General features: G+C 36.6%; 49 protein-coding genes, 5 long non-coding RNA genes and 1 other non-coding gene across 126 annotated transcripts; 28 read left to right on the top strand and 27 right to left on the bottom strand.

Annotated features, from left to right (window-relative positions):
• Positions 1-22330: 22330 nt before the first annotated feature.
• On the top strand, positions 22331-23764 carry LOC132202573 (uncharacterized). Of its 2 annotated transcripts, none has more exons than XM_059629557.1 (6): positions 22331-22473; positions 22525-22580; positions 22634-22746; positions 22913-23126; positions 23180-23290; positions 23344-23764. In XM_059629557.1, the coding sequence occupies exons 1-6, from the start codon at positions 22407-22409 to the stop codon at positions 23524-23526; spliced, it is 744 nt and encodes a 247-aa protein (XP_059485540.1). In that variant the 5' UTR covers positions 22331-22406; the 3' UTR covers positions 23527-23764. The 2 variants fall into 2 exon arrangements, with proteins under 2 accessions (XP_059485540.1, XP_059485541.1); XM_059629558.1 differs by having other exon boundaries at positions 22331-22470.
• Positions 23765-28862: 5098 nt separating this feature from the next.
• Positions 28863-31092, top strand: LOC132202234 (cytochrome P450 6j1-like). Its single transcript, XM_059629022.1, has 7 exons — positions 28863-29255; positions 29312-29515; positions 29567-29734; positions 29826-30048; positions 30098-30319; positions 30383-30634; positions 30705-31092. Exons 1-7 carry the CDS (start codon positions 28917-28919, stop codon positions 30875-30877), a joined length of 1581 nt encoding a protein of 526 aa, XP_059485005.1. The 5' UTR covers positions 28863-28916; the 3' UTR covers positions 30878-31092.
• A 55203-nt stretch (positions 31093-86295) lies between these two features.
• On the bottom strand, positions 86296-88731 carry LOC132202623 (cilia- and flagella-associated protein 206-like). The gene is made up of 3 exons (XM_059629637.1): positions 88240-88731; positions 87501-88189; positions 86296-86941 (listed from the first exon to the last, which is right to left on the bottom strand). Exons 1-3 carry the CDS (start codon positions 88729-88731, stop codon positions 86296-86298), a joined length of 1827 nt encoding a protein of 608 aa, XP_059485620.1.
• A 35443-nt stretch (positions 88732-124174) lies between these two features.
• Positions 124175-126273, top strand: LOC132202215 (cytochrome P450 9e2-like). The gene is made up of 7 exons (XM_059628989.1): positions 124175-124557; positions 124614-124817; positions 124882-125049; positions 125107-125341; positions 125408-125629; positions 125690-125941; positions 125998-126273. The coding sequence occupies exons 1-7, from the start codon at positions 124219-124221 to the stop codon at positions 126168-126170; spliced, it is 1593 nt and encodes a 530-aa protein (XP_059484972.1). The 5' UTR covers positions 124175-124218; the 3' UTR covers positions 126171-126273.
• A 46335-nt stretch (positions 126274-172608) lies between these two features.
• Positions 172609-246151, top strand: LOC132202851 (sal-like protein 1). Of its 10 annotated transcripts, none has more exons than XM_059630102.1 (10): positions 172609-173639; positions 204349-204378; positions 237434-239668; positions 240368-240652; positions 241886-242037; positions 242400-242648; positions 243306-243660; positions 244362-244507; positions 244762-244947; positions 245689-246151. In XM_059630102.1, exons 1-10 carry the CDS (start codon positions 173558-173560, stop codon positions 246064-246066), a joined length of 4098 nt encoding a protein of 1365 aa, XP_059486085.1. In that variant the 5' UTR covers positions 172609-173557; the 3' UTR covers positions 246067-246151. The 10 variants fall into 10 exon arrangements, with proteins under 10 accessions (XP_059486085.1, XP_059486086.1, XP_059486087.1 ...); XM_059630103.1 differs by having other exon boundaries at positions 244774-244947; XM_059630104.1 differs by having other exon boundaries at positions 241904-242037.
• Positions 246152-247501: 1350 nt separating this feature from the next.
• On the bottom strand, positions 247502-268220 carry LOC132202850 (titin-like). Of its 2 annotated transcripts, XM_059630100.1 has the most exons (15): positions 267792-268219; positions 266117-266249; positions 255959-257046; positions 251397-254759; positions 250975-251308; positions 250416-250614; positions 250058-250296; positions 249736-249994; positions 249512-249678; positions 249302-249459; positions 248888-249178; positions 248640-248819; positions 248376-248474; positions 248044-248187; positions 247502-247960 (listed from the first exon to the last, which is right to left on the bottom strand). In XM_059630100.1, the coding sequence occupies exons 1-15, from the start codon at positions 267945-267947 to the stop codon at positions 247880-247882; spliced, it is 6891 nt and encodes a 2296-aa protein (XP_059486083.1). In that variant the 5' UTR covers positions 267948-268219; the 3' UTR covers positions 247502-247879. The 2 variants fall into 2 exon arrangements, with proteins under 2 accessions (XP_059486083.1, XP_059486084.1); XM_059630101.1 differs by lacking the exon at positions 247502-247960 and having other exon boundaries at positions 248081-248220; positions 267792-268220.
• Positions 268221-268870: 650 nt separating this feature from the next.
• On the bottom strand, positions 268871-315538 carry LOC132202855 (E3 ubiquitin-protein ligase RNF13). Of its 4 annotated transcripts, none has more exons than XM_059630121.1 (9): positions 315378-315538; positions 272480-272690; positions 271731-271923; positions 271569-271671; positions 271185-271293; positions 270954-271128; positions 270679-270875; positions 270472-270622; positions 268871-270335 (listed from the first exon to the last, which is right to left on the bottom strand). In XM_059630121.1, exons 2-9 carry the CDS (start codon positions 272681-272683, stop codon positions 270133-270135), a joined length of 1335 nt encoding a protein of 444 aa, XP_059486104.1. In that variant the 5' UTR covers positions 272684-272690; positions 315378-315538; the 3' UTR covers positions 268871-270132. The 4 variants fall into 4 exon arrangements, with proteins under 4 accessions (XP_059486104.1, XP_059486103.1, XP_059486106.1 ...); XM_059630120.1 differs by lacking the exon at positions 315378-315538 and adding an exon at positions 274458-274685 and having other exon boundaries at positions 272480-272684; XM_059630123.1 differs by lacking the exon at positions 315378-315538 and adding an exon at positions 274458-274685 and having other exon boundaries at positions 268871-270305.
• On the top strand, positions 277445-289902 carry LOC132202854 (uncharacterized). The gene is made up of 9 exons (XM_059630118.1): positions 277445-277573; positions 281948-282511; positions 282907-283224; positions 283877-284299; positions 285452-285566; positions 286379-286494; positions 286944-287307; positions 288236-288469; positions 289083-289902. The coding sequence occupies exons 1-9, from the start codon at positions 277493-277495 to the stop codon at positions 289169-289171; spliced, it is 2304 nt and encodes a 767-aa protein (XP_059486101.1). The 5' UTR covers positions 277445-277492; the 3' UTR covers positions 289172-289902.
• LOC132202624 (uncharacterized) lies at positions 291065-293775 on the bottom strand. The gene is made up of 4 exons (XM_059629638.1): positions 293739-293775; positions 293197-293634; positions 292273-293052; positions 291065-291597 (listed from the first exon to the last, which is right to left on the bottom strand). Exons 1-4 carry the CDS (start codon positions 293773-293775, stop codon positions 291065-291067), a joined length of 1788 nt encoding a protein of 595 aa, XP_059485621.1.
• Positions 315539-316307: 769 nt separating the features above from the next.
• Positions 316308-379378, bottom strand: LOC132202852 (breast cancer anti-estrogen resistance protein 3 homolog). 5 transcript variants are annotated; one of them, XM_059630113.1, is made up of 11 exons: positions 378826-379378; positions 374567-374814; positions 341525-341694; positions 338974-339085; positions 334258-334345; positions 324104-324161; positions 321863-322105; positions 320455-320904; positions 318511-319241; positions 317765-317933; positions 316308-317314 (listed from the first exon to the last, which is right to left on the bottom strand). In XM_059630113.1, the coding sequence occupies exons 2-11, from the start codon at positions 374733-374735 to the stop codon at positions 316742-316744; spliced, it is 2763 nt and encodes a 920-aa protein (XP_059486096.1). In that variant the 5' UTR covers positions 374736-374814; positions 378826-379378; the 3' UTR covers positions 316308-316741. The 5 variants fall into 5 exon arrangements, with proteins under 5 accessions (XP_059486096.1, XP_059486097.1, XP_059486100.1 ...); XM_059630114.1 differs by lacking the exon at positions 378826-379378 and adding an exon at positions 376393-376482; XM_059630116.1 differs by lacking the exons at positions 374567-374814; positions 378826-379378 and adding an exon at positions 351920-352245 and having other exon boundaries at positions 316313-317314.
• LOC132202401 (C-type lectin domain family 4 member F-like) lies at positions 360735-362546 on the bottom strand. Its single transcript, XM_059629295.1, has 10 exons — positions 362401-362546; positions 362256-362335; positions 362114-362207; positions 361952-362023; positions 361835-361897; positions 361641-361757; positions 361533-361587; positions 361350-361414; positions 361174-361291; positions 360735-361116 (listed from the first exon to the last, which is right to left on the bottom strand). The coding sequence occupies exons 1-10, from the start codon at positions 362470-362472 to the stop codon at positions 360890-360892; spliced, it is 963 nt and encodes a 320-aa protein (XP_059485278.1). The 5' UTR covers positions 362473-362546; the 3' UTR covers positions 360735-360889.
• LOC132202274 (C-type lectin domain family 4 member F-like) lies at positions 363085-365239 on the bottom strand. 6 transcript variants are annotated; one of them, XM_059629085.1, is made up of 10 exons: positions 365085-365239; positions 364940-365019; positions 364639-364732; positions 364465-364536; positions 364335-364397; positions 364121-364237; positions 364016-364058; positions 363664-363737; positions 363489-363606; positions 363085-363430 (listed from the first exon to the last, which is right to left on the bottom strand). In XM_059629085.1, the coding sequence occupies exons 1-10, from the start codon at positions 365154-365156 to the stop codon at positions 363201-363203; spliced, it is 963 nt and encodes a 320-aa protein (XP_059485068.1). In that variant the 5' UTR covers positions 365157-365239; the 3' UTR covers positions 363085-363200. The 6 variants fall into 6 exon arrangements, with proteins under 6 accessions (XP_059485068.1, XP_059485066.1, XP_059485071.1 ...); XM_059629083.1 differs by having other exon boundaries at positions 363085-363433; positions 365085-365238; XM_059629088.1 differs by having other exon boundaries at positions 363085-363433; positions 364940-365012; positions 365085-365236.
• A 738-nt stretch (positions 379379-380116) lies between the features above and the next one.
• Positions 380117-382296, bottom strand: LOC132202330 (bromodomain-containing protein DDB_G0280777-like). Its single transcript, XM_059629175.1, has 3 exons — positions 382059-382296; positions 381651-381866; positions 380117-381267 (listed from the first exon to the last, which is right to left on the bottom strand). Exons 1-3 carry the CDS (start codon positions 382059-382061, stop codon positions 380365-380367), a joined length of 1122 nt encoding a protein of 373 aa, XP_059485158.1. The 5' UTR covers positions 382062-382296; the 3' UTR covers positions 380117-380364.
• A 449-nt stretch (positions 382297-382745) lies between these two features.
• On the bottom strand, positions 382746-384623 carry LOC132202530 (uncharacterized). The gene is made up of 3 exons (XM_059629495.1): positions 384463-384623; positions 383863-384351; positions 382746-383460 (listed from the first exon to the last, which is right to left on the bottom strand). Exons 1-3 carry the CDS (start codon positions 384463-384465, stop codon positions 383200-383202), a joined length of 753 nt encoding a protein of 250 aa, XP_059485478.1. The 5' UTR covers positions 384466-384623; the 3' UTR covers positions 382746-383199.
• A 207-nt stretch (positions 384624-384830) lies between these two features.
• On the top strand, positions 384831-386901 carry LOC132202529 (small ribosomal subunit protein uS9m). Its single transcript, XM_059629493.1, has 11 exons — positions 384831-384978; positions 385062-385218; positions 385409-385512; positions 385575-385748; positions 385802-385887; positions 385942-386017; positions 386072-386197; positions 386248-386290; positions 386346-386461; positions 386520-386682; positions 386736-386901. The coding sequence occupies exons 1-11, from the start codon at positions 384883-384885 to the stop codon at positions 386825-386827; spliced, it is 1233 nt and encodes a 410-aa protein (XP_059485476.1). The 5' UTR covers positions 384831-384882; the 3' UTR covers positions 386828-386901.
• Positions 386902-387063: 162 nt separating this feature from the next.
• Positions 387064-394201, bottom strand: LOC132202528 (transient receptor potential channel pyrexia). Of its 2 annotated transcripts, none has more exons than XM_059629491.1 (3): positions 393934-394201; positions 390530-390727; positions 387064-390141 (listed from the first exon to the last, which is right to left on the bottom strand). In XM_059629491.1, exons 1-3 carry the CDS (start codon positions 393972-393974, stop codon positions 387192-387194), a joined length of 3189 nt encoding a protein of 1062 aa, XP_059485474.1. In that variant the 5' UTR covers positions 393975-394201; the 3' UTR covers positions 387064-387191. The 2 variants fall into 2 exon arrangements, with proteins under 2 accessions (XP_059485474.1, XP_059485475.1); XM_059629492.1 differs by lacking the exon at positions 393934-394201 and adding an exon at positions 390848-390978.
• A 190-nt stretch (positions 394202-394391) lies between these two features.
• Positions 394392-414435, bottom strand: LOC132202531 (bridge-like lipid transfer protein family member 1). 2 transcript variants are annotated; one of them, XM_059629497.1, is made up of 57 exons: positions 414214-414435; positions 413872-414152; positions 413666-413809; positions 413345-413610; positions 413141-413287; positions 412876-413088; positions 412477-412821; positions 412268-412418; positions 412058-412213; positions 411756-412002; positions 411511-411700; positions 411255-411449; positions 411090-411197; positions 410844-411030; positions 410663-410790; positions 410531-410607; positions 410282-410477; positions 409939-410216; positions 409681-409884; positions 409455-409628; positions 408956-409407; positions 408710-408905; positions 408512-408656; positions 408301-408459; positions 408033-408248; positions 407798-407982; positions 407603-407738; positions 407411-407542; positions 405738-407353; positions 405418-405649; positions 405184-405358; positions 404187-405129; positions 404009-404124; positions 403725-403956; positions 403485-403668; positions 402894-403430; positions 400178-401159; positions 399949-400121; positions 399757-399897; positions 399432-399702; positions 399142-399379; positions 398909-399089; positions 398660-398848; positions 398177-398602; positions 397784-397985; positions 397529-397729; positions 397249-397471; positions 396927-397178; positions 396717-396874; positions 396468-396663; positions 396188-396414; positions 395865-396137; positions 395611-395805; positions 395386-395556; positions 395191-395324; positions 394975-395129; positions 394392-394883 (listed from the first exon to the last, which is right to left on the bottom strand). In XM_059629497.1, the coding sequence occupies exons 2-57, from the start codon at positions 414134-414136 to the stop codon at positions 394655-394657; spliced, it is 14544 nt and encodes a 4847-aa protein (XP_059485480.1). In that variant the 5' UTR covers positions 414137-414152; positions 414214-414435; the 3' UTR covers positions 394392-394654. The 2 variants fall into 2 exon arrangements, with proteins under 2 accessions (XP_059485480.1, XP_059485479.1); XM_059629496.1 differs by having other exon boundaries at positions 411090-411449.
• Positions 414436-414762: 327 nt separating this feature from the next.
• Positions 414763-422771, bottom strand: LOC132202405 (uncharacterized). Of its 4 annotated transcripts, none has more exons than XM_059629299.1 (11): positions 422535-422771; positions 418622-418767; positions 418403-418548; positions 418280-418344; positions 417916-418048; positions 417677-417848; positions 417162-417513; positions 416115-416163; positions 415531-415796; positions 415346-415474; positions 414763-415265 (listed from the first exon to the last, which is right to left on the bottom strand). In XM_059629299.1, exons 7-11 carry the CDS (start codon positions 417265-417267, stop codon positions 415213-415215), a joined length of 603 nt encoding a protein of 200 aa, XP_059485282.1. In that variant the 5' UTR covers positions 417268-417513; positions 417677-417848; positions 417916-418048; positions 418280-418344; positions 418403-418548; positions 418622-418767; positions 422535-422771; the 3' UTR covers positions 414763-415212. The 4 variants fall into 4 exon arrangements, 3 of the variants coding, with proteins under 3 accessions (XP_059485282.1, XP_059485284.1, XP_059485283.1); XM_059629301.1 differs by having other exon boundaries at positions 417677-417780; positions 417831-417848; positions 417916-418344; XM_059629300.1 differs by having other exon boundaries at positions 417916-418344; positions 418622-418790.
• Positions 422772-422941: 170 nt separating this feature from the next.
• Positions 422942-429098, top strand: LOC132202417 (SET and MYND domain-containing protein 4-like). Its single transcript, XM_059629325.1, has 7 exons — positions 422942-422992; positions 424744-425052; positions 425142-425319; positions 425557-425794; positions 425850-425971; positions 426137-426897; positions 428093-429098. Exons 2-7 carry the CDS (start codon positions 424760-424762, stop codon positions 428445-428447), a joined length of 1947 nt encoding a protein of 648 aa, XP_059485308.1. The 5' UTR covers positions 422942-422992; positions 424744-424759; the 3' UTR covers positions 428448-429098.
• A 138-nt stretch (positions 429099-429236) lies between these two features.
• On the bottom strand, positions 429237-557117 carry LOC132202737 (microtubule-actin cross-linking factor 1). Of its 26 annotated transcripts, XM_059629862.1 has the most exons (63): positions 530289-531081; positions 518592-518653; positions 496577-496633; positions 495381-495470; positions 493713-493790; positions 491737-491829; positions 471062-471225; positions 469837-469952; positions 468124-468227; positions 467485-468045; positions 466421-466672; positions 465994-466362; positions 465454-465695; positions 465163-465391; positions 464735-465004; positions 464493-464667; positions 463896-464329; positions 463458-463669; positions 463245-463395; positions 463037-463120; positions 462205-462432; positions 461089-461189; positions 451859-460997; positions 450623-450769; positions 449521-450521; positions 449191-449391; positions 448835-449132; positions 448571-448777; positions 448248-448450; positions 447917-448193; positions 447686-447855; positions 446824-447622; positions 446533-446733; positions 446164-446449; positions 445062-446053; positions 444725-444895; positions 444340-444666; positions 443922-444248; positions 442804-443796; positions 442128-442563; positions 441615-442066; positions 441398-441552; positions 441262-441273; positions 439362-440949; positions 439087-439284; positions 438742-439035; positions 438384-438688; positions 438143-438214; positions 438007-438060; positions 437631-437705; positions 437210-437378; positions 437035-437152; positions 436695-436924; positions 436521-436638; positions 435152-435324; positions 433355-433601; positions 432688-432856; positions 432235-432303; positions 431981-432061; positions 431775-431828; positions 431543-431587; positions 431078-431131; positions 429237-430753 (listed from the first exon to the last, which is right to left on the bottom strand). In XM_059629862.1, exons 1-63 carry the CDS (start codon positions 530428-530430, stop codon positions 430591-430593), a joined length of 25284 nt encoding a protein of 8427 aa, XP_059485845.1. In that variant the 5' UTR covers positions 530431-531081; the 3' UTR covers positions 429237-430590. The 26 variants fall into 26 exon arrangements, with proteins under 26 accessions (XP_059485845.1, XP_059485843.1, XP_059485842.1 ...); XM_059629860.1 differs by lacking the exon at positions 530289-531081 and adding an exon at positions 556700-557115 and having other exon boundaries at positions 447917-448450; XM_059629859.1 differs by having other exon boundaries at positions 447917-448450; positions 530319-531081.
• A 2552-nt stretch (positions 557118-559669) lies between these two features.
• On the top strand, positions 559670-561463 carry LOC132202428 (pseudouridylate synthase 1 homolog). The gene is made up of 8 exons (XM_059629343.1): positions 559670-559832; positions 559927-560060; positions 560118-560334; positions 560395-560665; positions 560726-560861; positions 560924-561043; positions 561104-561249; positions 561311-561463. Exons 1-8 carry the CDS (start codon positions 559808-559810, stop codon positions 561393-561395), a joined length of 1134 nt encoding a protein of 377 aa, XP_059485326.1. The 5' UTR covers positions 559670-559807; the 3' UTR covers positions 561396-561463.
• A 358-nt stretch (positions 561464-561821) lies between these two features.
• On the top strand, positions 561822-563711 carry LOC132202572 (pseudouridylate synthase 1 homolog). Its single transcript, XM_059629556.1, has 8 exons — positions 561822-561972; positions 562113-562253; positions 562307-562523; positions 562583-562850; positions 562912-563047; positions 563111-563230; positions 563281-563426; positions 563482-563711. The coding sequence occupies exons 2-8, from the start codon at positions 562164-562166 to the stop codon at positions 563588-563590; spliced, it is 1086 nt and encodes a 361-aa protein (XP_059485539.1). The 5' UTR covers positions 561822-561972; positions 562113-562163; the 3' UTR covers positions 563591-563711.
• A 150-nt stretch (positions 563712-563861) lies between these two features.
• Positions 563862-567749, top strand: LOC132202571 (transmembrane protein 87A). The gene is made up of 14 exons (XM_059629555.1): positions 563862-564127; positions 564812-564872; positions 564937-565034; positions 565091-565171; positions 565259-565309; positions 565369-565434; positions 565488-565646; positions 565798-566081; positions 566137-566352; positions 566412-566529; positions 566585-566688; positions 566826-566964; positions 567016-567068; positions 567125-567749. Exons 1-14 carry the CDS (start codon positions 564008-564010, stop codon positions 567192-567194), a joined length of 1620 nt encoding a protein of 539 aa, XP_059485538.1. The 5' UTR covers positions 563862-564007; the 3' UTR covers positions 567195-567749.
• A 2945-nt stretch (positions 567750-570694) lies between these two features.
• Positions 570695-636970, top strand: LOC132202559 (uncharacterized). Of its 2 annotated transcripts, none has more exons than XM_059629535.1 (9): positions 570695-570783; positions 580625-580777; positions 616260-616483; positions 617941-618085; positions 631822-631944; positions 633105-633284; positions 633928-634227; positions 634595-634637; positions 634698-636970. In XM_059629535.1, exons 2-9 carry the CDS (start codon positions 580663-580665, stop codon positions 634708-634710), a joined length of 1143 nt encoding a protein of 380 aa, XP_059485518.1. In that variant the 5' UTR covers positions 570695-570783; positions 580625-580662; the 3' UTR covers positions 634711-636970. The 2 variants fall into 2 exon arrangements, with proteins under 2 accessions (XP_059485518.1, XP_059485519.1); XM_059629536.1 differs by having other exon boundaries at positions 633936-634227.
• A 2308-nt stretch (positions 636971-639278) lies between these two features.
• LOC132202836 (laminin subunit alpha-1) lies at positions 639279-681823 on the top strand. The gene is made up of 50 exons (XM_059630075.1): positions 639279-639541; positions 643498-643856; positions 660819-661061; positions 661552-661857; positions 662001-662237; positions 663120-663287; positions 663350-663508; positions 663635-663854; positions 663907-664315; positions 664377-664599; positions 664656-664890; positions 665005-665202; positions 665364-665470; positions 665530-665707; positions 671422-671528; positions 671595-671778; positions 671879-672018; positions 672079-672309; positions 672378-672518; positions 672577-672690; positions 672746-672928; positions 672988-673298; positions 673351-673624; positions 673684-673874; positions 673925-674118; positions 674169-674410; positions 674475-674586; positions 674645-674795; positions 674850-675006; positions 675063-675227; positions 675278-675435; positions 675489-675627; positions 677177-677414; positions 677475-677648; positions 677706-677872; positions 677930-678044; positions 678103-678448; positions 678514-678817; positions 678883-679048; positions 679103-679356; positions 679408-679551; positions 679606-679757; positions 679805-680002; positions 680058-680379; positions 680445-680579; positions 680640-680795; positions 680844-681000; positions 681055-681188; positions 681247-681475; positions 681535-681823. Exons 1-50 carry the CDS (start codon positions 639466-639468, stop codon positions 681681-681683), a joined length of 9852 nt encoding a protein of 3283 aa, XP_059486058.1. The 5' UTR covers positions 639279-639465; the 3' UTR covers positions 681684-681823.
• Trnat-agu (transfer RNA threonine (anticodon AGU)) lies at positions 662367-662440 on the bottom strand. Its single transcript has one exon. It is a non-coding gene; the product is annotated as a tRNA-Thr (tRNA).
• LOC132202840 (ORM1-like protein 3) lies at positions 681772-683774 on the bottom strand. 2 transcript variants are annotated; one of them, XM_059630079.1, is made up of 4 exons: positions 683573-683774; positions 683268-683442; positions 683048-683199; positions 681772-682871 (listed from the first exon to the last, which is right to left on the bottom strand). In XM_059630079.1, the coding sequence occupies exons 2-4, from the start codon at positions 683436-683438 to the stop codon at positions 682736-682738; spliced, it is 459 nt and encodes a 152-aa protein (XP_059486062.1). In that variant the 5' UTR covers positions 683439-683442; positions 683573-683774; the 3' UTR covers positions 681772-682735. The 2 variants fall into 2 exon arrangements, with proteins under 2 accessions (XP_059486062.1, XP_059486061.1); XM_059630078.1 differs by having other exon boundaries at positions 683268-683439; positions 683573-683773.
• Positions 683775-684040: 266 nt separating this feature from the next.
• LOC132202839 (transcription factor GAGA) lies at positions 684041-686302 on the top strand. Its single transcript, XM_059630077.1, has 6 exons — positions 684041-684338; positions 684439-684635; positions 684724-684906; positions 684959-685058; positions 685349-685471; positions 685522-686302. Exons 1-6 carry the CDS (start codon positions 684326-684328, stop codon positions 685971-685973), a joined length of 1068 nt encoding a protein of 355 aa, XP_059486060.1. The 5' UTR covers positions 684041-684325; the 3' UTR covers positions 685974-686302.
• Positions 686303-686360: 58 nt separating this feature from the next.
• On the bottom strand, positions 686361-688963 carry LOC132202838 (large ribosomal subunit protein mL38). The gene is made up of 8 exons (XM_059630076.1): positions 688629-688963; positions 687719-687877; positions 687449-687657; positions 687275-687393; positions 687065-687223; positions 686865-687001; positions 686727-686814; positions 686361-686669 (listed from the first exon to the last, which is right to left on the bottom strand). The coding sequence occupies exons 1-8, from the start codon at positions 688759-688761 to the stop codon at positions 686411-686413; spliced, it is 1263 nt and encodes a 420-aa protein (XP_059486059.1). The 5' UTR covers positions 688762-688963; the 3' UTR covers positions 686361-686410.
• A 1679-nt stretch (positions 688964-690642) lies between these two features.
• On the top strand, positions 690643-695791 carry LOC132202859 (zinc finger protein Xfin-like). Its single transcript, XM_059630130.1, has 6 exons — positions 690643-690911; positions 690976-691134; positions 691317-691482; positions 691665-692573; positions 692627-692838; positions 692955-695791. Exons 2-6 carry the CDS (start codon positions 691024-691026, stop codon positions 695649-695651), a joined length of 4095 nt encoding a protein of 1364 aa, XP_059486113.1. The 5' UTR covers positions 690643-690911; positions 690976-691023; the 3' UTR covers positions 695652-695791.
• An 885-nt stretch (positions 695792-696676) lies between these two features.
• LOC132202860 (uncharacterized) lies at positions 696677-715922 on the bottom strand. The gene is made up of 13 exons (XM_059630132.1): positions 715867-715922; positions 705990-706368; positions 704778-704955; positions 704586-704718; positions 704303-704445; positions 699224-699435; positions 698894-699071; positions 698475-698638; positions 698248-698421; positions 698033-698180; positions 697869-697978; positions 697428-697722; positions 696677-697268 (listed from the first exon to the last, which is right to left on the bottom strand). Exons 2-13 carry the CDS (start codon positions 706362-706364, stop codon positions 697153-697155), a joined length of 2226 nt encoding a protein of 741 aa, XP_059486115.1. The 5' UTR covers positions 706365-706368; positions 715867-715922; the 3' UTR covers positions 696677-697152.
• LOC132202183 (zinc finger protein 585A-like) lies at positions 700055-704122 on the top strand. The gene is made up of 5 exons (XM_059628935.1): positions 700055-700193; positions 700257-700430; positions 700531-700714; positions 700875-702001; positions 702165-704122. Exons 1-5 carry the CDS (start codon positions 700170-700172, stop codon positions 703959-703961), a joined length of 3306 nt encoding a protein of 1101 aa, XP_059484918.1. The 5' UTR covers positions 700055-700169; the 3' UTR covers positions 703962-704122.
• On the top strand, positions 708833-814671 carry LOC132202858 (thrombospondin type-1 domain-containing protein 7B-like). Of its 2 annotated transcripts, none has more exons than XM_059630128.1 (32): positions 708833-709074; positions 709207-709308; positions 741879-742107; positions 760616-760667; positions 785613-785664; positions 803789-803973; positions 804437-804604; positions 805136-805310; positions 805406-805592; positions 805662-805787; positions 805861-806150; positions 806217-806352; positions 806408-806538; positions 806597-806788; positions 806869-807184; positions 807242-807437; positions 807494-807755; positions 807814-807929; positions 807996-808220; positions 808277-808471; positions 808538-808784; positions 808844-808985; positions 809034-809209; positions 809316-809562; positions 809646-809803; positions 809868-810141; positions 810356-810523; positions 810583-810700; positions 811532-811708; positions 812260-812496; positions 812807-812897; positions 813765-814671. In XM_059630128.1, the coding sequence occupies exons 6-32, from the start codon at positions 803835-803837 to the stop codon at positions 813871-813873; spliced, it is 4998 nt and encodes a 1665-aa protein (XP_059486111.1). In that variant the 5' UTR covers positions 708833-709074; positions 709207-709308; positions 741879-742107; positions 760616-760667; positions 785613-785664; positions 803789-803834; the 3' UTR covers positions 813874-814671. The 2 variants fall into 2 exon arrangements, with proteins under 2 accessions (XP_059486111.1, XP_059486112.1); XM_059630129.1 differs by having other exon boundaries at positions 708834-709074; positions 805424-805592.
• Positions 776625-779184, bottom strand: LOC132202313 (transmembrane reductase CYB561D2-like). Of its 2 annotated transcripts, none has more exons than XM_059629157.1 (4): positions 778808-779184; positions 777773-778041; positions 777291-777563; positions 776625-777239 (listed from the first exon to the last, which is right to left on the bottom strand). In XM_059629157.1, exons 1-3 carry the CDS (start codon positions 779057-779059, stop codon positions 777320-777322), a joined length of 765 nt encoding a protein of 254 aa, XP_059485140.1. In that variant the 5' UTR covers positions 779060-779184; the 3' UTR covers positions 776625-777239; positions 777291-777319. The 2 variants fall into 2 exon arrangements, with proteins under 2 accessions (XP_059485140.1, XP_059485139.1); XM_059629156.1 differs by having other exon boundaries at positions 776626-777228.
• On the bottom strand, positions 813156-818484 carry LOC132202861 (uncharacterized). Its single transcript, XM_059630133.1, has 2 exons — positions 818230-818484; positions 813156-815790 (listed from the first exon to the last, which is right to left on the bottom strand). The coding sequence occupies exons 1-2, from the start codon at positions 818471-818473 to the stop codon at positions 815081-815083; spliced, it is 954 nt and encodes a 317-aa protein (XP_059486116.1). The 5' UTR covers positions 818474-818484; the 3' UTR covers positions 813156-815080.
• An 802-nt stretch (positions 818485-819286) lies between these two features.
• LOC132202519 (uncharacterized) lies at positions 819287-823362 on the bottom strand. The gene is made up of 4 exons (XM_059629475.1): positions 823187-823362; positions 821897-822634; positions 820806-821386; positions 819287-819811 (listed from the first exon to the last, which is right to left on the bottom strand). Exons 1-3 carry the CDS (start codon positions 823359-823361, stop codon positions 821268-821270), a joined length of 1032 nt encoding a protein of 343 aa, XP_059485458.1. The 5' UTR covers position 823362; the 3' UTR covers positions 819287-819811; positions 820806-821267.
• Positions 823363-823835: 473 nt separating this feature from the next.
• Positions 823836-825190, bottom strand: LOC132202510 (uncharacterized). Its single transcript, XM_059629466.1, has 4 exons — positions 824938-825190; positions 824349-824456; positions 824123-824241; positions 823836-823994 (listed from the first exon to the last, which is right to left on the bottom strand). The coding sequence occupies exons 1-4, from the start codon at positions 825144-825146 to the stop codon at positions 823864-823866; spliced, it is 567 nt and encodes a 188-aa protein (XP_059485449.1). The 5' UTR covers positions 825147-825190; the 3' UTR covers positions 823836-823863.
• A 1708-nt stretch (positions 825191-826898) lies between these two features.
• On the bottom strand, positions 826899-827971 carry LOC132202485 (uncharacterized). Its single transcript, XR_009442382.1, has 2 exons — positions 827461-827971; positions 826899-827090 (listed from the first exon to the last, which is right to left on the bottom strand). It is a non-coding gene; the product is annotated as an uncharacterized LOC132202485 (long non-coding RNA).
• A 667-nt stretch (positions 827972-828638) lies between these two features.
• LOC132202553 (uncharacterized) lies at positions 828639-830126 on the bottom strand. The gene is made up of 3 exons (XM_059629527.1): positions 829788-830126; positions 828955-829071; positions 828639-828863 (listed from the first exon to the last, which is right to left on the bottom strand). Exons 1-3 carry the CDS (start codon positions 829909-829911, stop codon positions 828712-828714), a joined length of 393 nt encoding a protein of 130 aa, XP_059485510.1. The 5' UTR covers positions 829912-830126; the 3' UTR covers positions 828639-828711.
• Positions 830127-834378: 4252 nt separating this feature from the next.
• On the top strand, positions 834379-835694 carry LOC132202438 (uncharacterized). 4 transcript variants are annotated; one of them, XM_059629359.1, is made up of 6 exons: positions 834379-834439; positions 834558-834700; positions 834827-834887; positions 834948-835045; positions 835102-835234; positions 835300-835694. In XM_059629359.1, exons 2-6 carry the CDS (start codon positions 834596-834598, stop codon positions 835353-835355), a joined length of 453 nt encoding a protein of 150 aa, XP_059485342.1. In that variant the 5' UTR covers positions 834379-834439; positions 834558-834595; the 3' UTR covers positions 835356-835694. The 4 variants fall into 4 exon arrangements, with proteins under 4 accessions (XP_059485342.1, XP_059485341.1, XP_059485339.1 ...); XM_059629358.1 differs by having other exon boundaries at positions 834402-834489; positions 834548-834700; XM_059629356.1 differs by having other exon boundaries at positions 834405-834439; positions 834548-834700.
• Positions 835695-836389: 695 nt separating this feature from the next.
• LOC132202437 (papilin-like) lies at positions 836390-858652 on the bottom strand. Of its 4 annotated transcripts, none has more exons than XM_059629355.1 (22): positions 858583-858652; positions 857686-858514; positions 856901-857100; positions 856592-856771; positions 856196-856372; positions 855688-855918; positions 855189-855389; positions 854676-854864; positions 854394-854582; positions 854237-854311; positions 853286-853395; positions 853089-853227; positions 851789-852193; positions 842942-843051; positions 842744-842882; positions 841418-841822; positions 839959-840068; positions 839761-839899; positions 838448-838852; positions 837606-837764; positions 837156-837269; positions 836390-837083 (listed from the first exon to the last, which is right to left on the bottom strand). In XM_059629355.1, exons 2-22 carry the CDS (start codon positions 857748-857750, stop codon positions 836911-836913), a joined length of 3915 nt encoding a protein of 1304 aa, XP_059485338.1. In that variant the 5' UTR covers positions 857751-858514; positions 858583-858652; the 3' UTR covers positions 836390-836910. The 4 variants fall into 4 exon arrangements, with proteins under 4 accessions (XP_059485338.1, XP_059485335.1, XP_059485336.1 ...); XM_059629352.1 differs by having other exon boundaries at positions 854078-854311; XM_059629353.1 differs by having other exon boundaries at positions 854078-854311; positions 858419-858514; positions 858583-858651.
• On the top strand, positions 846698-847828 carry LOC132202439 (uncharacterized). Its single transcript, XR_009442376.1, has 5 exons — positions 846698-846791; positions 846964-847024; positions 847085-847181; positions 847241-847373; positions 847439-847828. It is a non-coding gene; the product is annotated as an uncharacterized LOC132202439 (long non-coding RNA).
• Positions 858087-859052, top strand: LOC132202440 (uncharacterized). Its single transcript, XR_009442377.1, has 5 exons — positions 858087-858139; positions 858311-858371; positions 858432-858528; positions 858588-858720; positions 858786-859052. It is a non-coding gene; the product is annotated as an uncharacterized LOC132202440 (long non-coding RNA).
• A 693-nt stretch (positions 859053-859745) lies between these two features.
• On the bottom strand, positions 859746-875250 carry LOC132202650 (uncharacterized). Its single transcript, XM_059629689.1, has 20 exons — positions 874944-875250; positions 874636-874848; positions 874445-874567; positions 873760-873922; positions 872503-872544; positions 872402-872446; positions 871912-871953; positions 871807-871854; positions 870721-870762; positions 870616-870663; positions 868356-868391; positions 868255-868299; positions 867709-867753; positions 865672-865719; positions 865541-865605; positions 862690-862805; positions 862493-862621; positions 861749-862427; positions 861498-861687; positions 859746-861332 (listed from the first exon to the last, which is right to left on the bottom strand). Exons 4-18 carry the CDS (start codon positions 873919-873921, stop codon positions 861946-861948), a joined length of 1395 nt encoding a protein of 464 aa, XP_059485672.1. The 5' UTR covers position 873922; positions 874445-874567; positions 874636-874848; positions 874944-875250; the 3' UTR covers positions 859746-861332; positions 861498-861687; positions 861749-861945.
• Positions 875251-875793: 543 nt separating this feature from the next.
• On the top strand, positions 875794-880005 carry LOC132202372 (nuclear exosome regulator NRDE2). The gene is made up of 12 exons (XM_059629241.1): positions 875794-876077; positions 876199-876460; positions 876525-876620; positions 876679-876867; positions 876923-877123; positions 877234-877469; positions 877586-877759; positions 877820-878166; positions 878218-878456; positions 878624-878775; positions 878855-879081; positions 879195-880005. The coding sequence occupies exons 1-12, from the start codon at positions 876020-876022 to the stop codon at positions 879957-879959; spliced, it is 2946 nt and encodes a 981-aa protein (XP_059485224.1). The 5' UTR covers positions 875794-876019; the 3' UTR covers positions 879960-880005.
• A 2178-nt stretch (positions 880006-882183) lies between these two features.
• LOC132202373 (solute carrier family 22 member 1-like) lies at positions 882184-892507 on the bottom strand. Of its 3 annotated transcripts, none has more exons than XM_059629242.1 (12): positions 892367-892507; positions 885908-886082; positions 885206-885377; positions 885037-885141; positions 884652-884777; positions 884442-884574; positions 884030-884201; positions 883734-883970; positions 883458-883672; positions 883211-883392; positions 882875-883065; positions 882184-882823 (listed from the first exon to the last, which is right to left on the bottom strand). In XM_059629242.1, the coding sequence occupies exons 1-12, from the start codon at positions 892404-892406 to the stop codon at positions 882664-882666; spliced, it is 1908 nt and encodes a 635-aa protein (XP_059485225.1). In that variant the 5' UTR covers positions 892407-892507; the 3' UTR covers positions 882184-882663. The 3 variants fall into 3 exon arrangements, with proteins under 3 accessions (XP_059485225.1, XP_059485227.1, XP_059485228.1); XM_059629244.1 differs by lacking the exon at positions 892367-892507 and adding an exon at positions 888729-888952; XM_059629245.1 differs by lacking the exons at positions 885908-886082; positions 892367-892507 and adding an exon at positions 885522-885637.
• LOC132202374 (uncharacterized) lies at positions 889015-894416 on the top strand. The gene is made up of 3 exons (XM_059629246.1): positions 889015-890178; positions 890493-890566; positions 893950-894416. Exons 2-3 carry the CDS (start codon positions 890536-890538, stop codon positions 894300-894302), a joined length of 384 nt encoding a protein of 127 aa, XP_059485229.1. The 5' UTR covers positions 889015-890178; positions 890493-890535; the 3' UTR covers positions 894303-894416.
• A 1869-nt stretch (positions 894417-896285) lies between these two features.
• Positions 896286-900313, top strand: LOC132202191 (serine/threonine-protein phosphatase 2A 65 kDa regulatory subunit A alpha isoform). Its single transcript, XM_059628951.1, has 14 exons — positions 896286-896421; positions 896521-896621; positions 896808-896999; positions 897249-897468; positions 897940-898100; positions 898155-898310; positions 898374-898481; positions 898532-898695; positions 898749-899032; positions 899085-899239; positions 899302-899444; positions 899500-899600; positions 899664-899720; positions 899839-900313. Exons 2-13 carry the CDS (start codon positions 896541-896543, stop codon positions 899672-899674), a joined length of 1776 nt encoding a protein of 591 aa, XP_059484934.1. The 5' UTR covers positions 896286-896421; positions 896521-896540; the 3' UTR covers positions 899675-899720; positions 899839-900313.
• Positions 900314-901812: 1499 nt separating this feature from the next.
• Positions 901813-905086, bottom strand: LOC132202350 (legumain-like). 2 transcript variants are annotated; one of them, XM_059629202.1, is made up of 12 exons: positions 904984-905086; positions 904769-904930; positions 904573-904670; positions 904270-904351; positions 904130-904215; positions 903853-903991; positions 903301-903370; positions 903124-903242; positions 902896-903069; positions 902711-902824; positions 902195-902359; positions 901813-902036 (listed from the first exon to the last, which is right to left on the bottom strand). In XM_059629202.1, the coding sequence occupies exons 1-12, from the start codon at positions 904999-905001 to the stop codon at positions 901896-901898; spliced, it is 1368 nt and encodes a 455-aa protein (XP_059485185.1). In that variant the 5' UTR covers positions 905002-905086; the 3' UTR covers positions 901813-901895. The 2 variants fall into 2 exon arrangements, with proteins under 2 accessions (XP_059485185.1, XP_059485186.1); XM_059629203.1 differs by having other exon boundaries at positions 904988-905073.
• A 7370-nt stretch (positions 905087-912456) lies between these two features.
• LOC132202651 (uncharacterized) lies at positions 912457-913709 on the top strand. Its single transcript, XR_009442390.1, has 3 exons — positions 912457-912510; positions 913348-913480; positions 913537-913709. It is a non-coding gene; the product is annotated as an uncharacterized LOC132202651 (long non-coding RNA).
• A 184-nt stretch (positions 913710-913893) lies between these two features.
• On the top strand, positions 913894-916327 carry LOC132202424 (axoneme-associated protein mst101(2)-like). Its single transcript, XM_059629334.1, has 8 exons — positions 913894-914322; positions 914389-914546; positions 914609-914809; positions 914866-914901; positions 914969-915092; positions 915148-915239; positions 915303-915318; positions 915381-916327. The coding sequence occupies exons 3-8, from the start codon at positions 914612-914614 to the stop codon at positions 916211-916213; spliced, it is 1299 nt and encodes a 432-aa protein (XP_059485317.1). The 5' UTR covers positions 913894-914322; positions 914389-914546; positions 914609-914611; the 3' UTR covers positions 916214-916327.
• Positions 916328-921462: 5135 nt separating this feature from the next.
• On the top strand, positions 921463-924671 carry LOC132202646 (uncharacterized). Of its 2 annotated transcripts, none has more exons than XM_059629679.1 (2): positions 921463-921585; positions 923823-924671. In XM_059629679.1, the coding sequence occupies exon 2, from the start codon at positions 924059-924061 to the stop codon at positions 924482-924484; it is 426 nt and encodes a 141-aa protein (XP_059485662.1). In that variant the 5' UTR covers positions 921463-921585; positions 923823-924058; the 3' UTR covers positions 924485-924671. The 2 variants fall into 2 exon arrangements, with proteins under 2 accessions (XP_059485662.1, XP_059485661.1); XM_059629678.1 differs by lacking the exon at positions 921463-921585 and adding an exon at positions 923439-923516 and having other exon boundaries at positions 923820-924671.
• An 8951-nt stretch (positions 924672-933622) lies between these two features.
• On the top strand, positions 933623-936628 carry LOC132202496 (transmembrane protease serine 11D-like). The gene is made up of 7 exons (XM_059629447.1): positions 933623-933912; positions 934303-935033; positions 935214-935314; positions 935360-935504; positions 935865-935981; positions 936070-936213; positions 936329-936628. Exons 1-7 carry the CDS (start codon positions 933831-933833, stop codon positions 936503-936505), a joined length of 1497 nt encoding a protein of 498 aa, XP_059485430.1. The 5' UTR covers positions 933623-933830; the 3' UTR covers positions 936506-936628.
• A 2980-nt stretch (positions 936629-939608) lies between these two features.
• On the top strand, positions 939609-1010019 carry LOC132202264 (zinc finger protein Gfi-1b-like). The gene is made up of 6 exons (XM_059629064.1): positions 939609-939946; positions 980674-980812; positions 981666-981821; positions 983810-984076; positions 984222-984391; positions 1009274-1010019. The coding sequence occupies exons 1-6, from the start codon at positions 939743-939745 to the stop codon at positions 1009541-1009543; spliced, it is 1206 nt and encodes a 401-aa protein (XP_059485047.1). The 5' UTR covers positions 939609-939742; the 3' UTR covers positions 1009544-1010019.
• Positions 985093-995335, top strand: LOC132202265 (uncharacterized). 5 transcript variants are annotated; one of them, XR_009442356.1, is made up of 6 exons: positions 985093-991815; positions 991874-992100; positions 992163-992414; positions 992474-992680; positions 992751-992906; positions 993116-995335. It is a non-coding gene; the product is annotated as an uncharacterized LOC132202265 (long non-coding RNA). The 5 variants fall into 5 exon arrangements; XR_009442357.1 differs by having other exon boundaries at positions 985095-991815; positions 991874-992091; positions 992477-992680; positions 993116-995332; XR_009442358.1 differs by having other exon boundaries at positions 985095-991810; positions 992477-992680; positions 993116-995331.
• Positions 1010020-1046106: the final 36087 nt, after the last annotated feature.

Raw genomic sequence — 1046106 nt, forward strand, 5'->3', positions numbered from 1 at the left:
CCGGCCCCAGTTATGGAAATATGAACTTATGATTGGAAGCCGCCCTCTGCGGGGGATGAAATGCGAAATTATTTATTGCCTGGCGCCGGGTGCTGAGTGGCGATTATCATCATCTCGCGCGATTCTGCGCCCTCATACAGCATTTCCATAACGGCAATGATGCAGGCAGCAAGATCGAGCGCCGAGCCGGAATGCCAAAACTTTTCCGAGTCACCGTGCGACTTCAAAAGAGTTCGCACTGCGCGTTTTGGCTTTCCATATCCTTTTACTCGTGCTGGTGGATTAGCAGATTTAGCGGAAAAATAATTTATTTACTGTACTTGAAAATCCGGAAAAATAATTTGTTTACTTTACTTTAAAATCTTGTTTTTCAAACTAAAATTACTCTGGTTTTCAGTTGGTTTATGTTTATATTTTAACACAAGAAAACAAAACCATGATCATTTACATAAAAATACTTCCTGAGCAGATCAATTGAAATATTACTTTCTTATCCATTTGTAACACCTGGCAATTATTCAAAATAATAAAATTGCGTTTTTTTTCTTAAAGCAATGAAAACTACACTAGAATTAAATAACAGCTAATATTGTATTAAGATTTCAAGTAATTGATTGATTGAGAGTTTCCTGATTAAAAATGTCTTTATAATCTAAATATAAATTAGTATTTTATGTGAAATAGCAATAATCAGTAAGAATGAAGAATTTTCAGAAAATCTTTGCAAGAAATATTTAAAAATTTGCCTCTAGGCTTGGATTGTAGATTTTTTATACGTTGTATAGAGAGAAAATATCAATTTAAATTTAATTATTTTGAAGCTAGAATAAATCTTGTTCAAGATAAAAAAAAAATCGCCAGTCACTGAGAAGTAAAAATTCCATTTCCGATCAAAGGAGACCGGAGCTCACCCTCTCCATATTTGCCTTCGAAGACGCATTCATTTACAGCTTGAAAGGCCATGGGCATTTCGTATGTGCGTATTCTCAAACACGAGGACAGTGTATTTGATCAGTAGATTGTGTCCGATATGTACTTTCTCTCTCTCTCTCCGCTCTTAAATAAAAAACGAGAACGGCACCGACAGACGGCAGTGCGCGGAAAAAAGTAATAATCTATACAATACACTGTCGCTCTCTCTCTCGTTCCTCTCTCCTTGTGCTGTGGGCCAGTGCGAATCTTATGTGTGCGTCCACCGTGCAAACAAACACACAAGAAAGCTCTTAAAATCGGATCTTCGAGGATTGTAAAGCTTTTTCCTATTTTATGTATTGCTCCGGTATTGTGCGTGGTGGCCCTTCGGAAAAAAAAAGAAAGGGAGCAAAGCAGGTGGGACGCCCTCGGCACACACGTCGAATACCGGGAATCTGCAACTATTCTCGTCCGCACGTATACATGATGGTCAAACTTGGAGACGAATTTTGTGTGGCGGCAAAAAAACGGACACGTCCGTATATAAGAAAGGGAGGAAAAGCAGTAACGGCAGCTTTCAACTTTTCCTCCTCCCCCAGCAGCCTGTACTCGAGGCAAATACTAATCCTAACTGACCCTTGGCCATTTCCCCGATGGCCGCCCGAGACCAACTTTTCATCCCGGCAACGCCCGCCGCCCTCTTTCTCTCTCTCTTTTTATTTTTTTTTTCCATTTTGCACATTTGTGCGAGTGCGGCGTTAGCTCTGGGCTGTCTTTCTCTCTGAGGAATACCAACATTCCAATAATACTTACCTTTTACGACCAAGTAACGTATTATTCTTTATTCAGCAGCGCCGCCGCCGCAGCTATTCTCTATCCATATAATATGATACCTCCGCTCTTTTTCGCCCCGTAAATATTTGATTCGCACCCTTTTTTACATTTCCAAATCCCATTAGAACGGCGTTAATATTTTCGCAGCACGATCTTCTCTCGCTCTCGCAATCTTCGATTCACGGCGCGCGCACTTATCTTTCATTGATATGCTCATGTTTTAGCAACGAATTTAAAGTTTAACCGGCGCAAATGTTCGAGCCGAGCTCAAGTGAACGCGCGCGCTATATAGTCAGCGACTCATCACTAATTCAGCGTTACTGTTATTGCAGCAATTCTGCCAGACATGCATCTATCGCGCACCCTTTGCCATACAAGTATTGCTCTCTGGCTCGCCCACCCGCCCGCCCGCCAGCGCTGCCGGCCTGGATTTCTTCATAACAATTATACCCCACTAATCAATACAAATGCACGAAGCACAAAGTAATAAATGTGCCGCTTTATGGTCGGCGGGGCTTCCAGTTTGATTACGAGTCGGAATAACGTTTTGCGCTGCCAACGAAAGGCACCTTGCCGAAATGAACATAGCTTAGAATTAATGACTTTTCGAGCTTATTGTATTTTGGCTATTATCTTTTATATAAAAAAAATAATGAATGTTAAAACCAATTTTGAGTAAAATAAGATAATATATTAGTTTCATGTTAAATCTTTTAAATATAATAATTGTTGGAAAATTGTGAGTTATTATAAAGATCAGCGCATTAGAGTTAGTATCAGACTTGAAATGTGCAGAAGTGATTACAAAATTATAATTCATAATCTAAATTTAATACAAAATAAATGAACCTATTAAAAAAAAAATCAATTTACCAAACTCCACTGGCTAGAACAGCTGTTTTGATTAATTCCTATCTCATCAGCTAGCCCAAGTGTTGTGAGGCGAGGAAAATTTTTTAAGTAAAAATTATACATTTTTTTTTATTTTCAATAATTTAATTAATAATAGAGTTTGCTGTCGTTAACAAATATTCAGTTTTTTATAAATAAAAAAAAGGAAAATTACAGAAATATGATGATAACCATTGCTTATTATTTCTATTTTATTATCCGAACAATTTTTGAGATGATTCATTAATATGGTTTTTTCTATATACATTTCATTCGGAAAGCAAAGGATTTTTATTTTCATGTTTAAAACCTGCCCCGGCTTTTAACAAGCAATTAAGTCAGAACCAAAATGCTTCACGTCTCTAGAATTGGTAATTTTTTTTCCTTGCACCCTCTCATTCTCATTTCGGTGGCGGGGCGAAATATTGCCGGTCGGCGAATTAATCACCGTCGCGACGCTGCTATGTCGCTTTGTCAAATTAGTCGGCCGGCGGGGTGGCCGAGTGGGCGCGCAATTTGTGACAACTTGACAGATTGACCGTCAGAGCGGCGCTTGCATCGTCAGCATCAAGCGAAGGCATGCACGCTGGGGGGTGAGTTAAGGGATGCAATGTAGCAGATTCAGCAGAAATATCGGCGGAGGGTGGCGGCGGCGTCGGCGGTGGTGGTAGTGGTGGTGATCAGTGCTATCAGAGAGGGGAGGCCCGGTTTTGATATTAATATCACACAGGAGGTGGAGTCCTCTATATCGCGGAGAAAATTACCGACTGTATGTGTGTGTGTGTGCCCTGCCGCCGCCTGTACTGAAGAGAGAGGAGCGGCAGGGGTAGTTTTCCACGCTATAAGAGGGTGAACTTGTATGGCTGCGGTCCGCATTGCGCCAGTCACCGAGGTGCAACCTGACGACCAATGGCGAACCTCCTTACAAACACCTTTTGCTTCGGACCCTGCCAGATACATACAGCACCAGAGATGATGATGAATTTATGGTGCTCATAAAACGCGCCTTCCCCATTGGCCCTTTTTCGACTTTAGTGCTTCTGCTGGCAGCGCGCGAGCGAAAGAGCTCGCAGGGAAATAAAGTAGCAAAAAGTGGCCCCGTACATCACAGTCGTATGAATTGCTGCTGCTATACCAAACACACACACGCTGTCTTTATGGGCGTTATTGCAAAAAGTGGCCCCGGCCGCCGCTCGGATATAAAATGACTTTGTTGCGAAGCGCTTTGCTGCCGCTGCGCGAAGATATCGTTAAATTGTTTTATGAGCGTCATACCCCTGCGCCCATTGTTCTGTGCCGAGCTTTTCTATTCGTTTTGCAGTTGACTTTTTCGACAGTCCACACTAAATTCAATGTGATCAGACGATGGAAACAGAAATAATATTGTTCTATTTGAAAAGCTAAGTCATGTTTGAGTAATTGCTTGGCAATGACATTCATATTAATTTAACTTCTTTACAAATAAAAAAAGTAATTTAAAAATAGAAATAGGCAACATGTGATTATCTAATAAAGTTGCATATAATTATATTCAATGCTCAATTAGAGGTATCTTATTAAAATAATGAGTAATTATAAGTGAAAATAAAAAATATATATTAAGTGCAATTAATTTTTTTTACTAATTATTGGTTATATATTACATTTGTATATTAAATTTTTTCCACAATAAGTTAAATTTTTATTTTTTAATTAAAAAAACTCAAATGCAATTGTATAAGTAAAAACCCTTATTTTTTTTGTAATTTGTAGCGGAAAAGTGAAATATATAAATAGTAAACAATATTTATATTAATAGCGATCATGGCAACACTATATACATTTATGTTTTACAATGATTGATAAGGTATCTTTCCCTTTTCTTATAGAACCTACAATAGTAGGTTATTGATGTTAATAAATAATAAATTATTATATTACTTTCATTCATTGCGGTGGGGGATCGATTAGATGGTTTCATTAGAGATCAATATCGTGGACGATAAAATGCTTTTTGATCACACGCTTCAGTGCTGAAGAATGAAGATTAAATATTAAAGTATGAGCATTTAAAAACAAAATTTAGTTTTTCAGAGAGGTAATAAAGTATTTTTAATCGAAAATTTACAATGCAAGAAATAAAGGAATATTAGTTTCAAAATTATGTTTATTGGGTTCGACAAAGGGCATCTTTGCCACAACATGAACTCATCCAAATTAATTGACGAAATAAAAATTTAAAATAGGAGAGAAAGAGAAAATTAATATTTATCAATAATTTGCTGCTTTAGCGTTGCTTTGAAAAAAATTGACATTTTCATTCAAACACAAACTTGTTGGTAATAAATTCCAAAGCCTATAGCTCTGTATGTACTTGAAAATAATTTTCAGGCACATCAACACTAACAAATGGTGCAAGCAATTTCATACGGTGAGCTCTGGTGCGCCTTAGCAAGTTCACGTCATACATGTTACAAATTTACTCAAATAGTCCGGACAGTTTTTATAAAAAATTTTGTGCGTTTGCGTCAAGATTTTTTAATTGATATATATCAGCAATTTTTAAAATCTCACATTTTTTAAATAACGGAGATTAATATTTCGTATTATATACTTTTGTTGTTGAAAAGAAAACGCTTTCGCTTTCATTGCCAAAGTCACTTGTGAAATAATTAAATCTCGGCAACGTGGAATTCGCTTAAGAATTGCGACTTTTTCCTATTCCAATTTCTTCTCACTTTCTCTTTCTCTCCCTACTTTGGGAAGGAGCAGAGAACGCGCGAACAATAATAAATCAGGGCGCGCGTCTGGATTTATGGCGGTGTACACAATGATTAAGTAAAATTGCCCGCATAAAAACGCCATCTGAAATGGAAACACATCCGAAAAATTTCCACAATCTGCGTCTTGGAGTCGTCCGCAGTGCAAAACTCCGCCGACGTCACGGACCGCAAGATAAATGGCCTCATTTGAATGTGCGGCCGCGAATAAGAGGGAAATTATTATTACGCCGTGCGCCACTTTTCAAAAGGTCTGCGGCTGCGAACCGCCGCCGCTTTTGAACAAAAAGCAAATTTCCTCGACGTTAATTTTATGCGGCGGGGGAGAAACGGCGCGGCGCATGTAAAACTCGTTTAATATTTTATTCAACACGGTCCCTTTTGTGTCTGATTGCGATTTCTGCACAGAATCAGGAATCGGGTGTGCGGAAATATTAAACCGACTGGAGAGAGAGAGAGGAAAGCGGCCGTCGTCGCCTCGCCACCAGGGATCAATAATCAATATGAGAGATGTAAAAAAGGCCGCGCGTCGGAGAGTGCCGTGTCGGTGCGGTTTGCGAACATAATGTGCCACCGCAAGGCATGTGTGTAGTAAACTATAAGAATAAGGAATGACAAGCACAGATGTGGTCAAAAAGGCGATGCGTGGGCAACCGAGTGGAAAATGAACTGGCTTTTCCTGCCACTGCTGTCTTCGGCCCGAACAAGAGTGAGCTAACGTTTTTGAGATGGGCGTGGGTTCCTCCGCCGAGGCCCAAGTACATTCCTGAGGCCGTCAGACCACCCCCGCACACCCTTCTTATCAGATATCAGCCGCAGATGCTTCACAGCGAGATTAAAAATAAAACAACAGCTGCCTGTCAAAAACACTTTTTTTTTAGCATAAAAAGGAAAAGAGTTTTGTTGAATGTCTTTGTATTTCTTTTCAATTATGCTAGAAAAATTGGTGAATTTTTTTAACGTGTTTTAATAAAATATTTTTGCTAATTTTTATAATTTTTTTTCTATTCCTAATTTTTTGTTTACTTTAGTAAATTAAAAAAACATTAGATGAAACAAAATAAGTTATTGTGAACAAAATTTTAGTAAGAAAAATGGTATTTTAAACGGCTTTCCTTAATTTAATTGGATTTCATTCAGAAAAATTTTCAGAAAAATTGAGTGGACGCCTATCAATATAAATATTAAAGATTCTTGGCGATTAATTTACCCTATTAATTAAAAATTCATCTAATGACTGGAGTGCGACCACTGATTTTATTAGTTCATGTTTGGTATACAAGTGTAGTAAGATTGATCGTATCCGTAAAATTTTTTAGCAAAGAAAAATATAATGCATATTTAGTCAATATCAAAAGTTGCCATGTGCGCCATTATAATAACCCGAGGTAAGACAACAACAAAATTTATGCTAACATTGTCGATAAATCATAAAATGTTTAGATGTACAAATATATTAATATATTTATTTAAATTGATATAAATTGTTTTTAACTTTAATAAAATAACGTGGTTAAATCCGAGTTTTACTAAATGAAATTTTTTTAAATTGATTATTTCTAAAATAATGTTAAAAAAAGTTAAATGTGAATTATAGAATAAAGGAAAAACATATTTTAAATTAAATAACTATTTAACTTTTTAACAAAAACTAAATTGTAAAATGGAATTTGTTATTCCTAATCCCAGCAGCTGACTAATCCTGTAACCTTTCTAACTTTGTTATTAAATCACACCGTATAAAATCACGTGGTGTGCAATTTGCAGTTTCCGCCGCCGTTTCCAGCAACTCGCAATTCTAACTGCGAAGCAACTCTCCCCGGGCTGAGGGCTGAATCTCTGTCTCATATATATACACCGGGAATTGTTATCTGCCATTAAGCTTTATTGTCTTTTCCTTTAAAAATCCAATCTATAGACAGGCCGAGGAGAAATGGAACAAAACACGGCGGAGTTAGCAAAGGGTCCGGCCGGCCGCCGAGACTCTCTCTCTCTACGTGCTTTTATCTGATGGCGGGATTTTGTGATGTCCAAGCAGGTTTCTCGAATCCTTTAGTCAATACACATACACAATAGCGAGAGAAAGAGATGCCCTGTCCAGTGCTTTGAGGCACGTTCGTGCCTGCCGGCGACTCATCCTCGGGAAAGATGCAGAAGCCGCGCCGCTGCTAGATTATTTAGAAAAGACCGTCTCTCTCTCGTGAGATACACACAGAATCGCCAAATCTCCATTCGTCGATCCATCTATAATGTTTTACTTTCCACCGGTCACTCCTATTCTCCTCCTCCTGACAGCAACTTTGTGCCGAGAGCAAAAAAGTATCGCTCAAGTATCAGGCAAAAGGGCGCATAATAAACAGAACGACGACAATACAATACCGGCTGGGAGATTTATGGTGCGCGCCCTGTCTGCTCAATAATGCACCATCATCTATCAATAAAACACGAGCCAACTTTTTTCCTCCCAACAGCGGCTAGTTTGCTTTCTTGCTTTCGCCCCGCGCTAGAAAATGATGTATGTGTTTTGTTCTCATAAATATTTAACGTGCTCATAGTCGCCGAACCAACTTTCTTCTCTCTCCATCCATCCTCCCTGCCCAAGTGCTCACGCACCCACTACTTTTTTTCCAAACTGCTGCAAAGGCGGTTCCTTTTTTCTTTGGAAATTTCCTCCCTCAAATTGATGCGTAGTGGACTCGCGAGTCTTATGTTTGCACTGGCGTCAGGGGATCGTGCGATGATGGAACAGATTTTTTTTTCAATTTCACGAGTAGCTTAGATGAATGAACTAATTAGAAATTGAATGTTAGACTTTAATTAAATGGCTCATTTAACAAAATTATTGACATTCAGAAAATTTTATTTTTTGAAATTTTCAACATTTCCATAATTTTAATAGATCCTTTACCCAATTGATTGTTTTAAATTTATTGCTAGTACCATTTCGAGATTTAATAAAAGTTAATTCCGATTGATTCAATGCTTTGATCGATTTTAATTTCAAAGTTAAATTTCAAGTACGTACAACTCCTGGAAAAAAGGAATTTTTAAATGATAATATAATTAAAACCTGTTGTGCCAGTATTTATATTATAATTTTATCTTTTTATTGTATTGAAATTTAATAAATATTATTCTTTAAATTACATCACAACATAATTTTTAAATAGTTAAAAATAAATAAATAATGAATATATAAATAATTAATTTAAAATTATAATAGTAATAAAAATATATAATGTAAATTTTAATTATTAAATTTATTTATATAAAACGTAAACGGTGTTAAACTTTATGTTGTATAATAAGCATTGCATTAAGTAAATATATATTAAAAAGAATATACATATTTGAAATATTATTATTTATTATAATTTACTTTGGTGTTACATAGTAATATTTCATCCTTCTCCATTTTGGCGCAATTTCATTGATCAAACAAAAAATTCTGAATAATTAATTATACACAGACAATAATTCTAAAAATATTGTAAAACTAATTGTAAGTAAAAAGCGTAAAAAGCTTCTGAAAGACAAATATAGGCAACATGGTGCATGCGCGCGTAAAGCCGGTTGCATACCTAGAAAACCATTTCCTCTTTCTTCCTTTCCTTCGGCAGCAAAATAAAATTGCAGATGTGTTATCTATGCTAAGTGAGCGATTGGACAAAGATGTTGCCGTTTTCAAACTTCTCTTCTATCAGACACGCAGCGAGCACTCCCGATCGAGGGATGTGTTTTGCATTCGGCGGCAGCCCCTTGTCGGCCAGACGGATCGACTCCCACGGGGATTACGGACGAGGCGCGAGGCGTGAGTGTCCGGCCGCCCACCCTCAAGTGACAACATTATGTGATTAAATTGGCGCCGCTCGCCACCTCCGATGAGCCGCTCAGACCGAAATTTGCCATTCAAGCCAGAGCTCCAAGGCCCGCCTGGAAAAATAATGTTCGGCCCTGCGGTGAAATTTTTACTCCGGCTCTACAAAATCTGACCTGAAGAGAGTAATCCGAAGAGATAGGGAAGGAAAAATACTCTCTCGCACCTCTTGGTAATCCGATTTTAAAACTTACTTTTAAAGTTTTACGTTTCAAATCATGTTTCGTCTCAGTAAAATAATTATTTTGATTAAATTTCCGCGATTCAAAACTTCATAAGTATTTAGTTCAATTCACTTCTTTTTCTCAATTTTAAATAAACTCATTCTAATGTTTTATAAATTAATGTTTTTAAAACAAAAATTAATATATTATTATATTTATTTTTTAATATTGCCTTCAAATGGAATGATGAAGTTTCTTGCGATGAAAGAAAATAAAGCCGGGCTTGTTTTTAAGCATCAATCACGCAGTAGTTTGATTTCACGGGCGGAAAGTCAAAGAAAATGGCAGGGCGCAGAACATTGGGCGGACGGGTAACTTTTCCTCCGGAATTTATTAACTTCGATGCAGATTGATACGCGGGCTACAATGATAAATTTCGGCAGGCGGCAGCTTCAAATGCGTGTATGTATAATAAACAGAGAGCAGGGCCGTCCGTCGTTCGCTGGTTGGTTCTCGCCGAAGAGGGAAAAAAGAAAGCGCAAAAAAAGAAGAAGCAGTGGAGAGCCGAATTCCTCTAGAGATACAAACGTGATACGAAAAGCCATATATATTTTTGGAATTTTATTTCTCTCTCGCTCTTCTTAGCCGTTCTGCTGGCAGTTGGAGCGCTGCTGTATTTCTATAGATTTATATTTATTTCCCCCGGGATGAGGAGGCGAGCGGCAGCACAAATGGACGTGGAGAGCTTCGCAGAACGTTATTGACGAAATGGTCAAACGTCGTCTTTTTTCTCTCGCTGGATGGAAAAGTGGTGGTGGGAGTCGAGTTTTCTATGGCCATTTCTGCCCGGATGAGCCGGCGAGATAGAGAGCGGCTCTTTCGCACACACAGTCGTTCGCTCTCTTTCTGGTATTGTGTGTTGCGGGTGTATGCAATTTCCCAGCACCATATAATAAAACACACGCCGGCAAAAAGGAAGAAGAAATGACGCCATCTTTTTATTGTCCGGCTCGATTTTATTGGGCTGAGCCGCATTAAGCGAAAGAGAGCGAGCGAGCGAGCGAGCGAGGGTGCAGCAGCCGGGCCTGGCCAGGACGTGCCTCTTATTTCTCTCTCTTTTTTCTGCAGCTCGCCATCTCTCGCTGACCACCAAACGAGGCAAATGACATTTCCAGCAATTTCAGCACGATTATTGTCCCCTCCGACGGCCAACGAACGATATTTATTGTGTATTGGATCGTTATGTCTGAATTGGAATTCTTTATTGAAAGCAGTTGTGACCATTCTATTTTATACTGCAGTTCTCTTTTCATTTATTTTTTTTTCTCGTAAATTTGAATTCATTTTTTTGCAGGATAAAAAAAACCAACAATAAACGTCTCAAAATACCCATTGAGGAAAATGTGAATTTAAATTTAAACACCACGAAATGAACCAATCAATCAACCTTCCATCTTGAAATTTTTCTAAAATTTGCAATTATCAAGCCAGAGTCAGTTTAACCCTCATTTTCTTTTAAACCATAACTAAATAGTCAATATTGGACTGAAATTTAAAAAAAAATTAGGTTTAATTTATGAATAACAAAATCGCGCCGCATTAAATTTGTGTTTCAACTCATAATTTGTAAAATAAAATTAATATACAGTTTTAGAATTTAGAGTTTGCTCAAATTTTCTATTGTGTTTTGCTTGACGAAACAAGTTAATTTCAACATTTGAAGCAATATAATTTTTAAATAGCCAACATCTCTGCAGAGCGTGTAGGAATTTAAAAAAAACATAATTTTATAAAGAATAAAAAAATTGTGAGTAGCACGTTTGGTAAAAAATAATTACATAATTATTTCATAAAAGGAGTGAAGAAATTTACTTTTTGCAATTTAATTGGCTCTTTTGATTAAAAAACCCAAAACAATAATTTTACAATCTAAATTTGCGACCACTAAAAAGAGTAAGTTGAGAATATTTAGTAAATCTTGATTAGAGTTTAAAAACTGAAATTGTCGCACAATGTGGTTTAAAAAAAGTAAGATCATCCCTTTTGCAATTCTCTCAGTCGAAAGCAGTCGATTTTGCAGTAGTTGGATAAGCACGGTGGTTGGCGGCGGTGGAGAGATGTGTCACTCTAGCTACTTTATGTTGCAATTTTACTGCATTTTTTACGATCATGCAGTGGAATAATAAACAAATGGCCGGTGCGCGCGGGTTGGGTGGTGTTTTTTTTTATTGCATTAAGGAGAATTATCATTGGGCCGACATTAGGGTGTGAATAAGTGATGAGGCGCCGCCGTGGCCGACCTATGCGCCGCCGGACGACACACTCGCTGCTCCCGCTCGCGATTATTTATTTACATAACGAGCGGCACACAATAAGGCGGATTGTAGCGTGATTGTACACTTCAAACTCGATTTAATCTTTTATCATGCCGGCTCTAGCGGTGCATTCTGGCCTCTTCCGCACCATCCGAAAATAAACAAAACGGAGCGACGGCTTTTATTGGTGCGCAGCATCAGGTGTCCACCTCAAAGATTGCCGCCGAATCATTGCCACATTCCATCCGACCTCCATCCATTATTAATTTTTAATAACAAACTCGATCCGTCGGCGCTTGCAGGGTGGAAAACGGTGCGCACTTATATTATAGCAGACGCAATTCCTCACCACGAAACAAGCACAGATTGCTTTTCTAAATATTCAATTTTCAACGTTTGGTTATTTTTAATTTAAAATTGGTGCTTCGTTTCTGATTAAAAGTATTTTCTTATAATTCATTAGATAAATTGTTTGCAATTATATTATACTCATAATTAAACTAAAATAACATAATCCAAACGTTGATGCAACTACTACATGTTATGCATATAAATATATAATAAGATGAGATGAAGTAACATTAAAATAAATTAGATTTTAAAAGTTTCTCGACTTAATACACAATTACGATTTTGATATAAAATAGAAAAGTAAATTATGATAAAATTATTGTTTTGCTGATGCAATAAACTTTATTTATTTTAATTTAATTTGATTAAAATATTAAAATTGCTGTAACTACTTTTAAATAAAAACAATTTAAAATAATTAAATGTTATTAAACTAATAAATTATTATAACAAGTATTAACTTGTATCTGCTCAAAGTAGCAGCTAGTTTGGCCCCTGCCCAGATGTGTCCTGTGGCACAATAGCTCGAGCTGACGTTGAAGCGTGCGAGCTAAGATCTCATTTCACTGGAGCCTGCTGCGCTTTCTCGCTCACTAATAAATGAGGCGAGCTCCTCTTTTAACAATTTATATCACGACTGAATTAATGCCGGTCCAATAACAAATGAAAATTGCACGCTCACCTCTGCCTGCTGCTCGCTGCAGGAGAAAAAGAGAGGAAAGGGCTCGTGTGCACGTCTCATCTCATCGCAGCCAGCCCAGCTCGCTCTCGGGCGCAGATATAAAAACCAATTTTATTGGATTCTTTAATAAATGACGCTGAATTTATTACTTCTTCGCATACAACGCGAACGAGCGAGCGAGAGTACCGACGAACGAGCACATTTCTCAGGAGTATTTTATTTGATTTTTGTAGCGTTCGCAGGCAGTAAATCTCAAAGGATATGGAGAGAATTTTGGAGTGTATGGGAACGAGGGCAACCCGCTTCCAATTCGCCCATTTGGCATCATGTGTTTGAAATTGTTAGAAGGAATAAAGTGAAATTAATCATTCATAGCATAAACAATTTTATTGTAGCCACTGGACCGGATTTTCTGCAATTTTTAATATAATTTGAATTGGAAACTTTATATCAAAGCGCTCTAAACAAATTCATAACTAAGCTAATGAGTTAATCTTCTTTTTATAAAACCTTATTCAAACAAAATATTCCCCATTTTGAATTGCTTTTTTTTAATGATGGTTTTAGATTAATTTTTTATATGTGAAATCATGAATTTTGAATTTTATACAATATCCTGAGCAAAAATTGAGGATTCAGCCAAAAAGTGTATTATTTATAAATTGAGCTCAAATAACAGTTAACTTTGGCAGAAGAAATAGGTGCTTCGTAGCCAGCTTTTAAATTATAAGCGCAATTTCGACCCCCGCTGCCTTCAGGCTTAATTTAACCGAAACAAGCCATTTCTCTGGTGTACGCTCTGCTGCTCCTAGGTGGATTTGCCGCATCTCATATACCGCAAGGCCGATGCATCAACTGCAAAACTAATAATAGACCCACCCTGCAAGCAATATCCGCCGTTAATTGCTTTTTATGTGTACCAAAGATAATTATTTTGTTTCCTTATATTTTCGTGCTTGCAAATTAAGCTGAGGTGGCAAGCCAAGCCAAACTGAACTGACTGAAAGCAAATTCATGGTTATTATATTACTATATTAGCATTAATAGTTTGATCAGTTTAATTTTCAATTTTAAATAAAAGAATCAAAATAATGATTTAAGTAATATACTGGTCGCTCCCGAATCTATGAACTTTCGCAACTAAACACCGATAGGTAATTGCCATCAAAATCTATAAGCATATTAACTTGTACAAACAATAATAAATATAATTAAATATTTTTTAATAAAAAATATAATTTTAATTAATTTAACATTGTAAAATAAAATTTTGTATAAAAATTACAATTGAAAATAAATAAGAATTACTAAAATAGAAAAATTATATTAAAATAAAATTTATTCATGCATATAAATAATTTTTAAATTACAGCTGTGAATTGTAATTTTATAAAAAAAATTACATTGAATTAAAATAATTGCAATATATTGAGTTAAAAACGATTAAAATACAATAAAAAAAATTAATTAGATATGAAACCACTATTCCATGAAGGGCTTATCTACTTTTGGGATTTTGGATTATCAGTTTAACTCCAAGATTGTCTCCCTTTGCAAAGAGCACCAGACCATATCATCCAAAGGATGGATAGTCCCGTCGAAAGCGCGAAACCTGAGAATTTGTCTCACATAATCGAGTCCCCGAAAGTGAAGCGGCCCGAAAATCGTCGCCCTCAATCACGCAGCAAAGACTGCTGATAAAATTAACTGGCACCGAGAGCCTCACCTGACGTCGAATACACATTTGGGACTTTGGCTCTATAGATTTATGGCAAGGGTTAAACTCGCTCGCAGGTCATTTAGTAATGGAGAGCAGCTGCAGATGAGTACCGTTAATAACAGGGTCTCTCTCGGGGGATGAGCCGCATTAATTCTCTGTCCTCAAGATACACACACACACACGCTCCAACTTCTCTCTTTACATGCGCCAGAAAGCCAGATTGCGATATTCGTAACGTTTTATACACGCGGCGGGAGCCCATTGTGTACACAGCAAGGCGGAGAGTTAAATTATGCTGGGAGGTATTATATCATTCCAACTTTATACACACACTCGTCCCATTAAATTTTGCTCGGCAGCGTCGCGCGACGCAGATGATAACTCAGCTTTCGTGCTTTAGCGACGAATTTAATGCTCTTCAAGCATCTCGGCGTTTCGTGTTTGTAATGCAATCTCAGCAGTCCTTACTGCTACAGGAGTTTTGCCGGTTTGTGCAAATAATAATTTTACTGCAATTGCAGCAATTTCTGGACAACAATATTTCGTTCTAATATACATATTATAGATTTTTTTAATTTCAATCAATTCATTGCAATTTACAATGAGTTTTTAAATCAGTTTGTTTTTTAATCGATTAAACGCCGCAGGTGTGCAAATATCTAAACTTAAATCAAGTAAAATGCAACATCCTTATTAAAATTAATTTTAACATGCTTGATATAACTGCATAATTATGAACTAATTAACCTGTGATGGCGAGCTCGGCAGAGAATATCATTGAATAATATTTTTAATAATTTCCATAATAATAATCACATTATAAAAGCACTACTTTGATGTATGGCATCTACTAGACTTATAACCTACTTCATTGATACTAATTTTGAAAGGAATTAAATTTTTTTTTTTTAATAATTTATTTTGCATTCATTTCCAAGACATATCAGTGATTTGATAGATAATTGCCTTAAATTGGACTTTAGAGAGCTTACTATTTTATGTTAAAATAAAATAAAATGATTTTAATTAAAAAAAATTAGCTAATTGAAAAAGTAAAATAAAATAAATTAATAAAAATAAGATATATAAACAAAACTACTATGTTTTAATTACACTAAGCTAATGTGAGCTTAAATTGATAATATTTCATTTTGTGTCGGTGAATATTTAGATTACCCATGAAAATGGTAAAGTCATGTCTCATAATAAAAAATAAGCATTTTACAAAAACTAATCAGTGTTAAATGGGGGTAGCCATCGTAGATTTTAATTGAGTCGGCAAGTTTCTCACGCAAAGCTGTGGCTGAAAGTTATAATTTTATTGCTTCTCCATGTCAACACTTTTGCTTAATCGGGCACGTGTCTGATTCGATTGTTTTGGTTGATGGAGTAGCAGCACGATAGGTGGCTGACGCTAATATAATAATTGCTTCCGCTCATGCACGAGTCTGAAAGCAGGTCGTTGATTTTTTGATGGGGAAGTTTTTTAGATCAAATTTATTAAATTTTCCGACTCTTTTAATTTGGAATTGACAGGCAATAAAATGTAGCGTTGTTGCCTGGAAGTGGAAATGAATGGTTTCCACCCCTATTGTAAACCAAGGGCTAAGCAGTGCGTAATAATTTTGCAAAACAGCCGCGTAAAACGGAGGCTGCGTCGAGAATAATAAGAAAGGCCCGAGTGAAAGTGTGGTGCGGCACAGCTAGGCGAGCAATTCATACGCTCTCATAAATATAGCGGCGCGGCGGGTTCAGCTCTTTCTCTCGGCAGCTACTTTACTTCAGCCCCGTGAATTTGTTTAGACGAGCTGGGGTGAAAACGAGAGAGAACATCGCGTGCAAACAAAATTGTAAATTTTTCACCTTCACCGCTGCTGCAGAACTCAACGTGGGTTTAATTATTTCGCTGCGTTGCTCTCCAGAGGGTTTTCGGAATGAGAGGGAAAATTATTACAACTGCATTGAAAAGGGTTTATAAAATTAAATAAAAATGTAAAATGAGTTAAAAAAAAATTAATAAAAAATAAATATATTGTTAGCAAATAGGAAATTAAGTGTGTAATGATATCATGAGATTTTTATTACAGATTTCAAGGAGTATAATTAATAAAGAATTTTTCCATCTTAAATTGGATGAGTAATCTTGTTTTACATAGAATAAACACAAAAATTACTATGATTTTTACTGGATTGGAAATTCGACTAAAAACAACTTAAAAACTTTCATTCTGTATTTAATACAACTTAATAATAAATTAGTTTTCACTATTTAAGGAAACAGATTAAAATCTTTCGTAATACCTAAAAGACAAAATTGTGAAGCTTATAATTATTGACAGATTTTATTGATTATAAATTCAAAAAATAATTAATACTTAATTTTCATTCAATATTTTGACAGGGGTGAAATGTATAATTTCATATCGGAATATCTGGAAGTGTTACAAGTCTGATGGCCTTATTAAGTTCTGCAAGTGTGGGCGAGCCCGGCGTTTCGAATTATTTTATTTTCTGTTTGGGTCCCTCGCGCACACTGCTCGCCATTCTGCAATGTGAAATATAACGTAGAGTCCGGGGCGATGCCATTTCTTCTTTTTCTCGCCAAAGAAAAGCAGTTTCATAAATCTCGAAAGCGAGGCGGAGAGCGAGAGATATACGCGCACACAATTTCCGGGGGAGGACCATTAACTTTCAAAACTAGCCTTTCCATCTTTCTGCCGTGCTCACACCCGGCAGCAGCCCCCGCCCGAAACAAAATATCGCCCTCCGTTGATGATGCTCACATATAAGAAAATTATCTCGCTCATTCTTTTATATCTTGATTACTTTCTTCTATTCTGCGCTGAGCTTTTCCCTCCTCCCGCATTCCGCTCCCCCGAAATAAATTTCCTTTTCTTTATTTCTTTCCTTCTTTCTTCCTCTTGTGTTTTTGTCTTTTTTTTTTTTAATATATAAGAAATGCTTTTAAATTCTTATCTCTCCCCGGCGCGTACAATAACACGGAGAGACGGAAACTCATTAAAAAAGAAATAAATATTATATTCTCCTCTTCTCGCTCGCCTCCCCCAAAGGCGGCGTATTTACATACTTTTTGCCACCTTCGCCGCCCCTGCCACATTATATTCATCCCTTATGCAGGTGGGAAATTTATTCGCCCTTTTATCTCGCACGCTCGCGCTCTGAAAAAGCTTTTAACTCGCGCCAATTATACGGCAGGTGGATTTATTAAAATTCCTCAAGAACTCGCAGTACACCGAGCGACGCGCGTTTTTCATCTGCTTATGCAACCAGAGAAACATTATTTCGCTGCAAAGTGACAACGAAATTCAAGATTTTTTATTTTTTATTTTACATTACCTGAGGGTATTTATTAAAATTGCTCAAACAATTTCTTTATTTGAATTGAATTTCCCATTAAGTACCAAATTATTTTACGCTACCAAATGATCTACGAAAAAAGTAGGACATTATCCTTTTAGTTGAAATGATCAAAGAACAATTTTGTATTTATTTATTTTTTCTTTATTAAAATAGCTTGTAGTTATAAATAAAACTAGGTCTTCTTTTGTAAAAATTTTATTATATTGCGTTTAATGATTAATTTAAAAAAATGTTTTAAATTATTTATTTGGTTATTTGAACATATTATTTTATTTACTTTAATAAATAATCTGATACAAACAGTACAATAATAAATAGTGTATATATTTGTAAACAGCTACAGCTTTATTAATTTCTTATTTATTAAAAAAAATTATTTTATCCAGGTGGCTGGGTTATTATAAAATGCTCATTTTAAAAATCAATAAAAACTCCCAAATTCTGACATTTCTTCTTATATTCCCACATATATAAAACTCAATATTTAAGTTAAATGCTAAATCAATCACAATGAAATTTCATTTGTCTGGAAAATGCATTAGAGGAAAATTTATAATCTATTTATTTAATAGTCCTTGTATTTTAACTCAATAATTTACATCGCAGTTTTAAACCAAACTCCCTTCATTGGTGCAAATTTGTGTGACAAGCAAGTGAGCAGAACGACTTCAACAAATTTAATTAAAACTCATCTTGTTAAATAATTAACTGTTTGCAGAGCTCCTGCCATGGAAGCTAAAGCGGAGCGTGCAATTTTTCAATCCATACAGACTAATTAGTCGTCGGTGGGCAAATAATGCGCGCATAGATTGGACGGCGTGCCTCGGTGCGCAAACATAGCGAACAAACGCATAGAACCAATATCAGCCATTATAGCCTTTGACAAAGGTGGGTGATTTGGTGCATGTGGCTGAAACACAGCAGTATGTGTAAATAATTATATTGGCAACAGAGAGGAGGCGGGTCGGCGTCATGATGACGACGGCCGCCATCGACACGCTTCGCAAATTAGGCGCAAATTAAATTTTAATGCACGCTTTCGTGGATGATATAATTTATGGGAGCGGATTGTGCCGTAGTTTAGCAAAGGGCACCGCGCGCCAGCCATATTGATTGGCTGACAGCGATGATTATTCAAAGCGACCGGCAAAGCGCGCGTGCAAATAAATACGGTGTGCTGTGTGCGCTCGGCTGCTGATAAACAAATACACACACACTGAGCCAGCCGATCGACGCTGGATACATAATTGCGAGCGCACCGCATTTGCCGCTTCCTCGCACACACGACGCATCCGAACTACGCGATGAGCACATCAAACTAGCGAACGTTTATTGATTGTAAATATAACATTAATACCGAGGGGAATTATAAGTAGAAAATTAAACGGCAAAAAAGGAATTGTTCAAAGTCAAAATTCAATTTGGAATGATATGATATATCATATTATTGAATTGGTTGAAATTTAAAAGTTTGCATGCTAAATAAATGGAGTTGATCTTGGATCTTGATTTAGGTTTTTGTCATTAATCTGTTAATTTTTCAATAATTTCTTCTAAATTTTTTATTGTTGTTTACAATTTTATCCACCATCTGTCTCAAATTGTATCTATTATTATCATTTATTGTCTTGAGAAAAAAAAATCAAGATAATAATTCTTCTTAACATTTTGTTGGTATAACGAAAGTGGCTGAAGTGCGCATTGAAAATAAAATAATATTATGAGGAAAGTAATCTATTTAAAAAGCATCAAAACTCACTGCAGCGGATGGGGTCTTTCTTATATTGGAAGTTTAAGCAAAATTCTTGCTAGTGGTGGTGCCTTTTTATCAAACAATTCCTTTTTTTAAATAATTTGTCTTCAAGAATTGAATGCAAAGAATGTATTTATGTATTTTAACAATAATAAATAAAATAAATGAAATAAATAAACAATAATAAAAAAGTTAAAACTTAAGGAGACGTTAATGAGATGAGCTTAGAATGTGACCTGAACTTTTGGAAAACATTTTTTCCATATTTTATTTTTCAATCAAGATAAATATACGAATTATTTTTCCTTGCTCAAGATTGATTTGAATGAAATATATTTTGACAAATAATCCTCTCGCTGGCTTTGGGGCACACACGACACTTGAGTAAAGCAACAACATTTATCGTAGATTCAATCCGACTGCGAGCTGCAATCACCGAGTGGCAGTGGCTCTCTTGAAAGGGGTGCGTTTTATCTTGGCAGACGTGTTGTGCGCCACCACTTCTTGCAAAAGGAGCCCATCTTGCATAGTGTGCGCGGCGCCGGCGAAACCGCAAGAGTTGCTTAGGGGGAATATGAGGGGCTGCGAGTGCAACCGCAGACACTCGGCCCACTGCAGCCCACCTAGGCACACATTAATTGGGTCACTTTTGACGAACTACCGACATGTTCCATTCACCGAAGAAATTTATTGATCGCGATGTGTAAATACAAAAATTAGTTTAATCAAAATAAAATTAGAAAGTTTTTTTTTTTTTTAAAAGATCCATTACATTAAGATTGAAGATAAAATAGGAATTAAAACTGAATTCAAATAAAGAAATTAATTTTTTTTAATAATTCTAAATTATTTCATTTTGTAAAAAAAATTATTTGATTGTGAGTAAAAAGAAGGTGAACTTAAAATTAATTTTATTATTGTTAATGAGTTTTCTAAGAATTGACCAAAAGCTTATTTTTTTTTCATTGGAAAAAAGAAATTATGCATTCATACAAACTGTTTTAATAACTTGGTATGCAGCAAAGTTCCTCTTTCGTTTTAGTGACACTCGGCGCTCATTGTCACCAGAGCGTCGGCCAACTGCAGGCAGACATAAAACGGTGGATTATTTAAAACACATTCTGCGAGGCAGAAATGTTGAGCACGCAGAAAGAACAACTTTTTGGACTGTGACAGTGTCAGAAATCCAGCAAAAGTAATTCATTTTTAAACTTCAAAGCGCTCTCCGAGGGCTGCAGAAAGCAAACTTTGGCGTCGCTAATTTAAATTTTGGCTCGGCCGCCTATGTATGAATATCTGCGCGTCGAGATTGGCTTTTTCTCCTCTTGTTCTCTCTTTGTGCGGCGCCAAATTAAAATTTCCGGGTGCTGGCGAATGAATGAATTAATTCTGGCGCGCGTGTAATATTCCATCAGTAGCGGCGGCGGCTGATTGAAACGACGCCGGGACTTTGTAAGACCCCGCAAACTTGCACACAATTCACCCCAACTTGATGTTCTCTCGCTCGCTCCATCATCCTTTTTGCGCCCTCCACCCAGAATTAATCCTTTCTGCAGGAGAGCTCGCGCTTCTTGCGAGCGGAATTAAAATGACGACCAGGAATTATAATGAATTTATCATTGTAGACGACGGCGCAAGAAAGCGTCTGCCAGTTTCATGCTTACTGCTGTGTTTCGCGAGCAGGGATTCATACGACTGTCTAAACACGATGCATTATTTAGTACGTTGGCACAAAATTTCTACAACGACAGAGGGAGGTAAATTGTAAATGTCTCTTGCTTGCCTTTCCACGCAAGGGGAGCGAAACAAAGCGACGGGGTTTTGTTCAAAATTAATGCACTTATGGGAATGATTTAAAAAAATCCTATTTCACGATAATAAGCTTATAAAATTAAGTAAAAAATTAAATTCTTCTAAATTGTACTATCCGATATTTCACTGAAAACCAGAAATTAAAATACTATTTTTTTATGTGGAGATTGAAAGCAAGTTTTAACTAAGATTTTCTAAATATAATTATACTTAAAAATAAAATAATTTTAATTTGTCATCAGAGTCCAGCTAAAATAAATAAAATTAAGCATGTACCAAGATAAAATCAAAACTTGAATTATGATCTGCTCTGCTTCTTTTATGCGCACTACAATTTTCACAAAGTGAAAAAAGCTTTAGAAATTTACAACACCTGTTGGGAACCTAATTTAATTTTTATTATAATGGTAGTACCAGACTGCAGTGCATAATTAGTGTCATTAAAATGATTACTCATAATTCATATATGTTATCGTCTGTGGCGTTTGTGCACGCGAATAAAACCAGTAGCCTGGAATGTAGATGACTTTCGAAAACATTTTTCCAACCTCAAAATTGTTAACATTAAATCACAATTATTATTACTCATTCTAAATAAAAATCTTGTTTTCATAAATATTAATACTTTCAAATATATATTTTAAAAATTTACTAAAACGTTGAGGAAACACTTATTGACATTTGAACCTTCTTGGTTAGTTTTTTTTCCTGACAAGGAAAATTAGAGTTCATATAGAGCGTTGAACTTTATGTTCTTATTCGGAGGAAAACTATCTTTACAAGCAAGGAAAGTCATATCTGTGGTGACAGCATAATTATGCCTGTCAAGAACACTTGACGTTTCGCAATCAAGCGTTGCACTTTTGTCAGCGGTGGAACTGCAACAGCGCGGTCTACATTTGTTCAAAGCCAAGAGTGAAGCTTGTTCTTTACCATTCTCGCAACAAAACTGACAATGAGAGCGGTTCGATCAAAAGAGGTTTTTATTGCAGCCGTAATTAGTCTTCTCGCTCAACCAGGTGGTTCGAATATAATTTAACAACATAAAAGGGTTTAATATAATATTATTTCAGTTTGGGCTGTTGACGGTCCCCATATTCTTCAAAATGCGACCGAATTCCCTTATATGGCAAGTAAAAATGTAAATCTGAATTTCAGAATAAAATTACTATCTGTGTTTAGGTATTGGTACAAATTGCTCCAGATCCTGATACAACAAGTGAGGTCAATCAAATTGTACCTGGAATGTTCCTATCAAGACACACTATTTTAACCTACGGAGATGGTGATTTTGTGTAGGATTAACTTTTTTTCTTATTTTAGCCTGATCATTTTTTGCGAGTGAAAATTAAATTACTTTGACTTTCTGCAAAGAATTTCTCTTTAAAATGTCTTTTTATGTTCATTTCAAGGCTGATTATTAATATTTTTTCACCACAAATTTTCAATTGAATTTTTTAGCAATGCCGATCTTAATAGATTTTCACTGCGTCTTCCCGACGGAACCACAGAATTAGTTAACAAAAGAAACGTGGTTGAAGGTTTGTTGCAAATGACGGTGCTCAAGACATGTTACAAATACAAGGGCCCTGTAATGCCATTGACCCCAACTTCATATCCTGATTTCAACACCACAGCGGAGGGTCGCATATTATGGTACAAAGGTTCAACTGGGGTTCGTTTGCTTTCAAATTTTTATTATTATTACTAATTATTATTTACTTTAAGGAGTTGTTTGGCCATACTACACAGGTGGAGGCAGCATCGTCATGCACTGATCCGAATTTGGACGCAGCCACGCAGACATGCAATGTTTTTGATAGTACTTCATCATGTTCTGTAATCTAATTTTTTCCCTTTCACTCAAAAAATTTATTCCTCGTTTCTTAAAGTATTACGAAGGTGATCCAATTTATCAACAAGTTCCAGTGCTAGCGATGAACTCGCTTGTCGTTGCCATGGTGGATAGTGTGACTTGCAGCCTTGAAGAATTTTATGAATCGTCGCTCACCTTTGTAGGCGTCAAGCCTTTCTACACTGACATTTTAAGCATAGCAATGGATGCTGTTCAGTAATTTCTTATTTAATATCATTTCACTGCTATAAGAATTAAATTCCGGTTGGATTGCGAGTATTATATTTTTTTTTAAATATTTGTTTTGTGAAGTATTGCACATTTCATTTGATCTGTGAAATGATTATTTAATTTTGCTATAGTAAAGAAAAGAGTCTGCAGAAGTAAAAATTTTAATAGGAACATACATTTATAAATCATAATAAATAAGTAAGTTAACAATGTGATTTGACAATTTGGACAAATAAACAATAATAATTTAATCAAATTAGCCAAGAAAGTTAAGGTTTAATGTACTTTTAAAATGGTGATAGTATTTATTTGAAAGAGTTAGTACATAAATTATATAATCAATTACCACAAAAATCATAAAAAAATAACAGCTATATGTAATTGATTTAGGTTTATTTCTAAAAAGCACTTAACGTCAGCTCAATTGCATCAATTAACCAAACTGAACTGATGAGATTTTCATTTTTAAAAACGTGCCCATCACAAAGAGTCAAAAAAATAAAACGCTCGCCACCGCATTTTATGTGTTTGCTTTTTGCTCTCGCGAGTTATTGAAAACGCAGCCATGTGTGGGTGGGTGGTGGGTCGGTCTGTCCGTGTGTCGGGCTGGTTGATGTTTTTGCATGGCGGATCAGCCGGCACTGATCGCACTCGCACGCACGCAGAGCAACATGCAAAATTTACGTGTATGTGCCGCATGTACCGAGAGAGCGAGGGAGGGCGATGGGAGGGTATTGAACGCAGCCGACGGTACATGCGGCCGACCGACAGGGTACGTAATAAAGCAGGCGAGCGAAAGCATCGTCATCAAAATGATCATCATATATATTGAATCGATATTGAACTCTGGAAAGCAATTTTGTGTTGGGTAAACATTACATGAAGCAGCAGAGAGAACCACGGCGGCTGTGCACATAGTAGCAATAAAGCTGACTGATCTGTATTGGAATACAAGCAAGGTCTATATAGTCTCTACATGCATCTCCCTCGGCCGCGTGTGTGTATTTCGAAATTGCACCAATGATCGGCGGTGGTAATGAGGATGCTGCGTCAAAACATTTCGCTCCGACGACAAAAACACACTCGCAAATTTAATTGTAATTCAATCAGCGCTGATGTAATCAAGCTAATAACGATCAAAGCGGATGACGTCAGACCGCGAGAAATTCGTCGAATTTCGATTTGGATTGTTTTTGTTTCATTTGGAAAATTAAAGCGCTCTAATGAGAGTGAAGACGAGATGGAGAGGAGGGGAAAAGGACCAATCTCTGCACTGTGCTGCCACCGAATCTAGAAAAGGATTTCTTTGATTTGCAACATGAAACGAGAGAATAATTTAATTTGTTGACTTATTTTTTTTTATCAATTATGTTGAGTTGTTTATTTATTTATCAACGAAGTACATTCTCTGTCAAAATTAATTTGCATAAATTCTGTATCAAAAAGTTTAAGTTTTTATTTAATATATTTAGTAACAATATAAAAAGTTATGTAGCAAATTATTAATTAAAATTAAAACATGCACAAGGAATACATTTAATACGCATTGTTTATTTACTTTTAAAAATAATTTTTTTACTTTAATATATTACTTTTTTAAACTGTAATATACTAATTATTATTTTGAATTTTTATGCAAAATGAATAAAAAAAAAACGTTAAAAAAGCAGAAATGTATGTATATAAAAATGAAAGGCTGACAGTGGCTTTCAGTGAATGTTAAGAACATCAAAATGTATGAAAATGAAATCTGCTTCTTCGACCTTCTTTCTGCCTTAAATAATATTATAAATATTGCATAATTCTTAAAATCTGTACAAAATGCATTCGGTTAGTGCATGTAGCAGGTATGTTAATGAACTAGTGAAAGTAAATCTTGTTTATCTCTACAAAGTTCGAAAAAAGTTTCTAAATTAGGGGAAAAATAAACAAATTTATTTAATCATCACCAACAATGCAACAAAATGAAGGGAAAAAATAAGAATTTTGTTATATCAGATGCAATAAATTTAAAATTTGGCAAGGCTTTTCATGAACAAAGAGGGAAAACTGGCCACCCTAAACCCATATGGCAGTAAAAATGAAGCGAAAACTGCAATGGCCGGCGGTGGATGGTTTTATGTGAAATGCGCGAGCAAGGGAGGGCGAGGGTGGCGGTGCGGTCAGTTGTTGCCTGGGTGAGTGCTGCGTGTGCCCCTCTCATCTTTCTGTATCTCGCTGTACAGCTCTCGCACCACGCAGATATTCTCCCCTTTTGTTCATCTCCAAGCCATCTTTCTTGTCCGGCGGCGGCGGCAAGGCTTTATTGATCTGCGAAGAGGAGCGCAAGCAGCCTCCGCCAGATGACCAGCCAGAAATAATACAAAACAACTGGGCTGCTGCGCTTCCTCTCTCGCGCTCAAATATTGCGCGCAAATGATAATTTATAGCCGGCAGTTGTGATGGCTTTCTTTGTTAATTTATTGCCATGCACAATTGTAAATACATACAAACACGGAAAAGCGGCACGTGGTGCACACAACGAAAATGACTTTCTGCTATTAGGGAGTTTTGGATCTCAGCAAGATGTTCCCTTATTGAGGAAAATGATTTTGTTCCTACTCCTCTGAGCCTATACATTGATTGAGAGAATTTTTCATTAAATTTATGAATAGCTTTAAAAATTAAAAAAAAAAAATATATTGTTTCCCAAATGCAGATTATTAAAGATTAAGAAGTTTTATAGTATTGATTAAAAAAACGGCAGAAAATAAATCCATTAAATTTTTTTAGCAGATTTCAGTGTTGTTTTATTAAATTGTTTTGTAAATTTATCATTTCAAAAGAATTACTGTCCTTACAATCCGAATCGCTGTTTGCATTAGTAAAAAGTCAATCAACCGGTTGTACGGCAGTATTAAATCAAAAAGTGGTGTAACGTAAGTGTGTGCTAGACACGTGCCCTCCTAAATGCTTAAACAGGGCACGCATGTAAATAACAACTCCGTGGGGCCCGAGTTGCAGCGCCAATAAAAGAGCCTCTTGTTATTTGTTGCAGGCGGAGGAAGTAAAGAAGAAAGGATTGGAGCACCACCATATAGGAGCTCTCTTAAACATGCATCAACAGGTGAGGTGGAAGGAAAGGGTGGTGCGCCCCAACGGTCGCTCGCTTGGCATCGGCAACAGACCAAACGGCCAAGGAATGAACGGACTGCTGTAGTTGGATGAACAAGACCGCCTAAGAGACCGCGAACGGCATTTCAAGTGGCTCCTAAATTTCTAGATAATTTCTTCGAATTCAATCCAACGAAACTTGCTTGATCAATGATTTATTTCAACCAAAGATAATAAACTTTTGTCCCTAATTTTAAAATAAATTATACCGAATTCAAATAAGAAATAAAAACTGAAGTTAGGCATTTCGCTATGCAAAGATGTCGGGCAAGTTGCATAGTTGGAAATAAAACAAGAATGGAATTATTAAAATAATTAGCTTCATAATTATTGTTTACTCTCTATTGTTCAAAATTTCTTATTTTGTACAAAATAACTTTTTAATTGAACCCAATTTTCAAATTAATTTCTCGTCAAACGTGTGATAAAGTATATATAGTATAAATATATTGAAAACGCTTATATTCAAATGTACCCTCTTTTAATTCCGCCTCATTCTATATTCCCTTTTCTCTTTTTGTCCTCTGAATATTATCTCTTCAGCCGCTCTTTTTTTTATTTCACTGCCGAACAAAGGCCTCCAACTCGTGGGTCACTATGCTGTAAATGAGAAATGAAGAAAACACAGGGAGCGCGGCCGACCGAGCGAGCAAGAGAGGAAAAGGCAAAATAAGAGGGTGCTTTGTGCTGAAAAATTCTGCGTGCTCTTTATTTTCCACCTCTGCAATATCAACATCGCCGCCGTCGGAATTCTTTTGAAATGTGTTATTTGAGGGACTACTACTTTTTTATTCCAAGAAAAATAATGACTGAAAAGGACGGCGGCTGCGCTGGGGTGACGGCACGCAGTTGTTTTGCCTGCTTGAGCAATTATCTCGTGGAATAAAAGCGGCTCCCCCTGCTACTTTCCTGTTCGCCCGCTTTTTTTTACCGGGGGCTCCAAATTCGCGTGCTGAGCTGTCAGAAGCGTGCAAATTTGTTTTGCCACCCGGCCGAGCAGGTGGAGAGGCAATTTATCATTGATTTGGTCTCTAGGTCACATCATTTAGGAAAACGACACGACGACGAAGATTGATGGAGGCCCCCGAAGGACAGCCACGATGTTTTTGTTTCGCCTCATCTCGTCAACGCAGCGGCCGCGAATCTCGCCAAGTTTCCATCCAAAATCCAAAATGAACATTATACATATTAATCATTTGAAACGTTCATTCAACAACACCAACAACAAAACTTGCATTTATTAATAATTATTTTAACATTTTAAAATTATTTGAACCGTTCATGAGCAAAGATTCATTTTATTATTTAGTACATTAGCCTAATTTTACAGTCATCAAATTTTTTAGATCAATCTCATCGGCATAGATTTTTTTTTAATTAAAAAAAAAATCTTAATGAAATTTTTGATTAAACAATTGCATAAGTAAACTATATTAAAATCAGTAAAAAAATTAAATACTAGTTTCGCAAAAAATATTAGTTAGCTGCAAATTAAAGAAATATTTAAAGAGATAATTAAAAACACGTGGACTGCAATGCAGATTGGCCTTTTAATATAATTCAGGATATTCAAAAAAACATAATTCGGTAAATCTTCTGTAGCTCAGGAATATTACTTAATTCAATTCGAATTTACATTCAGCATTTTTGTGATATTAACGTTTGCTGATTGAGGATCATAAATAATTTTTTCTCATAATTAGTTAGAAATTTGTTTAAGGTTATGTTATGAAAAAAATCAGATATCCAGATAATGCTCTTTCAAAATGCAAGCATTTTTAGGTTTTAATTGCCGAAATTTTAGAAATTGATAATGTTTTGAGAGTTGAGAAACAAATTATAGACATTATAGTTTAATAAAGCATGTTACTTATCTCAAGAAGTTAGAATGATGCAGCTGTAATTATATAAGTGTTTTCACCAAATGTTGGCTTTTATAATTGAAATCTTAATTTTAAGCGATATCAGGCGATGACGCAATAATATTATCAATAAAAATGCAGTTACGTGTTATTAAAAATATATGGTACACTCTATTGATAACAAGATCCTCAAAAGTCCGAGTATGTACAAAGTGATCAAAGAATTATATGATGCAATCTTTTTTAAGTTATCACGTGAATATAATTGTTATCTTGGGTTTTGCACTGAATATAAGGAGCAAAACGCGACTCACGTAGACCATTATTTCATTTCTGTGCATCCTGATTGTTCCAAAGCATCACAATGTGGTGGCTACTTCCACTTTGGCTAAATGTGCTTCTGGGCTTGTCGGTCACTTTGCTGGGGCTGGCCTACTACTTCCTGACCATGGAGTTTGACCACTGGAAAAAGATGGGTGTCAAGCATGTGAAGGGAGTACCAATTTTTGGGTCCTTTAAACGGTCGATGACTATGAAAGAGCACTTTATTCTTGACCTTGACCACATCTATAAGCAATTTAGTGGCGAAAAGTTCGTTGGATTCTTCCAGGGCCGAAGGGCTTCCCTTTTAATAACAGACCCTGAACTCATCAAGACCATCGTTGTAAAGGATTTTGCTCATTTTTACGATCGTGGCATGCAGGTATATTAATATAAACTCGTTGGTGTAAATAATATTTCGAAAATAATGAAACTTAGATGCATGAAGAGGCTAACTGGATAGTGTCAAAAAATCTGTTTAGCCTTGCATCTGAAAAATGGAAAAACATGAGGAGCAAATTGTCACCAACGTTCACCTCTGGAAAAATAAAAATGATGACACCGCTAATTGAGGAAGTTGGCCAAAATTTGCAAGCGCATTTAAAACTACAGGCAAAACAGGGGAACTCTGTTGACGCAAAGGTTGCGATTTTGCATTAATTAAAACTGTAAATGAGAATCTGCTTGTTTTAGGACTTGGCCTCGAGATTTACCACAGACGTTATTGCCAGTTGCGTTTTCGGGGTTGAATGCAATTCAATTGACGAACCAAATACCGAATTTAGAAAAATGGGAAGGAAAGTGGCTGAGCCAGATTTTTGGACGGCAGTAAAAAACTTTATTGCTGTATTTTTGCCAGAGGTAAGAAAATAAAAATTAAAAATCAGCATACATATGTATATGAAATTATTGAGATTTCAATTAAAAAATTGAATGCAATACATGATTTCAGATTGGCACGTCTCTCCCACTGACTCTTGTTAGCCACGAGGTGACAAAATTCTTCTCCAAGCTGGTACCAGACGTAATGGAGTTGAGAAAAAAGACAGGACAAATTCGCAAAGATTTCATGCAGCTGCTCATAGAGTTGAAAGAAAAAGGATCAGTTTCAATTGACAACGCTGAAGATGAAAAGGAAATCAATGGTTATGGAGTTCAAAAAATGGACACAATAAGTATGATTTAAAAAAAAAATATATCTTCTTCCTTAATGTGTTTCATTAGAACTCACGCAAGATGACCTCACCGCACAGGCCGTTGTGTTTTTCTTTGCTGGGTTTGAGACTTCCTCAACTTTGATTTCGTTCGCGAGCTTGGAACTTGCCGCAAACCCAGACGCCCAGTTGAAACTTCAGGCTGACATCGACCAGGCTTTGAGCAACCACGGAGGAAAACTCACATATGATGCATTGAAAGAGATGAAATATCTAGACGCTGTTGTTCAAGGTATACATTTTAGACTCTTTTTTAATATTTCTCACATAACTAAAAGAAAATATTAATTTTTAGAAACCTTGCGTAAATATCCATCAGTGATTACGATCTTTCGAGTCTGTACCAAAAACTACACAATTCCTGGGACAAAAATTCATATCAAAGAAGGAACTCCAGTGATGATTCCAATCTACTCTCTTCAAAATGATCCCAAATACTTCCCCAATCCAGAGTTGTTTGACCCAGAGCGTTTTATGGACGAAAACGCTCTGCACAAATATCAATACATCCACATGCCGTTTGGAGAAGGCCCTCGACAGTGCATAGGTTTGTATAAAGATAATATTTTCTAGGTATCAGATCAATCAGAGCTGATATTTCTAATTAATTTTCGCAGGGAATCGATTAGCTCTGGTTCAGTCCAAAATGGGCATTGCGTCGATCTTTAGCAAATTTGACGTGACCTTAGCGGGAAAAACGCAATACCCACCCACGATAGATCCCAGCGATTTTAATCTCAGGGCAAAAGGTGGAATTCAATTGAATGTGACACCTCGCAGTGAGGAATAATTTTGTTACATGACAAATTACTCCAACAACCCTGACGACCATGCAAATAAATATAAATTGAGCATTCCAAAAATGAAGGTATTGTTTGTTTTAATTGTTAATTTTAGGGAAAAAAATCAATATTTTTTCTTTGTATTAGATATATTGTGTGTGCAGACTGTAATTAAAAAAGAGTGTATTTATTTTAAATAATTAAAAAAAATTTATCATCAAGATATTTTGTAAGGCTTTTTCAAATTTATTTTTGTTAAGCATTAATCGCAAGAAGAAAAAAGAAACGATCATGGAGCCAGCGTTTGGCTTATCTTGGCTAGCTGGTGATATTGTAAGTAGCGAATAAATTGGAACTGCGTTCGTCCAGCGTCGTAAATATAACAGGCTTATACATTTGCAGGGGCACCACTTTTTGCCATTAAATGTACATACAACGCGGCAGCTTTTCCGTCCATAACTTTTCCACCCGCCCCTTTTCTAATCTTCGGAAAGTGGTATTGTTGTGCGCTGCTCGGCAGGCAAACGCACACACACACGTGTACGTGAGCACAACACACACATGTATGTACATATACGGCGAGATAACTTCAAGTAGTAGCCATAGTATGGCATAGTCTTCTGCTCCGCGTGTGTGCTTCTCCTCGGCCGTACCACATTAATCTTATTTATGGTGGCTACAAAGCTTTCTCAATGGTTACTGGCCATTCCCTCGGCTATATTGCGCCGGTGGTGCACAAATGGCCGCCCCAGCCTTGCCTCCACCTATATTGTGCCGGCCTCCCTAAAAGTTATAACTCAGGGTTGGCCGTGCTGTATTTTTATAACTAAACAGCAGCAGCAGCAGCAAAACCTCGCTGCCTCATACATTTTTATACAAGCAGCAGCTGCCCGAACGAAATTGCCACTGTTGCCGGGTGGAAAAGACTCACTTGTGCGTCTTTATTTTATTGCTGTTTGCAATTCCACTCGGACAGAGTGCACTACGAATGAATTCGCGTCATAAACTTGGATTACAGGTTTAAGGTATATTTTTCAGGAAAATATTGCATAATAATTAGAAGTTCAGAAGATATTCTTCTTATTTTACCCAATTTTTATAATGGAATGATTTAAATTATTTAAATTTGGATTTAATAAGAAAATCAATTGATATATTTTAAGTAATTTTGAAGTTATTTGATTTGTGTTATAAAATTTTGATATTTTTCATTACTCTTTTGATATTATTGGTAAAACTACATAAATGCATGCAAATTATTTTGCAATTCATTTCCAAAACTTTTGAATGCCCCACTTATTCATTTTCTTTCTTAAACTTGGAGCTCAGACAGGCTCAAGTTGAGAAATTCGAGAGTCTGGCAAAAGTTGTTGCGAAACGCAAGCGTGAGAGTGCTTATGTGTCCGTCGGTCCATCCGTCGTCCTTCGCATACAACTCGGCTGGCGTGTGCACGGCGTATTTTGTGTCTGTCGACGGCGGCGAGAGGGAGAGGATGGAAAAGTTATTTGCGAGCAAGGAAAAGGACACACACACAAGAGAAATGGCAAAAAGTGGGAGAGGACGCCGGCACACGATGTATGGATCTATTAAATCGCACTGGACATTCCGCGCCGATGGTCATTTTTAAAACTGCCCGGCCGTCTTGCCCATAAAATGACCTCTAATTATGAAGGGTGATTTATTGCGATCGCTAACAGGCTCCGAGTGCTATTAATTTTGGATGGGGTGGCTAAAATAAATGGTCCAAAAAGTAATTGAATGAGAAAATTGAGCTCTGCGCGGCTGCGTCTAACTTGAAGTGATCGAGGTAAATATTAAAACAGAAAATTACAAACTTTGTCAAAAAAATTACGACAAAATATTATGCATATTATTTCATTTTATAATATATAAAGTTTAATGTAATTATTTGGTCCATTAAAAAAAATCAATCAATACAACTTTGAATTACAAAATTATCTTGAGAGAAAAAAGCAGACTTCCTGCTTTTCTTGAGCGTCAGGCAGGTTGCCTAATTCCATTTCTCAATATTTCTTGAGGGCTGATTTATTTCGCAGACTGAACAACGTTGCGATAAAAAGAACTTGTTCAATTATCATATAAAGATTTTTATTTTCTTTCTGTGTGGTAGAGATTTGTTTAAACAAGAATTAGAATTCAATTAAGACAGAATCGCCTGAGGCTCCTGGGAGTAAAAAGCGAGTCAACCAGTTGAAAACAGATGCAAGCGAGCTTTCCTCCGCTATGCTGACAAACACAGGCTTCTCGTTTGAGAAAAACCGAGTAATTTCATCTCCAGGGATGCAGCAGCGGAGCGCCAGAGGAGGAGGAGGAGGAGAATTTTCGCTGTCTCGAAAATAAAACGGAAGGAAAATAATAAAAAGAGATGGCTAGTGGCCTATAACGTGCGCGAAAAAAGTTGCGCGGATCCGTGAGGAAAATATAAGAAGAGAAAAAAGGAAAGGAGCCGTCGCTGTATGGGAAGGGGGAAATATAGACTGACCACTCCCTTCTGCCTTTTTTTAAGCACCGCCTCGTTATTGACTCGACTCTTCCTTCAATTTTTTAACAAATGTTGTAAAACTGTCTCTGCAGAGGGTCTTTTCGGCAGAAGCTTCATAGTACCTGCGGAATCTTTGTGTGCTTAAAAATTATGGAAAAAACGTCATATTAACAAGGACTTAATTAAAAAACAGACTTTGCTTGTAAAGGAAAAAGGAAATAATCATTTGATCAAGAAGAGTGGCAATATTTTGCTGACAAACAATTTTGACCTTGTATGCATTGGCTCTTTTTATCAAACTTTGGACACGAAAATTAAGTTGCATTTTCTTCGAAAACATTGAAATACACAAATGTAATCTGTATAACAATTTATAATATTATTTTTGTATAGTTTATAGTTTATTAATCTAGTTTTAACTCTCGTATATTTAAATGCACGAAATAAAAGGAGAATGTCTCACCTTAGGACTTCAGTTTCAAATACAATAATTACTATAGCAATCTACAATCTTACTAACAGTGATGGCAGGATAGCCTATTCCAAAATATATCTCGCAGGAATCATCTGAGTAATTGTGTAATATGGGTGATGCAATAAAACATAAATATTTAATTCATTACTATATGAACGATGAATTTTGAAATTTTATGTTCAAAGAGAGTATTGAATTAGATGTTTTTATTAAAACATAATAAATGAATTTATTAAAATTAATAATTTTAAAAAGATAAACAAACAAAAAATAGTAAATAAAATTATATATTAATTTAAAAATCAGTTAAATAAAATGTTTAATTTTTAAATAGTTATGTTACAGTTCGCTGCTTATTGACAAGTTTTGAATTCAAGTTTTTCAGCCTTCCGTCTGTTGCTGCTACTCTACATGGCGTTTGCACTATTTGTGAAATATGATCCGCAATTAGAGCGACATTTTCCGGCTGGTGCTCTCACCGTGAGGAAGCTGAGCATAATTGAGTTTATTAGCCGCAATCGCGATGATACATATTATGCCCCTATGGCACTGCCTGCCGGCGGATTAGCATGACAAGGCGCAGAGACACCCCATCCTATGCAGTTCTTCGCGGGTGAATTTGTACATATTGGCGATGAGTCACTTGTTGGAAAAAGAGAAGGAGGATGATCTGTGATTGCTGGCAGATGGCTCGGCTGCGCGTTAATTTGTTTTATGACGGCGACGCTTCATCTTTTGCGCGTTGATCATACGCAAATACACGGCGGCGGCGGCGAGCAATGAATAAATAGGATCTGGTTACAAAACGGGTAAATAAAGCGGCCGCGCGTCTCCCCATTAATTGAATTCGGTGCGCTAAAAATATCACACACTCGTACGAAAGCCGAGAGTGCATGCGGCGAGAGAGAAGCCCATTTGTTTGGTGATTTATTCTGCTCTCGCCGCCTCATGGTCTTTGTTAAAATGAATGTCATGTTTACCGCTTACGAAATTTGATTAGATTTTATCGACATGAACTAACAATGAAAAAAATTTACTGATAAACATGCTCTATTTTCTATCTTAAAAAACATACACATTATTTTTTTTTTATAAATATTGTATTGTTACCAAAATCATTTTTAACAAGTTAATTATAAACGTTTAATGACTGAGATCGGTAATTATTTAATTTAATTATTTATTATTGTGATCATTAATATAAAATTATTCATTTTTTACCTGTTTCTATTTTAAATCTGGAATAAATCATAAAATTGTAACTAATCAATGTCAATAAAATATTTTCATATTTTCCTTTTCAAAACTTTTTACGGTGTTTGCTGTTGATACAGGTGCATATTAGTCTTGAGTCTTGAGCAAAAGTTGTGTTAAAAAATATTATATCCGAAACATTATAAATTAAACTAAAATTAAATTAAACTTTATTATAATGGATTGATAATAAATTAAGATGGCATAATGAGTATTTTTATAATTAAATGAACTCCTGAAATTTATTCCTTACCTAAATTGGACAGAAAATTACGAGCTGGTGCCAAGCAAATTTTTACTTCCGCAGGGAAATTTAAAAAAAGGATGACTGAGGAGCAAGGGAGGAAAAGAAAGAAGTCTAATTCTTTCAACACAGCTTCTCAAATAATACGGTTGGTTCTACACAACGGGCGACTGTTGTAAATTACATTATTCCACTTCTTTTATTCTCCCAGGATTTTTCACTCGCGCGCCGAAAAAAATTAGACGCTCGTCGCTCTTCCTTTTCCATTCTCTCGGCCACGCCAGCCCTTTCTTTCCGTGGCTGGCTAAATAAACATAAAAATGTAGAAGGGACAAAGTGGCTGGGGACCCGGCCGCCGCCTCAATTTCCATACAAAACACGAAATTTCTTTTTATTCTAGAAAAATTAGCCCGTCGCAGAGTGGCAACGACGCGGCGCAATTTTAATTAGTATCGGGTTCTTGGGGAATAACGAAGCTCGACGCAGACTTTTTAAACGGCGCTTCTGGGTAATAAGAATAAAAATTAAAACAACCGTTCCTTGTCTCTCTTGCTTGGCTCGCGGTTTTACAAGCTCCCGCCACCAGAAATTATACATGCAAGTACGCGTTTTGAGGGTTCATTTCGGCCGCTCTTTTTCCTTCCTCCGCGTTCATATTAACTTTAGGGATGGCTCCCTTGGTCTCTGCAGGGGTGACCACAACTTTTAATATCTTTTCGGCGCGCTGCCGTGCCTCCTTGCCGCACTATAAACTTAATTATTCGCCCAAATGGGCATTGCATAACCAAAATTATACCAACTTGCACCATTTCTGCGCTCGGGAAGATTTTCCTTTTGTTGCCAAGTAGCGTAAAAACCGCACACAATAATGTTTATTTTGCTGCCAATTAGTTCAATCAATTTAGTTTTACTTCTTTAAAAAACAATTAATAATACCATAATTGACATTGGCCATGACGAAAAAAAAAACAGAACGTGGACATTAGGAAAAATAGAAAACAATTTTCACAAAAAAAAAATGTGTTGATTTATATAGATTAATAATTATTGATTGAATTAAACATATAATCTATAAAAAATAACTTGCTTTTATTTTCCAATTATAAATTTTGGCCCTTGTATTACTCTGATCCTTACATTTATTGAAAGCGCTAATGAATAACTTGAATTGGAGCTGAATCTAAAGCTAAAGTATTTTGAAAAGCAAGCAAATTTTTAGTTGCGAAGGAAATTTTTTATTCCTGATGAGAAAAACTCTAAGGTAAATGTGTATTTTAATGTTAGTGAAAGATCTTGAAATTTGTTATCAAATCAAATATTTAAATGAAATTTGTAAAGTTAAAAAAAAAATTATTTTAATATCTGCACCAAAATAGTAGAAAACTAATATTAATATTTAATTTACTTAGATGAAAAGTGATCAAATAAATTTACTTACAAAACCAAGCTGCTGAATGTTCGGATCTCTTGCGGTTTCTATCGAATCTGGAAAATAATAAAAAAAAGCGTCATGAAAGCGAATCCAATCAAGTTCCCGCAGCCCTCGCTCGCACTTTATTTATCAACAAATTGTGCGCGTGTAATTCTGCGGATTACCATGCTGTGCGTTCGCTCATCCCCGCTTTATGACCAAATTCATACAATAAATGCGTCGTGTCATAAGGTTAATCGCCGCGAGCTGTGCGGAGGAGAGCGGGTGTGTCGGTGCGCGTCCGTTATTTACACCGATATCATCCCTTGCGTGATATATGATGTAATATAATATCGTCCCCTATGCTGTTTCTGCGATGTGCGCACTCTCGACTCATTTATAAGATTTATCCGCTCGCCGTATAATTCGGCACTTTATCAGCCATCCGAAATCAGAAAACAACACTCATCCTCAAGTTGTGAGGGAGGATCTCACTGAGATTTTGCTTTACCAAAAGATTAATTATAAAGACTGCGTTCCTAAAAGCAAAATAGAAAGATAGAGAAAATCTAAAATAAATAAAGAGTAAAAACCAAACCATCTTGCATACATCATTAATTACTTTTGTGTGACTAAAATCAAATATGAATTGGCAAAAATTTAATTGTATATTAACTTGAGTCAACCGGGAATAAATAAAAGTATGCCTTACATTAGAGCAAAATAGATTCTTGATCCTTTTGTTCTGGTTGTGAGAAATAATAACCTAATTTTTATTGACTCTTTAATACATAGTTCAAAGTTCATGTTGAATTAAAAATCACACAATTGCTATATTGCACAGTAAATATCACAATCACACTCGACATAAAATTTTTCTTACAATTATTACATGCCTACTAATAAGTTTACATTGAGCCATGATAATACAAATAATAAAACTGTAATATAAAATAAAACATGACTCTAATTTGTAGGTTTTTAAACCAAATATAAATAAATAATAAATAAATTTGGGTTTAAAACAAAAATAATATAATAATTATGTTAAAAACAACCAAATGCTTAAAAATATTTACTATAAAAGTTATAATTGAAATGTAAAATCTAATTTTTAGTTAATATTTAAAAACTGTAAATTATGGCATTCAATTAACATATAAATTGCTTAGCACAAAAATAATTACTAAACTTTTTTACAAAAGCAAATTGAATAAGTTAGAAATCCGCGAAACTCTTTCCAAATATTGCGTTTTGCCATGTCGGATCTCTCATCAATTAAAGCAGTTTTAATTAGCTCAAGAAAATCATGACTTCATTATTGAGATTCTGTTATTGTTATTATTAAATATTTAAAAAAAAAATGACGTAAATTTAGCTGCGAGAAAAAAAGTAAAGAATGATGTGTCAGAGAGTGTCTATTTGATCAACCAAACCGACGATAGCACTTGTGCTGGCGTTTATGAATAAATCAGCCGAATTTTGCGTGTTGTGTCTCCCCGCGTCACTCCGCCACCCTTGGATGCCCCAACAGCTCTGCTAATAATGAGGTAATTTTATGCATGAAAAATCTTGCAGCCTCGCATGACATTTTGCGCGCCAAAAGAGAGGGTGAATGGAACAAAGCGGCGGTGGCGCATTTCATTTCAATCGCGTTTCATCCGCCCTAGTGTATTTTTTTTTTATTTCAGAATAATTTCCTTTTCTCCCTCATTTTCCGATATAAATTTTTTCTCAACCAGAGTTTCAAATCAGCGGGGAAAATCTATAACCGAACAGGAACGAACTCCTCCCTTGATTTGGTGTATAAAATTTGAGACAGAAAGAGAGAGAGGCGGAGGAAATAAATGGGCGCCTCTGCAGAGAGGAAGAAGAATGGAGATGATGAAAACTGACTTGGTTCCTTTCTCCGCCCGCCCGCTCGTTCACCCGCCAGCGTGTATGATAATACGCATAAAAGATTCCAGCCCCATCCATATTCCACCCCCTTGCCGGGGCGTACAATGGATTGAAAGCAGTTTGCCAAGATAAACGTTACCAGCGTTATTCGAGATATATCCTTCCTCGCTGGGGAGAAATGACGAGAAGCGAATGTGCTCTGCACTGCAGCCTCTGCCGTCGCCAATATAAGATGGAATAATAATATGGAAGATTTGGAATAATATAATAAAATGGAAGCAGCAGAGACGATCTCCTCGGCTGTACAGATACATAAAATCGAGGAGAGAAAGACGCTCAGCTCTGCTGAAATGCGTTGAGCGCGGTTGCATAAGTAGCAGGGATTTCAGGCTATAAACGCCGATTGATAACTCGCTTGGGGAATAAAAGATGATTGCTTTCGAGCGACCCTGGGAGAATCGCTTTTTGGCAACATGATTGCTCCCGTCAATTAAATGTCATAAGAAGTTTGTAGCAAACGAAGAGTAAAATTTTTTTAATTAATTATTTGTTAGTATTTATCAAAATTCTGTGCAAAGATTATAATGTGACTATGATTTAAATAAAATGAACATTTGTGTTTTTTCACAAACTTTTTAGGATTATCTCAATTTATCTTTTAGGAAGATTGGAGTTTTTGTAGAAATTAAAACATTTTCCTAATAATTGTCAATAAAAATCCCAAACTCTTTTTTCACTTGGTAGGTTTGTGTTTTAACATAGTTACCCCACTATTCATCTTAATTAATTATTGATTTAATACTCGTTCAGTAATTTGAATTATTAAGATTATGGTTTGCCGTGAGCACCAGTTTTGTTAAAAAATTTAGTTTTGATTTAAAAAAAGTTTTGATTTTGTTTAGAGAAAATAAACAAATTGAATTGTTCATTTAATTTAAGATGCTATGTTTAAAAAAATGTATCGTAATGTTTAGCAAATTTACGATGACAACAATCACTTATTATTTATTACTAATTGATATAAAAAGTGTGAACAAAAGAGCAACAATAATAACAAGGACAAAATTAAATACAGTTTTATTGAACAAGTGAATTGGGAGGTTATATTGTTAGAATTAATTCGTGGCACGCCTACGGCGTTCATTTCAATAAGTTTTATTGCACATTTTTCTTAATCACATGATGCACGTTTCCCTTCTATTAAAATAATGTTCTAATAATTAGATTAATCCACTTTTGCATTCGCAAAAAGAGCGAGAAAGCATTTTCATTACTGCAAACAACGCGAAATTTCACGCACGGCAATAAAGTCAAAATACGCGGCGCAGACGACGGTGGCGAGAGAGCAAAAAAGCAGCCACGCCAAGCAAGCAGCAATAATTGGCTACTTTGAGGAAAGCAGCAGACTGCGAATGAGAATTTTCCGGCCGGCGTCTAGCTTGAAATCAGCATGAAAATAAGCCCATGAATATTTAGTGGCTAATTCTTACGGCGGGCGGCGGCATTTGTGATTACACACGATTACAGAAGCTGCTGTGCCGGTTGCCTCTCAGCAGGCGCTCGCGCCAAACAGGCCGGCAGACAATCTGCGAACAATAACATTCACAAGCACGATTATCGCACTTGCACCAGCCGAGCATCTATTTGGAGGCAGACACAAAACATACGTGTGCTATTTCGGTCCATCTAAATGCATCGAGGCAGGTATCTGAATTGTGCAATTTGAACTTGTGTCTTATTGCCAGTCATAATTTACCTCTGCGTCCGAGAAACTGTATTGTCAAATTAAAAAAAAAAGTATAATTAATTAATTTTGTTAATTTCCTTTTTTCATTGTAATATTTATATAATATTTTATGCCGCTTAAAAATTGCATAAGAATAATTTATCTAAATGGCTCATTATCAAGATAGCAAAGAAGGATCAAATGAACCCAGTTGAGTTAATTTTTTTTTTACTTATTAATGTATGTACTAAATGTCTGCATCCAAATTTAATTTTTTTAATTGTTATTTTAATCAATATATTTTGTCACAAATTAAAAAACAAATACATTTTTGTTAAAAAAAATATTTAAATTTTACAAATTAATAAATTTTTATTAAATAATATATTATATAAATTATCAATTTTAAAAATACTGTAAAAATAATAATAATAGCTTAAATTATAAAGATAACAATAATATTGCTTGATTTAAATTTATTACATAATTTTTATTAAATTTACATATTTTATATTTGCATACAAGCAATAAATGTAGATTTACTTAGGGACATTTTCTTTAGAAGCTCTCCTGAGAACGCCGTGTTGAAAAAGCTTTATGGGAATAAATTAATTAAATTAAATCAGGTTAAACAATAATAATTTCAGTTTGAACTAAATGATGGTTGAAGTTCTGGCAAAATCATTTGTAATCAAAGCAAAAGTCATCCATGTGAGCACCCAACTGCGCATTAACTCAGACAGCCAAAGGCGTGACGAGCTGCAAGTTTGGCAGGCAGGCGAATCAGTTCGGAGCAAATTTCAGATTCCCCCAGTGTGTGTGTGATGGATGCAATGGGTGATATTGGTGTTGTTGGATTATTTGCCGCCGAAGTTTGTGCTCGGCACGTACGTTCATTTAGGCGGGCGCAGATAACGCGGCACGCATTAAAACCAGCACCCTTCCAATACACACACACCGACTGCGTATACAATGCGAATCCATTTGTATGCATATATATTCGTGGAGCGCGGGTGCGAGGGCTAAATAACCAGCAGCATCAGCAGTCAAACTTTAATCCAGCAAACGCCAAAAGCTATGGCCATCATTAAACTGTCGAAAAGTGCCAGCGTGCGTGGTATTAGTTATAAATACGGCGGCGACTTTAATGAATTAAAAAAGTACTACAAGTTGAGCGTGGGTTCGGCGTCAGGGAGGGTTTCAGAAAATTAACAAAGGCAGACATGCAGAAGAGCCAGAAAATCAATAAATTATTAAGATTTTCCATTTATTAAAAAAATTAAAATTATCAAAAACAAAAAGCACTTTATAAATAAATATTTAAATTTTATAAAGGAAGGATCAACAATTATTAGAGACTTGATGAATATTGATTTGAATTTATTTTCCTTTCAACAGACACCAAGATTAGTGTGATTTTAATTCGAAAATTTCCTTTGCAATCAGAGCAAATCATAAAAATTGCATTTAAAGACAAAAATAATTAAATGTTTTGGGCAAGTAAGTTTTCAACTGGAAATTTTTCCTTGATTATAATATTCAGGCACTCGCCGATCACTCAGCCAGACTTTTATGTTTTCCTAAGACCCATGCAGTGAAAATACGGATGCATTATCAAACCTTCAAATTTTCAGCTATTTCTATAGTTTTTCTGTATAGTTTTTATTTTGCTGTATTCATGACTCATGACTTTATCGAATGGGGAATAAATATATAAATAAATAAACTTCTGGCAGTGGATGCGGCTTAAAATTTTTTTAAGGACATTAACCCTTACGTTCAAGACACATCAACATCTCTTTTCATTGTTTGTCTAAAAATAATTTATTTGGCAAATAATGAGCAATTCTTGGAACACTCGAACTAAATAACAAAATCTATTGTACTTTTAATTATTTATTTATTTTTTTTTTAATTTAATTTTTCGACATTTTAAGCCAGCATTTAATGAGAGGTTATTGTTGGACTAAATGCTGCTGCGCGAATGGAGCAAGTGCACTTGAGTCAAGGATATTTGGTGTGCTGAGTGGTTGCATCATAATTCATCTCTCTGGGGCGTGGTTTGATATCGAGCAAGTTTTGCTGCGCCATTGGTTGCGCCTCGCCGCCGCCCGACAAATATAAATACAAAAAACGCTCAATGAAAATTATATAATATTTTAGCATCCAAAGAGCCTCCTTTCACGTGGCGCCAACGAAAGTTCAATTTTTGTTGATTGAAGGTGTAATTTTTGTTACGATGAATTAATATCTTATACTCATCTAAAGTCGCACCCTCGCACGTCTTTTATCCAGTTTCATGAATCGGATCCTGCATTTCACGCACATATTCTCTCTCATCTGCGTATTTTCTCTTTTTATCGGTTTCGTAGAGCGGGTGCGCCGCCCCCCTCAAACTGCATAATGTGTGTTTTGGCGTGCACACGTGCAGGTCGTTCAAAGGGATGGGGACGCGATGGGGTTGTCGCGCTTGACTATATTATGATATGAGGGGCGTGCTGATTTTGATCTAGAAAGACATACAAAATATGTAACGGACTTTGTTGTGCTGACGCGTGAAAACGATGACGAGTAATTACCCAAATGTTGAGATCTTAATCTGCCGTTGATGTTTGCACAACGACTGGCTTCCTGCGTCATATCTATTTCCATTAATCTTTCTTTTTGGCTTTTTATTATTAAGTATCTGAATTTTTAGATTTTATTAAAAGTTGATAATATGACAAGGATTTGGATTTAATTGATGTTCCTATTTATGTTATTAAAAGAAAACTAATTGTCCGCATCATGGAAATGGCTATTTTTAACTTTCCAAGTAAAATTTGAATTTATTATATTTCCTTGAAACAGTAGATTGATAATATTTTTAATCAATTATAATTATAAACTTCACTTACTTACGAGACAAATAAAATAATATTTGAATTAAGTTCAGTAAAATATCTTTTCAAACATCAAACAATAATAATGAGTATTGGTATCTGAAAATAATAATTTGTTGTCTTTATGAGATAAAATAAAAAATTATGAGGCTAAAAATACACATTTCAATTATCATTGTTTATTTTTACTTCATGGTTTTAAATAAAATAAACAATATAAACGAATTTATGTTTTCTAAAGACCGAGGGTCAAAAAAGAATGCTTAAGCAACGTAACATAAGAATTCTCATTTCATGCCTAAAAATTTATTAATAAGTTTAAATGTAATTATAATGATTGTATTAGTTATGTAATGCTTTTTAAATTTTATTTCCTTAATTAAATAAAAACTCATAGAAAACATATGAAAAAAAAAAAATTATTAAAAAAAATAATTTGTTTTAGGAAATTATTTAAAAATATTTTAATATTATAAAGTATGTAAAAGTTTTAAAATTTTATTATATGCTTCTAAATAAAAATGGTATTTTCTGATTCTCAAATTTTTGAGGCGGCAGTTGTGCATAATGAGGGTTTAAAGGCTTATTCCGGCTGGTTATCTGTGCGCCACGTCGGGAACAAAGCGTGCGCCCACGCGTAGGCGTTACATGCGGCATTGCATGTAAAGATAATGCAGCGTGCATTATCTACGCAGGTCCTGCACGTCGCAATAATCCGCGAATAATAAGCCCGGCGGCGCGTGCTCGGCCGGATGATGAGACAGGCTATCTCTGGCTCGCTCATATTTCATCTCATTGGCGCTGATTAGTATCACGTTCACACTCCATTGTTCGGCACGCGCGTGCCTCGCAACAGCCCCGGCGACACGGATTACCCGCTGTTGGCACAATAATTCATAAAAATCTCTGCAGCCATTTATCAGTAGCCTTTTAACACTGCTTTAATTCATCTGAAAAAAATCTAATAATTTTTAAGTATTTATTATTTTTAATATAAATATATTTATTATCCACTCAATTATATTTAACATTACAGAACGTCTTACCAGCGTCTTTTATCAAAATTTAATTTAAAAAAAATTAATTTTCAACTCATTGAAATAGATTTTTTTTTTAATAATCGTACTAAAAAAATTTAAATAAATCGGTGAACTTAAAAAAAAGGTAAACATTTCCTCACTTATTGTCTTCTAATTTTTTTTCTAATGTTTTTCTTGTAAAATATAAAAAATTTCAGGCTTTCAGCAATATAATTTTAGTTCCAACCCTCTTTGTGGCGCAGACCCTCGTGCAGTTCTGTTTGGCTAATTAAAAAAATCGTCTTGTCCGAGACCGCGAAGAGGTCGGTGGACGCGGCAAGTGCTCGTCGGCGTGTTTTTAAAAGCGGCCGAGTGTTTAAACACAACTTACAATACCACATCAATGCGGCTTTGCTCTCGAGCGGGCGCTGCTTTGCTCCGAATATACACAACGGTGGCGGCGCTAAGTATCTTTTTGCGGCTTGTTCCTCACTCTCTGTGTCTGCGTCGACTGCTTGTTTCTTGCGGTTTTGCATTTTCATTTCGTTCTCAGCTTTTTTGCATGCTGCGTCAAAGATGGCCTCCCGACACAAACAAAGATGATTAAAATTTTGCATAATTGAAGAGTGATTTAAATTCAAAGAGATTTTACGGCACCGTGAGATTGATTTGCATATTGTTCTGTTAAATATCTTAAAAATGTTATAAATTTGTGCAACTTCTCTTTTTTATAATTATTGAAAAATAGTTTTTTTGGAAAAATTATTGCACTTAATCATGTAAAATTCTAATCTAAGCTTAAAAACACTTAACACTATAACAAGCATGAGAGAAATATCTATTTGGAAAAAAAATTACAGTATATACAGGAGATTTCTTTTTTTCTACCACTTGACGTCTCTTAAAATTACATAATATTTTTCATATTTATATTTCATTATTTTACTTAAATTCCATTTATTTTAATGGACTGAAAATTCACAGACAATAATATTCCTATGAAGTATTTTATAAATTCCAATATCTGTAGCAAACAATCCATATTATTTGTCATTATGTGCTCGGGACAGAGGCAAAAAATTCCGAAGAGGATGATGACAGGCTTGTTTTTCTCGCGACATCTTTTCCCAGAGCTATTTGATGTATCCTCGCAAGAATTCAAGTCTCCAAAGAGATCGCCTGTTTTGTCATCGAGCAGCGCATCTTTCTATTATCGAGGGCAGAAAGGAGATCATTTTCTACATCTTGTGTTATTTGTCAAAAGGTTCCATATCTAATGGGCCAGAACATCTGTCCAACAAGAACGGTTGATATTTCATTTATTCGGTTCTTTTATTTCGTGACAATCATCATCGAGCGACCGCTGCCTTGACAAATAAAATATAATACTTTTTATATGTACGGCTCTTATTATTATCCATCTGCGTCGTGAGATACTTTTATATTATGGGATGAGAGACATGAAAATTTTGAGGGACATTCCGGACGCAGGCAGGCATGATAAGAGGAGGGAGATGATGGCGACGAATTACTGTCATTAAGCGGAAAAAATTGATACCCTCCACGAATGATCCAATTGAATTTCTGGGAAATATAAAGTATTGCAATCATTTATTCTTTCTTTGTTAGTATTTTATTATATCTTAAAATTATAAAGCTTGTTTTGATGTTGTTTTACTTGCTAATTCAAAATATTATAAAAATAGAAATAAATAAATATTGTTGTTTTATTTTAATATGTATAATATATTTGAGCTTTAAACACTAGACCAAGATGTTTAATTGCTATTACATTGGAAAGAAAAATGATAAAAAAAATAGTAAATTTACGAATTTGCTATTCATTTAAATCTTATATTTGATGTAACACGTTATGTGTTTTCCAAGAGATTATCAATTTTGCTTTGAGCAAGGTAGAACTACATGTATTGTCAAATCAAATAATATGGAAGCACATTTATACAATTCTGCAGAAAAGAAACGCTTCTGCGGCTGCGAAATGAATGAAATTTTAATCTGGGGTTGCACATACCTGCTGCGCCCCGATTCCCTCCACCGGAGCGTGTCAAATTGAAAAAGACATGCAAACTGCAGAGATTATTTTTCGGATTCACGCACTGTTCGAATTTCGCCAGCTGCGCCGCCGAGCTTTATATGTATTTATGAAATAGTAATGCCATCTCGGTCATCCGAGCAGAAAGTGCTGCTGCGACCACAGTTATGACAGCCAAGCGTTACAAAGTGAACACTTTAGCGAGCAAAATAAATCGCGTTCCAGCAACATGACATGTCCACTTCAAATGAACGTTTACTTGAATAATTAAATTATCAACATTTTATTATTTCTAATTAGAAATATTTTATTTAATCTCATTTACAGGACAAAATTCTTTACTGACTTCAATGCTTTTCAAAGCAATTTATGGCCTTTGCGCCGAAGAGGAATTTACAATAAATAAAAATAATAATTTGATATTATGTACTTACTTTAAGTCAATTCATCTTACAATTAATATTTTGTTAAAATAAAATATATTAAATGCAATAAAAAATAAACAAAAATAATAAATTTTAAAACAAAATTAACACAAAAATTGTAAAAATCATACTGTATAACTTTTTTGCCTATATGCATATAAAAATTAAAAGGTGCAACCTAAAAAGCTGCAGAGTGAACTGCAAGCTCCTCTAATTAAAATTTCAATCAAAGAAAATGTTGTTTAAAAATCTGATTTTATTTAGCTTTTATGCATCGGACTGGAAAAAATTATGTATCCCATTAATAATGTTTTCTCAAGAAAACTTATTTTTAGGTAGCTTCACTCATAAGAGTTTTACCACTTGCTCTGCATATTGAAAAACTTGAATGATTATTGATATTATTTTTGTGCGCATATTCATTATTTTAAGGATAAAAAGATTTGATAGAGTGTAAAAATGTAAATTTTCAATTTTAAATAAAAGTTCTATATTTTCCTTTTTCTTTTGATTTAAACAAATTATATTAGATCACACCAACTGGTTCAAAGCTTTCCATAAAAAAATGCACTTCTGGGAGCTCAATGGCCCCGCGACGTGAACAGTTGTTGTGCGTGTCACTGGGAGGAAATTTGTCGAATCGCCGCCGCATAGAAAATATAATCTCCGTTAATAATGATTGCATGAAATAAATAGGCTGCATTCATCTCTGGTCGCGCATCCACCAGCAGAGCGCAGAGACATATGGACAAACTACTTTTTTTAACAACGCTAATGGATATTATATGGTGCGGTCCTGGGGGACAAATAATACACTCTGCTGATAAACGCGCCATCCATCTTTTTATGAACGCGCGGCGCGAAATTGCGCTGTGAGATGACAGAATGTTACATGAAATGTTTTCCCTTCGGGGCGAGTCGCGCGCGTTTATCGCCACTCGGATGCACAAACACAAGCGAACCGCTACCCCGACGCATTTGCAGCGCAGCCGTGCACTTTTTCATCGACAAATGAAATTACTCGAGCTGCCGAACTACTCGAGAATTTAATAAATTGACACTCAAAAATCACTTTTCGACCGACGCTCTTGCTTTTATCTTGAGCATTCGGGGGATTTGTATATATTTTAAGCGCGAATCTGTTCTGCCACCGCGCGCGTTTGATCCTCAAGAGCAAAGGTGTTTTTCAGGCGCAGTCATGCCGAAAGATATTTTACTCGAGCCCAAAAGGGGTTGTATCGTGTGGCACAAATAATAGTACAGAGGGAAAATATCGCTTTCAGAAATGACCGGGATTTTGGAAGATAGAATTTGATACGTGGTCATTTGAAAGGGACGACACAATGTCTGCATGAATGAATTGTCATTTTCAATTCTTAATGTTCAGGAAACAGCTTGCTTCACGATTTCAAAATAATTGCTAGAAGTGCGGAAAAATAAAAAATAAAACATGTAAGTATAACGATAAACAATTTTTAACATTAAAACAAATACATTTAATTTTTTTATGTAGCATATTTATTTTTGCAATAATATATAATAATTTTAATTTATTGATTTTTTATATATATCTTTTTAATTTAATATATCTTTGGATTTTTAAACTCCATTTCTAGAATGAATAAATCAAACACTAGATTAAAAAAGTTTTTCAAATATATTTAAATTCAAGCGTTACATCAGAGTTTTTATACAAAAAATAAATATATTTTTGCCACCATGGTTTGTGTTTTGTATTTTTTATTGTTATTTATATCATTAACTGATATAAACTATAGATTTGAAATTGATATTATCTATTATCGTATATTATGAAACATGTGAAATGAATGAGGATTTATGTGAATAAATTATTGAAACGGTTACCCGTACATTTCCTCCGATAGAACTGGCATACTATTTGAGCATTATTGTGATTTATTTTATTTTTAAATTACCTGAAAATTAAGAGATCAGTTATCGTTGTTTATTTTTCCACATTATTAAAAAACATCGTTTACATGCAATCTGCATGCAATTGTTGACAACAATAGTTTATTTAAATTTATTTATTGACAAAAATTGAATGTAAACAATGTATTTGTAACAATGTGGACAAATAAACAACAATAATATTATTATTTTTAACTACCTTTATTGAATATTTGGTGATTTCCATTTAATAAATATCTCTGCTGGGAGCTCATTTCAATTTAGAATTTTAATTTAATCAAATGAGGTGTGAAATGGAAAGCGACACTCCCCCTGCCAAAAGCATGTCATCTGTCGCAACAGCGTTACTGTGTACATACTTTGCATGGCTTGCACAGCGGCCACAAAGGAAAAACGTGGCGGATCATCTCTCTGGCGCACCGTGCGTGCAATCAAAAAAATGTTAACGAAAGGGGTTTTCGTTTCATCCGACCGCGAAAACGGTCTCTCTCTCTCGCTTATGTCAACAATCAACCCTCGGCAAATGAAAAATAAAATTAGTATAAATGACATCTGCAGTGGTGAATGATTTACCTTTGGGAGGAGATGGGGTGCCTTTTCTTTTGGAAGAATCCCTCATCTGTGATGCACGCGCCGGCTGGATTTTTGCTCCCCTTGCTGGTGTACCGGTTCGAGCAGATATTTATGTTTTATACAAAGTGCCTCGGCCGAAATTTACCTTTATGGCCCTTGAGCACAATTGCTGTTGGCTATCTTTGCCGCTGAGCCAACATTGCCACCGACGCTTTTTATGCTATATAAGTGCCCGCTGCAGTTTTCGCTCTCCTTTTCTTTTATCTCGCCCACTGTTGCGAAACAAACGTCCTGTGCGATATTTACTAAAAAAAAAGTGGAGAGGAAAGCGGAGAGGGAAAGAAAAAGAAAAATGTGCCACAGAGATAACGCAAAATTGCATTTGTGGAAATGCGGGGCTTTGGAACACCCTCGCAGATTGCAAAAAGAATTATCAAATTTTGTGGACGCTCAAGGGGAATTTAAATAATAAATTACGTTGAATGAAATGTAAATCTAAAGTTGCATTTATTGCTGTTCATCTTGCTACTAATTAATGATTTTAATAATTCTTAATGACATTGAAGCACAATTTCATTTGCAAAATTTAATTTTTGATGGTGTCCAGAGTCATCCAGAATGGGCAAAATTTAATAACTTAAATTGAAATAATTATCCATTTATATAAAATTCAATCAATATATCTACCAATTACTGACCAAAGAATGTTATAGCACCAAAATTTAGTCAATTTCAATGCCCACATAAGATGATTCGTTCGCTTCTGCTGAACGTCTTCGCGCTCCAACAACTCAGGATCAAATATCAAAGTTTTGCCCTCCATCCATCTCAGCATTGGTACATATAAGACCAGGCAGCGCAAACATAACGAATAAACAAAGCAGACGCCGGCAGCAGCAAGAGCGAAACTCATAATTGTACGTCTCCCGCCAGCAGCAGCCCAAGTTGCTACAGAAACAACAACAAAACAACAATAATAAGATTAAATCTCATCTTAAGCAATCAGACTTTGCGGATCTTAATCCCAACGGTGGCGGCGGCGGGCGCCTCCAAAAACCACCCCCTTGAGCAGAGCCGCCTCTAACTTGCATATCACGATTGTTAGCTTTTAGTACGGGTTGTAGTACACGCCTGAGCCGTGCTAATGATACCTAACCGAGACGCAAATAAGAAGGGGTTACTTACACGGGATACGTCTTAACCGGGTATAAATATGCAACCCGCCTCGAATGCGTCCCCAAGTTTGTGTGTGTGTTTGCTGTCTCCGGTACGTGCATGTAATTTTTAAACGATAAGACGCAACTTAATAAACAAGAGCCAAATGATTCTAGGTGGAGCTTCAAAATTATAAAAAATAAATGTTATAACAATAACTTTAACAATCTTAAATAATCTCTTTTAAATTTCTGATTGGAAATAAATCGTTAAGATAATAAAACATAAAAATAGTTGTATTTCAAAAAGATCAAGAATTATAAATTTTTGTTTGTTTGATTAATTAATTTGATTTTGTGAAGGGTTGGATTTACATATTTGAATTTCTTAAGTTGAAGGTGCTGGACTTTGTAAAATTTACAACTTTTGAAATAATAAAATTGACAAATGACGAAAGTATTTGAATGTTTCATTATTTTTTATTATTAATATACGCCCAAGCAAGGATAGAAAATGTCTTTTTTAGGGTCCAATTTTTTTACTTTTAAAATACATATATATTTTTTTTTTTTTCAAAATTATCACCTAAATAAGGATTAAAACGGAACTCATTCATTTTCTCCGCCTCAACAAATGTTAGAAGGAAATTGAATTTATCTTTTTCATAATACATTTTGTGACTTATACACTAAAAGATTTCACACTCGGCTCCTATGCTCGGCTCACAATCAACCACCCCTGTGAAAGGCGCGGCTCAATACTTTTTGCCGCCAAGAAAGCGCCGGCGGCATTTGCCTAACAGCAACAGCAAACTACCCCAGTTAAATTTTATTACAACTTTTGTCTAATGCGCGCCCCATTCGCCGCCGCTTGCACACATAGGTGTGCGCGAATGTGCTTAAACGTGGGTTGCTCTCGCTCTTCCGCTGCTATTCGGATATGTAAACAGCGCCGACGCCTTTCTGGAAATGTAATGCCGACTCTTTTAACTCGTTTGGCAAAAAGAAGAGCAAATAATTCGCGAGCTTTTTATCTCCTTCCTGGTGGCTCTTGTAGCAGCAAGGGTTGAATGGGGATTAAAAAGTTTTTTGTTTACCAGTGCAAAGTTAGCAACCACTTGAATAAACAATTTAAATGCAAACATTTTTCAGTTACACCCTGTATAATGCTCTTAATTTTTGAAAAGGATGAGTGATGAAAGGATGGTGTGATATTATAATTCATAACTTTTTCTTCAAGTAATTTTTCAATTTAAATTAGAAATAATACAACAAAATAAGTTAATTCCTAATTAGAGAAAAAAAACTCAAGTTTTAATACAATAATTAAAAGTTCGTTCTGATTCATATGCATGAATAATATTTGCAACTATTCCTACTGTCCTTTAAAGTTATTTTTTGAGAAATATAGATTTAATGTTCATGTTTTGCTTAATATTTTCAATGCTACAATTTGCAATCTGACATATTCAGTTTTTAAGCAGGTTGTATATCCTTTCTATAACTCAAACTGGCATACTGATGCTACAATTATGTATTATAATTAAATTTGTAAAACCAAATTTCTCTAAACACACTGAAAATATGATTCAAAGTTAATGTAATTTTTAATAATAGATGGAAATCGACGAGTAAAAATGTAATTTCTATGAACTTGTTTTAATAAAAAAACTCCAAATCTGTCATATTTGAAAGATATGGAATCTGAGTGAGCGGAGACAAAGTGGAATTATTTGCTGCAACGCATGAAAGGCAACAACGCGGGGGCAGCAGTCAATCGAACTGCTGACCAGGAAGAGTCGGGAAAGGAGGCGCGCACGAAATAATATTATTGCAATGCTTTATTGATCGGACGCGCGTGTCAGAGAAAAGCAGCGGCGGCGTCGGTGGAGAGAGAAAAGCGGCGGACGAGCATCAAGTGTATTGGAAACAGAAATTGCATACATACAGCACTGTACGTTAGGTGCTGTGGAGCGACGTGCACATATTATTCCCCTTTTTATATCTCCGGCTGCAGAGTCGGTGCTGACCCCTTGTGCGAACTTGGTCTGGACGTTTAATACCCGGGATGTGACCAATGGAATATACAGCAAGGAGGATACACCTCTGGCCATAACACACAACAATCCATACTGGCGACTCGCCTCCCATTGGTTCTTTATATTACTCCGACTCGCTCTGCTCACTCGGCCCTTGCACTTAAACGCAGACAAAGCCACGTATATTGGTATTCTCATTGTGCAGGCGCAATTTTCATGTACCCTGGACGCGTAAAAATACATATGTACTTAAATTTTGTAATAAAAAATTTAAACAGTCTTTTTTAACAGAATATATTTTAATTTAACAAATTACTGGGAATAGAATAAATAAATTTTTTCAATGATTTATTTAATATATTATTTTATGTTTCCTTAATATTTTTGTTTAACATCTCAAGTATATTATGGGTAATCAACTGTAAAAATAGATGTTAATTTTTTTAAGTTTTAGTTAAATTATATTACATGTGTGTATGTTATGTGCAATGTGCATCTTTCAATTGAATTAAAATTAAATCAACTTTGTAGAAGTGTTTCTAAACACGGCAATCAGTGATTAATAATTTATAACATGAAATTAACAAGGGATAAAAGGAACCTAAATTAAAAATGTGACCTGCGTTTGGTTGGTATTTAAATTTTTTTCTTGCGTCCAAGCTAAATATGAAGGCGAGATTTAAAATGTGATTTATGTAACAATAAAATAGCAAATTTTTAATATAAATTTTCAGATATTCATCTAAAAAACTTTCAAATAAAATTTTTCATGTATAATTTTAGTGATACAAAATTGAATTATTCAATAGTGGCGGAGTCCATTTTCTTGTCATTTTCAGGCCTTCTAAAAAACATCTACCTCAATTAACAAACAAAAACACCATCCTATTTCACTCGTTTCTCCAATATACGAGGCCGCAAAACCATCAAAACAAAAAGTGAGAGAGAAGAGAGTAAGGGCCGGCCAAATATAAACGAGACCCCTGCAGAGCCCACAGGCCAAATGCAATTTTTCTGCTGTTTGTGTGCGCAAATACTTCAAAACCCGCTCTTGATGGTATTTTTCTTTTCCACCCTACCGTGTGCGCTGGCCGAAGCTGGAGAGAACGAAAATAGTGGAGCGCGCTCAGGTTGCTCGTTGAGAGAGAGGAAAGCAAGAAAAAGTGGTGATAAAGAAGCAGAGATAAATAATGCTGCAGCTTTTTCCAACTGCTCCTCCTCTTCAGAGTTATTTACACTTCCAGAGATATTTATTGTGCGATATTCGCAGGTTTAATTAATCTCGGGATTCCCAGGGAAAAAGGGGAGCAAAGAAAATAAATAAAATTCTCTCCAATGCATTACAATCTTGAATTGCAGTTTATGAGAATTTTTCATTAATCTTTGTTTTTATTACAAATATAAAATTATAAACCTCATAGTAGTTTATTTCCTTGGAATAAAAAGTTAATTACATTATTCAATTTTAAAGTCACTGATTTTTACTATAATTAAATTAAATATTATGATAACAAATTTTAAATGTTGAATCTCTTGTACTCTTATTTATTGGTTACAAATAAAAATAAATTAGTGAAATTTAACTGTATTTTTTTATATTTGGAAAATATCTCAAAAACTCCTGTTTTTTCCCCCCCAACAAGTCAAAGAACTGTAGTAAAAAGTGGTGTGCAATAAATTTGTGGAGTGCAATGTAATTTTTCTTCCGGCACCCTCTCTCACTCCGGCACGCCAGATTTGAATACGCATCGGGAGTAAATAATTATTATTGTTATTGTAGCATGATTGCGTGTGTTTAGAGGGTAAACTCGCTCCCGTGCATTTGTTGTGCGAGGGTGGCGTGCCAACGCTATTATTTTATTACGTTGTGGGCGTGAGGGGAAGAAAAATGTTATTAAAATTTGAAGCTCGTCGCTGCGCATAATAAAATTTTAAATGGCCTGCGTAGTTGTTTCCAAGTGAGCGAGCAACCGTCGTTTTCTCTCTCTCGAAACGAACCCTCGAGCTGCAAAGTAATCATTTGTCATCATCATGTGTTTGTTTCAATATTGTTCCGCGCGTTCATTCTGCATGCCATAGTGCTCGGCGCGTGATTTGAATAAAATGAAAATGCCCCTGCCTCGGAGAATGATGCAAATTAATGTGCATTTCCTTTTAACAGCGCGCACTCCTCCCGAAAGGTCTTGCTTGCTTTTATTATCCATTAGCAGACGAAAGCGATTAATTTTCTTTGCAGCTAAAGCTATATGAATGGAGAAGAAGTATTCATTAATTTAAAGTTGTATAAAAGTTATCGATTTGTCAATTCAAGTTTAAACTTGCAGACCTTAAAAGAAAATAGGATAATGAAGCAAAGCTTAACTCCTGGTTTTATAAATTCATAATAGGCATCCCTTTGAAAATAATATCAAGATGATTAATTTCTTTGTGGGATTAAAACTTAAGAACTGAGAAAATAACTTCAATTGAAATAAATTATACACTTTATTAACACTCACTTGACCCATGGCTCATATTTTCTTGATGCATTTTTACTGATTTTATTTTCCATTTTGGTTTTTCTACCAGTAATATATAATTAAAAATGGTCAGTTAATAAAAACAAGTATTTTGAAATTCCAAATATTACATAACTTGTAAAAAAAAATTAAAAATGGAGGTGGAATATTTTGATTAAAAGACGAGATCAGCTTAGCCAGCTGGTCAAGCGAAAAGCACAGAAAAATCCCTGATAAGAGCGCCACCGGTGGCACATCTTTGGAACTTCTGATAACAACACCAGAAAACCAAATTTTCATCCTGCCTATTTTGAAGTTATGCAGCCGGCGTAGCTCAAAAGTCAAGCAGTTAGCATAACACCTGCCTTCGCGGTAAAAAAATAGAAAGGTTTTCAACTTGCTAGACTTCATTAATTCTCTCTCCTAAAGGATGAAATTACGAATCAAAAGAAAATTCAATCTTCAGAGATTTTCGTCGTTGCAGAGTGGAAAAGGAGAAAGTCAATCTAGCGGTATTTGGTTGAGAGAAGGCGTTCCATCAGATGGGACGTGGCTGACGGAAATCAAATCAGGCAAATGCTGAAAATTGATTGCCGCATAATGAAGGCAGATTAGAGTTGGAGGCGGCCGTGATATTAAATGGCGTGTATTATTTAAGAGGCGGAGGCGTCGAGAAGGCGAGAGAGCGCGGGCGAGAAGAAAGATCTTTCTCTCCGCCGCTCTGCACAAAGTCAAAATGATAAATGACGGGGATTGCGATGAAATATTCCCTGGTGGCAGCCCGCCCGCCCGTTCGCCTCTCCGCCTTTGTGAAATTGCACGCTTTCATTTGAATTCTGACTTAAAGGCCAATAATGTCTACTAATATCAATGTCAATGTTCTGCCGCTGAATATGAATGTGCGTGTACTTGCGACTTGAGTGGAGCCATTTATTATGTGTGCGAGAAAAACGACGCCAAGAGAGCATAGAGGATTGGTGTATGCAAAACGACGAGAGAAGCCTCCCTCCTGTCAGAATCGTGCTTTCGTAGCTGAGAAATTTCAATTGTTGAAGCAATATAAAAATTTTGGGAAAATAATTAAATTAGAAATTTTTATATTTCAATTTCAATTGTGAGGGTGTTTAAATGAATAATTAACCACATTAATTAATATAATAAACAGCACTCACTTTAAAAACGTTTAAATTATGGTATAAAACCGCAATCACATAGATTTGCTGGATAATAATTATTCTTAAACTTGCTTCAGCAAGCGAGGATTTACTAGTTGTTTGATAAATAATTAAAAAACTAATATTAAAGTTTTATGTACAATATAATATATTATTATTTCCTTTTTAAATTAGAATTTTTAATATTTTAAAATAAGTTTTTCCTAGAACATTCAAGTAAATATGATTATAAATGCATAAATATAATATTAATTGAAAAAAGTTTAATTAACTTAAAATTTTACCATTTTAAAACTTTTGTTAATTGTTTACCGAATAATGTCATGTTGTGCAATCGACAATTTATTGATTGCTAACAGAATATTTTGCAGGCTGACAAGCACGTAACCGCGGAGGCAGCGAATTATCTTCCAACACAATACACACGTTGCAAATGCACCGGCCTATGGACTGGGTATGCAACCGGCGAGCAAGCGAGAGACAATTTGTGCTAATGATGTGGTGGATATTGCTCGGCGGTCATAAGCGCTTATGATGTAGCCATTAGGCCTCTCGGCGCAGAGGTGCCCATGGCCATTAGGAAGGTGCTAATACACAAACTCGCTGCCTGGCCATCATCATCAGCAGCAAAGTGTGAAATATAGCATGTGTGCGACGAGGTGCCACACAAACACACATGCACTCTGTGTGCAGCCACCACAACATCACACGGTCCCAATCGCTGTGCAGAATTTCTTAATCTCTCAACTGAATTTGTCATGCAATTGAACTGAACTATTTTTACTGATGTTTACTTTAAAGAAAAAATTTCAATCGTCTATGTAAGATTTGTTACTTAAATTAATCAATTTTCAAGCAGCAGTAAAAATTTCAAGGACATTCGCATAATATATTAAAATGTATTTCCTATTATTCCATGTCATGATTAATAAATTGTGCAATAAATCCATTATTGTTATTATCATAAATAAGTACACCGAACAAAAATATTTTTTTTACAAAAAAATCACTTATTACAAAAAGAAATTGTCGTTTATGCAGCAATAATTTTTAGCACAATTTTAAAAATTAATAATTGATTATAATTATTGTAATTAGTGTTAAATTATTCATACACTGCCTATATAATTTCCATATCAAAAGATATTAGAAGTGTGATTAATTTATTTTCATTGTGGTTTAAAATAGTGGCATAAATTAGGTTTTGAACACGTCATTGAATAAGAGCAAAGCTCCTAGTACAGTGCTGCAGAAGGCAATAAATCGGACGATTGAATTTCTAATCAAATAAATATATGGCGGCAAAGCCGTAGTTCTGTGAAGCGCGCCGAGGATATTGCTTCGCGTTTTATAGATTGGTTAGTGCGATAAAGTCAAGATAATGACAGCGCGCGGGAGAGATTCGCCGGCTGGAAAATCAGCCTTTCCCGACGAGCGATCCAGCCGTGTTTTATTTTAAAACATAAACCATTCGTCGGAAATAATAAAATAAAAGCCTGGGGGAGAGAGAGAGAAAAACGCAATTGATGGCGAATTACCAAAAGGAAAGCGAGAGCCGATTTTTTATTAGCCTCTCTTTCTGTGTGGGTGAGACGAAAGAAAAAAAAATCGAACCTGATGAAAATGCAAATATCCGTTTTAATTCTAATGTCGCCGGGAGAAATTCAAAATTGGCCTGGGGAGTCGCGCGAGTTCATTTTACACGCGGCGACGACGACTTTCCATAACGATCAAAGTGCGTCAATGAATAATAATCAGCTTGAGCTGCTGAAAAAAAACGGCGTCTCCTCCCAAAGAGCCGCGCGAAAAAACCATAAAAGACGCCCGTCTGGGCCACCTTTGAGCCGCCAGTGAATAAAATTTGATCCTGTTCCATATTTGCATCCGATATTGGCCCCGTAAACAAGTTTACGACCGCGTTTGTTATTTGTGACTTTTCTGCTGCTTTGCATTTTAAACTCTACACGAACTTGCCTCAGCGTTTTCCAATAAAAAGGGAAAACAACATTAAAACAATGTTTATTTTATTAGAGTTTTAATTTTGTCTCAGAGAGAGCCTTTGAAAAGAATGCAATATTTCCACATATACAAATAATTGAAAAGCCGTTGTGCAATTTTTGGGGTAAAATTAATTATTATTAGAATATCTCATTTACAAAACCAATAAATTTTTAAGAGAATAGATCAATTCATCACACATTATAGAAAAACTTCAACCAACACACATTATATTCATTCATTTTAGTTTATTAATATAATTAATTTGTAAATATTATTTTATTATCTAATTATATCATCTATCTTCAAACTTACAACTTACAATTGAATTGAAATAAATTAAATTTCACGATTTCAACTAATCAATGATGTTCATTTGTTTTGTGCTGGCGAGATGCGAATTTCGATGATATTGAGTTTTATCAATATACGTTCGTGTAATCACGCGGCAGCAGCAGAAAGGGCTGGCGGCGCACATAAGCTTTGCTGCAGTGCGCCGTATTGGCTGCCAAAGATAGATTAGCTTTTTCATTAAAACTTTGCTTAATTGCTTTTATTCCCCTTGAAGTGTAAATATCGCGCAAGATTGGATGAAACTGTAGCATGCAAATACCATATAAATTTACATGCGATTCAGCACAAGCCGGCCCGTTTTCTCTCTCGCGCGCGCTATCGAATATTATGGTTGGGAGCGCCGCGTGTATGCCAGCCGAAGCCCTGTTTCATGCAAAACACCACTTAATTAATGCGCTGCAGAGACCGGTCGCTGGATTGCACATTAAAATTCTCACCCTTATAATAAAGGGAATAAGCCAATCTGAAGCTTATTTTTGACAAGTGAAAATCGTTAAATTTGTCGTTTATTTAACTCAAAAGTTTAATTACTATTTATTATTATTGTTTATTCCTCACAAAAGAGTCATAAATAAGAATAAGAACTTTACCAGACCGTTTTTACAAAAAAAGTTTTTATAATTTATTTTTCTGAATGTAAGGAATCTCCGAATTAAAAACAAACAATTTTATGAATTAATGTATCCTTTGGGTTTTGAATTTTTATAACATTGAATTAAAATTTAAAATTTAAAAAAAAATGTGTAAATTTGTATTGTAAAATATTAAAGATTGTAAGATTACTGTACTGGAAATAATTAAAAAGAGACTCTCTTTGGAAAACTGATATACTATAAATTTTGGCAGCAGTGAACTGCGAACCAAATTCAATTCGAGGTTATTCCAGGCTTTAATTAATGATACTACTTTTTTTTTACTAAAGAAATATTATGCTACTGCATAATTGCTTGTCAGTGCAAGTGTTATATTTTTAATAATAGCCAAGAGGCGAAGTTGAAAAAGGGTTAAATTATTTTCTTTGTGGTTCCCATGCCCATCAAATCACAGCATCATTTTCTGAAGTTGCCTCAATTTACCTGTCAAGCTTTGGACCATAATTTGAAGAAAGGTCTTTAAAAAGAGAAGATTTGTTTCGAATGCTATGAAAATTACACCAGGAAAAAAGTGAATTTATATTATGTCCTTCCTTTATAAAAAAAACTTTAGCAGAAGACTAATTTTTTTGTCTCTCATGCATGTTTTTGATACAGGAACTTGATTAGTTATTCAGACCTCATGCATTGCTGATGATTACAAAAGCCAAATCCGATTTCAATTTTCTTTTACAGCCGCTCTTCCGTTTTTTCCTCTTTTTTATGGTAAACGGCGACATTACCCCAGCATTAAAATTCACAAATATCAGCACCAGCCATTTTCCGAGGGCGGCTGCAAGCAACGAAAACAAACCAATATCGCCCCTTCCCTTTCCGCAGTGCACAAAAAACTTCTTATACATTTTCTTTTCGGGCGGCACAGCCACCCATAATATGCAAAAACACGTTACTTTTCCAATATCATGAGAAGGAGGAGAGGAAACGATCGACTTTTTATTTTCATTCGGCAGACGTGTATCATTTTGGCCCCCTAGCTCTGCAGCACTCTGCAGAAAGATACACTTTTTCTCTTCCAAACTTCTCTCTCTTTTTTTAATTCGGAACGCTGTGAAAAATAAACTGCCTGTGAATGATCCTCGCGGAGGGTGTAAAAACCATCATTCTTTTGACTTCAATAAAGAAAGTAGCAGTATCGCTCGCTCGCTCGCTCGCTGCGAGACGACCCGCGATGCATAATAATGTTGGAAAAGGGATGATTTATCAAAACGCACGCCGCCGAGAGACGCAATGTCACACACGCGCCGCCCTTCTCTTGCTATTTATTGCTGCCGCGAACCAAAAGAACTAACTGCACAGGGACGCACGCTTTTTGTGCTGGAAATTTAATTTTTCATGCATCATTTCTCATTAGGACCAGAATTTAAAAGACAGGAAAAAGTTTTGACAGGGGCAACGACGGGACTAATTAGGAAGAGTAATGATTTTTTTGTCTAAAATTTTGTATTTTTGAAGTTCTTCTTAACTTAAATAGTATTTTTGATGATCTATATTTTTGTTTCACTGAATACTGAATATTAAATTAGTGACTGAAAGCAAACATATAAGTTTAATCATAATTAATATGCTACAGGACAGGCATCCTTAAAAGTATTCCACGATTGCTTAAATATAGTGAAATTAATGATGAATTATGATGCTATAATTATATTTATTTGTTATAAATTGTGCAGAATTTATTACAAATTATCTTTATCATGCAAATCAGACGCCAGTCTTGCAATTTAAAATATATAATTATTTTATTTAAAATAAAAAATTTATATTATTGTCTTTATTTGTGCCATTGAAACAAAATATAAATTATCAAAATAATTCTTCATTATATCTTACACTAAAATTATTGTGTTTAAAATATTTATATTAATAATGCTATAGTTCTTCATAGAGAATAGCTTTCACAGTTAATAAACCAATTTTTTTTTATCGCCTATTTGATTCTAGTAAACGTTTATTTGATTAATAATTGTAAAAATAAAATTTTCTATTGATGATATTTTTGTCAGCCAATGCGCAATTGATTCACAGCATTATCTTGTTACAATTTTTATCAATAAGTATTACAATAAATCATAAAATGCAAGCCAATGTAAAAATCAAACAAAATCTTTAGTTGCCGCCGCGGATTATTGTAATTCGAATGCCGCCTTTGCCGAGAGACGGGAATAATAATTATAAAATTAACTCCCTCGCTGCCGGATGATCTCGATGCGCAGAAGGATCTGCTCGATATAAAAAGCAGCCGAGAACATAAACACAAAAGGGCAGAGCAAAGCGCAGGTTGCGTGCGCGCTCACAACAATTATTATGCCCCGGAATCAAATTCATATGATTTTCCCGTCATATGCCTACAGGATAATTGGCGACGAGGCTCATCAAAGGCATCGTGGGATCTCTCGGATGAAATTCATCGTTGCGTGTACACGTCAAAAATCAAAGTCGCGGCGCGCGCTTCAGCAGGCGGAACTCACTCGATTTGTGTATATTATAATTTCAGTATAAACACACTCGGCGTATTATTTCTCAACGAGATGATTTTTTACATACGATTTATGTAGAGTTTATTCGCCCGCGGTGTGTTATTAGAATAGCTGATTGACAGAGAGAAAGAAGAGAGAGGTGAAGAGGTCGCACAAAAACTTCTTCCATCTTCTTTTTATGTTACATGTAAATGCATCACCCGCGCTCATTCGCTCTCAAATTATGTATTCCCGAGCGCTATCTCCGGAGTTTTGTTTGACACGTGAGATCGGCCTGCTTTCGCAACAGCTGCTTGCAAAGTGAACTGTTTGACTGTTTTGCTGCCGATGGTCAATGGTATACATTTGAAATTATATCTTGAATTTGGAGATCTCAAAGATTATTAAATTATATAACAAAAAAGACACTATGCTTAAAAATTATAATTTTTGACAATATTCAATAATTACAAAAATTTCATCGCATGTGACTGTATATTTTTGTATATTTAAATACGCGTGTTCTCTTTATCACTTTTAGTTGTTGCATAAAAAAATATAGGATTATTATTGATATTTAATTAGAAGCAAATTTCTTACCTTTTTTGTCAACTGCATTGAGGATGACGTGGCCCACTCGTCTGCTGAAAATAATTTACTTATTACTTACAGTCTCCATTCATGGTAAACAGCTTGTATTAAGTACAGTCATATTTTTGATGATCAAAAGATGCTTTTCCTGATTATTGACTAACGACTGGGAATGACACACTGATCCCTAAGAAGGTGAAGACCGTGTAGAAAATTGGGGAAAAATCCATCACAATGTCATGCTCTTCATACCAAATGCAACAGAGCACCATCAGATTTCAAAAAGGAACTAATTAAATGAATTTTGAATGGAAAAGGAGGGAGGATGAAATCCCACATTTTCCTATCTATTTTAAGATTTATTGTGGCGATTGTTAAAAAGTTTGTTTTAAAGTTTTAGTTTTTATTTTTAAAAATACTTAATTGTTTCTTTGATTTCATTATTAAAGAAACTAAAATATTTTTACGTATTTTAAAAAAAATGTAATTTCACATAAAAAAAAAGGTTTTTTAACTTATTTTATAAAAACCCTTATTTATTGTTTAACTTTAAATAATAATTATTTTTAATTTTAAAATAAAAATATTATAAATATTTTCAATATTTTATGGAGGAAGCCGTACGATGTTAAAATTTGGACACATCAATTTTAAGATCCGGTCTGTATTGCCGTTTAGGGAAAATTATGAGATTTCAATAAGTTTATGAAATATGTAATAAATGGTAGGGGAAACGCACTCGTTTGCGTTTGCCGTACAAAAATAAATTAGTGACAGCTGAAAGGAGAATCACGGGGCGCACAGGAAGAGTTGATTACACACTATTTTTCTGGTCACAGGCGCGTACGGAGTGCAAAATGTCATTACTGTTTACGCTGTAGTGATTCGGTTGCATGTCAATATGATATTATAATACGAAACGACCTTATTATTTATGATGCAGCGTGCGGAAGGAAACGCAGCGCCGTCGGCCGCCAGTAGGAAAAGCATTCGATACTTCCTGCGACGAACGCCGCACTTAAGTTGGCTTAATATTCGGGGCGGCTCGACTCCCATTCAATTCAATTGCACTCGCCGCTGTCATTAGGGGTGGATGCCTTCTCAAATCGGCCGGGGGACGCTAATTTGGCATCATTTGCAGCGACGAGATCGCCAAAATATGACCCCGATTCAGCGTCATTAGCACAACAAACGCAGCCTTCCCCGAACTTGAGATGATGACGAGGAGAAATTCGCAGCTTGTCTCGTTTTTATATAATTGCACCTCTGTTGATTGGATGTAGATTTTATGTGGAGCTAAATTAATATTTTAGGTGTCTTATGTTATAATGGTACATATTAATAAAGAAAAGAAAAAATTACTAAAATTCTCAATCGATAAATTCTAGTTCTAAATATATAATTTTTAACCAAGATTATAATACGCGAATTTTCCATAAAATAATTAGCTATTCTCCTAGCAAATTTTGATCACAATTCGATAGTTCTGACCACTTCGGGGGGAAATAAACAAAATGATAGAAATAGTACACCATGATTTGAACACTAGATTTAGTTTTGAAGAATACGAAGGAAAAAGACTAGTCAGTAAAATTTATAATTTACATTAATTAAAATTTTGTTTTATTATTCTAGAAAGGTAAACTTTTGGCATTCTTAATTATTTTACTATTTACTCCGTTTTCTTATCTAGTTAATTGAAAAAATACTCATATTATAAAATAAAATTATAATAATCTTCTAATCTTATTGAAAATCTTTTAAAATTTCTTAATAAATTTTTATTGTTTTATTTGTTAGTTTTGTAAAAAAAAAAATAGTAATGAATAATTGTTTTAATTCACATTCCTCCCTTCAATGATTCAAATTGATAATTTTTTTAATGTGTGTTTTGTCTATTTGAACAGTAATTGCCTGATGATAATTCAAGATATAAACTTTTCAACAGAATCCCTCATAAAATAAAATTGTAAATCAAGGCAATATCAAAGCGGAAATTTAATTTACAAAAATTGTTACCTTACAAAAGTAGATCAATATTATTCTTGCGATTTCCCATGTGAATCTCATTTATAGTTTTCAATAAAGCAACAGATTTCTGAAGCAGATGCGCACGCTGGTGAAAACGAATGTAAATTCATTCAAGAGTGCATAATTAATGCGCATCGCGGCAGATTGGAGGGAAAATCGAGGATTGACCCTTAAAATTGGACCGGTTGGGGTGAATCAGCTGCACTGCAGGTTATTGCGATTTTCACTCGTGCAATCGTAATATCTGGCCGATCCCCAGCGGTTTGAATTTATTGCGCGCACATGCATTTTACATATTAGACCGGCGGGCACTTGACTGTAATGGTCAAATTGATTGCATCAGAGCGGAATACAATTGCACTCGCGCGTCGGCCTGCAGAAATGATGACCAATCTATCAATCAATCATGCATGACCCCTGCTGTTGTTGTAACAGGGGGCCAACGGCGCGCATTTTCACAAGACCTTCCTCTCTCCGGCGGCGGCGGCGTCTCGCTCTGTTATTATTATTTGACCCCCTCGCGTTTCCGCCTGTTGTTGCATTTTGGCACTCTCTTTTTCTCTCACTGCACGTCGATTTATGTCATGTGGGTGCGTGTGTTTCTATTTATGGAACTGCTCCGAGTGCTCCCGTGTGTCATTTTCGACGCATTTATCGCACAGGCTGAATAGTTAGAGGCAGCAGGGGAGAGTGCTTTTGTGGAAACTTGTATAATTTGAAACACTGCATGTAATTGAAAAATATTCATGCTCTAAGCTAAGCATTGCTGGGAGTTAATTGGATGATTTAATGAATTTAAATAAATATATTTATGAACATCTCATTCATAGCTAAAAACCTGAGCGAAATAGAATTCTAGAAGTCCTAATGAATATAGGTGGAAAAATTTAATGATTTTTTGTAATAAATACAATTTTAAATATTAAAAATTGCTACATTTAAGGCATGAGATTTTTTTTTTTTTATTTGATAAAATCTCCTTAAAAAATGTAGACTTCATTGTACTCACCTTAAATTTTTTTTAAAGTAGAATAGGAATTTAAAAAAAAATTCAGAGGAAATAGTTAGAATGTAATTTGTATGGTATAAAAGCTGCCTTTTTTTATACTTCAAATTGTTCTTCCAATTTTTAATTTTGGAATTTTTTAATTTTGAAAAAATTTGTTTATCTTTACATTATTTCAATTTTCTTATGTTGAGGTCCGTTGGGAATATTGTAATTGTTATTTGTTGCAAAGTTTCTTATGGTTTCGTTCATGTTATGACAGTTGATTTATTTAAACTATAAAATTATAGATTTCTCCACCATCATCCAGGAGTGAATTTTGATGATATTTTAATTTCATTTTATATCAACAATAAGTCATAGCAAGGACTATATAATATCAAATAATTTTTTTGTTTAATCCGTACTAAATCATTTAAACATATTACGTGAACATGTCACAACCTCTCCAGCTTATGAAAACGATGAGTTATGAGTGTGTTTATGTCTGTGTGAAAGCTTTGCCTTTTATTCGTCCTGCGTAACAAACAAGAAAATCTGGTCCACCGCATTGAGCCACTCCACATGAAATAATTCAGACGTGCTGATGACTCGTAACCACCGGATTATGTCTTTTTAACTCTCCTTCCTTTTCTCCAAAATTCAAAGGCGATCCAGCAATATTTCATAAGCACAGATTTGCTTTTCAAAGAAACCATTCCCCTCGTAAATCAAATGAAAATTTTTCTTTCATGTTATTTTATACAATAAAAATTTCGTGTGCTTCCATTTTTGGCTCAGATGGAGACATTAATTAAGCGTGATTTCCATACGCATTTGCTTAAACACGTCCGAGGGGATTAAAAATGCTCCGGCGAGCACAAATAATTCCGTCCACGTTGCCCTCTCGCGTATAATCATAATGAAGCCCGAGAATTTTTTATCTCTCGCGCGACGGCGGACGCGAAACTCTCCGAAATTTGTGCCGCTGCCTCCCTTCTGCTCTTTCCTTGCTTTTGCTCGCCCGGCTACTTTTTTTCTTGCGCCGGTAATTTTATTTCTCTTGTATATTTTATTCTTGTCTTCTCTCATTAATTAAAACAGGCCTTCTTGTTCCCCCGTTTCGCGCTGCTCACGCTCCTACTTTTTCTCTCATTCCCCCTGCTCTTTTTCTCTCTCTCTAATTTTATTCTTTTTTTTATTTTAAAATTTTTAACTTATTTTCACGACTGCAAAAGGCATTAATTAGTTTACCTTGGACAAAAAATACTCTCGAGCTGCCTCCGCCGCCGACGCTTTATAACTACGCTGCTTTTTTTTAGGCAGCGAAAAGGAAAAGTGTATTATTACACTCTACAAAAGCTCTCAAAAGAATCATGAGGGAGATGGGGAAACTTTTTTATATGTGTATAGCTTGAAAATGAGGAAGTTTGTTCGTATTTCTCTTCTTTGAGTAGAGAATTAATAATGAAAAAGTATAAAATAATTTACACAAATTAAAAGTTTGGATTAGTTGTGATTTGTAAAAATTTTCACTTGAATAAAATTTTCAAAACATTCATCCCGATCCAATCGACATACTTAAGTATTTCATTGATATATTACGAGTCATGTTTTAAAAAGAAGTTAATTACAAAATTGGCTTTACTAAAATTAAAAGTAAAAATTAAAATCTTTACATAAAATAATCAAATAAAAATAATTATTCATTGACTTTGCTGCATTATCAGTGTTAAAAGCATAAAATTCAAACAAGTTGAGCGAACGGCGAGTTATCGATTGATTTCCGAAGGGTTTTTGATGCTACTAGTAGGTGGCGACTGTTGTTTTGCTCTCTGCTCTCACTTGGCTGCCTCGTCGCGGAGGCGTCTTTTGTCCTCTCTTCCTAGAACAGGCTCAACTTTTCTATCTCCACTGAGTTGCAAGGAAAGATTTGTTTGTCTTCTCGATACATGTATGGAAATATAACTTGAGATATTAAATTTCCCACATTTCATTTACTTAATTTTTCAAATCTGTTACAAAATATAAAATCTGCAAATAAATTGTAATTAAAAATAATATTAATACAATTATTATATTTTTGTATTTTTTTATCTTGGCATCCACCCAAAACGTCACGCTCTATAATAATCAAATATTTGAAGTTCTAATTGATTATTCCATGCTTGTCGTCACTTTTCTATTTTTAATATTGTTGATTTTCATAACTTATTTATTAAAAGTAAACAGACTCGCATATCGTCGGCTACGCGGCCAAATGGCCGATCTGGTAAATACCCCTGTGGGGAAAATGGCTAGTGGCCACTTTCCCCGTTGGGGAAAATGGCAGATGAGCATTTCCGGACAAATTTTTTTTATTGTTCCAATGCATTCAGTGTAAAAATCTGCATCAGAAATAACCATAAAAGTATCAACTTTCTCGGTAGATGTCTCACTATCGCGAGTTTGGGGAGCAAAAGTAAGGCAGTGCCACGCCCCCTTACCAAGTTCCACAGCAAGCAGGCAGCATTCCCGCTTGCTGAATAATGCCAAAATTGTTTTAAATGCAATAAATGTTAAAAATAATGAAAATATCGAAAATACAAAAAATAAAAAAATTAAATTTTAATAAATTTAATAAAATACCTAACATTAAGTATGAAGTAAAATATCAGAATAAGCTGTAGTTTCGTCAATATTGTATTCCAAAGTGACAGCTTTTTCATGCATTTTGCATGATAATGCAAATAATTCTTTAAAATAGATATAATTTTAAAATCAAATAAATAGTAAAATATAGATTTTTTTATTAAAATATTTGACATGCAACCAGAAGCTTTATGTTGTATCCGAGCTAGATTTTACTTTACTAATTATTGCAATTTATCGTAAGTATTAGTCAACCTATTCATGAGATTATAATTAGAAGTGACGCCGGGTCATGTGAAATAAGAAAAAAATGTTTTTAATGCCAAAATTGTTTACTATTGTGCAAATAAAAGAATAAAATTTAAATTAATTTAAATAAAATAAAATAATAAAAATATTATAAAATACGATGAATTAAAATAAAATTATATTATAAAATATTATTATCAAGTTAAATTGAACAAAGAAAAGCAGGAAATAATCGCATAAGTGGTTTAATTTCGATTGGATTGTACGTTTTACTCTTTCAGTGTGGAATTAATTCCCTTCAAATTTCTTACAACAGTTGTATATTAAGGTTTAAAAGAAAATTAAGTCTACCAAATTATCTGCAATAACATGCTGAACTTTGGTTCAAATTTTGAAATCTGAACATAGAAAATTGGAGCAGATAATCAGTTTTTTGCTTCTCCTGTAAAATTTAAAAAAAGGCTCATCTGCCATTTTCCCCAACGGGGAAAGTGGCCACTAGCCATTTTCCCCACAGGGGTAATTACCAGATCGGCCATTTGGCCGCGTAGCCGACGATATATTAACGGCCGATTCAACACGCTCGTCGCACAAATTTATTCGTGTAAAGTCTCTTTTCCTTTTTTCTTTGTCTCGCGCACTAACCGATTTGACCCGTGAAGTGACATGAAGAGCAATTATGTGCCACGCGAGAGGGTGAGATTGGGGGGACGAATGTCACCCACCCCGTATGTATATACGGCTGCTGCCGGCTCTCACACGTTTGTGCATTTTTATTCCACCCCGAGTTCGCGTCGAGAATAGAACACAGCATCCCAGTGGACTTTCATGAGCAGCTCTCATTCTATGACTAACGTATCTGACAGGGTGTTATTTCCAAATAATCGCACCATCAAAGCATGCCGAACTTAAAGCAACAATGCTCATCGATTCAATAATGAATTCCTATTGTTATTTGTTAAGATTAAAAAAGTACAAAATTGTGAATAAACTTTATTTCCAGTAAATTATTTTTCATACATACACAATTTTCAACAGTGCCAATCATGAGCGCAATTCGCATTGAAATGTAAATAAATTTTAGGCATAAATTTTATACTTTCAGAAGTTAAAATTGGTAACATTAACTCAACAACACACGCAACAACAACTTCCACTGAAAATTTTATCTTCAGTTGTATATTTCTTATCAATGCGATGAAATTGGAATTTCAAAATTTAATAAAAGCACTGAACCAGCTAAAGAATTGATCATTTTGATGGCTCTGTTGCGTTCAGTGTTCCATAATAATAATACAAAAATTCAAATAAATAAAAAAAACCTTCCAACAATATTTGAAAGAAAATTTGAGTGTTTTTAATTTTCTATCTAGAACAGTAAAAACAATAATTTAAATAAAATAATTAATTTATCTAATATTTTCTTAGGGAAATCAATAAAAATAATTTTATACTTAAATTATAACAAAAAATTATGTTTAATATGTTACTTATAAGTAGAGTAGAAAAACAATGTCAAACAACTCGGATAAAACAAAATCAGCGTTCCGAGGTCGCCGCTCTTTGGATGGTATAAAAATAAATTATATCTCGGGTGCAGATCCGACCGTGCAGAAAAATATACGCTGATGCCGGTGCTTCTTCTTTCTCATTTGCCCCCGCACTTCTCAGCCGCTGATATATGTTGCGGTGTTATATAAAATAAATAAACGCGCGGGCGCAAGATATCTGATCTTAATTGACAACTGCGGAAAAGTAATTGACACCTGAACATACCAAAATCAGCGCCAAGATTTCCCACAGATAGACAGTCGAGTTGCATCTCCTATACAAGTAAAGACTTTTCGATTCTCGAGAGCAGAAAGAGATATAAATAAAACGCATATCACGCAGAAAACACACGAGAGAGATAATATACGAAGAACTGCACTTATCTCAAGGGTGAGTCAAGCACGCCGAACTTGATATAAATTAATATCCGTCACGTCTTTTTACATCGATCTGATGATGCCGATGCGGGTGAAAGGCATTAATTAATTAATTTGCACGCTCTGATATCAAGTATCTATGAAAGTATCTTCTTTCCCTCGTTTCACGACGTTTAACCTCATGTACGGACTGTACTTTGATTTACAATAATTCTCAATTTTAATTTTTTCTTCAGTGAATGAAGTTTTTAAATTCCATAAAACTTTCACAATTGTTGTAGATAAGCAAAACAGATTTTCAAATCGATTTAAAAAAAAATTATAAAGCATTAAGCATTAATTATTAGAGCAAATTTTTTTTAAATATAAAAATGTACGGTGACTATATGATATGATATTCTGTTTTTAAGTATTTCAGTTATAGAATATATCAAAAGTAAAGATTATTTGCTTCATCTGTAATTTTTTATTTATTTTACTCTTGTTTCTTTGGCAAAATAGATGAAGTGCAATAAAATTTAGTGTAAATAATTTTTATTTTTAAATATTTTTTTTCCGCACTCCGTCCCTACTTTTGATTCGGTGTGCAGGTTGTGCGTCTCCTGGAGCGTAAAAAGTGAGTGCTGATGACCCGACGAGTCACAAAACATGCATCCTCTCAGTCAATACAGAATGAAGTGATAATCACGATTTCCAAGCAAAAAGCGTCGGTAGCACGATTTTCAGGCCAATTGTCTCAAAAGCGGTGAGAACGAGAGCGCTTCCTCTCAAGCGTCCAACTGCAGGGCAAAATTCATCGCGCTCCATGCATTCACTCAACGGCCGGCGATTCCATTCACCCGCACAGGTGAAAAAGTGCCGAAAAGTATTCTATTGCTTTGTGGCTGGTTAATGCAGTTTTTGCCCTGCTCTCTTCTTTGACCCACGCCGCTTTGTTACGTCCATTTGGGTACCTAATTGAGACAACAATGCTTCTTTATTGCGGTGCACAATTGCAAAAGGTTAAAAAGTTTGCACTTCACAGTTCCTCCCTTTAATCAGAGTTTATATTATCCTAATTCAAGAACTGTGACTTTAAGTAAAAAGAAATGCGACGACTAAAACAAAATAGTCCAAGCTAAGTATTTTTTTGTAATTAACTGTGTTCTTGCATTTGTAATTCTACTCCATTGAATTTCTACTTCATTCACTTTTTTTTACTTTTAAATCGGTTCTTGTTACCTTCGAGAAAATTTATGTCACGGGTCGTAATCGGAGATTTCGGCGCCTCTCATTTTTCTCAGCACATCACGAAACTGATAAAATCAATTGAGGTTTAACAAACATGTTTCGGAAATGGTGGAGCATCAAACCAACCCAGCCGGCAATATTATTTAAACAGACCTAATACCCGCCGCTTGACAACTCAACCTTGCTATATTTTTGAATGAAATAACGCCAGGGCTGGGAGAGATAAATAGACTTCACCCTTTGCTTTTACGACCGCGCGCAGATGGAAATCGCACTAATGAGAAGGTTATCGTCCAAACCAGATCGGGCTCGACCTTTTTGCACCGCGCGAGCAAAAGATAAATTTCATTTTCCCATTTTCTTTCAATATTTTAATCAGAACGATATAAATGGACGCAGTCACCTGCTTCCTTTCTTTTTTATATAAATTTTTGTTTATTTATTTGAGGTGCTGCCTGGGATCAGAGCAGGTTTGTCAAATTATTAAGCAGCTTTTTCCCATCCCAAAGGTGCTCGTCCTCAGTAATGATGACATTTTTCATTTCTCTTATGGGCAAGACGTTGTGGACAGTTAATTAATTTCTGATTTATTCTCTCCCTCTGGACAGAATCTTTTTCTTATTCCATTTCGAAAGAGTTATTCACTGGCAATGGCCAATAAATAAATTAAATTAGGAATTTCCACGGCGGCAGTCACACTTGTTAGAAAAGAAGCAGAAGAAGTTAATATCAAATAACCATCTCGTCATCCTCTCCGAGTTTAATTCAGGGCTGCGTGGAAATGAGAAACTCGTTCATTTCATTTCGAGAGTTAATTTTCGAGCGCGGGCAGAATGTATACATTTATTTCCATCTCCGGCGTTTTGTGTTATTTTCTGACTATCATCACTCACTCACATAATAAATAATGCAACTCGACAATGTGAGCAGTCTGTTTGTTAATTTTCTCACAGTTTGTCGAACGTCAATTTTTTTCATGGCGTGTCTTGAGATTTTCATTGTGCGCTGCGCTCGAGTTAGAGAATCAACCACCCAGATAGTTTTCACGAGTAGCCATGCAGTCTCTGCAGCCAGAATAAGAGAGACACGCCACTTTTGAATGTAATGAAGAGGCAAATACCTCAATTTACACGTGTACATCGGTAGCAGCAGCAGCCGAAGATGACGATTTTTTCTCTATTTTTCTCATGCAGCAGCGGAGGCGGACAAAGGAAAGAGCTCAGCCCAGCAGAACGGAGATAAGGGGGATTTTTTTTCTCTTATTTTTATTTTGACTCGCGGCGAGAGAGAAGTCTGGAAAATAAATGTATGAGCGCGACGCGCCGTTCTATAAAAATAATAAAAATTTGCCGACTCACGTAACCGGAGTTAATCGCTATTGAAAAATGGTACAAAGTGCGAGTTTTTCCCTGTATTTGGCTGATTATTATTGTTATGATACATATGTACCCACACAACATTTCATTACATGCCGTGCTTCTTTTTTCGTCGTTTGATGATTCTCAGCTGCGCGGAGTTCCTTCTTTTTCTTGATCCGCCTTTGTGCCGCGTTTCTTCTTGTCTTCCTCGCGATTGACGCGCGGCCACGTCGTTCATGCTTGGTAATTAATAATTTAATGAACGAAACCAAGAACGAGAGGAATAGGAACACTTCCCGCGGTTTGCCGAGAAAGAAAGAACAGCGATTCATTCTAATGGTTGAGTGCGAAATGAGCGAGATTCAGAGAGACTTGCCGGCTGCGGCGCTTGCTGAATAATTATATATGATGCAAACACGCCGCTAATTTCACTGCACGCTGCGTGAATCTGCGGCTTTGATGCGCTGAACACCTGGTTGAAATACAATTATTTTAGTTTCTAAGAGTATAATTTAATATTGAATAATGTATTACGTTTATTCTATTCCTGAACATAATCAATTATTTAAAAAACAATCATTTCTTCTCTTTGAATATGGTTGAAACGCTCAGATCATAATTTAATCGATTAATAAATATCACTCATCAACTTCCTTATAGGGGAGAAATAGTTGAACGAATTATTAAAATAAGTATAACAATATTAATAATAGTAATGCTAGAACTATTTTTCAACAAAAGCCGAATGTAGTTCATTACTCTGAATTTGTTTGAAGAAGTTGACACTCGAGGAGATGATCATGGAAATGAAGATTCGGGCTTTTCCTCGTTGCAAAAAATTGTTTTTTATTCAAAAACAAACGGCTCTACCAGTTTCGGTCACGGTCTGCGACCCTATTTCATGAGCAAGAAAAAATACAAAAAATCAGCAAAATTTAAAAAACCACATTTTAACATAAAAATAAAAATCTTAAAACTAACAAATTCAAGTACCAACCTATTTCATGAGCAAACGCGCTGCTCGCTGACTAATACAAGAATGAGCTAGCTAAAGACAGATTGATTGGGGGAGGTGATCTTTATTGGGTGATTAGCGCGCGGCGCGGCCGACCACGGGGGCGCCGAATGACGTCGGGCACATTATGCGTTTTCGAGAAAAAGCTGTTTGCTTCCTCTCTCAAAAAGGACATCCACCTTTGATCGAATTGGTGGCTCGGTTGGCTTATTACATTATTACCCTTGCTCATGAAATAGGGTCGCAGACCGTGACCGAAACTGGTAGAGCCGTTTGTTTTTGAATAAAAAACAATTTTTTGCAACGAGGAAAAGCCCGAATCTTCATTTCCATTACTCTGAATACTCACATTAATATAATAATGTCATTGTCAAAATCCGTGATGGATAAAATAACATAGTGAATATAACTAACATAATTACACGCTTCAACACTAAATGTTATCCTAGCCAGTCCATTCTACAAAACCGCTTTTCAACTAACTTAACAACATAAAGTGTAAAGGTATGTTTATATTTATTTAAATAACAAATTGTTATTATATTATTTTTTATGCACTCGCTGTTGTGATTGAAATTTATTATCAATAATATTTTACTTAAAAACAAATTTAATATAAATAATTAAGAAAATTAAAAAAAAATGTGCAGGCATCAAAATAAACTAGTAATATTCTTGCAAAAAAATTACTGTGCTGCTAATAAAATTAAAGAAAATAATTATAAAAAAATTAGCATTGTAGTGGTATACACTGCGTTCACAATAAATAAATATCAGCATCAGTAAGTTGCAGCGGTAGCAATTCTCGGAATGTTTTAATTAGTTTGCCAGCAATCGATTCCTTTTATTCAGCGGAGAGGGCCTGATCATAACCTTGACGCCATTTATCTGCACAGGCACTTTAGGCGCTGTTTTTGCTGCTCCGGTCGTCGCAGCCGCCGCCGCATGTATTCGGCTCGGCGTATATAACTTATTGACGCAGCCATTTTTTCTCAGCCCCTTTTCAATTTAATATATTCCTCTACAAGCAGCACACCTACATATTAAAACGAATAATAATTTAATTGACCAAAAGCTCGAGAGCGACACGACGGGCTCTTTCTCTCTCCGCTCGTTCCAAAGAGACTGACCGATGTTATTTTTTTATTTTTCCTTCGCAGGTTGTAATAATGTGTGTGTGCGCGCCAGGCCGGACACACTCGCACACCAAGGCACGGCCGGGATAATATATATTTTTGATTGCGTGCCGTGTAATAATATGCATGCACAACTCAATGATATGCAGAATAAACCTGTCTCCTTATCACTGTAATGGCTAAGTGCTTTGCCTGTTTAGCTTTGCCATAAGTTCCATCAACTGCTCTTGCAGATGAAAATCAATTTTATATAAATAAGCACGCAGCGAAGTTTTTTAATAAAATTTGCTAATTATAATTTAAATTTAAATTTTTATAATTTCCCTAAATTTATATTCAGTTTTAGTATTAATTTGATTAAAAAATATACATAGTAATTAAAAATATTTTTGTTTAAATATATTTTTAAAAATCAAGAATTTGATCTCGTCATTTTTATTTTAACATTTTAAAATAACTTTATTTTCTTTGATAGATCATAAATTTCATATAATAAAAGAGAATTGAAGTAAAGGTATCAAAATACAAAAATGTGTTTCAGTTGTGTTGTAATTATTGCAGTCTACAATGTCGCTTCAAATAAAAATCATAAGTTCATTTTCATGTATGGCTTAATTTATTGTCAATGAAATTAAAGTTAACTTTAATAACTCTTTAATTATAAGCAATACTGGACTAAGTTGATTAAACCCTTATAGAAATTTGCTATATATTTCATGTATTTGACCCTGCTGTGAGAATTGGGAAAATTTTTATATTCTGTCATGCTTTAGGAGACAAATTCGTGGAATTGCTGCTCATGTTAGATGGTGACAGGTGCGCTCGATTTTCTTATGTTTCGTCTAGTTTCAACCTTCCTTCGTCACTCACTCACCGCTATATGAATTTATGGTGCGGAATCGTCGACAGCGAATGTCATGATACACTGACAAAAAATAGAGGAGCTAAATTGTGTTTGATGAAATGTGTTTTACACGCTGTCTGTGTGAGTCTTGGCTTTCCAAGTGTGAAATAGACTCTTCGACTTCACGCTTTTGATTCGGCCTCCATAATGATAATATATGATTTATCTATACCTGAGCCGTAGATTTCGGGACCTCCTTCAACACGGGCTATCTGAAAATGTGTCAAAGGCCTAAAAGAAAAAGTTGTGAAAATTTAATAAAAGCGATTTATTGTTTTAAATATTTTCTTGAGCATATTTTCAAGGTTTTTTAATTAAACTTCGTGTGATTGTAAAATTTGGATGGATAAAAAAAATACATTAAGCAGATTAAACAATTTACCCCAATTTATTTCTTAATGCTCCTTATTACTCTTTTATTTTTATAAAAACATAATGGTCAGCAGTTAGAAATTAATAATAATCAAATCATGATTAACAAATCTTATCTTCCTTCCTGTTAATAGCAGTTATTAGATTATTTTTTAAATGCAATTTTATTTAAAATTAAGTAATTAAATCAGCAAATTTTTAATGCGAGTCCTTTTTGGCGTTAAACAAATTGACTGCTAAAAGAATGAGGCCCGAGCAAAAGCTTGAAGGTGGTCTGCGCTGCTCGTGAAGCGAAGAATACGTTATAAGACGCCTCCGCTCTCGGTCCGCGGAACATCAATTTATCATCATAACAACGTGCGGTTTGCACCGTTGAGCCGAATAAAGATGATCCGACACAATGGAGTCCTGCCTCCAAACAGCGAAAATGGCTCCTGCTTCAAATTACAGAGCCCGCCTCCGCGCGAAATTTGCGCCGTAAATTATCTGAGCAAATTCGGTGCCGAGCTCGAGTTGCGCCTGGCCCGAAATTATTTTTATCGCGTCCACGAAATCAAATTTCACACGTTATAAATCGCGGCTCTTTATTATATGAGGATGTGAGCGTGGTGCGAGTCCAATGTGTATTTCTGGTGATTTAAGGAGCTGTAAATAATTCTACACCTCCTTGTGATATTATAACACATAAAAATTTATTTTGCAAAGCGCCATAACCTGGGTGACAAGGCACCTTTATACTTATTCACGCCACGTGTGTTACCTGATACACCTAGTCCCAAAGAGAGACATAGACCTGCTCAAAATTTGTGGCCCTCTAAATTATTTCTTAAAAGGACACGGTGATTTACACTTGTAGTGTTTTGGTGACAAAATCAAATTTGGGCGCAGCCTTGGACGCACAGTTTCTTCCCCCTTCTCTCACAAAAGGAAATGTTTTTCATTTGCCTGTATCTATAATGCAGGCGGTGAAAAATTATAGAAATGAATAAAGAATTATGAAATCTAAGAAGATATGATTTTTTTATGGTGAAACGCAAAAACTGAAAGTTTGATTAGCATTATAATTCTGTGGCCTCGGACCATACAAAAATTTTAAAATAGAGTCAACTTCCATTAACTTTGTTATTAATTAAAAGAAATAATTTATTACTATTAGCTTTTGTCAATGAATGTAGCAGGAACGAAGCAGGCACGTCATATACATTAATATTAAGAACAATCTGTTTGTCAATCGCTGTGTTATATAACATTAAAAAAAAATCGCTACGCTCATGATTAAATGAGTTGGCCGGTGTTTAAAAGAAGAATTTTAAAACGTATTTCATATTTAAAAATTTTTCATTTAAAAAACATTTAAAACTGTTAGAAATGGTTAGAAATATATATAAAAGAGTTTAAAAATATATATTTGCATTAAACTTCTTTTTTATTATTTAAAATAAGACTAAATATAATAACAATAAGTAATTTACAGTCAATTGTTCTCCTTCAAACAAATCATGGCAGTCAATTGCCTAGAAGTCCTAGAACTGGCCTAGAAGAAAAGTAGGTACAGGGTGCTGGTTTACAACTACTATAGCTCTTAATTTGATGTAGAAGAAATAAATATTATTATTGTTAAATAGAATAATATTTACCATTTGATAATTTAAAAAACTTCAGGCCTCTCTTTTTCCAAACACGTTAATAAAAGAGTGAAAGCAGCGATCTACGCCTCAGCCACTTACAACGCTCTGCCAAAGTCCTCGCTCGACACTGCTCTAAAACTATTTGAACTTGCCATTGAGCCAATAGCAACTTACGGGATCGAGGCAATTTGGCCTTACTTAACTCTAAATGATTTGAACACACTTGAAAAAGCTAAGTCTCGATTCCTGAAGAGAGCCTTGCAAGTGTCGAAACTCACCAAGTCCATAGATTGGTCTATGAGCTAGCCGACTCAAATTTTTTGGTGTCGGATTTAATTAAGAAATTTGAGCTCCCTGAGACCGAGAGTTATCAAAAGTTTTTAGAAAATCAAATTTCCAAAATTTCTGAAATTGATCCTAAATTCTATGACACACCCGCAATGAATAACCCGAGTTGGAAGCAAACATGTTTTACTAATAGACACGCATTTACAAGGTATGCCTGTCACGGGTTCCACTTCATTTATTGTAAAAATAAAAACTACCACACAATAACAAATAACGAATGTATATGTGAAAAATGCGGATGCAAAGTCGGTTTGTACCACTTGTTTGAATGTAGTAAAAATAAAATAAGTCTCTTAGAAGTTGCTCGGAAAAATTATAAAAAGTAAATTTTGTAAACATTGTAAATTGTATTACCATTTTTGTATGTCGTACACACATGTGTTTAATAAATATTTTGATGATGATAATTTAAAAAATAAAATTTACTGAAGCTGAAACTAAAAAAAAACACGAAGGAAATTTTGTTGTCAAATTTTCAATAAATGCCAATTTCAATGTAAATAATGATGTAACAATTGAAATTCTATTGCTTGACTTATTTCAATTAATCAAAATTTATTTGTATGCAATAAATTTATTTCATTCTGAAACGAAACCTGGAGGTTGGTAATGTATTTAATTTTTTTTTTCATTTCTCACGACTTTCACGAGGAAAATTCCATCTCGCGTTGATATGCTCCAATAGTTTCCTTGCAAATAATTTCGGCATTGAATGCCTTTCTATGAAATTATGAATGCTTTTTATGAGAATTAAACGCTCTTTGCCCTGCATGCTCCACCCGCTTTTCTGCCTCGATGCAGTCGCTTTTTGTCGCAAATTATATCAATCTGTAATGGTGACAAGCGAAATTCATTCTTTCACGACACAGGATGTGAGACTCTTTTTCATCCAACTCGCGGACAAAAACTAAGGGGATCAATGAAAAGAGGAGTGCCTTTTCATGAATGAAAGGAAAAAAAGATGATCTCTAGTTAGCTTCAATGATAAATGCAAAATATTTTAATATATTTTTATTATTTTGCTAATATTTTAATTTATATTAAATAATTTAAAAACCGCAACTTACTTCACAATCGCTCAAATGAATTGAACGCATACTCGGAAAACATTCTGTGACTATCTTAAACATTTTGCAATTTATTATTTAAAATAAGTAAAATAACTTTTTTTTAAGATATTTATTTTTTTAGACCCACATCCAAGGCAAAATTTCTGACATAAAAGTTTCAAAAAATCAATACTCTAACACTTAAGATTCTGTTATTAAATATTTATAAATTATTTATGAACTCTTTTCGGACATTCTAATTTTGAAAAAATTGCAAACTTATAAATTCTCTACTACCTTGAAGGAATTTTTAAGGCATATTGAAGCGTGTTTTCATTGAGAAAAGTGCGTTAGTCTCTTTTTGGAGATGATGATGAAACAAGTCGCTTGCTAAGAAACCCTAGCTCGAACTCTCACCGCTTTTTATTGCCGCCGCTATGATGTTTAACCCTACCTCAACCTTTTTCATTTCTCTTTCATTTCATTCAGTGCGGTGGGTGCAGCATAGATAATCTCCCTCAAGCGCAGGTCGAAAATATAATACACTCACTTTTTAATAGCGCCCTACAGCCAAGAGTTTATATATAATTTTGACACTTTAAGAAACGGCCCGAAAAGTGATACCTTTCTGATATAGTCGGCCAGATTTCAACGCCCTTTGTTTCCGTGTGAGAAAATTATACAGGCGCATTTGTCATCGTGAAAAAAGAACAACGTTTACAACTCTGGGGGTTGACATTAAAAAGCTGGCCAGGCTCAGAAAAAAATAACACACGCTCTCTTCCTCTCTCTCCGGTGCGATGAAGTATATTAGATAAGGCGCCAGTTTTATGAGCTTTTATTAAAAAATCCTTGTGTCCTATCTGGCGCTCGCCTCTCTCGCGCGCGCTAAGTTATTATTTTTATACGCTTAAGAGTTTATAGATTTTAATTTTTATTACAAAAGGGGCTGGCGACACTCTCAAGGAAGGCCTTTGTTTTATTGTCAAGAACTCGTCTTGGGTCACAAAGTGATATAAAAAATCGGGATGAGATATAAAAATTCTTTGGCATTGGGTCAATTTTAATGGACGTTTAAAGAATAAGGAAAATGACTCGTCCACTATTCAGCTCAGGAATGGTAATTTATAAGTATATAATTTGATGATAAACTCACAAGATTGACAAAAAGGACCGGCTATAAGGAAAGTCTCGGGTAAAAGATTTAAATTTTTAATCCATTTTAGTGTTTTCTATACTATTTAATAGTAAATAAAAGATATTCGTATAACGATAATGAAAACTTAAGGGATTCCAAATCAGTTACATTTTGAATTTGAAGAAAAGGAAAATAAACTTTGTGCAAGTTGAAAAAATTGTAAATAAATAAATTTTCACAAGGAAAAAGCCCTGAACTATTTTCGTATATGAAACTCAAAATTGAAGATTGAAGAAAATCCAAATCTTATTGCTCACAAATAATTGTAAACATTGAAGCCCTCTTGAATTTGAAAATTGAACTTGTGAAATATTTTTATGTCCGAAAATAGTATGAAAGTATTAAAGCTTTCTGAATACTTTGATGAAGTAAGAATTATTTTAAAATATTCTAAACGCTAAAAGATCCACACCAAATTTAATACTCTTTAGAGAAAGAATGGCATCTCAATTTAATATAGATGGGATAAATATAAAGCGTTCGCCGCCAAGAGATGCGGTTTCCTCTCGCGGTGAATTCCTCGACACCATTCGCTCCTCGAGCTGTTGATGTGAGAGAGGAGCTTCGCAGCTTCCGATGCGCGCATGAGAAATACGAGATTTTACTGCTCACTAATGTTCCGAATGCCATCGCGGGAATTTCATGCTACAAACACGCGCATACTCTGGGTATTTTGTGCTGAATGAACGCATTTGAAAGGGGCGAGTTAAAAATAAATGGAGAAAAATACCTGCGACAGATATTATACGCGCGCAGCAAGACATGCGGCTTTGAGAGTTGTAAATGGTTCCTGTCTTGAATTCCAAACACACCACGATTTTAAATCCCTGTGTAAGTTTTGAATTTACTTTTTGTAAATGTGAAGTATTTAAAGGAACTTGGATTTAAGTTTTATTTCCTTACATTAACGAGTTGAGCAGGCTAGAAATTATGACAAGAATAAATTTTTAAGTAAATTTTGGGCAATTTATCTATTTATTTAAATTAATATAATGGAATGAGTCATATTATAAATTAGTGGGATTTTTTTATTTTTTTTTTCAAATTGCGATTTATTATTTCAATTGATTGAAAATTAAAACAAAGAAATGTTTATAAAAGTAAAAATTAAATTTCATAAACTAAAAAAAAAACATAAATCTAATAAACTTTTTACTAGAAAATTGATTTAATTATTTAAATATGCGTGACAGTCTATTAAATTAAGGCAACTTTTTTAAAGCACGAATTCCGCTTATTGCCACCCGCAAAAAGCAAACTAACATATAAGCACCAGCAAAAACGAAGAGCCGTTCTCGAGTGCGGAAATTAGCGTGCTGACGGTGTTCGTTGCAATTCTCGGGATGTGCGCCACTAACTGTGTTATGAGCCACACAGAGCTAGCGAGAGATCATCATGCGCGCAATAAAAAGTTGAGCGCGAATATAAACACCACGCGCGCGACCAGCAGACCAAACAAATTGTTTTTTGGAAAAGTTTTCGAGAAACTTTACCAAGAGTCGTGCTGCCCGTCGGTTTTTCCGCCGAGCACATATCCCGCAGGCAGCTCTCGTTTTATTTAATCTACGCACATCGCCGGAGGTTCACTACAAACATAACTTGCTCGTCGTTCCTGTGTGCTTTTCTTACACTTCTGTTTGCTTTCGCCGCCGACCGTCTGAATATGAAACGGCCAGGGTGCTGGAGAAAAGCAAAAATCGTTGCTTTAACTCACTGCATAATTGAAGCAGTTACATAGAAAAAGCAAAATTAATCTAAAAATATGTCATATGTCTTTTATGCATGTTCACCCTTTATTACTTATGTTTATCAATCATTTATTAATTAAGGAAAATTTTTAAATAAGATAAAGAGAAGAAGTTTACCACTGGCATATGTGTGCTAATTTATATTATAACAAAATAAAAATTATATTTAAATCCCTACAGTCAGGCTAAATTGAATATACAGTTTATATTGACGCATTCATCCACTTGATGCACAATAACTATTTATAATTCCAAAATTCAATAATATATGAAGCTTACTTATATAAATATAACAAATAAAAAAAAACATTTTAATTCAGATTTTACGTTATAAATATCTTAAAACTTTTTATATAAACAAAAATAATATTATTTTAATAATGGAATACAAAATTACAATGTTTTATTTACTCAATTATTATTAATTAATAAATTATTAAAATTTATTTATTAAACTCATACTTATATCCACATGTATTATTTATGAGGTGACAGGAGCCTCAATGGCGGATAAATAAACTTAATTTATTTGGCAAATATTAAGAAAATAAATGCATTGAAAGTTCATATTTGGAGCAACTTTCTATATATTTGTGGGATGAGAATAAATCTTGAATTGAAACACAGTCAAATTTTCCGTCCAATTAGCCACAAAATTTATTCACTGATTCTAACCCCCCCTACTAAAAAATTACCACTTTCATAGGTGATTATAGAGATAAATGCTCTTGAGCAATCTCCTCCGTCGTATTTGCTCAGCACTACATGGAGCGCTCTCAAAATTGATTATCTAATAATAGTTATACATATATAATAGCAGCTCAGCGCTTTGAAATCAAATTCTTGTGCCAACCATAATGGAGACGCGCCGTGTGGCGGCAGCAGACACTGTGTCACTCTGTAGTGCGGCGCAGTATGAATGTTTAATGTTATTATCCTGAACCCTCCTCCACATTTCAAACCAACGTGCAGCTTTGCCGAGCGAGCGCGCACATTATAATGCAGAGCGAGACGAGAGCGATAGAGCAGGGTAAATGTAAATTTCACCTCAATATAAATTGAAATATACCAAAATATACATGGCGCGCAGATGAGATGGCATTTTGAGTGCCAACCTCCTGAAATATGCAAGTGCCAAAACGCGGTGGCGCCACGACTCACTCGCTTGATTCAGTTCCGCAATTCTGAGGAATGGTTTCAGAAATGAATTAAACTTTTAATAAAAGATACAATTTGAAATGAATGAAATGAAAGTATTTATTGTACACAGCTGGATGTGATACTATACAAAGATACAAAATTAAACAAATCAAGAAAAGAATTAAATAAAATTAATAAACGAGAAAAAGAGGCAAAGTATTCTTTTTTCAGTGCTTTTGAAGCTTTAGTTAGATTCAGATGTTTCTTTAAACAGTCAAAGAAGTGATAGAGTCGCATGTTCAACAATTTGCTTTCTTATTATTTTGTTGAAAAACTTCATTAGCTCGTTCAATCTTCACTTTCAAAATAAGAGATGTGAACAAAAATTATTGTTGATTGTTATTGTAAAAAGCAAAATAGTTTTTATTTAAAGACTTTTAAAAAAATTCTGCTAGGAAATTTTTTGGATCGCATAAAAATAAATAATTAGTTTTTTTTAAAACTTGTATAAATCAACCAATTTCCAAGATTTCAACACAGTTGGAAGTGGAATATTGATTTTTGTTGAAAAAGCAATAAAGTTACCATTTAAAAATAAATTCGTCTATATCTCGTGGCCGATACCATTTCGTGAGCTTTCCTGCATGTTCTGCGTTACAGGTTGAGAGTATCATATGAAATAAGCAAACAGATAGGAGGTGATGAAGATGACTGCACAGAGGGAGGTATTTGAATTATGAAACGATATGAAGTGGCATGCTTAACGTCTGCGCGCCATCAGCAGCCATCACCGCCCGACAAGAGACAATTTGCATTATTCAGGGGCTCCACTGCGCCGCGCGCGAAATTATTTCCAACTCAATTTACGAGACGACCGAGTAAGCGAGCAGTTGGTAGAAACGGAGCGAGCAAGAGATATAGAGAGACCTCGAGAGAAATTCATTTTTGGCCAAAAACAATGGCCTATTATTCATTTGTCAGCTGCATTCTTCGCGAAATTATTTACGAGCTGCGTGTCTGTCTGTGTGTGATCATATTTGGAATTTATCATTTACATTGCTGCTCTGCGAGCGGAGAATGCCGGCGGTCGTCGAAAAGGCAAAATATGTGCACATTTTCATGATATATTCCACATTTTGGCCGGAGAAAAATTTCGCAACGACTCTGAAATCGGCGCTCGGCGGCCTCTTTGGAAAGGACTCATTTCCATAAGAGACGCGGTGACACTTTCTTGAATATACGTACGCGTATTATTTATTGCACTTGCCGCGTATGATAAATACACACGCAAACTCGCATACGGTAAACGTGCTGCACAAAGGAATCCTCCGTCTCTCTTTTCATCGTCATAACATGCTCGGCGGTGATGTGTGTAAAAATGTAACTCGTGTCCTCTGCATACTAAAACAATGAGCGGTGGACGCAGAGGTGCCCTTTCGCTGATGCTCGGCCTGGGAATGCGCGCGATTGTGGCAATTTATGTCTCTTGATTTCAAAAATAAGCGATACTTGATGCATTTCGCAGTGTGTATGGAAAAATAATTCACATAACTCTGGCGTGATGCACTCTCGATCAAAATAAGATTGGAATTTAAATTTTATGCTTCCCAGAGAACGCCAACAGAGACCTGCATATCAATTTTTCATGTCCGCCTCTGAAAATAATACTAACAAATAGTGTTGAACAATATTTTTATAAAAAATTTAAATAAAATATCACTGTGATTTCAAGTATTCAATCTTTTCATAATAAATAATAAAATATACAAAATATCTATCAATGTAAGTTTTTCCCTGGTAATAAAAGACACATTTTTCTTCATTGAATCATTTCCAAAAAGTGCAAAATTAATAAGAAGACAATATTTTATGTACAGATTACTTTAAAAATTTGAATTGTTTTGTTATGTACAAATTTATTACCTAATAATGAATTGTTCTAATTATTTCAATTGTCAGCTTTATAGTTAAATTATTCTTGCGGAATAAAATAAATTTATACTAAGATAATAAAAAATAACAAACCCTACTTAATTGCATTCAAATTCGGTTCTCGATTTCAAAAAAGAAAATAACCTTCATCTGCAACTGCAGAATCAAAATTTCGTTTAAAATTACAGAAGCACGTGACAATGAGAATTCCAGCAATTCCATTGCGCGCCGCACAATCGCCATGTACAACGCGGCGAGAGATAAGATCTGCGCGAGCCGATCGATCGTTTATAAATTCACCCGCTAATTATTTAATTCAGCCTGCAAATAAATTTCAGCGTGCGCGCACACATGCAAATGTATAATTCGAAGAAGAAACAACTTTTGTACGGACGGAATAATATAATGTGAAAAATCTGCCGGCCGAACGCGGCGGACACTTTTAATTGTGTTTATTAAAGAAATTTGCATTGCGCGGCGCCTTGTTTAAATAAATAACAACCCCGACTTTTGCTGCTTTTTATTTACACAATGGTCAAGTGGCCGCGTGCACGTAGAGGTGCCTCGATCTCTTGGCTGTCGCAAAAAAAAAGGAAAGCTCGCGGAGAAATATTGCTTCGCGAGCGCGACATGACATGTATGTTTGTATTATTATTCTCTGCGTGCCCAAAAATTCTCGGTGCGTGTGTAATTTTGCCTAATGTATAAAAATGCTCGGGCCAAAAACAAAAGAGACACCGCTGGGGAAAAAATTAAAACGTCTGAAGACATTACCTTGCGTGTGTGATCCCTTCATAAATGATAAACAGCGCGGCCAGTTTCCTATTTTAAAATGTCATTTTTCTTCTCGTTACATAAATATTTCGGCGCGCGGCAGCAAAAAGTGACACCGGACAATGCTTCATCCGCGGGCCACTTTTTTCTCTCCTTAATATGCGCCTTTTATGGAGATATTAACAACAATGGTAGTTATGAGAGAGTTGATTTCTATCATTCGAATAAAAAGTTTTTGCAATAATTTCTCCGCGACTTATAAAAATATCTCTGCGGAACCATAAAGACGGCTGCTGCTTTTTTGCTCCGTCGGCCCATTTCTGATGAAGCCCTCTCGTTAATGAGCCCTGATGCCAAAGCAGTTTGACAAGTGATCATAATCAAGATGCCTCTCGGAATTATTTAATTGTGGCGAAAACGATAAAGAATTTATTTCAATTCGCCGTCATCATATTTCATTCTTCAAAGTGTCGTTTAATCCCAAACTCCTCCTCAACTTCCTCTTTTAAATCCTCAAAACTGGCCTCTTCCTTGGAGGATTTGGCAACGTGGCTGACCAGTCTCGGTAGCGGGACAGCTGGACGGTCAGTGTTAACGCAGACGTCACTCATCGTCTGGGCTTCAGAGTCTACCCTAGGTGCACACTGCGTCTCCCTGTCCCTCTGGATGTTCGACGGGTGAGCCCCGATGTTCTTCGTCTCGTACTGCGTATCCAGAACATGAGGTTTGTCCCACTCGCTCCAGGCGTCGTTCCACTCCTCCTTCATAGGCAGTCGTTCGGCTCTTGCCCTGCTCGCTTTTTCGCTGGTCATCATGTGGATGGGGCGCCGTAGTGTCTTCAGCCTCTCCAGGGCGGGAAACTGATCCTGCATGTCCAGCAGGAGAATCAGCTCTGGACGTTTGTGTCCAGCACGGTGGACCACATCTGCGTACTTGCGAGGGTTCTTGCCAAATTCATCCATGGCCTCAGGTGAGCTCAGGGTGTAGAATTGGTCCCTCCACTTGCAGAGGCCCAGGGACAGGTCACCCTTCTTGATGTACGAGTGCTTGTCCAGCACTGAAACCACGCAGATGCCGTTCAATGCCAAGGGTAATTCTGGACTGAAAATAAGTTTTTTAGAATAAAATGCTAAAATCTAAATTAACCTTTTTTTTCAAATAAAATCTACGAAAAAAAATCAAATAATTTTTTTATGAAATAAAATCCGGCTACGAGAAAAGAGTTTTCACACATTTAACAATTTTGTCAGTTTGTTGAATTTGGTTGAAATTTATTTTTAAAATAGAATTAATTCTAATAATCTGTATTAAAAAATTAATGAGAAAATACTGTAATTTATTTTTAAAATTTTTTGAATATAATTCGATTGTTAATTTTTAAAATGCAATTAAAATTGGTTTAATGTCATCAGCTTAATTCATTTCAACAGCTCACGAATTAGGGTTGCAACCCGAAAACGAAAACTAAAGTAGAGCAGGGATTTTCTATATCATGCAGAAACAATCAAATTGCTCATCTCCACCGAGGAAGCCAGATTTTATTTCATCTAAAAATGAACAAGTTGAGTGCCAAAAGGTTCCACAACAACTACAAGACCTATGTAGAGACTTAAATTTTACTCTTTCAAGAATTAAAATGAAATTTAAATAATTTTCTTACTTGACGGGCACCCATTCAGCGTCATAAATAGCAGCAATCAGTGGCGACTGACACGTTTTGGGACTCGCAATGCACGATTGGCATTCGTCAGTCAGAGGCGTCTCTGGGTATTTTTCGAAAATCTGCGAAAAAGTCTCCTCGTGCAGAGAGTTGAAAATTTGTTCGCCAATTTTTTTAAGTCTCTCGTAGACGCAGTTGATGTTGCTCAGGGCCAGGTACTCGCAGTAAATGTCGGTGAAAGCTTGTCCCAGTTCGTGCAGATTGACCAACATGCTGTCGGGTGCGTCTCCAGTCGCGTGATGTGACTGGTCGAGCACGAGCTCACTTCTTACAGTGTCGACCCTGAACTCAAGAATTTCCAGCCTGGCCTTGGAACAAAGAATCTTCCTGAGCATCTGACCGAGGATGATTTCCATCTGAAGGTGATAGGTGAGGAGGGCGTGCGATTGTGCAAAGACCGAGTCAAAGGCACCGGACAGTTGGTGACCATCGAGCAAGGCTTGGATAAGTTTGATGTAGATTCCTGAATCATCCAGGTCGCTCTCCAACTCCGCCGTCAGCAGCACCTGAAGGTCATACAAGGCCAGGTACATACCGGTCAGTTCAGCAGCCACTCGACCTTCAGGGTTGAAAAGCAAAATGCTTCCAAGGGCGCGTTTGAACAGGGCCTTCACTGTGTCAAGCTGCTCCTAATTTTTATTTTTTAATTGAAGAATTTTTACTATTTAAAATTAAATACTTCAATCTCGAGCCGGAAAAACTTTTTCAGGTCAGTCCGGGGCATCAGAGTCTCAAGGGATGTCCGTACCTCATCAAAAACGTAGTTTTTCAACGTGAAAGTATGCAGGAAAATGTCAGCCAAGGTGCAATAGAAGGCCTTATTTTCATGACGATCTTTGTCCTCTGCCAGTTGTTCCAAGAGGTTCCGCAGCATCCTCTCCAACTCGCCATTCAGCCACCCTGTGATTTCCTTCTGGCTCTTCAGAACGTGCATTTGGTACTCCGCCTGCGTTTTCATGGCTAGCATGTTGATTTTCTTGGAGCTGATCACGTCCAAGTGCACCGTGTGAGCCAAATCTTCGTCGGAAAGCAAGGTGGAGAGCGGATTCAATCCCGAGTATTGCATGTCCAGCCGCACCAGAAACTCGACCTCGTTGGGTGACAACTTTGGTTCTTTCATTATTACGTAGTTGATTACTTCCTGAATCTTTTCCTCTGGAGAAGACGACATTTCTCTTGAAACAGACATTTTAAATTTTATATGTTACTGTTCAAATTACAACAATATGAATATTTTGAGTTATTCTTTTTAATTGTTGAAATATAATTATTTGTTTTTGGAGATGCTTTATTTTAAAAGTGTTTGCATTGTTGTTACCCTATTCCAATTATTGGTACTTAAAAAAATAATTATGCATAATAGTACCAAAAATATTAAAAGTGTTTAAATATTTTACAATTTTCTTTAATTAAATTTTATATTTTAGTTACATCAAAAACTTTATGATATGATTGCTACTTATTTTAAATTAATATTTTACAAATGAAAATAATTATAAAATATTTATAATTTAACATATTATCTTTGTTTTCATCGGTATTAACTTCTAAATAAAAAATATTTTGAGAATTTTTTGCACCAGTTAATTTTTAGTAAACACTAATTTTAATATATCGAATACTGCAAAACAAGATTGAAATTTGTAATCGCATTAAATATTTCGGAAGAAATATCTATTTTGCCTCTGTCAGCCTTTGTAAATAAAAGATTTAATTGAGATTGTAGAGAATCGAACATAAATTAATTGAATTAAAATTGAAACATACAATGTTTTTTATAATGAATAAAAATTATATTTCAGGCTGATTATTTATTTCTTTACATTGCAATTTTGAAAATTTTTTGTGGATATTATTGATTTTTTTTTTCTTTCCACGTTTGCTCGGCTATAGATCACACACTAGCGGCGGCAATTTAAAGTGACGGAACAGCCACCGGTCGGCATTAAAATTTCGACTTGGATATTGATAGCTCTCGGTCCCTAACACAATGGCCTCGTTTTCTGCCGCGTTACTTTTTAGCTATGTGTGCGCTTTGACGTGCTCCTTTTAAAATAAAACAAAAAGAGAAGAAGCAGAAAATATCTGAAGCGACCGAAAGACAGAGAGAGCGCACTGGTTTTATCCAAACGATTGAGGATAAATAAATAATACAAAGGCTGAACAGATCGGCGGCGGCATTTCAGGCATTGCTAGGAGAAGAGCGGCCAATTATGAACAATGGTGCTCCTGAGATGAATTTTTAAACCATCTTTAAACGCGCTCTTGGCGTGCGTCTCGAAAGGCACTTTTGCTCGCGCCGCGTGTGCATCTCGTGGAAAAAAGAAATTGAACTCGCTTCCAGGAACAAAATATGAAATTAAACACTTTTTGCCCCCGGAGGCGACCAAGCATGAAAAATTCCGTGTCATAATTTTTGTGATGCAGAAAAATGGCTTTGTTATATACACGGCGAGGTCGATCGGACACGCTTATGAGAGGTGATATAAATTTCTCGGCTTTTTTATCCCACTGCATGACTGGACGAAAAAAGGGGCAGCTACCGTTGTTAATAAAGTGCTGGCTGACAATGGCATTTCTCGTTACTCCGAATCTCTTGTTCGGATCATATCAATGAGAGACTGCCAAGTTCGGAATCGGCCGTGTGTGAGGTCGGAAAGTAAAATTTCGGCTGCTTACGACGCGGAATTTCATTCAGGTGGCTGAGGTTTCGGACAATTAAGAGGATGCGATTCGGACGCGATAAATAGCCGGAAAGCAGAGGCAGAGAAGATCTAGAGAAACAAAGCGGCTGTTTTGGGGCGCCCTGCTGCGCCGCTACCCGTCTTACACCTGGTGCTCATTGTGGGCGACTTCAATGAGCGGTCACGAATTTGGCCGCCGTGCATTTCCCGCCTCGGGCTCCGATTTGCTCATTTAACTTGTGATTGATATCGAGTGGCGATTGTGATTAGAATTGAATGAGAAAAACATGCTCTATAAGCCGGCATGCTTTTTAGCACCACTATTATTTTTATTTATAAACTAAAACATTCAGTGGACAAATATAATGACTTTTGTTTCAAGGTCCATTCTGTGACGGTGACAATATTGAGCGAGACCAAAACGCAACCAAACGGATTCAGTAGCTTCTCTTTATATTATTCTTTTCAGAAATAATCGAGCCGGGCGCAAACATTCAGCTGGTTTTGTTCGTGCCCGTTCAGAGAGCCTTTTGTAATTTACACCCACGTTCACCGACAAAAATAAATCTATGGAGTGCCAACTGCCAGCGAGCACACGCATTTCGGAATAATAATTAACTCGGTACACGTTGAATCGACCTTGCATAATTAAAACGGCGACTAAGGTCGCGCCGGTTGAAATTTACAAACAAGAGACAAAGGAGCCAATTATAAAAAAAATCAACTGTCTGACAGCGTTCTTTGCAAATTTCCATTTAAGAATTACTGTCAATGAAGTATGTAGTGCTGAAAATTAGAATTATGTTTTTATTTCATTCTTAATTCATTATATTTAAAAAATATAAAATGAAGTCCTAGTGTGTTCAAATAGATAATTAAATAATTTATTGTCCCAGTAATAGTGCTGGTTGTAATTTTTCTTTTAAAACAATATTAGATGATACAAGCGCATAATTAAGTGTAAAGCTGTTTCCATACAGGCTTAATTTTTTTGATAGTTTGTGTTTGTACGTAATTAAATTGAAACTATCTGAGAGAAAAGGCCAGTTCTGTTGCCTAATTTTTTCATTGTTTAATTCGGGTTTAAATTTTTTGAGGATGTAAACAATCTTATTGGTAATTGAAGAGTTACTGCACGTATATAAAAAACAATTTTTTTCGCACAGTTTGAGCAAAAACAAAAAAAATTATATTATTTTAAAACTTGGAAGTAAATATAAAAAAAAATAAATAAAATAAAACAAATTGAAGGAAAAAAATTTGCTCCAGCAATTCCAGATTAGTTTCTCACACTCGTGACTTCTGCGGGACCATTAATTGGAAATGGGTGTAAAAAACCATAACATACAAATAGACAAGCATCACCGGCGTAAAATGATCTCGTGGCACGTCTCTCGTTCTGCTGAGAGGTTTAACTTTTCAACGCGTACGTATGTGTTGCATGGCTGGCTATCATTTCGACATCCCAAAATAAATTACAAGCATGATTCAGCCATAAATGATATTGCGCCGGGCACGGTATTAATTATAACGCGTCGTTCGGCAACAATGACGAAAAATAATCCGGTAGCATCTCACTCTCGCCTCGCGTGTTCAAACAGCCCTGCTGCCACAGCTAATTTTGATGATACACAGGCAGGTATAAGTGCCATGTGTTGATGTTATTAATAAAATAATAAATGATGGTCAACAACAGCTCGTCCCTCTCTCTCATTTCTCACGCCCAATCCGTCGTTTTGATTTATTTACAGCCGGCAGCGAATTTTTCCTCTCTTATTTGTCCTGCACAATGCGAGTTTAGATTAGACGCTCGGCAAGGATGACTTTTTGACTCGATACGTGCAATTGTGAGCGATTCTCCACGCAACTCAAACTGCAAATTAGAGCCTGCTGCTTGCAATTATGTAATTGGGACCCTTACCCTGCGCTTGTTAGTTGAGCTATGAGATGATAAAAAAAAATGATTGGCTCTTGCTTTCTATCAGAAAATTCAAACTATCCAAATATAATTTTATTTTAATTTTAATAATTTTATCTTCAAATAACATGTATTTCAAATTGCGTTCTTAATTAGATTTTGATGTATTGATTTGATGCAAAATGGTTCTTCCAATGTATCGGAAACGGAGAATACATCAATAAATTTTTGAACCAATTCTTCAATGAAAAATGTTAATTCCAGCCTCCCTTTAAAGCGACCCTCATCATCCCTTTTCTAAACCCCCCTTTAAATGACATTTTTTTTTTTAATTTACCACGTGCACTCTGACTAATTGCATAATTTTCGTCTCGCACTAGCCAAAATGAAAAAGATTAATTTTTATTTATACTGGTGAAGTTCAGATTTTTTTTGAAGGGGTGTATAAAGGCGCCGATCAGCATTAGATGTATTTATAAATAAAATATCAAGGCAGTACACATGGAATTAATTTGCAACCGTGAAATTTTTAATAAAATATTCACCCCCTCCTCATGTCTCAGCAAAAAAGGGGATGAAAATTCACCCTTGGATTCTTTAAATGTCCCTGTAATAAAAGATTAATTGATACAATGATATCCTATAAATTACTTTGTTTGACTTTTTCTTTTCACAACTTTAAAATCAATTAAGTTAACAGTGAGAGAAAGCAAATTTGAACTTACTTAATTGTAAAATACAAAATAGAAAAAGTTTAAAAGCTGCTTACTTATGAAAAATAAATTTTTTATTTTTTTATCACAACTTTCGTTAGACAACGCAATTCGCAAGAGTCACTACAATTATAAATTTATATATTGAGCAAATGTAATTTACCGTTCATTTTATTGTATTGCGCTTTCTGAGAATTGTGTCTGCCACTGGCTCTCATTTATGTTATATTTGTACAGTATCATTTGAGTGCGTCGTCGTCGTCGTCGTCGGCGATTGTTTTGATTATTATTTTATTGTGCCACACTGTATCGTGGCCTTTTGTCCGCCCGACGACGTAAAAGGCAAAACGGGCATAACGCTCTTCGATATATAATAACTGTCAGCCGCGGCTGATGGAATAAATGATTCAGAAAAGAGCAATATCTGGATGTCGTCTGACGAGCAGCTCGTCATTTCACGGAGAGCAGGTTCAATCGAGCAAAAAGTGTACATTTTAATTCGGGCCAATTTGCCTTTGAAATAAGTCGGAGAGACTAAATTTCATTCGGTCGGATGGATCTGAGTTATGGCCCCTGTTTGCTTTGCATGCATTTCGATTTCACGCCGTAATTTCTCGCCGCCATGAGTTTGTTCCGATTTGAATAATGCAGCGTATTAATTCTCGCGCGCTCCCAATTGAAGCAATATGCAAATCGGTGGCGCGAGAGGCCCCGGGCTCGCGTGTGGAGGAGAGATGGGTGCTGGGAGGTTATGATGATGATGTGTCGCGGGATTATCCTCGCCCCGTGACATCTGCCCTGCTTCTCAGTGAGCAAACGGAAAGCAAACTTGCAGGGGCCGATCTGCATAATAATATTCCTCCGGTCTAATCGCAAGTGCGTAAACTCAATTTGAATAACTATCTTGCTTTTATTGATTAATTTGATCTTCAAAGAATCATAGAGAACACTTAATTTACTATATAAATCAAATAATTACATTTTCAACCCATAAAATCTAATGTACAAAATTAAACACTATTTATTAGAATATTGAAAACTAATTTAAATTAAAGTAAATAAATAAAATAAAGTAAATTAGTATGATGATCATTCACATTTTGCAGTGTTTCATTTTATGTAAACTATAAGTTAAAATAAGGTTGAACAAAATATTTGTTTGAAGAAGTTGACACTCGAGGAGAAGATCACGGAAATGAAGCAATCGGGCTTTTCCTCTTTGCAGAAAATTAACATTTTTATTCAAAATTGAGCCATTTATTTGAATAAAAACAATTTTCTGCAACGAGGAAAAGCCCGATCGCTTCATTTCCTTGAACAAAATATTTAATTTTTTATGTTTGTTTTACGAAAAAAGTTGTTTAAATAATGAATAATGATATTAACCATTAAAATCATTTTCTTCTTTTATTTCTAAAGGATACTTTCTTTGGTATTTTTTTTTAAGATGCTTAGATTAAAATCCCTATCGTGCCATATGATTCATATAATTGGCCTGTGCTGTAAAAGAAGTTGTAAAAAGTACTGCTCTGCAATTTTAAGTGCCCGCAAATTCTCAGAAATCGTTTGCCTACTCATTGTCCGATTAGATTATTTTCGCTCCCCGCGTTTGTATTTTTTTTCTTGCTCTCTCCTCCCCAAGAATACACCATGCATTAAAGGTAAACGCCACTTTGTGTAATATAAATAGATATCGCTGTTGTGAGCGCATGTGTGTGACAAAGAGAAAGAATATACTCTGAAATTTATATAAATCCACTGGCTGACTGACTGACTGGTTGTTTTAATTTCGCTTTTGTCTCCGTGAGAGGGATAAGAAGGAGCAGTCGGGACAGTTTATTTTCTGGCACGCTACCCCCTTATTATTATATGCGAGAGCATTTCAGAAAGGGGCGGGGGAGGAATTTTAAAACTGTCGTAAAAAATAGAAGACAAACAAAAGAAGAGTCATCTCGAGGGTCGTCGCTGCTCTAATATTACCTCTGCTGGCAAGGCATGGCAATTAATCCGCCACATCGGCCGATGAAAATTAACCGCGTCTATTTTACTCTCTCATAGTCGGCGCTTGTTCTGTTTGTTTCAGTGAGGCATTTCCTACTTTTTTATTGCGTTTCTTTTAAACTCTCTGATGGTTTTGAGTGAAAATGCCACAAATTAGATTGGGAGGAGCGTCGCCCAGAGACACTCTTTGGGATCCCAAGGGATTATATTTATTTTGAAGTTATTCAAATTAGAGCGTCGGGCACAATAATAGGAATGGGCTCATCTGACTTTATCTTTGATTGTCTTAAGATATTTTGGAATGAAACCAAGTGATTTGGGCAAACAAAAATAACTGCCTTCTGTCATTGTCACACTCTATCTAAGGGAAATATTAGGTATAAGTTGATTAATGTAATATTTAGTTTTGTTTCTTTATTTTCTATTTATTTACTGGTTTTTTTTTTAAGATTTGTAAAGTTTAAAAGTTTGGCATTAGATATCTTTAATCATGCTGACTCATTTTCAATATTCGATATTTAATTTTTTCATTATCATTTCAGCTAATTGTAAGTTGAATGAACATATTATTGTGTGTTAATGTAAAGTAGCTTATTTTATTATGAACATACAATTTATAGATTCAGTATACTGTGGAAATTATTTGTGGTTGCTCTTTGAACAAATAATCACCAAGAATTTCTCATAATTTCTTTACCATCAGCAGATTGAAAAATAAATCATAATATAGTCCATAAAGGAAAAGCTGAGTAAATATTGTTTGCAATTTGCTAATTCCCTATGAAGGCTAAGAGATTTTGTTTTATTTAATTTTTAATTTCGATCCACTATTTATTGTAATAATTTATAATTTTAACATAATTCAAAATATTATATAAAAATTTAAAAATATTTAATGAATAATATAAAATTTTATTATAAATAATTAAAATATTCAATAATTACATTTTATTTATCTTAAATGTATTAATCTGTATAAAATTATAAAATTATAAGTATTATTTAATTATTAATAATTTTTTTGTAGCACTTTGCTGTAAGTATTAAATTGGCAAGTGTGTTATTTAAATTGATTACAACCCTTTCGCGACCCCAGCTGCTCATGATCGTTCGCCATCAACGGCAGGAGGAATTTGCTGCACGCATTAAATATACAAATTGTTGAGCGCTTGCAACGCGCGTTTAGGTGTAATTTAGCATGTGATATTTTTATCCTTTGGCTCAGCCATGCGTGCGGCGCCTATTAAAAAGACTAATTACAATTTGAGGCAATTAGAGCAATTTGAAATTAGAGTGCACACTCGAGTGCGTCGCCGGTCTCGCATCTCATCTCTGCGCTACCCCAGCAGCAGCCAAAGTAATTCATATTTGCGGGGGTTCCTTCAAGAACTTCTCTCTCGCAGCAAGGCTGGGGTGTTTTGACATTGATTACACCCTGCCCTGTGCTGCTACCCCAAACAGGACGAACAGAGAGAGCGGCCTTATCGCCCCGCCAAGTCATTTTCCCCATCACTTGCCACAGATGCATCCCCTTAATGCGAGCCAGCAAATGACCCCTTTAACCCTCCACTCCGGACATTGTCATCATTCACTGACCCTAAAATTTGAAACAAATGATGTTATAGATTTTGACAATTTGAAGCAAACTTTCCATTGCTTCCTTCCTTTTTAAAAACAGGTTTAAGTTATGTAATGAATTATTTGCAAACGAATAAATTAATTGCTTGAAGCGATCAATTGATTTGAAAGAATGGAATGGCAAATAAAACTTAATTGCTTAAATTACTTTTGATCTATAAGGAATAAATATTGTCTGCACAAGTAAATTTTTGTCTAAATATCAAATAATTAATTTGAAACAATTTGAAATAAATGAAATGCGGTAGAAAAATTACAAGAGCCAATAATCAGTTACTTCTTCTTCTATTACCATTGAAATTTTTATTGTAAAAATTACAAAAAGAAAATATTACATGAATTATTAAAATTAATTGTAACAAATTTTGAATACATTATGAGTTTGACACTTGTAGTATTCATAAAATAGAAATAAGCAAGGGGCATTGCCTCTAGCAAAGTGTAATGTGTACAAACACGACCTTGCCTCACATTACCATTTTGAGCAATTGCGCATTCACGACGTGAGCACATTTTTATGATAAATGAATGTTGCCGTGTCGCGGATCGATCGGCCGAGTGCCAGCAAAACAAACACATTCTTGTTTCACACGTTGTCCACCCATCTATTTATAATTCCGCTCGTCGCGCGTTTCAGTCTTTAACCCTTTCCATGGGTGCTGGAATGCCATTAGCTCGAATCAAGTTTTTCGCTCTTTTCTGGTGTGCCTCGATAGTTCTTGCACTAATTGTAAATCACGGAAATCTATATCACCAAAAAAATGCGTTCAGCATTCTTCTAATTGATGTATTAATTACATAAAAGCTAAATATTAAATTAAATTTTGAATTGAAGTAGATTTTAAGTTAAATTAACTAAACTATTTAAAATAAAATGATTCTTTTAAATAAATAATAATCGAAAAATTTTCCGGATATTAGTAAACTGTGCGTTTTGCTGTAACAGGGAAATTAAATTTGAAGCCATTGAGATATCTCAATTCAAGAATTTTATGTCTGATGCTATTATATTTAAGTATTCACTCGTCATGTTTGCAGATTGAGCCAAATGTTAGACGATGTGTGAGCTGAATTTCAAATATTATCTATTTTGATTTATTTAAATTCGACATGTTTGACAAATACTTATTCAATCAGTCATGCATATTAAAAAGTTCAAGGCATAATTTTACTTCTCTCAATCCCTTATGATTGAATATTTAAGCGTAAAATCTAATTTCAAGTAAGTACTTTAGAGGAATAATTAAAAAGCAAAGAAATAAAATTGAATTTCATTATGTCGAATTCGTCCCTATTAAGTAATGAAATTCATCTGATTTTATCAGAAAATTTAATTCCCCTCCAAAAAATTGCTTTTTTGTAAAATTTTTTTTTTTGTAATTTTACAAATAAACAACAATTAAAATAAAAATTTTGTTGAATAGCAGAAAATTGTCATAACTTGTCCTTTTTTTAAATTGTTAGTTTGGTTGGGTCATATCGAAAATTATGAATTTGAGGTATTTAATAATCCTATTTCCACTGTAATGCTGTGCATCAATTTTATACTTTCCTTCAATTTACTTTATTACTTTTTTTCTTTTGGCACTGGCCATAAATAAAAAAAAGAGTGTTCCATGTTTTTCTGGCGGGCACGCTCATTAAACAAGTTGATCCAACGTAATTTTAATGATTCGAGGCATCACGCTCAGCAAACAAAATGTGCTAATTGCCGGCAGGCCGCAGGACTGTTTATTCGATTACTAGGCTGCCACCGCCAACACCGGCGGAACAATAAAATAGTCTCGCTCGAATATAAATTTGAGCGGAATGAAATTTGCGGGCGAAAAAATACACACGCCAGAGCCAAGAGAAGGAAAATAAATAAATTTATAATTAAAACCGGGCGGCCCGAGGCGCTTATTAAAAATGTCCACGAAGAGAGAAAGCACAAAGACCTGACACAACAAAGAAAGCGCGCGCGGCCAATTCGTCAAACGGTTGGGCAAAAATTAATGATTTGCTCGGCCGCCGCTCGTTTATAAGTTTAATTTCGAGCACTCATATCTTTCAGCTGGGCTTAATTTGAATTTATGCGCCGGTGGTGCGCGCGCGAGGCCCAGTGTAAATCATCGACTATTTTTTCCTCACGGCTAATCCACCGTGCGAGGCCAGGACAAATTATTATGGTTGCCGCCGCGCTGCGTCTTTTGTCAGTTGTTAGTTAGTCGCCGGGATTGTCTCGAGGTGGCACACAATAAAAGTTGATGCTTTATTATTTTTGTCATCTCAAAATAGACGCGCTCCGCGGCTGCTTATTGTTAGTTATGTGTAACGGAGAGCGGACGCGGGCGAGATTCTCTCAGCCACTTAAACGCTCACTTTTACCCTGGGCCATTATTTTTTATTGCTTTCACGCCTCATCTTTGATATTTTTTTCATTCCTTGCATTTATCGTTTCTTTTTCCACTCTTTCCACAGAAATGTCACTTAAATTTTGATTAATTTTATATGACAAAATGCCCGAATAAGTTGCCTGCTTGCGAATTCATTATTTAAAAATGAATATTTAATTTAATGTATTTTATGACGTCAATAATAACAGTAACACCGAATTACACAAATGAATTAATTACCAATTAATCTTTAAAATTGTGAACCATAACCAATAAGGGAATCTACAAGCTAAAAATAATTTATAATTTTAAATTCAATTCAATTTTGTAGAGGACAAAACTTATGATTTTATTAATTTGTAACATCAATAATAAACCAAAATATGCTTTTTTTCAATTAAAATGTTGAAATCAATATTAAATATTACTAAACTACAGTAATAATGCATGGTTAATAAAAAAATGTTTTTAAATTTGTTAAACTTAAATTTTTTTGTATATATTTATAAAATTACACAATTTTGGTGTGCCTGTCCAATATGCATGCAGATTTGCAAATGAGTTCATCTGCACGGCAATTACGCACTGAATACAAGGCCCACGCGTATTTGCGTACATTTAATGCTCGCCCCCCGGTATTTGAGAGAGACCGAGTGTGCAATAAATACCAGCCAGCCCGAGAGTGAGTGTATTATTCGGATGAAGCATGGGCAGAAAACATGCATATTCAGCAGCAGTTAGTCGAATGCCGCATTCGCCAACGAAACGGACCGACGAGGCAGAATTTATTCATTTCCAACGCACCATCCGTCATCAATGGATAGCAATTTTCATATTAAACTTTTTGCCGTTGCTCGACTGCCGCTCACTCGCTCGCTCTCGTTCCGACGGAATGTTTTGTGTTTATTGAAATTATGTGGAGCAGTCGGGGCAGTGTTCGTTCACTCATCATCCACCAGCTCTCACACATTTTCTTTAGGGTAAGATTACCCTCATTCATAAACGATTATTAAAAAACTGCAAAATTAAAAAAAAAAATAATAAACTTCAGCCAAGATCTTTTGGAAATTAAATTTTTTTTTTCTCTCTGATAAAAAGAAATTAATTATATTAATAGATATTTATGGACGTTGAAAGTAAATATTCATTTAATTATTATTGTAATTTTTTGCTTTTTCCATTATGTGAAGTGACAAAAGCATTTGATTAATTCAGAAGCAGAACTTTTCCTCATTCATAAAATTTAAAATTTTCAGCGAGTACGAACACAGGCCCCGTGACCTTACGCCACTGTTTTGTGTGTGGAGCTGCTGCTGCATCACTTCTTCCAACAAATTTAACAATCAGAGCTTCCGATATCAAATCATGCTCTCCACCCTCAACATTTGCTGCCGAGCGCCCTTCGCGTCGCTGCCTGGCACAAAATGCATAATCTAGCGCCGGCAGCCGAGGGCAAAGAGCAAAAGCCGACGCACAACAATGGATTTGCAGAAGAATGAGAACACAACAGACGCGGCGCAATCCGCCTACCCGCCCTCACGCATTTTGAGCATTTCCCGATATTGTTCACGTTATGAATGGGATAATAGGGGCTGCGAGATGAGCGGAGAAGAAGGGACGTACTTTAATGAATGCGCACTTGATCAGTCTTGATATTTAAAAATAATTACAAAATTGCGTTTAAAGTGAGTGTACATTTAAGTCAAACAATATTAATTACATTGAAATTTAATTTGTGCGCAAAAATAAATTTGAAGTTCATATTTAATTTAATATTTAAAGACTACTTTTCCTTGCCATATTATTATGCAGTGAGATGTTTGTTAAAAAAAAAATTGCTAGAAGACCCATTAAAATTGAATTAAATTTTATATAATTTGCTACATTCTTTAATTTTAAAAACAAGATAAAACAACGACTTTGTGAAGTCCTCAATAAAGTGAGATTCGTCTGAATGTGTTGAGAGTTTCAAAATTCCATATATCGAAAGGGGGATCCACACGAGACCATGAATGGCATAGACACCATTTAATTCAGTTTCCATATCAGCTGATGAGACATTTGTGTTGATTAGTCAGTTTTGAACTATTTGATATATAATTAATTGTGCTATTTATTTTAATTGTGAAACAATCAATGGACTTTTGATGAGTGGGCTCGCTGCTTTCAGGCTTTCAAAAAAGGTTAGAAAATGTTCTACCAATTTAATATTCTGGTACATATTTTTTTTTTAATTAAGCGTCAGGAACTGAACAATATAGAATTTGATCTCATTTAAATGTTGACAAACATTTATACCGGCCAAAGAGATTTTCTCAGCTAGATTATTTTTCCGCACGGTTAATTCTCTGGGGTCAGCCGGCAAGGAGCAGATTGCGTTCTGGGCTCCCCCAGTTGGTTTTTATTTATAGAAAAATTTCCTGCTGCTTTTCCATTTCTGCCTATTTCGCGTGTCACGCGGATTGAAATGTATGGTTTTCACTCTCTTCGGTCAAATAGCAAAGTCTCTCGCTTTCGGGTCGCGAGGGTATTCGCCGGCGAGAGAGAGAGAGAGAAATTTTGTGCCCTCGATTCTCTCTGTGCTGTGTGCGCGGCGAGCGTGGAGATATAAAAAAGTGTGGGCCTATTCTCGGGGGTCACATCAGTTTTGCAGTGTCCTTTGCCGGACCTTTGTACCCGTTGCTTGCACCCTCTTTTTATACTTATTTCTTCGCCACCATACTTCAATTCAGCACGCCAACTTTTTCCATTCTTTCCTCGCCCTGCACTCTTTTATTTCTTTTCTCTCCGGCGGCCAACACCGCTGCCTTGTATTTGCGCCGTTTTTATATATATTTTTATGCATAGATATACGCGCGACCAGGGAAACAAAAACGAAAAACCTCCGCTCGGTTTGCTCTGCGCTGTGTTTTATATGACTGGGTGGGTCCCTCGAGGAACTCGGTCCGATGGATGCGCCGCTTCGATATATACTCTTGTGTGTTTCTGCAAAATCGCGTTTGTGATGCGGAATTTATTGATGTAGCGCTGACCATTGATTAGTTTGCTTCGGTCCCCGTGCTAGTGAGGGGAGCAAAACACGGAATTTTAACACAAATATTTTGCTATGGAATATTAATTTGTAAATAAAATTGCTGTTTTAAATGTGCTAAATTGAATCAATTGTTAATAAAATAAGATAAAATTGCTTATTTGAATTCATAATTGCATAAATTATTTTTAATAAATTAATTACATACATATAGCTTTCTTACGCAAGATTTTTTCATACACAATTTTTTTGAGAAATTAAAAAACATTGATTTAAAATTGAATTATGATATTTAGAATTAAAGGAAGATGTAAATTAATACATAAATTTTGATGTCAATCTTAGTAGCACTTTGATACCTCCAAAGACCTTCTCACTTTTTATTACAGCTAGAATAAATCTTGCTGTCCCTGCTATTATAGCTAATATCCACACGTGATGTATCACTTCCTCGGCACAAAAGTCTTTTCGTGGAGAAAAGCGATTTTTTGCTCTCCTTTCTTTTTTACTCCGCTGGGAATATTTGGGTCTTGCTGAGCGCTGACAGATATTGCATCTATGATATTTTTCTTCTTGTCTCTCTCGGAGAGCACAAAGCCGCGTTCTCGCAGCCGGATTTTTTATTGCGGCGGTCGCATGTCGCTCTTGATATGAGGGAAAATTAATATCGGCGACAGGCGCGCGTCCTGATTTCGCGGGGTCCATTTCTTTTCATTGTTATCGAAAAAGCCGCAGCAGTAAAAGATATTTTTCAAGAGTTACTGCATGAGTAGAGGAAGGAAAAAAGATGTGATAAATATTCCAATATTGGAGTTTTATTACAAAAATTTGTAATATGCACATAAAAAAGTGCATAAAGGTTTTAAAAGTTTACAAATTATGAAGTCATTAATGAAATTTTTACTCAAAAAAGTTATTTTTACAATTCAAGATTTTATTATTTTTATTGATTGTCAATTTTAATCGTATAATTTTCTATTCTTTTTCTTTTATTCTTTGAGAAAACTGTGTCCGCAGGATACAATGATAATTAATTTATGAGGTGGTGTGTTTGGATTATTTGTTGCATGGTGTGTCACCTCATCACTTGACGGACCACACTGATTGCCCGTGTAAAAAGTCGCGCTTGTTCGTCGCCGGCGAGCGAGAGGAAAGGTTCTACACCACAACACGCACACTTATAAATTTCCAGCTCCGAGTCTCCTTTCGCTCTCGCCTCTCGCAGAATCCACAATTCGAAGAGAAAAAAAAAATTGGAGCTGCCGATGTGGAATGCACTCGCATATTTCCGCGCGCGATTCGTGCAGATTAAGGCACATTTTGCGGAGGTAATTACAAAAAAGCGAACCGACGACTGGCTGAGCATGCATAATTTATTCCGATGGCATTTTGTAGCACTCATAGACGGAGAGAGAAACGACGAGTTTTGGACACTTCTGATTACGTGCGTCTGGGCACGCAGTTCACGAGTTCGCGCAGCAAACTCGTTGGCTCGAATAATTTGCGACACCACAAGGTTCATTAGGTAGAGAATCGATTGCGAATTAATGAATTCGCAAGCCGTCAAGAATATTTTCAAATTAAATTGGAGCAACTGAATGAATTTAGAGAAGGTCTTAAAACAAGATCAGAGTACCGGACGAGTTTTTTGTTTACAATAAGTATTTAATTTTAATGTTTAAACCATGTATTATGATAAATAATTGATAAAAGTTAAAATTATTGAAATGAAGAGATCGAGCTTTTCACTTGTTGCAGAAAATTATTATTATTATTATTTTTTTTTATTCAAAAACAAATAGCTCTACCAGTTTCGGTCACGGTCTAGTCAGCAAGCAGAGCGTTTGCTCAATGAAATAGGGTCGCACACCGTGACCGAAACTGGTAGAGCCAATTGTTTACGAATAAAAAATAAAAAAATCTGCAACGAGGAAAAAGCCCGATCTCTTCATTCCCATCATATCATCTCCTCGAGTGTCAACTTCTTCAAACAAAATTGAAATTATTAAAATTTAAAATACATATAATTGACAAGACTTGCTTTTGGAAAGCTCAAGGTTCTAGTTAGCTATTGATAACCTTTTTAAATTGAAGATAATAAATAAAATTTTACAAAAAATATGGTCTCTTCGTGAAATCCATACAAATTCTAACCTTTCAAATTCACCCTTCGCCCATCGAAGGAATTTGCACTTCTCTCCCTGACCGTCTTCCCAACCAATAAGTAGACGCCTCTCGCCATTATTTCCTGATTTCCTCTGTATTTCCACACAATGCAATGTGGCTTGGAATTGTGTGCGGTATCTCATTTGATATTCACGCGTGCCACTCGCCGCGATTGCCAACCGACAACCCAAGGGAGATCATTGAAAACTGAAGACGACTCCGGACTGCTGAAATACACACATGCCAGTATATTTCATCAGAGCATGTTTTCAAATGGGAATTACTTGAGAGCTGCTGCGTCCACCCCTGTACATGGATCGTAAGGAACTCGCACACATATTCGCAACGACAAATTGGAGCAGTAGGAAATGACAAGAAGTAATACGACATAAATATGCTCAAATAATTGACAAGGAAAATAATCAAGGAATTAAAAATCAGCTAATTTGTTTGATACATTCTATCCAAACTTAAAACCTAAAATTAAATTTTTACTAAAATATATACCTTTAAAAGTTTAAAAAATTTATGTTGCTTAAAGTGTATTATAAATAAATATTTAATTTGGCAAATTTCATTTTATTTATACAAAACAGAGACATTAAACGACTTTAAAAATCTCATGTTTATTGAAGTAAAATGCGATTTTAATATAATTTTATAAGATATTTAAATTTGAATTTTAATTTTTTCCTCTGCCACTGCGCACGTCATTGAAGTATCATCACATTAAGACTTGTTTTCAGATACTTCTAATAAATAATGTAAATTTAGTACAATAATTTTTGTTTTGCGATAAAATTATAAATAGAATTAACTAAATTCAAATCAAAGAAAATGTCAATCTCAAACTCAATTTTTTTTCTTTTTGCACAGTTCAGTGTGAAGACTGAAGACTATAAAATATATAATATTAAATTCAATCCGTCTAGCAGAGTGTTCATATCGAATGCACTTATATTTATCCACATAGGAATTGGCCACCGTTGCTTGGAAAAGCCTCTCTGGCGTAGGTGTTTTGTGTTGGCGAGAGTGTATGTCTCTACGGAGCGGGAAGCTGTTAGTGCGCGGCTCTAGAATGTCTCTTGTCCGGGGGTGGCTTTCAAGTAAGGGCTCCCCTCGGCATTTTCGCTCTCTTCGGCTGACCAGGACGCCGAATTTTAATATTTGATTGATCCTCAATACCGATATGGTCGTGTAAAGCACGCACCTAATGCACTGCGAGCCCTAAATATTTTATTGTGCTGCCGAGGAATAAAAAAGCAGCGCACCCCTGTATGTATTCATGACAGTTTTTTGCCACAGCCCCCGGGGAGCGCGAAATATGCGCGTGTCCGGCACGCAAAAGTGTATGATTGATTCGCAATCAATAAATTACTCTCCCGGGAAGCGGCAGATTTTGCGCTGAATTGGATTATATGTATTTGGATGAGTGTATATATTTTTGTGCCGATGGATGGAATTTTATGAGGAGAGTAAGCAGAATTGCGTTTGATGTTGTATAGGCGGCGTTTAATAGAGCATAAGGCGCACTTTTCGCTCGGCAGGAGCAATCTGTCTGATTATCTTCGCTTTATTTCTCGTGAACGAATCAATTATTCCGTTTGAGCTTCATCTTTGCAAACAGAGAGAACTGAGATTAAAAAAGAAAGATAAATTGTAGTACTTCAAGGGATCAAAATTTTGAATTTTTTGTATTATTAGATAATATTTTATTTAGGTTACAAATTCGATGGAATTAGATTATATTTGAAATAATCATATGCATAATTTTAAATTTAATTTTGATATAAAATTTATTAATAATTAAGGAACTCGCATCAAAGCAATAAGATATAGAGATAGAATTTATTTTATCAGAACGTGCCAATCAAGTTACATTATTGTTATACCCTCTTAAATTAATTTTTCCGACTTTTCATATCATGGTAACACATTGTGATGTTTGAAAGCCTTAAACCTCAGCTTAGCAATAATTAAATAATATTATTTATAGTAAAATATTTAAAATATTCCTAACCAAAATAAATTGTAATAAAATTTAAATGTAAGTATAATAATAGCTTCTAGGAACAAAATAATTTATTATGTTTAAATTTTATTTAATAAAAAATTTTATTTTAATACCTGTGATTGTTTTTTTTTATAATTTACATTGTTATGATCTTAATAAAAACACACATATTTAATTACTCAGTCAACTTTGACTGCTTATATAATATTAATTATATTTAATCCATTCACACAAATCTCTCTTGAGACAAAATAATTAAAATTAGGTAAATAGAAAGATTTTTTTATATTAAATATTTTAATTATCGAATAATTAGTAATATTGAAACTTGGAACCAACACATAAAGAATGTTGTGTCAATGCATTTTCTACAACGTAGATCTAAGTTATATATTGGTTCATTTTAATATTATTAAAAAGTAAAGAATTTCTGCTTCTAAATTCATCATTTTTGTTATATTTAAGTGCGAGTGCAAACTGTGCAAAACCAGTGATTCCAGCTTATCCAAGTGAAGATCAAAGCCGTTTATTTATGCGCATATGCCAAAAGTTAAAAACCATAAAAACCGACAAAACGCTCCTTTTTCATCACGGCGGTTTCACCTGCGCGCACGTTTGGATTCGCATGCACAAAATCATCGCGCAAAACGATTCGTTTGGACGTCGGTCGGCAAACAGCCCGCAAAGATCCCTTGCTTTTGTACAACAGAGCAGCTAAATGTGTATGAGGAGTCGGATGGAAACACTGAGCTGTTTATGCTGCTGGAATAAAATACCGCGGCCGGTCGCTCGCTTTGATCATTTGATGGTACGTATACGTACGTACGGTTTGCATGAAAAGGCAAAGGTAACAACAAACCTGGTATGGCTGACTCGCCGTAGTTATGAATAATAAATTGGCCGACGACGACGGCAGCGAAAGAGCGGTAGCTCACTACTTCTCTCTTATAAATAAATGTTTGCCGCCGCCGCCGCTAGTCCCATTGTCTTTGATCTCGGCAGGAATTGAAAAATATTTTTGAATTATGCCCGCATGCTATTTAGGGTATGACAGCGACCGCGAGCATATCGATTCCGATTTATAAATAATTCTCCTCTCACCACCGAGCGGCAACACAAACACTGCAGATATTTATTTATTTATTTATTTTCCTTCACGTGTTGGCCTTTGAGAAGGAGCAAACAGTGGCCGAGAGCGCGCAATAAACCTCGGCCATTATTCAAATTATTGACGATGCGGAGCAGCCGAGAGTTGCTACTTTTTCTTTTCTTGCCATTTATCTGCCACTGCTGGCTGCACTGCAGTGTGTCGCGAACTTGTGCGTGATTAATAGCTTTAATTTTCTACTCTGCTCCGAACTCGCATATAGATCAATCATTGCCCTGCAAAGTTTACAGTTACATCCAGCCGATCGGGTTTAAAGCAGACAGACATATGCACACGATATTGATTCATGACTCCTCTTTTCATTTTTCCCTCGCTTCTGTATGAACTCTTTTCTCTTTGAAAATTTTCAACTCGGTTTAACGTGGATATCAATAATGTGTTGATTTCGGCTGAAAATTAAACCCTGTTCTTATTATTGTTTCCTTATTTAATTAACCATGCACAAAAAATTATTATTTTAATGTTAAAGGATATTAAATGAATACCATTTTTAAATTTAATTGTTATTATTTTAATTTTTATAAGTCCTATCATAAATAAATAAATTAACTAGATTCATTTTTTATTGAAAGCACAAAACCTCGTAAATCCTTATGAGAATTGTTGCTTTTGCTTTCTTTATGTGTATCATTTTTACTTCTTTACCAATGTCATTTCCTGTATTGGACGTATTTTACTATATACATGATTTGATAAGATAAAAACGTTAATAATATCTGATATGTGCTAAAAATTGCATGCGGACAAAGCTGGCTGTCCATATATTTGTTGATAATTTCAACTTCATAGAACTCATAGAAGTTTTCAACTGTTGCAAAATTATACTACAACACAAAGGCAAGAGCAGTTAATTTGCTATCGTTTCTCATTACCGCTCATTACTCATTACAAACAAAAATTGCTTAAAAAAATTCTAGTTAAAATTGCTTCTTTGAAACATACTATGTTAAAAAATAAATCTTCAAAAAAATTTCTGTTTTAACAATCTGAAAGTTAATTCATGTACTTAGTCTTTGCCAAAATAATTCAAAACTCAGAAATTATAGCTGCAGCCCGGAGCCAAAAATTTAGCTTTTTCGGTTCAAGCAATAAAGTTATTGAGGACTAGCCGATTTTAAATTCAAATATTTACCTTAAATATATAATTATTTTGCAAGAAACCAAAACGGGTATTATCATTCCTATTTACAAAAAAAAATGAGTTACTTAGTTTGGAAAATGCCTCTCATCGATCCAAATGAGGAAAAGTGGCGAATCGTTCCATTCTGACAGCCACGCAGAACCGCGTCATTAAGGCGGGATGGAAAGGGGCGCTTGTGGGGTGCAGCACAGGGTTGGACTGGCGCAAATTTCGGCGGACGGAGGGACGCCGAAATTAATCAGACTGATAAGTGAAAAAATGTCAAAGTGTCATTGGCAGGGACGAGACGAGAGAGGCGCGCAGTGGCAAAGCGGCGCGCATTTATCTCCAAGGGTTATTTCGCTTCTCTTTTGCGCGCGCCCGCGGCGGCTTCGCGCTGTTTTCATTTCGGGCTGCATAACACGCAGGCGGCGGAAAAAAACATACGCACAAAATAGCAGAGCCGCGTCATCCATCTATATTCGCAAAGCCGAGCCATAACTCTCAAAGCTGCGCCGGGGGTTTATGCAGCCCGGCCGGCGTCCCCCGAGATAGTAAGTCTTTCTCCGCGTGTCATATCGATACACGCAGCCAGTATAACACGCGACATTATCCGGCGAAAAAGTGCTCTCTCGCGAGCGAGCACCCGTCTCCCAGTTATAAAATAGTGTGGCACATGCAGAGGATGCTCTCTATTCATGTGAACACTAAAATATGTTCCATGTATACATACGACCGTGTCTTTTTATATCAAAATAATGTAGTTCCGATGCGGCACGCTGGCACTGCACAATAAAAATAACGCCTTTCTACTGGCACTACACCATGACACTGTACGGTAAATTTCAATTTTTTTTTTTCACTATAAAGTGAAATTATTGAATTTCTGAGATATTCCAAGAAAAATATTATCTAGTTTAAGTTTTGCTGTAGTGACTTTATATAAGTTGTAACTATTGTATTTCATGAATATAAAATCTTTCTATTTGCATTGGTAATTGACTTAAGATATAATTTAATTTTTTTTCAAATTTGCACAATTATTAGACTGTTGATTTAAAAAAAAATTATTTGAAAAAAATTAAGCATTAATTATATTTATTTTGAAAATATTTTTTTTATTATATATTTATTTAAATTTTTTTAATATGAACTATTATTGTTTTTATTTTAATTATAAGCATATTTAAAACATAAAAAAAAATATATATATATATATAAATATTGTCAATTTGGTCACTTAGAAATTAATTTACATTTACATGGCGTAATCTATTATCTTTTTTATGAATCTTATTGAGATAACACAAACTCATCTATCAGTACAACATTTGTTATGAGAAAATTAAAACAAGGTATAGTATAAATATAAGCGAAAAAAATATATGATACTGTAAAATATGTTAGTGATTGTCAGTACTTTATATAGCTAAAATCGGAATGTTGATGTTATGAAATTGTCTATTTTCATTATTTTCTACAGTGCAAACTGCGAAAAAGAAATGCAAAACGCCTGCTTGAAAAATGAGACGACGCGGCGCAGAGGAAAAGATGATTTTCCATGTGGTTTGGCGCGCGGCAGGAGCGGTGGAGAGCGAGCGCGCGTTGGCTTTGATATAATCCCTCGGCGGTGGCAATTTTAAAACTATTTGGGAACACGCACTTCTCACTTCATATCTCGTCTATCATGCCGCTCTCGAGGGACTCGAACGAGGGATGCTCGATAGGGATGAAAAAACGGCGCTCTCACATGCAGAGCTCTCGAAATCCATCCTTATAAAATGTGAAAAATATGGGGCATATCGGGTTGCCTACATTACCAGGCGCGCACGCTGAAAGCATCAATCAGGCTCTAGCAGGAAGCACACCGCAGAGCGAGTGTAGAACCGTGGTGTGTCTGCCACCCTACCTCTCGGAATGCTCACTTGATTTTTTTTCTTCGATTAAAACCGGTTGCGGAAGAGGAACTTGGAAATTTGATATCAGTGTTGATGATTTTTATTTTAAAGTTAATTATTTTAAAAGTTATTTATTTATATATATTTACTTATTTATTTATTTATTGATTGATTACGCTTCTTAAACAACTTAAGTCTTGAAAATATTGATTGTCCGTCATTTCATAATTTATTTGGTAAATTTATTTCAGGTTTTCTTGAATAATTTATGCAAGTTCACGGAATTGAAATTTATAATCTTTTGAATTTTTAATTGCCCCTGCAAATCAGATTTTCAGCAAATAGAGAGGTTCATGTAGGCAATACTACCCGCAGCGATGTCATGCAGGTTGCGTTTTCCGCCAGAAACATTTGGCGTGATGTCCTCTGTTGTTTGGTTTTGGACATTGTGTGTTCTGTAGACTGACCGATGTAAATTAAAGATCTGTTGGTCATCGTTTTCCATGTTTTGAAATGCAGAAAAATTTAATTTAATGTATTGCTATTTCTTACAAAAAAATTTAATAATCAACTATCTACAATTTTCAATTATGCAAATTATTTCAAGTGAACCAAAGCGAAAGGAAGAATTTTAGAGTTGAACATAAATTTTTTTTATTTTTTATTATCGAGTTTAAACAACATTGAATGTTATGTGAATAAAGGAGCCAATTTTCTTGACAAACTTTCAATAAATTTTGGAAAATAAATTAATTTTCAGTGCATTACTTCGTTTTTTCCCTTTTTCACAGTTTGTAACTGCATCCCAAATTTATTTTAACATCAGTTGTAATAATTAAAAAGGCAATTTTGAATTTGATGTTCATTTTCAAAATATTTCTACCGTTTCTCCATTTTTGATTGAGCGATTTTTATAAACGTGCCAACTCTTGGCGCATTTTTTCCACTTTATGTCGCGCCCGCCGGACGTGAACTTATAAAAAGTGGCATAAAGCGTAATTACACTTTAATGGACAAAAGAGCAAACTCGTGTTAGGCATTATTGCTCATTTTATGTCTCCGTCAGTGCCGTAAAATCTTCGCGTGCGTGCCATCAAAAAGCAAAGAATTGCCGAAACCTGCTGAAAGTCATCTCGCCGTTTGATATCAAAAATTTCCAAAGACTTCCAGAGAGAATTAAAGATAATTGAAAATTTTTTGATTCTACGACAGACAAATTGAGGTCGTCGGCACTGGAATATTTTAAAACTCTGCATTTTTCTTCAGCTCGTCCACAGCAAGCGCGCGGCGTTAATTGGTATTCCGAGTAAATAGTCTCTTCACCATTATTCAAGCTTACATATTAGGACGCAATTAGTGACATGCTGCTCAACATTTATTATTGCGGCTCCGCGTCAGCAATAATAATGAAAAACAAACGAAAAAAAAATACACACACACACACGCCGGCAGAAATAGCCGTACTGGTGAAATCGCACCTGCGTTTGACCTCCTCGCCGCTGTTTAGATAATCTGCTTCTGACTATAGGCGTGCACCTGTGTGCATTTGTTGCAGACTGTTGAATAAACGAGAAATTAATTCAAAGTGCACGCTGGCCGTGATGAGAATTAATCACTATCAAAACTTTTGATCTGATGGGAAACCCACTTAAGAGGTGTTTCGTCTCCTTGGAAAACATGCTTGATTAAAGCGAGCCCGTATATCCTTTTGGTGACTTGTTGGAGGAAGAGAGAAATTACTTTAGTGTTTGGCCACATTCGCCCTTTTGCCTCGCTTAGTTGTCAAAACAATAAAAAGAAATCGACGTGTTTAAATACGAGACCGGAAAAGGTGGCCTTTGCGTGTAGAAAAATACAGCCTTGTTTTGAAAATTATTCCTCTGCCATAACTCAAATTTCATATAACACGTCCACCCGCATGCTGTTTTCAAGTTTTTAATTATTTTTTTCCAACGAACTGTGATAAGATATGTATGCGCCAGTTCTCATTTCCCTTTAAACAATTTTCCACTGTTTCTTTGTTTCAAAAAATTATAATCTAAAGCGACGTCCTTAACATATAATTGCAGAGGACGCTGTCAATTTCAAACAAGGAAAACGCTGAATTTTTTTTAAATGATTCCAATGTAAAAACTCACGAGCTCTTTTGATTTTAAATACAGGTCATATGATTTCCACGCGCCGAGCCATAAATTGCACTCTCATATAACGAAATCAGATAAATTCGGCCGTCGCTTTTTAGGCCAGCCGCGGCTACCTGCTACGCGACTTTTCAATTTACAAGACTTGACTCATTGTTTTCTGCTGCAGCAACACACACGTGAATATTAAGCATTTGTCCGGTAAACACTTCACAAACACATTATGAGGGCATTAGGAATTAAAAAAGGCTCTAGAGTCGTATGATTATGACGCTCGGCAATTTCATTTCCTTTACTAAAGAATGCACTCAGCCGACACAACAGCAAAAGATAAAATAAATATGCTTCCCCGCCGAAAAACACGAACAATTTTCCCCATTAACACACCATCACGCTGCACTTCTTGCAATACTCTCATTTTAATATAAAAATCAGTGCTTCACGGCGCACTTTACTTCCTTAAATTGCTCATCAGAAGGATTTTCAGGGGATTTTTCTTTCATTATATATTTCATTTCCATGGAGTGGATATAAATAAAAAGTTAAAATGAACAATTTAAAATAATTTAATATACCCTAAATAATATAAAAAGGCAGGTATTCAAAATTTATTCAATAATCCATTACATTGATTGAGCATATTTTGAGAAAAGATTTTTAATTGAATGATACGTATACAATAAGGAAGACAAACACCCCATTAAGCGAATTATGCTCATTTTACTCAACATTTTCACTGCATTGTGCGTAGATAATGTTTTCAGTTAATTCATTCTCATTTCACAAACACAGCTCAATATAGGGAGTCGCGATCAAGTAAGCAGAGCACACACAATGGGGCAATTACGCGCTGTTATAAACGTCCTCTCGTAATAAAAGTGCGCACAATTATAATCCGACGAATGTGCTTGACCCTTTGCAGACGCTCAGCAGCCAATCAGCACGGTCCACTGTGTATTAAAAAGTTATTATTGTCTCCCGTCGCCACAGATATATTTAAGTCTCGCGCCTTGTTTCTGTGTGTGTCCGACCGGCGTGGCAGGTGAATTGACTTTAATGCTTGTCGGCTGCTTTATTACTATTCCTGTCGCGATGCTTTATTCCTTGCTGCATGTTTGCAACCATTACAAATATTATACACATTTTAATGTTGAACAGGGCTCTAAAAATTTAAGGAAATATCTAGTTAAAATTATAACCATACATTTGCTTCATCATTAATTATTTAAATTTAGATTTTATAATGCACGGATATTTTAAATTATTAAAAAATTTAATTTTCTTTAACATAATTATATTTTTAATATCCTTAGTTAACAGTGATGAAAGTTCCATTTCTTAATGGTAATTTGTGAATGTATGTTTTTTAATTATAGTAATAATTAAAATGCAAACTTCCTCTGGTATTTGCCAAATGAAAATTTAATTCTGAATAATAATTATACCTCTCATCATATTTATGCAGATTATAAATATTAATAATTTAAATCTTGTTTCTGAGAGTGACTGACAGAAGCTGTGCCTAATTTAGCTTAATTGCTAAACAGGTGAGTGCACGAATGAAATTCCACGCCGCGGAGGTCTGGCGGTGAATTTCTGTTCGACACCGGGCACGTTCAATGTAAAAGTGTTCTTATAGCGGGTACATTACAAGGGCTAAGTGCTGGCCGAGCGACCGAGCGACCGGCCGCTGTGCAGAGTGAGTTCAGCAGGTAGAGCACGCACCGACTGCACGCTGCCATAACTGGCGTGGACGACGTGTGTGCCGCCGGACGCCGCGGTTCATAGCGAGACCACAAAAAACTGGAGCGACCGGCACATTTATTCCTATCCATATTACTCAAATATTCCGCCAAGGTGCCTCGCCGGCAGATCGCAATCGCATTCGGTCTCTTTGATTTCCGATTCTGGGCAATATGAGAGACCAACAACTACTATAGAGACTTTTTAGTCTCATAAATACACCTCCCTATTTGTCCAATGCCCAACAGTTTGTCTAAACAAACGGATAAACAACGCTGATCCATTTTCACATTAAAAAGATGAAATTAAGAGCATGTTAAGAATAAAAATAAGCAATTTAAAATAATATATATTTATTATATAGGCTCAAAACTTGATAAATGTGAAGAAAATTGACGAAACTTTTCCTTGGAATTCAAAATTTTCCCATTTGAAATATTTATGTATTTTAAATATTTTAATCAACCTCTTTTATATCAAATCTTTTTTGAATTATTGATATATTTCATTAAAATTTAATAGACATTAATTTGCTGAAAATTATTCTCCTGTGTTGTTTTTTTACAACAGCCACTTTTTGACGACCGTATATACTGATAAAGCTTCTCGGAACAATACCTGAGCTCCGACTTGTCCTTCACGATCCTCCGTGCACTTGCTGGTCATTCTTGCAGGAGCACACCTGCGACACATTAAATTAGTTCTGCACTTCCTGTGCCTCGTCGACAATGACAGCCATATTTGGTGGTCTATTATTTTAATGCGCAAGCAAGCCAGAGGGGACTTTTTTATCACCGTCAACGTGATATGATGCGAGTAAATAATTAGACCTTGCTTACTAAACACGGAAAGAATTTGTTGACGTTATTTTCTGTTTTAACCTCGGCCACACATTTTTTTATACAAATTTTGCAGAAGTAGCGAAAAGTGGGATTTATGAAAAAAAAAAATTATATAAAGAAACTTTTTGTAAATATAAATACTATATTTTAATTTTACAGTTATGCTCTTTGATGAAAGCCTTGAAATAATTCAAAAATTTATGATTTTATAATAACTGATATTTGCAGCAAAATTAAGCGCGGATGCCGGAGTGGAAAATTTAATGCTTTTAAATATTGGAAAAAGTGGATCAAAAATAATATTTTTACTTTTTATGCAGAAATTTTAATCAAACTTATTCACATAGCTCAAATATTTTTTGAAATAATTTAAATATATATATATATATATAATATTTTTTTATTTTTCATTTATACAAATCACATGAGTTGAATTCAATCCTGCTGCATTTTACTCCAAACATCAAAATGCGTCTGAATTGTGAATTTAGCGCATTAGAAAAAGATTAAAATTGTCCGCATTGCATTATACTCCCATTTAATTCTTGTATTGCAAAAAGAGAAGCACACAAATGCCGCAGTAGTAGTAATTGAAATTTCCAAGAAAATTTCCACAGCAAAGTTGGCGAGTGCTGCGAATAAAAGGAAATGTCATCTTTTTACCCTGCGAGTTCGTAATCAAAGTCTCGTTCATCAAAATGTGTATAGCACGCGGCGTTCTATGCTTTTTCCTCTCTTTTCATCGCGGCGGCTCCGATGGTACATAGTGTACCATCAGTCAAAAGCACACACGCTTATACAGATTTACATACAAAAACTTTGTAAATATATATATGATGGAGAGAGAGTCGGAGCGTGCAGAGCGGCAACACTTCAGTCGAACACGCAAATGAATGAAAATGAGTACGCGGGCGCAGCAAAAAGATAAATTGAAATAAGTTTTAACGAGAAGTGAGAGGAAAATGATGAAAAACGAAATGAGAAATTTATCAGAGGGGATGTTTCCTGCCAGGCAGAGTCGGAATGAGAAAGAGAGGGAATTTTGGCGGCGCCCTTCTCTCTTTTCTCTCTGCTCCGATTTTAATACAACGTCATTCTGGGGCGCTTATTGAAATTTTCCGACTTGTGCGTGTATACCTGATAAACTAATCCTTTCTCTTTTATTCCCAGAGTTGGAGCAGAGAGAACTTCTCCTTCTTCCGCTTTCTCTCATTTTCTCAGCAGCGCCTTCCTTCTTAATATATAGAAAATGATGAAATGGCTTTTGCGAGAGCAGAGTCTTCAGCCGAAAAGCTGCTTAATCTTGTTACAGATGTATAAAGACGTCTGTAAAACACTGGCAGAGAGCGCAGATTTTCTCGGTTCCAAAAGGTAACTTTGATCAAGGCTTTTATTTCACTTCAGCTTAATACAATCTTTCACTCTATTTAAATCTAAATTTTACATTAACCTTCTCCTAATTTTTATGTTGATATTGAATTCATTCAATTCATTTCATTTATTCTCTCGCAACAAGTCAAACAGAAAATTAAAAAATCACATTGGGAGAGAATTGGCAGCCAGCTCTAGTAAACAACTTACTAAAACTCATAGGCTCAATTTGGAAGCAAAAGTGTTTCCAACTTAAACCTACTCGCCGAACTGGAGCCGTAAGTGGGGAAAAAAAATTCAAAGGGTTACATATATTTTGCATGCAATTTTAAACTCAGGAACCGTACAATTTTTTAACGCAGAAGGCAGGGAATTCCACTGATCCGCGACTCGGAAAGAAAAACTTTGTCGACCGAGCTCTGTGCGCACTTTTGGGAGAATTAAACGGTGCTCGCCGCCACTATTTCTCATCACTCGGCCGGTGGTGATTCTCGCCTTTGAATAATTTAATTCAAATAAAATTTAAGTTTCTATTAAAATGATTTATTTCTCAGCACATATTTAACAAAGCTTTTTGAAAACTTATTTTTGTAAAAGAAGCAAAAAAAAACTGATTATGTGGGATTCAAGCAAATTTTCTTGTCACATTCAATTACCTGTTTGTAAAATTCCTTTTTTCCGTTAAAAAATATCCATGATATTGACAAACTCAAAATCCTCCTTTATTATTTTTTTTTCTTACTGATTAACAAAAGTTTATAAATAAGGGAATTATGTGCAAAATTTCTATTAAAATCTCACATATTTACCGTAGCTCTGATTTTGTCCACAACAAGGGCAGCACATAATGAAATTTGCACTTGTAGCTGCAGTTGAGTGCAAGAGGATGGTGAGTGCAAACTCCCCAGGGAGATGCTAATCCTCTCCGGGTGTGACTGCTTCTCTCATTGAAAAGCCGCTTTCTCGCCGCCGGCTCCTGTTTGGCCATAATATGAATATGGACCCCCATCGCTCTTTTTATTATTAATGCATTAGCATCTATAAAAAAGTCGGCTGGGGGTCCACACCATGATTGTGTTGTGCGCAGCGCCGGGAGACTTGCTACTGCTGCTGGGGCGGCTCAAACAAAATGATTGAATTACAAAATTGAGAGGTGTCGAGTTATAATTAAGTGATTGCCCCTGAATGGATTCAACTTCCAAGGGAGTTAGACTATCGGTCGTCAAATGGAAAATACGCCCCTGCAGTTGGATCATCTGGGACATAATTAATCCATTCAGCCTTTTTCCTTCAATTTGTCGCTAATTTCATACTTAATAGTTCACCCCTTAAAAATGTATAAGAGGACGAATTAATTATTCATAGAAAATTACGCAAATTTTACTTCAATCAAAAAACACAATAATTTTATCAAAATAATATTTAAAAAAAAAATTAGATTTTTGTTTGAATAAAGTATTTTTTTTAATCCATAAAAATCTATTTGACATAAAGATTTGATCGAATGAAATTAACCTTGACCCAAAAATATTGTGAACTATTCATTTTATTTTTCTTTCTATTTTTCAATCATATAATTCTAAGCTTGTCCAAGTGTTTTGATTTAATTCCACCCCGCCTGCCTTCTGCAAAAAGAATTCATCCCGGAGCAGATTCCTGAAATGCTTTTTCTGCGCTTGTCATGCACATGTCATGCCAGTGCCATTATGCAACCCCCTAGACAATACACCCTCCCTTATGAAGCGCGAGAGAAAAATGTGCATAAATCTCACCCCCTAGGCATGCTCGACCCGCGTGTTACATTTTTTGAGTTGCGTTTTATTCTTGTCGCCGTGCGTGGAGGCGTATTAAGATTCTGAGCAAACACATTTCACGCTTAAAGGCTTAGCATGTAATTAATATATATGAAAGTGCATTATATATTGAATGGTAACTTTGAGCACATGCTATATTCACACTTGCAAAGCGAGAGAGGGTCGTCGGCTGATTCACTTCTCTCTGCGCCGCTGTGTAAACATTTATTTCAATATTGAGTGAAAATTATCACGTGTTGAGCGATAAAAAGTCAAACAATATCGTCGAGAGCAAACAGAAAGGGGCTTTTGATGACGAGAAATCAAAAGGGATGATGGTTGCTGGGAAGTGAGAGCAGCGCGAGGGGATGATCTGCCAACGAGATGGAGTTGTCAAAAGGAAAACTCTGCTTTTTTTTAATTTTCAACTTTTAAACTAACTGTGTGACCTTTTAAATTATAATTCATCATTATTTTAAAATATTTTTAATAAATTATTGATTTATAATTTATGTTATTTGCTAAATTAAATTTGATTATTGAATAAAATTATACAAACAATGAATGTTTTCTAAATTTCATATGTAATACTCCAAACGAAATCTTGAGGAAAAATAAATAATGCATGTTGAGTAAAACTTTGCATTTATAAGATCAACAGAATTTTCATTTAGAAAGTAATTGTATAATAATCTGAAATAACCAAGCAATATTATATATTTAACAGACTTGAATTTTAACATAATCCGTTATTTTTTTAAACAAATTATCAAATTTACATCGTATTTATATATAAATTAAATAAATCACAAGGAATAAGGAGCAAAATTGAGAGAAATATCAAATTTATAAAATATTTAACATAATTTCTGTAAATTTACTTCTTGACTGGCTAAAATAGTTTACCAGTTATTCTGTCACCACGACAGGTGTAAAGCGCATTCTTTCGCCGTAGGAGCATCATCCCTTACACTGACAGGCAAAAATCCATAAAGTCCATCAATGGCACAAGAAAGAATGCACGTTAGTAAAAGGGAGCGATTACACCATGTGTGGGGGTTAAACGCACACGTAGATCAATTATAAAAATGAGAAGGAAATTCCTCGCACGCTTTCTCATATCTTTCTATACGTTCAAAGCTCCAGACGAAGGAAAAATTTTCTCAACCGTCGCCGAGTGGAGACAAAAACGACCCGAAAATAAACATACTCTGTCGCGATTGTCTCCGAGGCGCATCTTTTTATTGACGGCAGCCGCCGGAGGGAGGAATAAAAATTTTGAGCTGCTTTTTCAGCGGCAGTTTTGAAAACAATCGCCGGCTCGTGCGCCACACCGAGAAGATTATATTAATGCATGTTGTGTTTTTTTTTCGGCTTTATAATGGTGGAATTCTATTTCGAGCGTCTCGCGTTCTTAATTCTCTATCCGTCTTTTGCTCTTTTGTCTGCCGGATTAAAATAACGCGCACATAAAATAGAGTTATAGGCGAAGATGTTTCTCATAATGAAGACAGACGGAGCAACGCGGAGAGCGAGACGGGCATACCTGATATGCATGCGTGCCCCATTGTTTTTCGAAACGCGGGGAAACGCGTGGAAAGTCATCTTCTAAATTTAATGTATTTATCTTCGGGGGCGCCGCCACGCGTGCTCGCTTCTAATATAATGTCGCCGGCGAAGTGGTGCGCGCTTTGGATATATTCATTTTAATTGTTTTCATCGGCACAGCTGCAGACGACAAATAATCACGTCTCTGAAGACAAGATAGAAATTTTTCAAAATCTCTGGAATTTCCTGAGCCAGTACAACATTCAGAACTCTGTCTCCTCCTTTTAATTATGAGAGTCTTTATTGTTTTGTTACCAGAATAAATTTGATCTGCTAATTCTCTTGAAATATAGAAAAAAATTTGAAGTCAGGATGGAACGAAAAAAAATAATAATCATCAATTTTAACGATCATGGGTTGGAATTAGGGAGAAAAATTTAACAATTTGATTTTATTTAAAAATTAAATTATAAATTGTTAATTAATTTCTTTTTCCTGTCAAAATCATTACTCAACGTTCAGAAATTTGAATGAGCTAGTCATCTTATTCGAATCTTCAATTATTTAATTTTGCTTAATCCCCTTTAAAATTTAATAGTCTTGCACCCCTTAAATGAACCCTCAAATTGAACGAAATGGCAATACACGCCCGTGTCATCATCCTCTGATTCAAATTAAATTGCTCCGGCGAAATATAATCTATTTATTAATCAACCCCCAGCGCCGTGTCCGCCTTCCTGCAACGATGTAACGGCAACACACACTCAGATGTGTAGTCATATTCAATTCCCTTAAGAGCGGCGCATGGGGGTGCGTCTGGCATGCAAAGCGGAAAATAAAAGTTTAATGATTTTAACACTTCCCTTGGCGACACCCCCGCTCGGCTCTTGAACACATAATTCGCGTATAAAGAGAATAAGCGCGCTGAATATAATGCATGGGTGTGTGAGATTGCACTGGAGAGATATAGAGTGTATTGCATTGTAAAGAGCTGAGCTCTGCTTAATTCCCTATTGCAGGGAAATGGGCGGAAAATTGTTTTCGGTCACACGAGGGATGATGGATAATGCCATGAGTGGGTGGGAAATGCGAAGTGCTGAAAAAGGACACGGACTTTTATCTTGGTCTTGCTCCGAACATGGCAAATGATAATCTAAATGATCGTCAGATGTGTTCACTACTATAGAGTGGCAATTTTTCCACGAGAAAAGAGAGAAAATACAAAATAATAATGGAAAAATTCCCCTACCTTTGGCGAGCTGATGAGTGCGGTGACACTTCCGAGAGGTCGGCGAGGCGAGGAAATCCACTGTTCTGGCAAGACACGGATTTGATTGCTGATAATTTTACACGATTCACCGTTTTGTTTACTTCTCACAAGGAACTGAAGGAACGATGAAGTTTCTGGAGAATCTGGAGACTCTGGCGCTTGGGCAGCCAACGAAAGAAAAGGAAATGAGGGAGGGTTGGGAGGGAGCGCCATCATACCTGCATCCATCGGAATGTGTTAACCCATTTGCAATTTTACTCCCTCTTTCTCTTTACACAGTTTTCACTCGCTCTTGTGCCAAACGCGTCCTTGAAAGAAAGAATGTTGACTGTTGAGAAATATGAAACTTTTCATGAAATCTCAACAAATTGAGGCTGACAGAGAATTTTCTCAGCCAGCCGACCATGAATTACTGCACTCATAACCTACTCCCAGGTATGTGATTTTTTTTCTAATTGCAAGTAAAATAAATACTTTTTGCCAATATTATTTTATCCTTCTTTTTTCGCACACTAGAAGGTTAAGAAAATTTCTCTTGATCAAGATCCCATTTATAATAATGAAAGTCAAAGTTTTTTTTTTTAACGAGGAAAAAAATCATGGTGAAATTTGTTAGATTTCCAATTTTAAATCATTATTATGCTGTAAAAATTTTAATGGGCTGTAATTTAAAGCATTTAAATTCTTTCTCAAATAATGCATTTTAAGAAATTAATGACATTCAATCAAGGTTGTCTTTTCCTTATAACAACTTAAAAAAATTGATTTAAACCCTATACCTCATGATGCGTGTTTTAAAGTGATAAAAATTATTGATATAAAACTCTTAAAATAAACTCAAAACAATTGCATTCTTAATGTAAAGACCAATCAACTTGAAATCAAAAGATATTGATTATAAAGTAACATTATTTTAATTTATTAATTACAAATTTTTTTTCATGTATGACTTTAGTAGAATAAACAACAATAGTAATAAAAAAATATAATTTGGAAAACATTGTTTTCATTATTATAAAACTGATTTACAATGTTAATTTAAAAATAAATAATTTTCTGTAATTTTGCTAAATTTATTTATTTATTTTTTTTTAGCTAAAATTCAGTTGAGATTTAGATAACTTCTAGCTAGAAATTTTTCTTACATTTTATAACAATTACATAAATTGTGGAAAAATATGTACATATAACATAATCCAAGATGCGAATCTCAATATGATAAATAATCTATAAAAATAAACTAGATACAAAAAAAATCAGTCAATTAACTTTAAAAAAAATTTAAAAAAAACTTTTTACTTATATTCAGCCAAATATAATTATTTAATTATTGCTTCCTTCAAAATACAATTTATTAACAATGTAAGTTTGAAAATTACAACAATTTTTTATTTTATAAAATTTGGTTAGTGAATTGATCTTATAGTGGAGGTTATAGCTAATTTCTAGTTAAAGTGATTTTTTTAAATAATTTTTATAACAAGAAACTGATGGAAGCAAAACATGGGCACATAAAAAATATTTTTGACTTCAATAATTTATTTTTAATTACAATCTTAGCAAAACATTTTATTTTTTTAAATCATTTCCTGCTTATTTCTTAAATGTTTTAATGATTTTATCTGAAGCAAAATTGCAAATTTCATGCAAGCAGTCGTCACACACAGATGCATCTGCTAATTAACGACGGGATGCATGGGCTGCTCTGGCTCATATAACGCGAATCCATTGGTTTTCCTATTAATGCAAAACCACCCAGCTCGCACGAATATCTCATCACTTGCCTGCCCGCGCCGTCTATTTGCATTCGCCGCTTTAATTAAGCACAATGCGCTGTTTGCCGATAGAAACTCGGGCTGTCTATCTAGAGCGGGCCATCTTTGGTCTCCTCCACCTTGTACCATTCAACGCAGACATATCCGCGTCGATGATGATGACGATGATGGAGGCTCTGAATGATTCAAAGTAAGGATGTACATTCAGTACAGAGCCGCCGTGTTTGCGAGCTGGCATGGTTTGATGAGTTATGTATGCTTGATAAATCAAAGGCCCACCCAGCCATCTATATCCATCCATCCGCAGCCGCCGCCGCACCCGCGCGTGTGTTGCAATATGATGGATTCGCCCAGCAAAGGGATTAATATCGGCTACGCTCTCTCTCTCTCTATATATGTATATTCCATTGGCAGAGAGATTTGTATGTAAATGTGCGCGCGAATACATATTAGACGGGTATAGTGGGTGTTTGGTTGGCGCTTCATCTCCTTTTGCTTTGTGCACAGGTGCCGATATTAATGCTGGTGACATAAACAGCACAGCACCCCTTCGTGTTTGCAGCCTATGGCATCAGGCTTGAATTATATGGCTGGATCGGAGCGACCCTTCGGCGACCGATTATTCATCGAGCGCAGAATCTCATTTGCAGATTAATGAGAACGCGCTCGCCGGCTTAATCGCAGTGTTAATTGCGAGTGCCTTTGCATGCATGCCTTTCTGCTTCAGTTCAATTTTCGTTAATCAAATCTGCAATCGATAAACCAACATGAATATTTTTTTTATAAAATCAAATAGGAAATTTTCAGTTAAAATTTTTATTTTTATTAACACAGTGCAAAATGTGTAATTTTTAAATTAAAAATTAAAATGTACTTATTGGTTTTGCCGGGTTTTGAAAAAAAAAAACAAACAAACCATCTTATCAATTTTGTAATATATTAAATTTTTAAACGAGGAAAAACCATCAACCGCATTCAAAATATCGCAATAAGAAATTTAAAAAATATCAGATTCTATATTTTGTTGCTAATTTTAATATTTAATTGCGCCCTGGTTTATCAAAGGTGCATAATTATGATTCAATTTCATTCATAAGAATTAACACTCAAAGACAATAATGTTCAACAATGACATTGCGATCCTTAAATTGTTATTTTTAAATGGTATTGGTACTTCATATAATAGGTTCAATGCCTGTTAGCATTGTCGCTTATGAAAACAAAGTTAAAGTGCGTCGACCAACGCTGCGTCGCACGGACACAATCAAAAAGGTGACGTGTGCAAAAAATCATAACTCATATTTGGCTGCACGACCGTGAGTGTGCACTTGTGAAGAAGCGACGCAATTCTTTTTAAGATTAACGCATCCCACTATCGCGAATGGCAAGGTCAAATTATTTCGCGAGCGGATCTGCAGCCATTAGTGCTGATTGTGCCGCGGCATCGAGATGTGGTGGCTCCTTCCGCTCTGGCTGAACGTCGTTTTGGGCCTTCTGGGCACCTTCCTGGGCGTAGCTTATTACTTCCTGACCAGCGACTTTGACCACTGGAAGAAGAAGGGTGTCAAGTATGCCAAAGCTGTGCCCTTCTTTGGATCCCTCGTCCGGTCAATGACTCTGCAGGACCACCTTGTGAATGACCTGGATCGTATTTACAAGGATTTCCAGGGTGAAAACTTTGTCGGTTTTTTCCAGGGCCGAACAGCATCCATTCTAGTTAGAGACCCCGAGCTTATCAAGGAAATTCTTGTTAAGGACTTTTCGCACTTTTACAACCACGGATTCAAGGCGAGCATTATTTTTATTATACAATTAATATTCAATTAATTGATTTTATGGAAAAGATCCACGAGGAAGCAGACCCCATGCAGGCTAAGAGCCTCTTTAACCTGAATGATCATAAGTGGAAAGAAATGAGGAGCAAATTGTCCCCTACATTTACCTCGGGAAAAATTAAAATGATGACTCCTTTAATGGAGGAAGTCAGCCAGAATTTCATAGCTCATTTGGATAAAATATCAAAATCAGGGAAACCATTTGAAACAAAGGTTATATTATATTAAAATTTAAAATATTTGCGTCTTTTATATATTTAAGTGCATTTTATTGTAGGATCTGGTGTCTCGGTTCACGACCGATATCATATCAAGTTGTGCGTTTGGAGTGAAAAGCAATGCAATTGATGATCCCAACACTGAGTTCAGGGTCATGGGCAGAAAGCTGGTTGAGATGGATTTTTTCAAAGCTCTCAAGACCTTTGTTATTTTGTTTTTGCCAGAAGTAATATGATTGTTAATTAGTTTTTTTTAGAGAACCGTCCATTATTAACAATTTCAGGTTGGTATGTCACTTAGGCTAGCATTTACGGAAAAAGTTGTGGCCGACTTCTTCCGAAAATTGGTTCACGATGTGATGGAAGTAAGAAAGAAGACGAATTTAGTTCGGAAAGATTTTATGCACCTGCTAATCGAACTGAAAGATAAGGGATCGATTGCGAGTGAGGGCGCTGAGGACGAGAAAGAAATTAAGGAGTTAAATGGGTTTGGAACAACGATATCAACCAACACAATAAGTAACAAATATTTATTAATTGAAGATTGGTATAAATAATAACTATGTAAATTTTATTCAAATTTAGAGCTAACGCATGACGATCTGACAGCTCAAGCTTCAATATTTTTCTTTGCTGGCTTTGAAACTTCGTCGACTTTAATTTCGTTTGCTAGTTTGGAGCTTTCCGTGAACAAAGAGGCGCAAAAGAAACTTCAGGCTGACATTGATCAGGCCTTAAAAAATCACGGAGGAAAACTCTGTTATGATGCTTTGAAAGACATGAAATACTTAGATGCCGTCGTTCAAGGTAAAATATAATTAATTTTTTTTACCAGAATTTTATAGGTATTTAAAAACAAAATTACAGAAACTTTGCGCAAATATCCACCTGCAGTTAATATAATGCGAATCTGCACCAAAAACTACATCATACCGGGCACCAAAGTGCAAATTGATGAGGGAACGCCACTGATCATTCCAGCTTTTTCTTTGCAAAATGACCCAAAATACTTCCCGAACCCTGAGATGTTTGACCCTGAACGTTTTATGGACGAAGACGCGTTGCACAAGTATCAGTATTTGCACATGCCCTTTGGAGAGGGTCCCCGTATGTGTATTGGTAACGTTGAATTAAAATTTTATATACTATTTTATCTTATTTTTTTTTTACATAAGGCAATCGCTTTGCACTGGTCCAGTCAAAAATGGGAATCGCTTCTATTTTCAGCAAGTTTGACGTTTCTATAGCAAGCAAGACGAAATATCCACCGACTTTTGACAAGCAGTTGTTCATTTTAGCAGCTGAAGGTGGAATTTGGTTGAACGTGAATCCACGCAGGGAAGAATAGACTTCAGTGTATGGAGCAAAAAGCAGCATTCAAATAAATAAAAATTGTCATTTTGATGCAATATTAAAAATTGATTATTAATATATTTTAATTTCAAAGCAAAGATTTTTTATTTTCATTAATTTCAGTCCACTATTTCACTAATTAGAATCAATAATTTAAGTAATTAAATTATAAATAATTTAACATTTAAATCTTATAATTAGCAAAAAAAAAAAAAAAAAAATACAAGGTTAATATAAAGTCTATATAAGCACGCATCGAATCCACTTTTTGCTGGATAGATTGTGGAATTTCATTTGCGATTGATGGCCTCTCCAAAAGTTATAGCTCCACATTATGATAAAGTGCCGCCCTTTGCACGGAAAAAAGCTTTTCCAGGCGCAGTATATATTGCGGTAGCAAGGTGTGCGAGCCTTTTTATAAATAGGGCATCATCAGACCCTCAAGTGCGATATTTAAGTGGATGATCCAAATAGTTTTGATAAGCCCATCACGTTCCTATCATACGCCAATATCGCGCCCCTACTGCAGCTCGCTTTTCCCAGCAGGAGTGGAAAAATATACAGCCCTCGTAAGATGATATAGATTTTTGGGCCATCAGAAAATATCTAGAGCGCTCAGAGCCGCGTGCTATAAAATAATCATGTGCTTGCTGCTCATAACCTTTTGATTTATCGTGTACTCAACTTAATTGAACCTCCCTTGAGTTCAGTGTGTTGGAGAAGTGTTTGGATCAAGGTGATTATTTTATTAAATTTTAGATCAAACTCATTTAGTCACAAAAGTGGAAATTTACTGTGTTGAAAAAATTTACAGAGTTATAGTTACTGCATTTAATTTTATTTATAAATTATTCTAAAACCGTTATTTTTATTTTAAAATAAGGAAGAAAAATAATTATGGAAAATTTTATAGAGGAAAAATTTTTTACTTGTTATTAAAATGAAGCTCAGTTTTATATACCTTGTATTGATTTAATACAAAAATTAAAAAAAAAAATTAATAAATAAATAAATAGCAGTTCTTATTGACAAAAGATCCAATCACACTCAACCGGAGTTTTAATTAGCGTTCTATTTTTTTAATAGTCGTATTTTTTGCTAAAAATTTTTATTGACCTGTAGACCGCCAGCTAATTAATCCAGAAATTTCAGGACTCATTAGCTGGCGTTCTATTTTTTTTAATAGTCGTATTTTTTGCTAAAAATTTTTATTGACCTGTAGACCGCCAGCTAATTAATCCAGAAATTTCAGGACTCATTAGCTGGCGTTCTATTTTTTTTAATAGTCGTATTTTTTGCTAAAAATTTTTATTGACCTGTAGACCGCCAGCTATTTAATCCAGAAATTTCAGGACTCATTAGCTGGCGCTCTATATTTGGTATAGTCGTATTTTTTGGTCCAATTCTTTCTGTTCTCACATACCCCGCCCCAAGTTGAAGATATCAATATGAGATTTGCACCACTTGATCATCTTAGTTTCAAGGCAAGTCTCCTAAATTTTTATCAAAAAATTTTCAAAATTGCGGGTTTTATGGGACATTTTGAAAAAATCAAAAAACGCAATTATCTCGGCTTCTAGTGGTCGTAGAACAATTTTCCGGATATGGTTGAGCTCGTCTCAGCAAGTTCTACAACTTTTCTATAAAAAGCAAAATTGTAGGTCAAAGGTCAAGGTCAATTTTTGTGAGCGTAAATTTTCAAACTCAAAATTGAAAACCAGCCGACCATTTTAAATTAATTTTGAGATAGCCAAACGATTCCTCGTGAAATTTTACGTAATATATGTCGAAACTGCGATGAGGTTATTTTTTGTTAAATTTAAAAATAAATAAGAATATTAAAAAACATGGTTTTTTGCAACTCCGAAGGCAGGGTCAACATTATAATCACTTTTAACTTCGTCCCTGATGATTTTAGGTAAAAATAGATAATGACCAAAGTTGATCCCCACGTCAAGACCAATCGAATGATGTATATTTCAATGACCTTTGGTGACCTTCAGGCCAAAGGTCACCCAGGTCGGTGACCTGAGGTCACCTGACCTAGATTTATGATATGTTTTTGAAAAGGTCCTGTTGAGAAGATAATTTTGGTTACCACTTTTTGGTCTGTACCTTGACTACAAACCAAATGATTGTACTTTTGTTTAATTAAATGCACAATTTTTTGAGCAGTGAATTTGAAAAGTACAATTATTCGGCTTGTAGGCGAGGTAAAGACCAAATTATGGTAACTTAAATTATCTTCTTAACAAGACCTTTTCAAAAACATATCATACATCTAGGTCAGGTGACCTCAGGTCACCGACCTGGGTGACCTTTGACCTGAAGGTCATTAAAGGTCAATGACATATACATCATTCGATTGGTCTTGACGTGGGGATCAACTTTGGTCATTATCACTTCTTACCTAAAATCATCAGGGATGAAGTTAAAAGCGACTATAATGTTGACCATGCCTTCGGAGTTGCAAAAAACCATATTTTTTAATATTCTTATTTATTTTTAAATTTAACAAAAAATAACCTCATCTCAGTTTTGACATATATTACATAAAATTTCACGAGGAATCGTTTGGTAATCTCAAAATTAATTTAAAATGGTCGGCTGGTTTTCAATTTTGAACTTTAAAATTTGAAGGTCACCAAAGGTCATTGACCTATACATCATTCGATTGGTCTTGACGTGGGGATCAACTTTGGTCATTATCTATTTTTACCTAAAATCATCAGGGACGAAGTTAAAAGTGATTATAATGTTGACCCTGCCTTCGGAGTTGCAAAAAACCATGTTTTTTAATATTCTTATTTATTTTTAAATTTAACAAAAAATAACCTCATCGCAGTTTCGACATAAATTACGTAAAATTTCACGAGGAATCGTTTGGCTATCTCAAAATTAATTTAAAATGGTCGGCTGGTTTTCAATTTTGAGTTTGAAAATTTACGCTCACAAAAATTGACCTTGACCTTTGACCTACAATTTTGCTTTTTGTAGAAAAGTTGTAGAACTAGTTGAGACGAGCTCAACCATACCCGGAAAATTGTTCTACGACCACTAGAAGCCGAGATAATTGCGTTTTTTGATTTTTTCAAAATGTCCCATAAAACCCGCAATTTTGAAAATTTTTTGATAAAAATTTAGGAAACTTGCTTTGGAACTAAGATGATCAAGTGGTGTAAATCTCATATTGATATATTCAACTTGGGGCGGGGTATGTGAGAACAGAAAGAATTGGACTTTGCTAAAATTTTTTATTGACCTGTAGACCGCCAGCTAATTAATCCAGAAATATCAGGACTCTTTAGCTGGCGCTCTATATTTTTTGTAGTCGTAGCTGGTGCTCTAGTCCTTTGGTCTGAAAGCAATCCCAAAAGTAGTTTAACACTTTGGGAAAAACAGCAATCAGAATTATATCGTTTCCGCTTTTATCAGAATTCACCACTTGTGTGGCCAACTACTGACCCACAGAGCAGCAATCAAATATCGATATTGAGCTCCTTTTGCGAGAGGGAGAGAGATTCAGTCCTCTTGGCTTGGCTGAGCCGCAATATTGCCAGTGGCGAGATATAAAAGTCCGGTGGTGGCTTTTGAGTTCGCAACAGCGCTGCACGAGATCTGTAGCAATAATACACCCTAATTCCTACAAAGACGCTGGCCTGCGCCGCTGCCCAGCGTTGGTTTATCTTTTGTTGCCACAAAAGAACAAATCTGAGCCTGGGGATTATTTTTTATTTCAGAAATGAAAGGCAATTATATTGTATCAAAATCCTGCGGCAATAAAACTGATTTATCAGCGCAGACTTAGAGCCAACAAGGGTTGCAGCTTTCAGAAGAGAGGAGATCTGTTGGCTTTCCTTGAGTACTTGCGGAGTAAAAAAGGCTTTCCTTCGACTTTCTATTTCAGGATTAAATAACGTCTCCAGCGGTTACGTTCAAACTCAAACAATTTGTCTGATGCGTCATTGTTTCAAATAAACAAAACTCTTTTCTCTCATATTAAGAACAGAAAAAAATAAAGTACAGTTTAAAATAATTCATTTGATGCACAAGCTTAAAAATAATTTTTGTACATCTCTATTTTCTTTGCAAACGATTTTTGTCTAAATTCACCAGGATTTCAATCAGCAACAAAAAACGCAAGGCTCCCTTTTCCTGCTGTTTCCCTTTCAAATTTTCAGCAAATCTCATTCAATTTTCTCGGGGCAGCAGCAATGACCTTTTGCATTTATCAGATTGTATCTCTCCGCTGGCTGCACTGCATCTCATGGCGCGCCTTTGACATTTCATATACGTGCAGGGAGAAAAACGAGAAGGCGCGACACGCAGGAGAAAAAGCGAGCGAGAAGGAAAGAATATGGGCTAGGCTGGGTATGAATGTCGATAAATCACCGATCCCATTCTCCCCCTTTTGATATATTCTGATATATTTTGATATGAGAGAAAAAGTATAAGGGCGGCGGTGCTGGAAAAGTAGCTCTACTTCTCTTTTATCCCCGTCTAGAAACGGCGACGGGTGGAAAGAAAGTTTACCTTCTCTCTTCGTGCAGCGCGCCGTGCGAGTTATGCATCCCTCTTTGCACACACCAAAGAATCAACAAGGAAAATTGAATTGCTTTTCATTATTATCATCAAACGGAATCTCTGCCGTCGGATCAAATCTGTTTCCTACTTCGGCACAAAAAATATAGGCATGAATAAGGAACGTCATAATAACGAGGTTGAACCATGAGATATATATGTGATAAAATCTCGCCTCTTTCTTGTTTACTTGCCTTATGTTTTGGATAAAAAGAGGGTGGAATCGAGAGGGAGAATGAAATTTGGTTATTTTCGTATTTTACAGTTTTACAAGGAATACAGCAATATTGTGAATCTATTGTGAAAGAATTAGATCAAATTAATAATAAAAACAAAATTCATTTATTGTAATCAATTCCATCATCATTTATGTGTAGAAACACACACTAATTAAATCTTTATATACAAGAATTCAACAATAATTATTAAAAGTTGGATTTAAATTTAGATTTAAATGCACTCTAATGCTTTAATAATGAACTAATACACTGTTGCACTATTTTTATAAATTTTTTCAGTCTAAAAAATAAAATAAAAATTATGATAATTTAAATTACGAAAGATTAAAAATATATTTAAAGCATGATTTCATTATATATAAACGTTAGATAGTATAGCATATTATGTGACCTGAATCTGAGTCAGCATTCCTTTATAAAGTATCAGGTCATAAAGTTTAAACGTTAAGAACTTTTCAAAGTTTACGTGACTCAGAGATGAAAACTAATACTGTAAATGGCTACGGCGACGTCCCCATAAGATATGAATAAGGCAGGGCGCATCATCGTCTGATCTGCTGAGCGCATGCAGATTCAATATTAACAAAGTAGCAAAGTTTGCACTGCCGCAGCAGCAGCGGAATGAAGCCATAAAATATGCTGTAAAACTTTTCCATGCATAAAGAAGTTTGACGTTAACTTTGTTCTGCTTTTCTTCTTTGGGTATAACATCATAATAAAATCATCTTTTTTTCCAAGAGCTCAAGTGCAAATAAGCAGAAGGAGAGATAAAAAGTTTCGCATATCCTATTGATTTTTGGCCATGTCCAGCTCAAGCAGATTTTTTCGGCCAATTTGCTTTCAAAAATAATATCAAGCGTCTAGATTGCGTATCCTGCAGATTTTTCTTTATTTAAATAGGGGTCCGTCGTGAGAATCCTGCTTGAGTTGAAATTTGTCCATCGCGATGACAGGCCTTGGCATATTATAAAAGAGCTCAAGTCAAAAAGAAAAGTGGACTGATGCTTTTTACTTTGGCCGGCGAATCTGCATGTTGCGTAAAACGGCAGGCATAGAGTTTTGCCAGAGCAGAGTGTGCGGCGTCCGGGAGAAGTGATGGATGTCACATAAATCCCAGAGCTGTCTTTCTAGCTCTGAAGCCTCTTCTTCGCAACAACGGCGCGGCTCTCCCCTGCTCTCGCTCTCTTGGGGATGACGACGATGATGATAATGCCCATGATGATGACGTTGATTTGGAAATTCAGCGAGGACTACTTTATTGATTGTGTACAACCAGAGCAAAGAGAAACAATTTCCTAATTAAACTAAAATATTATTAATTTAAAAATGATTCAAATGTAATATTTTATTTTTCAAAATGTTCAAATAACTCGATCTCTAAAATTAAAGGGGAAAAAACGTTTCGCTCAAATACAAATCCCAGCTAATGAGTCCTGAAATTTCTGGATTATTTAGCTGGCGGTGTACAGGTCAATAAAAATTTTTAGCAAAATATACGACTATTAAAAAAAAATAGAACGCCAGCTAATGAGTCCTGAAATTTCTGGATTAATTAGCTGGTGGTCTACAGGTCAATAAAAATTTTTTGCAAAAAATACGACTATTAAAAAAAATAGAACGCCAGCTAATGAGTCCTGAAATTTCTGGATTAATTAGCTGGCGGTCTACAGGTCAATAAAAATTTTTAGCAAAAAATACGACTATTAAAAAAAAATAGAACGCCAGCTAATGAGTCCTGAAAATTCTGGATTAATTAGCTGGCGGTCTACAGGTCAATAAAAATTTTTAGCAAAAAATACGACTATTAAAAAAAATAGAACGCCAGCTAATGAGTCCTGAAATTTCTGGATTAATTAGCTGGCGGTCTACAGGTCAATAAAAATTTTTAGCAAAAAATACGACTATTAAAAAAAATAGAACGCCAGCTAATGAGTCCTGAAATTTCTGGATTAATTAGCTGGCGGTCTACAGGTCAATAAAAATTTTTAGCAAAAAATACGACTATTAAAAAAATAGAACGCCAGCTAATGAGTCCTGAAATTTCTGGATTAATAAGCTGGCGGTCTACAGGTCAATAAAAATTTTTAGCAAAAAATACGACAATTAAAAAAATAGAACGCCAGCTAATGAGTCCTGAAATTTCTGGATTAATTAGCTGGCGGTCTACAGGTCAATAAAAATTTTTAGCAAAAAATACGACTATTAAAAAAAATAGAACGCCAGCTAATGAGTCGTGAAATTTCTGGATTAATTAGCTGGCGGTCTACAGGTCAATAAAAATTTTTAGCAAAAAATACGACTATTAAAAAAAAAAAGAACGCCAGCTAATGAGTCCTGAAATTTCTGGATTAATTAGCTGGCGGTCTACAGGTCAATAAAAATTTTTAGCAAAAAATACGACTATTAAAAAAATAGAACGCCAGCTAATGAGTCCTGAAATTTCTGGATTAATTAGCTGGCGGTCTACAGGTCAATAAAAATTTTTAGCAAAAAATACAACTATTAAAAAAAATAGAACGCCAGCTAATGAGTCCTGAAATTTCTGGATTAATTAGCTGGCGGTCTACAGGTCAATAAAAATTTTTAGCAAAAAATACGACTATTAAAAAAAAATAGAACGCCAGCTAATGAGTCCTGAAAATTCTGGATTAATTAGCTGGCGGTCTACAGGTCAATAAAAATTTTTAGCAAAAAATACGACAATTAAAAAAATAGAACGCCAGCTAATGAGTCCTGAAATTTCTGGATTAATTAGCTGGCGGTCTACAGGTCAATAAAAATTTTTAGCAAAAAATACGACAATTAAAAAAATAGAACGCCAGCTAATGAGTCCTGAAATTTCTGGATTAATTAGCTGGCGGTCTACAGGTCAATAAAAATTTTTAGCAAAAAATACGACTATTAAAAAAAATAGAACGCCAGCTAATGAGTCGTGAAATTTCTGGATTAATTAGCTGGCGGTCTACAGGTCAATAAAAATTTTTAGCAAAAAATACGACTATTAAAAAAAAAAAGAACGCCAGCTAATGAGTCCTGAAATTTCTGGATTAATTAGCTGGCGGTCTACAGGTCAATAAAAATTTTTAGCAAAAAATACGACTATTAAAAAAATAGAACGCCAGCTAATGAGTCCTGAAATTTCTGGATTAAATAGCTGGCGGTCTACAGGTCAATAAAAATTTTTAGCAAAAAATACGACTATTAAAAAAAATAGAACGCCAGCTAATGAGTCCTGAAATTTCTGGATTAATTAGCTGGCGGTCTACAGGTCAATAAAAATTTTTAGCAAAAAATACGACTATTAAAAAAAAATAGAACGCCAGCTAATGAGTCCTGAAAATTCTGGATTAATTAGCTGGCGGTCTACAGGTCAATAAAAATTTTTAGCAAAAAATACGACTATTAAAAAAAATAGAACGCCAGCTAATGAGTCCTGAAATTTCTGGATTAATTAGCTGGCGGTCTACAGGTCAATAAAAATTTTAAGCAAAAAATACGACTATTAAAAAAAAATAGAACGCCAGCTAATGAGTCCTGAAAATTCTGGATTAATTAGCTGGCGGTCTACAGGTCAATAAAAATTTTTAGCAAAAAATACGACTATTAAAAAAAATAGAACGCCAGCTAATGAGTCCTGAGATTCCTGGATTAATTAGCTGGCGGTCTACAGGTCAATAAAAATTTTTAGCAAAAAATACGACTATTAAAAAAATAGAACGCCAGCTAATGAGTCCTGAAATTTCTGGATTAATTAGCTGGCGGTCTACAGGTCAATAAAAATTTTTAGCAAAAAATACGACTATTAAAAAAATAGAACGCCAGCTAATGAGTCCTGAAATTTCTGGATTAATTAGCTGGCGGTCTACAGGTCAATAAAAATTTTTAGCAAAAAATACGACTATTAAAAAAAAAGAACGCCAGCTAATGAGTCCTGAAATTTCTGGATTAATTAGCTGGCGGTCTACAGGTCAATAAAAATTTTTAGCAAAAAATACGACTATTAAAAAAATAGAACGCCAGCTAATGAGTCCTGAAATTTCTGGATTAATTAGCTGGCGGTCTACAGGTCAATAAAAATTTTTAGCAAAAAATACGACTATTAAAAAAAATAGAACGCCAGCTAATGAGTCCTGAAATTTCTGGATTAATTAGCTGGCGGTCTACAGGTCAATAAAAATTTTTAGCAAAAAATACGACTATTAAAAAAAATAGAACGCCAGCTAATGAGTCCTGAAATTTCTGGATTAATTAGCTGGCGGTCTACAGGTCAATAAAAATTTTTAGCAAAAAATACGACTATTAAAAAAAATAGAACGCCAGCTAATGAGTCCTGAAATTTCTGGATTAATTAGCTGGCGGTCTACAGGTCAATAAAAATTTTTAGCAAAAAATACGACTATTAAAAAAATAGAACGCCAGCTAATGAGTCCTGAAATTTCTGGATTAATTAGCTGGCGGTCTACAGGTCAATAAAAATTTTTAGCAAAAAATACGACTATTAAAAAAAATAGAACGCCAGCTAATGAGTCCTGAAATTTCTGGATTAATTAGCTGGCGGTCTACAGGTCAATAAAAATTTTTAGCAAAAAATACGACTATTAAAAAAAAAAGAACGCCAGCTAATGAGTCCTGAAATTTCTGGATTAATTAGCTGGCGGTCTACAGGTCAATAAAAATTTTTAGCAAAAAATACGACTATTAAAAAAATAGAACGCCAGCTAATGAGTCCTGAAATTTCTGGATTAAATTGCTGGCGGTCTACAGGTCAATAAAAATTTTTAGCAAAAAATACGACTATTAAAAAAAAATTGAACGCCAGCTAATGAGTCCTGAAATTTCTGGATTAATTAGCTGGCGGTCTACAGGTCAATAAAAATTTTTAGCAAAAAATACGACTATTAAAAAAAATAGAACGCCAGCTAATGAGTCCTGAAATTTCTGGATTAATTAGCTGGCGGTCTACAGGTCAATAAAAATTTTTAGCAAAAAATACGACTATTAAAAAAAAAATAGAACGCCAGCTAATGAGTCCTGAAATTTCTGGATTAATTAGCTGGCGGTCTACAGGTCAATAAAAATTTTTAGCAAAAAATACGACTATTAAAAAAAATAGAACGCCAGCTAATGAGTCCTGAAATTTCTGGATTAATTAGCTGGCGGTCTACAGGTCAATAAAAATTTTTAGCAAAAAATACGACTATTAAAAAAAATAGAACGCCAGCTAATGAGTCCTGAAATTTCTGGATTAATTAGCTGGCGGTCTACAGGTCAATAAAAATTTTTAGCAAAAAATACGACTATTAAAAAAAAATAGAACGCCAGCTAATGAGTCCTGAAAATTCTGGATTAATTAGCTGGCGGTCTACAGGTCAATAAAAATTTTTAGCAAAAAATACGACTATTAAAAAAAAAATAGAACGCCAGCTAATGAGTCGTGAAATTTCTGGATTAATTAGCTGGCGGTCTACAGGTCAATAAAAAATTTTAGCAAAATTTAGGAATATAAAAATTATAGTGCGCCAGCTAATGAGTCCCGAAATTTCTGGATTAATTAGCTGGTGGTCCACAAGTCAATTAAAAATTTTAGCAAAATATAGGAATATAAAAAATATAGAGCGCCAGCTAATGAGTCCTGAAATTTCTGGATTAATTAGCTGGCGGTCTACAGGTCAATTATAATTTTTAGCAAAATATACGACTTAAAATATAGAGCAGAAGGAGTTTAAATTTTAAAAAGAACAAGTAAAATATCTGGAAACACATTATCTAAAATTATCTTTGAAATATAAAGATCATAAAAATCGTTGACGAGCTCCGGAAAATTAAACAACTTGATATAAAATTTCCTGTTCAAATCGATGTTGACATTTTTAACAAATTTTATTTTATAATGAATTACTAAAGAGAGTTGATTGTGTCAATTTTTCCTTTGCATCAACTGTTTCTTTGAAACTTTAAATGTTTTTATTGCGCATCATCTGTGTCTTGGCACAAAAAGGTTTATTCAAAATATTTAGCTTTTCTCAGTCGTACCTACTGAAATGCATGTTTTCCTGGCACCAGTTTTGCTTTCTTAGTACCATCGTTGATACTATAAAGTTTGTACAAATTCTTACCCGTCACGTCACAGGTTATTTTCAATCGACAGGCTTAAAGTATTTGGACGTTTCTTATTATTTCAAATTAATAATTAATTAATATTATTGCTCACATTTATGCTCATATCAAAAATTTGAATTGTCAATTCAATGAAAAAAATTAATTGAACAAAAATAAAATCATGAAAAAATACTGAGCAAATAACTCCTCCAAATACGTCAAGGTTTTTACTTTTAAAAATATTTTTTGCACCTGTCTTTGAGTTGTTTATCAAATCTTCTTTGAATAAAAAATTTAATTCCATGTTTCTTTCCTAAAAAGTTACAAATATAAAGTTTTGTTGCAAGCGCATCATGTTTTATTTTTCCGACATATTTTTTTGATATAAATCATGTATACTTTTTAGTCCTTAAATCTTAGTCCTTAAATCTTAGTCCTTAAAACTTGCAATTGTGGCCAGGATATCATGGTTTAGAAGAAGGTAATGGAGATTTCTCGCCCCATGTCAGGGGGATGACGGACAATAGAATTGGCGAAGATGAAAAACAAGCTTGAGCAGTGCGTGATTAAGCCGCGGTGGTACAGAGAAAATTCAAAAAGTGAAAATCACTTCAAACCTTATGCAGGAAGTTCTTTCTTAATAATTAATTTGCTCGATCTGAACCAATTCCTTACCTGACAAAAATACAGTAAAAAGAGGGAGCACTCATGCTTATGTACCTCCATCAGGCCTATTGTCCGGCTTTAGGTTTCACCCCCCTGCATGAATCGCATCTTTGGGTTCGAAATCTCTACCTGCTGCTTGAACATGAAAACCTGGCATCACCGGGACTGATAGTCCTTATTCTGCTCTTCGGCGATGCGTTTATACCAGTGGCTGTATATTGCTGCGATAATAACTAGCTAGTTAGAAATTCTGTAAAAATAATTTGAAGGGAATTCCGTGTGACAATAACAATAAAAAAAAACAATCATTTTATCAATCGAGGTGACGAAAATTATTTTTGGCAAGTTATTTGAAATAAAAAATTAAGTTCGTTTCACTTTATTTTAAAAGCTTAGTTTGTATATTACCTGAATATATCAGCATTAATCTTCTTATGCTATTGAAGTGTTTGAAATATTTGTGCAGCCTAATTAAATACGAGGAGCTCTTTGATATTCATTGATGGCATATTTGATACGTCTGCGGGCACACATTTTGCCGCATATTAAATTCGCGCACACCGCAAACGAGAGGCGACTCAAAGGGAATAAAAAATCACATTCTGCTGTGTGTGTGCGGACGGAATCGCCCCTCTCGCTCTTTGCCGGCGACCGTACACATTTATATATAATTTAAAAATAAATAAAAAGTACGTACACCTCAATACAAGATGTACGTGGACATTATAATAAACAAAGAAAGGGAGGAACGGCGACGAGCAAACGAAAAAAAAGAAGAGTATATAAAAGATTTCTGCGGCGTGATCACGGCCGAGTTGATGAATATAAAAATGGCCATGATCATGAGCGAGTGAAAGAGTGGGGGCGACTTTTTGTCTTCCGAGTCGACGCCGCGGCGGCGAAATTTAATTTTTAATTGGCTTTGGGGAGGTAGAATTATGCTAAGTAAGAGCGAGTCTTCAATTCTCTCAGGAGGAAAAACATGATCTCGCGCCGCCGCCGCCGCTTTTGAATTAATGAAAAGCATATACATAAAGTCGCCGTGTGCTGCTTTTAATTGCCTTTTTGTTGGCGCAAAAAGTGCAAAGCCATTGAGCATGTTATATTGGAGTACAATCTTTGGTCATTTATATAACGAGGTCCCCACAGACGACGCGGCGATGTTTCGCCTTTTATCCGCGCGCGGCTGCAAAAAAGGGTATTTATTTATAAAAGGCAGAAGAGAGACATGGAAATTTATACTCACGGATCGCTTCTTTTTAATTTAATTAATTGCATCTGCAAAGATGACAACTTAACCTATCGCCCCGTGAATATTCATAAAGCGGCGGAGAGCGACGCTAATTGACGGCCGCGGCTGCCTCCGTGAGAATTTTTGCTGCCGCATGATTTGCTCGGCGCCTGTTGGGAAACAAAGATTTTACGATTATTGCTATAAAATAATGGTTTTGTATGACGAGACTTGGCCGGCGAGGTCCTTAACAAGGTGCCCCCAACTGCGACTCGATGACAGCAAGAGTAGCTCCTGAAAAAGGTATGACATTTAATTTAATTTATTTTAGTTTGAGCGTCTTTCTTTCTCTCAAATCCATATATCATATATATAAATGCATTGGATCGGATTGCCTTTGGAAAAAAGAGACGATTCACGTCATTATTATGAAAGGGAGGATAAACAAACAAATACTTAGATGACGCGTTCAACATATTGCGTTTCTTCGGATGAGTAAACCGGACAGATCTCGAACGTGATTGAGAGCTCAGCATAAAGATCTGCAAATAAGTGTGCTATATGGTCAAACAAAAAGCGTCCTCGATATTTGAACACACGAGATATACTCTCTGTGCACTGCGCTATTTGGAGTATAAAGGGTTTTAATCATGTTATTCCTCAATAATTTTGTCGGTATGGTTTTTAAAATTAAATTTGGGGAATAAATTTAAAAATGCGAGTGAAAAATAAAATTATGAACAAACAATGAATGCACTTTGAATATTTGAAGTTCGTGGTATTCCGTAAAAAGAAATTGTCAGCAAATTGACGATATAAATAATTGAAAAATTTATCACGAGCTTTTAACTTTGATTTTAATTTTGATACAGGAAAAATTACTACATCATTCAACATATCAACTCAAACATGATGATTCACGAGGACTGAATTATACTTTTAGCAAAATTCAAACTGCAAAGCAATGCACCTTACTTAATTTATAATTACCATAAAATAAAAAATAATTATTGTAATTTTTTTAAATACTTAAACAGAAATCTATAAAATAAAATAAAAACAATCTAATTAATAATAATAAAAAATTAAAAATATAATATAATATTTATAATTCATTTATGCATTGCTTAAATATTATTTTTGTTTAAATTTTTTTATAAAGTGTTAAATTTTTAAAAGTTTGCATATATATTTAACAGTTTAAAAAAAAGGACTTACAGTTAGTGATAAAGTTCAATTTATGTTTGTATTATTATTAAAATAAAACAGTCCTGAAATCCATGTTCAGATAGCTGAACGCAATATAATTCCATTTTGTGCAACTCATTGTGAAGAATCAAACAAAATTTTAATAATATGCAACCGCTGGCCAAAACTCAGTCGGAGCGAAACATCAATCACCGATCATCTCAATGCTATAATGAAAGTAAGCACACGGTGATCACATTTAGCACGCTTGGGAGATAGTTTGTTTTCAGGTCGCATTCAGTGGGGAACGATGGTACTATGATTTTAGTACTATTCTTGATACTATTCCGCACTGAACTTGTGCCAGGATCACATGCAACAGCAGGGTATAAAAAAATCACTAAAATTATCAAAACATAAAATTGAGATATGAAATGGAATAATTCAACGTTGAATCGACACAATCGTTCTATTATCATCAATAAATTGAATTTTGCTCCATAATCAATCTGATTTACAAATTTAAACTCATTTATACTGTACATGTTTGTTTTGCGGGGAGATTTGTACACAATGTAAATAAAAAGTTGCTCAGTGAAGAAAATGTGCCTGCGAGAAGCCGCCACTTTTAAAAATCTAGTTTTGCGCCACAGAAGTCGTAAATGTATTTTCAAAGTCTATGTATACCTGTGAGTGCAATAAAAATAATTCAAATAAAAGAGTTTCACATCCCGCATCGCAATTATTTCAATTTATCAGCGACTGCAATCAAATTCCGGGACGAACGTGATATCATCTCTGTGCATCTCATTGTCCACCTGCAATTCAAAATTATTTCTCCATTATAAACGCATGAATGATGGGTGTCAAGTTCCGGTGCACGTTGTTATTATTATATAAAAAAAACAGCATTATCATCAAAGTGATCTCTCATATAGCACCGCAGTGTGTCCTTTTTGTGCACGCATGATGGAAATATATTTCACTTTGCATGCAGCGGAAGCGCGATCGCATTATTATTAGCACTATATTAATCCTCTTCCGGTCTGGCGATGCTCGAATGAATAAAAAACGAGAATGCATATTAAATTCGACCGCCAGCATCACCACACCTGATGATTCAACCCGACGAATGTCAATTACTGCCGGCGTGTGTTTGTTATGACCGCGAGTTTCCACGCTCATAACGAGAATATGCGTGCGTGCGTGCAGCAGGCAGGAGATGCACGTGTATTAATACAAAAATTACATGCGATCATAATTTGTTAATTTGGTTTGCAGCCAAGCATGAAAACAATATATAAAAAATGTAAGAATAGATCTGGCGTTGATTAAATTTAAATTTTAAACTTGAATTAATTTAACAATTTAATAACATAATTTACATTATAAATATGTATTTTTTGTAAAATAATTTTATTTTAATAATTTTAAATTAAATATCTAATATTCAAAATACAAAATATTATTTTATTTTATTTACTGCTTTTTACAAAACAAAACAAAATTAATAAAACGTTGTGTAATAATATGCATAATTTTGTTTACACTAATATTAAATTATATATGTAACACTGCTCCGATTTAAACACGCAATTGAATGAAAATGAAATGATGTGTCCCAATTATCGCAATGATTTTCCTTGTTATTAGAATATTTTGATGGAAAGTTAAAATAAATTTTTTATGTAACTAAAAACGGATATTTTAAATGAGAACAATCTTTAAAGAAATTGGTTTAAATGAATTATTTTAAAATTGATATCAAATAGTGATTTGGGGGAGGAGGATTCACATCCTGTTAGACTTTTCTTTTTTGCAGAAATGAATGAATTGGCAAAGCAGTGCAGAGGTCGTGGGTGTGCGCGCGAAAAAATCAGGTCTCGATGTGCACCTCGGTGTGACAGACTCGGTATAATTAGCCAGGCCTGCCTGCGAGGTGGCAAATAATGGCTCAATTGGCGCACTTGCTGCAGCCGTAATCATCTCATCAACCAACGCTCGAGTGGCTGGCCGGCCGCTTTGTCTGCCCAGAGTGCTAAACGTCGCTTACTTGCACGCCTTTATGCGCAGCCAGCCATCTCGCAGGTGCAGCTCTGCCCGTTCACACTCCGCTGCGATTATGCAGTCTATTCTGCAGCAGACGCGCCGACGACGACCGCGGCAAATTAGCGAAAATTAATTCTAAGAAAATCCCAATCGTATTTGTGCAATGCATTTGATAAAAGTTGTAATTTACTTTGAGAATAATTTGATTCCTTGCACAATTTATAAGTATAGTCCTTTTTTATTTTCGTACTTATGAATGTATCTCCTGATTTTGTTATTTGTAGAATATATAAATTAGAAATTCTAATTAAAAATTCATTGAAAAAATTATAAAAAAAATTATGATTTTTTTTTACATCTTATGTAAGTATGTTTTCCTGGCACTACTTTGTAGAACAACTGTACATTTTTGTACAAACGTTTGTACTGTTTGTACTAAATAAAATCTTCCACATATGGCCAAAATGAATACAAATTAAAAATTAACTTGTGTGCACGTTTCTTGCCTGGAATTATAGCATTTAAAGAGGGAATTTTTTTTATCTTCCCTAATAATTTCTCCTTTTTTAATTTCTTACAATATTTAAAACAATAAAATTTATTAAAATTAATAAAAAAAAAATATTCGGTACTTCCTACACTTTCATGTGTTCCTGGCACCAGTTGAGCTTGGAATAGTACCAAGGATGGCACTAGCATTGTATGATCGCTCTCAACAAAAGCTTATATAGTACAGAGTGGTACCCAGAGCAAGGTAAAAAAAATCAATCTTACATTTCTGAAGGACTGATTAAGTATAAATATTTAAAATAAATTTAAGTTTAAAAAAAATACAAATAGATTCTTGATCGGTGTTAAACATACATAAGAGCATCCAAAATAATTTCAGAGCGCTTATCGGTGTTAATCAATTTATTTATATATAGTTTTTTAAAGGAATTCTTAAAACATCTCACACAGGAGAAAATTATAGGCGGTTGAAATCAAGACTATTATGTGAAATTGTGTGTTTGTATAAGCATGGAAAATTTGAGAGAGTAACGACAATGAAATAAATTATATCATCATCAATAAATTAATTCATGAAATTTTGCATTGTTGCAATTTGAATGCAGCTGTTATAAGGTCAATTGGTCATAAAAGAAGAGCTTGTAAAAAATTGATAGCTGATAATTAAAAAGAATCATAATTAAATAATTTAATTTAATAAATAATTAATTATTTCAATTTCAATAATTGGTGTATACTTTAATTGACAAAATTGTAAATGGGTGGGTCGCACGTCGCACGGGAGACATTACATGTGATTACATTCCATAATGCAATAAAGCTACAATAATAATAAAACTAATATATTCACGCAATTTTTTAAATATAAAAAATTTACTCATAAGCTTCCAAATTTGAAAACAAACCACGTTGTTTGCAAGGAAAAAATTATTTTATCAAATTCATTAAAATATTTTTATAATTTAGAGTTTTATTTCATACTGGAAAAAAGCAAAGGTAAAATATTTCTTTCACATAATTTCTATTGAATAATTTTAGGATAAACTAATTTCATTATAATTTAATTGCATTCTCTTTATACAAGTTCGTGGAATCTAATTATAATATTAAGTCTACAATTACATAAATACATAAGATGAATTTCATACGAGGACGCGCTAAAACTGCCGATCGAAATATAACATGGGTCGATAATTTTTTCAATGATAACCACCTGTCCATAGGTCACCCCCATGAGGTTAAAAAAAATCTCAAAAATTTTTTCGAATTTTTAGAAATTTTTTTCAAAAAACTCAAAAATCGAGTTTTTTATTTTTCTATGGGAGATAAAAACTTCTAAACAACTTTTCTAGACTAATTTTGCAACGCCCGACAACTTTCCAATGGTGACCAAACGTGTACAAACACGTTAAAGGTCTTTTTCAGACAAATTTTGACTTTGACCGAAATTTTCGAAATGAACGCCCCCTTCGATTTTTTTGCAGGTATAGAAAAAAATGTAGCCCATCTAATTTTGAATCGATATGGTCATTTCCAGAAATATATTACTTTTTGTTTTTCTTTAATTAAAAGGCGAACAAATAAAAACATTAGGTTTTGTACGTTTCAAGCGCTGAAAATACGCTCATGGTTGGAGTTGGTTTACTTTAATTTTAAAATAATTTAAACAAGAAATAATATACATTTGAAAATTACCATATCGGTTTAAAATTAGATGGGCTACAATTTTTCCTATACCACCAAAAAAATCGGAGGGGGCGTTCATTATGAAAATTTCAGTTAAAATCAAAATTTGTCTATAAATGGCCTTGAACGTGTATGTACACGTTTGGTTACTATTGAAAAATTGTTGGAAAACTAAAAATACGTCTAGAAAAGCTATATTTCAAAGTAAATTCTTAGCGCGAGAATTAATCGGACGATCGAAGCAAATTCCGAGATTTCACTCCTCACAAGGAAACCCAAAATCTAACGTTTTTATTTATTCACCTTTTAATAAAAGAAAAACAAAAAATAATATATTTCTGGAAATCACCATATCGATTCAAAATTAGATGGGCTACATTTTTTCCTATACCTGCAAAAAAATCGAAGGGGGCGTTCATTTCGAAAATTTCGGTCAAAGTCAAAATTTGTCTGAAAGTGACCTTTAACGTGTTTGGACACGTTTGGTTACCATTGGAAAGTTGTCGGGCGTTGCAAAATTAGTCTAGAAAAGTCGTTTAGAAGTTTTTATCTCACATAGAAAAATTAAAAATTCAAATTTTGAGTTTTTTGAAAACAATTTCTAAAAATTCGAAAAAATTTTTGGGATTTTTTTTAACCCCATGGGGGTGACCTTTGGACAGGTGGTTATCATTGAAAAAATTATCGACCCATGTTGTATTTCGATCGGCAGTTTTAGCGCGTCCTCGTATGAAATTCATCATAAATCAAATATTTTATCTTTTTTGAAAACAATGAGGAACCGCAGAAGGAGAGTCAAGTCGAAACTTAATGCATAAAATGGAAAATGAATCAACACTGACTTGTATCTAATCTGATCTGTCGAAAGTTGAGAAAAGAGTGGTTAAAATTGCACGCACCATTATGCAGCTAAAATTCTTTGTAGACATGCTGGCAACTTCACAAAATAAAACTACTGTAAATTTTATAATTTTTCCACAACTGAAATCCAAGAAACTACATAAATTTTAAATACTATTTTCAATTTAATACACTCTAAATCAAAATTATTCAAACGCTTTGCGTAAATCATTTCAATGTTCAAATTTGTTTTGTTGGCACCACCAGTCTTCAGTCTAGTCCAACTCCAGTCTCCAGTCTGGCTGTCTCCAGTCGGGGTGGATTGTGTGTTTTGTGTGCGAATGGTGTTCTCTGTAAATTAAAATACTTTTTTACTCAAGAAGGTGTTTCCGGGCCGATACCGTCCTTCAAGACCTTGGAGGTCCTGAGGTCAGGGCCGAGGACGGGGTGTCGGGCTTCAACGTTGCCAAAATCGACTAAAATCTCCCATAAGGTGCGAAAATGAATGTGCATTCATACTCATTGTCAGTCATACCACCCACAAGTCACCGGTGACAACATATATATGTATTCCCTTTGAAAATTCTCCAATTTTTCAGTAACCATAACTCGTAGAAAATCAATTAAAATTTCGATTTTAGTAGGTGGAGCTGCAGAAGACTAAACGACCAAGACAAGACTGCAGAAATCAAAGGAAACATTTTGAAGACAGCAAGGAAAGCAAACCCCATCATCACAGCAAGTCGAACATCAGGAGTCACCCTGCGCAGACCTTCAATAAGGTAAGTGGCTTATTATTTTTATTTCAAATCTAAATTTACCATTATTTTGCACCACTTAGGGTGTTAATCAATTGAGAACTAAAAATTAGAGGCGTGATAAACTAATATTCATCCCAGGGCAGTGGAATAAAATTTATCCCTTTGGATTTATCCCGGTTTAGTTTCAAGAAGTGTTTATTGGGTTCGAAATTAGGGCAACTATGCCCCATACATGAACTCATCCAAATAAATGCAAAACAAAAATTTTAAAACAAGAGAGAGAGAAAACATTAATATTGCTCAAAATATTGCTTTTTCAGTACTGATTTAAAAAAATTAACATTTTCGTTCAAACATAGATTTGATGGTAACTCATTCCAAAGCCTATAGCATTGAACTTGAAAACAGTTTTCCGGTACCTCCACACTAACAAACGGTGCGAGCAATTTCATTCGGTGCGCTCTCGTGCGCCCGAGCAAATTTACATCATACATTGTAGTAACGTAGTCGTTCAAGTACTCTGGACTATTTTTATACAAGATTTTGTGTGTCTGAACTAAAATTTTCAATTTATGCCTATCCGCGATTTTCAGTATTTCACATTTTTTATACAAGGGTGATAAATTTTGGCCGATCTTTACATCAAAAATGTACCTGATTAAATGATTTTGTAGTACTTGCAATTTGTTAATTTGCGAGGCTGTCAAATTACAGTAAACTATGTCACAGTAATCGAAGTGCGGCAGAATCAAGCTTTTAACAAGTCTCACTCGAACTTTTTCAGGGGTTACATTTCTGAATTTTTCAATACTTTTTAAAGTGCCGTAAACTTTTTGCGATATTCTGGACACTTGCGCATTCCAAGACAAGTTCTTATCAAACATAATTCCAAGGTTTTTCGCTTCTTGCACAAAATTTAACTCAACATCATTTAAATATAATTTTTCACTTAGCATCGCGGAAATTTTAGAATTATTTCGTTCTGAGCATACAAACATAGCTTGTGATTTACTCGGGTTGAGTTTAAGTCCATTCGCTTCTGACCAATACACAACATCTCTTAATACTTCGTTCATAATCTTAACACACTCGTTTACATTATTCGACAGGCAGCTAAGATAAAGCTGAGTGTCGTCCGCATAAACATGGTACTTGCACCTATCCTTTAACACTGCCGATAAATCGTGCGTGTACAGAGAAAAAAGAAGTGGCCCAAGAACTGAACCCTGGGGCACGCCGCATTCAATATTCATCCATTGAGAAAAACTACCATCACTGTTTTTAATTGCATGCTGACGGCCTGATAGATAACTTTCAAAGAAACGCAAAACCGGTGCGGAAAAATTCAATTGATTTAGTTTACTCAACAAAAGACCATGGTCAACCAAATCAAATGCTTTTGAGAAATCAAGAAAAACCATTAGCGTTACTTCATTTTTAAACATTGAAATTCTCAAATCCTCAGCAATTTTTAACAGAGCCGTTGTCGTGCTACGCAATTTCCGAAATCCAGATTGAAGCCTATCAAGGACCTCATTTTTTAATAAAAATTCCATCATTTGATCAAAAACAATTTTTTCCAAAATTTTTGAAACAACGCACAGCAAGCTAATTGGCCGGAAATCAGAACTACTAGCGGGGCTACGAACTTTTGGCAGAGGCATCAAAATAGCTTTTTTCCAAATAGCTGGGAAATATGATGTTTGCAGCGCAGAGTTAATAATAAACGTGAGAGATGGCAGAATTACATCAATAGTCATGAGCAGCATTTTGTTACAAATATTGTCGGTCCCTTCAGAGGGTGACTTTATACTTCTCAGCGCTAATTTCACTTCCAATGGGGTTACATGTTTAAAATAAAATTTATCGCCTGAAATTTTGCGAGGGATTGAGAAATTTTTAACAATTTTGTTCAAAATATTAGAGGGTCTTTTCACGGTCAAATCATTTACAAGCTCGTCAGAACTTAGGACGAGCTCGGCAACTCTGGATTTATCTTTCACCAAGCCTAATCCTCGCAACTTACTCCACATATGCTTAGTTCCTGAGATTTGATTTAAACTGTCAAAAATCACTGATTTCTGGAAATTCAAAATTTTTTGTTTAACTTGGTTTCTCAGCGATTTAAACAAATTAAATGAAATAATATTGTGATCTGATTCTGCCTTTCTTCTCGCCTTATCCCGATCTTTAATCAACGCTTTCACACCAGATGGAAATGAGGGCTTAAATTTTTTCATTATTTTGATTTTTTTCTTTGGTGCTACTTGGTCAAACAGCGAAACAATTTTTTTGTTAAAAGATTCAACTCTTGCTTCAAGTGATATATTTTCAACTTCCTCGTGCCAACTTATTTTAAACGCTTCAGTGCTTAACAAGTTACGATCAATTTTACCAAACTCACGGATATGTTTAAATTCACTCATACTTTCTGGAAGCTCACCTTCAATAATAACATAAAGCATTTGATGGTGTGACAGCATATTGAACAATTTTCCAAAGCCTGCATAAACTATTTCTGGAGAAACCATTATGGCATCAATTGTTGTTACTGCGTTGTAAGAAATGTGCGTGTTTTCAATAGGAAGCCTTTGAATGCCAAGCTGTTTAATATGTGACTCTAAATTATTGAGAAGATTCGAATTAACTTTAAAATTGCAGTTAAAGTCTCCGAGCAGAACACAATTATCGTATTGAACATAAGTATTTTGCAGCTCGCTAAAAAGATCATCAAAGTTTACTTCTGGTGATGGCCTTCTGTAGACGGCCACAAGCAAAATCTTTTCATTTAAAATTTGAGCTTCCACCATTAAAAACTCTGCCGAATTATTTTTACTCTCCGAAGAGGCGCAAACCACTTTAAACTTTAAATTGCGTTTTATGTAAAAAGCTACACCACCGCCACGAGTTTCTTTTCTGTCGTGCCTAATTAATTTATATCCTTCAATTGCATACCTTTTATCAATATTATGTTTATCTTTAAGCCACGTTTCGGATATACAAACAACATCAACAATTTGCAAAGATAAATTTGTTCGGAGCAAACGCATATGATCCAAGTCCGCGAGTGACTGAGCATTTATACTAATAACTTTTAAATAATTTTCCGGTTTTTTTTTCTTATCACAAAAAAAGCGTATCACTTCACTTACAAGTTTTAGTTTTGGCTGTTCACATCTGAGTCCGACCCTGGGTTCCTGTTGGCCGATCGCAGCCTGTCCAAGCTCCTCGTCGACGTGCCCCTCTGGGTTTTTTTTGCCTCCTTGTCCTTGCTGTTGGACTTGCTGTTGAGAGGGGCTGGGGCAAAACCCTGTTGGGACCCGCCGGCTTGGGGCTCGGAGGGCTGCTCGTTGGGTGAGAGTAAGGCTACAGCTCGGTTCCTTTTGTTTATCTTTTGTGCCGGCAGAGCTAATTGTAATTTTATTGAATCTCCCCCATTAAATTAGTCCTTTAAAATTCCCAAAGCTGCCTGGTCATCATGTTGAAGCAGCAGGTACTGCAGATTGTGCTCCCCACTGAGAAATTCAGGGGGTGATGCCAAACAATAGACCTGGCAAAAGTAAACAAGCTCCAGCGGCAAAGCATTTTACATTAGAAATTTAGTTTAAAATAACACTTCACTCGATTTTGGAATTATCTTTTGAACTTTCTTGAACTTAAGGACCCTTGTTTTTTTGTAGATTTGAGTCATTCACTTGTTTGCCACCGTATTTTTTTTTTTTTATTGTCCAGCAACTTCCTCAATTCCAGCACAGTGAGGTGCGGAAATATTTTGTACCTGCTTCTTGACCATGATAACCTGACCGCTGAGAGAATGTTTAAGGACTAACATTATTATGAAAATATACCTTCTTTATGCCAGAGAGCAAATAGAACATTGTAGGAACAAATTAAATTTGTGTGTGTTTTAAATCTTTAAAAATTTCAAAGTAATTAACACAAGAACTTGTTGTTTAAAATTCTAAGATTCTTGTAAAAAGCAGAAGCAGGTGCTTTATTTAAACTTGAGATGAAGCGCATATCGAACTTATGCATCAGCAGAGCCAAAACCTGCCGAGTTATTTTTTTCTGGGCAGCAATGAGTTTACAAAATTCAGTAGCGTTCGCAGATATTTATATACTTTTAGTTAAAACAAGACTTTCAAGGCGTAATGGCGATCGGCCTAGCGTTGGTCGTCGATAGCAAATAAGGTTGGTGTAGAAATTCAAAACTCGTCCCGACCATTGTGCTGGCAATAATTTCCCAAAAAATAATTACACGTCAGCCGAGCGGTGACTGCGCGCGGCCTGAAAAGTGGTTTTCCGTTGATTTATTTCACGGACGAAATTATTAACAAGAAAAGCAGTTTGGATGGTATTTTGATTGGTGTTAGAGTAGCCTGTTTGACGGCTGTAAAAAAACCTATACATATATTTTTGGGTGAAAAGGAGTCAAAAGGGATCGAGTGGCGACAAGGAGAAAAAATTGTCCCAGCGCACAACAACACTCACAACAAAGGTGGTGTTGCAGCGCGCGAGTGAAACAAAACGTAATTGGGACATAAATTTCTGAGGACTTGACGACCGTGAGTCTCTCTTGGTCTTGTCTCTCACGCAAGTCAGCAGCTGAAAGTGTAGAAAGAATTTTATTGGTAAAGAATAAGTGACAAAGCAGAATATCATTTTAACTGGGTTTAATTTATTGAGGAGACGTAGAATATTTCAATGCTTGTTATCATTATAACCATCTTTTTAAATGGAATATTTTTGTATCCAATAATTGTGTGATTATTTTCATTTTTCCAATATCTTTATCTTTATTTTAGTTCAGGTAAAAAGAATGTGATGAAACTATAAAAATTACAATTAAAAATAGATGTATTGCAGATATTCTTTCAAGATTTCATTTTTTGTTAGTCCGCAGTTTGTACATTTTTATCGCGTCTTCTGTACTAAGGTTTATTTGAGGTATACTTTGGGGATCAGTTGTGGTCCTGATGGGCCAGGTTTTCATGGCCAAGCAGCAGGTATAGAGTTTTGGGATGGAATTCAGGGGGATGAAAAAATACAGAGGGCCTGACACAGGTAAAGATAAACAAGCACGCACAGCGCGAGTACAATTTGACCGACTGCTTTGCAGCACGAGAATCGAGAATATTTTACTGTATTTCATCAAATGTCAATTAGTTTTATTTAGTTTTAGATGGATTGTATCTTCGGTACCATAAGCACACTAATATTAAGTTATATTTTCCCATAATATTTAATTTAAAACCTCTAATTACTATGAAACAAGTAAGGTATTGCAAATGCTAAAGCTACGTACAAATAGGGATGACTCAAATTTTAAAAAACTTTCTATCTCACTATAAAAAATTGTAAATTATGAATATTATTCTGATTTTTTAATCTTTCCTTTAATAAACACCTCGTGGTAAAAGATAAAAAGTTATTGAAAAAAAACGGTCAAAACAATTATCAGAAAATTTTCAAATTTCTGGTCTCATTTAAAAAAAAGGATAAAACATGTTTTCATTTAGCTTTCATCTAGGCGAGAATTGCCTTATTTTCATTTTACAAATATTCACAGAGGATGCAGATAAGTCGCTCCAACCCTCTGCTCAAGCATGATAACCTGGCAGCATGTGCGTAATTTTAAGGACAGTTTAGTCCTTAAATTGAAGACTAGTGTATTTATTCACATGCATTATTGATGCCGCATTTAAAAAAAAAATAATAATCATTGTGAAAAATAGGAGCAATCCAAAATAATTAAAACAGTACACATAATGCATTCCTATTTTATTTTCGCCTAAATTTATGCAAATATGTTTTTACTGTTCTTCCTCTGTAAAAAATATGTTTAGAGATTTGGCTGATTTTCTCTTTGCCAAACATACAATTTGACCAGAGAATTTGTCTAGAAAGAGGTACCCATCTAATTTTTGCAAGCAAATATATCATATATTTTCAAGCACATATTTCATACTAATTTAATTGAAAAATATGAACTCGCATAAAATATTTATTAGATTTTAATGGAAGGTAAATTACATAAAAAGTCACGTGAGTCCTATTATGGTCATACTTAATTAGAAAAAATATGCAAAAAAATCTCCTCGCCTGCATTGTGGAGGGTGTGATGTGTTAAATGCTGCAGACTGATATCGATATGTCAGCGAGTGACACCCACTTTGCCGCGTATGTAACGTACTTGCATGCATAGTACGTACCCTCTCGGCGTGTACCCGAGAATGGAACCCACACTGGAGCGGTGCGCGCGATGGATTTTATCGGTGATTTACAGTCATTTTCTGCGAGCGAGCGACGAAAAGGGCCAACAAGAAATATGCGTGTTTGAGTCGAAGCTGCTTCACAAGAGCAGCTTATGAATAATTCAAGCCAACTGCCCATTATAAAGAGCAGAGCAACACACACACATCAGTGCTATATTTATTTATTGGGACATCCAGCACCGTGCGCCGATTATGTGTTTTGTGTGTTGCGTCAGAAAAGGAATAATGTGTGTCTGCATAATGCGTGTCACATTAAATTCGATCAGTCCATATTATTCTGTCAAGCATGTAATAAACAAGAATTAACATGCATGGTTTAACTTAAAAATATACAGCTGCCCAAAAATAATTAAATCAATCAACTTTTCATTGAAAAAGTTTATTGATTTATTCTATTTGAAAACCACTTTTCTTTTTGCTTTACCGTTTTCTCTATATTTTCCAAACAAAAATTATTTCGAAAAAATTCATTGAACATGCTTCCTGTAAATTTATGTTTACCTGGCACTAGTTTGGCTTTCTTAGTACGAAGGGATACAAAGAATGTACAATCTCGCTATACAAAATCCGTCAGTGCATTGGAAGCACAGGACAAAAATTTATAAATCATTAACGAAAATGGCTCGCAATGCAAATTAATTTAAAATTACTACAGTTGCACTTAAAATTTCCCTCATTGTTAGTTTTGCATAAGTTAAGTGATAATTAAGATGGGAAACAAATCATTCTTAATTCAAATTCATGTGAAAAACAAGTACTCTGTCAATTTGATTATATTACTTTTTTAAACGTAATGTTGTGCAAATTTTAAATTGCAAACTTTTGAATTATCAATTTTATTACCAATGTAGACCAGTATAAACTATATAACGCATGTAATTGTAAAGTTCACAGTTAATGTGGTGCCTATTTTACAGAAATGCCATTACTTCATTTTAATTAAAGATATTTTAATGCGTCTCTTAAGTTTCTTATTCAATGCTCTTCTGGCTTTACAGTTTTATTCAGTAGTTCAAATTTATTAATAAAATTCAAGTATTCGCCTGCAAATGCATGTTTGCCTGGCACTAGTTTGGCCTGGAATAGTACCAAGGATGGTACTATTGCATCGCTCTTATAAAAAAAATCCTGAGCATCAAGTAATTAAAAATAAATCAAATATATTTATTTATTTATGTTTTTCAGATAATATTGCCACATAAATTACTCAGCTTTACCGCAATGAGTTTCTAATAAAATCATAATTATATAACAATATATAAATTTAAATATCAGAGAACTTCAATAATTTTAAATTAATTGCAAATAAAGGCGCCCTATGTTTTTATTATGATAATAAATAATATTTTTGTTTGATTATTAAAAGCTTAAATTTTTAATAACTATTGGTCCAAGATTTTTTGGTAGTTTTCTCACGCGAGTGATGAGGTGTGGGCGAGAAGGGCTGTGGTGTGAAATTTGTCTACACAAATTTTCTTTTACAACAACAATATGCGCATGTAAGCCAAAGCCGTGCACACACACTATATAATACGCGCGGAGACAAAACAAGGGACGCGTTTGTGTTTTTCTCGTACCTTCTCAAAAGTGTCATTAAATCGTCGAGAGTCCCGAAAAAGAACAAAAGTGCTGCGGGGACAGACGGACGGACGCGCGGGGAGCTGCGATATAGCCGCGTGCGAGTATAACTCGTCGCTCGTCCCAGACAGACCAATAAATCTCTATTCCTCTCTACTCTCCATATACCTGCCCGCCGTCCTCAACATTAGTAAACCAAGAGAGCTCTTTCCCAATACAAAAATAATACACACAATTTTATACATAAAAGAGGCACCGGGTCTTTTATTTCATTTGTGAAATCATCTGATTTATTTTCCAGCAGCGGCGGCCCCAGAGAAAAAAAGAGGAAAGTCACACAGAGCATCATCAAATGATACCGACGACACGGCAGCAGCCCTTTTTTAATAACACCGAGAGCGCTGCTCTTTCTCTCGGAATGTATTTTTATAATAGCCAATGGAGTATGGATCGGATAGGGCCATTTTTCTGCGCCCCGTCAAAGCATTATAATAATGAGCGGCGAACAACGTGCCTCTCTCTCGTACCTGCGCGGCAAGCATAATACATTTTCCTCTGGCAAATACAATGCCTTTTCTTATTTAATAACATGGAAATTTCAATACACCTCTCGATATAAACTACGTGCACACGGGCGAGTACCACAGGCAAATTTGTTTGCTTGCAACTCCTTCAGACGGCCATGAATTGACAATGGCTTTTTATAAAGACGGAAAAGGTCCCATTAATTTACACGCTGAATTAATAACAAGAGGTAAAAAGTATTTCTGCAAAAACACGACTCGATAAATTAGAATGAATCAAGGTAATTTGAATAATTTAAAATAAGAACTCCAATGTATAAATGATACTGTATTTAAAACGGACACCAAGTTTTATTACAAAATTATACAATTTTCAATTTCAGATTTTTGCTCAGAACTCTTTCTTCATAAATTGGGCAATAATTTTTCATCCCTTAGATTTATTTCTATTACTCTTGCGGGTCCATGTTTTCCTGGCACAGAAAACGACATGTAATACCTTTTTAGTCCCTAAACGCTTCTTTATGTTTGTGCCTGAAAAAGCATTTTAACAATAGCGGCCATCATTCGCCCTGAGGTTTCGAACGCCTCTTTGTCATCACTTGTTTACAATCCACTACCTCTGTATAGTCCAGCGGGCATTATGCCCCTGAATTCCACAGAGGGTGCAAAATCGCGTCAACCTTTTGCCCAAGCATGATAACCTGGCTGCAGAGGGTAGTTTTAAAGACAATGTAGTCCTTAAATTGAAGACTAGTGTACTTACTCGCATTTTTGCTACGGGTTCATTTGATCTTTCTCTCTGCCGAGATGAATATTTAGATTCTTTTTAATTACTCTATATCGTACGCAATCCGACCAAGGAATTGGTGAATATTAAGTGAAGACTTCATTCTAAAAGAAAAAATAATTCCACAATTTGTAAAATGTATGATTTGCAATACTTTATTATGTGACTTGGAAAAACCTCTTCCGTGATATATTATTTTATAATACCCAACTCGTTAGAGCTCAATTCGAATGGAATCCCTGTAGAGGTTGATCAGGAAATCACTCTGGATTAATTTTGCATTTGAAAAATATTTTAATGAAGTTAATTGTACTGAAGTGAAAACGTAAAGCAGAAATTATTTAAATACAAGTCCCGCAAAAATATTTCCAACGAAGATACCGTGAAATTTTTTAAATTTCTGCCTCTGTTTTTTTAACCAAATGTTGCTAATTTTTATTTTCATTTTCATGTATACATAGTGCAAATGTGCTTTTTACAGTTATGTATTTTCCCAGAGGGTGCAACATTGTATGTCAACCTTCTGCTCAAGCATGATCACCTGGCAGAGGAGTGTTTTTAAAGACATTTAGTCCTTAAATTGAAGACTATAGTATTTACTCACAGACCGCATGCTTATGGTTGCTAGTGGGCGCTAGTTTGGTTTCTTTTTTACAGTATAATAAAGCGACATATTATTTTTATTTAAATTTTAAATAATCCAAAATTACTATGATATATAAAAAACAATTATGCCCACTTTTTTAGCTAAAATATTTTTATTATGAGAGCTAGTTTTTTTTCACCATCCTTCCTTTATCCCGATTATGCGGAGATTGTTTGAGCAAACAAACACAAATTTTGATCAGGAATGAATATTTGTGGATGGCCTGATTAATTTTTGCAAAGATATGACCACTAAATAAAGCTCATTAATTATTAACTTTTCAAAACTTTATTTACCAACATGGAGGCAACCTTCTACGCAAGCGGGATAACCTGGCAATGGAACGTAGTTTTAAAGACTATTTAGTCCTTAAATTGAAGACAGCGTATTTTATTTACTTTTATGCTTTATGTTTGCAATAAAGGAACCATTTCTTTTTAAACAACAAAATTCTTTTGAAGCATGAAATTAAATCCAAACTAATAAAAATATCTGACTCTCCAAATGAAACATTTGTTTCATATTTTTTTTTTAATTGTATTTCATAACAACTCGTTGCACGCTTTTCAGGATAATCACTTTCAGGCAAAGTAAATAAAGATGGTTACATTGTATTGGGCTTGAAATAGATAAGGACATCACTCGTGTTGTGACGAGCCTGTTCATAGTTATGTGCGATAGAGCTAAATTTAAATAACGCATAGAACTAAAAAAAAAATCGAATCCAGAATTCTTCAAATTAAAATCAAAATAAAATTTTTTCCAAAGAATTCAATCTATATTTTTCTTTGGTTTGATTTTAAATCTACTGCATATTTATTTATTCCTTGGTGCTTGCATAAGTAGTGGATTAAAATTTACCATCATTATTGTTCTGGCTTTCATGTCTCTTTTGGTTTTCTAATTCTGTAAGGTTATTGTTCACAAAATTCTTTGGTCATACGCTATTAAACAAAGAGTTCACTTAAAATGTGAAATTCTTTTTTTCAAAAATTTTGAAGCTCAATCTAAATTATATCATTTCCTATCGCAACCCCCTGTACCTTTGTCAGCGTGCAAAATGCCAACCTCCTCCCTGAGCATGCATACCTGGCACAGGGACGCTGTTTGTAACCCAAAAGCCCTCCTCATCTTCTAAATTTTGTCTCTCGTTCCACTATTCACTTTAATAATGCCTGGAAAACTAAAAAGAACACTTAAATTCAAAAATTTTCCTTTTGAAAACAATGGCTTGCCAACTCTTGGAGTGACGATGAACTTAATCACATTAGGGCAAGTCGCAGAGACATACCTTAATTATTTTCATCAGCATCATCGCGCTGAAAAAGCGTCTCTCAGCTCACAGATTTCGTTCGTTTATTTTTTTTATTCTCGCGCTGCTCTCTGCTCCCGGTATAAAAATACAAAGGCGAGACGACGGCAGCACACACGAGTGTCTTTTTATCTGGCTGCCTCTGCGTTTGATTTGGTCCCCTTATTATAATCTCGCAATTAAAATTTCTCCTCAGCACTAAATCAAGGTGTCGTGATCAAGAATAAATAAATAAAAAGGCAGCGGCGCGGCTACTTGTTTTATTTTGTATATAAACTCTATAGCAATGCACATAACAGGCCGAGCGTAATAAAAGCAGAGGCAGTCGAATTTTTTTGCACGCGCGGTGTCACCCGTGCGACCTTGGCAGATTATTTGGAATATGGACCGCGCCGCGGTAAATATAATATGGAGACTCCCTCTCTCTCTCTGCACCGTGAGTTTTCCTCGTATTTTTATGTATTCCTCTCGTTATCCGATGACTGCTGCTGGCTCTCGTCGTGAAGAGTTGTACTTTTCGTAAAGATCAGAGAACCTGCTCGTTAGTGCGCTGCTGTTGCTGATATTCGCAATATTATTCATCAGCAGCAGTGTGCACAAACAGTAGCCACCGAGACTCATCCAGATTCTTTATTCGTGCTCCTCTTTTTCTTTTTTTTTTATATTCATTTTGTCTCTTCCAGTCGCAGCGTGCCCTTTTTTCTCTCTTCGCTGAACAGCAGATACGCTTAAGCTGCTTCTTAAACAAAACTTCTCCTCGGCTGCTGCTGCTGCTTGGTGCGAGATTTGCATCTGTGGAATTTGATACTTAATAAATTATTTGCAACCTGCTGCCCACAATTGGCCGTTAAGCAAAACAATGGAATTGGATTGACGTTGATTTTATATATTGAGATATGAATTTATAAATGCACAAACGATAAAACACTGCAAGTCAATGATGCTGTAACTAATAAAATTTTATTCTTTCCTTAATTAAGAATTCTGAAACTCTAAAAGTTTATTTTATATACCCAAAAACAAAAATGGAGCTAATTTTCAATCTAATATCACAGTATATTTAGATTTATTGAGTAATGTATAAGTTATATAATAATTATTAAATTAATAATTATTGTTATAATATTCAAAATAAAAATGAAAAATTTTGAATAAAAAATAAATAATATTATAATTTAACTAATTTATTAATAATGTTAATTTTTAATTTTATAAATCCACATTTTAAATATTCATTTTTATTGCAATATGATTCTATACAAACGATATAAGTCGAAAATATATTCACTTGTGCGCGGTTTAGCACTAAAAATTAATTTATTCAAAGCACAGCAGCATCAGCGGAGCATGTCAGCTCGGATTAATTCCATATCATTCATCAAAATGACATTGGAGCTGAATAATTACCATACATCCTGCATTGCAGATATAGTTAGAGGCGGCATCACAGCATTATAAACGTTGCATGTCCATGATTCACTTTATATATTAAACAACTCCGCAACGCAATTTTAATTTCAATGCGCCCACAATTTGCGTCAGCTCGGCCCACTGCATGTAGCTTCCGACAATAACATACGGAAAAGTTTTCGTGTTCATAAGCCAGGCAAATGATTATATAAATTGGGTAATTTGACTCGGTATAATAGCTAAGATGGAACGAACATAAAACAAAATATCGATTTCATTCTGGCGTGTTTTACTTTTTATTTTAATTCTGTAAGGAAAGACTGCAGCGCAAATTAATTAATTAATCAAAAGCGTCTCGGCTTTCAAAATCAATCCGGTGCGAGAGACGAGATAAATAAAATTGTTTGTCAGAACGCGAGCTGCAGCGTTGATGAGCGTTAATTATTTCATTAAAGAATGACCTGGAGCAGGAAAAAGGGGTTCGCCACCCCCGTGCTCCTCTCCTTTCAGCTCGAAAACAGATCTGCCGGGTGAAAGACGAGGGAAAATAAAAAGCAGCGCTCTCATAAAGGCGCGCGTCGGACGAGTGATGATTAGTAATTAACATCATCTAATGCCTGCTTAATCGAGTTTTAAACAAAAGTTTGCGAACACGGGGGCTGAGAGACGAAATGAGCCCGGGCATGAAAAAAAATCTCTCGGCTGCTTGCTCTTCTTAACGTTATGTAGGTGACTTGCTGTCTTATTATATTAAGACGTTAATTACTGCAACGGCGGACGATTAGAGGAGAAAAAGGGCAGAAAAGAATCACAAAAGGGGGTGAATAAAGGGACGCACATCTTTCTTTCCTCCACCCACGCCTTTATCCCATTTTCCAGAAAGCAACTGTATTGTCGAGAAAGTTGGCTGGCGCTAATTATACGGTCCTTTCAAAAGGGCGCCCTAATTAGTCGGAGAGGCGCCTTTCAATATTTGTCTGCAGATGATATAGAGCAAAGTAAATAATGGAGGGGTCAAAGAGCACCTTTTTCAAATCTGAGAGAGACTTTTTTTGTTTCATTTGGTGCAATATCATGTGTTATGCGTTCCATCAAAAGCAATGCACGACCCTCTCGCTACAACTGCATGTATACCTGGCAAAGGTGCTTCTCTTTTTCCGCTTCACTGATTTCTCCTTTCTTCTCCTTATTCGCCCTGAAGAATTGGTCACAATTCTCGCTACCCCTACACACGCATGAAGGCCTGGCTGATTTTGGGTGAAGAAACAAGTAAAGCACCAGATGCGAGGTAAAGCAAAGAAAGGTCCTTATTATTTGAAAAGGCGCAGTCGATCAGACTCTAGAATTAGCTTTTACTAAATAAATGCCCTGAGCGCTGGATTCATCATTTAAATCTGTAAATAATTGATGCCGAAAGCCTAGTTCAATTGCTTGCTTAAGTTGGGTCAAAACTGCAAACAGCTGCGCAGTGTTAAATTAAAACTAGACATCGACGTCATCAGCGAGTTTTTTTAGTCTAGAGCAGAATAATTATTAATTCTTGCTTTAATTCACTTTTGAAGCTGGCGGAAGCTGGTATTCAAATTTTATTTATTTAAAATTTATTTATTTTTCGAGCTGGCCGTTTACAGTTTTTGATAAATTCTAATTGATATTTCACACCAGCAAGAATTAATTATCTAGGTATGTTGAAATAATATACCAATGTTGAATGGAAATGCAATATTATTCCAACTTACTTTTACATTTCAAATGAAAATAATTAATTTTGGTCAAAGATTATACTCTTTATTATATACATAATTAAAGCAAATTTTAATATTATTATTATTTCTTATTTGTATTTCATAATTAAAGATCATGAGCATCTTTTCAGTTGGGTTTAGCAACTATGCACGTTTTACAAGTTTCTTTTGATTTTGTTGAAAAACTTTACATAATTATCTTTACAAAATTAGTAATTAATTTATTACACTTAAGATAATTTGACCTGTGTAGTGCAATTGAGAGTGCAAAGATCTCACCCTCTGCCAGGGTATGTTTACCTGAGAGAAAAATAGAGTACCGCGGTTTATGGCTCTTTTCATTCTAAATTCGTTCCGCACCTGCAGGTAAAGAAGGGAGAGTCCCGCGGCTCTTATTCTATGTTGATGCTTCAGTGCATCCCCTGCAGGATGCGTTTTTTTTTCATTTGAATGGACCAGCCAGCCACCTTTCCTATACACCATTCAAACCCCCTAATATTCCATGAATTCCTGGCACAACGCATGTGCTAATCAAAATTTTTATGACCCAATTAAAAACCCTTTGGTTACTTTGCTCAAAAATCAGTTTATCCGTTCCGTTTAAAATGCATCCTTTGATTCACAATATTTGACCCAAATAAATTATGAGAAATTTAAAATTTTCATCTGGATATTTTGCATAGAAGAGTCAATCAAACCAAGAGTGGGGGCAACAATAAATAATTTCAATTCCCATGCTCTGTCCATTAGCACTGACGCAAAGTGGAATTGGCAGAGTGCCATTCATTGTTCGGCGCATAATCTCGCATGCATCGCGCGCCCGCAGAGGGGAGATGCATTGAGTGAACGTGGATTATATGCATATCAATCAAAATGCAGCGTCTATTATGCTCAAAACAGAACACGGCTCGAATGAATTGTGAGCTTGCATGTGCATACGGAGAGAGCAATATTGCCGCTCAATACACCGGAAGTAATTTTACGCGCTGAATTACATGTGCTGAACCAGAGGATCAAAGATTGGAAAGGGTAATTTCGGCAGTCGGAATGATAAAAAAAAAAAAAAAAACACGGTCACTAGAATAATGGGTGATTTTTAATCATCAGGATGGAGGAGGTGCTGCTGGTTGTGATTTCGGAGTTTAATTAGCTTTAATTATTTGCATTTAATTAATTTCTGCTTTCCACGACAGGATGATAGACCCGCCTGTTTCCCGTCGCTGAGAGTTAATAATTCGAAACGTTTCAGGTCTGAATTTCGCACGGCTGATCGGCTTATGTTGGACAACGGCACTCACGCGGCGGCGTCAATTGTTTCGCACCGCTCGCTCGTTATTATGCATAATACGTTGCGTAGGTGGCTTATAATATGGGTGTTGTACTGAAAATGCGCGCCGATATACTTACGTGTGTGTGTAATGTAACAACTCACTAAATACAGCCATTAAATATGCAAAAGTGAATACGAATGCGGCCCGCGCGTCAATCGTATTTAACTCTTTCACGCAGCAAACCCGATCAACACATATCGCGCTGTGTTCCCTTTTCATTTCGGCTCTCCATCAAGATCAACAGATCAGAAAGGCACTGAATTTTCACATTTAATTGCGAAATAAAATAATAATCAAAAATTAAATAAGTAAATTAATGCTTTTAATGATAATTATTATTATTTTTTTTAATTTTTTATATGCCATTTCTGGAGTGTTCACTCAAGAGGAATAATTTAGGCTACATTTCCAGGTTGCCTATCAGGTACTTATAGATCCGTAGAAGGTTCAGGGTGTAAATATCCTCCAGCTTTTCAAATACAATCGGGACAATTTGCGGTCAAATTTTGTAAAGGATGAGGGTTGACAAGGGGATGAAATGTCCTTTAACTCACCCTCCACAGCCAGGTCATCATGGTCCAGCAGAAGGTGAAAAATATTATCAGCTTTGTGCGGAATTTTTCGGTCAAAAAGGGACGTTTGTGTGAATAAAAGATCAATGCAGTCTTTGGTTGGGGAGGTAGAACCTTTGGAATGCATGCCTTTTCATCCCCTGCACACAACAGGCCTCTATTCACGATGGTCATTCAGCGGCGGTGAAGTGAGCATAAACACGGTTAACAAGGTATTATATGTCTGAGTTGCAGACAGGGAAACATGCTTTCCCAGGATGAACCAGGAATGGCAAAATTAGTGGGTCGATGGCAAACATTAAATTGAAAAAGTGATGGAAAGTTTCAATTGCCAATCAAATTTAATTTTCTATTGAAGACTGAATTTCAATTAAAAATTCGAAAAATTCCATTTTAAAAGGCTGTATATTTCTGCAAATTTTCCAAACTATTCTTAATTATTAATTATGGTGTTGTAAAATTATAATTCGCGTTTCCTTTTTTGTGTGTTTTACGATTAATACTGCTCCTTGCGTTTCAAAAGCGGACTGTAGCCATAATTTATGAGCTGTAAAATTATTTTTTACAAGAATTTTTACAAAAAATAATTTTATAAAAAAAGTTTAACTACCACATGTTTTAGTTTTTTAGAAAGGAATAATTTTTAATTTATGTATAATTGCTTTTCCACAAATCACTCACAGGAAACGCATCAAGCAAAAGCTGATTTTAAATTTAAAACACCAGGAATAAAGCTTTGATAGGTCATTTTTCTACAAATAAATTTAAAAAGTATGTAAATGAAGCAAGCAAGTAAATTTAAAAAAAATATTTAATTCAGTTTAAAATGTTGTTTTTGCTCAACATTTTATTTCCTGACAATGAGATAAACTAGAAGAATCAGATGCTGGTTTCCACTCTCCCAGTCATAGAATAGAGGGATGAAAAAATATCGCTTCTCTAGGCCCCCCGCTGGTCCATAACAATAGAATGCACCTCCAAGGGCTATTAAAGGTGCGCACTGCTGCCAGGAGATCATAGATCCCCAGAAGGTCCAGGGTGCTGAAACCACTCAGTTATAAAAAGCCACCACTTATAATTTTTACTGACGCCCCAGTCCACTTCACGTGCTCAGGTAGCGCCTCTTGAGATTTGAGAGGCGTTCGATTTCTGTAGAAGAGAAGTGGAGAGAGAGAAAGAGTGCCACTCATCATTTCATAACACACCTGCATTGAAATTTCCATATTTCTATAGGGCGAGAGGATCGTAAAGGCGGCGAGAAGTGCGGAGATATGAATGCATTCATCATAATCCTGTCATATTTGGCTCCGCCCCGCGACAAAGGCGACCAGCGAGCGAAAGACGGAGGTGAGAGAGATTTGAATATGCAAATCAGCCCGGCGGGAGATGCTATATGAACACGCGCGGCTCCTCACTCTGAAGACCCAATTCCGCCTTTATTTAATGGCTGTTCAAATTTTTACAGCCGTGATAAGTTATTTAGTTTTCAAAAACATATAAGCTGCCATGAATAAAAAAAATTATTTCAATTTTTTAAATTTTTTAATCTCATTTATATAATTTTGCCAAGGACACATCGTTGCTTATGGGTTTTCAAAGCGCTTAATTTTCTTTCTCCGTGTTGTAAGAGGTCAAGATAACAAAATAAAATGTGTACACGCGGCATATTGAAGTGTGTTGCTGCGAGTGAGCGCGCGCGTTCTTGAATTTTTTTATGCATTTTGGCAGAGGATCCAGTTATTCAACGCTACTTAACAGTTGTTGGCCAATAAATATATCAGACGTGCCGTATAACATTAAATTTCATGCGTGGATGTATCGCTCAAACTCTCTGGCTTGCAACCTGATACATTAAAGTTAAGGAGAGGAGAGTCTCAAAATGTAATTTGTGCGTCGTTGATGGGCCAGCTTTTGGGGGATCGAAAGCCTTCGGAAATATTGTGCATGCCTCTTCTGTTTAGCATATCATGTGTTGTAATGTAATTAATACTTATGGGGTGATTATCTTTTATTGAATGTAATAATAATTACCAATTTAAAATTAGAATAATTCATTTTTGTTTAAAAAACTAACGGTTGGACGAGTGAAAAGATTTTAAAAGTTTTGTATATAATTAAAGAGAATAAATTTTAAATGATTTCTCTGTTACTTTGCTTATTCTTAAAGATAAAAAAAATATCAAGAGGGGTAATGTTGAATATTTTAGCTGCTGCTCACGTGCAAAACATTATACGTCGTTGACATCAATAAGCCGCAATGCCCGCAATTAAAAAATTACGTCGCGCATTCCACGCATGCTGTGACGCTGTGCCAATTTGAGAGTGGCTTGAAGATCAAACGAAGAGACGCAATAGAGGTAACAAAGGATGAAATTGTTACATTCACGGGCGAGTGAGTGAGTCAGTCATCGGTCAGGATCCATCATTTCTCGGCGAACGGAGCTGTCATTTGCCGCTAGTTTGTCGTCTGCTGGTTAGACAGGTCTGTGTCACTTTTATGGACCGCATTATACTTGCGGCAGCAACTTATAAAAAAAAACAATATGTGCTGTATGAAATAGCTATTAAAATTTTCTCGACAAGCCAAATATTAAAATCGTGAAAGTTTTGAAAATGCTATATGTGTGAAAAATGAATTTTTAATTCATTTTATTAAAACAAGAAACCATTCTGAACTAGTCAGAGTCCATTGCGCGGTAAATTTACATTTTTTATTTGACGATTTAGTCTTAAATCTTCAATTATGTTTAGTTTTTTCTTTAAAGAAAAAATCATACGATAATCAGAAATCAACTGATTACAACTTTGTACTTGTTTAATTATCAATGATCATTTTAATAATGAAATTGAAGTCTTAATTTCAATTTTTTTTTAAATATTTATCTCAGATTTATATATGTATATTGATTATAGGCCCTAGTTTAACCCTCAAGGTATTTATTTTTCAGTTATGATCGCACCTTCTTATTTGTATGTTTACCTGGCAAAGATGGATCATATTTTCCACTTCACTGAATCTCTTCCTTTACTCCCCATTCGTGCCCTGAAGAGGCTCTTTCGTACCTGCGGCCTCACTACCCCCTACCCTCTTAAAACGCATGAATGTCTGTCAGTTTTTGGGTGAGGAAACCGAACATGCTATTTAAAAAAAAAACTTATTTATACCAAACTTGCCAATTTTTTTAACTACATTTTATGATGCATCAAAAATGAAAGCTTGGTTAATTTTGATATAAATATAACATGATAATATTTTTTCTTATTTTTAAACGATTTATTTCAAATGAAATTATTTTAAAATATCAAATTTTTCGGCAACGCTTTTGCTAAAATTAAAAGAAAGGTAGAAATTTCTCCTGAAAGATGCTTTAAAAGCAAAATGGTCCATTAAATCGAGTGCTTATGTGTTCATCGCTATTAATATGCTTAATGCACACCGCCGCATTTAATAACGGGTTTCCAATATCCGGACTACAAATGGAAAACATGTTTTTCGTTTATTACTCACTCGCACAATCGCGCACAGGTCAAATTTAAGGCACGGCTCTCGTTCTCATTGTTGTTTCTCTTCATCTCACTCGAGTTTCTTTTTTCTTCTTTGATTCTCAGCTTGATCGTGTTAAGATCATAACCAGGATGAGTTAAATCCACGCATATATAAACGAAAAAGGCAGGCGCGGAATAAACTCGTGGTCTCGTCAGGCGGGCGGGCGGGCAGACAGGTGCATGTCGGAATCCTCTGCTCCTTTTCTTCCTGTTTTGCTTGTTTGAAAATTATGACAAGCTTCAGTGCAGGAAGAATTCAATAGAATTATGAGACATTTTTTTTAACAATTGTCTTGTTTTCATTGAGAAGGGTTGACAAAATACTAAAATAATATAGGATTAGAAGGGAAATAGTAAATAAAAGGTCATTGAAAATTCCAGTTGTTCCAGTTCGGAAAATATCAGATGCCTTTCAACATAATGGGTCGATTTTAGCTATTTTATTTCCCTATAATCCTTGAGTGTGTTGATAATTTACGACTCATTTTGGCAACCTTATTCTTATGTAAATTTTTAGTGCCTAATGCTTCTTACAATTGATCCTCAATTTGTATAAAAAAGTGAATTTTTAATCCTCATTTTTATGTCTAGCGGTACACAAAGAAGAGATGCAAATAAATCAAGAAAAATAAATTTATATTAAATTAGCAAAGAAAGTAAAAACATCTTTTATAATAATTGGTCAAAATATGATTAAACATTAAGTGTGTCCCTTTCTAAATTTTTCATCACATTTTCTTTTTAAAAACTGAATATCTGACGTTTATTGGATTTTTTTATTTAGATTTTCTTCCACTTAATATAGCAGTCGGAATAATTCTAAATAATCTTGGCTATCAAAAGAGTCACAGAAATGATGCGCGACGTGGTATGGATCTGAAAAAGTGGCATTAGCATAGCTGGTTCCACGAACGTAGTGTGTCTGTCTGTTGGAATAGGATCGTTTTTCTTCTCTTGTCCAGGGCATAACTGCTTTTGATGTATTTATTCTTCCTGTATATGTGGAGGATGACATGATCGGCGGGGCTGGTTTGCCGTTTACTTTTGGCCATAAACGCTTTATCGCTATATTTGCAGTCAAAAGTATTAAACGTTTTTAGCAGCGAAATTTAAAATTAAAAATAGAATTCATGCAGGGCACGTCTTAGCCCTCACCTTCTAACAGGCTATGTGAACCTGGCTGAAAAATGCTCGTACCCTCCCTGATTAGTCACGCTAGCTTACTGATAAAAAAAGCAGGTATAACGCCAACAAGGAAAGATGGGTTTACCTTTGTGAATAGCATGAAATATGACAGAGTTTTAATACATTTTACTCAATCTTTAATATAAAAACCTGCCTGAATGTTGTAGAACAATGCAGCTATAGCCATTATTTTATTTTGTACTAATTACACAGGCAACAAACCACAGTAAAAACCATTTTTTTTTTTAATAAATTTAAAACGTTTTTATCAAGAATATAAAATTAATTCATTATTACATATAAAGCATATAAAGTAGATAATATCTTTTATTATATTATTATTATTTTAAATAATATTTTTTATTATAAAATGGTATTTATTGCCTAGCACAATTAATTCTTTCCAGTGATGAAACAATTCCAACAAAAAGTCATTCCCACTTACAGTCAAGCTCTGCTCCAGTCATAAAAGATAATGCGAATTACTTCTTATATTTTTTTTACTTTCCATTTTAATATTATATAATCCAGGGCACTGCAGGAAAATATTGCCTCACCTGTAATTTTGGGTAATGAATTATTTATGATTTTTTTTAGACAAAATATATTTAATTTAATCTTTACTAATTTTAAGGTGTCAATTAAAAATTCCAATTTGAGAAAACTTGTCTGCTTAACTGAAGATAGAGGAATGAAAAATATTGAAAGAATATTACTCCTGCCTAAGGATGAGTTCCTGATACCAACTTGGACAAATCATACCCACTTTCGGCCGTGTGCATTCTCTACCCGTGCCCTGCGGCTGTACATACACAATGCCTCCTTTAGAAATCTCGCATCTCCCTCCTTTTAAAAAGATCTCCCCTAATATTATTCCAGGGAATAGCTGTGCTTACCTCCTGTTGCACAATGATGGCTGGAGCCCTGTTTTGCTAATTTTGTTTAATTATATTTATATTTCGTTTATTTCAACGGCAAGCGGCTCAACTCAAATATATCATTTATATTGCTCTGTGTACCTCTTATAGTTATCCCTTTCCATCAATCACTCATAATATTAAATTAAAAATATTCCAAAGCCAGTCACTTTTTCGTTGATAAAAGAAATGTTGAAAGTTTAAAAATGATAAATTAGTTTAATAGAATTATGGAATCAAATTAGTTTTTTTTTTCAATCAAAAAGGAAAAAATCGAAAAATATATCCAAAAAATGTCAGTTTTTTACTTTTTACTTGGGGACGATATTTTCTGCCACTTTTTAAGATACATTATACTGACCTATTATACCCGCATTCCGTGTAAATCACAAAAGTATCTAACAATATTGGCCTTGGAACTTTTCTTTGTGCCCAACAATAGTCCCAGCAAAGAGTTCTTTCTCATTCTTTACTTTGGACAGCTTTCTAAAATTTCAACAAGGGGGTAGAAAGAAATTTTTACCTGCTGCTTAGCCATGAAGACCTGCTTGACGGGGGTCAATTTTGAACTACGTTAACACAAAATTAACTTGTTCAGCCATATTTATTACCGAATCCCTGGCATGTTTTACTCCAATGCAAATTCAGTGCGATTGACGTGCTGATTTTTTATTCTTCTTTTTGTTCTGCTGATTAAAATAACGAAGCTCTTAGTGAAAAATTTCCATAATAACAAAGCTGGCGAGGACAAGCCCAAAAGCTAAAAAAGTTTCTGCCCTTTTCTCTCGGCTGGGCATGTAATTAAACAGCGCGAGATGGAAAATGGCGAAAGAGTTGTTCGGCCGCTGTTAATAGTGCCTTTATATTAAAAAATAAACGCCACAAATAATGCGATTGTACAGAGATACGCGCTCTCCGCCAGGCTGAATGACAACAACTATTTATGGCCTCACCCCAAATAAATTAACAAAACGCTTGGCCTTGATATTTTTAATTAGATAAATTTACTTCTCAGTCCGAGACTATATAACAGCAATCGCAGTTCTTGCGCGCGTGATGATGTCATCCAAAATATTCAACCTTTTTAATTTTATCCGACGCTAAAAAGAATAATTCAATCTGCGCAGATTATTCCACATTTTGTTTTCAATCAATTCACGTCTCTTCGCGATTGGCTTGAAATTCCAATCTTGCATACGGCAGCTGACACAAAAGTAGCGTACATCAGGAATAATTAGGCCCGGTGCGCAATAACCAATTCAGAGCATGAAATTTCCAGGAATTCGCCTAACGACCTCAAAAGCTGTTGAACACAATGATTTATATTCCATAAATCCGATCGATTTTCTTTTTCACCGGCGAGATTCTCAAGTAACTTTGTATGTCAATTGAGTGTAGTTTAAAGTGTTTTGGTTGCATTTGTGGTGGAATTGCGGCATAAAAAGGAAACGCCGCTCGCGTTCTCCGACGTGTCGGCGCGCAGTAAATCTCGCGTCGGCAATAAATTGATTATGCATTTTTACACAGTGTCAGGCTGGGCATCAATTGATTGGCCAATAAGAGTTTCTTCTCTTTGATCATATATTGTGTATTTTTCTCTGAACAGCAGGAAAGTTATTTCTATAGACTGAACAAGCCAGCCGGCAGTTGATGGCATCAACATCAACCACAAATAAATTGGTGTAAAATTAATTTAATTATAAATAAAACACTCACTATTTTAATTTCTATAGTTGCTTTTAATTAAGTTATGCAATTTTTATTGCCTTTTTCTTTTAGAATCAATACACTGATAATTTAAATTAAATATTTTTAATTAAATATTAATGTTGATTTTATTGTTTATGAAGATTATTTTAAAAAGTCATTCATTTATATTTGCACCTGTTTATTAATATATTAAATTTATTTCATAAATTTTCTCATCATTTACCTGTATTTAAAAACATCAACAAAATTGACTTCTGTGGCTTGCGTATTAGGATGTTGATTTTCCATTTACTTATGAAATGTTGAGAGAATTGTAAGAATTGAATCACTTATCACGATAATTTTCCAAAGGTATTTACAATTATTTTAGCAGAGTAGGCAACATTGATGCTATATAATCATACGACTTATATTTCACTAAATCCTTTTCTATATAAATCATTTGCAAACTATAGGTTTCTCTACAATAGGTAAAATCCAATTTTGAATGAATTTGAAGTACTTTTTAATAAATTATTTATATTTATATTTCTAAATAAAAAAACCTCTCTCTTTAAAAAATGATATAAAATAGCCGCATCATGAGACGCAGATCGCGTTCAGAGTCAGCTAATTAAATCCTCCGCCACATGCATATTAATGAGGCGCAACCTGTCAAGAAATTAAAATGGTATATTCTCCTCCCAACATCCTTTTCTCTTCTTTCTTTTAACGAAATTCGAAGATTGCGCTGCTTGGCGTGGTGCAAAAATGAAAACTAATTAAAAAGCACTCTTGAGCTGCAACTCGGCACCAGACGAGTATATATATATGGCTGTGTCGCGCGCTTATTTACATTTTATCAATAATAAAAGAGTCCGCTGCTCCTCGTCGTCGCACTGGCTGGCGCTCCAATAAACACACAAACTGCCTCGGCAATTTCGCATCTCTTTCATTCTCCGCCCTCGCTCTGCCATCACATTGTCAACCCTCTCTCTCAGTTTAATTTCTATCTCTCTCTCCAAACTGCGCTGCTCATAAAATATACACACACGCCGGGTAATAAAATTTCAGGCATAAATTGACAAAATGTTCCGCAATTAAAATGAGAGATGCTGCGCCGAGGGGTGCCCTGGCTGTGCACATTTACTATTTACAGACTGCACCGCTGAGCAGCACAAAAGAAAGGTTGCGGGGTTAAATCATATAAAACAAGCAGAGCAGCGGGGAGCCGAAGCACCCGTTGTCGCGGATCGAGGGTGGAAATATTCCATTATCGGCCCACATGTGCCGGCAGCGAGTGGGGGAGACAAAGTTGCCAGGGGTGTAAAGAAGGTATGCCCTCATCCTTATTGCCACAAGTTAAAAAATTTTAATGCACTCTAAACATTTATACCAAAAGATTAATAAAAAACTTTACAACTTATTATTTTAATAATTTTTTATTTTATTTATTTTTATTGATATTATTAACTTTATCTTATGTAAAATATTAAATTTTTATCATTTAATTTGATTTAAAATATGCTAAAACAAATCATAATATATTTATATATAATGCTTTATGTGATAATGTTTTATTAAACAAATTATAATACATAATATTCATGTGGAGTAACGAGAGTTTATGCAGTCTATTTCCGTCTATTTCAATGATACTTTTCACATAATATGACAACAAAAATAAATTCCTTCCGCATTTATAGTGTAAAATTGCGAAAAAAATTCAAGTAAGCATTCAAATTTATCCCAATAAAAATCCTTGGCCCCCTAGTTCTCCTGCAACCCGCTTGCCAAGCCATCAATCCGCAATAAAAGCGCACGCGATGAAGCAGACGGCAAATTGACACGGATTACAATAAGCCGCTTTAACACACTCTCTGCCTCATCATTCAGCGTAGTCATATTTCAATATTTCCACTCCCACACAATGTGAGATTGGCGCATATTTTAACAGCTGGACGTTAATTCATTTCAATCAGAAAGTCTCCCGCGGACTGATTTTATGAATTATAAATAGAATACATAATCAATTTTTCTGTCGATCGAGGCATCAAAATGTTGAATTACAAATAATTTGTTTAAAATTGGGTTCTCTCTTTTGCCATTTACTATTAATGCACAATCAATTTTTCTTATATCATAACTTTGATTAAAGAAATGAATCACATCCGGCAAAAGTTGAAGTCAATAACGCCTCCATTGATAATCCGGAAATGGCATTCATGTATATTTAATTTCTCAGCATTTAATTGTAACCAAGAAGATAAAATAGAGATTTGCCAGCAACTGCATAAATTATAGTGCAGGCAATTATCAACTATTTCCTTTTGGAATTAACATGAGTGAAATTATTTCAGACTTTTTATAACAATATAATAGCACTGCATACACAATGTAGAATACAAAATTTTTGAAGAGTTATCATAAAACGAAAAAAAGAAAAAAGAAGTTTTTTTTATTTGGTTTCCATCAGAAGCTTAATTTTTGCCTGCTTTAAGCTACTACTATTCTTTTTGTTTCTATTTCACTTTTTACTGATGCCATATAGGGAAACGTACATTTTAAGTTGCAGCTAAAATATTTATAAGATTTTCTTTTATTGCGGCTCTTGTCTGCAGACATATATGAACTCAACGCCCGTTAATTAATCTTATAGTTTAAGTTGAGTGCGCTCAACTCGCTCAACTTGTCAGCTGAGTGACTGGTCCTTCCTGCATGACAAAGCTGACGAAAGGAATCTAATCAAATTTCCATCTTATTTCTGCTCAAGCGATTTGCGGCGCAGTGGGAAGGAAAATTTGACTTCTTGCGGGTGCAGCCGCGGCGTCGTTCGGGGCAAAGACCAAAACGCGAGACAGGTCGCAGGTGCTCTGGTGTGGGTGCCTGCAAGTCTCGCACGTCGGATGCAGTTTTTCCACATACAGTGTATTTGCCAGAAAGCGCCGTTCGAGCGCCACTACCGGCAGCCCACTTGCAGCAGCCACCCCACTACCGAAAGAGAGAGAAGAGAGACCTCTCGGCACATTTAACAAATTCCCTCGTCATTTCCCTCGCAGCACACGCACGCACCACATCGCGGCTCAACTCGCTCACCTATCGTGCTCGAGGAAAAAAGTGAAAAATTTAAATTTCCTCAAAAAATTTCCAACGTCATAAAAAAGTGAAAATTTCTTCGTTAGTGCTTCAAAAATTGTTTCGGACTTTATTCGTACTCGAGTGAAAAACCGGACAATTTTTTCTCTCACATCGGACGGGTGTCCGACGGAGACGGCGGCCGGGTTCAACCAGCGCACCCCTGACGTCGGTCGGGGTTGTCGGGGCGGCGAGTGGACGAGCCGGTAGAGGGCAGTCGCGTCTAGTGGGCAGGTCCAGAGATTGTGTGTGCGCACTTGTATCATATCCATATTTATGTGCCGGCGAGCACCAATGAGAAGCGGCCTCGGCGGGCTCTCCCCTCTCCTGGCTGGCTGGCCCCGTGTTTGACTCGCCGAGAATAAGATTATCATAAGCAGTCACCAATATTGATAATCATAGCCAGCGGCAGCAGCGGCCGGAGCAGTGGTGTGTGTCTGTGCCGTCCGTGTGTGTCCGAGAAGAGAGCCCGTGCGTTGCCAGTGCAGTGCGCGAGGGGGTGCCTTCGAGGTTGAGGTGGAACACACAATACACACACACACACAGACACTGCTGCCAGCAACAATATATATTATATGAGCGGTTATCATACAGCAAGAAGACTTGCGCAGTGCAACTGAGAAACTGTATTGGTGGTCAAAAAAATTTGCAGCCTGCAAGAATAAGAAGAAACGGAAAGATGAGGATGTAGTCAGCACTCCGCCGCGGGACACACATCACACCGTATATCGCTGCTCCGAGAGACTTGCAAGTTTTTGGAACCTTTTTCGCAATCAGTGTCACCCAACATGTGCTTCTGATCGCACGCGGCTCGTGCTGTGCAGGACTCTTTCCAAATTATTAGACTTTGATTTTCGGACCGACCTGCAAAATCATCATGTCGCGCAGGAAGCAGGCAAGACCCATCAGGGTGCTCGAACCGGAAGATGCCCTGCAGACCGGCCTCGCAGAACCAGCCGGTAAGTTTTTTTTTTTATAATTTATACTTGATATCAAAATTTAGTAATTTAGCAAATTAAGGGTGCATCAAAACTTAATTGAACTTAAAAATATAAGCCGAGATTTTTGCAAATTTCAATAACTTTCTGTAAATAAGAATTTAAAAGGAAAATATCTCTGAGATATTTTTTCAAAAATTTTGTTGGTAGGAAACAGGTTATTGAGAGCGGCAGGAGTGCGAAAAAAGCGCTCGGCGTTCACCGGCAAGCGAGGAGAGCGCCAGCGCACGGCAAAGCCCTGTTCGCACCGGGCCAATTCCGGCACTCTATGTCTCCAGTTTTCCAAATTCTTATGATTCCATGCATTGAAAAATTCCTCTGAAATATAAAGAGAAATAAATATTTCTCTTAAAAAGAAATGTTATAAGCAAAATTTACTCAAAATCTTAATTTTTTTTTATTCCATTTAATACACTAAATCACTGATCCCTTGAATGATTATAATATTTGGAATGTAAATGTAATTTACTGTTTGCACGTAAATTAAAAAACTTACGTTTTCCTCCTATCAATATTTTATTTATATACTTTTCGTGAGATGCAACCCTCAACACTTGGCCGGTGTAGTGCCGGTTGCTCTCCTCTCTCTTTCTCTGTTGCTGTTTCCCACTTATCTGTTCTCTTTTTTTTTATTCCGCCGCCGCGTGAATCGTTCGCACGCTATAAGCAAAGCATACACACCTCGTCGCCCTTTTAAAGTCGAATTTCAGCAGCTTTGATTTTAGAGCCCTTTGCTGGCGAGAGAACAAAAAGTTGCCTCTTTGTGCGTGACGCATCCGAAGGCATGTGTGATTCTAAAAATACTCCAACTCACGCAGCACAAGCTCTGCGTTGGAGAAAAGGAAAATGAGATAAATAGTAAAAGTCATTCAACATCATAATTGGACGCGTCGACTCTGATTAAAATTCATCGCTAGAGAGCCACTCTCCATTTGAAAACGAGGCGGTGAGAGCCGAAGCGAGAATATATTAAAATATTTATGCGCGAATTTATGAAGTGCAGTACTTGGAGTTTTTGCTGCAAGCATATTCCTGGAAAAAAAATCCTTCATTTAAGAGTGTTATCATAAGCAGACTTGAATTAATTTGCAAAATTTCAAGCCTTACTATGCATTTTCCTCAACCGCATAACAACGATGTGATAATTAAATAAAATACTTTGACTCAGGTAAATTCAGTTGAAATTTTTTTAATTACATGCAAGTACTCGCATTTCTGAAAAAAGTGATAAAATTATTTGTGCCAAGGTAAATTTAAAAAAGTTTTCATTTTGAAAGCGCAGAGTCGTTTTTCCAGTGGGAATTTTCCTGCACTTTAGTGGCGGGTCCAATTTTTGTGGCATTTTGAGGTTTGCGTTTGGCGAAAGAAGTTTGCCGCCGCCAACACCGCGAGCTGCTGGTAAAACTCGCGGTCTAACCTCATCATTTTCCATTGGTTTATTTTCCCTTTGGCCTCGCCTGCCGCCTTAAATTTCCCTGCGCTCCTTTCATCTTGAATATAATTTCTCTCATTATAACGCGCCAGGGGCACTGATGCAGGCTGGGGGAAGTTTGTGGAAGTTGAGCGCAGTCTTATAACTATTATAAGGATTTCTAAGCATCTTTTAAACTGCATTGACAAAAAACTTAAATAAATAAGGAAATTTTTTTTGGAATTTTAGTTTTCATAGTTTTATAAAAATAAGAAAATATTTCCTATATGCATATCATTTTTATTTCTGACTATCGGAAGCTTATCTATGTAAAAAGAGGTTAAGATTAATTGCAAGGAACTAAAGCTATTATCAAAATTAATTTTTGTTTCAATAACAAAAATTTGTTATTTATATTTCTGCGATAGTGCAATATTTATCTTAAATTTTAATACTGCGTTGGTTTAAAACAAATATAAGCGATTTCCTGTTGAGATAAACAAACACAACAAAGATATATTTAAAAATTATTTTTTCGCACTATGTAATGAAGATATTTGAACCCAAATTTTCAAATTTTGGTTTGTGGAGATACTTTATAAAATCTCAATCAAAATATTTGTTACTTAAAAAAAAAACTCATTAAGAATCTAAATTAGCCATTGAGAAAACACTACAGCACACGTATTGGTGGTTGAATAAAAATTAAAAATGCTTCTTTTACTATAATAGATTTAATTAAAATTTGAAACTTTCCTCGCATAATTTCTGCTCCTCAAAAAATATTTCCTCGGCCTCGCATGTAAAAACAAACTCCAGAAAGAGGAAAGATACACGTTAAAATATTGGGCCATTCCTCCTAAAAATCAGCACCAGCCGCGGTCTGCTTTGCCACTTCTTGCTTCTCTCAAAAGTCAAAACTGTTATGACAAATTGCCTCGGATCGGTCGGCTGAGCAAATTCAGCGTGCTGTAAGTGTCACGTTAATTGGCCGGCATTCATCATAACTCGCAGTTATGATTGCTGCCGAGAGTTATGACACGCCGTGTTTCGTTTACGAGAAATTATTTTTCTTGGCCGCGGCTCAAAAAAAAAAATTGGTGTATGAAAGAAAGGGTTGCGCTGTCATATTTTTCTCATATTGCGGCGGCGAGGATGATTAAAAGGCGTGTGACGTTACAAATTAACCGCTCGTCATAATCTGTCTCAGATCATCATCAGACGGTGACGCGGGTCACGTGCCTCTCATAATCGGCCGCGTTTTCTTATGGGGGAGAGAGAGAGAAACTTCGCGGGGGTGCCGCCGCGCTCGCTGGTCGCCAGCTGTCGAATGTGCATAGATAGATCGTTTATCATAAATTGTTATGATGACACCAATTTGTAGATTGATTAAATTTTATATTATAATCACTTTATTATTCTTCTTCTTTAGTATTTTTTTTCAAATTCTATTTCATTTTCACTTATCTAATTAAGGGCGTATTTATAACTCTTTTAAGTAACGATCAATTTTATTTGCAATGTTTTTTTTTTTACAAACGGAAGAGGTGTAAAAAGAACAATGCATTAAAATTAAATGAGATTTTACTCTCATAATTTTTGATTAAAAATTATAATTTTTCAAGTAATAATTATATTTTTATTAAAATAATTGTTTATCGGTCAGAGTAAAAACGGCGCATTTTGATATTCTTTTAAATAAATAATTCCAAAGGAGGAAGAAGTGCTCAAATTGAAAACACATGGCTGTAAGAAATATAAAAATAAATGCCCACTGCTTCGGGCATCAGCAAATAAAAATGTGATATTGCAGCAGCCAGAGCAAAACGCTCTGCAGAGGGGCAAGGGAGCAAGCGGAGGGCTCTCTTTTTCTGGTCCGAAGACAAGTTTGTCGGCGCGGGGTTTTATTGCACGCGCAAGAAGAGATGCTGCACGATGATGAGAGCAGGGCTTTGAAAAATGAGATATTAGATATGGCCAGCGAGCCAGTGTTTTTATGGGCAAAAATAAAAACGAAAAAAGGCTTTTGGAAGTATATAGAATCTGAAGAGAGGATATAAAGTCACTATCATCGGATTGGAGAGAAAAAATTCCATGTTTGATCTAAGAAAAAATTTAAAAACTCAAGCGTAAGGAATATTTCAAAAAGTTTTTCACATTTTTAACTATAATTTTTTTTAAATAAGATTTTAAATGAAAAGGTGCGGAAGTTGAGAATTAATCTTGGGCCAAATCGTGAGCCAAACGAGGGTACGAAGCAGATTGAATTAGCCGCCTCTTTGATTGGCACACGCTGCAGAGTCGGTTGGTAAAAAAATCACTGGAACGAGAGCGTGCCGAGGGGTTGCCTGCCCGCGAGTCATATTAGTTGAGCGGCGCCTAAATGATGGGCTGAGTGGAGCGCAGCAGGTGTGTCATAGCGCTCAATTTATGGGCCAGGCGTTGCTCAGATATTTCCCTGTCATAATCTGGCCGCGGCTGCTTTGCGAATGACAAGAAACACTCGCATACACTTTTCATCATCTCGAACCGCGCTTCGTGTTCTTTCAGATCGTCCGCCATCAGCAGGATTTGTTTTCAGAGCAAAACTTTTGAGCGTGCAAAAAATTTACGAGCTGCAAACACACTTAAATCAAACCTAATAGCAAACAGATCGCAAAGATGTAGGAAATGGGTTTTCAAATAAAACTCGGTAAAACAATTTAATTTTTTAAATATTTTTTGTATATTTAAAGTTTACTTTGCTAGAAATTATGTATGTTATTTAATTTGTTTAAATTTTTGCATTTTGCTACATAAAGCTTAATAAAGCTGAAGAATTCAATCACCGAGTTCAATCTAAATTTATTATGTCCCGACGAAAAGAATTTCTTGGAATGTAAGGTGCACATTTCTCAACTCCCACGTAGTTTTATGCATTCAAGATGCAGTCATAATCAGCCATAAAAGTACGATTAAGGCTGCTTTATGAGACTGCTCGCCGAGCTTTTATCGCCGCTAGCTCTCTTGGCTCTTTATTGAAATTGCGACAATTTTTCAATACGTCGGTTCACTTCTTCATTGAAATCTATATAACCTCCTCTCTTGCATATGGACTTGAAAATCTTTGATCTCGAATTGAAGAAAACTCTCCAAACCATTTTATTTATGTATTAAAAATTTTAAGTGGAAACAAATGTGGTAAATTTTTAAACCAATGACGTAATTGCGCCCAAGAAATCATCCTTGGCTGGGTTTGATAAATACAAATTAAATGTGTGCGCAAACACGAATTAAATATTTATGGCACTCGCTCAATTTTACGACCCTGGTTGGCAAGGCAGACACTATCATGTAGAACTTTTTACGGCTGCATGCAAAAAGCGGAGGAAAATCTGCCGCGTCACTCGGCCAAGTCGGAGGACAAAATTCCGAGGCATTATTGGTGGCCATTGGTGCATTAATTAACAACCATATCCAGGGGTTTTTCTTCAAAATTTCCTTTCGTATATCCTGTCAGCAGGCGGCGGTACAAAAACGAGACAAAAAAGGGCGGCTAAAGAGGCTGCACCGCGTGAACTTTCCTGCTCTTCTGTTCACCACTCGAGAGATGATTAATAAATGAACTTCGGCTTCACAAAAGAGAGACTTTATGAATGGTCATGCGTGTAAATAAGTGAATCGCCTATCTACACCAAATTTTTTTCATAATCACCTCACGTTGAATAAAAAAAACGTGAAAATTATGAATGGGTTAACGTGCGATTCAAGCCCATTCAAAGTTTAGAGCTGCACTTTTTGCCCTGGAAGATTGTGATGAGGCTTTGATTTTTCATGCCTTGCTCTGATCCAATTACTACAAGTTTTGATCGCAATTTTAAATTCCAAACATTTTAAAAACAAAAAATATTTATAAAAAAAATCAATTTTTAAATTTCTTTAGTCCAACATTCAACTGAATAAAAATGAATAAAAATCAAAGACCCAATATAATGTTTATTATGTATCTCGGGTAAAAAAGGTTCCTTAAGCCAATTGACTCTGATTGACTCAATTCAGGGGCGTGTTATTCATTGATCTGTACAATAATTTTGTGATCGTCGAGTGGAAAGAAACAAAAATGCCTTGTGAATTTACTGCGAAAGCTAAATCAAGCATTACTGAATGCCGTGAAATTTGCAACTTAATCTTTTTTGTTTCAGTAAATTTTCACAACGTTTGTATGACCAGGAAAAAGTATGCCATTTTTTTTTGCGATCAACGAACTTTCTCTGGAAGCAGCTATGCGCAAGTTTTATAAACATTTTAGAAAATGCTGTAAATGAGTGCATTAAATTCATGAATAATTAGAAGCCAATTAAATTAATTCAGGACAATATTTTTTTTCATTATCCTTTTTTCAAAATTAAATTGCTCTATGGTCATAATTTTTTTTCTTTGAGAAAATAAATATTGATTTTATTGAGAATTTATTAAGCTGCAAAGCTCTCAAACATGAAAAAAATTATATCAAATTTTATCTTATTATGAATATTGATTCAATGTTTCAATTCGTTACATGAGATCAATGATAAATAAATCATCAGGCTGATGTGAAAAATATTATGTAGGTACTAAATTGTATCTTTTATATATCCATGCGAGGATAAAACATAAGTTTTATAAACTTTACAATCGCTGTCACGCGTGTAGGTCATGCGTGCATTTTCGAAATATGTAAATCTGATATCAGCAAATGTATTTTATTTCACATGCTGCTGCAATTCTATATTATTGGAGAAATGCATTAAGAGGTGGTGAAAAGGTCATCTTCATCTCATCTCATTATGCACTCTCACGACGCATAATTATCGCTCGCGATGACGCGTTTTTGTTCTGATCCAAGGCCCTTTTTGTTTCTCCCTCACGACTCTCAGATCTGCAGCGCGCGTCTTATATGAACAATGTAAAGCGTTCGCATTAATTTCAATTATTGATGTCAATAATATAAAATATGACCGCGCTGCGATGCATTTAATTAACCTGCTACGTTGTAAGTATAATATTTTCGCTCGAAGGCCGCCACTCGATGCATTAGTCACTTCACATGACAATCGCTTCACTGCAGCAAAAGTTGATATCGTTTTCAACCCACCCACGCTTGCTGGCCAGAATAAGGAAAAACACTCGAAGAGAGACACGCAACCATCCTGAGGAAGTAATTTTTTTCCTCAAATCAAAAGGAAACAGTTATATTGTCGATTAGATTTTTATGTTTACAAAATGTTCACTTTAATTTTCCCTCGCGAGGACGAAATTGCTTTCGCACCGAAGCAGTGATTCCGAGAAATGACAAACAGAAATTAGCCGCTTTTTTGATTGCGTTATACTGCGGAGAAAAGCAACGAAAAGTGGCGACGTTACGAAATAATAATTAATTTCACGCTGATCACCGGGGATGCAGCGCGGCAAAGCAGCTCCCACGCCACGCCAACAAAGAGCAATCCGTCCGATTTTTCAGGTGTGTATTGAAAGAGGCACCGAAATAGCTGCTGTAAATTAGTCCGAATCTCTCATCGGCCGCTTTTGTTATGACTGCCGGATAATTAATGCCCGGCGCGCACAATGATCTTGCAGGTAAACATCAAAAACTGCTCTCCGCCGGCCTGTTACACATTTCCCCGCCTCCGAAATGATACACATTTCGCTTTTTCTGCTCGTTCATTTCTCGTCCCGAGTTTTGTGAATGTGTGTGTGTGTAATCTCGGCAAGCATGTTAACACTGTGAGAAAAATCGGTGCACGCGGGCACAATATTGAATCACTCGGATAGAACGTTACTTGGCACAAAATCATCGCATGCCTACTGAGCCGCACTTTTCTATGAAAAATGTTTTGTGCTCGCGACACGCTGCTGATGTTGTTCCACAAAGAGTCAAAAACCACAGTTTGCTGCTTTGGGAATAATTTTTTGTGTAAAATAATTTGGGTGTAAATTATTTGGTAAACATTAAAGGAACATTACAAAAATATGAAACTAGCTATACATTTTAATAAAAAGCAAAGTTATAATTAATTTAATTTTTTTATGAAAAATTGAAATTGCCATAAAAAATAAAGAACAACCGACCTCAAGAGGCGACTTGCGGTTTGCCGGTACTTAAAAAAACGTATAAGGTTTTGTCGTGCTAAAACAAAAGCGAAGTAGGAGGAATAAATACAAATCAAAAACAAAATTAAAGAATTATTTCTTGCATTATTTGGCATATATTAATTTATTGATTTTGTTCAATTAATATTTAAAAGTTTATTATTTAAATTAAAATAATACATTTTCAATTTGATTTAATTATATTTATTTTTATTGGTAAATATATACTTTATTATTTAAAAGGTATTTGCAGCATATTACAAAAATTTTACAAATTAAGCAAATCAGTAATATAAATCATTCCAATTGCACATGAATAGCATATATGAATTAACAATTATATTCATCCCAATATTGGTTGGCAATTCTTCTCATTGTAAATAATATAATTCATGAAAACTAATAGCTGATTGCTTAAAGATTACTTTCCGCTCTCCACTCTTGTGTAATTTAAACTTGTAGTTTTTTTTTTAATATGTCATGTATTACTTACTTGGGCTGTAATTGCCTAATACTAGTTAAACTACAAATCAAATTAAATTGTTAGACTAAACGGCACCGCACCACTAGCAAGAATTTTGCAAATTTCTTTATCAATATAAACATTGTAGGAATATTGTAATTTAATTTAATAGATTATAATTCAGCCCAAACGCCAAAATATTAAAACTACAAACTTTTTTATGCTAATTTGTGCAAATACTATTGATACTAATTACAAAAAATTAATTTTCTTAATAATGAAATATTAAAAATATGACAAGAAATTATTATTACATTCAAAATTCCGCATAGTGCTACTTTGGTTATTTGGTCAGTTTTCTAATTGAATTTTCCTTTTGTTTCAGGTAAGTGCCACATGGCCGACTTGTCTCTTTGTACATTTGCTGGCTCGAAAGGACCACTGACCGGTAGGCAAGAATAATTATATATAGTTGAACTCGGAGCGTTTTCACCTACAAGCTCTCTGTGTCCCCCGAAACGATCCACTTTGTTAGTTAATCGCAAAGCGGCGTATTCACAATTAAAATCTGCGCGAGAGCGACTAATCCAATTATTAAGTAAGTGGGCCCTGCATGTGTCTGCCAAGCCCACCGCATTCGCTCTGAGCAAGCCGATTGCGATTTCGAGAGAGAAGCATGGCACCTCGTCAGGTATTCGCTAACTCTCGCCCGCTCACTGAAAAAGAAGAAACTATTCGCCGCCATAAAATCTATTCTTGTTACCGCACCAATTGTTAACAACGCCTCAATCCTCACCCTGCAAAAGCCAGCTCAGAATTACGCGAAAAATAAAAAATCGAAACGAGAGCAAGTTTGTTATGAACATTCATCAGGCATAAAAATATTTCTCAAAACCACTGCACCGGAGATCAAGTTGCTGAAAATTAATATATTGATCAGCTGAGACACTTAATTCATGTTAATTATAGTCTTGTCGTCGGTGCAACCATGAAAGGTATCGGTTTTCATTAAAAAATCATTATAACATCACTCGTGATTAGTGCTCTGTTATGCATAAAACCATGCACGTCTGCAGTTTTCTTTTGAAGTTTTGTTATGACGACGAGTTTGAAAAATGAAAAATTTACATTTGGTAAATAAATTTTTTGCTCTCGAAAAAGCCACCAAAGTCGTTTCTTTGTGGCGAAGCCGCTAATGTGCGTTTTTATTGCTGCGGCGCGTTTCGAAAATAAAATCAACGCATATTGTACACACCGAAATGATATTTTGGTTTGGAGCCGCAACACACACAAACTATATAACTTTTCTCGAGACGCTCTCAGTCCCATTGGACAAAAAACGTGCCGCCTATGATGAAGAGACGAAGTTATGAGAAGCTTTAAAAAGTGAGATGACACACCGCTTGTGTTTTAAGAAATGCGAGTGTTGATATCTGGCAGCGAGTATGACAGCCCGCCTCATCTCCACGGCCCTCCAGATTTTTATCGAGGCCTGCACAGGAACAGGCGTAATAATTTTACTACTTTTTATTAAACATTTTACTCATTTAAAAAGTATTTATATTTTTTTTAAATTATTAAATGTTAATAAATATACCATTTTTAAATTTATTTTTATTATATTATTTATTTAAATATATTTTTGTTTATTTCATTTTTGAAGTCATTTAAATATTATAGCATAGATATTAAATTGCAAATACTTAATATTAAAAAATATAATAATTTAGTAATTTAGTTCCAAATTAATTTTAAGTGGCCGACCGTATGATGTAGTATAATGCATAATTTGAATTAAATAAGACATATACAAAACATTGCAGGCAAGAGGATTATAATATAAATACTAAATTTTTCATTAAGATAAGGAGATAATATATGATCTAAAAATTAATATAATATATGGGTACAGCGTTGCAAGATCACGTTTTGATGAAAATATTGCTATTTATGCAATAATATATGCAGACCATTAAATTGAAGAAACTATTTCATTCTCGTGTAGGGTCTCCTTGGGTATGGTTAATGAAAATTATTAGCGTTATTTATTTTAAGGCATATAGTACAAAAAATTTGATGGTTGGAAAATTAATTAATGAAATAAAAATAACAGCTTTTAATGATGGATACTGTAAATTTGCAAATTTTCTTCAAATTTTTGTTGCTTGAGTGAGAGAAATTGTTCGCTGCAGCACTCGCCCCACGTGACAAAATGTGCGTGCCCGCCGGGCTGATGCATAAACTCGACGCGTTTATATTAATTCGAGATGATCTCTGCTCCCCGTCATATTTACACTCTTTCTCCTCTTCTCTGGAGAGTGTATTTCGGTATACACACAAGATATTAGAGAGACCCACTCTCTCGACTCGCGGCACCATCCATCGCGGTGAGATCAAACGAAAATAATTTTTACACGCACCCACCGCCGCGGAAACACGTCCCTCCCCGCTCGTTATGAGGTATAGTGCGCGGGGTGTCATAACCTTATTACTCTCTCGTCGACCGGCTTAAAGACTTTAAGCGCTATAATTAAATATATATCCAACCCTTTCTCGCGCGCGCATCATTCAAACAACATACGCGTTTTAATTAGTAATAACCGGCGGCAGGGGTGGAATGGAAAGCGCGGGCTTAAAAGCAGGCAGTTGGTGAAAATTAATAATAATTTTTGTCGCCTGATGACGCCTTCGAGAATGAGAAACTAAAAAAAAATGAAAAGAGACACCTTCAAAGAGAGACGTTTAAAATTCCGTCTCGCGCCATTTACCGGTTAATTATGAAAATTAGCTGCGGCTGTCATCACACATCATCAGCACAAGAAAATGTAAATAATTTTGTAATTATAACCACACACGATCCTCCAAGTGCTTTCTTAATTTGTGTTGATGAAACAAGGACTAATTTATAGCTTAATATCAATATTATAAAACTACCTAAGATTTTTAACTAAATTGAAGACAACATTTCCATGATAATAAATTAATTTTGTAGTTAATTCAATCATTACATAAATTAAAAAAAATTAATAAATTTACAATAATATTATCAGGAAATTTAATAATAATTTAAAAATTCATGAAGTAGCCACAGAGTAAGAAATAAACAATCGTGCAATTTGCATTTTTCCTGGAAAGTAGTTGTAACTTTTTAAGTGATATTTTATATTATGCCAAGCATACAATGATATTTTGATTTTCAATCGAAGGCAGTCAACTTTTGCCGAATTCTCATAACCGACAGGGCGGCGAAATATGACACTCCTTTTGCTCTCCGACAAGACGGTCGTCAGTGCTTGATGGAGTTACTCTCTCATTATCGAGGGCCCTCTCGCTCTTATTCTCTCAGCAGCGATGCGAGTGTACACACAACATCATCATCATTTGTAGTACACTCTGTTCTGTAAAAGGGGCACGTATACTTAATACAGCCGCCGCCGCTGGAACCACTCAGATGGAAAATGGAACCAAAGCTCATGTTGCGACCATGTTATGTTATTATTATTATTACTCTAAAGAGCCCCGGCCGGGTAATTCACTTATACGACAAAGTTTTCCTCTCCGGCTGCTATTTTGCGACTACATCGCAGGCCTATTTTTCATCTCACTCGGATGATAACCTCAACAATGGGAATCTGTTCATTGTCAGCTGTCGAAAAATATTTGGAAATTTTTCGACACAAGCAGGAAGCTGTTGGCTTCCATCCAGAGGTGAAATCAAACACAAATCTATTGTTCTTTGGCAAATTACGTTTGGATCGTCCGTTAACGTGGGCGAGACGATTTTTTGTTTATTCCAACGTACGCCTTTGCGTTTCTCACTGCGGCTGGCCGACTTCCAAGCCGAGCGTGTTGCATAAGGCAGCACAACACAAGGGGTTCAGCCGTCGCTAACTAACTGGCAAATTTGAGACGCGAGAGATGGATTTTGACCTCTCAGGTCATATTACACGCATTTATGGCTGTCGCCGGCTCGAGTTGCATTGCAACCCTTTCCCTCGCGGCCACCCTCACTCGAGAAGTGCTACATATGTTGCGAATAGTGCCGAGCGAAATAGAGGGAGGGACCCATGCGATGCGGAAAATTGTCTTGGTGTGTTTTACATTTCGAGGATGCGCTGCATGCAAAGATAAAAGGTTTTATTTTTTTTAATAATAAAATTATTTCTTAATGGATTTATTATTATTTTTTTAGACATTTAGTGATTTGATATTTTTTATCTGATAAATTATATTTTAAGTTAATATTAAATTAAATCGTTTAATTTTTTTAACAACTTGATCATTATATTGAATGTTAAATTCTTATTTTTCTTACAACTATTGTGCATAAATTTAAAGTAATAAAATATAATTTTGTATACAAATTAAATGAGGAGGTAAATACATTAAGAAATGAATAAAAGAAAGCACAACTTTATTATGTATAGCTGTTTCTGGTTTAGCAGAGTGCCTCAGTTATATTTGTTAATAAGATTCAATGATATTTAGAATTTAAATTATGTTATAAGTAAACAAACATTATTTAGACGAGCTAAAATATTAATAAATTGAACAAAATTTTTAATTAGAAAATATAAAGTAGTTCATTTAAAATGTCCGCAGCGTCTGATGTAATCATATTAATCACATATTATGTTTTTTGCTTTAATCTCTCTGCAGCCAAGTCTTCGGTGAAGCATTTTATTATAAAAGTTGGTCGGTGTTGTTGTCCCAAGGTTACCTCTCTCATCGCCGGCTCGCAATCTTCGCCTGCAAACAGTAGCCGTGCGCTCAGCAGCCTTTTATTAATGCCATTGCAATTATTTATTGGATTGTGAAGGACAGTGCGTATTTCATTCGCGAGAGACCGCTCATATTTTTATCTGCGAACGCACACCTGGCTCTCGGCAGCATTTATTTATTTTTACAAACCATTATAAGGACATTTCGGATTTTGGGTGTCCACCGCTGGGAGAAAAACATCATGCAAATTTTCAATAATACTTAAACGGAGATGAAGTTCGCTGATAATTGTCATAAATTTCTCACAGAAATAATTTTCTTGCGAGTAAAAAATAAAAAGTGAATGATGCCGGTCTGCAGGACAATGAGAGAAAATATTAGTTACAAACAAACGTATGAATAGCGAGATGTTTATCTCTCTCAGTTTGCTGCTGCAGCAAAAGGTGGCATTAAAATAACGCACAATGGAGGCGTATAAAATTACCTTTTCCTTAATAGCCCCCGCTCTCTCTCCGACCGAGTGCAGAATTAAAATGATTGTATCAGTAAATAAATTTTCGTATCCGAAAAACGGCTGAGCAAATAATGCGCGAGAAATATTAATGCCACTCGCGCGCGCAACGATAATTATTTGTCAGTCACCTACGGAACAACCAAACAACCCCTTCAGATCGTATCGCGCAGCGTTGGAGGCGGTTGAGTGGAGTTAATATTTTCATTAGATTTACATACAAGCTGCTTTGTGCATGATAAACGTCTTTCGGAGGCGGGCAATCAAAATGACGGCCGTGCGAGCAGCGTTATTAATAAACTCTACACTTCGTGTTTCTATCATATACACAGGGAGGAAGCGGCCAATTAATCAACACTTTTGATATTTTAATGGAGATAAAGTGTATTTTGATAACCTCTGGGCCTGCAATTTGCACGGCCGGGAAACATGTTTATTATACTATGTAGTGAAGGGTGCACTTCAATGCGGATAATTAATGAAGCAAAAGCACTTGATAACAATTTAAAACAATAATAAATTTTTAATGATAATTATGTAATTTAACACAATAAGTAAAATTTACAAAATTTTTTTTTATCCATTTGTAAAAATTAAAGAAATAGTTTTATTAAAAGCGTTATTTGTTATTTATAATTTATTTTTAAAGATCATATATTTAAAATTTGTATCAGCACAGAGATTTAATAAATTTGTGTATCCACTTTGATCATGTTACAAGTATTAATTTTTATCGAAACGTTTTGAAGATGCACCTTATTTGCTTTTGCATACTATTAATTCAAACCAAATATATAATTGTAACTCAAATTTCTTAATTTCAAATTTTTATCCAAACCTTGTGACAAATACAAAGAATAATCGGTTTTAAAGAATTAGAGATTGCCAATCAATCGAGCTTAAAATGTGCTCCTTTGTGTGCGAAAAAGGCCTGCAAAATGGCCGAAATGGAATTATAGAGCCGATCAACGATGGTGCATGATGCACGACCGGCGGCGCAGCTGTCAAAAGAAAGGAGCTTTCACAATATAAAATAATAACGACCGAGGAGGGCAGAGAGAGTGCTGAGTGAATTATGCTAATATCACACAAATAACACGGCAGCACAATATAATGAAGAGCTAATCTTCGATGTTGGGGCGCATGTAGAGGCAAAGGGCGCGATATAGCATACAGATTTTTTTATTGAAAATTTATATAGCCTTCAAAAAGGAGTCGGTGGAGCGTAAAAAACGGATCCGTGCGACAAAACACGATGCTCCAGTGCGACATGCACGTTGTATGTACTTCCCCGATTATTTTCATATAATATAATAGTGGGAGCTGGTATGGCTGGTTGACATGCACGGGGCAGATGATGATGACGGGCACAAAAAGCAGCAGAGAGGATGACACTATTTAATGAAATGCTGTTTAAAAAAAATATATACAGAGAGACCAATCCCAAGGGCGTCGAAAGCAACTCATCGCCCGCCGCCGGCCGAAACTGAATAATGCTTTTTGTTATTATTCGCGAGAGATATCAGACGCGCGGAATCGCGGCATTGTTACATTTCGAATTCGGGGACGAGCTCTAGGCATCTGCTATATAATATAAAAAAGCGACACGGCGCGGCACCTTCCTTTCCACGCCATCGCGGCAGCCGCACATTCAAATCCTACCGGTTTTTGCCCAAGTTATTATATATGGCGCATGACGCGCCATTGCCCGCGCCGAAAGGTGGAGTTTTAATCAATATTTATGGATTTTGTATAAAAAGCTGAGCTGTTGACACAATCATAAATTTCGCCGGCCCGATTTTTTTCCTCGATCCGCGACCGCTTTTTGTATTTATAACCTGCGGAGACGAGGTCTTTTCGCAAGGAGAGTCGGAGAAGAGAGTTTTGAATTTATTTATTGACGCGGACGAATGCTTTTCGGTGTTTGCCCAGCAACTTGTTCATAAAACGCCGCGGCGTGAGCGCGTGGGCCCGGACATTAGCGCAATTAAACGCTTAATTGCGGCCGGCAGGTGCTCTCAATTTCAAATTAATGAACTCGAATCCGATCACCGGCAATGCCTTTTTTTAATTAAAAGGTACAAAAGAGAGCTTTTTACGAGTACATTAGTCGCTCAAAATGCAATCAATACCCAGAATCAGTCATTATATTTTGAAATGAACACGTTGAACGTAAATAAATTTGATTTTGCAACCAGATTTCTTTCTAAATAAGTTAATTAATGCAATTAAAATTGAATTTGTATATTATTTTGATTAGTTTAATAGCAGGATTTTTTGTTACAAACAATTGATTCTAATAAATTATTGAATTATTGTTGTTTATTTCCCACAATGTTAGATAATACATTGTTTAAAGTTGAAAACAATTAATTAAAAAAAAAAGGAATTGTTGGACCGAACGGCATCACCACTATAAAAAATTCGCATCAACTTCCGGGATCAAAAAGCCCCCATCCGCTATAGCGAGCTTCGATTGACAAATGTTTTGTTTACAGTTTTTTAAATTTTATCCAAATAACTTGTAATGAAAGCTCTCTTGACATAATATTTTCAATTAAAAATAAAATTAATTAATGTAAATTCGAACCTAATATAGAAATTCTTGAAACTAAAATTAATAATGTATACAAATAAAAAAAATGTGGGTGGCACCCACAGCTGATCAGATTGCTTTGCACTTTGATTTTGAATTATTATTTGCTCTCCAGCCGCACGCAACACGCAAGTTGGTTTTGTTTTCCCCGAGCTTTGCCGCACACGAGACGGTTTTATTGCCATCAGCTGTTTTTGACGGGCAGATAGATCCGCATCCCGAGAGTGCTGCTTGCAAGCAAGGGGAGCTTTAATGAAGATGTTGGTGGAAATATTTGTACGCACGCCACCAGCACGACATGCCATATTTCGCCTTTATGACTTATATGGAGAGCCCCTCACCCTCGACGCGCTATTATATTTTCACCCTCCATAAGCCGCCAATTAATATCTCCAGAGCACTCTGTTGAATGTAGCGAAATGATAAATAATAAAGCTTTTTATCCGGCGGGCGACAGAAAAAGAGCATCTCGGAGAAGAGAACGCAAACAAGGCAGTGACTTGAAAAATTATATAAGCAATCCCTTTAATTCAATTTAGCTAATTGAATTTTGGCATTCATTTTAAATTCTCACTCCAATATTAAAAATAAAATAAAAATGAAAACGGTACAAAAAAAATTTTTTTGGTAAGTTTATCGATTTTCAATTCCACTCTTTTTTATCTGACGCTTTTTTTAAAGCAACCGAAAGCACTCAAAAACAACATACATCGGTTGACTGATTTACCCGAGCGATGATCGATCAAACATTCCGACCGGTGATTGCAGCTTCACTCGCCGACTTGAAGCTCTCTTCGTCGCCCCCTATACACTTTTGATATGTCCGTATGCAGAGACATGGAAAAATTATGTAATATGAGCAAAGTCTTTTAGAATGCTAATTGCTGCTCGCGATGGTGCGATAAGTTTTCTGTGTAAAGGGTATGCAATTAAAGTGTTCGCCTCAGATTTATGCGTCCATTGGCGGGAATAACTCAACTCGGGCCGGAAATCCACGTTCGCGCCAGCGGAATTGGTAGATGAAATGCGCTTTGATAAAAATAATTGATAACAACGTGTAAAAATTATATTCAATTCCTGTGGGAATTCCAGCACATTTCCTTAATAGTGCAGCGTATTTTAGCTGGTGAGATAAAAACATGTGTTTTTGTATGTTGCTCTCTCAACTGATATGGATGGCCTGATTAATTATACGCGAGAGCATGGACGTTCAAAGCATGCTTGCGGGGATTTATTGAAAGCACAATTGCCAGCAAAATTGGCCCTGCAACAAAATAATGTGATGATCGTCCTGAGATATTGACTTTGGCGATTCTATATATAATTAAACAGTTAATGAATTATCAAATATTGGCGTTCGGATTTTTTTCACAAATATTTGTCACAATACTCATTATAAGTTCAACGGTACTCATGGGCAATAATAATTATGCAATGAAATAGATTAAATTTGAACAAAGGAGAGATACCCTGATTCCAGGAAATTTGAATTTTTTTACTATATGTATCTTTCAGTCAACTGTTAGCTATACAATTTTATTTGGATTTTGTTTTTTAAAGCATTAAACAGTATTTTATTTTAAAATTGAACCAAAGGCTTTATTATCAAAATTAATACAAAAGTTTTAAATGTATAAACTAACCGTATTATGTTATTAACTAAAAATAAGAAAATTATTGCAAAATATGGTATAAAATAAAACTTATTTTAATTGAAGTAAAATTTAATACAAAGACATTTAATAAGGACATAAAAATTTTTTAATTTCTAAAATGAATTGAATATTTGTTGAGAAAATCTGATCAGTGTTTGCATTTCTGGTTCATTGATAGACCCTAAACGCGGCTGTCTTTCTCTCTCTCAGGCAGCACCCCTCCCGGAGGGTGCAAAAAGCGAAGAGTGCTCACTCGACTCGCTTACTTACTTTCTTCTTCACACCCCAGGGGCATTTTTGAGCCTGCGGCATCAATATCCATAAAGCGCTACCGCCAGCCAAGGGTAATATTATTATTTACCGAGAGGAAACACGTCGTTTGGTGCAGGGGCAGCCGCAGCCAGCGTAATACGCCAATGTCAAATTTCATATTTGCTAAGCCGGCTCATTTCGCCTTTGTCGCGGCGCGGCCAGAAAAGAGATATTAGTAACACATCCATCCGCCGCCCCGTCTTATTTTGGCCACGAAAATCGAATAGGGCTGCTTTGTGCTTTAAGCCCTCGACGCGCATTGTCGCACCACCATAAAAATATGTCACAAAGAATCTATATTTCGGCCTCAATATATGCTGAATGAAGAGAGATATGCCGCGTGCTGCGGCGCTATTTTGTCGCATATCTGGGGAATAAGAGCAGAAAAAGATTTCGGGATATGCCGCCTGCAAATTTGCTCATGTGTTAAATCCGCCGGAAATTTTGTCCTGGTGAGAAATGTGCGTTCTTTGTTCTGCCATCGAGACATGTTGAAACGAAAATAAAAATATGATATATAAATTTCTAGATTGACAAATATTCAACTTATTTGAACTGAGTCATATAAAATTACAGCAACTCCTTTGAAATAATTTTTGAAATATATTAAATATTTCCATTTTTAACTAAAATTGAATGGTTTATTTTGTGAATTATAAAATATTCCTCTGAAGTTTTTAAACCTTTTACTGAATATTTGCGAGGAAAAGGCCCAAAAGAATAGAAAACGTACAAAATTTGAATTTTTAGTTAAAAAAGTTAATAAAATTTATATATTTTTCGGTCAAAAATTTCATAAATTAATTTAAACCTGAAAATGAGGGCTATGGAGCAAAATGATTTCTTATTTTTATCTATTACACCTTCCCAATAATATAGAATAACATCGCTTTCGCTTTCGTTGCTCTGCAGCCCTCTTTGCTCTAGAAGGAATCTTGGTATATTGCGAGCTCTTTTCGGCAAACATCTAACGCCGCCCGCGATCCATATCACATCCATAAGGGTTGCCACCCTCGTATCTCGTTTCAATCTGCTACCTCCTTTCAGTGTATGTGTAGGTAGGGCATTCAATAGGCGCGCTGATTGAGAGCCATTCCGCAGGATTATACGCAAATAATCTCTCAACAGCGGCTCAGGTGTTATTTATCAAATATTTTGGCTCTGCCTGTAGCTTTTGTGATATAAAATGTATACGCACGGACGACATTATAGAGATGGACACATGGAAATTCCACTGGCGATGGATGCTTTTCTCATGAAATTAACAGAATCATTCTGCAGACGGGCGTGACCGGACTGGCTGAAAATATTATTGCGGCTAAATACATAAATAAATAAATAATGCGGCTTGCCCGATGAAGAGCTCTTTCTTGTTGAGTCTTCTTGGTGCGTGCGTATTTAATGCTACTGCAATTTGATATTCCGGCGACGTGCTCGCAGACACAAACATCAAACACTTTGATAAAATGTATGAGCGTGACAGTTTTTTATTTCTTCATATTTCTCGCCTCCCACGCCCTTTCGGCTATGCGAGAATAAATGCGGCCAAAACGCGAGAGAGACAAACGCGGAATGCGAAAAAAATGCCACTTTGCGCACTTTTTTGGCAGCAACGTGGTACACTCGTTAAATTTTACTACTGGTTATTGAACTTGCATGGCCGGCGCGGTGATGTTTTTGTACCGCGAGAGTGCGTAATTTGCATGCAAATAGCGGTGCGACTCCGATTGGGAATGACATAAGTGTAAAAATTTCGTTAAAATACAAAACTCCGGTTAATTGGGATGAAAAATCGGATGGGAAAGTCGTAAAAATCTAAAAATAATTTAATTTATAATTCTGGTTTGCCACATTTTTCTAGCCATGGGATGGAATATATTATTTAAAATGTATTAGCAGAAATATATTAAATTGTGAATAAATTAAAAAGAGGAGCTAGAAGGTGAGAAGTATCAAATTTTAACACATTCTTGTTTAAAAAGAAATTACCTTCTATTTCTAAGTTTCCAATTTAATTTATTATTCAGTTTAAAATTTTTATAACAAATTAATTCTTCAAATTTATTAATAATTGTATAAATTTGTATTCTTTCGTCATATTTTTACTTTTTAACACGTCACGTGTATTTCTAAATATTAACATGAAAATTTGTCGTTGTGTGTAAATATTTTTGGCATTGATCGGCAATCGATTTTTTATTCAGCACCAATCAAATAAAATCGAATCCCGCGCCCTAAAGCTCTGCTGATATATTACACGCTCGCTGCTGCAATTCCGATCGCGCACAGCATTTATAGATTTTCTCGTGAGAATTCATTAGAGCCGCAGGGCGCGGACAGTTATGATTTTATTTTTTGTACGCGCGGCACAGCATTCCACTGGCGGTGTCCGCGACAAATAATTTCGCCGACGTGTGAATCGGGAATGAATCGAAAAAAGCTCATACGCCAAAGAATCGCGCGCTCTCGCACAAGTACCCATGCGAGTACAGTTAAATGAGAGAAGGCTTTTTGCGTTTTCGTTTTCCTCTCCTCGATGCCGTACGACGTCGAATAGTTATAATTGCGGACGTGGTACATTATTCAGCCGCGTTTTTGCCTTTGGTCTGCATTCCTTCTACCGAATCCACTTGGACAAACTTGCATTGCAGATGGGGGGACGCATCAAAATATACAGAAATGCAAAACTTTCACATCGTTTTAATTAAACTAGCTCAATCAATATTAGTTGATCATGCCGCTAAGCAAGTCACTGAATATTTGAAATTTTTATATTATATAAACATTATAGTTATGCACAAATATAATACATTATTTTTGTTTAAATAATTTTCCGCTATTTTTTAATGATTACTAAATTTATACTCTGATACTTTAAAATTTAATTATTTTTATTTCTTTTGCATTTTTAGTTCTGTATTTTATATAATTGCAATTTTGTTGGTATATAATTATTTTTTATAATAATAAAAATCCTATATTGTAAATAGTATACACATTTTTTTATTTATATATTGCGTTGCCTGCCCCTTCAGTAATCATGTGATTTGTAAAGATAATTTGTTGGTTTCATGTATTAGTTCATTGATTAAATTATTTTAAACTAATCCAAATTATTGACTAAAAATGTAAATCACAAAATATCAGGTAAAATTATAATTTAACCTGATTTCAAAAAATTAAATATTATCATTGTAAATAAATGTTATCTCATAAAATACTTAAATTGTTCAAACTTTATTTTAATTTAAATAACAAATTTACATTTATATGCATGGAAAAAAATCTCATGGTTATTTAGCATTACAGCGTTGAGTAATGGGATGAGCAGCGACGCTTTGGCAATCATTCGCGTTGGAAACAATAGCGGCGGTGCGACGCTGATCGGCAGATGTGCCCCCGAGACACGCTGATGTTCTTTCTTTTGATAATGCGAAAGTGTATCTCGCGATGTGTATTTATATAATAAAACGATTGTGCCAAGATTTTTTGGTTTGCTCAGAGAGGAATCTCATCGCCATTATACACATCTATAAAACTCGCGGGCTGCAAAAATAGAGCAGCGGGCCAATTGTTTCCCGCGCCACCACTACACTTATACTCGCCGGCGCATTATTCAGCGATGAGATGACGAGAAGGGAACGCGGCCAAAATCTGCTCTTTTTTTCTCGCTCGATCTTCTAGCATCAGCGAGACAAATTTTTTCGATTTCTCTTAGCGAGACTCGCGCCGCGAGGCCAATTTGTTCGCCAGAGAAACAATAATAGATGCGAAAGATGACAGATTTTTAAAGCGGATGAACCGCAAAGATGCTACGCAGGGGCAACAAAATAGTCTTGCACAGACTGTTTCACGCTTTGACCACACCACGATGAATAATGAACTTGTGTTGAAAACTCATTAACTTAGGTGCCAAATAAATGATTTTCTTTTTTCTTTTTCAATTGCAGAAGTTAGAGAGTCGTGTTAAAATTAAATAAATCAAGGCCCATTATTAAATTTTAATTTTACTTCATGCAAATAATGCAAAATGACTTTTTGCAATTATTAATTTTGCGGAAATTTTAATTGAATTTTAAATTCGAACTTACTCATCAATTTTTTTTACAAAAATACTTTTATGCAGATTAATCTTGTATCTATTTTTAAAAAGAATTCTTCTCAGGAAACTCATAATTTCTATTCTTCTTTGCCGCCAAAGTTTTTTTCCACTCGTCTGGTCGACAGACAAGCAAAAAACACGTCAAAAAAGTAATAATTATTTCCCTCTCACAGCAGTCATAATTTATCTGCGCCGCTCAGAAATAAAACTCGCGGCCAAATGAGCGGCACCGTCGCTTGAGATAAAATAATTCTTTATGAAATGAGACAAAGACGCTTGTGCTTCTTTATGACAGCGTTATAAACACCTTTCATCATTGTTCATCATCTGAGACAACAACACAGACGCCGTGTGTGTGCGTATAAAAATATACAGCGCAGCACCAGTTCCCTGCCATTAAGTATCACTTCAAGAGTGACATATTTTAATGAGCGGCTCATAACTCGGGGGCAGGATAAGAAAAGAGAGCTCAAGCGACTTCACAAGATGACTCTTTTTTTGTTTTCGCCGCGTGAAAAATGGACTTTTAATTTTTTCCTCGGCGACTCTCAACGCCGCCGCTATTATTTGAATATAATGTCGGTGCCTATTTCGAATTTCAACAACGCTTGCTGGCCTCATTTTTTGCGATAAATCACGCAAATATTGATGGATTTATTAGCCAATTAAAAAGAACCGCTCGCTTTGCAACAGTCAAGGTGACGCTGCCACTTTTGAATGGGCGACTGGACCGGCTGCTGCTGCTGGACACACAAAGTGTCCTTTCACTTCAATGCCAAACATTCATAGATTATAAAAAATATTCCAGCAGGAAAATTAAATTGCTATACAATTGAACAAAATCTATTGCTTCTTGATTATATTATTTTTGTTTTAATAAATACTTAAATATTTGTTCTAAAATTCATTTACGTTATTTTAAAGAGTCAAAATTAAATTTAATATTTAATATTAAGAATTTTCTAAAAAAATTAAAAGAGCAAAGGAAAGACAAAGATTTGTGTACACCATTGGAATTCAAGGCATTCTTCACACCCACAAGTGCGTGTCTACGGACGTTTAATGATTTCATTCCCGCTCAGGGCGATCAACCATTTGGCTTGTGGTTTTTTTATTCAATTGCCTAGCCCCAGGTGTAAGTGTGCCAGCAATTACGCTGCGTGAACGAACCAACGAGACACGCAACGGCCCGCCGCACACCGAATCATATATGTATATAATTTTTTACAACGCCTCCAGAGCATTTCAAATTTTATTGTTTGACGCATTGAGAAAATATTTCAAAATCTCCCGTGTGCATTCCGATCTGATTTTTTTTTACATCAAACAAAAACACGTGCGTGATTGTTTGAGAGGGGTCGTGGGAAAATCACTTGTAAATTTCACGATTCGGCAAAATCCATTTTTCACCGGCACGTTTATACCCTAAAAAAAAATATGAAACAAGTGCATGCATGATGTTTTCCCCCGCGACGCTACATCACATTTATTTATTTTCACGGGTCGAATGGAAAAATGCGCGAGAAGGGGAAAAGAATGGACCAGGGGGCAACGACGGTCGTAAAATTTTACTATTTTTGTTACCAAATCGTAAAAAATAAAAGGTATATCTAGGAAGAAGAATTTCTTTGACTCGCTGCTGCCGTGTGACTCACAGAATAATAAAGATATACCTCGGTGCTGTATATCAGTCATAAAAATTTCCAGCAGCAGCTATACAGCGGTCAAGTTTCTCTCTTTCGGGGAAAATTCGACGCTGCCAACAGGGCCAAGGGGTTGGTTTTATTTTTTTCATTCCCTTTGAGGTTTCACTCGTGTGTTTTGTTGCTTGTGTGCGGTGCCATGGGATGAATAAACATACACATAACGCTGATTCTGCAGACACTTGCACTGAAAACATAAAAAAAAGCTGATAAATTTGTAGGAAAAATATTTTGAATAAATTAGAAGCTTTATTTAGTTTCTCAAAAATGCAATTTGTAATCAAAAGTGGCTAATTCAATTTTACCTTTACCTAGAAAATTCATTTTGTTGCTGTGTACTGAAATTAATTACAGTTTTTCTCTTTACTTTTTTGCCTTAATTTAATGATAAATTTTTTTAGAGAGAAAATGAATTGCAAAATCTAATCAAAAATTTTCTTTTTTTTCTTTTAGAGCCGCTCGCTATTTTAATTTTATCTGCCAATTTATAAAGAAAATTTGTCTGCTCTTTCACGGGTGTTTAAGCGGAGCCCAGAGAGTTCTCGCTTCAGAGCAAGAGATGATTTTGCTAATAATAATTCGCCCCTCACCCTCTCTGCTCACTTTTGCATAACACGATGTTCTCTCTTGTAGGAGGAAAGAAAACGCGAGCGTGCCTTCTCTTTTATAATCGTAATGGAGTGAATCCAAGCGCTTATAAAAGGAGGCGCAGAGCGGCGAAATGAAGTCGGGGATCTCGCGTGCCACCAGAGCCCCGTGGGGGATGGCCAATTACGCATATAACATCGCAGGCCAGAGATGAGAGAGCCAAATGAACGCCGCCGATATGGATTTTCATCTCTCTGCTCCTCTCTCGCTCCAATATGATAAATGGTTTGCTTGCTCGCGGCCCATTTAACCCCGGCGACGTAATTTACTTATTAAGGCGGAGGATGAAAAATTGAGTCATCGCTTTTTTGCTCCGCTGCAGCTTCTCTCTTTTTGGAATGCAAAACTTTTCTTATAATACTTTCCTCGAGAGAAGGAAAGTTTTGATGTTATTTTATCGCCCGTTTTTAGGGGAGCTTTGCATGAATTATTTTATGGGACCTTCATTAAATGCAATGCCTCTTTCTCCGCTGTAGGAGCAGAAAATATTTCAATCTTCTCTCCAGTGCAGCGATATAGAGACTGGTTTGGAAATTTAATCCCAAAACGCGCACCCGTACAAAATTTGCAACTCGCGATTTAGGGGTCAGCCGTGGCATGGAAATTATCCAAGCGAAAAATATTGAATTTGAAGTGACGCTTTTGCTTTTGGAAGCGGAAATAAAAGTGGCATATCGAATTTCGCTGGATTATTGCATGGTTTCTAAATTTTATTAAATTTAATATGAAACTTCAATAGTGCTCATAGAAATTTAAATAAATTTTTCATGCACTTAAGATTCCACCTGCCACGTCCCTCCCTAATTTGAATAATACTTTGGCTTAGGCTTATAATTTTTAATTTCACGCTAGCAGCTCACAGGCAGTCGCACAAATTTTGATGTTTCATTTAAAGAGGTCGAAATTTACGAGCCGTCCTCCCCCGTTGAATGAATATTTTTCGGCGCACACGTCTTATCTGCGCTGCGAGATCTTTGCTTTGCATAGAGGTGCATGTGTGTAATTAGCGCGCGAGGCGAGCTGCAGGAAAGGAAGGAAGTGCTAAATTAAACATATCTGACAGTGCGCCGCGCAGCATAACTCGACTTTTGACGCCTTTACTTTATCGTGTTAATCATTTTTATTGTTATGATAATTCGGAGCCGTAAATAAGCCGCTCTCTGGCTCGCTGTCTCGCGCGCTAAAATGGTTATCATTGCCGTGGGTGGTTGCTGTGTGCCAGATTCTTATCTCACGTGCACGTCGAGAGGAATGCTCGAATTTATATTACTAACTGTGTGTAATATAGCCAACGCTCCTTGAAGTCTAATTTTTCGAGGGAACACAAGTTTAACTAACCATTGTTTCATCTGACATGTTGTCTAATTCACATCTGAAGTAATAAAATGTTTTTCATCCAGGCTGAACTCAAAAATGCAAATGAGCCTACACTTTTTCTTATAAAGCAAATCTTTTATAATTTTTTTAAAATTAAAAGATTTATAACATTGTAAATTAAAATAGTGCCACCAACCATAGTTTTGATATCTATATTGTCTAAATAAATATTTCCATTAAAATCTAGCTTCTAGAATTTTTATTTAATATTTATTGACGTAAAATAAATACAGTTTCACATCAGCTTGCCTCTAAATACTTCAAAACTTAAAAAAAAATTATTTACAAAAATAAAATAAGATAATTATATAGTAAATTTTATCCTTAGAAAATAGCTACTATTTCTCTGTTTAATGTGAATAAAAATTTCAAAGTATAAAGTTTTAAAAATTTATAATAAAGTACATTTTTTTTAATAAAAAATTTATGCATTTTCAAAAAACGCCTTTCTAAGATAATTCTCTTCCGCGAGAGTTGCCACAGCCCGGCAAGATATTGTTTTAAAAGCAACCGTGATGAATAATTTCCTGTGCTCCTGCTTTTCTACCTAATAAAAATTATGCTGTGTGAACCCACTCGGCGCTCACTTGCTTGCCGCAGAGATGTATGTAAATTTGTTGATAATAAATTAAAAATAATTATTCCCATTTGTCTTGGCGCTCAACTATACTTTGTTTCGCAGATTGCGCAGCAGCCAACTATAACTAACTTTGTTTTGGCAAGCAACATTTCCAAATGTCCGTCACTTGCTCAAAAGAATAAAATTAACTTGAGTTTCTCAATGAAAAAGAAGGGTCCTTAAATGTTAACACTGATTTCGGATGTGAATTAATTAGAGCCGGACCGAATGGGGAAGTGACAAATTGAGGTCACCAGGTGGGCGCAATCAATTCGGCCGGAAATCCGACGACATCTGACACTTTTTGATTTCTATCTTTTGGTTCAAAAAATCCGCCGTCAGTGCAAATTTATTCAAATTAAAATTTTAATGCCCACATTAGCGCGGCACGTCGGCAGTGGTAATTAATTTATTTGCGAGCACGACATGAGCGAGCAGGCATGGCGGAGAAGTTGCCGGCGCGAAATTTATTATATTCGGCCGGAATATGCAAAATGCGGAGGCGAATAAATCAAACAAGCCACTCCTCCCCTTCCTCTCAGCTCGTTTGTCCAGCAGTTCCTGCGGCGCTCAATTTCAATTTGAACTCCAAAATTTCTCGCATCAAATGAACTGTGTTGATTTTTTTACAATAGGAACACTATGATATTTTAAAAATTACTCCACTTCCTGTGTACTCAGAAAAATTAGAATAACTCTCAAATTTCTCTACTTCCTGCTCAATTTGTTAAAAAAATTAAATCCACATTCAGCATGAATGGTTATCAAAAGCTGAAATTTCTTTTCACAATTTGGCTGAAGAGCTCTTTGAAAAGGTAACTTGAAACGCGATATAGAGAGTCTCGCTAATTGATTTCGCTTCGGGGGCTCTTCACTCAACGGCAGCTAATTTACACTCACGTGCACACGCCCTGCATATATTCACATGAAGCCTTTTGCTGCTGACGACGAGAGCAAGCCGCGTGCGTTATGTAACAATAATATCGAGAGGATAATAGCACCTGCCTCTGTCAGCAGCATCGAAAATAATAAATTATACGCATAATATTCATGTGCCTCTTGATGCTATCAGTCGTTATTTAATAATTTATTTTTCGTTCCTCCGCCTGCTGCCAGCATACGGGTGATCTCATATTTCATGTCTGACTTGATTGTTTGGTGTCAATGAGATTCAAAGTTTTCTCCTGAAAATCCATTGTACACTCATAATTTTTCTAAATTTCAATAGGAGACGAATAATGATTTTGAATTAAACTAATTCCATAATTACAGCATAATTTAAAATATATATAATATTTACTGAAAAAATGTTCCAAATTCATTTTTGGTAATTTTATTATAAAATTTGTATAAATTAAAATAAATATAAGATCATAAGAAATGTGTATACAAAAAATTTAAAAAAAAAATATATTTAGATATTTTAAAAAAATGCGAAATTTTCAGGAGAAATTTGATTTCCAGAAACTACAGGCACTATTAATCAAACCCTCTCCAAACCTGCACAGAAAAATGTCAGGCCTAATTAACATGCAGAGCTCTCACCAGTCGTTTCCAATAAAACTTGATAAATTACAGAGCACGCCAGCAGCAAAAGTAAAAACTCGGCATGACCTTGGCTTCAGTCAATTTCATTTTTCACTACCGTTTCTCGAAATAAACTCCCAAAGTGAGAACGTGAATTCTGTATAGGCGGAATAAATATTCGGGGAAAAGCGAAAAGAGCAGTTTTTAGTCATGCACGGTCTAAAGGGTTGTAAATTTGCTCCGGCCAAACTTTCACCCTGAAAGTCTCTTTTGTCCAGTGCTATAGGCAGTAAATTTTCACCCTTTTTGTTGAGCGTGAAAAAATATATATTTCATCCCTACCGACCTTGGCTCCTTCAAGGAAAGGGCTGCGGGAAGAATGAACAGTTTTTAAGCTCCGTTCTTTTTTTTTGTATAAATATGAAATTTCATTCTAAGGAGAGAAAAAGGGGTTGACTTATCTGTCAAAACAAACTCTCCCTGGAAATTTCTAAACTTTTGTATAATATTCTGAAAGGCATAGCTGACAATAGGGCAAGTTTAATTAAGTAAAGAGCGGCTTCTGCGAAAGAGCAATAAAATTTCCCCGCCATATCTGGCTCCTAATTAATTGAATTAAAAAGTGGCTTATTCAATTGAGCTATCAAAATCATAAATTAAGAGAGGGCGGGCGGCAGATGTCCCTCTTCAGCGCAGGGGCCGCGCGCACTTATTTATTAGAGTTATGAGTGGCGCGGCTGCCCTCCTTATGACGTCTTCGCCTGATGAAGAGATATCACGGAGGGAATATAATACATTATCGGGCCGTTTTTACGAGACGCAAAAAGATAACCATAAAAGCTTTCAATATTTCAAGGTGTGGCCCCTCTATATATGGCTGGCCAACGCACAGAATAAAAAAGACGAGTCCGAAAAATATAAAAACATAACTTTTATAAACGAGTCGGGACCCTTATGAGCGCGAAAATATTTTCATTTTAATTGGCTGCCAAAATATTTGTCCTTGGCGACCGTAATATTCCCTCGCCTGGGCAATAAAAGGCCACAAGAGAGGGGAAAATAATAATTTATTTTTCTTGTATTACAAAACTTCTTCTTCTTCTTTGCCGGGCGACGAGAGGAGGAAAAGAAAAGTTTCGAACAAGGGCGAGGAGCAAGTTGGTTGCGCTTTTACAGCCCCCTAAGTCACTATAAAGTCATAGTTCACTCTTTATTATTATTAAAGACATGCCGGCTCGGGGGTGAGAGGCCAAAAATAGACACCACCATAAAGCACAAGCTGCTCTCGCACTTCTTCGCGCACACGCCTGCCTTTAATAAAGGAAATTAGTTGCGCGGGGTGCCTCTCGCTCGTTTAGCCTCACATGTCCTCCTGCAAATGATATTTCCATCTGCACTAATTTCCCTCTGCTGGATAAGTTTGAACAGCGAAAAGAAGTTTAATTTTAGTCGAACGAACAGTCTGTAAATTTTGGTAAAGTTTTACTACATATTTGTCTTTGTTATGCCAATTCTTTTGTATAATTAATTAAAATTTTAATTAGATTTAATATAAAGTTATTTAAAACTGTATCTAAATCTTAGCAAAATTGATCGATCACAAAAATAAAATATAGATAAAAAAATTAAAGTTATTTAAAAAATCAAATATAATACCGATATTCAAAAATTTCTTTTCTATCAATTTACAATTTAATGATTGATGTTTTATCAGTAAAAACTAGACTTGTAAATACTAAATTTTTAATTTTTTTATCAATTATCTTATTTTCCAACTAATTTTATAACTTATTAGATATATTTAATGTTTAAAAAATGATAAAACTTGTGATTTTGTTAAGCAGTTTTTATTGACTTGATTGCTTCTTAATGTTCGCCCGTGCTATACCAGTTCTAAAACAAGCCATCAATGTTTTTTTTCCGGCTCTCTACATTATATTACACCTTTGAGGTGCGCTCACCAGAGGCGAGTTTGATGTGCTCCAGTAAATTTCAGTTATTGTACGTGTATGATCATCGATTGCTGCTCGAGAGACTCGCGGGCTTGCAGTCATATATATTATGAATTTATGAGCAGCAAGATTTGTGGGGGTTGTAATGCTCGCGAGATATACGTCCGGCCGTATAACTCTCTCGTGGGTGCGTATCAAGGTATATGGGCCGCATATATATCCATCGCGAGAGGAATATCGAGAGATTGCACCCTTACTTTTTGTTATGACTGACTGGCCGGGCCATATATTTCGTCCGACAGCCCGCGCTACATTAACTCATATATTCCGAATGCTTCCCCTGGGCACTGGGGTTGTTGCATTGCAGCTGAAATAATAATATCATAATCAAACAGGCCACTTTATTGCCCCGCCCGGCACCATGAGCGCATTTTCCTGCTGATTATCACGTGCCACCTCAACTGGGGAATTGTAGTACAAGGGCTATTATATATTATCCGCACCGAATTTTCTTCTAATCTAATTAAATACACCGAAAGTTGCAAAGGCAAACCGTAAAATTTTTATGTTTTGAATTTTTATTTTTTTACAGCTAAATATAATTATTTTTACCATATTTAAAACATTAACTTATAATATTTTATCTTAAATTTTATCATATAAAAAGCAGTATATCCGGCGTATGATTACATTATCATGAAAAAATTAACATATTTAAGAACTGCAAGTACTTTTAAAAAAAAAATTGTAAAAAATAAATAAATAAAAGAATTTGGTGCAAAATGTAAAATTTAAATAGTTTGGTCGTCGAAAATAAATATGTTAAAAAATAAATCAAACAGTCTTTGGTTATAATAGGATTAATTAAATTTACCTGAGCCAGTAATTTTTGTATTTATTTATATGAATAATTAAATGACTTGGTGACTAGTTTTCCTAACGTCGATGATTTGTGTGCTTTCAGAACCTGGTACCAGCATATTGGGTGCAATAAGTGAGTATAACACACTATAATATATAACACGTCATGGGGAGGGTTTACAAATTGTAAATTGTATTTTTGGTTTTGACGTATATTATACGTTCCGCATAATATATAACAACTGTGGCATAGTACAAAATGAACAACGAAATCCATCCATCAGGCTCACACGCGCGTTCTGCTTACATTATTTTGCATTTTCATTTTTACACGAATAATCCACCGTGCAGTGTGAGCGAGCGCGCGTATAAAAACCACCGGGCGGTCAGCCCGAAATCGTTTTTTATTCGCTCGAAAATTGAATTGGACGCGTCATCCATCGCCAGCACTCGGCGGGGAGTCGGAATTAATTTTTTACTTGTCCAATAGAATTTATACAGAGCTGTGGGAAAAGGGTTGGAATGAAGTCGACCAACTTTCCTCCGAACAAGAAATTTGCTTAATTAAAAATAAATAACATGCAATTGGCTAACGATTAGAAAATTAAATCAGACCACACTGCATTCTTAAATGAGCCGACTTAAAAAAACAAACAATGGTTTTCTCCTGGACAAGTCGTCCATTTTAAGTCTCCCCTTGAGCTTTAAACATGCAAGTCTCATAGTTAATTTAATTGTGAGAAAATGCAAAACACGGCGTTTTTTTTCTCCATAATTACCTCTCCCATGGGCTCTTTCTCTCTCGGCTGGAGCGATTTCTCTCTCCCTTCATAGAAATATAATAGCGGCGGCCGCGCATATTAGTCGTGATTTGATTGTGTTCGAGCCCGCGATTTATTATCCTCGCACGCCGGCTAATTTTTTATTAATGCTCCTCTAATATGCTGGAGCGAGTGTATACGCCACGTTTATTATAATAGTGGTCGGTCGGGCCAACTTGTCAGGCATTAATACCATATGCAGTGTTTTATTTTATGCTCTGCCTGCTGCTTTTTCTCAGAGAGCGCGCGCTTGTAAGTTGAAAACTTATGGCGCGTTTTGCGCTGCCATGGGAGGCCGCCGCCGCCGCCGCCGCGATTGCTGCAGAAATAAAATACACACGCGAATATATACAAATTTTTTTCTCCCTTTTTCCGACATACTATTATTTTATATACATACGCCCAGGCAGCGCAGGTATTGTTATTTGGCCAACGAGCAGGGGAGCCGCTGGATATTATTTTATTGTCTCCGGCGCTATTGATTTCCATGCACATCACCGCGCGGCCTTTTGATTTCTCAGGCGTGTACCTTCCTCTGTACAAGGCTGCGTGCTTTCTGGTCTCTCTCTCGGACCAAAACCGCGACATTATTTAAATTTGCTCTGCTCGTCCAATAAAAGAGAGAGAGAAAAAAGCGCTTTTTCATGCCATCACCAGCCAACCAGCTCTGATATAAACTTATGTGTTTGTATTTTTGCTTTTATAACCGCGGCGCGCACAGCGTGAAATCATATTCCAAAATGGCGGCAGCTTTTTTATATCAAAAGATTCTTCTTGTTTGGCCGAGGCATTTTTCCAGCAGAGCGGTTTGTCATCGAGCTTTGCCCGGGTTTCGCTGCAGCCTGAGTGACTTTGTGGCCGCAGCGTCATTTGTCACTGACTTGGGACCATAATAAAGAACTGACAGAGTTGGTCGTGCTTATAAGAGTATGTATAAGAAACTTCTGTTAACTGCGAGAAATCGATATACTTGCGCAATTTGAGAGCAAATGTGATTGATCGAATTCAGCTCAAGGCAGCTTGATGGCTTCATTTTTCAAAAGTATCAAGATTTTTTCAATTAAAACTTTTGAATATTTTTTCATTCGATGAAAGTTTTTTTTCAATAGTTTGAATAAAGCATTTTTAAATAATTAGCAATGGCTCATGATTCAAAATTTTTCGATGACTTGGAATCGAATATAATAAATTTAATGGTTAATATTTAATATTTATTTTATAAATTTAAAAATAAATTTGTTTTCAGTAAGAAGTTATTTTTTGGCTTTACCATTTCATTTTCAGTAAATAAGAACAGTCAAAACTTTTGCAACAAAATTATTGGAACCGCCCTTTACAATAATTAATCCTGAGCGTCCTTTTCTTATCGACCAAAAGCCCTGGTCGCACATTTCCGTTCATTTCATTTGCTAATTAGCCCCGTGCGGATAATCACAACGGCCGCAGACGAGCAATAACCGAAAATGGGCACTCGGTTCTATTCGCAGATGGAAAAAGTCTTATACAAGAGAGGGGTGTTTTTTTTCTCTTCTTGTTGCGACGAAGAGCGTGACCGGGGCCAGTGGCCGAAATAAGAGCAATAATAATATCGCGCATCTCTCTGCGTGATAAGCGGCAGTGCGAGTTAATAGCTGAGGTCAGTCGGACCATATCGTCAATAATAAGTCGGCGGCTCATAACAAATAAAAGAAGCCGCTGGGAGTCTTTGGGAAAATGAGACGAGGCGCGCGATGCGGAAAATAACGCAGAACGGACGAAAGCCATAACGGCCGACAGCAGTAAAACAAGTTCCATCTCTTTATTATGAACTAATGGAGCGACTCCACCCTCGCGGCATCTCGGCCAAAATAGAGAGCTCGAGCGGGGAATTTGACAAAGTGGAAGCTTCCGTTCGAATAATTAATTTTCTAGTTCATTTTTTTTTTTAAACTTGAAAATTTTTTATTAGTGCATTAAGTTGAAATATTAAAACACAAATTTATTCAGAAAATTGGTTAATCTGAAGAACCAAGCCATTTGGCAGAGAAAATCAAATAAAATTTCATTCCCATTTCCCTCGCATTATCCTCCGCTCCACATCAATAACAAACACACACAATTTTCACCCCTCGGAGCTGAGCAAAATAAATTCATAACGCGGCTGCTGCCGGTCAGCTTGTCCACTCACATCTCTTGACAGAGGGCAATCACAAAATCGGCACAAAGGGGCGACAGATGCTTGACCTTATTACACCCACGTACAATGGGCGCCACCCTCGCATTAATATAAACGCAACAATGACCAAAATCCCTTTGCTGGACACGAAAATTTATTTTTCGCATATAAAAATGACCCCGCCGCATGCCACTTTCTCTCCCACAATGGGGTCCAAAGTGGACATCTGCAACTCAATAATAGACTAAAAATACACGGTGATAATAACGAAAGGTGCGGTCGTCATAAACGGCCTCAAGTTGAAAGAGGTGACCATCAAGATTAAACAATCAACGCCAGCAGCCAAAAGTTTGAGCATAATGGATCGAAATTCGGTGGAAATAAAATAATATATATCAACCAGAGAGAGAGAGATGGCTCGGTGATTGTGGGTGGGTGGGAGTTTATCACCAGCACGGCTGCTCTCGGCAGCTGCCACTTTCGGCCAGTAATTAACGTCACATTCTCCTTTTTCAAAAAGGCCGAGCGACTGGCTGATTGTGATTATTGCTATTGGATTTGACGCCACTTTCAGTAAATGGATTCGGGAGATGAAAATAAACGAGAGATTCAAATATCAAAAATGAAAACTGCAGTTTTTAAATGTAAATATAATACGCTTGTGGGGTTGAATTACATCAATATATTTAAATAAGATCAATTTTCAAATCCACTCATATAATTGAACGCAGTCTAGGGTTTCAAAAGATCTCCGATTTAGTTTTGAATTTGCAAATTGCGAGTTCTATATAATTATTTTTTAGCGATTCATAATGAGAAGAAACATTTTTGTACGTTGTAAATTTTGAAAGTCTTGATGTTAATACAATTTTAAATTTGAGAACATTCAATCCCTGATTAGGATTTATGATTTCTTTGAAATTTAATACAGCATCGATATGCTGCAGATTTAATTAAGAAAAAACTCGAGTGTTTCGCTAAAAGCTAGTTTTATGTAAATCTCTTGAGGCGCAATCAAACCACCAAACAGACGCTTTTTTACTTTTTTATCTGATCAAGCGGCAATTGGCGGAGCGAAAAGCGTGTAATATTAACATATGCACATAAATGAGCTCAACCCTTGAGAATTTTACAGAGAAGAGGTCATGAATGGGCGCATTTTGTTTCAATTCCGAATAAAGATAGATGCTCCACTCTGATAAATTAATTTCTCATTTATTAGCGCATACAACTGACCATATGAGACGTGTGTCTTGCATTATTGCAATTCAGCCTATGTGGATTTCAATCGGCCGCGTTTTATTGTTTTATTGGGCACATCATCGCTCGCGCCGGCCGCAATAAAAAATAAAAAAATAAATTTCACATGAGAAAGCCGATTTGAGAGTGATTTCCATGCATAGGCAGCTGCCGCTCTCTCATGCCCAGGAAAAGATAAAAATCAATTGTGCGCCGCCCCCACGCGAGATTGAATTATTATTGTGGGGCGGTCTGGGCCGGGGTATGATTGGCCCGGAGAGCAAATGAAATTTGCATCGAATTTATCATTCAACTAGCCTGCCTACGCCGCCGAATGACGTAATTTATGCGCTGGATATATAACATCTTCGTGACTCTGTCAGGCACCACTTTCTATACATTATGCAGAAAGCACCAGAAAAAAAGAAAAGCAGGCTCTTCCTCTGAATTATTATTATCGAATCACGAGCCGTGTAGACTTTCAAATTGCGCCGAAGGCAGGCAGGATGTGTTTATGTTCCGAATAGTGGAGGTACATACAGACGCGAGCATATAAATATTTTATGTGCACCATAGCAGAAAATAGAATGCTCAATTCTGCGCTTGTGTGTGTTCCTCGATCGTCAGTGTAAACACACGGGCGTGCATTTGCATGGGAACCTTTTCAACTTTGAACGTTAAAGGGTCAGCGGCGGCTGTCAAGAACCGACTTTTGTTTCGTTCGGAGCTGCTGATGAAAGGCGCTTCCTGAACTGCAAAATAATATGTGGGTTTATATAGAAAAATCAACACTTTAAAAAGTTTATAACTTTAGATTGGAAGTAAAGTTTTTAATAAACGACTAATTAATTATTAACTTCATATGACCAAAAAAAGGAAAGTTGATAAGTAACTTTAATTTAAAATTGGAATATTGCACTGAGTAAAATTATACATAGTTTCTTTGTCTTCAATAATTTTTAAAAAACTAAAAATAAAAACGAATTTTATTTATTTAATTAATATTTAAATTGGAGACTTTATAAATAATATAAAAAATTCTTTTAAAAATAAAAAATCTTTTATTTCCAAGCAAATTCAAATTTGAAAAAGAAAATTAAAATATTTAATAATTTTTTTTAATAATCAATTTATATTTAGTCTGTTTTGTTTGTAAACATTATAATTTCATGCTATCATATATATTTTTCTTCATTTTTTTTATAGTTCTATTTCTTTTGATTCTAATATTCCGAAAAAAAAATTTACAGATCCACGTCAGTCAGTATTCAACCCGCCAGTCAAACAGACTATTTCGTCACTGAATACTACACATAATTTTCCCATCTGGAACGCAAATGCACCACACTTTGGAATCTCACAATGAAACACGCACGCCCGCTTAAAGAAAAGAATAACGCGTTCTTTACCATCTTTCCATCTCGTGCACAAAACAGAGAACAGGATGGACTCTGACAAGCAAAGGATAAATATTAGTGCACGATTTGATTGATTTCCAGAGCACCAGAAGCACAGCTTATTATTCAACAAGTCATAAAACTTGAAGAAGAAAAAATCATACGCGCCGGCACGAGGAATGTGTAGGCGACGAATAATGAGGAATAAAAATTCAGAGCTGTAAATTATTTTCAGCGGCCAATAAACCGCCTTATGGTGTTTATCTCATCTCGAAAAATAGACTGTTATTGTTGCCAGAGAGCGCGTCTGCTTTTGATTCAATTAAGTACAAGAATATAAAAATCTGCGCAGCTCTGCGTGAAAAGAAATCGCCCTCCGCGATCGAAACGTTTCCAAACGAGTTGTTTTGCACAAGGAATGATTTTTTCCTCGCTCTGCAGCCATTACGAGAATCATAATGCGTCGTGTAATGGCATCTTCATGAATGGATTTTATTTGATTTCAGTCTCTGCGTGCATGTACTTACCAATATAATAATAACGCCGCGTATAACGAGAGGGGCTTATTACCGCACCACGTACATATTATTTTCCAAAACCTGTTTGCTGCAGCTCAGCGCATGTGACAAGCACAAAGTACTGCCCTTGGCGAGACAAAAAATTCATTTCATGCACGTCGGTTATTTGAAGGATTAGACAAAGAGCGGCGGGCAGAAAAATGAAATCTGGAGCATAATGCTTTGGAGGCCATCTTTTCTCCTCCGTCGTCCCTTTCACGATGTATAAAATAATATGAGAGGCAGTTATAAAACTTTTATCAAAAGCGTTTCGCGTGTCACTGTCAGCGCAGGCTCTTAATTCAAACCGCTCCAGCTCTTTTTCTTCAAATCAAATTTCGCTCTCCGGCTTGTCTCTCGCATTGTCGGAATTAAAAATAAAAGGGGAAGTATATAAATTTACTGAGAGGAGAGAAAAAAATTGTAGTGACTTCTATAATTTATTATGATATGAATCTGAGGCAGACATTTTCTTTTCCATCTCGGTGGTTATGATAATAATTCCATTTTTTGTCCGCCCCTTCCTCTCTCGAATTAATCGGCTCGGCCGCAGCCGCACAAAAACAATCGGTTTATATTATAATATTATAACGCACGCGCGGCCCTCTCATAGGCGCAGTTTGTATCACAAATATAATAACCAGAGGCGCACGAAAGTCGTCCAAAGGGCGGTGGGCGGCGCGGAGCATCTCGCGGCACTCGCGTTTCCCCTCCAAGGTGACCATCCAATGGGAACTCGTCTCCAAGTGAGCACCAGCAGGTACTTTATCATAATCCATACGTGCGTCCCAAGCACCATAATTAACGACCCAACTGCTGGTGCCCGGTGGGGATTTTCAAGCACGGTCGATGATTTATTGTCCGTGTTTCAGCACAGAAGTTTTAAAATAATTATAATAATAAATCATTTTTATAATTCATAATATTTCATTCAAATTGTGCTCACAAAGTATATTTACATAGTTTATGTTCCTATTTCAGTTTGCGCTTCAAACTAAAATTATTGAATTGATTTCATTATTATATTCTTGTTCTTAATAGTTGTCAACAAAGCTTGCAGACTTGATAATTAATTTTAAAATTTTACATATAGTATTGGACAGGAGAGCAATTTAATTTAAATTTTTTGCATCAAGAATGTAAATTTAAATAAAATTTCATTGAGGATAACAGTTGTAAAGAAATAAAGTCAAATTTTTTAATTTATATTTTATAAATTTAAAAAAAATTTATATAAAATTTAAATGCTAAGATATAATTATATTAGTATTACGAATAAAAGAAATAAATAAAAGTGTTTAAATGGAATAACATTTACATTAAATTTAGTATTATCATGTTTAATAATTATAAAATATTTCTAGCGGAGATTCTTTGGGTTTTGAATGACCACTCGCCACAGAAAGTTTGAAAATTTTGAATCTTATCCCAATAATCTAACACATTAATACTTGTGTTCATGAGAGTACCGGCTGAGAGGAGCGAGACTGGTCTCGGGATTTTTACTGCCATCGATAGATTCTAATCTTCATATACATATCCAAGCGAGCCGTGAGATGGCCCCGACCATTTTTAATGCCAAGCCCAAGTTTAGTTGGTTCGTCTTCTCATATTATCAAAATCGACCTTCCATTTTTTAATGATCCGCGCCTGTATAAATTTATATTTTAATTAGGCGCCGAAAACCAAGCGAACGGTGCACCGGTCGAGAGAGCATCTCCAACTGTCTAGTTGAAAGAGAAGAAATAAACTAAATAAATACACACCGTCGCTTATATGTATAAAACGAAGAAGAAGAAATGAAAATGTATTTAGTCCACGCAGGGTGTGTTCGCCGTCAGTTAGCCTTATGAACGGTGGCAATAAACATTTCAGCCGGGCCGGCAATAAAAATATTTAGACTCTGGATGGCAGGCCAACTTATCAATTATCATACACACACTGTCTCGTAAAAATAGAATCAAATTTGTTTGCCTCTTCGATTTCTTGTTTAATTAAAACTACTTTTACAGCTTTGTACTTTCAAAATTTCGGCTAAACGGAACTCGCATCTCATGCAATTAAAAAAAAGGTGGGAGGGAATAACAAATTGAAACCAAATCCTTTCCCATGCAGGGCAATAAAAAAGCGACTTTTATTTCGTCTAGACAGAGTTGAGCTCAGAAAGTGTCACAAACTGATATAATTAATTCGCGGTGCTAAACTGCTGGAAGATCACGATTCTATCAAAGTGATAATAATTTATTTATTTTGATGCTGGACAGATTAATCAATGGTGCGCTGTGTCAAAGGAAGAATTTTTTTTGTTTAATCCTTTTCGTTTTTGGGTCGTAAATTAGAATCAAATCGAGGGCATCATTAGAGTGAAAAATGTTTCGGTGACAAAAAGCCGCGCGGCCGAAAATATTTGAAAACGAGAAAAGGCCGCTGGATTTGTTAATCATCGTCCACTATCTCCGACGAGAGAAAAAAAGGGTGTGGGAATAAAATAGACGGAGTGAATGAAAAGGCGGCTCGAGATTTATAGTAATTTGCAATTTCATAACGTCTGCGGCCAGAGAGATAAAGAGCAAAAGCTGCCTGCTTATTAAATGAGGCAATTAACCGGTAGCCGGGACGAGGAGCCTCGACTGATAACGGCCGAAAAATTTCGCCAGTCTTTCAATTCTCGTTTTTGTATTCTTTTCTCATGCGTGCAGGTTTTGTTTTTGCGTCCGATCGGGCGGAGCAGATTGCGTAGGCAGGAAAATAAAATTTTTGGCTCGAATATATACACAGATCCAGATCTGCCGGTGAAAAGTCGCAATCCGAGCGAAAATCGAGAGGAATTAATTCAATGCAGAGAGAGCAGTGTTGTCGAGAGGGCAGTAAATCGCGCGTCATGCTTGAATTACAATCGGGGGGAATAAATGGAAATTAATATTTATCAATTGCCAGCGCGGCGCTAAATCACTTTATTTAAAATGCAGCGTTTCTTGTTTTTTCCTCTCGAACCGGAGATAAATTTTATTTCCAGTGTCGCTTGCTTTAATTCTCCCGATTTGTTTGTGTATATTTTACGTTTTACAGCAGAAGTGTGAGAGAGCAGCGTATCAAATTTTGTTCTTGTCATCGGAAAAGGCAGCCCACTAACTCATTTGGAGAGAGGCAATGACGTATTCGTGTGAGATCTAACCGGCGGATAAGCGAATGAAATACTCGCCGGCCAGAGGTGTTGAATCGCAGATTCATATTTCTCATCACTTACTCGAAAACCTGCACTGCAGCGGATAATTTAATATTCTCGATTTCAATTAAGCAAGAAATGCACAACTCCATTCCGATGAACGGAGAGATTTATTATTTTAAAACGCAACCTTGTGTATAAAATAATTTAATTTATATATTTACACTTTTCTTTCTTTTCATGTTGCTTGAAAATTTGCTGTAAAAGAGCAGCTTGAAATTCTTTTGCTCATTTTTATATTTTTTGGTTTATTATTTTTGGGGGTTCGGCAGGTTCGTCTTCTAACATCATCATGGTCAATCAGATAAGACAACAATGTAATAATATTTCCCCGGCTCATTTCCTGCTCTCGCTATATACATGATGCGTTGGCTCGAATAAAATTTCGAGAATTATGGCCTACCTTTTTCGACATGACACGAAAATCATAAAAATATCACATACATCAAGCGGCGCTGCGGTGTGGGAAAGCGCGAGGTGTTATAAAGACCCCACTAGCCACCCAGACGAAAAGGCATAAATTCAGCCTGATCGCCGATTTCCCGGCGTGTCTCTTTTTCTTCTTCTCTATTTACACTGGAAACAAAATATATAAAACAATCGACGGACGAGAAAGGAAATTAGAAATCACGACTGCTGACGTAATTGCATTAGTCCGAAGATCGCGGTACAGCTTTTGAATGGAAATCGCAGCCGCTTAACAAACGGCACAAAACATGCAATCTTATAATTCTATATAAAAAGGTCATGCTTGTTCTCATTTTCATAAAGCATGAAGAGATGCATAATGAATAAATCACACTTGGTGATTTCGCACGATTTGCACCTTTCGCCTGTAAATAATTTTTTGCTTTTTATTCACTGGATTTTTGCCAGAACATTTGCTGCTCGTTCGCAGATCTTTTTAATTTTTTCTTTGGTGCAAAAAATTCGTCTGTCGATGAGTCCAGCGGCGAAACGCCAATCGGAATGTGTGCGTTTTATTTGCAACATTGCCTCACTCATGTCCGCTGTCAGTGTCGAAGTCGTAAATTCGCAGTTCTGGGAAGAGCATCACCAGAGTAGACTTAGAGCTTATCGCAAACTTGTGCATTTTCGATAAATGCGAAACAAAATGGCAAGATGAGAGACTTTGCGGTCTTGACGGGAAAAAATTTAATTGCATACAAAAATGAAAATCTTATGATAATCGTTGAAATTTGATAATATTGAATCACAATATATAGAATGTTGCAAAATACGATTATTTAATTGATTATAATATTGACTTTTTTTGTCTTCAATATCCTCCCACTAAATATGACTTGATAAAATTCTTTTCCAATACTATTAAATATTATAAAGCTTGCTCAAAATTCTTTAGTTTTAATTTTTATATTAAATTATAATTTGAACATGATTCACAATTGGCAAAATGAGACTTCAAATTATTGTGCTTAAATGTAATCATCAATTATATTTAATTTACAAGTCAATGTGAATATATCAAATTTTTTTCTTTAGTAAAATTAATACTAAAAAGCCTTATTATAAATTAAAAAATTATAAATATTTTTTTTAAAAAGTTCTTAAAATGCATAAAATTCAATAAAAAAAATATCATTAAGACTAAGAAACGTAAAAAAAATGATATACTTATTAATGTTTTTAAATTAAATGAGTTAACAAAATAAAAAATTTTATAAATGCAACTTAATATGAATAATATGTCCCCTTCTATAATAAAATTACCCGTCGTGTCGCGTGAGTTGAGCCCAATTGGGTATGAAAAATAATAATTATTGTCCGCTTGACAGCAAATATAGCGCACTTTTCTAAACTTGGGGCACAATCGAAAAACCTGTTTGCCTTATTTTCCTTGCAACCGACGTGCGCTTACTTAATTTCATGCACTCGGCGTGTGTTTGCAGGGCCGTATTATGATCGCCGCCGCAAAAAGTGGCTCATGTAAATTCCATATTGGTCGACCTTATGGATTATTGATATGAATTTGATACGAAGTGCGGCGATCGTCGACGAGTTGAATTTTAAAAAGACGCGCAGCTGCGGTTTTATATTTATTTGTTTGTTTTGCAAGAGAAAGAAAGAAAGAAGGTTTTCTGTGCACTGCTGCTGCTTTTATATATTCCAATAAGGAATGCTGTCCATGATTTATTTTTCAGAAACGCGTGTAATGAAGCTGCCGGCCAATATTTAAATGCAGAGCGCGTCTCTTATTAAAATAAAACCACTTTTCTTTCCTTCTCTCTAGATATCCTTTTTCGACCAGGATTCAGCACTCTCTGAAATTTTCAATGGAAAAATATATAAGGCCCGTCTAAAGGCAGACAAAAAGTTTCCCCCTTATCATCAGAGGCTAATTTATGTATAATTTAACGCATCAGAGACGTCGATCGGATTCATTATTGGGGTCGTAAAAAGCGTTTGCGAAATGCAGAGAGTTTAGAGAGGTGTGTGATTTTTTTCTAAATGCTGCTGGTACGTTTATTTATGTGCGAATATGTGTGCAGCCAGCATTCTTGACATATTTGCTAAATTAGGCTAATTTATGACGGTGCCTCAAATCTCAACACCTCTCCAACCGCAGGGAAAACCTGTTTTGCGGCCTAAAGCAAAGTCTAATAAATCAAAGGAGAAACAATTGCTCTCAATCTTACATAATATTAAACACCCAATTAAAGAATCATTGGCAGGGATTATTACACAAGAAAATAAATATTTTTCTTATTAAATTTATAAAATAATTTAATTCCTGTATATAAACTTGATTCCTTTATTAAAAAAAAATAGCACAAAAATTCTCCAGATATATTAATTTATCACAATTTTAGATTTTGAAACAAGAAAATGTTACGAATACAAATACAGAAGCTTTGTCAATATTATTTTCTTTTAAAAAATCCTGCAGAATTGTTACGATCACAAATGAATGTGAAAGTTCATGCTTATAATTCACAATCTAAGAAATTTCACCTTCGAACGAGCAAAAAGAATTGCGAGAACTGAAGGTTCGCGGTGAAACGAAAGCTAATTTTTTTTTCTTATATACACACAGAGAACTCAGTGCCTATTTGACCCAGCCGTTCTGGGTCTAACTGCCGCACTTTGCCTAACAGGCAAACTGGGGCAATCAGACCCACCTCGGGCTCGGCCGCTCGTTCTGGTCACGTGACCTGCCGCATTTTGCCTCCGAAGGGCAAAGTGGGGCAATCAGACCCACCTCGGGCTCGGCCGCTTCGTTGTGGTCACGTGACCTGCCGCATTTTGCCTGACGGGCAAAGTGGGGCAATCAGACCCATCTTGGGCTCCGCCGCTTTGCTATTGTCACGTGAGCGTCTCTGCCCTGCAGAAAACGATGTAATATTTAAATTGGATAAAATTATTATTTATAATAATTTATAAATATAATAATATATTTATTATTATTTATTTATATAATAATTTTTAAGTTAATCTTTTGGCGAATAATTGAACCATGTCGTAAAAGTAGAATATATTTCTCACTTCAGTATCATTAGATCAGGGCCAAGCTAAAGTCTCTTGGATAAAAAATTTTTATTTTTAATTTGCCGGTATAATTCAGTCACAAGATTATTCTAGCTTTTTATTATTTTTCTCTGATTTCTATTTTTAGTGTATCTTAATATAAAAAATAAAGTTAAAAAATAAACTTTCACAATCAGAATTTTGCAACATGAATTAATTTAGCAGTGATACTTCATAAATAAAATAATTTAATGATCCTAAATTTAGCTCAATTTAAAGTTTCCTACAATTTTATCTTGAAAGAAAAAATACTTTTAATAATATACTGCACTTAAATTTAATTAATTGAAATGATAAATTAAAAAAATTAAAATAAAATCAAACAAATTAATTGTAAAGTAATTGTGTATATATTTTTTTTTCTGATAAAATAATATATTTTTTCGTGGTTCTTGATATGAATTGGCTTTGTATATTTTTATACTTTCAGTTAGAACGACCAAAATGGACTATTTTTTATCATTAGAATAGAAAAATTTTCAAATAACCGTTTTTGAAAATTGTTGCAAATTGGAATTTTAATAATTTGAATTACATAAATGTGCAGTTTATTATTAAAAGTATTTTCTTTTTAATATGAAGTCGGATGAAATTTTAAAATGAGCCAAATTTAGGATCATGAAATTATTTTCATTTATTAAGTACCACAGCAAAATTAAATCAGCAAAAATCTGACTGTGAAAATATATTTTTGTGAAGACTTTTAATTTTTTATAAAAAATACACAAACAAAAAATTCAGAGATAAATAATGAGAGGCTTTTGGATAATCTTGTGGCTGAAGACTGAAGATACCAGCAAATTATAAACTAACATTTTTGATCTCATGATACCAAAGTGGGAAAATTATTATTCTTTTACGAAATTGTTATGTAATAATTGAATTTGTTTTAATAATAATTAATAAATTTTCGAAAAAATTTATTATTTATTAATTTCTAAGTTAAACTTTTGGCGAATAATTGAATTTAATCTTTAATAATAAAGAGTAGATTACAAAATTATAGATTAAATGTTTTTCAATTATGATTTATAATTATTATAAATTTATTTATTAAATAACCGTTTCGTAAAAGAAGAATAAATTTCCCACTTCAGTATCATGAGATCGGGGCCTCCTAGGATAAAAAATATTTATTATTAGTTTGCTGGTATCTTCAGTCTTCAGTCAAAAGATTATCCAAGATTTTCATTATTTATCTCTGATTTTTTTAGTTAGTGTGTCTTTTATAAAAAATTAAAAGTCTTCACAAATATATATTTTCACAATCAGATTTTTGCTGATTTAATTTTGCCGTGATACTTCATAAATGAAGATAATTTCATGATCCTAAATTTGCCTCATTTTAAAATTTCCGCCAACTTCATATTGGAAAGAAAATACTTTTAATAATAAACTGCACATTTATGTAATTCAAATTATTAAAATTCTAATTAGCAACAATTTTCAAAAACGTTTATTTGAAAATTTTTCTATTCTATCATGGTCGTTCTAACTTAAAGTATAAAAATCTACAAAGCCAATTCATATATCAAGAACCACGAAAAATTATATTATTTTATCAGAAAAAGAATATATACACATTTACTCTACGATTAATTTGTTTGATTTTATTTTAATTTTTTTAATTTATCATTTCAATTAATTAAATTTATGTGCAGTATATTATTAAAAGTATTTTTTCTTTCAAGATCAAATTGTAGGAAACTTTAAATTGAGCTAAATTTAGGATCATTAAATTATTTTATTTATGAAGTATCACGGCTAAATTAATTCATGTTGCAAAATTCTGATTGTGAAAGTTTATTTTTTAACTTTATTTTTTATATTAAGATACACTAAAAATAGAAATCAGAGAAAAATAATAAAAAGCTAGAATAATCTTGTGACTGAATTATACCGGCAAATTAAAAATAAAAATTTTTTATCCAAGAGACTTTAGCTTGGCCCTGATCTAATGATACTGAAGTGAGAAATATATTCTACTTTTACGACATGGTTCAATTATTCGCCAAAAGATTAACTTAAAAATTATTATATAAATAAATAATAATAAATATATTATTATATTTATAAATTATTATAAATAATAATTTTATCCAATTTAAATATTACATCGTTTTCTGCAGGGCAGAGACGCTCACGTGACAATAGCAAAGCGGCGGAGCCCAAGATGGGTCTGATTGCCCCACTTTGCCCGTCAGGCAAAATGCGGCAGGTCACGTGACCACAACAAAGCGGCCGAGCCCGAGGTGGGTCTGATTGCCCCACTTTGCCCTTCGGAGGCAAAATGCGGCAGGTCACGTGACCAGAACGAGCGGCCGAGCCCGAGGTGGGTCTGATTGCCCCAGTTTGCCTGTTAGGCAAAGTGCGGCAGTTAGACCCAGAACGGCTGGGTCAAATAGGCACTGAGTTCTCTGTGTGTACATTCATTTGAGGTGGCGTCTGACAGTCTTGCCAATTTTTTCGGGTCACTGCTGGTTAGCAGAATTTTAGAACAGCTAGATTGCAACCCAGAAAACGTTAATTCTTTCGTTGCCATAGAGCGCGGCTAAATAGCGAGGCCACGCAAACAAAAGAGCGAGAAGTCAAAAGTACAGCTAGTGAGCCCGTGGAGCAATTAATCGCAATTCCGCGAGAGTGTGCATGACTTTTGAGGTGAAAATGGCGCGCGGTGTGAAACGAGCGCGGCCAAGTCGTGATTCGGACTAGGGGATTCGCAGATCACTTGGCACACACAATAGCCACGGCCTGCACTTAAACTTACTTTGCTCTTGGTGAGAACAAAAAGGAGCTCTCTCACCAGTGAATCGCACGTAAAATGAGTCAAGTGTACGTAAACAGAACCAGCATGATATTTGCTATTTACCCCAATTACCAACGGAGTAAGAAAAAACGTAAAATTATTATGTGCGTCTTATAAAACTTACCGTTTTGTTTTTAATGAATTATTTAAGTTAACATTTTATAATACTATTTAATAAAAAAAAAAAAAATGTTAAATAATATATATAAATATCAAATTTGTTAATTTTTTTTCATTTTCAAAATTTATTTAATACTCTTTATTGGCAAGGTTTAATCAAGTCTTCATAAGAATAGGAGCCTTTTTAATTATTGGAAAACAATTAAAATTGAATGAGTCAACCTCTTTAACATAATAATTTTTAGGTTGAAAAATAAATCAAATAGAACTATGATTCCACTCGTCTGATCATTTCGCTTTCCGACATTCAGAAATTTCATCGTCGATACATAAAAATAAAAAGTTTGGGCTGAGAAGTATTTTTATTTATCTCATTGGGCAATTTATCTCTCGGCCGATGATTTTTATACCAGCAATTTAGGCCCGGCACGTCGGATTAATGGAATTCTGAATTGCCCTCGCCGGACTAAGAAAGAGAAAAATGCCACCCAATAAGCAGCTCGTGTGTTGTCTACACTGCTGAATATTTATATAAATGCGCTCGACCGGCTCTCATTTTTAATAACACGACATTGTAATTACCCTAAATCAAACGCGCAAAAAGCCTCGGCAGTGTCGCCCACAATTCGGACCGAAGAAAAAAAACACGAGAGACACCTCATATGCATATATACGAAAATAATTTTATCTGCCGCTCTAATTAGCATACTTAATGGAAACAAAAATCGCGCCGTCCGAGCGCAATGGCACTTAGGGCAAACGTCGATAACAGAGCCAAAGGAGATGAAAAATTTCCGGCTGGGAAAAATTTCAAAGCGGACACATAATATAAATCAACGCCTTTTGTGAATGAAAAAGAAACCGGAGCCGCCTGTATATGTGCGCGGGGACAAAAAATTAAAAAGAAGGAGTTGGGCAAGCAACCAAATATTTTTCTAAAGTGATAAGAAGCTCCACTTCTCGCAGCCAGCAATAAAAAATTGACCCGCTCGAGGATAAATGCGTGTGTTTCTTTTCCGAGAGTAATTTAATATTTATATTAAAGTCATAAAAATTGATGCTGATAAGAAAAAGAGGCGGAGGAGGTGGAAATAAAAAGCAGTGCCGTGAGTGTTTGTGTATATTTATGGAGGCACCGCTCGTGGGACCATTCAGGGTCCCAATTACACACACACACAGCAGTGTCTGCAGCAGGAGAGAATATAATTTTATGTATCAAGGTGTGAGAATAAAAAATAAGGCTCGGGTATTAATATCATACGGCGCACACCGAGGTCGTATATTCGGACGGCTAATGTAAGGTGTCTATCGCGTCAAAAACACAAAAATACACACGTCGTAAAACTATCATAGAGTCCAGGGGCAGATGTTTATTTTGGAAAAAAAATCCCTAATCAGATCTTTCTCTCTTTACGTTTTTAAACCTATGGAAAAATATATAAAAACGAGTTGCGAGAGGAATTTATTTATTCGTATTTATTCATGGGAACAAGAAAGGTTTATGAACTTGCGCGCGCGGTGCCTTCTCGCAGCGCCAAGTCACCACCTGAGAGAGCGAGGTGGCAACCTGATAGCCATAACTCCCATCAACACTCGCCAATTTATGATTTTGCGCCGAAGCTTTTAATGCTCGAAAATGGCCTTGCCTTTTTCCTTTAAATTGGGATCTGCTGAGCGGCAAAAACGGCATAACTCAATATCACGTCGATTTTCACATATTTTGATGCCAAATTTAGATAAAATACCTGCCGTACTTTTATAATAAAATAAAAAAGAAAAAGTATTCGAAACATCGGAAGATGGCAACACTTTTATAGTAGTGCCCAATCAAAAGATTTTATTCACCATACAAACCTCACAAAAACATTTTTTATTACTTTCTCAAGTTCAATACTTGCTTTTGTCAACAGAGAGCATTGACAGAAAATTTGAGAGCCAATTGTGGGGGAGAGTCTGGGCTGATATCGGACTTGATATATATTTTTGTTGTGTGCTTGCGTGTGTCGTTGGCAAAGAAAGAAGCGCAGCAGTTTGTTCCCTTGTGGTGCTGCCATGTAGAGCAGGGGCTGAATTTTTTTCCTATAAATAAAAGAAAAGGAGTGCGCGTTATTGAATTAAAGCGGAGAGAACAAAAGGAAGAGAAGAGGAAAGACAGCGGGGACGAAAAATGAAATGTCGTGCGATTGTGGGCGACGCGAGCTTTGTGTGCGCTCTCGATTTCCAACTCATATTTCCCCGAGCTGTCCAATCGAAAAACAGCAGAGGAATTTTTTTCTTCGAGAAGGATGTATAAATGGAGAAGCTTCAAAGAATGGTTTGTTTATTTACCCAAAACAACGGGTTTCAAAAAAGTGATCGATCTTTGAGCATTTCTGTGAATATTTTCATGTCAATGATCCCAACACAAAGTGTTTCCATTTTCAAAGAAAAGGTCGGACTTTAGAGTACAAAAAAAATCAAAGGCAAAAGGGTATTGGCATGTGTGTTTATTATTTTGTCAGAGCACAAGAAAAGTATCCGATACTGAGAATCGTTTTTTCCGCTTTCACGTCGCTGCAGCAATTTTTCATGCAACCCTTCCCATTTTGCGTACACACAGAATGAAAAAAGGGCAGCAGCAGCAGCTTTGTTTATTATAAATGCACGCAAAGGAAAAATGGCCTTTTCTTTCCGCTCGAAAAATAATAATGTTGGGCTGAACCTCTCGCCGAGGAGAAATATATATAAATTTTCACTCCGGGTAATATAATAACACCGGGGCTTTACGACCCGCGCACGCCGTAATGGTGAAAAGTACAATGATGAAATAAAAAATTATTTATTCCGACGCCCCCATACATTATTTTTTTTCTGCCGCGGGTTCCATAAACGGAGAGAAATAATATGTGATGTTCGGAGCAATTCACGGGCATATCATAAAAAGCGCAGGCAGCCCGAAAGGGGAAAATAAAAGAAAGAGATAAATCTGCTGGACCAAAAAGATCACATATACATATTTCCATTCTCCGTCCATTTTGGGTGCAATAAAATATTAACCCAAAGGAAGAGAAATTCATCATGCATCGCGATAAGGTGGGAGAGTTGCCGGATCGCTCGATCACGACTTCGCCGCTGCTTTTATTGTACGGACGCGCTTATATGAAAGGGGTGTGTCCGCGAATAAATAATCGCCTTTATTGCATTATAATTAAGCCTCGGTGCGGATTCGTCCGTCCACCAGTTTCCAAAGCTGGAAGACTCACATGGGTGTGTAGGAGTGGGTGCAGCAACTTTTAAAAAAGAAATAAAGGAAATTTACTAATAATTTGAGTGTAAAACCAAAATTAAAATATTTTTCTATTGATTTATTTCTATCAACTTTATATTTTTTACAAGTGATTTATTTAAAGTAATTTAAAAGAATACCATTTATTATTTGTTTAAATAAAATAATTAAAGTTATTTTATATTTAAAAGTATATTAGATTTTATTTTCGTCGTCTGATTTATATTAAACCAAGCTTTTTTATTTATTACACAATTACACAACATAATTAAAACATAATTATAAAGTTTGTTATGCCTCCAATTATTAATCTGATATGATATATTATATAATAAATGAAACCATTCTACTAATCTTGTGACTTAATTATTTTATTTAAATTTAATTATTATGCATGATTAATTTGAGCGAAATTATATTAAGAGAATAATTAGCTGAATTAGATTGCAAAGCACTTCCTCTATATGAACTGCACATGTCAGAAACAATATAAAATTATTGAAATAAAAATATCAATTATATATTCCAGAGAGAAAAACATCAACAGCTCAAATGGAAACCAAACACCAAAATCCTCCCCATTCGACTCTCCAAGCATAAATTAATCTCCGGCCAAATCAGGGCCGGGCGGCCATGGTGGTTGTTCTCCGCGTTTGTCCGAGCTGGGCGATTTGCATACGTCAGATTATTTATCATAAGCTAATTTCACGGTGTCCGGCGCGCACCGTGATGATAATAATAACACACGCATATGCGCGAGAGGCCACTTTTATAGGGCTGCCCGTGGCACGGCATATTAAATATACAAAAGCGTTTAGTCAGCGCGCCGGCTCAGCAACCATAATATTTGCCGTGATGTTATAAGTGTGAGGGTTATTAAGGTGGGTGCTCGGGGGGTGCGGGACGGCCACTCAAATAATCCTCGCTCGCTCGCTCGCCCGCACATATATATTGTTATTATAACCGGCCATGTATAAATGTAGGGCGGCGGAAAACCTCAATGCACCCACTCATAAATACCGAGAGCACGCAATGGATTAATAATCAAACCAAACGTGCTGCGGACATGCAAAGCCATAATAATGAAAATAAATTTTTGCCCCCGGGAGAGAGCTCGAGAGAGAGACAAGCAGACGGCGTTCGTTTCCATACATGCACAAGGGGATGAAAATTAAATATTGCCCGCCGCTTGTTAACACGGGATTTGACTTGTAATATTTTATTCGCATCTTCATTTGATATTGCGCTCCCCCGAACACTTTGGACGCCGTGTAATCTGTTATTTTGACGCCCTGCGCGAGCCCTTTGATCTCCACTGCCGATCAATTTGATTAATTTCTGCTCATCCAGGCGTGCCCGAGCTGGATTTAATCAAAAGATTAATGCTGAGAAAGGGAGAGGAATTCATTCGACGCTGCTGGTAAAAGAGCAAGATACTTTTAATGAATCTCCTTTTCTTCGAAATGAAATTTCCTGCACATCAGCGTTTTGAATTCAACAGAAATTTGCAGAGTGAAAAAGGGGCAGAATTTCCTGTGCTAAATGGACCATGTGGCCTTTTTCCCGTGAACAATGACCGGTCTTAATTGTGTGCTATGCGCGCGATGACCACTTGAGGGGTGCAGCATATAATGAATAAATGTAGGTCGTGTGCTCCCCCGCATCAATACAAAAACTGCTGCTGCGGACGCCAGATGAAAAGATGAGCAAAATGCAATAAATAAATAAATAGGATTGGACGCGTGCTGGCTGTCGATAATTTTTCCTGCAGCCAGCACATGACAGGAAAAGTTAAAGGAAATAAATAGCGGGGAGGAGAGAATTTAGACGGTTATTGGAATTTATACATTTAACAATATTAATAATTGCAGTTCCTCTTATAATTATTTCTTCCCTATATTTGATACAATAAAATCAAACGAATTAAGTAAAACTTTAATTCAATGCAAATTTTTTTATTGAAAGCATCACAATATTTATACATTTAAAAAATTTACTTTTGATAATTAAGCAGAAACTTTACACAATTGAAAAGGCGCAGAATCTTGCAGAATCTTTAATTCTGTCTTAAATATATTAAATAATTATTAAAATTGTCAATTTTGTCATATATACAATTTATTAAGGACTCCTTGTTGGCAAAGTCAAATCAAGGCCCTCATAATAATAAGAGCCTTTTTTTAATTCTTGGGAAACAATTAAATATTATATAGTGAGTCAACCTCAAGAACATTTTTATTTAGGTTGAGAAATAAATAACTGAATAATAACTAAACAATTGAAAAGGCGCAGAATTTCACAGAATCTTTCATTCTGTCGTAAAAAAAATTTTTACAGAAAAAAAATATTTATGCCACGCTGGAGTTTTCAGAAAGCAATATTGCCCGCAGGCTTCGAGCAGATTTCGAGCTAACGCGGGGCGAGCGCACATGTGCCGCATTAAATGGGGAGGCACGGGGTTTAAAATAACACACGTGGGGATGAGTGTTATAATACAAGAAGACAATCAGCAGCCCCGGCAGTGTAGATGAGGCATGCGAGCGCGTGCCGGCGCAATATTAAGATTTCAGAAATGAGGAAACGACAGCACTCTAATATTAACAGGGGCGGCTGCGTCGAATTGAATTTTAAAAGATTTCGCTGCGGCAAGACAGACGACTTCCGTCATTGCGGCCGCGCATTAACTCTGAGACTTAACCCCCGGAATTATCCCCATATGTGCAGCGCATCCCGCGAAGACGGGGAAATATTTTCCTGCATTGTTTTAAATAAGAAATAAGTAAAAGAGATCAGCTTGCATTCACTTCTGTCTAGACGCGGAGAAATTATTTTTGAGTCGAAATGCTTTTATTTTTTGCCTTGAGAGGATTGACAGAGACGGAGAGATGCTTCGTCTTTTGAAAATAAATATAAAAAAATAGACAAGAGAGCAAGAAATTCTTTTCTTGAAATAATTTTATTTCTCAAGTCTAGACCTTGACAAGATTGATCAATTCTGAAGCCTGGGATTTTTAAATTTGGCAACCTTCGGATGAAAAATATGCAGACAAAGAGATTTGGAGCCGCAGATTATAATTTAAAAACAGTTCGAGCTTTGATTCGCGCGACAAAAATCTAAAATAATCTGCGCGCTGTTGCTGCGTCGGCCGTTGTTTGGCACAACAATCGGGCAATTTGGCAGCGAATGTTGAGATTTTTGTAGAATTCATCAGTTGATGAAACCGCACATTATGTTGTGAAATGGGCTGAATTATCCGCCGCGAGCAGCAGCGTCCACCGTGCGCTGCTCTTTTAATCATCCAAATTGATTCGCGCAGATTCCCCTTTGTCAAGGTTTTTAGCACTGAAAAATAGCACGCCGGGTCGGCGGTGCGGCGGTCGCGAGGCGCCAATTGTTACACACCATTTCTTCTTAAATCGCAACGCACGCAGAACTGGCACAAAAACCACTAAATTCCTTCAAATCTCAACTTTTGCACTCGGCGGAGGAGCAAGACAAGACGTTTAAAAACACATCAAAGAAATGAATAAAATTTTAAATTTTTTTACTGGTGATGTAAAATTAACTTATTTTTAACAATTGATCTTCATTTTCAAGACTCTTTGACCCAAACAACTTATATCTCAATAACTATAATAAATTAATAATGATTAATCTAAAATTTAAATAATTATCTCTGCGGTTTTTTTCATAAACTTCTTATCAATTAATGAATTACGCATCTAAAAGGATAGAAGTTTATGCAAACAAACAAAAACAAAAGGCAATTCCATATAATATACTATATAAGTTTATTTTATAATTAATTGATTTCGAAAATAACAAAAAATGATTAAATAAATTATTAATTTAAAAATAAAATTCATTTAATTTTTCTTCTAATAAACATTGAATTACAAATAACGTGGCTTATCAACCAATTGAATTTAACTACTAAAATTTATTTGGTTTCAAATTCGCTGGTGGACCTAAAATTTATGTTTCCATGGCAAACATCACAGTGTTTAGTTTAAACATTTCCTCCTGCGGCCAAGCAGCTGATTAATCTACTTTCATCATCCATTCATTTCATCCCGGCACCCTGGAAAGGCACGTGTTAAAAATATTATTGTGCGCGAGGAGCTTTTAACTCTTCTCGCACCAGGGGGCTCGGAGGAGTCAGGACGGGAGCCCCGCAGTTTTGAGGCACGCGCGCCTTCCAATATTTTTATTCCCTTTGCCACGCGAGATAAAACAATTTAAAAGCGAGGAGCTCTTTCTCGCGGTGGCGGCGTCTTATTAATGATGATTCATTATCTCAAAGGATGAGAGAGAGAACGAGAAATATGATGGCGCTTTGCGGCTTTTGCGTGTGCAAATGCGCGAGTCTAATATAACAGAAGAAGAAGAAGTAGAAGAATGCCTCGGCTCAAATATATCAAAAAGAAAAAGACGCACATATACGGAAACCAAAAAACAGACATAACTCAACTTGAGCCCTCCCATATAGTTTTCCAACGGCAATGCAGAGAGCGAGCGGAAAGCTGGAGGGATGTTTTTGCCCCGCGGAGTTATCTTCTCCGCCCCTATGATTTATATAAAAATGCGGCCGCGGCGGCATAAAAAATATGTCAAATGGCAGATTTTTATCCTCAAACTCCGCAGAGCATAAAATTTGTGTACATAGCGAGCTTTCTTTCTATTTTCTTTCTGCCGAGCGCGTTTTGTGTGTCTACGATTTCTTTTTTTTGTTTGAAATTTAACAGACTGGTGCGTGCGTATAGCTTTTATGATCCATAAAAAACTTTTTATTATTTTTTCTCTTTTCCACTCTCGGGGCAGCAGAAAAAGCGTGCAGTGTTTAATTCCAGCGGCTCCTTCTTTCGTTTTGTCTTCTTGACAAATTTTATTCCCGAAATTAAAAATGATGAAGCAAAAGCCATAAGAGCAGCGCAGAAGACGAGCAGAAAAAAAAAAACTATCTCTCTTTTGTTTACTCAACTGCCTTTGATACGCTCGACAGGGAAAATAGGGCAGCAGACTTTTTTTATATTAAATTAGCTTTTGCTTGATGGGAGTCGCCGTGATATCGTCTGGCGTTCATAAAAAATAAATGGACTGTGTAATTAAAAATCGGCAGAATTGAAACAACGGGTTCATTCGTTGATTCCGAGAGCTGCGGATGAGAGAAAAAAAACGAAATTCTAGACAAGCGCGCCAGAAATAGTTTTCGGTTTATAATTGAGAGTTTGTGCAACCTTTGCGTAGACCCGCGTATGTAAATGCAAGAGCTACACCCAAACATTTCCGCGTTCCCTCTTTTGAGAGAGACAGTTTTTGGCCTGAAATGTGGAGAAAATATAACCAGCTGGGGGGAGCTTGTCAGATTTACGGCGCAACAGCGGTTTGATTTAGAGGCGACACATTGTGACGCAAAACATGCAGCCATTTTTTATATCAACCCAAAATCACACGCTCCAATCTGCGCGGAGCCGAGTGGAAATTAATTTTTCGTGTTTTCTGCATGCATTTGAAATGAAAATTTCCTCTCCCTCTGTCGGTTTTATACTTGCAAAGTCCGGCGGTGTGAAAATATCATAAATTTTATCAAGATGGAAAGACTGGCGACAGCACTCCGGTGTGGCTGGTGCCACTTTTGTGCCGCGAGGATAAATATAAAAATTGGTGGTCCTCTCAAAAAACTCGTAAAATAAATTTTTTATATGAGCGACCCTGAGAGAGCAGCTCGGTGACGCTCGCTCGATCTCTTCAGCAGTTTATTTGCTCTCGGCAGCAGCCCGGCGGAAAAAAATATATTATGGCGCGCGGGATATCCATTCATGCGTATTATCATATTCAAATTCAGTGCCTCTTTTGTTCTTTTCTGCTGAGCAGGCCAATCAATAAATTCAAATGGAAGAAAGGGAAGAAGGAGCGGCATGGCACTGTTTGTCAACCATAACAGAGAGAAAATTTAGTCCCTTTGTTATTCGAAGGGAGGGATCAAGATCGTTGATCTTTTTCGCGCTGCTGCGTGGAATGCAATAGAAGTTGAGGTTTTCTTAATTATTATATAAACAGACAAATTCACGTTATTAAAATTGTTGTGGGTTTAATATAAATTATTGACCATCTTCTTTAAATTTTTCTATTAATTTTTTTCATGTACTTAATTTCTTTCATAGAAAAACTACAATATCTGCAAGCAAAAAATATTATGTTTATTTAGCTCTAACTATTACAATTCAACTGATTTGCAGATTTATATATAATTTAATAAACAAACTATATAAATAATATATTTTAAACAGAGTGAATAATAGAAAAGCAAAAATTACAAAAATAATCAAATATTAAAAAAAAATGAAAAATTATTAAATTAATTAATGTTAGAGAATTTTATTAATAATAAAAAAGTATCCAAAAATTAATGTGCATATAAAATTTAAAATTTATACAAAGTCATATTAAATGTTTATATGGGATATATAAACTTAAATAATAGAAGAATGAATGAATGAACGCTATTGTGGTGCAGCGCGCAGTTATTGATTTCAATCTGGTGCTGGCCAATATATTTTATTGCGCCAGTTGAACATGCAGCCATGCCGAGTGCTCCATCTCTGCACTGGCCAGGCGCACATCTCATTTCAATATCCACACGCGGATATGCGCGAATGCGGCACTCGCGGATGTGTATCATAATAAAGCATCAATTATTTTATTGTCTGGTGTGTGCGGTGGTGCAATAACATCGCGCCGCGCTCTCTCTGCGGGCCGCACCTAAACACGTATGTACGCCGCGCTGAATTTATGATGAGAGGCGAAATTTGCTTTTAATGTCCCTTGCAAATGGATACACCGCGATATGATGTTTATTTACAACTGCGTGCAAATACCGCGTCTCTCTCTCTCGCTTGTGAAATTCTCTCGACACACACACACACGAGGGTGTGAACGCGAATTATAATAATATTATAAAAAAAAAGCTGTATGCAATAACGCGGCGTGTTCACCGCAGTTATAAAAATATTTTTGATGAGGCAAAAATGTAAAACGGGTTTTTAGTTATGATGTTGGTGCAGTTGCACGTCAAATTATCACAGACGTAATTCAAATTGAAGTGGCTCGTTTATTTTAACAGGCTGTCAAAAGTTGCAATAAAAATAAAATTGTAAAAAGTTATGCAGAGAGAAAAAAATGGAAATTTCACCACCTCAACTTTGTTATTCAATCAAATGCAGCAAGTTTTTTTTAGAAATAATAGTGAATATGCAGATTTATTTTAATTGAATTTATTATTTTTAATAAATGAATTAATCGCATATCTTACTTTTCTATTTATTTGGTTTTTAAGTCTCTTATCATCTGCTTTTTTCACAATTAACCCTTTTTCCTCTCTGCAATCTGGTCACACTCGGCTGGGAAGCAGCTGCAATTAGCGTTGGCAGAGAGACGCGCGTGCATGAAGGGAAATAAATAAAAGCATCGCAGACAGTGCGACTCGCGTGGTGTATTAATAAAATAATAAATAATTCAGAAGCGAATATATGCACGCTCACTTGGCAAACCAATTCGCGAAATGCGGGTGACTCTCGCTATGGGGGAATTTTTCCGCCTCTTCCCCTTTTGTGCCCCGCACGTGAAATAATTCAGCTCATTGTTTTAATTAATCCATAGAGCAAGGGCAACTGAACGCGCAGGCCTATTATTATTCGACAAATGCAGTGATGAATAATTTTTTTGCTCGCGATTTTTTGTCTTCCTCCGAACGGGGCTTAATTGGAGCCGCCGCGGGTAATAAAACATAAAACGAAAGCAGGCAGCGACCTCTGATTGTTAATTGAGGCGCGCGCAGTATGGTAATTTGGCAAATACCCTCTTTGTGCTCTAGCTGCGTGTGCAAAATTGGAAGTTGGCTATTAATACAATCATGCTGCTAAAACACACACAAACGGGGCCCTTTTCTCTCTTTTGCTTTTCAACCCCCGCGTGTAATTTTCGCCGCTCCGTCCCGCTGATTAAGCGCCAGGGTGTTTCGCACCAAACGTACGCGCAGCACTAATTATTCGCAACCAGGGGTCGCAAAATGGCGAAATGCGAAATCAGCTTGGCAAATATGAGGGTCGCTCGATGGAACTTGGAATGGGTGGCTTCAAAGAGAAATTAAACAATTTTCAGTATTTGTTTGAGACAATTATAGGATTTTTATTTACTTGCCAATTAAAATGTAACAGATTTTATACAAGTATCAGATGTAAAGTAAAATAAAAATTTGTTCCTACGTATAAATGTTCTGAGAGGCTAATCAAATAGAACTGCAACATCCAATTGTCGTCGGGGAAAGTATATTTTTTAAAAAAAAAACACATTAATCATTAATGTCATTTCTTGAAGAGAACGGTGGATATATAAAAATTAATTTAGCCACAAATGAGGATAATGTATTCAAATACCATGTAAGAACTTGAAATTAAATTAAATAATTAATTAAGCAGCAAAATTATGATTAAAAATTTATAATTAATTCTTTAAAAAAAGCAATTAGTTTTATTGTGTTAAAATACAATTATATATTGTTAAGAAAAAAATATTTAATATATTATTTTTTATTAAAACTTAAAAAGCTGGTTGATATTTTATTTATACTAGTTTCTTCCTCCAATTTATGCGCAATTTTAATCAACTTGAGCATCTTCTGTTTTTACCACCCTCACCATGCAAGCCATAATTTGATCGCGAGAGTCGACGCCGCAGTTCCAACCCCCGGCACCGCGGGGGTCGCGAATCGCACACACGCTGCGGTGGCGGCGGCGGCTTATAATTTGATCGATAATCAGCAGCCACTAAAATTGCGCCGTCGCAGAGATATGAAATTATTTCTGGCCTCGCCCGGTATTTTATTGGATTATGAGGGATGCAGCGCGCCCCGCCCCGTTTTCATATCAACCGCCCGGTGGAAATATTAACGGCGCAGTTCATATTTTGCTCCCCCTTGTTGCATGATCTCGATTTGATATCAAGGGGAGGTGCTTGCTTGGTGCGCGGCAACGGACCTGTGTGAGCAGCGCTCTCCGTATGATATTCTATATTTTGATATCGCGCCGCGACCGAAGCGCGCGCATGAAATTTTCCCACAGCACCGACGCTGCCAATCATAACAAAGGAAAACTGCTGCCGAGGCAGGAAAGCTGAACAAAGGAGCACAAATGGATTTGAAATTTTTTTAAAGACCCTTGTTCTTGCACAATAGAGTGTTTTAGATGATAAAAATGATAAGGGAGAGAATTGTTAGTGTTGAAAAGTACTTTGAAATCATAGGGGATCGAAGTTGGATTAGCTGCTTAATTTCTATCAAGTAATTGCTATGGCCAGGAAGCAATGAATTTTATCAATATTTGTTCATAAAATGATTGGAAACGGTATTTTTATTACAGTTCAGAAACGCAGGCAACGAAATTTGGAAAAAAAATGCAAACTGCTTGACAAGGAAAACTTAATTGCAAACAAACTGTGCAATTTATGAACAACGTGTTGCATTTATTACAATTATTTCAGTTGCCTAGATCTACCGATATTTAATATTGAAGAAATGAGGTATAGAAATTCCTCATTAATTTATTCTTTTCTTAGATAAATTAATTATAGCATCATTTCCAAGTGGTCCCTAATACAAAAATAAGTCATAAAATTCAGAACTCTTTTAATTTTGCATATAAGGCAAAATGAACAAATCACAATGAAAAAAAAATTCTTTTTAATCAACAAAAAAATTCCAGGCTTGATTCTTTGCCAAATCAACATTTGCATCCGTTTCATTCAATCCAAATTACTAGAATAAATAAACATTAAAAAGACACTCCTTCGGCACATTTTTGTTTTCTTTTTTCTGGCGAGTTTCGTGCTACTGAGAAAAACGAAACCCCATTGTTTCTCATTCAATTCCAGCAACTGCATGGATCGAATGGCCGGCAGAATGCACTCGGCGGTGTTGTTGTGTTTTTATATGCGCGCCGTGTTTTGTAAACGTATTTAACTATTATTATTGCCGGTGCACGCGGATGCGAAGGAAATCTCGAGGCTTCTGTGTTATATTTGCGCTCTCCGCAGCCAAGCAGCCGCCGCCGTATAACATACAAGTGGAATAAAACGTTATTGATTTTTTAAAGCTACTATGCACATTTAAAGCGATATATCTGCTGCGGCAGCCGCCGCCGCGCAACTCTCCGCCGGCGTTGCAGAGAGCAGCTCTCTTCAGGCGTGTGCTCGGCTCGGATGCGCGCGGTGAAATTAAAACAAAACAGTTTTAGATCCCTCTCGAAAACAATGAGCTGCTGGGATGAAATGCGCGATAAATTTTATTATACCTAGAATTCTTAATACGCGGATGAGAAATGCCGGCGAGCGCCTCACGCGCCGGGCCGCTGAGGAAGGGTGCCAAAAACAAAATCGAAATTTTAGATTACCTCCTCTAACGTGTGCGGCAAACAAGTAATAACACGGCGAGTACGTGGATTCCTGCGCGAACCGCAGAAATTTACAACTGAAAGGCGCCTTTCTCAGACGATTACGCTATTTTTCTATGTACAGCAAATTTTCAAGGCAATTATAAGGTATTAAGTATTTAAATATATTAATTATTTCTGACTTAAAAACGTCATAAATTTAACATTTATTTACAAAACAATTTATTAAAACATTTACTTTTTTTGTTATTTTCTTAGTTTTGCAATGATGTAATGAAAAAATTTTAACTTCTTTTTACTTGCGTTTAAACTGAAAAAATATCTACTTTTTTACAAATAAATATTTAAATAATGATCGTGCCATGACATAATATAAATAAAATCAGAAATAATAATAGGTTCCAAACCACGTGTACTGCACATCATTAATAATTATTTATACTAATTAAATTTTTTTAAGGAACAGAAATCTATCTATTGTGTTTGAAGTTTGAATGCAGTTGTATTAAGATCAAGATCACATCACTTTATCATAATATACTGGAACATTTCAATTTATTATTAAAATACAACTTCACAAATACTATATTATATATCAAATTATTTTCTTTCGTGATTAAAAAATTGCCAAAACTTTGGTTGATTTTTATGCTTTTTCAGTTTCGTTCGAAGTTGGAAATTTGCCAAGCTTTGGCCTTTATTCCTTTTCTCACATGACTTGTGCGGCGGCTCGCTTGATTTCCATTTTTTGCTCATTTCGATCGAGCGAGGTGTCAAAACTAACGGGCCCTCGTCGCCGACACGTTCTCTCTCAATACTGCTCATTTTCGGCGAAAACGTTTGCTCCTGTCACTCCCGAATATAAATTGCGGCGCAGCTTGCGATATGACTGTCGTTGATCCGCAGCTCGTTTTGTACGTTTTTGACAGGCAGATTTGAGAGCAAGAAGGGTCGCGCCGGGCGGTGCCGCTGTTTTATTTATATGGAAAATATATTTCCAGCAGACGCACTCGCACGAGTCTCGGCAGACATATGCAAAGAACAACTGCACGCGCAGCCAGCAGCTCACAAATATAACACCCTCATTCTATATTAAGGGCGGCGAAGATGGAAATACGACAGCATTTTTACGATTTCAAAGAAAAATATTTTTCTTGCACCATTTTTAACTATTCCACGAAAAAGCTTGTGTTTTTCAAAGCGAAAAATTAATTGCACCAACGCTGAAAAAAAACCCCGCTCTGTATATATTTTTCCACATGTGTTGCTCGGCGAAAATGCATTCAGCCTTTAACGAAATAAAAAAGAATCGCTTCAGCCGGTTGAATTATAAAAATGCAGGGCCGTGTGCTCATCACCAAATAATCATATGAGGGGACCATCGAATGAAAAGGGGCGGATGGATTTTTAACTGCCTGATGCTGCCGTTTCTAAATCTGAAAAGAAAGAACGCGCGCGGTGCTCTGGTATTAGAAAACAAAAGAGCCCCCGAATATAATATCTGGCGAGACTGAGCCTGAACAGCTCAGTTTGATATTTATTTCTCTTTTATTTTCGTTGCGAGTTGAGCAGCGGCATGAAGTTGTGAAAAAGTAAGTTTGCTGCATGCTTCGCATTGCCGGCCGCGATCAGAATAGAAGAGAATTCGGCATTCGCTACTCATCTGGCTAGGATCACACACCGCTCTCTCTGCTTTAGCGGTTATAAAATGTTCGCGTTCGACTCAAATCTCACCTAAAGTAAACGCTGGCCAAATAACAAAAAGACAAAGCACTCGCATACTTTTATAATGGCAGCAGACACAATATATAATTTTGAGCAACAGCCGCGCTAGAGAGAGAAGAAGAAAGAAAGCTTTTATGCTCTGGCGAACAAAACATCCCCCGAGCTTTGTCTCCGGTGCCAATTTTTAAATTCGCAAGTGTTTTTATTTTTATTTTTGATACGCCCGCGAATAAAATAAATTTAATTAAATTGATGCAATCGGCGGGCCATACTCTCTGCTAAGCCGGCGTGTTTTATATTACGTATATTTTTTCCTCTTCGCCACTCTCTCTCTCTCGAGGCAGTAAAAATAAATCGCTGTCTACTTGAGCCTGCCGAGCTAGGTGTTTATTTAAAATTTGGACCTGTGCGCGAGCCGCGTATTATTTCAACAAAACAGGCGGATTCTGAAAAATCTCGGTCGGCAGGCGATAAATCCGAGAGCAGGTAAATACACGGCTGAGCGCGCCGGCCGCAGAAATGATTTCTTCGCGAGACGTGACATCGCGCACTGCGATGCTTGATTGAGTCTTAAAAGGCCGTGCGAATTCTATTTCCGTCGCCTGCGATTCCAAATGTGCGACAAAACACGCCGGGAGTCCGACGGCGAAACGACAAAAGTGCTGCCGCTTTTGGAAATTTGAATAAAAAACAGCACTCGTGCAGTGGATCGGTCAGCGTCGCTTACAATTAAATTAATTCGGAAACGGTGTGGGCTTCTCAGCAGGTGAATCTCTCGCACACAATGCCGGATAAACACACACATTTCGGGGCCGATATATATAAAAAGCTGGCATTCAGGCAGATGGTTCGTTTCATCTAGAACAACCGTGACAGCCGTAATAATAACAGCTGAATGAAAAAAGAACTGTGGAATAATTTATCGATGTTTATTATTCAATCAAACCACACAGCAGCGGCTCGGCGAGCAGCGCTCCGTTGTCTGCTGTGTCTATTATGCAGCAGGCTTGGGTGCCCTGTTGTTACACCCGCGCCTGACAATATATTTTTCTAAGTCAAACGCCCAAATTTTTAAAATACAACAGAAATATAATGACGTTTGCAGGCCGGTTTCCAGGAATCGTTAGACTTTTAGGTTTTTTATTTATCAAAAAACGCCACTTACAATTTTTAAATTGAAAAAAAAAACTAACCAAGATAAATCAATCACAATTATGGGTGGGTCACAGTATCAGAGAAATGATTTTGGCAAAACGATGCTCGACTGTACTGAATTTGCATGCAAGTAAATTTGTATTTAAATAAAAATTTTAAGCGGATTTTTAACTTTATATAAATTATATAAAATTAATTATAATATTATAATTATTTTTATGTATTAATACATAAAAATAATTATAATCTTATAAATACATATCTTACTATATTTTGGTTGACTAAAATTTTTAACGGACTAATTGTAAAAATAAAATAATTTATTTCCAATTGATCTAATCAAATGTTTATTTTCATAGCAAATATTTTTGTTAAATAACTCCACACTATGCATTTATAATTGACTTGTGCACCTTCAGAATTGTTTAATTTACTTTATTAAGTTCAAAAGCAATTAAAAATACATTGAAAATTCCTCTGTTTTCAGTAAAAAAAAAATAAATTCAATGGAAACTCACTACAGTCGAAAATCGTTTTGCAATTGAATCATTGCGCGAGAATCATTTCTCTGATATTGGAACCCACCTAATATTTTACATCTATGAAAAAGATGTGCAAGAAAGAAAATTAAACTTAAAAATTGGGATATTTATTTAAAAAAATTAATTACCTTAATTTATCTTTAATTTTTCCATCGGCAATTTTTAATCTATCAATTTCATTGTTTCAGATGAAAACTCGTGCTCGGCCTCGGAAGATGACGGCGCAGAGAGCGAGGACATGCAGGACGCAGACCCGAACAGCGAGCGCTCTTGCCGCCGCTGCAAAGTCGACTTCACAAATCTGGCGGCCTACATGGCTCACAAGCCGACGTGCGCCAAGCTCGTCGACGACGAAGAACCAATGGTTTCCTCTGGCGAAGAAGTCGAGGATGAGAAGCGCGATGGAGGCGAGGTGTTGAAAAGACGTCGCCTGCAGGACGCCGAAAACAACAACGGTGCCCCCACCAACCCTGGAAAGGAGGACGCTGAAGAGTTTGACCCGAGCAAAATGGCCAACGTCATGGGTCTCGCTCCCTTGCTGAACCTCTCGACCAGCGGGGCGGCGGCAAATCCCGCCGCGGCCCTGGCCTCCCTCTCGAGCGGACTGCCCGGAGCCGCCGGTCTGTTCACCAACTCGGTCACCCTGGAGGCCCTGCAGAACACAAAGGTGGCCGTGGCGCAGTTTGCGGCCACCGCCCTGGCCAACAGTGCAAACAACCCTGCAGCCCTGCAGGAACTGGCCGTGCTCCAGTCCACTCTGTACACCCTGCAGCACCAGCAGATGCTCCAGATGAACCTGATCCAGCAGCTGCAGCAGCAGCTCACCCTGAACAGGGACAGCAAAGAGGGCAGCCCGGTGTCGCCAGCGTCAATTCCCAGGTCCCAGCAGGACGACATTCTCACGCCACCGTCACCACCGATGTCAATTCCCTCCAGTCTACCCTTGTCCTCGGCCAACGTCCCCATGCAGACGGCCAGTTTTCACCGCGAAAGGGAGCGAGACAAAGACCGCATAATGCAGCCGTCACCTTCGTCTCAGGGCACGGCCCTTCCAGCCACCTCTCTTCACAAGCCCATGTCCAGGGCCCAAACAATCTCCCACGCAGACACACCCATCATCGCCAAACCTCCCATGAAGGAATCCCCCCGGATGCCCTCCCCACCGACCACTTCGGCGCCGTCGTGCGTTTCCAACTCGATCATCCCCCCGCATCCGTTGCACCACCAGACGGGAGGAGTGACCGGATGTTCCATCTCGGCGTCCCTGGCCGCCAGCATCATCACCAACACCGAGCCTCTGCCGTCACTGGACGAGCCCAATTCGCTGGAGATGCTGCAGAGACGCGCCCAGGAAGTGCTGGACAGCGCCAGTCAGGGCCTGCTGGCCGGCAACCTGGCCGACGAGTTGGCCTTCCGAGGCAGCAGCGGCTCAAAGAGCGGCAAGAACGGCGACGGCAAACGCGGCAACGAGCCCTTCTTCAAGCACCGCTGCCGCTACTGCGGCAAAGTGTTCGGTTCGGACTCGGCGCTCCAGATCCATATCCGCTCGCACACAGGTGAGCGACCGTTTAAATGCAATGTTTGTGGTAGTCGTTTCACCACGAAGGGCAATCTGAAGGTTCATTTCCAAAGACACACGTCCAAGTTCCCGCATATTAAAATGAATCCAAACCCCATCCCCGAACACTTAGACAAATACCACCCACCACTGTTAGCGCAATTACATCAAAACAACCCTTCGTCGTCGTCGCCACCCTTGATTTCCTCTCACCCAATCATCGGCTCCAGCCTGCCGCCCTTCCCGCCGCCGTCGCAGGCAACCTCCTCGCACCCACCCTCCATCCCCATTCCCTCTTCGCACCACTTTCGGGCCAACTCGCACCCTCTGTTGAACACCTCCACCCTGGTTGCACCAATTCCTCCGCCGGCCGCCAACATTCCACCGACGCAGGCCCAGCAACACCTGCCGCTCTCGCTGCACCACCACCTCAAACGGGAGCTCTACCAGCCCGAGCAGGACGTACCTGAAAACCTGAGCAAACCGGCGCCGCGGCCCTCGAGCATCGCGAGCTCCGCCTCGCCTCCGCTGAGCGCGCGCGTCAAAGCGGAGGCCGTTTACTCGGACGACGAGGAAAACGAGAAACGCACCAGCGAGGACCCCCTAACAACCCCCTCACCCAGAAACACCACCCCCAACCACGACAACCGACCTCCCTCGTCTAACCCGCCCTTTCTCGACGAGGAACTGAGCGCGGGCGGCCGCAGCAGCAGCCGCGCCGGCGACTTTAGCGAAGAGGACGCCGTGCCCGGAGGAGGAGGAGGAGAACCTTCTCCAGCGGCGTTGGTCGTCGACCACGACGAGTCTTCGCAGAGATCGCTGCTCGCCCAGGCCGTCGGCAGACACGAGCAGCCCGAGAACCTCAGTAAGAATCCTAAACCCAACTCACAAACTAACATTAGTAGCTGTCTAATAATCGATCATAACCAAAAAACAAGCGCTGACGAGCAGATCGGCAGTAACAACTCATTTCTCGATCTGCTGTCTAACCAAAATGGGCACAGCTCGCTCATTAATTCTCAAGTCAGTCGTAATTACTTTGACAATGTTTACAATAACGCTGCTTCTTCTTCATCATCTAACAACAACACGATTGATCCCTTCTCTGGCGCTGTTTCCCCGTCACAAAGTAGCACCACCTCCTCGTTCAACCCCGACCGCGGCGCGTTCGCCTCCCTTCTGCCCCGACCCTCTAGCGTAGACCGATTTTCGCGACTCAACGAGCACTCGTTGGCGGCCGGCCCCAACCAGTGCGTCATCTGCCTCAGGGTGTTGTCGTGCCGGAGCGCCCTGCAGCTGCACTACCGCACGCACACGGGCGAGCGGCCGTACCGATGCAAAGCGTGCGGCCGCGCGTTCACCACCAAGGGCAACCTGACGGCCCATCTCCGCGTACACACGCAGCCGCAGCACGCCGGGGACTCCCTGCCGCCCCCGCCGTTTTTCCCCTCCTCCTCCTCCCCCCCGACTCTCGGCCGTAGAAATACCGATGACGGGGCCAGCGACCAGTCTGAGAAGGACGATGATGAGGAAGAACTTTTGGTGGCTCATCCCTCGGTTGCAGATGAGTCGTCGCCCCTGCCCTCGCCCGCCCTGGCGCGGTCCTGCGGCAGCCCCTCGGAGAGCAACTCGCTCGGGGCGCTCGACCTGACGCCCAAGATCTCAAACTCGCCGCCCACGAGCGTGATGAGCAGCAGCTCGGCGCCCAGCAGCGTCACGCCGTCAGCCCTGTTCGCCTCCCCGCCGGCGCTGAGTCTGCCCCCGCACCTGGCCAACGGCAATTTCGCATCGGCCGCCGCCTCGGCGGCCGCCTTATTGGCGCGACTGCCGCCCATGCACGGGCCTCCAGGTAGACTGATAGGAATCTTTGCGACATTAGGCTGCTTAATTCTTTCGTTCTCCCAAATCCATCCTTTCCACCCCCTGTCCTTTGATGATAAAGATTGTCCTTGAAAGTCACATAGAAAAGCGGGTTGGATGTAAAAACAAAATTCCAGCACAAAATATATTATACTTTTTTTATCGCTCTCGACAGATAAAATAAATTGTAAAAAGGGAATTTGCTCCGAATATAAAAACACGGGGGTTGGAATTGGGAACACGAAACGAAATTTAACTCACCCCTTATCATCCGAACCATCCTTGACCCAAATTCTGAATTCCACACATTTTGCCCTGTTTATTTTTTCACCCCTTCTGTACCTTGGCGCTGTGTAGAAATGTCGCTGTTTTAGTTCAATTCTCGCACCTTTCGTTGGTCGGCCTCGAAATGTGTTGCGCAGCGCATGATTGGTGGCTCGTTTGATTTAGTTTCGTTAATTTGCATTAGCTGCCCGTGTTTTTATATTCAAGTAGCATGACCGAAGGCTGTAGTTTGTAGTGAGAGCAAAAAGCACAACACAGGCACACTCGGTGCGGCTGGCTAATGACCAAATTAGCCGGCCGACTTCTCGTACGGAGAAATTAGCATAAAAATGTGGCGCACAGAGAGGAAAAAGGCCATTAAGCCTGTCCCCTGACTTATAAGATTATAAGCAGCAATATATATATTTTTTTTCCGCGGACGTGTTTCGCCATTTGAATACACATAAATAAATATATCGCCGGCGGATTAATTTATTGTGTAGGTAGAAATGAATATTATTCGACCGGTGCTGCTGCTTTGTACTCGGAATAAAAAAAAGCACGTCGAGAGTGACGTGCACGCGGCGTCAATATATAAAACACTCACCTTGAATATCGGCGGCCAATTCTGCTTGCGAGCGAGGCTGCGCGGCCCTTTTACGTTCATCCTCTTCTCTGTTTACTCACACCTTGGTTAAATCGATCACAGACGCAAAACGGGAGAGAGAAAAAACACACATCTGCATGAATTATAATTAAATTATTATTTATCACGCTTCCTAATCATTTTTGGATTAATTTTAATTTCGGTGGTTCTATGCGGTGCACAATTACCAACGCTTCAATGTTCCCCAAACTTTTGCGGGGGTGCCTATTCCACTGACACATATATTGTAGAATTAATTATCTCTCAATTGCGGTTGAGCCCAAGTTTTAATGTGACGTTTGTTTAAACCAGGTGGTCCCAATGTTACAGTGCGCGGCAACACGACGTGCAACATTTGCTTCAAGACGTTTGCCTGCAACTCGGCTCTCGAGATCCACTACCGGAGCCACACCAAAGAGCGCCCCTTCAAGTGCACCATTTGTGACCGCGGCTTCTCGACCAAGGTGAGTTCCTAAAAGTCCACGCTTAGGGCGATTCAAACTGATAATTTATATAAAAATTTTAATAGAAAATTTATCATTTTAGAGAATATATAGAAATTATAACTTTAAATTTGCCAATCTTTTTCTATTTTAATTATTTTTCTCGTCATGATACGGGTAAAGTTTGAATCGCCCTCTGAATTTTCTTGCTTCGCAATCTGCACATGTGTGGTTAGCGTGAGTCGAAAGAATTTTCCGCTCTTTTGTACGCAAAACATTTTAGTTCTTTTTTATTTCACTCTGTCATCTCTATTTTTTTGTGTAAATTTGAACTGGTGGAGGATCTCGAAATCAAAAAAATGTGTGATGCGGTGTGCTTCTAGGACGGGGACGCCACCCTGACTAACTCGCCCCGTCTCACTCACCCCCACTCACCCAACCCCGCTCCTTGCGTCTGTGACCAGTGGCGTATCCAGCACCCTCCTGACCCCAAATCAAAACGCCCCAAAATCCCGACCAGAGTCAAGAGAAAACACGCTCTCGGAAATACGGCCAGATTCCCCTACTCCCATCTCAACCTGTTCTTTGACGCTGGATATGCTACTTCACCACTAGCAAGGCACCACCTTCCGGTAAATCTCTCTCACATTAGGCTTATGCAACCGGCGCAGCGCGGCTGTCGCGCGGGCCGAGTGCACCGCCAAACTCCAGGCGCTTCCAACTCATCCTCGTCCTCTTCCATCCTCTCGTTTTCCTTGACTCTTTCCGTAGTGTTTTGATTGGGTCGATTAGCCTAGGGTGCGGATTTTTGTAGACTTTCATGTATGTGTCTGGCGATGGAAGCATTTGCAAATAGTTTTAAATTGTCTTGTATTGTAATTTTAGCACACAAAAAATTTAAATATGAAATTACTTTTAAAATATTGGAATATTTTTAAAATACTCCAATTGAGTTTTTCTTCTCCAAATAATTTTAGTTTAACATATAAACTTTTTAATTACAAAAAATTATTATAGGCATGAGTCATTTAAAAAAATAAATAAATAAATAAATACCAAGAAATTGCTCATATTTTTTATTACAAAATTGACCCTAGCAGTTGGGAAACAAAATTATTCATACCAAATACCAAAAAATAAAATCAAATTTAAATTGAAACTGGTCACATTTTGAGGTTCTTTCTTGATGTAAATTACTTTCCGAGGTTGATGTTTTGAATGAGGATATTTAAGGAAGCACTGCTTGAACAAAGAACAAAATTAATCCTCTCCGTTTTTTTCGGTTCCAGGGCAACATGAAGCAGCACATGCTGACCCACAAGATCCGCGACATGCCGCAGCACCTCTTCGACACGAGCAACAAGTCGCGCGACCTGATGCACGCCAGTCAGATGATGTCGCACGGCCACCGGCCCTCCCTGATGCAGCAGCAACAGCAGCCGCCGCCGCCCCATCCGCAGCCACCGATGCACCTCACAATGCCGCCCCTGCAGAACTGCAGCAACAGCAACTCGGAGGACGGCTTGGAAGACAAGGCGCCGTTGACGCCCACCTCAGACTCACACATCAGCGCCCGCTCGCCCGACCTGGGCCTCAAGAGGTCGCCCCCGGAGGATGACCTGCCCATGGCAAAACGACCTTCTGGTGAGTTCATTTCCACATTGTCGTTTTATTTCAAACTCTCTCATAGTCTGGTGGAATTAACAAAGTTTAAAAAAAAAAAAGGTTGAGCAAATTCCCTTTGGAAATTTAACTGAACAAAATTTGTGTTTTCTCGACCTTTTAATAATTTGTAGTTTCAATTTCTAATTAATCTCTGGTGGATTTTTACTTTAATTAAAATAATAAAAAATAGAATTTGTTGATTAATCCAGGCTTCCGCTGCTTTTTAATTCGCCAAATCTGAAAATTTGCAACTTTCTTGCTTTCTGTCGAGGGGGTTGTGAATTTTTGGACGCTTATATTTTCATTCAAAATTTTCATAACCAGCAACTTTCGAAACAAAATCACTAATACCGGGCAAGAAAAGGGACTTTATCTTTTTATTTTCTCCTTATTTATGTTGCTGGTCTTTTAGATTATTAACCGGATGCATGGTTTTGATCACCATTCTAGAAAAAAAAAATACAATAATTTGAAGAAGAAAAATCCACTGAAAAAAAGTCTAGAAGGTGATTTGAATGGCTGCAAATCCACTAAAATTCAGCAAAAATCAAATTCAATAAAAATAGCTTTTAATTAAAGCTGGATTTTGGCGGTCGGGGGTTGATTGTTGGTTAACGGAGTGAATGAAAGAAAGTAGTTGCTTATGCGTGAAGTTTGCTGAGCTTGCGCGTGTATTACAGGCTTGCACAAGCACTTGTGCCACGTTTGCAATAAGAACTTCTCCTCTTCGTCCGCCCTGCAGATCCATATGCGTACGCACACCGGAGACAAACCCTTCAAGTGCACCGTCTGCCAAAAGGCCTTCACTACCAAGGGAAACCTTAAGGTATGACCAAAATTAACCTTGCAATTAATTAAAAATATACGTATATAATTTTAATAATTTTAAAATATTATTTGCAAAATTGAATCTATACAATGTTTAATGCAAATTTTATTCCAATGAATCTGTCTTTGGAGAGATCTCCATTTACACTAGTAAGGAATAGCCGCAATAAAGCAAGGTTTTGTGTAAAAACCACCTTTGCTGGGTGGCTGACTGATCGAGACCCCGTGCAGAGAGTCAAGGGTGACGTTTAGCAATGCTTGCAGGTGCACATGGGCACCCACATGTGGAACAACGGCGCCTCCCGCCGCGGACGCCGCATGTCGCTCGACCTGCCGCCCATCCCGATGACGCCCAAGGACTCCGAGTTTCTGCAGCGACGACCTGACCTCTTCTACCCCTACCTGCCGGCGCCCTTCCTCAACGGAATGCAGCAAAAGGTCCGTGTCTTTAATTAGCATTTTTTTTTTATTCTTTTAACATTTAAGCATATCATTAAAATATCCAATGGAAGAAATCATCAGTTTATATTTGGGGGAAAAACACAACATAATATATTGATCAAATAATAAATAAGTTAAATTTTGCTGGAAAAATAATTTTTTTTTCAATTTAATATGTACATATTTATTTAATGATTTAATGTTTTTTTCCACATAATTAAAATGATTTATAAATTATGTAAGAATTTTAAAATATAAATTATTAAAATTATGTTTTAAATTAAATTGAATAAATTTCATATGATATTAAACTTGTATTTTAATTATCCATTTTCACATTATTTAGTAACAATATTATTTTAAATAATTTAAGAATATACTATGGATGATATCAATTAAATTTTCAACTTTTCATAATGCATAGATGTAATTGATGCCATTATAATTTGCATGCGCGACATGGACCATAAATTAAAATATTTATAATTACTGAAAATAATTATTTACTTGAAAAACCAGAAAAAAAATTACTGAATCAACTTTCATGGGATTAAAAAACAACAATTACAACTATGTGGATTGTCAAAATTACCTCACATTTTTCCACAACTTACGATAGTCCTATAGTTTAATACATTCAAAAAATTTAATTTTATTAAATTTAAATTTAGTTTTTTAATTTTATTTTTTGTTTTTTGGAAAAAAAAGTATTCTAACTAGCAAATATTTTGTCTCCAGCTGAACGAAATCTCCGTGATCCAGTCGTCGACGCCGCCGGGCGGTCTGCCGTCGCCCCCAAACAAGTACGGCCACCATCTCGGCTTCCCTGGGCTAGGGCAGCACTTTGACAAGCCTCTGGGTCTGACCTCTGGCGAGGTGTCGCGATCGCCGTCGCCCGAAGACAAGTCGTCGCCGCTGTCCCTGGTGCGTCACGCCGCGTCCCCGCCGACCGCCTCCGCCTGGGACATGCACTACCGCCGCCTCTCGCCTGCCGAGCGCAACGGGGGCGGTTCGCCGCCGTCCACGCAGCAGGGCATCATGTCGTTGTCGCCGTCGCCGCCGGCCCAAAACAACTCCGAGGCGCCGCAGCACCGCGGCGAGTCGCTGGTCGCCTGAGCGCCACCTCCACATATCTCTCTCTCACTCTCGGTGTTTTAAGAAAAAGGACAATTTACAATTAAAAAAAAAAAAAAATGAAAAATACCTGGCTAGCAGTGGGTCGTCGCCCCGTCACCCTCAGACTGCCCTGAATTCACCCCTTTTTAAAAGTGCATTTAAATTTGATTGAAAAATAAAATATTGCATTTTTTTTTGCATTGATCTGAAATTCAAAGGGTCTGCAGTCCGAGGGTGAAGAAGTTGACGCGAACTAAGTGTCCATGCAGTATTAATTATGTATCAATTAACCATCATCGCGGTTCGTTCGTGTAAGATAGAAACACAAAACCCACCCACCCTCACAAACACGTACACGCTACTCGTGTAACAACACAATTGATGTGCAATCTCTATATATTTATTATCGTGTAAAAAAGCAGCAGTTTTAATTAAATAAAACGACCGACAGGTGTGTTATTAAAGGGAAAAAACAAGTGTAATGTGTAAAGCAGACAGAGAGAGTAATTAATTAATTAATAATTAAAACACACTCACGTACGTGTCTCCGGATCAGCGGCGGAAATGTTCCTATATTTCTACATGGTTATATAAAAACAACACACAACACACACAAACGTAAAATATCACTAGTCTAAAAACGGGAGAAAGAAAGAACATTTTTCGTGAGAGTGATGATCCTTCGTCTTCACAGGACGATTGATTGATAATTGATTCAGTGCATTGTTGTCTCATTATTGTTACTATTGTGTATTGATGATTGATTGGAATTAATGGCACGCACGCTGTTCTCCTGCTTTCTCCTCCTTCCCCAACGGCCTCGAGTCGAGGCGTTAATTTTATTATGATTGAGTTTGTAAATCGCCTCTCATTACATCTTCTCCATCGAGGAATGATTCTTTGGAAGACAATCCTGTGATAAAAATTCTACTTTTATTGCGCTACTTAAATCGAAGCACTTTACTCGTTTGTGTTTAACAATAAATTCCAGACGATTCCAAATTTCAAAAGATGCAATTTTCGGATGTCAAGTATCAAGAGATTATTAATTTAGTATCGATGTCCAGTATTACTTCTTATTAAACTTTATGATCTAATTATTTTTAATTTATTTGAGAGTGACGATTTTGTTGTGGCAACAAATTAAATTCTCTGTTTTGAACTTGCGAGATGTTTTTGTTTCCTTTTTGTTGAGATCTTCTGAATAAAATATATATCAAATATATGCGCTTTCTTTATCGAAGCTGACTGTAATAAATGTTAACGCGAAAAAGATAAAAATGCATGACGAAGCAGAAAGTTCTACGTTGTAAATGTGTGTGCATAAAAGTGGACAATTTTAAATGCAAAAACGATGTATATATACATGAAATGTATTTGTCAATGGTAGCATAATTATGAAATAAAAGTATTTCAAAATCAAACCCGTCGCCAGTTTCATTTGTACAGTGTAAACGACTTTTATTTTTAGCAAATCTGATAAATTTTTATTTTACATTACAGCAAAAAATTCAGCTTTCAGCTCCATATTTCGGCAATGTCGAAGTATTCCTAAAAATACTAGTTTTTTAAATTTAATTTTCATAAAAACGCAGAAAGACCACAACAATGGATCAGAGTGTTATACTTGCAAAGCACTTGTCAACCTTTTCTTTCATTCAAATTGTTAAATTTTAAAGAGCGCTTTTTCCAACAAACAAAATTAGTGCACCTTATCACAGAATATTAGCACACCATATTATTTAAACTTTAAATTTCTGTCTTAAAAATACACAAAGAGAGCGCATTTTATGGTAAGGCGTGGCTCTCTTCTCTAGTGGCAATAATTACACTTGGGGTGACACTTGATTCCGTTGATTCCACACTTGCATCCTCCCGAGATATCACCTTTTCCCTAAAATTTGGAATTTTGTATTAGATTTAGAAAAAAAAATTATTTGAAGTTCAAATTTAAATAAAGCAAAGGACACTACTTACTGCAGGACCCCATCTTGGACCTCTGGTGACCCAGCATATTTCGGTTTTGCACATGGAGCACCTGAGCCAGTCGCAGCCCCACTTCTTCAAGAGCACCACTTGACAGGTCGGACAACACAGGGCTTCGCCGCGCTCAACCATTTCCTATGCCGGGGCACATTAAATCAGAAACTGAGGCTGGGGGAAAACGAAAAGAAAAACACAAATGAGGGGCATACGGAAAAGTGCAATGATCACGCATTCATTTGAGAAAGTGCATGAAAATATGAACAGAGACAAACACTTGCACTTAAAAAGGAGAAATGACACATTCAACAGGCAACACTATTTACCTGAAGCATGACTTTGGTCTTGTGTGCTTCAGCGTCGGTCTCGGACGCTTGGGTAACTCGCTCCTGGTACTGCCTGCAGTTCACTCCATCATGAATAGCCTAAAATTAAATTTATTTTGAGATGAGAAATTTAGCAACATAAAAATCTAATTCATCAATTTCCACTTCTTCCTGTCTTTGATCAAATTTCAAAATACGAAAGAAGTTGTAGATAAAAAATTTGATTTAAATTAGTTCCAATATTTATAAAGTTTGATAACTTACTTGACAAGTGAGGCAGTTGTGATGACCACACACAGGACATCTGAAATCGTTGACGTTGTCCTCGAAAATGCACCAACCTCTGCAGTCAGGGGTCTTGCAGTGGAAGGCATTTTGTATTTTATTTTCTGCCTGGGACACAGATTTGGCTTGCATTTTCTCATAAATGTCGGCAGGCACCAGCTGGAAAAAACAATTTTAATAATATATTTATTTTGAGGTGACAAACTTTTTTTGAGACTAAAACTCACAGCTCGAACTTCTCGTTCTTGCATGGTGGCATCACAAATGTACTGGTCGTTGCGGAATGGGCACCTGACCTCGACCTCCTCACTGAACTGGGCAGTGTGCGCCAGACAGGGTCTGCAGAAGGTGTGCAGACATTCCCTCAGCATGGCACCCTCGCCAGGAGCAAAGGCTGCAAAGCAAACGGGGCACTCGAAGGGCTCGACGTTGGCAACCAAGTCCATCTTGTCCAGCGCCACCAGGGCTTCGTAGTTGGTTGCTGCATTTTGAGGAGTCGCCTGGTCAGCATCCATTGCCTAGAAGGAAAATATATTTTAAATATAATAAATTATATTTTGTGGTAGAATTTTACGATCGAGGGTTGATTCAAATCACCATAATAAATTATAATTATAATAAATATTATTTCCTAATTTTACCTTTTCATTTTCCTCTTCCTGTTTAAGTCTCGTGGCCTCTTGGTCAGAAGTCTCATATTGAACTGGAATTTTGTAGTTGGCTGGCCTATCAGTCGTGCAGGCAGCGCAGCCAGGTCTAGTCGGGGGATTGATCAAAGTGCACAGCGGACATGTCCAACCTAAATTTTAAATATTAAAATAGAAATTTGGTCAAAGTCAATTTTAACTGACCAAGCTGAAGTGTGCCAGTTTTCTTTTCCTGCGTCAAAGTTGCAGGTGGTGCTGTTGGCTCAAATGCAGCTGCGGCCTTCGGCCCGGCAGCATTTTCCTCCTCTTCGTCTGAGCTTTCTTCCTCAGGTTCAGCTAAAGGAGGCGTTGGTGATTTTGGCAATGGAGTCCTACAACCATTTATTGTGTTAATTTGGATAAGGAAAGAAATTTAATTGTTTAATTACTTCTCTTTTTCAGGAACTGGCGATGGCTCTTTCGGCATAACCTGCTTTGGCTCCTCTTCAGGGTCAGATTCATCATCTGAGGATTCGCAGTAGCTGTACCGGTCCTCCTCAAAATTATAGTACCACCCAGGACCCCTTTGATTTTCAGGAGCTGGGGGTAAAATGCGCTTGTTGTCCTCGGCAGGTGGAGGAGGAGTCGGAACCACCTGGGTGGCGGCACTTTCAGAATTTGAAGCCGGACTAGCACTGTCTGTTCTCTCTGAAAATAAATTAGAAAATTATTGTAGAAACAAATTAAAGCATTAATTTTTAATTGACTTACCTGGCGGAGCAACTAGGTAGAGGAAAACAACACATCCGCCGGTGGCAACGCTGTGTTGCTTCAAAGTCTTGTTGTCATCAGAGGCCAACTGCTTGCCCAGAATCCATCTCTGGACGTCGGCTGGGATTTCAAACTCCTGATGCACTTTGCCCTTCAGCTCGCCCACAGTCATGCCGGCATGGACACTCAAGGGAATTGGACCTTGATGGGAAACCTTGTCCTCAACATACATGTCAACTCTGAAATAAAAATTCATTTTTAATTAAAAATTTATAAATACAAAATTTGGTTAAATTATCATTCTTTATTACAATGTCTAGTGAATTTGATGGTGGAACATACTGTTAAAAATACTCACGTGAACATCTCTGGCTCAACGAGGACCTTTGTTCGCTGCCTTTCAACTTTACAGTTGATCTTCAGCCTGGCCAAATCTCTTGCAAGGCCTGCAGCAATTCTGTGCTGACCATTGAAAATGGCGTTTTCCAGGCGCCGAAGCAGACGATTCACTGCCAGGGTGTTTTGAGGTTTTTGAGGCAAGTTGGCAGCCAAATCAGCTAAAATTTATATACATAGAACTATTAATCAATATTATATAATTTAGTAGTTAAAAGAATAAAAATAAAATATAAAATGGGATTTAAAAATTTTATAACAATACATAATTATTTTGATGCTTTTAATCATTTCGTGTAAATTTAATCCCATTTTTATTGTTATAATAAAGGTTTTTGGGGCAAACTGGCACCTAGATCAGCTAGAATTTAAAATTATACAATATTAAAAATAATCAATGTTGAAAATTTAAAAAAATAAATAATAAAAAAATAGAACATTAAACTTGAAGCTTTTTAAATTAATACTTGACTTAACATTCAAGTAAACTTAATCTAATTTTTATTGTTTTAATTGAATACCTTTGAAATCTGCTAGACCTTTGGCACCTGTCAAAGTTCCAGCCAGCTTCTCAATATCACTGGAGTCGCCAACACTTCCTGCCACGCTACCTGAATCGGCTGCTCCGCTCAGGCTTGACTGGTCATCAGGGATGTCGTCAAATTCCTCCTCCTCGTCATCGTCGTCATATTCATCCTCAACAGTCTGAGCATTTAATTCCACTTTGACTACGACAGGTTTGATTCCAGGTCGGGTCTTCATGTTGGGTGATGGTGATTTTGGTGCGAGTGGAAGAGGCGCTGGTTCGGCGGCAGCAGGCTCAGGAGATTTGACCTCCAATTTTGGCGGATCATTCTGAAACAAAAATGGTAAAAGTTTTTAAAAAATTTTTAATAAATTTATTTGTTTTAAAAGCCAAGTAAAAAGCCTGAAAATAGCACACCTTATTTAAAGGGCTCCCACTTGGGACGAGTCCTGGACTAGGAATGTTGGCATAAACATGCTGCAGACTCTTCTCAGGTGGCACCAGCGAGCTCTTGGACTTGGTGGCCTCGATGCTGGCAAAGTCTTTGGGTCCCATGAGCAAAAAAGTCCCGTTTCCTTTGAACGAGGGACTCCTGGCAATTATTTTTTTCACCACACCTGGCGAGCCATTGACAGGGGTGCGAGCAGTGGCTGCTTTCACGATGGCCCCACTGGTCTGCGCCGAAGAGGAAACCTTGTTGGGTTTTTGCGCCAGTTTCAAATCCAGGGCAGGAGGGGACTTCTTGATGGCGCCTTTATTGAAGGGCTCCGTCGCTTTCATCGGCTGCGGCGCCTCCTTGGGCAGCGAATTTTTCATCTCCTTCAGCTTCTCCTTGATGCGAAGTTTCTCCTCGATGTCCGCAGCGTTGGCTGCTGCGACCACGGCCATGCCCTTTTCCTTCAAGGTCACCACCGCGAGGCCACTTGTGTCTGTGGCGATTTCAGCCGTCCTGCCGACCTTGGGACTGGGAGGCAGAACAAGTGGAACCGGGGTTTGCACAGCTCTGGACAAACGAGGACTTGCCGGCGGTTTGGCTTCGACCACTTTTTCCTCCTTGTTGAAAAAGGCCAATCTGGCCTTTCGCATCTCGTCCACGTCCTTCGGGGTTGTCGGCTCTTTGGTGCCCACAGCGTGCCCTGGTTCAGGTGCCTTATTTGTCTGCTGAGTTTGAGGTTTGGCCTTTTTCTCATCTGCCTCTGTCCTTCCTCCGATAAACGTCTCCGGAACTGCAATTGGCACCTTTTTTTCTTCCTCGACCTTTTTCTTCACCTCATCCATCACAAAAGGTTTGCTGTTTTTCATGGAAACTGCGTAGAGAGGAGTTGGTTTTTCCACTTCGGGCTTCTTGGCAGGCTCGATCTTTTTTTCCGGCGCCTTCACGTATACAGGTCCAGGTGTGGGCGACTGCTTGCCTTCCAGTATTTTGATGGCCTCGGCGACCTTGGCGTTGATCTTGGTTGGCGAATCGGGTTTCCTCTCTGGCGACTGCTTTTTATTCCCGGGGAAGTAATGCTTGAGCTCGGCCTCCCAGTCGATGGGCCCTATGGGCTCGGGCTTTTTAAATGCCTCCTCCTCCTTGGTCACGTCGTTGGCCAGTTTTTGAATCGAGTTGGACGCTTCCTCCACTGTATTCACGCCAGGCGCCTCCGGAGAATTTTCATCCTGATTTTTGCTCGGCCGCCACATGTTGCACGCGTCGCAGGTGAAGCGCCAGTTCTCGTTCTCCAGAGTGCACCGCGGGCAGACCCACAACTTTTTCTTCTGGCGGTTCAGGGTCACTCCTTCAGGTACTCCGTGGATGGACAGGGGCAGAGGGGTTTTCTTCCGGTCTTCTGGCTCGGGCTGAGCCTCAAGGGCGGTCAATTTTGGGTAAAGGGTGGCCGTGGATTTTGCCTCCTCCTTCTCCTTTTCGATTTTCACTTCTACAACCTCCACTTTGTCTTTTTTCTCAACAGCCGTTACTTTTTCCGACTCCACTTCGACTTGTGAGATCCTTTTGCTCTGCCCTTTGCCGCCCTCATTGTTGATCAGGAGGCCGACGAGCGCCGCCTTGGAAGAATTGACCGTGACCTTGGTCACGTTGGACAGTGCGTTGAATTTTGAGATCAGTCCCTTAGTTGGCGGAGCGGCTGCGGCTTCCTCAACTTTCGGTTCTTCGTTTGGCTTGATTTCCTCGGCAGGTTCCTCCTTCTTTTCCTCAACCTCGGCAGGGAGCATGTAGTACCGATTGTTTTCCGCGGCCAAAAGTTCCGCCGCCTTCATCTGGTTGTTTTGAATAAGGGCGGCGGCCTCCTTGTCGATGTCAGAGAACTTGGTCAGCGCCTGGAATTGCATGGACTTGCGTTTGTTCTGCTCCGAGGGCAGCACCCTTGCGTAGTTGACCTCAGGCATTTCCTCCTCGACCTTTTTGCTGCCCAACTGCTTGATGGGAATAAACTTGCTGGCCGACCTTTTGTACCAGGGCTTCGGGGAAAGCGGGGCGCTCTGCTGAGGCGGCATTTCGGGCGCGGCCAAAATGATCGGCGGCGCCGTGATCAGGGCCGGACCCTGAAGGTTGTTCGGAGGACTGGCGCTGTTTCTGGCGCGGTTGATGCAGTTGATCAGTCTTTGCTTCTCGTCAGGGCTCAACCTGGAAAGGTTCTCCTGAACCGGGGGCGGCGTCGGCGCCTGCCGCTTCTTGTTCCTGCCCAGCGAAGGGTAGTTGTTGACCGGCTTGAGCACCTGACTCTGCCTACTGCCCGGAGGGGGCGGCGGGGCCTTCCGCTTGCCCCTCACGTGGCAATAGGCGCCGGCCCTTTTGTCCTTGGACGACTCGCTGGCCGCCCGGCGGTGCAACTTGACCTGCACTGGCTCCAAAATCTCCATCCTTTTGCGGTGCTCGAGCGCGATGGGCAGACTGAATTCCGAGTAGTGTTCGTTCTTGGGCACAGGGGGTGCGGGCGCTTTTCTCTTCCCCCTTGCGAAGGGCTTGAAAGTCTCTGAAAAAACTGTTTCCTGACTGCAGGCGAACTGCTTGAGTTTGTACTTGCGCTTGAAGGTGAGACCTTTGTCGAGGATGCGCGACCTGTCGCGTTGGCGCAGTCGCAGCCGGTACGTGTCGGACTCGGTGGGCTGCGAGTAGTGCAGACTGGCCCTGTTGTTATGAGGGTAAGCAGCGGGTTTGACGAAAGCAAAACTACTCGCGGCACTGACTACGGTGCCCAGGCTGTTAGTGCTACTGTAGCGACTGAGTGGCTGCAGCTGCCCCTCGCTATTTACCTGCGGCTGCTCCTCCGACTCGGACGAGTCCTCGGGGTTCTTGCGCAGCCACTTGAGGAACGAGAGGATGCCGCCGCCGCTGCGACGGTTGCCGCTGTCCTTGCTGCGGTTGGCGACGCTCGAGGTGAAGGTGGCCGTCGACGACGAACTGGTCGTCACGCTGCTCGCCGAGTCCAAATTGGCAAAGTGCTTTTCGACGCGCTCCGAGTAAATGGCGTCGGCGGCGGCGACCGCGTCTTCGAACGACGTGCACGAGATCGAGGGTGAGATGGACGGCGACCCTTTGGCCTGCGGTTGCTTGTTCATCGGGTCTGGCCCGCGGACATGCTGTCTGGGCGGAGCGGACGGAGCGTCGCCGATCGCGTCGAACCACTGGTAGATCAGTTCCTCTGTGCTCGGGGCTGGGGCGACATCGCTCAGCGGCCGGCGCGGTCCGTTGAGGCTGTTGTGTCTGCGGAGGGGCACGCGTGGAGGGGTCGAGGTGGCGGCGGCACCAGGTGCACCGATCCCAAGCTGCTCAAGCTGCGAACAAGAAGTAGGCAGTGCCCAGAATCATCTTTCTTCGACTAGTCTAGTTTTATGGATTTTTGCACGCTCTTGGGGGGTGAGTTTTATACTGGTGGTTGTGGTACGTGGTGGATGGATGCGTTTCACAAATATTTTCGTTTTTCTCTGTCACTCGCTGCCGGGGACTTTTATATTAAAAAAAAATAGATTATGTATATTTTTAATGAGAACAAGCGCGCGGCTTGAGCAGGTGGACGATTTGGACGAAAGTGTTTGTAATACTGCTTCTCGTCTCTCATCTCTTGGGATATAATATTTATATTTTGTTGGGTTAGTGCAGAGAAAATATTATTTTTTGATAGCAGGAGGCAGCTCTATGAACGCCTGGACTTGAACAAATAAACAAACACCACGCGACACACCATGCAAATAATGTTGCTAAAGGGAGGTTCATAAAATTTTTGCATAATATGATTTAATTGTAACTAAAAATTAATTAATATCAAGAAATTGTAACCACTATATTGTAATGAATCCCTACAAAAAATTTTAATCAATTTTATTTATTTATAACTTTTGAATGAAATATTAATATTAGTTGACAAATTCTAAAACGGTTTATATTTACAATTAGTGGTAAAATTTCAAGATCGAGGGGTTGATTCATGGTGATTTGAATTTAAAATTGGCTTTTCTTCGATGAGTTTTTGTGGGGTGTTTATTGATTCAGCAGAAAACAATATCCTGCTCTACATGTTTCGTTTTAAAAATTAAATTTTGTTAAAAAAAATTTTAATTCTATTATCAAATTTTGTGATAAAAAATTGTTTTGTGTAAAAATGTAACCTTTGTATTAAATTTTTTTTCTCACAAAAGTGTTATTGAAAAAAAAAATATTTTTTAACAGATTGTTTTGTTTTCTTGCTAATTCTTTTCAAAATGATTTCACAGCTCTTGAATTATGGCTGCAGCCCGCAGCCGAAACAGGTAGAGAAGGATAATAGTTTTTTCTTAAACAATAAACAACTCAAAAAACCCATCAAGGAAAAGCCAGCTTTAAATTCAAATCACCATGGTTTATATTTAATTATAATTATCACTAATGACAAAATCTAAATTTACAACGTAAAAATTATACTTTGCGAACGAATTCCATACGTCTAAAAATATGGCATGCGCTCATTTAAAGAGTAAAAAAATACACTAAGTTCTACCTGGCTATTTTCTGCGCTGGCCTCTGCTCTGCTGCTGTCCTCTTCTGCCTTTTCGCTGCCACTATTTATTGGCGGTAGTGGTGCTCGTTTTTTCACAGACGCTCGGTGTCTGTTTGGTCTGGCCGGCGCGGTGTGGAAATATCCGGATTTGCCGTCCTTCTTGCTCTTTGGCGGCGGCGGAGGCACTGGACTCTCCTCCGACTGATCTTCTAGTTCTTCTAAAGTATCTTCAGTTTCCTCTAATTCCTTTTCAGGTTCAGGTTCTTTTTCCTCAGCAGCAGCTGCTGCGAATTCAAAGGCCTCTGGTTCAGGCTCGGACGATTCAGGACGTTTTTCTTGCTCAACTTTTTCTTCCTTTAGCTCCTCTCTTACTTCTTCTGCTTTTTCCTCACTGACGGGCTCTTCCGATCTTTCCTCAACACTTTTCAGTACTTTTATTTCCTCCGGTTTCTTCTCACTCTGGTATTCCTCGGGAAATTTGATCGACGACGCAGGAAGGACAGAAAGGTCAACTGTGCCCTTTTCTTCCGAGTTCTTCCTTCGAGTCTTCTTGGGTGCCTTTGGCTCTGAGAGAATTGAAACTGTCGAAAGCTGCGGCAAATGGGCAGCAATCAATTTGAGCACCGAGTCGTCGATCGACAAAGAGTCCAAGGGTGGAGCGAACGCTGACCTTGGCAAGGGTTGGAAGGCGTGTTTGACCTCTTCACCCTGCTGCGATTCGGACCTTTGTAGACGCTCGTGGGCGACCTTTGGTGACGATTTGGGCGACGGCTGATGGAGCTTGGCAAAGTCCGACTGCTCTCTGGCCTTTTTTGAATTCCGCCGGACAGGCTTTACGACAGTCCTGATGGTGTCTTCGTTTGAGCTGCTCAAATCAGGGGTGGTTGGAGGCAAAACTGATGGTTTTCTGCTCCTGCCGGACGCCACGGACTGCTGGGAGGAGGCTTTGGAACTGCTTGCCGACTGGGATTTGGTTCTCTTTGGTTTCTGGATGGGGGTTTTGTTTGCTCGCGGCGACGCCTGACCTGGCAGGTCACCAGTGGACCTGCCCTCGAGTTTGGGTGACTTGTTTATCACAGATGTTACACCTAAAACAGAAAGAAGGTAAAAATTACAGCAAATAAACAGATGAAAATTTAATTAATTTTAAATTAAAAAATTAATTAATCTTCGTCATTTCATTTTTTTATTTAATAAAATAAAATTATTTAATTAAACCCCAAAATTTACATTTCTTGCAGCATGAAATGAGCAATAAGAAACTTTACTTCATTAATTTTAAATTTGTTTATCCTAATAAAGTTTAAATTAAAACATTAAATATGAGTTTAACACAATTAAATCATTTTAACACGATTTAAAAATTAATTATCAACCTAAACAGAGTCTAGCTCGTTTGATTTGCTTCAAGAGCTTGCGCAAATATTTCCCACAGCCCATCGTTCAAATTCAGTCCTCACTACTCTGCCGCGGTTGTCGCACTAAATAACCAATTTACGCGTCTCGCATTTTCAATAACAATCGGCGCTAATTGAAATTCCCTTTGACGCTTAATTCTCTCCCAGGAATTTTTCACTCTGGTCTAACTAAGACAATTTTCCGTCGCGACCGCAAGATCGAAGCCTAGAAAGAAATAATTTCATCAAGGATATAAAAAAACGCGAGGGTAATGAGGAACGCCGCGGTTTCTAAATTTAGAGAGCGTCATTAGAGCGGTTAGTTGACCAGCACACGGGGAAAAATCTGCCAATCCGTGAGAAATAATTCACAGCGACAGCAGCTGATTCTATTCTGAATGCGACGACGACCTTAAAGATAAACTCGAAAGAGGTGATGACACCGATTATTTGTTGTGAGGAATAAATTAGGGCAGAATAGGTTTGTAATTTTATATTTGGCCCAAAAGTATTCAGCGATGAGTCATATGGAAATAAAAATCTGCCAGTAGCGCAAATAAAATTGCGTCCTGGAGCATGACGGACTTTGATTTACGAGAGGCTAAATGCCGCCAGTTCAAGCAGATCTCTTTGCAGAAGAGAGTGTCTGTTCTGTCCGCTGCTCAAAATAGAGTTCTGTTTACTCAGAGTAAATATTTTCTACTGCAAATTTAAAATGAAATAAAACTGGTGAGAAAAATATAAAACATGAAAAAAAATGCAATGAGCCAAAATATTTAAGAATAAAAAGGTTTGACCTGATTTGCGCCGAAATATTGAATATTGTGTCACGTGACTCTGCAAGTCTGCAACCCACCTGGTCAAGTAGAGTGGTGCACCTTTTTCTCAGAGTGCAGAGAGGGTTATTCTGACAAGAGCACCGAGCGCTTAGACAAGCGCCGAGCCAATGGTCGGTGTCATGAGATCTATCCTTGCTGCTTTGCTGCCGCCACCGAGCGACTAACGAACGCACCGACTCTCTTTCTCGGGCGCAGAACACGCGGCGATATTTTTAGCCCTCTGCGTACGAACACCAACTAACTAAGGCGGTTCGTTAGTTGGTCCGCCGTTTTTTATTCCGCGCAGCCAAAGCGCAAAAAAATATTGAAATCTGCTGCTGAGCAGAACCACCGACGTGGAGACGCGAACGTGATGAAACACGAGCCAGATTCGCGAATTGGCTGTGGCATAAATAAATATATGCAAATAAATTGATGCCCACCTCTATTATATCTGGCGATTGCAATTCTGATATCAGTTCGTGACATTTTTTTCTTATATTTATATTTATATGTACTTCATATTTCAATTTTATACAATTAATTTAATTTTTTTGCTCGTCATATGGAACAGAGATGTATTATAGAATAATTAATTCTGTCTTTAAGCATATTTCATTACACGTGTTTATATAAAATAAAAATAATAATAATCAAATAAACATTTTACTATACATTGTCATGCACATTCATACAAAAAATAAAAACAGTGAAATTTATAATATATATATATATATATGTATTTAACTGTTAAAAAATAATTTTATGTTGGTAAAAATATAATCAAATATAATACAATATTATGATTGTAAATTTATAAAATATAAAAAATTAAAACAAAATTAGAAGCTTTGTTTCTTTTATGTACTCTTTGTGTAATTTTTATGTTAAAATCCCGGGGCAAGCCATATCTCCTTTGACGTCGCGCGTTTCAGCAGAACTCTGCTTCGTCTGCTTATTGTGATACCCTTTCTGATCAAAATTCCCACATCAATATTTTTTATTGACGTGAGTAGAATAAATAATAGTAAAATTTACATTCCTCAACACCTCATGCAACGATTCTGCGACAAATGTAATATCTTTTAAGAGCAGATTCATAAAAAGCCTTTTAAGCAGGACGCAGCAAGCATTAAATGAAATTCACTGCCGTTAGTTTCAAGAAAATTCCTCCAAATTCAAGATGTTTATTTACCAACAATAAAAAAATTAAAAATCTTTTCGCACATAAAAATAAAAAGGTTACATAATTTTTCAAGACCATTTTTAGAGGACCATAAATAACATAGCAAGGACTTAATCACACCTTATCGATGTAATTCGAACCTTTTTTCTCGCGATTTTTGTTCATGAGCACATCACGTGACTAATATATTAATCTAAAAATTTGATTTTCTAAAATTAATGAGAATTTTCATTTTACCCATTTTTTGCACTTTAAATTTTCCTTTGCACATTTGCCTAAGCAAAAAAGCTTATGAGAAAATTGCTAGACCCTTCTTTTATGAGTTATTTTTTTGGGAAATTTTGATTCTGAAGGTCAAGAAAGATAAACAAAAAAACATTACGCAGCTTTTAAATAACTGATTTTCAGCGCAGTCAGCGCGTTTAAACTTTTTATTAAACATCACGCCATCTATAAAATTAGTGCTGGATCACATGTCGTGAGCGCGAGAGCAAGTGTTTGGAATTATATTTCAAGTCTCTCAGTTCACGGTCGACGCGAGACTTCTTCTTTTTTATTCATTAATACGACGGTGTTTGGCTGGAATTCCAAAAGCAGCCCCTGATTAATTTAAGCGCGGCGCTCCGCCATCCATTCAGACCAATCTAGTCATAAATATTCGTTTTTCGTCTCCATTCATGGGGAATGCAGCCACTTTTCGGCCGAGGCTATTTTCGTGATTATGTTATATTTTGTGTGGAGCAACTTCTCAAGTAAATATGGCCGCTCTCTGTCTCGGTTAATGACGAACTTTGCTACGGAGCCGGAACTAATCAGAAGGTTTCAAGTTGGTGTGATGTTTTTGTGACAACTGCATCTCTATTTCTATTTAAATTCAAAATAAATAAAGAGTGAAAATGAGATACGAGAGACGCAATGGTTTATAAGCGCAGCAAGACGAGAACTTTTAAGGCACCAAATTTTTAAAAATTGTTGTAGATTTATTAAATAAATGTAATTTATTTAATCGCACTTGTTTATTTTCTTAATAATACACAATTATTTTGCAACAGTTTAGTCGCATAAAAAAAATGTATATAAATGTATAAAATTACGAATAAAAAAAGGAAATTTGATCAAAAAAATTATGTATTAAATTGGAAAAAAAAAACAGAAAATGAAAAAATAAATTACGCTCAGCAACTTGAGGTTTTTTTTAGTTATCAAAATATTTGCAACAATTTTTCAATTTTTAAATGATTTGCTATTGATTGAATTAATCATAAAAATTAATTCTGATTTGATGAAAAAATCTGCTTTTTGCCCAGGTGTGTTTCTTGGTGAAATAAAAGTGGAACAGGTGTTTTACAAACTTTTCCGTGTTTATTCCAATCCAGCTCATTAAGCGCACCCATCGCTCGGAGCACGTGGGGCGCTGAAACAAACCACTTGCCATGCCGGCTGTTTGGCTGCCGGAGCACCTAATTTATGCTCCCTTAATAGCCGTGGGTGCTGCTGCGTTGGGTGCTCGTCCAAAGTTGACAAATACATCAGCGCTCTACGAGGGCCGCTTCTTTTTTGCCCCTTCAGACACCAAAGAGCACCCACCGCTGCCAGACCGCGGCTTTTCAACTCTTCCGCGCCTCGTTATCCGCACCTAATTGAAATAAAAAATAAAAAAAACCAAGTGGATCCAAGCTAGCTATTTGCGATGAAATTTCTCATGGAATTATGATAATTAAAAGTACATTAATAAGTCAATAAGAAACTTTAAAATGGCAAATTAAAAATAATTATTGCATGAAAAAAATGAAGAAACAGAAATTGAAAAAAAAATAACTGATCAAACAGGCAATCTGTGATTTAAAATACCTAAATTTTTCTTTTACGTACACACTGTGCCTTTTGAGGTCAGTTGACCTTTATTTTTCAATTATTTTTTTATGAGGTAAATATATTTGCTATTTGGTGGCTCAATTCGTCTTAAAATCAATGTTTCAACAGATGATAATATAAATTTTTATATTCAATTCCGATCTTTCAAATCTTGTTAAACCACTTGACTCTCAAAGTATCAAAAAAATTAAAATAACAGAGAATTTTTTTTAAAGGGGCGAATTTGAAAAGCTTGCTAACAAAATTGCATTTGAATATTTTTGACGAAAAAAAAATATTTTACTCATTTTTTCATTACAAAAGTGTTTGCCCGGTTTCATTTTTTTTAGCATCCAATTCTTTCTTTTACTTTTTAAAACTGTTAGAGGTTTTTATGTTCAAATGTTAACACAAGAAAGGAGAAACTTATGAAAAGATAGTTCATGGAACTTTTAAATTAAAACATCGTCACACAAAAAAGAGCTGCAGTCTTTTCATTTAACAATAATCATTCTCAAATGGAAAAATGCCTCAAACAGGCGATTAACCAAAGACAGGCAGCTGCTTTACGAGTTCCACAAGAAAACTAAGAGCCCTTTCATTTCAAACACAAATCCAATTAAACGAAGCATTTTCTCCTCGGCAGATGAGAGTAAAATACCTCACGAAGAGCATGTCGAATGAGTATATTCGAGATCAGAGCTTTGCCAGAAAGCGTTTCCGGTCGCCCGAGAAATGAGAAGCGAGCGCGGTCCTTGACATTTCGGTCTTTTTCGGGGACAAAACGAGAATTATAATTAACCCTTTTGACAAATGCGCCGCCACTGCGGTACCACGAGAGCTCCAGCGATTAAGGTGGCGCGATGACAGCTGATCATCGGTGGTCCAAGTAAAGTTTTTTTTGTCCTCATTCGCGGCTAATTTCGGATCCTCGGGGGTGGCAAAGTCAATAATGAGCGGCTCTTCGAGGGAGCATCGCTCTCGATAGGGCCAATTTGTCATGTATTGTGTCGCTTTGATGTTAGACTTTTCGAAACTAACGCGCGCACAACCACCGTTCAGTTGGATAAACAGAAAATTAAAAAAGGAGCGAAGGAAAATAATCGGGAACGGATCGACTCAAATGAGCTGGAAAGAGTTTGTTTGCCTTTGCGTTTCATTAACATCAAGGTCTATTTTGGTTTTGGACTTGAGACAAGTGTAGGAGCAATTTTAAAATTGAATATTGATTCATTGTTTGGTTTAAAAATTTTCATACAAAGTGACAGTTTTTGGAAATCGTTATTAAATTGAATTAAAGTAATATATTGATACGATTCTTTAATTATAAATTATAATACATGATCAAATATGAATTTTAAATATTGCATAAAAAAGTTGTGGGGCCAGAATAATCTAAACCTGTCTAGATATTGCCAATAATTCATTAATTATTTAAAATTATTTCAAATTCGTAAAGAAAAACCGAAATTTCATAATCAAAATAATTTTCCTCTCCAGCTTTTCAAAAAAAGGATAGAATTTTCCTACCGTTTTCAAGCTAAGCCGATTATGATGATTTACACACAGTGTTGAATTTTTACAGGGAGACCTGAAGCTTCCTTGCGCACTCACTGAACGATTCAAACTTACTGCCTAAAAGTCCCGCAAGGAATGGGTGGACAGCCCTTGTGCCTGGCGGCTGATAATAGCAAGGGAGGGAGGCGCGCTAATCACTGCAATCGGCCAGTGCGTCTTGGACTCTCCTTACATTTGAATTGCCGCACCGCGAGGGGCAAATCTAACATGGACGTGACTCATCTCTTAGTAAATCAGTTTCGGATGGAAACGACGGCCATTATAATACTATTAAATGGACTGACTAAGATTTCAAAGTGATTTTGAAGAATATTCAGGAATGCCCCATGCCGCTATCAATTTTCTAAAGTATTAAATTTCCACATTCAAATTCTTTTATTTGATTTTTAATATTCTTCTTAACATATGCATCAGTTAAAAAAGTAGTAAAATTATGGAATAAAAGGAGCTTATAGAGTAAAAATTTACAGGAAATTAATTTACGAACAAAAAAAACTTTGATTAAACCAAATTTCTAAAATTCCATGTGTTTGAAAATAAAAATTAAAATTTCATCCATCGTTTTATTTGAAGACAAGAAATCAATTATTATAAGAATTACAGTGATTAAAAATAGTTGAATGAGAAAAAGTTGTTTTATAGTTTTATACTTTTTATAAAAAAAATTTAATATTTTCAAATTTTTTTATAGTACGTGTTTACCCTCTCTTTGCTTTCTACGCGTCATTTCGTATCTTTTTTTTTACTTTTTGGTAATTAGGGCTTTCCTCCCCTTCAGTCAGAAAAAGACGCAAGGATGAAATCACCGATATATCCAAGTGAGCACCACTCGGCTTCTACATTTAAAATGAGACTCGGGAAGTTTGTCGACTTCTAATGCTTGTTTGTAAGCTTGTAACAGTGCAAGTAAGAGTGGCTGCGAGTGTCTGTGCTGCGCTTGAAGCCAATGTAAAATTACTCTTGCGGAGCCTTTGCCAAGCTCCCATTAATTGCTTTTAAAAGATTGAAAATAAAAGGCAACAAACTATTTACAATAAATTTTTAAGATAAATATTTTGTAAAATTTAAAAATTTACAAGTAATAAAAAAACCAAAATAGCTTTCCCACTTTTTTGTTAAATATTATTTTAACCTCCCTAGGCTAACTTTAGAGGCGTCTCAGCTGATGTACCCTCCTTATATCATTAGTTGTGTGTGGTCTTTTAAAAGCAAATCAGACGGGCACGAAAGTAGCCTAATTAAAAATAAACACTCGCAAGCCCACACCTGCGATCCCTATCTAAATATATGCAGCAAAATATTTTGGCAAAATTTTTCTGCGCTTCTAAATTGGTAGGGCTTGCAAAAGGTTTTAAAATGTCAATCGAATGCATTACGCAGTTTCGCAAGGCGATAAAAATATATTTTGAACTCTCGCAATCAGCATACATAAGTGTGCAATTGCGCCGTTTCAAATGACTTGAGTGGCCAAAGCACAAAGTCACTCGCCGGCAATGCTGCTGCTGCACTCTAGTCGATGAAGAGAGCAGGGGCAAACGGACAGCTGCAATATTAACCTCTGCTTGCGAAACAAATTAAAATGCGAGTGGACGTCAAGCTAAACAAAGAATATTATAAAAGTGACTCGACAACGACGAGCTCGGATTCTCCACTCATTGCGAATTGGAGTAAAAATATAGACGGAGTGTGAAAAAATGAATATGCGAGCAGAGTGATAATTTTATTGTTTTGAGATGAAAAAAAAACTGGTGATTTTCCTTGACAAAACAAAATAGGTTTTTTTATTATTTCAAAATATACTTTCTCAGTAGGATTTTTTTTTTGCAAAAAAGCTTTTTTCATATAAAAGGGGATATCAAGTGAAATTTTCATTTCAAAACGAGTGATAAAAGGATGAAATTGGTTGAAATTTTCCAAAAAGTAAGATCTTCTTTACTTAGATAATTGATTTTCAAAACTCGATTTTAAATGTTAAATATCTCCAACAAATAGGCTAAAATTGTGAACACTTATTTTTCCCATCTCTAGTGACAGTGAAATTGTCAATCAAAAGATTCCTTTCTCTGCATTTAAATAAAAGATGAAAATTCTACAAAAAAGTTAATTATATTAAACTAAACAATAAAATAATTTAATATTAACTTTGACTAATTTTCGGTTCAATTTGAAAATTTCTGAAAAAAAATATATCATTTCTTTTCCACAAAATTTTCTTGACAAAAACCCCTGGTCCTTTTAAAGACCATAATTTCTTTTTTTTTAAATAAATTGCTGTGATTTAAATCCACCTAATGTAATCTTTCAATTTTATAAATTTCTGTTAAAATTGATTTAATTTTAGTAATTTTTTCCATAAACCAGCCAAATTATCATTAATCTTTTGGTATTTAAAGCCTTTCCGGCTGTCTAAATATACAAAAGGGCAGCCTTGAAACCGCGAGAATCACCGAGGATGAATTAGTTTGGAGGTTGCAAAGTTCGGCTGAGACGGTGAGTTCGCGAGCAGGAAACCGAAAATGCTGATAGTTGGACGGCCGCCCAGACCGAAACGGCCGGCAAAAACAGAGAGGGCGAGTGGTGGCCACACCCGAGAGTGTGTCCCACCGTCCGACCGGCATTCTATTTCGCCGGCGTGCGATCCGCACCTTTTGGAACTGAATCAAAAGCAAGCCAAAGTCCGCCTGAATCACTCTCGCGCTCTCTCCGCGGCCGGCGAAGTGCGAAAACACGCATTGAATCATCGCACAAAAGTACTGAATTAATTTTCGAACGCCGTGAACATTAAACTCCGATCATTTCTTTGGGTTACTCAAGCGTAACGACATAAAATGTTCGGTTGTGTGACTAATCCTAAAAAAAATCGATTTTGCTTTGTAAACAAAAACAAATTCCTGATCGCTGATGGAAACTGAATTTTAATGGGCTTGAATGACTAATCCACAGAAAATTTTTCTTTTTTTTTTAAAACCTCAATTTTAAAAAATTATTTATAAAACAAATTGATTCCACAAAGAATATTTAAAATTTGTTTGATCACCTAAAATAATGATAACGTCACTTTAATTTGCTAAATCCTTGAAATAAAAATAATTTTATTTTTTGAAATTTTTCCCAAATTGAAGTGGAAATTTAAGTTCGCAATCATCACATGGGAGCAAAAATGGGAAAAGTATTACATTTTTTTGGTGTATAGCTGAAGATTTCGCTTAAACTTGAGTTCAAAAACCTTGATATCTACTTAAAGCTTTAACAGATAAAATTTCCAACCAATTATAAATATGAAAGATAGTTCAGAAAGTAAAAAATAACAATAAAATTTACTCACCAAAGGTGCGGAGGAGAGAGTCTTCTTTAGCAACTACGTTTGCAGGAACAAGTAAACCGTGCTTGGTTTGGCACTGGAACAACTGTCGCCCGCACCAAGAGCCGTCGATGCCTCCATAGGGCAGTTCTTTGTCCTGAAAAAATAAAAAATAGAATTAACGATTCGGACCCAAATCAATTTTGTTTTTAAAAGCACGTGTTTGTAATGAGTCAAGTTTTATTTCCAACTTTGTATTTGTTGGCATGTCCAGTGCATAACGTGGCTTGTACAACAAAGTCTGCGTTTTACGGCGGTCGTTAAAGGAGAACGCGCGAATGTTTTGCGAGCGATTTTACTGCTTGTGAGATTCCGTTTCGGCCTGTGTAAATTATTTGGCTTAAACAATAACGAAAATCCGATTTTTAGCTAACAAGCTAACAATTATACATATATATTTTTTATCAAAATTTTATTTCAATTTTTAACAGACGATGGTCATGGCCATCAAGAATCATATCAGGAAATGCTGAAACGCACTTGATCAATAAAAAATGTCAATTTTCCAAAATTTTAGGGACGGTGCTAAGGTAGGGAACTTTGCGATCAAAATACACATAGACCAAAATGCCTTTTAATATGATTGATTTATTTTTTTGTCTGAGAAAAGTCAAAGTGATTCCAAAGCGACAAGTTGGTGTCGGAGAGAGAGAGAGCAGGGTTTTTTATATATTTTTTTTTAAATCCCTATGGTTAAATATTGCGGCTATTCATCAATCTGGCAAGATTTGCAGAGTGGACGAGGGAGCAGAGAAATATTTTTATATCGTGACGAAATGCGCGACGAAGTCTGGGTTGCTGCTCTTTCCGTCCATTCCAATTCCAGAGACGACTTTACTTATTTATTCGTTGGGAGCTGCGAGTCGGCCAAGTTCTACAAAGCGACCGAAAGACCAGCCACCGGTGTCTGATTATACTTGGGAAAAATAAACATGTGCAATATTGAACTGCGGCGCGCTTTAGAAGCAAATTGATTTTGTCACAAATAAAATTGGAAGTACTAATTTTTTGATAAAAAAAAATTCAGATTTACGGTCATGTATGAATTCTAATTTTTTTTTTATTGAAAGCTGGATATTTTCAAGCAAAAAAAAAAAAAAATCATCATAATATGATAATTAGACAATTAAAAAGCTTACAACTAGAAAGATGTTTCAGCAAATAATTAAATGATGTATATCAATTAAATTTAAAAAAAAATACTTTCCAATTGATTTTAAGTGATTTTATTGTCTTCCAAATAATATTGAATTTTGAAGTTGAACTCTCAAAATGGGGCAAGCAGCAGAAAATAAAGTTTGTTAATTGAAAAAATGAAAATCGATTAAGCAAATTGCAATAAAGCTTTTTGGGAAATTAAATATTTCAATGATTGAAGTTAAATCTTTCTTTTGAAGAGGTCAAAAGAGAGAGAAAAACAAACCGATCGCAACGTGGTCACCCACTTAAAAGTGTGGCGGCTGGTGTAAAAATAAAATTACATAATACAAATTAGGCGGCCAAGTGCCAAAAAGAGCCTTTGCTGCTGCCCTCCGACCGTCTCTTGAAGCACAACCACCACGGACCAACCCATCCCTTTTTCTTTCAAAACTCCGAATTAACACAATTTCGCGGAAAATATTTGGGCAAAAAAACTCACAAGTTCAAGTCCGACCGTCCAGCCAGGGCCCATTCCGGGCAACTTGCCGATCCAGCGGACATGGCCGCCCTGCGGCAGGCCGCTGCCGCTGCCCAGCCAGACGGCCCTCTCGCCCACGAGGAAGGGCGGGTTTTGCTGCTGCCGGTGCTCCAGCATGTGCGAAACAAGTCCTTAAATTGTGCAGCACGAGGAGCCGTGCAGGGAAGTCGCCGCCGCGCTCACTGCTATTTTTACTTCTTCGCACGCCGTCGCCGAATTTTGTTTTCGTGGCGCCGCCGATTTTCGGACGCACCGCGCCCCTTTCACGCACACACCGTCCAGCACCGTCCGTGTCAGACACTCGGACGCTGTCCGACAATTGGCGAATCGACCGCGCTGCCGTCTCGTTCGCTGCCGCGCCAGCACGGCCTCGTTTTCGAGAAGAACACGAACGGGCAAGGAGGCTCGCCACTAATAGATCACCCGAGCGCCCGAGAGGCTCCTTTACTTTTGCAACTCGCTCCACCGGCATCATCGACCGAAACCAAACAGGTCAATCAACATAATGACTTGGACATGCTTAATATTATTCTCATTTTGTAAACATTCGATCTTGAGTTTAAAACAAAATCATGGCCCGAAAAAATAGTTGAAAATATAAAATTTAGTCTTTATAAGAATGGGAAAAATATAAATTACATTAATTTAATGCTCAGGCCAATATGTATTTAAATTTTAAGTTTTGTATTATAATGGACCAGTTTTTAATAAACTAAAGAACTTTGAGAGAACAATGAAATTCAGTAAGTTTACTGGTTGTGTGCAAAGAAACTACACTAATTGTAAAAATAATTAAATTGATATAAACTACAAGGCTGTGTGAGCGGAACATGCTCATGTTTTCATCGCAAGAGCAAAAAGAAGATGCAAAGTTCTAAAAACTCATAATTCACTCAGCAAAGTAAACAGAGTGTTCTACTACTCTACTTCCTCCTGGCGCGTTTTTTTTTAACGCCAGAGAAAAAGATTAAATTTTCATAAGCATGCGTTTTTCTAAATACTGAAGTTCCGCAGGAAACTTTAAATCAAAGAAGTGGTGATTCAGCTATTTACAACATTCAAAAGTTTATTTCTCCTCATCAATGACGGTACAAAGATAATTCGACATTTCATTTAAAATAGCTCTGTGGTACTAACTGTTGGTTTAATTATTCTTTTATAACTCTTTTTCAGCAATAGGCAGGTGCGTATGTAAGATTAATAATAAAAATTGGTGATCATTCAACTCACTGCACATTTTCATTACAGCAGCAAGGCCTTGTTTAAATTAATTGATTACACATTAAATTTATTTTAGCATTAAATAGCAAAAACGATGATTCACCAATTCAATTTGATCTTCAACAATAAATTTGCTTAACACTGTGATTATCACAATACAGAAATCAATGAATTTCGACGGAAAAGAAATTTGCTAAATAGTTATCATTTGCTGGAACATGAGCTTCAATGGGCAGAGGCTCCATAAGGATGAATGAGAACCCATTAGATTTGAAGAGAGAAGAGTTGGGACAAGAATGAAAATGGAGTGGTGGTCCCTTGAGCCAATTAAAACCAAAAGAATGCGATTTTAACATGCACTGAGATGCAACAATAATGATGCCTTAAAAATAAGATTAAAATAATCGGTGATACATCAAACGGACTGAAAGATTAAAGAGCTAAAATCCCTTCATTTTTTTTAAATAAAATCACAATCAGAAGCAACCTGCACCATCAACATTTATCCTTGAGACTCGAAATGAGAATATATTTCTAAATCTTAGGCCAAAAACAGGGTTGCATAAAACAAGAATACTCACATCGAGTCCCACGATCATTTACTACCTTATTCAAAGGCCTTGGACACACACATACAAATCTCAGTCAGCTAATCAATTAGTTAGTAATCACGTGGAGTAAAACAAAAATATCCGAATGACACAATTTTTTCATTCCTCTAAACAAGATCAGATAAAAAAAAAGGTTGTTGTACTTTACATTTGGCAACTAAAGGACGCGAACAGAAAGAAATTCAAGAAAGGGAGTTGGTTAGTGGTTGCTGTTTGCTAATTTACGACGCGCAGCACGTTCGAATCAGACTAGTCCAGCACTGTCCGGTGCTCCCCACACAGTCAACTACTTTACGATAATTCAACTTGAGTGTGTTCTCTGTGACTACTTGAGTTAAAAACTGATCAATTTTGCCTCTCACCACCAGTGTGAGAGAGGTTTAGTCAAAATTAATGAGAAAAATTATTATATAATGGTTTCTGATCAAGGGGCTCTCTCATTTCTTTGTGAATGGAAAAGGAGACCTGAATTAGACGATGACGTCGCCTCTCCTGCTTGGTTGCTCCTCTTGCTGGACTGCCACTTCAGGGTTGACTTCGTGGCCGATCTCGACTGGTCCTCTTGCTGAAGTGCTAGGCATGGGGTTTTCTGCCGTCACCACCACTATTTGCTCCGTGCTGGGCTCTCCGTTAATTGAGTGTTCTGTTGACGAATTCATGGTGGTAAGTTCATCTGTAGATATTTCATAATTGTCAGTTTAGGGTTTAAAAAAGTGATATATTCAAATTATAAAAACGTTATAATACTTGAATAAACTTTGTTTTATATTAATCCCTATGTGACACTTTTCTTTTAAAATAAAATTCACCTCTGTTGCTGCTCTGGCCAATTTGCTCAGCATTTACAACTGCAATATTGCCTGTGGTGCTGCCTTCTGCAGAGGAAACCGAAGTGCTGTCCTCGGAAGAAGTGTTGCTACGTCTGTCTCTGCGTCTCATGGCTCGACGGAACGGATTGTCCTGAAATTTATTAATAATTTAAACGTGGTCTAAATTACTCATTTTAATTTATTTACTCTTTGACGGGAAAATGTGCCTCCACCGGTTGTTCCTGGATTGTTGGAGGAACGAACAAGAGGTGCAGTTTCGTCATCGGTGTCACTGTCAGTGTCGGACATAATTCTCTCATCGCGGGCAAAAACCTTCCGTTTGCAGACAGGGCAAACTCGGCGTGACTTGGTCAGCCAGGGATCGATGCATTTACTGTGATACGCTGAAATAAATATTTTTGTGATTTTTTTTTTTTTACAAATATTTCTTTTGTGATAATTTTATAAATTCCTCAACTCACCATGAGAGCACGGCAGTATTCTCAGCTTGTCTCCCTCAATGTAGTCCTCCAAGCAAATGGCACAAGTCTCGTAAGGATCTCCTTTAACAAACTTGGATGTTGGAATCTGACGGAGCGACGATGTTGGCAATCTATGGCGGCGCTCTCTTCTGTAGTCTTTTACACACTTGACGATCTGATTGAAATCAAAATTTACTGCACAATTCCTTTTGTACAATTTCAAACCCTTACCATGAAAACTAGTGTTACTAAAAAGCATATCCCTACGACTATCGCAAAAGGTAGCAGCAAATGCGTGTTGATGTTGAATGGGAGATCGTCATTAATGAGAATATAAAATCTGCAACATTAATTTTATTGAAAATTATCTGAAAAAAAATCCTTCTTTTCATAATCCAAAATTGTAAAATTGAATTGGGTTAGCAGGTCAATTAAAAATTATCAGTTAAAATGCTGAGTAATTTTCACTTTTTGTGAGAGGAGCAAATAAAGTATTAAAAGAATAAGGTCTACGCTCATTGTGTCACGCACAGAGTTTAAAATAAACAAAACGTGACCTCATTGGTTCAATAGAAAATTATATCTCAGTGATAAGCCACAAATTCAAAAGCATACCCGCTCTGATACTGATAACTATCTCGCAGCAGCCAGCCAGCCTCTTCGCCCACAAAAACAGATGGGATGTAAATATCAGCCGAGTAGTTGGCCGACATGATTTCTGAAAGCAACATCCCGGTCAAAACCAGACTCTGCAGATAAGAAAACGTTCAGGCTCACCCAGATCGCTCGAGTTGACATTGTGGACAATGACCGCATCATAACCAGCCCTTTGGGCGTTCCGAATTTTGTCCTCGAAATTGCAGTCGTACCTTCTGATCAGGGCAATCCATTGGCCAGTGTAGTTTGTTACATTCGGCGGCTGCTCCAGGTTCGGACATCCGCTCGGTGGATTTGAGTAAACCAATAAACCCTGCAATGAATGGAATGATAAACTTCAGAATTTGGCGATTTTCATAATAATAATAATAATTATAAATGAATCAGGAAAATTTGTAATTGTTTTATTATCATGATCTAAAAATTAAATCACAATGATTTGAATTAAATATCGCCTTTATTGGGTTTTGTGAGTTGTTTATTGTTTAAAAAAAAAAACAATATTATGCTTTTAAACAATAAAATTATTTAATAACTCACAAACTCCATCGCGGAAAAGACAATTTTAAATTCTAATCACCACGAATCAATCGTGAAATTCTACCACAAAATTAAATCACGTTTATTTGGAAAGATCTCAATTTCAATACAAATATAGTGGTTAGAAAACTTGAATAAAATTTGAAAGTGATTCGCATAAAATTTTATTGATTAAAAAATAATATCAATAAAATAATAATATTACAATGAAAAAAAATTTTTTGTTTTTTTATTTATTAATAATGGTTTTGTACTCATTTGCCTTCAATTAAATCGGCCTCAACCTCAACGAGGTCAAAACCAAAAGTTATCAGTGCAAAAAAACTAACCTTGAGCCCCTCGAAAGGAAGCCTCTCGCCGAATCTGGCAGGCAGGTCGCGAAACTCGAGGTCCTCGATGGGCCGGTGGGTCTCGCGGCTGAAGACGAGCACGTCGGCCCCCGCAAGGGCGGCGTGGCAAAGAATGACCAGACTCACGATGGCCACCATGTAGAGGGCCGTGATGTGGCGCGGCAGAGGACTCTGCGGGTACATTCTGCAGCTGCCAACAATTCAAAATTACAATTAATGACGTGTTTGAGCAATTCCAAGAAGTGAGAATTATTTATATAATAATAATTATTATGTAAGAAAAAAAATAGAAGAAGAAAATAGGAGACCGGTTTGATAAGATAGTGCAGTGCGGAATGTCAAAATGCAAATTGTTGTCGGGCGAGACACGTTTTCGCTGAGCCGCGAGATGTGTATAAATTAATTTACATCTCTGGCAAAACAACTGCGGGAACGTGTCACTCGCTGGATGCGGCTCGAGTTGCTCTTGTGTGAAGGAAAACCAGATTCGAGTGCATCAAACTTGCATTTGGTGGTGAGCCGAGGATAAAAAGTGCATATCTTGTGACAAGGACACGGGTTTGTATTATAAAAAAAAAATACTTGGCAACGAGAGTGCTAAAATTTCAATTGATTCATGAAACATAACAAAACTAAAATTCTGGTTTTTTTAGTTGATCAAAAATTACAATAAATAACATTTTCTGTGAGTTAAAAATCAAAAGAAAAATAAAATGAAATTTATATATAAAAAAAAAACAATTTCAACAAGAACAATCCATGAATCAAGAAAAAATTAGTTCAGAAAATAATTTTTTAAGACTTTTGTTGATCAATTAAAAGTCAAAATTTCACACTTTTTAAGTAATTTATATGAATTGGCAAATATTTATCTTTTAATTAATTAATTATGATAAAAATGAAAAAAATATATATTTTTTCATTCTAAAATGAATGAAGAAAAGCAATTAAAAACTTTATATTGCCGAAAAAATTGATAAAAAATCAACCACATTTTGAGCTTTTTTTTACCATTATTAATTTTATTTATTTCAGAAAAAACGATTTCACATTTTATTCCATGCAGTTTTAATTATTTTCATGAGGGTCACGATCGCAATTGAGTAAATTTACTTAAATAGCAAACATTAGTGATAAAAATAATAAGTGGTTTTGTTTTTTAATTTCGAATTAGGGTTTTCCCCCCAAAAACAAGGTAAAAAAACGCAATAAATTAATTGAGAGAGGGAAAGAAGGAAATTCAAGCATGGTATGAAAATTCCTCTAATATCACAATAACACCCATGCCATTTCATTGACATTGTCAGCTTTATGATTCATTACTGCACAATCAGAAGATGACGAATAAATGAAAAAAAAGAGGAAGAAATTAATTTTGCGACTGAATACAAAATACAAACAATTTTGTCACGAACGACACGTTAATTATAATTATTGAAACAAATCAGCGGCCTTGATTGCCTCGAGTGGTCATTTCATTCTCGCCCTTGTACGGAGTGAATTTATCATTTATCACGGCAAATAAAGAAGAAGAAGTGGAGGAAAAATAAATAGCGAGAGCGAGCATGTGACCGTCACTCATTCAACCGCTGGCCACAAAATGGAGCCAATTAGCTCGGCAGACGACACGGTTGACGAATATTTCGGTTCATTATTAATTAGGGCACGCGATTGAACCCGACGTGCCCGTTGTCAGGTGCCCGTCGAGCTGCGGGGCGACGCAAAATAAAAACATGGAGAGATGCAAAATGATCGCCCCAGGGCCGTTGCCTCTTCCAGAGCGACGCAATTCGAGCAAATTCGCGACCGAAATCGGCCCGAATCGATCGGAATCATTTAAAATATTTCGTATATTTAATCAATGTAAATGAAGAAATGTGGATATGGATGTTAAATCGGTGGAAATTGGAGCAAAAGAGTGAAATTTTTCGAAATAAAGGTGGTTCTCGAATCGTACCCGTTGATCAATCGAAGATCATGGCTGCAGATTTGCGGCTCTTTCGGTTCTCAGCAGGACCAGGTCATCGTTCGGCACTCTCGGGGAGACACAAACACACTCTTGACTCACGACTGATTCGGCAAAATCATCGACAGGGGCGAAAATTCGAGTAAATCATGACTGCAGACGAATAATAAACACACAAACTCTCACCCACTATTAATTGGATTAGTTTGCGGGAGGGCGCCGCTTGGTAGCAGCACCTCCGAGGTCCCTCTGCAATGCCATTGCCAACCTGAGAGTTTTTCCGCAGCCAACATTCCCAATATAACTTAAAATTAATAAATTAACGATCGAGAGACGAATGGTTATGATTTAATTGGAAAATGGCAGTTCCTCAATGGTTTTTGTAAATCAATTATTGCTGTAAAGGGGAAAAAATTTGCCGCTTTTCAATTTAGTTTAACTTTAATTAATATTGATTAATTACTGAAATAATTATTTGAGCTCTACTTTATTAAAAAATTGACTTAATTTCAAAAGTTGTTAATTAACTTTAATTTAATTTAATACTACTGGTAGTGTCGTTTAGTCCAAAAATTCATCTTTCTTTCGAATGAATTGTTTTCAAAAATAAATTGATGTAATTTTTTTTTACAAATATACAACAGTAATACTAATATGGATTTTTGTTAATCGAATCGTAATTTAGGCAGTACTTCTTGCTAAGTATAATTATGCAACCTTCTAGACAGTGCTGTGATGCGTGATGCATAGATACTTTTATCTCATCTCACCGTTCCTTGACCCTGCTCGATCTGTAGTATCTCTACCGCACTCTCTTCGCTGGCTATTTAAATTATATGACAATTTCAATTTTATACAAATTATGAAGAAAAAAAAAGATAAAATTGCACCAATATTAAATTTCTAAATTCTCACTCGCTGTATTTACTGTAATAACTTTAAACCGCATAATGCATAATTAATATAACAGGCGCATATAAATTGTTAGGTGCATAAAATAATTAACAATTACACAGGAAACGAGACGAGGAAAAAATGCAAACAATGCTAATCGTCTGTAGTGAAAGATGCGAGGGACTCATTAATAAGCGTGACAAGTCCCCATTGTTTTTCACATTAGCTTGTCGCGACTAAAACTTAATTATGTTCTTTCTAAAGGTGTTCCTGCATCTCTTCTCGCCTAGAGGTCTCGTCGAGAGCAATTAAGTCGCAATTTGTTGCGTAACTCTTTGCAGGGCACTCGCCAGAAGAGCATGCGAACGTGTCTGGAGCATCTTCCGGAAGTTGGGGAAAGTATAGAAAAAAAATAGAATCTGGAATTAAAAATTCAAGACTTCCATTGATCGAATCGAGTTCCCACGCACACGGATCGTTCTCCTCATTTCCCTGCATATGCTCGAAAACAAAAGCTACTTTGTGCGATCTAGTTCACTGTGTTGTTATTTTAAAGAGAATAAAAGACGAAAAGCAGCAATAATACAGCATACACAGGTGCGGAGGCGTCAATTCCTGCAGGTGCATTAATTCGTAGAGTTGAAAGAGAAAATGCATGAGAATCAGTGGAAAACACGCAAAGGACGTTTTCACTGCCAATAAAATCAGTGAACGTGTGTACACCGCTTCATTTTTTAAATCTACTTTTTTTTATTTTGTAAAAAAGAAAAATGAATCTCTATTAGATTTATTTTGCATATTATTTGAATTAACTAACTTGTTTAGAGCGGTTTGGCGCGGTGGCTCATGTTCCGTGTATGTAGCATCAAATTCGTCAAAAATAATGCGAGAAGCGTCAGATTCAATGGGTTTCTGGTTTCGGCAACGCGATAAGCGTTGGGAAGGAACAGGGTGGAAAATTTTCCATGAGCAGAGGAAAAATCAATTTTTTTTTTTTTTTTTTTTTTGAATGGAAAATAATAGAAATTATTTTTCTGATTCTCGTTTTTGTGCAACAATTCAATGTTCCTTTCCAATAATTGATTATTCAATCCATAATAGGATATTTTGTATAAAAATTGAACAAGAACTGTAATAATAAAGCAAAGAAAAATGATGGAAAAAGTGTTAGAAAAATAAGTGGTTTAGTTCATGAGTAATTTTTAATTTAAATTTAATGGAAACTTACTGTTTCAACTTTTAACTGCTGCCTGAAACGCGTCTGGGTTATTCAGAGTCACAATGGTGTATCATTGTTGAGACGTTACCCAAAACTATGTCTGTCCAGTAATGAAACCTTCAATTATAAATTAGTCTTTTTACTATAAACTAGAGTTTTCATGACGAAAATTTGCTGCAATTAATTCATTTATTATTATCAACTTTTATAAGTTAGATTCAATAATTTAATTAGTCCATTCCTCAAAGCGCCCCAAAGTAAAAATTTTTTTAGAAGGAAAATGGTTAAATTACATGAATTTTTTTTTCTTGAAAAGTTGAAACCTTGTTGCAAAGAAAGAAAAATAATTTTTCCCTCATTTTCATTATAGTTTATGACGGCTTATGATTTAATCTTACTATAATTTTAATTTCTCACTGAGGAATTACTTAATTTATTTCCATTCATCATTTCAATGTCGTGAAGGTGGAAAAATATTCTTCTGTGATAAAACAGCAAAATTCTCTAAAATTACAATAAATCAAATAAAATGACCGGCTGAGATACATTATTTAAGAGGAAGGTACACCACGTCCTTTAACAGAAGGCCAAAAACTAAGAATCTCGCACTTTCTGTACTCTTTTGCCCTCCTTCAAAACGATAGGCATGCAAATTGGTCACATCAAAATTCAACCGGCGCGTCTTTTCCCATCTCGGAACGTCCATCTATCTGCAGACGAGAGTGAACCTTTTCGCCTTCAAAGGCAGGTGTGTTTCTTGAACTGCAGCTCCTATCGTTATTCAGGTACACAAGCGACTTCTCGCAAAGAGGTGGATTAATAGAAAGGCTGCCGGGAGGTGGGAGGCGTATAAAGAAAGCGACGGTGACCCAGTGCCGCTCATTGTGCACCAAAGTTCACCACAGCAGCCGGCATGAAGAAGCCTTCGCTGCTCCTGGCATTCGCCTTCCTGGCTGTTTCGGTCTGCGGCCAAAATTTTGCTCAGCAATACCAGGTAGGAAGATAAAATTTAAATAGTCATTTTTTACAGCATTAGTCTCTACTTCTTTGTTAAAAATATTTTTTTTCAGACTTCACAGTATACTTTGTGCTTTTTATTCTGGAAAAAATTGCTCAGTGAATTTTGAAAACAAAATTTAGATCAAAATTCAACTACTGTTGCTTTTTTACTTCTATCATTTTATTAAATATTACTTAAATAAAAATGTTCTTTTGCTCAGGGACAACTTTTGTGCCAGAGTAAATTTAAATTCCAAAAATCTTTAAATGGGAACCATTCTGCATAAAAAAAAATTGGTGGGAAACGTTGATAGGTACAATAACTCGCAATATTTTGTTCATAAAAACTCTGGAAAAAAGTCAAGATACAATGGAACATAATTTGCAGAAGATTTTCACCTGCATTATAAGCTATCTGCTACTTTAACCTATAATACAGTGTTAAAAAAATACAGATATTAAAGCAAAAATTCCTGCAGGACTCGTCAGGTCGGACCTTTTGAGTTTAGGAAATCGTGTGTTGCGAATTATTGGTTTAGAGGATTTCTTTATTCACCTCACAAATAAACTTGCTTTTGCATTAATTAAAATTTTCTTTCAAAAACTTGAAGACATAATTACTTAAATTACTAGTATATCAACCATTTTAAATTGCACTTTCATTTCATATAAAAAAAATAAATAAATAACAATTAAATATTCATAACGTTTACTTTAAATTCATAACTCAAACTAATTAGAAGAGTCTAATGCTGGCTGAACAGAAAAACTAGCATGCTTATTGGAAATAGGATGAACAACAAAGTGATGTCACTGAGTGAGCTGGCTGAGTTTGTGCCAGTGGCTATTGGAAGAATAATTTGTTACAGTTTACAAGTATAAATTTGTTTCACAGCAAACTCACCGTGCAGTTCAATGACATCGGCCAAACTCATAAATACAAAGGGAGTAATCAGCATTATAACTTTCATCTTTTGGCCCAGCTGCAAAATTGAATTTGGATTCTCTTGACTATGATATTATAGCAAAAAAAATTCTTACATTTCGTGTAAACATCTTGTGCGTCTGGAAAATCATTGTCTGGCCAATAAGAGAGGAGATCAATATGATCGCCTGAATCATAGCACTTTTGTCTTTGACCAACCGGCTGCTGACTGCCATGATGATGGCCAGGTGATTAATTGATTACAAACTAACTTGAGCAGGGCGGTGTCTGATTTACTCGTATTCAATAGTTTAGCAAACTGATTTGAGTTCGGCGAAAATAAAAACTGGAGCAAACATAAGTCACACATCTTAAGCTTCTCGTTCTACGGTTATGGATTAATTTCCCCATAATGCTCTTTACTAATGTATAATTACCGCTGTTTCGCAAATATTTCATTCATAGTTCACACAGAGGCGCTTACAATTAGAATATAGTTTTACACTTCTTCTTGCGGCTTTTTGCAACTAGAGCGGCGATGACAATGACTCGAGTCTCATATTTTGCACAAGATCTTTTCTCTCCAACCTCCTTTTATTTACAGTCTATGCGCAGACTAGACAGAAAATATAATCCGCACCCAGGTAGAAACTTTTTTCTATCGCAACAATTAAAGTCGGTGACACGCTTTTAATATTGGCACCCACGTCAAATGATCAACTCATCTGAATTCAAGCCGCGTGCGTTGCTTCACTGGCTGAATTTTTGCACCAGAAAATGCACATAAAAGAAAGGACCTCTTGCATCTTTCATTTGCTCGGGTTAAGCAATCGAGGGACGAATGCGGAATTTTAACAATGCTTTTAAGTGAACTGCTCCGTATGTGCGCTGCTCACTCGTGACATTTCACTTTTCGCAGCAAATGACCCAAATCGAACCGCGAAAATTGGTTGCATCACACAGACGAGTCAGAGGCTTTTTTGAGAATGATGCGCTTCTGAAATTTTTTGTATGAGTTCAACAGAGCGAAAGTTGCTTGGTAATATAAAGGGCACTTTTTTACTTGAAAAAGTGAGCAGTCTTTCATCAAACTCATCAAACCGGCAGAAAGTTGTGGGAGGAGTACCTGAAACAATTATTTAATTATACGAGAAATTTTGTGCTCAGCATTTGATTGCTTTGATACACAATCAATCAATTTATCCAATTTATTAAAACAAATTATTACATTTAATATGTATTAATTAAGAATTTATATTTTATAATAATATTACATTTAACCTTATGCTTTCTTTTAATTTTTGTTTTAGCCAGCTTTCCAATCTCTGTAAAAAAAATTTAAAACAATTAGCTAATACATTTTTGCTTGGATCAATAATCAAAGTTCTACTTTTATCATGTTTTTTATCGTTTTAATTTGTATACTTTTTTATTGGCCTTTTCAATAATAACTATCAACAAATAACATTTTGATGGAGTTTTAAAACAAAATTATTTTTCCTGCTGCCATCGACGCTTGAGCTCAGTGTGTAGACTTTCTTGGAAAAATTATAACTCTTCCCATGTTTCTCAAAATTCAGCAAAGTCAAAAGTGAGAGGGCCCATTGCTTCTCAACAATGCTCCCCACGGCGTGTTGACTTGTTAAAATAAATTTGCATAATGTCTGTGACTTACGGCTCTAGCGCATAAATTTAGAGTGAGAACAAGTCACCGTTAGTACAATTAGACAGGTCGGAGGAAGTTTTCACCTGATTTGCAAATAATTAGCGGCGTCGTTCGTGAAAAAACTTTCGATTTCCCGAGGAAAGTGATAAATGAAAGGATATTTCACCAAGAGAAGACCGACTCTAGGTTGTCACTATAAAAAAATAACGTCTCGCCTCCGGCCGAACGCAGGTTAATTACTATTATTTATTTTAAACTGGTAAAGGCGCATCCTCTGCGGAGAGAGGAGTAGCTCACATCGAGCGCATGCAGAGAAAGTTGAGGTGTGCGGGAGGATTCTTCTCCGCGTCTGCGACCTGCCTCCGACTGTGCAGTGCTCTTGAGGTGAAATCTCTCCGGGTCGCGGTGAGATGAATGATGCACGCGTACGTGTTTCGATTAAAGACCTTCTCTCGCCGGCACCCAATGTCAAAGGCTCGTCGTGTTTTCAATACCAAACGAGTATATCAGAAGAAAGCACGCATAATTTTCTGCAAACCGGTATGATATACGCGGGAATATGTGCGATAAGAAAAGCGCGTGAGAAATGAATGAAATAAATGAAAGGAGAAAAGTTCAAATATTTCTTGAGCCGGGCGCATCATCAATTCGTGAACTTTCTACTGCTCTCTGCCTGTCATAAAATCCACGGAGGTTAATTTATTGGGTAAACATATCTAATTTGGCGTGAAATTTGGAGAGTTCTTAGTTTCACATTAAAAATAAATTAATCTCTCATTTTGAACTTTTTAAGAATGGTGAAGTCAAGAAGAAACTAGTATTTAAGACGATTTACCGCAGAAGCCAGTAGAAACTTAATGATCCTAGCGTTCGGAAAATAAGTGTCAAATTAATTTTTATAGAGAAAATAGAAATATGTGCAAAAAAAACTACATAGTCATAATAATATAAAAAAAAATATTAATGAAAAGGAAAAAAATTAGAGGAGAAAATCATAAATTATATTTAATTAACAATGTTTCATCTTTCTTATTTAATGAATTATTATTATAAAGTTTGATTGAAATTTTTATGCTCGTTTTACGTTGATAAAGACTACTTAACTAGCAATTGATTGATTGCAAGTAAATTAGAAATTTTTTCATTGATTGATCAAATTTGCTTCATTTTTAACTTTTTAAGTTACATGCAGGGACCAGCATTTTATGGAAGCTCTTAATGTGCTATCTAGATTATGCGCGAGCGTTGCATAAAAGCGTCATGAAGCGAATCGCTTTAGCTAATCCGCCAGCTCTAGTCTAATCTCCCACAATCTACATTTGTAATTAACTTCTCACAAACCAAAACGAGCATTGGTGCTCTAACTAACTAAGCCTTCTAAAATTCGCTCCTCTGCAAACACATTCATTTGCACTCATTTCCATAGTTCGCACCAAAAGAAGTGTGTCATTGCGAATGCCCTTTTAATACATAACACATGCGCTATAATAAGGTGAAAGTAAAAATCCGGCGCGCACAAAAATAACGTCTCGCTCCAAGAAAATTGCTGCCTTCTGCCGAGGCATTGTTAAAAAACTGCGATTTTTCTAGCAGCGTCTAAATTTATTATTTGTGTCGCAAGTTTTTATGCATATAAATTAGGCACAAAAGATTCCGCCCCGGAACTTGAGAAATCAAAACAGAAAAGATCTGAATGCTAGGGACAAGGCCGCAATTTAAATTAATTCGCGCTTTTATAAAATTCAATTTGTAATTTTGTTTTCAAACTTTCGTTTCAGAACGCTGATTTCCGCTTCGCTCCAGAGCACCGTTCGCTTCCTCAACAGGTACAAGAGAGCTCGCAGCAAGTGACGAACTTCTTTAGACCGTCGGAACAACTGCTCAACTCGTTCCAACCGTCCGTTCCGCCCAATCACGCGCCAAATCACAACATTCAGCCGCCCTTCCAGAGGCAAAACACTTTCCAAGGCACTCAGGCGCCTCAAAACACCTTCCAGCCCCCAAGAGATTCGTTCCAACCCCCGCAGCAGACGTTCCAGCCTCCAGAACAGGACTTTAACCAGAAGAACTTCAACCGACAGCCAAACAATTTCAACCCCCAGCAGAGCAGTTTCAACCCCCAGCAAAACAACTTCAACCAGCAACAGAATTTCAGACAGCAGCAGCCGACGCAACCATCTTTCCAACCGCAGTTCAACAGACCCCCTCAACAGCAGAACAACTTCAACCAGCCCCAGCAGAACAGCTTCAACCAGCCTCAGCAGAACTTCTTCAGCCCTACCCCTCCTCCTTCAACCCAGGCACCGGTGACCACGACCTTCGCCCCGTCACCCAGCACTCCGGTAAGTGGAGACAAATTTAATTTATCTTGCACATAATTAGAATTTGAAGCACTTCAAGATCCAACAGCACGCAAAAAGGCACAGAATTTTATTCTTTTAAGGAACAATAGTTAATATTATAAATATATCATTTCAATTGTTGTAAAAAATGGTGGGAAAATTTAGTACAATGCAATCGGCAATCACTTCTTTTTAATCACTTTTATTTTTTATAAAGAATTGTATATCTCACCTTGTGCATGATTTTTTTTTTTTTACTTTTTTACACTACTTGTCCTCTTCGTCTTAAAAACTATATTTATACTTACGAATCTACTGAAAATTTTGACTAACCCCTATTGGCCCTGGCCCCCATCATCTTTTAACACGCGCAACACGTCCTGATTGTGTTCAAGGATGTCTCCCAGAAGCAATTGAGTCAAAAGTTGCTGCAGCAGTTGGGCCAGCAGATCGCCTCAAACCCCAACGCCCCGAACACCATCACCCTGCCCAATGGTCAGAGGGTGCAGGTGCTCACAGCACCCCCTAAAGCTGCCGCTCCCACCACCACAAGCCCACCCCCTGTTGTGAAAACTATCGAAACCAAGGGTGGGTTGTTGGATGCCGTGACCCAGGGTGTCGTTCCCGACGGCATCAAGTACGAGGTCATCAGGCAGAAGCACGACGGAGATTTGGAGACTGTCAAGGGCCTGCCATCTGATTTACCAAAAAAGGTTAATTAAATTTTAAGTTTCACTAACATAGATATTTATTCAGTACAATAATATACTTTTTTTCAATTTTATTAAAAAAATTTTAATTTATATTTATAATTTTAAAATTTTAATTAAAATATCTTGGTAATTAAATTTTTTTTAATTTGACAAAATTAGGATAGTTTTAAGTAAAGATCTGCCAAAAATAAAAACTACAAATTGACTATGCGAAATTGTATTTGTCATACAATTATGGAAGCAAAATTAATCAAAAACTTTCATTATCGCTACAATTTACATCATTATTGATATTTGAATGTTCATAATAATTTCATGAAATTATTAAAACAAAAAAAAATAATAATAGAATACACTACGTTTAATTATTATAATTGATGTTGCAAACGTCATGATGTGCTGATGAGGTGTGGAAAAGAAAATGTACACCGCAAATTCTTAAATTTATAGATAAATCGAGATAAATAACAAAAAACAAATCTTGATTTAAAGAAAAGCTTGCTAAATGATCTGATTACACTTATATTTTCAAAATCTTGATGGCTCTTCTGAGATAAAATTTCATTTTAATTTACTTATTAGCATTATGTCCTTAAATTTAATATTATAATTAACATTTTTCATAATTTTAACTCTTGCTTGATAAAACCAGGTGACTTTCGTCATTTTGGAGGAGCAGGACGACGGTTCCTTCAAAGTCCAAGGCGTCCGCAAGGGCGCCGGCATCCCCGAAGGCTCTGACATTGCGGCCGAAGCTGCCAAGGCGGCCAAAAATGGTCATGAGGACAACGAGGAAGTGCAGAACATCCTGAAGAAACTGCAGGATGGCAAACTAAAGTTGCCCACCGGTGGACCGACCAGCTCGCCCAGAATCGCCACGACCACCCTCAAACCCCAGCCCCGGCAAAGAACCGTGCCGACCACCCATCAACCCCGCCACAGGGCAGTTACCCCTTTCCCGGTGACCTATGCACCCTCGACCTCCACCACGTCCCAACCACCGGCCGAGCATCGCGGCCACTTTGTCGCCTCTCAAAGTAGCCCCGTGTCGCACAGCGTGCCGTCGCCTAACGCGGTACGTACTTTTCGCACAAATTATATATTTCCACTTTTCGTCTTGGGAATCGTGACTTCTTCTGTTCCTCTTTTGTCTTGTTTTTCGTACGTGTTGTGAATAATTGCTCCATTCTACATAATCTTCACTCTTTAGTTTAATCTTCCTGAGAAAGTTCTGGTTTGTTTTATTTCCGACCAGAGGAAAATATAATTATAAACTAAATAGCTTTTAATTGTTGTTTGCGTTGCCGAAATTAGTAATTGCAATTTAAATCACGTTTGCGCCATTAAGAAGTGTTGTGTGCCAAATGATGTTTGCATAAATGAGAAGTGCTGAAATTTGAGCCGTTTGGAAAGCAGCCTGGATATTTTTTCACGTGTGAGAGTTTTTACAAGTGGCCCAGAGAATTACTCAGATTTCCATTAAAGAGATAAAATCAATTTCCAATTTGGTTATTTTATAGGTGAACACGTCAAATTTATCTCCAATAAATTTTTATTTATCACTCTACAAACAATCGATTAATTTGGAGAAAGTAATAAAATGCTCATAAATATAAACATATAGCCTTTTTTATCAGGGGCGTCTCTTGCGATTGGATCACTCAATATATGTTCCGAAGCGATGAAATTCACTTTCTTCCAATCGTCGGCAGACGGCCTTTGAAAATTTACGACAATGTGTGATCGCCCACGAGTCAGTATATCTTTTCTTTCTGCGTTTCCTTTCATTCGTCGCGTCCCATTTCGATCGAAGAGAAATTTTCAAACCACTCTCGCCCAGCAGCTTCTCGAATTTTGAAAGTTAAAGGTCATGACCAAAGTGAAAAGCGCGGCAGTTAACAATTTTGCCGCATTGTCCGTTCGCACGCAGATTTAATTTCTCCGTTTGTCTGATTTGCGTATTCAATGACTCGTTTGCATAGAGGGTCGGTATTGCGCTCAAATTGAGCTGCTTTTGTGCCTGAAAGAGGCCTTCACCTACTATTTCAGACGGCGCTGCCTTTCTTTGCTTTTGACGACGTGGGCACTACGTAATTAGCCCGCAGATGAATAATTTCATCTTTCTCGCATTAACCAGCGCAAACAAAAGCTCTGTTTTAATGTATGCGTAATTTCGTCACATAAAGATTACAATTTATGCTCAAGTGTGAATGATCTTTGTCTGCAGCTAATTAAGAAGTCGCCGCCGTCGTCTCTCGGAGATGCACTCAGGGCCCAAGGTCTCCGCTCTATGGCCCAGTTCCTTGAACAAGTTGGACTCGACCGCGCACTCAACGACTCTAGTAAGTAAATTAAAAATTCCATATTTTTCTAAATAGTCAACGATTTTATTTCTAATTTTTTTTTATAGCATCACAAATTTGAATTTAATTAAATGCTTTTTATAATTTAAATCCAAAATTAACTATGCATTTTATATAACAAACTATAAATTTTTGAAAAGAAGTAAAAAAAAATACAATTAAATTATTTTTCAAAAATTAAAAGCAGCATGAAACATGAAGAAGAATACGGGAGAAATTTTACATTTCAATTAACAAACATTTTATTAAAAAAAAAAGATCCGCACGATCTTTATTGCAAAATGTAATACACAGTCCACTAGAAATTCGTGTAATGTGTTATAAATTTGTTTTGTATTGTAATGTGGGACAAAGAACGGCTGAACAATGATGAATCAGCAGCAAACGCCGTCGCTCACTCGCAACTCTCGTGTCGGAGGATCTGCTTAGAAGCTCCTTTATAAATTTGCGCAGATCGCAATCTCCTGCATGCGACAAAGGAGAAAAATTCACATCGGCACCTCTTGCGACTGAGAGTTCTGAGAACGATATCGCGTTTCTAGCTCTCTTCAAAATCGAAAGTATCGTCAAAAGAGCGTGTTGTTTATTTGCTGGTTAAGGCTGACGAGGTGCGGAAAGAAAGACAATGGGCCGATCCGTATCTTCCGACTGACATAATCAGGTTGGGAATGTGAACGGAAGACTTTTTACATTTCCCTACTTCCGCATGCTAAAAAAATCTAAATAATAATTTTAGTAATTAAAATTTTGTTATTATTGCATGATTTGAAGATGAAAATTTCATTTTATAGATCCATTCACAATGTTTGTGCCAACTGATCTGGCCTTCAGGGCCCTTCTTTTGGAACTGGGAGGAGCTGAGAGGGCTCAGGCTAAGTTCAAAGCTAGCCCCCGTCTGCTAAGTGGGGTAAGTTTTTTGTTTAATAAATTAATATAACTAAAAATTAAAGCACAATATTTCAAAAATTTTATAATTTGTCAATACCAAAAGTATAACCTTATTTTTTTAATAATATACAATTATCTTAAAATTATATATTGTTCTATTTTTTTAAATTTTTTGAAAGTTAAATAATAAAAACAGCTTTATATTCTTGTACAATTTTTTTCTTTTTAGATATTCTAACTTTTTTACCGTCCATACAAAGCGTTTGTAATTTGTTTATTAGCAATTTAAAAGTAACTGACAATCCATATTTTTTTTTTTTTTTTTTGCGAAAAATAATAATATGATTGATAATGTTCAAATATAAATATAAATTGCAGTAAGTGGTACGCATAACTTACAAAAATAATTAATCTATGAAGAAATACTCGTGCGTGAAAAATAAAATATTGAACAAATTTGCTCTGCAGCTGCTTCTCCACCACGTCATCCCAGGCTACTTCAAGGAGAACGACCTGCAGGATGAGATGACCGGGGTCAGTTTGGCGGGCACGCAGCTCCGCGTCAACGTCTACTCGAACACCGACCAGTCGTTCAACCCCAAGAGGGTGATCACCGTCAACGGTGGTGCCATTTTCGATCGCACCGCCGACATTCCTCTTCCCGGCGGCTCCATTGCCCACTCGGTCAACAAAGTGCTCTTCCCGCTGCCGGTCGGTGACATCATGACCTCGCTTGAGGCTGACCCTGGCAGGAGATTCACCAAACTGGTGCAAATCGTCAAGGACTCGGGCCTGGACAACTTGCTAACCGCACCTGTACCGGACAGCGCAGGTAAATAATTTTTTTTTAACAATCTCATTGTTGTTTTTAAAATCCATTCAAAGACAAAAAAAGAAAAGGGGTTACTATTGTATTGTTTACACAAAAGAGAATGATAATTGAATATATATTTATCACAGTTTAATTTGAGAGTATTTAAAAAAATTTTAGTTCAATCAATTTTATTAAATAAAAATTTATTTTTGTTTATTCTCCATTAACTAAAATAAGATCACCAAGAAAATGAACAAACGTACAAAAAATAATTCAAAATTACACAATTATTTAAACAATTTTATTTTAATTTAATTGAACCAATTAAGTTACTAGTTTGTGGGCCAATTGCTTCTGGCTACTGTGATAAATTGCTCAAACCTTTTTAATGCGCGTAATGATTGACTCGCTTATTACAAAAGCACCTATTTTGCCTTTGGTGGGAAAAACTGGATCTGTTTTTTATAATATGATTCATTATGCTAATTATTATGTAGTGGCAGGAAAAATAATAATAAATAATTTAAGAGTGCAATATAAAGAGATGAGAAAAGAAAGTCTCCTGTCCATCCATATTGCCACTGTGGGAAACTTTGAGAATAAAAAAATCAGCCAAATTAGCGTCTCATTCACCAAGTGACTGATAATGGACGATGCTGGGAATGTGCGATTAGAAATCGCACGCACATCTTTCTCCTCCTCTTATTGCTGAATAATGCTCGCGATGGGAAATTTTAAATGTCAAAATGAATGATAGACAAAGATGCATCCTGGAATTAAATAATTTCTCTCGAAAAATTTGGCCTAATAAAACCTATCATTCCAGTTTTTTTTCAGTCCATACTTCTCTTATTTTCCAAGAAGAAGAAAAATATAATAAAATAAAATTATCCAGTTTAAATTTAATTTATAAAATATCTTTTATAAAAATGAACGTGGATTGCAGATGATGGCCGGACGTACTCATTCTTCGCACCCACCGACGACGCTCTGGCGAATGCATCTCCAGAGATCGCGCAGCTCATTGAAGCTGGACAGTCTCCCGAACGCAAAGCCGCCCTCAAAGTGCTGCTCGAGAGGCACATCGCCCCTGGCACACTTTTCTCCGAAGGTGTCACCTACTACCAGGCCACCTCCACCCTCTCTTCAAACCAGCCCCTCAGACTCTTCAATGATAATGGTTCGAAAATTTATCGAAAATCCAAATTATGATTACATTTATTTAATTTTAATTTTCTTGAAGAATTTAATGTTTGACGATGGTCTATTCAAAAGAGGTTTCAATTTAAATTCAGCTATTCTATGATATTATATTTTATTATTTTGTTGAAAAAAGCGGAAAAAGAGCAGGATGTCTTTTTTATGAAACAATTCCCATCATGGGAAAGGTTGATTTAAATTAAAAAATTAATTTGTTTTAACATAAACTGTACTCGTAGTTTAAATCCTTTGAACGCAATATTTTTTATTTTAATTCACGTTTTCTTTTTTTTAAATAGAGTCAAAGAGAGGCACTAAATAAACATTTTCATTGTAATGTTTTCCTTAAAAACCTCATTCATAATTTCGCGCTCCACTTCCTCACTGAGTGCACTTGGCCGAATAATGCACCGACCTTGCCCGTGACTCTTGAGTTTTTGTAGCGTGTAGCCCTTATTATTATTATGTATTTTTTTTAAAACGAAGAGCAGCTCTCATCTGCATCTTGGTTGATCTTGGCCCATAAACGCATCACTTTCACCAATCTGACGTTGAAAACCAACAAGAAATTTATCTCTTTATTCTTTTCGCAGGCGTGTTCAAAGTGAACTCGGCGAGAGTAGTGACTCCCGACATTCCGGCCACCAACGGGGTCATCCACGCACTCGACAGATTGCTCTGAGAGGTCGCGACCCCAGTCGCCACCACTCCGCTGTTGTAAATAAAAATCTTTCTTCGAAGCGATGTCGCTGCTTTCACCATGATTTGCCATCTCTTTTGATTTTAAACTCGCCTCTTTCGCGCCGCGCAGACTCTCGGGTAATTAGCGATTAATCTGCGTGCTTTCTACGGAGAAATAAAAAATGAACGTTTTTACGAATATCAAATTTAATTTTAACGATTGGCTCGACTTTCAGCTCTTGACGAGATGACTTTTGTAAATAGTGCTCGATTTGTAACCAGTAGATTTACTGTGGAAAGAATTTATTGCTCAGTGAAGTTTTCAAAACAGAGATGTATTGTTTGAAAAAAAGACGGGAGATTTTGTATAATTTTAAAATTCTAAAAAATGATTTCTGCTTAATATGCTTTTTCTGTTATTTTTCTCCTTAATTTTCACTTAACCAAGTTGAATTTTAAATGGAGATGCACTTTCAAAACCAAAGCACTGGCTATTTTCTGGGACGTATAAGTGTCAACATTTTAATCTCCTAACCGATTTTTCCACTAGCTTAGGGGCTCTTTTTTCCCAAAAGACCAATTTTAAGCTGCACACATAAATGTTCTCCGCCTTTATTTCTTCTTGCGAATTAGTTTATTTTTTGTTCACAATCTCCTGTCTAACCTTTGGCAAAGCAGATCAAGATTTGTATGATAGTAGTAATAAATTATTACCAAATGTACATTTTTTTTTTAAATTTATGTGTTTTATTTCATCAAAGTACGACTGCTTAATAGCTTTATAATAAATACATGTTATAATTAAGCGCAACCATCCACTTGCAAATTTTTATATTCAACCGGGGATGCTGCATTACTTATATAATTGCAGTATATTACGCATAGCTACGTTTCCTCTTCTAGCAATTGTCCATCATTTAGGTGATAAAAATTCAACCTCAGCACAGATTCCAAGTAAAGATCATATTTCACGGGCAATACTTTTCATTAAAATTAAATTAGCATCTGCTATAAAGTAGTTATGCTATTTTTTTTTATTGTAAAAGTCCGTATGCCACAGACCAAATATATAGTAGGGGGCTGAACTTGAGCTCGGGGTAACAAAAATGTTTAATTTATAAACAAAAAGAAGACCCTGAGCGCAGATCTGATACCGGATTTTGAGCGTTTGAATCAAATTTTAGATAAGAAATTGAATTTGAAGTGATTTGAACAAATATACCGCCCGTGCATAAGCGACAAATAATAGGAGTCCAAACAGCAAAATTTTCAGGAAATAAATATTGATTTTGAAAAATTGCCTTCTTCGAACACACGTAAAGTAGATAATTAAATGAAACTTGGAAAGTAAAATCAGCAGTGTCAGTGGAACAAAAAACGGGTTAAAACCCTGTCAGTCGCCTCCTTTGCCTAGAAAAGCTGCCTCGAAAGAGCAACCTTTGGATAGTTTTTTTTTTTTTTTTTACTTTTCTTGCCCACCCTCAAAGAATCATCCCTACGTTTTATCAGTTTGATAAAGGTTTTTATACTTCCAAAAATTTGCATATTCAAAAGTGGTCAGGTGGACCCTGAAACCCACTCAGGGCGACCATATAACATATAATTTTTCTGACATATATTCAGGTTCATCAGTGGGAGGGGGAGTCGCACGAGGCTGGGAAATGGTGAATTTTTCAATGTGTGTTCCATTTTATTTATGCAATTCTGTGTTATTTAAAATAAAAATCCCATCTCTGTAAATTTGACTCCAAACCTTATCAATTCATAAAAATGAGGACAAAAAGATTGTTCGTTTCTTATTAAATATTATTGTCGATACAATAAATGATACTGTCACTGATCTTTTTAACAAAATTTTTTTATTTAACAAATCAGTAACAGAAGGAACATGTAGTTAACATCCTTGTTCATCCCTGAACTTCTTGTAATCTTGAACAATTTTGTTCAGGTCCCTTTTTTCATTAGACATCCGCAAACGCTCGCATTCACCTTGGTGGAATTTGATCCAGGGATGCTCCTGCTCTTGTTCAGCTTCACCAACGCTTTCGTCTGAACCAAAGGCTGTCTCCTGGAGCTCCAGGAGGATCAGATTTTCCAAAATTTGATAGTCTGCCTCGTCAAAGGGCAGCAACGTTTCGGGGTCAAATTCACTCCCGGCACACTCAATATTGGAATCAGTGGGAGCCAAATTAACATCCAAGATGTCATCCATCAAAAACTCCATATCCTCTTCATTCTCAAAAACAAGCAGATCAGAATTGTCTGCGTTGTTTTTCTGCGGTTCCACTTCTTTTTTTTCTAAGCTTTGGAAGTAACCTTCCAACCAGTCAGGGTCCAGCTCTTCCAAAGGCTCTGCAGCTTCTGCATTTTCAACGTTCTTCAAGCCCAGTTGGGCTGCCTCAAAAAAATCCAAGTGGTTTTTGGGATCTGTAACGAAATGGAACGCAAAATTAATTTTATATCCAGCGCTTGAATTTTTTTGTTTGTAATAGTCAAGTTTTTTGTGGGGTTCTTCATTTTATATTATGTTGCTAATGTAAAATTATTAATCTTTTTGAAACGCAGAAAATTCTAGAGCAAGTGAGTCAGCCAATCAGCGCGCCAGGAGGCGGTGCGAGCGGCCTCGCTCGGGTATAAAACCCCGCAGCAGCCACCGTTCAGCATCAGTCTCTCGGACTTCTCCGAAAGGAGAGGACCGGCACTCAGGTTAGCTGATGAGGCCTGGATTGGCCGAAACAGCTGTCCTAACCAGTAGTGCGGCAGAATACTGTGATTTTGCCAGAAAAGTCTTTGGGTTCATTGCCCTGGAAATTTCTGCCAAAATCACAGTATGAAGCTGTTGACTGACTCTTTTGCTTAATTAATTTCTGCAATTTTTGTTTATTAAAATTAAAATCTCCCATTTTATTTTTAATTTTTTATTAATTCCTCCCACTTAGTTTTAGTCGGACACAAGAAATCCTAGGTTTTAAAGTACCAGCAGACCGCAGGTCGCCTTTGGGGTCAGTTGTCCTTTATTTTTTCATTTTTTTCTTTGCAACGAGGTTCGCCCGGTTTCAATCTTTTATTAATCTTTATAATTGTTTTTTTTCTTCAAATTACCTTCAATTCTTCCTTTTGCCAATGGAGGCTTGACGAACTTGAGGAGGTGTTCTTCATCAGGACAATCTTGGAACTCCGATGAGTACAATGCTGCAGATTCGATCTCGCCAGGCAAAAAGTGCAGGTTGGTTTTGTTGGGCAACAGCTTAGCCGGGGTGGCCGCTGGGTACTTGGCAAACATGGACTGGCCGTCCAAATTGCAGTTGCTCAGGATCTCCGACGAGTACCAAGTTCCGCACTCGATCTCGCTGGGCAAAGGGTGCAGGTTGTCCGGAAACAGCTCAGCCGGGGTCTTGTAATCTTGAACCATTTTGTTCAGGTCCCTTTTTTCATTAGTCATCTGCAAACGCTCGCATTCACTTTGGTGGATGATCCAGGGATGCTCCTGCTCCTGTTCAGCTTCACCAACGATTTTGTCTGAATCAAAGGCTGTCTCCTGGAGCTCCTGGAGGATCAGATTTTCCAAAATTTGATAGTCCGCCTCGTCAAAGGGCAGCAACGTTTCGGGGTCAAAATCACTCATGGCACATTCAGTGGGAGCCAAATTAACATCCAAGATGTTATCCATCACAAATTCCATGTCCTCTTCATTCTCAAAAACAAGGTCAGAATTGTCTGCGTTGTTTTTCTGGGGCTCCACTTCTTTTTTTTCTATGCTTTGGAAGTAACCTTCCAACCAGTCAGGGTCCAGCTCCTCCAAAGGCTCTTCAGGTTCTGCCTTTCCAACGTATTTCAAACCCAGTTGGGCTGCCTCAAAAAAAACCAACTGGTTTTTGTAATCTGTAACGAAATCGAATGCAAAATTAATTTTATATCCAGCGCTCGAATTTTATTTAACAGTCAAGTTTTACGTGGGGTTCTTTATCTCATATTATGTTGCTAATGTAAAATTATTATCTTTAGTATATTTTTTCTTCAAATTACCTTCATTTCTTCCTTTTGCAAATGGAGGCTTGAGGAACTGGAGGAGGTGTTCTTCATTAGGACAATCGCGATCTGTAATCAAGCAATTTCCGTCGCCCTCGTGCTCTTGGAACTCCGACGAGTACAATGCTGCAGAGTCGATCTTGCCGGGCAAAAAGTGCAGGTTGGTTTTGTTGGGCAACAGCTTAGCCGGGGTGGCCGCTGGGTACTTGGCAAACATGGACTGGCCGTCCAAATTGCAGTTGCTCAGGATCTCCGACGAGTACCAAGTTTCGGACGTGATCTCGCTGGGCAAAGGGTGCAGGTTGTCCGGCAACAGCTCAGCCGGGGTGGCCGTTGGGTTCTTGGGAAAGTCCCTGGCATATGTGGACTGCCCGTCCAAGTTGCTCATCTCAATCAAGTCTTTGTGATCGATGGGCTTCTGCACTCCAGGGATCCCTGTTGAAATGAAAATTTCTTCAAATTCTTTAAAAACAAAAATAATCATTTTTTTTCACGAATCCACCTGTTAAAGTACCAAAAACAAAGAGAATAATACTTACATTTTGGATCTGGAGCAGGTTCCTGGTCAAAATTCATTATCTCTTGCAGAATTCGTTAGCTTGAAATGTCAAATTCGCTCAAGAACCGTTTTATTTTGAATCCTCTGACCAACAATGAAAAATTGAGAATTTCTGTTTGCAACAATGAGGATTTTTCTTCTTTTTTTCTTTCTTTCTTTAACCATAAAATTAATGCCAGTCAATGTTAAAAATGAAAACACCTCACCTACAGTAATGAACGGGAAAAGTTTTAAATTTCATAAAATAATTAAAAAAAAAAAAAAAAAAAAAAAAAAAAAAAAAAAAAAAAAAAAAATTGGAAAATAAAAAAAATTTGGATTTTGAAAAAAAAGTGGGAGCGAGCCAAATTAATTCAGGACTTCAAAGAGGTTGGCAGCAGTAGCTTGGTGATGGAGCCAACGAAGGGCAGCGTCGGCGATGATGTAAACACCGTGCGCTCAGGTCAATGGCCACAGCCTCAGCGAAGTTGGATGCCCCAGCAGAGGGTGTCCCGTCATTCGGCAACGTCAAAGGGTTGCCTGCGCCAGCTTGCTGACGGTGTGCAGACATTTTTGCAGATTTTTCCAAGTAGAAGCTGAGGAAAGAAAAGTTTTTAGTACACCAGGGCAGTGAAAATTGGAAATAAAATTTGTCCATGACACTTTCGAACCAGAAGTCTAATTTAATTTTTGCCAAATTCACTGAGAATTAGGAGAAATTGAGGAGCAAGAAATTAAAGTGAATTCCAGAAGAACAGCCAAGACTTTGCCAGGCTAATCTTATGGAGTGCGAACAAATTTCGGAAATTCCAGAGGGAAAACTTTGAACTCGAATAAAGACATTTTCCATTATGAAAATTTTTCCTAAATTAGATGGCCGCGCTGCAACGCCGACCTTCGACAGCGAAGTCGCCAAGTCGGGGACTCCGGAGAGAGACGGTGCTTTTTCTCACTGGTAGCGAGCGGCCGTGCCAGATTTCCGGACCGAGGTTCCGTCACGGGAAGATTTCCCGGCTGCAAGGACCGCGGCCGGAAGCCCCCATGGACCATGAACGTCCACAGGGTGCCTGGAAGGTTTCGGGACGAATCACAAAGAGAAAGTTGGACGACCAATTTCAACTTATCTAAGCGGGTTCCGTGCAGATCAGCGGCCCAGAGGCGCAAGGGAGCGTCCAACGCCTGTAGTTCTGGACATCTCGTAGGCGTTCTGTGTAATTGTTCAAATGATATAGTATATGGATTAGTAATTTAATTTATTTTCAAAATTCAAACATGAAAAAAAGCATTGCAACTGCGTAAAGCATAATGCAAACTCAATCCGAAATCAATTTTTTAATCCAATCCTATAGCTGTCCTAGAGCTCTGCGATCTCGTTAAATTGCATAGTTGAAACGAAAATCTTTATCCCAAACTTTTATCAATTTAAACAAGCTTAAAAAAAGAAAATCATTATTTAAGACAAATTTTTTTTAATATTATAAATTAATGATAAATTTTCAAAAATTAATCAAAGCAAATCAGAAGGGAATGAATCATGAAAATATAGAGCAACTATTTGAAAGCCTATAATAGGGAATTTGAAGGCACAATTGACAATCTTGATAATGGGAAATGTGTTAATCGTAGTTGAGGGCAACTGAAGATCAACGATAACATAAATTCAAGATGCTAATTGTAAAAGGAACACATAAATTTCAACTGTATTTATTTTACAATTTTAACTGTTTTCATCAGCTTTAATCAATAAATATTTTTAATTTGTAAAAAAATAAAATTAAATAATTAATTGTCTAATGTTTATAAATTATTTTTTAAACTATGTTAACCAAATAAAAAATTTTGAAGCAGCAGTTCACAATCAAAGGTTGATTCATGGTGATTTGAATTTAAATTCAGCTAATCCTCAGTGGGTTTTTGCAAGTTTTTTTTTTTTAATAATAAACAATATATATATATTTCGGCTGCGGGATACAGACACATTTCATGAGCTTTCTCAGCGATGATTGAGAGAAACAGCCAACACATGTAGAGCAGGATATTATTTTTCTTAAACAATAAAAATCCAAGAAAAAAAAATCGAGAATAAGCCAGATTTAAATTGACACATTTTTGATATAAAGAAATTACTTTCTGATGCGACTCTTGATCGTCTTAATAAATTGAGTTTTAGAAAACAAACAAAAATGGCTTTCTATGTTCTGAAGCAAATTTTCCATCACATCTTAGCAAGAAAAAATATATTCAATCCGCAAGTAAAACTTTTTATTTAAACATTTTTTAAATAAAGGAATATCAACTTGAACGTCTCTTGATCGTCTAAATAAATTGAGTTTTAGAAAACAAACAAAAACCACATTCTTTCTTCCGATGCAATTTTTTTATCATTTTGGCAACAAAAGATATATTCCATCCGCAAGTAAAACATTTCTATCACACAATTAAGAGAAATTACACTATTTTGAATTAAAGGAATATCAACTTCAACGTCTATTGATCGTCTAAATAAATTGAGTTTTAGAAAACAAACTAATACCACATTCTTTCTTCTGATGCAATTTTTTTATCATTTTAGCTACAAAAGATATTTTCAATCCGCAAGTAAAACTTTTCTATCAAACAATTAGAGAAATGACACTATTTTGAATTAAAGGAATATCAACTTCAACGTCTATTGATCGTCTAAATAAATTGAGTTTTAGAAAACAAACAAAAACCACATTCTTTCTTCCGATGCAATTTTTTTATCATTTTAGCTACAAAAGATATTTTCAATCCGCAAGTAAAACTTTTCTATCAAACAATTAGAGAAATGACACTATTTTGAATTAAAGGAATATCAACTTCAACGTCTATTGATCGTCTAAATAAATTGAGTTTTAGAAAACAAACAAAAACCACATTCTTTCTTCCGATGCAATTTTTTTATCATTTTAGCTACAAAAGATATTTTCAATCCGCAAGTAAAACTTTTCTATCACACAATTAAGAGAAATTACACTATTTTGAATTAAAGGAATATCAACTTCAACGTCTATTGATCGTATAAATAAATTAAGTTTTAGAAAAATAACAAAAACCACATTCTTTCTTCAGATGCAATTTTGTTATCATTTTAGCAACAAAAGATATTTTCAATCCGCAAGTAAAACTTTTCTATCAAACAATTAGAGAAATGACACTATTTTGAATTAAAGGAATATCAACTTCAACGTCTATTGATCGTCTAAATAAATTGAGTTTTAGAAAACAAACAAAAACCACATTCTTTCTTCCGATGCAATTTTTTTATCATTTTAGCTACAAAAGATATTTTCAATCCGCAAGTAAAACTTTTCTATCACACAATTAAGAGAAATTACACTATTTTGAATTAAAGGAATATCAACTTCAACGTCTATTGATCGTATAAATAAATTGAGTTTTAGAAAACAAACTAATACCACATTCTTTCTTCTGATGCAATTTTGTTATCATTTTAGCAACAAAAGATATTTTCAATCCGCAAGTAAAACTTTTCTATCAAACAATTAGAGAAATGACACTATTTTGAATTAAAGGAATATCAACTTCAACGTCTATTGATCGTCTAAATAAATTGAGTTTTAGAAAACAAACAAAAACCACATTCTTTCTTCCGATGCAATTTTTTTATCATTTTAGCTACAAAAGATATTTTCAATCCGCAAGTAAAACTTTTCTATCACACAATTAAGAGAAATTACACTATTTTGAATTAAAGGAATATCAACTTCAACGTCTATTGATCGTATAAATAAATTGAGTTTTAGAAAACAAACTAATACCACATTCTTTCTTCTGATGCAATTTTTTTATCATTTTAGCTACAAAAGATATTTTCAATCCGCAAGTAAAACTTTTCTATCAAACAATTAGAGAAATGACACTATTTTGAATTAAAGGAATATCAACTTCAACGTCTATTGATCGTCTAAATAAATTGAGTTTTAGAAAACAAACAAAAACCACATTCTTTCTTCCGATGCAATTTTTTTATCATTTTAGCTACAAAAGATATTTTCAATCCGCAAGTAAAACTTTTCTATCACACAATTAAGAGAAATTACACTATTTTGAATTAAAGGAATATCAACTTCAACGTCTATTGATCGTATAAATAAATTGAGTTTTAGAAAAATAACAAAAACCACATTCTTTCTTCCGATGCAATTTTGTTATCATTTTAGCAACAAAAGATATTTTCAATCCGCAAGTAAAACTTTTCTATCACACAATTAAGAGAAATTACACTATTTTGAATTAAAGGAATATCAACTTGAACGTCTATTGATCGTCTAAATAAATTGAGTTTTAGAAAACAAACTAAAACCACATTCTTTCTTCCGATGCAATTTTTTTATCATTTTAGCAAAAATAGATATTTTCAATCCGCAATTAAAACTTTTCTATCACACAATTAAGAGAAATTACACTATTTTGAATTAAAGGAATATCATCTTGAACGTCTCTTGATCGTCTAAATAAATTGAGTTTTAGAAAACAAACAAAAACCACATTCTTTCTTCCCATGCAATTTTTTTATCATTTTAGCAACATAAGATATTTTCAATCCGCAAGTAAAACTTTTCTATCACACAATTAAGAGAATTTAAACTATTTTGAATTAAAGGAATATCAACTTGAACGTCTATTGATCGTCTAAATAAATTGAGTTTTAGAAAACAAACAAAAACCACATTCTTTCTTCCGATGCAATTTTTTTATCATTTTAGCAACAAAAGATATTTTCAATCCGCAAGTAAAACTTTTCTATCACACAATTAAGAGAAATTACACTATTTTGAATTAAAGGAATATCAACTTCAACGTCTATTGATCGTCTAAATAAATTGAGTTTTAGAAAACAAACTAAAACCACATTCTTTCTTCCGATGCAATTTTTTTATCATTTTAGCAAAAATAGATATTTTCAATCCGCAAGTAAAACTTTTCTATCATACAATTAAGAGAAATTACACTATTTTGAATTAAAGGAATATCATCTTGAACGTCTCTTGATCGTCTAAATAAATTGAGTTTTAGAAAACAAACAAAAACCACATTCTTTCTTCCGATGCAATTTTTTTATCATTTTAGCAACAAAAGATATTTTCAATCCGCAAGTAATACTTTTCTATCACACAATTAAGAGAAATTACACTATTTTGAATTAAAGGAATATCAACTTGAACGTCTATTGATCGTCTAAATAAATTGAGTTCTAGAAAACAAACAAAAACCACATTCTTTCTTCCGATGCAATATTTTTATCATTTTAGCAACAAAAGATATTTTCAATCCGCAAGTAAAACTTTTCTATCACACAATTAAGAGAAATTACACAATTTTGAAATAAAGGAATATCAACTTGAACGTCTATTGATCGTCTAAATAAATTGAGTTTTAGAAAACAAACAAAAACCACATTCTTTCTTCCGATGCAATATTTTTATCATTTTAGCAACAAAAGATATTTTCAATCCGCAATTAAAACTTTTCTATCACACAATTTAGAGAAATTACACAATTTTGAAATAAAGGAATATCAACTTGAACGTCTATTGATCGTCTAAATAAATTGAGTTTTAGAAAACAAACAAAAACCACATTCTTTCTTCCGATGCAATATTTTTATCATTTTAGCAACAAAAGATATTTTCAATCCGCAAGTAAAACTTTTCTATCACACAATTAAGAGAAATTACACTATTTTGAATTAAAGGAATATCAACTTAAACGTCTATTGATCGTCTAAATAAATTGAGTTCTAGAAAACAAACAAAAACGTCCAATTCTTTCTGTTCTCACATACCCCGCCCCAAATTGAAGATATCAATATGAGATTTACACCACTTGATCATCTTAGTTCCAAGGCAAGTTTCCTAAATTTTTATCAAAAAAGTTTCAAAATTGCGGGTTTTATGGGACATTTTGAAAAAATCAAAAAACGCAATTATCTCGGCTTCTAGTGGTCGTAGAACAATTTTCCGGGTATGGTTGAGCTCGTCTCAGCAAGTTCTACAACTATTCTCTTAAAAGCAAAATTGTAGGTCAAAGGTCAAGGTCAATTTTTGTGAACGTAAATTTTCAAACTCAAAATTGAAAACCAGCCGACCATTTTAAATTAATTTTGAGATAGCCAAACGATTCCTCGTGAAATTTTACGTAATATATGTCAAAACTGCGATGAGGTTATTTTTTGTTAAATTTAAAAATAAATAAGAATATTAAAAAACATGGTTTTTTGCAACTCCGAAGGCAGGGTCAACATTATAATCGCATTTAACTTCGTCCCTGATGATTTTAGGTAAAAATTGATAATGACCAAAGTTGATCCCCACGTCAAGAGCAATCGAATGATGTATAGGTAAATGACCTTTGGTGACCTTCAGGCAAAAGGTCACCCAGGTCGGTGACCTGAGGTCACCTGACCTAGATGTATGATATGTTTTTGAAAAGGTCTTGTTAAGAAGATAATTTTGGTTACCATGTTTTGGTCTATACCTCGACTACAAACCAAATGATTGTACTTTTGTTTTTTTAATTGCACAATTTTATGAGAAGTGAATTTGAAAAGTACAATTATTCGGCTTGTAGTCGAAGAACAGACCAAAAATTGGTGACTAAAATTATTTTCTCAACAAGACCTTTTCAAAAACATATCATACATCTAGGTCAGGTGACCTCAGGTCGACGACCTGGGTGACCTTTGACCTGAAGGTCACCAAAGGTCATTGACCTATACATCATTCGATCGCTCTTGACGTGGGGATTAACTTTGGTCATAATCAATTTTTACCTAAAATCATCAGGGACGAAGTTAAATGCGATTATAATGTTGACCCTGCCTTCGGAGTTGCAAAAAACCATGTTTTTTAATATTCTTATTTATTTTTAAATTTAACAAAAAATAACCTCATCGCAGTTTTGACATATATTACGTAAAATTTCACGAGGAATCGTTTGGTTATCTCAAAATTAATTTAAAATGGTCGGCTGGTTTTCAAATTTGAGTATTAAAATTTGAAGGTCACCAAAGGTCATTGACCTATACATCATTCGATTGCTCTTGACGTGGGGATCAACTTTAGTCATTATCAATTTTTACCTAAAATCATCAGGGACGAAGTTAAATGCGATTATAATGTTGACCCTGCCTTCGGAGCTGCAAAAAACCATGTTTTTTAATATTCTTATTTTTTTTTAAATTTAACAAAAAATAACCTCATCGCAGTTTTGACATATATTACGTAAAATTTCACGAGGAATCGTTTGGCTATCTCAAAATTAATTTAAAATGGTCGGCTGGTTTTCAATTTTGAGTTTGAAAATTTACGTTCACAAAAATTGACCTTGACCTTTGACCTACAATTTTGCTTTTAATAGAATAGTTGTAGAACTTGCTGAGACGAGCTCAACCATACCCGGAAAATTGTTCTACGACCACTAGAAGCCGAGATAATTGCGTTTTTTGATTTTTTCAAAATGTCCCATAAAACCCGCAATTTTGAAACTTTTTTGATAAAAATTTAGGAAACTTGCCTTGGAACTAAGATGATCAAGTGGTGTAAATCTCATATTGATATCTTCAACTTGGGGCGGGGTATGTGAGAACAGAAAGAATTGGACAAACCACATTCTTTCTTCCGATGCAATATTTTTATCATTTTAGCAACAAAAGATATTTTCAATCCGCAAGTAAAACTTTTCTATCACACAATTAAGAGAAATTACACTATTTTGAATTAAAGGAATATCAACTTGAACGTCAATTGATCGTCTAAATAAATTGAGTTCTAGAAAACAAACAAAAACCACATTCTTTCTTCCGATGCAATATTTTTATCATTTTAGCAACAAAAGATATTTTCAATCCGCAAGTAAAACTTTTCTATCACACAATTAAGAGAAATTACACAATTTTGAAATAAAGGAATATCAACTTAAACGTCTGTTGATCGTCTAAATAAATTGAGTTTAAGAAAACAAACAAAAACCACATTCTTTCTTCCGATGCAATTTTGTTATCATTTTGGCAACAAAAGATATATTCAATCCGCAAGTAAAACTTTTCTATCACACAATTTAGAGAAATTACACAATTTTGAAATAAAGGAATATCAACTTAAACGTCTATTGATCGTCTAAATAAATTGAGTTCTAGAAAACAAACAAAAACCACATTCTTTCTTCCGATGCAATATTTTTATCATTTTAGCAACAAAAGATATTTTCAATCCGCAAGTAAAACTTTTCTATCACACAATTAAGAGAAATTACACTATTTTGAATTAAAGGAATATCAACTTGAACGTCTATTGATCGTCTAAATAAATTGAGTTTTAGAAAACAAACTAAAACCACATTCTTTCTTCCGATGCAATTTTTTTATCATTTTAGCAAAAATAGATATTTTCAATCCGCAATTAAAACTTTTCTATCACACAATTAAGAGAAATAACACTATTTTGAATTAAAGGAATATCATCTTGAACGTCTCTTGATCGTCTAAATAAATTGAGTTTTAGAAAACAAACAAAAACCACATTCTTTCTTCCCATGCAATTTTTTTATCATTTTAGCAACATAAGATATTTTCAATCCGCAAGTAAAACTTTTCTATCACACAATTAAGAGAATTTAAACTATTTTGAATTAAAGGAATATCAACTTGAACGTCTATTGATCGTCTAAATAAATTGAGTTTTAGAAAACAAACAAAAACCACATTCTTTCTTCCGATGCAATTTTTTTATCATTTTAGCAACAAAAGATATTTTCAATCCGCAAGTAAAACTTTTCTATCACACAATTAAGAGAAATTACACTATTTTGAATTAAAGGAATATCAACTTCAACGTCTATTGATCGTCTAAATAAATTGAGTTTTAGAAAACAAACTAAAACCACATTCTTTCTTCCGATGCAATTTTTTTATCATTTTAGCAAAAATAGATATTTTCAATCCGCAAGTAAAACTTTTCTATCATACAATTAAGAGAAATTACACTATTTTGAATTAAAGGAATATCATCTTGAACGTCTCTTGATCGTCTAAATAAATTGAGTTTTAGAAAACAAACAAAAACCACATTCTTTCTTCCGATGCAATTTTTTTATCATTTTAGCAACAAAAGATATTTTCAATCCGCAAGTAATACTTTTCTATCACACAATTAAGAAAAATTACACTATTTTGAAATAAAGGAATATCAACTTCAACGTCTATTGATCGTCTAAATAAATTGAGTTTTAGAAAACAAACAAAAACCACATTCTTTCTTCCGATGCAATTTTCTTATCATTTTAGCAACAAAAGATATATTCAATCCGCAATTAAAACTTTTCTACCACACAATTAAGAGAAATTACACTATTTTGAAATAAAGGAATATCAACTTCAACGTCTATTGATCGTCTAAATAAATTGAGTTTTATAAAACAAACAAAAACCACATTCTTTCTTCCGATGCAATTTTTTTATCATTTTAGCAACAAAAGATATTTTCAATCCGCAAGTAATACTTTTCTATCACACAATTAAGAGAAATTACACTATTTTGAAATAAAGGAATATCAACTTCAACGTCTATTGATCGTCTAAATAAATTGAGTTTTAGAAAACAAACAAAAACCACATTCTTTCTTCCGATGCAATTTTCTTATCATTTTAGCAACAAAAGATATATTCAATCCGCAATTAAAACTTTTCTACCACACAATTAAGAGAAATTACACTATTTTGAAATAAAGGAATATCAACTTCAACGTCTATTGATCGTCTAAATAAATTGAGTTTTATAAAACAAACAAAAACCACATTCTTTCTTCCGATGCAATTTTCTTATCATTTTAGCAACAAAAGATATTTTCAATCCGCAAGTAAAACTTTTCTATCACACAATTAAGAGAAATTACACTATTTTGAATTAAAGGAATATCAACTTGAACGTCTATTGATCGTCTAAATAAATTGAGTTCTAGAAAACAAACAAAAACCACATTCTTTCTTCCGATGCAATATTTTTATCATTTTAGCAACAAAAGATATTTTCAATCCGCAAGTAAAACTTTTCTATCACACAATTAAGAGAAATTACACTATTTTGAATTAAAGGAATATCAACTTGAACGTCAATTGATCGTCTAAATAAATTGAGTTCTAGAAAACAAACAAAAACCACATTCTTTCTTCCGATGCAATATTTTTATCATTTTAGCAACAAAAGATATTTTCAATCCGCAAGTAAAACTTTTCTATCACACAATTAAGAGAAATTACACTATTTTGAATTAAAGGAATATCAACTTCAAAGTCTATTGATCGTCTAAATAAATTGAGTTTAAGAAAACAAACAAAAACCACATTTTTTCTTCCGATGCAATTTTTTAATCATTTTAGCAACAAAAGATATATTCAATCCGCAAGTAAAACTTTTCTACCACACAATTAAGAGAAATTACACTATTTTGAAATAAAGGAATATCAACTTAAACGTCTGTTGATCGTCTAAATAAATTGAGTTTAAGAAAACAAACAAAAACCACATTCTTTCTTCTGATGCAGTTTGTTATTCATTTTAGCAACAAAAGATATATTCAATCCGCAAGTAAAACTTTTCTATCACACAATTTAGAGAAATTACACAATTTTGAAATAAAGGAATATCAACTTAAACGTCTATTGATCGTCTAAATAAATTGAGTTCTAGAAAACAAACAAAAACCACATTCTTTCTTCCGATGCAATTTTTTTATCATTTTAGCAACAAAAGATATTTTCAATCCGCAAGTAAAACTTTTCTATCACACAATTAAGAGAAATTACACTATTTTGAATTAAAGGAATATCAACTTCAACGTCTATTGAACGTCTAAATAAATTGAGTTTTAGAAAACAAACTAAAACCACATTCTTTCTTCCGATGCAATATTTTTATCATTTTAGCAACAAAAGATATTTTCAATCCGCTAGTAAAACTTTTCTATCACACAATTAAGAGAAATTACACTATTTTGAATTAAAGGAATATCAACTTCAACGTCTATTGATCGTCTAAATAAATTGAGTTTTAGAAAACTAACAAAAACCACATTCTTTCTTCCGATGCAATTTTCTTATCATTTTAGCAACAAAAGATATTTTCAATCCGCAAGTAAAACTTTTCTATCACACAATTAAGAGAAATTACACTATTTTGAATTAAAGGAATATCAACTTCAACGTCTATTGATCGTCTAAATAAATTGAGTTTTAGAAAACTAACAAAAACCACATTCTTTCTTCCGATGCAATTTTCTTATCATTTTAGCAACAAAAGATATTTTCAATCCGCAAGTAAAACTTTTCTATCACACAATTAAGAGAAATTACACTATTTTGAATTAAAGGAATATCAACTTCAACGTCTATTGAACGTCTAAATAAATTGAGTTCTAGAAAACAAACAAAAACCACATTCTTTCTTCCGATGCAATTTTTTTATCATTTTAGCAACAAAAGATATTTTCAATCCGCAAGTAAAACTTTTCTATCACACAATTAAGAGAAATTACACTATTTTGAATTAAAGGAATATCAACTTCAACGTCTATTGAACGTCTAAATAAATTGAGTTTTAGAAAACAAACAAAAACCACATTCTTTCTTCCGATGCAATTTGTTAATCATTTTAGCAACAAAAGATATATTCAATCCGCAATTAAAACTTTTCTATCACACAATTAAGAGAAATTACACAATTTTGAAATAAAGGAATATCAACTTAAACGTCTGTTGATCGTCTAAATAAATTGAGTTTAAGAAAACAAAAAAAACCACATTCTTTCTTCCGATGCAATTTTTTAATCATTTTAGCAACAAAAGATATATTCAATCCACAATTAAAACTTTTCTACCACACAATTAAGAGAAATTACACTATTTTGAAATAAAGGAATATCATCTTCAACGTCTATGGATCGTCTAAATAAATTGAGTTTTAGAAAACAAACAAAAACCACATTCTTTCTTCCGATGCAATTTTCTTATCATTTTAGCAACAAAAGATATTTTCAATCCGCTAGTAAAACTTTTCTATCACACAATTAAGAGAAATTACACTATTTTGAAATAAAGGAATATCAACTTCAACGTCTATTGATCGTCTAAATAAATTGAGTTTTATAAAACAAACAAAAACCAGCACATTCTTTCTTCCGATGCAATTTTCTTATCATTTTAGCAACAAAAGATATATTCAATCCGCAAATAAAACTTTTCTATCACACAATTAAGAGAAATTACACTATTTTGAATTAAAGGAATATCAACTTCAACGTCTATTGATCGTCTAAATAAATTGAGTTTTAGAAAACTAACAAAAACCACATTCTTTCTTCCGATGCAATTTTCTTATCATTTTAGCAACAAAAGATATATTCAATCCGCAATTAAAACTTTTCTACCACACAATTAAGAGAAATTACACTATTTTGAAATAAAGGAATATCAACTTCAACGTCTATTGATCGTCTAAATAAATTGAGTTTTAGAAAACAAACAAAAACCACATTCTTTCTTCCGATGCAATTTTCTTATCATTTTAGCAACAAAAGATATATTCAATCCGCAAGTAAAACTTTTCTATCACACAATTTAGAGAAATTACACAATTTTGAAATAAAGGAATATCAACTTAAACGTCTATTGATCGTCTAAATAAATTGAGTTCTAGAAAACAAACAAAAACCACATTCTTTCTTCCGATGCAATTTTTTATCATTTTAGCAACAAAAGATATTTTCAATCCGCAAGTAAAACTTTTCTATCACACAATTAAGAGAAATTATACTATTTTGAATTAAAGGAATATCAACTTCAAAGTCTATTGATCGTCTAAATAAATTGAGTTTAAGAAAACAAACAAAAACCACATTTTTTCTTCCGATGCAATTTTTTAATCATTTTAGCAACAAAAGATATATTCAATCCGCAATTAAAACTTTTCTACCACACAATTAAGAGAAATTACACTATTTTGAAATAAAGGAATATCAACTTAAACGTCTGTTGATCGTCTAAATAAATTGAGTTTAAGAAAACAAACAAAAACCACATTCTTTCTTCCGATGCAATTTTTTTATCAATTTGGCAACAAAAGATATATTCAATCCGCAAGTAAAACTTTTCTACCACACAATTAAGAGAAATTACACTATTTTGAAATAAAGGAATATCAACTTAAACGTCTGTTGATCGTCTAAATAAATTGAGTTTAAGAAAACAAACAAAAACCACATTCTTTCTTCTGATGCAGTTTGTTATTCATTTTAGCAACAAAAGATATATTCAATCCGCAAGTAAAACTTTTCTATCACACAATTTAGAGAAATTACACAATTTTGAAATAAAGGAATATCAACTTAAACGTCTATTGATCGTCTAAATAAATTGAGTTCTAGAAAACAAACAAAAACCACATTCTTTCTTCCGATGCAATTTTTTTATCATTTTAGCAACAAAAGATATTTTCAATCCGCAAGTAAAACTTTTCTATCACACAATTAAGAGAAATTACACTATTTTGAATTAAAGGAATATCAACTTCAACGTCTATTGAACGTCTAAATAAATTGAGTTTTAGAAAACAAACTAAAACCACATTCTTTCTTCCGATGCAATATTTTTATCATTTTAGCAACAAAAGATATTTTCAATCCGCTAGTAAAACTTTTCTATCACACAATTAAGAGAAATTACACTATTTTGAATTAAAGGAATATCAACTTCAACGTCTATTGATCGTCTAAATAAATTGAGTTTTAGAAAACTAACAAAAACCACATTCTTTCTTCCGATGCAATTTTCTTATCATTTTAGCAACAAAAGATATTTTCAATCCGCAAGTAAAACTTTTCTATCACACAATTAAGAGAAATTACACTATTTTGAATTAAAGGAATATCAACTTCAACGTCTATTGATCGTCTAAATAAATTGAGTTTTAGAAAACTAACAAAAACCACATTCTTTCTTCCGATGCAATTTTCTTATCATTTTAGCAACAAAAGATATATTCAATCCGCAAGTAAAACTTTTCTACCACACAATTAAGAGAAATTACACTATTTTGAAATAAAGGAATATCAACTTAAACGTCTGTTGATCGTCTAAATAAATTGAGTTTAAGAAAACAAACAAAAACCACATTCTTTCTTCTGATGCAGTTTGTTATTCATTTTAGCAACAAAAGATATATTCAATCCGCAAGTAAAACTTTTCTATCATTCTATCACACAATTTAGAGAAATTACACAATTTTGAAATAAAGGAATATCAACTTAAACGTCTATTGATCGTCTAAATAAATTGAGTTCTAGAAAACAAACAAAAACCACATTCTTTCTTCCGATGCAATTTTTTTATCATTTTAGCAACAAAAGATATTTTCAATCCGCAAGTAAAACTTTTCTATCACACAATTAAGAGAAATTACACTATTTTGAATTAAAGGAATATCAACTTCAACGTCTATTGAACGTCTAAATAAATTGAGTTTTAGAAAACAAACTAAAACCACATTCTTTCTTCCGATGCAATATTTTTATCATTTTAGCAACAAAAGATATTTTCAATCCGCTAGTAAAACTTTTCTATCACACAATTAAGAGAAATTACACTATTTTGAATTAAAGGAATATCAACTTCAACGTCTATTGATCGTCTAAATAAATTGAGTTTTAGAAAACTAACAAAAACCACATTCTTTCTTCCGATGCAATTTTCTTATCATTTTAGCAACAAAAGATATTTTCAATCCGCAAGTAAAACTTTTCTATCACACAATTAAGAGAAATTACACTATTTTGAATTAAAGGAATATCAACTTCAACGTCTATTGATCGTCTAAATAAATTGAGTTTTAGAAAACTAACAAAAACCACATTCTTTCTTCCGATGCAATTTTCTTATCATTTTAGCAACAAAAGATATATTCAATCCGCAAGTAAAACTTTTCTATCACACAATTAAGAGAAATTACACTATTTTGAATTAAAGGAATATCAACTTCAACGTCTATTGAACGTCTAAATAAATTGAGTTCTAGAAAACAAACAAAAACCACATTCTTTCTTCCGATGCAATTTTTTTATCATTTTAGCAACAAAAGATATTTTCAATCCGCAAGTAAAACTTTTCTATCACACAATTAAGAGAAATTACACTATTTTGAATTAAAGGAATATCAACTTCAACGTCTATTGAACGTCTAAATAAATTGAGTTTTAGAAAACAAACAAAAACCACATTCTTTCTTCCGATGCAATTTGTTAATCATTTTAGCAACAAAAGATATATTCAATTCGCAATTAAAACTTTTCTATCACACAATTAAGAGAAATTACACAATTTTGAAATAAAGGAATATCAACTTAAACGTCTGTTGATCGTCTAAATAAATTGAGTTTAAGAAAACAAACAAAAACCACATTCTTTCTTCCGATGCAATTTGTTAATCATTTTAGCAACAAAAGATATATTCAATCCGCAATTAAAACTTTTCTATCACACAATTAAGAGAAATTACACAATTTTGAAATAAAGGAATATCAACTTAAACGTCTGTTGATCGTCTAAATAAATTGAGTTTAAGAAAACAAACAAAAACCACATTCTTTCTTCCGATGCAATTTGTTAATCATTTTAGCAACAAAAGATATATTCAATCCACAATTAAAACTTTTCTACCACACAATTAAGAGAAATTACACTATTTTGAAATAAAGGAATATCATCTTCAACGTCTATGGATCGTCTAAATAAATTGAGTTTTAGAAAACAAACAAAAACCACATTCTTTCTTCCGATGCAATTTTCTTATCATTTTAGCAACAAAAGATATTTTCAATCCGCTAGTAAAACTTTTCTATCACACAATTAAGAGAAATTACACTATTTTGAAATAAAGGAATATCAACTTCAACGTCTATTGATCGTCTAAATAAATTGAGTTTTATAAAACAAACAAAAACCACATTCTTTCTTCCGATGCAATTTTCTTATCATTTTAGCAACAAAAGATATATTCAATCCGCAATTAAAACTTTTCTATCACACAATTAAGAGAAATTACACTATTTTGAATTAAAGGAATATCAACTTGAACGTCTATTGATCGTCTAAATAAATTGAGTTCTAGAAAACAAACAAAAACCACATTCTTTCTTCCGATGCAATATTTTTATCACTTTAGCAACATAAGATATATTCAATCCGCAAGTAAAACTTTTCTATCACACAATTTAGAGAAATTACACAATTTTGAAATAAAGGAATATCAACTTAAACGTCTATTGGTCGTCTAAATAAATTGAGTTCTAGAAAACAAACAAAAACCACATTCATTCTTCCGATGCAATTTTCTTATCATTTTAGCAACAAAAGATTTATTCAATCCGCAATTAAAACTTTTCTATCACACAATTAAGAGAAATTACAGAATTTTGAAATAAAGGAATATCAACTTCAACGTCTATTGAACGTCTAAATAAATTGAGTTTTAGAAAACAAACAAAAACCACATTCTTTCTTCCGATGCAATATTTTTATCATTTTAGCAACAAAAGATATTTTCAATCCGCAAGTAAAACTTTTCTATCACACAATTAAGAGAAATTACACTATTTTGAATTAAAGGAATATCAACTTCAACGTCTATTGATCGTCTAAATAAATTGAGTTTTAGAAAACTAACAAAAACCACATTCTTTCTTCCGATGCAATTTTCTTATCATTATAGCAACAAAAGATATATTCAATCCGCAATTAAAACTTTTCTACCACACAATTAAGAGAAATTACACTATTTTGAAATAAAGGAATATCAACTTCAACGTCTATTGATCATCTAAATAAATTGAGTTCTAGAAAACAAACAAAAACCACATTCTTTCTTCCGATGCAATTTTTTTATCATTTTAGCAACAAAAGATATTTTCAATCCGCAAGTAAAACTTTTCTACCACACAATTAAGAGAAATTACACTATTTTGAATTAAAGGAATATCAACTTCAACGTCTATTGAACGTCTAAATAAATTGAGTTTTAGAAAACAAACAAAAACCACATTCTTTCTTCTGATGCAATATTTTTATCATTTTAGCAACAAAAGATATATTCAATCCGCAAGTAAAACTTTTCTATCACACAATTTAGAGAAATTACACAATTTTGAAATAAAGGAATATCAACTTAAACGTCTATTGATCGTCTAAATAAATTGAGTTTAAGAAAACAAACAAAAACCACATTTTTTCTTCCGATGCAATTTTTTAATCATTTTAGCAACAAAAGATATATTCAATCCGAAATTAAAACTTTTCTACCACACAATTAAGAGAAATTACACTATTTTTAAATAAAGGAATATCAACTTCAACGTCTATTGAACGTCTAAATAAATTGAGTTCTAGAAAACAAACTAAAACCACATTCTTTCTTCCGATGCAATTTTTTTATCATTTTAGCAACAAAAGATATATTCAATCCGCAATTAAAACTTTTCTACCACACAATTAAGAGAAATTACACTATTTTGAATTAAAGGAATATCAACTTCAACGTCTATTGAACGTCTAAATAAATTGAGTTTTAGAAAACAAACAAAAACCACATTCTTTCTTCTGATGCAATATTTTTATCATTTTAGCAACAAAAGATATATTCAATCCGCAAGTAAAACTTTTCTATCACACAATTTAGAGAAATTACACAATTTTGAAATAAAGGAATATCAACTTAAACGTCTATTGATCGTCTAAATAAATTGAGTTTAAGAAAACAAACAAAAACCACATTTTTTCTTCCGATGCAATTTTTTAATCATTTTAGCAACAAAAGATATATTCAATCCGAAATTAAAACTTTTCTACCACACAATTAAGAGAAATTACACTATTTTTAAATAAAGGAATATCAACTTCAACGTCTATTGAACGTCTAAATAAATTGAGTTCTAGAAAACAAACTAAAACCACATTCTTTCTTCCGATGCAATTTTTTTATCATTTTAGCAACAAAAGATATATTCAATCCGCAATTAAAACTTTTCTACCACACAATTAAGAGAAATTACACTATTTTGAAATAAAGGAATATCATCTTCAACGTCTATTGATCGTCTAAATTAATTGAGTTTTAGAAAACAAACAAAAACCACATTCTTTCTTCCGATGCAATTTTTTTATCAATTTGGCAACAAAAGATATATTCAATCCGCAAGTAAAACTTTTCTACCACACAATTAAGAGAAATTACACTATTTTGAATTAAAGGAATATCAACTTTAACGTCTATTGATCGTCTAAATAAATTGAGTTTTAGAAAACAAACAAAAACCACATTCTTTCTTCCAATGCAATATTTATATCATTTTAGCAAAATAAGATATATTCAATCCGCAATTAAAACTTTTCTATCACACAATTAAGAGAAATTACACTATTTTGAATTAAAGGAATATCAACTTCAACGTCTATTGATCGTCTAAATAAATTGAGTTTTAGAAAACTAACAAAAACCACATTCTTTCTTCCGATGCAATTTTTTTATCATTTTAGCAACAAAAGATATATTCAATCCGCAAGTAAAACTTTTCTACCACACAATTAAGAGAAATTACACAATTTTGAAATAAAGGAATACCTGATTCAAAGGGGAATATCTTTTATTTGGAGGGTTGAAAGTGTACTTGGAAATCAACTATGTACAATTTTATTGTTTTCTGTCCTAAATTTAAAAAATGTTCCACCTCTATGCAGAAACTATTTTTTTTTTTTTGCTTTTAATTGTTTAATTAAAATTGATTCTTTAATGAATCAAATTTTACTGTTTTATACTCTTGTTTTAACGTTATATTTTATATAAAAATTTACAAAACTTATAATATTATTTTTTTGCTTAATATTTATAAAAAGTTCCAAATGATTTATGGTGTTGTAAAATATGATAGCTTCTCCTTTTATAATCATTTTATATTAGTTTAATTGAGCAGAAGTGTTTACTTCTTTTGAAAATAAGTAGCCTATAGTTTCTTTAGCTCCTCATAGAAACATTTGGTAACAGAATAAGTGCATAAGCCATTACTTTTTTTATAGTTTTATGAAATGAGGTGTCAATTTTTTTATAAATTATTATATTGCGTTTTATTTCATCCAAGCTCTACAACGAAATAACAATAGTAATCAATTAATCATTATTAAATGTCAGCAATTATCCAATTCTAATGTGTGATCTGGAAAATTTACACCAACGCGATGATGTATTAATCATCCAATTACATATCATATTTATGCGCTTTTATATGTTTCTCTTTCTCGCCACAAACGCACACAAAATTGTCAAGAAATCGTCGGGGTGAAAAAATTCGGCGGTGTGACAAATAAAGATCACAAAGAAACTCTGCAGCGGGGTCTATTTTTTTTTTAAATTAAATTAACATTGGTTAAAAGATGTTAAGTGTATTTCTTATACCAGCACAGCCATACTATCTCCAACAATCATAGCGTTTTCATTTTACGAATTCGGTTGCATGAGTAGAATAAACATTTTATACTCAAATTGTTATCAAATTGATATGGTGGTGAAAATTTTCGCAGAGGCCGAATCGCGCTATTTTTCTCACGCGTTTCATTTTCCGCATCTCATCATAAATAATGCATTTCTTGCGTTCTTTACTTTTCTTACAATATTTACATCAATATTTATGTTATTATGTGGTGGTGGTGGTGGTGAAATTTGACACATTTTTATACACATCAGTTATTTTCTTTTGGTACAGCATAGTAGTTGAAGACATCAATTTCGCAAAACCAATCATAAATGGCCTAGATTTGAGCTTCTTCGACCACTAATTTTATGATAATTATGTACTTTGATTATTACGATAGAGACTTAAATTTTGAGCATAGGAAAATTTATTTTCAACGTCGAATCTGAGAAAGCAGTGCAATCCATTTTAAACAATAGCTTCTGATCACAATTAGTAAAAAAGAGACAGTAAAATTAAGATCTAGAGACATTTTGTGCTGGACATAGTCATTAAAATCTAGAAAGCTTAAAAATTAAAAATCACAACCTTGCAAATCAAAATCAGATTTTGAGCCAAGAAAAGGAATGTTCGCTTCCACAATAATACAAAGCCAGATAATTTGAAAACCTCAAAATCTGCGTGGAATGGTATTTTAATTAATTACGTAGCGTGGGACATCCATCGTTGGGTTATAATTTAAGCAGTATGCGCCACACAAATATTTTTTATTGATTACTTTATGTACTTAGTGAGAGTTTTTCATTTTGAATGAGTAAAGATGTAGCACCGTTTGCTTCTACTTAACTGCGCAAAAAAGGAATGACTATTTTTATTGGCAGAGTTTTTTTTGCGTACTTTTGAGTACCGGAAATTTCAGCTAAATAATTCTCATCTATTGTTGAGGTTGGCGAGTTTACAAGTCTGCTCGCGTACAAATGTACCAATATAAAATGTGAAAAATTTGCAAAACGTCTTGGCTACGGTTAAAACACAACGAGTACAAAATTACTGTTAGATTGTATGTGGTAGAGATGGTGGAGTTTGTTGTCTCGTTATTGTTGATCGCAAAATCAGAGGCACCTCAAAATGTATTACTTAATCAGCCATAATAAGCAATTCAAATACTTTTTCATTAGAGATAAATAAATGAGCCAAGATCTCATTTTGAGAACATTCGGAAAATTCCATGTCGGTCCACTTCCAGTACATAATTTACTGAAATAAGTGAGGTTTTGGGTGTTTGAGGTGACTCTTTTCAAGTGAATTAACACTTATGCTAAATACCTTAGTGGTATTTTTGTAGTACAAGATTTTTGTATAATTATAGCGCCAGTCCTCTGTTTGCGTAAGTGAAGTGTTTGTATAAGTGGTACCATTTTATAAAAGAAACATAAAATCTTCATTTTTTTTTATACAACATGTGAAGTTGTTTTGGTTGCAAATTCAGTTTTCACAGACTGATATTTATACATAAGAATGGTTTCGGTTTTGAATTTCTGGTCTATAAACATCGTCAAAATGGAGACTTTCAAATATTGTTTAAATCATGTTAAAATTAAGTAAGGTTCCTGCATGGATTATTGTACAGTTCCAGGTTTTGCACATATCGTAATAAAATTTGGTTTATAAACGATTTTCTCCTGCAAACAGGAGTGAAGAGGAAAAAACAAAGTCGCAACGACTTCCGCTGAAAATTGCATTAAAAAATTTACGCAAAATTAATCTGCAGAACTTTCCTACCAATGGCATGAAAGATTGATGCTTCTGGATTGCATTTTATCGGAGTATTCATTTGAAATCAAACATTTTGTAAGGACGTAAAAAATGTATGGTGATTTTTGCGGAAAAGTCACTTTGCGTACAAAACAATCATTTCGCTCGTTCGTGGCCACTCAGTGCTTTTTGTCTGGGTCAACTCTTAATTGTTCTATATTTTTCGGTTAAAGTCGGTTTTATGCTAAAATCAATCGCTTTGGACGGAAATAAATAAAAATTGGAAATTTAGATACTTCTCGCGAGAGTTAAAAACTGTGTTAAAATTGAAACTAACCTGCTGCTTTCGCTGGAAACGAAGCTTGAACTGACCTCGGTCGATGCCAGGACCGGATTTTCCCTTTTTTTTCGCCCAAACAACCCTCATTTCGACCGAATTTTGGACAGAAAAGCGACACACGACGTGACCCGGCACATTGTAAACAAATACTGACCCCGCCCACCTAATTTCCCTCTGATTTGAGCACAAAAGGGCGCGATTGCATAGTGCATTGTTTTGCTGCAGGTGGCGCTTCCCAATTCTTAAATTATTGCAGCAGAACTTGTTGAGCGGCAAAAAATTACTCGCGTTTTTTTTATCATTAATTGCACATAAATAAATTGAATTCTGAATGCGCTGATATATTTTAGAACTAAAAATTTTTACCAGTATTATAAAATAATTTTAAGGATTTGCAAATTTATATAATATTTCATACTAAGGAAATTTTTCTGAATACATTAATGATCCTGTGAAATAATTTTTACGCAATGAAATGAACTGTGTCATTTTGTTTGCAAATTTTATGCCACTGAAGAAGGGCTTAGAATTAAAATTCACACAAAGAGAAAATATTTATGATGCTTTTTAGGATAGCTAATCAATTCAGCAAAATGTGACAAATTTTGGTTGAAAAAATAAAATCGGTTCCAAAATTACTACTTTACTGCAAATTTTAACGAAAAAGTATTTTTGTTCAGACAGCATTCCTTTTAACTGCTTGCAATTTTCCTATCAAAACTTCACTTATATTTAAAGAAAATAGCACGCTAGAACCATAGACTATGCTGAAAAATTCTCAAAAATTTGTTTTGGTAAAAATTTGATATTCAATTTTTAGCCTTTAATTCAATGGCAAGAAAAAATTTTGGCAAATTTTACAATTGCAAAAAAAAATCATTCAATTTTTCTTTTTAAATTATCTCATTTGAATATTTTTTTTAAATAATTCCTTAATTAAAAAAAATTGCAAACCCTTACTTAAATTATGTTGCAAGTCAAAATTTCAAAATATCATGTAAATGACTAAAAAAAATCCTTTTCTGGTAACAAAAATTAAAATGATATTAATGTTTCATTGCATTAAAGTGTACATTACTTGGCAAACCCTATGCAAATGCATAAAGGTCAATGTTTAATGACGTTAAAACGCAATTTTCCGCCACCTATGAGGACCATGAACAAAATACCAACCGAAGAGCTGTTTTAAGTCAGATAATGTAAGCATTTCCTCAACATTCCAATATTTGGTGACCCAGGGTCAATTTAGTTGCAATTTATAAGTGAGCGAAACCTTAACTGTACAATAGCCTACGCAGGAACCAAATTTTTTAGCATTTTTAATTTCTTCTGCTCTTGACTGTTTTCATTTTGTTTTTCGTCTAGACTGCTGTATGTGTTGGTCCGAAAGATGTGATGGATGGGCTGTTGGGCATGGTGGGTGTGCAGGGCGACTGCAGGCCGCTCGGCTCGCACTTCTCCGACATGGCCGAGACCACCTGCAGGAATTTGGCGTGCCTGTCCGAAGAGGAGACGCCGGCACCCCTGCTGCCCCACAGGAACTTGAGGTGGAATTCGGTGCGGAAAGCGTCCAGCAGCAAATCGTCTATTTTGGCGTCGCTGAGAACGATTTCCGCGTTGCGCCGGAAATTTGCTTCTTTGTCTGCAAACTTGCGCGCCATCTGCAGGTGCTCAAACAGGGTGAGGATGCCCTGGTCGTTGGCGTTCTCCCAGCTCACCGGTGAGGGGTGCAGGTGGTCTTCGAAGTCCAGGGCGTGTTCACGCTCGTGCAGAAGAACGAAGGGGAGGAGGTGGGGGATGGTGGTGTTGGGCGCCTGCGGGTTGGTGCACTCGTTCATACTCTTCAGCACAGGACGCAGTTTGGCCTCAAAGTTGAATGCGCTGTCCGTGTACCGTTGGCGCACAACATGCCATGTTGACGAGAGTCTTTGTATCTGAAATATGAATCAAATATATTAATATAAAAATGTCAGAACACTTTTTTTGTAAACAAAAATTAATAATAATGTTCTATTAAGCCTTTTACTAATTTTTTCAGCCATTGGCAATTTTAAACTATTAAAATTAATTCAAAAAGTTTAATTGTTAATTATTTTTTTTGTGAAATTTGAAAATAAACAATAAAGTAATTTTTGTGCCATTTTTATCCACTTCTAATGCTCAAGATTTGCTGTGTAATAAACACCAACTTTTGTCTTTAAAAAATGACTCTACTTACAAAAAATTTTAATTATTTTTTTTTTTTTTTAAATAAATTTCATGTTAATATTTGGAAATAATAATAATTTGATGGTAAATTTAAACCAGGTACTCTGACATACGTTTGAGTAGGCTATACGATTTGTAAGCTGATTTAAATTTTAAATCCAAGCAAGAAGTTGTACCTGTGGCATGCTCAGTCCCATCATAACTGCACAGAAGCCGTACAGGTTGCCCAAGGCAGTCTTCACGTCAACTGCAACCTGTATCCACCTGTGGAGGGTGTCGGCGCGTTCAACGTCAGTCGCTCCACTGAGAATGGTGATTGCCACGAAAAGTTGCATGCACCGCGTCCTGGAAGCACAAAGACACCATATAAGACATGAAATTATTACTTCATTGAATAAAATATACAATGAAAAAATATTTCTAGTTGACAAAAATAACAAAATATAAATTATTATGAGATGATTTACATAATTATCAAAATTTTGGTGATATTTTGATATGGAATTTTTATTGCATGATAAGTCCTTTACTGAGAATTTATGTTAATAAATAACAATTCACAGACCATATTTGAATGATTTCCATTTCATTTTCATATTTCAGCCCTTAAAATTTTATATCATTTCATGAAAACCATAAACAGCAGACACCAGAGTGTAACTACAAATTTAATGTTAAAAAGTACAGATCTTGATTCAGTATTGAGTAAGTAGATTAATTATAGCTTGATAGCTTAAAACTATTGTTAATAATATTAACTTTGTTGAAACTAAACTAAATAAACAAAGAGATAAATTAAATAATATATATTTATAAATGCTAAAAGAAATTAGTATAAAATTTTGATTTTATAAATAAATGCGTTTTTATTCATTTATAATTATTTAATTCAACTAGCAATTTACTTTAAAAAAAATTATACCTTTCAATGAGATCTAGCCTGAGTTGGTGGCCATGTGGCAAGGAACACAGTTCGATTCCCGAGTGCACCCCCAGCCCAAGGTCGAGCTGCTCTCCCTTGGGAACGATTCGACCTGCCAGGTGGGTCAGCTCGAGGTCCACCTTGGTCAGGTGGTTGGCGATCACCCTGGAGCCATTTTCGGCCAACAGCAGTCGGACACCCTGCATGGCCATTGCGTCCAGGGGTTTGTTTTCCTTCACAGGAAGCAGCAGGGTGGCGAAGGAGTCGAGGTCAAAGGCCGAGGAGGGCTCGAGGACCGGCTCAACTGCGTCCGGGGGTGTGTAGCTCCTGGAAGGGTTCTTGATGACCACGCCCACGTTGCAGGGCTTCAGCGAAGTGGACGAGGACTCCATGGCGTCGGCAGAACTTTGCACCGAGTCGCCGGAACCGTTTCCGGAATCGCTTCCTGACGCGTGGTACACCCCCTGGGCGGCACCCCTGAGGTCACTCGACATGCAGGGCACGCGACTGGGCTTCGGGGGTGGACTGCCCTGAGGGTCTGTGTCCAGCAAGTGGCGACGCTCCATGCACGGACTGAGCGCAGGGTCACTCGTCACCCGCATCATGGACGCCTTGTTCGAGCGCGGCATCGTCGCCAAGCAGACGGGGGGTGCTTTTGGGGTGGATGTGTTGTTGCGAGGCAGGGATGCGAATTTCTCCGTTGAACGCTCATCAATAGACATGCTTCGGATCTGGAACAAAAATTATAAAACTCTTATTAAATATAAAATAAATTTGCTTCTTGTTAGAAATGGTTAGAAATTTGAAGCAAAAAAATAGCTTTTTTTCAAACTGAAATGAAAATTTGAAGAAAATGTTTTAATTTTAAGTGAATAATATATTCTGATTTACCCTTAAAAGACAAGATCAAAAATTAATTTATTATATTCTACAAAATGTTATTCTAAAGTAAATAATTTTGTCATAGTCATAGAGAAATATATCAGTCTTCCCCTTTTTTTTGCAATCATGTCCTAATGAAAAACAGAGATGAAAATATTCCCTTTTTGTTTTCTATGCCTCTGCTTTTTATTATTGTACACGGCCCTATGCCTATATTATGCCCATTGTTTTCAAGCAAATGAGTCGTGAAGTGATTATTCCTGAGCGAGGAATTTTTAATCATCCCCAACATGCACTAACACGAATTGTTCGCGAGCAACCCTTTCAGTGTTGAGCGCCCCAATGAGCCTCGGTCACGCGAGGGATTTTGTTAGTTTACCCCCCAGCCAGCGAGAGCCAAATGCGTGTAAAATTATTTTTGCAGTCCTCACAAGAATTTCCATCGTTTAAATATGTTTGCTTTAAATGTGAGTAAATGTGTGTATTTATTGAATATCAATTGCGCGTGACAGGTTACATGAAATAAATCCAGCATAATATAATAAATATGTGAGCTAATTGTTTTTTTTTTATTACTATGAATTTATGAAAACTGTGTTGTTAACTCTAAATTTAGCAATGTCCCTAAATTTACTATATTAAATTAAATACTGTGTCATTTGTTGAAAATACCTAATTATTCCAGTTTTACAGCCACTACATGGACAATGATGATTAAGTTAAAGTTAATTAAAATTATCATATCACAACGCTGCACAGCATATATAAAATGAATCAAAAGTAATTTTGCAAAGGTAAAAATTATTTTTTATAAAAATATTATTATTATGAATAATATTATATTATAAAACAACATAAAATAATAATTATACAATAATAAAAAAATAACAATAAATAAATTGAGGTAAAAATAATATTATTTTTAATAATTTAAAAAATTAAATAACACAAATTTAATTATAATAGTTAGAAATTTTGTTGCAAAAGTATTGAGCAATACCAAATTTTTTTTTAATTAAAGCAAAAAATGTAACGTAAATTATTTGTTCCATAATTACTCACCCCTGCTTCAGCCATGACTGTGCTTGCTGTGAGGGAGTGACTTCGGTGCTTGGTGGGCAGCTTGGGCGGCGTGCCCGGCCGCGAGTTGCTCCTTCCGAGGGTGCTGGGCGGCGAGACGACGCTCATCGGCGGCGCCGCCACCATGTTGTTGCTGTACATGTTCAGTCTTGAGGCGGGGGAGGCGGCGCCGCACGGCGAGGTGACCAGCGAGCCGGCCGGCGAGCAGGGCGACATGAGGCCCGACGGGGGCATTTGCGCGGGGAACTTGGACGCGTAGAACGACAGGGGGTAGAGTCGGTTGCGCGGCGTGTGGATTCTGGCGCCGGACAGTTGCGAGATGCTCTTGCCGCTGCCCACGTAAAAGGTGATCAGGTCGGGCACCGTGTCGAACGCCTCGTCCTCGAACTGGTACTGCACTCGCTCGTATACTGTGTCTGGCTGAAGGACCACCTGGCAAAGAGGAAAAGATAAAAAAAAATTCAATTAGTTTAATGGTCAAAATGACATTAATAGTTTACTTAAAGCTTGCTTAGTTTGAATGGTTAAATTTAACTGGAAACATTATTTCATGACGCGGTATTGATAAATTTTTATTAGTTGCAAGTTTATTATGAAAACTTTAAAAATTTTCATTTACTACAGAAATTGGCTGGACTTGTAATGTAATAACAAATAAATATCTTTCAATAAAAAAAACATTTTGGTACTGCATTGAAGTTACATTATGTAGTATAATTATATATTCAAAGAAAAAATTATGATTCTATTGAACGCTTATGAATTGTTTTGTTAAAAAATGCATTTTATTTAGATGATTTGAACTTAAAATCGTGAAATTCTACGACAAACTTTTTTCCAAAAAGATAAGTAAAAGGGGTGATCTAACTGTTCTAACATATTCGTCAGAATAATAATTGTTAAAAGTATGAACAGTATGAATGCAGTCTTCAATTAGTTAAAATTATAAGGTTTTAAATTGCACAATAAACCCGTAAATGATGAAAAATTTTATTTTATAATAATATATTTTCACTTGTCTACCCATAAGAGATTTTTCTTCTTTTATAGATATAATTTATAGGATATAAATTGCATTATTTCATTTACAGAGAATAGTTGCCTATTTTAAAAATTTTTAATAAAAAATGCACTAAATTGAAACAACAGTTTTAGTTTTGAAAATAATCTGCGATAAATTAATTAATTTTGATTCTATTTCGCCTAAAAATAATCTTCTATCCCAGCCAAGATTAAAGTTTTAATACTGTGTGTTATGAAACTAGAGGTTACATCCTCTAAACGAATAATCAGAATAATATCAAAAATAAATCACTAAAACGGAAAAATTAAAATTGTTTAATTTGCTTGAATTCTAATTTAGTTGATTTATAACAGGCATAAATCTTACCTTATTAATTACAAAGTGCAGTGCTTGTCCTCTGTATCTGCAGCTGAGCACGTAGTCTCCAGGTTGCGAGGTGCAGTCGCGCACCAAGAAGTGCCCGTCCTGACTCGTGATATCTTCTGCACGGGGTCGCGGGATCGCTCCGTGATACCACGCATGTGACCGCATGTCTCGGCTGTCCAGACTCAACTCCCACTCCAGGGCCTTCCGAAGAGCGATGGCCCCCGCGTTGGGGTCGCTCTCCTCCTGCAAAACATTTAATTAATGAGACAATTATGAAATTGTTGTGTATCTTGGATAAATTTAGAAGAGTATATTAAAGTTTAAATAAAAAAAAAATTAACATCATTTTGAACTTCATGCATTTTACAAAATGAATAGAATCTTGCGTACTTTTACGCCCACAAATCTAATATTTTTTATTTTTTATTCATGGAAAACAATTTCTATAAAAGAAGTTCACAGAAAGGTTCACTAACTCAATTTGCGCATTTCCATTCCTAACAAAAAAATATGAAGGAGTAAGTCTATTTCTTTAGGCGAGGCCCAATATTTATGTGGTTAAACTCGATTACTGTTCTCCCCAGTGTAAAAAGGCAACACCTGCATTTTTCATGCTCATTTCGGTCCAAATTACGCATTCGGGTGAGGAGCGTCTGTTGCGAACAAGCGAAAGGAGCAACGAACAAAGTAGCTTTTTGGGGCTCGGCTGCCTTTGCCGTCGGTCGGTCGGTTGGGAAGCGAGAGAGAAGAGTTTGGGGCGAGAGAGTTAGTGCGAGGGTGGTGCTCCAATCGATACGCGCTGGGTCTCGAGTGCATCCTGCCGGCGAACGCGCGCCTTTCGGAATGCGTCCGCCCCACAGGCACCGCTCCCAACGCCACCCTGGGGAACCCCACCCTGAATGAAACAAGGTCCTGTGGGAATCGACAGCAAAAGGAAAAGGCACTGTCCAGATTTATTGCTGCTGATTGGAAAATCGTCATCTTAATTGTTGAGAGACGAAATCACTGATCCTTTCAGTTTTTAGTGTAGGGGTTGTAAATTAGGAAAAAAATTATTCAAAGGTATTTATTTTCCCCTTTTTTCTATATTCTAAAAAAAAATTAAAATTGATAGAATTCAGTACAAAAATAAAATTTTGAAATGGTTTTAAAACTACAGTTGCACCTTTTTTAGTATCACAAGATGACTTTTTTTTAATAAATAAATCGTAAGGATATGTAATTGTAGAAAAATATTTATTTTAATTTCAGGCTTAACTTAAATATTTCAAACGTGGTTCATGTAATCTCATTAGTTAGAAGTCATTAGAAGCTAATTGCTTTAAAAATTTATAAAAATTAAAAGAAAAAACTACTGTACATAAATTCCATTTACAAAGATGAAATGTCGCATCAAAACAAAACGAAGAGAGGATGAATTTTTACTTTATATTTTGCTCTTTTCTGCCAGTCCACCCGGAGAGATAGAAAATTTAATAAAAAGATTCCAATTTATCCCTCTTCCTATTCTCCGCAGTGAAAAACACTTGCAAAAAAAATATCTGGAACTTCTGGCAGGTCTCATCTCACTCTTTTTTCACTCAGCTAGATTGAACAGATGAAGGCTAGAATCTTCTGAAATTAATTAAGCCTGCTTTTTCATCCCACGCGCGCGCCTCTTTTTATAGTTTGACGAAACGATCCAATCTTCTGTTAGTTTTCCTTGGGAACATTTGTCCTACTTTAGCCGGGCAGACTTTTTATCACGCCATTAAAGTTTATGCAACTATATGTGCTGCTGCGGAATGAAAGAAGCAATGGTGCTGCTTGTTTACGTCTGGGGATTTCATTAAAAATCTAATTTTATTTGAGACTTGTCCCTCCATCGAAAAAACATCTTGAGCATAAAAAATCTAAAAACACGATCCTTTCTTTTATTCATAACAAAATCTGCATTAAAAATGCTTCAAAATTTTTTTTTTAAAACCTTTTAAGAAAGAAATAAAACATTCTGTAAAATCAGCTGCTCAAGGGAACTTTGCCAAAATTTGCAATTAACAAGGATTTTTGCTCTTAAACGAGCTTTTGTGTATTTTGAAATTGTCGGCACTTAAGCAAGTTGATTTATTTTGCAGAAAGCGCGCATTTTTGCTCATAAATTGCACTAATGGGTTGCTGGAGGCGCAAATTAATGCTGAGCAGGAGAAGCGCTGCGGAGAAAAGAGGGCGTCTAATAATGATAAGGAGGACAAGAGTACTCACCATGGCCAGGTTGTCTAAGCTCTTGCTCTGGGGCGGCTCATTCACGCACAACTCGGAGCTGAAACACACATGAGACGTGCGTTACTCTCTCGACTGCTTCACTTTTTGTTTGTTGTCAACGACCAAACTTCCTCGGCTCCTTGTAATGAGGAGCCGAGCGAAATAATAAAGAGCGTATAATGTAAGAAGAGAGGAAGAAAAAATGAAAAGGGAAGGAGTTTTGTCTTTTGTCTGCGAAAGCACGAGAGCAATTGTGGGCCTTCTATATGGAAAAAAGCATAATATATTCTGTTCATACTATTGCAAGTATTGCAATGGTAATTGAAAATTAAAAGGGTATTATTTTGTAATTGTATCCCTATTTCTTGAAATTTTTATCAAAAATAAATTAACTTAATGTCAAAAAGCTACGAGTGGCTATTAAAGTTTGCCTTTTGTCTGGTAACCTTCGTTTTAGAGATTATATATTTGTTATTGATGAAACAAAAAAACTGGTGATTGGTGAGAGAGTGATAATTTTGAGGGATTATTTACATTAAATAAATTTTATTTTTTATTTACATATATGTATGATTAAATAAAAAATTATAATAAAATATAGAATGCATAACAAAGTTTTTAAGTTATAAAAACAATTTTTAATAGTTTTATTTTTTTGTATTACAAAAATTGGAATCATTGTGGTAAAAAATTATCATCTTCAAGAAAAATTTTTGGTATCACTCTTGAATTTAAAATGTTAGAAAAGATTGACAATTTTTTTTTTGTGATTTTAGTATTTTCTTTCGAAAACTTGAATCGCAGTCGCAGTTTAAATACATATTACCTCAAAGTATCCTTTCTACGCAGAAAATACGCAAGGATTTAAAAATAAATTGCATTCAAATTGTCAAATCAATTAAATCCAATTAAGTTACGTAATGATTTAATTAGTCTTCTCCACTAAAAACGATAAGCCGCACTGCGCTTCCCTCTCACCGATTTTTGCCACCAACGTCACTTTTGGTTCCACGCTCGTCACCACTGCCGCCGAAGCGAACAATTATTTACTCAGTCGAGCATCGATTGAATTTCAAGCGGGTCCGCCTGCATTATTAACCCTTTGAGCCGCAACGATAGAGAGAGCAATGCGCATACGCATAATAACCCTACTCGTATATTATAATATGACATTATTTTCAATTGCAAAGAAGAGAGCAGCGGATGAAAATAAACTAAGGAACATTAATTCCTGTTTTGCTGGCTGAGCAAGTTGAACAAACTGTGGCAGACTTGGCTCATGTGCCGCTTATGGATTTTTGCCATCTCAATTATTCAGCGGCGTGCAACCAAGGAGACAATATTTATTTTCTGCCCCGGGGTAGACCTCATCTTTTCTTTCTCCGGAAATCGATTTTACCATGGCTTGATTTACATAGAGGAGAGGCTTGAAAACTGGCAAAGATGCTTGTTTACGAAGTTCTGACCGTGAGAATCGATTTTATATAGACGCAAAAGCAGCTACATAACTTTTATCTTGACAGCCTGCGGGTGTAAAGAGTTCCCATTTCTCATATTTTCAATAATGACTTCCATGCTGGAAAATTTCAGTTCAACGTGGAGATTTTAATTAAAAAAAAACATAATATAAGGTAATTCTGATAAAAATTACAAATTTTAAAGATTGGAAAATTTACTTTCAGAAAAACTTTCAATTTTTTATAATAAAATAATATTTTTTTTTCTTATTCTTCAATGATCAATGAAGTCTTAGCAATATAAGCCATTATCAAAAAGTTTTTTCTTACTAATTAAAAAAAATTTAACTTCTTGAATTTTGCAAATGAAAAATATCTTTTTTTAATAAATTTTAAATTAAATTCATCTGCTTTAAAAATAATCAACAAATTCATTACTTTATTTACAATCCAAGCCATCCACTTTCAGCAAAGCACGTGATTCGAAACGTGCCTCGCTGACATTCACTGACTATGAGAAAAGTTGCCCTATTCTATTTTGAGCACATGAAATCGCTGCATAAGTAAGTACCACGAACGCCCTCATTAAAAGGGCACACCAGTTGAGCAGTTTGTTTACCACTGCCTTCGAACGCTAATTCGGGCCAACGACTTTGGACTGACCTGTGACCTCGAGTGGTCTGCCCGCTCAATGCAGTGCTCTTTCCACCGCCCTGCCACAGCAGCTTTCAACTCGGCCGCCGCTGCACGTGCTCGCTTTTACCAGGATATGCAACCCGCTCGGTGCACGAGCCGTGCGTGATGCAGCACCTCCATAAAAAAGATAGGTGATCGTAAAACGCAGCCCTTTATATGCGCGCGAGGTGTTTTTGCCAATGGCAATAATAACCCGTTATTGATTTTTCGATTTTCGAGAAATTGGAGTGGGTTTTTGAAGCACTGTGACAAGGATAGGGAAATGTTTTCCTTTACTACGACCACAAGCAGAAAAAATATAGAGAAATATAACGAATTTATTGTTTTACAAGAACCCTTAGGCTTTTTACACTGAAATATGATATTAATAATACATTGCAATGAAAAGTGAATTTATAAATAAAGATTTGGATTTTCCAGTAGAAATCCTTGAAGTGAGATTAATATATTGAGTAAATTTTGCATGCTCCTTCCTATAGCACTTCCAAAATATCAAATCTGTGCTGTTAAATTTCAAAACTTTGATAAATCCAACGTTTTTGAAGTTTTTATTAGAATTTTCTACCAAAATATAAAAGATTTATGTTCTAACTGCTTAACCACAAAAAAAAACTTTAACAAGGACGTTTTTTTATCTTCTGCTATATTCTTTGAAGTAAGGATGACAAACAATCAGCTTAATGCCTTAATTTGTAGCAACACGAAAAAACCAGAGGCAGATTACCGTGTCTTTTCTCTTTGTTGCTACTAACGAAATGAAGGAGATATTTCCTGCTTTTTCCCCTTTCTGTTGTTCACCGCGCCTGTTCAGACGTGCAGGACTAAATAAAAAATTATCACCTTCATTTTCAGCCACTAGAGAGGATTCCGAGCGAAAGGGGGAGAAACGACTGCAGCGAAGAAGAAAGTCAAGTGAGTAAGGGACGGAATTGTTTCTGGAGAAAAATTCCTCTGCAACCCCTGCATTTTTGTTTTCCCCACGTCTTCACGACAATAATTTTTATACTCGACGCGCAAATCGTCCGAGAGAGACAAAGAGCCTTGTGTGTGTATTTGAACATTGCGAGGGATGAAAAATGATTTATCGCGATGCGGAAAGCGGCGGCGGCGGGACAAACCAGAAAAGAATAAGGAGGCGGCGGCGAGAGAGCGCATTTGAGAAATGAAAAAGAGCGCACATCAAAGGCTCATGACGGTATGAAATTTCATATGCCGCTCTGCCGTCGCGATAAGGACTTGAACCGCCATAAAAATGCTGCGGACACGGCAAAAGTGGTGGAAAGTTGAAAGTTGCCCGAATGCACACCACTTCTTTTGCTTTCCGCCGCCGCCGCACTTAAGCCTATTAAAAAGGTTGCTGAGAGGTTAAGCTGCGCGATACGGTCGTAAAAATGCACCTTACTTAAAACACAGAGGATTTGCAGACATTAAAAAGAAGTAACTTTAATACAATAATGGAAAATTCCATTTCACCAGTCTATACATATGGTTTGGCTGAATTTCCCCTGGGGCTGAAGTCAATTCTGAGAGAAAAAGGAGGAAAGTGTATCAGGAAAAAAAGTGATTGAAATTTAAAATTCGCGCATTTCAGGGGAAAAAATAGAAATAATCCATTAGGAAAAGCTGTGGTTCCATTTTTTCAAAATCAATATACTAAGTTTTGTTAAATTTATGTAAATATGGCGACGTGTTTCCCTGAAGCAAACGAAATTGCTTTGCGGGATTTGCATTTTGCGTGTGTTTGCGGTTCGAGGGTTGGTGAAATCGCAAGGTGATGAGACTATTTGCAATGTAGATTTATCGCTGTCTTCGCCCCAAGGTGAGAAGTCGGTGCACCGAATGCCAAGTCAATTTGCATTCTATCGAAGAGGAAAGTGATAGGGGTAGGCGGTTTGCATACTTTTGAGTATAAACGCGTAGGAAATATAGATAGTTGAATTATTTTATGTCAATCACATCTCCCGATCAAACTAAAATTTTGAGTTAAATCTATTTGGCTTTCTAATTCAGGCTGATTAATTGTAATGAAGGATTTAATTTTTTAAACAGCATAAATTTTGGCACTTCTTATGAATTTTAGAAATGGTGATTGACTGTTTTCTGAATCAGAAAACAGAAATTCTGATATATCATAAGAATGAAATTTAATCATAATGACATCCTAACAACAGAAAAATAAAATAGTTTAAGAAGTGAAAGAGCAATAGTAAGTATGAATTGCTCAGTTTTAGACAACAGATATGAAATGTTGAAAATATATTTATATGTTTGGTCTAATGCTTCTAATGATAATATTTTTATGAACTAAAAAACGGATAAATATTATTTTTTTAATTTAATGATAAAAAAGACGAAAATTTACAATTATTTACTAAAAATAAGTAACAAAAAATTTTATAACTATTGATTTTAAAACCTGGAATGTTAATAAAATAATTAATATTTTTTTTACGGTATTTTGCTTTTATGAAACATTGCCTATTTGACAATTGCATTTATCTTCTTAAAAAAATGTACACTTGGTTCAATCCCATGACTCCCCTTCATGCAAAGTTGAGTCACATATATAGGGAGGAAGCGCAGTGGTGGAGAGAGAAATCGCGCCGAAAAACAGCACGGTAGCTTTGTAATGGAGAATGTGCACAATTCAAACACACCGTACAAGCCAGGCGTCGATTCCCGGGCCTTGCGCTCAATAAGCGAAGCGTCCGTCGAGGGCCTACCTGCTCTTGGGCAAATCCTTCTCCCTGGGGCACGAGGACAAGCACAACTAGTGCAGACCTTGTCCCAGGCCAAAGCAGTCAATCGGCAGCTTCACATGCACCCTAGCACACCCCAGCGTATGCAACACACTGGTACTCTCTGCACCCTGCCGAGTAAAACGCCTCCCTTATTGATTTTGCTTGGGCCGACGGGACATGCGCACGGGCCGCCCCGTCCGCCCGTCCATGCTTATGGGTGGCCCATTCACCCCCGGCCCGACACACGCTCCCTTTCTCTCACCCCCTCTGGCTGCTTTATCGCGTCTGATTTTTTTACCTACATTCACCTCTTTCCATCCCTCTCTTGAGCGAACCGCCGCTCACTTGTAATTACTCGCGGCGTGTGTTGTAAATAAATCACACTTGATTTCCGTGCGGTTTGTTTGGGGGGTGCGTGTGTGGGAGGGTGCCGGGAAATACCGCAAATATACGCAAACCTAATCGTTAACTTTGAGTCAACGAAAAGCATGAGGGAAAAAAGTTTAAAATTTTTTAATTGTATAAAAGTATAAAAATTTGATCTTAATTGTTTAAAGCTTTACTTTTCTGACACGTATAAGACAGCTTCATTGGCTTTTGGGGCTCTATTTCCACTTTTTAGACTTTCAGATTTCGTCTGAAAATTTTGATTCAACCAGCATAAAATTATCTTACGATTTTTTGAATAAAATAATTGCATCAGTATAATGCAATACAGTTCACAAATAAATTCTTTTGACAAATATGTTTTCCTTGATGCATTTATTACATCTTATTTTCTAAAAACTATATTTTTATTATCCCTGATCCCTGCCTTATGAAGGATATTCTTCAAAGAAAGTATTACATAATAATATGATTTATACAGGACGACTATATCGGAATTTTTTATTTGACTACTATTCTAGATGCACTTAATACCACTTTGCAATGGTTAAAATAATTTATATTCTTACTGTTAATTATTGCAAGAATCATTTTAAGTACACCATAAAAGAATTTTAACATTATTTTTTCAATTAAAAAAATTGTCTTATTTAAAAAATAAAATAAAAATAAAAACATTATTAAAATAAACACTTCTTAAATAACAAAACAAAAATACACAATATAATAAATAAATATATTTGATCTGTTTAACTGATTAAACAATACAATTTTATGATATAATAATCTGTATGTAACTCTTAATGCTGACCCAGCATGACAAAGCTGAAGATCAAATTGTTTCATGCCGACATCCTCACTGAATTCTCCCCCTCGTCAGTCTGCCCATTGTCGGCTTTTATTTAGTTAAACCTAAGTTAGTCTTAATCGACTGGGATTTAGAATCTTTAAAAATAGACCTCTCGTCTCTTTATATATTTTTCCACTTCCACTTTGCTTTTCTCATTCCGTCGAAGAGTGGATGAAGCAGGCGGCGAGACGGTTTTCGTTTTTCACACTGCACTTTTTACAAGTGACATTTTGTTCCTTTTCACAAACAGCGCAGCGGTTTGAAGTTCTCTCGTTTAGTATAAACAGCACTGGAGGTGAAAAAGGAACAGACCGCTTTCATAAGCTGAATGGCGGACTAATTGCCCTCGCAGTCAAAGGGGTTGAAGCGAAAAATCAGCTTGAAAACTTTTCAGCCAAATGGAGCAATTACGCGCGGCGATGGTTTATTTCAACACGGAGGCAATGATAAGTGTGAAACGAGCCAATTTGTATTTGCGCGGATATCTCGCTGGCGGAATTCACTTTATTGCTCGGCGCTGGCAATTGTGATGGAAATGCCGCGCCATTGATCAAAGAAGGACGCGTTCGGACTACAAAAGGCCTCTCATATGTGTTCGCCGATTCGAAATCCCCGCTGCGAACGGGCGGCAATAATCCGATAGGAAAAGAATTAGCCTCTGTCGGCGGCGCAGCATATGTTGCCAGGGGCGACACAATAGAGCCTTTTTCGCAGTCGACGCTCATTTGCATGCCGATTGTTTTCAATTAGCCGTTGTTTGTGTTGTGAATGCGCCAAACACAATATAAATGGATGGTGTCGCTCGAGCAGCCGATCAACAAGTATGAATTTCACTCCTTGGAAAACTTTTGTGAACACGTAGCAGTATTTCTCCATTGTGGCCGAGTCAATGACAGAAAACTTATTGGAAAGACAAAGAGACATTCAACAGGGACATTTGTAAGCTTTTAATTTGTATATTATATTCATCGCAATTCACAAGAAAGAAATTGTCTGAAAGGAACAAATTAACAGATTAGATTTTACATTATGCCGAAAATATTTGCAAATTTCAATATATCATTATGTAATAAATACATTATTTTATCGTATTTAAATCTTCAATCGTAGTTTTAACGAGTTGAATAAATGATCATTTGCAAAAAAAAAATGAATAAATTATAGTTTGAAGCAAAATTCTGACAAAATAATAATTAATGACAAAAAATATTACTTTTTTTTCTTTGCTTCGTAATTGTTGCGTTTAGGACCAACTATTTAACCTATCTCATTTTAAATTAAATGAGTTAAAAAATATCGCATCATGTCATCTAAAGCTTTTGATAAAACTCGCAAATTCCTTGAATACATGGCGGCTTTGGGTACTTGAGCTGACGACGAGTTCAAATCCCTTTGAACGCAGAAAGAAAAAAAACGTAAATAATAGCCACGTGCTGCAGCTCTCTCTCCTCTCGACCAGGTGGACCGAGTTTTGAAAGCTTCCGCATCTGCCCCTGTTCATTCTCTCTTCCGTCCGAGCAAACACAATCGGAAGTAGTGCGTAAGTGCAGTTTGTATGTACGCATTAAACAAGCCAGCGGAATCGAAATGTGAAGGTAAATAATACAGCGAGCGAGGGGGATGCTCTTAACTGCTGATGCAAATGTGTGTGTTCTGACGGTGTTCATATCACGGCCGCGAGGAGGGGGATGTTTTGTGTTATTGTTCGCGAGGGTTGGTGACGTCACCGCGTCTGGCTCACCCTCTCGTTGCGAATTCCGTTTGTTTCGCTGGCACGGTATGCACAGGCACGTCTAGCCGTCCTTTTTAATGGGCGCCGCGGTTTACGGCCTCTGCTGGGGAAAGTGGTCTCGACTGTGCGTTGGGTGCATCCGATGCTCTTCTAATGTGTGCACAGCATGACGGTGCATACATGCAAATTAAATTACGGTCAATTCAGTCCCGCCGGTCGCATAATCAAATGAGCAAGGGGAGATCGCCGGAGCTCAAAACGCTTCCACGTATGAGAAATTCAAATTTTTAAATTTATCAATTAAATCGATTTTTTTATTTAAATAAAATTATTTGGTAACTAATTTTTAAATTTTTTAAGTTTAAAGTCTAAATGAATATTTTTAAATTTTATTTATTTTGAGGAAACTCAATTGTCTATTTGGTTGAAAACAAAATGCAAAACTATTTCTTATTACAAGCAACCCTAACACGAGACGCAGACAAATTGGAATGCTTTTGTTTTTCTAGGATGCAAAAAGTTCCGGCTTGTCTTCATTGACGTCAAAAGTTTAGTAAATATGCTCATATTTGTGACCTTCACAAAAAACTTTAAAAAAAAATCGTTCAGAACTTCCTCAATAAAAAAACAATTTATAAAGTTCAAAATGCAAGAAATGACTTGTTGATATTTTTTAGAAAAAAAAATAACCTTAACTATTTAGATATTCTGACAAAATTCAACTGTCAAATTTTGTGTTAAAAATGGTCTTGTGTAAGAACGTTGAAAAAAATTTGAAGAAAAAAATATGTTAATCTGAAAGGAAAATATTTTTTGAAAGATTGATTTTTGTACTGATTCTGGTCAAAATGATTTCACAGCTCGTGATTTAAGGCTTCAGCCCGCAGCCGAAACATGTTTTTTCACAATAAATAACTTCCTTGATAAAACTCATCGAGGAAAAGCAGATTTTCAATTCAAACCACCATTAAAAATAAGTTTTTATCATATGAATCGGAGCGATAGCAAATCAACTAAAACTGTGCTTAAAATCATATTTATGGACAAAGTTCGCTCAAACCCGCACTAATTGCAGTCTCGATTTGGTGCTCGTTAATTAGAAGAGAAATTGAGCGGCTAATATCGCGGTAATTTTCCACACGGCTATCGATCACGCGCTAAAAATACAGCCGGACCGAACGACCATCTGGTTGCGCCGTAAAAAGCCTTAATAGCAATGAAGGCGCTCAAAAGCAGAAGTTTGGTTAGGGAGGGCGAACGGCCACAATATTTAGTAATTGGTCGGCACCTTTCTTCCTCATTGAAAATAACACGATCGCAGTTGGCGATTTTGCTCAAAAGGAACAAGGGAATTGTTGACGGCTCGTCCCCTAGCTGCACGCACGAGAGAGAAAAGTTTCTTCTCGCCAAGAGATATCATCTCTTGTGGCCAGATATTTTCCGCCCTCGGCCAAAGAAAACGACGGGGGAAAGAGAAATTATTTATTTAGTCACCCCAAAAGGCGACGGAGCGGGCAGGCGGGAGCCTTGCGGATCAGATAAATCACTCTGGCGCTTCGTCATTTGCTCTTAATGGATAAATTGATATTAAGTAAGGAGACTTTGCGCTTTACTCGTCGGCCAAAAGACGTAAGTCTGGTTCCGATTTGCCGGTCTCATTGAGTCTTATAATATTTATTTAAAATTGTTGAAGTGGAATTGATTTTTGCCATAAATTTATATCCCATTGGTTTAATATAAAGTATTAATCAATTTTTTATTTCTTTTTTGTCTATAATCGGTCTTTATGAAAGAAAGAAAAATAATAATTTAGGCTTTATATATTATCGTCAAGATTTTGATGTAAGATTAGAATTCGCTGTTACAATACAAGCCCATTACTAGATTGTTGAGAATTGATTAATATTCTTTGTAATAATCATCTGGTAATCATTGAGTTTGAGTATTTATAAAATTTTAACTCCATTTAAAAGATTAATTCTTTTTATAAGTTTCTACGTCACCAACAAAATTACTTGAACATGAAATGTTTAGTTCATTGAACCTTATTGACGTAATGATTCAATCAAGGAATTTTTTAAGCAATTTAGTAATTACAGGAGCAATAAAAATAAATTAAAAGGTAACAATATAACAATTTTCAATATTTTTTTTACATAAAATTCCCACAGAAAACCGAGAAAACGAAGCCTTTAAGAAATTATGGACAAATTTACAAATGATATAACGTACATTAAATTCACTAATTCATTTGAAAATTTTTTACGTTCGAATAAAAAAAAATTACTTACTCGATTGAGATGTTTCTGTCCACGAGGCGTCCACTGTCCACAGCCACGCTGTGCCTCTGCAGCTTGTCTCCGCCACGGCGTCTGTTCCCTGCGAAGCAGAAACCACAAATAAATGAGACCAGCCGCGCACACAAAGAACTCGACGGGGAATTCACTTAAATGCATGAATTAGAGCGGCTTGGGTGGAAGAAGAATTACGTCACTCCCCGTTCGCTGCTCGTCGAGCACCCTCATCCGACGGAGAGCGCATCTATTCGACTTTAACTTTATATATACGCGACCATATGGCCGCCGACGAGACTAACATCATAGACGATGATAATTCATGAAATTCCCTCGGCCGCGACTAAACAATAAATTGCCGCGCACACTTTGACACGAGCGAACAAGGTCTGTTTGCCTTTTTGACACTACTTTGGTGTGGCGTAATTTATTTTTATTGCTGCCATTTTCAAGTGAATAAATCATTAATTTTTGCATTATAAGTTTCAGGTCGTCAACGCCTGAAATGTAAGTGGGAATAATTAATTATCTTCCATGAAGTTGATTTTGTTTAGATCACTTTTCAATCAAATTATAATAATTTTCAATTTTTTGTGGATATAGATTTAATTTTAGTCACCAAGCAGTACCAAGTAAAGTTATTTATTAATTTATTTACCTAAGCTCATGATGGTGTGGCACAAATTTGTATTTTCAAAGCCTTGAAATGTTATTATTTTAGTAAAGAAAATGTTTACTTTCTAACTTGACTGTCAACAAAAATTGAAATTTTTGTGAAATAATAGTTAAATAAATAATTATTAATAATAGTGAAACAAATACTAAAATAAAAAATATTGTAATTTTTAAACTACACATTTATAATCAAATATAAATACATCTAAATTTCCAATAAACTTACACCAAAATATAAAAGGATCAACGGACCTGAAAATTGGCCTTTACGTAGAGCTTGAGTGCGTGAGAATTGATCATTTTCAAGAGCCAATCGGCGGGTTCGCTTGAGTTTTGCGAGAGATCAATTTGGCGTGCCATTCTCTCGCAAAATTGCATTGCGACACTCCATTAGGACTTTCTGCGCGGCAGAGCCTCTTGCGCGCCTGAGTGGATGCAGGGCACAGACGGGAAATTTGATCTTCTCGCGGCGGAATATAATGACAAGGGAGGCGTACGTGAGAGAGTTTTAAGTGCTCCTTGAGCATGTGCGTGCGATTATAATTAATGCACCATTTGGACAAATAAATATGAAACACGTTTGATTTTTTTATTATAATTATTTTTTTTTATTGAAATATATTTTCTTCAAATTAATTAAATTGAAATCGATTCTTTGTATTTACAATACAGACAGCATCAATTTCTTTTTTTATCACAGTGGCTTAATTAAATAAGAACAAAATTTTAAAAGGATACCAAAAAAATGCTGATGCTTATTTTATGTGGGCAAATGACCAACAAGTCTGATTATAAATATATGATAAACTCAACACTGGCCTATCATATAAGGCTAAAAAGATTTGAAAATGTGTAAGAAGATAAATATTATACAAATTAAAAATTTATTGATCACCAACAATTTTTTTATAAATTGTATTCATTACACTTTTTGGTTAATCATTGAAAAGGTGTTTTTTTTTTCTTCCGAAAACATTTTTTATTTATTATTTTTTTTTTTTTTAGTTTTGGTTGTTTCCATTCAATCATTTCATTCCAGCTGGCCTGCTTGTTTATTTCAATCATTCACTCAGCACTCAGCACACGTTTTGATGAGAAATTCCAGAGTGCAATAAAAAGCGAAAAGAGCAGAGAGCCCAAAAACGCGATGTACTCGTTGCGATAAGAGTTGGTGCAAAATCGCAATAGCCGCGAATATTATTTACTCAGCTCCTTGCGCGCCGCCGAGCAATAAATGGCGAGCGTGAACAAACAGAGCGGCTGCCTGTGATGAGCTTTATTGCGCACCCACACTTACACGTCGTAAATAAGGGCGGCAATCGAGGGATGCTCTTAATTGCGACTGTCTCTCGCGCGGCGGCACCGCAACGTTTGTAGAGCAGGCAGACGACAAGCAATTATTTATTGTTGATCGAGTCGATTTTCAGACGGGGCGGCGAATCACGTCGCCTTTGATGATTTTCGATCGGAAGCTGTGCGATGAAATTAAACGAACAGAGAGTGCTCTCAAAGGAGCTAGAGCAGAGTGAGTGCCTCCCAGCAGACACAGACACGCTTTCAAGGGTTGTTTATAATTTGGTTAAAGAGGAATTTTCAAAGGGAACACCGATCGAAACATAATAAATTTCATGTGGCAAAATAATAACAGTCGGGAAAACTTATTCGGAGGATTTTTTTCAATTTTTCCTTAAATTGAAGAGTGGAATAAATTCTTCTTAAAAATAATCCTTATTATACACTTTTCTAAAAGTAGATTGAAGATTTTGAAAAAGTGATAAAAAAATTACTATACATTTAATTAAATTTTTCATAACTATCAAATGGTAAATAAATCTCTTGTTTTTTTTAAGAACCGCTTTGAGAATAGATTGCTTTCACAAGTTAAGAGGATTTTAAATTAATTCCTTTCTCATTTATTATTTGTTCATTTTTCATATCAAGACGTTTTTTAGTTAATTAGAGCAGTAAATAAGTCGCTTGTTTGCTAATGTTAATGGTTTCAGTTCTCGCATGCCTTTTTATCTGGTTTTTTTCACTTTTGCGTCACAACGGGAGTAATTAATTCGCCATATGCCACCAACATTGGCCACGCTTCCATTTTTTCAGCAAATATCGTGACGCACATTAGCATCTTGATAGGGAACCGCAAAAAAGTATCTCTCATGTTTTACGGTCACACTGCTCAGATGCCAAATTAAAACCCTAATCATAAATAATATTTTTTTTTTTCATTGAAAACAAAATTGCGAAAATAAGCAGAAACGAGCCAACAATGCAATAATTCACTGAATATTTATAAAGGTCGATTGAATTAAATATATAGAGACCAAAATTAACCACCCCAAAACATCCTGGATAATTATCATCAAACATGCTAAATAGTTTTGTTAGAATTAAATGCTGAAATTGTTTATAGAAAAGAAAAATTGAAGCTCATATGGGATAGAAGAAAATGTTTCCACTTTTCAGCTGAAACAAGACGATCACAATCTAAATTGAATTTCCAGATCATATTTTCTGCATCCTTAAACTGTTCAAACACGTTCTCTAGCAACTAATTGGTAATAACATTAGGTAACTTTCGAGAGAGGCGAAGTCGCTCACATAATCTCTCTTGTGTTACGATCGCGAATTCAGCACCGGCTGCTAATTTTATCAGCAATTGGCATCACGCTGCGAAATCAGCCAGTCGAAAACGCGAGCATAAAAGTTTACGGCGTTGACGTGATTTTATTGATATTCGCTGAGAAGCTCAGCACAGCCTTCCAGTCCGATTAAATCGCGGCAAATCGGCCAACAGGATAATTCAAACTGACGGCCGCAAGTAAACAAACTTGAAATACATATTCATGCAGTCACGGGATTTCTGACTCGCAATTTGTCTCTGTCGCTGATTCATTATGCAAATTTTCGGCCAGGTCGCCCAGGGGTCACAGAAAACAACCGCGGATTACATGGAGAACCGTTCGGTCGGGGCTTACATTGAATGGGACTCTGCGTAAATTGAACTTTGCGTGCTCGGCGCCCACCCGACCTGTTCATTCATGCGAATGTATTTTGAAGTGCAAGAATCGTGTTTTGGGAATTGTGAATGTTTGTTGAAATTAAATGGAATATACACTTGGTTATTTATGAAACACTCTTTTTGTATGATGAAGGCTAAAAATGTATTTAATAAATAGCGAGAGGCCTAAGTAGTTATATTAAAGCCTCTCGCTAGAGATGTTCCATACATGAAAAAATTTATGTTCCCCATAAAGAAATGAAAAAATTATGTCTATTTCATTTTAAGGCAAAACAGTCATTTGCTTCACATCCTTTTGCTTAGTAAAAGTCTTAGTTGAAGTTTCTTCTAACCAATACAACACAGCCTTCAAAATAATATCTATCCTACAATGGTATCACAAAAGAGACTCTGCCGAAATCGAAAAATGAACTAAGTTGATCATAATTATTTATTGCTTGACTGATTGTGTTCTGCCGTCATATAATAAAATATATTTTTAAAAACAATTTTGCTATAATAAAAACTTATTAAAGTTAAAGATAAATTTAAAAAAAATCTTTTGAACTTGTTTAAACAATTAAATATAGCATATATTTTTTTTAAATTTTTAAAAATAGTTTTAAATCTTACAAAATCTTTAAACATTAAAAAAATAATATAATATTGAACGCGAAAATACAGTTTATAAAATTTAAATTACGTGTAATAAAAATAAAAGTTTAGTTATCTAAAGAACAATAAGGATTTTGTTTTCTGCGCCACTGGAAAATCTCGATTATTTATAATCTTCTTCCAGCAAGGCCTTAAACGTGAGTCCCGTTGCGATTAACAAAGTCAGCTGGGCCAAAGATGAAATTGAAAGTGCACCCCAAACTACGCAAGGGAGGGAAATGAGAGAGAACGAGTGCTTATTCAGCGGGCTCTGAACCGCTCCACGCGTCGCGAGCACCAAGGTAATTAATTGCACGGATGAGGAATTGCAAATTGGAATAATATGCTGGGGGAGCGGTTCTCATTCCAAGGACACTCACCTCTTTCGTATTTTGATCGCAGAGCAACCAGGCTGGACATGATTCGTGCTCTGTGTGCCGAGTTCCGAACGCCCAACTCTTTGATATCCGCTTCTGTAAACCACAGCAGCTCCTGGAAAATTGAATTAAGTTAAGAATTAAATGTTTATATTTGAATTCAATTTTTAAATAAAATTTATGCAAGTAAAAATTTATTAAGTTCTGTTATTTGAAAATAACATATAAATTAATTAAACTGTATTGATTTTGAAAAAGGGTGGTAAACCCTTGAACAAATTAAACTAGAAAAAATTTGATCAAAAATACATGAAAATTATATCATTCTAATGTATAGAAATATTAATTTCTATATTTTTTTTAAACCATAATTTGATTCTTGAATTATTTTTGCACATGTTTTTTGTTTTTTGTGCAATCTACTTTGCTGCGAGATTGACCGGATCTCATTGTCAAATGTTTTATGCTGGTGAATCGCACTTTAGGACCATTTTTGGCCAGCTGAAGAATAAAACATTTAGGAGACTCTTGGTCCGCAAATGCACCGAACCAAAAAGTTTGCTCGAGCAAAAAAGTGGCAACCTCGGCATGATGGATGAAAAATACATGCGAGAGAGGGTTGCTTGAACCTGGTGGCACGCAGGGTCTTTGGGTTGGTGAGGGGTTGAATTCGGAACACGCCGGATAACGGTGAGTGGGGGATTTATCGAAAGCGAAAGTTATCATCGGAAACAAGTTAACTGCCTTCGCAAAGGGAGGAGCGGAAAAGTTCAGCAACGGGTCTTGTATAGCAACAAAAATTGCTGAGTTAGATGCACTTTTTATTACCAGAGGCGCCTCAAGAGAAGCGTGTTTGGAAATCTGTTAGGGAGATCAAGCTTGCGAAGAAAATTCGTAAAAACTGCAATCAGAAACTCTCACCCTTCATAGGTTTGTTGAAATATGAGGAAAAAATGGAAAACTTAAGAAAATAAATTCAGAAAAATATTAAAAACATGTTTGAAAACAAATTTTAATGTCTAATTTTGAGATCCGAAAAATAAATAATTAATAAAAACAGTAATAAAGTGAATTTTTCCAGCATGTGCGATTTTATATTTTGACATAAAATACTAATCCATTCTTTCTTGAGTGGGAGAGAATTCGCCCAAAAAAGTCAACAACTTCCGATAGCAGAGAGGACATTTACTTTTATTTATCCTTGTGTTCCGTAATCTCTCGCAACACTCGGTAAGTGCACAAAAAGCCGCGACACTCGAGCGTAAATCTAATCCCACGGCACAGCACGCGGCCCTATGGTATATTTATGGTGCTTATCTGTGTGTCTTGAGCCCACCGAGCCGCGAGCGACGGCCCATGCTATGTACGTACGCAGAGTTTATTTGCCCGTTTCTTGAGTCAATATTTTGCCTTCATCAAACTTCCTCCAAGGCTGCGCCCTGACTGAGAAAGTGAAGAGCCCACATGAGAGGAGAGCAAAAGAAAGAGAGAGAGAAAATAAAGAAAAAACGCCGGCGTGGGTGCCGAGACGGAGAAGCGACTTTTGTGCTCCACTCTCTCATGTGTCTCATCAAAAGACTGAAAAAAAACTCATCCCTCCTAGAATGGCAGGTGCGGTGGCTCGCTTTTGTGCATACGTAATCGTGACGACGAGGCGTAAGGATGAAAAAAAGTGTCTCGCTTTTCGCCACCGGCGCGATGATCAATATTAATTACCCGTCCCACCAGTCCACCAATCCATCCATCATTCACACAAACTTGTCAAATCCATACCATTTGAATATTGTTTCTACATAATTTTTCAATTTTTGAATAGAAGTTATTATAATCATATCTTTAATATTGATATTCTTTGTACATTTATAAAACGAAAACAACCGATAATTAACGATTGGGATCATTTCCTTACACGTAGATGTTACCATTCAAGCTCAGTAACATTTATATGTTTAAATAATTATATTAAATTTTTGGAATAGTTTAAGTTTGTATCATATAAAAAAATTTACAAAAATAACCCTATTATTTTATATTTGTATATAAAACATAAATTGTGTTAAATATTTAAGTATAATAAATAATTTTATCATGTAAAATTTATAATTAATTAATAATAAAATTATACATAAATATAAAACTTTATTTTTTTGAATAATGCTTAAAACTATCTGTGCACAATTTTTTATTAATTTTTTTCAAACAAGTTAATTTGAAAATAAAAATAAAAAGGGTTTGATTAAAAATATAAGTTCAATTCAATGTTAATTTTGTTCCCATAATTGAAGAAGACCTGTTCATAGCTAACTGAAGTGAAAATAATGTCAATCCAATTATTCCGGTCACTGTCCCTCTAATCAAGCAGCTTTCATGAGCCGACGAACAAAGCGTCTCAAAACCAACATCATTTAATATAACGTCGCGCAAATGGCGGTGCGGGCGCATTTGAATAAATTTGTATGTGGGCTACGCGCGCAAGCTGAGAATTTCGATTGCCCTCGGCTGCGAATTCGCATTAGGCAGCTGCCTCATTGTTCGTATAATATTTTATTCGTACCTCGACTCCGGAGAAGGAGGCGAAGGCGGCCGCGTACTCGGGCACGTCGAGCACCATCAACCACTGATGCACGTCGAGATGGGGCGGCCGAGGAGCCACAGACGGCCCCGGTGACATCTTCCGACGTGTCAATGAGGTCAAAGACGCGAACCTGAAGCTGCGCGCCAGACCTGAAACAAAATCACAGTTCATTAATAACAAATTTCTAAATGATTACAAAAAAGCCAAATTTAATCAAAAACAGTGTTTTCTTTCACTTTTCTGTTAGGTTGAAAAACATTTTTACAGTATTATTCAAAATTTTCTAGTACTTTGCAACCAGAAGCAACCAAACGCCATTTTTTTTATTAGATTCCAATAAAGCTAATGGTAAAATGAAATATTTTTGATCATATAAATTTGGCAATTAAATTAATTTCAATGATTAAGGATGTTCATCTTTTTCTTTTAATTTTGCAACCAAGAATTTTTAAAGTTTGATTAAAATAATTGATCATTTTGATTCAAAATTGACTATAAATATCACATTTATTTATTTATTTCAAATCCATTATTTTCATATTTCACTTCAGTAATGTAGTGTGTGAGAAAATCTTACTTTTTTTTATTGGGCCGTAAGTGGGTGGCCAATTTTTCAAGTGCATGTTCGCCAACAATAAAAACCAATTCTCGCGTGGTTGTTACTTTTCTTTTCACTCCGCTTATCGTCGACGCTCAGCACACGGGCGTGAACGAGATTCAGACGCGCATCTCGTATAATAAAAAGGCGGCTTATTTATTGATTGCAAAGAGTGTTTTGAGCACTCGTCGGTCGAACAAGACGCATGCTTTTGCAACCAGTTAGTGACACGGACAATCAATCACGCCACTTTTATGAGCGCAAAACACACCTTGCGAATCTCGAGAGAAATTTTCAGCGACATCACTGGCAATTTTCGGCCTAATGTGGCGTTTGATTTTTGCTAAAGGCGCGTCCATCGTTTCACAAAAATATCTAAAGAGATTGTTTGAAATTTTTAATTTTTATGTAAAGCTGAAAGATGCTTTTTGTTAAACGCGTTGAATTTTAGAGCTGAAATTCCTTGTTTATACGAATAACAAAATAACACACACGATAGTAAGATAAGATAATTTTTACGAGTTGACCTTCAGCATGGCATTTTCCTCGAAAGTCGCAATCGAGAGCGGAATCGGACTAATTCAAATTTCGATCTTCTGTCAAAGTTAAAGCTTAGATGAATTATTAAAAATGACGAATAATAACAGGAGCGAAAAATTCCCCTCGGCTTTCATTTATTGAATCGATTAATCAAAATCTCTCCAGCAGACAAGACAAAGAAAGAGCGATCTCAATTTCCTGGAGCGCCCGTGAATGTTTAATGGACTAAAATTGGTAATGTTATAGTACGCGCGACGTGTTTTTTCATAAGTTGGCAGCACTTATGCTCCCATGTAAAAGTATCACGTCGCGCGTTCGATAGTGGTTTTACGTCGCGCATACAATAATGGTTTTACGTCGCGCGTTCAATACTGGTGGCGGTGAAATTTTTAAGGAAACCGATTTTATTTCCTGATTACCACGGAAACCTCTATAGCATGCGCGACGCAATTCTTTTAATACAATCTCAATTTAGGGGACTGCTAGGAAGAATAGGGGCCCTTGGGATGGGTTCAGAATGGGGCAAGACGACCTCTGGAGGGCCGTGCGCACCCTTATAGCAGGCGCGACGTATCACTTTGGGACGCGCGACGGTCGAAAAGCGAACTCCGGAGGGCGCTTTTCACCATCGTCAGAGGCGCGACGCATGGTTATAGGACGCGCGACGCATGCTTATAGTACGCGCGACGCACGGTTATAGTACGCGCGACGCACGGTTATAGTACGCGCGACGCATGCTTATAGTACGCGCGACGCACGGCAAATTAATTAAAAGGTGTTGCACGCGGCCGGAGTTGTGGGCACCCCACGAACCGGCAACTCGGAGGTGGGCAACCCCCAAGATTAATTTTTGCAGAAGCCGCGAGCGAGGGGTGGAGGCGCAGCGAGGTCGAGGACGTGGGGAAGGCCGTGCGGAGGGCGAGGACAAAAGGGCGGCTGTGTTCATGAGGGGGCTCCGCAGGAGCCCCCTCACGAACCCCGCCCTTTTGTCCTGCCCGGAGCCGGCCTTCACCACGTTCTCGGGCGAGCGCGCCTCCAGCCCGAAGCTCGCAAACCCACAACGGAGTTGCTTACAAAAGGAATTGTCTGCAAAAAGGGCTTAGGAAACAAAAAGTGTGGTGCCCACAACTCCCTTTGCAGACAACACCTTTTGTGGGCAACTCCGTTGTGGGTTTGCGAGCTTCGGGCTGGAGGCGCGCTCGCCCGAGAACGTGGTGAAGGCCGGCTCCGGGCAGGACAAAAGGGCGGGGTTCGTGAGGGGGCTCCTGCGGAGCCCCCTCATGAACACAGCCGCCCTTTTGTCCTCGCCCTCCGCACGGCCTTCCCCACGTCCTCGACCTCGCTGCGCCTCCACCCCTCGCTCGCGGCTTCTGCAAAAATTAATCTTGGGGGTTGCCCACCTCCGAGTTGCCGGTTCGTGGGGTGCCCACAACTCCGGCCGCGTGCAACACCTTTTAATTAATTTGCCGTGCGTCGCGCGTACTATAAGCATGCGTCGCGCGTACTATAACCGTGCGTCGCGCGTACTATAACCGTGCGTCGCGCGTACTATAAGCATGCGTCGCGCGTCCTATAACCATGCGTCGCGCCTCTGACGATGGTGAAAAGCGCCCTCCGGAGTTCGCTTTTCGACCGTCGCGCGTCCCAAAGTGATACGTCGCGCCTGCTATAAGGGTGCGCACGGCCCTCCAGAGGTCGTCTTGCCCCATTCTGAACCCATCCCAAGGGCCCCTATTCTTCCTAGCAGTCCCCTTAATTAAGATTGTAGGAAAATAATTGCGTCGCGCGTGCTATACATGTTGCCGAGGTATCGATGGAATAATCGGTTTCCTTAACAATTTCACCGCCACCAGTATTGAGCGCGCGACGTAAAACCATTATTGTATGCGCGACGTAAAACCACTATTAAACGCGCGACGTAATGCAAGTGATGCCAACTGAAATCAGGGATTTTGGGAAACACGTCGCGCGTACTATAACATTACCCTAAAATTGATGATGGCTCTCCGGGCCCATACCAGAGAGAAGTAGAATGCTCGTTTTGTGGCTTATGGTGCGCGGAGACGCCGAGAACGGCCCGAGATGTTTGCCAAAAAGGCAATAACTGGTGGTCCTAAAGGCCACCACGTTCAACGGCAAATTTTTTTTACGAATTGTGCATAGTTCTCTTTAAACTTTAAAGCTTCAGCTTAAATCTTATGAAACGGAAAAAATCTGAACACCTCTCCCCAATATATATTGCAAAAAAAAAACCTTTTTTTGACATTGTAATAAAAGGTTGATCAAATATCAAGTCGGTAAGTTTATTCAAAAGGTTTAAGACTATATCTAGATCTAGAATAAAACAATTCTAAAACTAATTTTATTTTGCCTGAACTTTATGTACATAGAGCAATAATAATAAAGAACAATTTCAGAAAAAAAGTCCATTAAATTATTTTTAGTTTTTGAATAAAAAATATTTTGAAAGATAATGTTAGTTTTGTCATCGATGCCTTTCATTGTCAATGGAATTTACCTGTACAAAATTTTAAGTTAATGTTGTTAATAAAAATCCGATTTAAATTTCTTTGGGAGATTTCTTGATTATTGCTGCGGTAGTGATTTGTTCAGTGGCCTGTCGTTCTCATCCACCATTATTTCTAAGCAAGCGCGGCTTACGAATGCTTCAGGTTTACTTTGGCAGGACAAAAAGTGGAATTTCCAGCAGCCCTGCCAATAATCCACCGCGACTGCTGCTGACACGACGGACGCGACGAGCTTTGAATTCCATCGGCCGCTCTTGCGAAAACGCGCCGATAACAATCGACGCTCGGTTAATTCACCTGCCCGAGCATTAAAATAATTGGCATGTCAATTACGCAGAGGCCCCGCCGCAGCCGCGAGATGATTAATACGTCAGCGGTGCGCGCGAGAAAAGCGGACGCGGATCAAGATTCGATCATTCTTACCGTCGCGGGATCAAATTTATGCGCAGTCACTGCGACTGATAAAGAACGAGACTGAAAGCTTTTCACACGCGGATCTGATGCGGATAATTTCGTCCAGACGCGCATTATATTCTAATTCTTTTGTCAGCAACAATGGAGGCTATTAGACTTTTATTCGGTAATTACGATTTTAATAGGGAGCGTTTAGGAACGTTGAAGAATTTAAATTGCAAACAATTGAACATGTCTACTATTTTTTGTGCACCTTTGCAGTTCTGCACATGTAAATCAATTTCAAAGTGATTAATCTACTTAAGGAAAACGGCCAGTACAAATTTAAATATATTAGAGCATAAAAATTAACAATCAGACAAAAATAAAGTGATCAATTTCATTTACATAATATTGTAAGCTTATTGGCAAAATTAAATTATTCGTTAAATAAATTAGTATTTCCATAATAATTTAAAAAATTTTTGTTTCTATACCAATAATGTAATGCTAAATAATAGCAAACAATTTTAAAATTTAATTTCCAAGATCATTTGTGGAAATTATGGGTTGAAAAATAACCCATAAATATTGTTTAACTTCAAAAGGAACAAATTAAAAATTTGGACAAATTAATATTTTCGTTTTACTCTTCATTGATTTTTAAATGAAAATATAATAAATTAATTTAAATAATAAATATCTTATTGTTTCCGAAACTCTGTATTGAATTTTTCCCATTCAATGAAATAAAAACTCCACTCTTTGCTATTCAGCATTTCTGTCTCTCAATCTTTCATTCACGATATATTTCAGGCTAAATCAATTACTCGCCCATTCACTCTTGCCACTCTCTCATTACAGCCGAGTGCACCAAAAGCGGCTCGGAATACTCTGGCCCGTACTACACTCTCTCTCAAATTTGCGAATGCTCGCGAGACACGGATGGAGTACTCACGAGAGTACAACACCGAGCAAAAAGCAGGTGTATGTCGTGTATAGTGAAAGAGTGACGAGAGAGATCGATGCCTCGCAGGGGTGCTTGGTGGCTCCACGCGATGTCACTCGCGGTCGCAAATGAGAGCCACGCCTATAATATTTAATATGAAGGGAATTTTACAAAATGCTAAATTAATTATTTTTATTGTAAAAAGTACAAATGATCCAATAAATTTTTATTTTTGGGGCAATAATATTTCTTAATATCAACAAAACAAAGCCTCATGATTTTTTTTTTTATAAAAGTTAAACAAGAGAACATTGAAAGAGTAGAGATTTGAATTACAATTTTTATTACTCCAAATAAAGTAATGCGTGTAATGTAAAGGAATGATTTAAATTTAAAACAAAAATATTGTAAACCGATGCAATGAAATCTAAGGAGTTTTACCGAAAAAACTTCAATAATTTCCTTAGAAACAAATTGTTTTTTCAAAAACAATGCATTATTAATGTGGACACATAAACATCGATAAAAATACAAAAATAATCAACATAATTTTAAAAAAAATACAATTAGAAAAAAATTAAGAAAATCGTTAATAATAAAGATATTAAATCGGCACGACATATAACCTCCATCAGTTTTTTGCACAACATCCAACTTGAAATTATTGCCAACTTTACTCTCAAACACGCGGCTGTGCTGAAAAGCGGTCGCCAGCACTTAAACAAACGAAGGTAAACGTCCTTTCAAGTTCGCCGACACCAACCCAATGCGAGTGGACCCTTTTAATTTTGATATCAAGCAGCCTGTTTGCACCTGACGAAAGGCGAAAGGCTACAAATCTTAAATAAATGTAACTGGCAATTACTATTGGGACGGCAAAAAAGCCATTCCTTTCGGCAGTAACAAGGGCTGAAGCAAAAAAGAGATTCTGCAGGTCTGCTCACCGTAATCATAATTAAATATTTGAGGCGGACACAATGACAACGGTCATTCGTCTCAAATTCAAGCTGCTTATTATTTATGATGGAAATAAATACCCATATTTCATGCACACGACGCTCATGATATTTTATGCGCGACCGGCGATGCTCTTTCTTTTTTGCATGCGAACACCAACTCCAATAAATTTTTATTATGCTCCCTGGTGAATACGCAAGGTGTACAAAACTGAAGTACACGTACATATGAAATACTGTCCAGTGTGTGGCAATTCTGACGGCAGAAACAAATCATAAAGAGCAAAATAAACTGGCAATTTTCCTTTAAAGTCAAAATGGAAAGAATTTGCTGGTTAAAAAAATGTTTCTTTATGACGATAATTTGTATGTATTTCATAAAAGGGTAAAATATTTCAAGGATAAAGTGCGATGCTATTACAAATCTAATTTTCTCTTTACAAATAAAAATAACTCTGTAATTCTTTTCTTGAGCAAAATTTATGATATTTTGTTATTGCATTAAAAATTATTTAAAAACAGTACAAAAACATTTTGCAAAGTTAATTGAAATTCTCAGATTTTTCTAACAAAAATACAATTTTATGTTTTCTATTATCTCAAAACAATTTAATATGAAAATTTTCTAATTTACTACTTTTTATCTGGGATAATAAGTTTAAAGTGTGCGATGTCTAACTCCATTAGAAAGAAAAATCAAAAGCGCAGTAGCCAGTAAAGAAATTATTTCCAAGAAGGCGCATCGTAATCTCCCTTTGTGGCACACCAATAATTGAAGTAATTGCATCCGCCACGTACCTGCCACTTGTATGTATTATTGCAGCTGACCAGAATAATGCAGGTAGCACAACACATAACTGCATTTGTGCGCAATTTGCATAATAATCGGCTGCGCTCTATCTCGCGTGTGGGCAGCCCTCGATTATTTATTAACTGTCTGCACCTCTCATGGCCACCTAGGAATTCCATTGTTTCCAGTTCTAAAAATGTTTTGAAAGTTTTGAAGTTACTGCATTTCTGATTTTTCATTTTGAAGCACACAACAACAGTCACTCTGCTCACGATGTGGGGAGAAAGGATTCAGTGATTAAATCTTGATTAATTTAAAATACAATTTTTAAATTTCTCTAAATAATAAGTAAAAAATTAATTTAATTCAATATTGCCAATCAATTCTCTAGTGTTTTTAGGAAAACATACATGAAAATTGTATCACTTCACATCAGTAAAATCTACACAAAGATATAACATATTAGAATGTTTTAATTGTGAACCAAATTGATTCGATTAATCTAAGGATCACAAAAAAGGTGGATTATTTGGATTACTCATACGTTCTTGTACGGTGTGAATCAGGTGTGAAGTAATTGAAAAAATCGGAAAAAATTATCAAAATTTAACATTATAAAAACTCAAAATGAAGTCAATTCCACGAGAAAGTCCAACTAGTTAAGTTGAAAGTAATAATTTATAGTTTGGAACAAAAACAGTAATTTTAAGGATTCATCCGTTCTCGTTGGGAAATAATAATGGTTATTGCGCTCCCTTTTTTTCGGCTTGTGTGTTATAATTTTGAAAAACTGTAATGAATCAAAACATAGCAACGGAAACACCTAAAGTCGTCTGCCCGCCTCGCTGAACAAGAGGCGAAAACGGGTTTGATTTAGAGGCGGCTGAGATTTTTCGCGTGAGGGGGCTGCATATTCTATTATTATTATTAACAGCTGTACAACAGATTTCATTGAGCTCCGTGGCCTTGGCGCACGTCAAGCCCAAAGTAAAAAAAAGAGTTATTCGATGAGGTGTGTGTGTATTTTCTCACTCTTCGTTACTTTTTCGCCGCTCCTACACGCTTTTCCTCTTTATTTTTTGCACCGATTTCGCGTCATTTCTTTGCAGAATTTCTCACGTAGAGATCTATTTTGCCTAACTGGCCGGCAGGCGAGCGTGTAATCTTTGAAATTTATGTGAGGCGACGTAATTGGCCGGAGCCGAGAGTAATAATAGAGCAGGTGGAAATCTGGTTTTAGCACTCCCAGAAATGTCAAAAGAGCAAATTGATGTCAAATGACTATGCACGAAGATTTCCGGCTAATTTTTTATCTCCCGCTTTGTGCCATGATGGTTGTAATTTTAAATTTTTATATTAAGATATATCAGGACCGGTGTGCGGTTTGGAGCTTGGATCAAGATTTGAATATATGAGTTATATGGAGTGGAGAGCGATAGAAATCAGGCTTAAAAATTGAAACATTCCTCGTAGAAATGTTTGCTCCCAAAATCAGATCCAAGTTAAAAATTTTATATTTTTTTATCAAAGAGAAAAAAAAAATAAAACATATAAAAATTAATATTTAAAAGTAAATCTATTAAAATATAAATCATCCCTCATTCTTTTACTACTTTTGGAACGACCCATTTTAGTATATTTGTATATTAAAATTTTCTACCAAATATGTAGTCTTCAAAGATTTTTTCGCAATTTCATTTCCTACCGCTGCCGTTATGAAACTAGAAACCATATTTTAATATTCAACACGCGCTAGGGTATAATTATTTTCGGCGCAATTAAACTCTCTCGCTAATTTTGCAATGCCCAAATCAGGGATCAAGCTGCTGCCGCTTGTCGCAAATTCCAAACATAGAACAACGCCAGTGTTCCATTTAAGGAAAGGTGGCCATCAAGCCCTTTTCTCAAAAGCAGAAGCAAACTTTTGTTTGCTTTCCGAGGAACTTGCGGCATTAGCAAAATTCCGGATCTGCCAAAACGAGAGAAGAAATTTTCTCGACAAAACAAAGCAGACCTTGGCCAGGAGCGAAAATTGCACCGTCAGTGGCGAGATGATATGAAAACAAAAGACTGCGACTCGCATTGCGGCGTTCTGCTTGCTTTGTCTTTATATAACTATGCGAGTGAAGATGGCCCTCCACTTTCCACTCATTATCCACACATGGCGCACCCTCTCGCTGTCTACCAGTGCAGCGTGTTCTTCGATTAATTCTGCTAATTCTGCAGCATGTAACGTGAATTATTAAAGAATAATAATTATTAACACTAAGCCTCACTTCAAGCCAGGGAATAACTTTGAGATTAAAATTGATGATTAATGATAATATCAAATCTTATTTAAAATTTAAAAGGGTGGTTATCCAAATAACTTCCTTTATAGTAAATAAATAATTATCAAATTCTGCATTAATTTGTTTTATAATTGGTCTCATTTATTACGAACCTGTCTTACCAAAAATAAAAAATAAATAAATAAATAAAAAATTTATGTTACATGTATTGTTTTTAATAGCAGTAAGCATGAATATGTACTTTTTAAATATGCAACGAAGTTATCATTATTCTAAGTCAATTACAAAAATTTCTCCCGTGTAAATAGCCAAGCCACTTTCCAATCAATCAATTAATAAATGGCGCCATCAATTTAGCTGTTCCAAAGTGTCGAGTGCATTTACAAAACAATATCATGTTTTAAATGAACTGTGAAAAAGGGTTGGCACGTATGGTACAATGCAATTACAGGTGCAGCACAGTGTTTGTGCGCGTGATTATGCAAATCGAGTGCGCTCATCCTTATTTATAGGCGGTCGACGCCAGTGATGCCCGCTGACCTTGCTTGAGCAAAGTGCGGCGGTTTATTGCTCTGACAGAGGCGATGTAACGTGAAAATCATGCAAGCACATCATTGATTTATGCCCTACGTGATCTTCAGTTTTCAATCAGAGAAAAGGGTTAACGAATTAAGAGAAAGTTTAACTATGCGTCTTGTGTGTTGGTGCAAGTTCCCGATAAATTGAAGTATGTAATACGCATAATTTATTTTGTTTCAGCGTATAATTCAGCACAATATACAGAACAGTATTTTAAAATATTAAAAATAATATAACTATTATCAGTAATTTTACTCCTACTTTATATATATGTAATCTTTGGACGGAAGGGTAAACAATCATTTAAACATAATAAAACATAATTTTGATATGTGATATTAAAATGATATTTCTCTTTTTTCATTTATCTTCATGACGATTCCTGATGAAGTGTTTAGAAAATTGATTTTCAATGTAATTGAATAAATTCAAAATAATTCATGCTGAGAAGGCCCAGGCACATAATGTAAGTTTAATTTCATTATTTATCTATAAGAACATGATTGCTCTACTTTTTTTTTAAATCATTGTTATTGATTATTATTCTTTGATATTTTAGATTAACTAGATGATGCAAATTGTAGACCTAATATAATCAGATTTTTATTATAATAAAAAAACTGCTTATATAATATTTTATGATAAATTTTACAAATGAAAAAATATATTAAAAAAAATAATAAGTGAAAAATAAAAATAAATTAACATATAAATTTTTTTAATAAATATGTATCTGCATTGAAAGCCTACCTTTGTGCTCTGTCAACAACCACGACAACTGAAATGTCTGAAATCCAATCCGCGTCTTGCATGAACAGCAGTGCCCATTCTCTGCGGTACGATAACGTGTCTATCTCGCACTCGGAGAAGTCACACGATCACATGAATGAACGCACAATCGCTCTCGTTGTTCTGGGAAATGGCGCGACCAGTGGCGCAAACACCTTTCCCTGGGAGTCAAAAAGGGTTGACGAATAAAACGACACCTGGCAGCTTATAGACTGTGACTGTTCCGGGAAGAGATTTGCAAGCAGAGCGTGGTTGATAGAAGAGACCAAGTGGTGCACTGAAGCAGGGGATAAAACGAATGTGTGCTAAAGGATAGGCGCCTATCAGAAAGTCATTCCGCTCTTATCACCACTGGTCGATTGCTTTTGATACCGCAACGCTCAAAAGTTTTCCTCGAGGGCAATTATTTTGGAGTGCATATACATGGAACCAAACTAACTTCTTGTTGATCGATTTTAATTTCTTTTAACTTTTGAAATTTTGAGAGAAATTTAATATAATCAAAAGAAAACGTTAAAATTATTTTGCGTAATTGTTTATTTTTTTTTAAATAAAATTATTATTGTCAGGCTTATTGCATAACTTGACATTAAAAGTTTGTTCGTCTTTCTTAGTAGCTTTGAAACTTGGAATTAGTTTATCAGTTTCAAAATTTACTTCTAAATTCCTCCAACAATGCACCTGCTAGAACAAAAGAGGTTCGAGCGACTTTGTTTCTCAAGTGCCGCTCTTTTGTCTCGCATGTTGATTTATAAAACGCGCAATTAAGCCGTCGAGTGCCAGGCCAAATTGAAAAAGAAAAGTCGTTACCGCCTCCTCTGATAAGATAAAAAGTGGATGCAGAAATTTGGAGTGAAATATAATTATGCCGCAGATGGTGCACGGTAGCCAGGGGCGTTTTTCATGTCCTTTTTATCGCAGGCGATAATTATTGCCAGGACGAGCGATTGGTTTGTTTTGCTTTGGTGTTTGTTTGTTGTTGGTGGCACAATTAGTGCGACAACATGTGCAGACACGAGGCACGCCGGTGACAGATTGGGGTCTGTGTGTGAGATGATTTCGAGTGGGTGACGTTTGCCTAATATCACAACGATGTCAAAATATTGGGACATAGAATTTACATGTATTTTATATAAAAAAAGGGATAATAAATAAAAAACAAAAACTGATATAATTTAAAATTACAAAACACTTCTTGTAACTCCAATTTAAAATTACATAAAATTTTTAACTAAGAAGAATAAGTTAAATACTCAATTAAAAACACTAGCAAAAAATTTAAAAAATAACTCGTTCAACATTTATGGTACAACTAATTGTCAGTGTTTTTGTATAGATTTTATTTTTAACTGAAAATGAGTGAGGCTAGTTATAATATAAAACTGTATGTATACAGTTTTTTTTTTATAACGTTTATCACACTTAACATTTTTACTGTGTGTGTGACGTGATTAATAAATTGTGTAAAACAATCTGTTGCCCTCTGTTTTTGTAGCACAACTCATTTCGTTTATCTGCATCCTCCCGACTGCGCCCATGTGGCGCTCGCGTTTATGTTTCTTTCGTCCAAGTTGATTGCATTCACGCATATCAAGACGAATTAATGCAGCGGGAGTGAAAAAAAAACTCCTGCAACAAAGTGCAGTCAGACAAATTTTAGATGCGGCGATGACACGACTTCCCGTAATAAACGGCTCAGCATGTTTTTCTTTGTATGACGTGCTGTGCACAGTGGTTCTCATATGTGTGCTATCCATTTAACTCGTGCATTTCTCATCTTTCCGTGTGTGCACGGAGATAACGCAAGAAACACTCACTCCTTCAGCGTTTGTTTGGATAAGATTGAACTCAGCTCTCAGTATAGAATGCGTTTTCCTTTCTTTTGCCTAGGAAGTGAGCTCACTGGCTCATCGCTTCCAGGAACTATAAATGTATGTAAAATTATCAGTTGATACAAAATAAAAATTTGAAGAAGAAAAATCAATATTTTCTTTAAAAAAAATAATACAAATAAGTAGGTTTGAATACATTTTCAATGCTGTCTTAAAATCATTACATTTCATTGATAAATTCTAATTTTTCTTCAAATATCACGCAAAATTGAGGTGGTGAATTCCTGCAGAGGCTAAAAAATTCACATTATTCTTATTTTTGAAACGAATTTCTTGCGTGAAATTCGAACAATGAGAGAGGAGTCTTCTCATCACATTTGCTCACTCGGCAAAAAAGCGTCCTTTGGGCGACAGAGACATCACAAAGTGGTTGAGAATTTCACGTACAAAAGGCTTATTCTGACACCTCCGTGAAATTCACGAGCAAAGGTCGAGATTCGCGGTTTTGGATCTTTTCCAGCAATTCTTTTTGCACGAGAGGCATTTTTTCCCCGGGCGCTGAGTTTCTGCACGTAGGCGTGAACTCGGTATCTATTTTGTTTGTCTTTTTTTACGGCTCGTAGATGAAATTTTTACGAGCGGACGTCAAACAAAATCCTTCTGAAGACTCAATTATTATTTCCATGCATCGCCGGTGAGTCAACAAAGAAAGAAAATCTCGAATAAAAGTCGAAAATAATGTTGTATTATTTAATTTTTTATGCTCCATCCAAGGGCATTGTATGTAAATAGAATGGATTAAATTTTCGTGTCAACACCCACAATTTCAATTTCATTTGGATCAGCATTTCATTTGAATAAAGTCAGTGGGCTTCGTCATTGGCGCGCTCCTCCTCGCATTCCTTCTGCGTTCGGTTGGGTTTTATTTATGGATGCGAAAGCTGCTCCTTATCTTTTTTTACTCTTTTCGACTCGGCATGCAGACTGCGCGAGTGTGCAAAAAGGAGTTATGGCACCGGCTGCTGTGTAACACAATAGCGGGCGTATTTGGTATTAAAAAATTATCGAGGGCGCGTGATGCAAAATCCACCAGAGCCGATTTGAACTGACAATAAGAGAAAGACGCTCCCTGTCTGGCTCTTGCGCCATTTTTTCGTCTTTAAGGGTTTTGGGTGGCTGGACATTTTCAAATCACTTTGAACTATCGACGTGCAACTAGAAAATAAATCCTACATCCTTATGATATTTTTGATATTTTAACAAAAATCCCTTTTGAAATGCAATTAAAGTGCATTTTTAACAGCATTTTGGTATTACTTTCTCCTCACAAGATCACTAGCACAATTAATCAGATATCAGATCACATAATACTTTCTATAGTTATTTGGCATGGATTATAATATGGAAATAAATCTTTTAAAAATCGATTTTGAAGGCTTTAAGAATATTTTAAACTTAAACTCAATCAAAGCATACAGAAATTTTGAACTATATGGTGTGATATGGTGCTTAAATTTAAAATAAAGAAAAAATCTCAAATATTTGATTAAAAAAAGAGAGACACCTTTAAAAAGTCTGATTTTAAGACAAACTTAAATATTTTTCCAAATAACGCAAATGTATAATAATATACATATATACATAAATAAAGAAAAATGTTTTATTTTATATAGCATTATACATAGGGGGTTTTAATACACCAATTTATTAACTAATGCAATATATTAAAAATAAGTTTTAAACAATATATTATGTGTTAAAAAGTAATGATGTAAAAAACCAATCAAAAAAATAATTATAAACAAAAATATATGTAAATTGTATTGTAAATGTAATTACATAAATTAAAATGTTTTTAAGACCAAACGAAAAATTAATTCACTCTCATAAATATGATTGTTTTCATAATTCACTTTGCGGATGTTCTTTGCATCACCCACACCTCTCTGGTCGTCTCCGTCTGAATGAATGACTCACAGCCCACATGACCTTACTTAGCGGGCAGCATGTATAAATTCGACGTGACCACGAATGACAAGAGATGACAAATGCGCCGCTCTCAACGGTCCGGGTCAAAATATTTGACTCCTCTCGGCGGCAGCAAAAGTGGCTCTCTTTTCCACACGTTTATTTTTCTGCTCCTCTGAGTGAGTCAGTCATCTCGAAACAGGGTGGTGGGTTTGCGTGTTCGTTCTTTCGTTTGCTTGCGCGTTCAAAGCGATGTGCCGCCCGGCTTTTTATTCCTCTTGTTTGCAGATGGGAGGTCGCGATAAATAAATAAGTCCGCCTTTATTGCGAGCACAGACGCCGCTCGCGTTTCTTTATATTCTCAAAGTCCCGAGCGGAGTTTGAGAGAAAGAAAAAATTATTGAACTGCCCTTGTGGCCAGAGGATCGGCCCATTTACATTTTTATTGGCGCATTACGTGGGCCTAAAGGTTTGGGTTTCAACGTGTGGGCTGCTTATCGAGCTATATTAATTAATTTATTAAATAAACCCGCCAGCCCGCACCTGTCTCTAACGCTCCCAAACAAGAGGTTTCGAGTAAGTTTGATTCAATCAAGAGGCAAAACCAGAAATTTTTAATTAAAATTAATTTATTCCATTTATTACTGATTTACTTCACATGTCTTACTTCAAGACAAACCATGATTTTAATCAATTTGCTTGATTCACTAAAAACTTAAAAGACTTCTGATGTAATAAGGAAAGTCTCAGGACAGTACATTGTCGCAGAATAAAATTCTCAGCGCTTGTCAAAAGGGTCAACTAAATCTGTGGCCTCCTATGTCCTCATAAAGTGGCTCCAGTGGAAATTTATTGCCTCCGTAAGTGGAGGATGAATCATATCGGGATCTAATTTTGCGGACTGTTTTTGTTTTGATGTCTGCAATGGAGTGATTCACTCGCGGCAAAGTGCCCCTCTCTAATGGCTTCCAGCGGTAGCTGTTAATTGGAAAAAAAAGAGGTTTTCAACTTAACTGTTACAGAGGACGGAAGATTTGTTGCATATTTTCTGTTGTTTTCAATGCCACTCCGTAATGTGTTCTTGAGCAAATAGTGTTAATTGCATCCATTTCATTATGACATTTAATTTTCATATTAAAATTTAATTTACAGAATTTAATTAGAAAATTTTCCCCAATATTAACTTATAAAAAGTTAAATTTTCGCAAATCTTATAAAATTTCAATACGCCTAGGCCAAATAACTTGATGTATCAGATTCACATCTAGCAATAAGTAAGCGAATTTGGCGTTGTGAGGGCCGCGGGCAGGAGCTGAACTTGCCAAAAGCACCTAACCGGCTTCTTTCTCGTGCCATAAACTAGAAAGACGATCCTCAAGCAGAAGAGGATTTTTTATGAATATGTGCACGTAATTGCTTCAGAGGTCAAAAATCTCTAAATCGAGCGGAAAATTGCCGACGGCTGCCATAAATTAATCGGGCAACGCTATAACAGCGATGCGAGAGGACACAATATCAAAAAGAGGCTGAAAAGAATTTATATAATGTAATTCTTTCCCTCTTTCTAAGCAACGGTAATTTGCTTATTTGTTTTCCCAAGACGACTGTCAGGCACGTTATTGCAAATACTTGTGATATTTATTGCCTACCTTTTCTATACTGCCAGAGAGTGAAAAGTTGAATGAGCAAAATGGATTTCAAAACGTCCGCTGCGTTAATAGGAGCGCAATGTCTCCGTTCACTTTATGTCGGAGCTAATTATGAGCCAAGTTACGCATCACTTGAATTTACAAGTTTTACAACGGAAAACTTGGGTGCAGCAAACCGCAGTGGAGTGGATGTTTTTCAATGAATGAACCGCCGTCTGCGCAGCATGGGAACTTTATCTCTGTGGTTGCATCCGCCAAATCTGACCAACAAAGTATTATATAATGGGTTTGTACGTGTTAATTAGAGCTCTTTGTAAGGCAAATTTATTCATGATTATAATGATGTGAATGCATTTATTATAAAAAAGATTTATAATGTTGTTATTTCTGAACAATTAACTGTTTTACTTTTGCATCAATTGGACAAATAAATAATAACAATTAAAATTAAAGTGAAGAAAACCGACGTTTTCTTTGTTATTTTTTGTATTGTTTTTATTATTAAAAAAAAAGTTCAAACCAACTTACACTATGACTCATATTAGTCCCATTTTAATTGAAACGCTTAGTGCATTAAAGTAAAAAAATATGCAACAATGCATTATTTCTTGTTCATTTGAAAAGTGAGACAATTACAAAATTCAGTTATCAAATGGGAACTCTCAGTGACTGGAAATTTGTGCATTTCACTGCATTCACATTACTAAAAAAATTATCATGTCACTTCATGAAGAAAGATCAACTTCTTTTTTCGTACGATTATGTGAAATGCATTTCAAAATTCTCAATTTAAAAGTCACAAGCAGAGAAGAGGATAAATTACATTAATTAATAAGTAGATACATAATAAGTAGCAATGTAATTTATTTAAAAATGTTACTTAACAAAATTTTTTTAGAAAAAAAAAACTAGATTAGAATCTGTAAAAATTGAATGTAAACATTTTGATGCAGTCTAATTGAACAAAAAAAATAATATAACGTAATATATAAGTTTAATAAAATTAATGAATAAAATTATATAATAAAACTATGGAATAAAATTTAAAAAAAAAATTTATTTGTTTGTTATGTTAAATGTAAAATACTTTAATAATTTTAATTTCAAATTATCTTTTGTGCATCTTGAACTGAATCACAAATCAATTTACTTTTCTCTGCCAATGAGTGATTTAGAGGAATTTAATTTGAGCTATTTTTTTGTGATGGCCGGCGACTCTGACTGAGCGAACGCAAATATCCTTCAGAAGGTCGGGCCCGCATTCAGCTATCGGCGAAATGCTGCTGACTCTTGCAAAGACGAGAGCGTGCGTGTGTGGCGAGCCAGCATTTTTTCGACTTGCGAAACTGCACGTTCTGAAGCGGTAAGCAAACCACCTGGATGGGCACTCGAGTTCGGAAAGTAAAAAAAAAATGCAAATGAAGCGACGCGACCGGCGACCTGAGCACCGAGGAGAATGGAGAAAAATTCATTCACGCACTGATTGTTTGCTTCAGAATAATGCATGTTTGCGACTCGGCCAACCATCACTGCGTCATTATATTATTTGTGTCTAGTGATTTTATTATCTCGGAGAAGTGGAATTTCATGATGAAGAAAACCTGGCAGACTGATCTGATGTAAGGCTGGAGGTGGAGGATATTTTATATTTTCAACATTCTCAATATTGTGTTGATTTTATGGAGTTGCATGTTTAAGATTTCTCCTTTTATGACTTCGTAAACAGCTCCAGGATAAAGAATTTGCGTGATACAGCTCATGGTTAAAGTTCTTAATCAGTTGATAAGATTGAATTTTTATTTTTAAAGTTTCAAAAATTAATTGCATAAATTTATTTTTAAAATTTAAATAAAAAAAAGTAAAAACGTAGTTTTATTCGTTATTCAGTCTGAAATTATTTCATTGTGCTCTAATTTTACCAGAAACTGATTCCGAACTTCTTTTAAAATTTTTTTTTCAATTTTAAATTGAAATCAAATTTAATCTAAAAATGAAAATGTGTAAGTTATAATATACACAATTAATCTTACTATTTGTGCTAGGTTATAAACTTCCAAGCATTTCAGGTATCTAATTGAAAAGCCTTCCAAGCCTTAAAAATGTTTAAAATTTTAATTAAATTACTTTGAAAGTTAATTTTATTTTAGTTCACTGTATTTTTATTTCACTCTGAACCGTTAAGTAAACTATCAATTTGAAACGGTCCTTTTACTTAAACTATAATCAAGTAAAATAAATTAAAATTTGTAAAAACACAAAATTTCCACATATTGCTGTAGGAATGCATTGCAAGCTAAAAATAATATATTTATGAATTCCAAACAGAAAAAAACTCACTGTTAAATCTGCCTCCACTGGAGCGCTCCTTGTGTTTGCTGTAGTTCTTCCCCATGGCGCGAACTGTATCCCAGTCTAATTCCAGTCACTGAATCCCCAACGAATCTCACTCTTCGCAACTCATCTTGGATGGAAAAGATGCTCGCGAATAATCACCTCGGTTCACGCACCACTACTTAAAACAAAACGCTGAAATCACGGCACGAATTCTAATTGCGGGCACGTCTGTCGGTTAATTGCTCGCAGCGCATTCTCTCTCTGATTGCAGCGACTTGTTATTATCGCACCTCGCCAGACTCAACAAACTCTTTGAATAGGGAATTATGCCGAGGAAAAATTCGTCCTGGCCGAGGCACGGAACGCACGCACACACGTGAAGTGCACACCGCGAGGCGAGGACCGCGAGTGAACCATAACACTATCTCACTCACTACCGACTGCACTGACGTCACTGCATCGGTCCCCTCCAGACTTGACTCGCAACAGGCCGAGTGACAAAAGCGCCTCACGTGTGTGTAATTATTTCTTTATATCAAAATTAAGGTAAATTTATCTCGTGTGGAAAACATAGAATTTTAATAAGTGATTTTACTTTCAAATTTATATGTCATGTTTAATTTCCTCCCCACTATTTAAAAAAAGATAGAAAAAAATGAGAATTATAAAAACTAAATTTAGCAAAAAAATTGTTTTTCATAGTTGCGTATTAATATATACTTTTAAATTGACTCTCAACTTTTAATTGTTTCATTATAGATATTAATTATGTATTTGTTTACTTCAAGTTAATTTAACTCATAAATCAACCATATCTTAATTAACACAAGCAAAATTAAATTAGAAATGAATAGTAAAATTATAATTTTTTTTTGCAAAGCTTGAAAAAAGATTATCTAGTCACTCCTGACAAGAAGTGCTGTTTTTAGGCACAGGTTAATTAATAATGTATAATAAAAAGGAAATTTCCTAACAAAAAAAAAAAAAAAAAACTTTTTTACTCACTTTAATGTATTCTAGATTTTATTTACTTTTCACATAATGCGAATGTTAAAAATCGCATGAACTTGCAAAAATATTTAAAGAAAATAATAATGTGCAGCCTTTATTCATATCTGGAAGAGCCACAAAAATTATTATAATTTTTTTTACATAGGAATTGCACATATAAAAGGCTTTTTTTCGGTACAAAGTAGCACAAATTGTTTGTCGTACCAGAAACACAAGCATTGAGAACCACTATGGCCTGTATAATTGTAAGGATGCCCAGCATACCACAAGCCGTTTTTTGCATTCACATCCACAACGCTACCGTCGCTCCACAAGTAACTTCCCCTAGGCCGACCTTCGTCTGTACCATGGATCCACCAACCATCTAGACAGATTTTCCACATTTGCAGGCTTATAATTTTGATTAATTAAATTAGTTTACGTGGGCTGTTAATGCCTTTAGCTTTGGCCCAAACCGCCGCCAGTTCGGGACCAGTTTTCACGTCAGGCAAAACCATGCCGAGGTTTTCGCAATACGATTTAGCGTTTCTCCACGTCATCTGTGAATTGTTAACATATAACATTACAGAGTTTGAAATTTTTCTACACATTTTTTACCAAACTATTCACAAACTGGTACCAAACTCCATTTGCAAAAAGCATGTTTGGGCCACCTATTTTACCTGTGATTAAAAGTATATTTAGTTTATGTTTTAATTAAATATTTTGAATTCTAAAACATTTAACAATCTTATTATAGCAAATAATGTAGAATACATATTTACAAATATTTTTGCTTACCAATGTGTGTCTTCATCATGAGCTGCAGCTTATTATATTTCAAAGTTTCCATTTCCTAGATTTTTATGTCAGCACAATAAAAAGATTTCATAAATTTTAACGTCATACGTAAAGGCGTTTTGTCTCGTTCAGCTGCAATTCAAAGTCGGATTTTGCTTTTGCCAGTTCTTCTGCCAAAACATCGCATTCCTGCACCTTATTATCTGATCTTAGGCCACTGGTAGACTGCGACAGCCAGAGGCGAGATAAGAAATAGAAACAATAAAATATATTTAAATTTTAATACACATCAATTGACTTACGTTCAAAACCTCGGTCACAGTTTTAAGTTCTTCGCTGAATTCGTTAGATCGTGAGTTGAGTGCCTACATTTAAAAATTAAAATTTCTCTTTGCTACTTAAAATATTTGTTGCGTTACAGCGACACTATTCGCCAACGTTTTCGAACTCGCCTCTACAAGTCCCAACCTCTGAGTAAGTTTTTCTATCGCCTAAAAAGTAATTTATCATAATGAGGAAAAAATTAAAAATAATTCAGTTTTTAAGTTAGGCATTATTGAAAGACTTTTCAGATGAAAAACCTTAGCAGTAGCGGTGTTGGAGTCCACAATCTGTTTCCTGACAAGCCTATTTTCGGACTCTTTCTCTAGCATGATATCTTTGATTTCTGTAATACTGTTGAAAAGTTACGGTTTATAGACACTACTTTAAGAAATTAATTACAGAAATTCGCTTTTCTTCAGGGATTTTTCTAGCTGCGAACAGTCTTGGCCTTTGCATGAGCTACAGGTTGTTTCTGTCCCCTTTAAAAAGTAATATGGTTTTTTTTTTTTTAAACCGATTCGAATTTGGAAAAAGGTAACTTTACCTCTGCAAAGGCAAAAAGTGCCAAGATGTAGAAGAAAAACAGGGCAACATAATGAACGGACGTGGCACCCATGATGCTTTCGCCCAAAGTGCTCTCGTTGATCTGATGTTAATTTGGCATTGACCGCGCTTTTTAATCTTATTGCAGAGGGCCATAGGATCCGCTTGTGCATTGCGCAATTATTCACACTTTCCTTGAAATGTTATTGAACTGTTGACCCAAGTCCAGTTAAAAAAACAATAATACATTTAAATATAGGAATTTCAAAACAATCTTAAACAAAAAGTGCTATTTTTCTGAAAATTGTTTTCATTTTTAACATTGAATTTTACATTCGGAGAGACAAAGAGCTAAAATTTTTAATTGAAAAATGACCAAGTTCTTTCAGGGCCAGATGGAAATATTTAAATGTAAATAAATTTTTTTTAGAAACTTGGCAATAACAAAAATTAAAATGGCTTAAATTCCTTTTGTAGGCCATCGATTAAAATAAAATCTTATTCTCACAAATTTTGTTTTTCACCAGAAAAAATCCTTATTTGGAAACAAATTATTTCAACTGGTTGGCAGAAAAAAAATGATCAATTCGGTTTTTAGAAGTTATTAAATTTATTTTATTTTTGATAGAAAAAATATTTACTTGGTTTTCATTTCACGGCACAGTTTAAATAAAAATATTTGGTATGTTGAGAATAATAAAATTTTATTTTCGATACTTGATAAGAAATTATAAAAGCAGGAAAAGTGGTTACAGATGCACTTATTTAAAGACCAATTAAGAGGCAAATCAGCAGAGTAAATTATTCTTTTGTTTCAGGTGGCATTTCACAGACAAAAGACAGTTTCATGGTACAAGGTCTCGCATAAAATCTGCTGAGGTACAAACACATGCATTGAGGCGCATCATCCGCATAATTGTACAAGGGTTCCCCATAGTGCCATCTGCCTTGGCTCAAATCCTGCACAACTGTACCATCGCTCCATGCGTATTCTCCCTTAGGACGACCTGCGTCCGTACCATGGATCCACACTTCTACAGAAATTTGATTTTGACATTTGCTGGGCGATAATTTAAGGAATATTTTTACCGTAGAGATTCATGATGCCGGCTTTGCCCCAAACTACCACAGAGTCGCCAAAAGTTTTTGTGTTGGGCAAAATCATGTCGCGGTCCTCGCAAAATGATTTAGCATCATTCCACGACAGCTGCATGAATGTGTTGTTTAAACCAATCAATTTTAGCGCAGTTTATTAAACGCTTACCTTGGTTTCCTCATAATGGTACCATCTTCCATTTGCGAAATTTATGCTATTTTTGGGATTTTTCAATAATGTATCTACAAATATATTTTGATTACGCTTAACTTGAGATATTTGGCAGAGAAATTGTTTTTAATAGAATATTCAGATGTACTAATAAAAATTTTATTATTTTACCTCATTGTCAGAATAAGAAAATATTCAAAGGCCACGCATCAGCTCTATTATGTTGGCCAAAAAAAAAGATGTCTTCCGCCCGAGCCATAAGGCCCCATGGCTCTGACGGCAGCCGTGTACCAACATAATTTTGGGATGCGCAGCCTTTGAAAATATTATACAAAAAAATATTGCTCACCTAATTTTAATTTTAGCTTGTCATATTTCATATATTTCGGTTCCTAAAATTAATATTTGGACCATAGGAATTCAATCGATAGGTAAAATTGTGGCGAATTCATACATAGAGGCTCTTTGTCTTGTTCAGCTCCAAATCAAAGCTAGATTTTGCATTTGCCAGTTCTTCTGCCAATAAATCACATTCCTGAACCTCTTTTTCCAATTTTGGTTGACAAGTAGACTGAAAATAGTGATACAATAGTTTAGGCACAATTTACTTCCATGAGAAAATAGTGGGGAAAAAATTGGATAAAATAGTATAGAGAAATAAACGTTACGTTCAAGTCCTTGGCTACAGTTTTAAGTTCCTCGCTGAATTTATCAGATCTTGAGTTGAGTGCCTACATATCATAGTCAAATAAAAATTACTGTCACATTGAAAATCTTAAAATTGCTTCGATTTATTACATTTACACCATTTGCCAAAGTTTTTGAACTCCCCTCTACAAGTTCCAATCGTTTTGCAAGTTTTTCTATGGCCTTAAAGAACAAAAAAAATTAAAATCAGGCTAAAATTAAATAGTATATTTTTCTAAATTTTAAACGTTTAAAGCATTAAAAACGAGAATTCAGATGAAGAACCTTGGCATTAACGGTTTTGGAGTCCACAATTTGCTTCCTGACAAGCCTATTTTCGGCCTCTTTCTCTAGCATGATATCTTTGATTTCCGTAATGCTGTAATAAATTTTATGAAAATAAAATATGTTGTTTGAATTGAAAAACGGAATATATTCTAAGGATCGCGGGGTGGGATCAGATGTTTTTAGTTTTCCTATTAAAAAAATAAAAGACTCTAACAACCATTTAAGAAATACCGTTCCTCAATTATTTAAGTGAAAAAAAAACAAGTTGATTGAGAATTAATATAAAAATCTTAATTACAGGAATTCACTTTTCTTCAGGGCTGCTTCCAGCTGCAAACAGTCCTGCTCTTTGCATGAGCTACAGTTATTTCCTGTACCCTTTAAAAAATTTATTTTTAAATATATTATAGATTTTTATATGAATACTTTAAATGTAACTTTACCTCTGAAAGCGCAAAAAGTGCCAAAGTGTAGACGAAAAACAGGGCAACATAATCAGTGGATGCGGCACCCATGATGCTGTTGCCCCAAGTGCTCTTGTTGATCTTATTGTTAATTTGGCATTGACCGAGCTTTAATCTTTGTTCAGTGAGCTATATAGGGTCCGGCTGTACATTGTACTCACACTTTCCTCGTTGTGCCATTGAACTTTTAACAAAAGTGCCAGCAATGCATAAAGTAAAAATATTAATTTTATTAATATTTTATATTAAATTCAGATTAATGAATTCAAAATAAACCTTGGAGAAAATATTGAAACTTAATGTTGAAGTCCTTTTTTTATATTGTGGTTGGCGTGTCTCTTTTGATATTGGGCGTTTTAGCAAATTAACTATTATTTGTCATACCGTTTCTGCTCATTCATCCAAATTCAATTTTTTTCACGATTTTAGGAAGATTAACAATAAAGTAACTTAATTGTTTAAAAATTATAAGGTATTGCAATAGCAACTTGTAAGAATTACTCAATCTCTTGCTGGGATTAAAAATGCCATTTATACTAAATGTGACGACCTTTTCCTTGATACTGGATCTTTGATTTGTTCTTTGAAGATTGTTTTTTCTATCAATTTTAAAATCCATAAAAAACGACTTGAAAGAAAACAGTAAATCTATAAATTCCAACTGAAAAATAAATTAATCGCGTCATGCAGTACATCAATTCATCAATTTAATGATGAATTTTGTCCAGAAAAATATAATCATTACATTTAGCTTTTGCAATCTATTGATCAAAGGAGGACGCATTATCTTCTGCAATAAAACTTAACGAAGGAGTTGCGAAAATCCCTTAGTTGCGGTGCCCCCTTTGAAAGTGTATAATTAAGGAGTACACCGATGACGTGCAATTCAATTAATTAGTTTCCTCTTTTCTGCCGAGTCACGCAAGCAGAGTGCAAAATAAAAACCCTACAAAGTGAAATAATTTAAGTCATCAGCGAATTTCGAAATTTTAATTTCAGATTGGCAGTTGAGAAGGACAGTGCATAAAAAACGGGGAAATAGGTGCGCTGCAGCCATAAAAGGCGATCTCTTTGCATCTCTGAAAATGAGCGGTCGTCGTTGCGTCTCCCTGCCTCCGTGTCGCGGCAAAAAATGCACCGAGCATGTACAATGAATAATTGCTCTGGTATATACAAACTGAAAAGTAGTCTCCTCTCTGTACAGGTCGGACACTTAAGTGTTTAAAAAATCACGCACGCACCACCAGGAAACCAATCGACCTTGGCGAGCAAAAGACCGCCGCGCCGTTTGTATAAAACTCCTCTCCGGTACATGAAAGTAGCAGATGTGATTATTCATATACGTGAAAGAGATTCCGCGTGTGAATATTTAATCCCCGGAGCAATTTCGAGCGCAGGAACTGCTCGATGCCGACGAGATTAAATTAATGGCTCTTGGTTTTTGCGACAGCCACAAAAGGTTAAGTACACGTGTATATGCACAGTCTCATTTCAGCGTCAGGTAATTACGTGGCAACTTCGGCTTATCTTGGATTCGTTTTCTTAATGTGTCTTTCTTATTTCACAATTAATTCACTTCCTTAATCAGTTGAAAGCTTAAGAGGGATTAAGATAAGAAATTTAAATCTCAAATTTTACTGCGAAAATTGTGCCCAAGATTTTATTTTTAAATCTGTAAGTTAGAAAATTAATGCTTTCCTCCTTAATTATTCCATCTCTCTAATCCCTCGCTTTGAGAAATAGCTCGGCTAATTTGCCGCATCAGATTATAAAATTACCTCTTTGGTTTTCGATCTGCCTCCCAATCTCTCGCATACAAAATGAATTTGAGAAAAGTGTTGAACTTGAGAGCGTTCGTGAGTGAACCGCGACGCCTCGTCTCGCCTGCTGATGGCGTGTAATTATTAAACACACCTATAGGCGAAACTGGTTGAAGAACTGCTCCTTGTAAAATTCAAATTTGCTCCTTTTCTGAACGCCGCGTTTATACAAGATTAAAGATCGCAGCGGCTACCACGGAAGGAGGCAGTTTTACCCAAATTATTATCCACGTCATTTATCAACAAGGATAACAAAAAAAAAATGACACTTGAGGAAGATTTATCTCAATTAAATTACTGTGTCTTTGAGCTTTTGTCTCATTAAACTGCTGTGGCTATATAAACATGAGAAACTTTGGAGCAAAACAAAGTTTAATTGGACGTGAAACGGCCTAGCTTTTTTCAGTGAGAATGAACATCACTTGCTTGCTGGTGGGTGGTCGGATCCGCTGCGCCTGGTGAAGATTAATTGCTCACTAAAGCATATAATAGAGCGCAAGCAGCAGCGTGTCTATAATGTCCGTTTTTACTTTGTTTGAGCTTCCAAGCTACACAATTACCCAAATTAAACTGATTTTCAGTCAATATATGTGATGAAAAGACAATTTAAATTTTCACAAACCTGTTGGAAAAGGATTGAAAAGATCTGAATAAGCTGTTGACAAACACAATCTTTTTATTAATAAAAGTTCTCAAGAGTTTTGAGGACTGTGAACAGTTACGTCCAATAATTTAGAGGAAAGGGTTAGCTTCAAGACAGCACGATCGAAGACACGAATTCATCCTCTCTTTTACGACTCTTTTATCTAAAACAACGGCACCGCCACAGAATCATAAAGCCTATGAGCCCCACAAACAAGCTTTTCGTTTCGGCACATTAGCCCCATCAAAATGGACACTTATCAAAATTTCTTTTAACTGCCAAGCGTGTTAAGAAAGAGTGTTTTCTTTTCTTGACCACGGACTGAAACTCCATTTTAAGTGATTTTTTTTTTATATAAGTCTGCAAAAAAAAACTAATGAAAACATGCTGACCTGCATTTCCTAGAATTAAATATACAAATAAACATTTCTGAGAGCAAGACCTTGAAACTAATTTTGCACAAAGACACGTACCAAAACAAATTTCAAAGAAAGAAGAATCTGCGTGCAAAAAATTCCGAGCAGTCGCGCTTTAAATGAATCTCACTTTTCATTCAATTCGAAATAATGCCGCGTGTAGATTTTAATGATATGTGATCCGCGTGTGCTGCTGGCTGTGTTTCAAAGGTGCGATGAATATGCACCAAAGAGAGAGGAGGAAAAATAATGAGCGTCTGCTTTTGGTGTGTCTGGGTTCTCGTTGTGCAGCCGTATTGGTTTCGATTTGAATTGGAAAAAAATCTTCCTGCATCCTTTGACCCTTTTCGCTCGAGTCCGCCAACGCAGCAGTGATCTCGAGTGGCGAGCTTGCATCAGCCGTTGGCAGGAAAGAAAGATTCAAGTGCACAATTCTGCGTAATTGCTCCCGCTGGGTGTACAGACGAGACGCAGACGGAAAAAGGAACATAAGAAAATTGCAGCCTGTGGCACTCGGCGTTTGCAATTCTGTTTCAATGGCGAGACAATCGGCCGTCTGGTTGCGCGCAAACAATTGCAACTGATCACCAAATATCAAGACGAATATTTCAAATGTAAGATCTATTTTTAGTTTACATACAGTGAAATATTTATATATTTGTTTTGCTTACTAAAAGCTCAATGAATGGATCATGCTAAAAATTTATTTATCAAATGAGGTATTCAGTATTTATTTTAAAGTCAATGATAGTTTATTGTCTATTTGCCTTTACGTATCTGCAACTTGAAAAATTGCAAAGCTCCTAAGCAATAATCGTAAAAATCAATCCTTATATACTACAAGTGAATAATTTCATATCTTTTTTTCAAATGTTAATTACAAAAAATAATATGCACATATTAATAAGCAGAGCCCAAGGAATGTGTACACCAGAATTTTAATCATCGTCTAATTTGTTGAATACAGGCATTCCTTACGTTTCGGTAAATGGAGCCAGGTAATTGATTTACATCTAAGATTTCTTAATTTCTAGACATCTGGTATCTGAATAAAGTCGAGATAAAGATAAAGTTTCAAGATATGATAACAGTATTTCAGCATGTAAATTTAATAATAAAAAAATTATTGAAGTATGTTATAACACATACATATTTAATAGAAGATAGAAGCAACAAAATTACAGTTTTTTTTTAATTAAATATGTGTTTACAAAATATTAAAATATTGTAAATATAAATTTAAAAAAATTATTTAATAATAAAATAAGTTCCTACCACTGTAAAAAAATTTAAATTAAATTTATATTAACACTATTGAATAATAATAATGTAATTAATTTAATCATTTTGATGTCAAAGTATTAATGGAAAATCTTTATTTAAGTTTGAATAAAAATTTTGTTTTTGTCATTTATTTGGATGAGTTCATGTATGGGGCATAGTTGCCCTAAATTCGCACCCAATAAATATTTTCTTGAAACAAAAATTTGTTGTGAACTGCTTTTCTTTGCAAGGGCTCCTCAGAAGCAATTTTACAGAACAGTTGCCGAGTGGTCACGTATCCAGTTTAAGTATTGAGAATTGCACTTGGAATGACAAAGTGAATTATACGAAATAAATTGACAAGAGCAGCAGCTGGCGCTCTCGAGACTCAGATTCGCATTGAGAAGACTGGCTGAGAAGAGCAAGAGTGTTGTCAAGTGGTTTGAATAGGCAGTGTGCGAACGAGGAGACCAATTATCTCCTTAACATTTTGCAACAAGCTGACTGAACGAGAAAGAAGAACCTGCAAAATCTTTAACTAATTTTACTCTAATAGTTTGATTTATTTTGCAGGTTAAAAAAAATTTCAAAACCAAATATATACCGATTTCTTATAAAATTCTTTTGTGTATTTACAAAAGGGCGTCATAATGTTCACTTTTAATTCAATTGATTAAAGTTAATTCAATTAGCAGCCGTTAAAAGTAACAAGCGTTGCAAACACTTTCAAAGCTTAATCACAATTCCATGCTGCATTACATTTTCAGAGGAGCAGGTGCTGCTGGAACGTGCTCATTAACACTTGCGTTCTGTTTAATCTAACCAAGCAAAAGTCAAGCCACATGTTGTCTGGGAGACAAAGTGCTAATTAACCTAATTGCACTCTAACAACGAGTGTCAACACTCAGTGCACTTCGTACCATGCAGACACATTCAAAGACTTGAACAAACAAAACAATCTCTTTCAATCCTTTTCTTAGGGTGTTTACGGTGAGGGAATAATATCCCAGCCTTGAATTCATCTCATCTCTCATATAAATGTTTTTACTTTAAATTGAGGTTAATAAATCGAGGTGCCAAGTGTTGCACAAATTGGAAAGTAAACATAATTTGCTGATTGGCGCAAAAGCAGCTTTTAGCATTCGCCAAATTAGTAATCGACTTTTTTGTGTGCGCGCGGGCTAATATTACTTGCACTTATTATTGTGTGTCGATGTATCAAATGATAGGCACCTTAGCTTTAATTCGCGCGCCAGCCACTTTAGGAGCGATGGTGAAAGTAGCGTTACTCTTTGCAAAAGGAAATTAAATGCACCATAAAAAGCGAATTTCGCTTAAAATTGGCCAAAGTGAGCAGCCACTTGCGGAGCCCTGCCGTAATTTTTACGATTTGGCCCTCGGCCATGCTTTACTGCTGGAGTAATCGACGTTGCAAAAAAATGGTGCTGTAAGCCTTGTGTGTAGACTTGCACGAATTTGCATTTGAATGTAAACACTACATATTTACTATGTCAACACCAAAAAAAGTGTTAAAACAAAATCAAAATGTCTGAAAAATGATATTGTGTGCTAAGATTTTTATAATAATAAAGAAAATATATTATATTATAATTGTTAGTAAATCTAAAAAAAAAAATGCATAACGGTAACTATAAAGCCCTTTAATTTAACTATTAAAAAAATTACATCTAAATTTAAATTTGATTTAACTTTCCACAGGACAAATTATTGTTGTTCAAGGTTATTGGAAATTTAAAAAAAAAATGCTGCAATCTTTTATATTAAATTTTAACTGATGAAGCACTAAATTTAATAAAGAGATGTTTTGCTTCCTAAAAATTTCCCATTAGTCAGTGCAACTTATCATTATTTTTATGTATTTAATGTACATAATATAGTTTATAAAGTATGTACTGCGATGCTTGCGCTATATATAGTGAATAGTGAAGTCGTTACCCCCGTAAATAAAACTGGGCATCGTTGCCATCTTTCGAGTAAAGCTTGAACGAGCTTCCAGCCTGCAGCTCAAAAACTACTCGCGTTCAACACACAACAGGCGAGCGAGAGAATGAAGAATTAAACAATATTTTATTCATGATTTTAGAAAATCGGGACCGGGACTTAAATCGAGAGTATCCATTGATTTAATTTTAATTTTTAATCTTCATTTTAATCAAAATTCAATGACATATTTAGGATATTTAGTATTCGTTTTTATTTTTTTTTTAATTTTTAAATTTCAAGATAGTTTCATATTTTGTATTTTGTGCTTTATTTTATTTTTTACGTAGTTTTTATGCTAATCATGGACGGATTAAAAACTTACTTTTCGAATCAACAAAATCCCACTTGCTGTCAGTGCAGTGTCTAAATATTTTGCCTTTAATTCTACTGATTTATGTCCTCCTCTTCCTTTTAATCCCATCTCCCACATTCAATCTAAACCTCAAACGCAGAAAAGATACACAAGCTCTTTAATTTGCGAAACGACATATAAATTAAACACAATCAGCCGCAATAAATTACGTTTCGCGTCGAAAAAGGAGTTGTCCCCGAGATAGAGATTCGCACCATCGTTAAGTAGGGCGCGCCTTCTCTTTTGTTGGGTTAATGGACCACATGTTCGCGCAAAATCAAAGGCACGACCTTCCTTTTGCACCAGGTCCAGGTGGTCACGCTGGAGTACGAGGTGGGTGCTGAGCCATTTTTTTTTTCATTATTGCCAGCAGAATTATGTCACCCGCGCAAGCCGCGTGTCTCGGCCAAGGCTAACGATGAGCGTTGAGACGTGTGAAATCGAAATCGCGTGGAAATCTGCATAATATTGCAAACTGATTAATATCGAATGTTCGCGAAACATATTGAAGTAATTCTATTTCACGGTACCAGTGCTTTGTGATTCTCCAACTCAAATACCTTGCATTATTTCTGATATAAAGTTAGAATTTCCATAAATAATTTTACAATTATAAAAAAAAAACATTAATTATCTACCTTGACACCATATAGTCACAAACTGGTAATATAACATATTTATTTCTAGTTTTTTACTAAGGAATAAAATTAAAAAAAGGTTTCTAATATAACTTGGATAAATTAAAAACTAATTGATTTTTTTTTTATAAAATTAAGTAAAAATAAGTTAAATAAAAACTTGTGAATAAAAAACTTAGGTATTTTATTTAATGAAATTTTATTAAATAAACTATTAATAAACATTTTTAAATTACTTTAAAATAAAACTACTGGCGTGCAATAATTTTCTAAGAATATTGATTACTCCATAGTTAAAATGCATTATGATCAGAAGTGAGCCCGAAGCAAAATTATTGTTATTAATAACTGTGCTCATTTATAAGAAGTAAAAGCTTTATTTCAATGATAAAACGTGTGACTTAGCGAGCAACGTATGGGTTCAAGAACGAATTTTGACAGCAAATAATTGTAATGGATCCACTTTGTCAACTGAGTAAAAATCTGTGCTTGCAATTTGAGCGGCTTCTTGCAACATCGTCCCTGTCCCGCATTACAACCCAAAAAGCGCCACCACTTATTTAGAGATCGAATTTCAGTCCCGCTTCTTCCTCTTTCGGAAAACAAATATACACGCGGAGAAGACGCGACCCCCACATGGGCCCACTTTGCTTTTTGCTGCGGGGATCATCAGGATATCATCACACCCAAAAGGCATGTGTGCGAGTTTGTTGTGATGGGAAGGCTGCGCGTTTTTATTTGAGGTTTCGTCACGGTTTTTTCGCCTGCTGACGATCATTACATATTATTTTATTACGTATTCCACGGAGGGTGATGATGGACTCGAACTCGGCAGAGCGGAACCTGGACCACAATTTTTTTACATCGACCGTGCAATTACTCATTATTGAGTTCATGAGTTGCATGTTCACGGCATTCATGATCGCAAAGTAATACAACGTCCTCTCTCCAGCATGAGAATTCCGCGTTTCAAACTAAAAAAATTATCTGGGAAACTCGTGAATTCGCTAGGAGATTGTCTTCAATTTTTTTTTAAATCCCCAGGAGGAATGAACTTAAATTTTCATTTCTCGCTGACTAAATAAAATCAAAGTAACTTTTCGTGTCCTGAAACTGCTGAGCAGAGCACAAAGAGTAATAAATCTGGCGTAATTCAGCAGAACCGATATGAAATTGTTCCACGAGAACAGTTACATTACATAACAATAAATCTAATCCGGCGTGCAATAGAAGTGAAGCCTCTGCGTGCGTGTACTTCAGACAAGAGAGCGAGAGGCAAAAAGCAGCATCCACAGTCTTGTCTAATTGCGATATAAATCAATTTGCCTTTGCATTACGGAGCGCCGTTTTTCTCTGCTTATTTTAATCGTGAAGAGAGCATACGAGAAATTTAGTACTTTTATATTATAAATAACTTCTTGACTCTTTAGATAGTTATAACTTTGGAGATATTTAATGTTTATGTCTCCACTTCTCTTCAAATTATTATACATGTGAATAAGTATTCTATCTGATGAGACTTCGAGCTAATAAATTTAGCAGAGACCTATCAGGACAGACGCTTCCTTGTTTGTCCAGTTTTATCGGCAGATGGAAATTTTTGCAACTCATTGGAGGAACACACAGAGAGTGTAAAAGCACCGACCCTCTTTGGTAAATATAAAAAAATGTGATAAATATTGAGGACGTGCATTGCGAAGCAGCCAAGAATATTGAAAAAAAGTTATAAAAGTATTATATTTTTTAAATCTTTTACATTTCATATTTCTTCAAATTTTAATATTCAAATTGAATCGACCAAATTAAGTAGAGAATGATTAGTAAATAGTTATTGTAGCATTTTTAAATTGAAAGATAAAAATTTTATCAGTAAAGAAAATTGTGGGTCTATTAAAGAAGGGTATTAAAAATTATCGCAAAAAAAGCATATTTTAATTTTTAACGCTTCATAAGTGCAAATCAGTGCAAATTTTTAATAACCAAGCAATAAAATTTACTTAGAGTAATCTATAAATATGTATTTTCTATTTTTAATTGAATTAAAAAAAATTCTCCTCAGAAAGGATTGTATTAAAAAAATTAGCATTTTTTTAATCGGTGTAAATTTTTTGTTTGATTTCTATTTACAATACCCTATTATTCCGAATATTATTACTTAGCAATTTCATTCATATTATTAATATGAATCTTATCTCAAAACCGACCATCACATTTTGATCACTCTTCTTTTCATATCTGACACATCTCACATAATCTTTGTAAGTAGCCCCAAAAATATAATTATAAATAACGAAAATCGTGCAACGGAGCAAAAGATTCTCCTACCTGCGGCCTGGCTCAAGGTTGAAGCGTCCGAGTTGTGTCTGTGGACAGGTCGAGGACTTGGCGGCGGCCGATGCTTGGGCACAGGTTGCTCTGCATTTAATCCGTTCGGTGGAGTGACGATTTTCTCGCGAGGCTCGAGGGCCGCGGCGTCTCGGCCCGACATAACCATTCTTCAGCTCGCTCGGTCGCGCACTGCGAGTGATCCACCCGCCGTCTCACAATCGCCCGATCGCGATCAGCAAAGCCGCCTGCCAACATGGATGAGTGAAAGAAAAAGAGATAAGAACGTGCTTTGTTCCTTCATTGCCAAGAAGTAAAAAGAGCTCAACGAAAATCACTTTGCACTGACTAAGAGACTTGAACGGCCGACCAAGGTGATATTTAATATTGATTTCATAAGGCTATAACAAGTTCAAATTTTAAATTTTTAAAAATAATTGATAAAGATCAACTTTTTTTAATTTTTAAATTTTCATTATCGGTTATTGTTTAAATCTAAGAATATTAAATAAAATAAAAAAGCAAAGGACGTCTAAAGAAACGTTCCACAACTTTCTGTATTATCAAGATATAAATCTATAAATTTAATGTTACAATATCATTAACCTGTGTTATTCTAATAAATTTTGTTTTTAATTAAAAAAATTGCTATAACTCTCATAATTGATCTAGTGTTAAAAAAATGTTATTTGGGCAAAATATACACAACCTTAAGATAATTTGCAAATAAATTCATAGAAACAAAATATTCTAGTTGTACATATTTATTAGTTTCTTGTGTTTGCTTTACTTTTGAATGTGGACCTTTAACTGCGCGAATTAAATCTTATCTTTATTGAACGTCGCCAATGTCGGATCTGCAGAAGCCCCTATTATAAAAAAGTTTGCAAACAAGATAAGAAATTTTTAATATCAGCTTCATTCGCCGAAAGATGCAGTCAATTCAGCCTTACGCCCTCACAACAAATACAAAGGCCACTCACAGGGAAAACGCATTTAAGTCTAAAAAAAGAGCTTGTTTGTAAGACCCTGTTTGGGGGATTAACATTTTTATTGCGCCAGGAATTCCGTGCACCTTCTTCTTGGAATCGCAGGTCAGCACTCTATACAGCAGAGGAAGCAGCTGAATTTGTACAACGGGGGAGATTTTTTACACAGAGAGAGCAAGATTCTTTTCACTGCTATATAAACGCAAGGCAGCTTCATAAAACCACACAAAAACAGATTTCTTAAAAAATTGTGGTGTTTGATTTATAATTGATAAGCAAACACACTAGAAGCTAACAAATTTGAATACTTCATTCTGAAGCAAAATGATACAAAAATTTTACTAGCAACAAATAAAATAAATAAATAAACACGCATGTATATATTATGATAGAATAGGAAAATAATGTTCTCAAATTTATCTTATGTGATGTGACGGTTGAGCTTCCGTTGTCGTTTGATATAAGAGGTCGTGGCTTAGATTAATCTCTAATAATATGTATAGCTCTTCCCGGCTCATCCTATTCAAATAATAACAGGCTTTGTCTAAATTTCATTAACGGAAGCAATTTTAAACACATAAAAGATTAAATACGCTAAAAAAATTAAAAAGAAAATGATATCAATATGTTTTGATTTATTAAAGAATAATAGAATTATTATCACTTTAAACGCGAAGGGCTCCAAAGATTGTACAGTAAGGACGCTTGTTATGTATATTTTTCGGTTTAAATTAGTTTTATGCTCAAAACGATTGCTATGGAAGCGAATAAATAAAAAATAAAAACAATTTGATTCATCTGGCGAGAGTAAAAAACCGAGTTAAAATTGAAACTAACCTGCTGCTTTCGCTGATGATGCATGTCACCGGGACGGACCGAATTTTCTCTTGTTTTCGACCGAATTTTGGACAGAAAAGCGACACGCGGCATAACTAGACACATTGTAAATAAATACTGACTCCGCCCACCTAATTTCCCTCTGATTTGAGCACAAAAGGGCGCGATTGCATAGTGCACTGTTTTGCTGCTGGCGGCGCTTCCCAATTCTTAAATAATTGCAGCAACAATTGTGTTGGGAGTTCCAGGAAAAAAATTATTCCTAGTTTTTTTGTATTAATTCATTTATATTTATAAATAAATTTTGTTTACCAAATTTTATCTTACAAAAATATTTTTTAAATGTTAACTCGTGTTAAGTTGAAAAACCATAAATCGCAACCATAATGTATATTTGAAGTAAAAAGCTGGTTTAATTACCCTTCACCGGGGCGCAATCGTTAAACCCTAATTTAACGCAGATTTGAGTTTCTTTCCTCCTTCCGTCACTCAGTCGTTATTCAACGTGCAATAAAAGCAAAAAATATCTACCAGCGAACCCTGCAGTGCCGTTTTTATTATTCAGAAAAAACAGCCATTGAAAGTACTGGGCCCACGCGAAATTCAAATTAATCCGTGCTACAGAGCTGCTCTTAATAATCCCTAATCCCACGGGTGTATATATTATAATAGCAGAAGAAAAGACAATTCAATTCCTCCAACGAGGACCCTTCCTTGAGTACTCAAAGTATTATTATTAGGCCGTCACGGCCGAGCCAATTAAATCTCGCTTAATGACGTTCTCGCTGCAAACACGTGGGCACCCGACGCGTCAAAATCGGCGATTTTCCACTTCCCACTTAAAATGCTCCGGAGACTCAGCCGAGACCACCGAGCGCACCCATGACGTCACCGGGTGTCTGCAATTTGAGCCAGAGAAACAGGAGGAATTAAAAATTATAATTTTTTCGTCAACCACGCATTACGCATTTTGCACTTTTGGTACAGATATAAGCGTCCTTTGTTTGGTGGGTACATTATTCACCGGCCAACTCGAGTGTAGCCCCCACTTTTTTAAGTTAGGGCTTCTTTTCTGCTTCGCCTTCCCAAAAAGGCAACGGTCCCATGGAAAAGGCAGAAGAAGCGGCGGCGGCGGCAGCAACCTGTTGGCCGCGCCGGTGACGTTTTTTGCTGTACAACCCACCTTTATGTACAGAAAACATTTTTCTTGCCTCGTTACCGCGCTCGACCGGCACCAGTTAGTATTGAATTATTTCTTATTATAATGTATTGGTTGGCCATACAGCTGCTTTCGTATTGGCTATACCTAATTTTACGCTCCTTTTGAGGTTAATGCTCATAGATAAAGACTTATTGACTATTATTGTTTTTTTTTAATCATTTTGTTTGTAAATAAAAACTGATTATTATGATTAAGTCATGCGTGTTTGACCACTTGTTCATCTTCTGCGAGGAGCACCTTTGGTCAAAATTGTGATTATATAGTGAGAAGGACAAAGTATGATAGCCTGTGGGCTCAAGCAGCGGCGGATATGGGGTCTTTTTATCACAAATGTTTTAGCACCGAAAATCTTAGCTTATGATACAGTCGTAGTGTCTCAATTTTTGTTTAGCAACTTGTATGTTTTCCTCACAAAATTAGTAATTTTTTTAATAATTAAAATCTTTGTAATAAACAAAAACCATTAAAAAAAGAAGTTTTTAAAATACACCATTAACGTTAACAAAATAATAAAATATGTGCCAAAACAATTATTTTTTTATATAATAATTTGAATTATAATAAAATAATATATACATTGTTATTAATTATTTGCGTTTTTTTTTTTAATTTTTTTTCAATGTCAATAATATTAATGAAATAAATATTTATTTTAGAGTTTCTTTTCATCACTCTCAGAAGTTTAAAATGTTACAAGATTTTTTGATTTTTAAGTTTTTGTGTACTGCCATGAAGTGCCAATTCTCATAACGTTAAAGTATCATGTATTTTTTAATTCAAAAATAAAAGCATCAATGTTAATCAACGTTTAATTTTTCCAAATAAACTCTCAAGCTATTAGTTATATATTATTAATTTAAAAGCTTTTTATTTCAACATAATCTTTATGCAATGTGTGTCAAAGAAATTTTATAAGTTATCCCTTACTCCATTATAATTATTTGAATTAATTATTAAAATAGTTTTTGATTTCACTTTTATGTTTAAATTAAGTTTTAACGTTATTTATAATTTGAAGTTAGAAACTATAATAACAATAAGAATATGTATTGTTTCACAATTTTCTAATGAAACAAAACTTGCTCTAATCGTTTAATAAGCTTTGTAAGCAAAATATTAACCGTAAATAATTTTTCTTTTAAATTTTTAGTTTTTTTACAATAAATAAATATAAATAATGAACAAATAAAATTGTTGAAAAGAAAACTCACCTGTTTTATCTTAAAAGAGCAGCAGTCTTCTTCTTATTTTGCACTTTTAAGTCAATCACTGAATGTATGTTGATGGCGAATTTCAACAGAGCCGCGTATTATCCAGGCACCTTCACAGAGCTGCTAGTCATCCAGCGCACTGAACTGACACCTCTGACTCGACAATGCGTTCGACATCAACACACGGGTCACGTCGCAAATGTCACCTGCCCAGCACCACAGCAATAAATACGTGAAGGTGCCGAGTGAGACTATTTCCAAATAAATAATTTATATAATGAAAATTTTTCAACACGGAGAGGTTGGAAAAACCAAACACTGGTGGAATAACAAAAATGTGCACTAAAAAGTCCCGAAGTCACTGACTTCCATATCAAACGGACAGGAAGTGCGCAGTTAAAAAATCCGCGTGGAAAATGTATAAAAAAATCAAATGTTCAAAAAAGAGCGGAGCAAGCGGTGGAATGCAGCGCGGCTACCTGCACAGCTGAATAGCGACTGGAGTTTCCTCATCCAACCCTCCCTTCACAGACTCCGCGCCGCAACAAGACGATGGACCACTTTTCTTCCTCTGGCGCGAGATGCACGTCTGCTCTCCCCTCTTCCACCCACCGCCCCCCGAGACGATGCAGAATTGAATGTGCCCATACCCAGGCGTGTAATAATAAGAGACAGGGTCATTGGCGCAGTGAGTAAAAAGAGAGCTGCTTTTTATTGTGAGCGCGACCAACAATACCTGCGCCTTCGTCCTTTGCGAGATGCGCGACAAAAAGAATTTACTTGGAATTATAAACCTGCAGGGTTTTTTTTATAATATTTAAATTCTATTCAAGAATTGTGAAAATTTTTTTATAAGGTTAAAATTTAGTTCAATTTTGTTTATAATTCCGAGTAAATTTATAACTTTTCTTAAGAGCAAAGTAGTTAGAAATATAGATAAATCAAATCATTATAATAAGTGGAAGGCACAGAAGCGTGATTTCATTTCGCTCCATACTCGTACCTCGGATCGAGGCAGTAAATGCGTCGTGCAATCAGAGTGCTGAACTGGAAAGATAATATTAAAAATTATGACGCTATTTCAGTTATTCTCGTAGCTTTTATTTACTTGTAATTCTCATTCGTGACACAGAAATTTCTATTACTTGAGCTGCACAGATTATTTATTGACATTTAAAATGTACTTTATAAAAGCTGTTGCCAAGAACAGTTAATTGGATAAATATTTAAATGATTTTATATATAGGAATCATAATCGAATCACCTTACATACGAACTGTTTGCATAATACTTAGTCTTTTTTTAAGAGCAATTTGCTTGCGAGTAATGTTAAGATTCATTCATAAATAAACATAAAATCTAATGATGGTCTTGATTAAATTTTCAAATAAAAAAGTGGTATACAGTTTCTTAACAGTTAAATTGTCAAATTGAGGAAATGCTTTGATCTTTCACGCGGAATACTGCTGAATACAAGAAAATTTGAGACAAGATCAGCACCTAAAAATCATAATCAGATGGAGCTTGAATGGTGTTGTCTCAGTTAAAGTTGTAATTGTAAGGAACAATTTCCTTGGTTTCCTCCGGAGGAGGCATCAGCTGAGGTTGCTTCTTTGGAGGCATCAAGTGAAGTTGTTGCTGTGAAGACAGCAGTTGGAGTTGCTGCTGCGGAGGCATCAGCTGAAGTTGTTGGTGCGAAGCCAGCAACTGAAGTTGCTGCTGCGGTGGCAGCAGCTGCAATTGTTGATGCAGAGACAACATCTCAGAATGCTGCTGGAGAGGATATTTCTGTGCAGATTGTTGCTGCGAAGACAGCAGCTGAAGTTGTTGCTGCAGAGACAGCAGCTGGTTTTGCTGTGCAGTTTGCTGCTGCGGAGGCAGCGTCTGAAGTTGTTGCTGCGGAGGCAGCGTCTGAAGTTGTTGCTGCGGAGGCAGCGTCTGAAGTTGTTGCTGCGGAGGCAGCATCTGAAGTTGTTGCTGCGGAGGCAGCGTCTGATGTTGTTGCTGCGGAGGCAGCATCTGAAGTTGCTGCTGCGAAGACAGCAGCTGCAATTGCTGTTGCATAGACAGCAGCTCAGGCTGCTGCTTTACTGGTTTCTCCTTTGGGGGCTTTTCCTTTGCAGGCTTTTCCTTTGCAGGTTTTTCCTTTGCAGGCTTTTCCTTCACAGGTTTTTCCTTTGCAGGTTTTTCCTGAGGAGGTTGTTGAGGTTGAGCGTGCACCTTGATCTGGTGTTGCTGCAAAGTGTTGATGTTTTTGTAGCTGTTGCCACACAGAACACACTTCATCAGGCCACAAGTCTTGAGGTGCTTGTCCAGCTCGGCGGCAGAATCTGGCCCACTGATCATGGTTTTGCATCGGTGGCAAGGGATCCCAACACCATAGGGGTCAAAGGGGTGACCTGCAGTGGGTGGCACTGCCATGGCTTTCATTTCCTTCAGCATCTGCAATTAAAAAAATCCATATAAACACAATAAATGTGTGTATATCACATACATAGGCGGCAAATAAGCAAAAGTCGCAACAGATAAAAAAAAATTATAAAAATTCAATACATTCCGTTAAATAATTTGCTAGAGTTTCATATTAAAAGTCATTTTTTTTTTAATAAATTAAAATTCAGATTAATTAAATATATCAATATTTCAAATTTCGTTCGACAGAAAATGCTTGAAAATGAACAATTTTATTTTATTCTTTGCTTTGATATAAATGCATGATATTAAATTTTTTATCATTCACTTTTCAAATAAAGTAATTTAAAATAATATAATTTCATTTTTTGAAGAAATAGATGATAAAGTTTCTCTAAATGTGATATTCTTACCGCTGAACCTGCAGCTTTCAGATTGGTCTTCTTCTCTTTAGGGACTTTGGGCACAGACTTCTTCTTGGGCTCAGATGACGAGGGCTGTGCTGCTGTCTGAGGCATAGAAATGTTGGCCACAACCTGGATGGTAGTTTTTGTCTTGAAGACAGCGCCGTCTTTCTTGGCCGCCTTCTTTGGCTGGTCGCCTTGCCGAGCCTCTTCCTTGGTTCGTGCCTGTATAATGCAAAAACGAATAAAATTAAATGATGACAATAATATTTTACATTATAACGCGCACAAAAAACCACGAGGAACGAGGATTGCATAATTATCCCCAGGGCCCAGTGGCCAAATTCTCGACTTTTATCCGGATATTATCCTCTCTTGGAGTCATATCACACTATTAATTCATACAGTCATACGCACCATGATTGTGTTCAAAACGCCAATAATCAAGAAAAGGTTCTCTTCACGTCTAATATCTTGTAGCAAAAACGACGGCTGCCTTCTTAAAACACGCTCACGAAAAATGAAAAGATGGTGTTGGATGATTGGTGTATCACGCTGCAGTGAAGGCAGAAATGTGGCAAATGTGCGCAAACAACAGCGAACCAAGAACGAAGAACGAATTGTGTGTGAATGAGGTAGTTGCGGGAAATAATGCAAAGGGTAAGAGGAGCACTCAAAACACAACTAGACTGGTTTGAACGTGTTTTTCGATTCTGTTGTTGAAAGGAGGCTCGCAGAGAGGAAGGAAGAGGGAGGGATTTTGGCGTTTGGCGCGCTGCGATAACCTCTAGCCTTGGCCTTTGGAATGTGTTTGGCACAGGAGCATGCATTGCAGATGATTCATCAATGCGGTTATTCTGCATTTCTGTTCTCTCTCTTATCTCTTATGAAGGCGCTTAGCGCCAAAAAAAATAAAATTTAGTAATTCAAATAGCAAAATAAACTCTAGTTCCGTTTATAATTTTATAAAATTCGAGTTTTTTTTTATTTGAAATTATAAGCAGCTATATTTTCACAAAATGCATACTTAAATAATTTTAATACATTAATTTTGATCAGACTTAAAACGTTGTAATTATACATTTTTTGTATTAATAAGAGATTTTATTTTTAGTGTGGCTAATCATATAGAAAAAGGATTAATCCACTCATAAGAGAATTTACTTTTAATTTATATGTTATTTATTTACTTTTAAAAATTATTTAATGAGGCTCACAACTAACATCAATAATTACTTACATAAAAATAGATACTTTATTTTGCAAGTTATTTTATAATTATTTCTGCATAAATCAACACTTAAGCTCATGCATTTGCATATATTTGACTTTGAAAAGTTTCAATAATAATTAATTTCTCTGCATAATTTGATTTTATCTATAAAGAAATGCAATTAATAATAATTATTTACTTGTAAAAGAAATTAGAAAACGTTTTTAATGCGCAGTGCGCAATATTTAGAGCATTTAGAATAGTAAATTATTTTGCATCACTGATTAAACTTCTTTTCTGAAATCAACCTTCAATTCTTCTGCTATTTTTCAATTCTCATTTTTTTTATCCTGTTTTTTTCTCAGCGTGGAATTTTAGCTGGTGGATCTGCAGGTTCTTGATGGACTTGAATTTGTTGTTGCATAAAACACAGACAATGAGTCCGCACTCCTTCAGGTGCTTGTCCATGTCCTTAGCAGCGTCAGGCCCCTTTAAGGTGATGTTGCACCGGTAGCAGGTCATCACAGTCTCTTTGGTGGCTGAGGAGGGCCCAGCAACCTGTCCAGTCTTGCTCGCAGTGGAAGCCGAAGAAGCCAAGCGAGTTTTCTGGTGGAGAGAGAAATGCTTTTGGTCATGCTAAAAATCTTTGTGTAGAGAGAATTGCAAAGATTCCTTTAAAAGAAAATTTGTAACATTCCCTAAATAATTAAATGCAAACGTGTAGAGTAAAATCTACCTTCTCTCAGTAACATTTAATTAATTTTTGTTAATTTTGATTTGGCTAATTGCTTTACATTATGATTGATGATATCCTAATTTTAAAATAGTTTATCCTATTTCTGATGTATTTATTTTACATAATGTTATAAATTTATATGAAATAAGGTAAAAATATAATTCAAGTTTCACATAAAAATAATTCCAAATGATTTTTAATAAAGGTTCTGCTGAATTATATCCATTGATGAAGTTTTAAATTATTTGAGTCCGACTAAAATTTAATTATACCTGAGTAGGGGCAGCAGCATTGGTCATTGTATTGGTCTTGGTCTTTTTCTCCTTGACAGCAACAGAAGCCATCTTCTTGGTGGCCGCCTCAACGGCAGCGACCATCTCGCCCTGGCCAAGGTTCTCCTTGCCAGCAGCTTTCTTAGGCACCCTGGCTCTAGTCTTGGCAGGCGCCTTTGCAGGTTGCTGCATTTGGGGCTGCACGGCTGTGGCTGGCTTCTTGATGGTGGCACCCCTCATTGCCCTGACGGTGGCCACAGGCACAGGGGCCTCAGCAGCTTGATGGACGGGCTGCTGGGCCTCTGTCGGAGCCAAATTGTCGACTGCTGCACCGGCTCCCTCTTGTTCAACCTGGCCAGCCTCAACCGAGGGAATTAGAGAGGCAATGCCAGAAATCTCACCTTCCAAGTCTGAGGAGGATTCTGAGGCTGAGGAGTAATTTTCCTCTTCGTCTGCTGACATGATTGGCTCCAGATATGCAGGCTCAGCCTAAAAATCAAGCAATAATTTTTAATTGATTAATTCTAATTTTTCTTTTTTTTTAAATAAATAATAAAAAAGGACTAAATTCCAGCACATTGAAAAAAATTATTCCTTTACCATTTTCTTTCCTCAAAATCGCGAGTGTGTGGTCAAAATTTAAAAAATACTTTGATGTCTTGTGCTGAAATCAATCTCAACTTCTGTCCAACTCTAACTGATCATCACTTGCGACTGCAACCGCTTCGTCCGCTTCCTCGATACAAGATATGAGCAGATCAGCAGAGGTCAGAGAGGTATTACTGCGCAAGGTCAAAAAAGAAGAGGTGGTTGTAAAAAATTCTAAAATTGTACAACGGAAAAATTCCATGCCGCGTTCGAGAGGCTTTACAAGTTAAAGTAAAAACCGATCGACATGCACAGAATTTTTGCTCGCCAGTAATGCAAATGGTCCAAAAGTCGCATGAAAATTTTCCTCCGCGCCAATTTGAGCAAATAGTGGGCGTGGCAAAAAGCAAAAATATTCAATGGTAGAAAAAGATGGGCACCGCCATGCTACCAAAACACAGAGTGTTTTCTCTAATTTCGTGCAGTAGGACCCTCTCGAGGGCTCAGAGCCTTGCCCAAAATAAGTTTGTGAGTAGTTATTTGTTAGAACTCAATGAATGTAATGTTTAGTCAATATCGGGACAGTATTTGATTCAAAATTCGACTTTCAGCACGGGTCCAATGTTGGTTGCCGAACTCTCAACACGCTCTCTGCTCAAGAGGCGATTTTGGAAATCAAGAATATGCCAGATGAAACAAAACCAGCCTCTGCTAAAAAGCCCATTAGCAAAGCGATGAAAGCGTATTTGCTACGAGCCAAGAGCTATGGTAAAATAATCTATATTTACATAATTAAATTAAGGCAAATATGAATGTATTTTTTATTATGCATCTTTTCATCTTGCCTTATTTTGACATCGTTTGAGAGTAATATTTTGTGAACTTGCTACATTTTTTTCTGGAACTATTTTCAGCTTATTTTTCATTATTTCAAACAAGTATGTATTATTTTGTTTAGATGAATTCATGAAGAAGCAAATAGTTGAGTATCAGATTGGCAGACGGCACTTGGCCAACATCATGAGCATGGATGCAGACACCATGACTCAAGAGGATATTGATGTAACGCGGACATTTAATTTAAATTTATAATATATCTTATTTTCAAATTCATTTTTATTTAGCAAGCAATTGAGTTTTTGTTTCCATCATCCTTGTTCGAGCCCAAAGCTAGACCAATCATGAAACCACCCGAGTTGATTTTTCCACCGAAGAAAGCTGCAGAATTTGACGAAACAGGCAGACCTCACCATGCATTATTCTACACAATGAATCCAAATTTTTACCAAGTGCTACAGGTAAATTGACAAAAAAATCAGCTTCAATGAAGTTGTAACCAAATAAATTGTAGGATTCTGTCACTGAGCTGATTAAATTGAATAAGGAGGAAGACGAGATGATACGGAAGAAAATGACTATTGATAATGATCTGAAATTGTATTTACTCTGATTTTAAATTGACATAAACATTAATTTATTTTTCCTTTGAAGGTCATTGAGTGGTACCGAGTGGATACAGAAGGAAAAGTTGTCCGCAATGCTAATCGAAAAAATCGACGATGCTCAGGTAGATTGATATTATGGTAGCAAATAAATTTTACTAATGAAAGATCTTTTACAGTATGAGCAGTTCCAAAATGTGCTTATTCGTCTGGCAGACCATCCACTTTCAAGCAAAGTCAAGGATTTTGTTATGAAATATAGATACTCGCTTGTCAATGAAGCAGCACTAGCAGAAATCCCGAAGGTAGTATCTTATTGTAGGAAACTCATTATTTTTACAATTTTCTTCTCTAGCCTTTGTATGAAAAGGATGGCCGTTCATACATCACGTTTAAAGGTATTAAAAATTCAAAGCTTATTTCTTATAATCCCCAACAAAACCATGTAATTAGGAGCTCGCAGGAAAAACGCGTATGCTGATGTCACTGTTCACTTACCTGGCTCTGGGAAATTCTCAGTTAATGGTCAGGACATTGAATATTTTAGTGATATCCAAAGCAGAGAACAGGTATTAACTTAAAATAAAAATTTCTGCTAATTAAATTTTATTTATCCAACAATTTCAGATCACTTTTCCACTCATATTCACTGCGATGCTAGGCAAAGTAGATATAAATGCCACAGCAATACAAGGAGGACCCACCGGTCAAGCTGGCGCCATTCGTTTTGGTCTGGCCATGGCCTTGCGAAGTTTTGTTGATAATAAAATGGTTGAAAGAATGAGATTGGGTATGGAGATTTTTTTGAAAAAATGGCACAATTTTATTGTGTTTTTTATTTAGCTGGATTACTACAAGTTGATTGGCGAACCAGGGAGCGAAAGAAGCCAGGCCAGCCAGGAGCAAGAAGAAAGCCAACTTGGAAGGCTCGTTAAAGTATGAAATAACGTCAGTTATCCTATTATCAACACATTATTGGAAATTAAAATGCCAAAAAGTTCTCTTTTAACTTGTTGCTTACCATTGAAGTTGAAACCATAATTTTTTTTATGAATTTGTACCGTAAGTCACAATAGGTAAATTATGTTCCAAAAAGGAGACATTCAATTATCCATCATTATTAAAATTTTTTTAATTTTGGTAATTTGGAATGAAACATATTTTATCATTATTTTTTCTCTAATGCATTTTATTAGCTTTTATTAGTTGTGAGCATTTTAAATTCCAACAGAAGAAAATTTGTACATGGCAACTTAGTCAGCGAAATTATTAGTAGGAAAAATTAATATGCACCAATTTCTATTCTCGATCGTCACAGTAGTGGTTGGGGGTATATCCTAAAGGTTTTAGAGTATTTTGCGATCCAATCCTGTTGGCTTCAAGTAGCTTCTGCAGTAGAGCAGATTGCTCAGCAAGAGCTTCCTTAAGCTCTCTAATATCATCGGTCACTGACCTGTCAAAGTTGGCACTATAGACAGACTGGCTGTCAAAATTTTCCAGTCGTTTATCAATATTAAGGTACTGACTGCCCCTGCGTGACAAATTTGTTGCTCTTGGAATTATTGTATCGTAGATTGAGCCGCTGTGCTGCTTGCTGTAAATTCTTTTGTATCTGGGCTTGGGTTTTGTGTTTCTTTTAGCTTGACCTTGATAGGGGTTCATCTTCTTGGCCACCTCGAAAGCGGCGCTGACGATTTCTCTTGGCAGACTGTCCATGTTCCAGTGGTGCGGTTTCACACTGAGGACGCCCATTTCCGTCCTGCGCCTCCTTCTAGTTGTTGATCTGGTCCTTCCAAGAAATGGAAGGCAGCAACACAGCAAGCACCGTAAAGTGCACCAATTGGGAAGGGCTGTCTCGATGTAACCAATTAAATCAGCTTGTTGTTGCAGTCTTGTGATGACGGCTGAGGTTCGAAGACCAGAGATGTCATGGACGGCGATACCTACCAGCAGGTTCATCAGCACGACCGTCACAAGCAGCAGGAAGACTGCGAAAATTATGTATGCAAAAACTTCTACGTCGGCGGTGTTCTCCATGCTAGTTTTTACATTTGATCTCTTAGCTAGTTCGTTCAACGCATTCTCGTGGAACAGCCTTAAACTGAACTTACTGAGGGGTGGTGTTTCTGGAACATTTCGTGATTCAACAGTTGTGCTGGGCGCAGTTATATTTTTCTCTTCCTCTTTAAACAAGTCATTAAACTCTAGTTCGCCAGTCATCATGACCAGAATTTTTACAATCGTCTTTCCAAATGAGGAGAAACTGTCTTCCGAGTTGAACATGACGTGGAAGCTGATGGCGAAACCCAGCAGCATGCACACGTAGGCCATCAACAATTTCACCATTTCAATTAGCACGCAGGTGTACATTTGCACGTAGGCACCGAAAAAAGGCAATTGGCCGACAAGGACCATCAAGTTGCTCCAGCCGGCGAGCACCGCAATCGCTCCGATGTAGACATGAAAGGATTGTCTATTATCAGATGCAGACACCAACGCCATACAAGCCAAACAAGTCCACTCGAGCCAGTTGTCAATTTGAATAGAGTAGATTGCCAAGGATTTTTGGATGGAGACGGTAGTCGGTGCAGCGATGAAGGCAATCAGACCCCACAGTTTTCTTATCAACTCTAGAAGCGTAAACCAAATGGTCCCAATGTAAATGTAGTACAGGAATCCCACAAATATATTATTGATTTTGCACTTATCAGAGCTCGGTTCCGAAATCGTATTGTTCATTTTGTATTCTTTTATAGCTCCTTCGCAGCCAGTGGGCAGAAAGTAGGAGACAAAAATTGATATGCAGCTGAGGTACAAGATGTAGTATAATAGTCGGAGGTAATAGAAGATCCGGACCTCCTGCCACTTGATGTGCAGAAATGCCTGGCAAAGGGGGTGCTGCATCAGCTCGGGGTGGCCTTCGGCGATGAAGGTGTTCAACAAATCCGTGGTGATTCTCTTCTTCGAAGCGAGTAGAGGTTTAAAGTCCATTTTAATTTCTACGTCCCTTGAGTCCATATTGTTGGTCAAAGAGATCGACTCGTCCATGACCTGCTCCACCGCGTACAAGGCTGTTGGAACTTTTCTGATGACCATTCGCAAGGCCGTGGAGCCCTTGGCCGTGCGGGCCGTCAAGTCGGCTCCCGCCCTTATTAAAATAGCCGCCGCTACTACTTGTTCGTTAAGTGCTGCGATGTGCAGAGGAGTAAATCCAGCCTTGTCGGTGGCATTGACCTTGATTCCGGGGTTGCTGACCAGAAATTCTGTGATTTCCGCGGAATCAGCCCTGCCCAGAGCCATGTGCAAAGGCGTGCGACTTTCGTTGTCCTCGCTGTTGATGTCGCAACTCGTCAAAAGCAACTTGGCACACTCGACCGACTGCTCCCTGCACGCCAGGTGGAGGGCAGTCAGCCCTTTGGTGGTTTTGATCTTGCAGTCGGCGCCATACTCTTGGAGCAGACGAATACCGTCGGCAAACTGGTCTTCGGCCACCAGGTGGATGGCCGTGTATCCCCTGCCATCCTTGGTCTGCTGGTTTATGTCCACGATTCCTCCACCGCACTTTCCAAAGTCCAAAATCGCCCTCATGCAGCCCATGTATCCAAGGTCGGCGGCCACGTGGAGAGGGGCGAGATAACCCTGGCCAAGGGTTGAAGGAATGGCGCCCGCTTTCAGCAGCTCCCGAACGATTTCTGGCGAGTCGGCCTTGATGGCGCAATGGAGGGCTGTGTCTTGAGGTTCTTTGTTGGTGATGTCCTCCGACCTGGAGTTGACATTGGCACCCATCGCGAGTAAGAGCTTCACGCAGTTAATGGAGCCACTCTGGGCGGCGCAGTGCAGAGGCGAATAATCGGCTTTGTGCGTCATTTTGGCGCCGGAGTTGAGCAGCAGGAGGGCGCACTCGTGGCAGCCGCTGAACGCAGCCAGGTGCAGGGCGTTGAGACCCAGGTCAGGGGTGCTCGTCTTGAGCTCGCAGTCGCTCCTCGCCAACAGCTTTTCCAAAATATCCCTGCGCTTCAGGAAAGCTGCCCACAGCAGAAGGACCTGACGTTCTTTGCAGTTTAGGCCGTTGAGGTCGATCGGCAAATTGTTGTTTTCCTCAATCTCAATCAAAATTCGAATGTCTCCACGCAAATCTCTCATCATCTCCAGGATCGAGTTTCTCGCAACCTCACGTCCGATTTTTGATGCGAGTTTTTCATCCAAGTCTTCATAGCTATCCGAAAAGTCAACTGGACAGAGCTCATCGCTGAAAAATGATAAGATGCGTTAATTAAATACTGTTAAAATTACTTGATTTAACTCAATTTACTCGTGCATGTGGTGCTGGTGCTCTTATTTTTTATACTATAAAATAATATCATTTTAATTATTAATTATCTCTACTTATTCACCAGATTTGTTTGAAGGACCACTTGATTGAAAAAAATAGTGAAACATTGTAATTAAAAAAAATAAATGAATTCATCCTTTTCCCTTGAAAAAATTAGCTGAAAAGTATTTAAAAATAATTTATTGTTTTAATCAACTTGTTTTCTAATTTTCAATGGTCGTTTGCTACCCAATTTTGCTTATTAATTTATAATTTATTTATATTTTTTACTTTAACCAAATTAATACATATTATATAGCATTACTTGAGCTTTTGCACCACGTCATATTGACTATCAACTCGTATTCCATGCATCTTTTCTCGGAAGCTCATCTTGATTTTGTTGAAGTAACTTGCTGGCGCCGTGTTGTATTTTGCCGACGAATGCGCCGAGCCGATGGTTGTTTGCGCCGACTCAATGTCCTCGTGCCGCAGGCACGGCTTTCCCGCTTTGGCCTCCACCCTGAAATTTGAAAAGAAAATTTATTATTCACGATTGCCAAGATTCTTTTTCTGCGCTGGAGCCGAAAGTGTATTTCGCGTCTCAAGGTTGCATCTTCAACAATAAGAAGCGGTTTTGAACCTGTTTTATATTGTCAATTTAAAAAAAAAAAATTCGCGTGCAAAAGTTGTTGGCTATTTCAAGATGTTGTTTTCTTTGACCGGAGGCGTTTGAGCTACACGAAAAGTGGCGCACGTACTGCGATGCGAGCGCTTATTTTCTCAAAATTCCCCACGCGACCTTTGCAATGCCCCATGCTGCCAATTTGCACGCCAGCCGATTTCTCTTGCACGCTAAAAGTTTAATGCAAAGCTAAAGCAGACGTGAAAACAACTCAGTCAATCCGGCTATTTTTGTTTTGTTTGTTTCCATTAGAGATTTCAATGCCGGTTTTATTCATTGGCGTTTTATGAGGCTCTGTGCGCGGCGCTTGTTTCGTATGCGAGACACTCGGGCTTCCCCGCGATCTCGTTGAACAGGTATACGAGAATTGGCAGGATCAATAAATATATAATGTGCAGTCTACATTCCATCTGGTTTAAGATGTGTAAAATGGAAGTGAAGGGTTAAAAGACGCTTAACATAATTATATAAAATTTATGATTTTAAATTTTAGAAAAGGGCTTTGACACTAATGGATCGGTTAAAAATATTTAAGCTTAATTAATTTTAACTCTAGCACATTTGCTGAATAATTTAATTTTATTGCATTAAATGGTTTTACTACAAAACCATTGGAGCTAATTTTAAGCTGAATACTTTAATTCAAAATTTCACAGTAAAATATCACCAATTCAAAATTTTGAAGTAAAAACAAAAAATATATTTTAATGATCCATGAATTTCCTATCATAAAGGTTTATAATTAAATCTTATGCTGTGCTCTATTAATTATTATTAATTTTTTACAATTATATCATAATATTATCCAGATCTTGTTACTTTTGGAGAAGACTTGCAAAACGAACTTGATATTATAACATAATATTAAGATTAAAAAGAAACTTGTTTCAAATTCAACAGTGATTCATAGAACCTCTGGGCCTCTGGTGTGTTTTATTTTCTCATTTATGAAATGAGTCATGAATTGTGACTAACAAAAAAATAGCTGCTGTGCACACGACCGTCGTTCTGGTTTGCTGCTGCCATCGCACCCATCATTCCATTTATCCCGTGCAAAAGAGCATGCCGCGCGAACAGTTATGGAGTCGTCCGATCTGCTCTTCCTAACTATAAAGCCGCGGAGGGTCAACAACCTGCACGTTTTGTTTCACATTAGGTAAATTTCATTGTCCACCGCTTCGAGCAGGTTCCGAAAAGGTGGGCGGAAGGTGAAGGTCTGCCTGTGGTTGCAAATAAAAATTTCCAGTGCAATGGTGCGAATTGAGTTCGGCGCTGGCAAGGCCGCCACGGATGACGCGAAGATGATTATTTGCTATATCCTCGTGTCTCGTAATAAATCGCAACGTCTCGGCGGTCATGCTCAACAAAATCTGATACAGGAAAAATATTCTTGCTATAGTTGAATTTATTAAATTCATCATCTTCGATTATCCAAAATAATATATAATTTACTTTTGAATAAATTTAATAAATTTTAGCATCAACCAACGCCAACGCGTCAAATTTGAGTTCAGCTAAAAAAAAATTGTTTTCATTCTATAAATTTACACAAGGGAGGCCTGCACAAAGTACTTAAGTGGTCATACTCTCAATAAATTATTTTACTGCCGGAAATACATTTCAGTCATAAAGGCTTCTTAGAAAAGTTCAAATTTTTTAGTTTTGAGAATAATCTGAGACTCGCCCCAACAGACAGATGTGCGTTTTGCGTTTCGCACAACTAAAATATTTCAATTATAACCATCTCTCTCTAATAATGACTTCAATTTCTAACTAATTATTATTAACTTTTTTTAAACATATATTTCAATCCTTTTAAAAATAACCATTGCCATTAAAATTGCCAATCCTTTTAAGTTCAGAAAAATCTCTTTTATGATATTTATAAAAGTAACAGTTATTAGCAAATCTTTAAGTAATTGTCTTCTCCTTTCACTTTCTTTGTTGAATGTACATCCTTGTCATTTTGGTGTTAGAATTTCACCTTGTATTTGATATGTTTGATTTAAAATTCAATGCGCCGGAGTATTCCAAGCGTGACCGGTCTTTTATATTAAATTGCAGCAAAATGCATGACTATATCATTTTTATTTAAAAAGCAAATCACACCTCACCTTGCATTCGACCTACAAAAAAGAGCTGGTGATCTTGCCTTTGAGGAGAAAATTCCAGAAAAATTAGCAATTTCATCAAAAGGACGCTATTATTTTTATTTTAGGCGGCGCCTGGAAATTAATCTTTTAAAAACACGGTTAAATGTCTCTCTATTCCGAAGGTGTCACAACAGACTATCTCCAAATGAATTGCTGTTGAACTCTCTCGACTCTTGATATTTTCCATCGTCGGCTTCGTCGCTCTATAAATTATGGTTGCGTAATTATTGTGGTCGCTTCGAACTCAAGAAAAGTGAATAGCCGCGTTATTTCTGAATATTTCTATTTAGGCCTCGGGCTACGATGCTCTTGGTGAAAGTTGGCCGTTTTGTTTTGGCCGACATGTGACAATTAAATTAAAGATCGCATCCGGAATTGGCTATTCACCAACTGGCCCCTTTTTTCAATGCATGAATGCACCTGATATACTGCTTTGTGATATATTATTTTATTTCGTTCATGAACAAACAAAAAAATTGAGGGCAATAAATTTTTTATTTTTAAAGTGTTTCTCTAAATTTTTTTAATGCCATGCATTTTTGACCTGTGATTATATATGAGGGACACAAAGAAGTGTTTTTAATTGAACGCAGCAGGGACAGTATATTAACCTAGTTTTCCGCCAGCTCCGTTCTGATTCACTTAAAAATATATTTTTCGTCAGCATTTTGACAAGAAAAAAATTGGAAAGTAAAATTTTATACCCACAACGACGGAGTAAAAGGACACACAGGAGCTCACGTCAAAACCAGCGGGCAGACACACTTGAACTAACATTCAGAGTTTGGAGACTTCCGGTTTTTCGGATAGAAATTTTCTCACAACAAACTACATCTATAGATAATTTAATTATCCTTCAGACGGCTCCCAGCGTATATGATAAATACTCACATTTCGTATATATTTTCGTCGTCGTGTTGCGCACCGCGCATTTCCGCAGAAGAAAATCTCGTCAATTAGTTAATGCCAGGCTCTCAGGGTCAACATCGTCGCACTCAGACGCAGCAGACGCCAGTGTTTGATCCCACTAGCGGTGAGCACCATTTGACTCTCAGGCGCGACCCACCCAGCAATCAAGAGCTACAAGCAAACCTGCTGTGGAAGGCGGCGTTGGCAACTGCTGGCATCTCGCCTACCTGGTTTTATTCCTCAGTCGAGATTCTCTCCTTCTCATGATATGAACGAGCCTTATTATTTAGCCGCTCGTCAAAGTAGGAGCTTTGTTAGCCATGTGGAAGGGGTAAAAATGTGTTTCTCGATGCTCGCCCACGATAGTAAATATTTTAATATTTAATAAACCTTCATCTGCCAGGAAAAAATGACCAAATAAATAATATTTCGGCTTTCCTCAATGTATGATTAAAATTTTTATTACTTCAACCACGAGCTATATAATTATTACAATCACATTCTGTCTTATGCAAATAAATCACATGTAAATTCAACTCTTTGTTATAATTTATTCACCCAATTCATATGCAAATTCTCAATATTGACTTAAAATAGTTAAATAAATTATGGCATGATTAAAATGGAATAAGCGTTTCCAATGATATATTATAAGATTATCTTGACGTAGTATTATCAGAAGCGCAGCTCATAAATTATTTTTTTACTCCTTTTTTGAGGCTGCCTCTCTCCCTTTGATGGCAGGGACAGATTCGTCCTTGACGAGACCAATCATCCGGAGCATGAGCAGCGACAACACTTTATCCAGCGGGTCTTGGAAGCCTCGCTGCATCCACTTGGGGATTGTTGTTCGGGCGTGGGTGAAGCCAAGCTTTTGTAGGATGTAATCGACGCCGTACGGCTCAATGCTCTTGCCAGCCCAGGACAAAAGTCTGCATAAAGAATATTTATTTGTAAATCAAATTCACATCCAAATCACGAGCAATTGAATTTCATAAATATTAAATTTATCAAATAATTTACCTGACAGTGGGCTCCAAATGCCATGTTTTGCAGTTAAAAGATCTCCAGTCCTTCAAGAACATCTCAGCTGGATCAAACGTCTTTCGACTAGAGTCAGCTCTTCGACGGTCACCATCAGGACTGTGCGCCCTTTGTATTATTTGAGTAGAAGTAACCTAATAATTTTTGTTTTCATCTCAGAAATTGGCTCGTATAAAAGGTAAAATAATAATTTACCACTCTGTCTTTTTCCTTGAGGTAAGATGTGATGAGATCGTGCAGGAAGAAAAACGCTTCAGCGTCCACAGTCACAAAAATGTGGTCTTCAAATTCAGTTATAAAACTGCAGATCACTTCTGGTTTATCTCCTCCTGTTACGGGGGTGAATTATTTAGCATCGAGTTTTTACTTGCCTAAGCTTGATAATCTTACCTGGCACTTCTGGTGTCCTAGCAGTTTGTAGGTGTTCTGTTTTTAAATGCAGCTGCATTGACGGCAGAGAGAAAATAACTTCCTTGTTGTGATTTATCTCTTGGCTTTTCGTAGACCTCCTTTCAGAACTCTCCGTTCGTTCTCTTTCCAAGCTCGGAAACCGGTCAACATCTAATTTTAATTTTCATTATAATTAATTTTCAGAAACAATAACATGGAAACCACCATCAAGCTCAGATTGAGCAAAAGCAAAGTTGAACCACTCTTGCAACGTTCTGAACTGCGGAGGGAACAGGGAATTTCGACTCATTCTGCAAATTGTGGCCATGCTGAGGTGCTGAGCATGGGCAGGAGCGAGACCAACCATGCCGAGACTGAAAGTCAGAGACTGAACAACGTGGACGTCCATCGCCTCACAAACTGGAAATTGTTATTTTTTAAATTAGTGTCTAGTTCAAAACCTATGCAGGGTGAAATACCATTTGCTGGAGGAACTTCCTGCGCTTCTGTGGCAAACGAAATGCACGGCTCTCGCAGGCTGAACAATGCCCACGATTTTGATTTAAAGTTGATGCCGTGGAAGCAGGCAAGTGAGATGTTGTTGCCATGCAGCTCCATTGTGCCACCCAAAACCGATCCAGACACAGGAAGTGGGTTAGGCAGGGTGTTCAAGCGGAGACCTGCGATTGCAGAGAGTGGTCGGTGCCAATGCCTGTGGTGGCGAGCATCCAACGTAATGCCTGGGTCTCCGCCTTAACAAATATATTTGATTGGGAAATGTGCTAAATTATTTAAACAAAACTACTTGAGCCAGTGGATTTTTTCTTGATTTGAGATTTCTTCCTCAAACTTGGTTTCTTGGTGGTTGGCTGTAAACTGGAAAATACTCGTTTGCTGCTCTTAAACTGCTGTGAGAAAAACTCTTCCAATTTGTAGAACATCTTGAGCAAGTCGGCAGTGGTTGATCTTGAAATCATGAGCTGTAGTTGGTCCCAGCCCAAGTCACCGTGCATGAAAATTGTTGCCGGCCTAGATTTGAATACTTATATTCCGATCACTTTTGATAAAAATTTATATCCAACCTTCTAGTTGGGACGTCTTGAGAAGAAGACGCCAATTGATGGTGAATTTTCCATTCAGCTCTTAGAGACACATCCAAACTGCTGACTCGAGACATCAAGACCCCTGTGCCCATGTAATCAAGTCGCAGTTCAAGGGCAAAAAGTTTCAATCCGAATTTATGGTCTGGCTCAATACCGGGGTCCTCTCGTATGTGCACTGAATAGAAAGTGAAAATAGAATTAAAGCGCTTTTTAAAAATAAAATATTACTAAATGTATCGATTTTGCTGAGCTCGATGGTGCCGCCAACAATGCCTCCCTTTGCATCAAGACTCGACCCTCCGAGACCAACACCTATGTACATATTTTTATGCCCATTACTTCCGATGGACAAACGGCCTTCAGATTTGAAGTCCTTTGTCTGCCAACTAGAGGAAAATTAATTTTAGAATAGACAAAATCATATGTTAATACACTCACGTGACATTTCCCATAACATTGCCCATGTTCATGTGCACATTCAGTTTGGTAAAATTGACTGCAAACAAGACTAGCGTCTCCCACGCCGATCCTCCCTTCAAATCGGATGGACTGGTTGAAGATGAGCTCGGAGTTGGTTGTTCTCCTGCAGCATGCAACCGGAAGTTCTTGGGGATTTCAGATTCCAAGCTCAGACGAAGTTTTTCTCTCATTAGCAGAGGGCTTTGTTCAACAGGGGCTGATCGTGAAGCCCTATGATCAAAAAGTTTTTCAATTATTACAAAAAATCTAATTGTAAGTTAAAGAAGAAAAAAATACTAACCCAGCTTCAAAATTAGGAGTCGTTTTCAGTCCAGATGGAGCTTCTTCATCAAAACTTGAAGGGGGGCTGTCATCTCCTTCATTGTACATGGCGCTCATACTCAAATCTCCAAGGAAAAGGCGCCGAACTATTGATCGCCGGTACCACGCTTTTGGAAATGCAAGAATTTCTGTCAGGCGTCGCATGTCGTATTTGAACGAGGCAGAACCAATGTCGACGATGGCTGTTATTAAAAGATAGCGTATTTATTAAGACAGCTTTAAGTTAATCAATCTTTTACTTGAGAATCGTATGACTGCCTGGCTATGGTCTCCAAGTTTGGTAGAGCCAAGTGTGGCTTTTATGCCTGGATCAGGCATGGGTGCGCTGAAGTTCAGCTTCCGGCTGCGGGAGAGATGGAATTTGACAAATTCAACGTTGATACTTAACGAGTCTTTCCTCTCACTATCAGCAAGTGGCGACCACTGCGCCTCTTTTAAACCTAACGGCACAAAAACAATGACTTCAAAATTAAATTAAAAATCAAAGTATTTACCTGTCTTCTTTCCTCCATAAGGATGGAAGATGTAAACAGAGAAATCAGCAAGACAGCCTGTGACGCTCAAGCCTCCAACAGCCGCTGTTGCAGCTGAGCTGTCAAATTTCATTGCCTCTGTAAGGGATCCTCTGTAACCTGAAACGCTGCCAGGCGCAGGTGCTGGTCTTGAAATCTCATCCACAAACTCAGCATGTTCTCCCTTAATAGCAATTGAAAAATATTTAAATAATAAGATATTTACAAATTCTTTCCCAAAAATTGGGATCCATTGCGGAGCATTAATTTTAATCTGAGTATAAGTTAAAAATAGCAAATTAATAATAAATTGAGTCATTACTTTAAACATTAACTTGAATTAAATCAAATAGCATAATTTTAATGTTTAATTACCTCAGCTCTTTTTGACGAGAAAACAATATCCAGAGATGGCAATTTCAGCATGCACTCTACTCTGGACACAGGCAAACAAGAGAATCTGAACGAAGAGGGCTGCATGTGGAAGTACACAATCACATCTACTGGGAATGAGGTGTAGGCATAATTTGTAACAGTGCTCGTCATGTTTGTGTCGAGATCCATTGCAAACATCGTGTTGCTTGTGTTCGTCTTTGGCTGCGGAATAGCAGAAGGAATTGGTTCCAAGGTTTGTTCCAAAAACTCAAGAATGTGAGGTGAGATTATTGTTTCTTCTGGGATGCTTTGAAGTGTCATCCACGCAAAGAGACTAGCCTTTTTCACGCTTGGTTTTCTAAACTGAATGCTCTCCCTTTGAAGGTATGGAATGTCTTCATTCATGTTTCTTGATTCATAATGTACCTGGTCATAAAATTAATTCAATACAACTAATCATACAACAGTTAAAAAAAAAAATACCTTAACATCTAGGCCTGGGACGTGGAATATTGTGAGATCAACCAGAGAAGTGACATTGCTAGTGAGGAATTTAAGTCTGCTGCTGCTTTGATTGTGTTTGAGCTCCTTGTTCTTTCGACTTGTATTTGGACTTGCAGGGTATTCAAGAGTGGCACCAGATGAGCTTCTTTCCTTTTTCATTTTGGTAAGCTTTGGTGTCAAATAAAGTTAGGTATTCAGCTGTGAAAATAGCATAATTCTACAATTCACCTTTATTTCATCCTCTCTTGATGGGTCTTTGGTGTGCAAGACACATTTTCCACTCTTAATGAGAACCTTGACATCCAGTTCAAAGTCGATGTTTGGCTCCTGAGGTTTTTGGAATCCAGAGTGCCCTGACATTGGACTTAAACCACCATCTTTACTGGTGCCAGGCTCCAAATAATATGGACTGTACAAAGTTTATTTACTATTTCATTGATCTTTAAAATACAATATTTTACCCATCACGAAGGTCAAACTTTGATGGCGATGGTTTTCTCCGTAACTCAACATCTGGATCAATGTCATATTCCGGCAGGCTCAAGTCAGACTCCATACTTGGCAAGGAACTCTGCCTTGAGCCATAAATGTTGTGCGTGTCAGGAGAGAATGTGACCCTCGGTCCAACCCCTTCTTTGGTTTTAATGGAGGCTGATCGAGATGGTCCCGACTGTGGGCTGCTCTCAAAGCTGGCGTTGGCTAAAATAAAATTAAGTTTTTATTTTCATCAGATCGTAATATTTTAACTTACTTCCTAAATCATCACTTGGAGTTTCTGTCTGGCTTTCAAGCATAGGGGAAGGGATGATTAGAGATCTTGTTTTTAAAGCGCTGCTCTTGGAGCCGAGACCAAATTTGCCCTTAATGGATGAAGCCTTCACACTCTGCCTGCGCAACTTTTGCATCATGTTCAGTCTGAAGTCTTTGTAAGCAGCTGCTTCTAGCTCTTGCAGCTTCCGTAATTCTTGTTCGACTGTGGCTTGAGAGGCGCCCAAGGTGCGCAGATCATTAATAATTTTGGTCTATAAGATAAAATTTATCAAATAGAGAACATAAAATTTAATTTTCCAAAATACCTGTTCACTCATTTCTCTTTCAATTAATTTTGAGCGAGTCTTAACATCTATGTTAGGATCAAAGAAGAAGCTCGGTAAATTGTCCGTCATTCTCCGACCATACATACTCTCTTGTGAGGCTTTGCTCCCGTCAACTTGGTCCTGATTGACGCAAAAATTTTAGTATTTTGTATTGATAAAAAATAAACTTACTCCTTCATCACTGTCAGAGTCCAAGTTGACTGTCTCATCATCTTCATATCCAGTCAATGTAGTCAAAGTGTGACCAAGTGCGGAGAGCTGCTTTCCAACATTTACGTCCAAGTGGATATCAACACCTTCCATTTGCCACTGGACATTCAAAAACCACTTGGCGTTATCATGGACTAAAACAACACATTATTAATCAACTGTCTTCAATATAGAACATAAAAAATAATACCTGATCCTGTTTTCTGTGCAATCGTTCTACTGCAAACCTCGTAAGTTCCCTCCGAAACAACACACAAATTCATGATGGAGCCGTCGCTCATGTCAGGCCTCCACTCATCCAAACTGGTCTCAAAATCTTCAGCAAATCGCAGGCAAAGACCAACAAACTTTCCTTTGCTGACCAAAGAGCCTGAGCTGCAGGCGCTAATACTAGTCGAGTCCAACGTAACAACGACGGCACCTCTACTCTCGTCATATGTCCTTGTGGTGCTGTAGACAGGAGGCAGCGGATTTAGTGGCAAGCAGATTCCCATATCATGAACCGTCAGCTGAAGGAACAAAGTGCCAAGATTGGGCGAGCTGATCTGCGAGAACGGCACTTTTTCAAAGACCTGCTGTGTTGCCGTGAGCACTTCTTTCTGCAGATTGCTCCTTTGCTCGTCCCAATATTCATAAGCGTTTTTGTAATTCAGCCAGACCAAAATTGCTTTGTCGACGGCCATTGGCTGGATGTAGATCAAGGGGCGCTGCAGTTTGATGAGCACAACCTCTTTGTCAACCATTTCACCTTGCCCAGTCTCGTCCTGGAAAGCGTTTCTGAGGAAGATTTTTGTTTTGAAGAAGGCAAACTGCTGAAATTCTGGCTCAGCTTCTTCGAAAACTATGTTTTTGAGCAACTGCCCCAGAGAAAGATTGATGTCCACTTGTGCTTTGAAAAAGAGCTTGGTGCTCGGACTTGCCTCTTTACTGGTAGAAACATTTAAAACTCTGTTGGAAAGTTGAAACTCGACAGCTCCCGTCTCTAGTCTTACAGCCGAGTTTGTTGGTGTAGTTGCAGTCAGCTGGATTCTCTTCAAACGGACAATGAGGGAGAATAGGAGGCGCTTTAGGTTGCTTGGCTGAGTTTCTTCATTGTCGTCAAGCCAAAGAGGAGCAAGTTTTTCGCCACCGTAAACCTTCTGAAGAACCTCATTGACTTCTTTCATGAAAACCTAAAACAAACAAATTTCAAAATTGATTAGTAAGAGTTTCAAATTATATTCTTTGCTCCAATGGAATTTAGTGGCAAATTTAGGGACTGGTGCAAAAATTAGAGGTGGCGAAGCGAAAAGAAATAAATTTTTAAATTCAGGGACTGGAGCAAGATTTAGAGGAGGCGAAGAAAAAAAGAAGAAATTTTCAAATTAAGGGACTGGAGGAAAAATTAGAGGAGGCGAAGAAAAAAAGAAGAAATTTTCAAACTAAGGGACTGGAGCCAGATTTAGAGGTGGCGAAGAAAAAAAGAATAAATTTTATCAAATTACGGGACTGGTGCAAAAATTAGAGGTAGCGAAGAAAAAAAGAAGAAATTTTCAAATTAAGGGACTGGAGGAGGAATTAGAGGAGGCGAAGAAAAAAAGAAATTTTCAAATTAAGGGACTGGAGCAAGATTTAGAGGTGGCGAAGAAAAAAAGAAGAAATTTTAAAATTATGGGACTGTAAGAAGAATTAGAGGAGGCGAACAAAAAAAGAAGAAATTTTCAAATTACGGGACTGGTACAAAAATTAGAGGTGGCGAAGAGAAAAAGAAGAAATTTTCAAATTAAGGGACTGGAGCAAGATTTAGAGGTGGCGAAGAAAAAAAGCAGAAATTTTCAAATTAAGGGACTGTAGGAAGAATTAGAGGAGGCGAACAAAAAAAGAAGAAATTTTCAAATTACGGGACTGGTACAAAAATTAGAGGTGGCGAAGAGAAAAAGAAGAAATTTTCAAATTAAGGGACTGGAGCAAGATTTAGAGGTGGCGAAGAAAAAAAGCAGAAATTTTCAAATTAAGGGACTGGAGGAAGAATTAGAGGAGGCGAAGAAAAAAAGAAGAAATTTTCAAATTAAGGGACTGGAGGCAGAATTAGAGGAGGCGAAGAAAAAAAGAATAAATTTTCAAATTACGGGACTGGTGCAAAAATTAGAGGTAGCGAAGAAAAAAAGAAGAAATTTTCAATTTAAGGGACTGGAGGATAAATTAGAGGAGGCGAAGAAAAAAAGAAGAAATTTTCGAATTTAGGGACTGGTGCAAAAATTAGAGGTGGCGAAGCAAAAAGAAATAAATTTTTAAATTAAGGGGCTGGAGCTAGATTTAGAGGTGGCGAATAAAAAAAGAAGAAATTTTCAAATTACGGGACTGGTGCAAAAATTAGAGGTAGCGAAGAAAAAAAGCAGTAATTTTCAAATTAAGGGACTGGAGGAAGAATTAGAGGAGGCGAAGAAAAAAAGGAGAAATTTTCAAATTACGGGACTGGAGGCAGAATTAGAGGAGGCGAAGAAAAAAAGAATAAATTTTCAAATTACGGGACTGGAGGATAAATTAGAGGAGGCGAAGAAAAAAAGAAGAAATTTTCGAATTTAGGGACTGGTGCAAAAATTAGAGGCGGCGAAGCAAAAAGAAATAAATTTTTAAATTAAGGGGCTGGAGCAAGATTTAGAGGTGGCGAAGAAAAAAAGAAATTTTCAAATTACGGGACTGGTGCAAAAATTAGAGGTAGCGAAGAAAAAAAGAAGAAATTTTCAAATAAAGGGACTGGAGGAAGAATTAGAGGAGGCGAACAAAAAAAGAAGAAATTATCAAATAAAGGGACTGGAGGAAGAATTAGAGGAGGCGAACAAAAAAAGAAGAAATTTTCAAATTAAGGGACTGGAGCAAGAATTAGAGATGGCGAAGCGGCAAGGAAGAAATGTAAATGAACTTACTTTTTGGACAAAGACAAGATGGTTCAGTAAGTCTGTTGTGAGGGAGTGCTCGAAGACTCCAATGTCCGCGCTGGCATTCAAGTAGCCCCCTTTGTGCAGAACAACCCCATCAGCAAAGTAAGATTTGTCAGTGCTGCTGCCTTCTAAAATGTATTCAGCTGAGACGTGGACTTTTGGCAGCTCAATGCAAGCAGCTGTCGGCAAGTTGGCCTCTGCAGTTTGCAATTTTGTCGTGAAGCTTAGCGAGTGCTTTGGAAGGTCTATGGTGAATTTGGCTTTTGAGCCGGTGACACCAGTACTCTGCACTTGGTCCATCTTGTATTGGGCCTGCAGTGATGGAAGTAGAGCAGCTGTTATGCTCAGACTTTGCAGGACAACAGTAAATTGAATGACCAGTGGCTGTATAATTGTAGACTCTGCTTTCTTGAATGGAGCTAAATTTTCTCGGCTGACACGAGTAAACAGAGGAGGAACAAAGTCGATCTCATCAACAGTCAATCCTCTGTTCAATCTGCTCATTCTAGAGACACGTAATTCCTAAAAATAAATACTATGAATAAAAAAAATTGATCATTTAAATTTTTTCAATACTTGAAGTGTTGATGACAATTGCTTGCTTCCTCTGGTCATCATTCCATGAAGAGCCACTGGATGCTGTGGGATATCAACGTTTATGGCACCCACTGTCAGCAGACCAGAGTTTTTATCCCTAAGGCGCTTGGAGATGCTCGAATACAAGGTCTGTGACTTCCCAACTGTCACTTTGACAACAGTCCTAAAGAAACAAATTTCATAAATTTGAATTTCAAACTTTTGTCATTCAATTATTACTGTTGATTTGGAGCAACGCCTTCGAGAAGAACAATCATCGTGCGGCCAACTTGGCCAGCAATAGAGCACTCGAGGCTTGCAGGTCGACTCTTCTTTCTGCATGTGAGACTGGAGTGGAGACTTGTAATTTCCGCTTCAAGTTTTAGACCACTCAATGTGGCAAGAAGTCTTGTGCGGTGGATGCGAGCAACTCCGAATACGACAAGACGTGTTCGTTCACCAGTGAGCACATCTGTGAAAACGAAAGTACTATAAAAACTCTTAATAACATGACAATATCCTACTTAGTTCCTTGTGTTTGACATCTGGAATTTTAGGAGTTGTCGGCGCTGCACTGGCGGTGGAGTCGTTAATACCTTTTTCAACATCCTCTTTTGACTCAGGGATAACCTCATATTTTCTGCAAATACGAAAGAAGAAATTTGTATGAAAAATATTAGCCATTTCATTTTTATAATATACCGAGCACTAGCTTTATAAAATGCTGAAGTTTCAGGTGCCATCGAGAATCGGTGAGTGATGGTTTTGGTTTCTGGCATAGTGGCGTACAAGTCTAACAAGCCATAGACTATTTTCCAGCACTGCGGAACACTCAAATCCTTGCTCTTGTCAGACGAAATTGTCCCATGCTCAACTCCAGATCCAGAAGGACTATTCCCAAATAGGGGCGAGATTCCTTCACTCAAATTCATGTAGCCTCTGACGCTTTTACCAGTGGATCTTAGTTTTTGAGCAAAACTTTGTGGCCTGTTTCTCATGGAAGCAGATGGAGAGATTCCTCTGCTCTGCGAACGAGGCATGCTTTTGTCTCTGCCGCCTTCAATAGAACCTTTTCGAGATCTCAGAGAAGTACGGCTCAAGGTTCGCTGTAGCAAACTCTGCCTAGATTTTGACTTGACGTGGTCCAGATTTGTTTCTTGCTGTTCTGATGCAGAACTGGATCCATTCTTTTTGTCCTTGGATAACTCAGGTTGCTGTTCCTTGAGCTCCATTTGAGTTTCTTTGAAGTTTTGGTACATGTTGGAGATTTGATGCAGCAGCCGCAGAAGAGGCATGTTAACTTGTTGTGAGATGTATCTGATTGTGAGACTGAAGTTTACCACAGTGCTTGTGTGTTTCTTTAATTGTCCTCTAGAAATGTACAAAACATTCTGCTTGTGAATCATGTCATCCACCGTCATGTCTGCCATTTTCTTAACGTCCACCTCAATACCAATTTTTTCACACAAGAATGCAGGTGTCTCAGGAGGAATGTCCAGATGGAACTTGCTAGACGATTTGGCGCTTGTTTTACCCTTCTTCTTCTTATCAGTTTTGCCATACTCGCTGACAACAATGTCAATTCGCATCATGTCCATGGCACCTACAAGAGAAATGTTTGTCCCCAATTTCTCGTAATTTGTTCCTAAAATATGGATAAAATAAGGCTTTGATAATTTATTAACATTCAAACTCTGACCTGATATTTGTTCTGGCATTACTCCTAGGCAGGACAAGAGTGGTTCAAAAATCAAATGAGCATCCAAAAGGTGAAGAGAATTGCTCATTGGATACAGATTATATGCAGGATTTGCATGGCCAGTCTCAATTGTGTGAACAGTGTCTTCCGTTGAGAGTGTGGTGACTTTTGACTCCTAAAGAAAAATAATAATAACTAATACCAGAGTACTTTCGGATCCACTAAATATCTTACTAAATTTCTTCTTATTCGGTTTCTCTGCTCAGCAGCCTTTGTGTAGTCTTGTTGCTTGGCCATCCATGAGTAAAGGTCGTCATTTTCACTTTGAAGCAGACTTTTTGGGCTTGTCAAAGTAACAGTTCCATCCAAGCTGTTGTTTGAGGAACTATTCGCTTGAAGACCATCTTTTTCAGAGCAAAGTGTTTGATCTGAACCTTTTTGGAATAGAGCTGCTGAATTTTCAAACCTATTCATAGAGGAGAAGGATGAGAACTTTTGTATTTTTTATTTTAAATACTAACTTGGGACCAGGCATGCAGAAAAATTTTTTATACCTTTTGCTGGTGAAGGCGCTGTTAATAGGAAAGACGATACTAGCTCGTGATGAACACGGAGGCTGCGAAGGCGGAAGATTCTTCTTTGGTGGTGGTGAAGCAGGCGAGTGGAAGATGTTCTCTGTGTCAGGTTGCTCAGTGTCCGACTTTGAAACTTTTTCTGGGCTTTTCAACAGCAAAGTACATTCATCTGTGACCTCACCATCCTCACCGGAGTTCTCGTCGGTCAAAATGTTCTCTTCATCAGTGTCCTGGACAGCGAAAGTCACATTCAATGGTTTCACATTCCGCATTTTGTAGTTGTGCTCAAGCAGCAAAGGCGTGTATAGGACGTTCTTCCACTGTCGGCTGAGGACGATCACGCCCTGCCGAAGGGTCGAAAGCAAAGGCAGGTCGCTTTCTCGAAGGTTATTCTCAATGATGATCATTTCTGTCTGCAGCACGTACTTTAGTAGAACGTTACACAACTGACAGGAAGGATCTTCTTGCAGAGTTTTGGCCATTGGGGTTACTCGACTGTACCTGCTCTTGATCGGCATGTGGATGCTCTGGATTTCAAGTGCTTCAGCCATTAGCGAGGCAACTATGCCTGTTGATCTTCGGTACATGGTGCGTAGCATGCAAACGGCCTTGATGGCAAACCTGTTTGATGGATTCATCCAGGCATCAATTCCAGGAGAGGCAGTGGACAGAAGATTCCAATCCAGCCGGGTGTAATCAATTTTCCTGGTGATCGGAGCTCGAGGAGGAGCAGCAAAGTTGAACCAGACAGTTTTCAGTTCTAAAACGCAAGATGAGGTGTTAGCCAGGTCTTTGTTGCAAACTTCTAGTTTATTCTCTTCAGTCTTGTCAGACGTTGGCCCTGGTTTGGTTTGAGCAGAGTCTTCCTGGTCATTATCTTTGGCATCTTCCTCAGCATTCTGAGCCTTTTCGTCAAAGTCGTCCTTTGATTTTACACTTTCGTTGTAGTTTGGATCGCTGGCAGGCATATTCTCCTCTTTTTCAGAATTCTCACTTCTTTCAAAATGAGACTTCTTCACAATTTTCAGTGAAACACCTTCAAATCCACATTCGAACATAATGAAGCCAAGTTTATCTTCGCTGTCTGTTGAATCCTCAACCTCTGGTTTCTTCTTTACTGCGCTTGAATGGTCCGTTTTCAAAGAGGGCGAGAGGCGGACACAATTGAACATGACTTTAGATTGGTGCTGAGAAATGGCAGTAATATTGGCATCCTTTAAAATTGAACATTCATTTTTGAGTCTTCTCAGTTGCGTGTGAGTCTTGCCCACGCTGACATTTACAATAAGTTCTTCTTGTTGCTTTTCAGAAGTTTCGATGTGCACCAGTTCTCCTTGAGAGGGGTCAGTTGGAGACGTTCCTCCGCGCCACACCTTGTATAACTTGGAGATCTTCTTTCCTCCACTAGGAGCAACAACCGGTCTATGAAAAGTCTGTACCACTTCTTTTGCTTGACGCCCGGAGTAGAATTGAGCAGAAACCGACTCAAGGCACACAGCAAACAATGAAACGCAGGTCAGGTCTCTGATGTTGTCCAAAGCGGAGAATGAAATAATTTCTTCTACAATCGACGCTTGAAGTAGTGTGACATTTACCTATTGGCAAAAAAAATTAATTTCAGTAAAAATATCAATATTTTTTTAACCAAGTACCTTTGGTAAGATAATTGTTCCCTGTGTTTGAGTGTGAATGCTTTCCTCGTAAACGTTTGATTGCAATGCTACATGAGGTCCTGGCATGCCAACAGCATTTCTTTCAGCAGTTCCTCTTTTACTAGTTTGCAGCTAAAATTAAATGTTTAGCAAAAGATATCATTTTTAATAATTATATTTTTGAGTAGTAACCTGTGATAGGTAGCTCGACTGCTCTTTTTTCAATATGTTTGCTGCCTCGACTCTACTAATGCAATTCCAGTGCAAATCATTCAAAACTGTCAGAGGATGCAGAGCAGCAAAAGTTGGAGTGATCGAATCAATAAATCTAAAAATTTACATTTATTTATCTCAAAGTTAAAAAAAAAAAATTGTAAGCAAGCTCACCTTTGCAATGATTCTAACACTAGGGGACTGATCATGATGTCAATGTCACCCCTTGACTTGACTATGATGCTGGTCCTTGTGCCATGATCATTGTGGAAGCTCAAGAGCTCCTCTTCAATTTCCCCAGAGGTGTCAGCTGATTGCAAGAATGAGGCGTTGTCCCACAGGTACGGATGAGTTGGAGTCTGAGAAATGGCAAGATAAAATTTTGCAGGTAAAAGCATTAAAAAAGTACCTTTGATGAAGATGGAGGGGGTGTTGAAAGTGCATGTTCGTGTGCCCGACTGAGCATTTTTAACGTAGTGAAGCCTTCAGTGATCATCTCAAATTTTGGCACATATCTCCCACCAATGTAAGTCAGCTTTCCGTCATCTGTGCGTTCAAATAAAGGGGTTGTGTATGCATCGCACCCCAGAGGCAAGGATGACTGCTTCCAACGGTGACACCTCACCTGTTTGAATATATTAGCAAGCAAAAACATTTTAATTTTGAATTCTTCTAACCTGAGAAAGGTGATTGATGTAACTGGACATGAGCAGAGGTGATTCAATGATTGGTTTATTAACTTGCATGTGCAGATTGACCATGGTTAAATCTTCTTGTGATGACATGGCGGAGATAAACGACTGGTTTGAATGAATCGATTGGGAATCAGACGAGTCCTGCACATTTCTTAATTTAATTTCAATTTTGCTTCCTCTTACAATATCTTACCCCTACTTCGGTTACGTCTTGAAGTTTTCGTGGGCCAGACTTTTGAAGAGCATTCAGACTTGTTCTTATGAATACTGACTCTTTGTTTGCCAGTCTTTCTCGTAATTCCGGAAACTTGAAAGGATCATTGATTGCCTCTTCATATCTAAATAAATTTTTAGACATGCAACTCCTTGCATATTGATTTTTAAATTTTACCTGACAGAGCTGACAATATCGTGTGGCACAGAGGCTGACAGTGGCGAGAGTCTGGATCGCATTGGTTCCCCAGGCTTAGCCTCTTGACTAGTGATATCTTGCTCACTACTGTAGCTTGTCAGCCGAGCAATAGGTTTTGCAGCGGTCTCGGCAATTTGAGTTTCACTTGTGAATTTTTTTCCATCGACAACACTCCCTTGAAATTAGGTGTAAATTTATACAATTAAAACTACATAAAAATTCTACCTCCAATTGTTAATGAATCTTCATCTGCAGAGTAAAATGCTTCAGACTGCCCACTACTGATGGATACAGTCCTTTGAAATTCCAGAGCATCAGCCATTTCGGCCTCATTTGATAGCAGCGAGTGCTTTGATTCAGAAGGTGGAACAGCAGGAACAAAATATTCAACAGCCAATTTTGAGTCTGAACTGCTAGCCTTAGGAGTTTCTGGGACGTTCAGTGCCGCCTTAGTGTTGTGCAGTTTTGAGTCACTGTCTAGTTTGGGCAGCATGTTTGGGCTGTCTAAAAGTCTTGTGTACGGTACGTCCTTGATTGTTTTTACTCCAGTAGGTGTATAAGAAAAGCGTCTGCCAAGAGATCTTCCGGACTGGTTGCTGTCAATGCTTACATTGGCCGGAGAGGGCTTCGACTCGGATATAGAGCTTGAACGTTCATAGGCAGGCTTGCTTCTAAAACTTGTTATTTTAAGACTTTATTACAAGTATATAATTAAATTTACTACCTAGAAGGCACTTTCAGGCCTTGTTCGAAGTTTCTAGTCATATTCGTATCCCAGCTCGAGGGTTCTTGCAATGACACGATGTCATAAGATGTGTATGGTGGGGTATGGAAAACAAGTTGTTGCTCATGCAAGATACTTTGTCCAAATCCTGCATCTGCACCAATTGGATTCACTCTAAAATTTTGTTTTAATAAATTCTTGTATCAAAATGAAATTATATAATTACCTGTACGCCGCAACATTTATCCCGTCCTTCAAGTCGTTTCGATTCGGCTTAAAGAAACCAGGCCCGTTGACATTTTGACCAAAGAAAATGCAGCCACCAATGCAACCACACTTTCCAACAGGTCTGCTTGCGCTACTTTCTGTATGTTCGTTTAACCACAAAAACCAAAGTTTTCTTGTTCGTTCGTCGTGGGTTCGAAGATATCTAAATAAATAATCAGATTTAAATTTACTTGAAGTAGAGGTAAAATATATTTACTTGTGCTGGACGAGGTGTAAGCTCTGCTCTGGAGATGACAGAGACATTGCTGCTTCGATAACAAGAGGCCCAAGTGAGATAGAGCCTACCTCTAACCAAGCATCACTACTCTCTTTGCTCCCTCCGACGCCACTGCCCTGAGATCTGTTGGTTCCTGTTCCATAGTTACCTTGCATGCAAATAAACTGCCTTATCTGCACCACTGGCAGGAGCGCAGTTACTCCTGACTTAACTTGACTTCCATGCAAGTTGCAAGTAGATAATCGAATGGGAGTTGCCTGGTTAGTTAAATATTAAAATTAAAATTTAAGTTTGAAAAAAAAAATATATATATTATATATACCAATAGATGGATAGCTGTCGAAGCCTCAAGGAAGAAGATATCAAGTGCATCCATAGCCAGACGAGTCATGCGGTATTTAATATCGTCACTTGTTGGGCACTGTGAGAGTTGGCTAGGAGTTTGATTGTTTGTTGCAATATCCGCAGACTGGGGGCACTGCTGAGGATGCATGCCATGGTGGCACAGTCTTGGCAACCTGAGCAAAAAATTGGGAATTCCTTTTTTACACGATTTATTTTAAATCCATACCGAGGTGGTCGTAGACAATTTTCGCTATCCAGAGCCAGCAGAAGAAAAGTTTCCAAACTCGTAACAAGGTGGTATAACTAAGGGAAAATTTCCATTATTTTCCAAAATACAATATAGCAAATTTTAGTTCACTTGTGGAGCTGTGAGTTTTCCAGTCAGTCTACCAAGCTGCACTTCTATCATCCACGCATATTCCAAGGTTTCGTGATCTAATGACCTTCCTTCGTCGCTGAACATTGCATGTCCTCTTACTTGCAACCCTTGAAATTATTCTTGAATGTAGAAGCGCTAAGGCAGGATAGGGAATACATACCAGAGAGCATGAGGTGCCCCTGTCCAAGGTGAACATCCTTGACATTTCTCGGCACCAAATCTGACGACAGGAGAAAGGCAGGAGAGACCAGGAGTTGCAGGGTTGTCTCCTGATACCCTTTTTTCATTTCAAAGCCAATTCTTTCGATCAAAGCTACTGGACAAGGTGGATCCTTTTCTCCACAATTCTAAATTAAGTCATATTATGAAACTTTGCACGTTTGATGATCAATGTAATTTAGTTAACCTTGACTAGATGTGCCTGAATGTCGTGGAGAGTGAGTGAGACTGTGACGTCCAGCGGTCGATAAACTCTTGGATCAAAAAGCTTTTCGTTATCATCATCCGCACCAACCTTTGTATTTAAAAGTTTTGAGTATTGAAAAAAAAATAAATAAATAACTCGACTTGCCATTGAGGATGCTGATGGAGCTTTAGATTTTTGCATGTCAGTGAATGTTTGGTCCTCTCCAAAAATATTTTCCTTCAGATGGATAAAATTTCTGAGTACAGATCCATAGAGGAGCAATAGTGACGAGCCAATTTCAATTTCGACAGTAACTTTGTCTGGCTCTAAAGTCATCGGATCAAACCTTTGTCCGTCCTCCTAAACCGTTTTCAGCGTTAATGAACTTGAAATTCTCTTTTCATTAAAAAAAAAATATTACCATCGGCCACTGCTGCATGATCTTTTGCTTCTGTAAGTGAGGAATTCGAATGGGAGACAATAAGATTTCTTCCTTCTCCGGAGTCGTTATATTTGCTTGAGGTGGCGGCCCCATTGGAGGCATGGGGTGATAAATGTACACTATACTTATGGCTACAATTGGAACTGACCAGCAGTCTACCCAGCCATTGCTAAAAATTTATATACGCATTAATTGAAATAATTCAAATCAAAAGGATTTTTAACCTTCTTTGGCAAGTATTTCTCCATCGCTTTATCTTCTCGTTTTTCTTGTCGTCCCTGCCCATGATTTTTGCATTTCTATCAAGGGCCATAATAATAGGTCGGCTAGAATGGACTTCTGGAAGGTACAGCGCCATATCAACACATTCACCCTGAATCCAGAACTTCAGCGGCAATGTGGGAGGAAGGAAGTCAACAAAGGACAACTCGAAGGACATATCGAATAAATCTCCGCAAAAGGCCACATGAGCTGAAATTTTAAGAAGTATTTCAAATTCTTCAACAATCCTAAAGCTTGCTTATACCATTTTCTTGATTCTGGGATGAGCAGTCTATCCAGTTATATTCATTGCTAATAGTAATCAATTCAAAGTCTTTTAAAATCAAGAGAATCTTCCAAGTGTAAGGAACAAAGTGGAGTATGTCCGGACGCGCTTTGCTTGACCAGTCGTTTACCATATCTGCAAATCAAATACCATATAAAAATAACACAGAATTAATATATATTTCCTGACCTTTAAAGAAATGTATGTGCGAGTAAATAAAGTTGATTGTGGCTTTGCAGCCAGTCAGGGAAAGTGACCAATCCTGATGCTCATTCCAGTGAATGGGGAAATGACAAACAACTTTAAACTCCAACGTCTCACTTTCAACAAGACTCCGGTACTGAAAAATAAATTGCATGTTAAGACGAAAAAATAAAATCTATGATTAAAAACAGTACTTGTAGACTAGTAGATGCTTCTAGATGGAGTAACTGGCCCGTCACTTTCGTGGTGTAGCCGTCCTCCAAGACAACCCATGGAATGGTCACTTCCAAGTATGACCCTTGGCCAATATTGATATGAACAGCATTTGTCTCTCTATTTTTCGAGAACAAAATATCAATGGTTGACTCATGCAAGGTGCTCAGCCTGATGTCAAAAGACTGAACCACTCTTTTTTCGCCTGGCAATGGTGGCTTGCTTGGTTTCATGGGCTGGTACTCGTTGGGGAAAAAGAATCGGAACAAATTGTCCCTTTGCCTGTCCGCCCATGGTCCGTAACTGAAGTCTGTGCCTCTACCACACTAACCCAAAATATATTAATTAAAATACTTTAAAGCAGATAAATGAAATTTTACTTTTATGTCTAAGCCCCAAATGGGTGGCGCCGACTCCACTATATCTCCATTTGCAAGCTGAAGCATCAAAGGTTCCTCGGGGACAAATCCTGGTTCATCCATATAATAGTAGAGCTCTACGTTGTTTGACGACAGGATTACAAATCCCTCGCCCATGTAGCGTGGTGGGTCATCTACCATGCCTGTATACTTTGGACTTGGTACAAGAATAACCTAAAATTTCATTTATCAGAAATAGTTGGTACCAAAATAACATTATATTCACCTTGAAATTTTCCGCTTTGCATTTGATGAAATGCATAAAGTGGTCAAGCCTGGAGGCAGCTGGCTTAGTGGAGTAAACAAAATGAGCTTCCTCTATATTGACAGACAAAGTTGTTGGTACTAAGCGGTTTCCGAACACCATACGCCCCTGAATGAAAATCATGTTAGTTAATAATAGTTAATTTTCAGGTGTGATTAAACTCACAGAGAAAACATCAACTTTCACTACAGGAATTAAATCTCTCCAAGTGTAGAGTTTTCCAGGGCTTTTGGGCGCCTTACGAGAAGCTCTTGTGTCTGTTTTTTCTTTAGCTACTGCATCCAGCTCACTCTTTTCCTCAAAGCCTTTCATCAGCTGAGGATCAATCTCAAATATTTGCTCAAGTCTCGAGTAAAGCTGGGATCGATTGTACTGATGAATTTCCAAGCCGTTCAACACCACAGATAGTCTTGTGTCCGAATGTGACAGATCTAATATACAATACAGAAATATATAATTAATTTAAATAAGTAAATTATTATGAACCTTCAGTCACATCTTTGGGAACGTAGGCACGCCACCATCTAAAAATGATGTATCCATCCTGCACACGCACTGAATAGTCGTTTGTGATGTATGCCAAATCTCGAAACATCACTTTGCCACTTAAGGCATTGAAGGTAAAAGATCCTGTGTGAATATGTAATAGGTCAAAAACGTGAAATTTCTAAGCAGGAAAAAGTAATACATACCAACTTGCATGAAGCCGGTCTTTACAAATCGATTCAGAATTTTTGTTAGGATGTATCCGATTATCCTTGAGATGAAATATGTGCTGGTGATGACCCAAAAAGACCCCACGACGAGAGAGGTCAAGAACAGGAACATAGTCGAGTCCCATTCTATGTTATCGAATTTTTGCAGAATATTTGAGTCTTCTCCGTACGAGGAGTTGGTGCTGACCTCCGGCTCCACCGTTGTGAATGACATCATTGTACTTATCTCATCCAACTCCATGTTCTATTCGTTAATTCTGATGAAATTATTTATTTCTATTATTTTTGCCAAGAAATAAATGCAAAAATAATACATACCAAACCAGGCGGCGTTTTATTTTGTCTGATAATACATGTTTTTAGCAGAGGAGACGCCTCATTTTTCGTGGAAGATTAGCAAATTGATCATTAATATGTGAAATAGCTTTGCGGTCTGCAATTACTTTTATCTTTTGATATGATAAGCCGTCATGAATAGGTGACAAAACACCTTACAACTCTCCTTGATTCGACTTGTTTTCAAAATAATCAATGGACGGACATGGGGGATGGGCGGATGGGGACGGAGCGGATGAGCTCAAAAGTGGGCGTGCCGTGCAACCAATCCGTTGAAAGAACGATGAACAATCATCATAATTACTTATTTTGCCTCGTTTTGGCGCGTAGAAGGCATATAGTTATTTGCACAAAATACTACTCTGAATGAAGCCTAAAGGAGCATTGCTGAAAACTTCAAAAATACCTGACCGAGCGTACACAAAATTATAGAAAATATAGAATTGACAACAAATATTGTATATTTATTAAAATCAACAAAATATTTTAAGCTGAAAAAAATTAAAAGGATCACATGGTTTTGAACTGAAGACTTAATTGATTTGACTAAATATACAAATAAGGAATAAGGACTTGGAACTATATAATAGATTCTAATCAATGAGAATATAAAGACAAAATAATAAACAAAACTTGAAAAACTGCAACAAAACACTTTCCCCAACACTTAATGCATTAAATATTTTTTAACCTCTCATTATTAATATTTTATTCTAAGTTAATTTTCTTTTTGTTGGACTTTCACATTTTAATATAGTTTACAAAGTGAGTGAACAGTTTTAAAATTAAATTAAACAACAATAAAATTGTAACAGAAAAACTTAACTTTTACTGCAGGAATACATATGCATTTTCAAATCACTTAAATTTCTCCTTTTCATCCCTATATGCACACTGCACTGCACACGAACGATCGAAGTGGTTCAAGGTTTCTTCATCCAAATCCTTATATTCATCTCACAAAGCGATTTTGCACTTAGCCTATTCGTCAAAAGGCCTTTCGGCAATCTGGTTGGGAGACTGTGCAAAGATAACTAGGAAAAAGATTTATCATTAAATATATTGCAGGAGGAGCTCTGAATTTTCTGTTATTTATATATAGATTTGAGTATACCGGTCACGTATCCAGAGACTGCTTTCTCAAGAGTTGAATCCTCTCCTAAATTGGGCAAAAGTGTCTGCCGGGCCAATTGCTGAACGAGGAACGGGAATTCATACATCTGCGACTGCAGAAACGTGACAACTGATGAAAAAAGATTTAAATTCAAATATCCTTAAAAAAAATATGTTGTAATCTACGGTTTTCGACTTTCTCCTCAAAGTTCTGGATGTACACGTGGTTGTTGTAAGCGCTACTCCTTGCTGTGCTCTTGGTGGTATACAATTGCATGATTCTGATGCAGACTGCAAATTCATCATCTCCTAGGACTCCCCTCAAGGTTTGCTGGGAGGCAAGGTGGTTATGGAGCTGTTGTCCTAGCTGGCAGGCGACAATGCTGCGAGATGTAACAGCAGCACTCATGCCTTGAAGTCGTGGTTCCCAGCAGCGGAATTTAGACGCTGTCCTGTAAAAATTTAGTTTCTATACCATAACTGCACAAAATGTTCAAGCTCCAGCGCGTTCCTACATAAATTTCATTATTTTAAAATATATAAGAAGGGTTAATTTTATTTTTTAAAAATTAACAATGGAACGCAACATAGTAGAAATTTCATTAAAAAATTCCAGGAATTTTTAATTTGCCGATTCCAAAAACATTAAGTAATAGGTGATAATGCGCAAAATTATAAGATAATTTCCTCCTACACTTACGATTGATTGATATTTTTGCTTGCTAATACAAATAAACGAAACAATAATACAAATTTAATATGTAACTTACAGAGGATTTGATGAGCCATATTTATTCACCGGGAAGCAGGTATCGTATCCTGGAAAAAAAACAATTAAGAATATTTTTACACAAAAGCTTGACGGATAAAAAAATAATATGATTTTTTTCCACACAAGAAGCGCACAATTAGTAAAATCACAGTGACAGCCTTTTTTAAGTTAAAAGCGACAACATGCTATAATTATATACCCAACCCGATGGTGCACTGCGTTCAGGCACCGCCCAGCAGCGTTTGATAAATTTATTAAATGCATTTATGCATTTGACCTCCTATAAGAAATAAACATGGGTTAATGAAGATGCGCAGAAGGATTGAGTGGACAAATGAAGTCCGTTCCTGTCGAGCCTGTTTTCTGATGAACTTCATGGCAACATCAGCGGCTGAGAAAAAAATTGTGATTGGGATGAATTTAAATAAAAGACGAGCAGATTAAAATCACAAGATATGCAAAACTAAAATCAGGAAGAAGAATAACAAACTAATCAAAGCTGAAGCATCTTTTTTAATTCGAAAAAAAAAATGAAACTTCATTCAAAAATTAACTTCCGTTTGCGTGTCTGCCGTCGGCCGCCGAAAAAGCGACTCGAGGTCGTCTGGGCGAACAAGCGTACCGGCCGACCGCCGCTGTTCTTCGTGTGGCAAAAAGTGCGTGGGCGTCGGCGTAGGCCCCCCCTCCGACGGGTCGGGTCGCGCCCGCCGACGGGGTGACGTGATACTCGCCGGGGTGCGTTTCGAAGCGAAAATAATAGTGCTGAACGGGAGAGGAAAAACGTGCTGGCGCGCCCCTGATTTAAGTTATATTATGCAACCGGCGTTTAGCTATCATACAGCCGTGAGGGGGAGATGCCTACCACCGGGCGCGGAAACCGACGCGAGCTGCTCAGCGTCGACCGCTCAAACTGCGTGCTCCGAGACAGCTTCTCTTTTCATAAAATTAACTCGCAAATTGAAAATCCACTCCTTGCTAGGGGTGCATTATTGCGCAACTGTGCTACACTCTGGCTTAAGCCTTTTTCCCTTCAAAGCTGATGCACCTTCTGGGGCTTCTGGTAGGCCTTTGAGAACTTTATCTTCAGTTGATGACTTCATGTGGTGCTCATCGAGTACGTAGATATAGTACAGGCCAAACATGTTTGTCATGTCTTCATCCCTTAGCACCGACGGTGGTCTAGTTGTCTCCCCATCGGAGAAGATAAGCCAAGAGGAGTTAGCAATGTCCCTTTTCAGGTAAACATGGGTGTCAAGGTCCTGGTTCTCCACAAGTAGCTAGCTCATCTTCAGGTATGGTGTTGAAGTTGGCATTTAAATCACCAAAGTCGAAATGCCACTTAAGCTCAGAGAGCTGAATATGCCGATTAGGGAGAGGTAATATGTTGTCCAGGCGGACTGCAACACATGAGAAAGACGATACAATTAAATGCCATATGATTTGATAACTATATCTGTTTAGCATACTCTTAGATATTATTATATGTACAACTTTTATACATCCAAAATAAATTCCTTAATATTTTTGAAATTCTTAAATATAATTTCCATCATTTCTTACCGATCCCACCAAACAATTTGTAATTGCGGCGGCCAAGGATGAATGAATCTCTCAACAAAGCCATCCATCTAAAATTGATGACAGAGATTTTTGATGTTCCCCTTCTGAAAACTCGACAATTCAGCAAAGTCGACGTCATGAGCATGAATTGAACCAATTTTCCCTTGAAGCACTGCAGGTAATAATGGTTTAGGTTAATAAGAGTCGTTAGACATATATGCTATTGACAATCTCCTTACCATGTGGTGCAAAAGTCTCTATTAGGCAAAGCTTCCACACCCAACGATCTCCAGGCCTGTAGCCGCGCGAACTGGAGCAGTGAACTCTCTACACTAGAGCTGCCACCGCTCTAAGCTTAGAGCAGCCACCGCTCTAAGAAAAAACCCATAACGTTACACTAGAGCTGCCAGCGCTCTAAGAAAAAGCCCATAACGTTACACTAGAGCGGCCACCGCTCTAAGAAATTTCCCATAACGTTACACTAGAGCGGTGACAGCTCTAAGCTTTGTTGGGTGCACATTATAGCCAATTGTTTATACTCGGCAAGAGTAGTATTTAGCGAGCCAATGAAACTTTCACTGTGTCCAAAAATGGAACACTTACTCTCTGCTAGTTGAGGTCGCACTTCGCTAATTTAACGCAGTCATCAAGGTTCATTCAAGAATTTCCTAATAGATGTTAAATGTTTAGATTATTCAAAAAAACTAACTTTATGAAATAACTAACAACACGTTATGATGGCTTTCTGTCGTAAGCGTTCAGACTCCTGTGTCAAATGACCAATGACCTCCATTCAATAGCAATTTTTCTGTTAAATTTCTCAGGTGGACATTAGTTACTCGACCGTGCAACTCTCTGGCCGCATGAAGAAACTGTTAAAGAGGAAAAATGTTTTTTGTTTTTAATATTGAGTGACCAACACATGGCATTAATTATGAAACTCACTTCGCTATTTACAAGGTCCATTTCAAGATGCAGAAATGAATTAAGAGCTGAATACTTCTTCTCTAGCAAAGGTGCTGGGGGCAGGAGGGCAACACCATGTTTTCCTTGGCAGGTCTGTGATCCACCAGAAATGGGTATTGGATCCTCTGAGAACGCAGGAAAGTTGCAACTGATGAAAATGATTTAAATTTATATATCCTTAAAAAAAACATGCAGTAATTTACGATTCTCAATGTTATTATTATTATATAAGGTATATATTAATCCCTCTATCTCCAGCAGATGTGCCAACCAAAAACATTGAAGCAAGAAAAGTAGAAAAGGAAGAAAACAAGTGTGTTCGTGTGTAATTTTAAATGTTTATTATTAAAATGTAATTTTTATTGTGGTAGCCCTCCTTGCCCTACACAAATACATAAAATTCTAGTTCTCTACTAAACTCTTCGGGTACCGAAAATCTCCCGGGGGAAGAAGCGGGACAAATTTTTCTAAAATTGATCTGAAAAGATTTTGTAAACAAAATCTCAAGTATGGGAGGGCAGATGCATCCTCCAAAGAATGCATTTTTAACCACTAATTTTTTTTTATGAATAAATAGTTAGACGTTAATTTATATTGAAACGGGGTTTACCTTAGATGAATTTCATACGAGGACGCGCTAAAACTGCCGATCGAAATACAACATGGGTCGATAATTTTTTCAATGATAACCACCTAGGTTATCATTGATCACCCCCATGTGGTTAAAAAAATCCCAAAATTTTTTTCAATTTTTAGAATTTTTTTTTCAAAAAACTCAAATTTTTATTTTTTAATTTTTCTATGAGAAATAAAAACTTCTATACAACTTTTCTAGACTAATTTTGCAACGCCCGACAACTTTTCAATGCTAACCAAACGTGTACAAACACGTTTGAGGTCACTTTCAGACAAATTTTGACTTTGACTGAAATTTTCGAAATGAACGCCCCCTTGGATTTTTTTGCAGGTATAGGGAAAAATATAGCCCATCTAATTTTGAATCGATATGGTGATTTTCAAAAATATGTTATTTTTTGTTTTTCTTTAATTAAAAAGTGAATAAATAAAAATATTATATTTTGGGTTTCCTTGTGAGGAGTGAAATTTCGGAAGTTGCTTCGATTGTCCGATTAATTCTCGCGCTAAAAATCAACTTAAAAACTGAACTTATCTGGACGTATTTTTAGTTTTCCAACCATTTTTCAATAGTGACCAAACGTGTACATACACGTTCAAGGCCACTTTTAGACAAAATTTGATTTTGACTTAAATTTTCAAAATGAACGCCCTCTTCGATTTTTTCGGTGGTATAGGAAAAATTGTAGCCCATCTAATTTTAAATCGGTATGATAATTTTCAAATGTATATTATTTCTTGTTAAAATTATTTTAAAATTAAAGTAAACCAACTCCGACCATGAGCGTATTTTCAGCGCTTGAAACGCAAAAAACCTAATGTTTTTATTTGTTCGCCTTTTAACTAAAGAAAAACAAAAAATAACATATTTTTGAAAATCACCATATCGATTTAAAATTAGATGGGCTACATTTTTTCCTAAACCTGCAAAAAAAATCCAAGGGGGCGTTCATTTCGAAAATTTCAGTCAAAGTCAAAATTTGTCTGAAAGTGACCTTAAACGTGTTTGTACACGTTTGGTTAGCATTGAAAAGTTGTCGGGCGTTGCAAAATTAGTCTAGAAAAGTTGTATAGAAGTTTTTATTTCTCATAGAAAAATTAAAAACTAAAATTTTGAGTTTTTTGAAAAAAAATTCTAAAAATTCGAAAAAATTTTTGGGATTTTTTTTTAACCACATGGGGGTGACCTATGGACAGGTGGTTATCATTGAAAAAATTATCGACCCATGTTGTATTTCGATCGGCAGTTTTAGCGCGTCCCTGTATGAAATTCATCCTTAAATAAAAGCCAGTTTAGTGTCGCATGATATGCATGCGGATAAATATAACCGTAATTTTAACGAATAGGCAACCGACGTTGCAGTCGGGTCACGCGGGTGGCATGCCTTTTGCTAACGTTTTAAAGATGTGCCGTTTTTTTTTATTAAAAATGCCACGAGCTTTGGAATCATGTGTTTTAAGGGCCAAAGTAAAAATTAAAATAAAACCATCCAACTTATACGCCGCTCTCACTCTCTTTATCTTCCGCCTCGCGCAATTCAGCTCCCAGGACACCGCTCCGCTATTTTCATTCTCGGACGAGAGCAAGGGTCGAGGAGCAAGTTTAGTGCGAAGACAGCCGGCCCTCATATTTATGATCACACCTCCATTCAGAGAAATAAAACGTGAGTTTTCGCACAAAGTGCTGCTTTCAAGGGCTCGCCAGGGCAACGCCAGGCACATGAGGTAATTGCTCAATTCGCCCACGCAAGGTTAATATGGCCCATTGTACTTGCAAGGGCGCTGATTTTAAATTATTTATTCTAATTGGTCAGATGGTACAAAAAATATTTTGCTGTTCAATATAATTTACATAATTATACATATGCGATTTATGCGTGATATGACATCCCTAAAAATTTTTAGAAACTTACAAAGAGCCAGGATTATTTAAAAACACAACTTTATAAAGAGAGCTCTAGCAAATTCTTCAAAATCTTATAAAAAAAAATTATAAAATATTGGTATTACATTTTTAATAATCAGTATCTATATGAAAAAAAATTATATTGAAAAGCAGTTTTTTCAGATAATTTCAGTAACCAAGTTTTAAAAGGTTTTGGCAAGATACAATTTTCTTATAAATTAAAGAACTGAATAAATAAAATTGTGTAAGAAAATTTTTAGGGTTTGAAAATGATGCATTTTTTTTATTAAATACCGTCAACTCGCAAATTTTTCTAAATTCTTTTTGTATAATGTGTGGTATAATGAAAAAAATGTCATTTCAGTCTCTGAATCCTTCTCTTTTTTCACCTAAAGACATAAATTTTTCGCCAAACTTTGATATACTTTTTGCGAATTTTGTGTAAAGCCTGAAAATAAATTTATAACTGCAGAAGAAATTATTTTGTTAATTGCTTCTAAGTAAATAAATAATGCATATATAATATTGGATATTATAGTTTTTCAAACTTTGGATCAAATTTGATAAAATTTATTTTCCAGAAGGGAATCCCAAAAAATCCGGTTAGAAAATATTTTAATAATGCCAATTGCCAATTTGATCACAATGGTGCACCAAATCATGTTATTTTATGTGTCGAATCAATCATTCCTGCTGCAGTTATAGGCAGGCTTCGCAGGCAAGTGAGTCCGAGATGACTTCACATAAATGCTCAAGGCGGCATGAGCAATATATTATGCTGCATGACTCAAGAATTTGCGCACCAAATATTAATTATCCTAATTTAATGAAATCTTGCGAGTACGGTATGCCTCGTCGGTCGGCGAAAGGCTCAGGCGGGTCAGGTCAGCAGAACGTTCTTAATAAGAACCAACCTGACGTCGTGCTCCATTCATACACGAAAAATTGCCCTCCCAGAGATGTCCGACGCCAACGGTAGCTAACGCTATTATCTCTAGCGTTGTCTGACTTCCCCTTTATTTAAACGGTGCCGGTTCTCAAAACGTTGCGCACCCAAAGATTTCAGCCAAAATCGTGCATAAAACTCATATATAAAACAGGCAAATTCAAAACCCGAGCCAGCAAGATTTTGACACAGAGGGTGCCGCCATTTTGGCGCTGCGAATAGGCCACTATGTTCTTGTCTGCTTTTATATGAATGAATTTCGCTGCTGCAGAAGTGCGAGAACGAATTAAGAAACATATAAGCTAAATCTTCCTTTCCACAATTTTAATTTCGATGCTCAAATTTTTGATAAATAGGTCGTGCAAACGTGCAAGCACAGAATGAAGATTTATGTATGTACTTACACACAATAAACAGCTCGCTTTTCAAACGGCTGAACTTCGAGAGGAGTTCTCGTAGGCAGCGGCGATCAGATTTCGGCCCGATTCGGCCAAAGCTCTGCCTCTGCTGGATTCGAACTCAACACGTTGAAAAAGTCGCGATTCTCCAGTCCAATTCGACGAATGCGGAAACGGAAACACCACCGATCTACGTACGTCCGCCGAGTTCGTCTCGTCGTTCGTCTAGACGTCTCGTCTCGTCCAAGGTCTCGTCTCTCGTCGCGAACACTGCGAACAGCGCGCCAGCAACGTTCTTTTCTGTGCGGTCACTATGGGAAACGTTGTTAGATTGGATTGGCCAATCAGAAACCATTCATGTACCTGCCATGACCTTGGGCCATGACGTACCAGTCAGTCGTACCATACCACGTTGAGCAAGGAGTTAGGTGCCAGTGTTGGTTACAACTTTTACGACACCCTCTGTAAGGCAAACGCGTTTTAATAAAAGCATTATTATTATCCCCATGTAAATTATAATATTGCTATAATTTTATCGTTTTTTGATACGACATAATATTATAAATAATTATTACGTGCATGTGAAATAAAATTGTATCAATAACATCTCATCCCGTCAATCAACGTCATTTAGTGGATTACAAAAATATAAAATATTTTTAATAACTTATTATGGATAATTATGATGAAATAAAATTTTCCAAATTTTAGGGAAATGTAAGTGAAGTGCAAGATGTCCTAATTATTTTGGTGTAAATTGAAAAAAAATTGTTTTCGTTATAAAAAAAAATTTAACCAAAATATAAGCGCTAATAATAAGCTGGATTTTAATATAGAGGGAATTTTTCTCATTTGTTTTATTAAAAAATAGTTTATTCTGTATTCGATCAATTAATTTGAAAAAAAAAATACAACCGTCGTTTTGGCTGAGACATTATTTGTAATTGTATCAATAATAATTGCAGAGCGATATAACAAAAATTTTAATCACAAATCAGTAATAATCACAATGATATTAATTTAATGGTAATTGATTTGAAAAATTACAAAAATGCCTATCGCAGTAATTATCTCCCTAAATTTGCTATATCCTATCGAAGACTAAATGTTGTGTTTTTAGCTAAAAATTCAAAAATTTACTCACAGCACGGAAAAAATGTTCTTACGTAAATTATTGAAAAACGGAAGAAATGATTACATTAATAAATTAATTACTGGTAAAAATTAAGAAGCATAATTATTCATAGGTTCCATTTACCATTGTGTTGTGTGTAAAAATTTATTGATAAAAAAAAATAATGCTTTTCCGCCTGCAGTAATACGAGGAGAGGGAGACAGGGAGAGCGGCTGGCTCAGCAGATCCTCTTCCTCTGCAATTCCTGCATGACACGTCTCGACTTGTTCCGACAGCGGCCGCTTTCAGAATCTTCCTGCGTCGCGCATCTATTTGGATTGGCGGAGACTGCCGAGAGTAGTAAACAAAACAAAGAAAGAAGAAATCGAGCAATTTTGTTGTGTTGCATGTCTAGCACTTTTCGATTCCATGCAGCCAAACGAAGTTGAGACAAGGCAAAAATTATTTCGCTTCTTTTGCTTCGAATTTTGATTGACCTGCGCCTGCTCGTGGCCGCGATCTCATCTTTTTTCACCTTCAAAAGTGTTTGTGTGTGTGTAATACACATAATCCTCAGATGAATATTAGCGTGATCTTATGGTATTATCTTAAAATGTGTTCTTTATTTTGTTTTTCTGTTATTTTTAACACTATTTACTACACATGGCTCGTCTATGGTCTATAATTATCAATGGGTGTATTAATTCCTGGATGATTCTATTGGATTGGATTACGTTTAATTATTGCGTGTTGGATTATGATGGAATTGGCAAAAGGCTCAGAAATTTTTAAATTTCATTGCTTTCTATAATTTTACATATGCAGCTGTCAATAATTGGATTTCTTTGCCCAAAAATATATAATATAAATGTATTAATGTAAATATATGTGTACATAGATAATCCGTATAGGGTTCTATAGTTTCTGGTGCTTATCGACGCATAATTTCCATTGGTTTTTCGAACCACTTTTAATTTATGAATTCATTTCAACGATTGTGCATTATCCTTATTTTCAAACTTTATAATGCGTGTGTAGACTATATTCTATTTTGTGTTGTATAAGAAACATTATTTATGTTCAATTCAATTGTTTTTCCAGATCTACAAAAGTTAGAATGCAGAAGCAGCAGTCGGAGCCAAAAGCGCTCTTGTTCAACACCTTAAACAAGCACCTGATGAAAGTCAAAGCCACGTTGAAGAAATCTGTGGACAAAAACCAAGTGGCTAAAAAGCCCGTCAAACATTTTGAGAGGGACCTGGAAGAGCAGGAGAAATGGTCACACGCTTTGAGGACCGAAGGCAATAACTTGTACAAGGAGCAGCTCTATGATTGTGCCCAGCACAAGTACACTTTGAGCCTTCTGGCTGCCGTCGAGTCAGCTACCAAAGCCATGGCTTACGCTAACAGGTATTGAAACCCTGCAAAATCCAGCAACGTTCATTCCAACTTAAAGTATGATTTCTTTTTAATTCGTATCCTTTCAATTGACGTGATAGATCGGCAGCTTTGTTCCGCTTGGGATTCTTCGAAGACTGCCTCAAAGACATCAGTCGGGCCTTAGCCCATGATTACCCAGATAACTTGAAGTACAAACTCTACATTCGTGAAGCAAAGTGTCTTTTCATTAATCCAGAATTAGGATCTTGGCATGAGTGTCTTTTGAGGGCCCAAGATGTAATTAAGTTTTATTTCCTATAAATATAAAGAAAAAGTTGCATAAAGTCTGCATGTATGCGGGAGTTGAATTTTTCTAAATTGTTAAAATGTGGATGAAAAATCTTAATTTAATTAGAGTTTCTATGATATTAGTTTTGTAAGTGTTTTCAATCTAACATTCAAAATTGATACATTCCTGCATCACTTTTTGCACATAAAGTTAATATTTATATTGAAAAGTCCTCTTATTTGCAGGTCGTCATTGATAGAAAAAGTAAAAAGGAGGTTAGTGAGCTGCTGCAAAATGGATTCTTCAGCAAGAAAGAGAGACATTTTGAACTTCATAAGAACTTGAGACCCAACCTCACATCAAAAGTTCCTCCTTTGAGCTATGGAGTCAGCGACACTGTGCCTTGTTTGTCCAGCGCAGTTGCCATTGCATACAACGTGCAGCTGGGCAGACACTTGGTTGCCAAAAGAGATTTGGAAATAGGTAATTTGAAAATATAAAGTTGATTAAATAATTTCTAAACAAAAAATTATAATAGGAGATGTGGTCATTGTTGAGGAAGCTTTTGTCAAAGCAATCGACCCGTCCTGCACTATTTCTTTCTGCTCGTACTGCTGTAATATCATCCAAGCCAGCATCCCCTGTGACCACTGCAAAAATGTAAGTGTCCGTTTTACATTAAATATGAATAATCATAAAACAGGAAATGAATTGTGTTTGAAAGACATAAACGATTTTTTCAAAACTTTCATTAGGCACATAAATTTTTTTAGAATCATTTAAGTTTAATTGTTCTTATGAGCATATTATTTAAATGTTTTGCAGGTGCAATACTGCAATGAAGACTGCAAAGCCAATGACTGGGATGCCATTCACAAGATCTGCTGCTCTTTGGAACAGAAGCAGATAATTCCAGATCTCCCTGGTATCTTCGGAGGGCAGAAATCCGAAGAAATTGACCTGTTCCTCTTGGCCAAAAGGCTCATCATCATGCTTATTGCTAAACTTGGAGGAGAAAAGGAAATCCTGAAGCAGCTCAATACAGAAACCAAATTAGATTGGAAGAGGCCTTACAAGCACTTTGGTCGAGACGCTTCTCCTGTTGACAATTTGAAGGCGCTGCTTTTGCAAGAGGACAACGTGGGCCATTTGAACCAAGACTTCACCTCATCTGTTACTGCGCCGGCTTTAGCTGTTGCCACGCGTTTTGCCAGCAGCTTTCAGCGACCCCAGGAAGTGGAGCAATTTGCCTCGTTCGTCATGAAGATGATTCTCCTTGTTGGTTTCAACTCGAAGATGCTCCACTCCTGTGACTTTGATGTCTTTGGCTCTGCAAAATCGGTGGAGAAAGATTTTGGATTGGCGATCTACCTGGCCAGCAGCTTCATCAACCACTCTTGCAGCCCGAATATGATCCGCGTCAGCTACGGATCGACCGCTGTTTACAGAATCATCAAACCTGTTGCAAAGGGAGAGGAGCTCACAGAGTCGTACCACGTTGGCATGCAGATTCCCTCGGAGAGCCGCAAAAGAGTTTGTGTCAATGAATGTTGCTTCCACTGCCAGTGCCTGGCCTGCAGAAATGAGTGAGTAATTTTTTTTATAATCCAATTTTATTGCTAATAGTTTAAGTTGAATTTCTATGCAAAATTAAAATTATTTAATTGTGTTTTGTAATTACACAAAATAATATTTTGTATACACAATTATATTAAAAGACAATTCAATGTATGCACTCATCCATCATTATGTTAATTTTTTTTAGTGGAGTCTAGTCTATTTTCATTTTGAAATATTTTTTACTGCGCACATAGCTGAATTCTTGATTCAATAATAATTTTTAAAATTATCATTTTTTATAACTGAGTTTTTATCTAAAATATTAATCAGAAAATTTACTTAAAATTGCTTGTAAGTTGCCGCAAATAATATATATTTTTTTTATATATACACTGAGCAACAGGCAGATCAAAGTACTATTATAGTGAGGAAATTATTTAGAGTTCGGTAAGCATAATATCTATCCCAACGACCTGCATCACAAAAGCGCTAGCTACAGGCAGGTGTTTCGCTTGTTCAGGTTTTTGAGGAGCTCAGGTAGTAAAAGCGGCTTACAAACGTAGTATTTCCACCTTACAAACTAGCAACAAGTGCGACCTGGCTCTACCTGAGCGTGCCAGGATTTCATTATTCGATAGGAGGTACGAGCCGCTGCGGTCAGGTACCTGAGAGGCGGCAAGGCGTGATTTACAGCAGGTGGCGATGGGGAGGGTCGGGAAGGAAATCTACAAAAGAACCTGCTTGCCAACAAAAGGCCGCCGGCGGCGTTTCGTACTTCATTCATTAATTTATACAAGCAGGTGGGCCAGACAGGGATTTACTTTTACCAATATAAGAATGGAAAGGAAATTATTTTTATATAAAGAATCCTGCAAGTGATTTTTAAGTTTATTGCGTTTATTGTTAGATTGAAGGAAAAATAAATAAATACACTTAAAATTTTACTTAAGGACTCCTTATTGACATAGTCTAATCAAGTCTTTACAACAATGGTTTGTTAAATTTCCAATAATTGCCAAAAACGGCTTCTATTGTTGTAAAGACTTGATTTGACTTTGTCAATAAGGAGTCCTTAACATCTAAATTTATCATTAAGTTATAAAAATAAATCAAATGTTGTGTGCTCTCGGACATTAAAAAAAATCAAATAATAAATTTTTTTTTGATGAAACGCTGCTTCAAAATCCCTCGATGATAAAAAGAAATTGGTTGATGTTCTAGTTGGCCCTGGATGCATGAGATGCCTGAACGCTTCATTCTGGACGAGCTCTTGGACGTTTGCTTCAACGTTGGAGTAAAACGCTTCCCGAAGCTTTCTCTGAATCTCTGCATCCAGTTCGGTGTGCCTCCCGACTCTAAAATGTTTGCCAGCATTGCGCACATTCAGAGTCTGATGCATGTGTCCAAGTACTACCCAGACAAACTCTACGAAGTTTTTGAGGATTTGATCAAAATGCACCTGAAGGCACACGGAAATGCGCGCTTCAACCGCAATTCCAAGGAATATATCATTGGCAAGCAGTCTCTGGACCTGCTCGCATTGATCAAGGGGGCAGAAATGATGAAGATCGACTGAAGAGTACAAGTGCACAAAATGACATTAAAAGTATCTTAATTCCTAAATTATACTCTTAAATAAATAAATATATAAGTTGTGTTCAGAAAAGTTAGAGAGCCAATGCCAAACGCTATTTATTTAATTCTATTAAGAAAATAAATTATATTCTTATCTTTTTTTTCTCAATGCAAACTTCCTTGGTTTTTTTTTTTTTTAATTTATGGTCAAGGGGTCTTCTAACATTTGATCTGCTGAGAAATTGTGTCTCGAGTTTGCAGGAAATAAATTTAAGGTGATTTAAAAGTCATTATATTAATCTTTCAATTTATGTCAATTACATTATTGTAAAGGGGCATACAAATGTGAATTCAGCTCAAAATTGGGAACACGTATTATATCTTTGAGAGTTTGCTCAAGATATGTGCGTGCAGTCAGGGGAATTTCACACCCAAGTGCCACAGGTTGGGTCTTTTATTTTAACTAATACAAATGGTATACTTTACCCGGCGATTCTTAAAAAATTTGGTAATATTTCAAATTAAAATGAAAATTGTTGAAATTGAAGGATACTGCAAGGAGTTTGTGCAAGACTTCAAGTCGAGGCAGAGTTATAAAAAATTTGTAAATGAAAAATTCCTAATATTGTAATTTTTTGAATTGCAATAAATGGTGGTAACCTTGAGTGTTAACATTCAATTTAAGAAAAATAAAAGCCATGTTCACTGATTGAATGATACAACCCTAGCCTTCGATACTTAATTATTACTCCGGATTTTTAATTTTATAATAAAATAGACGCAGTGTTTCTTTAATTAGGTGAGATTTTATTAAGCAAAAATTATCATGTTAACAAGATTATTAATCTATTTTAATGTTCATGCTTTTGTATAATCATGTTGTGTAATTTTGGTGGATCAAAACGCCCGACACATATAGATACCGAAATGAAACTAAAGCTTCCGACAATTTAATCAATTCTGCTTTTCACAATTGCAACTTGCCCACTCTTCTGGTTCAAACGAGAACAAACAATCTATATAGGTACTTATTTATAATTTTTACACAATTCCAAACGCAGAGTCTGCTTGACACGTAGCAGCAGAAAGGTGCAATGCAATTTTTTTACAGGCAAGTGGTGTAAACCTCGTATCAAATAAGCTCACAGCGTCGAACAAATCAGCGTTCCATAAAAATAATTTGTGCTGATCATTCACTTTTCTCTCCATTTTATATTGGCAAACGCGACTCTAAGGAAGATAGGTAGATTCGAAACTAAAAATACAATACACGAGTGCTTTTTTTCACGGAGGGCTCGTAATCGGGGGAAAACTTACAAAGTTGTGCCTGAAAGATAAACGAACGCGTTTCTTTTTCTCTCTCTATACAAATTCAAAGATACACACTAGATATACTTGATTACACAGTAGTGATGGTTTATTTACACCATACTTATTTTATGCCAGTTGCAAATAATATAGTATCATTTATTTTCATCTTGATTAATTCAGTCGTTATTAGTCCTTCACTTTTAACATGCGTCTCAATATTAGTAGTAACGCGCCACGTTAAGAGCCAACTTGAATAAAAACTAGTTTGTGTATATGGCAAAGAAAATGTAACTTTGATTGGCTCTTCGTCGGCACCTCTCTCACGACCAAGGTTCGCAGCCAGAAAAGACCCCCCTTTTCTTCAGCTCGTCCCAGAGCTTGGTTTTGTACAAAATAATGTCCCGCCGATGCACCGCACATGTATCAACAGGAGTTATTGGGCTAAAGCCAGGATCATTGCAGACGAGCTCTATGGCGTTGGACTCGATGGCCGAACGGAGAGTTTATAGCTTGTTTGTCAGACCTATCTGGTGATTTAGTAATGGTGCTGGTACAATGCAACAACAAAAACTAGATTAAGGGACACGTTACAACTCATCATTTGATATGTGTTAAAAACTAAATTAATACAAATCATAAAAAGAACTGGGGCCTCCCCTTGTTATACACGATGGTCTTTTTTTCGTTTAAAAAAAATTAACAAAAATTTCGATTCCGTCTTTTAAGTAAACGCGGTGGTTAAAACTATATACTTTGAGGAGTTAATCACTGTTTGCGGTTATTCAAGAACACAGGTTGTAGTAGTTAATTCAGGTCGTTAGAGAGCTTCTTATCTAAAGGTGGAATGGCGCAGGTGACGACGACTTGGTGGAACTCTTGCGAGCGATTCCTGTCGCTGTGTCCGACGCTCCCGACGAACGGCGCACCAACTTGGACGTGTAGGCGGGCGTGGCGGTGCCTGGCGTGCTGGTGCTTGAGCCTGAAGGCGTTCGGGCCCTGCGAAAATTAAGGACAAAAATTAAACCCGCCCGCAGAAATTTTAAATTTTGGCTTTTCGGGGATAAAATTGCAGAAATTGGACTGTACACAACAAAGCGCGCTTGATCAAAAGCTGAAAGCTTACAAAACGTTTTCAAAAATAAAAGCATTTTTCTTCTAAAAAGTTCAACCTAGTTTTTATTTGTCACTTCTGTGAGTAATTTAGTTTTTGATTAATAAATTTTCTAATTTGTTTTTAATAAATTAATGTCTGGTTAAAGAGTTAATTTTGAGTCAGGGTGTCTCTGATATAAGTGTGTTGGTCTTATTGTAAATTAGTACCTGCTGGAGTTTGCTACTAAAACAGGAATGTTGGACGCTGATGGTGTTCTCGACCTGGAATGCATGGCCATCAAAATATGCTTTAAATTCAACCCTCCCAGTTGAAAATTTAAAATTAGAATAACAATTTGTATTTATTGTGCAAAGTAAAATATAGTTGACAGCATGCAAGATTAAGAGATGACCAAAACATAAAAATACCCAAATACGGTTGTGTTAAAAAAAAAAAACAATTTATAATTGTGATTTAGTTGCAAGAAAATTAAATATGTTTGAATTCTTGATGTGTGCGAAAAGTAAGAATTTCGTGGTAAACGATTTTGGTAAATAAATAATGCAGTGCCTTGGAGAAATATGTGATAGTAAAAAGTGTTGAAGGAAAATAAGTCGTAATAGAAGTAAAGTGTCAAAAATAAATAGCAATAAGTTGCACCAGGCAGATTTTTCGTCAAATTATCTACTGACCTGCCCTTAGGCGTGCAACTTTTTGTCTCTTTAAAAGTTACTGGCCTGCATGGAAGAGTTAAAAAAGATGCATTATAATTTTTTCTGCTAACTATTCATTTCCTAAGTAGTGACTAGTTTAAGGAAAAAGGTTCTAAATTTTTAATTTGTACTATAAAAAATAATAATTTGGCATAAATTTTTAAACTCGGCGTCGAGTTAAAAATCACACACAGACACACACAAAGTGTACCTGGATGAATTCTTCAGAAGGACAGGAATGTTAGACGAACTGGTCCTTTTTGAACTGCGAGAGTCCAGCGTGGAAAAAGAGAGAAGAGAGAAAGACAGAATTTTTATATTAGAAACCATCACCAGAGAAAAGAAAAAAAGGCGTCGTTTCAATTCAATTCTCTTTCATTGAAAAGCGACACCTTTTAAATGTTAAGCAGAAATTACCCAGGACATGAAGCAGAAGTTAAGGCGGACGCCTGCTGATTCGCTAAAGATTCGGAACCAACATAGACCGGAATCCGCGACCTGGTGCGAGCGACAGAGAAAGTCATTAGTACCTTTACCAAAGGGTTTTCCGTGACAGAAAAATGAGCATGCACATTTACACAAGGCTTGGCCACAGATTGAAAACAATTGAAAAGGTAGCCAGGTGAAAAATATGAGATCGAGTGGGTGCTGTTAACGTCAATGTTAGTTACCTAATGCCTGACCCTGACAACGAGGGTATACTGGACGCCGACGTTGCCCTCTGCATCCTGCCGCCGGTCCTGAAATGGTTGCCAAAAAGTGGCCCCGGATGAGTTAAAAACCTTCACCGCGTCTGATTTAGTTCTGATTTTTCCCTCCCCAATAAATTTTGTTACAAAAGCTCGAGGGATTATTATTCAGCAGAGAGAAAAATGACAGGGGTTAAAATAATTAATTCAGCGTTGGTCGTTTCAATTTTCTTTGAGTAAGCAAAAAAAGTGTGGAATGATTCGAATAATGGTTGCGGGAAAAGCATTCCAGAAATTTACACGAGTAAAATAGAAACAGCTATAAAATAAGCCATTCTGGATGCACAGTCAGTAAAAAAATAACGCTCTCCATCTAGAAAGCAATTGTATTTTTTTTAAACGTAGATTGGAGTGGCTCGTTCGGAATCGACATACCTGCCGGTCGGCGTGCTCAGGCTAGTCGGTGTTCGTGGACGAGACGAGGGAGCTGTGCCGTTGATGGGCACTGTGAGTTTCCTGGTTGAAGAGATGGTTGTTCTGCCGTAGCCACTTGAAGGCGCCGTCACGCGTCTCATGGGAATGCGACTTGGAGTGCAACACTCATCTAAAAATAAAAAAAATTAAAATTATGGACTGAGAAATAGCAGTTTTTTTAAATATAAGTCAAAGAATAACAATTTAACAATTAATCTAAAAATTGTGTTTATTAAAATTTATTTGTGTTCGTCTAATTTAAATAAAATTAAAGGAAACGATTTAAATCAGAATAAAAAAAAAATAAAGAATATTTCCATATCTAGAGAAATGGAGGCTAACAAAATGAGCTTCTTTGGCGCAGAGAAAGTGAGGCTCGAACCCCATGAGGCTCCATAGTGGGCTTCAAATAAGAAAAAAAAAACGTACATCCATTCTTAATACCCAGTCTAAGCAAAGCCAAAAAAGGCACTTGCTGCAACTTTTCTTTCTACTTTTTTTTTTTTTTTATTGTAACTTTCAAGCATAATTATTGCTAAAAAATTAATCCCCATTTGAAGGGGAAAATTGCAAATATTTGATAGTTTTGGCAAAATTTTTCAGAATTAATTATTAATTAATTTCATACCTGTGCTGTCAAGTGACATGTTGGAGCCGTGCCTGCTGACAGGTCTGCTTCCGGTCCTGCTGCCGGGGCGGCTGCCAGGCTGACTGCCGCCCGGCGTCAAGCTGGACCGACCGACCGGTGCTGACGTTTTGCGGAATGTGCGCGGGTATCCACCCTCGTTGTCGCTGAGGGAGTCCGGAGTGCCGCCGGAGAAGGACGAGCGGCCCTTGTTGTTCATGGGCACGCTACGCGCGCTCCTTTCTCGCACCTACATTTGCAGAAGGAAATTTTCAGAGTGCGATCTTGACTAGCGTGAAAAGGAGGAAAGTTGGTTCCATAAGTAGAGTTAGAACAAAATAATGAGAGAGAAAGAGAGGAAAAGAAACAAACCAAAACACACAACATATACCAAGGAAATAAAATCAAAAGATAAAATTCAGAAATTTAATTTATGCTCGATTAATTTTTTTTCATCAGTGATATTCCAAATAGAAATTGAATTTTGTGCAGTGCTAAAAATTTTCAAAGAAAAAAGAAATGAAAATTTATGAAATAAGATGATTCACATAATTAAATGAACTAGTGGTGATTATTAAATTTTAAGCACAAATTATTCTTATAAAAATGATATCTGATCCTTTTGTCAGCATGACCAATGGAGAGGAAATCAAATCTGCTGTAGTGATGTATAAAATCCAGGGTGACGAGACAGCGTTCCTCTGGCCTAGCAAAAGGGCGCACACAACAACACACCATGCACATACTAATTCCAAGCACTCAACTAAATCTAAAGGAACAGCAAGGGGATTTCAGTGACTCCGATGGCCCGTGTCTAAAACTAGAGTAGTTGATTGATTTTGTGTCTTGTTTTGTGAATGACCTCCCAAATAATGTGGATTCAATCTCATTCTGCGTCGAACCCAAGTCATATAAAATTAAAACACGCAACCGGTGCTTTTGTGCACGTTTGGGAAACTATAAGGTGGTGACGTAGATTTTTTATGGTGCTGAACTAATTAAAAAAATCATGCCTTTTGAATATGAAACGATTCAAAATCACAGCATGCCCATTTTTTAAAACAAGCAAGCTCTGGAATTACAATTCTAAAATAAAGTAGGCTAATTCTAAAACAATTTAAAGGAAACCAAAAAGGTTAAAAACAGCCTACAGGTCAGTGTCCACTTTTAATTAATTACCCAGTGATAGACTGGCACGTTCGAGCCCATTGCCAGCGGATACGAGCACGGGATTTCTTCTCTCTGTCTCAGACTCTCGAAAATTGGCATCAGTTGGCTCATGAAGTATTCGGCTGTAAGACACATTCGTTTGCAAAAACTACCAATTTTGTACAACGCTCGGATATAATAACAACGGCATGCCTGCTGCTGTACATCGAACTTGATTGCTGTGCTCAAATTTTTTAAACAAAGCCCTGCCTTATTATTAAGTTTACTTTTTTACTTGTGTGTAAGTGTTTTTGTGTGTTGTCGGTTTGAAATTTCATACCAACCTTGATTCGCTGGTTGCAAAAGGAGATTATCGGCGCATGTATTGAAATTAGGGGTCGGGGGTGGGCAACGTCAAACAATCATTCCGATACAGAGAAAGGAAGGAGTAAAATACTTACTGTGCACGGAGACCGAACGTAAATTATTACGTTCGGCAGAGAGAGAAGGAAGAAATTGGAAATATTTGTACAAAAGAAAGAGCGACAGACAGAGAGTGGCAAGAGGTATACAAAGTGCAGTAAAGATTTTGGGCCGTGGGGGCGAAAACACCCTCAACGGTTTCCTCCTGATCAAGGGTAGTTTTCGCACCTTGGTGATGGGACCTGTTGTGCCTGAGAAGGAACTTCGTTGGCCAGAACCGCCCTGGCTCGACACATTGGACGAGTTGGGACTGGGTTTGGCTTTGAAGGCAGTCATGCTCTGGGAAACACCTTCGGCCAAGATGAATTGCTCGCGCAGCTCTATGTTGGTTCGACCCTTAGCTGGTAGGTCAAGTGAGCAAAATAAAAACAGGGTTCAAATGGGGACCACAAACGATGATACAGTGAGAAGCAAACCAAAAAACTTGAGACTAAAGTTATATTAAAATGTAAAATAAATAAAAGGCACTAAATAAAATAAATGCATGCTCTGGACATGCCAACCTTTCAAAAACGAAAATTCCGACAATCGCTAAAGGAAAACGTTTGGCGCAATTATAGAGTTTTTGAAAAGCATTTTTGTGCTAGAATTAAGTGCATAATAATAACAGTGCTACGTGTTCAGCTTAAAAATTAAAAATTGGTTCTTGATTCTGTGACGTGTGAAAAAAACTACCAAAATCAAAACTTCATGCAGCTAAATAAGGGTGAATTGACGTTTCTAGTGTGTTGTTTAATCAAGTGATATTTAATTTTGCAAAGCTATATGCCAGCAACCAAGCGAAAAATAGCAAATTAAATATAACACTTTTTGTGAGTAGTTTATTTTGAGTTATTTTAAATTTATTTTCTAAACATGCAAACAAATCCTCACATCTTTCGATTGGACCCAGAGGACACCAAGCCTCATGCTGCTCTGGCTTGTTTGGATCTGGTATTGGCAACATTTCCACTATAGCATGCAATTTGCAGTTAATGTTTAAAAATAAATACAAAAGTAGGGATCAAGGTTGAGGAAGGTTAGTTGAAAGGGTAAAAGGAGGCGGAGAGAAAGCAGAGTATTAGAAGCAGATCTCAAATACCTTCACCAGATAGCAAATTTTTTTTAGAATGAAGTAAGAGATTTAATTAATACAGACCACTAGCACTAGCAGGTTAGTAATACAATTATTATTATGGTCAGTAAAATTGGAAACATGCAGCGATTTTTTTAATCAATTAAGCTCGGGTCAGGGTTTTTTTTTCAATAAATTTGGAAGCAAACATCTCAAAACAGGGTTAGACAAAACTGGAGCAGGGGTGGCAGACAGTTACTGATAATAATTTCAACCGTCACCATACCTATTGTCCCTCAAGTAGAGCAAGAAGGTTAATAATTCTGTGTTTGTGTTTTGTGTGTTCAAAATTCTTTAAATTTTCTGCTGCATTTCACAAATATATATTATTATAGTTCCAATATTCTTTTTTCAAAACTCTTTGCTTCGCATAATTTTTAATAATATTCATATAGAAATTTGATCTTAAGATATGATGCGTACCTCTGCAAGGATCATTCTTAACCAAGAACTCGTCAAGAGCCACCCAGCCGCCGCCGACACGAACCATCACAGTTGAACGCAAAATCCTCACCAGCCTCAGTTTCTGACTGTCACCGAACTACAAACATAATTTGTTGAGCCATTTGTAAATTCAAATTGTTTTTTTCTCTTTACCCTGTATTTTCCTTCCCCAACTTGGAACACCCTGAACTTCTGTCTGCAAGTGCACATCATGACCAGCCTCTTGACCTCGTCATGTATCTTGTCTGCTTCATTCTTGGGCTTCTTATCCTCCCAGTCTGGTCTGAGGGCAGCGATGAATTCATGCCAGTCGATCAGGCCCTGCGAGTCGTGGTCGAACATGTCAGCCACTGCATTCATCTCCAGGCGACTGGTGTCAAATTCTGTTAAAAAAAGGAGAATTTTAAATGTAAACGCAAAATATGAAATGAGATTTGTTCAAATATAGCCAATTTAAAATAAATATAAATCAAAGCTCAATTCTTTAACTCACTAGTTTTGATGATTCCATCAACGAAGTCTTCACGTGGAATGAGACTGTCTCCGTTCTTGTCAATCTTGCGGAAGAGGTCGGTGAGTCTGGACTTCTTGTGGTTCATGAACTTGAGGAACTTTAATGGAGAGCAATTAATTTCTTGTGCAAGTTTAGTAATTGTAAATTCGCCTACCCTCTTTCTCCAATCGTCCCAGCTGAAGTTGCGGACCTTTTCAAGCTCAATCAGGTACTTAAGACGGTCATGCAGACGACGCTGTCTCTCCCAAGAAAGCATCCAGACGTTTCTCCACCTGTCCCAGAGCAGCTTGACCCGTGGGTTGCGGAACTGCGGCTCCGCTTTGCTGAAAGGTGGAGAGTCAAAGTTAGCAGTTGTTTGAGGCGTCAAATATAGATATAGTTGAGGAAGAAAGCTGATCGATTTGTAGGCAATAGCTTTTGTTTCAATGGACAAGCATTTACAGAAACTTGATAGAGTGACAGAAGCAAAGGTTGCAAACGAAATATATATATGAAGAGATAAATTTAGGAAAAAATTTGATTTTTTCCTAAAATGATAGGAGTTGAAGAGAGGAGGAATTGGTCGAGGTGGCTACCTTCCTCTGGGAGGGAAACGAGGTCCGTAGTGAGGCAAATCGTCTGGCGTTTTCTCTCTGGTTGGGCTTGCACGACTATACAAACAAAAACAAACAAATTGCAGTCAAAAAACCATGCGCAGGCAGAAAAAATATAAATTTTTAATCATCAGTGGTGGGAAATTTTTCACTGAAAATATAATATAATTATAAACGAATAAAAACACAAAATGTGTATGGAAACAATAAAATGAAAGATGACAGGACATGGTAAAAATTCACCAAATTCCAATAAGCATTGCTACCCAAAATAATGAGAGTGGGCTCATAATGAGCGCGCGTGAGACGCATATATATTTACAAAAAAATGGAATACAAAACAACAAAAAGTGCTAACCTGTCTTTGCGCATCTGGATACCAGGAGTTGATTCCCGAGATCCGTGCCTGAGGCTACATAAGAAAAAAAAGAGCGTGACCAAAAGAACACAGCAAGAATTTTTGTGCTAAGGAAATATTGACTACAGTGCAATACCTTGATCTCCTGCCCAGGTCATGTTCGGGTGAGGACTCACGGTCCCTGTATCCATCATAGTCGTCTCTACCCCTAAATACATACAGCACACAAAAATCAAACACGTGCAATCCACAAACAAAATAATCAAATAGAAAAACTACACAACATTCAAAGCTACAATATTCAACATAAAACGGGTATTCGGAACAAAATTCCTTTTGTTTCGCACAAAAAAAATAAAATAAAATAGCTGACGTACCCAATGCTGGTCTTGGGCTTGGAGCCCTTGCGGCCCAGAGTTGCGGGCTGCTTGGTGGGGTTGGGCGCCTGGATCTGGCGAGGCTTACACACCCCGTCCACATCCCCTTGCCGCTTGGCAGTGTTCTCCATGAACTCGGTGTGGTCCTTGATCAAAGCTTCAATCAACACAGGCTCCTCTGGAAGCTCTTCTGATTCCAGGTCCTGCAAAGTTCTCTCCAGTCCACCCAACCAGGCGAGGAGTTCCTCCAGAATGTCTTCCATGTCGTGCAGGGTTTGAATGTGGTCCTTGAGCTTGGCCTCGCGCTAAAAGTAAATATTTGAAATGCTGGAAACTTTTCTTTTAGAAAAAAACGTACCTGCTTGGCCCAGCTGGAAACTTCTTCCCATCTGGACTGGATGATGGAAATCCAGTGCTTGATGACAGAAATGGCGTCAGGATGAGCCTTCTCGAGGATTTCCTGCGCTAGAGTAATGGTGTCGTCCTTCTCGTACTCCTTCTGACTGAGTTCCCTGAGGAATTTGGCGTGGTCTTCAATCTGCTGCCTTGCTTCCATCTCATCCTCAGGCAGTTGTCCGGCGTATCTGAGCTTCATTTCAGCGTCAGACAGCCACTCGAGGAGCATATGGACCGACTTGTGCAGTTTTTCAGCCTAAAAATCAAATTATATTTCTCAACCAAAAATACTTTGACAGGTTCATACATCCTTAAGGGCATCCTCCAGACGAGCAGTTCTCCTGTCACTCATGCGAGTGACCTTTGACCAAGATTCATTCATCTCGTCCAACTGTCTGGTGATGGTTTCAGCGTCCGCAGCAGAGGCCTTCAACTTCAGCTCAGAGCCAGTCTTGAGCACCGACTTAAGTTGTGTTTCCCTGTTCTGAAGATCTTCTTTGAAGGACTGGAAATAAATTATTTTAGATTATTATTTAAAAACAATTTTGTTGGCTCATAAATTAGTCTGTAACTTTTTTTTACCTTGTGTTTGTCAATCAGGGCGTTCACAGTATCCAAATCTCCATGCACAGGTCCATCCTCAACCATCGAGCCTTCGACTTTCTTAAGCCAATCCAGAAGAGCCTGCACGGCGTCCTTAAACTGCCCGGAGAAAAGCAAGGCCTCCTCCAGCTTCCTCTGTCTGTCGACAGATTTGGCGCACACGCTGTTCCACTTGTTCTTGAGCTCAGTCATCATGTCCTTGAGCGTCTGTTCGTCCGACTTTGGTGCCTTCTCCTTGACATTCTTGGCAAGGCGCATGGTGCTGTCATAGTTTGGTTGTTTGGCAGCAAGAGCCCTTTGGAACTCCTTGTGCTTGGCAAGCTGCAGTTTGATTTTCTCAGGATCATTTCCAGTCGTGGCTGCCAATTCATCCAGAGAATCTTCAGCCTCCGTCAGCCACTTCATCAACTCCGACCAGCTGTCATGGAGGTCCTTGGCCTCCTTGTAACCGAGGTCGAGAGCTCTGGTGCGCTCGGCAGACTTGGAAACGACTCGCTCCCATCGGTGCTGGACGCTGATGAGAAGGTTCTTGATCAGAATCACATCCTGCTTCTGCGAGAAGTACTTCAGATGTGTTCCCTTTTTGTCGAGCGCCAGCATGGTCTCCCGGTGAGAGCTGACTTCCTTTTGGAAAGTCTTGTGGTCTTCAATTTGCTCCAGGATAATCTCCATAACGCGAGACACAGGCTTCAGGTTGCTCAGGGTCTTTTCAGCACTGGTCAGCCAGTCGACAAACTCCTGAAGCGCCTCGTGGAACTCGTTGGCTTCTTTAAGGGCAATTTCCAACTTGATCTTTTTGTCGTTGGCCCTGGCCGTTACACTATCCCATCGCTGCTTCAGGGTCTTCAGCTGGTTTTGCAAGTTCTTGGCAGCACCAGCACTGGATCTCTTCAGATATTCGTTGCCCTGCTGAAGAACGGTTTCAACCTTTGGCCTATTTTCTTCCAGTTCGTTGTAGATTTCCATGAATCGCTCCAGCTGCTCCATGGCTGTTTCAGGAAGACCTCCCACAGGTTTGGATGCGGCAATGATGCTGTCCACGTCACTCAACCAAGAGAGCAAATCTTGCACCTCAGCATTGAACTCGTGGGCCTCTTTGAGGGCGTCTTCCAGTTCTCTCTGCCTGTCAGCAGTTCTCTGCAGAAGTTCTCTCCACTTGACGTTCAGGTTGTTGAGCTTGTCCTGAGTGACAGAGGCGTTGGTCGTGCCCTTTTCAGACTCGATGATCTGGCGGCCAGCATCATTTAGAGTATCTACACTGGTCTGGTGAGCTTGGATGTCATTGACCAACACCTTAAGTTTGGCCAGCTCAACCTCCAGCACTTGCGGGTCTCCCACAACTGGCTTTAGTTCATCCAGGGTCTTGTTGGTACGGTCTATCCAGACCATGAGTTCACCCAGAGCATGTTGGAACTGGCCAAGACGAAGAAGAGCATTCTCCAGTTGACGCTGGCGCTCGACCATGGCGCGGAGAAGCTCATCCCATCGTCTGTTGACGGCAGAGAGGGGCTCCTTGATGGCGGCTGCCTGGTCAGCAGAGGTGCGCTCGGTCAACTCCTGTGCTTGCCTGCATATTGAAAGTTTGATATAAATATTCTAGTGTCACATTTCCACACGAAATAAAATATGAAAATAAAATTATGAGAAATCGAGTAGAAGCAAAAGGACAAAAAAGTGATTAGAATTATAGAAAGTGCAAATACATAAATTTAGAGATCTTAATTATACAACATGTATGCATTTTTTTTAATAATCTTAAAATAATCTTAAATAGAATTTAATCAATAAAATTGTTGAAAAATTCAAAACCATCTATAATTAATTGTTGAGTGCAAGTCATGCAAATTTTTACATACAAACATCTCTAATCAGAACTTGCCTTTGAAGGGATCTGCAGCAGATGATTGATTGGAAAATAAAAGCACAAGCATTAGACCATCACCATTAGAGTATCAAAGATTTTTGAAAATACTTTTTTTGTACAGTTCGGAATTAAAAAAAAAGCAACAAAATACCTGTTAAGGGCTTCAACCTTGACCATGTGGGGATCAACTTCAGCCTTGAAGTCCTTGAGCTGTTCAATCTGCCTCTTGACCTGGTCAATGTCAGAGCCCAGAGGACCCATCTTGGCAAACTTGTTCTCAGCCTTTTCGAGGAATGCAAGGAGATTCTATTGAATAGAAAATAAATAATTTAAGATTTTTATTTCAGCTTTCAAGATTTTTTTCTTACTTGTAGAGTCTCGTGGAACTCCATTGCTTTCTCCATAGCATCAATGAGATTCTCCTCCCGCTTGGCATACAGGGCGGTGATGTTATTCCATGCATGGTCCAGATCTTCGATGTGCTTCTTGACTTCAGGCTTGTCGGGCTCTCCGCACATTTTCATCAGACTCTGACCAGTCTGTCTGCACTTGTCCACCTCTGGCTTAGTCTGGTCAATGTCCCGCTTGATCTCTTGCAGGACCTGCTTCTGCTGCTTGATGGCAGAGGGCTCAACCGCAGGTGGTTCCTGGGACTGCAACGTATCTTGCAAGTCCTTCAGGGTGTGCATGATGGCCTCGAGTTCCCTCCAGAACCTCTCAGCAATCGACAGCGTGCCGTCCAAAGACTTGCCACGATCGTTGGTTGCCTTTTGAACTTCATTCCAAAGCTTGTTGAGTCGCTCGAGTTTATTTCTGATATCTAAAAACAAGCATAAAAATCAGTTAAAATTTATTAAAGCTGAGAATTTTTACGAACAAACCTTTGACGGCAGGATCTTGCTTGTTCTTAGCCTTGCCAATAACATCTTCGGCAGCACGCTTGACAGCCTCAAAGGCCGACTCCCTCTTGTCGAGGTCTTCAGCCAAAGAAGAGTTTTCGTCGATCTGCTCCTTGATCTTGGGTGGATGGGCGGACACAGGATCGGCTCCGTGCACTGCGTCAGCAGCGGAGGCAAGAGCGCGAAGCATGCCTTCGAGTTTGTCAGAGAACTGAGAGCTCTCTTGAAGGGCTTTCTCCAGCTCCTGCTGTCTGGCACGCAATTCTGCCTTAAGGGCGGCATAGCGAGCATTGTCAGCCTCCATGATGTCAGCAACCTTAGCACCCTCTTCAGGTGAGCAGAGGTTGACCAAAGCCTCACCAGTCTTGTTCAATTTGTCAACTAAAGGCTTGTGCTCATTGATGGATTGCAAGAAGAGCTAAAGCAATAATTAAAATTTAAATATTAAAAAAATAAAATAAACAATATCAAAACAATGTGGAAAAATAAACAACAATAATAATTAAATAATAAAAAAGAGGCTGCATTTTGCTGTTTAGGCAAAATAATTTATTATTTAATTATATTTAATTTTTTTTAATTTTTATAAAATTTAGATATTTATTGTCCGTTTTGATATTTAAAAAATCATAAAAAATTTAAAACAACTAATTCATACCTCATTTCTGTCTTGCTGTTGGGCAATCAAATCAGGTCTCAGCGCTGGCAGTTGCAACATGCTGGCCTGTTGCTCCATGTCGTCCATCCAGGCAGAGAGTCCAGCATGGGTTTCATGGAAGTGCTCAGCCAAAGGCAAAGCCTGTTCCAGAGCGCTGAGTCTGTCTGAGCTGAGCGCAGAGACAGTTTCCATGACTTCCCGCAGGTCCTCCGCCTTCTCACGAATGACAGAGGTGTCTTCGTTTTGGTTAGTTTCTCTGAGGACTTTCTTGGCAGTGGAAAGGACGTCTCGAACACGGCCCTTCTGGCTGGAGATGTCATCATTGAGTGCCTTGTGCTCTTTGAGTTGAACCCTGATGACATCAGGGTCGGCGCTTGGTGGCTCAGCCTCACGCAACTGACCGTCAATCTCACGGAACCAGTCAAGGAGCTCATCCAGATCTCCGATAACCTCCATGGACCGCTGCTTCGACAGGTGAATGCGTTCAGCCTTGCGTTGGATTTGTTCTGCAATGGCGTCAAAGCGTCTGTTGTCCCTGGTGACCAATCCTTCGATGGTGGCAGCACCCTCTCCAGGCGACAGTTGGCATAATTGGGGTCCAACCACATTGATGGTGTCTAGGACGGGTCTGTACTCGGCAAGGTCGGCTTCCAGCCTGCGGATCTCCTCCTCTTGGTTTTGTCCGAAGGAAGTGGACCCGCCTCCGCTAGAGCCACTCTCCAAAGACTGCAGAGAGCCCTCAGCCGAGTGCATCCAGTCGACAAGCTTGGTGTGGCTTTCGTGGAAGTTCTGGACCAGAGGAAGGGCGATTTGGGCCTGCTTGAGCAAGTCTGATCCCTTGACGGTGAGGTCACTGAAGCGACGTTGAAGCACGTCCAACTTGTCCTTCAGCTGGATGGCCTCATCATTGGTGATGTGCTTCATGAGCTCAAGACCAATGTCGACGGTGCTGTCAATTGCTTGCTGGTGGTTTGCAATTTCCTCAGTTACATCCTGAAAAAATTAATTACGAGATAAAGTAGTCATTCATAAATGATTATAAATATTAATATTTAGTACAATATTTCTTTCTAGAAGAAATAACCATTTATATTGTAATTAAAAAAAATTGAACTCACAGCAAGATCATTCATTTGCTCTAGCAGCTTGTCAACATGTACGGCCAAGATCTTGTATCGGCCAAGACGTCTCTCCATCTCGTCCATCCATGCCTGTAGTTCTTGGTATGACAGGACAAGGTGGCGCAGTCCAGCCTTAGACTCAAGAAGCAGAGCTCCAGCTCTTTCAGAGTCGAGGGCCAGGGCAGCGTACCTGTCACAGGCTTCTTGGAGGCGATCAGCAAGAGCACTTGCTTCATCTTCTCCGACAAGAGACATGAGCAGCTGAGCAATATCAGCCAGATCATCAAAGTCAGGCTTCTTGCGAATGATTTCTTTGTGCAGATTCTGAGGAAAAAAGCAAAATTTATCAGTGTAACTTTATTCAAAAAGAAATAAATATATGCAGTAAATAAAAAGAATTTGCAACCAAACTTACGTCATGCTCCTTGATGCGCTGTTGAATTTTCTCCTCATCTGTCGGCACAACTTCGAGGTCTTTGATTTTCTTCTCAGTCTTGTCGAGCCACTCATTGAGAGGAGCGAGTTTGTCCTGGAATCTCTTAGCAACCTCCATGGCCCTCTCAAGATCCTCCTGCCTCTTCTGGGCGCCGTTGCACAGATTGTCGAAGCGACCAATAAGTTCCTTGAGCTGCTTTTCAATTTGCTTGCGCTCTGATGGATCGGCACTGGCGGCCACTTCTTGCCCCATGGTGAACAGGGAAGACATCGAGTTTTGACGATCAGCCAACATTTTGCTCAGGAACTAAAATCCAAGATTTTCAAATAAAATTTGAGCGCTTGTGAGAAAAAAAATCACAAACCTTTTGCTCCTGTAGCTGAGCCTTGACCACCTTGTAGTCAGCTGAAGGTGGTTTTTGATTAGCAACCATTTCCTCTGTGTCTGTGAGCCACTTTGCAAGGCCATCCAGGGCCTCTTGGAATTTGCCCGATTGGAGGAGGGCAACATCCAATTTGCGTTGTCTCTCGTTCAACTGTGGAAAAAAATTATTGAAATTTAGTAAAAATTTATTAAAATAATTTTTCAACTAAAATTTTAAATTTTGTCGTAGAATTTCACGATCGAGGGTTGATTCAAGGTGATTTTGAATTTAAAATCACCTTAAAAAATTTAAAATTCTGTATTAAAATTAGTTATACCTTTTCTTTGAGGTCATTCCACTTCTCATTCATCTTCTCCAAGTCCTTCTCCAATGAATTCGTGTTCACGCCTGGAGCCGCACTCTGGATGAGACCCTGGCCAGATTTGTTGCACTCGTCCACCTGAATGGTGAGCCCCTCAATGTGGGCAGTGTGGAACTCTCTGTACTCTTCTTGCTGGGTCCTGATGGCCTCAACTTCAGTCGCGACCGTCTTGAACCTTTTGGTCTGTTCCCAGACATCAACAATCTCCCGAACAACGGCAGTGTGCACCTCATAGAAGGACTCAAGTCTGCGCAGAGTGCTGTCCAGGGCTTCTTCCCTGCCCTTGGCACGCTCCTCTAAGCGGCCGAGCTGCTTTTGCAGCAGTTCAACCTGCTCTCTGGTGGCGGCGACGTCTGACGCAAATCCAGAATCAACAAGCTCTTCTCCAGCCTCCACAATTTGAACCACGTCCTCTCCAGCCTTGTTAATTTTGCGCAGAAGTTTTGCTGTGTCATCAATCTGCGTTCTAACCACCTTGATCTCTCTTGCTGGAGGTTTCATGGCGTCCAGTTCCTCCTCCAGGCCTGACAGGTCATGGGTCAGACCCTTGATCTGGTCATTGAACTGGCCAACAGCAGAAGCAGCCGACTGGAGTTCATTGCAGCGGTCGTCCAGTCTCGCAGTCAGGTCATCCAGGCGGTCGGCAAGAGTGTCCACTTCCTCCTCAAGGGACGAAGCGTCGGCACCATTCTGAGAGGCTCGCGCAACCAAATCTCCTGATTGCTGTTTGACAGACTGCAAAGGCGTTTTCAAAGCTGCGGTCTCTTCTCTCAAATTCTTGATTCTTTCCAGCAGTTTCGGGTCCTTGGAAGCACCGCCCAGAGCATCATGAGAGGCAAGTTTGTCCTCACAGCGAGCCAAGGAGTGAGAAAGATCTCGAAGGTTGTCATTGAAGTCAGCAAGACGACGCGCTGTGTCCTCTAGGGCTTGAGTTCGCTCGAGTAGCTCTGAAATAAAAACATCAATTATTTACAACACATATCTTTTTTGAAACAAAGATTATTTAAATAAGTTGATATTTTTAATTTATTGTAATTCTTATTCTACTTCAATTTACCGTTGTTAAGAGCATCCCATCTTTCCTTCATGTTGGCCAGCTCATTGCGAACAACATCCTTGTCCATATCACAGGCACCCATGAAGGTGTCTCCTTGTGTACGGTTGTTCTCGTACTCTCCAGAGTGGCGCCAAATGTCATTGCGGAAGTTTTGCAACTCCTTCAACTGACGCTCAATGTCCTTCTTCTTGAAGCTTGTAGGCCGCAAAGTGTCCAGCTTGGCCTCTGCCTGCTCAAGCCAAGGCATGAATGATTCTTGGCCTCTGTAGAACTTGCGGCAGTGTTCCTGTAGAAATAAAATTAATTAGAGAAATATATAAATAAATATATCTTTTATAGTTAATAAAAACGAGTTATTAAAAAATATACCATGCATGTCTGAAGTCTGGTGTTTCTATCGACCGCATCTTTCCTGAGTTTCTCCCACGCCTGCTGGATCTTGTCGAGATCTCGCTGGAGATTTCTTTCAGAACCAGAGCGCTGCTGAGGCGACTTGGCAATCGTGTCTCGTCCCTTGTTCAGTAGCATGATGATTTCATGCTCCTTGGCCATTACATCACGGTACACAGGCTGTAAATAATAAAATAAGAGTTTAGTTAAAACTTTGTATTTTGGTTTAATTAAATTTAAATTAATTGGTAAATTTAAACATTTTTGTACCTCGTGTTGTTCGAGCTGTTGCTGCAGTACATGTCGATCGGCAGACACAAGCAGCTTTTCAGACAGCTGGCTCAGTTCGTCATTCAGCCAGCCCAAAGTTCTGGCACAGTCTTCACCAAACTGGCGACCATCCCTCAGGCTGCCTTCCAGCTCTGCCTTCTTCATGTCCAGTTTCCTCTGGATGCCCTGGTACTGCCTATTTACTTGGGCCAGTTTGCCTTGAATTTCAGCTCTAGAGGCCGAATCACCCAAAACTTGGCAAAGCTGTTCACCAGCCGCTTCGGCATCAGCAAGCAATGGTCTCTTGCCTTCAAGCTGCCTTTCCAGGTTCTCCAACTTTCTAAGCAGCTCTTCTGGCTCCTTGTCCATTGGCAGGTCATCAAGCTCATCAGAAATAGCCTGGAGGGCTTCTCTGAGGCGGGCAAGGCCGGCGTCGAATTCTCGACTTGTGTTGGCAGCTGCTCCGAGCGAATTGGCGCGATCTTCCAGTTTGCCCAAAAGGTCAGCCCAGCGCTCCAAAATGTTGTTGACCTTGTTGGCTACTCTCTGGCCATCAGGCGAGTTCTCGTCCAAGCGGGACAAAACTGCTTCTCCCAGATCTGTCAAGTGTTTCAACTGAGGCTGCTGTGTCCTGAATTCTTCTCTCAACACTTGCACCTGCTGCACCTGGCTCTGAACCATTCTCGAGTCAGATGAAATTGGACCCAAGACAGTCATCATGCGATCTTTAGCAGTAAGCCAGTTGGACAGCTGATCTTGAGTGTCCAGCAAGTCCTTGAGATCTTCCATGAACTTGGTTCTAAAAAATGAATATAGTTTTAATTCCAAGATATTTAATTTTTGCTGCATTAAATATTATTACCTGTCTTTGCACCGATCTTGAAGTCCCTTCCATCTGGAGACCACATCTGCAAGTTCGTCTCTCAAGTTGTCGGCACCTGGTGCGTTTGGTTTGCGCTTCAGCATGTCATTGATCTGGTTTCGAGTGCTGTCCAGGAGAGATTGCTTCTCATACATTTCTTCCACAATTGCCTGAATAATTGAGATATAAAAAATCAATGCAAAAAATTATTCTAATAATAAAAATAATCACCTTAATTTGACGGGCAATTTTATCAGCCTCGTCTCTGTTCTGAGGCACAGAATCTTTGGGCAGCTGTCGCTGGATCTTGTCCAGGAACTGCGAGAGCGCTTTAAGGTTGTCAAGGTGCTTTCGGATTTCATCCTTGAGCGCCTCAACCTCACTCTGCCTGTCAGTGAGCCGCGAGCCCAACAGGGTATACCTGTTGTTGATCTCGCTGAGCTGCTGCTGCACAGGACTATCATCCAAATGGAAACCGTCCTGTGAGGATCTGCGACTGCTAAAGCCACTAGAACCATTCGGTGAAACAGGACTCTGCATGTTATTGAAATTGTTAGCCAACTTAGTTGGTGATGGGCTTCTTGCATCTTGCGATCCACGCCTCTGGTTGTTGACAGAGGGTCTCTTTGTGGGGCTGAAGGCAGAGCTGCGCCTGCGGTTAGGCGAGTCTGGCCTTTCACCACGCAGAAGGGCGTCATACGCGTTGCCCAGATCATTGACCTTGTCAACTGTGTTGGCGTAGTCACGATGCTCTTTGACCAAGGGCTGCAAAAATATTGAAAAAATTTTGATTAAAAATAAACATAATTAAAATTATAATAATTCTAAAAATTAAAATATAAAGTCATTCAATTTTAAAAATTACAATAAATGTATTTTTACTACCTTAATTTCTTCTGCTTGCTTCTTGATTGCCTCTGGTTCGATTGCCACTGGTGCAAGCTGGTTGACTCGGTTCTCCATGTACGTGAGCCATTCCAAAACTTGCACTCGCAGTTTTTCATAAGCGTTGAGCTGCTCAGCACGGGCCTTGCCAAGTTTCTGCCTCTCTTCGAGAATCATGCCAAAGTCCTTCCACTGACTCTCCAATGCCTATTTAAAATAAAATTTGAAAAATCCTTCTAATTTATAAAATTTTAAGATGATTACCTTCAGCTTGTCTCTGACTTGGTTGGTGTCAGTCACATCCTTCTTGGAGACGAGAGCTTTGCCTGAACGCAGAATTTCTTCAAACTCAGGCTTCTTTGCGTCTCTTGCTTGAAGGGCCTTATCAAGGCGAACCTGTTGCTCTTCTGCGGGCATTTTTGAGGCCACTTCGATGGCATCTGTGATCTCAATCAGCCAACTCTCAATGGCGTTGCTCTGCAGAGTCCACTTTTCAAGCTCAATGGCAACTTCTTCCAGGAATAATCCATGCTTATTGACTCGCTCAGCCATTTTCTCAAATCTGTTGTACAAATAGTGACTTTTTTAATAATTAAATTGAACATGTTTGATATTTTTACCTAGTGGTGACTTCTTTAAGCTTGGTTTCAATTTTCTTAGCAACCCTGGGATTGCTGGCAGTAGCAAGAAGTTCTTGGGCAGATTGAGACACCTGGTCAACTGCAGCTCGGTGAGAATCAACATCAGCTTGCAACATGCGGTGCTCCCTAATTTGCTCCAACAGTCTCTCCTTAATTAGGCTGGCAGGGCGTGTCAGTGTTCTAAAATAAAATTTGAATTAATTTTAAATTTTCTTCAAAATTTTTTTATATTTTTTTCCAATATTAAACAAGATAAAAAAAAATAATAAATAAATCATGAAAATTATTGAAATAGAAAGTAAAACTCACTTAAGCTGTCCTTCGGAAGCATTCAACCAGGAACCCAAGTTGTCAAGGGCGTCTTGAACTCCCTGGCTCTGTACCAGCGCAATATCCAGCGCCTGGCAACGTTCGCCCAAGGCATTCAGCAGCTGCCTGTACTTGCTCTCCAACTCCCTCACCGGCGTCTCCAGAGCATCAGCGTCCTGAGCGGACAACTCACCCTCCAGAGACTTGATCAAAGACGTGGTGGTTTGCACGGCAGTAATGATCAGCCTCTCGTTGGAAATGAACTCGGTGTGCAGAGACTTGGTCTTGAGCAGCTGTTCCTCCACGGCTCTTGGTTCAGCGCTCACTGGTTCGGCAAGACACTTATTGGCCCTTGGTTCGGCCTCCTTCAACCACGCTCTGGCCTTGTCCAGAGCATCTTTGTACTCCTTTTGACGGCCTCCTACTCCAGCCACTCTGTCCTGGAGTTTGTTGGCACCAGCAAGAAGCTCCTGGTAGGCTTGAGTTACCTCCTGGAGCTCCTGCTTGACCAGAGACGATTTCCTCGGCTCGAGGTGGGACAACCGCTGAGGAAGACTGACTCTGTACTCGTTCAGGACGGACAGGTAGTCCTTCGAGTCTTCCACGAATTTCTGAGCGGCCATGGTGAGGAACCGCAAGTCGGCCTGGTGGGAGATGACGTCGATCACAAACTCCTTGGTGGAGTCGTTGCGCTGCAGAGTGCCGAGCGACTTCTCACGCTCCTCCAAACTCTGTTGGGCCTTGACAAGCCAAGAGGTGAAGTTTCTCAGCTCATTCCTGTATTTGGTGAGATCTTCCTCCCCAGCCAGAAGTTTTCGCAGAAGTTTGTCGCTTCGGTCTGAGGCCTTCTCGTAGCGGGACTTGAGTTTCTCAGCGTTCCTCTCGAGCAGGGCCACTTCGTTGCTGGAGAAGACCTCTTTGCCTTCGGCTGCGATCTGCCGAGCCTGGTCCAGGCTGGTAGCCACGGGCCTGGAGTGCTCATCCAGGTCGTCTTTGATGCGCTGAAAAGGAAAAAAAAATGAATCAAAAATTAAATTTACATTTCTTTTGTTTATCAAGAAATATTAAAATAAAATATGAATTTTTAAAGAGAAAAATTTACCTTGACATCATTGATTTGATTTTTAAGCTCTTCAATAGTTTCCTTGAGCAAGTCCTGGTTGGCAAGCTGCTCTTCGATGTCAGCGATCCATTCCAGGAGTTTTGATATTGTCTCATCACAGTGGCGGTATTTTTCCATCAACGCTTCCTGCAATTGAACAGATTTGTTAAGTACAAAGCGACACATGCAAGCTGAGTGATTTCAATCAAGGCCCAAAAAGCTGAACCAGGTGCTTTTTAGGGAAATGAATTGAAAGAGTTTTAAGACATTCAGCAGGCACTAATTTGATATAATTTATGAAAATTACGCAAAAGTGACGATCACAATAAAAGCCATTCTCATTGAAGTATACATTTTACTGTTGCTAAATTTTAATATGAAAAGATGATTATCGCTTTTTAAGGGAACACACAATTTTTTCCAGTTTTAATCAAATGTGATGTTTATGCTGAGGATCATTTTTGTTTTGTTAGTTCACTCTCACACATGTCTCACACTTTTATAGGTTTAGTTAGTGATATAAAGAATTAAAAATATAATTAAATATTGTACAAAACAAAAGTCCTGCAAAATAAGAAAAAACAACAAATGAAAAAATGACAATAAAACAACAGCTTTATGAAATAAAATATTTCCCCAGTTAGCCTAATTAGCCAAACCTTATCATATTAATTAATTAAAAACGTGATTTAGGAAATTGATGAAAATTGTGCAGATTAGTTTTTCGCCAATTATTATTCAGGCGCTGGTGTTATTCTGAAATATTATTCGAGCCTTAATGAATAACCACGGGTTGAATAATATGCGCCAACCCAAATTTGGAATAATTTTTATAATGAGCATGCGATTGGAACATTCTCAAAGCAGCCCGTTACTTTCAAATTAGCGAGGGTGACAACAGAAACACGGATTTAGGGGGTAAGTTTAGACATTCCTGGTTTTGAATCAAAGCCACTAAACTATTAATGATTTGTAGTTGATTTTTAGTTCCGCAAAATGCATTTTCCCATTCAGGTTTAGGTTTTATTTTTAGAATGCAGTGTTCATTCAATTTAAGGTCACAGCCAGCCAACCATTGATGAAATAACTTTTTAAGTCATAGCGAAGGTAAGAGGATAGCATTACACTTGATAAATTATTAGCAGAGCAACTCCACGTATAAATTACTATTAAAATGGTATTATGTTTTTTTAGATTGCATTCTTTGATTGATTGATTTTGGCTTTGCTGGCTTACCCTCGCTTCGGCGGCTAATAAGTATCCCCTGTCCAACGCCTGTAGCAGATCGATCTTGCGTCCGCTTGAATTTTCCATCATTTCTCCAAGTTTTGCATCAATTAATTTGGAGGACATCGCTTCGGGGAGGGAACTAACTGTGCCTGACTGCGCGTCTTTCACCAGGGTCAAACTAGGGTCTATGATGCCCGTTTCGATTGTTTCGGACAGGGTCAGTTTTCTGTTGGTAAATGGGTCGGTGAATTTGCCGCCCGCTTTCGGGTGGTACAATCCGTACTTCAGAGCCTCAATTAGGGAAATTCCCCTTTTCGGAGTGATTAAAAGTCCGGTGTCGGAGGCCACTTTGAGTGGGCAGAAGTGACTGGTGGCCGTGTTGATTACTGTGCCTTTGTCGGCGTCGATAAGGCCCTTTCTGTACGCATCAGGGAGGCGAACCAATTTGCACTTTTCAGTGTCTTTCAGCAGAGCCGAGTCAGGGTCTATCAGACCAGCGGTCACTGCTTCCTTCAGAGTCAAAATTTCACCAGAGGTTGGATCAGTAAATCGGCCGGTGGTGAGATCGAGGTGGCCCAGTTCAACCGCAGAGTCAAAGGTCAGTGGCTCTCGGAGGAAGACGATGGTGCCCTGGTCAAAGAGGATGGTCAGGGTTTTTGCTTTTCCACTCTGAGGGTCAAACATTGCCCTTTTGTTGAGATCGATTAGACCTTCGTTCAGCGCCCTTTTGAGAGTTTTGAACCGTCCGGATTCAGGGTCTCTGATGACCGCTGACTCAGGGTCAATGAGCTCCGACTTAATTGCCTCCTCCAAGGTGCATTCCCGACTGGTTCTTGGGTCTTTAAATGTGCCCTTCAGAAAGTCAATGGAGCCGCGACGGAGCGCCTGCTGGAAGGTGATGGGCCTTTCTACCGTGACGAGCAGGGCGCGTGCGATGGCGGTGTCAAAAGTGTATGATTTTTTCGTTTTAGGATCGATGACGCGACCTTTGGCAGCGTCTATGTCACCGTCTTCTAGGGCAGAGTTCAGACTCTTTAGTTGCCCTGTTGAAGGGTCCTTGAGGGCGCAAGTGTTGCCGTCGATCAGCCCGTGCAGAAGGGCTTGGTTGAGATCAAGGAAGTCGCCAATGTCCGGATCGATGAATTTGCCACTTTCTGGCCTGAAAATTCCACAGGACATGGCCTCCGCCATTGAAAGGGGTTTCTTGGCTGTGACAATTAACTGGCGCTCCTGAGCTTCTTTCAGGTTAATTGCGTGAGTTGGTTTAATGTCAGGCATGTTGTACACGCCAGCGTCAGCATTAATTAAATTTAAATCAACAGCAGCGGGCAGTTTCATGTAAGCACCTGTATTTGCATGTTTTATGATTGACAATTTTGGGCTGATAAATTCCTCTTTGCAGGCCTCACTTAAAGTAAGCTTGCGCCCACTTGCAGGGTGCACGAATTTTTTTGTTTCGTTATCGTACAAGCCCATTTTAATTGCCTCGTACAGGCCAAACGCGTTTTCAATGTCGACAATTAAGCCAAGTTCAAGAGCTTCTGAAATGGAAATAACAATATCAGAGCCGGGTTCGTGGAAGCTTCCGGCACGTCTGTCAATTATTCCGGCGCGGCATGTCTCAACCAAAGAGAGCAAACGGCCTGATTTTTTGTCCCAGAAGCACGGCAGCATTGGATTGATTATATATCTGCGAATCGCTTCGTGCAGAGTAATTTTTCTACCTGTGTTTGGATCGGTGATTTTTCCGCAGGTGTCATCGTAGAGTCCTTGGTGGATGGATTTTTGCAGTGAAATGGCCGCCTTGCTGTCGACGATGAGGCCAAGATCAAATCCTTGCGAGAGGGTGACCTCTACATCTCTTTCATAGTCTTTTAACTTGCCGGTTTCGCTGTCAATAAATCCAGCATCAATTGCTTCAGCGAGAGAAATTTTCTTCCAAAATCCAGATCTGGTGTCTCTCACGTGCACCGACTCCGGGTCAACCAGGCGGCACTCGAGAGCTTCAGCCAAGGTTAGCCACTCTCCGGTGCTCGGGTCAAGCCAACGTGCCCTTCGCTCGCAAAAAACGCCCTTGGCCAGCGCCTCGCTCAGAGACATGGGCACTCGAGCTTCGATCAGCAAGCCCTGGTCGAATGCTTCTTGAAAATCAACGCGTTTGAAGCGCCCTGTTTTTAAAGTGCCTGCTTTTGCATCAATCAGTCCGTCTTTCACGGCCTGGATAAAGGTGACTAGGTCTCCAGTTATGTGACTTTTAACCAAAGTTGTTGCAGGGTCAATTATTCCTCCTCTGATTGCTTTGTCGGTCGTCAGTTTTTCTTGAGATTCCGGAGTGATGAATTTGCCAGATTTGGGGTCATAGAAACCCTTGAATACAGCCTCAGGTAACGAAAATTTGCGCTTAGCAGGAATAATTAGGCCTCTTTCAAGTGCATCGTAGAAGTGCATGTCGGCGCCGTTTGTTGGGTCAGTTGCCATTCCAGCCTTGGGGTCAATGATTCCCACTTTGATGGACTCGCCGAGAGTGATAATATCTCTTGACCTGGGGTCTTTAACGGTCAAAGCGCCTCTGTTGATGTCTCCCTTCTTCATCGCATCATCTAGCGTACAAGTCTCACCAATGGTCATCAAACCAGTCTGTGGGTCATAGCAGCCGTGTGCTAAAGCTTCTTGCAGGGTCCACGGCTTTTTGGTACTCATGATGTAGCCTTTTTCTAACGCAGAGTCTAATTTCATCGGGTGCGGGTACGTGAGTATTCCTTCTTCGTCATCTAGTAAATTGTTTTTTACAGCTTCTTCAACGGGAATAACTTTTCCATTGAGATCATTTTTAATTCTGGCAGCGGTGCAGTCCACAAATTTCTCAGCCATTGCTTGCTTTAAAGTTATTTCGTCTCCACTGGTTGGGTCAAACAATTTTCCACTGGAGGGTGAGTAAACTTCAAGTTTGATTGCTTCAATTAAGGGCAATTGAGTTTGAACTGTGCGAATGAATGTTTCTTTTACAGCTTTGTCCAACGGCATTTGCTGCTTTGCCGACTTATCGTTGAATTTTCCGTGAATTTGGTCGATGATGCCATTGTTGAGCGAATCTTCCAAGAGGGTGTAGTAGCCGGTGTTTGTATCTTTGCATTCAGTATTAAAAACATCAACTATGCCACGTTTGATTGCCTCCTCCAAAGTAACCTGCTGCTCTGTGAGCGTGTCTGTAATGAGACCGGAGTCGGGCTCGTACAACTTTTTCTGCACAAGTGCTTGAATTGACAGTGGCCTTCTTTTGCTCACAAGGAGCCCCTCTAAAAATGCATCTTTCAGATTAAATTCTTTTTTAGTTTCAGGATTGACAATCACGCCTTTTTGGAGATCAATTATTCCGAATTTGATTGCCTCAGTCAGAGGAATGATGTCATCGTTTTCAGGGTTGCGAATGTTGATCGAACGAGGGTCAATTGCGCCAGTGGCGATGGCGTCTACGAGGCTAATTTTTTCGCCTGTTGTTGGATCAGTCAGGTCTCCAGTTTCTGGATCGTAAATTCCATTGTGAACCAGGTCAGTCAGTGACAACGCAGGTGTTTTGGACTCAATCGAGTCATCCAAAATAATTTGCTGCTCTTGAATGAGACCCATTTCAACTGCGTCAAAGAATGAGATTCGTTGGCCTGTTTTAGGATCTACAATTTTTCCAGTATTCTTATCAATCAGCGAACCAAGAACTTCTTTCAATGGCTTAAATTCGTCAGTGCGCAAATCCTTAATGAACATGGTATCGGGATTAAAAACACCATCAGAAATTAATTCATGGAAAGCAATAGGCTCTCCAGTGGTTGCGTCCTTGAATATTCCACTCTCAGGATCGTAAATGCCTTCACTGACAAATGCGTTTTTGTCCAAGCTGTATGGACTAGGTGGATTTCTGACTATTTCAATTAGTCTCACTTCAAGTCGAGATACGATTTCAATAATATCTTCAGGCATGGCAAGGCCACAGTTTAGAGCATCTTCAACTGTCAAAGGCTTTTCAGATGGAATATAGATGGTGCATGTGCGAGGCTGAATTTTCTTTGCGTCAATTGCATCTCTCAGCGCGCACTTTTCATAAACAGGGGCCGATTGAGTTGAAATAATTGAGATTACTGGCGATTTTTCTTTCAGTGATGATTTTCTTTCATGTTGTGGTGGCGGTGCTTCTTGTTTTTGTTCTTTTGCGCTCTTAACTGCATCCAAAATTGCTTTTCCAGCCAGAATAGGAGCACCAACGACTGCCAATAAGCCAAGTTTAGCAGCCTCTTTGAGATTCATTCCTTTTCCGGGACTAGAGTCTTTTAGGAAACCGGTCTGAGGGTCAAGAAGGCCCTTTTCAATTGCTTCCTTTGTAGTTAACTGCTTTCCAGAAATAACATCATAAACGACGGAGTTTTTATCAATCAGACCAGCTTCCATAGCCTCAGTGAAACTTAGGTGTTTTCCAGTCTTTGGATCAATGTACGATTCTGTTTCAGGGCTATAAATTTTATCAAAAGCCTCAATGACATTCATGTTAGCTCGCATTTTTGTGGGGGATGACGGTTTTGGATTCATGTCCAGCAGTCCCTTTGAAATTGCTTCTTCGATTGAAATAGTTCCATTGTTGGGATCTTGATAAGTGCCATTCTGAAGATCAACAAGGCCTTTTTCGACAGCGTCCGAAAAGCCCATTTTAATTTCTCTGGTGCTGAATTCTTTTTTAACCTCAGACTCATCATTCACAGCACCCAAACTCCGCGCTTCTTCAAGTGTCATGATAGCACCAGATTTCACATTTTGAACTTCATTGGCGCTGATGAGAATGAAGCCTGGCTTAAGTTCAATTGTCTTTGTGGTGATTGTGTGGTACGAGGTCACAGTTTCAGTGACTGCGGTGACTGGCCCTGTAAAGCTTGAGAGATGGTGCGGAACTGGCTTAACAACCAAAAGTCCGATTTCAACCGCCTCCGAGACTGGAACTTCTTTGCCCGATTTTGGATTAGTAAATGTGCCAGTTTGGCTGTCAATTAAATTGCACTGTAGTGCTTGCGTTACTTCAACGCTATCGGGAGAAACTGGATGAGGAAGTGCCATAATAAAGTCATTTTTAATGGCATCCTCGACAGTCTTTCTCTCACCGGTGATTGGGTGAATAATTTCAATATTTTCCGCATCAACAAGGCCTCTTTGCAACGCCAGTGGGAACGTCATGCCAACCGGCGGCAGTGGTAGTGCATCTGGTGACGGCTGGGTCGGTTGGAAAAAGTTGTACTCGTTTACAGCGGTGAGCAGGTCAATTGGGAATTCTCTGGTGACTAGAACTGTTTCGTTAGCATCGACTGAGCCGTTTTGAATGGCGTCGGCCAAAGTCATCATTTCGCTAGTTAAAGGATCTTTGATTGGGGACATTGGATCAACGATATCACACATAATTGCTTCTTTCAGCGAAAGCAAGGTTCCTGTTTCTGGATGGATTATTTTTCCGGAGTCTTTATCAATTAGCCCCTGCTCTACCAATTCGAGCACTGAAAGAGAATGTGCGACTGGAATTAATAACTGGCCAGAGGCAGAGTCCAATATTCCTCTTTGTAATGCCTCAGAAATGTTCAATTTCTCGCCACGTTGTGGATCTTTGATTTCTCCCTGGTTGCCGTCAAGTCTGTTTTGTAATAGAGCCTCATCCAAACTTAAAGTTTCTCCTTTTGGTCCTTTTTCAATTTTTTCTAATAAATTCGCAGTTTTTTCATCAATTAAGCCAGAATCAATTGCGTCTTTTGGCTTGACCATTTTCTTTCGCATTTTTTGCAGAACCACTGGTCTTGCTTCTCGCTCTGGAGATTGCGTGAATGATCTAGCTCTGCCAATTGTGACGCTATATTTTGGCTCAGTTGTAACTCTGTGTCTAGTTTTATCACCTTCCGAGGGTTCCATTTCTTCGTCCTCTAGAAGCAAAGTTTTGGTTTCAACAGTTCTCTCTTGCATTATATTTTTATTGCACAACTCTTCTAGCTGCTCTGGCGTGATGAAGCCCTTTTCCAGCGCCTCTTTGATTGGAACTTCTTTGCCGGTTTGAGGGTCTTGAATAACAATTGAAGTTTTTGTAGTTTCAACTCTTGAAGAAACGAGTTTTTCAGGCGAAGAATGCCCGTTTTTTATTTCTTTGTAAATTTGCTCGTCGATCATTCCTCGTTTTAATGCCTCATCAATTGGGACCTCTTCTCCTGTTTTCTTATCTAGAACTGTCGCGATTTTCTTGGTAGCCCTTTTCACACCTTCGGCCACTGCCATTCCTGCGACCAAAGGGGCGCCGATAACTGTCACAATGCCCAGTTTAGCCGCATCAGTCAGTGAGAATTTGCGGCCGCTCCTGTCCTTATATTCTCCAGTTTGCTTATCAACAATGCCCTTGCGAATCGCTTCATTTATATTTATTTCTTTTCCGGTGTATGAGTCCTTGACTTTGACGAGGCGAGGCTCAATTTTTCCTTGCAAAACTGCGGTGACGAGATTTGTGGTTGCTGCGCTGTCATTCTCATTTTCCGGCAGCAGTAAGACTGTGGCTGAAGTCGGATCAAAAACAACACCGGCGCTGACTCTGACCGGGTCAACCGGCTCACTGCTTAAAGAATCATCGGCGCTGTGTATTTCAATAAACTGAGATTCATCTCCCAGGTGAGAAACTTCTAATTTATCCGGCTTACCAGTTACTTTTGTAATTTTTATCAATCTTGAGGAGAGCGAGTTTTCATCTTCAACGTCCATTCTGGCCTGCAGAATAACTTGCCTATTTTCAATCGCCTCCTTCATGGTAACCTTTTTGCCGGATTTTTCTTTGTAGTGGCCAGTGGCGTCAATCACAAGTTTGTCCAGGCTCCTCATGAGCGAAATTAGGCGCCCATTGCTTGTGTCAATGACCTCAGCTGATTCGGGATTAATAATTCCAAGTTTGACGCATTCCTCAAACGACACAAGTCTGTCCGTTCCTGGGATGGTGAAGAGGCCAATGACCGGGTCAAAGAGCCGCTGGTCAATGGCCTCGGACAGGAACCAGCCGTCCGGGGGCAACTCAAAGACTCGCCGGTCGATGACCGAAGGGCTGCTGCCCCTTCTTGGTGTTTTCGCAGGTGATGATTCAATTGAGGAGCTCGGACGTTTCTGTTGTTCTTTAATTGGCGATTGCTCTTTACTTGACGGTCTTTTTGTAGGTGATGGAGTGCGAGAGCCGCCGCTGATGAGCCCTTTCTGGGCTGCCTCCTGAATTGACATAATAACTCCTGTTGAAGGGTGCTTGAATGTTTCAGCCGACTCGTCCACAAGGCCGCGTCGAATGGCTTCTCCGTAGCTCATGGTGACCTCGGTATTGGTCACTCCACTTGAGGTCACTGTGACATATCTTTTGATTGTTTTAGTCACCGTTGAGGTGGTAACCGTGATGTCCAGCAGGCCTGAAAGCATTGCGGCGCCTTCGGCCGTAATTATGTTCTTCTGGATGGCCTCGTCAACTGAAATAGGGTGGCCATTTTCCAAAATTTGGCCCGTTCTCGGATCCAACTTCTTTTTTATCACAGCCTCAATCACAGACATTTCTCTTCCCATGACGTCAATGATGCCCACTTTCCGGTTCAGCATTTCCAAAACTTGGGGCTGCACAAGTTTCATTTCCACTCCTTCTTGGAGTGACAAACTCTCTCCAGTGCTGGGGTCCAAAATTAACTCCCCAGTGTTAGGATCAATCAAGCCTCTAAAGAGTGCAATATTTAAACTGACAAACTCGCTTGTGTCTGGATCGCGAATTCCATCAATGTCGAAAATCATTTTTTGAGCAACAGAGGTTATCAGGCCTTTGTCAGCCGCCTCTGGAATTGTGAGCAGTTTATTGGCACCGGTGTCTTTGTACTTTCCTTCAGGTAGAATAATTCCAGTCGCAAGGGCCTGCGACAGGGACTGCAGTTCTCCAGTGGCAACATTACTGACTGATTTTGCGTCAACGTCCAGAACGCCGGCTGAGACGGCTTCAAGAATAGTGATTTTGCGTCTGTGCGTTGGACTGGTGATTTTGCCGTCCTCACTTATCAAATCCTGGTCACAGCAGTCCTTCAGGGTCATTGGCCTGATGATGAGTTTCCTTCTGTGCGCTTCGTGGAATGTGAGTCGCTCACCAGAGGCTCGGTGCTCGTACCGGCCCTGGATGGCGTTGATGATGCCAACCTCCATGGCCTTTTTCAGGGTCAGCTTCACGTCTTGAGCAGAGTCGACGATCTCCCTGATTCCAGGGTTGACGATGCCTTTGTCGACAGCCTCATCCAGGGTTAGTTTCTCACCCGTTCGGCGGTCAACGAGCTGCCCTGAATATTCCTCGACGAGATTTTGCGTGATTGCGTCTGACAAGGCGACGCCGGGAGTTCTATAGACAAGGGTGCTTTTGCTGACGGTTATCAAACCCCTATCTATCGCTTCCGAGAAGGGGATACGTGAGCCAGTGCTGTGGTCAACGTACGAGGCGCTTGCCGGGTCCAATAGACCCTTTTCGATGGCCTCGTCGATGGTGGGAGGTGCAGCAAGTAAGCAAGAAAGGAGGGGGCTTACCTGTTCCCGCCGGACGAGTCCCAGGTTGTAGGCCTCTTCAAAGGAGATCTGCTTGCCTGAGTGCGGCTCGACAAAGGTGCCGCCCCGTTCGGCCTCCAGGATCTCTCTCTGGATGGCCTCTAGCAGAGTGGCGGGTCGATTGTTGACGTCGACGCCGCCAGGGCCGAGCAACTTTTGCGCCAACCTCTCTTCAATGAGACCAGCGGCTACACCCTCGCCAATGCTCATTTTTGTGCCCGTTCGGGGGTCTATTAACTGCCCTGTCCTTACATCTAGAATTCGTTTGGCTATGGCTTCGGCCAACGTCAAAACCTCCCCACTTCGAGGGTCAATGATTCCCCTAGTTTGACTTAAATCCCCACCACCCCCACCTGGGTCACTTGAATAAATCCTACGTACTGAGCGAGTTTCGGAAAAGACTAGACTGGTTCCATTGGGGTCATAGTTGCCGTTAGTTCCCCCATTGTGGTAAGGGTGTTTTAAAGGCGAGCCCTCGCGAGAGCTCACGATGACTGCGCTCGAACGGTTGTGCAGTGGCGACGAGTCGACCAGGTCCCTGAAAAGGGTTAGTCTCCGGTTAGTACAGGCGAGAGAGGAGCGAGAAATTTGTAAAAAAGTTAATTATATTAATCAAGCAAGATAATTACTGCGAGTTATCTGTTATTCTAGGGTCTGAGTTGAGATCCGACAAGTTGAGCTCTGTCCTGAAGGTGCGGAACTCGCGCGGCTTCATTTGCGACACAATGAGCTGGAACAGAAAAAAAAACGAATTAAAATCATTACTCTTTTTCACAGTGAGTATTCAAAACAATTTTAATTTCTCATTTGCTTCAAGCCGACAAAATTAATAATAATTTGAAATTAAAAGCAGAACTTTAATAGTTATGATTTATAATTTTTCTTCCCAACCGCTCATCAACATAAATGAAAAACTTTTAATTACCATAAGAAATGAAAAATAAATTATTTAAAAAGGACCACTGCACACTTGGATTGAATTTGTAAAGTTTTTAATTTATTTATGAAATAAAACTTTATTTAAGACTTGGAAAACACAATACTTCACTTTTGTGGTAGTTAATATGTATTAAGAAAATTTATAACAGTGACCTATAAAAAAAATACAAAATGAAAACACCTAATCTAAAATAATTGATGACCAATAAAAAATTAATTGATTAAAAAAATTTCCAAGAAAAAATAACAATTCTAGTAAGTTCCGTTTAGAAAATGTTCAAATTGTACACAATATTGAGCTAATGTTTGTAAACAGTTGACTCAGTTAACCGTGAAAAATGCAAACTGCCTTTCAATGAATTGATTAATCGTAACAAGTAAATGCTCAAAACCAGATCTCCTACCTTCTTGGTCGAAACGTATCTTTTCTCCATGTTTTCCGACCAAAAAGGCAACTTTCCCACGGCAATTGTCGCACGCGCGTGTTAAAATCTTTTTCAGCAATGATCTCACACTGACTGTGCGCCGCGCGCTCGCTCACACCACTTCCCACACCCTGGCCGAGCTGCCAAATAAGGAGAAAAGGCGCTGCTGCTGCAGCACCTGTACCTGCCCTGTCGCCCACTCACGACGCCCACGAGCTGATTCAAAAAACACCCAAGCCTAACCATGAAGCGACATTACTTAGGCCACAATTAGTCTGATCGTAATCAACGGCAAATAATTCCCAGCAAATCATATTTCGACGCAAAAAGTAAAGTCGGGCAATTTGCATTTCTCACGTAGGCGAAACAATGATAGCCTACCTTGATCTCAGGGTCGTCAGGGTTCAGAGCCGCAAACTGCTTGATTCTGTCAGACAAAATATCCAGCAGGCTCTGGAAGCGGTGGTTCAGGGTGTCCAGCTGCTCGCTGACCACCTCATCCCCGGGCAAGGAGGACGAGCGCGGTCGCTTTATCTGCTGGGAGGCGTCAAAGCTCGGCTGCATTTCCTCCACCAGCCGCCTGAACTGCTGCAGTCTGGACGCGTAAATCTAGAGAAGGTTAGGGGAGAGCGCGGTTAGAGAGCAAGTTAGTCCGAGGTCAAGGGGAGCCCAGCCAGCAGCATGTTTGACAAAAAGTGAGTGCCTTTCTCCCAGCATAGTATTAAATTGTTTTGATTTTTTAAATAAATTTTGTTACTTCAATGGACGAGACAAGTTACATGCCGCTACAAACGGTCCGAAAGACTCATTTATTTACAATAAAAGATGGAATAAAATATATTTACAATAATTTAGAAAATAGATAGAGAGCCAACCAGGCGTGAATTTATAGAGGCATGCAATTTGTAATTGAAATGTTATCAAAAGAGCCGTTTTTGTGAATGAACTCTAACATGTGAACCGTATTAAAAAACAAATTAAAGCCAGGATTAAAATTTTTCTAAACGGCTCGTGTTACATTATAGATTTTCCTCGTGCCTCGTTTGGCAATATTAATAAGTGTCTATTAGATTAATGAGGCCAAATTATTAATTAAGAAGACATATTTACAAAACTATGATACAAAAATCTGTATGGGAGAGAGTAAAATTTAAAAATAAAAAAATCATTCACTCGATCATCTTTCATTCAGGGTTAGTGTCAGGAGGCGTACCTTTGCCTCCCTAATGTATCTTGATCCAACCACATTGACTTTTTCTAATTGTGGCATGTGTTCGTTCACCTTATTATAAAGTGCCTGCAAAATAATGGAAGTTTAAAGACAATGGCCACAAAATGGGCAGGAGAAGGTTTAGAATTGTCCTGATTGTTGCTTTTTCAACCTTTGACTGATTGAAGGCACAAAGGCCAGCAGAACTTACGGTTGTAGGCTCAATTTGCTCTCTGGCCAGACCCTCCAGGGGAGCCAGAGTCTTCAGCTGCGAGTAGCTCTCATCTATCCAGGAGACCTCCTGCGTGTACTGGCTGCTGTACTTTTGCAACAGCTCGTAGCCAGCCTCACAACTTCGGAGTCTAAATTCAAATTGGTAAAATTAATAATACATAAAAGTGAAGAGAAATATGCTGATTAGTACCTTTCAACCATTTGGTTGCAGACAGAAGCCCATCTGTTGGTGACTCTCTGGACATCTTGTTCAAGTCTGTCAACGTCAGGGTGAGCCCTCTGAGTTGCAGGGCGAGACTTTTCAACCAGGCGCCTGGTGTTGGCAGCGTCGTCTCCAAGTTGATCAATGATGTGCTGCTGTTGCTGCATGTTGCATTGCAGCTGGACAAGCTCTTCGTGCATCTAAAATTAAGATAACAAATTTAATGTGCTTCATATTGAAAGTCTCAGTAAAATTCTTTGTCCCATGAATTATTTTAAAATTTTTTTTAACAATTTTTGACAGTAACAATTTAATTATTGTTAGAAAAGACCACTGAATTTAATTATCAATTGGAAATTAATAATTTTACGTTATTTATAAATATTTAATACGAGGGCTTCAAAACTTTTTAAAATTAGATCTTACTTGTTGCAGTGAATCTAAGTCAGATGGCATTTCACGGAAGGCAGTGAGTTTGAGCTCGTACTCAGACACAACGGTGGTGGCCTCGTCCAAGCCAGCCAGTACAATTTCGACGCACTTCATCCTCTCGATGTAAAGGTGCGACGAGCTCCACAAAGTGGTCCACTTGTTGATGATGGTGTCCATCTTTGTCTGCATGGATTGTGTCTTGCGTGGAATGGAGCGGAATGTATTTTGCACAGCCTCCACTTCAGGCTCCAGAGACTGCAGCCTTTGTTCGAGCTCCTTGTGGTCAATGACCAGGTGCTCCAGGGTGTCCAGGTCTCTAGGAATGGTGGCAACAGCACGCATGGCCAGGGTGTGTTCGATCTCCTCTAGCTGGGTCAGAAGAGTCGAGGACTTCTCATTGAACAGACGAGTCAATTGCTTCATTTCCTCTGTTGGCATAAAAAGTTTCTTTTTAATTTGTTGTAACTCATTTAAAATTGCAAACCGCTTGAATTTTGAAGAATTTGTAAAGTTTCAGAGTCTAACATTAAAAATGCAAATAATTTAATTAGTGGGAGACAGTGGGAGACAAAATTGTTTCATTTGAAGTACCTTCGAGTTTGGCCTTGCGTTCAAATTCATCAAACAGCCTATTGACCTCGTCCATTTCTCTGCGCAGTCTGCGGAGTTGGGGGTCATTAGGGTCACCCTCTTGCAGCAGCTTGTCAGCGTCTTCATTCAGCGCCTTTCGAATGGCATTCCTCTGTTCCTGACCCATGGCAAGGAACTGAAGAAGAAATTGAAAAAAACTTTATAATTCTTTCCTTGAATAACAATGATTAATGAAAGCTAACCTGCTGGAGATCCCAGCTCTTGACAACCTTGATGGTGGCGAAAATCATGTTCTGCCTCATGCGCAGCTGCTTCTTCTGCCAAAGGGCAACTGACCGGTCGAACTGCCTTTGCAGCCTCTCGGCCAGGTCCATGGCGTCTTTGCAAGGTGGCGGCAGACTGAAGCAGACTCCAGGAACGCCAGCGTCCACATTGTGCACCGTGGTCACCTTCCACTTGCTCCTTTGAGCGTTGTCATGAAGAGTTACCTGGTCTCCCTTTTCAATCGAGACCTAGAAAATAAAATTATTTGAAGAATTAATATTTACTTATTCTTTTTGCAAAAATTGGGATCCATTACGGAGCAATCATTTAAATTAAGTCAAGTAAAAAATAGTGATTTTAACTTTACGGAAATTAAATGTGCCTTAAAATATGTATTCGTACTTACATTATTTTGCTTGAAGGTACAGATGGCGTTGACCTTCATAGGTCTCGACACAGGCTGTCTACGCTGCTTAAGGGGCACCACATCCTTAGCTCGGTCAACCAAAGCCTGGACAACCTCACCATAATGAGCAAGTTCTTCTCTGAGCTCCTGCATGCCCTTCAGCAGCCTTTCCCCCTCATCCAGAGAGAATTCAGACACCGAGTAGACGGAGTTGAGCACTTCGTCACGCCTAGAATTCAAGATTTTGGTCACAATTTCTAAGCTTCCAGATTTTTTTTTTCCAAATCTTACTGTGTAATCCAGTGTTCACATTCCCTGGCCTCGCGGAAGAAGGCGTGATTGTGGTTGGCGTGTTTCAGGTGTGTCTCCAGACAGAGGGTCAGCTGGAGTAGCCAGGCCCACTGGCTCTGCATGGCAGTCATGTAGGCCTCGATGGTTTTGGCCGCAGGGTGGTGCTGCAGAATCAGCGCCTCTCCACGGTCTTGGACGGCACTGAACTGGATCTCCCTCTTTTCCAGATCACTCATCAAGTTCTAAATTAAACAACAATACAGAATTAAAATTGTGAAAAAAAACTGATTTTTTAATTTATAGTAAAAGAAAAAAAACATGCAGTGTATGAAGGTTATTATGTTGATGTAAAACACTTTGAAAAGATGATTAAAAAATCTGTATCTCATGCAAAATTGCATATCATTAGGGATAATGATTCCTCTACCTGATGAAATCCAGTCCCATACGTTCGCTTGTGAATTATTGAGATTTGGTTAATTTACATAATGGTAAAAAATGATGTGTTAATTGAAAAAGTATAGTTTCAATTGAATTCACCTCATAGTAATTTTCAATGGCTTGCAAGTCAAGATTCTTGTCGCTCCAGTCGCGTTTGATTTCAGCCTCCTCCTTTTCGCTGAGCCACATGAGTTCGTTGGTGGCCGATTGCAAGAAGTCCTGCAACACCTCCAGGTCGTGCAGACGCTTGGCCGAGATGGTGCGCAGCTCGATGTACATTTTCTGCAGCACAACCAGCTGTTGCGTGTAGAGGATGAGCTCTTCACCGCCAAAGTTGTTCTTGGCTCCAATGCATTGCTCCACTTGGGTGTTGAACTGCTCGATCAGGTTGTGTTCCCTGATCTGCGCCTCCAGTTCGATGTTGACTTCAGCCAGCTCGTTTCCGAATCGGGCCTCACCAATGTTGCTCTGAAATAAAATATTGAAATAATTTTTTTAAAACAATAACTTGGCGATTGATAATTACAAGTTTGTTTCTGCACCAGTCGATGCACTCTTGCAGCTGCCTGAAGTGAATGTTGGTGTCCACAAGTCTGGTTTCTGTGACCGTCTTTGTGTGTCTGGTGACGGTTCTTTCCTCAACTGGGAACGACATGGACGCCAGCTGGGAAATCAGCTTGGTGTGCAGAGTCGAGCGCAAGTTGACCCAGCGCTGGTGCAGCTTCTGCACTCTCTTGTGCATCTCCTGAGCTTGCGGGTACCTGCCATCAAGCAGGACCTGGGAAAATTTGAAAATAGAGTTTAAATAGTATATTATTTATGCAAATTTTAAATTTTAGCAAAATTCTTGCTCTCAGTGGATTTCCTATAATTTCATTTCTGTCAGGCCAATTTTAATATTAAATTTTAAAAGTAAATTCCAATAAGAAGCAATGTTAATTTAAAAAAAAAACCAGTTCTAACAATGATTTTTCTTATGAAGTCTACTTGGAAAATGCATCTATAAACTAAAGAAAAATTTAAAAAAAATATATCATCCAGAATAATTGTTTTTTTTTTTTTGCTTAAGCTTGTCCCCAAAATGAATTACTTTAAAATAAATTGTCTAAAATTTAAGTTTACAAATTGCTGGGAATTTTATTAGCAAAAGGCTTCTTTTGTCTCGTATGATTCTTATTCTTTCAAAAGTGTTTAAGAATAATTGAATTATTGAATGTTACACAATTGGACAAATAAACAACAGTAATAATATTCAAATATAATTGGGAAATGAAAGATAGGCAAGTGGGTGTTTTTTTTCTATATTTTGACTCTCTCAAAGAGAAGAAAAGAATGGAACTTTTTGGAACATTTAACGTTTCAGTATGGGATTTAGTATTAATTTCAGATTTTTATGTTTTTGTGATATCAGAACTTAGAAATAAAAACAATTATGACTTTTGCATTTCTAATTTTTGAATTTCTGACATTAGAAAAACATGTTTTCTGATGAATTATTTTCTGACAAATGCAAAGTGCTGTTTTCCGACAAAAAAATTGCTTACAAATAACAGCGACTCAAATTAATAAAATCAATTTATAATGACACACCTGCACATCAGAGAAGAGAGCCTGGATGCTGTCCTCGACAATCCTGAGCTCGTGCTCCAGAGCGTCGGCGTTGTGCTTGGCGTCGAGCGGGTGCAGACGGTCGAGTCTGCGCGCCTCCTCGTCGACGCGGTGCTCGAGCTCCTCCAGCCTGCCCTCGACGCCCTTCATCTCGCGGTGCACCTTCTCGGCGAGCCGCTGCAGTCTTTCCAGTCGTTTGATTTCCTCCACAATGGCCTGGTCGCGCTCCTGGTGCGCCTGCATCAGCCGGTTCCAGTGCTTCTCGAGGCTGTCGATGCGCAGCTCGGCCTCCATGTCGATCTCGCCTGACGAGGACTCAGGGTGCTTCTCCAGGTCGCGCCACAGGTGCGCCAGCCGGTTCTTGTCGTGCAGCTTCACCGGCACCTCCTCGTTGCGGAAGCGCGACGACTCGCTGGCCAACTTCTTCATCTCGATGAGGGTCGGGGGGAAGTTGCGGTCTTGCATGATCACAAGCTTTTCCCTCATCCAGATGAGCAGAGAGCTGGACACCTCGCGGTACTCTTCGGAGCGTCGTTGCAATTCCTAAAATTCGTCGTGAAAATTTGAATACATAAATCCAGTTTTGTTTACTTCCCAATTGTTGAATTCTTTTGTACTTACAGGGTCATAGAGTGGGTGGAGTGGCGGTGGTTCAGGGAAGACATCGTAAAGGGACGAAATGTAGGTGATGAGTGACTTCTCGTCTGGCTGTGGAATGTCCACATCTGAAATCACAGAAAAGTTTGGTTTAAAACCGAGGCTTAATTAAAAATTAAGGACTCCTTATTAGACAAATTAAGACTTAATAAAAATGGTGATTAAGATTTCCAAATGTCTTTCAACAATAATCGCAAAAATCTGTTTACATTGTTGTGAGGACTTGATTTGACTACAATTATGGCAATAAGAAGTCGTTAAATGAGAGGCTTTTGACATAAAACTGCCCGATAGAATTGTATAAAAAAAAATTTTGAACGTAGCCTATGCCTTGATGAAATGTTAATTCACCCCAAATTAATTCTAGCGATGCTCTTAGGATATTAAAAAAATAATTAAAAAAATATTAACAAACATTTTACATTAGGTCTCCTGGGAAAATGTACCATTTGATCTGTAACGATGATTTTTCCCTACCTTATTCCTCAAAATGAAGGAAATTTATTGCCCGTTCACACTCTGGCATAATATTTGGGGGTAAAGTCGGCAGATTTCAGACTTTTTTCACCTTTTCGAAATCAAAGCTTGCAAAAGTCAAAACATCTTGCTTTGTTTACTGTTGACAAGAAGATTCAAGGCAAATTCAAGGAGATTGACCCGCATCTGCGCCATCTCTGGGGCTCAATTGGCAACTTTATCTTTTTTCCGCGTTTTTAATTAGTAGTTATTTTTGCTAGGTGAGGTGACCTGGGTGAAGGTCGCGACACTGGCGGTCAAACACAGCACCCGATCAAGAGACTTCTCCAAAAATTTCAGCTGTTAAATTAAGCAAACTTTTCTAAATTTAAAATAATTATGTTTTAAACGTTTTGAAGAGAAGAATAATCAATTATCTTATTCTTAAAAATCATTAAATTTATTCATTTGCGAGTTATAAAATTTTATCCGTAAGAGAATTCCTACGTTTAATTTGTTTTTTGAAAAGTTCATTATTATAAGCTTTGCACACATTATTAAATTTATTAATTGAATTCGTTTTTAAATTATCTTGCTTCCGTGAATTATAGTTATTCATAAAAGAAGATTCAGCTTGATAATCAAAATTACGACAAAACAGTAGATCGTTAATTTCGGTATGTGTACTACAGAGTAAAATATGCATCTCTGACATTATAGACTATTGTGATTATAACATTATAAGCGGTAAGCAGATAAAATTTGTACTATGGATTGGAAAAATGTGAAATGTAAAACATATAATATCTTAATTTTGAATTCAAGAAACAAATTTTCACCTCTGATTCTAGATTACAAAAAAAAAAAGTTCAAAATCTTATAAGCGTCAAATAATAAAAATTGATTCACTTTTGATCTAATCAAAAAATTAAAGAGCAAATAAGTGAAGATTCCACATCGTTTCTGGAAATGCAGAACGCGACCTGCATCAAAAGAATTTCCCTAATGCGGTGCGGAAGCGGCCAATGGAAAACGGCTCGAGGAATATCGACCCGCTCGCAAAGGAACATCCAGCGTGCGGGTGGACCAACTGACTTTTACTGCCTCCGTGCAGTTATATGCCCTTTGTATCTTTGCATTGTGTTGGAAATGAAGAACTTTATTGTCTGGGGAGCGTGACGCGGAAAGAGAATTGAAAAAATCGCGAAAGGATGAGCTCACCTTCGGGATCAAGAAGCCTGGTGACTCCGTACTCTCGCTCGACAACGTGGAATGCCTGGTCCAGTCTCTCGCGGTTGGCACGGTTGCGAATGTTTCTCCAGTCGATGAGGTCGGGTCTGAAAAGTTCAAATAAAATCTCGGATGAAAATTAAATAATTTATGCACAGAATAATTAAATCATTTCACTCATACAGTCATTTCTTTGGGGAAAAAAAATATTAAAAAATTTCAGAAGTCACTTGTGACGTCATGTTTAATTTTAATATTGATTCGTTGTTATAAATTTAAAAAAAAAATGTAAATTTAAATAACTTCAATTCATACCTATTTCATACTGTTGAAGATATCATTTGAATTTTCACATTTAAAATTTAATTAAAATTTGTAATCAAAATATTTATTGAGACAAACCGTTTTAATTATTCAAATCAGAGATAAAAATTCAGATTGGTCACAACCTGCATTGTATTAAACTAGCCACTGATCAATACTATCAAACATGGAAGCGGAAACTTCTTTTTTTTTTGTTACTGCATGTATGAGTATGCAAATGTTTGCGGTACAATAAATATCCAGTCGTGTCACTTTCTCTCTATGTTTGCCGCATTGTGTCTGTCAAAAAACTTATGTACTGAATGAGAGAAGCTGTCTCTACTTTTAACTACTGAAAGAGAAACATCAAAACAACTCTCGTGTCTGAAACCATATTGGGTTCGGACGTCAGATTAAACCTCATTACAGAGTGGATGAAAGTAATAAATTTCAGCTTAACCTCCAAGACCTCTGCGGCAGCTTATATGTAATTAATTACAAAAGATGAAAATGATCTTGCGAGCGACTTAAATGGGAACAGCTTTTTATGGTAGGAACAAGCTTGCCGATAATTTTATGCCCATTCAATTATTATTAATAGCTCAATCATCAGGAGGTAATTGACTTGTTTAAAATTTATAAGCTACCATAAATAATTAAACCAAGGGTAATGATATTTTTAATACTTTAATCTCTTTAAAAGGATGGTAATTCTAAACCAGAGATCAACTTACACATTATTATAAAATAAGTCCTTGGCAAAATCACTTCAAGCATAAAATATTGAGCATAAATGTGGAATTTTTTTAATAAAATATTTTTACAAGCTTTTTTTCCTTTTTCAACACCAAGAAAATGTTCGAATTTGCTGTTACTTGTATGAACTAAATTAATTAAATAAAATTATACAGACCTATTGCGATGGATGATGGCGTTGAATGCGAGACCGTCGCGCCAGCTGCCAGTGAAGTCGTTGACGCGGACGCCGGGGTAGCGGGCCGTTGTGCGGCGGGCCCAACGCAGGAGCACGTCTTTGGCATTGACGTTGGGCTCCTGTCCTACCACGATGTCCGAGATCTGCGAACACAAACCGAAAACAATTGCGGTTAGCTTGGGTATAAACCACAAAAATATCCAAACAACAAACGCATAAAAAATTCTACTGTTTACGAAGGATGGATTTCCATTATTGACAAAAGGCGGAAAAAAAAGAAGTGTTATGAGAAAATACAGCTAGGATGAATAAAGAGTTGGGAGAAAACACTTTGGGCTCTTCATTACATACAACAGTTTTTTTTCTTTTTGCCTTTTTGGAATCACACGCGCGGACATATTATGCATTATTATTTAATGGCTGCGGAGACATTTGTGGCGGAATGGGAGGAGGATTAGATGGCGATGGCACACAAAGCTGGCGCCCGTCACCATCAAAACGTATGGAGTCGCCGAGCAAAAAATAAGAGCAGCTCGCAATTTTTCTTCTTTACTGCTTGTGGGGCGGACGGCAAAATGAATGTGTGCGGTATACATTAGGTGTATGTACGTGTTTCTTACTTTGATGCGGTTTCCTTGAAATATTAAATTTTGCACAGACGAAAAAGTACCTCAACTTATTCGCATACAATACAGTTTGTGGAGACAACTTCCTCAAATATTGAAAGGAATAAATTTTCCTCTTCCCTTAAACTGCTTAAAGTCTTAAAAAGAATTAAAGGGGTTCAAGATGTTGTCAGAAATGTCAGATTTTATTTGATATTTATTTTATTTTATAGAATTTATAAAACTATTTTTTCATGATTTTATATCTGAATATCAGAACGAGACAAATAAATTATTGAATGGAGTTACCCACTAATACAAACATGATGAAAGTGACAGGTGATTTTTATAAGAATTATAAAATATTGTTGTTGAAACAAATAAACTTGCAACTGTATTCAATAAATCTAATCAGAAAAAAATTCTACCGTTTTAGTTAAAATTAAATTAAATAAATTAATTTAATAACAAAAATACTAAAAAAAAAAAATTAAAAATATTTTTATCTTGAAAAATGTGGTACATTTATAAATTTTTATTTTTTAATTTTCTGTTTTAAATTTGAAAATTAAATAAACGTAACTTGCAATTCGTCGAAAGATTTGAAATAAAGGATAATACTCCAAAAGGAGATTTGTAGTATGCTTTTAATTTTTAAGGGGATGGAATATCTAATCCTTTTGAGTTCAGCGATTTTTTTTATAATTTTATTTTCTTAAGAGATCAAGTCCAGTTTCAATTTTGGTAATTTTTGTTAAGAATTTCCACCTTGGGTGTTAAATGTAAAAAAATGACCTAAACAAAAATTATTTTACAATTAAAAGAATTTAGCATAAACAAATCTGAGTAAAATTCACAACTAATATTGCTTACTAATTGAAGCAGAAATATGTAATCCTTTAGAGAAAGGTGCTGGTTATTGATTTTAACAATATATTTAAAGCTCGAGGTAGCAGCTGGAAATTCTGCATTATTTACACGTTTATTTCCTTGATCCTGCTGCCCTCGGCAGACATTGACAAATTGTGTTTGCGCCGGAGCAGAGAGGCTGCGATAAATAAATTGATCCCAATCCCGAAAGCGTCCCGTGAGTTTTTCGCAAACGACGGCTTTATAAAGGTCCTTTCGCAAAACGAGAGTGGCGTAAAAACGGCTGTAAATCTCTAAAAACTCATTTAAAGAATACAAATTTAGAGCAGACTTAAAGTAAAGGTCAGAGCGGAACAAGCACGTGAGAGGAATCGCATGTCTCGTTCTTATCTAAGCTTTTCACCTCTATCGAAACTTCATCCACCCTGTGTCGTATTTAAACATAGCCCAGCTGATCGTCTCGGGCACACACGGTTGCGAAAATCGATTCTCTTTGCCTGCACGGAAGGTCGCAGACGGACACACGTTCAAGCAAAACCTCGGCGACGCCAAAACTCAGCACGCCTCTCACCAAAAAGGGCAAAAAATTCGGTCCGGGCGTAGGTATAACTCTTTTCCTTTACTTGGGGCAATCAGCAGGAAAACGGCCGAGATCTTGCGAATACCGAATGCCCACACGTTTCGCCATATGGCTTGTAAATAATGAAAAGAGCGCGACGTCCCACGCGCTCTGCGGAGATATAATTCTCTCCTGGTGGATGATAAATTGTTTCAGCAGTGGGATTCAAATTCGAGCATCTGCCACTGTTTTTTCAAAGATCAGATTGAAATGTCATATTCCTGTTATTAAGAAACGTGTTAACCTTCAAAGAGGTCAAAAATTTTAATTCCTATAAAAAAAAATTATTTGAAAAGCACTACTTTATGCAAAAGTAAAGATTTAATCAAAATGTAAATAAATAATGATTAAAAGATCTGTGGAAACAATTAAAATTGTATTTTGGATTAAAAATATATTTAATAAAAATGACGTAGATGCAACTAGATGCATTTATTTAATAAGCTTTAAACAACCCAATTTTTATTATTAGTTTCTTATAATTTTTTAATCTTATTTATTTATTTATTTATTTATTTATTCTCCATTCAGATACATGAAATACACAACATCTTACATCAAGTCAATACACAAAAATTAAATATCTAATATCTAATATCTAATCAAATAATTTTTTAATAACCTAATTGAAAACTGCATTTAAACCCATCAAGTAAACCCTTAATTCAAATTCACAGCATGAATCATGCATAAAAAATGTATTTTCAGTTTAATTAAAAGCTGTTTAATTTACCCCCCCCCCCCCCCAATAATTGAAAAGTTCACAAATTTTTATGCCACAACAAAGACAAGAAATAACGAAGCCGCCAAATCAAAATGGATGAGCTAATCAATGTAATGGAATGGATAATTGAAGGTCATGTTTGGGTCGCGTGACCGGCAGCCGATTAATAGTTCATGTGGCCCAATTCGGCCATGCACGAGTCGGTCTACTTCAAAAACACAAACTTCCCCGGGGAATTATTCGTGTTCTACCGTGTTTGCAATTTTCCACCCACTCGAGTCCACATACACACCAATTAAACAGGTTTGGCCTTGACTTTGCCCGGCCAGATTAATTTGCATGTGAACGTGCTCGAATGGAATTTTAAACATTCGCTCGGCAAAACGATTTGCAAATTTAATTATTATTCGCGAGCTCGGGCGAATTCATTCGTGCTCCAAGGATTTCTTTCCTCGCTGCTGCGAAACGAAAAAAAATTAACCGTGCGCTGAAGATGGGTGTAGGCAGGTTCAGATATATTCGTTTTTGCTCAGCGCACTGCTGAGCTCATTGTTCGTTTGCACGGTGCGGGAAATCGAAACACTGCACAAACCGGGAGCGCCGAACTCGCTTTCGACGCGGCGTGAATTTAATGATGATTAACTTGAAAATGGGAGAAGTTGTCTTTGCGAAATTTGAACAAAAAATGAGGTTCATGATAGAATGAATTGTTCAAGTAAAGCAATTTTACAATAAAAATTATTTTGATCATTCATTTTAAACTTCATTAATAATATAATTTTAAAATTTTATTTTAATATCATTTATATGAATTGATTTTACGTCGGACGCTTGTGTTTCTTCGATATATGTGGACGTAGAATAAATAATTAAGAATTGATAAATAATTTAAATATCAAGTCATACCAACTTACTTATATATTTTATTTGTAGAAAATAAAAATTATTTTTTGTTTTGAATTTATAGGATTGAATGAAATTTTGAAACAGAAGGAAAAGGATAACAACGGTTGATTTGCAAATAAAATGTATTTTAGGCATTTACAGCTTAAAAACTATGCAAAATTGACCTCGGGATTCTTCAACCAACTTACTAATAGACAAAACCTCTCTATTTATCAGCAACTATCTCATAGAAAACATATTCATTATCAGTTTTCTTATCAGTTACGAGCAAAATAAAAAGACAGGGTCTTCTGTTATCGGAAAAAAGCTTGATCTTAATCCCACATGTGAGCAAATATCTTGAGTTTGCTGCAAGTGGCGATCGCAGATCACCTCCGATCAGCCAGCATATTAAATTAATTTGAATGACATTCCTGACAGGTCTGATTGAAAAACACCGGCAGCTGCTGCTGAATCACCTAATTAAATCTTCGGCGGCGCGGATGGCGCAAGAAGCTAATTTTCTCCATTCATCGCGCTGAATTAGAACTAATTTGCGTTAGCACCGGTCGTAAAACGCAGCGGGAGCGAACGAAATTTATTTTCCCTAAAATTTTTGAATTTATTTGATTCGCACACGCGCGGCTGAGAGTTGTAAAACGTCCGCTTTTTATGTTGTAAACACCATAAAGTGCCTCTGGTAATATCTCTTTTTTTTTGTAATGGCGAGTCAGGAAAATGCGGCATGCCCATTTAAGGTTGAGCTATGCCGAGCTGCTGGAAGAAACATAATAAAAACACAAACGCGGCTGTTCAGGTAGGATAGTTACGCAAAAGGCTTAACACAAATAATTGTGTTTTTGCCGAATGCAGTAATGAGTTGACAAAAAAATTTGGAAACCCTCTCACAATTCTTCAATAGATAGGCTTCAAATTTCAAAAGAAAGGCACTTTTCCCTCCCTTGATATGAATATAACAGTTTCAAGATGTCATGATATCTGTATGTGATTATTGATAGTAGAATTCGTACGACTATTTCATGAATTTAATCTTAATTTTGAGGAAGGAGGAAGAAAGAATTTATGGATGCATAATGACAAAAATTTAATGAATGGATGAAAAATATATGTATTATAAAATAAAGCTCTTAAAAAAAAAACTAGAAAAAATATTTCATAAAACTAATAAGAAAGATAAAAAATAACAAAATATAGCAAAGTAAATAATAAAAAATTTATATCATAAAATAAATATTGTTAAATAGATTTTTATCTTTAAAAGAAATTGAGTAAATACATTAAATATATTGATAAATTAACATTTTAAATTACAAATAAAATTAATATTGTCAAAAAATATGTTAAAATAGACAATAATTATTAACAAAAAGGGAGAAATGCGGACTGCTTATAATTTAAAACCTAGGATTTTTTCGTTTTTTTTTTGTCTTGCTAAATATTAGTGGCCGGAAATTATTTTATGCTTTTAGGGTTAGCTTTTCTTGTTAAACTTTATTAATTTTTTTAAGAGATCAAGTCAAGCATCAATTTTAATTTTTTTTCATGAATTCCATATCCAGCGTTAACTTTTAAAATTAAATTTTAGGCAGGCGAGTTTCAAATATGGCTCAACACAAATTGTTGCTTCTTGGGCGAATGCAGCGATGAGTTGCCAAATGATTTGAGAGAAGTTTTCTTATTTGGAAGGACAGATAAATACAAGGAAAAGGTGAATTAGGTCCTTTCTCTTTTATTCAGGCAGGACCAAAATTGGTCAGGATCCAATAAACCGTGAAATTGAAAATGGCCGGCCAGCCACAGTAAATTATTGTGGCTCTGATTGTGTAATATTTTATTTCCCTATTGATGAACTATTTCTGAAATATTTCATAAAAATCAACATGAAAAAGATGTGCTTAATTTGAATCCCAAGAGATTCATCTTTAAAATGTAGAACATAAGAAATTAAATTTTTTAATTTAATAAGAAATAAAAAAGGCACATTTCCGCACTCATTAATTCTTCTAGTCTTCATGCAAAAGCATAAAACAAGTGTTTTTTTTTTTCTTTTCTTTAAGAACTTTTTGACAATTTATATTCAAAACCTATCTTGGCTTGAACAAAGACGCACAAAAGGCGACATAGTAACATTTTATCCTCTTGATATCTTTGTAGAAAATTATCGTGCAAAAGCCAAAAGCCAACCGAGAGTGATTCTGTGAAAATTGCGCCCGCAGCGGTGTGAGATGAGTGTGGGCTGCGGAGGCCTTGGTCCCCTTTGTCTGCGCCTTACATGGTGCAGCCCAGGCACAGCATCTCTCTCAGCCAGCAAAGTGCACTCGGGCCGTTGTTCCAAGGCGCGTGTTTTTTTTATTTATATTTTGTTTCATTCACTCGCTGTTGCATCGTGGGCGTTTCAGACGCGATACCGTACGAAAACCTTATGCTTTTATTTTTATTTTCCTCCAGAGGTTTTCGTAAGCATTGCGTAATCGGCGGCGACACCTTTTTGTTTTGTCCGTGCCGTAGATGGCAGATTTCTTAAGGCGCTTAAAAACGCCGTGACTCACGGGTCGAAAAAAGATGTGACGGCTTGTTTACCTTTTGCTTCGTACGGAGAATTCTCCTGCGTAACGCTTGCAATTTCAATTTTCACCATTAGCAATTATTCATGAGCGTGAAAATTAACGTTTAAATTCGTGATGCCATCAATTTGCTTTCGAAGTTCAACACAAGGCTTGGAATACAATGACGATAATTTTTTCTTTCTCTTTTCACATTAGGAAAAAGAGTGAAAAATATGGCATAAATATTGAACAAATGAATATCTGAATTAATTAAGAGGATTGGGGCAGTCCAATTCTTTCTGTTCTCACATACCCCGCCCCAAGCTAAAGATATCAATAATGAGATTTACACCACTTGATCATCTTAGTTCCAAGGCAAGTTCGGTAAATTTTCATCAAAAAATTTTCAAAATTGCGGGTTTTATGGGACATTTTGAAAATATAAAAAAACGCAATTACTTAATTAGTAAAAATTAATAAAACAAATTATTTAATATTAAAATAATTATATTAAGGAACTAAAAATTAATTAAATCTTGAAATATTTATTAAAATAATTACAAATTAAATTGTTTTGTTTAGTAAGAGAGACAAGAAGATGTTCCACGTTCGCCGACGCGTGTTTGCAGAGACGCAATGTTTACTCGCGAATTAGTGACAAACTCTAACTGGCTGGCTTGGGTTCTTAGATGCGAAAAGAGCCAGGCGGCGTCACCGACCGACCGACGGCGCGCCACCCTTTCTTTTCTTTGCCTTCATCATTGCTTGGTACACAACGTTTCACCGAGAGTCTTATCAGCCGGTTTGATCTTTCAATTAATACGAACACATCTGATTATATCTATCAAGTTTGAAACTGTCTTAATTGTGAGACAAGCTTGGCTAATTTGTTTCACAAACAAACGTGATTAGAAGGCCTTGATTGTGCTGTGCAAAGTGATTTTTTTTTATACACATGCAATTCAGGTTTTTTGGTGTTTTGGTTCAAATGAGGTCACTTTGAGAGATAAAGAGTAGAAACAAAGCGTGAAATCATTTTTACGAGCCCGACTTTCCTGTTTGTTCGTTGCAAATAAACAAGAAAAGTTAGGTATTTTCTATTTAAAGAGCGTTTTGTGAATGAAAAGTTGTAGGGCTAAAAGCTTAGCATGGGATTTCATAACAAAAGCAGGGAACTTTCAAACTAAAGTAGATTGGAAAGAAAATTAAAAAATTAATTTATTACAGTTGGAGATGTTGTCAATTTTTCGAGTTAATGTTAAAATAAAACATTTTCTGCCTAAGAAATTTCATTTTACATTATTTATTTATTTTCATCAATTCATCCACTGCGAGAATATTTTAAAATTATAAAAGAATTACTTAAAAAAACAAAACCTCCTATTCTTCCCAGTCATTTCAAACTAACAGATAAGAATACCCAATTTTTCGCTCATAATAAAATAATTTGCAAGGTGCTGAAGACGTGATTGGTGGGCAGAAGTGCCTCTTATTCAAATCACGTGAAAATTAACTCTGCCAAAATGACACTAGTTCGCACTTATTGCGGTGGGTGAAAGCTGCGAAACGCGTTCGAGACAAGCTCCCGACTTGAAATAAAGTGGGTTGGCGTCAAATTGATTAAATGTCACTGTAACAAGATCAAATCCGCACAAGTAGGAGGCCTCCCAGCACATTTTACGACGAGCTTTTAGTACATCGCGTCAGATCGATTTGCTATATATTATGTAAGAAATAAAAACTTTTGATCGTTTTATAGTACAAGACCGTAAAAGCAATAAAAATGAATCGACTCGAGTGCTGTTTTGAATGCGTCAGTGACCTCTGCGTGAAACAATTAAAAAGCTAAAGAGGGAGCTTCACCATCAGGCACTTCCTTTTGATCATCACCTGTGTTAGCGGCGAGACCGGATGTTGGCAAGACCTTAAAAATTTTCATAGCAAGCACACCCACGGCAGCGAAACGCACACGCAACTTGCGTATATTTTTAAACAAGGAAAATTTAATTATGTTCAAAAAAAGAGGCTCGAGGTCTCAGGCAAGGTTTTCTTTTCCAACAAAAGCGATGGAAGCGCACGTCGAGTAATTAAAAGCTGTTTGTCATTGTATTAAGCAGATTGTAAATAGGCCAGGTGGAAAGAAGTTGGCTATTTCTATCCGTCGCCAGCAAAGACAATCAACCGGCAATCCTTGGCCGCGGCGTGAAAAAAGGCAAGTGCATTAGGCCCTATTTGCCATTTATGGGCGTGCAGCCGTGTGTGATGTAACCTGGATAACTGTCAATTAGGCTCCATCGTTCATGTCTCCTACGCCGCGTTGCATAATTTATGAATGCACTGCCCTCGCACCACAGAGATGCTGCACAGCCTATTATAAATAATTGCATCGCGGTGTTTCGGTCCAGCAGCCGACTAATGGCTTGTTTGCATTTCGAGTTTTCCGCACAGATGGCTCAATTGGAAACTAATTTCAGCCCATTTTTTTCAATATATTGCAAAAATTTGCAAATAAGATATTAAAAGAATATTTCCAGCAAAATGATAAATTTTACTGTCTTTAAAATTGAGAGTTGAAATGTTAATTAAAATTAATTTCTATCCAGTAGCCATCTTTCAGTGGTTAAAATTATTAGACATATTTATGAAAATTTCCCCCTTATAAAATTACAGAAGCTGTCAACTTTCCCAAACAATGAATGACAAGTCTTTGTCTTATTAAATTTTTTTTTAAAGCCGATTTATAGTTTTAATATGACGATCAAATTTCATAAATCATTGTTGCTGATTTTTACACCAGCCATATCAAATGTTATAAGAACAAAACCTAAGGTGATTTTTGTGTACAGGTGATTGTTTTTCATGATAGGAATGCGACAGGGAACGAAATTAATGTCGCACTGTTCTTTCTCAGGCGCATCCAGCCGTACAAAACGTGCGAGTGGTAATGAAACTGACAGAGTGGTGTGTCAAGATTTTCCCACAAGCAGACAAATTTGGAGGCCAATTAATTCTATAGGACTTTTGAGAAACCAATCTTTTAAACGTAGCTGACAAAGATTGAAATTATTTCAACATCATGCAATTTTATTTTTTGCTTCAAATTCTAGTATCAAACTATCTTAAAGTACTGATATACTTGGTACAAAATTGAGTGAATGTGTCTAATTAATTATTAAGCAGGTGTAATTTCATATTTACTTAAATCATAGTAGATATCGTGGAACGCAAAGTATAAATCATAATTTTACAAATAATTAACTGACTGACAATATGTCAAACATTATGTATTTTAAATTAAATTAAGAACTATTTAACATATTTAATTGTGCGATAATATTATTTAACAATAAGATATTAAAAAAGAGTTTTTACAATTAATATATGTAGCTATAATATAAATAAAAAAATTAAATAACAAATTAAAGAAATAATTATTTTTAAAATTGGGAGTTTAAAACGAGAAAAAACTATATTATAATTTATCAAGTAAAGTTGAATAATTAAAATAAATAAACATGCAAAGATAAGAGACCACGTCAAGATTGTCAGTAAATTAGAATATTATCTTTGTATAATAAGTAGAGATCTTTTGACTTTTGAAAAGTTGAAATGATAATTTATCAATTAAAAATTATTTAACAAGGCTCGATAAATTACTGATCTTGTAAACAATAAATTAACCTTGAATCGTTTGCTGGTGACGTATCGGGGGACGGCGACGCTGACGGCGTTGGCGGCGACCGGCGGCGGCGCCGCCTCGAGCAAGACGCGCGTGGGCGGGTGGACGAGGCCGTGGTGCTGCGGCCGGCTGAGCAAGTCCTCGGTGACGGCGCGTTCCTCGCCGCGCGTCAGCGTCGTCGTGCGTTTGAAGACGCGGCTGACGACGCTGCGGGTGCCGCCGTGCTTGGAGGTGGTGGTGCGTTGCGAAGTGTGGCCGCGCACCTCGGTGCTGAGGCGGCGCCGCGAGTACACGGCGCTCAGCTCGTCGTCGCGCACGTGCGCGTCGACGGCGTCGGCCAGGTCATCGCGGTCCTCCGTCTCGCGCCCGCCCAGCATCGACAGGTTGCGCGTCGGCGACGCGTTGCCGCGCACGAAACGATACATTGTTTCGAAAAAGGGTTTGTTTTGGAAACTTCAAACAATCACCAGTGCATTGTTGCACCCAGGCTCGCGAACCGACAACTGATCGTGTCTGTGTGTCATGCTTTGCTGATCCACAGGTAGGCCGAGCGGCGGCGGCGACGGGCGGGGGAACCGGAGGGGCGATCATTATTATTACGTATTATGTGTGCGTGGTGGAGCAGAGAGGCGCCTACACACGGTTCTCTTTTTTAACAACACAGATCGCACTTGCAATTTTTTAAATAGCAATTCCAATCATTAAAATCCTGTAAAAAAATTGAGTTCTGTTGTCTTCAAAACTTTATTTAATTTTTTTTTTTTTAATGATTAACTTTAATTTTATAATTTATTTATTTTTTATTTTATTTAAATCTATGGACGATCTTAATACTAAATTTTTTTATTTAAAACAATGATACACTCATGGTTAACTAACAATAAGTGATAATTTTTATTAATATTTTGTTCATGGATGCTGAATTGAACTCGTACAAAAATTAAAATTCAAAATATTGAAATATTCACCTGACATTTCTTTCAATAGAGGCTTGAGCAATGAACTTAAGCAAACTAGAATAAAAATAAGCTAATTGTTGATTGTATTGCTATGAGTATTTTTGCGCCTCTCATATTTTAGGTCAGTCCCCGTCTCTCTAGCAACATTATGCGGTCTCACATCACCATTGAGGGGAACTGCAAACCTCCGACTGCCTTCCACTGGTCGTCATATATATTCAACTCGTCATTATACTTTTATAATAGACACCTCCGTACGCCGTCTGTTTGCGCCAAAATTTTGGCCCTCGTGGCGAAATTTGGCCATTTTTGGCGCGCTGATATTTGTCTGCGGCGATAATAGCGCACGGCGGATAATTAGCGCCTCAAATATCGGCCGTTTTCGCGCCAGATGGTCAGTGCGCGGCTTGGGAAAGATCTTTTGAGAAGAAAGAAAGCGTCACCTTTCGCAACCGATTCGTCAATATTTTATAATAGGAATGCAAATGCCGCCGACCTTGCAACTTGCCCAATACCTTCGTGGCCTTGCCAGGTCGGCTCAGATTGACCTTTTGACCCCGCAGAAGTATAGATTAATGATCTCGGTGTTCTTTTTCACAGATGGTTTACATTTTTATTTCGTCCCACTGATTAATTCCACATTCAGTAGAATTTATTAATTGTATTCAATGAAAATACTTTTTTGAATGAGTGTGTCTGATGGGTAGGCAGTTTGTTATGCTTGTGACGTCACTCGTTCAGAGTCAAGTGGGTGTGCGGCCAAGGCTAGTGACATATCGGGCAATCAATTAAAGCTTCGCGTTTTTAATTTATTGTGCGCCGAGATGAAAGGAATGAAGACAAGCTGGTGGGTGTCGGATCCATTTCATACTTCGAGATGAATGTTGAATTTTTAACGCCGCGTCGGAACGGGTTTGCTACATTACGGCTCACGGCCAAGGGTACAAAGCAAATTTCGGCTCTAAATAATTAATGGAACTCGTAATACAAGAGGAATTAAAATCGGAGAATGGATTATCGACGTCAAAGCAGTTCCATTCATAGTCCCCTGGGGCGGCGTTTTTACTTCGCGTCTTGCTTGGAAACGGTCCAAGTTGCCATTGTAGACGCGAAAGTTTCTCTCCATCTTTGTGTAAAGTTTTTATGCTTAGGGCAATATCAACTTTGTTGACTTTGGGCAAGGCGAAAAGTAAACACGGTATAGAGAATAATAATCTAAATTTCAGAGATTGAGTATTTTATTTTCTGATTTTCCTAAATTGTTTGTAAATTACTAAATTTTTCTTTTGGATATTATAACTGAAATATTTGTGCAAATATTGCCCGTTGATTACATCAATAAACTAAATTATTTGTAATCAAATTTAAGAAAGCCTTAGTTTAAATTAAGTTAATTTTATTATAAATCTTTTTGGTGAGGACAAACTAATTATTTGAGATGCATTAAGCGTTTTTTCTAGTTCTAAATCAACTCAAATCGGCAACACAATACCAAATTCAGGGCGTTCGTTTGTTGATATTTTCCTTGAAAAGTGATTTTGAAATCAATCGGCAAAGGAAAGCGAGAAGGGTGCCTTGGCTCGACGGTATCAGCGACAATAATTACCTTGCGCGAGGCTGGCGATGTCGCTCGTCGTTTTATATTCCGGAGAACAATGGTCGTAAAAAGGCGCGGCGGCAACGAGCGGCTCATCTGTGCATAATAATGTGCACAGGCACCTCTCAGTCAGTCAGACCGGAGAACATGACGCCCAAATTGCTTAAAGCGCACGGCATGACTGAACGAAGATGAACAGGGCGAGAAAGCGATAAATTCTGCTCGGGCGACGATATAATTGATCATTACAATTGATTACAATTGCAACTGGTGCTAACGGCATTATGCTGGGTGGTAGGCTGATGATGGATGGTCAGGATGGTGTTAGTGTTTATGTGTATAGCACAATTTGAAAAGAGACTGTCGAGACAGCATTTTTTTTTGTTCTAGGAATGTTTTAATGCATAAAAGTTGAATTGTTGTTTTGATTAATTTATAATGAAATTAAAGAATAACTTAAGGTCCATCGATTTTCCAGGGAGATTTTCCTCTTAAAAATATCCAGTCATTAAGTTCATGAATATTGATTGTGTTAATATAAATGATTAAGTGTTTCAATATTAATTAAAGTTTTAATGCAGTGTGAAGAGCTGCATTTTTTTTTTGTAAATAGGAAGAGTTTTCAGTGTTAATTCAATAAGTAAAAAAATTTAAAACAATTTAAATAACAAAAATGAAAGATTTTTTTGTAAATTTACTAAAATCAAATGATTTTTAAATATATTATTTTTTAAGATACAATTTTAAAATTTATTTTCTATCTTTCATTGTAGTTTTATTTCAATTTTAAAACTAGTCGACACAAATAATATGTGCACACTATATTAACTCGTGTGTTATGAAGGAATCCATCTGGGAATTTGTGCCTCGTTCAAAGTTCACATAGGCCACCCGCACGACCGGCAAGCTCTGCTGGTCGCCTGAGTGAGTTTCCAACAACTAATGCACGCACGGCGGCTTTAACGAAATTTATTACTCCTGCGATACGCGCAAATCCGACGTCGAAATTACGAGCAAATATTGAGACGCAAAATTATCTCGGTTGCAGAAAATCCAGCTATTGCGCAGAATTTCTCCGGAGCGCACGTGACCTTGCTTTGAGACAATGTGAGCCCGAACATGACCTATTAAGCGTTCGCTACCGTTGACAAACACACTGGCGAAATTATTTTGGCACCAGATCGAAGGAAATGTGTGCAGGTGCGTCACGACTTAATAAGGAAAGTTCCAGGCCTAGGAATAATAAAAAAAAAATTATGAATAAAAGCAGGCAGATAAGCGGCTTTAAGTGATTTAATGTGAAAGAAACGTGCTGCTTTAATAAAAAACTGCTGCGGATTTGCAAGTGAAAAGCGTTCTGGTGCAAAGTCGTGGAATGGAAGCTTGTGAAAAATTGTCATTGAAAGTTTCATGTTTGTGTAAGTAAAAAAGCTTGAAAGCCAAAATATAAATAAATAATAGGCTTGATATTTTTCAAAGGAAGCCTGATCATTGGAACTTTCTTATGCTTGCCGGCGAGATTATGTGAAAAATAGGTGATTTTGTTTTACCAAAACTGTGTTAAGAGTTGAAAATACATTGAATAGACTATTTTTCTGAAAATTAATGTGGAATCATTCATTTCAAAAAGGTTATTTGAAGTGATTCTAAAATCTCAATTTTAACTTAAAAAATTTACTCTATATTTGGACTTCCTTTGTTCATTTTCAACAAATGTTAAAAAGGGTGATCAACTATTTTTCCCATCATTAATAAATGAAATAAAAAAATAATGTGTAGACTTTTCAAAATTCATCATGAAATTTTTGAAGACCGACAAACGTTTCTTACAAAAATTTTAATGTTTCGTTTTTGAGAAAAATTCGTGCAAAAATTTTGCAAGCCCAAGCAAAAGAGATGAAAAATTCAGATGAATCCAATCCAAAAGTAGTGCATTTTAGTGAAATGACAAAAGGTGGAGTCGTCGAAAAACACCAAGAATGTAAAAAGCATAGCCGTAAATTTTCAAAGTTTTATTGCAATTTCAATTGATTTGTGTGCAAGTGGAAGAAGCGTTGCAATTGTTGAAGCACCCACCGGTCGTCGCCGCGTCGGGGTGGGCGAGGGTAAGAAAGGCTCGACGGACGACTTGCGGAAGGCGGCCAGCAACGGCGAGGAGGGGCCCGGCTCGGGGCTCCTGCTGGGCCCCGGGTGCTGCTGCTGCTGCTTTTGGGCCCCGACGACGAAGGGTTCCCAGCGTTCGTGCAGAAACCGCTTGCGGGCGCCGTGTTTGAGGAAGGGCGACGCCAAAGGGCTGCACGGCGTGCTCGGGGGCAGTCGTGCGGGGGACGCGATTGGCGATCGGGGCGGGGGCGGCGTGCCCGGGGGCGCGGGGGCCGTCGCGGGGCTGGGAATGCGAATCGGACTGGGGCAACGCGAACGGGAAAGCGCGGTTTGAAGCAATTTCCACGGCATAATTTTTTAATTTTTGTTAAATACTTTTAAAATTTGAATCACTATTAATAGAGGCAGTCTTTTTGTTTGCTGTGTTTGATTGTAAAGAATTGAATTTATCACTAAAGGCGGAACACAGAGGAGACAGGACGAATTCAACTGCAATAGAAAAAAACGGGGTTGCTCAAACTCTGCGGACAGAAATGGTGCTGCTTTTTCTAGAATTTCAGTCACGATTTCTCAGCTGTCGGAAAGGGTAATTTTCATCTCTTCCGTAGTTTTGCTTTTTTTAACCCAATGAGGAAAGTTTTGTCTTGGCACTACGCCAAAGTCCAGTTAAATTCTTCTCAGGCAATAAACAAGCACGTAATAAATTCCAAAGTTTCCGAAATGCAATTTAAATTTTTCACAAAAAAACTTATTGCGTCTTAAATTTAAAAGTTGAAAAATTAGCAACAGAAAAAGAAGCACGAAATTTTGCGGAATTTGAGCAAACCTGCGAATTTGACGGAGAAGCACAAGTCAGACAGGACGAATTTCGAATTTGGAGAAAAATATTGTCACTCTGCGAAAAATATTATTTTTTTTCCGGAAGGAATAAAACAGTCCCTTCGGAGACTGTGAGTGATATGGTCGCACACGCTTTTGTCTCGTCCTAGACGATTTTGATGCAGACGGGCTCGACAGGCCACTGGACCACCCTCGGTGGACACTTTCTGCACATGGCGAGCGCTCCTCGCGGTCGGGGGAGCAGCCCGCCTGCTGCGGGTGGCAAGTTTCTATCGACTGCTCTCTGTGGTGGTGCCGCGTGCCCGGGAGTTGCCGCAGCCTCAACACTTTCCGTTTCGGGCACGCGCGCTTCTGTTCACCCGTTTTGGGCACGCTTTGAATTTATCAGCACTCGGCTTGGGCTGACGTGGAAAATGGAAATGGGCTCTGCTTTTGGCTTGATGGCTCTTTTGGCACCCTTTGCATTAGGGTGGAAAGCAACAGACCCCAAATTCATTTGAATTTAAAATAAAATAAAATAAACTGTTGCTTTAAAAAAAGTGGATTTTCTCCAAATTATTGTGACATTTTACTGTTCTAAATAATTAAATTGGTTTTGCTTTTAAACCAGAAACTTTTAATAATCAAAAAGGGCAAACTATGTTTTAATTCTCCAATTTAAAGTTGAAATTTTGACATTTTAATTTGTTTTCCGAGAATTGGTTTTCTTGCTCAGTTTCTGAATCCAAGTTAAAATTTCTTTAGAAGATGTTTTATTTATTTAATTATATAATTTTTCATTCTTGCATAACATTTTGAAAGATGAATTTCGCATTAGAGATGACTTTTTAACTAAAAAAACTTTAGCTTAGCGGAAAGGGTGAATTTTCTCCAAATTTGCAAGCCTTTTTATATAAATTTTATTTAATTAAAAACCGTTTTGTATTACAATAATTCTCTAGCTATTTCTTAATTTTTTTATTTCATCCTTGCAGGACGTTTTAAAATATTTTCCTTTTTTATAAAAAGTCACGTTTCAGAGCTTCTAAAATAGTCTGTTGTGACATATTTTCTCATGAACTCCTCTCTCATTAGAATTCATGAGTGGAGAGCAAATCAGAGCTCGCCGGTCGCTGCCAACGACCACTTTTGCAACAAGTCGGATGATTTGCATCGATTCGCGTTTGGCCGCGATGCAAAAATCATATTTCATCCAACACAAAGCGTCTCCAGAATACATTATCAACAGAGTCCAGATGTTGTGTGCCCTCTTGGCAGGCGCCGGAGGGCGTGAGCAGTAGTTCTCAATTTGGGCAAACCCCGGGGATGAAGCCGCAAACCGTTAAATTTATACGACGCTCGACGGTGTATTTTGCATTTTTATTCTGGCTCGCAATTTTCCAACCCAAATTGAAAAAGTTTCGCCTCGGAAATTACCAAGATGGACGGAAGCCGCAAGCAACTGACGCTTCAACTCTCAAGCAGACGTGAATTTGAGATGCTAATTTATTTGCCTATTTATTTGCTAATGCTTTCTAGCGCTACGTGTTTGTTTGTGCAAATAGGCTTAATGATGCACCTCAATTGTTACACATGGTAATTTGCCTGGCTGACAACTAAACGCAAACAATGGCGTGCACTGTAATTCAACGCAATTAAATCATCCCTGCAAAAGCTACAGCAAAATTGACCTTTTGTTCAACCGTGCTTTTACATTAGCTTGGGTGGCATTATTGATTAAAGTTATTTCTCGGGATGATTTTCAAGTGCCAAATTTGAAACTGAAAATTTTGATTTGATATAATTAGGAAATTTTCAATGCTGGTAAATTTAAAATATTTGAAATTCTATAGTTTCAAATATTAATTTTTTCGTATTGACCGTGAAGAATTAAAAATAATTTAAATAGTTAAATTTTTTTCATACTAACAATAAGTCACGTCTTAGCTAAAGAAAATTATATAAAATTTTAAAAAGCAGCTGCTTTCCTGCGCTTTTTGAAGCCTTTGTTCTGATATCAAGTTCTGTTGAGAAATCAAAGCGAGTGTTTCTCATTGTCGAGTAAGTGAGTCTCGGCTCAAGTGCCCTGGCCACCTATTCCTCAACCAGGGCACCAGACGGTGAGCACCGATTTGCCCGTGTCGCCATCTGGCGTCGTTCTCCAGCACCGAGCTGCCCTTTCAACTCCGAGAAACGCCGCACCGGTGGCGCTTTTCACTCGGAGGAATGCACAAAGTAACACAATTAAACACGCTCGTAAGCCTTACGAGTGCGATAATTTCCAGGCAAAAAAAAAGTGGTTTACTACGAAGCAAAGGTTGGAAAAGACAAAAAACAGGACTGATGAAAACAAATTCGCACTCGTAAATTTTGAAACCAACCATGACCTAACACAACACCACGTCCAGGTGCAACAGCTTTTTTTGCGATTCGAAGAAAAAATATTTTAATAACAATAATTTGCAATGCACAGAAGCACAAAAAATGAAAGAAAACCATTACGGCAACGGGAGTTGGGTGCAAAGTGATTTTTTTTAAGCTCTCAAAAGTCAGTGTATGGGTGACTTGCCGCTTTTGCCCCGACTGACTCAGCGCTCAAACAAAGACACGGTAATTTTCGTGGCCACATAAAAAGCAGGGATTGAGAAAAGCTGTACAGAATTGGGAGAAACAACGCAATGGAAAACGGCTAAAGGCAGCGAATTTTCGCAGCGTTTTTGGTGCTTACCTTCAACTTTTCCTGCTACAGAGGTGCCACGTGAAGGGGCAAGTGCGCGGGAAAAACATCACAAGAGAGAGTGCACAAATTATTATATCAATCACAAATTCGGGACATTACGAATCACAAAAGACTAGCAATAATTATTCATTTTGCAAAAATTACTTTAAATAAATTGATAGCAAATTTTTTTCCATTACTATCAGATTGAAATAATTTAAAGTGAGCAGATCAAAGGTCACGAATGCAAATCTAATTACTCGGCAGCTGCCAACAGAAACGAATTACGCGGAACTATCGAGCAGAGGGAAAATAATTTTAGTTCGAACATGAGCATTGCGCGCGGCTGGCTGGGAATTTGCATGTCAATCTGAAATCCTATACACCTGTCTGTCTGCCTGGCTTCGTTCGCTCGCCTTTAGTTCGTAATGATCATAATGTGTGCTTCTATGCCTCGAAACTAGCACACGTGAAAAGCTGAGGTTTTTATGCTCAGCGCAAGGCTACCGTCTTGCGATTGTCTCTCGGTTTCGGGTGACGCGAAAATCATTTGAAAGCTTCAACTTCATCTTTTTTTTTACTTACTTGAATTACCATTTACAATAAATAGGGCAGAACTACAAAACTTCATTTAAGTTATCAAGAGCTCCATAAAATCAATAAATAAATTAAAAAACTATTCAAAACGGCATGGTGCATATTTTTTTTGAGAGAAAATTAACATGATTAAATGGTGAAATAATTGGTTTTAGACTAGAATTTTAAAATAATTTATTTTTTCAATTATGAATGTCAACATTTCCCTAACTCATAAATAAAAATAATAAATAAGATAAAAATTATTTTTTTTTGGCAGTCAAAAGGATAAAAATAATATTTAAAAAGTTTATTTTTATAAATGAAAATTATAAAAATTCACAAGTAAAGAAAAAAATGTGATATAAATAGAATATGAAATATAATTGTTATAAATTAATTACTATAAAGTTCAAAGACGGCAAACTTTCGCACATGCAGCGTGAATTACTTCCTCTCAAAGCAGGAAACGCCAGGCTGACCAAAAAGTGAAAACGCCGCCGAGCCGCTTACTCTTGTTCTGCTCGCGGATTATTTCTCAAGATTATAGAACTACCGACGGATTCTCGCTGTTAATTTCACCGCGCGTTATTTTAACATGAGCTTGTAATTCGTGGCATTTGCAGGCAGGTCACACGCGCACAATAGTGTGTAGTCGCATGTCCAGTCTTTCTCTCTCTCTCGTCGGAATAGACCAAACTTGGGCCGCGAATTAAAAAAGCATGCCCCGTCGGCAATGGCCAGACGCGTTTCCCCGTTGCCTTTTCTCGCTCGATCGTTACAGCGAATAATAAAAAAAAAAAAAAAAAAAAATGAGAAGCCTAATGATGTTCTCCTTGAAGTGAATGCATTCGTATGTCGACCGACCGACTGCTGGTCTTAATTTCCAGCCTTCCCAGAAAGGACCAAGGGCTTGTCCACTATGCACGTCCTGACTTGGATCACGTGCCATGCGTTCTGTCTTTGTGATGCAAATTGTTTTGTTTCTATTAATCACAGAAGACTGCTGTCACTTTCTTTCCTTCTCAATAATAAAAAAAAAACCAGTAGGACAGTTCTATTGTTTCAGTTCTGAGAAATATAATAGGCGAGAAATTTTCCTCAATGGCTTTAAATAGCATTTATGAAAATGAATGCTTCTTTTGTCAATTGGAATTTCTATGAAAGTTCTTTTGTTACATATTTTGACAGATGCAAATGAATTTCATTCAAATTGTTATTTATTTTCATCTGACAAAGTTGTGAATTGATTTGGAATGGAAATAATTAAGAAAATTAGCTGCTCTGTTAAAAATGGAGCAAAAATACTGACTTTTTAAAGCAGTAAAATGATTGTGTTTGTTGTGAGAGGTATTTATGTTGAACAACATTCTTTTTCGTTTTAGGTCATTTGTCCAAACAACCTGAACTTTCTCGCGCACACATCACTCGCAAAAACTGCTAATTAAGATATTTAACGGCCGCTCTCAACTTCTGAGCCGCCAAAAGTGGTGTTATTTAGACGAAAATCTATATATGTGTTCAAACTTTTATGCGTCAGTAGCCATAAATGGTCAGCTTTTAATAATAATTTACAGCCACCTCGGAATTATTATTAAACGTAATGCTCGGACACGGTAATTGCTCGGAGCATTAATTAGCGGCGAAAATGAGTAATTAATCCATCGCGTACGCGGATCGATCGAAAATTGTTGCTTCACTCGCCGTTCTGCTCCCTTCTTAGGTTTTGGTGAAGCTTTCTCAACTTGTAATTAATCTTTCGGGAAAAATTCCAGCGAGTTGCGAAAAATCGGTTTCTTTTGACAGGAGATTTGAATGCGCGGAATTCGCTACGCAAATAATGGCGATTACGGTAACGATTTTGGTCGTGAGCCGGCCCCGAGGGCAGCTGCGCGTCGAAGAACGAGAGGCGAAGAGATAAGCGTGACTCACCTGGAAGTGCAGAATGATGGTCCAGATGAGACCCAAGATGAGCTTGGGATTCCCGTCAACAATGTCCTCGGCGCGGATGTTCACCAGCTTTATCTGTAATTGGTAAAATTATATTATTAAACGGTGGTGAGATGTATAATTTTTTTTATGAATTGTGGTGTGATTCAGTGTTTTAAATTGAATAATAAGCTACGTCAAATTAAACATGAATCCACACTACCATATACATGCAAAAGGATTTTGTATTCTTGAACTATTTTTAATCATCAATGTTTCAGAGTAATTATTATTATTATTTATTCTTCTCAGTCAATACAAAAAAATTTAAATTTGAAGTAAATAAAAGAAGGAGTTTACAACTAGCAGATGTCAATGCTGAAACGCCAGACATCAAAAGAGACTCGGCCGCTTATTTAATCAGATTAACCATATTATTTACAACATATTGTTTGATTTTAATCGTCAAATTAATAAATTTCAATCCAAATAGATTATATCTCAAATCAAATCCTAGAAATCTCCCAAGGGTCTTGCACATATATTCAGGTTTGCCAACGTTATGTTAATATGGAAAGGAAGACTGAATAATAAAACTTATTTGAAATAAAAATGTATGAACCTTTTAAATTATTATGATGGTTTTACAATTAAAAATATAAAATTATATTTAAAAATTAAAACTATGAATATTTATAAATACATTGTTAAAACTAATTCTTTAATGCTTTATTTTAAATAAATAAAACTAACGCTACTTAATGTTGTAATTTAAAAGCATTAGTTTGAATTATGCAGACTGTCTGTTGTACAAAAACGGTCAAAATAAAACGCACTTCATTTGCCACACATACAAAGTCGTTTGATTCTGCATTATTGCTCCAATCTGATTTATATTTATTCGCAGACAAAAATAACAAGCGCTCGTTACTGTAAAAGCTCGAATTTCTCTGCATGACGATAAACAACGAATTTCGCAGCCGGCAGCGTAATTTTAATGCATCCACCCGCTCCACAGTCTGCAGCAATAAGATGATCGCTAGGCAGCAATTACGCGCCGATAGGAGTCTCATTTACCCAATTATCCAATTACCGAGTAATTTCATTGTACACAAAGTATTGGCCGACTTGGTGAAAAAAAATTTGCTGTAGTTGTAATGCGATCCAATGGAGCTGAGAGAGCAAAATTTTCAAAGGCATTTACTTTTACGACGAAAGCATGTTATGCACTTAATGATTATTGAATTCAATTAGTAGCGGTTGTTGCAGCGACGTGTGGAATTTAAGTTAACTTAATTGACAAAAAGTGCTGTTGTAAAATTTCTTATGATGCAATATATCAAGAAGACTGCTTTTTGTTTAATAAAAAAACTAATTTAGTAAAATGATTTTTCCCTTGGCCTAAATTTCTTATGGTAAATTTAGGGTAAAATATTTAATATAGCTTTTATTAATTGTTGAGTTGAAATAAATTCGTTATCTTTAGTTTTATCAAATGAAACGGATTTTAACCAAATTATTTCTTCCCTCATAAAATTAAAATGAGCAATTTTTGAATTATTGCTCATCTTTTTAAGATTCTTAAAAACAAAGCCTAATTTTTTTGCAAACTGAATAAATTCAAAATTTAACATGTTGTTCTGTTTAGCGATAATTGCTGGTTCAAACGAATCCATTCATTCGCAGTCAATTTGCAATTGCTACGAAATTTACAAGGTGCGAAGCTAATTAAGAAAAGTAGGCCTCGATTTGCATCATTTGTATTCACGCATTGTTCGCGTACGGCCAGAGGGAGGCGTCAAAACATTATGCGAAGAGGTCGAGGCTCAACGTTCCAGTTGCAGAGAAATTATAAATTAAATTATGCCACTTGTTGTTGTTGTCGAGGCTGCTTTATTTTATTTATTGTGCGGGTTTAATGAAATCGTGTGCGATTGTGTTTATTCGGTTGACTGTTAAAAACGAGTTGACCAACTCACCTTTCTGTAGCGCAAAAAGTCGAGCACCACTTGCACGTTCTGCAGCATGTGGAATCGCAGGCGACCTCTCTCTCGCGGCTAAAACGAAACAAACAAAACGTAAAAATGGAAATTTTATCTCGAGCGGCTTTTCAATGCAAATTCGGATTGTTAGAGATAAAAAAAATATTAAAATGAGTAGGATGAGTCAGACCTCAAGTTGAGTCTGGCGATATAGTTGAAGGGGCTCTATTTAATAAAGTGGGGAGATAAAATTAAGAGCTGAAGAAAGTCTAACAAGAAAACAAACAATTTTTATTAAAAGTAAATCTTTCGAAGAAAGGAAAGGTTTTTCAAATATTTTATTTTTTAAACAAAAAACTTTGATCAAAAGTTATTTCATGCAAATATTTTCATTTGTAAACAGTAAGAAATAATCTTAATCTAAATCAATTTGGTGAAATTTTAAAATTTTATGACAAAAAATCAACAAACAAAATTAATTCAACCTCTGGATCTCTTTTGTTTTATGCAAATAAGCGATTAGCACATCGGCTAATTGGAGATGTGCGTGTCGCGAGATTTTCCAACCGTGTGGAGCTGTAAACGAAACGTCTGCGGCTCTCGTCGGCCTTGCCTTTAAGGATAAAGCAATTACGCCCGGTTGCATAACAGGCGCGGCGGACGCGAAAGAAACGCGGCTTATTTAATTATGTGAATTATTTTTATTTATTTGTCGCCACACTTGTGAGTTTGAACGTGGCTCATGAACTTATGAACGAACGGTGCACGTCTGTTTTTATTGAAAGTGACGCAGCGCGGCGGGAGATAATGGAATTTGCATTAACACACGCGCGGATGCTGAGGATTAAATTAAGCCGATGACTTCACACCTCTCCGACACGGATTTCAGTAATTAATTATTAAATGATTTCACCGGCACACTCATAATATAATACACTGGCTTACTTGAACTTTTCTCTTTAGTGCAATTTAAAAAAAAAAACTGAAAATTTTATATTAAAATTACTTTTTGTGCTGGAATTCAGAGATAAGAGAAACTGTATTTGAAATTTCACACTGCAACTTACAATTAATTTTGCCTTCTGCCAGAGAACTCCCTACATTTAAAAGGAGACAAAATTTATTTAAAAAAAAATGCTATTTTAATTTTACTTATGAGTATTATATTGATCAAATAATCAAAAATCAAAACTAGACAAGTCCCAACGACTCAAAAAATGGAAAAGATTAATTTCTTAATCAATACTATATAAAAATATCATTAGCCTCCAACCTCGCATATATGAAATAAATGACTTTATTTTTAATAAGATAAGAATAATTATTTTAAAAACATATAAATCATCAGTTAATGCAATATGAAATTAAAATAGAAAAAATATTTAAAAAAGTAAGAAAAATATAATTATAATTTTGATTGTAAATTGATTAACAAAAAATATTGGTTATATAGTTTAATAGATTTAGAAATTAATTTTGAATTATTAAAAAAGTTTCAAAACCGATTACAAAACCGCAAATCTCAAGCATACCGAGGCTGACGTGTACATAAAGTTTGTCATCGTTGGAATGCACATATAAATAAATTAACGACGAGTTTGTCCAGCCAGATCCAGAGGCCGAACAAGGCAATTAAAATGCGAGGCAAAGAGAATCTTTACTCACCAGGTGCTCGCCGGAGAGGACTTCGAGCAGCGAGATGAGGCTGTGGCCATCTCGCAGATCCTCGAATAAATCATTCACGTGACGGTTCGCCTGCAACAAAAAGCACAGCCAAAGGTCAGCGACGCGTTTTCATTGAAGTCGAATCGCAATGGATGAAAAAAAATGTGAAGTAAAAAAAATGGTACTTTGTCAAACGGTGATGAAAACAAAAAGAGGGAGACGAAAAATAATTTTTTGATCAAGTGAGAGGGGTGACATCACCAGTGACGTCACTCAGGTGCTTATCGACGGTAATAATGTGACTAAGTGAAAAGGGATATTTTGTGCGGAAGGCCGAGGGATGAGGTCAAGAATGACGTGTTGAGCAACATGTCAGACATTCTTTAACTAATGAGTTGCAAAGAAATACTGACCAGAGAGGACAAGAACATTTATTTAAAGAAATTTTTACTCACAATTGATAATAATTTAATAAATTCAAACATGCAACTTTTTTTCCAATGAAATTTAATTTTATTGAGGTTAATTTTACAATAATTATATTAAATAACAGAAAACTGCCACTCTAGTTTAAAAATTTAAGTTAAATTATGTTTTTAATTAAGAGAAAAGATTATTTTCATTGCAAGTCTCTGATTACTAGGGGGAAATAAATTTAACTGTCGTCGATCATGCATTAATAATTCACACTGATGATTCACTTTAAGAATGACACGACTTAAATTGTGACAATGAGAACGTACATACACGCCGGTGTACAATAAAATAACACAAGGTGATGATTGAAGAAAAAAAAACTCAACGCAAACAGACAACAAAACGTGAAGTATGTGAATTGGACAACATCAGCAACAACAACAAAATTAATATAATGAGAAGATGATTCGTGTGGTGTCGAACGGAAAGATGTGGCGAAACTAATTGCCACATTACCGTTTCGTAATTAGCATAAAATCCACAACTAATCACGGCACAAACAGGAAACAGTGTTGCATATTTTGCACGTTATTTTTCAGCCTGACGCGTGAAGTATTAAGAGTCTCAGCCTGAAAACCTTGGAAAGCCTACAAGATTTAAAAAAGCGTTTCAAAAGTAGTGATGAATTAATAATTGAATATGCCATGCTGCGACTAATGTCTAGGAAAAATCTACCAGAAAATTCAAAAATTGTCCACACACTGCTGAATCAGACTTACGGTTGGAGAGCAGCAAGGTCCACTCGTATTTGAACACACGTGGAGACACGTGTAGGTCTGCAAGAAATAACTACCCTCAGAAAAAACAAACCACCACCAAAACCACGGGGAAGGAAACGGAAAACATATTTACGAGTTTAATTAAAAAAAGGGTGAGGTTCTTTTTTAATTGATTTTTTTTCGTTAATTACATTTTGCTCAAATGATAGTGAATTTTTTTGTGAAAATTTTTTAGTATTAAATTTCTTTTAAAATTATTATTGAAGTTGACTTGCAGAAAAATATTTGGAAATCTGCTGAACCAGACCCTTTTTTTTGCAGTATGAATAAAATGACACTTATTTGAAGAATATAATAAGTATGTTTATGCAATGTACACAATTCTATACGTAGGTGGAACACAAAGGTGGGTGGATTAACGATTCATTCAAGACAATCAACTTGGCACCAGAGAATCGTAAAATTCCTGCATTTATATGTAAATTACAACGCGTGTGCGAAAATGATTTATCGAGCTGCCGAGAAGATAATTGACATTTTTTTACTATTCAATTCCAAGCCAGATTATTTCTGTTTCATCGAGTTATCGTTTTCGCAACTTACGATGCGTGTAATTATCTCACATAAACTGGATCTCATCAATCACTTTTGTTGTCGTCGTTTTTTTTTACATAGCCACGCAGTCAGTTGCAAAAAATTCAAGCCACATTTCGCAGGCATGATTTATAATGAAGGGGAATAAAACGTTAATTAATTTTGAGATTAAAAAATAAGCAAGCTGATCAAAAAGTGAGTCAAATTTAGTGACGATAAATTTCCTCCAATACAGGCTTGGGGTTAAAAAAAAACGAGCAAATTGGAGTGATGGTTGCGCTGACTCATTTGGTACGGCATTAAAATTCATGAGGGAACGAATCAATGCATTCGAATGAACAAATCTTTCCATGCGGGACGCAGAGTTGATTGACTTTAGGGACTCGCGTTGTCTCAACATTGATTTCTTTTACACAGAAAAAATTGCACTGACCATGGGTGAGAACAATTAAAATACTGACCTGAATATATTTCCAGTGCTGCATGCAAAAAACATAGGAGGAACAAATAAATACAAATAATTATTTTTTATCGGAATAAAAATTGACGGAATCTTGTTGGTTTTTTATTTCAATTGTTTACTTTTACTTTTAATAAAGAATCAAAACTACAAAATACGTTTTGCATGCCACTAAATTAAGATGGTTTGTGATTCTGGTGCGAAAATTTTAATGAACTTCTCTCCCCCGTGTAAAATGAGATAAGGCAGCTTGAATAAATAAGTATCCCACTTGATTTTGAGTGTTTAATGAATCGATAATGCTCAACAATATTTTTGGCCACATCAAACAGAATCGCCGCCGCCGGAGCGGAAAATTTATTACTGCTCAAACTTTTTAATTAAAAATTCCACTAACTTGTTTTCTCCGGTCGGTGGAGTCGTGTATAAATATTTGAATCCACAAAAGGCTAAATATAGATTCTTCTGAACTCGTGAGTTTAATTCCGCGAGAGGAAGACAAAGCGGGTTTTAATGTGTGGGTGAGTCGTGGAGAATCGCCGGATAGTACGTAAGGGCGTTGGTTTCCGCACTATGGTAATTCGCAGTACGGGGAGTTTCTGTCAAATCGGCCGCTGCTAATTACATGACGAAAAGTCGTATAAACTTCTAAATAATTAAAAAACAACGGTTAATTACAGCATAAAATTTCAATTGATTTAAATATAAAAAAAATCAGGAAAAGGAATTTTAATGCAAATGCGGAAGGAGACGAAATTCCTTTTCTCTCTTCATTGTACGGATTGAAAATTTATGTCCAACATTGAACCGCTTTTCAACATTTAGTTCTGCCCTGCTTTAGTGTGCCACGGTTTGTTCTTCCTTGTACACACGCAAATGCAGATCGGCTTGATACAAAGAACAATGGACAATAAAGTGCTCCACATGTAACAGAGCCACCTTTGAGCCTTCTGCATTTTTAAGTAGTTTCCAATTAGCTGTATCTTTGACATATCTTTCTAATTTCGAAAATTTTCAAAAATAAAATACAACTTCTTAATATTTTCATGAATTTATAATTTTTAAATTCCAGAAAAAATAAAATTTGATAAATAAGTTAATAAAGTTTAAAATCAAGATTTTTACACTCTTTTCTTTTAGTTAATTCCAATCTTGTCAAATAATCTGCATAATTTGTGTTATATAAAAGCCCATCAAATAATAAAACGGACCAAAACAGCCCATTTGGCGAGACATTCGGTCGTTAAAATTCGATATCGGCCATTGTGGCTAATGTGCATTAGGAGTGCATAAAAGTGCCATAAAACGAGTCCAGAAGTGGAAGCCTAATGGGTCGAAATGAAGAATTACACGCTCCACCCATGCTAGATTTCGCCATCGTCAAACGCGAGATGAATTGAATTCAAGGTCTGCGATTCTAGGTGACGTCACGTGCGTGGTCTAGCGTAATCGGGGGCCGTGGGTGTCGCGCGCGCTTATGCCGTTGGCCTGACGATTCCTTACACTTTCAGCTGCTAACCGTTTGGGAAGAACAATCGCCGCGTGCATTATGCTAATCACCCGCGAGATTCAACGTAACAATGAAATAATAATAAAGCAGAGGGCCTTTGACTCACGTTGGCGGAACTCTAATTTCGACTTGTAAAACATATGATGATGGAAAATGCAAATTTTCGAGAAGTTTACATCAAGAGAGGAAAATAGAATAACAAATTTTTTATGCTTCAGTTGCGTAATCAATTTAAGAAATAATATTAATGGATTTTCACGAGTAAATTAAATTATTAAAGTACATTTTTAGCGTCCAAACGTGACTTATTTTTTAACCGAACATTGATGGAAGCCATATTATCTTGTCTTTAGAAACACATCGTGTGTTCCCTAAAATTGATTAAAATTTACCAAACAAATCTCATAAAATCGAGCGTTGTGCACTTTTATGGCATCTAAATAAGTAAAAAGCAGAGCGAATTAGGAATCAAACAAAGAGCGGCCGCGGATGAATTAAAATGAATGAATGAGTGGGATTCGAAAACGCAGTCGGCGGTCCCAGCTTTCGGCTGTCAAAACGAGAGATGTCTACATCTCAAAGTGATGTAATGAATGGGATTAGTTACACCCAAAACGCGGATGATGAATTGCCAGCGACGACTTTTCATACGCCACTGCACTTGGTTAAATGTAGTATTTGAGCAATACCGCGGTTTCAATGGAGAGCGAATTAATATTTTTAATGCTTTTCCCGGCGGTGGCGATTCTATTTATAGTCACGGCAGGAATTATTTGTTGGTTCTAGAGCAAATTTCATTTAAACATTTTTATCTCCAGCAAAAAGAAGTTCATAAATAAAAAAAACTATCTCTTCATCAAGACGTTTTAAATTCTTTCATCCTGCTCACTTTTTCTTTCTGTCGGGAGGCAGATAATTTGTGCAATAAATAATCTCTACTTAAAATAAACACATAATCACTTGGGATTGAATATTGTTTTCAATGCTCAACTCATGACCCTGAACTTGCATGCACAATAGGAGATAAAATTGGAATAAAATTTCAATTTCGAATTTTGATTTATGAGAAACGCTAAAAATTCCAATGCGCTATTCTAATGGCGATGAACTTTGGTCCGTCGACATTTTAGTTTGGAAAAAAATGAAACATAAAAAAAGATCTGAGCTGCTTACAATCTACCTTGTACACTACAGAGAAGGTAATCCTCGGCGATAAAAATGATGTTTTTATCTGTGACTACCTCTAGAAATACCACTCGAAAAGCATGCTGATAGATGCGTGAAACAAAAGCAACCGCGATGAAAACTGCGTTTAAGGCTATGTGAAGTTTTACTTTCCAACTAACTATAAATGAAAACATCTTTGCAAATCAAGATCTAATCAGTAACGAAAGCTAGATAATATTATTTTCTTGGTAAAAGCACACGGAGTGATCTTGTTTTTTTTCTCTCCAAAAATTTATCAATATTCAACCTTACTGTGAGACGAAAAGGCAAATTTCACTAAAGCGATTTGCAACATCCTGCTCGGCGGATATTTGTTTACCTGCAACAGACAAAAGGACAAAAGATTAGTCAGTGGCCAGATAAGAAACGCACACACGAAATTACAAGATTTCTCGGGAGAAACGTGAATTTTTAATGCCTGCGTTTTCTGGAGTGCATCTTGAAGAAAACGAGAACGCGCGCCTCATTATTATCGCATTATCATCCAAATTATAAAAAAAAATGTCTTCTTTAGGTAAACAAACAACAACAAGAAGTGGTTGGTGTGAATTTGAGAGACAAGAATTAAGTAGCAAGTTGACAGCAGTGACGAGTTTTGACCGACAGGCAAAATTAGGAAAGAGCTGCTGCAATCTTTTTTCAAATCTAATCCAACGCAGTTTTAAAAAGTTTGAGGCTAACCTAAAAGTGTAAATTAATGTTTCCAATCAGTTTCATTAAAATTTAAAAACATTATACATTCTCAATATAATAATTTTTATTTTGAAGTGCGAGACTTTTAGATAGTTTCAAATTTCAGCTCAGGCGTTTGCACTTTTCAACGCGGAAGCGTGACGAATTACTTTAACAATTAGTTATCAATTCGCCGCCCAGTTTCTCCGCACAATCGCGATTGTTTATATTCTGACTGGCGAGTTTTCCGCTGTAAACGTGTCCGATTGCGCCAGCTGATTCAGTGAAAGAGGAAGAGCTGCTTTTGTTACTTTTTCACTTTTCGCCACGGTTGCGTCAATTAAAATCCAAGAGCACAACCGATTTTGGAGCGCGAATTTCCGCTCCGGTGGGCGCGAGCGGGAGAGTGTCTCTCTCTCTCTCTCTCCACGGCTAATGACTAATTTCGGCCGTTTTCCTTTTCAGCTGGCGAAACCCACGCATCGTCGAGATCTGTGTGTTTTCTTTCATGACGAGCAACACACGGTAGATTAATATTCAGCGAATAGTTTCTAATTCATGCAGATCTTTCTGTGCAATAGAATATGAAAAGCTGATAGATTTTTACTGTTTTACACATATTGTAAATAATAAGTTAATTAATATTTTAACATAATATCTTTTTTTTAGTTTCACAATTTATTTGTAAATACAATTATAATTGCAATTTATAAATATTTATTAATAATTTTTGAGAAAAAATGATAATAGCTAAAAAAATTCCAAATTTTCTTCTAAACATTGTCATTTTTGTTAATGTAATTATGTATTTAAGAAAGGCTTTATATTTATATATTGAGTAAATTGACTTTTTTGAGTAGTCAATTTTATTATTGAATAATTGTTCACTGACTGATACGTGTTCTGAACTGATAACAATTAATTAAATTATGAAGAATTAGTATGAATGGTAATTAAAATTTAAGATGAATTAAAATAACGCACATTATTAGAAAATTACTGAAATTATTAGACAACGTATCATGATTACGTCATGCAATGTAAGAAAAATGATTAGAAAATATCTATATTTTCTATTTTACAAAATTGAAATTTGCTTTTATTAAAATAAAAAATGAAGCAAGACTATTGATTAAATTTTTCTGGAAGAAAATCACGTGTTTAATAAAGTAACGAAAACTGGCTGCTGCCTCGTTTAGAATCTTTGATTAAAAAATTACCTTTCTTCGGCACTAAAAGATTTTAATAATTTAAAAAGAAAAATACCGTCGAGCGTGTTTGAAATGACAGATGTCTCGCCAGCGGAAATTAATTCAAGTGAAAAGAGACATAAACTTGGCGTTGGGTTGCACAAGTCGGAGGAAACGCGGCAGGGATGTGTGTATATAATTATTATAGGTGACCGGTCCGACCACGCACGACGCTCTCGGCGCCCGGAATGGAACAATCGTCATCTCGCCACATAAAACCACCTGATGTTTTACTATTTTTTGCCCGATCCGCCCCCGTACGAGTAGTAAAGCCTCTCCTTCTAATACGTAACAGCGACGACGTCACGACCCGTCCTGCCCATTTCTGGACACGTTTGAATGAATCGAAACATCTGGAGCCCAAAATTATTCTTATAAAGACGCGTGTGTGCTGCAATAAAGAATCAATAACACGATTGCGTCCAGATAATGCCAATTATGTCATTATTTTTTATTCTGCCTGCGTTTGGGCACCCACGCCGTTGTAAAGTTTTACGGTGGGAAGGATGATTTTTTGGCACGATCGGTGAAATTTAATTGAATGATTTTGCCCTTATTTGGAGAGCTGCGTAGATGTAGATTATACCCTTTGCTTAGGTTATAGCAAATTAAAAGGGTATAAGCTAAAGGTCAAATTTTGCCATTTTGGCAAGAATTACCCAAATATTTAATTTAAATTATGCAAATTTTTAAATAGCAGAAATCAAAATTTTCACATGAAAAGTAAATTGGTGGTTTTGGTGAAAAATTGGAACCCTTTTGAAAAAAAATAATGCCTGCAAGTAAAGTTTAAAATAATATCAATTTTTCAATATTTTTTAAATAAATCTGAAAGTGAGGTACACGAAGAAAAGAAACGAAGTTTTTTAAAGTGAAGAACATGTTTTTGGGTCATTTGTGCTTTTTTCAACAAGATTTAATACTGGTTTAAATTTTTGTTCATTTTTTTTTATAATTATTTCAAGTTAAACTAAACTGTAAATTCAAAACTTAACAGGTTATTTTCTCGTCAAGTATTTTTAGAATCGTGCCAGGTCTAAACCGACACTGAGAATGTCAATTAACAGCAGATCAGATCACGCATGAAAGCCTCAAATTATCGACCCAGAGCGGCAATCAAAGTCAAAATAAAGAAATCATCTCGATTAATCAGCCTTGATATGGTCAAACCTTTACAACCGCTCCGAATTTCGTGGCAGGCGCTAATTAACTCGGAGTCATTCGGGTGCAATAAATTTACAACACTCGGTTGTTGATTTTCGGCCCGTGAGGCAACTGGTCCGGCGCCGTTGCGAAAATTCTCGGGGTCGCGCGACATTATCAACGTGCAATCAATCTCACTGTCTCAACGTGACAGACACGCTCGAAAACAATTTTCGATTTTTATAATACACTTTTATTATGGGTTTTATAACCACCGGGGCTGGCGTGACAAGGCAACTGTTTGCATGCCAATGAAGAGTCGTTTTTATTTTTTGTCGCTGCACATTTTCCAATGACGAGAGAAATTATTTTGAAAAGTTCTGCGGCGAAAAAATCCGTTCCCACTGTCTAATGATGATAGTGATAGTTCAGACCGCGTTGTCAAAGTTTTTGCGTCGTTCGGTCGCGGTCGAATATATTTCCCATTCATGTTAAAGTGATTGTGGCGAAGAATGAAAGAAACTTTTCAAGGGCGTCTAACGGAGGACGCATGACGAAGAGCTCTACTTTGCCTTTTGGCCCGACAAAATAAAAACAATACTTATTTTAAGTGTTTGTTATCAGCAAAAATTATGCAAGAGCAATTATTCAAATTAAGTATACAAAGTTTTAACTTAATATTATTTATAATTCCTAATTTTAAAAAAAAAAATTAAAATTTTAGTTAAATATAATTTTTTTACTAATAATTTTTAAAAATCTCATGTTTGTTTCTTATTAAGATAATATTTTAAGAATAAAGATATATTTAAATATTTAATTGTATTACTTGAAGTATATTAAATAGTGTGTCAATGGATTAATGCCAAGTAAAAGTTAGAACTAAACATTAGTCAGCTGGACCTATAAATACTTTAAACTTAATTTCATAAACAATATTCTAATGCTAGTTTAAATTGAAGGGCTTGAAGGCCTCGTAGTATACAAATATAAATAGGGAAAAAAATCAACGCTGTTGAATTTCACCAGAGAAGTACATTTAGAGTTTGATCTATAAATGCTAATCTGAACTTTGTGGTGCTTTTGTTTGTTAATTAAACTTCGCACTGCGGTGCTCATTGTTAAAAAAGAACACGTTGCATGCAGCGAGCAGATTAATCACTTGAAAGTTCCACGCCGAGGAATCGCGTGAAGTCGAATTTTACCGCGAGGGCGGAAACACTGTGTGGCTCTTTATCAAACAACTGAATAATGCACTTGACCTACATTAACTTAAATTCGAAGCAGATAAACGTTTTAGAGTGCCTGGCAATAATTTTACAACGGGCGTAAATTTCACGATCGATTGGATTCGCCGTGTGTAAATTTCAATCAGCAAAGTTTCTTTTCGTAAGCGGAAAAAATTATGCAAAAGCTCAAAATTTGGTGCATTTCGGGTGAACAAAAGAAGATTTGCAATGATTTCTGCAAAATTGGAATGTTGGAAATGCAGAAATGCGGAAAATGCGAGCAGACTGCGGTTCTGCCCACTTGTTGTCACCGACGGCGTGCCTTGTAAGGTGCAGGAATGGCGAAAATGCTGAATGAGAGCGCCCAGGGTGTGGGCTTGGGTCGGCCGTGCATAAAATAACGCGTGTAAATCTTATCCCCGAGTGGCACCAGGGCTTATATAAACTGGTCGCGACCCACGTTCGCTGAAATCGACGCCTACGTGTCTGATTCGAGACTGAAAACTGGGCAATCGGCCGCAATAAGTCAGCTTTACGGCTTTTAAATGGACCCGCTCTCGCCTTGAATCAGATCGGCTGATATGGACTCTCTGGTCCTCTGTTCAGATTTAATCTGTGACTTTGGAGCTAAGCAGGAAAAACGGTGATGGCGCTTGTAATGCATAAAATCATACTAGCCTTCTATATAGTTTCTATAATTTTTATTGAACATTAATAACAACTTATTACTTAGTTTAGAATAATATAATTTTACTTCAAATATTATTTTTATTTTAAGTTTTAAGTTTTACCATTTTTTTGCAAATAAAATCATTTTAAAATAAAAGATTATTAAAATTTTAACTCAATTTGCTCAAAAGCATCTAAAGCAAAATTAAAATTAGAACCTAAAAGCTGTGTTATTTATCTTTAAAATATTAATATAAGACTAGATAAATTCAACCAATGAAAATCTGTAGAAATATACATAAAGCAACTGTGATTATTATAGGTTTATTATTATAGGTTTTATTAGATGAATATTAATAAAAAATTAAAACTTCAGATAAAATTGTATATAAAAGTCATATCAAAATAACAAAGATTAAACTAAAATTAATAGTTATTCTGTATATATACTTACAAAATATTTGTGTCTGCACTTAAAAAAAAATGCAATATTAATTATCATAAAAAAGTAAATATAGCAAGGCTATTGATATATTTTTCGGAAAGAAAATCAAACGTGAAAAACACTTTTAACAGTAATGAAGGAAATGGGCTTTGTCCTCATGATTGAAAAGTTTTTTTAAATCAGATCTCTGATCCACATAGATACATTGAGAATAAGTGGAATAACACATCCTAAAAAAAATAAAGCGAATTTAAAATCTTATTTTAAGCAATTCAAATTTTTTAGTGACATAATGAAAGATATTTTTTTGTAAAAATAATTAATTATATGCCGAATTGGTCAACATTAATAAACGGGTCATTTTATCCACAGTTATATCATCAGTATTAATTAAAAAAACTGAAAAAGACTAATTGAACATGGTTTCATGTTAATCATTTAATTAGACATATCAATAAATTTAGCTTGAAAAAAATCTAAAAATTCTAATAATGAGGCAAAAAAGAACCGCAGGAGTGAAATGTGCATAAATAACAACCAATGACAGAAAATTTAATTCAAACCCTTGTAAAAATTTCAATTTTCCACAGATTACTAGTATGTGGAAAATTTAAATAAATACAAGTTCCTTTAAGAAAATACGTTTGATTTAATATGAAACTAATATTAATAATTTATATATCCATTTAAAATATACCCATAAAAGGGTAGTAATAATTGATAAAATATTATATAAGTTATTTGCTCCATTAAAAAAAAAAAAATGCGTGAACTGTGTGTTTTTTGCTTGTTATTTTAGCCACATCTGGGATATTTGTAACGTAAAAATTTAAAAAAAAAATTAAATATGTAATAATTAAACAAATTTGACGATAATTATGAAAATTTCTATTGTTGAATCATGATCAAGACATGAAGGTGAACAATATTAATTACAAAAAATCAGTATTTATAAATGCAATTGATTAAAAACCGACTTAAATAATAAAATATTACATTAACCTGAGCCATCAGTTTTGCCCTAAAGAAGGCCGTGACTGCAAATGCGCGAACCATGTTTGTGTCCAGATACATGCTCGGTCCACTTTGCATTAAAGCGTATCTCGGCCGTATCAAGGAGGCGTGTGCGATGTCAAGATGATGTTCTGGACGCTCATATAAATATAAAACACCAAACCACCCACATCGAAAAGTGTTCGCGCCAGATTGGAGATCACGTTTCTAATTGCAGGGCGAAATAATCGCCGACGCGCCCACGCCCCGCAATTTCGCCACCGGTAAACTATTATTTTAAACCGAAGCAGCTACTCGAAAATAAATTCAGGTGCGTGCAGAAAAAAGATCTCGGCTGGATGACTAATTTAATTTTTTTTGTCTTGCTTGAAATATATGAATTCAGGTTTAGGCTGAATCATAATTTTTGGATGTGCCTGCGAGGGTGCCATAAAAATTTCACTTTCTGGCGATAAATCAAGCGCCCTTTTCCGTATCAATGACCCATTTGCGGGCATATTATAAACACGCCGGCGTTGCGTCACGAGACGAGTGGGAAAATTAGCCGAGCGGCGACAAGCGACGACCCACGCGAGTGCATTTTTACAACAAATAAATAAGCCAAGAGTGCATTCGAGTCCCACGCTTCATGCATCCTCCGCATTATATTTTCGCTCTCACTCTATATAGGAGGCCCCTGTCGAAATGCATTATGCGTTTTCTCTCGGCCGGGGAAAATTTATGCGAGATTTCAACTGGACTTTTCAGTTACCTAATTAGGCAAAGTGTCAACGAGAAAAAGAGACTTGCACGTTCAAATCGCGTGCAGCGAAATCCGACGCCGAGACACAATGAGTGAAACACGAACTCTTTATTCCACCCACTGCCTTGATCTGACTCGTTTGTTCTGTTCTGTAGACACAAATTCAAACTTTCAAAAACGAAGTTCAAACATCCTTGTGATAATTAATTTTGGTTAAAAAATGTGTATGCTAAAAAACATGACCAACAAAAGTCAGTGTTTCGACAATTGTTGCGAAATTTGTGTGTAAAAGTAGAACTTTATCTCATAAAATATTAAATTTAATTGTATCAATTTATTTTTTATATATCTGATTATTTTGGTACCAAATTTTAGCGAATTTTGAACATTTCTAGAGACATTTGGTGAAAAGCAAATTCCACCAAAAATTAATCCTTCCTTCTTCCCAGTCAAATTTGCACTCTTTGATTTTGTAAAGCTGGTTTGTTATAGGTCCAGGATGTGCCACCATGATTGCTGATATCGACTTGTCAGTATCTATTTTAAGCTCTTACGTTCGCGGCTCGCTTGTGCTAACAGAACAACAGTTAATTTGACTGCATTGTTGTTCGCCTTTTTATCTGACGGCAATATCTCCGCACTCTTTCTTTTTATACTTTCCTTATCAGCTTCGTAAGAACTAATTTGAATTGCGCTTACTTCATATACAAATCGACAGTCTGTGTCACGCGCGCGTACTTTGTTTTCAAGCGAATTGCCTTCGAGACCTCTGCAGTCATCAGTTGGCGGCCTACGCGGATTCCGTGAACCTTCTCTGATCCATGCAGGTCGGTTACCGCATGCATAGATGAGTAATTTCCATGAATGGGTGGAGGGACGACAGTTTTTATAAGGCCATAGGCAGAAGAAAATAATGACATATGAAAGAATGCTAAGCCGTCTTGGACTGAGAATTTTAAAAATTGTGCAGAAATATAATAAAATATAATCATTGTTAATTCTATTTTTTTTTTAAATAAATTCTTTAAATTAACATAATTCATTGAGTCCAGTATATAAATTTTATATTCCCACCACTATATAAGAAAAAGTAGTAATTTATTAAATAGAACGATAAATATGCAAATTAAATCAAGATTAATTGCAGCTGAACAAAAAGGTTCGATTTCAAAGCGTTGAAATGATTTTCCTTGAGAAAAATACGATGAATTAACTTCGAACGGTATCCAGCTTTGTCATTTTCACTGAAAAAGAACACGAAAAGATCAATCAGCCAGTGAGTGTGTCAAGAGAAGTAGCTTTTACAGAAGCCACTGGCGCGTCTCTCTCTCTCTTGTGTGTATTCCTTGTGCACGCGCGATCGCCATAAAAGGAGCAAATTCTATAATTGAATACTTTTATTGAGACTTTATTGCTGCAGGAAGATTAATAGTGGCGATAATTAGCCCTAGAAAGATTATTATTGTGAAAATTGAAGAGGGAAAACATCGAGCAAGTGACATCACACGCCGTTTTTTTTTCTTGGCTCGCCGCGAGTGTGCCGCCGCGTGTCATTTAATTGTACGCAAGTGGTGCTGCCGTGTTATTATTTATGCTGAAAGATGATTATCTTGACAGAACGAGTTGCTCGTTTTACCAAAGCTGCCAGGCACCATACGTAATTATTGTTATTGTTCTTCTGCATCAAACCTTATTCTTGAACCATTTTTGCCGCGAGAGATGAATAAAAAGAGGCTGCTTGTTTATTTCTTTTAAGGGGATAATGTATTTTCCCATTTGAAATTAATTGTGGTTGTTGATCGTAATCTGGGTCACCTCAGCAGTCGGCTTGAAATTTGTCACGGATCAAAATTCAGTCTTGCTATGTGCAGGAGTAGATTGAAAAGATTTGATTACAAACGCTCCACTATAAATGTTATTTGATCTTTCTCTAGAAGTCCAAATACTACTTAAAAAATACATTTGTTTAGCTTGTTAAACCACAAAATTACTTAGAAGATCAGAAATTATTATTTATTTTTAATTAAAATTGTTTGTCTCTTTTTTTTATCAAAAATTGAAATAAGTATTTTTACGAGATTTTTCTATTACTCCTGATATTTATATAATTTTAATCTACAATTTTAAATTGCAAGAGCTACTCAATTCAAGTGTTTTAAAAAAATTAAAAATGACCAATACTTGATTGTCCGGTTTTGAACAATGGCCGCCTCCGTAATAAAATGTATCTCAAATTGTGTAGCTCGGCATAAAATGTTCAGCACACGCACGACAGAATGAATTTGCTTGGATTTAATTCCATACAAAGTGGCCGATTCGTGCTGAAAAAGACGTGGTCTTTCTTGAACGGCATCAAACTCTGGTGCGCAGTGTAATTAATAAGTGGAGCGTGTAATTGAAATGACGTGCAACCGGCGAAAGAGCCACACACGCGCGCGCTGCACTCGCCGCAGAAACAAAGGACCTTTTCTCAGAAGGAAAGATTCGCATCTCGAGTCATCCCGAGCGGGGCCCCTGCCTTGGAATTATTCGATCCGAATCGCAAATCGCAGGGCTTGTTAATAATTAGCAGTCGTGACCTGCCCCAACTCGGCCAAGCGAAACGAAAAGCGATAATTCAGAGACCACTTAAACGCGGTGATGAATTATGTGCGCGAATTTGTCAAAACTCGCGGCGCTATTTAATTTAATCGCTTGTGGATCGCGAAATGAATCGTCAGGAGCCGTATTTGGCAATGTTTACGAGATGCTTCACTGCCTCCATTCAACGCACACGACCAAATGGCACGTAACGAATGACCGCTCCAAGATGGCCACAGCCTAAATTAAAATCAAACCGTTGTGGCCGTGGGTAGATTGAATCTTACATGAAAAATTAAAAAATTATTTAAAAAAATCTTTAAAAAAAACTATTAATAATATAAAAAGCATAAAACTTCTATTGCTAACCCTTTCTCCTCATTTTCCGGTTTAAAATTTTTTTATTGACCGAGAAAATTAAATAAAAATAAAAACACGTCCCAAATTTGTTTAGAATTTTGGTGGTGCTGGAATTAATTTTCGTGAATCAAAATAATCCAACGCTTCCTGGCCAGCCAGAGAGATGCCGGTGCATTTTTCGGCAGAGACTTGAAGGTGCTCGGGCACGTCGTGGCGGCTTTGTTGTTATTACCAAGGGCCAAGGTGACCTTGGTTCGAAGACGAGAGTAGTTTTATTCATGCTGCTGGATTCAATTTTGGCAGGTGAGGAAGAGGAGCCTCCGCGGCACAAAAATCTCCAACCACAAGATTGCATCAAAAGCAATCGAGAATTTTCTCACATTTTTTTTTTCTAATTTTGAATGCACAGAATAATTCCATTGTAGGTCACGCCAGGTCAAGATTAAATGATTTGGATCCAAGCAGAATTATAAAAGCAATTTCAAAAATTATACAATATAATATATATCAAAGAAGTTAAAAATAAATTGATTAATTTGATCACATCAAATTTTCAGTGCATTTTAATATTCATTAAATGATTTTATCAGAATACTTTCCATAGAATTTAAATTCCCAAATTTTTGTTATTGATTTATATTTCTGGACAATTATTTGTTTTACTTCTTTTTTAATTGTTAGCGAATTTTCGAGACAACAAATTGAAAGTTCGAATGAAATAAAATTTATTTGTGTAATAAATTTGTACATTTCGTTATTATTATTAAATAACTATTATTTAATTGATCTTTTATCTGCGCAAATTTCTGGACGCTCTGAACTTTTCCTGGTAAATTCCTTCTTCTCTTCTAACATTTTTAATAAAAGTTCACTAAAAAAAACTGTCGTAATTCACAATTATTATTTTAATCTCAATTTGCGTGACAAACTCGTTTTTCCGAGAGTTATACGAATGGAAAAAAACAACCAACTGGATATTGTGACGAGTCACGTTCCACTCATCAAGCATTCGCAGTAAATTCTTCATTTTTGCTGTCAAATGCATCAGGATTCGTTGCCCCGGCTCGGCAAACACGAGGGTTGGGTCACCGATGGCGCCATCAGGAAGGTTGCTGACTCTCTCGGCAGCGAGAAATTTTCTCATTTCATGCTAATGAGGTGTCGATGGAGTCGTGCGATAAAAATATTGTGCGTGCTCTCAACGTGCTCAAGTGCGTTATGTGTGTTTAGCTCATATGCACTATCATAATAAATTTATGTAATGAAGTGGCCTCAATGCGGTTATAAACGTGGAACCGCAACAAGTTTGATTGCTCGACGCAACAAACATAAATGCTAAGATTTTTTACTTTTATGATGTTTTATTTTTTTTCGTAAATAAATTAGGCTAATTTATTTTAAAAATAGTTTTCTGTGCTTATTTTTTTTTTATTAATATTATTAAATAAAACTAAAAACAATTATATTTCTTTATTGACTTCAAAGCGAGTTGAAAATGATTTTTTGAGAGAAAATTTTTTTCTTTTTTTTACTATAGAAATAAATTTTTGATATTATGCATTGGATTATATAGCTGCCAGTGATTGCCATAAGTTCTCTTCTTCGGTGATGTTTTGTCAATTGTATCCAATAAAGGAATTATGCGTAAAGAAGACCACATAAAATTAATGGATTATAGAGATAATCTATAAGCATTCAATTTACCGCAATTTACTGATACTTTTTTTCGCAAAAGTATGCTAAAACAATTATTTATTGAGGATGAATTATTATTAAAATTGTTGATTAACTTGATTATCCTTCGATCAACACTCAGGTGAAAAACAAGTAAAGCAACATAGAAAAGGAAAAGATTTCCAAAACGCGGAGAACTTGAGCGTTCCTTGGCAATATGAAAAATATACATTTTTAAATTTTATAATTTGATGCACAAAACGTTTTGTTATTTCATTATATGTTCATCTGAATGGAAAATAAATAAATTAATTAAAACAATTAAAATTGTGACAAGATTTCTTCTTGAAATAAATTCTTCTTTGAATAAAATTTTTCATCTTTTAAATAAAAATTTAATATATTTTACAAAAAATTTAATTATATAATTAGCAGCTCATGTCAGCATTGCGAGGGATTTTCCCCGACGGGAAACTTTGCTGCCACCGCGAATGACGGTGCTGGAGCCAAGGAATTTGACCTCCTCGCTGCTCTCGCAGGATATTTCTCTCTTTCTTTCTCTCTCTCTCGCCGAGTGAGTTTATTCACCAGATACAGCACAGAGAGCGGAATGATTAACAAAAATGAATCACACGAGCCCTGAATAGCGATGCGCCACGTTTAAATCCATTTCCTATTATGCATTGGAGTCACGATTTATTATTACATCAGCGGCGGTCTGACGGATGCACGGGCGGGCACCGAGAAAAATAGTAGAAGTGCTAAATGACGACTAATCAAAAGAAAACATCAAGAGTCAGCCCTAGACTGAGAAAAAAAAATGATGCATCACTTGAAAAAACACGTAAATTCTGAGAGATTTGCTGTCAAAACAATTTTTGCATAGAGTTAATTTCAACAAAATGTGCAATAATAATATTTAGGAGATTTTAGAAGAGTATTTAAAAAAATTTGAACCTAAATCTATCAAATTTTTATATAATTTGTTAAATAAATTTTGTATCAATTGGTTGAGATAAAAAAACTTGACATTAAATTTATGAAATTCTACTCTTTTCGTGATGAATGCTGGTTTTCCAGCAGCGTCTGTAAACCGCTCGCCGGTATATATTTTTAGATTCAATGTCAGAAACAAAGTGCTCGCTTTCGCGATCACCTTTCCATAAAACAATTTCCTCCAATTACACACAAAATTAAACCACCGTAACCGCACATATGCTCCAAGGTCCACACGACTCAAGTACAAAATGCAACGAACCTTGCCACTGACTGATATGAAACCGATTCTAATTTGCATGGCACAAGTTCATCAAATTCACTGAGAAAATGAGATTTGAGAGAGTTGCAAATTGAAAGCGCCGTAACTGGAGCCGCCGTCCGTGAAATCATAAATTGGGCCGCTCGTTTGTTGGTACAGGTTGTGTCGTGTGCTCGGTACAACAAGCAGCACCTCGCTCGATTCATCAACCACCTCAAAAAGGAGATGACGGTTTGTGAACGCCCTGGTGAATTTTAATCTCAAACGCAAAACACCACAAGTTTTATTATCAGTCAAAATGATCAAGTTTTTAACGGCATTGAAGCAGAAATTGAGAAAGTATAATTAGAGATAACTGTTGAATTGAAAAACTGAAATAAAATATATATTCTTGCAAATGCCTGAAACGTTAAAAAAGTTAGAAAAGGCACATTATTTTATAAAAGTGCAGTTTTTGGAATTTGGCAAATTAGGCAAAATTTAAATTAAAATACAAGTATTTATGGTCACATAAATTCTTTGGGTCTACCATTTTTTGTGTGGAGAGCTACTTAAGTGAATCTTGAATCTCGAATCTATCAACTTAAAAATTTAATAATAGATTTTAAAGGACAATCCACACTTGTCGCCAATCTCGGTTTTTGCCCCAAAACACATGTTTTCACCCAAAGTAAAGCCACTCCAGGTGCCAATCAAGCCTGTTATCGCCATTGATTTTCCTGACGAAAAACGTCCCTTTTTCGATAAGACGCGCGGTTTTGTCCGATTAGAGTTTTTGCGCAACGCAGTGTCGAGTTACCATTCAAAGGTGTCGCCAATCGCATTATTTCAAACTACCGAACGGCACCCATGTCATTAATTAAAAAACAACTTTCTTTCTTCTGTCGGCGGCAGGCGCATAAAATCAAAACACGAAAAACGGCTTCCACCTCGGGCTGTGTTAATTGAGTTGCTCTGGCAACAAATCAAACCAAGACCCGTGACGAGAGAGGCGTCGCTCTGATTTTGCTTTGACCGCAGAAGCCTCAAATTCGAACGCGTCAATATTTTCTGATGTCAAAAATTGCATGTTTTGCCCACGGAAAATCCGATCTTCCCGCGAGGTCGTAAAATTATGCTTGTGGGCAAGTCAAATTGTTATTGCAGCACCTAAACTTATTTCATGCAAATTTATACGGTGTGATGAATATTAAAACTTCTTTATTATTTCATCAAACTGCACGGCGATATAAGTAATAATCATCAATTTTGGTCCCGCGCCAGGGTTTGCAAATTCAGCGTCGCTTAATTAATAAATATAAAATACGCAAGAGGCCAACTTTCTATCTCAAAGATTTTACGATGCGGTAATTTTTGCAAGGCGCTCCTGCTTTTTATGGCGTTCGTAAATAAACTCGAGGGGAGGAAATTTGCATTTTCGCGGCGCCGGAGAAGGCGGATAATTTTGTTTATGAACAAATGTCTGGTAAAATGTATCTAACTTCACTGTTTAGCACATTTCGGCACGACATGCTGAAGAAAAAATGTTAAAAATTTATACTTTACATATTTAATAATAATAAAAATAAATATTTAATATTGATGATTATATTATATTTATGTTTTATTTTTAATACTTATTGTTATTAAAATTGTTTTTTAGTAAAATTATTATATAGAAATTATAATCATTTGACAAAAATGATTAATTAGAATATCTGACATTTTTATTGTAAATTTATTTATTTTAAATGCACGTTTCAATAGACTTAAGATTATGCAATGCTAAAATATAGAAATCTATTACTGGCAGCTCTGTTGTTCATAATGATTGTTATAAGACATAAATGAGTATATGGAAAGAAATTTCACGTAAATTACAATATCAAATGATTTACCTTGCAAATAGAGAATAAAATATGAGAGAAATAGAAATGAAATATTTAATATATCAAGTTAAAAACAAAGGAAGCTGAAAAGAATCATATTTTTGTTATTTAGACTTCCAGTAATCCTCAATAATTAAACTGCACTGATACCATGCAAGAAGCTGATTTTGAACAACAAAATTTTCACCGTCTCAATTTCTACTTTTGTCACCGCTACCAATATCGAGTTGGTGAGTGTAGAAAGTTGTCCCGACGCGTTTTTCGCACGTGGGTGTCAACTCGGCGAAAAAATAACGCCAACTTACTGCCTTTATTTTTCGTTCTCCTCGAAATGGGCGCGGTGTGACATTTTAATAATCAGCCAGTGCAGCACCTACGTGTCGTCGACAAAAAAATATTTAAAGCGACTTTTGCGGAGACACGCAAATCGGCTGTTCTTTTTTTTCAATCACGTCGAACGTGATTTCATTTTATATTCGACATGACGGGCGCTGTCATAATTGCGACCGACGAAGCTGCTCATTGAATGCGGCCGGTTCGAATTAAAATCAGCGAGCAAAGAGATTGGGTTACAAAGTACACAAACTTCTCTCGGCCGACGCAGTTTTGTTTGCACGCAATTAGCGTCGGGCGGCCCCTTTGGAGAGCCCAATTAGAGCTCGGTGGCCTCTCTTGCTCTGCAAATTAAATCTAGCGAAAAATTGAAAAATTCCTTAGTTAGGAAGACGAGACCGTCTGCAAATCGTATACACGGAGAGGAACGAAAATTTCCTTTTTACTCGGAATTGAGAGAAAGAAAGAAGATCATCTCACAATCAGACGGAGAACTTGGTGGTTTTAAGTCTAAATAAGAGGCGCATTCTCATGCAGTCGTGACTCAAGAGCTGAGCCGTGACACCGAGAATCTCAAGAAGGAAAAATAATGCAGATTTCTGCGCGGCCATTTTTCATGCCGAGAGACGATCTCAGTCAGGTGATTGCACGTTGCGTTCTTGCAACTCCCACTAAATGAGACCATCATTTTTTTTTGTAATTAAAGAAATTATTTATTTTCTATTTGCACCAGCTATTTATGTAATTGATCTTATCATTCTACAAATAGGCAGAAAAAAATTTAAATTAAAATAATAAAAATAATTTTTTATAATAGTTAATTTTTTTGATGTGCAGAAACAATAGATCTGCAAAGCAAATACAATTTTAACTTTTAACTATTTCTTTCAACTCTGAGAAATGAGATGCAATGCTCAAAGATAAATGATTTTAAATGAAATTTTCATTGTCTTTGTGAAATAGAGCTGAAATTATGAATTCATCGGCCGCAAACAGCCAGACAGAGAGCTCATTAAATTGTCATCGCGTTGGAGGAAAAGTAAATTGGCCTCTCGAAGAAAATGCAGCAAATTGAAACGTTCCGTGCGCGAGTTAAGGTCGCACGTGCCGAAATGCAGTCGGTTGGGCTGCAAAGTGGTGCATCCCACTTGATACTATCAAGAAACACGCGAAACAAGAAAAAAAAGCATGAAACGTTTTCATTGCGATGAGAAGTAAAGTGAGCAATTAGCATACGATTTTCCGCTTCACGCTTTCGAAAAGCAAATAATATCGTTGGATGGAAATCCGATTTCCTATTTGCATGCTACGAGTTTCGCCGTTTATGAGAGAAATGTTAATGTCCTATTGAGTGGTGTGCGCGGCCCACGCCGAAGCACAAAAGTGCAACTTTGGTACCGCGGCCCACACAGCGAGCGACGACTGCCGTTCGAGTGTTTCTTGAGATTTTTTATTCAAATGCTGCCGCAGAGAAAGAAGAATAAGAAATGCGTGTTCTGTTCAAAAGAAAGAAAGCGTTAAATGGAAATGAGCTGCGGCCGAGAAAAGATATATTGCTGTACTAAATTTAACGTCTGCCACATTGTCTTTTAGCTTCTGATTTTTTTCGTACACATTTTTTCCATTAAATTTATCAGAGTCAATTTTTTAAAAGCTTTCTTTACTGTGCCCGGTGGGCGAGGTGTGTCTGAATGTGCGAATTTTAATTAATTATTCTTTATTTTCGGTGCCAAGATGGGCCGAGATATCAATCTGGACATAAATCCTCATGAATGAATAAATAAGGCCGATTGGAAAGCTCTTTTTATAATTCATACCGGGTGCCGACCGACGAGCCATAAAATCGCCAGTTTTTTGCACTTGGTTGTATGCAGAGAAGCAGACAGTCGGTGCAGTTGTGTGTTTGTTACGCGATACGGCCAGTTAATCCGGCAGTAGCGATGTCGGCCGGCGGTCGCGACGACTGATGATTCTGCACTCGGGAATGCACCAAACGCCAAGGGAGCTTGTACAGTCATACTTGAATCGTAATCGCACTGCGGCAAATTTATCTCCAAGCAGTTTGAATTTGACTTTTGAGAAAATAAATTTCTTGAAAGTGAATTAAACATATTTTTAAAATAATAAGTTACAATTTTTTTTTTGCTAAATAAGCAGATTATAAACAAAAATGGAGCATTTTTTTTTAAAGCAAATAATGTAATGGAAATTCACTGAGATTCCATTTGAACCATTTTATCCAACTTTCATTTTTTAAGTTCATCCAGATCATAAGGAAATTATGCTGAATTTTTTAAATCACACATTTTATTTGGAAGATAATAGAATAATTTTGCAAAAAATAAAACTTAAGAGAAATTGTGAAAATTTCATTCCTAGAAATTTGAAGTCAATTTCATTTGATATAAGAAAATATTTACCCAACTCTCAATTTTTAAGTTCTAGATCATTAGAAAGTTTGGCTCACACTTTTATAATTAGCACCATTCAAGAGGACAAAAAATTGCCATCAGCTGGCCTTAATTAAAATTGCAATTACTTGAACTCACCGAGCTTTTGAACCACTTCCTGCTGATTAATCCCACAGTACTTTATTTTCTTCTACATAATAATTGTAAAAAAATTTAAGCCATTATGCAGCACACCAAGAAGGCGGTGCCGCCTCTTTCCTTTAAAATACATTACGGACGCTCAATGCAAAAAACAGAGCCTGATGTGAGCAGCAATTATACAATCGGTCAATTTCACGCCTCGTAAATTTTAATCGTGCATCCGAAATTCGCCCAACACGAAGATAAAAATGAATTTGCGCTCTACAAAGAGAGCAAAAGGACGTCTTGTGCAGTCTTTTGCGTAAAAAACCTGCTGTCTTTGAAAAAGTCGGACGTGATTTGAGGACAAATTTTGAACAAACAATGACGCCGAAGTAAAAAAGACTAGTATAAATTGACGGTCGTAGTGCGAGAGAAGATTTTGTTTCCACATACCTTTTTCAAGTGCTTGTTCACCCATTTGGTGAAGGTCTTCTTCTGTATGGCATCACGTTCATCTGCAACACAGAGGCGAGGGGAAAATTAATTTTCGTCCGAGCACAAAAACGCGTTACGGCCATAATGGATCGAGGATGAAACGAGAATAAAAAGAGAAACGAGAAAACGTGGAGTTAGTTTGTGAAGAGATCGTGACATTTGGTTCAGAAAACTTTTATATAAAGGGAACAATACCACAAGCTTCAAAAGCTCAAAGAAAAGGTGGGAATTGTAGAATAAATTTTTCAAAATTTTGTCACTCTTATAAAATATAAAATTTTTGTTTATTGCAGCGGTTTTCTTTCTTCACGAGTCACGAACTCTTGCTCTAATGAAAGCACTCATTACACAAATCGTGTTATAGGTTATTGCGCAAGAAGGGAAGGTAGCAATTTGTGAGTAATACATTGAGAACTGACCACGGCGAGATCGTCAATTACCTCGACACAAAAACTCGGGACAGTCATTTCAAATTCAAATTCATTCATGATACGCACAAGGCAGATGTAATTACTTGTTGCACCGAACAACCGTTAATAGTTATTGACTGCAGTTTAATTTAATTACATAAAACCTTCAGCAACATGATGATTTTTTCTTCTATTTCCCTTTGCTTGGGAGAATGAAAGCGAGTGTGCTTTGTTCGGCTCATAAATATTCATGTATATAATCACGGCTTAGCAATTAACTCGCGCGGACTGGATAAATCACTCGCGGCTTTTCAACGCTGCCCAAAAGCGATTATGTTCCACAGTTTTTATGAAACTCCGCAAGGCGAATCGCGAAATGAATTATGAATTCGCGCGGCCCGGTTTGCATCAAGGTCTCCCACCGGCGTCTATTGTTGGTTTTAGCAGTTCTTTCTTTCTTGTAACAGTAAACGCGCTGCTCAGAATACCACCCGAATGTGGACCAACCGACGCGTGGAAGTGAGAAAAATAAAATAATAATATACACAACGCCGGGAGTTCTTGAATTATTTTCATGACACATCTGATTTAATTCAAGAATGTGCTAAAAATAAAAACTTTTATTCAAATTTGGAAATAATTTTTTAAAGATGCAGATTTTTTTTGTCCCACTTTCCTCGCACTCTGGCGATCCCCAGCATTTGATTAGGCGATGACGACAGGAGGAAAATCGCCGCCATCCGGCCCTTTCAAGTGGCTGCAATTCGGCAACTTTGATGCCGGATCGAGATACACTTTGGCGCCCGGTAGCTGAGCGAAAGAGTTACGACTCCTCTTTTGCAGCGAGATGCAGCCGCAGCGATAGGGTGAGTGACCGCCCCCTTGACATAACTATATTTATTTATTGGCGCATTGCGAGCGAAGCGGAATGCGCTGCATAAAATAATGCTCAACTTCTCCGGAGATTATAAAATATGTACCGTGCAGAGAGCAATGTACACACAACAGGATCCTGAGCACTGCTCGCCCTCTGATCTGCGTCCCATTCATTTCAGAGTCGCTCACAAGGAAAACCTGCGGGCGGTTTTCCAATGGTAATTGAGCCAGGAATTCCACCGTGAATAATGGTCTCAGTCAGTGTTCAATTCAAACCTTCCTTAGCTTGTATTAAAATTCAGTGAACTCTATTTAATTTCAAGCTCAACGGATGTGAAAGAGGCTTTTTTTAAATCGATTAAATAAGTATTAATTAAAAATAACCATAATTTTGGCATTGGACCTGAGAGAAAAAAATTGTCATGAAATTAATTTGTAATTAATTTTTTCCAAAATAATTTAAGCAGACAGTTCAATGCCCTAGGATTTTTCTAAGAATTTTAACGCAACACTGATTTAGACTTACTCACAAGTGACGCAAAATGTTTATGCTTTACGTTGACAACCAAGTTAAAACGCTTCAAATTGGCGCTAATTTCAAGTTCGCACTTGTCACTCGACACAAGACAAGGCCACGGCGTCAGTCCTGCAAGGTGGATCAACGTTAAATTTCGCAAAATTTGCAAACCGCATTTCTCTATATATTTAAAAACAATGCAAATAATCGCCCCTCCAGCAGAGCATTTCGTGCAAACATCCTGTTTAGTCATTTAATTCGCCTCTCGTGATCCGTAAACGCCGCCGAGCATCGGTCTGATGGGCGTCTGCTTTGTGCCAGACCGATCAACAGGTGTTTCCCGAACTTGAGTAGAGAAAATTTATGCAATTCGTCTCTTCGATTCCGCGTTCGTCGCGAAAGGAAAGCGCCTTCGGAGGGACACAGAGCCAAATAGGTCGCGAGCGAATTAGAAGTTTGGCAAGCGACCTTGCAAAAAACGCACGCAGCTCAACCTTGATCAAACGAAACGCGACGGGCATCGCACGGCGCAGACAGACGCAGACGTGCGACGGAAACTGCTGATGTTTTGATAGCAGGGATGTGTGTTTGGGCAGCTGGGTGGAGAGGGTTTCTGCCTCGAAAGGAAGTTTGCCGATGAGTTCGTCTGGCAAAAAGCAGCAAACCAAGTTTTGCATCCGTTTGTTTTTAAATATAAATTAATTAATTTATTTACAATATAATTATTTTTAGGTTCATTATATGTTTATTTTTCTGTCTATTTATTTTTTTAATAAATTATTAATTTTTTTAAAATTCTAAAATTTATTTTATAAATATATTTTTTAATTTTTTTCAAAAGAAAATCAAGCATAACAGTTTAAAATCTTAGAAAATAAGAATTCATTTAATATATATGTATTTGTTCATACAAATTGTATTAAATATAGATTGCTTGAAATGCTTCAACTACGACTCCATTTTAATCTGTTTTTAAAATAACATTTTTAGTATGTATCAAAAATGAAAAAATTCTTAGCGTAAGTTGAGAAAAGCTGAATAGACTAATTTTTTTTTTTTTTTTTTAAATTAAGAACCAAGAACATGGAAAGCAAATTGCAATACATCAGTTTTAAAATTTCAAATCACTCAAATGGAATGATGATCGTGTTGCAGTGAGAATGGGTTAAGATTTCCGCTGCAGAGATAAGAAGAATTGGCAGCTTTCCACAATTGAGTCCGTCACTCGCAGTCAGTCGCGGTTTGTAAGAAAACTCGGTCCAACAGACTGAGATGCTCAGTCAGCTGGTTTTACAGCGGGCGCGGACCAAAATAAACGGCCGGCGAAACCAACACGCGGCGAGAAAGAGACGTAACGTCATTTGCCATTTTTATACACCGCGCGGTGCAGCGGCGGCGAGAACGGGTGTACAAAAGTACTTGCTTTTTGAACTTGCAAAAGCGGCGCCGCGTTTTAAATAAAAGACCTGAGGTGGAAATTTCCACTTGTCACCACATGTTGTGTCGAAAAGAAACTTGAAAGGTGCTGAAAAGAGGTGACTTTTGTTATTTGAACTTGATATTGTTCGCGGATGGTGATTGTGGCGCTTATTTCTGAATGCAGTGCAAAGGTCACGAGTTGAATGAAGTCATTTGGGCACTATCCAATTTTGCGAAAGGTTCAACTGCAGATTAGAATTTTCAAATTTAACTTCATCAGTAAAGCTTTTTGGATCCAAAATCAAATATAATAAAATAATAAATTTGTTTTACAATTAAATACAAATCTCAAAATTTTTAGATTGCTTTTGATCATAAATTATACCAGAAGGTAAAATGTTGAAATGGTCAATTATTTCCCAATTTCTGGGAGAAAGTGTTTGGATAATTTGAAGATAATTTGTTGACCTTTCAGGAAAAAGGGATCAAACTCAATAAATAAATCCAAAATTGTGAAAGAATTGCTCACCCCTGTCAGGCAAGTGGCAATTTTCAAATATAATGAACGGTGATGGCGGTCGATTTATTCGCTCTTCGAATTATCTCCGGAGTTGAAAGTCGTAACCCCGGGTGAGCCGTTCGTTTTCCTTCGAGATAGACAACCGGTCTATTAGCATAAATAATCAAAAGCAGTGGTGTATCAACTCGTTACGCTCGCCATTAATCCTTTGAACCTGCGGCTGCCTAGGAGCGAGCAAAGAACAAAAAGGTCGTGTACAATATTCGCCACCTAAATGGTTCATTAGGAGAGGTCAGCGGCGAGGGCGCGCCTGAAACAATCTCGTCCGCCTCCATCAATCACCAACAACCGTTAAAAGCAGTGCAACAATAAATAAATGGGCAGAGCCACACCTCGGCAAAGGACCGGTCGACCGATTTGCGGCAAAATTAATGGTCGTTTAGCGCCCCGCCGAGCCAATCGGGAAATTGAATCAGGCGCAAATTAATGAGACGCGAGGAGCTGGTCTGGATTGATGTCGACGTGACTGCGCAGATATTATTCAAAATTATCGTTAATTGGATGAAAGGAATCAGATTGATTAAATACATAACAACAGAAAAATAGAAACGGGAAATTTCATATTCTCAAGAAACCTTTCTATCAATTTCAATAATCGCTGGATAATCAAATTTTATTTAGCAAATGAGGGAAGGATTTTTCAGAATACAGCAAATTTTATTTATGTATTTTTTTCTTTTTGTATGTAATAATTTAAGCAAATAAACAGAATAAATAATTCAAATTAAATTCTTTACAAAGTTTTATGCTCATTCAACTTCTTGAAATAGAAATTAATGACAGCATAAGAACTATGCTTATTTTTTTAGCCATAAGCAACCCTAGTTAATTAAGTTCTGAGTAATGTGTTGAGAAAAAGGACGCAAGCCGCCTTCCGTTCCAGCGTCCAAAAGTGAGGCTAAATTTGGCTTCCTCCGAATGAGTCACTGGGTTCAGACACACAGAAAAAGAGAACAGGTCTACACCGGATTAACTTAAAAACAGAGACCACATATGGCGAGGAGGCTGTTTTTTGGCGCAGCCTCGAAACACGAGTAAGTTGCTCTCAAAGCGACCGCCGCGGCGGTGATTTACGGAATTGCCAGGAAAACGAAGACTCGAAGGACGCCAGGACCATTTTTGTTCTGGACAAAACAAGCGTAAAAAAATTATGGATTACACTTAAGGAATTTTATTAATACGCAGAACGAGTTGAAATTATTAAAAATATCATTAACTTACTTTTTTGTTCAATGATGCAATTTAATAAATATTACAAAATTATTTTCAATAATTGAAATAATTTTGGCATAATACAAAAATATCAGTGTACATATAAAAAAGCAGAATGTTATTTTACAATTTAAATTTTTCAAATGAAACCATTAATTTTGATACTTAAACAGTTTTTCTTACGTTCAATTTTGATATCTTTCGATGTAAATGTTGCAGATAACAATCGAGCTTGTGTGTGAAAAATTTCAACTCTTTCCCAACAATAATTTCAGTTCAACAGCAGCCCTTTGTCTTCTGAAAAAGGCAAAGTGGCCCACTTGCGAATAAAGCTTTCTTTAAAATCCTCCTTTATCTCTTTCTCTCGGTCAGTGCAAAGTGAGTTACTTGGCAACAAGCACTTCTTTCTCGTTCGCAGGAGGCCAATAAGGCGACATTCAAATCGGCGACTAATAAATAATTAAGCCTGCCGCATTAAAACACGCGGCCGCGATTCAATTTATCGGAGCGCCTTAAATGGAGTGGCGGAGAAAGAGGCGGCTTTTGTACTACTAGTGCTTTATTTTATAAATAATATAATAAAGCAGTTGCGGGGACATTGTCAACCTCCTCGGCGAGCGTTGGTTGGCTGAGTTATCGCGAGTCTCATCGCTGCACGGCCAAACGACCACCGAACGGACATCGCTGGCCATTGTCTCCGCGATTCTTTGTCCCTCTCCATCGTTATTAAAATAATTGTGATCGTCAGGCATAGACAAACAAAGAAGAAAGGGGGTCGCCTTGGAGACAGTTAAATGCTCAATTCAGTGAGACGGAAAACTCAAGACAGTTATAAAGCAAAATTTATTTAGCTGGAAGGAAGCGAATTTTTCAAATAATTAATTTTTTTTAAGATTTTAAAAGTAACTGATGAAATTTCAGTGATATTACAATAATAACGATTTACATAGTCATTTCAGCCTGCAGGTAAACGATATAGACAAGATGTCAAGAACAGTTTTGTTTTAATGTGATGCAGAGCCTACAGAATTTCAATATATGTCTAATACAATTTATTCACTATGAGAAATATCACAGTCATAATTCAAATATTAATAATTTCAGATTGTAAAGGAAATAAATTAAAAAAAAATTATACCCAATAAAATGTAATTAGAAAAAAGATTAAATTATAAAAGTTTAAATATTATGTTTAATGGCTAATATAAAAAAATCAAGAATAATTAATATAAATTATTAAAACTTTTGCTTTCAAGTAAACAAGGCAAAATTTTTACGATTTGCACGCAAATTTGCCAAACGGCCACGAAAAGTCAATACAAGCTTTTTTTGCAGAGGTCAAAATTTACATCAAATCAACACGCGAAATTGAGCAATTCCGCATAATATGTTTATCCCTCGAGCGCTTGGATTTCCACTCCCAAAGGGCATAAATTATCCACTTGGCGAATTAGCATAATGTAAAGAAATGAACACTGGCCGTCCACGCAAGACACCCTCCTCGCGTTTCTCAACCGTCCTGCTCTGCAAATTGGCTCGTTCGACACGCCCACACTTTGTTTCGCGTGTGACACATAAATTTCGCATCTCTTATTTCCTTATTAGCGAATCTGGCCGGACGGGTTTTATTTTTTTTTTCTTGACTTAATTAACAATTCAACGACAATCGATTTATGGCCCAGTGAAGCGCCGGAGGTTTGTTATTTTCGTTTCTCGCGACTCGTTTTGCTAAATAAATTACTTAAAAATAAAAAATTAACCAGGATTTGCGTGCTGCAGGTTTCGGGTTTTATTCTCCTCTGTGGGAGACGAAATTGATGCAGGCAAAGTTGTTAGTTGCATTGTTGTCTCGGGAAGAATGTGCTTAATTTTATAAATGGAGAAAGCAGAAAAAAATGTGCTAAGTGAATTTATTTGCTTTGCTAAAGGTATAATGGCCTAGTTAATTGGTTGGTGCTGATTCAAAAGATAGGGATTATTTTAATTTTTTTAATTATTATAAAAAAAATTATGATCTTAAGTAGTTTTTTCTAATTAGATTCAAATTCGCCAATACTTTGCAAGACGTTCACACCAATTCTTACTGAGGATTTCCCTTTCAATTTATGAAATTATTGACTCGCCTCAAATGGTACATTAGTTTGTTGTAATAAATTTTTACTGCCTCCTCAACGTACACAGGATGCTGAAATTATTCCCATAAAAATTAACGCCTGCCGAAAAGTGGTGGTTAAAATTCTGCATCGTTCGTTTTAATTAAATCCGGCCCCCCTCAGCACCGTCTGGTTTCATTCAGCGAGTGATTTCTCACCGATAAACCGCAAGTCCATTAGCAAAATATTCAATTAGCATTGGTCGTTCTGCCCACCTCGTGACCGCCAGTTTCGTAAGAAGTACACACGGGTGCAATTAGAATAAAAAATGAAAATCTCAAATTCAGCCTCCGTACTGCTGACGCCAAACTGGCGATGCTCCTTAAACGGCCGATTTATGGTCAGTCGTCAGGGCCACTTCATTACTGAAATTAAACAGCGACAGAGAGACAATGCGCGGCAGATAAAAATTATTTTATGATGATGGACGTGGTCGCTGTTCAAAAACAAGCAGGCCGTGTGAAAACAAATGGCTTCGGTCCTTTGGTGTAATTATGGCCATTACTTTTCAAAGCTGATTGCGAGTTCGGACCCCTTGAGTGTGTGTCAGGTCTTAAATTAATTGAAGTTTCAATTGGAGCGCACTGAGCAGTCAATTTGATAATGAAAAATTGTCGTCTGGTTTGAAGGGAAAGGAATTCACATTTGATGTTCAGCGTTACAAATTGGATTCATTTTTTACACCGACGTTCTTCTCAAATTAAAAGCAGGAATTTTTTTAATTTAATAATTTTTGTAAATATAAAATTAAACCTTTTATTCTCTTTTTTTTCCAATAAAATTTTTTTCTATTGACCGACAAGAATAAAATAATAATAATTAGATTGCATAAAATTTTTGCGTTAAATTCCAGGTGATAATATTTTTCTAAGTGTAAAAAATGTCCTTTCACCACTTCTATCTCCACTGATCCATTCATTTGGTGCAACAGGTGTTGTAAAAATAAGAACATCTCTTGCTTACAATCAACACAATACTTACTTTTATAAAAAGTAAAATTATCGGAAGAATTTTATAAAAAGGTTTTTCCTCAAATTTCAAGAAAATTCATTGTTTGTTTTAAAATTATGGTTTGAACTGCCCATTTTTACAAAAACGGTGATGACAATGGCCGTAAAGCGACACCTTTGCACTCGCAAAATAAATAAATAAGACGATTTTCCTCGCTCATCGCGTTTCTTCCGAGGGACAAAAATGGTCCTCGAAGCAATAAAAAGAGGCGGAGGTAGGATGGCGAGGTGCAACTCTTCCATGGGCGGCGAGAGCCCGTAGGTGGCCCATCCACAGGCCGAAATTTTGACAAGAAAATAACTTTTGATTGCGAAATTTAAATTATATATTTGAACGCGGGCAGATAATGTTTCGGCTGCTTCCAGTTGTCATATAAACACTTTGTTTTCTTGCAAAGTGAAACTGGAGCAGAAAGAAACCAGCATGCTTTATCAGCGGAGTGTATTTGCAGTCGTGCCCTATCATACTCGCGGCGATAATGACGCTCGCATGCATAATGCGTGGGGCATTGTTTCTCGTCTGAACATTTGCCAGCTGACTCTGCAGGCCGTGTCAAGAGCCACATTAATTTCTCGCTTAAATATTCGTCTGAGAGCAAAGAAGTGCTTGCAAAAAAACTAGCGTGCGCTGACTCCTGGTGAGAAAAATATGACGCCTCATAAATCATTGAAATTATGAACTTCAAAGGTTGAAAGAAACTGAAAATTCACAACAGGAGGCGAATCCGTTTGGATTTAATACAAAAAATTAAAAGTCGAAAGTTGTAATAAACAACAAGATTTGGCGTAAATTTTCCGTCCGAGCTTTTCAGATTCAAGGGTCATGAATAAATTCAGAGAATCAATAGCCCGCAGCTCCCTTTCGAGTTTACATATGCACTTAATACCACCATAAAAGCGCGTTATCTGTGAACAAACTCCCACAAGTGGTTGTATTATTCGTTTTGACTCAAACAGTCATTTGTTTGTGCGTCTTTAATTATCCCGAAAACAGCGCAGCCTTGTTAAATCGGCGGCGGATGCTGCAAAAGTAAGCTTTTATAGTTTTAAACATTTGGAGAAAAACAAAAATATATTATTCTCTCTTTGAATCGGCGCGTCTGTTTCTCGGTGCCAAAAGAATGCTCAAACACAGCAACGGCATTCCAAGAGAAAATTCTCACCGAAAGCAAAAAAGGAAACCGCGCCGAGCTTCGCCTTATCAAAAAGTGGAAAAAAAGTGAAGTAAGCGTGCGGTGCTCCGATTTTGAGGCGCCCTTGTGCCGGTTAAACACCGGCGTCGCAGCACCAGAAAAAGTTCCACGTCACTTTTTGGTGAATCGTGAATTGGCGGAATTTCGTGAGAAAAGGATTGCGGTCGATTCATTTGACATGGTGTTTCTGTTTTATTACAATTCATTATACAGAATGTACTATTATTAAACCCAAATGTGCAAACGAATCAAGTTTTATGGTATTTGCCGTATTTGCTTGGCATAAAACAATCTGAACTGAATGATTTTATAAAATGCATTTTCAATTTTCAATCATTGTAAAAATTCCTAAACGCCTTTAGTAATTAAATCTACCATTACATTACATAAACAAGTAGACAAAATATACAGAAGTAAAACATATGATTCTCAACATATTATCAGAATTGTTGTGAAATGCATTCAATATTTATAATTAAATTAAAATTTTGTGTCTGAAAAGGAGAGCTTGCTAAAAAAAAACTAAATCAACAAGAAGTGAAGAAGCACATATAATAATTGTAAATAAATATAAAAATATAAAAAAAAATTTATAAATATAATAAAATGATCTTTAAAATAAAAAAAAATGGACAAATATTATTTAAAATTAACCTTTAATTTAACACCAACAATAAGTTTAAAATATCTGGCTACGGTGTTTCATCGAAAAGGTGATCTGATCAGGCGGGGGGTGTGATTCATTCCCACATAACAAGTGACGTAACGAGCCATTTCACGAAGGTGTGGCGCCTCCGAAGCCACAGAAACAGAAGGAGCACCAAAATTGGGATTCAGATGAAACCCGGTGCTTATCTGTCCGCAGAGAACAATGAGATAATCTGCCCTTGCGTTAATCAGTCCATGACAAAAATATCAAAAATGAGTTTGAAACGCTTTAGAAAAAAAAACAATCCATACGGAAAATTTTCACTCCTAAAAAAATGTGGGCATACTTGGGTCGTGACTCGCCACTTTGAGATTATTATTGAATTGTCTTTGCTCATCTGAAGTGACATGTAGCAAATGAGTCTCGAGTGGGAAGCGAACGTTTTCATTATCGTGTTTTTTTTTTTAAATTTTATTTCACCTGCGTGCCCGTGTAAGTCGATAAGATAAGCCAATCAAGAGTGGAAAAGTAGGAAGCCTCTGGAGCAGCGCGCACATGTGGAATTTAATCACTCCTCGATCTAATTGTAATTATCTTTGAGAAAAATGCAAACTAGAAGTGTTTTGACCAGCAATCAGGCCGACCTTGCATAACTGGAATCGCGAAAAAAATTCCTCGAGTGCAGCGAGGCAAGGCCGAGAATGCGTTTAGGCAATTGAAAAATTTCCAGCCCACTCTTGGCATCGCAGAAGAGAACGAAAGAGAGAAACTTGCGCGCCGAGTTGTTGTGGTTGTTTATCAGCATAACCTACTCAGTCATGAGACTTGTTCGTCTCTCTTTATCTCGCTTATCGCGCGGCGAAAAATTAAGTCGCGTTGGTCGTCACTCGCAGCTTACACGCAAAACATGAACGCAAAGCCAATTGTTTCTAATAGAAGAAATAATTTAATTTAGTAAGTGTTATCCTAATATATTACCTGAGGAAAATTGTTTGTGTTTAATTTATTTACGGAAATATTCAGGAGAACCTTATTAACTGATGGAGAGAGATTATCTGGCATAACATACATTTAATTGCAAGAATTTTCGTAATTCACGTCATACTTAAATTATTCCATTGATGTTTCATTATATTCCAGAAACTATATATTATTTAAACTATTCTCATTAAAGCACAATTAATCAATTTCACTTATATTATGAAAAACCATTAAAATAATATCGAATCAAGAGCTACGATAAACGATAAAGGAATGTCAGTTAATAGGAATGGAGGACATAAATATGTCATATTTCTTTTAGAATTGCTTATAATAGCAGAGCCATGTGCAGTTATATGAAAAATGTGGCGAATTATGTACAAATATATAGAAAAGTAAAAAAATGATAATTGTATAAATTTAAATTTTAAATACTGACAAAAATTTCTATAAACATTTCAATTAATAAAAAAATTTATAAAATATAAATATAAATGGTTAAATTTGATGAAGTTTAAGATTGTTTTAATTTAACTATAAGTTAAATATTTAACAGGTAAGTTACCTGTGCGTTAGGAGTGACGCCAAACCATGCCGTCAGTGGACACCACACGCAAAAAGGACGGATAGAAAGAAAGAGAAAAGAGCCCCTCACCTAGAGTGGAAACGAAAATCTCCCACAAACCTTTGAACTTGGACAAATTCTCCTCGTAGCCCTGTTGGTTTTTGTCAAAGTGGTTGGCCTCCTCCTGGGGGTCGAAGCCGAGGCGCTCCTTGTAGTACGACTGCGTCGACATATCGCACAAAAACTAATTCTCTCTTTTTTTTACCAACAAGAAGTGTCAAAACTAGAAGTCAAAAACGAGCACAGGGTTCATGACCACGCAGGGTCCGGCGTTGTTCTTGCGACTGGAGCACAAACCGGCGCTGCTCTTGTTGTTCGTCCCCACTGCGTCAGCTGCGTTTAGCACCGCATAACAATCACAGGTCACGTGGGGGGACACCTACAGCAGGGGTGTGCCCGGCGGAGCCCACGACGACCTGGTGGTGCGACCATAAAAGGCCTCCATGCTGACCGCGACGTCACGCCGCGGTGTGGGCCGCTCGCTCTTCCGAAGGGGGGACTTTTTCGCTCCACCACTCTCACTCCGCAGCGTGGGAATTCCGGTTTCCAGCCTTTTTTCCGAAATGATCTTTTCGCGCTTGTTTGCAGACGCGCACGGACAGTCAGTCGCGTTCGGCGGCCGCTCCAAGACTGAGCTCTCGAGACCGAGCTCGGCGCTCGCTGCTGCACTCGAGCCACTTCTCCGAACCTCTTTCTTTCTGCTTCTCCTGCGAGACTCTCGGTGCAGGGCCAACTGAATTGTTTGCACTCCAAGACACGTTGCTTCGGGTCGGACCACTGGTCCTCCTTGCGTCCGTCCGAACCGTGCTCCGTCTTTGTTGTGTCTGCGGCGCTGCTTAGTTTGGCGTCCGGCGGCAGGTGCGCGGCCGCGACTCGCGAGATCGACAGGTGGATGCGCACGTGTCCGCCATCTAGCGGACGAGCACAGCAAAACCCAATCACACAAGAATAAAGCCTAACAAATTAATAAGATAATAAGACTTCAACCACAAAGACAACGAAATAAATGACGGAAAAAGAATAAATGTTTAAATTTATAACTAATCACATTTGAGGAAACATTAATCGTTTGCAACGCTTTTCTTCTGAAGTTTTTAATCAAATTTACTTATTATATTACTTTATTATTCAAGTTTTAAAATTTATTTTTATTTGAAATAGTTTTTTTTGTTTAGTTTGTTTAGAAAAAGTGGTCAAGATAACTCTATAAAAAGTTACATATTTGCTGATTTGAATAAGTGTAGATATCAAGTTAGATAATTCTCATAATCTCATTTAGCAAGATATAAATTTTATTAATAAACATAATTATTTTAATGTAAAAAAATTATTGTGTTAAAATTATACAGAGCCAGAAAAAAGAGTTAGTAGTGCAGAGGAATGCAAAAATCTAATTCAAGACGATAGCATCAGACGCTGCAACTTGCAAGACGAACGTGTGTGCGGTGTTGCCTACCCAGAAGTAGAGAACCAACCTCATAATTTGGTGACAATTTTATACAATTGGTGACCAAAGAGAAAAATCAAAAGAAATGTTTACAATCTTCAATTTTAAGGGATGCCATGCCATAATTATTGTTAATGGTAAAAAATAGCAATTTGAAATTTCTGATCCACTGCATGAAAATGTTCAAAATTTGCTTAAACACACGAATCTGATCTTGAATGAGAAAAATTTACTTCTTTATACTAACGTCATTAAAGACAATAAAAATAAATTTAATTTAAAATTTTATATTTTTGTTGCAAATGAATTTCTTAAATTATATTTTTTTAAATTTTATATATTCCTCGTACAAAATATCCTGCTCGATTTTTCTCTTCTAAATTTAATGCCGGACACTTTGGCATGAAGCTGGCCCGTTTATGTCGCCCTCAGGGGCTGCCCTTCGCGATATCATGAAGGTGGTCTCGACGGGCCGCAGTGGAACAATATAAAAATAAAAGATCATCTCGCTCTTTTATTCACGTCCGCTCTTTTCCAATCTGAGCGCCTTCAAAATAACAAGTGTAACAATTTGCATTGCGTCATTCGTCCGCCGTTTTATGTGCGCGCGTTATCATGCAAATTGAATGCAAACTGTTGCAAGGTGACCCTTAAAAACACTTAACGACCTCAGCACGGCGAAACTGATTCGCTGGCCGCGCCTTTCGGCCGAGAGGCTTTTTGCGAATTATTTCTTTAGAAGAACCGAGATTTTATTTTCCAATTATTCTTTACTGCGTCGAATTATGCTGGCGCGGAAAAGGTGGAGATCAAGGTTTATTGGGTAATTTTTATGAGCAACAAATCTAAAATAAGACAATATATCAGATCAGAAACAAACCACCAGATTGAATTTGAACATAAAATAAAATTTTCATTTATCAAAATATTAAGTTTCTTTTAAAATGGATCGTAAATAATTTAAATAAAGATATTGACAAATTTAAACTTTTTAAAACTGATTCACATCCTTGCCAGTAAATAGCTTTTGAAAATGAAATTTTTAGAGATAATTTTTCTTTTACCTTCATCATCTCTCATTTGCAATCCATATGGCGCCACCTAAATCTCCTTCAAGAGATAAGTAACTCCAATTTTGAATCGCCGTCTCTTCAATATCCTGTGCCCGCAATAAAACCACCCACAGGCCAATTTAAATTTGCATTGAAAAATCATTTTCCATTCAATTCATGCACAAGACATAATTCTCACTCGAGGGCAGCAATCAATTTCAGAAGTCACCGCCTGGCCTTGCGTTGGTCATCTCTTTTGCGCGTTACTTCTTTTTTGCAATTTATAAGTATTCATGAGCGTCGTTCAAACGCGCCTAATTTCCAAGGAAAAACGCATGTCCATCGTTTTTTCGTTAATCGCTTTCTAAAACCTTGCGTGCGTTTGGAAACTGAAATTCGATATGCAGATAAATAGTACGTTTGTTGGCGTTACAAGGCGCTTTTATCTGATGCCATTGTCCCGTCGAGATTTATGTGTTTGCAGAATTTCTGCTCCCGCGGCACTTCGCAGAATTTTAATTTACGAGCGTAGCCTATTTAGCGGTGTCTTGTTGGTATAGCATTAAAAGTGTGGTCATGCCAATTTGCTTAGATTTATGTTCCTCGAGTAACAAGAGCTCCTTAACCGCAAAAATGAAGTTGAATTTAAATTTTTTTTTTTAGAAAGTTTTACTTGAGAGAGTCAAATCTTAATTATTTTTACTTATTGTTAGAAAGAAATAAAATTGCCCAAGTTAGAAATTTGTAATTCTTATTTCAGTTAATTCAGATGATGCATTAATGAGAAAATTTGATTTATATTCATATAAACTTCTGATTCCTCTCTTTAAAAGGTGATTTCAAACGTCAATAATGAAATTATCATTAGTCGTTGACGTTCATTTATAACCAAATTAGAGTTGTACGGTGGGCCGAGTTCGCATAATAACATTTAATGCCTCTTGGGCCTACAATTTGCGGTTTATTGCGGCAGCCAAGTAGCGCTTCAAAAGGAACGCTGCCGTTTAATCTGAAGCAAATAATAAAGTAATTCTATTTGCACAATACATTCCGTTCAATAAAACAGTATCTCTAAGAAAGAGAATACATCATGCGATGATATCAAATTGTACTTCTTAGAATGTGGGCAGTAAAGTGAATCAAAACACTGCAGGTGGAAGAATTTGAAGCTCAAAAATATAGTATCTATTCATAAAATCTAACCATTTAATTGCATGGTAGTTTTAATGAACCCACAATTTAAAAAAAAATGAAATGAAATATGAAGACCGAATTTATCTTCTTAAAAAATGTATTTTAATTTTTAATTTATCATGTAAGCCGATTTGTGATAACTTTAAATTAAATTTGTATAACTTCAATATTTTGAGCAATTGATCTCTCAATTCAATAATGGTTTCACATAGATACCTCAGCATTTTGAGTAAGATGGAACAATTATTATTAAATATTTTTATAACTAGATAAACAAAATTTTTACGATCTGAAACGATTAATTTGTTTAAGATTACATTTAGTTAAATTGTATTTTAAATAAATATTAAATATTTAATATTGATTTGGAAAATTTAAAAATCATAGTTATAAAAATAATTATATTAAAAAAGAAAAGTTTATAATTAAAATTGTTTAAAAAAAAATTAAATTAATTTTAACTTACAGGCTAGGCTAACCAGGACATTTTTCTGACTTTTAATATTTTTTTATGAATTTTTTTTCCAGCGGGCCCTTGCCGCATGGTGCCACCTCACGCGAGACACCGAACTACGTGGTTGAACACACACGTGACTTTTTTAATATCAGCATCGGGAAAAAGGCGAACAGGCTCACACACCTGCGATCAGGTCTTGTGGGACCCTCCGCCGGCCGCACTCCCATTGTTGACGCCGGGATTCGAATGCAAAACACACAATGACAAAGGCCGATTATTAAAAGCGAATCATGCGGCTGATGAATAGAAAAGTCGGCGGCGGGATAATTACGCCGGTGCAGATCATTAAAGGAGCTGATTTCAATTTAATTTCTCGCTTCGTTGTGACGAAAAGGCGCTCTTTTCATGGCAATTCACAGGAATAATTACTGCCGGAAAATTCCAAGCATTAGACGCAATTTTTCTGCAAATCACGATCCCGCGTTGAATAGAAAGACCAGATTGATTGATTGATCTAATCAGAACACACAAAAGAAAATTTTTTCGACAAGTCTGGCACTTTTCGCTAGCGGCCTTGCACTTTAAACACTGCGAACACGACGAACAACGGTGCTTCTTATTCTTTCTCGTGATAAGGAAAGTCAAAGAAGTCCGCGCTGGTGCAAATAACCACACGGCGCGGAAAAAAGACTGAGCAGCAGGTTTATCTTTTTGCTCGGTGTTTGTACAATGCAAAGAGCAAAAAAGTAATCCCTCGGCAATTTTAAACATCATTACAAGCAGCGTTACAAGAGTACTTAGGATGTTGTGAGATAATGATTGAGAACGAGAAAATTTTTATTTTTGGCTTATGTATTTTATCTTTTGAGAGAATGACTAATTTTTCCACTCTTTTTCTTTTACCTCATCAAATTGCTTAAATTTTTTAAATTAGTGCGAATAACATCATAATTGCGGATTACAAATTATAGTTCAAGTTCAAATTGCAATCTTAATGCCTTATATTTTAAAACTCATAATTATATATTATTATTGATTATCGTTAAGTGTGAAAAAACGTTTTCTTTTAATTGATAATTTTTCCCTTATTATTTTGTAAATATAATAATAAATTTTTTGTTAATGAATATCAAAATGATTTAATTGGGCAGAGATTGCCTTTTGGTGTGTCATTGAATTCAATTTATTTTGTCATTAAGGGAGTTACTCTGTCATGATTTGAGGTGCAGCTTGTATGTTTTTAAAATAAAATTATTTATAAATTAATTGATATGGCTCAAAACTAAAATTATCATTGAATAAATAACCTAAAACTAAAATATCCTCATTTGCAAAAGTCGTGCTGATATTTTATTATGTGACCAGGTCGGACCGATTGGGCGGTAATTACACGCAAAAAACGCCCTGCGGACGACAAATAAAAAAGGCATGCGGCGGTAGAAGAGAAATGAATCGAGGTGTGCCTCACGCCCAATTATTCACACACCACATTACGCTCGGCGCGACACCCACCTGCGGACCATTTGCATATCATTCGGGGCCATAAAACATAAACGAAAACTACCGCATTTGCGGATTCGCCCGACGGCCTGGAAAACCGAAATCGGCCGAAGAGGTGAAAATTTTTAATTGCACCGGGATTGCGTGAGTCGGTGGAGGAGCCAAAAATATATTTATTGACGAAATCACTTTCCAAAGCAGAGGGCCGCACTAAATCAATAAAAACCATCAATGAGGAAATAATGTGCGAAACGGACACGCACCGCTTTTCATTCCAAAAAGCTGTAAATAAATTTCACTCCGAAAATGTCGAATTTGGTTAAGAGCACTTTTATTGAACCTTCGTAGGTCCTGCACGTATATTGATTTTATTTTGCTCTCGCTTATTATCCGCCCAAGTTTCTCCACTAGGGTATCTTCTTTCTTTCGGGGCGGAAAGAAGTCGCATTGCAGCAATGGTCCTGTATTACAAAACTAGTGCTGCAGTGCTGCTTGCTAATGGAGGTCCCACGGCGAGGCCAATGAAATCAGGCTTCGTCCGGAAGTAGGCATGTGAGTGTGTACAAGAGAGGTAGGTGCACCGCCAGCACCGAGAGAGGAAGAGCACATTGCGGCACACACACCTCAACACCTAAACTTATATAAGAGTGTGTGAACCGAGTACTTTTCTCATATATGGAATTGACGACTTCCTTATTTCACGCTTTGTACTGCATTTTGAATTGAAATAAAAAAGTTGTAACAAATTTTATCAAAATATTACAACTGCATGTAAAAAAAATTCTTAATTTTACTTATTAAAATTCATTAAATTTTTTTATTTCCAAAATAATAACACGAAAATATTAATTAAATAATATAAATGATGTAATTTTATAAAAAAAAAATTATTCGCATCCTTTTTTGTGGCTACCGAAAAATGAAAATTCTTAAACACTCAAAATTTTTGACGTGTCTAATTTATCTCTCATTTTTAAAGTTATCCCTAAATATATAAAAATTACAAAAATAAATGGAAATTTTCTTCTTCTTCCTTAATTTCAAATTAAAATTTATTCAAATTAAAAAATGAATCAACTTAACTAGTAAATATAATATGTTGCAAAGGAATATTCAACCAATCAGAAAATAAATGAAAAGATAATTTTCCCTTTTATTTTGAGGGAAAAAATTATATTCGAACTTCTAAACTCTGTAAAATAAATAAAATAAATTTGCACAAATGCTGACTTAAAAGATTTTTTCCGCCTCAATCTGATCTTTTGGAGGCACCTGTACTGCAGAATAATTCTATACTTGAAGGTGGTCATCTCGGCGGAACGAGAGAAAAAGAGTGGCATCAGACAATCGAAACCCGGCGCGCGAGATTCTTCTTTTTCTTTTCCGTTTCATTCTCGGCACAGAATCGTCTCTGTCGGCAAAGGACGCCCAACTCGGCGGCGTAAGGAGCTGTTTAATTGCATTGTTCTCTGTGAGCAGCGCGCACACAGAACCCATTCCTCGATTTATTTATAAACTCTTGCCTCGTTGAGGAGTTCGAGAATCGAAAGCACGCATGCAGAACGACGCGATTTCTTCTCAAGCTGTTGGGGTCGCGAATCTTTCCCATGCCAACTGATAATTATGTATATTAACCTCGAACGCCAACTTTATAATGAGAGGGAATCAAATACAGTTCCTTGGACGCACCAAAGGAACCCGATCCACCTGACGCAGAACGATCTCAAGTTTGGCTCGAAAGTCGAAATCCCTCCGTGCAAAAAGTTAGTCGAGCGCGTCAGCCGCTGGTAATAAGTCACTCGCGAAACGCAACTCTGCTTTAATACCCGAGATCGTTTTTCTTAAGGTCTTTTGACGGGAATGTGTAATTTAGACTATTTATTGCCATATAGAGAAATAGGAGAATTTTTCAATAACATGCAGGCAAAAAAATTTACCTTGGATAAAGCAAGCGTTAATTTATATAAAATCAGTAAATTACACTTATATCCAACAATTTTCTTATTTTATTGATTTCTACAATCAATACGAATAAAGTGAATATTAAATAAATGAAAAAAATAATTACAATTTCTCATTGCCAGAAAGTTTTTTTGCACAAATTTTCATACGGATTCGTTGAATAGGGGCGAAAATAAATTGGCCGCGGCTAAATATAGAGCGTTAAAGTTGCTTGGCGTGTCAAGTGGGGCTGGTGCGACTTGACGGACGGACGGATGAACGGAGAGTGAATGCCGATTAGATCAAGCGACAAGTCGAGCTGTTGACGCGAAGAACAAACAAAACCTGAAGTTTAAAAATCTGCGTCAAAAGGAGCTCGATTTCATCTTTGTAAAACTAACACGCAAAATCAGCAAAGACGAAACTAGAAGCAGAATTTAATTTTCAATACAAATTTTGTCTTTAATGTCCCAGCTCTAATATTTTTATTTGTATAACAATAATGTGAGATTATATTTCATTTTTTTTTAAATTTCAATTCATAGGGCATACTTTTGTACACTTTTTTAACATATTTAAGCTTCAACAAAAATTTATTTACAATACTAGTGTCAAAAAAGTTAAGACACATAATAATTATTGATTAAAAACGAATCGCAATGCTATTTTTATTTATAAATCAGACGAATTCTTTAATAAAATTTTCTCTTGCTGATTTGAAATGTTTAAAAAAAAAAATTATTAAATATTTTTTATTTTACCTAAAAAGCGATTAAAAATAAATGAAATTAAGTTTTGATCAGTTTTGATCCCTTCTTATCTACATTTATGACAATCAATTTAAAATTCCTTCATATTTTTGTAATTTAAATTTTGTTTGTAAAGTGAAAATAAAAAGGTGTTTTTTTATATAATTAAAATCAATCTACAAGGAAAAACGCGGCTTATTTCCAAGTTCAAATTGCCTTGTCACTGAAGTGACATCACCGAAACCGCGCTCTTTTGCAAACACAACAAACCTCCTCTTTATGTGTAATACAAACAAAGTAAACTCTAATTTCAAGTCAAACTCGTGTTCTCTCGTCTGTCCACCGAAAAGCAAACTTGCATTTAGAGCCTTTGTGCCTTTTTCTTGTTGACAAGCTGCGTCAAACAAACACCATTTGACAAAAAGGGCCGCACGCCGCCGACAATTTTTTTTATATTTTTACTCGAGAAGAAGAGCAAACGTGCGCCGGGCAATGAAAATAATTTCGAGTGTTGACTTTGATTCAGGCAGGAGATATGGTGCTATTTTCGGTGCTGATTGAAGCACCTACGCGCCGCACTCAAAGAAAACAAGCGAGATGTTTGAACTAGAAGAAAAAAAAGAGTGCTGGTGATGCCGCGTGATTTTAATATTAGAACAACTGCCGACGGGGGGCGCGTTCGGTGGAAAAGGCAGCGAAAATCAAAAGTGACATCATGGGATTGTATTTTTGAATAAGCAGCTGCTCTACTCGTGAAGGCACTTTTATATTGTGATCCGCCGAGCTTGACGAACGTTGTGTTATGCATGAGTATCCCAGTCATTAGTCTTGCTGACACCTACTGAATGATTGCTTTGGGAGCCACGTCAGGGCGGTGTTACTTGTTGATATGCTGGTGGTGCGAATCAATGATGCAATCAAGTCGAGGCAAGGGTGCCTCATTTCAAAAGCATCTTCTAATTAATAATTGCTTAAATTTTATTCTGCCTTTTGCTAAATAATGATTAAAAGTTTTAAAATATTTTTATTTATTATTGTTGTTTATTCTTCACAAATCAAGTCTACTGAGAAAAAAATGGGAAATGAAACATTTTTAATTTAAGTTTAAGTAAAAATTATAAAGTATTATCAACAAAAAACGTTTTCCCTAATTTTTTTAAACTTTGTTCTTTGAATGAAGTCTTCCGATTAATTAAATGATTAAATCTCTTCCTCGGGCACAGTAAAGCCCAATAACCAAGATTTCATTCATTATAAACACATTTATCGACACATCTCATCAGTGTCAATTGCGAAGAGACAAAAATGAATAATTATCAATTATCGCCTCAGCCATCCCACTCACGGGCCCAACAATATTTCTTATCTGACGTGTATTTTTTTATGTCAATTAATTATGCTTAAATTAAAATTCAAGGCCAGCCAAGAAATTATAATATCCTATCAAGTTCAGTGCATGTTTTTTTTACAATTCTAATTAGGTCGGCATTTTTATAATCATTTCCTGTGCTCGTCACGAGAAACTTGAATGGTGGGAATTTTAAAGGAAGCTGCGTAATTAGTCGATTTGCATTGAAAACAAAATTCGAGAGCACGATCGACAAGTGACTCGCCATTGACCTTTCTAACAGAGGGCAATTTTCGCTCTCCGCCTTGATTATCTCGTCATTACCGCCGGTGCTTCGAGCTATAGGACGTTGGGGTCTTGAAAGGAGATTGCAGTGCTGCCAGAAATAAAAGGAAATTTCGAGGCGTGAGAAATCTAAAATTAGACGAAAAAAGCGGCGAGTTTTTTTTTCCATTACATCTTTCATGCTCTCAACATGGAAAATAATCACGCACCTTTCCAGCAAAGTGCATCCTCGGACACATTTCTATAGTGGCAGCTGCGATATCATGTTTCGTTCTGTACAGTTACATTAAATTGAAATTTTATTTTTATAAGACATGGTGGCGATTCTCTAAAATATTATGTAACAATTGATATGAAGACTGCCGGTAATTTATTTTTTCAATAAATTCATTTTTTGAGTAAATAAATCTTCAATTTGAGAAAATTGTGATTCTGCCATATAAGCTAATCACAAATATTTTTAGGTTAAACTATATATTGTCTAAAAAAACTGAGGGCCCCAAATCAGATTCACGTTTGTGAGATAATTTCGCTTCTTCCGAGAACAAGACGTGCACAAAAATTACAATATTCAATTACATTGCCGAAATGAAGAGTTGCAGAATAAGCAGAAAAACCTGTTTGATTTGGATTGTAAAAAACACGGCGTGAAGGACACACTCGTGGAGCCGAACGAGAGGTGCGGAAAACTCTTTGACGCAGAATTGCGAGGGAGATTAATAACTTATGTATCCGTTTGCAAATTTAAAAATCGTGGGACCGGTTTGCAGGTTATTATCATAAATCTTCTCAATTTGCAGCTAATAAGTAGCGCTAATAAGATTTTAAATCCAGTTGATTAAAATAAAAATGAACAAGGATATAAATTATTTGGCCACTTGATTTGGGGATTTAAATATTGTCCCATACACTTTGCTTTGCTTTGCGATAAATTAAAATTATAAAAAAATATTATTAATTGATTGTTTCATTTTTTAAACTCTTTAAATTTCGTTTAAAGAAAATCTGCAATTAAATCGCCATTCTTGGCTGAATATTCAATTTAAATTTGAAACTTGTCATGTCTTCAGCAAATTAAACTCTTTTATATTTTCATCAAACTCTTACACAAATATTAAAAAATAAACTTACAAGATTCAAACTCTTGCGTAATAGGCAAAGTCTGCAAAGAGCGATTGCAATCATCATTAGTCACCAAAATTGAGACAAAATTGTTGGTTCAAGAGTTGTATAAAACATTCGTCGTAATGACACCAACTTGAGTGTGATGACGCTGGCCAAAGTAATGAGCACCGTGATCTCATGTACTTTTAAGGAATTTTTACAACGCATTATCTGGGTGAGCTCGTCATGTTATGGAGGGCAACTAAAGCAATTCCAAGCAGGACCTTCCTTAAGAAGCAAAGTGCTGACGTTTTATGTAATTCTTTTTTCTTGCTCTCGGCTAATTCATCATTTCCATGGCGGGTTTGCATACCATTTAACCGGTCGCAGCTCATCAATAAAAATAAACACACGCGCTTACGTAAGTAAACATTACGCTGATTTAAATAAGCGTTTTCTTGGAAGTTCACAATGCCGCGCGACTATTTGTATCTTGCGTTTGGCATCAAAAACCAAACACCACACGTTATTGGATGAGATCAGCCCCCAAGGCTCCTAATACTAGGTGCGGTTGAATTATTCTTAAATGCATGCTAATTGACAGTGCGCGACTTTACACATGTTGTGCGCACTTGACCGAGCTGTATGATTTCACTTTTCTAAGTACGAACGCGGTTGACCTTACTTATAATATATTCAATTGAATACAAAATGAATAATTATCTTTAAAGGTGATTAGTGTAATGCAATGTATGATAAAGAAAAAAAAAACAATAATAATTTCATTATAGTTTATAGATTTCAAACCATATAAAATCCAAATTCGATTGCAACGTTCCAAAAGTGATTTTAAAACGTTTAAAATAATTTTAAATTATTATATTTTAATGCTCTCCTTCAATTGCTATGTGAAAATCGGTGAAAATAAAACATGCTCTGTGCAGCAAATCAAAATTCTAAATGTTCAAAACAAATTGAAGTATACTTCACCTATAAGAATGTAAAATGAACGAGTTAAAACAATGACTAAAGCATCTTCTATTAAAGTTTAGTGAGTGCTCATCAAAATCAACCTAGGCTCTTATTTTCTACCGTTTTTGTCACTGGTTAGATTTTTATTGAATATGTGTGTACGACGATGATATTTATAAAAAGAATTTAATTAATTATGATATTAAACCATTTTAATTAACCTTCCAAATGGTAGAAACAAGGCCACCGAAACGCCAGACCAACTGATCAAAATAAAAATCACGCCGGTCTCGCTGCCGGAAATGAACCTTTTCCGAGCGTCGGCACAGTTACACAAAATCAAACTTCCGTGGCCCCTTCAATCTATTACCGTTCTAAAAAAAACCCAACGCACGTGAGGTACGAGAGAAACAAACTGCTTAAGTATGTGCGTCTCGTGCAAATTGTGCGTGAAAATTCCTGTCTGTGGCGGCGACACGTGGCGCACACGTGTGTTTTCAACTTCCGAAAACAAGCGTGAAAGTTTGAATATATTTTAAAACATAGAGCATTTTTTAATGGGAAAGGGTGCTTTGCCTCTCGTCAGGTGTGCAGCTGCTCTGGTTACACCCTCGGTCTCGCATCCATCAAGCTGCCAGCACGCCAGTAAGTCACGTGCGCGGTGCGGGCCGCGTCCGCGCGGCTGACGTTTTATTTTGCAGCGGACGCACCTACGGGTGTTTTGTATTTTACGGCCGTGTCTGCAGTGCGAAAAACCGCGGAGAAAATTCTTAACAAAACAGGCACGCAAATCGAGCGGAACACTCCGGCATTATGAGTCTAGGATGTTAATCCGAACAAATCAAAACAAACAAAATGTGCACAAAAACAAAGACTTTGTAAATATGAACTTATTCACTTTTATGAAATTATTTGGAAAAAAATCTTTTTGTGCCTTGAGAAAATACAAAACTGTTCTCATTAATTTTTTTAATTTCTTATATTTTTTTATTAATTAATATGAAATCGAGTTTCTCGTTATTAAATTAAATTAAATTTAAAATAAATTACATTTTCCTCTTTAGTTTTTGGCAGTCAATTTTCTATGATTTGAAACAGTTTCTTTGGTTTTCATCTTAAAATAACAACTTTATGTGGAAACTAGAACGGTAGTGCTCATTTTACAATTTTTAGATGATTTTCTAGTCTCATTCGAAGCACAAAAATCTTCTGACTTTTCTTGGAACCCCAGGCCAGGTCTCAGTCTCATGATTGCAAGCAGAGCTCAGTTGGCCAGATTATGATCGCATAAAGCCCCGTAAAGACGACGAGTCAGCGGCTGGGGTGCATGCATAATAAATAAATAAACACACATCTTTCTCTCGTCGGCGGGCAGACGGAAGAAAGAAAAGGGCGACACAAACGCACGCCCGACGAAATATGTTTCAGAAGAAAACTGGAGCGAAAAACGACCCGGTGCGGCTACTGAATAAAAGTGAGTCATGCACGCGATGTGCTTTGGCCGGTGAGGTGGACGCAATCAATACACACAACACACCTACGAGCACCGATGGAAAACCACAAGTATGAAAAAAGGGGGAAAATGGGTTCGTGGCTCCAGTATGTTCCAGCCGAGATGTCTGTCTCCAAAATTGCATGAAATTTAAAGGGACACAGAAATTTCATCTGCAACGTAAAAGAAAACTAAAATGCAATTTAAAATGGCCAGTAGTTTTTTAATTCTGAAAGCTTCACGATGAATAATACTTTTATACTAATTTAATTAAAATAATTATAATTTGAATCTATCAAAACATCAAAAGTTATTAGTTCCAAATGATGTTTATTGATACATCACCAGGCATTCTGTGGCAAAATAATCATCCTTAAATAATATTAAATTAATCACTTACTAAAGAGATAATTAAAATTTGAAAAAAAAAAAATGCAGCCTACATCTTTTCCTAATATAAAAATTAAATTATAGAGTAATTTACTCAAATACAATGGTAAAATTATTAATAAAACAAATTCAACAACTCAAACACAAACACTATAATTGGCATTTGATTTAATAAAAGAGGACGCAAGAATTAAAAAAAAATATAGGTTGTCCCGGTTCAATATACTGCAGAAAGGCAAACAAGTGAGGTGAACAAACCAGCTGGTGAGCATTTTATTTGCAGAGAGAATAAATAACACACCTTAGCATTATTATTTATCCTCATGCTCGTGTTCTGGAAGCACGCCGAGTTTTATGTATTCTGGTCTGCCCCGCGTTATCAGCACGGCCCACGCCTCGTTCGCCGATGACATCACTGAACTCATTGTCGTTGATCAGCTCGCTCGGATCATGAGATGCTTTTGATAATAGCGAACGGCTCCTCTAATAGCCCGGCATGTATATTATTTTATTCATCCAATGCGCACAAAGATTGCCAGCTCGTGATTGAAAAACAAAGAAGTTGCAATTCACATTTGTTGTTTGATATATGCATATTTACGAGCTTTTGAAACACGTTTAATTAATGCGCGATTAATGTACTAGAGCTTCTCTCATTAATAGTCTACTCAAGTGAGCTAGTCAGACATTAATAAACAACCTGTGCATAATTAGTGCACTGATCCGATTGAAAAATGATTAAGTTGTACAAAATAACTGCCAGTCGCAGAATTCAATGAAACAAATAAACACATGTAACAAGATAATTTTGGATTCATAATTATAAGTATTGGTGAAAATTTTTTTTGTTTTTATTAAAATTATGAATATCATGATAATAAGACGATTCTAAGAATAAGTATATATTGCTTTCAAAAAATAAAACTCCCAGAATAAACGAATTTCAAATTCATTAAAGATTTCATTATGGACCATGGTAGGCAGCATTATTTTAATATGTATTTACAAATTATATTTTGAAAAGTAAATTAATTAATATCGCATATGAAAATATTAATGTGTATAATAAGATAATTTACACAATTAATATTAAAATAATAATATAAGCTTTTATAAAATTGAAATAAAGAAAATATCTAAAAATAATGAAAGCCTTTAAAATTAATGATTAATAATATTGTTGTGACATTTATTAGAAGTTGAATATTATCTAGGTCATTTATTAATTTTGTTTTTTCTACAACGTTAATTTGATAACAATTAATTTATTTCAGTATTCTAAAAATTATTTTTTGAGAAATATGAAGGAGCCTAATACAATTCCTAAAATGCAATTTTCCAACTAAATTGTGTCTGTTACCAGAAATAAAAGCGTTTCTCGTCAAAATCCAAGGGCGCCTAAAATGGCTCTCTTGAAAAGCTGCGGGAAACTTCTCAGCCCTGTCGACGAAAAACGAGTGGAGACCTCGCTTTCAAAAAGTTCAGCAATAAAACACATTGCATGATGCATGCAAAATCTGTTGCTGCCAGAATGACGGACGCGTGCGTGTGGGCGGCCCGTTTGAATATTTCAATTACGGCTGCTGATCGAAGAAAAGTATTCATCCACCTTTTGCCACGGGCGAGCAGAATTGAAACAAATGACCAATGTCACTCTTCATGATCGGTGCTGTGACCTATTGACTCAAAGCTGTAAAAATCTCATCAGTGGCAGTGCGATAAATTCCGGTGCGCACTTGACCCAGGTCAATTAATTCCAAAGATGTTGACTAAAAGATTTTAAATATGCAAATTTTTTAAATTGTCATAGGAGAACATGAATGAATATAAAATAACAATTTAATTTGCAATCGAGATATAAAAGATTGTATTTTTATCAATGGTGCGTCCAGGCCCTTCATTTAAATAAGGTCAATCTTTGAAAACAGGCACTCGAGGATATTTCTTATTTTCATCACTCAAAGTTATAATTTTTTTGTTACACAAAAAGAAATTAAAAAAATATAGTATTTATGGGAAAAAATTAAACGACTAAAAATACCCCAGCAAGGAAAATCCAAATTGAATTCAAACACAAGATTATATTTTTTTATGCTTAAGTTGAAATAAGAACTTGAGATATTCTGTTGCTTTTGCCATTTTCAATGGAAGAGATGTGAAAATAATACGAGTTCTATGAGGTATTATTTTATGTTTCACAGATTTGCAGCGTCTACGAGTCTAGACGTTTCTCTTTTTGTAGACTTTGCTGCCGAGCCAAAGCGAATCTCCTATATCAGACGCCAAAAGAGCCCTATTTATTGATCTAGAGCTTCTCTCGCCAAACCGTGGCAGATAATCCTGCAAGCCCAGTATAAGTGAAAAAAAGCGACGACGAGAATAATGACAATGACCGTCTTTCTTCGGACGCGTGCAAACAGATTTTTTATTATTTTCCTGCAGCAGCTCGTAAGGTTTCGCGATTTATTTTTGCAAATTCTTAAAGCCTCGTTCAAGGACGCGGCGATTCCCCTTTTAGCATTTATCGCCGATGATGAAAACCGAGAGTGACAGACACGCCACACACCTTATTTTGAGGTCGCGCGCCGTGAAAAATAAAAATGCAAGTCGAAATTGTGGGAACCGGAGGATAATGTTGAGCCTGAAAACGGTCGGAGGAAGCTTTTTCCCAGGCCATTTATTGTTTTCTGCTGCAGTCGTAAATTTTGGTTACAAAACAACAGACCTGAAATTGGGCCCCTAGTAACTTCTTTCCGCCCCAACCATAGTTGCAAATGATAAACTTTTAAATAAATTAAATAAAATAAGTTATTACTGCGTTTACGAATAAGTCAAATTTTGAAAACCATGAATAATTTGGTGACAACGCCCTAAAGTGAAAAAGAGAGGCATTTAAAGTCAACTTTTGCATTAATTTGTATAAATATAAAACTATGGACAAATGTGTGGTTAAATCTCGAATGCATGAATTTGTGCAACTTTTTATTTCTAAATGAAGGGTGTAATTTTTTGCTAAGTAAGTAATAAATGGCGCGTGTTCACTTAAGTACAAGTAAAATTACTTCAAGCACCATAAAGTGACGCAAGCGTGCGTTTTGTGCGGTGCCGCACACATTTTTCTGCAAGCCAGCAGGCAGGTCACACCCACCCTCGACCATATATATGTGACGTCATTTTTATGGATTCGCGAGGGATGACATCATATTGCGCGAAAACGGTCCAGACAGAGTGGTTTCCTCCCTGCCGATCAAAACTTGTGTATTTTGCTGCAATTCCGCTTCAGGCGAAAATTGCTCGTTTAGATCATTTGGCACCGGAGCCAAAAAGCATAAAAAATTGACCTTGCGAAAGATAAGAAATTGCCCTTTGAAGAAGGGCGCAGACAATGAAATTTTTCTGCGATCCACCGGCACGATCTCGTGATTTATTTCTGCTTCAATTGCATTTGAAAGAGTGTAATTATTACGTGAAACTGCAATTCAAAGCGGCAGAAACACAATAAATTTTTAACTCCCCTGCAATTATGAACTGGTATTTAAAAAATGTGTTTTGAACAAAGTTCCCACATAATACAACGTTTGGTTTACTTTCTAACCTGCAATTTGCAAGCTGGACATTTTATCACAGCAGTCGTAAATATTTTTGAATTGCGTACAGAGCGGCACTCCCGTTTCTGCAGCTTTTGCATTCCAAAAGGTTTTGCGAAAGACTTTCTGGGCCTCCATTATCTGCATGCAAATTGCTGAAACGAAGCCAAATTTATATCATTTTGGCAGCAAAACGCCTCTTAAACAAGAATTCGCGCCAAAAAGCAGCTAATTATAATAATGAGGAGCGGCGAATGGAATTGAAAATGGTCCAAATTTGCTGTACAGGGTCATTCACTTCTCTATACAACATTTTTACAAAGACTTTTATTATCAATCTCAATTATTTTGCTTCAAAAGCAACAAAAATTTGAACCAAAAATGCAGCTGATGATTTATCTCCAAAATAAACTTCTTGATAAAAATTCAAATTATTCTGATCTACTAAATTAAAATAATTGGCAATTTATGAGACAAATGTAAATAAATCCGAGATCAAATATTATTTTTCCATAATCATTGCATTTTCAGAGAGTTATTTATATGTTTCGCCTACTCACGCTGAGAATGAAACGTGATTCCTTTCGTCGTTATAAACAAAGAAGACGTTTTTGCATAATAAAATCACTCTCGGGTCAATCGCTGCGTTTCCTCGTCGTGCAGGAAAAGATTTGAACATAAAATAATAAAAAAAGGTGGAGAAAACGACTTGAACTTTTGCCCCTTTGCGGTTCCGCTGATCGAAATCAATCTCCGCCGATGGGTTAATTTTCAATTAGGGCCACGATTAAACAATTCACCGAAGCGTGGCCAATCGCCCAAATTATTGCGGCTTAATTAATTGTCTGCCAACGTCAGCACGAGTTTAATTTTGTTATTTTTCAGCGCACCCGCCACGCTAGAATTTGGGCCATAATTTGATCGAAGCGAGAGCAACCTTGGCGGAATCTCATCAGTCTCACTTATAGGATAGGCCAGTGTCACATGTAACTGCTGCCGGGGTTATGTTTTATGATCATCAGCTGCACGGTCTCAACGAACAGATGAGGAAGCTGATCATCATCATCAAACATCGCACGCTGGTCCAGTGGCATATAATACATGAGAAATAGTGGCGCTTTGCTTTTTATTGCGCGAATGGAGTCGTCAACAAGATTTCGCTTTCAAAAAAGTTGTTCAACCTTCAAAAACTAAATATAAGATAAATACATATTAATTACAAAAGTTTCTGAAGGATGAGAGTGACAAATTTAATTATTAAATTATTAAAGGTATGAATTAGGGGTGCTTGAGAAATTTGCGTGTATCAAAAAATAATTATTCCTGTATTTACATTGTAGATTTTAATTATGAAGATATTTTTTAATGATTCTGTAGAGTCACAAATTTTTGGTTAAAAGGAAATTTCCCAATCATTATAATTTAATGTAATTATTTGAATTATGAGGGAAAAAATGGATTATTTTTTGTTCATTTACTCTGATTTACTTATAAATTAAAGATTTTAATTTGTATTTCATTTCAATATTATCAATTCGCCAAATGGCTTTTAAATTAAATTCTAATGCAATTATACAGAACAAGAAAAATATTTAATTATTCATAATATTTTTATACGATTCTTATTAATTTATTTAAATTTAAAATGCAATTCTCTTATTTTACTCTGCTTTTTATGCTTCTTCAAGTTAGATTCATTCAATGCAAATTAGCGATTGATTGTAACTGTTTAAATTTTCAATTAACATCCAATACAATTGAATTGATCATTTCAAAGACTTTGCAGATCCTTTGAAAAGTCGACCAGCTGCTCTCACGATTATCATGCAAATTGAAGCGGATCCAAATTACTCGTTGCGCACCTGCAGAAACAATTGCGGCATTGTCTGCCGAGCATTACGTAGTAAATCACAACTTAAGCCCACCAAGTTATGCAGCGACGCCCACCACTGACTTCAATTCACATTCGTGTTCATTTTCCTCTGCTTTATTTATTGACATGCAGATTGCATTCAGTGGCGTCAAAAAAAAAAATAATGTCACCGTCACCGCGGCTAATTAAAGGAGCGGTGATATCAGAGAGGCGAGTGTGTCATTCGGAAATTATTTCTCGGACTTGCCACTGCGCAAACTGCTGAGACGACACGGCCAAAACAAAAGGAGGCATTCACCTCGCTGGGCGCAATGTTTGCTTTCCATAACAGCTCTGCTCTTCACTTTATATACGACTATGACTTTTTGTGTAATTGCTGAGCAAAACTTTCTCAACAGGGAATTCCGATCGAATTGTTCTGATTGCATGTTGCGAGGCTCAACGGTTTCCTGCAATTTTGGAATGGTCTAAGAAAGGATTTTTACAATACCCATTTCTTGAGTATTACACAAAAATAAATAATTCTAGTAATGTTTCGGCATTATATGAAGGAAGTTTTCCATTATTTATATATTTTTACTATATAACAAGTTTAATTTAATTTATATGCACTGCTAAAATTTTATGCTCAGCATTTAACCAAACATTTATCTTTTAAATTTGAATGATTTAAGTTCAATATCCATTAAATATTCAGTTTTTTTTAGGCTCACGTTTAATTTTTATCGATTCTGTAACAGTTTGCAGATAATTTTGTATTTGAATTACAAAATATCACGGAAAGAAGAGTGAGCATGGAAAATAATTTGATAGTGACTGGAAATAATTTCTCAGGTCTTTTAGCTCACACTAGATTACATCCAGCAAGTGAGAACTGCAGCCAACACGACCATTCCAAATCGATTTTGTGCAAAATGTTGGCGCTATTTATTCGGACGGTCAGCGAGCGTGTGTGGAAAAAAATTGCTCCATTACAAACTTTACGAAGAGGGGCAATAAACGCCAGTAAAAAAGTGTCTGCCGCATACATAAGTGAAGAAGTCTCTTGGGACGGATTGCGTGCTAAGTTGGCGAGTGACTGGTCCAGCAACTTCTATCACTTCATGAGAAAACGGAAATCTCAGCGTGAAATGACCGGTTTGAATTTGGAACTTCTGATATTGAGTCATAAATCCTTAACATAGTTAGGGCGAAAATAGCGAAATGAAGCAATTTAAGTTCGGCGCAGTCAATTGCAATTCTTCGCGCCTCAATTCTATCTTGATGTGTTTAGGTTGATGGATCGGAATCATCGCATACATCATCAGGTAATTCAACCTGCCGCTCAAGAGAGGAGGAAAAAGTATAAAAAACGATTCAAAGTCAAGTCTGGCGTTCATGCACCTGCCAAACAAGATTATCTCGTTGCAAATAATATTATACATACACAAGCCGTTCAGCAAGAGTGGAATTAACGCGAATAGATGGAATTTCCAACATTTAACTTGAAAATCAGAGAACAGTTTATATATCAAATGACAATTGATCAAGTTTAAATATGAAAAAAACTAAATTTATTTATAAATTCCTACAACTGCACAATGAAAAGCTGCCTTTTTTTGTAATGCAATTGTCTTTATAATGAGCATTGTGAATGATTTATCATTTATCCTAGCTTCCATTCAATAATGCCAATTCAAATTAATTCATTTTTTCTTCTTGCTTAAGCACAGTTACTCGGTCTCTCCATCAAAACATAATTGTAAAAGTTAATGAACTGCCGCTAATCAGCTCCGGGCGTTTGATCTGCATTCGCGCCAACTAATGTAAGCAAGCGCAATTAATTTTTTGTTCCCAACGTTATAATTTATGTTTGTCAGTGTGTCCACGTCTATTGCAGCAAACATTCAAATGGGATGGTCGCTCTGGGCGTCTCGCGATAATTCCTCGCCGCAACCATTGTGAGACAGTTACCGCATCTTCAGCACTCTCGGAACAAATATAGCGCTGCCGTTGGTGCTTAAAAGAAGAAGGCTCGACACTGAACGCATTTTAAATGTTAATGAACTCGATTGCTCGCTCCGCCCGGTCGGACGGACGGACCGACGGCGAGTCGCACATGCATAATTTAATATATACCCTCCGAAGAGCAGCAATTCGCATTTCGGTCATGCACCACGGATCTGCTGAAATGCGCCAATGAAGTTATTAAACACTGCGGCAGAAATCTGCTGGCGATTGAGAAACTTGAGATATGAGATTTCCAGTCGAGAAAGACGATTTCCTATACTCTTAGGTTGACAAAAATATTTTATCTACTTTTCAAGTATTAAAAGCATTAAAAAGACACTCTTTATTTAATTTGCAATATTTATTCTTCTCGATTGAAAATGATTCTGAGAAATATCAAGTGTTACGACTGACAAAATGTCTGCTAAAACGCCCTAAAACGATCAAAAGAATCTCAGCCGCCTATTTAAAATAATAATAATAGCAATATTAATTAATACTCAAATTAATAATAATAAATAACTTTAATCTATATTTTTCAGACAAAAATATAAAATGAAAAATAAAAATTTATAATTGTACAATCTTTAATTCTTGTGCTGTGTTAACATAAAAGAAATATCAAATTTATTTATTTAATAAGCCAAGTCAAAAAGTTTTCCAGAATAAAATACTGAGTTTTTCTACAATTTCCTTTAATTTCCAGTTTTACAAAAAAAAAATTAAATGTCATGCCTTTTGCCTTGTTTGGTATCAGAAAATAAAATTAATTTCACGGTTCAAAGTTTAAATCGCAAAATTTAAAATGTTAGCTCAAAAGGGGCACAAGGCAAATAAGACCCTTTTTCTTGGCGTGACCCTAAAAAATTGCAAATAGTTAAATAAAGTAAGAGGAAAACTCATCGCCTAGTTCAAATGGTTGACAATCATTTTCTCAGTGTGCAAAACTAATTTTAATTTAAATCATTTATAAAAAAATTGCGTCATTTTTTCCCCCTTATGTCTCTTACAATTGTTATTGGTTGTTTATTAAGACTGAAAAATTGGAGAGCAGTTTAACTTTTCCTTAGAAAGTTTAATAACAAGCAAAATTCTCCGATAAAAAAAGTAACTTTTCCAACAAATATTTGACTTATTTCTTGTAGAGTAAACGCTACAGTTCCGATCCATCATCTGGAGTGTGCTGTGTTTGAGTTGTTTCCTTCGAAGCATCGCGGCCTTCGCGTCTTTCTCTCTCGCGTGTGTCGTGAGCTGACAAACAATTGAATGCAAGCGCCAGCGATGCGTGTCCATCAGCTGCCAGGGCACTGCCTGCCTGAACTGTGTACCAAAGGTACATAATATATTTTCAAGTGCACATATATGAGAGGAAATGCTACACGCAGTTCGGCGTCTGGCTCGGAAGCAATTCGCACCTTGCTACTGAGAGATCGCTTTGTTCTGCGGTCGACGCAATTATTGCGCGAGTGACTCCATTATCGCCGCGACTGCAGTTATTCCGCGTTTTCGCCGGCGCTGAGGAATCGCCCGTCAGACGTGACCGCGTCTGGCTTTTCGTAAAAAAGCCAAATTGCTTCATTTCAGAATTGAGCATACCTGACTCACGAACGCCATCAAAAAACGCCATATTATTTTCGGGAAATAATTATCAATTAAAAGAAAGTGGTTTTGGTTCTTTATAATATTTTATCGCAGTGTCAGCAAATTGATTATTGAATATATATTTAATTAATCGCCTCTCATCTCAAGCACCACTTCCGACGTGAATGAATTTTAATCGATTACGTCAAAATCGATGAAACCCGCGCCCTTTAGATGATTGATGTGCCGATAATGAGGGAAAATTAGGCTAATTGCTTGGCATGGGCACCTGGGCGAACCGCGGAGAAAAGTGTTTGGCGCCTGGAACGGCCCGGCACCGTCACTCCTTCAGAAGGGTCCAAATCAAGAGAGGTGCGTTGGATTTCCCAACCCTAGACCGATCACGCCACTTCGGTCGAATTTCCGATCTGCTTTCGAGAGCCGAGAGAATTTGAAAGCGCAACATGGAATCGCCTTTCGTGATTAGCATCTCTTTCGGCGTGTTTCGTGCTTGTGCGCGCCCACACAGGTGCCCTTTTAATTGGCTGGGCAAATAAAAGCTGAGCCGAAAAGATGCACGGCAATAATTCAGGCCAAGGCTTGAAGTTCTGACTGGAAGATTTTGCATAAATAAAAAGATAATAAATCAGATTAGTGGGAATTGAGATGTTTGTCAAAATAAATGACGTGGGGCTAGTTTAAAAAAAATCGGTAGAGATTACAAGGAAAAAATTAATCATTTATTGGCTCATGAATATGAATAAAAAGTTTATTTGGTTTCATATAATTGGAAATTTTTTTAATAGATTTCAGCTCAAATTTCCATGATCTTTGCCAATATTTTTATAAAATTATTTTATATGAATTGTCCTCCTTCTAAATAAATGAGCAAGTCCCAAAAAGGGGATCCCCTTAAAAAGGCATCTAATTATTGCCATCGCCTCTCTCCACATAAGCAGCTTTTTATTGCCGCAATTCTGCTCGATTTTATTGCTGTTTATTGCGACGTGGGTTGAAACGCCACGTTTTTTCTCTCGCACGCTTTAATTATCGCATCACTGCCTGAATAATCTTATCTTCCACTGTCGCTCTTCCTAATCCTAATGTCAAAAGCTCTTCATAATTATTTCACACTTCATTCTTTACGAATTAAATAAGCCGTCTTAAGAGGAAAATAATTATACGATTATCTCGAGAGTTAATTTTGTGAACTTTCGCCCTTCAGGGAAAATAAAATAATTATTCCCTGCAGACAGACCCGTTATTGTTTCTTCTCTTTTTTACCTGGATTCAAAGAAATGTAAGTTATGTGCTTTTGTGTTTCGATTGTGCATTGAAGGCGAAAAACCAGTCTGGCTGGGCAAGAGCAAAATCCGCGCCGCACTGCAGATGGTACAGAACGTCGACAAGAGGAAACTGTGGCGTGGATAATTTTATTGATGTTGCCACTTCTTCTCGCTCGACATTTGTAAAACTGCTTCGTGGCTTCGTCTTTAGAGATTTGATTTAATGATGACATTACTGAGCTGGAAAAGGTCAATTTCAGCATGTAATAATGATCTTAATCTTTGTCAAGAGCAACTTTCAGCATGTGGATGGGTTAATTAAAGGGGAATGAACCCCTTATTTTTATTAGTGAAAAATTAAAACATGATTAGTTAAAATTTATAACCCAATATTTATATTCTTAGAGAATTATTATTAGAATTTTGTAATAAAGGAAACTAAGGGAAGACTAAATAATTCGGGAAAAAAACATTCTTAATTTTGAATTCATGATTGTGAGAAATGAAAAACAAGATTTATGCTAAATAAATTTCTGATAAAAACAAATCTAATTCTGAATGCTTCAGGCTATTTTCTGATAAATAATAATTTTACAAATAATGGTGATTTAATTTAAGATTTGGCAATTAAATTTATTTAGGATATATAGGTATTACAGTACATATATTATAGAAAATCTTGCTGCAAAGTTAAATTAAAAGTTAAGATTTTGCATATAACTTTTTTGGAACAATTTTCTATTTTCAATTCATAATAGTATTATTTTATGACAGTTGAGCTGATTAATTGAAATTATTTTACACACATCAAAGTTAGTGAAATAAATAATGAGGAATAAAAAATTGATAAATTTAAGAAATTATTCAACATTTTATAATAAAATTATTATTTTGTGTATAACTTTTAGTCTAGTTTTTGCAATCTTAAAAATAAATTTAAAAAATCTACTTTGAAAAGCAGATTACTTGACGTTAAATAATATTGACAGAAACAATATCAAAGAGGTCATGTGACTCGAATAATCAGCTTGGCCGTGCTGAACGATCACCGTGAAAGATGCCGGAGCAATTTTTGCGGCGCTTTATCTGCACGTCCTTGACTCACGAGGCTATTTCTCTTGCTTGTCACGGGCAAATTGCCGCCCAAATTTATGAATTTATGCAGCATTAAGTTATAAAACTGGCTCGATTTGTGCGTCAGAGAGGCATCGAGCGGCCGCCGGGGGTGCCAATTAATTATGACCGGGCAGACCTTGATGAGCGTGTTAATTTGAATACTCATGTGCTTTACTTGCGTGAGGAATGTTGTTTTGACTTGGCCTGTTTTTATAATAAACTCCTCCACCGGCAAACACCCGGAATTATTCTGCCGGCGGCTAGACGCATTCTCAATGGACGCTGTCATTAATAATTTGTGCATGCAGAGAGCCCAACAAAATGTAGCTCGCAGAATCGCACGACCTTGTCAACTATTTTTGCAGCCTGCGAATTACTTCTTCTAATTCTCCGCGTCGGCTTTGAACTTGGCAGCTATTTTTACTTCCTGCACTAAAATATCTTCTATATAATTATTTTTTATACAAATTCCAGTTTAAATATTACGAATATTTATAAAAAATTATAATCCAAGTTTTTTTTTATTATTCAATTGATATCTTAAAAAAGTGTCACTGCAGTAAATGCAAATCCAGCCGTGGTCGGAGGTTTCAAAGTTAGTGTTTGTGTTCAGCGGAAAATTTAGTTATGCACTGTTTTTAGATAAGTATCTTCAAATATCTTCAATAAAATTGGCTCACTAAACTGAACATTGGAAGTTACTTCAGTAATAATGAACTAAATAATTCATTATTAATATAATTATTAAAAGTTGTAATAAAAAATCAATTCTTGAAAGCAGATTTTTGAAATATAATTGCAATGTAAGAATAAATTTATTTATTAAATTATTTGATTGATCAATTGACAAACTAAAAATATAATTAAGATTATATTTAATGTTGCAATTCTTTTAGTAAGAAAAATTTCAATTTTCAATAAGATTTAAAATATTTTCCTTTTATCTTTTTGCGTCAGCTTACAGTCAATTTAAATTTTGAAATCGTGGCTCTCATATGTCATGATTGTCGCGAAAACAAAACAATACCGGCTCGCATGGTCAGCTCTCGAGACAGGGACAAAGAGGAAAGGTACTCACCGGCAATCCGCAGGACGGCCCTGTCCGCAGGGTCCAGCTGCAGGATGCTGAGGGGCTTGTCCTTGGCCCACTCCTGAAGACTCTTGTCGAAGGTGAACTCCATGACCGGTCTGGTGTTATCGATCAACTTTGTCAACTCTCTCGTGTCGTTTATCCCGTCATCGCGGAGTCACTCGGCGGCACTGCGGCACCATCGCGCGGACACCACCGGACAGTCGAGATATTTGAATTGTTTCGGCTCGGGTCGTCGTTGTGATCAAATTGTCGTGTCGTCGGTCGCGAACCAACGAAAAAGGGCCGGTGTTGCAAAGTGCGGCCGGCAGCAGCTGAATCACTCACACAAAAGTGCGGCTGCGGCGACGGGATGATGCAGCTCGGCAGCAAAAGCAGCGTGCGTCGCGACTCCCCCTTCCCTCTCGCGGCCGCGACCAGCTGACTTGCTCCAGTTCGAGGCCGCTAGGAGCAGCACCGCCCGAACCACAGCCGCGGGGCACGTTTTTTGCAATATATAAATCGGCGGCGCCCACGCGTCTCTCACCTCGCCTCTGCCTCAGGGCACCTGGGTCACCCTGAAATTTAATGTGAATGAGTTATGCAAATTAATTTAATCTTTTAGTCAGAAAAAATACTACAGCATGCAAAAAAAGCAAATTAAGTAAATAAATATATATTTTATTAGAATAATTCTGGTTTTTAATTGAAAAATAACTATTTTTTCTTCTTGTAGGGGAAAAATTTAAAATAAATTATAATAATTACAGGACCATCCAAGAAATGTTTGTATTTGTCTTTTTTAATTTAAAACTATAGCTTCAGTATAATACATTTATTTAAAAAAAAATTTTAACTAAGTATGTAAAAAATATATTTTTTATTAACTTTTATTTTTCAACAAAATTTTTTTAATATTAAATCAAATTTAATTATTTTGTTAACTTTTAAATTATCTTAAACTTTTTAAACTGAAAACGATTATTTTAGAATTTTAATATTGGAAAAAGAAGTGAAAACAAATATAATATAGCTTAAATTATTACCTTTTCCTTATGTTTCCTGGCTTCAATGCGGGACGGCAGGAAAAAAATCACTGTTTAAGCGTGACTTTTCACTGACACCCTCTTGCTATTGCTATAAAAGCTATGCCGACTCGCAATAAAGGCTTATTTTGGTGACCACCGTTTGTTTGCTTCTCATCAGCAGTAATTTGCTTCTTCATAAGCCATCATTATTTGTCTCGGTGGCAGCCGCAGTCAGCACAATACAATCTTCTCATAATTCTGTTGTCAGTTCTCGGCGCCGCGCTGCCTCATCCGTCGGAAGACCTTCGCTTTCTGAGCAGCAAATAACGAAATCATGACATGCAAATATGAGGATGATTATAATAAAAGGCCTGTGCGTTTCATTCTGGCCGGCGATGGTGATGGCCACTACTTCCTCTCTCCCCTACGGTACGTGTGTTTTGTTTTTTGTCTTCTGATCTCGCTCCTCCACCTACGCCTGCAGCAGCTGCTCCTATGCTGGTGGTCGATTTTTCCTCAAAATCCAGCTGCACCCGCCTCACTAGGGGCGACGGCCCAGTTCGGGGGTATATTCGATTCGGCGGCCGCGACTTAATTGATGCTGAAAGAAAACTTAACTACTGCTGACCGCGACGAGAGCGACACAAACTCGGCAAGGCGCAAACGCGCGCCCTTGCTGATTGCAGTCGGTGTGTGTGGCATGGCACACTATACACCCTGCGCTCATGACGTGCCCTCATCGATCGATGGATGGGGTGGGTGTTATTGCAGGGAAGTCCGCAACTCGCTTGTTGGCCGTGCGCTGCACTTTGCTGCATTTATGCATACAAAGTGCACTTTTCAGCGCGTGCTGCTGCACCACCCCCTATGCGAGGTTTCATTTTATGATCAGATAAGAAGGGGGCACAAGGGGTAGCACTTATTGAGATGAGGGAGGTCTGAGGGTGGAAATTATAAATTGTATTACAAAATAGTTTAGAAAACTTTTGTTAAACGCAGCAAATTGCAGTTTATGGAAATTTCAAAAATTTTAAAATAAAAAATAAAGATTGACAGGGCAAAAATATAGCAATGGGAAGCTGAAAAAAAATGATAATAAATAATAATGAAGTTCGTCAAATTTTATTGAATTCACCCTAGCTGATTATTTTTGTTGAATTGCCGTTCAAAATTTGTAAAATGTCATTTTGCAATTTTATCTTTGATTTGACGAATAAGTTGTACTATTAAATTCTATGCGTCAATATAATACCAATATGTTTAAGAGATTAATAAAAGTAATAAGCAATATAATATATTTCATTTTCAGTCTTATTGTAAGCAAGCAAATTGCTTAGCAAAAGATAATGCATCCTGCTATACACATATGTGCAACATGTTGTCGGATATTCAGGGGCCAGTAAATATTGAGTTGAGCCGTGAGCGTTGAGTTCTTTAAGAAAAAAGGTAAAAAAGATTCCTTACAAAATTTTGGAGCATGGTACAAGAAATAAATTATTTTACTTGATTAATTAAAATGATTAAAACTATGTAATATATAAATTGTCACTTTTTTCATGTCAAATTATTTTATTTAATCCTTATATTCCTTATTCACCAGAGAGTTCTTTTTTCACCTGAATCCTTCCTTACATAATTATTGTCAATGAAAAATAATAAATTAAAAAAAATAAACAATTATTTTTTCACAATATATTATCTTATCAGATCACGGCCGGGAAAAAAGTAAAGTTGCAATAAAGCTGCAGATCGCAGATCACATCGATTCATGATTCACTGAATGTATGATGAATAATATTGATGATTATAGATTATAGAGAATGCTCTATCGGGCTCTATTTTATGGTACTTTTCTGATTCTTCATCTATTTCATCTTCTCGGGTGTGCGCTGCAACCTCGATGAACGCGCTCTTACTCTTCAAAATTGTAACTCCGCCCCCCTACCGGGTACCGGCACTACCGGCTACTCAGCTCAAGGTGCTGATTTTATGATGTAATCAAAACAAATATTTTGTTTCTTCTAATGTGTTTCCAAAACATTTTAAAATTGATATTGAAAAGATACTTCAGGATAACAATTCAATCGTAATGGCCATCAGCAGCGTTGTTTTGAGTAAGCATTTCATTTAACTGAAAAACTAATTTTTTTTTGTAATATTTTTGTGTTTACATTTGTACATAAAATCTGTAATTATTTTTATTTGTAGGTCGATCATTCTTTGTTCGTCATGGCAGAAGATTTTTGTGTTCGGCAGCTAGCAAGGCTGCTGCTATAACATTGGAAGGGGCCGATGAGTGCCTTGAAAGTCCAAAATTTGATGCTAAATATCGCAGAAAAAAGGTGACAAAAAATTGACGAGAAAAAAATGTACTTAATTGAAATTCAATTTGTTTTCAGGTTGCACTTCTGATGGGGTACAGCGGAGAAGGTTTCCATGGGATGCAACGGAACATGGATATGCGCACCATCGAAGGAGAATTCTTCAAAGCCCTTCATAAGGCTGACCTGGCTCGAGAGGAAGAGTGCAACGAGCCTTGGAAAATTAAGTTCCAGCGGGCATCTCGGACGGACAAAAATGTGTCTGCGGCCAAACAAGTTGTCTCGCTCTCTCTTTGTATTGCATTTTTACAATAAGTTGAACAAATCTAGATTAAACGCTAATTTATTATTTCAGGCACTGATCCCGGAGAAGTTTTAGCACAGCTGAACACTCACCTACCTCCAGAGATTCGTATTTTTGGACTCCGTAGAGCAACCAACACTTTTGATTCCCAAAAAAATTGTGATGCCCGTACTTACAGCTACACATTTCCCTCTTTTGCCCTGAGTCCTGTTGGTTGCGAGGACGAATCATTTCGAGTAACGCCAGAAATGCTCGACAAATTTTCCAAAACTCTAAAACTCTATAAAGGGTTTCATAACTTCCACAACTTTACTTGTGATAAGTTTGTTATATGTCTATGTATTTAATGTTTAGTCATTTAAAAAAAACTTTAAAATTTTAGACACTTTGTAGACCCGAGCAGCAATAGGTTCATAATATCATTTGAGTGTTTTGAACCTTTTGGGGCAGACGGAATGGAATTTATTGAATGCCAGGTCAAAGGAAATAGTTTCATGATGCATCAAATTAGAAGAATGGTAAATATTGTTTTAGTTGTTTCATCTTATTCACTTATGTATTTTCTTTTTACAATCTGCAGGTTGCTGTCGCCATATCTGTAGTCAAAGGAATGGTTGAACCAGAAATAATCAACAAAGCTTATACTGAATTGAGGTTAAATCTACCGATGGCTCCAGGGCTGGGCTTAATTTTGCAGGAGGTAGCTTTTTAAATTGCTTTAAATAATGTTGGAACCATTATAATGTTGCAATTTGATTAGGTCCATTATGATAAATATAACAAGACGGTAAAAAAGTTGGGCTTTCATGAACCCCTAACTTGGGAAGCTGAGGAAGAAGCTGTGGCAAAGTTCAAAAAGGATTTTATTTTGCCAACCATAATAGACGGAGAGAAGAATGGAAAATCGTAATATTAATTTTTTATGGTTTTTTGGTGGCATAATTTTTTATTTTAATTTTGTTCTCAGAATGTTGAACTGGATTACGACGTTGGCGATGCACACTTTTGAAGAGAAAGTTAACTTCGAACCAGAAAAAAGTAATCAATCTTAAGTGACATAATGGAGTATTATAAAAGTTTGAACTTGCGAAATTAAAAAATTAATTATTTTTAAAAGGAATCCTTGTAATTAATCCGTACTAATGTTCAGAAAAATTGATTCTATATTTAAAATTTTTAAGCTTGAAGATGTTGTGATGTAAAAAAACATAAGATCAGAGAAGATATTAAGCAATATCTAGGATTTAATTAAAATTATCTTAATTTATTAGATTTTAAAAAGTGTTAAGTGCATTCTCTGATGCTCATGCACAAGTATTTAATTTTAGCATGGAATTTAGGACTCATATTTTTTTATCTCATTATATATGTGCAGACACGAGACACGAGAGTTATAACAAAATAATAAATAAGATAAAAACTATTAAGCTGTGAGGATGGGAGAGCAAGAAAACCACACTCTAACCTCAACGCAAACGCGCCTACTTTTAAGAGTACCGCGCCCCTTTTCCCTCTGGTGTGCAAATTTTGAAATTTCAAGAAAAACAAATCCGGCGTGGGTGCTTTGTTGCTTTCCGGCTTTTATAACTGTGATCAGATCAGAAGTCAGAATACTTTTAAAATAATAAGGTGAGATGAATCACTCCACTTTTTATCCTTTTATTAAGTAATGAACGTTTAAAATTTTTCACGCATTCCGCATTCATACATATATTTTCGCAACTTGTGATGATCTTGCTATGTAATAATAATTTGCATCCATCCATAAGGTCTCTTTGGTCAGCTTTCGATCAAAGCTTTTCATCCACGCCAGACGTCAAATGGAGACCGCCTCAGTAAAGAGGCCTTTAGAGGAGGCTGAGGAGGAAGCCAAGAGACCAAGGGTTGAAGCCCGAGTTCGCAGAAAAAAGGTAAAAACTTACCAGCAGCGCATGAGATTAAGTTTAATAACTTTTCATCTCAGGTGGCTCTTTTGATGGGATACAGTGGCCAGGGCTACTTTGGTATGCAGAGGAACCACCAAATGCGCACCATTGAGGAGCAGCTCTTCAAAGCCCTTCTGAAGGCTGACTTTGCTTCCGCTGAGGAATGCGAGAACCCGCAAAGTATGTTTTTCCAAAGGGCTGCCAGGACCGACAAGAATGTGTCTGCTGCTAAGCAAATCGTGTCCCTAAAATTGTGTAAGCTTCTTTTTCAAATTAATGTACAAAATATTTTATGATAATTTCTTTTGCCAAAGGTACCGACCCTGGAGTGATAGACACGTTAAATTCGCACCTGCCCCCGGAAATACGCACGTTTGGGCTGCGTAGAGTGACCAAGAACTTCAACTCCAAAGGGAATTGTGATGCCCGCACGTACAGCTACACATTTCCGACTTTTGCCTTGAGTCCTGTTGGGCAGGAGAACGAGTCTTATCGGGCAACGCCAGAGTTGCTTGAGAAATTCGCACAGACTTTAAAGCTCTACGAAGGCACTAAAAACTTTCACAACTTTACATGCCGAAAGTAAATTTCTATTATAATGTTTGAAAAGCCAATCCTTGAGATTCATTTAAAATTTTTCCAGAGAGTTTGTCGATCCGAGCAGTAAACGCTATATAATAAGCTTCGAATGTTTGGAGCCTTTTGAGGAGGAAGGCATTGAGTTCATTGAATGCCGCGTCAAAGGACAGAGTTTTATGATGCATCAAATACGAAAAATGGTTAGATTGGTTTAGTTTGAGAATTTTAAGATTATAAATTAATACATGCTAACATTTTACCAGGTTGCTTTGGCAATAGCGGTTGTGAAAGGAATCGTTGAGCCGGAAATAATCGACAAAGCCTATGGTGCTTTACGGCTAGATCTTCCGATGGCACCAGGACTTGGCTTAGTTTTGCAAGAGGTTTGTTCTCATTAATAATCTTATTAAGTTTTACAACTCAACTTCAATAGGTTCATTATGACAGATATAATAAGAAGTTTGGCAAGGATGGTGTGCATGATCCGCTTGTCTGGGAAGCAGAAGAAGCAGCAGTGATGAAGTTCCAAAAGGACTACATTCTGCCGACAATAATTGACGGAGAGAAAAACGGGAAATCGTAAAAACTTGATTTTCTTGTTAGTGTGACATTCTAAAAACTTTTTGTTTAACAGCATGTTGAACTGGATAGTGACGTTGCCGTTGCATACTTTTGACGAAAAAAGAAACGTCCCGCGCAATCTTCAACAGGAGGAAGAGGAAGAAGGAGTTGGCGATGATTAATAATTAATTGTCTAAGCATTTTTGTTAGTATTTGAAACTAAGAAAAATTAATTTTATAGAAAAATTTATTAAAAACAAAATAAATAATAACCATCTTAAAATATTTTACATTGCAGCCAAATTAAGCATTTTATTGTTCCCTATTATTACATAGCGTTTATTCCATTAATAAGCACTGAAGGATTCTCAAAGTTTCAAACTTATAGCGGGTTTTAAATCCGCATTGAGTGCAGCAGCGATGGTGGCGTCGCCAGGGTGCGAGACAGTGGAACCAAGGGCGACCACAAGAGACGTCTGCGATGTTGAGTCAGCTGTCATCGACGTAGAACGTCCGAATTCGTCTTTTCTCAATGCGGTGCGCCCGATTTGGACCGATTCCGCCGTCCGAGACCGACTTTTCTCTGACTTAGACGTGCCATGAAGTTCTGCGCGTCCGGCATGAACGTCGCAATCGTCGTGGCGGCCGTTCTGGTGGCCGCTCCTTTGGCCTCTTGGGCTCTGCCCGAACCTGGCAAATGGGAGTTCAAGCCGACGGAGGTAGATATTTCCACGTAAAGCGACGAAATACGAAGTTTATAATCCGCCTTCTTATCTTTTGCGTCAAAAGATAAATGTTTTGAGTTCATAACTAACAAAAGACATTTTTGTCTGCCGCCGCGCCCTCGCAGTTTGACGTAAAGGCAAATTTTTTGCTGAAAATTTCGCATACATTCTTTATGTATCTTTACCGGCCGGCGTTTTGTGATTCTTTTTACGCTTCGAGTCCATGGAATCCTGGCTTAATATGATATCTTGTCAAAATAGTTATTCGTTAGGGAATTTTTAAATCATAAAAAAGTTTTGAATGAATGGATTTTTTTAGATGAACACACATATTTTTTTACATGCATACTTATTTTTTATCGCATCAAATTTTTACAAAAAAAAGGATAACCAAAGTTTTGCTTAACTCTGAATTATGTACAATAAATATCAAACAGACACTTATCTTTAAGCAATTTTAAACTTGAAAATTAATTTTTTCAAATTTTCAAGTGTTTACAATTTATCTTTTTTAAAGAATAACAATAGTGAGAACAAGGAAAAGGTGGAACTAAGAAAGGGTTTGATGATAAAATCTTATCACACTCCCCTTCCTTGTTGGACAATATTATATTAGTATTTTGCACTAAATTTATCAAATTTAAATATTCTAAGAGTTTTTTTTTTTTTTTTTTACAGAAAAACCAAACCTACTTGACATCAAAGAGTTTGATCAATGGATCACAGGTTTTCATTAGCCGTAAGTAGCTTTTAACAGCTTTTAATTTAAAATAATAAATTTTAAACCTCTCAATTGTTTTCAGTCACTTGCGATCCAAAGCAGAATTCTCTGCTTGTGAATGTGTCGTGGATTCTGATAGAAACGCCTTGTCTCCACGATCCAATCCCATTTGGAGAAAATGTTAGTTGGAGTAAAGTCTTATTATGTCAGCATAAAAAAGTAATTACAAATTTCAGAGTACGAAAATTTCGAATCGAGGCTGGAGACGCATCATGCAGCCTAGAGCTGAGTATGAATGCCATGGACTTGTAATTGTGGCAAGTATTTCATTTTCAAATTAAAAAAAATGCAATTTTAAGAGTACCAAATGGGTTTGATTTTAAATTTCTGATATTCTTATACAGGATGAGTTCAACCCAGACAGTGTTCCTGTCAGTGCGAAAACTTCAAACTCAGTGAGCTAATTTAAACACTTTAACTTTTGTAATTTAACTAAATTCAAATTAAATTTCAGTCCTTGCCTGGAATTTCTAAAAATAGTCCATCGGTGAAGTGGGAAACAAAGTTGGACAAGAGCAAAGTAAAGATTTTCTTAACGAAAATACTGTTTTTTGACAAGTTATTAATTAACAGCTGCAGCCGAAAGAGCATCCGATAGTGACTGTGCCTAGGGATGGAATCTACATTCTTTTGGTCACCATCCAGACCAACAGCTATGACAAGTTTGTTCTCCACATCGAGATGCAGAGTAGGCACGGATACCTGTCGGCAGCCGACTGGCCCCTTCTTCCCGTAAGTCCTATCAAAAAAATTTAATTGTCGAGAGTTTAGCTGAGAGTTGAACTGTATCTAGGTCCACCTAAATAATTCATTATTATGAAAGATTTCCTTCAATTTTTGCAAATAATTTCTTTTAAATAGTCCACTCTCATGTGTGTTGCAGTTCTACGGGGCCATGTGCCTGGTCTACGTCATTTATGGAATTGCTTGGCTGATCGTCTCGTTTTGTCAGTGGAGAGATTTACTGCGAATCCAGTTCTGGATTGGCGGAGTCATTCTGCTCGGAATGCTCGAAAAAGCCATGTTTTACGCCGAGTATCAAAGTATCAACTCCTCCGGCACTCCGGTCCAAGGCGCCGTGCTGTTGGCGGAACTTGTTTCCTGCGGAAAAAGAACCCTTGCCAGGATGCTTGTGATCATTGTCAGCTTGGGCTTTGGAATCGTCAAGTATGTGATGAATTGAAAATTACATATTTAAATATCAAATTTCTTTTCTCCTCAGGCCACGTCTCGGACCCATGTTGCACAGAGTGGTTGGAGTTGGCTTGCTCTACTTTGGATTAGCTGCCGTGGAGAGTTATCTCCGGGTGATGGGCCACAAAAACCAGAACAACCAGATTCTGGTTGCCAGTGTTCCTCTGGCCGTGCTTGACTCAGCCATTTGTTGGTGGATCTTCACTAGCCTGGTGCAAACCACCAGGACTTTGAGACTTCGAAGGTGCGGTTTTTCATTGATTTCAAAGCATCAAAATTAAAATTAATTTTTTTTTTTTTCAGAAACGTGGTGAAGCTGACTTTGTACAAGCACTTCACAAACACTCTTATTTTCTCTGTCATCGCTTCCGCGATCTTCATGCTCTACTCCATCAAAGCTAGACTGGTTCTCTGCCAGTCGGTAAGTTGGAATTTATATCTCTTGTCATGTGACTGAAGAATATTTTTGCTTTCAGAATTGGAAAAATATTTGGATTGATGAGGCCTACTGGCACCTGCTTTTCTCTGTTCTCCTTTTAGTTATAATGATTTTGTGGAGGCCCACCAATAACAACCAGAGGTAATATATCTTTATTGTTCTATAAAATACGCAAATCTTCATTTCCGGCACAAATTTATATTGCAGGCATTCATATTGGATTCTTTCACTTTATAAAAAGGTTAACTTAAAAATATATGCATGATTTTTCTATTTAGGTATGCATTTACACCACTGCTGGACAATCCTGAAGACGATGAGGAAGACGAACAAGTTGTTCATGATGCCTATGGAGTTAAAATGAGGGCTTACAAGGACAGAGCCAATTCGCCCAAACCCCGTCCTAGTACCAGTGTGGTATGACTTTGCTAAAGAGAAATTTATTTTAGAATAATAGTGACTTAACAGGAGGATGATTTGAAATGGGTTGAAGAAAACATTCCTTCCTCGATAGCCGACTCGTAAGTTTTGCATTCTTGTAGAGAAAATTTAATTTGAACATTCTTCGTATCCCCAGTACCTTGCCTCTCCTAGACTCTGACGAAGAGATAATGACAACTAAGTTTGAAGTGTCCAAAATGCAGTGAGTGAAGTGACTATTTGAAATTATTTGTCTTTGCTGCAACACCTTTTTTTATTTTAAATCGAAGTACTTAATGTGATTTTATTTGTGAGCTCACCGGTAAGATGTTTGTTGGTTAAGCGCACGAAATAGAGGCGTTTCTGTCCAAATCTCATTGGACTTTTCAAATAAAAGATACTTTGCTTGAATTGTAACAAATTGTTAACAGCCTCAGAACTTGCACGGCCCTTGTCAGTTAATATTTGATTACAATATTCATCTGCCATAATAGATTTTCTTAAAAAAAAAAAATCAAAACTTAGAATCATTGCATTTTAAATACTTTATGTAGCAAAATAAACCAATACTTTTGGCATTGGCTCTACATAGGGTAATTTGTTAGGTGGTCTGCGAAACTATGCCGTTTTTCAGGTTGGCTTGATATGATAACAAATTTAAATAAATACTGTAACAAATAATGGAATCTGCCTCAAAGTATTGATATACCTATAAAAGCTTTTTCATATTCCTTGAGCAAAATGATTTTGTGACTTGAAAATAAAGCAAAAAATCTCCCCCATGGTAATGGATGTTATTTGTCAAACCCTGCCTTCTTAATGGTTCACACGCACCACGAAAGCATTCTTTGAAAAAGTAACGCAACCCCTTTTTTAGCTGAATGGAAACAGCTTGCAAGAAAATACGCACTCGTCGCCAATCTAATGGTGAGCGATTTTTCTTTGTAAAAATGAGTTTATTAGGGTTCTCGGCGGGGTGCGAAAAAATTGGCATGCATTACGCATTTCACAGTGGAGCCGATGACAAGTGAGTACTGGCAAAGAGAGTTGCGCAGTACGATGTGTCCCAGAGGCTTTTCAGCCCTCTCTTGAAAGGAAGCATGCAAGTTTCGGTCGGCGTCTCGGCCCTTGAGCCATATAAGATGCCTGGAATGACATCACGTAGCCGAGAATTTATCAAGGGCGTCGTTGGTGCTTCTCAAAAGAGCTCGCCGTGAATATGTTGCGGTACGAAATTTGCACGCGACGGAACGTGCATTATTATTATTTCCACAAAAGATGGGAAATTCGCAAATATACTAGCTTGGTTTACCAGACTGATAGAGTGATCCAATCAAAAATAGAATCTAGGATGTAAATATATCTTTTTTGACACTTTTATTTGTTGCCTGTATCGATTCAATTGCAACCTGATTTTATATAATTATTGCCATTTTTCTAAAAATAAATTTTAGAAAATTCTAAATTTGAAATGCAAACTAAAATATTTTTATATTATATCAGGCTATGTATTTTTACTTTTTTGTATTGAAAAAAATAAATTTTTTTTTAACTTAGCTTGTTCATGAATCCCTTTTTGTTTAAATTGCATAATTACATCTGTTAATTTTCACCTTTAAAAAATCTACAAAGAATTAATTAATAATATAGCTATTAGATATAAAAAAAAATATCCAAAATCTGCAGAGCTTCATTTGACCGTTCTCTTTGAGCATAGTGGTAGGTGCAAAAGAACAATGCCCGATTATCAGGTGTAGTCAATTTGCCGTGCATCCCAATCGAGCGCGGGTTGCATACCACAGCGAGCGGGAACAATGTGTCGGCGCGTTTCTATTATTGTAGTTGGAGCTCTGTTGTGTTCTTTTCTCATTCAGTCTGCATTTGAACTCTGTGAGCGATTCACGCAGCACAATGGCACGCCTAGTTGGAATTTTTGTGTTGTGCAAATCTGATGCAAAAACGCTGCGGAGCGTGCATTACATATACATATATAGCGATTTGAATATCTTTTCAACCCGCCGCGAGAGCGAAGGCAACGCAAATATTAATATTCCAGACTTGTTGGTCGAATACGTTTTTGCGCTGCTTTTTTCTCATATCTCTGCAAAGCATTTAGTATATGTACATGAAAATGTGATTCGCAGTGTAAAAATAGAGCAGGCGCGTATGCATTCTTAATGTGCCAGAGAGGTCTTGAAATTTCGTATAGTGTTTGTGAGGGCAATTTTTCTCTCGGACGCACCAAGAAGAAACTCTCTTTGGTCGTCGGCCTCGGAATCGACACTTTGGGCCCAAAAAAGTTGGAAGGACTAGAAGTCCTAGAGCAGAGAACATGACTGGCATTCCCAAGTTCCGGGAAACAATATATATTATACGATCGCTCTTTTTCATACATGCACGCACAAAAGAGGGATAATAGCTCCAGGATAGGCATGCGACGCATATTCACCGCCTGGGATAATAAATGGGAAAGGGTGTTACATAAAAAACCAAAACCTGGAAAATCCAATAAATTTGAATTTTCTTTTGAAAGCAGACTGTTAAAAAATATGTAGTATAGCAATCCTTTCAAACTGTTATTGATTTTGATTGATTTTTAACTTTCTTGCATAATTAATTTAATTTTTATTTAATTCAACTTCATAAATAATTTAATTTGTATCTATTTTGTTAAAATTTGCTAATATATATTGCAATTATTGACAGTTATATTTTCAAAGACCATTTATTTTCTTAATTCTTTGTAATAATAATTACAGAAAAAATTATGTACTTTGTGATTAACAAATAAAGTAATATGTTTTTCAATGATTCATTTATTTAAAATAAATATAATATTATATGGATTATGCTTTATGTGCCAATTTCTTCATGAAATTTTTTTTGAATGCACATTTTTATTTCATCTCGTAAATTTATACCGTTTTTAATTTGTTTACTGTGCATTAATTAGTAACTTTCAAAGTTTAAAAAGATTATTATCAAATTTACTTTTCCTAAAATCGCGTGAAAAAATAAATCTAATCAAAAAATGTCGGAAATTTTCTAATCACTACATAAAAAGCAATTGATTCACACGCAACCGAGTAAAATTCTCAGTTTGTGACAAAAAATATGTCCCCTTCCTTCACAGCATTTCGTTGTATGTACAATGTACGGTGGCAAAGGAAAAGGATATAGAAATATATAAATATGTATTGTAATCCCCATTTAGTAGAGCCCGGCCCATTTTAATGAGGACCCTATTTATATGCGTGAGTGCTGAGCATACTTGAGCAAGCAGCCAGCTCGGGGCGGCATATCCCACCCTTAGCGAGCGGAAAAACCGGAAAAACTTTTCCGCACCCTCCAAAAGCAGGGAGGGAGGCGTCGCAAAAACTGAAGCAAAATATGTATAATTTGAAAAGAAAAAAAAGAAGCGAAACGGAGCTTGAAAAGTTGTGAGCGAGAAATGATCGACGGATCGGGGGTTGAAATAAATAATCCGCGGGTCGAGCCCCCTAGCAGATAAAGGGTGGCTGAAGTAGTGGAGTCGTTTCTCGGCGCCCTCTCTCTCCTCTGGGTGACTCGGCCGCATATCGATTTTGATGGCGCCCCGGCGCTCGCACGAAATAGCAGCTTTGAAATGTATCGCGAGTGGCCGCGCACGCGCCCCGCGGCCGTTCGGCGGCGCGGTGGGGCGGCCGAGGGACGGTCGGGGGTGTCTCCGGCACTTTGCCGATATAGTAAAACCCCGAGTGCCGCAGTGGTGGTACGTGTGTCTCGACCCTGCCATTCCAGCCGCCTCGTTCCTGCACCTGAACATGAGAGAACGCAGTGAGTTCCGAGCCCAGCGCTCCACCCTCGTCACCCTGATACCCTTGGCCACCCCCTAAAGGTCCACCGTCCGCCACCACGCGTCTCTCGGCGCCCTTTGACGGGATCGAATCGTTCACTCGCCGGGGCCGCCGTGCTATTCGCATGACTCATTTTATTATTCGGCACCGACCCACACCCCCGGTCTGCGGCGCGGGGGCGCGCTATGAATTTTGGCACCCCTGTATGAAATCGACGGCGGTTTTGGTGAACGCAACCACCGGCGTCTCGCGACTGCCAGGGTGACATTATATATGTTTGAGGGAATTTTAGAATTATCGATCGCAGCCGCCAATCGATGGGATTTTATCACATTCTGTTATTTTAAAGGGGCTGGACCACAGCAGTAAGCAGAGGTATTATTAAAATTGTGGTTTACATTTTTACAATTCAAAGGTTTTCTATTTAGCCAAAGAAAATTTTGAGATTTTATCATGAGAAACATTTTAGTGGATTAATTTATTAACAGCGCTTTTACTTCATAATAAATATTTTCATGCATTATTTCCAAAATAATAATATAAAGTTATTTATGTGAACACGGCCATTTTTTTTTTAATTTAAAAAATTCTTTTAGCATGGGGTGCACTGGTGGTGCACAGTATAAATTAATTTCATAAATTTTTTCGCCTTTATTACAGGTAAATGTGAAAATTGAAAATTGTGGTTCATAAAAAAACACGTAGATGTGATAATGTGATAATATTGATTTTTTTATCATGGATTTTTAGCTTGGTAAGCGGGGACGAAAAGAATAAAATAAGTAAGCTATTATGAATTTTAAAATTAAACATAGCGGAACTATTTTTATCTTTTGATCTCTTTTGATTAAAATTTTGCGACAAATTAAAATTTATAGCAACTTAATGAATTAAATGTTTAAATATAATATTTAAATCCCCAGAACTGTTTAAAATAAAATTTTTGATCATTTTTAATAATTTTTTTATAACATAAATTTTGTCTTCTACCGTGTTTATTGTTTCTGCATGATACAAAAAATGATTTTCTATCATGCAGAAATAATAAAGTTGCTCTTCTTCACTGAGGAAGCCGGATTTTATTTCATCAAAAAATAAACACATCAAGTGCCAAAAGGTACTACAACAACTACAATTACCTTATCTAGAGAAATGTTAATATAGATGGATAGATAGATAGATAGATAGATAGATAGATAAGCTGTCGTGTTCAAGTATAGAACGATCGAAATACATTTAATTCTCGGTTTTTTACACGCTATTTCTGATAAACTTACGTTATATGCAGTGCTGCATTTGATTAAATGATACAAACCCATCCTACATCCATACAAATGTGCTAAGGGTGCTTGACGTCGGCAAGAGACCAACCCAACAGCCTAATCAGCTCAAGGGTGCGATAGGAAAAAAATAAACATCCACACTTTTCACATTCGCAGACATTTTTTACAGTTTAATATAGTTATATTATTTTATTAACTTTCGAATTGTTCATGTAAACTTAATGAAATTTAAGTTTTTTTTGTAGTTAATAAAAAAATTGACCAAGATATTAAAAAGTAGACAAAACAAAAAGATCGGCATAAACCATAAATAATTCGATCAATCGCTTTTTCAAACAAAACACACAGCAAATGGTGTGTGTGTGTAATAAACTAGTCAAAATAGCGCAACAATGTATCAGAAGTTAGTGCCTGAACTCGGAACTGCAAGTACGGGGATTTGCAAAGTTCTAAATGAATGCAGCGTGTGCAACACAAGTTTCCTGCTGCTTCCCCACAACGCCCCACTTAGCTCAGGCGTGCACCATCGGGTACTTTACATTCACATTCTGTATATACGCGAGGACACAAAAACTCAGATGCATTTTGTACTTTGCAGTGAACCGCTCGCTGATAGCCACTGAAGCAGACCTAATTTACGAGCTAACTTTTCCTGTATATTTTAATTTAAAGCCTCGGCTCGCCGTCGACGAGGGTTTGATTTGCATTCGGGCGCAAACTTCATTAAGGCATGCAATGCACTAATTCATTTTTACGATGCTCACGGATTTAATGCCAGTCGCGGTAGAAGAGCAGTATGCTTTTTTTTTAATTTTAGTTGTTTATTTTTGCTCATCCTGTGGAGAGAGATAGAGAACGCAGAGGCGAACAACCTCTTTCTTTCTTTCTCTCTCGCCGTGCAAACACATTTCCACCCTGCCTTTTCATTACTCACCGCGCAGGTATAAAACTTTTTAATATTCCAACTGATGCCGAGCGCGCGCGACCAGGCGTCAGCAGAACGCAAAAGTGCCTTGCTGTCATTTGCAATTTGCTCCACGTTCCACGATTTGCAGCTGATAAACCCGACAGTCCTAACAAACTTTCAAAAGAACTGAGAAAAAAAGGTAACTGTGTGGAGTGTGGAGCCCGATTCAATCCTTTTTAGTTTTGGATTCTATTGAAATTGGCTAATTTTCGGCTTCAGTACAGAGAAGATTTTTAGCTATTGAAACATGTTCCACGTTTCCCAAAAACATTTCAGTTTTTTAATTTTGCAGAGTAATGAGTTGATTATTAACTAGTAAAGGTCAACCTAATTAATTACAAATATATTTTCGTGCATTTTTATACTATTTTTTCAAATTAAAAATGTATGAAACTCGCAACAATCAACAAAAATAAGGCCAAATCATTGAATTCTAGCAAAAAAAAAAAAAAAAAAAAAAAAATATATATATATATATATATATATATATATATATATATATATATATATATATATATATATATATATATACTTTTCTCACTCACAATCAGATCAACATTAGTAACAAAAGATATAATTCATGTCCTGCGGCTGCATTTCTTTATACAAGAATTTTGACCAAACTCTATTTTAAATATAAATTGTTTAAATGAGTTTGTAATCATTATATAACTATTTATTATAATTATTTAATATAAATGGTCGTATTATTTTATCTGAACTGAGACACAACTATATTAAAAAAAAAGCACTGAAAGATAGAGTTACCAAATTTTTTTGTTTTATCAAATGCAAGTCATGATTACACTGAAAATCGATTGGGAAAATTAATTCCCTCTCACTTAAATCCCTCTATGAAGAATGTTGACTCTACTAATTAATTTTTTAAAGTTAATAAAAAAGAATAGAACAGAAGAATAGAAGAATAAGTGCGCCGTCATCCTTTATGAATGATTTATTTTTGATAATTAATCCAAATGCGTTTTTCTCTTTCATAGAAAGAACCAAAGTGAACCAATTTCATGTAGTGAGTTAGCAGCGCACTTATACTTTTTAATCCAACTTCATTTAATTAAGCATTAAACTTTTTTTATAATGGAGCGCGGCAGAGCAAGACCTCTTTAAAAATAACTACTCATTAAGGCAGGCTTAGTCCCGCGCGTTCGGGATTGCACCCCCGAGGGTCTCGTCTGCCGGCGGCGGCACAGCAGCTCTGGCAGGGATTTGGGCCGCGCCGCCCTGGAGACACGTGCTGACTTATGGCCCGCCGGAAAAGTCTCTTTGTCAAAGTCCGCGCCCGATTTTGAGCTTTTCAACCGCGCGCGCGGGACAAACAAGGCAACGACGCTGACAAATCACAACTGGGGGCGTACATTGATTTTATTTTGGGACCACGAAAAAGCGTCAGATTAAGTAATCCAATGGCGGCAGCGCTATATACATTGTTGAAAGTAATGAAAGGCAGGAATATCGGTTAGAAGCATATTACATTTTTTTTAAATTGTTTTTATATATTTTAAAGTTAGAGGAAATTTTTATTAACTGTTTGAATTAGCTTGATAATATGGATTTTAAAATTTTAATTAGTTTAATCTCACCTCTAGGTATATTTTCCATGTAAATTTTCTTTGAATTAACAATTAGTAACAATGAACAAAAATTATTAATAATATTGCATTGTACTATTATTTTATTATTAAATAAATTTAAAATTTATTATGTTTAACTGGAAAATTTATAATTAATAGTTCATAATTTTTAGCAATATTTAGCATACAAATTATTTATTCGTGAATGTCAGTCTTCAATTGGTTTAGAGTTGGGAGAGGTATTTTCGTCATTGCTATCATTTTCCTCTTAATAATATTTATTTTAGTAAATAAATTGCCTTGAAACTGAACTTTGCGATAAACGCGGCAGCAGGATGCGACGTCCACGCGATAAACGCGGTTAAAGTGAGCGCAGCAAAAATAAATCTCGGTGTCTGGCGGTGCTGCTTCGGCACGGCAGGGACCGGACGCTATACAGGAGATCAAAGGATAAAGAGAAAAACGCCAAAGCCCAACCAATAACATTCAATTAAAAGCCGCTAAAGTGCAGGCCGGAAAATGGCAAACGGCGAATCTTCGCAGGAGCGGCAGATATGTCGGGCCGGCGCAATAAATCTCGGCTTATTAAGTGGCGGAACAGCGAGATAAGAGCCAACTACTTACACCGGCCCGCTATCTATTCTATCCGGGCTCACACTAGAGCGAGAGAAAAAGCCGAGCCTCAATTACCGGCCCGTGTTGCATCAACAACTGGCTGGCTATTGTTTTTGAGCAGCCACCGTTCTGGTCCATTTAACCGATGCATTTATTCGCCCGCCGCTATTTAATGGAACGTGCGAGGCGCAAGATTAACGGCCGAGACGCTCCAACTTGGTAATGCATTATTTTCGCAGCTCAGAGTCGCTGCCCTAGCTCAGTCTGCCGACAACCGAGCAAAGCAATTATGTGTGTCGTTTATTACCCAATAAAATTACGCCCTTAGGATTTTGTTTTGGCATGGCAGGGATGCATCCCGACACGAGCGGTATTGTTGTTGAATTTTCACATGGGCAAATGGCGAGCTGACTGAGATTGACAGGCTGTCGCTAGATTCATTACGAAAACCATAAGAACACATTTTAAAGTAAAAAATTTTATTTAATCACTCATGTCACATAATATTAGAAATTATTTACGAAATATTTATCAATAATTTTTTCGGCTTTTTTTTCAGGGAAGTGGAAAAACTTGTCATCAAAATAAAAGTTATTTTATTAGAAGTCTTATTAAATATATAATTTATAACTTACAATCTTTCAGTGCATATAAGAAGCGGACTGGATTTTTCCTAAATTTGAACAAGTGTCAATAATCTTTTAAGACTTTTCAACAGGACTACACTGCAATTTAGATACTGTACTTGTGCTTGTGTTTTAAATTAATGTTTTACAAAATCTAAAACAATAAACTGGCATTCACTGTCTTACAGAATTTATCAAAAAATAAACGCAATGTTTTATCTGGTTAAATCTATATTTTAATTTATTAATATTAAACATTTAAATTACTTTATAAATTCTCATAAAATATAATTATACAAAAATACATGGTTTTTACGTTACGTTCCTGAAACTGTGCGAGAAAAACACTTATTAATCATGAAATCAGCAAATAAAACTAAAAATAGTCGGTGAAATTTATAAAAGTTTATGAATATGTAATACCTTTAAAATAAAAAAATTAATAATTGATACAGGAGTAGAGATGATTTTTAAATCAATACCAATTAAAACCAAGGACATTTAAATTTGCACAAACATTGAGCAAGTTAAAAATGTTTGATTGTTAGGTTTTTATTTTTGTCTCCTGTTTGTTTCAATTTTCCCTTTGGTTCGCTTTATGACTCCGAGATGGAATTTCATGCACCTCAATAAACTTGATGTGTGCGGCTTGCAAGGCTCGAAATTGAAATAAGGCGCGGCTGCATGTCAAACAGAGACGGCGTTCCATCATCATAAATGAACAATGTAACAAATTGTGGCTGCGTGGCAGCTCGTTCATTCATAATCGTGCGCTCTCTGTGCTCTCCTCAAAGTTTTCTTCTCGCAGAAACAGTGGCAGCAGCCGACTCAAAATGCAATAAAATGCCGCTTCTCATCTCTGGGCGAAAATTGAGGCGGAAAGAGAGGAGCGCCGGGAATAAATTCGTTTCGCAGCTTTATTGCTACCAAGAATTTAATTGTTCGAAACAAAAGCTGGCGGTGGAGGGAGCGAAAGCGGCACAGAAACGAGCGAGAGAAATTTACAATCGTCATAAATCGCGATAGAACGATATAATTTCGCTAATCTGCGCAGGTTTACCGGTTGCTCGTTATTTTTTTTTACCATTCCAATTTTTATTGCAGAGAGAATCCAGCTTTAGTTGTATCATTTGAAATGGAAAAAACAGAACGAATGGACTTTTAAATTATAACGATGGAATATTGGGAAAGTGAGATTGTATATAAATGATTTTTTTTTTATAATAATTACAATTTTTGTGAAATTGGAATTTGGATATTTTGAATCCTGGATACAAAAATATTCTTTTAAAATCAATGTGATTAAAATCAATACTGATTAGATTCTTTGAATCGTTCAACATCAAATGAATAATAAAAAGAGAGACGTAATAATTGAAAGGTACAAAAGTCTTTTATCTAGTCGAGTTTTGCCAAGCTCGCTCAGCTAAACATCCAGACAGTTCTCGCCTTGTTCTTTTTTGCTTCCACCCAGCGGAAACTACGCTATCCCGATGAAAATCAGCGGAAAGAGCGCGCCGTTGGGAACGAGTGCGCCGAGCAAGCAGCCCCCTCGCCTTGCTTTGCGCCGCAGAGCGAGCAGAAAAGAAATCATTAATTATGCGTGATAGAATGAGTCTGTAATCAAGGGAGCTCCTCCAGTGCTGCGAATGATTAGTGCACCCGCCGAGCTGTTGGAAGAGCTCGAGGGGAAACAAAAGTTAAATAATTATTTGCTGGTGGTGTCGGGGATGCTTGAAACAAACAATTAAGTGCATCCGAGACTGTTGAAATGACGACGAGTTTAATTGATTCAGCGGGGAGATTGGAACTCTTTTTTCGTTAGGGTGTGAAATTTGAGATCGTTAATCGTTAATATGCAGAGCCGCATTTATCAAATTTGAAATCCTAACAAGAACATTTAATAATATGCGTTGAGGTGTTGAGTAGAGAATTAAAATTCAAAACATCAAATTGTTGGTGTTATAATTTTGAATCGTTGATTCAAAATTGGATTTTCCTCGACGGGTTTTTTTTAACCATTTATTGTTTTGAAAAAAAAAATTCGGTCTATAAATCAGCCTATAAAGCTCATGAATTTTGGCTGCAAATTCAAACACCGTAAATCGCCCCTCAAATTCGAGTTTTTTTTTCTAGAAAATTAAATTATTAAAATTAAATTGATGATTAATGTATTTTTTAACTCGTTTATATGTATTTATCTAATTGATTTTTATTGTAAAATTCTGTCCACATGTAAAAAGGTCAAGGCCAAAGTAAATTAACAACAAATTCCTCGAAGAACATTTTTTCCAATATCGTCCTCTCGTCTTTCTGCCTTGGCGAGAGCCTCAAAGTATCAGGGGGTATGTTTGGATAGAGGCGGTGCGTGCTTTTGACAGTTGCCAACTCTTCCCTAGGTTGGATACAAAGTGCCGTACGTACGCACAAACAACTGGAGCACTCCTCTTAATGATGCTAATAATTAGTCGTGAGTAAGGAAAAGGTCAACGCGCGCAAAGAAAAGTCATTGTGTGCTGCATGAAACAAAGTCCCCCACACCCCCTCCACTCAGTTAGGGGATGGATGAGCCAGCAGGTCCTTTTCTCTCTTTGGCTCTGACTGAAATTCGCTGCCTTCGCCCTCTGCCTTTTGGCCGCATTCCGTTTGATCCGGGCTCTCTACGCAATATTAAAATGGCCGAGAAAGGGAGAGAGGATTTTTCGCTTTTACTCGCCAGGCAATTAAAATATTTATTAGCTACCTGCGAAATTTAAGTGATGCTCCCATCCCTCGTGGGCAGAGCCACCGCGTTCCAATCTTGTGCGCTCCAATGGGAGTGGAAAAACGATTTTGTTAATTTGAATATGCATGAGGTCAAAAGGAGGTCAGAAGTCGGTGCCGTTTCATTGTGTTTTAAAATTCACGAGAGAAAAGGAAAAGACAGGGAAATTAAAAGAAATGCTGGTAGCTATTATCATTCTTTCTCGTGTTGAATAGTTAATGATTTTATTTCACCCCCAGGAAGCATTTTGCTGATTTTCTTGCTGGGAGGCTTCTGATGTTCCTTTCTCTCCATTAGAAAAGAGAGGAAAAACAAAAACCATTAATCCATAACATACGATCATTAAGGCAAAAGAGTTCATAGATTATTTTCACTTTACTTTTTTTTATGAATTTTTTTCCATTTGAAAGCAAAAAACGAAAACTGGTTTAAAATTAATTGTTATCACTTGTTTAGAAAAGAAATAAAAAATGAATTAAATTGAATTAAAATATTCATTACTGAGAACCTCAAGATACTAATTAAAAGCAGTTTTTCCCATTAAGTCAAACTTAGTGACAAACAATTTTTTGTATCATATATAGTGCTATGTTGTTTTGCAGTGTTTAAATTTAAATGTGTATTTTATTATCTAAACAAACTCATTTAAAAAATTTAAACAGAACAATTTTTATTTAAATATTGTAAAAAATATTTTCTTATGAACTATCTTATAATTATATATTATTTAAAATTCCAGGCTAATGATATTTTGAAAGCAAAACGGGATACATTTTTGATGATAATTTGATAACCCTTTCAAGTATCAAGGGTCACATTCCAAGATTGCATTTCCCCCATTTTCCGTGTAATTTCGTTTCCATCTGCAAACACCCCACGTCCGCGGCAAAGCTGGTCGTCAGGTCGAATTGCCCTTTCGCGTCTCAGCTCGGCAGAACATAATTTGCGGCCGCCCCGCTCCATAATACCGAATGTTGGCGGGCTAATTTTGGGAGAAAGTGGTGTGAGGGCTGCTGGCTGGGCCGGCGGGCGTCTCTAAATAATTCGCTCGTCTGGCGGTTTCCGAGTGCGAATGCGAGAGGGTGTTTGTGTTTTTATCTCTCAATTGCCGCCGCCGCACGCTCGCTCCTTCAGCCATTAGCTATTCAAATCCCCTGCAAATTATACCGGGAATCGTGCCGCCGAGCAGATATGACATGCGGGTTGCATACGCTGCGCCTCGCAAATGTGGTTCCTGCCTCGTCGCGCTCGCACAACCAACGCTTTGCAGCGTTTTCAGGGCCCGCCCGGTTTCCTTTCTGATTACTCGTGTGATTTGCGGTCCGTTTTTTTATTTCCACAACGCGCGTTTTCTCTTCTGATGCTCTTATTGTTTGAAATGTCTGACAAAAAGAGAATTTTTTAGATAGATATATGTGTTCAGTTTGGTGAAAAGCGTACGCGGAAAAGAACATTCATGAAGAAGAGAATTCTTTAAATTACTTCGCGTATGTATGGGTTTTTAAAGTATCTAAGTAAAAAAACTCTGTGTCTGTTTGGTTTCTATTTGTAATACTATTTAAAAGAATCATTTATTTTTAAGAGATCACAGACAAAGTGATATTTGTATAATAAAATTGACCAAAACAATATTGAAGAAATATTTTAATTCATTTTAACACACTTTCTTTTATAAGATTTTTTTTCTTCCAAAATCAACCAAATCGATCATTTAAATATTTTGAGCTATCAAATCCAATTTTAATTTTATTCTTGGTAATTAAATTGTACGAACCTTGAAATTATTCCGATGATTTTAATTTTTTTATTTGGATTTTAATAACTTTATGCATGAAGACAAAACGTTGAAGATTAAAAGCAGGATGAACATTTTGTTGGGCTACATCGACCTCGTGGCGTTTTCCCACTTTATCCCAAAACTTTCTCACTGTGTTTAACTTTTCAGCTCTAACAGAGACTTTGCCTTTGTGTCAACAGGGTGGCGCGGCGACGACCAGGGTTGCAGCTAGGGGACCATGTGGGTAGGGGTCCCCGAGGGGGGCGGGTCAGGTCGGGCAGGGGGGTGGCTGTTGCTGCTTCTGCTGCTGCTGCTGCTCGCCTCCAGGGCCGACTCGGAGAAGAACAAATTCTGTGAGTACAAAATTTTCCAGCTAATGCGTTTCCTTACAAGCTTCATTTTCCTTTTATATCGTACAATATTATACTCTCCTAAAAGTTTCGCGCTAAAATAAAAGTTGGATCCATTAACATAAAAGCGGCTCCGCCGGGCGATGATTGCCGCTCATTATTAATGCACGTGCAAAAGGATTCTTGGCGTGCATCGATCTGCGGAGGAAAAACGCGACCGCCGGCGAATTACTTTTTCGTGTTTTGTGCGGAATTTCGTGGGCACAGAAGGGAAGGGTCCGTATGCAAACGAGCGGCCCTGCCAAATTGGCCGGCCGACGGAATCGTCAAATTGCACACCGGCGGTTTTCCGACCTGTTTGTGCTCGGTGACGGATTTAAACGGCGAATAACGCCGTTTATTTGCATGAGATTTGAATTTTGCGCCGGCAGCGGGCGCGTAATAAGGACGGTTGGGAAGCTGAAACGGAGACGACAAACGTCAACAACGGAATCGCAAATTAGTTTGTCGAGAGAGATAAGCCGTAAATGTGAAAACTCTAAATTCTAGCTTCTGTCTGCAAAAAGTCTACATTTTCTTTTTTTAAATTCAATAGCAAAGTGCCATTATTATTTAGACTCTATAATTTTAATCATGCAAGTGCAAGTTTTTTAGCAGAAGAATGAGTATTTTTCAACATTATTCAAATAAGGGAATTATTAATGATTTACATAGATTTTATTTACTTAAAAAAAAATTTAATTGACACACATAGAACTAAATTCTGTTGTTAGAGGGACAGTTTTGGGGCTATTATTAATTTTTGTTTTGAGGTAGGCCAGAAGTCATATAGGTTTTAGATTCCACACGACTTCTGGACTTACCTCCAGTTAAGAGTAACGAGTAGAGTTTATATATGGAAATCCAACATAATTTGCGTGATTCCATTAGGGGAATGTAAAACTTTTTATTCAATAAAATTAAAACATAAATTAAGTATATTTACTTAAAAAACTAAAAATAGTTATGCATATTAAATAAAAATTTTAATTTTTAATAATGTCAGTTACAAAGTCTAAATTGTTAATTATATCTAAATAAAGTAAAAGTATAATTTTTAGTTTTTATATATGGTAATAATTGTGCCCCAGGAAAGTATTAAATTCAAAGAGAATTGCTACCAAATGGAGAATAAATCCCGACAAGTGATATAAATATCAGCAAGGGCGAACAGCGGGCGTTTCGAAGCAGACGCAAATCTCCCGCTGAGGCGAAAAGAGCGCGCGCCTTTATATATCTGCTGTCAAAAATGCAAATCGACATCTTGTCTGGCTCTTTCATTCGGCTCTGGAATGACATTATTATTATTTGAATATTCCCCTCGTTCTCCTTTTCACAGGGTTATTTTTTATCATTATCATCTGCGTGCGCACAAAAAGCGGAAAAAAAACTCGTTGCTTGTGAAGAGCCTTCACGTCGTCATGACTGACTCTCGCACTCATTATTATTGATGAAGTGTCGTCAAAGTTGGCCGCAAGTCACTTAAATTGGAGCCGACTGAAAGTTTCAAGGGGCGCCGCCGTCGGTGCACCAAACTAAATCATCAGGCTAATGCGAGCGAGGAACGCGCGAGAATGTGGATTGCGCGCAAGCTCCCGTTTTCTCTTTATCTCTCGGCGGATCGAAAGCCTTTGTCTGCGAACCAGGAGAGAGAGAGAGGCCGACCCCAAGCAAATATTAATTTTGGCCCCCGACACACGGCGAAATGTGCGGGATTAATTTCGAGACAAATTAGAGTGGCGCTTCGTTGTCTCGCGTTATTGTTTTAAGCGGTTTACAAATGTTTCTTCTGATTTGAAAAACTCTTGTCGAGGAAATATTTTACATGCTGTTTCCTGCTGTAATTTTGTTTTTAGCAGGGTTAATTAATAAATAGATTTAAAACTTCATTATCTAAATTTTTTATTGTTTTATTTTAATTTTTATTAAAAAGTTTCAATGCAAATCTTGAATGAATAATAAAGTAAAAAAATAAATGTATTATGTATTAATTAAAATCAGTTTTATATTCTTAAGGCTGATACAATGAAAAACAAACGGATCTATTGAATAGAATATTTCAATAATTAATTTATTTCATTCATAATTTGATTACAATAAGCTTTCAAACGCTTTAATTTATGCTATGCTTATGGTATCTACATTGAGAAAAATGATTAATAAACCCTTTCCCATAAGATCAATGTAAATATAGTTTCATGCCAACCTATTGGTTTTATTTTACCTTTTTCATTGGTGTTATGCAATTTGTACTTACTTTACTAGACCAATTTGAGAAAACAATTTTTTTAAATGAACTCAATTCTGTTGCTTAAGTTCCTGGGAATTGATATCTACAAATCAATACTAATGTTGAGAAAATTATAATCAAAATTAATCAGACTGTTTTTTTTAAGCAGAATCCTTTCTTTAAACCATATCAAAGAATAATTTATTTATACGTTTTGCCAAAAATTATTACGGCAGGCTACATCTGATCGTGAAATTTCATTCGCTCGTGCTTTCCTTCCTTCATTTTTTTTTCATTCTTTCATTTTTCTTCTCAGAAAAACTTTTCATCAGTAAAGCGCAAGCAAGCACGTCGTGTGCGTTTTATTAGAAACCGACCGAGTTGCTCGAACAGAGAGGTAGATGGATGGGAACCGAAAAGCCCTCCAGCGGCAAATCCCGTCTTTGTGCGAGAGCGCAGTAAAAATGGGTGCTCCACATGCGGTAGTAGAGAGTCTTTAAGATTTCGCACACACACAAGCTTATGTATACATACATAAAACTTGTTACTTGCGCGACTGTGTACCACTTACTCGTTGTTCCACACGTGCACGTGCAATATTAACAGCGAGACAAACTTTTCCCCTGCTGGGCGTATATTTGTCTGGTCAAAAGTGGAGCTTGATTAATGCACAGTTTGCTCAAAGTTTTCTCGGCGGTAAAGAGATTTACGCGCCCTACTCGCGGAGAATAGATTAAAAGCTCAGCCCCGTGTTAATTATGTGAGAAAAAGCTGTTGGTGAACGTGACCGAATAAACTCGACTTTTGATGACTTGTTGGCGCGCACGAGACTTTTCTTTAACCAGGGACAAGAGGGGAGACTAGGAATGAATATTCATGTCATGAGAGAGAGAGAAGCCGGGTTTAGCTTGTTAAAAATAAGTGAATAATTTATTTCGGCTTCTGAAATGTTTATTTGCTCCCATGGGGACGGTTATCAAAGGTCAACAGACCGGTTAAAAGAAACCCGCTTTTTTCTCAAACTTTGTATTTGCATTTGAATTCAAATATTTATAAAAAAAAATGGTGATTTTCGGAAGAGAATAATTAATTTAGTTGTATAATAAACCTTAAAAGGATTTAACTTTCTCAAAATGGAATATAAATTCCCTGAAAATTGTACAAACCGCTCTCAAATTTACCAGAGGAAAAGCTACTCAATATTAAAAATATTTCACTTTAAAAAATGGAATAAAGGATGGATGGAAAAGTTGAAAAATAAAAGTTATCTTCAAACATAACTTTTTGTTAAATTCCCTCACTGTTTAAAATAGTTTTACGTTCATGATCGAAACAGATGACAAGTATTTATATGCTAATTTAAAAATGAAAAATGTTCGAATCACAACATTCACCCCTTATTGCATTTCAGCACGTCATCTACGAGATTTATATCAGGAGGGGCGAAATGAATCGCACACAATACATTTCTAGCCTACTTTGAATGCAATTATTCTTCTTTGGAGGACCCACAGCTGCTTCTTCTGCTGTGTAAGAAACCCATTCGGAAGTTTGTAACGAAATGACCCATTTCTGTCAGCTGGCAACATCTATAGATTTTCCAACACAAACACGGTAAAGAGTGCAAACCGAGTCAAAAATCAATCACGAGTGCTCATTAGGATGCACCGTGCGAGATGAAGAGCGCCGCGAGGTGCGACAACCAGCTGCACCGAGAAAAGCACAAAAGGCACTTTTCCGGCCGGCAGCTGTGCCTGGGGTTCATTCGCCTGCCCGTCTGTGCACCGAGCGCGTTTCCATGCTCCGTGCACCACCACCGAGTGAGTGAGTAGTGACCCATTTTTGCTGCCACATGCCCATTTACTATAGTAAAGTGCACGTGCACGCCGGGGAGAATCAATCTCGGTGGAAACTCTTCCTCTACCGAGACGGACTCGCAAACCCCAGATTTATTATTACGTCCGATGAATTAAACGAGAGAGATGCCGACGGATCCTTTTGTGCGCGCTCCGGTGCAGGTATGCACTTTGCATCTCTCTAGATGAATAGTTGTGTGTGGGTGTTTGGTATATGAAAAGTTGGCTCTGTGCAAATAAGATTTTTTATTGCGATGCGCGCCGCTCTCTATAAAATAAAATCGATCCACACTCGACAGCGTTTTTGCTCCGGCGGGCAGGTTAGCAGGAAATTAAAAGAAGGCGGTGATGAATGGACGCTTTGAGAGCTAAAACCAGCCCCGCATGTTTTTTTTTCATGCAATGTTTCATAGATTGAGTGTGCGGGAAAAAAAGGATTCTCTCTCTCTCAAATATTGTTTTTATCGCATTCAGGAATATCCAAGCTTTTTTCATGATTTATTTATTGCAAAAAACAAACAAAACCGGTGTCAGCAAAAAAGTATAAATACAGAGGCCTTTCTTTGCAGATAGATTTATTAAATGTATACAATTCATGTGAACTAATATAACACTGTCATTTTAAACGTTTAAAAGGCTGTTTGCATTGAGCGAAATTGTGTCCTGCAAGTTTTCAAGTTTTATATTTTTCTGCAGCTTGATCAACATAAACTGATTGTGCAATCTCATTGCACTGGTTGTACTTAATTGAAAATATGATAATTTTATTTTTATTTTTTTGCAACTTAACTAAAATAAAGAAAGAAAAAAAAACAGAGAAATTTGCTCAATTTACTTTTACATAATAATCCAAATATAGATATTTTCCATTAGATTCTTTGCTTCGGGAAAGACTTTCAAGATGATGGTTGATTTTAGTTTCCATCTCAAAAGGCAGTCTCGTAGCGTCGTCCGCAGGGTGTGCAATATTGCGCGCCACAATGGGCAATGCATTGATTTATATACGTGCGGGTGTATCATCCTGGCAGGACGAAGCACTCGCCAGAAAAATGTAATTCCAGCGCCGCGATGAGCTGTTTGCCGGCTGCGACTTGCTTTTGCCTTTATTGCCGGCTCTCGCAGACCGACCCACTTCCTCAATCTGATTGGATTCCTGCCTGCCCTGGCGTCACACTCGCATATCTGCGGACGTTTTTTCGCCCTAGGGTGCAGCCGGAGCCGAGATTTATTTTGTAAATCAAAGCACATTTCGCCCGATGGGAATCGAGCCATACCGTTTTTATATAATACGCGCGCGTTCGACGAGCGCATTTGAATTTACGGCCGGGGAAATGACTCAATTGTCTGCGAGCGCGTTATCCGATGATGGGGTGCTGGATTTTTGAGAGAGACGTTCTCCGCTGAGAGTTAGGGGTGATTGTTTTTTAGATTAGCTTAATATGGCCTGCTTTGAATAGGCACGCTTTGGATACAAATAAGATTTTTTTTATATTTTACTCTAAAAATATATTATGTTATTTATTTTGATAAAAAAAATATTCAAGACTATTTTTTTTCTTCTTTAAACTTATTAATATAATGATTAAAATAAAAATAATTTATTTTTATTTAATTCAACACTTAATGAAATTTTAGATAATAATAGTTATTTTGAAGTGATTATTTTAATTAATTAATATTTTATTAATAATTGTATTCTATTTACTGAGAGATGCCTGGGTTAAAATCTAATCATTTTAATCAAATCATTATGTGGTGAGGATAGCAAGTGTGGAAGAGAATTTTCTATATTTTACTGAGAATTTTATAGAAAGAAAATTTAAAACATGTGACAAGTTATAATAATTTTAAAATATTGTTATAGAGAACGTATATATGAATTTAATTGATCAAAATCATCCTTCCATTGAAAAGCTGCTCAGTCGTTTGCTTCTTATTCTTGTTTCTGTGCCATCGGATCATTAACGGGAGGCTCTGTTAACAAATAATGTCGCTCTCGCTCTTTCTTTCCGCTGCAGCGATGATTTTCCGGTGATTTGCGTGCGAGTGAAAAGCTCGTGTCAGGTCGATTTCAAATCGAATCACGATCGCACCCAATAAAGGGCCGCTCTAATGATGAAATAAGTGCCTTCAACTCCACCCGCCCTCCATGCGACAGCACTGAACTTTTCTTCATTTAGGCGCCACTTTCGTCGCTCGCAGGCGATTTTGCAATTCCGCGAGAGCAGCCGCGGTAATTAGTATTCAGCAGCCGAGTCTCTCCCCAGAGCAGCAATTAACGGCCGGGCCGATATTCAAATGCGCGCAATGTGCTCTTGACTTGCAGGGGCAGCACGGGTACATTTTTGAGTAATTCCAAGTGGAAGGAAGTCGTCCTAATCTGATTTATTATCAGCGTGATGATTTTTGTATGCAAATGTGAAAAGATAAAACCTCATGAAAGTGGTAGTGCTTTTCAACGGGGAATTAAGTTTAAGGATAAGCCGTGCATAAGGAGAGCAGCCAGGGCTTGCTGTGTAGTGTTGAAGAGGTGCAGAAGAAGCTCTTTTACATTATGATTACGAGGAGACACTTACACCAAATTGAGCTAAATGAGGGACGAAATATTAAATAAACGATACCATTTAAAATCTCAGATGAGCGAAGCCACAACCTAAAATTAACACAAATCTCATGCCTTTGAATATGATGGAGAGAAAATTTTAGATCCTGAAACTTATTTCCGCTACTTCTTCTCAGTTTTAAAGTAAATTAATTGCATTATATGAATATATTAAAATTTCCTTTTTATTTTTAAGATAAAATATATTAAAATTCTCAACATGCCATATGCTTTGAAAGTTTCCCGATTTTCCTAAATATTGTAAAATCTTGTAAAACACAAGATTTAAATATTTTTATGGTATAAATTCCTTCCGAAATATTTAGGTTGTTAAATTGTATTTAAAAAGTATCTCAAATAAATCATTAGCACGAAAGAAAAAATTAATTAATGATATGTTTACAAAAATGTATTTTGCTTATTTAAAAGAACGCACAGAACTAAATCTCAGAGGGCAGATTCGCAGCCTTATTTTGAATGGAGAAAACGGTTTCCTCTCATTCCGAAAATGGAGAACGCGCATTCAAAAGCGCACGCAAAGAGGGAAGCAGCACTCGAGAAATTCAACACGACACGCATTCACGCTTTAAAGATCACAAGGGCGAGAAAAGTTTTCGGGCGCTGCACATCAGGGATGTTTACTGCATATAAATATTTATTTGCCTGGCGCCGGCTCGGCTGGGCTCTCACGTAAGTTTTCACACTTTTCTTATCAGCACGACAGTTCGTTGGCCGGCCGAGAAAAGGCGGCGTCGCCATAAAGAAGCGACGGTCATTCCTGGCCTCATTTTTCCCGGCGGCCTCGGTCGTTAATTTTAACAAGATCCGCCGAATGATAACGAGCACCGGCGGCTATTATGCGCCGCCCGGCGTCTCTGCCTTTATTATTACATGCGTACACGCAGCACGATCGGCCCCTTTTGCGTTTTAGTTAGTTAAATTTGACGTTTTGAAAAACGATATAATGCCCTGGAGGAGGCGGTTAATAATCAATTACGTCATCGATTTTTGTATACAAAGAATATTTTGAAATTTACACATAAAATGCCAAACCTTTATAGAAATTGTTAGAAAGTTTAGCATTTATAATTTCTGATAGTATAAAAAAAATTTGATTTTGAAAGAAGAGAAGAAAGGATTCATATTAGCTTAATTGAAATTTTAATGTACCTGTCTTCCTTTGAATTATTAAAAATCAATTAAACCCAAATAAATAAACGATCATAAATTTCTCAATATATTTTCCAAATTTATGCTTAGAAACTAGAAACAATTCACAGTATTATATTTATTTAAACTTTTATTTTTACTATTTTCTTCATTAAATTAGTTAAATACTGGTTAAATAGAATAATGAAGATTTAATGCATTTAAAATTTGATGGAACTTTTCAAATTGGTTATTTAAACGTGTTATTAAATATCATGAATATTTTAAGAACTTAAAAAAACATGTAAAAAAAAAATATTAAAATGAAATAAAATTTAAAATTACTTGTATATAAATTTTACAATATATAAGCATAATATAATTTAATAAACTTATTTTATTAAATTATTCACAAATTAATTTCAGCATTTTCCACTTTTTTCTATATTTCCTGTATGCAATGAATAGTTTTATATGATTAATAAAAAAAAATATATTCTAAAATGAATACAACATGTTAAATATTTACCATTCATGAGAGTCACATTAGCTACAATTAAAATTAAATTACACGTTTTATTGGCGTTGATATCAATCCATTAGTAATGTTGAAATAACTAAAATTTTTGGCTTCCATTTTTTCCTCATCAACTGTGGACAATCAACATGATTTACATCACAAATCGCGAGAACATGAGATCGACGCCGCGATTTTTTACGGGCGAAAGAGCGTTAAAAGATTTAATGCCAGTTGATTTTGATTAGCGTTGGCAGGCGCGCGTCTGCTTTTACGAGCAGCTCGACCGCTTGATTGGCTCAAATAATGTGTACTTGCTTGCTCGTGATGAGCCCTGCATATTTTAATATACAAGCTGTCTTGCGAGCTTTATTAAATATTTCGCATCGACCAGCAGCTGTCTGCGGGGGTCTTTCTGTTGGCAACGGAAAATTTATTGGCCATCGCCTTTTTTTATAAAAATAAGCGGCCGATAAGAATTGGAAATGAGAAAGGCGCGTTTTATTGTTTCTCTTTTCCAGACAGATTGATGGTTGAATTAGAGAAAACCTCTAAAAATAGAACTTCTGTAAATTAAATTTATATCAATATTGACAGCACCAATTTTTCCCCTTTTTATTTTATTAAGGCAAAATAATAGATTTGATAAAATCAATGACTCTTTGTTACTGATTTTTAATAGATAGAAGAACTGTGAACATGAATTTTGTTCATTTCGAAGAAAAACTATGAAAGAGATCGGGAAAAAAATTAAATTAAAACATTAGCAGCCCATATTATTTTTCATATTTGTGCGGGTTTAAGGGTCAAAGTTGAAATTAAAAACACCAGACAGACTGATTTTTAAATGTAATTAAATCATACAGGTATTTTTCAGGAAAATGTTTTTAATGACGTAGAGTATATAAAGAAAAATAAATAAAAATAATTTCGTTGAAAATTGCAGGAAAATTAAAATTGCAACATTTAACTAAGAGAAACAAACTGTGTTCTAACGATCAAATTTTTCCTGCACTGTTGAATTTGTGGCAATTTTGATCGATCTTCAATAAATTTCATATAATATTTTTGTGGATTTTTTCTGAATTGGGCGATTCCTTACAAAAATTGTTGGTTAAGAACCATGACATTATTTTTTCTTGTTTAAGTTTATTTTTTATATTTTGGCTTGCTTAGAGTTTTTACGTATTCACTAACCGAAATAAATAATTAATTTAATTACAAGAAGAAATTTGTTCCAACTTCCCATTACGGTTGAACTGTGCCTATAATAATCAATTTTTGCTTTCAACAAATCATTGTATCCACTTTTATGAAAACGCATGCGCTAGAGTGGGGAAATAAAATAGTTATATAAACACTACTATCAAATATCTAATTAAGAGCAACAGATCAGCGTGAAAGGGGGTCAATCGAAGCATATTATTTGCTGAAAGGTGGACAAACAAAGCAGAGTCGTGACGAGGGCCTAATTCCCGTAAATCATATCGCCGCGTCGCAATCACAGCACACACAAAATCCAAACATTCATTATGCCCTACTAGGCCATTACTCATGGAAGCAGCTTTAAATGCGGCTTTGTGTCTGTATATTTTTGTGACTATCCAAACGCCGGTCGAATAAATATGGTGTGTGTTGGAAGCATACAAAATTTATTCTCGGTCGGCTCGCATGCGCAGGGATAATTTATTTTTGTCTCATTAGACGCACGATACACGATAGCGGCACGACGTGCAATATTGATTCTGCAGGGTTGCGTAAGTGAAAATAAAAAAAGAAAAGAACGAGCACACAAAACACGCGCGGGTCGATCCAAGAGGCGAAATTGATTAAAATCGGCCTGATGAGGCCGTTTTCAATTAATCTACGCGCGGGCAGGGAGGAAATAAAAAGTTCTCGGCCGCAGATTGAACGAGCCTCGAGTACGTCCCTCGACGCAAAACTGCACCTGCAAAGCCGACCGGACCAGCCAACCGTTGTAATCATTTCCACCCGTCGCTTCTTGCCAAAAATTCTGCCTGCTAAAACTTGTTCTATGGCTTGGACTGTCTTTCAGTGATAAGAAAATTTGCAAACAGTTATAAAAAATTAATCTTAATTGGAATTGATTTTCATGTAAAGCAAATTTTTGGAATGCACAGAAAGAAGATTGAAAAAATATTTAAAGATATCAAAGATGGTGAAGTTTTTCAATTTGAAACTCCAGTCCGGGAGTAAAAACTTATGAGCAATTGTCGGGTTTTATTGGACTGAATCAAACCTTTGGCAAAAAACTTCGTAAGGTAGATTTTCGAGTGCTCAATTTATCAGCAATTCCAATTTTATTACATAATTTTTATTTTTAAATTCAGGTATTAGTCATGTCGGAAATAACAGTTTTACTATTTCCTTTGCACATATTCTTTGTCGATATCTTTATCTCGAATTTAAATAATCATTAATATTGCTTTCTACGAAGAGAAACTTTCTTTCAATTGATTAAGATGTAGATCTACCATGCTAATGATATTATAGAAAAATGCGGACGTATTTAATAATTTTTAAGTCAAATAAAAATAATATTATTAAATAAACTAAAACAAAAATACATGAAAAATTTGGTTTTTATAAAATTAATAAAACTAATATAAAATAAATTAATGTTTGCAAATATATTATAATTAAAAATTAAAGGCGACTACTTTTTCAGCATTTTGATTTTTTAACATTGTACAAATAAATAATACAACTTTTTTAAAGCAAATGTTTTTGAACACAGCAAAATTAATTTATTTACTGTATTTTATTATAAAAAAACTGTTAGTCAACCGTGTATGTGAGTAGAAACGCCAATTGGCAACTACACGTGCCGGCCTGCGGTCGCGATAACCCCTGTGGACCAATTTCGGCGGGTCACACCCCTCGTCTTATGAGCCGCTCCAACCCTTCTATCAATCACGTCTCTCTGTGGCGAGCGAGGGTGAAATCTTCCCCGGCTCGAGATAAAAACGGCAGCTCGGCGTCTGAGTGCAAATGATAAGGAGATTATTGGCGGGCGCCGCCGAAAAATTCACACGAATATAAATATATATGGTATATTTTTGGTGCGGCTGAAAGAGCGGGATTTGCACCTCTTGCGAGACGAGACCGACAGCCGAGCTGCCAAGTGCGTGTGAGATTATTTGCCAAGAGTGCGCGCAGAAGGAACTGCGCGAAATTCGTTGGAGGAAATTCGCTGGTGGTGGTGAGAAATTTGGAGCCTCCACGAGGTGCCAACGGCGAGCACCGGGCCGCTTTTGCTCTTTAAAGTTTCATGAAATGTTTGTGAGTGCCGCTATAGTATGTAAAGAGACGAGTTCCCCTTTCGGCTGGGAATTTTGATAGCCTGGGCCGTTTGCTAAAATGGGATAGCTCGAGCCGCTGAACGAATTTGCGCATAAAACGATGAGGAAGATTTGCAGAGAAATAAAATAAACTCTCTTCCTTGAGACCGTTAAATTATGTAGTTTAGTTTTTAGGGTGATTTTAAATCATGAAATTAGGATTTGATTTAAATCAAGAAGCAAATTAGATTGATTTTATTTTGGAAGATATTACAATTTTTTTTTTTAATTTACAGATGTTGCGTGCGAATAAATAGTAATTAATAATTCATCTATTTCATGACCTACAGAAAGATAGTGTACCGCTGTTTTAATTATATTTCTTAATTAAAAAATTCAATAACGCTTTCTCAGCACTCTTCACTTTTGATTCCACGCTCCTTATCAGAATTAAAGGAACACTTCTTGTAATGAATAATGATGAAATAAACAAAGATGGAAAATTCAGACCTAATGCAGAAACGACCATATCAAAATTAGATAATATTATATAATAAAACCTTTTCGTATTGGGTTATATTTTTTAGTCGTCTTCATCTCAGGTCACCTTTGGAATTTTCCGAATCTACGGATATTCAAAATTTAGTCGGACGAATACGTACAATTTTGTTACTATTTATATATACTAAATAATTCAGCTGTTGCAAATCTTTCAAGATCAATTGTTATTTAATGAAAATGTGATTGGTCGATCAAAAAAAGATACACAGGAAATCTTAATTAAATTCCAGATTGGTGGTCCATTCCTTTGGAGCGACAGATTCCTGCACACAGTGCAAGTGGCCTCTCTAGCACTTTATCAGTCGGCGCCTTCTCTGCCACGCGTCTAGGCTCGACGTGCACGCGGTTTGATTTCTGCAGGAATGCGACCCTTTAACACTTTTTGCTGCCGTTTCCATCTAAAGCAGTGCATTCCTCGCTTTTCCAATTTCCTCACAAGCTGCCCTCGAAACTCGAGGAAAATCGTGCCCAACTGTTAGTGTACCCGAGCAAAAACGTCCGTCCCTCTTTTTTTCCGGCGTGTATTTCATTTAAGAAAAACGACGGCTTTAAAGAGGGCCGACGGTTTTTAATCATTCTGGGCAGGATTGGACAAACTTTTGCTTATTATAATGGCGGAGTATAGCACAGAGGCGGGCGGCGCAATGATGAGCTTATAAAAGTTGCGCCTGCGGAAAAGTTTGCCCCGGCGAAATGTATAAAAAACTGCTATGATGTTTAATTTCCAAAGTTGCCGGAACGCTTGTCGAATGGCGAAAAAGGAAAAACATGCCCTGGCGAAAAGTACCGGAAAAGAAAAGAAGCGTTGGTGTCACAAACAAAACACCTGTTTTTGTTGAGCTTGTTGAATCCGGTTCGGCACCAAATGGCCTCTAATATGACAAACAACGGGCACGATTGGAGGAAAACCCTAGAAGATTTATATTTATTTCATCCAGTACGTGTGCGTTCGAAATGTCAAAGCAGTTGGAAAGGAGGAAGAAAGTGACTCTGTGCTGAATTGGATACAAACAAGACCCGGAAGAAATAAACTGCCGTCGTTTTCGCGGAGAACAAGAAGTTATTGACAAATACACTTACTCTTGCGCACTTTTTTCTCTTTCAAATGTGGATTTCAACAACAGTTGTTGTGGACATTATGGCAGGGTGGATAAGTGAGCAGGCTATTTACTCCCAGCATAATAAAAATGGAAATAAATTCTAAAATATTTTGATGAATTTTCTCAGAATTTTTTATTAAAAATTGTTCATGTTAAAGGCGCAATATATTCGTCCTAAGAATATGTAAAATATTTATTAAATTTTCCACAAAATAAAGAGTTGAGAAAAGCAGCTGCACAGATTCATCGAGCGAATGCATTTTGCCACGTTATAGGATGAAGGCAACGCGCCATTTGCTCGGAGCGACGGTCCATTTAATACAATATAACGCATCCACTTTCCACTCCAGCTTTCTCTCTCCCAGTCGAGAGAGATAATATTTGCCATGATATAAATTCTCTCCCCGGCGCAGAACGCGTTCTTTCTGCGACAGCCGAGCCAAATTTTAATAAAGCCCCGCTCTCGGCTCCTCATCTCCCGTTGACTTGACATATTGTATTAAACCAGAGCGTGGCGATTATATTCTTAACGGCCATGCTTCTCGTTTTACCCAGTCGTACTCCTTAACACGTCGTCTTTGCATTGACGTGAGAAATATAAATAATTTGCACATATTTAATTGTAGAGAAATATTCTGTTTTGAATAAAATTTATTGAATTGAGTGTAAATTAAAATTTATACAAACATATTATTTGTCCTGAGTATTTTTATTAAATGACTGATTATCCAAGAATTACTTTACAACATTTCTTGAAAAATAACAAATATTAATAAATATGTGAATAACAGTGTTTAAATCGTAAGTAAATTAATTTAAATAATTCTGTTTTTAATTTTTAAATTTTTTTTATGATCAAATATTCTTCTTTTAAACAAAATTATCATTTAAGTTTTTAATATTTTTGTCATAGATTAAATAATCGTTATTTTATTTTCACTGTTCATTAATTTTTATGTAGATTAATTTATTTTAGTTCAAATATGGACATCAAAGAGAACTATATTGTAAATACACATTTAATTTTTTGCTAAATTGTCATTTGAATTGTACTCATAATCGATAAGGTGACTTTTCAGTCTAACCAAAAACGACATTGCCACAACGTCTGCCGAGTTTGGAGGGTCGCTCGCCATCCTCTAGCTCACATTCCTCGTTCGCAGCTGGAACAAGAGTTGGCGAGACAAAGTTGGCAGACGGACTTTTAACACAGAATTTGTTCCATTATCGAATATCTCCCCAGACCCTTATTGATTCAAGTTTGGAAGTCTTAAGTTGGCCGATCAGATTCGGTTTGTCCGGAACAGGGTGAATTTATTTTAAAAAGTGAAATAAAAAAGAAGGGTAAAATTTTCACTGGCAAAAAGTTGACGAGCTTTTGGAATTAATTGTCACATAGGAGAGGCAAAATGTCGAGTTGGTTTGCGAGAGTGAGAGGCTGCATTACGGGCTGATGAATCCGCAGGGCCGATACCCTCTGTCCTATTATGCAAAATATCCCGGCGGCAGCCAGGCTGACTGATGCAGCCGCAGCCTCTCCAAAATCCAATTTGCCCGGCGAACGAAAAGTCGAGAGACTTCCCTTATTTTACGACACGCAGAGTGTGATTTGATGAACGTGGCGGGCGCGTATAAATATCCCCTGCAATTCATACACGAGAGAAGAGGGCTGCTCGCGCACATTCGTCTCTCTCTCTCTCGTTCCTTTCTTCCCACCCATCAAAGCGTTCAACCATTCCTTTTTTTCGCTATTCACGCGCTCGTCGCGTTTTTCTTTCCGCGCCGCGAGAGAAAACTTTTCTCGAAATGGAATTTGCACGGCGCCGCTCTTTGATGTGCGCGCAAATCGCGCCGCCGAAGAGGACGCAACACACATTCAAATACACTTTGTTGCTTGTTGATTGAGCCTAGGGCGAACGCGCCGACGAGAGATGCTTGAAACCTGCTGTGATGTCGTCGCAATATGAAAGGAACGACATGCGAACTTTCAAGTAATCACACACGCTCTTTATTGGAAAACTATAACAGAAGGAAAATCTCTTTAAAATCAAAGCTTCTTGGTAATTGAACAAAATGCTCTTCATAATTTTTGCTGACCTCTTTTTATGAGAGGGAATCATTAATAATTTTTTAGTTTATTGTAATTATTCAATAAGTAAAGAATTTAAATCCATTTTGAAGGATAATATGAGACGACATCATATGAGGCTTTTTGAAAATTTTAAATTCTATCTCACAATGAGGCAGACATATAAATAAATTAATTCAATTTTATTGTTTTTATGTGCTTAAATATTGGTTGACAACATCAAAATGCTTTAAATGATTAAAAAAAATTAAATAGCACGTTTTTAAAAATTAAACTTTTAAATGAATCAAAATAGTTTAAAAAATTTATTTATTTTATGATAATGTATTTTTGTATCTTATTTATTTCAAAAAGTTTTTTTACTGGTACTTTAATATTAAACATTATTGTTTTTTATTTAACCTTTGAAGGTGTGCAGCTCTCAAATTAAATTAAAACTATAACACATAAAGCACTACAGCAATAAATGATGATTTTTCAATAAACCATAAACATTGGTTGGTGCCCACTGCACCACTAATAAAGGGCAGAGGCCGACAAAACTTTGTCTTGGCCTGACCCTTAAATTAGAAAAAAAATCATATTTTTATCGGCTTCGACCATTCTCATGTAGCCCTGTCTTCCCTTTCGTGTAGCATGCAGTATTATTGTGAGGAAAGAGATTATTCTGCTTCAAAAGCACACATAAGAACCAAGTCGAACTCGCAATTTCAGGTAGGGTTTTTGCCCTCATTGTGCGAAATTCGGATTCGTCGAGCGGCCTGCTCGCTTTTGTTCGTTTTCCAAGGAGACGCACGCAAATCTTCTTTGGCCCAGGCAGTCGTCATTAGGCGCGGTCGAGCTGCGGTTTCAGGTCTCGGCGGCAGCGAAATAATAGACACACGCGCGGGCCAGTGGGCGCCACCCCGGCCCAGCAGATTATAATTCCGCACATCCAAGCTGTCTGTTTTGCTCGGTTTCGGTCGAGGAGGGGCCGACAAAGTGTGTGTGTATGCACTGCGCGTTTAATAACAATATTTTGGGTTGGATTGACCCTCATTAGCAGTCATTGTATGTGCACAAGAGCCTAACCATCCGTCCGCCTACACCGCTGCGTTCAATTTGGACTAATGCATAGTTAATGATTTTTAATGGCTCCAATTGAATAATTACGCGGAGCAATACTACAATTCGTGTATCTGATCTGTTCATGCAATACATACTGCACAAATTTAAAATTATATAATTATCTTGTCTCTCTGATCTGGGGTGATACTTCTTGACATTATGAAGAAATGATTGATATGGAATTTTTTTTAAAGAGGATTTATGCAGAGTTGAATAATTTTAAACGAGTATCAAGTTGTTATCATCAATTGATTCAATTCAAATTTTTATAAAATAAATATAGTTCCGTTTACTCCTAAAAATACAATCAAAATTGAGCTAAACTCACATAGAATAGCTCGGAATAGCTTTAATTATAACCTGAAATTTTTCCTATGGATTATATCACATAAAAATTAAAGATATTTATTAATTAAGTTTATCTCTTGAATTGTCAGAATAATATATTCTCCTATTAATAATGTTTCATTAATAAATGTAAATTAAATTGGAAATGAAGCGATCGGGCTTTTCCTCGTTGCAGAAAATTGTTTTTATTCAAAAACAAATGGCTCTACTCCACCAGTTTCGGTCACGGTCACTATTTCATGAGCAAGAAAATATAATTTTTTTTTTATTATTATTATTTTTTTATTTATTTATTCATTTTTTTTCTTGCTCATGAAATAGGGTCGCAGACCGTGACCGAAACGGGTAGAGCCATTTATTTGGAATAAAAAACCATTTCTGCAACGAGGAAAAGCCCGATCGCTTCACTTCCATGATCATCTCCTCGAGTGTCAACTTCTTCAAAGTAAATTAAATTGCCTGAAAAGTGGTTTATTTATTGGGTTCCAGTAATTTAATATATTATGTACAATATGATTGATAAATTTACAATTCTCTCTTCAATTTACTAAGCACACCTCATCAAGGGCTCTCGATTCTCGTTATTTGTCCGCCTTCAATTTGAAACAGAGGCGTGCTGATGGGCTTTTGTGTGTTTCGCGGTTGAAAGCGGCAGAGTGTATCAGGTAGTCGAGTTGAGCGAAAAATCATCTCTGGTACGTGAATCGTGTGGCTATGGCAACAGCTCTCACGTAATATGCGCGGCAATCTAGCCTTCTTTGAGAGGGAGGTTTAACGGCGGAGTGAAGGCGCGCAGCTGTGATTAAGGGCGAGAATCGAGCGCCCGCGCCTTGAATTACTAATAATTTAATGGACCCGAAAGGTGGCATGATATAATACTGAAATAATAATATCGCAGGGGTGAGTGAGGGTGCGGCGGATTGACTGCCAGCCCCGGCGGCTTCGTCCGTTGCTCGCTCGGCCGACTTGCGGTCAGCGAAATGGGCAAACTTTTCTATCTGTGGGCTCGAGCGAGCACAAAAGGCAGCGCACTCGAATGCAAGGGAATTGCACGAGTGCGAAAAGCAGCGAGTCCGAGACCCTCCAACCCTCTCTCGCACATACCCTTTAGTGGCCTAAAATCAATATATGGACCGGTGCCGGCGGTTTAATATGGAAGGGGTTGCTCAAGAGAGGAGTTGCACATGATAGAAGGGGTAGATAAGGCTGCTCTTTTTTATTGCAAAACTCCACACAAGTTCAAACAGTTTTAAAAATTTACAGCAATTAATATAATTTATCCATTCTGTCTTTTTCTCAAACTTTTCAAGTAATCTTTCTCTTCACTTCGACAGTTACGAATATTTGCTCACGATATCCAGGCAATTATGGCTCTCACGAAATTTAATTTATTTCCGCGCGCAGAGGTGGAAAGGCGACGGACGGTTTGCTTTTCTCTTTCGCCAAGATTTATATACGGCGGAGGTGTCGCGCCGCTTTTTTTGCATAGTAACGTAATTGCGAACCGGCGGAATGAGAATTGTCGCCGACGTACTTTTATTCTTTTGCCTGGCAGCGATTGTCAAGTGGAAAAGAGGACGGCGTAAAATTAGGCTGCGAGATTACTGCGGAATTAGCTCTGTCTACAATAAACGGCTTTGCAGGAAAGAATAATATGCTAATTTTATTGGCAGAATTTCTAATGATATTTAATGATTATTTAGAATTATATATAAAGAAAAGAGTAATTCTCGCCAAATTAAGTATTTAATTTTGAGTCATTTCTGATTTAAAATTCTTTATACTTATTATGATCTTAAAATGTGGAATTTAATACCCTTTAAAAATGTATTATATTTTCTTTATTAAATAAAAACTGAAGAATATAAAAAATAAAAGGTCATTTTTTGAGAAATAAGTTTGTGCGAAGGCAGTCTAGTTCCATCCCTTTTTATAGAACTTGCAAATTGGCTGCTATATTTCTGCCGAAACTCTTCAACAGTCCTTTAATTAAACCGAAAAAACTAATTAATTAATGCAAATCGAGTTGGCGAATAATTGGGAAGAAATAAAACTCGGCAAGAGCCGCGCCCGAACCTATCCTTAATCCTTCCTCCTTTGCGTTGAGTCAAAAAAGGAAGCATTTGGTGTGCCCCTCGAGCCTTTGCAAATTGCGAATTACTGAATGAATCAAATAATCGAGCTCAAGCTTTGCATATATCGTGATTTTCATGCACAGATGAGGAAACTGGCGAAGATGAACGAAATTGTGCAAAGAGAAAGGGAAAGTAATTTTAGCTGGCGCTCTGATTTCTATCAGCCAAAGTTGCACCTCCCTGTTGCCCGAAGCAGCAGAATATTCAGGGTGAAGTTGGAAAACTTTCAACTGCTGGAAAATTACTTTCTTCATTTTGGTTTGGCTTCAGATTTGCGGCTGGATTTGCCGGTTACTGTGGATAAGTAATTTTTTCTTATCAAAATTTATGGCTATATTGCTGATAATTTTTATCTCATTTTTGTAAAGTAACATAATAATAATGTGCATAGCATGCTCAAGTTTTTAAAATATTATTATTAATTTTCAATCATATTTTTATGTAAATTTTACTGTATTAACCCCTGAGAAAAGTAGGACGATAAAAAAAATAAATCGAGCTTTAAATCATGATAATAAAAAAAACCACGAGATAAGTTAAAAAAAATTGATTTAATATGTATAAAGTCAATTGCTCTTCATCATTTTACACATATTAATTGGAGAAAAGTGGATTAAAAAATTTAAAACAAGGAATATTTATTTTATTGAGCTGATTATGATAATGCAAACAAAACAAGCATGTCTCTCTGTCATGCATATTAATATTTATCGGGAGACCCGAGGGCAATAAGGTGTCTGTCAGTGGCGCGATAGCAATAAAGAGCCTAGCGAGCATCAAATAAAGCAAACGCACCGGCAGCGAGCGAGATTAGGCGGGGCGCGTTGTTTGCGATATTAATTCCGCCCAAGAGCCAAGTGGCTGCCGTTCAGCGAAATGTCGTCGTGTAATCATCATAATAATAATATCAACAACATCCACCTTCAAGAGGAAGCTTTAACTCATTTATAACGGAGAGGCCGGGTGCGCCGATAAATAGGCTGCGTGTATCATCATCAGCGCAGAGACACACACGCGCGCGCGTTTTGATTGCCAACGCCGAGATCCATCCGCGTCCATTCATCGTGCGCCGAACATCAATCTCGTGGCATTACAGAAGTGGCTGCTGTGCTGGCAAGGGGACCTTTTCATAATCACATTTGCACAGCCCTTGCTCCACCGCGTCAGGACGCACCGAGAGTGGCCATCTTGGATATCGGAGGGGCAGTTTAATTTGATTCGCTAATGGTGGCGGACGAGATGCTAAATTGAAATCCTGTCCTTCAACTAGCGGCGAGTGGATTATGAGGTTTTGCGAGCAAACACTTTTCAGCCTCGACGCGCCGATGACGCAAAATTCTATCCTCATGAGATATATTGCAGTAAATACGTGCTGGACTTCCTATATGGGCTGGAATAATGATAATAATTATAATATGTTGAAGTAATAGAAAAATGTTAAAATAAACTAATAAATTAACAATTGACTTCATTACCATAGAAGTAAAAAACTTAAATGTTTTTTTTCTTTACAAACGGATTAATTTAATTTTAATATTCTTGTCTCAATAATTATCTTATTTCATATTTTGTTGTATTAATTTTGTTTTAGATGTTGTGTTATTTCAATATATCTCCATGACGAATGATAAATACATAGAGCCAGTTAATTATAAAATTTATAAATGATGAAAAAAATGCCAAAGAGCATTTATGAATTGTTTCAAAATTAAGAGTTGGTAGATTGTTGCTTGTTGCTGATTTTGATCTCATATACTTTACTGCTTTTAATTAAATATAATCCATATATTTTGGCTAAAAAAGTTAAGATATTCTTATTTAAACTATCAGCTTATTTCATTTACTAAAAATTTAATAATTTATTTATCAAGTATAAATTGAAAATTGATAATAAAATATTTTTTTTTATCCTTAATTTTCATCGCTCATTATATAGAATAATAATCGATTTTTAATGATTATAAAAATAATGGAATACGTATTAAGTCCTATATTCAAAGCAGCACGCGCTATTTAAATTTGGACTTAAACATGAAGAATTGACATTATTACTAGTTTAAGAAACTTGTGACATGAATTTGAAAAAAATTCTTTATTATTTCACCAGACTTATTCTATGTGTCTAACATTTCAACAGCCATAAAAAGAGGAGTAGAAAGCTGGTGAATAACAGTAATAATAGGCCCGGCACTTTTTTTCCTTTACGAGATGCGATCGGCGTCTCGCGCACTCCTCCTTCTTATAATATAACTACGCACTCGTTCTATTAAAACACGCCAAGGCAGCAGCCGAACAAAGGAGGCAATTCCGAGAGAGAGCCCTTTTTACAGAGACACCCTGCATACATGCGTGTCCTAGCGATTTTTTGTTCCTTCCTTTTGCCATTAAAATATTCATGAGGGCCAAACGGCGTATATATGACGATATTGGCACATGCATAAATGAGAAAGAGAGAGAGAGAGAGCAGAATTTCCTCTCTATGGGAGCCCCAAGGAGAAGAAGAAGTGCAGAGTGATTGCGATTCCCTCTTGAGGACCGTGTTTGCGATACGGGCGCCCACGTCTCGCCAGACGTCCTCAAAGGACTCCTTCCTATCTGCCAGCGGAATTTGTCCTTGCTTTTTAAATACACACACACGGCCGTGCCCTAGCTCGGGCTTCACAAAGGACCTTCTCCGCCGGGCGAATTAGTGGCTTTGTCAAATTGCATTTTGCGGGGATGGTGGCGGCGTGCATTGGCTAGGAAGCCGCACTCTTGCGTGTTCTCGGGGCCGTGCAGACCACCAACCACCTCCTGATCATCAAAAACGCGTTAATATATGATGCGCTAAAACTGAATTTTTCTCGCAAAGATTTCTGTTAAATATTCAAAACTGAATCAAGTCGAATAGTGAAATTAATCTGGAATAAGAAAATAATAATTTGATTTTGTTTGTCTGAAATAGTAAGAATGAAATTAAAGCTTAGACTTAATAAGCAGATTTCTCTTCAAGAAAAACTTTTGTATCGGAATATGTCTGAAAATTAAAATGGAAAATTTAAATTGCAATAGTAGAAAGGGGATTATAAAATTCATTTTAAACAATTTTGTGCCTTTCCTTTCTAAATTCACAAATAATACTTGGAATATTAAAGAACATAAGCTAAATTGATTTTCAAAGGAGAAAAAATTGTCCTCTTATACCTCCAGAATAGAAAATCAGAAAGCATCGATAAACCAAAAGAATGATAATTATGCAGAGAGTTGAATTCATTAAGTATTTCCTTATTTTATACATCATACATCTTAAATTGGGAAATTTAATACAAAATTCAATTTTCGATTTGTTTAAAGTAAATAAAATAAATTACCATTAATTTTGTTGTTTAATTGTCCACATTGTTGCTCACATTGCCATATTTTAGCACAAGACTGACAAATAAAAATTTTGATAATATAATACCCAAAATAAGCAGCATTTTATGAAGAATATGAATTTGATTTGATTTTCTTTATATGACGTGGCTGTGAAATTTTATGTTCGAATATAATTTAAAGTTTAATTAAAACGTCAGTAATTTAAATAAATAAAAACTACATTTTTATATGATTTACGTATGCAAATATCTTAATAAAAACAAACTATATATTGATTGGTCAAATGCAGACCGATAATTAAATTGCCTGCCGCCGTTTTTAATCAAAGCGTTTAACACACACACTCGGTTAATGCTGGTGGCCAGCGAAAGTGAAACAAACTTTGCAGGCCGGCGGCTGCAAAAGACGGCGGTGTTTTGGCAACAAAGTTTGCGGCCGATCCATTAGAAAGTGGATACACTATTTATTTATCTTGCGCGATACGCGTTGTGGCTGCTCGGTTTGCCGTGATGTGTATTATGGCTGCACACGTCGCTGGCATAAATAAAAGGAGCGAGGGAGCCGCTCTCGCGCCTCCGGCTGCACAGCGATTGTCATTCAACGCGAATAATTCGCTTTGTTTGTTTAAAGAGTGCTCTTGTGTGTGGGCGGTTGCGCACATCTCTCTCGGTCCTTTGTGCAAAGTTTGCGTAGGCCTATGTTCTCTTCTCTCGTGTGTTTGAACGCACTTTCGCTCGCTTTGAGCCTTCCCAAAAGGGCCCGCCGCTCCGATTCATATTATTTCTGCTCTAGATATCTCTGAAACTTCACTTGTAACTTGGCTATAGACTCGGTCTCGTATTTCTCGGGGAGACATTTTTCACGAGCTATTGCTCTTTCTTTATTTCTATTTTCTGTGCACTCGCGGCGCGCCTTCGAGGAGAGAAGCTCTCGGATTTTTCATCAGTCAATATCTCACCGCTCTGCTCAGCCGTTGTATAATGCAAAAGGAAAAGGAAGCGCCAGAAAATGAAAGAAAGTAAACGCTTTTGCTACAGCAACTTAAAAGCAACCGAGCCAATTTACGATGAATGCTTTGTTATTTAAAATTATATAATTGTTTTAAGTTGTTACTTAAGTTCAGCTTTTATTTTTAATATTTACTATTTTGTATTTTATTTTATCATTATTTTTAATATTAAAACAAATGAAATATAATTATTAAGGTCATATTTAAATGTTACATTTTTAATTTCCAGTCTATGGAATTAGTCTCAAAACATTTTATGAATAACTTCAAATTGTACATTTAATTTAATTTGTAAATTTATTAAATAAATCCAATTCAAATAATTGTTTCATAAAAAATTGTTTAGAAAATAGCTGAGTACGGCACATTTGCGTTTGCGAAATGTTTGAAATAATACAATTTTACTATTTGACTTGCCACCTCACCCTTGCTGGCTCTATGACATGAAGTGGATAACTTGTATTTAAGTATTCAATAAAATTTAATTGCGTTATCAATACATTAATTTTTCATGGATTAAACTTCAGCAGAAACAACTGAAAAATCAATTTTCTAAGAGAAATTGTTGAAGAATTTATCTCCTATCAAGGTTTGTTTCAAGTAAAATAACGTCAATTCTTTAACTGATGTTGGATGCAATTTTTTTCATTTGTTGGCTAAATCTAAAGGTCGTAAAAATAAAAAATAAATCAAAAAAATAATTCCTTTAAAGATTGAATGAACAGCGACGACAGGCACTGGCAGAGTGTTGCTATTTCTCGAGTGCGACCGGAAAATTAGTCGGAATCGATCTGCTGTATCAGATTGCCTGCGGAAGATAGGGCAGTAAAACAATATAATCCGCGCCGGCTGGCACGCGATTCTCGCTTTGTTATTTTTCGCCCGGCCAAAAGGACATACAAACAAACAAGCAGCTCGTCTCTCTCGTGCCCGCCAATGAGAATTTCACTTTTGGCTTTCCAGCACTTTCGACCACATGTTTCGTGATGACGCCGACTTCTTTCAACATTCAACACTAGTAGAAGTCTCATTATTATATTTATGCAGGTAGTTCATAAAAATTGTTTGAGTCAGTTTCATTCAGAAGCAATTTCGTAAAAGTCAAAGATAGGAATAAAATGAAGTTGAGATAATAAGCAGATATGTAATTTGCTGGATTGCCACAAATTTACAATTAATATTGGATTTCTACAAAAGCTTATTTTTCTAGTGAAAAATTTTTGTTACATATTTTTGGCACAAATGACTCCCTCAATTTCACGATTGGTATATAATGAATAAATTGCAGATTTCCTCATTTCAATTTCACTTTTGAAATAAGAGCGGATCAAGCCAACACAATTGGCATCAAGTTCCTTCCCCCAAGAGGGGGCAAATCGGCCTGCTCTGCTCGCCGGTGGAAATAAGTTTCGCACATGCTGGCTTTCAGTGCTCATAAATCGCCTTCAAAACTCTCTTTTCTGCAGGTTCTCAAGAGCGCTTACACATTCGGAGAAAGCGCCTTGCGGATTCAAATCCTCTCGCGCGCGCTCGCTCGCTCGCACTAATTTATGTGTCTTCAATTGATAAATTACGAGCAGAGGAAGAAAGGGAGGCTTACGGTGGGCGGTCTTCTCGCCACTCCCTTTCCCTCTCAATACCTTTTGGTGCTCACTGCTCACGTCGAATGGCTAATATGCTTCATTGGATCTCGAGCTGTTTGGCCGCCTCAAGTACAGCGTGTTTGTATCCTTCCGCTGAAACCCTCTTTCTATACCCAATGCCAAACCACTGGTTTGTATAGGAGTTTTTTTCAGTAAAAATAATCTAGGAAAGTAAATAAACTTTTAATTCAAATATTTTATTTTCAAGGGTAATGATAAATATTAGCTTAATTTTTTTTTCTCCAAACACATTTCAAAATCTGTAGATTGATTTATTCATTTTTCAACTCTTAAACATCTTATAACAAATAATTTATTAATTAGTAAAGACTAATCGCCTCTATACGTGGAATAACGTTCCGAAGACGCGAGATATTTGAGGTAAACCGGATTCTACTCGCAGCAAACTGTGAGAAGATGTTGCTTTGCTCGGCGCACTAATACGACTGTTTGCTGCACCTCGGCAACCTGCAGAGGATGAAACAGATATAATTATTTATTATACATACAATATCCTTTTTATATATAATTATTTTGTTTGTTTTTATTTTCAACTACAATATTGTTAACAAGGAAAGAAATTTTCATCTCCACATTTTTGCAAATAATTTTTTTCTAAATCACAAAACATTTTGTTATTCGTCTTTATTTGATAAAAAATATTTTTATGTAGCTTTTGCTCTTTTCAATGGGACTGCTCAGTCTATTCAATAAGAACATTTCGTCGAAATGAAGAAATCTCCAGGCTGCTCATCTCGGCGTGACGGGTTGGCCGAATTCGCCGCCTCAAGCGAGCAGCAGGAGATAGATTTTGGGCAACTCGCTGCTCGACCCAACTTTTCCCACCAATTTCACTTCTTTCTCTCCAGGCCGCCCGTATATGTGCTTCTTTTTCTTCTTACTCGGCAAAACTTGCGCCGTTATAACATGTATGTAATGCTGGGAAAGCAGGCGCAACCTCGAAAATTGCACAAGTAGTGTGGGTGTGCGAGAAAAAAAGGAGGAAAAGTAACAGCAACTGAATATCCGGCGATTAATTTTTTGTTGCCCGCGCCAACGTGATTTATCAGCGCACGACTTTTTGCCCGGATTTAATTAAAATTTGCTCCCTGCTTGCGCGTCTCACTCTCTCACGCAGATTTTGCCAAAGTAAATCATGCGGCTGGTAATTTGAGCCTGCGGTGGTGAGGCGCGGGAGGTGATTTTGATATTTTTTTTCCTTTGCTGCGGGCCGGGGAGCGCGCCAAGTTGTTTGGCTGCGCCCCGCGAGAAAGCGGAAAATCAATGCTCGCGCGGTCGGTCGGTCGGCGACGATGGGAAATAATTGCTCTTGGAAGGAGGAAGGTGCTTGTGCTGGAAAAAGCAGCGGCTCGAGGACACGTGAAAATATCATAATGAGAATATATGCATTCGCACACACCGTCGAGCCCTTTGACGTCACACCTGATAGCATTTTCACCGTCTCAAGTGCGGCTCCACCATCGCCAAAGTCACATTAAGAGGCATTCGGCGCGCTTTTGGATTTCAATTTCACCTCTGCCATTTAAATCTTCAATCGCGTGTGTTTTCCAACTTTCCGAACAGAATATTTGGAAAAGTAAAAAATATAAGAAAACGGGATTTTATTGTGGTTGTTTAATGGATTCCTTCAACACGATAAATATTTGCATCTTTTGTGTTTTAGTCACAAGAATTTGGCGGTTTAATCGCTTGGAATTAGGACATATTCAAGCCCACAATGCTCATTTAAATACTGCTCAAAAAAGGAAATTAACGTTTTTTTTTAAGGTTCAATAATTTTTATGCTCCACACGTTTCATTTATTTGGTATTGATTTATGTACCAGATTGGTTGACTAAAAGTATACAAAGATAAGAACGAAGAAATATAAGAACGCGCAAAACAAACTCAAAATCCCTAAATTTATTTTTACTTTACGTTTATCCCGGTTAATCCTTTACCTTGGATTGGTTATTGGTTTGAATAGTAGTGTAAGTAATTATGTTAATATTAATAACAAAAGGAAACTCGAGACACGCAAGATTGATTTATTTTTTAAAATTGAAGATTTAAAAAATACTGTGTATAGCAATCAATATAAATGTCTTTTTGTATTTAAATGATGTAAAGTGTATATCAATCGTCAAAGGTGTGCATCCAACGCAAAAAATAAACAAAACTCGCAACTGAATAAATGAATAAATTATTTAATGTTAAAATAAATATAAAAAAATAATTTAATTATAAGAAAAATGTTGTTTGTGAAATATTTTAAAATTTAAAAAATTTATAAATATGTTAATAATATAGTTAAACTATTTTATAGTATATTTTGGAATAATAATTGTTTTACAAGGTTTGCACTTCGCCCTGATTTTGATGGAAGTTGGCATACATTTACGTTTTCCCAAAACTCTGAAGGACTCTACAACGGCTATTAATTTTTGTCTAGTTTACCGTGGAATGTTAATTTATATTTATAAACAAAGTATTAAAATATAGGCAGCAAAAGAGTCCACTATGTGCATATAAATTGACCTAATTAAAACCTTCCAATATAATTCAAACTACATCAGCTTGGTATGGCAAAAATTATTAGAATTCTGAAGGACTTAAGGAAATAGAAATTGCACACCTGCTTGAATAAAAATCGGGGTATCCCACTTGAAACACATAGCTTGTTAGAACACGGAGATCAATTATTCATTTGTAATGCAATTAATTCCAATGGACAAAACTGATATAAAAAGAACCATAAAATATCATCCCTACTATTCAATGCAGATAAATCAACGTCAAGTGAGTTCTAATTGAAAAGAAAAGGGCCAGATTGCGATCGGCCTGGGAAAAGTTCACTCTTTGTCTTGCGGACGCGACGTTTGAAATTTCGCCCTCGGAGCAAAGTTGGCGCTCTCGGGTCTCCTGTTTGGAATTTCGGGAAGACGCGTTTAATGGTTGCTTTTGCGAAGAGGGTGGCGTCGCCTTCGCCACAAGAGGAAGCGCCCGTTCCTCCGATACACACACATACATATTCTGGTGCGCAATGCGGCACGACGTACACCCTTTAGTTCGTACACAGCCCCGCGTGTATAGCGCTTTTGTATAATAGCGCGCGCCGATATATGAACATTATGGGACTTCGGCGGCGCCAACTGCGTTTATTAAAACATCACCGCGCTGCGCCCAGAAATATTAAGCTAATAATGCGCGCTTCTGCTTAACTCGCTGTGTACACTGCACTGTGTGAGAGGAGGAAAGGGGTTAATTTGTTCGCGGCGGAAATTTAGTCGCGCGCTCAAATCATACCGCACAAGTTCAACACCGAGTGAAAGTTTCATTAAGCGTTGAACTTCATTGAAGAAGGTGGTGGAATCATTTTTCATTCCATAATTTAATATCTTAACTTGTTTTATTTAATATGCTTGAATATTGATTTAAATTAATGATTTATGTGGATAATCGTGCTAAATTTTTGAGCTGATAAATTACGCTGAAGCAAAACTTCTTATTTTGGAGTAGATCTAAACAAATAAAAATAATTAAATATAATATTGATTGTAACAATATATTAATTGATAATTTCTTGTATGAAGTAACCAAAATGAATGAAGAATTATTAAATACCCGCTATGATCTCTGAAAACAGAAAAGAAGTCTTGTTAAAAGAGACACTTTTAAATAATAACATGTTACACACGGCTTTAATTTAATGTTTTGCAATAATAAAAATTACCACGTTAAAGCGCAAAAGAACTGTATGTATTTGTGAAAAGTGCGACGAAAAATTGGTACACAACAAAGCCATTTAAACATAATTAATAACTTTTTATTGCGTTAAAAGAAATTTACGAAAATCATTAAAAAATATTAGAATTGTCTTAAAAATATCTCATTTTATTTTAATTAATGAGGTAAAAAATTAGCTAAAATTAATTTTTATAATATTAAAATTCATTAAATTCAAGACTTATCTTACTTCATTAAATTTTCTCAATCTTAAAAAATAACTTTAGAAATAATAATGGACAATAAAACCAGAAAAAAATATAAATCGTTAAGGAAATCATAAAAACTCTTTCATTAAAGTATTAACAAATATTTGCAAAATTCCATTGGCGACGAGTGCTGCTTCAGTTGGTGGGCGCAAACAAGCAACGTTTCTGGCAAATTAAGAGTGGGCGTGCTTTTTCCAAGCGGCGTCGGAGGCAATTTGCGGGCTGAGATAATTTTGGCTGGTGCTGCTGATGAGAGAGCGAGCGCCAATGCAATCGCAATCACGACCGTTTACGCAAATGAGCCGCACTGACCGCACTCAACGATCGCTATTGACCCCAAGGGTCGCTGACCTTTAATAACAGGTACATACAATGCTTCTCTCAGTCAGTGTGATGGACGCTCGCACTGATTATCGGCACGTTGCCTTGGCGCTGCACAGACCACACTGACGTCCTAATTATGGCAATGGATGTTTTGAATGCAGAATTACAGCGCCACTTTATGGCAAAGCTGCGCGGATGGCGATCGTTTGCGCGAAATTTGGCTACTTTAGTACGTTGGTTTGACGACTGTTGATGGCTTTTTGATAGTGTGCTTAAACAGATTTTGTCTACATGAGCGTCGTTCGTTTGATATTAATGTTGGTCCATTAATTTCTTAGAATCATGCGGTGTTAACATTTGAAATTCCATCAGCAGCATAAATTTACGAAATGAATGTCCCAGTAAAATTTTTTTCTTCAAAAGATAAATTAAGTGCAATATTTGAGGTACAAAAATTTAAAATTTTTACAATATTATTAACATACTTTTTTATTACTATCAATAAAATAATGAACCATAACTATTTACGTAAAAATCATAAATTTATATTTAAATAAATATTAAAAAAAAAATAAACTTTACATAATGTTTAAAACTTAAATTATTTCAATATTATATTTAAAAGTATAAAAATAATGCAAAACAATGAGCTAAAATGTAAATTAAAATAAAATTAAGCTATTTTATTACATTCTTAATTTTCAAGATGCAAGGCTTCTGAAAACCTACCACATGAAGAGAACGCAGCTTTTAGACCTGATGCTCTTCAAATAGCTTCATCACACGTCAGAAACAGGGTCAGGCCAATTTAATTCGCTCCTCCTCACACGCGGTGAAATAAAGTCAATTTCTTGACGTTCCGCTCGGTCGGACGCATTATTAAAAGTCGAGCGCGTTTCCCATCTTCGTCGACGCGGGGGCGGCGAACTATTACGCGGCAGCTTCTTCCGTTTCATTAGCATCGGCAGCGCGCATCACCGACCCACCCACTTGTGCAAATATTTGCCGAGCGTACGCGATGATGAACGACAAATTACTCAGAGACAGGCTTGCCGAATTTGCGTCTCGCAGACTAATAAGTAAACGAGACTCCTCTCGTCAAAGTCTGCGCGAACTTCAGCCCGTTTTTCCCGCCACTCTGCCAAACTGTTTACCCTGTCCGTGCACGTGCAAATGGATGGATTTTCTCTTCTCGCGCACACACACCTCAAGCCTCCTCCACCGTACTGATTTATTCATCGAGTTGCAAGCGAGCGAATCACTTTCGAAAATTTATTCCGAGAGCCAAATTGTGTTTCGCAGCAGCTCTCGTCGGTGTTTACGCGCCTCGGCCCCATCCATTAGTGTGCGCCCAAATCGCGCCAATCGATTTGCAGCAAGGGTGTCTATCGTTGATGAGAAAGGCTGCCTCGATAAATTCGGTGACGAAAATTGGCCCTCATTTGCATTGCACACTTCAATTTGAGAAGAGGAAACTTGCATGGGATTATCAATATTTTTTCTCACGAGCTCAACCCTGTTAAAATTCTGAAACTTTCATAAATAATTTAGTTGTAAAATTTATATTTCAAAACTGTAGGCAAAAATTTGTAGTACACATGGTAATATACAGCTTAAAAGTTTATTTTGTGACAAGAAAAATATATATCAAGTTTTCTTATCTTGAATTATTTTCAAAATTTATTACACCAAATTTTCTTTACATGTTTGATCTACTTTATTCATTATTTTAATTAAATTAACGGACAGTTTTCATAGAATCAAAGCATAATTTAAAATTTTTATATGCACAGTTAAATTTTTTGAAATCCAGTATGCTATGCAAAGTTATTGTCATAGTCATAATCTAAGATAAGAATAGACGATTTTGATATGTAGCAACTTTTAAATTCCTACATTTTATTAATCGCCTCTCCTCAAGTTACAATAGGCATTTAGTATCTACTTGCAAAAAACGTATGTGCAACAAAAGCACTCCGGAACAAAAGTAATTGGCCTCTTTCCTTCCTTCTCTCTCGCTTCGTTCAGCCCCTAGCAAAGTTTCCTTCGTCCTCTCCACCCCTTCATGCACTTCTCGTAACTGCTCGTCTCAACGAGTGGCGTATCCAATTCAATTCCCTCCAATTAATCTGAAACGCTAAGGAGCCAGTTGAGCAACAGAGTATTTTTTTTCTTCTTACATTTGCCGACTCTAGTGGCCTGGAAGCAAATCAAGGTAGCCCACCCGCCCGACGTACAGAGCGATCTGGTTGCATACAATCGACGCATCAAGGCGTTCGACCAGAGCGTTTTCCATGATGGCGGACCATTGAGAAAAAGCATGGAAGTGCAACTTGAGACGCGTTTTATGCTTTTGAGCACTCCAGAGAGGGACAAAAGGGAAAAATGCAAATGCACTCGAGTACTTCGCATTGTTGCAATGTGAGTTGCAACATCCAAAGCACGATGCAACAATGCTGAAAATGTGAATATCTGGGATAAAAAAAAGAAACGCGATGAAATTAATAGAGAACTTTCTATCTAAGAAAACTTTACTCTGTTTTCTTTTCTTATTAAAGGAGGGGCTTTTGCTAAAATAAAAAATTGGTCTCATTAATTTTGATGATTATTTTTCTTTACAATAGCATTGGTTTGAAGATGTAATTTCCAAGGAAACGTCATAAGAAAAATTTAACTTATTAGGAGAAATGAATTTTTGAAAATGAATCAAATTGCGAAAATTAAATCAATATCTCAACAGAAAATTTTCATTGATCTTTTAAAGAAAACGGTTCTGTTAACATTTTTCAGTCCAGGTACCACACACGCTTCTCATAAATAACAATTTTTCTTTTGTTTTATGAGCATTTTTATTTTTTAAATTACTTATTTTGCTAAAGCCATGATAGAATATATTTCGTTAATTTAATTAATATCTAATTGTGCAGAGAAAACTCAAAGTTTTTGTTCCATTGCAAGCAACGTACTGGGTAATCCTCCTTTTTACTTTTAGCTGTAAACACGTTAAGGTTTATAAAGAGCTTGGAAATTTCACACGTTGGAGGGCTTTTGACGCAAATTCCGTCTTTTGTGTTAACGATGCGCAAATAAGTGGCAGCCCGGACGGCTTGCGAGCATAACAAGCGGCGGCGCTGCATAATTCCTGAGCGACATGATTGGCTTTGCCGGTATACGAGCGAGCTGCTATATTCATTTTTGCACCGCCACTTCCGAGCACAATGAATAATTTATCAACCTTTTGCGCTCGCCCGACACACACGCGCTCACAAAAAGTGGCAGCCGGGAAAGAGAGCGAGAGAGAGTAAATCAAGGCTCAAAAGACGCGTGCACGCGGTAAATTTTTATAAAATGCAAACGCCGCTTTCTCTCCCTCGTCCGCCATTATGTGGCTGCTTTTCTTCCTCATCTCTCTCTTCTTTCTCTCGCATTTTTATGCCCGGCTATAAATCAATCAATTATTCGTGCCAGAGCGAACACTTCTCTGGCAAACAATATCACTCCACCGGCGTGAGTGAGTGAGCGCCAGGGCCACAGCTATGCCCATCGATTTTCAACATCTGACGGCGAGAACGTGTGCGAATATACCAAAAACCACCTCACAAAACTATCATTGTTTGATTAATCTGAAATTTTATTTTTAAAAGCTGCACTAATTAATATAGATATTGAAATAACCTGGTATCATTAAACATTATTGGAAACTAGTTTAACAAATAACTAGTAATAATTAACGCTGATTTAAAGTTTGATGCGTTCTGGGTTCCAACACCGTTGAGCAGAAACAGGTTATTTGATTTTTCGCATTTTTTAAACTTAAAGTAATATATATCCATTAATAATGTTAATTAATAATTTGCATATCTTTGGGACTCACTGAAGCTTAATAAAACAAACGAAATTGAATTTTTTTCTGATATTCAGCATTAAACTATACCTGCATTGCTAAAAATTTATACAAAAAAAGTCATTATCTCAGTGTAAATATTTATAAAATATGGTATATATTACATATGAACTTAAAATAACATCTATTTTATAAAAAAAAATAAAATTAATTTAAATAATAATTTATAGTAAAAAATGTGTTAAAATGTTTGTTTTTGTAGCTCAACAAAAAATAAGATTATAATTTCTAAAAAAATAAAACATAATTTTGATTCAATATTAAAAGTAGTTTGTTACACTTGAAATTTAATAAATGCATAAATCATGTTTATTTGTATAAATTTTTTGCAAATTTGATTATTTACTCTTTTTATGGAAAATTGAGATGCATCCACAACAATTGATGCAAAATGAAATCAGCCACTTTAATAAATCGGACTTTAAAAGGTTAAAGTCAAGCAATGGCAGGAATTTTAATTTTGCACTTCATTCACAATGAGTCGCCGCGAACACTTTCCGTCGGCAAGCAGGCGAGACTTTATTAATTTTCACGCCGGAGAATGCGATGGTTGGAGAGGCAATTGGTCGCGGTGCTTTGGCATCGTAATTGCACCAGAGCGAACCGGCCGGATGATTGCTCTGCAAGTGGGTCACGTCTGCCTGCAGCTGCAGCCGCTGCACCATCGGCACTAAACTATTTTCCATCCTGGCTGCCTCATCGAACTGCTTCCGCGCACCGGCCACTATAAATTGGCTCGAGATGTGCAACTGTGTGTGTGTGTGTGGCCATTCATATTGGATCCGGCCGGGACGTGCTGGCCGGGCAATCTCGCAATAACCATAAATTATCAGGACCGTCTGTCGCTTAAAATATAAAGTCTGTTTTTGGACTTCTTTTGTTACTTGCAACAAAGGAACGTAATATTGAAGTGCAAACGTCACCTCAGTTCAAATCGTAATTTTTTTTCAAGAATATTTGGCCAAAATTCCATCAAACGTATAGTTAAAAGGGCTTAATCTTAAGATCTATTTGATTTTTATCTATTTTATTATCTTTTTTTGTAGAAATTCAACGTTTTCCCATTTTTTAATTGGGTTCAAAAAAATTTCTTAAAATTTTGCCATCTGCATTTTAAATACTGTTTAATAAAACACGAGTCACCATATCCTGACATTAAATTACTCAAGTTATGGAACAATTTGTAAAGCCTCCTGGAATTTTAATAATGAAAAATTCTGCCATTCAAAGAACTTGAGATAAAAATAGTGCAGGACCTGTTAACTTGATTTGGCATGAGGCATAATCAAATAAATAAATAAGAGACACATGGAACAAAATAATAACATGAATTTAATTTTTTCTTTTTGAGGAGAAGTGTGTCATGTTGGTTAATGCTTTTGTACATTTAACACTATTTGCTCTGACGTCACAAATGACACAAATAAAGTTAGTTCTGCTAAAATTTATTCCTTTATCTCTGGTTAGTTCTGTACCAGCACTCGAACCGAACCAAGAGTTTGTACTCTTCTTTTCCAGTCCCAGATTAATTAAGGGCCCAAAGTGTGAGTCGGCAGTCGTAGGGCAACCTAAGCCGAAACAAGCAAAGCGAACTGTTGATTCGGGGAGTCGCAAACGTGACAAAAAGGTTTAATTAGTTTTGATTTTTTTGAAAAACTGTCAGTTCATACTTTCATTTTTAAGATTTTTTCTATGTAAATTAGATTTTATGAAAAGAAAGACATTTTTTCTGCAAGGAAGCTTATCATTGAAGAATTTTTAGAAACTGCTTTTAAGAGAAAAAATACACACGTGAAGGTAAAAAGACTTTGGAATTCATATCTACCACCTCTCACATTAAAAAAAAGCAAACAAACAATGTCACCGGAGCGGAAAAGAGTCCCCCTCAGTGGGGAATTGAAACAAAATATATTACATATGCAACAAATAAACGCACGTCATTTTTTATCGAGAGGGTGGCAGCGCGTGTGATCAATTGCTCTTTTGGCCTCTGCTCCGCGACCCTGATGCTATTTGGAGTGGCAAATTCAGAATATTGATGAAATATTGCCCCTCGACATCAGCCCGGAGAGTCGCGCAATAAATAATCAATATGGACGCCCTTTCACAAACACACACGCGCGCGTCCTCCTCCTCCTCCTGCGAGTGATTTTAAATAATTAATCAACTCAAAAATAATCGATTGCGGTGAGACTGATTTTTAAATTTGTGTTCGCAGATCACATGCAGACGCTGTGCAAAAATCACTTCCTGCAGCAGCAGTACCGCAAGACGGACGGCGCGGTGCTCAGGTCGCAGAACGAGCGCAACCTCGACTGTGTCCTCACCTTCCAGACGCACTCCATTCTCCAGAGATTCATGCTTCGCTTCGACCTTCTGCAGTTGGACTGCAACGACCACCTCTTCATCTACGACGGCGCGCACGCGGTCGGCAGCTACAAGGTCAGAAAAAAAATTTACTTTCTTGAATGATTCTATCGTTTTGGGCTGGTGTTAAATTTTTCTGTAAATTTAATCAGTTTAATTTTTATTCTAAGGTATTGATTAAAAAAAAATGAAATTTAATTAGGTATAATGAAAATTTAAGAATAAAAATGGCTTTGATAAGACTGATTTTACTGAGGACCAGTTTTTTTATTTCAAAATGAAGTCCTCTGGGGCTTGATGGGGTTTGATGCACACTTTTTGACGCCAACAAAGAAGCTCAATTTTTAGCCTTCATATAAAATCTAAATTTTTGATAAGCACTGCAACCCCTAAACCACCCTGAACTTTTATTAATTTTTAGTTGAATTTTCACAAACGAGGGTTGATTCATGGTGAGTTGAGGTCGGCTTTTCCTTGATAGGTATTGTTTTTCCAAAATAATAAAAGACTAAACATATAAAATAAATTAAGAGTTTAACTTTAAATTTAACTTGCATTTCTTAATTTTTTTATTTTTTATTTCCACTTTTATTATTACTGATTTTAATTTATTTAGTTCCTTTTATTTTTATTATCTATAAGTTTTCTTCATGCTGTTTCATCCATGTGAAGAATTTTGACTTCACTAAGTAAGAAACAAGATAAGCTTTGATAATAAAAAATTGTATAATTAAATGAGTAGGTCGTGTCTGCTACACAAAAATTATAACTACTCATCTCATTTTGCCAATGATGATGTATTTAAATTAACGAATTGAATACATTAGATAATATTTGAACACAACTAAGGTGAACTAATTTTGATAACGCGTTCATCATAAGTATCATTATAAAGTTAACAACTCAAATATCAAATTAGTAACTTTTGACAAAAAGCCTTTTACGTGGAATTTCGTTCCGAGACACAAGATACTGAGACTCGGAACGTAATTTTATGTAAAAGGCGTTTAGTTAAAAGCTATTAATTTAATTATTTCCCGTGTTGAGTGGTTTCTTTTCTGTGGGTTTTAAATTCTCAAAAAAACTCAAAGATCATCTAAAACAATATCTTGCATAAATTTAATCCTCTATATTGAAATTTTAGTATCAAATTATCCTTTTCCTGTTATCCTTGACTAAAGACATACCCTCTAAAGCCGATTTAAATGCTTAAAAAGTTTAATTATTCTAATCTGATCCGTCAAAGATATCAATTAAGGTGACCTAATAAATAAGAGGCTCGCGGTCCATTTTAATATTTTGATGTTATTTTTATTAGTTTTTTCATAATTAATTTTTTATTTTAAATAATTTGGCAACACAACTTAACTTGTATAAACACATTGAAGACAGACTTTGCAACTTTTGCGAAACAAATTAACCCCTCTGTTTACGTTTTGTCGCCCTGTTCTTGCAGCGGTTGACCCGCAGGTCTCTCATCCTCACACATGCATACGCAGAAAGTGACACGCAGCGGTGTTTTATCATTTCAGGCGGACCTCTCGTGCCGGAACACCAAACAGTCTGTGGGCGCTGTGTTCACGCGTACAAATTTCGTGACCCTCAAGTACGTGACAGACGCCTGGGGTACGGAGAATAACGGCTTCAAGCTCATCATTACCGCCATCAAAGACCCAAGTGAGTACAACCCTTGCTCTCCGCAGCCTCCGTATAAACAGACGCACGAGCGTGGACCATGTTAAATAGTCTCGGTGGCGCGCGCCCGGCCATGATTTACGGTCCCGGCCTACACCTGTGCTAATTCGCCAGTCCTAAAACATCCCGGCCACGTTCGCGCGCCTCGTTTCCGATCGATTTTTGATCCTGCTTTTCTGCTTAATGCCTTTCAATCCCCATTGATTTTAATAATAATGCACTTTGAAGTTCAACTTTTTTTTAAACGAATTCAAAATTGTGTTTTTATTTCTTGAAATATAATATTTTGTCTCTCTCCAAGTGCTAAAATATATGCAATGAATTAGTCATTTGTCAATCATATTCATGAAATTGAAATACTTGTCCCTAAATTCAAATTTTAAATAAAACTCGATAACCGCCCTGAAGAAGTTTTTTTTTTTTTTAAATGCAATTGAAGTTTAAATGTCACACACCAAGCTTATTTTTAATTGTTAAAAATGACCGTCCTAGGTTTAATTATGACAGCAATTTAAATCAGTTGATGCTACAAAATTTTTTATACTTGTTTTAAAGCTCCTTAAAATCAATAATAATGAATTCAAATTTAATTAGTTTTATTGTAAAAAAAAATTAAAAAAAATATTGTTTATTTAATTTTGGCTTTAAAATTACCTCAGTAAGTATTGAATAATGAATATTGTTATGCTTGAATAAGGACAACAAATTTGGCACCTGCACAAAATAAAATTTCTCTAAAAATAGCCAATTAAAAAATCAGCGCCCCACGCTATATTGTTCAGCCATGCGCAAAACAGACACGGCAAGTTAAATGTTTGCAAAAAATATTCCCACAGCCTCCAATTTGTAATATTCACCGAAAAATCCAAAAATTAGCATTATGCGCAAAAGCAAAAAGTCACTGAATTTTTCTATTCAGGGAGCTGTGCTTTGATAAACAAATATTTCGGCCGGAAAAGCTGCTGGAAAAACAAAGAAAAAGGTACAGCGTCAATGGCCGGATATTTTGAACAAAAGAGAAAATCCGATGGAAAAATAAGCGTGAGAGGCGCCCATTTTCGGTGGAAGCCAAAACAGCCACCGGTGCAGCTTCCCACAGAGGAAAGCACGCCGTGTAATTCGCCATTTGCGTCATTAACTTTCAGCACAGGTACACACACGCCGCCCATCCATAAAACACACAAAACTTTTACAAATCGCACGCAAACGCTCTTTGCGATGGGAAAAAAATCGGACAAAGGAGAGCGATCTGGGGTCATTTGTTATGCAAGTGGCATTCATTTGATCTATCGGCGGCGACATTTATGAATGACGGGCGTTTTTCTCCAACATGGCTTTTTGCACTTTTTGCTGGCCGTCGGGCCGATAATGTGTTTTCATGGATGTGCCTGGTATACGGTCGCTGCTGCTGCTGCTGCTTTTTGTGAAATATTGAAAACATCGGTCGACGCGGCGGCGATCGAGTTTTATTTTTTGCTCTTGCTGCGATTACATCGCGCACGTAGACCCGCCGATGAGCAAAAGCTGCCGCTTCAGTCGACACAAAAAGCAAAGTTGTGGGCGGCGGTGAAGAGTTTTCGGCCTCGGGCACTCTGACTGATTTTTGTGCTGCTTTTATCTCAAAGCTCCACAAAAAAAACCTTTTTTCTTTTTGCGTAAACGCACATTTCATTAGTGTCGGGTTTCGACAATAATTTTTCAAGGTGTTGCAATGAAAAAGTTAATTTTTAATTGCCTATTATAAAATTGATAAATCAGATTATTAAATAGAGTAAGCCAACAAATTAACAAAATATGACTTAATTGTTGGGTTTTACTTAAATTATTATTTATAATCATGGTTCCAGTAAAAAATTAATAAAAAAAATTTATTTATTGAAGAAAAAATTGACTGTTTGGAACGACAAACGGCACACCGGAGGAAAGCTCGTTCCATCAGGATGTCGAAAATTCCCAGGTTTTTGTGACTTGGTGACCACTGACCTGAGAAAGACGGCGGGAAGCACGGAACGTTGCGTTTCAACAGAAACGTGTTGTTCTTGTGCCTGCGAATCCCATTGTTGCCTATAGAAAAAGGTCTATTATAATTATTATAGGCAAATTAAAAAAATCGAAGTATTTATTATTTTATTGAAATCAATAAAATAAATTACCTTTAAATCCATTCCATAACATATTTTCATCGACCCCAAGTTTTGAGAGTCTGAAACCATCAGAACAAATTTTGATTGTTGCCGAGCTATCTAATTATTATGTTACTCGTCGTTAATTAAGATAGTCCATATTATATTTTTGATTGTTGTTAACCTGGTCTAACTTTCTGTTTATAATACGTTATTTTGCGCCCTTTGTTGTAGTTGGGTGCTGGCCTAGTGCGTTGAGAGAAATCTGCTAGGGTTAGTTCTCGAGCAGCTGGGAGACCAGCTGAATAGAGAGCCCCGAGGTGCGGGTTCAAATCCCCACAGGGCCAGCCTTTTTAACACATTTTTTTACGAACATTGCAATTGTTATTCATATTTCTAATTAAAAATCATACATATTTCAATGAAAAAAAAAATCATAATGAATAAAATTATAAAATGTAGTTATTTACAATAAAAAAGTTTTGAGCACGCTTTAGGAGGACTCGATCTTTAAGGGAACGTCTCTTCAGGCACGTTATTAAATTAGATTAATTAATAAAAAATTCACCATTATGTTGCCCACATGGCTGCAAAAATTTTAATTTGGAAGAAATAAAATTGTTGGGAGGGAAACATTATTATTTGAGGGCAAAAAGGTTGACAGGTTGACATGGGCAAATGGTCATGAGCAAAACAAATGAATGGCGGCAATATTTGAAGACCGCGCATGCGCAATTGAAAAAATAAAAAGTATTAATATTTGGAATAAAACTATGAAAAATAATTTAAATGTTTCGATTTTTTATTTAATTATTAAAAATTGGAATTGCATTAAATTTTTTTTTTTAATAATACCAGGAAAAATTCAAAGTATTGATCTGGTATTGATTGCTTGATTTTTTCAAATAATTATAAATCCTAGAGGGAGATAATACAAAATAGAAGTATTTATTATATTATTTTATTACAATCGATAAAATACACGACCTTAAATCCATGACATATTTTCATCGGCCCCAAGTTTTGCGAATCTCAACAATCGGAGCAAATTTTGATTGTTGTGACTCGTCGTCAAGAATTCTCTTCAAAATTTTATTCATTATAAAATATTTTTAGGGCCTCACGTGATGCATGATTGATTATTGAAATGCTGAAATAATTTTTTTACGAAAGTAATGAACAATTTTGTCATTCGAAAATTTTCAGCTAAATTAAGTTGCTGGTTATTGATTACAATTATTATTTAATGCAACAAAACCCCCTCAATCAATTCACTTACATTCACCAAAGCAAATTAATCTCTCTACAAATTACATGTGTCGTCGTTGTTGGCTGCAATCAGCTCGCCAATCAAATCAATGAACGTTCGCCGCTAATGTAAGCGATTGCGATTAACCTCTGTAATCAGCACCCATCAGCAGCAATCCAATCAAGGAGAGGTTCGTGCAAACCTCGCCTCGAATGAATCGCGGCTGCTGACGACGAGCTCTCTCAACAATTGGAGCGCGCCAGAGATGGAGAGCATATTTGCACGGACGAACAAATTAATGCGACACGTACCAACCGCCCCGTATATTTGCGCGTGTTCGTGGAAATACAGCAGGGTGCGCAAACCAAGTATGCAGATGCCGCGCCGCCTATAGCTCGCTGCTTTCTAACAACTCGCGAATTATGTACAGAATGTTTATGCTTGCGAGCGGCGCGCGAACGAACGAGCTGCTTTGCTTTGGACCGCGCACTTGTCTGAATTCCGCTCTATACGGTCTCTATTTAACCATAAATTCGCTAGCAAACCCGCTGCTGTGCCGCATAACAATGCTGTTGTCTGAGAAATTTACCAACAAAAAGGACGAAAAGCGTGCAATACGTCTCATTCACAGGTGCGCAATTTTCATTTGAAGCTAATTGAAATTTAAGTGACAAAAAAATTTAAATTATTTCCCGTTCTGAGTGGTTTCTTTGGGTTTTTAATTTAAAAAAAAAACCTAGTTCAAATAATAGTTAGTTACATTTTTGATTTTAGGATTTTAAATTATAATTTAAAAATATTTTTAGCATTTTGTCTTATGAAAATGATTTAATAAAAATATAAAGTAGTAAAATAATAAAATTAATTTGCATGCTTTTTTGTTCTTAAAATTTAAGATGCATCAAGATAAATACCTGTTGTTTTGTAATTATTTTTTTTTTTAATTTGGTTGTTTAAAAAATTATCAAAAAGTATTTATGTTAGAAGCCAACAATGTTAGAGAATATTATAGTGTGAAAAACACAATTTTTTTTTATCCACTGTTCAGCTGCTAGTTGAAAAATTAGGTAAACTCTTTGTATTTAATTAATGTTTAATAGCACAATACATCACCATGAAGAAACTGAACTAGGATATGTAGATTTTGAGAACAGTGAATTGAAGAAACATTAAAATATTTATAAAGTGTATGAAAAAATAAGGAACTGAAAATATAAAAATCAGTAGTGAAGTTCAATTAATTCTAAGCTTCACATTTGTTTAAAAATTTAAAAATCATTTTACATTAAAATAATTTATTATTGGAATGACTTGGAAAAATTTTCAGCTGAAAATTACAATTGGATTATTTTATCCAAAAATACATCAGATTTAAAAGACAAAACAGACACTGTGCCAGGCCGTTATTTAATGTTCCGTCTCCCTCCTGTTAGAAGTTCTTACAGCGTTAAAGCACATTCACGCAAACTTCAGCGGGATGATCCCATTTCTTGAATTTTTCTCTCCGGTTTCACCCGACGGCGCACTCAACAGGCGGCAAATTAAATCACGGCAGCGCCACCGGCGTTAACTTTTACTGCGGCAACCACACACGCTCTCTCTTTCGCATAAAACAAGCGTTAAAATTTGCACACTTCCTAAAAAACAAAAGTCTCTTTGGCATTCACGAGACGGTGCAGGCAAGGGGTGGAAATGAAATTTGCCCCGACGTGCTCGCCATTAATGCAATTTCCCAAGGAGGAAACCACCGGTCTTGCGTCGCACCACGTGGCTGCACAAATTGATCCACTCTCGATTTATATATATATTTCGTGGTGTGCGAGGGGACCGAGATGACGTCACGCAGCCACCCACATCTCATTTTCTGTCGAGGCATGCATTACATTTTGCACGAACCCTCTTCACCCCTGCTGGTGGAGGAGGTGCGGCTAACAGAAAAGCACAAACGAGAGAGACGTGAGCGAAAGCGTTTTTGCTTTTTGCGGTTCGGCAAAAATAAAAAATATGACCTGGGATACGAAATTGGTTCTGTATTAAATGTGGAATTGATTTTTGTTATTTTCTGAATCGAATTTTTGAAAATTTAAAAAAGGAAATAAATTTTATTGCGAAACTTGCCAAAATAGAAAAATAGAATGACCCAAGAATTTATAAATTTATATAGAAATAAATAAATTAATATAGAATGGAATAATACATCAATTAGCTAATAAAGTAATAAATCTATTAGTTTGTTCATTCAGAGCTATTGATTAAATTAAATGTTGTTAATTTGTTAGTGTGAGTGAGTGTTTTTTTTTTTTTTTTTGTAAATTTTAGTTTCTGAATCCACGTTAAAATTTCTTTTGAAAATATTAATTAAATATCTAGTTTTCCTTGTTTAATCACAATTTTTTTCTTTATTTCATATACATGATGTTCTTTTTCCTGGATTACCACAAATTTAAACCATCACACTCTCTGATGCTTTCCAACGATAATAACTGCAATTAGCCACCTCTGCGATCCCTCTCATCAATTACTCCATTTATTCCAATTTTAAATATTTAACTCGAAGAGATTTCTAAATAAAAAACCTTTTTTAAATAATCATTAAGAAAGTAAATAATTTATATAGATAAAAAAATTAATTTTGCCTCGGATTCACTTTTTAATTTTCAACTTCTTCATTATGAATAATTTTGAATAATCGTAATCTGATCTTGGAAATTTTAGACGAATAACTGGACGTAAGCAATAATGCAAATAATAATCGAAGGCCAGACTCTGACATTCAAATTTCAAGTCAAAGCGTGTTGCAACATTTTTCTGTCAAAAATGTGCAATTCTGCATGATGACGCGGCACTTAGCGAGGCATCTGCGCCACTCGGCCTGCCGCGCTTGATAAGCCCTCTCACTGTGTGCAGTTTGCGATTTTATTTGTGGACCTCTTGATGAGCTCGGGGGCGCCGACTTGACTGGAGGGTTAAAGGTAAAGGGGATGCGAGTCTTGGCTGGCGGACGAACAATAGCGGTGGGTGCACTTGATGTTGTCTGCCGCTCTCTTGAAATCCGACGACAAGCACGACGGTGTGCCACTGGTGTACCTGCCTGTGTAAAGCGGCCGACGAGGTTCGTTAAGAAGAGCAGGATGACAAATTTATTTTTTGACAGGCAGCACCCGCCACACTTTCAGCGCAAGCCTTTCACGGCGAAAAACAAAAAACAAAAGGAAAAAGTAGCAGAGGCGGAAAAAACTGGAGAGCTTTGAACTTTGATGGCTCCTCCGAATTATGAATATTATCTGGCGTGCTTTGTCACTCGGAATATAGACGAGACAGTGAACGCAGTCGAAATTGATTTTGTCAGACTTCAAAGCAAAAAAATGTTCTTTGAGATTGACTCTAAGCTTTAACTAACGATACTGAAAAGTCGTATGAAAAAAATTTGATCAAATTTTTGAACTAAAAATATGTTCTCACCTTTATTTAAAAATTCTCTTTTAACTAAAAATTAAAATTCTAGGAGCATTTGTAGCTATGTATCTTTATTATAATTTAGAATTCGGGATGGAGAAATATATTTGACGAACGTTTTAACCTATTTGTTGGAAATGAACTGAAATGTATTGAACAGGCCAAAGTTTTAGATCTTTGTAAAATCACTTATTGGATAAAGAATTCCTATTTCAAAGTTTTTCTCCCAATATTTGCGTTTTAAAGTTCATTAAAAAAATCGCATTTTTAGAGAGATTTTTTCACCTTATTTTACCGTTCCTTTAAATTCACCCAAAAATACCCATTTTCTGAGGAATTACCTAAAAAAAAATGTGTCACTTAATATTAAAAGTTGAAAAACGTTTTTGATAAACAAACATTATTATCACTTATTTTTTAAAAATATTTATTTAATCTAAAATCATCTATTTTGTTTCTTTCAGCTGAAAAACTCGCATCAATTGAGCGCTAATTTTGCCAAAAATTTTAATTTCATTAATATTTCCCCCATTCCTAATTTTATTAATAAATCATGAACAAAAGTGTCAAAAAAATTTATAAAATTCCTGAGGAACAAATCCTCCATAGGAATTCTGCTTTGTAAAAATGTAGCGGTTTAAATTTCCCATGTTTTTTTCCCGTATGAAAATTTCCCTTAGCCTCTCTTGTGAGCCGAATCAAAGGAGACTCGGTGGAATGTGTATCGAGAGTTTGGTCCTGCGTGCTAGAAAGCAGGTCGCTCTCTGCTTTTGCGAAACTTTGCATGCGAAACAAAGCAACCCCATCTGCGGCCGAGAGAGGGAAAGCGGGGCGAATGTAAGCAAGGTGCTCGCAGAGAGGGCTTGTCAGAGCCGAACCGTCCGACACGGTCGGCTAGTCGGGTGCTTGGCTCGGCCCCGGCCATAAATACGTTATTGTAGCCCTCACTCTCTATGGTGGCCATCTTCATCCCCGACCAGATTTACACGCCGCAATCTCTACCTTGGCCCCCTTAAATCACGACGACTCGCCAACCGCAAAGAGGCACCGAAAACCAACGAACCGCGCCGTGGCTTTTCGGGTGATCGCGAAAAACCAGCCTTCCTTTGTCGTTGAAGGGCAGCTCTAATCCCCGCAATGCCAAATTCTGCCGCATTCTAGAGCAGAGCACATCATGGTGCCTATTATGTGCTGTTCTAATGAGGAAAAAAAAGGAAGTGATTTATGAAATAAAAATTCGAGCTCAGTTTTTTTTATAAATAAAAGTAGGGCCAAAGATATTATTCAAATTAATATGAAATTTTTATATTTTTTTACAAATGAATTCAATGGATAATGAAAAATAAATACAAAATGTTAAGAAACGGCAGCACAAGTTAAGCAAGAAGAGGAGCCTCTAAAAGCTTCACTCCTAGATGGGCCATACAAACTAAATTAAAATTATTAAGGACTCCTTATAAACATAGTCAAATCAACTAGTCTTTACAATGATGGGAGCCAAGTTTTGCGATTATTGTAAATTTCAACCATCTTTGTTGTAAAGACTTGATTTGACTTTGCCGATACAAAATCTCTATACAAAATTTAAAAATTATTAAAATTGCTTTTGCCACATGCGGTTTTTTATATAATGCGGACTCTGAAATTTTTATTTTACTCTCAATTTAACTTTAATATTTCATAAAATAATTGGATTTCTTAAAAGCAGTAAAAACAATCATATCCATTTTTAATTCAATTTTACCTCCTCTTCTAGTGTCTTCTAGTTTTTATTTCTTTCCCAAACGTAGAAAGGCTCAAAGGAGGGTGCGTTTTAGTGCATCAAAAACAGCTTGGCGGAAGAGAGATGCGTGTCTCTTTGGGGGACGCAGAGGGTTATTCAAAAGCGCATATATAAAAAGAGAAAGGGGACGCTTCTCTACTTTTCTCTGGCTGCTTTTATGGAAATTCGATGTCGCATGCTGAAAATGTAAGAACAAGCCCTGGAAAAATAATGTCAAAGGAGAAATTGAAAAAAAGAGCAAAAAATTTCCCGGGCAGGGCAAGAATTTTTTTCCCGCTGCTTCTAATGATTTTGCGGCAAATGATGAGCCGAAGCGCCTCGGGCGACTTTCCTCAACCGCCCTTTCAGGGAAGAAATAATTATTTTTTTCTTTTCAACGCGGTGATCAGATAAGAAATATCAAGGACTCTCCCACTCAACTACAAAATAATGCTGGCGAGTTGAGAGGATTTTTTTCTAAAGCACGTCTCTCTTATCACTTTGCCCATTTTCTGTTAAAAAGATTCGTGGTTTTATTCTTTTTGCTTACACTTGAGACGGCGTTTACCACGTTAAATTTTTGTACAAGAATAAAAAAAAAAGTGTGCCTGTTTCTTTTTAATGACAAATGAGATAAAGAGAATTTTTTTTCATATTTCTCACAATTTGAGAGGATTACTATAGGGTTCCTTACGTTTGAAATAAAATGCAGATTGCAGACCTCTTCAAACTGAAGAGAGTACGTTCCATAGAACAATGAATTTTTAAGACGGTCCGCCGACGACGTTTCCTTTTGTGTTATCGTCAAAGGGAAAGGTCAACAAAAGAATGAGAAGAAGCGGCGGTGGCAGCAGCAGCCATTTCGAGAAGTTCAATTAAATTCTACGTAAGACACACAAAAGATCTGCTCATGTGATAAGAGTCGAGACCAGAGAAGGGAGTTTAAAAAAAGACGCGACTTTCAATTTTGCTAGAAACTGCTCAAGATCGTAAGGGTAAAATGAAGAAATCCACAAAAATCGATGCTCCACCGCTTTTTGGTCCAAAATGCCAGAATGTGATTTTTTTTCCGTTTTTTCATTTAGCATCTGGTGTTTTGAATAAGGGAAAAGATTTATTTTTAATCATAGACCCGAGGTAATTTAAATTTCTGTTATCAAAACATAATATCAATGGGGAAAATTTTTAAATTTATACTCAAGGTGAAAAAACCTATTCATTTAAATTTTGAGCATTGAAATGATTTAATTTTGTAAATAATTATTTTATGCAATGAGGAATTTTAAATAAATTTATCCAAGAGAATTGAGTTTCAAAAGTATGGCAGCGTGCAAAAGATATCGCGCATTTTCCTCTGTTGTAAATCACTTATCGTTTTTAGGTAGCGATCTGCGTTCGACAAAATCGAATCACTCGCAGCTCTCAATCAATCACCACGTGAAGAGCAGCGATGCAAAATGAGAAAAATAACGTATACGCGGCGTTTGGCCTCACGGTTCACCGACAATATAACTCCATCCGATGCAGCCGAAGTGAATGAAAATCGATTTGCCGCAGAGTGAAAGCGAAAAACAAGATGTTTGTTATTCGACGCTCGCGCGGGCAAAACAACGGCAGTTTATATCAAAGGAGGGCTAAAACCTTTCTTACGAGCAAAGATCCACCGTCGCATGTTTCGCTAATTAGCACGGCCGATTTATAATTCCAAGGGCAAAAAGCATCGAGAGCTGCGAGTGACACAACGAATTGCAAAATTATGCCGACACACTTGCGCCAACGAATCGTAATGAGCAGTGAGAGAGATAGCGTCGGGCCGCAGTTGCGACCACCGTGGCTTGGCTTTCATTTTGGTCACCGCTGCACACACTAACCGATTTATTCCTAAAGTAGTTTATTTAACCTGTGCCCTCATTCCGTCAGCCTTTTGCTGTAAAATATTTAAATATGTACTTCTTTAGGCAGACGAAAATTATATTTGTTTTCATAAATCTTTTAGGATCATTAAATTTTGTAAATTTTAATTAATTATTAAATTTAAATTTTAAAGATAAACCCAATTACTTTATAGAATTGAGGAAAATGGAGAAAAAATGTTTATTTTTCCTTCAATTCCATAATCATCTCCTTGAGTGCAATAAGTACTTGAAATACATTTTTGTTCAATAAATTATGGGAGATTCCAAACAATGCTGATTTGTTCAAAAAATGATATACCTAAAATTCTTATAATTGTATTTTATAATTAACCTCCAAGCATCTCTCTGCTGGCCAATTACCGATTTTCCATGCAGCCGCCTTACCTTCGCAGAAACGCGTCTGACTTCGCCGCGGCACCGAATTTACAAAACTAATTAGTTACCCTTTCAAATTCCGGCACAAAGAGAAGGAAAGGGCGGCAGCGCCGAGCCGCTTCTTTATACCACCAGCTTCCGCTCGGCGCACGAAAGTTGCCGCTTTTTTTCTGCAGGATACAAACTCAATTTGCAAGCTGAAAACTTGGTCGTGCTGTGTCATCAAAAGGAGAAAAGTATATTTTCGTTTGCTCCCAATTATGTACCGAGCGCTACCATTCCTTAACAGAGTGATTTTTTGCAACTCTCTAGTTGTTTGTTTTCCTCTCTTTTGGGTTAATTAAGAGTCCAGGGTCGAGAGTAATGTTTGCAGTGCGACCGCAAAGTTCAGCCCGAGTTTTTGTTTCAGTTTGTGGATTTCTAATTAAGCTGAATGACGAATTCAACACAGGCCTGTTTAAATAACCAAATATCTTCCTTTGATATTCAAAACCAAGCAACTTTCACAACCCTCAAAATATTTTTGCATTTAAGTTTTTATAAATACAAATTTGACCATAATCTTATATTGAAGTTGTTTTTAAAAATGATATATTTTTAATGCAATATAAAAAATATTTCAAAAATATTTCAGTGCGTTCCCCATGCGTTCTTGAATAAATTTTGATCAAAAATTATTTATATAAGAATTGATTGAAACAAGAAGTCCTTTTTATCGTTTTTATTAAAATCAATGTAATTAATTGTTGAATAATTAATTCAGCGAGAAGTACCTCTACAAAAATTATAAATAATTTTATAAAAATATCATTTGCATTGCACAAGATTTTGTATTTTTACCGAGTTTGAGGTGCGCAAATAAAAGGCTCGGCAAATCGGCTCCTTTCTCGCGGGGTAAACCCCATTATGTCCAGATTTGCTGCGATTTTCACGGTCGGAGGGAGCCGGCACCCTATTGTGCCTCGGCCACAATGGCAAGCGAGCTCATCCATCATCATATGCTCGCGCCGGCGCTGCGAATTTGCATGAGAAGAAGCGGCGGAATTGCAAGTGGCGCGTTGCATACGGGCGTGGCGCCCAACTGCTCCGGCGAGACTGCTGCTCCTTTTCTCGCGGCGTCTCGCGACGACACAGGCACGTTTTTAAGCGGATTTAATGTAGTAGCGGCTGCTTTGTTCGCTCAAGAACAATGCCTGCATTGTTAATTATTTCATAATGTGTGTGTACGAGCTTCGCCACCGTGTTTAAGTTCCTCAAGTGGCGGCGTCCGACGGAAATTTGCGCTGCCACTTGCATGAGACAGCGGCAGAGTCTGCGATGCTCTTTCAGCGGTAAAAGGAGCTAGTTAAATGAAAACTCCTTTATCTAGAGAAATTGTAGAGAAATTTTATAATATACATTAAATTAATTTCTTAAAATAAATGTTTATTTTTATAATATATTTTAAGGAAAGTGAATAACAAAACTTTTTTATTAATTATCTTATTTTTACAATTTTAATTATTACTAATGTCTATCTTAATAATCCTACTGCTATCATGCATTCTACTAAATTATCATTTCACTTGTCATTTTTTTGAATATGAAATTTATTACAAAAATGAATTGGTCGCTCAATGTAAGAGTTGAAATATTAATTTATAATAGATTGCTCGATAGATTGTAATTTTAATCGCCAATAGTAAATTAAACTTTCATAAATTTTAAAGATTAATTAAATCATCCAACGTGATATTGAAGGACAAAGGTATCAATTATCAAATTTTAATATTGATTTATTTGAGACTTAATAACATCTAAATGAGTTTTTGAATTTTCAACACAGTGTCGAAATTTGAAACTTTTATTTTTCCTCATTGAACGCATAATGAAAATTTTGAATTTTTTGCTGAAATTCAGCCGCACGTCTTGAGTCTTTGCGGTCAAATGCTTGTTCGCAATTATTTATTCCAGCGATCCGTGCGACGACCGAGTTATGCAACTGTTTCAGCACTTTTGCTGCTCGGGCTGCCAACGCATACTTTCACCGGCAACGCACCAACCGTTTTCCCAGTCACTTTAATTGCTTTTCTAAAGCCGCTTTAATTAAAATTTAACATTGCAAGGTGGAATTAATCAGTTTAGCGGCGGTGCCGGCGAAATTTGCGTTTCTTCGCTCGGTTGGCGGGAAAATTAAGCACGCCGTCAGCAAGCAATTAGTTTGCAGGCAGTTTTATTTACACAACAAGCCGAGGGCATGCAGGCGAACCAAGACTTTAATGTACTAAAAGCTTGGAGTTATGATTTGTAATTTTATTAGTGGTGCCGCCTTTTGAAGTACATATATTTTGACTTAATTTAATTGAGTTTGTGAAATTACAGTAAACTTCTAAAACGGTTTCTTTAGTTCGACATTTTTAATTTTTTGTAACAGTTTTTTGAACAACTTACACAGCAGAATTAATTAAATGGAATAATTAATTTAGTACAATGGGTCGCAATCTTTTGTCTGCTGATGCGTTCTATGCAAAAACACAGTCAGCGAGAAACCTCTCTTTCAGAAAAGAAGCGTCGACCGCGAGTGTGCGTGCGTTGACGTTAAAAAATGAAGTGTCACGCAGAATAATGGAAAGTTGGTGGAAAAACGGTAGAAAAAGTGGCGTGACACTAACAGAGAGCGCAGCCAGCAGACGCTCCCTTTCTTTTTTTCTTTCGTTCAAATAACGACGACCGCCCTCGTCATTCCATTAGCATGCGTTTCACCGCCACGCCAATAATCGACTTGAGCCGAATATTTTTTTTATTTTAGATCTTCAAAATTTTGATTGTGACTTAATAGCTTTCCTCGCTTGTTGCAGAACACGCTTGCAAAGACTTCACGTGCAAACTGCGCGAATTCTGCATCTCGCCTGACCTGCTGTGCGACGACGTGAATCACTGCGGCGATGGATCTGACGAGGCAGCCAGCACGACTTGCCCACGTAAGGCTCTAAAATTTCCATTAACCATGAAATTTAACTTTTCATAAAAATTTCCTCATAAAACGACGACATTTCGACATTTGTAGTTTTCCGTGTCAGTATACAATTTTATGGGGGAAAACTCTCAAAGCTTTACTTATAAAGAACGGTTTCTCCCTGATTTTCCTCTGCAGCATTTGTGAGTAAAGCAAGAAAAAAGCTGCCGCTTTTGAAAGAAAATCCAGACTCTTTCTTTTCGCTTCACGATCTTCCCTGCTGAGTGGAGACGAAAGTTTAAATTGAATAAACTTTCCATTAGCAGAGCGCACAAGAGAGAGTGAGACATGAGGAAATTGCACTTTTAACTGTGTGTTCGACTTGTGTTTCTTTAGTCACTCCTGCCTTTTTCTAGTGGACATTTTGTTCCAGAGTGGACTTTTCTTGCTATAATATCTAACTCACCAAAGCAACTACTTTTTCAATAAAAACTTACATTTTTTAAATATTTTTGATAAATAAATAAGTTAAAGTTAAATTTTTCACAATTTTGAATCAAATTAATAATTTGAAAGTATTCAAAATTGCATTATAACAATAATTATAAATTATTTAGTTTTATATTATTTCAATATTAACTCAAAGCTGAATTCTGATCATGATTTAATCATAATCCTAATGATCATTATATTGAATACTCAATTTAATTAGCACATAATGTTTTTTTGGAAAAGCAAACAGCACTGAATTATTGACTGAACGTAATGTTTTTGGAAACTCTTGCTCAATCCATACTCCATTAATTCCTCCCTATAACAGTGGACTGCTCATCCAATTATCAAATAAATTTGCCCAGGTTCGCCATTCGCACGTCGGTTGATTAATTTAAACGCCGGCGAATAATTTCCACACGTGGTGCAAAAAGACCGCGCGCGCCACTGTAGCTGCCAGCCAGAAGCTGAGCAAACAAGATTAATCCGCAATTTAACCCGACGCCGCGGCGCGTGCAAAGCGCAGCCCTCGGCGAGCCAAATAATTTTGACATTCATTGGATCATCCATCTTTTCCTGCTAAAAAGCCAGCCAGCCCGAGGGGTCCCTCGTTTTCATTTTGCGTGTTCCTCCCGTGGATGCAATAATTTATTTTTCGGTGATAAATTTTAACCCACCCATTTGTGTCGGCAGCCGGTCACGAGATGGGCACCATCCTGGGCCTCGGCATGCCCGTCTTCGTCGTGCTCACCGTCGGGGTCATCCTGATCGTGTGCGTGTCCTGCGTCGGCTGCGTCTTCTGCGTGTGCCGCCGCATCAAGGGCAACAACAACCGACGACCGCAGGGCCAACCCGCCAATTCGGATTATCCATGTGAGTTTCCTCCCTGCGGAGTTCCTATTAGCTTCTCGCTGCCCTATGGCATAATCCAATACGCTTTTTATTGTGATGTGTCAAGCTTGAAAAATAATTAAATCTTCTTCATTTTCATAAAACTCGTTATTACACAACACAAATATAACAAATCGACATATATAAACCTTTTATTTTAAAATTAATTGCTTTTAAATAAAAGAAACAAGTATTTTATTTTAAAACTAATTGTTATTTTGTAAATATTTAATACATGAATGAAGAAAATATTTTTAAGTAAAGAATTTTATTTATTTTATGCCTTATTTAATTTTTTCCCTTTTTTTATCTAGTATTTTTTTTTCTTATATCTTCCTTTGCTGTTTTATTTTATTTTTTATTTTAATTTTTTAAATAAATACTAATCAATTGCCACTCTACAATATTTCACATTATTTGTTATTATTGTATGAAAAGCAATACATTCAGAATTCACATTTTATTTCACAATTAACAGAAATTTATTTTCTAATCTTTTATACAACTCAAATAAGTCTGCATTTTTAGTGTTTTCCTTTTGCGAATGCATTGTTTTGCCTGCTGCTGCTTTGATTGGCGGTCAGTGTTGATGAAGGAGGATCAGTGAGTGTGGAAATGCTTTTAGTGACGCAGACGCATGGGTCGAACGGAGCCGGCGGCGCCTACAGCAACACCAATCTGGGGGCAGCGCAGTATTCGGGCGTTTCGGCCACCCTTCCGCGTTCACAGCCCCCGACGGCCTCCAACTACTACGCGACGACGGCCACTATGGCGAGGCCGCTTCACCACCAGGAGGGACCGCGGGTCTCGTTCCTGCCGTCGGGAAACCTGCCTCTCCCTGTGGCCCTCGGGTACACCAACAGCAGCGGATCTTGGGTCAACCCCACCACCTGCCCGGACGCGTCAGAGCGGCCGGATCAGACGGGTAAGCCACAATTGATTAATATCCTTATAATGGATTTCTTCAAATTTCAAATATTATATTGCATTTTTAGGTTTAAAAAATCTATAAAAAATTAATTAAATTATCTATTATAAAATAATTTTGTAATTTTCTTGAAAAAGGATTTTGTTCAATTTGATTTGATTTAATTTAATTTGATTTTGTAAATCGAAGCTCATTGTTGAAACGAAAGCTAAATTTACGATGTAGGCAACTTGCTGTGCTTGTCTGCATCGCAGGTTGCATCAATTCAACTCATTCAACTGATAAAAATTATAAAAAAGTCCGAATTAAAATTAAATTTTTGGAATAGATTTTACTAACTTTTGTTATTTCATATTAATTCCAGAGAACTGCCATCCAATCAGAAGGATGAATGGTTCGTCTAAAAGGTAAAAATCCAACAAGATTTTAGGAAGAAAATTCTCATGTTGCTTTTTACATTTTTGCAGAAGACGAGGTTGAATCAAGATCCCAAGGCCCACAGGGAGAAGAAATCCAAGCCCATGTTAGTCCAGCTGGTACCCAGGATCAACATGGCACTACGATGATTTATCATTTTTGTATAATCAAAAACACGCGCATATATACGTCTTGTCATCATTTTGTACAATAACAAACTTGTTTTTATTGCGAAGCAAAACATTTGCAAATGCTCTCGACGAAAAACATCACATTATAGAATAATTATGTATACACCTGTCGCATAAATTGATTGATTGCCGAGCAAAAATTAGTTGTGTCGTTGGCTTAGAACGAGATTTAAATATAATTATTATGTCATCCAGTGGAAAAATCGTTGGCTATTTGTAAAAACATTGCAGAGACAAAAGTTGTGTTTCGTGTTAGACATCTGGCGCGCACTCTCACACACTAAAACTTTTTAACCGACAACAGATCGAGAATTAATCCAGGCTCTAAAAGTAAAATAACAGCTCCAATCTCAGGACTGCACTAATGGTAAAAATCACTTTGATATCAAGCAATGAAACAGGAACAGGGCGTTGAGATGGAATAAGTATCATAGTAAACAGTTTCATATCAGCAAAGAAATATCAATGAAGCAACCTGGAAATATCATTTTTTGATACAAGCAGCTTACATTTATTTTCATATGTATTCAAAAACAGATAAAGAGCGCGTTTTTAAGTATGAATAATGATTAAAAAGCAGATTGAGAATGCAACTACATACTACACACTGTGTGATGTTTGTATTTAAATATTTTAAATATGAACAATTCTTGTCGAGGTTTCAATTTAAGTGAGGGATTATATAAAAGTAAAAACATTTTGCACTTTGGGACGAACAAAGTACCGCTGTTGTGAGAGAACAAAATTAGCAGAAAGTTTGATTACGTGAAGTTGGTACAAATTGCAAAAGGCAGAGTGGAAATTCAAATAAATAAAAAATAACAAATTACATGGGACTAAAACGAGAGTGGCGAGAAATTCAAAAACAATTATATGAAATCGAGAAAAGTGCCTGTTGAAAGGTCTGATGTGTTGCTTGCAGTGAAGAGATAAATATGTGTTGCGCATTTGTTAATTAATTGGCCCATTGATTGATGCGAAATCTGTACGCAAATCTCTAAACAAACAAATTTCCCTGCTGCTCTAGCTGGACGCAATTTCAATTAATTAAGTGTAGTGGTTTGCGTTGGCGTTTTAGCGAGAATACTTGATTAAAGCTTGCCAGAGCCATCTGCGAAAATTTAATTGGAAAATTACACACACATTAGATGGTTCTGGTCGCGATTTTTGCGTTGTTTGTGGATAAGGGAATCAATATGAGGGCGGAATTTACCGGAAGAAATGAGAAAATATATTGCTGACAATACTTTTATCGTGCAGTATAATTATTACTAAAAGGAATTATAAGTAAAAATTTAGTGTGGCATCTCTTTGTACGATAATAACTAAAAAAAAATTATCTTGCTAACTGACTTTAAAGCAGCCATCAAACGCCCATTTTAACTCCAACGGAAGAACTCGAGTGTTCATCAGTAACTAATTGTGTAATTACTCAACCTTTTCAGACAGTAGAGTTACTATAAAAAAAAACATGTTCTTGAAGTAAGAAGCAGGAAATTCCCGTTCCGATCTATAATATTAAAATGGCATAGTGTCACTGAGACGCGCAGAAAACGTATTTAGCATTACGTGTTATGATTCTTCCTGGACTATGCGAAATAAATAATATACAACTTTCCGTTCCTATGGCAAACTCACTGCTGCAGAATATAAATAAGTATTCGATGTAACTTGATGAGATTTAATTTCATAGCTACGCAACACTCGTCACACAGACTAATGAATAAGTAAATTGTTTCTGACGTAGCGGACAGGAAAAAGCAATTTTCTATTTGAGAGCGGTTTTATGTCATTGTGTGAGAGATGTGAAGAAGATGTGAAGTAATCTATATATTAAATATTGAAAATAGCGTTCGATGTTAAGGTTGATCGCGGTTATTTGTTACCCCATGTTTAGGCAAAGGAGAAATTCAATCAGCTCTACTAACTCTCTGGATTAAGAAAAATTAGAAAAATAATAATTAAATAAATAATACTGTGGCATTTGTAATTTTTGTTCGGCGTAAGTACGTAATGGTAATATATGACATTATATATTTAAAAATAATTGTAGAGAGGTACACTTTACTAAAAAGTGAATGTGTGAATGGCGTGTGAGCACTCAACAACAAACTGTATTGCATTATGTATTGTATTGAAAAACTATAAAAAAAATATAATATATACTCTGCGTGTGTGGTGGAAATTAATTGTAAGCTCTATACAATACTTACCGGCTAAGCAAACAGGAACACTCTCTATACTACATGGAAAACGTGAAAAGTACTATAATTACGATAGACTAATTAAATAGGCTTTCAGTGTGGCCGCGTGAGAGGTGAATTCGGAAAAATGACACTCGTCAAAATTGAGATGCAAATGCATTGGTTCATTTAGGATGATTAAGTGTTGTAAATAATAAATATGCTGAGACGTTCTGCAACCAGACGTTCTATTTCATATGATTTTCTATAATACATACACGAGAGATGAGGGCACAACAAACACATAAAATCATACACACCCATATATCAAAATAAATATTACTCGCATACCCATTCAATGTACACCATTGTTATTATTTATTGTTATTATTTATGATTTTTATCTGACAAAGCACAAAGAAAAATTATTTTTCTTTCCAAAATAATATTTGGTGTGCTTTGAATACATCAAATTGACTAACATTTATTTGTAAGGTATATTAAAACTTAATAAATATTGTACGAGATTTTTTCATTATTAAGGTGGGGATAAATTGACGGAAGTAATAATCCATTATTCACCCTATTTAGTTAAGATTTGAATAACATAATTTGAAATTTTTCATTGATTGACATTTTTAATTTACATCAAAGCAACTGACCCGATGTATTATTATCGTTTGCGTGCTCAAAAATGTTACAAGGGAAAGATAGATCTGCAATTTTTTTTAACTATCAAAATAGTCCTGATTTTTATACTTGGTTAAATCTGGTTCTAATTAACTCATAACTTGTAAATCAGCCGTATTTCTATTTTGACCATTTATTATGAAACAATTCTGTGGAAAATTGGCCCGCATCACATTTCCAGTTTGGTTTTGTGCTCTTCTTTTTAAAAAATGACACATCCCTGCCGGCATGAAACTTTTTCTAAAACTCACGTACGCGGCGCGGCGTGTGCCGATTTGGCGCATGGTGCGTTAAATATATCAAATCTGCATATCCGCTGGATTTATGCCGGCGCGTTCATCATGTACTCTCGTTGCCACAAAATCAGAGCACGAAACAAATGGAAAATGAAATGCGCGTGCTGTGCGCCTATAAATGGCCAAATATTTGGAAAAATAACAAAAAGGCACGGAGCAGAACTAACTCATTGGTGAATATTCATGATTTTCGCGCCTCTCATACTCTCATTCATGCCTCGACACACATATACGAACCCACTCACTCACTCATACTTGACACAAAGAGCTGGCAAATTCCGTGTGATGTTTCATATATGCACGTGCGAATTTATAAAAATTTTGGAGAGAAAAAAATAATGTATGGAAACATATATGTGAAGAATGTTGTAAGCTTCAACCTGTCCATGTATGTTTGTATGAGATGAAAAAATAAATTGGCCGACGAACAATGTAAAATCTATAGCTTGCGCATCTGTGTAAAAATTTGAGAATTTCGCCATGTGAGTTTAATTCCTGGGAAAGCAACCAATCCTGCAAATGTCAAGGACTAATACATAATTATGTCACTCTCATGGATCGGAAAGAAGAGAAACACCCACACACATATAATACTGATTATGCGAAATGGAAATAAAATCATCTCTCTTTAGTAACAAAATAATCTTATTTTTCTTAATCTGGCTTTGCACCTGACAGACTGATTTAAATTTTTTTAAATAACAATCTTTGTTTCACCTTTTTAATAAGTTCTTTTAAATGTTTTGATATAATTTATTAAAATATCAATAATCAATCAATATGTTACATGATATATTTAATTTAATTTTTGGTAAATTTTCTAACTGCTGCGAATAATTAAATATCAAAATGAATGTGCTACCGCATTTTTTATAATCTGCATTTATATTTTAAGTTTACACATTTTGGCATTGCAGAAGCCACCAGTTTTAAAATTCAATTAAAATATTTTGCCTTAAAAAAATTATACAATTAATTTTGTCCATCTTGATAAGTTTTTTTTATAATTAGACTTGTTCAGAAATTACTTTTTTAGTAGGAAAAAATTATGTATAATTAACATTTAATGTGCAAAACCGATCTGGAATTAGGTGCTTTATTTCTACAATTCTTTTTTAGACTTACAATTTTTAAATGAAACTAATGGCAAGTTTAGTGAGTCGCTTGTAGATCTCGCTAGCGCTCCGAGAAGGCAGCGCGTTGCAGAGAAGTGGGGAGGGGAATCTGGAAGGCGCCGAGGTGGGTTGCTCTGTGGCGGTCCAGCTCGCGGCCGCACTCGCAGGTGGATGAATTGAGAGGTGTCTACGCACCGAGCAACAACAATCACTCACGGCCCTCGCGGCGCACATGGCGAGCACGTGCCACTGAGTTTGACAGAAAACTTTTTCGTCGGAATGAGTGTCTTCTGAGTGAGATCGGCAGGCGAATTTCTTGTGTGGAATAATTCGGTTTGCTACGATGGACAACAACAAGTGGTTGGTGGTGCTTCTGGTTCTCCTCGCCACCTGCAGCGTGAACGCGCAGAGAAAAGAAGGTGAGGACGAATTTTGTATTTGCATGTCTATTTTTCCTTAGGAAAATATTTAAATTTAATCACCATAAATTAGAGAATCAATTTAAAATTTAGCAAAAAAAATATCTGCACACATTATAAATATTTAATACAATTTGGGCAATGAAATTTTAACACAGAAAATATTAAATGTATTTATTAATTTTTTTGTTGAGTATTAAAACATTCTTCCGTCGTGAACAATCTTGATTGTCACTTATAAAATCTTTTTGGAGCTTTTTTTCTATTTGCATTGATTCAGCACAATTCGCCCCTGATCATTTTACAGCATTTCATATTTTATTTTTTTCAAAATCATCTTGTAGAACAAATAAGGGATGCTGTTGAAATTTATTTAAGCCGCAGAGCCACCCCTGGTATCTCTCGGTTGTTTTCGGCAGGTATAATACACAGGCGTCCTATCCGATCTTCAGGGGTGGCAAAAGAGCAGTCGAGGGAAAAAAGAACCTCACGCAGTCTATCTCTATGATTGTGTACTTTGTACTTGTTGCTGCTGCTGCTGCATACCTGGGCCGACGCGGCGCGCGAACAAGTGGACTCATTGTTCGGAAGAATGAAAAATCACTCCCCCGACCCCCTACGCGCGTCCCGTTCAACTCGAGCTCTGAATTCGAAGACGAAGGCTCGCCCAGGCAAAATAATCCCGAGATTCCGCGTGTGCAGGCAGCCGGGTTAATGCGCGAAATCCAAAATAATCCTCAATGGAAAAGAGTCACCAGATCTCTTTGCTGCAGGGATCAGCAACAACTCCACTGGGAGTTTGCTGTTGTCAGAAATTTTTTTCATAATGTCTTGTGATTTTCTAGCTCCAGTAAACAGTAATCATACAAAAGTTACTTTTAAATCCAAGGTGGTGATTTTTTTTAAATATAATTCATTTGAAGAGGTGATTAAAAAAATAAATCCAAATGTGTTTTCAATACCTTTTTGAAGAAACACTTCACGATTTGAGGGTTGATTCATGCTGGTGTTGAATCGAAATTCAGCTTTTACTCCATATAATTTTTCAATTATTTTCTTCTTCTTATTGTTAGAAAAAAAAATCCTATGTTTTATTGTAAAAACAGTTCTTGATGAAAATTTTGTAAGTTGAAAAAATATTGTTTTAAAAAACTAAATGTATTATACACATTCTTGTTGAAATAATTCACAGCCAATCCTACCCGTTATGGCTGCAGCCCATTGCCTAAAACTTAAGAGAATGATGTAGTTTTTTTTATATAAATCAATACAAAAGGGCGAAAAATCCTTTAGAAAAAAGACAAATTACAATTCAAAACTATTGTGTTTATTTACTAGTTGGAAAATTTCCCTTATTATATTTATCTAAAAAGAGTTATTTTTAGGACTTCAATAGATTTAAAAAAAAATCAATTCAAAATTGTATTAAATCAAGTAAACATTTTTAATTTCACTATCTGCACTTAATCATTTGATTTTAATTGACTTTGGGCGAATCCCAATTTAGTTTTGTCCAACACGCTTTCAATTTATATAACCAAGTCAAAAGTCTCATTCACAATCAGATCCCATGTTTTTTTTTCTCTGTCGATGCTCTTGCTGAATCACTGCCCCATTAATAATTTATAAATTAATAACAAAGGTCCTAACAATGGATTGCGGACAATGCGACCGCGCTGCTGGGAAAAATGAGATAAGGCACAAACGAAAAGGAGAGAGAAAACAAATAAAAATGCGCCCTCTCTCATCACCACATCTCTGGCGCACGGGGACGACATAAAAAAAGTAAAAAGAAGAAGAAAATCATTTGAGCCGCATAGCGAGGATGAGACGAGATTTTATCTTTTATTAGAGGCGCTTCTTTCTCTCCACGCCGCGAGATTAATAATCACATACAAGCTCGTGCCCAACATAAATATCACCGTGACAGATGAGAAATGGCAACAAATTTTTCACCCAGTGTGGCAACAAGATTAAAGAAATCAATATTGAAGCTCAAATTTAATACACAAAGCCATTAATTCTGTGAGTAAACGTTACCGGTGATTTATCTTTCTTATTACAATTGTTATTCCATTTTAAATAATTTTTTATATAAATATTTTGCCTTCTCATCGCATTATTTAAAATAAAGAGCTTCTTAATTGATGAATGGGGCACGTGATTGTTTTTTATCAGACGGTGCTTCTGCCGGCACTTATCAGCTTGTTGCATCTGGCGACATAAATTTATCCTTATACGTTGTTGTGCCTTTGGGCTCCTGTCGACGTTGTACAATCCTTTTGTGTTTTCTCAGAGGTGCATTATCGCCGTCGTGTATAGATATTATGTGACCGTGCTCTCAGCACTTTATTTATACATACATCCACTTCTTGCATTACATAATGCTCGCGGGCACATAAGATGTTGACAAGCGACTTCCGTGAGCTTTTTATTATTAAAATTTTTACATACATAAAAGAAAGAGAGGATGAAGTATATAAAAGAGTTGTGCGCGCCGTTCTTATCCCCTGCATGCGCTCTAAATGAGCGCGCGATGCCTAATTATCTCCAAATTCCTGAGCGAAAAAGAAGCAGGATGAAAGTTGCGTCACAATACAGACGGTGCCTTTGTCTCATCGTTGTCGAGTGCACTCGCTTTGTTCAAAATTAACCTCAAGCAAGGAGACGTTAAAGCAAAAATGCAGGAAAGTTAAAAGGGAAGACTGAAAAATTAATTAACTATGTACATAAATGGAGATGGTGCAAAGTTTAATTTGATATCCCAAACAGGTACAAGGAAAAATATTTAATTGCTTAAAGCTTTAAAATTTGTGGAATTTTTGTTTTAATTATAAAAGATAAAAACGCCACAAATTCTTTCTGTCATACTGACCAAAATTTTATTTCTGGTTAAATTTACTAGTGATTTCAATTAATTTCTATATAAATGAGCAAGTTTTTCAAATTGGACATATCGAATTTCTATAGGTGAGTAAAAATTTTTAAGCCGAATTTCCGTTCCAGGCTTTGACATTTTATTATAGTATTTTGTGTTTCCAAGAATCTTGCATATCATCACTCACCGCCGAATTTTGTACATTTTAAAGACTTCATTAATTTTCATCTCACGTTTGCTGGCATTTTTTGTTGCCTCTCTTAGTTTTCTTGTAGTCGCTTTTTGTGGCGTGCGTGCTCCCCAGTGAAGTCTCAAAGGCACAAAAGTCATAAAACGCGCGCTCCGTCTTTTGTTCCGCGTTCGAGCTCTGATTTTACAACCCTCACACCTTGTATGTACCTGACCGACAGCGTGTTTGTGGAATTTGGAAAGTTTGAATATACGCCACGGGCTTTCTTTGCATTTCAACAAGCCTCAGCTGGGGTCTTTTCAGCAAAATTATATGATGCATTCATAATTATTTAGTGCTGCTCATTTAAACAGCGCCAGAATTGAATGACCGTGAAGGACGCTCAAGTTTCTTTCATTCATGAGTTACAATTGTTAAAAATCTTTGTAGCACATGAGGGTTACCTTTCACGCTTCCCCAAAAAATTCATTCACTTGTTTTTTCAAACACATTTCATGTTTTCCAAACTTTTTATTTGTTTTTATTAAAAAATTTTAAGCTTTAGGAATAATTTATTTAAATAATAAATATTATAATCCTATTTATTTATGTAAGAACACTAAAAAAAAATTTAACAATTACATTAATTTAGATATCATTTAAAAAAATTGTTACTTGTATACTAAATATCAATTTTTCCAGCTCTGTATAATGTGTTAATTAAATGTGTTTACTTATTTAAAAATAGACAGTGATTTCCAGCATTATTTGAATTTTTTACTGTTAAGAGTGTCAAGACTAATATTTAAAGTCTCATAAATTTTAATGTCAATGACTCTGAATGAAAAATTCCAAAACTATATATATAAATTAAAAATAAAATTTATGAAGATTAATTTTTCATTTCAGGTCGACGACGTGGACAACATCGTCACCGAGAGCGCATTTCCGTGGAAGCGATTCAGCAAAAACGTCAGTTCAGGGAAGACGAAGGGTTGTTCCCCTCAATCCTGAACTTGGCCACGCAAGCCCTGATCACAAGCAACGCCACTTGCGGCGAAAACGGCCCTGAGCGGTACTGCAAGCTGGTGGAACATGGGGCCAAAAGGGAGCCGCAGTGTGGCGTGTGCGACTCGAAGGCCAGGGAGTCTGCCCGAAGACACCCTGCCGAGCTGGCCATCGACGGCACCAACCGCTGGTGGCAGAGTCCCTCGCTGCAGAGTGGCCTCCGCTTCCAGTGGGTCACGCTCACCCTTGACCTCAGACAGGTAGGAAACACGAATTCTTTTTAAAGTTAAAATTTCAAGAACAATCGTAAAGGTTTTTTTATAAAAAGAGTCAAACCGTCTGCAGACTAAAGCTATAAAAATCAGAAACTAGACAAACTTCATCTAAAATTTATTTATAAACTGTTATAAACAAAGCAAATTATCGAATATCTCTCAATATTATATAAATGAAATGGAGGTTTCAATTTTTAAATTAATTAAATTAAAAAAAAAGATGCGTTCTGGAGCAGCTTGAAAAAAATATACATTTAAGGACTCCTTATTGACATAGTCAAATCAAGTCTTTACAACAATGATGATGAAATTTTCCAATTCTTGATAAAAATGTTTCCTATTGTTGAAAAGACTTGATTTGACTATGTCAATAAGGAGGTCTTAAATCAAAAGATTTGTTAAGATATATATATTTTGATAATAAGTAGTTTAATATTTATTATCTGAAGTAGTTTTTATTGAAAATCGATGGTGGTAGCCGAGTTCTTCTCAAATTTGGCGTCGGCTGGGTGCATATTGTCCTTTTTCCTGATGGGTTCCGTCCTAAGCAAGCAAGCGCCCTCGTGCTCTTGGAACTCGGACGAGTACGAAGTTTCAGACTCGATCTTTCCGGGCAAAAAATGCAGATTGGTTTTGTTGGGCAACAGCTTAGCCGGGGTGGCCGTTGGGTACTTGGGAAAGTCCCTGGCATACATTGACTGCCCATCCAATTTGCAGTTGCTCAGCTCGATCAAGTCCTTGCGCTTGATGGGCTTCTGCACTTCACTCTCGTTGATCTCAAACTCTTTTTTTTTAAATAAAAATCAGTTATTGAGAGATGAATTCTTTCCAAAAAATTAAAAATCATAAAACCAGGGAAATGGGTGTTGTAGAAAGTGTTCCGTTCCATGTGGACCTCGGCTGGCGCTGCGTGAAGGTGGTTGGGAATTTCAACCAGCTTCCCGCGACCCTGGAACCTGTTCACTCCCCTGGTGTCCAGGACTTTGTGCCAGCCGTAAGAGATTTTTTCTAAAGCCATTTCTATCAATTTTGAAACACAAAAATCCGACTTCAAAACTTCGAAATTTAAATATCGGCCAGTTTAAGATTGCTTTTAAAATCGAACAATGTATAATCAACAACAATAGGAAAAATTTTAAAAGTATGTTATTGTTATAATTAAATTATAGATATTGAAATGGTGGATCAGACAATATAAATAGAAATGAAGCCAGACGCATATAATAGAGATTCCATTTTTTTTTATCGATCTTTTTTAATTAATATATGTAAAGCGATTCGCTGGAATTATATTTTAAATCGCCGCCAAAAAAAATTTCTAAATTCGACCGCAAGGAAGATCACAACAATCAGAGCAAATTGTGATTGTTGCTCAGACAACAATCAGAGTTTTGTGATTCGCGAACCATGTTCGCCCTGCCACTGTTGATAAGCCGATTTTTTGAGCACATTGTTCAGTGCACTGGACAGCTCAGTGGGTGAGAACGCGCACGGTAGGACTCACAGGCTGTAAGGTACCTACAGACCTGTGAGCCGACCAAGACGGGTTCAAAACACTGCTGGGTTGGCCTTTTTCACATCTTGCTATAGTTTCAATTCAATTCCAAATCACATTTACATGTTAAAAAAACTTGCTAGTTGAATAAAAAAAATTAAATAAAATTACAAAATAATATAATATTTTCTATGCACGCCTTTTGAGTAAACTTTCTTTAAGGGCTCATTCTTATTTACATATTGAATTATTATTGTTGTTTTAAATTAACTGTGTTTTTTGTGCACAACCAGCAATTATTTAATATAGCGATTTGCTCGAATTTTATTTTATCTCGCCACCGATAAAAAAAAATTTAAATTAGACCACAAGGTTTACGCATCAAAACAATTAGTTCTAAATTTTTACTAAAACATTTATTTTTATTTTTTGTATTTAAACGCTTCGATTTTTGTGCTTTAATATTTTGAATGCAAACTTTTAATTTTAGTCATAAACTTGCATTGAATTTAAGTGCCAAATGAAATAGGATCGGTATAACAGATGCTGCCGCGCTACTGGAATTACTCTGATGCGAACGCTGCATGAAAGTGACTTGGGCCGCGGTCATGCATATTTATGAATTGTGACTCGGTGTGTTGTGTCTATACTTAATTTAAAGCGAGTGCCTCTCCGACGGTTCTCACCGAGAGCGGCGACGGACCCCTTTAATCTGCACAAAGCGGCCACTATTACGGCTCTAAACGATCTCGTATATTTCAAAAGAACGGTGCCGCGCGCCGAACGAGCCTTGTTTCCCCATAACGTGTCGAATAAATGGCCCGACGCTGTCTGTGCAGAGCGAACGAACCAACGAACGACTCTCCAAGATTTATAAGCGCGGCTCCCTCTCGCTCAATTCGCGGCAAAAATAAGCAGGTTATTTAGGCGAGTGACAAAAATAGACGCCGCGGGCGCATCCACCACATAAATACACGCACCATCAACCCTTTTTCAAAGTACGATTCCGGACCGCGTGTCGCCAGAGTGAGCTGCTTAATGCCAGCAATGACATGCTTTATTTGTTAAGGATTGCAATTTAAAAAAAGAAAAAACAAGGAAAATTTTAAAAGCCACATTAACTATTGAATTTGTTCTTATTTTTGCGTAAGTTTTAAAAGATAAGCGACGAACTTTGAAGTTTTAAATTAATCTCCTAATTATTTTCTAACTCAATGAGGAAGTTTTGCTGTAAAGTGTCTCTTGAACTTGTTTCTGATGCACGCTTTTGCAGTGAGTTAGTGCTGCACGTGTTTCCTAAAGGCGGAATTGTGTTGATGCAACATCCATGCATCCTTAATTACCATACTGGAAAGACATCTTTATTATTTTTAGTTCTCGTTGTCAACACCCCCTTGCTGTATATTATGCAGGCCTCGACAACTTCGCTCATTAAGAGCGAAAAATGCAAATTGGGACTCTAAAACTAAAATAGAACTGAGTTAAAAAAAAATTGAAAAATAATGCTGGGATGCCATGACTCTTGCATTTCATTAACCCAAATTTTAACTCCGTAGGGTATCCTTAATTTTATTACAGTCGCATTACCTCATATATAGGCGTGGGATTTTGACCGTATTTGTCTACTTAAAAAGCTTTTCAACTGTCTTATCAATGAAAAATTAACGTTCGAGCCGCAACTCTCGTCCTCTTTCCGCTGATGGAATAAACAAACAAAGAACCCTTTCATATGTTCTTCCTGAACAAAAACTCACCGCTGCACGGCGTGGCACAAACGACAGATCTTTTTCGTTTTATTTCACTCCAGCCGTTCTTTCTTTTATTTTGGCATTCCATCAGGTAATTTTACATTCGCATCCAATGGAAAATTTAATTAGAAAATTACTCTTATGGAGCAAAAGTTAATGTTTTCATTTATATAAAAAATCAATTAATGGTTTTAATTTTGGATGTTTTTTTCTAAAATAAAGTCCTTAGAATTTAAAAAAAAAATCTCGTAAATATCTCCACTCTAAAGTGATAAACAAAAAAGTCTAATATTTTTGCATTGATACAAACCTCTGAAATAATTATATAACTATTATTTTACTCGTGGCTTTCGCAGTCAGCGAACTGCACATTTGCAGCTGGACGAAAGTTTTATTTTTGAATTCCGTGAAGGGAAAAATTCCATGTGAGCAACCTGCTCTGCCCGTTTTCTTGGTAACGAACCTGCTGCCCGCGAGTGCCGGTCAGAATCTCTCCCATTCCATAGGTCTGCAACCGTATAAAGCATCTCAGAAACAGATTTACACACACTACACACACTCGGCTATAGGCCGAATGTGTGTGTGTATTTTAGTAGGTGCATCTCTTTTGTTAGGACCACCCGTGGTTTTTCTTCAATAACACGCTGAATAAAGTCGGGACGAGATACAAGAGCTTGTAATCAAGCGAGGCCCCTTATTAAGCCGATTTATTTATCCCGCACTCTTTGTTATTCGCAATTATTATTGGCCAAGAAAGAGAAGGAAGCTAAAGAGGCGTATGTTCGACACAATGCACGCAGTACTTGCCAAGGGAATTTACTTACGGGGCCACACAATGCACGCCGAGGAGCCCCTCGCGCGCATTGTTCTTTTGTGACTTCTCATTCTGCGCAACGCAGACTTCCTTTGGCGACAATCTGCTGCGTAATCCTAATTTTCCGTCATTAAATGGCTACTTAATTCATAATGCAGCCTTATGATTTTGTGTGCTGGGAACGGTTTTCTGAAGGAGGAAGAGTCGTGGCTTATTAGTTATTAGGCATATGGGCACCGAAAGCATCAGGCTGCATGATAAATGGAAAGAAAACGAGCAGCAGTTGCTGTTTTGCAAGATTTTTATTTCGAAATAGCAAATCTTACATTTAGAAAGACAAAAATAAATTTGTCATTCAAAATGTGTTTTTAAAGTTTAATATAAGATATTTAAAAAAAGAAGAAGCACAACTATAGTTTTTGCTTCCTTTTTTTTTTTAAATATTTCCACAGATATTTTGTGTGATGAAGTTGACGCCATTAAAATATTTGTGTTTTTCTTCATTTTCAATGATATTAGCAGCTCAGTAAATTTGCCCGTTAAGCTCACTCCATGAAAAGAACAAGAAATTAGAAAGTAATAATAGATCTAGCCTCTTTGTCAATTCTTTCCGTCTATTTTAAACAAATTTAGGTTTGGCTTTTTTTGTTTATTCGTTGGGCGAGCAGGAATTTGAAGAGTTTGGAGGTGCTGGGAGGTGCATCTTCTCTGCTCCTCTGTCTCCTCTCGATCGCGGCGTTTTGAGGAGAAAACGGCCTGTTGGGAAGAAATAAGCGCGCAGACCACACACCCGCCGAGGATGGAGATTGAAATAATGCAGCGCGCGGCAGAGATTACATGGGTGAACTTCTAAGTCTGACAAGGCATCCCCGCCTTGTTATTTATTATCACCTGTCGGCACTTTTGTTGCCGCGCGCGTCTCTCTCAGGTAGCCGATGTTGAATTATGATGTCTGCGCGCGGACAAACCAAAGATGTTCAGCCACTTTGGCCGCAAGCATTAATTAGGGCAAATTTGATTCGGCGTCTCTTTTTCCTCGGGAAAACACTATTAGACCTAATTATAGCCATTTAATCTGGAAAAAACGTTCTATGCTATAGTCCCTTTTAACATCAGCATCAAAAACATAATATTATGAGGCCATTAAAGTTAAAATTTGTATTAACTTAGCATTAAAATTTTAAATTAAAAAAGTGATAAATTGAATCTGTCACAATTTATTCATTCTGGAGGTCAATTTGTTTTAGTATGTAATGCCAATTATTTTTTGATCTGTTACAAATTGAGATGCCATAAAATTTAAATTTGCCAAATTTAATTAGAGTTAAGGGAAGAAGGGCAAAAATAAGCTTTGATTTTACAGTACATTTTCTACATTATTAAATTATTAAAAGATAAAAAAAATAAAGGTTTTTTACTCTTTTGGGCTGATATTTTTTGAATTAAATTTAGACTGATTGTCAGTCTTATTGTAATTGTGAGACTTCTGACTTTAATTGCGCCTCTTTATTTTTGCCTCTACATCCTTGAAAAAACCTTAGTTGCTTAGCACCGGCAGGCTTTATTTGATTGAAGAAACTGACTCTTGAATGAGATGATTCTTAAAACGAGAAAAAAAGCCCAATCTCTGCTTCAGTTCTACAAGCTTCATGTTTTTTCTTTAACTTTTTGCCTCAATTTCAGCTTTGTTTGAAGTGTCATTTTTAATTCAAAATTTGGTTAGTCTTCTATTGATTTTATTTTAAACTGAAATTTACAATATAGAAGGAGAAAGAGATTATTTTACATTTATATAATTTCAAGCTTCCGACTTCCAAGTTTTCTGTTCAGCTTAAAGAATTAATATATTTCTTATATATTGAAAATTGTTGAAAATTCCAATCAATTTACTTCACACACAAAAATTGGTTAATAGGAAGGTTTGAAGATTCTTTTCTTCATCTGGCGCCAACACTGGTCCATAAATAAGGCACTCGCGCCTCGCATTCATAGAATATCGTAGCTTCTTTTGTGGAAAAGTAAAAATCCTCTCGCCGATAGTCCTATAAAATTTTCGAACTGTCCGCGCCACGTCGTAAACTTTCCTTTAAACGTTGCGGGACGTTTGTGAGAAAATAATATTTTCCCTAAGATGCAGCAGGAGGAACAAGACCAAGGAGGGATATATTTTAATGAGGCCCTTCATTTCCTACCTCTGTTTAGTTTACTCAGAAGAGCGAGGACGCTCTGCAGAAGAAAAGAAAAATAAAAAGCGGTGGATTCCCGAAAGCTCTCTGAAACTTTAGAAGAGGCAGTTCTTTTTGTAAACTTACTTCGAGTGAGTGACTGGTGGTGTTTTCCATTGCCACTGTTCTGCGGTGACAGCCGGCGTGTATATAGCAGAGAGTCCTCGAAACGTTTCCCATCGCTGAGAAATAAAATCTGATATTTCCAGTATCGAAATAATAATTCATTGCTCGAAAGGAAAGGGCGGGAGAGCACAGAAGGAAAATAATAATATAAATGAAATATTGAAGTGCTCATGCGGTCCGAATGCCTTATCAAGAAAGAAGCTGTCAACGTTTTTCTGCATGTTGTGTTGTTGTGCCCTGAAAAGGAGACGTGCCTTTAGAGTTGGACTTGATTCCTTTACAGGATAACTGTGGTAACTGGCCCAACATGACATTCAAGAAAGTTGTGTAAAATAATAATATTGATTATAAAAATTAAACAATGCATCATTTTCCCCAGAAATTGTCTTTAATGATTAAAAATATTGCATTCACACATAAAATACAAAGAGAGACAATAAAAACATTTGCAACGATCATAATGTTAAGTCTCCATTCAATATAAATTAATTTTTTTTTATATTTAAGAAGATTAAAAGGAGTTAAGTTAATTTTTTTTCATTATATCAAGGTGCAAATGAACACAAATTTAAAATAACATGTTATAAATAAATCCTTGTTATTAATACAAAACTTATTTAATGTTTTCCGCTTGCATTAAAACATTACACCTTTTTTCTCCATTTCCATTCTTGCTGGTATCTTCCATTATTTAATTTTTCTTTGTAGCAAGATTAATGAAAAATGTCCATTGGTGACACTTATTCCACCTTGTGATAAATAATATGTAATGCTTGTAGCTTTTCTTTCACTGGCGTGCTTTTTCTCACGGTCATGAAATTCTGCTCACGTTCCTCTCGCCACTTTTTTGTGACTGACGAGGCGCATCATTGTCCTCTCCGCATGATTTCTGTGAACCAAAAGAGCGCGCTGGAATGTGCGCATCGACAGAAATTTGTTATTTTGTTGCAAAAAAACCGGCAAAAACTAAAGAGAAATGTCAACCGTGGACTATAAACAAAACCACCCCCAGGTGCGCCGGCTATTGTCCTCTTTTTCTTTATTAATGGCCTCTGGTTTAAAGATTACAAAAATTTAATTTTTTACTATTAATTATATTCACATTCTTGTTAAAACAATATGTATTGGAATGTTGAACTGCGGACTTTGTTTTATTATAGAAAAGAACAATCACTTCATGGAATTTTTTTATTTTCTTATTCTTTTTCGTAGAATAGAAAACATGTCAACAATGAAAGGATTAAAAATCACTTAATTGACTTAATTAATAATATTAATTAAATAAGTCAGTTATTATTACTTTTTACTAAATTTGTTTATCTTTTATAGAAACATCAATGATATTCTGTATACACGCTACTCGGAACTGACGATAAAAAATTACCACAATAACGATTAAATCATGTTGTGTGCTATGTTGGGTACTGACCTACCGCACTGCCCGCATGCATCAGCTCACATCCAACATATTATCTCGCGCACTCCATACATTATCTCTTTGCCCCGGCACAAGAAAACATCTTTCTTATTTCTCTTGAGCACATTTCTCTCTCATTATTTAATAATAACTTATGTACTCGTCTTGCATATTATGTATCTTTTGCACGGCCCACGTGCTCGAGACTCGTCGCAGTTCAGCTCATTCGATTCATTGCACCCACGCGAAGAATGAGCTCCAAGGCTCGCCCAAACATGGCTACTTTTCTCGGCGAACAGGGACTTATGCGCTCGTCGCTCGCCCACTTGATATTTTATTTTTATTCATTCGGTGCGCATTCACAGCCCGCGCTGGTAACGATCTGATAATGGCACCACTATATGTAGGAAATGTCGATTATAATTTGTGGCTGTATTAAAAGCTACTTTATTCAACCTCTTAAACGTTTAACCGAATTGACAAAAATTAAATCATATCCATGCAATTATTTATTTCTTGGTCTTTTTTTTAATTTAACGGTGTGCATGGGCATTAAATTTGGCACACCTGAAAAGTTATATGAATTACAAGTTTTCTAAGCTTAATTAATAAAAATGAATATATTCTAGAACAGCACTGAAGAAAGCATGTTAAGATCTTGTTCTTACTGCAATTTCAAATTATCTTTTTTACATTAAAAGAATAAAATATTAACTCATAGATTTCAAACTCTATGAGCTCTATGACATTATTAAATTGGAAATTGTCAGGATTTACATTGAAAAAAATAATAAGGAAAATGCAAATGGATTTAAAATAAGGAAGGTGAAGAAAAGCTTGAAGAATTACATAATACTTATTCAACATTACAGTTTTTCTTATTTTTACTGTTGTTTATATTTGTCCGCATTGTTACAATACATTGTTTTCATTCAAGTTAAATTAAAAGTGGGCTTGTCATAATAATATATTTATCCCAAAACCTTACTAATTTAATTTATAATTTTTTATGTTTTTTCTAATATTTTTTTTAATCATTATGGTTGAAATTTGTAAAGATTGATAAGTTAGTACCACACACTAATATGATTCCTTCATTTTTAATAGCTTCATTTGCTAGTCCTTATAATTTTCAAGAAGCGATTATTGAAGTAATAAAAATACTTAATATTAAACAATTGTTTTCCCCTCTCTTACATATTTTTAAAGGTAATTATAATTTTAATGCAAGCAGCCGTCAATTTTGTAGCAGCCGCAGCGTGTAAATATATCGCGCCCGGATTACTGCCCATCGAGTTTTGCTCCTGCGGTTAGGTAAATAAATAAAATAAAAGCAGCGAATATTGGCTTGAAATACGCGCACACGGCAGCCAGTGTGACGGCCGAGCATCATATATGAAAATAATACGAAACAAATCAAGGCAGGCGTTTTGTATTTCTCTCACGCGGCTGATCTCGCGGCAGAGACGAAAACGAGTTCACCTGCGCCGCGAGATGCAGCACTTATAATAGTGGCGAGAGCGAGGAAAATAGGCAGCTTAACTGGCCCCATTGTGACGGTGCCCAAATTTGGAGCCGCCGGTCGTGCTCTCGGCTCTCTGCTCCTTTTTGCTCACTCACATGCTGAATCTTAATGCTCTCTGTGCAGCTCTCGGCGCGGATTTGTATTGTCTCTTGAAGCCACCCCCCTGCCCCCCGCAGAACAACCGGCCGACTGATAGATTTCATCAGCAGATTGATTTTGACATCGGCCACTGCCTAATGTATTTCGTGCCCTTCTACGGAATATCCAAGCGATCTAACAGATACGAAAAAGTAGCCATTGTCTTCCAATACTGATGCTATAGCCCTTGCTTGACAGCCACGGCACAGGTGCGATAAGATTTAATTGAGGTTCTCATGTACATTGTAATTTAATTTAAAATATTCATTTGCTGTGCCAATGAATCTGATTTCTTTTCTAAAAAGCATTATAAATAAAAATGCTTCATATTTTTGGCATTTTATGGCACAAAGAAATTTTAAATTATAAAATTTCAAAAATTTGTTATTGTTTTAATTAACTAAAAAAAAATGATTCAAGATTTTATTTGGGAAAATAACTTAATATTGTAGAACGTGTAGGACTTCACAATTGAGTGTTTATTGATTTTTATTTTGAATTTAAATTCCGCTTTTCCTATACATCTTTTGATTTTATTAGTGTCATAAAAATTACCCTTATTTACAAAAAAATCAATAGTTGATTTATTAAAATTGGTTTTTAAACCGTATAGAAATAGGCCCTTTGCACTTTGCTGATCACACCTTTTTCACCCACCGCCAACATGACGCGTTATTTTTCACACACCCACCAACGCAGTCGCCAATATGATCCACGTGCGCTGCACCTGGAGCAAAATAAACACATCTTCGCAATCGTGATAAATCTTATTTTTTGTTATTTACGGTTTTAAAACTCATGCGATCGTCTGCATTTTTGCACTCGACCCACGCGCAAGATTGTTTTTATTCGCAAAGAACTTCTCAGCGAAATCCGAGGAAAATTATTTTCTGCTCGCATCTGGCGTCGCGTAACGCAAGAAACAAACCGGCTTCGGGCTAAAAAGAAGAATAAAAAGCACGCGGGCGATTCGCTCATCGGCAGCACTTTTTATACATATTCAATTCGAAGCTCGGCGACCAACGCAGACGGGCAATAAATTTTAAAATCCAGGTGGCAAAAACGAGAAGGAGGCGATTAAAAGTGGAATAATCAGAAGTGGAGAGTAATTACAATTTCAGCGGATCGATTAATTTTCGTCCGTGAACGAGAGAAATAAGAAAGAAAAAAATTAAATTGGTTGAAGAGAGAAAAATCAATCTGGTACAAGCAGCCGGCCGGTTTTGGTTAGCCAAGGAAAAAGGCGACGATTAGGAAGCAAAGTGTGAGTGCGTGTTGAGTTGAATTCAGGCGGACAAGGCCATACGAGCGAGCCTTTTATGGAGCTTCCTAATTCTTTGCCGTCCGCCTATGCACTCTCGTTGTCAGGGCACTCTTCGCGCATTCGGCCTAAACGGCGTGCAAATCTCTCTAATTCCGCCCAGCATCCACCTTTGGAAAAGGCGCATATAAACGCTTGAAATATGAATGACTCGACGCCTCATGAATAAAGATTAGCCAGCACCACTTTGCTACCGACTGCTCTTCAAGTCAGCTGACGTTTAACATTGGTTATGTCTTGGAAACAAATTGTAAAATTCATTCGACTAAACTTTACAACAATGAAATGAATCATCAGCCAAACGTAATTTAATAACTTCAAATAAAATAATATTGCAATAATATTATTTCAAATAAAGATTCTTATACAAAATATAAACATAATTACAATTTAACTCTCAAGCAATATGTTATGATTTTTATAAAAATCATACTTACATTAATTATACAGAAATTACTCAAATTTTGTAAAATTTTATTTAAAGAACAAAATCAGGGCAGAGAATGTTTTGCTTAAAAAATTTAATCAATTAATACAATATTATTATTATATAAAGATGCAATTTCATTTATTTTCAATGTTTATTTAATTAAACACAAGCTCTTTGAAAGCTTTTCTATGCTTTAATAGTCTAATAATTTCGCAAACAAGGCAAAACACATTCATGTTTACCTTGTATAGGTTATCTATTTTGCCTATAGCATCAAAAAATTTACAAGCGCGCTCTTTGATAATTCGTCGGCACTTTTGGCAGGCATTAAAATATAATCAGAGATTGGATTGGCCGTAAAAGGAGTCACTGCCAAGACAAAATAGAACAAGCTTTATAAGAGCTGAATATATAAATTGAATTTGATCCACGAGCGATAAGTGCGCTTGGCCTTTTACGTGCATTATTACTCATTCATGATTATTCGAGTACACACCTCGCCGTGGGCTTCGTGATCTATTATTCAGCACATAAATTTTTGAAATGAATCAGATAACCGCGCGTTTTTGAGATAGAGCCAAAAAAGCCATACACGTCGGCGACGAGACGAGCAAGACTCTTTCCCGTGCTTTCGGAGAGGTGTGGTTGTCTTTTAGTCTAGTGTTTGTGGTGCTCACACGCCTTGTCGATCTACTAATAAAATACATAATACAAAAGAGTAACTTTTAAAGTGACGTCATTACACATATGATTCCTTGTGCGAGCGAGACTCGAAATATTTACAGCACCTTTGCCACCACTAACAATAAAAATTAACTTTCTACCTTATGTTATCTGAGTAAAAAAAAATGGAAAATAATAAAAATCTTTGGTTTCTCAAACAATCCTGTTAAAAATAAAATATTGTCATAAAGGGCTGTATTTTTCTCACAAGAATTACAAAAAGTTATTACTATAGCAATATAAATTATAAAAAAAATTCAGGAATTTTTATTGTAATTCATAAATCAATTCAGCAATTGCAAACTTATAAATAATTATTAATGAGCACAAAAATATTGTTTAAAAAATTAATTATTAAAATTAAATAATCTACATTAAAGTATGGTTTAGAAATATTGCACCAATTTGACTTTTAATTGTAGCCAAAGTGGAAGACAATTTATTTATTTATTTATTGTTGTTTATTCTTGTCCGACAAATATTACATACATGTTATATGCACAGATCACAAAGAAAAATTGAGATAACAATTTTTGGGAGGGAATTTGATTTATGAAATGAATGATTGAAAATTGAAAAATAAAAATATTATTTTCAATCAATTTTCAACGCACTCAATCTATATATGCTCGATCTGGCACCCACATTACATTTTTTGTAATCTTTATGGAGGCAAATCCTAGATTGTAACCAGTTTATTAGCATACATCTTGGAGTTTTGGATTAAATTGATGGCATTTTTCAATCTGAGCCTTGTAAGGGCCTGATAATTGACCCCAAGTAAGTGCATTTCGTCCCGAGGGCACTTATTCCTCTCTGGTTCATTTTCTCTCGTCCGCTGCCACGATGCCGCAGTCCATTAAGAGAGCGGGCGGGCGCATTTTCGAATCCACGGCTTCTAATCTCGGCCGAGAGCTGCACCATAAGACAATAAATCTCAACGGCTCGACTCTGTTGGAGCGCGAGAATTAGAGGAATATCTTAATTTATTATGTGACCCCATCACTTCTTATTATTTATTGGCCGCCGCCGCATGGCCTCTTCGCTCCATAGCTGCCATGATTTTATTTTGTTTTAACGCTGAGAGTCCATTAAAGCATCTAAAGACCGGAACGCCCTGGTGGGATTGCTTTTTTGAGATATTAATTAAGGACCCAGCAATTAAATTATTAAAAAGAGCGCCTCCATTGATTTGAATCTAATGAGGAGAAAAATAATTTCGGTTCGTTTCATCATAGGAAAATTCATCGTGCTAATTTTAAAAAGAATTTTAATTTAACAAAGCTTTTTACCTCATTATATTTAAAATGAAATAAATGCTAAATATGTAAAATGAAAATAAACTTAAACTTACACTCTTAATTCTTATTTATCTGGCAAACACTTTTGTCATGCAGGCTGCATATTATAATTAAGTTATGTATGCTTCGACTGCAGTTTAATTATTTAAAATGATTTTTTTATATGTATTCCTTTATGAATCGATTTAAATGAACCAAATAAATAAGTGAAATGTAAATAAGTCAAAAGAATTTGTATATTTTTCTGTGCTAGCCTGAGGAAAAAATTGCATTCCTGTACTTCAAAAACTACTGTCGAAGTAAATTAATGAAAAATATGCCGCACAATTCAAACCCAGATAAAAATACTTACTTTTACAACTTGATCCTATTTCTACATGCTCGCCGTGTTCCTGGCTCTTAATATTAAATACAAATTTTTGAATGTGATCGATAATCTTCATTTTCTATTATCCAATTTGACAAGTTGCTCCTCCGCTATCAAACTCTACTTCACTAGAGTCTGGCACAAAAATGGTCAACTAATTTGATATCTAATCGTGAGAACACCTGAAAGCTACCATAACAGTACATGATGCTCGCTAGGAAGAAGTCGCTGTTTCTCTCCGCATAAGAAAGAAAGAAAGCGATGAGGCCCCTCGCTGTCTCTCCTGGATGATGGGCACTCTGTGCGTCCGTCACTCATCTCGAGTTTCAATCTTGACGCGGCTTCTGCCGCGGCGGTCGCGCGGGACAGAAAAAGAAAAGCTTCTGGTGCATCGCAGCATCTCTCTTTGATTCTCTGCCGGCGAGGGTCAACAGCCCCGCGACATGCTCGACTGCACTGCACAATGATCATCATAATAGTAACAACCTGATACTACACACATCGCGAGCATAATTGGCCGCGGGGCACCCACAGAAAAAAAGCTGCTGCTCCTCTCTCGCACTCGGCCACTTATTCGCACAAAAGGATCACCTGCGGCCCTTTGCTTTTTATTTCGCGTCGCTTTTTGTGCCGTTTAATATTGGGTCACACGGCTAATTTGGATTTTTTGCTTGCCAACTGCAAATTAAATGGCTTGCGAGAGAAATTTCCAGTTTGTTCCCCCCGCTGCCACGTAATTAGGCGGCTTTTAATGTACCCAGTGTAATTAGTGAACGGGCTGATGATTTGATCTTTCAATGGATCCGTTTTCCGTACAAAAGCGAATGTAAAATCTTAAAAAGTTGATGTGCAAATATTGTTTTATTATTAATTTCATGTAGTTTCATAAATTAATAAACTTTATTTTTATTACCATTTTATTTTTTTAATTAATTTGTTTTTAATAAATTAACTTCAAATTACAAAATAAAACATTTGTATTTAAAATTTTTATTTTTATTAAATTTTTAAATTCTTAAAATAATTTATTTAGTGTTGCTAATTACACTGAGAATGCAACAAGGAAATCACTGTCCATATGTCTATATTATACACTTTTGAACCATTATATAAATAATTCCAACGAAATTAAATTATGAGGAGACAGGGAACTAATATATTACTTAAAAAAAAAAAAACAATCAAATTTGGAGCTCTTTAAATTGCAAACACAATTTACTTAAATTTTTTGTGAAAAATTTCAATCAATAATCCAAAATCTTGTCATCAAAAAGTGGTGTGGCTTAAAAAATTATCATAGTTGCTTGCTTCAGAAACTATTTCAGACCACTTCAGCACACATAACAAATATAGTACATAATGTCCTAGTATAAATCGAGTGGTCATCTCTAGTCCCCTCTATCCTATTTGATATACTCATAGAACCACATTTTGATCCTACCGCTCCTTTTCCTGCTCTGACCTGTGTTGGACATTCGACATTTTACTTCAATAACCTGCTGGTCTCTTCTACCGGATAGAAGTTTGTTGCTTGTCCCTCTCTAGAATTTATTTCTGCGGAAAAAATGCCGAGACATGAGATTTAGTTGGACGCGGGCGACCTGTGAAATATTTATATGATATGCCTCTGCGGTTTCGACGCGCGGAGAAGAATATTTTCCCTCCCTAATAATAATAAAATATTTTTTCTCTTTCTCAAGCGTCATTTGCCTCTCCGCTCCATTAATACCGAAAGAGCAAACGTGTATAGATTTTATATTTTTGGCCCTATCTGAAAATCATAAATTAGTCAGACAACATTACTGTCAAATATATTCGCTCCGCCAATAAATATTTTTTTGCTTTCCTAGCTCTCAAGTGTCTCTCTTTTATATGGTGTCAGCGAGATAGATTCAGATATGTATAAAATATATTTAGAAGAAAAAAATGAGTGTGCGTCTGTATTATACAATCTGGCAGCTTTTTTAATAATTTTAGGCTGCGAGATGCCGCTCGCGATGGATGTGTGGCTATTTTCGCCACAAGATATGAGCGCCGCACTTCATAAACTAGACTCTCATTCTGACTTTTCATATAGTTGAAGGGAACACACGGCTATAACAGCTCCTCACACAACGGAGTTTTTATGAGCGGAGAGTGAAATCCGCGAAGCAAATCTTGATTTTCCCATCTTTTTCGTTAAAGCTATACACGCGGGCTAAACAAAATGTGTGCACAAAAGTTATTAATTATTTTCAAGAAGATTTTTTTAAATGAGAGCCGTAGATCATTTGGACTGTGCACTTTTCAAATTACGAAAATTGGGATGCGTCGGTCATGCTTTTTTATTAATGGCCAGACTCACGAATTTAACGTCTCAAAAATTGATTCCCTTTTTCTCCTCCGAGAGAAACATCCTTTTCCTTTTTTATATTTTTTCGGTCAGGCCGCCGCCTGCTGCTGGCCCCTCGTAAAAGGCCCATAAATATCAAATCACCAAACATCAAATTACACGCGCTTTTATGTCGGCTAATCCATTTTAGCATTTTATTTGCATTCACTGGCCCAGCATTGCCTAATTGAATTCATATAGGCGGAGGCTGCGCTCGAACGAAATATTCAACGATTCTGCTTTAATTAGCCAATTACTGGATGCAAAACACGACTGAAAATAAATTGGCCTCGATGTTTTTGGACAAAAATGCAAATTGATCGTCGCGGTGGCAGATATTTAGGTGGAGCTCTTTGTTTATTAAAAAAACTGGATTACATTTTCTCTGTGTGGCCAAAAGAGTGATGCTTTAAGATTCAATGGAAACAAAAAAATTTCAGATTAAAAACTTGTCACAAAGTCATTAAATTGACTTTTTTTTATAAATAGTGGAAAACCTGATTTACTAATGGAAACAAAAATAAAAAAAGGGCTATTAACTTCATTAATTATTTAATAAAAATACATAAAAATAAGATAAAAGATTTAAAATTAGAGAGCAAACTTAAAAATCATGAAAACAAATTAAATTATTCGACCAAAACTGCTAGATAGATTTTACTGAATCAGAACCTACTTCACTTGAGGCAATTAAAAGCAAAATTTATTCATCCCATCTGTGTGTACTGTACGTAAATATACCACACGCACATGACTCTTTTATATAAACTTTCATTACATAATATGAAGTCTGCAAAAGCGGTTTGCTCTGTTAAACTTGCGCTCGGCGAATTTCTGCTTTTCATGTACTGCTTGTGTGTATATTATACGAACAGAACATGACAAAGTGTAATTGCCGCTGAATTATGATGGGAGGCAATTAGCGAGCTAAATTAATTGTCGGCAGGTGTACGAGGTCGCGTACGTGATAGTCAAGGCGGGCATCTCTCCGCGACCCGGCAACTGGATCCTCGAGCGGTCGCTCGACGGCAAGACATTCTTCCCGTGGCAATACTACGCCATCACCGACGAGGAATGCGAAACCTGGTTTGGAGTGCCGCCTACCCCCGGCAGGCCGACCTACAGGGCGGACACCGAGGTCATCTGCACTTCCTATTACTCTAAATTGGACCCTCTTGAGGGTGGAGAGGTGAGACATTTTCAAATTTATTTTAGGGGCTGCTGAAAATATTTTATTTAATCTATATTTGCAAAAAAAAAGAGCGATGTTCAATCTCGAATTCGTCACTTTTAATTGAAAATCGTCTATTTTGCCAAATTTCAACTATAATTTTAACTGGTTGAGAATTTTCCCTAAAATTTATTTCTTTTGAATCTGGACCATTTTGAAGTTAAAAGTTTTACCAAAAATCACTATTATATTCACATTGAAATAAGTAAAATTACCTTTTTACACATTTTTTTATATTTTTTACTAGGAAAAAACTTCATTTTGAGCTTTTAACAAAGTTTGAAAATTAAACAATAGATTTTTTTTTGATTTTTTATCAAAATAAATTCCTTCAGTTATAATTTAGTAAAAATCGTAGATTTGATTACTTATTATCATACTTTTTCCTCTGAATTTTGAAACATTTTGATTTTGCTCTAACATTGAATGAAATATTTAAAAAAATTAGATTCACACGTCGCTTGTGAATGGACGTCCCGGAGCTAACGAGTCGAGTGCCCTTTTGCGCGAATTCACGCGCGCCCGCTTCGTCCGTCTGCGTTTGCAGCGTATCCGCACTTTGAACGCCGACCTGATGACCAGTTCGAGCGACCCTGGCCCAGAGTACGGCCGAGGAGACACGGGTCTTCCTCCTTCATCGGTGGACGCTTCCGTCACCCAGAGATACTTCTACTCAATCAAGGACATTTCAATCGGAGGACAGTGCGTCTGTAACGGACACGCCAGCGACTGTCCAATTAACAAAGACACTGGGGTGAGTCTATTTCATTGAAAAATTTAATTAAATTTAAATAAAATGTTTACAAATAAACGTATTAATGATAATAATAAAAATGATCAGGAACAATAATTTTTTTTAATTAAATTAAAATTTATTTTTATTTTTAATTGTTCCAGGTAAAGTCTTGTCTTTGTCGGCACCACACTTGTGGAGACAGTTGCGACACATGTTGCCCAATGTACAACCAGCACCCCTGGAGGCCTGGAACTGCCCTGGACGCAGCAAAGTGCGAGTCGTGCCAGTGCCATGGGCACGCCGACTCCTGTACTTATGACGCAGAAGTGGCAAGGAACCGGCTGAGTGTCAATACCAAAGGGGAGCGCAAAGGCGGAGGAGTTTGTGTAGACTGTAGAGTAAGTTAATATTTAATATTTTCATTTCGGAAAAAATTATTGCATTATATTGATAGGAAAAACTACGAGGTATGAAGTTTTTGCATTGTATAAATTTTATGTGTTAGTGAGAGATAAAAAAATTGGGGTAGGCACCGGCGAGATTCGAACTCACGATCTCCTGTTTACTAGACAGGCGCTTTAACCAACTAAGCCACGGCGCCGTTGCAGAGGAGGGAAAAAATCATTGAATTTATACTCCGCTGCTGCACAGCCTTGTCTGCAGACCTGTGGTCGATGCTGCTACCTGGTGGCAGAAATTCAATACACTATCAAAACATTGCCATGCGAGTTGCTGATTTTAGTTTTGTTGTTGTTGGACTTGACAGTGCCTGTAAATTATAATTATTTCGTTAAATACTGGAGTTCCTAATGATGCGAACTTGATAAGTTTGCATTTTCATCGGAAAAAGTAGATACATACACACATAATAACTATTCAATAAAATAATTTTGTACACATAAAATCGTTCATTACATACCTGGAATTTTATTCAAGATTCATTGTCAGATTCATGTAGTATTATTGTAACAACTTTGCTTTCCCTTTTTTATATTTTAATTTTTTGCAATGGGTGATAATTTGAATGCAACATTTACATCATCTATCAATTTATTCAGTCTTTCACTCTGATCAAATTTTAGGCAATTTTAGGGAGTACAAAATACATAAACGGGCTTTTTATTTTGTCCACAGTCCTTGTTAAAAAATGATTTTTTTTTAAGAAGAACTAAAAATTGTCTGCACAGACAAAGCTCATTTTCACTCCATAGCCATGAACGTCTCCTCGTCACTCAAATAAAATGATTACGTTTTTTTTTTAATGTTCAATTTTCTTGTAGGATCACACTACTGGAATAAATTGTGAACTGTGCACCGCTGGCTATTTCCGTCCACCTGGAGTGTCTCGCGATGACGCGATCCCTTGCAGACCTTGCCAGTGTCACCACCTTGGGTCCCCTAGTGGACGATGTGCTTCTGTTGCCGAAGAGGGCGAGGAGCAGACTGAAGTAAAAAAATTGATTTAATAATATTTTGGGTGCTAACTTATAGTCATATTTAATATCGACAGGCTCCAGGGCAATGCGAGTGCAGGCCAGGCTTTGGAGGTCGTCACTGCGACAGGTGTGCCCCTGGCTACCGAGGATTTCCTGCCTGTCAGCCTTGCCCATGTTCGAAGGAAGGGTCAATCTTGGACTCTGAGGATTGTGAGGAGCAGTGCCATTGCAAGGTGAAAAATCTGTTTGATTAATTATTTTTATGTAAAATTATATAAACATTTAATTTGGTCATTTGTACCTATATTATATATATTTTTATTTTAATGTCAATTTCTCCAAAATTTAATTAATTACAGGAGCACGTCGAGGGTGCAAAGTGCGATCGCTGCCAGCCAGGATATTTTGGTCTGAATGCAGAGCACCCTGGAGGATGCATCCCCTGTTTCTGCTCTGGCGTTCCTGGTGCCACCTGCGTTGAAGCAAATCTAACCGTTTCACTCGGCGAACTTGGCTCCGAGGCTGGTTGGCACGTCACCGATTTGGAAAGGTCAAAAATGGTCCCTGCCTCTCGAATCGGTAAATTTCGCAAACAAATTAATTCAATTTTCATTACCGTTGGTTGATTTAGGATCGAACGGTCCTTTGAGCATTGCTGCCGACGACCTGCCCTTCAGAACTGAAGACTACTTTTGGATTGCGCCTCCACTGCAGTACTTGGCTGACATCCTTACCAGCTATGGTCAGCAGCTAAAGATGGAGCTCTCGTGGACTGCAGCCAGAGGAGACACAAGTGGCAAACCAACCCTGTGTGCAGACCTTGTCCTCATCGGAGATGGTTTGACCATCGGCCTGGACAACAACCCTTACCCTGGGACCAATGCAACCATCAATGTTGTCTTAACTGAGGATGGCTGGAGACACATGTTGCCACCGAGCAAAGGCAGGCCGGTGTCCCGAGCTGAATTCCTCCGAGTCTTGGCAGGACTGAGGCATGTCATGATCAGGGCCAAATTCCACACAGACCAAATCGAAGGACGGTCAGTTGAATACTAAATTGAAACATATAAGTGGAAAACATAAAATTGTATAAATTTACAGGCTGAACTTGGCAAGTTTGGAAAGAGGTTCGGAGGGTGGAGACGGCCAATCAGCGCGATTCATCGAAAGATGCCAGTGTCCGTATGGTTATGACGGTCTTTCATGTGAGAAGTGCCAGGAAGGTTTTCGACGAGAGAACAACACCCTCCACGAAGGCTTGTGCTTGCCTTGTGACTGCAACGGTCACTCGCCGATGTGTGATCCATTTACTGGAAAATGTGGTGTATGTTGATTAATGTCAAATTAAAAATTTTTAAAACAATTGAAATACATTTCTAGTCGTGCGAGCATAACACGGAAGGTGACACCTGCGAACGTTGCCAACCAGGGTACTATGGAGATGCTCGTTTGCGCACACCAGACGCCTGCAGAAGATGTGCTTGTCCGCTGGATTATCCTGACTCAAACAATTTCAGTCCCACTTGCGAAACTGTGCCTGGGAATCCTAATGAGTATGTGTGCACAGACTGTCCGCCAGGATTTGAGGGAACTCACTGTGAACGTTGTGCACCAGGTAATTAAGTGTAAATTTATTAACTCATTTACTGTACGAGTTTCTCATCAAACTTTAAATTTTAAGTAATTTTTAGCTTTGTTGTTTTTTTTAATTTTTTTATTGCTTTTCTAGGTTTCTGGGGTAATCCATCTCAGCCAGGGTCGACATGCCAACCTTGCCAGTGCTCTGAAATGCACTCAGGTGGACAGGGCCCCAGTTGTGATCCTTTGACCGGTCGCTGTCTCAGGTGCAGAGGCAACACTGTTGGCTGGAGATGTGAAATGTGTGCTCCTGGATATTATGGCAATCCAGAAAATGCAGATTGTCGAGGTGCGTGGAAAATTTAAATGTGTTTAAAAACTCTTTTAACTTTCAATTTAACCATAATACAAACTTTTCAACAAGTTTGAGCTTGATTATTTTTTTATTTGGTTTTTATAGTGGAATATTTTATCTATTTATTGTGTTTTACTTTTTACACACTGTTACAGCTTGCCAGTGCAATCCTGGTGGTTCGGAAGACAACACTTGCGACCCACGAAATGGCCAGTGCAAATGCACTACCCTTATCACTGGCAGAGCTTGCGATCGTTGCGAGGTATTGTCTTGATCAATAATAAAAATTTTAAAATTAAAATATTTTATTTTCTGTCACAGCCTGGAAGAGGTGACATGGCCGCAGGTTGCCCATTCTGTCGCTGCCATCCTGAAGGATCAGAGAGCAGCCAATGTGATGCCAGAACTGGACAGTGTCCGTGCAAACCAGGGGTGGGAGGCAAGAATTGTGACTCTTGCTTGCCGAACCACTTTGGACTCGGCAGGAGCGGATGCCAAAGTAAGTAGAGCCAATTAATTATCTCTGTGCGCACAAAGTTGCAATTCCAGCAAATCAATTACAGAAGCAGATGCGTGCTGATTTTTCCTTGATTTAAACAGTTATCTGTCACAATTTAAAAACCTGATTCGATTTTATTTTTAATTCGATCGAGTACACATCGTTTAAAATTTTGAAAGCTTTTCTCAAGTGGTAAATCCAGTTTATTGATTTATTGGAGTTATCTTTCTGGCAATCAATTCGCACACTATATAATATTAATCCTAAACTAATGATCGGTTACAAGCTGCCTGCAAAATGTAGGCGAATAACTTATGTGATGAAAAAAAAAATGAGAATCCAATACACATTTACTCGGTTAAGGAACAGGTTTTGCGATCAGACTCCAATTGATTGGGCTTCAGCAATGAGACAAAAAGCTTCAAACGCGCGAAAAGCGGCTTCGAATTTCATTTGTGCAAGTGAACTAACACCTGTGCGGAATTTTTTTGTTTGACTGCTGTGCGTAAAGACCGCAAAACCAAAAATCTGGCCGGCGATTCAATTACTTGCCCAACCACTGGCGTTATTGCGAACCGATTGACACCTTTTGATCAATCAAATTGACGTGAGACTCAAATTGACAATAGTAATAATTAGGGACTAGATAAAAATGAAAATTCTTAACTTCATAAATATTGCATAAGATTTTTGAATTAAAAAAAATTAAAGTAGGCCAAAGCATGTAATTATGACAGACAAAAGAAGAAAAAAATATCAGGCAGTTTTTTGGTCAAATAATTTTCTCAGTCAATTCAAAATTAAGCCACATTTTCTAAATTAATTTATAGTTATAGTGCTATTTTCAATTTCAATTAAATAAATTTTGTCTCATCACTTGCAATATGAAAATACTGCAAAATAATTACATATTTTCTGTCTAGTTTTTTATAGCTTTCTTATTTGATTTTTAGAATTGTCTTCCTTTTCCCCTTTTTTGATAACTCGCGTGAGAAATTAAATTTTCTGCGAAATTGAAATGTCGTCTCTCACGACCGGCGGCGTTGAACACAAGGCGCGTTCAATGAGCTAATATATATGCTTGTGGTCATAATTGCGGATAAATGGTGTGCGTTGTGTGTCTGGACCATCACGCGCGCGGCGTCTCTTTCTCTCCTACCGCTTCTCTGCGTTTTCTCAGCGCAGCAGTCACAACATAAAGAGTCAGATTCATTGAGAGCTCTCGCGAGTAGTCGGTCGAGAGTCAGTGAGTGGTGGAAGCGCCCGTCGAGAGGATGCGCCGCTCCGCTCGCGGCCCCGAAATGCTCTTTTTGCTCAGATCCGAGTGAGACCAAAGGTCATGAGGGTGGTCACCGTGCTCGCCGCGATTGCCCTCGCAGCGGTCGCCGCTGCCAAAGCACCGCCCAGAACCAAATTCAGGAATCCGTTGCTGGCCAGGTTTTACGACCGCCGGAAACACAGCGACTGGATCGGACTCAAATACGGTACTGAAAAATCCCCAGCGTCCGCGGGACATGTTTTTATTTATTCCATTTTCCAATTTATTAGATTATCATCTCATCTATCACTCAAACATTATAAATCATAAAAAAATTATCAGTACCAATAACTTTTTACAATTTGAGCTGTGCTTTTTTTATGAAACCCCGAAATCCTTAATTCAATTGAATTTTTTTTCTCATGACACTCAACTTTGTCAAAAGGTAAAAGAAAATAAGAAGAAATAGTAAAAAAATAATTTTTTTTAAAAATGTTAAAATTATTACAAATAATGAATTATTTAAGCCTTGTCTTCAATTCAAAATCAATTAATTTATAAATAATAAATTGTTGTGAGTAGTTCTGTATATTGGTAAATAGAAAAGAATTAAGAGATCCGCCTGGCACAAATTAGAGCTTGGCAAAGCGTGACGAGAATCTACATTACGACAGTAATTGCGTCAGACGTTTTATTGCACCTTGTTCCAACGAAAACGATACATTTCCTCAATCTCATGCAAATTATGGTGCACAGCTAAATGTCAAGTGTAAGTGGCCATACTCTTAGCAATAATTACACATAGTACGCTCTTGTATATATAGATCGACATCAAATAATTATTTCATTACCAATTACGATGATTTTCTCAGTTCTTAAATAAATTCGCTTACACCTTAACTGAAAAATCTATGATTAATTTATATCTGGATGCTTTTAAAAAATTTAAAAATAGAATTCAAATTTTAACAGTAATTAATTTGCATCATGAATATTTTAATTTTTCTAAGAACGGCAAAACTTTTTCTTCAAGAATGGTCTCAAAAATTGAGCAATTATTATTTAACAAGCAAGAGACAATTAGTGGAAGAAATTAAGCTGCGATTAGCCTCTCATCTGAAATATTTACTCTAGCGGCTATTAGACCGCAGTTATATGCCGTGTTGTGATGCTAAAGATGGGTTTAGGATCAGAGACAAGGTGTGTGGTCTCAAATTTTAAGCGCCTAGAGGTGTTCGGTTGCCGGATTTTTGTTTGCGCCTGCTGGCCAGGAGTTGGATTGCCAAGGACTTGACACTCGTCAGGCAAATGAGCCTCTTAATTCCCACTTAATTGAGCCCTTTTGGCGCTACAGGTTGATGTGTTAATTTTTCATCTATTTGTTTGCACACGCGCTGAGAACAAACATAATTTGGCAGTTCGTGGCGAGAAAAAAACCTTCTGAGAATTTATTTACGAATTCAATCGTCTCGGCGCGGAATATAATTTCTCAACAATATTATTACCTCTTCATGGAATATAATTTACTGTGTGTCTCGAGGGTAATGTTGGCGATCGTAACTTTTATGGCGGCGCGGCGGCCACGAGATGATGGAGGTCCGATCAAGGCGCCGTCTCTAATTTTATTGCACTCGCCACTCCGATCGAGCGAACCACTCGCCCGAAAATTATGCAAATTCGTGTGTAATTTGATGACAGCAAAAGTGACGCTCAGGTTGCATATCTATTTGACTGCCGCGATTTTTACGACACATTTTGATATGGAAAAAAGCGAGATGATCTTTCGAAAACGTGAATCAAGTTTTTAGATTGCCTCGAGCGAGAAGAACCAAGTCCGGCATGAAAACAAACAAACGCACCAATGTTGAATTTGAAAAATCATCCATCGATTAACTGGCTCGTGAGAAAGCAGAAAGCTGCAACTGCGCCGCCGACAATATTTCATTTCGGCTCATTTGAATGAGATGCGATGTGGTTGTTTGTCGGCCCGCGGGAGTGAAAGATGCATTTCGAGCATTTAATTTGTTCTGTGGGATATATCAAAAAGCGCGCCGACCGTTCCCGTTAACAGCGGACAGAGATGCGGCTGCACTTGTAATCGGATACATGAGCGCGGCGCATTTGTGTGAGATTACACAGCAGCAAGGCTGAAATATATTCAAAGAACATAAATTTGGAGAAATTTGTTATTATTTGTTATTTCTTTTATTAAATACCAACGGTATACAGACTCACATAAATATCAATTATTTATTTATACAATTTTATACAAACTGGAGAGGTAGGAATTGCACTAAACTTTCGTGGAAGCTGCTTTAGTTATTGTTAAGTCACTCATTTTAATCTTTTTGCATTCCAATTTGTTCACCACATCAATTTTTACATTTTTTATGAAGGTATATTTTACGTAGCTTGATTGAATTTAAATGAATTTTTTTGAAACCAAATCACGTAAACGCTTAAACCTGTTAAACTCTATACCAGAAATAATTTTTACATAATAATTTTTCTTTTAAAATTTTTATCCAGAAAATTTATTATTATTATTTATTTTTTAATCTCAAAGAGTCACGTTCACTTATCTAAATATTAACTATAATAATACTAAGTTTAAAGACTTCTAAAAATAAAAATTTATTTTTGAGCTTTATTTATGTATGTTTATTAATTTAAATCAGCACATCCAAAGACAATTTTCTGGGTTTTATTTTCTCAAAGTAGACTGATATTAAAAGCTACTTCAGCTCTTACCACGTGACACTAAGTGGATTTTATAGTATAATATAAATGCCTGTTATTTCAAGATACTTTTTTTCCAATCGACTGATTTATTGAATCAAATTTCCACTCAAAACCGCTGAGGTCGTAAATAAACAAATCTCTCGAAGTCAATTGATGGATGGATGGCCGCCTCGTTTATATGCTGAACAAATTTTTGACTTTAACGATCCTAAGTTTACAGAAACGCAGCTGTGCCGACTTGAAGATTCATTGATTCAATTTTTTCCTCCCACGCCTCGGCGGTCTTGTTCCATTCACGCACGAATCGTGAGTGCGTAGTTTGCGTCACCAAGATTTATCTGGTACAAATAGACCGCCCTACGAATGCCCCTTTATACGTTTTATCAGTCTCGGGCTGCAAACAATGTGGGCCGGCTAGAAACGATTCCTTTTTATTTCGCCGAGTATAATTTTTTATTGCTTTCCCCCAGAACAAACAAGTCATTTTCGAGGCAAATTCCTCTTCTAACAGATAAATTATCTCTCTCTCGCGAAAATGTTTGTTTTGGCCTCTCGTTTTATTCCACGCGAGGCCTCTTAATGAGACACAGTCCGGATGGCGCAGCCTCTCGGCAGGCGCCACTAGAAACACATTCCCGCATAATCTCTCTCGAAATGGGTCTGTCGAATCTCAAGGGGCTTGTATTTACGGCAGAGATTAAGTGAGCAAAATTTAAACCATCTACAGAGCCAAAGGTGGGTGAAATGGAAAAATACCATAAATTTCCAGCCGCGGCCGAGAGAGCCAACGTTCGAGGATAACATAATATTCGCAAAGTGGGCCCGCGTGTGTGCAGAAAGCAGCGCACCTTTTATGGATGCTTGAGCCATCAGCATATTAAATAATCCTTTGGCGTATTTAAGTGATTCAAGATGGGCTTCTCCTGTTTCCCCAAGCGGGCAGCACTATTAGCCGCCGCGGCGAACGTGTGTTTGGCAGATTGAGTGCCAAATCCTGTAGCTCATTTGTCACGGGCGCTTATTATTTTTTGAACGTGCAACTCTTCATTTTTTTTAACCAACAGTCCCCACGTGAATGGTAATCGATTCGTTATGGGCACGTCTCTCTTATGGCGCGTGGGCAGAAAAATGTATCGTGGCCCCTCCAATTGCTCAAATTCTCAGCTCAAAACACAATAATTTATAAATTCAGCAAAGTAATGAAAATGTAAATAGCAAAATCCAGCAATCTACCTATGAACAAACTTACTTAATTGATGACTGTATTGATTGTAAAAAATCCTTTCAGTAAAGGTTGCTAATTAATTTTTTTTCTTCGCTTTTTTCATTTGATATTTTATTCTAATATTTTATTTTTTTACCAATTTTTTGTTAGAATTTTTTTTCTTACCAAGATTTTGTTTGCTAGAATTAAGTCTGAAAAATAATGCCCGTCCAAATGAATGCGTGACTACATTGGCTACGCACCCACGCTTTTTTACTCTCCCAAAATGAGTCAGCGTTGGCGATTATTTATTGCCTCGAGACGAAACAAAAAAGCCCAGCATCTCCGCAAGTCAATTTTGTGTCTGAAGCTGAGAGCTCGTATTGAATTGCCAAGTATCAAAGATGACAGATTAACTGTTCTAGTCAAAACACTTTCCCTGTCAATTATAATGGCAATTCCTTTTCATGATTTGACTTAATTAAATCCTTCGTCACAATTTTTTAACAGGATGCAACTGTGACCAGAACGGCGCCGAGGGTCCAACTTGTGACATTGTTTCTGGACAGTGCGCTTGCAAGCAGAACGTGGTCGGACGAACTTGTAGTCAGTGCAGGGTACACAAATTCAGAAAAATAATAATAACGATGCCCTCATGCAATAAATTTGAATTAAATTTATAGCCTGGTTTCTGGGATCTGCAATCAAGGAAAGGCTGCTCTGCTTGTGACTGTGACCCGGTCGGATGCGACGGCTCGAAATGTGACATAGTGACAGGTCAATGCACTTGTCTACCAGGCGTTGGTGGGCGGCGGTGTGAAAAATGTCTCCCTGGCTATTTTGGTTTCTCAAGGCAAGGGTGCAGAGGTGAATATTTGTACCTTTTTATTTTGTTTTTATTTATATATTTTTTTTTATTTTTTACTTGTAAAATTTTTAACTTTCAACTTGGTAAAACTTATTTCAGAATGTGAACCGTGCAACAAACCTGGACACATTTGTGATCCAGACACTGGCAGGTGTGTGTGTCCCTTGATGTCAGAAGGTGCTGCTTGCGAAAGGTGTAAAAACGGAGCGTGGGGCCACCAGCATGGAGTTGGATGCAAGGTTTGCACTTAGAATAACACAGTGATTAAACAGAAATTATTATTAAAAAAAAACTTCTAGGTGTGTGGATGTCACCTCACAGGAGCAGCAACACCCCAGTGTGATCACAGAACAGGAATGTGCACATGCAGACCTGGATTTGGTGGCAGCAAGTGTGACAAGTGCCTCCCTGGACACTACGGTTTTCCGCGGTGCAGAGCTTGTGATTGCAATCCTCCTGGCACAAAGAAAGACTCATGTCCGTTTGGGCAGCCTTGTGGATGTGATGAAACTGGACAGTGCAACTGCAAGGTTTGTTTGCTTTGTTGCCTCGAAAGTCTAGCTTGAAATATTATTTACATTCATTTGGCTTTAATTAGGGCAACACTGTTGGAAAAAGATGCGAACTTTGCAAGAGAGGAACCTTCAGCATGCACGACGACAACCCCGAAGGCTGCACTCCTTGTTATTGCTACGGTCGTTCAGCTCACTGTGAGCAAGCCCAGTTAGTTTGGACCCAGGTTTGTTTGTTGTCTTGGCTTCTTGAATTTAGTTTTTCTTATATTCCTTTTATTTTAGATAAGAATGTTGTCATGGCGATCAGTTAGTATCCAATACGATTCTCCTCAGCCGCAATTCCGACCTGGAGCACCAGTTGCTCCAGTAAATACTCAAGAAATTTGCTTCATCAATGTAATAAATTATTAAACTTTATTATATTTCTTTTTTTTAATAAATTCTTTTATAGCTAGCAGTTCCTGGAGTACCAGAAACTAATATCACAAATACGGATGGTACGTCTGTAAAATTGAATGTTACAAACAACTTGAGAATCATCCCTGGAGACGTGGGAAATGTGAGAATAGGAGTCAGCTATTTATTTGACACTCCCTTGTACTGGCAGTTGCCCAGTACCTTCTTCGGAGACAAGGTGAAAATTTAAATTTATCTATAATATAATAACTTTTTTAATAATTTGTGTCTATTCAGGTTCTTTCTTATAACGGCTATTTGAGATTTACTGTGACTTCAGTTGGGGGCCGAACACTCTTGCCGGCCAATATTTTGAGTTCCTACCCACTGGTTCAAATCCAGGGAAATAACAGAATTGTCCTGGAATACTTTTCCCCTCAGCCAAGTGTTACTGGCCAATACCAAGTGCGCTTCCATGAGTCTTACTGGAGAGCCAAACATAGTCCATCCTCTGGGCCTGTCACAAGAGAAATCATGATGTTAGCCCTTCAGAACATCCAACATATTCTCATCAGAGCCTCTGATTCTGTAGACTTTGAACGTGTCGAGTAAGAGATATTTCATTTTGCTGGTATTTCAATTAAAAGTTTTATGACCCAGATTGAGAGAAGTTTCTCTGGACCATGCAAGTGCCCCAAGAGAACCCAGTGAGCAAATTCCGTCTTGGCAACTGGCCAGGGGAATTGAAAAGTGTGACTGTCCCAGGGAGTACCGAGCCACTTCCTGCCAAAATCCAGCAATTGGTTTTTACCGGTGGCACCCTCCTAGTAGCAACGCTGACAGCACTATCATTATTCAACTCATAGGCGAAGCAAGACCTTGCTCTTGCAACTCGAGATCAGCAACATGTGACTCAGAAACTGGAAAATGCAAGGCAAGCAACTTGAATAAAATTTATTTTTCACAAACTTATAACTTATATTTCAATTCAAGGACTGCACAAACAACACAGAGGGTGTTGCTTGTGATCGATGTGCTGCTGGATACTATGGAAATCCCAAACAGGCTCCATGCAAGGCATGTCCTTGCCCAAACCCACAAAATAATAGGGCAGTAAGTTGTGTCGTGGAAAGAGATGTTAGATGCAGATGTCAAAAGGGTTATTCTGGACCAAGATGCGAGAGGTAAAATATCATTATCTTTCATTTTCAAATTTTAGTTTTTTTGTTAATAGATGTTCATATGGCTTCTTTGGCTTTCCAACAATGCCGGGTGGCTCCTGCAAGCCATGTAATTGTGACCCTCGAGGCAGTGTTAGTGACGAGTGCCATGAGCAAACTGGGCAGTGTAACTGCAGACCTGGTGTTGGTGGCAGAGACTGCACAGAATGTCCTCGAGGACACATTTTGGGCCAGCGAGGATGCACAAGTGAGTTTGATTAAGTTTTGATGTATAAGTACTAAATTTGAAACCATCAGCATGTGCTGGTGATTGCACTGGACCGCTGCTGCAAGAAGTTGCAACCATGTCTACACAAGTGGATAGACTTGAACAGTCTGGCCTGACGCCGATTCCATGGGAACGTTTGCGCACAATCGAAACAGACGTAACTGGTCGGTTCAGACACAATTTTGAGCGCTGGAAGAGAATTATTACAACTCCTCTGCCTTTTACTGAAGTTGAAAATTTGAGAAGAAACTCTAGGCAAAGTGCAGTTAAGGTAATTTTAATAAAGGCATAATACAGCTGTTCATAATTTTTTCTAAATTTACTTTTTAATGCAGGCAAGAAGGAGAAAAGAAGAAAGTCAAAAATTTGTGGCAGATTCAGGAAAATTAGCTGAGGATGCCCAGAAAATGCTTGACGACATACATGAAATGCAGGCTGATTCAGCAGGTATTATATTTTTAATATGTTTTTGCATCAATTATATTTTTTTGTAATTTTTGTCTAGTTGTCGTCGAAGATTTAAAAAGCTACGGGCGCCAGAGTGAATCATTGTCTGTGAATGTGGTTTCCACTTTGCGAGAGGCTGGTCTGCTTTTAGATAGAATTTCATCTGTAAAGTTGGTCAAACATCGAAAGCTTGCAGAGCACTCCTTAAAGTGAGTGGATTAATTTTTTCAAGTGCAGCACGCAAGTAAGGCTTTGATTTTTAGGAGAGCCAAAGATCAATTAGATGGACTGAATATGTTGATTAAAGAAGAGAGCATCACTGTATCTCTAGATGGGCTGCAAAAGGACATCAGGGACCTGGTCACTAGAATTGCCGATCTGAACAAACACATTCAAGCGGCTGATGAAAATTTTGACGATGTAAGTTAAATGTCTCATTATGATTTTTGCCAGAAGTCATGATTAAAATGATTTAGGTGTTGAAGAATAATAAGTATGCAGTGGCTAGCTATGAAAAAGTGGTAGAAATCAACCCCAAAATAGAAGCTTTAAGCGAAAAGGAAAAATCCGCATCAAAGCAAAGAAACGTTTTCATCAATGAAGCTTCGCAATATCTTGATGAAGCTAAGGAAAACTTTCAGGTTTGAAATTAACTATCTTCAGTAACGATAATATTACTTTTACTCTACAGGAATTGTCTACAATGATTGGAAAGCTGAGAAAATCAACAGACAAACTTGAAGAGAGAAGCTTGGGTTTGGCTGGTAACACTCGTCTTGACAGTGAATTTGTGAGGCCGGCAAAGGAGCATGCTCGTAGACTGCTCCAACAAGCAAATGCATTGAATAAGTAAAATTATTTGCTCTTAATCTTGCTTTAAAATTAATTTATATCAATTATAGTCAATTCAATGCAACTCGAGACTTTGCTAGTTTTGCTGTTAAGGCTGCTCAAGCATACCAAAGCATTGTGAATGCTATAGACAGCGCCTGGGAATCTTCAAAAGAGGCAAAGTTGGTTGCTGACAGAGCAAAGGAGCAGGTGAGAGTTTATTTTATTCACATTTTGTTAAAGCATGCGGGCAGTTGGACCTGGACCATGTTAGGAATAACTAGGTGCTTGTAAAAGCTCTGCAGCATATATTCCTTTAGAGAGTCAATGATTTTATGGAAGAATGGCATCGACCAAGTCCCCCAATAAACACTGCCGGTCAGACTAACCTTGGTGCCAGACCTGAAGCCGACCCAGGCCATATCAGCTGGTGGGTGTGGAATATTCATGGCCAGCACACCTTTGAGCGACTCCAGACTGATGACTATGTAAATGGTTGTGTTCTCCAAAACTCGTTTCACAAACGAGTACTGCGTCAGATTGTGTAGCCGTTCCATCCAGAAAGTCTCGGGCCCGTTGTCATCCAATTCTTGAAAATTCAATTTGACCTTCACTGTCACTTTGATGGCTCCGTCAAACTTGACGCACATTTCCTCCCATAGCCCATACTCGTTCTCGTACCGGGGCGCAACCCCTGTCACTCGAGGAGTGCTCATGCCGGAGATGTCCACCTTTTCCAGGGAAGTTTGCATAATCGAGTCAAACTGATTTTGCCAAGGCATGCTGCCCAGCAATTCCTCCACTTGTTTAGTAAGCATCGAAGTTATGAGCGTCTTGACTTTGGCATCGTTGACGGTGCGTTCGATCATACCGTTTAGCCAAACGCTTTTTGTCTTGCGGTCTATGTACACTGGCACTGGCTCTGCTAAAGGTCGCCCAGCTATTATAGACATAATTGGGTCCGGGTCATTCTCAATGAAATCTTTCTTCTCCGCAGCCAGCTTCAACCACCTTGTCCAAGCTTCCTTGTCTCGGTTTGAACGGGCAAAGAGGATGAGCTGCTTTTGATTTTGAAGACTGTCTTCAGTCGCAAAAGCATTGTCGTAATGATTTTCTCCTTTGAAACTTCCAGCTTTCAAATTAATAGCAATTGGATGCTTCATCAGCCATTTGTGTTTCTGCGATAGGTCTTCAGGCAGGAGCAGCACCTAGAAATTCTCAATTTAATGATATTTTCTCTGTATTATTATTATTTATTGTTATTACTTCACTCTTGTAAATGCTGAAAGTACTCCTGCCTTTAAATGTCAGCTCAGGTGGTTCCTCGTCGAACATTTCTCTTTTGGCCACCTCTTTGTGTGCTTGGTAGATGTCAAGTCTGCAGCCCTTCAATGTGATAAATACTGTCTTGGCTTCCTGATCTCCATGCTGGTATTCACAGTCCGACAGCAAAAGCCTCAAGATTCCGGACGCCTCTTCCCATTCACCACCCTTTGTCTGCACTGGTCTTATTGTGCTTCGCCGATGTAGATTTTCTGAGCTGCTACTCAGCGTTTTGTACAAATAGACTGCCGCACAAGATGCCGCCACAGCAACTGCACCGTAGCGGATGAGGCTTGTGATCCGAGAGCTTTCTGATTCCATATATGTAGACTTTAGAATTTTTAGTATTTTGTACCAAAAATTACTTAAAATGCAAAAAACCTACAATGAAATTTTTAGTATTGTTGCAATAATTAAATTTTTACTCTATATCCAGGTCCATCCAACCGGGCGCCAAGGAGGAGAAGATGCTCTTTCTGTTCAAGCCAAAAACTCTAGAGAGTTTTCAGAACAACTGAACGAAGATGCCCAAGCAGCTGTCAAGCACGTTGGGCTTTTGCGCAGAAAATTTGAGACTCAGAAAAATGATGTGCAAAAGTTAGAGCTAAAAATTGACGGAACAAGCAAAAAACATGCAGTTTTACTTTCTGATCTTGGTTCTTTTAAGTCTCAAAGTAATTAATTTTATTTCAAGATTTGTACTGGAATATTTTATTAATTATTTTAACTTGCAGTCACCCCTGTAATTATTGATGCTCTTGATAAAACAATGGCATCAGAGACTGAAATTGGAGAGGTTGTGAAAGAAACAAATAGGCTTAGCAAAAACATTGATCACAACTTACGTCCTCTGCTTGAGAGAATTTCTTCTGGAACAACTCAAGACATGCAGGATGCCGTTAAAGAAAGTAATTATTATTTAATATTTTAAAGCTCTCAAAATAATTTATTTGAATTAAAATAAGTCGAGCAAGCCCGGAGCAACATTCGAGAGACGGACACTTTGCTGAATACATTAAAAAAAGAGGCATCGCAACACAACTCGAGGCTATCACAGTGGAATGATACTCTTTCGTCTCAGCTACAAGGACTGAGAGACAAGATTGCTCAAGCCAGACACGCAGCAAGCGGAGTAATATTTACTAACAAATTATTAATTCATGATTCTACTTTCCATTCTTTAATTTAGATCCGTCTTTCACTGGGGAGTGTCAAAGGGAAGACTTGTCTCCGGTCGTACAAAACAAATACAGATCCTTCGGCGACCAACAAAATTGTTGTTACTTTTGCCAACTCAAAATCAGGTTTGCTAAACTTTATAAATTTAAATAAAAATTTAATATAGCATGCATAACTTTTTAGGTGATGGTCTGATCTTCATTTTGCGTTCTGATCCATCCACCAGCAAAGATTTCATGGCACTTGAAGTTCGAGACAAAAGACTTCGCTTTACTTGGGACTTGGGTGGAGGTGCCAGTCACGTCACTCACCCACTTCCTATCAGGCACTCTAGCAATCTTGCCAATGACAGCAGCTGGTACAGGGCTGAAATTGAGCGTACAGGGAACTTGGTACATATGAATGTGCGTCATGTTATTTCATCCAAGTGGGGCGATCCTGTGCTGAATTCGTCTCAAGCAACCTTCACCCGAATGGATGCTGGACCTAGTGCCCTCCTCTGGCTAGGTGGCTATGATGGACCTGACGGGTATTTTACAGTTTTTTTTTCACATCAAGATAATTGTGAAACTGAATTGGGCAATTTTATTTTAGATCAATGCCTAAAGGAATCTCGACCAACCACATGCCAGGCTGCATCCACCAAGTGTGGCTTGATGGAAAACCACTTGGTTTGTGGGATTTCCACTCCAGCTCTGGACCTGATTCATGCACAGCGTGCATTGAAGGTCCTGAAGAGTTACGAGAGGAGGAAGCATACTCATTCCATGGTGATGGCTACTCGGTTCTTCACCATGACAGCTCCATTACGTACAACCCCTACCAATTCAGTGTTGTGCTGACGTTCAAATCATATGATGAAGACGCCCTTCTCTTTTTGGCCATCAATCCCAAGAGGGTAAATTTTATTTTCTAATTTTTGGATTAAATTTTTACTTAATACATGTTTTTTTTCTATTTAAGGACCGCTTTGTTACTTTGTCTCTTAGAAGTGGAAGAGTCCACTTTAGAGTAGACTATGGTGGAGCAGCTAGATTAGAGCTTTCCACAATTCAGAAGTACAACACAGGAGAGTGGGTGCGAGTTGACGCTGCTCGGCATTTTGACCGGAAGAAACGACTCGAAAGGGGTAATTAATTTAATCAATTTACTCATCTTGTATCTTGACCAAAAATATCTGCAGGCCTTTTAAGAGTTGGAGATGAAGAGCACAGTGGGGCACCATCACCTCCGCCTGGAGCAGGGTCTTTGCCAGATTTGGTCGAAGGAGAATACATTGTGGGAGGTGCGCCTCCTGGATTCTTATCTCCTTCTTCCATTCCACCTCCAGAACTTAGATCCTTCAGAGGCTGCATGTCTGATTTGCAAGTTGTTGACCAAGGCTACAATCTTCTCCGTGGAGCTTATTACTCAGTCGAACCAGGGTGTCTTCCAGAGGTAAAATACTTACACTTGCATTCTTTTATATACTCAATCATATTTCTTTAGCCGGTCAAGGTAGTGAGTTTCCTGGGAGATGGCTTCTTGGAGTTAAATAGCCAACCTCTGAGCAGAAAATCGTCAATAGGTCTTGTGTTTGCCACAACACAGCCAGACGCTTTGTTGCTCTTTTCAGAGCCGCACCACGTTGAGGTAGATTTTGATTGAATTTAATTTTCTTTTCACTTGATTTAATTAAATTTTTAGTCAGGACAATCAACTTTCTACTCAGTTTCTTTGCATAAGGGCCAACTTCATGTTAGAGTTGGTGGTGGAAAAGCAATAACCACAGTTCGATCAGGGACCTTTTTCAATGACGGCAAGCCTCATTCCGTGTCAGTTGTTAAAACCAACAGAAGGTTGTATTAAAATTTGTTTAAAAATATGAACTTAAAATTCTTTTTAGGCTTGAACTATTTATTGACGATAAGAGTATAAGTGCTGGAAAACTGCCGGAAGGATCGTACCCAGAAATTAAGGCCCCTAAAAAGGGAGGTCTATTTATAGGTGGCTTGCCAGCACATTACAGACACAATGCAACAGGCTTGGCTGCTTCTTTGGAGCCGCTCAATGGTTTTATCAAGGATGTTGTGATTGGAAACAAGTAACGTACTTTGATATTTAAATGATGCCTTTTATTAACTTTTTTCTTTCAACAGCTTAATCAGCATGCAACCTCCGGTCAGCTTCTTAAAAGCAGGCATAGGTCGGCCCAGTTTGCCAGCGCCCAGTCCAACCACCGTGGTTTCGACATACAGTAATGGTGCCAGGAGTATCCCAGATCCACGGTTTGTTGGACCCACACATTGTGAGCCCAGTAGATCTTACTCCGTTGAGCCAGGCGCAGTCAAGTTTGGAGACAAGCCCAATAGCCACGTTACATTGCAAAAACTTTGGCTGAGGAATGGCTTACCCAAAAATTTCTCAATTCAATTTGACTTCAGGACTCACTATCCAAATGGGCTGTTCTTCCTTTTCCCAGTAAGAAAATATTTAGAAAGAAGCCAGATAAAGAAACTATATTATATATTAATTGTGTATTTTAGGCTATTCGTCCAAAGCAAAACCACTTTTTCATGTTGGCACTGAAAAACAGCCACCTCGAAATCACTTTCGCAAATCCAAAGAAGGAGCAAAAAATTAGAACTCATACTGCATTAAATGATGGAAAATGGCACCAGGTAACCACTTTTTTATTTTCTTATTATTATAGCCTGTATGTAAAAATGTATTCCTTATAGGTTGAAATGCACAAGCACGACCAAAGGGTGACTGTTTTGATTGATGGCATTGAAGTTGAACGCAGGAAAGTTCCAAAGAGGCTTAATATTTTAAGCACAGCCTATGTAGGTGGCTTACCTGAGACTAATTCTGGTGGAATTATTTCCTTTCAACAAGTAAATTACCAAAAATCTGCAGACAATATTTTATCATTTTAATTATAGACCACTGAGGGATTCAAAGGTTGTATGCGCAATGTGAGAGTGAATAGCAAACCTCAGGATCTTGTCGGACCTCGCGGGTCTAGTCACAATGTTGGGCAGTGCTTCCCTAGAGTGGAGACTGGCTCCTTTTTCCCTGGTGATGCTTTTGCTGTATACCGTAAGTTGTAAAGTAATATTTTATTATTACAAACTAACCTATCAAATTAAATAGAGAACATGTTCCACGTCGGGTCAATGTTCGAACTGGAGTTGGAGTTCCGCACTTCAGAACTGAATGGCGTTTTGCTCTCTGTGTCGGAGCCGCTAGGATTCCCTGCTCTATCTCTAGAGATTCTTGATGGACAGGTTAAAGTCATGAATTTGAAGATATGACTTTGTTTTTTAACTGTAATTTTGCAATCAGGTTGTTCTGTCCGGTGACATAGGAAATAGAAAGCCATTCCGTGTGCAGCAGACGTTTACCTCAAAGTACACAACTTGTGATAACAAATGGCACCACATACAAGCCTTCTACATAAACGACTCGTTGCTTTTGAGGGTGGACCAGCAAACAGCAAATTACGGCCACTCGATCAACGGAGGCCTCAAGGTGGCGGCCACTAACAGCTCCTTGTACATTGGAGGCTTGCCAGGTACAATACTTTCAGAAAATAAAATGTTTGCAATTTTTAATGTAATGTCCTCTTTGCAGATAATGCACCATACGGCACTTTGCAAACAAGGGATAACTTCAAGGGCTGTATTCGAAACATGGCCATCAACGGAGAACGACGTGACTGGACGGACATGGCCGCACTGCACAATGTCCTTCTGAACGCCTGTCCTCTTTCCACGTATTGACAATAAAGTTGTAACTCATAATTTTTGTAAAACGGTCGTTACGCATCCAACGTACAAACTCTTGCATAATGTAAATTTCATTTGTAAGACAGGTCTTCAAGTTGTGCCATTTTTGGGAAAAAAAAAAAAAAAACAGGAAATAGCCTGTTGAGTTGTTGACATGGACCGTCACAGTATTAACAATAAATAAAACAAAGTAATCCGTCCTTATTCACAGAAGCTGTTCTTGACCGGTAACAACTCTTAATTTAAAACTAACTTTTAAAAAATTAATGCAGTAGGATTACTTTCTCTTGAAGTGTAAAGTTCGTAAATTGACTAATTTAACTGCGAGGGCTCTTGAATGGAATAATTCAACAGATTGTGTTCTTACGATTGATAGAGGCTGTGAAATGCACAAAACAATTTCATCGTGTGTAGTTGATTCAAGATCCATTTTCACTTTACTAATTTTTGGAACATTACAAAATTTAAAATATTTTGAGGATTCTCTGAATGCCTATTAATTCTTCTGTATTTTTGTAACTTATTGTTTTAAGTTTGTTTAACAACTGTTTAATATGAAGTGCAATATATATAAATTGTGTAACATTTTAATAATTTTTTTGCATTTTATTACGTTTTATTGTAATAATTAAACCCGTCCTTGAATAATTAGTACCGCTTTATTGAATTAATGAGTATAATTACCAAAATACATAGCAACATTTATGCCTTAAGCAATCCAGATTTAGTTATTACAAATTTACCAGCAGGAAATCTACCTTAAATCCCAAAGCTCTCCGTTTTACTTTCGTCAGACAAAATCACAGGATATGAAGGTGATACACTGAATAAAAAATACATTTTTCGATCTACCTGTGACTAACGAAGATTATTTCATTGCCGTTAGAATTCAGCCTTAGAACATTCAATTAACAACTGTATCGATTGTTTGAATTAAAATTAAAATGACACACAAACCTTATGGATTTAGATAAAATTGAAGCTTACTCAATTGATCAATTAAACACGCAAAGTCAAAAGAAAAAGAAATACAAATAATTAGAAAATTAGTATCGGTTGATGCCGAACAATCTTACTTCGTGGAATTGGGGCAATTTTGGCAGGAGGACAAACATCAGTGACACAAAATTTATGATGAAATGAACATTATCATATTTTGTGTAGAAAGTAGTAAGTAGGAACCTGGAATCAAAAGATAATCATTATTTGAAAAGCGTTCATACATATTAATATACAAAATTAACTATAGCTATAGTAATATAATTTTGTTAACGTTAATTATTAATAATATCTGCTTGCAATTAAAAATGATGCGTTGTATACTTTACAATAATTAAATTGTAATTTTCTCAACTTACATAATTACAGGTGCACTTGTCAGAAACTTCCTGGTAGATGTGAATTGCATGCCACTATCAATTTGCTCCCACTGCGTCAATTCACGGCTCCTCCCTTGATCCTGCGTGTCCCATATGCTGCCTTTCAAAATGTGCAGAAAAACAAAATGAAACTGCAAGAACATAGAAACATTAATAAATTACAAAATAACTATAACAAAAAATGCGTAGAGGATCCTACAAGATTATGGAGAAGGTTGGTCAGTGTCCACGCAGTGGATGTAGTGAGGACAGGAATGCTGAGCAAAGTAAGATGCAAAACCAAAAACCCAATGCCGTAACTCAGCCACAGGCCCCTGTTGTCCAACCAGTTCGCATTAGGGTTGCTGTATCCGTGACCTCCGACCAACATTCTGCTGAGAAAAATTATTTAGTTTGTATTATTTTAAAATTAATCTTTATGCACAAAAAAAATTTATCAAACGTAATTACATAACATAAATTTAGACAGATTTAATTGGAAAAAATACAATAATTTCATCTTACGTGGATCATGAAAAGAATCTGATCAAAACAATAAAGAGATGCTTTCGGCGTTCTCTGATCTGTGTCTGATTTGACTAATGCTATTGCGAAAATTCCTTGTCTCTTCGTCCCCAGTTGATGATAATGAGGTCTGCGAATACGAAGAGAATAATATAAAACACGGCAAGCGACAAGTGATTGAGTGTTGATTGACAACAACAAAACGAAAACAGCTGTTTCAAATGTCGGTTAAATTGGTTACAAATGTAGTCGGTTAAATATTTCTCTTTACATTTAAACTTCAGAAAAAAGCATTTAAAATGACTGTACAAAATGTTAATTTTAAATAATTTTTATTGAATTAGCGATAAAAAGCATTTAAAACTCAATATAAGCATTTTTTAATAGAACTTCACTTTATAAACCGGTGAATAAGTTGTTTCAGTAAAATACCGCGAAGCGAGACTGCAGCGCCACTATTGTCGTCAATAAATTAACAAAAATAAAATTCATGCGAGAAAGTTGACGGTGACGCCTACTTTTACTGCTTATAAACACCAGTTTTTGCATATATTTCCAAATTTTTCATCGTTGTATGGTAGTGGAAAAAAATACTTAATATATCGTGAGTAAATTAAGCCGATTTTTCGTCGTATAAACGCCTGGCCAGAGGAGAAATCGCCACGTCTCGTTCTTACTTGTGAAAGTCGTGCTCGTCTTTCTCGCCTCTTTCACTTCGACCTCAATATCGCAGACACGCTCTCGGCAGGTGAAATGACCACCACTGGTAAGTATGACTAAATTTTCAATCTGGCCCGGTAAGAAACCGGGAATCTATCAAATTTTGGTCTTATTTTAGTCGTTTGATGGACAAATTAAATTTCTAGGGGAGAAAGTGGATCCAAACAATCAGCTGTATAACTTGACTTGGGGCGACTTCAGCTCGTCCCTGGCCAGTTCTATTCAGCAATTTCGCACTCAGGGTGACCTCGTGGATGTTACCCTCTCAGCCGGAGGCCGCAGTTTCCCTGCACACAAAATCGTGCTCTCCGCTGCTAGTCCATTCCTTCTTGATCTCCTAAAGGTTTGTTTGTGAATTTTTAATACACAAGTTTTATTTATATTGTGTCTTAACTTTTACCATTCACTCATAACCTACATTTTTTCCGCAGAATGCTTCATGCAATCATCCAATTCTTGTCTTAGCTGGTGTCAGCCCCAAAGATATGGAGGCCCTGCTCGAGTTCATTTATCACGGGGAGGTGAGCGTTGACCCTGACCACCTTCCATCTCTGCTACAGGCCGCCCAGTGCCTCAGCATCCAAGGACTAGCACCAGGAGCTCTGCATCCAGATGTGAACGACTTTCCTTGTCCTGCTAATTATTACTAATTTCCCGTTATTGCAGATTAAGTTTGAGGAAACAAATCAGTTCATTTCAAAGGATGCCATTAATATGCTATTTGCTTCTAAATCTAAGAAGAAGAGCAAGAGGAAGTCCAATGACTGTTAGTATTTTTTACTGTAGATTAAAACAAACGAATGAAGTATTTAATAATCCAAATCAAAAATTATGCATATTTTATCCAAGTAAGATTTTTTTTAATCATTTACAATATCCAAATTTTCTGTGTACAAGATTTTAAATTAAAACTCTGCCAGCTATGAACTTTTTTTAATTTTTAAATTCAGGATGATTAATATTTTATGTTAAAAAAATTTAAAACAAAATAATGCTGTAAACTTAAGTTGTGCTCAATTGGCCGTTTAAATTATTATTTTTGTTTTACAATTGCAGCCCAATCAGGACATGGGCATAAGAAAAAGCGATCTTCCGATGCTGAGAATTCAACTGCCCACAATGTAGCTTGCAACCAAATAGCTTTCAACAGTGAGAATTCTTCTGACGAAACAAGCAGCGGTTAGAAAAGTGATTAGGATTCTAGAAAATTAATCAATCCTCTCTTTTAGTTTCAGGAGGTTCAAAAATAAGAGGGGCGTCCGACCAACCGACCTCATGCCCTTTCTGTGGTGCAACCCTTCGTCAGGCACGCAATCTCCGCCGACACCTGGAAATGCTCCATTTCGGAGTGGGCAAAGTTCCAGCAAACATCGAACTTGGGGAATCACAGTCATCCAACTCTCCGGCTCCTCTTTCTTCGGACAGCAGCTCAACTCTGGTTGTCCTTCCCTCAGCTCTTTGCCAACCTGTTATGGAGGCAGCCGAACCACCCCCACTGCCTCCTCCGCCTGTGACAAGCTTGGTACCTGATGTTTCTGCTTGCTTGCAGCCAGCATCAACTGTGGCAAGCAGTTTTTTCAGTTACTCCCATCCTGAAAGTTTGATTGACCCCCATCCGAGTGCGTTCAGAGGAGTTGGAATCATCCCTCGCCCCGACCCAGGCAGCCATTCTGAAGTATAGGGATGGGGGGCCATGTGGTTACTGGCCGGGGTCATCAAGAGGGCGTGGGAGTTAGTTCTTCACACGCACCGCAGTGACAAAAATTACTGCTGACTACTGAAGTGTTAATTTTTATGAATAAATAAATGGATTCTGTGTGGAGCCGAAAAGGGTGGACAGTGATCAATACTCAATATTTGTGTGTACAATTTTCTGTATTATATGTAGTTACATTATTTATTAAATTTTCTCTCTGTAGGAGATACTATAATATATTTATTGAAAAATAGCGTGTAAGACTCCATCATAAGTCTTAATTAATGTAGAATGATTACTACAATAAAATTTTTTTTAACAAGATGTGAATTTAATTTTGTTAGATGAAAAGGAAAATAATTTCAGGAAATGAAAATTTTGAATTTAAACAGTTCCATTTTTGGTATTTTATTTTTTATTAACTAATTTGTCCAGGGAAACCTAGAATGTAGCGAATCTGTTGGTGGGCCATCGTACTCTTCCACTTCGTTGATTCTGCCCCAGCCTAGTCGATCTCTTTTGACTTTGTCCTGCAACCAAGATGGCATGCTTCTGGGCAGAGGCTCAGCATTAGGGAATCTCAACTTCGGCTTTGGTCTGCTGAAAGGATTTTCATTCTCCAGTCTCTGCAGCAGATAGTCCCTGTTGATGTCCTTTGGGTCTCGGTACTTGTCCAGATATCTTTAAAAGCATTATTAGCATTATTAATCTGGAGTTACTTTTATTTTGCCAACTTACATATTGAAAGGCTCTTTCACTGGAAAATATGTTTGCTCGGAGTAATACGGTGGAGCAAAATCATACTCGTAAATAGGTTCCTTGGTACCTACTCTTTTGATTATTAAAAATATAATTAATTCCAGATTGATTTGTTACCTAATTTTGTGTGGAAGAATTCGGTAACACTGACATCCCAGTCAGACTGGAAAAATGCAAGGCCAGCTGGAGTGATTAGGTTCTGTCTTTCACGGTAGAAATTGTATGTACTAAATGTCCGATCTTCCAGATTCACACTACAGCAAACAATTAAATGCAAAATATTAAAATCTACCTATTAAAAATGCGTTAACCTTTACCCAGAATTTTCTTTCTTCAGTTTAGAGTAATCTAGCTTATTTTCTTGCTTGTAAAGAACAAAGACCATTCTTTGAAATCCAATGCCTTTCATAGGGAAAGGTTGCAGATAGTCGAAGATGACTTCGCCCTTTGAAACATCAGATCCAGGAATGTTGCCACTGACGAAGGGAAAAATTAGGACTTTAATTTAGATTTTAATTGTTTTTTACATCATCCAGTGAACATATTCGCTTTCATCTTTCGTTAAGTGGCCATCAGGGTTAGTCAGCACAAGGGTCCAAAATGTCTCTGGGTCACTCTCGTACAGAACAACTGGCTCTTGGATAACCTTTAGGAATTAAAGATTCATTTTTATGTAAAATTATTTTCCATATAAACGGTACCTCTTTGGGCTTCAGCTGGTTTCCGTAAAAAACGGGTGCATATATGTCATCTCCCTGATGATAAGCCACATCCAAAGACACCCTGGGAAAGAAGTACGCATCTCCAAACAAATGTTGAAACACGCCGTAGTGCTCTGCGATTTCCTTTATGTGCTGAGGCCCCTTGCCCTTCAGCCATTCTTTTTGCACTTCTTCAACAGGAACTTCCACTGAAAAAGAATTTAAGAGATTCTAATTAATAGTACAAATTTATTGAATTTGATTACTTACATTCCCCATAGCGTGACAATTTTTCAAAATTCTTGTCAGCCCTGAGTGTTTTCTGCTGAGCTAATCTTTCTGATGTCACATCTTTCCTCTTTCGAAAAGGTTCTCTAGGCAGTCCAATGTCAACTTTGTAGTAAAGGGTTGGGTCTACGTAGTTCCTCTCTGAAAAAAAATATTTTCTAATTAAAAAAAAAATGGTTAATAAAAAAATATTTCGTAAAAATAAAAATCGCATTAAAAAATAAAATTGAAAAACGCGAGCAATAAATTTATATTTGATTATTGAGTGAGCACCGGCACAATTTGGATTTATAGCATAGCCGCGGGCGTTTAGCTTTGCTGAATAAAACAGCGACCCAGTGCCACACACCATCGCTGGGAGTTGTGGCGTGCTCCTGTAATCCGGCTACTCGGAGGCTAAGCGTTGAGGATGCTTTGAGGGCGGGAGCTCTGCTGCCTAGTGGCCTATGTAGACTGGGCGTCCACACTAAGCCTGGCATCAACATGGAAACCTTGGAGGAATCTGAGGCTTGCAGGTTGGCTAAGGAAGGGTGTACAGGGCCAGGGGGGAAACCCAGCAGCCAAAAGCCCTCGTGTTGGGCAGTAGTGGGATCGCGCCCGGGAGTAGGTGCTTTGTGGCAGCCCGTCCAATACAAGCAGACCGGTGCTTTTTGATTATCAATTTTTTTATAAATAATAAATTTAAATTGAACTTATTTTTACATTTTTTTTTGTTCGGGAAGAATTAAAAACGCAGATAAATGAAATTTTTGATTGAGCTATTTATTCGTAAAATCATCGATCATTTTAATATTTCTCAATGCTCGCTCTCATCGAAAGAAAATGAACAAAATAAATATAAAAAATTGCGGCAGAAATTTTTTTGCAACAGATTTGACTAAAATAAACTCACCTTTCATTTCTTCCTCGAGAGTTTTCCCAAAAGCTGGCAAGTTCAGGTCCTCGTTGACCGCAATGAATCTGTTCCTAACAAAACTTCCCACGGGCCGAAAAGTTGCGACTCGCCGCAGCACACTGAAGGCCATTTTCACTCACTTTTCTCTCGCGATTCCAAACCAGTGCAATAAAAAAAATTAAAAGAGTGGAGAATCGGAATTCTGACTAGTTCTCTGTTGGCTTTCACTTAAAGTCGGATATTTCGTTATAAAAATTAGCAATTATTTTAAGACAAAATCATTAAATTCAATGTTCCTCTCGTCGGACGTCGGAGAGAATGTGGGCGTGACAACGCGAAGCCCTCTAGGGTCTGAAAAGCGCACTGCTTATTTTTAGCACATTTTAGCGGGTTGTTGCTGTGGCCTATTTTGTATAACGTACAATCAGTATTGTGGACAAATTAATACAATTTTATTGATATCATTATTTCTACAACGAAAAAACCGCTAAAAGGGATTTTAAAACACAAAAATAATTTTTTGAATAATTGATTTTAATGATTTTTTTCCATTTTTTCGGATTTTTTTTCTTTTTGAGACAGGCTAACACAAACACAAGTCTTGTCGGTCTGTGCCCTTTTTAGTGGCGTTGAAAATCACCATTTTCTTTTATTTATTATTATGTATTTTTGGAATTGATAAAATATATTATTTAATCTCAGTAATCTCAATTAAAAGATAACATTGGAAATGAAGCGATCGGGCTTTTCCTCGTTGCAGAAAAATTGTTTTTGAAAACAATTTTTCTGCAACGAGGAAAAGCCCGATCGCTTCATTTCCATGATCATCTCCTCGAGTGTCAACTTCTTCAAACAAAAAAGATAACATTATTAAACATTATATTTACCTAAACCAATTTTGTTAATAATAAAGGTGCCACAGAACATTACAATATTATTATGGCGCAATATCGATCTCACTTTTCGGGATGCAATAGCACCTTGAACTATAGACGTGCCGACGTGCACACAATTTAATATTCGAACCATTTTTCCAAATTCAGTAATTTAAATTAAAACATGATCGTCTCACACTTCACGGAGCATTCCAAATTTTTCAAATTTATTAAATACAGATAATTATAGAGTGAGAAATTGCGATTCATTTCCTTATCATTTTTGGTACTTTCGCACTCTTGCACAAGTTTATCTTCTCCGCGCTATAATATCATCACAGCTCAGCATTCAATCTGACAAAAATCATATCCCAAATCGATCTATCAACAAGTGATTTCATATTTTTCTCTTATTTTCTTACTTTCGCAAAATTAAATATTTTTTATATTTTAGAAAATAAATTTTATTTTAATATTAAAAAAAGTAATGATGAAAAATATTATAAACATGCATTATTCAAATTGCAAACCATCAAGCGCTTAGCGATCAAGAAACAACCAATTTACTGTGCCACACACACAGCAGCAGCGGTAATCAGTGAACACCGTTCTCTCTTGAGAATTTGAGAAAACTTTTAGTTCTTTGCATTTATTAATTTGCGATCATTTGCTATAAATAAATTTACTCATAAAATGTTTTAAAAAATTGTTAAGCTAAAAAAAGTTTTTTATTATAAATTTGGAAAAAAATATAATCAGGCTGCAAAATGAAGATCAGGAGGTAATTTAATTTTTTTTACTCTATGCTCGGTGTAAGCATTTTGTGCGATTTATAGCTAAAAGGAATGTTCAAAACTAAATTTTTGTAAATTTTCCCTTAAAAGACTTTCAAAACATTTTGTCGCAAATTAATTGTTTCTGTAAAAATTTTAAAGTCGAAAGTTGTACTCAAAAAATTTGAAAATAAAATAATATATTTTCCCATCAATAAGAAAATGTAATTAAATTTTACCAATTTTACATCTCAAAAACTTGCAGAAACAGTTCAATGTGGCATGACCGTGCCAAGACCGTGCCTTGACCGTGCCCTTCGCGCCCACATCGCCACAGCAACTGCGCGTACTGACATGCCTGACACCTAGTGGCCAACATCGTGCAACAAACCAAGTCTCTTTTCTGATCTGCTGACTTCGCATGTGTTTACGACGTAAACTTTGCCGCTAAAATTCACTTTTGCGATATTTTGAGTCAAATTTGCTGCCCAACTTGCAATTTGCATGTATCAAGCGTTGTCCATGTTGATTCGGGATACCATGCCAACTTCCGGCTGACCTGCAAAAATGACCCTGACTGAAATCAAATTTTTATCGTCAAGCATGGAACGCCGCTTTTCCGCTTGATTAGGGTGAGTTTGCTCGATATTTTTTGTTCTTAATTTTATTCTGCAACTAACTTCTACTGTCTTTTAGGGCTTGAGATCTGATAGGAGCGTTCTTGAGGCACATTATAGAGGAGCGATGCATCCATTTTGCCGGTTTTGTTTGAGCCCTGCTGACAAGGTCATCACCCTTGAGGACCTGGGGGTTGAGAGGATGCAACACTGGGCATCGCTAAACCTGGGAGTGGAGGTATTTTTTTTTTTTTTTAATGACCAAGACACTATTATTATGCAGTATAATTTTTTTTAATGAATTATAAAATCATCTGTACGTGGAATGTTATTATTGATTTGCAACTTTTGTCACAAACTAGCTATGTATTATGTATTTACGTTTAGCAAATTGCGCATAATTTGTAACATTTCTCTTAGCTCAACTTCTGCCCTGGGTTTTCGACGAGCATCTGCTGGGCATGTGTGACTACTTTTCAATTCTGGGCCAACATGATCAAAGATCGAGCCGAATGCCAAGGAGATGAGCACTTGGGCTCACAGAATGTTTGGTGGGACGACCTCTCCAGTAGTCAACAGAATAACAGTAATTAATTTTCTGTTAATATTTTCTATAAAGCTTCAAGATGAAATTATACTTGGCTTTTTTTCTTGAATTAAAAAAAAAAAAAACATTTTAATGGCTGCTGCACATGCGCACTGTATATTACTTTTTCGTACTTTTTATTATTAAATTTTTTAATTCTGACTTTTTTTAAATTTTTGTAGACTCAAAACAGATTGTGGAATCAATCACAGAGATGGAACCAGAGGTTGAAAATGTGATTGAGCTGCAGGAGCAGAGTGTGTGTCCCATAATAGAAGCCATTCATCCAAGTGTGGACTTAAAAAATTGCTCAGTCAAGATAAGTGCTTTAAGTGATGACTTTATCCGTCGGTGCTGTGAAGGTTCCGTCAACCTTGCCGCTATGACTGCTGGATTCCCTGGAGTGAAGTCACACTTGAAGTGCAGGACATGTAGCATAGTGTTTGATGACGTCACTGGAAAACGCCGCCATATTTACAAAGTGCACCCTGACTTGAAGTCATGCCCTTATTGCCTTAACTCTTTTGCGGCCAACTTCAACCTGGTCAAACATGTGATAGAGAAAAAATGCTGCATTAAGTCATTGGGCAAAACACAACTGCAGTTTTTCTGTCCCAAATGCAATGTTTCAAGAGGAGACTTAAAATCACTTCAAGAGCACTTTGTGAGCAAGCACTGTGGAGCCTACCAGAGCAAGTTGCCTGACTGGATGGGTTCATGCTGCAGGTGCAGCAACGTCTACTTTGTCAAGAAGCAGCTGGACGATCACTTCAAATACACACATGAGATCTACAGTTGCAAGAACTGTGTGGCAAAGTTCAAGAGCAAGGTTGTGCTCGTTGGCCACATAGCAGAACAGCACACAGACATAAAATTTTCTAAATTTTACAAGAGGACAGACAATCGTTCAATTTTGTTGTGCATTGCCTGTGATGCCAAGTTTGGAACTGAAATGAGAATGGCAAAGCACTTCCTCAACTTCCACCCTGAATTGCTCAAGATGCTTGAGCACCCTAATGTTGTATTTGATCTGGCAGAGGAGGCAGCCAGCTGTGAGAAAATCCCCTATTTGGATCCAGAATCTGCTGATGGTATAATTTTGATGATTATTTGATTAGTTTAAAAAAATATAATTTTTTTTCAGACTACACACAAGAAAAAAGCTGGATTCGCAATATTGAGACTGTCGATAGTGAAAAATTGGCTGCTAAACCGCCAGGATTCAAAGCCCTGCAAAGACTTTTCCCTCCTCTCAAATGTCCGCAGTGTAGTAAAAGTTACTACAGAAACTCTACTCTAAAAATCCACATGAAAGTTCATCAGACAAAAGACACCGAGAAGCAAGAAATCAAGAAGGCAATTTTTTTCTTTATCTTTTTGATACAATATGCTAATTTTTCATTCAATCCTGCAAACTTTCTGTTCAGTAGGAAAAAAAAAATCAAGTTAATATAATAGAGATTTTTTTACAGGAACAACCTTCTGAGTATTTAATTAGCGGGACTGGCTCAGATGAGCAGCAATCATTAGACAGCATTGCCACAGATCAAGTTGGCATGCCGAACCAACAGGAGGTTGACGAGGAGGTCGACCAAGAGGGTCAGCCGAAGCCAATAATCGCGGAGAAGATGCAAAGGAAGAAACAGTTTCCCTGCAAATATTGCAACACAGCATCCTACTCCCAGTCTTCGTCACTGCTGAGACATGTCAAACAACGTCACTCATTGATCTCGAAATGTTCAGAGTGCTGTATGGGATATGTAGAGGGCAAAGTCTGCTCCACCCACAGGTCTATTTTATCAGCTGCAAAGGTCAAGGCTGCAAAGGCTCAGACACCCACTCCTAGCAAAACTGCTTCAGTGGAGCCTTCAAAAGACAAAGATGGCAAAGAAGGCAAAGAAGAGACTTCAAAGGAAATAGAAGAGAAGGCCGCAGAGGAAACAAAAGTAGCTGAGCCCAAAGTGTTTACTAGAGTTACTAGACCAAAGAGAGCAATTCCATCTGTAGTCTTTGCAAAACCCATTAAATGTCCAGGCTGCAGTTTTACAGCCAAAGGTGGTTTTGAGCTGAAAAGTCACATAAATATATGTACAAATCTCAGTCAGCATTTGAAAATGAGGATCAAGAAAATGTCGTATTCTACTTTGCCATCTATTAAGTTGGTCAGCTGCAAAGTTTGCCAGAGATTATTTCTCAGTCCTGGTTCTCTTGTTGGTCATATGAAGACTGCTCACCCCGATAGAATTCATTTTGTCTGCAGGATTTGTGGCTCTACTTTCCTCAGCAAGTCTCAACTTGAAAACCACTTTAAAATGCGACACAAAAACAAGTCCGCTGCTTATTATGGGCCAAGGCCTAAGAAGAAAGAAAATTCAAATACCTCAAAATCATCACAAGAAGGTGCAGCCAAAGTTGTTGTTGGAAGTCGAAACATTGTCAACGACCCATCAAAGTGCCTTAAAGAACTTCCACCAGGTGTAAACCGCATTGGGAACAAAATGACATGCCCCTTTTGCCCCTCTGTTTTTGAATCCCTGATGATATTGGAGGAGCATGCGATGTTGGCGCATGCAACAGAATATCGATTTGCCTGCCGCCTCTGCAGCAACAAGAAGTTTATTTACCAATCATCTCTGTACAAGCATATCAGAATGGAACATCCTGAAGAATCTCCCAAACGCACGCCACAAACTCAATCAAGCAAACGCAAGGCGTTGCCCTTGATTCTGAAACCAGGGCATCCTGAAGCTGCTGCTGGCAAAGAAATTCAGGATCCTAGGCTGTCCGGAACTCCATCAAGGCCTAATGCTGACCAAGAGGCTTCAAATATCAAGAAAATGAAGTTTACTATGGGCCAAGAAGCAGATTCCTTCGTGTCTGAAGAAGAGATGAATTCTAGTGCAACTCAAAGAGCCCTCATAAGCCCAAAATATGCAAGCCCAGCTGAAAACATGGAACTGGAGATGGAGAAATGCAACTATTGTGATTACTTTTTCATTGATCATAAGTCAAAAGTCATGCACCTAAATTCATTTCACAAGAAGTCTGAGGATTTGAGTTGCCATCTGTGCTCCAGATCATTTTCAAGCAGGGTCGTGTTTTCCATGCACATAAACGAGTGTAGGGGCATCAGGATCACCAAGCCTATTTTGAAGAATTTAGTTGAGATTAACTGCAGCCATTGCAGTTTCAAAGGATCTCTGGACATTGTGAGATCTCACGAGTCAAAGTATCATATGACTCACACGAGCTTACAAGCTGCTGATGAAGAAAGGACAAGAACAGTGGAAAGGGATAAAATAGAAACAATTCAAGAAGCACCTGGGGGAATTTCTTCAGCAAAATTACCTGAAATTCAAGATCCTTTGGCCAATCTGAGTGAAGAGAAGCTCAAGCAAGAAGAAAAAAAATTGGACTACAAAGAATCTATCACTTTGAAATATCCTCCAGCTAAGAATTACCTAGGTGGAAAGAATCTGAAGCCCGGAGAGGTTTGTGTTTCACCACCAAAAGTTTTCGACATACCGAAAACTCATAAAACATTGCTGCCGGCATCTCCTGCTAAGAAGATTTGCACTTCACCATCCATTGTTTTTCATAAAACGATTAAGCTAAAATCACCTCAGGAAGTTGATCCTACAACTGTGCCTCCAGTGCAATCTGCTGAGGTCTGCAACTTGCCACCAAATGAAGAAGTGCCGAAAATTGTTGAAAAGACTTCTCCCAAAGCAGCATCACCTGTGCCACCATTGTTACCTTTATCAGGTCACACCTCCAAGATCTTGATCACATCATCAGGGCATAAGCCAGATGACAAGGCTTTGATGAAACAGATCAGTCCGGTCTTGGTGCCTGGAAAACCTTATAAGACCTGTGGACTTTGTAAAAAGAGTTTTGCAACTCCCGAGCTGGTGGCCAACCACATTCTACTAACTCATCGAGTTTCCATGGCAGACTCAAAGGGCAACATGGTCGATGACTCGGCTGTTCTGGGAAGTCCAACAGTGAGTAAAAGCACTCTGGTTTTGATGCCCCCTCCCGCATCTGCACAGCCCCCTCAATCCGTCATTACTAATAAAGGGGGCTTAAAGTTGGTTTTTCTGAAGTGTCAGATCTGCTCCACTTTTGTGTCTCAAGACCATTTTGAAGGCCACCTGAAGAGCCACTGATAATTTGCATAGAGCATTTCAAGTTATGTGTTTATATATATATTTTTTTTTTTAAATTTATAAATTATAAACAATTTCATTTTTTTTTTACCAATTTATTTATGTTTATGGCGATATATTAAAAATAAAACAACTCATTGACTTAATGAATGAATTTTATTTCGAAGACTGAAAACATGGTTGGTAGGGTTCTTTCAATTGTTCCAAAACAAACATGTTGCTCAGATAATATAGTTTTTTTTATGAAAATTTAAATTCCAATTTTAGTTCCAGTCCAAGTATTAATTATCTTGAAGCGAATTTGATGCAGTCGATTTACTAATTTTTTCTTTGTAACATGGTGTCTTCTGTGAAAGGCGATTTACATTAAAATGCCCTGCTTATCTCATTTCAAATGGTTTCAAGCGTATGTACACATTAATATAACCGGTTTGATTTCTCATTCTTTGTGATATATAGTAAGAAAATCAACATTTATCTCCAAAATATTTTTCTATTTGTGTGTGAGGCAACAAGATTATTCCCCTTCAAATTTTAAAGTACAATTTAATTTAAAAGATAAATTGCAGTTGACACACCTTTTAACTTAAATAAGCAGAAATTTAACACCAAATATTCAAAGTTCAAAAATAATTTTGAACGTATATTTAATTACGTATAATATTATAGTGAGACACTTGACTATGTTAAATTGATGAGTATTATTAATTGTAATTTTTAGGGCTTGTGTTTTGTGTATGAGCTTTATTTGAATTTAACACACCATATGTTGGCATCTTACATGCAACACTTATAGTAATTACAGGTGATTTTAGTTTATTTAATTGTATTTTTTGTTGGCTAAAGGACTTGATGTCTTGGGATACATGCTGAATTTCATCCGGGGCCTCTTGCTTATTCGACATTTTATTTATGTCTCAGCACCTTCATTAATATTTTTCAATGAATTTTCATCCCTGATTATTTTTAATTATTCAAGGACAAGAATTAAAATCAGGTCCCAAATATTTCAATTCGTTAATTTCTTTAATTCCACTTAAATTGTTGACAGGACCGAAATTTATTTCGGGGATTTTTTTTAAGTGTGTGAAGATTTTTTGTGAGCATCTACGTCTGTAATGTGATTTAATTCAGTAATATTTATGAGATTATTTATTTCCATTTATTTTAATAGTTTACACAACAAGAGAGCTCTGATTTAATTTGTGATACTAAAAGTGCAGCGCAGAATATAGTTGCATGAAAGACATTATTCTGACTTATTAACAAGGTTATTTTTCCTCTCACATATTTTACGGTATAAAGAAAGCCCCTTACAATACAGAAATGTAGACAAAATTATCTTAACATTAAAATCTGTGATTGTTATGTATGGGAAAACGAGCATTTTTAGCTTCACAATAAAATGGACGTGACAGGTGAGAGCCTCATATTTGATTTGCGGCCAGTGCTGAGTAACTTTTTGTGCACGTAAATTTCCATTTCCCTATCATTAAAAAAATTACTCTGTCAACTCGTACGGAACTCCAGGACGCTTTTTCCACAACAGGAATCCAGACAACAAACCCACACAGAGTCCAAGTACGACCATTGAAAATCCAAAACCAGCCATTGAACCTGTAAAATCACAGAAATAAATAATAAAATTTTTTTTTCAAATTAATCAAATTCTAAATTGAAATTCAATTTTGTATTATGAAAATTATATAATTTTTTTTATCATTTATCTATTACTTGCTTTTGATTTGATTAGGAAAAACTATTTTTAATGCAAACCTGCAGTGTATGTTGCGTGGAAATAGCGCCTCGGCTTGCCTCCTGTTGTTCCTGGGTGGACAGCCTCAGGGACAGCCGCCAAGGATCCGGCCCTGATTTGCACCACCCTTTGTCTGCCTCCTCCAAGACCGATCCTCACTGGTACAGGGTGCCTCTGGACGATGCCCCTCAATAGTTGATGGGCATCTGCCAGCGAAAGTTGAGCCCTTGGCTGGTCGACCGGGCCGACCAGACCTGGCGCCTCCAGTAAAGAGAACCAGACGGCCACTTCGCCGTTCATACCCTCGCTGCTCAGCTGCAAAGCAAAAATTAATTGAAAATTTAGATTTATTTTTATTTCTTTTGAAAGTGATTACAGATATTTTTTCTTCAATGAACTATTCCAATTTTTTCAACACCAGAAAATAAGGTTATTATTTTTTTATCATTTTTTTTTCTTACTGTAATTTGGGTAACCCTGAGTGGAGAAACTCCTGCGATTCCAGCAATGGCCCGGCGCAATGAATCCTGGACGGCCTCCAGATTGAATTGAGACAGCTCACGATATGAAACTAAATTGCAATTCGGTTAAATTAAAACTTAAAATTTCACTAATTTTTAAATACTTTGTAAAGACAATTTTAAGAAGAGGCGGTTCAGTCTGTTCAGGCAAGGTGCAATTTCAAAGTTGGACCAAGCTGGGTGTCCCGTTCTGTAGCCGTAGTAATGGGTAGTTGAAACATGTTGGAATGCCGTGCTGGACTGGCTCTCTTGCTGCATATTTCAGTATAAATATTTAATTATTAATATTATATATTTAATTTCAATATATTTAAGGTACCGCTGGTGTTAAATAAGTGGCAACTCCAACAGGCACGCGCTGTACGTGGTTCAGAACTTCCATTTCGACGCTCCAGTTTTTGTGCGAGAGAAACACTTCCACTGTCGAGTAAAATCCTCTTTGGGTGCCCCTCGATGCAACCCACACGTCGCACAAAATCCCGCGCACCTCGCGCTGTCAAAAAGGATTTTGGTTTTATCCATTTAGTTTTTTATCTTTTTACTCACCAGTCCCCAGTAGGCGAAACTGTCTCTGTCCGCGTGAAGAAGCTCTTGGGCATGTCTGAGACGGACGTGCTTGGTGGCTGCTGTGAGGGCTGCATCAGGCGCGTCCAGGGGAATTCCTTCCAAGGTGCAATTTCCAGTATCTTCACTAATTCGGTATTGCACTCCTGAAACGAAACCACCATTAATGCGCCATTCAAATTGTTGACAAATAATGCCATTTTAATTTTCGTATTTTATTTATTTTTCATAAACTAAATCCATAATTGAAAATTTTAATTTAATAATAACGAAAATGACACAAGTTAAAGCTACCTCGACTAAATTTTCCATTATTTATATTTTTAATCAATTTTTAAAACAAAATAGCATTATTTTTCTAATTGTAAGCAGAAGAAAAAATGAAGTGAATTTTATTTTACCACTTTTGAAGTCGTGCACTAATCTGTAACTCTGCGACGGTAGTCTGGACTGAGCGGGAGGGAAGTTACCAAAGTTGACAGGTGGCAACGGAGTGTGCAAATGCGGCCTCCAAGTGTAAGCGACCAACTTTTCCACCAAGTCGTAATGCTGCTGCTCGTACGAAATAAGCCTCGAGCTCTGCAAAGACAAACAATTTGGTTTCGCAGTTAAGATATATCCGCGCTCTCTCTGCGAGCAAATGTTTTATCGCTGGCTTATATTGTTAGGACGATGAGATTAATTTGATGTGGTGACGTGTTCAGGCAAAAAAGGACTAAAAATTCGCTTACGTGCACAATTGTCTCCATAGAAACAGAGAACTGTTCCGCCAAGGGAGGAAGTCGAGGCGCCCTATTTGTCTGTGCCAAGGGCTGACAAAAGACGCCAGGGGGTGGCAGGAAGGGCGAGTCCACCCTATTCCATTCTCCGCCAACTTCGGTCTTGAAGTTCAGAAAAGCGTAAGTCAGCTGAATGTAGCCTCCTGGCAATCCAAAAACACGCCCTGCAAACAAGGAAAGTTGCAAGCTAATAATTTTTCATTTTTTTCTGCAAGGAAATTAGAAATTATTGAAATAAAATTAGACTTTTTGTTTTCTTTTAATAATCAGGTAAGAGTAAAATTAATTGTAATACATATTATTTATGTATTCAGCAAGCGATTTAGTTGGTATGTATAATCTGTTGATATCTGTTCTGTTGATAGTGTTGACTTGAAACCTTAAAAGAAAAGAAATAGGAAAAATATAATGAAATAAATTTAAAATTTTTTGAAATTTTTCTTTCAATTTGAAAGGTTTAATTGTTTTAATAGAGATGACTCGAATAGAAATAAAAATTAAATAATGCTTTTTTGCATGAAATAACAATATTAAATTACGTTAAATTAATTAAATTCTATTATAGCAACTAGAATTCTGAAATTTTTCCTCTTTTTGATCCTATAATATGACAATTCTTTTTACATAAAATAATAGAATTTATAGATTACCCTTTTTCCCATGAAAGAAAATTTGAAAACAAATTGCCTAATGTATTTAATATGGCCTCGTGCGACCTGCGCCTAAAAGGTTTGAATGACGGCGCTGTGATCGGTGCACACCCACCGGTCCCATGTGCAGCCCACAAGAGAAAAGGCGCAAAACTGCCATGTTTTGCATTTGCGAGTGAGTTGTTTGTGTCCAGAGAGGTGGACTGTTTGTGTTGTTTCCCTGGAAACTTGCAAATTTGGGCTAGAAAATGAAACGACCCCGGCCACCTGAGGTAATAATTCTTGAGTTTGAACGCTGATTGAAATTTTAAAACGTAAATCGGTTGCTGTTTTAGAAGTGTCACACAACTGATCCCGGTGGAAAGAAAATCAAACTCCATGCAGACCAGCAAAAAACCACCACACAGTCTTGCAGGCTTTGCCTGAGGCCCGCTGAAAAACCAGTTTCACTCGGCCTTATTGGTTTGGAGAATATTCAGCGATGGGTTGCTGATTTCGTTGGAATTGAGGTAAATTTGCACTTTGTATGGTTATAAAATATTTCTGACATGTTTTTGTTGTTGTTTAAATTTTATCATTTTGAATAATATTTTCTAATTCTATTTTCAGATTAAGTTCTCAAGTGGATTCTCTGAAAGTATTTGCTGGCCCTGTTTTACAACCCTGAAGACTTGGGCCAACGAGCTGAAAATACAAGCAGCCAGAAATGGTGATGCTAAGCTCAATTCAACTGGGATGTTTTGGAATGAGATCATCAAGAATGAAATTGTAGAAAAGAGCTCTAAAATTAATGGTAAGTTATTTTTTTCTGTGCTTACATAAGTTAAAAATTGTTTTCCAAACTTCGTATTTAACTTGATTATTTTTTTTTAATATTTCTTTTCTTTTTGAAAAGGAAAAAAATTGTTGTTTTGTTTTCGAGGTAAAAAATTAACATGGTGAAAATTTCACAGTAAATCATTCAACTTTGGAAGTGGAAGAGAGCTCTAGCAAATCAACTAACTTTTTGAGGATCGAAGCCATCCACTCTGCCACTGAAGTGAAAGAATGCAGTGTCCAGTTGGAAGAACTAGATGATGATTTCATTGTGAAATGCTGCCAGGGCAAAGTTGATCTGCACAGCAAGGAGAAGGAAAATTCAACTCGAGAAAAATCATTCTCGTGCCCTGTGTGCAAATTGGTCTTTTGCAGCAGCAGCAGCTTGAAACTCCACTTAGAGCAAACCCACCCAGATCTGAAAAGCTGCCCAAACTGCCATTTGACCTTTACTTGGAGACGCAGCCTGACCAAGCATGTGATGGAAAAATCCTGCCTGATCTCAAGAAAAGTCAACCAGAGTGCCTTCTTCTGCCCAAAATGCCCAAGATCGTTTGATAGCCTTCCACACCTTGCTGCGCATTTGAAGGGCCAACACCCTCTTTTTCAACTTCCAAACGCAGCTTACCCCTGCAAGAATTGCTGCAATGTCTACATGTCCCTCAAACAGCTCTCAGATCACTTCCGACACGTCCACGGCGATTTCTCATGCGAGGTCTGCGATGAAGAATTTCCTGCCAGGACTCTGATCATGAATCACTTGATTGAAAAGCATCCTGGATTCCAACTAGAATCTTTCTACCTTCCATCGGATGAAAAGAAATTCTGCTGTGCTGTTTGTGAATTTAAATTCAACAAGTTTTCTGCAGTTGCTCGGCATTTTGTCAAATACCACAAGAACCAGATTCCCATGATGCTTAACAAAGATGAACTGTTTGCTGAACTAACTGACGAAACTGTCATTGAAGGAGAAACTTCAGTAGCAGACGAATTTGAATTAGAGCCAGACGAGGAAGTAGAGGAAGCCGAGTCTGAAGAGGATGATCGCGCTGTGAAAGTGCAGGGTGGATGCGATATTATCCTTGGCAGTATCTCAAAGAAATTGTCTTGTGTCCACTGTCAAGAAGAATTCAACAAGCTAATTGATGCAGTTTCTCACATGAAAGTGAAACACAGCTCTCAGTTGCCTATCTGTTGCCCTGGATGTGGAATTGGCAATTTCAACAAGCCATTCCTGACAGACCACGTTGCTTCCTGTGAAAAGGTAATTTTTACATTGTGCTTTAAATTCCACCCTCTTCTGTTGACTTGCTAATGCTTTAATGTGTAATGAAATTTTTACGACTTTTTAAAAACAATTTTAATTTTTATGAATATTTGTCAGATTTTAATTTTCGATTTTAATAAGACGTGTCTCAATTTTTCAGGTTCCATTGAATATTACGAAACAGCTGCAAAAGGATATAGCATTAAAAAATTCAATCACCTATAAGTGCCCTCACTGCCCTCAGATATTCAAGTTAATTAACACTGCGAACCTCATGACACACTATGAGAAGAAGCATCTCTCAAAACTCTGCTTCAAATGTCCTGGTTGCTGTTTATTGCATCCTACACCTCAACATCTATTGTCCCACCTGTTGAGCTGCAAGAAAATTCAATTTTCCTCATACCTGCCCCAAGCCTCTACTTCAGTCTCAGAGGCGGAGGAAGGCGAGTATAAATGTGCGTTGTGTTCCAAGCAATTTGCTACCAGTGCACTGCGAGGCAACCATTTACTGATTCACCGCACAAAGGCCAAAGTCTTTGAGTGCGATTATTGCTCACGCATATTTACAAAAAAATTGGAATTGATCGTTCACATTCTTGCACATCAGAATCAGCCTGCAAATATGAACTTTGAGCCAAAATTCCAGTGCTGTGTGTGTTTCACTGAGGTTTACACTGATATTGAACTTGCACGCCATTTGCAATTTGCACATCTCAATAGAATCTCATTTTCAAAAAAATCCAAGGAATCGCAAATGGTTGTTGCTGTGCGCAGCATGCAGGTTCAGCGTTTGTCTGTGAAGAACAAGAATCGAGACATTCAGTTTGATCCTCAAACTTCCATTCTCAGATACCAAGGCAAGAATATCTGCTGCCAACTTTGCCCAATGATATATTGCAATGAAGCTTGGTTCACTCGTCACATGGAAAAGCAGCACAGCAATTTGATCATTTGCTCAGGTTGCGGAACAAGATTCTCATTGTTGATACAGATGAAGAACCATTTTAGAACCTGCAACAAGATGGCTGCGGACCAAAAATTGCTGATGATGAGTCAGCTGAGTCCCAAGTATACCAGCGAATGGGTCTGCAAGCCATGTCAGAAGGTCATGTACAGCATGACTGAAGTCGATTCTCACATTTTAAGATGTCACAAACAGTTTGAGAACCTCCAGTGCAACCAGTGCAATCTTCACTTTATCAGCAAGCAAGCCCTGGAAGAACACAGAAAAATGCATCAGCTTCCAAAACAAATCCTTATGAAGACCTGCATGGAGTGCAAGATTTCATTTGACTCAGAGGAGAACCTTTGCAGACACAACCTTTTGAAACACTCCACTCCATTGACAAATGACAAACAACCTCCGTTGAAGATCTGTGAGAAGTGCAAGGCCAATTTTGACTCGGAGGCACAACTTCTCAGGCACGACCTTTTGAAACACATGACCCACGAAAACATAACTTGCAAATTCTGCTTCCTGATGTTCCCCAAAGTGGACTTGCTGATCACTCACATTTTAAGGCAGCACCCTGAGAAAGCCTTCACTTGTGAAATCTGCAAAATGCCTTACATCAACAAGTTCATGCACAAGTGCCACAATGCCAACAATCAAGAAGTTGACAAGGCCGTGGAGGTCTCAAAGCCTTTGACAGTGGACGCCCCGAAGCGTTCGAGGGGTCGTCCGAGGAAAAACCCTGAGCCAACTTTTCAAATCATCGACAACAGTGACAACACAGGCAAGAAGCGAGGCAGAGGCCGGCCAAGGAAAAATCCTGTCGATGACAATGAGAGCAAACTGACCATTCAATGTAAGACATGCAAGATGTGCATTCTGCGCTGCGACTCTTTGGCGGAATTGCTGAAAAAATCAAAAGGAGCCCAGGAATTGCACAAGTGTAGTAAGCAACAGAATGGGAAAGCAATGAGCATCGTTCCAGTAAAAACCATCAGGTAATTTAATTACTTGGTTTCTCAGTGAGTAAAAATAGTAAAATTAAGGATATACCCACTTAGTTTGAAAAAAAAATGTATTTTGCTATGTAACTAGCAAAATTTTTAAAAATCATTGCTTTTAATTTTCAGTAAATCAGTATATATGAATATAATTTTTTTTTTTTAAAGCAATAAAGAAACATTTACTACAAATGTTCCCCGATGATTTTAGATTTGAAATTTGAAAATTGTCAATGGCTTCTAATAAAAATAAAAATGATTTCAAATCACAACTTTTGTCTTTTACGAATGCACCCATATAAATGCGTAATTATTCTAATAAAAAAGGGATCATTGACTCACCACTGCCTTCTAGCCGTGCAGCGACAGGCAAAAGATCGTGTCCCTCAGATCGAACATACGTCAATTCCACGCTCATGTCGGCATCACGCCGCCTCCAGCTGAGCATTTCAACTGTGCCGACTCCGGCTCCTTGTACCGTGGACCTAAAATTTATTCAAGAAAGATTGAGAATTAAATTACAAGATTTTCTTTACAAAGGAAATGTATTCCATGAGACAATTATGAATCTTAAATTTTATAATAATATTAAAATTAATTGTGAGGTCAAATTTAATATTCTAACCTGTTTGTATCCTGGCCAGGCGCTCCGGACGATATGAAGGAAATTATCGATTCCAGCCGCACATAGGAGGCGCACTGGCTCTCACTGCAAAAGCAGGCGTGCGGCAGTGAGGTGGACACATGGCACCTCACCCCTGCGAAGCGATCAATTTCAAATTAATGCCTCTAATCGATCAATAAATGGGTTGTTTACCTCGAATGACGTGTCCAGAGCCGGACGTCAAGTTGACTAAACACGACTGCGACGGGCCTTGTTTCTTGTTTGGCGCCGCTCTTGGCACCAGGGTCAGCGCCAGCCGTGTTTCTTCTTTGTGCTCGAAGACTGTGAACTTGCGGTTGCCATCCCATATTTCAACGGTCAGCTTGTAATGCTAAAAAAAATGATCAGTATTTTTTTTTTAATTCTACTAGAAAAATCTTAAACTTTTTATATCCTTTTTTGCTCAATTATATCACTTGGCATGCAAATTTGATGTAATTTGGCTGGACTGGAATAATATTTAGAATATTTTCGTATCGAAAAATTAATTAAGCAAGAGAGAAGACTTCTGGGCGAAATTAATTACAACAACTGTTGCGCCATTTCAAAACAAAGCCCGCGAGAACTTTTTTGCGACAAAAGAAAACAAACGCAATTGCAGAGAGGTTAATTTACAAAAAAAGATTTCATAACAAAGAGGGCAGAGGCAAACAGTAATTTAGAAAACAAAACCGGCAAGAGCAGTGAGCGCGCTGAGAATACAATTGCAAGCTCTGTTTTTGACGACAAACGAGAGGCTTCAAAAAAGAAAAGCGCATGCAGCCGAGAGCTAAAAAAGCCCTAATACGACTGAAGCTACAAATAACAAACAAGAAAGACAAGTGGGTTTATGCAACCGGCACGTATCGAAAGGAGCGCGGATTGCCTACTTAGCTCTCGTCAGGCGCTCTCACTGCTGGCAAGATATCTAAAGCTTTCAAGTTTCGTTTTCCTCTCAATTTGCCAAGCAGAAGGTACGCGCTGAGAGTGCTGAGACCGCAATGAACGGAGGCTCAACTCAATTACAAAGGTTTGCCGACCGTGCAGACTTAGTGAATAATTGACCAAAATTCAATCAGTTGAGGTTTACATACAATGGAATGAGTTTTGAATCTATTTTTTTTTATGATGGCGTTGTATTTTTGCTTACCGTTGGAATAAAAAATAGATTTCAATTTAAATCTGCTTGCAAAATACTAAAAAAAATTCACATTTCCAAATTTTTGTAGGAAAAACATAATATATTAACACTCGTAATCAATTATACAGTTTATTTCGTTTATTTTACATTAATATGAATGGAGTTGCAATCATTGAAAAATAATTAAAAAAAATGTACAACAAAGAGATAAAAAAAATTAGGGTGGAATTGAATAAAAATCTTACCTCTGGCAGCATAGGCGGCAGCGATTCGAGTTCGTCCTTGACCGGTTCGGTGGTGGTCGGTGCTTCGGTGGTGGTCGTGGCCACAGCAGGACTTTTTTCAACATGTTCCGTTGGCGTGGGATGCTGTTTTTTCGCGGTGGCCGGCGGCGAAGGCGGGGTTGTCGTTGTCGAGAGCGTCGAGCTGGCCGCCTCGGTTGTGACCTCCCTCGCGACCTCTGCCCTTACCGAGCTGCCGGGATGAGTTGTAGTCGCCTCGGAGGTGATGGCCGCCTGCGTGCTGGCGGCCTTGGCCTCCACTGGGCCGGTGCTGCTGCTCTGCTGGCACGTGCTGAGCGCGGCCAGCGCCCACAACACAAGCGCCAACCGCACGATCATCTCTCTGCAACACAAAAGAGTCGCCTTTTGAATGCGCCATTCTTTGTTCGTGCTCTTTGTCTCTCTCGCGGGCGAAATAATAATAAAAAAGAAACTAAAGACGACCTCTTTACATGCACATATGCAATTTTCGGCACACCGCGGGGCCACACGTCCGCTCGTTCTCCTTATTTCTAGAGCGCTATTTCTGACCTTTCTTGAGACCCGCAGCTATAAAGTTACACCGCAAGAGTAATGCTCTGACATTAGAGGTGTAAAAAAGTTACATATTCAGCTTCAGGTAGGAAAAAAGTCAAATTTTTTTATTCTTAAGTCGTTTGATTAATTTAATATTTTTGTCGGAGACAGAGTCTCTTTCTGAATTTTTGAAACCACAGAATATATAAATCCAAAATTTTATATTATTTTCTGTGGAAAATAAAAATTAGATTACAATAAAAATAATAGAATCAAATGAAATTCTATTCTAATAAAAATAAATAATCTATGATTTCTCAACAATATTTATCAGAAAAATTTATAAATAAATTTTTCTATAAAATTTATAAGTTGTTTTTAATAAAATTCGCACCCGACTGAATAAGAGTGCAAACAAGCTCTTAAAATCATCGCACTTGAAACATAACGAGCCCGAATCTGCTGAATTCAGAGCTCGTCAGAGCTAAATGCGCACAACTCGACAAAAGAAAAGTTGTTGAGAAGTTCGTGCGCCCGGCTGGCAACTTATGCAATGCGCGGTTAATAACTAAAACAGCGCCAAATTTCTCAACCCACTAGATCAAAAGCTTTAAACTCGGCACTCGAGCGCGAACTCGACAAATCCGGGCAGCATTATAACTGATACGGTTGCGCAGAGGTACGACGTCTTAGCGAAACAAACTTTGGCCGACGCAGTTCACCCATGAGCATAATTAAGAGCGGCATCCAAAATTAGAATTCCCACACGGAGAGAGCAGGTTGCTTTGCTCCTTTCGGCATCTCCTACTTGCCGAGAGGCAATAATTATGCGCATTAAAGTCTCTTGCGCAAAGTTATAATTAGTTCGGCGGGATAAGATTTAAATCACGGCCGCCGCAAAGCACTTGCAATGGGCGATGAGACGCCCCGGCGTAATTGCATGTCTAAAATTTCGCGGCCCCGCTGGCTCGCTCACGGACGAGTAAGTTTCGTCAAAGAATGTTGATTGAAATGGTGCGAGCGCAAGCTTGCGAGCGTCGGCTGAAGAGAACGAGAGAGGACTTTATTGTCACGCCTGTCTGAATCTGCATTTGAATTCGTTTAGCAAAATTGTATGCGGGCGCCGAATCTCTCTCTCTCTCTTTCTCAGAGAGAGAGAGAGAGAGAGAGAGAGAGACCCTTCCACTGTTGGGTGCTTTTGTGCCTCACGAGAGAAAAGAATGAAAAAGTAGGCCGCCGCTCAAACACTCGGCGCGATAAATTATTTCGATTTCATGCATTCGTGTCAGACGTAATCTCAAAAAATGAGCTCAGAATAATAGAGCGCCGACCAGCCTTATAGGTGTTCGCGATTTTTTTCTAAAGCTCCTTCTCTCTAAAAGCTTTTTAAGGGGCAAGGTTTTTTAGGTTAGAACTTTCCAGACACAAAAAGTTTGCAAAATTCAAATTTTTTTCAGAATATAAAATACAAAATAAATATTAATTTTCATTTCTTTTAAAATTGAATAGGTAGTGAAAAATTGCAAACACCGCTGCTTAACACGCAGAGAGTGCGTGGAAAATAATATATTTTTATATTGGAATTGGTCAGATTGGTGACCTCCATAAAATTAGATGAGAAAGCCTTCAGGCTGTCAGACCCTTCAAAATTGAATTAGACAAGAGAGCTTTCCCATGCTTTTAAGCAAGTGACTCGAAATTGGATTATTCAGACATTTTGAAGCCTGCAAGCTCGTACAATTGTTCTGCGAAAATTTTGCAGTTGCATAAGTTATTCGGATTCAAAATTCAATTTCAGCTCTTGATTTAGAATTTTCTTTAAACCTAAAGCTAAAAAGCAACATAATTATTCGTAGTTATTAATAGAAATTATCCTATTAAACGCATTTGCTTACAATATGCGCTGCTGGAGCAGAAGTAGAAAATAAAAATATGAAAAATTATATGATTCATAATTCATACACCCGCTAGTATACATTTCCTTACATTTTACATAATTATATCGCTAATCGCGCCAGCAAAAATCTTGCTGAAAATTCATTGCAAGCATTGCCAACTTAATAAAACAAATTTGTGTAAAATTTACATTATTTTGCTCCTGTTCAAATCGAGTTATGATAAAATTTTAAATTTTGAAAAAATTTAATTAAATTTAAAATATCAAAATTTAAGATTTTTTGATATTTTAATAGAATTCCCTATTGAGGCAATACAGTATTTGGTTGGTTCACTAGTTTTTTTTGCTCCCCGCCTACCATTGCCGCCTACTGACTGCTGACTGATGGCAATAAGTGACCAACAAGAAGTGACTTTTGTTTGTTTGTGTTTTGTGTGTAGCTCGTACCTATGATTTTCATATAATTCGTTCAAACATCGTCGTTTTTGGGTCGCGAATGCCGCGATCATCCTTCAAAGCCTCCGTAGGTCTGAATGCAACGACGATTAAGCGGGAAAGTGACCCAAGAATTTGGCTCCGCGCGCGTTGTTGCTTGACAGAAATCCTCTCCTCCCTCAACCGTGCCACGTGGCATCGGTAAGTTTATGTTAATTTATTTTCGTATGTTATATTCTTTGCTCGGATTAAAATAGAATTGCATTTCTTGTTTGTTGTGAAACGAATTTTATGAAAATATTATGGCTGAATTTTTTTGTCTGCTGCTTGCAGGAAAAATGGCGGTTAACCGGAAATGGCGCAGGGAGGAGGCCCCAGACAGGTCCCTTCGTCGACAACAGTCAGCGCACGACCTTTCCTCAGCACCTTCAGCAGGTCAGTTTTTTCTTCTTCGCATATTCATAATTATCACTATCTTTATTTGTCCCCACACGTACGGCAGACGACAAAATTTGGCCCTTTTTCTGCCGACGCCGATGAATTGTTACGCTAAAAACTAATTAAATGCAACCGCGGTGTTATTAATTATTTGAAATTCTGTTTTAAAAATTTGAAAGACTTATTATTGCCTTTCACTTATGCAAACGATCTTAATATTCCGTAGGGACCTAATTTTTTTTTTTAATTTTTTTTTTTTTTTATAATTTGGGTCAAAAAGGAATATTTTAAAAGATTTGCAATTTATTACACGAAATTCAAGTTTTGTTCGATCGAATGAGCCAGGAATTTCGAATCAAGTTTCCCCGTTTCCCCACATGAAATTTTTTAACCACCCTGTTAGTGACACACGTCACACAGACCAGATGGTGTCGTACATTTGGCCGTAAAATTGGCTTCCGAAGTCGTCGTAAAAACTTGCAGCTAACCTTTGGCGTTCTAAAAATTAATAGACTACGCGCCGGACCAAGTGTGCCGATGTCAGTTATTAAAACGGCGGCTTCTTTTACGACCCACCCCATCAGAGGTTGAATTTTCCAAGGACCACTCGGGCGATGGAGTGGGTTTCATTCTCGGTTCCATCTGCACTTCCATACACATTTTTCGCGCTAATTACTCCCCTTTTTGCTCCGAGCTTGATGAAAATGAATGACTGCGGCGCTGTTCATTTCCAAAGTTTAATTTCCTGTCACGGCTGGGTTATTTTTCGTAATTATTCCTGATGAGATAAAAAAAAAACTTGTTTTACTGGAAGAGGTTGTACGCGTTTTTGTTTGCTGCCATTGTTCATGACTGCAGAATGTACCGTTCGCTGTAATTACCAACTGGTCTATTGTACCTGTGTTGTGATGCAGCAACGCACATACATGGGTATTGTTATTATTATTATTATTATTATGTAAGCCACAAGTGCATAACCAAACCAGCACAAGCTCTGATTTAACTCTCTCTTTATGTCTTGCCCCTCATCAGCCATTAGTTACCTAATGACGGAGCAAACCGGATTATTCTGAGGGAATAATAACTTTCTACAAAAAATAGGGCTTTCCGTAAGCATCGATCCTTCCCAGAAGCCGAAAATAGAACCGTCACGAGACCCGTAATTTACCTCTTATGAAGCCAATATTTGGGCTTGGAAAACCGGAATAGGCCGCAAAATTTACGACTGCTGTGGGAGTAAAATCGATGCTGGGGTTTAACTTATTTTACAGGCTGCTATGAAAACTGATTTATTTTAGCAAATGAAGTTTGATTAATTTTGTTACATTTGAACCGTCTTTAGTTCTGAGCAAATTCAACTTTAAATTATTGCTGTCAATCAAACTTACAAGTAAAATTAAAATAAAATTAGTAACTCTTGACCAATCGCCTTTATGTGTAATTACGTTATGAGACGCGAGTCATTGGAGACAAAATTCCTATTGTGATTAATTGAGGAGGGTGAAAGTGATTTTTTTGGGGTTTAAAAATTCTAAAAAAATTTATAATTTTTTTATGTTTATTCTTAGATTTTAAGTTTCTGAAATTCTTCTGACATTGAATAAAATGGAGTTTAGATATATAGATTTTTTGAAAACAATTATCCGTTGAACAACTAGCGCTGTATAAATCTAATTCTTAAAAATTATGGGTTTATAATGGAGGGAAAATACAAACACATTTCTAATTTTAATGTTACCAATTTGTTAAAAAAATTTTAGTTGAAATGCATTTTGATTGACGTATTTATCATCTGAATGTATATCACTATTATTAAGCAAACTAGAAAACCTGCACAAATGAAATGAATATTCACGCGTTAAAAATTAAATACTGTAAGAAGTGAACATTTGGCACATTTAATTTCCTTGTTCAAAGTTTCCTCTCATGCATGGAGGTTATACCAAGGCTTTTTTTTCTCATTCCACTTCTCTCTCCCTTTATTCAGAATCAAACGAGACCTTTCGCAAGCAGGTCTCGTTGAAAAAGCAATTAAAAAGGGCACCAGAATGAGCGAGTGTGGCGAAACCACGTCAAAAGGAGCGAATTTTCGTCAAAGGACGCTCAAGTCGTCCGACAAAGGCGCATCCTTTGGGTCGACGCTCCGCGCCCGGAATTTTCGGGCAAACGCAATTTCGGCCGAAAGAAACGTCCTGCTTTTCAGCATTAATCAGGCGCGAAGGGAAGGCAGAGTGTATAAATCATAAGCGTGTCGTCGTTCTTCTTAATGAAAAAGCAAAACTGCGTCACTCTCGGCGAGCGCATTTGCAAGAAGCGGGCTCGGCGTACTTGAGAGAGTTACTGGGTTGGTGGGCGCGTTTTTTTCTATCTCGGCACTCTCTTGAGAAGGCTCCGAGTATGTATCAAGTGCGGAAAAATGAATGTTTCTCGCAATAAGGAAGATTGAAGAGCCGAGATTTTAAATCTCCCGCGAAGAAAGAAAGAAATTTCAGCCGAGTATTGCAATTAATAAAAAAAATTTTGTTGCCGTTGCGGCGGTTTTAAATACAAAGGGGCTCCTCGCGCACGCCAAAGTAGCTCTTCACAGTGTTATTATCGAGTAAATGGCTTTGACGCCAACAGCCACCGCCACACAATTTTATCAAAACACCTCTGGCAGAAGCAGCTTTTTCCATAGCCGGCGGCGCATCCACGCTTTTGCTGCATCTCTCGCGCCGCTTTTTCCGCACGACGGCCTCCTTCATGGATATTGCACTTTAATTTCGCCCTGGAAAAAGAAGCGCTGAGCCGAAAAGCCCGAATTTAGGCCACTTACTCGCCTCGCCTGCGTTTTATTATTATTTTTATTTCTATTTTATTTCAGCAGCCGCTGTTTGCATTATGAATAATAATTCGCTGCTGCCGGCGCAACGAGGTTTTTCACTTTGTGCGCGTTTCGAAAAGAGTCGTCAGCGGCGCTGCTCGAATTAAGTTGGTGTTTATTGCCCCCTCTGCTCTCTGTCGGCAAATATCATGAAAGGGAAAAAGAACAGAGCCGCAGCTTTGCCCACTGGCTATTTTCAACGGGAGGCGATGGCAAAAAACTGCGGCTTTTCTAAATGGAAATTCTTTACACGCGGTAACACCTCTGGCATAAAAGTCGGGCCTAAAAGTTGCGGGATGCAAAGGAGCGTCTGTTTGATATCGGGTATGCGTGCCAAAATATTTCGTTTCCACTTTAGGTGGAAAAAATTTAAATTTCTTTTTAATCCCTGAAATTATTTGGAAAAAAGTGTAATTTTTGCAAGTCTTGTTATTTTCCCTCTACATTTTTTGCTGCAATATACAAGCTCATTTTTTTTTCTTCTTCTTCGATAATCCACTGTCTGCCAGTCTCATTGAGAAACTGCTGGCCACGCGAGCAGAATGTCAAGCAGGAAGAAGTCAATGAAAATATTTTCTCCCCAGTGACACATTTATTGAAGTTTGAACGAGTGGAAATGTACGAACGACGGAGGACTCGCCCGAGGAAGACAGGCAGCCACGCAGGCAGGATGCGACCAAATTTTTTCCGTCAGCTAAGCAAAAAAGAGGCGACTCGAGTCCTTTCTTCTTCTCCTCATCCGGCCGTACATATACAGAAAAATACACCCATTCTTATATGTATATGCAGAAGACGTTTGCGTGTATGTAGATATTTTGCAAACGTCTCAGGGCACATAAAATATGTATATGGAAATTCAATTTTTCAACCGACGCGGAGTGTTCACGAGTGAGTCGTAAAAAAGCGAGCGACCGATTTTTATTCCGACTCTTCCTCTGGGAATTAATACGTGGGCTTCGGGCGCGGTGAAGGAGATTCAATAATATCATAAAACATGGCAGTGCAACAAAGGCACTCTCCAGCCGCTATTATTAGGTATCAAAATAACCATCTCCGATATTTGAAAGGGCCGCCCTTGAGACGAAACAAAAAGGTTGCGTTCACTCGGCCGGAATTTATCTCTCCCTTCTGTGCCGTGGGCGGAACGGAAGCCGAGTCAGAAGAGATTGCAATAAGTTCCAGCGCATAATCCGACCCGAGAATACGCAATTACCCTCATTCAGCAAGGACGCCTCCGACAACGCGATTGATTATTGATCAGCAACTACTGCGCCTTATTCGAAAAACGGACGGGCGATTGGGAAATTGCGTAATCCAATGATCGAATGGCAGTGACCGGCGACCGCAACGAGGGGCTAATTTTCCTCTTGACGTAACGACGGCGCCTCCGTCAGTAAATAAATAAAGGTATTAGAGTGGCCCTCGGAAGTGCCACAGAAAGGCTAGAACGAGCAAAGTGACAAGAGCGAGTTGTTAGAAATTCTTATATTGATATTATTATTGTTGTTTATTCTCGTTCAAAGATTATACATACATATCAAGGCAAATATTATTAATAAGGGGTTTTAATTTGACATTTTGAAAATTTTGATAATATCGAAGGATTTAAAAAAATTATAAATTTAAAGCTGTCGAAAGCTCAGCCTGTGCTGATGAAGTAACTTGATTTTATTTAAAATCTAGAATTAATAATTGCATGATCTTTATAGGCGTTGAGAAAAAGTATCTCATTTTTCCAAGTGTATAATTCACGAGGATGATATTTTTATTGTATTATGAAAAAATTGAGGAAATTTAAAATTTATGCTTTTTTAATGGAATTTTAAATTCTTTCTCGTCACTTGTGTTGCGTGTTTTATACGACGTCAAGTTTGAAAACAATAGATTATAATTAATATTGGAAACGAACTTCATTATTTTTATTAATGTGATTTTGCTCTTGAAAAACTTCCCCTTCCCCTTCAGTTTCAGTTTAATTACTCTGTAAAAGGTTAGCATCAAACTTTCTCGTAAAGTTTTATCTTTATCTGACTTTGTGCTGCTTTTTAATATTTATTTTATTAAGCGAAAATCAGCGAAAGTCTTCAATTTGAAAACTCCAGGGTCGGAGTGATCCAAATGTATTCTTGGGAAAGTAGGCTAGTTGCCGACTCTAGTTTGTTCGTTGCTCCACTTATTGCTTCGTTCTGCGTCGCTAACTCGAGCAACTGAAGCGTCGTGTTTGGAGTGCAGGTATGCAACACGCGCAGAATGAGAGAGAGCAGAGCAGGTTGCATAATCAAATATTTAAAACTCTGCTTGCGCTCGTTAATGGCGCCGGCAGCGGATATTGGCAGCAAAATCAAAGCCCATGCGACGTTCAATATATGTTGTTTCAACGGAGCTGAAAGTGCTCGGCTCTAAATAAAACATTTTAACGGAAAATAAACAGATAAAATTTATATTCCTCGCTGTTGCCAGAAGCTTAAAGCTCTTCTGAAAAGTTTCCGTTTTTGAAAGAAGATGACTTATATGGTACGTAGTGATTGGTAACTACGCGAGTCGTTTGGCGGCTGTGGCAACCGAAGCGATGGGCGAGACTATCTTTTGGCAGACGGCCAGCAAGGAAATTTGTCCGTTTTATTCAAAGGCGCATTTTCCTCAGCAGTGGAGATAAAATCAAAATTTTATCTCCGAGCTGAGAGTCATCATGAGTGAAAAAGGGAAACAGCCATAGCAACCTTAGTTACATCAATAAATTTTTAAGGTGGCAAAACATTGGTTTAGATAACTGAAGGTAATCAGAAAGGCATCTGAAGAAATTTAATCATGGATTTTAAATTAATAAATTCTCTATTTGATATTTGATATTTTTCTATATAATTTCTAATATTTTTAAATTAAAACTTTTTGAATTTTTGACAATTTGTTCTTTAGGGAAATGTGATTGGAAAATTAAGGCGTAAACTTATAGCAATAGTAATTAGAACGAAACATTGAAGCTCAAAATTTAAGCTATAACAAGATAATGAAGATTTTCCAATAAAATTAATCGTTTTATTAAATAACATGATTTTTTGTTATAAAATTTAGCAAAAAATAAAATCCAGTACAAGCAAATTTTAATTCCTTTAATCATAAATAAAGTGTCTAATTTTTTTTTTTACTAAAGATCTCTTGAGCAAAAAGGTTAAATAAATCACCATGAAAGATCTCTATTTTTTTCTCATCCCAATTGAATTTATCAATTTATTTCTAAAAAAGGAAGCGTACCACAAATTCAATTTCTCTTTTAACACAACCAGCCGCCTGAAACATTCTCCGCATTTCCGGTGGTAACCATAAACAAATTTACTTGTCATTCGCCGCCGGTCACAAATAGCAAGCGAAAGTGGCCGGAACAATTTTGCGTCAGCACACAAACAAGAGCCCGGCGGTCGGTCGGTCCGTCTGTCGGTTGCCCAGAAAATAAACCGTGTGCCGCAAAAGTGTGAATTGCACGCACATGCAATGTTGGTACCGAACAGGGACACATTCTTGCGCTAACATTTGAAATTCCGGTGGCGTCGGTGCCGCCGAAAGAAAAGAAAGACCGGCCGAATTAAAAAGCGATTGGCACGTGTGTTGATTTGCGAAGGGCAACAATTAGCAGTGCGATAAGAGGACAATGGCTCGGCCGGGGAACGTACGCGACTGGCTAGGGCGTGACTTACCTCAACAGCAGATGTAGTTTGCGCCGCGGCGGCCCCGAGTCTGGCTGCCTTGTGAAATCTCCACTGGAGTCAACACTCACACGGGGCAGGGGTATTGATCGGCCGCCACCACCACCGAGCCACCCCTCGCAGCGTGGCGAGCCTCGTGCCAACCTAACAGAGCGAGGGCGCCCTCCCGACCCTCATTTCCTCTCCGGGACGGCTTTATTTCCTCGACTCGCTTCCTGATTATTTGCATTTTCTCTCTCTCTCTCGTTTAATTGACTCAAAAACACGCACTCGCTTTTTCTTTCTTTCTGAATGCAAAGTGGTGTCATTTGTCTGAGGATTTCGCGGTCGCCCACAGTGCGTATGTACGCGAGCACGAAGATTATTTTCTCCATTCTTTTTTGTGCACTGCCGTCTTCGGCAATGAGGCAAAAACGTGCCTTATGAAATTTCGTCTCTTTTACGCAAGGGAATTGGATTTCTGTTGACGTATTCTGTCTCTGTGAACTGCTTTTGTTGGCGAAAAAGTGGCCTTTATTATTTTTCGCTACATGATGCGCTTTTCACGTTTCTTCGTTTTGAAACTTACTATGCTAATAACCAGTATAACGGACAAGAATTAAAAGCTTTTCAATATTAAGTTGCTATTATAATAAAATTTATGAAAAATATAATTTGAACTTTTTTTGTTTTAAATAAATGCTTTTAACTTTCAGTTATAAAATAAATTAATAATTTATGTTTATTTAAAATAAAATCGCATTTCATGATTCGACAGGAAGTTGTGTGGAACACACAACTACGTTTGATTCATTAAATATTTAAACTAAATGAATAAATTAATTATTAAAGATAATACAATATTATATTCATTAGGAAATTATTGTATAGCTTTGCTAAGAATCGTTACTTATTGTAAAACAAAAATGATGCGTTGGATTTGACATTATTTTATTTGAAAAATTTCTGCAGTTGCTTGATTGAAGTTTTTATTCAGACGGAAAATCGGGTATACACTATTTTTAGTCAAATTTTGAAAAGGAAAAATAAAGCATCATCCCAAAAAAGCCAGGCATGCACAAACAAAGAAAAGAATCTTTCCCATGATATTAAATTTGCCTTTTTCTCAGATCGCACACGAAAAAGATTCGCCTTTGAAAGTCGGGATCCACTTGAATGGCAATTTTTCTTCCTCCGTCCTGCTGCATACGCTTCTTCTTCTTCTCGCTCTTTATCTCGGGTCTATGCGCAATCTTGGAGGAGAGAAAACGAGCAGGGCACTCTCTTCGCAAACATTTGCCGTTTTGCGGGGTGCAGCAAGGCCGATGGTATTTTTCGTTTCCTAGACTTGCTCTTCTCTCTTCACAAAGCATTGCCGCGGACGCGAGAGACTAAGAGAGTTTTCAGCCAGCAAAGAGAGATCAAAGCTTCCTTATTTTTCCCGCGAACGCCAACGGACGTGCTCGCCAAAAATGATAATCCCTTTGATGCCCTCGCCCAAAAACAACCCCACTCGGCAGGATTAATTCCGCGGATTTTATATGCACGTGCTTGCGTTGGGAGAGTGATGAAAATATGCGTTGAGTGGAATAAAGTCGACGCAAAACAAAAGAGTGAGAAAAGCGGGAAATTTCTTACGCCTTATTTTATCGCATGGCCGGTGATGAGTTTTCTTTCGTCGCACCGAGAGCGCGCCGGAATGATTTATGGGTGATCATGAATATAGGGTCGATACTTTTTGCCGAGAGTGCCTGCTTAGTATTTATGGGAAAACAATATTTCACCGCAGCTGCGGACAAAACCGTGTATCTGGGATTATGGATTTTCAATGAAGTTATTAGGTGTGGTAAATTACGAGAGCGACGGAAGGAAAAGCAGCTCGTCATAATTTTCCACGTCCGTTTGCCACCGAAGATTTTCTGCGGCGAAATCACGTTCTCGCCACTCTTGAAAGGGCCCTGTCTGCAACCGAGTAGCCAATTACTCGTCGAAGATAATTAGAACTTTGGGTTGGCGCGGATGTGACTTTTTTTCAGCTCTCAGCAGCCGCCGTTCTTTATTGCTGAATTTTCATGTGTTCTTTTTCGCTCTTGATAAAGCTGGCGGAATAAGGAAGCCTCTGCCGGTTCATTGGATATTGAAAGATCCATTACTCAAGTTTTAATGATCATTCTGATCGCTTACCGATAAATGCAATTTGCAAGAAGATGATGACATTGATTTTCAGTGGCAGAGGCTGGTATGTTGATTTATATGATCTTACACAATGCCAACTGTTATAAATCTCTTTCTGAACAGGAAAACTTTTTCTTGTTCATTTAAATTGGTGAGGTTTTCACAATTCTGATAATCTTTTTCCTTCTTTTGTTTTGAACCTTAATTCAAAGAATATTAAAACATAATGCATTATTTCACATAAGTTATTTGAAAATTAAAATTCTCTATAATAATTGGGACATATTTTCTTTTAAGAGCGTGGAGTTATTTTTCAGCTTAAAATATTTAATTTATACGTTAAAAAAATAAACTGCCGAGCAAATGTGCTCGTCAGGAGCACCAGTCGATAAGTTTTCAAGCTTGACTGGACTTGTACCATTTTAACAATTAATATCATCTTAAAAAAAAAACTATCAATATCCGTGAGCAGCTCATATCGTTAAAAATTGCCAAAAGCCTGCACAATAGTGCATAAAAAAAGTAAAGCAATTTCATGAGCTGGTTTTATGCAAAGATTGAATTTAATCAAAAAAGAGTTTTTGTAATATCGGTACCCCTTGCTCGTCTGCTTGCTTGCATTTGTGTTTCCGTTGCACAAAGGCCCTCAGCCCTTTGTCAGGCAGCGATATTTCCACTCCGAACGTCACGTTTCGTTAAGATCCATTAGCAGATTAGCCCTTTGACGTGAAAGCAAAAACAAATATATATAAAAAAAAACTGCTGGAATAAGAGTTATGTATTTTTCACATAGGCGTGTCTGTCACCGACAAAATGAAGATAACAGCCTCTGAGCTTACGATATAAGTTATTTATCAATATTAATACTGTCGGCTGTCCCAAGTCGTTCATTTTTCAAGTTCCGGCGGCGACGCCACAAAAAGCTGCGGTGTGTGCCGATGAGCCGGTCCACTAGCGGAGGCGCTGTTTTGATGTATTACCTGCCAAAGTGGAGGATCAGAAGCAGCCGGCTGCATTGTCCGTCAGTCTCTCTCTCCTTTTTGTAATTCCTTGCAGCGGCCTTTGTTGAGGTTCCGGCGAGGGGGTCACGGATCGAGCTGTATTATGATGTGCCAGCAAAAAACTACCCACCGAGTGGTACCTCGTGTATGTATAACATCCACGCGAATTTTTCTCCTCTCCGTCCATGGAGAGCCGTGCTTCTTTTCACGAGATACACACACGCTGCTTCCTCTCTGGCAGCTCTCAAAAGGGCCCTTTCATGCGGCCTTGTTTGCAAGTGACAGGGGCGTTGAAAAAGTAATGTTTTCCTTTATTTTTCGCAAATATTTCTCCTCGTGTGTGCGTCGTCGTGCGCGTGGCACTTCTCGACGAGATGCCAACGAGAAGCAATCGCACCAATGAATTATTAACCGTCCCGCCGGCAATTTCGTGTCGCTCCCGCCCCTTTCTAGTAATTTATGTTGGCCCGTTTGTTCTCCGGGCCGCTCGAGTGTCTTGTTTTCGCCTATTCGGCCTAAGTAAGTGCTTTTTATAAACACTCCCATTAGCGTTCCGTGGCCCTCTGATGGGTTCCTTTAATGGACTTCTTAGATTGAACGATTTTATCCCATGATACCCCTTTTTTTGGTGGGAAATCCGAAAACGACTTTTCTTCAAATATTTAGTGCAAAATTTTATTTGAAATGTGATAATATTAATATTGTAGAAGGCAAATAAGACGAGATAATATTTGACTAGATATATTCAGTATTGTAAATGAGTCTCTCAATTTATGGATTTCAAACAATAAAAGCTGTCACACAAATGCAGCATAAAAATACAAAAATTAATATAAACTTTTAATAACAGGTTCGTGCTATTTAAATATATTTGGGCATTTTTTTTATAGTTTTAAGGGTAATTGCTGAATTCCGAAAACGAAAACATGCCATTTTGGTTTTCAGATATGTTGTTGGGTATGATAAGAGGTACCTCTCCCTAAATTTTCAGATGAAAATTTCATGTGCTTTTCCGGGAAATCGGATTTCCGTAAAAAACCAAAAAATGGAATATCTTTGTTTCTAGTAAGAAATTTCAAGTACTCTTTTCACTACTAGACGTAACTTTTTAAGCTGAACAACTTTGCCGTTGACATCTTTTGTGTAGGTCAAAGGTCAAGGTCACTAAATTACAAATTTCACTTTTGAACGCAATTTTCAAAAAGAAGCACACCTTTGATTTTTTTCTAGGTATAGGAAAAAATGTAGCCCCAAGTGTGAAGAACAATATACATGATTTTCAAAATGGCGTTATTTTTAGTTCAAAAGATAATTTTAAGAGAATATTAAAAAACAGGTAAAAATCGCTATTCGGCAATAGAAATTAATTTTCAAACAGCAATAACTTAGTTTCTGTGAGAGATACGACCGTAGTTGTAATGACAAAAAGTGTTTTAAATTACTTGTTCTATCGAACCATGTATTAGTCATCCATGTTTGGTCACTTAAGGTTATTGACCCCCCGTGACCTATGACCTTAAAAAAGGGTTAATCAAAATTGTGGCACAAAAAATCGAAGAATACTTTTAAAACAATTTTCTCGTAAAAAATTTTATGCAAAAATATTTTTTTAAGGTCATAGGTTACGGGGGTCAATAACCTTAAGTGACCAAATATGGATGACCAATACATGGTCTGATAGAACAAGTAATTTAAAACACTTTTTGTCATTACAACCACGGTCGTATCTCTCACAGAAACTAAGTTATTGCTGTTTGAAAATTAATTTCTATTGCCGAATAGCGATTTCTACCTGTTTTTTAATATTCTCTTAAAATTATCTTTTGAACTAAAAATAATGCCATTTTGAAAATCAAGTATATTGTTCTTCACACTTGGGGCTAAATTTTTCCTATACCTAGAAAAAAATCAAAGGTGTGCTTCTTTTTGAAAATTGCGTTCAAAAGTGAAATTTGTAATTTAGTGACCTTGACCTTTGACCAACACAAAAGTTGTCAACGGCAAAGTTGTTCAGCTTAAAAAGTTACGTCTAGTAGTGAAAAGAGTACTTGAAATTTCTTACTAGAAACAAAGATATTCCATTTTTTTGTTTTTTACGGAAATCCGATTTCCCGGAAAAGCACATGAAATTTTCATCTGAAAATTTAGGGAGAGGTACCTCTTATCATACCCAACAACATATCTGAAAACCAAAATGGCATGTTTTCGTTTTCGGAATTCAGCAATTACCCTTAAAACTATAAAAAAAATGCCCATTTAGGTTTTATTTGTATTGTTGTAAAATTATTTCATTAAAATGTTAATTGTAAATTTGTATACATTTCAAAATGAACTTATCAGACCTGATGTATGCTCGTTCTCGTTACTGATACAGCCCTGAGCTCATGAATTTTAAATTACCCATGGAAAGCACTCATTAGCTCCCATTATTCTGCATACTGCAGCAATTCCGCGGAATATTCTCCGCGCTGTGATGGTTGAGATGCAGCTCTATTTAACCCAGCGCAGTTTATTTGCTGCAGCAAACCCCACGGGATCGAGCCACCTTCGTAAGAAGGCAATTTCCATACGCAAACAGCCATTCGCCAAACGCAAATATTTATTCCTGAATGCTAATTTCAGGAACGCTTTTCCGAGCGGCTCAATTCCGGGACGCGATGTAGGCAATTTGCCGTTTATGAATGTGCGACACGTTGCATAACTGTTCAGATTCACAGGCGCTTAAACGGCCTGCCGGGAATTAAAATAAAACACAACGACAGGCGCGAGACTCTTTTGCCTGGGAAAAATGGGTGGCGCACACAAAAAGGTCACGTTATTCCCGGGCACGACAGATTATTACGGCGGGCGGAGCTCATTCCGCTTTATCGCCAGCAATTATAATTGTTTTGTCAGGAGCCGCGCCCGCGTTTGTACAGGCTCGGTGCTCCAAACTACGTGTGTTGCTAATGGCGAAACGTGTTGCGACTCTCGCGACTTGAGGGCCCACCGCAGTTTTAATTGCGAGCGTGTGATTGCGTCAAATTTACGGCGCAGATTACGCTGCGTTGCATCCTTTGGGGAGACGGCGCGGTGATTTAAGGCAAACGTCGAGCGAGATTTGCACACACGTGATTTATGGTCGTCGCAATCGGTTGCGAGGGGAATTGGATGTTTGATTCGATCGATTCACCTGCGTTAATTTGAAATGGGACGCATCCCCTGGAGGAATATGCAGAGCCCATACTTATATGCCACGCAGTTAAAGGTGACCTTTTTATGAAAAGGTGAAGAGTTGGGGTTTTCCGGGTTTTCATTTTAGCTTTTCCAACTAACAAAATTAATTTTTAATTCTTTTAAATTTCATTTTTTTTATTTAATTTATTAAAAAAAAATTACTTTATACTATTTTTTCAATACAAATTTATTACATTTTTTAGTATTTTATAATAAAGGACACAGGCCGAGACGACTTTGTCTTGGCCTGACCCAAAAAAAAGTGATTTTATTTAAAACTCATTGGAGTACAACTTTAACTTATTTATTTATTTCATTTATTAAACAAAATTGTGTACATATATTTATTTATTTTTAATTTCATGATTTCTTTTTGTCCTAAATAAACTCGAAATAATACTTGCCACTACAAAGCGTAGCTTGATAATTTTGATCGCTCAGCAAAAACATAAACTGATGAATGTATATAAATCCAGGACCCATCAGCTGCAGCTTTTCCAAGATATTTCCTCATTTATCACGATTAAGTGCCCCAGAGAAGCGGAAAATTAACTTTTGTGTGTAACTTATCCTCCACACCATCAAAATTTGATTCGCCCTCTGCACCAAAACGAGAGACCCATAGTCGTTGAGTTTACATTGGCCTGAGAGTTTAACGTCTATTACATGTGTACACAATGGCAAAGAGCAAGCAGAAGTTCGATTCACTCGGCAGTACCCATTGTGGGCCGGAAAATTTTCATTATTGATTAGGCTTTTGCCCAGGGGGAGTTCATTACGTGCACACTATTTTTCAATCTCTTGCCTCTCTTATTGCAGCCCTCGCTATTATCAGATCCAACTTTAAAAGCTGCTTTCAGAGTCGGCGCATATCTCAAGGAGCCACTTCTTGGCGTCGGTTTACTTTTGCTGCTTTTGTCTTTCTCTCTCTCTCTCTCTCACAGTGCAAATGTTGTGCAAATTTAAGCCCGCCTTCGTTTTGTTTCAAACTCTCTCTCCAACTTCTTCGCTCTCTCGTCAGAGTAATTCATTTTCTTCAGCGGACTCAAGAGGCTTGAAACTCCTCTGGCCGATGCGAAAATGCTTTCTGAGAACAAACTGCTGCTGGCTGCTTGAAAGGCTTTCACAACTTTGAACAGTTGGGATAGTTGTGATTTTTTATTAAATATACCTCCAGGTGTCCTACGGATAATGGAGAATTACATGACAATGTATCGCTACTTTATGTTTGGGAAGAATGTTCAATTGTTTAATAATAAAGATATATTTCCTACCGAGATTAGTAATTTGTTATATAAAATCACAGATAAGCCAATAATTTATGAATAAATTATATATTAACGCTGCATTTTTTTTAAAGTACTTCCAGCAAAAATTTAAAAAATTAATTATTAAGAAAAGAAAGTATGCACACTGAAATATTTATAATAAAACTCTGCACAATTTAATCATTTTATTTAAAAATAATTAAATGTGAATGAACTATTTTTATTCACCGTAGGTGTACAACATTAAAATAAGATAATACAATATTAATGATACATTTTAAATGATTAAATATAATCATATTTTTACTCCAATTTATATCTTCACAGCAGAGGGATAAATTCCGCTTGGCAGTAAAAAGTATAAAAAGTATATTAAATCCGCAACCCAAGTAGGCCTGAAATTTAACCGGCTCGTACCAAATCTCCTTTCTGAAAGCAACCCTATCAAAGCACGACCCTCTCGTTCAGCTCCACCGAGGCAAAAAAGCGGTGCAAAATCTGTCTGCTCGTCAACACGCTCATCTCCACATCGCGGGCGTTTTTTTCCCTCCCGCATTCCACTAAAACGCACCTACGCAGAGAAATTCACATCACCATAACTCATCTCATTTGGATGGAAAGGCGGAAAATTTGCTCGGCATTGAAAAGAGCCTAACAGGCCGTTATCGCGCGCAGGATGAGAGCCCTGGCAGCCGCTCAAATATCCAATGGCCCTGAGCGAGAAGCCAGATAACTCGGCGCGCCCTTTGACTGACTTTGGCCCGATGGCATCGCGGCACCGGGAATGTGCGCCCCGCGATAAAAGAAGCCGAGCTGAATAACAAATCGCTGCGTGAGTTATTGCGCAGCTCGGCGCTTCGCTAATCAATTACGGCGCCGCGCACTTTGTGTCTCTGCCAAATCAGCGATTGGCCTCTCTGCTCATCACGCGGTGCCAAACATTTTCCGCGAAAACCGCTCACGTACACACGCGGAAATAAATTTCTGCCGAAGCGAGTGCTGACGTCACCATAATCGCAATCAACTGATTAGAGTGGGCGCCGCTCCGGTGGGCTGACTGATGAGCATTTGGATTTTCCCATTTCACTTTGTCTATATCGTCGACTGATTGATAATGCTGATTTCAATTCAAATTATTTATCCACGCTGACGCTGGAGCAAGCCTTGTGTCAAGGGAAAAGCTTGTTGAAGGGTTGAAATGAGTTTCTGAAAGAGTATCATTTGACACTTTCATTGAATCAGTTTAAAGTGAGTGGCATTGATGGATTTTCAAAACCCTGTGGCAAAAAAAAACAATGTTTAATAAACTTTTAGATTATTGAAGAAATTTATTCAAATATTTAAATGTTTTAATATCAGTCGCTAAACACCGCGACTTATAATTGGGGTGTTGATTTGATCTCCTTTTGAAATGTTTTGAAAAAAAAAGTAAAAAAGCTTAAATCATTTCCCATATTAAATTAGTAAGTGTACAATAAAAATAAATAAAAGGACGTCATCGTTTTATATCTGCATCTACACCTTCATAAATGATAAAAATCAGAAGGACATTGAAGAATTGTTAATTTTCGTTTTTTTTTTATCAAGAATACATAAGTATATTTAAATCAGTACCAAATAAATATTTAAATATTAATTTAAGCCATTTTTCTATTTTGTGTGAGAAATGCAATAATTCCACTGTATTTTTTTTTAATTTTTAGAATATTTTACGTTCATTGCTAATATTAAAGCGCTTTGAGAGAAATTTCCGTGAAGAATGAAAGTAATAATAACCTGACCAACCAACCAATAGCAAAAAAGACTCTCTGCCAAAAAGGTCAGCCACTGTAAGCTGAAGCATCTCAATTCGCAAACATTTTGACAAGCCACGTGCAAAAAAGTCTGCGGTGGGTGGCGGTCGTTTTCGTTCGCAGGGCACGCTGGCAAATATACTCGTGGAGAATTTTGAGCACCGCAATATCGGCGAGTTTGACATGCGGCCTCATTTTAAATCCCCTTTCGCAGTGAAAAATCGAGACCTGCTTGCTTTTTATTGGCCTCGGCAAGCAGGCGTGCGTGAGTGTGTCGCGCGCGCTTGTCCCTTTTTGCTCCTTTCCTCCTCCTGGGTGAGGCACTTTAGTTGCCAGAAGGCAAAGAGCAGATGATCAGAATTCCAAGAGCGAGCGGCCGCGCCCGATGTCACTGAAAAAGGAAGGGTTGCCTTGGCTACCGGAGTTTGTGTTCAGATATGTGTGACACACACACACAGAGTAATGAGCTCGTAACATGGGCGTTATACATCCATAATAGAGCCGCATATCATTATCACTTTATCGCACTAACGACCGCCTGCCCCACCATCTTTCTCTCTTTGGACCCGTTTTGCAAAGAGAGGTGCTCATCCGTGTTCAGTACGAGAGCCAGCAGGCAAATTTGTCGGCGCGGAAGCTCATTTTTTCGCCCTCTCGGTTCTAGGAGATTAATGGGCTAGTCGGGTTGAGTCTGTGGTAGACGGTGGGCGGGACTGGAAAATGAGAGTATCATAGTCTGTGTGCTTTTCTACTCATTTGCAAGTTTTCTCATTTTCGGGTGCAGTCCAAAGTTTGAATTACTACTTCAAAGTTTTGATTGATAAAAGAATAAGAGTTCCATAAGAGTTTTTTCATTGTAGAAAATATATAATATTTGTAAGTTTTGAATTAAAATAAAATTTAAAATAGCGATTCCTCAAACTAAACCACTGTTCAACATTAACTATTCAGTTAATTATCAATTTAAAATAAATTAGGAATGAATGAATAAGGCTTTGTCCTCGTTGCAAAAATTGTTTTTTTATTAAAAATATAAATGGCTTAACTTTTTATGTTCAAATGTGTGTTTTTATAATTTATTTTTTATTTTTTCAATTTTGATGATATTTTTTGTACCTTTTCCTGCTCATGAAATAGAGTCGCATCTTTAAATTATGTATATAATATATTATATATATTTTTTTAACGAAAAATTAACGTAAATCTTTTGTTTTGTCATCATTGTCGTTAATTTAAAACCTTTTATTGTGTCAACCCATTTGCCTAAAATCCTGCTTTTCAGGACAAACACATTCAAATGCTTCTAAAATAATCCATTTTCATCTCCATCACGACGCAGAAACCACCCTTTCTCCATTAAAGAGCAATGCCCAGTGCGCAAAAACACTACTGCGAGAGTGGCCCTCTTAATGGCGAGCTCCATTAGCAGCGAGGAACGATCAGAATGCGAAATGTGTATTCAGCATGTGTCACACCCTGTGGCGCGTACGTACACATATTCGCACAGTCGTGTTGATTAAGTCGGTCATTACGCGGCGGCGGAGGCTTAATGTAGTTTTCGGCCAACGGGCAGCCCTGCAGTTTTGCTGGCAGGCAGGGCCGCAAGTTCAAAGCCGCTTGCTTTTTGTTGGCCCCGAATATTATAAATGGCCGTGTAGAACAACACAAACATACGAGAGAGACCAGAGCTTCCGGCCAAGTACAAATTTCCAGGCCGGGCGAAGGCACAAAGCCAAGCACAATGCATCAATCCGGCGGCGGCGGACGAATTACAGCGGGAATCAAGCACATACATGGTGTGCGGGTGCAGGCCCAACAAAGGCTGCTGGATTACGTCCAGCCTCTGCGATACCATCCGTGTAGTTAACAAAGCTCCGATTCGCATTTAATTTGATTGCCACCGCTCTGCGTATAATAAGATTCGGCTTTTCGCAAACGCAACTTCAAAGCGATCCTTTGCTCCGAACGCTGGTGATTGTTTTGTTTGTGGTTGGTAAACTCGATTTGTGTAAACGATTGTTTGTTTGATCGAGGAAATTAAAACGGACGATCCTTTGAGCTACGTTTATTTAATTTTCTTTTGTTTGATCTTTTGATCCTAAAGTTTTCAATTTATCTTAATAAATATTCTGTTAATTTAGAACAAAATCCTTATACTGCTGCAAATTGCAATATAACAATTTATATTTTATTAAATTGACGAGTTTGCTGATGAATAGAGATTATTGAAGAAGACTCTTAAATAGATTATTAATTTTTTCCTTTTTTTTCATGCACCAGTTTTTATTTCTCTTCGTTTTACGTAAATGATTGTATTTTTTGCTGACTTTTAAAGTAACAACACACGTCAATTTCAATAAAGTATCTTATAACTCCAGTGAATTTAAAATTTATGATGTTTACGGATCATAAAACAATAGATTTTTTTGTTCAAATCTTTTTTCCTCAGATTCACAGTGTTATTTAATAAGTAGTGAGTTGTCACAAAAAATACTGTAAACATCACATATAAATAACTAATTAATATAATAGAAAATAATATGCAAATTGTAGTATGATGCAAAGATAAAAAAAATTAGAGAATAATCATAAAAAAACTTGTTTCTGGAATATAAAAATTAATATTATGATACGGAATGCAAAAGATGAATTTCTACATCAGAAACAATACACAAAAGTGAAAAAAAGGTTAACGGTTTAATTATTATATTGAGCATAAAAATTTAATATAGAGTTTCTCCTGCAAGTATCAGTCTTACTTTACAAAGGTACTTTTTCACGATTTGTCTCCCGATAAATCATCATCAGGCCCCTATAATGATTTAGTCAATGGTCCCTATTCGCTCAACTCCCATTCAATTACGAGCTGTAAATCAGGATCGCAGCCATAAATTCTCTCTCTTTTGCTCTTTCTGCGTTCCAGGGATGAATGATAAATTATTCAGTTGCAGGCGCCGATCCCGCCGGCCCCTTTCAATTATGATCGATTGATTGGCGAGGCCGAGCGAGCCTCCTTTGTTTCTTCGCCAGTTGAGTAGGTCGTCGCCAGCAGTGCCCTAGCTCTCGAGGGCGCGTCTTAGTGAAGCTACCCCTTCTCAGAGGGCAGCTCAGTCCATTCGCAGCTCGTTCTCCGCACGCGGGTGCGCGGAATTAGGTTTGCGCTCGCCAAGTTGGGTTTATTAAAAAAGTGTCACCCGCTGTCGCGAAAAGATTTATTTCCGTTTCGGAGAAGGGGAAAGAAAATGAACTCTCGAGTTAACTTTCATCATATTTCAGAATGTGGAAATTCAGACGGCCTTTAAAATTAGATAAAAGGAACTTTTCAAATTTCCTCCACAATTTTTGTATATCAATATAATGCGCATTTTATTGGAAATTGATGAGATTGTCAGGTGCCTTGGAGTGTAGATGAAAAAACCAATATTCGCAATTGTGCCCGAAAGCTGATTTCCTCCTCTTGGCACAAAAACTCTTCTTCTCGGTTCGTGCAAAAAGGCGATTACCCGCGACACAAAGGCATTTCGCGGACTGTAAGCGCATTTATGCGCGCAGATTTCTCCACCGGCATTTGTCAAAGGAGCAAATGTAGCGTTAATGATGGCGTGGAAAAGAGGCTCACTTGCCAGCAGCATTGCATCGTCAACTCTCTTTTGACGGCGGCGTCCGTGATTGATATCGATTTGCGATGTTGTCTTTGGCTCCGTCCCTTTTGCTTTCGAGCACCCTTGGCTCATCAAGAGCCAAACACACACACATTTCCTTCGAGAGGATGCATCTCATCTTCTTCCACCACGCGCGCTAATTGCGCCCGCGATCAATAAACACATTAACTCTGGCTCGGTTGAAATGCGACTGATGAAAGCACAGAAATCGTCTTTTTTTGTCGGGTGATATCTTTTCCAGCGGCAATCAGACTCCTTTTCAACTGGCAATCACGTTCTCCGGTTAACTTATTTACTGTTCGGAAAGTAAAAAGAATAATATTGCAGGCATAAAACTATCTACAAGAATCTTAGTAACTGATTGCCACAAATGAAAACTGAAGTTAAAAAATACTAATTTGGTGTAACAAATTGTGTAACAATTTAACATTAAAGAAAATAAAAATGTATAATAATGATTAAGTATTTAACTTAATTTTTCCAATAAATAATGCAATTTCTGAAGTTTTAATCAGCTACTCGAAATTTGGTCAATTTTATGACCCTGCTTTTTTACATTTTTTTTTTTTTAAAGCTTTTAAGGGAATAAGAAAAATTTAAAACCTTACAATATGATACTTAATTCGCTTAAATTATATTTAAGCTTAGAGTAAATGTAACATAAGAATATAACAAATTCTAAGATAAAATATCATCGGCGCGATCTGCTAAATTTAAGTAAAAATTTAAATAAAAGCTGGATGTCATTAAACAGCCACAAGTTATTAGAAAGTATTTTAATATTGTGCTCGCGTTTGTTAAAGCGCTGAAAATTGTGCTCTTTGAGAAGATAATTTATGATTTGCATAAATATTTTAGCCGTGCCAATTTTGATTATAGCCTGGTTCATTATTTTTACAAAAAATCACCACCATGATAATATACTCTTGTTAGAGTGTACGTTTATTAAAGAACCAATAAAATAATTCCTTAATTAACCGTCGGTAAAATTTTCCACCAGTTCATGCGTCCGGCGATGAAAGGAAAGTGTGGGCGAAAATTAAACTTGCAAATGAACGAGGCGCAGATAAAAGTTCGTGGCAGAAAATTTTGCTTCTCGGAGCAGAAGGTTAATTGGATTGCACAGAAAGACGAGCCGACCGGGCGCTTCGTTTTATTAGAGGTGTTAAAAATAACGAAGCCCCTAATTCCAGTATGTATATCCTCAACGGATCGCTTTCCCGCCTCCGAGATAATGATAGACGGACGCTGCTTTGTGTAAGGATAGAAAGAGGAGGTCCCTTGCAAGCTCAAGTTTCCAAATCCAGCCTGTCGATGGAGATAGGGATGTTTATATTTTAAACTTAGAAAATCTCATTTACCGAAAAGGGCTGCAATTTTTCTATGATAACCCAGAAATTAACTAAAACTCCCAACCACCTAGGGAATTTCTAACATAAAAGAAATTCAATTAAACTTTTCGAGTTCCCAAGTTCAGACTGTTCAGTTTAAAAAGTAAAAATAGAGACTTGGCGAAAATATTCAATTTGCAAAGTTGAGTTGTCCAAATTGGCAATTCGCATGCAATGCAAAAATCTACGCTTTATCAGAGGAACTTTTTGTTCGTTACATTCTCTGTTCCTTTCTCTGTAACAAGAAAGAATAACAGCAACTCCAACGGGACAAGCGAAATTACAAACGAGCCTCTCAAAAGTTTTCCCCCGACCTTTTGCAAAAACAGCGAGCAGATATCTTCGTGCTGGATGCGTCTTGCGCGCCAGAGTGGCTTTTACGCAGCGCATAAGCTCTTATTTAACCGGCCATGGAGGCCAGCAAAAATAAGCACCCGAGCTGTTTTTTATTCCAGTTTTTTATGCCACGACGCTCGTGAAATGAGTTGGTTACTTTTTAGAGCCCAAACGGTGGCCCGAGTTGAATTTTGAAAAGGAAACGAAAATACCCTACTGGACGAAAAACAATTGCAAAGAGTTTTTGGATAGAAGAGTTTTCCTGTTTCTGCAAAAAATTGGGTATCGTTAAACTTTATTTTATTCGTGATTCCCTGGAAGTGTCTAATCTCTCTTAAAGGAAATGTAATTTTATAAATGTAACATATGATGTTTAATTGCAATTTAAAATTTGGTTTCAAAATCGCCTTTTTGAAGAAAATAAAATATTAATTTAAATGCCTTTAAATAAATGTTTTCTTTAACATTAAATATTTTCAGACCAAAAGCTCATAACCCTATAATCAATTTAATTAAACATTTAAATGGCTGATTTGATAGCAAAATGTTGTAACGACAAAAAAATCAAGAATTTTAATTTATTGTTAATAATAATAAATAATAGAGATAATAATCTCTAGAAATCTACAATGCCTTCATTATTTTTCTTTTTCTTCTTGATAAACTTCTTAATATTGTCATTGAAATCATAAATTTAAAATAATATTAACGATATAATTAGTTCGTTGAGAGCAAACAGGCCAAATAATTAATTTAATTTATTTAACATCATTTTTTTATTTTAATTACTTTGGTCTGGTGAATGAAATTATTTTAAATATCCTGCGTCTCTCAGAACATAATTCCATGCAAAATATCATTGCCGACAAAAACAAGTTTTATTCACCTTTAAATGTTATCAAGCATTAAAAAATGTCATCCCAGGCGTCCAGAATCGGAATTGATGTCAAAATATAAAATTTCATTGTTCCTCGTGTGACATTATTGGACATCAGATTGGAGAGGCAAATGAATGCAGAACAAATGCGACGGAATTCAAAATTGATTGCTCGTGGCTGATCGAACAGCGGGGCTGATGGAAAGGGTCAGACGCGGAAAAAACGATGGCCAGCCGGGTACATACATATTTTTTCCTCATTCGTTGTGCAGCACATGGCGGGACGCAGTGGCCCGTGGAATTGCTTTATGGAGTGCAGAGCTCTTCATTCATTCGTGCACAGCACCCGCGGAAAGAGACATAAATATACCGACGGAACGAAAGACCCTGTATCAAAGCAGACACAGAAGTGGTGGCCGGTCACTTTGACCCAATTCGGGTCAATCATGCGTGCGACAGGAAAAGTAAAAATAACGCACAGTGACGTGCGGAAAAAGTTCGGGCATTTTTTTTCCATGGCTGCCAATTTGGTAGAAATTAAATGTTTGGTGATATAATCTTAAATTTGGCATTGGTCTTGTTCAGCTTTTTTGTTTGCAAGTGAGGTTTTAATTTGTAATGAGAGAGGAAACAATTTTTTATTTTAAGTTTTATTTCCCTGACAAATTAAATATATAGAATTATAATTTGCAAACCTGTTAAATTGTGTAAAGTTCTAAACGAAATTCCCTGATTTTGGCTAACTTTGTAATTTAGATACCACACATGTAGATTTGTTAGATACGCCATTAAAGGTGACATTTAGGTAAATTTATACCAAATGGCCAAAAAATTTACTTATTATTAAAATTTGAGAATTTCTGAAGGAATATGAATATGCTGTGAAAAAAGAATTTTATGCTTTTTGTGGGTGTTTAATTCATGCTGTACAAGTTTTCTCATTTTAAAGTGTAAAGTTTTTTCATGGTTGGAAATTTGCCAAAAAAAAAAAAAAATTAAAAAAAGGATTCATTTTGAATTAAATTTATGATTTCCACTATTTTTTTTTTTTTTTTTTTTTTAGATATGTATATAGTGTTTTTGATAAGCTGCGGCAGAGAGGAACAGTACCAAAAATCATTGCCTGCATTAATTTTTTAATTGATTCTGCAAACGCCTTTCTTGATTAATGTAACTAATTAATTAATTTTCAAAGTATTCGTGCCTTCATATATTCAAAAGTAAATTAATTTCTAAAATATTTATTGTCAGTAACTATTAAAAAGTATTTTCAGAAATGAGGCATATTTTTATTAATTATAACCAAATACACCATCGGTTATTTATTAATTTGTTACTTAAAAAGAAAAACATTGAAGATTGTTGTGACAAAAATATTCGGCTACATTAATTGTAAGAAAATGTGAGGAAAAATTGAGTAGCGAAGAAGAAGCTTGATTTTTGTGCACGTAAGCTAAAGTTGATTTTCTCGGTGGCATCTCATCTTGGAGGAGATTGTGGCAGAACAGGGAAATCAAGCAAAATATTGGTGCGTCCCTAGGGAGACTACAGAACGGAAGGTGGCGGCGGCGACAGATTTCGTTGCCTCCTCCTTTCACCTGGCGCGGATTAAAGGCAAACACCCGCACCCCGACCGACAAAGCCGACAGAGAGGAAAGAAAACCAATCGCGCACTCTCGATTTCACGTCTAAGTATCTCCAAACGTACACTACCGCCTTCAGGGGATTTTCCGCCCAAACGGCTGTGAATTTAAATTGAAAAGTTGGCACAGCTCGGAGGGTGAAAAAGTAAATCCGGGGAGAAAGAGAGAGAACGTGTTTCATTGTCGGCAGCACCCAAAACCACAAACTTTATTTTTTTTTTCACCCGCAAGCTGCTGCTTTTGTAACAAGGTAGCCAACCAAATTGGTCACGTTTTGATTTTTATTTTAGAACTTCAGAGATGAGATGAAAATTGCCGGTTCTTAAAATCAGTAATCGTTCCCATTTTGGAACAATCCTGTGGTAATCTTTTAGATGAAAATTTTTGGATCATTTTAATTTTTAATTATGAGAAATGATGTGGCCTACGACGGTGATCTCTTTGTCCGAGGTATAAAATTAATTTAGTATGTTCTCTCAAAACCCTTATTATCGTGGTTGCTAAAAAATGTAACCAACCGATTTCATGATTCAATCAAGGATAAAAATCATATTGGCAGCTTAAGAAACTTGTAATAAAGGTGATAAATGACAATTTATGTTCTATGATAGGCTCAATTTTGGCAGACATAAATTTAGTTATTATTTAAAATTATTGGTCTTCAAGAGTTAAGAGCTACGTTAACTTGTTTTGTGGTATTATTGTGCTCGTTAATGACAATATTTATGCGTAAATGATTATGAACCCCAAAAAAATTATAATATTAAAATTACTTCTGCACATCTAAAAAAGGGCGCAGGCCAACAATACTTTGTCTCGGCCTGACCCTAAAAAAGTATCTAATAATTTCCAAAATTTTTATGATTTTACTCTAAAAACATAAAGGAATCACCAGAATGAAACTGCCGGATTAAAAAAGTTCCAGCAGAGGGGAAGTGGGGGTGACTCTATTTGTGTCATTTATGTTTTTTATTTTCAACTCTTGACACGTTTTTCTGTTGTATTTGGCCACTTATTGTTGCAAAAAAAAAACAAATTTTTTTTATCTTTACTCTTGTAAAATATTCATATATAAAGTTTTTATTTCCAATTCTGGAGATTCAGATATTTTTTATTTGTTTTGCACCCGGGAAAAGAAGCAGCGTGTTGTTGCCAGGTTACCGCGCACATCGCTGCTGAGAACGCACCTTCCGAAATGTATGCAAGCGTGTTTGCCCTCCTTCTGTGTGACCTCGGATCAAATTGCCACGCACATTTTTTTGTTCTTGCTGGGGGGAAAAACGGCGACGCGTTACAAAAAGTGACGCTTCATGCATGAGGTGGCTTCATTTTCTGCGCTTGACATTTGTTGGGTCGACGGGATGCGATTCGAAATAACGCTAGATTAAAAACACATCAACTTTATGAAATGCCATTTCTGCTGATTGCTACTGTTTGTAACGAAGATGAACAAAGAAGAAATTTTTTAAATATCAATTGATTTCTTACTGCAAATTTGTTATTCTTATTTTTCGTTTCATAAAATTATAGTAATGGTAAATAAAATGAATGAAATTTATATCACTGCTCGATGAAAATTGAACATGCAAACCAATCAAAGCAAAATATGTTGGAAATACAACCCGATAACCGCAGCTTGCGTCGGTTCTTATCCTAGGATTTGGTTTTATCCTTTCATTTACAATTAGAGACAAAGACGACCTAAATATCACACAAAGAAAAGCTTGAACAGCAAGAGCTATATTTTATTTTTATGTATAATGTTTCTTAAAAATTGAGTCATTACCTGAATTTTAGTGGCTTTTGTGAGTTAATTAATTTCCAAAAACAATCCTTTGTGCGTTGCCGTCAATTTGTGCGCAGAATTCGTCTGCCTAGAGCTGGAAAAGACCGGCGCGCTGAGAGACGCAGCTGCTGCCGACACACAAACGCGCGTTATGCACTTGCGGTGGAGCTAATTGTGAGCCAAAGCAAAGCAGGTTTTCCTCTGCTTTGTTCCTCTCTCGCTGCTGATTTGGCGAATTATTACTCGCGTGTGTACGTCGGCAACTGCTGTGACTGAAGCACGGTTATTACTTGCCTTTGTCTCGACACAAGCCTCTCGTCCAACATAAATCCGCACGCAATTATGGTGTCTGCGCAACAATAAAGGATATTAAATCCCTCCAAAGGCGAACAAACGTCGGTGCGGCGGCAGCAGCCGGTGCCGCAGACGAGATGAAATAAGATGTCTCATTATTGCTCTTGTCATTTTGGATAATACAGAAATTATATGTTTTTGTTATTACATTATACGTTGCTGCAATTCCTTTGCTTGTCTTTCTTTATAAATATTGTATTTGATTTGATTTATGAAACATGTCAGTACATTTATTAAGGTTTAAAAGAACCAATTTGGCATAATTTTAATTAATATTTACTGTGCCTAATTTTACCTAACATTTAGCGTTACTTATCTTACATTTTTAAATGTTAGACACAGAATGATGGTTAAATTATTTTGCAAAAATTGAATAACAAGAGCAAAGCATCGTTTTTTAGTTCTATGTCGTGCTCAAGGCACTTGCACCTTGCAAAAAACTCTTAATTGGACGAACGGGCGCGCATTATAGGGTTGCTCTAAAAATAGGTCATCAGCTTCTCGCTCGGTGCGCGGAATGAGTGCAAATGAAAAATGAATCGACCCGTAATTGCTCTCTGCAGATGTGATCATGAGGTATTAAATAAGATTAACGTAAGGCTCGTGCTCCCATTGCACGTCACGTCGCGCCCGATAAATATAATTTTCCAGCTGCCGCGCGGCCGTTCATCGCGATCGCTTTTCTGTAATTGCACTTTAATTGGTAATTGCCAAAGGCATATCCTACCTATATTGTTTCCATTATACCTTCCACGTCGAACAAGAAAGTGGATTGGAGAGCGTATAATTGAACGATATGATAGCAATACCGAGAATGATTTATTGGGTACTTAAGGGATTCAAGGATTTTATTGGATTTGTGATATTAAAAAGGTGGTTGCTTTTTTACACAGTTAATGTTTACATTTGTAAGAAGATTGATGTGAAATGAAATATGGAAAATTTGAATTATGCTCAGCGACCTATGAAAATGTATATTTTGGATCTTACTAAAAATGTGTAAAACACATAAAATAAAGTTTATTGAAAATTTAAATTTTTAAATGCACAGGAATGGATTTATAAAATATAAATATCCAGGAAATAGAAAAAATTGACTGCAGATGAAGTAATTAAATAAGTCGCTTTTCAATACTTGATTAAAATAATAATGACTTAATTTTTGTCGAGCTTCGACAGGAAAACTGCAATATTTATGGCTACATGGAATAAAATTTTAGTCTGAAGTTAGTGTACGTTTGAAAATATTACGTGCTTAAATGTGTCAGGTGGTTCTAGCATCTCCGTCTCGGACCACAAAACAAACACGTTGGCCCGGCAAAACCCAACAGGCGCAATCTCACTGCAGAAATTGGGTCGTGAATGATGTATTGATAGGGTGTGGTGTTGTGGAGTCTCAAAGAACACGCCGTGAGCTCTCGAGACGAAACTTTCGCAATTAACCCGAGCACGCGGAATTATTTCTCGGGCGCGGTACTTGTTTGACTGCGGTTGTTTTGATAGTTGCAATCAAGCGCGCCTCTCCAGCTTGCGCCGGCAGCGGTTTGCGAAGAACAGACTTGAACATTGAATTATTCGCGCGTGGCCTTCCAACTAGAAACAATTTTCTCATCAACTTGCACTCAACTTCAGTGATAAACTCGCAAGATCGAGCCGGTGTTGATTGCGTAATAAGTGGAGTAATGGCCTGTGTGATTGTTGTTTTCACTTTTGGATAAATTGTCTTTTAACAAACTTGTTGAATCCTTACTCATCCTATGGACCTTTGTAAAAACGTTTTAATTTTTTTTTTTAATTTAAACAATTTTAGGCCTAACAATAATTGTCAAATTAACAAAGGATAATAAAAGGAAGAAAAATGCGGTCAACAAATTTTGTGACTAGGGCTGCTATTCAATTAAATTTTTAATTAAGCAACCATAATTTGAATACAGAAGGAAAAAACCCTGATAAATAAATGAATTTAAAATAAATTATGTCAAATTAATGATTTATTTTACAATTATTCTCCTGTTTGTAGTATTTAAATTGATACATTCTTTATACCAAAGGCCGCGCATCCCAAAATTATGTTGGTACACGGCTGCCGTCAGAGCCATGGGGCCTTATGGCTCGGGCGGAAGACATCTTTTTTTTTGGCCAACATAATAGAGCTGATGCGCGGCCTTTGCTTTATACGTGTGATCTATTTGGGCAATAATTGCCTGTTAAGATAAATCAAGTAAAGACACTTTGCATCTAGATATTAATTTTATTAAATTATATTGTATTTTCTTCGTATTTTAAATAAGCGTGGTGAACATTAATAAAATATAATAATAATTATTTGTTAACTTAGCAAGATTAAACATCAAACTGCAGCCATTTGTCGCTATAAATTTGTGAGATTTTAAATTCCAGTCGTACAAATGAAATAATATTGCGCGTTTTATAATTTTAACAAAGCCGTTGCATGTATCATATCATCTATAATTACATTCAATCTTCCTCATGGTTTGGTAGTCTTCAAATTTAAATTTTTATAACAACGCAAAATTAAAAATAGCACAAGGTTGTCAATATGCATTTAACTTGAAACTGAAATCCGTACACTCTATTTTACCAACATTTCTCTTGACGGCCGGAGCTTTCCACTGGTGAAGTTTGACACTTTTGCAGATATTTGTGCGTACGCAACGCTCTACGGAAGCAATAAATATTGCAGAAAGGTTCACTCCAGGGAGAAAGTAGCCTGGAAACGCTCCTTTCGCAACAAGAGCAGGCAAATCTCCAGCGACGAACGCGCTCTCTTTGTACGCATAAATATATATCAAAGTTTGCGGCTGAGCCAGCCGGTCGCCTTCACAGCCAATCCACAATTTGTCGAGGCTCAAATAATGGAGTAAGCCCAGAATTGTCTCCGCTTCGGCGAGGAAAGAAGAAAGTTTGCAGTCTCTGCTTGCCAGATAATTTGATTGAATAAGATATTTTTCTTCTTTCGTGGCCAACCAGCAGTATTGCCGCGTCCAATATAACTTCATAACTGGATTTTGCGCTTCTGCGTCTGCCGGTTTTCGGCTCCTAGCTCACTATGCTCGTCCGATTTTATTTTTGCGACCTCCGTCTGTGTGTGTGCGCGACGAGTGCCACAGGAATAGCAATTCGGTGGTTTGATTAGAGGGCAAGAGTGAGTTGGCGCGGCGACTTTCAGGCTTTTGACGCACCAACTTTTCAGACAAACGGATATTGATGAAGTGACAAAACAGAGCAGAAATTTTTTGATCCAATTTTTAAGCAAGTTAAGAACAAATAATATAAAAAATATTGACTTACACAGAGCTCAATTATAAATAAAATTGATTAGGTTAAAAGTGAATAAAAAATTAAGACATTTGCAAAGAAAGAAATATTTCATTTTATTAATTATTTTATATATTCAGATTACAGGAATTTTATTAGAATAGAAAATTTTTGTATAAAAGTAAAGTCAACAAAACTCCTTTCTTGCATTTGAACAATGACAACAGAATTTTCTTAAGAATGATTCAAAGTAAATATTTTCTCATTTTCGTAACTCTTGCGCTTTTAACTTCGGGCAGTTAGTGCGCCTTTTTTTCATTATTGTTCATTCCAGTGGTTAAATTAATTGTGACACGCTGGCATAAATTATTCCTTCCAGATAAACCTTTTGAAAATTAAAATTAAATTGAGCGCGGATCTTATAATGGCGCATTAATGAGAGTAGGTGATTTTTTTCAAGAAATTTAAATAGGTTACATTTCAGAAGTTCATCTTGTTATTTAAGAAATACTGCTAAAAAAACTGGGCTTTAATGAAATCGGAATAAATAGAGCTCCTAATGATACACTGCTGAGAAAACTCGGAGGGTTGCGAGTATTGGCAAATTGTTTTTCCGTGCGTGCCATGCAAATTGTTTCAAAGAGCGCCATAGTTGGTTGTTATAGTTGTTGGTCCCGAGATGCTAGTGACGCTGCTGCATGATAATCGCGCACACACGCCGCGTAACAATATTAATAACGGTTTTGCATATTAAGGCGGGTGGCGAACGACTAGGGTGTGTTATTTCGAAAAGTTTGCCTGCTGCAGAGACGGAGAGAGAACGATGCCATTATCTCCGTGCACAGACAATTTAGCCGGCTGCAGAGCAGGCAACACCAGCCTGCAAGCCAAGTAGAGAAACTGCATGTTCGAATGTAACTGACACACAAGCGCTGCACCAGCTTCCCTGTTCCCTTTGCTACCCAATGCACTAATAAATATCAGAGAATTTTCATGTTGTGAGTCATAAGCGATATCTAGAAATTTCATTAATTTATTTAAAAACATGTTTTATAATTTTAAAGTAAAAATTGGGGTTGTAAATGCTATATGTCTATAAATCTCTGCAAAAATTTAAAATAATCTGCCATAATACAACAAATCAAATAATTTTTTAGTAAAAATGATAAAAATATTTTCATGAGATATGTTTTGAATTTTATTTTTTAAAAATAATTGTTTTAAAAAACGTTTTATTGCAAAAATTACACAAAACATGAAGAATATTAATACTGAAAGGATTAAAATTATGAAATTTGTTATTCAGTCAAAACTTTTAAAATTTATAATTTGTATTGATTTTTTTTTATTATTCATTGTTCTAGGTAACATTTTATCAAGTTACGTATACGTATAAAATATTTTAAACAAATACTAATTTTGCATAGACAACAAAGAAGCATTGGAAACGCTCACCGCCGACAACATTAATGAGCTTTCTGCAGAGAGAGGCGAAAGGTCTGGCTGCATCAATGGCAGGCACATATTGTGTGTTGCAGCGCTTGCTCTGCTACTCGTTCGCCCGAGAGAAGGCTGCACCGCTCATGATAATATTAATAATCGTGAATGTCGACACTGACCCGCATGCTCGCTCTAGCTCTGCGACTTTATGCTCCAATAACGGAATTCAGCGAATGACCAGCGACACACCCCAGTTGTACGTCCAAACGGAAGGGGTGCAAAGTGAAATTTGCGGAACCCTCTCGCGGTCCGACGATAAAAGCCGGGGAAAATTTTGTTTGTAAATGTTTAGTCAGCAGCGGAAATTAGCAAAGTTGGCCTCTCGCAGCGAAATCGAGTACAAATGAAAATTTATTTATGCATGAGGCGGGCAAGGAGGGCGGCGGGCCGATTTAATTGCCAAGCAGCAACTCGCTCGCTTTCTCTCTCTCTCTCGCTGCCGGCGAAGTTCATTTTGTATCATCGCTCCGACATTTTCGCGCTGTTTAACAACCCCAGGTGAATCATTACGAGATTGCCGCCGCTTTTTGCGTCGACCGCCCTGCTTTGTTCTCGCCGGCACGCGATGCTGATTTTTTAATTTTCCGTAATGAACAATGGCCCGGCGGCCGACCGTGTCATGAATTGAATTTGAAATTATGTTACCCAACATGAAAGAGAATGGATCCGGGCAAAAATTTAATGCAGTACTCTTTCCCATTTATTTTATCGAATTTGTTTAAAATGTTTTGGAAATCAAATCGATATAAATTGAGAAGCAAAAGCAACTTTTCATTTGATTGCTTTTCATTATTACAATGAAGACTAAGGTAATTTTATAGAATAAAAATACTGTGAAGACTTTTGCTATAAAAATTGGAATAATTATCCTGGTCTATTAATTGTACGGGCAAAAGCAATACAATAAATATTAATTAATTATCATGGGTTTACGACTCAGATGTCCCTCACTTGGTTTTATCCTACTTACCATTATTGAAAAAAAAAACACCCTTTATATTTATCGCTCCATCAAAATGGCACATGGGAATGTGCTCAGAGGTTATTTAGGAAGTTCCCGGTTGAATAAAAACTAAGATTTCCACTTAGCACTTCCACACACTTCCTCTGTTTTTTAAATAGCCGTAACAAATTTATCGCGAAAATGATAATTACTCTGCTCCTAACCAAGATTTATTTGAAAGTAGCATACAATAAATTACTTTATTAAATTACCTACCAATGCTGAATGATTGAATTTCACGATTAACGCGTTCTAAAATACAAAAATTGCGTTCGCACATAAATCTGAACGCGCGCTGGGAATCATCGGTGTCCATTTTGCCGAGTACAAGAAAATGAGAATTTAAAATAATCAATTTTATTACGTTGTGATAGAGAGTTAATTTTGCTGATAAAAATTATTTAAAATATAATTACGATCGGAACAGAGCAAAATATCATTAGATGAATCAAATCATTCTGACCTAATATAAAATTTTCTCCGGAGAAATTTCAGCAAGTAAAATATTTTGTGGTAGAATTTCATGACGATTGAGGTTTTAAATTCAAATCACAAATCACCACAGATAATATAATGTTTATAATATTCTCGAAAGTTTCAAAGTCCATTTTATTATTTTTATTTATATTGTTGCCGTTTTTTTCCCTCCCCTTTTCAAATAAATTATTTTCTACACTTAAATATTAGCAATGTGATGTGACAAATAAACAACAATAATAATAACAAATTCTGCCTTTCAGGTTGGTGCCACCCCCGAAACGGCGGCGCGCTTGTGCCTCGTGTTCATTCACGGGGGCGGCACTGCGAGGGCGGCGGCGCCACTCTCGAGGCACCGAGGCACCATGCGGCAATAAAACCACACACTCCGGCTTCAGTTCTTGCCGACTGCGCTCACAGGCGGAGGCAGACGACCGTTCAGCCGCAAGGCCCACCACGACCTCCTTGTTCTTCGTCGTTGTTTTTTCTCCGGTGAGTACCAATCCTGTACGAAAGTCCCATTTTTCAGCTAATTCCGGCGAAACCACCCATTTTTCAAGTACCACCCCAATTCGGGCCAAGCAAGTTTATACGACCCGCATGCTCTGTATGCTGCACACGTTGCCTACTTGCAAAAACGGCAGGCGCTATAAATATCTAATCTCTCTCTATGGCTTAATAGGGAACAAGCGAGCACGCTTCTCGGCCTTTTCGTTGCCGTTTCGCGCCGCGGATGCCATAAATTGTAACACACGCTGCTCGTAAATAACAACAAATTCATATTTGGGCCTTTTCCCACTGACAACGTGAAGAATGTGCTTAATGCCGCCGAATCCGAATGTTAACTTTTTCCTTTCCGCTCTATTGAATGATTAATGCATTAAGGAACAGCAAACAAGACTGTTTTACCGATATGATATGGTAATTTATTTATCGGTGCGGCTTTTCGCTCCGAGAGAGTATTATTGGGTTCGATTTTTGCCCGACCGTGCCAAACGGAAGGCGATCAGCGGTGCAGCGTAAACAGGAGGGTGTTTGTAAGTCATTTCGCCAACAATGCCCTGTCATGAGAATGCTTTTCCAAGAAGCAAACGCCGTAAGTCGAGCAAAGAGGAAGAAGCGGTAGTTTATCTGACAATGGGGTCTTTGAACCCGCTGCAAGACTGCAACACCGACAGAGGTATATGAACTGACAGATTTAATTTGCAAAGTTTGCAGCTTTTTACAATTTGAAAAATATAAAAAGTTTTCGCCTGTTCGACTTGTAAAATTAAAATATTTTGTATGAAAATCATTTTCAAAGGAGTCATTGACAATTTTTTTAGATTAAATATAAGTAATAAATATGCGCAATTACACACTAAAATATTAATTAATGATTTTAAATGTTTTAGCAAAACATTTGCTAGTGGTTGTGGCATTTTGTCCAGCAATTTCACAAACTTTCAAACTAATTGTTGCTCAACAATTGAATGCTAGCAATTTGGCCAAATATAATTTTTGTTTGTAGAAACATAAGCATTTGAATTTAATAAGTTAAAATGAAATGGTTTTTATTATACTTAACAGTTTTGTCTAAAAGTTTGTTATTTTGATGGTTTCATTCAACACTTATCTCCAGACCAGTTCTTCTGCGTGATTCTCGATTACGAAATGCAATTTCAAGACTGATAAAGAAAACCTTCAAGTCAAACGCAACAAAGCCTCCTCTTCAACTCGGAACAAAGATTCCAATCGAGTCAATACGATTAGATCGATTAAAGTGAAGAAAAAACCCTCCCATCAGAGTGCAATTCAGTCCAGCGCATCGCCTTTTCCTCCGTCGCGACTTTTCCATTTAACGCTTGAATTATTTCCCATAGAAATAGCGACTTAATTAATTAACGACGGCGTCCAACAACAAGTTAAATTACTTTGGCGAGGACGAAAGTCAGCCGGCCCCATCGAGGCGCAACAATTAATCGCCCGACAGAGATTGAATCATCATTCCAATTACGACCACCCAGCCGGTCAGCAACAAAGTTTAATTGATCTCCCGCGTGGCGAGCGAGAAATTCATCTGCATGCAAATCAGGTCGGCGCATGTGGGAGCACGTGTGCCGGCAGGTGACAGATTGAGTTTCGCACAATAAACGCTGAGGAACGAAATAAATGAACGGCAGATTGATCGGCGAGTTGCCATCCATAAATCACGCGGCGGGCTGGCAGAAAAAACGCGCCGCCGTCGCCGTCGCGCGAGTGGCGTGCAGCGAATTGCCCCTTTGAAGGCGCGACATGGTGGGTGCAGTCGCGGGGAATGTGTTTCCGAGGCAGGCTTTTTCGATGACTTTTTAAAACGTCGTAAACTGCGACATGGCTTTTTAAGCCCTGCCGACGCGAGTTTTATGAAAAGACTTAAATGCATTGAATGAGTGCCGATGTTTTTGCTAAGTGGGTCTTTTACCACCGGCATTAAATTTGAACGCTTAAATCTAAAACAATTTACAAGATTTGCATAACTGAAACATTACCAAGTGACGAGTTTAACTGCTTCAAATGATTAAATATTAGAATTGTAGAAATTTAAGTCAGACTGTATAATTATATAATTGTGTACAACTATCAAAATAAAAATTATAATCATCAAATATTTAATAAGCAAAAATTAATTATTATTTTTCAATAGCACTTATAATTTAAGGTAAATAAATACAGTTTTTTTCTTATGTTAGTCAATAATTGTTTGTGGAATATTGGAAGAATTTACAAAAAATATGGTTGGTTTAAATCGTCAAAACTAATAGGTGAACTCATTTCAGGCTGAAATAAATAAGGTTTTTTAGACTAACAAACAAATAATAATATTGATTCAGTATTTTAACTATTTTACAAATAAAAACAAAAAAAACATTTTCTAATGACGGTTTCATTTTGGCGCCTTTAAGACTTTTCTTGTATAACTTACAAGTTTTAGTTCAGGGGTATTTTTATTTTAAAATAATAGTACACCTTCATAAATTTATTAAATTGATTTTACTTGCAACAACACTCAACTTAATTTGATACTAAACCAATTCCTTCTATAGTTTTGAACAAATAGAAATTCAGCTGGAAGTACAATTTAATATTATGTTAGATTTTTTTTTTGATTTTACAAATGCGCTTTAGAGGAAAATAAAATAAAATAAATAAAAAGCGATAAATTTTGAATTTTTAAAAAATGATTTCATAAGTGAATGTGGAATTTGGACTTTTGAGCCTTCAAAGCAGAAAAGAAAATTTAGAAGCCTTTTGCATATTATTATTTGTCAAATAATTCAGCAACACGAAATGCGCTCTTATGGCGTCCGTCAACGGCACTCACCTGTGCATAATTATTCCACTCGCCTCCGCACAGAGCACGTGGATTAATTGCCCACGCAAATCCATTCATTCGCATCTCGCCAACACGCTCGCCCACTTGCATTTTCCGCGGCCGCATTTCGCCCCTGGGAGCCGCGCCATTTCAGCGCTCAAATGAATTTCACATATGCACGCGGCGTATCCTGGACGCGAACCGCAGCCCAAGGCCGATGAGTGAGCCGCTCCGTCGCGGCTACCCGCCGGCTCGTCTGCGTTTGACGTGCAATTAGCAAGGGTTTATTATTTTAATTTGGCGCACTGATTAGTTCGAGCGGAATCCACCCCTGGGGGGTGAGCAATATTTTCTGGGATTTGATGCTAACAGTAGGCAATTTGACGAGTTTTAGGGGATAATTTATGTACCCCACTAGCCACAGGGAGTACGCAACATTGAAACAAGTACCACGTTTCACTAAAAATATGTTGAAAAAAGCAGATTTTCTATCAACAAATTTGAGAGCAAGGAAAAGATTAAGTAATGTTTTAATCAAAATATTTTTTATAAGTTTCTGTCAATTTTTTTTCTCAATGCTAGCATCCACAATTCATAGAATTGAAGTGACTAAATATTTTTTTACTTTGCTATAATTTAAATTCTAACTTTAAATATTGATAGTTGATATTTAATTTACATTAATTAATATTTAAATTAATTTATCAGTCCAAATTTTTTATTCATTGGACATATTATTTTCAACACAACTTCTGAAATAAATTTTGTCTGCAGAATTAATTCCGTCCCATTAATTTTGGACTGGATAAAAGTGCCAAACTGGCTGCAAATTTTTCATTCGCCGCGGAAGTAAACAGAAAAAAATAGCACTGTGTGAGATGAGATGCAAAATTGCCGTGTCCATAAATTCACGCGGGCTAATTTTCATGTTATTGTGCAAAATTGGCAGAGTGTAAATTTGGCACGTGGTGCGTCAGTTGTTGCGGCTTGAAATAAAAATGTAAAATTTCGGCAGCGGGATGAGCCGCAGCGTCTGAATTCCAAGATTGCATGCAAATTCGCAGCGAGGGAGAGAATAAATTGTGTTTTTCATTTCGCCTTTCCGCTCTTATTTCTCTCTTCTCATCAGGACAAAAGCGAAAGCGGCGTGTGCGAGTGAGTCTTGTATCGCCCCTGCTGCTTTTGTGCTGCCTCTCCAAATCCACCCGGCGCGCTGTAAAAAGATTTTAATTAAATCAAGAGAATAAACGGAGACGAGTCTTTCCTGCTCCCGGAGAGTTTCTTTGCCTTCCTCAAACTGCGCCAGCGAGCGGTTGGTTCCTTTTCCGCGGCCAACTTTTTAATCCGTCGTTACGAATGCAAAATACCTCGTGGCGAACTTTCTTTCTTGCCTCCGTTCTGGTCCAAAGAGATGCGTGTTTTCACCCGTGACGGCTCTGATGGGATTGGAAAGAATTATGCATATTCAGACTTCTGACTTTTATTCACGTTTAAGGCTATAGAATCGTGCGGGCTGCATTCAGACGTCAATTACAGAAGGATTTGCAAGTACGCGTTCCCTCAGCTTGGAGCTGTTGGGAAAAAATAACACGCTGCCAAATACATATAAGAAATCCGTGGCCGGGATTTGACATTCTTATAGGTGAGGTAGATATAATAATTTAAAGTTTTCTGAACTTTTTTATATCTAGTTACTTCACTGTGATTTTCTTTTAACTAAAGTAATTTCTGTGTATGTTCTGAAAATAAAAAAATCAAGAGCTTGAGAGGTGATTTTTTTTTTAGTAAAGTGATAGCAAAATTGAAGTCAGCATTCAGCTGTAAATAATTTAAAATGTGCATTCCGGTGCATCATTTTTGATTATTTGTTTCACATGCATATTCCGTTTAAATTAATTAATTGAATTTTATTCTTTTCTTTAAATGTTTATTATTTTATCATTTTTCATTAAATTAATTTAATTATCTCATAACAAGTCAAACAAGAAAATGAATCGCATAAAGTTTTTCTTTTTCGTCTTTTTTTTTAAATTAATTAATATATTTAATGAAGTAATTGAAGTAGAATAAAACTTGCCTGCCTGAAATCATTTCAATTTTTTAACAAATGTAATTTTCCTATCGTGTATTATAATGCATTTTTATCCGATTCAAGGAAATTTTAAAGAATATTTATTTGCACTTGATTTTGCATTTTTTGATCACATTATTTCATCTCCATTTTCAATTTAATTTTTCTTCCATGCATAAATAAAATCAACGTAATCTAATTAACATACTAAAGTTTACAATTTCACTATATTAATATTTTGATTTTTTCCCAACGTACAACATTATTACATTACATCCATGCAGGTTTAAAAAAGCCTGAGCCAGTATAAAATTTCAAAATTTGGATAGCGTAGAAACACCGTTTACGCAACCTGGTTACATAACAAGGGGATATTATATGTGCCTGCTATGGAAAATAATTACAAAAATTCACCAGGCAAAAAAAAGGCTTTTGACTGCTCGGATTAAAATTAAGCCACACATTTTGGTAGAACTGCCGAATTCAACCCCCTGAAATTCGTGCCGGCGCATCATGGAAAGCGAGCGGATGAAATTCAAAAAGCCTCTGCCGCTGATGCGGGACCGGAAAAAATAGCACGTGCGCCGAGAGAAGAAGAAGCAATTTGGACGCGCGAGTCGAAAAGGGGCCGGAATGATGCATTGGCAAAGTTGGCACGTCCCGCAACGGCTAATAGTCCCTCACTCGCCGCTCCGTCTTCATTTTCTGGCCCAGAAATTCAGTCTAATTGTTGCTCGGCTGCTTTTCTCCGCGGGAAAGGCTTTTTATGGCGCGCGCGGCCGCGATTGAGCATTTATCATCTTGATGGCGGGCGGCAGGTGTGATTTATGGCGCTGCTTCCCGATGCATTGCCTTCTGACTGGAAATTGCGCCAGCGGTCGTTGCGCTGACGAACAAACTGCTCGGCAGACGACCATAAATTCACCTGATTCTCATTTTGATTGAATTTTTCACGCGCGCGTCCATGGACTGCATGGGCTACATTATGTATTAAGTTTTTTTTTTTACCGTGTAGGAGGATTTTGAATTTAGAAAACAAATGGGATAAAACGGTAAGAAGCTTTTTCTCAAATTTTCTTTGTGAAGAAGAAAAAACAATGTATACATTTTTACATTGTTTTTATTTATTTATGGAAGTGATGTAAAAAAAATTATGATGTATTTCAATTTCAATTGTAATAATTTATCAATATTCAATTAAATAATTTCTATTTACTACATTTTTCTCCAAACAAGGCAGAAGAATCAATTGTGAAATATTAGTTGTGAGAAAAATAGGGACACAGTGCTTGTAAACAACTGAAAATCATAGCCACATACGCGACTGCTCGCCGCTCTGCAGCTTAAACTACTGAGGTGAAAAATCAATTATATTTAACATATTCATTTGAGAAATTAATACATTAATGTACGTAGATCATGTTTTTTAAAAATTTTGTATAATTTTCTACACACTTCCTTTTGTATTGCAATTGAAGGAAATTTCCCAATGACAATATATGACTTGACTTATCTGATATGAAGTTCATTTTCATATCCTTAGATTGTAGATTATATATTGTAAAAATAGTTACAGTTACGAAATTTGTTTTCCATCAAAATAATTTTCGTTTCTATTTTTCCTTTGATAAATATAAAATGCCCTCAAAACCATTTACCATTCTTAATTATGATTATTTTTTGGGTCAGATTAAAACAAAATGTCATATCGACCTGTGCCTTTTTTGAGCTTGCGGAAGGCAAAATCGTGGACATGTTTTTAAATATTTCAACTATTAGTTTTTCGATGGATAAAAAAATTGCTTCTTTCGACTTTCATACAATATAATATGCGCCGTAAGCGCCATGGAAAAGTTACTTTCCAAAGACCAACAATGAACAAAGAAAATGCAAACGATATCGAAAATCTAAACTTTTGCACAGAAGAGTTTTCTGTCACTTGGGTATTAAAAATATGCAAAAGTTTCCGGCGCATTTACATCAGCATGGAGTCTCGGGCGATTATTTATGTAAAGCAGTGCAGCTGCAGAGTCATTAATTTGCAAGGCAAAATACATTTAAGTGAGCCGTCGCTGAGTAATTGCAGCAATATCGCAGCGGTTAAGCTGCAAGTCGGCTGGGAACGACGCGAGTCAGTCGAGCTGCCATAAAACGGCAAAACACGCATTACTCGCAAGGGCAGGTAATTCGGATATAAAACCGACGCCGGTGAGCTGAAGGTCGTTTCGCCTCAACTGCGTACACATGCCCGTAGTTAAAACAATATCAGCGGTGTAATGACTGCTGAATGCATCGCCATTAGACGCGCACTAATTGGAATTAGCCTGACGACTTAATGGCCGCGAGGCACGAGAACGACTGTGGACGAAATAGAGAAGGCAACACGCTTTTGCTGCTGTAAATGTGCCGCAATTTATTATGTACCTTCACAGACCAGAGGTGTATATTTCATTTTGAACGTTCCGTTGCTTCTTCGAGATGTCCCCACATGACAGGGGTGCATTTGTTATGCTTTCAGTGCTGCTATAAATGGGGTTAAAAAAAAGTGTGAGGCTTTCTGGAAATTCAAGGAAACTGCATTTTTCGAAACCCGAAGAAATTTGAAATAAAAAGGGATCAGAAATAAATTGAGATTTAAATTAAATGGTATGAATTAATTTAGCCTGGGCCAGGCGAGGCTTATAATAACAAAGATAAACATAAAATTTTAAATTGCAGGACAATCAATTTTAAATGTTTTAAAATATAGTTAATAAATCAATTATTTCTTTTTACATTTTTAATTTCCAAAACAATTACAAGGTATTCAGCACTGTGAATTTTTCAATAAAAGTATTCAGTTGTAAAATTGTTTTAGAGTTCGATGCAAAATGAAGTTAACAAATAAATAATTTAGAGAAAATACAATTTTAATGCATTTTTTTTATGAATTTACTTAAGTAAATATGAACAATAATTAAAAAATCTTATGAATTGACGACAGTGTAAATTTCAAAGTAATGGTATTTTCCATAGCAAATTTGCTATATTTAGTATTTGTGATGAAATATTTCCCAGTTGCGTGGCGGGTGTTAGCATAATATCAGTTTTATTGACGCAGGGGATAATGCTGACAACGTATGCAAAGCTAGCTTGCAGGTCGCGTTACAAAGTCAGATACTATTCACATAATACATTATTTTAACAAGGCCCCAGCACAAAGAAACCTCTTTAAAGTTGTCTGCGTTATTTCCAGCGTGCGTTCATTCGTCTTCTGTGTTGGCAAGAGAGATGATATTTCACGTGAAATGCGATCAAAAGTTTCCTCGACCTGCTGCCGGATGAGCTGGTTGGAAAATATTCTTCCTCTTTGCCTCGCCATGTGCACTGCGCTCCATTATACTCGGCAAGTTGAGCCGTAATAATAACCCTGTACCGCGGGTATGCCGCTCGCTCGCTCGTTCTTCCTTTTTTTAATTTATGTGCGCCAATTACTCGCTGGCTGGAATGAATTAACGAGACCTCGCACTGACTTTGAGAAATCTGTGAGTTCTGCCGGGTTTAAAATTGGAATCTTCAGCAAAATAAAAATAAAAATAAAAAAACAGTCACCTTCTTTTTTGCCGGTGTTTAATTCTGGGAACCCTGCATGGTTGGAACTTCATTATGTTGTTCCAGTTGGAATTCGACAGCCATAAATAGGTTACGCCAGTTAATTAATGAAGTACTCGCAATTAAACCAAAGCCAACTTTGCAGACCACTTGGACTCGCGTTGAAAAAAGTTGAGGAACGATTTTCCTGGCAGTCGGTTTGCGAGTGTGGTTCCTGCGTTCATTAGCGCTTGATCGGCCGCAGGGTCGGCAAGTTTTGGCCAGCGCCGAACGCGTAATGAAATGCGGCAACCGCAAACGCACTCCTCCTAGAACGAGCAGAGAGACAATGGACGGAAGGAGGGCCTGCCGAGGGAACAACGGCCGAAACTAAGTGACCACTTAGCAAACTTTGGTGTGCGCGGCAACGAGCAGCCTTCAAAGCTTATAATACGGCAACACAAACAGAGCGACCCGGAGCAGGCTTATTGTGTGCTCGCGATACACGGTCAACACACAGCACAAACGACCAAAGTGGCAATAAGTATATTTGTGTTGCAAACGGCCAGTTTCCAGTTGTTGAAAAAGCGAGCCTCTCTCCGAAATTTATTGATCTCTGTTGGGGGCAAAAAAATCTGACGCACGTTGGCCGAGAAATATTTAATGTGACAACTTTTGGTTGCTACGGGAAACACGGATTTAAATATTTGCGAGTAATTTCTAGGACATATTGGAATAATAGATTATGTGAAGCACCATTTTTCGTCTAAAATGGGAGCCTGAATATTTTTCTCAAATGACAACCAAGCTGAACTTTTAATGTAAATGGATTAATTTCAGCAGATTAAATTTTTTCAATTTTTATGAGACCGGCTTAAAGATAAAAACCGGCCAATTTTGTGCTTTGCCTTTAAATACATATTTTTTACGTCTTCTAACATTTTTTTTCGTTAAAAAACTTTCTCAAAGCCTCTCCTTTGAGGGAATTTAGTCAAAATAAGAAAACTTTTTTGGGAGGTTTGCTTTTGCTACCTGTCGGAACTCGCAACAAACTTTCATACCGTCATCAAAAGTTGCTCGACCGCGAACTGCGAAAGAAGGTGTAATTATGCGCGGGGCAACTTTTCTCTGCGCAACTAATTCGATTAATAATTTGACAAAGTCTGATCTTGTTCGAGTCTTTACCGCAAATTTAATCTCATCTCTGCGCGCCGAAAGGAAAATTGAATTCCTTGCCGAGCGCGAGCTGGGGATCCTCTTATTAAGAAAAGACGAACGCCACGCAAGGAAAAGGAGCGAAGCAGAGATTTTGCTCAAGACTCGAGAGGTCTCTCCATTTTCGGATTATGTTTTGATAGCATGGCGTGCTGCAATAACGGGACGACTCTCAAGGGAGTTGCCAACCAACCGACGAGGAGGTGAAATCCTTCATCTTACACAGCTCAAGTATGCAAATAATTCCAGCGACTTTCACTTCAAAACTTCAAACTGCCTTTGAACATACATGCTCCATATCTACAGATTAATTTCCTTGGCAAATATTTAAGTTTTCTCACTCACAATCAGTCAAAAGTAGTTATATAAATAATCTAAAATGTCAAATTTGGTTCTTAGCACAGTATAAAGATTGCTATTCTCGAAGGAAATTAGAAACTCATCTACTGGCGAAGTTTGACTTTGAGATCCGGTGTAGAAGGGATTTGTCTGTCATTCTTTTGCGTTTCTTTTTCTCGACGGTGGCTCTTGGAAGAGAAACACAGTGGGGCAAAGTAAAAAAGAGGAAGAAAGAAAGAACAGAGAGATCTGACGTAAATTCGCCCAGCCTCGCGTATATAGTCGCGATAAATTTTTTATGAAACGGCTGCACCACGACTGCTCTCGGGCCCTTATCGTTTCCCTCCAGAGACACGGCAGGAAAGGGTAACTAGGTAGTGTTCAGCGAGCGACTTTTAATTTTAAACGCCTTCATGGACAAGTCAACAGAATTCACAACGTTAGTCCTTTTATAGAAGTTAAAGGAGACACAAGCTTATAATTAGGTTATTTAAACACTCCGTGCTTGTTCATGTATATACAAGTACATAAAAATGACCAAACAAGGATTATAAAAAAAAAAACATGCTGTAATTTTTGTACAATCCAAACACGTGAGGCGTAATGAAATTTCCAACAATCAATCTCAATTATTTTCCACTCTGATGCATAAATTGGAAAATAATTGAGGACAAATGCTGCAAGTGGGAAGGAAGGGCGGGTCCAGTTTTCCGCCAAAGCTCATTCGTGCACAAAATAAGCTGACGGTATCAAGTTCTTTTCACTATAATTTTCTTTTGTTTTGGCGGTATTATTTTATCAAGTACCAGCCTGTTAGCGTTTCAAATTGGGAGTAATTTGCCAGGCTGGTGTTTTTGCGTGTGTATTAATGAACTTTGCTCCTGGCTTTGGAGACGCAGGCCGGTCGGGCGGGTACTTTCATAACGCAAATTGCTGCCTGATACGATCAGGGCGTTGTGTGTGTGCGTGTAATAAGTAATAACATTCGCTCGCAACGCTGTGCCAGTCGAAATTGTGCAATGTGTACAAAACTACACATACACACGGGACCTGTGTTTCAACAATTTAATTCAAGGGAGTGTTGTTTCAAATGAGTTCGTCGCACAGGAGTTATTTCATAAAAAAATATCTAAATAATTTGAAAGGTAAAAATATTCAAATTCGTATTTGCAGGAAAACTTTGCCATTTATATTGGGGAAAATCTAATCTAATACAAACAGGCTTTTTTTAAGGAGTTTTGTTCTTCTCACAAAAAACCGTAACTTTATTTCTTCTGAATAAAAGACTTGCATAATAAAAATAAGCTTCCGCCATTCAGTCTGATCTGAGGCAACTCCTCTTGTTACTTATTTAGATTTAACCTGAGGAGCAAAGCAAAGGATCATTATTAAATCTGCTCCCTCCTAGAGAGCAGTTTTATTGCAGGCCGTGGCTCAGTGGAACATAGCAGGGTAGCGAGTTGTTTGTTTGTGCTCCGAGGCTTCTGCAGCGCTCGCTCGTGGTGCAAATTTAATGGCGCTTTTTACATATTAGAAACGTATGGTGCGCGGCCGGTTGGCTTTTATTTTGTTTGCGCACGGAATGCCTCTCTTGTGGTGCTCGGATGAAAAGTTAGGTGAGTGACAGACAGGACGTCATCAAGCGTCAAAACTTTACAGACGCAAGTTCGATCGATATGCATTGATATTTATCTTTAGCCAAGTAATACACAAATGTTGCTTATAATTCAGTCTAACATTTTATTTAAGGGAGCCGATAACATTAAAATTATATTATTTAAACACAATAATAACAATAATAATAAATTTTATATTCTACATCTGCAAAGTCTGATTTTAGAAATAAATAAATAATTAAAATCAAATTATTAAACAAAACGCCTAAAATTTATCTCTTTTTCTTCTTCTTAATGTTATAAATAATCGAACATTTAATATCAGTTTTGTTACACTATAGTTACTTAAATTTTTGTGGGACTTATTCTAAGAAAAAAACAGTCATTTGTTTTAATTTGTTTAACAATGCACATCAATTTTTATCAATTCTCCATTCAGCTGAGATACTTGCAAATTTGCTATTGCTTATGGCCCCCGTGAAGGCTTATTAGTAGGCCCGTGCATTTAAGTTCGCTTTCTAGGGCTTTCTAGCAGATTTTTTGGTGCTCGCATGAGCCTTCCAACCCCTCGAGACCTTGCCCTTTGCCCCGGCCTTGCTACAAAGGGCTTACATTGATTATAAATAAGCATCTTTATTAAAAAAAAAAACACAATTAATTGTTTTATTATTAATAAATTTAAAAATTAGCATGCGCATTTAAAATATTTGCCTTTTTTGCTTCATTTAATTTTCCTGCGGCGTTTCTGGAAGCAATTCATGCAATCTTCCTTCACCTGGAAACGCTATAAAAAGTGCAGACTGCAGAGCAAAACAAAAACTTGCATCTCAATTATTCACTAGTAGGATATGTAATGAAGCTCTCCGAGTTTCGCAGCCAAGACGTGCCTTGTGCAAAATGCAAGCTGCAGAACAAATTGCATTTTGCAGCATATTGTTCTTTTTTCCAGATGCATTTGTTGCAGCGCCGCTCGCAGGCACGTAAATAAATGAATAAATGCGAAACGAGCACTTCGACAGCAGAGTCAGCCAGTTCTTCAATAAAAGTAAAACACACGGCAACAAATTGCGCTCCGCCGGTGAAGAATCGAGGCCTTATTTACTCTTGGCCGTCCATCTATTCTGCTCGACAGGGAAATAAACAAACTGGGCGCGCGTCGAGTCGGCCGCTGCGCTACTATTAATTTTAATTTGTCTTTGTTTGTTTGCTCTCTGTGGAGGAAAGCTCTGAGCAGTAGAAAAATAATGAGGACGACCCTAGTTATTTTCATTCTGAGAGACGAAAGACGCTTTTATAATAAATTCATTAATAATAAATTCATTAATATTAAATTCATTATAAAGTTTTCCATAGCACGTGGATTCATTTTGGCATAATGTTTACCAGTTCAAATTTCTATAATCCTGATTTAATTGCTGCAGTAAAGAATTTATGAATGGACATCGTTATACATTTTCATACTCGTTCAAACTTTTTTATGAAAATTTGAATCAAAATTGAAGGTTTATTGAAATGAAATTTTGCATAAAATAAAATTATAATGAAAATTGCTTTCACGGAAATTTATTAAAATCCATAACACACTAATTTAAATGGAATTTATATGGCATAATATTTACCAGCTCAAATTTTAGCAATCCTGAATTAATTAATTTTATTTTCTGTGAATTCACTTTTATTAAAAATTTATAATAATACAAATATGTGAGAGAGAAGGTAAATAAGTTACTACATATTTAAAAAAAAATTTACTGTACATAATGCAATAATACTAAATTACTGCATATTTTTATTATTATTTTTTTTTTTTTTTAGAAACACTTTCCTGACTCAGTTCGGTTACGTTTGATATTTAGTTTTTTGCCCAGGAAAAGTATATTTTTTTATTTAAAAGTTGTTAATTTTATTGGTTTAAAAGAAAAAACTTCATAATACAAATATTAACGGTCAAAGCACAAGAGCGCTAAGCTAAAGTAGCCTTTTGTAAAATCCTTGCAGATATAATTATGTATTTACTAAGGCAAAAATCTCTCTCTCTTCATTCGAATGGATTTTTTGCGTTTACTCTCAGAGGCAGATTATGATCGAGCACGTAATTGCGCGCGCGAGTTGGAACGCTGGCAAAATCCCCACAGGCAGCCTCTTTTTATTCTCTGAAAAATTTCACTCCAACTGAGAAATTTGATATCGCACTTTCCGCCGCCCGTGCCAACGAGATAAATCGAGTAAAAACGCTCGGCCTATTTTTTCCATCTCTCTCTCGCTGGCAAATATAAATTTTCCTTTTGCACGTGAAACGCGATTCAATCATATTAACGTGCAGCGCGTCGCTCAGGCAACGCGGTGGTAATTCGAGCGCGGTGCTCGCAAAATAAGTCTTCGCCTTCGCTTTTAAGCTGCGCAAATTAGCATTTTGCGCAAAGGGCTCTGTGTGGAGAAGAGCGGCGTCCGGATTAATTCTCGCTGCGGCGCGCACACTTAAATTTTTGCACACACACGTTCCACTCGCGCAGAGGCCTAATTAATTCGTCTCGCGTGCCTGCAAATGCTGGAAAACACCCACGGCTCAAAAATGAATTTCTGTCTCGCAAGAGTTTTCTCCCTGCGGCCACCACGACGTTTAATTTGGCGCGGTCTTCATTCCTCTCTTGCAAGTTTAGAGCTTTTCCGGTGGACGTCCAACTACAGGAAATCGATTCCCTACCATTCCCTTTGCTAATTTGTAATTTATTTATCAAAGTTGCTCTCTAAGAGAAATGATGTTTTGCCGATAAGTCGTTGGCCGGTTAGGTAAGAAAATTCAGCTGCATATTTATAATTAATTGATTTATCTGTCAATATTGAATTTTCAGATATAATGAAGGCAAGAGGAAATTCGATTTATCTTCTCATATTTAGCAACTGCAGTGTGAGGGATGCAAAATAGATTAAAAAATACTCATAATTATTTTCATTTTTTTCAATTAACAAAATGAAATTTAAAACCAATTTTTTTAACAAATTCATTTAATTTTCGATTCCCTCATTGATATTTGCGTAGTTAAATTTATGTTACAAACCTGAAAAATAGTACTGTCTCATTCCATTAATGTAATTGGTAAAATGAGCTTTATTTAATGTTCCCAACTTAAAAAATGAATGGTATAATTTAATTTTCCGCTTCATCCTCCATTTACTAATTCTACGCAATTTTCCTCGCTTTTGTTAAAAAATTTACTTTACAAACTTTTGACGTTGTTTAATGGCTCGTTTCGCTTGTGCAATACAAAATTTATCGACTTTTCGTTCTTTGAATAAAAGTGTCCAGGAAAATTTGCCGCGCAAGTATTAAGGATACGAAAACATTCTTGTTCCCTGGAGCATGGAGGCCTTTCAACATGTTTTGATCATGCGCGCTCTTTCGAATTTTTTGCAAGCTTCTCTGCATCTCTGCTTTCCGGTTAACTGGAATGGAACTTTTTATGCAAAACACGAATAAATTAAATTTGCAATTAGAGATGTGATCAATATTCCAATATCCTGCCTTCCTCGTAAGCTGCACGCAAATATTTTAAAAATTATAAAACTTTTATACCATTTGAGACGGATCATATTTTTTTTACTCTGAATTAGAAAGGACTGTGCAGCCGGAAAGGTGAGCTTTTAAAAGCTGCTCTTTTCCCCTCTGAACGGGGAGGGCACGAATATAATACTCCACTCGCTAAAATTACGCGCAAAGTTTACGAGCCCAACGTTATGAGAACATCTCTTTTTAACAACGATTTACCGCGCTCTCGCAAGCTATCTCAGGGCACTCGTTTTTACGAGGATGATCATCACCTACCTCTTCTAATTAAACTGTCTCGTTTAAATTTTGACAGATATTACTTATTTGAAGATATTGGCTATAATTATTAAAACCAAATCAACATTGTTGTCACTGTTTTTAACGATAGAAATAAAAATAATATTAAATATGCATTAAATATAATTATTTTATTTTCTGCTAGCTTTTTTTATACTTAAAATAAATTCTCATTTTTTATGTTCAACTGATTTTAAATTATTATTGAGGAAATTGATGTTTTCATCGTTTTAATTGAAAAAAAATTAATAAAAAAAAAATTTTGTACGTCAAAAAATTTCTTACAACCGTCTCCAAAATGGAAATTTTATTTTTATCATTGAACTTATTTTTCATCAATTTTGGTGGTTTTAGGGATTAATTGTCATACAAAAAATGTTGCCATTTGCTAAAATACGTGAACAATAATTGAAACAAGAGATTTTTATGAAATAGTTTATTTATTTATAGGGTATTTTAAAATCTCAATGTATAATTAATTCACCAAGACATTTAGTTCTTTTCTGACAAATTTATTAAAAAAGTGTTCAGACCTATTTTCCTCCATCTTTAAATAGTCTAACAACCATTATATTATTCATGCGTTGTAAAAAAATTAATGCTCTTTCTAGCTCAGGAGAGAGAATTTTGCGGGACTCCTTACGTTGGTCGGGGCCTCCCCTGGAGAAATAATTCTCTTTCGCTATTACTGAGCAGGACCCAAGAGTCACAAGCTCACGCAGAATTTAAGAATGCAAAATTTAAAGAGAGCCAGAATGGACTTGTCGCGAGCAAGACGCCCTCGGAGGGCGATAAAATCTTCACGCAGCGGAAGGACCGCTGCTGCTCTTTTGTCGTAATGAGCAAAAGAGGGAAGAGTTAGAGCAGAATTTCTGTCGAGACAAGGGACTTGAGAATAAGTAAGAGAGACTGTCTGGTGTCGTTACAAACAAACTGCCCCCTAACTGCACATTTTAAGAGAGCACAATGAAAGGCAGACTGGAAAGGCCATTGGTGGAAAGTGGCGGAATCCCAGGCCGGTCGGGGGTAACTTTTGGAGGAAAAGCCCGGCCGGCGGGCGAGGCTGCAACTTTCAACTTTTGTTATCCATGTTCCGAGCTGAAATATTATGGCTCTGCGTCGGCCGCCCATGTGGCACACAGGAAAAAATACATATATAGAAAAAAAATGCGATGGGAAAAAGATGGCTATCATAATGCGTGCGGCAGTCGGGTCGGTTATTTTTTCTTCTCTTCTTCGTCTGGTTGTGTAAATTAGGGGCGGATTGCTTTTTTTGTCGACGACGCACGCTTTGCCTCCCCGGGGCGCAGAATGAATTGCAAATTCTTTCCGCCAGCATTGTTTTTCACGCTTGAATAGCCGTGTTTCGAGAAATTTCAGAGATTCATTCTCGCTAAACAAAGAGGCCGGGCACGGGAAATATGAGAGCGCTTTTCTTTGCAGTTGCCTCTTTTGAGGTACCAACGCAGAGATGCTCTTTTCAGCAAGATTTCGTCCCACGTGGAATTATGAATAAAAGCGAGCTCTGAATTGGAGCTTATCATAATTTTTCAGGCTTTTGTAAGCGGAGGCACAAAAGATTTCTAAAGAAAATTTACTGAAAATCCAACCTGAGCCGCTTTTCAAAGAAATTTCACGCACGTTTAATTTTTGAACGAAAATATAGCTACAGGAGAAATATTATCAAGCCCAAAGAAAAGAGAATAATTTTAGTATACATATATTCAGGACGTGATAAAATCCATTAATTGCACAAAAGAGAAAAAATATCTGGACAAAATATAAAATAATTATGGTTCTTAATAATTAAAATAATTTAACACCACATTAATTGATATTGGCAAAAATTAAAAACTGATTTTTGAGGGTTGCACTTATGTCAATTGACCTAAATTATTTATTAATATTTACATCATAAATCAATAATTATTCAATTCTTGCAAAATCAGTGACAAAATTTCTAAAATAATTTCAGATGTAATGAGGCTTGAATGATAAATTTCACTGAAGTTAATAAAAAATTCGGTCAGTATTTTTTTAATGTGGAAATATTTTCTATCACTTCTTACTCAATTTACAAAATGGTGCATATTTGTGTGGAAAGTGCAGCCGCAAGGAGTGGAAGGCGAGAAAATAGAAAATCCATTTCAATCAAGCGGCTGAAGAAGCGTCGAGAGACGTTTTTGCGTCTCTATCAGCAGAAAAGGCGTGCGCGCCTCAATCCCCTCGCTTCCTGCATGTGCGAACAAACTCGGAGGAAAATTTCCAGACACGTATCTCGAATGTTTCCTCTGGCACTGCAATTTATTGGTTTGCCGCATGACGTGAAAGAAACGTATATACTCAATAAAGTGAGTTTGTTGTTGTTGTTGCGAGAGTCGACGCGACGAGTTCCGAGACATTGGCTGCCGAGATTGTTATCTGCGATGCAATCAATGTCTTGGTTCGTTCGCGACTGTACAACTGAATGCGAGACGGAAAAAAAGAGCACGAGGGAGAAGGCAAATCATCAGTCGATCTATTCAAGCAAACTCGCGCCCGCCTTTGCCTAATGAGCAAGTTACTCTGCCTGCTTGTTGAGAGCTACATTTTTATGAAGAAAAAAGATCCATATTGATTGCAAGAACAAACATTACTTGAGAATAATAATAATAATAAAAAATACAAGTTTTAATTATATAATTTAAATTATTTGTAATACTAATTTAAAATGTTTTTTTTTTTAAATTTAAATGATATAATATATAATTTTAATTTGAACGTTTATTTTCAGTTCAATTATATTAATATTGAATTTGTTTCATTTTGCTCAATTTTCTTTTTGCAGTTCTTTATAAATGAATGAACATAATTTAAACCGTACAATGCTTTATTATGTGTATCATCATTGCTAAAATAATTTATAGGGTTGATCTGTTGGAAGTTTTTGCGAACATTTTAAAAATTTACCTCGATATTTGCCGAATTGTGGTGCAAATAATGTAACTAACAAAAATGGTTGGATGTTTCAGATTGCTGAGAAGCGTGAAAAGATCGTCAGAAGAAAAACTGGGAATCATTTTGGTGAGTACAATTGAATTTTTGAAACGATATTAACAGTAAAATATTTTGCTATAAATCCAAAATAGTCAGAATTCACAGGAACAATACGCATTTTATTGTTCTTATTTATTTTCTATTTGTTAACTTGATCTCATTGCATTTTTCTTATTTTAATGTAATTATTATTCAAAACAATTCGCCAAGAGTGAAAATATGATTGGCGTATTTGTTCTTGGTGGCCGTGAACGCTTGATGAGTGGGCGAGACTCAATCACGGTCCCAATCTCGCGCCAAATGAAATCCTCTTATGATCGTTCAAAGGCGGCCTTTCCTTATTATTAGCAGGAAACGAACGTGCCCGGCCAGTTGCCTACCCTTATAGTTTGTAGCAGCGAGGGTGTGTGTGTTTTTTTGTCTGAAGGAATGAGGGAAAGAGATTAGCTGCGGCCGGAAATTCTGCTGCAACCTCGGCCTGGCTGTCAGCGGCGCGTCATAAAAGCGCCCTCCTTATCAGATTACGCCCCGTGCCAGGGGTTGCGATCGAGTTAGGAGCAAAATCTGCCTTTTTACGCCCGGCACACCTTTTCCGTCGTAATGAACTCTACGATTATTGTTCTCCTGATGAACGTAATCTCTTTTTATTAGTAACCCTTTTTCGGAAGTGTTCCATTTTGGCTGGGAATGAGTTTGGGGTAAATGGAGACACATTTGCTTGCTTAATAACGCTTTTCAGGTTTCCAGATATTTTAATTTTCTGAAAAAAGAAAAAGAAATTATTTCCAAAGGAGAAATGGAACATTTTAATTTAATTCAATCAAAACCAAATAGATTTAAATTTGAAATATTTCACACATAATTACTGTTTACCAAGTTATTTCAATTTTTCAATAAAAATTCTCTGGAATATGACAGATTTAAGGCTTAACTGGCTTAAGGTACTCTTTCTACTTCGTCGCTGTATTGTTCTAAATTTTCCTCTCGTTTTAGAAAATACTCCGGCAAATTAGCAGTTGCTTCGGAGAGAATTAATTTCCCTCAAAACAATAGGAAAAGCTTTGCACGAAGCCACCTACTTTCGTGGCTCGACAAAAGCTGTGCGCGCATTGAATCGCAGAAATAATTAACACACACGGGCTGCACCTTCCGTTCGCATTTGTACGCTCTCCCCGTGTTAAAAGGAGGCCTTTTATGGGTGGAATTAAACTCTGCGCCAGTCCATTTCCGAAACGTCTGATCCGAGAACTGTTGGAAGGTGAAGCGGGCGTTCCTTCCGCTTCAAGAGACGCGCAATACGCGCGCATTATAAAATGAAATTCGCATCACACGTGCGCGTCTTTGTGCAGGTGCCGTGCATGGGATGGGTACCTTTCTTTGTCTGACTGAATAAATCCTCGGCCGAGTGAAATTCTCGCCGCCTTTATTCTTTAGCGCGAATTCGCTCTCTAGCGGCCGGGTCATCAGAGTTTTGAAACTTGGTATACTATGAAGAGACTGCAGGCGGTTTGGAGACGGAGAGGTTTCTCTCCAACCACGAATAATAAGAACGGTTTGGGGACAGAGCCGTGTTTGCTTTCAGTCGGTTGAGTTTGCTATTTGATCTGAGTTGGTGAATTTTTTGTCTTTATTTTAAATGTTTGTTTTACAAGAACAAAAGTTTCAGCCATAAAATACTTTGGAGAAGTGGGTAAAGAAATAGGGTTGGATATTCAGATTGTTCTTTTTCCAATTATTTATAGTTTGAACTTGGTAATTACTTTATTAATTCATTTTTTTTTAAACTTATCATTAAACAGTTTTTATCAATCATTGAATAAATTTACACATTAATTTTTTTAAATAATACAATTTCTATTTCTACTTGAATTTATAATTATTTTCAGTTTTATTATCAAAATTTCGTGTTTATAAAAGTTAAAAATATTTTAAGTAATAATTATATAAATTAAATACAATTTTAAACAGATCTGTCCATAGCTAATAAATATATTTTATACAATTTATATATTTTTTAAACACAAGATTGTAAATTAATTAATTTAGATTTTTGTTATGGATTTTTCATTGTTATTTAAGTATGAAACATTTTGTACAAAGTTTCCCTTATCAAGTTGACGCTTCGTCCTCATCGCATTGTTAGAACTCTCCGTATTGCGCCACCGCAAAACCATTCATTGCTTTGAGCACAAAAGATGCCACCGCAGTGCTGTCACCAATCAAAGCTTCCATTTGCGATTCGTCGAAAATCCTTGTCGACGAGTCCGGCAGGTGGAAAACCCCATCGCAAATACGCACACAAAGACCTCGCTGGTCTTTGGCTCGGTCGAGCGGAGCGGAAAAGCCTTTCTCGCCAGCAAGGTACAAAAAGCGGCGCTGCTTAATGTGTCTCTCCTGCTTTATGGAATTATATCTAAAGAGCGCAGAGGCCATCTTCTTACATAATTCAAGTGCTACAAGAGAGCAGCGCGCAACAAACACGGGCCTCTTTGCAAAAGCAGCCCCGGAGGAAGTTAATAAAGCCGCCGTTGCCGACACACCCATAAATAAATGCGGAATCTACACAAAGGGCAAAAAGACCAGCGGGCTCGCAGGCAAACATTTGTTTATGATTTACTTGCACCTCTTCTCTTCCCTCCACTTCCTCCGCTGCCCGGCGATTCAATTATTGCGCGTGCGGTGACTCGAGGCGTTGCTCTCTCGCCCGCCGAGTGCAATTTTCACCGCGCGCTTCAATTGTGTTTTGCGCATTGTTTTGAATAAGGAAATTCTTGCCAACACTGCCGCAAAGGAGGAATACAAGTTATCAAAATGGAAAGAGCGGAAATTGCTTTTCTGGAAAGGAATAATTGAACAACACAGTTATTATTTTCAATACTGAAAGAAATTTTCAATTCTAAAATTTATTTCATCTTTATAACTTTTGGAATCAAAGGTAACTGAATGCCTATATTTTACCATCTTCTCAAATTTTTCAACAATTGTATTTCTTTATAAATTAGTTACAATTACGGAGTGAAATAAAGTAATTAGATTTTGCAGTAAAACATTGCTGGTCATGAAAACCTCAAAATGAATTACTGAGATTTGTGTGAAACGACTGATTATAAAACAAATTTTAAATCCAAACACGGCGAGAACGTGATTGTGCAAAACGGCAGTTCACTATTCCCTCGTGCCTGAATGCAATTAAAATGCAAATAGGAAAAGGGTGCACGCGGCTGACACACAAATTACCCGCCTGGGACAAGCGCAGCTCCCCCACAATTCACTGGCGCGCGAGATCTGCACCGGCGAAAAATAGGCCACCAAATGGATGCAAATTAGCAATGCTATGGTGCTTTGATTCGACCGACTGCCAGCTCGAGTGGACCAGCAAAGTGCACGTAAGCGCGCTCTAATTCAGACAATTTATTTATATGCACTGCACACATTCATGAAAAACGATTTTTCACGGTGCAAAGGTCAATTGCAATTTTATTCATACATGGTTGCCTTGTTGACCTGAATGACTATAACCCGACTTTTAATATCAATCTCCATATTTTCTATTTTAACCTTTTTTAATGAGAATTTTCCAGCTTTAAAAAAAATAATGATATCATGTCAATTTTTTTTTTATTTTTCAAAAATTAGTTCTTCGAGACCAATCAATGACAAGTGGAACAAATTTATTGTTGCTTAAAGATGTGAAGAAATTGTGTATTTTAAATTCTGAATTGAATCTAGATTTAGATTTTTTCGATTTTTGACATGATTTTTTTTTTATTATTTGAATCAACCCTCAGCATAGAACAAATTATCTTTTTTTGATCAATTTATTATATATCATTTCTTGTGGCAACGTCACAAACGAAGCAAAACACGTTACAGGCAAGCTGTGGTTCCAACCAATCAATACCAACAAGATGCCATTTGGGATGTTTTGAAAGCAACCCACCTAAATATTGTTGAACGCACACCGCCTTTATCATCGGGAACGTACATTTACTAGCTAGTGTAATCTTTTTTACGTGACTGCTGGGATTAATTTGCGCTGCGGACATTTTCCTATGCTGTTTGCATTGCTCGCTTTTGTTTATCGTGTTGCCAACCAGTCCGTTTTCTGCTCCATTTTTGCCCAACCAGCGACTAAACAGAGCATCTGATTAACTTGACGCTGTTTTCCCAACACTAATTACTGGCCTTTTTGCAAAGCGTGGTTTTTACTCCACACGTTGCGTAAACTATAGTTTTTATATATGTGAAAATTTCAAACATCATTTAAAATTCAATTTGATTCACTCTCGCAATATAGCGAGATCGCAGCTTTTGTTGCAGTCGGCATAGTAATAATGTTTTGAATCCCTTTTGATAAGTTGCAAAGTGCACGTCAACTCATTAAAGTGCAAAGTTGGAATGAGTCTTAAGAGACTTGTGTGTTTCGTCGAATTAACAAAGTTCACTTCCTGAGCTGCTCAAAAGTGCAAAACTTTTGCACCGCTGCTGCATTTTGCTGCATCAAGAGAACATGTTTCATCCGGCGGCGATTGTTTAATCTGCGATGCACTTCTTCTGCAGCTTAAAATCACCATTAATCTGCTCACGAGCAGCGCGTTATTGCATCGCAGAAGCAAAAAGCGGGAATAAAATAAGCCGGGGAGTAATAATTTTGCCGCTGCATGCAAGGAAGACGATTAAATTGGACTTTCAAGAATGCGCGAATGAAATACCCAACGTGAAAGGCGCCCTCGGAAATTATACTCCGCCTTGATCCGAAAGGGTATGCTGTGCCGCCTAACGTTTGCGCTGTGCAGCGAGGCATAAGCTCCAGTCATCGTCAGCGTGCACTTACGTCCCACGCTAATTGCATTTCAATCATGTTCGTGTGCTCGCCTGGTTGTCGTGAGAACTCGTCAGATTTGTTTGTGTTGTGCGCTCGTGATGCCTCTGGAAGCTGCTGGTGATTAGGAATTCAATTGAGCGTACTCAGAAGTACGGTACATACAAAAAGTTACTGCATTCAAGCATGATGAAAGTTCACGCGTAATTATTTTAATCAATTAATACCAAATGAAATAAGAAGTTAATTACTTATTAGTGCCACATTTAGAGCAAGTACTTGTTTTTAAATAAAAGTTTTGTTTAAGGAAACTTGAAAAGTTAAAAAATTGATAAAAATTGAGTGTTAAGTGTGTTCATTTATTTTTACTTTTTAAGATCAAATTTTAGATGAAAAAGTCTCAGGTAAAGTCATTATTTTTAAGTAAAAGGTATTTTTTTAATGTTAGTTTAGAAATTCGTAAGAAGAAAATAAAATTCGGTCAATGAAGGCACTAATTTTCATTAAAAGATACCCTTGATTTCTACCTTTCTTAGACAGCAGCAGAGAAAAGGTCTCTCCGTGATCTTTAAATTTGTAAAAATAAGTGATAAATATAAAATATATCCACATTATTTGATTTTTAATTTTTGATAATCTTGATTTGGATTAGAGTATTCGAGCATTATTCTGTGGCAAAATCAAGAGATTAACAAAGCTTTTGACTGCCTCATGCATTGAATGATTTTTATTAAAGCCAAGAATTGTGTGCTTCTTGTGAAGATTTACTGCGCTTTAATATATTAATAGAATTTTGTGAAATGACGCTCTCAAGATCTAAAGTGAAAATGTATCGGATTTTCATCACCCCACACATATGTGTTGGAAGTGACGGAGAAATCAACACCGTGGAAACAAGGCAGGAAGAAGAAGAATAAAGGCGGTGAAATCTCGTTACATTCGCGATTCCACTGCTCCTGCTTTTGAGACGAGCAACCGACGTCGCGTGCAAATCCTGAGTGCAATCTCGTGTTGGCAAGTGGTAGACACCGCCACACAATGAACATTTGCAAAAGCACGTTTGGTTTGCTGGCAGCGAATTAAGCCTGAATCGATGCACCGCTCTATCGGTTGCACAAATGTGTGACAAACCCTGCGACAATAACACGCGTTTGCCGTACAGCCGCGGATTGATCGGTTTGCGTGCATTATTGATGGGGTCGTTGGCGCACCAGGTGATTACAGAGAGAGGCCGGGTGACGACAGATGCAGCGCAATCCCATTAGTGCAGCCCAATGAAGCCTGGCCGGCGATTAATTCCGGCAGGAATGCCAATTAGTGCGCGAATAAATGAATGGTCCACCGTGCAGTGCGCACAATTGCGGGACGCATCAATTATTTGCATATTGTTCGCTATGCCTTTGTCTCCAAGTCGGCCGAGAGTTCCCTAATTGGAGTTTATGGCCAATCACGTTCAATTGTTATTGCCGTTCGTCGCGTTCATGCCAATGCATTTTAAATGGGAGCAGCCGGCATTAATTGAGATCATGAGAGAGCGGATTGAATTACGCGTAATTAGATATGGGTATTGCCGAGAGCTGATCAGCGATCTGATTGTGTTATTTCGATCTGATTGCGCACCTGTGCGTAGCGAAAGTTGTTGAATATGTTTGTAAAAGCATGTAAATCGTTTAACAATTTAATGCGGAATGGGATAAAATACAATCAAACAGTCAATTTAAAGCATTTCCCATCAAAACAGAGTTGAATAATTTAGGAACGTAATTTGTAATATGACGGTAAAAAGAGTGAAAACATATACCTTTTAAGTTTCCGAGGTCAATGTTGGCACTAAAATTGCAATCAATAGCAAAAAAATTTAAAAAAGTTTTAAAATAAGTTATAAAATAAGTTATAAAATATAGAAAATTAACAAAAAAGATAAAATATATGCTTTTTAGAGATAAATACATCTAAGAATTATTTTTAATGAACATTCCCTTCAGAATAATAATTAATTAATATTTTACAAATTTCAAAAGATAATAGTGTGTTTCTGCTAAACTCGCAATGGCAGTGGCGAAGACTGTACTCAATTTGACACTTTAATTTGAGTTTAAATGCGCAAAAATAAATTAGTTCCATTTAAACTAAACTGTGAATGCCGGGAGGCAGAAGGGTTGGCACCAGACAATTACAGTTACAATCAAATTTATTGGCGGTTAACCGTTTTCTTAAAATTAAACCGCAACCCTCCCTCTTTGCAAACGATACGAGCGTCCTCATTTCCTCTGTCGCAAACACTGGAATTCTGTGCTACTATGTTGCAAGGCGAAGTCTTTAAATCTGGTATAATTTCAATTAATTATTCAAATATAATTTAGAAAAATAAGCTTCCAAGTTGCTCACAAAATATTTAATTATTATATAATTGAAGATATTTAAATACTGTGGATATGTTTGATTAAAGTGTAAAGATTGATAAATATAAACTCAATGGCAAAAACTTATTTTATTTAAATTTATTTTTAAAAGTTTCACATATTTACTATGACCCTTGTATAATCATTGACTTTACGCAATGAATAAATAAAATTATGGGTTTACCCAACGATTAAAAATAGAATTTTAATTTTATAAGTACATTCCTCTCATATTTGTGACAGATAAAACTTTAATTTCCATTTTTCTAGTTTCAATTACATAATTATGAACTTTTTAGTCAGGTTTTTTGTGTCTTATTTTCATTATTCGACCTTTCAATGAATGATGCAATAAATAAAAATTCAATCGATAAGTTGTGTCACATTTTCCCCACTTTTGTACAGTGACTGACACAATATGCTTTTGCTCTCCATATTTGCATTATTTAGCATCGAGAGAGTCACCCATACATTCATGTAATAGCCTCGAACAACTCTTTGACCTCAAAAGCCAATAAAAATTAACGCGACGAATTATTGCAAACCAATTTGGCGCTGCCGGCTCAATCGCACACGCAAAATGCAAATTGCGCACCTGACCCAGACGAGTTTTGCTCGCACAGGGCTAATAATTTTATCTACAAGAGCAAACGGCGGCCAGATGAAAGTCGCACGTGTGGTCAATCTGCAACCGCCGCCAAAACCGAAGCGTCCAAACGAGATAAGTGCGGGCCAAGCCCGCTGGCTCTTTTGCATAAAATAATCCGGTGGTGCGTTCGTTGCTGCCCTGGCAAGAGTCGTCGGTTCGTGCTGATGCTTCTATCAAAGCTCCTAAAACCACTTTTAAACTGCTAATGAAATGTCCAAACCGCATATGCTTTGGATAGTAGGAGATTTATATCGCTGAAAAAATATATTTACAGATCAAAAATATTAAATTAACATTTCCACATTTAAGATTATTGGTGAATAAATTATTTAAAAAGTCACATAAAATGACAGACTCCTTTTTTTCTTCTCAGGTCACGACAAAGTTTTGTTGGCCTTTAATGGTTGTTTAGAAGGAAATTCCCAGTACATAATTACTTAATTTATACATTCTGGGTTCATCTTTATTTAAAAATCATAATTTTGCTGGAATATCCTGATGATCCGAGCTGTACATTACAAATTTACTTTTTCAAATACTCTGAGCAATTTAACTATTTAAACAACAAGATTATTAAAAGAAAAAAAAATACTCTCTGCATGCATGTAATTAAAATATTTCACGGGGAAATCGCTTACATACCCTGACATACATTGTATTGACTTTATCATATTCTCGAAAGGAATTTTCAGATTAAAACCACTCTAGAGAGCAATGAAAAGGATCATTTCCAAAGACGAGTTTTTTTTTTTAATTAAACCAGTTTGAATATAGAGATTGTAATGCGGAGAAAGAAAATGAATCTCGCAAATGTTGGAATCTGGAGTGCAGTGCTGTGTTCTTTAAAAAGCCATTGTAATTTTCAGAGCAAGAGACGCTCTCATAAAATTCCGTGTCCACATAAAAAGTCATTATAGTTTAAAGTGTACAATATGAACGCTTGGATATAAGTTACACTTTTCCAAGATTTCTCTTTACTGAAAATGTGGAACATCTTCAAGGCTTTGCTTAAGCTAGGCCGTGCGTTTGTTCTCGGCTCGTCCTTGCGCTTCTCTTGTGTTTCTTCTTCCTCCCTTTTTGAGAAAATAAAAAACAAGGCAAAGCCGGCAGCAAGTCAGCCGTTCCGGAGCGGAATTTACATTTTTCTCGATCTCGCTCGGCGCAGCGCTGAACATTCCAGGGGATGTAATATTTTACGCGCGCGTCGCACTATATCTCATACATTTTTATATCGCACCCCGTCCGCTTATATACGTACTTGGCTATTTCGCGTGTAGCAACTCGTTTGCATGCCGGCGTGTGGCAAATCCTCCAATTTTGCGAGCTGCTTTAAATTTTCACTCCTTCCCTTATTGCAAGACGGTGTATGCTAAACTTTGTACTAACACTGCTTGAGAAATAGCATGCAATTTCAGCAGCTTGTTGTGAATAAGGAAAATGTAAAATGAAGCAAACCATTCTAGGCATTTAAATTAACCGAAGGGAAATTTTACTTTGATATTATATCAATTAACTGTATACAATATATTTTGCATCCATAGAGAATATTTTTGTTTTCACAGCCCGATGCATATTATATGAATTTAAGGCAAATATTTTGGGAGAATTCTAGTGTGATTAATTAAAAAATCTCTTGCATTTTTCAGGTCAGGGCTTGGTAAAATCTTTTAAAGGATTTTAATCTCTCATTTCTGTAATCAGGTTATCTGTGGTCAGATTGATTTTTATGTCTGGTTCAAAAAAGATATACTGATGATCTAAAATTAATTTTATTTATTTAATTCACAGTTTTCCTTATAATTTTATTGCAAATAGATTCTGAAAGGTCAAATGGGTGAATTTTTAATTTATAATTAAGTTTTGTTTGAAGATTTTTACGATCAACGGAGTTTTTAATTTAGTCGGCTTTTCCTTGGTGGTTACAAAGTAATTAATTTTTTTTTGCGAAATTTTTTTACTTCAAAATTATAAAATAATGAAAATTAAAGGCAAGAGGAATATATTAAAAGACCGATGTTATTGAGGTGAAGAACTTAAAGAGTTTGATCATTTCAACTGTCGTTGGGTATCTCGTATCTCATTTTTAAAACATATTGATAAAATAAGGCAGCTACTTATTTCTACTAAAACTGGTTCGTCTTCCAAATTAACCTGCATTAAAATGATTTGAGCTTTTAATCGAGCCGGTTGCAATGTACGGCATTGAAACAAGCTGGTAATTTTTTTTTACTCTCAATGAACTTAAATAAATAGCAATTAAACAACTACACGTATCATCAAAATTATCTAAAAATTCCCTAATTTTATTCGTCTAATAATTAGAATTGTCTCTTCATGGTCTGTATTTAAAAGAAAAAACTCGCTTTGACGTTTCAGCGCAAATAAGTGATTCAAGTATGCCAATGTTGTCTTTTAGAATCACTTTCAAAAAAAGTGTAAAAATACAATTTGCTGAAAAAAATAATGGTGCAGTTCTCCTGAATCATCATCATTTCGACTCTGTCAAGCAGAAACGGCCAGGAAGAGTCGCGCGTTTTTCGCTTCGCAATTATTATCACAATTTTTGCTTACGCCGACAGTCGGCCGAAACAACTAGGGCTGCCTGCTCACTTCCTCTGGCAGCTTTTGCTGGCGCGGCTGCTCTAATTTGGTCTTTGTTTGCGATGCTCATTATATAATGTTCCGCAGCCGCCACTGCCGCTGCTGCTGCGCTCGCGAAAATTTTGATTACAACAGAAACCTGACATTTAAGCTCTCTCTCGGAATATGACTGCATAATTTGTGTGTCGCGCACAACACTCGCCGTGAATTCCACACACACGTATTTATACGAAACAAGCGACGTTTGCTTTTTGATGACGGCGGCACACTCGGCCCTCGCGACGCAAAACAAAGGAGGCCTCATTAATTATAAAGTGCACTTGTGTACGCTTTTTGTCCTCTGTCCGCGATTTTTTTATATTTTTTTAACGCTATATGTATTAAAATTTTCACAATCGGCCAATTTAATTTCTACATCTTGCAATCTCAATTTAGGTTGGTATATTACTTTATTTTTAATCACAACTTTGCTGGTTCGAGAGCCGGTCGAAAATCTCATCAAACGAAAGAGAACCTCTCGTGGATAACTAGAGGAGTTCTTTTTTTCTTTCGGTAGTCTTTTATTGCTTCCTTCTTGAGAGTTCTGAAGTGGATGGCCCAGCAGATTACAAGATAGCAGGAAGTTGGACACTTGTAATATCTGTTGAATCAATCGCTTTCCCCATTTCCAATTTGCAGACTACTGAGGCGGGGCTCATTGATTGCCAAAAGTTTTATTTTTCTTAACAAAAAAAGAAGTTCTCTTCAAATGAAAGATACAGAAATTTGAGACAAATCAGAAAAAAATATAATTTTTTTAGGCCAAAATGGGTATTTTCCTTTTGTATTGTTTTATTCAGATTTTAGATACTTCTCAATATATTTGATTTTTTTGATATAAAAATAAATTTTACTTATTCATCTGATTCATCTAAGTAAATATTCAATATTGTGCAAAACAAAAAGAACAGAGTCCTTATTTTTTTTCGTCTGTTAGTCTGATTTCCGATTTGTTTTTGTACCGACTGGCGCAGAATGTGACACTTGTTGGTTTGCGTCGACGGCTCATGGGTCGCTCTCGTCTCGTTTCACTTGAGCGGCTATTATGCAAATCCATCCTCGTTGCCCAATATTGGCATTTTCGTCACCTGCCCTCCTCGCAGCCGGTTCGCTGTAAATCCTCTCAGGATATGTGCGTTTGTTACCGCGAACGCGCTCACGTGAATTCGCAAGTGACGCTTTTCCGAGTGGCGCGCGAGAATGAATGGGAAAACACACACATGAGCTCGCACGCTTGTCAATCCACGCCGGAATAAATGGCTTTTCCGAAAGCAAAGCTGAAACCAACACTCGGCAGTCACTTTCAAATAAAATCAACACTTCTTGAATAAAAGAGCAAAATAATTTAAAAAATATCATACTTATGTTAACCCTTTTCAAATTGTTTTATTTGTTTTCCACATTATCTTATACAGTATTAACTTTCATAACTCTTCACCCCGTTTTATGATATAGTTTCCAATTAATATAAAAAACCTCTCTATCAAAGTCGGTTTACTAAAAACAAAAAACAGCAGTGTAAATAATTTGGTTTTTAAATATTAATTATTATAAATTAATAAATGATGCAAATTATTGTAGCGAATGAAAATGTAAAATGGTACAAAAAAATTTAACATATTATTAAACTGAGCTCGTAAAGCAGCAACAAAATTTAAATATATTACCCAGCAGCTTTTGAACGTAATTGAATTCATGCACGTCGCGGAATGGAATTTTCCCTTTTTGAATTACAAAGGGCACTTTTCCGCACGGATTGCTGAGAGTGCGGCTGGAGTGAAATCAGTGAAAAGCGTCATGCCGAGAGGGCAGATTGGCGGCATTTTGTCCGTGATCGCTCTTTTGACGCTGATTGCATGCAATAAAAATAAAAAAACGATCTGCTTGATGAAGTGTGCGCGCAATGTTGGCACGAGATTAATTTTGCGGCTGATGCCAATTCGGATAAAAAGCTATGATTTATATTGGCGCGAGCATGACACGTCAATAAAATTTAAAATCGCTCGTCAGTAAAACCGCAAAACTGGAAAGTTTTGCTTCAAAGGCTGTGAACACAGCTTTTGGAATTAATTAGCGTCTCTCGGTTTTAATTAATTACAAAACGGGATGGGTGCTTATTTTCCGCCTCCGGTTTGCGACAAAAGCCTCTTTTCCCGTTGTTTTGTGTCATTATTTGCAAAGCATTCATTGCGATGGTGTTTCTAAACAATTTGAGACAAACGTAAACTGAAGTCACGGCATGATATATGTTTGATTATCAAAACAATGAGGAAAGAAATTTTATTGTGAATTGTTCTGAGGCTCGTTTCGGCATGAGACTTCTTCTTGATTTCGAGTGTTTTAGCAAAATGTTTGCTAGAGGCGGCGCCTTTTCTTGTCCAAGAACATTTCCCTCCCAAAAATTGTTATCTCAATTTTTCTTTGTGATCTGTGCATATAACATGTATGTAATATTTGTCGGACAAGAATAAACAACAATAATAATAATAATAATATTCAACACCTCGAGTTTTGTGGTTGCTTAGCAAATCCAAAACACAAGAAAATATAGCAATTGTCTTCATGCTTGGTATTAAATTTTAGATTTATACGCTTATTTATTTTCAAGCCATTATTTCTCTCTCGAGCTTTCTATAAAAATTAATTTTATTTTTCTCTCGACGCTTTTTCAATAAAATTGCCCCCACGTTTATTACGGATTTTAATAGCATTTCTCACGAAGCTTGTGATTTTCCTGGCACATTAAATTCTCAATCACGATAGTAATATTTTTTCGCTTATATAGACACAGAAAAATTGCCCATCATAAAACGGTAAGCCTGGGGCACGTTGCGTAGGCTGAGCTTCATCTTCTTTAATGTCGGCGTCTACTATTATTTCCCAACATATAAAACGTCGGGGACCTTTTCCTCCGCCTCTTTTTTTATTGAATTTCCACTTTTTTCCACCAGAACAGCTGCGGTGCTGCTGGACGGAAAGAAAAGCTGGGGGACGTCCAGTTGTAATGACCGGGATAGGAGAAGAAGTAAATTTCGACGAAAGAAAATTCTTTACGGCCGACTTTTATTGCTTTCGAGAGCGGCGAATTATTTCCGAATCATTAACTCGCGATACAAGCACCCATTGGTCGCCGCTGCTGCTTTCCGACGTCACTCGCATTTTATTTGTATTACCCCTTTTTATCTCTTGCTCAAATGTGACGCTGCTTAATGTGCTGAGTGGAGAGACTTTTACTTTGGAAGAAGTTTATTACTGCTTCTCTCCGCCGAGGACAAGAGTAAAAAGATATGTTTAATTTATAAATTAAATCTATATTTATTTTACGTAAAGACTGAAGAGCCTAAAATTTTCTTGTATCTTCAACCGTAAAAAAAATGCCATGCTACCACGATGAGGACACAAAAAATATTTTCACAAAATTAGGAAGTAACGCGAAAATTTTTAGTGAGCTCATGAAAGCGTAAAACGCACCGCCTCTTCAGAATTTCACGTGGAATATTTTTGCTTTTCCTCATTTTAAATCACATTCTATATTCCGCAAGAAGAGGAATTCCAATTTTATCCAAAATCTCCGGCCAACTATTTCTGAAAATGAAAACGGCAAAACGTGGTTCAAAATGTATTATGAATACAAAATTAAAGAATTACACTTTATTATAATTAGAAATTTGTTCTGTTTAATAAAATTTATTTGAACAATTTTCAGTAAAAGAGGATCCAAATGAGTTTCTTAAATTTTAATTTTCAATAATATTACTCATTAATTAATCATCAGATTTGTAAGCCAAAACAAAATATTATTAAAAAAAAAGCAGATAATTGTGGGGTCAAAATTTGTGTCTGTCCTATTTCAGACACTGATGGGTTAATAACTCTGCCTAAATGCAATGGTGACCTACAGCAATGAATATTTAAGTAGCGAGACGACAGACCAAATCCAATAAACAGAGCAGACGCCTGATGGAGGCGTCAAATGGTTCGGAAATGACAGAGGTCGGCCCGAGAAAATGGAAGTGTCGGCAGGCATAGCAAAGGAAAATGCGATTTGGTCGGACAAAAGAGACCCAATGCATGCGTGTGAGTTGGAATTCCACGGCATCACAATGGCGAGAGCGGAATTGGAATTTGATTTCGAGTGATATATCCGTACAAGGAAGAAAGGCAGGGAAGCCAAAAGAAACCAACTTTTTCTCCGGCGACGTGACTCTCGCCCAGAAGCCTGCGGCACTGAATTTATTACGAAAAATCCTCTTTTCCGGCTCTCTCAATGCAATTTTCCTGCCACGGAGATCGAGAGACGACGGGAGCAGGAAAAAGTAATGAGCGGCTTAACTCCGGGTTAAGAAGTGGGGCTCTGATTTTTCCACCAGCTTTGCAATCCTGAAAGAAGAGAAAATCCGCATTTGGTGGCTTTGCGTCTGGGTTAGAGTTGTTGCGAATCGATCAACTTTTTTCGCCCAGCTCGCTTTTCCTTCAGAAACACAAGACCTTCTTTCTTTTGGCAATTATTTGAAAGAAAATCTCCGCGGTGCAATTATATGGCCCTTTGCTCGTGCTCACTTGAAAGGAAATTCAACCGACTATTTGGCGAGAAAAAACGCTCCTTTTCCAGTCAAAGGGAAATCACGGCCTTAATCCATCAATCGGTCTCTCTCTCTCTCATGGTTTTCATTCTGCGCTCCCTCTCTGCCAACGTTGAGGATAATCCGATGAAAGACCACCGAGATAGAAACGGTGCCAATAAAAATTCACGGCGTTTCCTTGCAAACAGAGAGGCGAAATTTAATTTTCTATGCCACAGATCTTGAATTTAGCCGCGACGAAGCTTCCGCCAAAACAAAATCGAAGCTGCAAAGGAGGAAATTATTTCAGCTCGGGTGCATCGGAATTGAAAATAAGCGCCGGCGAATGTATAAAACGAGAGAGCTGCTTTTTTCCTGCATATATCCCTGGGCGAATTGGGAAACTTTTCCGCTCCGTGTGCGAGATATTTCACGTAATAATCTGGTGGCCGGGATATTGGAATGAGCCGCCGTGCCACTGGTGCCTTCGGGTAATCTACGTTGCGCCCCATTAGGTCCGTCCTATTGACTGATGCCGCCGCAAAAGTACCGCCACATTTCTTTTGCCGGCTGCAGAATGGGACTTTTTCTGTATAATATCAAAATGCATATTTGAATATTGTATAAGTAAAGCAAGTATAGCCGCCTATGAACTTTCAAAGTTCACTATAAAAACGGCATAATTATAAAGTACAGTCTCATTAACACGCAGTAAATGCCAAAAAAACACCTTTGCAAAATAATTAAAATTAAATTCAGTATTTAGAAAAAAAATTGGGGAAGACATTTCTCATAAAAAATTGACCCGGATTGCTTAAAACATTCAGAAATTATTATTTACATTACATTAAAGCAAATTAACCAGCTCAAATAAAAATTAGCAGATATTTTTCAGAAGTTAATACTAGAAAATTCCCCACAAAAAAAAAAACGATTGGAAGTTTCACTTTTCTTTTTATGAGAAGAGCTGCGAGCAAACTTCTTGATGGAAATTCCGTCACCGGCGCGTAAGTCGGAGGAGGGCGAAGTGTCATTGGCAAGGGCACGATGACAATGAAGGTGCTGACGGCGAAACACATTTTTGCAGCCTCCGACCGCAAGCGCAGAAATAATGTACTTTATCAAAGCACTCGCTCGGTTCGTTCAAAGGAAATACCTGCACCAGAGACCAACGACAAGGAGCTGAATGGGGCGTAATAAAGAAGAGGCCCTTTGAACTTTATGGGCTGGTACGTGTCGGCAAATAATTCCGACGCCCACGTTTCTCACATCTGAACTGCAGTCATTTGAAGAGAAATCGCTTCAATTGTTATTTAAATCATTCATTTCGCACAATTCTCGCGGAAATATAAGTTAAATTACAATTTTGTTATTTAAATAATTGAAAGTCACGTTTATCAATTTTTAATTCACACATTTTTCCATATTAAAAATTTACATTAAATTACAATTTTGCGAAGTAAATCGAATTCTGAGTGTTGGCGTCGAATCTCAAATTACCCCACAAGCAGATCTGAAATCACGCTGCCGTTGCTTGATCAATTTCATTTTATTTTCAGTCTCCTTTGTGCTCACTTTGTGTTTGCCTGCGGCCGGTGTGTTTTTCACTTATGCAGATAAGTTCTCAGTCTTTTGTAAAGACTAGCCACGGCAAAGAGGAAGGTGGTCGTGCCCAGGAGGGCCGTGATCACAGACAGGAACACTCGCCAGTCGACGTCGTGCTTCTTTATGTAATAGTTGGAGTAGTAGCCGAGCACCTGTGCCGCAACCCCAACGCCGTAGGCCACCACTCCCAGACCGGCGTGGAATAGTTTCAGCGTCGATAACTTGAAACCATAGTGGTACTTCCTGAAAATTGCATTTTTTTTTTTTATTTTTTTTTTTTAAAGATTTACAATATTGCCGTAAAAATTTTTATTAAAAGATCATATCTTAAAAAGATTTAACCGTATTTTATAGAAATATCTGATATTCGATTAAATCCCCAGATCTTTAGTTTGTGCAAAACTGGTTAATCTAGCTGCAAAATGCTGCTTCCAAACTTTTCATTTACTCGCCTGTTAATCCTGGTCCACCATCCGAAGAGACTGACCACAACGGCGAAAATAACCGCCACTAGTCCGGTGATGGAATGCGGTTTGGCAAAGTGGCGTTTGTTGTTCAAAAGTTTGTAAACCACGATGATGATCATGCCGAGAACAATGCAGATGAAGCCGATAAGCTGCAGTATCCAGTGCAGCTTGACCAGATGCTTGCGGCTCCAGCCCCTGGTGAGCGCACTGTGCGGCAGGAAGATCAGGAAGCCCTCGGTCATAAACAGCATGTACTGCGGATATATCCACACAAATTTCATTAAACCTTGAACAGACTTGCTACATTATTTACAAAAGCATATGGGATTAATTGATCTTTTTTTTTTTTTAATTTTTTTATATTATTTTATAATGTAAATCATTGATATTTTGTGAAACATAAATTCTGAAAAAAAAAGAAAAAAAAAACAAGTAATTATCAAGGATTTTGTTTAAATTATCTAGAATTACGAAAAATATTTAGCGTATTTCAAAGTGAACAATTGAAATTAATCTTAAATGAATGATCACATTAAGTTGCTCTCAATTGGATTAATTAAATAATTTTTTTTTCTATTTTCCTCCACAACTTTTTAGCCATGATCAGGTAATGGCAGTAACTTCTAAAAATAAATTAGTATTTTATTATTGTAAAATATTATATAATGAAAATTATTAAATTTATTTAAAAAAAAATTTTTTCTTAAAATATAAATATAGTTTTATGACCAACAATCTTTTATCATTTTAAAATAAAATGTCCTACGCAGTGAAAGTTTTTAAAACTTTCTGTGAGTAATCCGCGCGGTTTCTTTTAACTGCATTAGGAAAAATTATGAAGTGAAAAATGGATCTGAGGTCTATTTTATTAATGTTTAGAGGTCGCATTAATAAAATTGGATACATTTTTCACTTCATAATTTATTTTTCCTAAGGCAATTTAAAGAATCCGCGCGGATTGTTCACAGAAAGTTTAAAATCTTTTATCGTGTCAAAAAAAATATACTGTATTTTCCTTACCGCCAGAGTAAAAAGCGGTGCGTGCCATGAAAGCAGCTGGTACTCGCGCAAACAGTCGTAGAAAAGGTAAATTGCGAGCGAAATCGCCACCCCATGACACACGGCGTCGACCAAACTGAGCAGGGTGAGTTTAAAGTCGGGCGCTCCGGCGCTTTTCTGCCACTCGCCGCCGTGGGCAGATTTGGCCGAGATGCCGTTTCCGTTCATGCGTCCGCCCATCTCTAGGCTCGCCGAGTCCAGCTTTGATGCCATGTTTGCACTATATTCTTGTTGTTTGTGTGTGCTGACCACGCGGCAACCAACCAGAGACTAGGCGTACGTCAGTCTGCTGCTGTTTAATAAACAATCGCTATCAACTGCCACGATCTCGAGAGTCTCAAGAGTGCTCTTTGTGCCCGCGTGCGATGAATCGAGTACTACGTGTCCTATCGTCACAATTGTTTGATATGGGGTATTTATGCAGATTTTTCTGTGATAGTTACGCTTGACATTTGACGAGCAGGAGATACGCTTTTTTCAATTTTAAATACTATAAATGCAAGTATTGAACTGGCTACAAGCAGAGTAAGCTATAAAATCCAAGAAAAGTTGTGAAATAAGTAAAGAAAAAAATATGTATCGAAACATTGCATCAGCAGCTTGAGCTTTTGACTTTAATAAAATCAACAACAATAATAATATTAATTTTAAGTCAGAATTCCCTGGTTGATAAATATTTTGATATAAAAATAAAATCATAGTTCCAGGGCAAATGCCTATTAAATAAGGATAAAATGTTAATATGATGTCGAGAAAGGCAATAAATTCAATTAGTTGCGAATTAAGTTTTTTGTTGTACCACAATGCAATCTCTACCAAAAGTGAGATACAGCATAGTAAACGAATATTATAAAAACGAAATGATAAAAGGAAAAAAATCAACTTAAATTATTGGAAAGAAGAAAGCACATAAATCATGTGATATATATCTTAAAAAAAGAATATACATGTTTTTGATTCAGTTATTAGCCATTTTTACCTCATAAAATTTTATATAAATTTTTTATTGATGCGTTTATATTTGTAATTATTTTTAATCAATTGCCCATTTGAAAAAGTGTGTTGTTAAATAATTATATTTCATCTTAAGTACTGATAGAGATTATTCCGGTTTGTGTAATACTAAATGAGCGTGCAACATTATCTTGTACGTGCTGTGGATCAGAGCCCTGAACTGTAATTTAAATTTCAAAACAATGCCGATAAAAGCAAAAATTTATAAAACTTACGACTTGCATACTTATCATACGGTACTAGTTGAGCTCTTATTAGTTCCATTACATTCAAAATTCATAATTTGAATAAAGCGAAAAATTTTAACTTTGATGCCATTTGAGTTAATTTTGAAAAAGTAAGATAATTAAAAAAAAATTCTGTTGGCAAATCAGTGTATACAATACCATTTTCCTACAGAAAAAATGTCTGATAGGAAAAATTTTCCGCACAACTGAAAAATGATACAACGCTACACATTCATTACCATTGCTTATTTTACGCTCTTAAAAAGCATGCCATCAGAATTAGTCTAGTCAATTGTGTTTTAAAAGTGACCTCCATTAAAACTCGAGCATAAAAACGCGAGGAGGTTCGTGCGTCCTGCTGGGAAATCCAGTGAAAACACACGTCGGCCGAAAGTTCTTTTGCGCCGCACATCAAAACAGCACGTCTCTCTTCACCGCGTCTGCACGACCGGCGGGCATACAAAATCTGAAATGAAATGCTCGGCACGCCGAAATAATTATTTTTACGCGTCCCTCGTCGTTGACTTCTTGTTTCGCAGCGAGAGAGCAACAAGCTCCGAGTAATAAAAAGCAATAAGAGAGCGTCTGCCCGACGCGCCGCGATATTAAAAATGAGTCTGTGCACAAATAATTCATAAGGGCTTATGTGGCAACTGAGCGGCCATAAAACGGAAAATCCGCTCTCTTATCTGGGCCGCGGCTTTTCTGTGCGAGCAAACTTGAATTTCAGTGATAAGGAGGGGAAAATGCGAAACAGGCCCTTAAATTTTCCGCTTTATCTTTGTTTAATTTCACGCATTGAATTAAAAAATTCCAGGTCTTTGACGATCAAAAGTCCTAAAGAATTTTGAGACATACACTTGATTGAAGGAATGCAACGGCCTCAGCCAGAAAGAACTCTCCGCACTTGTGCTTATCGAAACGAATCGTTGGGAAAGGCAGACGAGCGGCACGTATGTAGATAAAGTGGATGTGCTTGAATCAGCGGAGCTGCAAAGCGTGTTGCATAATAATTCAGTCTTACAATCAAACGGCGCTTGTTATCAAATACACGTGCTGCCTACCTCTTTAAATCATCAGATGAAAGCTAGTTAAGTTTAAGTTTAGAGGTTGACAAGAATCTACAAATTTTTCATTCTCTTTAGCAATGAATCAGTATAATACACAATTGGAATCCAGGTTCAGAGGGAATAATATTTATTTCATATTTTTTAAACTTGATCACTTTGAGTCGGAATATTTGTTTTATAACTCTTGACTCCATAAAAATTAATAAAAAAATATTCAAAATAATAATAAATATTTAATGATGGATTAAATGAATAATATTAATAATAATAATATTTTGAATATTTTATTGCATTAAAAGAACTAAAATAATAAAAATATAATTAAAATTTTAAGAGTTTCTAATTCATTTATTATATATTTGCCCAAAAGCAGCCATTTATAAAGATATAATATCTTTAGTCACCTATTTTTATTTTTAATATTTCACTTTGAATCCCTTATTTTGATTTTCTAGAATAAACTTATTTTAAAAAATTTCACCAATAAACAGCCTGAAACGCATAATTTTGATAATATAATCAAATTTTTCACCATAAGTGTACTATTTTAGGTAAAAAGCTGTTTTTTTTAATGATAGTTAACCCATACAGACTTCATGGTGATTTGAATTTAAAATCGGCTTTTTCTCGATGGGTTTTTGTGAGTTGTTTATTGTTTCAGAAAAAACAATATCCTGCCTTCTTTGCCCATATTATTTCCCAAGACGAACTTAATGTGATTATAATAAATAAGTTCTACCATTTTAGAGACATTTTCAATAAGACCTATTTTCTTCCAAAAATACTGAGAGCAAAATATTTTCTATCACAGCGCTCAAACATTCCGTTTTCATTTTGGCTGCACGGAAGAAACGGAATAACAAAATTGCCCATTCTTGAAGGGAGCACCGACGAACAACATTCGGTTACCTAACAAGAGGCAAAAGTCTGCAAGTGCCCAATGTAAGTTTTTGCACTGGTATGGAGGCCGCAATTTTGTTCCGCGCCTCGGCAAAGTGAGAAAGTCTGTCGGAATTCCCTGGGCCAATTCCGGGCAGGGCCATTTATATTGATGCCCTTTTGTGCGCCTCTTGAACTAAACACACGCCCGCACTCCACCTTGCTTTCCTCGCAAAAGCGGCTCTCGAGAAATATATATTTTCCCGTGTTTCCCAACGAGAATCATTCGGCCGAGTGCAGAGAGCGCTGTTTTTTCCTCCTTCTGGCTCTCATTAGAATTTCATCGATTCACTTACTTAGCCGAGTGCCTTTCCAGAGGGAGAAAGTACGTGACAAACGCGCGCTTTTTCCTTCGCTCGTTTCGCAATTAGGCGGAAAAAGACGACTCTCGGGTTGAAAATTAGTCAAACACGGAGAGTTGCGTGCGAAATGAAACACGGTGAAGCTCGCATGCCGTAATTTGTTTATTTTCAAAGGCCGAGCTGCAAAACAACCAGCAAAAATGAAATTTGCGCCGGTGCGTTTCAAATAATGGCTTTTCCAAGAGCTGGCATTACAGCACGTGCTCGAGGTAATTTCATTTTTGACGCTGTCGGCGGCTCTTTGACCCTTTTCCGCCGTGTGTTTTGATGGATTTCTCGCTCAGGCGAAACACAAACCAAAAACACGAATTTTTTATTGATGCTTTCAGAGCTCACTCTGTGAATTATAAATGGCAGGCGTAATAGTGTCAGTTTTTTTTTTATTCACAACCTAATTGACAGATGCTTTTGCAGCGGAAATCCTGCCAATGCCAACTTTTTGGGGAAATGTTTAATTTGAACATTCAGTCTGTCAACACAAAAAAAGAATGTTATCCACGGATTTAACTGGTATGGCTTATTTTTCTACTAAAAAAGAGAATTTGCACTGAAATGAAAATTGTCAAAAGACCAAAAAATAAATTATGTTTAATGTAAATTAAAATAGACAATCCTTTATTTAAGTTGATTGGATTTTTTTATTGAATCTGAAATATAATTTAAAAAAAAAAGTTCGTTTCAATGCTAGTTGTGATACCCTCCCAGAAAAAAACTAATATTATTCTGATATTATCGACCTATTAAACTAGTATTTCTGTGTAAAACTCCCCTTTCAGCAAACATATTCAACTCTTGTGACTACCAGCCAATTTGGTGACGTATTTTGTGTGATGAGTAAGCAAGCGGTTCTTATATTTGAAAGAATATGATTTTTTTTTTAATTTTAATTTTATATAAAACATCCTCACATCTCATCCGCATAAAAAATGGCAAGATATTATTATTATATTACTCTTTATTGACTTATGAGACGTCGCCGTGATGTAATTACCCTTTCTGCTCATTTTTTTTTTTTTTTTAATTTAGATGCCTCGAGTAGAATAAATACTAATAATGCCTTTGATCGTTGATAATACTTGGTAATATCAATGATTAATTCATGGCAAAAAAACTTTCAAAACCCCTCTTTGTTAGTATAAATAGTCATTCATCCGGATGACAATAAATTTGGGTATAATCTAGTGCCACCACTAATGGGTCACAAATTCGGGTGTTACGAAGTGCAAAACAAGCACGAGAAATATGGCACCGATATAATATGCGGGACGGCTGAGATTTTATCGCCGAGGGCGCGATATTTCGCAATAAAACGTCGGTCGCCGCTTTGATATTCAAATATATGGCCGCCGGCGGATAAAAGCGGCGAAAGAGACGAAAAAAGCAAACACTATAGATCTCGCCTCGAGAGGGCAAAAGAGACAAAAGGAGCAGGGCGAAGGCGACGCGGCCGAGAGCAAAAAAGAATTCATACATTTTTGAGCCGTCGCTCCTTTGGTGGCGGCGGCGAAAGATTAAAAGCGACAGAGGCGCAGACCGATCGATGCTTCGGTTCCAAAATGGCAGTTGCATCAAATTGAATTTTTATTACTCACGCCGCCGCCATTATCAACATCCCACCTGCAATGCCAGAGTGAAAAGCACGTGATAAAGATGAGAGCAACCCTTCATTCTTTCTTGTGTAAAAAAGCAGGATTCGGACGAGAAAAAGTAGAAAAACAGTGGATTCAACATACAATTCACACACACGCTCCGGGAACGGGACTAGCGGGAGCAAAAATATAAATGTACTTTTTGTGGAGAGTAAAAGAACGTGGGGTGGAATTCCGCGTGCAATTTTAGGAACGATCCACCGAGATTTGACGTCACGTGAGCATCTATTCAGGAAAGAATAATAACAGCAAAAGGAACTCAACAAAAAGAAGTGGGCTTCATATTTGCTAATGGCCGTTCCAAACATTCGCGTGCTTTTTGAAAATCTTTTTGCATGAACACTGCTTCACAGGAATAAATATCATTGCCATGGCGGCACTAGGAAATCTTATAACCTATTGTAAAAAAAATATATTGGATCAAATTTTGAAATTATAAAATTTGCTTCGTTTAATGAAAGTTAATTTTGTTCAAAAGCTAATACAACATATATATTTTAAAGACCATTAAAATCACATGATATAAGAATAACGAAAATAATTTGCAATAATCTGTCATCGTCAATAAAAGCTAACAAGGTTTTTTTTAAATTTATTTCCGATTTTTTTTCTGCTTTTCTACATAAATTAACAAGTTTCATCAATATTATCTAGCTCAATTTGTAAATCATTATACAGTTGCATGATTGATTTTTCATAATATTTGCTCTAAACGGCAAGAATTATTGTTATTATTGGTTATTTATCGAAATTGTTACATCCAATTGTTCACATACAACTAAAATTCAGGTACAATAAATTATTTAAGTTAACCTAAAATTGAAATCAAGTGAAAAAGATTTAAATTGATTAATTCAAATTAATTTACTTTTGTTTAATCTTTTAATTTCTGACTTAATTAGCTTTCTTCGTTAAGGAAATTATTTCTCAAGCCAATATAACCTACAAGATCAATTTTTGACACTTCAAAATCTTTTGAAATTAAACATGGACACGATTTATCATGTATTTTATTTCATTTCACATTGGAAGTGCAAATGCACGGCGCGCTAAATTTCAGTCGGACAAAATGACCGTAAATTTTGTGCATTTGAATATTTCACGTGTGGAGAGTACTGAGGAGAGCAGCCCACTTATCTGCATATGAATTCACAGCCCCACATATTTGGCTTTCGGCCGGCTGCGTTTGTGTGTCCGTTTCGCTCTGCACGTTTATTCAGCAGCCGCAACGACTCGCTGCAGCTTCCAACACGCTGCATAAATTATCTTTCATTATACACGTGCCGCCCTTTGCCCTTTGGCCCGTGTTTTGCAAATTTAAAGAAATCAATTTGCTCTTGCGAGAAACTTGTGTGTGTTCCTCGCTATGGTGCACTATAGAGCGTGAGTGAAATATTTATGATATTTTTGGACGAGACCAAGGGAAAGTAAGATCAAAGAAAAAGAAGAGCTCCTTTTCCGTGCAGGATCTTTTCTGAAAGAGAAAAAAACTCCTTTTGTTGCAGATCTGGGCGCCGAGTGCCGGGCGAAATTGATCGAGTTTCGTCTTCCTCGTTGGTGAGTACTTTCTCGTCTTCGTTTTAATTTCAGCTAAAGAGCACGTCTTCGTCTTGTTGATATAATCTGATTACGCAAATTGAATTTCCATCTCGCGAGAAACCCGGCGGCTTGATGAAAACTCTCTCGTTTTTATTCCCCCCTCTATATATCGAAAGAAAAGTGGAACAATTACACATAATATCTGCGCGTTATCTTCAGCCGGAAAGCACTGCGCGAATTTATCACTCTTTAGAAAGTTTTGCCGCCGCCGACGGAAGGAAATGAAGTGGCTCTCTCGGTCCTTTTTCAGTCGCGTCGTTAAAACGCCAATTATCCCGTGTCGTCTTATTACAGCCTTCTCGCGCTCGTTAAGACACTCCATTAAGGCAAAATGCTGGACGCTTTACGAGCGATCCCTGTCCCGTTTTGCTGCACCAGCACTACCACTGACTGAGACACACACAAATATATTGCTTCCGATTCTGGTTTTACGCGCCGCCAAGATGACACTCGCTGCTGGCAATCGTAAAATGCGAGAGCGAAAAACCTATGCGGGCACTTCTGGCGCGAGGATTAGGCTTGTCATCGTATGCGCGTTTTTTATATTCATTGAGCCTTCAGAATAGACTTACTCTTTGTATGACCACATTTTTTTTTAGTATAATATATCTTAAATAATTTGAACCTACCACTTGTGGCGTAACATGTAAGAGTGACAATTATAATTGGTGAAACATTTTGTCCATACTTTATACTTGATATTTTTGATGAATGAGAATATTTTGAGAAATTATTTTCTGGTACTCTTTTGAAAGACTAATTATTGTGTCCATCCACATACTTCACTTCATACTGAAACTTGTAATATAAATCATTATATATTTTTAAAAATGTAGCCAAATTAAAGATTTTTTTAAATTTTTAAAATTTTTTATAATATTATGCGTTAAATAAAAGAATTTTTATATTAAATTATTTAAATTTAATTTAATATTGTAGAACTTAAGTTACTCAAAACAAATTTAAAAAAGAAATTATTGCGTATAAAATTAAATATATTAAGTGCAATGTGTCCAATGGATTAAGGTGTCTCATTTATATGAAAATACAATGATGAATCATAATCTGGAAACAGTTGGACATTAACAGAACTTAAAATTAACATTTATAAATCAATCATTAATCTACATTATCATGTTTCAAAGATAATTTGGAATTGAAGAAAATATTACGATAAAAAATATTTAAGTAATAATTCCAATGCATAAAATTATATCAGTTACGTTACCTTTCATTTAAATTCTCTCACTAAATCATTTAATATTATAAATGTTTGCAATTTTTTCTTCAATATTGTTCAAATTTATGAAGACAAAAGGAAAAGGAAATCACAAATTAAGTACCTTCATGCCTGTCAACAGATAAAATTTTAATGGCTTCTATCTCGTTTCTTCAAGAAACGGTTTTTTACCTTTATCAGTGATTGTTGAAAATATTTCGCTTAAAAATTATTTTGAAAAAAAAAATATAATATCTCACTGGCGATTTTAAGTTTCTTTTTTCATTTTTTATTGTTTTGACAGGAATAATTTTACAGTTACCACGATAACAAGTGAGAAAAGAAATTATTTCGTGAATCATTTAGATTGGAGAAGGAGACACGCAAATCTTGAAAATCCTTTTTGACTCCAAGATAAATAGCCAACGCTATTTGTCGTTTGCTGCCGCCCCTTGTCGTGCTGCCTGAGATTCATTTCAGCAAGAATGTGTTGTTGTTCGTTTGTAAAACAAACATTTTTATGGCTTGAGCACACATTGCATAGTGCTCGCGAGCGCCCTTATCGAGGGTTAAATCTTCATTTGAGGCCCGACTCGCGGTTAATTGCAGAGACGGAGCACAGCCGCGCCGTCTTGTCGAAACTTTGGCCCAAGCAAACACACACGTCTTTATTATCAAGTTTATCCAGCATTAGCATGCAAATTCACGAGTTGGCGTGTGCGCGAGACGCGGGAAACCCCGCGTGATCTTCACCCGCGATTATTTTTCGCCCCGCTTAACTCTTGCCGCAAACTTTGGAATATTATATGAACAGGGAGAAAGTTATTTACACATTGGCCCCTGGAGCGGAAGCTCGCTGACGTAGGAAACTCTATCGTACAGGTGCGTCACACCGGTTGCATACTTTCCACTGAAGATGGAAGTACGAAACGTTGAACTGTTTATTACATAGTTAATGTGGTGCTTATTGGAATAGGACTTAATTCTTTCTTAAACCTGCCCTTCTTAATTATGAGAAAATGTTAAAATTACAAAGTACCACAATAAAATAAAATTAAATATTTTAAAAGGAAATGGAAACAATATTAAATAATAATTTTTGTTTCCATTCCTTTTTAAATATTTAATTTTTATTCACTAAATATTGACCTGAACATAAAAAATTATCCGAAGCAATACTGCGAAAAAAAATAAAATCTCATTAACAGATTTAAAATCCTACTTTTTTCTACAAGCTATTTTTAATTTCTTTTTCTGCAATTCATGGTTTTATCCCTGTCAACATAGTCAGTGTTTTCATAGCCAGTCCCCCCCCCCCCAAAATTATAATTCATTTATTTAAGGACTCCTTATTGCAATGCTAAGAGTACCAAAGAGGTTTTTTTTTTATCGCACATATGCCCAATGTTAATTTTTTGCCCCATGAACACTCAAATTTTTTTCTGCTTATCTGTTTAGGGTCATTCGCTTATCATTTTGTGAAATTTTGAGCAAAAAATTTCGGGCAGTTTTTTTTTAATCACCAAAAACAAAAATTTCTATAAGACGCAATGTAAAAATTCAAAAAATCATATTTCAAGAATAATCGGCGCTACCCCCCATTTTTCTTTGTGCAATCAACTCTACTGATAGGTAGGAATCTATAAAAAAATCTGGGTCCAAAAATTTCGGGCCGATTTGCCGCAAACAGGAGTTGTAGATGTCAATAAGCAGGCCTTAATTTATCTAAGGAAAATATTTTATTGTGACTTTAATTTATTTTGCGAACGCTAAAAATTATTAGAGAAACTTCAAAATTTTAGCATCTCATAAACAACCGTGGCGTGTGCAATGTCAAAATGTGCCACCTGTTCCGCACCACTTGCTTAATTCCGCACCGCGGCGGCTGTGATTGCGAGCGACAGGGACGCCCATCGCGCGATAGTCAAAGTCGAAGCAAAGGCGCTGCGCTCTCTTCACCTTAAAATTTAATTAGAGCCGGTCTGACGCTCACTTAACGTCAGCGTGGAATGCCGGAGCCCGAATTAATATTCGCTCGGCTGCGCCGACACGTGAAATATGCTCCCTCGAAAAGCAGCCGCCGCACATTAAGCAGAAGTGCGCGTCTGTGCATTAAACTCGCCATTAATCGCGGTGGCCTCCTCGAAAGGAATGTAATGAAGTGCGACCCTAGCTGCAGCGTGCACAGTCCGTACCTTTCGTGCTAATTTTCAGATAAATTTGCGAGCCGAAAGTGAGGAAAGAGGGTTTTGCGCCCGATTCAACAGTTTTGTGTGCAAAAGGGAAGCAAGTGCACCCCAGAGACGAGTAATATTTTTATGTAGTTCATTTCAGCTTTTTCCTCAAATGGGAAGGGGAAAACGGTAGGAGCAAGAATCGAATAAATAATATTAATAATAATAATAATGAATTTTCACTTGAACTTTACAAAGTCTTGATGTCGACCTGTATGTCCATTATTTGTAGTGCGAAAAGTACAACCCAATTTGATAATTCTTTATTTGATTTTATATTTTAGTTTAAAATTAAATTTTGCATTTAAATGCATTTTTCAGCATCTTCTTTAATTATAATTTATGGTCCTTGCGATATGATTACAAACAATGCTGAAGAAAACTATTTTTTTTTTTACATTCGTGGTGTCGCAATAAAGGACACTGAACAAAAAAAAAATGGAAATCATTTATTAATGTTACATATTATATTATCATTTTCCAGCATTGTAGTATTTTGACACTTTTATCTCAATGATAATTTTTTCTAAGACAAGTGTGCTTTTTGAGTGATATGATAATTACCAATTAATGGATTAAGTAAATAAATATAAATTAATAAATAAAATATAAGTGAAAGCTTCAACGATAAAATTGATTTGATTATTAAAATATTGATGCAAAAAATAACATTAAATTTCTTCATTTACAACGTGAAATTTTTTACATCGCTTTCGTTTGCTCGCTGCACTTCAAAATCCATGCAGACTGTGCAGAGACTGAAGAGCTTGGATGTCCCCGAAAGCCGCTTTGATAATGCAAAACAGGGCCACGTGTTTGCACATCTTATTCCACTCGTGGGTACCTCTCCACTCACTTTGAACACGTCGGTCGGATGCATGTCCCGGCCCCATGTAGCTCTCATTCAAATCTGGCACGCCGAACAGCCCTCTGAGGACCAGTCATGCATGCGCGAATCGGCCTCGTATCGGAACCGGTGAAGCGTGCACCTCACTCGGCGAGCAGAGAAAAGCGGCGGGCTGCTTTTCACTCGTGGGCAAAGCTAACCTGCCGACGATAAATACTTTGACGATGAGTTAATCGGATGAAAGAGGAGGCCAGGTGGCGCGGACGAACGGCCAGATCACTAGAAAAGGGTATGCAACCGGTGCGACGGCGTGTTTACCTTTGTGCTGGTGCGCAGGGAAGCCTCTTAAGCCGGCAGGATATCGATTCTATAAAAAGAAAAAAGGGTACGTGGACCCTGGATATCTAGGGTGGCTATCCATGTTACTCTAGACAAAATATGCATCAATAAGTTATTTTTTTAAATAGTGAAAATGAATCAAATTGCAAATTTAATTTTATTCCTGGGCTTGAAATTATTTTCTTATTAGAAACAACTGCTATAATTAAAAAAAAAATAGTAATTTTTCTATGTTTTTAGAATAAAATTGTATAACATTTGAATTTTTCATTCATCAATCAGGTTCTGAAGTATTTTAAAATTTTATTTTTTTTATATAATAATTAGAGTACCATTTTGAATGATTTATTTGAAAAGTTCAAAAGTTGAAACTTTTAAATTTTTTTTCCTTTAAGAGGCAGGTTTTTGCAAGAGTGAAAAAAGGAATTGTTTAAAAAAAATAAATACTAGAGATACCTCGGAAGTTACTTTTTATGGCTTTGCCCTCGCAGCTCCTTATTTTGGTGCCGGGGTCTAATTTAAGGAAAAAGGGTGAAGTCGTAAAGGTTATTTCCACCTGCCACCGGGGCCGCGTCTCCTTTCCCGCAGGCAAAACGCAAGTCGTCGAATACGCCTTTGGGGAAGCGGGTGGGTTTATTGCTCGGCGCGTAGGGGGACCAAGTGCGCACCCCTGCCGCGACTCCCTAAAAAAAGAGTGCAGTAGCGGCGAAATTGAGCTTGATGTATATATTGGAAAGGTGTTACGCGAGAGATAAGAAGAGATAGCGGTGGTGGAATAGGCAAGCCTGCTGAAACGCCCGAAACCCCCAGAGTTTGCCGCGCATCGGCTCTTTTCAAAGCTTGCACATTCTTCCTTCTCTCCTTTGTGCTTTTCATTTGCATAAATTTATTTTATCTTTGCATGAATAAAAGAAATTGTTGTTTATGCGATGCATATTTTTTAAATAAAATTTCAATAACTTCAGGATACTTATTATTTTTTCAGGCAGTAAACATTAAAACATGTTAACATTGATCGGGAGAAAATTTAATAAAGTGAAACAAATTATAAAATTTGCTGCTCAAAATTCATTAGCCTTGTGTAAAATAAAACTGCTCTATAATTGTTTTCAAAATTAGAAACTAAACGATTGTATGGTGATTTGAATTTAAAGTCGGCTTTTCCTTGGCTGGTTATTGTGAGTTGTTTATTGTTGAAGAAAAAACAATATCCAGCTCTACATATTTTGGCTGCGGGCTGCAGCAATAATTCATAAGCTGTGAAAACAATTTTTTTTCATTTTTTGTTTTGTGAAAAAAATTATTTAAAGGCTACATTTTAACAGTAATTTAACACTAATTTGAAAATATGAATTCAAAAACCACTTTTGCAATATCCAATTAAGAGAACCTTGGCCTGTTTACATTTTCAACCCTACAACTCGCCGGCCTAACTAAACACTCATTCGGTTGTTCTCTTGCTGTTATAATGTATTCTGAAAAGCGAAGGCCAATCTAAATTCGCCGCCGCTACATTTGCCAAGTGGAAATTACGCGTGCCCTGCTCTCCGCACTTGGGCACTCATACTATGTGTCGCATGTGTTGATATTAATGTGTAAACACGCTATTCGTCTCTTGTGCCGAGGTGGAATCGATTACTGGCCGGTTTGACACGTTTCCGCTCGGTATGTGTGCGTGTGTAATTGCACGCGGGCCTCGTATATTCAAGCAAAGTAATTATTGCTGGCGCTCAGTGAGCGTGATGGGCTCGATCCAAAGGGACACTCTGCTGGTTAATGCACACCATTGTGGAGCTGGAATTGCTTCGAGAGGGAGACTGGCAATTACATTGATTGATTGCCACTATCATTTTTATTTTATTTTTATTTTTTCAGAGTTAAATTTGACTGGGGAATAAAAATGCGAGTATGAGCTGAAATTAACACGGTTTGTCAAAAATGCTACACAAATTTTGCGCAAAATCTACTTTTCCTTTATTCAATTGTATTTCTATTCATTCCGATGAAAGAAAGGCTAAAATTTGAAAGGATTGTTTTACTTTTGAAAATAAACCACTAATTATTTAATTTGACAAGATTTTTGAGCTCAATCTCTTTACGAGAAGAAAATCAAAAAAGCCAATCTCTCTCCCTTTTCTCCGCGGACTGATCTTTTCTAACCCCGGCCGTCGGTTCAGGGCAAATTGTCCAGAGGGCGTAATTTGATCCGAGAAGCTGAGCCGGTGTCACAATGGCGTCGCGTCCTTTTCAAGAGGTGCATTATTTACCTCTTGAGATGGCAGGAAGGCAAGGCGGCATCTGCACTACTTGTGAGGAGCTGACCAAGCGCGAAATGACCTCGCACTCGAGACGGAAGGAAAAGGGGCTGCCTCGGGGTTGGATTGGATTGTACTTAACTTGCACACGGAGGAAGGATTGTTTTGCATTTAGATTGCATGCAAATCACAATTTTTAAATTTATTCTCTCATTAAAAAAACCGAGACATTAACATAATTTTATTCCTTGGCATTTAATTTATCTTAAAATTTTTGCAAACAAACAGTGAGAAAAATGAATGAATTAATTAGTTTTTCTTATCATCCATAAACTTTTTATTTTGTGCGGAAACAAATTTATTCTCATCTCCAAAACTTTCAACAAGATCCTGCGGACTTTCGAACTGGCCACAAGAGCTTCATCTTTTCCATATCTTCCAATGCCATGATAAGAAGACTTTCTTCATATCTTTTGAAGATTTTCGTGTTTAAATAATAAACTGGGCGGTTTTGAGGCAAAGATGACCAACACAAACAGAGAGCAAACTTTTTAATTGAAAAACTTTGCGCGGGGCTTCTTGAGAAGGGAATAAGCCTTTGAGAGGAAAATCGTATGGACGGAGCACTGCGAGATTGAATGGGATTTTGTTTTCGAACGGCGGCCAACTCGCTCTCTCGCGTGATTAAATAAAGGAGAACTTTTTGCTGCTCGTCAATGTGGCTTTCGAGCAAACTCATGAATGGATAATTTTCTAGGTCTGCTTGTGTATTTTTCTTTCCATATTCCAACGTTTCATTTCAATGCCAACTGCTCTTTGCTCCATATTATTGAAATGCTGATGGAAGAGAAAATTAATTGGAATTATTCAAAATATGTGTTCAGCGAGTTTATCTGTATGGATTTGATGCTACTAGGATTAACCAACCAACTAATAACGGAATATTCTAATTATCATAATTAACCACTCGTCCCCGGAAAGTAGGTTGAGCAACATTATTCCACCGTACAATTCAATATTGAGCTTCAGTTTTTCCAATAAATTGTGCTAAGCTCAATTTAGAGCCCGCTCGAGTTGGAATTAGATCGGGTTAATTTGTTTTCCAACCGCAGTGCCACATAAAGCCAGTTTTAACGGCAAATTGCAAAGATGGGAAGAAACCAAGGCTGACTTTAATCAGCTCCGCCCTGCGGGACACTTGACCTAATTGGTCCGCAACGCTCGACCGAGTCGGTGCTCTTCAGGGTGGGCAATGAGGGCCACGAGGGGTAGCATCCCCCGAGGCGGACGGACGTGCCCATGCATCGTGTCGAGCCACACATGAGAGATATGGAGCGTTTGTTAATTCGGCACGGCCACTCGTTCCGCGGGCAAAGGTCAGCCCGGCTGCATTTCAATTCGGTGGAAAGACTTCAAAGGGACGCATTTGCATACGTGAGTGGGGCGGTCGCGCTTTTATGTATGCCGGAGTGTGGTGCATAGAAAAAGAGGAGGAAATTGCTCGTTTTCGGCGACGATTCGCGCGCATAAAAACGATGCACGTCGACGGAAGTGCGTGCCGGCCGCGTTGAATGCGGTGCAATTTGCTTTCATGGAAAGGACAGCATGAAGTATTTTCCAAATACGTGCAATATAAATATCTCAGGGCATAAAATTGAAGGACCCACTCAAATTTGTCAAGTTTTTGGTAGTGAAAAAAAATATTTTGAAATTATGTTTATTGATAATCATTTTAAAAATGACATAATTTCAAATTAAAATGTCTAAGACAGGCATGAGAGAAATAAGTAAGCTCCTTTTTAAGTTGAAAATGAATTAAAAATTAACTTAATTACATAAATTTTTCCTTCTATAAGTCAGGATTGATGTTTTAGAATCATATAATCCCTTATTTGAAGCTACCTAAAGCAAATGGTGATTTGAATGTAAAATCGGCTTTACTTCGATGGGTTTTTGTGAGTTGTTTATTGTTTCAGAAAAGCAATATCCTTTTCTGAAACAATAAACGACTCACAAAAACCCATTGAGGAAAAGCCGACATTAAATTCAAATCACTATGAATCAAGCCTTGATCCTGAAATACCTAAAACTCGTTAATTTTAAATAAAAATTTATCGCCTATTTTAGCTAAAAATTAAAATCACATATTTCCTCAGCTTAAATTAAGGATATACCATTTATGACACAAAGATTTATTAAATTTTTAACAATCGCAGCTTAATTGCTTCAATTCAGTTTGAATTTTTTTAGTTCTGAATATATATTCCCGTTTTTAATTTTTCAACCTTGTTTCACAAGTAGCAAAGTAGGTTTAAATTAAGCTCCTCCTTTTTAAGAACCCTTGCAGCATTCAGTGTAATTTGTCAAAAGGAGCGTCCCCTGTTTTTTAAAGGTTCAGTTGACATCGGCCTTGCGCCGCCTCCCTTTTTTGCTCCAGATGAATAAAAACGGGCACGCACATCACTTGGATGTCAACACACAAACGGCGGTGGTGCGCGCAAAAATTAAGTAGGCTTAATCTGGCGGCGCCGAGCTCGGCCGACCCTATTTACTTTTTGACCGGTCGAGCAGCTTTTTGCCTTGAAAAAAGCTGCGCTGTTTGTTGGTGTGCGCGAGATGAGCGCAGGGTGCCGAGTAAATAAATCACTGCTCGCTGAAAAGCCAGCGAGAGAGCGAACAAGTCGACTGCGAAATTTATTATTCCCGTATGCTAACTGCAAACAATGCGGAAAAAAGATACACAAACAACACACACACATGCACACGCGCTCGCTCGCTCTCTAGGGTGCAGTGACGAATGAAATTCGGCAAAAGTTGCTGTTTTTGCCACCCTCTCTGTGTTTGATTAATGTTTGTTGTGTGCACTTGCTGAAAAATCAATCTGTGAAAATTGCAGAGTGGTGCTGATCGCAAACAAATCATCACTTTCCGGACACCATTCTCTTTTAAAATTAATGGTGATTTCTGTTAGTAGCAAAAAACACATAAATGTAATCGCCAATAGTTTCGTATCTGTTGTTGGCAGGGTTAATTGGTTCTTGGCTCTTTTAAAAAGGAACAATAAAAACATATAATAACTATATATTTAATTGAATATTTTTTTATATCATTATTTTTGTTTAAAATATAAATATGCATAGATATTTTTAAAATATGTTTAGTATTTATAGTATTTTACGCATTTTATAAAGAAATTTTACTAAATTGTATGCAATTAATGTTATGCACGCTCATTAATAAGACAATCTTCATTAAATAATAACAAATACATATTTTATAATGGAGAATGGAGTTACTGTTATAAACTGGATTTTGGTCAACCAAAATCTTCAATTGTTTTTGTTGTAGTAGAAGTTCTTGGTTTTGATGAATAAGAATTCTAAATATTGTCAATTTAGATTAATAACGAAATTAATTAAAAACTAAATAATTTTGATGTTATAAAGTGTCATATCAAAAATACTAGAAGATAGTGCGTGGTATACCACAAATACGACGGCTCACTTTGAAACTTTCACATTTTACTTATCAAATTAATTATTATTTCACAAAATGATTGTGTTAATTAAAATTATACCTTCCCTTCAATAAAAAAACTATAATTAATTTGAAGTTGCGTAATTAATATCATTAATTAAGTTTTTTTAATGTCCTGTAAATTTGAATAGTTTGTCTTGAATTATAATAGACCAATTTGCGCCAATTTGTAAGAAAATAATAAATACATTACGTCTCGTATATTCAACGATTATTTAAAAAAAAATAAAAAAAAATAAAAACGTATTAATTTTTACGTTTAACAGAGGCGAATTTATATTTTTTCGCTCAAGAGAACAGTAAAAATGTGTTATTTTTCATTCCTAATTGAAGCACATGGTTAAGCTGCATCTTGTGTTAGCAAGAGTGCCAAGTGGAAAGTCTTAATTAACAGTTCCAATTCACAAGAGAGACGATTTCGAATGCCGAGCAAGTTGTAAAAAAGTTGGCTCGCTCGCTGGTAGCGTGTGTGCTCGGCGACAATGAAAGCCGCAGAAAGCACAAGAGACTCTCGCTCGTTCAGTACATTGTGCGGGAAATGAAGTGCGCCGCTGGCTGCATATCCAGCGCCTTGATTAACTCTGGGAGCAGCAAGTGCGCGCCTATACCAGCCGCACACTAGTCGTTCCAAAGACACACATACTTGCTTTCATAAAATAAATAGTGCCCAAGCCATAAAGCTCCCGGATGAGGAGGACAACCGCGGAGACTCTCATAAACGAGCGAATGACTTCTGTCCTGGTTGTGCAGTGCGTCTTTGCCAACTTCTTCCAGTTTCAGAGCGAGAGAGACAAAAATGGTCATTGGTCACAAAGCAGCACAAAATCATCCTCATCTTGGAAAATAAGGAATGTGCTCTGAAGGGAAATGAAACAAATTGTAAGGTAAAAGTTTTTTGTTTTTTGACAAAATTTGTTTTGGTTTTTGCACTTGATGTACTGCGAAAACCATTAGCAAACTATTGATTGTCTCAAAATATTTTCTTTACAAATATTTAAATGAGGATTGGTTCAAATTGATACATAAAATATCATTATGTAATTGATAATTTCATTTTGCTTACGCCTCATTTTAAAATTTTAGTCTCACGAATTTGTTTTTCAGTGTGTCATATTAAAATCTTTTAACTAATTTTCAAAGAAAAATAATAATAATACCATTAAATATATAAATACAGAAGAATTTGCAACTCTATTTTAATTAAGAACTCATAAAAGCTAAAATTTAGATTTTAATTTGACAATGTGAAACTAAATAAATGGATATTATATTGTGGGGTATTTTGATCTTTGATTTAATGAAAATAAAACTTATATATATAGATCTAGCCAGGACTTTTGAACACACTATGTGACTCAGGCAGCTTAGGATCGGCTCAATTTCAAAGCAAACTTTGGCTGGAAAGCAGATCCACTGCACAACTTTTGCATCCCCATAAAAAGTCCATTGTGCTGCGCTGCCCCCGGGCGAGGGGGAAGTTTCCCCCTTTTGGCTCGCTTCCCTCTCATTACCTGCGGGGACCATCTTGATTTCCCCTGGACGAGCCCCGGTTTTATCGCAGCCGCCGAATCGCCTGGTCAGCGCTGCCGGTTGCCTAATCTCAAAGGATGTTCAACTTTTGCAGAGCAAATGAAGGAAGGGATCGCCCTTTGATAAAAGCAGCCAAACTTTTTTGGAGAGGAAAATGAAAAAGTCTGCATCGCAGATATTAAAAATGGCAAAATCGTGTTTGTTCTCTGCCTTAATATGTATTTCAAGAGGATCACAAAGTTCTAAATTTATATTTTCCAATGGTGCGCGCAGAGTTTTCGATTAATATGAATTCCCTTTTCGCATGTGATATTGCTTTTTTCCCATCCTCTTCCAAAGCAGTTTTTTCTTTTTCTCTTCATAACTCCGACGCTGGGAGAAAAAAGGCTCATCAGCTGGAACAAACTCTGCCGAAGATGAGTTTTCACAAAGATGAGCGATAATGATTAAGAAAGTCAGCGTGGAGTAATCAGCGCCCGAATTCGCCTACTCATCGAAACCCGCGAGCTTCTTTTTTTTTCACGCTGGGCGAACGGAATCAATCAAAAATCTCTCCCATCTCCTGATTATCAATCATAATTTATATTATAGAAAGAGAGAAGACAAAAGGGGCCGTGCCAAATCAATAGCCTGGAAAATTCGGTGATGGATCGGCGTGTGGTGTAAATATTTAATGTTTCTCGCCCGCCAATATGGCCGCTCTCTCGGCATTAGCCGCGACCAAACAGAGCTAATCCATTAGCCGGTGGAAATGGAGCTGTCAAATGACGCGCGCACTACTTACTTTACATTAGGTGACCAAACAAAGGCACTGCATCGCCTCCACCAACCTCTCCACCTTTTTAATCGTCACACAAGCCCGTCAGGCAAAGCAACGGAGCAGGATTTTTTTTTTCATTACTTTTGTTAGTAAAAAAGAGCCTAGATTGTTTTATGCATAAAAAAATATGAAAAATTTTAATATCGCGAGTAATATGTATTTTTTAAATTAACTTTAAATATTATACAAATGAAATTATTTTTACAATGAAAATTTTCATCCTTATAGTATCAATATAGAATTCAACTTAAATTAATAATATAATATTCTTAAATGGTAAATAATGGATAACAACATGACGATAGATTTAAATTTTCAAAAGGGACAGCTTAAATTTTACTCGCATCATAAATATTGATAACATTTTCCACAATTGAATAAAAAATAAATTAGATTTTAAATAAAATTTCTAAAATAATAATTTCCTAACGTACATTTTAAAAATTTTGGAATAATTTTTTTCTTTTACTGCTCAAATGTGTCATAATAATAATTCAAAAAATTATCTCACATTTGCAAGACAGGAAATATATCTTTAAAAAATAAAATAAAAGGTTTTAGGATAGGTTCAAATAAAATTTAAGTTCAATGCAGATCCTTAATTGAGCTAGCAATTATTATTCTCACCAGGCAAGAGGCAATGACAGGACTTAAATTACTTGCACTTTTCCAGCTGGTTGCGTCCCTCGTTCCAGGTGCAGCAATCGAGACGACTTGGGGTCTCTCATACCTAACCAGGCGAGCGTTGAGCACGATAAAGCGCAGCTAGGGTGTTAGCGCGGCACCTCCGCACCCACGGGGCTGATTTACGAGGCGAGACCCTGTTAATGTAGCTAATTGCTCAAAATGGTAATGGCCCGCTGGCCACTTTGAAACCGCGCCAAGATCATCAACTCATTATTCTCTTTTGATTCGCCGAGCTAAAAAAGCGAAATTTACGACCGCCAGTTTTGTTTTGCCCTGGAAAGGGCAAACTAATGAATCGCAGCTCTTCTATTATACGCAAACGTCTGCGAAGTTTTTCCTTGTCGCACTTTCCCGGAAAGTCTTGCGTGCGACGCGCAACCTTTTTGTCACACAAAAAGTTTCGCAGTGAATGAAAGTTCGCAGATTTAATTTTTCGCAGTGACAGCTCGTTTCTGAGCGAAAGAGACAAATTGAAATCCTTCGCAAAAAAAGTAGCGCGTCCTGCAAACCTGGACGAAAAGTGGAAGTGACGCTAGAGCGAGGAGAGACGGGCGGCGCAACTCGTTCTCACCCGCATCATTGAGATGATCAATTGTTGTTGCTGGTGGGTAGCTTTTTGTGAGAGAGAGAAAAAGCAGATCCTAATGCCAGCTCAAAGACGCTCACGTCATTTTGGCTTTTTTTTTGTATGTTTAATACACAATTGCCAAACTTTTATTTCTAAAAAATGGTAATTTTTATTATTTATTGTGATGATATTTATTAATATACTCGGAAGTGAAGAACTTAGGCGTTTTCCTCGTTGTAAAATAGGGTCACAGACCGTGACCAAAACTGGTAGAGCAGTTTTATATTTTTTAATAAAAGAAATTTACAACTGTTTACAACAAGGAAAAATCCGGAGTTCTTCACATCCATGATCATCTCCTTGAGACCCTGGAGTATCAATTTCCCTAATTAAACAAATAATTAATTAAATTAAATTTTTTTTCATTTTCTGATTTTTCTTTAATTTTGCTGAATTAAAATTTTTTTACACGTTTATTATTTTTAAATAAGCATTATGAACAACGCAAAAATTTTTAAAGCAGCTGATTTATTAAAAAAATAAATGGCTGAATATGGCTATTAAATTCAGGAATATGGGTCGAAAATAAAATTTAATATCAACAAATTTTAATATTTAAAACAAGTTTTGAAAATTTTACGCAAGATCGTGTCATTATTTACTGCAGAAATAAATTTATCTCTAGGGACTTTCCTATGATATTCATAATATCACAGGGACAGGACGTTAGGAACCCCTTTTTGGCTTTTGTCACTCCAATCCCCTCGCTTAATATTGTTTGCCAGATTTTAATGACAAAACAGTGGGGGTCCAGCACCGGATGGATTTTGTTCAGTCTGCATGATCAGCATCTCTTAGGCGAGTGACCCTCGCTGCATGAATTTATTTTAAAATCCCCCTTCCTGTGAGCTCTCGGTGAATGCAAATTGCAGCCGTGAAAATTGCTTGCAAATCTGATTAGAGCTGCAGTCTCTCCTCCCTTAAACCCAGATAACATGGGCGTATACAAAGTGCAATAGTTATTCGCTGTGTACTGGTGGACATTTTGCTCCAACCGAGCTGGAGTATATTAATTTTTTTAAATCATGTTTGAAATTAAGCTCTGTATTTTATAACTAACAAGGCTGTTTTCTATTTTCTACGCGAAAAACGTGTTTTACTTTTAGAAATAATGGAAACATTGAAAAATATTACTTAATTATCCCTGTTTTATGCACTACATTAAATCTGTTTGAATGGTGAATTTAATTATTATATAAACATCAAGCTCAATCTTCAGCTTTAACCTTTTTGATTCCGTATGCTGACCTCAAATGTAGCCAAAAACCCTAAAATAAAAACCTCAAATGTACCACTGCAGTCCCAAAGGACACGAATCGGCGATCACATTGACAGGGAATAGTGTCCAATTTTCCGTCACAAAAACGCACACAAAACACGATCCACCGCTTGATTTGACATTCGGATTTCACAACGCAATTTGACATTTGTACTCGCGTGTGGGTGAAAATTAGCAGAGCTTACATCAAGCATAATACATAATGCTGTGAGTACAAATAATGGAGTGGTTGTGTAGGAAGAGGGATCAAAATGCTAATAGAGATGCGCGGTTAGTTAGTTAACGACGTTATGCTAATTGGAAATACGGTTGCAGATTATTTGCTTGGTTAGTAAGGAAACCATGACTAATCCAACGCGCTCAAAATACATGCGTTTAAACATTAATTCTTAAAACTCATTTATCGCCGAATGTTCCTGCTAATTAATCAATTATATTATTATTTGGTTTATATTTCAAATTGATAATGAAAATATCAAATCTTTTATGTCAAGAGAGAGCCACAATAAGAAATTTGACACTGAAAATCTTAATCTTTACATTGTAAAAAATACAATTTTAAATCTTTAATTTTTGTATTAAATAACCTTTTTTAAGATAATAAATTACTGTCGAGCAAAATTATCATTGTCATACAAATTGAACTCAATTAAATCTCTAATAATGCAATGCAGTCTCAATTTTTTCAACTATTATATTTTCATTTTAATCACTAATAATATATAGCAAAGATATTAAATGTTACTTAAAAGCTTGATTTTTTGCCAATTTTTCGCAAAATTAAACACTTCAATTTTATTTTGAAATTGCTAATAAAAGAATAAATTTGATTTTTTTTTAGTGTAGAAGATAATTCTGACAATAAATTGAAAATTTTCTAAAAAGGTGAAATTGCACGATATGCTTCCTACTTATTACCGAATAAACACTCAGCAGAATCGGCGACGGCGCCATCCATCAAAACATTTGCAACCAAGTCGGACTGGCAGAGATAATTTGCACGCCCACTGTGGATGTTGCGGATTATAACCCATGATAAATGTTCACGCGAGCAGCTGCTCTAATTGCGTGAAATTGATTGTCGCATAATTGAGCGTCCGTGGCGCAAAAATTATTGATGTCGCGCAAAATGATGAGAGTTGGCTTGATGGATGGGCGGACAGACACACACACACGCACTCAATTTTTGTTCGCAGCACTCGCTCGCTTTTTATGATCAATTATTCAAATTCAATCTCTCTGTCGCTGCTGGAGCCACCGCTTTTATTGTGAAAAGATCTGCATGAAAAATTTACACTCTGCGCGTTTTGTTTGCTTTTAATCAAATGGATGTGTCACGTGTGCGTGTAATTTCAGATTCATATCTGACTTTACTGGACTTTCAATTCACATGACAATTATATTCCTGTGATCTTATTTAAATTTCGTAAAAATCACAGATGATACAAAAAAACTTTATCAACATAAATTTTGAAAGTTTTTCTTGTATATGAAATTTTTTTTCAAAAATTATTTTTTATGACAAAAACTTTTGTATTCAATTTAATTTAGTTTTTATTAATTATGAGAGAAAGAACTGTAAACTTTTTATAAAATTTATTTATTAAAAAAAAATTTGCAATATTTTCATTTATGGTTTTCATGAGACTATTAACATTATACAGCATAGTGCTGTTGTAAGAATATTCAAATTTATTTTTAATTTAATTCAACACAACTTTACCGTTTGAAAAGAGCAATCAATTACGTCACTTTGTTATAAACTTTCAAATTAATCTTACACAAAACGGAAGAGGATGTAGTTGCGCAATTAATCAATGCGACTCATCGAAACGCTTTAATTAACTTTCCGAACACGAGCGTGTCGAGGGTGTTGCAAAAGGAAAGGGTTGGTTTTTCACTCGAGAGCAGTCATTTAATCAGGGATTATATGCCAGTGCCCGTTCTCCATCTAGTTTCAACGCGCGGCGCTTGCAAATTTATTACCTGTCCAATGCGTCGGCTGCATTTTGGATTAATTGCCTGTGCCGTGCACGCGGCTAAATTCCAGCTGCAAACAAAGCTACACGTCAAGCCTCTAACTTAGCAGCTAAATTAAATTCAATGAAAACGCAATTTGAATTGGTGAATATCAGAATTTAAAAAAAAAAGGATCGGTTTTTTCCAGCATCAAAGTTGAAACCCCTTTGCAGAATTGGTGAAAATTTTCTGTAAAAAATAACACCGCAGAGAGAGATGGATTGCAATTAAAGTCGTATATGAGGAGGAAAATAGCAAATCCCGCAGTGCCGGAAATAAATTGGACGAAATTCTGCACTTGTGTGAGAGAATTAATGAATCAAAAGCAGACTGGCAAAACAGAGAGATGTGGACTGGACGCGATGATGGAATGCTTTTAGCGGCGGATTGTTTTTAAAAGCCGAGAGTGGCCAACTGAGAGGATGCGACTCTACCCGTTCTCGCTTCAAAAACGCGACTTTTTCTCTCTCGCAGATTAATTTGGAAGTCTGCCCGGTCTGTTTGGACTAACTGAGAGCGAATGGCGGGTTCACTGCAGTCGGGAACAATTAGCCAGATTAAAAATCACTTTTTAATCTCGACATAAAAGCTTCTCTTTTCCACTCAATGTGTTTGTTTAGCGAAATTGAAATTTTTAAATAACTCTCTAATTTGATGGAATATTAATTATGTTTATTTTTTGTTCCAGACTGGAGGAAGGAAAGTGATGGAAATGCTGCTTTCCTAGACCTCCAATGAGGTATCTGCGTGACTTGGTCCTTTCATTGGTGTTCTGTGTGTTCCTGGTCGGCGGCGGCGTCTCCAGTAGACAAGATGCGGCGCCCCCCGTGAAGCACCCCCATCCCTCCACCAAGTCATTCACATGGAGAATAGGTAAAAGCCAAGTTTCCTTCCTAATCCACTTCAAGCTAATTGTTCCTGAGAAATTTCCCCAAGAGCTTCAGAGATGGAGAGAAAATCCAATGAACTTTCAACCCTAATCTTGATAAGAAAATTTGAAGATAAATTCAAAATTTTTGAATGCATATTAAAAAAATTTACTTACTTATTTATTTATATATAAGTTTACAAATTTCTGTTTTTTTTTGTTTTTTTTTTTTATTTTTTTTTTATTTTTTAACATCGTTTTGATTTTTTTAACTGCTTTCGTTTATTGCCAAGCAATAACCCTTTCGCGACAAAGTTATCTCAATATAATCTGAAAGCTGTGCCGTATAAAAGTTGAGGGCGAAAAGTTGACGCCCTCGAGCAGGTGCTTCGGCTGTAAACCGAGATGATTTGATTTTGCATGCTGCCATAGCTAGATGAAGTGATAAAAATGGAAACTTTTTGACAGAAAACTGGGGCTCGTGCAACGCACCTGGCGGCTGTGGCGAAGGCACCAGGGTCAGGCACATCTGGTGCTCAGATCTCGAGGGAAGATCCACGCTTGACTACCTGTGCGACCCCAGCGAAAAACCAGAAACTGCCAAGCCGTGCTTCACTGCTTGCAGACACCACAGAGGTACGACATCAACATAATTTAATAAACAATTTACTTCCTTTAAAAAAAAATGTTAAGTTTATTTTTATATATATAAATAATTATAACCTTTAATTATTAATATAACTTTTAAAATTTTAAACATTTTTTTTTTTATATTTTAAAAATCTATTTGTGCGTTATATTAATTTATTAAATTTTTTGCAGCATATTTCACTTATCTTATAAAAATTTTTACTTTTAATTTGTATTTACTTATTCATTATTGTAAGCAAAATAATTAGCTACTTTTTATATAATTATTGTTAACTGTGGTTATAGATAAATTATCGATAAATGTAAAATATGCATACGAGATGAGCAAGAACAATATTTCTATTTTGAATGAATGGCTAAAGATTTAATATGTATGAATAATCTATTTCTAGACCAATTATCATATTTAAATCTATATTTTTTATAAATGCAATGATTTTATATTAAGGTATTTTTTTATATATTTCATTTTTAGAAAAATAAAGAAAATTAAAAATTTTGTAATTAATTTATTAGACAAACTCCAATGGCAAGTCGGCCCATGGGGTCCATGTCTGCCGGTGTATCCGTCCAGCACCATCAACGGCCAGATTAGGGCATTTTCTCCCTTGACAGAAATATATCCGGGCATGTCAGGCTCTGCTGCTCTCACTCCAATAGAGGAATACCTCGAAGCCGCTGGAAACCACGGGTGAGGGTCAAAAATACATCGCTTTCATAGAAACAACTGTGATTTCTTTTCTTGAAAGAATAGTGGAGCTGAAGTTTTTTCTAATGATCAAAAAGATCCGACTTCTTTTTCAGCCTGGATGAGAAGGACGGTGAGGCGCTCGGCGTTATGCAGAGAGAAGTTGCTTGCGTTCTTGTCTCTCACGATTTGCAAAAGACCCATCGGACAGTGGACGACGACAACTGTTTCACAGTTGCAAGAAAACCAGACCCTGTGCGACTTTGCGGAATTCAGACGCCACAGGTATTTTGATTTGTTTTCCGCTGTAAAGTTTCTTAGAATGTTAATTAATTATAATTATTTCTTTTTTAGGACTGCATTGTTTCTGACTGGTCTGACTGGGATGGAAGGTGTCCTGACGGTTGTGGTATCATGAACGAAACTAGAACAAGGACAGTTTTGGTCGCCCCAAGTAATGCAGGAAAACCTTGCCCAGAGGTATGGAATTTGATTTTTAATGGAATTTCAAAGAGCAAAACATTTAGTGTAAACCTTGTTAATTTTGTTCCAGTTGATGGAAACAAGACTGTGCGCCTCAGTGTCCAAATGCCAAATAAAACTGACTGCAGAAATCAAAAGTAGCATAAACGAGTACAAACTGAAAGTGGGCGAGTGGCGACAGTGCGAGGCACCGGCGGGAGTGGTTTCGGCCGACGTACTCACAAGGGCGTTTGGCCAGAGGAAACAGGGCAGAATCGATTTCAGCAGAAAATTGGAGAACTTCACCTTCGAGCCGCAAGTTGGATATCAGTCAAGGGAGGTGACGTGCCGCGACCTGCACGGAGACATTGTGGACATCAAGTAATTTTTACTCAAACATTATGAAAATTTACATTTTACTGTTATTCAATGAATTTTAATTTATAGACTTTGCTTGGGATATCACGAAAATCAAATTTTTCCGCAAAAAGTTCGTCCATGCGTTGTGTCTCAAGATTGTGCAGTTGGACCATGGTCGGTTTGGAGTAAAATTCAAGACGGCTGTGTTTCATCAAATAATGAAGTATAAAATTATTGCAATCTTAATATCAATAAATAATTAATACTAAAATCATCAGATTCACGCTGAGGTGCACAAAAGAAAAAGAAGCGTGGTCAGCATTCAGCAAGGAGACGGACAGCCGTGCCCCCACCTTATTGAACAAAGGAAAGTAGTGGATCCGGAAATTTTGGGGAAATGCATCGACAAGTAATTTATATTTGTGTGTATCATATTATGGATTTTTAGATTTTATTTTTTATTCAAGATACCACTGGCTGCCATCAAGGTGGAGTCCGTGTGTTGTGACCAGGGGTGACTCGTCCAGCACTTCAATAACGCCTGTTGCTTGTGGTGGAGGCGTCCAGCTGAGGACTCTCACCTGTGTTGAGTCTCAAAGTGACAGGCCAGTGCCTAAAGAGATGTGCAATTCTCTGGATCCAGCACCAACAGTTCAGCGGTAAATATACATTTTTTTTTTTTTTTTTTTTTTTTTTTTTTTATCAAAAAAATTAATAATGCCACTCTATGAAACCCAAGGTGTGAGGTTGCTTGTCCTCGGGATTGTGAGGTTGGCCAGTGGTCCACATGGAGCGTCTGCAAATCACCACATTGTAGCGACATATCTGCAGAGCTCCCTTCTCAAGGCTACAGGGAGAGGGAAAGGATGGTCAGGGTGAGCGCCAGCAACAAGGGCGTAGAGTGTCCGGCAGTGCGAGAAGTGCAGCCATGCGCCCATCCTGCCTGTTTTGGTTGGAAATTAGGACGATGGGGCCCTTGCGAATTGGACCCTGGTCTTGTCAAATGTGGAGAAGGACGAAAAATCAGATCAGTCATATGCGAGTCAATTGATGGGGTTTGTCGATTAAATAAAAAAACATGATAAAGTTTTTAAATTCTCTATTTTTTTAAGGTGGCACTGGACGATTTCATTTGCGCCAAACAAGAGCTGAAGCCCCCTGTCGAAGAGCTGTGTCTGCAACCCTGTCCTTTTGACTGCGTCCTATCACCCTGGTCTCAGTGGTCAACGTGTAGTCACCCTTGCTCTTCAAATCGGCAGGGCGCCCTAAGACAGAGGAACAGAACGGTTGTTGCACCCTCTGGACCCGGTACATTTCTTGCTAGTTTTTTTAGCTACATAATAAAATGAATTTCTATTTTTAAGGAGGCCATCCTTGTCCAGACCCTGATGAAATGTTGCAAATCGAAGCGTGCAACCTTCACAGCTGCCACGGCTACAGTTGGTTCACCATGCCGTGGCAAAAGTGTGAATTGCAAAACAGCACAAGCACTCTCAATACCGTCTTGCAACAGAGCCCCACATTCAATAATGAACTTGGTGAAGATGAATCGATTTGTGGAAGAGGAATCCAAAAACGGGACGTTTGGTGCATGGAAGGAAATGAGAAAAGAGTCAAAGATTCAAAGTAAAAATTTATGAATTATATTTTTAACTAAATAATAAAATTTCAATTTTAAAAATAGATGCCAGTATTTAATGAAACCAGCTGATATGAGAATTTGCAATGCACCTTGTCCTCAAAATTGTGATGTATCTTCCTGGACAGCATGGAGTCACTGCCCCGATGAATGCATTGCCGGTAATTATTTAAAAAAATAAATACTGATCTTTAATAATAATTTTATGTGTTTTAACATTTTTGAAGATATAACAGCGAAGCACAGAATCAAGCTGCCAGCAACCCAAATCAGACACCGAGTGGTTCTAAAACTGCCCAGGGCCGGAGGAACACCGTGCCCTCAACTGGAAGAGATCAAAATCTGTCCCCAGAAAAGAGAAATGTGTAAATCACACACTTGGTTAATAAGTGACTGGTCGCAGTGCCAACTACCATCCAATGTTGAATGCGGACAAGGCTACAGGACAAGAGGTTTATTAAATTTTATGAAAATGATTTAATTAACAAATTTGAATTAATTGAAATAGCTGTGGCCTGTTTGCTGAACAATAAGACGCGAGTGGATGCAAGCCAATGCATGCAAGAGAGTGGACCCATGCCAGTAATGACGCAACCCTGTTTCATGGACTGTGAAGAGCCCTGTGTCCTTTCGGATTGGTCGTCGTGGACTACTTGCGAGCAGGCGTGCGGAGGCACATCAGTCAGAAGGCGCTCACTTCTAGGTGAATTTATACCTTTTTGCAATAAAACGCATGAGTTGTAACTATGAACTAAATTTTCAATTTAAGGGCTTTCTGCTTCAAGACCAGTCTGCAGGGACACTTTCAAATTCCCTCTGATCCAAACGCAGCCGTGCCCGTGCAGTGTGTATGAATCAAAGCCCGAGGGAGAGTGGTCCATTTGCATTCTGGATCAAAACAACTTTTCTGAGGAGTCGGCAAACGGCCGACCCCTTGGGACGGCCCTTTGCGGTGCGGGGCGCAGATTCCGCGCAAGAGCTTGCAGAGATAAAGCTGGAAACTTGGTTGAACCGAGGTATTTAAAAATTAAAAGACTTTTCTAATTTGAATAATTATAACTTTTTTCCATCAAAGTCACTGTGGGGATACTGGATTGGAGGAGGAACCCTGCTTTGTGCCCTGTTCCGCAGACTGTGTGATGGGAGAGTGGAGCACGTGGGGAGTTTGCAGTGTACCGTGTGGCCCCGGAATTCAAAAGAGACAACGTGAAGTAAAGGTCAAAATTCCATCATGGAAAAGGCAGATCTTTAAATTTTGTGCACAGATGTTGCAGCCTACTCTGAACAACGGCCGACCTTGCGGGCCTGAAGCTCAAACAAAACTGTGTAACACGCCCTGCTCTCACTTCAAATGGGCTGCCAATGGCTGGGACGACTGCACATTGGACGGGGAGGATCAGCTTAAGGGTTGTGGCGCTGGAGATCAACGCAGAAACGTTAGGTATTGTAAAATTTGATTCTAACTTCCAAATCCAATTATTTATTACTGTTTTGTAATATTTTTTTACATTATTAAAATTTATTTTTTATTAATAAATTTTTTGCAGGTGCTTGTATGAGCCTCCCCATCAAACGGCTATTGAGGTTTCCAGTTTGAAGTGTGACCAAGAGACGCGCCCCATAAACTACACTGCATGCCATGTCACCTGCCCTGGCGAGTGCGTCGTCAGCATGTGGAGCGACTGGTCACCTTGTGAGGCTCCTTGCAAGCAGGGATCGAAACAGGACAGGACAAGGTCTATTCTCAGAGCGCCTGCAATCCACGCCACCTACAAATGCCCACCACTCATCGAGGTAATACGCCTTAGACTTTTTGAAGCATGCAACCTGCGTTACATGGGTGTGCAGCCAGTTGCATAAGTTGTCAATATTTTCAGGTTCAGGAATGCATTTTGAACCTGACTTGCTTCACGTACGAGTGGAAAAGTACCGAGTGGTCCAGTTGCCTTCCCCTCGGAGGGTCTCCCTGCGGGGAGGGCATCCAGCACAGAAGCGTTGCCTGCGTCCGATCGGATGGACGAGCAGTTGAGGACAAGTAATAAAAATAATATAATTTGGGTTTATTCTAAAATTTAATTCAAAATATTTTTCCTTTCCAGTTTTTGTTCCGTGCGGCAAAAGTCAACTCCAACTGAAAAGTACTGTTACGTCGACTGTCCAGTTGACTGCGAGGTCAGCGAATGGAGCGCGTGGAATGAAACCCAATGTGCCTGTGGAGGGACAGGCTCGAAAATGCGGCGCTCCAGGTTTATCTTGACCAACCCCAGTGAAACTGGACGGCCGTGCCCAAAGCAGCTAAAGCAGTACAAGCCGTGCCCTGTTGTGCCCTGCTTTACATGGGTCAGGGATGAGTGGTCAAAGTGCAACCTTTATGTGAGTTAAAATTTAATGCAAATATATTTAATATTATTTTCCATTAAGACTAGAGAAGAAAATTAAATAATAAATATTGTGCTGTCATTATTTTTCTTTATATGAAAGTAGAAATTGGCAGATCGCCTTTATTTATCTAGTTTAATAAAGCCAATATTTTTATTGTTCCTCCTTAAAAATTTAATTTAAATGAACTAAAAATATGTGTGATTAGGGTGCTGATTGTGGCCACGGAGTTGTGAGACGCAATGTTACCTGCAGAAGAGAATATACCATCACGCAGGCCGATGAAAAACTTCTGCCCATGGCCATTAGTGAAGAGCTCTGCTACACAGGTTTCAAAAATTTGCCACAAGTCTTCAACGACAGGAGCTTTTTGCAGGTACAGTTTGAACTCTCACAACTGATTAACTAGATTTTAATAATATTTGACAAAAATAGGTGGCATTGGATCTGAAAAAAGAAGACGCGTGTTACGTTCCATGCAGCGGAGACTGCGAAGTTGGAGAATGGAGTCGATGGAGTCACTGCCACAGAAGCTGTAAAGACGGTGAATTAGGTAAATTGAAACATTTTTCTTTCTTATAAAATTTGATTACAAGTTATTGGTGGTTCTTAAGAAAGTTTAATTATTAATAATTGAAAAAGTCTAGCTCAGAGATATGATCAGTAAAAAGCATTTTGTTATGTTCTTCTAGTTCATTTTTCGCTGGACAAAAAGCACACAAAAAATATCTCCCTAGAGAATAAGAGCTTTAGGTTATCAAAGTAAAATAGGTGTGTTCTTGAACTTGTTTCGGGAGTGAGCAGAGGAGTTTCAGTTTAATTGACTGCCAATAGAGATCAATCTTTCATCAGTTAATCGGAGCTGAATTAAGGTTTTCATTGCCACTGCAAAGCTGTGCGTGTAATTTATTACACTTATTTATTACACTATGGAACTTGCGTCTAAGTCGCCACTTCAATCTTGATGCAAGAATTTTGTATTATTAAGTGTGAAATGCAACGCGGCGTTTAGACATCTTGATTTGTTTGATCTGAAAGTTTCAGTATACAAAAATTTGTTTGGCTCTCCTAATGTCATCGAACTGAGAAAGTTGACAATTTGGAGTGACGGACAGAATCAATAAAGCAGTCATCAGTGAATGTGTCGTTGCATTATTGAGAGTTTGACACTTTTTTTGGTACTGAATGACAAAGGGCTGATTAAAACAAAACAAAAGAATGTTGCCCTCAGGTTTTTATTACAATTTTTAAGACTATACGCGATGATGAATAATAAATACGCCAGGAAAAACAGTTAATAAAATGAAACGAAATAATACTATTATTAAAATTTTTTTAATTATTTGCAAGCAACCTTTAACGTCCTGGTTTTGAATTTTTGCAGGAGGTTATCAGACGCGATCAAGAGCAGTTCTGAAGCCGCCAAAGCAAAACGGCGAGCAATGCCCGGCAGCGCTTTGGGAGACGAGACCATGCTTTTCCGGGCCCTGTCTCACTTACGACTGGGTGGTGAAAGACAAGAAAATTATTTGTGAGCGATCCGATGGAGAGGTAGTGACAGGTTAGTGCTTTTTTATTATTGTTATATTGCTATTTTTAATTAAAATTAATTATGGAATAATTTTTCGCAATGTAAAAAAACGGCTATGAAAAAAATTTGTATGATGCGCGCAATTAAAAATAAATGAACCGTTCCACAGTTTGATTTTTAAGAAGTTAAAAATAAATTTATTTATCTTTTGCTGATTCAAGCCAGTTTTGAACAACGCTGAATTCTCACACAAGTATCTGAATTATTAAAAAAAATCTTTATTCAATTTTTTTAATCGACGAGCCATGATCGGTTGGTCTCTATGCCTTTATTGTTTTATTATAGGGGTGAATTTTTCCCAGCAAGCAAATCAAATGGATAAAAAAGTTTGATTTTAAATTATCAAGGAGTGGAGAACAACAATTGATGCACCCTTATGAACAAACGTCAGCAGTAAAGATTATAATAGCGAAAAGATGCATTTGTTAGATAGAGTTAATTACACAACCATAATCAAGATGTACATTCCACAGTGGTCATTGTCTCCATGTTAATGGTTGAAAATCCGCTCGTGTCCGCAGGTGGGTGCGAGAGCAAGAGGCGTCCGTGCGTGCCCGCATGCTCCGTGCCCAACTCGGTGTGCACCCCTGAGGGGGTGTGCGCCTGCGTGACGGGCTTCGGTGGCCGCTATTCGGAGGCCAACCGCCGCCAGTCCGCCCGGCAGCTCAAGGCCTGTGTCGACATGTCCCACGTCCAAATGTCTCAGGCGCGCCGGGCCCTGGAAGAGGCCGAAATCCAAGCGCGTTTCTATTATCCAAGTAAGAAATTTTAATCAATTTTTTTTATTTATTCGTGCAACATTTTTATACTATGCAAATATACTATAACTAATTTACTAAACAGTTAATTTTATTTAATTTGTTTGTATATAATTTTTTATTTATTCGATTTTATCGTGGCAAATCATGAGCCAATAAATAAATGTTAATCTCAAATTAAGGACCTTTTTGTTATTTTTATAACAAGAATTTTTTTCTAGATCGTACACCACGCTTTATAATCTTGTAGTCTAATTCTGTGACTATTTCATTCATTTAATGTATGCGGTATTTTCTTTTAAATTTACAGAGGAAGATGACATGAGCGTTTGGATGTTCGCCATGATTGGTGTTGGTTGCGTCTTTGTGGTATTCGTCGCGCTCTCCCTTTACATCATGTGGTGAGTATTATTTGCAAAATAATCAAATAATTGGTTAATTTTCAATTTCCGTGAAATTTTCATAAACACTGACAATTTTGCATTAAAAATTCTTATTTGCATTAATAATAATTAAAAATCTTTGTCATCACTCTACCACTACATATTTTCATTTTTTAATAATGCTATATCGAAGCAGTTTGTGATTTTACTTACTGAAACATGATTAAGCGGTTTTTTTTTTAAATTTTTTAAGATATTTATTTATTTATTCTCCATTCAGATACAATATGAAAAACACAACATCTTAATTACATCAAGTCAATTTATTGATTCAAATATTACAAGTCCAGCCAAGCCAGAGGGCTTATCGGCTGTTGCTTTATTTTGACTGACAACCGCAAGCTACACTTAGTGCACATTATTACACAATTTTTTATTATATTTTTTATGCTGGTGCAAAAAAACTTTTTTTATTTTACATAATTTTTGTTGGTTAAGTTTTATAATTCAGTTGGCAAAGAGTTCCACAATCGGGGTAACACATATTCTGAGGCTCGGGTAAAGTACTTGTTTTCTCCCATCGGTTGAATTTAGCGGGTTAGATTGTAAAATTCTTGTATTATATGAGTGGGTATATGGGACACCATGAAAAACTTATGTAAATTTTATGTTCAATTAAGAACTCTTCTCCAGCTATGACATAACTGCCATTATCTGATTTTTTACGAAACAAATTTTATTTTACCGCAAATGAATTTTGGGATTTTTTTTAATTTAAAAAGATTCTTTATATTTTAACTCACAATCAGTTGCACTGCACAATAAAAATTATTCATATTCTGGAACTTAAATAAACGTTTGCCCTTTCTGTTCAATTTTTAAAAGCCGAAATCCACCTGCAAATGAAGCGGAGGTGCCAGGAGTGGAGCGAGGCACAGCGGCAACTCAGACGGTCACGGTCAGAGAGAACCCGCAGAACGCATACAACCCGTGACTTTTTTTAATGTAGTGGAACGTGTCAGACCTAAATGAATTTTCTCAAATTTTGTTGTCGTTCCGTAAATGCCAACTTCGGAAATTTTACATCAGTGTCCGCAGTTTCAGTGTCGCTTGTAAATTGTCGTTGAATTAAATTTTCCTTTCATTTTTATCGCGCTGATAATTCTGATTTCCTTCATGTTCCTCATATCTGCTGCAAAGGTTTTTATCACGTACTGTTGACCCACCTTATTCATGCAGCGACCACTTGCACACAGATGGTAAAAAAACTCTCTTATCACATTTAATTTTTTTTGTTTTCCACGCAATATGTCGAGAAAAATAAAAGAGTTTATGGTTGTACAGCGACTGCGATTTTACGAAAAGTGCAGAGCAAACGCTGAATTTTGTGCGTACGTGTCATCTTCAACTTGTATTTTTGTAAATCATCATGTAAATGAAATATTTATTTTCATGGAAATGATCTCTTGAGCAAGACTAATAATTTTGATCTCGACTGAGTTCTAGTCATTTTCTATAGCGGGTTTTAATAAAAAATTATCATTGGCTTTCTTGTTGAAAATATGAACAAAGATTAGTATTTGGGGGATTCAATTGAAAATCATGTAAAATATAATAATAAGGATATATATAAATAGGAATTTAATAACCAACTCCGTCTTGTAATAAACATAAATGAATATGTCAAGAAATAATAAATATAAGTATTTCACAAAATTTTCACTTCCTGACATTTCAATTTTTTTTGCAAAATAATGTGAATAAGCGTTTATTTGAAATAAAATTGAGATGTACATGAACTTTGAAATATTTCTTTCTTGTTATCCCTTTTTTAAATTCTAATAGCTTAATTTGGATCAATATACAACGTGAAGTCACGCGTCTAATAAAAAAACACCAAGACAATTTCTTACAAAATGTGTTCTCCTTCATGTTTCATACATTCTCGCATTGAATATAATATACTATTAAACAACTAAAGGAAATTCACGCAAAATTTTGAAGCCAGATATGAAAAATATCACACAAATAAAGGTACAGTACTTTTTTCATATCATATTTCAAATTAAATGGATCATTCATGCATTTATTTAAAATTGCTAAAATATATTAAAATATTGTACTAAAAAATCTTTACATCTGCAAAATATACATAAAATCTGGGGGTCTGTAAAAAAATTATTGACATTGGAAGTTGCTGCTTAATTTTTGGTATTGAAAAGGTCAGATTCATTAGAAGGATTACTTGATTTCGGTGGCGTTTCTACTCTTGAGTCTCTTTGGGTGCGATTGTTGTTTGCGTTGCTGTCAATCTGGTTGGGAGGAACTTCAGTGCCGTTGAACGACATCTCGGACGCCGCTTGCTGCTGAAGTGCGAAAATGCGCTCAGTCGTCGTCGGCGCCGTCCTGTCTGGCAACGAACCCTGCTCGGTTGCGTTTTGCGGCGAGGTCAGTGAACCGGCGGAAGGCTGACGAGACGGGGGAGGTTGCAGGGTGTTGTTGTAGGGCACCAGGTGGGATTGGAAGAAGGCTTCAGTGCCGTTGAACGACATCTCGGACGCCTCTTGCTGCTGATGGGCGAAAATGGGCTCAGTCGTCGTCGGCGCCGTCTTGTCTGGCAACGAAACCTGCTCGGTTGCGTTTTGCGGCGAGGTCAGTGAACCGGCGGAGGGCTGACGAGACGGGGGAGGTTGCAGGGTGTCATTATAGGGCACCAGGTGGGGTTGGAAGAAGGCTTGCGTAAAGTCGGAAACGAAAATGGGCGCTGTGAAGGGCAAAGGGTCGGGGCCGCCTGCCAGGAAGGCGGCGAACGGCGAGGGCAACGAAGGAACCGGCAAATTGGACACTGCTGGCTGACGTGGAAGGGGAGACGCGGTCGAGGTGAAATAAACTTGGTCAGCCGATTGGAACTCTGGAAATATTGAAACAAAATTAACAAAACTTGGATGTACCCAGTTAAATCGTGTTTTAATAAATCATGATGAATGTAATAATTATGCAAATTTTTACAATTAAGTATGATAAAATAAAAATGATTTAATTTAATCTACTTTTTAAACTTACCAAACTTGATTTAATGTATAAAGGTTTAGGTGCCTTTAAAGGAAAAAAGTCAATCAAAATATAATCATTAAGTTCTTTGTATAGAATTAAATATAATTTTTCAAAAGGTATAAATATAATAAATTTATAAATAATTTTAACAATAAGTGTTGGAATTAAATAGAATAAATAATATTCAAATCTAATAATTCCAAGAGCTCATATAAACATTTATATTTTTTAATTAATAAATTCCTAATTAAAATGTAAAATTATAATTCGCACGCGATGAAACAGGTGAAAGGCAATAACCATGTGGCCATGTCACAATTTGCAGCACACCAATTGTGCACTAAAAATTAAATGTTAACGGAAATACTGTCTTGTCGCCATCGTGTGTTGAACACTATAATTGTGTCATGACATACAAGAACTTGGCCTCAAGTGAATGACAATTAGATCCATGGCCGGTCGTGTATATAATTGTATCACGAAATTTTCCCTTTAAATTAAAATGTTTTTAACAATACAAAGGCCGAGTAAGTGGCGAAAGAAATTAAATTAATCAACACATTTCATAAATGTCTTTATTCCAATTTTCCGTGGCTATAAAATAGTACATCGATACTTTCTCCATCTTGCTGACATTTTGATCCCAGTTAACATGAATAAATTTTTGCATGGTCTTTTGGCGCAGGCAATAAAATAATCAGGAGTGTGCATTTTCATAATAAGAAGCGTGGAAAGGCTCATCATCTGCACACATCCGACTCGCGCCGACTAAATGTAGCGAAATGTCGAAATCTGAACAATTATTAAACTTTGTGGAAGTGCGTGTTTGCTCACATTTAGTGAAACCGACAGATTGCGTTTCGATGGTGTTGCGAATGCATTGAGCGCTCTTTCAATCTTTCACTAGCGCTCTGCAATCAGCCAAACGTCTGACACTTTTTTTAAACACGCGCAAGAAAAAATAGAATCGTGTATGGCATCGAAAACTATTTATGCAAAATATAATCTAAATACCGCCTACGTCGTGCATGTTTCAAAAAGCGGTCTTCGAAGAAAGGGACATTTTCAAAGAAAGCCTGATTTTAGGAACATAGTTGATTGTTTGATTTCAGCTTAAGAGTCGTGAGAATAATAGGGTTATTATTATTATTATTATTTTTTAATAAAGAAAATTTTCTGCATTCTCAAAAGATCTCATTGTTGAATTTGTTCTTTAGAAAAATGACTTTCCTCTTTCTCGGTGTGAAAATAATGGAGGCGATGGGAAAAATAGACATGAATGTGTCATTTGAATAATATAATTTTCTCCTCTTGCGTCGAGGGAAACCTGTGAGCACTTTTACGATTTCCTTGAATTGAATTTTTTTATTCCACTAAATTCAACGTGGTCACGTTCTAAGCCTTTGCTCTGGATTTTAAAGGTGTGAATAAATTTCTGAAAGACTTGAAAGTGTAACAAGCGCATTAACATTCGTAAAAATATCATTTTGCTTGTATTTGGTTGCTGAAAATATGTTAACGCGTGACGCAGCTTTTGTTAATACGGGTAATCGCTATTGCTTTATTGGCATCTTTGGTCCTTCTATTATTTTTGTAAATAAATTATAGTAAATTTAATACTAAAAATCAAACTAAAGCTGATTAATTTCTTGTAATATACCTATCTATATTTGCAAGTAAAAATCTTTTGAACTGTATGATTTTAAATTTATTTTATTTTTTATATCTTCTCTTGTTATAAATTGGTTTTGAACTACAATTTGAACAAAAGTTTGGCCCGCCCATTGTATAATTGAAAATGATGGACACAAGAAAGGGTATTGATAATAATAATATATCTAAATTAATGAAAACCAAAATTTTCTACTGATGCGAGTAATAAATCCTGGACTCGTAATTTAATTTTATTAATTAAAATGAAGCTAAAAAAAAGTGTAAAAATGTAATTAAAGTTTTTACAGATTGAAAAATAAAAAAAATGTTCGTTAAATCTTATTAAAAATGTAATGTGTCCTGTAAATTATGCAACGCATATTTTTTTAACGTCCCACAAGTTGCATACTTTTAAGGTGCTGTGCTGTTGTAAGTATTTTGAAGGATATCTCTATTATTTATTTCCTTTAGTTTCTTCAATTATCTGCGTGCAATATTAGTATCGAGATAAAATTTCTGAGGAAGCTGTTTTATCAAAAAATTCTACCAGAAATGCTCTTTTAAAAAAAAAAATCAATACAAAATCAAATTAATAAGATTAATGATAAAAAAAATAGCTAGATTTAAAATACTAAAATCTCACTTTGGGGTTTCTTGTTTCCAATAATGTCGTCAATGAATTTGCTCTGGCCAAGAAAGACAAACTGGCTGTGGTCGTGCAGGTCGCCGAAGTTGAATGGGTAGTAGAGCGACGAGTGCTCCTCGTGGGTCTGCACGGACGGCACAATTTGCACGATGGAGTTGTGGGACGGCAGGTCGAACAGCCCAAAGTACGGCTTGGCCGAGACCAAAGAACACAGGGCGAGAAAAAAGCTGAGCACCTCCATGTCTACGACGAGCTGCGGCCAGACTGATGCATAATTTTTTGCGCCCACCAAAATTATACACATAATTTCCTGTGTGATGTGTTATGCCTTTGCACGCACCACCCGCGTGCGTTCTCAGGGAACACATCAATTAAGGGGGAGGGAAGGAACTTGCAAAAGTGTGATGCAAACTATCTTTGTGTCGTTATTTTAGAACGGGCGGCGTGAGCGCACGCCATGCTTTGCATAAACTCGCGTGCAATTCTCTCAGACGCATGAACCGCTCTCGGTCTTATTTTATGATAATTTTTACAGGTGCCTTTTTATATGGCCTGATATGGAGATGAGAAAAAGTCAACATTTTATCATACAATATATTATGCTGATGTGCGTTAATTAAGCAGTGGGAAGTTCCCTGTTAATTTTGTTATGATAACAAATTTAAGCTCCAATTCATGATTTTGTGGGAATATAAAAAGCAGCAACGCATGAATTTAATTTGGAAATGCAATTGAAAAAAATAATCAAAAATTAAATTAATTTCATATTTAGTTAATCCTGGTATCTGAAAGAGAAAAATCATCAAATTATGATAAGCTTAAAAAAAGAAATGAATTAATATGTATAAAAAATTATCAACATAATTTTAATTTAAGAAGCAGTGATTAAGGACTCGTTATTGACATAGTCAAATCAAGTCTTTACAACGGTGGTTAAAATTTCTAATTGTTTCGATAAAATGACTCCAATTATTGCAAAGACTTGATTTGACTATGTCAATAAAGAGGCAAAACAAAGTCAAATAATGTTCTTATTGGTATTGATCAGACTGGATCAGACCAGTGACCAGAATTTTTATTTCATTTTTTTTAAGCATACACAAATGACTCTTCAATAAAAAATTTCAATATTGACTTCCTATAGACGTAAATCAAACTTCCTAGATTTATTTCAAGTAATTGAAAATCGTTCCTAAGAAGTTTTGGATTTGGTTGTTTCCTCCTCTTGTTCTGTCCATCAGTCGAAACTGTAACATCATGTTTTCATTTCCTGGCGGACGGAGTTGCGATTGAAGCATAATAGGTTGTCGCGAAGGTGGTGGCCGAGACGGCGGCGCAAATCCGCGACTTGGTGTCAACGACTGTCGAGGCGCCCTGGGGAAAATTTGAGGCAGCAGCGATTGCGGAAAATCAAGCAGTCGGAAAAGCAGTCTTTGTGGTTGAAAAGGAGGTTGTCGTTGTTGAAAGATTTGCGGAAGTTGCAAGGGCTGCTGGGGTCTTTGGGGAAACGAGTTTGGACCAGGGTTGCGAACGAGGATTTTCTGCGGTGCAGGTCCATTATTGCAGTTGTTGCACATGCCTGAAAGATGGATACACATATTATTGCAAAAAAAAAAAAAAAATGTGATAATATGTGTTTTGGAGAACGGAAATTTTAATTGGGTTTTATAGCAAGCGGAATTTGAATTTAAAAGAATATTCTAGTTATTCATTCGGTTCTTTTGTCTGCAGAAAAATACCATTAAATTACTGTTAAATTTAAAATTGGAAATACAATTTTTTTATTCTTCTAATTAAGTCCTACGTTTATATTTTTTATGAAATTATATTATACATAAATAAAACTAATATTTTATTTAGAAATCATAATATAAAAAATAAACAAATAGTGAATAATACGTTTAATGATTATAAATATTATTATTTTTATTTTAAATGACATTTAATATTTCATTTTTATTAATAATTTTTGTATGTTTACACAAGCAACTAATTTTTAATATTTGTACGCTACGCTAAATGTTAAAAACAATAAATTATTTACGCGTGTCAGTATTTTTGTTTTATAATAAAATAATAATTGTTTTATTGTCTTATTAGGAATTCATAATAATTATGCATAATTTATTTATATTAATTCAAATTTTTTTACTTATGAATATAATTTTTTAATGTTTAATTTTTTTTTTTTTTTTGATACTTATAATTGTTTGATTTTTTATCATTTATTATTTAAATAATAAGAAACAACATTCTGAGGGCTTGCAAATTTAATGTAAGATTTTAAATTATTCTTATTAAAGTAATAATTTTATATAATATATAATAATTTTTGCTCTTATATTTGACGCGTTTGCCTTTTCAGAAATCTTGCTTACGCTGAAAAACCTTGCTGAGAAATCAAATCAATTTCTATAATTTTCAATTTAATCAGAGTGTAATCAAAAATTGTAGTGGCGTTAAATGATTTTTTGTTTTTTTAAATGAAAGCACTGTCGGAATACATTTTTTTTATTGAACCGTTAATGGGATTAAATTTGATTCATTTGATTCTGAAAGTTTTTAAACTGTACCTCTTGCTGGTTGAGCGGGCTCCCTGATCATCACTCGGTATCCTCCGGGCTGGTCATTGTTGTTCCTTGAGTGCGCCTCATGGACGAGCACGGCAGGCAGAACTTCGTAGGTAAAACTGGCCACTCGAGCTGGACTTGAAATTAAAAGCACAAGGCCGAGAGCAACCAGGACAAGACGCATCGCAACTGCAGCACATCCAGTCACATACTGCACCTCTCGCACACGGTGACATTTCTTTTAATTGATACTTTCTGTCGGAAAGAAAAACAAAACTCTCTTTCTTCTTTTGTCACCTCAAATTAAGTGTGTGTGCTCCATAAAAAGTGTAATTAGTGTAAGCGTGTCGTTGATGGGAACGCAGCGGGCGGAGAAATTTTACATTTTTTTCCTCTCTCGCGCGACAAAGAGAAAACGTTTTTGCCACAATTTTGTTAGACGCCGGTGCGAATTAAATACAAAACTTAGTATCTGCTGTCAAATGCCGTGAGGAAGAACTTGATGAGTCGCTTGTACTCTTCCCGGCTCGGCGTTTTGGAAAAGGCGCCTTCTACTTTGCTCTTCGTGTCGACGCTCTTGCTACCTGAAACGCGCGATCACGAGATTATTAAATAAATACTTTCACACTCGCGACAACGAAAGTAGAAACAATGGCAACGTAGATTATCTTTGGAAATGTTGCTCACAATCAGCACCAACTCGTAAAAGTAAGTCGTGTACATAGATTATCACCACAACATTTAATTGAACCGTCAATTTTAAAATATATGCAGTTTTACGACTTTTCCTTCTAATTTCATAATTTGTTGAAAATTAAAGGAAAATAATCGGTGAATGCCCTTATCAAAAATCAACAAATGAGTTTGAAGCTCCTTCTGTTAATATGTTCTCTTGGAATATTTGATTTATGATTTTTCCTACTTTAATTTGTTACTAAAAAATTGACTCTGTTAATGGCACATTAATGTGCTAAAAATTAATAATTTACTATTTTATACCTAACTGTTAAAATCGCATGTTTTTTAAAATGAAATTTATTATTTCCTTTCGTTTTACGCAATAAAATATAGAAATAAAAAGTTGAATCTGATACCTCTTTGACTGTTGCTCCTCGGTCTAGATTTGTATGTGATGACCGGCTTGTGGGTCGGAGGCGCCCCATACGAAGTGGTTGTAAGCGCGAGTTGAGGTTTTTCTGGCCGCCTTATTTCTTCTTCTTCCTCGAACGTCGGAAGATGCGGAGGCTCCATTTCAGTTGAAGGGGTGCTGCTCGGGGGTGGATAAAATTGTGGCCTCCTGGGGGCAGGTGGTTCTGGCCGTTTTGGAGGCGGCGAGAAATACGTAGGTTTCGCAGGCTCAGGTCGATAGGTCGGACGCACCGGAGGCTCCGGGGGTGGTTGGGGCGGTGAATAATGATTTGGTCTTTCGGGTTCTGGGGGTGGCGGCGGAGGTGAATAGTAGCTTGACCTCTCAGGTTCTGAGGGTGGAGGGGGCGGCGAATAATAAGCAGGCTTTGCAGGTTCAGGTGGTGAATAATAAGGTCTTTCAGTCTCTTCAGGTGGCGGAGGAGGCGAGTCGTGAGTTGGTTTTGCAGAGGTTGTTGGTTCGGTTGATGGAGGCGGGGGTGTGTAATAGCTTGGTTTTGGGGGCGGTGGGTTGTAATAGGTTTGTGTTGGAGGCGGTGTGTGAGGAAGTGGCACATAATAAGTTGGTTTTATTGGTTCAGGAGGAGGTGAAGTTGGGGGCGGAGAATAAGATGGGGTCGAAGGGTATGTGGGTCTCAACGGGGGTGATTGATACTGCGGCTTTGGCGAGTTGTAGCGATATATTCCTAAGTAACAGAAAAAAATTAATAAATAATGTTGGATAATCAGGAAATTTAAAAGTTTAATTTTATTAAAACAATGAATTAAAAATAAATTAATAATTTATTTTTAACCATAGAGTTTATATTTATAGTTGAGATTTACAATGATTGCAAAAAATTAAATATTATTTCACATTGAAAAGTTTTAATAATGTTTTATTGTTAGAAAAACTTGAGACAGTCGAAAGAAATTAAAAGAAATAATGAATTCAATATTTTTTAAGGTTTATTTTCTGCTGCATTTTGTTTGCATAAGAGCTAGCGTAGAACCGTTAGATATAAAAAGAATGCTTCTGTTTTAATGGACACGCGAAGTAATTTCAAAAGCTAGTCTCATTAGTCTGCGTGCGCGCCAAACTGTGCGTGATTAAAAATTGAAGCGCAGACATGAGAGTGATGGTTTTTTTCTCACTCGTACACTGCGTGCCTATTATCATTATCAAACAATAAAGGAGTTTGCTCAATTTGGAAAGAACAAATTACAAAAGGAGAAACCGAGAGGAAAGTGGCACTGACCTTGCTGTTTGACCCGATGAAGCTTGGCCGCGAGCAGCTCGTCCACAAACTTGGCCAGCGTCCTCTGGGTGGGCGCGATGTGCTCCTCGTGGACGAGCAGGCCCCGAATCACGTCAAAGTTGGCACCGTCCGCGGCCACCAGCACCGAGCTCGCCACAAGCACTCCGAGAAACATATTTTTCAAATGAAACCAAGAGGAAGAGAACAGCTTCTTTATATACCGCTAATTACGAAGGCTGCCAAAACGGAAGAACTAATAATCATTTTTGCTCGGACGCAGGAAGTAAAATTTGAATAAAAATATAAGAGCTGAATTAATTTTTTTGATAAAAAAGCGGAATTCTTAATTAATTTAGTGCTCTAGGGGGGGGGGGGAAGGTATAATGCGCGTTGCATGTAGTTTCTCACGCGCTTCTCTCATAACAACGCCGACCTTCTTTGCATAGTTTGCACCTCGACCGTATCAAAATAAATACGCACACAGGGTCATAAGGCCAATTTGAAACAAGGAGAAATTGTTTTGCTCGTACTTTCGTACTATTTAAAAAATTGCAAATAAATGTTATTGTGAAATGTGTTGAAAATTGAGAAGAAAAAGTTTATTGATGCAGGAATCGTTTCAATTTATTCATAAAATTATAATGGCAAATTAGAGAAATAGGAAAAGTAATTTTTATTTAGTATCGGCGGGGAACATCAAAGTAGTGCTCGACGTTGGCTGCGTCGGTCATCCACTTGTATCCCTTCCTCTCGTAGTTGCCAGAGCCTCTGGACTGGATGGGACCCTCAGCAGACCGGCCTTGTTGGCCTGAGAAAAAAAACGTTGCAGCGAAATTGTTTAATAGTCACGCGTTGATTTTTATCTTCATTATTTAAGGACAAAATATAGTACAGTTTTCACGGTTGTCCTAAAATAAATAAATAATAATTAGTTACCATAGTTCTTGTTGGTAATAGAATCTGCCCACTGGTTTGATCGCTGCTGACTCTGCTGACCCCAACCCTGCTCTTGGCCACCTCGGTTGGACTTTCCGATACCCGCGCCCTGATTTGATCTGAACAAATAAAAATAATATTTTTTAATGATTAATTAATTATTCAGCGTTAAATTCAAGGAGTCTCGGAATAGGATATTTGTGATTTTTAATTTTTTTATTATCACCTTTGTCCGTAGCCTTGGTCATTTTGCCATCCTCCAGTTGACCTGCCAAAAGCATTGCTGGCACTTGGCTGGAGCTGCTGGTTACCGAGCCTGGACGGTTGCCCAAATCTGTAGCAGAGAATAAAAAGTTGGGTGATGTTGAAAATGTAAATATTAAATTTAATTTATTAAAAATTTTATAAATTTTTTAATGATGCTTCGTATTTGTTTAATTAGTATAATTATTGTAAATAATGTTTGACAGTTTGTTTTAATTTTATTTTGTGTCTAATTATTAGTTTACAATTTATTTTTAAATAGGCAAGATTTAGGTGGAAATTAAGTAAAATTCAAATTATTTGAAATTTGAAATTTTTTTGTTAAACAATTTACAAAAAATAAAAAAATTAATGGAAATTGTATTGATGAATAATAATAAGTTATGTTTTTTTTTTAGTTTCTTTATGTGTGATATGAATTATCTATAAAATATATTATGTAATTGCATTAGTGTTTTAATTACATAAACTTTTATTAAACCAATATTATCTTTTCCGTTCCGCATTATATTAAATTATTCTAAAAATTATTTAAAAACATTTTAACTTACCCTGATGATTGTCCCGGCCTTTGTTGCGGACCATAGGGCACATAGCCTTGTCTGCGTTCGCTGCTCGCGCCCTGAGCGTAGCTGTCCTGGCGTCCGACGCTTCTCTGCTGTGGGGTGCCTCCCCAACCCTGCTGCTGCCCACCCCACGGGTGAGGCTCGGCGGAGGCGCAAAACACAGCCAGAAGAACGGCGAACGCGAGGCGAGACATGACGCCGGGCAGAGCGTATCTGGACCAACTGATGCACCACAAAACACCCTGAGCGTATTTATACTGAAGTCGGATTGAATCATTATTCATTAAAATCGCGCCAAGGCTGACTGCCCGCGATTCGCCGTATCCCGAAATCACGACTCCATTATTTGTAATAAGCTTTTTTCTGATGCCACTCCATTTGGCGATGATATCAGAGTGAGTTTTAAAAAGGAGCATCTTCATCCGGGTATCCTCCGCTGTCCATCATTTTTTCTTTCTTCGTTTCACGCGTGAGTCTTGAATTGCACATTTATTTTTCTCCTAATTGGGTATGCACGAAAATTGCTTGAAAAACCCATTCTGCATATCCGTTATTATCTTATCTCATGAGAATACTCGTAAACATCCTTATACGTTGAGGTCAATCTGGTCAATTGTCCTTTTACTTGCTTGTGCATGACTTAAATACAACAAGGTTTTATATGTCATATGTTTAAAATTAGAGCTAGCATAATTAAGTTGAACTAAACTTGTAATATGCTAGGCGATGAATTAATTGAGGGAATGCACACAATAATAAGATAAGAAGATTTTGAAATTTTCAGCTACGAATCAAAAATTACATATTAAAATATTTTTTTTTTTAAATCTTTATTTTCTATGATTTATTCTCAATTCCTAAATTCCTGATTATTATTATTATCCTTTAATGACTTAAACGTGATACTCTCATGGCTAGTTAAGCCACCCTTTTGAAATCCAGTTCGGGGAAAACAGCAGAAAAGAAAATTACGATTTCATAGTAAAAATGTATATGTGCACGTTTCGCCCAATATATGGCTTGCTTTTTAAAAGCTATGTAAAAAAAATTAAAGTTTGAAAAAACAGAAAAAACTTTTATGAAATCGTTTTAGCAATAAATAATAATAAGTTTTGCATAATTATTTTATTAAATTTATTTTACAATTTTTTTTTTATGGGTTTTAATTCATTGCGCACTAACAAATATTTTTTAATAAATAAAAATTAGACATTTTATAAATTTTTAGAATAATAAGATATTATTTAATAATCTAGGCTTTCAAGAATGTGTTATTAAAAGTTAAAAGGCACATTATATTTTACTAAATTCGTTAAAAAAACCTTTGAAATTTATTTATTTCATTTCAATGACGGTTTTTTTTATCGCATTAACATTACATTTTACGTCTCCTCTGCTTCTGTTAAGACGTAGTAGATAAATTGATAGAATAAAAAACACTCCAGCGTTTTAAAAAAACTTATTTTCAATTCTCTCGTACGTAAATGTCCATTCAGGAAGAGCCGTATATGTACGTGGCAGGAATTTTGAAGACGATCCATCAAGGTTAGCTGCGGCGGTGCCTCAGCCTCTTTGACTGCAGATGTTTATGTAACATAATTGACGCGGTACCTTAAAAGAAAAAACGACTCTCGCTCACTTTCCATCTCACTCGAGAAGCGTCTGCTTGAATTAATTATACCCGCCGGTGCCACAGGTTAATAATAAACACCGACACACACAAAGAAATATTATAAGAAAAAAGCTCCTGAGTGTTTTTGACATGACGTTAATTTTCAATCACGCTTCCTAAAGCGTGTTTGTCCGTGTGTTGTGTGGGTCCTTTGTTAAAGGAAATGAATAAGAGCCAATAATACAGACATTTTTGTGATTATTAATGCATGTTTATTTTGTATTTATATCACGTCATACATTCTGAACGGACAACATTATTTGTTGCTTTAAAATGTATTATTTTGTTGTTGTACTTGCACGCATTTTACAATATTTATTATGAAGCTTGACAATTATTGTAAATACAAAAGTGAAATGTGTTTCTTATTTAAATTTTTTGTTGTCACTTTTTCTTTCACAACCAGGCACAGGGACGGAGAACTAATAGTAAGTTGATTGAATGTAGCGTTTTTTCTCTCACAGAGCTGAAAAAGAAAAATTATTCATTAATTAATAATATATTTATTAATAATAGTGACACTAAAGGAGAAGAGTTACCGTGAAATTTTATTTTGAAAATATTATTATGCGTTTAAATATTCAGGTGCGTGGAATGAAATAACATATTATTGCACTACAAATACTGACTGGCATAGCCAAATTGAATCACTGGATCCTAAAATTTTTTGCTTATAATAAATAATTTATAAAATTCTAATAAAATTACGAAATTTTAAACTATTTCATCTTAAGCTCAAAATTAACGGATTTTAAATGAAGAGGTAAATATGTTAAGTAGAATAATTCTAAAAAAAAAAATAAAAATAAAAAAAATTAAATTATAGGTATTATCACCTTTTCCTCGGAGTGCAAGAAGCTCCTCGACAAACTTCTCCAGGGTTTTGTCGCTTGCCTGGCCACCCTGGTTCGGCAGGTGCTCCTCGTGCACCAACATGGACGGGACGATTTTGACCTCAGGCGACGGCATGGCCAGGCAGACGGCCATCAGGGCGGCCAAGACGATCAACAGCACGATCAGCTTGTGCATTGCAAAGACGAGGAGTAATGAAGTGTGTGTGTGCGACCGATTGGCTTCACCGGCTCTTTTATACTCGCAACATTCGTCAAGGGCATTCAAATGAGCGTCTTCCTCATTTTGCCACGCAGGGGACGCAAATCCACCTCTTCTTCTCAGATTTGCCAACAACAAAGAAGATGCAGGACGGATAAAAAAAGGAGTTGAATAACAGCGAGCCTTCCTTAATTTGCGGGACCATTTACGTGTTTACTTCACAGTGCTGGTATCATTAGAGCCCCGGTGGCCATGAAACTCTTACGCCTGTCAGCAGCTCACGCACACCTAGGTGTGATGTTTTTATCATTGTTGGAGAGGAAAAGTGTAATTTGTATGTTTTGATCGTCCCGGCTGATTATGGATTTACTAAGAGATTTGTAAAAAAAATGCGGCAGAGGCTGTTGATAAGTTTTTATATTTATATGAGGCGAATAGTGTGGCCCTAAATTTCATTTTAATAAAATTTAATAATAAATGTATGATTAGTGAAATTTGAGAAGCTCGAACTAGTGTGATGATTAAAAGAAAAAAGTGTGAAAAATAAATAATAATAAATTTATATTAATTACAATATTTTTTAAAAGATCAAATCAAGCTTTTTGATAATTGATTTGAAAAATCCCCTAAATTTTCCTTTTTTTTTTTTTTTTTTTTGCTTTTTATCATTTATTCTTGCTTTGGCCTCACCTGAAGCGTGATGCCAATAGCTGAAGGGCTTTTTTACATCTGTGGTCGTTTGGTTGCGTCACTCTTTGTCTTTGAGCGCTACCATAAAGGTCGCTGATCTGACCTGGCGATTTAATTGAATAATGCATTGTGCACGACTGCTTATGCGTAGTGGATTGAGAGTAGCTTTTTTTTCTTTTTCATTCAATGGAATAGCTGGGAATAAAATAAGCCGTGGGAGGCACTGTCAATGAAAAATTATGCAATATTAGAATAAAAAAATTAATGATTTATATATTTCAGAATAATCCGTATTTATTTGATATTATTGCAAATATTTTTTTCATAGTCCACGGGAAACTCGATCAGTAGGCGTTGTTGTTTCTACCATTGTGGAGGTTGAAGTGGACTTTGTAGGGAAGAGGTCCTCTTTTTTTGGGTTTTTCATAGTGGTAGCCGTCGTCAATGTCAGATATGTACTGAGCAGGCTGCTTGTTCTTGATCGGATTCTCGCGAGCTTAAAGCAGCAATAAAATGATTATTCAGATTTTTTCACAAAGATATTTACATCAGTATATTAAATTGCAGAAAATTAATTCTGTACTCACTGAATGCGCTGCCCGATCTAAAAAAGACTCTTTTGCTGTTGTCGCCGAACGTGTAGTTGTGGAAAAATTTCCTGTAATCGGGGTAGTATTCTCGGAACTGGTCGACGAAAGGTCTCTCTAGCATGGATTCAAGAGAGCAATGCATTAGTTTTATTGAACTAAATTAAATTAAATTACTGCTCTCTAATTTAAGAAAAAAAGTAAGCTTGAGCCTATCAAAACGCTAAGGAAGCAAAAAATTACTGATCTAGTTTATATTTTCTTATTTATTTTCAAATGGCCGAATATTTATAATTCAATTAACCAACATCCAGAGCTTATAAAAATGCATGCGTGGTGCGTGGAAAAAGTAGAAGATAACGTCATAAATTTTTAAAAACATCATAATGAAATTTACAATACAATAAAAGAAGAAAAATTTAATTAAAGCCATTATTTTGGTAACTATCAAATTTACAATAAATATTTTTTAATTTTAATAAATTATAAATTTTTATTATTATTTGTTATTAATTAATTATTTTCAATCATTTTTATTTTGTGAATTGGTGTAAAAAATAATCACAAATAAATTTTTTTTCAATACGTTCAAATAAGGTTATATTTTTTTTAACTATAGTTAAATATTGTCGATATTGTCAAATATTTTATAAATAAAATAATTAAAAATTATTTATATATTCACATATCAATATTTTAACATTATTGTTATTATTTATTTTATTTTATTTAAAATTTTAATGTTTTGATATCAAAATTTAATTAAAAAAGAATTTAAATACAAATAGTTTGTATTTTAATATATTTATTATTATAATAAATACAAAAGTTACCTCCTCTATTATCAACTCCACGCTGCGGCAAAGATAAAACAACGCACGCAAATCCGAGCACCATGGCTGCAGCGGCGATCAAAGTGGTCCTCATTGTCCGTCGGTCTGCTCCGGAATGGCGCATGAATTCATTGTCAAGCAAATAAATAGAGCCACGCCGCGACCATAAAACAGCAATGCTATGCCCCTAATTGGGAATTAAGTCGAGCAAAAATCCAACATCTCAAGGTCCGGGTCGGCTGTCAATCCGGGATAAACACGTTTTGCGCCCTGCGAGTCAAAATGCGGGCGTATCAAACAACCCAGCACCTCACGACTGCACCCCTGGCGCTGCGTGCTCTGGAAATTAAATTCGCATTATATCTGCGTGGGTGCATGATTTTGCTCAAACGGCGTAATTTGCATCGAGCGCGGGGCGTGACGGGAAGAAGGATATATATTATCTCTATTTTGACATTTTCAACTTGAGTGGCAATGACATTGACATGCCTGCGCTGTTATTCATTTTTTCAAAGCATAATTTATTAAAATCTTTCCCCTTTTATGTTGTTCCTAAGAAAGGGAGATTGAATCTGAATAATTTGAATTTATCTCATTTCCAATACTTTGGCTTGTTTCCGGCCATCAAGGAAACTTTTAATGAATTTGGCGCGTTTAATTGTTGGTTAAAATGCGCAGACCCTTGACACACTGCTCTTCGTTGAAAGTGAAAATACGCACGCAGAAGTGCGCTTAAATTGTTTAAAGATCCTATCACGCTTATTTACTCTTTCTCTGGCATTGAATTTTTCTGATCTGACTTACGAGATAATGAAATTTTTATATATATATATATTTTTTTTTATATCATTTTTAATTTGAGGCAATTTAAAATAAGCAAATAAAAGGGCAGAGAAATTTTATACTCTTCGTTTTTATTGGTTATTTTGTATTATTACAAAACAATGCTGTCGGGCGCAAGCATAGAAAAAAAAACTCGCGTCTCCTCTCATCCGGAGATATCTTTGATCTCCACTCGTAAATTGTATTCTCTTAGAAGGTAATTAATTTAAACGCGAGGATGGTCGAAAATAACGCAGGTGCGTAAACTCTATATTGCATCACTCTTTCTTTGTTCCCGCCCAAGGTCAACAACACTTCGAGCTGCGCGCTGCATCCAAAATCGAGAGATGCACCATAAACCACAAGTCTCACTGACTCATCATGTGAACTCTGCTAACGAGGTGACAAACAATAACACGCTCGCACAGCAGGTACAGTTAGAAAAATATTTAAAATGGTAACTTCGTTTGTATGCGGCAACTGCACTGAACTGTCAAGTGCAAAAATCACGCGCTGACTGTAGCGAAAAAAATCTAGGCGCGGTTAATACTAATGACCCCTCTTAAGCATATTTTAACATTGAGCAGAAATTTTTTTAATTCGAACACAATTTTCTTGAGCTAGAAAAATTATTGCAAAATGTAAAATCCTAATTGTCACAAGTTCCATTAAGAATTAAGAGAGAAAGAAAGTCAACACAATTCATTAAAATAAATAATTAAAATAAACAAAGTGTCCTCAGGGTCACCACGCGGTTCCTTTGGTCTTCGCCCTCAACTCGAGCAACTCGTCAACGAATTTGGCCAGGGTGCGCACGTCCATCTGCTCGCCTCCCCCTTCGCCCTCGACCACGATGACCATGTTGTCCTCCGGAGCACCAGATGTGGCCGGCGTAGGCTCTAATTCGGCAGGAAGAGGCACCGGCTTTACTGTGGTTGTTTCGGCCGCCACGATTTCATTGACATCCCTTTTGTTGACCTCAGACGGCGGGAGGTAGGAATTACTAGGGGTGCTGTACTCTTCGATTTCATTCACCTCGGTGTTTCCAGGCTGGTCGTCGGCCGGAAGTTCAGTGACCTCCGTACTGTTTTCCTCCACAGGCGTCGTCACAATAATTTCTGACAGGGGTTCGGTTGTGGTCTCTGCAGGAGGGTCACTCGTGGGTGGGGAGGGGTCCGGACTGGCCGAGGGTGAAATCTCACCTGAAAGTGTCGGGACCGTGGGTGCAGCCGTAGTGACCTCAGGTACACTGTCCGGTGTTTCAGTGGCGGGCGTCTCAACAGGGGGTTGAACTGGAGGGTCTGTTGCAGGGGGTTGCTTTTCCTCTGCAGGCGGATCAGTGGCTGGAACAGGAGTTGTAACGTCCGTAGGAGGGATGGACGCTTCGGTGGCCGGACTGGATGGTTGGCCTGTGGGGTTCGGTGGGTCGATAAGTGGTGGAATCAGGGCGGGAATGTGCTCTTCGAAGACCAAAATGGCGGGGATCGTCTCAACCTGGGCGCTCCACTGCGGGCGAGGCGGGTAGGGTGAATAGGGTGCGGACACTTTCCAGTAGCCGGCCGGTCCGGAACTGAATCTTGGAGGGCCGGTTTTGATCAGGTGGTTGTTCCTCACCGGTCTGGACCTCCACTGGGTGAATCTGGCAGGGGCGTCAAAGTTCAAAAAATGCTGCAGAAGGCCGAAGGTCGGTTTGGCGTCGACAAGCCCGAGGAAAAAGGGCAGAAGGGCCCCGAAGAGGAGGAGACGCATGTTGGCGGTGCCGAAATTTGTCGGAGAATAAAACGAGTGCTTCGGTCGCATCTTCTTTTATAGTGGAGGAAGAATTTCAAGGTGGTGCCGGCGCGGCTTGTTTACGTAATTATCATCTGGCGGCGCGGGTCATTATCATGCGGCAGAGGTAACTAAACCAGTGGCAGAAGGCGCAGCTCTTTCTCCTCTTTCTCCGCCGGCTTCTCTACTTTCGGTGAAGCGAGCTGGCGCAATTATTGAACTGCAAGGAGTCAATGGCACTTTCATCATCATTATACAGTTTCGATTTTATTACAGTAATTTTGTGTGCGTGGTGCAGCGATTATGCAATGTGGAAAGACAATGCTGCGTTGGGGATTTTATCGATCGGATTATTGGAAAAGCAAAAACGATGATGCAGCAACGCACGTGTGCAATGTAAGGCCGCGATCCTCAGGATACCCCTTAAATCACCACGGCCGAATGAATAATCCGAAATAAATAGTGGTCGTGAGAACGTAATTTCTGTTCGTGACAAACTTTTGCTGTGCTTGAATGAAAGAATAAAAAAATACTAAAACCAACCAAACCATATATATTAATCAGATTCACAAAGTTGTGTCATAAATTTTTTTTTGCTGCTTTTTATTCAAAAGTCAGAGTTTTGATTTTCAGTTTTCATTCCAAAATTGTAGTTTAAATTAAATTTATTATTTTAAGAAAAGAATAATAAAACTGAAATGATTGATAAATTTTTTTTAATAATTTTGTTTTTAGATGATTGAATTGCAATATTTAAATTTAATCATATTAAAAAAGCACACTTAAATATGCGATTAAAGTACTTGAACAATAATATAATAAATATATAATTATTTTGGGTAAATTTTTTTCTGCGTAACATTTTGCGTCATCGCATTCTCACCTGATTTATTACCCATTGTTGAAACCAATTCGACGCATCTCTTCTCTCCTCTAGGTCACACTAAATGCAAATAGCTTCCTTTGTGCTAATTGTAAAAAAGGATTGCCGTGATTGTTTTTAAAAAGCCAAAACATTTAAATTTTTTTTAGAATGCGCACCACAAGTTTATAAAAGTGTCATCATTTTGACGAATTTCATGATTTCGGAGTTTCCATTTTTGCCGTTTAATCATTTAGTAATCTGGTGTGCTCACACTGCAAGCATTGGGCATCTTTTAAACGCGCACTCTTGCGTATACACGGGATTTACATAGTGGAGCTCCGAAATTGGTAAACACGCGTGAATTAAAAGGTCGTATCCGCTATAATGGCTCGTCCGTTTGATGTTCTGTGGACCAGAAAAGACAAGATGGTGAAACCAGGAGATTCAGCGCATTTCATTGCTGACCAGGCAGTCAACGCAAGGCCTTATTTGGTGAATAATTGACGAAATTTGCGCGAGAAAGTGATATGGAAATTTGCAAAAGAATTTTACACTGAGCGTTAATTTCACGCTACTACTTTAGAACCACAAGCAAAGTTGTCGAACCCATTTAATCCTTTTCAGCAAAGGGGCCAAAGAGAATAAAATTCAAATCCACATCATTTTTACTCAATTTGTTTCTACAGACTTAAAGAACTAAAAATTTATAATCCAGTAATTTTTTAATGTCTGCAATTTTAATCAGAATGAATGATTTTTACTAGAAATAATACAAATTAATAATTATTATATTTAAAACATTAATTATTTATTTATTACCACCCAAGTAAATACCATTTTGCAACCAAATTAATCTTAAGAACTTTCGAAATATTAACAAGCGGATATTTTTACAGCGCTTTCTAATTATTTGTTCCTTTGTAAGAAAATTACATGTGTAAAAATGTGAATATTCAAATTAATATTTTTTGTTTAATAATTATTTAAAACATTTTTTTTAAAACTCCAATATTCAGCAGTGTCAAAAATATATCACCAAGAAGCGTGAAATGATCCATCTAAAAATAGACATATCTCAGCAGAACGACAATGACTTAATTCTTCATCACATCCGCAGTTTCTCATTGCTTGAATGCGAGACTTTTTAGTTTGCCTTCCAACAGAGCTCTCTGAAAGACACGAGTGAATGGAAGCGGTTTGTTGAGACATTGCTAAAACTTTCAGCATTTTATTTCAGATATTTTTGTAATTTTTGTGCAAATCTAATTACAACGCATTGCTATTTCTTTTAATTTAAAATTAGGTTTCCACAGTATTTACTCTAAGGAAGAAGATTTCAAGGGAAATAGCCATGTGTGTTACTAATATTAAAAAAATATCTGAACTGGCTACTTCTGCACTAAATTTCAAAATAGCGACTTGTCACGGCGCTTATATAATTGCCTTGGTGAATATCGTAAGTTTTTTTTAAATTTTATTTTAATATTTCGTATTAGCGCTTTGAATCAATACTTCATTAAAAAAATTTTATATTCATTAACTTGGAGAATAGATCATTAAATAATTTTGATAAATTTTGCAGGCTTGGGTTTTCTTTGATCTGTGGTACGTGCCCCACGTTTGCTTCGTGCCATTATTTAGTGGTGAGCTTTGAGCTTAATATAATTTAATTTTTCCTGCTTGAACTTACTGTGAAATTTTAGATTCTGAAATTGTGATATACACCTTTGTTGGAATGGCTGCAGTTGTTAACATCGCGTGTGCCGCTTTTCAGCTCATTTTAATATCTGGAATAAATTCAGTGTGTTTTATAAATATTAAATTGGAATAAGTTAATATTCTGAAAATTTATTACAGGACAGCGCAGCAAAAATCCTTTGGTGGTTGCGCTCTATGATCTTTGTGTTCATTCCCTACAGAGGTTTGGTACTCTTAATATCGCTTTACAAACACCACTTCCTGTACACTGCGCTCAATGTCGTGGTCTTGAGTGAGTCTATTTTTAATTCTAATGATTAATTTCAAAATGAATTATTGTACTGTATCTATTTTTAGTTTTCTTTGCGGTCAGTACAAAAGCCATGGATGTGTATCAAACAGAGCATGGTTAGTCCCCAATATTATTATGTGTCAATGAAAATGCTCTGCGATTCATCAGACTGTATCAGGCCAGGCCAGCAAATTTAAAACAACGACATGAGCTTTCCTCTCCGACAAAATTTGTGAACAGTGATAAGAAAAAAAACTTAGTCAACCGAGAGGCTCACTGCGGCGGACGGGGTCTTTTAATCTCGGAAGTTTTAGCGAAATTCTTGCTTGTGGATGGTGCCAATTTGTAAAACTAAAATTGTTTTTTTTTTTTAATAAATATTTTTCAACTAATAAAAGTTAACAATGCATTTAAGATGTAACAATGTGGAAAAATAAACGACAATAATAGTTTTAAGTAACAATAGTAATTTAATAATTAATTCATTTTTAATTAAACTGTTTGAAAGAAACACAAAAATATTCTGTTTTTAAAAGAAGCCTCAACTGTTCAATGGAATTAAAATTTAAGAATAAATAAGCAAAAATGTCCACATTTCTACGATAATATGTTCTATTTAAACTTCATAATGCCTATTATGTATCAATTCAAAAACTAAAAAAAGAACATTAAAAAGGCGTTTCACCAAGTTCCAGACCAAAAAGTTAATAATAGAAATCAATCGTCAAAAACCTACTGGTTTTTAGAAAAAGCTAAAAGGATAAAGCAGATGAAAGATTGATGGCAGAGTCACTGCGGCCGACGGTTTTGTTTCCCTGCTCCTCTTTTATCTGCAAACTATTAATTTCTGTTATCCGTTTTTGCTTTTGCGATTATAAAACAAGACACGTCATATTATCAGAGGCAATTAAAGAGCGTATTTGGGTGAAGAAACAGGCGAGAAAGGAAAGCTTGTGTTGATTGCCACGATTTTAATCAGAAAATCAATTCATTATTTACTATAAAATGTTAGCTAGTATAACTTTCTTTTAATAAAAAAAAAAATTACATTATATGCATTATATAAAGAAAATAATGAATAAAATACAAATAATAAAAACAATAAAACTATATTAAGAATAATAAATATATATATTTTTTTATATTTTCATAATATCAATTTATTAAATATTTTTGCTTTGGGTGACACTACGCCATACAAAATAAATGAGTAAAATAATCATTTTATTTCTCAATGACAAAGATATCTGGAGAGATGAAATCAGGTTGAATCTTGTTAAGCTCGCGGAACTTTTTCTTGAATTTGGCTGAATTGTAAAATCGCAAAATCTCTTCATTTGTCAAAATTTTCTTCTTGTGAAATAGCATTAATATTTTAATTGAGTAAAAACAGATTAAGATTACCTAAAACTTTAGACATTCATTCAATCAAAAATTAAATGGCACAAAGGTCATCATTTGCACCTGCTCAAATGAAAATTAATTGCTTGCATTTGACTGCCCTTATTTGCATCAATCAAAGGCTACAATAACTATAAGCAGCAAAGAAATAAACCTACACCAACCTACACTGGGTATCAAGTTTGATTGATAAAATACGACTATGCTTAAAAAAATATTTGACACACCATGAAAAAAAAATTACTAAAATAAGCTCAATTTGCGTCATGGAAATTTCAAAGAGAATTGGCTTTGAGGTGGGCGCCGTTCAGAGGCAGCTGTCCATCTTTAGTGCAAGAGCGGCAGCACAATTTTTTGTAGTACTTGTGTGTACAGTACTGGCCCCTCACAATCAGTTTGCAGTTGGCGAACATTGGACTGTCATGGCATTTAGGGTGGATTTGTTGATCTAAAATTGAAAATTTTAAAGTTTAAATGTTTAAATTTCAAATTTTATTTACGATTTTTAGCGTTTTATTACCAGAGAATATGGTGATGGTGACGGTGCCACTGTCGTAGCTATTCTCATTTCTAGCTTCACATTTGTAAGCGCCAGCATCCGCGAATTCAACCATCTTGATGAACAAGGTTTTTTCTGGAAAAACCGGAAAAATTATGAATGTAATAAATGAAATTGATGATTCTGATTTAAAAATTTTATGATTAATTGATTTTTTACTTATTCATTTCCTATTAGTATTATTAAAAATTTAACATGAATGCTCGAGAAACAAAACAGATATTTATATATGAACAATATTTTGTAAATTATTTTTATCCTATTATTTATGAATTTTTATATCAGTTAAAATCGCCAAATGTAAATTTTTCACTTTTTTTGATGATGCAAATTTCTCTTTTTTTATATATAACATTTACAAATGGAATAAATAGATGTCAGATCAAATTTTAAATTCTATGCTAATTTTACCTGAGATCTGCATTCGCTCAGTACTAGACTCAAGTTGCTGGCCGTCCTTGAACCAAGCAACTTGCGGAATGGGGTAGCCTTCTACATCACAATGGATTATCAAATTTGTGTAAAGTGCATACGAAGTTCTTGGTGACGTCAGGTTGACTCTTACAGGCACTGCAATATATTGGACAAATTAATAGCTCATCACTGCATATTTAGTGATCAGCTGCCATTTATAATGGTATGCTGTTCTTTTAAAATTGTATTAAATAGTTACAAATATTTAATTTGAAAAAGAGCGCAGCTTGTCAATTGTCAAAATAATGAGTTCTAGTCCGACAGTGTGTTGTTGCAAACCGTTTTTGTATTACGTCTCGATTTATCGTTTGGTTTTCAAGAGAAAAGCTGGTTTATTAACTTAATTTTGCCATGCATCAAGAAGGAAAATAATTATTGAGGGCACGAAGGGTAATTTTAACAACGAACCAGAGCGTTAATTTTTTTTAATAAAATTTTATTCTTTGATAACGTTTGATGTCATTCATTGAATCTAAAAAAGATAAAAATAAAACATGTATTTTATTTTTGGAGCGAGTCAAATAACCCCTAAACAAAAAAATCTTTGGGTGATCTTTTGTTTGTTAAAAAATATTGTGGGACAAGATATTAATATTATTAATTTTAATTACATGATTTGTTAAGTGTAGTTGGACGAACATTAAGAATTGTGAAATGATTATTAAGTTTGAAAACAAATAACAGATAGCAATAAATTGAAATGATGCCAAAGGGGAAATAATTTTTTTATAGAATTTAAAAAAAAAGATAGAGCCATCAAGTGACTCAACTTTTCATACCTCTAAAAAGTGGTGTAGTTGCTGGAAGTGTCAATTTAGAATGGTCAGGTTCAAATGGATCGACCAGATACTGGAAGTAATCCTCCGAGCCCGAGAAGATGGCATCTGCTGCTTTGTAGCCCTGCACTGTGATCGTCCACGACGTAGCCTTTCCAATGCTGTTGTAGGCCTGACAGGTGTAGGGTCCGAGGTCCTCAGGAGTGACCGATTTGATGAGCAGGGTGAAGTCTTTACGATTCTCCTGATGTCCCTTGCTGGCCATCGGAACCATGCGTTCGCCACGCCACCACGTCACAGAAGGCCGCGGCCAGCCCATTGCGTAGCAGTGCAGGATGGCAGGCGAGTTCAGGTGTACTTGCATGTAAGGATTGACCCTGACGATCTCGGCAGCTGTCACCAAACCATCTTTGAAGAAAAAAAAATGTGAAAATTTATACAAATGCGTGCAAAAAAAGTAACAAAAGCTACATTTAAAAAATTTAAAATTGCGCTCTCAAAAAAATTTGCGTAATTTAAATTATAATTTTAATTCTTAAAGTACGGCAGAATGAAGTATGGAAGCAAAATTTTGCATCTTGAGAATATGAGAATTCTGAATTCTGCTTACACCTTTGGTTTGAAATTGAAATCAATGATTATTTCAGTTTGCATTGGGAATTTTTTAAATATTTTATCAAGTATAAAATATATTAATAAAGGTTCAGAGGAGTATTATATATTAAAAGAAGATTTTTGAAACCAAATTTAAAGCAGATTCCATTTCACATTCATGAAATTTGTGTTAAACAGAACAGAAGGCCAATTACAAAGATATTAATATATATAAATAATTACATTAGTGCAATAAATAGCTCCATAAATTATAAAACATACTCTCAAACATAATTTTCTTTCCGCTTTTAAATTTCTTGTATAAAAATAAATCTCCCAGAGCAACTTTGAAAATATGTATTAGGCCAGTATAATATTAATATAAATAATATTAATATTACTTTGTTTCCTTTTATCGAAAATATTAATTTTTCATGTCAAAAAACTAAAAACCTTCCGTGCTTTATTGTTTTTTTTTTTTTTTTTTTTTTGAAATTTTCGAGAGCAACGGTTAATTCAACACAAGCAGAGTAAAGTCAAATATAAACCGCCAAAAGTATAATACGAATAAAAAACCTCAAACTTCGATTTAAAATTTAACGGGAAGTTTAGTTATATTTAATTTAAAAAAAAAAATAATAATAATAACTGTTGCGGCATTAAGTTAATTTCAAGCTTTTTGTGAGAAAAAGAAAAAATAGTTTGAAGTTTTTGATCCTAACCTTTCACTTCTAGTTGAATTCGTGTAGAAACTCCATTTTTAGCGGAGCAAGTGTAATTTCCAGCATCATCACTAGTTACGCCAATTATCTGCAGAGAACCGTCAGGCAAAAGACGATGTCTGCCAAGAGAACCATTTATCTGGTTATTACGAGAGAAATAAGGATCACGTAAATTTTGAAGGGCAAAAAAAATTTTACATGATTATTTGCGCCCTTCCTCCAAATTAGTTCAGGATGTGGGATGCCACTGTTCAAACTGCATCTAAGGGTGCACTCACCTCCCTCTGCAACAACGCGCACAGTGGGATCTGAAACGTTAATTTTGACTCTTAAATGGCAATAGGCATGAAAAAGAATTAATTTAAAAACCAAAATTAATCAAACAGTGCTCATCAAATGATCTCTGAACACATATAGAGAAAATAAAAATTGAGATGCTCAATTAGATAATTGAGTGAAATTTGGAGCAAATTTTTGAAAATACTGACCGCCTTTTCCAAAATAGCTATTGCATGAAACACTTTGATATAAATTTTTCCTTTCTAATTAGCATGTTTGAGCATGTTATTGTAAAAATAAAATTATTATTGTTGTTTATTTGTCCAAATTCTTACATCATATCAATCATATGTAAACAATGTGATGTAACATTTTGGACAAATAAACAACAACAATAATTTCATTTTTATAACATCTATAGGCTATTTATAATAATCTTCTGTACTGTTCTGTTCTTTCGGTTTTGACTGTTTAATACAGAATGCGCTACATAATTTAATAATAATAAAATATGTATGCACATTTCAAGTCTCTCGCACTCCCTTAAGCGCGGATCTTTTTATGGCTCAAAATATGTATGTACTCTGAGACAGTCTAATATCTCAAGTACAACACTATAAAATATAGTATGGTGATATTGGTGAGAGACTTTGTGCGGCATTAGATTCAGTATGAAGAGGGTGGTTGTTTTTATTATATGATATTCATACCCCAAGCTAGTGGGAACTAGTCATATTTAGGGATCAGCTGCCATTTATAATGGTATGCTGTTCTTTTAAAATTGTATTAAATAGTTAAAAATATTTAATTTGAAAAAGAGCGCAGCTTGTCAATTGTCAAAATAATGAGTTCTAGTCCGACAGTGTGTTGTTGCAAACCGTTTTTGTATTACGTCTCGATTTATCGTTTGGTTTTCAAGAGAAAAGCTGGTTTATTAACTTAATTTTGCCATGCATCAAGAAGGAAAATAATTATTGAGGGCACGAAGGGTAATTTTAACAACGAACCAGAGCGTTAATTTTTTTTAATAAAATTTTATTCTTTGATAACGTTTGATGTCATTCATTGAATCTAAAAAAGATAAAAATAAAACATGTATTTTATTTTCGGAGCGAGTCAAATAACCCCTAAACAAAAAAATCTTTGGGTGATCTTTTGTTTGTTAAAAAATATTGTGGGACAAGATATTAATATTATTAATTTTAATTACATGATTTGTTAAGTGTAGTTGGACGAACATTAAGAATTGTGAAATGATTATTAAGTTTGAAAACAAATAACAGATAGCAATAAATTGAAATGATGCCAAAGGGGCAATAATTTTTTTATAGAATTTAAAAAAAAAGATAGAGCCATCAAGTGACTCAACTTTTCATACCTCTAAAAAGTGGTGTAGTTGCTGGAAGTGTCAATTTAGAATGGTCAGGTTCAAATGGTTCGACCAGATACTGGAAGTAATCCTCTGAGCCCGAGAAGATGGCATCTGCTGCTTTGTAGCCCTGCACTGTGATCGTCCACGACGTAGCCTTTCCAATGCTGTTGTAGGCCTGACAGGTGTAGGGTCCGAGGTCCTCAGGAGTGACCGATTTGATGAGCAGGGTGAAGTCTTTACGATTCTCCTGATGTCCCTTGCTGGCCATCGGAACCATGCGTTCGCCACGCCACCACGTCACAGAAGGCCGCGGCCAGCCCATTGCGTAGCAGTGCAGGATGGCAGGCGAGTTCAGGTGTACTTGCATGTAAGGATTGACCCTGACGATCTCGGCAGCTGTCACCAAACCATCTTTGAAGAAAAAAAAATGTGAAAATTTATACAAATGCGTGCAAAAAAAGTAACAAAAGCTACATTTAAAAAATTTAAAATTGCGCTCTCAAAAAAATTTGCGTAATTTAAATTATAATTTTAATTCTTAAAGTACGGCAGAATGAAGTATGGAAGCAAAATTTTGCATCTTGAGAATATGAGAATTCTGAATTCTGCTTACACCTTTGGTTTGAAATTGAAATCAATGATTATTTCAGTTTGCATTGGGAATTTTTTAAATATTTTATCAAGTATAAAATATATTAATAAAGGTTCAGAGGAGTATTATATATTAAAAGAAGATTTTTGAAACCAAATTTAAAGCAGATTCCATTTCACATTCATGAAATTTGTGTTAAACAGAACAGAAAGCCAATTACAAAGATATTAATATATATATATAATTACATTAGTGCAATAAATAGCTTCATAAATTATAAAACATACACTCAAACAAAATTTTCTTTCCGCTTTTAAATTTTTTTTATAAAAATAAATCTCCCAGAGCAACTTTGAAAATATGTATTAGGCTAGTATAATATTAATATAAATAATATTAATATTACTTTGTTTCCTTTTATCGAAAATATTAATTTTTCATGTCAAAAAACTAAAAACCTTCCGTGCTTTATTGTTTTTTTTTTTTTTTTTTTTTTTTTTTTTTTTTTTTTTTTTTTGAAATTTTCGAGAGCAACGGTTAATTCAACACATTCAGAGTAAAGTCAAATATAAACCGCCAAAAGTATAATACGAATAAAAAACCTCAAAATTCGATTTAAAATTTAACGGGAAGTTTAGTTATATTTAATTTAAAAAAAAAATAATAACTTGCGGCATTAAGTTAATTTCAAGCTTTTTGTGAGAAAAAGAAAAAAATAGTTTGAAGTTTTTGATCCTAACCTTTCACTTCTAGTTGAATTCGTGTAGAAACTCCATTTTTAGCGGAGCAAGTGTAATTTCCAGCATCATCACTAGTTACGCCAATTATCTGCAGAGAACCGTCAGGCAAAAGATGATGTCTGCCAAGAGAACCATTTATCTGGTTATTACGAGAGAAATAAGGATCACGTAAATTTTGAAGGGCAAAAAAAATTTTACATGATTATTTGCGCCCTTCCTCCAAATTAGTTCAGGATGTGGGATGCCACTGTTCAAACTGCATCTAAGGGTGCACTCACCTCCCTCTGCAACAACGCGCACAGTGGGATCTGAAACGTTAATTTTGACTCTTAAATGGCAATAGGCATGAAAAAGAATTAATTTAAAAACCAAAATTAATCAAACAGTGCTCATCAAATGATCTCTGAACACATATAGAGAAAATAAAAATTGAGATGCTCAATTAGATAATTGAGTAAAATTTGGAGCAAATTTTTGAAAATACTGACCGCCTTTTCCAAAATAGCTATTGCATGAAACACTTTGATATAAATTTTTCCTTTCTAATTAGCATGTTTGAGCATGTTATTGTAAAAATAAAATTATTATTGTTGTTTATTTGTCCAAATTCTTACATCATATCAATCATATGTAAACAATGTGATTTAACAATTTGGACAAATAAACAACAACAATAATTTCATTTTTATAACATCTATAGGCTATTTACAATAATCTTCTGTACTGTTCTGTTCTTTCGGTTTTGACTGATTAATACAGAATGCGCTACATAATTTAATAATAATAAAATATGTATGCACATTTCAAGTCTCTCGCACTCCCTTAAGCGCGGATCTTTTTATGGCTCAAAATATGTATGTACTCTGAGACAGTCTAATATCTCAAGTACAACACTATAAAATATAGTATATTGGTGAGAGACTTTGTGCGGCATTAGATTCAGTATGAAGAGGGTGGTTGTTTTTATTATATGATATTCATACCCCAAGCTAGTGGGAACTTGCTGGTGCACTTCTTTTCGCTGATAAATATGTAGTTAGAACAGTCTTTTTTGCTACCACAATAGTATATGCACGAGTCCACATCAAAAAAGTTGTTTCGATTTCCTCCACAACCAGAGTAATTGAAGTTTTTACACTCGCCTTTTTCCAAATCAAAGTAAAACCGACTGTGGATTTCGTCACAAGTGCCTGTCTCAATAGGCAGCGTGCAAAAATCTGATAGAAAAGCAAAATTTAGATTTTAGAGTTAAAAGATGATCAAAATTTATTTGTCAAAAGTTGCATCGCTATATTGTACCTTTTTTTCGAGAGCACGATTTTTGGCAGTCAAGCTTGGATTCAAAGCGGTTGCTGTTTCCCCCGCAGCCTGTGTAAATGAACGCATGACATAAATTTTCACTAGCACTGTAGAACCAGGCCAAAACCTCTTCGCTGCAATCGCCTGAATCGGGAATAAGTTTGCATTTGTTCTCAACAGTCGTTGATCCTAAATAAAAATTAATTTATGATAATTTCGATTATAATTTATGATTGCCCCTAAAATGTGTCGCAAACATTTTATTTTTAATCATTTAATTACTTAATTGTGTTGAAACATGGATATCTTGACGACACCTCTGCTCACATTGATCTTTGCTATGAAAGCGATTTGCGTTCCACAGGCATTCGCCAGCACTTGTTGAGTGGCACGAGTCGGTGCTCGAGTCATAGAAATACTGGATTTCATATTGTTCACACGCCTTTGAGTCTCTAGGCAGCCAACATGGGCCTGAAAGTGATTAGTGATCTAAATAATGTAAAAGGTGTATATCTCTTTTTTTATGAATCGTGAAAATTTCCTCTCTAGTATTTTTTTTTCAATTTATTTCGCCATTTTAATTTTTAAACAATATTTATGTGGTGAAATTTCAACGTACTTTGACCTCATATCTTTTATGAGGAAAAATAATTATGCTCTATGATTATAGTACCGCCTTTTAATAATAGAGAAGCCAAACTATAGAATGAAAACTGAAAAGCCGCCGCAACCGCTTTGAACGGCACAATTTCCAATCCAACACAAGGCATACATATACCAAACTTATTTTTCTTACTTTGGTTTTGAACGCTCATGTTGTAGTAATTGTCATCAAATGGTGTTTGACTGTTGTTGCGACGGATTGGTAAACGTAACTCCTTGTAGAAAGGCAAGCAACGCTTCGCTTTTGTATCAAACATCCAGAGTGCCAATAATTTTACATCTCTGTTTCCAACATCATAAGGGAAAGACGCAGTCTCTTGACAAACATCTGCATCTGCACACATAGATATGTTATAGGGAGAACTAAAATGCTGAGATTTAAGGAATTTATACAGAATAAAATAAAAAAAAAAAAAAAAACACATAGGACCAAATAACTTTAAAATAATAATCATAAAGTTATAACTTTACAGGTTAAAGAAAGATTAAAAAAATGTTTTATCTCTAATTTTAATTATTTTTTATAAATTCTATTATTAGTACCTCCAGAGAATTTAGGTGCGTCGGCGCGTTCTTCGAACATTTCTCCCTTGGCTTCAGTAACGTCAGGGCAGCAGCCATGTGTTGTATACTGGCAGCCGCAACCATCTCTGTTCAAGCCTTTGGCATAGTCAACACCATTAGGGCAGCAGCCAAATTTTGCTTTTGAACATTCACAGCCTGAAAAAAGAGCTTAATTTTCATATGGTGTCTTCTTTTAACACATTTGATAATATTCATGTTTAATGATCTTTTATTGAGTTCATTTGAAACTTTGAGTTAATTTATTAGATTACTTATATATTCTACCTTCAAGATTAGGTCCAACCGCTGGCAAAATGTTGTCTGGGCAACAACCAAATTTAGAGCTGATGCAGCAGCCCTCTCCGTTGGGTCCGTGGGCTGGTGTCACCATGTTTTGACAACAGCCAAATTTAGTTTTATAGCAATACGCTACTTCTTGTATCGCATCAATAGTCATTGTAATATACAGTAGGGACAATAACCTATTAAAATATCATAAAAGTAATGAAAATTTTAAAGTGCATGAATTAATTATTTTTACTTTCATATGTATTCATATACACACATCTATATTATATTATAGTGGATTTTTGTAGAGATACTCAAGTTTGAGAGAGAAAAAATCGTTCCAAATAAAATGTTTCCAAACTTTCTTTTTTATTTAGAAATATTCAAACATGAAATTTTCACAATCTCCTTTTGCTACCTCGATGATATTTATTCGTGCGAACATAATTGTTCATTTCAGAGTTCAGACTGTGTGGGCGACGATCATTTCCGCCTGACAATATGTGGGGAAAAAGTGATAGAATGTGCTGAGTAATGGGGATTCGAGTGTAGTCATAACGGACTTACAAATTTATATAGACTGTAGTTACTAAAGGGTTGTCTGCTAAATTCGGGTATAAAATTGATCACTTCTTTCAATTCTTATCGCAAAACAAAATATTTGACTTTTAATGAGAACACAAAAGATGAACTAACTTTGACAACATTTTTGTTATAATTATTAAAAAAAGTAATCAAACCGTGAATAGTTTTTAATTTAAACGAGATAGTGTGCCTTACTTCAATTGCCAATTCAATTCCATGGTAGTTGTATTGATGCGGCGCTGTTTTTCTGCTCTGTGCATGACGACAAAGAGAATCTTATGCCTATTGAAGCTTAACAGCCAACAACAGAAATTTGGTCCATTGACGCGGAAAAGCGATTGAATTGGTGCCGCGCGATAGCGACAGCAAAATCCCCCCGTCAGAGGAAATTGATAATAAATTTTTTGCTTGGCATTTTATTTCATTATTTTTTCTTCGTAAATAAATTATTGTTAACATCAATTTTATTTGTAAATAAAAAGCTACTGTTAATTTCAATAGAGCCATTTTTAAATTAGATGCTGATTGAAAATAAAAGATATTTTATAAAATAAGTAATATTAAAAAAATATCCGAACTGGCTACTTCTGCACTAAATTTCAAAATTGCGACTTGTCACGGCGCTTATATAATTGCCTTGGTGAATATCGTAAGTTTTTTTTTAAATTATTTATTTTCATATTTCGTATTAGCGCTTTGAATAAATACTTCATTTAAAAAAAATTTATATTCATTAACCTGTATCTAGTTGCTGTAATCTTGTACTTAAATAAAAAAATAATGGAGAATAAATCAATACATAATTTTGATAAATTTTGCAGGCTTGGGTTTTCTTTGATCTGTGGTACGTGCCCCACGTTTGCTTCGTGCCATTATTTAGTGGTGAGCTTTGAGCTTAATATAATTTAATTTTTCCTGCTTGAACTTACTGTGAAATTTTAGATTCTGAAATTGTGATATACACCTTTGTTGGATGGCTGCAGTTGTTAACATCGCGTGTGCCGCTTTTCAGCTCATTTTTATATCTGGAATAAATTCAGTGAGTTATTTAATAAATGTTAAATTGGAACAAGTTAATATTCTGAAAATTTACTACAGGACAGCGCAGCAAAAATCCTTTGGTGGTTGCGCTCTATGATCTTTATGTTCATTCCCTACAGAGGTTTGGTACTCTTGATATCGCTTTACAAACACCACTTCCTGTACACTGCGCTCAATGTCGTGGTCTTGAGTGAGTCTATTTTTAATTCTAATGATTAATTTCAAAATTAATTATTGTACTGTATCTATTTTTAGTTTTCTTTGCGTTCAGTACAAAAGCCATGGATGTGTATCAAACAGAGCATGGTTAGTCCCCAATATTATAATATTTGACAATGAAAATGCTCCGTCGATTCATCAGACTGTATGAAGCCAGTAAATTAAAAACATAGCGACGTGAGCTTTCCTCTCCGACAAAATTTGTGAACAGTGATAAGAAAAAAAAACTTATTCAACTGAGAGGCTCACTGCGGCGGACGGGGTCTTTTAATCTCGGAAGTTTTAGCGAAATTCTTGCTTGTGGATGGTGCCAATTTGTAAAACTAAAATTGTTTTTTTTTTTTAATAAATATTTTTCAACTAATAAAAGTTAACAATGCATTTAAGATGTAACAATGTGGAAAAATAAACGACAATAATAGTTTTAAGTAACAATAATAATTTAATAATTAATTCATTTTTAATTAAACTGTTTGAAAGAAACACAAAAATATTCTGTTTTTAAAAGAAGCCTCAACTGTTCAATGGAATTAAAATTTAAGAATAAATAAACAAAAATTTCCACATTTCTACAATAATATGTTCTATTTCAACTTCATAATGCCTATTATGTATCAATTCAAAAACTAAAAAATGAACATTAAAAAGGCGTTTCACCAAGTTCCAGACCAAAAAGTTAATAATAGAAATAAATCGTCAAAAACCTACTGGTTTTTAGAAAAAGCTAAAAGGATAAAGCAGATGAAAGATTGATGGCAGAGTCACTGCGGCCGACGGTTTTGTTTCCCTGCTCCTCTTTTATCTGTAAACTATTAATTTCTGTTATCCATTTTTACTTTTGCGATTATAAAATAAGACACGTCATATTATCAGAGGCAATTAAAGAGCGTATTTGCGTGAAGAAACAGGCGAGACAGGAAAGCTTGTGTTCATTGCCACGATTTCAATCAGAAAATCAATTCATTATTTACTATAAAATGTTAGCTTGTATATAACTTTCTTTTAATTTAAAAAATTACCTTATAAAGAAAATAATGAATAAAATATAAATAAAAAAAAACAATAAAAATATATTAAGAATAATCAGAAATAAATATATTTATTTATATATTCATTGATTTTCATAATATCAATTTTTTAAATATTTTTTCTATGGGTGATATTACAACATGCATACAAAATAAATGATTAAAATAATGATTTTATTTCTCAATCATAAAGATATCTGGAAAGATGAAATCAGGTTGAATCTGGTTAAGCTCGCAGAACTTTTTCTTGAATTTGGCTGAATTGTAAAATCGCAAAATCTCTTCATTTTTCCTAAAAATTTTCTTCTTGTAAAATAGCATTAATATATGATTTCATTGAGTAAAAACAGATTAAGATTACCTAAAACTTTACACAATCAAAAATTAAATGGCACATAGGTCATCATTTGCACCTGCTCAAATGATAGTAAAGAAAATGAAAATTAATTGCTTGCATTTGACTGCCCTTATTTGCATCAATCAAAGGCTACACTAACTATAAGCAGCAAAGAAATAAACCTACACCAACCTACACTGGGTATCAAGTTTGATTGATAAAATACGACTATGCTTAAAAAAATATTTGACACACCATGAAAAAAAAATTACTAAATAAGCTCAATTTGCGTCATGGAAATTTCAACGAGAATTGGCTTTGAGGTGGGCGCCGTTCAGAGCCAGCTGTCCATCTTTAGTGCAAGAGCGGCAGCAAAATTTTTTGTAGTACTTGTGTGTACAGTACCGGTCCCTCACAATCAGTTTGCAGTTGGCGAACAGTGGATAGTCACGGCATTCAGGGTGGATTTGTCGATCTAAAACTGAAAATTTTAAAGTTTAAATGCTTAAATTTCAAATTTTATTTACGATTTTTAGCGTTTTATTACCAGAGAATATGGTGATGGTGACGGTGCCACTGTCGTAGCTATTCTCATTTCTAGCTTCACATTTGTAAGCGCCAGCATCCGTGAATTCAACCATCTTGATGAACAAGGCTTTTTCTGGAAAACCGGAAAAATTATTAATGTAATAAATGAAATTGATGATTCTGATTTAAAAATTTTATGATAATTGATTTTTTACTTATTCATTTCCTATTAGTATTATTAAAAATTTAATATGAATGCTCGAGAAACATAACAGATATTAATACAGGGTGGCCCATAAATACTTGGAGGTTTTCAAAAGCTCGCCAAAAGCAAACGGATGGACCAATTTTGATTTCTCGGCGGATTCTGAAAGCCCAACTTCACAAGTTTTTGACTGGCACAATGAGAACTTTCGCATATTTGAAAATCCAATAGATTTTCCAGGAAAACCAAAAACTGCCAAGTTGCCTTATGGGAGCGCCCGTGTAGTAGAAAAATGGGTATGCGAAGTTAAAAGTGTGAAACATGTTTTCTAGGGTAATTGACCCTCCTGAACACGAATCCGGGGTTAGTTTTTCAAATTTCTTAGTATTTCTAATTTTTGCCCTTCATTTTTAATTACTTGCAAAATGTGCCAAAAAAATTAGCGCGTGGAGATAAAAATTAGAAAATTGCTGGAGGGGTAGTTCATGAGCAGTACAACAACTTAATTTTTCCATACTTGTTATTTTCCGGAAAATAACCCATTTTCACAAGGGGTCCACGTTTTACTCAATATCTCAACTTCTACTGAAGCAAAAGACAAAACAAGTGATTCTGAAAGCTGATTAAATTTCCTATCTTTTGTCTTTGAACACTAACTTTCCAACACTGGCTGATTTTCCGGAAAAGTGAAGCAAAAAAATTACTTATTTTTCCCAGAGAGTGTGCAACCCGCAACCAAAAGTCTAAATAGCCAAAATGTAGCTCGGTTCTTTGGCAAGACACCCCTAAAATTTCAAAACTTTTCCTCCAGCTGTTTTTCCACAACAAAAAACTTTTCCGGAAAGGCATGTGTGATGCATCATTCGATTTGGCACATCAAGGAGATGCTAGAAATAAATTTTTATCAAAATCGGAGCATTTTTCCAATTTTCAGGGCAGTTTGAATTTCCAATATTTTTTAATGAACGAAAACTGCCCTGAAAATTGGAAAAATGCTCCGATTTTGATAAAAATTTATTTCTAGCATCTCCTTGATGTGCCAAATCGAATGATGCATCACACATGCCTTTCCGGAAAAGTTTTATTTTTCCCAAAAGGGGTCGGGAAAATCGGCGATTGTGGAAAAACGGCTGGAGGAAAAATTTTGAAATTTTAGGGGTGTTTTGCCAAAGAACCAAGCTACATTTCGGCTATTTAGACTTTTGGTTGCGGGTTGCACACTGTCTGGGAAAAATAAGTAATTTTTTTGCTTTTATATTGCTATTATATTATATATATATATATATATATATACATATATATATATATATACATATATATATATATACATATATATATATATATATATATATATATATATATATATATATATATATATATATATATATCTTTTACAAATGGAATAAATAGATGTCAGATCAAATTTTAAATTCTATGCTAATTTTACCTGAGATCTGCGTTCGCTCAGTACTAGCCTCAAGTTGCTGGCCGTCCTTGAACCAAGCAACTTGCGGAATGGGGTAGCCTTTTACATCACAATGGATTGCCAAATTTGTGTAAACTGCATACAAAGTTCTTGGTGACGTCAGTTTGACTCTTACAGGCACTGCAATATATTGGACAAATTAATAGCTCATCACTGCATATTTAGTGATCAGCTGCCTTTATAATGGTATGCTGTTCTTTTAAAATTGTATTAAATGGTTAAAAATATTTAATTTGAAAAAGAGCGCAGCTTGTCAATTGTCAATATAATGAGTTCTAGTCCGACAGTGTGTTGTTGCAAACCGTTTTTGTATTACATCTCGATTTATTGTTTGGTTTTCAAGAGAAAGGCTGGTTTATTAACTTAATTTTGCCATGCATCAAGAAGGAAAATAATTATTGAGGGCACGAAGGTAATTTTAACAACGAACCAGAGCGTTAATTTTTTTTAGTAAAATTTAATTCTTTGATAACGTTTGATGTCATTCATTGAATCTAAAAAAGATAAAAATAAAACATGTATTTTATTTTCGGAGCAAGTCAAATAACCCCTAAACAAAAAAATCTTTGGGTGATCTTTTGTTTGTTAAAAAATATTGTGGGACAAGATATTAATATTATTTATTTTAATTACATGATTTGTTAAGTGTAGTTGGACGAACATTAAGAATTATGAAATGATTATTAAGTTTGAAAACAAATAACAGATAGCAATAAATTAAAATGATGCCAAAGGGGAAATAGTTTTTTTATAGAATTTAAAAAAAAAAGATAGAGCCATCAAGTGACTCAACTTTTCATACCTCTAAAAAGTGGTGTAGTTGCTGGAAGTGTCATTTTAGAATGGTCAGGTTCAAATGGTTCGACCAGATACTGGAAGTAATCCTCCGAGCCCAAGAAGATGGCATCTGCTGCTTTGTAGCCCTGCACTGTGATCGTCCACGACGTAGCCTTTCCCATGCCGTTGTAGGCCAGACAGGTGTAGGGTCCGAGGTCCTCAGGAGTGACCGATTTGATGAGCAGGGTGAAGTCATTGAGATACTGCTGATGTCCCTTGCTGGCCATCGGAACCATGCGTTCGCCACGCCACCACGTCACAGAAGGCCGCGGCCAGCCCATTGCGTAGCAGTGCAGGATGGCAGGCGAGTTCAGGTGTACTTGCATGTAAGGATTGACCCTGACGACGTCGGCAGCTGTCACCAAACCATCTTTGAAGAAAATAATGTGAAAATTTATTCAAATGCGTGCAAAAAAAGTAACAAAAGCAACATTTAAAAAATTTTAAAATGGCGCTCTTACATAAATTTGCGTAATTTAAAATGAGAATTATAATTCTTAAAGTACGGCAGAATGAAGTATGGAAGCAAAATTTCGCATCTTGACAATATGAGAATTCTGAATTCTGCTTACTCCTTTAATTGGTTTGAAATTTAAATCAATGATTATTTAACTTTGCATTGGGAATTTTTTAAATATTTTATCAAGTATAAAATATATTAATAAAGGTTCAGAGGAGTATTATATATTAAAAGAAGATTTTTGAAACCAAATTTAAAGCAGATTCCATTTCACATTCATGAAATTTGTGTTAAACAGAACAGAAGGCCAATTACAAAGATATTAATATATATAAATAATTACATTAGTGCAATAAATAGCTCCATAAATTATTAAACATACTCTCAAACATAATTTTCTTTCCGCTTTTAAATTTTTTTTATAAAAATAAATCTCCCAGAGCAACTTTGAAAATATGTATTAGGCCAGTATAATGTTAATATAAATAATATTAATATTACTTTGTTTCCTTTTATCGAAAATATTAATTTTTCATGTCAAAAAACTAAAAACCTTCCGTGCTTTATTGTTTTTATTGAAATTTTCGAGAGCAACGGTTAATTCAACACAAGCAAAGAAAAGTCAGATATAAACCGCCAAAAGTATAATACGAATAAAAAACCTCAAAATTCGATTTAAAATTTAACGGGAAGTTTAGTTATATTTAATTTAAAAAAAAAAAAATATATAATTGTTGCGGCATTAAGTTAATTTCAAGCTTTTTGTGAGAAAAAGAAAAAATAGTTTGAAGTTTTTGATCCTAACCTTTCACTTCTAGTTGAATTCGTGTAGAAACTCCATTTTTAGCGGAGCAAGTGTAATTTCCAGCATCATCACTAGTTACGCCAATTATCTGCAGAGAACCGTCAGGCAAAAGACGATGTCTGCCAAGAGAACCATTTATCTGGTTATTACGAGAGAAATAAGGATCACGTAAATTTTGAAGTGCAAAAAAATTTTACATGATTATTTGCGCCCTTCCTCCAAATTAGTTCAGGATGTGGGATGCCACTGTTCAAACTGCATCTAAGGGTGCACTCACCTCCCTCTGCAACAACGCGCACAGTGGGATCTGAAACGTTAATTTTGACTCTTAAATGGCAATAGGCATGAAAAAGAATTAATTTAAAAACCCAAAATTAATCAAACAGTGCTCATCAAATGATCTCTGAACACATATAGAGAAAATAAAAATTGAGATGCTCAATTAGATAATTGAGTAAAATTTGGAGCAAATTTTTGAAAATACTGACCGCCTTTTCCAAAATAGCTATTGCATGAAACACTTTGATATAAATTTTTCCTTTCTAATTAGCATGTTTGAGCATGTTATTGAAAAAATAAAATTATTATTGTTGTTTATTTGTCCAAATTCTTACATCATATCAATCATATGTAAACAATGTGATGTAACAATTTGGACAAATAAACAACAACAATAATTTCATTTTTATAACATCTATAGGCTATTTACAATAATCTTCTGTACTGTTCTGTTCTTTCGGTTTTGACTGTTAAATACAGAATGCGCTACATAATTTAATAATAATAAAATATGTATGCACATTTCAAGTCTCTCGCACTCCCTTAAGCGCGGATCTTTTTATGGCTCAAAATATGTATGTACTCTGAGACAGTCTAATATCTCAAGTACAACACTATAAAATATAGTATGGTGATATTGGTGAGAGACTTTGTGCGGCATTAGATTTAGTATGAAGAGGGTGGTTGTTTTTATTATATGATATTCATACCCCAAGCTAGTGGGAACTTGCTGGTGCACTTCTTTTCGCTGATAAATATGTAGTTAGAACAGTCTTTTTTGCTACCACAATAGTATATGCACGAGTCCACATCAAAAAAGTTGTTTCGATTTCCTCCACAACCAGAGTAATTGAAGTTTTTGCACTCGCCTTTTTCCAAATCAAAGTAAAACCGACTGTGGATTTCGTCACAAGTTCCTGTCTCAATAGGCAGCTTGCAAAAATCTGATAGAAAAGCAAAATTTAGATTTTAGAGTTAAAAGATGATCAAAATTTATTTGTCAAAAGTTGCATCGCTATATTGTACCTTTTTTTCGAGAGCACGATTTTTGGCAGTCAAGCTTGGATTCAAAGCGGTTGCTGTTTCCCCCGCAGCCTGTGTAAATGAACGCATGACATAAATTTTCACTAGCACTGTAGAACCAGGCCAAAACCTCTTCGCTGCAATCGCCTGAATCGGGAATAAGTTTGCATTTGTTCTCAACAGTCGTTGATCCTAAATTAAAATCAATTTATGATAATTTCGATTATAATTTATGATTGCCCCTAAAATGTGTCGCAAACATTTTATTTTTAATCATTTAATTACTCAATTGTGTTGAAACATGGACATCTTGACGACACCTCTGCTCACATTGATCTTTGCTATGAAAGCGATTTGCGTTCCACAGGCATTCGCCAGCACTTGTTGAGTGGCACGAGTCGGTGCTCGAGTCATAGAAATACTGGATTTCATATTGTTCACACGCCTTTGAGTCTCTAGGCAGCCAACATGGGCCTGAAAGTGAGTAGTGATCTAACTAATCTAAAAGGTATCTTTTTTTATGAATCGTGAAAATTTCCTCTCTAGTATTTTTTTTATTTATTTTCAATTTACTTTGCCACTTTAAGTAAACAATATTTATGTGGTGAAATTTCAATGTACTTTGACCTCATATCTAATGAGGAAAAATAATTATGCTATGATTATAATAGTACCGTTTTTTTCTTTAATAATAGAGAAGCCAAACTAGAATGAAAACTGAAAAGCCGCCAACCGCTTTGAACGGCACAATTTCCAATCCAACGCAAGGCATACATATACCAAACTTATTTTTCTTACTTTGGTTTTGAACGCTCATGTTGTAGTAATTGTCATCAAATGGTGTTTGACTATTGTTGCGACGGATTGGTAAACGTAACTCTTTGTAGAAAGGCAAGCAACGCTTCGCTTTTGTATCAAACATCCAGAGTGCCAATAATTTTACATCTCTGTTTCCAACATCATAAGGGAAAGACGCAGTCTCTTGACAAACATCTGCATCTGCACACACAGATATGTTATAGGGAGAACTAAAATGCTGAGATTTAAGGAATTTGTACAGAAATAAAAAAAAAACATATAGTGCAGGACCAAGTTGCTTTAAAATAATAATAACTGTAAATATTATAATTATTATATATTATTATTGTAATTATATTATAATTATTATATATTATTATTATAATTATAATATAACAAAATTGACAATCATTGACATTTTTGCGCCCTCATTTTTTGAGGTTAATGAAAAATTTATTATTCTTTGCTTAGTTAAACATATGATTCAAATTTCTCATACCTCTTCTTGGACTTGAGTTGAGACCATTAAGAATTGACCGGTCTTGTTTAAGATCTTTTATTTCGACATATTCGCACATTTGCTGGCACTCTTCTATAATATCGAACTTGTTATTGTTACCCAAGCAGCCTCCGTAAATGAACTCGCTGCAGCGTTTGGTGTCACTGTCAAAGTACCAAGTAGGGTTGTAACCCTCGCATGGTCCAGGAATTTTTGGCAGAAAACATGCGTCTATTTAAAAAAAAAATTGGATTTCAGGAAAAAGATATATTACATAATTAAAATTATTTGAATATAACCAGAGGGGCGCAGTCAAACATAAATGGGTTTGTCATGGAAATTGTAAGCCACCAATTCTCGAATATTTTTCCCAACGTGCATTAATATGATAAAATGATTAAAAGTGATGATACTCCCCCTTAAATGTCAGGAAATTTTGCGACTAATAAAAAGAAAAAAATTTACGCATCATGGAAACAATGAAAAAGAAAATAACTTATAATCGTACCTCGGCCCTCAGGTTCAACGCAGGCCTTTCTGCAATCTTCAGCAGAGTTGAACCTGTTATTATTGCCATTACAGCCACCATACCAGAATCTCGAGCATGCACCATATACAGAGTCAAAGAACCACATGATAGTGAAATTTTTGCACGTTCCTCTATCTTTTTGTAGATCACAAGCCTCTACACAATTAGAAAAAATATATGGATTTTGTGTATAATTTTCATACAAAAATCAAGACATCAAAACGAAAAATTCCAATAAATTAGAGCAAAAATAAAATTTATATATGATATGAATATCTTAGTCTCTCATAGGTATTACACTTTACAGGTTATAGAAAGATTAAAATTTTTTTTTCTCTAATTTTAATTATTATCTATAAATTCTATTATTAGTACCTCCAGAGAATTTAGATGCGTCGGCGCATTCTTCAAACATTTCTCCCTTGGCCTCAGAAACTCCGTCAGGGCAGCAGCCATGTGTTGTATACTGGCAGCCGCAACCATCTCTGTTCAAGCCTTTGGCATAGTCAACACCATTTGGGCAGCAGCCAAATTTTGCTTTTGAACATTCACAGCCTGAAAAAAGAGCTTAATTTTCATATGGTGTCTTCTTTTAACACATTTGATAATATTCATGTTTAATGATCTTTTATTGAGTTCATTTGAAACTTTGAGTTAATTTATTAGATTACTTATATATTCTACCTTCAAGATTAGGTCCAACCGCTGGCAAAATGTTGTCTGGGCAACAACCAAATTTAGAGCTGATGCAGCAGCCCTCTCCGTTGGGTCCGTGGGCTGGTGTCACCATGTTTTGATCACAACATCCAAATTTAGTTTTATAGCAATACGCTACTTCTTGTATCGCATCAATAGTCATTGTAATATACAGTAGGGACAATAACCTATTAAAATATCATAAAAGTAATGAAAATTTTAAAGTGCATGAATTAATTATTTTTACTTTCATATGTATTCATATACACACATCTATATTATATTATAGTGGATTTTTGTAGAGATACACAAGTTTGTGAGTGAAAAAATAGTTCCAAATAAAATGTTTCCAAACTTTCTTTTTTATTTAGAAATATTCAAACATGAAATTTTCACAATCTCCTTTTGCTACCTCAATGATATTTATTTTATTCGTGCGAACATAATTGTTCATTTCAGAGTTCAGACTGTGTGGGCGACGATCATTTCCGCCTGACAATATGGGGAAAAAGTGATAGAATGTTCTGAGTAATGGGGATTCGAGTGTAGTCATAACGGACTTACAAATTTATATAGACTGTAGTTACTAAAGGGTTGTCTGCTAAATTCGGGTATAAAATTGATCACTTCTTTCAATTCTTATCGCAAAACAAAATATTTGACTTTTAATGAGAACACAAAAGATGAACTAAATTTGACAACATATTTGTTATATTAAAAAAAGTAATCAAACCGTGAATAGTTTTTAATTTAAACGAGATAGTGTGCCTTACTTCAATTGCCAATTCAATTCCATGGTAGTTGTATTGATGCGGCGCTGTTTTTCTGCTCTGTGCATGACGACAAAGAGAATCTTATGCCTATTGAAGCTTAACAGCCAACAACAGAAATTTGGTCCATTGACGCGGAAAAGCGATTGAATTGGTGCCGCGCGATAGCGACAGCAAAATCCCCCCGTCAGAGGAAATTGATAACAAATTTTTTGCTTGGCATTTTATTTCATTATTTTTTCTTCGTAAATAAATTATTGTTAACATCAATTTTATTTGTAAATAAAAAGCTACTGTTAATTTCAATAGAGCCATTTTTAAATTAGATGCTGATTGAAAATAAAAGATATTTTATAAAATAAGTAATATTAAAAAAATATCCAAACTGGCTACTTCTGCACTAAATTTCAAAATTGCGACTTGTCACGGCGCTTATATAATTGCCTTGGTGAATATCGTAAGTTTTTTTTTAAATTATTTATTTTCATATTTCGTATTAGCGCTTTGAATCAATACTTCATTTAAAAAAAATTTATATTCATTAACCTGTATCTAGTTGCTGTAATCTTGTACTTAAATAAAAAATAATGGAGAATAAATCAATACATAATTTTGATAAATTTTGCAGGCTTGGGTTTTCTTTGATCTGTGGTACGTGCCCCACGTTTGCTTCGTGCCATTATTTAGTGGTGAGCTTTGAGCTTAATATAATTTAATTTTTCCTGCTTGAACTTACTGTGAAATTTTAGATTCTGAAATTGTGATATACACCTTTGTTGGATGGCTGCAGTTGTTAACATCGCGTGTGCCGCTTTTCAGCTCATTTTTATATCTGGAATAAATTCAGTGAGTTATTTAATAAATGTTAAATTGGAACAAGTTAATATTCTGAAAATTTACTACAGGACAGCGCAGCAAAAATCCTTTGGTGGTTGCGCTCTATGATCTTTATGTTCATTCCCTACAGAGGTTTGGTACTCTTGATATCGCTTTACAAACACCACTTCCTGTACACTGCGCTCAATGTCGTGGTCTTGAGTGAGTCTATTTTTAATTCTAATGATTAATTTCAAAATTAATTATTGTACTGTATCTATTTTTAGTTTTCTTTGCGTTCAGTACAAAAGCCATGGATGTGTATCAAACAGAGCATGGTTAGTCCCCAATATTATAATATTTGACAATGAAAATGCTCCGTCGATTCATCAGACTGTATGAAGCCAGTAAATTAAAAACATAGCGACGTGAGCTTTCCTCTCCAACAAATTTGTGAATAGTGATAAGAACAATAAACATTGGCAAAATCTTGCGGACAGCCCAATTCTAATCACTTCTAGTCACCTCTAAATGAATTTTTGTCCACCTGCATCGACGGCGAAAAAACAAAAGTGTCTAAACACCGACTATTTTATCGGAAAGATATTAAAAAAAACTAAATACAAATTTGCCCATCTCAAAAAAGTTTTAAAATATTTATCACTCTCTAAAACGCACAATAAAAAAAACATTGAAAAAGAATTAGTGATTTGCTTGTAGAAACTACAGAACTGCATGTTTTGAGTTTTGAAATGTTAGGAAATTGATGACGTTTGATGATTGATTATTATTTTAATTTGTCTAAAGCATAAGATAAATCATTAATAAATTTTTCTCACCTTATTCATAAAATATTATTGTTTGAAAAATAATAATAAGAATTACTAAAAAAATTTGAAAATTGTTTAGTAAAAAATGTAAATTTCTACATAGGCCACACACTACAAAACGCCGCCACTGGCAAAGTCACGGCCATGAGCATCAGATCTGTGTTGCTGTTTTAAAGTCTGCATCAATTTTAAATAGATTTGTACCTTTGTGAAAATTGTCTAGAATTATATATTGAGTATTTTTTGGGGAAATGATTTAGGACAAAAAATGCATTTTCTGGTCAATACATTTTTTTGGGAAATGAAAAAATTATTTAGGACAGCATTAAAATAAAAATCCATCGTGTTTATGTTTAAAAGCGAAAATTGAAATTCATTGTTTATTTTTAATGAGTGCACGCGCTCAGCGAGCACACCACACACGAAAAAAGAAGACGCCAGGAAGATCTCTCGCCTCTCGCGCCACCTTTTAATAAAAATGGATTGGCGCTTTTATTAAAATGAAAATACCCAAGTGAAGAATGCGTACTGCGTACCTACGCTTCAATAAGAACTTTGTAGGAACTTCACTTTCAGGTCTGGCTTTTATATAACCCCATATAATTCACAGCACTCCCGACCAATTAAAAGTATAATATGAAGATTACTTAAATAGTCACAATCATATAGTGCCATTTCTAGCACCTGTGTCGGATTATATGGGCCGAGCCGTGAAGTTGATTTAAATATATTTTGGTGTCAGACTTTTATTTGTTAAATAATTAAATTTTAATAAAATAGGCCAACACCAGCTATATACGCCACTACTTTTACAGCTTCTGTTGTGATGATGAGATATTATGAACTAACTGGCAGGAAACGGTGCTCTTTATTTATCTCAATACGATTGTTTTCTTTTCAATGTTGGTGACTGGTGTGCGTAGTGTTCTGACACTCCAAGGAATATGTGGGATAGCTCTCGTATCATCGTAAATAACATAACATCAAAGCCTTTTGCTAGTAATAATAGAAATTTTTGAAACTCGTCGTGGTTTATCAAAAATATTTTGAAAACATAAAAAAACTTTAAAAGTCTTTTGACCCTAATTGATGAGGTCATATATGTTTACTCTGATAAACTATTATTAAATACACACGCTTTTTTGCCTGCAAAGAATTTCTCAACGAATTTAATTAATATTTAATAAAAATCTTGTCTTCATAGAGGAATATCATTGACAGCATAAATTTGCAGATTAGCAGTTGTCTTTTATATTTTTCCTCCATAATAAAAAGTCGACTTGGTTTATTCTTGGATATGCAACCAGTACAACGCAAATGCCAAGCAAGCTGCATACTTTCTATTTAGATTTTAATTTGAAATATTACAATGCAGGGAAAGAGTTGAATCCTGATTTTTACTCCACAACAAATTTTGGAAAAGTTTATTCATTTACCAATATGGCAGCTTAAAATCTATCACTAGATGCATAATCATCAGATCTGTGGAGTCTTTTTATAATTAATTGAAAGATGTGAAAGATTATAAAGGAAAGTTAGAACATTAATTCATTCCCCTATTAGGGCACAATATATTTTTAATTGAATGCATGATAAAAATATTAAAAATATGAGTACAAAAAGGAGTGTGTTGAAAATAGCTTGACAATAATATGAAATAAGGTTTTTGTTTAGACTGTCGGAAAATAAAAATAATGTTCACACATTGAGCATCAAAATACACAAGCCTTTCAGTGGGCGAGAGGAGCTTCTCCAGAGCATGGAAAATTTTTTACATTGAAGGTTTCAAAGCCAACATGTGACAGGAGGGTGTTAACATTTTCTGGGACCTGGGCGTTGTTGCCCACGCCAGTTTCAAAAATGACCTGAACGTTGCCCTATTTGCAGAGGGATTCAAAGCGTTGCTTGACGCTGAGCATTCCTGAGCAGCAGCACAACACTTCCTTGACTATGTTCTTGGAGACTTACACCCAGTATTTTGTTTTCAGTGTATCTCTGCATGATCTGCAATTTAAATTTTAAATCGTAAAAATGAATAATCAGGTCCATTTATAAAAGGGCTAAGCTCTTTTTTTAAATAAATTAGCTAGTTACTATAAATTTATAATCTTAATAAAACATCTAATTACGGATTATTCTTAAATAATAAAAAAATTTATCTTCATTTACCCTCACAAAACACTGGCACTTCATCTAATTATACGGCTTGGCAAACATGTAATGGTCAGGTCCAGTTTGTGTGGTCCGGTAATTTTCAGCCTCCTCGGCCAGCACAGGCAACTTCCAAGCATGAGCCGTGCGGCACATTTACACGCCAACCTCAGGCCCAGGAAATATAGACATGTTTCCATAAATGTGTCTGAAAATTTATAATCAAAAATAAATTCATATTTTAAAAAGGTCGTTAGACACAAAATAACCTCATGATTAAGTTTAAGATTGTTGGGGACAGTTGGTCCTTAGTGAAGTTCAGTTTTTGTTCGTCATCAGTCTTCTGGAACAGCAGGTGCTCTAGAGGTAGCAGCTGGCAGTAGCCAGGATGATTGAGTGGTACTTGAAGGTCTGCCCGAAGGCGGATGAAAAGCATCAAGGTTTGGCAAAACTGCATCCAGAAATGTTAGTTTTCTTCATCCTCAGACTCGGACTCCCTGGCAGGTTCAATCTTGTTGATTAGCTTTTTCATTTGCGCTCGAAAAACGGTCTTTGTTTTTGCCGAGTAGTAAAATTGCAAAATGACAGCGTTTGATAAACCAATTTCGTCATAAAACAGTCGTATGATCTTTCCAAAAATTCCAGCAAATTTGTTGTTCTTGTGACAAAACTCTTGGACTTTAAACATCAATCGTAGCTGGGCTTGGACGGACGATGTGAATTCATCAAACAGAGGGGAAAATGTGCTCAAGTTCTCTAAGGCCAGCTCACAGACGTTTTCCTTATTTCCACTCTCATCTGTTTGTGACATGACTTCATTCCAGATGAGGGAGATGACATCAAAGTCCTTGAGGCTTGTTTTTCTTGACATTTTCTTCATTTTCAAAGCCACTGTTGCGACAGGACGCTTTTTTTTAAGCAGGCCTTTCAACTTCTGCTCCATGCGACCTTCAAATGAGAGGGGCACAGCATTAATAATAAGGCACTTTTTAAAATTTTTCTATGATAACTACCTAGTTGAACATCCTTTTTCTGCTTTTCTCCCTCGTATTTCAGGTGACCCTCAATTGTTTTTTTGATAGTTTGGTCATCAGCGATTTCAGCGTCACTATCCTCAACATTAACCAGTTGTTGCACAATATCTAAAAATAAAAAAATAAAAAATAAAAAAAATTAAGAATCCAGCAATATTTATAAAATCTAATTTTACCAATTATATGGGTCACAACATCGTCGGGGAGTTGCAGCTTCCTTTTGTTGATCAGTGAAAATTTATGTTCATTTCCATCCCCTACGACGATCTTTGTCACACCACCGATGAATGTGCTAAATTTAAAAGTGGAAATATTAATGAATGAAGAAAAAAACTGCAGGTTAATATGCATATAAATAGACTTCTCAGGATATATTGCGTGGAAAAAAATATGAGTATTTCAGGTTTTAGTGTTTGTAAAAAAATTTTACGGATATAATTTCTCTTCTAGACAAATTTTATAACTTTGCCTAGAGTTGCAACATTTTATATTTTTGTTATTATGGAAATTTTCAAAAATATCAATCAAACTCCATTTTGTAAAATGTATGCTGCACGTTAAAAAATTTATTGAAGTAGCCATTCAATTAGCCTTGAATTAAAGTTTACATTTGTACTTCCATATAGTATTATAATTTATAATATCTTAGGGATATGCCAAAATAGAGCAATCTGGATATATTTTTATTAAAAAAATCTTTAACCTCTTTCGTTCAAGAGGACACTTTTAAAATATACTTTGACATATATATATTTAACTTATAAAATTGGTTTGAAGAATGCAATGTGACAAAAAATATTTAAATGAAATTAAAATAATAATAAACAATAATTTATAAATTTCCTTTCAACATTAGTTCTTAAAATACCTGTTTTTCTACATTTAAAGTTAAATAGGTAATTTTTTTTATAATATTATTATTTAAGCTTATAGCTCTTAATTCATCCAAATTTTTATAAAATACTTTGTGCCAATAAACTATCGACAAATAAGCTACTTCAAAAAGATTGGATTTTCCTTCAAAAGGAAAATTGTTTAAAAAATTAAAAAATTATTAATTTGAGTTGTTTTATTCTACTTTTTATTAATAAAACTTATTTCAGATCCACGAAATGATGCAAAATTATTTAAAAAAAGTTATTTAGCATGACGTCGTACAAAATTCATTAAAGAATTACCAGCATTTGTGGCAGTAATTCAAGATGAAGATTTTAAAGTGTTTGAGATATCGTTCTTTTTTTTCGATAGTGTGGATTTACCACGGCGGCCGTGTCTGTTTTGATGTCGGGCGTTTTAGCTTGTTATATACCCTTTCTTCTCTTTTTTCCCATTTAAATTTAAATTTTTGTATGGTCCGAGAAGAATAAATAATAATAATGATTGATTTTTTTATGCAGATTCCAAAAATAAAATTTATATTAATTAGCAATTAATTTACAGATTTACAAATTTTAATTTGAAGTATATTTTGCAAGACAATAATAAAGTAATCATGGAAAAAATAAAGAAAAATATAATACAATAAAAGGTTAAAAATTGAAATTTAATTGTAGTGTAAAATTAAATGTCGATGAAAAACACTTCAGACAAAATAAATTTTCAAAATATGGGGACGCGTTTATAAGTACCAAAATGTTTTTGAAGTTGAACACAATATTTTCAAAAGGCTATAAAATAAGGTTAATTTAAATTAGATAAAATATTAAAAATAACTTAAATAGTCGAATTTTGAGACGCACGACAATGACAAAACGTCATTATGACAAAACACGTTTTCATATAAAATTTTGCCTGTGAGACAAATTATTGATACTGAAGACCCTTTCAGCTATTTTGCAATATATAGGAAAAATTTAGAATTTTGAAGAATGGTAAACAACTAAATGGTGTGCTATTTTTTTCCGTTTGCAATTAAATATTAAGCCAACTTAATCCGAGCAGTGCGCTATCAGGTTACATTTGAAGAGTGCGCGCTTTAAAACATTTTCATTTATTCATTTTATTATAAAAAAATTACGCGCTTTTGAATTTTTCCATTTCCATTCTAATTTAGACGCGTTATATTATATTATTTTTCCTATTCCTCAAAAAATCAAATAAGTGGGGGTGTTTGTTAAAAATTAGTTTAATTTTTTTTTTTAATCAAGTTTGCCATCGTAAAACGACAACAAATAGCCACCAGCCCTTGCTGTGACCAGCAAGACATGCCAAATGCGATCTTGCCTTAAATTCGTAATAGAAATAACGCACCCACTTCGAAAACGCAGACAGCACGCGCCCCTTTTCACTGGACTCACCGCGAGAGCGCTAGACTATCCAATTTTTATTACACATACAGTAATAAATACTACATCAGAGGTTTTGGGCGGTGTGGTGGAGGGTGTGAAAAACACGTGTTGATTTCATTATTTATTATTGATTACATATAATAATACGTTTTTGTAAAATATAATATACGTAAATATTAATAATTCAGATTTTAAATAAATAATTAGCGCGAAATTGAATGACTAAATTGGCCAATTCAATTAAAAAAATTCTTAATTTAAAAAAAAATCAAAATTTATTTCTTTATGAATTAATTATCTGTCTTGGATCAAATGAATGGCATTTAACGGCCGAAAATAAATTATTTTCGCTTATATACGCAATAAAGTATTGAACTGTTAATTCATAACTAACAATCAGTTTAATTGTAAAAGCTTTGTTCAAGACGTGGAAGTTCCCGATTAAGTCTTTTATGCAAGCCAGATTCTCAAGGGTCACAAATTGTCACGCACACCTTCAATGTGCGTTCTGATCACGCAAATAGTAGAAGAGCTCAGCTATAATTAATTTACTTTTTGCGACATTTCTTTCATTCTACCTCAGCTGTTTTTTTTTTAAACAAACCTGATAGCTACATATCAGGAAGTTTTAAAAATGTTACTAGTTTACTTTGACCAGTCATTCAACTTGTCTTAAACTATTCCATATTTACATATTATAAAAACCCATAAGTTCCTTGAAAAATATTAAATTTCTCACCTGACTTTGGTCTTTTTGGAGAGCAGTGACAGAACTCGTCGGTCAGTATGAGCTACCATGTTGAACTGATAACATAAAAGCAAGCACATTAAATACAGAAGTTGTTTTTCCCTCACATTATCTTAAATCACCTCGGTCTCCGATTCCGATTCCGAGCCACTGCTGTCCTGTTCGTCGTCCTTCAAAATATTATTAATTTAAATCATTTAAGCAATATTCTCCAGACATAATTACTCCTATATGACACAAATAATAAAAAATTGCTTGATTGCTTTTTAAAATTTGTTAACCAGATATATTCAGATTTATCATTAACTTCGAGAATGTGAGTTTAGCGGGTTAATTTTCTTCCACCAAATTCGAGTCTGTAATAGAGTCATTTAAATATCTTGATCGTTAATTCAAGTGTAAGTGTTGATTTGCCTTAAAACTCTTTCGCCTGGCATATAAGACGATTTGAAACTATAAGAGGCCGGAGTGGTCACCTTTGTGACGAGAAAAGGGGGTCGGTTGAAAGCGCCAAATGAGGGGTGCCATGGCAACCGCTGGGACGCTCCATGGAGGACCGGCCCAGCAGAGTTCCACCGCCTTAAAAAGAGGAAAATATGCCGGTGTGCTGCAGGGGGAAAATGTATAATTATTTTGAGTTCAGTTTAGGGGCACGCCGAGGTTTTTTGCTCACTCATAGCATGACAGCTGAGGCGCTTAACTCGAGGCGTGCAAAGATTTAATATTTTAGCAAATTACTGCGGCAGATTAATTCACCCTTATGAGGATAATACGGAGGTGTTGCCCGGATTATAAAAAGGCAGGGTTATACAATCAAACCAAGTAGAACTCACTCATTTGGGCAGATCTTTATCGTGTACGAGCAAATAAGATGAGCAAGGCCGGACTTGGCAATACGCGATTGTGCAAAGAACTAAAAGAACCATTCGTCAATTAAGCAAGAACCGTTTTCATCAACAGATTTAATTAACCAGATTTCTAATGTATAATTACACACTCAAGAGCTATATTTTGAATTTGAACGTGATTTGCGCGGTTGCGGTCTTCGTCTTTGTAAAAGGGTGCGCTTGAAGGTGCAATACGCCGCGCGGATCGCGGATGATATGTGGTGTGCGAAGAAAGTACAATAGTTTTTTGGACGGTAGTTTTTTTTCTCTAAATGGACAGAAGTACCACGCGGCGTTGCAACATACAGTGCTTGGCTGCATTCGAGCATGAGCAAGATCACTTTCAACAACTTTCAAAGGCGCAAATGAATGATTCCATAAATTTAAAAAAGATTTAGAGGCCGAAATTTTATTAAGAGTTGTTAGAATTGTATAAACAAAAAAAATTTGCAATAAAATAAAAATTTTGTTTTAAAACAAGAACATAAATTATATATAAAGCTGCCATTTAAAGTAAAAATAATTGGAAAACCATTCAGCCTTTTGAAAATTTTTATAAATTAAAGGAAATTCTCAAAAGTAGATTTAAATAAAAGGATGTTCACAATGTGATTTTTTCAGTCAAGTTTGAATTTGTATCAATTGATTGATTGATTAGCTTATTAACATTAATTTTTCTTATCTAGTAATATTGTTTAAACTCTAAAACTTTTGTTCAGAGGATATTTTATTTCCTTTCTCATGGGATAATAGTTTTGATAATATTGGGACTGGACGTTAGGATAATTTTAATATCTATGATGAATGAAAAAACGAAAAATTAATGCGATACTGTCTGGACAAAAAAGTGAGAGAAAAAGAGGCACAATCCGAGTATCAAACAAATGCAATATACAGTACTCAAAATTAATTAACATTTTTCTTTCAGACAGTTACTAATAATAGGGCTTACAATTATAAATCATGTGATTTATTATAATTTTTCGTTATTTAATATATTTTTCATTCAATATCAAGGATATATTTCCTTGTATGGATATTTATCTTTGAGCTTTGACATCAATATCCAGAGTACCATACTGTTGATAAAAGTAATTTTGTCATAATAAAATTAAGCTTTGGCATTTAAATGTTTTCTCAGACTCTATTATTTCATACATGTTATAATTGTAAAGTGCGGATTTTTTAAATATTAAAAATTTTAAAAATTGATAATAAATGTCAGTAAAAAATAAATTTATGGAATACTATATAATATAAAAGCGAACTTACGTCATCTTCAAGATGTTCAACATCAGATTCATTCAGGTCAGAGTCCTACAAAGAAAATTTTTATCATTCTCATTGTCAAAATCTGCAACCTGAAGACCAAAAAATATTTTTACAAATATATTTTATTAATCTAAAAAAAAAAGAAAAAAAAAACAGCTTAAATGATAAAAGTAAGAGATCGGGCTTTTCATTGTTGCAAAAACTTTTTTATTCAAAAACAAAACGGCCCTCCGTTTCATGAGCAAACACACTGCTTGCTGACTAAGATAAGAATGAGCTAGCTATAAAGGCAGATTGATTGGGAGAGGTGATCTTTATTGGGTAATTAACGCGCGGCAATGGCATGCAACATTAATGTAATAAGCCAACCGAGCAACCTATTTAATCAAAGGTGGATGTCATTTAAGAGAGCCGATTTTTTGCTCTTTTCTTGCTCATGAAATAGGGTTGCAGACCGTGACCAATATTTTTCAGTGTGGAACAATAGAAGGGCGGAGTTTTTCCGCAGGTGTGTCAATTTCTGTTAAGTCTAAAAAGAGAACTTACAGAATTCTCATGGAGGCTCTCACCAGATCTGTTGTGCTCCAAATCCTACAAATAATTTTTTTTAATCAATTACATTTTCTAATGACAGTTAATTATATTACTTCCTCAGAGTCATCCTCGCTATCTCCAATTGCGACCTGAAAATCAAATTTTTTTAACAAATAAATTAATCTACGAACAACTCAAACGATAAAAGTGAAGAGATCAGGCTTTTCATCGTGGCAAAAAAAATTTTTTTTATGAAAAAAAAAACGGCTTTCAATGTTATGAGCAGCCGCACTGTGTAAGATCGCTTTCAAACTTTAGGGCGCGAAGGAATGATTCCATAAATTTAAGGAAGATTAATTCTAAATTTTAGAGGATGAAATTTTATTGAGAGCAGGAATTTTCTAAACAGAAAACAAATGTGATTAAAAATTATTGTTTTCAAACAAAAACGTGTAAATCTGGCAGACACCTTTCAAGCCAAAGCACAGGTCGGTTGGCAAGGGGTCGTGGATTTATTTGCAAAAAATCAGGTGAAAAGAACACAAAATTTGACGGATTTTGGCGTGGAAAAAACTCGGAAAAGTCAAAAGCTTTCCCGGAAAAACGCTACTGTAGTTTCAACTTAAAAATGGAATATCTCGGGTTCTAATTGAGATACAGAAATGCGGCTAGCACCAAAAATTTTCTTTTTACCTCCTCTTCAATCCTGAGGAGTCAAATAATCCAGAGGTCAAAGGTCAAGGTCATTTTTCAGGGGTCACAAGTAAAAAAAAAAAATTCTAGCAAAAATATGCCACCTTCGATTGTGCTGAAATTTTTTTCTTAGATAGTCCTAACATGTAGGAACAACATATTAAAAATTCAGAATGGTATATTTTTTAGATTTTTTATAAAAAAATCACAAAGGTAAAAAAACGTGAATTTTTCGTATTTTGCCAATGGTCGGATATTGATTTTTAGAATTTTTAAGAAATTTTTTGAAAATTTAGGAATTTTTTGTCAATAAATAAATAAAATTAACCATTTTAGATACATACTTTCTGAAAATAAATTTTTGATCGTGAGCAAAATTCACGTTTTTTTACCATTGTGATTTTTTTATAAAAAATCTAAATAATATGCCATTCTGAATTTTTAATATGTTGTTCCTACATGTTAGGACTATCTTAGAAAAAAATTTCAGCCCAATCGAAGGTGGCATATTTTTGCTAGAATTTTTTTTGTACGTGTTACCCCTGAAAAATGACCTTGACCTTTGACCTCTAAATTATTTGACCCCTCGGATTGAAGAGGAGGTAAAAAGAAAATTTTTGGTGCTAGCCGCATTTCTGTATCTCAATTAGAACCCGAGATATTCCATTTTTAAGTTGAAACTACAGTAGCGTTTTTCCGGGAAAGCTTTTGACTTTTCCGAGTTTTTTCCACGCCAAAATCCGTCAAATTTTGTGTTCTTTTCACCTGATTTTTTGCAAATAAATCCACGACCCCTTGCCAACCGACCTGTGCTTTGGCTTTAAAGGTGTCTGGCATTAAAGTATAAGAAATTTTAAAAAATCAACGAATTTTCAAATTTAAATTTAAGGAAGTTTACAATGTGATTTAATACTTTTTATAGACAAGCTTGACTTTTTATCAATTGATTGATTTGTTAATTATAAAATTAATTTTTCTTATCTAGTTATTTTGTTTGAAATTTCTAAAACTTTCATTCAGAAATTTTATTTCCTTTCTTTTAAGATAATATTTTAATTATAGTGAAACCAGACGTCAAGATTATAATAACAATAATAAATGTAAAATATGAAAAATAATTGCAATACTAGCAGGGTAAAAAGAAGACAAAAAATTTAAAAGCATAATCCGAGTATCAAACAATAGCAATATACACATTACACGCAATTATTTAACACTATTCTTTCAAATAATTACTGATAAAAGGGCTTACAATAATAAATCATGTAATTTAATACATATAATATTTCATTATTTCACGTTTTTCATAATTTTCCTTCAATATCAAGGATTTATTTCCTTTCTTGGAAATAAGCTTTCGGGGTTTTTGAGCTTTGACATCAAAATCTAAAGTGCCATAATGTTGATATAAGCTGGATAAAAGTAATTTATTCAACTTTTGGCATTTAAATGTCTTGCCAGACTCTATTATTTCCATACATTTTATAAATTGTTAAGGGCTGATTTTTTTATCAAATAAGAAATTTGCTTTTAAAAGTTGATAATAAATGTAACATGTTGGCAAAAAAAATTATAGAATAATAAATAAAAAATTAAAAACATTCTTCAGTGTCAAGCAAAAAAAGGGCAGAGTATCCCGCCCGTGGGTCAATTTCTGTGAAGTCTAAAATGCGAACTTACCGAGTTTTCCAGTGGCTCATCATCGGATTGGGACAACTCAGAATCCGGCTGCAAAGAAAAATGTTTAATGAATCAGATGTTTTTTTACAGTTAGTTATATTTTACTTCGTTGTACACGTCCGTGTGCTTGTTGCCAGAATCTGCGACCTGAAGACCAAAAAATTATTTAACAAATAAATTAATCTAAACAAACAGGTGAAATGACAGAAGTGAAGAGATCGCTATTAAACTTTAAGGCGCGAAGGAATGATTTCATAAATTTAAGGAAGATTTTGAGGCTGAAATTTTATTGAGAGTAGGAATATCATAAACAAAAAATAAATTTGAAATGAACGTTCCCAAGTGAATATGAAAGGCGATTGGAAGATTTTGAACTAGGCAAAACCTCGACATGATTTTTACACATGTTTGAGAGGGTGTCTAGGGGTGTCCACACACAAATTTTCAGACCTCTAAAAAGGGGCATTATCCAAAATTTTGTGACATAATAAAATGGGAAAAAATTATTTTGGATATGCTAGAACTTTGGAACAGATAACGTAAGATTAACGTTCTAAACTGATTCTGACGTAACTTTTCACGCTCTTCACCTTTGCTGCTGACACCAAAGCTGTAGTCCTAATAGAATTGTCACTTTTTGGTGACCTCTGACCAAAATGTAAAAAAAAGAGTAAAAAAATATACAAGCATTATCTAAGTATAAAAAATAGCAATATACAGTACTCGCAATTATTAAACACTATTCTTTCAATTAGTCACTGATAAAAGGGCTTACAATAATAAATCATGTTTTTAATATATAATTTTTCATTATTTCATATGTTTTTCATAATTTTCCTTCAATATCAAGGATTTATTTTCTTTCGTGGATTTATCTTTAAGCTTTGACATCAAAATCTAGAGTGCCATAATGTTGATAAAAGCTGGATAAAAGTAATTTATTCAACTTTTGGCATTTAAATGTCTTGCCAGACTCTATTATTTCCATACATTTTATAAATTGTTAAGGGCTGATTTTTTTATCAAATAAGAAATTTGCTTTTAAAAGTTGATAATAAATGTAACATGTTGGCAAAAAAAATTATAGAATAATAAATAAAAAATTAAAAACATTCTTCAGTGTCAAGCAAAAAAAGGGCAGAGTATCCCGCCCGTGGGTCAATTTCTGTGAAGTCTAAAATGCGAACTTACCGAGTGTTCAGGTGGCTCATCATCGGATTGGGACAACTCAGAATCCGGCTGCAAAGAAAAATGTTTAATGAATCAGATGTTTTTTTACAGTTAATTATATTTTACTTCGTTGGACGCGTCCGTGTGCTTGTTGCCAGAATCTGCGACCTGAAGACCAAAAAATTATTTAACAAATAAATTAATCTAAACAAACAGGTGAAATGACAGAAGTGAAGAGATCGCTATTAAACTTTAAGGCGCGAAGGAATGATTTCATAAATTTAAGGAAGATTTTGAGGCTGAAATTTTATTGAGAGTAGGAATATCATAAACAAAAAATAAATTTGAAATGAACGTTCCCAAGTGAATATGAAAGGCGATTGGAAGATTTTGAACTAGGCAAATCCTCAACATGATTTTTACACATGTTGAAATGTTTTCCCAGACTATATTATTTCCATACATTTTATAATTGTAAAGTTCTGATTGTTTTTATATATATAAAAAAAATTATAGAATATTTAATAAAAAATATTTTCCAGAGTGGAGCAAGGAAAGGGTTGAATTATCCCGCCAGTGGGTCAAATTTTCTGTGAAGTCTGAAAAGCAAACTTACGGTGTCCTCAAATGGTTCAACGCCAGATTCGTTTAAGTCAGAATGCTACAAAGAAAATTTTTTAATCATTCAGATTTTTTTAATACAGTTAATTTTATTACTTCTTCCGAACCGTCAGTGGGAATGTTTTCATAATCTGCAACCTGAAGACCAAAAAATATTTTAACAAATATATTTATTAATCTACAAACATGCAAGTCAAATGATAAAAGTAATGAGATCGGGCTTTTCATCGCTGCAAAATTTGCAAAAAATTTAATTTTTTTTGTATGTAATAACAAAATGGCTCTCAATTTTATGTTCAAACACACTGCTTGCTGACTAAGACAAGAATGAGCTAAACGGATTATCCATATAAGACAGATTGATTGTGAGAGTGATCTTTATTGAGTTATTCATGCGCGGCAATGGCATGCAACAACAATGTAAAAAGCCAACCGAGCAACCAATTTAACCAAAAGTGGTTTTTGAAAGGGCTGATTTTTAATTTTTCTTGCTCACGAAATTGGGCCGAAGACTTTGACCAAAACTGGTAGAGCCGTCTTGTTTTTTAATAAAACAATTTTTTATTAATTGTACGATGAAAAAGTCCGATTTCTACACTTCCATGAGATCATCTCCTCGGGTGTCAATATCTTCGAAAAAATAATTTTTCTTGCTAAGTCTCTCCTTAAAAACTCTTTTGTTCAAAATTTTGGTAAAAATATTAAATTTGAACTTTTTTTTACTGCATTTAAGCTGTCTGATATCACACATATATATCATGAATTTCATGAACGAGAAGTTGGTAAAGCTTTCGACTGGGATGATGATAAAACGGTGAAAAACTAAAAAGGCGAGCATTTGTCATGGTAAAATATCAATACATAATGAAAACGATTGAAAGCTGTTTAAAAAAAAGAAATATGATTCTGTCTCTAAGGTTCTTGTAGTTTTTGTTGGGGAACCTTTTGGCACTCTTGTGTTCCTTTTTTATGAAATAAGTAATTTAACTTTTAATATTATAAGGACAACTTTCTTTATATTCATTTGAATAATTATTATATATGATGATTTAGAAAAAGTATAATATAATGAGACATTCCACTGGGATACTTATTTAGTCTGAATATTTCATTATAAAATATAAGCTTATAATTCACCTCTAGTTATTGTTTGCTCGCAAAAAGAGTATAGTTGATAATTTCTTGCAGAAAAGCTGCGGCAACATGTTATTCTTTGTCAATTTCTCTTACATGAAAGTGGCAATTCATGGCGATTAAATCGACTCTTTCATCTGGATTTGGTTTTTTTTTTTTTAAGTGAAGAATTCCACTATTCCACTTATAAGTTTTTTATTCATTAACCTTTCGACATACCTCTTCCATGTATTTCATCATACTATCCATCAGGCACTTGAAAATTCCCTGAGATGATGGAGAAGTGCTAGGGTAGGCCTCTTCTAAAAATTCCTTGAGCTTGGGAACAATCTTTCTCTTAACGTTTTTTTTCAACTTTGCCTTTCTTCTTTCATCAGCCATACTGAAAAAATTGTGATATTTTATTTCCCTATTGTAAAGTCGTTATGCAATCAGATAAAAAAAAAAAACGATTCTCACGGATAATAAATGTGATGCATAATTATATGATGCAATTCAAAAGTCAAAATCAGCCAAAATTTTTTTTTTTTTTAATAATGGCCTTAAAAATTCAATTTCATGAAGGAAAAGCCTCAACTATTTAAAAACATCAATCTAGGGATGATTCATGTTTTAAATGATTTTAGATGAAATTCAGCTTTTCCTAGATGAGTTATCTCCACATGTTTTGGCTGAGGGCTGCAGCCATAATTCATGACCTCTCTCTATGGAGATAAGAGCAGGATATTGTTTTGCTTATCAAATAAACAACGCACATAACTCATCAAGGAAAAGCTTATTCAAATAACTTAAAATATTTTTAATCCAAAACGTTTGATTCAGGTCCATAATTTTCATTCAATTTTTTGAAACTTTATTATTTATACCTGAATAGTACTACTGCCTGAGGATGCTCAAAACTTACGTGAGACTATATAAGGCGAGGACCTAGAGATTTGGTTCAAGGGTTCTCAGACTCGGTCTCAGACTTTGTCAATGATTTTGCGGTGAAACACAACGCAGACCTCGTCGATCAAAAAGTCGTCAACTAACATCATATTTCAATTTTTTTTTTTTTTGATAAAAACGCAAGTAAAAATTTAATATAAGTCTCACAAGAGAAAAGGTCATCCACGTGGAAAGCACGACAATGCGTCGCAAAGCTGGCGTCCGGAAAAGCTATCTTGGGTAAGTTCGATCTGGTCTCAAACTGCTATTGGTGTTCACGGAATGTTGTAGAAAAAAGCTTCTCTCGTCCACTCTTAGCAATCGATCTCTGCCCTACGACAAAAGCCACGTGCCTGCTGACTCAGGAGTGTCCGCACCCCTCTGCAGAGGTGAAAATTAAATAAGTTAGAAATCAATTATGGGCATAATTAATAAACATATTTTTTTCTTTTATTTAAATTTAACTTAATTTATACCTAAAAATCAGGTTTGATACTCGAAAGAGACCAGGAGACGAGCAGGCGCTATAGTCGTGTTAATTGTTGTTGTCTTTGTAAGACTTGAGACTGCCTTAGGTAAGGGACGCAGATCTCAATAAATCACAAATGGTTAAATGATCAGTCACAAAAATTTATCAATATGTAAGTAAAAGATTTATACACTCAAAAATATTTAAAATGGAATAATTAATCTCCAAAAAACAATTTAAAATTTAAAAAAACATCACAGGCCACTCAAAGGCCACCCTGACCCACACCGCGCCAACCAAACCAGCTCACAAAAGTCAAAAACACCTGTTGCCAAGGAGTTTGGAATTATAGGGTGCGTTTGGAAACGGTTGTCTGGATTACACACAAGGAGCTTTTCCGGTCAAAAGTGGCTGTGACGTCGCTCAATTCAAATCAAAAGAAGTTTTGAAACTTTTTTGTGATTTCTCGTTAATTAATTAACGGATCAAATAATGCTATATCTACTGAAAATAGTATTTGATAATTATATATAATAATGTACATTTCATTGCTGTTTCATGAAATACACACACGCATTGAGAGCTTCAGCTCATTCAATGATTCAATTTAATAAAACGTAAAAATAAGAATGAGATACAGCAATGTGATATCTGCTTATTCTGCTTTTTCTGCTTCGCCAAAAGAGCTGTGAAGTTGGTTGAAAAAATGTTATTATAAAAATCATAAAAATTCAACAACAAAAAATCTTTCGCGCTCCACAAACTCCTTGGAATACCATGGAGGTTTCCATGGGGGCATGGGGGTTTCTTTCCTTTTCTTTCACCCTTCACTGCCTTCACTGAGATAGCACGCCATCTGTGAGGCTCCGTTTGGTACCGCAAACCAAAACAAAGAAATTAGACATTAAAACCAAATTAAAACCGAGAACAGGGCAAGAAATGAGAAGTACTTCTTGCTTCTTGGTCTGTTCTTGATTAAAACAACAGGAAGGACAAGAGAAAAGACTTTAAACCAGAGACGAAAGCATAATTAATTTTTGAAAGCAGAGAAGTAAAAGAAGAGACTGACATAATATTATTATAATGTCACTCTTTCCGGCTTTTTCTCAAATCAATAACGACGGAACGGGATCTGGATCAGGCAATAAGCACATCATAAAATTCATTTTATTGTCTATAAAAATTGATATTTTTGCAAATTAGTTTTGGTTTCTTTTTTGCGTTCATTATTAACAAATGCTGTCAAATTGTTTTGTTTCCAGAACCCGTGACTACAAAATGGCTTGAAAATTCAAGTTTCGTCCCAGCCATCGAGGCTGTTCCGCTGCCTCCTATTTCTCCTCCGTCCAGCAATTCTCGAGGGGCAAGTCCAGAAGTCGTGGCAGTGAAATCATCAGGTAGCAAGAGAAAGGCCTGCGATGACTACAAAATCCGATCTTCTCACAAACACAAGAAAAAGAAGCACAAGAAGGACAAACGGCCCACAGAAGAGCTGCTCGAAAATAATTACTCAGGCAACAGAAGGTAAAATAAGTGTAAACATTCCGCAAGTTTTGTCTAATTATATGTACTGAAAATGAACCTGCAGAGAGAGGATAAGTCAGAACGACAGCTTTTTCTTGGACACAAACAGGGACACTGGAAATTTGCTGGTTGATTTTGTCAAAGGACCCCATCAACCTGTGTAAGAAATTTAAGGTTTAAAAATTATGAAATTATATGAAATTTTAAAATTTGCTCAGGTACAAGAAAATTGTAAAGCGACCGCTTGGTTGGAAGAAATATGGATTTCTACGGAGACAAAAGCCGAAACGATATTTCACGGTTAAAAATTTGTTGGAAAACAAAGAATATGAAAATGAAGAGTGTCGGCCAAAGTGGGACCATGATGTTGCCATGGATTTGAAAAATACTACTGAAAACCTAAACAAGTAAGAATTCTTGTTCTTTTATTATTATTAATATGTTTAATTCAATCTTCTTCAGGGCAGTGAACCACGATCCCTGTGATATTCAATCTTGGTTGAAACTGGTGCAGCTTCAGCCGTTCTTATTATCCCTGCAGCCAAGGAAGGGACCATGTTACCTTTCTTCTTCTGAAAAAAGAGGCATCGCTGATAAGCAGATCTCCATTTTGGACAAGGCTTTAGGTTACAACCCCACCAACCCTGACCTCATCAGGGAAAGGTAAACTGGAGTTATGAATTTTTACAAGAACTAACTTTTTTTCAAATCAAAATTAATTTTATTTTTTAAAAAAATAAACATATTTTTCACAAAGTTGGTCATTTATACAGATACGGATTGGCCAGTACGTTGGTCCCTGCTGATGAACTGACGAGCCAGCTGAAAAAGTACCTCAGTAAGGAGCCAAATTTGGTTGCTGGCTGGCTGGAGTTAGCCAGAATCGAGCGGTCTCATCTGGCGAGTTGCTCGATTCCGAAAATCATCAAAGTCTTTTCTTCTGCAATGGATGCAATCAACAAGAGAAGGAGCAGATTTTCTAATATTGAAGTTGAAAACAGTATTTTAGGTGAGTTGAAAATAAATCATTAAGATCAAAATACGCTAATTTTCCATGAAGGATTGCTCGAATTAATATTATTTAACTAAATTAAAGTTGACCTGCATTCATATTATTTTTGTTAGAACTGGTCCTGGCGTGTGGAATTTTCCTTCAAGAAGCAAGTTTGCAAGAGCAGACGTGGGTCATGCTGCGGCTGTACACAGAAATGTCCTTGGGTGTGTGTCGAGATCCAGATGGGGTGGCCGAGATACAAAACATTGCCAACGCAAAGGCAGAGGCTCTAGAGAATGATGCAGGTTGGATTTGCAGTTTTTAAATAAGTAACTTTTGAAACAAATAAATCATGTAATTTACAGCTGGTGAAGAGGATCAGCTCTTGTTGAGTGGACTTCCGAGCTCTGAACTTTGGCTCCGGGTCGAACGTCTTCGCGAGTCGGCGCACTTCCTTCCTGCTCCTGATTGTGTTTGGGCTCGAGAGGGAGACCCGCAGCGCCTTGTCTACCCTGACGACATGGCCAGCTTGTCTCAGCACATCACCTCAAAGTCCCTGGGCTTCAGGGTGGCGGCCATTGCCCTTGTCGTCCTTGGTGTGCCCCCACTGCCCTTTCGACACTGCGCCGTCAAGTGCCTCAGTCAGTACACGCCCCTGCCAAACTTGGGTCTTTTGGCAGCTGGATACCCTCTTTTCAGCCCTGACATCATTGTAATAAAACTTAAATTGCTCAAGAGTTCAAAACTTATTATGAAATTCTAGACGCCACGAAATTGGATCGGTGACGCTGCCCTGCAAATTGCTTCCACTTGTGGTGCCAATGCGTGGAAACCTGCCCTTGGAGGGGAGCTGTACAGAGACCTGCTCTACTTTTCCTTCTACAAATATGCCACTAGTCTTTCTGAGGCTGAGGAGAGCGTCCTTATGAGCTGGTGTCTCAGATGGGAAACTCTGTATGCTCGACTGATGCCAACCAATCACCAGGCAAAAACCTACATGCGGTGAGCAAGCGTTTTAAACCCTCTTGGTGATGAAATTTAATTTTTCTGCTGACTTCCTTTTGTTGTATTATTTATTTACTTCATTGATTGAAATTTGAAGATTGATTTAGCGTTTTGAGTTTTTTTTTTTAAATTATTAAATACAATTTTTAATTTAATGTTCACAGATCTAGAGCAAAAAAGCTTTTGAAGAAACCGAACTACCGTACGTCATTCCAAATGTTCAGAGAATTTGCAATGCTGGATGCGGCACTTTCGGAAAGCATGAAACCTGCTGAGAAAATTCTTTCAGCAACTATTTATGCTGCAAGAGCTTCAGGTTAGTCATTTGATTTATTCTCTTGTATCTTATTTGAAGTTGATTTAGTCTTTTTTAATGAATAAATTCTTGTGTTTAGGAATGAAGTGGAGGGACTGTCCCGACAGAGCTGGCTTGTGCTCGGTCTACCGCACTTTGGCTGAAATTTGGATCCAGGAGGAGAAAACGTCCGAGGCAATCACCCTTTTGTGCTCTCTGGTTGACAGAGCCCAAGATCCATTCTGCACTACTTCCCTTGGAGAAGCAGCAATCGAAGATTGCATTGAGAAATACGAAAGCATGTGCAGAGAAATTCTACAAAGCCAGGTAAAAAATTAATATTTTTTAAATCTTTTGAAATTTTTATTAAGTAGAAATCTATTACGTTATTTGCTCTTTTTTTGATGAAGAAAATTAAATAAAAAAAAATGTGTCCACAGACTCAAGACACTTTGGATTTGATGGATGCCTTCTCGGAAGACTTCTTGGTAAACATGGTTGCCTGTTACGCCTGGCTGATGGTTTTGAGCCGCAATGTTTGGATCGCCGGTGCTATGTTGGAAGGTATGATCCTGAAACTCAACCAGTTTGGCACAGAGAAGTCTCGCAGCCAGACGGAAATCATCTACGAAATCTACTGCGCCATCATGCAAAACCGAAGTAGAAATTCCTCCTGCGACACCGGAATGCTTCACAGCATTATCGAAAGAGCGTTGGCCGAGTTCCCTGACAACGCCTCCATTCTTGCTGTCCAGGCGCAGCTCCAGAATACCCTTCGGCAAATTTCAAAACTGACTAGCACTGCCAAAATCACCTACGGCGCCCTCGGTCAGAGTATGAGAATTTTGTCTCTGGAGCACAGATCCATCTTGCACGAATCTGAACCAACTGACCAGCTCGAAGTAGCCAGGTGTGAGCCTCGAGTGGTCTCGCAATATGAAAAAGTTTTAGCCAACTTTGAGTTTCGGCACTGCCCCTTGTTGTGGCAGCTGTACCTGAGGTACATGGGGTTCAAAGCGAAACCTGAGGCTATCAGGACAGTTTTCTATAAGGCACTAGAAGACTGTCCGTGGGTCAAGGCAATTTACATGCAAGGCGCCAGACTGCTGCCAGAAGAGTCGGCCAACATTCAAGACCTGGTGGTGGAGAAGGAATTGAGACTTCACATTGCCCCAGAAGAGTTGGAACTGTTGAAAGGAGAGTAAAGTTGTTTTCGTATCTAATTTTCTAAGTAATAAGCTTTTGCCTCGATCACTGCGTCTCTTTTAATGCGTGCAACCTGATTTGCACATCAAAGAAAACGTTCTCACTAAGTTAGTATCATTTTCTTGTTTATTGAGATTGCCTTCAATACCGCAGAGCTGAAGAACAGGGACCAAATAGCTCTTAGTAAATATGAAATACAGCAATGTGTAAATAACACTTAAGTAATATTTTAATCATCACAGGATATCTTTTAAAAGTTTTAGAATTAAATGCAACATCTTCAAAATGCCAATATGATAGCAATTTTTACTAAAACAATCATCTTTGTATTTTTAAGTTTTCTTGACTCAAATTTGACATCTAATTCTAATCAATGTTGAGCTCTTTGTGTTTAAGTTGACAGGCATTGAAATTATTGCTTCATTGCATTATTTGAGAAAAATTAAATGAGTTCTTTTTGCTTGAAACCAAGGAAAATAAACATACTGTTAAAAACCCTGGAATGGTAAAGCTTAGAGAATGCTGCAATCGACCTAAAGGAAGAGAATTTAATTGTCTGAGAATTGGAGTCCATATATGTCCTCAGTTATCCTCCGGGTTATCCATGGCACAAATCGGTCAACCAAACCCTTTGGCTTCTTGGCCGCGGCAGCCATCAACTGACTCTCTGCTTCTGCATTCCTGCGGTCTTTATTCTTTTTTTTAGCTGGGCGCGATTCACAAGAATTAACAGCCAAATCGGCCAAGCCTGTTTAAAGAGAGAAAAATAAATTTCAGCATTTTGGTAACAGATGAATTTGCTGGTGCTACTCACTGACGCATCCATAAATGTCCAGCCTATTATAATAGCCAGACAGAACTGCACGAGAGAGGCAGGTTTCACCTTCTTTGGATTTGAGCGCAGTTGAAATGCTTCTGCCTGGCTGAGGCCGGTGTAATCAAGGTCAGTGTTCTTGTGGCCACCTGCGCCTGTCTCGACAAGCATAGAAGGAAGTTTGGCAATTTGGCCATCACAGTCTTGGAGAAGATGGTACAGCCTCCGAGACAGGTCCTGATGGCCTGAGAAGGAAATTCGTTAAATTTTCATGGCACTAAATGTACATGATTTATCATACTTGCGTGACCGTCGAAGTCGAGCAGGTTGTAAAAGGCCACAATGATCTGAAGACCAAAAGGCAGGTTGGCCTCAATGTGGATAGGCCCTTCTTTCGGCCCAAGCTTTACGGTCTCCTTCAAAACTTCAATGCCGTCGGCAGGAAACTCAGGAGGAAGGGACACCGAGAGTTCAGACATCTTCAAAAAAGATCTGCCGACCACTACATAAATTCTTCACACGAATTTCAAACAGTAGCTCAACTTGACCCTTCCAACGTCCAAATTAGCAACAGTTAAAAACGAAAACGATTTGTAACTGCAACAATGGAAAAATTTAAACAGCTAGGATTATTGAAAAGAACACCGTGTGGATTTATTTTAAAATATCTAAAGCCATTGTCGAGGCTATAGCTGTGAATTCAGTTATTCAAATTTTTGCGGATAGCCTGCGTGACACGTATAACGTTAATAAATAATATTGTCCAAAACGCTGACCAGAGGCATTGTTAATTGAGATTTACGTTTAAATTAAAAATGTTATTAATACAGCCATATAAATCAATTCATATTGATGAAAAAAACCCAAATTCTGCAACTTAAATATAATGTGTGGTCTTTAATTTTTTACGTTAATTAGGTTTACGTCATACAAACGTATATGTATTTGACTTTTTATACCTACCATTGAAAAAAATTCGCTCATAAAAGATTTGCCAACAAATGAAAAGCACCGCCAGCTGGGCGAATCTCCTGAAAATATAGCGTCGCCTTTAAATATTTTCTAAATTCTCGTTAATTAACTTTTTGACGCTAAGAGTAAAATTTTATCAACTCAAAAACAGAGGTACATTTGAGAAAAAATGAAAAGCGCCGCCAGCTGGGTGGATCTTCTAGATTAATGGTAGTTCCGATGCCTTTTAATATTTTCAAGATTTATAATATGCTAGACTGCTCCCGGGAGAGTCGGGCAATTTTCAAGACCTGGTGGTGGAGAAGGAATTGAGACTGCATTATTACACCAGAAGAGTTGGAATTGTTGTAGAGTTGTTTGTTTCCAAGTAAAAAGCTTTCGCCCCAATAACTGCGTGTTACCTGATTTGCACATCAAAGAAACGCCCTTACTTAAGTTAGTATCATTTACATGTTTATTGAGATTGCCCTCAACACAGCACATGTGACGTACAGAGATGAAACAGCTCTTAGTATTAGTAAATACGAAATACAGCAGGATGACGTTTAAATAACAATCTAGTATTAATATTTTAATTATCACAGGCCTCTTTTAAAAATTTTGAAATTCAAGGCAACATCGTTAACATGCAAATATATTTAAAAAATATCTATTTTTAAGAAAACAATCATCTTTGTTTTACTAAAAACTTAAATTAAAGTTTGTCTAATTTTAACAAATATTGAGCTCTTTGTGTTAACAGGCATTTAAGTTACTGCTCGATTGCATTACTTTTGAAAAATTAATGACGCAATTTTTTATTGTAAAGAAAGAGAAAACAACTTTTAAACAAATAAGAGTCTGCTCTAAATCTTCAGTAAAACATCCCTTCAAAGCACTTTATGAATTAACGCTTAAAACCCCTGGAATGTTAAAGCTTAGAGAGAAGTCACAGTCTGAATAATGACGCCACTACTTGATTTTTTCTCATTGTATTTGGCCTCGTTATTGTCAGGTTCCTCGTCTCCGGTGAAACTCTTATTTAATGTGCCATTTTCCGAACTTGCTTTCACAATTTTGTCCAGTTCTTCTTCATTCCTGATGGAAAAATGCATTATTTCTGGTGATGAGTTTTTTAGTTAAAAATACTTTTTATTCCGCTTCCGCTCCTCCCAGCATGGAAACAAGAAACAGGGTTGGTCCAGTCCAAAGTTCTCAGATTCGGTAGCAGTCTCTGGTAAAGCTTCGTTGGCAGTTTCAGGAAGCATTAAACTGATCGCTCCTCCAAATAAACCGAGGGATCCAAGGAGAAGGAAAGGCAGCACGTCACTGAACTCGCCCTGAATAAAATTTATTGTTATTTTTTCAAACATATGCAAACCCGCCAAACAAATATGTTTTACAGGTTGCATACGTAAATGCTTAAAAAAAAAAACACGTTAATTTGATCATAGTTTTCCTTTAAATCATTTTAGGTTAAATTACCAAGTACACAATCAAAGGACCACCAAAAGTGCTTATGTGACCCGCGATGTGCACCAAGTTGACCCCTTGACCTCGAAGTTGGGTCGGCAGCAGTTCAACACAGTACTGCAGTCCAGTATTCATAGCCATAGTGATGCAAAACCTGCCGCATCCTGCCATCACAACCACTGCTATGGGTGTGCCTTATAAATTGGTTAAATATATTAGATAAAAAATTGTTCAGTGAAACAATAAACCACATTATTACTTTGGACACTGGCGGCTATAAGAGAAAACAGTGCTCCGAGAGCCATGGCTCCAAAATTGGTCCAGCGGCGGCCTAAGTAGTCTAGGGTGACAATTGTCAAAAGGTCGGCGGGGAGCTCCAGCAGACCCGTCAGAGAGAAAGTAACATAAAGGCTGAACTGCTCCAGGTTGCCCAAATTTCGGACGTGTCCATCATAACAAACAGTCATCAACATCCTAATTTTAAAAAAAATTTTAATATAAATATGCTAGCAAAAAAAATCAATATAAGTCTCACCAGAGCAAAGTGAGAAGCACGACTCTGCGTCGCAAAACTGGCGTCTGGAAAAGCTCAATAAAATTGTGGCTCTGCTCCCTCTCAGCCTCGGCAAACTGCTTTCCATATGCTCGGAATTCTGTGAAAACTTTCTCGTCTATCTCCTTCTTGTTCACTCCCGCAATCGATCGCAAAATTTTCTCAGCCTCCTCCACTCTGCCCTGCGCTAAAAGCCACCTGCCTGACTCAGGAATCAACCTGCCCAGAAGTTAAAATTAAATAAGTTAAAAATCATTTATGGGCATAATTTATATTACCAAGGTGCTAAAAAGGCGACGCACATCGGCAAGGAGGAGATCACGCTGAACAACCGCCAGTCCCACAGAGCATAGGCCAACCAAGGCAAGGTGACCAAACCAAAGGTCAAGAATATAGCGATGGGTAGATTTGCCACCATAGATCTTTTCGCTGGACTTACATATTCCAACACTAAAATGAGAATAATTTTTTAAACAATTATCCAACTTAGTTAAAATATTTTAATTTTTTTAATTAGATTAGAGGTTTAACAGGTTATTTTATAATTTTCCATAATCTTTTCTTTTTTTTCAAGTTTTTATCTCTATTCAATTCATATATTCAATGGTGAATATTTTAATTTTTTTAATATGTTTATATTGGAATTTAAAAATTGGCAAATTGACAATTTGCAAGTAAAAATAAACTCACTAATGATGTACATCATCATGAAGCTGTTGTTGTAAGTGAGGCCCAGGCAAATTCGAGCGATGAGAAAGGTGACAAATGAGTTGGTGAACGCCGTCGCCACGCCGGCTGCAAACGCCACAACGTTGCTGACAACCTGTGTGAATTAAATTTAGCCGCAATTAGATCAAAAAGCAATCTTCTTCCCGCAAAATAAATGAGGCGCTCTCTCACCAAAACAGGGAGACGACCTTTGTGATCGCCTAGCCAGCCCAGGACGATCGAGCCGAGCGCGGAACCGATGAAGAAAACCGACTGAACCAAATTCGGTCTCCAACTTTCGTCGCACACCCAGTTTTGCTGTAAATTCAGTTTAAAGCAAAATCAGTAGGACAAAAAAAAATGTGTAAATAAAAAAAAAATATAGCGCAAAAGGGGCTATTGTCTAGTTATTAAAATCTAACATCTGCTAGTTAAAAACCCTTTCATCTCTTCTAACGATTTTTTATTTTTATTTTTATTAAGAAGAATGAATAGTTATATAATAAATCAGAACAATCAAGTTTTGAATGATCCAAGTATTTAAGGAAGTGTTAAAATATAGACTTATTAAAAATACCTCTGAAACAATGGTGGCGTAATCATGATTGTAGTCGTACCGCCAGCCTTGTTGGCACGCCACAGTCGGCCAAGAATTATTAGGGATTGCACCAGTAACAAGTACCTTGAAATAAGATAGAAAAATTTTAATCGGGAATTTTTGGAAACAGGTAGAGAAGATTAAATACCTCTGTAAAATTGACATTATACTGCTGGCATTGACTAGGTCTGGAGATTCCTCCAGATAAATAATCTACGGGGACGGCCCATGATGGGTACCCGCCAGGATCACCCACGTAGCCAGGGTTACTTGAGGAAATATTGAAGGCCGCATCCAGCTCTGGCAATGCGCACCAATGCCTAATTTTGAAGTAAGCATTTAATTAGTATTTAAATATATTTCTTAACAATAATGAAAATAAATTACTTTTTTAAACATTAAAACTATTTTAATATAAATAAAATATACAAATTAATGAATGAAATTAAAATTTTATTACAAACCTAAGCATACTACAATTTAAAAGAATTAACATTTGTAAAGATAATTTAAATTTACATTGCCTTGAAGAATCATAAACAAATTGATATTTAAGCTACCCATGAAAGCTTCAGCTTTAAATTATATCTAGATCTAGATTATTTATATCAGTAGCAAAACTGACAAGTCACTATCAGATTATAATAAATGAGTTTGATGCGTACATTAGTAAATTAAAATGAAATACTATTGAAAAGTTGAATTCATCTAAATTTGTTAATTTTTAATATTTTAGATTTGCATTATTTACGTCAAAAGGAAAATAATATTGGATAAATCCGAGAAAATTTAATGTGGTTGAAAATAATTCTACAAATACGCAAATTTAATTAATTTTTATTTTACTTACCTTGGCGTGAGGGCAACAAAGCTGTGGCCAAAATAGACGGAGGTGAGCACCAAGTTGAAGGGCAGCGCGAGCAGAATGAGCCTCCGCTGGTAGGGGCCGTAGCCGCCGACGTGTTCCAAAACGTCGTCAAAGTCGGCCACCCCCATGACGGAGCCGGGGGTTGGCGGTGCCGAAGCTGCAACATTATCCATCACAGCACCAGAGTTAATGCACGGCAAAAGGCGAAGGAAAACAAAGAGGGCATTTCGTCTGAGAGCCGACCGACAAAGAACTGACACTGACTTTCGACAAACAAAGTCATCAGCGCGCCACCGATTGATTGATCGGCAATTGAAGGGTTAAATATGTGGCTCGTTAAAGAAGCAAAACCTACTGGCCTGCTTATTGAATGTAAAAAGGACTGGAACTTTCTATGAAAGCCCAAATGATATGATCAGAATTGCAAAACAACAATAGTATAAAATGCATTGGCTTTTTTACATTTCAAAAGCAACTTCTATAGGAGTTTTTTTTTTTTTTTTTTTTTTTTTTTTTTTTTTTTTTTTGAAAGAAATATAATCAGTTTCATAATCAAGGCTTGGCAAAATCCTGACTAACTTCCTGATCCTATGTAATTAGATGACCAAACGGAAGCTGAAGCTTTTTCACGCCTTCTTTTTGACAAATTTAATGAATTTAATTTGTTAATACAAAAAAACGAAATAAAATTAGATAAACAAGTCAATCATGTGATTTAAGATGGAATTATTTAATTTATTTTTAATTACTTTGCTTCTATTTTTATGATAAATTTTGATCCTCAGATTGTCTCATTTACTTATGGATTTCCAGTCGTTCATCCTTCCAAATTGTATATTCGAACAAAGCTCGCCCACACAGTCGCGGTGCCTGGAAGTGCTGACTGAGGACAAAATCAATTTTCCAGTATTTGCAAAGCTGCCGAAAATCACTAACGCGTTTGTGCTCTTTGTGAGTCCGCATTTATGATTTCATTAAAAATTCATGAAAATTCTCTCGGCCGCTGACAATTAATGGAAGTTAGTTCTTTTTCTAGTGTAATCATTCTCTCATGGTTAGGCGAATAATAAAGCTGACGCGTGCAGCATCACGAGTCGCAACTCATTTCGTGACCTCTGCCACACGTCAAGTTATTAGAGAGATCACAATCGCGGCGCGCGGGGGTCAACGAATCAATTAAGATTTTTCTCCAAGGAAAATTCAAATGATTGCTTGTTATGTTGATCAGTTTCTGGGACAGTTACAATAATACAATTTTATGAATGGAATAAATAATTGATATTTAATTAATTTGTTTAAATTTAATTAAAGACTTAGTGGATAAATTTAAGTTGTTTTACTAAAAAAAAAAAAGAAAACAAAACACTTTACACATTTTCATTTTAATAAAAATAAATTCTGTCTAAATTAATTAAGGCAAAATTAATAAGACCTTATTATTACCTGTATTATTTTTTTATTCAATTTTAATATTGAAATTTATATTATTTAATTTTCAGAGAACTTTTGTTATGGTATACAAATTTAAGTTAAACTTAAAAATAAATAATATTAATTTTATATGTTTTGCTTTAGCGTTGTATAATGAAATCCTGTCACCCAACTTTAGAGTCCTTTTAAGGTAAATTTCAGTAATTTTACAGAAAGTGGCTAATTTCAAATCTATTTTACTTTTATATATTTAGTCTCTGCTGAGGCATTTAATTGGAAAAAAAATTAAAAAAAACTCTACAATGAAATGCCAGTTTTCATAATTTTAAGGGACAGAAGCTGTTAACAAAAACAAACAAACCAACTCAAACATATGCACAAACAAATGTGCTCGGAGGTTTTGGCATCTGTTCAGCTCCCTCCTGTTTGTTTGCATCACTATCTCATCGTCGTATTTGGGTAGCTGAATTGCATCGGTCAAACTTCCAATTAGAGCAGCGAACAGCAAAGCCAATTAATCCCTTTATAAAGAGTGAATTTTATCAACAGTATCAACACGTTGCTGTTTTTGGAGCCGCATTCTTGACTTTGCACTCCTGATTGCAATGGCATTTTATTTTTGCAAATATAACTCGCATTTTTTTCTTTTAATTATGGAAAGATCACTTTTGTTTAATATAACTCTAATGGTTCTCTTGAACTCGCCAAAGCACGTTTTTTTCTCTGCACTATTTACCGTTCGATACATTTTGCCCGCGGCCAACTGACACGCACGCTTTGCTCATACATAGTTTGCGAATATATGGCATGTTTGAAAAAATTTCTGCGTGCTCGCAGATAAGGCAGAAACGCGCGTGTGCTTTTTTTACTGTTGGGCTATAAAACAACAAAAAGGGTTAAAGGCTGGGGCAGAAAATTTGAAAATTGCCAGAGAGGCAAAATTGGGCGCATTAGCAAAAATGTAACCACTTTTTCTAATTAAAAAAAGCGGACTAAAAAACGCCCAAGAAAATGACACAAAGTAAATTTAATGTTTTAACAGACAGTTCTTGTTTTGCACTGTTTTTCATTATGGAAAGGAAATGTCCTCTGGATAATATAGTATGAATTGAAAATTCCATGTAAAAGCCGTGTTATTTTTAAATAAAATTGCCTAAATTCACCTTGATTTCGATATAAAAATTTACTATTAAACCTCAATTTATGCAATTAATGGTCTTTTAATGGAGAAAACATTTTAATAATTTGATGGCTTATTATAGTTTCTTGAAAATTATCATTAAACAATCCCAGCGACTGTATTTACATATTTGGGTTTTGGGTTATTGCTAAAATGTTAAATAATCAAGACGTATTGAAAAAAAAACCTTACCTCGGAATTGAATTAAACGCCTCTCGTTTCGGCACACTGCATTCTCAAAAGCTCAAACAATCAGTCTGAAGGCTGAACAGCAGAGAGCACAATTTGGGCGCCGCTCTTCTTGGCAAAAGCAGTGAGACCGAATGCAAATAAGCGTCCACGTGTGGCTGAGAAAAGACTCTCGGAGCAGCTGATTGTGTGAACGAAGAGAGGCGGAGTGCTTGAGTTTGTCTGCGAATGTGGCGCACCGCGGCTTTTCTCGCGCTCGTTTTCACTCATTTCGCTCAAGTCTCGCGCGTTTTATACACAATCGCCGAGCTTTGGCAAATCGTCCGTAATGCATCGGCGGCTATTTGCGCGCTCGGTGAACGACACACACCGGCCACGTGACCCCATTCAAAGCATAAGGTGTGTGGTGTGCACACAAAGTCTGTGCATTCATTGCAAGCGCACATGCAAAACTCGCTACTTTATCGATTTGTTGAGAGTTTGCTTTGCTCTTGGATTCTGTGTTTAAATGCGGGTATCATGTTTTGCTTTTAAGTTTGCTCAGTTGCCGCCACCGTTGCAGGTTTATATCGATTGTTTGAAGTGATTAACACAGACTCTGGTTTAACTGCGCTGCTGTTGAAATTAATTGTTTAACCAGCGGTTGCCATCCCTTTATTAGAAAATGTTGCCCGAATGTGTCACAATTGTTTCAAGCCATGTTTAATTATTAAGTTTATTAGTGTAAACTGTAAATAATTAAAAAATATAAAAATATTTAAAATTAAACGCAGCAATTAATTTAAAAATTTACTTATATTCGGTAAATTATGACTTATTGTTAAAAGTACTTACAATTTTATCGGTTTTTATGAAATATAACAATTCCATTTTATTATTAAAATATTATTTTATAATGTATAAATTTTTCTATAATATTTTTCAAGCACAGGTGTTTCAAGATCATATTAAATCCTTGAATAGTATTTCTCTTCAATTCGTAAATTATAATTTGTATTTTCTCTCTTAGGAAAATCACAACAACGCTTTCATCCAAATTTTTTTAATTAATATTTATTTAATTTATTTTTTTTTGTCTTTTCATTTTAAAGAAAACCGTTAAAAAATCATTTTATGCTCGGTGACAATGAAAAAGGAGCTCTTTTTGGAAAATAAGAAGCGCGTGTTTATAAACTTTGTCGTGTGCCTGATCAGAATGCAGCCTTCGTCAACGGCCGCGCTTTGATCAAGGATCAAAGTTTTGATGCCCGCGTCATTCATTTTTTGCACCTCGTTTGCTCCCACGCTTTTCTCTACCCTGTCCCTAGCTGCGTGTATATATTTAAACAAGATGGCTCTCACATTTTGCAATTATTTACGCTATTTATTCATGACCTGAGAAATTATAAGAGGGATGGGACACAGGAAGTGGTCTCAATCCGCTCCAGACCAGCACAGGGTTCACAACAAGAAGGTAAATACAAACACAAAATACAAAATATTATGTTCTTTATCCATTAAATATCGGTAAAAATACTTCCCAATTCATCAATGCATATTAAGCAAATAATGTTTTCTTTTTGTCAAAAAAAAAAAAAAAATATATAGAATTTTGACAACTACCAGGTTTTCATGGTTTATCGGTATTTTGTATTATAATTGAAAATAAATTTTTAAGATAAATTTGTATTAAAATTATTTTTACTGTCACTTTAAGAATCAAAAATTATATCTAACATTTTTATATTTTTAATTGTTTTTAATATAAAAAATTGTTTTCATTTACAGAGGAGCATTTTGGTTTTGAGCAGAGGCCTCGCTCATCAGTGAAATGCTTCGCCCTGCTTTGCTCGTGTTTTCAGGTGAGAATTAATAAAAATTCAAGCAGACTGTTTTGCACGTAACTGCTGCAAATCCCGTTATTTGCCTGTTGCCCAAGTGAGTGAGTTGAACAAGAGCGCGCACTACCCCCCAGCCAGGGCATAATGTAATGTAACTAGTGGTGTTTGGCTAATTGCGGCTCGCGTTTCGTCAGAGCCAGAGGTTTGTGTCTTTGCGGCACACCATATTCATTAGGCCAACAAAGCCTCCTCTCATGCTCTCGTGATCAAATATTTACGCTAGCCCCGTCCAACGCCTGCTCTTGCTCTGCTCTGTTTGGCGCCCGTTTTCAACCCTTTATTGCTCCGGAGCGCGCTAATCCTTGCAATATATTATAATTATGTTCGTTTGATTTTGCTGCATAGATCAAACAATCACGCTTTGATTGTGATTGAAAAGGTCACTTATTAATTAACTAGCGATATTAAGTCATTAAGTAGGTGACAATAAAATGCGTTGATATTTCTTATTCTATTTAAATAATTATTTATTCAAGCCTTTAGTTTTTATTTAGTACAGAAACCTAGTTCAAATGTCAAAAATGCTGTGTTTCAATTTTTACTTTACAAAAATGTTAATTGTATAAAATGCAATACTTGAGCAGTTTGATGGTTTTAGCTTTGTTGCAAATACACGAATATCCGTCATTTGAGCCATAATTGCTCAAACTTCAAGGTGCAGCCAGGAAGTAAGCGCATAACCAACTTTTTTTATCATTTTGTGGTAGAATTTCACGATCGAGGGTTGATTCCTGGTGATTTGAAATTAAAGTCGGCTTTTTCTCGATGTTTTTTTTTTAGTTTTGTTTTGTTTAAGAAAAAACAATATCCTGCTCTACATGTTTCGGCTTTATGCTATGAGTTTATTGAAGAAATTATGCTCATTATACTCTCTCTTTCTGCACACCGGAATTTGACATAAAAGATAAGATATTTTAATGAAGTTTTGATTGAAATTAATTCCAGACACATATTTAGATAAGAAGAATTTTAGTAGCGCGATTTTCAGAAAATTAAAAAATAATAATATAATATATTGTAACAATATTTTCTACGAAAACATAACTTTAAAACGAAAAATAAAACTTCCATCTGTTGATTGAAACCTATCGTTGTAACACACATATGAATTATAATAAACATTCAATGTAAAATAAAAGCAAATTAATTTTAGATTTAATTTGAAAAAAATATTTGAAAAAATTCTGTTTGCTATTTTTATCTGATTTTTTATTCCTGGCTATTGCCTTTTTGTATATATTTAATTTTGTAAATTGGTCAGACCGGAATTTGGCTGTCAACGTTACGTCATTTCTGATAAAGGCATACCATATTATTCTGTCGTGGACATTTCTGACAGTATTATCTGCGCATTATAAGTAAACTTTCTTAAATTCACTTTTTTATAAAAATCATACTAAATCTAAATAATTCGAAAATTCGCGAAGTATTTTATATATTTTATGAAAAAAAAAAACGGTATTAGAGAGCAAGCATCAAACGAAAGGGAGCAATATGTTCCAGACAGGCACCCCATGGGAAATTTTCGCTGGAGCGGCGGCGGGAAAAAGAGCAAGGCGCGTCACCTAAGGGTCGAATCGGCGCCACTTAATTGTTTCGCAGAAGCTAATTGACGGCGTGGGCGAAAATCGCGCACTCGTGCGGGCATAGCAACAAGCGTGACTTGCCGCACTGCTCCGTCCGAGTCGGCAACACACGCGACTACTGCAGATGTGGGGCTGCGATCAATAGGGGCTGACGGCCCCCGCGGGGGCGGCTTACCGGCAAGGGAGGCCAGGCTGGCGGCGGTGCCGAGCGGCATCCTCGCGTCGTGCTGGAAGACGAATCACGCAACCCTTTGCTACTTCTAAAACTTCTTTGCCCTGTGCCCAGCAGGGCCGTGCAAAGTGCGCCCAACGCGCGCGCACCCCGAGCACGCGCCCCTCCACCCCTGGATCTGACCAATTTTGCACCCCAGCAACACGCTCGGCACGCGCAGCGCGCCGACGGTCGGTCAGCAACAACAAAGCGATGATTTTTCGGCTATAATCAATCAAGTTAATATTTATTTTGATAGCTTGGCAATTGGCAAGAAACAAAAAATTTGATTTTTATATAATAGAAATTTGACGGTTCATAAAGACAACGAGATAGTTTGAAGTATCGCTAGATTGTGACATAAATAACTCTTCAGCCGATGCCTGATACATACAAATTTTATTTTAATCTTTATGTCTTTCAATTATATTTGATTAAATATTTTTATTGCATGTCATGAATTTAAATCTGTGAGCAACTTCATAAATAAAAAATTTACATTGCTATATATAAATTTATAAAATAATTTTTAAATAAGTAGCTTACATAAATATAGTATCAATAAAAATTTATAATTATTTATATTTTTAATAATAACTATTCAAATTAATTTGATTTTCCAAATGCACTATATTTTTATTCAAATTTATGTATTTAAAAGATTTAATGATAAGCTAAATAATTTTGAAAATTTGCTTCTTAATGATATGTAATATTAATTTAAAATTAAACTGATTTCACGAAAGTAGACTAAATTTTGTTCATCGTCCTTGTATTTTTCAATTAGCGTTCCAGAAGAATTAGATTTTTTAATTTCCTTGTGAATATTTCTTTTCTTCTATACGTTCTCAAAGGTTTGTCTCTAGGTGGGCATTAAATAATAAATAAAAGCGTCTTGTTTGAAATGCATTTTTCGTAGTAGTGCTACGATGGGTTGCATATCCTGCACTCGCTCTGATCAGGAAAAGCGGAAAAACGGCCTGGGCGAGCGACGCCGCTGTGTCGGAGTCGGAGAAAAACGCCGCGTCGCTCTCTGTTAAATGGGTCACCTTGATGGCGCATAGATGGAAGATGAGCGCGGAAAGCCAGCATTTTTTTTCTGGTCTTGTTCTGCGAATTGCAGTAAACTTGCAGTTCATTCGTTTGCGAAACAGCAAACGACTCCCTGGCGCCGCAGTTTTCCAGAAAAGTGCATGGGGGTTTATTGACCGGCAAACTCAACTGATATATTTAATCTTGGATTTAGAGTTGCTTCAATAATGATGACGCAAGAGATCTTTTTTTACTAAATTTCAAAGAAAACAAAGTTAAAAATAATTTCAAAAACAATAAAAACATAATTATTTATAATTTGGTGTTCCTTGGCCATATTATATTGATGAGTAGAGTAGTAATTTTTTTTTATTAAAAAAGTAAACAAACGCAAAAGTGTGCTATAGCGAATTAATGATAAAATGAAAAATATTTTTATTTTATATGTTGGCATATTTTTTGCATGTGTTTGAATTTTTTCAATCAAAATAATTTTGACGGTTTTTATGTTTAAGGTCTCCTGTACCTGAGCTGCATCAAGATCAACCCCTCGGAGGCGATCCCTCACTGCGAGGCGTGCGGCATGGTGTGCGTCAACTTCTGCAACACGCGCGACTTCCGCCCTTGCTGCATCAACTACATGCGCAAGCGGAGTTCGCCGCCGCTTCAGCAGCCGCCCCCGAGTCGCCCTCAACTGGCCGATTCGGCCGCCGGGGGCCAGCGAGAAGTGGTCGAGCAGCGGCCGTGGCTGAGTCGCAGCAAGCAAGCGTGGAGTTCTGCAGGCTCTCCAGGGTCGGCTTTTTTGCGACAACCGGTACCCGAGTTCATTCTAGACGCGGTCGGCAATCTCGAGGAAACCGACGTTTGATGTCGAAGGAGAGAAAAAAAAAATGAAATGTAGTAGAGGAAATAATTAAATAAAAATAGCAAAAACGTTCGTGAAACATGGACGTTAATTTTTGAGGCTGGATTTAACTAAATAAAAAAGCAACAGATTAAACTTATTACATTAGTTTTAATTGATGAAATATAATAAAAATGCCACAAGTTGCAAATTTGCACTTTCGAGCTATTATAATTTTTTTCTCTTTGCTGAATGTTAAATTTATCCCTTAAAGCTTTATAAGATTTTCATATTACATGAAAAATCTGGGATTGGTTGGCAAAATTTCCGGGTCTTGAAGCTAAAAATCAAATTTTCACTTGCCGCATGGACAGTGCCCCGTTGATAATTTTCGAATTTTCGTTTCATACTTAGTGATCACCATGAATCAACCCTCGATCGTCAACTTCTACTACAAAATTGTGTTTTATATGTACTAGTTGTTGGTATATAATTATTTTCCTACATTAGCCGCTTCATAGCCCAAATATACATATTACATAAATAAATTTATAAATATATCACCCCAGTTGTTCCTTCCATACAAAACTGGCACAAATTTTGTACAAATTTTTGTATCAGCTTTGTGCTAAATACAAAAGTACTAAGTCCCTACAAAAATGTGTACAATATTATTGTACATGAGCTATACAAACGAAAGTACTAAAACTAGAAGTTGTGAAAACGAGTACAATTTTTGTACATTAAGGTGTACAAAATCATAAGGCATCGCGCGAAACTCAAAATGTTTACACGTTGCCAACAAAATCATAAAGATTTAATAACATTTTTTATTAAATTTAATGTAACATTGAGTTTTTTAAAACCACACTTAATTTTATATTTCTTAAAATCATTATTCTGAAATGATAAACGTGCTTGATTTTAAAATTTATTCATAAAATATCACCAAGAATATCTTAAATGTTGGCATTTCTGGGAGTGCCAGTGTATGACCTGCACTGGCTGCACTTCAGGTTTCGAGTGGCGTGGTTGGAAACGGTTGGAAAGAAAAATGCTTTCCAAATAAAGTCCGTTGAAAGTTTAATTTGACGAGAAGCAGGCTACTTGGCGGGCTGACTTTTGGGAGATGGGAGAAAAATGGGAAGCGACCACATATAAAAGTCTGGTGCAAGAAAAGGTGACCACCAGTAAATTTCTCAAACATAGTGTTTTACTAAGGAACATTTTATTATTAATTTGCAGTGAATTTTTGTATTGAACCCCTGCAACACACTGGATTAATATCACATTAGACGTTTGCGAGCGCACCACATGATCTCGTTTGGATTTAATAGGTAATTTTCTATTTTTATGCGTTTGAATTTGACTTAGCATCATTTTAATTTTTTTGCAGACTCCCTTTCCGTTTCGGCAATGAATGCTAAAGAGGTGAAAAATCTTAAGCTATCTTAGCATGCAGTGATGAAGACACCACCATGAGTATTGAAAGAAGATTTATAAGAATGATGTTTATTTCCATTGATTGTAGGAAAAAACTTTTTAAATTTTTTTAATATGTATCTTTCCAATAAATTTAATGATGTACCAAGCTCGAGCCCAATGTTTACGTTTTCATCATCGATCATTGAAATTTTGTATATGAAATAGAAAATTTTGTACAAAAATTGTACATCCGAGCGTACAAAGTGATGACTGAAGCGGTGTACAAAGATTGTCCACGCGCATACAAAAATTGTATATTGTATAGCTCCCTGTACAAATATTGTGGTGCCAATTCTATACTAAACGTTTTTGTACAGACTTTGTATATAATGTGCACAAAAATATTGTACAGAAGGAACAACTGGGACATTATTCATATTATATGATTTTTGTTTATATTTTACAAATTTACTATATTTTATATTTTTATAGTGCAAAAACGACGTTCTCGTGCTTTTAGCGCCAAAACTGAGAAAATCTGGTGCGTTGACCAATCAGAAAACAGTTGTGCTCAAATCGATAAGCGACCGCAGCTCCCCACGCCGGATCTTTGTCAACTAAATTTTGTATTGTGTATAATCGAGGGTCGCGAGGAGTGACGTTCGTTGGTGTGTCCTTTATTTTATCAAATTCTTCCTTCTCAACTCGTGCCCAGACCGTAAGTCCTCCCTGCTTGACAAGACGTGGCGAAAATCGCCTCCCTGTCTGACCTTTTAGCCGAAATTCGTGGTATTTACCTTAGAAAAACGGATTACAGCGCCCGAACAAAGGTTCAAAATGGCAGCGAGCGATGCGGCGGACGATTCTCTCTACCCGATTGCGGTCCTCATAGACGAGCTGAAGAACGAGGACATTCAGGTAATTTACCCTGTCGGCCAGTTCTTGCCGACGGGCAAAAATTTGAGCCGAACTCGGCCCGTCCGCGTTCACCCGCGGACGTGATTTCTCGACGCAAGGTTATCGGCTTCCTTATTAGTCATGCCGCCTTATTGTGTTCGTTGTTTGATTACACTGCGATTATCACAGCGTTTTAATTAATTTCAGCTGCGTCTCAACTCCATCAAGAAACTGTCCACAATCGCCTTGGCGCTGGGCGTCGAGCGCACACGCAGCGAGCTCATCCCTTTCCTCACTGAGACCATCTACGATGAAGACGAAGTCTTGCTTGCGTTGGCTGAGCAGCTCGGAAACTTCACTCCACTCTGCGGCGGGCCTGAATATGTCCACTGTCTACTGGTATGAGAAAAAATTCAAAATTGTAAAATTATTCAATTAATTTCGGTATGAACGGGCATTTTGCAATAATTGAAGCTCAAGAAGTAATTTTTGAAATTTATGTAGACATATGTAAATAATTTATAAAGAGTTGTTTTGAGACCCAGTTGAGGTTCTTGAATTGAATTTAACTTTGGAATTAATTATATTTTTATATTTAATAAATTGATTTTGTTCTAAAGTTTTAATTAATTGAATATTTTTCTTCAGCCACCACTGGAGTCCTTGGCCACGGTGGAGGAAACTGTGGTTCGAGACAGGGCAGTTGAGTCGCTGCGGCAAATCTGCGCTCTGCACAGCCCAGCAGACCTGGAGAACCACTTCGTTCCGCTGGTTTTGCGTCTCGCTGCTGGTGACTGGTTCACATCTCGCACTTCAGCTTGTGGTCTCTTCAGCGTCTGCTACCCCAGAGTCTCTGCCAACGTGAAAGGTAGGAAGTGAAACTTCATAAAAAAGTGCCATGGGATAACTCATAATTTTTTAAAAGCTTTATTATTAAGTGATAATTATAATAAATAACTTAAATGTCGTGTATTTCTGAGTTGTTTTGGAAATATTTCAAAAGATTTACTATTCAAAGTAGATTCATGAATGGAATTAGGCTAAGCCATGTCAAGGCTAAATATTTTCTTTATTATGCAGTTCATTTTGTAAGGAGATTTCCAAAATATTTTTTTTTAGTAATTTTGCTTGTTAAAATGCTAAAAAATGCTTTCAAACATTTATTTTTCTTTTACTCTATATTCAATACTCTTGATCTTGAACGTTCATAATTTTTATGTATCATGGTTACGCTGTCAAGTCTTGTTTTTTTTTTCAAGACCGTTTTGTCTTTCACAATTTTAAGCCATTTCCTTCAGTGATTCAATGCTGTCATGATAATCCAATAAAATTATTACAGCCGATTTGCGTCACAACTTCCGCAACATGTGTCAGGATGACACCCCCATGGTTCGGCGCGCCGCTGCCACCAAGTTGGGCGAACTCGCCAAAGTAGTCGAGCTCGAGTACCTCAAGGCCGACCTCATCCCCATGTTTGTGAACCTAGCCCAGGATGAACAGGTTAGATTAATCTTTTGAAGATCTGAATTGTTTAAAACTTGATTGCAACTTTAGGATTCAGTTCGTCTTCTGGCTGTCGAGGCCTGCGTCAGCATTGCAACTTTGTTGCAGCAGGAGGACGTTGAGCAGCTGGTCATGCCCACCCTGAGGCAGTGCGCAGAGGACAAGTCGTGGCGCGTGCGCTACATGGTTGCTGAAAAATTCACAGAGGCAAGTTTTTCTCATAATAATATCCACTTAATTGACTTATTATCAAATTGTTTTGAATTGCAGCTGCAAAAGGCAGTTGGACCGGAAATCACAAAGACAGATTTGGTGCCGGCGTTCCAGTCTCTTTTGAAGGACTGCGAGGCTGAAGTTCGTGCTGCGGCCGCTCACAAAGTAAGTTTTAATAATTTAACTTAACATCTTTTAAATTATTACAATCTCAGGTTCGAGACTTCTGTCAAAATCTGGACTCGTACCAGCAGGAGTCGATAATCATGAACAACATCCTGCCCTACGTGAAGGAGCTGGTTGCAGATCCCAACCAGCATGTCAAGTCTGCCCTTGCTTCTGTCATTATGGGTCTCAGCCCCATTCTCGGCAAATACAAGTAAGCTTTTCCAGCACAAAATCAATGGTTATTGAAACGGTTTTAAATTGCAGCACCATAGAGCACCTTCTGCCACTGTTTTTGTTGCAACTCAAGGATGACTGCCCGGAAGTTCGTCTCAACATAATTTCCAACCTGGACTGCGTGAATGAGGTCATAGGAATACAGCAACTGTCCCAGTCACTGTTGCCTGCCATTGTTGAGCTAGCCAGTGACGCCAAGTGGAGAGTTCGTTTGGCCATCATCGAGTACATGCCCCTTCTGGCAGGCCAACTCGGAGTTGAGTTCTTCGACGAGAAACTCAACACTCTGTGCATGACTTGGCTCATTGATCATGGTAAATAATCTTTTTTCTGAAAACCAGAAAATTTTAATAAAATTATTTGCAGTTTTCGCCATTAGAGAAGCAGCAACCCTCAACTTGAAAAAGTTGGTAGAGAAGTTCGGACCTGAGTGGGCACAAAGCACAGTGATCCCTAAGGTGATCGCCATGTCCAGAGATCAAAACTACCTTCACAGGATGACTTGTCTGTTCTGCATTAATGTGAGTTGTTTTAATAAAATTTGCTAGACTTTATTAATATATTATCAATGCTATTTTGACAGGTCCTTGCAGAGGCGTGTGGACCAGACATAACTGCAAAGCACATGCTCCCCACTGTCTTGACCATGGCGTCGGATAATGTAGCCAATGTAAGGTTCAACGTTGCCAAAACTTTGCAAAAAATTGGACCCATTCTTGATATGAGGTAGTTATAATAAATATTTATTTAGGAAATTTGCTAAAAAAATTAAAATTTTCAGCTGTCTCCAAGGACAAGTAAAACCTGTTCTTGACAAATTGAGTGGAGACACAGACGTGGATGTTAAATATTTTGCTACAGAAGCAATTTCAGGTATTCCAGGTAATTAAAATCAATTGAATTACCATTTAAAAACTTAATTTTAACATTCAACTTAACTTTCAGCCCTTGGTTAAGCATCAGTAAATTAACACTTCAAATTAGAGACACCACCATCATAATGTAAGTACAAAATTTAAAATAGAACTATTTTTAGAAATAAGCTTTGAAAATTTCAATTCATAATATATTGATTTATTTGAAGAAGAAAAACTGAGTTTGGAAAAAATTATGGTTTCAGGAGGGAAAGTGAGTCACATTGTCAGGTGCGACATTGAAAACAAACCACGCCGGTTGAAAATTCAGAATCGTAATTTTGTTTTGTTCTCAACCAACCACACTGTCCTTCACTGGTGACTGTTTCTCCCCATTAATTCTCGAAACTTAACACTACTCGTAAGCTTTTATAAGGGATCTAAGTTAAATAGTTTTGTTGCAGAGTAATTATTTGAGCAAATGATGTATCGAGACATGTACGAAACATTTAAAATTGTAATAACTTAAATTAAAGTCATAGTGGAGCAGTTCTTTGTAATTTTGTGCACCAGTTATCATCCTCGTCAGGACTAAATCTAATAATTCAAGCAAACAGAGTTTAGAAAAATTTCTGCGAAATAAATGTTAAGTTTTGTTTGTACCTTGACAAATAACTTTTTGTTGCTCCGATGTGTAAATAAACATACTTAAGAATAAAATGAGATACTGCTGAAAAATAACACAAGTGGTCTTATAAAAATTCTCCACAAACATGCAATTTGACAGGAATCCTCTCGCAAATTAAATTGCTGTTTATGAGTCGTACATATTATTTGTCAAGTGGCTGTTCAGCTAGAAAAGAACAAGTGTTGCAGCAGCGATCACTTAGCCAGATAGAGGATGTCGTGTCAAATGATGGCCAATTTGTATCACGACTCGAGTGCGGCGTCGTGCCCATCGGGGGGCTGCCTTGAGCAATGTTTTAGCAGGTCACGGGTCATTTTAATGTTCTGACTCGGTAGTCGGGGAGAGCGAACTGCCAAAATTAATGAAAAATATTTTAGATGTGTTTTTGTTTGGGAAACAATCCGGAACTCTCGAGAAATTGCGCAATCTTCTATATAATACGTTGGGTAAATTATTTTTAGAAAGTATTGCAACTGTTGATGAATTGGCGAACGCGCACGAGGGTCAAATTAATTTTTCTCGAGCGTGATGGAGCCGCTCGGTATCACGAAAATCCTAATGATGAGTCATTTTTTATCACTTAAACGCCGTGCATCATGATCCTGACCGTGATTAACCCGTGTTAATTGAAATAATTGATCTTTTATAATGAAAAGTGCCGATGATTTGTCTTTGTTTCTTACTGACAACTCAAATATGCCTGCTTTAATTCAGTTTTGAATAAGACAAAGCAGCGATAAACATGTTTTCAGCAAGTTTGGGGAAAAATCTGCAACTCTGATAATATTTATTCCTCATGAATTGAAAATTGATTTTAAAAATTTGAGGATATATATTTTAGTAAAATTGAATTTGCTTCTCCTTCAGTAATCTGGCGACACTTTGGTTCTTCGTGGGCGTCAAACTTACAGAGACGGATCGGCCAAAAAAGCGTCTCCTTTTCATATCAGCGGCGCACTTTGACTTAAAATCGGCGGACAAGAGGCTGCGATGACACCTGTCGCTGCGATTATTTATTTTAGACGTTCCTTCACCCGTGACGATTTTGATTTTTAAAAACCCGAACTTGATAATGTATCCGCCGGCGCTTTTCAATAATGAATAATATTTTAGAAGTACAATTTATCGGCGGGCATCTCGTTTCATTCATTTTGTTGCAAGTTAAAAGAAGGTGACTTTGATTGATGTCATTAGCGCGGCCGGTCTGATATGGGCACTTGTTAAATTCGTCGTAATTATTATCAAGAGCGAGGTGTGCGCTCCATACACCGAAATTCTTTCTTTGAACGGCGTAATTAATTCCCTCATACATACTAAGTAGACACAATGTAGTATCGTCGGCGATGCATTTTATCAGAAGGGCCGATCTCATTTTTTTTTTCGGAACTTACCGCTGCGTGTCACTTGAATTTCGGGGATACGCCTTTGACGCGCGACAGCTTGAGAGATGGCGAGACTGCTCATTAGCCACTCGGCCGGGCCGCGAATGAATTAAGCAGGATTTATTCTTAAGTGCACCGTCGGGTGTCTGCCTTGGGTGAGAAAAAAGAAACGATCGATAACGATTGTCGTATTTTTTCTCTCGTTGTATTTTTCTCTAGCTGCAAAGGTGGCCGTTATACAATATTGTACTTTTCAAACAACGGTGTCTGTGAAGAATCCGGACTGCGAATTGTTTCTGCAGGTGATCTTGATCGCATGGACGAACTCCTCCACGGGCAGTCGCATTTCGCAGACGTTCACAAACATGTACAACTGGCTCAGCGAGTGCGAATTCTGCAAAAAAAATTTTTATATAAAAATTAATTAACTAATGGCACATTGGGGAAGATAATAATTGCATGGATTTAAACAAATTTGAAATAAAGTAAAAATTATTGAAACTGTGGATTTGATCTTTCTGGATAATTCAAAAATTGCAAGGATATTTTTACCTCAGCAATGTTGAAGCAGTATCTGTCATATGATTGGACAAGTCTCTCGTAGCACTTGAGGTTTCGCAGCTGTTTCCTTGTGTTAATAATGCTCTCCACTTTGTCCTTGGACCTGACCACCGCCTCGATGATCGATCTAAACTGGCTGACCATCACTTTTCGGTGCTTTAAAAAATAATTTAAAATACGATTTATCACTTTTGTTCATGTCAATGGAAAATAGAATTTTAATAGTTTATAATTTTAATAAAATACATTAATTATTTTTCTAGGGAAATGTGCAAATTTTCAGTTTTTTTATATTAAAATTTTTTTTTTTAATTAAATTCATTTTATCATTTTCCATATTTTCATTATTTGGGGACATTATTGCTTCTAAATGCAAAATTGCTATAAGAATTATTGTCTTAAAGTATTATTTTATTTGTGTTTAAGATCAATAAACTAAATTTAAATTTCAACTAAAATAATTCTCACGCACTTTCATGTTAATAAATAAATAATTTTGCACATTACCTTTGTCATCCTGTGCAGTTTTTGCCGCAACTCGTGTTTCCGCGTGGCATTTAACTCGGCCCTCATTTTCCTCTTAACAATCTCGATGGGCACATCCCGAGACGAGACGACGTCCTGACGATCGAAAAAATAGTAATCACAAACGGTCAATCTGACGAATCGGAAATTTGATTAATCACACTCACTTTGAGCGGCGCTTTGATGGCCCGCCGATAGCTGCTGACCGGCGTCGAGCCGATGAAGTCTTTGAGCAAAGAGGCGCCCACGTTCAAGTCTCCGTATTCCTCGACGTGGCTCGTGTTCGTCCGCGATCGCACCACCTCAAATTGGTGGTGCAACGTCTCTCGACCCAAGTCTTCCTACACATCATAATTATATTGATTGATTAAAATATTTAAAAATTAACGTTGAACCTGCTCCGTGTCCTGCATCCACATCACACTGAACACGTCGCCTAGGTAGGTGTTACGCAGGTTGTCGAAGTAACAGGCGTAAGACGATTCGTGCGGATCTGCCGCGGTTATAACGAAAACTGAAGCATAATTGAATTTTTAGAATCAAGATTGGCTTTAATTTTGAATTTATGCAACTGTTTGTATCGTCGGGAAGTAGAGCGTCAAACATAGAGCCTGACTCGCAAGCTTCAACATAGAGGACCATCTGAAATTAAAATTTCACTAGGGAAAGAAAAGAAATTCAAAAATGAAAGTTGACAATGGAGGTAGATTATATATCAAGGGAAATTATGACTGGGCTTGGGCTGTATCATTCATCCATAATTCATGTTATTAAAAATTGGCGTTGGCCTGGTTTTAAATTCAAAGTTAAAAATTTTGATAAGTAACAAATGAAATGAAAGCTTTTTAATTGTGCTTAATAATTTAGTGTAGTAAAAATAAAAGTAATAAAATAATGTACTAAAAAAAAAATGTTTTTGTAAAATCATCATAAACAAATATTAAGTACTAATATTATGTTTTTTATAAATATTTAATTTTTGCTTCACTTTTTTATAAATTTTATATTTAATTTTATACCGGAATTCTGTTTAATTCTGTCACTTTAATGCAAAGAGAACTTCGAATTTTGTAACTTTTTGTGTTTACCAAAATAAACATCATGAATATATAAAATTAGACGACCTTTGCAAACTTGTTCTGCACCGACATCTCCTGCAAAGTGGTCAGCAGCTGGGAGGCGTAGAGCACGTCCGAGGGCATGGCCAGCAAGCCGGGAGCCCCGTGGTCGACGAAATTGACGAAGATGTGGTCGTGGGGACCGCTGAAAGAAATCGAAAGTCACGTGTTACACGCTCGACTCTCAACATAGGGTCACTGCTCGCTCACAAGTGACCTCTTGTTCTTATCAGAAACCGTCGCAATAATCATTGACAGTTTTAAAAGTTTTTCCTCAACTTACGTTTCCAAAACGCGACCAGAGCCGATTCCGTTGACCGCATCCTTGTCCCCTCGTAAAACTGCGAGGAAGGTCGAAGAGTTAACTGCCTAAAAATTTGAAAACCTACGTGAAAATATAATAATTGATTAATTGCAATTCACTTCTCCAGTGTAGTCTTTGGGGACGTTTTCATAGACATTGAAGCCACCAGGTTCATTTATAATCACGCCCTGCGTTGGATTTCTATCAAACATGAAACCAACTATTTTATTATTTGAAAATTTTTCGTGTATATTTACTATTTTTAGTTACATCAAAATCAGATTTATTCAGGAGTGATGATCTTTGATTGTTTTTAATAATAATTAAATTTTTGGTATTTTTATATAATAATTTAAATGATTTGAAAACAAAAAATTTAAATAAATACGTAATTATTTCTAGACATTAATTTACAAACTCACTCTTTGCTGTTAGCTATGTCATCAAACATCATTACGATGATATTTTCATTAGGAATTCCATTGCCTCGAAGGATCTGATATGCGTGGCAAAGATCAGCCTTGAAAATTTTGCATAGAATTAAAAAATGAAATATATTCATATCTAAAAATATTCTGAAAAAAATGACGGAGAAAAAGAGATAGGAAGTGTCAGTACCTGGTGCCTATAGTTGTAAAACTCCTTTGATCCCGCTACAAGCAGAGCCCACTTTTTGCCATTGCGAGGCAAACTCTGCGAATTAAGGGCCTCGGCCACCACGCAGATGGAAAAAAGCGCGACCAAACCAACTGGGCGCCACATCCTAACTGCCAGCAGCCACTGTGCGGAACAAACAGATAAATAAAGAAATAAATAAAGGTCGTCATTATCACTCGCATAGAGCACCACATGCAGAGGAGCGGAGGATCGGGATTGATTAATCGAAGCGACTTGCAGAGATCAATCTGCCCCCTCTGTTTTAAACAAGCGCGACACTCAATCTCAATCGCTCATCCGCGAGCTGCGGGAAGCTCGTGTGCTGCCTGTGTTTCTCAACGCGACGCGCACAGCGTGATTTGTTTTAATTTATTTCCTAATCTCGTCGTCTTCGTCCGATATCAAAGCTTACATCTCTTTTTTTATTTAATTTAATTTAATAGATTAAATTTGGTTTAAATTTTTTTACCAACTCACTTTTGCCTAAAATTATTTTCTTTTTTTGTGGAAACGGATGTAATTCTTTGTCAAGTAATTTATTTGCTTTTAAATTTTTTTTTAAACTATACGATAACTGCATCAAAATTTTCAATTTTCAATTTAATTAAAATACTACATGAAAGACGCATAATATTAATAATATTTTCTTTGGTCAAGCATGAATCTTTTTAGAACCCCTTTTTTCATTACTGGACGTGATTGTTTATAGAAATTTTGGGCGAGCCTCAGCTCTCGCACGGCACCGCAATTACGAATACGCCTTTTGCCGGACTTGATCCAACTCAAAATGCGCAAGACGTCTCGCTCGGTATAATTCAAGAGCGTTTAGAATTAGAAAAGAAAAGGGCAGCCGAATTAAGTAAGGGTTTGTGGCGTCTCAGAAATTACACGAGTAGCAGCGAGAATGAATGCGCGCGTTGTTGAAAAATAATGCGCCTGCCCAACCAAACTACTGATGGGATAATTACACGTCCCGAAATTTTCTCGACCAGAGCAGCTTGCTATTTATTTTCCCCTTTTATTACAATAAGTGTTGTTGCTGCTGTTTTGTATAATCCTTTTAATTGGAGGGGTTCCAATGGGCTTAATTTTTTTTCATCTTAGCAAACGTGGGAGGAACAGAGAAAACAGCTTCAGATTGAAAGATAGCGAAAGTTACTTAAATGTGGTAAATACATAGTTTATACCATAAGCAGCATTCAAATATTTTTACCATTTTAACCAAACACGACGACGATTATTATTATTATTATTTTTTGACCAATTTCGTAGTTTCGAACTGAAAAATTTTAATTTCCAAATTGTTTGGTGTTATCACATAGTTTGTTGCAAATTTCTTAATTCTATAGTTAAATATTGAAAAGATAATTAGTTGTATGCAACTATGTATGTATATGCACAAGACAAGTCCACCAATAAAGCTCCATTTAATTTGTATCAATTTAAAAATCAGATGAACACCAAATATATTATATAAATTTATATTATGGGTATAATAAATTAAATATATAACATTTTAAGAATAGTATTTGAATATAATTAAAAAAATTCATGTGAAAAAAAATTAAATATAATTGTTTAAATAAAGTTTTTAGTGTTTTAAATATTTTTAATTTCGGTTTTTTATTCAAAAGTGATATTAATTACAACATAATTTAAACCAACTAAAAAATGTTGTAAACATCTTATAATTTATTCTTTTAAACTAAAGACATTTAAAATTTATTTTTATTGAAGATAGTTGCCATGCTTAATCAAGCAAAATTTATTATTCCAAGATTAAATTAAAATTCACGGAATAATTTTTATCTAATTTTGGGTTACGTGATTGCTTTCTAACTTTGTATTAGTGCAGATTGTAAAAGTTTTAATTTATAAACTGATTATTATTATTTTAAATACATTATTTTATTTATTCTACTTCAATCACTTTTTAACGTCTTTTATATTTTAAGCAAAAACATCTCAGCGTGTTGCCAGTGAAAAATAAAACCTCAAAACGGATACCTAATAGAATAATTTACAGAGCTGCTCATTGAATAAATCCATATTCATCAACATTATATATTGGCGAGGGAGCAGAATTTTCGCAACCGCTGCGCGCGGTTAGTTGGCGAGTTTTATTGCTCGCCGCGTATCAGGTTGCCGACGCATTTTATCCTTTTTAGTTTCGTCGTCCAGCTTGCACGGTGTGATATTATTCCGGCTTTATGCTAATACGGCGTTAATTTGAATACCTGTTGATTTGGTTCCGAAAAATATTGCAGCACTCTTCATAAAACCGGCATACGGTTCCAAAGTGCCCTCATTAGAGTGCCGCTGCCGCAATAAAATGAGTGTGCGGCCGTATTAAAATAATACCCATATACGCGACTCTCTCGGCTCGCCCCGGTGCTTTTAATAAGGCAAAAGCGGCTCCTTGATAATCGACCACTAATGGAGCTGCGGCTATTATGAACGATTAAGTACGGCGTGGCCATCATCTGTGATTATACCCCAAGAGTGCTGACATAGCGTCGCGCACTTTTAGAAAATTTCAGACAGGTCTGTTCCATGGGAAAATTCCCTCGAAAAGATTTGCTGCGGCCCAACCTCAATTTGACCGTGATTGTTCCCCATGCATACCATAGTTTAGAATAAAATAATATATTGTGCATAATTTTTCAAGTGTTCAATTATATCATCAACTTTTTTCTTAATTATTGTAGCAAAGTTTTTCATTATTTCTGAATTACTTTTTTGCAATTTACAATAATTTTTTAAGTATAGTAAAATATTTTTTTTATTATATTCTTCACAAAATTGACCAAGCAAAATAAAATTATTATTATTTTTTTTTTACAAATAATATTATTATTATTAATTATTCTTTTTTTTTTGCTTGAAACACTAACATAATTTTATTAATATTACAATATTAGGAATAGAATATTAAAGTATATTATTTTATAATTTTATATCTTGTAAGAAAAATATTACACGAGCTTCTGACGGAACTTTAAATATAAAATTATGAATTAAGAATAATATATCAAAAATTACATCTACATAACTTTATTTATTTCTATTTATAGTCAAAATCCCTATTGAAATGTTCGCTCACTTTTCACACAGGCTAGGAATGTGATTTTTTTTCATTCCAGAGACTCAGTCTTCATTAAACGTATGCAACCTGACACTGCAGCGCACCAGAAGGTTCACAAAGGGGATGCTGATCCCTAGCAGCGGCAAATCCGTCTCGGCGTTGTGTTTCTCTTTTGATGCTCTCTCGATCTCGGTCTGTTCCAGCCAAATGAGTATAAATGTTTTCTAAACAGATTAAAATCTCCTTTGTACTTGATTACGAATTGAATTTGATATCAGCAACTCTTTATTGAAATAAAATAACAAAAAGGGTGGATTAGAATGATATTTGATTTTTATTCTCTGGGCGCGGGTAAATCAGATAAAGGTGAAGAGATGGAGGAATTTACTTGGTGATGCCACCGTATCAAATTAAATACCGCCGAATTTCGTATTGTGGTTTCTGCCTCCGATTTCACGTGTGCAATCAGCACATGTGTTTTTTGGGACGAAACACCAAAGACCCTGCTATACCTGCTGCTTGTGTAAAAATACATAACTTGATCTCTTTGGAAGGTCCCTTATGATTTTACCCGCAGCTTTGTCTTTTGAATAGGTGAGTTTGCTGTCACTTATGCTCGGGTTCATCCGTCACTCTGAATCCCAAAGTCTGTCCACCTGACTTTTATCTCAACTGGTGCGGCTGATCCGATTGCAGCAGCGCAATATCCGTGTTTGTGTGAAATAAAAAAAAAGAGGTTTGGCTCTTCGTTTTTCTCACATGTTTAATAATTTACAAGATACAAGTTACTTAGTCTTAAAAAAGACTTTCCAAGCATCAGATTAATGTTGTTGCGTAAAAATTAAATGAATATTTGTTCACATCAGATGTGTCAAATGATAAAAAAAAAATCTAATTTCACAATTTTTGCTTGAGTTTTGCATTTCATAAGTTTCAAATAATTTATTTCAAGCTTTTCAAACAAAAAGTAAAGCAACCAAACATCTACAGCTTGTTAGCTTTTATGAAAATTTCATTGTCCTCATTGGTATTCTTATAACAAATTAACAACGAATTTACAAATTTATAAACTATGCATTCCTAGAAGCGAGACAACAAATCCTTAACAAAAAATTTCCGGGGGCGAATTTCAAAGGGGAGGGATCGAAGGCGGCATATTAAAGTTAATTTTCTCAAAGGAATATATAAAAAAGCGGCAGACTCCACCCAAGCAGAAGCGAACCGCTTTTTCAGATCGGAAACATGGGTATCGTCTTATAAAAAAATTCGAGCATGTTTTCTTAAATGTTGTAATTAAATAGCACACATACGTGCGGCCCATTCAAATCATGCAAATAATAATCATCCTCGTAAAGCGACGCACGCGATTTTTTGCTTATTAAGAACGATTTTCCCCGTAGGTGTAATTCCTAGGCCATCTCTTTCGGCTCGGATTTCTCAGGTACTGCTGGTGGCCGATTGATAATCTTCGAGCCGGCCGAGAAAATAAATTTAATTCTCTTCACTCACTTAGCCGATGATCCTCTTATAGTAAGACGCGGATTCTGCCACAAACAATGAGCGGTTTATTCGCTTCTCCCGCATGAGGTCGTCGTCTTTCGCCCAAGCCGAATCGAAACACTCGCATGACGCAAAATTGACGTGCTACACATCTCAGCCACTTCAAATTAAGCCCCCCGAACATTTTCCAAACATCGCCTGATATTATTTTTTGCGTAACGCTGTAGCAACAATTTTTAAAACAAATTTAATTTGAAAGCAGGAAAAGCCGACAGCCTGAACTGTTATTTTTTGCCCTCCACGGAATGCTCGGCTCGGAAAGTGTGATGAACTTGGCTTTGACTTTTTTCAATAATAGCTTACCAAAGGAAACCTAATATTGGCTCGTCGGCGAGGCGATTATAAGTCTTAAAATATTTGTTTCCAGCCATAACAAGCGCGCAGGCAGTGCACCTTGATACTTGAAACTGAGTGCAAGGGATTATTCCTGCATCATCAGGTGCACAATATTCCGTTTCAAAGCCCATCTGGTTATAATACAAACGCCTGCATTTTTAGATGCACCACCGCAAGTTATTCTAGCCAATATTCCAAGTAAATTGTTTGCATTTGGAATATGGTAAGCAAATAAATTAAAAATAAATTAATAAATAAATTATAATAATAATAACAAAATGGAATATTAAAATTTTTATTATAAAATTTATTTTTTTAATTGTTTATCCCTTATAATTGGCTTTTTAGCTTTTTCATGAGTAAAATTTATCTTAAAAGCAATTTTATATAACATATTAGTTTAATTAAAAATACAAAAGTTTCAGTTCTCTAATATTGAAATTAGATAAAAGGTCGTATGCAAATTCTGCAATGCTGATATTTTCCAACGGTAATTAAGGGCAATTTGATTATCTTCAAGAAAATGGAAATGGGCAACCTGCATAAAATATTGTAAAATAAAAAAAGTCATTAAATGAGGACATTTTATTTAAAATTTTACATCAGTATTGAGTGGCATTCCATATGGCAATTTATTTATACTCGTCATAAAAACACCTCTGACGATGAAGAGATATTTTGTGACTTTTTAAATTGCCCTAAAAGCACTACTGGGAGTTTTCTGTCAGGTGCAGAGACGTAAAATATTTTCGATTTGGGTGCCGCTTAGCTGGTGAATAAATCGGCCGTTTCATCTGCATATTAGATATAGCAGCGCAAGAGAAAGAGATGAGAAGAGGAAAAACCAGTAGCCCTTTGGAAAGCACCTGGAAGCTACCGAATTGACTCGCGCGACCGTGAAACAGGTTCACCCTTAGCATACCTCGGCCTTTTTTCACTTAATACCCTCAGGTTGTCATCCGAGGAAGATTTTTTCCATCTCGTGTGTGCTGGATTGTTGTATAATTATTTTCTTTCGTCCGCCAGACACCCTAAGGGCGAAGAGGGCAATCAGGCTACCGCGTTTCGTTGTGCGCGGCCCTGCCTCCTGCTCCGTGTCCTCTGTAATAAGTCACTCTCGATATGGCCCTACAAATTATACGCTAGCTACCGAAAATTCGAATCACAATGCACGTATTTTCGGAACAAACTTCATTATTGGGTCCGATTAGAGCCAGATTGAGAATTATATTTGGAGAACCACACACGAGGTACCAATCTGCGGCGGAAATGATAGTTGTGGAGAGACACTCTCGGCGGAATACTTTTCCTCTTTGTTAATTTGAATTTTTGATGAGGTGAAACTAAATTACACGTTTTCTGATTTTTAAACCGAAAATCTAGAACATGCGTTAGCAGAAAAATGAAGAAAATAAATAAAATTATTCGAAAAGGAAAAAAATTTATATTTATATTTCGAAAGGTTATTTTTTTTAAGTTTTGAATTTTTTATTATAATTTTTATGACCCGCTAAGGTGAGTTGTCGTGCAGGCTGCATAGCATCGCATTTAACACTTTGTGCATCACAAAATACCGATTTCCTGTATCCAGCGTACTGAAAAATGATCAGAGCCAATTACAGCCTGCTGTGATTTTCCCTTTTCAAGCAGCTTCAAGGAATTATACAAGCCGATTCCTGCAGCTACTGCATAATTGCATCTCCTGAAGATGCTGCTGCTGGGACAACACGGGCAGATATGCGTGCGTTTAATAGCCGCGGCCGCGCGTCTTGGCGGTCTGCCCCGAGTCTGTTTGCACGACATGCACCTTTTATTGAGCCGCGCACCGCAGCTTTATTATCTGGAAGTTGAGGAGATGTACTGAAGAAAGGATGAAAATAATCACTAGTGAAGGAAATAATGAATTGGAAAAGTTGGAAAACCTTCTTCTGCCATTTCTTCAATATGAATTGACACTTCATTCTCCTGTGTTTCCCTGATTAAAAAAAATGTCTTCAATATCTAGTTAAAAATTAATAAAGCTAAACTGGATGGAAGTTATTTATAAATTGTTATTGATTCATTAAAAGACATTGCCTGAAAAATTTAAAAAGGGAAATAGAGCGAGTTAGCTCAAAATATAACCTATAGAAAAAAGTGACTAAATAAATAATTAAAATGGCAAAACTCCATAACAAGTATTTTCAGCTTATTGACTTACTTTTTTAACAAAATTTTGGTTTCAGCTACACACCTTTTTAAAAATAAAAATTTTACACCAAGGCAACATGACAAAGAAAAATGACAGACACGCGTCATTGATCATTATGAAATTTTATCCACCACTAATTATTTTAAGGGTAATTATGGTTATTTTCCAAGGTGATATTCCTATAATTTGTTATAATGAGGAGGAAGAAGGCTCTTGAACAGGAGAGAATAATTATTCAAGACTGAAATAACTTCAAGCCTGCGCTAGTTTAGTGACATTATCTTGACGAAAGATAAATTCTTGAGACTGAAAGAAAAATTGCAGTCACAGCACCAAAGAAAAGATAAGAAATAATTACTACACTGAGCATTACAAATGATCATTCACTTCTGGCAGGTCAATTTTGCATGAAATGTGGAGAAATGGGCTTGCATATAAAAGGACTCGCTAATTTGTGCGCTCATCATAAGTTTCTTACTTTCTGGTACGATGAGGTGTCTTGCATTTATTTTGGTAGTCTTCCCGATTCAGGTGAACTATATTTCTACGTTTTTAACTGATTCGCCAATTTCTCCTAAATCCACTTGTCTTAAAACCACCTTCCTCATTTTCCCTTTTTTAATAAACCTATACAAATCGCACTGATTTTTTTATTTCAAATTTTCTGTATAATAATACAATACCGATACATTAGTAAACTTAAAACAAGGCTGATTTAATATTTATTCAAAACTTTTTTATTCGCTAGATATGCTCAGTCAACTTTTCTTTAAATTTAATTATCAGCATTTGAATACAGGTATGCAGTACTTTAGTTTTTTTAAACAAAAGTTGTTGCCTTGTAAGTAATATTTGATAAATTTACAACTTTTTTTTTGTCCATACAGAAAGTTTTTCTTAATACCTATCTATAGATCTATATAATTTTCTATCACCTCTATCACAGATGATTCCCAAATATTCTTAACATTATTATCTTGGGAATGGCAAAAGGCCGATAACGCAGATCTCCCCTATGTATTTAATTAATTAATGCATATTAATTTAACAAGTTACTAACAGTAGTAGAGTTTGAATGAGAATAAGAGCAGGGTTGTTTGTTTTTATTAAATTTATATATCTATATATTTTTATTTTTAATTTTTACCTTTTACCTCATTTCTTTTTTTACAATAATTACTCTTTTTAATAGTTTGATTTAATCAAATTGACAAATTGGTAAAGGCGATGAGTATGCTAAATAATATATTACGTCTTTATAATCTGAATGAAAATGACAAAAGGGATTTAACTGATTTGAACACAATATTTACTAACAATGGCAGTACACTTTTTGAAATTAGCTTATCTAGAATAATTTTTTTTAAGATATCGGCTTCCGATTTGTCTTGGTTGAATGATTATAAAAATGAATCTCAAAGACAATATGTGGCTGAAAAAGTGTGGCCGTTGAACAACAAGGAAACAAAATTACATGATGATTCTTTCATAGCCAAAAAAAGTAAGTTAGGAGATCATAAACAATTTTTATTTTCTCATAAATAAACATGATGCTAGGATTCAAGCGACAAGTTCCAGCTACTACTGATTCAAATACAACAGATCTAACGACCACTGCAGAATCAACTACTACGGGACCAACAACAACTGCAGAACCGACAACAACTGAGCCAACCACCGCCGAAGGATCAACTACTGCGGGACAAACAACAACTGCAGAATCGACAACAACTGAGCTAACCACCGCCGAAGGATCAACTACTGCGGGACCAACAACAACTGCAGAATTGACAACAACTGAGCCAACCACCACTGTAGAATCAACTACTGCGGGACCAACAACAATTGCAGAATCAACAACAACTGAGCCAACCACCACCGAAGGATCAACTTCTGCGGGACCAACAACAACTGCAGAATCGACAACAACTGAGCCAACCACCACAGTAGAATCAACTACTGCGGGACTAACAACAACTGCAGAACCGACAACAAATAAGCCAACCACCACTGTAGGATCAACTACTACGGGAGCAACCACAACTGCAGGGTCAACCATCACAGCGGGTTCAACTACTACAGGGCTGACTACATCTGCAGACTCAACTACTACAGGACCAATAACTACTGCAGGATCGACAACAACTGAGACAACCACCACAGTAGGATCAACTACTTCTAGACCCACCACAACTGCAGGGCCAACCATCACAGCGGGTTCAACTACTACAGGGCCGACTACATTTGCAGGATCACCTACTACAGGACCAACAACTACTCTAGGATCTACAACAACTGAGCCAACCACCACTGCAGGATCAACTAATACGGGACCAACCACAACTGCAGGGTCAACTACTACAGGACAAACAACTACTACAGGATCAACTACTACAGGGCCGACTTCATCTGCAGGGTCAACTACTACAGGACAAACAACTACTATAGGATCAACTACGACGGGGCTGACCACCACTGCTGGTCTAACAACTACTGTGCTAACAACAGTAACCATTCCACCATATTGTGCATTACAACCAAAAAATTGCTTTTCCAAGGGTTTTGCGGTAAGTGAGATGTGATGTTCTGACAATTTATTCATTGATTGTTTGATTCATCCATCAAACAGATTATGCCAAAATGTTGTGTCAGTCCGCCTTCAACGCTAGTAGCTTTTAACGGGCCAGACCATGCCTGCCGAGCAACCAGAGGTGCTCTGAAAGCGTTCAATGTTTTCTTGCTAAATAAGCAGCAGCGATTCATCAACTCACCAACAAACTCAATCCTCTTCCAAAGTTTGAAAGTAAAAAAAGCTCTGGGGAGAAGGGCTGTGAGTCTTGCAAATTATTTAGCTTATTTCTTTTATTATTGATATATAAAATTCAGTGCTTCGTCAACTGCTACTTGAAGCAAAAAGGGGCCGTATGTTTCATTTCAAAGCATTTGTCTTTGATACATCTTTCATGTTAAAAATTTGAATTTTATTCAGATGTCAGCTACTAATGTAATCGATACCGCCAAGCTAACCTCTTTGTTGACCACCACGCAAACCGATGCCGCCTGGAAGTCCAAAATTTCAACAGCGATAACAGATTGCATATCTATCGTTGAAGGTTCAAAGAAAACAAGTCAATCATTGCTTCAAAAAAATTTAATTAAAATTTCTAGGGTTAAGCATTCCTGACTTCGTTTCCCAAAGATCCACATGCCCTGGTAAAGCTTTTGTCATTGCACAATGCGTCGTCCTCAAAACAATAAGTGTAAAATAAAATATTTTTAAAATTATGTTTGATATTTTTACCATTTAAACTTTCAAAATGCAGAATTGCCCAACAAAAGGTGAAACGAAATTTATTTTTAGTTATCATGAAATATTATTATTAATGTAAATACTTTTCCAGTGAACACGAAAATCTGCATGAGAAAGTACAACTTTTTCAACAGATGCACTTGCAATATATTTAAAACGCAAGCATTGAACAAGCAAGTCGGAGTTGCTAAACAGAAGAAATTAAAGAAAGTCAAAGTTACTTACAATAAGAAGGGAAAAGACATCAATGGGAATGAGCTAGAAATTGTGGAAATGAGCAAAGACGAGAATAAGAAGAAAGGTAAGAAGGCAAAGAAAAATAAGGGAGGGTTAGATGGGCAAAATGGAATAAAAAAGGCTAAAAAAGAGAAGAAAGTGAAAGTCAAGACGGAAAAGACGAAGGAAAAAAATATTAAGAAAGGAAAGAAGGATAAAGAACAGTTAAATGAAAACAAGAAAAATGGACTAAAAAAAGTTAAAAAGGCAAAGACCGCTAAAGAGGGGTTGAAAAGAGAAAAAGGAAAGAAAGAAAAGAAGGTCAAGAAAGAGAGGGGAGAATTAAAAAAGAAAATTGAAAAGAAGCAGAATGGGCCCAAATATGTCAAAAAAGAAATGAAAGTTAAAAACGAGAAGAGCGTGGTTGTGGCTGGAGAGGTTGAAGAGAATAATGTAAAAAAGGAGAAGTTGTATGGAAAAGTGGAGAAAACAGCGGAGAAAAAATTAAAGAGACAAGAAACAAGTAAAAATTCTGTCAAAGGTTTAAAGGCAGACAAACAGAAAGAAAATGAAATTATCTCAAATGGTAAAAAAGGCAGCAAAAAGGAGAGTCAAAGAATGGGAGGCATCAAAGTAAAAAAGGAGAAGCTCGGTAACAACGCTGATGCAACCCGAATCAACACTGAAAACGACATTAAACTAGCTTGAGCTTTAACGAAAATTCACTGATATGAATTCTTGGCTACGATTTAACGTTCTTTATTCTTCTAAATAGTGATTGAAAGTTGTGTGTTTGACTAAATATTAAATAAAATTATTTCTTTGCAATACAAAAAGCTTGAATTATTCATATTAATAAAAAAAAATTACCTTGCATCGTCTTAAATTACAAGTATTATAAATTCTGTGTTAAGCTTAAGAAAAATAAAATGCAACCTGCTCAACACTAATGTTGGTCATATTGCCTAGCTTCTACAATGGTTAAAAAATGTCATTATTATTAAATAGCAAATACTAACAATACTATCAATTGGTTAGTAATTTTGTGCACTCTTTTCCCTAAAGTTAAAATTGAATTTAATGAATTCATGTACTAATTATTTATAATTTGATATCGGAAAACTCTGATGGCAATAAAAAAAAAATTGAGATTAAAACTGTGCGTGGCATTTTAATTCAATAGGCTAGTATTTTCTTGGCTTAGCTATCATTTTGCACCATCGCCAATCTGGCTCCACATCGAAAAGTGGCGCATTAATGAAGTCGCTCTTGCTTATTAATATTCTATGCAAGCAGCACCCGCTTGCTCTGCGTATACATTAAATGCGAATACGCGTCTTGCTGCTGGAAATGCTATTATTATCGTCATCAGCTCGCCTCTCAATATGGCCGGGCACACTGTAATGTATAAAATATATTTTTAATGCCAACTGGGTGGGCCAATAATAATCGATCACTGTTAGCAGCGCGCGGCGATGGCGCCTGCTGCCCTTTGTATTATATGAAAATAAATTTCCTTTATAATAATATCGCATCTCGGCTGCTACGCGCATAATGAGGCCGACTAGCTCTCTGCTCAATTGTTGCCAACTCACTCAGCTAATTGCGGCGAACAAGACCATTTTTTCATCATTATGGGCCCGAGCAGCCACACAGACACGACACGACGCCGGCCGGCGATTTTGTTCCACTTGTAACCCTTTGGGTGTGTTTTATAGTTCTTCCTGAGCTCTTGCAGAAAAAAAATATAATCTTTCTCGGGCGGGTTATTAAAGGTTTATTTTTGTCTATTACTAACAAGGTGCATTTATGTCACGTTTCAGTTTTGTAATTGCAATATTATTTTTAGCAAACTTAAAAAATAATTAATGTGTGTATGTTATTGATATGATTGAATTTCCTTTAAATATTTTTTTTCATATGTGAAGAAACTTTGATGGCTCCAAGAAAGAAGAAGACAATGCAGTCACCAAGCTTTTCAGGAAACAATAATTTTATTGATATTTGATTAAATATAATATAAATAAATATTTTAAGTCGTTTAATAATATCGAATAATATATAATTTTATAATCAATTTTTATTTATTTTTAAAAGCACCTGCGGAGAGTGCGGACAATATTTTGAGACATTTTTACTCGCATATTCAATATTTTGTGTTTGAGTATCAGATTTGGATGCAAATTAAGTTAATTGTTGTACACCAATTTGGAATGACATTTTAAAATTTATTTATTTTAAAAATACATTCGAAAAATGTATGTATTTATATTAAAGTATTGTAAATTTCCACCAACAAAATATAATTTTAGAAGTTAATATTTGTGCAGGTTTATTTGGCGGAAACCACTTTGTCCATACGTTTTATATTGCCCTCACATACGTATGAATTATCAATTAAAATTAATGTAAATTAAATAAAAATCCAGTATCACGTGTGTCCGTGTATATTAATTCCACGCGAATGCGGCGAGATTTTAATCTATCACGGAGGAAAGATGTTGTCCTGCGAGTGTTGGACAAAAAATGCGAGTGTTGTGTATTTTAGCGGCATCTCTCACCTGTGGCTTGCGCGAAAATTATTTATTTATTCACTCACACCAGCGGCCGCTTAATGCATATAAATAATTACACGCGGCTTTATGCAAAAAAGCTGCTAAGTAATTTATGGAAAATTTTACAACAGCTCTGCAGTTGTCTTGTCTCTCTCAATATATTTTTCGCATTTGAAAACAGGTGCCGGGGAATAAACACATTAAATACATTTTCGTTTTAATGAAACCCAGGGGGCCGCGGTGATTTGCTTCGGAATAAAATTTATTTTTGCGCCGGTGAATTATTGGCTGGAATTGCAAATCCGCTAATTTGCATTGGGTTTAAATTTCTCTCGGATTTTATTTTTTCACAATTTGCATCATAATAAATTGAAGAAAATTAAGTGTACGAAAAGAGTGACAGCATTTTTCACCGTCAAAAATGGATATTTTAAATTGAGGGAAAACAATTCTTCGTGTGTCTGGCGTTTATTTATTTTTTTATTTCTGTTTTGGCGGAGACACGTCGACACCGATAAATAACCCTTTGGGATGGGAGACGGACGCGAAACACGCAGACTACACACATTGGCCGAATACGAAAAGGCTTTTACACGATCATGAGCGTGTTTAGCACCGAGGTACAAAACTTTTCGCTCGAAAACACGGCGCGCATAGTTCACAAAGTGCAATCCGAGCTTTTAGCCGAGAGAGCGGCGCAACAACCGCCGATTTTAATTTTCTCCTCGTGTTCGCCGTCTCGATGCCGCGCTGATTGAATTTCAGAATTCCAACCGCGCCAAAAAAGATAAAAATTAAAGTGCTTAAAGATTGTTACAATGTGTAATTTTTAACATGGAAATTTGGATTTGGAATTTTATTAATATATTCGAATTAGAAACATTTTTGTAAAAGTTCGTGTTTTTCTCAAAGAACCGAAATAATATTATTTTTTTCTCAAATAAAAGCACAAAGATTCAATTCATTATGTAATCTGATATTTCCAAACAGCAAACAAAATTATGTTTTAAAACCTGAAATGAAAATTCTATAAATTATATAATTCGGCATTAAATTTTTAAAATTAATAAAATTAAAGATATAATTATTTTTTTGATAAACTTTAACCCTCACTCTGGGATCTGGTTGGAAGCTTCAATAATTTTTTTCTATTTTATTATTAATAGAAAAAGAACAAATCTCTATGCAAAGCCGATCATCGTTATGTAGTTCATCGATCTCTTGAAGATATCAAGCCGTATCAAGCGAATTTATTGTTTTTCAACAGCGGATTCATCTCTCGTCTCTGATTGCGATTCTATTAGTCGCCGTCCGTCGTTGGCTGTCTCGCTGGAGATTTGTGCCCGTGTGCCGTCTGATCCGGCGCAGGTGATGTTAAGCTCTCATAATAAAATAAATCTCGGTGCACAACATGCACACGGCTCTGTGATAATGTGGCCATCACTCTTTGCAGCACGGCCAGACGGACAGACAGACGACGAAACATCTTGAAGAACAACAGCAACAATTAGGGAATCGAAAACTCCAAAATTTTCGATCTAATGAGAGAATATCAGAATAGTCATAATTGCAGTTTATTATCACCTTCGTTGAACTTTATAATATTTTCAGATGTAAGTCATTTATAAGTATATAGGTAATAAGGGAAAATTTTTATATATTCTTCTGCTCGAAATTTAATTTAAAAGCTTTCAATTATAGAAACTTGTACAATATTCTAAAATTAGGAAAATAATTATTAACTAAGCAAAATTTTATAATTATAAATCTAAAATATATTTCAAGATAAATATTGAACAATATTAGTAACTAAATAAGCTTAGTATAAAGTTTTAATTTTGCTTAAAATTCATTATTTTATTTTGTTGTAGCAAAAATTCTTTTAAAGAAATATATTCGAAAGCAGGACACATGTATTCAAGTGTCCTTTAAAATACGACGAGGATAAAAAAAACTTGCATTTGCAATTAAATGTCATTCGCAACAAGCAGGACACTCGAGTGCAATGAATTTAATTCACGGTCGGAACAGGACAAGTGACGTCCAACGAAGTGCCCCATCGAGAGGTCTGTCTACACACAAGAGAGAACATTAAAATAATAATAACAACAACAATAATAATCGTATGTGCCGCGGTGTGTGTACCTTTGGGACTAATCCAATAAATCGGACACGTACAAGAGAGGGATAATTGTGCAATTGCGAGCACTTTGTTAGTCATGCCCGCGTGTACATATATTCGAACAAAGCCTCTCATAATGCGGCTAACGTGTCGGAACAGCGCGATGATCGCGGGAGCACCACCTGCGCGACCTTTCGACCTCGGCTCCACCCAGATAAAGTACCAGTTTGTGTGTATATCTGCGGCCGTAAGTGTTTGCTGCGCCGGAGCCAAAACGAGTGGGCAGCTCGGAGAGCAGGGAACGCGCGCGCTCTTCTTTCTATTATACCCTCTTCTCGCGCGTTCATTTGCTCTGATGGACTTTTTATGGCTTTCAATTAAGTGCAGACCCTTTGTTTTAAGACTTTCAAACTATTTTCTGCCTTTAAATTCTCTATTGACTCACAATGAGCATCGTTAAATTAAATAACATTTATTATACTAATAATTTCAGATTTGAAGTTATAAAAATACGAAACTGACTCTAAGCAATTTATTTTTTTTTTATTTTTTTTTTATGTTAAAATTAAAAAAATTTCAGTATCGCCAAATTACACGTTCCATTTTCTTGCAATTTGAAATCCAAAATCATTTCCCAGGGTGGGCGGCCTTTAATTTGAAGCTATGCAACGTACGGAAACTAATAAAATGGAAAAAATTTTTACAAACTGATTAATATTTTGGATTTTGAGGTAGGAAAGAATGGATTAATTTAATGGAAGTGTAATTCGACTTCAACGAAAACATTGCAGGTATATTTAAGAAAATTGTGACTTTGAAAACAAGTAAATTCGGCGTTGTGTAGGTTGTGTATTATAATTTTATCTGTTAATATTATGTTTTACACACTTCCGAGATGCAAATTCAAGATAAAAAAGAAAAACTTAATCTAAATAAAACTTGATGTCAGCCAGAAATTTTAAAGAAATTAGAAGAAAATTTACTTTGTGTTTGTATTGATTAATGCATTATGCATAAAACAAAAGATAACAGATAAGGTCTGTACAGGAAATATTATTATAATTATTATTTTTTTTTTTATAAATTATTCGTCATGGTGCAATATAAAATGTTTCCAATCATCTCTAGATGAACCTTTTATTGGAATTATTTTTTGATATCATTAAAAAAATTAATTTAAATAATTTATAGTCTTGCGAGATAATCCAGCGATCCTTCATTCTCCACTGTTATTATTACATTTTGTGATCATCGTTTTTACATGCGTGCCCTGTGACAAACACGAGTGCATTTTGTCTTCCCACGATACGATCGTCGTCCCTTCGGTGGACGGCGAAACAACTCCTACTTATGAACTCGACTGGCATTAGGAAGAAAGAAGCACACAAATAATAAATAAATACGTAAGTCTCTCACTCTGTCGCGGGAAAGAGCAACTATTTTGCATAAATCTCTCGGTGGCGCTGCTCCTTCTCGCGCGACTCTTTTATTATTTATATCCGGCGTTGATGTAATCGCCGCGAACAAGTCAAGTTACAACTAAATGTAAGTACGTACGTTTAGTTTAAATACGCGCCGTGCTCGAGTACATTCGTAATATACAAATGCGGCCGTCGTAATAAGCAACGTGTATCAAGTGCAAACAACAAAACCAAACAGACTTACTGCCTTTTGTGCAGTGTGGGAAAACGCCTGCAATCACGCACAACGTCTTGAAAAAATTATACATACGTATTTTTGCTAGCAAATGAATTTACCGAAACTAAGTTTGAAGAATCAGAAGCCTAAAGTAAATGACCTTTGCTTCGGCTGCATGGAGGATCGCTTTTGACATGGTATTAGCTCCGCCACGAGTCGCACGCCCGACTCTAATGTGCGCGTCGAATTAATTAGTTGTCAATTAAACGCACCGAGATATAGGCACCTGCTTTTGAACCAACGACGAAGGGGTCTTTAGAAAAGATGTGCAGATGCACTGCCTTTGAAAAAGGAAAAAAAATAGAATTAAAATTTTGTTCAGTCTTGTGTCACCATTAGCTTGAAAATTCCTTTCTTCAGCAAAACCACGTTGATAATATCTTACTTGACCAATGGAGGTATATTTGAATAATAATTATGCAATTAAAAGAAATGTAGCGCATTCAACTGCCATGAATAGCAACAAGTAGTATGAGTATTTTATTTTAACAATTAATAAAACTTTCATCTATCTTTGTTTGGTTGTAATTTAAAAAAAAAAATTAAGTCATAATTTTCATTTTTCTTAAAATTTTTAGATTTTTGTTATCGGTTCATTTCCATTGGGTGGAGATAATTCATTGAAACTTAGATATTTAAGAAACTTATAATTGTGATAGCATTAAAAACAAATTAATACCGAGATTTTATTTAAAAGGTTTATTTTGACTGATATTCATTATTAAATTACAAAGTTGATTCTATTAATTAAGAAAAATTAAATTGTAAATCACAGAAATCAAAAGTTCGTAAATATTTTTATTCTTATAACAACTTAAATCTGATTTAAAAAAAATGTTAAAATTTTCACCTAATTAGTATTATTTTTTATTTATTATATAATTATGAAACGTCCAAAGAAAACAATCAAGTTCCTCTTTTCTATTTCTCGTCTCACGGCTCACAGTATTTTACTCTGTCAAGTTGTGATAATTTTGCGACGAGCCAAGCCGCCTTTCACCCCGCGTGTTTGAGATGAGACGTGTGTAAAAATTCGCGTCGCGTTTATTCAAATTATCAGGAAGAGCAATGAGGGAAACTCGTTCTGACCGCGGAATACATACGTCAACGTGCAACCGGAGGCAGCAATTTTCGGCATTTTCAATTTGCAAGAATAAAAAATATACGAGTTTTACCGTTAATGTACTTATTATACTAAAAATTTGGAACACTTACTTGCCAGTAATTTATATCAGTGTTCACGAAAAGCACTCCTCCCTTTACCGTAGTGAAGTGTTGTTATTAATTTATATATGCAATCATGAGAATTTAAAATATTAGAAAATTTATCTTTTAATATTAATTCAATATGTAGTAAGAAAATAGTGGAAAACTAGTCAAACTTGACAAAATTTCACTAATGAAACAAAAAACTGATCTCTGGTGAATTTTAGCAAATCAAAGGGTGCCCAGTCGGACGGTAAATATTAATGAGGCTCGCACCGGCTGCTTATTGCCATAATTTTTACGCTCTACGGCTGCTCGTGTCAACTTCTTCACGATCAGTTTGCGAGCGAGGTGGGCACGTACTTTTTAATGCGAAACGTATTAGGAGCAGGTAGCAGAAGGAATTTCATCTCGTGATAAAGAGAGAATGGTAAATATGATGGAGGTTTAACGACTGCCGCCATCGCATCGCTTTTTTAAATTTTTTTTACTTTCAAAAATGACTGATAAGACTTCATATTTTTTAATCAGCAGGAAGCCAAAGGAAGAAAGAGCCTAAGTAATGTTTTTCAAATTCAAGATAAAGATAAAATTGTAAAGGGAAAAATTTATATTCTTAATTTAATAACTAAAAATTTATAAAGATAATTAATAATTTCATAATCTAAAATCTCTCACCTAAAATATTCTCGTACTTGGATTTTTTTAAGAACTCTCGGTTTTTTTTAAACAGAAGAAACCCACGCCCACACCCCTCTATACTTCAAGTACATCATTGATGGCGCGGCCCTCGAGTACGTCGACCGCCAGCGGCTCCTGGGTGTCCACGTGTCCAGTGACCTGCGATGGAGCGTGCACACCGACACAGTGCGCGCCAAGGCCGCTCAGAGGCTCAGTTTCGTCGGCCGCAACCTTCAAGGGTGCACCCCCAGGGTCAAAAGGTTGGCATATCAGGCGCTCGTCCAACCTCTGATGACCTTCGGACTGCCCGCCTGGCACCCGACCACTGTGGAGAACCTGCAGAAGCTCGAGCGAGTGCACCGGCATGGGCTCCATTTCATCCACGGCCGCCACCTGCCGCCGCCTCTTGAGCAGAAGATGATGCCGATGGCCATGCACCTGCAACACACCGACCTGGTGTTCTTCAAGCGGTGCCTGAGCGGCGCCACCGACTTTGATGCCATGGCGCGCATCACCGAGCGCCGGCCGCTCCGAGGAGATGACCCGCAGCACCCCAAGCTGCAACCGGCCACCATTCGGACCAAATTCGCCGAGAGCGTTTTCTCCTTCAGGGTAGTGGAGCCCTGGAATGACCTTCCGGCCGCCCTGAAAGACTGCCCTGTGGACCAGTTCCCAGCCCTCTGCAAAGAGTACCTGTGGCGGAACTTTGACCAGTGATTTCCCCCAAATGTGATTTTCCCTCCCCATTGAGGCTCGTTTCGGCATGAGACTTCTTCTTGATTTCGAGTGTTTTAGCAAAATGTTTGCTAGAGGCGGCGCCTTTTCTTGTCCAAAAACATTTCCCTCCCAAAAATTGTTATCTCAATTTTTCTTTGTGATCTGTGCATATAACATGTATGTAATATTTGTCGGACAAGAATAAACAACAATAAATAAATAAATAAAAAAAAAAGAACTAAATAAATATAATTTTATTTATAATTTAAAAAATTGGCCTTTTAATTCATCCATAATTCCTTTTCTACTGCTGTTTTGTTTTAGAACACAATTTTATGGTAGGGTTTCTGACTAAGTTTTTCTCAGTATATTGGCTGGCTCTGAGAGAGATCCTCACACGTTAAAACTTTTTCCATTAGCAGCCAAGTGTGGAGATAATTCATTTCCCAAGTAATAAAGGGCGGGTATGCAATTTGCCCATTTGCTGCAGCTCGTGCAATTGCATTTTACGACGTGCAATCATTGAATCGGGGCGATTAAATAATAAGCGCGTTCAGAGTGCAATTTGGCGCAAAAATTGCCGGCTGGCTAAACGCTTAATGAACGGTCGTCTCTCTTTCTCTAAAAAAAAGGGCAGAGCTCTACCAGAAAAATGAAAATTTAGCGCCGCGTGAGTCGTCGAGATCGTTTTACAGCATCCCTGACAAAAACGCACTCCGACCTGATGTGTACGAAAAAATTCCTCTCGCTGACTGATTGTGAGTCAATTAAGCCGCAACACTCTTCATTATGCTTGTTTTTGTTCCTCTGAAATCACACAGCGTTTTTCCTCTCGTTTTACAACGATGCATGGTGCAATTTGAGAGTCGTAAAGTTTTTCGCTCGCATGTCTCTCTCGTCTGTGTTTTCCGAGTTTGCATGTCTAGCAGCAGCACTTTGACTCGTTCTGTATCGTTTTTTGCATCGTTCAAAGCATGTTCTCCAAATTGGCAATGTGATTTCTCGCGTGTTTTGCTCCTTTTTTTTTTCGAATGACAAACAGTTTTACAAGAAACTTCTAAGTTGGATTAATTTTGTTTTAAACTGATACTATTTTTAAAAACTAAAATTGTCAAAAATGTGTAACTTTCAAATAACTTGTTATTTCATATTTAGGAAATTAACAATGTGATGTGGCTACGTACAAGATTCCAATTACTTTTATAAATCTGTCTTGGTTTGGATTTGAAGGTTCCCAAGAAAATTTATATTTTATTAAAAATAGTTCAGGTTATATTAATCAAGATCAACTATTGACTTTTTACAATATTATTAAGAAGCAATAATTTTGTTTAAGTTTATATATAGATGAAAAATATTTTATTTATTAAAATTAATTTTATTGAAAGGAGAAAAAATACTTAAAAAAAATTAATAAACATATTTTATTACAATTTTTTGTAGTTATAACATTAACTAAATGGTTTATAAAGCGGTAGTAAAAAAAATGACTCAGTTATTTCAGATTTGAAATTCTCACAATCCTTATTTTATTATATATTATATACAGTTAAAGACGTTGCTGGGCCAATTTTTCTGTTTGCTCTTAAATTAGAAAGGTGATATTTTTTTTAAATCTAGATCAAGCCAGCAAAATAATTCAATTGGCTTTTTTTGCAACTACATCGTTTGAAACTGTTAATTTTCTGGAAATTTCTGTTCGCAGATTTTTGCTGTACTTCGTTGATATTCTTTTTAGCGCAGTCTAGTGGAAGGAAAGGATTTTGGTAGGATTTGACAGATCGAATTCAGAGCACTCCGAAGAGCGTAATGACCGGTCCCGAACTAATTAGGTGGTGCCGCGAGTTTTAAGACGAAGAGAGAGAGAGAGAGAGAGGATTCCAGTGCAGCATCCACCTCTCACTCATCTCTCCCGGTCCTTTGGTCACGATAAGTCGCTGACCTATGCGAAAGGCGGCGCGCATGTATAGTCGCAAGTACGCTTTCGAGCGGACCGGCCGGACGCGCGCGTTAAATTTCGTTCGATTCGACGAAAAAAAGTAGAAAGAGATGCGCTAAATACAACAAGTTCATCTGCAAAGAAGATCCTTTACGGTGCTGCTGACGGCCATTATTTTTTATGTGCCGCCGAAATAATTTATTTTCCGCGGAGGGACCGGCCATTAAAACGCGACGAGCTGGTTATATTCGAGCAGATATTGTGTCTGAGATTCCTGGCCGCGCGAAATTCGCTGTCCGGTGCAGCGCGCTATATATCGAATTTATTCGCCCCATAAATAACAGATCGCATGCGTTTTGTTTTCACCCGAGAGCAGGGAAATTTCTTTTCTTGGTTGACGCCGAAAAACTGGCTTTTATATTACACCCGACGTGTGCGTGTCGGCCGGCTCATGTTTTATTTGCTCGCCTGCTTAATTAAAGTAAACATTTTGACTTTCCAATTTATGGGAACTGGACACTTTGGCGCCCGGCAATTGCGATTTATTGGAAATAAAGCTGTGCCGTTGTGTTGGTAATTTTGTTGTTCAGACCTCTTGTTAGGTTAAGAAGTTTAAAAATAAAATATCTATGACATTTTGCAATAGCTAAATTTAAAATTTTTTTATTGTTATAAAACAATTGTGCATATTTTTCAGGATTAAAATTTCAAATTAGGAATATTATTATAGTTTACAATCTTATAATATTTTTATTATATTTATATAAATAATGCATAGTTTAATTAATAAAATATGTCAACCATCAATTTTATAAATAAATAAGGTTGGAAAATTTCAATGGTTAATTCCTTGATAACATGACTTTGAAATAGATGCGCCGATTCATTAAAGTAACAGCAATAATTTAATTCATGCATACATTATCTAATTGTGACGAGAATAGGGCAAAATTAGCGGCTTTTCGTCATAGTGAGAAAAAGATGCCTCCTAAATTGAAAATTTCTAAACCAGACACAACACTTGTTTTTTATGTTTTTTTATTTTTTTTATTTTTGCAATGGTTTTACTGAAACTGTGCTATAAAAAAACTGGCTTTAAAGAAAATAAGCATTTGTCCCAAAATTATTAATTATAATTGAATTGTTAATTAATTCTCAAAACACTAAAATTGTTTATTTTTTTGCGTTTCAATAATAATAATAATACTGAATGGAAACTCAGAAACAAAGGCAATATTAAATTATAAATTATAATTAACAAAACAAGCATAAAACCACTACCCCACAATACCCTACACCTGCTCTACACTAATTATCACTAAGTCTACGTAAAAAAAAACTTATAATTATTGGAATATTAAAATTGGTTTGCAGGAAAATCATTTAATTCATTCCAGTTTTTTTACGAACACCATGCTTCAATGATTAGCTGTTTTAATTTTCCTATTGCCGATATTTTAAAATTCAATTTGAACATGCGTTTTGAATTTGCTAATTATGTATTACTTGTGATTGCCTCGAGTGGTTAAACGTGAAAAATAATTTGATAAACAGCTTTGCAGCAGATGTTTCCAAACAACTCTTTTTGTAATTATAAATTCTCATCTGCTAATTTTCGAGTTCGCACCCACTTTTCATTCGCAACGAGTGAGCAAATCTCATTCCGCTCCTCACACGACCACTTTTCTCACACACAACACATCTCTCATCAAAAGAAAACTACGAGCGCGTGTGTCTATCTGTGAACTCCTAGGCGGGGAAGACTGTCTGTGCCTAATTAAATCGCCGGTACTTAGTTGAGCGCCCTAATGTGTTTTCCTGCTCGCTCCGTTTCGCTATCGCTCTGCGTTTTTATTTTTGCAAAGCGGCTTTTCTCATTCGCGCGAGCAGGGAGGTACTGGAAAAAGCCTCATGTGGCCGCCGCGATAACAAGCGGCGATACGCGCCGCGCGACCACACCTCGATCGCTCTTTAAAATAAAAATAAATTATTCCTGCAATCCGCGGCGATGCTAAAACGTTCTCAGGAGACTCATATTGAGTTAAAACGCCGTGCACATTAGTATGCACTCGCGAAAGGAATTAAATGGGAAAAGCATTTATAAATAAATTGCGCCACACACGAGGATATTTGAATTGAGTGAAATAAAAAACCCTAATATACTAATCTTGCAAGTTTAGTCATCTAATCATAAAGTTTAATAAAAATTTTGTTTTAATTTGATTTTTTATATAATCCCAGCACATTGAAGCGGTGAAATATCCTCAGCGATCACCTTTCAAGTGGTTAAAAACTCCGCAAGTTCTCAAGAATATTAAAATTAAATGTTTTAAATAATTAATTCTCAAAATTCCATAATATTTTGATCATTTAGGTAGAATGAAAAAAATCTAGGGCATATTTTTGTGTGAAACGCTAATTTTCATGAAATTAACACGACAGAACTTTGTGGCTTCAGATGCCATTAAAATATTAAAAAATTATAACGCATGAAAAATAAAAAGTGTATCATTTTTGGTAAAATTAGGGGAGACCACCCTGAAACAGATGGCGTAAACTCTAAATGTGAAGTTCCGCCGAAAATCTGCAGCGGTAAATAAACGGGTATCACTTGTGTAACAAAAAGAGGATGAGAAATGTTTGGGCCGCTCGATCTCCGCGCAGTCAGCAGATTAATGAGCGTGAATAGAAAAGCGATTGGAAGGGACCCCCAGCGGCCTCGCCAGGAATTGGATCACCTTTAAACTCTGGCGAGCGCACAATTGATATCCACACGCGGCAATGATGGCAGCCAAGTATTTTGCATCGTAATTTAACACCTGACTTTCTCGCCTCTTAACTCCCTGCTGGCCGCGCGCGGCACAGCCGGAGAAAGAAAGAAAAAGGCCAACCAATATAATATTTTATATCAACACGCGCGTCTCTCGACTAGATGGATGGATCGATGCTGAATGCGTTCGAACTTCTTTTTTTTACGATGCTTCTCTCATTGTGTTGAGAGCCAGCGCTTGTTGTGATAGGAAAGAATACAAACGGCGAATTAAAAGCAACTGAGCTATTGAAAATCGGCTCACCAATGATGTGAAAGGCAATATTTCATGCTAGCAAAATTCTTTGTCCCGCAAACGTACACCTAAGTAATATAATTATTCATTAAAAAATATTTTAATTATTTAGGATGTCATAATAAATTTATTATTTATTTTATATTAACAATAAACTTTTTATTTAATTTGCAAATAGTTTTTATTTATTTTTCTTTCCTTATTTTTATTTAGTTTTAGTAAGTTTAGAATAATTTTGAATTATTTATTGGTTTTCAAATTTTATTTTTGTGCATCTTTCTTAGAACGTGAATAAGATAATTTAATATATAAATTGATATCATTGTGACAGAAGAAGCGTATAAGAAAATTAAATTTCATATGTATCTCTTGTTTTGCTCGTATATTGCAAAGTATAAATAATATTAGCCCAATTATTATTATGAAAATTATAATAAATATAATATCAGCGTCACTCAAAATATCGTTGGATATCTGCAAGAGGTGCAGTTGTGGGCTTTTTGAATTTTGAATGTGCAGTATCACATTCTAAACGCAATAAATCATCATTATCATCGTCATCAATATTATTATTTAAAATACACGAAATAAACATTATTTTGTCAATAGGTAAAATTTAAATACATACATAATAAATATCGCAACTTAATCAGTATATAATTAATTTGTAATGAATAAGCAAGCTGAAGAGAAATTGCAATTTTTTTCTTCAATTCTTTGAAGTTTGAATTTTAGTACTGCAACTTACTTAATCTGAAAATGTTGCAAACAGTGCTAATGAAAATATTTTAATAGAATATATAGCATTCAACCTTTAATGTAAAGAATAACTGAAAAGTTAAAAAAAAATTTGTGAATTATTATTTTTAGCTTTTGTAAATTCTTCTAAAATGAATTGAATTCCCTTTTTTAAAGCACGGGAAAAAAGGTTTATAATATAATAATCGCTTTATATTTTCCTTTTGACTGGAATATCAAGGGAAGTGTTCCGCTCAACACCTGTGCTCTGCAGGTTGCCTACATTCCATGCAGTGAAATTATATTACCGAGAAGGAAAAAACGATAATTTCATCCGCATATTACTATTTTGCAATGAAAATCCAAAACTACGATAGAAGCACCTTCGTGTCGGTGCCGTGTGTTGTGAGTCAGCGTTTTGGCTGATCAAGGGAGCTTCTTTTTCGCCTCCTCGGCAGGGGCCCTCAACCAAAACCGCATGCACGCCACGGCCAGGCCACGAAACGAAATCCTAACAACACAATGCACGCGAGTGTGCTCTTTTTCTGTTACTGTTTTTTTCTTTCTTGCCCACAAATGCTTCAAACAAGAGCGCCGAAGTTGACCTTGCCGCCGCCATTATTGACCTCCCATTTATCAACAGGTGCCCTCCCTATCGGAATCATTCGCCCGAAAATCATATGTGCCGTCTTAAGATAAATCGCCCGGCCGCTTGACTCTAATAGACCCGCATTTCGATTCGTGATTGATGCGTGGCACTGTGTTTTATTTATCGACTCATTCCTCCTTCTCTTGTTCATTCATTACGCGTTCTTTTGCTGCCCACAGGAAACCAGAGTAACATTCGTGCGTCTTGTCTTGTTAAAGGAGCTCTAGCAAAATACAAGTGCATTGGCTGATGTTCATTTTTTTGTGAAATCCATTTTTGTTACAATTAAATTTATAATTATTTCAGTGCTTTTAAATTATTTTAATTATGACATATTAGCATTGGTATTATTTGAGATTTTCCATGTATTTCAGCGTTTTTTTATAATGAATTCAACAAAGACGTTATTAATTATGATTTATATTTTTTGTTTTTAGCCAAATTCCAATATTTGAAATAACTCTTGTTCAACATTTATATAAATTTTTAATTATTTTTTATAACTAAAAAATTAAAGTATATAATTAAAATTATATAATAATAAAAAAATTATATAATGTACTCTAGTAAATTAACATTTCTAGAAAGTGTTAAAATACTTTTAAACTAACAAAAAATAAATATTATAATCCTTTGTCTCTGTGATTTCAGTGGTAGTGAAATTAGAGACACTGACACGTACTGCTCGTCTCTCCCACAATTAAAAAATCTTCCTTGTTGATGAGGAGACTGTATCACACGAAATTGTCTCTCTGATTCTGTAACCTGGTGCGACAATTACGAGATCTGCTCGATTTGTTAAGAGTTTTGGAAAGTGAAAATTGTCTCTAAATGTGCGAGAATTATGGCATTAATTTCTCCTACATATTCACACACAAACTTTTCTTCGTCAGCCAAAGGTCAAGGAACTAAATTTCAATTCTCATTTTGCATAAAAGATAATGAACTACTTAAGAATAAATTACTAAATTTTATTAATTCAAAAAAGAGATGCGCCGCATACAGGAAGTTGTCAAAGTGAAAACATAAAAATTCAATTAGATTTGTCACTTCTGACGTGCTATTGATTACTACGGGGATTCATTCATATTCATAACACATGATTTATTCTTCAGCCTCTTCTTTCTCTCTCTTGCATGGGAACGCACCTAAAGTGTTGCGTGGTTGTGAAAGATAAAAAGAAATCGGGATTGGCTTGTACATTTTTCACGCCGCTCCGTTTGATACGAGAGAGAGAAAAAAAATCCGAAGAACACGAACGTATTTTTGGCTCTCGAACGGTGCCGGATTGAGATATAGGCGGAAAATGTTTTATTTTTTTCTTTTTCAGAAGCCGACATTTCATTTTTCGAGACAGCCGGGATTACACATAATGAATTTTAACGAGCATCATTATGGAGATGATAAGGAGCCATTTAGTGCCGCTGTCATTTGATAAAGGTCACACAGCATCCTTAATAACGTTGTTGGGCTCCAAATAATTGATGCTAATCCGAATGGGTGGACTTTCGGGGAGCTTTTCTTGCCATCATGCGTCGACCTGTTTGCTCTCGCTGGAGAGTTATATGCGTTTTTTATTTCGCGATCGCAGTCCGGCAGCGCCAAATATGGGCCTCAAAATTCCCCTCGCAGTTTAATCCTCAAGATGAGATCTTGATTTATATGTGCAAGTTTTCATTCCTGCTTGTTTGTTTTTTCCTCATTACACAAAGTATACAACACATTCAAAATTCCATTGTCTAATAGCAGATTGAATGACACAAATTTTAATATTGATACCAAATATTTTATGAATTATAAATATATAATAAAAATTAGGAAAAATATTAGTTTGAATTTTGTGATAACACAATAAATTTAATCCTTCTCTTCAGTTAAATAATTTTACTTATCAGCAGTTTGAAAATCAGAAGCAGTTTTTCTTTGAGAGCTAAAATTGTTACGTGCCAATATCTCAGTGCCTGTTGTTGAATTCGTTGCGCTCATTTAGTTATTATTGCTTCCTAACGCAGCAATTTTTCATATTCAAATTACTCGCGAGGCAAATCGGTCCGTCTCGTAATTCAATTTTTGCCAGGCCTAATAGAGGCAGAGTAATTGGCATAATTGGCTGCTCGCATTTTAGCATATGCGCATTTAAAAAGGCTCGTTATCCGTCGACTTAATGCTTTTGGAGGCAGGCATTAAATCACAGCCAGCGAAATCTGAGTGACCGCGACCGGGCGGATAAATGGAAAGTGAGTGAGGATGGGCTTGTTGGCCACGCTGCACGGTAATTAAGCCATTTAGATACTAAAAATAGGCATTTTATTATTGGCATCCAATTAAAATGCTGCCAGGCACATGAAAAAAAATCATTTATATGTAATAATAACCAAAACACTTAAAAAAAATTCTTTAGACGCTTACTTACTATTAGTTAGTAAAATTTAGCATTTTGAAAAGTCACAATTATTTTTGATATGAATTACAAGTAAATTTATGTATATATTTTTTTTTTAATTTAACAAATTTATTTTATTTGTCCACTGGGAAAGCATAATTTGATTTGGGAACCAATTTTCCACACTATTATATAAAAATTGCAGTGTGCCATAATTTTTTTTTATGGCATTTTATAGCAAAATATAATTTGAAATGCACGTTGCTGCTGCATGTGATGTTTGTGAGCGACCAGAGGAAATGGATTCCCGGCGGTGAACAGATCCAAGGTTTTCAGACCAGGGACATTTGCCAGAACGATCGACCGTGTGCACGCCACTGGTGATGACTACAGTGGAAAATATTTTTAATAATGTTGAACCTTCGACCGACGCAATTTCCAAGGCAGCCGCAGTTTGTGATGAAAATTGCGTGAAAAACGACGGCCGGTGGACATTTTGATTTTGAATAGTGGAGTTTTTACTTCAGAATTAAAAAATGGTGATGGTGCATTTACAAAGATTTTAATGAGGAATGGAAAAGAGAACAATCAGCAGAGTAATTGTGTTTCAAATAGCCGTCTCTGTCATCTGCGCAGTTTTGGGAATTGTAATTGGTACGTTGTGCTTTTTTTAACATAAAATAATTATTTTTGTATTTACCATACGAGTATGTTCAATTGAGGGTGATGGCTTTATTTTAAATAATTTTTATTCTAATTGCAAACTTTTTATAGAATAATATTTTTTATTAAGCTGCAAAATTATTTGTATTAATTGAAATATAATTTTTATTCGTTTACCCTAAACACGAATTCATTCATCAGAAATTAAGCAGAGAAATTTTTGTTTCTATTTTAATGAAAATTATTATTCAATTATTCTATTGGTCCCTTCATTTTTACTTTTTCTACGTCTTGAACGTTGGATAATACTTTGTCGAAAGTAAAATTTAACATTCTGAAAATTAAATAAACAGAATTTAATTTATTTTCTTATTTCTATAGGTATGGCCATCGAAATAGACGAGGAAAAATTGCCTGTGGAAGATCAACCAACAACATTTTTGATAGAAGACAAAAATACTGAAGAAATTGAAGAAATCACTCCATCAATCCTTACCAGCAAAACAGATGCAATTCCAGATGAAACGTTTTCAGAAACCTCGTCATCTGGCACATTAAGTTCTGAAGTTCCTTTGACGGAGGACTCTGTAGTAAAGGAAGTAATAAATACTCAAGATGAATATGAGCAAATTACGGAGCCAACGACAGAATTTCGCACATTATTGGAAGAAACGATTTCCGAAATTGTTTCCGAAATGACCGAAGAAGCTCCTTTGGAAAGTACAGAGACTGCCAAACAAGTCGAAACTACTATTGCTGATTTTGAAAAAATAAGTCTCGATCCAAATCTGACCGTTCAAGACAATAAAACAAATGAGGAAATTTCTTCAGAAAGTTTCTCGGGATTGACTGAAAAGCCTCCTGTAAATGCAAAAATCATGATCGAAGGTGACACAAATTCAGAGCAAACATTAAAAATGACACCGTCGCCACCAGAGGATGAAACTTCTTATCCGAGTTCATCCTTGACGACGGAAACTTTTTCAACCTCAGAAGTGGAATCATCGGAAGCAGACGACGTTGCATCAATTAGCGGCGTCTCCGCAGACGACGGAGAGAGTGATAAGATAATTAACGGCGAGCCCGCTGAGGAAGGAACGTTCACATCTGTGGTATGTAATTACCTGGCGCGCACACGCACACATTTCGGCTAAATAATCGAGGGAATTTTCGTGTCTCTTTCTCGAGACAAAGTAAAAAATAACACACTGCTCTCGTTTTCTTTCTGTGAGAGACAAAAATTATCTCTCTCAAGAGGTCCATTAAGAGTTTTGTAACAAATAATGTCGCAGGTTTCGCTGCAGCACGTCAACAATTCCCAGCCCTTCTGCGGCGGCACCATCCTCAACCGAGACTTCGTTCTCACCGCCGCTCACTGCATTTTTTCAAAAAAGTTGGATTTTAAGTTACCATGATTTTTATAATTATTATTTTTCAGTGGAAACGATCCGATTGACTTCAAAATCGTCTCGTCCAACATCGACCTGACAAGAGAGACTCGCACGTATTGGCCGGTGACAATTATTATTCACGCCCAGTACAACAAATCCATCTTTCTTGGCTACGACATTGCTCTGATCAGGGTGAGAAAGTAGCCCCTTGCGTTTATACAGCCTGGCAGCACCACCCTGCTTGGCGGGCTTGCATATCTGCCAGTTTGTTTTTAAATAATCGCCGTCAACTTCTTCATTTCTTTAAATAAAATTTCCTTGATAATTAATATTTTTAATTCCATTAAATAAATAATATTAAAAAAGTCGGAATTTAATGGATCTGAAATCATATGATAATTTTTCTCTATAATTTTCTTGAAAAAAAAAAATTTTTTCTGGCATTTTAAATATATTTTAATATTTAGAAACGTTTTGTTAATTTTCTTCCCGGGTTATTTTGCATTTCAAGCTTCTTGGGATATTATATTTTTTTTTTATGTTATTTTCAAGATTGAGCCCCAGTTTGTTTTGGGTAACGGTGAAATGGCCATTTTTCTCCCTCGCCAAGACGAAATCATCCCCGCTGGTACGCAAGCGACTGTGGTTGGTTGGGGTCGCACAGATCAGGTACGTTATTCATAACATCACTTGTATATTATTTTAGAAAAAAAATATCAGTAACAAATAAACATTTGGCATTTTTTTCTTACCGCAGCGGTACATGTCGGACAAAGTGCTCCGCGTGCTGGACGAGTCGGTGATTGACAACATCGAGTGCGCCGAGAGACTCGACTTCAAGCCGTCCATCTACGACTTCCACTTGTGTGCCCAACCCAAACCGCAAACTGGATTCTGCAGAGTGAGTTACACGAACATATATATTTATATAAATCGCACATGAATTTGCGCAGTTTGGAAAATCAATCACCGCAGAAAATATTTTTTTTTCAAAACTTTTATTGTTATTCGTTTAGGGAGATTCAGGAGGTCCAGTGTTTGTGGGCAACACACAAATAGGGGTGGTTTCGTGGTACAAAGGCAACTGTTCCAATGAAGAACCCCTTCCCAACGTGTTCACCAGGGTTGCCTACTTTACTGACTGGATACATCAGAAAATTGACGAGGAGGTGAAAATTTTGCGGAGGAGGTGAAATATTTAGACTTTTCTTAACAAAAGAAATGTGAATTTTAGAGGAATAATATTTAATTCTGTGTTTTGTGTGCTTCTTCTTTGGAAAGCAATTTTATGAGGAGCAAAATAATAATAAAACTAATAAAGGTACACGAAAGAAAATTGGACCGCGCGGCCCGAGTGTTTTAATAATTTACCTGTGATGGCTCCCTCAGCAGCAGCAGCTGAATTAAAACGAGATAATTGTAGACCATATTTTCGATCATCATGCAACGCGAGCAACAAGTTTTCAAGGTCCCAGGCAGTGGCGGCGTCGGCAGACCCAATCTTGCTTGGCATAATAGCTTTAGCGCAGGGGCAGCGAATCGAGCCGTGTTCCGAGAGTGCGCGGCCATTATTTACAGCTTAATTGTCAAAATTACGCTTAAAAACTACTCAATTAAAGGATGATTGCCTAATTTATAGCTAATAAATGAATTATGGCGGGGGCTGGACGGAAAATACACGAAGCTAATCGCCTCTGTTTTTCTGCACAGCACCCAAATGATTATCGGTGTGTTTAATAAGGAGAGGGAGCTAAGCTCACTTGTAATTAAAATTTCGCCGGCCAAAATATGGCTTCTTAATCATCCAAAAAGAACTATACTTTAGCTTAAATTTAACAGAAGTGACATTTCTTACAACCTTGGTCCAAAAAAGAAAATAAATTTTTTATATGCACACAAAACATTACAGCAGAAAAGACTTTTTAATGATATATAAGTGCAGCTTCAGATTACATAATTCAAATTCACGGTATTTCTCTAGTAAAATTTCAATTTATAATTCCACATTTTTCACATCCTCAATAATAACGATTTTACTTAAATTTGTTTGATAATTTTTATTTTTGTAGAACTAAGTGGAATTTCCAGTTTGGATTAGTCATGCTGGATTGTAGTACTTAGAAGTTATGATCAATTTCAAATATTTTGCACCATAATAGTTTTTATATAACATTTAAAGACCTTGTAGGTAACGCAGTCTCCATATGGTTGGATTGTTGCTAAATGAATAAGAAAAAAGTCAAATTTTGTTAACACAAAGAGTGTAGTGTTTAAACTCAAAAAATTAAAATAAAGCAATTAAATCCATTCCTATTCGACATAATTGGCACAAAAATTATTTGGACACTTTTTTATTTTGTGAAAGAAATACGCTCTCAATTAAAATACGTCGGTTGCCTATATATTGGGCAATAATTTAGCCGCATTGTCACCTGCCTCTGCCCGAAAAGGGGTCTGCTTCTTCAAATTGCTATCTCGCTGGCTCTCTTTTCATATATAAGTCGAGAAAAGACTGCTACCTGCGTGAGTCGCGGCGCTGGTAATTAACCAACTCGAAACTTCACATCTATCAGGAGAGAGCAGGTGCTGCAATCCGCAGCACCCGTTGAGATGCCCCCTTCTCATTGTAAGACGTGTATAGTGCCTCTTTTTTTCCCTAACGAAAGTGCCACTATATTATTTTTCGGGAGAGAATGAACAGCCCCCCTATCAAAAGTTGCGGCAGATTATAGCACACAATGCACGCACTCTAGATTCCTCAGAACGCAGCAGGTGATTTTTCTGATGACGGCGAGCAGCAGGTCTGTGTGTTGCGCCTTCTATATTAAAATAAAAAATTCTTTTCATGATTTTTAGACTACGAGGAAAATTTTATTTTAAATTTCAAAAGCTTTTCTCAAGATTTCTGTGTGTCCTTTTTTGTTTAATAAATTGGAGAAAATTATTCTACAAAATTTTCTGAATATTCTCCTATTTATGACATTTAAGTATGAAACTTTTTCAGTGAATTATTCTTAAGCGCATTTTAATATTAATAGGAAACGCACACAGACACATCAGACGAAGTAATATTTCTTTTAATCTGCATAGTTGCTGATTGTGGTCCAATAAATATTATTATTTTATACATTTTTTATGTGTTGTTTCAAAATGTTGCAGCAGAATATATGAGAGGGTTAATTAACATAAAAATACAAATAATCATTTTTTTACTTAAATTGATAATATTAAAAAAAAATACTAATATAAAACTCGTCTATATGGATCTAATACATAATTATTGTGATTTTTTTCAATTTTTATTAATTTGATGTACTTATAAAACTACTTATTATTTTTCTTGTGTAAAATATGATGTTGTATAATAGTAATTTAATTGATCAGATGATTGATGTTAAACCAGAAAGATGCAAAAAGCTGATAATGGTCAAATGGATTTAAAATAGCCAAAGTTCCTCAACGGAGCATAATTATAAGGTGAAAATACCAAAACTAATTCATTTTGTTAATCCTCCAATAAATAAAGATGAATAATATGAAAAAGGATTTTTAAGCATTTCGTAAAAAAAAAAAAATGTTGCACACACATGTTTAATAAATATTTAATGATGATGAAAATAAATTTAAATTAGCAATTTCCTATTCTTTAATCGTTATATGATACCGTTATTATTAAAAATAAATTGGTTTATCTCAAAGTTTGCAGTAGCTAATTAAAGGTGTTAAATGTTTACTTATATCTTAATTATACATATTTGGAAATTTGACATTTTTCAGAAATCTTTGATGGAACGAAATTAAACCGCAGCTGCATCACGCACAGAATAAAAGACACCGCCGCGTGTCAGTGATTAAAAATTTGAGACAAAGTTGTGAGCGTGGCAGTCGGCAATCAAAAGTGATCCGTCATCCTTCAGGCTAATCTGCGCCCCTTTCGAAAATAAAATAAATAAACCAAAGCGAAAAGGAAAAGCGGCCGCGGCGGCGGCAAGTCCTGAGAAAAGACGAAAATCACAAAAGGACGAGACTCTGCCCCCCCCCCCCCCCCCGTGCTGCTCATTTTCGATTCAGGTATTGTTCTCCCGGAGACAATCGTGCGCGATCATAATCCACCTGCAGGTAACCTTCACCTTCGCAGGTATTGGCCGATCACGCCCCTGATGGCCCACGCGATTGGCCAAGACGCCCCTCCAGTCTCCACCTTCGGCAGGGAGCCTGCTAAGGTAGTGGGCGTGGCCAAGGAGCATCTCAGGGCGCAGGAGAAACCACGTGCGGCGGACGCCTCAGTCTGGCTTTGCACAGCCATGCAGCAAGGCCAGCGCCGTCAGTGACACTTCTTGCGCATCCACTTTTCGTATACCTGGAAGAGCAACAGCACCCTGCGACCTCTGACCTCACCTGACCCCGACCTGCCCCGCACTCAGCTGACCATGGAGACGTGCGTGCTGATTCCGCAAGAGTTCTCGCTGGTGCTCACCAACACCAGTGTTGACCGAAACGCAAACAAACTGTGTGAAATGCGCGTGAACGTGTGGAGTAACACCAGGATCCCTCAGGGCACCGTCATCTACCCTTTCCAGGGCACCATCCGTCTCGACAAACTCGACGTCTTCGGCTACCTTGATGAGGGCGATGTAAGTACAAAAAAAAATTATTTTATTAAATATAATTTTAAATTTCGTACCGCATAAATTTTGTGGAGACTTTAATGCGTGATTTTTTAATATTTTCCGACGATTTATTATTTATTTAGAATATAGAAGAAACAATAGCACAATTATTGATTCCAATCCACAGGATTTAAAATAAAATAGAAAAAAAATACAAATTGTAGTTTAAAAATTATTCTGAAAAATGTAAGTTTTATATAATTTACCGCAGTAATAAACGACAACGATTTCTACTAAATTTTTTGTGCAAATGAAATAACGGTAAAATTAACTTGTCCTTTGGTATCAGTGCCGTCCGCTCTAGATGCGAATAGTCATGCAGTCGTTGTTCGTGCAACACAATATCTTACACCTGACTCGTGCGTTTATTATGCGACATTGCGCGCATATTATTGCAGCTCAAGTCAAGTGCATCAAATAAAAGTGAAATACAAGAGCGACCGCTGCAGCTTTGTTCACAGAGACACACGCAGCAGCACAATGACGGAGAATAATGCACACATATATATGTGAATTAAACTTGCTTGTTTTTGTTTCGAACGCAAAGAGACATTAGCGGCGAGAGTTATTAGTTTAAGCCGCGCGCTAAGCAGTACAAGTGCCCAAACCAGTATTATGTGTGTTTGCATTTTAATTTTATTTACTCGTTCTGCCAAGCATCTATACTCTCGCGGGTAACACATAGTTAAGAGGAATATATAAAGAGTTTTCACTCTTGATGTGTTGCTTTATTATAATTTAATGAGCCTGCAAGAAAATAATTCGCACTCGAAGCGAAAAATTGTTCAAATATTTTTAACTGCATATCTGGCTAAAAAAACTTAAAATTGAAAATATATAATTTTATGGAATATTTTTTTTCTGAAATGAATCCATCGAGGAATAGCTGCATGACTTTAAAAATTTTAATTCACCACTCATATCATAATTAGAATAAGAATCTCGCTTCAACTTTTTTTATTGTTATTCATATCTTAATTTTCCTTCGCCTTGAATTTTATTTTTATATAATATGTGTCTTGAATGCGACGCGCAGCTCAGAAGCTCACATGCAATTATGCAAAAATGCCGGCCGACTGCCGCTTGCCGCTTTTTAAATCGCGTAAGCAAGCCTCTCAATCATTTATTGCGTCGAGGAATTTTAATGAACAACAAAGGAAAACGTCAGCGCAGAAAGCCTGTGTGCGTGTGTCAAACGACGGTGCCCGCGATTAAATGAAAAAAAGAGACACAAACGCATTAATCCCTATAAGCAGACAACTTTATAATTCTCAAAGACGGATGAGAAAAAAAATAAAATTCTTTCCAATATCGTCTTTTATAATAAACCTCTTTCAACACAAGATCGAGCGTGGTGAACTTGCAACAATTACCTGTCAATTAAATCTCCTCCAATGCCTGCCCATTTTTGTAAAATCTTATGGTGAACATCAAGCCAATCTCCCTTCCATCTGCAAAATGATAAAAAAAAATTAAATCTGTCATTAAATAAAATTTTGATATTTGTATCTCACCATGAAATTTATAACAATTAATAAAAATCAAACCCTATCGCTTTAAAATAATAATTTATATTAATTCTGAAACATGTGTGAGGCAATAAAAAAAATATTATTTTTTTTAATGAATTATTTGGTTAGAATTTTTTTCTTTCTTATTTAAACAATTTTATTTCTGCTCATATAATATAATTTTGTTTAATATGTTGATTGTCTTTCATGTCATGTGCAGACAAGTGCGCACCTCAATGTTTGAGCTGTGAGCATTGGGAAAATTGCATGTAATTTTATAAAACACATTTTCCTGGAACCTAATTATCATATTTAAGGTTCACATGCATCTCATGATTACATATATTGAACTTTTTCCGCCAGTAATTTTTTCAGCACATAAAATTGACTCCAACTCTTTAGTAATTTTATATATTTTACTTTTTATTTTTCCTCCTTATTTAAAGTGAGCGAAGAGATCCCAATCTGATGGGCTACTTTGCATTTTGCCCACTTTGTGATCAGGAAAGGCTTCTCTCGTGCTTTATACGCGTTTGATTGGCATTTCACATACGCAGTGACATTTATAGCCGAGGAGTTAGATGTCAAGTTCAAGGTGAAAGGTCCGGTTTTCAATAATAAAGCACATTGCTCGCTGCAATAATGCAACACATTAGTTGCGAAATCCCTGCAGCCGCTGCATGCATGTGTTTTTCATTATCTCGGCGCGCGAGAGCAAATTAAATGCAACTCGCGATCGGTCGCGGCGGCGGCGGAATTATTTCCTCCCGCTGCAGCTGCTGTGCAGTATTCTGCGCTGAATGAGATGCTGCGCAAGATGTGGGGAATTAAGAAGCTATCTAACCGGGTAATTACCGCGAACAAATAACTCCTCGCGCCGATAATCAGTTTATTTTATTCATAATTGCGATTGGGCAGCGCGCCAAGTATAAATAAAACCGAGGAGAAGGGATATTTTCACGCAGACGACGCGCACCAGCTTTTCCTCTCTTTGAATCGCCTCTCTGCTCGCGGTTTGAATTGAGCAGCAAATTGACCGGCGGCGATCAATTCCTCGCTTCAACTCGTTTGGCTTTTTCACTCTATGGTCACTGGCCTTTGCGAGCCACCGAGGCATATCGTTTTTCAAATTCAAATTTAGTCTTCAGACCGCTCGGCGAATTTGTTAATATAATTTGAATTAATAAATACTGGGATTATTTTCAGGCAGAAAAGTCCTCTAATTGCGGTTAAAGACTTCATTAGGCACCGTTTTTAGGAAAACTTTCATAAGTTGCTGCGTTTGTTGTCAAATTAATCACGAGCTTAAAGCTGAATTAAAAGATAACCTTTTTCAGCTTTTTGTAAAAAGCTTATAATCCCCTGCGTGTGTGTTTAATGACTGACCAAAAGCAAATTATACGAGGATATTCGCGTTGACCCGCGTTCTGTGCAATATTTTCGCTTTAATTTACACTTTTGGAAGTGACGCCTGGTCAGCCTCGTTTATTTATCACACTCATAAAGTACCACATTTTTTTTTCTTCGGCTGGCACACTCGGCATAAAGATATCATTTTAGAGGAGAAGTCTTTTATTTTAAACTCTTTCGCCATCAGCAGAATTAAAACGTTTGCTGCCGGTTGTATTTTAGGAAGTTTAGCTGTGTCTCGGCGAAAAGGTCACCGTCGGGAGCGAATATTTTTGCTTCTTTATTATATGGCAACTTCTCTATAGCATAAAAAAAATGGAATTTATGGCCCAATGAGCGTTTCAGCAAAAGGCAGCATGACTTCATCAAAATTCAAAAAAGGCAAAATTAATTAAAGCCTACCTCCTCAGAAGGTCATGCAAATATTCAATTTAATTAGTTTTAAACACAAAAACATTAAAATCCCTTTGGACAATGTTCTGCGCTTTTTGATGAACATCGTCTTTCCCTGCTGTTTGAAGTGTCTGCAGCCAATTTGAATAAAAAAGGAGCGTGCAAGTGTGCATCTGGTGCGCCGAGTGGTTTCACGGCTGATCACCTGCACGTCTCCTTGGCTTCTCGGATCGGCATCACGCGTCACCGTCGTCGTCTTTCTTTCTTTCTTTTATATATTCTGAGACGATTAAATATCTGAAAACGCAATAAGAAGCGCAGCATCTTTTCTCCGCACATACAACAACGCTGTACATTTCCGCAGGTGTGTTACAAACTCGCGCAGGTGAAAGCCTGTGGTGCATCTCTAATTCTCTAGCAAATTATAATAAATGCTATTAATTTAAATCGAAAAGTTCAGACGCAGAGGACGCGGACGACACTCAACACCCAAGTATTGAATGACGCGTGGTGCGACAATGAGCTGCACATTCAATACATATATAATTATGGCCAAGTGTGGTCGAGTCACACCGTTGTGCCTTCCCGGCCGCGTGATTAATATAAAAGCGGCAAGTGCATAAATACCCTATAGTTGCTTGATCTGATCCAGATCTTGAACTTCTAATAATGAAATGCGCGCTCCCAGCTTGCGGGCACACGTATGCGCTGCTAACAGAGCCAGCGACCGCAAGAAAAGAGAGGAATGCTAATTCGCGGATGAAATCAGTGATAAATTGCTTATTAGACATGAATTATATTATATACGGATAAATAGTGATTTCGAAAAGGATCAGGCGTCGGCCCAGCTTTTTTTTGAAGCGTTGGGAAACATTTGATTATGTTCGAGTCAAATTTAATTAATAGTGTAACGATTTGAAAATATATAAAATTTGAACTATATTTCTAGCGCGGCAAGCTACGCAGTTGTCGTTTTTTTTTCTAAAATATTATTTATATTGTAATATAAATCTAGTGTTTAAAATTTGCACTGCTTGCTCATGCTGAGAGAACGATCGAATTATCTTTTCAAATAAATTGAATAGAATGTGTAGTTACCAAAAAGCTATAAAAAAATAATATTTATATATAAAATTAATAATATTACTTAATTTAAAATAAAACAAGTGGAAAAATTTAAAAGTATTGTTGTGTTAAAATTTTATTTTAATAAAAAAAAAATTTATCTTTTTTAATAATAATTTACTGATGAATTGTAATATTTCTGGAATAGTTTTTTATAAAAATAAAGTATTAAATATTGTGTTTAAATAAATTATGATTTGTGAAAGATTTAAACTTTTAACTGCAGCAGCTTGCAGTGAGATCAGAATTTTCTGTTGTACTTTCCGCGTCCTCGCCTCGACTTTAATCGCATTCAAAGTATACAAAACAAGCGGGTAATGCACAACACATGTCCGGCTGGTCGTCGCGAGCGGACACAATGCGTTCGTCTTTGGTTAAAACACGGCGCTTTCAGAGAAAGACCGGCCCCGAGACATAGAGGACTGAGGCTCTTCTTCTTCTCTCATTAAAAGGCAGAAAGATCCTTTCTCTCTCAACGTGTGAGAGAACAAACGGACGCGCGCATCTGTGCAATGCACACAACAAACAAATGCTTTCCTCTCGGAATTGTCGCGGCGCTGTCGTTTAATAGAGCACCGATGAATAAGTGAAAGCTTTTCCTTCTCGGCCCCTCAAGAGGAAAGCAAAAGTCCGGCAAAGGCCTTTTCTTCCTGCATTTTTGTTCTCTACGGTCAAGGTCAAAACCGAGAGTGTTTTTTTTTCGTGCAGACAATTGTATTAAAAAAGGAGACCCAATTCCTCTTGGGTAGTTGTTTGTTCTGGATATATCCTCGCTCCAGGGTGAAAAATGAATATAAAAGAAAGCAAAAGTGAATAAGAAATTCTTTGAAAAATGTATTTTAGGTGGTTTTCATAAGAAAAGGTCCATTTTTTCAAAAGCCGAAGCGAATCTTGTTTGTCAAAAATTCATATATTTATAGCCAAGTGTCGCATTTCGTATTTTTCTGTTGCCGCGCGAGAAAATATATAAACTGGAGCAGAACTGGTTGGTGGAAAAATTGTGTGGGTATATTTTATAAAATCGTGTGTATCCATTTAATAACGGTGGTCAGCGCGGCGATGAGCGAGTCGCACGCGGCTGCCGAAGGAAAATGAGCCGTGGCATTAAAAGAGCACACAAAAGGCGCGGATCTGATAACCCGGCCGTCGGAAAGGCCATTTTTCAATATTTCATTGTTGCCGAGAATGAGTGCTGGGTGATGCCTTGCTTGGCCATTGTGTTTCTCGCGTTTCCAAACTGCTGATTTATCGATATAGAGCTCAATTTCGCGCGCCATTATATCCCAATTGCCAATTCCGCGTCTCTCCCTGCGCCTATGCAATTGAGCAGTGAGTTTGAATAAAGAGCGAGTTGCGAAATACTACCGAGTGTGACTCGCTCTGTGTGTGTATGAAAAGGAGATTTATTGCCGTGTTGATGTGGGGGCATTATCGGACCAACTTGTGGTTAGAAATAAATTTTCTCCTCCAGTCATTGATATGCAAAATCGTAATAATTTTTCAAAGGACTTTAACGGCGTGGAAAGTTTTAGACCGCCGGTCTTTGAAAGAGGCCGGTGATGTTAATCTGCGGGCGCCAACTCTCCAAAAGTCAAAAATCTTCTTTTCTTTCACCGCCGTAAATCAATCCAAAAAAGTTTATAGTTTTTATATGAATCGAAAATATTTAAACAAAAATTCACTTCCGAAGCTTTTTGCAAGTTTCTTTGAAAAATAATTTTTACGATACGTATGTCTACCTCCTGGGGCTGGTGTATGCAACTCTACAACAACAATAATCATCATAATGCAAACAACACGGCCGCACGCATTATAATTCATCTCTCTGGTAATAAAGCGAGAGAGCGAACCGCCGGCCGGCCGGTTTAAATTGCACGATCTCTCTCTCTTCTGGCTTGTTTTATGACAGATGTCGTTATATTACGGCTGGGTGTACACAAACAAAATTCGATTCATTTGCATACGAGAGTTGCAGTTGAATTGCACCCATAAATTACGATGCACTTATGATGCATTTCTCACAGCAAGCCGTGCTAACAAGCCGCTCGTTTTTTATCCTCAAAGCGCTCGTTTTCCTTCTCGCGCGGCGCGGATGAGCCGAGTTCAAATGCAAATTAATAGCAGCCGGCGTTCTGAATCGATCCCGGATGAAAATCGGAATAATATCTCGGATGCATCGCCCAATAATTTATAGGTGTTGGTGATGAAAGCACCTGATACACTTGACACGCGGGCTGTATATTTACCGCAAGAAATGAATATGTACAGAGACTAAATGAATTAATCATGAAGTTGTGCCAGGATCGGATCTTGAGAGGTGAAATTAAAATTGGTTGCAAATTACCTTGGATATTTTTACTTTATACATATCATGCAGGTCTCAAAGGTTAAAGCGCTTTTATATTAATAAATCAATTAAGTTATTTATCATACAAAGGTTTCTAGTTTCCTTCGATTTGATTAAATATGCAGTCAGTTATGATTAAAAACTTTCTCTTACAATCAAAATCCTCAAAAATTAGATCAGAAGATATAGAATTATCGCGAATGTTATTTCAAATAACTGCACCGGATTTTTATAAGATTCGGGCGAAATTCTGAGCGTTAAGTGCTAAAAAGGAAGAACCAATAGACAAAAATAATTTGTTTGAACTATTAAATGTATTTTTTTATTCTAATGATATAAAAATTGCAAATTTAATATTTCTTTTATCAACTCGAGCATTCAGTGGGAATGAAAATTCGAGTAAACATTAAAGAAATATCATCGATGCGCTTAACTTTAACTTATTTATTCTCCGTGGAAACGAACGGCTCATTCTGAGAAAATTGCAGTCTTTTGCATTTGATCGGCCGAACAGGTGCTCGCGGCCTATTGCAATTAGCATTTTTACACGAAAGTAATACCGCACGCGTGTGCATGTGCTTGTCGAGTTCGCACCGCACGCCGAGCAGAGAGCGCGATGCAAAGAGAGATGGGTGTACCGTTAGTACGTACACTTCTTATATATATATTTATTTATATAAGTAACGAGAAGAGAAGCAGTGCAACTCGAAGGCTGGACAGGGTGCGGTGCCTCTCGCAAGTCGATCATGCACCTCGCACTTCCAATTGGGTCAGAATGAATAAAATCTCGTTGCATCTTCACTCTTTGATATGCGCGGCCATTCATTTAAGAGAGAGCAGCGCTCTTTTTTGTTGCGTTTAACGAGCTGCACCAATGCGGTGATGATTATTAATACGGCACACACACACCGGCCTTTTTATATTTACACTGCACATCATGTAAAGTGGTCATTAATCATAAATGAGAGACGCAGCACACACACTCTGGGTGTTCTATATATTTGTTTTATTGCGCGGTGTGACCATAAAAAGACTGGAGAGCTCGAAATTAGACGCGAGAGACGCGTTTCTCTCCTGATGTCCATTTTTTTTATACTGCCCGGTATTTATTACACATATTTTTTGTACTTTTTGCCTCCACACGACATATTAAAAAGTTAATGCCGCGTGGAAACCGACTGCAATCAAGCGTGCGTCTTACAATTTTTTTTTCAATTCCACAGAAGGATGAATATATATAAAATTTTGTTCCAGACGAAATTATGGATTCATTTAAAAATTGCTGCCGCATGCGAGAGAGTTGAGGATAATTACATTCGCGCATGATACTTGTTCTTTTCGTCCTGGGCACTTCTCTCGGATAATAAATTTTTTATTCATGACCTAGGCATTGCTCAGAGCCGGCTGTATAGATGTAGGGACAAGTCACGCTGGGTAATAAAGCCATAAATTGCACTCTTCCTGCACTAATTATACGCGCCGATATTGGGGCTTTAAACTAATTGATCGCTCCGTGCTGCTGAACTCGGCAAAAAACGGGACCGTCCTCAGCACCATTAGTTTTATGTCTTGACGCTATTTTTAGGGCCGGTGCAATATAATTTAAAATGGTATAATATTGAATTAAGAGTTAATGTAGTGGAAATGTCTTATAGCACGTGGAACCATATCATGAGGGAAAAACTCTTATGAAAAAAAACTCATAAATTTACATAAAACCGCAGCCATCCTCTAATGTTTTTATTCAATGCTTAGACCTGTTTATTATCAAAGAGATTAAAATAAACTTATAATTTCAGAATAATAATATCACTCCTGAACATTAGATAAACGTTTTTAATAAAAATGGTGATGTATTTGAACTTAATCAAAAATTATAAATAAATGCATCCTCTCCTGCGATTAAATCTTATTTTTTTTTTTACCAATTTAATAATTATTTAATTAACCAGAAAAGTTTTGTAAATAATTTATATATCATGAATAATTGTTTAAATTTTTCTTATTATTGTTAATTCTTCACAAATCTAGTCAAGGAGAGACAAAAATAATACTTTATAAACTGGAATTCTCCTTAAATTTAATGATTTACCAGCTTCTTGTGTCCACTTTTTCGAAAGGTCCAATTTGTGGAATAATGCAAAGGCAATTTCACCGAACGATTTTCGTCGATTGACCGCGATCCTCGTTTATGCCGAAATCCGCTCTGAAAATTACACGTCTCGGCATACTCTTTGCCCACGTGTAATTTCCGAAACACACACAAACACGACCAAATAAGTAATTCGAGCGGACGTCATTATCATACACGTTGTGCAGAGAAAAATTAAGGCGAAACTGCGCGCGGTGCCGGCGCGACGACTCTCGGCCTGCACCACCCATCGGCCTAGATCTTGTTTTATAATTCTGGTGCAGGCAGCATCCGCACACGGTAAGGAGAATCATCTCGGCGGCGAGTTCCCCGCGGCGAGATGCGGTCATCAGCGGTCATCTCGAGAAAATAAACCCCCTACCGCGCCTCGGGCTAAATCGTGTGTATATGTACTATGCGCTCTCGTCTTTTGCCTGGCTGCTGCAGAGCTTTTTTGTTTGTTCCAGTGCATTGAGAAATGAGGAGCAAAAATTCAAACAAACGTGCAGTGGTTGTGAATATCGCAAAATGTTGTAAATTTACATGAGTCTTTTAAATTGTACTATAAATCAAAGCTCAGAATGAATGGGACTAAAAGCAGAATGACTTTGGAATCAACTAATGCTAAAAAAAAAGATAACTGATAGAATATAAAAAGTTGTGTTAAGAATTCGTTTACAAATTTTAATGGTTGATTGAATTGTTATAAAAGTCATAGATTTTAATGTTTGATTTTAAAGATTTGTTCTTGCGGATTAGTAAAAATTTTCATTTTATTTTTCAAAATACTCCCCGCAGTCAATTATTTGAAAACATTATCTTATTTAAAAATAATGAAAGGTACATTGAAGTTCATACTTTTATTCCAAATTGTTTTTCATCAATTTCTATAGATCTACTTTAGTAACAATTTGACCATTGTTCAAAGTGACCTCTGTGTACGTCTTTCTCTTTTCTCCCCATTCCGAAATCGTGATTTCAAAGCGAACGGCCGCGGTGTCCAGTCGGGCATCGCCGAATTCAATATCTGTGCAGCAGCTCGAGTATGACGGCCCACGGCGCATGTTTCTTTTTTTTATTTCTTATTTTTCAGTTAGTTATTTCTGTAATTTTGATCCGCGAGCTGCTGCGCTCGTTAGCCGGCCGCCTTTTATTCTTTGTTACACACGCGTTTGAAAAGAAACCTCACCAGCTTTAATAAATGTACACAGATATATTCCTGACCGCCGCTTATTGTTCTCTCTTTCACGTGCCACTGAGCACAAAAGTCACGTGTTTGTAATTGCCATTATATAGCTCCGGCGATGATTTACAAAAGAGTGGCGTGTGTTTTATTGTAAAACATCTATGTGGAACACGTGGGCTTATCATATTAAAATATATAAAATGCCCTTTCCGATCCAAGGCTGCGGGATTCCGATATATGAAGAGGGAGATTTTCGCGCCAGCGAGAAACAATTAATTACGAGAACCGTCAATTTCCCTCTCGGCATGAGCCGCACGTAATTATGACAATGGCGATTCCCATAAGCTCCGTCCTTTATGCAATACCGAACTGGAATTTCACTCATCATTATCTTTTAATTAAAGCCCGAGATGATTAATTATCGATGGCCGAGCTAATTTTGTAGGGAACCGAGATAAAATCAATGAGAGAGGAGGAAATTAATTATACTCGCGGCGGTCACTCTCTCAATCAATAATCCAGTGCATCTCAGCAGGTTCATTCTTTCACGGCCTGTACGGTTCTTTGTTCTTTTTATGCACGGCAAAATAGTAATTAATGAACTCTGGCAAGGGCGATCGATTTTTTTTCTCGAATGTCACACACGCGGAACGCCTTTTTCGAAAAGGCTGCGCGCATTTTTATATTTATGGACCTTTACAAGTTGCCCTATTTGACGAGGTGAATGTCAGCCGAGATCGTTCACTCTTGCCTTTTTTCGGACCGCCGGAGACTTGAACGGATGCAAATATATATGCAACCCGCAGGACCAAAACCAAGATAGGTTTTGCAGGTTGCATATTTATGTACAAAGAAGGACGTCTAGGAGATAAACAAGCGTTTATGCTTGTTAAGTCGCGGAGAACAATTACAATTATTATTATTACCAGCGACGAGTCGTGAATATTAATTCACTCTGCATTCGCGGTCGTGAGTTATTAACATGCAAATGACTTATCTTTCTGCACGTTGTACAAATAAATCGCGCCCCACTTGCTCTCTTCGCGCCAACTAATTACAAAATTGATAAAATTTTTACATGTTGACATCACATATACATACACACACAGCACTCGCATTCATATACAAGCAAGGTTAAAGCTGCCCTATTGATACGAGAGCGAGCGTTGGTTCTTTTGCACTCACACACGTCGCCCGAGTGTACAATAATTGGAGCCGATCCAAGCGGTGTTACAATAATAATAGATGCTCATATGCAGAGTGTTGCTTCATTGTTCATCAGTCGAACGAGCAGGCAACATAACGAGAAAGAGAACACCATTAGTGTATTGGAAATAATAAATAAATCTGCCTATAGCTAAGAGAAGAAATAAATTTAAAACTTTTGCTACACCAAAATGTACATTAAGTTAAAATTAAATATATTATTAATCATAATGCAATTTTTAACAGTTTATTTTTTTAATTTTTTTCATTTATTCATAATAAATAAGTAAAAAATCTATTTATGTAAATAAACCATTTTTTAATTAAATAATTTGAGTGATCCTATTCCCATTGCACAATTAAGTGTATGAATACAGAGATAGTAAAATGTATAAATTGAACAGACTGCAATAATTGTGAAAAAGAAGGATTGTAGAATAAATTTCATGTAGGAAATTACTACTCTGCTGGTGCTCTTATTTAATGCAAATATTCTCAATCGTCAAATGTTAAATAATGTTTGTTTTATAGGTAGGAGAGAATATTAATTCATAATCATCTAACTGAAATTTTAGAAATTTAATCTCTAAATGCATATAACTCGTTGAAAGAATTTTAAAAGAAACAAAGGCAATTTTGCCTGCTTTGTGCTTCCTTTTTTCGAGGAATTCCCCAATTTATCCGCTCTCTTTGAAGCCATTCTGCTGCTCGTTCCCCGCGATCGACCACAATCGGGGCAAAAAAGCAATCACGCTCTCTCGAAATTTCAAAGGCTCGACGCCGTGCTCGGCACGGTAATTGTTAAGGCCTATTGCTCCCGATGGACCATTTTCCTCTGTGGCATCTTAATTTTTTCGGTAAGGCGCGCGCACATCGTGACAGGTCAGAGGTCGCACACAGACTATTATTAAACGAGACGACTCCATCACGCCGCCGCTTTTGAACTTTCCAATATAATCCCCTGCATAAGAGAGAGAATTGCCTCTCTCGGAAAGTGCCAAAACGTCGTGCACTGGTCACCTACCTACCTAAACGCAGATTCGGATCTGCCGAAGAGGCATTGTGCTCTGATTACTTTCCTGTACGAGGGCCCCATTGTCCTCTCTGCTCCATCAAGAGTCCTCTCTGAAAATATATAAATAGCCGTGATGGCCGCGCGGCATGATCGCCCCTGAGGATGAATCTTATCAGAGATGTGTCAATACGCCTGAATGTTATCATTGTGGCTGCTCGTTCGGAACACCATCACGATCCGAGGACGGCCAGCAGCATTATTGTCTGACCGCAGCAAGTCTCAGCTGAAGGTGCAACAGCCGTGGAGAGTAAAGAAAGAAAATGAGGCAAAAAATTTAATTCAGCAAATATTTAAACTGAAACGTTGAAGCAAAATACAGAAAATACTCAGAGGAGATAGATTTTCCTCTTATTATGGAACAAAGAACAAGATTTTTAGGTTTTAAATGCTTTTTTTGTTTTTATATTAATTTTTGATATTTTCATTTATTTAAATTTCAATTCTCACGTTCCAATTTTTGTTTTCTGGTGCAAAACTTCCCGTCTCTAAATTGAGGCGAAAGATCCACTATTTTTTGTGCCCAATTATTTCTGCGAGAGAGGTCCGGTCGGTACATCGCCAAGAGTGATTGCGGCCGGCGTGAGATTTATTATTGAAAGCAGGTCCCTCCTGACACGCCTTTCTTTACGTCTGTATTTGCACGAAAATGCGGATTTTAATCTTGGGGTGTTTAACAGTTACATTTTCGAACGTCACACTGCAGAAACTGTGGAAAAACAGGTGGCCGCTCTTTAGGCAAAAAATTTATAAAATACTTAGCATGTCGGACTACTTCTGTCGCGCGGGCAGCATTCTCTTCCGAACCGCTTCACTTTGTCACCTAATCTGATTGGCGACGCCGCTGCTTTTTCTTAACGAGCGACGACTTAATTTTCGAGAGAGCCGTGCAAAAGTACATGAATATTTTTTCGCCATTCAATAATAAACGAAAAGCTGATGCAGAGAGAGGTGCCCTGCAGACGTCAAGAACCGTTAAATTGAAAGGCAGGCTGGAAACAATTAAAGAGTTTCGGAAATTAATTCTCGCTGCTTTTCTTACTGACTGACGCCTTATGACTGATTACGTGATAGGCTGAGTGATATGCACGTCATTAACCCGCGTGACACGGTCAGCTTTTCGAACAAAAAAAATTAAGCATTCCGAAACTCGATTAAAAAGGGTCACGATTACAGTATTAGTGCTCATCTGCGCGCGGCTGCATTGTGTTATTTTTTCGTTGCGCGCCGAGAAAGGAAAACAAATTAGGCGTCCAAGAGAAGAGGTTAGCACCAAACTAACTCAGTCCGGCTAATGTGTTTTGATGTGATATATAAACGTCAATCATTTTTCATTATTTAGAAAGTTGGCCGGTTTTAATTCGCCAACCTCTGCCGATTGATTTAATTTATCAAAAAATCTCAAATCTCTCTCTCTTGGTCAATGTTAATTAAATTTGTGCATAAATTTTCATAATTTCTTCATCAGAGCCGAGAGTCCATATTTCACTGCGCGTTTGAAGGGAAAACAAATTGAATCATTTTTCGGCGTCGCTCAAAAGGATGCCAGGCGAGTCCGACAACAAAGCGAAATTCGCGCCGGTTAATCAGAAGCGAGTTATCCTTCTAGGGTAATTTCGAATTTGCTGCGGAAGTGGAGAGACGCATCTCAGGCTGGACCGCAAACGTTCACACTTCCATCCGTGTGTGTTTTATTAACGATTCTTCATCCTTAATCATCCATGCCTGGCCGAGCGCATGCACTTGACGAGAGAAAATATAAAATAATATTTTTGCTCTGCGCGACTGCTCGAACAATTGTCTCTGCGGCGCGATGCATGGCAGCTGATAAAGCAACCAATTCCCAATCGTGCATGATTGAAGTGAGCAGTTATAATAATAAATTATTGCGCTAACTCAAATCGACACCTTGATCGTTTGCTTGCACACTCGTTATTAAAGCTATAAAGAAAATGTAATAGTTGTGCATAAAAATTATTTGTTCAATTTTATTTCCAATTATATCTTTTTAAATTTCAATATGTACTTTTAACTTTTACTTCGCTTAGTATTACGCTAAAAAAATAAATTTTGGCATTTAAAATTTAATTATGATTAAAATACAATGCTTCGCCAAAATTGCTGAATTTTTATTCACTTTAAAAATATTTAATTTAATTGAAGGGGGGTTAAAACATTTATTACATTTTTATCTATTCAAGATTATTCATTTGATTATGATTCTCGAACAATAATAATTTTTATTATTTTAACATAGGAATTTTTAAAAAGATTTCACATATTATGGTTCTTAATTTTCCGCTTATTAAAATTAAGCGAGCAAGGATTGAAATAATTTAACAACCGCAACTGCACATGATTCGTCCTAATAAGCATGATTCCCATGAAAGCCAAGTGCAATCGCCCCGAGCTGGGCTTAATTTATGGAAGCAAATTGACACAAATCGCAATAAAATGTTATCACACACAGCCGCGCTCGCGCTTTAAATTAATGCGGCTTTATTTCCCTGCTTTTCTCTCTCCTTTTTCTCGATGATGCATTTACCTCTGTGGAGCTCTATTACAATTCCGCAGCATTATTATTACATTCAATATCACGGCGTTTATTTTATATGCGTTTATCCGACGGAATTTACTCATGCAAAACGTCCGTCCGCGCGCGCCGAGCGATTTTGCCTCTCCGCGTGCACACTGTGTGTTATTCTATCAATTTTATTTATTTGTTCAGCTGCAGAACACACCGTGGCGCATATTTCTCATTGTGATTGCGAGATATCACCTTCTAAAGAGCATAAATAAGCGTGTGGAATTTACAGGAAATCGTGGAAAACTACCACAGTGACCTTTATTTAGATCGATTTGTTTCAATTTATTTTTATAGAAATTTCAAAAGATTTATAAAAGAATCACAATAAGTGGAATTTCATTACAAGACTCAAGATCCAGTGTATTTAAATGGAAATAAATTAAATATAAAATAATTACCAAATGGATTTGTAGTTTTGTGTTTTGTTACTTTTTAAGAAATTTAAATTTGCTCAAAAATTTATTTTAATCTGAACAGAGTTTGATGACAACTGTTTAAAATTGTTTAATCTTTTAGAAAGTTAAATTTACACAAAGGAGAGTTTCTCATCCGGAAATTTTGAAGCGATTTTAATGAAAGTATCTCAGTTCTTAAAGAGGGGGTACTTAAAATTATATGTCATGCGCTTTGGGCGACGGCATGGCCCTTTTTAATTGGAAAAAAATATAAAAGATCGGCGAGATGTGTGTGTATATTTATGAAGAAGCTCTCTCGGCAGCAACATTTATTGCCTTTTTGGCTCGCAGCCATGCGCGCGATGATGTGAGAAACGAGTGTCGTACATTAAAATCTCCGTCGTCGCCCCACATTATTCGACCTCGTCCCATGCTATAATATGGATGGAGAACAGGAAATAAAAATCAGCTCCCAGCCCAGAGCTGCTTTTCGGCCGAACGAAAATGCATCGTAAATTATCCGGCGGTCCGCGCCTCTCCTGCTCTCGGGAAACCTGCTGCTCCGATTTGATATGCAAGATGGATTAGTTTTTTTTCTTCTTAACTAATGGGCGCTCCTCTAGTCCCCGTGCCAAATGCTCTCTCCGTTGGATACCGCAAGAGCCGCCCTCGCTTTGTTTAATTCGGCATGATTTAGAGTATAAGTGTCGCCCGTGTTGTTCAAATGAACCGATGACGTCACTTGTCTTATTCTGCCCAACGCGTGTTGTTCTCGAAAAGGTTAACATTCAATTTTACGACATTAATTAATTCTCCACACCTTTGCTCTCGTTCTCTGCGGGTTTTTCTGTTTATTTTCCATGGAAGAGATGAATGGGGCTGATGCGCGTGATTTTGTTGTTTCATGCAGCAATTACGAGACCGAGCAAAACACGAGTTTTATTAATTTGCGCGCGAGCATCAGGTGCTTTCACGGGTGAAATTTCCGGCTGACGAGCCACACGAGTAATTATTAATTGTTTTGGGATCATGAGCTGTCTCGAAGCTCAGAGGAGAAAAAGAGGGACAGGCTGACGGATTTGCTGGCAAATTAGATCATGTACGTTGTGACGCTGAAAAGAAACTACTTCTACTTTTGCTAACAATTTTATTAAAATATGAAATAAGCATATATTTTTTATTTTAAAATATTTTTATTATAATTTATTATTTTGCGATTTTTTTATCAAACCTTATTTTTTGCGGATTTCTCACAAATTTGTATCTCTTTTCTAATTGTGTCTTCATTTGCAAACTAAGTATAACATGAACAGAAAAAATGTACATATGAATTTACGATGGCACCATCTTTTAATCATGTTATGTTATAAAATACTTAATTTCATTAAATGGCTTTGATCCAGAGTAAAATAAGGATGAAAATGAGAAATGATATAAAAATGCAAAGAGGAAAGTAGTATTGAAATGATGTCATTCAATAATTAATAAAAGCATCAAATATTTTCAGTTGCAATTTTTGCAAATATTACTTGGTGTCTGTATAGAATTTCCACGTCATTCTATTCATACTTCAATCTTTTACGTGCGGACCATGAATCAAATCCCCAAAGCTGTTGAAATGCACACCCATGGGCAAACCTCACCTCGGCTGCTGCTGATGGCCCGGAATTATGGGCGTATGTCTAATATTTTGTGCCATTACAAAGCAACTTGAACAACCGGTCATACATTACACGCAAAGTGTTTGTCTCGAGTCTCTAAATCTCGAGATGATTAAGGTCCGAGACGCACGAAAATCCACATAAATATTCTCCGATCCTAATCGCCTGCTGGAGTGGGAGTCTAAAAAAAGAACGGCGCGTGGTATATATTTTGAAAGAAAATATCTCAAATTATTATTTGCAACGCTTATGTATTTCTTAACGGTGCTGAAGCTGCAAAGTGGTGCGGCCGAACATTAGCGGAGGCCAATTTCGGTGCCAGGCTTACGCCTGCTGCTGCACAGCTTATGTCGAATACAAAAAGCTGCTCTGAGCGATCAGAATATTATATTGATGATGATGATGTATGGTGCGGGGAGGCCCACATTATATATACGTTGGAGTAATTGTGCGTGCATCGGCCGTTGTTAGTTGCACAAGAAAAATGAGCGAGCGGCGTGAAGGAAGCTTCAATTTTATCTATCGATTGATCGGTCAGTGTTATTTATTGCACAAACTTTCTTGGTGTTTTTTGCGTAAAAATGTTTGAAAGCTATTTCGAGAGGAAGAGACGATCAAAGAAATATTTTGCGAAATCAGAAATAAGACAATAAGGGCGTACAAGGAGAAAAAAATATATTATTAAGGCAGAGGAAATTAAGATAATAAATTTTATCAATTCATAACACAGTTTTTTGTTAGAAATATTTATTATTGTTGTTTATTTGTCCACATTATTAACATTCAGGATTTGAAAATTTATGAAAAAAAGGTATTGGTGGTCAAAACAGTACTATTAGCACGAATTTGCTAAATCTTCCGAGATCAAAAAGACCCCATCCACCGCAGAATTAGATTTCAAGAAGGGTCAAAAACTCTAGATGAAAATATAATTAATTATATATGCGCCATGTGCAAAAATAGCATACCCAGAAAAAAATTTTGATTTATTTTATTTTCATTTTTTACTGCATTCATGTGATTGATGGAAACGGTATCTAATAATAATTTTTAAGTCAGGTGCTTCAAATCCCTGGAAAATGTTTTACAACTTTATAATTGGCAAAGTACTTTAATTATCAATTCAAACATTAAAATTTCATGATATTGAAAAAAAAATATGCCTCTTATTTTACGAGGAAAATTATTACAATGATTAAGTAGCAATTTGTAATCCCAGCAGAGTCCTTTTGCGCCACTGATGATGCTGATTACGCTCTTCCAATTAGCCATTTAATAATAATACAGTTAATAGAAAATTCCCTGCTCGTCGCGGCATTGCGGAAAAATTATTATCAAATCAACGACGAGTATTCCATATAAAAGATAAGCATCGCGACGGACGACCGTTCATTACGTTCCACGGGAATATAATATATAAAATGTGCATCAAAACACATAAAAAATAAGGAGATCTAACATGGGATGTGCACCTGCAGTCTGGTAATAACTCTTTTCCATCACGGGGCGATTCGCAATTTGTGCTTTGATGAGCGCGAGAGAGCAGAGTCGCTTCTCTTGGATTGTTACACATTTTTGCTCTTGAACAAGTGACCTCAATAGGCGCAGCGGCGGACAGGTTGTTCTCCATCACTTGCTGTCGAGCCCAACGAGTCACCTATAATAAGCGCGCGCGGCACAAAGATTCGACCTTGCCCCTCCCAGGCAGCGCATGAATATACATGCATCACCTAGAGTGCGAGAAGAGAACATTGACACCGCGCGCAGAGGCTGTAAAACAATCGGCCCAACACACGAACGACCTTAATTATATCGGCACACTCGCGCTCCAGTATTAATTATTCTGCGCATCACCCAGGGGTGAATTTTCTTCTTTCTCTCTCTTTACTCGGAAGAGCGGCGCGCGAACGGCTCGCGAGAGCGCCGTTTATTTTATTATGTGGTGCGGAGTGAAGAAGAGAAAGAAAGATGAGAAGAAAGGAGCAGATTTTGAGAGTGATCTCGCCCCGAGCGGAATTTTCGTAAAAAAGCGTGGGATTCCTCGATAATTGCCCCAGCACTTTCGGCGGCGCGTGGTGACAGCAGGAAATTAGCTTTTTGCAACTGATCTCATTTCCTTCTAAGAACTCCTTTCTAAACACAAATCACGAAAAGCTAAGATAATTTTTTCTTAAAGTGGATTCATATTTCATCTTGATTAATTTATCCAATTGAAATAGAAAATATACAGAAGAGAAAAATCGACAGAATTTCTGCATTTTTCTCAGCCACACCATTAATTAAAAAAAAACTCTGCTTTCATTTGCTTTTGGGTGCAAAAGTCACAGAAACGGCGCAAGATAAATTACCCAATGAACAAGAGCCTGGCCGGAGCAGAAGAAGTGTTAAATTTGTCTCGTTAAGGCGCCCATTTGGACACAGAAATAAATATTGTAGTCGGTGCTAATCTTTTACATCTTTTCCACCGAAACGCGGTAATTTATCTGTTTCCCATGCTGAGAGTTGGATTTTTATTTATATAAAAATTAAGGAAGCTGCATCTGGTCTCGGCGCGGCCCTTGTGAGACCTTGTGGCGTGAGAAGTCATAAGTCACGCCAAGTTTCGTGCTGCCGCCGACTGCTGCCTTTTATCAACACTCCAAATAAATTAAAGCAATGTTTTACTCTTGCGTGTGCGTGCAGAACATTAATCCTCGCTTTGTTTGGATTCGTCCGAACTGGCCATTCACGCTGGGCCCGAAAGTTTATAGGATTTAAAATGATTTACTCGCCGCACAAGCTGAAGCAAGTTGGGAAAGAAAAGGGGAAATAAACACATAAATGAACCGGCTACACGTTATTCCCATAGTAGATTTTTTATATTACGTGTATATACGCTTAATCGCTGGAAGCATTATTTTTTAATTCAAAAGAAAGCATAGTCGGCTGCTGGAGTTTTTTAGTTTTAATCTAGGCATCCGAGCATGTACATAATAAATGTGACGTCGAAGGAAGAGCTTGACGTCTTTGAATTCTTAACCTTAGAGAAGGCATTTTATTTATATATTTTTTTTCTCTTCTTCTTCCATCGTGCGGTTTCGTTCTCTGCCACTCAAAGAAAGGGTTAAGCCGGAATGTGAAATAAGAAAAATTATCCTGCACATGGTGGGCGTCCGTCTCGAATCAAAGCGGCGGCTCACCGAGTGACAGCGCCTGCCACCGACTAAACACATATAGCTCCATAGGAAGGTGCGCCCTTTTGCGTGCAGCATCAGTCAGACACGAGATTCAAAAGCAGTGGCCTGTGTACGTGTCAGTCAAAAGCACAATAACAAAAAAGCGTATAACAACCGCAGTTTGAATATTATAATTACCGGTGCCGATCATGATGGTGGTGTTGGCGAACAACCTTTGTTTCTAATTTATATGCAAAACTATACTGCTGCCGATTATTGTTGTTGTCGTAATAGGCGTTCGCTCCTTGTGTTATTTTTAATAATATATTCAACTAGACACACACATGCACGGTGGTAATTTATACTGCACAGAAGACAATACTGAGGAACAGATTGAGCTGCCACCTGATGTGGTATTGTAGATTTCGTATCGCTCCACAACGTGTACAATTCAATGATTTGCATTTCGATTCGCGCGACCCACACCCGGCGCGTGAGGAGGCAATCATCATTATTTGTCAAGTTTTCCACCCGGTAATTGCTTTGATTTAAGTCCTGCATTCACACAAGCCGGATTTGAATTAATCAAAAAGGAATGGACGTAAATTATTTCATTTTGGATTCGTCGATTTGAAAATGAAAGCGTTAATGTTAATTAAACTTCATTCAATTATTTAACATAAAAAATATTTCAAAATTAATTAAAAAAAAAATGAGAAAAACTTCAATAATTAAAAAGAATAAAAATGTATAGACACAAAGATGTAAAGGAACCTCGTTGTGGATTTAAGTATTTGCCATTTGATTCAATTACGCGTTGCCCAACCGGTCTGGCCCACACATGAAATCACTCTCCTAAATGACGAGTTTCATCAAGTTGAGTTAATAATTTGGCAACATTTAATAAACTGCTTTTTCTATATCCAACTAAATGAGACACTGATGAGCTCACTCTGTATCATTTTTCTTGCTAGATTTATTTTCTGTTTACCCGGACTGCCCAAAACCGTATATTTACAAAAGAAATCATCATTAGCGCGGAGAGTGCATTTGTCAGCTCATCTTTTTCGGTGGAAATTTGCCTTTTTCTTTTTCACACAGAGAGTTTCTATGAATGGGCCAGTGGGTGCCCCCGGGGCCGGATCGGCTGCAGCTTCCGTGAAACCCCTCGGCTCGGAAGCAGCCCTTGGGATTCTTTTTTTGTTTGTGGAATATAATTTTGCTGCTCTCGTGCGTGCTGCCGAAATGTAATTTATCCTCTCGTCTCTGCTGCGGCTGTACAAAAAAAGTCTGAACCGCATGCACGCCACGGTGCGGTCAAGCGGCAGTCATGATTCGGAGCTCGTTTTGGCCGGGAATGCAATTTCGGCGGCTGGCGCACGCTATACGTGCGAGAAAGAGATGATGATGAGGAGAGCACACGCATATCCATCCACATCCATCATCGGCCGCAGCAAGAACAAATACAGCCGCGCCACAATCCGATGGCCGCCGGCTTTGTTTTGCAATTACGCGGCCGCGCCAAATAAGGCTTCGTATTGATATGGCCGCGGATCACGTTAAGGAGCCGGTCGCGCCGAATTAGATTCGGGATCCACATCGAGATTTTGCACGGATATGACTCGGAAAGGATCTTTGCAAAAGGTATATTTTTCTTCAATTGCGTTAATAATACGGTAAATTAATAAAAAATAAATATCAATGGAAATTTGCAAATAAATTGCTATTTTTATAATTATACAAATATACTGCTTGCATTCAGTGTTTGAGAAAAAATTTTGTTTGAAGGAAAGGGAAATTTTGTTGGAAAAAAAGGCACCATCACTGCAGCAAAGATTTGTGCTACAACTTCCAAGATCAAAAATACGAAAAGGATTATAAAAAATGCAGCAAAATAAATAAACTCCTTTTTTTTCAAATATTGCACAAATAAATTATAAAAAGTTAAATTTATTTACAAAAAATCACTTTGATTCTTTCACATGATTTGGGGAAAAAAAATTTAAGCTGAAAATTTGTTTCATTCTTTATTCATGGCCATTGCATATCAGTTTTGGCAAATCAATTGAAACCCAGTAAGCATTTTTAACTTGCCCTGTTCATGATCTGAATGAGCCGCCGCCGCGTGCTGCATTTTTTCCAAGATAATTTCGCTCGGCGCTTATCTTTTAAAAGCGGCCATAATTCCACTCAAGGGCCAAGTAATTCTTTTGTGCTCGTGCGCCACGGAGTGCGCCGAGCAAAATTCTGCTCTTTGTACGTATATAATATTCAATTGTGGCTGGTGAAACAGCAGTTTTCGTGGCCGCCTCTCTTTATCCAGAGACGGGTGAAGTGCTTTTTGGACGAAAATCATCTGCAGTGAGAGAGAGATAAGTATTATTTGCAGAAAGAAAGGTCCGTCCGGAAAAAGACAAAAGGTGCTGCCTCTGCAAAATTAAACAGAGTAATGGTCAACTTATTTCGGTGCTTTTAAAGCAAATAACACGCCGCGGTTTTTATTTCAGGGCCGAGTTCATTGTTCTCTTTGTCCAGCGACTTTATTTTGCACGCCCGGTATGCAAAAATAATTAAACGAAAGCTGCGAGGCACGTACGTAGATCCAGTAGCTTGTTAAAGGCGGTAATCGTTGTAAGAGATCTTTCTCAAAAAAATGTATCCTCTGCTTTTTCCTTGTTACACATGCCCTTTGCCAAACTGGAGAGAATGAAACAGAGGGTTCAGAGTTCACAGTCGAGAGGACCATTCATGCAAATTAACGAGCACCGTTAAATTGGAAATCGAAAGAACGAAAAACTTCTGCTGCGTTTTTGCGGCAATTTTTTGCCTTGCTGCCGAGAGAGATTCAAGAAGTCTGTTAACACGGAGCGGAACGAGAGAAACGGCCGTCTTGTGTTTAAAGGTTCAATCCTTAAAAAAGCTTATCTGTGCGTGTTAATCGTCTTTTTCGCGCACAGCCAGCAGCTTCATTTAAATTCAAAAAATTTGGCCACTGCTAAATAAAGATATTTTTATTGTTTAACACTTATCTTGTGCAATTGCCAAAATAAAATATTTAAAAAAATTTGAATTCATTAAAGAGTTTGGTGGGAAAAAAATCCACTTTTTTTGAGATGGGACTAAAATAAATTTAATTCATATTGTCCTGTGCTGTAAGGTGTCATTTCTTAGAAATTATTTCTTTTTCTTCTTTCACGTATTTTTTGTTGCCTGATACATTTCAAACTGGTATATCACGAGCAATCAATCATTCCTGTGGACCACGCAGCCTCCCAAGTGCGTCAGTCAGTCTCACTCAGAGCACAATAGCGATATTTTCGAGTCGACAAAACAATACAATAGACGCACAGAGAAAACGATCTTGCTGTGTGTGTTGTGCTGCCGAAAGATAGCATCTCTCGTGCTTGCTTACGTGTATAGGAACACACATTGAACACGGCAGCGACAGAGAGGATAAATTTATACTCACGTAACACACCGATGATAACAAAATGATTTACCCACTGCCGCACAATAGAATTAAAGTATTAACTTGGCACCTATACGTGAATTCGAGAGTAATCGAACCGATACCACGATGACGTCGGTTATTGTTATAAAGAAAGGGAAGCAATTTGGAGAGACTTGAGAGGATTGAGATAATCGGTGCCTTTAATAATACACGCAAACACTCTTATACGGGCCAACTTTATTTTAAAATTCAAATTTTCCGTTTAGGTTTCTGAGGCTTTTAGATTTTTAAAAACGATTTTGATTTATTAAATTACTCACACCTAACGTTTCAATCAATAACAATTCAAATTTCCTATTAGAATTGTTCTTTTAGATACTCGTACCTGATAAATTAATATGAATAAATCAGTCAAATCAAATCGCCCATTCAGCCCAAGTGGAGATTTCAACAGGCGCAATTCAGCCCTGGGGCGTGTTATTAATGCGTTATTTTGTTTTGGGTTGGCTCCTCGTCTCTGTAGTTGAAGCGCCGACCCAGTTTTCGCATTTTAAGAGGACGTACGAGCATCGCAGGAATGACCGCCAGCTAGAATTTTTAGCGTATGTAGCAGTGGTAGCGCGCGAATGCCGAGAGGAACCTGTTTGTTATTCGAGTAGCACCCAGAGAGATATTCAAGCGAGAAAGAAAGAAAGAAAGAAAGAGAGGCTGAGAGTGCACGGCTCTCTTCTCTCTCTCTTTTTTTGTAATATACAAAAGAAGAGAAGCAAAGGAAGGTGCCCCACCTATATAATAAGATCATGTCCGCAACAATATACACGAGCGAGTACCGCTACATTGGCCATCAGAAAAACGCAGACCGCCGACTCGACTCGCTCTTGGTGCGTATTCATTTCTGCGTGTGCTAAATAATCTAATTAATGCCGCGTGTAATGCGATACCCATAGCAGCACGTCCGACTTGAAATAAATCTATACCGCGGACGTTGCTCTAGGAGAGCTCACGTTTTCCTCTGTAATTGATGCAAAAATACCCACACGAGAGTTCAGCAAGGAGGAGGCTTTTTTTCTAATGCGCGGCTCGCACAAATATACCAACCGGGAATTAGTTCACATGCTTTGAACTTGAAGCCTAGACATGATTGGAATGAAAATTAGTTTAAGCGTTTTTAATTTAGGTCTCATTGTAAAATTAATAAAACGAATATAAATATTTTTATTTTATTTCATAAAAAAAAAATGATCACTTTGAGTGCTAAAAGGTTCCAACAACAACAACTTCAAGAACCTATATTAAAATATAAAATATGTTTGATTCCAGTCTTGCATACTTTTAATAGCAGAGGAAACTATTTTAAATTGAAAATTTATACAATTTTAAATTGCTCCATACGTGTTTTACAATAATTATGAATTAAGTTTATGTATTTAAAATGTCCAAGTTCTTTATATGAATTAATCCATACAAAACGTTTATGTTTGTGTTTACTTTAAATAGTAAAATGGTATTCACTTTTAGACGGATTATAGATTAAATGTTTAATTGATTATTTTAACAAATATTTTTAAATTTTTTTATTAATAAAGGAAATATTTATTGATTTTTTTGTTTAAGATATTTATAAAAAATTTTCCATTATATTATGCTATTTAATTAATTTCCAGTACATACTTTTTTGAGTATATTGAATGTAGTTTAAAAAGCATAATAGTTAATTAAATATTGTTTCCAACAATAAATTTTTTTGTTTGTAATGGTTTTTTTAATAAATCATATAAAAACTTAATATATTTTCGCAATATATAAGCCTCTGACAGTTATATAAATCGTATATATTTTTCACGGCTTGATTTCCTATGTAAAAATTGAAGTTTACTTTAAATTTGATTAAGAGTGATGCTAAAAAAACAAATAATTTGTTTATATTTCAATTTTTCTTCAATGTTATTAATATTAAGCTACGAATTGCTGAACAAATGCTAAATATCATAATACAGCAGAGCAGATGATACAAATTTCCTATCTATTTGATGTCGATTTTCTTTGGTTATCCGTTCTGCATCCTTTCGCCCGTGAATACACTTTTTGCCGCAAAAATATCCAACTAAAAGCATAATGACGGGGGAGTTCGTGCTCCACGCCGTTGCGCGCTCTGACCCTCCCATATTATAAGTGCATTGAACAAGCAAGTGCCATTGATCGAGCAACGAGAGCGGCAAGTGCATCTTTCATGACTTCACCCACCCATCCATGTAATGAAAAATAAACGGCTGCACGATGACCGCCTCAGCAGAGCGCTGCTTGAATTAACAAAAAATAATGTAAATCTTCCGCGCTTAAGCAGAAGAACCTCTCAAAAATTTATCACCGAACGTCACCAGCTTGATAAATGAGGAGAGGTCGTCGCGCGAAAATGCACCTTTCCCACACAAAGTCGCCGCGCGGCACAACTTTGTGTGATTAATTATGTGCCTTTTTCTGGTTGTGGAAAGAATTAAGCGTGAAAAAGAAATTTCGAAAAAATATCGGTGAAAAAAGCTGAGTGGTTTTTTTATCGAACATAATCGCACGGATTTTCTCGGAATAAATTTTCCGTTTGACCAAGCAGCAATCTCTTTCTCTCTGTATCAAGATGGTCCCTTTTCGGCTCGACTGGCGAGCGACACAATGCCACAGCTACTTTTTGTGCCGTACGCACTTTTGAATGCGACAGCACCACTCCAATTACAAACTAGAAAGAAATAAAAAGGAAGCGACTTATTTTTTATCGTGTCGCCCGCACGTTGGCCGTTGAACTCTCTCGGCCGTTTCGCACATCCTCGGGCCCTTTCTTTCTTTCTTTCTCTTGAAAGGTCCTTTCGTATATTCTCTTCCTTTATATTCTGACAGACTGGCCTGGGTGGGGCAGAAGCAAAGAAGAAGCGCCAGCTCGCGAAATCAGGTCAAACGTCAGCGGCAGTTTCTTATTCATTTCCTCTCACATTAGCGGACAAGACAAAAAAAACGAAACAAGTGCGCTCGCTGCGGGCTGATTTTCGGAAAGTAGCCTCGCTCGAAATTAACATGTTATAGAAAGATGAGAGCCGCGCAGCTCTGCTCTGCTGGCTTAGAAAAATGCTCACTCGATTCGTCGCGCCTTTTAGCCCCGCAGTCGAAAACGCACCAACACCTCCGATTGTAATTAACGAGCTGTTGATAGGGCCGCACGCTCTGTAAGCAAAACACACACCTCCACCCGCGATTGTCGAGCTGCTCTTTAGTTCCGCAGCGTGAATTTGTTGCTCCGAAATCCTGCGCTGGTGCTCAAATAGGAATGGGTGTTTGGGTGAGGCACAGGTGGTTTGCGAGAATCAAAATTAATACAGACACAGAGGATTGATATCTTTTGCAAGATTTCTTTGCATTTTGGTTTTTTATACAATTTATTAATAAGTAGCCAAAATTTATAATATAAAAAAAATTAATTATTCTAGTTATAATATTATTTTTTTGTTGCATATCCCAATAAAAATAAAAATATAAAAGTTTAGTAAATTAATTAAAAATTTAAATTTCTTTTTTATTTTAATGTTTTGTAACCACAAGTTTAAATAGTTATATATAAAGAAGTGATAAAACTTGGAATCTTGGGCGCCCAAAATCAGTGGATCAGAATGTTATTGGATGTTGATTTATGTCACTATGGATTAAAAAATTAGCATAGAGCTAAATATGTATATTAATTAATTGATATCGAATTGTTCTTATTCTTTTTTACCTTCAGTGCTCAAATCTCAAACTGGTCATTAAAAACTTTAAATAATAGAGAATATTGGGAAATCCTGGGATATTTGCAGTGATTGGCTTTATAATTTTTTAGATGCAAGAATTCAAAATAATTTCCTACAACAGCTCTCATTTATTTTACCATGAGTTGTTGCTTTTGGCGAGGAATAATTCAATTAAACATTTTACTGCCTCGCCGCGCGCCGCACACAATTCTCCTCTCTTTTTTGCTTCTTCTGATTGCTCTCGCATGAAACGAGGTTAATTAAGTCCGAGTCTAACGAAAGGACATCAGAGTGACATCAGCAAAGAGCATCACTAGCAAACCAGTCCTGCAGTAAAAAAATTGGTGGATAAAATAAAATATATCGGCGAGCAGAATGTGGAACAAAATCGGCAAATAGGTCGCAAATAATTGAACAACAACGCCGCGAGCGGCCGAAAATCGCAGAGAGTAATTGTCATCTGGCGTAAAAGGAGAGGGACGGTTAAAAAGCACGTCGACATTACCCACTCATTAAATTAAATTGCCCAAGTCTGTGCGCGCGGGACAAGCGAAACAATACAACGACGACCAGGATGCGCTTCTAAATTTCTTTTACGACGTGCAAAAAGCAGTAAATCACATTTGACCAACACTCCATTCTTCACCCAACAACAAACAACCCGTGTTAAAAAGACCTGCAATAAACCATTACAAGTTTGTTGGTGCGTTTATAGTCTAATTTATGCACTCGTGATTTCCCTCGTAAAAAAAAATAATCGATAAAGTGCGCGGACTTTTGATTTCGCGCTAGATTGTAGCCTCAATTTTATCTTTAATAAATGTAATGGGTAATTTACAAGAGAAATTTCCAGCTTAGCTTCAATAAAAAATTTAAGTGTTTGAAGACAAAAAAGAACCCTTCCTTTAATACACGCCAGGTCACTTTTATACAAGTCATGATCACATTTTTTTTTATGTAATTCTTGCGGGGCTAATAGTCTCAAATGAAGCTTCAGCCTTTTTAACGCCCAAACCATAAAACAAAATATAGTTTAATATATAAAAAAGGGCAAGATTGAAGATGTACTTGGAAAATAGAGCTACATACATTGTTTTTAGGCATTTTATTAAAATTAGTATAAAATTTAATTTGTGATATCTTCACTTCAGCATCAGCTTGCGCTATTAAAAAAAAAAGAAATGAGCTCCTGCATCCATAAATCTAGAGGGTGAAGTGACACATTTACTGCCTTGCGAATCGCCTCGCGCACTTGTTCCATTTCTCTGCGTTTCGCGATTTGATTTATTCGCACTTCTGCGCCTAAGCGATCGTAAAAAGACACTCCTGCCGGCTCTCGTCCCGTGTTAATAACCGCGGCGGAGTTTGAAAAGTCCCAAATGATCCATTCACGGTCTGCAAATTTGTTCTGCGTACGCAACTCGCAGCCGTAAAGATCGGTGAGTTGTTGCCGTCGCCGCCACTCGCAATAATAAAACCTCCACTTAACGGCCGCGCTAATCAAGACACAAAAATGATTTCACCTGCGCCAAGAGACGAGGGAAATTTAAAAAAAAAAAACATTCCCTCGAGTGAACGACGAAGGTCGCGGCCATTTGCATAAAATGCTAATCCAGGAGCGGCTCGGAAATTGAAAGGAATTATTATTATCGCCGCCGCCGCCGCGCGTGTGATTTACGTTTGAGAGGTGCATCAGAAAATTTACATGCAAAGCGGCACCTTAAGACAAAATTTATATATCGCTCTGCCTCAAGGTGGTGCAATATGAAAATTAATTCCGAAAATGCAATTAAGGGTAAGTATAGGTTCGGTGGCGTTCAAATCCATCAAGCTGCCTGCTACTGTTCTGCTGCTCTTCTAATTATTGTTGTGGCCGAAATTTTAAAAAGCAGGGCCCACCGCGGCGACGATAAATCGCCACCTTAATAGCAGCCTGTCAACCCACATTTGAATACAGACCCATATGAAAAGGAATGAACACCGTATTCGGCCAGTTTTCCCCGTCCTAGTAATTTTATTTGTAATTAAAATTGGAGCGCACAGGTGTTTCCAAAACCAATCAATCGAGGGACATGCGATACTTACGGGCGCATCATAATCGCAGAAATGAAAATTAACCATGGTTTGCGCACCAAACTTTTTCAAATTTAAAATTTCTCTTTTGCACCATTGCACTATTCTTTTATTTTAAATTAAATTTCATCTTAACTTGCATAATTATGTATTTTATTTTCGTCATTTTTTATATAAATTTAATTGTTTTAAACCATTTTAAGAAACACTTATAGAAGACAGAAAACTTTTGTAGAATGATAAATTAAACATTTGTGTTGATCCTATGAAATAATTTATTTAAATTTTGAATAGAACTATAAATTTCATTTTTGAGAAGAGGCTAACAATATTTAAAACTATAATGAAATTATTAATTAAAATTTAAATAAATTTACATAAAAAATATAATATTTTTAAATATAAAAAATTACTCCAAATATCATTTTTTTTTTAAATTTATTAATACTTTATTATTTTTTGATCATGTTTTATTAAAAGTATTATTATAACAGTGAGAATTAATTTATAACCAGGCTCTCATTCGTTCTCACCGTTGCTGAGCAGCGTTTGAGAAAAACTCCTACGCACGCCGTGGCATGGCGCATTATCAATCAATAAGAGCAGCGTCACCTGAATAAAAATGCACTTTACAAGCGTCCATAAATAATTAAGGACAAGCGAGTAGTGGCTCGTTGTAAATCATATAACCGCGGCGCATAAAAACTCGCAGCTCGGCAGAAGCGAAAGAAAATATATCAGTAACACTCTCGCTACTGTTAACAAGTGCACGAATGGATTTTTATATCGATGCATACTTGACTATGGATCTTGTCGTTTACCTGCACCGTCGTAAATCAAACGTTAGGGGCTTTTAGCAGTAAGTATATATTTTATTATTTGTTCGTACACGTAGCGCAATGAATAAGAAAAATTCGAATTCTCTCGCCAATCAGATGGGCAAATATAATATTTTCGACGTCCCGCTGCGAATGTAAATACTTACACACGCTTTTGACAAAGTGCATTTAAAAGGGGCGGCCCACGCTCTCTCAAGAGTTGCATCTCGCAGAGATTTCGACGCACGCCCTTCCTCAAGATAAGCCGCGAGCATCCTTTGAAAAATTATTATTGCGTCTTTTATCGGGATGGTCTTAAGTGAAAGAAAGAAAGAAAGTGGCGCACTTTTGGCAAACTGGTGCTCGTAAAATCCATCCACATTGAAAGTTGTCCGAAAAATCGTTCGCTTTCAAACCTGATCCCGAAAGAGCTTCCTTGAATTTTGTATGATAAATAAATTGCTTCAATCGGTCGATTTTCCGGCTCAATTTTTGTTTAAGATAAGAGGCGCGGTCCTTTATGGAGAGCTCAAGGCGATGGCCATTAATAAATGACGAGATTAACATTTTAATACGGCAGTCCGTCGGCTTGACCATCTCAGAGATAATCAAAAAATAAATGATTCACTTAATAGGAAAAGCTAAAAGCCGAATAATTTTCTTCTCCCCTGTAAAAATTTGTAAATGAGGTTTCCTTCCTCTTGGAGCGGCGCCAGTTGCGGACCGTTTAAGCCGAAAATGCTGTGGGCGAGGTTTCCTTTCCTTCGCACCCTGGTCTGACGAGGGTTGCAACGGCCCCATTCATTCTCCGATTTATCCATACAACACCTGAGGCAGCATCTTCTCCACTTAACCTCTGATGTGAGGTGGTATATGATACGGAACGTCGTAAATTATATCAAGAGGAAAAAAATAACACACATCTCGGGGGAAACCGCAAAGGCAAACAGACGGCCAACGAGAAAATTGCGCGCTTTTATATTATATTATTCCGAGCTGAGCAGGTTGTCTAACTCGGTGGTAATGATAGCCTTTTGTGCTGCTGTTGTCACTTTACAGACGCTCTCTGTTTCACCTTCAACGCAACTTTTTATATGCTCAAGAAAAGTGCGACTCGCTGGTTTTCTCACAAATTCTAAAGGAAATTTATAAATTTAATATTTTAATTTAATAAAAACTTTTTTTCCTTTTTTTGAAAAAAAAAATGTTAATTACAACTTCAAAGTATTTTGAGTAAACCCCTTTTTCAAACACTTTGTTTATTTTCTACTCACAGGATGAAAACAGAAAACAGGAGTGAAACACGGCGATTCTTATCGAAATGCGACCTTGTTTGTTGTGAGCTCCGTATTACCCATTCCGTATATAAACTCGAGTTCTGCTCATGTTTATGAAAATGTTATTTATTCAATGATAATGCGCGCCACCGCCGCACGGCTGTGATCTACTGTGCGGCCAGGTGTATTAAGCGAAAGAAGAAAATAAATAATATGTATAAAATAATAAAGCCTGCTCAAAGGTCGCGTCGGAAAATATTTCTTTCTCGGAGAGCGGCGTGCCGGTTTGATCTCTCTCGCGAGACAAATGTCAAAGGTCACCCGACGTGATCTACCAGCGCCGGAATGTAAATGGAGGAGGCAAATTAAGACGACTATTAACGCACACTTTACGACGAGAGCTTCGGCTTCTGATGCATGTATGCGAGATTTTCTGCCACAGAATGAGAAGTAAGAAAGAGTTAAAGATGCTCAACAGCTTGCGAAAGACATAAAATTAGCGTGAGAATAAATATGAAGCATCTCTATTAGAAATTCCTTACGAGTGTGTGACAAGCTGCCGTTCTCGCACCGGTTTCGTATGCTATGCAACCCGCTTGATACATTTGTGCAGCGGGAGGGTTTTAAATAAAAAACATTGAAATAATTAAATTTTGAATTAATTTATACTCAAATTTTAAAAACAATTAATTAGTATAAATAAAATCAAAGCTAAATAATTTTATTTTCAATAAGTTTGAATTTATTTCAGTTTTAAATATTAATGCAAATTTTGTTATTTTCTATATTATTTTAAAAATTATAATAAAATTAATCAAGAAAAATAATTTTTTTGATTTTGCATTTGTTTTTTCTGTTCAAATTTTTTAAATAGAGTAAATAATTAATTTAATGTGATTATCATGCAGTAATGTTTAACCATAACACAACAGTAGCATTAGAAAATCCGAAGATGGAGGAATTTTGTAAATTATATATTATGATTCAATTCAACTTAAGAATTATGACCTGAATTTTAACCTTGAGTTAAGAAAAGAAAAACATTAAATTTTATTACAATTTTTTTTTCGGGTTGCACTATACCTACCTTATAAAAATTAAAATCAGGCTCTTGAGCTGAAGTACAAAGACCGTCTTAAAATTTTGTGGTCACTTGTTTCATCGGGGCTATATGAGTCATTCTCTGGCCAATTCAAATTTCGGGGCTTATTGTCTCTGAGCTGGCGTACAACAGTAGCGCAATCATTAGCATCGCAGTCCAAAAATGGCATCGGCCAGTCGCATTTTATATTTCGCATGAATGTTAATTAGAGGACAACAAAAAGCCAAAAGCTTCTTTGTTTCGAGAGCGGCTTCCTTGGTGCTGTACCCGCCGCGTTCGCGATTCCAGACACGTATTGCCGCCGGATTAGCATATTATTTATTTGCGGGGTTGTCTCGCGGCGGAGCTCTTTTGAAAAAGTAGCATGAGGGGATCGCTGTTTAGAAAGATGCCATTCAAATTGTGGCACGGCTTAACAATGGGACGGCTACTGTTCGCATTTTTTTCCCGCAAGATATTTCAAATTATAATATGGTAAAACAGAGAAGGAGGGAGGAGAAGGAGGTTTGTTTATTTGTTTGTCTGTCCACTTGATCGAAAGCATTGTGGAATTTCGCCATTGTTCCGACTGAAGTTGATATGCATTGACGAAATTCTTTTCATTCAACCGCGCATCAGTTCGAAAATCTCAATTCTTTTGATGGTTCGGAAACAATTAAAACGAATATTTTTCCTTTTTTCAAGCTAGTCCAATTTCATTTGAATTCTCCTCCTAATAATCTGATCTTCTGTTAGCGTGACGAATGTCTGGCTTGCGTTGGATCACAGAAATTACACGATAAGTGGCGATTAGAAAAAGAATGTGAAAACGGCCCGAGATGCGTGGCATTACGAAAATTATCGGTAATTGCGAGGCGAATAAATATGTCTGGAGACGACTCAGATGCACACCAGCAATTCGTAAACATACGGCGGACGAGTCGTATTAATAATGATAATGTATTCTTCGGAAGCATAAGGCCCCGAGCGCCGTGGCTCCCACAACACAAAATAACACTCGCTGCTGCATCTGGCGCTGGATTTATGGGCGTGAGCGACGGGTCAGAGGTCACTCTCGTGAGTTTCTCTCGGCAGACCCCAAACAAACCAGCAGGTACTCTTATTCTTTCTTCTCCTCACATTTTAATAGCAACGCTGCTTTTCATTACGGAAAAAAATTCTCCTTTTATTACTCAAGTATACCCCCCGAGCGTTTTATTACCCCGCGAGCAACCCTTAATTTCGGCTTAATTTGGGCTGCCAGACTTGAAATTGCCCCGAGAGCGGATTATATTGTCGTGAGGGTCATTATCTTTTTCTCTCTCGATTTCCGAAAGGGTTAGAGCCTTTTCATTAATGCTTCTGAGGTTGTTTTGATTATTTATGCCGCTTTATTTAGCCGGGGTGTGGGCGTGACCGAGCCGCGCAGAGCAGTCTATTGAGTTACTGCCGCAATTAAATCCCGAGACGCACACACAAAGCGGCGGTAATGATTCCAGCCTGCAAAAGCGGCAGGCGTGAGAATTCGGCCCCGGGGTTTATTAGTTGATGATATCCATGCCATTTCATTCCAACCTCTGTTGCCAACTAATTTAAAAAAGGGAGTGAATTTCAATTTTTCAATTTCTCAAATGATTAAATTAGATATTATTCAATAATCTTCTTACTATATATATTGAAATAATTTGAGTTTTCAGGTGTAAGGCAGTTTAGGAATACAAATTAAAATAATAATAATAAAATTTTGAATTAGGAATTGAAGTCTTGATAAAAAAAAATTAAAACATCATAATTTTTTCAGAATTTACCATATTTGCCACATTTTAAAGGATATGCTTAAAGCTGCTTTTATTGCCCTCTTAAGAAGTAAGAATTTATATTCGTTTCTAAAGCTCTGAGAAGCCGCGGCTTGAGCGATTTATTTAGACCTCACCCTGCCGTCAACATATTTATTTAAGTTCCCTTTTGACGTTTCGTGCCGATTATGAAAGCTTTCAAGACTTTTGTGTCCTGAGGCTATCAAGTGTATAGAAACCAATAAAGCTCCACTGACCGCTCTATTAAGTGCTGAAACAATTTCGCAAGGGACGACGAGAGCGTAGGAAGTTGAAATAATGAGATCGCGCTCTGCGTCGCTACATTATTACCTGCAGAGTGTGTACAATAATAACACACGAGAGAGCATGGAAGGCCACCGTTGTTATAAAAGTATTTTCTATACACACGCGTCCGTATTTTACTCTAATTCATTGACACGTTTCAACGATCAAAGTGTAACGACAGCACTCATTACCAGCAACAGAGATCGGACATCTCTGCGCACCTGCGGATGCATTTCACAGCAGAATATGTAAAATATATAAATAAATAAATTCAAACAAGAGAGAGAAATAAGTGCAGTGCGCTCCGTTTAGCACCTTTTGTGCTAATAAGTGGAGCCACGCCCTGAGCGTCCATACGAAAATATTTATTCGCCTGCCAACAATGGTGACCATTATTGCCTGCTGACACCTCTCCAGATCGAATCTTCTCTCTCGCTTTAATTGTCTCTCGAAATGACGCTTCATTAGAATAAATGTGTCCGTCCACGGCGGTTTCCTGCTTTTTACTTTTAACCGTGGAATTTCTTTTAACATTTTTATTTTTCACTCTCTGCAGCTCACACAAGGTCGTGAGATATTACGCTCGGCGGCGGCTTCGTTCGATGTGGGAGCCGAAAGCAGAGATGTGTACAAGATTGTAGAAGGCTATGCGTGTCTACCGCTTATTATTATTATATATACACTCGCTGTTAGTAGTACGGATGGACACACCACCGACCAATAATAATCTTCCAATAAGCGCTTGGAAAAAAATTTATATTTTATTTGAAACGGTGTGGCCATTACGCGGCGGCAGCGCAGGCGTTTTCCGTTGGCCTCTTTTTGATTTATCAGTGCCCATTGTAACAGACCTATTTATTATAATAACATTGACAATTAAAATTATACCGGGCGAAACGCAGGCAGCAGTTTCTTTTTTTTTTTTCTCAAACGTGATTCTCGCCCGCCGTAAATCAAACGTGCTGCTGAGATTTGTTGGTCTGTTGGTGTGCACTATACGCGTATAGCATATGCGAGAGCGAGCACCAGTGATTTAACCCTTTTTTGTTTCGCTGCCTGACCGCGCGATTATACTAATTAACATCCACGGAAACGTAGAATTTACCATTCAAAGTATGCTCAAATTTTTTGTTGTTAATTATAATATATGGTATTCACTTTTGGACAGAGATAGATTTCAATGGACGTTGCTGCCACTATGAAAAAATGATTTATTTAACAAAAAGAATACTGTGTTTTATGTGTTTATTTTTTTTAAGTTTTATTTTACAATCTTATATAACCAGTAATTATTTAATTTTTAAAAAGTACTTTTATTTCATTTTATTTATTAAATTATTTAATTATTTTACATAAGCTTTTTTCTTTAAAATGTTCTTTTTTGTGTGAAATTGAATGCAATTTGAAATTATTGTAATTCAATTTTCGCTTTAGATGTATAAATATATTGTTTGCGAGTTTTTATATTAATGTATATTTACCCAAATAAAAATTAATTCGATCAATGGAGTTTGGAACTATTTTGCAAAAATTATTAATAAGCATTAGTTCATTGTAAAATATCATATTTAAAAAAATGAAATGATTACATTTTTATAACTATTATGTAAATTTATCTATAACATAAGCTATGACTGCCCATTTCAAGATGATCATAATTTATCAAAATATTCCTTATATATGTATTAAGGACAACTAACAATCTTGAAAATCATTACTTTCTTTCAAAATGTTCGTGCATAAAAAATCAAAGTGGATTATTTACATTGTGTGATGAAATTTGTTAATAAAATCGTTTCCCATACCATTTTAACGCCTTTTTTTAGGTATATTTACTTTTATAAGTCATTAAAGAGATTACATACATATTACTCACTGTCAAGAAAGTCAAACCATCCCCATTTGTGAGTCAATTAAAGAAAAAAAAACCAATTAAGCTTCTAAACAAAAAGACAAATTCCTTTTTTGAGATGGCGCGGCTCGCTTGCATAGTCTCTGGGCTGAATAATTCAGCATTAAACTCGTGCATGTGTGTGTGTGTGTGCAAATAAAAGAATAATAAAGAGAGGCAACTCACGATTTTCTTCATCAATTATCTGCGAGCCCGTCGAGGTAATTAACTGGTCACCAAGCAGTCGCAGAGAGAAAGAAGTCGAAATTGTGGGTGGTCGTTACTTGTCCTCTCTCTCTGCATTCATGCGCGTAATTCAGGCAGGGGTGTGTTTCGGTTCGAAATACAAGAAAATCTGCCGCAATTATTGCAGCAGCCTAATTAGTCGCTGATAAAAATTGACACTTGGAATTCCGCATAAGCTCCGGCGCCAAGCAATGCGTATAAAAATGGCTCGCCCTGCAGCTTTTTTGCATAATACGAGACCAGCCGACGGAAGCGAACGAATATGAGGCGTGAAATGGGCGCGCCCAAATTCGGATGGGCGACGATTTTCTCACGCGGCCACAATGCAGGCAGGTGCCGAGGACACCGGAAAGTCTTGTGATTTGTTTTTTTCAAAGACAATTTTTTTCTTAATTAAAAGTCACATGAAATTATCAAATTTCTACAAAAAAAGCGTTTTTTTTTAACCTGAAATTTGCAAAATTAGTTTATAATATTTTAACTAATAAATTATGACAATATACAAATTTTAATAATAGTGAATTTTGAATTATAAAGAAAAAAAAAGATCAGATTTTGATTTCGGTTTCTGCTGGTGATGGGTGATGGCTTTTCACGCCCACTTTTGTAATTAGTTCTACACTCTTAGCAGAGGAAAAGGGGTTGGTTCATTCTCCGAGTCATAATGAGAACCGAAAATAATATTTCACCCGAGAGCGAGATACACTCTCAAGAGTGAAGTGAGTTTTAATTTTATTAGTGCCCCTTTTCCAATCCGATAATGTCCCGAGGAAAAACTCATTTCTCTTGTTGCGCGCCGCTGTTATTCAATTCATTAACACAAAACACACCCACAAATTAATGAGAAACAATCAGAATTTATATAAGAAAAGCAATCTGCGGCGTTTAACCTCTCTTGATGGGGCTGAGATTGCCCGCGTAATTAGTTTTGTGTGCGCAACCAACGAGAGGATTAAAATAATATGAAAAAAATCTCTCACGTCTTCTCAATTACTGCTTACCTCATCATGCTTTATATATTTTTTGCTCTTGATTGATGGAATGCAAACGCGGAGAACAGTTTTTCTCTGATTGTTATCGCGCCATTTTTAGGAAGTCGAACGCGAACATCTATCATAAATAACTGGGCAAATAATAATCGCACAAGGTCCCCCACTCCCGCCTCCTAATTGCTTATTTATGCAAAGTGTAGGTAGCCGGAGTGGAGAAAAAAAAAGAAAATCTAGAGCTGCCGGATAATTTATTAATGCCTAAGAGCGGCAGAGATTAGAATGCGATTAGAGCAGCTTCTTTCTTGTGGCAACTTTTCTCTTTCTCAGTCATGAGCTCTAGTTGTGATCTCGGTATGCGTGCTTTATGTAAATTCGGCCGGCCGAGAGAACTCATTACGGCGCTCTGGATTTATTGTAATTTAAATCCACGCCTGTCAAAATTCAATACCCTAAGCTGCTTTATTGTGGTTTTAAGTTATTATTATACGCAGCGCTGCTGCTCAAAGGAGAATCGCAGTAGCCGCGCGCTTCGACAACGCTTTTATTTGACTCCGAGGCTTAAAAAACGCAAAGTCAATAAAAGTAAACCCACCTTGTCAAATGTCAGCCAAAAATGGCATGTGAATAAAAGAGCTTTGGTTTTAAATAACTAGGAGGATCAATATTCAAAACTCGGAGAATGTCATAAGAGAGTCTTTGGATTTGTATAAAATTATTTTATCATATGGCCTCATTTTTGTGAGGTTTATCTTTTATTAAAATTATGGTTTAATATTTAATTTAGTGGTTAATTTAAGGGCTAAAAATTAATTTTTCTAAATAAATAACAAATAATAACAAATTTTTAATTAGTTTCTTCTTTATCATATTTAATAAAATTTATGCTTCTTGTTATAAAAGAATATATTACTTTTTATAGACAAATTGCAATATGCATGTAATATGGTGTATTTTTTGTATATTTCAAACTACAACCCATCATAAAAAAGCACATAAATGATTATTTAAACCTTGGAAGTTTTAGCAAAAATTTTGCAAATGGTGGTTCCGTTTTGTCCAGCAATTTCCTTTTTTTTTAAATAATTTTTGTCAACAATCAATAGAATTTAAGTAATGTAGTTGCAACAATGTGGAAAACATTAATAATAATAAATCATTAAATTTCTGCTAACATAATAGCAAAACAAGGAGTATAGTGTGGATTGCTTCAGGAAGGGTGGTGATGTAATTTCCAACATCAACAGCCACGATTTCTTGCATTCACCGTTTCTATGCTGGTCGCTCGTTCGCGCGCGCGAGTTTTAATCTTTCTTTTCATTTTAATTTCGCACTAAATCACCGCTTGCCCGCCTCAATGCATCATCACCGTCCACGCGGCTGTTTTATCTTTTCTTTCTTTCACTGCGCCGAGGGAATGGGAAAAATATGTATGTGTGCAACCTTGAAAAGGGTTAATAACGTCCGCGTGATATATAAAGCTGCCGTTCAAAAATAGTATTTATTAAAAATAATAAGAACTTGATATAGAGGCACAGGTAATTTGCGCCGGCTAATTAAAACCCAGGCAAATGAACTAAACGAAAGGCGAAAAAAATTCCAACTGCAGAAAGTTGACGCTTGAAGAGATGAAAAATATTTATAAAAAAATCCATATGTATGCATGCTGACGAGCGGAGAGCGGCACAAAGAGCTGAAATAATGGGAAGTTAATTAGAATCTGTGCTCGGAGCAGAGATGTTTATAATAAGGAGGCGGAGATGAATCCAGCAGGAGGCGGGTGGGCTGCTCGCACCGTACCAAAAGTCAAACAATGCAGCCGAAGAGAGAAAAAAAAATGTTGAGGTTGCCGCCTGCTAGCTGGAAATCATATTTCACTCGGGCTTATTAATATTGTGACACTCGGGAAATTACCTTCGCCTAAATATACAAATAACGAGAATTTCAATTTTCGCGGCACAAAAGATCTCAATTTGTCTGCCGTGGTGGAGACTGAGGAGAGGGAAGGAAAATCCACCCCTCTCAATTCGTCTCGTTTCCGTGCTGGGGATGAAATTCTGGAAAAAAAATCTCCAATTCTCACCTGTGATCTTTTGTGTGTCGGTAGATTGGATTTTATTCAGCGATGATGCACCCGCTCTTGTGTGGAACTCATTACGACACCATTACGCCAACAATGGGCTCTATTTTCTATTGTTACGCCGAAGGTTATTCCGGCATTATAACCCTTGGCGGCTCTATTGGAGTGCAAATTAAAAACTAGGAAATTAAAAATCCGCCCACCTCTTTAACGAAATTGAATTTGTATAAAAATCGTGTGGAATTCCTAGGCGCTGAGATAACAAGGTCAGAGGTGGAATGGGCAAAAAATATATACATGGCGAGAAAATTCTCGCTCTCTCGGATAGAGCCATAAAATTCGTCCAATCGGTAGCTTTTCCCTCTAATTTTATCTATATTTACTCTTCGGTTGAGATTATTTATTTACGACTGGTGCAGGGCTCTAAATTATAAATGGTGCAGTTCATATATAACATAAAATAAGCAGGACGGTGGCGATAAAAAGTGTAAATTTAATGACTCTCAGATGCCATTTGAACTGGCTTAAGTTTTTTTTTGCGGTCGGCAGCGTGACATAGCCGAAACATAAATCACCGCGCGCATGACATGAGAGATAATTTTTATTTGCGCAAAGAGTTTTTGCTCACTCAATCATGCACTCTCCTCTCATTCCATTCCATTGTTTCGCGCTTGTAGAATTTCGGCTAATCCTGGACATTTGAATTAACTCGGTGTTGTCGACCTTTGTTGCAGATCAGACACAGATTCGGCTGCCACGACGACATCCACGAGAGCGACGGACACAGCGTGCGTTACTGCAACTGGGTCCGATTTCTGAGGATCGCCGCCACTTACAACGAGGACGTCAACATAATCGGCACCAAAGTTAAAGGTAAAGGCTCAACTTTTTAATTAATTTAATTTACATTTCTGAATATTAAGGAAAATTGCAGAGTCGAGTGAAAAATTAAAAGTCCCGTTTGAATTCGTAATTCTTGCATGAAAGTTAAGCAAAATTCAAAATAATTCATATTGACAGCAGATTGACAGTCATAATTTCTCAATACATTAAAATTTGATTTGCTTTGGATATTATTACTTTTTCAAACAATGCTACACATTGCTTTTTTTATTTAAATTATTAAGGAAATAATTAAACAAATTTAGCATACGACATATAACCTTATTTAATAATAAAATCAATCAAATAAAATAAAATAAAATCATTATTTTTTTAAAAGTAATAATTTTAAAATAAAAGTAAAAAATACAAATAAGAAGTTAATTATAAAAATTTATAACTATTTGCAATTAATTTTATTATGTCCAAAATTTCAACAAATTGCTAATTTTTTTACTTATCAACCATTTGAATTGTGAAAGGGTCAGACTTTGTCGACGCAGCCTTGACCTGCGACCTCAAGCCCAACTACACACTCTGCTTTCATTATTTATTCTCCCCTTCTTCCTAATTTCCAAATAAAAAATTCAAGTTCGAGGCTAGCCGTGCTGCTATGGCGTGCGTGTAATTTATGGCAGCTCCTTTTCTCTCTCTCGCTGCTCCTCGTTCATGATCGTAATTCGTAATACAGAGACGCTTGCATATTATTATTCACGAGAGAGAGAGAGAGAGAGAGAGAGAGAGAGAGAAATATTCAAGTACCACGCACGGCAGCACCGGTGATTAGTTAAGCTGGTCGATTTGCATTGTGTGTAATTTTTGCGTCTGTCTGTCTGTTCGTCAGGCGAACCTGTGTTCGAAGCCATCAAAATGATCCCTCCCAACACAGAACTCGTGGTGTACTTCTTGCCGGAGAGACCTGAGGAGTTGTTCTTCATGCCGGCGGTGCATTTCCTGCGCAACTCGCTCTACCGCAGAACCATGGACTCCATTCTTGAAGGTGAGTATTGAGATTTTCAACATTGTTGGATAAAAAGCTCAATTTAATTAATATTTTAGTCAGAAACTAACTTTCTGATTAAGCAAAAATAAATATTTGAAATTTTTTATACAACCAAGTTCTGATATTTTTCTTGGTTTACACAAAAGGTATTTTTTTTTAATCTACTCTAAAAATAAATGATTAAATAAAATTACTCTTTTTTTCGAAAGAATTTGTACGTAAAATGTACCTTAATAAAAATTCAAATTATTCTACCAGCCATTCTTTTTGGTCTTTAAATTGGAATTTGCAATTTAATACATGCCATTTCTACCTCACGTCGGCGGCAGTGAATTATTGCGCTTGCAAGTTCTGCATTAAACACATAAAACCTTTTCTACATTTGCGAAATTTTTGCCATTTTGTGTCAAACAATCCGAGGCTTTGCCGCACAAGCGCCACTTTTAGTGCCGAAATTTATGTGAGCAACTTGCGGGCTTTGCACAAACGTTAACATGGGATCAGGTAGGGAATATCGCTTAGGCCAGGCAAGGGTCGTGTGAAATATGGCGAGGGTCACGCGGAATTCTCTCTCGGCCCCTGCTCACTCTCGTCCGCCGTCAGCATTCCTCGGTGATATTCATATGACGAGCTTCTCTTCGTCCGACGACAGCCTGACGTGTTTTCGCATTTTTTTCCCATCTCTTTGATCGACGCTGGTCTTGCACAATCGGCGAGTTAGATTTATATAATTAAACCATGCAGGTGAATTTGATCAAAATAAATTTTTTGATTCGTAATGACGGTCGCTTTTTGAGAGAGCCACATTTAATCCTTTAGGAGAGAGATTTGATCTCGTCAGTGTGACATCGAGCGAGAGAGCTCATGATAGAGCAGCTCGTTAAGATGTTTGATATTAGAATTGTAGTGTGTGTCGTGATGTCCGCGGAATCTCTGGTCGTAAGGACGGACGTATTATGTGGCGGCAGCCGCGGCCGGGGACTTAATAAAAAAGTGACAAGCCATGGGCACATCGCTTAAACAATCTGACGAGCCGCGCTTTCCGCTGTAAAAATATTTCTTCAAATTCTTTTTGAGCCATGCCGCACGGCTGTACACTCTTCCCACGAATATAAATATGTGTTCCACGGCGCGTTTTCTACGCCAGCGAACGCCGCGAGAAAACCATCCATCAGCCTTTCGGGTCTTTCCTCCGGACCCGTCCACATCAAACGACCCGCGATTCGCCAATTAATTGTTGCTTTTTGATTAAATCTCAAATATGCAAGTAAAAATTACATGTGAAATAAATTTCATAATTCTCAAGTTTTTTCAGTTTCTTTTTTAAACATATATAACTTTTAAATTATTGATACCTGCTGAAATCCAGGATCAGATGCCCCGTTTAATTGTCTTGAATTTAATCAGCGTTTAATGTTAATTATTAATCTCATAATAATACTCATCAATCCGTAAAAAACTACTACTCAACATCAATTACTGACTTCAGTAATAAATCGGTATAAAATAGAGAATTCAAGAATACAATAAATAAAATCTCAACAATTTTTTTTTTTAAATTTACAACTAATTTGGACTTTATTAAGCAAAAGAAATCATATTTATTAAAAATTAAAAAATTGAGATAAAAATAAATTTAAATATAAATTATTTTAAGAAATTCATTATATTTTAATTTATAAAAAATTAACTTACAAATATTTTTATGTGTCAAACTTTGACAAAGTACTTGAAATTGTAGCAAATTAAGAAAAAATAAGTTTTTACGTTTAAAGTGAATCACAAAATATTATTATGCAAGAAAAGCTGGTCCTTTCAGTGAAATAAGTTTCATATGATATTAAAAAATGAAAATTATTTTCTTAGTAAAAATAACATTTTAAATAAAAATTCGTGCTGAAATCCAAGATAATAAAAGCTTGATGAATATATTATTATTAATCATTTAGTGGCCAAATTTGACTTCTGAACTTGTTTTTTCGCAGATTCTCCTCTCGACCTGTCCATGTCCCTGCTGTCCAGAGTGCTGGTGACCCCTGCCAGTGACACAGATGAGCACAAGTCTGTGTCTGGCGACAGTTCGGCGAGCTCAGCGGCGTCTTCAGCTGGCGACATTGAGAATCTCAAAACAGATCCCAACATTCCTGTGGTGGTGAAGAAGCCGCGCGAGAGGACGTTACTGCCGTGTGAGGTGTGCGGAAAGGCCTTCGACAGACCGTCCCTCCTTAAAAGACACATGAGGACCCACACAGGTATAGAAAAGATCAACACGCAAAAATTTACCTGAAAAAAATATGCAAAGTTTATCCAAATTTTAGCTTATCTGATGATTTAATATCTTAAAATGCATTTTTTTAATTCTAATTTTCGTAAATGTGGATTTTGTCTGTTCCGTAGGTGAAAAGCCCCACGTTTGCGAGGTTTGCGGCAAAGGGTTCAGCACATCAAGTTCTCTAAACACGCACCGGCGCATCCACAGCGGCGAAAAGCCTCACCAGTGCGGCGTCTGCGGGAAGCGATTCACCGCCTCGTCCAACCTTTACTACCACCGCATGACACACATTAAGGTACGTGCTAAAAATTTGAAATCTTCAACACGGATGCGCTAAAAATTTTGAATGACAAAAAATTAAAAATTATGCAATTCGTTTTTATTTCTAATAATGCAACTCTGGCGATGCCGTTCAGCTCTCGTGAGGGAGCGAATTTTTCACCCGCAGAGAGTCGCATGAAACAATGCACAAAAGGCGCGAATGTAACAATGTGTTCGGCGGGTGTAATAAAAAAGCGGCGTACAAAATCGCCTCTGACATGCTCGACCCCCCATAGGCCGGTGATTAAATAAAGCACAGTAGAAAAAGCGCAAAAGAAAACGAGCCACAGCCGAGCCGAGCCAGACACAGAGAATGAGAAAACCGACCGACCGACGCAATAACAACAGAGCCAGCGTGATTTACATGTTCGCCAGGGTGACCTGTGACCCCGACTATCGCGAATGCAACTCTACACAGACACAGTCATACATTTTCAGTTACAAACAAACTTGTGTAAAAACAATGCATTAGTTCAATTAATTTTTCAACTCCAATTTTGTTTAAAACAGTTTCTTTAACTTCCTAAATTAATATAATTAATATAACAAATAATCTTTTTGAAGATGCTGTGCTTATTTTTAATGGAACTGTTAAAAATTTTGTTTGTGTTCATCCAATTTTAATATGTACACTAAGATTTTATTTAATCATTATAATTTATAGAATATTGTTAAATCAACAAAAACATTTAATTGAATTTTTACAAAATGGTTAAAAAAAAATATTAATTTGGTGAATTGATGATGGTAATGATTTTGAAATTAAAAATTAATTACTTAATTTTATAATTGCCAACCAATTTTCATAGAGAACCAAGTTGCCTAGATAATAATTCCAGAAAATCGTTTGCGGTTGGAAATGATAAAAGTCTTGGGGTGGCAAAGCGTGCAGGTTTTTGCGGTCGATCTCGCGAATTCCACGTAATCCGCCAGCATCGGTGCCGCGCATTATTTGTCTCCCGCCGTTTACAGTAAAGTTGCAAAAAGCATCGCGCCGTTTTTCGCCGTCGATTCCGAGTATTGACACATTAATATTAGCCGCGGCCGAAATTGCCTTTCGCGTAAGGCGCTGCTGCTCTGCTTTTTGTCGCAGCCAGGAGCGCAGACGGGCGAGGTGTAACATTCCATAGTGTCCAAAAGACGAAAGGGTTGCTCTTGTTCTTTTTGTGGCGCGACCGGGCTGCCTAGTTAGCAGTCGTCCGGCGTCCGCCAGCCTCGTCTGCGCGCATATAAAATTCCTTTTCGGCTTCTGAGCTGCTACTTTTATTTTTTGTCAATACCGCCGGGTGGGTAAACGTATAATTTTATTACGAGACGAGAATGAGAGAGAGAGAGAGAGAAAAAAAGTTAGAACTCCCGCCGCTTCTTAACGTGAATTAATTCCTAACAGAGGAAAAAGAAGCTCGGAAAATATGATGTATGGCTATGTCATTCATAGTGGACGTCGTGCTGCGCGCGACGCTCATCCGAAGCTTGTAAAAAGGTACGTTTTATATTTGAAAATCACTGATTTCAATCCTCTGAACAATATCAGATTGCCAAAAATATAAAAAATTAATAGCAAAAAAATAAATTTCAAAATTTTAAAGTTTATTTATAAATATAATTTTAAAATGGTCAACAACCAAATTAAAAATTGATCTCAAATCTTGGAAATTTTATCAAAATTTTGAAAAATATGCAGCAGGAGTGTGTTGAATGTTGAATATCAAGGAATTTGCCTAATTTTCAATAATTGCACAAGTCATGAAAAAAAAAATTTAATAATTAAAAGTGGCTGTTAGTTTATTCTTAAAAAATTTACTACAAAGTTGCAATAAATTCGCAGTTTTCAATTCACTAACGTACCCTTTCTGTCTAGCTGGATAAAATGAATAACAAATTATTCAAATTATCAGCCCGTGCGAACTAGGAATAATTTATAAATAGGTCCTGCTCATATTTACCAAATAAACATGCTTATTTATGTATTAACAGCAGACAAATTAACGTGCGAATTTATAATTCGCTCTATGAACGCACCTGACTAGGAGGAGGTATGTGAAATTTTTGACGTCTGAAAAAACTTGGACCAAAATGTGCGTTTGCTACTTTTTTCCTATTAGGAATTTTTTCGCTATAAAAAACAATGGTCCCCAGAAGCCCATGAGCAACTAGGTCCTGCGGCTCATTAAGCCGCATACATTTTCGTTTCGACACAGCAGCCGACCTTTCTTTCTCCATTCGGTGGCCAATTTACGGCCCCATATGCCCGTCGCACTGCGCATTTATCACCGAACATCTCTCTTAATTAATTACGCGAGCGGCCGAAAGAAGTTTGCTGTCACAACGCGCGGGGAACTTTATTGACCTCTCCTTCTAATTTACGAAAAATAAAATAGTAGCCTCTTTTACATTTGCTGCAAGTGGAAAAAGCGTGGGGACCGCGCGGCCGCCGGCAGAGGACGCTTAATCACAATGTCACCGGCGTGTCTTAGAGATCATTACGGAGCTTGTTTTGGAGGAGAGCGAGCGCGGCCGGACCTACTGTTTATAATGAGCAGCCAGAAGAAAAGTTTAAAAGGCGGCATGCAGCACCCGTAGAAAGAGAGACAGTGTGTTTTTGTGAGACTGAGTTTATCACGATTATTGAATTGACACCTCAGATCCATCATATTACGGGCCGATTTACAATATAATTAATTGAGTCCTCCGGACCGGATCGTTATCGGCCTTCTTTTTTCGTCCGCGCGGCTAAAAGCATTTGGATGTCGGACAGAAATTCCCACACTTCCCTCTTTCTGCATGAGAAAACAACAATATAAAATCGAAAGTATATATTTAAATTCACGTACATGAGAGGGTTAAAAAGAAGAAGTTTTTATTAAAGAGCAGCAATTAAAGCGGCTCCTGGGCACCAATTTACGAGCTTTGAACGCAAACAGAATAAATGTAATGCACCAATTTAAGTATCTCGTCGCGGCGGCAGCTGCAATAAAATTTCTGCATTCATTACCATCAACTTGCCTTTGGAATATTATACGCGGCTGGAATCGGCAAACGGACAACTTAATAGCAAAAATAAAGTAGCGTGATTTATAATTATTATTTTCTAATGGTTCCCTCTCTCTACTCTATTGGAAGCAGATTCTCGGGAAATGTGCTTGAACGTTCATAAATAAATATTTTGCGCCGCGACTTTTCTCGGTAGAACGAAATGAAAACGAGAAGAGCAAACGTCCAGTTACAGTTTGTATTGCGGGAGAGACTCGCAATTACCATTAATAAAAATGGAAATGTGCCCTTCATGTGCGGGTAATCGTCCCACACGGGTAACGAGCTGCAAATCATTTGCCTATAGACGGAATATAAAAGCAATAAACGGCTTCAAACTATTTTCAAAAATGACTCATTTCATTTGCAACTATTAAATTTTACAAAAAAAAATTGATTTATTTGTCTTTTGCTTATAAATTATTAATATTTTAAGTTAAGAACTTGAAAGCAGCAAATCTTACTAGTAAATCTGACTGAAAGCAAAATGGGAATGAATGAACGGCAGTGAATCTCATTTGCATAGCAAACAAATCAGTCTCTCTTGCTGTCCGAAAACTGCACCCACACGAATAAATTTTGTAATTGAAAACGGATGTAATCTGTACATATTCCAAGGGGTGCCCTGCTCAAAGTAATGGTGCAGGATCAACAAAGGAAATTTTTCATGGGTCGAGAAACTTTGCGTGGGCCCTCTGAACGGGGGTCAGTCCCTCTCTCACGTGTGTGCTTATTAAAAAAATCCAATCTGCCGATCCTTTTCTCTCTAACTCTGGCGCGCGGGCCGCCTAATCTCGTTAGCATTTTAATTTCGCTCCAGCTAGGATATTGCTGACCTCCTCCGGTTGCGGTGCTACACTTTGTCCATGACATCAGCCGACGCACAACGGGCAGGTGGCGTGACCCGAGCGGATCATCCATTACTAGCGGCAGGAGATAAACGATTATTATGGAAAAGGCAAGCGGCTCTTTTAGGCTGACAATTGCAAATGTGAAGTGGCAAAGGTTAATTAATGAATGGAATCGGAAAAGATCTGGTATATTCAGAATAAGAATTGGCTTCAAAAATATAATAGTTCCATACTAAAGCAAGGGTTCAATTCATTTCAAATAAATGGGAATAACGATGAATTAGCTACAAATGAGCTAAAATTATATTTCCATAGCGATCGTCACTCTTTTCATTTAAATGATAACACTGTTCTTAATTTATGTGCTAATATTTATAAAATAATAATATAATTATGATGAAATTAAAAATAAAATCATTTTTTTTAAATTCTCATTATAATTTAATATAATTAATACATTATTTTATTTTACTTTTTGTAAATAATTCCAATTTTTGGCTCATTATACTTTTATTTATCAAGATTTTGCTTTAATTTTAGAAAACATCAAGTATATAACGTGGCTTTCATCTACATGATCATGATTGCTGCACGCAGAAATTTTAACTTGGTTATTCATTTTAGATTTAAAAATATTCAAAAGTTGTCATTAGATACAATATAATTTATTAATTTATTGGTGGACAAATCAAAAGATGAACTTGAGTGAAATAGTTTACACTTACTGGTAGATAAAAAGGGGGGATTTACCATTGTTCAAAAAGTGATTTACATTGTTGCCTTTAAATAATTATGGAAAATATTTAATGTGGTCAAATTAAACCGATTTCATAACAACTGCATGTTCATTTTTTTTCTATTGTATTTATAATCTTTCGTTAGCACATATGGTTTTAGAATTCAATTCATTTTATTTTTCTCCGGTTAAGTCAGAAAATCAATTGTGAAAAATTTGGTTGGGAGAAAAATAGGCTCACTGAAACTCATATGTAACCCGAGTATTTACCAAGAGGCGATATATATGTGATTACTCGCCACATTGCAGCCTAAACTACGGGGAAAAAATTCAAATTTGCTTGACATGCTCTTTGCAAAATTGTGGGAAATTGTTTTCTTTCAAAAGTTGCTCTATAGAAAAATTCATTTAAATATTTTTGTTAATGTGTTTTTGCTTATTCAATCAATATTAATATTGAGAATTTTGTAATTCTGCTGCTGCGACTTGTTATTTTTTATTCCCGAATTTAGAAACACTTTTGTGTGTGAAAAAATTTCCTTTATGGCACAAAAGGCGCCCAAACAAACGCCTAATTTAACATAATTCACGAGAGAGAGAAAATGGGCCAATTTACACCGAAATCTATGAAAACGGTGGCAATTTGGTGTCGGAGCGGACCGCTCGCGGCTAAGATCGGAAACAAAAAAGGCCGCGGCTCGCAGAAAGAGCGAAATGATTATTATATTATTAAAATTCCGGCCTCGCTCGGCGTGCTCGGAATTGTAAAAGCGCAGCTCGAAAAGTACGACTAGAAATCTGCATTTAATTGAGAGCGCGGCCGGCCGGCAGATGAGATGCTAATTGCGAGCACCTTCCTGCTGGAACTTTTTGCCTCATCTTTTTACGAGCAAGTACATTGGTATTACAAATTTAGTTTATTGCAAACCAAAATGATAATAAGAAGTTGCAAGTAAGGGGTTTGCATATGATTATACTGACATTATTTAATTGCTTAATAAATTATTAATGGGTAATTGTTCAGTAATTTCTATTGTGTAAATTATTATGATTAATTGGTAATTGTTTAAAACAATGTAAGTTGGCTTACACACGGGCTTTATTGTATTCACAACAATTCTGGCTGGATAGGGTAAATTCACTGGCTCGAAATTGTCCGTATAGTGTCACTTAAAAATCAACAAATGGGAGCGGTGTTCCCTGGGTAGGCCGGCAGGCTGCCCTGGAAACGTCCTTGCTGGGAACCCGGACGGCTCCCTGCAGGTCGGCGGCGGCTCTCGGCGCGGCCGGGGCCCACGGCGTGCGGGTCTCTGGCGGCGGACGTTCGGACGCCTTCGTCCGAGCGCTCGCTGGCGGCGTGCCACGTCGGCGCCCGATTCCTCGGACAGGAAGGAGCTGGGGACAAAAACAATGGGTCACTCGGCTGTACTTCCGTCTCACGTAGTGGTTTGACCTTTTGGCCAAAAGAAGGCCTCAGGGAGAAACAATTGTAATTTCTCTTACCTGGCAAAGCTGCTCCGTACGGCTTCGGACGGCTCGGCCACACCCCGGACAGTACGATGGACACAGGCGTGCCGCTCGAGGGGCTCGGGACGCGGTCGGCCTTCCGGCTGTCCTCGGACGAGACAGCGTCGGGACAAAGGCAGCGGTCGGGGCCTTGGGACGGCTCGGACGAGTGCGAAGGGTTCGGACGGGTGTCCGGAACTGCACTGGAAGTCCAGGTGTCCTGCGAACAAAGAGCAAAGTGTTGAATGCTCTCCGTCAGCTGGCTCGAGTGTCGAAGCTTTACCTCTGATTTCTCTGAGGTCAGTCAGCCTTCTGCATCGAGCCAGCGGACGGAGCGCCTTTTATAGCGCGGGTAGCAGCCCTGGGAGGGTCGCGCAAAACCCACCCACCCATTTGATTTACATTGAGAACTTTCTAGATGCATCTAGAAAGTTCTGTGAATCTGCAGTTGAATTCTAAAATGCCTTTATAAATTCCCTTGTATCGAAATAGAATACCATGAATTTTACAAGCTAATTCCAATTGAATTTATACTAATTATTTGTAAATTTAAAGCTACTTTAAATTTAAAATAAAGGCAAGATTAATTTGTAAGAATTCAACTTAAAACAATGGCCAGAAATTAAAAAAGAATAATTAAAAAGAAAGCCCTTAAAAAATGAATTTAATTGTAAGCCGAAAATTAATTGAATAATAATAATAAAAAAAACAATGAAGTTCTCCGATGACACAGCCACAGTCAAAACAAACAAATTAAGAGAGGAATAAAATAATTATTCCACACCAAATCCCCCTCTTTTGACTGGCGGCTGTGGTCAGCTGTGACTGGATGATCTCCAGGACGATTGCCAGGACGACGTACTGCACGTAGACTGTCCAGATCCTGAGCTGGCGCTGTCCTCAAGGAAAAACGTCGTGGGCACCATAATCACGCGTGAATCCGGCCTTGTTGTTGTTGTTTTTCGCATGCGGCGAGGGCGAGGTCTTGGTTCTTTGTGCGCTGATTTTTCCTTCTCCCTCTCCTGGCTTGATGGCGAACTTGGTTGTGGCGCCACTCTCATCTCTCTCCTGCTGATTTTTCTTCCCCCTCTTGCGAAAAGTTCATTGACTTTTTGGCCGCCACAGATAACAGCTGGCCCACGTTGTTTATTTGCCGCACTCGTTGTGGTTTTTTGTGTGGGAGTTTTAATGGCAAATTCGGCCTTATCTGTCGGTTGTCGGCGGCGCCGTCGGCGAGTAAATGCACGCTGGGCGATGTGGTCAGCAGGTGGGGTAAGTTTTGGCAGTATTAACCGGCCCAATGCACTCAAGATTTGCTCTTCATTTGCAGAAATTTTGTCTTCGTAAACTTGATTGGACACTGTGCGGCACGGCAAGATCGCTTTAGAAGCCCTTTGTTGTCGTCGCTTGAATCTTCTTTTCCGTCGACGTTTCTCTCTACGAGTCGCAGAAGGGACGTGGTCGTTGCTGGCGGATGGTCGGTGGGCATGGACAATATCCGTCTTGTCTGAGTGTGTGGAGAAGTGAGGGCAAGAATTGGAGTTGCAAGTATGGTTGGTAAATAAATTCTCTGCAAAATTTTCGTCACTTTCATTTACATTTTCCTCGCTCCCCCTCAGGTGAGAAGGTATTCTGGATGAACTGAATTCTGCCTTCTCGTGGAAATTTGACGGAAGTGGTGGAAGCACTGCCGCAGGTGGCCAATGCTGGAAGTCAAAGAGACCGACTGGAGGAAGGATTGCCGAAGAGTAATGCAAATTTGGAGCAGAAGCCGATGGTCCTGGCCAGCTCTGGCTTGTTGGGGAGTGGTTCTGGGAAGCATAAAATTGAGGAAGGTTTACTGCTCTTCGTTGGGTTGGAGGACAGTATTGGTGAGTTGGTTCGTTTGCCTGCTTGAAGTCTTCATCTAATCTTTCCTTAATGCTGTTAGCAGTTTCCTCAACGAGAATGGCGATTTTGCGTGCCTCAAGAATTGATTTTGGTTCCTGGATGTACACCTGCCAATAAAAGTCGACTCGTAGGCCACGGATGAAAATGCGCAGGAACTCCGCTTCTCTAATGTCAAAGTTTTGTTTTAAACTTAATCCAACAATGGGTTGTTCATGGTGCCACAATTCGTCTGCCAGCCCTCTCAATCGTAAGTAAAATTGCTCTGAACTTTCCCCCTCAAGCTGACAGGCTTTTACAAATTTTCTGTGCAATTGCAGGGTGCTTACTGGCGGCTCAAATTCGTCTTGAAAAACTTTCTGGAGTGAGGAGAAGTTGCTGATGGTGGCCTCGTCAAGATGCTTAACAAACTCCCTTGCTCGTCCAGAAGTGCGGAAAAGTAACAACCACCACACATCTTTTGGCTGCAGTTGTTGGTAGGTGAAAAATCCAGCAATGCTGATAAGAAAATCCTCCAGCAATATTTTGTCTCCAGAGAATACAGGGATTAATGTCAAGTCCAACTTGGGTTGAAAATATTGCCCATTTTGTGTCTGGTTGGACAATTGTGTAGTGTGTAGTGATGTTGCCCTGTTTTCTGTTTGTAATCTGTCATAAAATATTTGCTGACCAGTTTTTCTTTCAGGTCCCTCTGTGAGTACGTCTGGTTTTGGCGCCTCGTCGTGATTGATGTGGGACACTGGGTGTTCAGGCAGCAGTTGGCCAACCTGTGATGCGCCGTCCAAGGGGAGGAGGTGCTCCTGAGGGTGCAGGACATCCACCTGAGTGTACTGCTGGTATTGGCAAGAAAGAAGTGTTTGTTGTTGTTGAAGTGGGAGGGAAATTTGTGCAATTGGGTCGTTGTCGTCCGACTTGTACAGCTGTAGAGTCTTTCCAGGGTCACACCCTCCAGGGTCACACCCCGTTGTTGTCTGCTCACAAGCCAGGGGTTCAAAATAAATTTGATTTAAAAATAAAGGAGACAGTTGTTCTTTGTCTGCCATTGTATTTTAACAAAATAAAGTTGTAAAAATTGTGTAAATTGTAATTTAATTGTTTATTTTGTTTGTCAGTATAATCCCCAGGAGTGCCAGGATCGCCAATTGGTATTACAAATTTAGTTTATTGCAAACCAAAATGATAATAAGAAGTTGCAAGTAAGGGGTTTGCATATGATTATACTGACATTATTTAATTGCTTAATAAATTATTAATGGGTAATTGTTCAGTAATTTCTATTGTGTAAATTATTATGATTAATTGGTAATTGTTTAAAACAATGTAAGTTGGCTTACACACGGGCTTTATTGTATTCACAACAATTCTGGCTGGATAGGGTAAATTCACTGGCTCGAAATTGTCCGTATAGTGTCACTTAAAAATCAACAAATGGGAGCGGTGTTCCCTGGGTAGGCCGGCAGGCTGCCCTGGAAACGTCCTTGCTGGGAACCCGGACGGCTCCCTGCAGGTCGGCGGCGGCTCTCGGCGCGGCCGGGGCCCACGGCGTGCGGGTCTCTGGCGGCGGACGTTCGGACGCCTTCGTCCGAGCGCTCGCTGGCGGCGTGCCACGTCGGCGCCCGATTCCTCGGACAGGAAGGAGCTGGGGACAAAAACAATGGGTCACTCGGCTGTACTTCCGTCTCACGTAGTGGTTTGACCTTTTGGCCAAAAGAAGGCCTCAGGGAGAAACAATTGTAATTTCTCTTACCTGGCAAAGCTGCTCCGTACGGCTTCGGACGGCTCGGCCACACCCCGGACAGTACGATGGACACAGGCGTGCCGCTCGAGGGGCTCGGGACGCGGTCGGCCTTCCGGCTGTCCTCGGACGAGACAGCGTCGGGACAAAGGCAGCGGTCGGGGCCTTGGGACGGCTCGGACGAGTGCGAAGGGTTCGGACGGGTGTCCGGAACTGCACTGGAAGTCCAGGTGTCCTGCGAACAAAGAGCAAAGTGTTGAATGCTCTCCGTCAGCTGGCTCGAGTGTCGAAGCTTTACCTCTGATTTCTCTGAGGTCAGTCAGCCTTCTGCATCGAGCCAGCGGACGGAGCGCCTTTTATAGCGCGGGTAGCAGCCCTGGGAGGGTCGCGCAAAACCCACCCACCCATTTGATTTACATTGAGAACTTTCTAGATGCATCTAGAAAGTTCTGTGAATCTGCAGTTGAATTCTAAAATGCCTTTATAAATTCCCTTGTATCGAAATAGAATACCATGAATTTTACAAGCTAATTCCAATTGAATTTATACTAATTATTTGTAAATTTAAAGCTACTTTAAATTTAAAATAAAGGCAAGATTAATTTGTAAGAATTCAACTTAAAACAATGGCCAGAAATTAAAAAAGAATAATTAAAAAGAAAGCCCTTAAAAAATGAATTTAATTGTAAGCCGAAAATTAATTGAATAATAATAATAAAAAAAACAATGAAGTTCTCCGATGACACAGCCACAGTCAAAACAAACAAATTAAGAGAGGAATAAAATAATTATTCCACACCAACATAGATAGATAATAACTCCTCAGGTGTACGGCAGCATTATTTATGCTGCGGGGCTCGCCCCCTGCGCCGAGCTTACAGTTTTATATATAATTGTTCACCCAGCCCGGCTTTAATTATTCCAAATTGGTACGTGTGTGCTGCTGAGGCAGTCGGATCGCCCCGAGCCGATCCGAATATATCTGCGAGAGATTCTAATAACAACCTGCGTGATAATTACTAGCCGTTTTTCTTTCTTTTATTCCTTCATTTCTCGCACTGCAACATTCCTCAAATTTTTTTCCTCTGGAGATTTTTTACGGCAAAAAAAAACTGTAAAGGAGTTTCCGGTTAATTTCGTGATTGACGTGAGGGATGATTGATTGCCTGATGCGAGTGTGTAATTTCGAAGGCGGCCAATTTATATTAAAATTGGGTTTTTCTCCTCTCTGTATACCCTCGTGATATATCGGCGGCCGTTTTTTTAATTTCCAATCTATTTTATCGCCGGCGCTCCTTCCTTTTCCATCAAATTGGCTCTCGTTATTAAATGCCCTTGTTGAACTTTATCGGCTTCTGTTGGCTAAATTAATGCTCAGGTAATTATTTCGCTGTTATATCCAATACAAAATTATTATTAAATGTCTGCAATTTGCCCTCGTTGGCCGCAAGAGAAAAATTTTAACAAGAGGATGGAAAAAATTAAGCGAACGTCCTTCCCTTTCAACTCATCACTCCGAGATGCTTCCATGTACTAATTATTTTGTAAAAACCAATTAATAATGAGCGAACTTGGCCTGCAGGCTCGCACTTCCATACTCATTTTCGCCATTATTATTAAAAATCTTTTTCCCCAGCCGGAGAGGCGCGTTAATCACAGCGAAACAAAAGCGCGCGCGGCCACTTGATATGTACAATAATATAATAATAAATATCCTTTCGGAACAATTAAACCGGCGGTGCGGAATTATTTTAATTGAGGGGTGCTTGTGCTGCGCGCAGTCAGATTGATAAAGGTCGCTTGGGAACGAATATAATGATAGCTGATATATGTCTTCCGAAGAATGAAGAGTATAGGTTGTTGCGATTTAATAATAACACACACCCGATGCGCGCACGGCGCTTATTATATGGCTGCGCGGAATGACATACAACTGCCATACTTCACAACAATAATATTCGTCTGCTGCTTCGGGAGAAAAAACCGCGGCGCACAGAGAGAAAAGACCTGTGGCGAATAAGAAAGATGCTCCAGCAGGCAAACCAATAATTAAAGCAGCTTCTGCTGCTGAAGGACAAGAAGAACCGAAGAGCCGAGCTTTAGATAAAAACGGCACCTCCAAATTATGTTGAAATTTATATTTTAGGTCTATAATGTTTGATCAGCTATATTTATAAAATTTATTGAAAGATCCCCAAATCAAATTTTTTTTATTTAACTTTTTTTACAACTTTAATTTTTTTAACAATTAATTATTTTAAAATAAAATGTTTGATACTAACAATAAAGTGAATATATAATTAATTCATTTCATTTTATTCCTCTTAAAATATGATTTAAATAATTTTACTGTTATTTTTTTTATTAAGAATGCAATTGCCCATGTCTTTTTTTATTTAAATGATGAATGATGATGATAAAGAAAAATTATGTTATTATTCAAAAATAAATATAATTTTAAACTTCAATTAAATGACAATTAATGTGAATATATAATAAATTTAACTCACTGTCATCGTATTGAGGAATTGATTATTTGGCACAAATAATAATTTTATTGATTTAACTGATGACATTTTTAATACAAAGAAACGCATTTGACCTGCTTTTTAAGTCGTCACAGAAGAAAATTGCACATTTCAAAGATTACTTTTGCTTCAAATTTTGCCGAGGAGCAACAAAGTTTCTCTCTCTTCTTCAAGTTTGCTGCGAGAGAGGTTTGTTGGTGGCCAATTATGCAGCGACACACGGCGTTATTTTCGCACTGCTCTCGGGTCGTTTTCTCAGCAGCGGCGAAGTGAGATGTAGGGTGGATATCGTGACACATGGGCGAATGAAGAGATTCCTAACTAACTGAGCACACACACACGTTATATAAAACGCAAGGTGGCCAGCAGGCGAGAGTTGTGTGTGTGAAGAGAGATAATGATGTCGTGTCTTCGGCTGCAGAAACAACAACTGCTGTCGCCCTCACGGCTCTCTCAAAACGGTAACAACCCAATTTTCTCATTATCTCGCCGAAATCTTGTGCTTGGCGCGCACCGAGCAGCCGGCCCGACCAAAAGTATCGCCTTCCTCTGCAAAAAGTTGGAGAGGAAAGTGTCACGCGCTCCTCTCTTGGCTTTTTCTGCCCATTTCGTATTATTATTATTATTATAAGGTTACCGAGTGTCACGTTGATCTTGTTCCGCTTGACTTCGTGATGGATAGAAGATATAGAATTCCGTACGGGCCCCTCGTGATAATAAAAAGCTCCAGACCGCAGCTCAGCAGCCACTTCTTATGTGAATGTATAAAAAAAAAAAATCGAAAATCTTGAGGATTTCGGCTCAGAAGTCATTTGATCCGTTTTAAAGGGACGGAAAAGGAATCTCGTTTTATCTGGGATTTGTCATCGTACGGAATTTCGTGATGGATTCTTTCTTTCTTTCTTTTGTCATATATACAGTTGCTCGTTAATTTAATTAAAATTTTTAGCGCAAAAATATCTCGGCGGAATGCAATGAGCTTTTTAAACATGATAATTCCGAGACAAAGAAATAAGACGGAGATTAGATTCGAAAAAAGTTTTTGCATTTTCCGCAGGACATCTGCTGCTGGGAACTGATCTCTCGCATTCCGCGCGTGCATTTGGCGAGGCCCAAAATGGTCCTTTGTTCTCCTTTGGCCTAACGACGAGTTGTGATCGACTGGACAGTGAGGTTGGCATTCCTGCTCTCGGTGGACAGACCGCTGCTGTCGAGTATGCAGAGAATTTCCTACCAATTAGCCCGCCGAAAAGTTGCTCGTTATTCGCGAAAATGTACGAATGCTAATTTAAAAGGGGCAATTAATCCCGAGTTCATTAAATCCCTGCCGATTTTTATTGCACGTCTCGGGTGACTGATCTTTCTTCAGAGAAGAGAGAGAGAGAGAGAGGGATGCATTAAGAAAATAAAGGAGGAGTTTTGCGGTGCCATCCGTGAAAATCGCCGACGTTATTTCGCGCTTAAGCAGCCGTCCGGCCTCTAATTGGACCATTACTTTGCGTGCGGAATGCGATCCAATTAGAAGCCTTTTTACGGTCCGAGTTGAACATTTTTCGCCAGCCGGTATAGATAGATCGGCCGATTTTTAAAAGTGGTAGCTGCTAGAGTGACGCAATAAAAATTAATTACTGAGGCAAAAAAAAAATATGAAATTAAAGGATGGAAACCGTGTTTTGAAAGATTTACGCTCATTGCGAATATCAAGTGAAAACCCTTATTAATAGAAAGCTTTTTGTTTTCACAAAGTGCTGGGGCCAATTGAACCTCGTTCAAAACGCAATAAAACTTTTCAATAAGACATTAGTCGGCGTTAATGACACCTTTCGCCCTGATTTATCACCCTGCGCTCTCGCGTTTGTAATTCATAAAGCGCATACTTTTCGATCACCTTTCTGCTCTCCCCGCGTGCGTGATTATGGCGAGGATTAACCCGCGCGACCTATGCAAAGTGCACACTCGTCTCATTTTATATATCGGGGCCCGTGATTATTATAGGCAGAGCGCGCGGAATAAATTTCATCTCGCTTGTAACTGGCTCGAGCTTTCTTGGGCGTTTCGTGTGTGTTAGTTTTCTGCAGGAAAGTGCAGAGCGATATCGAGCATATATACAAGTCTTTTCCGTAGATCCACGTCGTTTTCTGTAAACTATAGAGAGGCTTATCACCTCTCTTTCCGAGAGAGTCGTGTCCGTGAATACCATTATTTTAAAACACACATTTGTACATTTTTATTTAGGCAAATGAGCAGCACAAGTTAATGACTCTCGCGCTCGGCTGCTGATTATACCGGTCCGATGTTGTATGTGCTCGGAGAGCAAGAAAAGTCTTGAATCGTTCACGAGTAATATGAAAAGGTTTGATATTATTACGCAATTACGAAAGTACGGCCTAATGAGTGGACGTGCTCGCTTAATTAGCCGCTTGAAATTTTTGTCATAATGAGAGAGCTGCTCGAAGGAGCAGAAAGAGGAGAGAGAAATGATAATAATTGTCGTCGTCGGGTTTCTTGTTTTGCCTGCAATTGTGCCGCAAATGAAACTGTTCAATTTAAGAGCTGCGACGTGTCAACATAAAATGTGTACATTCAGCACAAACTGTCAAGGGTAATTACGTGCTGAAGAGCGCGAAGGAGGATCGACGCGAGAGAGTAGCCTCTGCTCGCCGCGATTTCCAGAATTTCCCATGTAAAAAAAATTACTGCCGCGGCCAATGTTTTAATTTCACTTGTGCGTAATTGCACATCCTGGACGAGCTCATATATTCATGATTAACATTTCTTGAATACTGCTTAATTATATACTCTGGCCTCACATTTTGAATATTCAACAATTTTAATTCTTCCGGATTCGAGAAGTAGTCCAACAATGCAATAATCTTAATTTAGTTATGAATTAAGAGGAATAATTAGAGTTCAAAACGTTTGCAAATTAGCCAAGTCCAATTCTTTCTGTTCTCACATACCCCGCCCCAAGTTAAAGATATCAATATGAGATTTACAACACTTGATCATCTTAGTTCCAACGCAAGTTTCCTAAATTTTTATCAAAAAATTTTCAAAATTGCGGGTTTTATGGGACATTTTGAAAAAATCAAAAAACGCAATTATCTCAGCTTCTAGTGGTCGTAGAACAATTTTCCGGGTATGGTTGAGCTCGTCTCAGCAAGCTCTACAACTATTCTATTAAAAGCAAAATTGTAGGTCAAAGGTCAAGGTCAATTTTTGTGAACGTAAATTTTCAAACTCAAAATTGAAAACCAGCCGACCATTTTAAATTAATTTTGAGATAGCCAAACGATTCCTCGTGAAATTTTACGTAATATATGTCAAAACTGCGATGAGGTTATTTTTTGTTAAATTTAAAAATAAATAAGAATATTAAAAAACATGGTTTTTTGCAACTCCGAAGGCAGGGTCGACATTATAATCGCATTTAACTTCGTCCCTGATGATTTTAGGTAAAAATTGATAATGACCAAAGTTGATCCCCACGTCAAGACCAATCGAATGATGTATAGGTCAATGACCTTTGGTGACCTTCAAATTTTAAAACTCAAATTTGAAAACCAGCCGACCATTTTAAATTAATTTTGACATATCCAAACGATTCCTCGTGAAATTTTACGTAATATATGTCAAAACTGCGATGAGGTTATTTTTTGTTAAATTTAAAAATAAATAAGAATATTAAAAAACATGGTTTTTTGCAACTCCGAAGGCAGGGTCAACATTATAATCGCATTTAACTTCGTCCCTGATGATTTTAGGTAAAAATTGATAATGACCAAAGTTGATCCCCACGTCAAGACCAATCGAATGATGTATAGGTCAATGACCTTTGGTGACCTTCAGGTCAAAGGTCACCCAGGTCGGTGACCTGAGGTCACCTGACCTAGATGTTTGATATGTTTTTGAAAAGGTCTTGTTGAGAAGATAATTTTGGTTACCATGTTTTGGTCTGTACCTCGACTACAAACCAAATGATTGTACTTTTGTTTAATTAAATGCACAATTTTATGAGAAGTGAATTTGAAAAGTACAATTATTCGGCTTGTAGTCGATGAACAGACCAAAAATTGGTGACTAAAATTATCTTCTTAACAAGACCTTTTCAAAAACATATCAAACATCTAGGTCAGGTGACCTCAGGTCACCGACCTGGGTGACCTTTGACCTGAAGGTCACCAAAGGTCATTGACCTATACATCATTCGATTGGTCTTGACGTGGGGATCAACTTTGGTCATTATCAATTTTTACCTAAAATCATCAGGGACGAAGTTAAATGCGATTATAATGTTGACCCTGCCTTCGGAGTTGCAAAAAACCATGTTTTTTAATATTCTTATTTATTTTTAAATTTAACAAAAAATAACCTCATCGCAGTTTTGACATATATTACGTAAAATTTCACGAGGAATCGTTTGGCTATCTCAAAATTAATTTAAAATGGTCGGCTGGTTTTTAATTTTGAGTTTGAAAATTTACGTTCACAAAAATTGACCTTGACCTTTGACCTACAATTTTGCTTTTAATAGAATAGTTGTAGAGCTTGCTGAGACGAGCTCAACCATACCCGGAAAATTGTTCTACGACCACTAGAAGCTGAGATAATTGCGTTTTTTGATTTTTTCAAAATGTCCCATAAAACCCGCCATTTTGAAAATTTTTTGATAAAAATTTAGGAAACTTGCGTTGGAACTAAGATGATCAAGTGGTGTAAATCTCATATTGATATCTTCAACTCGGGGCGGGGTATGTGAGAACAGAAAGAATTGGACCCAATTAAATTTAAAAAAGGAAAGGAAGTTGAAATTTTAATTAAATTATGTGCTTGGTGCCCACTAACTATATAAAAAGCATATAAACTTTTTTTAAACCTCAGCTGCCAGAATTTTTTCCAGTAAAATATCAGTTAATTTTGATTAAGGGCTCTGCCGTAAGTGTTTAACCGGTGGAATGGTTCTTGTGCTAACAAAGCAAACATAACCCTTATGTTCATTTCTCTTGAGATGGAACGTCCAGTGACTACTTGTTGCCTCTCAAGATCGCATGACTGAGCGCAATATCAACTGCTGCCACTTGTTGCACTCAATGATGCAGTTTAATCAAAATAATAATTTCGTCCCGCACCACAATACTGATCCATCTCGAATCGTATATTATAATAATCATATATGATGATGAGAAAAAGCAGCTCTCGTCGTGTCTGCAGTGTATGGGTTCTTTTTTCCTCATTTTGAACCTGCGAGCGTGATTTGCTGCAACAAATTAAAATGCAACGAGCGGCGGATCTCGTGCAGGAGAATTAATAAATAAATAAAATTCATTAAAAATACGCTCAGCGTGAAATTAATTTAGATATCACGGGGCAAATTGAAAATAAAGCAGAGCACTAACAAGCTGAATTTAATGTAAAACACGCAAAACGATCGGAAAATAAGCAAATAAAATATATAAATCTACTCTCGGAGGGCTTATTTATTTTCCCAGGTTGCATTTACAAATGTGCTTCTTCTTTTTTAATTAAATAACCGCGGCTGTTCCATAATGCATCGGTCGCTCTCGCATATATGTGCACTTTTAATTTTATGCACTCGCTCTCCGACTCTTTACTAATGGAGTGATAAAGCTGCTTTATGCACTTTCCGACCTCTTCTCTTTCCAATGACGGTGACATCTCCTCCCGATGCTCCATAAACTTCGACACGGCAGTTTCTCCACTACAGCTCGATCGGCGAAAGGTCAATGGAACGAACATTGTTTGAGTTATTGATTGTCTTTCGCAACGCGCCGGGTTGAAATTTATTTATTTAACGTGTCGGACGCTTTTACCCGGGTAATGAGACAGCTGCAGGTCGTGAAGCAGAAGAGGGCAAAGAGGGAAAGGCGGAAAGGCCACACCGTCAGAGGGGACGCCGAGATTTACTGCGCAAAACTTGGTTGGAAAGTTGAAAACGTTCAAAATTCATTGGTCACGAGAAATCAAAAATCTATATTGAGATTGAATTTGAATATTGCTTTATTTGATGGAACGTAAGAAAGAAATTTAATAATCATTAGAATTGAAGGTAAATTTTGCTTCACAGAGAAATTTTCATTGATAAAATTCAAATCTTTTAACTTGGTTGCTGGATATAAATTTAATTTTCTGTAAAATCAAATGCAATCACATATTTAATTAAATGTATTTCCTTCCGTGGGGTCACGCTCATTAATTTCAATCTCTTGCTGGCACAATCAGCCACTTAGGAGCAAATCGCCGCTCGACCGACTTTGTGACTCGGAAAATCAATTTGCTGAGCTGCACGAACAGTATCTCACTGATATCTCGGTCGAGATAGGCGGCGCACAGAGAGAGAGAGAGAGGAATTTATTAGGAAAATAAAAAAGCAGCGAATCGAATGCACTTCTTCTTCTTCTTCTTGTTTTAAAATACACGTTGAAAGCAGATGGTCGTGAACGGTCAGTCCCTCTCGTGATATCATTTATCCGAGACGAGGGGTCAAGTGCCTGCAGGATAAATTAAAGCGATGCTATTTCGCGATAGCACGCGCGCGCGAGGGAGAGATGCAGCAGAAATAATAACAATAAAATTAATGGAGAGCATGTCCCTCTCTTTCTCTCTGTGAATCGCGCACAAGGTGCACCTGCGGGGAAAAATTCGTGCTGTTTTGCTTGAATGATATTTTATTATTCAACTCGCTCTCGTTCATTCACAAATAATGGGAATAATATGCATTTGCCTGCAGAAAGCCGAGGTGCATTTTAATTTTTAATCAGGCCGCCGTTCACGCGCGTGATTCTCTGCTTCTTTCGCTGTGAGATTTTCCTTTCCCATTCTTCTCGTTTTTTACTATCGGCAAAAATGTGCAATTTCATCACATCATACAAGAAAAAGATAAAGGGACATTCAAAGTATGCATTGAAAATATTGAGAATTTTACTCTAAAAATTTCAAAATCGACAAAAAAATCAAATCCCTCTTTACTTTTACTTTTATGTGCATACGTCTGTTCAGATGCTAAAATGCCTGGCTCGGTATGCAACCGGCCGGTCACTAGATTATAAGCAAAGTAGAAGTAAGGTGAAAATTTTTCTATTGCACCGGTGCCTATAATTTACAAATGATTAAGATAAAAATACGTTATTTAATTTATATTATATCTGACTATATCATAGACACAAAAAGTCAGAAACCTGATCTCCATTTGAATTTTTGTCAACTTTTGCTATCACTCGTTGGAATCTTAAAACCGCTCTGGCCAAAGTTGCCGTTTATGATAATTTGCAGCTCAATTTGAGACCGTGTGTGGCTTTCGCGTGATGTCATCCGTCCAAATTTTATATACACACTTTTTCTTTTAATTTTGCGTGTGTCCGATTTTATTTCCTCTCACACGGATTTATTTTCTCCACTTCTTCGCGTCTAATTTATGGAGATTATGGAGAGGGGACACTCGTGCGTTCAGCGGAGCAGAAATTAAAAGCACGCGGATATAGATAAAGCGCCATATCGTCAATTCTATTCATGATTCTTTTTATATTTTCAAAGGCGACGCGGCCACTCGGGCTCGTAATCATCCGAAGGGAGCTTTTTCCTTCTGCCCATTAACTTTTTATACTTTTCGAAGGAGAGATAAAGATCGCGCGCCGCGCGGCATTTTCTCCACTCTTAATTATTGATCTCGGACTGCCGCGCTCTCTTGAGTCTGCCGTTGCCATTGGAGAGCACATTCGGAGATGATTTAACACGCGGCTCCTTTCAACAATAAAAAATTTACATTCCGAGTGATATATTCAAATGATTTATGAGCGGAGAAATTGGGATTCTGTAGGAAATTAGTTAAAAGAAAACTCTAATTTCATTATTATTAGTAGAAATAAAAATTTTCAAAAGGACCAGAATAAAAATATTAAATTCAATTCACGAATAATTTTATATTGATAAATAACTTTATTCACGTAATTTTCCATATCTTTGTTCAATAATTTATAAAAAAAAAAATGATCAAATATCTTAGAGATTGCTTGAGATTACATGGCAAGCTTGTCTGACATTTCAATGAGGAATGTGCAATTAACAAAATTTGAAATTTGAATTATACATTTTTGTCTGCTTTTCACTATTACAATTAATTTTTGTTAATTTCTACCACATTTTTAATGATTTTAAATGATTTGAGAAACGCCTAGAAAGTATTAAACACCGTTTTACACCCAGCCATAGATAAACTTGCGTGAGAAAAATTTTGAAAGGATTTTTGTGGTTTTTTTAACGAGTGTCCCCGCTCAGCCACACGTGAGATAATTTTTACACTCGGTCCTCTTCCAGCACCATCAAATTAATCCAATTCGGGCGCTGATTGAGCTGCCAGCAGCTTATTTATATATCCCAACGGCGGCTGTTGGAATTCGTCTCCTTTCTTCTCTCTCGGCCGAAAATGGAGGAAAAAACTTATGGGATTATTTTCTTATTTTATACTCGGCCAAAAGACAATGCACGTCTCGGCTGCCGCCGCCGGTGCGTCTGGTAAATTGAGAATACACATTACAATGTAGAATTAGGTAATTTGACTTGGTCATATGTCTGACGTCGCCGCTCAAAGGAACCGCGAGCGCGCGCCTCCAGAAGGAACTATTGTTTGTCTTACAAAGCACCGGCCTGCCCTTTCGTATTGTTACGCACATCGCCTGCTTCTGCTCTCTTGCTTGATTATTATTATTGCGCGCCTCGGCTCTTTTATATGTGTGTAGAAAAAGAGTCGAGATTATAATTTACACGGAGGACCTTGAAAGCAAAACACACACACACACACGCGGAACAACAAACCACACACATGTGAGAAAGAGGGGACTTTCAATTAACTTTTTTGCACTCGTCGCGTCACCGGCCGTCGCAAAATAAAACGCTGAACGTATAAAACTGAGAGAGGTACTACATAATTATATCATTTAACTTTCAAATTTGACTGAAGTTATGGCAAAATCGTATTTTGCTTAAACAAATTGTTAAGTAAAATCACATATAAATTTGATGGCATAATCGAAATTTGAAAAGAAATTAGATAAATTAGCTCAATTGGCCTCCTATTCAAATTACCAAATAAACATACGTTATTTTTATAAATTAACTAAGTATGTGTAATTATAATAATTGTAATTCCTATGAAAACAGCGTAAAAAATTTATATGTTAATACCACATTAGTTTGTTAATTGCAAGTATAACCAAATAATTTAAATTTTTTTCTTTGAACCATGTAACCTTATAAGCTAAAATAAATATTTCTTTAAAAAAATTTGTAAAGCAATTGAAATCTAATTTTCGTATCAATGATCTATAAATTTTAAAATTCATTATTAAAAATGAATTAATTATAAATTTAAAAGTAAAAAATTTTATTGTTTTAAAGTATAGTAAATTATTAATATAAAAACAAAAGATAATTGAAGTTGTTTTATTAGTGACAAAAATAGTATAAAACGTATCCAAAAATAGCTTTTAAATAACTCCTAATAACCCTGAATTTTTGAATTTGAAAATGTTTATCATTTCGATATATTATACACAAATCACAAAGTCTATTTGCAACAGCAGGCATCCGTGGGTCATTTTTCCACTTTAAGAGGCGGCAGCAGGTGTGTGAGGGTGTTTTTATGAGCAGTTGCGGCGGAGATGCTCTTATCTAGACAGTTTTTATGTAAAGCTTGCTCTGTGTTTCACACCTCGACTTATATGCACAGTAAGCCAGGGTAGAAAGAAGAAAAGAGCAGCACCTTTTGCGAGCAGAAATGAGATCATTTTAATGATAGCAGCGCGCGGTATGACAGCGGCTCGAATTTCGCGGCAATAATAATCTGGGCGAGCGAAAGCATCAAATAAATTCAGATTCTTGCCTAAATCAAAAGCCATCGTCGGCGCAATTCCGAGCGCGCCGATTTATCGCCGCGAGATAAAATAATTTAACTTTTCCTCCGCTAATAATGTGCCGCCGAGATGGTCAATTTATTCGCGGGAATATTTATTGAAATGAAGATGGTATCGGTGCAATAATTTTCGAGGTAACTTATATGATAACTTCATCTGGGACGGAATTCTTTCTTCCCCGCCGGCCCGCGGAGCTCTCTCGGTGCAATAAAAATTAAGTGTGTGTGCGCGCACCGGTCGCGATTTGCAGCGAAACGACGAGACGACTCGCTTAATAAAGACGTCAGAATTATTGAAATCGTCGGGAAACTGTTAGGATTTTTCGAATGCCGCCGCTGCAAACGTCATTTCTTAATCCGTGGTGTGCCACATATAAAAAAGAAAGACTTTTAAGCTTCAAACATTTGGCTTGGCTTAATTCTAGTGAAAGAAAATGCATAAATAAGAATAAAAACCAAACAAATCAATTTAATTTTTTTGAATTTTTATGCTATAGTGAGAGGAATTTTATGTAAAACATCTTCATGAACCGCTAGATTATTAGTAATTTAGTTTGCTAAATTATTTCTTAAGAATTGAATTCAAAAATACTTTTATTTGTTCTTTTCTTTCAAATATAGTTATTCTTGCACAGTTTCAGTAAAACCACGTGAAAAGTATGGTTTAATGTTTTTTTGTGCTAATTTCTAAGAATTTTTTTAATTTGTCTTCAAAGAAACAACAAAAACACATGCAGTTGATACTACTTCTGTCTTTTATGTTGATCTTTAATAACCTTTTTGTGATATCAAATTTTCTCACTTCTCCCATTTTCTCACTGTGGAGCAATAAAAGCAAAACAAACCCAGCATCAGTCAAGCAGCCCGCTCGACGCACATCCCCGCGTATATAAATAATAATCCACGCTTTTCAAAGTCGGTGAGAGGCGTATTAATAAAAATATATTGCACCGTGCGTCCCATATGTTGCTCCTTTGTTGCTCGCGGAAGGAAGTCGTAAGATAACAGCAGCAGCACTATATGTAAGAAAGAAAAGCAGACGGCATAAGGTGGCCGTACAAATTATAAGTAAGGGTAAAGCGCAAATTATGCCGAATATCTGATTATCCGACTTCCTTTTCACGCGAGGGGTGGCCATATGGAATAAGAAGCAGAGCATTATTAAGAAAGAACAATAAAGGAGCATTTCATGGCTAGCAGCACTTGAGCAGAAAAAAATTATTATGTGCATGCCGGGGTGGCGTGTGATATTTTCTTAATGCGCGTCGTGGGAAATAAGACGCTTGGCTGCCTTCTCGAGGGGGCGTATGTAATTTTTTGAACGCATCATAACAATTCCTCAAGACTCTCTTGTTCTTTCTTTCCACCCCGGCCGGCGTCACCCTTGACGGCGTTTCCAGCTTTGTCACATCATTATGCTGCTCATGAGTCGAATTACTATGTATTTAATCTGGAAAAGGAAATTCGAGAAACAACATGTGCGCAGGAAATCATTTTCTTCTCGTTTGTAAATAACGCAAACAAGACGTGCACCGAGAACAATAGTTTTCAATTTTTTTTCATTACCCTGAAAAAATTTTGATGCCTATCTGCCTGGAATCAAGTAGGAAATTTGCTCAATTTTGGCTGCGCCGATTTGAAAGTATAAAGCGCGGGCTATTTAAATTCCGCACTCATAATTTAAGCCGGTGGGTTTTTTTTTTAAGTATTCACTCGGCGCAGAATGAGAGATGAATAGCCAAGAGTTGTTGTTATTATTATTGTATTCAAAATGAAGTTTATGGCTATTTAAAGCAGCCGTTTGATGCTTATTTAGGGGTTCCATTTTGACATCTTTTCGTCAATGTCACTGCCAACGTGATTGGTAGGCTCATTGTTTACCGCTTTTTATTTTTTAATGCACGCGGCCGTGCTCTGCTCTCTCGTTACGTTCGAATAAATGAATAACAAATCTGATCCTTTATCTCTCTTTCGCGACGCGAGACAAAAAATTATTTTCATCTTCCGACGAGAGCGAGAGACTTTTGGTTTTGGAAACGAAAGTCGTGCACCTGCGCTGACGTTGTTTTGATGGAATGATGAGAGATGCAGGAACGCAAAGCACTCGAGGGGCGTGCTGATGCGTTTAGATTTTTATCGACGGCGGCCACGCAGCCAGAGCAATTGCGGCGAGTGCGATTCAATTACCAAGGCTCTCATTTCCAGCAGTGTGGAGTTTGCCTTTCCAACTAATCACCACTCCATGAACTGCAGGAGTTAAAACAATTTCTTTTAAAATTGATGCAAAGTAAATTAATTTAATTTTAATGGAAAGTTACAATTCTTTGCGTTTGTAAGATAATAAAAAAAAAATACACCATATGATGCTTGGACTCTAATCAAAGATATTTAAATTATTAATAACCCATTATGATACTTGATAATATGTATTATTTAAAATAGATTATTACTTTATAATGCACGAAATTCATTACACAAAAATTCAATTACATCTTTTTATAAAAAAAAAATAATTAATAATAATAAATATAAATATAAAAATATGTTTTCAATAATAATTCTAATTCACTTAAAATTTGATTACAATTTATATTTTATTAGTGTTGATAAATAAAATATTGATTTTTAACAAAATTTCTTAAATTATGTTCTCAGGAGAAGCCCCACAAGTGCCAACTGTGCTCGAAGTCCTTCCCGACTCCTGGTGACCTCAAGTCGCACATGTATGTGCACAACGGCTCTTGGCCCTTCAAGTGCCACATCTGCAATCGCGGCTTCAGCAAGCACACGAATCTGAAGAACCACCTCTTCCTGCACACGGGCAAGTACGCCAAGAGCAGTAGTAGCGCCGCGTCGTCCTGTTCCACCGCCGAGAAGAAGAGCAAACCGCGAAGGTTCGGCAAAGTCGCGGTCGAAATCTTCTAAGGTTGATCAGATCGAGATGTAGATAGACTGTCCTCTGTAAATTATTGAAAATGTGCTGTACAGACACAAATTATTGTTAAGTAATTTAATTCGATCAATTTTAATTAATAAGCTCTCTTAATCGGTCCTGTCTAGAAATATATTATATATTTGAGAATATAAAAAACTTTGTGGCACATTCGCATTTTCAAGTACCTTTTTTGTTGTAAATAACAAATCGTCCGTTAAGTTTTTTTGCCAGATGTGCCATTTTTGTTTTTTGCTGCTGGATATGATAATAATTAAGATATGAAATCTCTCTCGTCTCAAATGTCTTAAAAGTGTATAAAACTTTGAGCAGTTTTAGCAACTAGGGCGATAAAAGAAGTGATGCATGTTGAGAATAAAACTTTCTTACTTATGTTAGTAAGTAGTCTCTTGATTGATAACTATGTTTTTTATACAAATATGAAGGTAAAAATAAAAACAACAATTTAATTACAGCGTTTATTATTTTTATTCGATAACTTTCCACCTCTTTACGATTAATTTGAATCACGGCAGGTTGAGCGTTTTAGCACCTTTGGAGCGTCTCATATTAAATCATAATGCACTCGTGAGCATGGGAGCGCTCGAGCGATTAATGAGCCAGGCATCCGCACAAGCGCACAAATGCATAAACCACAAACGGTGCTGTTAAAAAAAGACAAAAGCCGACGAGAACCGAAATGACATTTATTGCAGCGCGCGGCTCATTTTACTTCCCAGCTGACCGACATTCAAAACCGGAGAAGCTTCTCGCCAAGGCCAAACCAATGAACTGTCAGTTAAATTTGGAATATGACTCTATAATATCCAATAAATCCTAAAAAAAAAACTTCTGAAACGAGAATATTCGAGAAAAATGTGAAGGTATTATTTTAAAAGCAAATTGAAAAGAATTTTTTTTTTTAAATTTGTCTACATTTTGTTTCAATAATTCTAATCCAAAGTTCTTAATTTTATTATATATCAATAATTGTGAGCGAAAGGTTGAACTAAGTTTGTTTGCAGCATTATTTTAATTTTTGAAATTTAAATGAAGATTAACTTTTATTGTAGAATCAACTATAGCGGTTTAAATCAGTTTTCAAATTATCTTTTCTTTTTAAAATTTCAAGCTTTTCCTTGCGCAATTTTGCTATGATGATTCATGTATTAAAAAAAAGACAACATGATCCTTACAAACCACACCTGGTAAATGGAGAGTCGTGCTGATTATATACGAGTCTTGCTGAGAGAAACATTATGATTCACCAAAAGTAAATAAGGAAAATCTAGATTCGGAAAGAAATAACATTTTGAGGGCCATATGGCTTGTGGACGGTGGTCGTGATCTATAGTCGGTCGATAAGAATCGCACTCGGGTGCCATATACATAATTTGAACAGGAAGAAGAGCCCCTAGTGAATGCATTAAGTGTACCGGGAGAAAGAGGAATTAACGGCCGCGCAGGTGACTCTGCCGTCCGTCTAGCTAATGCGGCACCTCTCTCTTTTTGAGCGCGCGGCACCTGCCCCGGCCATGGCACAGGCCGTTATTTTATTATATAAATTTACCACCGCCTTCAAGATGTTGAATTTCACCTGCGCGTCTCTCTCGCTCATTTTTATCGCCGCGGCTCATTTGTGATCGGCGCCGTAATTGAGGTGGCGTGTGCCAGACGCACGTGAAAAGTCAAGTGCCTCCCTCCAAAAAAAACACCCCTCCCGACAGCAAAATTATTTCACAGAGATCGTATCGGAAGAAACTTTTGAATCAATCCGGCACGAGCCAAAGTGGATGGGGTGGGGTGAAAACCGAAAACTGTTGCTGCCTATGGAACAGACGTTATGGCAGTTGGAACAGTTAGAGCGGCACGCGTGCTTGCCTGATACGCCGTGTGACTTGCAAGGGTGAAAAAGGAAGACATCGGAAAATTCTAGAACTTTCTTTTTATCAATATATTGTCTTTTTTTATTGACAGTTTTATCTTGCTTTGAAATGTAATATCGGAAGGGAAAGAAATTTTTTAATACGAAATATAATTTTTAAGTTTTTATAAAGTTATCAAATTAAGTTAATGTAATTTTCTTGACATTTTTTTTTATTTTACTAAATATGACCTGCTCAACTTAATTGAAACGCGTGTTGCTTTCTTTACATACTTTCGCTACTAGGATAATAAGCAGTCTTATGCAGATACTAATTATAAATTTAATTTTCAACTAAGTTCTTTGAAACATTCGGTAGAAAAATTGATAAGGAAATTTAAAACAATCATGTTTCATTTTCATTTTTACTCTGACGTTGCAACTAACTGTAAAAAGAAGTAAGTAGAATGATGAGAGAAGAGGGCATTGTGTTTCACAATATCATCATTATTGATCTAAATTCAAATATATATTTTTGGGTGGTCCCATTTAACGGTGCTCTTTATCATTGTAGTGCATTTAAATTCATTCTTCTAATTGCAAATTTCACACCAAACAAAGAAGATGCAGTTTCAATTAATAAAAGCAGCAATTAGCGTTCCGCAAGATAAAATGTACACTTAGCCTCTCTTTGCAGGAAAAACAATTCGTTGGCGCATTGTTTGGTTTGATGTTTGCGATCCGCTTTCGGACATAATGGACTTGTTTTTATTCAAACGAAATTCCTTGATTAATCTCGTGGTCCAATCAAATGATGAATATTCAAATGTGGCGGACTTGATTGTCACTCAAAGAACAGGGAGCTCATTTTATATTCTCATTTTATCAGCATCAAGAAATGAATAATGTGCCATTCGGACTACATGAAATGCATAGCTTAAGAGCCAAAGTAATTTGGTTTGAAAGAGCTACGGCCTTTTCAGATCAGAGCATTGTTGTTTTAAGAATCTGCTTAAAGCAAAAATTATTTATGGCATTTTTTTTTATTCAACCTTATTCATTATTTGAATTATTAAAAACTAAAATTTTTCAAGTATTATTATCAATGTATATTTAGATTTTAGATAATGTCACAGTATTTCAGGCTATTGATAATTTTCATTATCTATGCAAGTATTGTATATATATATAAATTTTTTTATATATTTTTTGCAATCTATTTTATGTTTCACCACCTGAATTTATCAATTACTAATTAAATTACAAATATAAAAAAACTCCAAATAATGTAAATAATAAGTATTAATAAATAAAAATAAAGAATAGTTTTATTATAAATTAATGTCTAATTTTTTTTTTTTTTTTTATATTAAATATCTTTTTATTTGTGTAAGTTATTAATATAATAATAATTACTAAAATTTACTAACTAAAATTATTATAAGAGATAATATGAACCGTTATTTAAAAAGTTTGGCGTGAGACCATATTTGATTTGTTCAAAAGATTTCGCCGTGCCATTCAGTTCCCAATTCAAGAGCACAATATAATATTTGGAATGAATAAATAATATGCATTCGTTCCCACTGGTGGCGTTTCGGATTGACTTTTTTATTCCACACATCAATTCCATTCTGCGATCTCCGTTTATGCACGCACTGTTAGGCTTGCTTGCTCTCTCTAACAATAAAATAAACACCGCGGTCAATTATCTGCGCACCGGAGACTCGAATTCGTTCGATGGGAGTAAAAAAGAAAACAGAGCACAATGGGTCAACACACTCGAAAGGCTGCAATTTACAAAGTTACAATCGAAGCGCGTTCCGATATGCTAATACCGTTGGCGGGGCAAAAAGCGCCCATAATGATAATCATAATATGAGCCTCCGATCCTCTCGCATCAAATGTTTTATTGTTTTTCCTGAAGTCGCTGGCGATCGCGATCCTCTGCGCCGTGCCGTCTATATAATTATATATCATTGGCGGGAGAGAGAGAGAAAGAGATGCACCTGTGCTTTTCATTTTACACAAGAATATAAAACGCGGGTTTTATATACAGAGGAATGTCCTGCTTTTTTTAATTTATTGGCGCAACTTGCAATCAAAAGCAGATGCGTGCTGGATTAAAAGTACATTCACTGCGTCGTTTTCTGAATCGGATGATAAATAAACTTCGGTCGTTAAAGTCTCCTCCATATTTCTATGCTGGGCTTTAGAGTGCAGTATAGAAATTTACTCTTAATTTATATTTAAAATTATTGCGTTGAAATAAAGGACAAGTGAAAAATATTATTTGTGTTGCTGCATAACAATTTTAAAGAAAGGTATTTGATATTATTAGATTTAATTAAAGTAGATTGCTTTAGGATAAAAATATCAATTTTTAAAAATTTTCATACATAATCTCTGGTTTTCCATATATTATGCATTTTTTGCAGTTAGTTATTTCTTTTAGTAATTATTTTGACCATACTCTTCTTCCTTTTTTCTGCTCCCACCTTGCCAGACACAACATAATAGTTTCCGAGTTGGCCGACCTGATTATAATGAAGTCGAGCTGGAAGAGTAAATTAAAGCCGAGCGTAGCAAAAGCGACGGAAAATGAGCCCATTTTCTCCCCTTTTTGTTGTCCACGGGCGGCGCTCGGATGAAAACAACGCGGTTCGGATAGTAACAATAAACCTCGCTCTGATATCAATTTGGCTTGCTGTGTTGAGGATATAAATGAGTAAAAACACGCGAGAAATGAAAGAGCCCATATAGTTTTCTAGGCGCGCTTCCTACCGCGCGCGAGATGAGCTTTTCAGCGGCGCTTGCATGTGCAGCGATAATGAAGAGGAAAATAAGACCACACATAAGGCAGCCGTTGTTGATTTCAACACAATTAAGTTGAAAACAGCACACGCCACACACAATAGTGGAATGCAATGCACCTTAAAAACACTTAACTCTGCTGTTTCTCCGCTTTTGACCCTTTTTTTGACCGCCAGCCATGTGACGCATTAGAAGATGACTGGGCGTTTTCTTCACTTGCAAAGTTTTAAATTAATGGGGTTTTAAATGTATTACATTTGCTGGTTGAATGTTTTAAATTGACACGGAGACTCATATAATGCTTTTATATTATTCTGGTAATAAATTGAAATTTTTTTTTATCACTCATTTGTAAGCTATCAAATTTGTGTGTTTGCGATGTATCAAAAATATAAATTAGCAGAAAACTGGTAAGGCCATTGAGAAAGTTTGGTGGGTCAAAATTTAGTTTCACTTAAAAATAATAATCGCTGTGTTGCAAGTTTGTGTTTTAAAGTGAAAAGTATTTTTATATTAAAAACTAAAACTACACGAGAGAGCCAGTTTTCAAAAAGGTGAAACATTTTAGGTCCTGCAGCAATACTTATAAGTTTAGTTTGCACTATTGCCCTAATTTATAAGTTATTAATTGTTTGATATTATGTCAGGCAATTAGAGAATTCATTTCTTAGCCAAAGTTAAGTTTCAATTTTTGAATTATATTCCGCCGTTCATTAAGGCAAGTTGTTATCTCACAGCTTTACCATGCACGGTGTCCATGCAGATGTACATTTTTTTTTAAATTAGCATTGATATTTTATTTGATAGATTCAATTAATATAATGCTCACATGCCTCCCACACACTTATTCAGGATACATATGATCTTGTTTTATGTACAAAATCCATTATTTAAAATTATTTTCAATGAACGGCAATGCATATGAGAATTTCATCATTCATAAAAGAGACACTTTAATTTAATCACTAAAATCCTAGATTTTTACATGATCAAAAAATTATAATTTGCATAATCTCATTGTAAGTTGAAAGTTTGCATAACAATTTTTATTCCGACTATTTGCATTTATTTAATTTATTTTTTTTAACATGAAGATACTTTTAATCGTAAAATTAGCTTTGAAATGAGGATAAGGCATACAGGCGGTCTGTTCCCCTTCTCATATTTAAGGTGCAGCATCAGCAAAAAAGAAAACAAACGTCTCCACATCATCCTTCTACTGAGAAAATTAATCGCCCCACCGAGTGTAATGAAACCTTTCTTTGATTCCTGCTGCTGCTGTTTCAGAGAGTTGAAACACGAAACACGCAAAGAGGAGTATGGTACGTATTAAATAATAAAAAAAATAATACAAAATAATAAATTAGGGCTAGTTACGGATCGAGAGAGAGAGTGCGTGCGCGTTCGGAGAAGATGCTAAATCAATAGGGCTCCGGTGGGGCGCCCCTGCGCGAGGCTGCTGGCCTTCACCCACGGGGACCCCACCCTCATGTTTTCGGACCGCATGGGGCCGCGAGCGGCAATCCTCACAGAAATTAGTGCGCCCTCCCGCCGATCCAATGCAGCCGTGCACCGCGTGTGTCGACAGAGATTTATTCCCGCGGCCATAAGCCACTGCGCCGGCAAATTAACGCGCTCCACCAACATAAATCGCCGATTTTATTTCCATCGATGAGAACCTGCGGCCGAAGCCTGCCGCTGATTTTGGGCGGATTTATGGAAATTCCGCCCAGTTTCGGAGCGTGTTTGTTTTGGTTGCGTAAATTAAAGTCAGAGACTTTTAATGACCCCCGTAGATGAAAAAGATCCACTTTTGATGCTCGTAAACTTCAACGTCTTATTATTGTGTGCTTGGGCGCCGCCTGAATATGGAATTTTAGTAAATTTTTCTCTTTTGATTAAGATATTTTTGACAGTTTCACATTAAAAAGAATAATATATAGGACGTTATTTCTTTTGCATTCGGATGGAGATCAACGCTCTTTGAGCTGGGCAGATTTCATAAAAAAAATTGTTTTCGTTATGTTTTCAAATGACTGGAAATTATCGATTTTGTTATCACGATAATTATAGCCAATTTTTTCATTCCATGGAAAATGTCAATCATTACAATCTATAAAAATATACGTCTACAAATGCGTCGATCTTAAGCACTTAATTTTCACTTCACAATAGTGGAGCAGCTCTTTGTAAGAGCAATAAATATATAATTATTTAGAATTTGTTATTATCTATTTAAAAGAATGAAACAATCATTTTAAATTCACCATTTGCGAAATCGAATACCATTTGTTCTTATGGCAGCCTTATATTAGAATGATTGAATCTTTTCAATCCTAAGATATGTTGTAGTAGATGCAAAATAAAAAATATTGGCGTTGGAAAAATCAAAATTGGTTCAGCGTGGGGCTGTAGTCAGGCGATCAAAGATTTGTAAAAGCTCAAAAAATTGGCTTCGGTTGCCTACTTTACAAATCTTTGATCGCCTGACTACAGCCCCACGCTGAACCAATTTTGATTTTTCCAACGCCAATATTTTTTATTTTTCATTTTGTACAACATGTCTTAGGGTTGAAAAGATTCAATCATTCTAAGATGAAGCTGTCATAAGAACCAATGTTATTTGATTTCGCAAATGGTGAATTGATATTTAAAAGTGACATAAAGTGAGAATTTACAATTTAACATAAAATTAATTTAAAAAAATAAAAATAAAGAATTTAATTTTAAAGTTTCTTATTTTGAATAGTAAAAAATTTAAACATTAAATATTTTAATAAGTTTATATATTGTTTATATGTTTATATTTATTATCATTATCATAATAACCGTAAAGAGTAAATATGAATTGCTTGTTTGAAATGAAAAGCTGTTAATAAAAAATCTCAGCCAACAAGTTTGATTGTGGAAAGAGCCGTATTAAATTCATTTCCCAGCAGCACGTACTATACATGCGGCTGAAAGATAAAAAAGAGCTGCACTTGCACGGATGCTTTAGGCGCGGCAGCTGCCTTTTGAACGCGGCGCGGCATCTCTCAACAATTAGGCGCGCATATGATGTGACCTTTGGGGAAACAGCAGCAGTCCTTATAGATCACAAATTGTTTCATTTTCGGTCGTTATTATTTTCGGCAGACAAGAGTGCAGCATCATCGTCCTCATCATCAGGAGCCGAGCGTAAGGTTGACGGCGACCCGCGGTGAATTCTCACACCTTCGCGCCGCCAGCAGATCGATTCCCTTTCTTTTTCTTTCTTTTTCTCTCTGCGCTGCTGTTGCTGCTGCACCGTCGATACTCGGGCAATAATTGTTCTCGACGGGCGGTTTTTACAAAGCGGCCCGATTGGAATGAGCGCAGGACCCGCAACCCAACACCTTCCAAATGCGAAGGCGTGAAATTCGCTCATTTCTCAGCAACGCTTCAAAGTCATTCTTCTAATTTGCAGCTCTTGAAAAGCGAATACATTATTATGTGTGTCTAGAAAAAAACTCGTTAAAAAAGTGTCAATACATTCCTGCGGAGGCACAAATTAACCCGGAACTAGCATCATTTTGTACTCTAATTTATTTATTTTCGTTTTGAGGATCAAATTTAATACAATTTGTTGATGACAAAGAGATATGGTATGTTTTCTAGATGCAAATCAAGGTTTTGATGTATTCATTGAGTCAATATGATGTATTTTGGCAGAGATATATAAATAAATTTAAAGTATTAACTTGATAAACTAAAAAACAGACACAATAGTTCAGAAATGTGAAATGTAAACAGAGCTTTTTAGAGTAGAAGAAAAACGTACTAATTTCACAGGAAACTCATTTTAATAAGAAGATTTTAAACATGTTGGCATTTTTTAGTTTCGATTAATTTTATAAACAAAAATCATGCCTTTTTTTACGTAAAATCAGACGGCAATTTTTTTCCTCAAAATTAATTTTATACAAATAATTCATTTAGTTAATGAATCGTCTGTAAATATTATTTTCCTGCTTTTTACATTTTGTCCTCTGTTTATTATCTATTTTTCAAATAGATAAAAACAGATGTGAAAGTAAAGCAAAACAGATACAACTTTTGCAAAACTATGAGACTTTTAAAGATGTTATCAGTTTTCTCGTTTGAAATATTTACTTGATGCAAAAAATCTGTGCCAAACCACATTGGAATGGATTTATGATTCAATTATGAACCTTACTGGTTTTAAAAAGCACTTTGCATTCCAAATATATCAGATTAGTATTAAATCATAGAGAATTTTCGGCAGGACGAAATTGAGATGACCCGTTTGATAAAAAGGGAAAATGCGGATTTGCCTTGAGTCAAGAGATGTCTTTTTCGATGAGTGATTTCTCATTTAAACGCAAATCTATGCAGAATAAAAAAGACTGCAATAAAAGCTGTGCGCTCTCGGAGCGCCCGAAATTATTTATTGCTCGAGCACGACTTGATTTTAATATACGAAATTTATACATATATCGTGCGTCCTGGACGACTTCATTAAATCAGCCGCGGACGAAACATCAGCATATTCAATTGCACGAGATAAATATTTCACAGATGCCCTCCAGTGCGCTGGAAAGCGAAAATGCAAATAACTAATGCAAGGGTTGAACAATAAAAATTAATTTATTGCTTGCAAATCAATAAAACATTTGAAGTGTTCTCGGCATAGACTAAACTCTATACCACAGGTTAAATAAAAATATTATACATTTTAAAATTAAATTCAATATTATAGAGGAACATACAAAATACCTTTTCCATGCATATAAGATTGTGTGCTTATTTTGCGTTTTTTTGTTCCATACCAAGTGGAGACCTTCGACCTGGGAAGACCGAAGTCACTTTTGACCTCGGTCAGCTCGTCGGGTCGAGCGTAAATTATAATGCCACCTCGTTCGCACTCGTGAAATTAAACACGCCGTTTAATTACTCAACAAGAGTGATGAGCCAACGTGCATAATAATTATTGACGCGCCGCCACCGCAAAGCAACTCATAGAAATAATCAGAAAAGGTGCTTTTTCCTTATATTGAGTTGTTTTGCGCTTGTTGTGCGCCGATTCTGATCAAAAAAGGGAATTGAATCGTGCCTTCGGACGGCAGGTACGTGGGATCAACATGAGGATTTATAATTAAAGCTTGTCAGATATTTTTACTCATTTCAATTGAATCTTGCTGATGCATGTTAATAATGTTGCTTCTCAATCAATGGCCAGTTAAAGTAATAGTGTATATGTATATGCAAACATCTATTTAATGTGTAGTTACATTAAAATATTATTATTTAATTTATTTATTTATTTTTTTACAATTCATTAATTTTTTAATTTTAAAATTGTATATTTTATTGTTTACCAAAAAGTTTGTACTATTATATTTATTATTTTGATTTAAAATCGATAGGAAAACAACTTCCAGATGTACACATTAATTTTATATTGCTCCATGTTGTTATAGAAATGTGAATTATTGCAGTAAACACAATTTACATAGAACGTCCTCGTCCTCTCTCATTGTTAAAACTTATCATAATTATTATATTATGGCTGATCTTATTTCTTAAAACAGAAGCTATTAATCTACATGATATCTTTAACGTAAATTTTTGTATATAAGCAAATTATAAAATAAAACAATACTTAAATTTCAATAAAATAAGTAAAACTATATAACTATTAGCTTATAATTAAATAAAAATTATCAAATTGCTCTTAAATAACTATTTCATTTCAAATATTATTATTTGAAATTAAGAGTCAAAGTATGATAAAAATAACGAATTGAATACTTATAATCTCAAAAGGTATTTATAATATTAGGAAGATTTCTAAAGACAAAAAATGCGGTAAAATATGAAAAATGAACTTTGTGGAGAAAAGTATCACGGCAGCGGCGTAAATCTCGTTCGCGCGCCTCTTTCGAGCAGTCACAACACGAGAAAACGCAATCATTTTGGTCCGAGCAAAAAATTAACTCTTGGCTCGGCCGACGTTTTACGTTTTTTGGCTTCTAGCCGCCGCGAGACCCCATACTGGGGCCGCGACGAGCACTTTTGCCATTACACAAACAATTTGCCCCCGCCGCCTCATCTCGCGGCACAAAGAATGTTCGTGACCTCTGCCGACGCGCGAATCGATCTCGCGCCGAGCACCGCGCGTGATTTATTCGCGCAGCAGAATCCCAAATATTTGCGCACCCATCCACCAACACTTTTCATTGCTTTATTCAAATACTAACGCCAAGATGTTTCCAATAAATTACGGGAAAAAATGGTTGGCAAAAGAATCTTCTTAATAATCTATGCAATGTCTAAAAAAACACCAAATTATGGTGAAATCCTCAAGAGGTGAATAAAAAAATAATTTCATGATTTATTTGTTTTGAATTTAGTTTGAACCAAGTCAAGGTACTTCTTATTTTTAATTGAATTAATAATTAATGAAGGAGATGCTTTAGAAGTAAAAATTAATCAAAAATATCACGGAATGGAAAGAAAATAATTTAATGTGGAACCGGAAATTAATAAACTATTTTAATGAATATTTTTGTTCATTGTATTTATTTAACTATTAATTTTTCTGATAAGTTTTACTTTTTCAATAAAATATTAATTAAATTATTGTTAATTTATCATCTAATATTAATAGCGATTAATAGAAAATATCGTCTGTAGCTCTCCAAAGAGCACCTCTGTGCACCGATAACCGGCATCGCAACTTGGTAATGATCCATACGAAGACGCAAAAAAAGCCGAGTTGGTCGAGAATCTTGAGACTTTCTCACATAAAACTCGCTCTGCAGATCTCGGTGTGCAGCATCATAACAATGGCATAGCGCGCGCAGAGATCGGGGATCGTCGCTGTCAATCATACTTTATGGCCTTATAAAAGTAATTTATTGCTCTTGCCGCTTGCGCCTCATACAAACAATATTATAAAGCGGATAAATGGCCGCCGCTGTGTGGTGCAGAAAAAGCGGCCGATCATGACCTTTCAGCTTGACATCATAATTCTGCTTGTCCGGCCTGCACTGCAACACATTTATATAAAATGCAACTCGAAATCTATCTGCATGCACCGCTCTCGTGGGCAAATAAATTTCAGCCGCGCACTCATTGACTTGAGCTGGAAAAAGTGCAAACGCTTCCCAAGCAAACCAACCAACCACCCACACAAAACCTTCCCACTCAAATTTATGGTACGTTTAAAACTTGGGAGATCTCAACGCTGGATTTTGACTTTTTTTTTCAAAAAGCAATAATTTTGTTTTTGGTAAAATATGGTTTATTTTAGTCATTTTTTCTATATCAACTTATTTCATCATTCTGGTTTTCGGCCATTTACATTTTTCATTTGGAATCTCCGAAATATTTGTGAAAAATTTTCATGCAGTGCCTGCAATTAATGTCATGAGGCAAGGAAAGGGTCAGAAATTCTTCAGCACTTGGCCCAATACAAAAATAAGTTTGGGTCGTGCGTACGTATTTATATACCGGTTTGATTTATTTATTCACAAACCGGGGGCGACGATTCATTACGCCCTTTCAGAAGGCGCAGTGTTCACACGCAGAGAGACCAAGCACAAAAGCCTCTCTTTTCGGTTTCAATAAAAATGTTTAGCAGCTTACGAGTAATCAGCGGCAGAACACAGCGATTTACGGCCATGAAAAGCCACAATTTATGATTTTCTCTTTATTATCGCTCGCGCGGTCGGTCGTGCCTCTCTTCTGTCGTCCCTCTCTGCAGTGCTTTTTTATAACCCCGCTGCGTTTTTTACAACTGAGAGATGCGCATAAGGCACTGCGATCCGTCCACATTCAGAGATAACTTCTTGTTTTTGTTAACACCAAAGCTTTTGTTCGCCCTCGGCTGATTTAGGAGCTTTAAAATGCTTAACAGAAGTGACAATCAAGAAGTCGAAGTTTTGTGACTTCATTTACAGTTGGGGTTGAATTTCATATAAAAAAAATCCTAACCAAATTTTATCGGTAAGTTTCAAGTCGAGTGCAAGTATAATTTATATATTTAAGTTTTTCTTTGCTTTTTGTGTAATCTTTTTCACTCCAGTAGGTTTAGCTAAAGATTGTCTAGATCTTATAAAAATAAAGAATTCTTTCACAAAATATTACGTTTACGCAAATTCATTACAATTTTAAAACAATTATAAGGATTGTAGTAGTAAGGAAATTTGTATTTATAGCAACACCATAATTATGTTGATTCACAATTTACAAGATTTAATTTTTATGCATCAATTTTATTTTGATGTAATTGTACTGCACTTCCACTCTTAATTTTTGCAGCACCCGTTACTCTTCATTTCATTTTTCTAATTTTCTCATTCTGAATTTTTGATATAGGTGGAACGGAGTGTGAGAATGGAATAGCCCCGTGTGTATCAGGTATGGGTACGGTGTCTGGCGCGGCAGGGATCTGGAGGAGGCAGTTTTTAGTCTTGCATGTCGGAGGAACATCTTTCAAAAGCTGAGATCGAGAGAACAAACACCAGCGGCAGATCGGACTGCGTGGTGGATTTATGAAACGGTCGGGGCAATCATCATAACATCGCCGAATTTATTCGGCCGGGTAATTAAATTACAGGGTCCGCGCCCTCAATGAGACAGGTAATGGCGCCCAGGTGCGAAATATATACTTCGCACATTTTCGCTCTCATGAGTATCGCTGTAAAAAAGAGCCTTAGACTAGTTTTGATTGAGAGCGTTAGTATGGAGTCGGAGAAGTGCTAAAAATTGGTTTTAATTATATAGATGAAAGATTGGAGTAGTTTTTTTTTATTATTCAGTTTTCACATGAATTAATTTAAATTTCACTGAAAAAATATTAAACGATTTAAGGTGCTTTTGTTCTGAGTAAAACTTAAGGCATGTAAGAATAATTAATTGAAAATTACACATAAATTTAAAATTTTATGGTTTTATAAATTATTTTACTTTTGAAACAAACGTTTTGTTACATATTACATAGCAAAAAAGGAAATTATTTTCATACTCAGAAACACATTAAAATCTGCAGTTATACTCAAAAATTTAATTTTTTTTTTACTTTTTGCCATCAAACAACCATTTTAATTTTATACCTTTCAGCAGCATAGCATAGCAAATATTCAATTGAAGAAAGAATATGCTTCAAAGATGCAAAACAGCTTAACGAACGCTGAGCAGCGAACACACACATGCCCATATGCTAATCATAATTTTAATACAACATTTTGGCATATTTATGACGACGCCACGGTGCAGCACGTCTCATATGTACATTATACGACTGGATCATTATGCACAAGGAGGTGGCGTGTGTGTGTGTGTGTGTTTTAATCTCGCCCAGGTGCAGTCTCGCGACGAGAGAGCTATTCAAAAGCAACAGGAGCTGCATTTGTGTTTTCATTAAATCCTCTTTAATAATAAATGCGTCTGCATATTTCACTCTCTCGTGCATTTTGATTATAATGTTCTCTGCCACCGTACGAGCATGAATTATGAAATAATAAGAATTAAGTGACCAGAGCACAGCAGTTTAGCTGGAGAACGGGTGCGATTCAAGTGCAACTATTACAAAGAAAACGCAGACAAACATAACAGCAAGGAATTAATTAAAATTTTATTCTAATTATTTTAAACGTTTTAAAACATTTATACCTTTTGGAGAAAACATTTTTTTTCCACACACGCTGCACTGCAATATTTGGTATAAAGCTAAAAACAAATAAAATATTTGAAAAATTGTATTTCTGCCTTTTTATTATTGGCTGTGAGCAAAATATTAAAATTAGTAATCTTTGATCAGGACTTATTTCAGCATCCATTATTTATTATTATTGAATTTTAAATTATTTAGAAATACTCTTCTTATTCAATTATAAAACTATTTTGAAAACTAAAAAATAAAATTAGTAAAAATATCTCCACCTGTATTAGGAATGGTAACATCTAATAAAAAGAACATCTTGAATTAGCAGGAAAACTAAAATTAATTCAAAGTCAATAAGCGATGATATATTAAAAAAAAATCAAGTCATGATTATTTTTTGCAGAGATATTTTTCAAAAACATTATTTTAATGGTTAATTATGTTATAATTTCATTATTAATGTTTCATCTGATTAAGATCCTACATCTGCAAACTAGTGCCGATTATCCAGCTGACAATCGCAAAATCAGTTAGTATATAGAAGTGGTTGGCTCGGAGCCGCACCTGCTGACAAATGCGTGCGTGGTCACATTCTTGCGACAAAACCACAGAAAAAACATAATCCCCGCAGTCGTCCCCTTTTGTTCGGATGAGTGAAAAAAACTGGCAGACGGAAGGTGGAGTAATATCTGAAAAAGATGAGCTGCCCGCGGAATAAAAATGAACACGGCACGAATATGAACTGTTGCAGAGGATAAAGAAGAAAAGTATCAAGTTGACAAATTCTAGCCTGTGATGTTTTTATTCAAAAGCAGCAGCTCGGCTGCTTTTTCGTGTCCCCGTACAAGGCGAAGCCACTTTCGATCGTGAGAATGGGTTGTGGGCGGACGGTAAGTGTACCTTAACACATCCATGTGTTATTATCATACAGTACGTTAGCGGCTGCTGGGATTGTATAAAGACGTCAATTTGTTCCCTCTCTCGCTTGCTCGCTCGCTCGCTGTGTATTATTCCTACTGCTGATAATAAAATGAGAAAATGTGACATAATACAGCAATCGCCCAGGGGGTGCAATAACCTGACAATCCGCCTAATCAAGCACGAGAGAGCAAGTCCAGAGGGTCGTAAACGCGAGCCATAATTCATCCCTCTTTATTATTTCTCGCGCGCTCCTCTTCTTGTCCTCGCGCCGTGCAGTCGTCTCGCGCGCATTAATTTATATGCTAAGCAGAAATAAAAAAGAGATAATCCACTTCTATATGCGTTGTGCCCCGAGTGCCACTAAAGTGCATCTTATGGTGTAGACTGAGCTGTTTTGTGTGAACCAAAATTCTTTCAGTTGGCATTAAATGCAATTTGCTTTATTTCCTAAATTTAACTAGACGCAACTTTATAGTTGACAAAAGATAATAATTGACTTTTAATAATATTTCAACGTTGAGATTTTATAAATGTTGGTGAAAAATTGATTACAAAAGATTTAAAACCATATATAAATCTAGAAAAAAAATTTAAATAAAAGTAATTAAAGAAAGTTTTGGCAATTTTGGACGATTTTAATTTTTCTTTATTCACTTTTTCCGAAAAAAAAAACAATCCAGTTTTTTTCAACATCAAAACTTCTTAATCGCTCTATAGAACAATATTGTCTAAAATTTCCAATAATCGCTAAAATCTGTTTCTACTGTTGTAAGGACTTTGTCAATATAAGGATTCCTTAATCGAGCCAAATATATCTTACAAAATATATTATTTACCCATTTTATGCAAACTTCTTTCATATAGTTAGCTCTGCAATCGTTCAAATTAATTAATTTAACTTTTTAAGAGCCTTGCATGTATGAGCGGAAGTTTTTTTTAAGTGTGCCGATTGACCGCAACAACCGAGTGGAGCTGCAGTTGAATAAATAATTTAATTTTTGTTGACGGTTAATTATTTTCAGACAAATATACAGTTGAATGGTACAAATTAGATTTCCAATTTACTGGCGGTATTAAAAAATTCTCAAAAATTTATTTCTACCATCTGATATCAAATTTTAAATTTGAGTCCTTTAAATTTAAATAAAGAAACATTTTGGCAACACAAAAGTTAATTGGCTATACAATTAAGATTACGTTTATAATTCTCAAAAAAAAAACTTTATATACAAAATTAATAATTTTTTAATATTTATTAACATATAAAAAAAATATCATAAAGAAGAACTATAAAATTATTAAATAAAATAACAATATACGATTTTACATAAAATGACCGTTTTGCTTTTTTAGTGCTCCTCATTTTTGATATTATGCTAATGTAGTCAGTGGCACTTTGCTGCGAGCCGAGTGATTACTTCTGTGAGTGTTCCCTTCGGCCACTCCGCGCTAGGAATAATAAAAAGCAGCGCGGCGTTTTTTTCTCTCTCCCAGTAATCACTATGCTTGCACATAGGAAGAGGTGCACTTCTCGAGAGAGCTTTGCTGTGAGGCATTTTTGCTCTCCGCCGATGCCACCGTCTGATACCACCTTATGGATGGCTACCGGTGTATGGTATTTTTATACATTACCGCAGCCACACTGGCCACCATGTAATTAATCTAAGAGAAGAAGAGGTATCCGCGCGCGCATGGCTACCTTTTTTCTTTTCTATTATTATTGTTATTAAAAGGTCCGAGCGCGAGTGAGCTGCGAGCGAAAATGTTATATGGGAAATGCAGGTGCTTATTAGCGTCGCCTTTCAGCTCGTCTGGATCGCCCTCGGACCATTATGGCAACCGATAGAATTTTATCTAAATATTGTGGGCTACATGTTTTTTCATAAAACAATGCATAAGTCCTCAATGGTCACTAAACTTACGATTTCAAACGTTTCACTTTAGTTGCAAATGCACTTTAAATTAGTATTGAACTTAATCAAAATAATCAGGGATAAATTATGGCTGTGATTTTCTGTGGTTTGAAGTTTAATGAAATATCAGTATTTGGTTTAGGTACTTTTAGCAGAACGACGATTATGAAGAGAAACGGAAAAACAATAGATTTCTTCTAAAAATTCGCCAAATTTTATTTGAACGCGGAAAAAGAGATTTTTAATGATGTTTCTTTTTGTGTAGATAAGAACATTTACTATTAAATAAATAATTTTCTAAATGTTTATCCATTCATAAATCAATTATTCAATTTAAACATAATTTTCAATCAAGCAAAATTAGACTTTTTTGTGTAATTTTTTCTATAAAATCCTTCATTGCCTCATGCATGGGTGATTAATTAAAACCCTGTTTAAAACCAGTAATTTTGTAAATCGGTGTCAATGTGCTAAAAAAGTAAAAGATAATTCATATTTGCCAGCACTGACGTTTTTCCTCAAAATGGATTTTTCATTTGTACGTTATTTTTTGTTCAAAGATTTTAAAATTACTCAATTTATTTTGGTTTTTAGCATTATTTTTATGACTATGGTCCTGAACTTCAGAATTGGAAATGTACCGAATGTCAGATGAATAAAAAACAGTAGTGAGCCCCCATGAAAAATTAGTATCTAATTTGGAGTGCATGTACATCGCAGAGAATAACTTGTTCGGCGTGATTGTCACGCTGAGCGAGGATAGTAAATTAATAAATAAGAAACGCTGCAGTGGAGAGGCGTCTGAACACCGCCAATTGGCGAGGGGCCACTCTCTGCTGTGTTGCGATAAAAAAAAATTAGCATGGACCTATGATTATTGCTAATAAATCGGGCGTAGGAGTGCTGAAGAGACGGCGCTGCTCGTTTTATTTCGCCACTCAATCATTTTTTATAGATCCGAATTCAATTCGCGCAGCCGTCAGTCCCACTCGAGTGAGAGAAAAGGCGCTTTATTATTTTTATTGCATCCCCCTTTTCCGTTCCATTAGCTTAAATTATCGTCAAAGCGCCCAGCAGAGCGTTTTGCTTTTTGCCTCGGCCGTCGAATTTGGCCCCAGCATCTGATCGCTATCGAACTGCGCCGAGTGCCGTTTCTTTTCTTTCTCTTTTTTGCGCACTCTTTTCCTTCCAACACCGCGAGGCCAAATACAGTCATGCCGAATGGTCTTCCGCGCGCACACCTCGCTGCCTCCGAACTGTCATTTTGCATATCCAGGACCATTGATGGATTAGGTTTTTGCCAACTGTGCAGATAACCCTTTAGAGCTACTACGTGTGGATGAAAGATTTAGAACTAAGAAATTTAATAATATGCAAAATTACTCTCATTCAGAAATTGCGGTTTATTTTTTACTTTGAAACAAAACCAATTATTTTTGGAGCTGGGATATAAGTTATAAAGCATTTGTGGCATTTTATTAGATGAATATTTCATAAGTTTCATAAGAAGAAAAATTTTATAAATAAAAATTTACTCTGAAAAACAAATCGCTTTCATTTTTCACCCAAAATTTGAAACATTTCTAAATTCGGCACGCTAAATCGATTGGCTGATGCCAAAAAAATGTCTTTTGTAAAATATGTATTTGATTAATTTTTTCTAGCATTTTTTAAGTGGCATAAAAATTTACAAACTGAATAACAATTGCGCAAAGAAAGTTCACCACATTGCTTAAAAATCATATCACAGGATCCGAAAGGATCATTTATTTCAATTTATTTAAAAAATTGCGTCAATAAAAAAACTATATTTTTGCAAATCCTTTTAATTTTATAATTTTCTTTCTAGGTTGACTTGATTTGTGAAGAATAACACAGCAATAATTATAATATAATATCTTTGTAAAAATTTATAGTTCTCAAAATGTATCATTACATCCAGAATTAAATTTCCTTTTGTGACATTAATTTAAAAAAAAAAACGAATATTTTTTTTTCGAGTCGCTCTCAACTCAAAGTGCTTGCTGCAATAATTTAAGGACTCCTTATTGACGCTTTCAAATCAATTCATTACAACAATGGTGATTAAAATTTCCAATTGTCTTTCAACAATCGCAAAAATCTTTTTATATTGATGTAAGGACTTGATTTGACTATGTCAATAAGAATCCCTTAAGAAGAAGCGCATCAAGCGCCGCCAGCAGCAAAACAGTGCACTATGCAATCGCGCCCTTTTGTGCTGCAAATCAGAGGGAAATGGGGTCAATGGGGTGGGCGGAGTCAGTAATTATTTACAATTTGTCGGGTCATGTCATGTGTCGCTTTTCTGCAGTTCAAAATTTGGTTGAAATGAGGGGTTTTCAGGCGAAAACAAGAGGAAATCCTGTCCAGCCCGGCGTCATGCATTGGCCGAGGTCAGTTTCATTCAATCTTCATTCCCAGCGAAAGCAGCAGGTTAGTGTCAATTTTAACCCGGTTTTTTACACTCGCCAAAAGTATCAAATTTTCTATTTTTATTTATGTATTTATTCCCGTGCCAAGCAATCTCGTTTTTAGCACGAAACTGATGATTTTAATCGAAAAATACACTAAAAAATCGTCATTTAGCGTACAATTGTTGGACCCAGCAAGAAAAATTGAATTCATTTATTTATTATTTATCTACAATTGTTTATAATTTCAATTAAATATTTAGACAAATGTAAGCATAAATATTTTCGTGCCATTGGTAGAAAAGTTCAGAATATTTGCGTATTTTAATGCAGTGGCCTACAATAATCAAAGTGAGATGCAATAATGCTGTTTCATATTAGAGTTTACCAAGAAAAAATCTGAAGTTAATATTTATTTGATAAATTTAATTTAATTTAAATAAATAAGATTTTTAATCAAGCATATTATATACAATATTACGAGAGCTGTTATAATACTTATAAAATCTCTTCTGATATACCTTTTAAAATAAGTTATTTCATTCCGTCCAATAAAATATGAAAAATTCAATTAGTTCATCTAATTATAAAATTAAAATATTTTATTTATCCAATATGTAAATTTTTTTAAATTTAAGTATTAAACTATATAGTTGTATAATGGTGTATTATAGAGAATGAATTTACATGTCGATGTGCAAAATTATATCAATCAAAATCAATTTGTTAGAAAAATAAGTGTTCATAATCATTTTTTTTACTTTTACAGATGCGAGTAAAAACGATATATTAGGGCAATAAACAATTTTAATTGGCAGAGTCTCTCGACAGATGCGAATCAAGGAAACGTTTTGCCCCTTTGGTTCTCGCCGAGTAATGTGCGCGATGAAAATATTCCAGCGAGTGTGTTTGCTCTTCTTCTCTCTCGTCGATGCGCCGATTAAATCTCTCTCCGTCTCGTCGTCTTTTCCCAGCAGCACCGAGCGCACATTTGTAATAATAAAATTCAGTCGCGCAGATAAAGATGGAATGATACAAGCGCGATAACCCGAAAGTAATTAATTTCATGAATTACGAACTTGCGCCGAGCAGCGGCCGCGACCACAGCCGGAGCTGCTCTCGGTCTCTCACGAGCGTAAAAAGCAAAAATAACACGGCGGCTTCGACCAGCAACAGTCCCCTTAAATGACCCTGGTGCTCATTACTCCATAGAGCTCAATAGTTTATCTCTTCAAACACCGATGTCCAGCAGAAACAATTTATTTCCTATTTTATCGATGAATTTATTGAGCATGATCATTTGAAATTTATTAATGAAACTTCAAGGTTTATAAAATAAAAATAATAAAATTTGTGTTTTTTTTCTATGGGGATTTTTTCTTACTCAAAACAGAAATATCAATCATAATATTATTTTTATATAGTAAATTAAAAATGATAAACAAATATTTAAATAAATTCAATCCCATCCGATAAAAGTTTAAATCATTCGTGTGCAATAAATTTCAAGCTGGTTGGCAAAGGTGTTCTTTGTGGGCGATTCGTCTGAATCAGCTTGAGTAATTATTAGCGCGACAAGTTTATGGCGCTGATTGATTGGGACTTGATTGATTGCGGCTGTAAAGTGTGTTGCAGCAGTTTGCCATCTGCATTCTACTCTGCTCAAATGAGCCGACCCACCCGAGATTTCAGATGTTGTGCGTTATATGGCGCTATTACCCCCTAATTATTTACGCTGCGAGGTTGTGCAACAAGCATATCTAGAATCTCTGCAAAGGTGCAATCAAATGGCACTCTTGTCTTTAATGAGAGAATAAAAATATTAAATTGAGATTGTAAAAGCTCAATCATGTTTCTTGAGATTACAAACTGACACTGCATGAGTTAATTTTGCAGAAGTTTCAAATTATTTAAATATTAGGAAAATTTATAGAAAATCATTTCATTCCTCCACACTGAAACTAAATTTCCTATAAAAATGTCAACATTCAACAATAAAATAATTCACAATTTTTTTCGGAAAAATAATTGTAAAAATTAATTTGCATACAAATTATGGGGAAAAAGGAAAAATGTTTAAAACCGCAAATTAGAAACGTAATTTTAATATTGAAGGATTTACAATGCTTTGTTGTTACTAGAAAAACCCAGTAAGCTTAAATGAACATGAATATCTCTTAAAAGCAGGTGAATTTCCAAAAAATATCGATTCTGAATAAAATTCGATTTAAGATAATTTTAAACATTGATTATTTTTATCATGATAGATGAATAACTATTTTAATGCTTCAACTTTTTCCAACCGTTTGATCAGCATGATTCAAAGAGACAAGCACAGAAAGCTCTCGAGGCGGAGATAACGTCTGCAAACGCCACCAATGGAATAAGCAGACTGGACCTGGTCAGGCCGTGCGAGTGCGATCGAGTCCGGCATACAAATCGAATGCAAGAAAGACTTCAATAGCCGCGTCGCAATCATTTATGTGCGTATATTATGTGTGCCTTAAGAAGTACTACAATCTCTGAATGCGAAGTTCAAGTCGCGCCACGTAACAAAAGCAGCAGCAAATGGGTTCGTCTGAGCTTCGAAAAAGGCCACAAATAAAGCAAAAGAGATGATCCTCTTTGCGATTCATTATAAAATATGAAATCGGTTTATCATCGGCTGCTATCAATCGGTCCAATATGGCTTACACGGCTGCATTGAGTGGTGATTTTTTTACTTGTGAGCGATCGACCGGGTGGTCTCTCTCGTCATCTCATTGCCGACTTACATTGCTACGCATATACTTGCGGACAGGGGCAGCTCGCGAAAATTTATTGCGCAGTCAAATTTTATTTACGGCGCGCAAAAGTGAGTTCAGTTTCTCAGGGGAAACGCACCGATTCGCCTGCTTTTGCATTTATATATAATTATTTCGGTGCTCCAGAAATGTCAGAGACGATTATTATTATATGTATCTCGGCGAGATGCGCGTCTCGTATTTTATGGGACTGCTTTTGAAAAATTGGCTCCTGCTCGCAGTCGCTTAACTTAATGTGCTCTCGCGACACTAATTAATTTCGGCAAGTTTTTTTGCTGAAAGCTGCCGCACGGTTTTCTGTGAGGTCCTCAACTGATATTTTTTATAGCACCGTCAAAATGATTGTATTAAGTTAAAAGTCCGCCGTTTAAATTTTAAGTGACCCGGTTTAGCACTGAATGTTATAATTACCGTTTAAAATTATTTTAAAATACAACCAGTGTCTTTTATTTAATCTGATAAAATTTTTAATATGAGCCTTAAAGTATATTTTTGATATTAATTAAAACCCATGCTACTTTTTAATAACAAACCGGCTCAATAATTTTAAATTATAGAACTTTGAATCTGCAATTTTATAAGAATCTATTTAAATGTCATTTAAATTCGTTATTTTTATTTAAAAAAAACTATTTATCATCTAGCATTAACAAGAAACTCAATTCAGCTAGCATAAATATTTCATGCTTTTACTCAATTTTTAATCTCAATATGCATCGATTCTTATCTGAACAAATTATTTTTAAATATTCATTGTTTATTGCTCTTTGAAAGTGCGAAGTATCGCTGCATTTGGCTCTGGAACTTATTTTCCCTCATTGTGTGAGATGCTGTCGATTTCAATCACGGCGAACAAGCGGCGCGAACAAATTTCTTGGCACGTTTTCCAAGAAAATCGACCACGACGCCGGGGACAACATTCGTCGGTCGTTCATTCGCACTCTATAGTGTTGACGATTTATGTGCCTTTCGCCGTTTCACTGCGGCCGCCACTGGCCTGTCGGTCGACTCGCGCGATTACACTTCGATACACGGCCAGATATTAGAAGCAGATTTGCAGCTACCGCTCTTTTAAACGCGTTTATTCAAAGGGGTCCGATCGCCAACGGTGATAATGAGAAACTGCTTACATGCAAACGCAATACGTGTGAGTTATCCGCCGGCGCAAAAACCGCCAAAACTTGCAGCTCCTCTTTTCTGATGCGTTCGAGCTGATTAACGCACATACCACACAACATAACCCTTTTTTCTGCAGCCCAACGAATTAAACGAGCTGCTAATAATGTATGCAGAGAAAAGAGCAAAGAAGCAGCTGCTTTTTAACGATCGCATCAAAGAACTTAATAGTTTATCTACGCTTATTGCAAGCCTTAGCTTTTTTAATTTTATTTTTAATCAATAATAATTATAAAAATTTTTTTTCTAACCAAATTAATGAAAAAAAAAATTAAATATAAAGGGAAAACATTATTGAGAAGGAAAAATTCGAATTTTTAAGCAAAAGTTCATTCCAGTAGAAAGGATTTCGGAGAAAAAAACTTCCAAGATCAAAAAGACTCCATATCTGCCACCGTGAGCCTTAGCTTTATTAGCTAATTATTATTATTTTATTTTAATTAAAATTAATAATTTTTTTGAGCATTTCCGAGTGAGATTGAGGGGGCTTTGGACAAAAAAAATTACCCCATCTTATTTTAACATATGTCAAAGTGGGTGTCTATAGGGGCCTCTTCGCCAATTTTGAGACCTCAAAAAAGGGGCGTTGCCCAAAATTTTGGGGGTTGAAAAATGACCCGAGATTTTTTTGATTGTCCATAACTTTGGAACGGTTTGGGTTAGAACAATGATCTAAACTGTTCCTGACCGAACTTTTTACGCTGAACAACTTTGCTGTTGACATAAAAGTCGTAGACTTAAGGGTAATGTCACTTTTTGGAGATTTTTATATAAAAGTAAAATTTTGACGATGATAGCCCCCTCCAATTTTTTTGGTGGTATAGGAAAAAATGTAGCCCGTGAAATTTTACGTCGGCCCTGTAATTTTCAGAATGGCCATTTTTGCCGTTTTTGAGAAAATACAGGCTAAATAATGAAAAACGTGCTTTTCCGAGGCATATTTTTGGATAAAAAATTTTAAAAACCTCAAAAATCAATCAGAACCACGATATATCCTAAATTTTAGTTATTTTGTCTGTGAGAAACATAAATTATTTCATATTTATTAATTTTTAAGATTGGAGGTCTCAAAATTGGCGAAGAGGCCCCTCTAGACACCCACTTTGACATATGTTAAAATAAGATGGGGTAATTTTTTTTGTCCAAAGCCCCCTCAATCTCACTCGGAAATGCTCTTTTTACAAATGATTCCCTTGAATTGAATGGAACCTTTGCCGCAACAAATATGGAACAGGGCAAGTTTTAGACAAAAAGTTGTAGCATGTCCAATAAATACAAAATTAATGCTTACAATTAAATTGAAAATCTAGAAAATAAAATAATTTTTTAATTATAAGTACTTTCATCCAATTGAAACCGGTATAGATACAATGTAATCAAATGTTTATTTAGATATTTCTGGTGTGGAGAGAAAACAAACTATTCAATTATGAACGCGTATTTGAAAATGAAAAGTGCACTCGGCTCGTTTTTTTTTTCAGAGTGCAGCAAAAACCAAGGACGACCAAAACATGTGGCGCAGTTGGTGTGCATTAGCTGAGATGCGATTGAGGAACAGCACTGCGAAAATAAAACATGCCTTCGGTCGCGTATATAGCAAAACAATAAAAGTTGGAAACATCGACAGAAAAAGCGGACAACGCCTTTGCAACGAAACCGCGGCAGCCAATTGGACGGGCGATGATAAAAATTATATCTGCATAAATCGAAGCAGACCAGACGGATGTGTGTTTTCCCAGCAGAGTGAGCACCGAGAAAAGATAACGCGGCGACACTTACAATTGAGAATATTGAAAAGTGTGATGCATCCTCTTTATTTCTTTTCTTTCTTTCGCGTGCATGCGCTGCGTGAGGAAATAAAATGAATTCGAATGAGCCGAGAGTGTGCTTGTAATGACCAAACAAACAACGCCAATAAAATCGAGACTCATCTCGGTCGCGATTGCAACACAAACTAATTTGCATTTAACTCCAATTGACGCGCTCTTATGCACGTTCATGACACGACTGGTCTGTGCTGCTTATGATAACTATGATGCTATTATTGAGTGAATTACGTAATAAATTTTTAAAGCCATGATATCTTGTTCAACAACAGTATGTTATTTAAGAATAAAATAACAATACGGAACAAAATAATTATGGAATATTTATTTAAAGTTATAAGGTTATTTGCAGCTTGAGACAGCATTTATAATAAAGTTTTTTAAATATTAAAAAAAAAATAGTGCATTTAGAAATTTAGATTTAAAATTGTATTGTTAAAATAAATTTAACTTATTTTCTCTTTTTAATTAATTTATTTAAAAAATCTTAATTTTTTTCTATTTAAACTTTTCTATTATTAATGTTTTTTATTTAGAATAAATAAAAGCTAAAAATAGCAGACTAACATTTAGTTTTGTAATTTAATATATTGTGAAGCCAGTCATGAAGTAGTATAAGATTCTGTGTAAACATTAATCAAAGATCAACAAATGGACACTATCATTATTCAAATGTAATTTTAAAATTAAGTTTTTCTTCTTCCAAGACTCATGTAAAATTTGTATCACATTGAGTTTTTCCATTTAAAAAATAAATAAAAATATATATATATATATATATATATATATATATATATATATATATATATATATATATATATATATATATATATATATAAATTATCTGCCTAATTTAAACCATTTCTGAACAACAAGTGTTTAGGAAATGACAAGGCAAGCACGCTAAAATTACGCAGTGCTTGAAAAGTTTCAATTAAATAAGATTTTACGCGTCTCGGCACCTCGGTCGGCATGCTGCTCACACAGCGTTCCTTATCTCGATCTGATATCTGCCGCCGCCATAAAGACAGGTATAAATTATTAATTAAATCGGGAAAATATTGCCGTGGCGCTGCGAGATGTAATAAAGAGTAAAGACTTCTTCTTTGCCAGGCGGCGAATTTACGAGAGATTCGAAGAGCGCTTTTATACAGGCGCGCATTCTCACGCTCTGCCAAGCGTGAAACTCCGGTGTCTGCTGGAAAATGGTGCTCAACCATATTGCACCTGCTTGCCTTAATGGACCATTATGTCGTTTGCTCATTGATTAAGCGCGTGTTTCTTTTCAAATTCTTCACAAATTCGTTGCGGAGTCGGAGAGCTTTTGTTTCGGTGCAACACGTGCAAATTTTCGCCGAATTGAGACGTCTGTGTGTTTTTCCACTTTCAGTACCTCACAATGAGCAGATGTTTCCTGATGGAAAGGAAAAAACCAGACTTTTTGTCATGCACGCGATTACACCAAAACGGACACATTCGTTTTAGTCTGCAGAATAAAAAATCAGGAAAGAAAATATAATAAATAATTGCTTGTTTCTGCAGGAGACAGATCACGATTCCGATATTTCTCATGCATGAAAATCTCAAATGCAAGTATGCTAAAGAGTGTCCGTTTGGAAGCTCTTCACGCACCATCAATATGCGGTGGCAAGGTCGAAAGATGAGATCCAAGGTCACGCGCCATAAAAATAAATCTCGAGTGTTTATGCGACAGGAGCTCTCGACTGATTCATGCATTTATTTAAATCGATTTAATCTAAAAGAAAATTTTATTTAATTTACTAGAAATACTAGAACAAATTTGTGAAAAAAGGCGATTCTAAGTTATTTATTAAAAAAGCCCTTGCAAATTATTTTCGTTTAATTTAAAATAAACAAAGTTAAGCCCGACTTATATTTAAAAGTATAATGTTGTAACTATGCATAGATACCTAATCATCCCAGCTTCATTGCCTAATTCATATGCAAAAAAAAAATTCAATTTGTTCTATAGTTTGTGAAATATGATTTGAGCGAGATCGCTTCATTCTTTTTCAATAATTTACACACCCTCCAAATATTAACTTTTTGCAAATGTTAATTAATACAGAAATATAATTTTCGTATGAAAAGGATTTTCGCCCCAAGGTAAACCAGGAATTGCTTTTTTAGCAGGACTTTTGTTCCTCTTCGGATTGATGACCGCCGACGTTGCCTCGAGAACGAAACAAAATTAATTTTTATTCGCGAGGCACGACACAACACTTGCTGCACACATCGCGCACTAATTGAAATTTCCCTTCGATCAGCAGCGGACAATTTATTACTTTATGCCACTTAATAAGACACACACACATTCTCAGTCCGTCCTCCTGCCCGCGCTGCCAATACGTTCTTCTCGATATAATAAATGACTCGGCGTCTCCTTTATTGATGCGGCGAAAATCGTGACGACCGATTCGATTAATAAGCGCGCAACGTGTGGGACTTATTTCGCGCAATTTTCCGCCGTCAGATTTCAGTCTGGATTATTGTCAAAGTGGCGCGGTTGCAACACACTGTGCTCATTTGCATTTTAAAATGTCACACGCCGCAGCAGCCCGTCGTGTTCCTTCTCGGTTCGACTGAGCAAAAATGTAATATTTCTGATATCGATCCTGACAAGTGACAAATTAATGCACTCGACCAATTACATACATAAGTGCATTACGAACAGGCGGAGCAGCAAAATTGTAGCGCTTGCAATATCTTTTGTAATAATAAAAAAAACGACCAGACATCAGACAATGAGAATAATTTTACAAAGTCCTGTTAATAAAATCACTTAATAAAAATTTGATTGTTTTTTTAAGCAGAAAAACTGAAAAAAAAATCACAAAAATGTTCTATGTTTATTAATTATTATTTTTCACGTGCGTTAATAATTTCATTTAAATATTAAACATAATAAATCCTTTAAAATTATTTTTTTAACTCTTTTTTTTGTATTCATTTAAAATAACATAATTAATATTTTATCAGCTTTGTACATTTTAAAGTAAAGGCATTGAATACATTTCATATTTCTTCCTCCAACTTAGTGATATCTTTTCTACTATGCACAAATTTCATCAACCCCACTCGGTTCTAGAAGCCTGATTATATAGCGTGGGAACTAAATTTGATATTGAAATTAAATTAAAGAGGAACCAAACAAAACATTTTATAGTCGTTTGTGGTTAATATAATAGCATTTAACAATTTAAAATGATCAAAATATATAAATTCCTTCATTAAAGCCCCCAAAATAAGCATTGAAAATTTAGTAATTTTCGATATCAGCCGCGCTCCTCGGTGCACACCGATCGTGACGTCACAAGCAAGGTCACAAGTGATAACAAACAAAGGGAATCGCGGAAGAAAGTTTTCCGCAGAGGACTAGCGCGATTTATGAGAGGGACTTAAAATTTCAAGCTACCTGAGGGCCAGAGAGGGGTCAGGACACAATTCCCGTGCGGTCGCCAGGCCCAGACCACCCCTGAATAAGTTGATTTCGATGAATAAAGGCCGATAGTGCGAATAAACTCGGTGCCGGTGCCGCCATGATGCACACAGCAACTGCAGGCTGCAGCACGGCGCACGCACCACAGCGGCAGTCGACGAAGGCGAGCCAGCGTCAGGCGAGAGCAACTCGTTTGATAGAGTTTTGCGCGAATGTATTATTTATCTAGAACGCGTTAAATTTAAGTATTCAAAATTTCAGCGTTGTTAGATAATTGTATACAGTATTTTTTGATATGCTAGTTTTAAAATAATTTTGGTTAGGAGCGGAGTTATTAACGTTTCCGCGAGAATTTTGTTCCGTCAATTTAAAAAATGGAGAGAAATTTTTAAAAATATAAACCTTAAAAGAAAAATGTTGCCAATTAAATTTCCTACAGTATCTTTCATAGGCCTGATGACGTCAGAATTATTTTTACTTATAAACGGAAGGCTCAAAGTCAAAATATAACTTAAAAACCTAGACAATAAATTTTTAGAATTTTTTAAAGATAGCCAATCGCTTGGAAATTTATTTTTTAATAAAGCACTGAAATTTCATGTAAAAATATTCAGCCGTTTTTAAGCTGCAGATTGCTTTCTCAAACGCGCTCTGATGCCGCCGCTCGTCTTCGTCAGCAGTATGAGGCACCATCAAATATTATTTTCATTTTTCAAAACTACATAATATTTTTAAATGAAATTTGAGAACACTGGTAAACATAAAATTTGCAATCGATAGGCTATCTTATAAAAATTCTAAAAAAATTTATTCTTAGTTAAAAAATTATATTTTGACTTTGAGCCTTCAGTTTATAGGTAAAAATAATTTTGACGTCATCAGGCCTGTGAAAGAAATTGTAGAAAATTTAATTGGCAACATTTTTCTCTTAAAGTTTATATTTTTAAAAATTTCCTTCTATTTTTTAAATTGACGGAACAAAATTCTCGCGGAAACGTTAATAACTCCGCTCCTAACCAAAATTATTTTAAAACTAGCATATCATAAAATACTGTATACAATTATCTAACAACGCTGAAAATTTGACTACTTAAAATTAACGCGTTCTAAATAAATAATACATTCGCGCGAAAGTCTATCAAAAATAGCGGCACACGTTTCTTCGCTCTGGCTTTTGAGGCTTCCCTCCCTCATCTCCTCACGCCGTTCTCGTGAACGGCGGCGGCGGCGAGGCGGAGAGGCCTTGGCAAAGGAGACTCTAAAAACGAAGTACTTTTCGGTTTTCTCAAAAAATTACGTTGCGACAAGAGGTTTTCTGGTGCGCATTATGTAGCTTATTTATCAGGCTATTATTTAAGACGAATTTTAACAAAATCGAACCACAAGTTTTTTATTTACGGCGATAAAACCCTTTTCACCCATAAGCCACAATGAAAATTTTAAGAAATTTATACGTTCTCCCTATAAGGAAGTGGATGTTGGCGTATGCTATTTTCTTTTTATTTCAGTTAAAAGATTTAAAATTTAAATCATCAAAGATTTCAATTTTTGTTTGGTTCCTCTTTAAGCTGTAATGAAAAAAAAATGGAGATTTCAGAAAATGTCCCCATCGATTGACAATGATGAGCTCTCATTTTAATTGAACGTCATTTCCATTCTGTAAAATTTATTTTTATTAAAATTGTTTCACATCTTCCACAAAATTAATTATTTGCTTTTAGTAAGATCCACGCATAATATGATCTAGATTTCTGTGTTACCATCGACATCATCAAAGCAAAATTAATGCAGTTAGTTGCTGTTTTGTTGTTATGCGTTATCTAAAGTACCATCGTTGATATTAATTACCATCAGCGAGAGGGACGTATGTAAAAATGTGCTTACTCATAGCCGGTAATGGAAACTTTACCACCTACTACTGGCACCGAGGAGTGCATGCGTGTTTTTAATATTGTCTCGCGCGCTTTAAATAAAGCAGAGAACCATTATAATTTCCAGCAGGATGTACTGCCGTATATACTTAATACACCTCCAGCGCAGGTAAAAAGCTGCCGGACGATCATTTCGAGGACAACAAAGGGGCTCGCGGATCGTGTCCTATGGTGTTTTTGTGTGCGGCGCCACAGAAGCCACGGGGGAGATTGATTGCTTTTCTCCACCTAGGGCTCCACGAAATTGCCGCCGAGATTTATTGCTTAAAAGGAATAACAGGAGAGCCCGCGCGTCAGATTGAAGTTCACAGAGACCAACATAATGATCTGCCTCTAAATTATTATCAGGTGCTTTATTAAATTAATTCATTTTCAGAAATGATTATATGTGTGCATTGTGTTTGCAACACGATTTTTTTAATTTCAGCTGTCACGATGGTGAATTTTAGCTTTGAATTTAAAGTTGGAAGAATAAGAAGTCCCATAAGGAATTATTAATTAAAAGAACGGAAGAAAAATGCTGAGGCATCTTTGTTGTATGCGGCCATTCATTTACATCATAATTAACTTTCATGTTCACGTGAGCATGTAATTCTCCTGGGTCAGTTGCGGAGAGAAAGAAAAGATCTTATCTGTTTCATCTTTCATGCTGCTTACTCACTAATTATATTTATGCGTAAAGGCGGCGCCGACTTGTATTTAACAAATGAAATTGTGGGGGAAAGTTCACTTGCAGCAAATCATTGCTGGAATCTTTTGAAAAGTTGTTCACAAGACCACAACCCACACCAGAGAATTTAAAACTTAACAAAAAATAGTATATTTACTGCAAATAATATTGTGTTATTTACTACTTTTTGGGGATTTTTTTAAATAAATCCTCGGCAGGAACTATCATTTTTTTAAAAATGAGGGGAATCAATTATATCTGACAAATTCATGAATTGATATGTTTTTGTGATTAATTAAAAAAAAAATTGTAATTGGACATTTTTTAATTCATTTATCATTTCAAGCAAGATAGGCATATTTAATTTCAAATTCTTATATTGAAATTCTCAATGAAAATTTTAAAAGATCTAAAAAGTCTTTTTTATATAGATAGATATTTTAAGAATTCAGAAAGTAAATAAAATTCCAAAACTATTATTATGAACTTGTTGTGAGAGAATAATACAGGAGAATTCTATTGAATTTTATAACTTCAGCACTTTATTGCGTATTTTATTTTAGAATTAGACATGGTGTTGCACCACAGACAGCCCTTATCAGGTTTCGTCATCGGTAAAAGCTGCCCCTTTGTCCTCTGTGAAACTTTGACGTTTGGAAGTTGAGCAGGTCACACAGGGCCAAGATTCATTCGAGTTGTTGCAGCGCACCTGCTAATAAAAATGCACCCTCCCCTGCTCATTAATATCACATCTCAGTCAGGTGCATCAGAGACTTCTTTTGCTTCTCTTTATTATCTCTTATCAGATGCAGTAGCGGCGGCGGCGAGAGAAGAAAAAGGAAAAAAAGCTCGCAGCGCTTTCGGCTCTTTAATTGACGCGCGGCTCCCAGAATGGGATTCCTTCTTGCCGCGTGTTGAGAAACGCTCGCTTTGTTTCCTTTTTTCCACTTTCAATCGCACGCTTTGGCCAAGAAAAACGGGTGGAAATTAAATTGACGGACCAAATGAGAAGACTCAATTCCGAGAAGCGGACGTTCTCATCAAGGAAAAAGCTGCAGCGACAGTTAGAAAGGTGACGCGTCCATTCCCAGCACGTATTTTGGCAGTAATTCAATCAGCACCGGCGGCGCTTTTCATTCGGCCGGAATCATTAGACACGCTTACATTACAATACCGAAAGAGGTCTTTCTCCGATGCTCGCTTTTTTTCCGCGATTCGCTCGATTTCGGCGCCGCATCGCAGGGTCTCTGAACTTGCAGCAGTGTGAAATTCTGGATGGGAAAAATCAATTCTCGGTACCAACAGCAGTGGTCATTAATTATGTTTAACTGCTCTCTTACACGGGCAGTGACGAAGTCAAGCACAATTTGTTCGAAGACCGCGAAGGTGATGATTTATGCATTTTGTCAACTGAAACTCTGTTCTTTTGCTCTCAACAACTAGAAAAAGTTTTATCTTTTTTGCCGATAAATTTAATTTTTATTTCCAAATAAAATAGATTTCATGTAAATTTGTTCCTAATTTTCAAAATAAGTCGATTGGTACAGTTAAAATTTAAAAGGTTATTTTAATTGAAATATGGCAGAACAGTTACTCAATGGGTTTTTGATTCAGGTTATTGTTTTAAAGGAAAATTAATATCGTGATGCTCTTCATGTTTTGGCTACGGCCATATTTCACATATAAACAAATTAAAATCTTAGAAGTGCATTCCTAAAATATTGATTTGATTTAATTGAATTAAGAAATTTATTAAGATAAAATCACTTTCAATTTACAATTTTACATCAAACGCCAACGTTCATGACAATTTTTGGAAAAATTACGCAAATTGTGCTTGGTGTAGACAGAGCATGATATTGTTTTTCAAGTATTGTCGTTCAAATACCTCAATAGTGAACAAAATCTTCTACAGAAAGTTATTTTAAAGTTATAACTTCCATTTCAAATGTTCCTGGTATAGTGAAGAAGCAGATTCAAAAAATTTCTACAAAAAATGTTAATCAAGGGAGGCTCCTTCTTAAGCGTTCATATAAAAAAACTGTATATTATATACATTAAAAAAAAAATTTGTTTATTATTAAAAATATTTATTAATTTTTGAATAAAATCCGAGCACTTTTCTTCATTCTAATTTCTTAAAAAAAAAATACTGTAAATAATTTAAAGCAGCCACAAATACTACTGATTATCACATTATCAATTTAAGCGACGGCAAATTATATCTATTTCTATATCTGCAATTCTTTCTTGATAGAAATCCACCTTGTTGCAAACTCGAAATCAGCACAGCGAGGTCCGGCCATAAATTTAAACTGGCTCCCAAGAAGGTCTAATGTCCATTATTGAGCTCGTCCATTAGCGTAAGAGCAGTAAAGTCTGCGCGATTTTATCACTGGCTGCTGAATGCAAATTAGTCGCTTATCGCGATCCGGGCATCGGTGGTTGGCCGCGGCGACAAGCATCGCGAGGTACTTTATGACCGCGTTTAATTTGCAAAGCGTCCGTTCGCTTCAATAAACAATTTGGTCCAAGTGGGAGCAGCGCGGCACGGACGACGCCCCTGCACCGCTCGCAACCGGCGCAACACGCTCCGTGGGCGCGAACACCGAGTTAATATGCCACCCGTTCGGCAGCAACACGCAACTAATTTCCACCCGGCCCGATTGATTCAATAATAATTCAGCGGCCGTCGTAATTTAATGGTTTGTTTATTCATGAAGCCATTCCTGGGCGGAATGCGAAAAAAGAAGGCACCTGTTTTATTCATTTATTTATATTTATTCATTATATTTCGCCGCCGCGGCCGAGATTTAATTCTCAAAACTGGATATACGGACGGTGTATATTGAGAAAGCAATCAATATTTTAATCGGCCGGGCCATTTGCATAATTGAATATGCGCCACAATTAAAACTTAATTATGCATGCATTCTTCTTTTTCCTGCGCCGACCACGCTCCTCTCACACAAACGTACACTCCCCTTGCTGGAATTTTGATCATTTCCAAAGATCCTCGAGACACTCGCGATTGTACATTTGATAAATTTTTCTTTATCTCATCAATCTCGTCATAAAAAATCATGGGATTTCAGCATTAATTTTGGCATGTATGGCATAGATTGAAAATAGAAACTAGCTGTAAGGATTGAAAATGTTTTATTTTACATTGTTTAGTATAAAAATTTTTTCAGTTTAATTTTATCTTGATAATTGATATTATTTTAGTTCTTATTAATACATTAAGTCTTTAGTATTTACAGCATAAAAGTTATTTCAAAAAATTCTGAATTTATCTAACAATCAGTGGATGTAAAATATTTGTGATTTCATGATTTTTATGTTTAGTGTCTAAAATATATTAATTATTGTTAATATATATTATATATCATAATCAATACAATTGTTCAGGAATAAAAACAAATTTAACAAAATCTAAAAACAAAAAACCACTTGCATAACAAATATATTCTGTGACCGAAATTTATCCAATCCTGCGGATTTTCCAAAATTTATAAGTGTAAATTCATCAAATTACGAAAATATGTAACTTCAATTAAAATAAGCAGAAGAATTTTGCAAGAGTTCTTTGTGCTCTTTGGTCGCGTTCATTGCTTCGCATCATTTTACGAGGCACTTACCTCATGCCGTCTGTAATATTAAAATAATTGCGCCATTGCGCAATAAAATTCGCGTGTTGCTTCGCATTTTGCATGTTTCGGCCGACTTGCGGCCACCAGCCGACACGGAACAATAATTATTTTAGCGTTTGGCACCGCTGCGACGGGCTAATTCGGTGCTAATTTTGCTCAATGAGGATGTTTTCAAAAGGCGAACTATTATTATCAACGCTGAACGTTGAAAAGCAACTCACTGATTGTATAATAATTTTTATTTTTCCCCAGCTCCGAGAAATTCGGCTAAGGGTCTGGTAAATTAAAACCGTTGTTTCGTAAAAGCTGCACGGCTTCTGTTGGAAGTAAAAATGACAAGAGACATAAATTTTACAGCTTTTCACCACCTCTCAATTATATGGGAATATCTCCTCCCTGTTGGACGGGCCTAGCTCATCATCAAACTTTGGAAATTTACGAGCCGGGGCTAAGTAAATTGGGAGATCGACAATCTCAGAGCCATATTGATAGTCCGGTGAAATAATAAACAACACACCGTTTCCTTTCGATACACGTTCGTTGGAGGAGAGGCCGCGCGCTTGTCAATTAAGTGAGAATGATGTCGGTGGCTGCGGCAAATCATTCATTCCAATCTACCACCACAACACAATAAATTCTTCGAGATTGGGCCTCCAGATTGAACGTTACTGCTTTTCTGCTGCGCGTCCAACAATAAAAATCAACCTTTTCGGTTGTAAAGCGCCAAAGAGCGACCCTCTTTACGTCTCACATCAGATTCCTTACTGATTAACACTCACACTAAGAGCAGGCGAGGGCGAAAATTTACCTTTTGATAATGTGCATGCCTCGTCACTGCACATTTATAAAACTGTGACTTTTGAATTTGTCTGCTCGGACAATATTTGAAGCTTAAAAGACATGAACATTTTTGTGCAGTTTTTTTTTTTAGTTTTGAGAAGCAAGTGAATTTTAAGTATTTTTGACAATTGATAAATAGCAAAAAAATTATTATATTTTGAATAATCTATTTTTTATGTTTATTATTTGTACCAATACAAAAATTCAATCTTTTGTACAAAAAAGCTAAAATACAAATTAAAAAAATATAAATTATTTTTAAACCAATCAAAAGAAACACTCCTCTGACATTTTTATTGCATTCTTTAGGAATTATTTTCTTTTTTTTTTAACACATTTTTAGAGCTGCAAAAATGCGCAGCTAAAATCACAAGATTAAAAAATTTGAAACTTAAAAATTAACTTGGGTTTGAAATAAAATAGTGACTCTTTTTTTAATCTTAAAAGGACAAGCAGTCATTATGTTGTGTATGTGAAATAATTTTAAAAGACTAAACCGGGTCCATACATGAGATGCTACACAAGCTTCGAAATTTTAATTTATAGGGACCAGGGCATAAAATCGGTACTCCAAAGCTGATCCGCGACGCTCTTCCTTTGCCT

Source organism: Neocloeon triangulifer, unplaced genomic scaffold (genome assembly GCF_031216515.1).
Source record: "Neocloeon triangulifer isolate White Clay Creek 2 clone unplaced genomic scaffold, ASM3121651v1 ptg000015l, whole genome shotgun sequence".
Classification (NCBI taxonomy): domain Eukaryota; kingdom Metazoa; phylum Arthropoda; class Insecta; order Ephemeroptera; family Baetidae; genus Neocloeon; species Neocloeon triangulifer.

Coding starts and splice junctions, on each gene's coding strand:
- LOC132202559 (XM_059629535.1), top strand. CDS start 580,663: ATGTGGGTAGGGGTCCCCGAGGGGGGCGGGTCAGGTCGGGCAGGGGGG. Junction 580,778..616,259: donor CTCGGAGAAGAACAAATTCT/GTGAGTACAAAA, acceptor TTGTGTTCGCAG/ATCACATGCAGACGCTGTGC. Junction 616,484..617,940: donor ACGCGGTCGGCAGCTACAAG/GTCAGAAAAAAA, acceptor TTATCATTTCAG/GCGGACCTCTCGTGCCGGAA.
- LOC132202854 (XM_059630118.1), top strand. CDS start 277,493: ATGAAGAAGCCTTCGCTGCTCCTGGCATTCGCCTTCCTGGCTGTTTCG. Junction 282,512..282,906: donor CCCCGTCACCCAGCACTCCG/GTAAGTGGAGAC, acceptor ATTGTGTTCAAG/GATGTCTCCCAGAAGCAATT. Junction 283,225..283,876: donor CATCTGATTTACCAAAAAAG/GTTAATTAAATT, acceptor TGATAAAACCAG/GTGACTTTCGTCATTTTGGA.
- LOC132202859 (XM_059630130.1), top strand. CDS start 691,024: ATGCATCCATTTTGCCGGTTTTGTTTGAGCCCTGCTGACAAGGTCATC. Junction 691,483..691,664: donor CAGTAGTCAACAGAATAACA/GTAATTAATTTT, acceptor AAATTTTTGTAG/ACTCAAAACAGATTGTGGAA. Junction 692,574..692,626: donor GGATCCAGAATCTGCTGATG/GTATAATTTTGA, acceptor ATTTTTTTTCAG/ACTACACACAAGAAAAAAGC.
- LOC132202510 (XM_059629466.1), bottom strand. CDS start 825,146: ATGTCTCGCCTCGCGTTCGCCGTTCTTCTGGCTGTGTTTTGCGCCTCC. Junction 824,457..824,937: donor AGGCCGGGACAATCATCAGG/GTAAGTTAAAAT, acceptor TCTCTGCTACAG/ATTTGGGCAACCGTCCAGGC. Junction 824,242..824,348: donor GACCAAGGCTACGGACAAAG/GTGATAATAAAA, acceptor TTATTTGTTCAG/ATCAAATCAGGGCGCGGGTA.
- LOC132202836 (XM_059630075.1), top strand. CDS start 639,466: ATGGACAACAACAAGTGGTTGGTGGTGCTTCTGGTTCTCCTCGCCACC. Junction 672,310..672,377: donor CTGGACAGTGCAACTGCAAG/GTTTGTTTGCTT, acceptor GGCTTTAATTAG/GGCAACACTGTTGGAAAAAG. Junction 680,580..680,639: donor ATGATGGAAAATGGCACCAG/GTAACCACTTTT, acceptor TATTCCTTATAG/GTTGAAATGCACAAGCACGA.
- LOC132202350 (XM_059629202.1), bottom strand. Junction 904,216..904,269: donor CCAAAGACTACACTGGAGAA/GTGAATTGCAAT, acceptor TCAAATTTTTAG/GCAGTTAACTCTTCGACCTT. Junction 903,070..903,123: donor GGATGCAGGACACGGAGCAG/GTTCAACGTTAA, acceptor TATGATGTGTAG/GAAGACTTGGGTCGAGAGAC.
- LOC132202858 (XM_059630128.1), top strand. CDS start 803,835: ATGAGGTATCTGCGTGACTTGGTCCTTTCATTGGTGTTCTGTGTGTTC. Junction 805,311..805,405: donor GAAGCCGCTGGAAACCACGG/GTGAGGGTCAAA, acceptor ATGATCAAAAAG/ATCCGACTTCTTTTTCAGCC. Junction 807,930..807,995: donor CCCCGATGAATGCATTGCCG/GTAATTATTTAA, acceptor ACATTTTTGAAG/ATATAACAGCGAAGCACAGA.
- LOC132202519 (XM_059629475.1), bottom strand. CDS start 823,361: ATGTTTCTCGGAGTGCTTGTGGCGAGCTCGGTGCTGGTGGCCGCGGAC. Junction 822,635..823,186: donor TCATCGGGTCAAACAGCAAG/GTCAGTGCCACT, acceptor TCTGTTACTTAG/GAATATATCGCTACAACTCG. Junction 821,387..821,896: donor GAGGAGCAACAGTCAAAGAG/GTATCAGATTCA, acceptor CGCGCGTTTCAG/GTAGCAAGAGCGTCGACACG.
- LOC132202373 (XM_059629242.1), bottom strand. CDS start 892,406: ATGCCGCTCGGCACCGCCGCCAGCCTGGCCTCCCTTGCCG. Junction 886,083..892,366: donor CAGCCTGGCCTCCCTTGCCG/GTAAGCCGCCCC, acceptor ATAATGTTGCAG/CTTCGGCACCGCCAACCCCC. Junction 882,824..882,874: donor GAGCGGAAGCGGAATAAAAA/GTATTTTTAACT, acceptor TTTTTCCATCAG/GAATGAAGAAGAACTGGACA.
- LOC132202428 (XM_059629343.1), top strand. CDS start 559,808: ATGGCCATCAGCAGCGTTGTTTTGA. Junction 560,666..560,725: donor CACAACTTTACTTGTGATAA/GTTTGTTATATG, acceptor TTAAAATTTTAG/ACACTTTGTAGACCCGAGCA. Junction 561,250..561,310: donor GGAGAGAAGAATGGAAAATC/GTAATATTAATT, acceptor TTTTGTTCTCAG/AATGTTGAACTGGATTACGA.
- LOC132202855 (XM_059630121.1), bottom strand. CDS start 272,683: ATGTACCCGCAGAGTCCTCTGCCGCGCCACATCACGGCCCTCTACATG. Junction 271,294..271,568: donor AGTTATCAGTATCAGAGCGG/GTATGCTTTTGA, acceptor TTAATGTTGCAG/ATTTTATATTCTCATTAATG. Junction 271,129..271,184: donor TAGTAACACTAGTTTTCATG/GTAAGGGTTTGA, acceptor GATTTCAATCAG/ATCGTCAAGTGTGTAAAAGA.
- LOC132202438 (XM_059629356.1), top strand. Junction 834,701..834,826: donor TAATTGCCTTGGTGAATATC/GTAAGTTTTTTT, acceptor TAAATTTTGCAG/GCTTGGGTTTTCTTTGATCT. Junction 834,888..834,947: donor CTTCGTGCCATTATTTAGTG/GTGAGCTTTGAG, acceptor GTGAAATTTTAG/ATTCTGAAATTGTGATATAC.
- LOC132202374 (XM_059629246.1), top strand. CDS start 890,536: ATGCTTCGCCCTGCTTTGCTCGTGTTTTCAG. Junction 890,567..893,949: donor TGCTTTGCTCGTGTTTTCAG/GTGAGAATTAAT, acceptor TTTATGTTTAAG/GTCTCCTGTACCTGAGCTGC.
- LOC132202852 (XM_059630113.1), bottom strand. CDS start 374,735: ATGGTTATGTCGGGCCGAGACGCCGCGGCCCTCGAGCCTCGCGAGAAA. Junction 319,242..320,454: donor CAGTCATGGCTGAAGCAGGG/GTGAGTAATTAT, acceptor TTTTTGTTCCAG/ATCCGAAGCATGTCTATTGA. Junction 317,934..318,510: donor AGGCTAGATCTCATTGAAAG/GTATAATTTTTT, acceptor TTGTGCTTCCAG/GACGCGGTGCATGCAACTTT.
- LOC132202191 (XM_059628951.1), top strand. CDS start 896,541: ATGGCAGCGAGCGATGCGGCGGACGATTCTCTCTACCCGATTGCGGTC. Junction 898,311..898,373: donor TTGCTGAAAAATTCACAGAG/GCAAGTTTTTCT, acceptor TTTGAATTGCAG/CTGCAAAAGGCAGTTGGACC. Junction 898,482..898,531: donor GTGCTGCGGCCGCTCACAAA/GTAAGTTTTAAT, acceptor TTACAATCTCAG/GTTCGAGACTTCTGTCAAAA.
- LOC132202417 (XM_059629325.1), top strand. CDS start 424,760: ATGCAGAAGCAGCAGTCGGAGCCAAAAGCGCTCTTGTTCAACACCTTA. Junction 425,320..425,556: donor GTCTTTTGAGGGCCCAAGAT/GTAATTAAGTTT, acceptor TCTTATTTGCAG/GTCGTCATTGATAGAAAAAG. Junction 425,795..425,849: donor CAAAAGAGATTTGGAAATAG/GTAATTTGAAAA, acceptor AAATTATAATAG/GAGATGTGGTCATTGTTGAG.
- LOC132202424 (XM_059629334.1), top strand. CDS start 914,612: ATGCCAAAATGTTGTGTCAGTCCGCCTTCAACGCTAGTAGCTTTTAAC. Junction 914,810..914,865: donor AAGCTCTGGGGAGAAGGGCT/GTGAGTCTTGCA, acceptor TATAAAATTCAG/TGCTTCGTCAACTGCTACTT. Junction 914,902..914,968: donor ACTTGAAGCAAAAAGGGGCC/GTATGTTTCATT, acceptor AATTTTATTCAG/ATGTCAGCTACTAATGTAAT.
- LOC132202572 (XM_059629556.1), top strand. CDS start 562,164: ATGGAGACCGCCTCAGTAAAGAGGCCTTTAGAGGAGGCTGAGGAGGAA. Junction 563,231..563,280: donor TTGGCTTAGTTTTGCAAGAG/GTTTGTTCTCAT, acceptor CAACTTCAATAG/GTTCATTATGACAGATATAA. Junction 563,427..563,481: donor GGAGAGAAAAACGGGAAATC/GTAAAAACTTGA, acceptor TTTGTTTAACAG/CATGTTGAACTGGATAGTGA.
- LOC132202215 (XM_059628989.1), top strand. CDS start 124,219: ATGTGGTGGCTCCTTCCGCTCTGGCTGAACGTCGTTTTGGGCCTTCTG. Junction 124,558..124,613: donor TTTACAACCACGGATTCAAG/GCGAGCATTATT, acceptor TTTATGGAAAAG/ATCCACGAGGAAGCAGACCC. Junction 125,342..125,407: donor GATATCAACCAACACAATAA/GTAACAAATATT, acceptor ATTCAAATTTAG/AGCTAACGCATGACGATCTG.
- LOC132202737 (XM_059629857.1), bottom strand. CDS start 530,430: ATGTCGACGCAGTCGTACTACAAGGAGCGCCTCGGCTTCGACCCCCAG. Junction 460,998..461,088: donor AGAATAACAGATAACTCGCA/GTAATTATCTTG, acceptor AACCCTTTTCAG/GGACCTGGTCGACTCGTCGC. Junction 435,325..436,520: donor TAAGAATGATCCTTGCAGAG/GTACGCATCATA, acceptor TTGACCTACCAG/CTAAGGGTCGAACCAACATA.
- LOC132202531 (XM_059629496.1), bottom strand. CDS start 414,136: ATGGAGTTGGATGAGATAAGTACAATGATGTCATTCACAACGGTGGAG. Junction 412,822..412,875: donor TTTGGGGCTTAGACATAAAA/GTAAAATTTCAT, acceptor ATTTTGGGTTAG/TGTGGTAGAGGCACAGACTT. Junction 403,669..403,724: donor GGCGTTGCTCCAAATCAACA/GTAATAATTGAA, acceptor TTGTTTCTTTAG/GACTGTTGTCAAAGTGACAG.
- LOC132202330 (XM_059629175.1), bottom strand. Junction 381,268..381,650: donor TGAAAGCTGCAGGTTCAGCG/GTAAGAATATCA, acceptor TTTTAATTGCAG/ATGCTGAAGGAAATGAAAGC.
- LOC132202496 (XM_059629447.1), top strand. CDS start 933,831: ATGGAAAAGAGAACAATCAGCAGAGTAATTGTGTTTCAAATAGCCGTC. Junction 935,034..935,213: donor AAGGAACGTTCACATCTGTG/GTATGTAATTAC, acceptor ATAATGTCGCAG/GTTTCGCTGCAGCACGTCAA. Junction 935,505..935,864: donor ACGACATTGCTCTGATCAGG/GTGAGAAAGTAG, acceptor GTTATTTTCAAG/ATTGAGCCCCAGTTTGTTTT.
- LOC132202861 (XM_059630133.1), bottom strand. CDS start 818,473: ATGGAGGTGCTCAGCTTTTTTCTCGCCCTGTGTTCTTTGGTCTCGGCC. Junction 815,791..818,229: donor TGGAAACAAGAAACCCCAAA/GTGAGATTTTAG, acceptor CAATATTTCCAG/AGTTCCAATCGGCTGACCAA.
- LOC132202650 (XM_059629689.1), bottom strand. CDS start 873,921: ATGGCTGATGAAAGAAGAAAGGCAAAGTTGAAAAAAAACGTTAAGAGA. Junction 865,720..867,708: donor TTGAACATCTTGAAGATGAC/GTAAGTTCGCTT, acceptor AATATTTTGAAG/GACGACGAACAGGACAGCAG. Junction 865,606..865,671: donor AATCGGAATCGGAGACCGAG/GTGATTTAAGAT, acceptor TTATGTTATCAG/TTCAACATGGTAGCTCATAC.
- LOC132202840 (XM_059630079.1), bottom strand. CDS start 683,438: ATGTTGGTCGGAGGTCACGGATACAGCAACCCTAATGCGAACTGGTTG. Junction 683,200..683,267: donor CCAACCTTCTCCATAATCTT/GTAGGATCCTCT, acceptor ATGTTCTTGCAG/TTTCATTTTGTTTTTCTGCA. Junction 682,872..683,047: donor ACAAGTGCACCTGTAATTAT/GTAAGTTGAGAA, acceptor TTTTGATTCCAG/GTTCCTACTTACTACTTTCT.
- LOC132202264 (XM_059629064.1), top strand. CDS start 939,743: ATGGAGACGTGCGTGCTGATTCCGCAAGAGTTCTCGCTGGTGCTCACC. Junction 980,813..981,665: donor AATCGGCACCAAAGTTAAAG/GTAAAGGCTCAA, acceptor TCTGTTCGTCAG/GCGAACCTGTGTTCGAAGCC. Junction 981,822..983,809: donor CATGGACTCCATTCTTGAAG/GTGAGTATTGAG, acceptor GTTTTTTCGCAG/ATTCTCCTCTCGACCTGTCC.
- LOC132202573 (XM_059629557.1), top strand. CDS start 22,407: ATGAGAGCGGTTCGATCAAAAGAGGTTTTTATTGCAGCCGTAATTAGT. Junction 22,747..22,912: donor TACGGAGATGGTGATTTTGT/GTAGGATTAACT, acceptor TGAATTTTTTAG/CAATGCCGATCTTAATAGAT. Junction 23,127..23,179: donor GGTACAAAGGTTCAACTGGG/GTTCGTTTGCTT, acceptor ATTTACTTTAAG/GAGTTGTTTGGCCATACTAC.
- LOC132202860 (XM_059630132.1), bottom strand. CDS start 706,364: ATGATCGTGCGGTTGGCGCTTGTGTTGTGGGCGCTGGCCGCGCTCAGC. Junction 698,422..698,474: donor GTTTCGCCTACTGGGGACTG/GTGAGTAAAAAG, acceptor CCTTTTTGACAG/CGCGAGGTGCGCGGGATTTT. Junction 697,979..698,032: donor CTTAAAATTGTCTTTACAAA/GTATTTAAAAAT, acceptor ATTGCAATTTAG/TTTCATATCGTGAGCTGTCT.
- LOC132202851 (XM_059630102.1), top strand. CDS start 173,558: ATGTCGCGCAGGAAGCAGGCAAGACCCATCAGGGTGCTCGAACCGGAA. Junction 239,669..240,367: donor CGAGCAGCCCGAGAACCTCA/GTAAGAATCCTA, acceptor CCTCGGTTGCAG/ATGAGTCGTCGCCCCTGCCC. Junction 242,038..242,399: donor ACCGCGGCTTCTCGACCAAG/GTGAGTTCCTAA, acceptor GTGTGCTTCTAG/GACGGGGACGCCACCCTGAC.
- LOC132202401 (XM_059629295.1), bottom strand. CDS start 362,472: ATGGGTGCCACGTCCGTTCATTATGTTGCCCTGTTTTTCTTCTACATC. Junction 361,588..361,640: donor ACGAGACAAAACGCCTTTAC/GTATGACGTTAA, acceptor ATAAAAATCTAG/GAAATGGAAACTTTGAAATA. Junction 361,415..361,532: donor CATGATGAAGACACACATTG/GTAAGCAAAAAT, acceptor TTTTAATCACAG/GTAAAATAGGTGGCCCAAAC.
- LOC132202405 (XM_059629299.1), bottom strand. CDS start 417,267: ATGACAAACATGTTTGGCCTGTACTATATCTACGTACTCGATGAGCAC. Junction 415,797..416,114: donor TATGGCTCATCAAATCCTCT/GTAAGTTACATA, acceptor AAATTTTTACAG/GACAGCGTCTAAATTCCGCT. Junction 415,266..415,345: donor AGTCTCTGGATACGTGACCG/GTATACTCAAAT, acceptor TCTTTTTCCTAG/TTATCTTTGCACAGTCTCCC.
- LOC132202571 (XM_059629555.1), top strand. CDS start 564,008: ATGAAGTTCTGCGCGTCCGGCATGAACGTCGCAATCGTCGTGGCGGCC. Junction 565,172..565,258: donor GCCATGGACTTGTAATTGTG/GCAAGTATTTCA, acceptor ATTCTTATACAG/GATGAGTTCAACCCAGACAG. Junction 567,069..567,124: donor CCTTCCTCGATAGCCGACTC/GTAAGTTTTGCA, acceptor TCGTATCCCCAG/TACCTTGCCTCTCCTAGACT.
- LOC132202529 (XM_059629493.1), top strand. CDS start 384,883: ATGGGCACCGCCATGCTACCAAAACACAGAGTGTTTTCTCTAATTTCG. Junction 386,198..386,247: donor CACTAGCAGAAATCCCGAAG/GTAGTATCTTAT, acceptor TTTCTTCTCTAG/CCTTTGTATGAAAAGGATGG. Junction 386,683..386,735: donor GGTTGAAAGAATGAGATTGG/GTATGGAGATTT, acceptor TTTTTTATTTAG/CTGGATTACTACAAGTTGAT.
- LOC132202313 (XM_059629157.1), bottom strand. CDS start 779,059: ATGGCATCAAAGCTGGACTCGGCGAGCCTAGAGATGGGCGGACGCATG. Junction 778,042..778,807: donor CACCGCTTTTTACTCTGGCG/GTAAGGAAAATA, acceptor ATATATCCGCAG/TACATGCTGTTTATGACCGA. Junction 777,564..777,772: donor TGGTGGACCAGGATTAACAG/GCGAGTAAATGA, acceptor TGCAATTTTCAG/GAAGTACCACTATGGTTTCA.
- LOC132202530 (XM_059629495.1), bottom strand. Junction 383,461..383,862: donor ATGCTGCTGCCCCTACTCAG/GTATAATTAAAT, acceptor TCTCTCCACCAG/AAAACTCGCTTGGCTTCTTC.
- LOC132202372 (XM_059629241.1), top strand. CDS start 876,020: ATGTCACTCTTTCCGGCTTTTTCTCAAATCAATAACGACGGAACGGGA. Junction 876,461..876,524: donor AATTACTCAGGCAACAGAAG/GTAAAATAAGTG, acceptor ATGAACCTGCAG/AGAGAGGATAAGTCAGAACG. Junction 877,760..877,819: donor GGCTCTAGAGAATGATGCAG/GTTGGATTTGCA, acceptor TGTAATTTACAG/CTGGTGAAGAGGATCAGCTC.
- LOC132202646 (XM_059629679.1), top strand. CDS start 924,059: ATGACCTTCGGACTGCCCGCCTGGCACCCGACCACTGTGGAGAACCTG.
- LOC132202624 (XM_059629638.1), bottom strand. CDS start 293,775: ATGAATTTTGACCAGGAACCTGCTCCAGATCCAAAAT. Junction 293,635..293,738: donor ACCTGCTCCAGATCCAAAAT/GTAAGTATTATT, acceptor TCATTTCAACAG/GGATCCCTGGAGTGCAGAAG. Junction 291,598..292,272: donor GGCAAAAGGAAGAATTGAAG/GTAATTTGAAGA, acceptor ATTTCGTTACAG/ATCCCAAAAACCACTTGGAT.
- LOC132202623 (XM_059629637.1), bottom strand. CDS start 88,731: ATGTCGTCTTCTCCAGAGGAAAAGATTCAGGAAGTAATCAACTACGTA. Junction 88,190..88,239: donor TTTTCCGGCTCGAGATTGAA/GTATTTAATTTT, acceptor AATAAAAATTAG/GAGCAGCTTGACACAGTGAA. Junction 86,942..87,500: donor GCTGAATGGGTGCCCGTCAA/GTAAGAAAATTA, acceptor ACTTATTTTCAG/TCCAGAATTACCCTTGGCAT.
- LOC132202850 (XM_059630100.1), bottom strand. CDS start 267,947: ATGCTGGAGCACCGGCAGCAGCAAAACCCGCCCTTCCTCGTGGGCGAG. Junction 250,297..250,415: donor GTTGAGCCAGAGATGTTCAC/GTGAGTATTTTT, acceptor TTTTTATTTCAG/AGTTGACATGTATGTTGAGG. Junction 249,179..249,301: donor AGGAAGAGGAAAATGAAAAG/GTAAAATTAGGA, acceptor TTTTCCTTCTAG/GCAATGGATGCTGACCAGGC.
- LOC132202528 (XM_059629491.1), bottom strand. CDS start 393,974: ATGCGCGGTGCGCAACACGACGACGAAAATATATACGAAAT. Junction 390,728..393,933: donor GACGAAAATATATACGAAAT/GTGAGTATTTAT, acceptor TTCAAATTTCAG/GGTGGAGGCCAAAGCGGGAA. Junction 390,142..390,529: donor GACGTGGTGCAAAAGCTCAA/GTAATGCTATAT, acceptor ATCATTTTTCAG/CGATGAGCTCTGTCCAGTTG.
- LOC132202437 (XM_059629352.1), bottom strand. CDS start 857,750: ATGCACAGAGCAGAAAAACAGCGCCGCATCAATACAACTACCATGGAA. Junction 840,069..841,417: donor AACTACACCACTTTTTAGAG/GTATGAAAAGTT, acceptor TTAACGTTTCAG/ATCCCACTGTGCGCGTTGTT. Junction 837,270..837,605: donor TGAGCGAATGCAGATCTCAG/GTAAAATTAGCA, acceptor CGGTTTTTCCAG/AAAAAACCTTGTTCATCAAG.
- LOC132202553 (XM_059629527.1), bottom strand. CDS start 829,911: ATGCGCCATTCCGGAGCAGACCGACGGACAATGAGGACCACTTTGATC. Junction 829,072..829,787: donor TGGAGTTGATAATAGAGGAG/GTAACTTTTGTA, acceptor AATCCATGCTAG/AGAGACCTTTCGTCGACCAG. Junction 828,864..828,954: donor TAGATCGGGCAGCGCATTCA/GTGAGTACAGAA, acceptor TGCTGCTTTAAG/CTCGCGAGAATCCGATCAAG.
- LOC132202183 (XM_059628935.1), top strand. CDS start 700,170: ATGAAACGACCCCGGCCACCTGAG. Junction 700,431..700,530: donor CTGATTTCGTTGGAATTGAG/GTAAATTTGCAC, acceptor TTCTATTTTCAG/ATTAAGTTCTCAAGTGGATT. Junction 700,715..700,874: donor AAAGAGCTCTAAAATTAATG/GTAAGTTATTTT, acceptor AAAATTTCACAG/TAAATCATTCAACTTTGGAA.
- LOC132202839 (XM_059630077.1), top strand. Junction 685,059..685,348: donor CAAGAGGAAGTCCAATGACT/GTTAGTATTTTT, acceptor TTACAATTGCAG/CCCAATCAGGACATGGGCAT. Junction 685,472..685,521: donor TTCTGACGAAACAAGCAGCG/GTTAGAAAAGTG, acceptor CCTCTCTTTTAG/TTTCAGGAGGTTCAAAAATA.
- LOC132202838 (XM_059630076.1), bottom strand. CDS start 688,761: ATGGCCTTCAGTGTGCTGCGGCGAGTCGCAACTTTTCGGCCCGTGGGA. Junction 687,394..687,448: donor ACCAGCTGAAGCCCAAAGAG/GTACCGTTTATA, acceptor TAATTCCTAAAG/GTTATCCAAGAGCCAGTTGT. Junction 686,670..686,726: donor GTGAAAGAGCCTTTCAATAT/GTAAGTTGGCAA, acceptor ATGCTTTTAAAG/ATATCTGGACAAGTACCGAG.
- LOC132202234 (XM_059629022.1), top strand. CDS start 28,917: ATGTGGTGGCTACTTCCACTTTGGCTAAATGTGCTTCTGGGCTTGTCG. Junction 29,256..29,311: donor TTTACGATCGTGGCATGCAG/GTATATTAATAT, acceptor AATGAAACTTAG/ATGCATGAAGAGGCTAACTG. Junction 30,320..30,382: donor TCTAGACGCTGTTGTTCAAG/GTATACATTTTA, acceptor ATTAATTTTTAG/AAACCTTGCGTAAATATCCA.
- LOC132202274 (XM_059629083.1), bottom strand. CDS start 365,156: ATGGGTGCCGCATCCACTGATTATGTTGCCCTGTTTTTCGTCTACACT. Junction 365,020..365,084: donor CACTTTTTGCGCTTTCAGAG/GTAAAGTTACAT, acceptor AATTTTTTAAAG/GGTACAGGAAATAACTGTAG. Junction 363,738..364,015: donor CAAGCTAAAATTAAAATTAG/GTGAGCAATATT, acceptor ATATATTTGTAG/ATACATTATTGAAAAATCCC.